The 1,153,433-nt window shown below is 42.5% G+C and overlaps 2 protein-coding genes and 1 pseudogene across 10 annotated transcripts; 1 reads left to right on the forward strand and 2 right to left on the reverse strand.

The window, feature by feature from the left end:
- Window positions 1-151,566: 151,566 nt before the first annotated feature.
- NEK10 (NIMA related kinase 10) lies at window positions 151,567-667,512 on the reverse strand. 3 transcript variants are annotated; one of them, XM_073630267.1, is made up of 36 exons: window positions 667,380-667,512; window positions 617,119-617,229; window positions 612,183-612,243; window positions 590,050-590,165; window positions 589,868-589,966; window positions 584,548-584,632; window positions 566,489-566,530; window positions 565,353-565,431; window positions 564,606-564,673; window positions 559,890-559,969; window positions 555,724-555,810; window positions 542,018-542,242; window positions 532,165-532,304; window positions 528,566-528,627; window positions 525,101-525,184; window positions 519,730-519,794; window positions 502,669-502,771; window positions 502,446-502,574; window positions 488,140-488,277; window positions 486,543-486,588; window positions 484,803-484,924; window positions 472,815-472,917; window positions 421,985-422,060; window positions 412,875-413,004; window positions 404,280-404,350; window positions 396,421-396,634; window positions 311,056-311,242; window positions 305,297-305,377; window positions 285,970-286,021; window positions 258,501-258,538; window positions 252,200-252,300; window positions 244,705-244,815; window positions 190,962-191,061; window positions 166,320-166,372; window positions 165,198-165,253; window positions 151,568-151,952 (listed from the first exon to the last, which is right to left on the reverse strand). In XM_073630267.1, the coding sequence occupies exons 2-36, from the start codon at window positions 617,190-617,192 to the stop codon at window positions 151,943-151,945; spliced, it is 3,288 nt and encodes a 1,095-aa protein (XP_073486368.1). In that variant the 5' UTR covers window positions 617,193-617,229; window positions 667,380-667,512; the 3' UTR covers window positions 151,568-151,942. The 3 variants fall into 3 exon arrangements, 1 of the variants encoding a protein (XP_073486368.1); XR_012244412.1 differs by lacking the exon at window positions 190,962-191,061 and having other exon boundaries at window positions 151,567-151,952; XR_012244413.1 differs by lacking the exons at window positions 151,568-151,952; window positions 190,962-191,061 and adding an exon at window positions 164,775-164,823.
- Window positions 412,709-412,806, forward strand: LOC141146526 (U6 spliceosomal RNA; annotated as a pseudogene).
- Window positions 667,513-714,579: 47,067 nt separating the features above from the next.
- SLC4A7 (solute carrier family 4 member 7) lies at window positions 714,580-917,360 on the reverse strand. 7 transcript variants are annotated; one of them, XM_073630274.1, is made up of 27 exons: window positions 917,160-917,360; window positions 828,737-828,818; window positions 808,063-808,209; window positions 801,313-801,451; window positions 790,898-791,058; window positions 786,439-786,627; window positions 781,269-781,598; window positions 775,698-775,816; window positions 773,127-773,186; window positions 772,290-772,447; window positions 766,055-766,142; window positions 763,910-764,056; window positions 762,612-762,715; window positions 759,737-759,911; window positions 757,635-757,768; window positions 754,949-755,194; window positions 753,258-753,363; window positions 751,172-751,333; window positions 747,897-748,010; window positions 747,569-747,730; window positions 743,473-743,724; window positions 741,283-741,351; window positions 739,075-739,248; window positions 736,548-736,679; window positions 728,406-728,506; window positions 719,239-719,346; window positions 714,580-715,654 (listed from the first exon to the last, which is right to left on the reverse strand). In XM_073630274.1, the coding sequence occupies exons 1-27, from the start codon at window positions 917,205-917,207 to the stop codon at window positions 715,573-715,575; spliced, it is 3,789 nt and encodes a 1,262-aa protein (XP_073486375.1). In that variant the 5' UTR covers window positions 917,208-917,360; the 3' UTR covers window positions 714,580-715,572. The 7 variants fall into 7 exon arrangements, with proteins under 7 accessions (XP_073486375.1, XP_073486370.1, XP_073486373.1 ...); XM_073630272.1 differs by lacking the exon at window positions 781,269-781,598 and adding an exon at window positions 717,380-717,411 and having other exon boundaries at window positions 714,581-715,654; window positions 917,160-917,359; XM_073630269.1 differs by lacking the exons at window positions 781,269-781,598; window positions 917,160-917,360 and adding an exon at window positions 854,084-854,268.
- Between the last annotated feature and the right edge of the window lie 236,073 nt (window positions 917,361-1,153,433).

Raw genomic sequence — 1,153,433 nt, forward strand, 5'->3', positions numbered from 1 at the left:
CCTACTCAATAATTCCACAATTTGACACAACATGTTTTGTGGGTCACATATACTTCACTTCTTCAGGTTCTGAGAACTTTTTTTTTATAACCACCAAACAGGGAGTCGGGAGCCTGGGGACCACCAAACCACACCAAGCCCCCCCAGGAGAAGGACCTACAGATAGCACAAAAAATCCCATTAAGTAGGGGGAGGTGAAGAAGGGAAAAATGTACACCTTTAGGCTAAGTATGGTAAATGTTCTCCATTATTTCTCATGCCACTATGCTTACCTGAGGTGATAGGTATTGGTGCTACTAAGTGGTTTGGGCCTGCTTAATCTGAGGTGTGATTGATTTCTAGATGCCCCTCCCCTTAGGGAATGTGTGTGATTTGTTGGCAATTAGTGGAGAAGAATTACCATACTTAGTCTAAAGGTGTACCTTGTTTCCTTCTTTGTTTTTCTACTCCTTGAGGGAGTTCCACATAAGTTTTTTCAGGCTATCTGTTGTTCCTCCACCCAGAGGAAGACTTGGTGTGGTCTGGTGGCCCCCAGGCTCCCAATTTGGTGGTTATAAAATACATTTTCACAGAACATGAAGAAATGGGGTATATGTGACAAATCATGGAATTTCTCCCCTGTCAAAGCACTTCTGAACATCAATATTATTATATATTAAAATACAGCAATATGCTGTGAAACATATTTACAGAATTTTTATGTACTATAAATCTGTATTTATAAAATAAATGGTGTGTTAGGTAGAGTACACCATATAATGTAATGGTTTTACAAATATAATACTTTGTTGGAATTTTAAGAATATAAATATAATTAATATACAGTGGGGACGGAAAGTATTCAGACCCCCTTAAATTTTTCACTCTTTGTTATGCAGCCATTTGCTAAAATCATTTAAGTTACATTTTTTTCCTCATTAATGTGCACACAGCACCCCATATTGACAGAAAAACACAGAATTGTTGACATTTTTGCAGATTTATTAAAAAAGAAAAACTGAAATATCACATGTTTCTAAGTATTCAGACCCTTTGCTGTGACACTCATATATTTAACTCAGGTGCTGTCTCTTCTGATCATCCTTGAGATAGTTATACGCCTTCATTTGAGTCCAATTGTGTTTGATTATACTGATTGGACATGATTAGGAAAGGAACACATCTGTTTATATAAGACTTTACAGCTCACAGTGCATGTCAGAGCAAATGGGAATCATGAGGTCAAAGGAAGTGCCTGAAGAACTCAGAGACAGAATTGTGGCAAGGCACAGATCTGGCCAAGGTTACAAAAAAATTCTGCTGCACTTAAGGTTCCTAAGAGCACAGTGGCCTCCATAATCCTTGAATGGAAGACGTTTGGGATGACCAGAACCCTTCCTAGAGCTGGTCATCCGGCCAAACTGAGCTATCGGGGGAGAAGAGCCTTGGTGAGAGAGGTAAAGAAGAACCCAAAGACCACTGTGGCAGAGATGCAGTCGGGAGATGGGAGAAAGTTGTAGAAAGTCAACCATCACTGCAGTCCTCCACCAGTCAGGGCTTTATGGCAGAGTGGCCAGACCTAAGCCTCTCCTTAGTGCAAGACACATGAAAGCCCACATGGAGTTTGCGAAAAAACACCTGAAGGACTCCAAGATGGTAAGAAATAAGATTCTCTGGTCTGATGAGACCAAGATAGAACTTTTTGGCCTTATTTCTAAGCGGTGTGTGTGGAGAAAACCAGGCACTGCTCATCACCTGTCCAATACAGTCCCAACAGTGAAGCATGGTTGTGGCAGCAACATGCTGTGGGGGTGTTTTTCAACTGCAGGGACAGGACAGCTGATTGCAATCGAGGGAAAGATGAATGCGGCCAAGTACAGGGATATCCTGGACGAAAACCTTCTCCAGTGTGCTCAGGACCTCAGACTGGGCCGAAGGTTTACCTTCCAACAAGACAATGACCCTAAGCACACAGCTAAAATAACGAAGGAGTGGCTTCATAACAACTCCGTGACTGTTCTTGAATGGCCCAGCCAGAGCCCTGACTTAAACCCAATTGAACATCTCTGAAGAGACCTAAAAATGGCTGTCCACCAACGTTTACCATCCAACCTGACAGAACTGGAGAGGATCTGCAAGGAGGAATGGCAGAGGATCCCCAAATCCAGGTGTGAAAAACGTGTTGCATCTTTCTCAAAAAGAATCATGGCTGTATTAGATCAAAAGGGTGCTTCTACTAAATACTGAGCAAAGGGTCTGAATACTTAGGACCATGTGATATTTCAGTTTTTCTTTTTTAATAAATCTGCAAAAATGTTAACAATTCTGTGTTTTTCTGTCAATATGGGGTACTGTGTGTACATTAATGAGGAAAAAAATGAACTTAAATGATTTTAGCAAATTGCTGCAATATAACAAAGAGTGAAAAATTTAAAGGGGTCTGAATACTTTCCGTCCCCACTGGAATATAAAATATACAGTGTATTATATGGCACCTTTAAAGTCACAGTTTTTGGAAATTATTTTGGTATTTGTAGGTTTACAGTGAAGGTTAGTATGAAAGGACCCTTAGGTTTGGACATTGTTCCCAGTACCAAGAGATTTAGGCTGGGTTTACACTATTGTGAATTGGATACAGCTTTCCCCGCATCCAATTCGCATGACAGGAGACTGTGATCGTCTCTCAATGGAGCTGGTTCACACAGCTCCGGAACGGCTATGGAGCGAATTGCACAGGAGTCCTGTGCATTTTCTGGTCTGTTTTCAGGTCTGAATTCAGCCAAGAATTTGGATTGAAATCGGACCTGAAATGGTGAACAGGGATGCACTGGACCCCTGCTGTGAGCTGCTCTGCAGCCTAACAACTACCAGCCCCAGTCTCCCAGTCAACTGTTTTTTTTGTTTTTTGTAATTGTATATTTATTTGTTTTTTTTTTGTTTTGTTTTGTTTTTTTTTTCAAAACAATACAAAGATGTTGTAGAAAACCTTATACAAATAAGAAAAGTATGTCTTAGCAAATTAGAACACAAACATATGACAGTCTCTATGAAAGAGGTACATTCAGTCTTATAAGAAACTGGTATAACATTCAAGAGAAAATTCTATTGAGGTTAAGGCCAAGGCCCATGTAGCCGATCAATGTAGCCACAGGAATCTCTCGTAGTTCCGTCACGGCTCCATTGTGGGCCTGTGGAGTGTAATCTAAAGATGTGCTAAAAGATTGCGAGTCATCATAACAAAGGAAAAACAATAAAAAACAGAATTAGACCACTTGAGTGGGTAAGAACTGGCTATGTGGATGGTATTTGGTCAGAGGTATGGGCAGTTGCCTCTAAATTGAATTGAGAGTTATCCCAGGGATCCCATATCTTTGAGAATTGGGGTAGGGAATCATGGATCACTGCTGTGATATGTTCCATTCTACGTATCTGTGCTATGGTCTGTATCAATTGAGCCTGAGTAGGAGAATTCAAGAATAGCCAATAGGTGGGAATTATTCTTTTGGCCGCCAACAGGATATAAGACATCAATTTCTTAGTGTGTTTAGGAATTCCAGGAACTGGAAGACCCAGTAGGTAATGGACAATGGGAAATCCATCCCAAAAACTGTATGGAGTATAGATTGGACCAAGAACCAAAAAGGTAGGATTATCGGACACTCCCAGAAGATATGATAGTGTGTTCCTATGTCTTGAAGACATCTCCAACAATTCTGGGATAGAGAGGGGTCATATTTATGAATAACTTCTGGGGTCCTATACCAGAACATGAGGACCTTATAAGCTGTCCTCTGCTCCACACATCTGGAGGCTTTGGATATGGAGTCCCAGATCTTTTGCCATTGAGGAAGAGAAATAGGAGTCTGGATTATTTTGGCCCATTTCTGCATATAGACGTGAGAGTCTATCGTGGGTGGGTTTGATTCATGAAGGATTTTGTATACAGAGGATATGAGGCCAGGTTGGTAGGGGCCCTGGGTACATAATATTTCAAAGGCATTAGGCTTTTCTAAGGATAAAGATGGTGATATGGAGTGAAAATAATGTTTGAACTGAAGGTAAGAAAAAAAGAGATTTTTGGGAATCTCAAATTTGTTTCAGAGCTCCTGAAACAAGAGCAATTTACATGTCACAGGATGTACTAGGTGACGGAGTTGGAAAATACTCGCCTGTGACCATGGGTACATGTTGCTGTAGGATAGGCTATCCGGGATATCCGGGTTTAAAAGTGTGTTTAGGAGAGGTGGGCATGGAGAAGAGAGAGAGAACCTTTTGTAGCATTTTTTCCAGATGGAGAGAGTAAATAACATTGGTACCAAACATATATTTCTTAACTGGGAAATAGAGGTAGTTAGATCGGACCAGAGCATGGAACAGAGATGTACAGGGCTGGTAATGCTCAGTTCCAATTCTGACCATCTGTTTGTTGCAAATCGTGTTGACCAGGAGATGGTTGCTGCAAGATGGGTTTAGTAGTATTCAGTTATGTCAGGGGCTTCCAGCCCTTCATGAGAGCGAGGGGCAAATAACACGGTACTAGCAATCCGATGTGCTTTATTACCCCAGATAAATCTAGTAAAGAACCTTTGAATATTTCGAAGTTGTGTCATGGGGACTGAGATTGGCAGGGTTTCAAAAAGGTACAAGAGTTTTGGGAGTATAGACATCTTGAGGACATTTATCCTACCCAGAAGAGACAGAGGATACCCTTCCCATTGACGTGGCAGGTGATATATTTCCAAAATTAAAGGAGGGTAATTGGCTTGGTACAGAGTGGAGTAAGATGCAGTTAAATGTATTCCCAGATATTTAAGAGAGGAGGGGCACCAGTGGTAGGGAAAGTTACTTTGTAATGTAGTGAGGAGTGTAGGGGGGATATGTATAGGTAGAGCTTCTGTCTTGGCCATGTTAACTTTATAGCCGGAGAGTTTGTCAAAGATATTTAGTAAAGTATGGAGATTGGGGAGGGAGATGTTAGTGTTAGAAGTATGTCGTCTGCAAAGAGATAATTTGTATTCTCTTTGCCGTAAAGAGACTCCACCTATGTCAGGGTGCATACGTATAGCTTCAGATAGGGGTTCAAGGCATAGTATAAACAGTAAAGGGGATAGGGGGCATCCTTGTTTAGTACCATTGCTATGGGAGAAGGACGGAGATAGGAAGGATGCCAATTGTACTTGGGAAGTAAGGCGGGAGTATAAGGCTTGGAGAGCTGCCAGGAATGGACCTGTAAATCCGAAACGAGTGAGAGTGGCAAACATATGTGGCCAGCCAAGCCTGTCAAAGGCCTTCTGAGCGTCTAAACTCAGGGCTGGGCGTAAAGTCCTATCAAGCAGGTCTATCAGGTCAATGATGCGTCTGGTATTATCTCCAGCATGTCTATAGGAAACAAAACCTACCTGATCATTGTGAATATGTTTAGGGATTATAGAGGTGAGTCTATTGGCTAGGATTTTTGTAAAGATCTTATAATCTGAGTTGAGTAGGGCTATGGGTCTAAAGTTGTCCGGTAATGACGGGGGCTTCCCGGGCTTTGGGAAGAACTGTAATGTGGGCATGCAAGAATTGGGGATGAGGGATGATACCTTTCTGTAAGGATGCAAAAAGATCTATTAAGAATTGGAAGGAAGGTCTTATAGTAAAAATAGGATAAACCATCTGGGCCTGGGGATTTATGTAGTGGCAAGTCTTTAACCACTTCCCACCCGGCCACTGCACATATACGGCCAGGTGGGCGCTCTCTCCTTCTGAGTGGACGTTCAGGAACGTCCCTCAGAGGGAGTGGGATCGCGCGCGCGCGTGCCCGCGCAGCGGCGCGATCCCGATGCGCTCGTGTCACCCGGACACAGCGCATCTCCGATCGGCAGGAGGACTCTGCGATTGGCCCTCCTGATCACATGATGGCCATGTCGAATCACAGCCATCATGTGATGTAAACACAGAGCCGGTTGCTAGGCAATCTGCTCTGCTCTCCTCACACGGAAGTTGTCAGTGAGGAGAGGAGAGCGGATCGCTGCAGCCGGCTGGTGATCAGTGAGTATGAGCTGTTTTTTACAGCTTTTTACTCACTGATCACCAGTCTAGTGACCCCACACAATGTAAAAACACAAAACAAACACTAAGTAAACACACAATGTCCCCAAAACACGTCCCCAAAACACATGTCCCCAAAACACATGTCCCCACATAGTAAAAACACATGTCCCCCACATAAGTCCCCGTAAAATAACATGTCCCAATGATTGTCTGCACACATATGTCACCTGCGCACATCTGTACATGATCATTTGCGCACATGTCCGTGATCACGCGAACCAATTATTATACTTACGGGATTTTTTTTACCAAAAACATGTAGCAGAATATGTTTTGGCTTAAATTTAAGACAAAATTTGATTTTATTGGATTTGTTTTAAAATAGAAAGAAGAAAATATTGTTTTTTTTTCCAAATTTCCGCTCTTTTTTCGCTTATATCGCAAGAAATAAAAAACAGAGTCGTGAATAAATACCACCAAAAGAAAGCTCTATTTGTGTGAACAAAATGATAAAAATGTAATTTGGGTACAGCGTAGCATGACCGCGCAATTGTCATTGAAAGTGTGAGAGCGCTGAAAGCTGAAAATTGGGCTGGGAAGGAGGGGGGCAAAAGTGCCCAGTATTGAGGTGGTTAACTACCCCGGCTAATTCTTCTGGTGTGATTGCAGCGTTAAGCTTGGATATTTGGGAGGATGACAATTTGGGAAGTATTAGTGGGTCAAAGAAGGAATTGAGGATACCCTTCCCATTGACGTGGCAGGTGATATATTTCCAAAATTAAAGGAGGGTAATTGGCTTGGTACAGAGTGGAGTAAGATGCAGTTAAATGTATTCCCAGATATTTAAGAGAGGAGGGGCACCAGTGGTAGGGAAAGTTACTTTGTAATGTAGTGAGGAGTGTAGGGGGGATATGTATAGGTAGAGCTTCTGTCTTGGCCGTGTTAACTTTATAGCCGGAGAGTTTGCCAAAGATATTTAGTAAAGTATGGAGATTGGGGAGGGAGATGTTAGTGTTAGAAGTATGTCGTCTAAAAAAAGAGATAATTTGTATTCTCTTTGCCGTAAAGAGACTCCACTTATGTCAGGGTGCATACGTATAGCTTCAGATAGGGGTTCAAGGCATAGTATAAACAGTAAAGTGGATAGGGGGCATCCTTGTCTAGTACCATTGCTATGGGAGAAGGACAGAGATAGGAAGGATGCCAATTGTACTTGGGAAGTAAGGCGGGAGTATAAGGCTTGGAGAGCTGCCAGGAATGGACCTGTAAATCCGAAACTAGTGAGAGTGGCAAACACATGTGGCCAGCCAAGCCTGTCAAAGGCCTTCTGAGCGTCTAAACTCAGAATAAGGGCTGGGCGTAAAGTCCTATCAAGCAGGTCTATCAGGTCAATGATGCGTCTGGTATTATCTCCAGCATGTCTATAGGAAACAAAACCTACCTGATCATTGTGAATATGTTTAGGGATTATAGAGGTGAGTCTATTGGCTAGGATTTTTGTAAAGATCTTATAATCTGAGTTAAGTAGGGCTATGGGTCTAAAGTTGTCCGGTAATGACGGGGGCTTCCCGGGCTTTGGGAAGAACTGTAATGTGGGCATGCAAGAATCGGGGATGGGGGATAATACCTTTCTGTAAGGATGCAAAAAGATCTATTAAGAATTGGAAGGAAGGTCTTATAGTAAAAATAGGATAAACCATCTGGGCCTGGGGATTTATGTAGTGGCAAGTCTTTCACTACCCCGGCTAATTCTTCTGGTGTAATTGCAGCGTTAAGCTTGGATATTTGGGAGGATGACAATTTGGGAGTTATTAGTGGGTCAAAGAAGGAATTGAATTCGTCTTGGGAAGAGGGGTATTTAGGGTCTGTGTTTAAGCAGTTATATAACTTTTTATAGAATTCCCCAAATACCTTGGACATTGTTTGTGGGCAGTGAGTTAGCAATCCATCAGCTTGTGTAAGAAACTCAAGGTAGGAATGGAATGGGTGGGGTTTAAGCTTGTTTAGTAGCATTCTATGGGGCTTATTGGCATACTCATAACATTTCTGTTTGGCCCAAAGAAGGGATTTAGAGCATTTATTCATATAGAGGGATTTCAGACGTTCGTACAGGGAGGTGACTGTATGCAGACATGTCACCGTAGGGGAGGTGAGCAGCAATCCTTCAGCTTTACGTAGTTGAAACAGGATATCAACTTTCTGCAGCAGAGTCTCTCTTTAGGTGGGAGCCAGCTGAAATACACTGACCTCTGAAGTAGGCCTTATGTGCCTCCCATAGGGTGGAAACCTCTGCCACAGTGTTCATTTAGCTGGAAGAACTCGGATAGTTCTTGAGATAGTTGAGTTCTAATAATAGGGTTGTGGAGAAGGGAATCATTAAGTTGCCAGTGACAGGTTCTAGTTGTAGATGAGGATAGTGTGAGATCAAGATGGACAGAGGAATGGTCTGACCAAGTAATGGGGTTAATTTCTGAAGCAACCTTGGATGTCAATAGCGGGGATGTTACAAAAAGATAATCTAATCTAGAATACATTTTATGGGGAGGAGAGTAAAATGTAAATTGTTTATGTTTAGGATGTTTTATCTGCCAGATATCTAATAAACTGTGGGATCTGATAAGCCTATGGAAATAGGTGGATTGGTGCTCCACCTTAGCCAAAGGATTTGATGAAAATAATGTTTGTCTGTCTCTTCTAGGGGACACCGTCATATTAAAATCCCCCCCAACAATCCTAAAGGGCTGAGCGTATTTCCCGTTTCCCAAGCACATCAGTGAGAAACTGGATCTGACCTGAGTTGGGGGCGTAAATGTTAACCAGAGTAAAAAAGCGTGATAAGTAGTTGCAGTCCAGGAAAATTATTACTTATATAGCGCGGTCAATTTACGAAGCGCTGGGAAATGTTTTGTAGCAAATTTAAGGGATCCCCATAGGACTACGTCAGCGGCTGATGATTTGAACTCCTTCAAGACTAACCATCGATTATGAACATAATTCAAACCCTTCGCATTATAAGTGAGGATCCGTAGAGCCATTATGGTGTAGCATGGCTATGCTGTAGTTATCATTAGAAATCAAAAACCAAAGCAAAAAAAGTGCATAGAAAAGTCCGTGGTGTATCCTGTGGAGGGAAAGCATAGAGTAGCATGTATCAACATTGAGAATCAGCATTGAAAAGAGGTCTAAACAGAGTAAACAAAAAGTGAAAAATAGGTCAAAAAGGGACCTATAAAAAACATAAAATCTGTGAACTATAACCTGAGGGGTCAGAACCGCTCAGGGTACCACAGCCGTGGCCGTGGGTCGAGAAGAGGGGCATGGGGAGCTCCAACTTGTCTGGAGTGATCCCTGCCGTCTTCCAGCAAAGGAAGAAAACCAATAAAAAGTTTAAATTGTAACCAACAATAAAGTCAACCCATGGGTATAGATGAAAATTCCCAAAATTAAGGGAACTTGGTAGTGTGCGGACCAAAGTAGGACTGAATAAACTACTTCAGAGAGGGCTCTCAGGTTGGGAGCCTGGGAAAAGGGTATCGCTGGGGTGTAGAAAAGGCCTTCTGTGATTTCTGGCAAGCAGGGGTCCAGATCCGGCCTGGATGCAGGTTTAGGTGTTGCAGGAAGTGGTACGGGGTCCTCATTAGGGATGAGCCCGATGTTCGAGCCGAACATAAGTTCAAACCCTCGAAAGCCACTGGAACACAGTTAAAGTCTATGGGACACTAACATGAAAAATCAAAAGTGCTCATTTTAAAGGCTTATATGCAATTTATTGTCACAAAAAGTGTTTGGGGACCTGGGTCCTGCCCCAAGAGACATGTATCAATGCATCCATTTTGTATTAAAGCTGCCTCTTGTCTTCTTTACCATTTTGACACTTTTTTGTGAAATGGTAGGGGTACGATTAGGTACCCCATTACCAATTCACATGGGGGGAGACCGGGATCTGGGAGTCCCCTTGTTAAAGGGGGCTTCCAGATTCTGATAAGCCCCCTGCCCGCATACCCCCACAACCACCGGGCAAGGGTTGTGGGGATTAGGCCCTTGTCCCCATCAACATGGGGACAAGGTGCTTTGGGGTCAGACCCCAAAGCACCCTCCCCATGTTGAGGGCATGTGGCCTGGTATGGTTCAGGAGGGGGGGCGCTCTCGTCGCCCCCTCTTTTCCTGCGGCCTGCCAGGTTGCGTGCTCAGATAAGGGTCTGGTATGGATTTTGGGGGGACCCCTATGCCATTTTTTTAAATTTTGGCACAGGGTTCCCCTTAATTTCCAAATCATACCTGAAGGGCCTGGTATGGATTTTAGGGGGACCCCCACGCAATGTTTTTTTAAATTTTGGTTCTGGGTTCCCCTTAATATTCATACCAGATCCAAAGGGCCTGGTAATGGACTGAGGGGGGGATTCCATGCTCTTTTTTTCAATGAGTTTTATCTATATTGCCGAGACCTGACAATTCATTACAGCCACGATCAGTTTTAAATGACAACTTTTCCTTTAGAAATATCATTGTGCTGTGGTACTGTTCTAAACACGGGAAAAATGCACCACTTTATGGGCATACTATAGACACCCCCCAGGCACGATATTTAAAGGAATATTTCATTTTTATTGTTTCACTTTAAGCATTAAAAAAATCACTGCTCCCGAAAAAACGGCCGTTTAAAAAAAAAAATGTGCGTTGATACATGTCCCCTGGGACAGGACCCTGGTCCCCAAACACTTTTTATGACAATAACTTACATATAAGCCTTTATAAGCCTTTTGGTTTTTCATGTTAGTTTCCCATAGACTTTAACGGTGTTCTTGTGTTCTGCCAAATTTTTTGCCTGTTAACATGTTCTGCTGCGAACCGAACAGGAGGGGGTTCAGCTCATCCCTAGTCCTCATCTGGAAGCGGTGGAATGCTTTGCTTTCCTGAAGATCCCTCATGGAGAATTGAGTGCCATTGCATGACACAGATAAAGGAATGGGAAAGGCCCAGCGGTACCTGATCTGATGATTTTGCAGGTGCGTGGTCACCGAGTGGAAGCTGCGATGTTTAGCGAGGGTTATAGGTGATAAATCGCTGACAATTTGTATTTTATCACCCTTGAATTCCAGCCGTGTTTTATTGCGGGTGGCCATAGTGAGGGCTTCCTTGCTATCGTAGTAGTGGAAGCATACTATGACATCCCTGGGATTTGCCCATGCAGGAGGCTTAGGGGCCAGTAATCTGTGTGCCCTGTCTAGGCGCCAGTCTATGTCAGGGATAAGAGGTGCTATGGTATTAAAGAGGCTTAATAGGTAAGGACGAATCTCTCGGTCTCCCACAGATTCAGGGATGCCTCTAATACGCGTAGGAGGGATTGCAGTTTGGTGTCCAATATTTCTACTGTGAGGGGTGCCGACATCTCTGCGGTTGGAGTGGGTGCAAACAGTAGGGGGATGTCTCCTACATCCACGTGCGCGTCCTCGGGATCAGGTGGGGCACTGTGCATACTCAAGGCCGGGGATTCGGGCCTACGCAGGAAGAAGTCAACTGTCTGTGAAGGCCGCAGCTCCAGAGTGGATGAATGAGCCATTTTCTTTGGCCTGTACTTCACCATGGGTTGCGGTGGTGCAATATGAGGGGTCCCGTGGCTAATGAGCTCTCGATCACTGTGCGGGAGCAGTGGAAGGCGGCGGGGATCGGAGCGGAGGAATTACATGTCCGCCATAATTGGATGTCGCGCATGCAACTGCAACTGTTTTAGGTATTGAACATCACATGCTTATTTCTAGTAACAAATACCACAAGTTTTTTGTGTTTGCAAATGTATGAAAAAGGAAAAACTGAACTATCACATTAGCATAAGTATTCAGACCCTTTGCAACAACACTTGAAATTTAACTCAGGTGCTTCCCATTTCTCTTGATCATTGCTAAGAAGTTTCTACACCTTGACTGGAGTCTGCCTGTGGTAAAATACATTGATTGAACATAATTTGGAAAGGCACACACCTCTCTTTAAAAGACCTCAGGGCTGACAATGCATGCTGTATCAAAGCAAAAGACATGAGGTAAAAGGCCTGCAGAGCTCAGAGACAGGATTATTGCAAGGCACAGATCTGGGCAAGGCTACAGAAATATGTATGCTGCACTGAAGGTTCCCACAGTGGCCTCCATAATTCTCAAATGGAAGACGTTTGGCACAACTAGGACTCTCCAAGAGCTGGTTGCCTGGCAAAACTGAGCAATCGAAGGAGAAGGGCCTTAGTAATAGAGGTGACCAAGGACCCAATGGTCACTCTGACTGAGCTCCAGAGATCCTGTGTGAAGATGGGACAAAGTTCTAGAAGTGAAACCATAACTGAAGATCTCCACTAATCTGTGCTTTATGGCAGAGTAGCTAGACAGAAGCCTCTCAAAACACATGAAAGCCTATTTAGAGTTTGCAAAAAAGCACCTGGAGGACTCTCAGACTGTGAGGAACAAGATCATTTGGTCTGATAAACCCAAGATTCAACTCTTTGGCCTCAATTCTAAGCCTTATGTCTGGAGGAAAGCATGCACTGCTCATTACCTGCTCAATACCATCCCAACAGGATTGTGGTGGCAGCATCATGCTGTGCGGGTGTTTTTCAGCAGCAGGGGCTTGGAGACTAGTCAGGGTTGAAGGAACGATGAAATGCACAAAGTACAGAGATATCCTCAATGAAAACCTGTTCCACAGTGCTTAGGACCTCAGACTGGGTGGAAGTTTCACCTTCCAATATGACAATGATTCTAAGCATACAGCAAAGACAACACAGGAGTGGAATAGGGACAACTCTGTGAATGTCCTAGAGTAGCCCAGCCAGAGCCCTGGCTTGACCCCTATTGAACATCTCTGAGGAGACCTGAAAATGGCTGTCCACTGGGGGTTCCCATCCAACCTGACTGAGCTTGAGAGGATTTGCAAAGAAGAATAGCAGAAAATCTGCCAATCCAGGTCTCCAAAGCTTGTTGCATCATACCCAAAAAGACTTGAGGCTGCAATTGCTGGCAAAGGTGCTTCAACAAAGTACTGAGTAAAGGGTCTGAATATTTACATGCATCTGACATTTCAGTTTTTCCTTTTTATTAAATTCACATACATTTTTAAAATTCCGTTTTCACGTTGTCATTATAGGGATACTGAGTGTAGATTAAATGAAACAAAATGTATTTAAACTGTAGTACCATGCTGCAACATAACAAAATTGAACGAAGTGAAGGTGGTCTGAATACTTTCTGAATGCACTGTATGTGTAAATACTATCAGTAACTTCCACATACAATATACAGCAACCGTTTAGTTTCACCTTACTTACTGGATTGGGGGAAGGGGGCTTGGCAGTTTTTACTTAATATTTGCATATAGATGGATTATTTAAAAAAAATGTGTACACATTTCAGAATTGGGTATTTGATTAAGAGCCCTTGCACACTGGGGCGGTTTGCAGGCGCTATTGCGCTAATAATAGCGCCTGCAAACCGCCCCGAAAGTGCCGCTGCTGTCATCCCAGTGTAAAAGCCCCGAGGGCTTGTACACTGGAGCGATGCGCTGGCAGGACGGTAAAAAAAGTCCTGCCAGCAGCATCTTCGGAGCGGTGAAGGAGCGGTGTGTATACCGCTCCTTTACCGCTCCTGCCCATTGAAATCAATGGGACGGCGCGGCTATACCGCCGGCAATGCGCCTCTGCAGAGGCGCTTTGCGGTGGTATTTAACCCTTTCTCGGCCGCTAGCGGGGGGTAAAACCGCCCCGCTAGTGGCCGCATACCGACGGTAAAACGCCGCTAATAATAGCGGCGTTTTACCGCCGACGCCGCCCCCCGCCCCAGTGTGCAAGGGCTCTTAAGGCTCAAAATTCAGGAAAACTCTCGTAGAACTTCTTCAGAAAATTGTTTTCTACATATTTTTTCAAGCTTTCAACAAATTGAAGGTAATAAAACTAAAGTTGATTTTTAGCTTTGAAAGGAAATATTAGATATTGGGGTAGTGAGTAATATTGCAGCATTGACATCTTGGAAGATCTGGTTTGCCTTCTGTTTATTTATCATTAGATGAAACTGAAGTTGGAATGGAGATACTCTATTTGTAATTTCCTTGGCAGCATTCATTAGTTTGACTTGAAAAGTAAAATATGTCTTTTTTTTTTGCTCAGACTATAGTGTATTGTAGGGATGAGCTTTATGTTCGGGTCAAAAATGAGTTTGACTTAAACATTGGCTGTTTGCCCATTCTTCGAACACCGAACATTATGGGGCATTCGTGCATTTGAGCGCCTCCCATAATGCACTGCGGGAGCGCAGTGCATTGCTGTATGATGATTGGCCAAAGCATGCACCATGACCTGCATGCTTTGGGCAATCCCAGCACCCTCAGCTAAGAGAGCCATAATTGGCCAAAGGCAGGGCGCCTTTGGCCAATCATGGCTCAGAGGGACTAAGTCCACACCCCACACTATATAAGGCTGCCTGCACGTCGGCCCCGTGTAGTGTGTTGTTGGCGTGGACAGAAAGTGAGTGTCATTTAGATTAGAGTAGGCAGGCAGGTTATTCAGTTAGCTGCAGTCTATATTTAATATATATATATATATATATATATATATATATATATATATATACAGACAGTCATATATATATATATATATATATATATATATATATATATATATATATATATATATATATATATATATATATACAATACACTGCATCCAGTTTAGCTATATCTGACTGCAGGCCATTCCTGGTGTACTTTTTCTAATATAATTCAAGCAGGCAGGTTATTCAGTTAGCTGCAGTGTATTTAACATATATATACAGCCAGTCTCGTGTATATATATACTTTTCTAGTGGTGTACACAATACAGTACTCCCATAGTTGTTATTACACTTCTGTTGGTGTACACAGTACCGTGCACCCATAGTGCAGTTGCTACTACTTTTCTGGTGGTGTACACAATACATACAGTGCAACCATAGTTGTTATTACACTTCTGTTGGTGTACACAGTACCGTGCACCCCTAGTGCAATTGCTACTACTTTTCTGGTGGTGTAAACAGTACACAATACATACAGTGCACCCATAGTTGCTATTAGACTTCTGGTGGTGTACACAATACCGTGCACTCCTAGTGCAGTTGCTACTACTTATCTGGTGGTGTACACAATACATACAGTGCACCCATAGTTGTTATTACACTTCTGTTGGTGTACACAGTACCATGCACCCCTAGTGCAGTTGCTACTACTTTTCTGGTGGTGTAAACAGTACACAATACATACAGTGCACCCATAGTTGCTATTAGACTTCTGATGGTGTACACAATACCGTTCACCCCTAGTACAGTTGCTACTACTTTTCTGGTGGTGTACACAGAACACAATACAGTGTAGTGTGGTTTTGCTAAACAAAATTTACAGCATGTCCAGAAGGCCACCAAGGAGAGGCAGACGCTCACAGGCCACTAAAAGAGGGCAAGCAGGCTCTGTGTCCACAGTCGACAATGCTGGTCGTGGACACGGTGCTTCCTCAGCACGTGGCCATGGGGCACGCTTGTCCTTTTTTATGCAGATGGCCGTGTTATTGAGCCACAACGTGCAGAAGAGTTGGTGGAATGGATAACAAAGCTGTCCTCATCCTCCTCATCCTCTGTCACCCAGGCTCAGAGTAGTGTGTCTGCCAATGCAGCTGCCAAAGCGGCTATTTCCATCGGCTCCATGTCAACAGTCACTTCTTCCCTAGCCCCATCATCATGCACGGAGGAGTCCCCCGAACTATTCGACCACAGTGTCGGGTACATGCTGCAGGAGTATGCGCAGCGATTTGAAGGCTCCGATGATGGTACCCAGGTTGAGGAAGAGAGTAACATGAGCCTAGAGAGAGGGGGTGCCCAAGAAGGTCAAGAAACTGGCAGTCATGTTCCCCCAGCTGTTCCCCCAGCTGCAGCATGAGGAGGGAGGGGATGATGAGGTCACTGACTCTACATGGGTGCCTGACAGAAGAGAGGAGGAGGAGGAGGCACATCTCCAACGAGGCAGGATGCCCTCCAGGGGGCAGCTTAAGGGCAGCCACCCTATTGCATCACACCGCAGAGCTAAGCAAGTGAAGTTGGCTGCTGACTCCCCGCATATTTTGAAAAGTTCTTTGGTGTGAGCCTTTTTTGACACATGTGCAGCAGATCGCACTGTTGCTGTTTGCAACATATGTCTGAAGCGTATCAAGCGTGGCAGCTGCTTGGGCACCACATGCTTGACCAGACATATGACGACCTCCCATGCAGTCCGTTGGCAACAGCACTTAAAAGACCCAAAAAAGTAAATGACCAGATCCAAGAAACTAATGTTGCTCTGGCTGCAGTGCATGGTGAATTTCAAGTTGAAATCATTAATTGAAATTAGTCATAAGAATTCATTCAGTTCTGATTGAGTCCCAGACCAAAAGATAAAGACATTGTCAATATAACGATGCCATGCAATGACTTTGTCGTGAAGATGATTCAAATCTTCTCTAGAAAAAAAACTCCTTTTCCCACCCCCCCAGGTACAGGTTTACATACGATGGAGCACACTTGGTCCCCATCGCAACTCCCTGTACCTGGAGGTAGTGGGAAGAGTCAAATTGAAAAACATTATGTTTCAGAATATAGTCAAGCAATTCCAATACAAATTTATTATATTTAGTGAAAGAGGGACCCCTTTCATCTAAATGATGTTGTATTACCTCAATTCCCTTGTCATGGGGAATTACGGCTGAAACGCAATTGCAGTAAGGACACAGATTTCCAAACTGCCTCTAGGGACCTTTATAATAGATTAAAAATCAGAGGTTATAGTCATGCTTGCCTCAAAAAAGCGTACTAGTATTTCCTGGATTCAATGAGAGCCTGAGTTTCAAGCCCTTTCAAGCCCTTTCTTTAACTCTGACCAATGTCAGCCTTCCCTTTGTTATTCTCCCCGGGTTGGTTTCCCTTTAAGGTTTTTTTTTTCCCCCTTCGAGCTCTTTGTTTAATATTTATATTTATTTTCATTTATTTATTTTCTCTCAGATTTATTAATTAATTAATATGTTAATTTTTGAACATGTATTTCAAAATATTTATGTTTTGTTTTCACTCTGTACCTTTTATCAAATTATTTATCTCTAACTTTGTACAAATTTTTTGAATGAGAGCCTGGTTTTTATTCAGACACCTAGATGGGCCCTGTAGTGGTCCAGTTTCTGTGCCCCTCTACTCCCCCCTCATCAGCTTCCCTCTCAATGCATTCGTGCTTGTTTTCATTCTCCCCAGCCCCCCACCCCCCTCCCAGGGATTTGGTCTCCAGCAGTCATACGGACGCCCAGGGCATGCACTGTTTCCATCAATTGCATGCCCATATTACGCCGAGCAGCGCTGCCAGGAGCTCCCTATCCCTTAGGTAGCACCTTGTGGCGTTGCCCTATATTGCACTTCCATCAGTGCTATTTCCATCTCAGCTGCCTCCCCTGGATCCTGCAATGAGAATGGATTTCTGTCACGTCCGTCTCACTGCTCTATGTGGACGGTCTCGACTCCTCCCTCCCTGGCAGGGCTCTATGGGTAGTGTAGTAAACAGGGATTCCTCGGACTCCCGTGCATGCACTCTGGCGTCTTTTTCGTCCGCATCGAGTCAGTGATGTCAGATGCCGGCTCTCATTTTTACAGTTTTCTTTATTAGGGACACAATTAACTAATAAATAAAAATGTCTCGTTTCATAGTCTCGCCTTTCTGTCCTCTATGACTGCAATCTGACCATCTCCCTTGTGTATGGGGGATGTTATGGGTTTGTTGGGCCCAGCTCTCATTTGTCTTTGGTGGGAACTTGCTGTAGGGTGTGCGTTTTTGTCCGTGATGTCTGTTTCAACACTACGCTCTCATTAAAAACAATTCATATATGTATTTTTTGGTAACTCATTGTAATTCTCTGTCTTTATATCTGTTTTATTTAGTCCTTTGCGCTACCTTTGTCCCGATTTGCATCCCCTGAAGAAGCAATCAGCGAAACATGTCGGGCTAATGTGCAATGTATTGGTTTGCTGTAACCTACTAAATCCTTGTGAGCACTATATTATTGTCATTATTTTGAATGTTTGTTTCTTTGGATTTTTTAACTTTGCTAAAACAAAATATATTACAAAATATTTTTAAACAAATGTTTTCCTTTCTGACTCTTTTTGGCACAGCAAAAATCCCCGCATTTTCCTTGTTCTAATTACTTAAAAGACCCACATCAAAGAACAAGGCGGACCTCTCCTTGCTCCTCAACAACTGGGATCTCCAACCCCACTATACCTCCAGTCCTCTCAGAAACCTGCACTGAGAGGAATGAAGGTATAGGAATCGGTGTCCCAAGTACTTGCTGCCAATCTGCTAGCGGTACACCAACATCTGATTTTAGCAGGCAAATTTCCCTACCCCAGTTGCTAAACCATCGAAAGAAATTCGGTACCAGCCATTCACATGCTCAGAGTCTGTTTGCTAGCTTGGCCAAATTGCTAGCACTGCAACTGCTGCCTTTTCAGCTGGTAGACTCTGCCCCCTTTCATGAATTTGTGGAATGTGCGGTACCTCAGTGGCAGGTTCCCGAACGCCATTTCTTTTCACAGAAGGCCATTCCGGCTCTCTACCAGCATGTGGAAGGCAATGTCTTGGCCTCATTGGACAGGGCAGTCAGCAGTAAGGTCCATATTACCGCTGACTCATGGTAAGGCAGACATGGACAGAGACGTTACCTTTCTTTCACGGCGCACTGGGTTTGTTTTTTTGTATTTGCTTTGTTTTTGGGTTTGCACGTTTATTTACACCTTTTTTATATATGTATTTCCCCCTTTTTATTTTTATTTTATTTTTCTTGATCTTTTGGGAATATACATTTGCACATTTAACTCTGTGTTTTCATACAGAGGGTCAATCACGTTGATCACTTTGTACACACAGGCAATAGAGTACTTTTATTTCTCCAACTTTAGTTTACGGTATAGATCAGGTTTTGGTTTGCATACCCCAGGGGGTGTAACACATCAGTGGTTATATTACACCAGAGGGTGTAGTACGGCAGTTAGTCACACCTGTCTGAGGTTTAGCACCCATTTCTACAATGCACTCTGTAATTAACAGGCAGAGGATGCGACACTATATATATATATATATATATATCTATATATATAGATATATATATATATATTTTTTTTTTTTTAATATATATATGTTTTTCTATCTTTTATATCCCGGCAATATGGGTGAAAATCAGTGAGACAAACGGCATGGGTACCCCCCCCAGTCCATTACCAGGCCCTTTGGGTCTTGTATGGATATAAAGGGGAACCCCGCACCCGAATTAAAAAAAGGAAAGGCGTGGGGCCCCCATTCCCTATATACTCTGACAAGCAGTATACAGGTGGTGCAAACAAGACAGGGACTGTACTGTAGGTTTGTTATTAAGTAGAATCTGTTTGTAATTTTGAACTGGTACATTTTTAAAGTGTAGCTCCAGCCAAAAAATCTATTTTAAGCTTTTTGGAAAACATAGGGAAGGGTTATCACTCCTGTGACATTTGTTTTGCTGTCTGTGCACCTCTTCAGAAGATTTCACCTCACTTTCTGTCCCAATGACAAATGTTTTTTAGACAATTTGGGGTTTTTAGTGAAACAAGGATTGTTGATAAAGCATCAGTGGAGAGGAGACACGTTTTTCCCATATTAACTCTTACAGGAGAGAATTTCCCTTCCTAGGGGTAGATTTCATCTCACTTCCTGTTGTCTCCTTCCGTTTGCAAGTAGGAGTCGTTTGTAAGTTGGATGTTTGAAAGTAGGTGCCTGCCCTATATACTCTGTAGAAATTGGGGCCTTAGGTGTTGGTGTTGCCACAACACTGTAAGCCCTCACAGTTACTCTTGGTGGGCGCAGGAAAGGGCCCTGCTGTGAAATATTAGATCAAGAATTGTAATTACATGCACCTGTTGAACAGGGGCAGAAAAATTGGGCCTTTGATGGTGGTGGTGCTGGTGCCACAACACTGTAAGTCCTCACAGTTACTCTTGGTGGGTGCAGAAACGGGCCCTGCTGTGAAATATTAGATCAAGAATTGTAATTACATGTCCCTGTTGAACAGGGGCAGAAAAATTGGGCCTTAGGCACCGGTGCCACAACACTGAAACCCCTCACTAGTTGGAGCGCATGAACATGCCCTGCTGCAAAGTATTGCATCAAAAATTGTAATTACACGCCCCTATTAAACAGGGGCTGAAAAATTGGGCCTTAGGCGCTGGTGCTGGTGCCACAACACTGCAACCCCCCACAGATACTCTAGTTGGAGCGCGAGAACGAGCCCTGCTGCAAAGTATTGCATCAAAAATTGTAATTACACGCCCCTGTTAAACAGGGGCTGAAAAAATTGGGGCCTTAGGCACTGGTGCTGGTGCCACAACACTGCAACCCCTCACAAATATTCTAGTTGAGCGCAGCAACGAACCCTCTTTGCAAAATATTACATCAAAAATTTTAATTACACGCCCCTGTTAAACAGGGGATGAAAAATTGGGCCTTAGCCACTGGTGGCGGCGCCCAGAACCAAAAATATTCTTACAAGCTATCAGCATGATCATTCAGGAGAAAGAAGATAGTCACTCAGCATAACAGGATAGTCACTCAGCATCAGCATAGGCAGTCTTGAAGGGATCTGACATGTCAAAAAAAAATTATTCGGTTACCTCAGCATCAGGTGCTTGGTAGCTGATGGTGATCCAAGACTGATTCATTTTTATGAAGGTCAGTCGATTGACCAAGTCGGTGGACAGGCGCACCCTGTGATCGGTTACAAAGCCTCCAGCAGCACTGAATGTGCGTTCCGAAAGAATGCTGGCTGCAGGACAGGCCAGTAGCTCAATTGCATACTGTGCAAGCTCTGGCCAGTGATCCATCCTCAAGACCCAGTAACCCAGAGGATTTTTGGTGGGAAAGGTGTCCAAGTCAGATCTTGCCTCTAGGTATTCCTGTTCCTGCACATGTAAAACAGACGCTGGCGATGGTTGCTGAAACCGATCATACCTTGGGGCTGTGGATTAAAAAATTGTCTGAACGCATTGGTCAGACGGCCACCTTCTCCACTGCTCCTTCTTTGACTAACCGAAGCCTCGGCAACTTGTTGTCCAGGAACAGGAGTTTGTAACCTCCCAGTCTCTGGAAACGCGTTGCACAGACCTTTCTGCAAGGCCTCCCGAAGATGTTTCATCCTCTGCTCCCTCTGCGACATCAAGATAAGGTCTGCAACCTTACTCTTGTAATGTAGATCAAGGAGGGTTGCCAGCCAGTATTGATCCCTCTCCTTGATACCACAAATACGAGGATCCTTCCGCAGGCTTTGCAGGATCAGGGAGGCCATGCGTAGGTTTGCTGAGGCATTTGGTCCGGAGTCCTCTGGGTCACTAAGGACAACATGATCCGCAGCCACCTGCTCCCAGCCACCTACAAGTCCATGGGTTTCTTGGGACTGTAAATGATCCCTTAAAGACTGCTGCTGATGCTGAGTGCCAGGCTCCACCTCCATGCTGACACAATCCTCCTCCTCCTCTTCCTGTGTGATCGGTGGGCATGCAGGAACACTGTCTGGATAAAGGGGACCTTGAGAGCTAAGGAAGTTCTCCTCTTCCTGCCTCTGTTCTGCCTCAAGTGCCCTGTCCATTATTCCACGCAGCGTGTGCTCCAACAGGTGGACAAGGGGGACAGTGTCACTGATACATGCACTGTCACTGCTCACCATCCTCGTGGCCTCCTCAAATGGTGACAGGACATTGCATGTATCCCTGATCATGGCCCACTGGCGTGGGGAAAAAAAACAAGCTCCCCTGACCCTGTCCTGGTGCCATAGTCGCATAGGTACTCATTGATGGCCCTCTGCTGTGTGTGCAACCGCTGCAGCATGGCCAACGTTGAGTTCCACCTGGTGGGCATGTCACAGATTAGGCGGTTCTTGGGCAGGTTAAATTCCTTTTGGAGGTCAGCCAGCTGAGCACTGGCATTATATGACCTGCGGAAATGCACAGACTTTCCTGGCCTGCTTCAGGACATCCTGTAAGCCTGGGTACCTGCCCAAGAACCACTGCACCACCAAGTTAAGGACATGAGCCAAACAGGGCACATGGGTCAGTTGTCCCTGTTGCTGCAGCATGGCCAACGTTGAGTTCCACCTGGTGGGCATGTCACAGATTAGGCGGTTCTTGGGCAGGTTTCAACACTGCAACCCCCCACAGATACTCTAGTTGGAGCGCGAGAACGAGCCCTGCTGCAAAGTATTGCATCAAAAATTGTAATTACACGCCCCTGTTAAACAGGGGCTGAAAAATTGGGCCTTAGGCACTGGTGCTGGTGCCACAACACTGCAACCCCCCACAGATACTCTAGTTGGAGCGCGAGAACGAGCCCTGCTGCAAAGTATTGCATCAAAAATTGTAATTACACGCCCCTGTTAAACAGGGGCTGAAAAAATTGGGCCTTAGGCACTGGTGCTGGTGCCACAACACTGCAACCCCTCACAAATACTCTAGTTGAGCGCAGCAAAGAACCCTCTTTGCAAAATATTACATCAAAAATTTTAATTACACGCCCCTGTTAAACAGGGGATGAAAAATTGGGCCTTAGCCACTGGTGGCGGCGCCCAGAACCAAAAATATTCTTACAAGCTATCAGCATGATCATTCAGGAGGAAGAGGATAGTCACTCAGCATAACAGGATAGTCACTCAGCATCAGCATAGGCAGTCTTGAAGGGATCTGACATGTCAAAAAAAAATTATTCGGTTACATCAACATCAGGTGCTTGGTAGTTGGTGGTGATCCAAGACTGATTCATTTTTATGAAGGTCAGTCGATTGACCAAGTCGGTGGACAGGCGCACCCTGTGATCGGTTACAAAGCCTCCAGCAGCACTGAATGTGCATTCTGAAAGAATGCTGGCTGCAGGACAGGCCAGTAGCTCAATTGCATACTGTGCAAGCTCTGGCCAGTGATCCATCCTCAAGACCCAGTAACCCAGAGGATTTTCGGTGGGAAAGGTGTCCAAGTCAGATCTTGCCTCTAGGTATTCCTGTTCCTGCACATGTAAAACAGACGCTGGCGATGGTTGCTGAAACCGATCATACCTTGGGGCTGTGGATTAAAAAATTGTCTGAACGCATTGGTCAGACGGCCACCTTCTCCACTGCTCCTTCTTTGACTAACCGAAGCCTCGGCAACATGTTGTCCAGGAACAGGAGTTTGTAACCTCCCAGTCTCTGGAAACGCGTTGCACAGACCTTTCTGCAAGGCCTCCCGAAGATGTTTCATCTGCTGCTCCCTCTGCGACATCAAGATAAGGTCTGCAACCTTACTCTTGTAATGTGGATCAAGGAGGGTTGCCAGCCAGTATTGATCCCTCTCCTTGATACCACGAATACGAGGATCCTTCCGCAGGCTTTGCAGGATCAGGGAGGCCATGCAGTGTAGGTTTGCTGAGGCATTCGATCCGGAGTCCTCTGGGTCACTAAGGACAACATGATCCGCAGCCACCTGCTCCCAGCCACCTACAAGTCCATGGGTTTCTTGGGACTGTAAATGATCCCTTAAAGACTGCTGCTGATGCTGAGTGCCAGGCTCCACCTCCATGCTGACACAATCCTCCTCCTCCTCTTCCTGTGTGATCGGTGGGCATGCAGGAACACTGTCTGGATAAAGGGGGCCTTGAGAGCTAAGGAAGTCCTCTTCTTCCTGCCTCTGTTCTGCCTCAAGTGCCCTGTCCATTATTCCACGCAGCGTGTGCTCCAACAGGTGGACAAGGGGGACAGTGTCACTGATACATGCACTGTCACTGCTCACCATCCTCGTGGCCTCCTCAAATGGTGACAGGACATTGTATGTATCCCTGATCATGGCCCAATGGCGTGGGGAAAAAAAACAAGCTCCCCTGACCCTGTCCTGGTGCCATAGTCGCATAGATACTCATTGATGGCCCTCTGCTGTGTGTGCAGCCGCTGAAGCATGTCCAACGTTGAGTTCCACTTGGTGGGCATGTCACAGATTAGGCGGTTCTTGGGCAGGTTAAATTCCTTTTGGAGGTCAGCCAGCCGAGCACTGGCATTATATGACCTGCGGAAATGCACAAAGACTTTCCTGGCCTGCTTCAGGACATCCTGTAAGCCCGAGTACCTGCCCAAGAACCACTGCACCACCAAGTTAAGGACATGAGCCAAACAGGGCACATGGGTCAGTTGTCCCTGTTGCTGCAGCATGGCCAACGTTAAATTCCACCTGGTGGGCATGTCACAGATTAGGCGGTTCTTGGGCAGGTTACATACCTTTTGGAGGTTAGCATAGCATTTTGGAGGTGTGGTGGCGGAACAACCACCAACACTACTGAACCTTGTCCTGCATCCTTCCCAGCTGCCAGAAGAGTCACCCAATGCGCCGTGAAAGATAGGTAACATCCCTGTCCATGCCTGCTGGACCATGAGTCAGCGGTAATATGCACCTTACCACTGACCGTCCTGTCCAGCGAAGGCCAAGACATTGCCTTCCACATGCCGGTAGAGAGCCAGAATCGCCTTCCGTGAGAAAAAGTGGTGCTTGGGAACCTGCCACTGAAGATCCGCACATTCCACAAACTCATGGAAGGGAGCAGAGTCTACCAACTTAAAAGGCAACAGTTGAAGTGCTAACAATTTAGTCAAGCTAGCATTCAACCGCTGGGCATGTGGATGGCTGGGAGCGAACTTCTTTCAGCGGTGCAGCAGCTGGGGCAGGGAAATTTGCCTGGTACAATCTGACGTCGGTGTACTGATAGCCAATTGCACGCAAGTACTTGGCTGTGACACACCTAATTCTACACCTTAATTCCTCTCAGTGCAGGTCTCAGAGAGGACTGAAGGTATAGTAGGGTTGGAGATCCCAGCTGATGAGGAGCAAGGAGAGGTCCTCTTTGTTCTTTGGTGTGGGTCTTTTAGGTACGCTTGCCAACGAACTGCATGGCAGGTCAACATATGTTTGGTCAAACATGTGGTGCCCAAGCGGGTGATGTTTTGGCCACGCGAGATACGCTTGAAACATATGTTGCAAATAGCAGCGGTGAGATCTGATGCACTCATCTCAAAAAAGGCCCACACCAAAGAACTTTTGGAATAACGCGCAGGGACAGCAGTGCCCTGCACATGCAGATGCGGTGTGATGCAGTCGGTGTGCTGCCCTTAAGCTGGCCCCTGGAGGGCATCCTGCCTCGTTGGTGATGTGCCTCTTCCTCCTCCTCTCTCCTATCAGGCACCCACGTGGAGTCAGTGACCTCATCATCCCCTCCCGCCTCATCACTGAAGCAAAGCTGGCAGTATGCTGCAGCTGGAGGAACATGACTGCCAGATTGCTGTCCTTCTTGGGCACACTCTCTGTCTGGGCTCACGTTACTGCCTTCCTCTAGCTGAGTACCATCATTGGAGCCTTCCAAAATGCTGGGCATCCTCCTGGAGCATGTACCCAACACTGTGGTCAAACAGTTCAGGGGACTCCTCAGGAGGACATGGTGGGGCTAGGGAAAAAGTGACTGATGCCATTGAGCCGAGGCCGCATTGGCAGGTGCTTTGCCAGACAACGTACCCTGAGCCTGGGTGAGAGAGGATGAGGAGGATGAGGACGGCTTGGTCATCCACTCTACCAAGTCTTCCGCATGTTGCGGCTCAACACGGCCAGCTGCCGAATAAAAGGACAAGCATCTCCAACGGCCATGTGCTTATGAGGATGCACCGTGTCCATGACCAGCACTGTTACCTCTAGACACAGAGCTGCTTGCCCTCTTTTATTGACTTGTGACTGTCTGCCTCTCCTTGTTGGCCTTCCAGACATACTAATGGCCTGCACTGTAGTGAGATGTAGCTGTACAAAAATGGGATGTATATATATATATATATATATATATATATATATATATATATATATATATATATATATATATATTGATTATACAGCAGCTAGCAGAATGCCTGCCTGTGGTATTAATAGGATCAGAAGAAGCACACCAGCACTTGTCTTCATGTAGCTATAGGTGCAACAGTGCAGGGTACACAGTACTCTAACTGTAAATACTTCAAGCTGCTTGCCTGTGGTATTAATAGGATCAAAAGAAAAACACCAGCACTTGTCTTCAGGTAGCTATAGGTGCAACTGTGCAGGGTACACAGTACACTAACTGTAAATACTTCAAGAGCCTGCCTGTGCTATTAATAGGATCAGAAGAAGCACACAAGCACTTGTCTTCAGGTAGCTATAGGTGCAACTGTGCAGGGTACACAGTACACTAACTGTAAATACTTCAAGAGCCTGCCTGTGCTATTAATAGGATTAGAAGAAGAACACAAGCACTTGTCTTCAGGTAGCTATACTGTAGGTGCAACTGTGCAGGGTACACAGTACACTAACTGTAAATACTTCAAGAGCCTGCCTGTGCTATTACTAGGATCAGAAGAAGCACACAAGCACTTGTCTTTGGGTAGCTATAGGTGCAACCATGCAGGGTACACAGTACACTAACTGTAAATACTTCAAGAACCTGCCTGTGCTATTACTAGGATCAGAAGAAGCACACAGGCACTTGTCTTCAGGTAGCTATAGGTGCAACCGTGCAGGGTACACTGTGCACTAACTGTAAATACTTCAAGAGCCTGTCTGTGCTATTAATAGGATCAGAAGAGGAACACAAGCACTTGTCTTCAGGTAGCTATACTGTAGGTGCAACTGTGCAGGGTACAGAGTACACTAACTGTAAATACTTCAAGAGCCTGCCTGTGCTATTAATAAGATCAGAAGAAGCACACAAGCACTTGTCTTCAGGTAGCTATACTGTAGGTGCAACTGTGCAGGGCACACAGTACACTAACTGTAAATACTTTAAGAGCCTGTCTGTGCTATTAATAGGATCAGAAGAAGCACACAAGCACTTGTCTTCAGGTAGCTATAGGTGCAACTGTGCAGGGTACACAGTACACTAACTGTAAATACTTCAAGAGCCTGCCTGTGGTATTAATAGGATCAGAAGAAGCACACAAGCACTTGTCTTCAGGTAGCTATAGGTGCAACTGTACACTAACAGTAAATACTTCAAGAGCCTGCCTGTGCTATTAATATGATCAGAAGAAGAACACAAGCACTTGTCTTCAGGTAGCTATACTGTAGGTGCAACTTTGCAGGGTACACAGTACACTAACTGTAAATACTTCAAGAGCCTGTCTGTGCTATTAATGGGATCAGAAGAAGGACACAGGCACTTGTATTCAGGTAGCTATACTGTAGGTGCAACTGTGCAGGGTACACAGTACACTAACTGTAAATACTTCAAGAGCCTGCCTGTGCTATTAATAGGGTCAGAAGAAGAACACAAGCACTTGTCTTCAGGTAGCTATACTGTAGGTGCAACTGTGCAGGGTACACAGTACACTAACTGTAAATACTTCAAGAGCCTGCCTGTGCTATTAATAGGATCAGAAGAAGCACACAAGCACTTGTCTTCAGGTAGCTATAGGTGCAACTTTGCAGGGTACACAGTACACTAACTGTAAATACTTCAAGAGCCTGCCTGTGCTATTAATGGGATCAGAAGAAGCACACAAGCACTTGTCTTCAGGTAGCTATAGGTGCAACTGTGCAGGGTACACAGTACACTAACTGCAAATACTTCAAGAGCCTGCCTGTGCTATTAATAGGATTAGAAGAAGAACACAAGCACTTGTCTTCAGGTAGCTATACTGTAGGTGCAACTGTGCAGGGTACACAGTACACTAACTGTAAATACTTCAAGAGCCTGCCTGTGCTATTACTAGGATCAGAAGAAGCACACAAGCACTTGTCTTTGGGTACCTATAGGTGCAACCGTGCAGGGTACACAGTACACTAACTGTAAATACTTCAAGAACCTGCCTGTGCTATTACTAGGATCAGAAGAAGCACACAGGCACTTGTCTTCAGGTAGCTATAGGTGCAACCGTGCAGGGTACACTGTGCACTAACTGTAAATACTTCAAGAGCCTGTCTGTGCTATTAATAGGATCAGAAGAGGAACACAAGCACTTGTCTTCAGGTAGCTATACTGTAGGTGCAACTGTGCAGGGTACACAGTACACTAACTGTAAATACTTCAAGAGCCTGCCTGTGCTATTAATAAGATCAGAAGAAGCACACAAGCACTTGTCTTCAGGTAGCTATACTGTAGGTGCAACTGTGCAGGGCACACAGTACACTAACTGTAAATACTTTAAGAGCCTGTCTGTGCTATTAATAGGATCAGAAGAAGCACACAAGCACTTGTCTTCAGGTAGCTATAGGTGCAACTGTGCAGGGTACACAGTACACTAACTGTAAATACTTCAAGAGCCTGCCTGTGGTATTAATAGGATCAGAAGAAGCACACAAGCACTTGTCTTCAGGTAGCTATAGGTGCAACTGTACACTAACAGTAAATACTTCAAGAGCCTGCCTGTGCTATTAATATGATCAGAAGAAGAACACAAGCACTTGTCTTCAGGTAGCTATACTGTAGGTGCAACTTTGCAGGGTACACAGTACACTAACTGTAAATACTTCAAGAGCCTGTCTGTGCTATTAATGGGATCAGAAGAAGGACACAGGCACTTGTCTTCAGGTAGCTATACTGTAGGTGCAACTGTGCAGGGTACACAGTACACTAACTGTAAATACTTCAAGAGCCTGCCTGTGCTATTAATAGGATCAGAAGAAGCACACAAGCACTTGTCTTCAGGTAGCTATAGGTGCAACTGTGCAGGGTACACAGTACACTAACAGTAAATACTTCAAGAGCCTGCCTGTGCTATTAATAGGATCAGAAGAACAACACAAGCACTTGTCTTCAGGTAGCTATACTGTAGGTGCAACTTTGCAGGGTACACAGTACACTAACTGTAAATACTTCAAGAGCCTGCCTGTGCTATTAATGGGATCAGAAGAAGAACACAGGCACTTGTATTCAGGTAGCTATACTGTAGGTGCAACTGTACAGGGTACACAGTACACTAACTGTAAATACTGTAAAAACACCTGCCTGCCTGTCAGTATATTAGGAAGAGAATAACAGGAACGGATTTAGCTAAAGTGAATACAGTGTATATATATATATATATATATATATATATATATATACAACACCTGGGATGCATATATATACACAATACACTGTAAGTGTAGCTAACTGACTCGACCTGCCTACTCTATCTAACTTAAATCAAATGACACTGTCTCTCTATCTATCTCTCTCCGCCACCGCAACACACTACACAAGGCCGCCACAGAGGCAGCCTTATATAGTGTGGGGCGTGTACTAAACCCCCTGAGCCATAATTGGACAAAGCCACCCTGGCTTTGGCCAATTACGGCTCTCTGTACACACGGCGTTTTGATTGGCCAAGCATGCGGGTCATAGTGCATGCTTGGCCAATCATCAGCCAGCAATGCACTGCGATGCCGCAGTGAATTATGGGCCATGACGTGCCACTCAAATTTAGCGAGAACGGCCCATATCGTTCGCAATTGGCGCCACCACCACTGCCTAAGGCCCAATTTTCTGCCCCTGTTTAACAGGGGAGTGTAATTACAATTTTTGATCAAATATTTAACAGCAGGGCTCATTCCTGCGCTCAACAAGAGTATCTGTGAGGCTTTACAGTGTTGTGCCACCATCACCACCACCACCACTGAGTGAGTGGTGAGTGACTATCCTATTCCTCCTCAATCTTCATGATGATAGCTTCTAAGAATATTTTTGTTTCAGGGCACCACCACCACTGCCTAAGGCCCAATTTTTCTGCCTCTGTTTAACAGGGGCATGTAATTACAATTTTTGCTCTAATATTTCATAGCAGGGCCCGTTCCTGCGCTCAACAAGAGAATATGTGAGGGGTTACAGTGTTGTGGCACCACCACCACTGCCTAAGGCCCAATTTTTCTGCCCATTTAACAGGGGTGCACAATTACAAATTTTGATCTAATATTTCACAGCAGGGCCCGTTCCTGCGCTCAACAAAAGTATCTGTGAGGCTTTACAGTGTTGTGCCACCACCACCACGGCCTAAGGCCCAATTTTTCTGCCCCTGTTTAACAGGGGCGCGTAATTAGAATTTTTGATCCAATATTTCACAGCAGGGCACATTCCTGCGCTCAACAAAAGTATCTGTGAGGCTTTACAGTGTTGTGCCACCACCACCACCACTGCCTAAGGCCCAATTTTTCTGCCCCTGTTCAACAGGGGCACGTAATTACAATTTTTGATCTAATATTTTACAGCAGGGCCCGTTCCTGCACTCAACAAGAGTATCTGTAGGGCTTTATAGTGTTGTGCCAAAACCACCACCGCCTAAGGCCCAATTTTTCTGCCCCTGTTTAACCGGGGCATGTAATTACAATTCTTGATATAATATTTTACCGCAGGGCCCGTTCCAGCACCCACCAAGAGTAACTGTAAGGGCTTACAGTGTTCTGGTACCACAAACACCTAAGGCCCAATTTTCCACAGAGTGTATAGGGCAGGCCATATAGTATATACAGGCGGTCCCCTATTTTCAAACATCCGACTTACAAACGACTCCTACTTACAAACGGAGGGAGACAACAGGAAATGAGAGGAAATCTACCCCTAGGAAGGGAAAATTTTCTCCTGTAAGAGTTAATATGGGAAAAAGGTATCTCCACTGATGCTTTATCATCAATCCTAGTTTCCCTAATAACCCAAAATTTTCAAAATCCAACTGTCATTGGGACAGAAAGTGAGGTGAAATCTTCTGAACAGGGGCACAGACAGCAAAAAAATGTCACAGGGGTGATAACCCTTCCCTATGTTATCCAAAAAGCTTAAAAATAGATTTTTTGGCTGGAGCTACACTTTAAAAATGTACCTGTTTCAAATTACAAACAGATTTAACTTAAACCTACAGTCCCTTTTTTGTAACCCGGGGACCGCCTGCATACTGCTGTTCAGAGTAAAAATATCCATACCAGACCCAAAGGGCCTGGTAATGGGCTGGGGGGGTACCCTTGCCATTTTTCTCAATGATTTTCATCTATATTGCCAGGACCTGACATTACATTACAGCCGCAAGCAGTTTTAAATGACTTTTATTCCTTTAGAAATGTCATTTTGTGCAGTGACTGTTCTAAACACGGGAAAAATGCGCCACTTTACAGGCATACTATAGTCACCCCCAGGCACGATATTTAACCACTTCCCGCCCGGCCTATAGCAGATTGACGTCCGGGAAGTGGTTCCGTTATCCTGACTGGGCGTCATATGACATCCAGCAGGATAACATGCCACCGCGTGCCCGCGGAGGCGTGCATCGCAGCGATCGGTGGAGCGGTGTGTCAGCCTGACACACCGCTCCACTGATCTTGGTAAAGAGCCTCTGGCAGAGGCTCTTTACCACGTGATCAGCCGTGTCCAATCACGGCTGATCACGATGTCAGTAGGAAGAGCCGTTGATCGGCTTTTCCTCACTCGCGTCTGACAGATGCGAGTAGAGGAGAGCCGATCGGCGGCTCTCCTGACAGGGGGGGTCTGCGCTGATTGTTTATCAGAACAGCCCCCCTCAGATCACCACACTGGACCACCAGGGATGGCCACTAGGACCACCAGGGAAGGGGCAACATGTGGATGGCCAGGTATGTACCCCATGGCCATCCACATGTGCCCAATGTGCCCAATCTGTGCCAATCAGTGCCCACAAATGGGCAATGATTGGCACCATTATGTTTCAGTTATGCCCAGCAATGCCACCAATAAGTTTTATCAGTGCCACCAATCAGTGTCATCAGTGCCACCTGTCATTGCCTATCTGTGCCACCTGTCAGTGCCCATCTGTGCCCATCAGTGCCCACCTATCAGTGCCCATCAGTGCCACCTATCAGTGCCACCCATAAGTACCCATCAGTGCCACCCATATGTACTAATTAATGCCATCTACGAGTGCCCATCAGTGCCACCTATGAGTGCCCATCGGTGCCACCTATGAGTGCCCATCAGTGCCGCATACCAGTGCCACCTATCAGTGCCCATCAGTGCCACCTATCAGTGCTCATCAGTGCCGCCTATCAGTGCCCATCATCAGTGCCCATCAGTGCCACCTCATTGGTGCCACCTCATCGGTGCCCATCAGTGCCACTGTATCAGTGCCAGTCAGTGAAGCCATATCAGTGTTCATCATTTAAGAAGAAAACGTACTTATTTTACAAAAAATTTTAAAAGAAACAAAGAAAAACTTGTTTTTTTCAAAATTTTCGGTCTTTTTTTATTTGTTGCGCAAAAAATAAAAACCGCAGAGGTGATCAAATACCAGCAAAAGAAATCTCTATTTGTGGGAACAAAATGATTAAAAAAATTGTTTGGGTACAGTGTAGCATGACCGCGCAATTGTCATTCAAATTGCGACAGCGCTGAAAGCTAAAAATTGGCCTGGGCGGGAAGGTGTCTAAGTGCCTGGTATTGAAGTGGTTAAAGGAATATTTCACTTTTATTGTTTCACTTTAAGCATTATTAAAATCACAGCTCCCAAAAAAAAATGGCTATTTGCATTGATACATGTCCCCTGAGGTCCCCAAACACTTTTTATGACAATAACTTGCATATTAGCATTTAAAATTAGCACTTTTGACTTTTCACGTTCGAATCCCATAGACTTTAACGGTGTTCGCGTGTTCGCACAAATTGTTTGCCTGTTCGCAAGTTCTGCCGCGAACCGAACCAGGGGTGTTCGGCTCATGCCTAGTGTATTGTATAGTATTATACTTTAAAAATATTTTTTTATCTCCAGGTAAACATTTCTTACCTGTATCCGCAGTAGCATAACAATCTGGGTCTTTTTTCCTATTGGCTTCATTGTGGGTAGACCCTTCTTTGCGTACCCATATTGCTCCCGGATGATGTGGATGCTTCTTCTTGGCAACAATCAGTTAATCAGTGGAGTCCTCATAGGAGACCTCAATAAACAGCATCAGGATATTTTTTTTAGGATTTTTTTTTACTTTTATTGGTTGAACTAGATGGGCTTGTGCCTTTTTTAAAGCAGACTAACTATGTAACTATGTAACAATATAACTATGTCATTACAGAGTGAGAGGTAGCAACATAAAAGTATACTAGTGTTTGTGGGGGTTTTTTTGGGGGGGGTTGTTGGTGGCATTTGGTGTTTGATGGATTGAGTAGAAGTCTGATATTGCCAAATGAGGGGTTTGGTTTTTTGCTGAAAGGGATTGTAACAGCTCTAAATAAAAAAAGTGTACAAAAATAATACGGGAGTCTAGGAATTTTTGCTTATACAAGCAACAATAAAAATGAATCATATTTGGATAGAGCAGTGTAATTATTGTGTTCCAGAAGATATGAATGGTGGTACAAAGCATCTGTAGCTCCTTCCTCCTGCTGACACAGATACAATCGGCTTGTGCCCTTCATCCCTGACAGAATAACCACTTATGCCCTGTACACACGACCGGTTTTGCCATCGGAATAAACTCTGAAGGTTTTTCCGGCGGAATTCCACTCAAGCTGTCTTGCATACACACGGTCACACCAAATTCCGACCATCAAGAACGCGGTGACGTATGTATGTATGTATATACGATGAAAAGCTCCCATCTGACGTTTTCTGTCAGAAATTCTGACCGTGTGTACGGGGCATAAAGATTTACCTGAAAATGTTCTGTTGTATTATATGCGCTGCTAAAATCTTTATGGCTCTAGTTTTACATGCAAAGCTCTCACCAGACTGCACAGTCTATAGATTAATACAATACAGAGAAAAATGTTATGGTTGTGTGCTACCTAAGTATGATTTACCTCTGTGGATAAATAAATTCTTCCCACCTACTGTACTTTTCACTGTTGGCTTTAACCCCAGTTGTTTGAGTCCAAGGGTAGCCAGGCAAGGAAAAAAAAATATTGCATTGTAACATTCAGTTTTCTCCTCGGACATTGGAGGTATATACTGTAAGTGCCTGGTGCCCAATAGGACAGGTTGATGTTTTGAGTTGGGCTTTGTTCCATTTGTTAATCCCCCAACTCCCAACCCACATCCTCTTGAAACACACTCAAAAACACAATTTAAAAAAAATAATGCTTTGCATTTGAGGTCTATATGTTTGTCTCATACTTGTAAACATCGTTCACCCAGAAAAAACATTAGGTTTTCAGAGACAAAAGTGCATTCAAGGTGAGCAGACTAGTGAGTTGTTCAACCAGGAGTGCCTAATTGTCAGCCATATCTTTACTTCAGTGCAGTGGTGGCCCGTGCACTGTGGGCGCACGGGCACCGCCCCCCATCCATGCGCCCGGCCCCTTTCAGGACACCGGACGCATGGATTCCTATGGCTCAGGGGTGGGAGGGGATGGTACTTTTTGAAACACCTGATTAGAGGCAGAGGCTCTAATAGGCTTCAAAATAGGGTGGGCTCGGGGCTCAGAGAGTGCGCCCTGATCCCACCCAATTGTGTTATGATAGCGAATTCATTTTCGCTATTTTTGCACTAACCTTCCTCCCCACCAATCAGGAGGCAGGGCGTCAGACCTGTTTCCTGATTGGCCAATGCGCCAGGCCACCCTATTGGATGCCTGGCACTTAGGAAAAGGAGCCGACTCAGCAAAGGAGACACACGCTGGAGTGGAGGTCGCCGCCGCTCTGGTGCACTCACTGCACTGAGAGGAGCTGCTGCCTGGCGGTAAGTGCCAGGGGGGTCTGTCAGAGCCACGCGTGGGGGGGTTGGGGGAGCTGCCAGAGCTGCGAGCCCCGCTAGTGGGAGGGTCAGTGGGCAAGTGGCTGCATATGATGGGCACACGTGGCTGCATATACTGGGCACAAGTGCCTGCATATACTGGGCACAAGTGGCTGCATTTGATGAGCACAAGTGGCTGCATTTGATGGGCACAGTGTCTGCGTTTGATGGGCACAAGTGGCTGCATTTGATGGGCAAAATGGCTGCATATGATGGGCATAAATGGCTGCATATGATGGGCACAAGTGGCTGCGTTTGGGCACATTGCTGCATATGATGGACACAAGTGGCTGCATATGATGGACACAAGTGGCTGCATATGATGGGCACAAGTGGCTGCATTTGATAGGCACAAGTGGCTGCATATGATGAGCACAAGTGGCTGCATATGATGGGCACATGTGGCTGCATATGATGGGCACAGTGGCTGCATATGATGGGCACAGTGGCTGCGTTTGATGGGCACAATTGCTACAATTGATAGGCAAGTGGCTGCATTTGATGGGCACAGTGAGGCTGCAATTGATGGACCCGGTGGCTGCATTTGATGGGCACAGTAAGGCTGCAAATGATGGAGGGGGGTCAGTATTTTTCAGTTTGTTTGCGCCCCCCCCAAAAAAATTTTAGTACCAGACGCCACTGCTTTAGTGCAAGAACAGTCAAACACAAGTCAAACTGAACTGAATGCACCAGATGAGCAGACAGACTAACCTGTTCATTAGGCTGACTATCCAGCAATCATCTTAAGCTTTCCTAATAAAGGCAGGTGTGCACTACAGAGACCACAAGCAGATGGAAAAGACTCAAAGTTAACTGTTACACCATATTCCTGTATATACTGCTAAAGCAGAACTTCAGGCAAATATTTTTTGTTAAAATGTGCTGTGTTAATTATAGTTACCCATATCCAGGATCTCTGCCATTTTCTTACTAATTACAGTTTCATTTATGCTGAGAAAGGGGTGAATCATTCACAAAATACAAGGCATTTTTGAAAGAACAAGTATGGCTTCTGTGTATGAGAGCCGCAGCTAGCCAGAGGTATAGTGAGAGCTATACTTCCCAGCATGAATGAATCTGTAAAAGGTAAAGAAAGGGAACCAATCCTGGAGGTGGCATACGCCTCATAAGAGTTAACCATTTGTTACACAGCAAAAACATTTGCCTGAAGTTCACTTTAAAATCACTATTTTATTAAATCATTCATGTTAAATCATTTATGTAACCTTTATTAGAAGTTCATTATTAATTATGTAATTCGTCCTCACAGAAATGGACCACAGCATTTTTTAACTAAATGTGCCTTAATTGTAAATTCAAAGATTATTGCAAATACTATAGATCCCATTTATGAAATATTACCTTAATTGTAGGATTCCCAAATCTCAAAGTTTACGGTAATTATTCACACAAAAAAAAAAATGTTTGTGTGTGTGTGGGGGGATATTGATGGTAGTTTATTTTAATCACTGTTTTTTGTATTTGTGATTTTTATGTTTATTTGATTGTCATTTGTGATCTGTCACTTTCTTTTCATGAAAAAAGTTAAATAATGAGGTTACTTAGGATCTGTTTTTTGGAACATAAATACATCTAGGATAGTTGAAAAGAGCTTCTGTAACCCTCTGGAGCCATTTAAAGCCCATTGCATTTTTATAGTAAAACTTGCAATAAAATTAAAGGTTCATGTGTTATTTCAAGGCCCCCTCAACATATAAAAATCTCTTATTATATGGCCAAAAATGTGAATTCTTACCTAATCTTTTACTTCCACGTGCACGATATGGAATTAGTACTTAAAAAAAAGAAACACTAGTCCAGTGCAGGAAAGACTTTCACAAGATTTAAGATTTTCATTGTTCCCAGGATCTCACCAGAAGTATCATAATGACACCCTTGCCTAAGCACCTCGGAAGAAAGATAGAGGTAAGACAAGTATATATTTTAAACTTTTTCCTTACAGGTACATTTTTGCCTATATAGACTATAATGATTTGTACAGGGGGCAGGGGACTTGCATTTTACTGTAAGGTCCATTCTAAAAAACACAAAAAAAAAACATTGACGCCAATACATTTTCCTAAAATAGCAAAATGTCACCATAATTTTATGATTTTTCACTGAAATTTCAGAGAAATTAAAACTTTAAATGTTGCTCCTAATTATTCACTTTTACTACTTGCTCAAAATAATAAGCGCATTGCCTCATTCCTAAATTTCAGATTCAGACTAGCTGGGTTATTTAGTGGTGCAATTGTATAGATGTATCAAAACAATTCCCATCCCAATTTACATATTAAAAGTTATTCTGATGATTTTGATGGTTACAGTAGAGAAGTTGTCTTGCACATCAGACGGAGATATCTCATCTGTGTGCACTCAAGTGAATCAGAATATGCTAAATTGCTGAAGTGAATGTGTCAGTTTGTAGGGGCAGTGATGTGTTTGGAATAGTTGATTACTGGAAGTGACAAATCTTATGAATAAGTAAAAACATCATAAAAATGTTTTCTCTACCAGACTGAAAAACATCATCTTCATTAGTTAACACATATACTTGATTTTTTTGTTTTAATGTATAAATCATATTGGGTGTAGCAAACATATGTCAAAAACAAATTCATTTACTTTTACATAAAAGCTAGATCTGGACTGTGATTAACACAATTCATTCTGTCACTAAAACACTTAAAGGAGACTTACCCACAGACTAAAAGGGAAACTAAAACGGTTTTAGATCAATGTTTTTTTATACCTTTTAAACTTTTTTTTTTATTTTTTTATTATTCCTCTATGCTTTTGATTGAAACGTTGGACCAAGCCACTTAGAAAAAAAAGGAGAAAGGTGAGGGAAGGTACTGCTTTGACTCATTCAATTACAGTATTATGCCGCGTACACGCGGTCGGAATTTCAGACAACAAATGTTCGATGGGAGCTTGTTGTCGGAAATTCCAACCGCGTATAGGCTCCGTTGGACATTTGTTGTCAGAATTTCCGACAACAAAAAATTTCCGACAACAGAATCCATTCTCATAAATTCCGAGCGTGTGTAGACAATTCCGACGCACAAAATTCCACGCATGCTCTGAATCAAGTACAAGACGGAAGTGCTCGGTCTGGTAAAACTAGCATTCGTAATGGAGATAGCACACTTGTCATGCTGAAAATTTTTTACTTTTTTAATGCAGGGCATTTTCTTCTTCTTTATAATGCTAGAATAACGAAGTTGTTTTGCTGCTGATATTCACACAGAGTTCTAACAAACTGATTTCCTTATTATTTCTCGTGATCTCATTAATAATATTTTAAATTTTTTTCGTCAGATCTCCATAATAATGTTTAATTTTTTTATAGTGATCTTCATAATATTTTTTGTCGTTTTCTGTGTCAAGTTACCACAACACCATTATTATCTTGTATTTTTTAACCTCAAGGAGGTTGGTTGGTGTGGGTGTCCCTTGGTAATTTGACATTGTATTTTAAAAATGTACCTGCCTACACACAAACAAACTGTCCTTTTTGAATTAAAACACATAGGCAGGTATTTGTGAAAATAAAATAGACATTTATTAGAGGGTCATAACAAAATAAAGAGGAAGGCAACGCTGGATAAACTGGTGAAATTTGTGAAGCCTTTGTACCTCAGGGCACACATCAACTATTTTACATGCAAAATTGGTGGCCTGAGGAGCCCATATAATAGTGAGCACAATCAGGTCCAGGACTCCAAGAGATCAGGAACAGCAGCAGATGACATATATGTCCCCAGGCTGTGGTCATACAACAGCCTGTGTCTTTTGTCAGACCAGACTGAACCCAGGCCATCACACTCTTGTCTTCCTTACACACTTCCTTCCAGGCTGTGGCTGTGGTGTTGGACTTGTGGCAGGAGGTGGAGGAGGAGGAGGACGATGGTCAAACTCACAAACCTGGCTTTTGCTTGTGAATTTGCCCCTGCCACTTACCCCCACCACCTCCTGGCTGCCACTTACCCCGGCCACCTCCTGGCTGAGGCTTTCCTGTGTATAAAAAAGGGACATAGTTTTAGTTTTTTGTTCATCAATCACACACAATTTTCAGCTCATGACTGTTGCAAATTGAATGTTAACAAATAGAAAAGATTATCGTTCTGACCCCAGCATTTTTCATTCTAGTCCTAATCATTTTTGGCCACTACTGTCTGTTGATATGTAAACCACCGTTTTTTAACCTCTGTTAAATCAGAAATTAGTGATCAATAATAACATCTAGTTAACATCATTCATTTTTGGACAAGAAATATGTTGAACAATGCTATACCTGACTCAAGCTGGGCTCCTCCACTTCTTCCTGGCTGGAAGGCCCAGGTTGGACGTCGGAAGCCTCAGCTGAGGTGGAATGAAGCGTTGAAGGAAGAGTGAAGACTGCTGGGCTGGGTTCACTCTGGTCTGACAGAAATCTCAGTCTGTTGTAGTACCACAGCCTGGGTACATAAACGTCATCTGTTGCAGCTCCTGATCTCATGGAATCCTGGATCCTTCTTGCACTTGCTAATATAAGTGCTCCTCAGGCCATCAATTTTGGCTTTCAAATAGGAGATGGTTGCCGTGGGGATCACCGGCTTCACAAATTCCAGCAATTGATCCAGTGCTGCCTTCCTCTTTCTAAGATTATTATAAAAAGGGTGTTTTACCTGCCAGAGACAGGGCAGCTCGTTATACATATCAGTGAATAGGGGATAAAGTCCTGATCGTTGAAGTGATCCATTTTCTGTGTCAGGCTAAACTCTCCTAATATTGTCCCAACATAGGCCTCAATCTATAAGCAGTATAGGTCACTGATGCCCCAAGTTAAAATTGTACCTTCGTTAGAACGATCGGCACTTCCGCTACTCCTTCCTCCACTCACAGATCGTATGTACGACGCACGCCTATTACGCTTTATATACACTGCACATGCGTTAAACTCTGCCCACCCCTGACCTTCTTTCTAGTATTTTCCCCGCCCCTTCTCTTTTGGCACAGTGGGAGAGCACATGGCGGAGGGAGAACAAGTGCATGAAGACAGCAGCAACGACGAAAGCCCGGAGCCACAAACGTCCCGATCCCGGAGGAGATTTAAGGCCTCAAATATGTCCTTTGTAGAGATGGTGGAGATGGTAGACATCTGGAAGAGGGTTGACTATAATGGGAAGTTTGGACCTTGCCCAAACCCAAATGTGAGAAAGGCCAAGATCATGACTAAAGTTGTGAAAAGTCTGCACAGGAATTTTGGGGTACGACAATCCAAGGATCAATTGAGGAAACGCTGGTCAGACCTGAAATTGAGGGAGCACGATCAGTACAGAAGGATCAAGAGAGTTCTTCAAAAAAGTAAGTAGTCGTGTGTTAATAGTATTATTATTATTACTTGCTTTTCTTTACTGTTGTACAGTTTAAAATGGCAACTTTCAAGTTCGCGGGCATAGAAATCGTTCGTAGTAAGCATCGTTCGTTCTCCCACTAATACCATGTTTTCAGCAGATGCAGGTTAACTACATTTGTTCAGGCCTATTTGTCTTAAAAGAAGTTTAGTACATTGTTGTCTAGATGGGTTTGTGACTAGAATGAAATGCAAACTTGATTCAGTGGAGAGGACACTCAGCAGCTGTTTACACATCTGGACACAGGTGCACTAGTGTGGGAACCAACTTTTTAGGGAGTCCCACACAGGTGCTCCAGTGGATACTAGGGGTGTCTCCATGTGTGAAACTTTACCAAAAAAGGTAAGTATTCCAGCTTTAAGAAAGGGAAAAAATCAATGCTTCAGCTTGGAACTCTGCCAAAACAGACAATTGGACGACACTTCCAAGTAATGTTTCATATTACTATTTCTGCCCTCAAATATCTTTGTGCTAAGTATACTTTTTTTTTTATTCACATAAGGGAGAAAAGACTCGGGACATCAGAGGACACCAGGGACCCCCAACCTCCTAAAGAAGGGGAAATCACAAAACCACAACCTGAGGATGTGGAGGAAGGAGAGGTTTATGAATTGGGCAAAATAGTAACCACAACAGGTGAGTGTCTGAGACCACAGCTTCAGGTAATAGATGGATGCCTGCATATTTATAATACATGGTGTGTTTTTTTATTTTAGGTGATGTGGATGTTGTGGAGGAAGAACCAAATTTCACAAGTGCATGTGCACATGTTCTCATCGGGGAGATCATGGTGTGCAATAGGGATTTACAGAACATCAAGGAAGACATCAATGATATTGAAAAAAGGATCAAAAACATCACTGATGTTTTAGGCAGAATCTAAAACACACCAACATTTTTCAAATTGTTTATATTTTTCTAACTTTTTTAAAAAAAATTGAAAGCCAAATTTTGAAGATGCACACAGTGTGTCAACATGTGCTATCTGCCATCACGGGATATGAATGTACGCGTTTTGTGGGTGCAACCCCTTCCTCGCAATTAAAGTAGATGAGAGGAAGGGGTTGCACCCCGAAACACATCCATTGATCCCCCATGATGGAAGCTAGCACATGTTGACCTTAGGCATGGGATCAGGAAGGAAATACCCATTTTGACTCTCAATTTGTGTGCATCTTCAAAATTTGGCTTTCACAGGGGTGACATCACCTCATCTGATGAAGGCAATATCAATACAGTTTGGACATGCTAATGTCTGATATTGCCTTCAATTTATCAAAATTGAACTTTGTAAGTTCCTGAGTTGTGTATTGTTTTATGGTTTTAAACATGCCTGTTTTACACAAAAAAGGATATTTCTACTGTCAAAAAAAAAAATATTAAAAAAAATGTTGGTTTGTTAAAAAACCCTTTTCTAATGCACATGTGAATGTGCACAGAGTAAAAAATGTTCTACTCAACAATGTGTGGCTTCTTCTTTCAATGCTCAAAAGCAGTTTTTTGAGTAAGTTGGTGTTTACAGTGACAGTGGGGGTTATTTACTAAAAGCAAATCCACTTTGCACTACAAGTGCACTTTCAGTGCAGTTTCAGTGCACTTTCAAGTGCACTTTTGCAGTGCACTTGTACTGCAAAGTGGATTTTCCTTTAGTAAATAACACCCACAGTGCTTTATAATTTGCAACCATTAGGCCATTTCCGTCACTCCAAAAAATTAATTCATGGTGCTGAAAATGATGAATAGTTAGCTGAAGAAGAGATTGTCACCTCATGTATCAAATAAATTACGTTTGCAATATTGAAGAATATAGCCAAAAAGAAAAGCCCATTGGATAACCTAGGAGACAGCTAAAAGAAACGCAAGCAGTAAATCAAAGGAACTATTATTTCAGTTTAAAATAAAAATGTATTTTAAAAATGTTTCTTAAACATTTTCTGGCATATCCAATGCCCCCCCACCCGCAAAGTACTCCATATATTTTATATGGACCTTGCGGGCACTTCGGGGGGCAAGCCAGAACGGCCAGCTTTAAGGGCCGTCAGGGTTTGGTCTTGAAATCAGGCCTCAAGCCCAACTGAGGCCACATAGTTCATAGAATTTCTCCTTAAAAAGTTGTGGAGAGTGCAGCATGCAAGGATTATATGGTTAAGTTTATATTCTGCCATGTTTATTGATGTAAGGAATAGGCGGAACCGGCTGGCCATTATTCCGAAAGCATTCTCCACCACTCTTCTGGTTCTGGCCAGCCGGTAGTTAAAAACCCTCTGGTCCGGGGTAAGGGTCCTCATCAGGAACGGCCGCATCAGGTGATCACCCAGCCCAAATGCTTCATCAATGACAAAGACGAATAGCAGACCAGCCATGTTGTCTTCCGGAGGTGGCAATCCCAAGCCACCACTCTGGAGCCATCCATAGAACTTGGTCTGGACGATGACTCCACCATCCGACATCCGGTCATTCTTCCCCACATTTACATGGAGAAAATCATATGTCGCCGACACCACCGCAAACATCACAATACTATTAAACCCCTTATAGTTGTAATGACCCCGAGTTGGGGGATGGGACTATGTGGATGTGTTTCCCATCTATTGCCCCTTCCCAGTTGGGAAAGTTCCACTGCTGGGCAAATTAGGAAGCCACAGTCTGCCATTCCTATGGCGTTGAAGAAAACTGTGGAGTCTAGCAAGAAAAAAAAAATAGTACTTTTGCACATAACATTGCGAGCAGATTAGACACAAACATTCTTGGCCAACATCAGTATAACATTTATTTTAAGGAGTATTTAAAGACAAAAATATAGGGTCCACTTATCAGATTCCTCACCCCCGCTGATGGTCCATTGTATAAAATTTAGGGTGGGGGGGAATGTTTTGGACAGGTAACCCTCTCCACTTCATTGAGAGCTGAATGCATACATAATGTGTGTTACTTTGGCCAGCTCCTCCTTACTTTACACTATTGGCAGCCCACTGGACAGGTAAGAAGTGTCATAATCCAAAAATATGAATACACACTGTACAAATTGAAGCACATTTTTACATTCTGCAATTACTTATCAAGATAATAGGAGAAAAAACTTTAAACAGTACCATTTGAAAGTATTCAGGCAGGCCCTTTCACTACATGCTTTGGTGAATTCATCCATAAATATGACCACAAAAGAGGTAGGTATAGTGTGTACGGGTTTGGCAAAGTCAGCAGATAGAGGATTGGTATCAGCTGACTTAGCAGTCGGGGGGGAGGGAGGGTTCCAAATGGGTTTCGGAAAAAAAAGCCTCTGGCACTCTGCCTGAATTTAAGGACATAAATAACATCTGTACACATTTTAGGGGGTGTTTAGGGTAAAGCACTACTATGGAGCTGCCAAAATACATTGTTACAAGTGACTAGGCTAGGTGCGTATGGGCCCAGGATAGCATGCTGGGGAGGTTAGTGAAGGCAAATATGCATGAAGGACAAAAAAGAACTTTAAAAACTTCCAGCATGCATGAGGATAAAGAGGACATTCACAGCATATTACAATAATGGTAATTAGGGAATGATGAAATAAATACAATACATTAGCAAACATTAAATACATATAATGGGATGTTAAAGGAGAAATCTTACCTTAATATAGTCCTTCTGCAGGACCTGTAAGATGGCAGAACAGGTCTCTGGAATAATGATCCCCAGAGCCTGGGAGGAGATGCCTGTCGAAAACTTGATGTCCTGCAGACTTCTTCCCATTGCCAAGTACTGCAACCTGGCGACTAGCCTCTGGTTCAGGAGTGATTGATGACTTGCCGCATGCAGGGGTCCTGCTTCGTAATATAAGGGGACAGCAAAGCCAACAGGTGGTTAAAAACGGGGTCCGTCATCCGGAGATAAATCCTGAAATCATCAGGATTATTTTCACGGATCTCCTGCAACAAAGGCATGTGAGAGAATTGGTCACGCTGGAGCAACCAGTTCTTCGTCAATGAACTCCTCCCCGCCCTGTTCATGGACTGGGCTTGGGTCAAAGTAAGAACCCCAACACCAAGCCCCTGCACAGCACTAACTCTACAATGAGTACATACCTGCAACATGGCTTCAAAATGGTCGGCTGGTCAGAACGAACTAACAGAACGCACTGAAAATCAGAAAAGCCTGAGAAGAGAAAGCTGAAAATCAGAAACGAGATGAAGATGCAAGAACGCACTGAAAATCAAATACGTAATATAAAAATACACACTGAAAACCGGATGCGAACTGACGACACGCACTGAAAAACAGATACGAACCCACAAGCACAAACTGAAGAGCAGTAACAATCTGAAAAGCACAAGGCTGAAAAGCGCGAATCGTCTCTCAATAAACTTCTGCTAACATGAGATCACCAAAAGGGTGGCTCACTTGGTATTAAACTTCCCTTTTATGGTGCCGTCCTACGTGCTGTACGTCAGCGCATTCTTGACGTTCGGAATTTACGAAAACATTTGTGCGACCGTGTGTATGCCAGACAAGTTTGAGCCAACATCCGTCGGAAATAAATCCAGGATTTATTGTTGTCGGAATGTCCAACCATATGTATGCAGCATTATAGTTGCCAACATTTCAAAGTAACTAAACAAATTTTGAGCACCAGCCACCACTGCTAGAAGGGAAACTTTGATAGGGACAGGGAAGAGAAATGTGGCTCACCAAACACAAGGATTGCCTGCTGCTACTCATTACATTGTCCAGCCACAGGCAGGAGGGGGAGAGGACCTGTCTGTGTTATTGAACTAAGAAGAGACAAGAGAAGAACCTGATCTCCTTTCCTACCAGATAGAGCCATGTCGAGTGGCAGAGCTTTGTAAATTTTAGAACTGGATGAACAAAGATACACATACTTTTGTTGGTAAAACAACACCCTTATTTATTTCACTGTGTACTTAACTACTTGCCAGAGTTTAGTTTTAGGGCACTTTTATTCCATACATTTATGCAAGTTTGCTGAGGTGTGGCACAATATGTCACATGTTAATGTTGTATTATTAACATGCATTACGGAAGTCAGGTAATTTGAATGTAATGCAGTATCATATTTTGCAGTGTGCTTCTAGGTGTATCGAGGTTCCATTAAAAATGGTACCACGACCGTTTTTTTGGAAAGAGGTCTGTAGAGTAGCTCAAGATTTTACCTATTATGCCATTCTGGACGACCTGGCCTTTTTCCTCCTACACGCCTCCAATATGCCCACCAAAGTATATAAAAAATTGATACTCCATCACCTTAAGGTCTCATGCACACAGGGTGTTTTTACAGCTGCTTTTAGCATCATCAGATGTTTTTTTGCAGCTTAAAAACACCTCTCTTTGTTATTCTATGTGTCCATGCACACACAGGCTTTTAGAAGCTGTAAGTGGCATAGGCGTTTTCAAGCTGCAAAAAAACCCAGGGCCAGTGCGTTCTGAAGATCAGCGTCACAGCTGTAAAAAAGTCTGACGCTGGTAAAAGCTGCTAAGCTTCGTCAAACGTTTTTTTTTTGACATGTCAAAATCAATGGTTTCCTATGACAGCCCATTGATTAGAATAAAAGTCTCACCAGAAGTCGTATCATGCTGATCCGACTTGCGGTGTGGCTTGTGCGTTGAGGATCTTGAAGGGGAACCCTAGCCAAAATGAAAACAAAAACTGGTGTGGGGTTCCCCCCCAAGACCATACTAGACCCTCCACTCTTGTTATAGGGGGCTTCCAGATTCTGATAAGCCCCCCACCTACAGACCCCAACAACCAATGGTCAGGATTGTCAGGAAGAGGCCCTTGTCCCCATGAACATGGGGATAAGGTGCTTTGTGGTGGTGGGGCACAGGGCTGGTATGGTCCAGAAGGAGGGGGTGCTTGCTCGTCCCCTCCCTTTCCTGACCTGCCAGGCTGCATGCTCGGATAAGAGGCTGGTATGGATCTTGAGGGGGACACCACGCCATTTTTTTTGGTTTTTGGGTTTCCCTTAAAATCCATACCAGACAGAAGGGTCTGGTATAATCCAGTTTTTTGTTTTTTTTTTTCATTTTGGTGAGGGTTCCTCTTCAAGATCCTCAGAGCACAATCCGCACCACAAGTCGGATCATCATGATCCAACTTGTGGTGAGATTTCTATTCAAATCAATGAGCTCATAGGGAATAATTGATTATGAACAGAGGCAGAGAAACGCTGCTAAAAGATAGCACAGCTAAATGTGCATTAACGCCAATGCAAAAAGCTACTAAAAGCACGTTTTTACAGCCACTTTTTTCCTGGCGTTGTTAGTGGCTTTGCAGCTCGTTTTTTCTAAGCCCTGTGTGCATGAGGCCTAAATCTTGTATTTCCCTTACCTGAAAAAGTTTGCAGCCTCCATCCATCAGACTCTGGCTCCTAAAAGTTGAACATTTAAATCAGATGGAGGACTTGGTCCTTTCCACACAACACAAAGTGTACTCCAAAACCTGGAACCCGTGGAATATGTTTATCTTTTCTGAGGATGGTAAATCCCTCTTCGAGGTGGGCCCTGCTGAGTGAGAGGATACCTTGCACCCTTCCTTGGATCGAGCTGACAATACCCCCCTCCATCCCCCTTCACACCTCTTGGTCCTTTTTCAACTATTCTCTTCTCTCTGACTTTTCTCATTCTTGCTTCTTTGTTTTAATTTCGCAAACAGTTTTGGGGAGTTCTCACAGAATGTTCTATTGATGTCATGCTAAGCTGTTCCTGAGTGTAAGTAATGTAACTACGTAGAGAGATGGATCTGGATTTGTTTCTCATTGCTTTTCAATTTAACAAATTTTATTGCCATGTGTAGGCCTTTGGCATTATTGTTATTTGATGTTACCTGTATCAGTCAGTGGATTGGTATCTTCCTTTGTACCTGTTATCTTTTATTTTGTCGGTTGTGGAGACTGCCTTGCTGTAATAAAACAAAACACACTCCCGCATGTAATGTGTGTTATCATTGGTCCACCTGCTGGTTGCTGGTGAAAATACAAAATATCTATAAGCAATATTTCCTCCATCAGAAAGCAATTCTTTCTAACATTTTATTATTTTGTTCTGACCATAATAAATAAAAGAAATGTATGCAAACCCATTATGCTTATGCATAATATTAACTCTTCTGACATATAGGTTCAGTGACATAGCTTTCCACTAAGAAAGTGTATTCCATAGGCTGTTAGTTGGGAAGAGTTGGATGAATAACAGGATCCTCTCCCTCATTCACAGAACATGTTGCATTCTGCGAAACAATATAATGACTTCTCCAGAATCTCTCCCAAAGGATATTTAAAGGCAAGAATGCATGCAAGTAGGTTAGCTCGGAGAAAGAAATGCTTTACCAAAATTGCATCTACTACTATTTGGTGTGGAGATTTGACAATTCAACTTATCATTTATCCGGTCCCTGAAGATGGTAGGAGACTCTATACACAGGATAACATAGAGGGCGACCAATTAGCCTAGGAAGGAGGAAAGAGCCGTGCCACATCCAATAGATCAGTAACATAAAAACAAAGGGTTCCCCTAAATGGACTTTCCCGGCACTTGCACAAAAGTAGAGGGAATATAGGAGTGTAGACTGATATATAGTATAAAAGAATATATTTTTATTTGGTAAAGAAATACATATATTAAAAACAAAGTGGATATCCTAGATAGCACAGTGGTAATACATACTCAACATAGTAAACATCAGATAATAAACAATGATGAGGTAAACAGAGAGACTCTTTTCAAGCCCGACGCGTTTCGGGGTATTTAATATTTATTTGGGTCCTTCTTCAGGGACATAGTTGAAAAGAGGGGTTCATCTGGATTAATTGAAAAAAATTGAAACATGAATCAAATGTTATAATAAAGCTACCACCCATCCTCCCTAATGGGAAAATATTCTTTCCAAAACATTTTGCAAACTGCAGAACCACTGGAGTGGTTTATCTACTCCAGTGCAACTGCGGTTGCTTTTACATAGGAAAGACTAAACTAGAGTTTTGGCGAAGAGCATACAGGCATATTGTATCCATGAAAACGGCCGACCCTGATCTCCCCCTGGGTCGACACGTGTCACTGGTACATGGAGGCAGGTTTCCCCACATTAAATTCTTAATCTTGGATCGTATACGTCCCAGCCCCAGAGGGGGTGACTGGAATAAAATCCTACTCCAGAGAGAACTGAAATGGATCCACTTACTGAAGGCAACTGTGTCCCCAGGCCTAAACGAGGCCGTCTGTTTTAAACCATTCCTAGAGGGTTTTAACTCCGGTGGAATGGAAAAATAAATTACGACTAGGATCACATGTACCTAGGCCCCCTCCTCCCCCCCCCCCTTCTCCCCCCTCTCCCCTATTTTATAACCTAATAACAGAGGTTAGCTGGATGTCACCTGTCCCTCCTTCTCTTTCCCTCTACATTGAGGGAACCATTGCATTTCTATTCTCCCAACTGTTGGTAATACCAGTTATCTGTTGTCTCTCTTGCTGTATTTGATGTGTATACCAAGCTGTGCGTTCTGTCATATACGTGACCCCCCCTCTTTCCTACGGTATTCTCCGTAAGCAGTTCATATTATAGGTTTCACCTGCCCTTATCCCATTATATGTACATGTCCACCAAGCTAGTTAGCCTTCCTCTAGAGAAGCTTCCTGGGGACAGCAATGCAGGTGGGCAGCTGTCTTTGAGCCAGGTGGCGTTTAATGTTACCTTAAGTAATGAGGTGGTATCTATTACCTGGTTCCCCCTCTCCCCCCCTAGTCCCTACGGACTTTAACCATTAATAACTTATATACCCACAGCATTTAAGGTACTACGAACTATACTATTATGAATTATAAAATACACACTGAAAACCGGATGCGAACTGACGACACGCACTGAAAAACAGATACGAACCCACAAGCACAAACTGAAGAGCAGTAACAATCTGAAAAGCACAAGGCTGAAAAGCGCGAATCGTCTCTCAATAAACTTCTGCTAACATGAGATCACCAAAAGGGTGGCTCACTTGGTATTAAACTTCCCTTTTATGGTGCCGTCCTACGTGCTGTACGTCAGCGCATTCTTGACGTTCGGAATTTACGAAAACATTTGTGCGACCGTGTGTATGCCAGACAAGTTTGAGCCAACATCCGTCGGAAATAAATCCAGGATTTATTGTTGTCGGAATGTCCAACCATATGTATGCAGCATTATAGTTGCCAACATTTCAAAGTAACTAAACAAATTTTGAGCACCAGCCACCACTGCTAGAAGGGAAACTTTGATAGGGACAGGGAAGAGAAATGTGGCTCACCAAACACAAGGATTGCCTGCTGCTACTCATTACATTGTCCAGCCACAGGCAGGAGGGGGAGAGGACCTGTCTGTGTTATTGAACTAAGAAGAGACAAGAGAAGAACCTGATCTCCTTTCCTACCAGATAGAGCCATGTCGAGTGGCAGAGCTTTGTAAATTTTAGAACTGGATGAACAAAGATACACATACTTTTGTTGGTAAAACAACACCCTTATTTATTTCACTGTGTACTTAACTACTTGCCAGAGTTTAGTTTTAGGGCACTTTTATTCCATACATTTATGCAAGTTTGCTGAGGTGTGGCACAATATGTCACATGTTAATGTTGTATTATTAACATGCATTACGGAAGTCAGGTAATTTGAATGTAATGCAGTATCATATTTTGCAGTGTGCTTCTAGGTGTATCGAGGTTCCATTAAAAATGGTACCACGACCGTTTTTTTGGAAAGAGGTCTGTAGAGTAGCTCAAGATTTTACCTATTATGCCATTCTGGACGACCTGGCCTTTTTCCTCCTACACGCCTCCAATATGCCCACCAAAGTATATAAAAAATTGATACTCCATCACCTTAAGGTCTCATGCACACAGGGTGTTTTTACAGCTGCTTTTAGCATCATCAGATGTTTTTTTGCAGCTTAAAAACACCTCTCTTTGTTATTCTATGTGTCCATGCACACACAGGCTTTTAGAAGCTGTAAGTGGCATAGGCGTTTTCAAGCTGCAAAAAAACCCAGGGCCAGTGCGTTCTGAAGATCAGCGTCACAGCTGTAAAAAAGTCTGACGCTGGTAAAAGCTGCTAAGCTTCGTCAAACGTTTTTTTTTTGACATGTCAAAATCAATGGTTTCCTATGACAGCCCATTGATTAGAATAAAAGTCTCACCAGAAGTCGTATCATGCTGATCCGACTTGCGGTGTGGCTTGTGCGTTGAGGATCTTGAAGGGGAACCCTAGCCAAAATGAAAACAAAAACTGGTGTGGGGTTCCCCCCCAAGACCATACTAGACCCTCCACTCTTGTTATAGGGGGCTTCCAGATTCTGATAAGCCCCCCACCTACAGACCCCAACAACCAATGGTCAGGATTGTCAGGAAGAGGCCCTTGTCCCCATGAACATGGGGATAAGGTGCTTTGTGGTGGTGGGGCACAGGGCTGGTATGGTCCAGAAGGAGGGGGTGCTTGCTCGTCCCCTCCCTTTCCTGACCTGCCAGGCTGCATGCTCGGATAAGAGGCTGGTATGGATCTTGAGGGGGACACCACGCCATTTTTTTTGGTTTTTGGGTTTCCCTTAAAATCCATACCAGACAGAAGGGTCTGGTATAATCCAGTTTTTTGTTTTTTTTTTTCATTTTGGTGAGGGTTCCTCTTCAAGATCCTCAGAGCACAATCCGCACCACAAGTCGGATCATCATGATCCAACTTGTGGTGAGATTTCTATTCAAATCAATGAGCTCATAGGGAATAATTGATTATGAACAGAGGCAGAGAAACGCTGCTAAAAGATAGCACAGCTAAATGTGCATTAACGCCAATGCAAAAAGCTACTAAAAGCACGTTTTTACAGCCACTTTTTTCCTGGCGTTGTTAGTGGCTTTGCAGCTCGTTTTTTCTAAGCCCTGTGTGCATGAGGCCTAAATCTTGTATTTCCCTTACCTGAAAAAGTTTGCAGCCTCCATCCATCAGACTCTGGCTCCTAAAAGTTGAACATTTAAATCAGATGGAGGACTTGGTCCTTTCCACACAACACAAAGTGTACTCCAAAACCTGGAACCCGTGGAATATGTTTATCTTTTCTGAGGATGGTAAATCCCTCTTCGAGGTGGGCCCTGCTGAGTGAGAGGATACCTTGCACCCTTCCTTGGATCGAGCTGACAATACCCCCCTCCATCCCCCTTCACACCTCTTGGTCCTTTTTCAACTATTCTCTTCTCTCTGACTTTTCTCATTCTTGCTTCTTTGTTTTAATTTCGCAAACAGTTTTGGGGAGTTCTCACAGAATGTTCTATTGATGTCATGCTAAGCTGTTCCTGAGTGTAAGTAATGTAACTACGTAGAGAGATGGATCTGGATTTGTTTCTCATTGCTTTTCAATTTAACAAATTTTATTGCCATGTGTAGGCCTTTGGCATTATTGTTATTTGATGTTACCTGTATCAGTCAGTGGATTGGTATCTTCCTTTGTACCTGTTATCTTTTATTTTGTCGGTTGTGGAGACTGCCTTGCTGTAATAAAACAAAACACACTCCCGCATGTAATGTGTGTTATCATTGGTCCACCTGCTGGTTGCTGGTGAAAATACAAAATATCTATAAGCAATATTTCCTCCATCAGAAAGCAATTCTTTCTAACATTTTATTATTTTGTTCTGACCATAATAAATAAAAGAAATGTATGCAAACCCATTATGCTTATGCATAATATTAACTCTTCTGACATATAGGTTCAGTGACATAGCTTTCCACTAAGAAAGTGTATTCCATAGGCTGTTAGTTGGGAAGAGTTGGATGAATAACAGGATCCTCTCCCTCATTCACAGAACATGTTGCATTCTGCGAAACAATATAATGACTTCTCCAGAATCTCTCCCAAAGGATGTTTAAAGGCAAGAATGCATGCAAGTAGGTTAGCTCGGAGAAAGAAATGCTTTACCAAAATTGCATCTACTACTATTTGGTGTGGAGATTTGACAATTCAACTTATCATTTATCCGGTCCCTGAAGATGGTAGGAGACTCTATACACAGGATAACATAGAGGGCGACCAATTAGCCTAGGAAGGAGGAAAGAGCCGTGCCACATCCAATAGATCAGTAACATAAAAACAAAGGGTTCCCCTAAATGGACTTTCCCGGCACTTGCACAAAAGTAGAGGGAATATAGGAGTGTAGACTGATATATAGTATAAAAGAATATATTTTTATTTGGTAAAGAAATACATATATTAAAAACAAAGTGGATATCCTAGATAGCACAGTGGTAATACATACTCAACATAGTAAACATCAGATAATAAACAATGATGAGGTAAACAGAGAGACTCTTTTCAAGCCCGACGCGTTTCGGGGTATTTAATATTTATTTGGGTCCTTCTTCAGGGACATAGTTGAAAAGAGGGGTTCATCTGGATTAATTGAAAAAAATTGAAACATGAATCAAATGTTATAATAAAGCTACCACCCATCCTCCCTAATGGGAAAATATTCTTTCCAAAACATTTTGCAAACTGCAGAACCACTGGAGTGGTTTATCTACTCCAGTGCAACTGCGGTTGCTTTTACATAGGAAAGACTAAACTAGAGTTTTGGCGAAGAGCATACAGGCATATTGTATCCATGAAAACGGCCGACCCTGATCTCCCCCTGGGTCGACACGTGTCACTGGTACATGGAGGCAGGTTTCCCCACATTAAATTCTTAATCTTGGATCGTATACGTCCCAGCCCCAGAGGGGGTGACTGGAATAAAATCCTACTCCAGAGAGAACTGAAATGGATCCACTTACTGAAGGCAACTGTGTCCCCAGGCCTAAACGAGGCCGTCTGTTTTAAACCATTCCTAGAGGGTTTTAACTCCGGTGGAATGGAAAAATAAATTACGACTAGGATCACATGTACCTAGGCCCCCTCCTCCCCCCCCCCTTCTCCCCCCTCTCCCCTATTTTATAACCTAATAACAGAGGTTAGCTGGATGTCACCTGTCCCTCCTTCTCTTTCCCTCTACATTGAGGGAACCATTGCATTTCTATTCTCCCAACTGTTGGTAATACCAGTTATCTGTTGTCTCTCTTGCTGTATTTGATGTGTATACCAAGCTGTGCGTTCTGTCATATACGTGACCCCCCCTCTTTCCTACGGTATTCTCCGTAAGCAGTTCATATTATAGGTTTCACCTGCCCTTATCCCATTATATGTACATGTCCACCAAGCTAGTTAGCCTTCCTCTAGAGAAGCTTCCTGGGGACAGCAATGCAGGTGGGCAGCTGTCTTTGAGCCAGGTGGCGTTTAATGTTACCTTAAGTAATGAGGTGGTATCTATTACCTGGTTCCCCCTCTCCCCCCCTAGTCCCTACGGACTTTAACCATTAATAACTTATATACCCACAGCATTTAAGGTACTACGAACTATACTATTATGAATTATATGGGGCCACGTGTCTGACATATACAACCAGCTTGGTAGTTCCTCACAGGAACCATCCACTTGTTAACATATTACTTGCTAATTCCGGCTGTACACCTAGGTTGATCATTCAATGTATTCCTAAGCATGGCTATATATCCTGCTATATTTACGTCAGAACAAAATATCCACATGTAATGATCATTAAGTTTATCCTGTTTTTGACTAAAATGGACTAAGTTTATAGATTTCTGTTTCGCTTATTGATAATATATAACATATTGGATTATGCCTGCCTTTGTCCAGTATTCACTATCTTTTATTGTACCCCAGTCTCTGCCCATTTCAAAGTGACCACCTTCGATTAGGTACTGGTGAGCATATAATTATACTCTATTCTCTTGGGTTTAAAACTTCTTTGTGCTATTTCTTACCATTATTATATTTTTCAGGAGTTTACATATATATGTTGGTTTACGTTTGTATCCGGTCCCCCTTTTCCTGCCCCTCCCCGGGGGGCGTGTGGCTCGAGCGATTGCCCGGCACGGAAAGCCGCCCAGGACTGGTTCCCTGGGCGGCGCTATGGGAGGTATCAGGGCGTTGCTCCATCCACGCCCATTGCCTCCATATTGCCACTCCGGCGAGCATGCTCAGTTCGCCAGATGGGCATTTCCGTGTCGGTGGGGCGGGTGTGCGCCCCACCGACGTCGCCCCAACGCCATGACATTCACGCATGCGCGGTGGGGGCGGCGCCGCGCATCTTCGCCTCGGGGGGACTCTATGAGGCTCCCCAGCTGACGGGCTCCGTTACACAGCTGTGCGTCGTTCTGATGCCAGCTGATTGGAGCCCGTCTAGTACTTAACTCGGCTCCACTCATTCCCAGCTAAGGCGTTGTACATGCCGGACGCTGGGACGCGTGGCAAGCCGAACCTACAGGCAATCTACATAAGGTAATTATTCATCCCTCCGGGGTCCTCCTGGCTGGGATGGTTGTTGTGTCCCCAGTGTATTTCCCCTTTGCTGCTTTTCTCTTGTTTGGCAGTCAGTCCTTATAGGCTCTACTCGTTTATAGCACTTTAGCTCCTTAACATTACTATCTGTACATACCTTGCGCTCATTGGCACATACCTAATCTACTTCCTATTAAATTGTTTTTTACAATATTGTTTATATAATAAAGCCCTTGAGCATTACAAGCCATATAAAACTTTTACTCATTGGCTTACATTTAGTATACTCTTTTTGTATTGAGCTTGTAAGAATATTGCTTGTACTTGTAGTACTTTGAACACACATCTCAACTTCTAAGTTTCTTTCATACTGTTTTTGTCCCTTAATTTATCAATTTTTTCCAAAGGCATTCACATTGGATCCTTTTTATACTTATGGTACCTCAAAATATTTTTTTGTTTTCAGGGGTGCCTCTCTCGACCCCAGTATATCGCTCTGGCCTATGCGCTGCCCGGGTCGGGCGGAATGGGTGAACTGGTACATCCTCCTGTGGTGTTTGCTGCTTTTTAACATCTAGCCGTTACTACCTAAGAACAGCACCTGTACCCATTTTACTCCAACTTGCCCACCATTCCATCTCGCCTTTTCTTGTGGTCTTCCTTTTCATAAAGAATCTCCCTTTTTACAAATAATCAATGAAACCCTTCAGGTAGGTGATCATTTGATCATTTAAACCTTTGAACAAACATCCAGTGGTATCTTTATTATAACATTTGATTCATGTTTCAATTTTTTTCAATTAATCCAGATGAACCCCTCTTTTCAACTATGCCCCTGAAGAAGGACCCAAATAAATATTAAATACCCCGAAACGCGTCGGGCTTGAAAAGAGTCTCTCTGTTTACCTCATCATTGTTTATTATCTAATGTTTACTATGTTGAGTATGTATTACCACTGTGCTATCTAGGATATCCACTTTGTTTTTAATATATGTATTTCTTTACCAAATAAAAATATATTCTTTTATACTATATATCAGTCTACACTCCTATATTCCCTCTACTTTTGTGCAAGTGCCGGGAAAGTCCATTTAGGGGAACCCTTTGTTTTTATGTTACTATACACAGGATAAGACAATATGCCAGTAATTTTATTCTTTTGTGAGTGTTTTATTAAACGTTTCTATTTTATTGGTGTCGGTAGCTGTTGCTCTGGGCCGGTGCACTCTCTCTTTTCTATGTTGTTGACATTGTACAACTCAATAAATCTAAAACATTAACCCAAATATCTTTGCTGAATCATTAACTTTTTTAGAAATTCAACTGATTAATCCTTTTTATCCATTTTACAAACATTATCTAAAACTTTTCAATAATAGCTTTACTAATCAATGTTTTTTTTTTTGTTTTTTTTTATTGGGGACATGGGATTAATCTATTACTCATCAACAGTAAAGCTTAGTACACCCTATCAGCTTTTTTTCGTTCAACCCTATGGCCTGAATGAAAAAAAAAACTGAAGAGCTTGGAAGGAAATCCTGTACTAACAATCCCCCCCACCAGAACACACTGGTCAGCGCTGATTAGATGCAGATTGGCGGATCTTTTTTGGTCATACCCCTTCAACAGAAGTTGAATGCCGGCCGGTTTCTATTGAACCACCTGATACCGCCCGATATTCGGCCCGGGGCTTTAGAATCAACTATGCAGATAGTACCCCATAGGGTAAACCTTAACTGAATAACATGTAGCTTGCTAAAGGACTGCGTCTCATAAAAAAAGCTATTTTTTTAACATAAATTACTTGTTTTAACTTTTTTTGTTATCCTCTGTTGCATCATCTCAGTGCAGCTGGTCTCCCGTAGCCTTTTTTTGTGCCCATGGTCTGTCCTCATGCCATGATATGATGAAATTATATTTGTAGTCTACTTTGGATGCCCATGTCATAACATAGCACAACTGAGAGGCAGGGACAGAGCCCTTTCACCCTACAACAGGAAGTGCCTCATAGCAGCATCACCAACTCTTTCTATTTCATTATATGAAAGTGGAGATCCGGGGCGGGCCCATGCCACGGAGATCTCAGCATATGGACTGCGGTCCCCACCTGGAACGGTGTTACCTTTCCTTTGGATGTCTGCTACAGTGTGCTGGGGTGGGCCAGTAGGAGGTGGGTCTGGCAGTGATGGTGCCTGTGCATGTCGTGTGATGTCATAGTTCAAGGGAGCCTTATGTGCGGGTCTGTGGGATAGGAGCAAGGCAAGCTGGGAAGGGGACTGTCAGTGCTGTTTGGACTGGAGTGAACTGAAGGGACCACCTGGCGTGGAGAGAGACTGTCACTGTGAATCAGGAGGGGACGTGTCGTGTTGGTGAGGTGTCATTATCAACTGTGCTGCTGCACACTGCTGTCAGTGTCACTGTGAGAGTCAATTTTATGTGTGTGTGTGCCTGCCCATTCTAATTTCTTACCTCTCCTGAGTCCTGTCCCTGAGCTACTTACTTTCTATATTGAAAATAAAAAAAAATGTTTTTTTGCCTTAATATCTATGACCAAGCCTATTTTTTACACTTGGTGTTTACAAGTTAAAATCTGTTTTTTTTGCTAGAAAATTACTTAGAACCCCCAAACATAATTTTTCTTTTCAGACACCCTGGAGAATAAAATAGCGGTCATTGTAATACTTTATGTCACACCATATTTGTGCAGCAGTCTTACAAACGCAATTTTTTGGGAAAAAATACACTTTTTTTTTAATTAAAAAAACAGTAAAGTTAGCCCAATTTTGTTCTATATTGTGAAAGATAATGTTATTCTGAGTAAATTGGTACCCAACATGTCATGCTTCAAAATTGAGCCCGCTTGTGGAATGGCGACAAACTTTGACACAAAACTCCATAGGCGACGTTTAAAAATTAAAAACAGGTTACCAGTTTTGTGTTACAGAGGAGGTCTTTTGCTAGAATTATTGCTCTTGCTCTAATGATCGTGGTGATACCTCACATATGTGGCTTGAACACTGTTTACATATGTGGGCGTAACTTACGTATGCGTTCACTTCTGCGTGTGAGCACGGAGGTACGGGGTGCTTTAAAAAAAAAAAAAAAAAACATTTATTATTTATTTTTATTTTTACACTGTCCCTTTAAAAAAAAAAATTTGATCACTTTTATTCCTATTACAAGGAATATAAATGTCCCTTGTAATAGAAAAAATGCATGACAGGACTGCTTTAATGTGAGATCTGGGGTCAAAAAGACCCCAGATCTCACATTTACACTTAAAGCGGTGTTCCATCGACATATTAATTTTTTTTTTCAAAAGCCATCTCTTATGATGAGCTTAATTTAATGCTGCAATCACTATTGTTAGTAATACGGCCACTATATATATATTTTCTTTCTAAAACTAACCTTAGTTTTCTTTGTGTTGCACGGTTCCATCTTGCTTGTGGGCATGCAAAGCCCACTAGGATACTCTTCCGGGATACAGTGCTGCTGACTAACCAGTATGCGCATTATACACACCTTACACGCAGGAAACGTCTTGGGATCTCGCGATGATGAGAGTCGGTGATGCCCACTGACTCCTGGGAATTATGACACACGTCTCCCAGGAACCATTGCGCAGCAGGATATTGCGTACATTGCCGCAGAGGGGAGAGACAGAAAGTTCTAAAGAATGCCTTGTAAACAAGATAAGCACGGGGAAAAAAATGGTCAGGTCTGAAGCAAAAAATTGTTCCTTTAAGGCCGTTGGGGTGGTGGTGACGTTTGACGTCCAAGGACATAGAGTCAAGTGGGGGCCATCACGCCCTCACTTGACTTACTGTCCATCAGGCCACAGGGCTCCGGTAAGCGGCAGAGACTACCGGAACACGACGGGGGGGCACCTCTCCCATCACCCATAAAAGTGATCTTGTGGTAATTCTGCTGCGGAGACCACTTTTATCTTAAAGCGGACCGCCCGCTGTGGAAAAAAATACTGGGGTCATGGCAGCTATCTGCTGTCATAACAACATTATTTAACGTCAAAGTACCAGCGTATATCCACGGTGGGCAGTCTGGAAGTGGTTAAATCACATTGGTAATTTCATATTGTACTTGTTTGTAGACTAAATACGGAAATTTACACTTAGGGCACTTCCACATTGAGCAGCGCCAGGCATCGGCGGTAAAGCAGTGCTTTACCTTCGTTTTTGCTGCGCTTTTCGGCTGCTAGCGGGGTGCTTTTAACCCTGCTAACAGCTGAAAAAGGGTTAAAAGCATCCACAAATCGGGACTTTGCCAGCGCTTCGGCGGTGCTGCCCATTGGCTTCAATGGGCAGGGGTGCTGTAGGAGCAGTGTATACACTGCTCCTACAGCGCCTCAAAGATGCTGCTTGCAGGACTTTTTTGAGCATCCTGCCAGTGGACCGCTCCAGAGTGAAAGCAGAGGCATTTTACAGGCGCTTTGCAGGTGCTATTTTTAGCGCTATAGCACCTGTAAAGCGCATCAATGTGAAAGGGCTCTTAAAACTGTAATTTTGTAACTTTTAGAAATGTCAGTAAAAATGTGGCTGTGCCAGTAAATTTGGGGTGTCATGTAAGTAAATTTCAATCTGGCAGGTTGGCAACACTGATTAGCATGTTAAAGATTTTAGTGATTAGGATTCCATATACCTTGAAAGCCAAGGGTCACCTTAGTTTTCAGTGTATATTTTTAAACAAAAAGCCATTCCCTATTAGTTAATAAATGAGGAATTTGTAAAACGTTATGTGATCAGGGGCTCTGGAAATTCAATACTGGCTGGCTAGAATTGCTGATTATTTGGCAGGTAATCCTGTTCTCATATATGCATTTAAACTATTTATTTAAATATTTCCCTAGAGTTCATATTTTATAAACATTATTCTCCACCTATCCAAATCTCTGCTATTGCTGACTGTGGGCCATCTTTTGATGTAGCATCAAAAGGCCCTTCATTCTTCTGTTATTGCCAAATCCCCCTTCTTCTGGGTCTTTCTATCTTTTGCTGCTTCTCTCACTGCTCAATCTTCTAACTTCCACTCTCCTTCCTCCAGTATTTTTGAGACTCTTTCCGCACCAGCTTCATGCGAATAAATTCTATCGATCCTCTTAGGCAAGCTGATCACATAGAGGGATTGTAAATTAAGCGTTTCCCTCCTGATTTGTCCGTTTGCCCAATTAAAAGTGGACCAGTTTCACAATGTCATTGCCTTTCTCATCTGATTCATAGTTATCAGTTTATTTTCATGTGCCCAGGCCATAGAAATAGTGGAATTGAGTTTTCCCAAATTTTTTGACCTTTATTAATATGTTCCTGATAAGAACTGGTAATAAACATAAGTTTTGAATTAATTAAGACTCTGTATTCTAATTTGCTGTGGTTGGTGTGTGCATGCATAACCTACCATATAAAATATATTTATTGCGCTGTATCTAAAAGCATTGATTGTGTTTTCTGAGAGATGATTGTATTCCCCATAGCTGCTATCTATGACAAATGATAATCAAAGTAGAGCACACAAGAGACAAGGAAAAAGAGAAATTTCTTGTTTCACATTTTATGAAGACTTTTTAGCTGTGGTGACAGGAAATACCCTGGGAGATGGAGTGTTATTTTGGATATAGAAATATTAGTCACAAAAGAAAAATGCTTTTTTGCCAAGATGCCATAGATCTAAAGATATAGATTGGACAAGGAAAAAAATCATTCCCAACAAATTGGATACAAGACTACATTGTTCTGTTACCCAAGAAAACTATATTCTTCTGTTCCAGCATGCCTGAAGTGACACAGCTCAGAAAGCTTTATGCTTGCAATCCTAGTTGCTTGTTTAATATTGCCAAAGTTGGACATGTATGCTGTTATCTAAAATCACATTTTAATACTCAAAGTGGATTTTATTCATTTTGTTTAGAAAGCACTGGTATATTCTGCTGAGTTTTGCAGAGTACTTGGTTGCGTAACTCCACTTCTTTTTAAAAAAAAGGGAGATAATACTTTACATATAATTGCTACACAAATGATGGGGTATTTTATTTAATGTTACAAAAATTGTATACCTACCTCATGGTAATTTTCCTTTCCTGACACATAAGCACGACGGCATACACATATGGGTAAATGCTCGGCGCCCTTCCCAATCACAGCATCAGCTATACTATATAAATGAGTCACCTTCCACAAGACAGAATTCTCGTAACTATACTCAATGCAAAGCCCAAGGAGGGACCTGTATGCTGTCATGCTTATGTGTATGGAAAAAAAAACCCAGGTATAAAATGTTCCAGTTTTCCTGACACAAGCATACATGTATGGGATGTAGCAAGCCAAACACAAGGGAGGGTAAAGCTAAAGTATTTTAATCAACATATGATTTGATTTGTTTAAAACTGAAGCCATGTTGTCAAAGTTGCTTGATCCACTAGACAGGCTAGAAATGGTTTGCAATAGGTTACAAAATGCACCATACATGGACTTGGTTGTCATTATGCAGAATAATTCTCAACCTTTGAATTTTGCCCATGAGCGACCAATCCCTCTGGTAAATGGGGTTCTGCGCCCAATTGATGGACTGACTCATCTTTTCCATATTATCCCACCAGACTACACATATGGGATGTAGCAAGCCAAACACAAGGGAGGGTAAAGTTGAAGTATTTTAATCAACATATCATTTGATTCATTTAAAACTGATGCTGTGTTGTCAGAGTTGCTTGATCCACTAGACAGGCTAGAAATGGTTTGCAATAGATTACAAAATGTGCCATACATGGACTTGGTTGTCATTTTACAGAATAATTCTCGACCTCTGAGCATGCAACCCCTCTGGTAAATGTGATTCTGCGCTCAATTGATGGACTAGCTTATCTTCGCCATATAAGCCCACCAGCCTACCTTGACCAGTGACAATACAATTGTCCTAGTGTACAGTGAAAGTCCTCTTCTGACACTGCCAGGCTTGAAGAGCCCAATGTCTGACCTTCTGAAAGAAGGGCCACCTCCATGTGTTTCTTCAACATTGAGCCCACCTCTAATGCTTGTGGTAACTCAGACATTTCAGTTTAGACATGCTGGAAGGACGATGTCCTGACCCAAAAGGAAAGATTTGCAGACCTTTGTATGGTGCTGAGGAAGAGATTAGAGTTACCCTGTTTGGAAAATGATAGCAGTAAGGTAAATTACCGACTGACGCTTGGATATCTGGGATCCTTCTCCCAGACATAATAGCCATAAGAAATACTGCTTTCAGTGTTACTGGCCATATTGAGAAAGTCTAATTTAAAAGAAAGGAGAGTGAGACAATATGTTTAGCACTATTTGTAAGTCCAGAGAGCAAAGAACAATCTTCCTTAAGGGTGAATTGCATAGACCTTTCGGCATTGGTTTACCACAATATGCGACATCCACTGGATTCTAGGAAATTCTAGGAGACTCAACAACCACTTAATCCCATATCCAGGCTTACTTGCAGAAAATTCATATTTTTTACAGCAGGGAACAAAGGATTCAATACTTCTAAATTTTGTGAAATTTCCCATGTTCTAGTATACATGAGGTTTTTAGTAGGTGCCCTGGCTTTACCCGGGTTTTGAACGCTGAAGGTGAGACCCCAGGTGAGTCTTCACTTCTTGGTCTCCCAGCAGCTACCTGTAATTGGCTGGATTCGGATAAAGTACTTGGCCCTGCTGTACAAGGTCTGGAGTCTCAGGAAGGAGAATAGGAGGTTCCAGGACCAGAGACTGCATTTGAGAATGCCACGGTCTGCAAGGTCACAGGGAAATTATTTCCATCATCACAACTGGACAACTGCGGATCCTGTTGAGGATACTAAAGACTGCTGAGTCTTCTGGATATACTGTATATACAGTGTATATATATATATATATATATATATATATAGGCTAAACTGCAGAACCAGCTGGATGTCAGTACATTCACTGCTTTCATCTGTGGGAAGCTCACTCTTGCAGAAATCAACTATCATTCATGACCATAGAGGTTACTGTAAGGTTGAGATCCTGAAGACCTTCTTTGTTGTAGATCCAGTGAACTGCTTGTTGGTTTAGAGACCATTCCTTGAAGTCCAAGGATTTGTATCTCACAGTGTCTGACAGGAATTTCTGAGAAGCCAGAACACAAAGAGCAATGAGATGAGACAGGTTCTACTGCTGGCAAATCTGAATTGGAGATACCTCTAACATAAGTGAATAATCTTGCATCCCTTCTTGAAAGCGAAGATAGGAAATTACAATTTGTTGTCTATTCGAAGCATAACTGAGGTTCCCTAGGCTGTGTTGCCAAAATGCCTTTAATGCCTGGGAGCCAGGACAAGGAGCTCAATGAGTTGACTACCCAACAAAGTGAATAGATCTCAGATGTGACGATTGGTATGCCAGGAAGCTGATGACAGAAAAGATTAACTGGCTTTAGCAACCACCAAAGAAACTGTCTAATATGTGGGTCCACCTGATTCTCTGGTGCAGGAAGAAAATCTTCTATTACTTTAGAAATCCTGATTATAAAGTTCTTAACCTTCCAATGAGTCCTACAGTGCTGCAGACTACTTCTCTACTACTTTGAGATCAAGGGATGCAAACAGATGGGCTAGAGCTATGACCTGTCTCAGGTGAGATGTTAATCCTTATCCTTAATCCTTATTCTTTTCTGAGGAAAACTCTACAGTGTCCAGGACTGCTTCCAGGAATGCCATTATTGTAATTAGATTAGTTGGCCTTTCCCAGTTGATGACCCATCCAAATTTGAGTCTGAATCAGAATTTTGCCAGGACCTGGCAGATTTTTAGCCACCAGCAGGATGTTGTTAAAAAAAAGGAACACCTGTAACTCTTGCTCACGCAAGGGTTACTACTGGAAGTAATGTTCTGGAAATGTTCTGGGTATGTGGAAAGGCCAAAGGCTACCAAATGAACTTGAAGTGAAACTCTCGAACGGCCAAGTAAAGATACTTGCAGAGGCATGGATGTACATAAATGTGTAAATACACATCTGCTGGATCTAGGGACAACATCTGCTAGCTGCTTTATTTGATGGCTTGCATGATTGACCACAATAACTCCATATGAAGTTTTGGATCTTGATCCTTCCCTCTGCTTCATGCCTTCAGATTTATTACTGGACAGATGGCTGACTGTTGAAACATTTGGTCACATGCACTTAGAGCATTTATTGCTCTAAGGAATCATGGTGGGAATGAAGTCAGTTGGAGGAGGGAAAGAAAAGTTCAATGACTTACTTACTGCACTAATAACAGGACCCATGGATCTTGAACCTGCTCTGCCCAAATTTGCATAAGCTCCTGCCATCTGAATCTTGCTGGGCAAGTTTGTGTAAAAAACAACTTTGCTGATCCTAGAGAGGAGCAGACTTGGATTTAAGCAAACGAAGAAAGATGATTATGGATTCTTTCATTCTCTTTTATAGCTCTTCTGAGATCTATCATGTCTCCAACTCTTCTTTTTTTCTCACCTTTGTCTACCTGCTGAGCATTGTTGACTACTGTAAGGTATTATTCTCCATATTTGATATTGCTGACCACCATTTCGTAACCGAACCACCGCCAATTCGACTTAGAAGTAGTTTGTGCAGTCCATAGGTTAAGCCATAGGGCTTGACTGACCACAATGGAATACTACATGGCTCCAGAGGAACAGCATATTGCAGGGGGCTCAAACTGGTGGCCCTCCAGCTGTTGAAAAACTACAAGTCCCATCATGCCTCTGCCTGAGGGAGTCATGCTTGTAACTGTCAGCCTTGCAATGCCTCATGGGACTTGTAGTTTCGCAACAGCTGGAGGGCCGCCAGTTTGAGACCCCTGGCATATTGCATCTATAGAGGCTGCATTCCACCACTGTCCACCTTAACTTCACCCAGGGATTGAAGACCACAGAGACTTTATTACTGGACAAAGTTCTGCTTCATCTTCTCTGCTAAGATCCAAATAGCCTGGCTACTGAAGTGAGCTTCATGCAGGTCACAAAACACTACCTAGAGGTAATTCATTTCAAAATCCATTTGCTGTTCCAAGGCATCTGCAAAAGATTTTGCTTTAACTGTTTGCAGGATGGCACATTTTGCTAGTCTGATGAAGATTCATTGGCCAACTGCCTCTGAAGTAAAGGTGGGCATTACAGAGAGGATATTGCTTCATCTGTTGGCAGGATGGTACATCTGGCTAGTCTGATGGAGACTCCTGCTTCTGAGGCTGACAACTGTAAAAGGTGCTATCCGCAACAAGCCTCAGAGACCTGAGGAGCCTCTGTGCGACCAGTAGCAAATGGATTCCCATGCAAGTGTGAGTGAGGTCTAAGGCACATCAGACAGAAGCAAATTCAGGTTACTGGCAATAGGCAATTACTGAAGGAAATGCAAGCTATGAAGAGCACTGAAATTCACCCAGGCATTTGAACTGACACACAGCAGTCAAGAGCACGGATGAGTTCATATATCTCAGACATAGCACTAAAGGGTTAATAGACACGAGACAATTAGCACTGGCAGGTTAATCTACTATAGGTAGAGGCACTACAAGGATTAATACACAGCAGCCCAAGCATTGCAGCTTTAACCAGTTGCCGACCGCCGCACGAACATATACGTCCTCAGAGCGGCACGGGCAGGCAAAAGGACTTACAGGTACGTCCTTGCCTGCCCGCGGGTGGGGGGTCCGATCGGACCCCCCCGGTGCCTGCGGCGGTCGGCAAATCTCCCCCGGCGATCGGTGGTGAGGGGGAGGCCATCCATTCGTGGCCCCCCCTCGCGATCGCTCCCAGCCAATGGGATCATTTCCCTGCCTCTGTATTGTACACAGAGGCAGAGGAAATGATGTCATCTCTCCTCGGCTCGGTATTTTCCGTTCCGGCGCCGAGGAGAGAAGACTGTAATGTGAGTGCACAACACACACAAACACAGTAGAACATGCCAGGCACACAAAACACCCCGATCGCCCCCCGATGGCTACCCGATCCCCCCCCCCCCCCGTCACAAACTGACACCAAGCAGGTTTTTTTTTTTTTTTCTGATTACTGTATTGGTGTCAGTTTGTGACAGTTACAGTGTTAGGTCAGTTAGGGTTAGCCCCCTTTAGGTCTAGGGTACCCCCCTAACCCCCCCTAATAAGGTTTTAACCCCTTTATCACCCCCTGTCACCAGTGTCGCTAAGCGATCATTTTTCTGATCGCTGTATTAGTGTCGCTGGTGACGATAGTTAGGGAAGTAAATATTTAGGTTCGCCGTCAGCGTTTTATAGCGACAGGGACCCCCATATACTACCTAATAAATGTTTTAACCCCTTGATTGCCCCCTAGTTAACCCTTTCACCACTGATCACCGTATAACCGTTGCGGGTGACGCTGGTTAGTTCGTTTATTTTTTATAGTGTCGTTTATTACCGAATAAAGGTTTAGCCCCCTGATCGCCCGGCGGTGATATGCGTCGCCCCAGGCAGCGTCAGATTAGCGCCAGTACCACTAACACCCACGCACGCAGCATACGCCTCCCTTAGTGGTATAGTATCTGAACGCATCAATATCTGATCCGATCAGATCTATATTAGCGTCCCAAGCAGTTTAGGGTTCCCAAAAACGCAGTGTTAGCGGGATCAGCCCAGATACCTGCTAGCACCTGCATTTTGCCCCTCCGCCCGGCCCAGCCCAGCCCACCCAAGTGCAGTATCGATCGATCACTGTCACTTACAAAACACTAAACACATAACTGCAGCGTTCGCAGAGTCAGGCCTGATCCCTGCGATCGCTAACAGTTTTTTTGGTAGCGTTTTGGTGAACTGGCAAGCACCAGCCCCAGGCAGCGTCAGGTTAGCGCCAGTACCGCTAACACCCACGCACGCACCGTACGCCTCCCTTAGTGGTATAGTATCTGAACGGATCAATATCTGATCCGATCAGATCTATACTAGCGTCCCCAGCAGTTTAGGGTTCCCAAAAACGCAGTGTTAGTGTGATCAGCCCAGATACCTGCTAGCACCTGCGTTTTGCCCCTCTGCCCGGCCCAGCCCAGCCCACCCAAGTACAATATCGATCGATCACTGTCACTTACAAAACACTAAACGCATAACTGCAGCGTTCGCAGAGTCAGGCCTGATCCCTGCGATCGCTAACAGTTTTTTTGGTAGCGTTTTGGTGAACTGGCAAGCACCAGCCCCAGGCAGCGTCAGATTAGCGCCAGTACCGCTAACACCCACGCACACACCGTACACCTCCCTTAGTGGTATAGTATCTGAACGGATCAATATCTGATCCGATCAGATCTATACTAGCGTCCCCAGCAGTTTAGGGTTCCCAAAAACGCAGTGTTAGCGGGATCAGCCCAGATACCTGCTAGCACCTGCGTTTTGCCCCTCCGCCCGGCCCAGCCCAGCCCACCCAAGTGCAGTATCGATCGATCACTGTCATTTACAAAACACTAAACGCATAACTGCAGCGTTCGCAGAGTCAGGCCTGATCCCTGCGATCGCTAACAGTTTTTTTGGTAGCGTTTTGGTGAACTGGCAAGCACCAGCGGCCTAGTACACCCCGGTCGTAGTCAAACCAGCACTGCAGTAACACTTGGTGACGTGGCGAGTCCCATAAGTGCAGTTCAAGCTGGTGAGGTGGCAAGCACAAGTAGTGTCCCGCTGCCACCAAGAAGAAGACAAACAGGCCCGTCGTGCCCATAATGCCCTTCCTGCTGCATTCACCAATCCTAATTGGGAACCCACCACTTCTGCAGCACCCGTACTTCCCCCATTCACATCCCCAACCAAATGCAGTCGGCTGCATGAGAGGTATTTTCTTTATGTCCTCCCGAGTACCCCTACCCAACGAACCCCCCCAAAAAAGATGTCGTGTCTGCAGCAAGCGCGGATATAGGCATGACACCCGCTATTGTTGTCCCTCCTGTCCTGACAATCCTGGTTTTTGCATTGGTGAATGTTTTGAACGCTACCATTCACTAGTTGAGTATTAGTGTAGGGTACAGCATTGCACAGACTAGGCACACTTTCACAGGGTCTCCCAAGATGCCATCGCATTTTGAGAGACCCGAACCTGGAACCGGTTACAGTTATAAAAGTTACAGTTACAAAAAAAGTGTAAAAAAAAAAAAAAACCACAAACAAAAATATAAAATAAAAAATAATAGTTGTCGTTTTATTGTTCTCTCTCTCTATATTCTCTCTCTATTGTTCTGCTCTTTTTTACTGTATTCTATTCTGCAATGTTTTATTGTTATTATGTTTTATCATGTTTGCTTTTCAGGTATGCAATTTTTTATACTTTACCGTTTACTGTGCTTTATTGTTAACCATTTTTTTGTCTTCAGGTACGCCATTCACGACTTTGAGTGGTTATACCAGAATGATGCTTGCAGGTTTAGGTATCATTCTTTTCAGCTAGCGGTCGGCTTTCATGTAAAAGCAATCCTAGCAGCTAATTAGCCTCTAGACTGCTTTTACAAGCAGTGGGAGAGAATGCCCCCCCCCCACCGTCTTCCGTGTTTTTCTCTGGCTCTCCTGTCTCAACAGGGAACCTGAGAATGCAGCCGGTGATTCAGCCAGCTAACCATAGAGCTGATCAGAGACCAGAGTGGCTCCAAACATCTCTATGGCCTAAGAAACCAGAAGCTACGAGCATTTTATGACTTAGATTTCGCCGGATGTAAATAGCGCCATTGGGAAATTGGGGAAGCATTTTATCACACCGATCTTGGTGTGGTCAGATGCTTTGAGGGCAGAGGAGAAATCTAGGGTATAATAGACCCCAATTTTTTCAAAAAAGAGTACCTGTCACTACCTATTGCTATCATAGGGGATATTTACATTCCCTGAGATAACAATAAAAATGATTTAAAAAAAAAAATGAAAGGAACAGTTTAAAAATAAGATAAAAAAGAAAAAAAATAATAAAGAAAAAAAAAAAAAAAAGCACCCCTGTCCCCCCTGCTCTCGCGCTAAGGCGAACGCAAGCGTCGGTCTGGCGTGAAATGTAAACAGCAATTGCACCATGCATGTGAGGTATCACCGCGACGGTCAGATTGAGGGCAGTAATTTTAGCAGTAGACCTCCTCTGTAAATCTAAAGTGGTAACCTGTAAAGGCTTTTAAAGGCTTTTAAAAATGTATTTATTTTGTTGCCACTGCACGTTTGTGCGCAATTTTAAAGCATGTCATGTTTGGTATCCATGTACTCGGCCTAAGATCATCTTTTTTATTTCATCAAACATTTGGGCAATATAGTGTGTTTTAGTGCATTAAAATTTAAAAAAGTGTGTTTTTTTCGCCAAAAAATGCATTTGAAAAATCGCTGCGCAAATACTGTATGAAAAAAAAAAATTAAACACCCACCATTTTAATCTGTAGGGCATTTGCTTTAAAAAAATATATAATGTTTGGGGGTTCAAAGTAATTTTCTTGCAAAAAAAAATAATTTTTTCATGTAATCAAAAAGTGTCAGAAAGGGCTTTGTCTTCAAGTGGTTAGAAGAGTGGGTGATGTGTGACGTAAGCTTCTAAATGTTGTGCATAAAATGCCAGGACAGTTCAAAACCCCCCCAAATGACCCCATTTTGGAAAGTAGACACCCCAAGCTATTTGCTGAGAGGCATGTCGAGTCCATGGAATTTTTTATATTGTGACACAAGTTGCGGGAAAGAGACAAATTTTTTTTTTTTTTTTCCACAAAGTTGTCACTAAATGATATATTGCTCAAACATGCCATGAGGATATGTGAAATTACACCCTAAAATACATTCTGTTGCTTCTCCTGAGTATGGGGATACCACATGTGTGGAACTTTTTGGGAGCCTAGCCGCGCACGGGACCCCGAAAACCAAGCACCGCCTTCAGGCTTTCTAAGGGCGTAAATTTTTGATTTCACTCTTCACTGCCTATCACAGTTTCGGAGGCCATGGAATGCCCAGGTGGCACAAACCCCCCCAAATGACCCCATTTTGGAAAGTAGACACCCCAAGCTATTTGCTGAGAGGCATGTCGAGTCCATGGAATTTTTTATATTGTGACACAAGTTGCGGGAAAGAGACAAATTTTTTTTTTTTTTTTCCACAAAGTTGTCACTAAATGATATATTGCTCAAACATGCCATGGGGATATGTGAAATTACACCCTAAAATACATTCTGTTGCTTCTCCTGAGTATGGGGATACCACATGTGTGGGACTTTTTGGGAGCCTAGCCGCGCACGGGACCCCGAAAACCAAGCACCGCCTTCAGGCTTTCTAAGGGCGTAAATTTTTGATTTCACTCTTCACTGCCTATCACAGTTTCGGAGGCCATGGAATGCCCAGGTGGCACAAACCCCCCCAAATGACCCCATTTTGGAAAGTAGACACCCCCAGCTATTTGCTGAGCGGTATAGTGAGTATTTTGCAGACCTCGCTTTTTGTCACAAAGTTTTGAAAATTAAAAAACAAATGAGAGCTGCAAAATACTCACCATGCCTCTCAGCAAATAGCTTGGGGTGTCTACTTTTCAAAATGGGGTCATTTGGGGGGGGGGGTTGTGCCACCTGGGCATTCCATGGCCTCCGAAACTGTGATAGGCAGTGAAGAGTGAAATCAAAAATTTACACCCTTAGAAATCCTGAAGGTGGTGATTGGTTTTCGGGGCCCCGTACGCGGCTAGGCTCCTAAAAAGTCCCACACATGTGGTATCCCCATACTCAGGAGAAGCAGCTAAATGTATTTTGGGGTGCAATTCCACATATGCCCATGGCCTGTGTGAGCAATATATCATTTAGTGACAACTTTGTGCAAAAAAATTAAAAAAAATTGTCACATTCCCGCAACTTGTGTCAAAATATAAAATATTCCATGGACTCAACATGCCTCTCAGCAAATAGCTTGGGGTGTCTACTTTCCAAAATGGGGTCATTTGGGGGGGTTTTGTGCCATCTGGGCATTTTATGGCCTTCAAAACTGTGATAGGTAGTGAGGAGTAAAATCAAAAATGTATGCCCTTAGAAATCCTGAAGGCAGTGATTGGTTTTCGGGGCCCCGTACGCGGCTAGGCTCCCAAAAAGTCCCACACATGTGGTATCCCCATACTCAGGAGAAGCAGCTAAATGTATTTTGGGGTGCAATTCCACATATGCCCATGGCCTGTGTGAGCAATATATCATTTAGTGACAACTTTTTGTAATTTTTTTTTTTTTTTTGTCATTATTCAATCACTTGGGACAAAAAAAATGAATATTCAATGGGCTCAACATGCCTCTCAGCAATTTCCTTGGGGTGTCTACTTTCCAAAATGGGGTCATTTGTGGGGGTTTTGTACTGCCCTGCCATTTTAGCACCTCAAGAAACGACATAGGCAGTCATAAATTAAAGGCTGTGTAAATTCCAGAAAATGTACCCTAGTTTGTAGGCGCTATAACTTTTGCGCAAACCAATAAATATATACTTATTGACATTTTTTTTTACCAAAGACATGTGGCCGAATACATTTTGGCCTAAATGTATGATTAAAATTGAGTTTATTGGATTTTTTTTAGAACAAAAAGTAGAAAATATCATTTTTTTTCAAAATTTTCGGTCTTTTTCCGTGTATAGCGCAAAAAATAAAAACGGCAGAGGTGATCAAATACCATCAAAAGAAAGCTCTATTTGTGGGAAGTAAAGGACGCAAATTTCGTTTGGGTACAGCATTGCATGACCGCGCAATTAGCAGTTAAAGCGACACAGTGCCAAATTGTAAAAAGTGCTCTGGTCAGGAAGGGGGTAAATCCTTCCGGGGCTGAAGTGGTTAATAGAAAAAGTCCCAGCTCTGCAACACACAACAGACACCTGCAATTTCAGTTCAAGCATTAGCTGTACTGCAAATACTAGCCACAATTTTTACCTGTGAGGCATTGACAGTACAGACAGATTTGTGGAAAAACAATAATAAGCCAGCAAGAATTCAAATGTGTGATGCCTGCTTCCAGCAGTTAAGGACATAACAGCATAAACATCAGGCAACTCCCAACAAATTATAACAGCAGCTATGTACTGTGGTTTTGTGCACTAAGTGGTGCTTCACCGCCTGAAGGCTTCATAGCCAGCAGGAAGTTCACTGGATGTCCAAACATGGAGTCACAATAAAAGGGGCACTTGTGCAATCCCTAAAGACCAGCATCCTATGACCCCAGCATCCTGAACACGAGGGAGGCTTCTTTCCTTTAGGAGAATTACAGCCTGTACGGAAGGAGCTTCGCCACAGGAGGCTGTACCTGTGTACCTAGGCCAGATGAATCCTGAAAGATGTGGGTAAAAACTCTGCTACTTTTCTAAAAAAAAAAAAACTCTGCTTTAAACAGTTCCATAACCATCTGAGCCATAAGGAAAAGAAGGAGAAGCCAGCTATGATTTTTTTTAAATGCCCAAGAATTTGAATTCCTTACAGCTATGGCAAATGGTGCATTATATATATATATATATATATATATATATATATATATATATATATATATATATATATATATATATATATATATATATATACATATATATATATATATATATATATATATATACATATATATATATATATATATATATATATATATATATATATATATACATATATATATATATATATATATATATATATATACATACATATATATATATATATATATATATATATATATATATATATATTCCCCCCAGGATTATCATTTACTGCCCATGTGATTAGATCACTGATTTTTCCAAACTTTTTCTGCTATTACAATGCTTTAACCACTTCTTCAGCCCCAGAAATAGAGATTTCTTTTGGTGGTATTTCATCACCTCTGGGGTTTACATTTTTTGAGCTATAAACAAAAAAAAAAAAACAATTAAAAAAAAAAAAAAAGATTTTTTATACTTTGTGCTATAATACATATCCAAACACAAATATATATAAAAAAACAAATTTATATATCAGTTTAGGCCAATATATATTCTTCGACATATTTTTGGTAAAAAAATTGCAATAGGCGTATGTTGAATGGTTTACACAAAAGTTATCGTATCTACAAACTACGGGATAAATTTAGAGACTTATTTATTTTTTTATTGTTTTTACTGGTAATGGCAGTGATCTGCGATTTTTAGCGGGACTGCGACATTGCGGCAGACAAATCTGATCCCAAATGACACTTTTTGGGGACCAGTGACATTATTACATTGATCAGTGCTATAAAAATGCGCTGATCAATGTAAAAATGACACTGGCAGGGAAGGGGTTAACACTAGGGTTGTCCCGATACCGATACTAGTATCGGTATCGGCACCGATACCGAGCATTTGCCCAAGTACTTGTACTCGGGCAAATGCTCCCGATGCTTCCCCCGATACCTAGAGGACAGCTGTGATCGGCGCGTGGGGGAGTTACAAGATTCTCCCCCAGCAGCTTTCACCAGCTTTAGTGACATACAGCGGTGATTGCTCACAGCTGACTGTCACTGCATCCTCCTCCATGCCCCCTCCTTTCCTCTGTGCCTCTCCGCTGTCCTCTGCATTCCTCTCTCCTTATCTGTCCCCCTCCGTACTCCCCCTTCGTTCCTCTCTCCTTATCTGTCCCCCTCCATTCTCCCCCTCCGTTCCTCTCTCCTTATCTGTCCCCTGCATTCTTCTCTCCTTATCTGTCCCCTCCGTTCTTCCCCTCAGTTCCTCCCCCTCCTTCCTTTGTGTATGGATAGAGTCAGCTGACTCTGTCCATTCACATAACTGAAACATTGTAATCTCCTGTGATTACGATGTGTCAGTTTATGAATGGAGAGGATCCGCTGTCTTCTCTCCATTCATTCTCAGTGCAGCTGAGGCTGCAGAGAAAGGGACTGGGGAATCTCTATCCTCTGTCTCTTTCTCTGTCTCAAGGGGGAGATATCAGAGGTCTGTTAAGACCCCTGATATCTCACCAAAGCCCCCCAAAAGAGCTGATTAAAAAAGAAAAAAACAATAAAGAATAAAAAAATATTATTGTAAAAAATAAAAATTGTAAAAAAAAACAAAAAAAAACACACACACATACAACGTTCACCCCCCCCAAAAAAAATAGCAAAAAAAAAACTGTCACGTGACATTAAAAAAAAGTATCGGTAATCGGTATCGGCGAGTACTTGAAAAAAAGTATCGGTACTTGTACTCGGTCCTAAAAAAGTGGTATCGGGACAACCCTAGTTAACACTAGGGGCGATCAAAGGGTTAAGTGTGTTCCCTGGGTGTGTTTTAACTGTAAGGGGATGGGCTTACTGGAACATGACAGAGATCACTGTTCCCGATCACTGGGAACAGTAGATCTCTGTCATGTCATGTGGCAGAACGGGAAATTGCCTTGTTTACATAGGCAGTTCCCCATTCTGGCTCTCCGCACCACGATCACGGGTCGCTGGCGGTCATCGAGTCCACTGTCCTCCTTGCATGGACCGACATACAAGTATGTCGGTTTGCGCAGGAGAGCTGACCTGCCGCAGTATATCTGCGTGAGCTGGTCGGCAAGTGGTTAAATGATAATGTGACTACTGCAGACAATTGCAGACAACTCGTCCCACCCAGTACACAGGAAATAGGAAGTAAGCTGAGCAGGTGTGAGATTCTGCCATACTACCAGTGGTGGGAGTCTTTTTTCAATCAATTAATTTTTTATTGTTTTTTTCATAAAATAACACAATACAAAAGTATAAAGAGGAGAAAAAAAACAACAAACAACACACTTACTACATTTCCCTCAAACTCACCCCCAATCACTCCTCCCCCCCCCAAAAAAAAAAAGAAAACACATCTCCTATTTTGTCTATTTGCGCTCACCAGACTACGCTTCCATCTTTACTCAAGACCATTCTTCCCATTAATACTCCTTAATATAATAAATATACTTATGCTTATCCCCCTCTGGTATCATTATTAGCTTTCTTCAGTATCATTAATTCACTCAACTGGTTGTTCAGATATGTTGGAGACAAGCCACCAATGCCAGATTTTTAAATTTTTTTTAGAGCTCCTCCTATGTTTATATGCCAAATCCTCTCGCCTTAAATTAAGGTTAATCGCCCTTATCCATTGATCTATCCTTGGAGGATATCTTAATATCCATTTTTGTAGTATGATTTTATGAGCCATATAGTAAAGTTTGCTAAAATACGTGAAATGTACAGTATACAGAGTGTACAGAGTACAGAGTAAAGACACTCAGAATAGGACCTTTCAGAGCAGAAGCCTATTAATTTACCAGTATATATATTGGTTTAGAGAAAATAAGACCACTCAGAGGAACCTAATATAAACAGTTTGGGAATATTCCATATTCCATGCAGATGCCCCCAATTTTAACAGACCACAGGCCCACACCATTGGCAAAGCCATAGTTCTATCCACAGTACAGTTACAAACAGCTATTTCAAAAGTCAGCTTCTATTATACTGCATTAAATGACAGGTAGATGTGATGCTATAGAATGTAATATTTAATCAATATGTATTTTCTTATCAAGCTATAAGTTTGGATTGCACTACAACCAGGAATATCACCAACAGTTTACCTACTGTATAGAAACTGAATTAGCAACTGCTTTGACCAGCTGATCAGCTTAGTGATATAGTAAATTTCTGCAGTGCCTCCAAATTCTGGATATAATGCCCCGTACACACGATCAGACATTCTGACAACAAAATCCATGGATTTTTTCCGACGGATGTTGGCTTAAACTTGTCTTGCATACACACGGTCACACAAATCTTGTCGGAAATTCCGAACATCAAGAACGCGGTGATGTACAACACGTACGATGAGCCGAGAAAAATGAAGTTCAATAGCCAGTGCAGCTCTTCTGCTTGATTCCGAGCATGCGTGGAACTTTGTACGTCGGAATTGTGTACACACGATCGGAATTTATGAAAACGGATTTTATTGTCAGAAAATTTGAGATCCAGATCTCAAATTTTGTGTGATGGAAATTCCAAAGGAAAATGTCCGATGGAGCCTACACACGGTCAGAATTTCCGACAACAAGCTCCCATCGAACATTTTCCGACTGCAAATCCGACCGAGCGTACGGGGCATTAGAGTGCAAGTTGTTACTTTTTAATACTATAAAATCAAACTCAAAAATGCGTTAGAAGGGGCTCTGATGTGAGAGACTTCATAATGACCATTCCAGTGGCCTGCAGTGCAGGCCCTGCTGAGGACTGGACTAGACATGAGACTGCTATTTTTGTAACCCATAATCTATTTTTTCATTATTTTTATTTTGTGTGTGAGCATGTTACTATTTACGAGTACTATATTAAGAGGTTTAAATTGCATATATAATTGGTTTCAGAGTCATTGCAAATAAATGTTTAAGATGAAAACTGCCAAGCACTTCAGTAATTACAGACTGGAAAAAAAATGGATAATAATGTCCTTCAGAATCATTTATGTATGGATCCCCATCTGTGTTTGATGCTGTCAAGATGTTTGTAAGATGTAAATATGTACATGCAGCAGTACTTCTTTTAACTCTGCATTGACAAAAAAAATGTAATAGCCTAAATTCCCAACCTAACTTAGAGACTTTTATTGAAGTGTCTAAAAGTAATCTTTTTGGATAACTGATAACAAAACCAAAACTCCACCCAATGCCTGAGTACCTCTTTAAAAAAAAATGGTATACCTGTTTGATATCTTAGTAAACTTTTTTAGAAACCTGCATCATTAGTGGAATTTGAGGCCTCTTATGCCGTGTACACACGGTCGGACTTTTCAGCTACAAAAGTCCGACAGCCTGTCCAACAGACTTTCGACAGACTTTCGACTGACTTTTGGTGGACTTTCGATGGACTTTCTAACGACTGGACTTGCCTACACACGATCACACCAAAGTCTGACGGATTTGTATGTGATGACGTACACCGGACTAAAATAAGGAAGTTGATAGCCAGTAGCCAATAGCTGCCCTAGCGTCGGTTTTTGTCCGTTGGACTAGCATACAGACGAGCGGATTTCTGGGTCTGGCGGAGTTACGACGTAAAGATTTGAAGCATGTTCCAAATCTAAAGTCCATCAGATTTGTGACTAGAAAGGTCCGCTGAAGGTCCAGTGCAGCCCACACACGATCGGATTGTTCACCAGATTTGGTCCGTCGGTGTCCGTCAGACCAGCCCTGTCGAAAAGTCCGACCGTGTGTACGCCCCATTAGGGCCTGTGTCACCAGACTTTAAGCTTGTGCTGAAGGCATCAGTTTGACATCAGTTTGAAACTCTCCTGAGATCATTGAGAATTCATTGACAGGTACATCTGATCTACAGTTGACCTCCTTCTGATCTGCATTTCACCTGCCTAAAGAATGTTTTGCATTCCCATAGACTTGTTTAAAAATGAAAAAACCTATTTGAAGCTAAACTCTCTTAGAGTTGAGAGAAAGTCTATTCTAGCGAAATGGAAAATGCCTATATTCAAAGGAGATACATGTAGAGGACACCAATCTTTGTAGCAATCTATATATTTATTAAGGGAGACACATGTTTAGGGGACCTGTTTTCTGCTGCATTCACTCTACAGCGTTTTGAATCGCGGGCAGATTTGCAGCAGATCTGCCCACATTTTGACAGCGCCGAGGTGTGAATGACAAAACGCGGGACTCGCATTCGAATGACACCTCAAATCGTGGTGTGGGTCTGCCGCGATTTTCATGAAATAAAACGTGCTGCATTTGCGGCAATTAACACCGCGGGATGCATGTCGCCCAAAAGTAGCTCCTGAACTATTTTTGGGCAACATGCATCCCGCGATGCAGGTTGCCACAATCGCAGCATGTTTTATTGCACGTCAATCGTGGTAGACCTGCGATTTGTCATTCACCCGGCATCGCTGGCAAATCGCAGGCAGATTAGTGGCAAATCTGCCCGCGATTCAAAACACTGTAGTGTGAATGCAGCCTTATGGTTGCTGGCTGAATATCCACCACAGTAGGATTTGCATGTCATCTTGGAGACAAACAATCCCCAAACATTTAGGGTATACGTATAACTTAATTAGCATGTCTGTAAGTAAATAAATGTTTATTTAACTGTAGATTTGACTAGTATTGCTTCAGATTGTTCATACTTCAAAACACAATTAATAAAAAAAAAAAATTGTAGTCAAATAAACACAGGTGGACTTGCAGAGTACTCTTGAAAATTCTGCATAACTCATCCAAGTGACTTCTTTAAATCTATTTTTGGAAGGGACTGACATTTAATGAATAATATAATTAAAATATTGCCGTGCACGAGAGACAGGTGTTAGTCGGAGTACATAAATCAAGGCATGATTGTTGTTAATCACATTATTGAGGCAGGTGTTAAATGGAGTTACATCCCTGGAGGTGTAAACTACTGGGGCAAAGATGTCAGGGCAGCACTTTGAATTTCAGAACGTCCACCACACCATCACCACTTTAGGCAAAGTTGTACAAAGATGAAACAGATAAATCATTTGTCTAGTCTGTCCAAAACCTGTACTTTTTTATTGAAAGGCACATCCCTTTGTTGGACAAAGTGTTTGATGTTTTTTTTAATATCATTGCAATCATTAATTCCAAGCTAATTAAAAAAAGCAAGATATTACTTTAAAAGAAAACAGTTGAGATCAATTAATGCAATTAGAATTTTAGCTTCTTTCTGTGCAAGGGAAAACATTTGTATAGCCCAGTCTCTAACGTTAAAGTTTTGCCTCTGTGCTTATCTCCGCTTTGCCTATCTACCACACTATGCAGTTTGGGAGCAGAGCTTTAAGTGGAACTACACTGTATCTGATCACCACAAACCAAAAACACTATTTAATTCATTTTTTAATATTTAAAGCAAACTTCCCTATCAATCCATGTCTGCATGCATTATTTTGCCGAGAACTCACTTTGCAAAATAAACCCTAGCACTTCTGGCCATAGCCATCTTGAGTAAAGGCAGATGAGTCATGTAGCATTTACTACCTAAATCCATCTGCCCTTTGCTCAGGCATACAGGCTGGAGAGTGTGTTTAGCTGAGAAAGCCCCTTCTCCCCTTCTGAAGACTCCTAGGATGTATGACATACTTTACTTAGACCTGACATACTTTACTTAGACCTGGAAACCAAGAAATAACTGAAGAAATGTGAAAAATTGTTGAAAACAAGTGAATATAATATACTTTCCTATCTATTTACTAATGCTAGCACCATAAGAATTAAAAATAATCAATGTTAAGTGAGAGGGTGAAGTACATTTTAATCAAAGCAGATCACTGAAATCTTATACCATGAGAGCCATAATATATTTCTTAATTGCAGCAGTACAATAGGAAAAATCACAAATATTCTGTTTCAATTGTCAATATTTGTAATGACATACCTTCTATATGTAATGACATACCTGCTGCACAGACAGTATAGCTGCATACTGATTTGGCTAAAATCCACATGGCAGCCTAATCCAAGGATGTTCTCCAGTCTTTAGAAGTGTAAGGGGACAATGGTTTCCCTAAGTTCTATCTTTTTTTGGAAAGTGAATTTAAACTTAGCAGTAGAGTGAAGCAGGGAGTGTCTAGCTAGGGACTATACTTAAAGAAGAACTCAATTTTTCCACATACTTTACATAGTTACAACTATGTTCCTCACTAACCTGTGAGGTCGCTGGATGTGTGGAATAAATTGTATGTAGCTGTGGCTACATACAGCATACCACACTGTGTTCCGGATGCAAGCCGAGATTTCCTGTCTCATACATGGAACACAGAAAAGTCTACCGCAGCAGAGGCCAGCCAGTCAGACCAAGCAATGTATTCTATCAATGAATACAAATTTTCCTTTGATTGGCTGAGTAACAGGTTGTGACATAATCAGCCCACCTCTCTGACTCAGCCAATCAGAGGAAGCTTTGTATTTATTGCTAGAATACATTTCTTGCTCTGAGCGGCTAAGCGCCTCTGCGGTATACTCTTTTTTTTTGTGTTCCGAGTATGAGGTAGGAAGTCTCGGCTCAAACCCAGAACACAGTGTAGTATGCTGGACGTAGCCACAGCTACATACACTTTATAAAGCACATCTAGCGGCCTCACAAGTAAATGAGGGACATAGCTCATTTGGGCCAGTGTATAAAGTGTGTGGAAAAATTGCGTTCTTCTTTAATGGAGACAAAACAGGGGAGCAGAGGAACATACCAAATACAATAAAACACGACATAGAGACAGGTTGTTGTGGCAGCACAACAAACAAAAAAACTATTTCCTCCCCTATAAATTGATCTACTTTAGCCCCTTCAGACAGTGTTGCCTGGTTGAGGGGTCCAAGTTCATATATGTGCATTATTGCTTGTCTAATGAGGGCTTCATCTTTGATTTTCTTTTTTTTCTCTTCTTCTCTTACTTTTGTCTCTCACAACAACTGTTTGTGTTTGCCCAATAGGCTAGGCAGATTTTGATCTCTAACTGTGTAGAGGGCAGCTATACAAACCCTTAGGTAATTTACTGGTGTTCATTTTTTTATTTCAACCCATCCAGGTAAGGCTGCAATAATTACCCATCAAATTCTTTGATGGCTCATAATGGCCACACTTAATACACTTAAAAACACATTTAGTAGCCAGTATTGTGTTCCTGTCCAATGCCATGCAGTTGCAAATGCATTGCATTTTAGAAGGACCCCATTCAACATGAATACGCATTTCCTCTTACACCAGATGCTTCAGGAAGGTTTCCTAAAGACAGCTGGTGTATGTTGAAATGCATAGGGATGGAACTTCTGGTTCTGATGTCACATCTGTCGAGTGAAGCACTAAGTGGCTCCAGGAACCGTATGGAGCAGCTGTGCCCATATGTAAACATATTCAGTTGGCTAATTTCATGTAGTGCTAATTTTTTTGGGCTTATTTTAAGAAAAGAGGTATGTGATGATGGCATTTCTGATCTGTGTTTCCTACATCTTATGAGCATATCAGGTGAACTGTAGGACTTGCTTGTGTCCATTTTCTCAATATTCCTGTGGGATATTGGAGGGAGAGAGCTGAGGATTCTAATCAGTTTTGAGTGCATTTAGATCTGCTTATTTAATAATATGAGGTCAAAGAATTCCGGTGAATGAGCACTTTAAAGGGACACCAAGGTGCGCATATGCGATCCTTTTGAAGATTTGGCACATTATTTATAATCACCAAAAGTGATACACTGTATAGCACAGTTTGAGCACTCAACATTTCTATGTTTTGTGCATGGGATAATTTTGCACATTGATATTGATTTAAAGGGGTTGTAAAGGTAAAAATTTTTTCACCTTAATGCATTCTATGCATTAAGGTGAAAAAACTTCTGACAGAACCGCCGCCCCCAGCCCCCCCGTTTTACTTACCTGACGCCTCGAAAGTCAGCTTCGCGTTCCCGACATCTGTTCCTCCGCTCACCCTGGCCGCTGATTGGCTGCAGTGGATGGATTGAAAGCAGCGCAGCCATTGGCTCGCGCTGCTGTCAATCACATCCGATGACGCGGCGCGCCGGGGGGCGGGGCCGAGTGATACAGCGAGCGGCTATAGCCGCCGGCTGTATCACGGGAGCGCGCCCGCAAGCACTCACCACCGTGCGAGGGAGCTCGCATTAAGGTGGTGAATGCTTGCGGGGAGGAGCTGAAACAGCCGCCGAGGGACCCCAGAAGACGAGGTTCGGGGCCACTCTGTGCAGAACGAGCTGCACAGTGAAGGTAAGTATAACATGTTTGTTATTTTAAAAAAAAAAAAAAAACACCTTTACAAACGCTTTAAGAACCTTATTTTCAAATATTTTTTGTATTTTTTGTAACTGGGGTGATAACACTGTAGTGCTGTTCACATTATAGTTATTATAAATAAGAAATGAGTACACATCCCTAAAACCACCAGAATAGAAACAGTGATACTGAGTATTTGGCGCATCTATGTTGTTATCTATTGTTATAGGACAATGACTTGTGACTCTCATTTTGTTCACACATTGCCAGTTTGAATGGCTTACTATGTTCACATTAATCCCCTGCATCTATGACTAATACCAAATTGTAATTTTACACTATATACTGGCTATACTATCTAGATATCATCTTTTTCTTTCTTTCTAAATTGAAATGGTGTTGGAAAAGGGCAGATAACAGGCTTAGTGAGAGAGGTTAAATGAATACTGGTTATGTGCTATGTGGTACAAGTCTGATTACATGCTCAGCAGAAATGTAGAAACACTTTGGAACTGACATTTCCTATCCAAGAACTGTAATCCTCTTATATTGTTTGGTTTTAACTTTGTCTCTTAATATGATAGCACAATGACTAACACAATTCCAATTTATCTGCTTAATGACCATCGGGTTTTTCGATTTTTTTCGTGATGAGATAATTTTTTTCTTATATTTTACCCGAAATAACTTTTTTACTTGTATGAATACAGTATATTAGTATGTTATTAGTTTAACTTTCCTTTAGAGATTTCTTCTGTCTTCATGACAAGTTTGTTCAACCTTGAAATAGCATTCAGACTTTGGAGTATCTCTGCTTACTTAGAAAAGCATTTTGGTTGTTTAGAATAAATTATGCTTTATATGCAGAAATGAGATAATATTGCATACTATGTTGTAAAGTATAATTTTTGGAAAGGCTGCAATTGCTGTTTAATCAGTTTTATCGCAGTAGTATAGTTTCTAACAGTACATACATTTTGGTAACATGCATTAAAATAATAGAAAAAATAGCAACAGCTAAACTTGCTTAAAAATACAGGTTATTACACTGAAAAACATATATTTGAAAAAACAAATGATTTATTTGCACCTTAGATTGATTTGGGGCAAAGTGACAAGAACTCTGCATAGCCCTCCCCACTTCTGCTAACGCAAACCATCCTCATGCTCTGGTACTGCTCTGCTCTGTTATGCCGCGTACACATGACCGGTTTTGCCATCGGTATAAACTCTGAAGGTTACTCTGACGGAATTCCATTCAAGCGGTCTTGCCTACACACGGTCAAAGCAAAGTCCGCCAAAATCCGACCATCCAGAATGAGGTGACGTACAGAACGTACGACGGGACTAGAAAAAGGACGTTCAATAGCCAGTAGCCAATAGCTTCCATCTCCTACTTGCTTCAGAGCATGCGTCGTTTTTTGGTCCATCAGAACAGCATACAGACGATCGGTTTTCCCGATAGGAATTGGTTCCGTCGGAAATATTTAGAACATGTTCCATTTCTAGGTCTGTCAGAATTTTTCGAAAAAAAAAGTCAGATGAGGCATACACACGATCGGAATAGACGATGAAAGGCTTCCGTCTGACTTTTTCTTCGGAGATTCCGCTCATGTGCACACGGCTTTACCAGAACACTGAATATAAATCCTTTTGCAACCTTTGTGACAGACATCTTCCCTGCCCCCACGCGACAGTCCTTGATCCTGGCAATTTTTTTTTTTTAGCATTGTATCATAGGAGAAAGGGGATAACGATCAGTGTCTCAGAGCAATCAGTGGATAGTTCCACCCCCTTTGGAGATCAAATACTACCTTTTTATCAGATCCCAAATATGTCCAACAAATCTCACATGCACAAGATTTGTATTTCTCTACTAACAACACCGACAACACTGATCACTACACACTGTGGAACGCACACAAAGTGTTTATGCAAGGCATATTCTTTAAAATTGGGGCACACACCAAAACACAGCATTCACAGACTTTTAACCACTTTATGCAAACTTTGAGAGATCTTGGATCTCCAACAAAATGTCTCCTTCCCCCAGCTGGAGAAAGACTTTCGAACAGCTAGGTATGCCTTTCGCCATTTTTTTAATTGCACAACATGATTGTTCTCTTAAATCCTTAACAGTTAAGTCTTATGCATTGAATCATAAGGCCGGTACCTACAGTATCTCACAAAAGTGAGTACACCCCTCACATTTTTGTAAATATTTTATTATATCTTTTTATGTGACATCACTGAAGAAATTATACTTTGATACAATGTAAAGTAATGAATGTACAGCTTGTATAATAGTGTAAATTTGCTGTCCCCTAAAAGTAACTCAACATACATCCATTAATGTCTAAACCGCTGGCAACAAAAGTGAGTACACCCTTAAGTGAAAATGTCCAAACTGGGCCCAAAGTGTCAATATTTTGTGTGGCCACCATTATTTACCAGCACTACTTTAATCCTCTTGGGCATGGAGTGTACCAAAGCTTCACAGGTTGTCACTGGAGTCCTCTTCCACTTCTCCATGACGACATCACAGAGCTGGTGGGTGTTAGAGACCTTGCACTCCTCCACCTTCAGTTTGAGGATGCCCCACAGATGCTCAATAGGCTTTAGGTCTGGAGATATGCTTGGCCAGTCCATCACCTTTACTCTCAGCTTTTTTAACAAGGCAGTGGTCGTGTTGAAGGTGTGTTTGTGGTTGTTATCATGTTGGAATACTGTCCTGCGGACCAGTCTCCGAAGGGAGGGGATCATGCTCTGTTTCAGTATATGTTGGAATTCATAATTCCCTCAATGAACTGTAGCTCCCCAGTGCTGGCAGCACTCATGCAGCCTCAGACCATGGCACTCCCACCACCATGCTTGACTGTATGCAAGACACACTTGTCTTTGTACTCCTCAGTTGGTTGCCACCACACACGATTGACACCATCTGAACCAAATAAGTTTATCTTGGTCTCATCAGACCACAGGATATGCAGGGCTGGATTTGCCACAAGGCCACTGAGGCCAGGCCTCGGGGTGGCAGTGGTGCAGGGGCGGCGCCGCTCCTGCGGTGACTTCGCGGCCGCCCCCCCTTTCAGGCTGCCCGTTAAAGTCGATTAAGGGCACCGGTGCCCTCAGAAAAGATGGCCGCGAGCCGCCCACTACTGCGCATGCGCCATTCCGAAGCCGGCCGGGCTCGGGAAAGCTAGTATGCGCTCGGCTGGGCAGCGCATGCACAGTAGCATGATTGCGCTGCCCGGCGCCATTTTTGAAAAGATCGAGAAGTAATGTCAGTGGTGCGGCGGCTTGGGAGAGAGATGACATCTCTCATTGCCCGCACCGCTGTTCCACCCTCCTCCATCTGGTGGCAGCCAGGCAGCGTGGCAAGTGACATCAACATCTGGTGGCAGCCAGGCAGCGTGGCAAGTGACATCTCCATCTGGTGGCAGCATGGCAAGTGACATCTCCATCTGGTGGCAGCGTGGCAAGTGACATCTCCATCTGGTGGCAGCGTGGCAAGTGACATCTCCATCTGGTGGCAGGCAGGCAGTGTGGCAAGTGACATCTCCATCTGGTGGCAGGCAGGCAGTGTGGCAAGTGACATCTCCATCTGGTGGCAGGCAGCGTGGCAAGTGACATCTCCATCTGGTGGCAGGCAGCGTGGAAAGTGACATCTCCATCTGTTGGCAGGCAGCGTGGCAAGTGACATCTCCATCTGGTGGCAGACATAGTGGCAAGTGACATCCCCATCTGGTGGCAGGCAGCGTGGCAAGCGACATCTCCATCTGGTGGCAGGCAGCGTGGCAAGTGACATCTCCATCGGGTGGCAGTGTGGCAAGTGACATCTCCATCTGGTGGCAGACATAGTGTTAAGTGACATCCCCATCTGGTGGCAGGCAGCATGGCAAGTGACATCTCCATCTGATGGCAGGCATAGTGGCAAGTGACATGCTCAGGGCTCCCAACGATTCTGCATTATGGTGAGTTGAACTATTTCATTTTACATTACAATGTAATGATAGAAGTAATGTGTTTAAATCATCCTGACACCATAACAACCATGGTGCCGGGGATGATTGAAACACTAACACCAGCCATTGCCCTGAAAAATTTGCCCGCAAAAAATCCTTACCCCTCGCGCTTACCCTGAAGTATTTTTAGTCTAATCTGTACAATTAGCCAGTTATTTTCAGTGTTCTCGTGTGTGGAGATATGTTTTCAATTGATCTATTGTAGCAGTCATCAATAAAGGACAAGAATGGTGGTGTGTGTGTGGGGGGGGGCATTGAAGGACCCGGCCTTGGGGTAGCAAAGGGAGTAAATCCAGGCCTAAGGATATGGTACCAGTAATCCATGTCCTTAGTCTGTTTGTGGGCTTTCTTGTGCCACATCTTTAGAAGAGGCTTACTTCTGGGATGACAGTCATGCAGACCAATTGGATGCAGTGTGCGGCATATGGTCTAAGCCCTGACAAGCTGACCTCCACCCCTTCAACCTCTGCAGCAATGCTGGCAGCACTCATGCGTATATTTCCCAAAGACAACCTCTGGATATGATGCTGAGCACGTGCACTCAACTGCTTTGGTCGACCATGGCGAGGCCTCTTCTGAGTGGAATCTGTCCCGTTAAACTGCTATATGGTCTTGGCCACCATACTGCAGCTCAGTTTCAGGGTCTTGGCAATCTTCTTATAGCCTAGGCCATCTTTATGTAGAGCAACAATTCTTTTTTTCAGATCCTCAGAGAGTTCTTTGCCATGGGGTGCCATGTTGAACTTCCAGTGACCAGTATGAGAGAGTGAGAGCGATAACACCAAATTTAACACACCTGCTCCCCATTTACACCTGAGACCTTGTAACACTAACGAGTCACATGACACTGGGGAGGGAAATGGCTAACTTTGCCTAATTTGGACATTTTCACTTAGGGGTGTACTCACTTTTTTTGCTAGCGGTTTAGACATTAATGGCTGTGTGTTGAGTTATTTTGAGGGGACAGCAAATTTACACTGTTACACAAGCTGTACACTCACTACTTTACATTGTAGCAAAGTTTAATTTCTTCTGTGTTGTCATATGGAAAGATATAATAAAATATTTACAAAAATGTGAGGGGTGTACTCACTTTTGTGAGATACTGTATTTAGTATTTAGCAAGACAATTAAGGTCCAAACATACTGCTACTAAAATCCCATACCTAACAGATCCAGAAACATCTGCCAAAGTCACTAACCCTAAACTTATAATTGAGGCTTCTAAAATATACTACCGTGTTTCCCCGAAAATAAAACCTAACCTGAAAATAAGAACTAGCGTTATTTTCCAGGAGGGCTGCAATATAAAGCCCTACCCTGAAAATAAGCCCTAGTGTAAAATACTTGTAAAATCCTATAATCCACTCTATTACAGTAGTATATAATGTACAATGTGTGTGTTTCTGTAATATAATTGCGGGGAAGAGAGCTCCGGCAGGTCACAGAAGCACAGAGCGGCGCTATAACAAAGGTATTTGGCACAATTATATTACAGAAACATAAAATGAATATAAGACCTGGGCTTATTTTTGGGGAAACACAGTATGCATCCCTCTATGATCTCAAAAGTGATAAAGATCATAGCCTCCCTAGTAATTACAGACCCATGTCCCTCCTAAACTCCAACATTAAAATATATGCCAAAACACTGGCAATGAGATTAATAGACATCCTGCCAACACTAATATAGCCTGACCAAGTGGGATTTATTAAGAAGCGTCAAGCTCCAGACACCACACAAAGAATGATAAATATACTCCGCTATACTGAATTAAATAGGAGGAAGGGGAGAAAGTGACATGTTCTCCCATATCTGGAAGTACAAGGTATTTTCAAAGGTTTTTATGTGTTATTATTTACAGTATTCAAGGATCTCCCCCATCTCCCCTGAAAAAGTGGGGCAATTCCGCAAAAATGCATCAAGGTCAATAATCCCCTATGCATATACAGTATATGTTGTACTTACCTGGCATGGTATAGATAGATGGAATAGGAAGGAAAAAACTGTTGCTGTTCTTCCAGTGGAATAGAGATATCCTAAGACAGGAAGTCTGGTACTGGCAAGAATACTATATAAAAATACATTTTAAAAATCCCTAAAAAATAAAACAAGTGCAGTCACCACATTAGAGTGATTGTAAAGTCTTGTTTTTTTTTTTTTTTAATAACAAAACATGTTCTACTTACCTGCTCTGTTGCAGTGGATTTGCACAGAGCAGCCCCAGGTCCTCTTCTTCATGAGTACCTCTTCTGTGCTCCTGGTCCCTCCCTCCTGTTGAGTGCTCCCAGAGCAAGTAGCTTGCCTTGGGGGCACCCAAGCCAAGTCACAGCTCCCTGTGTACATTCAGCCCTGCCCCATCTCTCCCCTGATTGGCTAACTGACTTTGATTGACAACAGCGGGAGCCAATGGTGCCACTACTATGTCTCAGCTAATCAGGAGGGAGAGTCTCGGACGGCCAAGACATTTGTGGGCATCGCTGGACAGAGATGGGGCTCAAGTAAGTATTAGGGGGGTTGAGGGGGCTGCTGCACACAGAAGGCTTTTTATCTTAATGCATAGAATGCATTAAAATAAAAAAACCTTCTGACCTTACAACACCTTTAAGATTGGTGAACTGCAATATACAGTATATATATATTTTATTCTGTTGAGTTTATTAGAGCTTGGAGGTATTGAGATCTAATTAAATTTGACTGTATTTTCCCCAACCTACTTTTTTTTTAATATGGTAACTTTCCATTTCAAACTTTCATATGGATGCAAATGTACCACAAAATAAACAGTTAAAATAGGTAATGTTTTTCTCATATGTTTAGATCAGCGTCAAACGAAGATCTTTTAAAGTGGTTGTAAACCTTGAATGTTGTAAATACACTCACCCTGGAAGCCCTCCAGCGCTGTACTGTCACCGCTGAGAAGGCTGACATGCTCCCCTGTCTTTCTTCTGGGTTTGCGAGCTTCCGGCTATGTGATTGGCTGGCATTAGCGTGGGAGCCCTCGGTTCCAGCACAAAGCTCTGAAGTTCTGGCAACGAATGCCGGACCTTCAGAGCGCATGCACCATTATGTCACTGGCTGCATGCAGGTTGAATATCTCCTAAATGGTGCATGTTTTGGAGATTTTCATTTTACTTACAGCTTAGCCTTATTATAGGCTTACCTGTAGGTAAAAATGACCAAGCTGGGTTTACTACTGCTTTACGGGACTCAATCCACTTGTCAAGGTGCTTTCCAGTGCCTCCTTCTTACTTATATTCATAACAAAAATTTTTAAAGTGGAACTAAACCCATCTATCGTTTACAGCAAAGGAAGCTGCCATTTTAGCCACTGTTTGATCTGCAGTTGTTATGAAACACTCAAAAGAAACTTCTATACTAAAATTCACAAAAGATTTCCTAACAGGTAAAACCAATGGTCACTATTCCGTACTCTTTCTCTTGGACCATTCTGCTGCCTTTGATACAGTTGAGGACCTCTTTCTCCTCAAAAAAAATTCCTTTGGTCTCCATGACTATACTCACCGCACCATCAGTGTCACACAATTCTACCTCCTTCTGTCCTCTCCATTTTTCTGTCAGAGGGTCCCCCAAGGTTCTGTTCTTGGACCTCTCTTATTCTTGATCTACACCTCTGATGGTGTAGAAATAGCTGATTTCTATTTTCTAAATAAATTTCTACAGTATGTTGACAACACTAAGATTTATCTTTCTACCCCTTAGCTCACGCCATCATTCTCCTTTCACATCATTCATTTACTGACCGACATATCTGTCTGGATTTCCCACCACTTCCTCAAACTCAGTCTATCCAAACCTGAGCTCATAATATTTCTGTACCCACATGGCTCGTCCCCTGACTTCTCTGGCAGAACTATCAGTCCATCCCCGCATGCCAGAGTGCTTGGTGTAATCCTGGACTCTGAACGCTCCTGTTGGCTTCACATCCAATTTTGCCCCTTCAACTTCTACAGCATCTCCAAAATATGCCCCTTCTTAACCAATGACACCACAAAGCTTCTAATTCACTCCATGGTTATTTCTTGCCTCGACTACTGCAACTATCTCCTTATTGGATTAAGTTTACATAGACTATCCCCCTTCAGTGTATTATGAATGTCACTGCCAGATTAATCTACCTGACCAACCTTTCAGTGTCTGCTACCCCTCTCTGCCAATCCTTTCATTGGCTTCTGCTCACCCAACAAATACAATTCAAAATACGGACAACAACTTACAAAGACATTCAAAACTTGGCCCCCAACTACATCACTAACTTTGCCTTAAAATACCAAACAAAGCATTCTGTTCATTCCTCCCAAGACCTGTTCTCAAGCTCCTATGCTCACCTCTAGAACTTCTCCAGAGCCTCTCCCATCCTCTGGAACTCCCTACCCCAATCTGACTATCCCTACTCTGTCAATTTTTAGGTGATCCCTGAAAACCCTTTTTCTTTAGCGAAGCCTATCCTGCCTCCACCTAACAATTGTATTTCTTTTTTGCATAAAGCTCATCCCCCACTGCTACTACCTTTTGCATCACCTGGCCCCCTCTTTTAGATTGTAAGCTCTATTGAGCAGGACCCTCTGATTCCTATTGTACTGAATTGTACTGTAACCGTACTGTCTGCCCCTAAGTTATAGAGTGATGCGCAAACTGTTGTCACTATATAACTTCTGTATTATCATATTTGTGCGCACAGGGTGTGCCAGGTGTGCCTGGGCACACCCTAATCATCCTGTATAGCACATATTCCCACTGCTTAGACTCCTGATATTTCACCAAAGCCCCCTAATGGGGCTCCTAAAAAAATTGTAAAAAGTAGATGTAGCACTACCCACGTAGGAGCCCCTGGTGAATATGGGTATCTCCCAACCTGCACAGCCAGGCACACTAATTTTCCACACACTCGGGAGCAAGGAATCAGTCCTCACAGCATTGTTTTTTGTTTTTTTTAGGGGGATTGAACTTGGATGGGGATGGGGTTATAATGGGATGCCCACTTGATGAACAAGGAATTCTTCAGGGATACAGCTATATACAGCCAGTATATATAAACTTCAGGCACTGCCAGCCTGCCTGGCTGCAGCTGCCCCTTTCACTAGTCCTCCTGCCTACTTGACCACAATCCTCCCAGGCTGATTTTGCAACCATCTCAGACTGCTTGCACCCGGTCCCTTCAGGCATGCCTCTCAGTCTTCTGACTGTATCACTCACCAGCCCTCCTGGCTGTCTTTCTCCCTGGAGATTTGCCCAGCAGTGTTCTCCCGCTGTCCTTTCCTTGCTCCCGTGCCTCCTGGTAAGGATCCCTCCATGTGTCATGAGAAGGGGTCCCTTCCACACTCAAGCCCAGGCCTAAGTTCACCCCCCCAGACTAGGGGCTACTCTCAAAGGCCTCCGACAGCCTCTCCATCTTCTACCCGAACTCCACACTGCCCCCACCTGGGCAGACCCTGAGTATTTGAGGGGGCCTGCCCCCTTCCAACTCATCTGTTGGGGATTGGTTAGGACCCTAATGAATACTCCAGGCAGCTTCTCCTCCCCTCCACTCCCATCCTTCTAGAACCTTCTGCATGTTTCAAAAGTAGGGGGAGGTCTCGGAGATGCTGCCTATGAGTCATACCAGCCCTACCTGAGTCACTCACCCGACCCAGATTGACACACTATCTTGGCTGCCAGCCAAGCCTGAATTTACCTACTCTAACAAAAAAACACTAGCACTCTAGCAACACAGCTAGGGGGTGCTACATAAATATTTAAAAAAATAAAATTGTAAAAAATAATAACAATAAAAAACTACTGACACTGCCGACTGTCCTACTGAAACTGTCTATTGCTCTACTAACACTGTCAGTATATACACATGCACACACACACATATGTGTTTAAACTTCGGGGTGCACACCCTGATGCAATAGGCTGTGCACACCTATGTGTATAATAATAATAAAGGTGCTGCAGATTTGATGAGTTATGACACCAGCCATTTGATGGCTTGACAGTTCGGTTGAGAGCACAAACAAATATGACCGTTATCATTCACAACATGCCCTAAATGCAACTGTTTTTGGAAAACAGTTAAAACGATGGGTTTAGTTACGCTTTATTAAAAGATCGTCCCATGCAGTGGATGTTCCTGCACAATAATGTTATAAACACTTTCCAGCCCACTTGCTATTTGTTACACGTCTATGTTTTCTCATTCCAACAAAGCTGCTTCATTCCCAGCCTCTCTGCTGAATGGGTTCTCTCAGTCTCTAGACTGGACATTCATTATGCTCACACACAGACAGCCTGACTCAGGTCTGTTTTAGGCCAGATAGGCCAGTGGTTCGCTCACACACACACTGTTTTAGCAGCAACAGCATCTAAAGGAGTGAGTTGTACCTGACTGCCGTCTCTTCCCTTTAGTGCATATCTCAATTTTTCTCAATTACAGTCCTCCAATTGGTTACCTGTGACATCCTTTCTCTGCCAGTGTCATATATCCTATTAACTTTGTGATATGAGTACTGTCTGTCACACAAAGAAAAACAATTCTTGATCAATCTATGTAAAAAGGCTCAATTTTTTTGAAGCGGTCTTAGGCAAATTGGTTAGTTCAAATTTAGCTCTACGGTTATTTGTTCATTACTTCACTAATATCTTTTTTTTTTTTGTCAGGGAAAAAAAGAAAGAGATATTGTAGACTTGCGTAGATCCTTAATGTCAATTTACTTACCCTGAAATAGTTACATTGTGCTGGAGGAGTCTGTAAACTAGATGTGGTTGGGCTGCCCTGCTTTTAGTAATTAAACTGTCAAGTCAGATGGAACTATTTCTCCCTTTGGCACTGTACTACAATAGTCCTGACAGCCATTTCCATGACCAACCTACAGGCTTAATGCATTTATTTTAGGAGAGTGCAAGAGGGCAAACTGCTACTTGTTATCTTACATCTAACAATATATTAGTTGACTTCATGCTACTTTTTACTAATCAGAAAACTAAAAAGACAATTTGAAGCAAACTGTTTCGAATTTACTTGTTATGTAGATGACTTATGGCATGGGATCACTCTCAGTCTTATCCCTTTGACAGAAGTTATGGCTAACTTTCAAATAAGTATGATTTACCTGCAAACTTGTACTTTTAACAGCCGGAGATGTGCAGAGAAATGATATCTCTATCTTTTATTGGAATCTAAACTAGAGCCATGAAAAGCAGATGAGGAGTTGAAGAAATCTTTGCCTTGGTGTAACGGATATATAGAGTGCTCAGGAACAGAACATTCTCCTTCTGTTCTGTCCTGTCTGAAACCAGTGGTCACACTGTCAAAGGCACCTAATAGAAGTCATTCTAGAATAGATTCTTTTACTGAAAAAGCAGCAGGCACTTGAGACCAACTAACAGCAGATGTAATGTGAAAATCCACAGGGACTGAATCGCTGAAGGCCTGGAAATACACATAGATATATCCTTAGACAAAAACATTATCACTAACTCCAGGGAACCATTAAATACAAAGTTTAACCACTTGAGGATCAGCATATTACACTCCTATCCTGTCTAGGCCACTTTCCAGTTTTCAGCGCTGTGGATGTGTAGTTGACAATTACTTGGTCATGCAATAGAATTCATTTTTTATATATTTTTTTGTCTTAAAGGCAGATACAGCATTCTTTTGGTTGTTTTTAACAATCACTAATATTTTTTACTATGTAAACAAAAAAAAACACCAAATTTGGGGGGAAAAAAAACTTGTTTACCTAACATAGCAAATAAAATGGCCAGGACAGTATAACAACTAACTTGACCATGTATCATGTGGTACTGTGGATACTGGAAATATAAAAGTGCAGAATCCTGATTATTGGAGAATATACAAAAAGACAATACACAAATTAATAAAATGTAATGTCTTTAATATTAAAAAATAACACACAATGATAACAATAATGTTTTAAAATTCACACTAATGGTTTGTACATAGTGTAAACATCTCTAGCATCGACTTACTGCACTACACAGAATGAACTTAAATATCTATAGTGTAATATATTCCGGAGTGCTGGTTATGATGTAGAATGATGTCAAAACATGCTCTTGCTCTACATGTTACGCGACGAGCGCTTCCTTAGGAGCTTGGGCAAACTATTATGCGTGAAAGAGGAAACATACAAATATTATCAATCTTGGACATATACATACATTCTGACAAAGCATAACATATTTAAACATTCCAGTTAACTAACTCCAAAATGCTCACAGAGTAGGTTATGAGTAATGATGATGTATGCAAACCAACAACTATGGGGGCGTATATAACATAATACTATTAGAGTAATATATGTATAAATGTGAACAGTCGGTGAATAATAATAGAGTATCCCCATTAACACAAAAGTACCTGATCAATAAGAAACCTAAAAAAAGAGGGAGGGGCAAACCTAAATTCATATAATAGCTGTATAAGTATATATAATACTAAAGAAGCCTAAAGATGGAACAACGGTTATATCACAGGTAAACTACTGCGTAGTAGAGGTATTAGCAGTACGGCCGAAAACAACAGCAAGGCGGTTGCTTAAAAGGAGGGAACACCTATTAGGTAGTATATGTGATGATATGAAAATCTAAAAAGGACTTTCAACATGTATCTAGAAATAAGAAAATAAAAAAAAAAGAAGGGAAATGATATATCATGCAAATTGGTAATAATAATATTTAAGGCACTTCATACACGCCAGGCAGATAGAACTTACCTAATTTGGTAGTGTATAGCATCTATAAGAAAAATTGTTGGGGATCACAGTGTATCCACATAGTAGTCAAAGGAACCCATTCTATAGTCTTCACATACTGTATGCACTGACAGGCAACAAAGCATGGGATACTAACAAGATGTTCCCAAAATACTGGTAAAATACTGGAATATCTGAGGATATGAAAAAAAAGAAAGGCACTGTTACAAAGAAAAACCAGGGTTGAAAAGTATACAAACATACCTGCCAGGGGATCCTTCACTAGAGCCAGCCGCCATTGCAGAGAATAGCATAGGTAGTGACAGCTAAAGATGCTCTGTTAAAGCATCTATTTGTATGTACGTCCCACCCGCAATCAACCAATCGGCGACACTGTGGATGACATCTTCTGGACTGGTCAAAAGGATCAAAACAGAGAAAAGAGAGCCCTCTGTCAGATCCTAACAAGTGCCACAGCCTGTCACACCTAGAAGGTTGGATGGAAAATACAGAGTGTGGCACAGGGCAACCAACTAGAATGACCATCCAGAGAGCAAACACAAGGAATGTGTAAAAAACAGCAAAACAAAGATCATAATAGTGAGTGTAAGGTGACAAACATATTATTGTAATATTTATTATAGTATATATGACGATTCAAAAAGTCCAGTATGAAAAAAATAACCTGTAAGTTCACAGTGATAGCTGATCAGAACTACATGGTAAAGATTAAAAAGCATGGAAATATGGGAAGTGTATGTATGAGCGCAAAAAACAGGAACACACTCAAGAGCATGTGTGGCATTGAGGCGCTCAATCTATGTGGTTTCTCTATAGAGGATGTACTTGTCCCATTTCCCACCTCTTGGATGTTTGGGGACCACAGCCAGAGCAATAAAGAATATGGAGGAAACGTCAAATTTGTGATAAAGATCAAGATGCCTACTGACGGATGTCAACATCTTTCCATTAGATGAATAGTATATATGGTCTTTGATCATTTGCCAGAATTGCCTGGCTGTTTTCCCCACGTAGAAAGCCCCACATTTGCAGAGCATAAGGTATACTACCCCCTGTGTCTCGCAATCTGCGAAAGAGGTGGGTATAAAACTCTCACCGTTGGGGAGAGTGAACCTAGTACCTACACTGATCCATGGGCAGAAAGCGCATTTACCACATAGGTAAATGCCCCGTCGAGGTTGTATGGGCCTGGAAGAATAGTGGTTAGAGACTAATTTGTCTCGCAATGATCTTGCCTGTCTGAATACAATTTCTGGACGCGGGCCAACATATTTCCTAAGGACAGGATTCTCCTGTAGTAGAGGCCAATGGTTAGTAAGTAAATTACATAAATCAAGATGTTGGTCAGAATATCTAGTGATGTATTTTATTGTGGGGTTAGAGTTAACTGGCTTGATTTTATAAAGGAGTGTATTTCGAGTTCGGTGCAGAGCTTTGTTAAAGGCACTGAGTAACAATGATTTACTGTAACCCCTCGAGAGCAAGCGAGCTCAAAGAAGGTTGGCCTAGATCTTGAAATCCTCAAGATGTGTACAGTTGCAGCGCAGCCTTCAATATTGGGCATATGGGATAATTATACTTGGTACCTACTGTGTGACCATTTGGGGGTTAGTTAACTGGAATGTTTAAATATGTTATGCTTTATTAGAATTTATGTATATGTCCAAGATTGATAATATTTGCATGTTTCCTCTTTCACGCATAATAGTTTGCCCAAGCTCCCGAAGAAGCGCTTGCCGCATAACATGTGCCTAAAAAGTCCAAAGCTCCATTCTTCTTCAGGACAGTATGAAACCACATTTTGGAAAGTAGACATCCCAAGGTGGTCTGATTTTTTTGCCACAATATTTTGGAAATGAACAAACATGCCATTGTTGAGGAGGTTAAAACATGGAGCTTGGTAATGGTGTACTAGACACATGAAAATGTATTAGTCTTAGGCCCCTTTCACACAATAAGCCCGCTCGGATCCGCTTGTCCATTTTTCTGGTGGATCTGAGTGGGCCACCCATTGAGTTGTATGGGCAGGCGGATGTCAGCGAAGATGTTACCGCAACACCCGCCTGCCATCCGTTAAGATCTGCTCAAAACAGACGGATGGTGATACGTTCGCCATCCGTCTAGCGGATCGGATAGGATCGGATGAAAACGGACAGGCGGATCCCATTTTGTCTGATCTGACATAGAGGAAAGCGGGGCTCTGACAGGTCCATCACTGCACAGTGAGCAGAAACAGACCTGTCATCCACTGGCTCAGCGAGGATCAACAGAGCGATCTCCCGCTGAGCTGGTGGAGTCCGCTGAGCAGATCCGCCCCACGTGAAAGGGGCCTTACACAGAGGGCTCACGATATGAAGGGGTTATTGTGCAGGGCACATACAGTGGGAGGTTGGAGATGAAGGGGTGCAGGATAAGGGAGGTGATGTGTTAATATACAGGTGAGATTAAAGACAGGATGGAGCTGACATATACTGTAGTAGAGGGGTGAACAACAGAAGAGGGGTGGATGACACTGTTTTAGTACCAGATGACACTGGTACTACTGGATCCTGGCTGTCAGGAAGCTTTCTGTCCTCTCAAATATCAATCAGTGTGTGAGAGGAAAATAAAAGCTGTCTGATAACTGCAGCTATGGTTTACATTGTGTGATTCTGTGATTGATCACAGCAATCATGAGATAGAGAACCAATTTTTTGCTGCAAAAACAAACAAATAAAACTGAGAAAATTAGGGAACTTTACATTTGAATGGTAAAAAAAAAAAAAACGTAAAAAAAAAAATTGAAGAAAAGGGGGAATAACTATCAGAGGGCGGTGCCGTAACATATATTATATATGGTAACTCATTCAGAATGACACTCCAATGCACCTTCCGCACTTGTATTACAACATCTCACTAAGGTGCTATGTGGTGTGGTGTGCTACTGAAAAAGCTGAATGCAGAATTTTTGGTTTTCTTGTGTGTATAATGCCGCGTACACCGGTTTAGCTGTCGTAATAAACTCCGATGTTTTCTCTGACATAACTCAGACGGAATTCCATTCAAGCGGTCTTGCCTACACACGGTCAACCCAAAGTCCGACCAAAGTCTGACCGTCCAGAACGTGGTGACATACAACACTTACGACGGGACTAGAAAAAGGAAGTTCAATAGCCAGTAGCCAATAGCTTCCGTCTCATACTTGCTTCAGAGCATGCGTCTTTTTTGGTCCGTCAGACCAACATACAAATGATAGGTTTTCCCTATAGGAATTGGGTTCGTCAGAAAGATTTAGAACATGTTCCCTTTCTAGGTCCGTCAGATTTTTCGAAAAGAAAAATCCGATGAGGCCTACACACGATCGGTATATACGATGAAAAGCTTCCGTCTGACTTTTTCTATCGGACAGTCCGCTCGTGTGTATGTGGCATTAGGCAGCCCTTTCAAATGAATGTGCTGCCTTATTGCAATTTATGTTAGTGCACACATATATTTAAGGTAAAACAGCAGAGCAGGCTGGTGTGAATAGGCCTTTAGGCAACATTCACAAGACGGTCCAGGGGCACATGGTTTGCTGCTTTAAGAGGTGAATAAATGCAGCTATAGCCACATATAAACTGTCCGATTATCTGCAACCTGTTTGTGTGAGGGCAAAACTCTGCAGAAACTGTCACACTTAGGGTTGCCACCTGTACGGGAATGACCAGGACAGTCCGGGTTTTGACACTTGTGCCCGGGTTTCTGTCCTCCTGAAACCCAGGCACAGTAGCACACCTCCAGTCCCATGAAAGACTGGAGCCAGCGTGGGAACTCAGTGGGGGTAGCCTTCAAGGCAGCAGCTGCGGTTTCACTCTCTCCCTCCCTTGCAACCCCTCCACCCGCCCAGATGATGACATGAGCAGGAACTCAGCGAGGAGTATCCTTCACTGCTTCACTCTCTTCCCCTGCAGGTGGCCTCCACCAGTGTGTGAATGCTCAGCTGTGCTAGGACACCTCCAGTGACGATCTTGCAGAGGAACACATGGGAGACAGTGGCCCCACCACCCAGCCTCGCCCCCTAACTCCAGCCCTGGCCCCAACTTCCCACACACATCTTTGCAGCAGCTCCAGTGACAGCCCCTACTCCTGTCAGTAAGTCTCTCTCTAAAGGAGGTCTGCAGGGGGGGCGCACTGATAACAAGGGGGCTCTGAGCTAATGAGAAAAAAACATATAAGTAAGGCACTCGGAATACCTGATGGACCACAACAGTCAGGCAGGAACAGCTCTAGGACATTCTAAAATGGTGCATACAACAATGGGTCCATAGATAGGTCTTTTAAAAGCTGTAGATAGCTGGTAAGGAAGATAGTAGTATTGCAGTCAGCACAGGGCATCTCTTCTTAGGAGTGAAGCTAACTCTGAGTCATCCATGAGAAAAAGAGAGAGAGAGTAGCGCCTCTAGTTAAAACTGCTTTATTCAATGCGGTAACAAATACAGTAGCCACTTACATATCAGCAAGGAACGATGCTCTCTGTGAGTCAATGGCTAAAGACGGCTTCAGATGGAGCACAAGCTGGTGAGAAGCCGGTATTCCGTGGCTGCAAGCGAGGGCAGAGAACTGGGATGGGAGCCGCCGCTCATGCCCATGGGCCAAGCACATTTAAGCGCAAATAACGATAATAAATACCCACATATGGTGCTAGGGTAACTGCGGTTTTCTCATTGATAATAACGCATGCCCAATAAAATTGGTTAATTTCATCTCATTGGATGTGTCTTGTTAGACAATTAGTAGATGTACTCAGTTAATTAACCTTTTTAATGCTAATCTCATTCCTATCACTTCTAATATACCCAGTGCCAACGGTGCAGCATCCGAGGACCCCCTCCTGAGGCCACCAGCCCCCAGCCGCATCACCTCCCGGTTGGACCCACCTTCCCCTAGGTCCCTCCATCCAGCCCAGTCCCCCCCCTGGACTCCACCGCAGCCGTGGTCTAAATCACCACGTTCTAGCCGCTAGAGTCGGTGGGACAGACCGCGGCTGCGGCCTAGCTCCAGTCAGCTAGCCACTAACAACCCCCCACTGTTGTCCAACAGAGCCTTGTGCCCCTCCACACCGGGAATCACCCCTCCTGCTACTGGACCTCACCGCGGGGGGCACTAGAGATTCACCGGAGGCTAGTCTACCTCAAATCGCCCGAGATGCAGCCACCGCACCACCTACTGAAAGTAACGCCAGCCCCCCTCCTTCATCTTCTGGACCATCAGCACAGGTAAGCACCGGGGGCACTTCAGTAGTTGATCCAGGGGCCCCAGTCCAATCGCCCCTCGGGGGGTCAGGAAGGAATTTTTTTCCTCGGCTGCACTATTGGCAAACGCAGCCAGGGGTTTTTTGCCTTCCTCTGGATCAATGAGAGGGAGGTAGGCAGCCTCACCTCCCTCCAGTGCCTCCGCTCCAACACTCAGCCGTCACCCTCACCACTCAGAAGCAGTGGTCAGCCATCCGATCCTTCCATCCCCCTGCAAGTGTATCATCGCCGCATCAGTACTATCATCAGAACACCCTTCCTTCAAGCAACGCCGTCTTCCTCATCATGTGCAACTTCAAATACACAGCAGACACCCTCCACAGGCTAAGAAACATTGCCGCAACTTTACCGACCACCACGCAAAAAAGACTAAAAAAAGAACAATTACTAAGGACCAACCCACAATCAACCATCAAAGGCAGGGAGACACCGATCCAACCGCAACAACTAGCATGCGCCCTGATCAACACCAGATCTGCAGTCAAGCACAGGCTGGAAATCCGCGACTTCATCATCGAAAACAACATAGACTGCCTCTTCATTACAGAAAGCTGGCTAACTTCCGACTGCAACACCATCCTTACTGAAATGGTGCCCAAGAACTACAGTATCCTACCCGAGCATAGAATAGGAAAAAAAGGAGGAGGCCTAGCAGTGATTTTCAAATCGCACCTGGGGTTCACCAAACCAAACTTACAGAACCCAGTACCTTTCATGGAAACACTCTCACTACATCTTCAAACAACACCTCAAGACACCATTCACATACTACTATGCTACAGACCACCAGGACCAAAGACCAATCTCCTTACCCCCATCACTGAATTCTTCTCAATGCACACCTTGAAAACCAAAAACCTTCTGGTACTTGGGGATTTCAACCTGTGGGCAAACTCTGCCCAAGACACTATTGCAACCGCCTGCATCAACCAAATGTAAGAACTTGGCCTTCAACAACTGATAAATGCCCCCACGCACGGTTCAGGACACACTTTAGATCTCATCTTCAAACAGAATATGGACATCAACGTATTTGATAGGGATGAGCTTCGTGTTCGAGTCGAACCCATGTTCGACTCGAACATCGGCTGTTCGATCGTTCGCCGAATTGCGAACGTTATGGGCCGTTCGCGCTAAATTCGTGTGGCGCGTCACGGCCCATAATTCACTGCGGCATCGCAGTGCATTGCTGGCTGATGATTGGCCAAGCATGCACTATGACCCGCATGCTTGGCCAATCACAGCGCCGTCAGTAGAGAGAGCTGTAATTGGCCAAAGCCAGGGTGGCTTTGGCCAATTATGGCTCAGGGGATTTAGTACACACCCCACACTATATAAGGCCGCCTGCACGGCGGCCCTGTGTAGTGTGTGTTCCGGTGTGCTGAGAGATAGAGAGAGAGAGAGACAGTGTCATTTGATTTGAGTTAGATAGATTAGGCAGAACAGTCAGTCAGTTAGCTGCACTTACAGTGTATTGTGTATATATATGCATCCCAGGTGTTGCATATATATATATATACACTGTATTCAGTTTAGCTAGATCCGTTCCTGTTATCTTCTATCTAGACTATTTATATTTAATGCAGTGCGTCCTGCTCACAGTGTTCAGCTAGATCCGTTCCTGCTATTTACATTTAGTGCAGTGCGTCCTGCTCACAGTGTTCAGCTAGATCCGTTCCTGTTATCTTCTAGACTATTTACATTTAGTGCAGTGCGTCCTGCTCACAGTGTTCAGCTAGATCCGTTCCTGCAATTTACATTTAGTGCAGTGCGTCCTGCTCACAGTGTTCAGCTAGATCCGTTCCTGCTATTTACATTTAGTGCAGTGCGTCCTGCTCACAGTGTTCAGCTAGATCCGTTCCTGTTATCTTCTAGACTATTTACATTTAGTGCAGTGCGTCCTGCTCACAGTGTTCAGCTAGATCCGTTCCTGCAATTTACATTTAGTGCAGTGCGTCCTGCTCACAGTGTTCAGCTAGATCCGTTCCTGCTATTTACATTTAGTGCAGTGCGTCCTGCTCACAGTGTTCAGCTAGATCCGTTCCTGCTATTTACATTTAGTGCAGTGCGTCCTGCTCACAGTGTTCAGCTAGATCCGTTCCTGTTATTTACATTTAGTGCAGTGCGTCCTGCTCACAGTGTTCAGCTAGATCCGTTCCTGCTATCTTCTAGACTATTTACATTTAGTGCAGTGCGTCCTGCTCACAGTGTTCAGCTAGATCCGTTCCTGCTATTTACATTTAGTGCAGTGCGTCCTGCTCACAGTGTTCAGCTAGATCCGTTCCTGTTATCTTCTAGACTATTTACATTTAGTGCAGTGCGTCCTGCTCACAGTGTTCAGCTAGATCCGTTCCTGTTATCTTCTAGACTATTTACATTTAGTGCAGTGCGTCCTGCTCACAGTGTTCAGCTAGATCCGTTCCTGTTATCTTCTAGACTATTTACATTTAGTGCAGTGCGTCCTGCTCACAGTGTTCAGCTAGATCCGTTCCTGTTAAATTCCTACTGACAGGCAGGCTTGTCTGGTTACAGTATATAAAGCTACCTGAAGAAAATTACAGGTGTTCTATTTGATCCTATTAGTACCACGGTCAGGCAGCTAGACTATTTACATTTAGTACAGTGCGTCCTGCTCACAGTGTTCAGCTAGATCCGTTCCTGTTATCTTCCTACTGACAGGCAGGCTTGTCTGGTTACAGTATATAAAGCTACCTGAAGAAAATTACAGGTGTTCTATTTGATCCTATTAGTACCACGGTCAGGCAGCTAGACTATTTACATTTAGTACAGTGCGTCCTGCTCACAGTGTACAGCTAGATCCGTTCCTGTTATCTTCCTACTGACAGGCAGGCTTGTCTGGTTACAGTATATAAAGCTACCTGAAGAAAATTACAGGTGTTCTATTTGATCCTATTAGTACCACGGTCAGGCAGCTAGACTATTTACATTTAGTACAGTGCGTCCTGCTCACAGTGTTCAGCTAGATCCGTTCCTGTTATCTTCCTACTGACAGGCAGGCTTGTCTGGTTACAGTATATAAAGCTACTTGAAGAAAATTACAGGTGTTCTATCCCAGCTTAGTGCAGCTACAGGCCATTAGTATGTCTGGAAGGCCAAGAAGGAGAGGCAGACAGTCACAAGCCAATAAGAGAGGGCAAGCAGGCTCTGTGTCTAGTGCTGGTCGTGGAGACGGTGCATCCTCATCAGCACGTGGCCATGGGACACGCTTGGCCTTTTTTTCGGCAGCTGGCCGTGTTGAGCCGCAACATGCGGAAGACTTGGTCGAGTGGATGACCAAGCCGTCCTCATCCTCCTCATCCTCTCTCACCCATGCCCAGTAGGGATGAGCCGAACACCCCCCTGTTCGGTTCGCACCAGAACATGCGAACAGGAAAAAAGTTCGTTCGAACATGTGAACACCGTTAAAGTCTATGGGACACGAACATGAATAATCAAAAGTGCTAATTTTCAAGGCTTATATGCAAGTTATTGTCATAAAAAGTGTTTGGGGACCTGGGTCCTGCCCCAGGGGACATGGATCAATGCAAAAAAAAGTTTTAAAAACGGCCGTTTTTTCAGGAGCAGTGATTTTAATAATGCTTAAAGTCAAACAATAAAAGTGTAATATCCCTTTAAATTTCGTACCTGGGGGGTGTCTATAGTGTGCCTGTAAAGGGGCGCATGTTTCCTGTGTTTAGAACAGTCTGACAGCAAAATGACATTTTGAAGGAAAAAACTCATTTAAAACTACCCGCGGCTATTGCATTGCCGACAATACACATAGAAGTTCATTGATAAAAACGGCATGGGAATTCCCCAAAGGGGAACCCCGAACCAAAATTTAAAAAAAAAAATGACGTGGGGGTCCCCCTAAATTCCATACCAGGCCCTTCAGGTCTGGTATGGATATTAAGGGGAACCCCGGCCAAAATTTAAAAAAAAAAATGACGTGGGGTTCCCCCTAAATTCCATACCAGACCCTTCAGGTCTGGTATGGATTTTAAGGGGAACCCCGCGCCAAAAAAAAAAACGGCGTGGGGTCCCCCCAAAAATCCATACCAGACCCTTATCCGAGCACGCAACCTGGCAGGCCGCAGGAAAAGAGGGGGGGACGAGAGTGCGGCCCCCCCTCCCTCCTGAACCGTACCAGGCCACATGCCCTCAACATTGGGAGGGTGCTTTGGGGTAGCCCCCCAAAACACCTTGTCCCCATGTTGATGAGGACAAGGGCCTCATCCCCACAACCCTGGCCGGTGGTTGTGGGGGTCTGCGGGCGGGGGGCTTATCGGAATCTGGAAGCCCCCTTTAACAAGGTGACCCCCAGATCCCGGCCCCCCCTGTGTGAAATGGTAAGGGGGTACATAAGTACCCCTACCATTTCACGAAAAAAGTGTCAAAAATGTTAAAAATGACAAGAGACAGTTTTTGACAATTCCTTTATTTAAATGCTTCTTCTTTCTTCTATCTTGCTTCATCTTCTGGTTCTTCTGGCTCTTCTGGTTCTTCTGGTTCTTCCTCCGGCGTTCTCGTCCAGCATCTCCTCCGCGGCGTCTTCTGTCTTCTTCTCCTCGGGCCGCTCCGCACCCATGGCATGGGGGGGAGGCTCCCGCTCTTCTCTTCTTCTCTTCTTCTTTTCTTCTTTTCTTCTCTTCTTCTCTTCTTCTTCATTTTCTTCTCCGGGCCGCTCCGCAATCCATGCTGGCATGGAGGGAGGCTCCCGCTGTGTGACGGCGCTCCTCGTCTGACAGTTCTTAAATAAGGGGGGGGCGGGGCCACCCGGTGACCCCGCCCCCCTCTGACGTACGGTGACTTGACGGGACTTCCCTGTGACGTCACGGGGAATGCCACAGGGAAGTCCCGTCAAGTCACCGTGCGTCAGAGGGGGGCGGGGTCACCGGGTGGCCCCGCCCCCCCGTTATTTAAGAACTGTCAGACGAGGAGCGCCGTCACACAGCGGGAGCCTCCCTCCATGTCAGCATGGATTGCGGAGCGGCCCGGAGAAGAAAATGAAGAAGAAGAGAAGAAGAGAAGAAAAGAAGAAAAGAAGAAAAGAAGAAGAGAAGAAGAGAAGAGCGGGAGCCTCCCCCCCATGCCATGGGTGCGGAGCGGCCCGAGGAGAAGAAGACAGAAGACGCCGCGGAGGAGATGCTGGACGAGAACGCCGGAGGAAGAACCAGAAGAACCAGAAGAGCCAGAAGAACCAGAAGATGAAGCAAGATAGAAGAAAGAAGAAGCATTTAAATAAAGGAATTGTCAAAAACTGTCTCTTGTCATTTTTAACATTTTTGACACTTTTTTCGTGAAATGGTAGGGGTACTTATGTACCCCCTTACCATTTCACACAGGGGGGGGGCCGGGATCTGGGGGTCACCTTGTTAAAGGGGGCTTCCAGATTCCGATAAGCCCCCCGCCCGCAGACACCCACAACCACCGGCCAGGGTTGTGGGGATGAGGCCCTTGTCCTCATCAACATGGGGACAAGGTGTTTTGGGGGGCTACCCCAAAGCACCCTCCCAATGTTGAGGGCATGTGGCCTGGTACGGTTCAGGAGGGAGGGGGGGCCGCACTCTTGTCCCCCCCTCTTTTCCTGCGGCCTGCCAGGTTGCGTGCTCGGATAAGGGTCTGGTATGGATTTTTGGGGGGACCCCACGCCGTTTTTTTTTTTTTTTTTGGCGCGGGGTTCCCCTTAAAATCCATACCAGACCTGAAGGGTCTGGTATGGAATTTAGGGGGAACCCCACGTCATTTTTTTTTTAAATTTTGGCCGGGGTTCCCCTTAATATCCATACCAGACCTGAAGGGCCTGGTATGGAATTTAGGGGGACCCCCACGTCATTTTTTTTTTTTAATTTTGGTTCGGGGTTCCCCTTTGGGGAATTCCCATGCCGTTTTTATCAATGAACTTCTATGTGTATTGTCGGCAATGCAATAGCCGCGGGTAGTTTTAAATGAGTTTTTTCCTTCAAAATGTCATTTTGCTGTCAGACTGTTCTAAACACAGGAAACATGCGCCCCTTTACAGGCACACTATAGACACCCCCCAGGTACGAAATTTAAAGGGATATTACACTTTTATTGATTGACTTTAAGTATTATTAAAATCACTGCTCCTGAAAAAACGGACGTTTTTAAAACTTTTTTTTGCATTGATCCATGTCCCCTGGGGCAGGACCCAGGTCCCCAAACACTTTTTATGACAATAACTTGCATATTAGCCTTTAAAATTAGCACTTTTGATTTCTCCCATAGACTTTTAAAGGGTGTTCCGCGGCATTCGAATTTGCCGCGAACACCCCAAATTGTTCGCTGTTCGGTGAACTTGCGAACAGCCAATGTTCGAGTCGAACATGAGTTCGACTCGAACTCGAAGCTCATCCCTAATGCCCAGGGTGCTTTGTCTGGCAAAGCAGCGGCCTCTTCCCTCAGCTCAATGTCATCAGTGACTCCTTCCCTAGCTCCACCATGTCCTCATGAGGATTCCCTCGAACTGTTTGACCACAGTGTTGGGTACATGCTCCAGGAGGATGCCCAGCGTTTGGAAGGCTCTGATGACAATACTGAGCTCGATGAAGGCAGTAACATGAGCACGGACAGAGGGGGTGCCCAAGAAGGACAGCAATCTGGCAGTCATGCTCCCCCTGCTGCAGCATACTGCCAGGTTTGCTCCAGTGATGAGGAGGGAGGGGATGATGAGGTCACTGACTCAACGTGGGTGCCTGATAGGAGAGAGGAGGAGGAGGAGGAGGAGGAGGCGGCGGCACATCACCAACGAGGCAGGATGCCCTCCAGGGGCCAGCCTAAGGGCAGCACATTGACTGCATCACACCCCAAAGCTCCACATGTGCAGGGCGCTGCAGTCTCTGCGCGTTATTCAAAAAGTTCTTTGGTGTGGGCCTTTTTTGAGACGAGTGCATCAGATCGCACCGCTGCTATTTGCAACATATGTCTCAAGCGTATCTCGCGTGGCCAAAACATCTCCCGCTTGGGTACCACATGCTTGACCAGACATATGTTGACCTGCCATGCAGTTCGTTGGCAAGCGTATCTAAAAGACCCACACCAAAGAACAAAGAGGATCTCTCCTTGCTCCTCATCAGCTGAGATTTCCAACCCCACTAGACCTTCAGTCCTCTCTGAGACCTGCAGTGAGAGGAATGAAGGTGTAGAATTAGGTGTGTCACAGCCAAGTACTTGTGGGCAATCTGCTTTTGGTACACCGACGTCAGATTGTACCAGGCAAATTTCCCTGCCCCAGCTGCTGCACCGCCGAAAGAAGTTTGCTCCCAGCCATCCACATGCCCAGCGGTTGAATGCTAGCTTGGCAAAATTGCTAGCACTTCAACTGCTGCCTTTTCAGTTGGTAGACTCTGCCCCCTTCCGTGAGTTTGTGGAATGTGCGGTTCCTCAGTGGCAGGTACCCAAACGCCACTTTTTCTCACGGAAGGCGATTCCGGCTCTCTACCGGCATGTGGAAGGCAATGTCCATGCCTCGCTGGACAGGGCGGTCAGCGGTAAGGTGCATATTACCGCTGACTCATGGTCCAGCAGGCATGGACAGGGACGTTACCTAAGTTTCACGGCGCATTGGGTGACTCTGCTGGCAGCTGGGAAGGATGCAGGACAAGGTGCAGTAGTGTTGGAGGTTGTTCCGCCACCACGCCTCCAAAATGCTGATTGTGACACACCTCTCTCCTCCACCCCCTCCTCTTCTTCTTCCTCCATGGCCTCTTCCTCGGAACCAGCGGTGCTCTGTAGGCGTTCAAGGGGCTACGCAAGTACGCAGGCCAAAAGATGCCATGCGGTGCTTGAGCTGGTGTGCTTGGGGGACAGGAGCCACACTGGGGCAGAGGTTCTGTCAGCTCTGCAGGGGCAGGTTCAGAGGTGGTTGACGCCACGCCAACTTAAGGCAGGAATGGTGGTTTGCGACAATGGCACCAACCTCCTCTCTGCCCTCCGACAGGGACAAATGACCCATGTGCCCTGTTTGGCTCACGTCCTTAACTTGGTGGTGCAGCGGTTCTTGGGCAGGTACCCGGGCTTACAGGATGTCCTGAGGCAGGCCAGGAAAGTCTGTGTGCATTTCCGCCGGTCATATAATGCCAGTGCTCGGCTGACGGACCTCCAAAAGGAGTTTAACCTGCCCAAGAACCGCCTAATCTGTGACATGCCCACCAGGTGGAACTCAACGTTGGCCATGCTGCAGCGGCTGCACACGCAGCAGAGGGCCATCAATGAGTACCTGTGCGACTATGGCACCAGGACAGGGTCAGGGGAGCTTGGTTTTTTTTCCCCACGCCAGTGGGCCATGATCAGGGATGCATGCACTGTCCTGTCACCATTCGAGGAGGCCACGAGGATGGTGAGCAGTGACAGTGCATGCATCAGTGACACTGTCCCCCTTGTCCACCTGTTGGAGCACACGCTGCGCGGAATAATGGACAGGGCACTTGAGGCAGAACAGAGGCAGGAAGAGGAGGACTTCCTTAGCTCTCAAGGCCCCCTTTATCCAGACAGTGTTCCTGCGTGCCCGCCGATCACACAGGAAGAGGACGAGGAGGAAGAGGAGGAGGAGGAAGATTGTGTCAGTATGGAGGTGGAGCCTGGCACTCAGCATCAGCAGCAGTCTTTAAGGGATCAGTCCCAAGAAACACATGGACTTGTACGTGGCTGGGAGGAGGTGGCTGCGGACCATGTCGTTCTTAGTGACCCAGAGGACTCCGGACCGAATGCCTCAGCAAACCTATGCTGCATGGCCTCCCTGATCCTGCAAAGCCTGCGTAAGTATCCTCGTATTCGTGGTATCAAGGAGAAGGACCAATACTGGCTGGCAACCCTCCTTGATCCACGTTACAAGGGTAAGGTTGCGGACCTTATCTTGCCATCGCAGAGGGAGCAGAGGATGAAACATCTTCGGGAGGCCTTGCAGAAAGGTCTGTGCAACGCGTTCCCAGAGACTGGGAGGTTACAAACTCCTGTTTCTGGACAACGTGTTGCTGAGGCTTCGGTCAGTCAAAGAAGGAGCGGTGGAGAAGGTGGCCGTCTGACCGATGCGTTCAGACAATTTTTTGGTCCGCAGCCCCAAGGTATGATCGGTTCCAGCAACCATCGCCAGCGTCTGTTTTACATGGTGCAGGAATACCTAGGGGCAAGATCAGACTTGGACACCTTTCCCACCGAAAATCCTCTGGGTTACTGGGTCTTGAGGATGGATCACTGGCCAGAGCTTGCACAGTATGCAATTGAGCTACTGGCCTGTCCTGCATCCAGCGTTCTTTCGGAACGCACATTCAGTGCTGCTGGAGGCGTGGTAACCGATCACAGGGTGCATCTGTCCACCGACTCGGTCGATCGGCTGACCTTCATAAAAATGAATGAGTCTTGGATCACCACCAGCTACCAAGCACCTGATGCTGATGTAACCGAATAATTTTTTTTGAAATCTCAGATCCCTTCAAAGACTGCCTATGCTGATGCTGAGTGACTATCCCTGAGTAATTATCCTCTTCCTCCTCAATCATCACGCTGATAGCTTGTAAGAACATTTTTGGTTCTGGGCGCCACCACCAGTGCCTAAGGCACAATTTTTCAGCCCCTGTTTAACAGGGGCGTGTAATTACAATTTTTGATGTAATACTTTGCAGCAGGGCTCGTTCCTGCATTCCAACTAGAGTGTCTGTGAGGGGTTGCAGTGTTGTGGCACCAGCACCAGTGCCTAAGGCCCAATTTTTCTGCCCCTGTCTAACAGGGGCGTGTAATTACAATTTTTGATGCAATACTTTGCAGCAGGGCTCGTTCCTGCGTTCCAACTAGAGTGTCTGTGAGGGGTTGCAGTGTTGTGGCACCAGCACCAGTGCCTAAGGCCCAATTTTTCTGCCCCTGTCTAACAGGGGCGTGTAATTACAATTTTTGATGCAATACTTTGCAGCAGGGCTCGTTCCTGCATTCCAACTAGAGTCTCTGTGAGGGGTTGCAGTGTTGTGGCACCAGCACCAGTGCCTAAGGCCCAATTTTTCTGCCCCTGTCTAACAGGGGCGTGTAATTACAATTTTTGAAGCAATACTTTGCAGCAGGGCTCGTTCCTGCGTTCCAACTAGAGTGTCTGTGAGGGGTTGCAGTGTTGTGGCACCAGCACCAGTGCCTAAGGCCTAATTTTTCAGCTCCTGTTCAACAGGGGCATGTAATTACAATTCTTGATCTAATATTTCACAGCAGGGCCCTGTGAGGGCTTACAGTGTTGTGGCCACAGCAACACCTAAGGCCCAAATTTCTGCTGAGTATATAGGGCAGGACTCTACTTTCAAACATCTAACTTACAAACGACTCCTACTTGCAAACGGAAGGAGACAACAGGAAGTGAGATGAAATCTACCCCTAGGAAGGGAAATTCTCTCCTGTTAGAGTTAATATGGGAAAACAATTTCTCCTTTCCACTGATGCTTTCCAATCCTTGTTCCACAAAAAAACCCAAATTTTCAAAAAACATTTTTCATTGGGACAAAAAAGTGAGGTGAAATCTTCTGAAGAGGAGGAAAGACAGCAAAACAAATGTCACAGGGGTGATAACCCTTCCCTATGTTTTCCAAAAAGCTTAGAAAAGATTTTTTGGCTGGAGCTAAACACGTTAAAAATGTTCAAAATTACAAACAGATTCTACTTAACAACAAACCTACAGTCCCTGTCTTGTTTGCACCGCCTGTATACTGCTGTTCAGAGTATATAGGGCCTGGTGGCCCCACACCTTTCCTTATTTTAATTTGGGTGCGGGGTTCCCCTTAATATCCATACAAGACCCAAAGGGCCTGGTAATGGACTGGGGGGTACCCATGCCGTTTGTCTCACTGATTTTCATCCATATTGCCATGCCCCGACATGACATTAAACCCGCAAGCAGTTTTAAATGAGATTTTTTCCTTTAAAAATGACATTTGGTGCAGGGACTGTTCTAAACATGGGAAACACGCGTCACTTTACAGGCATACTATAGACACCCCCCAGGTACGATATTTAAAGGAATATTTCACTTTTTTTTTTTTTTACTTTAAGCATCATTAAAATCACTGCTCCCGAAAAAACGGCCGTTTTTAAAAGTTTTTTTTGCATTGATACATGTCCCCTGGGGTAGGACCCGGGTCCCCAAACCCTTTTTAGGACAATACCATGCAAATTAGCCTTTAAAATGAGCACTTTTGATTTCGAACGTTCGAGTCCCATAGACGTCAATGGGGTTCTAACGTTCGTGCGAACTTTCGGTCCGTTCGCGGGTTCTGGTGCGAACCGAACCGGGGGGTGTTCGGCTCATCCCTAGTATTTGACAACACTCCACTACCATGGACGGACCATCATGCTATCAAATTTAAAATCACCACTAACACCGTCCTCCAAAAACAGAAACGGGCAACAGCAACACACTGGAATAGATCTCAGAAGAAACTACTCTCTGAACTCTTCAAAACTACATTATCAAGCAAAATTCTTTTGCTAAACTCAAATCTCTCAACGGAACAAACACTTAACTCCCTAAACAATGTTTTATTACAAACAGCAGACTCAGTGGCGCCAAAATGCAAAACACTCGTCCGCAAAAAAAACTCGAGTTGGTTTAATGGCACTCTCACCCTTCTCAAGCAAGAACGCAGAAGAGCTGAGAGAGCTTGGAGAAGAAATCCCACCAAGGAAAACCATGCTAACTACAAAGCACTCACGGTGAAATACCACAAGGCAATCTTCAAAGCCAAAAAAGAACATTTCGCAGACACCATCTCATCCGCCTTAAACCGCCCACGGGAACTTTTCAAAATAGTTGCTCAGTCAATGAACCCGACCTGCTTAGAGCTATCAGATTTCTTCATCGACAAAATCGACAACATTCGGAAAACAACTCATCAGAAAATAACAACCAACCTCACTCAACCAAAGAAAAAAGAGGATATCGACACGAACATCACTCAACCACCGAATTTCTTTTTGTCCCCAATCACTACGGACACAACTAAAAACATCATCGGAAGCCTTCGCGACAGCACATCACCGAACGACATCATCCCCACCAAATTGCTCAAAGAATGTTCCGACATCCTGGCCCCCACCCTAACACATCTCATAAATCAATCATTCAAAGAAGGGACTGTGCCAACCTCCCTCAAGCACGGCATCATCAAACCCCTGCTAAAGAAACCCAATCTTGACCCTAAAGACCCTAACTGCCGCAGACCAATAACAAGCCTCAATACCTTCTCCAAGATTATAGAGAAAGCAGTAGTACAGCAGCTACAACACCACCTGGACACACACCACCTCCTGGACCCTCTGCAATCAGGCTTCCGCCCAGGCCATGGCACAGAAACAGCACTTCTCAAAATATGGGACGACGCCCTTGAAGCAGCAGATGACGGAGAACCGAGTCTCCTGGTACTGTTAGACCTCAGCGCAGCATTCGATACAGTGGACCACAATACTTTACTCGTCCGCCTCTCAGAAGTTGCAGGAGCTACAGATTCTGCCCTAAAATGGTTTACATCCTTCTTAGAGAATCGCTCCCAGACAGTGAAACTAGGAGCATTCACCTCGGAATCTCAGGCAGTCTCCTGTGGAGTCCCTCAGGGCTCACCCTTGTCACCAGTGCTATTTAACATCTACATCCGCCAATTCTCAATATCATCAGAAAAACCGACCTCTGCTTCCACTCATACACAGACGACACCCAACTCTACCTTAGCATCAACGGACAAAAAGATCTTCATCAGCAATTACAGAAATGCCTTACTTTAATAGATGACTGGATGACCACTAGCTCCCTTAAACTCAACGGATCAAATACAGAACTTCTTCTCCTGCAAGCCAACAAAAATTCCAAAATTAAGACCCCGTGGACACCTCCCTCCATCCTCGGACAGACCATCTCCCCTAGCACCAAAGCCAAGAGTCTCGGAGTCATCTTTGACTCAGGAATGACAATGGATGCACAAATAGGATCAGTGGTGAGCGGATCCCACTATCTCCTCCGCCTGCTTCGCAGACTCATCCCCTTCATCCCAGAAGAGGACAAAGCGGCAGTTGTGGGAACAATCATCAATTCTCGTCTCGACTACACAAACTCGCTCTACGTAGGACTACCACAATATCAGCTTGCGCGCTTGCAACTCATCCAAAACACGGCGGCAAGACAGTTAACAGGAAAAAAGCCCTGGGAATCCATCTCCCCATCCCTAAAGAGCCTACATTGGCTAACTGTGAAGAATCTGATCACATTCAAGACCCTCTGCCTCACCCACAAATGCATACAAGGAAACGCTCTGCTATATCTCCGGGAAAAAATAAAACACTACACACCGAATCGCAGTCTTCGATCAGCTAACCAAAACCTCCTCATCATTCCCAAAATCCGCTACAAAGCAAAGGGAGAACGAAGATTTGCAGTCCAAGGACCTCGACTATGGAATGCTCTTCCAACCAACATCCGCATGGAAGAAAACCACCAGGCCTTCAGGAAAAAACTAAAGACCTTCCTTTTCTAGAAGCTGACTACAGAGAATACATCTAGCGCCTTGAGGCGATTCAGTTCGCATTTGCAGCGCTTTACAAATCATTCATTCATTCATTCATCTTTGAAATGTGTTTTTTTCTTTTTTTCCCCAAATCTTTGTATACATTACAAAGACCAGAGAAGTGTTTCTAAACCCAATAAATTGATATTTTCAGATCTTGATCTTTAAAGATGACCATACACTGCAATCAGTTAGATCTTAAATTAGATTTAGTGCAAGAGCCTCTTTGATTTCCTATAATTGAATTAATTGCTCAAGTGCGTCTTCCTATTACCTATTTTGCCTAAATATTGAGTTGTACAGAGATTGGCCAATCAGATTGCATAGTGCATGCCCATCTTAAGTGCCAAATTTGGAATGTAGATGTGCCATGACCCACTTGTATTTTCCAAACAATATTTCTTGGGCATTATACAAGGCACACGAGAAACCACCTTTTTTCAAGACATGCTAGGGTGATCAGGAATCTTCAAACTACGGCTCTCTAGCTGTTGCAGAACTACACATCCTATGAGGCATTGTAAAACTCATGACATTCACAGACATGACTAGGCATGATGGGAATTGTAGTTCCTGAACAACTGGAGGGCCGTAGTTTGAAGACCCCCATGCTAGACAATTATTATGCCTGCTGGTGGACACAAGAATCTATATATATATATATATATATATATATATATATATATATATTACACACACACACACTGAAGCAGGAAGCAATATACAGTGGCCCGAAAGTGAATCTGTACACAGGAAGTAAGTGTGTGCTTTGAGGCCAAATCATTTAGACATACACACATGACCCACACAAACACCACCCCATGTAAAAATAAATAAAAAATTATCTTAATTTGCAAATAAGGATCTCTTTCTCAGAGAACAGTGAGCGGGGCATGGTGGTGGGAAGAAATTACCAGCAGTACAAGCAACTTCCTGGAGTGGTGTGATGTCATTCCTGTGTGCTGGCCACCGCTTCCGGGAACCAGATATGCGCCATGGGTACATACCTCCGCGCACACAGCAGTTGTGCATCTCACATACACAGCGATCTAGATGCATTTGGCACATCAAGCTGCAGGAACCCAATTTTTATAGAAATTAATAGTAAAGCAGATGCAGATTTCCAGGACTGGACTAACAAATGTTTATAGTGAAAGGCAACCGGTGTTTTCTATTAAACAAGGTTGAAATGGGCCATTGACATGCATCACAGTTGAACTTAGGAATGTGTCTTTGCAAAGTTAAACTAAATGAAATCCCTTCTTATTTTTGCTTGGAGATAGAGTACAGAGGGATTAGAAGTCTTGTCAGTTTTGGGGGATGTCTGTACCATTAATAGGGTGAAGAAAACTTACAAATTTTGACAGTTTCTCCTTCAAATTTATGCACTTCCTGTCATAGCCAAACAGAAAGTGAGGGTAAAACCCTACCAATTTCTTTCCTTGGGGATACACATGTCAATCTAAATAGTTTCCCCATTAGGTAAATTGCACGCTAGCATTTTGCTGTGTACACCCCAAATTATTAGGTATCTTGGATTTTGGGATTTATTTACTAAAGGCAAATCCACTTTGCACTACAAGTGCACTTGGAAGTGAAGTTGCTGGAGATCGGAGGGGGACATGCAAGGAAAATAAATAAACAGCATCTTTGCTTCTACATGATTGGATGATAAAATCACCAGTGCTTCCCCTCAGATTTACAGCGAGTACACTTGTATTGCAGAGTGGATTTGCCTTTAGTAAACCCCAAAATACCTAACAATTTGGGGTGTACACAACAAAGCGCTAGAGTGTATTTTGCTTAATGGGGGCACTAGTTAGATTGACCTGTGTGTCCCCAAGGAAAGACATTGGTAGGGTTCTACCCTCACTTCCTGTTTGGCTATGTGACCGGAAGTGAAGCCAATTTTCAGAAAAGGGAAACAAAGCCCAACCTAAAAAAGACAAGCAAGGGTTCTAACACTCAGTTGGTTTCCCTCAAATGCCCACAATTAGAATAGGATTGTCTTGAGCTAGATTTTAGCCCAGTGCTCTAAATCAGCGGTTCTCAACCCTGTCTTCAAGTACCCCCAACAGGCCATGTTTGCAGGTTTTCCTTCATCTTACACAGGTGCTTTAAATCAGAGTCAATGGCTTGGTATTTTGGACAGATATTTTAGCTAAGATAAATTCCCAAAACATGTTCTGTCGGGGGTACTTGAGGACCGAAGCGGAGAACCACTGCGCTGAAATGGAAAATTGAATACTTAACTCTTTGTAATTTTCCTTTCCTGGTGCCTATCCATGGCAGCATATGCACAATCCATGTGTATGCTGCCATGAAGGCACCAGGAAAGTAGCTTTTAGACAAATCACACCTTTTTTTGTTTTGCCATGCCAATCAGCCTAGTTAAGCTGCAGCTGGGAAATCTGTTGCATGAAAATTGTTTGGGGGGGGGGTTAAAATGCATTACTTGGATTGAGCATGCATCTGCAAAACAAATTATTAACAAAAACACATAACACAAAAATTTGCTACAAGTTTTATTGGTCAGCAAAACAGGACTTGGAAAAGAGCAAGGAAAGCAAAAATGTGTTAATTTGAGACACTAACAGAATATGGTTTTGTGGTCTGACCATTTTGCAGAGGAAAGGATTTAAACATTTATTAGTCACAACATCTTGAGGAAGATTTTGCAAAATAATGCAGCAAACAATTAAATCAGAGTGAAACTAACATCCTACAAGCAACATACATTGACAACATCAAAAACATTTCAGGAAAAAATATCCCCCCCCCAAAAAAAAACTTGCTCTAAGACCCCTTTCACACTATTTTTAGCAGCGCTTTACCGTCGTTTTTGCGGGGGTTTTCGGACACTAGCGGGCGGTTTTAACCATGGCTAGCGGCCAAAAAAGGGTTACAACTAACCAGTTCTGCAGCGGTGCACTTTCAGTTCAATGGGCAGGAGCGGCGTATACACCGCTCCTTCACCGCTCCAAAGATGCTGCTTGCAGGAGTTTTTTTGGCGTCCTGCCAGCCCACCGCTCCAGTGTGAAAGCCCTCCGGCTTTCACACTGGAGAGACAAGAGAGGCTCTTTACAGGTGCTATGCAGGCACTATTTTTAGTGCTGTAGCGCCTGTAAAGCACCTCAGTGTGAAAGGGGTCTTAAACACATCGTTTGCAACTACACAACAAACAAAATACATGACACACACCTCTTTTCAGGGCAAGGTAAAGAACGCTATCTGCAAGCTTTATATAACATAGGTTTGTGTGCCAATGAGGCAATTGAAAACACATGCACAGTCCATGAAACACACAAAATGCAAGTTCACCCAGTGTAGAGACATTACTTCAAAGTGGGTACACCTGTTAAGGATGTCCTTAATTTACTAACCGAAAAAACAGACTCTCTGAGCATGCCCAGAAAAATCCAAGTGCTGTTCACACACAAAAAGCACAAAAAAAAAAAGTCCCTGAGCATGCCCAGACCAAACCAAATGAAGCTAGCACAAAATAAGCCACCCCCCTGTCCAAAATTAAGCACATCATCCAGCATGCTACAAAATTACAGGTGGGACAAACACCTAACATAGACAAAAGTTATACAACAAATATCATTACAGTCTATGGGAACTGACTTGTTAATTTTGAGAGTCCCCACTTGGCTGGCTTATATTCTAGTTATTGGCCTTAAAATGGGTACGGAGGCTCAGGTCCCTGAGGGACATATATCAATGTCACCAATTTGGACAACCCCAAAAATGAATCAAGGAAAAGTGCCTTTAAAAATGCAAAATTCCATAAAAGCTAGTAACTTGGGGGGGGAGGGGGGGTTACTCTGCCTGTAAAGTGGCGCATCTGTAGCATGTATCCAAAATGCTGCTTCAAAGATGTATGGCATTAGAGAAAACTTACAACTCCACATTGCAGCTGCAAGATTTTAACCCAAAACAAAAAATGGTCTGCCCCCCCCAAAACATACAAGGCCATTTGGGTCTGTTAAGGCTTAAAATGAGGACCCCCATGTGAGAAATACCACCTCAAACTAAAAAAATATTGTGCCCCTCCCACACACTAACAAACCCCTAGCCAAACACACAGCAAGCCAGCCCATGAAAGGGGGGTGGATGCTTAGGGGCAGGAGGGCCTCGGGCACCCCAAAAGTCAACCACCTTGTTCCCATATTCATGGCGACAAGGGTCTCTTCCACAATAAACTGGGGTTGTGGGGGGCTGCAGACAGGGGCCTTTATGAAATGTGGAAAACCCCTTTAACCACTTCCCGACTGGCATACGCCGATGTATGTCGGCAGAATGGCACGGCTGGGCAAATGGGCATACCTGTAAGTCCCATTTGAATTTCCGACCATGCCATTGCGTGCGCGCCGCCGGTGGCACGCAAGCACGCACCATCCGGGAGCTCCATGAGTCGGGTCTCGTGGACTCTATCGCTGCAGGGATACCCGCAATCGCCTCACTGAGAGGACGAATGGGGAGATGCTGATGTAAATCAGCATCTCCCCGTTCAGCCTAGTGACAGAGTCACTGATCTCTGCTCCCTGTCATCGGGAGCAGAGATCAGTGACGTGTCACAGCTAGCCCATCCCCCCTACAGTTAGAAAACACTAGTACTGACTTAACCCCTTCCTGCCCCCTAGTGGTTAACCCCTTCACTGCCAGTGTCATTTACACAGGAATCAGTGCATTTTTATAGCACTGATTGCTGTATAAATGACAATGGTCCCAAAAATGTGTCAAAAATATCCGATGTGTCTGCCATAATGTCGCAGTCACAATAAAAATCGCTGATCGCCGCCATTACTAGTAAAAAAAAAACATTATTAATAAAAATGCCATAACTTTTGCGCAAACCAATCAATAATCACTTATTGCCATTTTTTTACCAAAAATATGTAGAGGAATATGTATAGGCCTAAACTGAGGAAAAAAAATGTTTTTTTTTTTTAAATTATTTTTTGGGGATATTTATTATAGCAAAAAGTAAAAAATAATGCGTTTTTTTCAAAATTGACGCAATTTTTTTGTTTATAGCGCAAAAAATAAAAACTGCAGAGGTGATCAAATACCACCAAAAGAAAGCTCTATTTTTGGGAAAAAAGGACGTCAATTTTGTTTGGGAGCCACGTCACACAACCGCGCAATTGTCAGTTAAAGCGATGCAGTGCCGAATCACAAAAAGTGCTCTGGTCAGGAAGGGGGTAAATTCTTCCAGGGCTGAAGTGGTTAAACTAGTGGGTACAAGGTGCTTTGTGGTTGGTATTGGGATGAGCCCACCATGCTCCAAAGGCAGCCAGCTATGTTGAGTGCATGTGGCCTTGTATGGTTCAGGAAGGGGTTGGGCGATCACTCTTCTCACCCCTTTCCTAGCTGGCCCTGTTGTATGCTCTGAACAAGGATGTGGTTTAGATTGGTGAAGGCAGCTCACAGCCTTTTGAGAATGAAATGGAGTGTGGAGTTCCCCTATAAAAGCAAAAGCTAGCCCATGGAAATCCAAGGGTTTAGAGGGGGGAGACAAGAGCATTGGAGAATGGAGTGTGGAGTTCCCCTTTAAAAGCAAAAGTCAGCCCATGGAAATCCAAGGGATTAGAGGGGCGAGACAAGAGCATTGGAGAATGGAATGCGGAGTTCCCCTTTAAAAGCTAGCCCAAGGAAATAATATGCATTAGAGGGGGAAGGTTAAATGCCCTTTTAGGAGGAGCAAGAGTCTTTTTACCTAATTTTAACAAGGTGCATGTCACATGTTGGCAACGTAACATGCTAACATGACCTGTGTGCAAATCTCCTTTAAAAAATACATAAAGGTGAACCAGTGTAAAAAAAATGTTGTCAAGTTTAGAGGTGTGCACGTTCAACCCATGCAATTGCATGTACGTTGCTTAACATTTACAGTGAACAAACTCATGTGCACGAGCGCGAGTGCTGCTTGCACATGCACACTGCTTACATTGATCTCACGCAGTTCTAAACGTACTTGCGGGCACAGCAGGCTTTCTTTGAAAAAGTTACTTTCTCATTCTATTTTGGGCATATTTGTTACTTGGGCAGTTGTTACTAAACTTCCTCACATCACCCCATAATATTGGCACCTCCATCTTCTGTTAATATTGAATTGGAGATGCCGTGCGCCATGTCCATAATGGTGCACAGATTGCATTCTCCCGTGCGCTGAGATTGATATAGAAAATGGGGGATTCGAGCTCTGTTAAATGTCATATATATGGAAATGTGCGTTGCGCCTCGCCGTTCACCATTTTGTAAACCACCCCCATTGTCTTAACACTTGCTGGTTGCTAAGCAATCCCTGACTATTCTAGTAATGGGATTCTTTCAGGTCGGCTCAGACAATGTGTTAACTCTGACTATTTTCAGTGCATGCAATATATGTAATGGTAGAGTTTTTGTTTTTTGTTTTTTAATGATTGTGCTGAGGTTTATACATGTCTGTGAGACCATGCCCCTTTAATCGCCACCATTCACCACAGCGCATTACACTCACCACATTACTACTCTGCTTAGGGCACCCAAAGGTGTCCTGGTCTTTTACAATCTTATAGTGTACACTACGGAAAAATTTGCTCTGCATCGCTAAATTGTTCGGGTTTGGCTTCTAGAAAAGGTGGCAACCCTAGTCACACTGTCTGCGCCCATGGTAGGTCAGAGGTTCTGTTTCCATTAAACCACTGAAATAAGCAGTTACATGTGAACAGTGGCGATGCCAGCCATTGATTTGTACAGAGTGCTCAGGCAGTGTTTCAAACCACCAGCGCTGTGTGGCCATGTGAATTATTGATACAAATAACTTAACCAAATTCTAATGTAACAATATTTTCACAGTTCATGTGTAAATGAACCCAACAGACAGCTGCTCCTAGTGTGCTTCTTTGAGTAATAGCTGGCTTTGCCCATGGGGCCCCAGTTGTTACCCGCGTCCCAGACCCATAGCACCTGTACTCATATAATATGTATTATAGCAACAGATAAATGTGTAATCACAGGAAAAGACACCATTATAATTTCCCAGAGAGACCCATAACTGTAATCCAACCCTGTCTGATCGGGATTTGCAAACATTGGAACACAACAGAAAACCTATATCTGCAGGGTGCAAACTGTGCATTTCCTAAAAGTATGTAAAAAGCTTTCAGGAGAGTAGACACTGATAAACAAAGCTAAGCGACAGGCCAGTATTAGTACTAATTCTACTCCCAGTAAGGCCTCAGTTTTTTGCTCTCCTCTGAGAGAAGAAAAGCCTTTTCTTGCTTTTATCAAGATTAATTTTTCACCTAGCAAAATTCTTTGATAGCTGCAGAGCCAAAAAGAAATCATTTTGTAGCTTTATGGGATGACTAATCCTTGGTTTCGCCATGGAACCCGTACCTGGAGCGCACTGGAAGAAGAAGAAGAAGAAGAGCTGGCCTGTATTGTGGCACTGCTGAAGGAGCTCATCTAGGTACTTACATGCAATGTGTGAGTAGGCCACAGTGCTCTACAGGCCATGGTGAACCCATTTGGTGGAGCCCTGTCCCCAGACACCCTCTACCACAGTAGAGAGACTGTCTCCAATATGTGTTGCCAACATCCCTTAATTGAATATATAGAACAGAAAGTACCCCCCGGTACTGTGGGACTTTATAGGCAGACTATGAATGGACACTTGTATTCATTAAAATATTTCATAAATTTTATTAAAGTATTAAAAAAGAGGAGTACTGGTGCCAACATCACCATAGAAATACAAAATACATAGTACAATTAGAATATACCAGGCTCATATAGAGCTAATGAAAGGCATGAAAGTTGCTTCTCATGAGGTCCAACGCATTTCGGAAACGTGGGAATATATCCCTTCTTCAGGGCATAGAGACTATCATAAATTTTAAAGACACTCTATAACAAAACAAAGCATAAATTAGGAACATGTGACAGGACATGAATGCACACATCTATACATGTATATAGATGTGTGCATGTCTTTATTTGAGGAGTTGCTACAGGAGGTATCTCAGTCTGCAGACACAACTCCAAAAGATAAAGTTGTCATCTCAGTCCTTACTGACCCAATCTGCACATGTCTAGACTTGGAGCTATCTGCATCAGCTATGACTCAGGTTACTAGTCTGGGTCCTCTAATATGCCACCAGCAGTTTAACATTTTTTAGTGAATTCCCTATTGCAACTGGTAATGTATAGTGATTGGCCTAACCTTAAATAAATCTTTGCCCCTTCTAAACATGTTGCCCAGCATTACCCTTTGGAGGAAGGGGTTACTATAAAGTGTATTAACAAGTCTCTAACTGCCCTTTTTAAGGACATCCTCATGTTTAAATACCTAAAAGCCAAACGTTCTTTTCCAAAGCTCTATTCTACCTTTCAACCTTGCCCTTCAACCCCCAGTGTGACCATGCTCATCTAACGGACCTGCCCCGTCTGGTCCAAGGTCAAGTCCTGGTATCCTGGATCGCTCTTAATAGATCTTAATAGATCCTTTTGTCCTCCAGCAGCTCATTCCTGTGGCAATATTCCATTTTGTTAACGTGCTGGCGATTTTTATAATTCAAAAATCCAGACTGGGTCACCTTGCTGTTCACATGCAGGGAACTCTTTGGCTTAAATTTTGGTCTGTGGATGAAGCATCTTTTGTGTAAGTCCTTTGATGAATTTGCCAAAGTCCTCACAAAGATTGGGAACCTTCACGAATTCTGTCTCTTTGAAGAATGCTACTATATTTTAACTTCTGTTATATTCCTGTCTGACATAACAGTGTTTAAATTATTACAGACATGTCAGAAGTCAGAATAAACACTGTAAACAGCGAGGTGCTGAGTGGTGATGGAGCAAAAGGACAACAATACCAACAGATGGTTAAATAGATAAAGTGATCCGCTCGTAATATCTATAGGATATCCTACTATTCAATGTGCTGACAGGTCACATTCTACTTGTGGATACTTTGTTACAAACTATACAAAAACTTGAACAGTGATTAGCATAATATAAATAAATATAAATACAATGTGTTGAAAAGTCTGCTGTGAAAGTCTAATTGGAGACCTCCCAGAATACAAATCCAAAAGTTAGTTCACCATTTGTTCTTGTGAAATAATAAACAAACAAAAATATGTGGAAAAGGGTGGTAAAGAACTAGAGTGAAAAATATATTAAAACAGATATATTCAATAAATATGTAGTTGGTAACAATTATAAAAGGATTACAATTGTGTGGATTCCCAAAAAGGTGATGAAAAAATAGAGTGAAAAATATATTAAAACAGATATATTCAATAAATATGTAGTTGGTACAAAACAAGTTTTTGGGACTTTACATGAGGATAGTGGGGCCGTTCAACATCCCTCCTCCATCCCTGGTTTAGTAATAAAATATAGGAGAGAACAAAGGCGGGACTTTAAATGAGGCACATGGGAGCAGAAGTATAAATTTGAGTAAGAATGCAATTTATTAATACAATGATACAAAAATTGATAGAAAAATTCATATAATTACATATTTAGGCACATAGCCCTACATATGTTGGCACATAGCTCTATAATGATAATCTATAGTCAATAAAACAATGCATTCCGACAGGAATTTCTATTATGAACATGTATGTACAGTATATTTGGAACGTTCATACGCATATGGTGGATAATTGTGTACACATGACGGTTGTTGTAAGCTCTACGCCGTTTCGGGGCCTTATAGCCACTCATCAGGAGCATAACCATAGTGACCACCTATAAATCGGGGAGATAGCAGTATTGAGTCATTTAGAAAAAACACAAGTGGGTAATGGTAGAGCATGAATATCTTATTCTTTCATATAAACAGTGGACTTACGACATGTATCCGCAGAGGCAGCTTAGCACCAGATGCCATGCCAGCCAAAACGCCAGGGTCCGAAGCTGAGGGGGCATATCCCGGCGGTACGACCAGCACAGAGAGCCCCCCAGACCGGGTCAGTGTGTGGGAACAGGGTGGATAAGTGATGGATCTGACCTGATGAGAGGAGGGGTAAGTGAGAAGGAATTAAACCTAGAAGGGCAAACAAGTGTAATGCAGTGAGTGTATGTGAAAGAGTCTAGGAGTAAAACATGGAAAAGGAAGTATAAGATGGGGAGAAATTGGGAAAAAGAAACGGAAGAGAGAAAAAGAAAAGAAAAAGGAAAGGGAGAAAGGAGAAAAAAGAGAGAAAAGGGAAGAAAAGGAAAAAATGAAGAGAGGAATGGAAAAGGAAAAAGGGGAACAGATGGGGGAATCTGAAAGAAGAAAAAGGAGAGAGAGAATAGGAAAAAAGAAAGAAGGAAGAAAGAATAGTGGGAAAAAAAGAAAAGATAAAAGCTTGAGAGGCAAAGGGGAAAAAAAGTCTAGATGGAATCGAGGGAAACAGGGAAAGTGAGAGCAGACAAGTAGATGGAAAACGGAGTGTCCCGCCTTTGTTTTCTCCTATATTTTAAATATGTAGTTGGTAACAATTATAAAAGAATTACAATTGTGTGGATTCCCATACACTTTACTTGAAAAGGTGATTCCTTTGCAGGTTAGAAGATACCTCTTATCTGTGTTTAAACAAGGGTTACTGAGTCTGGGTTAATCAGCAGAGGATAGGCTTACATCCACCAGCTAGGATCATCTAATCTCCACTTCTCCTGTTCATATGCTTTCCCCCACATGATATACAAAAGTGGGACAAGACCATTGCGCACATAACTTCTACTAAATAAAGTTAACAAAGAGCCCAATAGATCCACTCATGTGATGTAAAGTGAAAAGCAATCTAGATCTTTTACCTTTACCTTTTAAAAGTTCTAGATCACATTTCACTTTACATCATGTGAGTAGATCTATTGGGCTCTTTGTTAACTTCATTTAATCCTCCCTTATTTTAGCTATAATGAAAATAATGCCTTTAGTTATACTTTAACACTTTAAGGCTTCATTATTAACCACTTCTGGACCGCCCACCGCACATATACTGTGGCCGGGTGGCCCGGCTGTGCAAAACAACATACCTGTACGTTGTCCGCGCTCCCTGGTCTGGGGTATCGCCAATCAGCGATGCCAGAGGGTGCGGTGGCCGCAGGCCTTCCACGAATGTCCACGGGAATGACAGAACGGCGGTCTGCCTATGAAAACAAGGCAGACCATCATTCTGTCACAGACAAAAAGAAAGATCCCTGATTCCTAGTAATCAGGAACACCGATCTCTCTCTCTTTGTCCAGTGTCAGCATCTGCCACACAGTTAGTAAACACACCCATGGAACTCATTTCACCCTTTGATTGCCCTTGATATTAACCCCTTCCCTGCCAGTGCCATTTATACTGGGACAGGGCATTTTTTTTAGCACTGATCACTGTATTGGTGTCACTGGTCCCCAAAAAGTGTCACTTAGTGTCCAATTTGTCTGCCACAATGTCACAGTCCCGCTAAAAATCACTGATCGCCGCCATTACTAGTAAAAAAAGTCCCTAAATCTATCCCATAGTTTGTAGACGTGATAACTTTTGTGCAAACCAATCAATATACGCTAATTGGTATTTTTTTTACCAAAAATATGTAGCAGTATACAAATTGGCCTAAACTGATAAAAAAATTAGATTTTTTTACATATTTTTATTGGATATGTTTTATAGCAGAAAGTAAAAAATATGGTTTGTTTTTCGTCAAAATTGTTGCTCTTTTTTCATTTATAGCGCACAAAATAAAAACTCCAAAGGTGATCAAATACCACCAAAAGAAAGCTCTATTTGTGGAAAAAAAAGGACATCAATTTTATTTGGGTACAGTGTCACATGACTGCGCAATTGTCAGTTAGTAACGTCAGTTAGCAATTGTTAGTTAAGTAATGCAGTGCCATATTGCAAAAAATGGCCTGGTCATTAAGAGGGTAAATCCTTCCAGGGCTGTAGTGGCTGAAAACAAATCTGTTGGTGCATTACCTTTATTGGTCTGGGAAAAACAGCCCTGATTTTGTCTGAATCTGCTAGTTACCCAACCCCATGCTTAAATGGGATCTGTTGTGCTAGTTATCCATTACTGTACAGTGCCAAATGCCAATACTGTCACTGAGATTAATTAACAAATAGATTCTGGCACTCACTTCTAAAAAAAGAAACAATCCAGCAGAAAAACAATGAGTAGGTCACAATCACCTTGCTTGCTATCTATTTTTAGATTTGCTAAACTCTTTCAAATGCAGTCATTATCTATTTAACCTTCTTTGCCCATTACTTTTAGACATTCACTGCAGAAGTAAAATGACTATCACATAATGAATGACCACTATGGACAAAATTATCTGATGAAGTGTCTCTCTTGTGGCCTTTGTAGTGAAATGTGACATTCAGATGCTCTAAAATAGGGTGATAAGCAATGCTTGCTCACATAGATGGGTTGCCCCTGTTTTAGGTTCATGGTTTTCACTACTGATCCATCCTGCAGAATTACTGTCAGCTTAATAATGGATCGATTGTTAATTCAGATTTCCAAATAACGTTGTTAAAATGCAGAGACTGTGTTTTCTTTTTGCCATAAGTCAATTACTGATTTAAATACTCTACATGCAATGGATGCTTAAAGACCAGCAATCATCAGTTTAACAATCAGTAACCTGTTAATTATGTCCATATCCCATAATAAAGAAAATGGAAAATCAACAAGTCAACTGGCAGGAATAACAGACAATAAATCAATGTAAAACAATATATGTCTAAAACAATATATGTATAAGCTCTGCAAGTAGAGAAAAATACCTGTTGATCTGGCAGAAATGCATTTAGCTCCTATGTAGGCAAGTAATAATCCGCATCTGGTGGCAGGCGACGTGGCAAGTGACAACCTGCATCTGGTGACCATTGTGATTGGCTGTCACAGTGGTCACAGGGTCGGGAGCCAGTTCAATGGCTATGATCATTAGCGAAGACTAAGAGCTGTCTGTCAAAGCTCTGTCTCTGTGCTGGGAGTGCACAGTGAGCATGTTCTTAGCAGAGAAACATTGGCCATCCATTAAAACCCACCTTTTCGCCATCACACATGTGTTGCACAGATGTCAGGAAAGGAACATTCATGTACACAGATGTTCACATCTAAGGAACTCTGCCCGTATCCAGATTGCGTGAGCAGGTGCGCATGCGCAAGCGCGCATTGGTGCTAGGAGGGCTATTTAAACTGCACTAGTGCAGTGTGTCAGTGCTGTTTGGTCTACTATGTCCCCGTATTCCTGTTGTACTGCCTGCTCCTTCGGCTCATCCGTCCTGCTTTTACAGACCTTGGCCTGACTCCTGACCACTTTTCCGCCTACTGCTTGAACCTGATCTGCTCACTAGTTGCTGACTTGGACTGTTCGACTGTATTGTGCTTAGAATACATGGAACATGACAAAAACCTTACTGCTTTGCTCAATCGGTGTCATGAGAAGAATCTTACACTCAAGCCAAACAAAATGCAAATTGGGATAGAAGAAGTTACATATTTTGGACACCTACTAACCAAAGAGGTCTTGAATCCTGATCCAAAGAAGATTACAGCAGTTCTTAACATGAAGGCCCCAACCTCAAGAAAGGAGCTGGAGACATCCCTAGGTATTTTCAACTATCTATCCAAATTCATTCAGGGCCTTGCTCAACAGTGGGCACTGCTACGTACACTGCTACAGAAAGATGCTGTTTGGTGTTGGGATGCAAACATGGAAAAGACTTTCGACAAAGTGAAAAAACTGATCACTAAACATCCAGGGCCAATACTGAAATATTTTGATGTAAACTGTGACACTGTACTTCAAGTGGATACATCCCAGTTTGGGTTAGGTGCTGTACTGATTCAACAAGGACATCCTGTGGCATATGCTTCACGAGCGCTGACCACAACGCAGGCCAATTATGCTCAAATTGGGAAAGAGATGCTGGCTATTGTGAATGGATGTGAGACATTTCACCAGTACATATATGGTCGCCCGGTAGTTGTGGAAACAGACCACAAGCCATTGGAGTACATCCTACAGAAATCACTAGCTTCTACACCTCCACGTCTGTAGCGGATGGTTATAACATTACAGCAGTATCATCTCACAGTAAAGTATAAGCCTGGGAAGGAAATTCCAATGGCAGATACCCTGTCTAGGGTGTTTCTAGAAGGACATGAAGCACAGGATGACCCTGAGTTGGAAGAACAGGTAAATACAGTACTAGCGAACATTCCAATATCGGATGTACGGCTGGAGAAGATAAGACAAGACACCAAACAGGATAAAGTCCTAGAAAAACTAACTTGTGTCATGTGCAATGGCTGGCCAGAAAAACGAAAGAAGCTGTGTCCTGAACTACAGCGATTCTGGCCTATGAAAGATGAGCTATACATTCATTCGGATACCATATTTATGGGTGGCCGTATTCTCATTCCTAAGTCAGCAGTACTCAGGCAGAAGTACTGAAACAAATCCACCAGGGGCATTTGGGCCTCACTCTGTGTAAGCGCAGAGTGCGGGAGTTGGTCTACTGGCCTAGTTTGGACTTTGATATTGAGACATTTGTGAGGAAGTGTGAAATCTGCCAGACATTTCAAAAGCACAATGCAAAGGAACCTCTTAAACCGTGGAATGCTCCTTCACAGGCATGGCAGAGACTGGCTACAGATATTTTTCATTTTGAGGACAACCATTACCTGATAGTAGTAGATTACTACAGCAAATACTTTGAGCTAGTGCAGCTGAGAAATTTAAAAGCATCAACTTTCATATGGGCTTTCAAAACAATACTTTCAAGACATGGAGTGTGTGAAGAACTTGTGTCTGATAATGGGCCACAATTCTCATGTTCTGAGTTCCAGTGCTTCCTGTGTGAATGGGGAATCAGGCACAAACCCACAAGCCCCTATCACACACAGGCCAATGGTCTAGCAGAGAAGTATGTTGGCATAGCCAAATCCATTATACTGAAAGCGCAATCATAAGGGCAGGATGTGTACCTAAGACTGTTAAACTATCGTGCAACACCTATTGAAGGTTTATGCTCACCTGTGCAGCTGCTAATGGGTATAACGCTGAAAACCACCATGCCTATGGCACCACAGAAATTGCAGCCTCAGTCTATTCCACAGGATCGAGTAACAGCTCAGAGGATCATAAACATGAAAAGGAAAAAACTGTATTTTGATAAATCTACAAAATCCCTTCGTCCACTCTCTGCTGGGCAAGCTGTGTGACACAGAGTCACTGGGAATACATGGGAACCTGCTCGAATTGTCAAAGAAGCCAATTCACCAAAATCATATATAATCGAGACCAAGTGTGGACAGAAACTGAGACGAAACAGGCGTCATCTTCGTCCAGACACTGCTGCGGATACATCATTAGAGGAACCGGATGACAATGGAGATAAAGAACAAGCCCATGATGGCACAGAAGTCCTTAACACGGATATTGAGGCTACTGAGGTTACTGATGACAGCATAAATGTATCAGCATGTGATAATGCTGGGAGTGACTCGCAACTGGACACCAATCCTATGGATGATGAGCCAGCGGTTACTTTCTCTCGCTATGGTGGAGCTATTAAATCAAAGGTATGGAGGGACTTTGTCTCATATTAAATGCTTCATACTTGAGAGGGAAGATGTAATGATGTGTATGCTTTATGTTATAATTCAAGTTCAATTGTTATGCCTAGTTCCTTATGCATGTTAGGAAACAGTTAACAGTTTTGGTCATGTGATCTGGGGGCGGGGAGCTGTGGAGAGTTCTGTATGATGGATGCTGCTGAATAAACACCAGGCTCATGTTAAAGCCCCTGCTGTCTGCCTATTCTTGGTGTTAAATCATCACACTTACCAGGAACTCCAAAGCCAAGGCTGTAAGAGAGGCCTTCCTCAACGCTCAGGCTCCACCACCAAGTACGTTACAACAGGCCACAAATGGCTAAACAGACCAAAAGGTAGCAATTAAAAAAAAACAACCCCACACCATAATCCCCCCTCCACCAAATGATTTGGACCAGTGCACAAAACATCCATAAAGATATGGATGAGCGAGTTTGGGGTGGAGGAAATTGACTGGCCTGCACAGAGTCCTGACCTCGACAGAACACCTTTGGGATGAATTAGAGCGGAGACTATAAGCCAGGCTTTCTCGTCCACATCAGTGCCTGACCTCACAAATGCACAGCGTTGAGGAAGGCCTCTCTTACAGCCAGGTGTGCACATCCCAATCACTACTGCCCAGGCCTTCCATAGACCCCCCCCTCGCAGTGCTGCTGGCTTCCCTTCTTTCCCCCCAGCTGCTGTGGGCAATATTTCAGGATGGAGAGTGAGGGGAGGGGCTAATAAATATGTCATTTAACAGTGCCTTCCTTTTCTAAATAAACACAGTGAACACGTGCACTCACTGTGTTCAATCAAAACTGAAGCATAGGAAACTATGTTTCCTATGCTTCAGTTTGTGAATGAACAGGAAGCTGTTCAGCCCAGAGCACTTCCCATTCATTCACTGTCCCATGCAACTGAGGTTGCAGAGAAAGGCATGTGTGTTTGAGCTTTAAGATGGCCATCCTAATGCAATAGGCTGCGCACACCTATTATTCCCATAGACACACTCCTAAACCTTGTGGACAGCCTTCCCAGAACAGCTGAAGCTGTTATAGCTGCAAAGGGTGGGCCAACGCAATATTGAACCCTATAGACTAAGACTGGGATGCAATAAAGTTCATGTGCGTGTAAAGGCAGGTGTCCCAATACTTTTGGTATTATAGTGAATGTCTATATCATTTGGACATATCCCACTTCCTTTTAAAGCCATATTAGAAAGGGTACCTGGTATCATAGCTCCTTGATTTAACCCCCTTTGTAGCTTTCTAACTTCTAATTTAAATATTGTTAGTCATATAGCTTTCCTTTAAGGGCCTTCTGAGTTTATATGTGTTCAGTACTATATACTAGGAGTTTCTATACAGTATAGTCTGTCGTTTGCTTATTGTATGTTAGTAAACAGCTAACTAAGGTCAACTCTAAACTCAAAGCACTTCTCCAACATTTTTAATATGGTATAGAGCTGGTCTATGACAGAGGCGTAACTAGAACCTTCAGGATCCCGGTGCAAGAAACCATGATGGGCCCCCCTGCCCCCCTTCCACCCAATCCCCGGGCTTTCAATTTTTGGAGGGTGTCCATGGACATCCTCCCAGAACCCTTCTTCCCGCATGCGGCCTGGGAGGTGCATCCAATGCAATCACAACGGCCCTTTACCATGCGATCAGCTGATCACATGTAAACAGACTTGCCGGTTATCCGCAGCCCTTTCCTCCCACGCTGTGTCTGTGTGAGGAAAGGACTGCTGTTAACTGTCAAGAATGTCAGTAAATTGTTTACACTGATAATCAGTGCCCCAATCATCAGTGCCATCTATCAGTGCTCATAAATACCACCTATTAGTGCCCATCAATGCTACCTATCAGTGCTCATCAATTCCGCCTACAAGTGTTACCTGTCAGTGCTCATTAATGCTGCCTATTGGTGCCCAGCAATTCAGCCTATCAGCACCAACTATTAGTGCTCATTAATGCCGCCTAACAGCGTCCATCAGTGCCAACTATCAGTACTCTTCAATGCTGCCCATCAGCGCCATCTATAAGTGCTCATCAATACTGCCTGAGTTCTGCCTATCAGTGTTCCTCAGTGCCCATCAGTGCAGCCTATGAGTTCTGCCTATCAGTGCTCATCAATGCCCAACAGTGCCACCTATCAGTACCCATTGATAGGGTTGAAATAATGACTTAGAGTTCCACTAATTGTTTCTGCTTTTTCTTACCTGTGTACGTATCAATTGTTCTATTTAAATTGTTTGTGCTTTTTCTCTGTACGTATCAATTGTTCTATTTAAATTGTTTGTGCTGTTCTCTTCTGTGTACGTATCAATCTGTATCTAGATGGAATTTGGAACTGCTGAATAATCATTACATGTTCGCTGATAAGAAACTCTTTGTACCTTAACCTCATTTGGTAATGCCGATAAGATTACTGCTTGTAGAGCTGCCTATAAAAGGCCTTTGAAAGAAGTAAAGGGTGCAGTTCTCTCTTGCTCCGGACTGTGACACAGACTAATCTGACTCCGTGTCATTATTCTTATAGAAGCAATAATTTGACAAAGCAATATAAACTTGAAGCAACTTATTTATGAGTTGCCCCTAACATTTTGGCGCCCGAACGAGGGACTCACCGATGATACTACAAGAGGTGGCTGAGCTACGCTGACGGAACAAAAGGACAGGCATTCCGGGAACCACAGATCGAAAACCTGCGCAGGTAAGAAAAAGCTTTATTTTTCTTATATTCTGTGCTCCCCTGATTTGTGCCTATCCGTTCTGTCAGTTACGGTTCTCCTGGTTTTAAAACACCAGCCTATGTAGTGGTGAGTCTAGAATTACTGCATATTTTAGTTTATATTGCTGGAATTATTTGTTTGTTTGTTGTCTGTGTCTGTCTGTCTGTCTGTCTTGTTGAGAAAGTGAATGAGCCTTGCCAAGGTTGGTATTAATTGAAAGAATATCATCCCAATGAGCAACGGAATGCGCCTTTCGGGGGGTCTGACGCTTAAGTTTGATATTCAATTTAGTTCATAAACCATAGATGGGTTGAGAGTATAAGCCCTGTCTGCTCCATAAAGCAGGGATAAGAGTGCATGAGAGGGATCCCAGATACGGGGAGGGAATAAGGTCTCCATAAAGTCCGGAGATCTAGTCGGATACCTGGCCACTTAAAGGAATGCTTGTATATGTTGTAGTCGCATTTTTGTATATGTTGTAGCCGCATTCTGGTTTGTTATTGGGCTAGCATATAAAGTAATTATTTATTATTGGGCTAGCATATAAGGTAATTCGGTTTCAGAAATCTCATTCCGGAGAGGTTTTTAGTATTCTAGCACCCTAGGAGGAAGGCAACGAGGAACTAGTGTACCTTAGCTGGTTTGTTATTGGGCTACCATATAAAGTAATTATTCATTCTTGTATATGTTGTAGCCACATTATATTGTACACTAAGTGTCCCACACGCTACCTAGGCAGGACTGTTAGAATGGGCCAGAGGAACACAAAACCCCATTAGGGAATTGTGGCGCACTATACGGTGCCACAGATAATTAAAAACATCTGTGGGAAAGATGAAGCATAGGACTTAAAGGATGTCTTTCGTAAATTTAAGGTGAAAGGAGCAGCGGGTTTAGACCCGGATGTATGGAGTGAAATAGTGAGAAAAATAGTGAAAAAAGGTGAAATAAAAAGGGACAGACAAGGAGAGGTGTTAGAGAAGCAATGGATGCGTCCGGTTCAATGCTTAATTAAGGTCTCAAATAGAGCGAAAGAAGAGGGGTGGAAATATAATCCAGACTGTGATGGTTGGGATTGAAAGATAGAAGAACAAAAAATGTTGAAATTTTAAATAATCTTAGCTCAGCCATCCCACCCCCATATACTGACATAGAACGTAAACCACACAAGATATATCCTGTACTTGAGGGGAGAGGATGGGTTTGTCAGCATTGTGGGGCACAAAAACCTCATCCAGAAACTGTAGCTCCCGTACGCACTGATACACGCATTATAGCAAAGCCAGCTGCTTTCTGTAGATTTGTGACACAGTTAATGAATACACATGAAGCAACCTGGCAGGATGGGGAGGATTTATGCAGACATAAAATGACTCTGACCCTGTTTAACCAGTTTATGACTGACCTGCAGACCGAGCTGAGGGGGATGGCAATCTGGAGACAGGACACGTCAGACACATAGGCTCAAGGGCCCCTTTTATTGCTAGATTAGAAGCTTTCTGTCAGGCAAAACAACAGGAGAGGGGGTCAATATCACCCATGAAACAAATGCCAGGACAGACTGTATCAGAATTTTACTTATCTATGGAAAGTATGATGGCAGATGAGGAATTGGATTTGGCTCTGCCAGTCACGATCCGAGCCTTCAATAGACAGTTTATGGAAGGATTAATTCCACAGATAAGTGAAAGACTGAAAGCTTGCACACCACCCTTAATTTGTTGCGATTTTTGGCAGAAAAGGGTTGTAAGGTTAATAAGAAAAAGTTGCAGGTGTGCCAGGAAAAAGTTATCTTTTTGGGACATTGTATATCACAGGGTACGAGACATCTCACTGAGGAGAGGGTTCAAGTGATAAAGGGAATGTTACCCCCATGGAATTTCAAACAATTGCGTATGTTTTTAGGTATCGTGTCATATTGTAGACAGTGGATACCACATGCTAGCGCTTTGATGCAGCCATTATACGATTGTTTGAAAATTGTACCGTATGTGCTTACAGAAGTAGCATATGAGTCGTTTGTCACTTTGAAAAAGCTATTAATTTCTGCCCCGGCTATTGGTATACCAGATTACACCAAGATATTTAATCTGTACATTGCTGAGATCGCTGGACACGCCACAGGTGTTCTGACACAGGCACATGTAAAACAAAGACCAGTCGCTTACTCTTCAGCAGCATTAGATCCAGTATCTAGAGGTTCACCGTCTTGTGTACGGGCGGTAGCTGCAGTGTCAATTATCATAGATAAGTCATCAGAGATTGTTCTAGACAATCCAGTCGTAGTGCATACCACACATGACATACATGCAATCTTGTCTCAGGTACAGCCCAAACACATTTCAATGGCTAGGCAATTAAGGTTACAGTGTACTTTACTCTTACCTCCAAATGTCACTTTTCAGCGCTGTACAACCTTAAATTTGGCCACCTTTTTGCCTCTTCAGTCACCAGATTTGGCAACGGGGAATGATAGTACTAATAGTACTAGTGAGAAAAGAAATGAGGACACTGACACTCTTTTGTTTAAAGAAGTAGATGAACACGATTGTTTTCAGCTCATGGAACAGGAGACAATGGGATTCCCACACGTTACAGATACACCAATTTTAAACGCTGAGTACACCTTGTATATAGATGGCAGCAGGTTTGCTGATGACAAAGGTAAATATCACACAGGGTATGCTGTAGTGACTGATACCCGGGTGATTGAAGCACAGCCCTTACCAGCCCACATGTCAGCACAGGAAGCAGAATTAAAAGCTTTAGAACAAGCCCTAGAATACTTAAAAGGACGAGAAGGGAATATTTACACTGACTCTGCCTACGCTTATGGTGTAGCGCACGATTATGGCCACATATGGAGGGCTAGAGGTTATCTGACAGCAGCAGGTACACCTGTAAAACATGGAGAAGGGATTAAGAGAGTCCTAAACAATCTTCAAAAGGTTAAATGAGTGGCCATTATGAAGATAGCGGCACACACGAGCGCAAAAACAATTGAGGCAAAAGGAAATGCATTTGCAGATTTGACTGCAAAACAGGCAGCTCTAGGGGAAGGAAGCCCTGAGACCTTAGCAGCGGTAGAGGTGAGTATCCCAGAACAAACATGGCAGCAGCTGAGTAAATTACAGGAGCAAGCAGGGGAGAGCGAGAAAGATAAGTGGGTCAGGATGGGAGCAGCACCAGACCTTGACAATGTATGGAGGGAAGGAGGCAAAATATGCCTACCTGCCTCTCTGTACCCAGCAATGGCAGCGGCAGTTCACCTACCCACACACGTCAGTTCCAATTCCATGTATAGGATTGTGAACCAAGGATGGCTCGCCCCTGGATTCAGTAGCACTGCAAGAAACTACTGTGCAGCCTGCCAAATCTGTCTCCTGAATAACCCAGGGCAGAAAGTGAAAACCCCACGAAAACACCAGGTCCGGGCCCAATACCCCTTCCAGAGACTGCAAATTGATTACATACAAATGCCTAAGAGCGGCCCCTTTGAATTTGTCCTCGTGTGTATCGATTTATTCTCAGGTTGGCCCGAAAGTTATCCAGTAAAATCAGCTGCAACTAAAGCCACAGCTAAGAAACTGATCACTGAGTTAATACCTAGGTTTGGTCTTCCTGAAACCATAGAATCAGATAGGGGGACACACTTTACAGGAGAAATCATGCAGAATGTAATGACCATGTTAGGGGTTCAACAAAGTTTTCACACCCCTTACCACCCACAGAGTTCAGGATCAGTGGAGAGAGTAAATGGGACAATAAAGCTAAAAATACAAAAAGCCATGCAAGAGTTAAACAAGCCTTGGCCAGAATGCCTGCCTCTGGCTTTATTCTCTATAAGGTACACTCCAACAGGAAAAACAGGATTATCCCCATACGAAATACTTTTTGGGAATGCACCTAGATTAGGTTTATACTTTCCACAGAGTATGCAATTGCAATGTGATAGTTTGACTGCATATGTGATACAATTACAACAACGTCTAACTAAGATCCACAAAAGTGTGTATTCTTCTCTTCCAGACCCTAATTCAATAACAGGTACACATACGCTGCTACCAGGGGATTATGTATATGTAAAGAAACACACCAGAAAGACATTGGAACCCAGGTTTGAAGGTCCTTACCAAGTACTCTTGACCACAGCCACCTCAGTAAAGCTGGAAGGAAAACCTACCTGGATACACGCATCACATTGCAAGAAACAACCCGAGAAAACAACATGATGAAATATCTACTTACATATTTTTTGTTGAAGATTGTTGTTTTACAAATATATGCATGGACTCCTGGTATTAATGTACTTGAAGTAGAGGAAACAACAACTTTTGAATGGGCTATAGATGATTTTAAAGTAGCAAATGATTCAGGATATGAGATGAATAAGGATTATAATGTAGGTAATTACACTGTTAAAGGACACAGGCGACCATTTCATATAGATATAGGTATTGCATGGATACAGGCGGACCCATTCTCAGAAGTAACTCTATGTGAAGGCACTAATAAGGGAATGGTATGTGGCAGAAGTTCCCCAGTATATGAACCTTGCTTGTTAAAATACCAAACTAGCATATGCAAAATGCAAAGAACACCGATAAATGTGAACAATAGATTCATAGAAATAGGACCCCAGCATATTTGTATCATTACTAATGATAACCGCACCATGTCAGCATTAAATAAATCAGCGCCGTTTGCGGGATGTATAAAAAAGATTAAAATATTACAATGGGGTAACGACACCTATCTTTTTGAACCAGACGCCGATAAGATATTCTCTTCAGTCTATGAGGTACATAATCTCACTGACACTACACCCTATATAATTTCTTTAGACCCACTAAAACAGGTTTTGGAACAATCAGAGTTGTTAAGACAACACATAGAAACACTAGAACATACCCTACAGAATAACCTTGTATCCGCAATAATTGACAAAGGTAGACTAGTGCATCTTTCCTCACAGATACAACAGGATACTGCACCACATTGGTGGGATATATTCAGTGGAATGTCTTCTACAGCAACCAATACCTTTCACTGGTTGTTAAGTCCAATGGTAATTATTATTCTAATATTAATATCACTAATATTATATTAATATCACTTACAATCACAAATATATGTGTATACAAGAAAATAAATAGGAAAATTAGGAGAATAGACAGGGCATACCGATAAATGTGTATTGACATCAACCTACTCCTATAAAACTCCTCTTCTTGAATTTTAAGATGTTGGTAATACCTAGGGGGATGGGTTCTACCCCTCTGACAACTCGCGGTCAGGGAAAGGACTCTGGGGAAAAACTGACTAGAACTTATTCATGAGGACCCAGGGGGAGGGAGAGGATGATGTCAAAGGGGGAAATTGATAGGGTTGAAATAATGACTTAGAGTTCCACTTTAATTGTTTCTGCTTTTTCTTATCAATTGTTCTATTTAAATTGTTTGTGCTTTTTCTCTTCTGTGTACGTATCAATTGTTCTATTTAAATTGTTTGTGCTTTTCTCTTCTGTGTACGTATCAATCTGTATCTAGATGGAATTTGGAACTGCTGAATAATCATTACATGTTCGCTGATAAGAAACTCTTTGTACCTTAACCTCATTTGGTAATGCCGATAAGATTACTGCTTGTAGAGCTGCCTATAAAAGGCCTTTGAAAGAAGTAAAGGGTGCAGTTCTCTCTTGCTCCGGACTGTGACACAGACTAATCTGACTCTGTGTCATTATTCTTATAGAAGCAATAATTTGACAAAGCAATATAAACTTGAAGCAACTTATTTAAGAGTTGCCCCTAACACCATCAATGCCACCTATCAGTGCATCCTATCAGTGCTCATCAGTGCCTCCTATCAGTGCTCATCAGTGCCTCCTATCAGTGCCCATCAGTGCCTCCTATCAGTGCCTCCTATCAGTGCTCATCAGTGCCTCCTATCAGTGCCCATAAATGCCTCCTATCAGTGTCCATCAGTGCCTTCTATCAGTGCTCATCAGTGCCTTCTATCTGTGCTTATTAGTGCTCATCAGTGCCTTCTATCAGTGTTCATCAGTGCCTTCTATCAGTGTTCATCAGTGCCATCTGCCTTCTCAGGACAGCACGGCTCTGAGCAGAGAGCGTGTCTCTCATGGAACATCAGCACAGAGCCGGCATTGACAGTTCTATCTCCCCCATCATCTGTCCTCTTTCGTATGGGATGACAGAGGACACAGCTGATCTGCTCCCCCTTCTCCCAACTCCCCTCTCCTGTGTGTGCTCTGCAGGGCCCCGCCGCAAGTGCGACTGTTGCGACCCTGGTAATTCCTTCACTGGTCTATGATACTCTATTAAGGACTAATAACTTTGGAATGAAAACTTCACAATTCCCCCATCCTATTCCTATTCTGTTTTAAGCTTAACCACCCCACCAGGGACGGGGAGGAGACCACTGTTTTAATGTTAAATTTAAACAAACCCCTATGAAATTGCTACTGATCTAGAAAACCTATATTCCTATAAAAAAAATCATACAAATGATACAAATGATAAAATTATAATCCTTCAGCTTTCTTTATAATGATCTACAATTATGCTTTCAAATCATGCTTTAAAGCAACTGTCTGTATCTAATCCATGTTTGCCTTATTCAGGAGTTTATCAGACTGTATATACTGAGAAATTCCAGTGTATAATGGAGTACAATCTTTATCCTTAAATTATAGCAAAATGAGGCATACAAGGGAGTTCTTCAAAGATGTAACAATAGGCAATTATAGGGCAATTTCTATAGGCCTGATTTACACCTAAGCATTTAGCATTTTGCAGATTTGCACTACAGAATGTGTTCCATAGGACACTCACCGTCCTGCCCGCCTACTACTTTCTATGGGCCCCAGATTCAGGGATATAGCCCCAGAATCCACCCCCTAGCGACGCCACTGCTGCTCACTTTACTAAATACTTTCTACAGCTTATTGTTTAGTATGAACTAGAGTTACCTCTGACACTATATTTGTTCTGTACAGTGCATCCAGAAAGTATTCACAGCGCTTCACTTTTTCCACATTTTGTTATGTTACAGCCTTATTCCAAAATGGATTCAATTCATTATTTTCCTCAAAATTCTACATACAATACCCCTTAATGACAACGTGAAAGAAGTTTGTTTGAAATCTTTGCAAATGTATTAAAAATAAAAAATTAAAAAAATCACATGCACATACTGTACGTATTCACAGCCTTTGCTTAATACTTTGTTGAAGCACCTTTTGCACCAATTACAGCCTTAAGTCTTTTTTAGTTTCTCCCATTCTTCTTTGCAGGACCTCTCAAGCTCATCAGGATGGATAGGGAGCATTGGTGCATAGCCATTTTCAGATCTCTTCAGAGATGTTCATTCGGGTTCAAGTCTGGTCTCTGCCTGGGCCACTCAAGGACATTCACAGAGTTGTCCCATAGCCACTCCTGTTATCTTGGTTGTATGCTTAGGGTCATTGTCCTGTTGGAAGATGAGCCTTCACCCCAGTCTGAGGTCCAGAGCACTCTGGAACAGGTTTTCATCAAGGATGTCTCTGTACATTGCTGCATTCATCTTTCTCTCAGTCCTGACTAGTCTCCCAGTTCCTATCACTGAAAAACATCCCCACAGCATGATGCTGCCACTACCATGCATCACTGTAGGGGTGGTATTAACTAGGTAATGAGTGGTGTCTGGTTTCCGCCAGACATGACGCTTGCCATTCAGGCCAAAGAGTTTAATCTTTGTTTCATCAGACCAGAGAATTTTGTTTCTCATGGTCTGTGTGTCCTTCAGGTGCCTTTGGCAAACTCCAGGAAGGCTGTCATGTGGCTTTCATCTGGCCACTCTACCATACAAGCCTGATTGGTGGAGTGCTGCAGAGATGGTTGTTCTTCTGGACGGTTCTCCTCTCTCCACAGAGAAATGCTGGAGCTCTGTCAGAATGACCATCGAGTTCTTGGTCACCTCCCTGACTAAGGCCCTTCTCCCGATCACTCAGTTTGGCCAGGCAGCCCACTCTATGAAGAGTCCTGGTGGTTCTAAATTTCTTCCATTTACGGATGATGGAGGCCACTGTGTTTATTGGGACCTTCAATGCTACAGACATTTTTCTGTACCCTTTCCCAGATTTGTGCCTCGATACAATCCTGTCTCTGAGGTCTACAGACAATTCCTTTGACTTAATGGCTTTCATTTGTGCTCTGACATGCGCTGCTAACTCTGGGACCTTTTTATATAGACAGTTATGTGCCTTTTCCAAATTGTGTCAAGTCAACTGAATTTACCATCAAGTTGTAGAAACATCTCGAGGATGATCAGTGTAAACAGGATGCACTTGAGTTAAATTTTGAGTGGCGTGGTAAAGGCTGTGAATACTTATGTACAGTACATGTGATATATATATATATTTTTTTTTTTAATTTTAATAAATTTGCAAAGATTACAAACAAAATTCTTTCATGTTGTCATTATGGAGTATTGTTTGTAGAATTTTGAGGAAAATAATGAATTTAATCCATTTTGGAATAAGGCTGCAACATAATGTGGAAAAAGTGAAGCGTTGTGAATACTTTCCGGAAGCATTGTATATGTTCAAATCAGCCACCTTTGTACTGTCTCTGTCTTAACCTTTTTTATATACTAATAAATATTTATTCTATAAAATAATTTCAGTTTTGCTATGAGACCAGTCATTGGTACTGTTATATGTTCCCTTCTCTTATAATATAAGTTATCTATATTCTTTTACACAGCATGTGCCTGTAAAAATATTTATCACTCATAAGGGAACACTTAAAGAATAAGGCTACAAAATATCACCAGTTACTGCCATAGTAGCACAATTCTGCAAAGACTTTTAATTAAATCACTATAATTACCAACTTAATTGCCATACTGGGATATTGGAATTCTACTAACAGGGTAATCAGAACTGTTAGGAGCAATAGTTCCCCAAATGACCATGAAATGGTGCTGGGCTTACAGGAAACTAGCAAAGGAGAGATTCTTCTAATGTACAGTATGTCGAGACAAAATAATTAAAAGAATGCACTACATCTCAACAAAATAAGCACTTTTCCTCGTGTTTGGCTCTTTGAAAATACTGAAAGTACAGGGAAAAAAAACTTGTTCAAAAGTACCTGTAAGATATCTTGGCTGTTCTTACCTTCCTGTGCCTACTGCCCATGCTGCACTGAAATATATTTTCATGTATTTACATATATTAGAATATCAATATTAGCTTTTGTTTATTAATTATCTTCACAAACTTCCCTACACCTGAGGCCCCAGCCTCTACATAGAAGTGTATTGTATGTAAAAGTTAGCTATTTTGTTCAAAAATAAAATCTATAAATACATTGCATTTACATTTACTTTGTAAAATTTTGCAACCTTTTTATTACAGTTCATTCCTTTCCAGTTTATTTGCACGTATACTGCAGGGAACAGCTGTGAATTTGTAAGCCATATTTTTAACCTTCATACTTGGGAATACTTTTGTCTTTTATTCTTTTCTCCTTTATGGTTATAATAAAAACTTAACATGCATTTTATTTTAAATTTTACTTAGAGAATTACTTTGCCTCAAAGGCATTCCTGTAGCCCATGGCTGTTTTTCCATAACACCTGTTGAGTATCAACCAGCCTAGCAATAAAACTATCTGCGTTAAGGCTTAGATTAACAATAGACTCCTACATAGTTTTATTTAAATGCAAAGGAATTGATCTGGGAAGTCTAAACAAGCATTATACTTCCGGATCATTTTCTCCTGCATTTAAATGCATTTAAATGTACATGCATTTATATGTGTTTAGACAGATTCAGGGTGTCTGATCTGCCCCTGGACACACAGATTTCTATTTCCTCTAAATGCAAGAAACCCAAATGCATCTAAATGCAAATAAACACCCAGTGGGAATTATACCATTGAAATCACTACATGCATTTATATACATTTAGAAATATCCAATAAGCACATATAAATGTGTGTATGTCACTGCCAATCTGAATGAGGCTAACCCTTTATGTTTTACAATCTTCAGTGATTTATACTTAAAGCGGAGGTTCCCCCCAAAAAAATAAAAATAAAAGCCAGCAGCTACACATACTGCAGCTGCTGGCTTTTAATAATAGGACACTTACCTGTCCTGGAGTCCAGCGATGTCGGCAATGTTTCCATCAGCTGTCAGGTGCTGCTGCCGGCATTGCAGTTAAGGAAGCGCAGCAGTGTAGCCTTACGGCTCCACGCCGGGAACTGCACGTGCGCGAGGCCCCGCTCCTCTCTCCTACTGGCCTGGGGACAGGGGGGAGGAGGAGGGAGTCCTGCGGTGATATCATGGGCCATGGCACAGACTCCTGGAAGTGGGAACGGGATACCTGTCAAAGATAGGTCCCCGTTACCCCCCCCCCGAAAGGTGCCAATTGTGGCACCGGAGGGGGAGAGGAGACAAATGAGCGGAAGTTCCACTTTTGGGTGGAACTCCGCTTTAAAGATTATATAGTAGTTTTAACCACCTCAATACAGGACACTTTTACCCCCTTTCTGACTAGGCTAATGTTTATATTTTTTTGAGACAGTTAGAGCTTTCTTTTGGTGATATTTATTTATTTATTTATTTTACTTTTTTTGCTAAATAAATGACTGAAAATTCTGAAACAAAAACTAATTGTTTTTTGTTTCTGTTATAAAATTTTTCAAATAAATAATCTTTCTTCATAAATTTAGGTCAAAATGTGTACTTCTACACTTCTTTGGTAAAAATAACCCAAATCAGTATATATTATTTAGTCGGCGTGAAAGTTAGAGTCAACAAACTATGGTATATACAGTATATTTGAAAATTGATCAATCAATGTACTGATGGCCTCATTTCTTGAGGCCCTAAAATGCCAGGACAGTACAAATACCCCCCAAATGACCAATTTTTGGAAAGTAGACAGTCCAAGGTATTCAGTAAGAAGCATGGCGAGTTTATTTATGCTGTAATTTTTTGTCACAATGTTTTGATGCAAAAACATATTTTTTTATTTTTTTTTTCATACTGTCACCAGTGCAGTACAGTGTCATCAAATAACTAGTGAGGTGGTGATCAGAGACTTACTGGTGACAGTATGTAGAAAAAATCATAATAATATGTTTTCAATTTTTAAAACATTTTTCTTTTTTTTACAATTTTCTTTCCTTTTTGTATGACTTTTTTTTAATATACTTGTAGCACTGGTAGGTTTATGATCTACCATCTGATAGGTAAATTTAGTGAATTGCTCGTTATAGGAAGTTAGATTTGCCTCTGTTCCAGCTTGGCTGACATTGCGTGTGGTTCCACATTGTGCCAGTGGGTGTCGTTGTCACCATCGGCAGGTGTTGGAAAAGCAACGTGTTAAAGTGGATGAGTGCTCCTCTGTCCCGGAGACAACTTGGTGGAGGTGGTCCTCCGAGTTGCATTCTGGGAGAGGGTATTTATGGGCATACGCCATGTTTAGGGGTTCGTTCTCAGCCACCTGCTGGCCCTCCTGGCCGACAGGTATGTGTTAGAGTACCACCTTGTGGTCCTCCGTTCCGTTCTGTCACATGCCTTTGCTCTGTGAGATCCGTGAGAATAATCCTGACGATTTCAGGAACTTTCTCCGGATGATGGACCCCGTTTTTCACCGTTTGTTGGCTTTGCTGACCCCTTATATCAGCAGGCAGGATACCTGCATGCGGCAAGCCATCACTCTGGAGCAGAGGTTAGTCACCACGTTGCGGTACTTGGTGACGGGGAGAAGACTGCAGGACCTCAAGTTCTCAACAGGCATCTCCCCCCAGGCTCTGGGGATCATTATCCCAGAGACCTGTTCTGCCATCATCCAGGTCCTGCAGAAGGACTATATTAAGGTAAGATTTGTATCCTTTAACATCACATTTTATTGTATTTAATGTTTGATAATATATTGTATTTCTTTCCTCATTCCCTAATTACCATGATTGTAATATGCTGTGAATGTCCCCTTTGTCCTCATGCATGCTGGGGTTTTTTTTAATTTTTTTTGTCCTTCATGCATATTTGCCTTCACTAACCTCCCCAGCATGCTCTCCTGGGCCTATATCCACCTCGTCTACTCAATTAACAATGTATTTTGTCAGCTCCATAGTAGTGCTTTACCCTAAACAACCCCTAAAATGTGTAAAAATGTTATTTGTGCTTTAAATTCAGGCAGAGTGCCAGAGGTTTTTTTTGGGTCCCAAAATCATTTGGAACCCTCCCCCCCCAACTGCTAAGTCAGCTGATACCAATCCTCTATCTGCTGACTTTGCCAAATCCATACACACTATACCTACCTCTTTTGTGGTCTGATTTCTGTATGAATTCCCCAAAGCATGTAGTGCAAGGGCCTGCCTGAATACTTTCAAATGGTACTGTTTTTGTATCCTATTATTATCTTGATAGGTGATAGCAGAATGTAAAAATGTGCTAAAATGTGTACAGTGTGTATTTATATCTTTTTTATTATGACACTCCTTACCTGTTTAGTGGGCTACCAGTAGTGTAAGTAAGGAGGGGCTGGCCAAAGTAATCCACATTATTTAGGCATTCATCTCTCAATGAAGTGGAGAGGGTTACCTGTCCAAAACATCTCCCCCTCCTAAAATTTTTTAAATGGCCCATGAGAGGGGGGGGATCTGATAGGTGGACCTTATACCTTTGTCTTTAAATACTCCCTAAAATAAATGTTATACTGATGTTGGTCAAGAATGTTTGTGTCTAAGCTGCTTTCAATGTTTATGTGCAAAATGATTTTTTTTTTCTTGTTTGACTCCACAGTTTCCTTCCAACCCACAGGAATGGCAGACTGTGGCCTCCCACTTTGCCCAGCGGTGGGACTTTCCCAACTGCATCGGGGCAATTGATGGGAAACACGTCCATATAGTTCACCCCCCAACTCGGGGTCATACTATTACAACTACAAGGGGTTCAATAGTATTGTGATGTTGGCGGTGGTGTCGGCTACTTACGAGTTCCTGTATGTGGACATGGGGAAGAATGACCGGATGTCAGATGGTGGACTCATCGCCCAGACAGAGTTCTACAGGCATCTCCAGAATAGCAGCTTGGGCTTGCCACCTCCAGAAAACAATGCGGAAGGACTCCCATTCGTCTTCGTTGCGGATGAAGCGTTTGCGCTGGGGGACCATCTTATGCGGCCATTCCCTATGAGGACCCTCACCCCGGACCAGAGGATTTTTAATTACCGGCTGGCCAGAGCCTGAAGAGTGGTGGAGAACATGTATGGAATAATGGCCAGCCGGTTCCGCCTATTTCTTACACCGATCCACATGGCAGAATATAAACTCACATCATCCTGGCTTGCTGTGTTCTTCACAACTTTTTAAGGAGAAATTTTCGGAACTATGCTGGCTCAGTTGGGCCTGAGGCTGGAATTAATATTAATGAACCAACCCTGATGGCGCTTGAAGCTGGCCGTCCTGGCTTGCCCCCCAGAGTGCCCGCGAGGTCCGTATAAGATACATGGAATACTTTGCGGGTAGGGGGGCCATCGATATGCCAGACAATGTCTGAGACATTTTTTAAATAAAAATATATTTTAAACTGAAAAAATATTTGCTTAGATTTACTGCGTGGCTTTCTTTTTAGCTGACTATGACCGAAATTTGGGGAGTCATGAAAATGGCGTGATTGTGTAAAACTAGAAAACACTGTTGGGTGTCATTTACTAAAGGAAAATACACTTTGCACTACAAGTGCACTTGAGACTGCACTGAGACTGCACTTGTAGTGCAAAGTGAATTTGCCTTTAGTAAATAACCCCCATTGTCACTGAAAACAACTTTACTCCAAAAACTGCTTTTGAGCATTGAAAGAAGAAGCCACACATTGTTGATTATCAATCTTTTAATCAAAGCACAATCACATGTGCGTTTCTAAAAGGGTTTTTAACAAACCAACATGTTTGTTGTATAACAATTTTTTAGGTCACATTAATAATAAGTAGTAATTGCCTTTTATGGTAAAACAGGTATGTTTTAAACCATAAAAAATACACAACTCTAGAACTTACAAAGTTCAACTTTTATAGAAAGTGAAGGCAATATTAGACATGAGTATTTATAAACAGTGTTTGATATTGCGTTCAGCAGATGGGGTGATGTCACCCATGGAAAAGCCAAATTTTGAAGACGCACACAAATTGCCTAATGTCAACATGTGCTAGCTTCCATCAGGGGGATCCATGGACGTGTTTTGTGGGTGTGACCCCTTCCTCTCAGCTCCTACGGGCGATGGACAGCGACTTCGATCGCGTCTCCTCCTCTTCTGCATCACCATGCATCTCCTCCCTCCTCCTCCTAGGTGTCCAATAGGATCAGATAAAACGTATGTCAAGGGTGCTCAGAATGTCAGGACCAGGCAGATAGTGTCTTCATTGGATGGATGAAGTGGTCTTCAAACACTTAGGGCTGCACTCAAAGAGGGGAGCAATCTCTAATAGAAAACAAATAAAAGAAAAAAGGCGCCTCTAAGTGCAGAATTAAAACTTTTACTATCCCCAAACAAGATTAAAAACACTTACAGAATCAAGGATAAGAAGAGGCATAACATGGATGTATGAAGCAGGTGATCCGGCGTCAGGAGGTCCCAGTGTATCACTGCTTTCCAGGGATAACGATATGCAGCAGCAGAAGGTCCCAGGATAACCAGCAGGTGAACACTCCAGGCTCTGGGAACACTGGTGAAGCAATTGCGTCGTCTGAGTCAGCGTGGAGCATGAATCCCGGAAATGACGTCAGCGGGAGGGGTCAACAACCAACATGGACCGCAAACAGGAAATATGTCATCAAAATGGGACGCGTTTCAGAACTACTGATTGGTTCCTTCTTCAAGCCAATGACCTTATCCTGGGACCCTCTGCTGCTGCATATTGTTATCCCTGGAAAGCTGAGAAACAGACATGTTATGCCTCTTCTTATCCTTGATTCTGTAAGTGTTTTTAATTTTGTTTGGGGATATTAACAGTTTTAATTCTGCACTTAGAGGCGCCTTTTTTCTTTTATTTGTGTCCAATAGGATCTCCTGTGCTTTCAGCCAATTGGGTGTCGGGTCTCAGGACCCACTTCCTGATTGGTCGGGAGGAGGATTAGTGTAAGAATTAATGATGTATTCAGTCCTTGACATGAAGCTCTTTTCACCCTAATATTAAAACCCACTTTTAAATTAGTTTTTATTCATCATTTTTATCAATTTCTTTTTTGGTTTGTCCTACAGTAATAGTTGTTACCCACATTATAATGTACTATTTATTCCTCTGATAGCATCCCCCAGGACTATGCCTCCCAATAATGATCTTTGTAAACACACCCATTTATATATATTTCTTCATATACTGTATATATTTTTTAAAAGTATAAAATTATAAAATTATATATTATATGTTTACTATGATGACTATTGTCCAGCCATAGTGTTTCCAAGTGTCAGATTCTCACTGCTGGTACATACACGGGGTCGATACACATCTGTTATCTATTAGATTGTTTTTCCTAATTGTGCAGTATGTGGTCAGGAGTATTCCAGGAGAAGGCTAATAAAAAATTAATCCCTGTATCCTTCCCCAGGTAATTGGCAGTCAATTATGTCATCCCAGTGGGGAGGTTCAAGAGACAACAGACGTATTTCTGTTTTGTTGGCAACTCTGAATTTTGGATTTACCCTTACATTCATTTAATTCTTGGTGACATTGGTGAGAATTAGGCTCATGCACACAAGTATCAAAATGTTAACCTTTAAGGTGTTACAAAAGGAATTTAAAAAAATTTACATTTTTAGTTTTGGATAGAGTGGAGAGCTATTAGAACACCCGGTCTTCATTGAAGTCTGTGCCCCTGTTTTCTTTGTCCTGTTTGTTGTTATCCTCAAGGGTGAAAGCAAAAGAAAATAACACATTTTGGGTTTTCACCAGAACAGGAATAGGGGAAAATCTTCAAATCGGAACACTAGTTCTGGTGACCCTGGTGACAACCGGGGATTCCCTCATGTTGGAGGGATCTTCCTCTCATTTCCTGTTATGGCTATGGTACAGGAGGTGAAAGGAAACCACCCAATGGGAACACAGATGGCAAAATAACTGACAGGGATTACAATGTTCCCTTACTCTATCCAAACATACAAATCAGTTTTGCCTTTAGTTCTATTTTAAATGAACATTCCCTTAAGCAATGGTCAAATTTAACCATTCTGTTGTGTACTGACAGTAGATGAACCTAGGGCTGTTTGAGATAAATTGCCTTGTCTGCAAAACTTCCAATAACACATGCCAAATTACAGGGTGACCTATTAATTACAAACGGTACAGATCTGATTGCAGATGTGGAAATATGGGACAACTTGGGAACTAGCGACCACATAATTATTACATTCTGCATAAATCATAGGAAAGGGAGGCAACGAGGGGAGTGCATAAACACTAGATTTCAAAAGAGCCAACTTTTCTAAACTGCACCCAATGCTGTGGGATATTAAGTGGGACCAAATCCTTGAAACATTGAACACAGAAGAAAAATAGAAGTGCTTTAAGAACATATTAAATAAAAGTACCACTGAGTGCTTTCCAAGAGGTAATAAATATAGAAGAACAAAGGTTAAACCTGAGTGGCTAAACCAAAACATAAAATGTCATATTAAGGACAAAAAATGGCCTTTAAAAAGTACAAAGTGAAGGGGTCATTGTCAGCATCCCAACACTACAGGGAATGCAATAAGAAGTGTAAGAACGCAATCTTACTATGAGACACATAGCGGAGGAGAGTAAAAATAATCCCAAGAAATGTTTAAAATATATTAACAGTTACAGATAACAAGGATAAAGGCAGCTGTACTAAATGCTTACTTCTCCTCAGTCTTCACACAGGAAAAGGATGGGTATAACAACCATGACTGTATTGTTAGCAACACACCACAGGATCTACCCTTGTGGCTAACAGAGGCCAGAGTCCAGAAAGTATTACAGAAGCTTAACATAAATAAATCACCAGGGCCAGATGGCTTACACCCAAAAGTCCTTAAAGAACTCATTGTTGTTTTAAATACACTTTAAAGTGATTTTACATTTTCATGTATTCTCTTTTTAGATATCCATATCATTTTGATATTTCTGTTAATTTGTATAGTTTACAACAAACTATTAGGAACAGACACAAGTGATAAGTAAGCATGCCAGGAAATAAATATGAAGCAATATTAGGCATACACATCAATTTACAAGCCATTTACATGATTTATTACATATGACCTAACCAAGATTGCTTCACCTGAGAGAGTGTGAAAACAATGCCAGCATGATTTTGGCATGAGAAGTCATTAAAACTATCCTTATAGGATTAGCTGAAAACATATTTAGATGTTCCCTATAATATAGCAAATCCTTAATTTTTGAGTTAAAGAGGTTGTAAAGCCACCTTTTTATGTTTATACAATCTCCTGTGTTAGATAACATTATGTGCTCCAGTTTATGTGCTTTATACAAAAAATTTTGATTTGTACCTTATTTCATAGGGGTGCTCGGCGCTCATGTGACTGCCCGCTGCTCTCCTCTCGTGATCTGAAAACTACAGTGGGAGGGGCTGAGAACCCCCACTGAAATCAGCCGGGAAGAAGAAGGGAGAGGAGGAGAGTGGCGGGCAATCACGTAAGAGAAGAGGGGCGCTCTGAAATAAGGTACAAATTGGCATTTTTTTTATAAAGCACATACACTGGAGCACATAACATTATCTAACACAAGGGATTGTATGAACATAAAGTTATTTTAGCTGCAGGAGGGGAGCGGCGGGGAGCAGATCAGGAGAGACTAGCTGACAGGCAGGGAGGGATAGAAAAGAGCAGGGGGGATGACTGAAGCACGTAAACTGACCACAATAATCGGGACTTAGTAGCCATGATAAACGTGGTCAGTTTACTAAGGGCAGGGAAGCACAAGGCAGAATCAGTCAGGCAGTTTAGATGATAGAATGGGACAAATTATGCAGCACAATCACTGTGCTGTTATTCATGCTTTAAAGGAACAGGATAATTTTTTTTATTTTAGGGTTACAACCGCTTTAAGTTTTACTTTAATATCATCCTAACAGGATCAAACGGCAATGTGCACCAAGGTTGGGAACGGAAGCTAAAAGAAACAGTTTTCCCACTCAGCTTTAGTACACCTGGAACCAACCACTATACAAATGGGGAATCCGTCTTCATATTCTGTTAGCAGTACAGTTCTAGGACCCAGCGTGCTGTCTTTGATACAGTTAACCACCCACTCCTTCTCAAAAACTCCACACAGGAAAAGGATGGGTATAACAACCATGACTGTATTGTTAGCAACACACCACAGGATCTACCCTTGTGGCTAACAGAGGCCAGAGTCCAGAAAGTATTACAGAAGCTTAACATAAATAAATCACCAGGGCCAGATGGCTTACACCCAAAAGTCCTTAAAGAACTCATTGTTGTTTTAAATACACTTTAAAGTGATTTTACAGCACGTAAACTGACCACAATAATCGGGACTTAGTAGCCATGATAAACGTGGTCAGTTTACTAAGGGCAGGGAAGCACAAGGCAGAATCAGTCAGGCAGTTTAGATGATAGAATGGGACAAATTATGCAGCACAATCACTGTGCTGTTATTCATGCTTTAAAGGAACAGGATAATTTTTTTTATTTTAGGGTTACAACCGCTTTAAGTTTTACTTTAATATCATCCTAACAGGATCAAACGGCAATGTGCACCAAGGTTGGGAACGGAAGCTAAAAGAAACAGTTTTCCCACTCAGCTTTAGTACACCTGGAACCAACCACTATACAAATGGGGAATCCGTCTTCATATTCTGTTAGCAGTACAGTTCTAGGACCCAGCGTGCTGTCTTTGATACAGTTAACCACCCACTCCTTCTCAAAAACTCCACGTCTTTGGTCTCTGTGACTGTACTCTTTGCTGGTTCTCTTTCTACTTATCTGACCATACCTTTAGCGTTATTTACAATTCTACTTCCTCCTTTCCTCTTCCTTTCTATGTTGGGGTCCCCCAAGGTTCTGTTCTTTGACCTCTCTTATTCTTGAGCTACACCTCCTCCCTGGGTCAGTTAATAGCCTCCTATGGCTTCCAATACCATCGCTACATCGACAAAACCCAAATGTATCTCTCTACCCCTCAGCTCACTCCTTCAGTCATCTCACATATCACTAATTTACTAACAGACATATTAGCCTGGATGTCGCACCACTTCCTCAAACTCAATCTATCCAAAACCAAGCCCGTAATATTTCCTCCCCCACGTGCCCCTTCCCCTGATTACCCTGGCAAGATCAATGGCACAACTATCAGCCCATCCCTGCATGCCAAGGTTCTAGGTGTAGTCCTGTAATTCTAAACTATCCTTTTGGCCCCACATCCAATCACTGTCTAAATCTTGCTGCCTCAACCTCCGCAACATCTCCAGAATACACCCCTTTCTAATCAATTCCACCACAAAGCTTACAGTTCGCTCCCTGGCCATCTCCCGCCTCGACTACTGGAGCTTCCTTCTCATTGGCTTACCTTTACATAGGCTATCCCCTCTTAGGTCCATTATGAATGCTGCTGCCAGGCTCATCCACCTTAACAACTGCTCAGTGTCTGCTACTCCTCTCTGTCAATCCCTCCACTGGCTTCCGCTCACCCAAAAAATGTAATTCAAAATACTAACTTACAAAGCCATCCACAACTCTGCCAGTAGCTACATCACTAGCTTAGTCTCAAAATACCAACCTAATTGTTCTTTTTGTTCCTCCCAAGGCCTCCTGCTCTCTAGTTCCCTGGTAACCTCCGCCCATGCTCACCTCCAGGACTTTTCCTGAGCCTCTCCAATCCTTTGGAACTCCCTACCCCAATCTGTCCGACTATCTCCTACTCTGCTTTTAGACGGTCCCCGAAAACCCTCCTCTCCAGACAAGCCTATCCTGCCCCCACCTAACAACTATACTTTTATTTTCAGATAAGATCATCCCCCACAGCTATTATCTTTTGTATCACTTGACCCTCCTTTCTAGAGTGTAATCTCTAACAAGCTGGGCCTTCTGATTTTGCCTGTGTTGAATTGTATTGTAACTCTACTGTCTGCCCTCATGTTGTAAAGCGATGCGCAAACTGTTGGCGCTTTATAAATCCTGTATAATAATAATAAAGGAATAACATAATAAAATAATGTGGGCCAAGTACTTGAGGGCATAAATAATTTCATAAAGTAGGTATATATTTTTAAACAACTTTTTTATAAAAAAAACAAAAATTTTACTTTGTTAGGTTTTAAAATAGTTTTGTGCTTATTTAGCCTACAGTAAGTTGCCATCACAAAAGTATGAAATGCCGAAGTAGTACAAATAGATATTATGCAATGTTCCAGTGAAAATAATGCAGCTTTATTTGTGCATTACATCTGTTTAGGTATCATACATTTGAAGTTGAAAGCACTTATATACACTGTTCTACCAGAGAGAAACTGAGACATAAAGAGACTTTATATAAAAGATAAAGTATTTGATTTATATAGCATTTTTAGGCAAAGCATCTTGAAACAAGCACAGCTCGTCCAATAATACAGTCACATACAAGTCTTCATAAGATTCTTCTGTGGCATTGCTATCAGTCCACATTATCTTCTAGGTTAAGCAGCTTTAGTATACCAATTGTATCATTTGGAGGGGAAATGCAGTCACAAGGCTCTTTTTGAAAGTGGAAGGCATCATTTTATTGTTCAAATGTTCTTGTTCCCCACTGGGAATTAGCAGTATCTAGAAACACACAGATATGATAACAGCCAAATATAATTAAGTGTCTTTGTAAACAGGATAAGCCAACATTCGTTCAATAGCTAAACTGCTCTTAGATGGCAGAACTAAGTTTGTAACGACCTCTGTCTAATGTAAGCTATCTATACTGGCTGGAATATGTAAATGAATCGAAATAGGTCAAGAAAGAGCAGCAACTCTCATGTGTGATATCACAAAAAATGCATAAACCTAAAAACAGAGTCACGCATAACATTTACATTTTATAAACATATCAGCATATGTATTAATTAGTGCAATGTTATAAGCCCTTCTTCAGAAAAGAAAGGTTAAAAAATAGCATGGACATCCAATGCTACACAGTCTTGTGTGGTAGGAGGAAGACAGGGGCAGGACCAAGGTAGTGAGAAAAATAGTAGCGTCACACTCCTGAATTTTCAATCAGAGTTCATAAGTACACTCCAGATATTCCCGATCTCCTATGCTGTTAACACCGCATGTGACCACCACCAAAGAAAAATGTCTGCTTACCAGATATATTATATGCTAGACCTGTAAAAAGGTCAAAAACGCCTGTGGCTGATTGCCTTCTCCTTTACACGGAAGAATAGATAAAATACCAGCCGGTAAAAAACGAATGCCTGCACTTCCAGGACTTCGTAAGTCTCGATGACGTCAGCACGTTGTCCACCCTACTAGTTTCATCAAAGACTGACGTCGTCCTGGGGCACAGGCGACGTTCTGGGTCATCACCTTTTATGTTTATAAAACAAACCAGGCCTTGATTTGACTTCCGAAAGCTCAGTGAAAAACCAAGCCTTGTTTTGACCATCCAGGGTAACAATACGTCAAGCCTCCCTATGAGAGTAAACTGGACACCTTTGGAATTTTGCCTTTTAGTTTAAATCCTTTTCCTTTGATGAGTTACGCTATAGCTAATACTATTTCTAACAGGTCCCTAACATGAAAGGTTAAAAAAAGTTAAAAAGTTAAATTGCGTCAAATACGGACATCAAAGATACATCCACGGATACTTTGTTGAGGACGGATCTTTGATGTTGTCCATATTTGACACAATTTAACTTTTTAACTTTTTTTGGTGGTATGTTATCTATTCTTCCGTGTAAGGGAGATGTTCTCTCTTTTTTAACTATAATTTTGAAATAAAAGCACTGGATCTCATACAATGTGGAGCATCTTTTGTTAATTTTTCAAATGGGATACCCGTGGACAACTGAAAGTGAGAGGATATGAGAGAGTGTCTACAGGACCATCGTGTGCTGAACAGACTGCAGTCCAAAGGCCCTGGCAGGGCAATCAGCCACAGGTGTTTTTGACCTTTTTACAGGTCTAACATATCTGGTAAGCAGACATTTTTCTTTGGTGGTGGTCACATGCGGTGTTAACAGCACAGGAGATCTGGTATGTCTGGAGTGTACCTATGAACTCTGATTGAAAATTCAGGAATGTGACGTTTCTATTTTTCCTTGGTCCTGCACCTGTCTTCCTCCTACCACACAAGACTCTGTAGCATTGGCTGTCCATGCTATTTTTTAACCTTTCTTTTCTGAAGAAGGACCTATAACATTGCACTAATTAATACATATGCTGATATATTTATGAATAGTAAATGTTATGCACGGCTCTGTTTTTAGGTTTATCTATACTGGCTGGGCTGATTAATTAAAAAGGCTATATCTTTTCATAAGTGTCTATATTTCCACAACATACTGAAAATGAAGATCTAGTTCTATAATCCATCAAAATAAATGACTTTATGTTATCAACAATGTTTCAGGGATTGTTTACAATAATTTCTTCAAGAGATGGGAATTATACTTCACACCGTGTCCTTTAAATGTGGTGTCAGTGGTAAGAAAAAGCAAAAAGATACAACACCAATCAGTTTTGCAGCTGAAAGTTGATTCTGAATAATATAATACATTTAATCAAAGCAGAATAAAGCAGAATTTTAAAACCTGATTGATTAGGACAGAAATCTGTTTTTCTAAGGATAACTTTTGTTTTTGAGACACATTGGGGTCAATTCACTAATGTTTATCGCATGTGATAACGCAGTCACGTGACTCATTTGCATAAATTATTGCATACAGTAAATTAAGTCCAATTCATAAAAAATAAATAACAATTATGCTGTATTTACTGAGAAAAAAAAAATGCCGGTAAATATCGCTTTAAGACTATTAAGTCTAATTCGCAAACGGACCAAAGAGTAAAAAAGCAAGCGATATTTACCACCAGGGTTTTGCTGGTGGGATCACTTGTCAAGGGGATCCCCACGCTGTCTTTTGATAAATAGCTGGTTGCTAAGGAGCGGGCTGGGAAGGTGGCCGTCAGATTTTTAACAAAGGATAACTTATCAGCTGAATGTAAAAAGAAAATCCGACAATTAAAAATTATGAAAAAAAAAAAAAATTGAATGGGTTCCCCCCCCCCAAAATCGATACCAGACCCGTATCCGACCATGCAGCCCAGCAGGTCAGGAAAAGGGGGGACGTGCGCGTGCCCCCCCGAACCATACCAGGCCACATTCCCCATACTTATTTACATGGGGGGGGCCGGGATCTGGGGGCCCCTTGTTAAAGAGGGCTTCCAGATTCTGATAAGCCCCCTGCCTGCAGACCCCCACAACCACTGGTCATGGCTGTGGGGATGAGGCGTTTGTCCCCATCAACATGGGGACAAGGTGCTTTGGGGTGGGAGGGGCAGAGCCCCCCTGTCCAAAAGCACCCACCCCCTTATGTTGGGGGCATATGGCCTGGTATAGTTCAGGGGCGCTCGCTCATCCCCCCTTTTTTTTTACATTCAGTTGTCAGCTGGGAGCCCGCCTCCCGGGCCTGCTCCTTAGCAACCAGCTATATGCGGTAAATTACCGTATTAAATAATGCAGTAATTACCGCTGAATTGAACAAATACCACATTCGGTACTTAATGCAAAATTCTTAATGAATTGAAAACTTGCACAATTGTTACCATATGCAGTATTTTACAGCATTTTATGAGCCATTATTTAACTTTTAGTGAACTGACCCCATAGTCAAGATTCTTATAAATTTTGCAGTTGGGCTATTTAGCCTTTTCATGGCCAGAGGTCAATGACGTCTATATGCCCAGGCCAAATTTAGCAGCATCTGCATGTGTCAGTTAAAGTGGTAATAAACCCAAAAGCAAAAATATATTTTTATTTGCAGCTTAACAATTCTTAGATGTGATGTCTACATTTGTTTTCTTTTTTAGCCTTTATTTTCACCTGGTAATACTGCCAGTAAGTCTGTTTTTCAGTAGAATAAGCTGCCCTGCAGATGTAGCAGTTACAGGGTTACAGCAGTTACAGGGATAAGACAAGCCATTTACCACTGACAGGTGTGCTTACAATGATCATCTTTTATTTACAAAGCCTTTATCCTGAAAAGAACAAAATGTAACTGCTTGATGTAACTGCTTATAAGTATTAACTGGCTTCAATTTGTTAGTGTATGTAAATCTTTTAGTACATCTAACACTCTCCACTCCCCCCCCAGTCTGACAATGCCATTGTCCAAATGTGCCCCCTCCTTCATCCTCCAGAGTGGGGGCACTTTAATAGAGGAGGTGTGTTACTAGCCAGATCACCAGGTAAAAACAGAGGTTACAAGCCTAAAAATAAGAAAACCAATGCAACCACCACATCCTCGGATGTGTAAGCTGCAATATATTATATTACTTAACACTAACTCTATGACTAATTTACTTAACTAAATATGTTTTATACATCTTTTATAAAGATATTATTTGGTACTGTTTTAACGAAAAAAATAAATTGTCCTGTTTTCATTTTAGGTTGACAAATGTGCAAAAAAAAAATGCACTTTTTTGTTTAAAGTAAGAGTATTTCACTTATTATTTTTAATAGTGAAACTGTGTCTGACACTGCAAATACTGAAAACTAAAGACTCTTTTTTAGTCAACAGAGCCTTAAGGCTAGGTTCACACTGCTGCAATACAATTTTAACCCATCTTTCAGTGCAATTATGTAGTGCTACTTGAATGCAACTTTGATAAGGTGTGTACATTCTATGGGGCCAAAATCGCACTGGAATTGCACCAAAGTAATAGAGGAACTTTTTCCACAATTGCTCTGTGCTGAGTCGCATTGACGTGAACAGACACCATTGAAAACAATGTTATTTTTCCCTTGTCATGTGATTCTGTGAGGCTCAAGTCGCATCTGAAATCACACTAGTGTGAACCAGGCCTTAGCATACATGTGATCACTATGTCAGGGAACCAACCGAATTGTTTTCTCATAGTCATTGGGGACCTCAGCTGTCAGACAGCCAGGCATGAAAAAAAACAGTATTGGTTGCTGGTTCTTAAAGGGAAGAATGTATACTAACCTATCCTTAGCTAGCATGACTAGGGTAGTTCAGAGCTCATCTTATTAATCTAAATTTCCCAACCACATTCTCCAAACTCCACCCTCCTGTAACCTCCTCCTAGCAATAATCACACTACTCTTTTGTGGAGTTAAAATGGCCGACACAGCCTTCTATTAACCACTTGCTTACTGGGCACTAAATCCTCTCCTGTCCAGACCAATTTTCAGCTTTCAGTGTTGTCACACTTTGAATGACAATTGCGCGGTCATACAACACTGTACCCAAATTAAATTTTTATCATTTTTCCCCACAAATAGATCTTTCTTTTGGTGGTATTTGATCACCTCTGCAGTTTTTATTTTTTGTTTAAAAAATGTAAAAAGACTGAATTAAAAAAAAAAATTCAATTTTTTTTTTTATATTTTGTTATAAAATTTTAAAACAGGTATTTTCTCTCCTTCATGGATGTACGCTGATGAGGCGACACTGATGGGCACGGATAGGTGGCAGTGATGGGCACTGATGGGTGGCAGTGATCGGCACCGATGGGTGGCAATAATGGGCACTGATCGGTTACACTGATAGGCAGCACTGCTAGGTGGCACTGATTGGCACCACTGGTGGGCATTGATAGGTGGCACTTGTAGGCACTGATAGGTGGCACTCATGGGCATTGATAGGTGGCACTTGTAGGAACTGATAGGTGGCACTCATGGGCATTGATAGGTGGCACTGGTGGGCACTGGCAGGGGGTACTGGTGTGCACAGATGAGGCATAATTGCCTCTTCCTTTTCGGAACTGATCTCCCTTGCAGATGAGCCGTTGATCGGCTTTTTTTTCTCCTCACGCTGTCAGCGTGAGGAGAACAAAAAGATTACCGAGCTCTTGTTTACATCATGTGATCAGTTGTCATTGGCTGACAGCTGATCACATGGTAAGGGGCCGGGACCGGCCCCTTACTTGGATCGGTGATCACCCGAGTCTCAGTGACTCGGTGACCACAGCGTGCTCCGCGTGGGCCCTGCAGGGCACACGCAGGGAGCGTGCACAGGGGAGGCTGTTATATGACGGCCTCCCAGAATTTCAGGTCCGCGCTGTGGCCGTCATTCGGCTATAGCATGGATGGCAAGTGGTTAAACAACAAGATTTTAACCAACATAACATAATCCAGATAACCTTGGTTGCAGGTCCTTGACAGTACCAAATTACTACCAACTTTTGTGTCTGAGGCACCATTTAGCAGGGATGAGCCCCCAGCCGCTAAGCACCGCCTTGGGGGGCTGACCCAACCGACCTCAGACACCTACCTGTACCAATTAGAGGATGCCATACCTCGGATGTCTCCCCACCGTTTTATCAAATCAGACCAGCTTTTAGACCCCTGTCAAGGACCCCAAACTGTCATAGCATACCAAAGAATATAATAACTCGGAATTCCTTGAACCATAAGGGCGGGAGGGAGGGACGTTCTTCCAATGATTCCAGATCTGAGAGTGAGTCAAAGCCCCTCCTCCCCAGCAACCCTACTCTCCAGCTCCACCCCATCACCCCGTCTGCTCGGTCAATCAGGTAAGGGTCAGTAACTGACCACCCACACTAAAATAGTTAACCCCTCTGGCTTGGTTCCCCTTCCACCCAGTCATGTATGCCCTCTCCTTAATTCATTCCTCATTAGTGCCGGGCATGTCTTCCTGCTAGGGAACATTAAAGTGGAACTTCACTCTCCCAATCAACATTGATTATTTTTAATCCTCATGCTGCTAGCATTGGTAAATAGATAGTAAAATAGATCATACTGTATTTACTTGTTTTAAACTTTTTTTTTTTTTTACAGTTCTTCAGTTACTTCCTGGTTTCCTAGAGCAAATGATGTCATACATCCCAGGAGTCTTCAGGAGGGGAGGAGGGGCTTTTCCAGCCAAGCACACCCTCTCCTGCATGCATGTTTGAGCTAAGGGCAGATGAATTCCAGAAATTAAATGCTACATGAATCATTTGCCCTTACTCAATATGACCATAGCTAGAAATGCTGGGGGGTTGTTTTTCAAAGTGATTTCACAACAAAATAAAGCATGGAGACATGGATAGATGTGGGAGTTTGCTTTGAATAATAAAAATGAATTAAATAGTGTTTTTGATTTGTGGTGCTCAGATGCAGTGAATATCCACTTTAATATACAGATGGCAGGACTCCAGTTCTGTGACTGGCCGGAGTCACTCCCATGCATGCGCGCGGGAGCCACGGCACTTGCTAGTGAAGAAGCAGTTTGGAGGGCCGTTTATTCACAGTGAATGTGCCGATGATGTAGGCGCAAGCGTATATGGTAAATATCTTGTAAACTGTGCAGGTTTAGGAGATATTTACAGTACCTACAGGTAAGTCTTATTATAGGCTTACCTGTAGGTACAAGCGGTATAACTAGGTTTACAACTTTAAGTACCTGAATTTGACTTGATTTCAGACACTTATAGCACACTGTACAGCTGCACTCAGACTGAGAAAGGGAGGGCAGCAAGTGCATGTGCTGACTGAAAACATGCTGTCAGAAAGAGAGGCCAGAAATGTGACCTCATCAGTCTGTTGCTACTGCAGAGAAAATTCAAGTCACTAGGCTGCATATGCTGTCTGTCAGAGCTACTGGCTGATTGAAAAAAAAAAAATGAGTGGATTTCCCCATCCACACGAGCCGGACTCCTTCACTCTCAAAATACAATGACTACTGGCTGCAACCGCTGATTGAGAACATTTTTCCAACATTCCTGTTTGACAGAAGTCGATCGTTAGAGAAACCACACTTGGATCGAAATTTGGCTTCGGCCCCTGCTGAACCAACTTAATTTCAATCCATCTATGGCCAGCTTTAAGTGTGTAGCACCCTCCTCTAGTTAGGCTATTAAGTTAAATTTATTTTTTTGCTCCGTTGTAGTGAGTGGAGCAGTGATTGATTGTTTTGGGCTGTTCAGGGTTTCCTGAGTTGAGAGTTTAATTCTTTCCACCTGCCTCTGAAAGAAGTAAGTATAGGGCAGAGAGATTCAAATGATCAGTGTGAATATCTATCATGTCCAAGCCAATACCTGGAAGGAGGCATCCAGAAGGTGACTGGGGAGATAGTAAATGTGTAGGAAGGAGTGTTCTTTTCTCGTCAAGGAGGGTTCCAGCCCTCCTGGGGCTGTTGCCCCTAGAAGAAGAAAGGGGATAAGATACCGCACTCTGGACCTCAGCAGCTGATGGGCTGAGGGCCTGAGGAAGATTTCCAGAGGATTACTCTGGATTACTCCAGAGGATCTTGTCATCTCCTTCACTAAGGATTTACCTGTGGATGCTTGGTGGCAGACAGCTCTTGGGACACTGTAAGTAAAGACCTTGCTGTTGACTATTAGTTATGTCAGAAGGAAATTAAGTGCCAGAGGTTGCTATATAGACTGCTACTGTAAGGCCCTAGATATACTGGCCATTCTCTGTTACCAGAATTTTGAATATGATAGAGAAGTTTGTCCTCTTAATGTTGCTACTTATCTCTTTGGAGTATGCTGTGACCCTAAACTCTTCTCCTGTTGAAGTTCTTCAGCACTAAAATACTTTACTAAAAAGACATCCCCTAGTGCCTGAATTGTCAGGGTGTGTGGGACTGGCAGCCTCTGTAGCACTTTGGGAGAACCTTTGTGTTACCAGCGGCCCCTCTGGGGGTAAGCACTACAGGTGGATAGAAATACAAATCTATTTGCTGGTAAAGCAGCTCCCATGTATTACAATTGTGTATTTAGCATTGCATATTCTAGATTATGTAATTTAACTTGCTTTTTATATTATCTGTTTTTTACTAAAAATAATTTAAAAAACTAAAACTGTACTTAAGAGCCTTATTTGCATTTATTACAGAGTTTCATGTTACAACCTGCATTAGCAGAAAAAGCGAATCTGTGTTAATTGTTAAGCTGAATTAACACAGACACATAAATCAGGCACTGGAAGACACCTGAACGTTTATTAAAGTGTTACTAAACCCACAGTAAAATCAGGCTGTACATGCAACAAGGCATGCTCATTTTACTCACTGTGGAACCTAAGGGGTTAATCTTCCGCATTGTGTAAAAAGGCTGTTTGATCCTGTCCTCTTTTTTATCCTCCTCTTTTTCCACAGTCCCAAACCCATCTCCTGATAGAACAGAGCCTCTGGGACAAGCTGCGCATGCTCAGTTTGGTGTGTATTGTTAGAGAGTTGTTTTTTTTCTTGAGAGGGTGCATGTGATCAGCACAGGGCCAATCAGCACTGTCCTGACAGAGGGTCAGGGCTCCTGCAGCCTCAAAGAACAGTCAGAGTAGAATGAAAATTCCTCTTATGAGCTTTAACTCCAAGGCGCATGCAAATATGCGGCCTCTCGGTGCCTGGTCCTTGGTGCCGAAAGGGTCGCAAATTCACGTAAATCACAGTCCAAACAGCTGTGCCAAAAGCGTGTGTGGTGCGCGCTCTGGACACAGTTACTGGTGTCTAAGCAGCGATCGGAAGTTTTCGGATCACATGCTCTTAAGCCCTGCCTCCCGGCATCATAAATCAGTTAAAGGGCCAGGAGGTGCTGCCGTGAAAAGATTAAACAGACACTCATAGAAGTCATTAGACTGTTATATACTGCTGATGATAAAAGGTATTTATCAGTTTATATTTACTAAAATAATAGCATTTTCATGTTCTGTGTACTATGGAAGACCAGATCTAGTGAATTCAGGGTCCTGAGTTTAGTAACACTTTAACTGACTTTGTAAGACACTCCAGGAACAGAGAGCTCTAATATGCAAATAGTGACTTCAGAAACTGGAGTCTTGCTCACATCCATCCACCTCTCTAGGTCCATTTCTATAATGGACAGACTTGTGCTGTCACAGAAGCCTGTCTTTCATCATGTTTATTATACTTGGTATGTTCCCGTGTTTCCCCTCTCCTGTTTTGTGTCCAGTTAGTACAGTCCCTATCTAGACACTCCCTGTCTCTCATTCTACTGCTCAGTTTAGATTTACTTTCCAAGCAGAGGTAATGAATGGAAAGCCATTGTTTTCTTACACTTCAAAAGACTGTAAACACTAAAGGGTTAAAGGAGAAGTGCAGCCAAAGCTTGTTTGGCTGTACTTCTCCTGTGGATCACAGGAGTGCAGTTTGTTTTGCACTCTTGTGACCCATTTTCAGCAGATGTCACAGAGCCCCTCCAGGCTCACGACCATATGCTCGGATCTGCCCATATGCCTGGACAGGCACCTGGCTCAGCCTCTCAGTGAGCTGCTGAGAGCCTGAGCTGGCTGCTCCCACCCCCTTCCACAACCCAGCACTCCAGTCAGTGCGGGGGGGGGGCAGAGCAGAGAGCTGGTGACTGTCACAGAGCTCTGAGAACTGAGTGATCTACGGTGTTTGATCGCTCAGTTCTCAGTGTTAGAGCCGGCGGGGACAGATGCAGCATCGAATCGATGCTGCTTCCACCTAGGTAAGTATGATTCTGGAATAAAAAACAACATCATACTTCTCTTTTATGCTGCCAGGGGATTTTAGCCAAGTCAGCAAGTGTCTTTAGTGTCTTCACAGACTGGGGTTAAGGAGGTATATAAATTCCTATATAGGCATTTGAAATATAATAAGCCCCACTGACCAATACTGTGAGTCATGGGGGTGAGGTGTGACATCATAATTAAAGTCTAGCATGTGTTAGGTTTTAGAACCTTCTAAACATCAACCTTTTTATCACAGAGGAAGCCTTGAAACAACTTTCAGGTTTCAGGGAATCCTTGCCAATAATTGCTATATCTACAGCTCATGGTACATTAGTTTTGTGATCAGTGGGAGGATTGACTCTCTAACAAGTAGCTAAAAAGTGGATTATTGGTGTCAATTGTTACTTATCTGATAGACACATTGCTCAAGAAACCCATAGCAATCTTTAGAGGAAAACAGGAGTCCACAAACCCCTGTTTGAGAAAAGCATCTCCATACAAAACCTTTTTTGTCTGTTTATTTTGAATGTTGTGGGAAAATAACTTACTACAAGTTTTGCCTGTAACTTGATTAAGACATTTAAGTTTCCTCTCTGCTGACTTTGACTGCTAGTCCTAGATCTGAAGTGTGATTTGGTGATGTAACCACAGTGCTGCTCACTCTCCTCCCTACTGGAGGCTCTGGCATAAGGAAGCAAAGCCCTGTCTCTACCAAAATGGCCACCTCCACACAAAGACACAGTAATGAAACTGACAAATTGAAATAAGTCCTGCGCTACCTATAATTCCCTCAATAGTAAATAAAAAATGGATGTGACTGAATAAAAATATGTATAATGATGAGTGGCTGAAAACAAATAAAGAGGAGCTCCAGTCTATACAAATACTGTAGCTGTTGACTTTTAATATAAGGACACTTATCTGTCCAGGGATCCTGCGATGTTCGCATACCAGTCCGATTCGTCAATCGGCTTCGGGTGCAGGCGCCGGCATTGTAAGTAAGAGAAACCGGCAGTGACACCTTCAGGCTTCACAGCCGGTTTCCTACTCAGCATGCGTGAGTCACGCTGCGCTTTCTGAATGGTCCCGCTGTCTTCTGGGATCTTCTTTGTGTGTCCCAGAAGGCAGCGGTGGGGGAGGAGGAGTGGCTGGAAATTTCCTACCCAGAAGTGGGAGTGGGTACCTGTCAAAACCAGGTACCCGCTCCCACATCCCCCCCAAAAAGTGCCAAATGTGGCAGTGGAGGGGAGGAGAGTGCGAACAAACTGTGTTCCCACAAAAAATATGAGTGACAGCTGGGCCGTGGCTCCCGCTGTTTTTCCAGAGCCGGGTGATTTGCCAAAAGCCGGTAGTGATGCAGGAGCCACGGCCCCGCTGTCACTCTTATTTTAAAAGAGCATCTCTTTGTTGTACTTATGTAAGTGCAATACTATTTGGATTAAAAGCATTTTTCTAACTTATTACACTATATGCCCCCCCCCCCTGCACTCTGTGAGCTTGGTTGCAGAGAGATCTACAATCCCTTAAAGGGCCATACGCCTATTTAGGTGGATACAGTTTTATCCTACCCTGAGAGTCCACAGGAGGAAAGAGTGGAGAAACAGCTTTACAGAATGGAAATTAGAGTATAGTCCCGGAGAGGGGAAAGCGTGTGTGATCTGAATAATTGCAAGGTGAGCGCATGAATGCATTGGTGGTGGGAGTCACTGCACAATTTTGGGGAAGATGATCTGCTGATCCCCGCTGAGCAGGCAGATGATAGGTCTGTCTCCACTCACTGTGCACTGACACAGTCCCCCTCTCCTCTATGGGGAAATCGGGTGAAAACAGACCACCTGTCCATTTTCATCCACCATCCAGACCACCATCCAGACCGGGGGGTCTGATCAGGTCCTTGAAAACTGACAGGCGGACCTGATCAGACAGCCTGTGTGATAGAGCCCTAATAGGGAAAGATCAGCTGCAGGGAAAATATGGGCAAGACTTGTGACTAGTCCTTTGCCCTCTGCTTGCCCTGTTTGGGACACAACTTGCAGAGTGCAATTTCTCTTTACATGTCTGCCTGTGGATTAACAGTATTAAAGTGAACACAAGGTTACTTTAAAGCCTGCTTAAACATAATCATACATAGAACCTTAATATTACTAAACATTCCTTCTTCAGTCACATAACACTGATGTCTTATGAGGAATGCTGTATTTTTCACACAGAATTCACTTGGCATCTGTTTTGTGGAAATAAGAAAAACAGGTTCATACTATATTCACAAACAGAAGCACGTAGTGCTTCTCAATAAAATATGCAAAAACACTTGCAAAGTCATAGCTTCCAACTGTCCCTGATTTCGAGGGACTGTCCCTGATTTGGAACAAAGTCCCTCTGTCTCTCTTTCCTCCTCATTTGTCCCTCATTTTTTATCTTTCAAAAAGTGTTTCCCAGTGCTAAACCTTTCATCCAATTTCTAAATTGCTGCATTTGTACATTTCAAAAGCCAGTATTAAGGAAAAGTAGTGGTTAAAAAAAGCACTTGTGGGTTCAACTTATCATTTTATTTTGTCTAATTCTCCTTTATGGGGGGTGACAGAGGGTGTGTCCTATGCCTACATACTTTTGCTAATATGTGTCCCTCATTCCTATCTCAAAAAGTTGAGAGGTATGCAAAAAGAAGTAGTTGATTTTGTTCTGTTTTCAGAGATGGAGTTTAATTTTAGACTTCAGGTAGAATTGCTCACAATCTTCCCTACCTAGAATAACCCTCGTCAACCTCCTCACAGATATTTGGCTTTTCCTAGGGCATTTCTGCCTAGGAGGTTAATGCACAACAATCATTGACCTTATGAGACTTGGAACCTCATTTAGAGCCCTCTTGAGTGATCTTGGAGTATTCATAAGCCATAGCCCACGGCAGCAGGGACAGAAGCACTAAGTACAGTACTATTTACCAATTGTATTACCATTTTCCTTATTTTACCCTCTTCTGGACCTCTCTGGGTTGTGGATATTAAATTAGAATTAGATCTGTAGAGGTAAAGGGGTGAAGTCAGAAGGCTCTTTACAGTTCAGAAAATGTTAAACTATTTAACCTTCTTCTTGTGAAGTGATCTGTACATTGGAAAATAGTTCTGTATTTAGGCAGATAGCATGATGTCTCCAATGGTGTATTGTAGCAGAGGATTTGACCAAAGCAATTACATGACAGAAGAGGTGGAGCTTGAACAAATGGGAATGACTATAGCAGCATTATGTCCAAATAAATCTTTGGTCAAGTCTTCTATGAATGTGGCTACTCCTTGCATGTTCTCATAGATTAAACATCATTTTCAAAAAACAATTTTTGTATTGACCTCTAAAATTGATAACGATGCTTTCATTTTTTTCCATATGACACATACCTGTTTGAAGTTAAGCTATAGTAGCCACTGTCTTCTAACATTTCTTCAATCATGTTCTAAAGGAAAAACAAAGCCAGATTTTAGAAAACCACCTGCAAGTGCAAATATTTGATTGTAGTATTATTTTTCAGTGCTACATATATTTTGAGGGGTGGATGTAAACAGCAGAATTTGCAGTAGCATAGGACAGTGCCTAGATGCTCTGTCACCTTTTCCTAACCCAGCCTTCAAAATTTCCGCTCGGCTACTTGCATTTGGCGAGCTGAGGGCAATTGTTATGGCTTGGCTCGGGCAAGTCCACTTGGCTCAGGTGGGGAGGCGGGCCTTCTCGGGCATAGAGGTGGTGTCAGGGCTGGGCTCAGCCCTTCCTTCTCTGAGCTGGCCACTCAGCTGTTGGCTAATTGCCAGCTCCTATCTCTCCACAGTTACTCAGCTGTTGATGATATCCTGCTTGTTAGTCCTGTCTACTTAAACCGTCCAGTCCAGAGGATCTCTGCCTTCGCCTTGGTCAACATCACAGAAACTCCTGCGATCCTGTTCAAGACTTGCTTTGCTGACATCCCTTCTGGCTCTGGATCCTGCTTGCTGTTTCACTACATTGATCCCTGACTTCTGGCTTGGCTGACTATCCGTTCTGGTTACTGAACTTTGGCTATGTTTTGACTATGTTTGTTCTTTTTTCTTTTATTATTAAACAAGTGTGATTTAACTGTACTCCTGTCTCAGCCTGATTTCATGGTTTCTGACAGGTGGGCCAAATCGAGCGTGGCGGCAAGTCCACTCGGCTCGACTCGGGCAGGGGGTTGTCTAGGAACTGATGTAGTTTGAAATGCCTCCATCTCCTTTTGCAATAGTGCTCTGGCTTGCTGAGAGGCTGAGCTAGCTGCTGATCCAGTCACGATCAGGATCTTTTTAGAGCCTGGACTGGCTCTGTGTTGTCAGCTTTAGCCCACTGTCCTCTAAAAATGGGTCACAGGAGTGCAGAACAACTGATCCATGGGAGAAGTACAGCCAAAAAAAACTTTGGCCATACTTCTCTTTCATCTTTTAGGATATGCTCTGGAACAACATACAGAACAAATTTGTTGGCAGAATATTACTTCACTTTATTATTTATCTCACCTGCAGCTGTTCATAGGTTATTCCACCATCAAACTCAAAGGTACTAGTAGTTCCTACAAAAATTTAAAAACATGTTTTAGACAGAATAATCCTTAAATAGTCTTATGTTTATTGGGGTTTTTTGAGGTAAAACCACCCTTTAAAAAAAAAGAACATACATGAATTAAACTGTGAATAATATAATGTTCGACTCTACTTAGGCTTAATGTATGGAAAGAATGCCCCAGGGATATTGTGGACAAAGAGAGAATTTGGAACAGGGTACACCAAATAAGAGTATAAGGTGTATATATATATATATATAAAAAATCTATAAATTTTATTGGTACAAAAATTGACAACAATATATGTATATACAAAAATCACCTAAAAACAATGAATGAAACACATAGCAAATAGTAAAAACAGCTGATATATTAGGAACACACCGCAGGTCCAGACTAAACGTCAAGTCAATGTGGTGTGTAAACCAAGATTCCCAACATGTTTCGGAAAATGAGGGGGGAAGGAGATTTTTTTGACGTATATATTTCCTTCTTCAGGGGTTACATGAAAGCATGCTGTTCTATTTCTATTCCTCCTTTCTAAGGGGTAATCCTTGTGAGCTTTGATGGATCGCTCTGAGGCGGCTACCTGATCTGCTTCCACCCATTTAGCTGCAGTTATTCCAGCTCGCATCCCAGTCTTATGGGATTTAATTTTAAAATATTCAAAGCTTTACCAATTTAATAAACTATGAAAATGCAGTTCAGTGGAATTTAAGACGTTTCGCCTATCCCACTAACTTGTATTGTTATAAGGAGAACCCAGAGCTGTGAGTACAAGACACATTTATTTCACCTACCATATGTGCTATATTGTTGCTATGCCAAACCAGCTAATGTAAATGTTATAAATGTCACTCAAAATGATCAAAATATTGATACACCCCTTTCTCTTTAATAAAAATAGAACAGCATGCTTTCATGTAACCCCTGAAGAAGGAAATATATACGTCAAAAAAATCTCCCCCCCCCTCGTTTTCCGAAACATGTTGGGAATCTTGGTTTACACACCACATTGACTTGACGTTTAGTCTGGACCTGCGGTGTGTTCCAAATATAGCAGCTGTTTTCACTATTTGCTATTTGTTTCACTCATTGTTTTTAGGTGATTTTTGTATATACATATATTGTTGTCAATTTTTGTACCAATAAAATTTATAGATTATATATATATATATATATATATATATATATATATATATACCTTATACTCTTATTTGGTGTACCCTGTTCTAAATTCTCTCTTTGTCCGCAGTATCCCTGGGGCATTCTTTCCATACATATCTTCAATTGGGATGTGACATAGTGTTGGGTCTTCCAAATATTCCTGGTCAGTTTCCTCTTTTTGTTTTCTTTTTGTTCTACTTAGGCTTAATGTACACAGGACGTTTTTACAATCTCTCCTGAACGATTTAACTTAACAGATAGTAACCCACGTTTAAAACATCTGTTTTGCCATGTTTAGCTGCGTTTAGCCGCCTTGCATTTAGAAGTGTTTGAAAAAAAAATGTTTTTTTTTTTTTTCTTTTTAAAATAGCCAAAAATGAAAAACGCCTGTAAACGAAACGCTGCTAAACACGAGTTACCGTGTTTAGCCACGTTCAGAAGCGTTTAGCGCTTGAAATACCTCTAAACTCAGCGTCTGAACTCATGTTTTTATACCAAAAAGGTCTCTAAACTCAACTGCCTGAAAATGACATTAAATGAACCTGTGTACATGTACTGATAAGATAACATTGGATGAGTTCAGGGGCAGCTGAAAAAGCAGCCAACTGCCTCTGAACGTCCATTTACCAGCAGCAATGTACATGAGGCCTTAAAGTGCAAGGTCTCACACAGGGATGCTATTATATGGACATATGCATTCATAGGACATTTGTAAATGCATATGAATGCATATAATAATTTTATATGGTATAATGCATGTGTGTTTACGTGACTTCAGGTGCATTCTGTTTAGGCTACTTTTACACTGATGCGCTTTACAGGTGCTATAGCGCTAAAAATAGCGCTTGCAAAGCACCTCTCCTGTCACTCCAGTGTGAAAGCCCAAGGTCTTTCACACTGGAGTGGTCCGCTGGCAGGACGCTCAAAAAAGCATCAAAGCAATGGGAAGCGCCGGCAAAGGGCCGCTTTGCAGCCCTTGCTGGCTCTTTCATCCCTTTTTCGGCCGCTAGCGGGGGTTAAAAGCTCCCCGCTAGCGGCCGAAAAGAGCCGCTAAAATGACGATAAAGCCACGCTAAAAATAGCGGTGCTTTACTGCCAATGCCCATCGCGGCTCAGTGTGAAAGTGCCCTTACCTATGTTTAGGAAAAAAAAGTTCAATATTCTGGAAGCATGTAAACACATGTATATTTAGACATACAGTAGGAGAAACTGATCTAATAAAGTCTGTTTATACTTTCCAGATCAACTTCTCCTGCATTTTGCATTTGCTATTGAAACCAAACACAGGGGTGCCTTGCAGATGAGTACACACATTATTATTTTATACAGGATTTATATAGCGCCAACAGTTTGCGCAGTGCTTTACAATGTAGAGGTGGGGCAGTACAATCACAATACAGTTCAATACAGAAGGGACAGGAGGGCCCTGCTCGTTTAGCTTACAATCTACAGGGAGGGGAAGGTGGTACAAAAGGTAATAGCTGCGGAGGGTGATCTGATGGAGGTGGCTTGGGTACAGTTCTTAGATGGAGGTGGAGTAGGCTTCCCTGAATAAGTGCGTTTTCAGGGATCGCCTAGGTGGACAGGGTAGGGGATGACCAGACATACTGGGGCAGGGAGTTCCAGAGGATGGGAGAGGCTCTGGAGAAGTCCTGGTGGCGAGCATGGGAGGAGGTAACAAGGGATCTAAACTATAATTGTTTAAACTATATTTTTTTTGGAAGTGCTTAAGTCCATTTCACCAAAAATACAGAAAAGACACAATTTTAGATAACACATTAGGAATGTTATGAAAAATAAATTTAGTAACGTGACCAAAATTGTCAAACCTTAGGGCAACCCCCAGATCATATGTAGAATATCTCCATCTGACACCTGACATTTGCGATAAATACTGACTTGTCCTTTCCAACTTTTAAACAGTCATGCAAGAGTGCGATGTGTTTATCTCAAATGCCGCGTACACACAGTCGGAATTTACGACAACAAATGTTTGATGGGAGCTTGTTGTCGGAAATTCCGACTGCGTGTAGGCTCCATCAGACATTTTCTGTCGGAATTTCCAACAAACAAAATTTGAGATCTGAATCTCAAATTTTCCGACAACAAAATCCGTTGTCATAAATTCCGAGCGTGTGTACACAATTCCAACGCACAAAATTCCACGCATGCTCTGAATCAAGTACGCGACGGAAGCACTTGTTCTGGTAAAATTAGCGTTTGTAATGGAGATAGCACATTCTTCACGCTGCAAATTCTAAAATCTTTTAACGCAGCGCATTCTCTTCTTCTTTATAATGCTATAATAAGGAAGTTGTTTTGCTGCTGATATTCACACAGAATTCTGACAAACTGATTTCTTTATTATTTCTTGTGATCTCCTGAATAATATTAGTTATTTTTTTCATCGGATCTCAATAATAATGTTTTGTATTTTTTTTTATAGTGATTTTTTTTTCCTTTTTCTAGTGATCTCCTTACTATTTTTTTTTTTGTTTTGTGTGTCAAGTTACCACAACACCATTATTATCTTGTATTTTTTAACCTCAAGGAGGTTGGTTGGTGTCCCTTGTTAATTTGACATTGTATTTTTGAAATGTACCTGCCTACTCACAAACAAACTGTCTTTTTTGAAGTAAAACACATAGGCATGTATTTGTCAAAAAAATAGACCTTAATTATGGGTCCTAACAAAATAAAGAGGAAGGAAATGCTGGATAAATTGCTGAAATTTCCAAAGCCTTTGTACCCCAGGGCACACATCAACTATTTTACAGGCAAAATTGGTGTCCTGAGGAGTCCATATAATAGTGAGCACAATCCGGTCCAGCAGGCCAAGAGATCAGGAACAGCAGCAGATGACATATATGTCCCCAGGCTGTGGTCATACCACAGCCTGCATCTTATATAGTTATATAGTAGGTGAGGTTGAAAAAAGACACACGTCCATCAAGTCCAACCCATGTGTGTGTGATTATATATCAGTATTACCTTGTATATCCCTGTATGTTGCGGTCGTTCAGGTGCTTATCTAATAGTTTCTTGAAACTTTCGATGCTCCCTGCTGAGACCACCGCCTGTGGAAGGGAATTCCACATCCTTGCCGCTCTTACAGTAAAGAACCCTCTACGTAGTTTAAGGTTAAACCTCTTTTCTTCTAATTTTAATGAGTGGCCACGAGTCTTGTTAAACTCCCTTCTGCGAAAAAGTTTTATCCCTATTGTGGGGTCACCAGTATGGTATTTGTATATTGAAATCATATCCCCTCTCAAGCGTCTCTTCTCCAGAGAGAATAAGTTCAGTGCTCGCAACCTTTCCTCATAACTAATACCCTGCAGGCCCTTTATTAGCTTTGTTGCCCTTCTTTGTACTCGCTCCATTTCCAGTACATACTTCCTAAGGACTGGTGCCCAGAACTGGACAGCATACTCTAGGTGCGGCCAGAGTCTTGTAGAGCGGGAGAATTATCGTTTTATCTCTGGAGTTGATCCCCTTTTTAATGCATGCCAATATTCTGTTTGCTTTGTTAGCAGCAGCTTGGCATTGCATTCCATTGCTGAGCCTATCATCTACTAGGACCCCCAGGTCCTTTTTCATCCTAGATTCCCCCAGAGGTTCTCCCCCCAGTGTATAGATTGCATTCATATTTTTGCCATCCAAATGCATTATTTTACATTTTTCTACGTTGAACCTCATTTGCCATGTAGTTGCCCAACCCATTCATTTGTTCAGATCTTTTAGCAAGGTTTCCACATCCTGCGGAGAAGTTATTGACCTGCTTAGCTTAGTATCTTCCGCAAATACAGGGATTGAACTGTTTGCCCCATCCTCCAGGTCGTTTATGAACAAATTAAATAGGATTGGTCCCAGCACAGAACCCTGGGGGACCCCACTACCCACCCCTGACCATTCCGAGCACTCCCCATTTATCACCACCCTCTGAACTCGCCCTTGTAGCCAGTTTTCAATCCACATACTCACCCTATGGTCGATGCCAACGGACCTTATTTTGTACAGTAAACTTTTTGGGGAACGGTGTCAAATGCTTTTGCAAAATCCAGATACACCACATCTATGGGCCTTCCTTTATCTAGATGGCAACTCACCTCTTCATAGAAGTTTAATAGATTGGTTTGGCAAGAACGATTCTTCATGAATCCATACTGATTACTGCTAATGATACTGTTCTCATTACTAAAATCTTGTATATAGTCCCTTATCATCCCCTCCAAGAGTTTACATACTATTGATGTTAAGCTAACTGGTCTGTAATTCCCAGGGATGTATTTTGGGCCCTTTTTAAATATTGGTGCTACATTGGCTTTTCTCAAATCAGCTGGTACCATTCCAGTCAGCAGACTGTCAGTAAAAATTAGGAACATTGGTCTGGCAATTACTTGACTGAGTTCCCTAAGTACCCTTGGGTGCAAGCCATCTGGTCCCGGTGATTTATTAATGTTAAGTTTCCCAAGTCTAATTTTAATTCTGTCCTGTGTTAACCATGGAAGTGCTTCCTGTGATGTGTCATGAGGATAAACACTGCAGTTTTGGTTACTGAAGCCCCCCGATTCCCTCGTGAAGACTGAGGAGAAGAATAAATTCAATACCTTCACCATCTCCCCATCCTTTGTAACCAGATGTCCTTCCTCATTCTTTATGGGGCCAATATGGTCTGTCCTCCCTTTTTTACTGTTTACATACTTAAAGGATTTCTTGGGATTTTTTTTGCTCTCCTCCGCTATGTGTCTTTCATGTTCTATCTTAGCCGTTGCACCCTTACATTTCTTTTTGTATTCTTTATAAAGTCTGAATGCTGATGATGATCCCTCAACCTTGTATTTTTTGAAGGCCTTCTCCTTTGCTTTTATATGAATTTTTACATTGGAGTTAAGCCATCCAGGACTTTTGTTCGCTCTTTTAAATTTATTACCCAATGGGATACATTGGCTAATGCCCTTATTTGATATGCTCTTAAAGCAAACCCATTTCTCCTCTGTGTTCTTTGTTCCTAAGATTTTATGCCAATTTATGCCTTCTAGCAAGGCTCGTAGTTTAGGGAAGTTGGCTCTTTTGAAATTCAGTGTCTTTGTATTCCCCTTATGTTTCCTTTTTGTGTGATTTATACTGAAGCCAATTGACCTGTGATCGCTGTTACCTAAACTGCCCCGTATTTCCACATCCATGATCAGGTCTGTATTGTTGATAATCAGTAAATTAAAAATTTATTTCTAGTTGGTGTGTCTACCATCTGACCCATAAAATTGTCCTGCAAGACATTTAGGAACTGGCGAGCCTTAGATGAATACGCGGTTCCCTCCATCCAGTCTATGTCTGGATAGTTAAAATCCCCCATTATGATAACACTTCCCATCCTTGCTGCTAATCCAAATTGGGATAGGAGATCTGTCTCCCCTTCCTCCCTCAGGTTAGGGGGCCTATAGCATACTCCCAGTATTATTTTCCCCTTAGCTTCATCCCTTAAGGATTCCACCTCCTCCCTAGCTCCCTTAGTGATGTCATCTCTCACATTCACTTGTACATTATTTTGATATATAGGCATACCCCTAGACCTTTTCTACCCTCTCTATCCTTGCGATAAAGGGTATACCCTTGAGTGTTTGTCAGCAAATCATGAGAGCCGTTGAACCAGGTATAGATTGCATTCATATTTGAAATTCCCACAAAATCCAAATCCTCCTCGTACAACAGTATCTCTAGTTCACCCATCTTGTCCGCCAGGCTCCTGGCATTGGTGAACATGCCACGTAGTTTAGACCAGTCGCATATTATCCTCTTATTGGGTGTTCCGAGTTTGCAACTAGGACTTGCTACTATACTTACCTTGGGTTTATGTGCTATGGTCAACCTACCACTAATGCCCTCAATACTACCCTCTGAAATATGTTCCGCGCTGACTATCTCTACCTCTACCTCTGGACCCTGCCCCCCATCGCCTAGTTTAAAAAATCCTCTAACTTTTTGGCCATCTTCATTCCCAGCTGATCTGCACCCTCCTCATTTAGGTGCAGTCCATCCCTTCTATAGTACCGCTTATCAACTGAAAAATTGGCCCAGTCTTCCAGGAACCCAAACCCCTCCTTACTACACCAGCTCTTCAGCCACTTGTTTACTTCCCTAATCTCCCTCTACCTTTCTGGTGTGGCTCGATGTACCGGTAGTATTCCTGAGAATACTACCTTGGAGGTCCTTTTCCTCAATTCAACTCCTAAGTCCCTAAAATCGTTCTTTAGGACACTCCATCTGCCTCTGACTTTGTCATTGGCAGATGGAGTACAACGTGCACCATGACAGCTGGGTCTTCCCCAGCCCCTCCCAGTAATCTGTCCACCAGATCCATGATGTGCCGAACCCGAGCGCCTGGTAGACAACATACTGTTCGGCGCTTCAGGTCTTTGTTACAGATTGACCTCTCTGTCCTTCTAAGAATTGAGTCCCCTACCACGAGAATCTGTCTTTCTTTTCCCTTCGCTCCCCCCCACTCTCACTGGAGGAGAGTGGCCACACTCTTGTCTTCCTAAGATGCTTCCTTCCAGGCTGTGGCTCTGGTGTTGGAGTTGTGGCAGGGGGTGGAGGAGGACGATGATGGTCAACCTCCTGGCTGCCACTTACCCCAGCCACCTCCTGGCTGAGGCTTTCCTGTGTATGAAAAACGGACATAGTTTTAGTTTTTTGTTCATCAATCACACACAATTTTGAGCTCATGACTGTTGCAAATTGAATGTTAACAAATAGAAAAGACTATCATTCTGAGCTCAGCATTTTTCATTCTTGTCCCAATCATTTGTGGTCACTACTGTCTATTGATATGTAAACCACTTTGTTATATCAGCAATTAGTGATCAATAATAACATCTAGTTAACATCATTAATTTTACGACAAGAAATATGTTGAACAATGCTCTACCTGACTCAAGCTGGGCTCCTCCACATCTTCCTGCCTGGAAGGCCCAGGTTGGACATTGGAAGCCTCAGCTGAGGTGGAAGTAAGCCTTGAAGGAAGAGTGGAGAGTGCTGGCCTGGGTTCACTCTGGTCTGACAGAAAATGCAGTCTGTCATAGTACCACAGCCTGGATACATAAACGTCATCTGCTGCTCCTGATCTCATGGAATTATGGACCTTCTTTCGCTCCCTAAGATAAGTACTCCTCATGCCACCAATTTTGGCCTTCAAACAGTTGATGTCTGCCGTGGGGATCATCGGCTTCACAAATTCAATCAGTTTCTCCAGCGCTGCCTTCCTCTTTCTTAGCTTATTAAAAAATGGGTGGTTCATCTGCCACAGATAGGACAGCTCCACAGACAGGACAGCATGTAGACATGTCAATGAATATTGGTAGAATGGATCAATTTTTTCTGCAAGATACAACACAAGACAAACCCTAATGTCAGGCTAAACTCTCCTAATCTTGTCCCAATATAGGCCTCAATCTATAAGCAGTATAGGCTACTGATGCACCAAGTTAAAATTGTACCTTCGTTATCACGATCAGCGCTTCCGCTACTCCTTGCTCTGCTCACAGATCGTACGTACGACGCACGCGTATTGCGCTTTATATACACTGCGCATGCGTGAAACTCCGCCCACCCCTGACCTTCTATCTAGTATATTCCCAGCCCCTTCTCTTTCGGCGCAGTGAGAGAGTACATGGCGGATAAAAAGTAAGTGCATGCAGACACCAGTAGCAACGACGAAAGCCCGGAGCCACGAACGTCCCGATCCCGGAGGAGATTTAAGGCCTCAAATATGTCCTTTGTAGAGATGGTGGAGATGGTGGATATATTGAAGAGGGCCGACTATGAAGGGAAGCATGGATATTACCCAAACCCAATTGTGAGAAAGGCCAAGATCATGGATAAAGTTGTGAAAAGTCTGCACAGGAATTTTGGGATACAACGATCCAAGGATCAACTGAGGAAATGATGATCAAACCTGAAAATGAGGGAGCAGGATCAGTACAGAAAGATCAGGAAACTGCTTCTAAAAAGTAAGTATTTGTCCTGTATTTCTATTATTATTATTATATTCGTGCTGCTCCATGTGTTTTTCTTTACTGTTGTACAGTTTAAAATGGCAACATTCGTGGGCACAGTAATCGTTTGTAGTAAATATCATTCATTTGCCCACTAATAAGTTGTTTTTGGTAGATCCAGGTTAACTACATTTGTTCAGGCCTATTTGTATTAAAAGAAGTTTAGTACATTGATGGGTTTGTAACTAGAATAAAATGTAAACTTGATTCAGTGTAAGGAGAGGACACTCAGCAGCTGTTTACACATCTGGACACAGGAGCACTAGTGTGGGACACCAGAACAAACTTTTTAGGGTGTCCCACACAGGTGCTCCAGTGGATACTAGGGGTGTCTCCATGTGTGAAAATTGTACAAAAAAGGTAAGTATTCCAGCTTTAGAAAGGGAAAAAAATGTCTTCAGCCTGGAACTCTGCCCAAAAAGACAATTGTACGACACTTCCAGCAATGTTTCAGATTCCTATTTCTGCCCTCAAATATCTGTGTGCTAAGTATACCTTTTTTTTATTCACATATGGGAGAAAAGACTCAGGACATCAGAGGACACCAGGGACCCCCACCTCCTAAAGAAGGGGAAATACCAACACCACAACCAGAGCATGTGGAGAAAGGAGAGGTTTATGAAGTGGGCAAAATAGTGACCACAACAGGTGAGTGTCTGAGACCACAGCTTCAGGTAATAGATGTATGCTTGCATATTTATAATACATGGTGTTTTTTTTTCTGTTCAAACTTTTTTATTGAAAAAAAGAAAGACATAAAGTTTAACAGGCAATATATATGCAACTTATAGCAATGAACATTATACATGTTTTTTTTTCCCCATTGAAGATTAAGTTATAACAATTTTCAGGGGTAAGACATAAACCAAAGGTCCGGGGACAAAATTTTTGCAGAGATAGCTGTGGACACATTATAACAATTTCCTATTACGGCTAGAAAATGAAATAACACTTATAAGAGAACAAAAGCAAAAGTTGAAAGTTTGTACTTTCGTATGGAAAGTAAATCTGCGAACATATATAGAATCAAAATCTGGTAGCCTATTTGTTATCTATAAGTAAAATTACCTGTAATAAGAGCGTAAGAGGAAAAGAAAGTGGAAAAGAAAGAAACAGAAGAATGAAAGGTATAGGGAAAGTAGAGAGAGATTAGAGAAGGACAGGGAGAGGGGAAGAGTGGTCGGGGGGAACGCAGTAGCACCCAATTTGGCGCTAAGTCTGTCTAGTTTTGTTGTTGCCTAATTAAGGTTTAAGGAGGCGCTTATCAAAGTCTGGGGGTAGAAAATGTTCAGTCCAAGGGTTCCAGATTTTGAGATGTAGGGGGATCCTATCAAGGATCGTTGCTTCTATTTTACTGTGAATCATAGCCTGAGTAACCCTATTTTTGACCTCAGCTAGGGGGAGTTTTGGGGTTTTCCAGGCCCTAGCTATCGTCTGTTTAGCTGCTGTTGTGAGTTGAAGGAGAAGGCGGGTCTGAGATCTGGTGAAATCTGAGGGGATAAGATTCAACAATGCTATAGCCGGGTCAGGTGCAATACGATGTTGAAATAGTGTGGAGGCCATTTGAAATATCACAGCCCAAAATTCTTGTGCTATTGAGCATGTCCAACATATATGTGCGTGAGTACCTCGCTCGTTACAACCACGGAAACAAGTAGCTGGATAATTTGGGAGAAATTTGGAGATCCTGGCAGGAACTAGGTACCATCTCATGAGTACTTTGTAATTTGCTTCTTGCGCGATTACGTTTTGTGAAGATATTTTCGTATTGGACCAGATGTCAGACCAATCCTCTGCAGCAAGATCTATTGCAAGGTCTTTGGACCACTGCGCAGCATAAGAGGGAAGGTTGGTTGGGGGAGAAGTCAGACGAGTGTATAAAAGGGAGATTAGACCAGGGGCGTGAGGGTCAGAATTGCAAATCCTTTCAAAAGTGGATAAGTCATCCAATGAGGTATGTGTACCTATCGTTGTTTGGATAAAATGGGATATCTGTAGATATCTAAAGACTTCTGTAGGGGGGATATCAGCTAAGTTTTGTAGTGAAGAGAACGACTTTATAGTGGATCCAGAAACAAAATCACATATGCGATATAATCCCGCCCTGAGTCAGATTTGAAATGAGCTCGGGTTAACTTGGGCCGGGTAAAATTTCAGATGGTCCAAAAAAGAAAGTAACGGGGAATGTGGAGATTGCAGCTTAAAGGGACCTCGGAGTTTATCCCATAACTTAAGGGAGTGTCCAGTTATAGGATTACTGATTGGACCACGAGTTGCGGGGGGCAACCATAATAAGTTAGATATTTTGAGTGGGTGTAGGTCGATAGCTTTCAAACTGACCCAAAGAGGGATTTCATTTTGCGCGTGATATAGGGTAATCTGGGCCAGCTGGGCGGCATGGTAATATCCCAAAAAGTTAGGGAGACCTAACCTCCCCTTGAGTTTACTACAAAGTAGTACAGATTTAGAAACTCTAGGTCTAATTGGGCCCCATATGTATTTGGACACTCGTGTCTGGATAATTCGGTGATAGTATGAGGGAATTAGGATCGGAAGGACTCTATATAAATAAAGCAATTTTGGAAGTAGAGACATCTTTACAGCCGCTATCCGGCCTAGCCAAGAGGTACATATCGGACGCCATGCTTCTAATAAGGCTGTTAGGTGTTTTAACATAGGGAGGTAGCTGGTTCTAAAAAGGTGGACCGGGTCGCTGGTTAGTTTAATACTAAGATAAGCTATTGAAGACGAAGACCAGGTGAAGGGGAAGAATTCCCTTAGGTGTTCTAGTTCTGACTGTGGTAGAGACACGTTGAGAGCTTTTGATTTGGACTGGTTAACTTCCAGTCCTGATATTAGGGCAAATTTGTCTAGAAGATAAATAAGGTTGGGGAGTGTAGTTCGAGGAGAGGTGACAAATAGTAGTGAGTCGTCTGCAAATAGGCATAACTTGTGTGATGTAGAGGCTATATCGAGGCCTTTGATGTTTGGATTTGCCCTAAGAAGGGCTGCTAGTGGTTCAATCGCTAATGCGAATACTAGGGGGGAGAGGGGGCACCCTTGTCTAGTACCTCGTAAAATTTGGAAACAGTCCTAGCGGTATCCTGAATATTTAACATATGCTTGTGGTTGATTATATAGTGAATTAACCCATTGTAGAAAATTGGGGCCAAATCCCCATCTCTGTAGTACATAATTAAGGTAAGGCCAAGAGACTGTGTCAAACGCCTTACGAATATCGAGAGAGAGAACATGCATGGGGATCTGGCGTGTTCGGGCTAGGTGCTGGAGTAGAATCACGCGTCGGATGTTGTCACTTGCCCGACGTTCTGGAATGAAGCCAACTTGGTCTTTATGTATAAGGCCACCTATAATTGGATTGAGGCGTAACGCCATAATTTTGGCTAAAATCTTTATATCCAGATTAAGTAAGGATATAGGCCTATAGTTGGACCACAGAGAGTTGTCCGTGTTAGGCTTGGGTATCATAGAAATAATAGCTGTCAACGTGTCTCGGCCAAAGGAGTGTTGTTTAAGGAATGCATTAAAGGTATTAGTAAGAAGGGGGGCTAGGGTGGGAGCAAATTTTTTGAAATAAGAGCTAGATAGACCATCGGGACCTGGCCTTTTGTGTGGTTTAAGAAATTTTATGGCAAAAAGAACTTCCTCGGATGTAACGGGGCATTCCATAGACTCTCTGTTAGCCTCTGATAATTTTGGTAGAGTGATATTTTGGAATAATGATTCAGCTTGTGTCAACGAGAAGGTGCGTGTTGGGGTATATAATTCAGCTAACTTCCTACGGAATTCTGCAAGCACCTTAACAGGGTTACTTGTGAAATTATCCTTGGCCAGTTTGAGTCTGATAGGATTATGCGCACTTTCCGGTTGACGGAGTCTTAGTGCCAGGAAGGTGTCAGGTTTATTGGCTTTTGTGTAGATTGTATGGTTAAATCTATGGATAGTTTTATCTGCTGATTCTGCTAAAATTAGGTCTAATTCAGCTTTCGTCTTTTCTAGTAAAATCCTATGGGATTCAGTTGGAGCAGATTGGAATTGAAGGAAGAGGCGATGAAAATCTGCTTCCAATTGCTGTGCTCTGAGTTTTTTATCTCTTTTGAGATGAGTGGATATAGATATGCAGGTCCCTCTGATCACGGGTTTGTGAGCCTCCCATAATAGGACAGGCGAGATATCAGGTGTGGCATTATGCTGTATGTATTCTTTGAGGGCTAGTTGTATGTCAAAACAATAGGATTGGTTAGTTAAGTGTGCCTCATTTATACACCATGTACGATCTTTGGACTGGGGAATCAGGGAAGAGACTGTTGTGACTACTGCGCAGTGGTCTGACCAAGTTATTGGGTGTATATTGGAATGGAGCAGGGTTGGCGAGGATGAGACTGGTATAAAGATGTGATCAATCCTTGAAAAGGATTTGTGCGGATAAGAATAGAAAGTAAAATTTTTCTTAGCAGGGTTGCATTCTCTCCAAGTGTCCAGTAGGGAGGCCTGCTGGAAAAGTTTGCGAAATGATATAGAAGAGGAATATTGTTCAGGGGCATAAGGAGATTTGTCGAGATGTGGGTGCAGTACTTGGTTGGAATCGCCACAGAGAAAAAGGGTGCCCCTACAGTGTGATTGTATCACTTGTAGCAGGTGGGTAAAGAAGGGGTTGGGGTTAGTATTGGGGGCATAATAGGAGACTACAGTGGTCGTCACATCTTGTACATGCCCAACTAAAATAATGTAATGACCTTCAGGGTCTTTGATTTCATTGGTTAGGATGAACGGAAGAGTATGATGGAACGCAATAAGGACACCTCGTTGCTTAGTGGCAGCAGAGGCAGTGAACACTTGGGGGTATTTGGAACTAAAATATTTGGGAGTTGCTTGAGTAGAAAAGTGAGTTTCTTGTAGGGCTATTATACTAGCCTTCAGGGATGTGAAAGTACGGAAGGCCTTAACCCTTTTGTTAGGAGAGTTAAGTCCCTTTACGTTAAGGGAGAGTATTTTCAAGGGGGCCATTTAAGTGTTTTGGGAAAGGCACTACAGGGGAGATGTTTGTGGTTCGTGCGATCCCCCCGACCTAGTGGGGAACGACAACAAAGAAAAAGGCGGAGAGAGAAGTGAAAGGGAAAACAGAAAGAGAAGTCAAGAAACAGTAGAGGGGTTTTGCAGGGAGAAAAAGTAAGTGTAATAACACTTGGTACGTTGGACCTTTTAGCCCAAAAAGTAGATGCCCGCACCTCCAAACCAGCCGGCTGGCAAGGGAGCACATGCATCTTACAGGGGGGAGTAGTGACAGTTCCCCGCCGCAGACTGGGAAAAAAATAAAGAAAAACTGTAAATCTCAAACAATATAAACAATTCGTGTGAAGGATTTGTCATTGTAAATACTTATAACATACAGATAATAGACCCACCTAGTGGGAAAACTCAGTGCCAAGAAGTCGGAAAAAGAGTGGGAACGTGAGAGGAGGTTGGGGAAGGGTGGGGAGGAGAAGGGAGAAAAAGGAGGGTGGGAGTTTGGGGTGAGAGAGGAAGGTCTAGTGGGGTAGGAGAAGAAAGAAAGGGAGGGGGGATGGGGGCAGGGAGGCAGGGAGAGGAAAGAAGGGAAGAAAAAGGGAGTGGGAGGAAGGAGACAGATGGCACAGTTAAAATTAAAATCACCAGTGGGCATGCAAAAAATTTAAAGAAGGTTATCTTATCAATATGCTTTGAATTTCTGTGGTTATCATTTTCCAAATCCCAACTAAAAAATTAAGGGAGAAAACGAGCAGCAGAAGAAATATAACACAACATTTAAAGGTTATCATCATGGAACAAATCAAAAAGGATGTATCCAAAACATATATGTCCCCCCCCAAAAAAATAAAAAAAGTAAAAAAGTAAGGGAGTCATATTCGGTGAGTCCCATACCGATGAGAGTTCTTACAGGTGTACAAATTCCTGTAACACTGTAACAGGGTGAAACCACATCTATCTCCGATCAGAATATTAGCAATTATGTGACCAAAGGTTCTCATGTGGTGTTAAAGGTGATCCATGAATGATCAAATTTCAATCAGCGGGATGTGTGAGATTTTGGGTCAAAAAGGTTTGCTTGGCGAGATGGGGTTCCTTTTCGGATCGAGGAGGGGCCTGGTTGATTCCGCTTTGGTGTGCTGGTGTAAGGATGGGATGTTGAGCGTGCTGGCGTACACGGTAGTGAAGTCTCAGGTTGGTATAGAGGGGGGGACAGGTGAAGCGATTCAAGAAGGCGTTGCAACGATTCTGGAGAGGTGGAGGAGTGTTGCTGCCCCTGATACGTAAACTGAAGGGAGAAGGGGAATCGCCAGGTATATTTAATCTGATGCTGTATCAGGATTTGTAGTTGCGGTTTCATAGCTCGCCGTTTAGCAATGGTAAGGGGTGCCAGGTCAGAGAAAAGTTGGTAATTGTGGTCTTGGAACTGGAGAGCGTCCTTGTTCCGGGCAGCTGTGAGTAGTTGCTCTTTGGTGCGGAAGAAGTGTAGTTTGATTATTATGTCTCGTGGAGGGCTGTCTTGTTGGCGACAGGTAAGCACCCTGTGGATTCTATCAAATTCCAGGCGTTCAATGGGTATAGAAGGGTAGAGCTCTTGGAAGAGGGCTGTAGTGAAAGATTATATGTCATCGACCACTTCAGGGATACCCCAGAGGCGTAAGTTGGACCTGCGAGAGCGATTCTCGGCATCCTCCAGGCGCGAGAGTAATGTGGCGTTTTCCTCACGGAGGGCCGCCTGTTCCTGGGCATGCTCTTGTATAGTGAGCTCTATGTCATCTACTCTTGTTTCCAAATCCGCTGTGCGCTGACCTAGTTCTCTTATCTTCCGTGACAATCTATTGGTAATTTGGTCAGATGTAGCTTTCAGGGCCCTGTTTAGCATCTTTTCCATATGTTTCAGAAAGTCAGGCTGAGACATACCTGATTGTGGAGGAGCGGGAGAACCGCTGTATACTGTGTCCTCTTCCTCCTCACTGCCCGCCCGTTCAGATCTGGCTGGGGATGCAGTGTGTTGTGCAGCGAGAGCCTTCACCACCGCCATCTTGGACGAGGCGCGGGCCAGGGCCTCCTTGATCGTCCTGGATTTGCTTTTACCCCTGTGTCCCATTAGAACCATCCCGGTCGTGGCTTGGGAGTTGCGGGAGAGGATCGCCGGGTTTCTGGCTCGTTTAGATGGTCTGGGTGCTGTGTAGAGACCCGAGTCTGCGGCGGGGAGTGCGGAGCTCTAAGAGGAAGCGTCCTCCATGTTAAGCCTCGCGCATGCGCCCCCATGGTGTTTTTTTTAATTTTAGGTGATGTGGATGTTGTGGAAAAAGAAACTCATTTCACAAGTGCAAGTGCACACGTCCTAATCTGGGAAATCATGGTGTGCAATCGGGATTTAGAGAAGATCAAGGAAGACAGCAATGATGTGGAAAAAAGACTCAAAAACATCATTGATGTTTTAGGCAAAATCTAAAACACACCTAAATTCTTCCATTTGTTGATATTTTTTAAATTTTTTAATCTTTTTTGAAGTATATTGAAAGCCAAATTTTGAAGATGCACACAGTGTGTCCACATGTGCTATCTGCCATCACGGGATATCAGTATACACGTTTTGTGAATGCAACCCCTTCCTCGCAACTCAAGTAGCTGAGAGGGAGGGGTTGTACCCCCGAAACACGTCCATTGAGGCATGGGATCTCAATTTGTGTGCATCTTCAAAATTTGGCTTTCACAGGGGTGACATCACCCCATCTGATGAAGGCAAGATCAACACAGTTTGGATATACTAATGTCTGATATTGCCTTCAAATTATCAAAGTTGAACTTTGTAAGTTTCTGAGTTGTGTATTGTTTTATGGTTTTAAACATGCCTGTTTAACACAAAAAAGGCTATATGTACTGTCAAAACCAAAAATGTTATTACAAAAATATGTTGGTTTGTTCAAAAACCTTTTTCTAACGCACATGTGAATGTGCACAGAGTAAAAAGTTTTCTACTCAACAATGTGTGGCTTCTTCTTCTTTAAATGCTCAATAGCAGTTTTTGGACTAAGTTGGTGTTTACAGTGACAATGGGGGTTATTTACTAAAGGCAAATCCACTTTGCACTACAAGTGCATTTTCAGTGCAGTTTCAAGTGCACTTTTGCAGTGCACTTGGAGTGCAAAGTGGATTTTCCTTTAGTAAATAACTCCCACAGTGCTTTATAATTTGCAACAATCAGGCCATTTTCGTGACTCCCAAAAATTAATTCATGGTGTTGAAAATGATGAATATTTTTATCAGTAATGCATTACATACATTAATAACAAAAACAAGGTGTGTGTGTGTAGCACACCCACAACATAATAGTTTGCTGAAGAAGAGATTGTCACCTCATGTATCAAATAAATTCCATTTGCACTATTGAAGAAAATGGACAAAAAGAAAAGCCCATTGGATAACCTAGGAGAAAGCTAAAAGAAACACAAGCAGTAAATCAAAGGAAATCTTATTTCAGTTTAACTAAAAAATGTATTTTTAAAATGTTTATTAAATATTTTCTGGCATATCAATGGCCCCCCTATCCGCAAAGTACTCAACATACTTCTGTCTTACTTGGCGGGCACTTTGGGGGGACAGGCCAGGACGGCCAAGCTTCAAGCGTCGTCAGGGTTTCTTCTTGAAGTCCGGCCTCAGGCCCAACTGAGGCCACATAGTTCATTGAATTTCTCCTTAAATAGTTGTGGAGAATGCAGCATGCAAGGATAATATGGTTAAGTTTATATTCCGCCATGTTGATTGCCGTAAGGAATAGGCGGAACCGGCTGGCCATTATCCCGAAAGCGTTCTCCACCACTCTTCTGGCTCTGGCCAGCTGGTAGTTAAAAACCCTCTGGTCCGGGGTGAGGGTCCTCATGGCTTCAAACCGGTCGGCTGGTCAGAACGAATAGAAAGTACTGAAAAACAGAAAGGCCTGAGAAGAGCGAGCTGAAAATCAGAAACGAGCGGACAAGAATGCACTGAAAACCAAATACGTACTATAGAATACGCACTGAAAAACAAATGCGAACTGACTACACGCACTGAAAACCAGATACGAACCCACAAGCACAAACTGAAGAGCAGTAACGATCTGAAAAGCACGAGGCTGAAAAGCGCGAATCGTCTCTCACCAAACTACTACTAACACGAGATAAACACGAGATTAGCAGAAGGAGCCAAAAGGGCCGCGCACTTGGTATTGAACTTCCCTTTTATGGTGCCGTCGTATGTGTTGTACGTCACCACGTTCTTGACGTTCAGAATTTCCGACAACATTTGTGTGACCGTGTGTATGCAAGACAAGGGCTTTCACACTGGAGCGGTGCGCTAGCAGGACGGGAAAAAAAGTCCTGCTAGCAGCATCTTCGGAGCAGTGAAGGAGCGGTGTATGCAACAGAGCAGCTCCGGACCGAGCACCCTCATAGGATCCTTTAGGATTTTAGATGACAACTAACGCCGTAAACCGTGCTTGAAGCCTGACTGCAATACCGACATTACAACATACACTGTGATAAGCCGAACTTTGCTCCATCAAGGTACTGTACTATACAAGTTCATGTGGAGCCGGCCCTCATCTTGCCAGTGAACTTTCTCATACTCACCTCTCAATATACCCTGCTATGCCTCCCCTATTTTACCGTTCCCCCCCCCCCCCCCTTTTTTTTTTTTTTCCCCCCTTTTTTTTCTCCCGGAGCACACTTCCGCAGTCTCATCTGGCATACGCCTATGTCCCCTATGCACATACTATCCATCATGGATGATAACTGTTTTCTTTGGCAAGCAGAAGCCCTACATGACTTCCAGAAGACACTCTCCAGCGTATACATCTGCATATCCTTCCACACCCTATCATCCTGGAGGTCATGTTTTGGGAGTCGGGTCCCTCATGTTATTGCTCGCTCTTCAGCGATTTATTGTCCCCCTAGATACAGGACTCCTAGTGGGTCCTGTTTTTACAGGAATTTCATGTAATGTTTGCCAAAAGGCGCAAGTTTTGTTTCCCTGGAATGTACGGGAACAGCAGCCTGCCCCTGTGTTAAGTGGGAAAGGATGTCTGCCTGTGCAGCCCAGAGTGTTAATTTATAGGTTGGAAAAGTTTTGTTGTTTTTTTTTCATGCAGGCTAATAGAGATAAGAGGAGTCTTCATTGCAGATATCTGGTTTATATATTGATATACATATGCCCCTGCGCTGGGGGGGGAAAAATTGTGGATTCAGGCTCCGGGGTTGGAAAACCATGGATCCTGACTCTGCCGCCTAGATTGAGATGGGCGGAGATACATACTCTCCTATATCGCAGGCTGCAACGGGGCGGCTGCTCCGCGGTCATGATGGCGAGCTCAAAACTAAACAAATTTAGGTATGGTCTCTAAGTTGAAATGTGTTACGTGGAACGTGCGAGGTATAAGAGCTAAACCCAAAAGAAATGCAACCCTATCTATCCTCAAAAATATGCGAGCTGAGATAATAGCCCTAACGGAGACACATCTTACCGGTCAATTGATGTCAACACTTAAAAAACCCTGGGTGGGGTGGTTGTATCATGCTCCATACACCTCCAACTCTAGAGGAATCGCACTATTGGTGGCAAAGACAGTGCAGTTTGTTTTACTGACGCTCAAATCAGATACACAGGGCAGATTCCTGTTTTTACACGCCAAGCTAAATGGGCTAGAAATACTTATACTTATATATACCTCCCCCGTTCCACTTCAATGTTTTACATGAGGGCCTTGCCTTTATGGCTCAACACCCTACTGTTCCGGTACTGTGGATGGGAGACTTCAATAATGTGCTAGACAGGGATCTCGATAGAATGACTACACAATCACCTAATATTCCCTCCCCCCAACCCACTAGATTCGGTAGATTACTCGGTGAGATGGCTCTGGTTGACACATGGAGATATCGCCACCCACAAGATAAGGCCTATTCCTGCTTTTCAACATCTCATAACTCAATGTCTAGGATTGATCTTATTTTGCTATCCCGCTCCCTTCTCCCTATGTTGGAGGACATGGGCTTTTACCCTCGTACACTATCAGACCACGCCCCATACTGGGTTGTGCTTAAACTTGACTCCCAGCCCAATACCTATACATGGAAACTCAATCCCTTCTGGTTATCGGTAGTACCCGGAATAGAGGAGATTGGGATTGAGTGGGACATATTTTTTCAACACAACAGAGCCTCAGCGCCTCTTGAAATAGTATGGGATGCCTTTAAATCCCATGCTCGCATGACACTTGCTCAACACATAAATAAACATAAGAGGACGTCCTCACACGTAATACACCAGGCAGAGAGAGTCTTGACAGAGCTGGAGAGGGAATTTACATCTAACCCTACCCCCTCCAATGCCGACCAACTAAAACAGCAAACACGTATAGTATCCAACCTACACTTTGAAAAAGCGGAGAGAAACATATTCTACACAAAACAAAGACTTTATGAATGTGGAGAGAGGGCGGGACGCCTCCTGGCATACTTAGCTCATATAGACCTCAGACCACCCACGGTAGTATCTCTTAAGGGCATCAATGGAGAAATGATTACCGAACCCGATAGGGTAGCGGAAGAATTTCGTTCTTATTTCTCAGCGCTCTACACCTCCACGGTTGATAATGACAATAGAGACGCAGGGGCACTATTAGCGAATATAGAAATACCCACACTATCCCAAACCCAGATTGAAATGCTGGAAGCCCCAGTGTCTACTGATGATATTATTGATGCGATATCCCACCTCAAAACCTCGAAAGCACCTGGATCTGACGGCCTCCCCTTAGAATTTTATAAAACATATCTAGATAACATTGTCCCTAGATTGCACGAACTATATGCACATATGTTTAAATCTGGCTCTATCCCCCAATCCATGACTGAAGCTTATATAGTGCTCATACCCAAACCTGGTAAAAACTTAGAAATCCCAGAATCTTACCGCCCCATTTCGCTTCTTCAACTTGATATAAAGATTTTGGCCAAGATCCTGGCGTTGCGTCTAAATAAAATAATCCTTACCCTGATCCACCCGGATCAAACGGGATTTATGCCCACTAAAAATGCAGCTCATAACCTCCGCAGACTACATATGAACATACAGGCTCAGCACGACCAAATGGGATCCAGAGTTGTGGTGTCTTTGGATGCCGCTAAGGCATTCGACTCCGTTGAATGGACATATTTATGGCAATGCCTAGCTAAATTTGGATTCGGACCGAAATTCATTAGATGGATCCAACTAATGTATCAAAATCCCAGTGCCAGGGTCTTGGTTAACGGGAGAGTCTCGGGCGCCTTCCCCCTCTCAAGGGGGACGCGCCAGGGATGCCCGCTGTCTCCCCTACTTTATGCCCTCGCGGTGGAGCCCCTTGCGGCTTCATTGAGATCTCACCCGGGCATTATGGGTCTGCGAAGAGGCGAACTGGTGGAGACAATTAGTCTATACGCAGATGATATGCTGCTGTACCTATCAGATTCAGGCCCTTCTTTGAAATTAGCACTAGAGACCATACAAACATTTGGGAAATATTCGGGTCTTAAAATAAATTGGGACAAGTCCCAAATCCTCCCTATAGACATAGGTGCACCCACACAAAGTCAAGCCTCCTCCCCCCTTACGATAGTCAGTAGCATGAAATACTTGGGGATCAATGTCACCCGCACTCCCGTAGAGTACACCAAACAGAATATAGAGCCTCTGCTCACAATTTTGAAAGATAAGACCCAGATCTGGGCCAAACTCCCCCTGGGGGTTATGGGACGTGTGAACCTTATCAAGATGATCTTGCTCCCCAAATTCCTTTATGTCTTTTGGCATGCCCCGATATACCTGCCACTCAGGATCTTTAAAACAATAGAAACAATTCTTAACTCATTTGTATGGGGAAGGTCACGCCATAAATTATCTTGGCAAGTATTAAAAAACCCCACGGACCTAGGTGGCACAGCCTTACCTGATTTCAACCTCTACTATCTGGCGGCGCAACTATCACACTTTCATTACATAGACAAATGCGATAAAGAACGTTACATGACCCTACTATGCTCCCAATATACCCACCTCTACTCCCATCCATTTCAAATCATCTTTAGAGACCCTGCAGACCCTCGGGTACTGGGGGGAGGCTGTCCGGGCCTAATATCCACCCACTGCAAGGTGTGGGCAATAATAAGACGCAGAATACATGCCCTTCATACACACTCACACACGCCGCTTTGGGGCAACCCAGGGCTGAAAGAACTTTTGTCTCTGCCAGACTATGGAATATGGGTCGCTAGGGGGGTGACTATTCTCTCAGATGTATACAGAGACAACATATTGAAATCATTTCAACAACTCAAGGATGAATTTAGCCTCCCTGACTCCATGCATTTCGGATACCTCCAGCTCCGCCATGCTCTACAAGCCCAGTTCCACAATGTTCCTCCCAATGTGGAACAATTGGATATTCTAAATATCATCAAGGGACAAGATTCCTCTAAACTTATCTCGATATTTTACATCTCTCTGCTTCGGCCTACGGCTGTGAAAATTGCTTACAGTCTGCGGGACCGATGGGCTGGGGAGGTGGGGGAGCTGGAGGATGATGAATGGGAAGATGCGTTGGATAATTGCAAAACTGTGTCCACCAGGCTATCTGATCGCCTCACCCAACTTTACATTTTACATAGGTCATACTTGACCCCGGCCAGAATGATTAGATTCAAACCTAACCACAATCCCCTATGCCCTAGATGTGACAGCCCATCTAGCTCCTTTTTTCATCTCCTCTGGGTATGCCCGGTTATACATGACTACTGGTCTCACATAGTGCGATTCATACATGATGAAATGGGGTCTCCTCTTAAACTATGCCCCAAGCAGTGCATATTGGGAATTTTCCCAGATCCAGATTCAGACAAATTCCATATCATCTTTCTCAGAGAGGCATTGTTTGTGGCTAGACTACTCATAGCTAGAAAATGGATGAGGAGGGAACCGCCAACACTCCAGGAATGGACAGCTGCCATTAATGCTGTCTTACCATATAAGAAAGAAATATATGCCCATAGGGGCTGCCCATCTAAATATGGGAAAATATGGGACTTATGGTTAAACAACGCATCCACATGCAACACAACTACTGAATAGATTCTAGTAGAATATCCACCTACTATATGCACTGATGTGATGGAAAAAAAATTACCTCTCAAAGCAAATGGCATACATGTGTTTAGTAAGCACCAATAAATACTTACATATGTGTTATTGATAATGACCACGTAGTTTGTGATAGATATATTATATATTTTAAACACTGCTATGTATCCCCTCGTATGTCAATGTATTCATTACTCTGTAAATGTGTACTCTTCGTAAATAAACAACAACTTTTGTTTGTAAAAAAAAAAAAAAATGTTTGTGAATAGGATCTAAGAAAATTTTGTAGTAGGAAACCACTGCTGCCTTTGTGGCTACATTATTTAGTTGTGTAATTGCCACCAGTGTACTTACAACATATGAGAGGCTGATATCTTAGAATACATAGGAGTTCCAGGCCTCCCATAGATGACAGCGTCTGCAAGAAAGAGCTGTGCTATGGGGCAGAGCTGTGCATATATCAGAACTGGATGGACAGAAACAAATCTTGGTAGGTAAAATAACTCCCTTTATATGCATTTCATTGGTGTATGTACCTGTTTGCCTGAAGTTTAGCATTGAATAGCTTGACTTTTTTAATCATACCATAGATGCAACTAAATAAAAGGTACAAGATTTACAAAGACAGCTATTTAGGGAATTTAAATGGTTCCGTTTTAAAACAGTCCATGTGCACAGTTTTATAAATGTGATATTTTAGGCTTGACTGAAGAAATTTAGTTTTTTTGGAGGGAACGTACATGCAGAACAAGTGGTGGTAAAGATATCTGAATCACTAATGAAAGATGCATTTCGTTAGTTTATTTGGGTCTGTAGCAGATCCACAAATAGATTCTGAAGGATGGTACAGCAGATCAAAGTAGGAGTGTTTGTGTGTGAATTGATAACATCTCCCCAGTGGAGCTTTGTACAGTCTCTGAAAAAAAAATCAGTGCTTTATGTCATCGTTTATGATTTCCATTTTTTGTAGCGTTCTAAAGCAGCTGTTCTTTGATCTGTATTCAGCTTTGATTAATACACGTTTGCAAATAAGGCTTACTGCGAACATTTATCAAATCTGATCAAACATTTCATACTATTAAAAAAAAAATGCAGCTTGTGTTTTTAAAGATCTAGTTAGTGTCTAATTGTAGTTATTGACTGCATGCTTGGTGTTTTTTTTTTTTTGTTTTTTTTTGTTTTTTTTAATAGCAAACCTGTCTTGTCATCAGTGAGTGACGATTTCCCATACAATTGCATAAGTCCATGGCAGTCATCAGTAAAAATCTCTATAAGCTCTGGAGATCCCTGTAAGACCTGAAACAAAAGTAAATTCAAACTTGCATGATAAATCTTATGTCCAAGTGTATGTAAATCTATTATTGAGCTTCTGAACAAAAATGCTAATAGTTCTCAGACATTCACTAAATAAAAAAAGATATTTTGCTACTGACAAAAGCACATTTTACTTTTGCTCATAAATGTTTTGGTTAAAACTGGTCTTGAAAATTGGAGAAATTTATTCAGGCATCTTTTATGTTCACACTATCTGCTATGGCCTACACTAGATAACCGCAGGTCAGTGGCGGCCCGTCCATTAGGGGCACAGGGGCGCCGCCCCCCCCCCAATCTGTGCGTCCGGCCCCCTGATCAACATGCAGGGTGCCAAACGCATTAATTCCAATTAGGGTTTTTTTTTTTTAAGCACGTGATTAGAGGCAGAGGCTCTAATAGACTTCAAAAAAGGGTGGGCTTGGGGAGCAGAGCCCTGCGCCTGATGCCCACCAAGTTGCCTGACAATAACGAATATTTGCTATTGTAACACTGATTCTCCTCCCAGCCAATCAGGAAGACATGTCATCCGATTAGCCGAAAGGAGATCCAATCGGATTGCCTGCCAGGAGGAGGAGGGCGGAGACGCAGGGGAAGCAGCCGGAGAGAACAGCCCGGAGAGAAGCCAAAGCCGCCCGCCGCCCGCCGCCCGCCGCGCTGCCCGTGAGGTGGAGTAAGTGCGGGCCCCAAATACTGACTGAATGACCCGGGGGGGGGAGGGGTGCCGACCGGAGCGGGGTGGGTGCCATCCGTGACCTGACGGACCATGCACGGGGGGGCATCAGGTGAGTCATTTGCTGCCGCCTAAAAAAAAAACAACAATGCAATTCACTGTTTTCTATGTGCCATATTCACACTGCACTGATCTGCTATTCAAAGATGAAAAAGTGTCACCAAATAATCCTTCAAATAAGGTTTACACACATTGTTAATTGTGCTAATTAACACACCTATTGTCTGCTAGCAAACTACTGGGGGGATGTGTTTATACTTGTAATAATGTGTATTGTACTTTGTGAGCTCGATGCTAGCAAGTCTGACCTGTAATGAGATCCCCGAGTCACCCAGGTGGCTAATAGTTTAATTAACCCAATGTTTATAGTCTATGTAGGCTGTTCTTTCGTTATGTTATCTATATTCCTATGTACAGTTTGTCTTGTTAGGGTAATATGATCAGGAGGGGGGATGTCCTCCTGTGGGGTATATATTCTGTGTGAGTTTGTTCAATAAACAGTTCTCATTCTGGTTTGCGCCAAAACTGGTATTGCCTAGTTCTTGGGGTAACTATAGCCAGATTCACTGGTCTCGTGTTCCAGAGCTTGGGAAGCAGCTTCTTGGCGGATATACCCAGTCTGGGACATTCATACCTCCACTGGGATCCAAGATCAGGATAGCAGACTTCGGTCACCACAGCGGAGATATGGACCTGGCATCAGCGTTCCTGGGGCTGCTGTAGATCGTTCTTTCAGCATACTCCTGGACTGTGTCTGCAGATGAATACATGGAGCTCAGGCAGCAGATTCGGGTAGGGCTCTGGATTGGAGCCCTCCAGGTCACTGGTACACACCAAGGCATAAGCTTTTCAACCCCAGAGCAACAGACCAGTGATCAGGGAGTTGTGGATGGAATTCCTGGGAGAGCGGCCCCAGGAGCAATGGGTGACTGAGTTGAACAGGCTGGTCCAGCAGGAACTGGACAATCGATTTCAGGCTCTAAAATGGCACGCAGAGCAGGATAATTTAGGGAAGACAACAGAATGCTCTCTGAAGGGATATGACTTTGGGGGCCCTGGATTGCTGTGGGAGAGCCTTGCAAGTGTTTTTGTGTTTGGCGATAAAAGGGAACCTACCCTTGTGGACCTGCAAGAATACAAAAAGGCTATGCTCAGTCTGGTAGGGGTCTCAGAGCTTAAACCTGATCTGGAATATTTGCTAAGGAAAGGACAGCACCTGGAAAGGGAATACACCTATTGTCTGCTAACAAACTACTGTGGGGATGTGTTTATACTTGTAATAATGTTTATTGTACTGTGTGAGCTTGATGCCGGCAAGTCTGACCTGGAATGAGATCCCTGAGTCACCCAGGTGGCTAATTGTTTTATTAACTTAATGTTTATAGTCTATGTTGGCTAATCCTTAGTTATGTTAAATATACTCCTGTGTACAGTTTGTACCGTTTGCCCCAAAATTAGTGTAGTGTTGCCTAGTTCTGTGGGTAACTATAGCCAGATTCACTGGTCTTGTGTTGCAGAGCTTGGGAAGCACCTTCTTGGTCGAGATACCCAGTCAGGGTGCCCAGAGTAAGTCACAGGTACAGCAATGGTCCAACCTGCAAAGATAAGGGGCCTCAAACCCTGAACCCTTGTCTGACAGGGACAAGGTACTCTCTGGTCTACCTAGGCAAAAGCCAGGTGGACCCTGTTTCTTCAGCAGCTGCTGAAGCCAGTCCTCCAAGTACTTGGTGTGAGGTTCTCCTGAAGAGAGGCTCCTGTTTAGGGAGAGGAAAAAGACCCAAATACCACAGATACTCCCCCAACCGACACCAGGGCAGGCCCTGGTAACCTGCGTCTTTAGTCTTTGTGCATAAAAAAAACAAACCCCACATGCAGTGCTAGTGCCCATGATAAATAGTGTAAAAATAAATAAATCGCGCCAAGTGCAGAACATAAGGCAGGTCCTTCAGCCAGAATAAAAATTGCTCAGGACTAGCCATAAGGCTCGCCCTAGGGGTGTGGCCAAGATCAAGTGAAACTCTATGTGGTACCGCAGCCAAAGTGTTTTTCTGGCACCTCCTGTTTTTAATAGTTCCCAGTTGCCCATGTGAATAAGGCCTTAGCATGTTTTCTTTCTACAGTAAATTCTCAAATAGCTGTCTTAGCTGGATAATATCCATGATGGCAAAATTCAGTTAGAGTTGTAGGATAGATTTAGAAAAATAAAAATGATATGGCTAAAGTAAAGCTTATTTCCTGTTGCAATGAGGTTGGACAGATTAACCACTTAAGAACCGCCCCATAGCACATTTATTGCTACATGGCAGCCCTCCTGCACAGGCACCTGCCAATTGTCAGGCAGAGGCACAGAACAGAGATCTCCCTATGAAAAACAAGACAGATCTCCGTTCTGACAGGGGGGACAGGATGAATTTTGTGTCACTGCAAAGCAGGGACCAAAATCCATAATTTCTCTAAGTAAAAGCAACACACATAGTACAGTAAAACACTGGCTAGGTACACAGTCAGCCCTTTGATCGCCCTAGATGTTTAACCCTTTCCCAGCCAGTGTCAATAGTACAATGACAGTGCATATTTTTAGCACTGATCACTGTATTTGTGTCACTGGTTCCCACAAAGTGTCAAAAGTGTCAGAGTCTGACTATCCACTGCAATATCGCAGTCCTGCTATAAGTCGCTGATCTCCGCTATTACTAGTAAAAAAAAATAGAAAAACAAAAATTCCAGTATATATACCATAGTTTACAGATACTATAACTTTTGAGCAAACCAATCAATATATGCTTATTGGGATTTTTAACCAAAAAATATGTAGCAAAATACATATTGGCCTAAATTTATGAAGAAATTAATTTTTTTCAATTTTTTTATTGGATATGTTTTATAGCAGAAAGTAAAAAACATTGTTTTTTTTTTCAAAATTGTCTGTCTTTTTTTGTTTTTTTTTGTTTGCGGTATTGCTGCATGTGACTGTTGTTACTCTCATCACTACTGTGCTGCTCACTGTTCTCCTTCAGACTGGAGCAACAGCTGCACCAGAGCAACTGCACAGCAAGGATCTCCCTGCTTCTGTAACATTCATTCTGCGGATCTGAAGCATGGTCCTGCCTCTACCAAGGTAACTGCCTCCACACAGAGACAGTGCAAAATCAGATAGTACCAGGGAAAAGAACAGATGCAGGGAGGCTGCAGGCAATACAGATGCATCATTTTTTATACCCATGCTTGCCTTTTTGGCCACAGTTTCCGCAGTACAGGTCCTTTTTAAGCTGACTATACACATGATCTACCAACAACAATGTAGTGCAATGGCCTGCTTGATTAAATACAGAATTCATTTATCATTTGAATAGATCCTCATTGTACATAGTTTTGGTAAACCTAGAAAAGATTAAACATTTCTGTTCAGCACAATCAGATTGTATGATGTATGGTCAGCTTTTGAAGTCTGACTTCATCGTAATCATGATTAATCTTTGTGTCAAATGCTGTTAAGGTTATGTAGGAGTGGAAAGACAGTGGGGGTGATTTACTAAGAAGAAGGCACTGCACTAGTTCATACATGAATTGGTGCGCCGGAAAAGTCATTAATTGACCGTGCGAACTGGCGCACATTGAAGCGCAAACGATAATACCCACATATGTAAACTGCAACTGTCGCTAGGGTAACAGTGGTTTTCTCATTGATAATAGCGCACGCCCAGTACAATTGGTTAATTTCATCTCATTGGATGTGTCTTGGCAATTAGTAGGTGTTCTCAGTTAATTAACCCTTTTGATGCTAATCTCATGCCTATCAATCCTAATATATCTTTGAAATGCGTTTTCTTGATCATACATCACGGGACACAGAGTATTCATTACATAGTGGGTTAGATAGGCACCATTGGTGATTGGAGACTGGTTAACCCCAATTAAGGAGAATTCCTCCTCTATATAACCCCTCCCATACGGGGAGGACCTCAGTTTTTTCACCAGTGTTTAAGGTGGTTGGTCACGTAAAACATGTTCTGTGAAGAAAGCTCCAGTTTGGTCCCTGCAGGGGCTTAAAGGGCTATGCTGACTGGATCCATATCTCGGGCCGATATTTTGACTCCTAAGATGGTATGGTACCCGGGCCTCATCATCTGAAGAAGCAAGGTTTTGCCTGTAAGTCTCTCTTTGGAGGACTGGGCTCTGAGAAAACCAGGCTTGATGTACTATTAAAACAGTGGCATGAAAGTTTCTGGCAGAGTCTTTTACAGGTCCAGGTAAGAGGTTTCTCTGAGTAGGAACCCAAAAAACAATGAAGGTTGGCACAACGATACCCGCCGTGATGAGTGAAGGCTGGAAACTGTCTGTTCTCAGCAGTTCCTGTGGCAGGGACAGGTAAGAGAAGTTAATCCTATATATATATATATATATATATATATATATATATATATATATATATATATATATTTATATTACAAATGGATTTTCTTCAATGAGTAGCACATGTCTTACCTGATTTCCACCACTAGAGGGAGTAAGGAGCAAACTTACATGCTTTTCAGATACACACTCAGTGAAGCTGGTGTCCAATCGCTCACTTCCTCCACTGCAAGTGTGCAGACGCCAGGTGGCTAATTTAAAAGCCCAGAGCATTCAGAGCTCTGTAAACAGATGGACACAGAGTGTGGGCAGTGAGCATCCTAAAGTGGTCGGATCCAGGCTAGTCCTAAGACACCTACTCGGCATCAGGTTGTGCAGTATTAAGCATATATGTATATTGTGAGACTTTTATCACAACAGTGATTGCATATGTAATAGTACCTCTGCTTTGTAGCTTGGGACTATGTCTCCTGGTAAGAGGGTCTCGGGGCGAGGTAACAAAGGCACAAGAAAGTCACCACCTGTGTCTAGGGGTCCTAAAGATGCCTGCAGATTACCATCCCCCTCTGCAAGACTGGAGCCAGCCTCACAGGATGAGTCAGTGCCCCTGTCAGGTTTTGCAGCCTCTCCTAATGTTACAGCTCCAGCGTATGTCACAGAGGATTGCCTTAGGGCTACATTGGAGGGTTTTAAAGGGAAGAATTATGAATTTTATTTCAGCTTCCTTAAAAGATAGAAAGAAAAAGGGGTAGATCCCCTCCCTCTGCTGCACTTTCTCTTTCAGATGATTCTTCTGACAATGAGGAAAGATCCCTATCCAGAGATAGGGATCAAGCGCAGTCTGAGGATTCATAGGAAGAGCAGAGAGCTTCTTCCTCTCAGGCACTCAAGAAGCAGGTCCAGTATTATACTGAACTAGTGCGTTCCACATTTAAAATGCCCTCTGCTGAGGCCGCTACATCCTCTGTTTCTTCCCTGGGGGTCAGAAGGATCCCACAGACTGCCTTTTCCTTTCCAATTCATCCTTTAATGGATAAATTGTTGTATGAGGACTGGGGACATCCCGATAAACTGTTTACTCCTCCTAAAAGGTTTTCTATGCTTTATCCTCTGGAGGAAAGCTTCACCAAGAAGTGGGAGGTCCCATCCGTGGATGCGGCCGTCTCTTGTGTGAATGAAAAACCTGACCTGTCCCTTGGATAATGCTCAGGTGTTTAAAGATACAACTGATAAAAAGCTTCCTTCTCCATGGCTGGCGCTGTAGTACAACCTACAGTCGCAACTGTGGGTTTGTGTCAATTCCTCAAGGAACAGGTTAAGCAGATGCTTGGCCTCCTTCCCAGTTAGGAAATGGAGAATTATGCAGACCTTCCACAGGTGCTGTGTTTTATGATTGATGCCATTCTGGATTCTGCCCAGCAAGCATCTCGTTTGTCTCTCCTGTTGGTACACATGCTCAGGTCCCTTTGGCTTAAAAGTTGGGCAGCAGAGCTTTCATGCAAAAGATATTTAGCTGGCTTCCCATTCAAAGGGGAATGCCTATTTGGGGATGACCTAGATAATTTTATCCAAAAAATTACAGGTGGTAAATCTACACTCCTACCAGTTAAGAGGAGTAAACGTCCACCATTCAAACGGTCTCTTTCCCTGTCCACTGGAACTTCAGGCTCTAGGCAGTGGTGATGGCCTTCCCAATCTACTTTCAGAGGAAAGGCCCAGGGTCACACCCAAGGGCAGAAAAAGGCTTGGGGACGAAAGCCTGCCAAGCAGAGCCCCAAAACTTCCCTGTGAAGGGGCTCCCCCACTCGGCCGGGTGGGGGGAAGGCTCCTACAGTTTTTAGGAGCCTGGCGGGAAGAGGTTCAAGACAAGTGGGTGGTCTCTTCAGTATCTCTAGGTTACAAAATAGAGTTCCTAGAGCTTCCACCAGCTTGTTTCCTAAGGTCAAGAGTTCCCAAAGATCCAGTAAAGCGAGAACCGCTACTACTGGCCTTAGATCACTTACTATCAGGGAGTGATAGTAGAAATGAACCCAAAAGATCAGGGTTCAGGGTTCTACTCGAATCTCTTCACCGTTCCAAAGCCAAATGGAGATGTCAGACCCATCCTAGATCTAAAGGATCTGAATCAGTTTCTACACAATCGATCCTTCCGAATGCAGTCAATTCGTTCGGTGGTCTCCACCCTGCAGGGGGGAGAATTTATGGCATCAATAGATATCAAGGATGCATATCTTCATGTGCCGATTTTTCCCGCTCACCAAAGATATCTAAAGTTCGCGGTAGACCAGCGCCATTTCCAGTTTGTGACCCTTCCTTTCGGTCTCGCTACAGCTCCTCGAATTTTTACAAAAATTCTAGACCCCTTCTTAGCAAATCTAAGAGCTCAGGGCAAAAATGCGGTAGCTTATCTTGACAATTTTCTACTCATAGAGCAATCCGTGGCACACCTGAACCGTGCTGTCTTCAAGACAGTAAGACATTTGGAAAGACTAGGCTGGATAATCAACCTAGAAAAGTCTTCTTTGCAACCTTCAACAAGGTTGGAGTATCTAGGCATGATCACAGACACCACTCAAGGCAGGGTGTTTCTACCAGAGCCAAAGGTCAAGGCCGTAAGAGCTCTAGTCCGCTTAGTATTAAGCAAAAAGAGTCCATCCATTCGGCTATGTATGAGACTGTTAGGAAAGATGGTTGCCACTTTCGAGGCTGTTCCATTTGCCCAGTTTCACTCAAGGCCCCTGCAGAGAAGCATTCTCGCAGCTTGGAACAAAAAGACTCATGCCTTCGATCTTCCGATGTGCCTATCCCCAAGGATACACAAAAGCCTCAATTGGTGAATACAAACCAAAAATCTTTTGAAAGGCAAAGCCTTTCTTCCACTACAATGGAAGATCGTAACCACAGATGCCAGTCTGACAGGCTGGGGAGCAGTTCTGGAAGAAACATGCACGCAGGGAAGATGGCCTGCAACCGAGAGATGCTTGCCCATCAATATTCTAGAAATTTGGGCAATTTACTTGGCCCTCATGGATTGGTCTTACAGGCTACAGGGTCATCCTATTCGGATACAATACGACAATGCCACGGCTGTGGCTTACATCAATCACCAAGGAGGCACCAGAAGTCTGGATGCCCAAAGGGAGGTGAATCGCATTCTTGCATGGGCAGAAAGCCATGTTCCCTGCCTGTCTGCGGTATTCATCCCAGGAGTGGAAAATTGGCAAGCGGATTTCTTAAGCCGCCGGCAATTATGCCCAGAAGAATGGTCCCTACACCCCGACATATTCCAGACCATATGTCAAAGGTGGGGAACACCAGATGTGGATCTATTCGCGTCCAGATTCAACAGGAAGCTGGACAAATTTGTGTCCAAAACAAGGGATGTACTTGCTCAGGGGTCAGATGCTCTGACAATCCCATGGGATCAGTACAATCTAATGTATGCCTTCCCTCCGAACCCACTTCTTCTGCGGTTCCTGGGAAGGGTCAAAAGGGAAGCAAAGTCAGTCTTTTTAGTAGCCCCGGCTTGGCCCAGACGACCTTGGTATGCAGAGATCGTAAAGATGGCAGTGGGCAGGCCTTGGGTCCTCCCATTCCGGCCAGATCTGCTCACACAGGGTCCGATTTGCCACCCTGCCATACGAAGTCTAAATTTGACGGCTTGGCTGCTGAAACCCACATTTTAAAAGACCGTGGGATCTCGGAGTCAGTCCTTTCCACTCTGGTCAATGCCAGAAAGCCGGCCTCCAGGCTTATTTACTACAAAATCTGCAAGGCATATGTTTCCTGGTGTGAACCCAGGGGATGGCATCCTAGAAGGTATATGATTAGCAGAATCTTGACCTTTCTTCAGTCAGGCCTAGAAATTAGATTGGCTTTGAGCACTATCAAAGTCCAAATTTCGGCTTTGCCTGTATTTTTTCAGAAGCCAATTGCATCACATTCCCCTGTCCGGGCCTTTATTCAGGGGGCACTGCGGTTGAATCCACCAGTCAAACCTCCAGTATGCCCATGGGATTTGAATTTGGTGTTGTTGGCTTTACAGGGGCAACCCTTTGAGCCACTGCACCTGGCTCCTTTAGCGCTTTTGACTAAAAAATTAGTCTTCTTGATATCCATATCCTCTGCTAGGCGAGTATCAGAATTGGCAGCTTTTTCTTGTAAAGAGCCATATTTAATTATTCACAAGGACAGGATTGTTATGCGTCCTAATCGTTCCTTCTTACCTAAGGTGGTTTCAGGATTCCATTTGAATCAAGATGTAATCCTACCATCCTCTTTTCCAGATCCGCAGTCCGCGGAGGAAGAATCTTTGAACACTCTTGATGTGGTTAGAGCAGTCAGTGTCTATCTGCAGGCAACCGCTCAGGTACGTAAAACTGATTGTTTGTTTATTCTGCCAGATGGCCATAAGAAAGGCCAAGCAGCGTAGAAATCCACTCTTTCAAGATGGATTAGACAGGTTATTTTTCAGGCTTATGATATAAAGAGGAAGACTCCTCCTTTTCATGTGAAAGCGCACTCAACTAGGGCTGTTAGTGCTTCTTGGGCAGTGCATCACCAGGCCTCCATGGCTCAGATCTGTAAGGCTGCGACTTGGTTTTCAGTTCATACATTCACCAGATTCTATCAGCAAGGGCAAGAGGATACCACCTTCAGGCGCAGTGTACTGCGGGCTGCAGTTTAGTTCCTCTGGTCCGTTTGCAGTCTATATTTTCTGATCTGTGTCTCCCTCCCCTCAAATGAGCATTGCTTTGGGACATCCCACTATGTAATGAATACTCTGTGTCCCATGATGTATGATCAAGAAAATAGGATTTTTAAATACAGCTTACCTGTAAAATCCTTTTCTTGAGAGTACATCACGGGACACAGAGCTCCCACCCTTCTATGGGTTTTACGTGGTTACCTATTGCTTTGCTACAAAACTGAGGTCCTCCCTGTATGGGAGGGGATATATAGGGGAGGAATTCTCCTTAATTGGGGTTAACCAGTGTCCAATCACCGATGGTGCCTATCTAACCCACTATGTAATGAATACTCTCTGTCCCGTGATGTACTCTCAAGAAAAGGATTTTACAGGTAAGCTGTATTTAAAAATCCTATTTTTTAATTTTTTTACCCAAATCTTTCAATACATTACAAAGAACAGAGAAGTGTTTCTAAACCCAATAAATACATTTTTTCTGATCTTGATTTTTAAACGGTGACCATACACTGCAATCACTGGAGGGCCGTCGTTTGAAGACCCCTGTGCTAGACCATTATTATGCCTCCAGAATTGGGAATGTGGCATCTTCTCAACTTCTCTCTGCTGGTGGACACAAGAACCTACATCTATATCTATATCTATCTATATATATTATATACAGTATATATATATTATATACAGTATATATATATATATATATATATATATATATATATATATACACACACACACACACATATACACATATATATATATATATATATACATATACAAATATACACACACACTGAAGCAGGAAGCAATATACATTGGCCCAGAAGTTAATCTGTACACAGGAAGTAGGTGTGTGTTTTGAGGCCAAATCATTTAGACATACACACATGACCACCCCATGTAAATATAAATAAAAAATGATCTTAATTTGCAAATAAGGATCATCTCTTCCTCAGAGAACAGTGAGCGGGGCATGGTGGTGGGAGGAAATTACCAGCAGTACAAGCAACTTCCTGGAGGGGTGTAACGTCATTCCTGTGTGCTGGCCACCGCTTCCAGAAACCAGATTTGCGCCATGGGTACATACCTCCGCACACACAGCAGTTGTGCATCTCACATACACAGCAGTCGCACATCTAGATGCATTTGACGTATCTAGCTGCAGGAACCCAATTTTTATGGACATTAATAGTAAAGCAGATGCAGATTTCCAGGACTGGACTAACAAATGTTTATAGGCAACTGGTGTTTTCTATTAAACAAGGTCTAAATGGGCCATTGACATGCATCACAGTTGAACTTAGGAATGTGTCTTTGTAAAGTTAAGCTAAATGAAATCCTTTCTTATTTTTGCTTGGGGATAGAGTTCAGAGGGATTAGAAGTCTTGTCAGTTTTTGGGGATGTCTGCACCCCTGCTAGGGTGAAGACAACTCCCAAATTTTGCCAGTTTCTTCTTCAAATTTATTCACTTCCTGTCACATAACCAAACAGGAAGTGATGGTTAAACCCTACCAATGTCTTTCCTTGGGGACATACAGGTCAATCTAAATAGTTTCCCCATTAGGTAAATTGCACTCTAGCATTTTGCTCTGTACACCCCAAATTATTAGGTATCTTGGACTTTGGGGTTTATTTACTAAAGGCAAATCCACTTTACACTACAAGTGCACTTGGAAGTGCAGTTGCTGGAGATCCGAGGGGGGACATGCAAGGAAAATAAAAAAACAGCATCTTTGCTTCTACATGATTGGATGATAAAATCACCTGTGCTTCCTAATACCTAATAATTTAGGGTGTGCACAACAAAGTGCTAGAGTGAAATTTGCCTAATGGGGACACTAGTTAGATTGACCTGTGTGTCCCCAAGGAAAGACATTGGTAGGGTTTTACCCTCACTTCCTGTTTGGCTATGTGACAGGAAGTGAAGCCAATTTTCCGAAATGGGACACAAAGCCCAACCTAAAAAAGACCAGCAGGGGTTCTAACACTCACGTGGTTTCCCTCAAATGCCCACAATTAGAATAGGATTGTCTTGAGCTAGATTTTAGCTCAGTGCTCTAAATCAGTGGTTCTCAACCCTGTCCTCAAGTACCCCCAACAGGCTATGTTTGCAGGTTTTTCCTTCATCTTGCCCAGGTTTTTTTAAACAGTCAATGGCTTGGTATTTTAGACAGCCACTTTAGCTAAGATAAATTCCCAAAACATATCCTGTTGGGGGTACTTGAGGACTGAGGCTAAGAACCACTGCTCTAAAATGGAAAATTGAATACTTACCGCTCTGTAATTTTCCTTTCCTGGTGCCTATCCATGGCAGCATATGCACAATCCATGCATATGCTACCATGAAGGCACCAGGAAAGTAGCTTATAGACAAATCACACCTTTTTTTGTTTTGCCATGCCAATCAGCCTAGTTAAGCTGCAGCTAGGAAATCGGTTGCATGAAAACAGAAAACTGTTTCATACTTACCGTAATTTTCTTTTCCTGGTGCCTATCCATGGCAGCATACCTATTACAACCTCCCTCAGGACCAGTGAATATTATAAAAGAAAAGGATTGGTGCACTACCAGCATTCTACGTAATATAGCATACCGAGGGTGGGATTGTATGCTGCCATGGATAGGCACCAGGAAAAGAAATTGAAAAGTATAAAAAAGTTTCTGTTTTCCTGGTGCCTCCATGGCAGCATACCTGTAACAAATAACTAGCTGAAATGGGTGGGATGATGCATAGTAAAATATTTATTTGAAAAAGAATTTAAAATAGGCAAATGCCAGCCTGATAGCCTGTCTGTCAGTTTCTACAGATGAGAAAGCTGCCGGGTCTACTCTATAACGTCACGTAAACACATGTTGGGATGACCATGATGCTGCCCTTTAGATCATTTTGATGGATACGTCTGCTCTGGCCGTCCAAGAACCAGAAAACAACTGGGTGGCACACAGCCCAACTGAAGAGGGGGTTCCAGTCCCCTATCCCTGTACACCTTCCTAACCAACTTGATTATCCATGCAACTATTGTACTAGAGCAGGGATCTGCAAACTATGGCTCCCCAGCTGCCGCAGAACCACATGTCCCATGAGGTATTTTAAAGCTCTGATATTCACAGACATGACTAGGCATGATGGATACTGCAGATCCGGAATAGCCGGAGGGCCCCAGATGATGCTTCTTTGCCCCTGTCTTTTTTTTTTTTGAGTATGACAAATAGGTTAGATGAAAATCTGAAGGGAGTTGTGGCTTGAAGAGAGTGTCTTAGTACCAAAGTAATATAGTCTTTGTGAAGAAGGTCAAAATTGGATCTGAAAAGATCGGCAGGGCACAAGGCTCAGAGATAGTAGAGGAAGAGGGAGAACTTAGGGATGAATCCATGTACCATTCCAAGTTTCACTCTGAGTACAAAAAATATTGCCTTGCTCTGTGATTACAGAGCCTGAAGTTCTGATACTCCCCAGCCCGATGCTATCACCACAAAGAAAAATAGTTTCCACGTGAGATTACACAAGGATGCTGAATCAGATGGGGCAAAAGGCTGTTTGGATAAGGGCTCCAGTGTGATAGAGAGATCCCAAGTGGGAAAGATTTGTTTTAATGGGTGGGCTTATCTTCTTGACTGTCTTGAAGAGTTTGATTATTAAAGGATCTTCGGTCCATCTGTTGTTGTCACAGCAGAGATTGCCACCAGCTGTACCTTTTAAGTTGCTTAATCCTAAATCAAGGTCTGCTGGCAGGAAGTCAAGGAGTTGGGAGGAAGAGGGTACATCGGGATTGAAGTTTTGCCATTTTCGAAAGATCTAAACTTATTCCAAACCTTGTCACACATTGTTCACTGAAGGCTCCTGTGCTTTGAGCAGAGATGAAATAACTCTGGAGGAATATCCTAATGATTAAAGCCTCTGTTTTAACATTCTAATGTGAAGATTCAATCTGAGGATTCTGATGGGTGTGATGCCTCGAGCCAGAAGAAAGGGTATCAGAGGAATATTTACCGGAGGCTGGAGACTAAGAAATATTGCCCTAGGGAATCATGGGTCGCCCTACAAATATGGCAGGACTGCTATCACCGTTTATTGTTGATATTGCAAGTCTCAAGATAATTTTCGAGGTAGGAGGCCAGAGAAGGCCTAAATTAATAATAATAAATACATTTTATTTATAATGCCCTTTTCATCAAAAGATCTCAAAGTGCTACAGGTTAAAAACAAAAAGAAAAATGAGCAGTTTATACAATGAAACAAACATCTAAAGAGGACAAAAAGCTTTGCTAAAAAGAAATGTCTTAAGACCTTTTTTAAAACAGTCAGTGGATTGAAGAGCCCTCAAAGTGTCAGGTAGGGCATTCCACAGGCGCGGGGCAGCTGCACTAAATGCCCTGTCTCCCATTGTCCTAAGTCTAGTTATCAGTATATGAAGAAGGTTTGAGTGAGTGGAGCGGAGGGAACGTTTTGTGTTTTGCGGTTTGAGAAGTTCTTTGAGGTGGGGGGGCATGTCCATGGATGCATTGGTGTGCGAGAAGGGAAACCTTGTACTCAATCCTGGTAGAGACAGGAAGCCAGTGGAGTGAGTGGAGAATGGGAGTAATGTGCTCACGTTTCCGCACTCTCATCAGGATCCTTGTTGCAGAGTTTTGGATGTACTGAAGCCTCTGCAGACTCCTTCTAGGAATCCCAATGAGAAGTGTGTTACAGTAGTCCAGTCTAAAGGAGACAAAGGCATGAACCAGCTTTTTGTCATCTGGGAGGGAGAAAATGGGATGGAGTTTAGAGATATTACGGAGGTGGTAGAAAGAGGTCTTGCATAGGTGATTTATATGGGCTTCAAAAGGTGAGCTGGGAGTCCATTTTTACACCAAAATTTGTAACAGTTGATGAGAGGGGGATATTAGAACCAGAAAAGGTGATACTGGTGATGAATGATGATTTGGTCTGGTAAGGAGTGCCAATCAGGATGACTTCAGTTTTGGAACTGTTTAGTTGAAGAATGCTGTGCTCCATCCATACTTTTATCTTCTCCAGACAGGTGGTAAGTACTCATAGGGATGACTGTGAAGATGGGGTTTCAGCTGTTGCATTTACATATAGATGTGTGTCATCAGCATAGCAGTGGAATGAAATTGTGTGGCGGCTGATTAGATTGCATGCCCAAGGACTTGACAGGACATCTATTGCTTCTGCCCCAAGGGTGAGGTAGATGTGGAATAAACCTCTGCAGCTTGATATTGCTTGCTGTAGCAAAAGGATGCAGTTCAGGAAAGGTCCACTGGCCCACAATCCAACTGCATAACTTCAGTTGTAGGGACATTTGTTGGTATCCAGGAATCCTTGGGATAGTTAATCTGCGATTGTGTTTAAGTGGGCTGGAAGATAAACTACCCTTAGGTCCTTCAGATTCCTCTCTGCCCAAATGAAGATGGGTTCCACTTCTCTTAGTAAGGAACTGTTGTTGGTTCCGTCTTGGTGATACATGTATGATATTGCAGCTCTATTGTCTATCCAAATCAGAACTGATTTGTCCTTGATCTGAGAGAGCAAATGCTGTTGATGCGAGATAAGCCACTGGATTTCCAGGATATTTGCGATGATGTCTGCCGCATTGAACGCCCATCTCTCTTGAACCAACATCTGGTTGCAATGTGCCTCCTAGCCTATTGCATCGACATCTGTGGTAATTGTGGTCCAGAAGACATGCCTTAATGGATGTGGCTTTACAGGCATCTCCCTCTTTGTCCACTAGTGCAGAGTAGACCCCTGTGCATCAAACTTGTTTGATATATGGACTGGGATAGACGGTTTGCTCCATTCCTTCAAGAATTCTAACTAAAAGGTGCCTAAGGTATCCATGTGTCCATGGGACCATCTGCATACAAAAAGACAAAAATCCCTATTAAGTTGAGCTTGAGGCTGTTATGTGGGACCATGTCCTCACTCTCCTTACTTTCTGAATGATCGCCCACACTTTCTGAGATGGGAGGGACACCATCCCCTTTGTGGTGTTGAATAAGGCGATTAAACTGGAGAAAAGATGACTCCTTTGATGATTTACCATCCAACCGTATCTTGATAGTATAGGCCACAGCATCCCCCTGTGTTCCACTAGCTGGGCTGGATCTTTTGATAAAAGGAGGATATTGTCTGGTTAGTGATAAGAACTGAGACCCAGTTCTCATAAAGAAGCTTGGATAATGATCCGAGCCCTTGTGAGGGCTCTGAGGGAAGTGCAGGGTCCGAAGGGGAGACTCTGGAATTGTAGATGGGCCTGGTCGACCGAAAATCTCAGATACTTCTGTAACAGTTGTAGTATGGGTGCATGCAAGTAAGCATGCCTGAATCCCCGGGTACATCTAATTCTGCAGTTCCGGAGAATCAAGTCAGATTTTGCTCCTGTGACGCTGGAAATGCCTTTCTTTAACCTTTCTGTAAAGAGTGATTTACCATAAAAAAGGGTATTTATACTAATTTTGTTTTGACACAGTGTCAGTGAAGTCTGCTGAGAGCCATAATTCGTCCAAAGCCTTGACTATATTTTCCCTAGGAACATTTTGATGAATCACTGTTTCCATGTTTTCGGTCCATGCCCACAGGGCTTGATAAGATAAGGCAACTGCTGACTTCCAGGCATTTACTTGCAATTTGATAAGCTCCTTTAAGTTGGGGTCTATTCATCTGTCTATAGGATCCTCAGTTGAGGCTGAATAATCGATTGGTGAGATAAAATTCTTTGTTATATGAACCACTGCCACGTCTACCTCTGACAGACTGTCTGGCATTGCAGAATCTTGTTACTACCTTGGATAAAGGTTTCCTAGGCAATTGAGAGGAAAAAAAATGTTTTTTTCTTTCCTCTTTAACAATGTCTCTGATATCATCCATCAGAGTAAGCCTATGTTTCCACTATTACGACCTGAAAGTCGCACGATTTCAATGCAACTTGAAACAATGCCTGTGTATACTTGAGGTCTATGGACCTCAAGTTACATCAAAGTGGGACCAAAGTAGTGCAGGGACTACTCTACACTTGAAATCGCACAGATAAACGGTACTCATTGGAAATCATGGGGTACGACTTGTCATGCGACTTTGCAGTCCCAAGTCGCATGACAAGTCGCACTATTGGAAACCGAACCCGAAAGAAGAAAACCTACTTCTTTCAAATGGGAAGTACATATTTTGACTACTCAGATTTAGTGTCAGCTTTCTTCCAGCCAATAGCTGGCTTTACAGCTTGGACATAGGGCTGAACTAAGAAAAAGTTGAAGCCAGAGGGCGGAGCTCTTCTGAGGTATCCCAAGATGGCCCACCATCATCCAGATGTCTAGGAGGGATACTTGCTGCATGGTGAGAGGATTCTCTTGAGGATGGCCAGGATGAGTTAACTCCTCTGGAGGAGATTGAGCTAATTGCTGCAATGGAACTGCTGTTGCTCGTTCCACTATGTATCCCCTGCCCATCTTTTGAGTAGGACAGCTTACCTGTTAACCCTCTGACACTCTGCTGCATAGACTCTAAAACAGCTTTTGCAGATCAATTGGCTGGTAATGGGATGACCCCGCATGCTCAGCATTTAGGGATTTGAAAGTTGGCGAATGTGAAGAACTAGGTCTTTTTACAGATAAACCCTCGCCGCTTGCATAGTATCCTGATCTGGTTGGGGCCTTCATAGGTTTGTTTATGTCGCCTTGGTGTCCACTTGGACTTCTTCTGGTGTATAAGGCTGAAATACATAAACATACCAGCGTAAGTGCTCTCTTTTTTTTTTTTTTACTCCCCTGACCGACGGTCCTACCTTAAATGTTGCAGAGGGTCTTGTTCAGGTGGCATACTACTTATTTTAGGCAACAGACAGAAAAAGCAGCTAGAGAAAGATAAAAGAGTTAGCTACTGGTATTTCAGCTGGAGCAAGGAAACGGTATTCCTGAGTAAAGAAAAAGAAAGAAATTACATTTACCGTTGGCAAAAAACAGGGTCCCCTCCAAGAGCTCTCTGCATAGGCAACCTCCTCAGATAACAGGCTGCCATGCTGAAAGCCCCCAGCAATAAACAATGAAAAGGAGAGGGAAGGGAAGATACAACCCTCTAAAAATGATTTTAACAAACAAGGGCAAAAAATGTAAAATTTGCCCCTATTCAAGATAGCCACCATGACCTCAGGCCAGACCGCGCATACGCGGCCAGTGGCACTAGGACCTATGTGGCCCGCCCGACTCATCCCGGCCCACCGAGCCGGCTCTTGACGTCCGCGCATGCGCAACGTGGGCAGGAAGATGCTGAGGGACTCAGAAAAGCCGGCGCAAGGTGCGCTCCGCCCACTATAGTAACCAGGACTGAAGGTACAATATCACAAGGAGGGGAAGGTGGTGGGGGAGGAAGAAAGCGAAAAAGAGAGAGAGGAACGCAAGGAAAGCAAAGCGAGAGCGAATGGATGACAGGAGGGAGAAATGGAAGGATAAGGCTAAGTGAAAACTAGATATAGCTGCTTTCTCTGCTGCAGGCTTGAGCAAATGCCAGTATATAAATGCAGATATGAGCTCTTAGTTAAGAGACAACTGCTGTCCCAAAAGACCCACAGAAGGGACTCACATTTAGCTGCCCAAGAATAGGGACTGCATCTAGGAGAGGCTTGAACCCAGCTGGAAGCTGCCGACTGCAGAGGTAATGGATGTTTGACCCCCATTCATTGACCATGAGGTATGAGGAAAAAAAAGGGAATGCTGGGAGTGCACTAATCCTTTTCTTTTATAATATTCACTGGTCCTGAGGGAGGAGCCAAGGCAAAGCTTGTCACATTTATGCCGCCATGGAGGTTCCAGGAAAATTGTTTGGGGAGGGGGGGGTGTAAAATGCATTACTTGGATTGAGCATGCATCTGCAAAACAAATTATTAACAAAACTTTTATTAGTCAACAAATAAAATAATGCAAAATAAACCAGCACAGACAACCAGCACAGACAATTAAATCAAAGTGAAACTAACAACCTACAAACAACAAACATTGACAACATCAAAAATATTTCAGTGAAAAATACCCCCCCCCCCCCCAAAAAAAAGAAACAAAAGTAAAAAATACTTGCTCTAAAACACATCTGTTTTGCAAAGTTATAACAAACAAAATACAAAATGTGTGTTACAAACTCTATAAGGACACCCAAATGTGCAATCTTGTCTCTTTTCAGGGCAAGGTAAAAAATACTATTTGCAAGCTTTAAATAACATAGGTTTGTGTTCTAATGAGGCAATTGAAAACACATGCACAGTCCATGAAACACACAAAATGCAAGTTCACCCAATGTAGAGACAGAACATCAAAGTGGGTACATCTGTTAAAGATGTCCTTAAATTACTAACCCAAACACACACACTCTGAGCATGCCCAGAAAAATCCAAGTGCTGTTCACACACAAAAAGCACAAAGTCCCTGAGCATGCCCAGACAAACACAAATGCATTTCACATACCAAAAGCTACAGCAAAAAAACAGAGTCCCCTGAGCATGCCCAGAACAACCAAAATGCAGCTAGCACAAAATAAGCCACCCCTCTGCCCAAAATTAAGCACATCATCCAGCATGCTACAAATTATAGATGGGACAAACACCCTCTGGTCCAGGGGGGCAAAGAACCTAACATGGGCAACAGTTATACAACAAATAACATTGCAGTCTATGGGAAATGATTTGTTAATTTTGCGAGTCCCCACTTGGCTGGCTTATATTCTAGTTATTGGCTTTAAAATGGGTATGGGGGCCCAGGTCCCACCCTGAGGGACATATATCAATGTCACCAATTTGGACAACCCCAAAAATGAAACAAGGAGAAGTGCCTTTTAAAAATGCAAAACTGCTTAAAAGCTAGTAACTTGGGGGGCTTACTCTGCCTGTAAAGTGGTGCATCTGTAGCATGTATCCCAAATGCTGCTTCAAAGATGTACGGCTTTAGAGAAAACTTACAAACCTACATTGCAGCTGCAAGATTTTAACCCAAAACAAAAAATAGCCTGCCCCCCCCCCCCCCCCATACATACAAGGCCATTTGGGTCTGTTAAGGCTTAAAATGAGACCACGTGAAAAATAATACCACCCCAAACTAAAAAAAATGTTGTGCCCCTCCCACACACTAACACACCCCTAGCCAAGCACACAGCAAGCCAGCCCATGAAAGGGGGGTGGATGCTTGGGGGCAGGAGGGGCTCAGGCACTCCAAAAGTCAACCACCTTGTTCCCATATTCAGGGGGACAAGGGCCTCTTCCACACAACCCTAGGCTGGGGTTGTGGGGGGCTGCAGACAGGGGGCTTTACAGAATGTGGAAAACCCCTTTAAACTAGTGGGTACAAGGTGTTTTGTGGTTGGTATTGGGCTAGGCCCAACATACGCCAAAGGCAGCCAGCTATGTTGAGTGCATGTGGCCTTGTATGGTTCAGGAAGGGGTTGGGCGATCGCTCTTCTCGCCCCTTTCCTAGTTGGCCCTGTTTTATGCTCTGAAAAAGGATGTGGTTTGGATTGGTGAAGGCAGCTCACAGCCTTTGGAGAATAGAATGGAGTGTGGAGTTCCCCTTTAAAAGCAAAAGTTAGCCCATGGAAATCCAAGGGGTTAGAGGGGGGAGACCAGAGCATTGTAGAATGGAGTGTGGAGTTCCCCTTTAAAAGCAAAAGCTAGCCCAAGGAAATCATATGCATTAGAGGGGAAAGGTTAAATGCCTTCTCAGGAGGAGCTAGAGGAGCGAGAGTCTTTTTACATAATTTTAAAAAGGTGCATGTCACATGTTGGCAATGTAACATGCTAACATGACTTGTGTGCAAATCTCCTTAAAAGAAATACAGAACCAGCGTAATAAAAATGTGTCAAGTTTAGAGGTGCGTCCGTTCAACCCGTGCAATTGCATGTACGTTGCTTAACCACTTAAGCCCCGGACCATTTGGCTGGCCAAAGATCAGAGCACTTTTTGCTATTCGGCACTGCGTCGCTTTAACTGACAATTGTGCGGTCGTGTGACATGGCTCCCAAACAAAATTGATGTCCTTTTTTCCCCACAAATAGAGCATTCTTTTGGTGGTAATTGATCACCTCTGCGGTTTTTATTTTTTGTGCTATAAAAAGAAAGAAATAGCGACAATTTTGAAAAAAACTTATTGTTTTTTACTTTTTGCTGTAATAAATATCCTCAAAAAATATATAAAAAAACATTTTTTTTTTCCTCAGTTTAGGCTGATACGTATTCTTCTACATATCTTTGGTAAAAAAAATTGCAATAAGCATTTATTGATTGGTTTGTGCAAAAGTTATAGCGTTTACAAAATACGGGATAGTTTTACGCCATTTTTATTAATATTTTTCTTTTATTAGTAATGGTAGCGATCAGTGATTTTTATCATGACTGCGACATTATGGCGGTCAGATCGGACACTTTTGGCGTGATTTTGGGACCGTTCACATTTATACAGCGATCAGTGCAATTAAAAATGCATTGATTACTGTGTAAATGTGACTAGCAGTGAAGGGGTTAACCACTAGGTGGCGCTGTAGGGGTTAAGTGTGTCCTAGGGAGTGATTCTAACTGTGTGGGGGAGGGGCTGTGTGTGACACAACACTGATCACCACTCCCGATTACAGGGAGCTGTGATCAGTGACAGTGTCACTAGGCAGAACAGGGAAATGCTTGTTTACATTAGCATTTCCCCGTTCTTCCTCTCCGTGAGACGATCACGGGTATCCCCGCGGACATCGGCATCGATCATACTCATGAAGCTTCCGGGGGGTGCCTTTTAAAGGGCAACGTACAGGTACTTAATTCTGCCTGTATGTGCCCTTCTGCCGCAGTATATCTGCGTGAGGCGGTCGGGAATGGTTAACATTTACTAAGATTTTAGCCGCGCAGTGAACAAACGCATGCGAACAAGTGCAAGAGCCGATTGCGCATGCGCATGCACACTGCTTACATTGATCTCACGCAGTTCTAAACGTACTTGTAGGCACAGCAGGCTTTCTCTGAAAAAGTTACTTTCTCATGCTATTTTGGGCATATTTGTTACTTGGGCAGTTGTTACTAAACTTCCTCACATCACCCCATAATATTGGCACCTCTATCTTCTGTCAAAATTGATTTGGAGATGCCGTGCGCCATGTCCATAGTGGCGCACAGATTGCATTCTCCCGTCTGCTGAGATCTCTATTGTAAATGGGGGATTCGTGCTCTGTTACAAGCGCACCATTTTGTAAATATGGAAATGTGCGTTGCGCCTCACCGTGCACCTCTACTGATGGCGCAGGGCTTTCGGAAATCACCCCCAGTGAATTGATTTTCTAAAGGGGTAGAGACTCCTGCCTTCGTAAGGTGAATGATCGTTGAACTTATTAAAGTACGTTTTCTTTGCTTTCAATACCCAATATTGCGCAATTTATTTTTTTTTTGTTGCTCATGATTGAATCTGTGAAGTAAACACAATTTCATATCATTTGCTCAGTGAGTATTCAGTTGCCATAGTGAACACTGAACAGCTTATATTCCTTCAGTAAATGCTGAGTTCAGGCAGCTGAGTGATCACTTTAATTAAACACGTGAAATGACTGATGCAACACAAACTGTAAATTTATTGCATCTATCTGATCAAAATCAAAAACCTATGGGATATTACAAAAATGTGCATTTCAGAATTGAATGCTCTATACATCATGCAACCGGCTTAAAAACCATCAGAATTTTTCAGTCACAGCTGATCACTTCCATTCTATCAAAGCAATAGTTTTATTGACTGTTCAGATTCACACATGTATGGATAGCACTACCAAATATGACTGTCATACAAATAAAACCAATCATAAGCACTTCATATTGCATTGGCTGCATATTATAGTAAAACCTTTTGCCCTGCAAAGCACATTTTTCTTATTTTCTTATGAGCATTTTATTAGTTCGCTTCTTGATATATGCCAATTAAAAAATTCTGCCTTTTTATTTATATGAAAATGAGATGATTATTTTCACAGCAATTGATGTATGAACACATTTTAGGTAACTCCGGTAGACATTGAGAAGGAGCTGTCATTAATAATGAAAGTGCTGCTGACTTTGCTAATCGAGTGAGTAATAGTGTCAGATTGATTGAACATGTTCTTCAGAGGACAACCCGATGATATTAATTATGGAAGCAGAATGTTTAGCAATATATGACACTGATGATCCTGAGATCAGTAAATACTATTGGAATCACATTGCAGGACATTTTATGGGTTACATTAGAGCACTATGTTCTCCCATGGGTTGGAAGCCTTTACCAATAACAATAACATAAAGGAAGGCAAAAATGTAATTGGTAGTGTTTATGAAATATTCCAATGAACAAGGAGGGATGTGAATGCCTATTTAGTTTACAAAGTGGAATCCCTATACATGGGTAATGTGTCACATTAAACAGAAAAGTCCACACTTCTGTCTGTTTTCTTTTCTTTATATTTAACATTTTTTATTGTCATTTGCACATATTTACAGGTACAGCATATCACTTTCCACCAGGCCATGCTCCTACTCTCTCAATGGGGTGATTTACGAAATCCGTGCGCCATCAGTAGAGGCCAAATGGTGCGGGAGAATGCAATCTGTGCGCTACTATGGACATGGCGCATGGCATCTCCAAATCAATATTGATAGAAGATGGAGGTGCCAATATTATGGGGTGATATGAGGAAGTTTAGTAACAACTGCCTAAGTAACAAATATGCCCAAAATAGAATGAGAAAGTAACTTTTTCAAAGAAAGCCTGCTGTGCCTGCAAGTACATTTAGAACTGCGTGAGATCAATGTAAGCAGTACGCATGCGCAAGCTGCTGTTGCGTTCATTCACATGCGCTTGTTCACTGTGCAGCCCAAATCTTAGTAAGTGTTAAGCAACATACATGCAATTGCGTGGGTTGAACAGGCACACCTCTAAACTTGATACTTTTTTTTTACGCTGGTTCACCTCCATGTGTTTTTTTAAGGAGATTTGCACACAGGTCATGTTAGCATGTTACATTGCCAACATGTGACATGCACCTTGTTAAAATGATGTAAAAATACTCTCGCTCCTCTAGCTCTTCCTAAAAGGGCATTTAACCTCCCCCTCTAATTAATATGATTTCCTTGGGCTAGCTCTTGCTTTTAAAGGGGAACTCCACACTCTATTCTCCAATGCTCTTGTCTCCCCCTTCTAACCCCTTGGATTTCCATGGGCTAACTTCTGCTTTTAAAGGGGAACTCCACACTCCACTCTATTTTCAAAAGGCTGTGAGCTGCTTTCACCAATCCAAACCACATCCTTTTTCAGAGCATAAAACAGGGCCAGCTAGGAAAGGGGTGAGAAGAGCGATCGCCCAACCCCCTCCTGAACCATACAAGGCCACATGCACTCAACATAGCTGGCTGCCTTTGGGGCATGTTAGGCCTAGCCCAATACCAACCACAAACCACCTTGTACCCACTAGTTTAAAGGGGTTTTCCACATTCCGTAAAGCCCCCTGTCTGCAGCCTCCCACAACCCCAGCCTATGGTTGTGTGGAAGAGGCCCTTGTCCCCCTAAATATGGGAACAAGGTGGTTGACTTTTGGGGTGCCTGAGCCCCTCCTGCCCCCAAGCATCCACCCCCCTTTCATGGGCTGGCTTGCTGTGTGTTTGGCTAGGGGTTTGTTAGTGTGTGGGAGGGGCACAACATTTTTTTAGTTTGGGGTGGTATTTCTCACGTGGGGGTTCTTAATTTAAGCCTTAACAGACCCAAATGGCCTTGCATGTATTGGGGGGGCTGGCTATTTTTTTGTTTTGGGTTAAAATATTGCAGCTGCAATGTAGATTTGTAAGTTTTCTCTAAAGCCGTACATCTTTGAAGCAGCATTTGGGTTACATGCTACAGATGCACCACTTTACAGGCAGAGTAAGCCCCCCCCCCCCCAAGATACTAGCTTTTAAGCAATTTAGCATTTTTAAAGGCACTTCGCCTTGTTTCGTTTTTGGGGTTGTCCAAATTGGTGACATTGATATATGTCCCTCAGGGTGGGACCTTTGCCCCCATACCCATTTTAAGGCCAATAACTAGAATATAAGCCAGCCAAGTGGGGACTCACAAAATCAATAAGTCAGTTCTCATAGACTGCAATGTTATTTGTTGTATATCTTTTGCCCATGTTAGGCTCTTTGTTTGCCTGCCCTGGACCGGAGGGTGTTTGTCCCATCTGTAATTTTGCAGCATGCTGGATGATGTACCTAATTTTGGACAGAGGGGTGGCTTATTTTGTGCTAGCTGCATTTGGGTTGTTCTGGGCATGCTCAGGGTGTGTGTGTGTGTGTGTGTCTCAAGAGAGTACATTTGGGTGTCCTTATAGAGTTTGTAACACATGTATGTTCTCTTTTGTTTGTTATGTCTTTGCAAGACAGATGTGTTTTAGAGCAAGTATTTTTTATTTTTTTTGGGGGGGGGGATATTTTTCACTGAAATATTTTTGATGTTGTCAATCTGTGTTGTTTTGTAGGTTGTTAGTTTCACTTTGATTTAATTGTCTGTGCTGCATTATTTTTCAAAATCTTCCTCAAGCTGTTGTGACTACTAAATGTTTAAATCCTTAAGAGACTGTCCATTTGTGGCCGCAGTCCTTTTAACTCCTGTTCATTTCCTCTGCAAAATGGTCAGACCTCCAAACTATATTCTGTTAGTGGGGGTATATGGTTATTCCCGCGCTATCAGGTATATAACGGATCAGACTATTGGGAAAAGCTGCCTGCACCGAATCGGGTACGTACTGGACCCTATGGGTAAGTAGTGGTATAGGTAGGTGGTGCTGCGCTAATCCTAAGTGAACTAACTCAAAATAAATCCTATTATGTGACGTGTATCATATAGTGCGCCAAATGATGATAAGGTGTAGTGATTCCTACCTAGCCAGTGTAAGACCAGTCGCTCACACAGTACCAGGCCTTATAAATGAAAATGTAATCATAAATAGTGAAATAAAAAATGAATATCAATACATATAAATTAATAACTATAAATTAATAACAGCAATGTGAAAATATCAGCTTCTAATAAATAAATACATATGAATAAATACCAACAATGTGAAAGTATCAGCTTCTAATAAAGTGCACAAATGCAATGGTTAAGTGGAATACAATGTGTTCAAACATGCAACATATAAAGTGACTGTGTGCAGCAATACGGCCAAAAAATGCAGCACAGAGAATGTCCAACCAATCAAAATTGCTCCAACACACTTCCTTCAGCCCGTGACAACAGCGTCCTGTCGTGCATCACTTGCAGTGTAGTGCTCAAATATACCACATAGTGCACATCTTCGTGTACAAACACACAGGTGGGTAATGGCCCCTTACCTTAGGGTAATAGAGCAAGCGCATATGACCAAACTTGGGGGTATCGCCCTTAGGGGTCCACAGCTCTCCTCACGGTCCTAGTCCCAGGGCATAGTTCCCTCAGGTATTTGGGGGGGAGTATGGAAATAACAGAAAGGAGGGTCCCAGATAGTGTAATATAGTTTTAACTCAACAGCGATTTTTATCAGGTAAAAACAGGGTACTCACATAAAAGGCAGTGATACAGTGATTTGCATTTACGCTGATAGAGGTATACGAGCTCGCCGCTCGTTGGAGCAAATCACTGTATCACTGCCTTTTATGTGAGTACCCTGTTTTTACCAAATAAAAATGTGAGGATTGGATTTTATATTGGTGGTGGATAATGGAATGAACACATTTAAATATTGTGTTTCTTGTTCAAATATTTTATTCATCAGGAAAGAAAAGAGGTGGTACAATAAAACATTGGTCCTTACATGGACAAAAAAAAAAGGAAACAGGTAGCACAGTAGTAACCATGAGCATTTAACACATAAGGATTTATGTATATATGTAGGTTTAGGATACAAGTCAAGTATCGTATGACAAAACCTGAAGTCTAGCAAACTAGAACATGTGAAGATTGCCTTAAATACATTAGAACATTATAGTAAACAGGTAAATCTTACTCAACTTGGAGCTAAAAGTACGCATACATGAAAGCCTAAGGAGACTCAGTGGTGATTTTTAGAGGATTGGCTACCTATAGACGAGAGACATCAGAAAGAGAAAAGAAAGTAGTAGGATATTGTCAAGAAAGTGGCAGGGGGGAAAGAGAGAGAAAAGGAAGACGGGGAAGGAGGTACCCCAGGCTCCCCTAGACCGAACCTAGTGGGACATGTCAATAAGCCATAAGATAATGTTAACAATCACAGAAGCAAGAGGGATTCATCAAAATTGGGTAGGAGGAAGTGTGCCACCCATAGGGATCGGAGGGCTTCATATTTGGCTATCTATCAGAGATGATTGCGTCAATTTTAGCATGAATCATGGCTTGTATGACCTTATTTTTCACTGCAAGAACGCAAGGGTTGGGGGTTTTCCATGACTTGGCAATAATTTGTTTGACTGCCGTTGTGACCTGCAAAAGAAGTTTAAATTGACGGTGTGTTACATCAGGCGGCTTTAAGTTTTTAATAGCTCTATAGCTGGATCTAGAGAAAAGGTCAAATTAAATAAGGTAGATAGCATGGTAAACAGGCTGGACCAAAAGGTTTGCGCTATGGGGCATGTCCATCAGATGTGCATAAAGGATCCTTGGGCAGCACAGCCCCCAAAGCAATCAGAGGAATGGTAGGGGACATATTTAGAGATCCTGGCGGGGACCAAGTACCAGCGAGTCAAAACGTTGTAATTAGTCACAAGCGCCACTATATTCTGTGAGGAGTATTTTGTGGCTTGCCAGATGTGGTTCCAGTCTGCGACATCCAGTGTCCTTTCCAAGTCACTTTCCCACTTAGGGGCATAGGAAGGGCAGAGGGGAAATTAGTGTTGAGAAGGTGGGAATAAAGGGCTGAAATAAAGCCTCGTCTATGTGGATCTATCTTACATGTTTGTTTGAAGACGGACATAGATGGAGCAGAGGAATCTTTCGGGATTAAGGGTGTAAGGAAGTGTTTAATCTGGATGTATCTAAAAATCTCAGATGAGAGAATAACATATGTCTCTCTAAAAGTGGGAAATGGCTTGATATCGGAAGGAGTCATGAGTTTATAGGCTCAAAGAAGATTTGAAGATGACCATACACGAAAAGAGAATGGTGAGGTCCAGGCCACGTAAAACGCAGGGTTGCGAAGTTACGAGAGCATTGGGTTGTGGGGTGATTGGAGTGAGTGTTTGGACTTTAGGCGATCCCAGTGAGAAAGGGAGTGGCGAGTCATGTTAGGATGATCAAAAGGATGAAACCAGAGAAGGTTAGCGACCGAGAGAGGGTATTTCAGTGGTAGCATGATACTTAGGCAATTAAGCTAAATGGGCGGCGTGGTGAAATACGGAATTCCTAGGCCGCCTCCCATTTTAGATAAGTATAGGGTACACAGGGGTATACAGGGCTTGATAGAGCTTCAGATGTAAGAAGATATGCGTCGTTGCAACAGGTGAAGGAAATTGCTCGATACTGGGATAGGCAGTACCCTGAAAAGGTATAACATTTTAGGAAGGATGGTAATTTTAGTTACTGTTATCCTGCTCATCTACGCTAATGGTAGAGTAGACCACTTGGTCATAAGGGTAGTGAGATGCGTAAGCATAGATGGATAATTAGCTGAGAAGAGGTCCGATATGTTGGCCATCAGTTTGATACCAACGTATGGGATAGAATGGGAGGACCAGGGGAAAGGTAAAGCCATCTGCGAATAATTCAGTTCCACAGGGGGATGGAAATGTTTAGTGCTTTGGATTTAGTTGAGTTAACTTTTAGGCCAGAAATGCAACCAAAATTATCTAGTAGTTTGATGAGATTGGGAGTGGAGGTTAACAATGACGTCATGAAAAGAAGGACGTCATTGGCAAATAAACATAATTTGTGGTGGTGATCACTGATTTCCAACCCTCGTATGTAAGGGTTTTGGCAGATCAAGTGTACTAGGGGCTCAATAGCTAGGGCGAACAGGAGTGGTGAGAGCGGACAGCCCTGCCGTTTTCCTCTTTTAAAAGGGAAAGATTCAGATCTATAGCCCATGTAGCGCACAAAGGCGATGGGGTTTGCATAAAGAGCTGAGATCCAGGAAACAAAGTCTGCACCGAACCCCCAGCGCCTAAGTATGAAGTGGAGATAAGGCCAAGAGACAGTGCCAAAGGCCTTTCTTATATCTAAAGATAAAAGGCATAAGGGGATCTTGCAGGTACGAGCTATATGAGTCAAGAGGGCTGTGAGTCGGATATTGTCTCCTGCCTGCCTAGCGGGAATGAAGCCCACTTGGTCCCTATGTATAAGGGAACCAATAATAGGGTTAAGACGGGTGGTTAGGATTTTGGCTAATAGTTTTATATCAAGGTAGAGGAGGGATATGGGCCAATAATTAGACCAAGAAGAGTCGTCTGTCTGAGGTTTAGGAAGCAGTGAGATGGTCGCTGTCAGTGTTTCAGCGCTGAATGCTTGGCCCTTAAGAATGGCATTATAGGCTTTAGCTAGCATAGGGGGCCAATGGGTCAGCAAATTTTTTTATAGTACGTGGCTGAGAACCCATCAGGCCCGGGGCGTTTATGAGATTTTAGGAATTTAATAGCTGGCATTACCTCATCTAGAAGAAGAGAGAGATGGTAGAACAGCGTGCGAGAGAAGGGAATCAGCCTGGGTGTGGTCAAGGGTGTCTGTTTCCGAGTAGGGAGTGGCTAAATGCTTATGGAACACTTGGAGAATTTTAGTTGGGTTGCTGGTGTGGATATTCTGAGACAACTGCAATTGAAACGGTTAAGGGGCGTAATCTAGGCTTCTAAGTGAGAGGGCCAGAAAAGTGTCAGGTTTGTTCGCTTTAGTGTAATATCTATGTCTTGAGCGCTGCAGGGTTTTCTCCGCCATCTCCATTAGAAAGAGGTCAAGCTCTAGCCTAGCTTATTCTAGGGCTTGCCGGTTTGGTATGGGGGGATCTGACTGAAACGTTGTGTGAGTGGCTTTGAAAGCGGACTCCAGACGCTGACGTGTGATACGTTTCTCTTTATAAAGAAAGGACGTTGACGCTTGGCACCTCTGATTACTGGTTTGTGAGCTTCCCATAATATGAGAGGAGAGAAGTCTGGAGTAGGTATTCCTTGACCGAGGGGTAAAATGGGTGCCTTGGAGGTAAACAATGTATGCCTTAGAGGAGGCGAATGCCTTAAAAGCCTTGGATCTTTTATGTGGTGAAGTGAGCCCCTGGACATTAAGGGTTAGTACAATTAGAGATCCCATCGTAGGGCTAAGTGTGGTCTAGCATACGCACAACTTCCGAGATTGGGGTTCTCTAGAGGGCACCTGGCGTGGGTGGAGAGAAAAAGAGAAGGAAGGTCAGATAAAGAAGAGAGGTAGGATACCTTTGGGCATAAAGAAACTGGCGAAGAATACCTTAAACAAAAGCATATCTTGAAAGGTAAAAATGCATCCCTGGGATAGTGGGAATTCACGAACCTGGGGGACAAAAAACTACTATGGGGTAACTCCAATAGAGGATCCATGGGTTAGGTGGAGGTGCAATGGCAAATGCTGGGGTAAGAGCAGCCTAACAAACATTTATCGAATGACAACCATGGAAACATGGAAGGTATAAACATTGCGTAAACCGGCATAATAGAAGCACCAGGGGCTCAATAATATGAGGCGGGGAGGAAGGAAGACAGAACAAAGAGTGAATGTAATTATTGAGCTCCTGAGGTCCATTATCCTGTAGAGAGAAAATGTTACTTGACCTAGCGGTGTAGAGTCAGAGGTTCAAAATAAGATAGCTGTAAGTCATAGCTATATTCATGGCAACAATATCCCAATAACGAGGAGATGAAAGTAATATAGCTATGAACGCAACCTCACGGTATGGGTAAGAGAGAGTTCAGGTGTGGGTGATGATTGGCGAGGGCAGTTATGAATTGAGCAGTGGTATGCATACCTTACGTGGCTGAGGTTGCAAGTCATATCCTGGATATCTTACATAGCAAATTCAGTGAGGGGAAAAGGTCTTACAAGCGCAATTTTGTGGGAAAAAATACACTTTTTTTAATTAAAAAATTCACTTGTTTTTTTATGAAAGTCATCTGTTTTTTCACTATATTTAGATTGCCACTTTACTCTTTATTGTTTTTATGTCACCTGTGGCTTGCACTTGCAGAGGGGTAGCACAATATATATACAGTATGTATAAATTTAAGTTCAGTATTCTGTATTCAACGACTTTTTTGAGTATGGATTTCCTATCATTATCACTATTGTTTTCTCACATTAACATTGTTTTAACTAGCACAGAGTTTTTTCTAATTAAAACCATGCAAAGGCAGCAGACAGTGGGAGCAAACGCACTAAGGAAGTGGGCCTCGCTCAGAGTTATGTTTAAGTGACTTTATTTCATTTTCTTTTTTTTTTTTTTTCAAATATAAGTTTTATTTTCAAGAAAGTAAATGAACAGAAATAGAATTAAGTTACATTCTCCAGCATGTCATTCGTTGTGCATTGTTGAAAACATATCTGGGCAATATCAGTACACTGGTATTTGTATTATAATGTTCAACATTGTTCACTACCAGCCAGCTAATGTAATCAGTTTTTGCAGGCATTACAGGTCTTCGCCTTCCATGTGCTCTATACCTTCCGTACCTGAAAAGTTGAAAGATCTCAGGCTCGCAGCACCCGAACATTAGATAGCCCAAAACAAAATAAAGGGAACAGATATGTTTCGATGAAGAACTCTGTAGATTCATGAATCAGTGGAAGACCAAGAAAAGAGTAAAAAGAAGAGAGAGAAGGAAGAGAGGGGGGAAGGAAGTATTGGGAAGATGGGGAGGGGTGAAGGAGGAGGGATGGGGAGTTTGACCCAGGTGTACCGGTTGTTGTTGTGTTAGTTTGATCTATGTGGCCAGAAGGGCTGTTCCTTCGTCTGAAAGTATAAACATATTCCATAGCCTCCATGTCTGTATATGTCGCTCTTGTTTGTTTTGTGCCGTTTGAACCAGATCCTCCAGTCTTCTGATCTCCTCCACCCTGCGCAACCACATCCCTATAGTCGGTGGAAGCGTTTTTTTCCATAGAAGGGGGATGCACGCTTTCGCTGCGTTCAGTAAGTGCCGTACTATCGATTTTTTGTAAGTTCGTGGCGAAATTGCCGTTGCATGAAGCAAAATTAGAGCTGGATCATCACTTATTGTGTAATCCGTGAATTTTTGCGTTACTGAACATACTGTCTTCCAAAAGTGGGACAGGAGTGGGCAAGACCAAAAGACATGGAGGAGCGTTCCCTTACTTGTTTGGCATCTCCAACATTTGTCAGATGTTTCCGGGAAGTATTCGTGAAGTCTGCTAGGCGTGTAGTACCATCTAGTCAAAATTTTATAATTAAGCTCCTGTGTTTTTGTACATAGAGATGTTTTAAGGGAGAATGTGATAATCTTTTGTGTTTGGGCACTAGTAAACGTACATTGTAGGTCGGCCTCCCATGCACGCATGAACGCCAAGTCAGGTTGTTCTACAGGGGAATTAACCAAGGCATACGTTTTTGATAGGACTTGAGATAAAGTTCCCTCATCAGTACAGTAGTTTTCGAAAGTCGTCAGGTCGCGGTTAAACCGTGATGGGTTAGGTATTGTACACAAAAAGTGATGTAGACGAATCGCAGTCCAAAATGGGAGTTGAAATTGACCACTGTCTAACGTCAATGACTGTATGGATGGCCATTTATTGTTTATCAGAAAATGTAAGGCTCTATCTCTTCCTGCTGATCTAAGTGACCTAAATTCCAATCGTTCTAGTCCCGGGGGGAAACCTGGGTTACCCAGAATTGGAAATAGAGGTGTGCTATCTGTGGATAAGGAGTTTGCGATTATCGCAGCGTGTCCCACTCGAAGTGATGTGCCTATTAAAGGGTGCGATTTCAAGGTCACTGGTAATCTATCAAAGCACCAGATCGCTCCCTTCAATGGTATCTCAGACTGTGCCTGTTCTAGTTGTGTCCATAGTTTGTTTCCGCCGTGTCTGTTCCAATCTATTATTCTTCCCAGATGTACTGCTCTATAGTAGTTTCTCAGGTCAGGGAGGGCTAATCCTCCATAATGTTTGGGAAGTGTGAGGTAATTTCTACGCAGTCGAGGTTTTGATTTTCCCCAAATAAATTTGATAAAAATGGAGTGTATCTGCTTGAAGTATTGGGGCGGAATTTTAATTGGTAAAGTTTGAAACAAATATAAAAACTTTGGGAGTATGGCCATTTTAATTAGGTTACACCTGCCAAACCATGAATGAAACCCCTTATTCCAGTCTTCTAAAAGTAGTTTAGTTTTGGTCAGTAGAGGGGGGAAATTTAGATCGAACGTGTGTCTTAGGTCACGAGGAATCAAAGTCCCTAGATATTTAAGGGATGTATCTGTCCATCTGAACTTAAATTGTGACTTTATAGAGTGCAGTCTAGTTGGTATTATATTAATTCCCATGGCCTCCGACTTATCAAAGTTGATTTTTAGATTGGAAAGATGGCCATATTTTCCAAATTCTTTCAAGAGATTCGGTAGTGACACTATAGGGTTGGTGAGGGAAAACATAAGATCGTCAGCATATGCAGATATTTTGTATTGGACATCTCCTATGGTTATGCCTGATATATCGGGATTTAATCTTATAGTACATAGAAAGGGTTCTAACGTTAGGGCAAAAAGGAGGGGCGACAGCGGGCATCCCTGTCTAGTACCGTTTGATATAGGGAACGCATCAGAGAGGATTCCATTTGCCTTAATCTGTGCTGTGGGCGTAGAGTATATACTAGAGATCCATTTTATCATTTTGTGGCCTAGACCGATATGTTTAAGGACCGCCGACATGAATACCCAGTTAACCCGGTCAAACGCCTTTTCAGCGTCTGTGCTGAGAAAGACGGACGGGATATTTCGTTTGTTCACTTCATGAACTAGGTTTAGCACCTTGGTGGTGTTATCCCTTGCCTCTCGAGCGGGGATAAATCCCACTTGGTCTAAGTGAACTAGCTTTGGCATAAACTGGGTCATTCTGTTGGCTAGAATTTTTGTGAAGAGTTTGAGGTCCACATTAAGGAGCGATATAGGCCTGTAGCTGCCACATGCCGCTGGGTCCTTATCTTCTTTTAGAATAAGAGATACATGTGCCCGTAGGGTGTCCCTGGGTAATGAAGCTCCTTCACTTAGCCCATTGAACATCTTCACCATATGGGGGCCCAATGTGGTCCGCAATGTTTGATAATATTGTATAGTTAACCCATCTGGGCCTGGAGCTTTGCCTGGTTTCATCCCTCTCACCGCTAGCTGCAGTTCCTCTATTGTGATGGGCTCTTCCAATCCTACTTTGTCTTCTAAGGACAATCTGGGCATTTGGGAAGCTGTAAGATAGTCATTGACCGCGCTGTCTGTTGATGATTTGGTTGGGAGATTATATAATGAGGTGTAGAAATTTTTAAATACTTCCGTAATTTGGGTTGGTGTGGTCTTTTTTTGACCCTCTAGGTTTTTAATCTGGGCAATGTACGTGTTTAGTCGGTGTTTCCGGATTGATCGGGCTAGAAGTTTCCCGCATTTGTTCCCGGACTCATAAGATATTTTCCTACACACTTGTAGGGCAGCTTTGGCTCTATATTGCAGCAGATCAACAATTTGCTTCCTGAGGGATATTAGATCTGCTTCTATTGATTTGGTCGGTGCTTGTTTGTGTTTAGCTTCCAAGTCATGTATTTTGTCAAGAAGAGTCAGTAACAATTGTTCCCTTTCTTTCTTGATGCGTGCGCCGTGTTTTATAAATATGCCCCTTATCACCGTCTTGTGGGCTTCCCACACTATACCCGGACCACATTCTCCTGTGTCATTAAGTCTAAAGTAGTGCGTCAGTTCATTCTGTACATCTGTCAGGACCTCCGGAGTCTGTAAGAGACTTTCGTTCAGTCTCCAGAATTTGGATCTAACTGTCATGGACGATGACAAACAGTAACACATGGTGATGGGTGCATGATCCGACCATGTGATGTTGCCTATTTCCACCTTCTGGATTGCGTCCAATTGGCTATGTGGGACAAAAAGGTAGTCTATTCTCGAGTATACTTTGTGTGGGGAGGAGTAGAAAGTATAATCGCGTTCCCCAGAGTGGAGCAATCGCCATGTATCAATCAGTCGGGCATCATGTAGTTCTCGAGTTATGCGTTTGTGTACACTAGATCGTATGGACGAGGAGCCGGATGACGTGTCCACCGAGGGGATCAGCGGCACATTCAGGTCTCCCCCTAATACCAGTTGGCCCTCCGTGAATTCAGTGAGTAAGTTCAGTGTGTGGTGTAAAAAGGTATCTTGTCGGTCGTTCGGTGCATATATAGTGGCTAGTGTTACTTTAGTGCCTCTAAGTGAGCCTTTAAGGAACAGGAAGCGGCCATTTGGGTCCGCCAAAGTATCTGTACAGGTCCAGGGTATTAACCCTGAAATAAGTATTGACACCCCTTTGGATTTGGACGTTACGTTAGAGGCGTGATAAGTATGCGGAAAGTGTCGGTTTTTTAAAAAGGTCTGATTCCCTGTTCTGAAGTGTGTCTCTTGGACGAATGCAACATCCGCGCGAGCTCTCTTAAGGTCAGACAGAAGCATACGGCGTTTCTCTGGAGTATTAAGGCCCTTGGCGTTCAAGGAGTATATATTGATTGTGTCCATTATGACCTGGGTCAAAAAAAAAAAAAAAACCCAAAAAGGGTGGGGGAGGGGATGAGGATTGGATATGGGATAAGGGGGGTGGGGGGAAAGGAGAGTGTAGAAAAGATAAGAAAGAGAGAGAGGGAAGAGAAAGAAAACGAACTGAAACTACTGTCGATTAAGACAGGAGATAGTTTATGTAAACCGTCTGTTTGCTAATTAGATTAAGCAAATTACTTTATAAAAGAGCAAGGCCTGGATCTCACCAGGAAACGTGCTCCAACCTATTGGGGGAGAGGTAAGACCAGACCAAGGGAGATTCCCCCGGCCCGCCCCCACCACCTAGCTTGAGAACATTAGGAACCTCTACTTACAAGCTTAATATAGATAATAGTGGCTATGGCAGAAATAGACTAAAATTAGCTCAACAAAAAACCAAGAGCAATTAACAACAAAAAAAAAAAGACTTTAAATACCTAACGTCCTGTTTTACTATATAGCCACTAGTTGCGGGCCATACACTTTACCATAGATCATAATCATCTTTGAAAGAAGATAGGGGGCGTAAGTTACCCCCGCCCCCCCTCAATCTAACCCCGTCACCAATACCGTGTCCTCCTTCTTAAACTGGTCACTCCCCCCTTGCTAATTGTATCCTCCCTTATGAGGGGTCATGACTCCAAGTGAAGGATAGCCGAGGAGGTGTTTATACCGAGAGTCCCACCCCCATAGCTGAGGGTCTGTAATCTCCCAAAGTATCTCCACTGTATGTGAGCTCATGTATGATGTTGTCCCGTTTTCTCTGGGAATATGGGAGAATGCTTTCTTCCACGACTCCCTCTCTAACCCAATCTCAAACCATCCCCCTCTGTTATACGCATGTTTGGTAGCCCCCTATCTCACCAATCCTTCCTTCGAGTATATGTGTGTGGAAATCGTCTGAAGATAAGTAAGCAAGCCTACCCCTGTAAGGTCTAGTATTGGAAACTCTGCACAATTATAATTATCACTATCATGGGTGCTGTCCCTCATTCCCATCTACTCATCCAATATTTATCTTAATTACTTGACTGTGCATAGGATATATTAATCCGATAAGATCATGTTGTGTGGCACTCAATAACCTGGATCTAGTTTCTGGGTAGTCCCTTCAGTCTTCCTCAGTAGGTCGAGGGAGTCCGCACCAACTGCACTTCCAATAAAAAATATCGGTCCGAGCACGAGAGGGCTGCGATAACCTCACAGGTTATTTCAGTGGCAGTCTGTGCAAGCAGTCTCTCCTCTTTCGTGCCAATTTGTGGGGCTCGTCAGTAAGGCTGGGATTTCTCCCTAGGCAGGGGGAGGGGGTGATATCCATCAAACCGCAGAGGGAGTGTAGAAAGAGTGTGGACGGGAATTATCTGAGGGGAGTAACGACCAACGAAAGGGTAAAGAGGACGGTGGACGTCCAACTAAAATGTGCATATAGACGGGTGAGGGGTGTCCATAAAGCTATCAGAGAAGATGTAGAACATTTGCCACTATCTCACCGCTCACCACTACCAGTTCAGTCTTCTCTAGGCGCTTCTGCCGAGGTGTAGCGTGATCTGCGCTGATTCCGCTGTGGTCTTGGTGATCGAGATCTCTGCCTGCCAGACGTTCCAGGCCGGTTGTTTGGGCGCTGCAGGAATTGTAGCCAATCCGGAACTGTCACAGGATCCACTTCTAGGAATGCAAACAAGGCTGGAAGTTCGGCATGTGTCCGCAGTGTGAACGAGTGTTGAGCTTTCCGAAATGTCACTGAGATGGGGAAGCCCCACCTATAGGTAAAACCAGCATTCCTCGCCGCCTCCAGCACTGGTTTTAATTGAGCCCTTCTCTGCAGAGTTGATTGCGATAGATCCGGGAGGATTCGAATAACCGCACCATCAAACATGACATCACCTTTCTCCCAAGCTGCTTTCAGCACCATCTCTTTGTGTGTATATTGATGTATGCGGCAAATGACATCTCTCGGTCTGCCCATATCAGTTGAGCGGGGGCCCAGTGCTCGGTGTATACGGTCAAAGGATAGACCCGCTGGGTATTGCTCTCCCAGCAGGTCCCTGAAAATCGCTAGTGTGGACTCTGCCAGGTCCTCCATCCCCGTTGCCTCCGGTATTCCCCTTAATCGCAGGTTATTCCTTCTGCTGCGGTCTTCAGCCTCCTCTAACCGCAGTTGTTGAGCCAGAATCACCGAGGCCTGGGTAGTTTGTGCTGTCTCCACTATCATCAATCGTCGTTCGATCGTGGTCATTGATGATTCTCCCATATCCACTCGGTCCGACAGGGTCTGTAAATCCTGTCTCACTCCCGCTATCTCCTGTCTGTGGGAAGCCTCTATTCTGCTCACAATGGCTTCTATGTCTGATCTGGTTGGGAGGGCCTGCAGAAGTGCCCTAAGCTCCGCATCAGCTCTCAGTGTCAGTGGTGTGTGCGACAGGGTTAGGGACTCCTGTGAGTCAGTACGGAATATTCCGGGTATTGAGCAGTCTAATTATTTCATTTTCTTATACACCTAGAGTTCTCATAGGGGAGAAATCCTCCTACATAAATTTTACTTGTTTATCTGCAGCCATCTCTTCCCTTCACCCCTTCAAAAGTGAACAACTGTGATAAAAATCATTCTGCATCTGTCAGGAGTAGAGGGGAGGGGGTGGCGAGCTGCAGTTACAGCTCTTATACACTGTGTGAGAGCTGATTGGAGGAAAGGGACACCACCCCCTCCCCCTCCACACACGGTACATCAACGAAGGTACGATGCAGAGCAGCTGTGTCCTGAATAGACAAACTGTGGGCTGAGCACCCTCCCCATCACAAATGTATCTCATGTGTTGGGAAAACTTGTCAGAAGTGACTCATGCTGATAACAGGGAAAAAAATAGGAAAGAAGCACCAGAGAAAAACAATACTTAAGGCTTTGGAGATAGCAAGTAAACACGACATATATATGTGCTTTGTTCTGACTGGGGTTCACCTTTGGAACATGTTACATGTTCCACACATATTTAGGGTGGAACATGTTCCATGTTCCAGCTCCAGCCACCTATCCTCCAAATCCCCCCCCCCCTTTGACAGCAGGCAGGGAATCTTCTCCCTGCAGCGCTGTCACAATGTGTGGCTGGTTGCCAACATTGGTCTGTGATCAGTGGGTTCCCCTCCCACGCTTGATCCTCTGGTTCTTTTGTTAGGGGTAGCTGATAACTTGCCTTCCACTACTCATGTTAAATTGTTCATATTTTATGCTTTATTTTATACTGTATTTCTTATATAAACTGTGTTGATGGGCAATTCTTGTATTGTATTGAGAGTCTGCAGGATCCTGGCATTAAACCCGCGATCTGCTGATTGCAGGCACAATGCTTTATTACAGGCTCCAGTGTAAAAAAAATAATGAATGCGAAAAGATGTGCATTTATAATTTTTTTAATTTTTTAATAAAAGGTGAACTTTAAAGTTTTCTTTGCTTCATTTACACAGTTTATGGGGAAATTGAGATAACATTCAAAACATCTAAGCATACAGAGAGGAGTAACCTTGGTTGCCAGGCAGCAAAATGACATGTGATCTAACCTTATCTCTTAACAGTACAAAATTCTTTGTCAGTTATAGAATAAACTGAGAATACTTTCCACCACCATTGTGTGCATGGATTCTCCCTGTGTACACAGTATTGGGCATATTTTAGATATATTTTTGTATTTTGTGTACAGCAGGCAGCTTCTTACTGTAACACTTTAATAGAAAGAAATAATAATACAAATTATAATAATTGCTCTCACAAGGTGGAGAATGTAATAGGGAGCACTGAGCCCAGTGGCAGTAACATTTATAATACAGTGTTTTCACTCCAAAGTGGAAAAGGGTATTTTCCCAAGATAAATATAAAATATTGCAAATTAATATTTCTATTCTTATTTGAGCCAGCAGATGGAACTTTTTGCTCATGTTCACATATTTTGAAGGTTTCCCCTTTAACCCCTTCATAACTGCTTGTTTAATATTAAAAAGGAATTAACCAGAACAGTGCAGTGCACTTGTAGTGCAAAGTGGATTTGCTTTTACTAAATAACCCCCATAGTGCCCCGTGCAAATAAACAAATCCAAAAGTTATAAAAAGTGACACCAAAGAAAAATGTATCTTCCCCTCTCCACAATAGAGCACTGGTTTGCGCTCCACCTGCACACCAGAAACTGGAAGTGACGTGTCCCAGAAATCCCAGCCAATGTTTCATCAGCAACATTATTTATATTAGGCTACATTCACAATTGTTGCGTGGATGTGGATAATTCATTTGACATTGTAGTTTAACCACTTCCCGCCCGCCCTATAGTGGATTGACATCCGGGAAGTGGTTCCGTTATCCTGACTGGGCATCATATGACGCCCAGCAGGATAACATGCCGCCGCGCGCCCCCGGGGGCGCGCATCGCGGCGATCGGTGGAGTGGTGTGTCAGCCTGACACACCGCTACACCAATCTTGGTAAAGAGCCTCCGGCGGAGACTCTTTACCACGTGATCAGCCGTGTCCAATCGTCTGACAGATGCGAGTAGAGGAGAGCCGATCAGTGGTTCTCCTGACAGGGGGGGTCTGCGCTGATTGTTTATCAGCGCAGCCCCCCCTCAGATCACCACACTGGACCACCAGGGATCGCCACTAGGACCACCAGGGAAGGGGCAATATGTGGATGGCCAGGTATGTACCCCATGGCCATCCACATGTGCCCAATGTTCCCAATCTGTGCCAATCAGTGCCCACAAATGGGCACTGATTGGTACCATTGTGTTCCAGCAATGCCCCCAATATGTTTTATGAGTGCCACCTGTCATTGCCCATCTGTGCCCACCTATCAGTGCCCATCAGTGCCACACATCAGTGCCACCTATAAGTACCCATCAGTGCCACCCATATGTACCAATCAATGCCACCTATGAGTGCCCATCAGTGCCGCCTATGAGTGCCCATCGGTGCCGCCTATGAGTGCCCATCGGTGCCACCTATGAGTGCCCATCGGTGCCACCTATCAGTGCCCATCAGTGCCACCTATCAGTGCCCATCAGTGCCGCCTATCAGTGCCCATCATCAGTGCCCGTCAGTGCCACCTCATCAGTGCCACCTCATTGGTGCCACCTCATCAGTGCCGCCGTATCAGTGCCCATCAGTGCAGCCATATCAGTAGAAAACGTGCTTATTTACAAAAAATTTTAACAGAAACAAAGAAAAACTTCTTTTTTTTTTTCGAAATTTTCGGTCTTTTTTTATTTGTAGCGCAAAAAATAAAAACCGCAGAGGTGATCAAATACCACCAAAAGAAAGCTCTATTAGTGGGAACAAAATGATAAAAAATTTGTTTGGGTACAGTGTAGCATGACCGCGCAATTGTCATTCAAATTGCGACAGCGCTGAAAGCTGAAAATTGGCCTGGGCGGGAAGGTGTCTAAGTGCCCGGTATTGAAGTGGTTAATGGCAGTTTGGGGGACCTTTTCTGAGCAGGCGTTTTAAAACTTCCTTGCGTAAATTAAGCATGCACAAAATGTGTGGCTTTTAAAGGCTAAGAACACCTTAACTACCTCAATATCAACATACTTCTTAATTTTGGAGTGTCTACTTTTTAAAAAGGGGTCATTTTAGGTATGTTTGTACTGTCTTGCCATTTTTCTATTTGATATGCTTTATAACATATATAAGAGAAGCAGTTTTTTTTTTGTTTGTTTTTTTTTTCAAAAATGTTAGCTTTTTCCTTTATATAGTAATAAATAAAAACACAATGGTTAATAAATACCACCAAAAGAAAGCTCTATTTGTCTAAAAAAAAATGTATAAAAAAATAACATGTATTTGGGTACACTAATGCAAGACCGAGTAGTTGTCTGTAAAAACATCACAGCACCGAAGACGGAAAAATGGTAATGGAGTGTAACATGGTGGCAATGAGGTGGTTAGAGAACATGCCCTTTTTTACAAGCTGAAATATGCACATTTGCTTTGTCTGAGGTTTCAACATGACAAATCAAGCCAGAATGCTTCTTTTGTTCTTTTTTGTTCTCTCTTTAGTTTACTCATAAGGCTCTTTGGATAATTTATGACTTTTTTATTTTTTTATTTTTTGTGAAACAAAGATTGACTTTATGGGCACACATTTGCAAGCACATATAAAAATTAAACATACATGTGCAATAAATTGAATAATATGTAATTTTAATTGATTAGTATTTAGCCTTTTATATTACATATTATTTCTGTCTACCATACAATTCTAAAAAAAAAGCTCTTCTACTTTGTTTAATTGGAATATTTTATATAAATATTGTAGGCCGATCTGATATTTTCTCGAAATGCTATAGAGTCTGAAAATAAGATATATCTGATAATGTATTCGACTTTGTATTTTAATGTGTGTATGCTTCCTTACTCATTCAGAGCCATTTATGCAGGTCAGCTGTGAAAGGCATCAGTACAACACTGTCCTTGGATACAAGGACAATCATATCATATATGTTCACACAAAGTATGATGGTTGCAAAGAGAATTCATTTAATATTTAACTATTCAAAGACAGCCAGGTGGAAATGAAATGTAATACATACTGTGTGTCCTCACTAAAAGCAGGTGAAAATGTTTAGTATGATTATGGATTACCTTCCACTAGTCACTTGAAACCAAAAAATCAGGCACAGAAGCATGTCATACTTATTTAAAGGATTTGATCATCTTTATATATATGTGAAGTATCTCCAGATAAATATTATTTATTTATACAATATATATATATAAACTGGCTGAGAGGCGGGGATGCGGACGTGACGAGTGACGCCCGTACAGGGGGAGGTGCCTGACGGCGGCGCTGATGTGAGGGCGGAAGACGGTCGCTCCGAACGGGAGTGAGACGCTGGGCAGAGAGAGTGCCTGCAGCGTTCCCAGGAGGTTCTCTGGCTGGGACATATGACCTCCCGTGGGGCCGCCTTTCCACCCGTTCCCCGCAGCCACTACAGCAGCACAAGTTATAGCTGTATCCTTCGTTCAATGACCGGCTGAGGGAGGATCTCCTATAAGGATCGGACGCACTGGAGTCCAGGGAGTCAGAAAGGAGAGGATTCAGTGCGTCCAACAGTTTTGGAGCCGGCGTCACTATAAAGAGTGCAGTCACCTTGTAAGTGCCTGATGTCCTGCTGCCTGCCCTGCTCCACTATTCATCTCCTTCTCCCTCCACCTGTCCCCTCCACCTGTACCAAGATCCCTGGTGCATATACGTCACAGAGTTTGCTGAGCCATAGAAATGGAGCAGTCCGGTGTGTGAGGGACACGAATCAGAAGGCAAAAGGTAGGAAAACTTTTTTTCCACAATTAATGCTAAATGCTGATGAACTATAAGACAAAGTGTTCATTATCCTTACAAAGCTCCGGAGAGCTGAGGCATGTGATCTTTTGAGATCTGGACTGTTGGAGATCCGTTGTTAATTGAATATCTGATAACTGAACAACTGCTTATTGAATTATTGAGCTACTGAACAACTGCTGATTAAGTGTTATTGGTCGATTAATGCTTTGAGTCTGATTGGAGCCTGGTTTTCTCACATACTTCTTCCCCCTGCCGCTCAAAAGGGGGGGCATAAGAGTTAAAAGGAAAAAGAAAAGAAAAGGAGGAACGTTACTCTGTGAAGGGGGTAGCCCTGAAGTAATTTACGAAAGTCCCTACGGTTATAAGGGGTATGAGAAAAGGGAGGGGAGGAGGATAGAGTGGGAAGGCAGGGCCCTCTTTCTGTCTTCAGCTACCCGTCACTACAGTTGTAAAGACGCACCGGTGGGAGGGTGCGGGTAAACTGCGTAGCAACGGGATTGGATAGGGTAAAAGGCCGGGGAATCGCAAAAGTATACAGGAAAAATTAAGCTGTCTGCGCAATAAAGCGGGCAGCAAATCGAAGTATGAGAGGACGGTCCCTAAGAACAACTGAGCCTAAAAACCCAAGGGAGAGCCTCAACTCTAGCTCCATACAAAAATATCTCAAAGAGGCCTGTCAAAAGAGCCCCGGAATGGACACGAAACAATCAGGAACAAAAGATAGGAAGAAAGATCAGCAGAAACAGAAGGTGGGACAGGGGGACAGGACTAAAGAGGAATCTGAACTAGAAGGAGCTGTTGCCAGTGGCATCTTGGAAGATCAAAGAAATATGGAGCCCGGTCTGAACAAATCAGAAATGCTGGAAATGTTCGCTAAACTTGAAAATGTTATAAAAACCGAAATTATGAACGTACGCATAGACATGGGCCATCTATTGCACAGAGTGGAGGAGGTGGAGGAGGCAACGGGCAATCAAGCAAAGGAGATCATGGCCCTTAAAGAACAGGTCAGGAAAATACAGGATGAAAATCGCATGATGATATATAGAATGGAAGAGCAAGAGAATCAGAGCAGGCGACAAAACCTGCGTATTAGAGCAATCCCCGAGCAATTGAATGAGGATTTGGGGGAGAAGATGAGAAAAATTTTCAATCCTATCCTGGGCAGAAAGGAGGAGGAGGTACTAAGGATCGATCGGGTGCACAGGGTGAGGAAACCCCCCAATATTAAGCAAGACACCCCGAGAGACGTAATTGTGAAGTTCCATGCATTTGGGGACAAAGATAAAATCTGGAAGAATCTCAAGGGGGCCCCCCAATCTGTTTTGAGAGCAATAACATACAGATATTTGCGGACTTATCGGCTGGAACCTTGGCTCGTAGAAGACAGATGAGACCACTATTAGAACAACTTCGGAAGGCCAATTTGAAGTACAGCTGGGGGTTCCCAACATCCCTGATAGTTGTCAAGGAAGGGAGATCTTTTAAGATGAGATTCCTGGATGAGATGCAGGACTTCTGCGACAGCCTGGGGATTCCGACACCTGAAGACTCAAGAAGGGATTGATAAGGATTTAAAGTCCTGTGACATGAAGGGGACTGGGAACTTGGGGTCATCTGGGGGGGGGTAGGGGGACAAAATGTGCTGTTCTTCTTTGTGTTTTTTTTTTTTTTTTGTCTCTCCCAACCAGGTGACCCGGGGAGTGTATATGATGCAGTGTGTTCCTCTTGCTTGGGTGTTTCCGGTGTTTTCTCTTTACCCGATTACAAGCTGCTGGGGGGGTGGTGGGCACGGGGGGGGGCGGCCTTCAACCGGGGTGTAGGCGTACCGCCTTCCTTACCATACTCCACCGCACGGTGGGTGGAGGGGGTATCAGGCGCCGTCGTTGGAGCATCACCCCTAAGCATGAAGCGCGCAGTATGGATCTGGAGTATCTCCTACGTGCGGGCTTGGGGCTGGGTTACAGCCGGGTGGGGGGAGGGGGGGGATGGGGGGGTGGTGGGTGAGGGTGGGGGGAGGGAGGGGGAGGGAGGGGGGAGGGAGGGGGAGGGAGGGGGGATGAGATCCTGCAGAACGAGTTTAGGGGAGCACTTGGAAGGTGCAAAGGGAGAAAGTCAGGGTAATGTATGACCTCAAGTTTATATCCTATAATGTAAAAGGTCTAAACTCGCCCACTAAAAGACACAAAATATTGAAGGAACTCCAACAGTATGGAGCCGATATAGTTTTCCTTCAGGAGACTCACTTTGTTCTAGATACTAGGATTAGACTCTTCTCTACAGACCTGCCGTGTTGGTATTACAGTGATTCCCCTACCAGGAGGTCGAAGGGTGTTGCAATAGGGTTTTCGAGGGCTTCCAACTTCACCCTGGTAGACAGAATGACGGACCCGGACGGCCGGTTTATTTTTTTGAAGGGTAAAATTGGGAATAAAGTGATGACTTTAGCGAACATTTATTGTCCCAATAAAAACCCAACGGTATTTCTGGGACAGGTGCTCACGAGGCTGACGAGGTTTAGGGAGGGGGAGGTGGTGCTGGCGGGGGACCTCAACTTCTGTCTCGACCCCAGTCTCGATAGTACATCCCGGGCCCAGGGGATTAGGAAGGCTCCAAGGAGTGCAATTGGAAAAAGGCTATTTGGCTGCCGATTGATGGACGCATGGAGGCTGCAACATGCTAAGGAAAGAGATTACACCTTCTTCTCCCCTGTGCACGGGACGTATTCGAGACTGGACTACATTCTCGTGGACCACAGTCTACTGGAATGGGTGGAGGAGACTAGAATAGGAATTATGTCCTTATCGGATCATTCGCCGGTCACGATGAGGTTGAGGCTCCCAAATAGGGAGGAGTTGCCCTTCTCGTGGAAGCTGAATGAGTCCTTGTTTGGGGAACCAGAAATATTGGAAAAGGTACAAGAGGAGGTGGAGTTTTTCTTTAAAACTAATGATACGGGAGAGTTTTCCCCCTCGGTCGTATGGGAAGCGCACAAGGCATACATTAGAGGGGTCCTCATCTCCATAGGAGCTGGGATAAAGAAAAAGAGAAAGAAAGAAAGGGAGAGGATGATAGAGGAAGTTCATCTATTAGAACAGACACATAAGAAGTCCAAGGGTCAGAGCCAGGAAGTCTTCCGTCAACTAGCAGTCAAAAGGGAAGAGCTGAGGGACGTCTTGGAACAGGAATCCAAGCGAGCTCTCAATAGGATAACAAAGGATAATTATTTATGGGCAAATAAGACTAGCAAGCACATGGCCAACCTAGTGAGGAAAAAAAGAGACAGAAATTTCATTGAAAAAGTACAAAACAACAAAGGGGAAATAATATCGACTAGCAAAGGCATATCGAATGAGTTTAAAAAGTTTTTTGAGACACTATATTCTATCGGACAAGATCGAGTCGGTAACCCAACACAGAGGAGCAGGGCCGAGGAATTTTTGAAGGGGGCAGGAGTTGCGGAGCTTATGGAGGAAGAGAGATCAATCCTTGATAGACCGATAGGTGAAGAGGAAATCTTGGCAGCACTGAAAACTTCCCCAAAGGGCAAGAGTCCAGGGCCAGATGGCTTTACTACTCTGTATCTTGATAAATTGAAACATATTCTGGTCCCTAGACTCTGCCATTTTTGGAACAAACTGGATGACAATTGTGAAATGGGTCGAGAGGCCCTCTCAGCCTCGATCACCTTGCTATTAAAAGAAGGGAAAAATGCCTAGCTCTGCTCTAGTTATAGACCCATTTCGCTGCTAAATGCAGACGTAAAACTTTACGCGAAAGTGTTGGCTAACAGACTGAAGGATAAAATGTCATCTCTTGTGCATGCTGACCAGGCCGGTTTTGTGCCCGGGCGACAGAGCAGGGATAATGGGGTACGAGCAGCGCTCCTGTTGGAAGCCAGTAAACGTGATGGACCCCCAGCTCTATTCCTGTCAGTGGACGCGGAAAAAGCGTTTGACAGGGTAGACTGGGGGTTCATGATAAAAACATTGGAAGTAATGGGGGTGGGACCGAGGTATATTTCCTGGGTCAAGACCCTATATAACAATCCTACGGCTTCGGTCAGGGTGAATGGGGTTTTCTCAAAACCCTTTCGCATGACAAATGGGACTAGGCAGGGGTGTCCGTTGTCCCCCTTGTTGTTTGAACTTTCATTGGAGCCTCTGTTAGCCACTATTCGTAATAATACAGACTGTAGTGGGGTGAAGATAGGATCAGATGAGCACAAACTGGCAGCTTTTGCCGACGATGTAATGTTTTTTATTACAAATCCCAGAACCTCCCTCCCGAACTTGCTACAGATCCTAAGAAGGTATGGGGAAAATTCTAACTTTAAAATAAACTTAAGGAAGTCGGAAATCCTGAACATTAGTGTGGGCAAACAAGAGGAAGCTCACCTTGCGCAGGTGTTCCCTTTTCCTTGGAAAAAAGAAATTAAGTACTTAGGGATAAAATTATCCAATTCTTTTAAAAAAAACTGTACCTAAAGAATTACATTCCACTTCTGGACGAGATTAGGAAGGAAGCTAGAAGATTGGCAGCGAGGCCCCTGTCGTGGTTTGGACGCGTGAACGCGGCTAAAATGATATTGGCCCCAAAAATATTGTTCAAATTTCAGATGTTGCCAATCCCTCTCCCTCAGTACTATCTTAGAGCGTTAAGAAGTCTGATTTCAAGATTTGTCTGGGGTGGCAAAAAACCATGTATAGCATATGCAGTTCTGAGCAGGGGGAAAAAAAAAGGGGGAGTAGCCCTACCCGATTTTAATAAGTATTATTTAGCAGTTATAATGTCACGTGTGATTGAGTGGTCAAAAAAGGATTCAGAAAAAAGATGGGTCAACATAGAACACTATTTGAGCAACACAGATTGAGGACGGAGCATCTGGAATCCTCCAAAGTATAGAGCCCTGGGCACAAACACAGCAGAATTGACACGGAACACGCTCAAACATTGGGATTTACTACACGTCCAGAATAAATGGACACATAATTCACCTTTAATTTATATGAAAGATAATTTGTTTTTTGAGCCAGGGATGAGGGAGGTGGGAGGGAATTGGTTGAAAGAAGATGGCACTCAATTAAAAAATTTTTTGAATAAAGGGAAATTACGCACATTTTTAGAGTTAAGGGCAGAACCAGGACGATGGGTGATGGATGGGTGGAGGTACCTCCAGCTTACGCATTTCGTTGAAAAATTACCGAAACCACTCAGAAGCGAGGAAGACTACAGACCATTTGAGTGGCTCTGCGCGAGGGAGCATGCGGGTGGAACTATAGCACAAATTTATAGGATCCTGGGCGAGTTGTCGGAGCTGGAGGCACCCCCTTACATCCAAAAGTGGGAGCGGGAATTAGGGTCACAATGCAGTAAACCCAGGGTGGATAAGATATTGAACTTAGTACACCTTGCAGCACGCGACACGAGGAGAATTGAAACTCACTTTAAGTGTTTGGCAAGATGGTATGCCACCCCAGACAAGTTAAACAGAATCGATAGTACTAAATCGGAGTCATGCTGGAGGGGGTGTAGAAGTGTGGGAACAATGGCCCACATATGGTGGGAGTGTCCCCAAATAAAAATCTATTGGGAAAAAATCATAACATTGATTAAGGAAATTACAGGGGAAGCCAACGCGGAAGATCCGTGGGAGTGTTTGTTCCACGGTACGGCAAAGTCGTTGAAGGGGTACCGTTCCTCATTAGTTCCTATATTGCTGGATGCAGCCAAAAAGCAGATAGCAATGAAATGGCGGGACCCGGCTAGCCCAAATATCCGTGATTGGCTCTTCTGTATCAACGAGGTGTACAATGTGGAAAGTATTGACAGTGAAGGAGGGGTCCCGGAGGAGGGAGAGGTTCGGGGGGGCAAATGGGTAGGATGGCAAAATTACAAAAAGACCTGGAGTTACTTGGAGGAGGTCACAAAAGTAGCATAAAGGGTGTAGAGATAGACAATAATGTGGGGATCTGAGGTGTAAGAAGTCCCCTTCACAACTTATTTGCAGGATTGGGGGTGGGGGGGTGGGGGGGATTGGGGGGAGGGGGGGTGGGGCGATTGATAGTAATATGTTTTATTTTGTCTATGAATTATGCAAGTTCGTATCTTTTGTATTGGTTTTGGATTTGTATGAATAAAATATTAAATAAAGTATTATATATATAAACTTCCATGCATATACTCAGTGTATTATTGCGTTTTAATTAGTCATTTTTTTTCTAGATAAACTGCTAGACAGGGTCAATTTGGTTGTTTTGCAGGCTGGCTGGTGTGTTGGGAAAATCTTTTGTTTGCGATGTGCATTGCCCTTCCACGTGCACCTTGCTGCAAAGGCTAGTTATAGGTTGGGGGGTTTGCCATTTTTTTGTACAGTTGGCCGAAATTGGTGCAGGGATGCACTGGATGCCTTTGCTGCCATTGTGCTATTGCTGGGCATCATGTGCATCCCTGTGCCTTTAAGGAGGGTTGGGCTCCCTCCAGGCACACCTGCTCTTAACCTATCCATTGATATAAGTGCTCCTACTATGGAGGCTCTGTAAATGTTAGAGTTAGGACCGCAGTATATACAGAGGTCTCTTGATGTGGGCACTGCAGCTTATGCATGTATTTGCAGATGTGTGCAAACCAAACCCTCTGTTTGTAGTGCAAACTGTTAGACAGGGTCAATTTGGTTGTTTTGCAGGCTGGCTGGTAAGTGTCCTGGGAAATCTTTTTCATTTTTTCTAGATAGTTTGAAATTATATATGTACATCAAAATGGTATTAAACTTCAAAACAAAACAAAAATTATATATTGCAGTGTGGCTACACTAGTGTAATTTTTTTAAGCATGTTTTCCTTAATTTTCACAAGTTATTTTCAACTTCCTTTACCATACCAAGTTGTTTAACAAAATAGTTAACCATTTAACTATAACAGGGGTGCTTACAATGGTCAGCTTTTATTCATTTATGTAAAGCCTTAATCCCAGAAGAAAAAAAAAAGAAACTCTTGTTGTAAGTTCTTAAAAAGTGTTAGCAGGAGTGCTGCTTTAGTGAAGTCCAGCCAGATCAGCTAGTGCATCTAACTCTAGCGTCTGAAAATGCTGCTGACCAGAAGGAAAGGAAACAGCCCAGCAGCCTAATTTAGTGTGGGGGAATAACTTGGAGGGGCATTTGCCCACTCTTGCCCCCCCTGTATCAACACCACGGGGTGGAACAAAAGGACCCCATTCTGTGGAAAGAGGTGGTAGCTATACAGTAGTAGTAAGTAGTAAGTATAGGCTGTTTTTTATGGGGTTGAAACCCTTTCCCACAGTAACTTCCTTAACAAATTTATCAAGGGATTCACCAAACAGGCATTCATCATCCAAAAGGTATGAGTAAAAGATGTCTTCTGTGCACAGGTTCAGCAGACCAAGCCTTTAATCACACAATCCTGTGCATGTGCACACAAGGCAGCATCATCCTAGAGACCAGACAAAGTACATTGTCCAGAGCATCAACACAAAATAGCAGCGCTGAGGGCATGGGCTGCACTTTTTCCAGCAAAATAGGGTCTTCAAACAAAGGATTGTGTTCTCTTTCATTTGTCCTGTCCAGTTAGCAACAGACTGACAAATTGACAAAAGCGCAATGGCCAGTTGTAAGGCAGGACCTGCAAGAGCAAAGATTGCCTTCAATTGGGTTTCTAAGAGCCTATTGACAGAATCCTTAAAGGGGGGAAATATCCCCAAGAAGAACAGTAAGGTGCTTGCTGAGAACATAAATATCAGGATTCCATACCAGTACAGACATTTTTTTTCATAAAATTCAAAGGATATGAGCTCAGCAAAGAGTTTTGGAGGAAGAAAATACCGTCTAAGGATTTGACCAATTCTCATACACAGTTACTTTGCATGTGCAAGGGAAAGGTTTTTCTAGACTTCACCAGCCTTTTTGTTCCCCTAGGAACTTGTTTTGGCTGAGGAGATTTCAGTGCTGAAAGGCAAAGGCTATTACGCACTGCATAAATAATTGAGCTCACAGAAAGCATATGGCATAAAGCCTTAGCTTGTGTCTCATAACATATGCAGAAGGTGACATTTTCTCTACAGGATTCTCTCCTGCATATACCTCGCTTTCCTCATAATCTTCCTCGAAGAGGTTAGGTTGTTCAAGGTTATACTTCTGAATAGATTCTGGTGGTGAAGAGGCATCAGAGCTCTTTCGGACCTTGGAGGTTTCTAGAAGGGTAGAGAGTTTCCCAAAGAAATCAGACATAGCTGCAGTGTAATCTGCCTTAGTCAGATAGGCCATCTGTTGCAAGCCTGAAAGGGAGCTAGAATTAGAGAATGGGAGCTGTGTCAATATACTGTATTGACCTTGCTCTGATGCAGAAGAACAACTATCACCCTGAGCCTTTTGCAGGTTTTCCTGCAAAGTGTTGTTAAACTCTTTTCTCTCAGCTCCTCTGTGCCTCATCTTTGCCATTGTGAAGTGTGGGGATCCCCTGTGGGGTACTCACAAAATGGATATAGACTGAGAAGGTATTCGTGTGTCCAGGAAGGGAGCCGCAATAACCCAGGTGCTGACTGATGTCCTGTTATTGTGTCGCTGGAAAAAGCAGGCAGGCAGGAGATATAGTTGACATTTTGACTTTCAAAATCAGTATCAGCACTGTTTGTTCTAATTAGGCTTTACATTGGGGGAGTGAGTTTAATTACTTTAGCTCCAAAAGATTTTACCCGGCCATTTTTTGCTATTCAGCACTGCGCTACTTTAACTGGTAATTGCATGGTCATGAAACACTGTATACTTTCTGCTATAAAACAAATCCAATAAAAAATGAAAAAAAAATCTAATTTCTTCATACATTTTGGCCAAAATGTATTCTGTAAAAGTGCAAATCTATTGCGCTTGAGCTATGTAAGTAACAAATAGTAGCTAGTACAATATTGCTGGGTACAATAAAAGTAATGATAAAAGAGGTGCAGCGCTTAATTAAATGAAGTCCAAATAAATCAACTAAAAGTTCGTGACGAGTCAAAGTGATGATCTTGTAGTAAATACTGGTATGCTGGGTAGAAAAGCCATAACCAACACCCAATCATACTGACTCTTACCCTAAACCCAAGGAGTATGCACAGTGGGTAATCCAATAATAAAGCCAGTGATCCTCAGCAGCAAATGGATCCACTCCACTCCACCAGGGGTATGCTGATCACAATGCATAGATATGGATGTCAGTATTCAAACTCCACCAAACTCCATATGCCTGGCTTTCATTAAGAGCATGTGAGGTCAATCTTTTTACCTAATAAAATTGTATTTACTGGATGTCTGCGCAATGAGTATCCTTCTCTTCATCTCTGAGAGTACCATTGTTGTGGTGAGGACCCTCTATTGGCTTTCCTGGCGGTCGTTGGTGGAGTTTGAATACTGACATCCATATCTGTGCATATCAGCATACCCTTGGTGGAGTGGAGTGGATCCATTTGCTGCTGAGGATCACTGGCTTTATTATTGGGTTACCCACTGTGCATACTCCTTGGGTTTAGGGTAAGAGTCAGTATTATTGGGTGATGGTGATGGCTTTTCTACCCAGCATACCAGTATTTACTACAAGATTATCACTTTGAACTTTTAGTCGATTTATTTGAACTTCATTTAATTAAGCACTGCACCTCTTTTATCAAAATGTATTCTGCTACATGTTTTTTATAAAAAAATCCTAAGTATATATTGATTGATTTGCCTGAAAGTTATAGCGCCTACAAACTATGGTATATACTGTATACTGGAATTTTTTATTTTTTATATATTACTAATGATGGCGATCAGTGACTTATAATGCAACTGTGATAGTGGGGTAGGTAATTTGACACTAACTGACTAACTGCCACCGACATCATCAGTGACATGAATACAGTGATTAGTGATAAAACTATCACACTGTTACTGTATTGGACACTGGCTGGAAAGTGGTTAACATCTAGGGCGATCAAGGGGTTAAATGTGTGCCTAAGTATGTGTAATGTGTGTAAAGTGTGCTGCTTTTACTAACATATCTCTCAGTTTCTCATCCCACTGGCAGATCGCTCCCTCTGTACAGAGCTCTGTGTTGTTTACCAGCTCTGTGTTGTTTATCAACACAGAGCTTTGGGCTGTGATTGCACACAGCCGATCAGCAGGTCCCGGCCATAAATCATTGACCAGGACTTGCTGACAGGCTCCAGCTGTGTACAAGTACATGCGCACGACCTAAACTCGAGAGTAGGCAGCGACATACCAGTATGTCGCTTTGCCTACAGTGGCCGCTCGCCCACAGTACATTGTGGGCGGGCAGGCGCTAAGTGGTTAAAACAGCTATTGGAGCAGATTAAGAAGGTACAATGTTGTATGTTAGGGCCCAATATTTTCTTGTGGGCCGCCAATAGACCTACAGCGACCATGAAGCTGATCTGGCTAATTTTTAAAGGTGTTTTTTATTGCATGCATTGTGGTGAGCAGAAGGTCAGATGCACTTGTTTTCAGCGTGTATGCCCACGGGAGTGCCAATAAAAATGAATGAACATATACCACATGTTGTATTGCACATTGCCGCACATTACGTGTACGCGTTATAACCAGAACCTCTGATAATTCAGTACAGCCAGCCCTCCTATACCAGACCAGCAACCAATTGACAAGAAAGTGAGCTGGTCAACGCCCACCAGTGAAAATTCATACATATATACATCTTAAAATATGAGTGAGCACAGTACGTATAATTCAAAATGGCAAAACCAGTGCTTGCTGTACATAAATATATGTTTTTTAAAATACCAAAAAAAGACTTTACCTTTTGCATCTCTGCTTTCAGGTTACAAGGGTTGCTCTGGAGACTGAAAAGTGATTTCTTGTACCGTTCAACAACTCTTCTTTTTAGGTTATCATGTAGTGCTGGAGGGAGCTTTGGAAACATAGCGAGAAAGAGAAAGTGTTTTTACAACATTATGTTTTTATCAGTCTGTAATATATTTTAATTGCATCCCTAGGGATATACTATCATAAAATGTGTCCATATACTGAAATACGCCTTAACCTACTGCAAGTATAAATACCAAGCAAGAAGTAATTGTGCATTAAGCCGCATTTGAGTTGAGCTTGAGATTCAGAGCAACCTGTTTACAGAAAGATTGCCGTGCCCTTTTATATATAACACTTTTATATATAACACTGAGTTCCATCTTAAGCTAGTTACCAACATTAGATTACGATACAGAAGGGTGAGGAGGTGATTTTGAGAAGCATTTAATGCTTAAAGAAGCATGTTTTGTTTCTAGAAGGGTCATGTAACACCATAAAAATGTTATGCCGCGTACACACGAGCGGACTTTACGGCGGACTTTGCCCGGCGGACTGGATTTCGTCGGACAATTCGATGTGTGTGGGCTCCAGCGGACTTTGTTTTCTCAAAAGTTGGACGGACTTAGATTTTAAACTTGTTTAAAATTTATCCGTTGAAATCGAGTCCGGTCGAAAAGTCCGCTCGTCTGTATGCTAGTTCGACGGACAAAAAGGCACGCTAGGGCAGCTATTGGCTACTGGCTATGAACTTCCTTGTTTTAGTCCGGTCGTACGTCATCACGTACGAATTCGACGGACTTTGGTGGATTGTGTGTAGGCAAGTCCGTTCATTCACAAAGTCCGTCGGAAAGTACGTCGAAAAATCCGCCGGGCAAAGTCCGCCGTAAAGTCCGACCGTGTGTACGCGGCATTAGGCAACCTAAAAAGCTTTACATAGTTACATAGTTAGTCAGGTTGAAAAAAGACACAAGTCCATCCAGTCCAACCATAAAAAAAAACAAAACAAAACGTACAATCCAATATACCCAATACTATACCCACAGTTGATCCAGAGGAAGGCAAAAAACCCCAGCAGAGCATGCTCCAATTTGCTACAGCAGGGGAAAAAATTCCTTCCTGATCCCAGAGAGGCAATCGGATTTTCCCTGGATCAACTTTACCTATAAATGTCAGTACCCAGTTATATTATGTACATTTAGGAAAGTATCCAGGCCTTTCTTAAAGCAATCTACTGAGCTGGCCAGAACCACCTCTGGAGGGAGTCTATTCCACATTTTCACAGCTCTTACTGTGAAGAAACCTTTCCGTATTTGGAGACGAAATCTCTTTTCCTCCAGTCGTAAAGAGTGCCCCCTTGTCCTCTGTGTTGACCGTAAAGTGAATAACTCAGCACCAAGTTCACTATATGGACCCCTTATATATTTAAACATGTTGATCATATCCCCCCTTATTCTCCTCTTCTCAAGAGTGAATAAATTCAGTTCCTCTAATCTTTCCTCATAGCTGAGCTCCCCCATGCCTCTTATCAGTTTGGTTGCCCTTCTCTGCACTTTCTCCAGTTCCCCGATATCCTTTTTGAGAACTGGTGTCCAAAACTGAACTGCATATTCCAGATGAGGTCTTACTAATGATTTGAACAGGGGCAAAATGATATCTCTCTCTCTGGTGTCCATACCTCTCTTAATACAAGAAAGAACTTTGCTCGCTTTGGAAACCGCAGCTTGGCATTGCATGCTATTATTGAGCTTATGATCTACCAAAACCCCCAGATCCTTCTCCACTACAGATTCCCCCAGTTGTACTCCCCCTAGCATGTATGATGCATGCATATTCTTAGCCCCCAAGTGCATAACTTTACATTTCTCAACATTAAACCTCATCTGCCACATAGTCGCCCAATTAGACAGTGCATTGAGGTCGGCTTGTAAATTGGAGACATCCTGTAAGGACGTTATTCCACTGCATAGCTTGGTGTCATCTGCAAAGACAGAAATGTTACTTTTGATCCCAGACCCAATATCATTTATAAAGATATTAAAGAGTAAGGGTCCCAGCACTGAACCTTGGGGTACACCACTGATAACCTTAGACCATTCAGAGTAAGAATCATTAACCACTACTCTCTGAATTCTGTCTTTTAGCCAGTTTTCTATCCATTTACAAACTGATATTTCCAAGCCTGTAGACTTTAACTTACACATGAGCCGTGTGTGCGGAACTGTATCAAACGCTTTTGCAAAATCCAAATAAACCACGTCCACAGCCACCCCTCTGTCCAAGGTTTTACTTACCTCTTCATAAAAAGAAATCAGGTTTGTCTGACAACTTCTGTCTTTCATGAACCCATGCTGTCTGTTGCTTAAAATGTTTTTTTCCAGCAAGAACTCGTCTATGTGGTCTTTTATTAAACGCTCCAGTATCTTCCCGACTATAGAAGTTAAACTAACAGGTCTATAGTTACTTGGTAAAGACTTTGATCCCTTTTTAAATATAGGCACCACGTTCGCCCTGCGCCAATCCAGTGGTACCATTCCTGTCATTAATGAGTCCCTAAAAATTAGATACAATGGCTTTGAAATTACAGAGCTCAATTCTTTTAGGATCCGTGGGTGGATGCCATCAGGTCCAGGTGCTTTATCCACCTTTATTCTGTCTAAATATTTCTGGACCATATCCCTTTTAAGCCATTGTGGATCATTGGATCATTTCTGAGGAAAAAAGTTATGGCAGAGTCTCAATATATTCAACTGACAGAATCATTTGATTCATTTAAATGTGTGCTCCTGTGAACCCCTTTTACCCCAGAATGTCAAAGCTGAGTAAATATAAACCTGATAAAAAAATTCCCATGATGTAATAGGATATACTCCTATTAAATTTGATTGAACAGAACTTGATAAAAACTATGACTTACACCAGTCAATCATCACAATATACAGTAGAGGAGGAGGAGGTGGGCACAAACAAAATTTTTGGATTCTTTAATATGAAACGTTGTGTTAACAGAGCCAAATAAGGGAACACATTGAAACTTACTCTGCACCCCCTCCCACTTTAGTCTTAGGCTTTGTTTTATACTGCAGCGCAGTAACTTTTTCATAGCGGTGCTTCTAAAATGCACTATGCGTTTTAAAAAAACGCATAGTGCATTTTAAATGTGTTGCATTACAGCCCACATGCGTGAATAGCTGGTTGTTGGGGACGCCGCTGGGTGCCGGCTCCTTGACAACTTGCTATTCATTGGTTGTTAAGGATGTCAGGGGGTGGTTGCCAGAGCCCACACCCACTGCTATCCTTAACAACCACTGAAAATGCCTCCCTCAGTGGTCAGCATGCTTAAGCTCCTCCTGTGCAGGAGCGATGCTACCACCAGAAGGGGAGGAGGCAGAGAGAAAGGGCAGGACAGTAGGGAGCATCAGCTCCAGGGGAGGATGGTGGAGAAGGCCGCCTCGGATCCACAGCTGGCTCTACTAGTGAGCACCAAGGGGGCAGGAGGCTGTGCAGGGGGAGCACTATATACATCCCTGCTGATTGTTATGGAAGCTGGCTTGTGCCTGCTCCTTAACAATCAGCATAGTGACCCCAAAAACATACCTAAAAACAAACCCTAGGTGCATTTGTGGTACATTTTTGGTGCGTTTCCCATTGACTTGAATGGAAGGTGCATCTTTGGTGTGCTTTTTGTAAAGCACATGAAAGATGCAGCACACAGTACTTTTCAAACCGCAGCACAAACGCAAAGCAGCAATGTGAAAAGTCTCAAAGGATTTAAAGGCAAATAATTTTGCATGTGCTTTTGTCCCACTGGAAAGGTGCGTTTCAGTGCAGCAAAAACGCATCAGTGTGAAAGGGCCCTTATACTCACCTGTCTCTGATCCAGCAATAAATGACAGTGCTCTTTCATTACAGTTCATTTTCCACTGGCATGATAAAGAGTTATTACAATAACTAAAACTGGAAGGTACATTGAGAAAAAGTATGTGTGCATTCTGGTAGAGCTACCACTGGACCGTACAAACTTCAAATTAAAAGTATGCAAAAAAAAAATAAGAGATGTCTCATGTAAATTTAGAAGAAAAGTATCTTGTAACCCTTCAGTTTATAGACTGGATTAAAGCATATATAAACCCAAAAACAACAATTTAATATCTTGCAGCTTACTAGTCCTTAGATGAGGTGGGTGCATTAGTTTTCTTTTTTTTCAGGCTTTCTTCCTATACTTTCATCTGGTAAGCCTGTGAACAACACACTTCCTGTCCCTGGGTGGCTACATTCACTCCTCTACTGTATCTATAAAGGAAGCTGTGGTTGACCCCAGGCCAAAAATGAAAACGAGTGCAGCCACATCTACAGACTGGTAAGCTGGAATATGTCCATTTTTTGCTCTTGGGGTTAGTTAGTTGCTTTAATACACAAGTACACAACAAACTGTGCAATAAACACAAGTTGTAGTTGTTTTACATAGAGCTGTCTCTTTTACTATGATGCCCTTGGCATTGGTCAATGAGTGCCTTATGATTAACAAAGGCCCAAATTGGGTTGTTAAACTCCCTAGTAAGGGAATGCTTACGTTGCCTTATGATTTCTTTTAAACACCTTCCCAACTGTGTATTATGCTGTCAGTTTCTTTTGGAAGCATCTACTGAAGCTGAAAGATTGGAAGGCATGACTAAATCTAAAAAAATAAAGCTTTTATTCCTCATTTTAGGATAATAAGCAGTACATTCCATTCTCTATACTCCTTTGTCCAACTGTGCATCAGTGCTAATTGTGTATAGCATGTTAGAGCTTGATAAAAACCATGACTTACACCAGTCAGTTATCGTAATATAGAGGAGGAGGTGGGCACAGACAGAACATTTTTGGATTCTTTAATCTGAAACATTGAACTAATAGAGCCAAGTAAGGGAACACATTGAAAGTGTACCTCTGCACCCCCTCCCCTCCTCTGTCTAAAGCCCCATACACACGTTCAGAAAATCATACAAAAAACACCACTTTCAAAGTAATCTGACCATTAGTAAACAGGTTTCATCCAATATTATCTTTGCTTTTCTTTTTCTTTTCTTGTACGATACTAGATCGTATGATTTTTGTTAAACCAGTTGCTGCCCGCCCATCGTCACATGACAGAGGGATGGTGCGGCTCTCGTTCTGGGTGGAGGCGCTGCGTTAGGACACGGCACAACCCTGACGCTGCTCTTTAACCATGTGAGTGGGAAGCCCGGCAGCCTTATATGCCGTTGTTTTCCCAGAGCTGTCCTTTCCCTGAGCCTCGGGTTCGACAGGTGTGTGGACCGGGCAGGGACCCCCCCACAGAGTGAGCAGAGGAGGACATCCAGAGGGCTACAGCCTGCAGCGCTTCAGGCTGAAGCCCTCTGTCTTATAAGGGAGCCCATAGCCAGCCCAGGGCCACGACAGGATGCCCGAAGCATGAAGTAACCGTGATGGAGCTGGTATCAGCGTGGGGCTTCAGACTCAGAGCAGCCGTGTCCAGGGGGTGAGTAGTGCTAGGACTATGAGGAGGGGGGAGTAGGTGGTTTGTTTGCCACCTCCCCAAAAAAATGCAGCACCAGCTGCCACTGCTCCCTGGTAAGAGAATGTTGTCTTATGATTTCTGATAAACGCCTTCCCAAATGTGTATCAGGCTGTCAGTTTCTTGTGGAAGCATCTACTGAAGCTGAAAGAATGGAAGGCATGACTAAATCTAAAAAAAATAAGGCTTGTACTTCTCATTTTACGATAGTGTGCAGTCACATTTATTCCTTCCTCTATACTCCTGTGTCCAACTGTGCATCAGTGCTAATTGTGTATAGCAAGTTATAACTTACATTTACAACAGGGCACACCCAAGAACTTCAGTGGGGTTCTTTTGCCACTAAAGTCACCAAGTAAAATAAGAAGCCAACTGAACCCACTGACACAACCAGCTAATTATAAAATATCCATTTTCAGCAGACATGTGCTTTAAATAACACATGCATATATTAAACAAAAACACAATTTCAAGACTTAGTACCGGTTCACATATATGCGGAACCCGCACTGGAATCGCGCTGGTTCCCGCATCGTATGTCACCTGCCGGCTGTTCACACTGACATCTGCGACCCGCACGGATATCAGTGCAAAGTTAATGACACCCCCAGATCAGTTCGCAGATCGCAGTGCAAAACGATTCTAGTGCGGACCAAAAAAAGGATCCTCCACCATTTTCGTGTGAATGCAATGTGAATTCAGCCATGCAATCTGTATGGCTAAGTTCACAGCGCACAGACATCGCATGTGATCTGCACAGCAGTGCAGTGCGAATCACATGCAATGTCTAACATCACACCAGTGTGAACCCAGCCTAATGCCCCGTACACACTGTCGGATTTTACGACGGAAAATGTTCGATGTGAGCCTTTTGTCAGAAATTCCGACCGTGTGTAGGCTCCATCGGACATTTTCCATCGGAATTTCAGTCGCACAAATTTTGGGATCTGGTTCTCAAATTTTCCGACAACAAAATCCGTTCTCGTAAATTCCGATCGTGTGTACACAATTCCGACGCACAAAGTTCCACGCATGCTCGGAATCAAGCAGAAGAGCTGCACTGGCTATTGAACTTCCCTTTTCTAGTGCCATCGTACATGTTGCACGTCACCTCTTTCTGGAAGTTCGGAATTTCCAACCAACTTTGTGTGACCATGTGTATGCAAGACAAGTTTGAGCCAAAATCCGTCGGAAAAAAAACATGGATTTTGTTGTCGGAATGTCCGATCGTGTATACGAGGCATTAGAGTACGTAAATCTATGTCAAGTGTATGTAAACCTTAACAAACAATGTGCTCTTTTTTGGTCTGTTGAATATACCATTGAAAATGTTTTGTTATATTTGTTCACTACGCGCGAATAAATACCTCTAGATCATGTCAAAAATGTAGAGCTGTCCTTTATCTCATGCACATTTTCTGTGACATTTCAAGAAGAGTAATTAACCTAGTTTTTATCTCATTCTACAGAATGATTAGCCTTTATGTAGAGATGGAACAGACAGGTATTTTTCTGTACTTGCAGGGCTTTTACAGCAATAAAAGAGAGGTAAATGTGCAAATATGACAGAGCTGTACTGAAACTGCAAGCTGCTACACAGAAAGTTAGCGGGTGGCCCCTCATAAAAGTTTTTCTATGGCGCCCCAAAATTCTGAAATATGCCCCTGCTTTCAAACCACTGCTGACCACATGCAGGTGTCTCAAGGAAGGTGCACATCAAGTCCATTGCCCATTTCAGTGTCCTTAGTACCTTTAATCCGAGGGCACCGCTATATAGAAATATCAACCTAGTGGTTGACTTAATGTTAAGTCACTCAGAGCTGTACGCAATGTGCAGCCAGAGATGAATTATTGCAAGTTTTCCCACTTCAAGTATGTTTTTAACACCAACAGCATGCTCTGTTTGGGGCATTAATTTATATAAGCATTAAACCATGCAAGATAAGTATACCTGTGTTATGTAAATTATTTTGTGCAGCTGGATTAAAATTTGTTGAATAGGATCACTGATCTGTCGCACTTTCCTCTGTGATACTGCAATGCCTGCAGAAGCTTTGGAATAGAAAACAGACAAAGTAGTCAGATTAAACATGGCATACTGAAGACACATTTGAATGAGGTTTTTTTTTCTGAAATGAAAAGTAGGCATTTACACAGTTTAAAAAGAGAAAGATGTTTCAGAGCTGCTGTGTGCAATATTCAAAACCTTTGATGATGATCAGACAGGTTTGGTTCGGGCATTTATGGATTCATTTTTGTTAGTATTTTGTTTATGGTTCATATCTACAGATGCTTCAAACAAATGAAAATAAATATTAAACTTTTTCGTAAAAGAAGTGTTAAAGTAAAAGCGTAAAGGCATAGTTCGCCTGTAATGGCTAGACCTCTTTTAGCAACATCCTTAGCAATGTCCTGAGACATATCCAGTCAGCCTCCATGAGGTATGTAAATGGCATACATCTATAGCAAGGGGGCATTATTCAACTTTAGTCAAAGCTGCACAGTTTGTTTTTATCTATAGACATCCCTTATCTGCATAGGCAGTTTTTTGGTAAAGGTGAACAAACCCTTTAACTGAAATGAAAACTGCTCCTGAAAGTAATACTGAAAACAAGCGATTAGCACTTTAAGAAATTACCAAGTAAAACTTACTTTAAAGTAAATCTAAACCCCAAAAACTTTTTTGAAGGAAGTAGCAGCCCTTACTTTGTCCTGTACACCCAACAGAAAGTGAGAGGAGATCTCTCCGTCATGTGAGAAAAATGGTTGTCACCACTGGAAATTTCCCCCATCATTCAGGGCTAGTAGCAACTAAAATTTTTTTTAGTTTTTTCCACTTTTAGGCCTCATTTACACTGTCAATCCTGCTTTTAAGTTTTCTAGATGCAGGAGAAGTTAACTTGTAAGTATAAACAACATTCTTTCCTCCCAGATCACTTTGTACTGCTTTTAGATGCTCCTGGTTTTAGCCACATTTACTTGCATTTCTAATCTGATCGTGGATGCACAAAATTTTATTTTCTCTAGTCACAGCTAAACTCACTGCACTTAAGTGCAGGTAAATGCTCATTGTTTACAATTTTATTCTTTTAGAAATGTCCTATAAAAGCAAATAACCGCAAGTTTGCCATTGCCAGTGTGAATGAGACCTTAGTCCAAGTGACAGTGGTAATCACAAAAAAAGAAAAAAGGAGTTAATTTCCCTAATAAAGACATAAACAATGAAAAAATGATAGTTTTTTGTTGACTTTAAACCTAAAAGGGTTAAAAGCAGCATCACTGTAATGTATTTCAACTCATCCAGGGCCCAATCACAGTATATAATAGATGCAAGTTCACATTTAGAAAATACGCATTGGCCCCACTTTTGCGCAAAGTACAAACACTACAGAAAACCAGGAATGGAACCCACATGGATACAGGGTAACTACCATCACCAAATGCAATGTTTATTACAACATACATTACAAGATGTTTGAGACTCGGAATGTAAACAGTTAAAGCAGACTATGCACTTAAAGTAATCATCAGGCACATACATGGCTTGCTGTTGAGGGCCTGTTGGCGTGTCTGAGAACCTTTGAATACCCAGCAGCTACATCTTGATGCTTGTGAGAGTATAGTGTCACTTATGCATATTTAAAATGTGAGCGGTTGTTTTTTATCTTTTTTATATTTTATTAAAGCAATACTACTCTATGGGAAGCTATTATTTTTTTACCAGTTATATATTAACCACCATTTCAGCATAAGGATCTACTGTATTTGCTGTGATGAACCTAATCAGCTTTAATCTTGTACCTCTAATGGAGGATACTGATAGAGGCACGCACTTCCTCTGATGTAAAACTATACATTCAGAAGTAATCCAAATATCATATCCTAATGTCATTAAAAGTGTAGTGCCACTGACGCACTTTTTGAATGTGAGTGGTTTACTTTGATCATTTTGCCTTAATATCGATATTACTACTCTATGGAAGTTAATTGTTTCTCTATTTTTGGGCAACATATACCCAAGGTGAGCCAAGATGGATATACAGTATGAGTTTTAAGATTTGAAAAGCTAATACCTGCAATCTATATGATCGGTCCAACCAGATTAGATAATGTATAGGAGTCTTCATTAATATCACATGCTATTATTGTATTTTCTAAAATGCGAGTGGTTTTCTTTTGATCTTTCCTTTATTATTATCAGCGTTACTACTTTATGGGAGTTTTTTTTTCCTTGGATATATGTTCCCATTAGTCATAAGATTGGACGAGTTATTGCTGGCAACATATATAATTGGTCCAACCAGATTGAATAATGTATGGAAGTCTTCAAGAATTTGATTAATACCATATGTTTATCTTGACCTTCCTATAATTTGGAAGGATGGATATGGTGAGTATGATTCTAAGAGATGAAGGCACAAATGGCAGTTGTCATTTTAAGAAGCAATCTTTTGCATTTCAACACCTTTGGACACATATTTCTCATAAAGGACTGCTTTGGTTTATCACATCTATTGTAGCTGATGGATATTTGAAAGCAGTGCTCATTTATTTAGTATTTTGTATGAGTATGTCCACATACTACATACTTCTAGGTCAATTCAGTGTGATGAGGATAACCCTGTATGCCTCTATCTTGTACAGCAGTCAAGGGAGAATCTTTATTGGAGGAAAGGCATAATCAATCTTAATGGAGTCCAAGGAATCACGAGGGCATCTATCGTGAAGGCCAGAGGATCCCTAGTCCTGATTACAAATCTGTTTAGTTTGTTGTTGAACCCGGAGGCCAGGATGTCCACATCTGGCTTCCCCAACTTTTGGCAAAGATTCTGGAAGATCTTAAAGTACACAGACTGCTCCCCTGGGACAATTGTCAACACCAGGAATGTGGACAGCAGTGAGAGCTGAAGTGTGAATTTCCACCCAAGAGACGATCAGTTTGAATTCTACCATGCCAGAGAAATTTTTGTCTGGCTGTATAGACACATAGGGCGAACCGGAGAGTGGGTCAATTTGTTCTACATTATAAGAATTTTGAATTGAAAGGGCCTGGAGTGAAACTGGGCAAAGTGAACTGCTTTATAAGAGACTACCATTAGACCCAGAACCCTCATGCAGAAGTGTACTGGATCTTTTGGATCATTGCCCCAAGCACAATTAAAGGCCAGTGGGGTCTGGGTATAGTCCTTAAGGTATAAAACAAAGGGTACCGATCCAGAAACTGCTAGATAGCCCAGAGCAGTGAGCAGTCAGATCTTGACAAAAGTGTCAAAAGAAAAAAATGGTCTCTGAAGGAGAAGAGGGCCATCATATAAGAACACCAGAAAAAAATTGGAGTCTCACAGAGTGGGTGGGTTAATATGAGCATGCAGTAGGTGTGGCCCTAGCAAGTTTTTTGCCAGTGCCCAGTGGCCTAAGGTATCCTGCATATAACCATGGTCTATGAATACAAGTCCTGGGTCCTGTACTGTACAACTAAGATATAACAATTATTATTGCACATAGTATGTGCTTTAACTTAGTGAATTGAGCTTAACATTGGATTAGGGCTTCAGGTCTTGTAAGATAGGACATTTCTTAAAGTGTAAGTTCACCTTTACAGAAAAATCTATAAAGTGAACTTACACAGGACCCCCTCCTCAACCTCCACTGACCTGCAGTGTGGCGATCTCCCGTTCTGAGCCCTGCTATAGCTGCCTCACCAGTCCAGGGCTTAGAAATCCCCTCAGCATTCACGCATCTTCTTCCCTGATGAGAGGACGGACTACGCGGGTTCTGATTGGTCGGCGGTGCCCATGTGACAGCCCTAACCAATTAGATGCTCCTAAATGTCCCTCCTGACTGGGTACGTTTAGGAGATTAAGTTGCAGGGATTCCTAAGCCACGGACTGGTGAGGCAGCTATAGCAGGGCTCAGAATGGGAGATCGCTGTGCTGCAGGTCAGCGGGACTGGGGGGTTCTGTGTAAGTTCACCTTACAGATTTTTCTGTAAAGGAGAACTTACCATTTAAAGTTGTTACATGTGCATAACAGCATCACATAACACAGTCCCGCAGTTTAAGAGAAAAGTAATCAACTCTGTATGGTTACTTAGGCACTAGAAGACAGGTCGCTTAATCAGCAGTTGGCAAGACAAGTCAAAGCTCAAGATGCCTTTTACCCATAGTACCCTTTTAGTTCAGAGTAGGCTGTTAGACAAATTTAGTTAGCTTCTCTGTTAACAGTGGAGCAGAGGTTTATTAGTAGCAGAAGTAGCAGAACAGCAGCCTGTGAGAAAATGAACAACCTTAAGGCCCCTTTCACACTGGGGCGGTTTGCAGGCGTTATTGCGCTAAAAATAGCGCCTGCAAACCGCCCCTAAACAGCCTCCGCTGTTTGTTCAGTGTGAAAGCCCGAGGGCTTTCACACTGAAGCGGTGCGCTGGCAGGAGAAGAAAAAATCTCCTGTCAGCCGCATCTTTGGAGCGGTGAAGGAGCGGTGTATTCACCGCTCCTAAACCGCTCCTGCCCGTTGAAATCAATGGGACAGCGCGGCTATAGCCGCGCTATACAAGGGGTTTTAACCCTTTTTCCCCCGCCAGCGGGGGGTTAAAACCGCACCGCTAGCGGCCGAATACCGGTAAAACAGCACTAAAAATATCGCTGTTTTACCGCCGACGCCCCCTACCGCCCCAGTGTGAAAGGGGCCTTAAGGTTGTTCATTTCCTCACAGGCTGCTGTTCTGCTACTTCCCCCTGTTTTTAAGAGACTTCTGGAAGTATAGTGAGAGAGCAGAATAGGCAATCTGAGTCATCCTCAGAGAAAACCCAGATAGGACTCTTTCAGACAAGCAGTAATCTTACCTCCCTCTGAAAAGCAATTCGTAGTGGCAAACATTCAGGGGGCACTACCGCCACCTCCTTTTGCCAGTTTTTTTTTTTTTACTCTATTTTTTTATAAATGCTTAATGACAATTTTACATTGTGGGACCACACCGCAACTATAAGCGAAGTGTGTGGTTCGTGATTTTCAGTGCAGCACTACTGATCTCAATGGGCAAATCTGACAGGCGATGCCACCTGTCAAACTCTGTAACATAAGTTAAAGTTGAAATTCCAGTGGGTGGCCAGGAGGTGATAAAACCATGACTTAGCCACCTGTTTTTTCTACCCCTGACTGCCAGCATGAAAGTGTCCATTGAGCTAAATAAGGATGTAATTATAGATATTCTTAAGTGAGCCTGGAATTATTATAGATTAAGTCTATCTGATTCTGTTTAGGGCTAGCCATACACAGTAAGATTTTTGTTCAAACATTCATATGAATTTCTGAAAAATCATTTGTCATGGCATTGGTTGATGCCATCCTTGAGTCAATTAATTTTGTTCAAATGCACTTTAAAATTTTGCCAAGACCTGCTAGTTGAATTTCAGGATGTAATGAATACAGATTTAGTTTATTGCTTATTAAATCAAGGCTAGAATAATGCAAAGCAAAATGTATTTAAATGTAAGGGTATATTGCATATTTAGAAGTATATTCATATATACATAATATGCTCATTATTCCATGGGGTTGTAGTGGACATATATTATATACTGTACATGTATTTATATATTAGAATCTACTTAAAATCCAATTTTACATACACTATACAGAAACATTTGTTGTTTGTATTGTTCTTTCATACATTTCTATACCACACATAAATGTTTTAGCGAATGAATGTTCATGACCACGAAAATTCTAATTCTGGATGAAACTTTTCCTTGCACATGCACATTACATAAATTATGTATTCCCCAATTAAGGATCACATTGACAGCTAAAATTGTGTTCATTCAGAAAAAATGTTCAATCCTTCGCCTTCACGCATCAAAACAACCTTTGATTTGTCCCCACTAACCATTAAGAAAATGAACGAACATTACTAAAAAATTTACATTTTTGAACATCCTAACCGTGTATAGCTAACTAGAGGAAAAATGAAAATTTTCTGCATACAGATGCAAACTGAAAAATACACTAAAAGAATATACCAGGATTTTTCAGACTGTGAAACACCACAGGAGGAAAGTTGTGTGCAGGCCATCCTGTCCCTAAAGAAGTCGCTAGTTTCCTAGTTTGAGACCTGAACACCAGTGAAGGAACTTTCAGAAGAAGATCAAAAGGTAGCAAAGCTAAAGAAAAGAAAGCGAGAGATTGAACTTCATGTTACTTTGGAAGAAACAGAAAGATTTGGACTTCTTTGCTAAAGCTGAACAAATACAGTACCTGGTCTTGATTTAGAGCCTGTATTTGCTGTAGTTTCCCTGTAAAAAAAGGTACAAAATGCATGTTATTTTTTATAATCAGGATATTATACCATCAGAAACCCAAAAAAATCTCTTTATGACAGTGGTGACGTTTATAATAAACATCTTTTTGAATCACATTGGTAAGATTTGTAGGAGGTATGCAAGTTCACACTCTACAGCTCAGAATCTTCTTTTCTGTTGGACTACAGGACAGCTCTCCCTTTCCTCATCTCCAGCAACTTATCCTTGTTGCCATTCTCAGGATTCCCTCACCTAAACTGAATAATACTTTGAAGATATACACAGAAGAGTTGTGCAGATGAATAGAAGGGGAGGTGGTGTTGTCATCATGTACTGTAGTGCTGTTGTTCAGCAGCAAAAAATAGGGCTGACAACACTGCTTGACATTTCAGTGCAGCAGAGGCAGCATTGTTGGCTCACTGCAGGAAGTTAGGAGCTCACTGAATTCCTGGCAGATCAACAGATATTTTGCTGTACTTGCAAATTTACAAGAGAAAAAACATGGTGGATATGCATGTATTGGACAGATGTAATGCATATGTTTTTTTGTTGCCCAAAAAAAGTTGTATTAAACCCAAAACCAAAAACATAATATATAGCAGGTTACCAATCATTAGATGTGGTGGCTGTACTAGTTTGCTTATTTAGACTTTTTTCTATCTGTTTTCACCTGGTGATCTAGATGTGGTGGCTGTACTAGTTTGCTTATTTAGACTTTTTTCTATCTGTTTTCACCTGGTGATCTGGCCATTAACCTCCTGTATTAGAGTGCCCCAACTCTGGATGAAGAAGCACAGGGGCACCTTTAGACAGCAGCATTGTCAGTCTAGCGGGGAGAGTTGTAGATGTATTTAAATATTTGGAGCCAAACTCCAGCTCACACTGGAGTTACACAAGCAGATACAGCAACAGTTTTTTTTTCCTTCGGGATAAAAATAAGTGTCTATATTATGTATTAAAAACATGTCACAACATATCCCTTAAAGTGTCCATGTGATATAAAATTGATATAGGAGTGCTCAATAGTACATTCCACCAATATCATATAACTAACACTGGCTGAGAGTACTGACTGGTGTGCTCTGGGGCGGGGGGACACAATAGCTTAGCAGGAGAGATCGCATAGTTTTGCATAGTTAGTACAGTGGCTCCTCCCGAGCTCTTCTTTTTTTTTTTTGTTCAGCCCGCTGGGTTGAACAAAAAAGAAAAACTGCTAGTGTGTACCAGGCTTTACACTCACCAACTCCAGTTGCTTTATCTAAATGATAAGCAATAGTGCCTTTTGTACTAAAATGTAGCCTCCAACAGGCTCCATCTCTGTTTCTTCATCCACTCTTCCCTTAGTGGGCTTGTCACAAAATCCCAAGAGGAAGGAAAAGGAAAGCCAACAATGTAGTTCTACAAAACTAGCTTTTTATTAACATCCAATAAAATGCCACTCACAAAAATATTACATCAGAAAGCCCATCATATCTCCTAAGGACATGTGTGAGAAACCACTAGTATGCCACTTAGATGATGTCTCACCCGATCCCCTCACTCATTGACAGTGGAACATCACTTCTGATGGGGGGGTCTGTCATTACTTCTGGTTGCCGTGTGCTCTGACCCTTGGTTGGCCTAATTGTACACCCTCCCCCACTCAGCATTCAACTCCATGAGCGCCAAACATAGTATTTAAATGGACAAACTCGCCATCTTGTGGACATTAAAAAGATTGCATAACTAAGATCCGGGTGGATTCGATGTCCGCAGGCGACCCGCGATTGCCTAGTACAGAGGCAGATTGGGGATCTGCCTTTGTAAACAAGGTGGATTCCCATTCTGACAGATGACATGACAGAGATCTACTGTTCCCAGTGATTGGGAACAGTGATCTCTGTCATGTCCCAGGCAGCACATCTCCCCCTACAGTTAGAACACACCTAGGGAACACAGTTAACCCCTTGATCGCCCCCTAGTGTTAAACCCTTCCCTGCCAGTGTCATTTTTACATTGATCAGTGCATTTTTATAGCAAAAGTGTCATTTGGGGTCAGATTTGTCCACCACAATTTCGCAGTCACGCTAAAAATTGCAGATCGCAGTCATTACTAGTAAAAACAATAAAAAAAGAAAAGTCCCTAAATCTATCCCATAGTTTGTAGACGCGGTAACTTTTGTGCAAACCAATCAATATACGCCTATTGTGATTTTTTTTTTTTTTTTACCAAAAATATGTGGAAGACTATATATCGGCCTAAACTGATAAAGAAATTGTTTTTTTACATTTTTTATATTAAATATAGCAAAAATTTAAAAATATTGCTTTTTTTTTTAAACTGTCGCTCTTTTTTTGTTTATGGCGCAAAAAATAAAATCCACAGAGGTGATAAAATACCACTAAAAGAAAGCTCTATTTGTGGGAAAAAAAGGATGTCAATTTTGTTTGAGTACATCATCGCAGGACCGCGCAATTTTCAGTTAAAGCCACACAGTGCTGTATCGCAAAAAATGGCCTTGGTCATTAAGGGGGCAAATATTTCCGCTCCTTACTAGTTAAAATATTGCATATGGTGTAATAGCTTTAATTTAATTTACCTATTAAAAGAAACCCCTCACATCATATATAATTATAAATTGCATAAAACTCAACACTTCCTAAAAGGACATGTACAAAAGATATCTCTACAATTAACTACACCACTAAGCCAAATTACATTAGCACCTTACACATGGTTAATAATAAAGATTAAAAAATGTAAGACATCAATAGTTACTTATAAAACAATTAATATAAATCTCTATGTTTAGACCCCACGGAACCATTGTGTTTAGCTAATAGATCCACTTGGTTTCCCTCTGCAGAGGTCCCGGATGATATTTGACCCTCTCCAGGATGGAAACACCCTATCTACCCCCCAAAACTGGAATCCCAAAGGATCCTTACCATGTGCTTGCCTAAAATGTAGTGATACACTATGATTGTGGAAATCTATACTGATGTTATAAATATGCTCCGCAATCCATTTCTTAAGAGGAAGGACACAAGGGCACTGCATTATGTAGACAGCATGAGTGGTGTCACAAGAAATGAACTCAGAAACCTCAAACCTTTTCTTCCCAACCTCAGAATCAAAATGATTTCTTTTAACCACATTATTTTTAGCTATCTTACATGCCTGGTACTTGCGGCAAGCAATGAAACCCTTCCTTTCTAGAAAAGGGTATGTCTAACTGGGTCATATCTAACTGGGTTAGGATCTTCTTAACAACCAAATCCCCAAAATTCTGGTCCCTCCTATAGATAAACATTGGGATCTTGGAAATAATAGGTCCTAATACTCGACCACTAGTTAAAACATGCCAATGCTTTTTAAAAATGTTATTTTTGTGATTGCCATTTTATTGGATTTTAACCACTTTCCGACCACCTGACATACATTTTCTGCGAAAAGGTGGCTCTATTGCGGAAAATAACATACCTGTACATGATTTTGTCAATAGCCACTGGGGAGCCAATCAGCGGGCCTGGCAGACGCAATCGCTCCCTGCAGAGACAGAACGGCGGTCTGCCAATGTAAACAAGTCAAGCATGGCCACTCTGATCTAGTGTTCCTGCCAATCAGGAACACAGATTACAGTGTCCATACAGTGAGCCTATCCCCCACACAGTTAGAAACACACTGTGGGAACACTGTTAACCCTTTGATCGCCCTGCCAGTGCCATCTATACTGTGTCAGTGCATATTTTTAGCACTGATCACTGTAATAATGTCACTGGTTCCCAAAAAGTGTCAAAAGTGTCAGCTAGGTGTCCGATCTGTCTGCCGCAATGTCACAATCCCACTAAAAATCTCTGATCACCGCTATTACAAGTAAAAAAATAAATAAAAACTAAAAATGCCATAAAAATATCCCCTATTCCCCTATTTTGTAGATGCTATAACCAATCAATATATGCTTCTTCGTATTTTTTTTTACGAAAAATATGTAGCAGAATACATATTGGCCTAATATGATAAAGAAACTTGATTTTTTGATTTTTTTTTAGTTAGATATGTATTATAGCAGAAAGTAAAAAATATTGGGTTTTTTTCAAGATTGTCGTTCTTTTTTTGTTTATAGCACAAAAAATTAAAACCGCAGAAGTGACCAAATACCACCAAAAGAAAGCTCTATTTGTGGGGAAAAAAGGGCAGCAATTTTATTTGGGTACAGCGTCACATGACTGCGCAATTGTTAAAGTAATGCAGTGCCGTATTTTTGTTTAATGCTGAGCCCTGAATTTAAGTTTATGATTTAAGTTACACAGTGCTACCTTGTATCTAGATCAGTGTTTCTCAACTCCAGTCCTCAAGGCGCACCAACAGGTCATGTTTTCAGGATTTCCATTATTTTGCACAGGTGATTTGATCAGTTTCTTTGCCTTAGTAATTACCACAGCCATTTCATCTGAGGGAAATCCTGAAAACATGACCTGTTGGTGCGCCTTGAGGACTGGAGTTGAGAAACACTGATCTAGATGATGAATTAATGTGGATATGTGATTTATATATCTTACGATTTAAGGTTGTAGTAGTGATTTTCTTGCTTGAATCACTAATAAAGGGGGATTTTTTTCACTTGTTTCATTTTTTATTTTATTCACTTGCGCGGTGTGCTTGTTTGTAATTTTTGGTCATAAAAAAATAAAAGCTGTTCATTGTAAGCACCCTCATCAGTAGTAAAAGGTTTGTTTCAATGCTACATTTGCAGGGCAGCTTGTTCTGTTGAGAAACATCATACTTACTGTACTGGCAGAATCGTGAGGTGAAAATAAAGGAAAGAAGGCCTTAAAAAGAAAACTAATGCAGTCACCACATCTAGGAACTGGTAAAATGCATAATAATACATTTTTGCTTTTGGGTTTAATACCACCTTCAGTAGAATTAAGTAAAATCCCCTTTACAGATTTCTAACGTTGTTCTGTCCCAAATTTATTGTTTTTGTTTCTGTTCCTGTTTTGAACTGTAACTGTGTCCTTCCCTCTTCATTTGTACTAGTTAGTTCAATCCAAGCTAGGACTTCCTCGTTTGTTCCATGTTCTCTCAGTCAGTGTTAGTTCTTTACAGAGACAGGTTTGGGCAAGTCATTGTCTTTTTAAACTTTAAAAGATGGAAAAAATGTCCTCTACTACATCTATCTGAAATAAAACTGTGTTGAATTCAACTTCTGTGTCTTCATGAGGAGTTAAGCTTCCTGTGGAAGGTGTCAAGTCAGCAGGTGATTATACTGTCCAGACAGACTGAGCTTATGGAGGTATGTTAAAGCATAAAGTCTAAAATTAAAAATCTGTATTTAAAACGGAACAGTTAGAAGACAGATTTCTAATATGGTATACCCTACCACAAGCACCAGATGGAGGAGGATGCATAGTGAGCACATCATTTTCACCTGTCCACCAATAGCATTTGGTCCAATCGTCACATGCTTTTAGGTGCTAAAGTGCACATACACAGATCAGCCATAACATTATAACCAATGACAGGGAAAGAGAATAACATTGGTTATCCTATTACAATGGCATCTGAAAGTTGGTGGGATATATTAGGCAGTAGGGGAACATATTGTCCCTGAAGTTGATGCGTTGAAAGCAGAAAAAATGGGAAAGTGCAAGGATTTGAATAACTTTGACAAGGGACAAATTGTAATGGCTAGACAACTGGGTCAGAGCATCTTCAAAAGTGCAGCTCTTGTGGGATGTTCCCAGTCTGCAGTGGTCAGCGTCTACCAAAAGTGGTCCACAGAAGGAAAACTGTCAAACCGGTGGGTCGGCCACAGGGTCGTTTGAAGGAATTTGGGGGGCCCCAAACAAAATAGGCATGGAGGCCCCGCGCACATGCAAAGCCTACAGGAATTACAGCATAGCAATACAGTTTAAGTTCACCAACACTTTATATAAATAAAAAAGGTTTACAGTGCAAATATTGCTGTTGCATATAATGTGCATAAAATTTGAACATGTTCAACAATTGAACATTTGCAAAAAAACACCACTGTACCATTGATTCCAAAAAGAAGCAATAAGATGGAAGTGGGATGGTAAAGAAAGAAGAAAATGGAAAGAAAGCTATGGTAATTGTTTTTATTATGGTCAGCAAGCTACCATATTTTTTATTACTAAATGGGTCTTCATGACTGCCTCCCCCCCCTTACTTTCCCCCTCCCCATGTTCTTTTTAACCCCCCACCCTACCGTGTACCGCGCGGCAGGAGATTCAGTTTTCTGTTCCCGGCCGGCCGGACTGAAAGGAAGTGAGCACTCAATGTGTGCACTTCCTGTCAGTCCGGCCGGGAACAGGAAACTGACTCTCCTGTACTGCGCGGACTGCAGGAGGAAGGAAGAGGAGCTCGACCACGCTACAGGCTGCAGCTTATAGGAAGCGGCGGCCGGCGGCGCGAGGCCCCAAGCAATTGCTTGTTTTGCCTGTCCTGTCGGACGGGCCTGGTTGGCCAAAACTCATTGATGCATATGGGGAGAAAAGGCTGGCCCATGTAGACTTGTCATTCAAATTCTCCAGATCTTAATGCAATTAAGCATCTGTGGGATCTGCTGGGAAAAAAAGCCAGATCCATGGAGGCCCCACCTTGCAACCTACAGAACTTAAAGGATCTGCTACTGACAGCTTGGTGCCAGATACCACAGCATACTGCACCTTCAGAGGTCTAATGAAGTTCATGCCTTGATGGGTTATGATGGGTGGTCATATTGTTATGGCTGTTCGGTGAAAATGTCCATGCCCTTGACTCTGCTAAATTTACCATATACACATCCTGTCTGTGATAAGTGCAAATATAATTCTTCTATCAATGAGACACTGTTGTCCTGAAAATGTGGGCAAGCCTTCTGTTGACATTACGGATGTCAAAACATATTTATGTATGAGTAAAATATAAAGTATTAGACATAAACATACATACATTTGTTTTTATGCTATTGGGGGCATATGGTTCATGCCCTTATCTTTTTACAGTATATATGACATTTGTAAAAATAAAAAGATTTTCTGTTTTTTGAAAAACAAATTTACATATAGTTATGGTCTCTTGTTTTGTATCTGTTGATCAGAAGGCCCAATTTTGTTCCTTTTTATGTTCCTAACAGATTTCTAAAGCTCTTCTATTACTGCTATCTACTGTAAAGTTATCCTGTGCCTCAAAAAAGCACACTTGGGGAATTCAATAATTCCTTTTTGGCAATTGTTTGGCATTATGGCCCCTAAAAATGGCTTGTGTCAAATTCAAAAGTCCCTGCCACCCATTTCGGTAACTTTACCAACATGTGCGGCAGATTTAGGTAGTTCTTAATAGTTACTTTTACAAACCACCAAGTTCAAAAGTAATTACCTCCAGTTCATAGATAATGAAATTGGAGATAATAATACCTACAATATACAATTTTCTTATTCAATTTCCTTTAGATTTACCTTCAACTATGTAGTGCAAGGGCCTGCCTGATTGCATAGCAATTGAAAGTGTTTAGGTTTGACCTCCTATTATATGGTTTTGGTAAATCTAAAGGAAAGTTGTACAAGAAAATTGTATAATGTATGGCCAGCCTTAGGCAGTGTACAGAGACAGACAGATTGCCTGTCCAGGTACACAGTGTAGCAGAGCAGCATATTTGCTGATGCTACCCCCCTCTACCCCTTGGGCAGCTTCTCAGAGCTGCTTATCTTTCTTCCTGTGCTTTAAAGCTCAAATTATAGAAAGCTATTAAAATCAGTGAGGTTTGTCCAAGAGAAGGACTGTCCTAGAAAATCTCTGCTTCCCCACAATGACCACATTGAAAATGTCATTTATCGTGTGTCTCTTTTTTAGTGCAGGTTTGAATCTGCCTGGTCAAAACATACTGCCTGAGAAAAGCTCTTCCCTCATTCACTTTAATAACTAAAGACCATTTGTTTTATACGTTACACAAAAAGTGTAGAACTGATTTTCTGGCAGGGCTTAATAAAGGGGCGAAGGGAGAGAAAACTCTCATGCTAGGAGAAACTTCTATAATTATATACATTCCATTCTGCAACCTGCAGATGCAGCTGGATGCATGTTATAACATTTAAAATTGATTCAACCCATCTCTGGCCTCTGCTCTGGGACTAGGAGCCAAAATTGACAGCCTTGTTCCAGAATACAAGGAATAAGGGGACTCCCAAAGCTGTAGGTCATATACTGAACGTATATAAAAATCTGATCTGTCTCTATCGGCCTTATTAGACAAAATAACCATATAAACCAGGCATGTCCAAAGTCCGGCCCGCGGGCCGGTTTTGAATGGCCGCCTGGTTATCTAAACCAGCCTTTCTCAGCCAGTGTGTCCCGGGATCAGGGCTGTCAGATGAGCCCAATCCCCTGCCGAACTGTACATTGGCACTGTGAGAAGCTCAAAAGTGAAAGTAAAGTGCAGGGGAGTGTGCTGTGCTCTCTGTTTCCCCCTACAGTGCAGTACCCGGCTGAATGAGGAAGCTGGAAAGGTACAGTACTGTGATTGAAGCTAGATTCGTTTTAAAAGGGCTTTATTCGTGTGTGTGTGTGTGCATGTGTCTGTATGTGTGTGTGTGTGTGTGTGTGTGTCTGTATGTGTGTGCATGTGTCTGTATGTATGTCTGTATGTATGTGTGTGCATGTGTCTGTATGTGTGTGTGTGCATGTGTCTGTATGTGTGTGCGTGTGCATGTGTCTGTATGTATGTCTGTATGTATGTGTGTGCATGTGTCTGTATGTGTGTGCATGTGTCTGCATGTGTGTGTGTGCATGTGTCTGTATGTGTGTGCATGTGTCTGTATGTATGTCTGTATGTATGTGTGTGCATGTGTCTGTATGTGTGTGTGCGCATGTGTGTGCATGTGTCTGTATGTATGTCTGTATGTATGTGTGCATGTGTCTGCATGTGTGTGTGCATGTGTCTGTATGTGTGTGTGTGTGTGCGTGTGTGTGTGCATGTGTCTGTATGTGTATCTGTGTGTGCGCATGTGTCTGTATATGTGTGTGTGCGTGTGCACATGTGTCTGTATGTGTGTGTGTGTGTGCATGTGTCTGCGTGTGTGTGCATGTGTCTGGATGTGTGTGTGTGTGTGCGCATGTGTCTGTATGTGTGTGTGCGCATGTGTCTGTATGTGTGTGAATGTGTCTGTATGTATGTCTATATGTGTGTGTGTGTGTGCGTGTGCATGTGTGTGTGCATGTGTCTGTATGAGTGTGCATGTGTCTGTATGTATGTCTGTGTGTGTGTGTGTGTGTGTGTATGTGTCTGTGTGTGTGTGTGCATGTGTCTGTATGTGTGTGCATGTGTCTGTATGCATGTCTGTATGTATGTGTGTGCATGTGTCTGTATGTGTGTGTGTGCATGTGTCTGTATGTCTGTGTGTGTGTGTGTGTGTGTGTGTATGTGTCTGTATGTGTGTGTGTGCATGTGTCTGTATGAGTGTGCATATGTCTGTATGTGTGTGCATGTGTCTGTATGTGTGTATGTGTCTGTATGTGTGTGCATGTGTCTGTATGTATGTCTGTATGTATGTGTATGCATGTGTCTGTATGTGTGTGCATGTGTCTGTATGTATGTGTATGCATGTGTCTGTATGTGTGTGCATTTGTCTGTATGTGTGTGTGCATGTGTGTATGTGTCTGCATGTGTGTGCATGTGTCTGCGTGTATGTATGCGTGCCAGGACTGCTGCTCCTCTGAAAAGCAATCCATGCACAGATCGCTTTTCAGAGGCATTTGACAGGCGGTAAAGAGGCATTATGTTGCCTCCTCACCACCTGTTTTAAGCCCGTAAATGCAGCATCACTATACCGCAACCGTGCAATGCACACAGTTGCGGGATAGTTGCAGTGCAGCCCCATTCAGCCTGGGTATACCTCCAGCTGCAGCCACAGAATGTGTACACCCCCAGCTGCTCCCTCTGCAGCTAAAGGGGGAGAAGTTGGGGGTGGTAAAAACAGCTTAACCATGTGGTTTTACTGCCCCTCCAACCTGACATGTGAACAAGCCCTTGGTTCACATCTGTGTGGCTGCGTCCTGCGTGTAGGGTAGCCCATTCATTTCAATGGCTTCCCTACCCACAAAAATGCAGGGAAAGAAGTCCCTGACCTTTTTTTTTTTAAATTGCACTGCACCAAAAGCACCCCATGTTTTCCAATGTGTGGGGTACCATTAAGAATTAACGGTACCCCTAAAGAGCAGAGTATTCGTCTGTGTGTCAGGAACGAGCGCAACAAAGGCAAGAGAATTCTTGTTGGGCAGTGTATTAGTGCTCGAACGAACACACTTAGACCGAATTTTAATGGTTCAAAGAATGTCAGGCAAAATGGTCGGCCCTCACACATGTTCACTTCATCAAATCTGGCCCTCTTTGAAAAAAGTTTGGACACCCCTGATATAAACTAACTTCTTTTTTTTGTTTACAAAAGTTTTATTTGGAAGCTTAGATGAACAGACATTAGGTATAATATGACATTAAAATTTAACATTGAAGCAATAGGTTGTATACAAAGAAAGAGGTTATTTAACATCGTGTAACAGATGTGATCATAGACAATAAACAAAGGTTTGTATATGAATAAAGTAGGGCATAACATAGTATCATCATAAGGTAGTAAGAGAAGATGGTAATAGTATATTAATGACAGTTAGGTTGGGTTCCAATAGGCCCATTTCTTTTTGTGAATGTGGATAGTATCATTAAGGGTGTGATAAATCCACTCAGATAGTCTAAGGAGTTCCATTCTATTTATTACTTGTTGCCATGATAGATTAGTGGATTTCCAATTATAGGCGGTCATCCAGTGTATAGAACTGCATAAGGAATGGAACAGTCTCAAACAGGGGGCAGGTATGCCTGGTATATTAGCATATAACAAGCATATCTGAGGGGAGAGGGTAATTTTTTGTCTAGAGGATTGTTCTATTAAATCATTTGCTTTGTGCCATATATGGCTAATATGGTTGCAGCTCCAAAATATGTGTAAGAGGGTACCGGAGTCCGAGCATCCCCTAAAACAATTGGGAGAGATGGATGGGTAGAAAGTGTGAAGTTTTGAAGGGGTAAGGTACCATCTAGAAAAAATCTTAATTGGAGTCTCTCTAAAGGTGATAGCTCTATTGCATTTGCGTAGATTTTCTGACATGGAGTGCCAATCTTCAACACTGATCGAGACATCCATGTCCTCTTCCCATTAAAGCATTTGGGTAGATTTATCTGGAACTCCAACACTATTAATATAACAATACAACCTGGAGATAAGGCCTCTGTCTCTAGAGGATAAAATACATATATGTTCAAAGGTTGTGTATGAAGGGTGAGTGTTTAGTGCAAAATATTTAGCGTAGAAAGATTTGATTTGCTGGTATCGTTGGAGTTCATATGCAGGTAAATTGTGTGTGGCTTGTAGTGCGGGGAATGAGATAAATTCCCATTTTTGCTGAAGAGATTTCAGTGTAATTAAATTTTTGTCAATCCAAGTGGAGAAAGATTGTCTGTTATTATAGGTACATATGAATCTGGGATCTCCTAAAAAGGAGGCCAAAGGTGGTGTGTCTGAGGAGAGTTTGTAAATATCTTTATATTTAATCCATAACTGATAAAATTGAGCTATTATAATGTTTTGTTTCATAAGTCTGCTATATGAGGTAGAGTTGGACCATAGGATTCCCTGTAGATGGAGTGGGAGGATTGAGATGGATTCAAACGACTTCCATGGGGTGTTTATTGAGGGAGTGAACCATTGGGTAAGTTGCGTAAGTCTTGTGGCTAGGTAATAAAGCCATAAATTTGGAAGGCCTAAGCCGCCCATAGAATGTGGTCTATGCATTAGAGCATAACTGCATCTCGGTTTTTTATCTGCCCATATGAATTTGTTGATTTCTCTTTGAAGGGAAGTCAATTTAGATTTGGGAACATTGATAGGTAGGGCACGGAAATAGTAAAGAAGTTTAGGAAGAACCGTCATTTTGATAGCGCATATTCTACCAAGGAAGGAAATATGAAAGGAAGACCATGATTTTAGGAGGGATGTGATATGCAAGAATAATGGGATATAATTAGATTTATATAGAAGGTTGTGGGATGAGGAGATTGTGACACCTAGGTATCTGAATGAGTTGGAACACCAATCAAATGGGAAATTTTTTGATAGTAGGGATTGGAGATTTTGGGTGTAATTAATTGGTAAAGCAGAACATTTATTGGTGTTGATTTTGAGGCCCTGAAATATTTTGGAAAGATTTAAGTTCTTTTAGGAGGGATGGAATAGAAGTTAGGGGGTCTGTGAGGAATAGAAGAGCATCATCTGCGTATAAGCTGAGTTTGAATTCTCTATCACCCTTAGTGTAACCTTTAATATCAACACTACTCCTAATCTTGTGGGCTAAGGGTTCAATTGCCAGAGCAAACAATAGTGGTGATAGGGGGCAGCCCTGTCTGGTGCCTCTACTGAGGGGGAAAAAGTCAGAGTTGTGTCCAGGGAGTCTAATTCTGGTTTGAGGGTTGTGGTAAAGTGCATTGAAACCTTGTAAGAATTTTTCTGAAATTCCGTATTTGGGTAATAGATAATTTAGATATGACCAGCTAACGCTGTCAAACGCCTTATGAATATCCAAACTGAGAAGGCATAATTGGTGGGAGGTTAGGTTGGCATCTTGGATAATATTGGTGACTAGTCTGGTATTATCAACTATCTGTCGACCGGGGATAAAACCGGTTTGGTCTATATGTATTAAATTAGTAATGACTGCTGCTAGTCTGTCTGAGAGCAACCTACCAAAAATTTTAAGGTCGTTGTTGAGGACTGATATAAGTCGGTAGTTTTGGGGTAGAGAAAGATCTTTAAATGGTTTGGGAATAAGGGAGAGGTTTGCTAGAAGCATTTCATCTGGGAAATGGTTACCATTAAGAATATGGTTGAAGAGTTTGGATAGATATGGGGTTAGGAGAGAGGAATATTTTTTATAGTATGAAGATGAGAATCCATCTGGGCCGGGGGCGGTAGATGTTTTGAGAGATTTAATAATTTTGCTTATTTCTGCTTCTGTGCAAGGAGCGTTAAGGGATTCTATTTGAAGAGCATTAAGAGTAGGTAGTTGAATGTCCTCTAACCATAATTTAGAGGGTTGGTCAAGGGGGAGTTGTGGACTACAAAGTAGGTCTTTATAAAAAGAGGAGAAAATTTCCAACACACCTTGCGGATGGGTGATCATATTTCCAGTTTGATCTGTAAGCTTATATGTGTGAGGGGGTTTATGATCATGGTTAAGTTTTTTGGCGAACATGGCAGAGGGGGAGTTACTGTGTAGTAAAAATTTAGCTTTTGAGAATCTCAGGGATTTTTCTGTGTTTGCTGATAATATATGATCTAGAGCTATGCGTTTATCTTGAATTTGTTTTGTGATTTCTTGGGTGGTGTTTTATTGTAACTTGTTGTAGAGAAGGTTTAATTCTCTGATAAGGTTTTTAATGTTTGTGAGTTTTTCTCTATTTTTTTGGGCTGCTATGCTGATTAGGTGGCCACGTAGAACTGCTTTGTGAGCTGTCCAGAGGGTTGTGGGGGAGATATCATCAATAGCGTTTTCAATGAAATAGTTTTCAATGTGTGATGAAATAGTTTGTGATATTGAAGGGTCAGTTAGAATTGAACAATTTAGTCGCCAATTGTAGGGGGAAGGGGAGAGTCCTATGTGTGATGTTTCAAAGTAGGTAATATCATGGTCAGACCAGGGGCAAGGATGGATAAGGGCGTTGGAAGAATTAGCCAACAATATGGGGGTACAAAAGATATAGTCCAGTCTAGCATAGACATCATGGGGGTAAGAATAGTGTGTATAGGCCCTAATCCCTACATTGTGGGATCTCCATGAGTCTATAAGTTGAAAATTATTTAAATAATGGTTTATAGATTTAGAGAATGCTTTAGAGGAGGGGGAAGTTTTACTTCTGTCTAGGGTTGGGTGTGCAGTTAGGTTAACCACTTGCTTACAGGGCACTTAAACCCCCCTCCTATCCAGACCAATTTTCAGCTTTCAGCGCTGACGCATTTTGAATGACAATTGCGCGGTCATACAACACTGTACCCAAATGAAATTTGTATCATTTTTTCACCACAAATAGAGCTTTCTTTTGGTGGTATTTGATCACCTCTGCGGTTTTTACTTTTTATTAAAAAAATGTAAAAATCAGAATTTTTTTTTAAAAAAATGTTTATTTTTTTATATTTTGTTATAAAAAATTTTAAACGGGTAATTTTTCTCCTTCATTGATGTACGCTGATGAGGCGGCAGTGATGGGCACTGATAGGCGGCAGTGATGGGCACTGATGGGTGGCAGTGATGGGCACTGATGGGTGGCAGTGATGGGCAGCACTGGCAGGTGGCACTGATTGGCACTACAGGTGGGCATTGATAGGTGGCACTTGTGGGCACTGTTAGGTGGCACTGTGGGCACTGTTAGGTGGCACTGTGGGCACTATTAGGTGGCACTTTTAGTGGGCACTGATGAGGCAGATGTGCCTCTTCCACTTGGGGACCGATGTCCCTCACATCCGATCCGGTGATCGGCTTTTTTTTCTACTCGCGCTGTCAGCGTGAGTAAAAAAAAAAAACGATTACCGATCTTTGGTTTACATCATATGATCAGCTGTCATTGGCTGACAGCTGATCACATGGTAAGGGGCCGGGACCGGCCCCTTACACAGATCGGTGATCAGCCGAGTCTCAGTGATTCGGTGATCACAACGCGCCCCTACAGGCCGCGCGCAGGGAGCGTGCACAGGGGAGGCCGTCATATGACGGCCTCCCGGGAATGTAGGTCCGCGCTGTGGCCGTCATTCGGCTATAGCGCGGATGTCTAGAGGTTAAAGTCCCCACCTAGAATTATCTGAGGTGAGCTGTATTGGTCAAGCTTATCAAAGAAGTTTGTGAAAAAGGTAGATTGAGATTCGTTTGGAGCATAGACTGAAGCTAATGTTATTGCTTTATTGTTAATAAGACCCTTGATGATGATATACCGACTATCAACATCTTTATATATGTTTTGTATGTCTAGAATAATGGTGTTGCGTATAAATATGGCTACACCACAAGTTTTATTATGGAAGGTGGTGTAATAAAATTGATTGTATGTCTTGTCAAAATAATTGGGATGGTTAGTGGAAGAAAAGTGGGTTTCCTGCATAAGGATAACATCTACTCCCAATCTTTTATAGTGTTGGAAGGCTTTTTTACGTTTGTGGGGTGAGTTAAAGCCCTGAACGTTATGTGATATAACTCTAAGGACCATTATATGTGAGTAAGGTAATAAGCTTATGAATAGAATCCAACTTGAATATGAGGTGGGCTATAGATAAAAATATTTTTTGTGTGTGTTTGGTAAGTATGATGTTAATGTTTCTGGAAGGGAGGGAAGACAAGTAATGTAAGTATACAAGGAACACTATGTATCGTATAACATACCATAAGAGTAAAATGCCATAATAAAAGCAATTATACCAACAATCAGACCTCTGTGGTCGTAAGATGTCATGAAAACTTCCATTTTTTAAAAGAATTATGTCTTTTGCCTTAAAGGCAAAAAAAATTTGAAAAAACTGAATGTAGAATAATAACAAAGGGACAAGAAACATCCTGTCACTAATAAATGAATTAACTTCAAGAGGACAATACAGTCCTAGTCCTGCGAGTGCCATCAGGCGCGACAACACAAAATCGGGGGTGTCGCAACTAATAACACGAGCAGGATGGGGGACAATCCAGCGGCGGCGGATGTCACAGGCCTTAATTCTGAGATAATTTAAAGTTTCAAATACAAAACCATATAAAGTGACCGGGGGGGGAGATGAAAATTGCGAAGAGTGGGGGGGGGGGGGGAGAGGGGGGGGGAGGGGGGGTGGAGAGGAGAGGGGTGGGGTATCAGATGGGAGGTAATGTTGTCACCTCCCGTCTCAATGATATGAATAAGAGACATCTATTAACTTATAACTCTAAACGAGGAAGGAGGTATAAAGTGGAAGTCTGTTTAGACAAAAGAAGAGAAAAAAAAAACAAAAAAACAAAAAAAAAACCCCAAATTTTTAAGGGGGATATATGTTGCAGGGGGCTTTTCAACTTCATCAGGAAAAAATTCTTGAGGAAAGAGGAGGGATCCTGGGTTTCCATTACTGGAAGAAGAACTGTTCAGGAAGCTAATTGGTCAGAGACAAACTTGATGTCATTCCATTGGATCCTGTTGCGTGAGTCGAAAAATCCATCCTCAAAAAGAAAAAAGAAAAGAAAAAATAAGTAATTTCCCACTGTTTTCTTTACGAGGGGAAAGAAACTCCTATACAACAAAGGGTTGGAATTGTGTTGTATATGGTCATGAGGGGTCCTCCTGGAATGGTTGACGCCATCTTCTTTGGTTGTTTGCGTTTCGTCTGGAGGAAGGAGTGGACCAGATTGGGGAAGGTCTAGGGGTTGAAGGGAATCTGTTAGGTGGCTCCGGTTCGAGAAGGCCCAGCTTCACAAGCAGTTCTTTGCCTTCAATTATATTGTAGACTGTGTATGTGGATCCGTTGTAGGGGATAGTGAGTTTGAATGGAAAGCCCCATCTATATTTTATTCTTGCTGCTTGTAAGATGTTAGTGACATCCTTCATCCTGCGTCTTCTATCCAGTGTAGCAGGGGAAATATCTGGGTATATCTGCAGCTTTTTACCATCCAGGGAGATGTCAGGGGAGTTTCTTGCAGCACGCATGATGTCCTCTTTAACCAGGAAGTGCTTCATGCACATGATAACATCCCTGGGTGGTTTGTCAGGGGTGGGTTTGGGGCGTAGTGCCCTGTGGATTCTATCGCAGACAAATGCATATAAAGGTTTATCTGGTAGAAGGTTATGAAATATTTTAGAAACAGTAGGCATAAGGTCTGTGACCGATTCTGGGACGCCGCGTAATCTGATGTTATGGCGTCTATTTCGGTTATCAAGATCTTCAACCTGGGCTTGCATAAATGCAAAGCTGTCTGCTAATGATTCATAATCTTTCCTTAAGTCATTATGGGCAAGCGACAGTTTATCATGTTTTGTTTCTAGAATGTCAGTGCGAGTGCCAATGCTAGCAATCTCTAGTGACAGGGCTGTAGTGGATTTATGAGCTTCACTTTCAATCTTGTCCACTAATTTCTCAAAAATGGTGGTCAGACTAGCATCTAAGTCAGCTTTGGAGAGGGGAGATATGTACTCACTGATCCCAGCGTTAGATGAGAGACTGGATGGGATGGATGCAGATTTCCTTGAGGCCGCCTGTGAGCTGGCGCCGGCGCCATCTTGAGACATCCTCCTGTGCTTTCTGTCTGCAGCGTCCAGCAGAAAGTTAGTTAAGTGGTGTTTGGAGCATTTAAAATGTCCCGATTCTCTTCCAGGCATGGACCGCTGTGTCCACTAGCAGATGGAGTCACTTTCGCCTGGGTATAAGCAAAATAGCCCTGGTGTTTTAGGCCTGTGATAACCGGGACCGACCGAGCTGTGATCACCCACGTCTGTTCCGCATCGCGCCGCGCATGCGCCCCGATATAAACTAACTTCTATTCAGTACTACAGAGCATATCTTTAACTAAATGGCTATGAGTCTTTAGTTTGGAAAATGTTATATTTGTAATTATGATCAAAAATAATAAAGTAATAAAATATATATGAATAGTAAAAAAATAGTTGACGTTACAAATTATTCTAATAAAAAGCTCTAATGAAGTTTATACTCTAATGTATAAAGTGCAGTTATCTATAGCAACAATTTAGTGAGTGTACAGCTTGTATAAAAGTGTAAATTTGCTATCCTCTCAAAATAACTCAACACACAGCCATTAATGTCTAAACTGATGGCAACAAAAGTGAAAATGTCCAAATTGGGCCCAAAGTGTCAATGTTTTGTGTGGCCACCATTATTTTCCAGCACTGTCTTAACCCTCTTGGGTATGGAGTTCACCAGAGCTTCACAGGTTGCCACTGGAGTCTTCTTCCACTCCTCCATGATGACATCACGGAGCTGGTGGATGTTAGAGACCTTGCGCTCCTCCACCTTCCGTTTAAGGATGCCCCACAGATGCTCAATAGGGTTGAGGTCTGGAGATATGCTTGGCCAGTCCATCACCTTTACCCTCAGTTTCTTAAGCAAGGCAGTGGTCGTCTTGGAGGTTTGTATGGGGTCGTTATCATGTTGGAATACTGCCCTGCAGCCTAGTCTCTGAAGGGAGGGGATCATGCTCTGCTTCAGTATGTTACAGTACATGTTGACATTCATGGTTCCCTCAATGAACTGTAGCTCCCCAGTGCCGGCAGCACTCATGCAGCCCCAGACCATGACACTCCCACCACAGTGCTTGACTGTAGGCAAGACACACTTGTCTTTGTAAAACTCACCTGGTTGCCGCCACATACTCTTGACACCACTTGAACCAAATAAGTTTATCTTGATCTCATCAGACCACAGGACATGGTTCCAGTAATCCATGTCCTTAATCTGCTTGTCTTTAGCAAACTGTTTGTGGGCTTTCTTGTGCATTATCTTTAGAAGAGCATTCCTTCTGGGACGACACCCATGCAGACCAATTTGATGCAGTGTGGGGTGTATGGTCTGAGCATTGACAGGCTGACCCCCCCACCCCTTCAACCTTTGCAGCAATGCTGGCAGCACTCAAATATCTATTTCCCAAAGACAACCTCTGGATATGAAGCTGAACATGTACACTCAACTTCTTGTGTCAACCATGGCGAGGCCTGTTCTGAGTGGAACCTGTCCTGTTAAACCGCTGTATGGTCTTGGCCACCGTGCTGCAGCTCAGTTTCAGGGTCTTGGCAATCTTCCTATAGCCTAGGCCATCTTTATGTAAAGCAACACTTCTTTTTTTCAGATCCTCTGAGAGTTCTTTGCCATGAGGTGCCATGTTGAACTTCCAGTGACCAGTATAAGAGAGTGAGAGCAATAACACCAAATTTAACACACCTGCTCCCCATTCACACCTGAGAACGTGTAACACTAACAAGTCACATGACACCGGGGAGGGGAAATGGCTAATTGGGCCCAATTTGGACATTTTCACTTAGGGGTGTACTCACTTTTGTTGCCAGCGGTTTAGACATTAATGGTTGTGTGTTGAGTTATTTTGAGGGGACAGCACATTTACACTGTTATACAAGCTGTACACTCACTACTTTACATTATAGCAAAGTGTCATTTCTTCAGTGTTGTCATATGAAAAGATATAGTAAAATATTTACAAAAATGTTAGGGGTGTACTCACTTTTGTGAGATACCGTATATTACAAAAACAGGAATTCTAAAGTTAATATATACAGTTGGAGATCTGTGACCATGATGCAATATTAGTAACAATAGTTATATAGTAATATAGGGGCGTGGCCTGACCTGGCATGGAGAAAGACGTCTAATCCCCGAGCTCTACCTGCCACAGGAGATAGCTTCTGAAATACGGAGGTATTTTCTCGCTGCTAACCTTCTTAACTATGGGGACGGATTCCCGAACCTCTTCTGCCTCCCGCTCTCGGTCCCCTAGAGACTTAGCTGGATCACAAGGACAGAACATCCCGGAGATGTTCAGAGCCGGCAGACATAACATGGCGCCTTCCCGCCACGGGCTCCCTCACTCTCCTCAGTTATCGACACCGCCGACTGACTCGAGCGCTCCGCCGCAACAACCCCCGCATTCTCATGGCGGGGAAGCTGGAATTGAGCTCAGACCCCATCCTCCTCTTAATCTACAACATCTCCGCTCAGTCACTGATGACATTAAGGAGACCCTCTCGGCGGCCATCTCAGAACTCAGGCTGGATCTGCGTGAGCTCAATGACAGAGTGCAAGTAGTTGAACGCGCAGCGGAGAGACAAGAAGAGACACTGCACACTGTCACACCTGGGACACCTGAGACACCTGGAAGACCTCGATAACCGAGGTAGAAGGCATAACTTAAGAATCAGAGGTCTTCCAGAGTCAATAGAAGGGGAGCACATCTCACGATCTGTGGTAAGCATTTTCAACAACCTCCTGCAGCGCCCACCTCAAACCCCCATCGCTATGGAGAGAATTCACCGGCGACCTAAAGGAAGGGAGAACGATCCACCTTGGGATGTTATTTGCTGCATCGTTGATTTAAAATTAAAGGAGGAAATCATCAAACAAGCCAGGGGCATGCAGCAAATCCTTCACGAGGGCTGCCCTGTCCAAATATACCAGGATCTTTCGGGCATTACCCTGCAACACAGGCGCGATCTCAAACCCCTGCTAGATGCCCTCAGAGCAAAAAATATTGTGTATAAATGGAAGTTTCCATTCTGCCTCATGGCTTCCTTTAATGGACGTTCAGCGGTCCTCAAGGTCCCTGAAGACCTACCACACTTTTGCTCCACACTTGGCCTGCCCCTGATCTCTGTACCTCTGTGGTACGCGGCTTTCCGCCCCAGGCCATCCCATCGGGACATGCTCCGGGACGAACCCATGGAAACACAAAGTTCCAGGCACCGCAGGCATCGCTTTCCTTCTACCCTAAGGAGCCACGTCATCTACCGCTCTGGGACGCAGGAGGCTAATCCCACTGTCTCTCCGCGGTCCAGAAGAGCCCGTAGGGATCATTAATTCAGGGTTGTTAACACTCTGCCACTCTTGTCTGATCACCTAGTTCGACCCTATGACAGTCATTTGATTTTTTGAATCAGTTTTGTGTTACAAACTTTATTTTCTTTTTATTCGTTTTGGTTTTTACACTGGCAGGACCTCAGCATTATCAACCGCACCTCCTTCCTGCTCACCGTACCTCCCGCTTGCTGCTTCCACAACTCCCGACTGCATGCACCTTGTGCCTCAGACAGACCTTACCATCTGCCTTACCAGCAACACCACCCTACTATAATGGTAGGCTCCACGTGTAAATAACTGATCTCCATCGATCTACCCAACACGGAACTACATTCCCCATACTGCTTAGCAGGTGTAAGCTCCGCCTGATGTTACCGCTTAGTCCCGCCTCTCTGAACTGACTTCCTGTCATCCCCGAGACACGCTTTGAAGGACTCCTTGTATGAAGCTTCCGGCAACGACGGCTCTTCACCCGCATCTCGCCTCCTCTACACCTGCTTCAATCCTGCACTCCTGAACCCATCGGGCTCCCGTCAGCATCTCCATTGAATCCTCCACGGTATGTGAGAATCTGCACTTAGACCATTACACTTAATGCCTCCCTGTGGGCAGCACCTGATGTTACCAGCGTGCCGATCGTCTCACTCACTCTACACTGCTGGACTGTCCTGGTAATACAATTCTAACGCTATGTTTTTGTGTTATATAGTCCTACATCACGACTATGATTGTTATTATATTACATTGAATTTACATTACACCTGCTGTTTATTGTTTATAGCCTCTCTAGCTCTCTAAGCTTCACAGGGCAGTACTTGAACTTGAAGGCCTCCTCAAGAAACACACCATGTTAGATGCTTATATTTTTAATTTCTTTATTATTATCGTTTTATGCTGCAATTTGTATATGGTCATGGCTCCTCTCCCCTGCTTACGCCAACAACCCCTTTGGGTGCAATGGACATGGCCGACCTGGGGGAGATGACATGGTTATTGGGCTGTCATCTCTCACAGATCAAGATGGGGAACGACCCCACGGCTCACTATACATTACTAGGCATCCCAAAGGTCCTAATATTTTTTCAACCCATGGGGCACAATGCCTACTTCAACACACTGACAAAAGATTTCACTACAAGTCCCAGAAGGCTGCTTTGATAGCTATTTACCTCTACCAATGCCTCTCCTTGTCCTGTGGCGGCAGATCACACTCCATCACCTGTACCTTATCCCCGTAATATCCTCTTCTCTCCATCGCCTTGATTTGGGTCAACCCCCATACGGATCCGTACTGAGGTTCAGTAATCCCTATAGGGAACTGTGCCACAGGCACGCTCCGTACCACACCGACCTCTTATATTAGAGGTTTGTGGACATATAACTCCACACCTCTTCGGTACCCCCTTAGCTTCATACACGCCTCACTCGAGCTTACTCCCTGTAAAGCGGTTCGCTCCGCTCTCCCTTTACCCTCTATCCTTCCCCCTGTTCCCTTCTAATGGCGACTACCTCAAACACCCACCCACACAGAAAGATGCCTCATTCTCAACTGAATGATCTCAAATTACTCTCGGTTAACATTAGGGGTCTGAACACTCCTGAAAAACGATCTCAACTCCTTCACTCACTCAAACCATCCAAAGCGCAAATAGCACTGATACAAGAAACGCATTTTCGGACGGATTCCATCCCTAAACTACACAACAGTCACTTCCCCACGGTCTTTCATGCCTCTAACTCCAAGGCAAAATCGAAAGGGGTATCCATCCTCATTTCCAAACACTGCCCCCTCCAAGTGACTGACGTTCAAAGAGATCCGCTAGGCAGATTCCTTTTCATTAAAGGAACTCTACACCAGAGAACATTTACAATCGCCAATATCTATGCTCCCAATTCAGGCCAAGTTACCTTTTTTCTTAATACACTACAACTACTCTCCAGCTTCTACTTCGGCACCCTTATTGTCGGCGGTGATTTTAATGTCCCACTCGTCCCGTCTATTGACACTTCTACTGGGACTTCCTCCCTCACATACCGAGCCCTACGATCCATCAAACATCAACTAAGCAACCTTTTACTCCATGAAACTTGGCGCACCCTCCATCCTAAGGAAAAGGATTTCACATTCTTTTCTTCCCCACACAACAAGTACTCTAGACTAGATCACTTCTTTCTTTCCCAACAAGACCTGACGTACCTTACTAGCGCAACCATTGAACCATCCCTACTCTCAGACCATAGCCCCATCTCCATGACTCTACAATTCTCCGCACTACGCAAACGGACTCGTATTTGGCGCCTTGATAACTCATTGCTGTCTGACGAGGTCAATGTCCTCAGACTGTCTACGTGCCTCTCTGACTTTTTCTCAAACAATTCATCAACTGATGTCACTCCTGCTATTACGTGGGCCTCACATAAATGTGTCATTCGTGGAGAACTACTGTCTATAGCGGCACAACGCAACAAACTTAGGTATGCCCGTATTAACGAACTCACTACGCGTATACGCAGACTTGAACAATCACACAAGGCTTCCCTTGCAGCGGCTACTCTAACTGAACTTACTCAGGTGAGAGAGGAACTTTTAGAAATGCTAAACATTATGCTGAAACGCAAATTCGCATTGACGCATAAGCTATACTACGAATTTGGCAACAAGGCTGGTAAATTCCTGGCAAGGGCTCTCCAAGCAAGAAAGGCCTCTAACACTATCCACAAGATTAACAGTCCTGCAGGGGAGGCCTTGGTTACCAATGAAGACATAACAGCACAATTTATCCAGTACTTCTCCAAACTATATAATCTTCCTCCATCCACCCACACTATCGACACTTCAATAGACCGTCCAACTGCCATCAAAGATTTTTTAGCACAATATGGCCCCACCCCTCTTTCTCCTGAAGATGTGCAATCCTTAGACCTTCCTCTCTCGGTGACTGAAATACACACGGCCTTAAAACAGATGAAGTCGGGTAAAAGCCCTGGACCGGATGGTCTTTCGGTCAGCTACTTCACGTCCTTTGCTAACATCCTCCTCCCACATTTAACCAAAGCTCTAAACAACCTTACCCCTGATTCTGTGGCAAATAACGACCTGCTTGAAGCCCACATTACACTACTTCCCAAACAGGGTAAAGACCCCACACTGGTGACCAAGTATCGCCCCATCTCCCTACTAAACGTAGATTTAAAACTTTACGCTAAAGCATTGGCCAATCGCATTCTACCCTTCATCCCTACCCTGATCTCCCTGGACCAAGTGGGCTTTGTCCCTGGCCGCGAAGCTAGGGACAACACCACCAAAGCACTGAACATTCACCACTGGCTCAAAAAAACGTCTACACCTGGTTTTTTCCTTTCCTTGGATGCAGAGAAGGCGTTCGACAGGGTCGCTTGGGACTACATGGCAGCCTCTTTGAGAGCTATAGGCTTTCCACCACGTATGATGCAGATGGTTCTGGCCCTCTATTCCTCTCCGAGGGCAAGAATCAGGGTTAATGGGGAATTGTCGGACGCCTTCTCTGTATCCAATGGAACCCGCCAAGGTTGCCCCTTGTCGCCTCTAATATTCATATTAACCATGGAACCTATGCTTCGCAGACTGAGGGACAACCTGGCCATTCGGGGAGTAGACGTTCTACACACTCAGTATAAACTGGCAGCCTATGCTGACGACGTCTTACTTTTCTTGACAGATCCCATTACAACTTTACCAAACTTATTGGCAGACTTTACACTCTTCAAATACCTCTCAAACCTTCAAATAAACTTTGAGAAATCAAAGGCCCTCAACATCACCTTGCCAATAGCCACTGTGAACATATGCAAAAACAACTTCCCATTCAGTTTGGGAAAAATCAGACATTTCCTATCTCGGAATCAAACTTACAACAAATTTATCTGACCTATACCCCAAAAATTTTCTACCATTGATCCTCTCCATCCAAACGGATCTTCGGAAGTGGCACCTGGGCTCCTTCTCTTGGCTGGGCAGGATCGCCATAGTGAAAATGAATATTCGACCCAGATTCCTATACCTCCTCCAAGCTATACCGATCAAACTCCCGACTTCTTTTTTCCTTTCATACAAGCGTATTTGCAGGACCTTCATTTGGGCAACTAAAGCCCCACGACTTAGTTGGGATAGCTTGGCCCTTCCCAAACGACTTGGAGGCTTAGGCCTTCCAGATCTTCAAAAGTACCATTGGACCTGCCATTTAGCCAGAGTGGTTGATTGGCACAAACACCATCTTTCAAAGACTGGATTGCACTGGAAGATTCTTTCACAAGTCTCCCGATTGCCAACTCACCCTGGATTAATCATAGACAGATTCCCCAAGATTTCTCTTCCCACCCCCTCATTGGCGCCACACTATCCATTTTCAAAATGGCATGCAAACTGCTCAATACTACTCCCTCACCTGGCCCTATGATGCCACTTGACAACAACCCAGACTTCCCCCCAGGCCTAACATTAAAAAATAAGATTCTTGCTACACATACCTCACAGGCTAGGGCACACCAATTTTTTCAGAACGGATCGCTCCTCACCCAACCGTTACTCTCTGCAACTCTACCCAACTACGATATACCCTTCTATAAATACCTACATCTGAGACATTTCCTTCAGGCCACCCAACATACGTCCCATTGGCATAGAGACCACACACCATTTGAACTTCTTTGCCTGAGCACCGAACCCCAGAGTCACTTAATCTCCACGCTTTACTCCCTCCTTTTCTCACACCACAAGGTTAAACAGGACAAATTGATACGCCAATGGGAAAAGGATCTGTCCATTGATATCCCAGCCAATGAATGGGATCAAATCTTCACCCTCATGCACAAAGGCTCCATTAACGTCTCCATGCAGGAAAAAAGGTTCAAACTGTTTTCTAAATGGTATAGGACGCCTGAGAAGGTTCACCACTTCCACCCCACCATCCCCCTAACCTGCTGGAGATGTGGTACATCCAGGGGCACTCTACTACATATTTGGTGGGAATGTAGCCGGATACAACCATTTTGGAATGAAATCAATCAGTTGATCTCTCTCCAACACAATACTTGCTCCACCACACTCACGTCTTCCTGAGTCCCTACAAAAAATCCCTCACTTTACATCTCATCAACGCAGCCAACCTATGCATCCCTGCCTTTTGGAGGAACACTGCCCCCCCCCATGGTCTGAGATTGGATCCGTAGGGTGGACAGAATAGCTGACATGGAAAACCTTATCTGCCAATCCAATGACCACCCTACCAAATTCTATATCACATGGGCAAGTTGGCTACACTACAGACAAACCCAAACGTGGACATCGTTGCCCCAAACTCCTCCAAGATCTTCTTGAAGGCTCTCCTATACTCTCCGTGTGGGACAACCCCTTATAACACAACCGCCTTTTCTCGCCCCCATCTCCCATCCCAGTTCTCTCCTACAGTGTTCTCCCCGCACTGTCTCTCATTTAAACTTGCTTTATACTAATACCAGTATATCCCCTTTCCTATTTATCCCGCAAGTAAGGGCACATGTTTGCACTGCTATGAACACTACAGTTACCAGTCCCATCCCGTCTTCCAGAGTCCCTACCGGGAACTAAACAGACATCCAACCACACCACCGATCTGTACTTTATCCACTTTCCTCTCGAAAATCTCGGTCCATTCACAGCGAAGTTCCCTTTAGGGGTGAATGGTACCAGGATTGTCGCCCAGTGGTGTGCACTCCACCCACAGGCTTATCCCGGGCTCAATACTGTCTGCTTCCTATCTCGGCAGAAAATACAACAGAGATTATCTGATAATTGACAATTCCATTGTGTTTCTCACTGGTTCCCACGGGCTGGTTACTAGCCCGTGGACGTGTCACATACGCTGAAAAATAACTTAGGATTCTTGCAAGTTTACATATGTTAATGTTTGTATGTTTCTGAGACTCACTTATGGTGATCAATGCCTTTTTCATGGGCGGACAGCTTGTACAACTGCATTATAACTGCATATTATTCATCTGTAACCCTGTTTATTGAAATGTATGTTATACACCTTTTGTTCGACCATAAAATTAAATAAAATCTTTTTGAAAAAAAAAAAATATATATATATAGTAATAGGTGAATGGTACATTTATCTTAAGCTGCACTGTGTGAACAAATGTTTGCAGAATGGCTGAAATCTTGCTTCTTTTGTCTTTTTTAGAAAATGTCCACATGCAACATAAAAATATTGCAAATATAATTAAAACTTTTTTTTAATGTATAGGACCGTGCAATCATTATTGCAAAATGGATTGACATTAGGAGTTATTGGGTAACTCCAGGTTTAGAAATAAAGGAAAATTAATAAACGTTTCAAGAAAATAACTAATTTACAAGGCACAGAGCTCCTAGATAACCTCTTATATCTCTATAATAGAAATATAATAATAGATAAATAATAGTGTTTGATATATAAACAAAATAGCACATGGTTGTTTTAACAATTTTGCCTGATTTCCACCATCAAAAGTTTCCTTGTATTTATGCATTTGCTGTCTGTTTTCTCCTTTGCTGTTGTTTGCGCAACTATTGATTTTCTGTTTTTCAATGAGCAGTTTGAGTCTCAGTACTATTCGTATACAGGCAATTTATAATAAGGAAAATATTACATTCAGCACTTTGAAATATTGCCATTTTCAAATGGTGACTCACTGATGTAATCTATGATTTACCAGTGATTTCTGTGAGACCAATGGGTAAAAAAAAAAAAAGTTATTCAGCTGTAATTATTGTGTGAGATCATACATACCTTGCTTGACATATGTCTCCTCTAGGAGCACTAGCACTTCTCTTAATTGTACCTTGGGAGAGCAAATATTTATTATTAATAATATTTAAATTTCTGTATAATATAACACAATATACTTATATCCATAATAGTTTAAATATTTAATGATTAATGTTTATAATACAATAGTTACATTTGATAACTGCACACATCTTTAGTCTGTCCAAGAAATTTCCATATCCATGAAAGCATATATAATATTGAATAAATCAGCACAGTTTTATTTTCTGCATGTTTCAACATTTTCATTCTTAGCTTTCTGCTCAAAGTCTCACCTTACATATCATTCATCAATTCTTTCTTAATGGAAAACTCCATTTTAACCCCTTTTTATTACAAAAATGTCTTTCTTATTTTCCAAATCACTTTACTGGAAAATCACTGTCATTTTCTCCAATGTTACACCATAAGCCATCTTACTGCTGTTTTGCTAGAAATGTCCAAATTTCACAATAAATCCAATAATGCATTGCTTTAGTAACCACCATGTGTGCCAGATAGAAAGAAATATACTAAAAATGGAAATATAGTATATAATCAGCTTTCTTTTCTGGTTTTGCTGGAGGAACCTGATTCCTTAGCTGCTTGTTATTACATAATTTGATTTATATTTGTTTTAATATTTACTACTTTACTATATTTACTTATAAGCCATGCAATGCTGAAAAGGGGGAAATAGGGAGTGAACTATAGACTCTGTAGATATCTAGCAGTGGAAATCTAAAATGACTAAATACAATCCAATAAAAATAAATATATTGTTATTGTAATAATTTTAATGTAAATAGTCATATCAGTAAAACATGATGTTTTAAAAACCTTGCTTTTGTGCACCAGTTACTTGTTTGTTAGCAACATGCAGAACCTCCAATCTGGATGACCAAGATACTATTTTTGTGGGTGATTTCCAAAGTCCTTTCCAACATGGTTGACCCTACTGACAGTTATCAAAATCAAAGTAGAGAAACTTGCTTTTTGCTAAAAGCAGAACTCCAGAAATTATTTTTCCCATACCGTGGGACTATGCTCGCACTACACAGGGTAATTGCTTGTTTTGTTCTAGAGGAGAGGACAGCAGAGATACACAGTGCCTTAAAAAAGTATTCATACCCATTCAAATTTCCCACATTTTGACATGTTACAACCAAAAACGTTAATGTATTTTATTGGGATTTTTTGTGATAGACCAACACACAGTGGCACATAATTGTGAAGTGGAATGAAAATGCTAAATGGTTTTCAATTTTTTTTTACAAATAAATATCTGAAAAGTGTGGCGTGCATTTGTGTTCAGCCCCCTTTACTCTGATACCCCAAACTAAAATCTAGTGTTACCAATTTCCTTCAGAAGTCCCCTTATTAGTTAATAGCATCCACCTGTGTGTAATTTAATCTCAGAATAAATACAGATGTTCTGTGAAGCCCTCAGAGGTTTGTTAGTGAACAAACAGCATCATGAAGGCCAAGGAACACACTGGACAGGTCAGGGATAAAATTGTGGAGAAATTTAAAGCAGGGTTAGGTCTTAAGAAAATATCCCAAGCTTTGAACATCTCACGGAGCACTGTTCAAGCTATTATCCAAAAATGGAAAGAGTATGGCACAACTGCAAACCTACCAAGACATGGCCGTCCACTTAAACTGAGAGGCTGGGCAAGGAGAGCATTAATCAGAGAAGCAGCCAAGAGGTCCATGGTAATGCTGAAGGAGCTGCAGCTCAGGTGGGAGAATCTGTCCACAGGACAACTATTAGTTGTGCACTCCACAAATCTGGCCTTTATGGAAGAGTGGCAAGAAGAAAGCCATTGTTGAAAGAAAGCCATAAAAAGTCCCATTTGCAGTTTGCGAGAAGCCATTAGGGGGACACAGCAAACATGTGGAAGAAGGTGCTCTGGTCAGATGAGACCAAAATTTACCTTTTTGGCCTAAAAGCTAAACGCTATATGTGGCGGAAAACTAACACTGCACATCAGTCTGAACACACCATCCACACCATGAAACATGGTGGTGGCAGCATCATGTTGTAGGGATGCTTTTCTTCAGCAAGGACATGGAAGTTGTTCACAGTTGATGGGAAGATGAATGGAGCCAATCTTAGAAGAAAACTTTTTATGCCCTTTCAGACAGAATATGTGCGATCGGAGCTTGTTGTCGGAACTTCTGACCGTGTGTGGGCTCCATCGGAATTTTTCCATCGGAATTTCCGACACACAAAGTTTGAGAGCAGACTATAAAATTTTCCCACAACAAAATCCGTTCGCGGAAATTCCGACCGTGTGTGGACAATTCCGACGCACAAAGTGCCACGCATGCTCAGAATAAATTAAGAGAGGAAAGCTATTGGATACTGCCCCATTTATAGTCCCGACGTACGTGTTTTACGTCATCGCGTTCAGAACGATCAGATTTTCCGACAACTTTGTGTGACCATGTGTATACAAGACGTTTGAGCCAACATCAGTCGGAAAAAAATCCATGGATTTTGTTGTCGGAATGTCCGATCAATGTCCGATCGTGTGTACAGGGTATTAGAGTCTGCAAAAGACTTAAGACTGTGGCAGAGGTTCAACTCCCAGCAGGACAAGGACCATAAACATACAGCCAGAATTACAATGGAATGGTTTAGATCAAAGCATATCCATCTGTGAGAATGGCCCAGTCAGAGTCCAGACCTAAATCCAATTGAGAATCTGTGGCAAGACTTGAAAATTGCTGTTCACAGAAGCTTTCCATTCAATCTGACAGAACTTGAGCTATATCGCACAGAAGAATGGGCAAAAAATTTCACTCCCTAGAAGTGCAAAGCTGAGATTTATTTACAGTGAAACAAAATCCTTCCAAAGACTAGCAAACAGCAAACATGAAAATAAAAGTGAGCCAAAAAACCCAGTGACAGAATATCTGACTAATAACTAACAAACAGATGCCTAACAACTGTATACAATATATACAAAATGGGGAACACAGAAAAGCAGGGGAAAACTGGAGGTGACGGGAGAATATTGGAAAGGGGGAACAAAGCTGGGATCAGGAACAAAGGGAAGCAGGTACAAGGCATTGGGGTACAGTGTACAGGGCAGGAAGCAAGAGCAGGGTCTAAGCAAACAGAATTAGGCAGCACCAAAACAGTGGAGTGAGAGTCACTTAGTAGGGGAGGACCTAAATACCTTCCCAGAAGTCAACTTCGGGTAGAGACTGATTACTGAGATTTGCTGTCTGCTGGGGGACACCCGCTCGTGGACACTGGAACTACAACACTCCACTAGTGATGAGCCGTACACCCCCCTGTTCGATTCGCACCAGAACATGCGAACAGGAAAAAAATTCGTTTGAACACGCGAACACCGTTAAAGTCTATGGGACACGAATATGAATAATCAAAAGTGCTAATTTTCTATACCTGAGGGGTCTGGTATAGATTTTGAGGGGGACCCCACGCCATTTTTTTTTTAAATTTTGGCCGAGGTTCCCCTTAATATCCATACCAGACCTGAAGGGCCTGGTATGGAATTTAGGGGGGCCCCCCACGTCATTTTTTTTTTTTTAATTTTGGTTCGGGGTTCCCCTGTGGGGAATTCCCATGCCGTTTTTATCAATGAACTTCTATGTGTATTGTCGGACCGGCAATGCATTAATAGCCACGAGTAGTTTTAAATGACTTTTTTTCCTTTGAAATGTCATTTTGCTGTCAGACTTTTCTAAACACGGGAAACATGCGCCCCTTTACATGCATACTATAGACACCCCCCAGGTACAAAATTTAAAGGGATATTACACTTTTATTGTTTCACTTTAAGCATTATTAAAATCGCTGCTCCCGAAAAAACAGACGTTTTTAAAACTTTTTTTGCATTGATCCATTTCCCCTGGGGAAGGACCCAGGTCCCCAAACACTTTTTATGACAATACCATGAATATAAGCCTTTAAAATTAGCACTTTTGATTTCTCCCATAGACTTTTAAAGGGTGTTCCGCGGCATTTGAATTTGTCGCGAACACCTCAAATTGTTCGCTGTTCGGCGAACTTGCGAACAACCGATGTTCGAGTCGAACATGAGTTTGACTCGAACTCGAAGCTCATCCCTACCCTCCACCCAGGGAACCGCAGTGATGCCACACGGTGATCCAGGTCCCGACAGCCTGTGTACCACATTCTTCTGGTACAATTTGGTGCAAAGAGAATTACAAGGACCCTTTAATTTCCTACCTTGCATAGCAGCAGAAGGAGTATCTTCATTGGAAGGCATAGACCAGTTTGAAAGAGTCCAAGGAATGAACAAATCTACTGCAAAAGCTAGAGGATCCCTGGTCTTGGACACAAATGTGTTCAGCTTGTTAAATCTGAAGGTCCTGATATCCACATTTGGTTTCCTCCACCTTTGAAAGATATTTTGAAATAAGTCATGGTGTGGAGACAACTTCCCTGAGTCTAGGCATTGACAGCTTAGGAATCGTACCTACTGATCGTAGACTCCAGGGATGTGGACAACCAAGAGAGCTGGAAAGGTATTTTCCACCTAGGAGGGGATCAATTTAGTTTTTCTTAAAGCGGAGTTCCAGCCATTTAAAAGTCGGCAGTTACAAAAAGTGGAGCTGCTGACTTTTAACAATCAGACACTTACCTGTCCACCGTCCAGCGATGCAGGCACACGAAGCCGCGCTCCTCTCCCCCTCCTCTCAGCGGCACCGGAATTCTAACTGGGGGCACCCCGCTGTGGCTTCACAGCCTGGGCACGCACTGCGCATGCGAGCCACTCTGCATGCTGTGAATGGCCGGGCAAACTTATGGGACCTGTGACGTGTCCCAGAAGATTGCAGGGAGGGAGGGGGGAAAGGTGATCTTCCATCCTGGCGCCACGGTGCCAGGGGATGAAGTGGGAGCTGGGTGCCTCTAAAAACAGGGTACCCGACCCCCCCCCAAAAAAATTACATCATGTCATGGGGTCACCATCACTTAAAGTGGAAGTTCCATTTTTGGGTGGTACCCCGCTTTAAGGCAGATTGACTTCTGGTGCTCCACTGGTGCTTTATGTAAGCCACTATTGTAACCTTGCAGAAGGAAGGACTGGTGCTGTAGAAACAACCTGATCACACTTAGTTCCAGAATATTGATGGAAAGTTTTGACTCCTTTAAGAACCATGTCTCCTGGACACTCAGGGAGATTTGAATCTCTGCCCAAGCCTGTAAGACTGTCACCAACTTACAAACCATGTCAAGGAATGCTCATTCATTTCTCTATTGGAGACTAGAAACCAATTGTCCAAAAAAAGTTTCATAACGGGTAAATTGCTTGACAAAGTATGGCAGGAAATTAAAAATATTACGAAAATAAAGGGCTATATTATATATATTCCAATACTGGTGAAACTGGAAGGATCTGAGATAAGGAGGCTTAGGCGATTAAGGTATATAGTACAATTATTTCAGGAAGATGTGATGAAAACCTATGAGCCGCACCGCTGTCATTTGACAGTGGGCAGGCATCAACCAGTTAAGGTCTGTCTTTCATTAGGTCCCCCTTTACAGCACCCTGTGCTTCCTTAAGACCTCAGTCTCAATCTCTCTCTCCTGCAGAAATCACTTACTTCTTTCACTTACCTATATATGTATGTGTTCTAAAAAACACTTTTTGGTCACACATATATACATATACATATATATATTTTATATTTTGTTTTTTGTTTGTTACTTCAAGGTCTACCATTGACCACTCATTTATGGTGCTTATAGACACCGAATCCCCTATCAAATTTTTGATAGACATTGTACCTTTCATCAATTCTTTGTACATATGTGAATCCCGTCTATCATATTCATCTATTGATTTATGTATTTTTACTCATCATTTGTTTCTTGTGTTGCATATTCTTGCCATGTGCTCCATACTGTATTTCTAGCTGAAATTCTGTCTATATATTCTATATACTGCTTATACATGTGTGTGTGCATATATATGTATATATATACATATATATATATTTTCTTTTCTGATCTCTGTTCCACCTAGAACGCTTGAACGTGGACTGGTATGGAACACAGAAAAACGTATTTCCCATTTCAGGCCACACTTTCCAACTAGCCATTATGTTTATGTACATATGTTTTTGGCCTACCGTCCCATAAAGACTGCGCCCTGGTTCTCAAAAGCTCTGATGAAGAGGTTATCCTCGAAACGCGTCAACCGACTCTAAACACCCGCCTCAACATGGGCTTAGGTTACGTTTAACCCATTTTTAATTTCCATGTTTTCTATATTTTGTTACCTGTTTGCATGATACGTAGTATTGGTCTTATTCATTTGTTTTTATTTGCTTTTATTTTCATATGAATAAATTTTATACCTTTTGTTGTGAGCAATTGATCACGCGCCCTGCATCCATCACTCTCCATATAGTCTTACCTGACCACCACGGGGTCAGCTTCTGGGCAGCGGGACACGCAATACCATCTCTTTTAGCTTTACTACAGCTCACAATATTACTTTTTTAAACCCTAACAGACCCTCAGAAGCGCAGGAGTAATCTTTCCTTGTCCACAATTTGCATCAGCCCCTAGGGGTCTCCCGCTGCTGAGGTGAGGCCATCCCCACACGTCATATCCCTCTCTGGACGTTTATCCAGTTCAGCAGAACTTATAATCCAACAGGCCACAAAATATCACAATATTAGACCAACATGGTCCTATCTATTGAACAAAGAGAACTAAGAAGGACCTCTCTGGCAAGAGGTTTCTCTAACAGCATTGAAGCACTTGAAATATGCAACAAACCAACAGACACCACTACCAAACCAGCAACCACACCAAATAGGGAGGAACTCATGATAACACTTCTTTCCAAATTGAGAAACATTTTATAGAAAGAAATGATACAATGGTGGGACATTCTACTTTTAGAAAATTACATCAAAACAAATTGTGTACCAAGAGGTCTTAGATTAACCAAGACTTGCACCTGGTTAGATGATGATCTCAAGGATGCATGGGTCATCCAAATGAGAGAATTAAACAAAAAATTACTTCTCTCAATCATCACTCAGAGAGAAACCTAATTAAAATCCGTAGTGATTTGAAAAATACACAAGACGACCTGGCCCCCTACACAGATCTCCCATCTTTTGACGATTGGGATAAAAAGATCAATGACCAAATGGTGAGCTTTGAAACCAATCTTATCAGCAAGAAATCGGGAAAATTTGAGAGGGACAGACTCGACTACCTCTTTGGATGAGAATTTGAATGGAAAAAACCTGTGAATGCTAATGGTGTACATCCCCAAAAACCTTCATCATTCTCTCAAAACAATACACGCCCCATGACCCCTCTACGCCACACGAAACACAACACCAACAAAAGAAACACCTACAAACAGAGACCATACAGAAGCTCCCAATTACAAAACCATTCAAACAATTTTTCCAAGAGAGGGAGTAAGGGGAACTCTCTGACCAGTAAAGATCCTCAGGTGTCAGCCTTCCCCCATCCCTCCTCTTACAATGATGGGAATAAAAACACAAACAAATGGACCAAGTTACCGGACTTAAGAGAGGGCCAAACTCCACCATTAGGAGTCCAAGCCCAGAAAACAAAAGCACCTACTAATCATCTACCCACCAACACCACTGCAAATACGCATACAAATCACAATCCACCACCAGTGGTCATCACCACCAACCACCATACCAGCCAACAGACGGCCAATTCACCCACTCAGCAAAAATCGATGGAAAACACATCACCATGCATTTTTTTAGGAGAAAGAGCTGTGGACAGTCACAACCCCACAGCTCAACAGAAAATCCCTCTGGAACTCCCACAGAGGATGATAAGAAAAAGAGAAGATGGAGAAGAACAGGGCGAGGAGGAGGACAGAAAAACAAAAAAAGGGAAAAGATAACTCCAACACACACCACAATCAAAATTTTCAACTTATCCAGTTCAGTTTTTGATGACACAGAACTCAATGTTCTACGCAAGGGCCTCAATTTTGCCCCTAAAAATCCACCAAAGCTCTTCGAGATCTTCGTAGACCTCAATAGGTACACGAGAAATCTCACTCTAAAAAGGTACTTCGCTCTCCACGAATCACCCTCTGAAGTATCATCCTCACTCACAAGCACTCTATCTGACAATACACCAAATGTGGATAATGCACTCGAAAATCTAGAGAGTCTATACCAAGAGGGAGCCTGCGAGGACTATGAAATAGAACCAGAACTCCTAGCCCTCATGGAAAAACAGATCGTACACACCGAGTTCAAACCCAAGTCTTCTTTTCACCCCCACTGGGCAATAAAAAATGGAGAATAAAAATAGCGTGGTACCAGAAAGGATAGCTAATCGCAACCCAACATGTTTCGGACTAGGGGTCCTTCTACTGGGGCATATTAGCTATCGTCTGGTATCACGCAAACATTTATAGACACATGACAAGTTAAAAAACGGCATCAGCTGTGAGAATTCTCGTCAGCTGTGCAAGACCGCTGCAGAGCGGATATCTCAGCCAATGAGAATCCGAATGAATGGGATTGGCTGACGGTGGTTTCCACACCCAATCAAGGGCCGCCCAGCATGTCACATGACACCCTATGACGAGGTGTTTACTATGTGGTTCTGCCTGAGACTGACTGGTGTATTGCCCAATCATGGGCCGCTGAGCACCGCACAAGACACCCTATTACAGGGCGCTGATCACAGGCTCAGGGCTGTGCGCTCCAAGCCTCAATTTCACTCCAGGAAGAGGCAAGTGAGAGTCTCTGCTGTGAAGCGGCGCCGCTCCGCCCACACATCATACTCCCATGTCACTGCGCACTGAAGCCGAGACCCAGTACCTGAGCGTCAAAGTGTGTCCACAGAAGTGCCAAACAGCGGCCCGGATGTATGGGTGATAGGAAACCCTGATCTAAAACATATTGTAAAGCAATACAACCTGAAAACTATATATAAAAAATCAGGGGACATAAACTAATAAAACTCTCCAGAGGCATCTAAACTCCCTATCGTACCATAAACAATATAAATGGGTATGGGTCGAACTTATAAATATATGCAATGGGTGTATAGAGTGTTCATAAGATCTCCCAAACAGGAAAAGAAAAACAAAGATGCTAAACCTGTGAATATACAAATGTGTATAATGCATAAGATTTGTAACATGTAAATTCAAAAAGTGCAAAAATTATATTCAAAGGATATAATCCAAGTAGAAGAGTGCAAGTTAAGATGACATAGTGGGGGCACATGTGAATAAATATAATGGTAAAACGGTGAAACCAGGTCAGATATAAAGAGGGGGGGCAAGTCCACAATGCATCATGATTTGTTAATAAATGCATTGAGATCCCACTCGACATTTAACCCATAAGGAAAATAACTCTTTAACTGAAATATCCAAAATGTCTCAAGTTGGGATACCCCCCTAATACGTGGACCCCCCCTCCAGTGCGGGATGTATTTATCAATGATCTGGAATTTTGTACTGCTTGGATTCTTAGCATGGTGCTCTAGAAAGTGCCTAGGCACACTGTGATTGGTACGCCCAAATTTAATGGCAGTAATATGCTTATTTACCCGGGTGCTAAACGCCCTTATGGTACGACCCATGTACTGTTTATTGCACGGGCAAGTGATAAGGTAAACAAGAAAGCGAGTGGCACACGTGGTGAAATGCTTCATAGGATAAGTAATGGAAGTAACTGAAGACTGAAATGTTTCAGTCCTCTTACGTCCACACAGGTTGTATATGCAAACGTTACATCGTTTGCAAGGGTGGTAACCTTTAGTTTCTGGGAAAAAGGACACTTTAACAGGCGGTTCAATAACATTATGGGAAATATGGTCTCGCAGGGATGGGGCCCCTCTAAAGGTAACACCTGCATTATTCGGGAGCACTGGTCCCAGAACTGGGTCACTCTTTAAGACTCCCCAGTGACGATTCAGGATATGTTTAATTTGTCTAGGTTGGATAGAAAATTGGGTGAACATTGACCACTTAAATTTGTCATCAGAGGCGGGCTTAGGGCGTTCAGTAATAAGTGTATCTCGATCAGTATACAAAATTCTGGTAATCTCTTGGTCTATAGTTGACTATAGATACCCTTTGGCGATAAACCGTTCCTTCAAAAAGTGGGCCTGCCTCATAAAGATACTGGTAGAGGAACAGTTTCTTCGAATACGTAGGAACTGGCTCCGTGGGACAGACTCCAACCAAGGACTGTAGTGACAACTATCTGTGGAGATATATCCATTTCTGTCCATCGGCTTGAAATGGGTGGTGGTCACAATCCGACGGTCAACTATGGATATCTCCAGATCCAGAAAATGTATAGAGACAGAACTTGTCTCGTATGTGAGAATTATGCCTCTCTCGTTATTGAGAGTGGCCATGAACTCATGAAGGGTTTCCTCGTCACCTTTCCATAGGAGGAGGATGTCGTCTATGTATCGTACCCATAAACACAGTTCAGGCTGCTGTGATGGGTAGACGACATCCTCCTCCCATAGGGCCATGAAAAGGTTGGCGAGGCTGGGGGAAAGTTTAGCCCCCATAGCCACGCCCTTCCTCTGCAAGAAGAACTGATTATTGTACCAGAAAAAGTTGGTAAGTGTGGCAAATTGTAGAAGTTCCATAACAAAAATTTGTTGGGTAAGTGGAATCCTGCTATTCCTGGCAAGATAATATTGTACAGCCTCAAGTCCCAGTCTGTGTGGAATACTGGTATATAATGACGTGACATCCGCCGTAACCAGGATGAGATCATCCTGGTATTCGACGGATGCTAAATGCCGAATAGTATCCCCTGTATCCTTCAGGTAGGAGGGGGCCTGACACACTAACGGTTGTAGAAAAAAATCTATATAACGGACGATTTTAGAGGTAACCGAATCTATTCCGCTTATAATGGGCCTGCCCGGGGGCCTGGTAGTGCTCTTGTGGATTTTTGGAAGATAGTACATTACCGGGACCCTCGGGCCAACTGGGACGAGGAATTCTTTCTCTTTTTTATTCAGGATGCCCTGTTGATATCCTCGTTCTACAATTTCTACCAATCTCTTTTTGAAAACCTTTGTAGGGTCATTTTTTAATACCATATATGTCTTATCGTCGCTGAGGATGTGGCACATCTCAAGATGGTAATCTTCCTTGTCTAAGATTACCAGGCCTCCGCCTTTGTCGGCGGGGCGGATTACTATGTCCTTGTGCTCGCACAGGGATTTTAAACCCGATTTCATTTTGGGGTGATCATATGCACGCCTAATTGGTAATTGATCTAAGTCCTTCAACACCATGTCAAAAAAGACTTTGACAGCAGGAGCTAGATTGTTTGGGGGGTTAAAGAGTGAAGGGTTCGCTAGCCCAGAGTGTATTACTCTTCTCTCGTTTCCTTCAGTCTCCACTCCATTTCCAGTTTCTAAATTAGTGGGGTTACTTAAAAAGTGTCTCTGGATATTGAGTTTCCTTTTGAATTTTAAAATGTCAATAAAGGTGCCAAATTTGCTCAGTTATTTAGGAGGGGCAAACTTGAGACCCTTGTTTAACACGTGTAATTCCGCATCAGTAAATTCTCTCTGGCTCAGATTGAAAAGGCCACTGGGATTTAGTGGCGCCTTCTTTTTCCGGGCCCGCCTCCCCCCTCGAGTGCCTCGTTTGCATCTGCCCTTCTTTTGGGGCCTGGAGGTCCCTTGGGAAAATCCTCATTGTAGGGAGGGTTGGGGCGTGCTTGGTTATAGGTGTAGGGTGATTTATCATATTGATTGTACTCATTATCCCTGTATGAAGTCCCCAAAGAAATCCTTAAGAATTTTCAAGACCGAGAAGACACCATCATTAGACAAGCTGACAAAGGCGGTGGTCTAGTAATCCAAAACAGAGACGACTATATGGCTGAGGCTTTGAGATTACTTGGAGACACCGAGACATATGAGAAACTCCCTGTCGATCCATTACCATCTTTCTCCATCTCTCTGGAAATTCTATTAAAACAAGCCAGGGAGAACGGAGTCATTACAAAAAGTGAATTCCTCTTCTTGAACAAACAGCACCCACTTACCCCCCACTTTTACCATATTCTTAAGGTTCACAAGAACCAGACGAATCCACCAGGCAGACCCATTATTGATGGAATTGACAGTCTAACTAGTAATCTAGCCTGCTACATTGACCACTTTTTACAAGATCTAGTATTACAACTCCCATCTTACGTGAAAGATTCTGGACATATGCTCGATATCCTCTCATCTTTTTTCATGGCAACCGCAATACAAATGGCTCTCTCTTGACATCTCATCTCTTTATACTTCAATTGAACACAAATATGGAATAGAAGCAGTAGAGTACTTTCTATCGAAAAGTGATACACACCCCCTACAGATCAAATTTCTCCTCGACTCCATAAAATTCTGTCTCACCCACAACTATTTTTCTTTCGTGGATGAGTACTTTCGACAAACCAAAGGGACAGCTATGGGAGCAAAATTTGCTCCCAGCTACGCTAACTTATTCATGGGCCTCTGGGAAGACAGGTCCATCTGGGCCAACAACCCCTAAGGACCAGCTCGCACTTTACACCAGATACATCGATGACATTCTGATCATCTTGAATGGATCGTATACAGATCTCAATAAATTTCTGGAATACTGTAACTCCAATCCCTTTGGCATCAACTTTACCCACGTAACTGACGATACATCACTTGTCTTCTTGGACCTTGATCTCAAAATTAACGAAGAAGGAATGATTCTATCCAAAACCCATTTCAAACCTAGTGCAGGGAACTCCTACCTTCATGCCAAAAGCCACCATCATCCCAAGTGGATCCGCAACATCCCCTTTGGGCAATTCTGTAGGCTGAAAAAAACCTGCACCAAAAGAAGCGACTACGAAAAGCAAGGGTCCATCCTAAAAAAGAAATTACTTGAGAAAGGCTATGAAGAACACCTGATTGAACAAGCCTTCTCAAAATACTGGACACTTTATGATGAACATCCCTCAGCTACCATGGTAACACCCCCCAAAAAAACAGAGCGAAAAAAGCAGACAGTGAATAATTCCATCAGATTTAGCACACAATATAATACCAAAGCTTTTGACATACAGAGAGTCATCCAGAAAAACTGGAACATTCTAAAGCAAGATCCCATCCTCAATCCACTCTTACCATCCAAACCTGAAGTTATATTCCGGAAAGTAAAGACCTTAGAAGTCTAATAGCACCTAGTAGAGTACGCAAACCCCTAAACCAAACTAAGACCCCTACAGGCCGTTGCACATCCCTGTTTGACCAGAAGGGCAATTACAAATGTGGAATTAGAAGCTGTGGAGCTTGCCCTTTCATGGCACATAGAAAAAAAGAAGTCACTGGAACAGACGGCCGGAACCACAAAATTGTCCAATTCATCAATTGCGGCACTTCCCATGTGATTTACAACCTAATTTGCCCATGCGGGTTACTGTATGTCGGACGTACAACACGTCCTTTGAGGACAAGATTTAGCGAGCACAAATGCAGCATCATCAACAGTAATACACACCATCAGTCCATAAAAAATAAGAAAAACCAAAACTACTCAGTACCCAGGCACTTTAGAGAACACCACAATGGAAACCCAATAGGCCTTAAAGTGTTTGGAATTGAAGCCATAAAAAAAGACAACGATATTGGGAGGAGATTTAAAAAACTCTGCAGACAAGAATCCTTCTGGATCTTCTCTCTCGGGTTAATGGTTCCCGATGGATTGAACGAAGACCTGGAAATCCATGGAATCATCTAGATACAAACCAATATCAGTATCCATCATCACCATTCCCCGCCCCGAGCACTCCCCACCTACCCCTGTCCCATTCTGCTTATCCCATCTTTTACCATCTCATCATTTCTAATTCCCACTCACATTCATTTTTATTTTCATTTTCAATTTCATATATTAAATATCTCTCATCACATTCTCAGTTTCACTTTTACATTTACATCCATTATTTACATCTATTTTCAATTTCATATTCATTTTTTATTCTCTATTTTATTCAATTTAATTACTGTTTCAAGTTACACAAATTCTTTTCCCTTGTCCTTGACACAATTTCTCTTTTTTGTGACACCCAGATGGACAGGGACTTCTTGCAGTTCCACTGCTTCTAGAGCTCCTTTTTGCCACCACACTAATTCCCCCCCCTCCCGATGCTCCTGTAGACCAGAGTCGCCTGTGTGTATGTGTGTCTTTTTTCATCTTGCGCGGCACGCGCCGAACCGGCTCGTCCACTGCTGGGGACTCCGCCTGGAGCTCCTTTCGTCTCCGGGCACTGACAGGAGTCAGGTCATGTGATCGCCCTTGGAGCGCACAACCACGCCCACCCGCCTGACGGCGTGCGTTCCATTGCCGGCCACACCCCCCTCATCTCGATTTCATTATATCCACTTGCAGCCCATGCTCAGGCCCGCCCCCAAAACTGGCTTATAACCCACAAGCAGCCATCCTCGCTCTGACATCAACCTATATCTGAGGCAGAGAGACAGCTGCGGACACACACGGCTCCAGTATCCTCTAAAGTGATCTTCACTCCCCTCCATCCTCCTATAGTACGGGACAGCACTCTCCCAGGAGGATGCAGACAGGCCGAAATCTCTCCTCCATCCAGCCTGTGACAGGTACACAGCCTCCTCATTAATTCAGCAATATGCCATGATATGACTGCCTGTTAGTGTCCTGAGGGATCACCCCCAGGCCACTATTCTGGTTTCCCTCTGTTTCCTTTAACACTGTGCTTCCTCTCTCCCCCCCCCTTCAGGTCCACACCACCCTACAATCCTATTTCAACATTTTAAAGGAGAACACACATACCATCAACTACCACATAGGTAGGTGCGTTTACACATCAAGTCACCAGTTCGTCATCTCCCCACTTACTTCTTTCACTTACCTATATATGTATGTGTTCTAAAAAACACTTTTTGGTCACACATATATACATATACATATATATATTTTATATTTTGTTTTTTGTTTGTTATTTCAAGGTCTACCATTGACCACTCATTTATGGTTCTCATAGACACCGAATCCCCTATCAAATTTTTGATAGACATTGTACCTTTCATCAATTCTTTGTACATATATGTGATTCTCGTCTATCATATTCATCTATTGATTTATGTATTTTTACTCATCATTTGTTTTTTGTGTTGCATATTCTTGCCATGTGCCCCATACTGTATTTCTAGCTGAAATTCTGTCTATATATTCTATATACTGCTTATACATGTGTGTGTGCATATATATGTATATATATATACATATATATATTTTTTTTTCTGATCTCTGTTCCACCTAGAACACTTGAACGTGGACTGGTATGGAACACAGAAAAACGTATTCCCATTTCAGGCCACACTTTCCAACTAGCCATTATGTTTATGTACATATGTTTTTGACCTACCGGCCCATAGAGACTGTGCCCTGGTTCTCAAAGGCTCTGATGAAGAGGTTATGCTCGAAACGCGTCAGCCGACTCTAAACATCCACCTCAACATGGGCTTATGTTACGTTTAACCCATTTTTAATTTCCATGTTTTCTATATTTTGTTACCTGTTTGCATGATACGTAGTATTGGTCTTATTCGTTTGCATTTATTTTCATATGAATACATTTTATACCTTTTGATGTGAGCAATTGATCACGCGCCCTTCATCCATCACTCTCCCTGCAGAAATCCCCCTTAGATGATCTCTCCTGCAAAGTGACCTTCTTGGTTGCTATCATGTCTGTCAAATGTGTCTATGAGCTATCGACTTTCTCTTCTAGGGACCTATTCCTCATTCTTCACAAAGACCTGGTAATGCCAAGACCTTAATTTCTTCCTAAGGTGGTCTGAGTCTTTTACCTCATTGAAGACATAGTCCTACTATCTTTTTACCCTGCTACAAAACACCCAAAGGAAATTGCTCTTCACTGCTTGGACACAGTTAGAGCCATCAGAGTCTACCTTAAAGCCACAGCTTTCTTTAGGAAGATGGACTCACTATTAATCTTACCCTCAGCTCATAATGGACATCCTGCTTCCAAGTCGACCATCACTAGATGGAGAAGACAACTCACTGCCAGAGCTGACACTCCAAAAGATGAAACTCCTCCTGCACTTTAACATGCTCATTCCACTAGGTCAGTGGGTGTTTCCTGGGCATTCTGGCACCAAGCCTCTGTTGCCCAGCTGGTCATCTCTGCAAAATTCTACTAGGTGGATGTTTAATTTTCTGTGGATGCATATTTGGCTGCAGGGTTCTTGCAGCAGGACGCCGAAGTTCAGTCTGTTGACCCTTGTTGTTGAGCCTGTTGGCACAGTTATGTTTGCCTAGTTGTTGCCCACCCTTCTCATTCACTGCTTATGAACATTCCAGGGTCTTGGGATACTCGAACTGTGTCCTTCACTGCACAATTAGGATAAATAAAAAATTGACTACCTATATATTCCAAATCTTGAATTACAGTACAGAACACGGGACACCCTCCTTCTATTCCTGGGTTACTATGCATTGCTTGCTAAAAAAAAACTCACTCAAGGACTCACTGAGTGGTATAGGGTTATAGCAGGGACATCAAGGGGCCTGTTCTCAAAAACTTGCCAGTGTACCAACCTTTAACCCAGTGTCTATGAATAGACTGTACTGTACTCTAAGCTATGGAATTTACAGGTAAGTCAAAAGTCCTTTTTTTTTTTGTCAAGAATATAAACATTAATCCATTTTGGGTACCGTAAATTGCTGCTTTAATACACTGGAACTGTCGGTGCTGCAATGTTCTAGAAATCCAAAGTAAATGTTGGTCAAATTGTAATCATTGAACCTCATTGAAAAAAAGCAATGTGTAGTAAAAGCAGCAGGTAAAAATCTGACAATGGAACCGACTGCTAATTTTCATGAAATGTCTGGCATGCTTACTGTGTAAATATACACATGATTACACTCTTAAATTTTATTTATATAAACACATTTTACATGACCTGGTGACATATGCATTGTTTATCCAATGTAATGATCTGTGAGTGTGTCCCAGACACTCTCAATACAATAATTCACTGTAATTAAAATAATAAAAAGTATTTTCTGGTTTCAAAGCATTTTAAAATGAAGGATATCCTAGTGTTCCTATATTAATAAGTTTCTTTGTTTGGTGGCAGAGTGGGACTGTGCAGTTCATACATTTGTTATAGCAGTTCTTCTCATGTACAGATTATTCTCAGTCTCTAATTAAATAGTCACAGTTGATAAATTTGAATGTATGATTGTACTGTAGCTTTCCACTTTGATTAATTGGCCCCATGCTGCTTAAACTTTATAAAGCTCCTGATTTGCATATTGCTCTGTTTATTTCTTCTGGGAGGAATTTTTGCACACTTCAAAAGTATTTGAATGACTTTCTATTTGGTATTGTATGCTGCTCCAGATGTTTCTTCTTTTGGAATAGTAGTCCAGAAGATTGAAGGCTAAAAGAGAACTCCGGGCTGAGTAAGAATATTATAGCAACGGCCCAAATACAGTTTTAGTGATCTACACAAATGAATGTGCATTTAAAGCACATCTGAAAAAAAAACTATATTGCAACTTACCAGTTCTTAAATGTGGTGCATTCACTTTCATTTTTCAGACTAAGAACATTTTCAGCAAGTATAGAAAATACTTGGTGATCTTGCATGAAATGCAGTGTGTTTGCCACTTCCTTTGAGATGAACTGGAAGCAAAAACAATGTTATCTTTGTTCTGTAAACTACTAACACCCCCCCATGTAATGGAGATAAAGTAGGGGAATACACATTTAAAGTCTCGCCTGGGTGGCAACCAAGGCTGCTTCCATTATGGGGAAATAAACATAGCCGTCCAGGGACAGGAAGTGTGTCATTTTCAGGATTATCAGGTGAAAATAAAGGCAAAAAGCATGAAAAAAAAATTGAATGCAGCTACTACACCTAAGAACTGGTAATCTGCAATGTACTGCATTTTTGTTTTGGGGTTTGGATATGTTTTAATATTTCCTTGAAATAATATGCACATGGGAAAAGTGTGTTTTAAAATACATTATTTCCGCCAGGAATATATCTCTTAATATAATATATTACTGAGGTTGTGATCTCTGTTCTTGGGTATATCAAACACCAGTGTGCTGTCTACACAGTGCAGCAGTAAGGACTCACTACTAGGGATAAGTGTGAGATTTCACCAAGTTTGTTTTGCATAAACATCTTCTCTAAAATCTTGGTAAAAGTAGCTTCATACTTTGCAACATGGATGGATTAGGTAAAGTTTGCTTGAAAAAACAAAAATCACATGGCCTTTTTTCTTTAAAAAATCCATGCGATCACCATGTTAGCCATGATCAACAGCTTTGTTAACAAAGGCAAACTTAATCCTAACAATTTTTTTATGGTGTCTACATGGCTTTTTTGATTGACAGAAATAATGTTTTTATTAACAAAGTCATGGCAGTGATAGTTACCATTGTATTTGTTTCTACTTGCACTACACATGCACCTGGAAATAAATACTTTACCTAAATGTTGAAGATAAAAATTGTAAAAAAATATTGAAAAGATTTATAAAATATCGAAATATTTTAGAGGAACTTCCATAATCCTCGAGAGCCATTGAAAGTCTATTACACCCATAAAACAACCAGAAATTTAATTTCCTAAAGTAGAATTGTAGGCAAAACCTTTTTTTTTCATTTTGGATAGAGTAAGGGAGGGTTATAGATTTTTTTCACCAGCTGTGTCCCATTGCAGAGATTTTCCTTCACTTGCTGTCCTATGGCCAAACAGGAATTGAGAGGAAATCCCTGCAAATTAAGGAACTTCCTTGGGGACTCCAGCTCACCATTTCCCATTGGAAGATTTTCCCTCTATTACTTTTCTGGGGACAACTGAAAATTTGGGATATTCTTTTACTTTCACTTTCAATGATAATAGTAAACAGCACAAATAGAGAGGGTGAATCTCCCTAACAAGGGCACAGACAGCAATAAAAACTGACAAGTGTTCTAATCCCTCTCCACTCTATACAAAACTAGAAAAAAATCCTTTAGTTATACTTTAATTTCACTTCCAAAATAGGAAACATGAAGAATTTGCTATATGACCTTAAAGAATGTAGTCTTGTGGGAAGTTAATACATCTATAAAGTAGTTATTAAATAATGTTTTATAAGTTAGCAAACTGACTGGTTGCTATGGGTAACCGCATCTTACATATATTGGCTGTTCTTTTTTCCAGTTCCAGAAAGTTGTATAAAATGATTGATCTTACCTTGGGTGCGTCCTTTAAAGTAGCTAGAACAACTTGAATTATAAGACATATCTGTCTCATCTTCAAGTTCAGAAAATACATCTGAAGAAAGAGAAAAAAATATGATCCACGGTATATGTGCCAATGAAGGAAGCTGAATCACTACACTGAATCCTACATGCAATTTCTACATTCTCAATAGGAAGTTGGTGATCTTGACAAAACCAGTGCCTAATTAGTCTCTCTCTTCCCTGTGTATAAAACCTTATGATTTAATTTATTGAAAGTATTGAAATAAAAATTGCCTTTATTACCTTCATTGCTCCTCCATTCTTTTCTATGGTTGGCCACATCTCTTGTTTCCAACCTTCCTTGCAACCATATTGAGATCATCCAGCCATAATGCTCAGGGTCAGCCATTATGTATTTTTTTGGCTTAAATTGCTTCATGAAGTAATCCATATATGATGGACAGCCCATTTAGGACAAGCAATGTATAGTTTTGCTGGTAAAGTAGTATTCTTAAACATTTAACAAAGCTTATTATATCTGCATCTTTATATTCCTCTAAAGGCATTAGCCCTTTTGTATCTGCTTGTCACAGGGTCTAACAGACATTGGTCTCGGAAGGTTTTATACAGCTAAATCTTTGCTATGCCAGACAGCAAATAGAGTTTGATCTTGGAATGTTTCTAGCTCTAAGTAACAAAATTATATCAAACTTTCATTCCTTGCTATATTTTGAGGCTTGAAAGGCCTCTTCATTTGGCAAGCTGCCAGCAAGACCCCTTTGAATCTTGGATGCGTTCCGTCATCTATGTTATTATTGTTTTTAAGGCTATAACGATTACTGTTGTTACTTTGATCTCCAAAAATATTTCAGTTTATTCTGCAGTTAACAAGGACCCACTTTCTTTTGATTAACTCTGGTATAAACTTTATATAATTTGTTATATACAGGCTTACCCAAACTGCTGAAAGTTACTTTATTGCAGTGATTTACAACGGTAAACATGCCAAATTTAAATGGTTCAGTCCAGTTCTCAAGTTATCAGTGGGCCATGATCTCCTGATATAGTCACCATACAGTTTATATTAGAACAGTCATGGCTGTATTTCTACAAAGCCAACATAGCTTACAGCAGCATATTGCTGACTGTTAGTAATACATTTCCATATATAATAACATTTTCCAGACAGCTATACTGCCAGCCAGTGCAATCCAGCTGGATCGTCATTGTTGATGTCCTGCATAGTTTGTTCATTTTTGTGTGCTAATATTTCAATCACTCTAGGCCCATACAGCAAGAACTGAACTGTTAGCAGTTAGGGTGACAGTTTTCCTACCTTTTCTTGTTGTTGGTAATAGGTGTACAGAGGTTGGGCAAACTGTATCTTTCAGTCTCAGACTTTTTGGTCTAACTATAATGTATAATCTTGTTGGTGTAATACTAAAGTCAGTCAGTTGACATGGGAGGGAGGTGAAAAATAGTTCACCTAGTGAAGAAAAAAAGTATACAGGCAGTCCCCAGGTTACAAACAAGATAGGGTCTGTATGTTTGTTCTTAAGTTGAATCTGTTTGTAAATCGGAACAGGTACATTTTTTAAGTGTAGTTTCAGCCAGAAAAACATTTTTTAAGCTTTTCGGATAGCATAGGGAAGGGTTACCACCCCTGTAATGTTTATTTTGCTGTCTGTGCCCCTGTTCAGAAGATTTCACCTCACTTTCTATCCCAATTGGATTTTGAAAATGTTGGATTGTTGTGGAAACAAGCCTTGGTTATAAAGCATCAGTGGAGGCACCTTTTTCCCATAACAACTCTTACAGGAGTGAATTTCCCTTCCTAGGGGTAGATTTCATCTCACTTCCTGTTGTCTCCCTCCGTTTGTAAGTAGGAGTCGTTTGTAAGTCAGATGCTTGTAACTAGGGGACCGCCTGTAAATCCATCCCTGAAAATATTAAAGCCCTCTGCTCTATACACCTTGTCATACATTAATATAACATATATGTTATGAGTAAGTGCTAGTGTGTGTGAAACACATCATCAGTCTTTTCCCCTCACTGCTGTTGTGATTGCCAAGATTTTATCAACATTTTGTGTAATAAAGGTGGTTACAGGTGAGCGGCTATCCAGAGTTCTTCTTACTACGTATCATACAGCTACGAGCTGAGACAGTGCTCGATCTACGTGAGAGGCAGATCAGCATGGACCACCCTGGTGTCTAGTTTAGGTCTGATCTGCTGATATTTCACTTTCCCTGGTTACCTCTTATATAAATATAAAAATGCCTTATTGGGTGGATATCAGCCTGAAATGGGCCCAAAGAGGCTGCATTTGCTAGGAATTCATCAAACCATACTATACAGACATCCATAGGTAACCCTTGTGAAGAGTGGGTACATGGTTTAAGTGTGTCATTGTAAAAAAAACAGGAATGAAGAGAAAATAAGCATACCAAGAAGTAGATTGGGAAGAAGGATTTACTGAAGTCCCATAACAGAAAAAAAAGGTGTACGACATTTTGATAGCATGGTGACCCTCTATTTCAATGTGACAGCCATAGACAAGGACAAGGACTCCATATTTCACCTTCAAAAAGAGGGCCACCATGCATTCAAACCATTGGTATACCTTTTTTTCCCAATATGGGACGTCAGCAAATCCTGATCAAGGAATCTATTCCTTGATGTTCTGTTTTTCTCTTTGTTGCTGCATTTAGAGGCAGACTGCCCTAAGTAACACCCACATGTGATTTTAAGGCCCCCTTCTCTTGAAGTTCATTGAGGGAAACAGGATTTAGAGACAATAGGATGATACTGTTGCCTACAGGAAGATTTTGAACCTGGCAAACAAAAAAACAATGACGAGCCTAGTAAAACCCTTCCTACTCCCAGCATGCCTCTGTTTTGTACTACAGCAGTAACATAAGCCAACGAACCGTAACCTGAAAGGTTTGGGCCTGTGTCCCTCAAAGTACTCCATAAAAAGGATTTTAAGGTGAAGGAGGAATGTAGGGTCTCAAGCAGTGAACAGTGTTCCAGGTTATTGGTATCAGGACCATGAGAGAGAGAGAGAGAGAGAGAGAGAGAGAGAGAGAGAGAGAGAGAGAGAGAGAGCACTGCAGAAAGTCCTGCAACTGTTAGTGCTCCACATGTCTTTGGGGTTTGACATATTATACTGCTACTCAGGGATAACTTTAAGCTCAGAATACAAGGTAAAACCTTGGGTACTCATTAACTGGCTGCTGGAAGCAGAAGATGTTCAACAGCTGGAGGGAAATTAGCTCACTGTAGGCAGTTGCAGGAGACACAGAGTGAAACCAAGTGTCTCTTGCAATTCGGATGCAGTACTCAATCTCTATTTAAACCCTTTCCATGGAAAACAACAGAAAATAGATACAAAGTTAGAGATACTGAAGTTACATAGTTTGTCTGGTTGTAAAAAGACACCAATCCATCTAGTCCAACCAATAAAAGGGGGAAAAAAATATACAATCCTATATACACAATCTTATACCCACAGTTGATGCAGAGGAAGACAAAAAAAACAGCAAAGCATAATCCAATTTGCTCCAGCACAGGAAAAAAATCCTTCCTGTTCCCCCAAGAAAATAGGAATAGTAATAGTGTCCAGCAGTTTTAAATAAAGTAACTCCAGGTGCTTAGCCCACTCAGACTACACACAAGTCACTGTCACTATCGCTATGCCATGGCCCTGAACCTGGAAAGCACACTTCAACTAACTGTCACAGAACACAAAGGTCTGAAAATTGCCACAATGTGGAGTAGAGTGACAAGAGCTCACAAGCCCTGCAGTCGTCCAACGCAGTGGCGTCTGGACCTCCAAAGCTATTGCTGAAGATATGCCAATCCAGATAGCTGCATACAGAAACTATCTCAACCAAAACAGCATGTAGAGAAGTGTTGATCGAAGAAAAATAATATTGAAAAAGAAAACGTGCCTAGTAAAAAATTTTAAACTTTTCCCAGTATAGAAAAGGCATTTATTCTCCTAGGACACTAGCGAAAGAAAAACTGAGGCATGCAAGGAGGGGTATACCAGTCTGGTCACTGCTTTTTTGTTTGCCAGTGTTCAAATCCTCCCATAAATTGGAGTATAGCCAAATTGCCTCTGAATTGTGTGTCCCTCAATGAATGAGAAAGAAAAAATAAACTTTTAATTTTCATATATTTTGCCTACATGGCCACTTAAAGACAAAGATAGAGAATAAAGGAACTGCTGAGAATAGTCACAATGCTCTTTGTAGTCTACAGGCAACCTGTGAACTGATGCTGGGGTAGCAATGTTCTAAGAGTTTCAGAAAGAAGTTGGCAGTGGCAGCCTATATACTGCTCTTAGTACAGGTTAACTTAAAAGGATAAGTTCACCTTTGGGAAAATGTTTCATGTTCCACCTTTTTTGAGGTTGGAACTTGTAACATGTTCCGGCTCCTGCAGCCTCTCTCTGATCCCTCTTCTAATTGTGACTGCAAACTGGGGATCTCCTCCCCCCACTGTCACAATTTTAAAAGAACGCAGCTGTGTGGGACTCTGCCCACATTGCTATATCCAGGCCAGGACTTAGGGTGGTGGGGGCTCCGGGGCTTGAGTCATTTTCGGGCTCTACCCTTCTATACATATGCACAGCTCTATAAAACAGAAATAGAAAAGGACAAGGTGCGCCAGACTTGTATTGCAGTATTAAAGAACTTCTGTTTAAATGGACAAGACAAAACAGCCAAATGGCTACTCACAAAAGTAGATAATATATAAGCGGGGGATACTGTACTGGTATTTGTCCTGGGTCCACGATTAATAAAAGCAATAAAAATGGATAAAACGGTGTATAACACGCATCGGCCTATAACACGCACCCCAAGTTTAGGAGGGAATTTTAAGGAAAAAAAACTTTTAGGAGGGAAGTTTAAGGAAAAAAACTTACATTTAAATGCCCATCAATGCAGCCTTATCAGTGTCATTGTAGCCTTGTCAGTGTCAGTGTAGCCTTGCCCCAGTGTCATTGCAGCCTTTCAGTTTAAAAATGGCACCGCCGAGATACAGATCCAGATGTCCTGTGTATCTCGGCGGCTTTCGGCCGCTCTTGGCGGCTTTCGGCCGCTTTCGAAACAGGCGGGGCTGGCGGGGGGCCCCATGGGCTTGAGCCCAGTCAAGCCCAATGGTAAGTCTGGCCCTGGCTACATCATTTACTCACAGAGTTATGTAGATGAATGAACTATAAGGATCGACAGCCTTTGCAGCTGACAGCCTGTGGTTCCCAATGAACTACCTGGGCACTGGTGAGCACTCTAGTGGTTCATTGATTCTTCCTGTCATTCAATAACTGCCTTGCCTGTACAAGATATGGGCAGACAGCTACACAGACAGTCTGCAGGAGTCTTATCTAATCTGATCTCAGGTACAGCCTCCTAATAAAAAATAAAAATAAATGCACATTTATTTTTACCTGCAAAAAATCTGCATTTATTTATTTTTTTAGCAAGGTGAACTTATCCTTTAAGTCTTTTGAATTAATTTCCCTTTCTATTCAAAATGTTAATAAGCCCATTAAGCCCATTAAGCTTATTATCTAAATGGTATTGTGGCCTTAATTGCTATATTTTAAATAAAGTCAATTTAAAGCCAAACCTTTTTTGTGAAATTGTTAAGCCTTTATAAAATAACACAATTGTTAAAAAGTGTCTAGGGCAGCAGTGGTCCCTTAAATACTCCTGGAGTCAGCATATATTTACATGTACTGTGTATGTCTGCAAGTGTCACCTTTAGCAGCATTGTCCATGGAATAGCTTTGATTTGGGAAGAACACATCTGATTCCTTATCGGAGCTGTGTGGCTGTAGAAGACCCAGGGGGATGATGGTGCTCTCGGAAAAGTCACTCTTGCAGCTTGCTATTCCACTGCTGCTGCTGCTACTGCTCATGCTAGATTTTTCATAGTGATCCTGAAACTAGATGAAAAATGGGTAAGAAAACAAATATTTGTATTGCAGGCTAATACTGTAATATGGATAGACTGCAGATAGCATTACCACATTTCATCATGAACAAATAAATGCAACTGATTTCTGGAAGCTTGTTAACTCGTAGTCGGGAGTTGAAAAAATATATAACTGTAAGGGCCTCTCAGTTCTTTGTAGTCTGTTGCAGTACCTTACAGCAATATATTAAAGTATGGAATGTGTTTGTTTATGTGCATTGTATTACATTAAATCTAAAGGCTCCTGTATGACTGAGACAAATTTCCCTTTGTTTGTGCATTACACTCTCCCCCTTCCAGAAACTGCAGCCTACAGTGAGGGGGTTTCAGCAACCAAAGCAGTGCTGCCAATCCAGAAAGCAGTAGGCTGGACTGGATGTGGCCATATGCCAACTGACAAGCTACACGGATGTCAAACTAGCGGCCCTGCAGCTGTTGCGGAACTACAAGTCCCATGAAGCTTTGCAGGGCTGACATTTACAAGCATGACTCCTACCGGCAGAGGCATGATGGGACTTGTAGTTCTGTAACAGCTGGAGGGCTGCCAGTTTGACGCCTCTGAGCTACAGGCTTGTAAATCAGCAGTGATAATGCTAACAGCCACACCCCTTACTTGTCCTCATTCCATTTTAACGCAGGCGGGCACAGCCTACATGAGATTGGCAATATTGTTTTGAATACAGAAGCAGTGAAGTATTGTTGCCACCCCATCACAGGAAACTGCATCAACACATGTTTGAGACTGTAGGGGGAATAGCCATTTGCCAACCATATAACTTACATATACGGCCGCAAAGTGGCACTGCTGCGTCAGATTACGTACCTAGTACATGTTCTGACACTACTGGGTAGGGGGCACGCATGCTGATCTGCAGCTACTCGATGTCAACCGGTAGCCACCGTTCATTCAGTACAGAGGTAGAACTGCAGTCTGCTTATGCAAAGCAGGGACAAGGATCCATGTCTTTCCCTAGTAAAAGAACCTCTCACACTGTATAAAAACACTGGCTAGGCACACAGTTAACCATTTGATCATCCCAGATATTAACCCCTTCCCAGCCAGTGTCATTAGTACAGTGACAGTGCATATTTTTAGCACTGATCACTGTATTAGTGTCACTGGTTCCCAAAAGTGTCAGTTAGTGTCCAAATTGTCTGCCGCAATATTGCAGTCCTGCTATAAGTTGCTGATCATTGCCATTACTAGTAAAAAAAAAATCTAAATTCCATAAATATATCTCTTAGTTTGTAGACGCTATAACCTTTGCACAAACCAATCAATATACACTGATTGGGATTTTTTTTTACCAAAATTATGTAGCAGAATATATATTGGCCTAAATTGATGAAGAAATTTGATTTTTAAAATGTTTTTATTGGATATGTTTTAGACCAGAAAGTAAAAAATATTGTGTTTTTTTTTTCAAAATTTGGTCTTTTTTTGTTTATAGCACAAAAAAAAAACGCAGAGGTGATTCCCACCAAAAGAAAGCACTATTTGTGGGAATAAAGGACATCAATTGTCTGTTAAAGTAACGCAGTGCCGTATGGCAAAAAAAAGGCCTGGCCAGGAAGGGGGGTAAATCTTCCAGAGGTCAAGTGGCTAGGTGCTGCAACATTTGTTTTACTGGAAGGCCATTGTTCTACTTTAAGAAAGCAACTTCTTTTTGAATACGATGCCAGTGCACAACAGTGAACAAAAAAAGTTGCTGCACATTTTTAGCATGGCTCACCACAAACATTACATTATTGTGCTGTGCAAAATAGAAACTCATTTTGCCTAGCATATCAAAATTGCACTGTCTAAAATTAGAAAGTAAAAAAAAACAGCAATACATCATTGCACAAACTGTGCTCTTATGATATAATTTTGTCTTTCCTTTTTTGTTCCTGCTGAAGCCCATGAAGATGTTAGTGCTTATAAAACAGCAGTTTCTGTAGAGTTCAGAGGATTATTGATTTTAGAGCTATTGTCAGTGAGTCACAATCTGCATGCCTTTATATTTACATACTGAGAAACAGCCAATTGATGACAAAAGTCAACGGGGCAAACTTAGAAGCCTTTTCCATCAAACAGACTTGAATTTTAAACATGCCTTGAGATTGTTACATAATATTATTTTGAACTCAAAAAGACAGAGAATCGCTTGCCGCTGGTATACACAAATGCAGTAAAATAGATCAAATATTTGGACTTAGGTTCTTCACTCACTCGTTTTATGAGACAGGGGCTTAAAACATGTCAGACATTAAGTAGCCTTTAATGGTAGAACAAATTAATTGATTGATCGATATCTTCAGATATTTTCCGCTACTTTGATCAGTAAACGCACAGCAAATTAATATATGCTATGAGCCACAATCCCATGTAAGAATGATATAGACCAGTGATGGCAAACCTTGGCACCCCAGATGTTTTGAAACTACATTTCCCATGATGCTCATGCACTTTGTAGTATAGTTGAACATCATGGAAAATGTAGTTCCAAAACATCTGGGGTGCCAAGGTTCGCCATCACAAATATACCACACTTCAGAGAATGTACTAATATAAGAATACTTAACATACAGTATACCTGTTTTAGGAGAACACAAATCCTCAGTAAACTATCTTAAGAAAATATAATGTGCACTTGGAGTTACATTTTTTTTTTTTTGCTTTGAGTAACCCCCCGACTTAACCCCTTCCCATGGGCATGTGACCGCCATCATTGGTTGTCACAGTGGTCACATGATCGGAGAGCTCCAGATGGCTAGTATGCACCGGCAGCTTTCCAGTAACCGATCTCAGTACGCTAAGTGCTTTAAAAAGGGCCGCATATATGTGGCCATTTGGCGTGAAGGCCCACGTCGAGAGACTCGATATGTGCATTAAGCCGGTGTGAAGAGGTTAAAGGGACACTGTAATTAGAAGAGCTGCCATAGTTGACCTCCTTCTGAAAAGGCTAGTTGCCTGGTTATGTTCGACTTATAGCAGAGCTCAACTATAAGAAAAAAAACAATTGCTAGGAGATACAGCTAGATAGAAAAAAAAACTTTGCATGCTTTCTGCCATTACAAAAAAACTCTTTCCCCTTGCTCCTTGCAGTTTTTTCTTGAATTCACTGCCTGCAGTGGTAAGGTGCCAAGATTGAGTACAATTGCTGGAACAATGTAACTCCAGTGTGCATACACAAGAGCTTTATAATCAGTGATCACCCAATGGTCAAAAAAGAAGGTACCGGTCCCGAAAGAAGCAGAGGAGAAGATGGCAGCAGTGGTGGGCAGCGAAGGGGGTGATGGAACTGTCAGCACTGGAGAAGGGCAAACTCAGATGTCAAAAACTGTTTACTCTCAACCACACTACAGTACTGCTTTAAGTACTTTTACGTCACTGAGCTGGAAACGGCTGTAACGAGTGTCAAAAAAGTGTCAGAACTATTTATCTGTATATTTGCTTCAGCTCAACAACTTAGACAACATTGAAGCCAAAACATTTGCATCACAACCAGAAAACTAGCAATCTCAAAAGAAGCATTCAGCAATAGAAGCCTCCATTATTCACTCATGACAGATTTGTTTTTACCAGTAAGTATTGCAACTCTTTATATTTTCTGTATTAATTCATTCAGGACTAAAAACACATTTGAAAGAATATTTTTCACATTTACTCTTTTACGCTTTTGCTATGTTTACCAGAATATTTCCAACTACTTTGCTGAAAGAAGCCTATTGTTTACAGAGTCCAATAGTATAAGCTTAATTTTTACACACACCCAAATGAGTAAGAGTAGTGACTCCCTGCTCCTTTCTCCCAGTTCTGTATGGTTCTGTACAGTTTAAATTAGAGGGAGATAGTATGAAAGCAAAGTGCTACTGGTGTTTCTTTACAAAACTCACAATTCCCTGAGAAACCAGTTTAGTCAAAAATGACATCTTCTGGGGCTCGATTTTTGACAAAACATGTAAAGCAGTGCCTATGCTTGTGACATCATCATGTATTACGGATCCTGTAAACGATCTGCATAATCTCTTAGGCAGTGTGATTCGAACAGCACTGTCTATGTTTTTAAATATGTGAGTAGCACTGTTTTTTAAAGTGGAAGTAAACCCTCCTATCATTTTCAGTCTAGGAAGCTGCCATCTTGGCCTCTGTTTAATCTTCAACTTCCATGATGCTGCAATTGTGATCAGTTATGACACCAGCCATTGGGTGGTTTGACAGTTTGATAGACAGCACAAGCAAATGTGACAGCCAGCAATCCCGGCATGCCGGGCATGTAATGGTTTCCTGAAAAAATCAATGGGTTTACTTTCACTTTAATATTTGATGCCATTGATTTTACACTATTTGGAACATTCTCATTTTTCACATTTTGCACATTTACTTGAGTGTCCTACAATATATATGGTGGAATGAATTGGTGATATCATATATTCAGGATTTAAGCTAATCACCTTCAATTGTATATTATATGACTTCTCATTTTAAGGGTGATAGCGTTCTGCTAAGCCTTTGATCTGGGCACTGATGTGGGAGCACTGAGTGTGTTTTTTTTACCTAGAGGAGTTTTCTAGACCAGTGTTTCTCAACTCCAGTCCTCAAGGCGCCCCAACAGGTCATGTTTTCAGGCTCTCCATTATTTTGCACAGGTGATTTGATCAGTTTCACTGCCTTAGTAATTTCCACAGCTGTTTCATCTAAGGGAAATCCTGAAAACATGACCTGTTGGGGCGCCTTGAGGACTGGAGTTGAGAAACACTGTTCTAGACTATTATGTGGAGATTTATATGGAGATTTTTTCACCTATATTTCACAGTGGAGTTCTTTTGTTTGCATTGACTTTTTATTATAGGTACACATACTGGACTGGACTATTGGTTTTGTTTTATTTTATGACCACTGCAATTCAGTTTGGTTTACTTAATCTTACCACTTTTATATTTAATGGTGTAATAGCCGCTAGTTTATGGGTTTTACCTTTAGTGCAAAATTTATCTTAAATAGAAAAATACAATTTGACTAAACCACATGGCAAAAATGATTGAGAAGAAGTATGTGACTCTGAGAAGGAGAGTTTTCAGCCTTCCCATCTGTCAAATCCAGACCACATATTGCCAAGCAACTAAAATTTTTAGAAGATGGTCATCAATGGCAGCCATATTTCAGTGCAGGCATTCTTAAAAATACATAAATGTGATCGACCTACCAAAAGATTTATAGTTGGTATTAGTAATTGTAGTTCATACCCAGTCAAGCAAGGCAGGTGACACCTCTATTTCATCAGTTTACCTTTTAGGTTGCCGTGACATTTAGCTACCTCCTGCCTGTTCACTGGCCACTTAATCAGCATTATTATACTCTCAGTATAATAATGCTGATAATATAATATAAGAGTTATAATATAACCCTCTATTCACTCAGAACAGAGACCAGTCACTATGTGGCTGTGGTGTACCACAAGGCTTTGTACTAGGTCCTGTTCTATGTAATCACTATGTAAGTGATATAACCAAAGGTTTGTTGGGCAAGGTATGTCTTTTTGCTGATGATACAAAGGTGTGTAATAGGGTTGATATCCCTGGAGGTGTCTGTAATATGGATCATTATTTGGCATTGCTGGAATATTGGTCAAAGCAGTTGAAACAGCAGTTCAATATTTCTAAATGTAAAAGGATGCAGCTAGGGAAAAAGAATCCCCTCAGAGAGTACAACATTGGGGGTACAGTGTTGGTCAGCACTACAGAGGAAAAAGATTTGGGGGTACTTATTTCAGATGATTGCAAAATGAGCAGACAGTGTGATCAGGCAGTGGGAAAAGCAAATAGAATTGTAGGATGCATCCCTAGAGGGATCCCCAGCAGGAGGAAGGAGGTTCTGATTCCCCTATATAAATCTTTAGTGAGACCTCATTTAGAATACTGTGTCCAGTTCTGGAGACCACTCACAAAAAGATATTGATAAAATAGAGCGAGTCCAGAAACAGGTAACAAAAAGGGTGAAAGGTCTGGGGGATAAAACATATCGAGAGCGACTTCAAGAATCTAGTGTGTACAGTCTGAAGGAGATAAGGGGAAAGGGAGGCATGATTGAAACCTTTAAATACATCAAGGGGGTGAATAAGGCTCAGGAGGGCAGTTTTTTTTCAAGATGAAACTAAAATCAAGAACACGTGGACATGACCTCAAACTAACTGAGGAAAGTTCAAGACTAAATTTAGAAAGTATTATTTTACTTTTCTATGTTTCTATTTTTCTACTACTTTTCCTAAGAATTTGTGTTCAAAATGTTATCCCTCTATAGCCAGCTTTATGCTAGGTTCACACCTATACGTTCAGCTCATCCTGTGTTTGCGTGGACACAACAGCCCATTCACTTGAGTGGACTGCTGTACCTGTAGGAAACGCAGGAAAAATGTACCTGCACCTTTTTAAAAATGCAGCTGCAGGGAAGTCGCATGGTGCTTTTTGCACCTGTTCCCACATCCACAGCTAAAGTGCGCTGCATTTTCAGATGCGTGGGGGTGCCATTAAGAATGAATGGCACCCCCTTGCATCTGCAAAAAAGCAGTGCACTTTGGCTGTGGGTGCGGGAACAGCTGCGATTTACACACAGTCCCACATCTGCAACCACCCGCACAAGTGTGAACCTAGCCTAAGGCATATTTTACATGTTTTTCTCTGTTGTCTTTATTTTCTGGTGGTAAAAAGGCTACTAAGGCCGGCCACACACAAATCTCAGTAGGTTCAGTAGGAACTGGCCGAGATTTGAATCATTGATGGGCAGGCTGAATGTACTAAGTTAATTGATCGATTAACTTGGGTACAACCAGCATGATGGATTATCTTGTGATTATCGATAGCGGCTGCTAGCAATACTCACTATCTTCTCCTGCCGGGATGGCTTCCCTCACCCTTCCCCGCTGGGAGCAGACAACTGCTCAGCAGGAGGGATTCCTTTGTCAGCAATGTCTGTGTGGATGGGGGAATCATGCAAATTTCTTTCCTGCAACCCGTGGTATGACCTACCTTAAAAGTGCACAACAGATAAAACTGAAATTTTGCCCAAACAATGAATGGGTCAGAAGTGTGACTAAGCATTTATTAGAAGGCTGTCTCTGAGGTTTCAAACAATGTAAAACAAACACTAGGCAGTTTCTGTTGTGTAATTTAGTAAAACCACAGTACTCATAAATGTTTTTGTCATGTCTTGAATAATGATATGTAAAACAAGTTTTTGTTTACTTACTAGAAAAAATATAAAATATAAAACACAAGCTTAAAAATAAACATAAAAAAAATTAAAAAAAAAACTTAATTTAAATGTATTTACATTTTTATGAAAGATTTCACATTTCTAAACTGATGTTTTATATATCTTTTCATTATTTGTATCAAAGATTGATTTTACAAATAAACATTTACTACAGCATGTTTCCATGGCATTAAGCTTGCAAACCATAGTGGGATTTCTAAAAAAAATTAAAAACAAAGGCTAATGCCGTGTACACACGAGCAGAATGTCCGACAGAAAGAGTCCGACAGGAGCTTTTCACCATATATTCTGATCATCTGTATGCTCCATTGGACTTTTTATGTTGAAAATTCTGACTGACCTAGAAAGAGAACATGTTCTACATTTTTCTGACGGAACCAATTCCTATCAGGAAAACCGCTCGTCTGTGTGCTGTTCCGACGTACCAAAAATGACGCATGCTCTGAAGCAAGTACGAGACGGAAGCTATTGGCTACTGGCTATTGAACTTTCATTTTCTAGTCCCGTCGTACATGTTGTATGTCACCGCGTTCTGGACGGTCGAAATTTTGTATGACCGTGTGTATGCAAGACAGCTTGAGCGAAATTCCGTCGGAACTCCGTCGGAACTCCGTCGGAAAAACCTTCAGAGTTTATTCCGATGTGAAAACAGGTCGTGTGTACAGGGCATAACAGCATGTATTTTGGCAGTCTGTATGAACGAATTAAGATATTCGCATATATGCTCAGATGAGGGGGTAGGGTCTACTATTCAGCACAAAAGCTGCGTAATGATCCCTCCCCACCTACTGTTTACAAGTGGTAAACATAAAATATTAATACACAAATGTTTTATTTGCATGGTTAAAACATAATTAAAAACACCATTACATCTTTTTAACATTAATCATAATACAAATACAAAGAAAAATATATTTTATAAGTATACAGATTCTCTTTAAACATATGTTTAAATAAGTGAGTAGTTCTGCCTTTGATGATTTTTGCTAATATATTATTGGCGATCAGAAAAATGTAAAAAAATAAGGAAGGTGTGAATTATAAGGGTTTTGTTTCTTTTAGGAAATCTTTCACCTTTTAAATGTTAACTAAGATTTTTTTAAAAGTCAACAGATGGTACACTCCCCTGAAAATTCAGTCTTCACAAGAAACCAATGAGGAATATTTATAAAACAGACTTACGTATTATATACAGCTCAAAACAAATTAACAAGTTTATTCTCGATTTATTTGACAAAATGGAGAAACAGTGGAGAATGTTCACTTAGCTTAGTGATAAAGTGAAGTTGTATTCTCTTTGCGTATCCAATTATGTGCAGGAAGATTAAAACAGATGTAACCTCTAAATGAATTGCATTAAGTTTGCTAAAACATGTGTATCATAAACAACTGCCATTTTTAAAAAAATAAAATGCTTGTTATTACCCTTTTCATCCTTTGTTGGTGTTGATCTCCTGCAGACACTGCAACAATGGCTGCATGTCTGTTCTCGGGGCTGGTTTCCTGATAGTGACAACAGTGGGCCATGTCTGTATGTGTGTTTTTATGGACCACTTGCGTTCTCCATAGGGTGACAACATGGTAGGGTGACAACATGGGGGCACAATTGGAAAACTGAAACAGAGTATTGTCACCTTATAACAGGTATAATACCTGAACAAGGACCTTCTTAGCAGGATGCAAGTAATATTTTAATAAGAGCCGCCTACTTAAATTATTTGAGATTTAAGTGGGTGAGTTTACATCTCCTTACGAAAAGCAGGATATTTCCTTGCAAAAGTTTAGATTAGTAAATACACTTTAAAGAAGATTATGGAACTTTCTGCCTAGAAGCATAAAAAAATATTCAAAGTAATCTAGTAAAAGTAAATATATAATTTATATAAACTGATTGGCTGTATAAAGAAAATGTAAACTAATCTGCTGAACCCTTACTGGTTCTTGCCCTTAATATCAAGAGTGTCACTCGTACTATATTATACACTGAAGAAATACATACAGTTTTATGCAAAATTGTAGGGTTTAAAATATTTCACTAAAACGATAGGCCATAAATAAAATATTCCAATCACATGAATTTTCAGTTAAATATGTTTTATTTACATGCTCTTCATGCACACTTGCATACTCTGCTTTGGTTATAAATATCTATCCAAAGTATATAAACTGTAAAGTGCATTAGCACCTACAGAGATGTAAAATGTGTTCAAAATGCTCAAATAAATACACTAAAGATGAATTCAACATTTAAATAAACCATAAAAAACTATACAGTACAGACTTATTTGGGCATCACACAGCAATTATTAAAGTAAAAAAAAAGAAAAGGATCAATTGCATATCCATTCTTTTGGGGGGGGGCTTTTGTCTTCCTAATAGGATCCTAATGCCACGTACACACGATTGGACTTTCCGTCAGAGTAGACTCTGACGGTCTTTCCGACGGCTTTCCAACAGAGTTCCGCTGAAATGGACTTGCCTACACACGATCACACCAAAGTCCGTTCGTTTATAATGCGATGACGTACGACGGGACTTGAAAAAGGAAGTTCAATAGCCAGTAGCCAGTAGCTGCCCTTGCGTCATTTTTTGTCCGTCGGACTAGCATACAGACGAACGGTTTTCCCGATAGGAATTGAGTCCGTCGGAAAGATTTGAAACATGTTCTATTTCTAGGTCCGTCAGGATTTCAGAAAGAAAAAGTCAGATGAAGCCCGCATTCCGTCTGACCTTTTCTACCGGAAAGTCCGGTTGTGTGTACACGGCATTATAGCTAAGAACTGCAGCAGGGAATACAGAGGGAATATACAATGTTTATAAAGTCCTATACAAAATCATAACCATGAAACCATTAGTTTCTGTGAGAAAATGTAATAATAAAAAAAATAATTTCACTGGGCATCTACATCTGCATACAGCCATGGTTTACCACAGAGGCTTTCATGAACCAATGCCTACAACAGTAGGGTAAGGGACCAATAGAGCATCACAATTTACAAAATGTAAACATTTTCCCTGTTCTGGCAACCTCTAAACAAAATCTAATACATGAACAATATGAGAAGTATGTGTAGTAAGAGGAGCCACAAAATTCACTGTAGTTCAAGAAACACAAAGCAATCTTCTTTTTTTGTGTGTGTTGGTGTGTGTAGATAAAATTGTAAAGGTTAATATAAAGCAGAAAGGATGCTCCCTCCTAGAACACATTCTGGCATGTCCTCCAACAGCCCTCTACACCAGGAATATCATATTCATAATGAAACAGTAGGACATATTGAGCTAATATTTTGAAGGGCCATTGTATGTCTACTGAGGGCCACACTTCATTTCAAAATCATAGTGAATTGGTAATTACCATTACCATAGCAATTGTTACATAGTTACATAGTTAGTCAGGTTGAAAAAAGACACAAGTCCATCTAGTTCAACCAAAAAAAAAAAAAAAATACAATCCCATATACACAATCCTTCACCCACAGTTGATCCAGAGGAAGGCGAAAAAACCCAGCAAAGCATGCTCCAATTTGCTACAGCAGGGGAAAAAATTCCTTCCTGATTCTTCCTAATCCCCTGAAAGGCAATCAGATTTTCCCTGGATCAACTTTACCTATGTTAGTACCCAGTTATATTATTTACATTTAGGAAAGAATCCAGGCCTTTTTTAAAGCAATCTACTGAGCTGGCCAGAACCACCTCTGGATGGGAGTCTATTCTACATTTTCACAGCTCTTACTGTGAAAAAACCTTTCCGTATTTGGCGATTAAACCTTTTTTCCTCTAGATGTAGAGTGCCCCTTGTCCTCAAAGTGAATAACGCAACACCAAGTTCACTATATGCATCACTTAGGTATTTGCATGTTGATCATATACCCCCTTTATCTTCTCTTCTCAAAAGGGAATAGATTCAGTTCCTCTAATCTTTCCTCATAGCTGAGCTACTCCATGCCTCTTATCAGTTTGGTTGCCCTTCTTTGCACTTTCTCCAGTTCCCAGATATCCTTTTTTAGAACTGGTGCCCAAAACTGAACTGCATATTCTAGATGAGGTCTTACTAATGAGTTGTACAGGGGCAAAATGATATCTCTCTCTCTGGAGTCCATACCTCTCTTAACCACTTGCCGACCATCCACCACAGTTGTACGGCAGCAGAATAGAACGGCTAGGCAAAACAACGTTATGTAACGTCGCTTCGCCCTCTGGCCACTAGGGGGCGAATGCGCACCACCGGAGGCATGGGTGCACGCCCCCTGCTCACCCACGGAGCTGATGCAAGTGCCTGGTGGTCTCGATCACCGCCGGGCTCCCGCGATCACTTGGGGCACATGGAGAACCAGGATCTGTGTGTGTAAACACACAGTTTCCAGTTCTCTGAGGGGAGAACAGACAGATCGTCTGTTCATACAGTGTATGAACAGCGATCTGTCATCTCCCCTGCACAGTCCCATCCCCCCTTCAGTTAGAAAACACACTAGGACACACTTAACCCCTTCACTGCCCCCTAGTGGTTAACCCCTTCACTGCCAGTGCCATTTGTAATCAATGCAATTGTATAGCACTGATCCCTGTAAAAATGCCAATGGTCCCAAAAATGTGTCAAAATTGTCCGACGTGTCCGCCATAATGTCGCAGTCCTGTTAAAAATCGCAGATTGCCACCATTACTAGTAAAAAAAAGAATAATAAAAATGCCATAAAACTATGCTCTATTTTGTAGACGTTATAACTTTTGCGCAAACCAATCAATATATGCTTATTGCGATTATTATTACCAAAAATATGTAAAAGAATACATATCGGCCTAAACTGAGGAAAAAAATAGTTTTTGTTATATATTTTTGGGGGATATTTATTATAGCAAAAAGTAAATAATAATGTGTTTTTTTCAAAATTGTCGTTTTTTTTTTGTTTATATCGCAAAAAATAAAAACCGCAGAGGTGATCAAATACCACCAAAAGAAAGCTCTATTTGTGGGGAAAAAAGGACATCAATTTTGTTTGAGTGCAATGTCACACGACCGCGCAATTATCAGTTAAAACAACGCAGTGCCGAATCGCAAAAAGTGCTCTGGTCAGAAAGGGGGTAAAATCTTCCGGGGCTGAAGTGGTTAATACAAGAAATAACTTTGCTCGCTTTGAAAACCGCAGCTTGGCATTGCATGCTATTATTGAGCTTGGGATCTACCAAAACCCCCAGATCCTTCTCCACTATGTATTCCCCCAGTTGTACTCCTCCTAGTATGTATTATGCATGTATATTCTTAGCCCCTAAGTGCATAACTTTACATTTATCAACATTAAACCTCATCTGCCACATAGTCGCCCAATTAGACAGTGCATTGAGGTCGGCTTGTGAATTGGAGACATCCTGTAAGGACATTATTCTACTGCATAGCTTATTGCCATCTGCAAAGACAGAAATGTTACATTTAATCCCAGACCCTACATCATTTATAAAGATACATCTGCAAAGACAGAAATGATACTTTTAATCCCAGACCCTATAACATTTATAAAGATAATAAAAAGTAAGAGTCCCAGCACTGAACCTTGGGGTACACCACTGATAACCTTAGACCATTCAGAGTTATGCCGCCCACAAATGTTTGAGTAAAGCCCACTTAGTAGAATACTTTCCTTCAACTCTGAACCAACATTTGCAAAGAAAACCTCTATTTGCCTCCACTGTACACTGCACATGATCAAAATTAAAGAGAACTCGCTGCTCCAGGTGAAGTTTAGTATGTCTGATGGAACCTTCGAATGAGTGCCAGTCCCGGCCCGCCTCCGTAGATAATATTGAAATTAAAAGAGATAGCTGCACATCCTGTGGTTCCAAATGCCATTTTATTGAGTTACTGCAGTGACACCAGCGGGCATTTGGAACCACCCGATGTGCAGCCATTTTGTTTCAGTTCACGCTGCACGTGCATCCCATGGCACCAATTATTTCTAGGGGACGGCCATATTCTGCATAACTACAGAGGGTGTGATAAGTACAGCCATCCAATGGGAATGAATGGGGCCACAACACATATGTGCAGGGCAGGCCTTCAAAGCTACTATCACTGTATCAGGGCTGAAGTTACAGCATGCGTGTTTCCATAAGGGCTGCACTCGGGGGGGAGGGGAATTCACTAAAGGACAACTTTACTAACGTTGAAGTTATCCTTTAACTACTTCAGCCCCCCGAGAGAATTTACCCCCTTCCTGACCAGAGCACTTTTTGCGATTCAGCACTGCGTCAATTTAACTGATAATTGTGTGGTCGTGCAACGTGGCTCCCAAACAAAATTTACGTCCTTTTTTTCCCACAAATAGAGCTTTCTTTTGGTGGTATTTGATCACCTCTGCGGTTTTTATTTTTTGCGCTATAAACAAATAAAAGCGACAATTTTGAAAAAAACGCATTATTTTTTACTTTTTGCTATAATAAATATCCCCCAAAAATATTTAAAAAAACATTTTCTTTCTTCAGTTTAGGCCAATACGTATTTTTCTAAATATTTTTAGTAAAAAAAATCACAATAAGCGTTTATTTATTGGTTTGTGCAAAAGTTATAGTGTCTACAAAATAGGGAATAGTTTTATGGCATTTTTATTGATAGTTTATTTTTTACTAGTAATGGCGGCGATCAGTGATTTTTATCGTGACTGCAACATTATGGTGGACACATCGGATATTTTTGACACATTTTTGGGACCATTATCATTTATACAGCAATCAGTGCTATACAAATGCACTGATTCCTGTGTAAATGACATGGTCAGTGAAGGGGTTAACCACTAGGGGGCAGCATAGGGGTTAAGTATGTCCTGGGGAGTGTTTCTAACTGTGGGGGGGCATGGCTACGTGTGACACATCACTGATCTCTGCTCCCGATCACAGTGAGCAGAGATCAGTGACACTGTCTCTAGGTAGAACGGGGAGATGCTTGTTTACATTAGCATCTTCCCGCTCTTCCTCTCCGTGAGGTGATTGCGCGTATGTCCGCGGCGATCGAGTCCGCGGGACCCGACTAATGGAGCTCCCGGGTGGCGCACGCGCAATGGCACGGCGGCAAATTTAAAGGGACATATGGGTACGCCCATTTGCACAGCTGTGCCATTCTGCCAATGTACATCGGCGTGCGCCGGTCGGGAATCGGTTAAGGTTTATTCAATTAAAACCCTTAAAACATTTAGGGCAGTTGAGGACTGCAAGGAATGAGTCAGAGGGCTACATATGGCCATAAAACACCAATTTGACATGCCTGCTTTACACAATACAAATGGGTGTGATTCTCCTAGGTATGAATCATGCCATCTACTTATACAGTTCCTTGAAAAAGTGTTCATACCCCTTGAAATTTTCCACATTTTGTCATGTTACAACCAAAAACGTAAATGTATTTTATTGAGATTTTATGTGATAGACCAACACAAAGTGGCACATAATTGTGAAGTGGAAGGAAAATTATAAATCGTTTTCACATTTTTTTACAAATAAATATGTGAAAAGTGTGGCATGCATTTGTATTCAGCCCCCTTTACTCTGTTACCCCTAACTAAAATATAGTGGAACCAATTGCCTTCAGAAGTCACTTAATTAGTAAATAGAGTCCACCTGTGTGTAATTTAATCTCAGTATAAATACAGCCATTCTTGAACAAACAGCATCATGAAGGCCAAAGAACACACCAGACAGGTCAGGGATAAAGTTGTGGAGAAGTTTAAAGCAGGGTTAGGTTATAAAAAAATATCCCAGCTTTGAACATCTCATGGAGAGTACTGTTCAATCCATCATCCGAAAATGGAAAGAATATGGCACAACTGCAAACCTACCAAGGCATGGCCGTCCACCTAAACTGACAGGCGGGGCAAGGAGAGCTTTAATCAGAGAAGCTGGAGGAGCTGCAGAAATCCACAGCTCAGGTGGGAGAATCTGTCCACAGGACAACTATTAGTTGTGCACTTCACAAATCTGGCCTTTTTGGAAGAGTGGCAAAAAAGAAAGCCATTGATGAAAGAAATCCATAAGAAGTCCTATTTGCAGTTTGTGAGAAGCCATGTGGGGGACACAGAAAATGTGTAAGAAGGTGCTCTGCTCAGATGAGACTGAAATGTAACTATTTGGAAAAAAACAAAACGCTATGTGTGGCAGAAAACTAACACTGCACAGCACCCTGAACACAATATCCCCACCATGAAACATGGTGGTGGCAGCATCATGTTGTGGGGATGCCTTTCTTCAGCAGAGACAGGGAAGCTGGTCAGAGTTGTTGGGAAGATGGATGGATCCAAATACAGGGCAATCTTTGAAGAAAACCTGTTAGAGTCTGCAAAAGACTTGAGACTGGGGTGGAGGTTCACCTTCCAGCAGGACAATGACCCTGCACATACAGCCAGAGCTACAATGGAATGGTTTAGATCAAAGCATATTCATGTTTTAGAATGGCCCAGTCAAAGTCCAGACCTAAATCCCATTGAGAATCTGTGGCAAGACTTGAAAATTGCTGTTCACAGATACTCTCCATCCATTCTGACAGAGCTTAAACGAGTTGTAAAGGCAGAAGGTTTTTTTTATCTTAATGCATTCTATGAATTAAGATCAAAAACCTTCTGTGTGTAGCAGTGTCCCCAGCACCCCCTAATACTTACCTGAGCCCCTTCTCTCTCCAGTGATGTCCATGAGTGTCTTAGCTGTCCCAGAGACTCCTCCTGATTGGCTTAGACACAGCAGAGGTGACATTGGCTTCCGCGGCTGTCAATCAAAATCAGTCAGCCAATCAGGGGAGAGTGGGGGCTCTGTGTCTGAATGGATACATGGAGCTCTGACTCGGCTCAGGTGCCCCCTGTAGCAAGCTGCTGGCTGATGGTCACTTGATAGGAGGAGGAGCCAGGAACAGCAAAGAGGGACCCGAGAAGAGGAGGATCTCGGCTGCTCTGTGCAAAACCAACTGTACAGAGGAGGTAAGTATAACATGTTTGTTATTTTTAAAGAAAAAAACAAGCCTTTACAATAATTTTGAGCTATTTTGTAAAGCTAGATGTGCAAAGCTGGTGGGGAATGAATACAAATGCACGCCACACTTTTCACATATTTATTTGTAAAAAATGTTAATAACCATGAATCATTTTCCTTCCACTTCACAATTATGTGCCACTTTGTGTTGGTCTATCACATAAAATCCCAATAAAATACATTTAGGTTTTTGGTTGTAACATGACAAAATGTGGAAAATTTCAAGGGGTGTGAATACTTTTTCAAGGCACTGTACATTAGACATGTGCATTTGTTTTTGTCCGAATGCATTTTCGTCCGAATTTCAGGTATTTTCGTTATCGTTTTAACAAACGATAACGAAAGTGCAGAATACGAAAACCAAAAGATCCGACAGAAACAAATGCTTTATTTTCGTTTTCGTTGCGACAACATTTCGATATAGATAGGAGATTCGTCATGACGCTGACAATAACAATCTGTGTCCATCAAACCTGTGGTCGAATGTGCCTAACCTTAACTCTATTAGTCCAAGATTATTCTACATTAAGAGAGAAAAGATTTGCCATAGAGAGAAAAGATCGCTGCTGGAATTGGGTGGGGGAAGTAAAATAAAAATAATGATGATGATGAATGTTATTGGCCGATTGTAACCAAAGAGGAGGGGCAGTAAAATAGCTAGAAATAAGTACACACGTACAGCCAACTTACTTTCACTTACGATTTGCTAGCAGAGAGAGACACACACACTGAATCATTTCAGAGGACAGTCAATCTTAGCTGGTCCGTTTGTCAGAGAACCTGAATTATTTAGCAATTAAGCATAAGCACAGCAGCAGAACAATAGTGAAGCAAGCTACAGTTCCACTTAACTTTTTCATAATAATCTGCTGCTATTGTGTTAGTGTTGTGAACTTGATAGTGATACTAGTGTTGCTAGTGTTGTGATAGCCTCAGAGGCTGCCCGTGTTGTGGGGGGGGGTTTATTATTATAGATTCTATATTATAATGCCATATCAATATCTGACACAACGTCAGATGCCGCGCCCGCCACTGCACTTGGAGATTGAGAAACGAATGTGAAAGTTGGGTGACTGTTGGGGTAGTGTAGACCATTCAACATGAACGGCTAAGACTCGACAAAGCAACGAAAAAAATACAAACGTCGAATCTTTGGCTTATGGTGTCTGTCGAAAGTTCTAAGACGTTTAGACGGAGCAGCTAAACTGTACGACGCTGCAATCGTACATTTCCGGTCAAATGTATCCGCCCATAGGCTATAGAAAAATTCTAATGTTGGTTGACTAGTAAAATAATTAATAAATATAATTATTACTAGTCATACATTAGAATTCTACTACAGCTAGCTTGTAGGCGGAAAATTCGACCGGAAATGTACACGTACAATTTAACTGCTCCGTCGAATCTTCTTTGAACATTCGACAGACATCATAAGCCTTCAATGACAGATTCGACCTTAATTAATTTGGATTTTCGGACTAATGCAATTTTTAACGAAAAACGAAATAAATAAAAATGAATTTCGGGAGTATCTAAATAAATGTTTTTTTCGGATGAAAACGAAATTCCAAAACAAAATATTTCAGTGTGCACGTCTACTGTACATATGCTATTCTGCAGCAATCTTTCAAATAACCCAGTTTGGCACATTGTTTTTGTAAAGATGTATATTACTCCTTGTTAGCGTCCGCAAAAATGTCTTATAGGCGAGTGCAAATAAATTCTTCTTATTCCATCTCCTCCTCTTATATTTATATTAACATGCATGCTTAGGCAATGTGTTCTTAAATGTTTAGTCTCTGTTAAAAGAAAGTCACCTGATCATTGTATATATCCATATTCTGTGTATTGTATAAAAGCTGACCTAGTAAAATGGATAGTACAATCTATTTTCCTTTGACTGCTACTGCACATGGAAAACAAGCAGTTAATTTTCTTTGAAGTACTTTTTTTCAACCTCAGTCATAATATTATTTAGGATCCTTGAGGAATCTGGTAAAATACTGCTAAATTACAGTCCAATCCAATTTCCAGGACAGAAGCGTTCAGCTGTCTGAAAATGGGGAAATTGCCAGCTGACTCATAACTATGTCAGTGCAATTATGCTGACATAATAAGCTTCCCTGCTAGTGACAGTTTTTTTTTTTTAAAAAGATGATGGGATTTTTATTGAAGTGTAAGCCCTCTGGGCAGCATTTCAAGAACCAATTCCTAAAATATTTTAGTAGATTGATACTATGTGTTAGTGGAAGTCATTAGTGGGATCAAATTATACCTTTCTATAGTTAAAACAATTAGCAAAGAAAAAGTTAAAGCGCAAGTTACAAAAATCCCAAACTGATTTATCCAAGAGAAGAGCAAGTGCAAGTGCTATTGTTATCTCAGCAAACACTGCAGCCAGGGCCGGACTAATAGGTAGGGGAGGCGGTGTATCTTTCTAGGGTACCATATGTTATGTAACGCTAGCAATAAACAATGATGGTCTCATTAGTGATCTAAGCTCTGCTCTGGAATTTTGTAACCATTTAGGTAGGCTGCTAGACAACTAGCTATTACTCCATGACTTAGTATGGCACATTGTTGGATAAAAGAGACATAGGCTGGACCACAGGGAAGCATACAGTAGTTGTACTCAGCTCTGTTCATCTAAAGAACGCTATGAACAGGAAAACTGCACCACTCATGACTACAAATTTTCCTGAACAAAATTAGTAACATTCTGTGTTTGTTCTGCATGGGCTGGGTCATTAACTACATGGCTATCTACATGGGAGGAACCATGATGATTTTATGGAGACTAGAGCAGTTCTTGACTGTCATCAATCAGTACATACAAGGTACATGTCACTCTATTACACTATATTGTATACCTATGTTTTACAGCTAATGCTATTTTTTACACAGTGTGTCTATATATACACCTGTATATTACATTTAAAGCTGAATTCTGATGGAAAAAAAAAATACCCTTGCAGTGGGCCCCCCTCTCGACTGCAGGTTTTACCTGCTTGCTTTGCTGAGGGGATGATGTATAAGATGATATACTTACCTTATTCCTCACTTCTGCAGGATTCCTCTTCTTCATGCAATCAATCCCCCAGTTGCAGCTCTCTAATGTCATCCCATACAATGCATGACCAGCAGTCTTGCATTGTATGAAAGAATGCTGAGCGACCGCCCACATTTCAGAGTGTAAGATAGTGGAGGAGAATGCCAGCTGCCGAGGAAATGATTAATAATATAAGTATATCATCTTATTCATCATCTCCAAAGCAAAATTATACTTCACCCTTGGGGTGGGAAGGAGGACCCACTACAAGGGTAAATCTTTTTTTCCTGTCATAATTCAACCTCAAGTGTATTGTTCAGTTGTAAATATAGGCAATTGTGTAAATAGCATATAGTATATAATATAGGTACATAGTGTAACAGAGAAATCTGTACCTTACACATGCCAGTTAGTTACAATTTTGAGCTGCTCGAGCCTCTCTAAAATCACGAAGATTCCTCCCTTGACCCCACCCTGCAGCTTGGTGTTTTTGGGGGGCAAAAAGGATAAATGTTTTTTTACCTGCAGAGCTCAACCTATATATTTTAGATCTGTAGATCCTAGCACATCATGTGTCACACCCAATGTTATGTCCTAGCTGTGATGACAAAGAGGCCTTGGATGAAGAGCTATAATCAAAAATCTCATATTTAGCATCAAATTCTTAAATTGATCAGTCATCTCAAGGACACAGAGCAGGCTTCCAGCAACATAACCCCCACCCTAAAACATAGCTATAAACACAGAAATGCAATTTCAATTACAATTTTCAACGTGCTTATAATGAAAAAACCCTTTCAGCAGGACCATAATCTCTACTTAGCAAATACATGTCAATTGCTAAATATTTAATTAGCTAGTTGAATGTCATAACCAGATATCTGGAAACAGAACACTGCAACCTTTTAATGGTTAATAAGCCATGACTTCTATACATTTAAATTATGTTAGTAATGACCTTTACCATAATTTTTGGAATAACACCCCAATCTTACGTAGTGTAGAGGGCCAATGGGGAAAATTACTTCTTCTTAGGAAGGTGCTTTTTATGGGTATGTCATGAGTGGTGTTGTTCAAAAGGTAATTTTATGCTGCATGACAAAACATGGATTATTAGATTGCGGCATATGGTACAATTGAAACATGGCCACATTTATAAAGATGACATCATGGAAGGGTTTGCGTGAATATTATAAACATTTCAGCACTCCTACTTCCCATCCCCTAACCCATGTGATTTGGTGGGGGAGGGGGGCTCAGTGATACCCTCTAGAACAGTGTTTCTCAACTCCTGTCCTCAGAACCCACTAACAGGCCAGGTTTGCAAGATAACTGAAATACATCACAGGTAATATCATTTGCTGCTCAGTGATTGCAGTATTCTAGTCTGCATCTCCCCAGGGTAAAACTTAAAATCTGGCCTGTTAGTGGGTCCTGAGGACAGGAGTTGAGAACCACTGCTCTAGAAGTTTCACAAAATGCTGTTGCAACTGCAGCTTGACTGCTTTGCTTTAACCATCAAAGAACACCTGCAAATAATTATTTTTTATTTGAGGGCCAATGACTTTGTAGATTGAACACTGATCTGAAGTAAAGAGTTTTCTTAAAGAAGATATTATTCATAATATAATATTATAATATTATATAATATTATAATATTCAGGGTATGGATATTTTACATAGTTACATTGGTCCTGGAAGCTTGAAATTATTGTTGTAGATACTGTTTTAACAGTGACCTCCACTAGCTTCTGGATCCTATGCTTGGTATAGGTGCCATTCAGAGATTGCTTTTGATTTTCTCCAGAGAATTTGGTGCTGATGTCACGCGGCTGTTTGATTCCGGGTTGACAGCGGCTTTCAGATGTGAGTTTATCTATAAACTGTCCTTTATTTGCTGTATGCATGCTTTTAAACATTAAAATACTACACTATTGGAATCTTTCTCTGGCTCTTGGCGAGCTTTATTCATTCAGAGTTGGAGACTTTAAACGAAAAGTCCTGGGGGTCCCTATGCTGCAATGTTTCTTGTTTGATAAACATGCTGCTTTGGGTGTTTATGCTGCTGTAACAGCAGCTACTCACTTTGGTGAGTTTGCATTTTGCATATTGGTGGTGGGAGACCACTGAAGCACTCCTGAGAACAATTGCATTACCAACAATGGTGTAATTACTTTGCATTTATCATCATCTTGAACATTTCTCCAGGGTTTCAGCTTTGTTACCTGGATTTTAATGTATTATTCACTTATATGCTGTGACAGACCTAGCCGGGAGAGAGACTTTTGGAGGGGACTGAATGCTAGCCTCTTGCAGATCGATCATGGGCCCTGGCATTTGGGGGAACGGTGCTCTTTGTGAGCTGTATGCCTGAGGACCCTTGAGGTGGTGTTACTTTGGATTCAGGTCCATATCCCCCCAAGAGACACAGACTCTGGGGACCCTGGATTTGCCATATTAGAAATAGTGGCTGATTCATAATGCTGGGACAAATACTGTTAGGAGATGCTGATGTCAATTCCAGCCACCTGTCTGTCTGTTGCCTGCTAGAATGTGTTTATTGTAAATAAGTCTAGTATGGGATCTAAGAGTCATTAGATCCCCATTGTTGTTTGTGTTAATTAACTCTGCTATTGTGTGAAGAAGAGTTCTGTGTTGATTTGTGATAATGTTGATTATGTTTTCTGAGCTACAAGAAGGCCAGTCTGTCCTAAAGGTCATGACTGAGTCATCTTGGCTGTCTAAAGGGATTAGTTAATTAGCCCATGTTAATTAAGTTTCTGGTCACAGGTGTATGTTCAGAGTAATATGAGCAGGAGGTATGCACCTCCTCTTTTACTGTATAAAAGAGCCTGTATTCCTTTCAATAAAAAGAGATTCCTGGTTGAACTTACATACAGCCTGCCTGGTGTTTGTTCTGAGCTATCACAACTGGATTTGAATGGCACATAGCTGTAGTTCAAACCCCGGAGCATCGGATGACTGAACCATCAGACGTTGCGATCTGCAATCTGATTCAATAGCCGCAGAGGAGTGTCGGGAGAGTGGAACCGAGCGAGCAGGGGCTCATTACACATGCGTTTTTATTTTATATGTTTGTTGAGGCGCTGCACTTTAAAAAAAAAACACCCGTGGCAGAGTTTGTGTGAGCAAAGGGTAAAAAGCAGAGTAAACTGACCCTGTGTTGATCATTCTCAGTCTGTTGGCACTCAGATCATTGTCCCACAGGCTGGTAATTAGTGATGGGCTTCGGCGTGTTCAGCTCGAACCCGCCAGGAAGCTGTCACTGTACACTGCCAATCATAGACAGTGAGGCATTTCCCGACCGGCAGCTGCACATACACACGCTGCCTATGATTGGCAGTGTGCAGTGCCGGCTTCCTGGCGGGTTCGATCCGAGCCCAAGCCCATTCTACTGGTAATCTCTGTGCACAGTGAGGCTGCGATCATCATTACACCCTGGTGACAGCAGTAAGTTAGCAACACTACTGTGGTCATATATTTTCGGTGTGGCTAGGATTTGACTCTGCTGTCCGTTACAGTAGCCACAGACCAGTTTCACATTCTGACACCTGACTTAGATGGGACTGGCCAAATGTAAAGCAATCAAGGCCCCAAACAGTGCATGTCCTTGTAGCTGATTTTTTCCCTTTCCTCCTATTATCAACACAGTTGTCAGGTCACCTTGAGGCTAGGTGACAGATGCACACCGTAGAGATCAGTAGTGCACCGCAAGGTAGTGGACCCTACGGCTGACTGCTGTGGATGGGAATCATGGTGGTAAGGAAGGCAGGGCCGCTGGAACACCAGCACGGATCCCACCGAGGTTAGAGCGTAAGATTTCCTGGGGCGCGGAGTCTAAGAGCCAGCAGGTGTTCACCAGAGCCTCTAGTGGTAAGGATGGACTGGGCTGCAACTGGCTCCAGGTCGCGACCCCCAGGGTCCCCCAACTCACACCCACAGTAGGAAACAGGAGGATAGGGATAGTAAGGGAATAAGCCAAGGTCAGGGCCACAAGCAGACAAGGACAACAGAGTTCACGCCAAGGTTCAGGGTCACAGGCAAACAGGGATAGTCAGGGACACGCCATAGGTCAGGGTCACGAGCAGACAGGAATAGTCGAGAACAGGCCAAAGTCGTTAACTGGAATCAGACACAGGAAACACAGCAAGTACACACGAAAGCTAACACACAATGGTTTATCAGCACTGCTGGCTTGTAGTGCACAGGTTAATAAAGGGTTCCCTGATAGGGCCTGGGGTGGGGCCATGCTTAGAGGAGAGGTTATAAAACCAGTCAGGTGAGAGTCAGCTGGTCTTTAGAGATGAACACATGGAGACAGGTAAGCTGACAGACAAAACCCTATTGCATAACCATGACAACAGTACAGCAGTGGATGGGAGCCAGTGTTTGTATAGATTTAATTCCAGCACCAAATGTATGATCAAGTATGCAGCACTGTGAGACTGGTGGCAAAAGAAAGGTTTGGTTATGTTGGAACATGTTGGTGTTTTCAAGTAGTCTTCTACAACATGTTGGTGACCTCTAATGGCCTATTGCAACAACTTGGCATCTTTAGTACTTCCTGCAACATATCTTTGGTCTTTAGTTGTCTTTAGTTGTCCCTTCCAACATGCTGGTAGGCAACTCCATAGAGCACCATTTGTTCCACCTGCATAGCATTCAATTGCTACTTCTAATGATTTTTCACTGGAAAAATCTTTCAGTAGAAAGAGATTACAATTGCCCACGTAGTCCAGTCTTTATGTTATCCATAGGCAGGGCTTTTTTTCTTAGAGAATAGGTGCAGGTACTCCCCCTTTTACATCACCCCTTTGCTCCACCCCTACCCACCTCTGAGCACTGTCCCTTGGTTCCACCCCCTACCCACCCCCAAGCACTGTCCCTTGGTTCCACCCCCTACCCACCTCCCAGTATCACCCCTTTAGGAAAATACAGAGCCAAGTATCATTTTGTGGTGCTACGTAAAATAGATTCCCTGCAGCCAGCAGCACTAGACCTCTCCACAAAAAATAGATCCCCCCCCAGCAACAATAGACCTCCTGCCAAAATCAATACCTACTCCCCGCAAAATAGATCCACCCCAGCAACAAAAGGTCTCCCAGCAGCCAGCATCAATAGACTCCTCACTCAATAGTAGGTCATTCCCAGCAACAATAGATCTCTCTGCAACAATAGATCCCCTCCAGCAGCCAAGAATAGACCCTCCAGCACCCCCCAGCCATTACATACATTCAGTGCCAGGGGTGTTGGAACTGCATTCCCCCGTGTTCCCGCTGAAAAAAACCCTGTCCATAGGTATGGAACATTGAACAGTGGAACATAAACCTGACCTCAAACAGTGTGAACACCACTAAGATCTTTCCTGGTTTACTGACACATTCACAGATACATGGGTGTGGTGCTTAGACTTTAGAAAATGTATTTTCTTTTCTAAATATAAAAGGCTTTTTTTTAATAAAGCAGCAAGAAAACACGGGTTCAGGTAAAAAGGAGCCTAGAACTTTACTTGTTGGCTTGAAATGTAAATATAAAATACTCATATGCAATATTTCATATTTATCACTCGCAAAAAATGCTAAATATTTTGTTGCTTAGAGAGCACCCTGCATTATGATTATGTTAACAAAAATACTATCTGTAAATAATACTCTAGTTTAGCTTAATATGAATATGTGCCAGAATTGCTTTTGTCACTGCCTGGCAGATTCACACACGCATTGTATGTACTCCCTGTAGGAAGTGTGTGCTGGATCTGCCATATTAGATTATTTGCAGCGTTAAGACAAAAAACATACCTCCTGGTTATATCTTGCCTTCACAGCCTCTGAAGATTTGTGAGGCTTCAGAAATGTAGATCAGTGTGCAGCCGACACTGGAGAAAACAGAGGTTGCTGACCACACAAATCCAATGACCAGCTGAACAAGAAATCTGGTCTGCCTTGTCATTTTGGCATTAAAACATGCAGAGTTGTAACCAACAACAAAAACTGGTCTCGGTTATAGACTGAAAAAACATAGCATAGTTATTTTTTTTTTTTAACACATATACACATATATACTTTTTTTGCAAAGTTAAAGTGGCATTAAACCTAAAAGCAAATATTTATAATATTGCAGCTTATCAATTCTTAGATGTGATGGCTGTATTACTTTCCTTCTTCTATTTTCATCTGGTGATCCAGCCAGCAAATCTGTTGCTTTTCAAAAGCACAAGCTTTCTAACAGAATGTATCAGTTTACATGGATAAGAAAAAACATTTTCAAATGGCAGGGGTGAGTAAAATGTTTAACTTTCATTTATTCATGTAAAACTTTTATCCAAAAATGGGGGAAAAAATGTTTGCTGTAACTGATTATAAAGTGTGAGCTTGTATTACTTCCCTCAGACTGACAATTCTTCCGCCTGCTATGTTTCCTGTGCTCATTTATCCAGAGTTGTGTCTCACTAATACAAGAGGTGTGTTACTGGCCAGATCTCCAGGTGAAAACAGAAGGGAAGAAGCGAAAGAAAAGAAAACTACAGTAGCAACCACATCTAATGATTAATAGGCTGCAATATAATACAATTTTAGTTTTGGGTTTAATACAGCTTTAAACACTTCCCCCAAGTTGGCATCTTGAAGTGGCGATATCTGAATGATTCCTGCAGCTGCAGGCATCCAGATAACTTTGTTTTTAGCAGGCGATTCCCTGCACAGTAAAAACAGTCATAGTAATGGTTTTGTCGCTTGATTGCTTTTACAGACGGCGGGAGGGGACGTCCCCCCTCCCGTCGCCCTCTGCTGCTTCTCCGGTGTCGCCTGTGCGATTGGCGAGCCAGAGAGTGAACCCGCCGGTGGTGGAAGTCTACCATAGAGCTAACCAAGGACCAGATGGTCCCCAGCAATCTCTATGGCCCTTGGAGGCCAGAAGCGATGTCATGACATCACTTCCGGCGCCGACAGATGTAAACACTGCCGTTTTTTCTGTTGGAAAGCCTGAGTTCGATTTATTTATTTTTTTATCGCAGGCTTTCCAGCATAGAGGAGAGATCGGGGGACTTATAGACCCCAGATCCCTCTATAAAAATGACCTGTCATGCCCTATTCCTATTACAAGGGATGTTTGCATTCCTTGTAATAGGAATAAAAGTGATTAAAAAGTAAAAAATTAAAGGGAAAGTGTAAAAATAAATAAATAAATAAAATAAACAATAAAAAAAAATATGTAAACGACATTCAAAACCCACATGTGAGGTAGGTTAGAGTGACAGCAATATTTCTAGCACTAGACCTCCTCTGCAACTCTAAACTGGTAACCTGTAAACATTTTTAAAGCTTGGCCTATGGAGATTTGTAGGTACCGAAGTTTGGTGCCATTCCACAAGTGTGCGCAATTTTAAAGTGTGACATGTTAGGTATCTATTTACTCGGCGTAACATCATCTTACACATTTTACAAAAAAATTGGGGTAAATATTGTGTTGTTTTTTTTTATTATTCATAAAAGTGTTTTTTTTTTACAAAAAAAATCCCATTTGAAAAATTGCTGCGCAAATACCGTGTGACATAAAAAGTTGCAACAACCACCATTTTATTCCCTAGGGTCTCCGCTAAAAAAATATATATAATGTTTGTGGGTCCTTAGTAATTTTCTAGCAAAAAAATTATGATTTTTACATGTAGGAGAGAAGTGTCAGCATTGGCTTGGGAGGCAAGTGGTTAAGCAAGCATTACAGGGTATATTGTTAGAATGCTATTTTCGATGCTTGGTCCACTTTATAAACAATATAGTAGAATGGTAATTAAGTATAAACTTTATATATCAGGAAAGAGGGGAAAGTGACTGCGGTACATTTACCAAGTTATTATGTATTATGTATTTTATTTTGCATTTTAGTGTTGCCCAGCAAATACAGCTGTAAACCTATTAGTATACTATTCCTCGGAGCTCCCAGACATCTCAAACTCATAATTGCAATATGATATTCTGTATCAAACTAAAAATTAAGCCTGGATATGCCTCTTGATTTTACGTTTATTTAAATGTGATGAGAATTTCGATCAAATACGAGAAGAATAATAAGGGATTACCGGAAACTATATTGCTGCATTATTTTCCAAAGTAATAAAACAGTATGATGCTGAATGCAAACGTTTTATAGTTTATAATAAAAACACAAAAACACACAGATAGCTTATATATAGTCAGTATATTGTTAGTTAAGGACTTTTGGTACTGAAAACAAAGTGCATGCAATAGTTCCTAAAAAAAGAACCCCAGAAAAAAATAGGAAACAAAATAAATAATAGCCAATTAAAGCGGAGCTCCACCCAAAAGGGGAAGCTCCGCTTGTTTGCTTCCTCCCCCCCTCCACTGCCACCTTTGGCACCTTTCTGGGGGGAGGGGGGAGAGGCGAGGTCCCTCGGATGTTTGGCCTCCCTCCTGCTTCCCGCATGCGCAGTAGGGAACCGGCTGTGAAGCGGAATGGCTTTACTGCCAGTTTCCCTTACAACTAATGGCGGCGGCAGCACCAGAGAGCCGATTGGAAAATAAACTGGGGTGCCGACATTACGGATCCCTAGACAGGCAAGTGTCCTAATATTAAACGTCAGCAGCTACAGTGTTTGTAGCTGCTGACTTTTCATTTTTTGGTGGCAGGGGGGGCGGAATTCCTCTTTAAAAGCTAAAATAATCAATCGGCTTTTGCTGCAATACTTTGCTTCAATGCAGAACTGTACCTTTTACAAACTGCATGCACTGACCAACACAGTCTCACATTCTAAACCATATATCAGAACAAAGGCTTTGGTATAATGGCTTCACCAAGCTCAAGCTTTTAATCAAACATTCTAATGGTCCCTAACCTCTTGTGCCCACAGCCAAAATTCAGAATGGGATTAAATTCCGGTAACACTACTAAAATATAAAACCATATTATGGTTCAGTTTTGGAACACATCAGTGTGATTACAGTTACCTACAAATTAGGTTCCCTTAGCAATACACGGTGATCCACTGTAAACACACTGCAACCCCTATTTTATGGGAACCTATTTAAATCTATTCCTTGAACCTGAGCGATATTCACATGCTATACAAAGGATGAATACAGAAGTATACAAAGAGCATGTATAGTATGTTCATAATAATATATAAGCCCCAACATACCAATTTTTATAAATGAAACAGCTTCTAAAATGATTCAGGAACAGAAGTGCTTTATACATTTAATGCTAGCCATAACGTAGCATTTTCAGTGTATTATAGACACAAAACACTTCTTGCATAAATGTGTATTATCTTATCGAGAATGGCGATTAAGCATCACAGCAATACACTTTAATATGTCTCGAATGCAGAAAATCTTTGAATATTGACAGTCAACATCAGTCAATACGTAGGCTCTATAATGAAAAAATGCATTTAGTTCTTAGAGATTTTTCTTACTCTTCATTAATCTCATTATCCAAAACAAATTCAGTTGTCAGGGAAATATTTTAAAGTGCTAAAGCAAATTAGTGTTAATAAGACATGTGAATTCCCAAGTGTGCTAGGCTATGACTTCATCCTTTGTAATGGGCTTCCATACATCCAAATAGCAAATAATGCATTACAAGAGTGCATTGGACAGATTACTGAAATCACCAATACTATTAAGGTGAAAAGTTGGTGGTAATGGTCTTTACTGTAAAATAAAGTGAAAAGTTTGTCCTTTAAAGCTAACAAAGGAGGTTATTTACGAAAGGCAAATCCACTTTGCTCTAAATCTAATGCCGCGTACACACGGTCGGACTTTTCGTCTACAAAAGTCCGACAGCCTGTCCGACAGACTTCCGGCGGACTTTCGGCAGACTTGCAGCAGACTTTCTAACGAACGGACTTGCCTACACACGACCACACAAAAGTCCGACGGATTCGTACGTGATGACGTACACCGGACTAAAATAAGGAAGTTCATAGCCAGTAGCCAATAGCTGCCCTAGCATGGGTTTTTGTCCGTCGGACTAGCATACAGACGAGCGGATTTCGGGGTCCGTCGTAGTTACGACGTAAAGATTTGAAGCATGTTTCAAATCTAAAGTCCGTCGGATTTGAGGCTGAAAAAGTCTGCTGAAAGTCCGGAGAAGCCCACACACGATCGGATTACCAGCCAGCTTTAGTCCGTCGGCGTCCGTTGGACTTTTGTAGACGAAAAGTCCGACCGTGTGTACGCGGCATAAGTGGTAGATCTAAAATGAGTGGAAGCTCTGCTGATTTTATCATGCAATCATGTGCAAGCTAAAATGCTGTTTTTTATTTTCCTTGCATGTGCCCTTCGGATCTACAGCAACTTTACTTCCAAGTGCACTTGCAGTGCAAAGTGGATTTTCCTTTAGTAAATAACCCCCACAGTGTTCAGTGGCGACTATTGAACAATGCATTGCTAAAATAAGTATGAGGTGCAAGGGGACATAGCAGCAAATCAGGATTTGATTTACTGAAAAGTGAATGACCTTTTCTTATTTGTTGTAATTTTTTACTGACAGTCTACTGACTGGAATGGTACCAGCTGATTGGAGAAAAGCCAATCAGCTGGTACATCAATAGTATGTAAACTCTTGGAGGGGGTGATAAGGGACTATATACAAGATTTTAGTAATGAGAACGGTATCATTAGCAGTAATCAGTATGGATTCATGAAGAATCGTTCTTGCCAAACCAATTTATTAACAATCTATGAGGAGGTGAGTTGCCATCTAGATAAAGGAAGGCCCGTAGACGTGGTGTATCTGGATTTTGCAAAAGCATTTGACACAGTTCCCCATAAACGTTTACTGTACAAAATAAGGTCCGTTGGCATGGACCATAGGGTGAGTACATGGATTGAAAACTGGCTACAAGGGCGAGTTCAGAGGGTGGTGATAAATGGGGAGTTCTTCGGGTGGGTAGTGGGGTCCCCCAGGGTTCTGTGCTGGGACCAATCCTGTTTAATTTGTTCATAAATGATCTGAAGAATGGGGTAAACAGTTCAATCTCTGTATTTGTGGATGATACCAAGCTAAGCAGGGCAATAACTTCTCCGCAGGATGTGGAAACCTTGCAAAGAGATCTGAACAAATGAATGGGGTGGGCAACTACATGGCAAATGAGGTTCAATGTAGAAAAATGTAAAATAGTACATTTGGGTGGCAAAATATGAATGCAATCTATACACTGAGGGGAGAACCTCTGGGAGAATCTAGGATGGAAAAGGACCTGGGGGTCCTGGTAGATGATGGGGTCAGCAATGGCATGAAATGCTAAGCTGCTGCTAACAAAGCAAACAGAATATTGGCATGCATTAAAAAGGGGATTAATTCCAGAGATAAAATGATAATTCTCCCGCTCTACAAGACTCTGGTCTGGCCACACCTAGAGCATGCTGTCCAGTTCTGGGCACCAGGCCTCAGGAAGGATGTACTGGAAATGGAGCGAGTACAAAGAAGGGCAACAAAGCTAATAAAGGGTCTGGAGGATATTAGTTATGAGGAAAAGTTGCGAGCACTGAACTTATTCTCTCTGGAGAAGAGACACTTGAGAGGGGATATGATTTCAATTTACAAATACCATACTGGTGACCCCACAATAGGGATAAAACTTTTTCACAGAAGGAAGTTTAACAAGACACGTGGCCACTCATTAAAATTAGAAGAAAAGAGGTTTAACCTTATACTATGTAGAGGGTTCTTCACTGTAAGAGCGGCAAGGATGTGGAATTCCCTTCCACAGGCGGTGGTCAAGAAACTATTAGATAAGCACCTGAACGACCACAACATACAGTGATATACAAGGTAATACTGACATATAATCACACACATAGGTTGGACTTGATGGTCTTTTTTCGACCTCACCTACCATGTAACTATGTAAAGGGTTCATGCACTTTGCACTCCAGTTCAGTATTGGTTTAGAAATGTGCTTTATACTCGCATAGGGTTTTGTTTAGCATTGCAGCAATTTCATGAACACTGTCTAACTGCAAATATTTCAATTGTTTAGTATAAATTATTCTCTATTTTAACATTATGTTACAAGTTTTCCTTTTAGAGCCCTTTCACACCGGGCCGCCCATAGCGTCGGCGGTAAAATGCCGCTATTTTTAGCAGCGTTTTACCATCGGATTAGCGGCGCATTTCGGCCGCTAGCAGGGTGCTTTTACCCCCCGCTAGCGTCCGAGAAAGGATTAAAACCGCCCGCAATGCGCCGCAATAGCGGCGTTTTGCCGGCGGTATCCCAGCGCTGCCCCATTGATTTCACCGCTCCAAAGAAGCTGCTGGCAGGACTTTTCCTGACGTCCTGCCAGCGCAGTGCTCCGGTGTGAAAGCCCTCGGGCTTTCACACTGGAGACAATGCTGCAGCTGTTTGAGGGCAGATTGCAGGTGCTATTTTTAACGCTATAGCTCCTGCAAAACGCCCTCAGTGTGAAAGGGGTCTAAAGGTACATTGTTTTGACCTTGGCTGACTAGAAAGTTTGCATTTTTAATCTCTCTCATTTAGCAGATAAAGATTTTTATTCAGTTTTATGCTTTCCTACTTTTAACAATGACTAACAGCATACAAAACTACAATGTCCTGGAGTTTAATTGTACTCATACCAGCCTATGCAGGTTCCATGGTCTTCCATGATACCCAGGTCAGAAGGGCCTCTGAATAGGGATGGGTAAAAAAAAAACCCAGTTTGGTTCCCGCCAAAACTTACCATAAATGCAAAAGTTTAGACCCGAACCGCAAACCCTATTAAAGTCTATTGCCCCGTACACACGGTCGGATTTTCCGATGGAAAATGTCCGATCGGAGCGTGTTGTCGGAAATTCCGACCGTGTGTGGGCGCCATCGGACATTTTCCATCTGATTTTCCGACACAAAAAGTTGGACAGCAGGAGATAAAATTTTCCAACAACAAAATCCGATCGCGTCAATTCCGACCGTGTGTGGCCTGTTCCGACGCACAAAGTGCCACGCATGCTCAGAAGAAATTCCGACACGGGACAGCTCGTTCTGGTAAACTTAGCGTTCGTAATGGATAAAGCACTTTCGTCACGCTGCAATGTAAAAAATGGTTTAATACAGCGCACTCTCTTCTTTATAATGTGACAAGAATTAAGTCGTTTTGATGCTCATATTCACACACACTTCTCACAAACTTCTTTCGTTACTATTTATCGGGATTCCCTCAATATATTTTGATTTCTCACATCTGACAACATATTTGTTTTTTTTGTTTTTTTTACTTTAATGTAGAATCTTTTTTTGTGTTTCTCTTTTTTTTTTTTTTTGGTGATTTTGATTTGTACTCCCGAAAATGTTTGTGTGTTTTTTGTGACAAGTTCCCACAACACCATTGATATGTTGTTCGATTTAATCTGTAGGAGGAGATTGTTTGGTGTTGTTGTCCCTTGTTAATTTCACATTGTACTTTAGAAATGTACCTGAATACTCACCAACAAACTGTCCTTTTTGGATGAAAACACACACAGGAGAGTAGAATTTACCTAAAAATATTTAATTAAGGGGTCACAACTATAAACAAAGAGGGAGGCAACGCTGGAGAAACTGCAGAAGTGGGCGAAGCCTTGGACCCCCAGGGCAGACATCAATTATTTAAAAGCAAAATTGGTGGCCTGAGGAGTCCTTATCTAAGGGAGGGCAGTCTGGTCCAGAAGTCCCAGAGATCCGGAAAGCAGCAGATGACATCTGTGTCCGCAGGCTGTGGTCATACGAGAGACTGCAGCTTCTGTCAGACCAGACTGAACCCAGGGTCATCACTCTGTGGTCTTCTTTCCACGCTTCCTTCCACGCTGTGGCTGTGGTGGTGGAGTTGTGGCAGCAGGAGGAGGATCGTCCCTCTCCATGACATCCGTCTTGTGTGTCAGTTCCCCACTCTCCCCCTTCCGAAGGACTTTATAAATCAGGTCCTCAGAGATCTTGCGTTGGCCCTCCTGCATGCCCAGCAATTTGGTGGCAGCCATGCAGGCAAAGGCCTCTGCAGGACTGGGGAAGGCTCTGAGGGACGCCGAAGCCTCCTGGATCAGCCTGTATGCTGAATCCTGCACAGGACTGGGAGTGGCCTTCCTGGCCCTTTTATATGGCAGGCGGAGGGGAGGGACCTGAGACTCAGTCATGCTGCGACTTGTCCCAGGCTTCTCTTGGCTGACACTTAGCCCCGCCTCCTCCTGGCTGCCACTAATCCCCGCCTCCTCCTGGCTGCCACTAATCCCCGCCTCCTCCTGACTGCCACATTCCACAGCCTCCTCCTGGCTGAGGTCTTCCTGTGTATGAAAAAGGGACATAGTTTTAGTATTGTTTTCATCAATCACACACAATTTTCACCTCCTGACTGCTGCAAATTCAATGTTAACAAATATAACAGACTATCCTTCTGAGCCCAGCATTTTTCATTCTTGTCCCAAATATTTTTGCCCACTACTGTCTATTGATATGTAAAACACTTTTTTTAATCAGCAATTAGTGATCAATAATAACATCTAGTAAACATCATTTATTTATTGCCCAGAAATCAGTAGAAGAATGCTATACCTGACTCCAGCTGGGCTCCTCCACTTCTTCCTGGCTGGAAGGCCCAGGTTGGACATCGGAAGCCTCAGCTGGGATGGAAGGAAGCGTGGAAGGAAGAGTGGAGAGGGATTCCCTGACTTCAGTGTGGTCTGACAGAAATCGCAATCTCTCATAATACCACAGCCTGGGGACATAAACGTCATCTGCTGCAGCTCCGGACCTCTGGGAATCTGTGACCTTCTTGCGCTCCCTAAGATAAGTGCTCCTCAGGCCCCCAATTTTCGCTTTTAAATAAGGGATGGTTGCTGTGGGGACCACCGGCTTCACCAACTCCAGCAGTTTCTCCAGCGCTGCCTGCCTCTTCTGTTTGTGATTATAGTGGGGGTGTCTCACTTGCCACAGACAGGGCAGCTCCCTGTACTTGTCTATGAACAGGGGCAGGAAATTGTGGTCGTTGAACCCATCCATTTTCTCTGCAAGACACAACACATGACAAACCCTAAGGTCAGGCCAAACTCCCCTAATCTTGTTACAATATAGGCTTCAATTTCGAAGCAGTATAGGCCCAAGTTTAGATCCTACCTTCGTTAGCACGATCGGCGTCTCCGATGCTCCTTCCTCCGCTCACAGATCGTACGTAAGACGCGCGCGTTACGATTTATACACACTGCGCATGCGTATAACTCCGCCCGCCCCTGACGTTCTTTCTATTCTATTCCCCGCCCCTTTTCGTTCGGCGCAGTGGAGGAAGAGCACATGGCGGAGAGACAGCAGGATAGTGCTAAGTACAGCAACGAGGAGGAGGAGGAAAGGCTGGAGCCTGAAACGTCCCGATCCAGAAGGAGATTGAAGGACTCAAATATGTCCTTTGGGGAGATGTTGGAAATGGTGGACATCCTGAAGAAGGCCGACTATGATGGAAAGTATGGGCCTTACCCCAACCACAATGTCCGAAAGGCCAAGATCATGGCGAATGTGGTCAGGAGTCTGCACCGGAAATTCGGGGTACGACGATCGAAAGATCAGCTCAGGAAGCGGTGGTCGGACCTGAAATTACGAGAACATGAGCAGTACAGAAAGATCCGGAGAGTGCTGCAAAAAAGTAAGTAGTTGTGCTGTGTTCCTATTCTTTATGTTTATTACGTTCGTGCTGCTCCATGTGCTTTTAGGAACTGTTGTACAGTTTAAAATGGCAACTTTCATGTTCATGGGCACATTATTCGTTCGGATCACACATTTTTTTTTTCGGACTATAAAATACCATTGTTTAGCCCATATGCATTTGGCCACCATTTTGAGGCCCTATACTTGTCTTCAAAGAATTGGGTTGTGTAGATGGCTTTGTTACTAGAATGAAATGCAAACTAGATTGTGTGTAAGGAGAGGACACTCAGCAGCTGTTTTCACATCTCAACACTGGAGCACTAGTGTGGGACCCCAGAACACCCTTTTTATTAGGGGGGCCACACAGGTGCTCCAGTGTATACTATAGGGGGGTCTCCATCTGTGAAGCTTGTACAAAACAAGTAAAGTATTGCAGGTTGACAAAGGGCATTAAAAAAGCGACATCTTGGAACTCTGCTAAAATAGATCATTGTACCCCACTTCCAAGCAATGTTTCATCTTTATAGTTCTGACATCAAATATCTGTGTGCTAATTATACCATTTTTGTTTTACATAGGGGAGAAAAGACTCGGAGGACACGGACACCCCTCATCCAAGGAGACCAGAGCCCCCCCCCCTCTGGAAGAAGGGGAAATACCAACACAAGATGAGCAGGAGGAGGAAGACGTGGTGGAACTAGTCACCACAACAGGTGAGTGTCTGCAACCACAGGCTCAGATAAGAGATGGATGGCGGCATTTTTTTTAGACCTAATTTATTTTGGGTTTCCTTTCTTTTTAGGTGATCGTGAGGTTGTGGATGAAGATCCTTTCACATCCGAAAGTGCCCAGATCCTGATCGGGGAGATCATGGGGTGTAATTTACAATTGGAAAACATCAAGCAAAACATCAATGATGTTATTCCAAAATATAAAAACATCATTGATGTTTTGGAGCGAGTTTAAAGCCCCTCCAAATCACTTTCTTCTTTTGTCTGCTACAATGTGCGAAATGTTTTTGTGATTTTTCCCAAAGCCAAATTTGGAGGATGCACACAGTGTGCCAACATGTGCTATCTGCCATCACGGGAGATCAATGGACGCGTTTTGGGGGTGCAACCCCTTCCTCAATTATAAAGTAGCGGTGAGGAAGGGCTTTCTCCCCAAAACACGTCCCTTCATCCCCCGTGATGGCAGGTAGCACATGTTGACATTGTGAAATTGGTGTGCATCTTCCAAATTTGGCTTTTCCAGGGGTGATTTCCCCCCATCTGAACGCAATATCAAACCCAGTTCCTAAATTCTCATGTCTGATATTGCCTTCCAGTTCTACCAAATGTGAACTTTGTAAGATCAAGATTTGTGTCTTTCTTGTGGGTTTTACACAGGCCTGTTTTCTATAAAATGCACATTTTGATTTTGGATAATGACACCACAAAATATGTTATACAATAAACATGTCGGTTTGTCAGAAAAACCTTTGGTAAATGCACATGTGATTGTGCTGGTATTAAAAAGATTGTTCATCAAGAATGTGTGGATTATTGTCTCAATGCTACAACACTTTTGGGGTGATGTAATTGTTGTTTTATGAGAAAATGGGGGTAATTTCCTAAGGGCAAATCCTCTTTGCACTACAAGTGCAGTTTCAGTGCAGTTGCAAGTGCACTTGTAGTGAAAAGTGTCTTTGCATTTAGTAAATAACAGCCAACAGTGCTTTGTATAAGGTTACACAATCACGCCATTTTCTGCACTCAACACATTTCTGTCAGGGTCAGCTAAAACAAACACAAGCAGTAAATGTCCACAAAGAAGAGCCTGGGGGGAGATGCCTGTCGAGAACTTGAGGTCCTGCAGGCTTCTCCCTGTGGCCAAATACCGCAAGGTAGCGACCAACCTCTGCTCCGGAGTGATGGCTTGCCTCATGCAGGTATCCTGCCTGCTGATATAGGGGGTCAGCGAAGCCAACAAACGGTGAAATACGGGGTCCGTCATCCTGAGAAAGTTCCTGAAATCATAAGGATTATTCTCACGGATCTCACGGAGCAAAGGCATATGACAGAACTGGTCACGCTGAAGCAACCAATTCTTGGTCCATGAACTCCTCCTCGCCCTGTTCATGGACTGGACTTGTGTCAAGGTCAGGACCCCAACACCAAGCCCCCGCACAGCACGAACTGTACGAGGAGTACGCATACGAAACATGGCTAGAAAACGGTCGGCTGCTCAGAACGAAGTAACAGAACGCACTGAAGAACAGCAAGGCCTGTGAAGAGCGACCTGAAAAACAGCAACGAGCGGACAAGATCGCACAGAAAACTCCGATACGAACTGACGCCACGCACTGAAGAGCAGATACAAACCCACAAGCACAAACTGAACGGCAGAAAACGATCTGAAAGCCACGAGTCTGAAAAAGCGCGAATCGTCTCTCACCAAACTTTTACTAACACGAGATTAGCAAAAGGAGCCCAAAGGGTGCCGCGCTTGGTTCTGAACCGGCCTTTTCTAGTCTCGTCGTACGTGCTTGACGTCACCGCGTGGTTGTCGATCGGAAATTCCGAAAACTTTGTGCGACCGTGTGTAGGCAAAACAAGTTTGAGCCAACATCCGTAAGAAAAAATCCGAGGATTTTGTTGTCGGAATGTCCGATCAATGTCCGACCGTGTGTACGGGGCATATGGGACCCGAACCTGAAAAATCTAAAGTCCCCATTTTGAAGGCTTATATGCAAGTAATTGGCCATAAAAAGGGTATGGGGGCCCAGGTAATGCCCTGGGGGACATGTACCAATGCAAAAAAACCTTTTGAAGCGTAACTCCACTTTTCTTGAGAAAAAACATTCCCTTCTGGGTGATCTATGTACATTGCAGGGATTTTAACAACCTTTGTTGCAGATTCCTAACTTGGTATTCTGAAGAAATCACTGTTTGTTCCTCTATGCGTTGTGGGTCTAATGAGAGTGGTTTCATAATTATCAATCAGCAGTGGCAGCTGCAGGGCACTAATGAAGAAAGCTGCTGGGCCTGCATCCCTTTAGTGGTGGTGGAGTGGTGCACTTTTTTTGCACCGATTTTAAGAATAAGAGCACCAAAAAACAGCACAGGCATAGTGGGAAGTCCACAATGGGATTTAAGCCCTGTATTTGCAGAATATATTTAATGGATTATATGTAACATTATTCATGCATGACAGTTACTGAACAGTGGATTTATTTTTGATTTGATTTTTGTTTGTTCTTTGTTTATATCACAAACATGATTTATTGGAATAGATTGATGTATTTGGTTTAAAGCGTTGAAGGTAGCGCGGTCAAACACTAGATATATACTGCATCCCTTTAGACGTGTTCCTTCTGGCAGTATCTCACCAAAAATAAAATTTTTGTTGCAGGGAATGCCTGAAATCTGACTTCTATCTTAGACAGACATCTGTGAAAATTGGTGAGCCAATCACACAAGCAGGAAATTATGTTTCTGGGGGGGGGGGGGTTAATACACATTCTTTGTACAGAACAACTCCAGGTAGCCATATTGCATTTTCAGACATTACAGAGATGCAGTTTGAAAAGGAAAGTAAATTTTTAATAACATTCAATTACAATACGGTTTGTGTAGCGATTGTATTCGCTATATTATTTTTTCTTTGTTTACAATTTTTTTTACCCATGAAAGTGGAACTACCCTTTAAAAAAGATTGTTTTTAAAGGAGCAGTGATTTTAATGATGCTTAAAGTGTAACAATAAAAATAAAAAATTACTTTACATATAGTGCCTGGGGGGTTCCATTAGTCTGCCTGTAAAGTGGCACATCTGTACCATGTATAGAACCTGTTGCAGCAAAACTGACATTTATAAACAAAAAAAATGACATTTAAATAGATTTTCCCTGCAAGCTTTCTTTATTTAGTAAACAACTGCTTGGGGAGCCAGTCTGTAAGATAAGGCCACAATTTAGTGCACTCGGAACAAGATTAGAGATTTTTTAGATAAATTCTGGTGTTTCTTTGGCAGACTTTGGATGGAAAAAAACATGTTTTGCACCACTGTGAGCAAGCCTTAGGCTGGGTTAATATTTGAGCCACATGCGGCTCACAGCAGGGGTCTGGTGCGTCCTGGTTCACCGTTCCAGGTCCGATTTCAGCCCGAATTTTGGGCTGAATTCAGACCTGAAACAGACCAAAAGACGCACATCGTTTTTGTGCAAAACGCACTAGACCTGCTGCGGAGATATGTGAACTGGCTCCATAGAGAGCCGGTCAAAATCTCCAGCTATTGCGAATTGGATGCGGGGAACCGCACTTGAACTCAGCCTTATGTGAAGAAGCCAGGCTATAGTACACTCAGGCCAAGATTTACAATTGTTTTTTGGATAAAGTCCGGTGTCTCTTTTGCAGACTTTGGATAGAAGTAACAGGTGCTGAAAAATTGTTCTTTGGGTGTTGGTGGTACCTTCACATTGTAACCATATAGAGGTACTCTTGATGAAAGCAAGAATTGGCCTTGCTGTACAAAACTGAAATTTGATACCCCTGTCAACCAGTTGTGAAAAAATTAGGCTTTGGGTGTTGGTGGTGCCTTCACCCCATAACCTTCTAGAAGTACTCTTGATGTAAGCAAGAATTGGCCTTGCTGTAAAAAAATTAAATTTGATGCCCCAGTCAAATAGTTGCGGAAAAATTGGTCATTGGGTGTTGGTGGTGCCTTCACCCCATAACCTTCTAGAGGTACTCTTGATGAAAGAAAGAACTGGCCTTGCTGTAAAAAAAATTTAATTTGATGCCCCTGTCACACGGTTGTGGAAAAAAATGGTCTTTGAATGTTGGTGGTGCCTTCACCCCATAACCTTCTAGAGGTACTCTTGATTAAAGCAGGAATTGACCCTGGTGTAAAAAATTTTAATTTGACACCCCGGTCAAACAGTTGCGGAAAAATTGGTCTTTGGGTGTTGGTGCTGCCAACACACCATAACCCTTAATAGATACTCTCGAAAGTAAGAATTGGCCTTGCTGTTAAAAAATTTAAATTTGGTGCACCGGTCAGTCTACAGCAGGATTGTAGACATAAAGTGAAATAAAGAGAACAGGGCTCAGAAATGTTTAACAATGTATTGAAAACTCTATAGACATTTTGTGGCAAAAGTGATTTGAATACCATAATTTATAAACCACTTGATGGCCCAGCTTTGGGGTTGCCCTCCATCTCTCCATTAGAATGCATGTGCTTCCACTGTGGAGGCTCTCATAAATTTACAAGATTTAGGACTGCAGAAATTTTGCTTTGCCTTGTAGTGGCTCTATAAGTCATGCATGTATTTGTAAATGTGTGCTAACTAAACCCCTATTTTTAACACAAACTGCTAGACAGGATAATTTGGTTGGTAGCAGATTGGCTGGCGAGTTGAGCTGGGAATTTTCTTTGGTTTTGTTTTGCATGCTTTGCCCTTCCAGGTGCTCCTTGCTGGGAAGGACAGTTATAGGTGGGGGCAGTGACCAGTTTGTTACTGATGTAATATTAGTGAGGGGACACACTGGATGCCTTTGCTGCCATTGTGCTATGTGCTGGGTGCCCCAGTGCCTCAAAGGAGGACTGGGCTACCTCCAGGCTACCTCAATCTATCAATTAGAATGCATGTGCTTCCACTGTGGAGGCTCTCATAAATTTACAAGAGTTAGGACTGCAGAAATATTGGGGTGATTTGGAGCGGTTCTACAGCTTATGCATTTGTTTGCAAATGTGTGCAAACTAAACCCCCTGCAATTTTCTTTGGTTTTGTTTTGTGTACATTTACCTACAGCCTAATTCCATCAATTTTAATAAAGCAATTAACATGATTTTTTTTACATGTGTCACACTCTCTAGTGGAAGGTAGAATCCCTTATTATACGTAAAAAAAAAATCCTTCTGTATTCTTTAGTACCTCTTGGCAATAAACAAAATTTGAACACTGAACATAACAGCTATTTCTCATATTTAAATGGTCTTCAATAATGTTTCATGGGGTTCACAGCTAGTTTTGGTGTTCCTCATAGTAACTACTCAGTACCTGCAAGGCCACTGCTACATTATAACATTTTCAAATGCATAAAAACAAGAACAGGCTGCCTCTTGCTTAACATTGAATATAATCTCTAATAATTTAGTAATAAATTGTATTAATTTCTATATTTTCTGTCTACTGAATCTCACCACCACTTATCTCAATGTGGTTTTCCAGCTGAAAAAGATTGGGGACCTTTACTTTACCAGATACCCGAAGTGTAAAAAAAATAAATGACTTCAAGAAGGAAAAATGATTCATAGCACAATAGAAATGTATTTGAAAAATGCATGAGCCAAAGCACTCAAATGCTTCCAATAATAGAAAGTGTTAAAATCTATTTGTTGACAATTTCCTAAGGTCAAACTCTCCAAGTAACAAAGCATGAATGAGTGCAAAATAAGATACTGTTCCTATTCAAGCAGAAAAGTTAAAATGACAAATGGAGATTTCCAAAATGTTTAACGTATTATTGCGATAATGTTTGTAGAAAAATTACCTCAAGGTGACCTTTAAACTGCTCTCATAGTATGGTCAATACCATTTAGAGGGCATTTATAATTTAATAAACAAAGATAGACATACAATATTAACATACTCTAAAAGAAAGTGTGATATATAGATAAATTGGATCCTGTCTAAATTGTCCCTAGTATGTATGAATGTGAGTTAGGGACCTTAGAGTGTAAGGTCCTTGAGGGTAGGGACTGATGTGAATATACAATGTATATGTAAAGCGCTGTGTAAATTGACGGTGCTATGTAAGTACCTGAAATAAATAAATAAATAATTTAGCGATTCTCTGCTGCTGGCCCTGTGGACTCCCCCCTCCACTCCCTCCTTTTCTTTTCATTATTCTCTTATCTCCTCATTCTCACTTTTTCCTTTTTCTTCTCTTCTTCACCTTAATGGATCTGTTCCATGCATCCACTCTAAAAGTCTACTAGGCTGCCAGGCTTTGCCCTGTAATAACTTGGATATGGAAATAATTTTTTTTTGTTGAATTTTATTTACTCTTAACAACATATTCTTCTATGATGTATGTTTAAATCTAGTCAAGCCTAGTCCTATGTGAGACACTTTTGTTTCCTTGTTTACTGAAATGAACAATGGATCTCCCGGATTTATTTATGTTTTGAACAATGTTAATTGACCTTTCTCTATGTAGGGACACCGCATATGGGACTAGAGCAATTTCATTTTTCTTTCGTGTTTAGTTTAATTTGACTTATTATGTACCGTAACTTTCTAGATACTGTTCTTTATCTGTTGTATTGCATATTAATAAAACCTTTTGTAAAAAAAAACAAAACAAAACAGAAAGAGCAAACAGATTTAAAGAAGATTAACCACTTAAGGACTGGAAGGATTTGCCCCCTTAACGACCAGGCCAATTTTTGCGATACGGCATTGCGTCGCTTTAACTGACAATTAATCGGTCGTGCGACAATGTACCCAAACAAAATGTATTTCCTTTTTTCCCCACAAATAGAACTTTCTTTTGGTAGTATTTGATCACTTCTGCGTTTTTTTTTGGGGGGGGGGGGTTGTGCTATAAAGACTGACACTTTTGAAAAAAAAAAACAATATTTTTTACTTTTTGCTATAATAAATATCCCCCCAAAAATGTAAAAAAACTAATTTCTTCATCAGTTTTGGCTGATATGTATTCTTCGACATATTTTTGGTAACAAAAAATTGCAATAAGCGTATATTGATTTGTTTGCGCAAAAGTTATAGCGTCTACAAATAAGGGATTGATTTCTGGCATTTTTATTATTAATTTTTTTTTTTTTACTAGTAATGGCAGTGATCAGCCATTTTTAGTGGAACTGCGACATTGCGGCGGACAGATTGGACACTTTTGACACTTTTTTGGGACCATTGACATTTATACAGCGATCCTGAGCTAAAAAATAGCCACTGATTACTGTATAAATGTCACTGGCAGGAAGGGGGTTAACACTAGGGGGCGATCAAGGGGTTAAGTGTTCCCTAGGGAGGTGTTTCTAACTGTGGGGGAGTGTAGTGACTGGAGGAGGAGACAGATCGCTTTTCCTAATCACTAGAAACAGCAGATCTGTCTCTCCTCCCCTGACAGAACAGGGATCTGTCTGTTTACATTAACAGATCCCCATTCTGTCTCTCTTAGGAGCGATTGCAGGTGGCCGGCGGACATCGCGGCTGCCAGCTACGTGCATCGGCTCCAGCGTCGCGCCACCATCGGCTCCGGCATAATGCCCCTACAGGTCTTAAAGTGGCCGACGTGCAATGACCGCAATTTGCCCAGGAGAGCCAACCTGCTGCATTACAACTGCAGTGGCTGGTCTTTAAGTGGTTAAAGTGTTACTAAACCCAGATCCTGCATTCACTATATCTGGTCTCCCACAGTACACAGAACATGGAAATGCAATAGTTATAGTAAGTATAAACTGCTAAATACCTTTTCTCATCAGCTGTATATAGCAGTTACAGCAATCTTGTGACTTGTATCAGTGTGTGCTGATAGCTTGTAGGAGGAGTTTTCATTTCTCCCATGATTGTCCTATCAGGCTTCAAGATCCCTGATCCTCTGTCTGGACATGTCTGGACAGTGCTGATTGGCCCTGTGCTGATCACATGCACCCTTCCAAGGAAAAAAAAAACTCTCTAGCAATACACACCAAACTGTGCAGCATGACTCCATAGATTGTAAATATTTGGTTATTTTTTTGAGTCTGTGGAAGAAGGCAATGATCAGAGAAGACAGGATCAGTCTTTTTACACAATGCAGATGATTACCCCTCTTCCACACTAAGGGGTATAAAAAGCATGCTTTACTGCATATACAGACTGATTTTACTGTTGTGGGTTTAGTAACACTTTAATCATTCACCTGGAGTGGCATCTTTATTGTTAACATAGTGTACCATATTTCAATAAGCCCCCATTCACAGACCTACCACCACACATTTGTGGGGAAAATACCCTTGTCCTCTCAATATTGGAATAAGCTGCTTTGTCAATGCAGGTGTTTGGAATCTGGCAGTGGGTTATAGGGGGGATAAGAATGACAAGAGGTAGGAGGAGGTAGCAAGGCAGCAGTGGGGTGCCAGGTATGATGAGGATGACAGGAGGTAGTGTGTTAGCAAGGTGGCAGTGGGGTGCCAGGTGTGATGAGGATGAGGATAACAGGGGGTAGGTTGTTAGGGAGGTTGCATTGGGTTGCCAGGTGTGATGAACATGAGGATTAGGATGACAGGGGGAGGTGTTAACAAGGTGGCAGTGGTGTGCCAGGTGGGATGAGGATGACAGAGAGAAAAAGAGGAAAGGCACAGAAAGAGAGAAAGAGGGATCACAAATATGAGAAAAGAAAACATAACACATTTTTGACACAATCTATAATATTTATGAATTTAGAAATTGGGAAATAAATGTATTTTTAAAAGTTTGGAAATATCTATTACCTCAATATACACGTCTGCAGGCTGTAACTGATGCCGCAAAAACATGTATAGTGGTTATTTTGTTTATGGGAATCACTGCCACTTGAAATCCACTACAGCCCGTGTCCTTGTGCTTTTATGGGAGGCGGATCATCCATCAATCAAGATGTGACATCCCACCCACTGTGTTCTTTTTTAGTTACTGGGCATGGAGGAGGAGGGAGGGACTGGGCTGTCATTTAGGATCTGTATACACGCCAAAATGTGTGATGGCAATATCATGTGACCTGAACAGCTCAACTGAAACAGGAAATGTTCCCTAAAGCAATAGAGACCAAACTGAGCATTTGCAGCAAGACTACCCTCACTGTGTCTTACTTGGACTTGTCCAGCGTGACCCTGCAGGAGGGGGAGGATCTGTGCATAAAGGATTAAAGAGCCTTTTTACACAATGCAGAGGATTAATCACTTAAAGTGGAGTTCCTCCTGGGTAAAAAAAAGCTACAAATACTTTAGCTGCTGACTTTTAATATATGGACACTTACCTGTCCAGGGAGCCCGCGATGTTGGCACCCCAAGCCGACCCATCCCTCAGCTCCGGGTGCAGGTGCTGGCATCCTTACTAAGGGAAACAGGAAGTGAAGCCTTACGGCTTCACAGCCTGTTTCCTACTGCGCATGTGTGAGTCGCGTTGCGCTTTCTAAATGTCCCTGCTGTTTTCTGGGACCTGTGTGTCTCCCAGAAGGTAGTGGGGGGGAGGGCCGGAGATTGCATAGTTCGCCGCACAATATTGCAGCGATCTTTCCCGGGAAGTGAGAGTAGATACCTGGATTTGACAGGTATCCGCTCCTCCCTGAAAGGTGCCAAATGGGGCACCGGAGGCAGGGAGAAATCATTTTTGGGCGGAACGCTGCTTTAAGTTCCACAGTGAGTATAACAAGCATGCTATTCTGCATATTAGAGCTGCACAATTAATGGTCAAGAATCGTTATCGTGATCTTGACTAAAGTTTTTCACAATTCTTTTTATGCAAAGAATTCTCTCTGCTCTTCTGAAGCCACAGTCATCAAAAGATAGGAAGAGAAAAACTGGGCAGTCTGCCAAGAATCAAATCATTCTTTATCAGTTGAACTTAAGTATAAACATTGTAACAATTTGTCAATGGAATAGACTTTGCGTGTAAGTGAAAAAAGTGTAACCACTTAAACACTAAACCTTTTTCTGACATTTGTTGGTTTCAAGTTAAAATCATTTTTTTTTGCTAGAAAATTACTTAGAATCCCCAAACATTATAGATATATATTTTTAGTAGACACCCTAGAGAATAAAATGGTGGTTGTTACAATATTTTATGTCACACTGTATTTGCGCAGCGGCCTTTCAAATGCAATTTTTTGGGAAAAATTACTTTAATGAATTAAAAAAAAAAAAAAACTAACCAGTAAAGTTAGCCCATTTTTTTTCATATAATGTGAAAGATTTTACATCGTAAGAATCATGAGAGAATCGTGATCTTTTTATTCTAAGCAAAAAAATCATTTTGGAGAGAATCGTGCAGCTCTACAGCATATACAGACTGATTTTACCTGTTGTGGGTTTAGTAATACTTTTACTACAAAATAGTATGTTGGACAAAAGGAAACAAGAGCCAGACCTTCAGATTGGTAAACAAATGAAGCTCCTCAATTAGTGCACCAATTCCAACAACTGAAAACCAAAAAATTCTGCAACACCAAATCAAAACTACTAATGCTTCAAAGATTAATTAAATTCACATAAAGCTGAACTTTTTCAAAGCAACTGGGTCTCTTTTTAGGTACAAACTTTAGCACACTGAATCAAAAATTAGAATTTTTAATCTCAGAAATTTGATATTTCCTTGTCAAAAGAAGTTTATTGAGTATACAATGTTATAAAGATACATAAAGTAAGTTTACAAGGATCTATAAAGTAAGCTCATTGTTTTACAGTAGGGTTTATATAGGTAAATATCATGAAATTTCAAATATTAAACATTGGGTTCACGTAAACGTAAATTAAAGATATATATCATTTCCTTAGTTACTTTTGTAGTTATTTAAATGATTTATACCTACTATACATATTGTTTACAAGTAGAGTGTATATAGGTCAAATAAATTCTGATAATGAGCTTTAGTCGTAAGGTGGAGAAAAGGAAAGAGAAAGAAGAAAAAGGGTTGAAAGGTAGAGGTATGGTCCACAAGGTTGTCCCGCTCGTCAGTTTATTATTCTTTTTAGTTCTCTTTGAAGCCTTAGAATGGGTGTCTCTGTAAGTCATTTAATCTGTTACCATGGCAATAGGACAGAGTCATTGAAGTTTGACAAGAACTGTTGTTTTATCCAAGGATGCCAAAGTTTTTCAAATTTTGGAATTTGATTTTGATCGATGGCTACCATCTTAGCATGGGATATTGTATTATTCATTCTGTGAATTGTTTCTGCTAGTACCAATGTAGGAGATTTCCATGCCTTGGCCACTGTTTGTTTTGCAGCCGTTATTAGTTGGATCATAAGTTTGAATTGAGAGAGTGTTAACCATTCCGGTTTTAGATTAAGTAAAGTTAAATATGGATCTGGTTGTATTATTTTTTTAAATATTTTAGATGCAATCACGAAGACTTCCTTCCAGAAGGTTTGGATTACTGGGCACGTCCACCATATGTGTAAATATGTGCCTATTTCTGGGCATCCTCGAAAACAAAGAGCTGAGGTATTAAGTGAATATTTTGCCACTCTAGCGGGTACAAGGTACCAGCGAGTTAGGACTTTATAATTTGTCTCCAGTGCTAAGATGTTGGGTAAAGATGACTTAGATGTGAGCCATATGTTAGACCAGTCTGTGTCTTCTAAAGTTCGTCCCAGGTCCTCCTCCCACCTCTGAACGTAAGAGGGTCTATTAAGATTTGCTACTCCATATAATTGATTATAAAGTGATGAAATTGTACCTTTAGCAAATGGATCTTTTGTACAGATTGATTCAAAAATGGATAATTGGGATAATGGTGTATCCCCCTTTAGGAATGGTGTATAGAAATTTTTGATTTGGAGATATCTAAATATCTCAGAGTTTGGTAGATCATATTTTTCTCTAAGCGATGGGAATGAAAGGAATGATTTAGATGCTATGAAGTCATTTAGTGTCTGAATGCCTGATGTTGTCCAAGCTTTAAAAGAATTTGGGTAGATCCATGCTGGATAAAAGGCCGGATTTCTGATAAAAGAAAGGAGAGGATTGTGTGGAGATTGTAACTGATATTTGGTTTTTAGTTTATCCCAGAGAGATAAGAAGTGTTTAGTTATGGGATTATGAATTTTAAAGCGGTCTTTAGGATCAAGCCATAATAAATTTGATATTAATAGAGGGTCATTTTCTGAAGCCTCTATAAATACCCATAATGGGATTTCCTGTTTTGCATGGTATTTGGACAGACTGGCCAAATGTGCTGCTCTGTAGTAGTTAGTAAAATTAGGGTATCCCAGGCCTCCTTTATTTTTGGGAAGATGTAGTGTGTGTATAGGTATACGTGGTTTAGAAGAGCCCCATATAAACGAAGTTGCTCTTTTTTGTACTATTCTCAAAAAATAGGAAGGAATTGGAATAGGGAGGACTCTGAATAGATAAAGCAATTTGGGTAGAATAGTCATTTTGATTGCATTAATCTTCCCTATCCAGGATAAAGGAAGTTGCGACCATTGTTTTATTAGATTTGTGATCTGTCTTAATACAGGAGGATAATTGGTTGAGAATAAGTCAGAATGAGATGCTGTTAAATGAATTCCAAGATATGGGATTGATTTTTCTGCCCATGTGAATGGGAGTGCAGCCCTAGCCGGGATCAATTCCATGTTTGTGAGTGAAATATTAAGCACCAGGCATTTCTTAGGATTAATCATAAGGCCGGATAGGGCTGCAAACCCATCAAGAGCTGGTATTAAGTTAGGACCAGAGACCTGTGGTGATGATAGAAAAAGTAATATATCGTCTGCAAATATACATAATTTGTGTGTAATACCTCCTACTTCAATGCCAGTTATAGTTTGGTTTGTTCTGATGTATTGGGCCATGGGTTCGAGTATAAGGGCAAATAATAAGGGAGATAATGGGCAACCCTGTCGGGTACCTCTTTCGATATTAAAGGCTTCAGATTTGTATCCAGCATATTTTATATAGGCTTTGGGTTTATTATATAATGCTTTGATCCATGTTAAAAAGTGGGGTCCAAAACCCCATTTTTGTAATGAATATTGCATATATTGCCAGGATACTGTGTCAAATGCCCTCTTAATATCGAGAGATAGAAAACATAAAGGGATTTTCCGTTTTTTAGCAATATGTGCCAATAACACTGCCCTGCGTATATTATCGCCTGCCTGTCTATTTGGCATGAAGCCTACTTGATCTCTATGTATTAATTTTCCTATAATGCTATTGAGGCGTTTTGCTATTATTTTTGCTAATAATTTAATATCGAGGTTTAACAGAGAGATAGGCCGATAATTCACACAGGAAGTATCATCAGAAAGGGGTTTTGGGATCATACAAACAATTGCCATTAGTGTTTCTTGCCGAAAAGAATGTCCATCTAGAAGTTTGTTAAAAGTTTCAGTGAGAATGGGAGAGAGTATTTCTGAGAATGTTTTATAGTATAAAGCCGAGTAGCCGTCTGGGCCTGGTCTTTTGTTAAGTTTTAGGTCTTTTATGGCGTTAGCAACTTCATCTATAGTTATAGGCTCATCCAAACTGCTTTTTTGATTCTGAGATAACTCAGGTAAGGTTATTTTTGAGAAGAAGGATTCAGCCTCTGTAGGATTAAATTCATTGTTTGTCTTGTATAAAGTTGCGAGATGTGAGTGAAATTTATGGACTATTTTAACTGGATTACAAGTGTAAACATTTTTTGATAATTTCAAACGTATTGGTTTGAAAGATTTGTTAGTTGAATTTAATGCCCGAGCCAAATATGTACCTGGTTTGTTTGTATTCATGTAGAAATTGTGTTTGGAGCGTTTGAGGGATTTATCAACTGACTCAGTGAGAAATAGATCGTATTCCAATCTAGATTTTTCCAGATGAGATTTTGTACTCTGAGATGGATTATCTTGAAATGATATGTAGGCTGCATTAAAATTGAGTTCTAGTTTTTTTGCTAGATTTTTGCGTTCCCGTTTAAATAGTGCCATTTGTCTTTGTATTGTACCACGCAAGACAGGCTTATGAGCTTCCCACAGTGTTATTGGGGAGATGTCTGTTGTATTATTAATTGATATGTATTCCTTTAAAGCTTGTTCAATGGTCATCTGATGTAGTGGGTGTTTGAGCATTATGTCCGGTAAGTACCACGTTGGGTCATGCGCTTTTGGTATGGCTGAGGCTATAGTAGTGTATACTGCATTATGGTCAGACCACGGAATCGGAATTATATCTGATGCAATAATTTCTGGTATCATTCCTATTGTTAGAAAAATATGATCTATTCTGGTGAAGGTTTGATGAGGGTGCGAGAAATAAGTGAATTTTTTTTTCATTGGGTTACTTTCTCTCCATGAATCTACCAGATTGTATTTGGAAAGAAGTTGAGAAAAAGGTAATCTAGAGGTTATTTTGGATGGTGTAAAAGGTGATTTATCTAGAAATGGGAGGAGGACCTGGTTCGAATCCCCACACATTATCACTGTTCCTATTTTGTGTGTATTAATCACTTGTAATATATGTGAGAGGAATGGTGTAGGTTGTTTGTTAGGAGCGTAGTAGGAAATCACTGTGATTGCTGTATCCATTATATAACCCATGAGTATCAGGTATCTACCTTCTGGGTCTTTAATTTCTGATGATAAGGTGAATGGTGTGGATCGGTGAAATGCAATTAGAGTTCCCCTTTGCTTGGTACAGGCAGAAGCCGTGTAAATTTGTTGATAAAAAGGAGAAATATATTTTGGAGTAGAATCTTTGGTGAAGTGTGTTTCTTGGAGGCATACTATGTGAGCCTTCTTGTTATGGAAAGTACGGAAGGCTTTGGTCCTTTTTTGTGGGACATTTATTCCCTGAACATTCAGGGAAAGTATATTCAGCGGTGCCATGGCAATAGATCAAATAGTTTTGACTTACTTTTTGTTATGCAGAGCTGACTGCGCAGATCGACCTGTGTGGACTGAAGAGATGAATAGATAGAAAAGAAACCAGTGAATTCTGGAGTAAAGAGTAAACAAAAAACATATGAGATTAGATGATACATTGTATAAATTATTTTTTGCAAGTAATCACAATTTACCCGTGAAAGAGAATAAATATCTCTCTCAGGGGAATAAGTGCCTTCGTCACACTCCCACATAATATGGTTGGGAGAATGAGGAGGGCTAATGGGGGTACACGGATCTTCCGCTTACAGGAGAGAAGTGCTATGTCAAAAGACATCAAAATGATGTTTCATTATTGGAGTGCAGAATATAGTTTTTGTTGAAATTATTTATTCCAGGGTGGTTGTATATGGTTAGTCTTGCCCTAGGCTAAATAATTCAGTTAGAAAGGTACTGTTAATAACTTTGGTATTGATGAAGATAGTTTGAATTATTTTGGGATTTTAACCCTTTTAGAGTAAACAATTACATATTTTATTCATACGTAACTGTTTAGATATGTTAACTCATAAAATTGAGGTTGTATTGCTTCAGATTAGAATAAACAAAAACATAATTCTAGGAACTAGTTAGGTAATAATATATTTGTTTTAAGAAAAGAAAGAAAAAGCCATTACTTCTGGATTATTGAACATATTTGTCCTAAAAAGTAATAAATCTACTGTTATTACCTGATAATATATAACTGAACAAGAATTTCCTTATTTCACTTATATATTCTAAGGCTATATGAATCAGAAGTAATAACAAATATAACTGGAATGTAACATGATCCCACACAGTGTGTGACTATCAGAATGCAGTTACATTCAGTTATAAATATAGGTTTTTTATAGAGAACCATCTCTTAGTATAATAAATGAAGAGATATCAGGAATTAGGATGTCAGTCCATTGAATCTTCTTGGTCCATGGATGATGTGGCATAACGGCCTCTTTTGTGAGAATGATGATTCCCATTTTGTTCTGAAATTTTCTGGGTGCTGCCTGAAGGTGAAGATGATGCCATTCTTCTGCGTGTGGGAGAGTTGCTGCTTGTGGGTTCTGTCAGATTTAATTTTAAAAGGGTTTGTTGTAGTTCATCTGCTGATCTGCTTCTGTAAATTGTACCTTGGTAGTTAAATCTGACTGAAATGGGGAAGCCCCATTGATACATAATGTTGTGACGTTGTAGTTCCATTAGTTGGGGTTTCATGGATCGTCTTTTAGTAATAGTAAGTTGGGATAGGTCAGCAAAAATTTGATAATTGTGTCCTTGAAAATTAAGTTCCTTTTTTTCTCTTGCAGCAATTAGTATTTGTTCTTTCGTTCTGTAATAATGACATTTTGTGATTATATCACGTGGGGGTCCATCTTTCTTTTTGGCTGTGAGGGCTCTGTGTACTCTGTCCAGTTCTAAACGTTCAATAGGGATATCTGGCTTTAGTTCTTGTAATAGAGCAGTAATAGTAGATTGCAGGTCTGTCACAGTTTCAGGTATTCCCCTTATGCGCAAGTTTGAACGTCTGGCTCTATTTTCGTAATCTTCGAGCTTAGTTTGAAGTATTAAATTCTCTTTTTTTAATTGTTCCAATTCTGTTATATTTTCTTGGGTTGTAATTTCAATTTCATCCATTTTTATTTCTAAGGCTGCGGTGCGGTTTCCCAGCTCTCTTATTTCTTTGGTTAGGCTTTTTGTTATTTGGTCTGAGGTTTGTTTTAAAGCCTTATGAAGCATCTTTTCAAATTGTAATAATATTACTGGGGATACTGAGGAGGCTTGTGGAGAAGTTTGTGAGAGGATTTGTTCTGTATCTGACTCAAATGGAGAGTCTTGCTGTGACATTTTCTGTCTGTGAGAGAGCCCTGATGCTGTATCTTGTGAGGTGACTAGAGCTGCTTCAGCTGCAGTGAGTGCCTGTGAGCTCTTTGTGAGGTGATTTTTATTTCTGCCACGGTTTCCTCCCAGTACCATATTTCCTTCCCAAACTTTCACAGTTTGTTCCCAGGGGCAAAAAGGTTCAAATGGATACCTTTTGAGCCTGCAGGCTCCGCTTTGTCCTTCTCTTCTCTCCTCAGCGGTGTGGAGCTCTAACAATGCATGTCTGCTCTGCTAGGCTCCGCCTCCTGCCACACCCAGAAATTTGATATTTCAAGGTATCTATTCACCCTTCATCCTGTATTCATTTAAAATAGAATTATGCACAAAAGTGCTACAACACTTAATTATAATAGATATGTATACCTCATTGTATGGGATTTTTAAGGCAATTCAGACAATATATATATTAAAATAGTATCTTTTATTTTATCACTTAAAATCAAGAAGATTTTTTTATTAATTGTAAAAACATTCAACAATTATAGGACATTCCAGAAGATTTTCCATCACATTAACCACTTCAGCCCGGAAGATTTGGCTGCTCAATGACCAGGCCTTTTTTTGCGATACGGCACCGCATGGCTTTAACTGACAATTGCGCGGAAGTGCGACGCTGTACCCAAACAAAATTGACGTCCTTTTTTCCCACAAATAGAGCTTTCTTTTGATGGTATTTGATCACCTCGGTGATTTTTATTTTTTGCACTATGAACAAAAGAAGAGTGACAATTTTGAAAAAAAACACAATGGGGGTTATTTACGAAAGGCAAATCCACTTTGCACTGCAAGTGCACTTGAAAGTGCACTAGAAAGTGCACTTGGAAGTGGAGGTGTTCTAAATCTAAGGGGTAGATCTGAAATGAGTGGAAGCTCTGCTGATTTTATCATCCAATCATGTGCAAGCTAAAATGCTGTTTTTTTATTTTCCTTGCATGTCTCCCTTGGATCTACAGCGACTTTACTTCCAAGTGCACTTTCAGTGCACTTTCAAGTGCACTTGCAATGCAAAGTGGATTTTCCTTTAGTAAATAGCCCCCAATATCTTTCACTTTTTGCTATAATAAATATCCAAAATGAAAAAAAAAAACAATTTTTTTCCTCAGTTTAGGCCGATATGTATTCTTCTACATATTTAATACATAAATATATATTTATATATTATAAATAAAATATATATATATATATATATATATATATATATATATATAATCGCAATAAGCGTATATTGATTGGTTTGCGCAAAAGTTATAGCGTCTATAAAATAGGGGCTAGATTTATGGCATTTTTATTATTTTTTTTTTTTACTAGTAATGGCGATGATCAGCGATTTTTATCGGGACTGCGATATTGTGGTGGACACATCACACACTTTTGACACATTTTTGGGGCCAGGGACAATTATACAGCAATCAGTGCTATAAAAATGCACTGATTGCTGTATAAATATCACTGGCAGGGAAGGGGTTAACACTAGGGGGTGATCAAGGGGTCAATTGTGTTCCCTAGTGTGTGTTCTAACTGTGGGGGGAGTGGGACTGACTAGGAGGAGACAGAGATCGGTGTTCATACATAGTATGAACACACGATCTGTCTCCTCTCCCCTGAGAGAACCGGGATCTGTGTGTTTACACACACAGATCCCAGTTCTCGCTCTGTCACGAGCGATCGCGGGTTCCCGGCGGTCATCGCGCCAGCTGGGCACTCGCATTGGCTCTGGCCGTGGGTGTGCGCACATGCCTCCGGCGATGCGCGCGTGCCCCCTAGTGGCCAAAAGGCGAAGCGACATAAGGTAAAGTTGTTTTGCCCAGGGGAGCCAACCTGCAGCAGTACAACTCCGGCGGCTGGTCAGGAAGGGGTTAACATAGTAGAGATAGTAGTATTCATCATGTGAAGCCATCAGGATGTATTTGAAGTGGTATTCCCCAGCTACTTGCTGTTTTGTTTCACCATCAAGTGTAAACTTGTGGATGGTTCCCAGTAGGTGGGGGTATCCAACGCATTTCAAAATATAAACGTAAATAATTTCTTCTTCAGGGATTCTTACCACTTCTGTAATATAGAGTGATTACACTTTAACACTAATATTTTACAAACTTATGCATAAAGTTCATTCAAGTACAAGTACAAGTGCAAAATATAAATGTAAATGATTTCTTCTTCAGGGATTCTTACCACTTCTGTAATATAGAGTGATTACACTTTATCACTAATATTTTACAAACTTATGAATAAAGTTCATTCAAGTACATTACATGGACAATTACATTATTTTGTCTTTGGCTTGAGTACTCTCTCAGCTCCGGAAGAACTTTCACATCTCTAATGTGACTCACTATTCGTGCTATAGAAGGACCGCTGGACCACAGTTTAAAAAAGTTTAAAAACTATGGGATAAGGAGAAGGGAAGTAATTGTAGTGGATAATCAAAAGATATCCACATATTATTATATGCTGCATGGTAGGTTTAGAAAATACATTACCACTTAAGGTGTTTTAATATATACCAGATTATGGCATCCAAAGTGCCATAATCTTTGGATGCTGTCCAGCGGTCCTTGTATAGAACGAATAGTGAGTCACATTGGAGATGTGGCTCTTCCATAGCTGGGAGAGTACTCTAGCCAAAGACAAAATAATGCAAGTGTCCATGTAATGTACTTAGATGAACTTTATTCATAAGTTTGTAAAATATTAGTGATAAAGTGTAATCACTCTATATTACAGAAGTGGTAAGAATCCCTGAAGAAGAAATCATTTACATTTATATTTTGCAACGCGTCGGACACCCCCACCTACTGGGAACCATGCACAAGTTTACAATCAATGGTGAAACAAAACAGCAAGTAGCTGGGGAATACCACATCAAATACATCCTGATGGCTCCACATGATGAATACTACTATGTCTACTATGTTTAATGTGATGGAAAATCTTCTGGAATGTTGTATAATTGTTGAATGTTTTTACAATTTATAAAAAAAATATTTTCTTGGTTTAAATGATAAAATAAAAGATACAATTTTAATATATATATTGTCTAAATTGCCTTAAAAATCCCAAACAATAAGGTAAACATATATATGGTAACCAAGAAGGGTTGATGGCAATTACACACACAGTCATGAGTTTTTTTCACCAACACTTAATTATTAAGCCATATGCACTTACAGTTTTGTTAGCCCCCCTGCAAAGTCCAACAATTACCTTGAGCCTGCCAGTGAAGTTCACCCAACGCAGTGTGGCAACAATGCTGCACTGCTCCTGAATGCAGATCAAAATTGTCTCTCTCATCTAGGTTGTGCCTGCTTGCACTACAGTAAGAAAAAAAGTTGCAGTGGGGCTGGTACTATTAGTGCTGATTCAAAAGCTTGTAGTTTTTTAATCAGTACCTGTCCACAACTAATTCTACCCTCTATAATTAAAATTCACCTGCGCTGGATGTACTAGTGTCTATATGTATTTGTCTTGTTGCTGCTGTTCATGACACTGTCAAAAATATTTTAAACCACACACCACAGCGCAAACAATCCAAAAGTATACCACAAATTCCTAACGTGCAAGTGCTGTGCATATAGAAATCATACAATCAAAATCAAGTAAAAAACTGACAAGCATGTAGCCAGTGAAAGTCCATGTTGAGATTTTAGACCCCAACACAATATTCTTCAAAAGTGCTCCTGTGCAAAAAGTATTTAAAAGTGCTGTAGTGCTCAAAAAAAAAAACACGCAGTGATCAGTGCTTCACACACCCCCTTTAAGCTTTAATTCACCAGATGGAATGTACCCCTTAGCAATACTGCATGTGGGTCAATCAGGCTTAGGCTGGTGAGCAGGGAGATGAGATGACACTTCTTACATATCTTCCTTTGAAGTTACAACTCATACATAAGGAGAAAGAATCCATATCGTGTAGAATGTTTGGTTTATTTGAATAGAGAATTAAAAGCTCACTTACAATATTCCAGAGTAAAAAACACATTTGTCAATCATCCTAAATGTGGCAATCCACTCGATCCAGGAAGCAGCTTGGTTCTCTTGCAACCTCGCCTGTGTTCCACCACTCGCCAGACGTGACGTCACTGAGGAACCGGCATCTACGTTGATGTGTTTCGCCCCTCCCACAGGGTGTTATCAAAGACTTATGTCTTATGTTAAAAATATGTGCTAGGAGAAACTGACTAGATGCATATGGATTTAAATAAATAAGCACGGTTTATAAAGAATATTTGTAACTTTTTGATTTGATAGCTAGTAGTAGTTAGTCACACTTAATCACACTCTACTGGACTAGTTATGTAATGTTACATATGTTTCCATATACCGTACTGAGTGTCTTTGCCAGTTGAAATAAGTATCTGGACTATAACCCAGCATTTATATCCACAATTATTAACCTTAGTTTAATCAGCATAGGGCCATTAAATGTGTCAACAGCAATAAATACCCCTGTAATAAAGCAGGAGCACAGTAGTCCAACAGTAGGATTGTATCCTTCATCAAAGGTTGTCACCATGTCGATCTCTCCAAACAGGATTGAGTACTACTAAAAAAAAATAAAAGAACAGGGGCACCAAGAGTACCAATACATTTGCAAATGTTAACACTCCATCCGTGTTGGACCCATTCACCATATGGAACAGCCACAAAGCATACATGAGGGGTGAAACTAAGTAATGTTCTCAAAAGGAGGCGGAACCAGCAGCTATCAGATTTATTGACCAAGATCCAAAAATTAGAACCATTAAATAAACAAAATCCAGATGTTACAACTAGCTCACAGCTGGATCAGGTTAGACATGAACTTTGATTGCTCCTTATATCGTATCACAATAACAAATTAAGCAAATGGAAAGCTCAACTTTATTGCCACGGCAATAGAGCTGGAAAGCTTCTAGCGAATCAAGCTAAAGAAAGATCGATTAAACAAAAAATATCTTTTATTCACCACCCAACTACAGGCACTAGACTATCCAATCCAAAAGAAATCGCTAATGTGTTTCGAGACTACTATAGTAATCAATACAATTTAAAAGATGATGAAACGACGCCACAACCTACACCAACCATAATCCAACAATTTTTAGACTCCATATCCCTACCTAAATTAGACGCAGACCAACTACAAACTCTCAACACACAAATCTCGGAATTGGAAATTAAAAAAACAATCATGTTTTAAATCTTTCTGTCGGACTCAGTTCCTGACGGAAAGTCCGTTCATCTGTATGCTGGTCCGACAGAAAGCCCGCTCGTCTGTATGCTGGTCCGACGGACCAGATACGACGCAAGGGCAGGGTGTTGCATCTCGCGCTCGCTGCAATAGGAAAAACAAATTTTCCTATTACGGCGAGCGTGGGGCATACCAGGCCCTTAGGTCAGGTATGGATTTTAAAGGGAACCCCCTACGCCGAAAAAACGGCGTGGGCCCCCCCCTAAAATCCATACCAGACCCCGATCCGAGCATGCAGCCCGGCCGGTCAGGAAAGGGGGTGGGGACGAGCGAGCGCCCCCCCTCCTGAACCGTACCAGGCCACATGCCCTCAACATGGGGGGTGGGTGCTTTGAGGGAGGGAGGTGCCCTGCGGGGCCCCCCCAAAGCACCTTGTCCCCATGTTGATGAGGACAAGGGCCTCTTCCCGACAACCCTGGGCGTTGGTTGTTGGGGTCTGCGGGCGGGGGGGCTTATCGGAATCCGGGAGCCCCCTATAATAAGAGGGCCCCCAGATCCCGGCCCCCCACCCTATGTGAATGAGCATGGGGTACATGGTACCCCTACCCATTTACCTAGGGAAAAAGTGTCAATAATAAAACACACTACACAGGTTTTTAAAATAATTTATTAGACAGCTCCGGGGGGGACTTCCTCTGGCTTCGGGGGTCTTCTTCCGGCTTCGGGGGTCCCTCCGGTTCCTCTTCTCCCGGCTGGTTCTTCTCCACGCTCCCTGGCTTCTTCTCCCGGTGTTCCAGTTCTTCTGCCGGCTCCTCCGCTGTCTTCATGCCGCTCTTTTGTCAGCGGAGGCCCGGACTTCTGGCTTCTTGTCTTCTTGGCTTCTTCCCTCTTCTCTTCTCCAGATGTTGACACAACGGTCTCTCCGGCTGGACTGCTCTCTGAGCGCTCCGCTGTGACTTATATAGGCGGAGACCCCGCCCCCTTATGCCGTCACAGTCCCTGGGCATGCTGGGACTGTGACGTTTTAGGGGGCGTGGTCACCGGGGCTCGCAAGGTGTCAATCTCGCCGATAAAAGCGGCGAGATTGACTTCCTTTTCTAGTCCCGTTGTACCCGAGTCACATTCAAAATGAACGGACTTGTCCGTGTGTGGGCAAGTCCGTTCATTCTGAAAGTCCGCCGTAACTCCGGCGAAAGTCCTTTGGAAAGACGGGCGGACTTAGCCTGCGGGAAAGTCCGGTCGTGTGTAGGCAAGTCAGGTAGTCCGCCTGGAAAGTCCGGCGGCAAGACTGTCGGACCAAGTCTGCTGGAAAGTCCGCTCGTGTGTACGAGGCATAACACAACGGGAAAATTATCCCGTTCAACATACTGGCACCAAAATGTTCACTACTGAAAACAGAATACTATACATATACCAGGATAGCTTTATTCCTTAAGGACCACCCCTTAAACCCCATCAGGGTTCCACATGAAGCCTGGGCTTACTGGAATAACCTGAAGATAGCCACGAAAGGGAAATCTTTATTCTATAACCTACTACAACAAAAAAATACCTTCCAAAAATCCCTAACTTTCAAAAAATGGGAAAATGATCTTTCTTCTCACATCGCAGAAGAACAATGGAAAAAAGCGATCCAATTCAACCAACGCTACACCAGGTCAACCACATATTGGGAAATAGCCCAAAAAATAGTACTGCGCTGGTATTACACGCCTTATATTACAGCAAAATTTACAAAATCGAAATCTAATGAATGCTGGCGTGGTTGCGGCAAAGTGGGCCCTCTTCTACACATGCTCTGGGAATGCCCCCACCTTGAGATTCTGGAAAGGTATTTTCCGGCTAATATAAAAAAATTATAGATTCATCACGAAAGGATCGGTTGAGCAAGCCATTCTGAGCATACACATTGATCGCTTCCCACCAGCATTCACAACTATAGTAATGCACACTCTCCTGGCAGCTAGATTATTAATCACCAGAAAATCAAAGTCAGATACAACCCCAAACGTCAGTGATGTAATAAAACAGATTGATGAAATTTACACTTTGTACTACAAGTGTACTGCAAGTGCACTTGAAAGTGCAGTCGCTGTAGATCCGATGGGGACATGCAAGGAAAGGAAAAAACAGCATTATAGCTTGCACATGATTGGATGATAAAATCAGCAGAGCTTCCCCTCATTTCAGATCTTCCCCTCAGATTTACAGTGACTGCACTTTCAAGTGCACTTGTAGTGCAAAGTGGATTTGCCTTGTGTAAATAACCCCCTATGTGTCTACAAATTAATGTATCACATGTTCTTTAACCACTTGCTTACTGGGCACTTAAATCCCCCTCCTGTCTAGACCAATTTTCAGCTTTTAGCGCTGTCGCACTTTGAATGACAATTGGGTGGTCATACAACACTGTACTCAAATGAAATTTTTATCATTTTTTCCCCACAAATAGAGCTTTCTTTTCGTGGTATTTGATCACCTCTGTGGTTTTTATTTTTTGTTAAAAAAATTGAAAAAGACCAAATTTTTTTTTAAAAATTGATATATTTTTTATATTTTGTTATAAAATTTTGCAAACAGGTAATTTTTCTCCTTCATTGATGTACGCTGATGAGGCGGCACTGATGGGCACCGATAGGTAGCAGTGATGGGCACTGATGGGTGGCAATAATGGGCACAGATTGCTTACACTGATGGCAGCACTGCTAGGTGGCACTGATTGGCACCACTGGTGGGCATTGATAGGTGGCAATTGTGGGCATTCATAGGTGGCACTGCTGGGCACAACAGGTGGCAATGACAGATGGCACTGGTAGGCTCAGATGAGGCATATGTGCCTCCTTCCTTTTCAGGACCGAACATAAGCCGGTGTCAGCGTGAGGAGAAAATGAAACCGATTACCGAGCTTTTGTTTACATCATGTGATCAGCTGTCATTGGCTGGCAGCTGATCACATGGTAAGGGGCCGGGATCGGCCCCTTACTCGGATCTGTGATCATTCGAGTCCCCGTGACTCGGTGATCACAGCGCCGGCACCGCGTGCCCTGCAGGGTGCGCGCGGTGCGCGTGCACAGGGGAGGATGTCCCATGACGGCCTCCTGGAAATTGAGGTCCGCGCTGTGGCCTTTATTCGGCTATGTCCCGGACCTCAAGTGGTTAAGAGTAAAGTGTAATAGTTTATACAAATATTGTTTAAGTTACAGCTAAATATAAGTACATCTGTACAACTAGTTAAAATATTCCACATGGAACTATCTTTGTTTTCTTAATTTGGATTAAGACAGGCGACACAGGAATGTATTTATACTGATATTTCTTGTTCATTATATTCCACTGTGGACTGTAAGTTGGAAGTAAGTTTTCCAATAAAAATTTATATCACTAAAAATATGCCCACAAGACTAAATAAACCATAGGAACACAATGTCATAAAAAAACTGTAGTCAAGAACTCCAGAATAATTGTAAAAGATTTATTAAAATGTGACACGTTGCAGACCAAACAATGCTCACTTTTCAGGAGTAACAAAATGACAGATTAACATAGAGCTACTGTATATACATATAGAACCATAAACCTTCCCCTCCTCTAACTGAAATTAGTATTGCACATGATAATTAACCCTGTCATATACAACACTGTAGGTGTGTAGATATGCACCATTTCGGCAGTAGGAGTTATAATTGAAAGTCTCACAATTCCATTCCAAGATGTAACATATGCATATCCAGGTCAGTCATTCATAATTAAAACAAAATAAAACTAAAAGCTAAAGCAGGATGAATTCAAAAATATTAATAGTAGCTAAAAAAAATAAAGAAGTGTATTGTTAGTGCTGAATGCAAAAGATGCAAAGCATTTATGATAAAGGATGTATTGCTAGTGCTAAAAGCAATACAATAAAATAAATAAATGTAAATGTTCTGGTAATAGTAAAATTTGAAATATGAAGAAAATTAACAAAAGTGTTTAAAAAACTGCTATATTTATATATGTGTAAAGCACCAAATGTTTCTTCATGAAGCATAACAGATATTGTGTTACATTACTCTTTGCATGCCTTTCCCATCAAAGTATAAAAAAAGTATATTTACTTTTTTTGTACCCCGACTACATAGAGGGAAACTATGATCTCTGTCTTATATCTCACTATCTTACTATCTCTCATCTCTTGTCTTATACATTTTACTTATCATTTTACATCCTTTCTTCTATTAATTATCACTGATTTTAAACGGCTCTACATACAGTATTTTCCCTGAGAAAAATTCTTATTCTCAAAGCACAAACCCAACATGTTTTTCAGTTGTTTTCATGGCTATTCAGGGATAACATAGTGCATTATGTGGACTGTATAGTGACAATGCTCATGGTGCAATTTTAACAGCAATTGTGTCCACTGGTGTTTACGGGGGTCCACCTTTTATAACCTCTCATACAAAAGTACAATAGAGTGCTAAGGCATTGCATCATCCATAGTACACCGAAAATTCCCTCTATAAATTGGGACTATTGTTCCACAAGACAAGCTTTTATATATAAAAAAGTGATTACAATAGATTTATTGATAAAAATACATAAATAAAACAGATAAAACCAATGCAGATTGCAGCTCAAACAACCATGTATACATTTGTAAGTAATCAGAAGACCTTGACCCACAGTGCCTAGACATCTTTGTTACTACGGTCAGAGTCTGCTGACTACTTACAAATACAGTATATACATGGTTGTTTGAGTAGCAGTCTGCATTCGTTTTATCTGTTTTTTATGTAATTGTAACAATAAAGCTATTGTGATCACTTTTTGTACATATAAAAGCTTATAACTGTCTCCTTGCCGAACAATAGTCCCAATTTAGAGAGGGAACTTTCTGTGTTTTATAGCCTTTTTTGGGCACCTTGAAATGTGGGTAGCAATAAATGATATCACTGTGTAACTGATATCATTATGTAATGCATGTGTGATGGAAGTGAAATCATCATGCACACAACATAATCCATACGATGGCTTCAATTCTAAAGTAGTAGTGTTCTAAACCCCTTACAATTTAGGTGTTATTCATTCTAATCCTTCTATTTATATAAATTTAAAGCTAATTATTTTAACCTTTAAATCTTATACTTTTTTGTTAAATGTGTATAGGTATTTTATTCAGTTTTTTTTTTTTTTTTTTATAAATCCTGCTAATCCTATTTGTTATTTATATCCATACTACTTTGAGCTTATTGTCATATGTTTCTGCACCTTATTTTCCTTTGTTAATTAAAGTTACGTTTTATTTTTATCTTTATTCTTGTTTTACATTATACATTTTACATTCTTGGTTACATTATATACTGTAATGTAATGGGTATTGGGTAATGGGTACTGTAATTTATTGTAATTGGTAGAATAACAAGCCTTAATTTCTTAACCCCTTGATGCTGGTACACTAAAGTGGGGCTTCTTTGCGGGGCTGCATATATGCGTACATGCATGCTGTGCAGCTATCACAGTAAATCAGTCACTGTACAGTCCACCCATGTTTTTTTTTTCTCCTCTTAATCGAGAGATAGATACATTGTATCTTTTTCTCCCTGCTAGGGAAAATTGTAAACAAACAAAAGTGTGTAAAAAAAAAAGTTTAGGTGTGCACTAATGAAAAACAAAGATAAAATAGCTAGATCAGGGTTTGATCAGGGTCAGTGTGCGGATTTGGGTCAAGGTTGGGGTGAAAGGTCAAGGTCAAAGGCCAGGATCAAAGGTCAGGGTCAGTATATTTTAGGTAGGATTTAAAAAAAAGCATTTTTAAAATTAGTATCAGTGTATTTTTATAAAAAAAGCAATATGCGCACCATTGCTACTGAGCCCTACTGCGGGTACAAACTACAAAGAATATACACATACCTGGTATTGCTGCGATCGACCAGAGCAAGAGAATTTTCTTTGGGTTGTTCTTTGCCAGTAGGGTATTGTAATCACAAGAAATATACAGCTGAATTTTACATTTTTAAAATTTTTCTACTATTTTGGGCCAGTTTTCCTTTGATGTAAATAAAAAATCTGGAGATATCCATTACCATTTACCACCAAATGAAAACCAAACTTGTATTGAAAAAACATAGTATAATCCACCTGGACAAACTAAGTAGTTGCAATGATATCTACAGTTTTACTAATACATGTCAAAGTTGCAAATTTGTGACAATAAATTGGGATTTGTTTTACCCTCTTCATTAAGGGATTAAAGAAAGGAAATACATGTGAAGCCTTCATTTAGTTCCTTAGGTTGCCTTTTCTAGGGCCTCTACTTTTTTCCCATGTGGCTCGGCGTCTGTTTACCCTTTTTTTATCCTATGCCATTAGTGTGTTCCTAGACACTTCTTCTCAGTTGCTTAATTGTCTTGCACACATATAATAAAGGCCATAGGAATTTTGCCACATGAATCAATATTGTCAAACTACAGTTTATAAAAGGAACCTATCTGTACCAAAAGTAACATCGTTTGGATCAGTGGCGGCTGGTCCATAAGGGACGCAGGGGTGCTGCCCCTAATTTCCATGCGCCCAGTCCCTAATCTCCATGTGGGGCGCCAGACGCATGGATTTCTATGATGTTTTTATTTAAGCTCATGAATAGAGCCAGAGGCTTCAAAAAGGTTGGGCTCAGGGCGCAGAGCACTGCACTCGGAGCCCACTCACTCGTGACATTAGCGAATCAACATTGGCTATTGTCTTCCTGCTACTCTTCCCGGCCAATTGTGACAGGAAGCAGGTCCTAAGCCCGGATTGGGCAGGAGGAGAAGTGACTGGTTTGGCCGGGAGGAGAAGCCGGGGAAGCCGCCCGTGACCTGGATGGGGTAAGTGCGGGTGGGCAAGTGGGCGGGCGAGCAGGGGGGTTTATTTGCCACCCCCCCCAAGAAAATGGAGCACCTGCCGCCACTGCTTTGGATTCATAAACTCCTTTACCGTAGGCATATACTGGCATGCCTGTAACAATGTACGAGTTAAGTTGGTTTTGGCAACCAATTTTCTTGTGTCACTGTTTGTTTCTACCAAAGTAAATGTGCATTAGTTTGTCTTGTAGGTTGTTATCTCTGCAATATGTTATTTAGATATTTTATTTGATTACGACGAGTAATTTCCAGTGATCCTAATCAGATCTTGGTCTTGTACTTCACGAACAATACATATTGCCATCTTTTATTTTTTCCCTGTACTATGCTATTTTTAAAGTCTTTTCAAGATTTTCTATTATTCTGAGTCTTTTACACAGTAAATTGCATTTCGATTCAAATTTTTCCTTGACAGAGCAGTTTCTCTTTGCTCTGATAAATTATCCTACTTGGATGGCACTCTTAAAGGGAACTGGATAGTGGTTCTCCCAATGCAAAAATGTTTTTATGGATGTTGGTTTCCTATATATTTTTGTTTGTGGAAATTCTGTTCTGTTTACCTACCTATAGATGGGTAGGTCCAAAAAAATCATATTTTCCTTTTGCACATCGCTCAAAAAATATTCCTATGCTGTTATTATTTTATATAAAAATCTTCACATTTCCCTTCCAAAGAAAATGTATAATCATTAATTTCCCCACCAAACACCACATTTTCTTCCCACAATCCTTAAATAAATTTGCAAATGTTGGTGTACAGCTATGCTTCTTTGGTGTTCATACATCGAAAAGGAAATAATTATGTTTGAGGACAAAACTAAATAGTTACAAACTATAAACCTGGAATGTTGTTGGAAATGTATTTATTTTTTTTTTTTTTTACCAAAAATGAGGTACAGGCTTGTATGCTGAGATTATGCTCAATGCTATATAATCCCTTGACATCTAGGCTTGCTTAAAAAAATTTTTATCCTCAATGGATAGATCATTCAATCTCTACAAAATCTCTTAAATCTTTCATGTATGATGAGAGTGTTTTTCCACATGGTTTCAGGATTGTATCTACATATTTTCTGTAAGATTTTGAATCCTTGCCACCACTGGACACTCTGGTGGTGTTTCATGCTTTTGTGTAGTTTGGGCAATGCATAAAATGTCAAATTTATAGGGTTTTGTATTTACAAAAAAAAATGTAATTCATCCCCAGAATCCATTTTTGATATAATGCTTCATTCAGAATTCCATTCAATTGCTGTATATATTTGTTTGTGGTATCCTCATACAATCATTTGTAGTTTTTTGCAACAATTGCAAGCATATAATCAAATATTCCTTTTCATCTATTGGGATAGATTTTTCACCTTTATCTGCAGGCTTAATTATTATTTTCTAAATAGAATTCCATTCTTTAAATGTTATTCTTTCATTGCTAGATTAATTGCGTTTGATCGTCATCGATCCAGTGTATGGAGCTCCTCCTCTACTCATTTTACAAAGAAATTAATATCTGAATATCCTGCAAAAGGGGAGTTGTTTTATTTTTGTTTTAGATTGGTAAAGGTTTTCAATACTTCATCTTCTGGTGCTTCATTTTCGTTTGTAGGAATATATTTTCAATCTGAGTTTATTAAAGATTCTTATACAAAAAAGATAAAGCATGGAAACTAAATACTGAGCAGATAGATAACAAATCCAGCCTTGTAGGAATTTGAGAAGTCCCAAAGTTGAGATCTCCTCTGCTGTTAGTCTATTTTGATTTCCTTTATTTTTAGCATGCTCTTTTGTTAGTGCTAATTTCTTGGCAAATAAATTAACCTCCAATATAAGAAGACACAATATCTGATCTAATGTGGGGACAAAAGTAAATCACATTTCAAACACCTTTTTGTGAGATATATTAAATTTCATTGTTCACAAATTGCATATTTTCATCTTGTTTTCTTCTTGCATATTGGAGGATGATTTTATTTGGAAGTCCAGGGGCATTTATTATGCTCTTGTCTTATTGGGGATGTTTTTCCTTCCTCATCTCATTCCAGTAAATCTTCATTTGTCTGTGTTCCTCAGGTCGCTTTGATAGAACGGTCCTGTTTCATGTATCTGCTTTTCTACAAAAAGACCTTTAGAGACAGTTTACCTTCACTCTCCAGGGTAACCCTTGCAACTATTCCCATAATTGCCTCTTTGTTGATATCGATATCTATTTCCTCTACGTCTACCTCTGTTCCCTCTCCTTACTCTGTTGATCCAAGAAAACTGTTTATTATCAAATTGTTCATCATTGCTGGAATTTTCTGTTTCACTAGATTCTGAAATTTCTGGCAATGCTAAAAGCAGTAAGAGTAAGTACTATGATCATAATAAAATCCTATGTGAAGGGAATAAAACACAAATGTGCGGCAATAAAAACAGTAACAGTAAAATCGGATACGGAGGGGATGAACAAAAGTGCGTGGAGAGATTACTATGGGTAATTATGATAACACCAGGATTCATTTTTTGGTTATCTTCTTAACCTGGATTAGCAGGTGCAATGCTTTATACTAATACCCATGTTACATCAGTTAATACAAAAAGGTATTTCCATATTATCCTTTAAAAGCCATGGAAGGAAAATATTCTATTTGGACAATTTAAAAGAGTTCAATGTAATTGAACAATAGATTCAGACTTTGAAATAAAGGCCTCCATTCTAAGAAAAAATAAATTTGGACACTATCCAGAGAGATTAATGAATATAGTAAATAGAGCAAATACAGAAATATATACATACAGAAAAATAGAGCAATAGAGCAAAAATGTACAAAGAATCAATGGGGTTTATTTACTAAAGGCAAATCCACTTTACACTATAAGTGCACTTGGGAGTGCAGTCGCTGTAGATCTGAGGGGGGCATGCAAGGAAAATAAAAAAAAACAGCATTTTTGTTTGTACATGATTGGATGATAAAAAACAGCAGAGATTCCCCTCATGTCAGATCTTTCCCTCAGATCTACAGCGACTGCACTTCCAAGTGCACTTGTAGTGCAAAGTGGATTTGCCTTTAGTAAGTCAACCCCAATGTGTGATTCCCCAAAAAATTAAGTATCAAGAACATTAATTAGAATGCTAAAGCACATTTTTTGTAGTAGGAGAGCCAAAACCACAGGAAAAATGATTGCTAAAAAGAAAATTTGTTTAATTAATAGTGTAACTCTAAGCCTAAAAGAACATGAAGATTACATTTTAAGTTCCAAGTGTATAAGATTCACAACGGAATTAAATAAAGCCTTAATGGCACATTTCTGGCAGTTGTTTCCTTTAGAATTACTTACACTTGTAGCAAGTGTCTATGACACCCTTTATGAATCCCCTCCATAGTTATTTGTATACATGTGTTTATGTTTTGTGTTGATAGAGTATCTGAAGTGTCTTCAGACATGTGGATTTAGTCTCTTATTAATCATCTTGATTGTAACACAGATTATGTTATATATATTGGAATCAGGGGTGGATCCAGAGTCTAGTCTCGGGAGGGGCACTGCCAGAAAATACTTTTTTTGGGGGCAATTTATCGGGGAAATGGTTGGTGTTGGCGCTTCATTCATCACAACACCATGGTTGTTATGGTGTCAGGATGATTGAAGCGCATTATTTCTTTTATTACATTGTTATATAAAATGAAATCATTCAGCTCACCATAATGCAGAATCAGTGGGAGCCCGAGTGTGTCACTTGCCACCATCGCCTGCCACCAGATGCGGATTGTCACTTGCCACGTCACCTGTCACCAGATGCAGATTGTCACTTGCCACATCACCGGCCACACGTTGCGGATTGTCACTTACCCCATCGCCTGTCACCAGATGCAGATTGTCACTTGCCACGTCACCTGCTACACGTTGTGGATTGTCACTTGCCACGCCGCCTGTCACCAGATGCAGATTGTCACTTGCCACGTCACCTGCCACACATTGCTGATTGTCACTTGCCACGTCGCCTGTTACCAGATGCAGATTGTCACTTGCCATGTCACCTGCCACATGTTGTAGATTGTCACTTGCCACGTCACCTGTCACAGGTTGCGGATTGTCACTTGCCACATCGCCTGTCACACATTGCAGATTGTCACTTGCCTGCTACAATTGTCACTTGCTGTGTCACTTTCCTGCTAAGGTGGTCTCTTGCTGTGTCTCTTTAAGGTGGTCTTTTGCTGTGTCCCAGAGTCAGGCAGCAGATTACCAGTCAGGCAGCAGAGAGATGATGTAATATCTCTGCTGCCCGCGGCTGCCTGCACAGTGAGGGCAGAACTGCAGGGATGCAGGGCGGTGAGAGATGATGTCATCTTGTTGCTCCCCCGCCGGCCGGCTCCCTGACTGTCCAGCTGCCCGCTCACCTACCGAGCTGCCCAGCCGCTCGCCCGCTGTCTCAACTGCCCGCAAAGCCTCCTGCCTGCTCACCAACCAAGCTGCCCGGCAGCCCAGTCCGCCCATGGAGCCGCCCACTCTCTCACCCGCGGAGCCCCCCGGATCCTTTCATTATTAAAATGACAGCACTTTGTTTTGTCCCCAAAATGAATTGTCTAGATAGATTCCAAAAATTATGTTGTATGGAAACTATTAGGATTTATAGAATAAATGTGTTAATATCTGAGAAACTTAAATGAGACCTAATATTAGCTAAGAATTGTGACTTTATTTGAGAATGTTTAATGTTGATTTTTTACATTTAAATGGGTTAATATTTTTTTTTATTATTATTGTTTATATTTTGTTTGTATGTTATTTTAGCTTTTTCAAGATGTTTTTTTTAAACTATATACACATGTATGCATATAGCAATATACCATTTATTAATGTAGTAGTTATTTATTTGTAAAAAACATTTGAAAACCATTTATCATTTCCCTACACTTTACAATTATGTGCAACTTTGTGTTGGTCTATCACATAAAATCCCAATAAAATACATTTACATTTTTGGTTGTAACATGACAAAATGTGGAAAATCTTAAGGGGTATGAATACTTTTTTCAAGGCACTGTATATAAATAAGCAGGAGCAGACTGGCCCACTGGAGCACAGGAGGATCTAATGGTGGGCCTCAGGTATGTGGCCAAAATTATCTAGAGAGAGTTTGTTTATATAATTTCTGCCTGTCCTTCCTGTCAATATCATGCTTGCCTCCCTGCACCGATCGTTCTACCCCCCAGAGCCCCCAGCCACATCATTCCTGTCATTTTCACTGTGCACAGCAACTTCTGAAAATCACCAAGATGATTGATGACTGCTGCCTGACTGAGACCCTGACTCTCTCTTCTGCTGCACCTGTGACTTTGCTGCTAGGCTGTGAGAAGTAAGAACCATCATTGGAACACCTGATCTCTTCCTCCCATCAGTATCCTCCTCAGTCCTAATAAAAAAACAGCACTACATGCATGTTTTGGGAGCTGCTGAAAACTCAGCTGCTGAGTTTGTGGGCTGTGAGGACCAAAGAGGAAGAAAGAGACATGCGGCATGGTAGTGGGTGACCATCTTTTTGAGTAAGTGAACAACAATAAAATAAAATAAAAATAAAACCTTTATCCTGCTGGGGCAAAGTAATTAAGGTAGTATAATTTATTTTGGGCTCCCCACTATTGAGCTGAGAGACTAGTGGCTGATGATGTAATTTACAAGTATAGGCACGATGGAGCCTGTACATCATGTGGCAAGGAGCATAGAGCTCTGCCTGCTGGCTGCAAAAGATTTAAAGTGTAACTCTACTTTTGTTGAGAAACAAAACATTCCCCTCTGGGTGATCAATGCACATTGCAGGGAATTTAGCACATTTTGTTGCAGATTCCTACCTTTTTTTATCCTGAAGAAATAGCTGTTTGTTTATCTGTGTCCATGTGCAAAATGAATGTGCATGGGAGTAATTTCATAATTATCAATCATCTGTTGGACTTGCAGAGTTCTAATGAAGAAAGTTTTAGGGTCTGCATCCCTTTATATGTTATTTCCTTTTGGGAGTATTTTACCAAATATGAATTTTTTGTTGCAGGGGTTGCCAAAAATCCGACTTCTAGCTTAAAATTTTATATGCTATATTGTTTTTTTTTGTTTTTTTTTTTTGCTTTTTTGCTTTCTTTTCCGCAAAAGCAGAGTTACCCATTTATTTATTATTTTCACAACTGCATGCTCACATAAAAATTTAGTTTTTGAATAGGTTGTAATTAGTGCTTTATGAATGCAAATTAAGTATGTTACGCCAATAGTTACAAATTATATATATACAGTGCCTTGCAAAAGCATTCACCCCTCTTGGCATTTTTCGTGTTTTGTTGCCTCACAACCTGGAATTAACATGGATTGTTTGAGGATTTGCATCATTTAATTTACAGAACATGCCCACAACTTTGAATTTTTTTTTTTATTGTGAAGCAAACAACAAATAGGACAAAATAACAGAAAAAGTCAATGTGCATAACTATTCACCCCCCCTAAAGTCAATACTTTGTAGAGCCACCTTTTGTCGCTATCACAGCTCCAAGTCGCTTTGGATAAATCTCAATGAGCTTGCCACATCTTACCACTGGGATTTTTGCCCATTCCTCCTTGCAAAACTGCTCCAGCTCCTTCAAGTTGGATGGTTTGCGCTTGTGAACAGCAATCTTTAAGTCTGACCACAGATTTTCTATTGGATTGAGGTCTGGGCTTTGACTAGGTCACTCCAACACATTTATGTTTCCCCTTAAACCACTCAAGTGTTGCTTTAGCAGTGTGTTTGGGATGGTGAACCTCCGTCCTAGCCCCAAATCACACACAGAGTGGTACAGGTTTTGCTCAAGAATATCCCTGTATTTAGCACCATCCATCTTTCCCTCAACTCTGACCAGTTTCCCAGTCCCGACTGCTGAAAAACATCCCCACAGCATGATGCTGCCACCACCATGTTTCACTGTGGGGATGGTGTTCTTTGGGTGATTTGTTGTGTTTGGGTTTGCGCCAGACATAGCGTTTTCTTTGATGGCCAAAAAGTTCAATCTTAGTTTCATCAGACCAGAGCACCTTCCTCCTCACATTTTGGTAGTCTCCCACATGCCTTTTCGCAAACTCAAAACGTGCCATTTTGTTTTTTGCTGAAAGTAATGGCTTTCTTCTGGCCACTCTGCCATAAAGTCTAACTCTATGGAGCGTATGACTTATTGTCGTCCTATGTATAGATACTCGTCTCTGCTGTGGAACTCTGCAGCTCCTCCAGGGTTACCTTAGGTCTCTGTGCTGCCTCTTTGATTAATGCCCTCCTTGCCCGGTCCATGATTTTTGATGTGCAACTGTCTTTTGGCAGGTTTGCTGTTGTGCCATGGTCTTTCCATTTGGTTATGAGAGATTTGATGGTGCTCCTAGGGATCATCAAAGATTTGGATATTTTTTTATAACCTAACCCTGACTTGTACTTCTCAACAACATTGTCCCTTACTTGTTTGGAGAGTTCCTTGGTCTTCATTGGCAGTGGTTGGTTAGTGGTGCCTCTTGCTTAGATGTTGCAACCTCTGAGGCCTTTCAGAAAGGTGTATATGTAATGACAGATCATGTGACACTTAGATTGCACACAAGTGGACATTATTTCACAAATTATTTGACTTCTGAAGGTAATTGGTTGCACCAGAGCTTTTTATGGGCTTCATAACACATGCCAATTATCAGTTTTTTATTTCTGAAAAATAGTTTTATATTTATATTTTTCTAATTTTACTTCACCAACTTAGACTATTGTGTTCTGATCCATCACATATAATCCAGATTAAAAAACACATAACACATTGAACTAAAGGCTGTAATGTAACAAAATAGGTAAAAAGCCAAAGGGGGGGGGGGATATTTTTGCAAGGCACTGTATATAGCCTTAATAACGTGTAGAAAAAGTAATCAAGTATGTGTCCATCAGTAATGAGGTCAATCTTCAGTGATATAGCAGAACTTAGTCCAACAAAATATAAGGGTATATAAAGGTATAATGCAGATAAAATCCAACACCATCAAGAGGTTATAAAGTGTCACTGCCATCCATTTGTCAGGCATTATATCATAACACAGAGACTATTTTGTTACTATGAACAATAGGTGTTTATACTGTCACCACAGGATGGCTCTGTGGACAGTGTGGTGAGATATGCCACGTTCTATAATTTAGATCACAAGCTAAAATTTATAAAGAATGGACTTTTTAGGCATACTAAAAGCAATATAACAAAGTTTATTTTATTTATAACAAAATCATGGACAAACACTTGATAAAACACATATACAAAGTGAGAGTGATTAAATTTGTCTCTTAGTTCCGCCGTCTGTCCAGAGTCCAATTGGGCTCAATGGACACGACTGGTAGACCTAAGTGAATCTGAGTGAGGCGGTCAATCTGATACAATAGCATATAAACTAACCTAAATAGGTCAAGACCTAAGGTAAATAGTAATAAGTAACAGTAGCCAACTGAGGAGATGTAATTTCTGCTTTTCAAGATACAAATAACATGCTCTACTAGTTTTACGCCTGTAAACATGCTTCTTCTGGAGCTAAATCAATCTAAAGAGAGCAGAAAAACTAAAATGAGTATAAATGTTATACAATCACAGCACATACACTACAATTACAGTATTTCTGAGATACTGTATATAATACAACTATAGGAAAAAGGGTACTCACACATGTAATATTAATTGCTGTCAAGGCGTTAGAACAACCAAACGGACACAGACTCCATGCAAACGTAGGTATGGAGTCACACTGCAAGCACGGGCCCACACCGAAGATCTGGCAGGCAAGGTTATAAGAAAAATATGATAGATAGGGGAAGTGGTTGTCAAAGAGACAACCAAACAATACGTATTTTATATGTATGTAAAGCAGCAGGAGCCTTAACCTACCTATAAAAAGATGAAAAGTTGTATATACAACATAGATGTCTTTACATCAATTACTTTGAGGTAGGTAGTCCCACAGGTCTCAGCTGGTATAGATCTGTATATATGTTATATATAATAATAACAATAATAATAGAAGAGGCATGGCCCTGTGACTTTATTGGAGTCTGTGTCAGTTTGGTTGTTCTGCCGCCTTGACAGCAATTTATATTATATGTGTGAGTACCATTTTTCCTATGGTTTTATTATATACAATATCTCAGAAATACTGTAATTGTAGTGTATGTGCTGTGATTGTATAATAGTTATATACATTTTAGGTTTTATGCTCTCTTTAGATTGGTTTAGGTCCAGAAGAAGTGCAAAACTAGTCAAGCATGTTATACATTGTATATGTGTTTTATCAAGTGTTTGTCCATGATTTTGTTATAAATAAAACTTTGTTATACCACTTTTAGTATGCCTAAAAAGTCCATTCTTTAAAAATGCTTGCTTTTGACCTATTTTGTTACTATTCTAGTGCTTTATGAATGATTTCACTTTTTTTCTAGATATTACAACCACAAACGTGAAATGGAAATTTGTTTTTGGTGGGGATTTTAATATGTGGAAGCCTCAGAATTTTGGGGTCACTCACTTGCTCTACATAGAAAGGGCTTTTTTAGCCACACAGTCAGACACTACTCCTATGCATGTGAAAATGAGCTGATAGCTCCACCAGAATTTACAAGCATAGGCATGATGCAGCCAGTACATCATGTGACAAGGAGCTCCACCTTCTGACTGCAAAAGATTTAATATATAATTTTTAATACTGCATGTTCACGTGACTAAAATTATATTTTTGTATTTTAGTTAGTGTTTTATGAATGATTTACCTTTTTTGCAAGATATTACAACCACAACTCTGAAATGTATAAAACTTTAGTGGGGAAAAATTTGAAAGCCCCAGAATTTGCAACAAAATTATTTGTCCATTCCTAAGGGGAACAGATAACCAACCATGACATAACATAATGCTATCCTCCAGCCCAGCAGCACTGATGCCCTCCAGCTGCATTGCCCCCATTCCTGACTCCATAACAAAGTGAGCATATACCAAGCAAGATGCAACATAGTGATGACTTCCAGCAGCAGTGCCCCATTTCTTATGCCATCCCCTGTCCAATATTTGGCAACACAAGGATGTTCACCAAAAGTTGACCGTGGTTGGAGCCTTTGTGAGGCCATGTTTCTGAAACCGAGCCTATAGGTTTGCCACAGCTTAAAGGATAAGTTCACCTTTTAAGAAAAAATAATAAATGCACAGATTTTTGCAGAAAAAAAATGTGCATTGATTATTTGTCCTGCAGGAGCCTGGAAAGCATTGTACCCCTAATCAGTGCATCAGGGGTGCAATGTCAGACTTTTGCAGACAAGCTCTGCAGCTTTCAGCCCATACCTCTGATACAGGCTGACTGTTTACAACCTGTAGGGCTTGTGAATGAGCTACAAGAGTGCTCATCAGCACCCTCGCAGGCCATTCAGAACTACAAGCTGTCGGCCGCGGTGGCTGATAGTAGTTGTAGTCCATCCATTCACAGGAAACTGAATGAATGACTCGGCCATGTGGGCAAATTCCCGCATGGCCGCACTGTTTTTGAATTGTAAAAGCAGGTGTGGGAAGAAAATCCCCTTCCCACAGTTACACTGAGGCAGGGAGCAGGGGGAGAGGCTGCAGGAGCTGGAACATGTTATTCCCTGTACACACGATCGGACATTGATCGGACATTCCGACAACAAAATCCATTGGATTTTTTTTCCGACGGATGTTGGCTCAAACTTGTCTTGCATACACACGGTTGCACAAAGTTGTCGGAAAATCCGATCGTTCCGAACGCGGTGACGTAAAACACATACGTCGGAACTATAAACAAGGCAATAGCCAATAGCTTTCGTCTCTTAATTTACTCTGAGCATGTGTGGCACTTTGTGCGTCAGAATTGTCCACACACGGTCGGAATTTTGTTGTTGGAAAATTTTATAGCCAGGTCTCAAACTTTGTGTGTTGGAAATTCCGATGGAAAAACTCCGATGGAGCCCATACACGGTCAGAATTTCCAACAACAAGCTCCGATCGCATATATTCCGTCAGAAAGTCTGACCGTGTGTACAGGGCATTACATGTTCCACCCTAAATACAGGTGGAACATGAAACATGTTATGAAAGGTGAACTTAGACTTTAAAGCCTAAATATGTTAATAAATATATTTCCTTTATTTCTAAAAGGCTGATCCCTGAATCCAAAGTCATTCACCATTTAACAGCGTTGAGCCTTAGCCTGAAGTAAATACCATTTTTATTAACTTGGTACTACATTTGTATGCATACATTTTGTATAGTCATTTCAATTAATTGTATGTTATGCGATACGAATAGGTCATGCTTACATGTCTTCTAAAAATAGGTCATCCACAAATGAGAAATGTGAAGCTGTGCATTAAAAGAAGAATTTAAAATTGCTTCATAAATGAGATTACAAGCTGCCAAAAAATGACTGTTTTAGCAGGATCAGCACCTGCTCAGCAAAGATTATGTCTGCAAAAAAAGTTCTACTATTTATAACTCACACATTTAAGTGACTGTGTTCTAAATAACATGCAAAGCATTATTCTCTTGTGTTAAATTGTGGTTTCAGAAATGAAGGCAATGTGGTTGGATGATGACTGTAGCTGTGTCAAGTTGCAAAATTTGATGGGTTAAGCAGGCCATACACGGTCGAATTTCAAACAAATTTTCTTTTCAAAATCAGAATGTTCTTTTTTTTGTGATCCGATGATGCCACCATTGATTTTCGAAATTCGGCCAACCAAGCCTTCAATTTCACCGCATGTTGCTACAGAAAAGAATTTTTGTGGCCGGGAACCTTCTTTTCTCTCCGTAAATTTTCTTTTCTTATTACATTTCTCGCACGATTCTCCAATCATTGATTAGAAAATCGTTTGTTTTTCTAAAAATTTCCAACATGTCCGATTCCTCAAATTTGATTGCTGCGCGAAAATCGTCCGTTGTTGCAGCCCACTAATGGTGCGAAATTCATACGACAATTCTTTCATACGATTTTCTAAAGAAAATTCTTACGAAATTCAAACCGTGTATGGCCGGCATTAGTGAAGTAGGCAGACAGACCTAACTTTCAACTGGGAGCCCCAGTCCACCACTGTATATAGCTATATCAGTTTGTTTTCATACACATTTGTTCATTCTATCCACATCTGATTTCACTATGACCAGACCAATTCCTTTGATTTTATTTTATTTTTTTGCTTTTAGTGCTGTCAATACACTCTTTACCTCAAGAGTGGACTGACAACTCATGGGGCCCCCGGGCAGAAGGGGATCTTGGGGCCCCCTGTACCCGCCCATGTGTTCCCGCCCACACTCAAGCCACACGCACACAAATCCCCACCTATATATTGCACTGCCCACACGCGTTCATCACAGAATTTCTCTGCACTATGTTCAAAATAAATGTTTATTATAGAATATAAAGAAAAATAAACTTACATTAAAGAAAGTGCAACAATGGTACATTTCCAAAATTAAGGATTTCATAAATTAACACAATATAACAGGTGCAACAAATGTCTTCTTAGCTGAACAGTTTGATAAAAAATATACAAAAAATAAAAAGCTCTGTCCAGCATGTTACAAAATTATGGCTCTAGAATTGCTCTTACTTCAACGTTCCCGACGATACCATACATGTGTGGTGCCATTATTGTTTTCATACATGTGCTCGTCCTACATAAAGCTTTTCATATAGAGCGTGTGCGGGGGCCATGGGTGTGTTTTACATTTTTTAAAAATAATTTTTATTTACTTTATCTTTACTATATCATTTTCACTGACCACCAATGTAAGGGGCATTCTTCCCACTGACCACCAATGTAAGGGGCATTCTTCCCACTGACCACCAATGTAAGGGGCATTCTTCCCACTGACCACCAATGTAAGGGGCATTCTTCCCACTGACCACCAATGTAAGGGACATTCTTCCCACTGACCGCCAATGTAAGGGACATTCTTCCCACTGACCACCAATGTAAGGGGTATTTTTCCCACTGACCACCAATGTAAGGGGCATTCCTCCCACTGACCACTAATGTAAGGGGCATTCTTCCCACTGACCACCAATGTAAGGGGCATTCTTCCCACTGATCACCATTGTAAGGGGCATTCTTCCCACTGATCACCATTGTAAGGGACATTCTTTCTACAGGCCACCAGTGTAAGGAGCATTCTTCCAATTGACCACCAATGTAAGAAACATTATTCTCTCTGACCACCAATGTAAGAAACATTATTCTCTCTGACCACCAATCTAAGAAACATTATTCTCTCGGACCACCAATGTGAGGAGCATTCTTCTCACTGATCACCAATGTAAGAAACATTCTTTCTGCTGACCACCAATGTAAGGAACACTCTTTCTGCTTACCACCAATGTAAGGAACATTCTTTCTGCTGACCACCAATGTAAGGAACATTCTTTCTGCTGACCACCAATGTAAGGAACATTATTCTCATTGAATTTTTATATGAATTTTACCATTGTTTTGCATCTATATAGTTTTTACTCCAACAATAAAATGTAACTACATTTATCTACACGAATCAACCACCTCATTTAAAGTCCCAAATTTCCCTTTTTTGTCTCACTGAAACCGGGATGGAGGCACATTACATGCGCCTCATCTAAAGTCCCAAACTCCCCACTTATACTGCATTTGCAACAGGGATGGAGGTGTTTGACTTTGATTGGCAGTGTTCCCCTGCCATCTATGTGTAGATTTTGTGGTCGGTGGCAAGATAATGTCAATTCATGCTCAGTCAGTGGCAGTTACTCTATTATGCCAATGGCCTATGTTTTTGTCTGATTCCCGGGAGCTGCGATGCGCTCTGCCCACTCTCCCTCTCCCCCTCTCCCCCTCTCAGGGGTGGAGGGCGGGTGTCCACAGCGCATTGGCACCACGCTCAGCGGCCCTGTGTGTCATGTGACATCACGTCGTGGCGCCACAGCGGGGCTGCGATTTGTTATCCTCATGTCCGACAGCGGGGATTCTGGTGCTCAGTCACGTGCGGCGCTTGCCGTACGTGCTTGGGCCCCTCCCCCACACCTGTCATGCACGTGACGTTGGTGGTGGCCCCTCCCCTTTGGGCGCAGTTCCCCTCTCCTCACACACATGTGGCACGCTCGCCTCTTGGAAGCTTCTTCATTTTTGCACCTCTACTCAAGTAAACACAGACGTGACCCAATGGTAGTGTTTGATCAGCATGTGTTCTCTCTCTTTCCTATTTTCTCATCACATTGGTTAATGTGACTTCTTGTGATACTGACTACAATACACCTTAGGTGGTTCACACCACCACCGTTCTTATAAACTATACCCTATCTTTCATTTAGGTTTCTACTTCCACATCACTTTCACCAACTAATGGTCACTTTATTTATTCACTATAGGTCATACCATAACTTCTGTTACTTCTCACCATTTGGACATACTTTGGAGACAAGGGGTCTGCGCCTCTTTTGGGGGTTTCTGCGTGTGCGCCCCCATGGTTATGGGGTACATGATCACCTCAGCTCCCGGGAGGGACCACTCCTATGGCTCTGCTCATACTGCACACTGTCGCTACTTACTGGCATGTAAGTACTCAGGGTGGATGATATTGTCATGTCTTGTCCTGCTGTACTTACCCCAACACTAGGATTAATTCTTACGTTACATGTTTTTATAGATACTCTACAACATTCGCCCCTAAAGAAGTGTTTTTACACAGAAACGCGTCGGGCTATAAGGATGTAGCTATGTGCCCTACTAGGATAATATCTGGATTTGTCATATTTTCTACTTTTTTTTTAATTACCAATCAGGCTGCCAGCTGTTATGTGAATCGATCATGCTACATACGACTGCCATGTGTTTACCATATATACATTTGTGAACATGATGATAATATTTTTATGCATACGTACAAATATGATAACATTTACTCATTGACTTTTTTACATGAATTTTACCATTGTTATGCATCTATATAATTTTTAGTCCAACAATAAAATTTGACTACATTTATCACGAGTTAACCACTTCTTTTAAAGTCCCAAATTTCCCTTTTTTGTCTCACTGACCACCAATGTAATAAACATTATTCTCTCTGACCACCAATGTAAGGAACATTCTTTCCGCTGACCACCAATGTAAGGAACATTATTCTCACTGACCACCAATATAAGAAACATTCTTCCCACTGACCACCACCAATGTAAGGAACATTCTTCCCACTGATCACCAATGTAAGGAATATTCTTTCTGCTGACCACCAATGTAAGGAACATTCTTCCCGTTGACCACCAATGTAAGGAACATTCTTTCAGCTGACCACTAACGTAAGGAACTTTCTTTCTGCTGACCACCAATGTAAGGAACATTATTCTCACTGATCGTTCTTTCCGCCGAAGTGTACAGATATCAGTGTTGTATACAAGGAATAGTACTCAGTATACAGATATCAGTGTTAGGGAAAAGCACTAAGTGTATCGATGTCAGTGTAACACATAGGGAATGTCACTAAGTGGTATTCCCTATATATAACTGACATCTATATACTGACTGCTTTACCCTAACACTGATATCTGTATACTGAGTGCTAATCCTTGTATACAACACTGATATCTGTACACTGAGTGGTACTCAGTGTACAGATATCAGTGTATTAGGGAATAGCACCTGGTAGATGGGCACTGGGCAAGAAGGAACTCTCAATCAGCCTGGCTGGTGATCATAGACACACTAAACTGCAGTGATTACACACTGACCTACTGCTGCACATGAGGCAGGTCAGGTGGCTATCTTCTACAGGACTCCACTATGTCTTCACTCTGCAGCCTCCAGGTCTCTCACTGGCTTTCCCCCCGTGGCATGGATGTATACTTTGGCCCCGCCCCTCTGCTGAATTCCCCAGGAGGGGAGGTGGCCGGAGCGCTTGTCACTGCTATCATCCTCATGGCTCTATAATCACTCTGTAATCCCGGCCAGCCTCTCATATAGCCTCATCAACTGCAGGCAGGGATGACATAGCTCACTGCCTCCACAGTGCATACATTTCCCCTATCCTGCATGATAAGCTGTGGGCACATCCAGGGGCAGACTGAGCTGCTCATGGGGCCCCCCTGACCCCGGGCCCTCAGTCAGTGCCCGAGTGCCCGAATGGTCAGTCCACCCCTGCTTTACCTTCAATGCTTACAATACACCTTGTGCTTTACCCTGTACCTATAGTGCTACCAATACATTTCATATCTTTTTTGATAATGATATTTTGTGATGCTATCTTGTTTCAGCTTTTGGTTTTATTTTGTTTTAATTATTTATGAATGACCTGAAACTGAATACATTACATCTTAAAATGGAATTGTGAGTCTTTTAGTTATAACCTATTCTGCTGAATTGGTGCATATATACACATTCATGATTTGCAATGGCAGAGATTTATTATCATGTGTAATGATAATTTCTGTAATAGGAGGAGAAGGTTTGTGTTTCTACTTGTATCTACTTGTATATACCCCTAATCTGTCATTGTGTTTCTCTAGTAGAGGCTCTGCAACATGATGTATTTTAATAATATGTTTTACAATTAATCTGGAATTTCTGACTATGGTTTTCTTACAGGATCAAGTTCTAATGATTTATCCAGCCCTTTGCTCAGAAATTTTAAAGAGCATTATTGCTGTAAATGGTTAACCAGGCAACAAGCTTAGGAAGGCCTGTCCATGTTGGCATGTAAACTCTAATATAACTGATATGCCAATGCTAGGATCACATTTGTGCAATGCAGGAACGTGAGCAAAATTGTGCTTGTTTCTGTAATGCACAAAAACATCATCCCTTCCTAATGGTACACCAATCCACCTTGCTAAGGCTTGCACACTTCTTTTGTAAAAATGTCAATGTGATGCACAAAAGCCTGCACAGGTGTGAACCGAGCCTTTGAAACCATCTTAATTGGGTTATTAAGTCAGCCATAGATGGTTCGACTCTATCTTACTGTGTCCTTACTGTGTCCTCCCGATGGGGATGGCTTCCCCCACCCCCCTGTCTGGAGAACACAATAGCTCCGTGGGAGGGATTTCCCCCATCAACACTGATTGTTGCCGGCCAAATGCCGTGTACACACGATTGGACTTCTCATCCGAAAAAGATCTGACGGCTTTCCCGATGGGATTCCGCTCAAGTTTGCCTTGCATACACACAGTCACGCAAAAGTTCTCTTAACTTACTAAAAATGACAAAGCCGCGCATTAAAGACATGCTAAATAAATACAAAAAATTGGTTGAAAAAAAAGGACTTTTAATAAAAAATGAATATATTCCTTGTAAAAGAATGTCCAACAGCCAAAAAATGTGAATACAAAAAATCCTCAATAGTCCAATTGCTGATAGTAGAGGTTCAAGTGAAACAAATTTTCTGTTAGATGAAATGCTTACCAGATAGCAAGCCAAGTTGAGCAGGTGGTTTTAAACCCAGCCTGGGCCTTTAGGGAACCAATCCCGGTATGCACTGGATGAATTGCACTTGTAAACCGAATTGGATCCACAGAGATTTACCCCAAATTTTTTTTAAAAAAAACATAGCGTAATACTGACACAGATTGAGTACCAGAAAAAAAGAAAAAAAGTGTGACACTCCACCAGTGACAAAATCATAAAAAAATCATAAGACCACCCAGTGCCTATAGGCACACATAGGGTCGTTCCCTGAGTGACATGCAATTCATGCAATAAAGTGAATAATCTCCATTAGGAGAGCTAGTGCATATACCTTACAAAAAAGCCGCTTACCAGATGTTAAAAAACAATTGAGCATATAACTATCCACCGGATGATAATGGAAAGGGATATCCAAAGTGCAGCAAACCACATAAAAATCCTGCTTACCAGATAGCAAACTCTATATAAGCAGACTGACACAACCACAGAAACGGCTTCCTGGCATGGATCCATTATAACATCCATGTAACAGGCTGTGTGAGGTGACATGGAGAACACTCTTAACTTACGACCGTCAAGAACGCATTGACGTACAACACTACGACGAGCCGAGAAAATGAAGTTCAATGCTTCCGAGCATGCGTCGAATTGTTTCCGAGCATGCGTAGAAATTCTGCGCGTCGGAATTGCCACAGACGATCCCATTTTCGAATAGGAACGTTTCCCGATTGAAAAATTGAGAGCATGCTCTCAATCTTTTGCTGGCTGGAATTCGGCCAGCAAAAACCGATGGAGCATACACACGGTCGCATTTTCCGATGAAAAACTCTCATCGGTCTTTTGCGGGCCGAAATTCCGATCGTGTGTACATGGCATTAGAGTCACTATTATCCTATAATTAGAAAGCTTAGAAAGGAATTATCTATCAGCGGAATCATTGCTGATCCACTTTAGATTGGAGGTGCTGTCTCTAGCGCTTGCCCGCTTTGGTATACTGTGTTTTACCTCAGTCATAAATATGTCTCTTTTATTATATTTAAGAATTTACTGATACTCTAATGCCCCATACACACGGTTGGATTTTCCGACGGAAAATTTTCGATGGGAGCTTTTTGTCAGAAATTCCGACCGTGTGTAGGCTCCATCAGACACTTTCCATCGGAATTTCCGTCACACAAAATTTGAGATCTGGATCTCAAATCTTCCAACAATAAAATCTGTTGTCGGAAATTCTGATCGTGTGTACACAATTCTGATGCACAAAGTTCCACGAATGCTTGGAATCAAGCAGAAGAGCCGCACTGGCTATTGAACTTCTTTTTTCTTGGCTCGTCATACGCGTTGTACGTCACCACGTTCTTGACGTTTGGAATTTCCGACAAGCTTTGTATGACCATGTGTATGCAAGACAAGTTTGAGCCAACATCCGTCCTAAAAAATCCATGGATTTTGTTGTCGGAATGTCCGATCAATGTGCGATCGTGTGTATGCGGCATTAGAGGCATCCCTGTTCTTTTATGAAGTGTGTCAAGGCAGATTGGATTAGATTTAATTCAGGAGTGAATCTCACTCATTGGAAATTGAGCAGGCCAAAGCTTTCTGAGTTGGTTTAGAGTGGAAAATTCAAGCAGAGTGTTGGAGTCTTGTTGGTGAATAGAATTCACATAAACTAGACTTCCCCCCTTTTCCACAATATCTTCAAAATACTATGGTAATTATAGTGCTTAATTTTAAACTGACATACAGTCAAACAAGTTGAAATGGAAATTAACATCCAGAAACCCACAGGAACAGAGTAACCATATAACCCCCCCCCCCCCAACGTCCATAGAGACAGACAGTTTGGTCCTTACAAGGGAAATGCGGAAGAGATAACAGCTACTGGCTAAAATATCACTTATTTATTCCATTAGCTCCCTTCCTTCCCCCACTGATATGTCCCTTCACTGCTGCCTCACGCACTGACCAATATCTCTATTTGGCCCATTCACCAACCCCCCGCCCCAAACTGACAAATACCCTTCCCTGTCTTCCTTAGGCCCCCGCTGGCACACATCCCTCCCTGGCTGCCTCAATCCTAGCTGACACATATAACTCCCTAGCTGCCTTAACCCCCACTGAAAGGCAGCCACTTCCAGACACCTCACCCCCTGTTCATAATGGCTGCAGAGAGATCCCAGAAGGAGTAGAAGTCAGCGGACAAAACCTTAATGTATAAATATGAGAGAGGTGAGTGGCAAACCCTCATACTCACAGCACTCCTCTCTTGCATACGTCTGCACCATCATATCCTGTGCACTTTTCTGTACATACTGTCTACTGCCACACACTCTGATTTTCTCTATAGCATATAATGCTTACACATATACTCCCTTTACACTCCTCTTCTGCAAATACTGCTCGCTGTCATACTCTCTGTACTTCTTTCCTGCACATACTGTCCACTGCCATTCCCTGTGCAATACTCTCCAGCACATATTGCCTCCTGCCATACCCTCTGTACTCCTCTCCTATACATACAGCCCACTGTCATATCCATCTGCATGATTTCAACTCTGTAGAAGATCTTCAACATTGTTTGTAACATCCCCAACCTTGCCGTCCTGGAAGAGGCACATTCTTTTCTAGGTAAAATAACACTTTGATTTTTAAATCATTACTGGTTTGTAAGACTCATATCTTTTTAGTATTAACTATGGTGTACCACCACATAATAAACCATGCTAAATATGCTTATTTACGAAAGAAGCCAGAAAACTCAAAGAAAATAGGACTTTAGATTTAGAGTTGGTCTTTCATAGAAACACTCACACTGACATATTAAAATCAAACAGCTCTTTTTAAGAAGCGCATTAAAATGTACTAGGGATATCCCTAATACATTTTAACGTACTTCGTAAATAAAGCTGTTTGATTTTTATATGTCAGTGAAAATGTTTCTTTGAGAGACCATCCACCTTTAAAGTTTTGTTTTCTTTGAGTTTTCTGAATTCATTAGGAAAAAAGCACATTTAACAGGTTTGTAAGAAACAGACTTTACAGATTTAAAAGATGCAGACTAAATACATATAAACCCTAAAAACCAATCAACACAATGATGAGGAAAATTAGCAATTTCTTTTAAATTATAACATTTACTTAACAGAATGAACCCAGTTGAATATTTAGACACAGGGGAATTAGAAAGTCCCATTAAACAAGTCTGGAAATGTGCTTTGGTTCTTTAGAAAAAAAAAAGGTAATGTACTCACATAAGGTAGTGAAGGGTGGCGGTGACGATACGTCCCTGTATTTTTGTTAGCTTCAATGAAATATTTTTGTGCACGCTTTCTCTCTCTTTCCAGTTTTTTCTCTGAGGCAATTTGGCTTGAAGATAAGTTGTCCATATACCTCATCGTGATATCGGATATTAGAGCACATACTTCTACAATGTCTGGACGAAGATCAGCATCTGATGTCAAACACCTGGGGAATAATCAATCTAGTATCTGTCAACATGCCAGAGCAAAAGAGAATATATGTATACATAAGCTTACAGTTGATTGTGGTGATTCTATCTGCATATTGTATCTATATAGTTATGCCCATGGAAAAATAAACAGTCATTAGTCAATATCTATGCAGTATATGCACTTGGTTTAGTCTGGCACTAAAAAGATTGATTGACATTGATTTGTATTATATATATATATATATATATATATATATATATATATATATATATATATATATATATATATATATATCCCTTTCTTTTTTTTTTCTATTTTATACTCCCTATTAAATTCTTTTCTCTAAGTTCATTGACGGACATAGCTTTCTCTATTCTCCAAAAGCTAAACCAAGGAGTGGCCCCTGCTGGTGGCTCAGTAAGTAAACAAGAAGTAACAAGGAGAAAAAACACTCCAACAAATATGGGCAACTGCCAACAAAAACAAAGAGGCAGGTAATATTTCAGTCAATAAACTCAGAGAAAAGGATTTTATAGTGAATCCAAAAAAAATCTTATGTTATCTTTTGATCTTTGATGGACACAGCTTTCCTTTTTCTTCATGGAAGATGGATGTCCAAAAGCAGTGCCTTTATAGGGGAGCAAAACTTGCAAACAACTACAGTACGGCAAGGAATTCTTCCCCAGGGCAAGGACCCTACATCACCACCTGCACAATCATGCATTTTTTGATGGCCCAACAGTGAACACAAAGAAGAAATCCATCAGGTAGAAGGAGGTCCTAGCATTCAAATAAACATGAAAAGCCTAAACCGTACCAAGGCAATGAAGAGCTATCTTTTACGGACTAAGAACTGGTTTCGGAAAGTAGGACAATGTCCTTCTCTCAGTGAAAAAAAATGACCCCACCCTAAAAGAGAAAGACAGCTTTGGGCAAAGCACAACTTGTCCTTATGCATGACCAGATGTGTAGAAATCTCCCTGAGTCATAGAGACAGCCACCAAAAAGGCCCTCTTCTGGGAATGAGTCAACAAAGGGATGACAGCTAAAGACAGTCCCCTTTACTTCCTGGCCTGACTTTCAAATAGTCAGACCATTAAAACCAGCCACTGAAAAGCAGGATGGAAGATTGGTCCTTGAGACAGCAACACTAGAAGAAGAGGAAGGCACCAGGGAGTGTCTACAGCCAGAAAAACTAGGTCCCTGCACCAACACCACAAGGCCATTCAGGCATTGCAAAAATGACTGGAATCCCTTTGGCTTTGATCCTTCAGAGCAGCTAAGGTAGAAACATTTTAAGACAAAAAGCATAAATCAGAGAGTACTGGTCCAAATAAGATCCTTATATATGGCTGAAAGCCTGTCCACCTTGCAAATGAGGCAGGACAACATAAAGTCCGTGTCTTGTGTCATCACCACAGTCTTAACTGGTTAAAGTTTTTCTGGTGGAGAGACCACTCTTCTTGATGCAGAATCCGGTGCCTTAGATAGTCAGCCTGCCAATAGTATATACCTTGTGTGTACATCATAAAAGGAGATAACTCAAGTACAGCAGCCACCTTCTTTGTTCATCCTTGGTGGTTGATGAATGCCACCACTGTGCTTACACACAATTCTCTTGCAGGTAACTTTTCTGGGCAAGAGTAACAGTCAGACAGTCTGAAGTTTCAAAACTTCGATAGGAAGGTGAGTCTCCTCCTGGGAACACAGATTCTGAGCCATGAGGTGACCCAGCACACCTACCCAGCCCAGTGGGCTGGCATCTGTTATCATGATGCTCCAGTGAATGGAAGGAAGACTTCAAGGCACTCAACAGTATTGAGCAAAGCTACCAAACAATTAACTCGGCTTGATCACCCTGTCCAGAGAGTACGGAGACCTGTTTTATTTTTGAGATTTCTTTTTAAAGGATTGAGTGTGGTGTTGTGCATAGAGGATTGCCTTGAATAAGAAGATCATTAGACCCCACAGCTTGCATGCAACAAAGAATTAAAGTCCACTTACTTGAGCAGCGGAGCTGAATGTGAAATTGTCAGCTAGGAGAAACACCTTGTCCAGTCTAGTGGGCAGTACCAGACCCCAGTTGTTGGCTGTCTTAAACCAGTATCTGAATCCCAAGACCTTGTTCCATCCGTGTACCATGATTTCCTGGATGTCTTTGATAAGCAGAAAGCAGACACTCTTCCCCCCCACCGGGCCTACGATTGCCCGATTGAACTTTTACCAGGGGCAGAAATTCCATTTGGAAGGATTTTCCCCTTTTCAGAGCCTGAACTCTTATGCCCCGTACACACGGTCGGATATTGATCGGACATTCCGACAACAAAATCCATGGATTTTTTCCGACGGATGTTGGCTCAAACTTGTCTTGCATTCACACGGTCACACAAAGTTGTCGGTAAATCCGATTGATCTGAACGTGGTGACGTAAAACACGTACGTCGGGTCTATAAACGGGGCAGTAGCCAATAGCTTTCATCTTTTAATTTATTCTGAGCATGCGTGGCACTTTGTGCATCATATTTATGTACACACGATTGGAACATAATCCGTTGTCGGAAAATTTTATAGCCTGCTCTCAAACTTTGTGTGTCGGAAATTCCGATGGAAAATGTGTAAAAGTAATTGCAGGAAATATGTTGGTTCCTGCTCAATCTGCCTCAGGAATAAGAACAGCAAAAGCAAAGCATGGGGCTTATTAAGACCACTACCCATTCCTGAAAGACCCTGGGATAAAATCACAAAGGATTTTATTGTAGAGCTCCCTCCATCTGAAGGGTTTTCATCCATCTTTGTGGTGGTGGATCGCCTCACCAGGATGTCACATTTTATCCCCATGAAAGGGACCCCATCAGCAACAGAAACTGCTAAAGTTTTCATTAGAGAGGTGGTTAGACTGCACGGAATTCCTAGTGACATAGCTTCAGATCGTGGGGTGCAGTTCACTTCAAGATTTTGGAAAGCACTATGCGAAGCGCTGGGCATCAAACTCAATTTATCTTCGGCTTACCACTCCCAGTCCAATGGGCAGACTGAGCGTACCAATCAAACGCTGGAACAATACCTGCACTGCTTCACCTTCTTTACCCAAGAAGATTGGGCCTCACTACTGCCCTTGGCAGAATTCGCATTTAATAACTCTGCCCATGCAGCCACCAATCAATCCCCCTTCTTCTCAAACTATGGGTTTCATCCCTCTTTCTTGCCAATGCTGATTCCGGATTCTCCTTTGCCAGCTGTTCAGGACAGACTAAACTTCCTTGCTACCAATAACCAGGTGCTGAGAGAGACCATTTCCAGGACACAGGAAGATAATAAAAGGTTCTTCGACAGGAGGAGGAGAGGAGAACTGGATTTGAAAGTTGGTGACAGTGTGTGGCTTTCAACATTAAATCTGAAATTGGCCTGTCCATCCAGGAAATTGGGACCTAAATACCTGGGACCTTTTCCTATAGCTAAGCTATAAGGGTGGATGGAGAGGAGGAGTTCGATATTGAAACCATTGTAGATTGCAGGAGAAGGCAGGGACAGAATCAATATCTAAGTGGAGAGGTTTTGGTCCAGAAGAAAATTCCTGGGAACCAGAGACAAACCTCCATGACCCAAAACTTATGCAAGCCTTTCATCGCTCTCATCCGGAAAGGAGGACCCAGATGAGCATCCGGAGGCTGCCCATAAGGAGGGGGCAATGTCAGAGAACCATCGCAACAAATGCTCGTTCCCGTGCGCCAGCCAGCATTCTTCGCTCAAATGTACGGCAAGAGCGAGCGAGCCCCGGACCAGGCACGCACGTTGACGCACCCATACGAACGAGTGCACGTCAGCGCGGCACGTTCGCCCGCCAACGAATCACGGCGCAAGGCGCCCTATTTAAATAATCAGTGTACTAGTGTTAGTGCTGGATTGTCTCAGCTCGTTCCTGTATCCTTGCTGCTGTCTTGTTTGATTACCTTGATCCTGAACTTCTGGCTTCCACGACTACTCTCTCGGATTACCCCTGCATCTCTGCCTGCCTCTGCTTCCTGTACCGTCCCCGGCTTGCACTTCTGACTACGGCTCTTTCTCCTGATCTGATCTTGACCAACTCCTGCCTGCCCCTGACTCTGCAAGTGTTCCTGTTGGACTCTTCCTAAACCAATCCTGTGATCAGCATCCCACCTTCTCCACGAAGGCTCCGGTGTTCATGATCCTGCCAGCAGGCACCTGCACCCTTCCGCCACCCTAGCAGCCCTGTCTCAACCTCCAGGGGTGCTAGGACCGGGACCGTGCAAGAAGCTGCCCTCGTCATTTCGAACTCCGCTGAAAGGTACGTGACAGCTTCTCTGAAGCCTAAAAGTGGATACATTTGGACACAGTCGGGAGAAGTCCTGGAGGCGGATAAGGGAGGAGGTGATGAGGGAGCTAGAGAGCAGGAGGTCTTGGGAGGAACGGAGAGGGCGATTAGGTTGGTATTTTGAGAATAGGCTAGTGATGTAGCTGGAGGCAGAGTTGTGGATGGCTTTGTAACTTGTTAGTATTTTGAATTTAATTAGTTGGGGCGATTGTCAGCCAATGGAGGGATTGGCAGAGAGGGGTAGCAGACACTGAGTGGTTTGTAAGGTGGATAAGTCTGGCAGCAGCATTCATGATGGATTGAAAGGGGGATAGTCTATTTAAAGGTAAGCCAATGAGGAAAGCGGCATGTGAATCCTCATCATTAGAGGCAGCATGGGAAAAGAACATTTCTTAGAGGGCCAGAACTGAGGTAGTGTATGTTCAGCGTGAGAGGCAAAACCCTCCATTAAAAAAGCAAAGTAACCCATGCACATCATTCTGTCTACTTCTGATTGGCCAAAAACCTATCAAATCAGATACCCAAAGCACAGAGGACACTCCTATCATCAAAAGTTCTGTTGAGTCAAGAGCTGTTGAATCAGAAGTGCTGCATTCAATTGTTTTTATGAGTCGTGAGGGAGTCAAGGCAAGTGCACAGAAGAAATTTGTGGTTGGAGAGGTTTAGTATTTGTTGTCACCCAGGATTCTCATCCATGCAGGTTGAGGTGTCTCATTGTGAGAAAACTGGCCTTTCCAGGATTGGTAGATCCAGGATCAGATCCTGGAGCTCAGGGGCTTTGTAGTGTATTGGGTGAGATGAAGCCCCCAACCCTGTGTCTATGTTTTGACCAGCACTTATTGATTGTGTGGGTTTCCACAGGCTTCATGGTAAGGGAGCTGAGTAGAGTAGAGCTGAGTAGAGTTCAGGGCTGCTCCCTCACTAGGCGAGCTGTGCTGTAAAGGGCAGCAGCATGTGTACAGATACACTGGGAGTGTGTGTGTTTGTGTGTGCTCTGGCCTGTCTCCCAATAAAGAAAGGCAACCTGCCAAGGTCATGATCGGAGAGTGGTGAAAGTCTGTCTGGAAGAGGACTGAGGGACAAAGTAGTCTGGTTAGCCAGAAGGCTAAGTTATTACAGCTGAGGCAAATGCAGACTGTGAGTCCTACTAAACCAAAGTAGTCAGGAGACTGTAACTTCCTTAAATTTTCCATGTGATGCTTAAGCCCTGCCTAGGAAATCCGGTGTAAAATTACTTTTATATTGACTACATAATCTGCACGATTATACAGTTACAGTTAGGTCCATATATATTTGGACACAGGCACAATTTTAGTTTTTTCAGGTATTTACAAAACATATTCAAGCTATAGTTATATAATGGATGTGGGCTGAAAGTGCACACTCTCAGGTTTAATTTGAGGGTATGTACTCTTAGGAATAGCCATCCCACTTTATCAAGGGACCAAAAGTAATTGGACAATTGAAGCAAAAGCTCTTTCATGGCCAGGTGTGGGCTACTCCTTCGTTACTTCTTCAATCAATTAATCAATTAAGCACGTAAAAGGTCTGGAGTTGATTCTAAGTGTGGTATTTGCATTTGGAATCTATTGCTGTGAACCTACATCATGCCTTCAAATGAGCTGTCCATGCAAGTGAAACAGGCCATTGTAAGGCTTCAAAAATTAAACAAATCCATCACAGAGATAGCAGCAACATTAGGAGTGGCCAAATCAACAGTTTGGTACATTCTGAGGAGAGAAGAATGCACTGGTGAGCTCAGCAGCATAAAAAGGCCTTGACGTCCAGTGGTGGATGATCGCAGGATCCTCTCTATGGTAAAGAAAAACCCATTCATAACATTCAGACAAGTAAAGGACACTCTCCAGGTGGGCGTATCATTGTCAAAGTCTACAATCAAGAGACGACTTCACGAGTGCAAATACAGAGGGTTCACCACAAGGTACAAACCATTCATAAGCCTGAAGAATAGAAAAGCCACATTAGACTTTGCTAAAATCCATCTAAAAAGCCAGACCTGTTCTGGAAAAGCATTCTTTTGATGGATGAAACTAAAATCAATCTGTACCATAATGACGGGAAGAAAAAAGTGTGGAGAAGGCTTGGAACAGCTCATGATCCAAAGTACATAACGTCATCTGTAAAACATGGTGGAGGCAGTGTAAAGGTATGGGCATGCATGGCATCCAGTGGCTTTGGGTCATTGGTGTCATGCATGCCCATCTAACTACACAGGACAGTGGGTGGATCAGACCAGGAGTCTGAGACTCCTGGGTCCATCAACTGCAGCGAGCAGCAACATAGATGGCATAGCGGCCACCGGCCTTGTGAACAGGATATGAGGGGGACAGAGGGCTCTTCGCTGAACAAATAAAACTGGATTTCTCGCAGGCAGGTGGACTATGTTCTGTAAGAACAACAAATTATTTAAAGGTAAAGGAAGCTGGCTATAACTGTGTACCTGAAAGCTTGAATGGAGCCATATGCAGACTCAAGGGCAAGGTGAAGATATAGTATTTATATGAGGTGAGACAATCCCCAGTAAGACCTTTGCAGGGTGTACTCATGTCCCCCGTAAATTATACAGCAACCCAGCAGGGAGAATAGCTGTGTGGGTGGCTTTTCTTGAAAACAGTGCACAGAAAAGGTGTAGTGCCTAAAAACAAAATGGAGCAGCTGATTTGCTGCACTGACTGAAGCTAAATTTTCCAACAAGTCAGTTTGAGAGCAGTCGGTCATTAGACTGGCTGCTTTTGAAAGGGAATGGCAATAGATGGATCAAATTTCCAGCAAAATTTCAGTCCATCTATGGCCAGCTTTACTAATAATCAAGAGTTGTGTAGTATAGTCAAGTATATTGGTGCAAGCTGTACATGGCAACCAATCAGCTTATATGCTTAGTTTGTTCAGTTAAGCTTTGAAAATAAAAGATAGCAGCCCATATGACACATATAATGCACCAAGTGGGATCACAAATATATATGCTGTTTATAAAATGTGGTAACATGTTATGAGTGGTAGCAAATCCTTCATGAAACTTGACAACACTTAACAATGCAATGGGCGAATACAAGCTTATAAACTGCTCATGGACATTACCCTATTGAATAACAATGTAGGTATTGATTTTTTTGTAGAAGAAATAATCGATTTATAGTATTACTTTAGGTACACACACATCAGAATTTATTAAAAAAACATCTGGGATTTGTTTTAATCCCAGACAGCTCATGCTAATTATTTACAATTTGTAGAATGTTAATATATATTGCTTTCTCAGGAATAATCAATGTGAGTTCTAAATATAAATAATACATGTTGTTACCTTTTAATGGTATTTGAAACTTTTTCAGAATACATTCCCTCAGGTACAGGAACATACACGGCTTCTACAATCTAAAAGAAAAAATGTTTTGCTTTTATCACTGTGGCACAAACAGTAATAAGCAGACACCTAAGGTTTTTCAAGGCACACAAAAATGGTGAATCATTATACAGAGAGATCAGATGTTACAGTATACTGCAAGATATAGCATTAAAGGACATTTCCAGGCTTTATTAAAGAGGATCTTCACCCTAGAAAGAAAAAAATAAAAGTCACCAGCTACAAATACTGTAGCTGCTGACTTTTAATAAAAGAACACTTACCTGTCCAAGGATCCAGCACTATCCGCCCCGGCGCCCCCATTTTTAGTGTGGGAAGCCGGCTGTGACTCCTTGCGACTTCACAGCTGGCTGTCCACCGCACATGCGTAGATCACGCCGCGCTTTGTGAATTGTCCCACAGCCTTCTAGGACCTGTGATATGTCCCAGAAGGCTGCAGGCAAAGAGGGAGGCTGAACTATCAAAACTAGGTACCCACTCCCCAAAAAAAAGAATAATAATAATGTACCAAATGTGATAGAGGAAGGGGGGAGGAGGACATAAAGTGGAACTTTCCTCTTTAAATTTTGACTACTACTTCCTATTCTCCTTACAGTATCATAGTGGAGTTCATCCATCCTGCCCCTTAACTCTCTGTTGTTTGCATTTTCTTATGGAGCTATCAGGTTCAACATTTTAGATATATTAATAGTTTTAGAACATTATTGTATCCGATCAGCTTGCTATACCAAGTTTCACCTGTAAGTTGAGCTGTAGGCAATTTGACTGCAACAAGGTGGATTTAAGCCGCCCATAAACTTAGGCAAATTTGAAAAAAAAAAGAAAAACTCCATCCACACAAACAAGCAAGGTCTGCCGCTGTCAGAATACACTCATAGATAAAAGTTTTTAGCATCTACTTCTGTCAAGCGGAGACAGCCATACACTGATAGAAATTTGGCCAGTCCCTGCTAAATCAGCTGACTTTTGATTAGTGCATGGCCAGCTTTTTGGCTAGCCATACATAATACAAACTGAATGTACAACTGTCTTTAAAGCTACCATCACTTTTACAGTTTAAGGGCCTGTCTGATTTGATACACATTCAATAGTTTGTTTAAGTTTGTTCTCATACTACACAGTTTTGGTAAATCCAAAGCCGGCTATACCCTATACAATCTGAATGCACAGTCTCCCCAATATTTACCAAAACAATGCAATATAAGGATCAACCTAAACAATCCATTCAATCAACATCAAATCAGGCCAGCTCTTGTACTACATAGTTAATGGTAGAGATAACGGAGATAGTACAGATTGTTTAGTGTATGTTCAACCATAAAGTGTAACTCCACTTTTGTTGAAAGAAAAACATTCTCCTCTGGGTGATCTATGTACATTGCAAGGATTTTAACTTTGTTGCAGATTCCTACCTTTTGTTATTCTGAAGAAATCCCTGTGTGTTTGTCTGTGTCCATGTGGGAAAGTGAATCTAATGGGAGTGGATTCAAAATATTAAATCAGTTGCAGCATTTGCAGGGCACTAATGAGGACATTTTTGTTGCAGGGGATGCCTGATATCTGACTTTTATCTTAGTGCAGACTTCTGGGAAAATCAGTGAGCCAATTACACAAGCAGCAAATTACATTTCTGGGGACATTCTGTATACATTCTGTGTACAGAACACCTCCAGGTAGCCATATTGCATTGCATTTTTAGCATTACAGCGGCTGAAGATTGAAAAGGAAAGGTACATTTTAATAACATTCAATTACAATATGACTTGTGTCGCAATTGTATACACTATATATTTTCTTTATTTGCTATTTTTTTCCACCACAAAAGTGGAGTTACCATTTAAAGAGATCATACAGAGATTGTACAATTAGATTGTAAAGTGTATGGCCAGCTGTAGAGAGGTAAGAGGTAAATATGTTTGATTATGCTAGAATTGAATAAATGTTTGATTAGTTTAGAGTACCTATTTTACAGTCATAGCTACCTAATATCAGTCATATCTACCTATCTAATATCAAGATCTATATTTGTGCCAGGATTAGATTTCAAAGCGAAAAGAAACAGAGAATGTTCCCTTAGCAAAGTGAGTGTTTACTTTGGAAGCTGCCTGTTTATTTTGAAAGGCATACTGTATGTTCACCTAGCTTAGTGAATAAACGGCTTCAACCTATTTACTAAGCTACGTGGACATTCACTCTGTTAAAGAGGAAGTAAACCCTGGTGGGTTTTACTTCCTCTTTATTTCCCTGCAAAGTTAAAGCATAATGGGCTATGCATCGCATAGTAGCCCATTATGTGTCACTTACCTGACACCGAAGCCCGCGCTGTCACCGTTGTCCCCACGAGCAGGGAGTTTCCAGCTTCCCTCTTCCTTCCGGGGCCGTGAACTCCTGTTCTGTGACAGACCGGTGTTGCGTGACATCACTCCCACGCATGCGCGCGGGAGTCGGCAGTCACGGCATGACCCCTATTAGAAACGGACCGATGTGCCCTTTCTAAAGGGCGCATGCGCCAATGACATCGGCGCAAGCAGCGTAGTCATCGGCGCTCGTCTTTTTAGTAAATATCTCCTAAACCGTGGAGGTTTAGGAGATATTGCAAGCACTTACAGGTAAGCCTTAATATAGGCTTACCTGTAGGTAAAAGTGGTTCTACAGGGTGTACAACCACTTTAAGTGAACAGTATTACTTTAGCAAATCAACTCCATTCTATGTATCTGCTAGTAAGGCAGTCTGGGCAACCTATTAATTTCTTAGGACCGTGTTGTATTACAGAGATATCCCAACAAAAATAATAATTAGGTTGCCTTTGTGATGCTTTTCTTAAACTATCTGAAGAAAAAACACAATATAACAGCTGACTGCATTATGCTTAACTGAAAAATACCATTCAAAAGATGCAAATAGTGAATGCAAAGAAACTGTTTTGCAATAGGTGAAACACTTTTCAGATTGTCTGTTAAACTGCTGAGGTATATGAATTTGCTTTAAATATGCAAATTATATTTCTATGTCATCAGAATAAAGCTTACTAACATTTCATTTTCAATTATATACTTTACAACTGGCATGTAACCTTTACAGAATCTCAAGGCAAGTTAAAATTATTGCTAGATTAGCAAAAACTGCTGCCGTGAGTCCTAAAAGATGAACACACTGATTTTAGTATTGCTATTAAATTCTGAATTTTTTAAGTCTCGCCTTTTTTTTAATAACAGTAAAATTGTTACATTTTTAAAGAAAAATGTTACTTAGACATTCCGAAAACAAATCACTATGTCTTCCAATCCCAGTGACAACCACTAACCTCATTTCTTGTTCTGCTATTACAGGGGCAAAAAAATCAGGTGAAATCTTGCCAACTGAGTTCACAGACAATTATACGCACTAAGGAAAACTCGACACAAGTATTTCTTTCTTTTGATCACTTAATCACATAATCTCATGTTCTCAGCTGCTCAGAAAGGTGGGGGTGAAAAAACAGCAATACACTGATCTTGCCAGTGAATGGCTGTGCAGGGGAGTGTATCAGCACAAGTCTAACCACTGGAGGACTTGCTTCCAGCACAGCCAGAAAACTGAGCACGCTGAAATGAATGTGCTCTTACAGTATGCCCGGTGTAGTCAGTTTGAAATAGGTAAGCAGGGGTCATTCCAGGTGCCACACATCCGGGAAAACCCATAGGTGGCGATGGCAAGAGTAGCCTCAGCCCAGACTCCATCCAGGCCATGCCCCCCCCCCCTCCCTGTTTCTATACATTGAGCTGAGACAAGCTCTTTCCTAGCCTGCACTCCCCAGAGGCTGTTCAGAGGGCTTGGACCGAGAGGAGCCTGGAGCATCACCCCGTGACTTTTTGTGGGGGTTCCCAGGAAAGCAAGGGGACTAGTAGGAACACCAGGTATTTCACACAAAAGAAGACATACAAAGAGAATTGGATTCTTTTTAACACAATTACATGGTACAACAGACCCATATCAGGAATCTGAAATGTTGGGGTAACATATTCTTTAATCAGTTTTACGAACAATTTTTTGTCTTTTTTGCATGAATAATTTTTCTTCAATGAAGACTTCACTACACACTGCTTGAGCTAGTCTCTTTATGCAGCTTTCTGGATTGGCAATTCCTCAGCAGCAGCTTCAGAGGCCATACCTAGTCTGTGCTGGACAGGGTGATTGCAGGACCTGCTTGGAGTGTGATTTTTAAGCCCCAGGCTCTGCAAACCTTTGTGTACTCATTGGTTGAACTACATAGACTTTTTTTCAGCCAGACTAAGTATGTAACTATGTAACTTTGTTAGTTAGCCACAGAGCCTTTTCTGGTTCCACTGCTGTGACACACCCTTAGGTGGGACCCTACCTCTGAAGGTATATAAGTTGGCCATGTGGGCTGAGAATTTGAGGCTTATTCCTTTATTAGAACCATTGGGTACCATTCCCATTACCTTTATTCTGTTGGTTTCCACATAAGGGGAAGGGAAAGGGAAAAGAAAGGGAAATATAAGACTGCAGAGAAAGCATAGAAAAAGTGTCTGGAGAGCACCAGTGACTAGGTATTAGAGAATTTCAATGCAGGACCCAGTGAAATATGTCATATCCCAGACAGTCTTCACCTTCCACCTGGGCACGCTCCCAGGGGAGTCTTCAGGGACAGGATAATGCCAGCGGATATATTATGGCCCTGGACCTCTAAAGCACTCTGTGGCTAACACAGAACACTAGGTGTCTGGAGAGTTCCAAAGCAGAGTACAGGCAGGCCCCCATCTTTGTCATGGCGGAGAATGGGTATAGCCCCCAAAGTGTCGCCAAGGAACAGCTGTTCCGAAAAGCAATGCAACCCCTAAAATACCTTGTTAAAATTGTAAAAATTGTAAAAAATATAAGTAAAATGGGTTTGTGTCTCTCAGAGGAGAAAAGACATGCATTTTCCTAGAACACTAGCATAAAACTGAAACATGATGAAACTGGGAGGGGGTATACGTAGCTGACAAGTGTTTTTTTCTGTTTGTCAGGGTCCATTTCTCCCATAGGCAGCAGTATAACCCGATTGTCTCAGAATTCCTCCTGACCCTGTTTTGCATAATGAACAATTTCCACACCTTCCTTGACTGGGAAAAATCCTGCTTTATCTGTTTTTCACATTTTCCCCCTACCAAACACTGCAGCTCACAGTAGGAGGGTTTAAGCAAGAGAGGCAGTGCTGCCATCTCAGAAAGCACTGGGAAGGGCTAGGTGTGGTCAGTTGCCACCTGATAAGCTACCTCCTTTTGAATTAGCACTGACAATGCTAGCCATGCCCACTGCAGCATTTTTTAAATTTCACCTTAATGCAAGCAGGCACAGCCTACATGATAGTGGCAACCATTATCTGAATTCAGGAGCAGTGCACCATCATAGGAAGCTGCATTAAGTGGACTGGCATGCAGTGCAGATGCACTTTTTTTAAAGGTGCTGCAGCACAAAGTCTCTGTAAATTACTTCACCCTCAGCACACACAGACCACCTCGTAGTGCCAGTAGGAGGGTAACAGAAATGTTCTGCCTGAAGCCTGTGCTATGCAACTTCTTTTTCCTCTCTCTGTGAATCACAAGTCACATTCAAACTTCCAAAGCAGCTTTGAATATATTTAGTAGCTATGAGAAACTTCTGAATTCTTTTATGTTTGTTAGCTTTTCTGTGTGTGTTTAAGCAGCAAAGAGGGTATCCCAGCATCACAAGCAAAAGTCTTCTAAGAAAATAAAATCACCAACACAAAAGAATACGGTTGTCGGATTCAAAAGCTGGAGTAATGATCAGGCTGGGTGTGCTATCTGTAAGCATTTTGAGGCTTTCAATTGTGAGAGTTAATTTTTATTAATGGTGCATACAGAGTCAGCAGAGTCAGCAATTAACAGTCACCTTGGATACTTTATCAATACCATAGGTATGATTTAATAACCTTGTGTTTCCCCCCATTCTTATTTGTTCTTCTAGCTGCTCTCACACTACATAATTTTGCTGGAGACCAAATGCACACAGCAACTGCTTAGGTAAAAAAAAAAAACTTATTAGTCATTGCAAGCCACTGGCAATGCAGTTCACAGGAAACTTCATAATAGAAAAAGCCCATGGGGGGGGGGCTGAATAAAATATCTTGTTGTGAACTGTAGATACACAGTAACATAAAAATTCAAATGGTAAAAGACAGAGACACATTTTTTTTTTTTTAGGGGGAGATGAGAAGATAAAGTTTCACTTTAAGGGCCATGTCACATTAGTGATCCTGTCAGTGGAAATAATTGCCACCAACAGGATTACTAAAGAGACTACTCTCCTGCTTCATATGGTGCCTCATCCTTGCTGACTGATATGCTGCAGACTCTTGTTCGCTAATGAGGGAACAGCGACAGAGAGACGCCTCATTATGTTGGGCAAAAAATGATTTGATAAGGGCAACACAAGCACCTAAATTTTTAGATATTTGTTATTTTATACATATAGTCCAGAGTCCTATAGGCCGCAACTTATGCTAAATTGTAACAGCTTTATGCATTACTTTGCAAACCTAAAAACGACGTCCTTAGCGTTCCCTGTTATAACTTTGCTACAGGTGAGTGCTATCATTTATAGTGGAAAATTTAGATGAATTTTGCTTTGAGGTTAGCCACAGTAGAAAAATTGTTGAATAGCACAAACTGAAATTAAATGCCACATAATGAACACATTACTGCCTCTGTAAGAAACATTAACCCTCTAAAACACTAAAAAAATGCAATATTTAAAATTTCATTACAAACTGTCATACTAGCATAATACTGTTTTGTATTTCCAAGAAACCCCCATTAACTAATAGAACTAAATAAGTTGTGTCTGTGATATTATAATTCACACAAGCAAAGCACTGTATGCTTTAGCAATTAAATATTCATAGAATAATTGGGAAGTTAATCTACTGGATAATATCTATTGTCCTTTAAAAGAAGTACCGTAGTTTTGTTAAAAAGAAAATTGCATTATTAGTAATGAAGCACAACTTCTGTGCTTACTCAAAGCTTCTACAAGTGGCAATAGACATAGAACAACAAATTTGTATTCAAAACAGATTTATAATTTTTAAATATAAAAAAGATTCAGATTGCTCCATAAACATTATGTGGGATAGTTGGACAGTTCAATTTCACAACACTATAGAACCATCACTTAGAAATAAAATGAGGATAATTAAGTCTTGGTGAAGATGTTTTTGTTTTTTGAAGTATGCATTTTACCCATACCCACTGTTGCATGGTTTTTGCATACATTTCAAGCATATGCTATCAATTTTTTTAGGTGAATTTGAAGGCTTAAAGAGGAGTTCCACTAAATATTTTTATATTAGGACACTTACCTGTCCAGGGTTCCTGCGATGTTGGCACCCCAGCCGGTTTTCGGATCGGCTCTCGGGTGCTGCTGCCGCCATTCATGGTAAGGGAAACCGGCAGTGAAGTCTTTCAGCTACACATCTGGTTGCCTACTGTGCATGCGAAAAGTGTGCCGCGCTTTCTAGTTAGCCCGGTGGCGGAGGAAGGAGGGGGGCCAAACTTCCAAGGTACGGCGCCACGGCACAGTCTGAAGTGGGGAAGGGTACTTGTGTTTGAGGGTACCTGTGTTTTGCGTTCCCCCCTCCCCCCTGAAAGGTGGCAAATGTGGCATGGGGGGGAGCAGATAAGCAGAGCTTCCACTTTTGGGTGGAACTTCGCTTTAAGTCATCTGTTATGGCCATTTATGCATTAGGACTGCATAGCATACAGATGCTTGGCAGATCAAGTCTAAATTCCCTATTTCTGGTCGCTGCACACACTAGCTTTGTTATAGCAGTAGATTTGTAAAGTATATTGATGTTTACATATATAAAACAAACAAAAGTGAGATTCCAGAGAAAACATTGAATGTAAAAAAGCTGAAGCCCTGTAAAGCAAGTAATCTGATAATTCCAATAGGAAGACCCTACTGCTGCTGGGGTTTTTGGGAAGTGTAAAAGGTCTGTATGTCATACCAGCATTGAGTCATGATATAATTGAAGCACTAGAGCTTAATCACTTCAATTTGAATGCATTATAAACTGCACAAAACACATGAAACATTTTGTACATTTTTTCTTATAAAAAAAACACACCGCTACACAGTAAAATGCCCTTTAACACACACATTAAAATTGCATGTGTTTTTAAGTGCAGAAGTGTGAACGGGTGCATAATATTACAGTACATTTATATAAAACATTTAGGCTTGTCTTCTTTTAGATCATACTATATTTGTGACAGCGGTTTAGCAGTCAACAAACTGTACACATATTGCTATTAGCATTGCCCAAAGTAAGTAGCAGCAAGTGCTGTAAATATGGCACCATTTAATATTATTCCTGTCACTATATCATATAAACTAGGACAAACAACCGCATGGCCCCTGCGCAAGGATGACACGCAAATTTGTAAAGTGTTTCATATTTTTTTTAAATAAATAAACTAGGACAGAGCAGCCAGCTCCCTTGTAAGGGGAAACAATGCAAACCTGCGTACTTTGGTAGCTAAAGACAGCATATTGGTACTGTGGAAGGGTGGGTTTAGTGTTGCCATTTGATAGAGGATGCATCCTGCTGCCCATACATCAGCCTTTTCACCATAAGGTTCACTCTTAACAACTTCTGGACTGTGGAGAAAAAAAAGAGCAATTATTTTTCATTATAGTCACTGCAAAAATATCTGGCTTTTAGGAAAGTAACAACTGTATACCATATAATGGGGTTACATCGATAAATAATTATAGGGCCACCTGGTTCTTCATCTTCTGTCTTCAATATGAAATCCCACCACTTCGAGTTTTATTATTCTAAAATAATTACACTGCAGCATACCAATTGCTTTTTTTTTTTTTTTTTTATCACCAGATTATTATTATTATTATTATTATACAGGATTTATATAGCGCCGACAGTTTACGCAGCGCTTTACAACATTAGGGCAGACAGTACAAGTACAATACAATTCAATACAGGAGGAATCAGAGGACCTTGCTCGTTAGAGCTTACAATCTAGGAGGGAGGGTCAAGTTATACAAAAGGGTAATAGCTGTGGGGATGAGCTAATGGAGAAAATAGTGCAGTTGTTAGATGGAGGCAGGATAGGCTTCACTGAAGAGGAAAGTTTTCAGGGATTGCCTAAATGTGGATAAATTTGGAGACAGTCTGACAGATTGGGGTAGGGAATTCCAGAGGATGGGTGAGGCTCGGGAGAAGTCCTGGAGGTGGATATGGGAGGAGGTGATGAGGGAGCTAGAGAGCAGGAGGTCCTGGGAGGAACGGAGATGGCGATTAGGTTGGTATTTTGAGACTAGGCTAGTAATGTAGCTGGGGGCAGAGTTGTGGATGGCTTTGTAACTTATTGTTAGTATTTTGAATTTAATTCGTTGGGCGAGTGGCAGCCAATGGAGGGATTGGCAGAGGGGGGTAGCAGACACTGAGCGGTTTGTAAGGTGGATGAGTCTGGCAGCAGCATTCATGATGGACTGAAGGGGGGATAGTCTATTTAAAGGTAAGCCAATGAGGAGGGAGTTGCAGTAGTCGAGGCGAGAGATAACCAGGGAGTGAATCAGGAGCTTTGTGGTTTCGTTGGTTAGAAAGGGACGTAGTTTAGAGATGTTGCGGAGGTTGAGGCAGCAAGCTTTGGAAAGTGATTGGATGTGGGGCCGAAAGGAGAGTTCAGAATCCAGGATAACACCTAGTACCCTGACATGTGGGGATGGGTGGATGGTTGTGCCATTGCTCTTGACAGACAAGTCAGGGGAAGAGGCACGTGAGGGAGGAAATATTATAAGCTCAGTTTTGGACAAGTTGAGTTTGAGGAAGTGGTGTGACATCCATACAGATATGTCGGTTAGTAAGTTAGTGATGCGTGAGGAGACTGATGAAGTGAGTTGAGGGGTGGAGAGATAGATTTGTGTGTCGTCAGAGTAGAAATGATATTGAAAGCCGTGAGAGGCTATCAGCTGACCCAGGGAAGAGGTGTAGATTGAAAATAAAAGAGGTCCAGGAACAGAACCTTGGGGGACCCCGACAGAGAAGGGAAGAGGAGTGGAGGAAGTAGAATTGTAAGTGACACTGAAGGTGCGTTGGGATAGGTAGGATGAGAGCCACTGAAGAGCACAGTCACGGAGACCGAGGGAGTAAAGTTTTTTGAGGAGAGGGGGTGGTCAACCATGTCAAAGGCAGCTGAAAGATCCAGAAGTAGGAGTACAGAATAGTGTCCGTTGGCTTTTGCAGTTAGTAGGTCATTTGTGAGTTTTAAAAGAGCAGTTTCTGTGGAGTGTTGATGGCGAAATCCAGATTGAAGGGGATCAAGAAGGTTGTTTTTAATGAGGTGGTCACTCAGTTGGTTGTAAACCAGGCGTTCAAGGAGTTTAGAGGAAAAGGGGAGCAAGGAGATAGGGCGTAGGTTGTTAAGATTGGTAGGGTCCAAGGACGGCTTTTTAAGTATGGGGGTGACCAGTGCATGTTTTAGAGCATTGGGGAAGATGCCAGAGGTGAGGGAGAGATTGAAGATGTGGGTTAGAGAGTGTAGGATGGAGTCAGAGGGCGACCGTAGCATTTGAGAGGGAATAGGGTCCAGGGGACAGGTGGTTAGGTGGGCGATAGAAAGGAGTTTAGCAACTTCGTCTGTAGTAGCAGATTTGAATAGGGGGAGTGTCACTTCAGACAAACACTGCCTGAACTATTTTATATATATATATATATATATATATATATATATATATATATATATATATATATATATAAACAATCTTCCAAGGGGTGAGGTGCACATCAGTCACAGTTGGTTGTGCTTAGCAATCAAGCCTTCCCACAGACTTCGATAAAGAGAAAGATCCAAAGATGGGATTGCTGCACAAACACTTTAAATGATTTTTTAATTAATTAATTGTCAGTGGACTATATATATTACTACATGTATAGTCATTTGATAGGCATGATTTTCTGAGGAAGGGCGCAATCTACAATAGCCCAAAAACGTTTATATCATGTATGCCTGATTTTAAGATGTCATGATATCTTTTTGATTAAGTTTTTCTAATAAATAAGTGTTTGTGCAGCAAACTCATCTTTGGAATTTTTTATATATATATTAGTTTATCCAAAACTATTTTTATGATGATCCTGCTTTGATAGAATACTAAGCACACAAACATAGACTACAGGGACACAGACTGAAAAAGCGCTAAAACAAGCTTACTGATATTCCCAACCTAATGCCTCGTAACATCAGTTAATCGGATGAAAAAAATCGCTTTCGGATTGATCGCACGATAGTCTGATCATTAGTACACAGCTTTCGACAGCCGATCACGACAGTCCGTCCAACAATATCCAAAGGGAGAAACACGAAAACTTTGCTCGGTGGATAGCCCAGCGAACGTCAGTCATTTAACCACTTCCCTACCCGCCCATAGTCATATGACGTCCACAGATGGGATCTCCCATCCTGGGTGGACGTCATATGACGTCCTGGGATTCCTGGCCGTCTAGGGGGCGCGCGCGCGCGCCCGCCGCGTTCCTCGGGACCCAGTGCGTGTGCCCGGCGGCTGCGATGTCCGCCGGGCACCCGCGATTGCCCGTTAACCGGGCCGGGATGTGGATCTGTGTGTGTAAACACACAGATCCACAGCCTGTCAGCTCTGAGGAGAGCGATCTGTGTTCCCAGAACGGAGGAACACTGATCGGTCTCCTCCCCTAGTGCGTCCCCTCCCCCTTCAGTTAGAATCATTCCCTAGGTAACATAATTAACCCCTCTCCGCCCCCTAGTGGTTAACCCCTTCACTGCCTGTCACATTTACACAGTAATCAATGCAATTTTATAGCATTGATCGCTGTATAAATGTGATTGGTCCCAAAAATGTGTCAAAAGTGTCCGATGTGTCCGCCATAATGTCGCAGTCACCAAAAAAAATCGCGATCGCCGCTAAAAAAAATAAAATTTTTTTTTTTTTTTTAAAAATGCCATAAATCTATCCCGTATTTTGTAGACGCTATAACTTTTGCGCAAACCAATCAATATACGGTTATTGCGATTTTTTTTACCAAAAATATGTGGAAGAATACGTATCGGCCAAAATTGAGGAAAAAATGTGTTTTTAAAAAAAAAAATTGGGATATTTATTATAGCAAAAAGTAAAAAATATTGTGTTTTTTTCAAAATTGTCGCTCTTCTTTTGTTTATAGCGCAAAAAATAAAAACCGTAGAGGCGATCAAATACCACCAAAAAAAAGCTCTATTTGTGGTGAAAAAAGGACGTCAATTTCTTTTGGGTACAACGTCGCACGACCGCGCAATTGACGTTTAAAGTGCGACAGTGCTGAAAACTAAAAATTGGCCTGGGAAGGAAGGGGGTGAAATTGCCCGGTATTGAACCGGTTAATTAGTACAGAATGCGTCTGCTGAAAATCGATAAACAAACACCACGCATGATCGGAAACACGAAAATAACCTGGAAGGGGATAAGAGAACAATACGAACGGAAATAGCCAAAAGGCGTGGCAGACACAGGGGTCACATGTATTTGACATCATTTCCAATACGTAGCTGCGCAAACAGGAAGGTTTTCCAGAATCATACGATAAAAATCGTACATTTCGTAGAGCACATTTTGCATTGTTGTATTCGACATTGATATTATGCAACAAAATGCAAATGATAAGTCATACAATTATCTGATCGCATGTATGAGGCATAGCACTTGACCCTTTCATAGCTCCCAACTGTCCCTGATTTCGAGGGACTGTCCCTCATTATGAACAAAGTCCCTCTGTCCTTCTTTCCTCCTCATTTGTCCCTTATTTTTGGTATGATTTATCTATCCAAATGTGTTTCCCAGCGCTAAATCTTTCATCCAATTTCTAAATTGCTGCATTTGTAAATTTCAAAAGCCAATATAAAGGAATATTAGTGGTAAAAAAACACCTGTGGGTTTAACTAATCATTTTTTGCATAATTCTCCTTTAAGTTGGGAGGTATGCCCTTTACCCAACCAAATCCTCAAATTACATCATGCCATGAATAAAGATGTAACTATTCTTTATTGGGATTGGTGTAGGTATGAGAAAAGGAGAGTTGGCAATTTCTGTATGGCCCCTTTAGATCAAATGGGGAGTCTATATTTTGGTGATCTTTAATAAGATTTGTGGTAAAATGACATGTGCCTTATCCTCTACTTTTTCTTTGTTGCTATCATGTTCATGAGTTAACACCTCTTTAGGTTAGAGGTATGTTCATGAGTGATTTGATTTTTAACTACCTTTTGAGATTTGAGGTTATCATTTCTTTCAGCATGAGTAAGGTCGTAAAGTCTGAAATGTGTATAAATACTCTATGTTAGCCTTTTTCAACCAGGGTGTCCAGGCAGCCTGGGGTGCCTTGAGGTTTCTTCAGGGGTGCTTTGGCAAAATGCCTAAATATTGCCATAAAATTGTACACAGGTGGTGGATGAAGCCTGCCTTTTAGTTACACAAAGCCACAGGTTTTCATTGTGCACCACTACGACCTTCTAACCAGTGGTGGCTGGTGTTTTTTTTTGGGGTGGGGCGGAAAACAACCACCCATCCCCCCGAGCAGCACCCACCCCCCCCCCGCTGTTTGCCGGTCAGTCCAGCACTTCGTGGCGGGTGGCAGGCAGCATGGTGCAGCGGCTTGGCTCCAAGTCCTCTCCTCCATGGCAGCGTCCAGCTCCTCCCCTCCTCCTCCTAGGCGTCCAATAGGATCGCCTGTCCTTTCAGCCAATCGGGTGACCGGTGTCAAAACCCACTTCCTGATTGGCTGGGAGGAGAATCAGTGTTACCACAGCGAATATTTTTTTTCGCTGTTGTAACACACCTAGGTGGGCTCAGAGTGCACTCTCTGCGACCCAAGCCCACCCTATATTGAAGTCTATTAGAGCCTCTGGCTCTAATCTGTTATTGTTATTGTATTTCAATCGTCGGTGTCCTGAAAGGGGCTGGACGCATGGATAGCGGAGGCGGTGATGGACAGGGGGGTGGTGCCGTGCGCCCTTAATGGACAGGCAGCCCCTGGTTCTAACAACCAATGACATCATCAGTTGATAAGGAAGCTGTTAGTTCCCTGCAAAGCATCCTTGTTTGACCCTCCCCTGCCCCTTTCCATCAGCTTTCGGGTCACATTAGCTAAGTGATGGAGAAAAACTGCGGAAGAAGAGAAACATTGGAATACTAGTCAGTACTAGTTTGCACCACTAATGTTGGGTATTCTATGTGTGTGGATGTTGTTTTTACATTTTAGAATGGTGTGGCTCAAGACTGTCCATAGTTTTAAGGGATGCCTTGAAACTATACATAATTTTGGAGGGTGCCTCGAGATTGTCCATAATTTTAAAGGGTGTATTGACTGAGAAAGTTTGAGAAACACTGCTTTATGTTAACTTCTAAAGAGAAGTGATTTTGCAAAAGGATTATTCACTGTGCTGTTTTTTAACTTTTCATTTGGCTATGCACTTCAAGTTTTACATTCTGCAATCCCAGACCGTTGCAACTGATATAATACAGGCAATGTGGTGTAACACATTTTACCAACCTGATCCTGATATTTAATTACTTTGCATACATTTGCAAATATATGGAAAAATACATGAGGAAAGCATATTACACTACTCTCAGCTGTCGTATTTAAAACACCTTGAAATATGGGTATGAGCAATACATTTCCCTAGAAATATACACATTACATATTCCTTTTCCTATTCACAACTGTAGTTAAACTGTGATAACGCCATACTTTTGACTGGGAAAAGCATTTAGTGACTATTTTATTTTTACACTTAACAAGCAGCTTATTCAACATATAGACGTTTTAAGTATAAAATCAAATATGATCTTACAGTATATACTGTATCAGCCTTAATACAAAGTATCGGTTATGTGATTCTTTTGTAAATGTCAGATAATAACGTTAGTTGGGTAAAATAAATTTTTACTACCTTTCCTTCTTTCACGCAGATGTTAATGGCACTGTTACTTTCCATACTGCTTGACTTACAGTTTGAATGACTATTTTATGACGAAAGCTATGGTCAGGTCAGTACTTGGAGAACATTGCCCTGTCAGTAAGTATGTAAATTATAGTGTTAAATCTTCCTAGAGTACTGCTTGGAACATAACGAACTTTCTATAAATTTTAAAGAGGCATCTGGCAAGCCTCTCTAAGCTGAAAATTATTTATTAAATATGTCACATGGCAATGCCAACTCTTGTAATACATTTAATAAATAATTTTCAGCCTATGAAGTGTTGCCAGATGCTTTTTCCAACATGTCAGTTCATAATTTTGAAATTTCTCTTGATCATCTACTAATTGTTATATGATGGTTGCTTTGTTGGAAATTTCTGTGGGCAAGATTAAATAAAGAGTAGGTTATACAAATACTGGATTGCAGCAATAATACAAATTTAAAATGACATGTCTTTTTTTTATACATTTTTTATAAATTTTACATTTTTTGTTTTTAAATAACAAAGAATAATAAATAATGAATAAACAAATAATAATAAATAACGAATGATAAAGGTTAAATGTAAAGCATCAGCTATGCATTTCTACTAAATTATTAAAATCCTAAAATTTCCTTTATTTAGCTTAGTAAGTAATGTGAAGGTGTGTTTATCATCCAGTCATGTACACAAGATGCAGTTCCTTCAGAGCGCATGCATCTGTGATATCACCGGCTACTGCTCTGTGGTGTATTTCATAAATGGTGCACGTTTAGGAGACTTTCATTTTACCTACAGGTAAGCTTTATTATAATCTTACCTGTAGGTAAAAAGGGAATACATGGGTTTATAAATTGTTTCTCAATTCAATTCAACCTCAGTGCAATCTGAGCGGCAAACTGCAAGTTAAACCCCAACTTTTCAGTATTCCTTAGCAGCCACCCACAATGACCCCTTAGAGCACATGTGTTAAAAACAAGGCCCGTGGGCCGAATCCGGCCTGCCAGACCATTTCATGGGGCCCTTGCACCCAGGGGGGAGGAGTGGAAATAAGATATGGACAGCCTGTGAAAAAGAGCTGCACTCTGTACATAGGGTACCCCTGAACTCTGCACATAGGGCAACCCTTAACTTTGCACTCTGTACACAGGGCACTCCTGAAATCTGCACTCTGTACATAGGGTACCCCTGAACTCTGCACATAGGGCAACCCTTAACTTTGCACTCTGTACACAGGGCACTCCTGAAATCTGCACTCTGTACATTGGGCACCCCTGAAATCTGCACTCTGTACATAGGGCACCCCTGAAATCTACACTCTGTACAGAAAGCACCCCTGAACTCTGCACATAACTCACTCCTGGTATTTACTGCCCCTTTTATGATCCTTCCACTATTAATGCAACTTGGCCACACCGACCGTTCAATGCAGAGGGGGTGTGGTTGAGTTACTGCACCTATTCTCTGAGAAAAAAAGCCCTGGATAAATGTACATAGTCTTACAGATACAACCGGCCCAAGCATAATGCAGATGCGGCCCACAATGAAATTGAGTTTGACACTGCCTTAGATCAAAAACAACCAAAGCCTTCTATCACTTTAACTGATCATGGACTACTCCACCTCCGTGCTTCTACTTTAATGGGTGGACTTATCAGATGAGGTGCTTTGTTATGTTTTGTTAGGCACAGCTTAGACGCACTTTAATAGGTGAAGCTCAAAAATAGGAGGAGCTTCCAACAGAGCATAAAACCTTTTTTGTTCAGTAAAGGACAAGATTAAAAAATACTTACACAAACAAGTGCTGAATCCAGCACCAGTGTGTAAAGTCCTAGCTCTGCTTGCTCTTTACAGTCCCCAAAGCAAATGTAAACAAAATGCATTTTTCACATTGGGACTTTCTTCTTCTGGGGAAGTCCGGATATGACAAAATGCATGTTTAATTTCTGTTTTAATGTTCCTAATTACACTGTGGTGCCATTCAGTGCACTGTGAAAAAATGTAACATGTCTGCATTTCTCCGCACTGACATCCCACCAGTGTTGTGGTGTGAACAAGAAACATAGAAAACAACTGTTTTATCTGTGCCCTAGTGGTGATCTGTTTTTTTCTTGAGCAGAAAAATGCAGGTCAGGTCACCACATATTGTGTAAATGCATCCTCTGTATGCAAAATATTGTTACCATATAATACAAAATTCACTGTGAATAACAATGTGTACCATAAGATGTTAAAAGCCATGCCTCCAGTGGTATGCAGAAAAAACAGTGCAATAAAATGACCACCAACTGTCTGCACGTTGATTTCTGAGTGCTGGCTTAGCCTCTTAGTAGGAGTGGACTGGCGCTGCACCATGGTATGGAAGTATAGAACTCTATACGACTGCCCAATCTACTCCTAGTACAGGTTGAGCCAGTGATCAGACACAGCAGAGCTGTTCATCAGTTGCTGCTGTTTTATGGCAAGGGAACTCTGGTTATCTCCAAAAACATAGGCAGGCTGTGGCAGCAAGCTCTGTGATCCTTTCCTCATTCCATCACCTATTATCATACATACTATCCTCGTTAGCAGATTTATGACTAATTCTAAATAACAGATAAAATATAATCTATGTCAAAGGACAAAATTTACTGGGAATCTTACCAGGAGTAGAGAATGGTTCCAACAATTGATGTTAGTTTGCTATTTTCTTGTTTCTGCTTAGCAAGACCAAAATCAGCTACAAAATGAAAAAATACAGTTACTACTAATATGCATCCAGTTAAAAAATTAAATAAATAAATAAATATATATATATATATATATATATATATATATATATATATATATATATATATTTATAATGGGACGATTTGTTTACATTCCTAATGTTGCAAAGTGATGTCTATCCTGTTTGCTTATTTAGCTAAAGTATCGTCTGGTAATATGTACCTTAACTATTGTACAATTTTTGGTGCATCTTAATAACCAATTTGTATATGAACAAGAGATATATGTAACTTCAAAGTCACCTGCAGTTGTCTGCAATAGCTTATTTACATACACATGTTGTGGTTAGAGGTGCACCAATTGGAAATTTTGGTGCCAAAACCGAAACTTCAGGATGCACTTGGCCGAAACTGAAAACTAGAGTTTAAAATATATATATATATTTCATATATAATTGTATTATATTCTACTTTTTAAATATTATCATGAATTTAAATGAAAATGAATTTATTGTCGACCATTATCGGCACATTTAGCGCAAGAAAAGCTCAAGAAAAATGCATCCCTTTAAATTCTATATGTGTCTTCACACTGGTCTGTTGCACTTCCATTGTGGTGTTAAAAATCTCGCTTGCTGCATTTCTGTTCAGTTTAAAAAAAAAAAAAAAACACACCTCCCTGTTGAAATGCATTAAAGAATGCAACAAGAACGCATCAATAATGCACTTTTAAAAAACACACCATAAGCACAGTAAAATTGTGGTAAAATCGCAGCAAAATTGTCAAAAATCGCCATTTTCGGCCAATATGTTTCAGCCGCCAAAATTTTGATTCATCTCTAGTTGCCGTCGTTTTTTTAACTGTTTTTCTATTACTTATTTTTAGAAAATGTTATACAGTATATAAAACAAAAAATATTTTTTACTCATTTATGTTACGGCAACAGCCATTTACAGGGAACAGTGTACCATTTGTCATGCTCTTCACGTTGTTTACGAAATACTATAATAATACACTACAATACAGTACAATAATTTCTACTAAATATATATAAATATATATAAAGCTAAGGGTAGCCACTGCACTCTGTGTGTGGGGTAAATGCCTAAATGCTTACTCCCAAAGAAACCCATACAAATCCAGTATATAGAGGCACTCATTGGTCTTGCAGGAGATAAATCATATTTTTGTCAACGATGAAGCTCAGTCCACCTTTCTCCAGACACTACAACATGGAAGTGAACAGACTAATAAACTCAAAGACCCACCCACCAACAACACCCTCTGGTGATGACAACACACAGTGCAAGGGTAAAAAGACACAAACAGGGTAGAGGTCAAGGAAATATCATGAAAGGAAAATCACAATAGTCCATCAAAAAGCAAAATATACATCCTAGCTTAAATAAAGCTATACAGAAATGGCACCTACAATGGCCACCATTGCACTGGTGTTGGCTTAAGTTGAAAACTACAGTTTTGTTTAATCTTTGGCAGTGGTGGCTAAATTTTTTTTTTTGGGGGGGGGGGCAAACAGTGCACCCCCACCCACACATAGTGCTGTGCAGTAGATGAAATGGTGGACCTGGGCAAAGCAACAACAGGAAAATGTCTATTGTAAGAGGCAGTATTAAGAAATTGTAAAAGTATTTCCTTTAATTATACAAAAAAGATATTTAAAAAAAAGCTCCACCTTTTATTGGTGTTTTGCAGTCAGGAGGATACATTTTCTCAGGCTCCTTTCCCTGTTATTACACTAATATATATATATATATATATATATATATATATATATATATAAATATATATATATAAATATATATATATATATATATATATATATATATATATATATATATATATATATATATGTATACTAGTATATAAAATTGTAGCAAGTTACAAGGTGAAAGGCTGTAGCGGGGGGCTATTCAGTGTCAGACATTTGTGAACACAACCAAGACCGCAAAGGCACAAGCCTATGCAATTGTATCATGTCAAAATCAGCCTAAACAAAGATGTATCTGACAGAAATGCAGATAGAGACATTATCAGGGGAGCACTGGGATCTCTGTGAGAGCTAATAAACACCTCCATCATTACGTGGCATGCACACATTTAAAGCTGAACTCAGTGGGACGGGATGCCAGGTCTGTTTTAATGTATATATTTGGCCCTTTTTGTGTCCAAGAATCACGGCCAGTGTAAAATATGGCAGGTGTGTTTTATAGAGCAACAGAGAAAACAGCAGAACAGCTAATGGTCATTATGATCATTTATCTGAGTAGAATCAGTGCATTTCACTGAAAAGTACAATGAAATGATTTTATAAAATGGGACTAACACAGACTAATGAATCTTGAGTATGAGCTTGTGCTTAAGCAATTTATGATTTCTTATAATATGATAAAAAAGCAAGGCCAAATTAGATGTTTTGATTCCCAGTTAAAATAATCAGGACACAAATGCCCAGGATGTCCTTGTCTGTGGCTGTTATCCTTCCTGCCCAAGGAAAAAAGGATAGCTTGGTGACAAATACAATGACTCAAGTCAATCTATAATCTACAAAAGAGGGAAAACAGAGCGTTAAAGAAAAACGCACAATATTGCAGGTAGGGAATACATTGTAATTTAAATGTAGGGTAAGCTTTGGATACCTATTTAAAGAACCAGACTCAAAGGAGCCTTAACTCATTTCTGGATGATTGCAGTGAGAAGTGGTCAAACTATTTCTTATGTCAAACTGCATTTTGTTCTGTCCATTGCAAACAGTAGAACCGTGGCCTTCACATGTTCTTACTATAAATCAATGTAGCAGTTCAAAGAAAAGTTAGGGCTGTTCAACAAATGTAATCTTAACAATTAGAAATGTCTCGAATTGTAAAAGCAGTATTATTGTTCTAACATTCATGTGGAAAAAAAATATATAAATGCACTTTATTCTATACAGTGGGGAAAATAATTATTTGATCCCCTGCAGATTTTGTAAGTTTGGCCACTTACAAAGAAATGAAGGGTCTATAATTTTTATCATAGGTGTATTTTGAATGATAGAGACAGAATATCAACCAAAAAAAGACACACAAAAGAAATGATATAAATACAGTTGCAGTTCAGTCAGTAAAATACGTATTTCATCCCCAAACAAAACATGATTTAGTACTTGGTGGAGAAATCCTTCTTGGCAAGCACAGAGGTAAGACGTTTTCTGTAGTTGGTGACGAGGTTTCCACACATCTAAGGAGGAATTTTGGTTCACTCTTCTTTACAGATCATTTCTAAAGCCTTAAGGTTTCTTGGCTGTCTCTTGGCAACTCAAAGTTTCAGCTCCCTCCATAAATTTTCTATAGGATTTAGATCTGGAGACTGACTAGGCCACTCAATGACCCTAAAGTGCTTCTTCTTGAGCCACTCCTTTGTTGCCTTGGTGGTATGTTTTGGGTCATTGTCATGCTGTAGACCCATCCACGACCCATCTTCAGTGTTCTGGCTGAGGGAAGAAGGTTCTCATCCATGATTTTACAATATATGGCCCTGTCCATTGGCCCCTCGATGCGGCAAAGTCGGCCTTTACCTTTAGCACAGAAACAGCTTCAAAGCATGATGTTTCTACCTCTGTGCTTGACTGTAGGGAAGGTGTTCTCAGGGTCATAGTCAGCATTTTTTTCTCCTCCAAATATGGTGAGTCGCGTTAATGCCAAAGAGCTCAATTTTGGTCTCATCTGACCAAAGCCCTTTCTCACAATCTTTCTCTGAATCATTTAGATGTTCATTGGCATGACTGTACATGTGCCTTCTTGAGCAGGGGGATTCGCCATGTTTGGAGGAAGAAAAATGCTGACTATGACCCTAAGAACATCATCCCTACAGTTAAGCACAGAGGTGAAAACATTACGCTCTGGGGCTGTTTCTCTGCTAAAGGTAAAGACCGACTTTGCCACATTGAGGGGCCAATGGATGGGGCCATGTATTGTAAAATCTTGAATGAGAACCTTCTTCCCTCAGCCAGAACCCTGAAGATGGGTCATGGATGGGTCTTTTAGCATTAAAATGACCCAAAAGATACCACCAAGGCAACAAAGGAGTGGCTTCAAGAAGAAGTGGCCTAGCCAGTCTCCAGACCTTAATCTGATATAAAATTTATGGAGGGAGCTGAAACTTCGAGTTGCCAAGTGACAACCAAGAAACCTTAAGGATTTAGAAAAGATCTGTAAAGAAGAGTGGATCAAAATCCCTCCTGACATGTGTGCAAACCTGGTCACTAACTACAAGAAACGTATTACCTCTGTGCTTGCCATCAAGGTTTTCTCCACCAAGTACTGTTTTGCTTGATCAAATACTTATTTTACTCACTGAACTGCCACTCAATTTATAACATTTGTATTGTGTTTTTACTGTTTTTTTGGTTGATATTCTGTCTCTATCATTTAAAATACACTTATGATAAAAATTATAGACCCTTCATTTCTTTGTAAGTGGGCAAACTTACAAAATTTGCAGGGGATCAAATAATTATTTTCCCCACTGTATATAAGTGACAAAAACACATGGGGGGTTTATTTACTAAAGGCAAATCCACTTTGCACTACAAGTGCACTGCAAGTTCATTTGGAAGTGCACTTGAAAGTGCAGTCGCTGTAGATCTGAGGGGGACATGCAAGGAAAATAAAAAAAATACACCATTTTTGCTTGTACATGACTGGATGATAAAATCAGGAGAGCTTCCCCTCATTTCAGATCTTCCCCTCAGATTTACAGTGACTGCACCTCCAAGTGCATTTGTAGTGCAAAGTGGAGTTGCCTTTAGTAAATCAACCTCATGGTATTGACCAAAAGCCCAGCTCCTTAGCATTAGTGGATACCTAATTTAAAGTATAGGCATTGAATGGTGCAATGTGATGGCCAGTTCATCATATCTGCATTTCAATAAAAATGCTTTGACTGTATTTTTAGCACAGCGTTAGCTCATTCTTTAGGATCTGTAATTAAAGAGGATTTCCTATGCTCATATTGTCTTGGTGGCATTTGAGTAGCAAAATGTGGTATACAGTAAGCTATCAGTTGCTGTAAGCAAAATAATCTATTTATAAAGTAAAGATTGAATTACATTTAGTTCTGGTTAACAGCGGTGCAGCTTTTAAATCACACTAATTCAGCACGATTTCAAAGCTGCATATCAGTGTGATTTGCACTGTTGATTTAATTGCAGCTTGCAACTTCATTAACAGAAGTCTATGCAAGTCGCAATGAAATCAGTCAAAATTAGTGCAGGAACCTTTTTCATAATCGATGCGACATGAGTCACTGCGATATGAGTGGTTCCATTACCGGCAATGGGGTGCGACTTGTCATGTGATTTGGAACTGTCAAATCGTATGACAAGTTTGAATGGGGGCTCAATGCTTTTTTATACTGTTCAAACTAGTCTTCTGATTCTACCAATGATTAAAAGAAAGCTCTAAAACCCTAGCCAAAGATTTTGATGGAGTAGACTTAGTATAACAGATATAAAATTGCCTCTGTTGGCCGGGGCGCCGCCCCCTCTATCCATGCCACCCCCTATATGAATAATAGATAGATTCATGCATAGCATGAATCTATCCACGGCTGCCGTGGTCATCCCCTATTCATGCGTCCAGCCCCTTTCAGGACGCTGGGCGCTGAATTACAGCGGTGGGATGTTTTTTTTAAGCACATGATTAGAGCCATAGGCTCTAATAGGCTTCAAAGTAGGGTGGGCTCAGAGCGCAGAGCATTTCATTATGAGCCCACCCAGGTGTTACAACAGCGAATGGATAGTCGCTGTTGTAACACTGAGCCTCAATCCGGCCAATCAGAAGCAGGTCTGAGACCCGTTTTCCGAATGGCTGAAAAGAGAAGACTCCCAATTGGCCGCCAAGGAGGAGGGAGTAAGCGGAAGCCGCCGATGCCCGTGGAGAGAAGAGGAAGGGAAAGCTGTCGCCACCGCCGCCGCCGAGCAAGGGAAGCCGCTGGCGAAGCACTGCATAGATGGGGTAAGTGCACCAGACCCGCCCGCCCTTCCTTCTCTAATGTATGCTACATCGATCCCACTCCGAGCCAGTCCAAATTATAATCTACTGTATATTATATCCACTCTACCTCATTCCTTTCATAATATGTTGAAACAGGGTAACTGGGCAACAGTCATAAGGTACAAATTTCAAGCTATAACTATAAGCAATGGAGGCAAACCTCCAGCACCATACTTCATGCATTGCAAACTAGCACATTATGAAATGCTTACCTTAAAACAAAGCCCTCCAGTGGTGCACTGTCACCACTGACAGGGCTTCCATCTTCCCCCAGTCTTCCTTCCGGGTTCGCTGGCTTCAGTCATTTGAATGGCTGAGCCACCATGACATCACTCCCGCGCATGAACATGGGAGTCACATCTTACAGCACAGTGCTCTAAAGGGACGGCACGGGTATGCTGCCCATTCAGAGTGTGTGCACCAGTGACATCACCACTGCATTCAGTGTGAATATCTCTTAAACACCCCAAGTTTAGGAGATATTCACTGTACCTATAGGTAAGCCTTATTACCTGTATGTACTGTACAAGTTCGAAAGTGGAGTTTACTACGCTTTAAAGTTCCCTTGATTTCAAGAAGTGAAAAATGTCTATGTTAGCAAGAACAGTAAGGAATGTTAAGTGTGCCTAACATGTACTGTGAAAATATGTTTTTTTTTTGTAATCCTCCAAAAAAATAGAAGTGCACTTCCTGGTATGTGAGGGTGCCTGGGCACTCCTTTGCCTAAAGCCTCATAGCTGTAGATCTGCAGTGTGTGTTCTAAGGCACTGCTGCTTGTGTTTGCTAGTTCAAGGAGATTTGGAGTGAGATGTGGTGGTGTCACTATTGTGCTGCTCACTTTTCCCCTATGGGAGGTTCTAACATGAGGAAACACAGTCCTGCCTCTACCAGTGTTACTCCCTCCACACAGATATAGCACAGAACAAAGCATGGTATGTCAGTAATGCAAAAGGATCAGCTGCAGGCAGACCACAGGCAATACTGATTTCTATTCCTTTGTGCAAGGGTTTTGCACAGAGCAGCCCTGATCCTCTTGTTCTGGGGTGCCCCAGCGGCGCTCCTGGCTCCTCCTCTTCATCAGGTGCCCCCAGAGAGAGCCACTTTCCATGGGGGCACACATGCGTGTGCGCTCACAAGTCCCCCTGCTGCATCCATTGACCCAGACAGCAGGACTCGCTCCCCTACCGTGTCACTGGATTTGATTGACAACAGCGGGAGCCAATGGCTCCTACTGCTATCAATCTATCCAATGAGGACGGAGACAGCAGCTGGAGTCACTGGGCTCGTGCACATCACTGGATCGGGCTCAGGTAAGTAAAAGGGGGGCTCTGGGGGCAGCTGCAGCAGAAAAGGTTTTTCACCTTAATGCATAGAATGCATTAAGGTAAAAAAACGAAAGACTTTACAACCCCTTAGTAACTATGTGTGCAGTTAGGTTATGAAAGCAGAGTCTAATGCCTTCTCATTGATAGCTGGTGGGAGTTTGGTGATGAGTAATAAGCCAAGTAAGACTGTATGATTACATGGAAGTTTCCTTCCATTATTGTAAACCCCCCTACGCTCATGCATTTCTATGTTTATATGTTTTTTTTATATGGTAAGTGTATAATAATTTTCAGTGTATTAAATATCAAATTTGTTTGTTATTCATCTCAGTTCAAAGGTTTCTTTTGCATTTGCTAGGTAAGTGCATGCCTTATTACCAGTGGAACATTTTACTGAAAACGACATGATTGAAATACAAGCTTTAAGCCTTTCCATGTTGAATAAAACAAGATCTCTCCAATGGTTAATAAGTTCTTTTTTCCTCCCACTACATAGGAAATGAATACGAACCATGGCAAAGACATAGTTCAATTTCATTTCAAAATTCTTTTTTATTCATAAAATGTATGGAGTGTAGGGGAGTTATAAAAGCTGTAATCAGTGATATAAGTACAAAGGCTATAGAAGTTACAGCAGAAACTACAATCCTAGGCAAATCTCAGGTCATCATGCTAATAGGCATTAATGACCAGCCCTCTGATTAACATAAACAATTTGACTTTAAAACCGCCATGACATTAAATAAAACTGCCATGTTATTTTTTTAGGGTGAACCATCCTAAGTAAACGCATCTATTTGACCAATAGCATCAATACTATTTTACCACTGTAGCAATTAAAGTGTTACTAAACCCACAGCAGTAAAAACAAACAGTCTGTATAGGCAGTAAAGCATGCTTGTTATACTCACTGTTGAACCTAATGCCGCGTACACACGGTCGGACTTTTCGTCTACAAAAGTCCAACGGACGCCGACGGACTAAAGCTGGCTGGTAATCCGATCGTGTGTGGGCTTCTCCGGACTTTCAGCAGACTTTTTCAGCCTCAAATCCGACGGACTTTAGATTTGAAACATGCTTCAAATCTTTACGTCGTAACTACGACGGACCCCGAAATCCGCTCGTCTGTGTGCTAGTCCGACGGACAAAAACCCATGCTAGGGCAGCTATTGGCTACTGGCTATGAACTTCCTTATTTTAGTCCGGTGTACGTCATCACGTACGAATCCGTCGGACTTTTGTGTGGTCGTGTGTAGGCAAGTCCGTTCGTTAGAAAGTCTGCTGCAAGTCCGCCGAAAGTCCGCCGGAAGTCTGTCGGACAGGCTGTCGGACTTTTGTAGACGAAAAGTCCGACCGTGTGTACGCGGCATAAGGGATTAATCCTCTGCATTGTGTAAAAAATGCTGTTTGATCCTGTCTTCTCTGATCCTCCCCTTCTTTTACTATCCCCAATCCATCTGCTGATAGAACAGAGCCCTTGGAGGCATTCTGCGCATGCTCAGTTTGATGTGTATTTCTAGAGAGTTTTTTTGGGGGAGGAGAGGAGGGTGCATGTGATCAGCAGAGGGCCAATCAGCACTGTCCAGACAGAAAGTCAGAGTTCATGCAGCCGCATAGAACAGTCAGAGGAGAATGAAAACTCCTCCTACAAGCTTTAACCAGGGCTCAGCCGGACACTGATAGAAGTTACAAGACTGCTATATACTGCTAATGATTAAAAGTATTTAGCAGTGTATATTTATTAAAATAATTGCATTTCCATGTTCTATGTACTATGGGAGACTAGATATAGCGAGTGCAGGGTCCTGGGTTCAATAACACTTTAACTAATAATGAATGAAATCTGAATGAACAGCTTTTAGGTTGTGCATGCTTTCCTTGTTGGAAAAATATCTGTTAGAATAAATCTACTGTCTACAAAAAAGAAGAAACATTGCCTACCTGATCATTAAACATTACACTTTTTTACAGACAAGTATATAGATGCACATACTTGTCTCCTATGAGTGTACATGTACTTTATCATGGGAAATCATGAACTAATAGCCAAGAAAAATGTTACTGACTTTGCACAAAAGATACACCTTTCATGCCTGCTGGGGACTGGAAGTCATGCCTATAACTAATGCAATGTACCTTTAGAATAGTACACAATATGTTCTAGAAGTAAAAAATGATGTCTAATTGGTTGATATGATTTAGTGTGCTTATAGTCACTGCATTTTGCACTACCTTATTAATAATCCTGAAAATATACAGTATGTGTTTCCCCTCTCATCTTTGGCTACTGCTGGGAACTTGTATGAAAAATGTAAAGCTCATGAGAGAAATATTATGATGACTAGGGATGCACCGATACCATTTATTTTAGCACTCGCCAATACCAATTACCGATACATACCGCATCTGTTTTGTGTACACTTCAGCTGTCAGCAATGGTACAAAGCATTGAAAAGTTATTTATTATTATTATTATTATTATACAGGATTTATATAGCACCAACAGTTTGCGCAGCGCTTATTTAAAAATTAAATACATTTTTGTTTGTGCTTTTTTCAATGTATAACATGTAAATATATGTTAAAGGTGTAAAAAATATTAACGAACAAAGCAAACAAAAAAAAAAAGTTTAAATTATTAATAGTTTATAATAAAGAAGTGAACACAAAAAAAATCAGCAGGAAAATAATAATTAAATGGTGAAGGAGAATAAGGAGTTAATAAATAATGGGTTAAAACAGAGGAACATTTAATTTAAAAAAAAAAAACAACATTTTTTTTACTAGACAGGTTGCTTTAAAGTGGATGTAAACCCACTCTCATTCTTTCTAAACTACTGCCATAGTAGTTATCTATAAGGATATACATGCCTCCTGCATGTATCCTTACCTGTCAAATGTCTCCCCTCTGTCTGTTATGAGACCCAAAAAACTGCAGATTCTGTGGGTGGGTCTGTTGTCTGGAAATCGGTGGGTGGAGTCGTGATGTCAGTAGACTCCCCGCCCACCTCTACACTCCCCTTGTCAACATGCATTTTCTCCTGTGTATTTCTTACACTGAAATTTTGCTATGATCTCTAACATCCAGTCAAATCACAGAAAAGTCACATGACTTCAGCATGCCCAATCATGCTGAGGTGTGAAGCAGCCAATCCTGGGAGAGCTGGAGAAGAAAGGAGGAGGGGATCTTAAGTACACAGAATGTCTCCCTCAGGCTCGTGCATGAGATATGTAAATCACCTGTCACCTCTCACTCACAGCAAGGGGGAAGAACTGACTCCTATTTCTCTGTGTGTCAGTTTTTATCTCACTGAAAAAAGATAAAAGAACTGCTCAGAGCTGGATTAACTCTTCGTGGCAAGACTGGGCACAAATGACATGAAACCCTATACTGTACAAGGTGCAAGCCTTAATTAAAAAAAAAAAAAAAATGGGTTTACATCCACTTTAAACTGACCTGATCTGCAGAGGAAACTCATCCCTTTAATCTGTAGATGATGAAACAGATACAGATTTCAGCGGCTGAGCAACGCTGTTGATAAGCATTGCCCGGCTGCGTTTTTTTTTGACAGCTCCAATTGCCAGGACTTCATTTACACTTCAGCTGTCAATAGGGAAACCCCACTGACAGCTGAATGAGTCAGCGGTTGTTAAGAACGTGGCGGCCCCGCTCCTTAACAACTGATAATTGCCAGCTTTTTTTTTTAGATTTCAGCTGTCAGTGGGGGAATCCCGCTGACAGCTGAAAAAACCCATCCTAAAAGTATCGGTTTCAGGTATCAAAGCATTTGCACAAGTACTGATACTTGTGCAAATGCTTAGTATCGGCACCGATACCAGTGTCGGTTTCGGTGCAACCCTAGTGATGACTATAGAAAGAAACCTAAGGCTCACTGCAATACACATAACGCATACTACTATTTTATTTTCTGTAAAATCGAACAGAAGAGTTTCAATGAAAGTGTTTGTTACCCCAGTATTTCATATTCCTGATATGTGCCTGCTGTACCATGTACTTGTATGAAAAAAATATCCTGCTCTCTTTGTACTGCTTCAATTGTGTCCCTGTCAGTCCTTCTGCTTTTCTATGAATAACTGATCACACTAAGCAGGAGAACAGACTGTGGTCAGTTCTCTAGCTGTGCAGGGAACTCAGCCTTCTCTCCTTCAATGATCAGACTTCTCCTTCCCCCCAGCTCTTATGTAGCTGAGAACAGAGGGAACAGAGGGAATGTGATCACTTTTTTAAAAAAAAACTGGACAAAAAGTATTTATATATTTTTTTATATCTATACACAAACATTTTGCCTTCCATTTCTTTTTTAGACTGAATGGGTTGTTTTACAAGGTGATCATTTACAATCACTTTAAGTCAATAAACCTGTCATTAGAGGAACACAAAGGCTGCAAAGACTGACCTTGTTATGAAAATGTTGGTTGCCTAGATGTCAAGCTGATTCTCAACGTTGATGAGTTAGAAAGTATTAAAGCTATAGGAACAGCCTAGCAGCCAATCAACTAGTATTTTGAGAAGATAATCAACAATGGTAAACACAAGATTCCTCTCACTTAAAGTGTAAAGCCAAAAATGCAATCTGTCCCCACTGACCAGGAAGGATACACTGGGTTTATCTTCATTAAAGCAGAACTTCAGTCATTTTCCCATCTTTCCATCTATTAAATCTTCTGCCCTTGTTGTTTTAACTTTGGATAGTAAAACATTTTTTTTCTGCCAGTAAATACATTATACAGCCCATTTCCTGTTTCTTGTCTGTTAAAAAGCCTTGCCTTATGACATCATGCACAGCTCTCTCACTCTCCTGAGAGTTTGCCAGGAAAGTAGGGGGTGAGTCATTAGAGGGTCAATGAGTGCTACAGAGCTGGAGGTGTGCCTCTGTGTGTCCGTGTAAATCCAGGAAGTGAACAGGCAGCAGCTTCAGCTGCCCACAGCTAAAATGGAGGGAGATTTCTGCAGCATATTTGGTAAGTACAGAATCACAGTATATATGAAATAATATGCAAAGTGGTTGGAGGGAAGCTTCAGGATGGCAAAGATGTTTTTATTACAAATTATGTGAGCATACTGCAGTTCCTCTTTAAAAGAGAAGTTTAGGAATTGAACAAAAATAAACTGTCATACTCACCTAGGTGGATGTAGCATGCTGCATCTGTCCCCCGCCGCCTTAAAGACCCAGAACTTAGTGATCAAAGACCGCTGTTTGCTCAGTTCTTGGTCTTTACTGAGTAGAGAGATGGTGATTGTAAGTCACCAGCTCTCTGCTCTGCCCCTCCAGCGCTCACTGGAGTGGTGGGCTGTGGAGAGGGCGGGCGCAGCTGGCTCAGACTCCCAGCAGCATGCCGGTCAGGCATCTGGGTGGATCATGACATTAAAAGTCAGGATTGATCCAGAGCCTGGTCACAGGAGTGCAGAATGAAGTGTACTCCTGTGACCCATAGGAGAAGTAGAACCAAAGGAGCTTTGGCCCTACTTCTCCTTTAACCACTTCAGCCCCGGAAGGATTTATCCCCTTCCTGACCAGAGCACTTTTTACAATTTGGCACTGTGTCGCTTTAACTGCTAATTGCGCGGTCATGCAATGCTGTAACCAAACGAAATTTGCGTCCTTTTCTTCCCACAAATAGAGCTTTCTTTTGATGGTATTTGATCACCTCTGCCGTTTTTATTTTTTGCGCTATACACGGAAAAAGACCGAAAATTTTGAAAAAAAATGATATTTTCTACTTTTTGTTCTAAAAAAAATCCAATAAACTCAATTTTAGTCATACATTTAGGCCAAAATGTATTTGGCCACATGTCTTTGGTAAAAAAAATGTCAATAAGTGTATATTTATTGGTTTGTGCAAAAGTTATAGTGCCTACAAACTAGGGTACATTTTCTGGAATTTACACAGTCTTTAATTTATGACTGCCTATGTCATTTCTTGAGGTGCTAAAATGACAGGGCAGTACAAAACCCCCACAAATGACCCCATTTTGGAAAGTAGACACCCCAAGGAAATTGCTGAGAGGCATGTTGAGCCCATTGAATATTCATTTTTTTTGTCCCAAGTGATTGAATAATGAAAAAAAAAAAAAAAAAAAATTACAAAAAGTTGTCACTAAATGATATATTGCTCACACAGGCCATGGGCATATGTGGAATTGCACCCCAAAATACATTTAGCTGCTTCTCCTGAGTATGGGGATACCACATGTGTGGGACTTTTTGGGAGCCTAGCCGCATACGGGGCCCAGAAAACCAATCACTGCCTTCAGGATTTCTAAGGGCGTACATTTTTGATTTTACTCCTCACTACCTATCACAGTTTTGAAGGCCATAAAATGCCCAGATGGCACAACCCCCCCCAAATGACCCCATTTTGGAAAGTAGACACCCCAAGCTATTTGCTGAGAGGCATGTTGAGTCCATGGAATATTTTATATTTTGACACAAGTTGCGGGAAAGTGACAATTTATTTATTTATTTATTTTTTTTTTTGCACAAAGTTGTCACTAAATGATATATTGCTCACACAGGTCATGGGCATATGTGGAATTGCACCCCAAAATACATTCTGCTGCTTCTCTTGAGTACGGGGATACCACATGTGTGGGACTTTTTAGGAGCCTAGCCGCGTACGGGACCCCGAAAACCAATCACCGCCTTCAGGATTTCTAAGGGTGTACATTTTTGATTTCACTCTTCACTGCCTATCACAGTTTCGGAGGCCATGGAATGCCCAGGTGGCACAAACCCCCCCCAAATGACCCCATTTTGGAAAGTAGACACCCCAAGCTATTTGCTGAGAGGCATGGTGAGTATTTTGCAGCTCTCATTTGTTTTTGAAAATGAAGAAAGACAAAAAAAAAATTTTTTTTTTCTTTTTTTAATTTTCAAAACTTTGTGACAAAAAGTGAGGTCTGCAAAATACTCACTATACCTCTCAGCAAATAGCTTGGGGTGTCTACTTTCCAAAATGGGGTCATTTGGGGGGGGTTTGTGCCACCTGGGCATTCCATGGCCTCCGAGACTGTGATAGGCAGTGAAGAGTGAAATCAAAAATTTACGCCCTTAGAAAGCCTGAAGGCGGTGCTTGGTTTTCGGGGTCCCATACGTGGCTAGGCTCCCAAAAAGTCTCACACATGTGGTATCCCCGTACTCAGGAGAAGCAACAGAATGTATTTTGGGGTGTAATTTCACATATTCCCATGGCATGTTTGAGCAATATATCATTTAGTGACAACTTTGTGCAAAAAAAAAAAAAAAATAATAATAATTTGTCTCTTTCCCGCAACTTGTGTCACAATATAAAATATTCCATGGACTCGACATGCCTCTCAGCAAATAGCTTGGGGTGTCTACTTTCCAAAATGGGGTCATTTGGAGGGGTTTGAACTGTCCTGGCATTTTATGCACAACATTTAGAAGCTTATGTCACACATCACCCACTCTTCTAACCACTTGAAGACAAAGCCCTTTCTGACACTTTTTGATTACATGAAAAAATTATTTTTTTTTGCAAGAAAATTACTTTGAACCCCCACACATTATATATTTTTTTAAAGCAAATGCCCTACAGATTAAAATGGTGGGTGTTTAATTTTTTTTTTTCACACAGTATTTGCGCAGCGATTTTTCAAACGCATTTTTTGGGGAAAAAACACACTTTTTTTACATTTTAATGTACTAAAACACACTATATTGCCCAAATGTTTGATGAAATAAAAAAGATGATCTTAGGCCGAGTACATGGATACCAAACATGACATGCTTTACAATTGCGCACAAACGTGCAGTGACAACAAAATAAATACATTTTTAAAAGCCTTTAAAAGCCTTTACAGGTTACCACTTTAGATTTACAGAGGAGGTCTACTGCTAAAATTACTGCCCTCGATCTGACCGTCGCGGTGATACCTCACATGCATGGTGCAATTGCTGTTTACATTTGACGCCAGACCGACGCTTGCGTTCGCCTTAGCGCGAGAGCAGGGGGGACAGGGGTGCTTTTTTTTTTTTTTTTTTTTTTTCTTTATTATTTTTTTGCTTTTTTATCTTATTTTAAAACTGTTCCTTTCATTTTTTTTTTTTTTTAATCATTTTTATTGTTATCTCAGGGAATGTAAATATCCCCTATGATAGCAATAGGTAGTGACAGGTACTCTTTTTTGAAAAAATTGGGGTCTATTAGACCCTAGATTTCTCCTCTGCCCTCAAAGCATCTGACCACACCAAGATCGGTATGATAAAATGCTTTCCCAATTTCCCAATGGCGCTATTTACATCCGGCGAAATCTAAGTCATAAAATGCTCGTAGCTTCCGGTTTCTTAGGCCATAGAGATGTTTGGAGCCACTCTGGTCTCTGATCAGCTCTATGGTCAGCTGGCTGAATCACCGGCTGCATTCTCAGGTTCCCTGTTGAGACAGGAGAGCCAGAGAAAAACACGGAAGACGGTGGGGGGGGGGCATTCTCTCCCACTGCTTGTAAAAGCAGTCTAGAGGCTAATTAGCCGCTAGGATTGCTTTTACATGAAAGCCGACCGCTGGCTGAAAAGAATGATACCAAGATGATACCTAAACCTGCAAGCATCATTCTGGTATAACCACTCAAAGTCGTGAATGCTGTACCTGAAGACAAAAATATGGTTAACAATAAAGCACAGTAAACGGTAAAGTATAAAAAATTGCAGACCTGAAAAGCAAACATGATAAAACATAATAACAATAAAACATTGCAGAATAGAATACAGTAAAAAAGAGCAGAACAATAGAGAGAATAGAGAGAGAGAGAATAGAGAGAGAACAATAAAACGACAACTATTATTTTTTATTTTATATTTTTGTTTGTGTTTTTTTTTTTTTTTTTTTTTACACTTTTTTTGTAACTGTAACTTTTATAACTGTAACCGGTTCCAGGTTCGGGTCTCTCAAAATGCGATGGCATCTTGGGAGACCCTGTGAAAGTGTGCCTAGTCTGTGCAATGCTGTACCCTACGCTAATACTCAACTAGTGAATGGTAGCGTTCAAAACATTCACCAATGCAAAGACCAGGATTGTCAGGACAGGAGGGACAATAATAGCGGGTGTCACGCCTATATCCGCGCTTGCTGCAGACACAACATCTTAACATCTTTTTTGGGGGGGGTTCGTTGGGTAGGGGTACTCGGGAGGACATAAAAATGCCTCTCATGCAGCCGACTGCATTTGGTTGGGGATGTGAATGGGGGAAGTACGGGCGCTGCAGAAGTGGTGGGTTCCCAATTAGGATTGGCGAATGCAGCAGGAAGGGCACTATGGGCATGACGGGCCTGTGTTTGTCTTCTTGGTGGCAGCGGGACACTATTTGTGCTTGCCACCTCACCAGCTTGAACTGCACTTATGGGACTCGCCACGTCACCAAGTGTTACTGCAGTGCTGGTTTGACTACGACCGGGGTGTACTAGGCCGCTGGCGCTTGCCAGTTCACCAAAACGCTACCAAAAAAACTGTTAACGATCGCAGGGATCAGGCCTGACTCTGCGAACGCTGCAGTTATGCATTTAGTGTTTTGTAAGTGACAGTGATCGATCGATACTGCACTTGGGTGGGCTGGGCTGGGCCGGGCGGAGGGGCAAAACGCAGGTGCTAGCAGGTATCTGGGCTGATCCCGCTAACACTGCGTTTTTGGGAACCCTAAACTGCTGGGGACGCCAGTATAGATCTGATCGGATCAGATATTGATCAGTTCAGATACTATACCACTAAGGGAGGTGTACGGTGCGTGCGTGGGTGTTAGCGCTACTGGCACTAACCTGACGCTGCCTGGGGCTGGTGCTTGCCAGTTCACCAAAACGCTACAAAAAAAACTGTTAGCGATCGCAGGGATCAGGCCTGACTCTGCGAACGCTGCAGTTATGCGTTTAGTGTTTTGTAAGTGACAGTGATCGATCGATACTGCACTTGGGTGGGCTGGGCCGAGCTGGGCGGAGGGGCAAAATGCAGGTGCTAGCAGGTATCTGGGCTGATCCCGCTAACACTGTGTTTTTGGGAACCCTAAACTGCTGGGGACGCTAGTATAGATCTGATCGGATCAGATATTGATCTGTACAGATACTATACCACTAAGGGAGGCGTATGCTGCGTGCGTGGGTGTTAGCAGTACTGGCGCTAATCTGACGCTGCCTGGGGCGACGCATATCACCGTCGGGTGATCAGGGGGCTAAATCTTTATTCGGTAATAAACGGCGGGTGCCCTGACACTATAAAAAATAAACAAACTAACCAGCGTCACCCGTAACGGTTATACAGTGATCAGTGGTGAAAGGGTTAACTAGGGGGCAATCAAGGGGTTAAAACATTTATTAGGTAGTATATGGGGGTCCCTGTCGCTATAAAACGCTGACGGCAAACCTAAATATTTACGTCCCTAACTAGCGTCACCAGCGACACTAATACAGCGATCAGAAAAATGATCGCTTAGCGACACTGGTGACAGGGGGTGATCAAGGGGTTAAAACTTTATTAGGGGGGGTTAGGGGGGTACCCTAGACCTACAGGGGGCCTAACACTCACTGCCCTGACACTGTAACTGTCACAAACTGACACCAATACAGTAATCAGAAAAAAAAAAAAAAAAAAACCTGCTTGGTGTCAGTTTGTGACGGGGGGGGGTGATTGGGGGGGGATCGGGGGGCGATCGGAGGGGGGATCGGGGTGTTTAGTGTGCCTGGCATGTTCTACTGTGTGTAGTGTGTTGGTGCACTTACATTGCAGTCTTCTCTCCTCGGCCCAGAACGGAAAATACCGAGCCGAGGAGAGATGACATCATTTCCTCTGCCTCTGTGTACAATACAGAGGCAGGGAAATGATCCCATTGGCTGAGAGCGATCGCGAGGGGGGGGCCACGAATGGATGGCCTCCCCCTCACCTCCGATCGCCGGGGGAGATTTGCCGACCGCCGCAGGCACCGGGGGGGGGTCCGATCGGACCCCCCACCCGCGGGCAGGCAAGGACGTACATATACGTCCTTTTGCCTGCCCGTGCCGTATATAGTCGTGCGGCGGTCGGCAACTGGTTAAAGTGGTTGTAAACCTCAGGCATGAAATATGAACGAAGCATATCCTTCTATAGTGTGTACTTGTCTCAATTAAGAGCACTAAGTCTCACTTCTATAGGCTGCTTCGTTTCTCTGCTATCAGTATGAATCACTTCTGACAAGTTTTCCTGACACCACAAGAAAAATGGTGACGGGCAGGATCTTCAGCCTTTTGACAGTCTCAGCTCTGTTCCTGTATGCTGTTTGAAGGAGGGGTGTATTCCTTCCCTCCAATCAGCTGTCAGAGCTCTCCTCACTGAGCTCTACAGAGTGTAAGACAAGGTTTTTATGGTAAACATGAGCTCCCCAGCCCCCTCTGCAAATCAGAGGAGAACTTTGGTTTTGAAATTTTCATAAAAAAAGCAAATAAAATGTAAGCAGAAATTTGTATGTGTTTTTCAAGTCATGCTATGTGAATAGGACTGAATGTAACACATATAAAGTAGGCATTATCCAAATTTGGCTGCAAAAGTGGAAATATACTTTAAGATTGTTTCAGACCAATTTATATTATTAGTAACAGAATGTAACCCAGAACTTTCTAACACCAATGAAAGACAATTCAATGTAACAGCTCTGATCTATGGAGCAGGGCATATCATATTAGGGCAGTAGAAAAGGAATAAACAGACTAATAGGAGGGAAGGCAGAAAGTAGGGAAAAGAGACCAAATTGGGGACAAGAAAATGACACCCACAGCATTTCAAGTGAAGTGCCTAGGGGCACCTTGGGTCTATTGAGAACCTAAGTAGCTCCCCTGGTTAGCCAATTTACTAACTGAAAGCAGATTTCCACCTGGGTAAAAAAAAAATTTAAGTCAGCAGCTACAAATACTGCAGCTGCCGACTTTTAAAATAAGGACACTTACCTGTCCTGGGAGCCCACAATTTCGGCCCCCGAAGCCGACCTGTCCCTCGGCTCCGGGTGCAGGTGCCGGCATCCTTACTTAGGGAAACAGAAAGTGAAGCCTTATGGCTTCACAGCCTGTCTCCTACTGCGCATGCGTGAGTCTCACTGCGTCTTCTGAATGGTCCCTGCTGTCTTCTGGGACCTGTGTGTCTCCCTGAAGGCAGCGGGGGAAGGAGGAGGGGCCAAACATTACGCAGTTCTCTGCACATTGTGCAGCGATCTTTCCTCGGAGGTGGGAGCAGATACCTGGATTTGACAGGTATCTGCTCCCCCTCCCCCCTGAAAGGTGCCAAATGTGGCACCAGAGGGGGGGAGGAATCCAATCTGCGGAAGTTCCATTTATGGGTGAAACTCTACTTTAATGAGTCAGGATGACCAGCCAATATTGCAAAAAGCATTATAATAACACTTTACAAAATAATACATGAAAACATGTCAGATAAACTAGCGTTTATCGAGGAATAACGTCCTTCCAAGTCTCCTTGGCTAACCCCTTCCCACTGCCTGTACACATATAAGCGGCCTCATTGAAGTGGGTCCTCTTCCGTGAGGCCGCATATATGCGTACATGTGTTTTTCACAGCACACTTCCAGCACAGAGACTGGGATCTCACCAAGAGCTCTGGGTCTGGTACTACCGATCAGGAACTCGGAGGCCTGGTTCCCGATCACCCTATTGCTGTGTTAGCCTCTGCTTGGCTATCACAGTGATCAGTCACTGTTCAACCCGCCCTGTGTTTTTTTCTCCCCTGAATGTAGAGAAAGATACATTGTATCCTTTTCTCCTTTCTAGAGGAGAAAAATGTAAACAAAAACAAATGTGTGTAAAGATAAATAAAAAAATAAAGAATACGACCCCTTTCACACTAAGCTGTCCGTTTTGCTCAGCAGGGATTGATCCGTTGCTCTCCACTGAGCAGGCGGATGACAGGTCCATCTCCGCTCACTGTGCAGAGACAAACCTGTCAGAGCCCCACTGTCCTCTATGGAAGATCGTATGAAAACGGACAGGCTGATTCGTTTTCATCCGATCTCCCATAGAGGACAGTGGGGCTCTGACATCCGCCAGATGGATGGTAAATAGGGTTTCCATCCATCTGGATTTGGTGGATCGGATAGCTCACAGCTGACATCCATCCCTCCATAGAGGTGCATGGAGTGTCTGATCAGGTCCACCTGATAAACAGACAGGTGGACCTGATCGGACAGCATGTGTGAAAGGGCCCTAAAGGTTAAAGTCAGAGTCAAACTTCGGGGTCATGGTCAGTGTATTTTAGGTAGGATTAAAAAAAAAAAAATGTATAGATAAGTATTAGTGTCAGTGTGTTTTAGGTAGAATAAAAAAAGCAAAATGCGCACTATTGTTTCTGAGCCCCGCTACAGTTATAAACAACAAATAATATGCATATATGTGGTATTGCTGTGATCGTCAGGAGCAGGAGAATTTATTTTAGGTTGTGCTTTGGTGGTAGGCTATGGTAATAGAGAGAAGGAGAAACCATCACCAACTTGTAAATGTATCGAAACAAACAACTTGGATAAATTACAAGTTGACGAGGGTTTCTCACAGTATGTCTCACTGAAGACACATCATTGAAAATTTCTTGAACTGTTTAAAGGACGTTTATTCAATTTAATTTGGTTTACAAGTTGCACTATGGCTCAGCACTTTGCACTTTAATGTTTTATATGATCTAAAAGGTTGTACTAGTTTATATTATGTATGTTATCGATGTCTTCCTATTTCAGTTGTCAACACAACAGGTATAGGTTTAACTAGCGCCCCCCACATTTCTCCTTTTCACTATTCAAAGTATAGTTATTCTACACTTTTAGGGGAGCAACTTTTTTAGTTTCACAATTTATGTATTTTTTTTTTTGTTATACTTATTTTCGTGAGGTACCGTTTTAGTCTAGGCTACGGTAATATCAAGAAGTAAAAAGCTAAAAAAAAAAAAAATTTTTTTTTACTATTTTGACCCAGTTTTTCTTTGATAATATAAACGAATCATGAGATAGCCATTACAATTTACCTCCAAATAAAAGCCCAATTTGTCCTGAAACAAACAAGGTATGATCCACCTGGATCACTATGTAGTTGCAATGATATGTACAGTTTTGCTAACAGTTGCAAAATTCAGGCATTAGGATTTGTTCTACTCTCCATCATGAAAAGGGTTAACATATGTTGCATAATTTTGTCATTTTATATATACTGTATATATTGAATTAGAATAACTCATATAAACAACAAATTGCTGAGATATCACACTGAGCCGATCAGCATGAGAATTTGATGCCAAGGCATGCTCAGTCTTCTAATTAAAAGTTTTGGGGTTTTTTTAGATAAAAATGCCAATGGTTACATCATGTTTTGCAGGTATTCAAAATACTGAAATTATTTGAATGAATGTTTCAGAATTTCTTAAAGCATTTCTGAGCTAACTGGATTGTAAAGGGGTTGGAAAGCTTGTAATAATGAGCATGGTTACATTGTAGAAGGGTCCTGTGGCTTTCATAGAAACTGTAAAAAAAAAAAAAACAATCCAAAAACTAATTAGGATAGAGTTGTTTTCCTTCCTCCTCAGAAAAGCAAAATTTTTTTTCACTGCTTATACACAGAATCTCCAAAAAAAAAAACAAAAAAAAAAACAAAAAAAAACAAAAGAAAAGCCTAGAAGATGTTAATTATATATAGTTCCCAGTGTGAGATCTGTCTATTCAGGGGAAGTTAGAGGGTCCATGCACACTAGGCAGATAAAAAAAAATGCCAGAACCTCTGGCAGAAAAAGCAGCTTAAAAAGCTCATAGTGTCTCTTATTGCATATGAGTTTAGGCGCGTTAATGGGCATTTGTTTTTATGGGCGTTTTTTTACAAAACATTCCTCTCAGTTAATTTTTAACTATAATCAATGTACTTTTAAAAATTATGACTGTTCCTAAACGCTGTGTGTAGGCACACCAGGCGTTTTTTCTACTTGAAAGCTCCTCTCGAAAACACTCCTCTGCAAATATGCCTCTAAACACCCAAATGTGCATGGACAAATAGACTAACAAAAGCCTGTTTAAGTATTATTTTCTATGCCCTGTGCCCAGTGTGCATGAGGCCTTACATGACTTCAGTAAAATATGGCATGCAGTGTGTATGCCCTAACCAGAGGGCAATATATATTTGTCTTTGCTTTACTGAAATGATATTCATGATATCTTGCTGAAATAAACATACAGTATATCATTTCTGCAAAGAACTGCACATATGACGGGTGTATTATGTTACAGCAAAGAAAATGAGCACACAATAAAAGTTATATTTTTTTATCATTAATGAAATGTGATTAGTTCCTATGGTCAACAACTTCAATATTGTTCTTATTTTCTTTTTTCAAGTTATGTTGCAACAGTACCGGTTAAACAAAACACAGTGAGTAGAGTTGGGTGAACGGTTTGGGCCGAGCAAAAGTTCGGCCCGAACATCTCCTATTCGCCCCTTCAGCGAACACCCGAAATTGTGGGGCGCTCTTCGCAGTGCATTCTAGGGCCCTAATTGGATGAAGCAATACACCTGACAGGTGGTCAGGTGCAAGGCTTTGCCCAATCAGGGCACAGAGCACTGTCAGAGCCCTGAGTGGACAAAGTCATGATGACTTTGCCCAATCATGGCTCACTTCCCATAGTCCCACCCAATACTACAAAAGGTTCCCTCCGACAGGAAGCTTTTGCAGTGTGTTGTTGGAGTGGAGATAGAGCAGGGCTCATTTGCTATTAGCAAATGAATGTGTTAACTAATTGTGACTTATTGTGAGTGTAGAGTGTTAGTGTAGTGTTAGTATAGTGTGAGTATAGTGTGTAAATATAGTGTAGTGTCAGTGTGGTATGTCAGTATAGTGTGAGTATAGTATAGTGTGATTATAGTGTGTCAGCATAGTGTGAGTATAGTGTAGTGTGTCAGTATATTGTGAGTATAGTGTAGTGTGTCAGTATAGTGTGTGTAGTGTGTACAGTGCCTTGAAAAAGTATTCATACCCCTTGAAATTTTCCTCATTTTGTCATGTTACAACCAAAAACTTAAATGTATTTTATTGGAATTTTATGTGATAAACCAACACAAAGTGGCACATAATTGTGAAGTGGAAGGAAAATGATAAATGGTTTTCAACATTTTTTACAAATAAATGTCTGAAAAGTGTGGCGTGCATTTGTATTCAGCCCCCTTTACTTGATACCCCTAACTAATGTCTAGTGGAACCAATTGCCTTCAGAAGTCACCTAATTTGTAATTAGAGTCCACCAGTGGGTAATTTAATCTCAGTATAAATACAGCTGTTCCATGAAGCCCTCAGAGGTTTGTTAGAGAACCTTAGTGAACAAACAGCATCATGAATGCCAAGAAACACACCAGACAGGTCAGGAATAAAGTTGTGGAGAAGTTTAAAGCAGGGTTAGGCTATAAAAAAATATGCTAAGCTTTGAACATCTCACAGAGCACTGTTCAATCCACCATCTGAAAATGGAAAGAGTATGGCACAACTGCAAACCTACCAAGACATGGCCGTTCACATAAACTGACAGACCGGGCAAGGAGAGCAGCCAAGAGGCCCATGGTAACTCTGGAGGAGCTGCAGAGATCCACAGCTCAGGTGGAAGAATCTGTCCATAGGACAACTAATAGTCATGCAATAGTCATGCACTCCACAAATCTGCCCTTTATGGAAGAGTGGCAAGAAGAAAGCCATTGTTGAAAGAAAGCCATCAGAAGTCCCATTTGCAGTTTGTGAGAAGCCATGTGGGGGACACAGCAAACATGTGGAAGAAGGTGAACTGGTCAGATGAGACCAAAATTCAACTTTTTGGCCTGAAAGCAAAATGGTATGTGTGGCGGAAAACTAACACTGCGCATCACCCTGAGCACAACATCCCCACCGTGAAACATGGCGGTGGCAGCATTGTGTTGTGGGGATGCTTTTCTTCAGCAGGGACAGGAAAGCTGGTCAGAGTTGATGGGAAGATGGATGGAGCCAAATACAGGGCAATCTTAACCACTTCAATACCAGGCGCTTAGAAGATACCTTCCTGCCCAAGCCAATTTTCATCTTTCAGCGCTGTCTCAATTTGAATGACAATTGCGTGGTCATGCTACACTGTACCCAAACAAATTTTTTTATCATTTTGTTCCCACAAATAGAGCTTTCTTTTGGTGGTATTTGATCACCTCTGGGATTTTTATTTTTTGTGCAACAAATAAAAAAATACCAAAAGTTTTGAAAAAAACAAGTTTTTCTTTGTTTCTGTTAAAATTTTTTGTAAATAAGTAAGTTTTCTCCTTTAATGATGGGCACTGATATGGCTGCACAGACAGGCACTTATAAGGTGGCACTGATGGGCACCGATGAGGTGGCACCAATTAGGTGGCATTGACGGGCACTGATGACGGGCACTGATAGGCGGCACTGATGGGCACTGATAGGTGGCACTGATGGGCACTGATAGGTGGCACTGGTATGCGGCACTGATGGGCACTCATAGGCAGCACTGATGGGCACTCATAGGCGGCACTGATGGGCACTTGTAAGTGGCACTGATGGGTACTTATGGGTGGCACTGATGGGTACTTATGGGTGGCACTGATAGGTGGCACGGATGGGCACTGAAAGGTGGGCACTGATGGGCATGAATGGGCACTGACAGGTGGCACTGATGGGTTGCACTGATGTCATTGATGGGTGGCACTGATGATACTGATGGGTGGCATTGCTGGGCATCACTGATGTGTTAGTACATACTGGTGCCAATCAGTGCCCATTTGTGGGCACTGATTGGCACAGATTTGGCATTTATTTGAACATGTGGACGGCCATGGGGTACATACCTGGCCATCCACATGTTGCCCTATTCCCTGGTGGTCCTAGTGGCGTCCCTGGTGGTCCAGTGTGGTCATCTGACGGGGGGGGCTGTGCTGATTAACAATCAGCGCAGACCCCCCCTGTCAGGAGAGCCGCAGATCGGCTCTCCTCTACTCGCGTCTGTCAGACGCGAGTAAGGAACTGCCGATCAATGGCTCTTCCTATTTACATCATGATAAGCCGTGATTGGACACAGCTGTTCACGTGGTAAAGAGCCTCCGCCGGAGATCGGTGTAGCGGTGTGTCAGACTGAAACACCGCTCCACCGATCGTCGCGATGCGCACGCCCACGGGCGCGCAGCAGCTGTTATCCTGAAGGACATCACATGACGCCCAGTCAGGATAACTGAACCACCGCCCGGCTGTCATTTTGCTATAGGCCGGGTGGAAAGCGGTTAAAAGAAAACCTGTTAGAGTCTGCAAAAGACTTGAGACTGGGGCAGAGGTTTACCTTCCAGCAGGACAACAGCTCTAAACATACAGCCAGAGCGACAATGGACATCAAAGCATATTTCTGACAATGGACATCAAAGCATATTCATGTGTTATGCCCCGTACACACGGTCGGATTTTCCCATGGAAAATGTCCGATCGGAGCGTGTTGTCGGAAATTCCGACCGTGTGTGGGCTCCATCGGACATTTTCCATCGGATTTCCATTCCGTTGTCGGAAATTCCGATCGTGTGTACACAAATCTGACGGACAAAGTGCCACACATGCTCAGAATAAATAAAGAGATGAAAGCTATTGGCCACTGCCCCGTTTATAGTCCCGACGTACGTGTTTTACGTCACCGCGTTCAGAACGATCGGATTTTCCGACAACTTTGTGTGACCGTGTGTATGACAAGTTTGAGCCAACATCCGTCAGAAAAAATCCTAGGATTTTGTTGTCGGAATGTCCGAACAAAGTCCGACCGTGTGTACGGGGCATTAGAATGGCCCAGTCAAAGTCCAGTCCTAAATCCAAATGAGAATCTGTGGCAAGACTTGAAAACTGTTGTTCACAGACGCTCTCCATCCAATCTGACAGAGCTTGAGCTATTTTGCAAAGAAGAATGGGCAAAAGTTTCACTCTCTAGATGCACAAAGCTGGTAGAGACATACCCAAAAAGACTTGCAGCTGTAATTGCAGTGAAAGGTGGTTCTACAAAGTATTGACTCAAGGGGGCTGAATACAAATGCATGCCACACTTGTTGAAAACCATTTATCATTTTCCTTCCATTTCACAATTGTGTGCCACTTTGTGTTGGTCTAACATAAAATCCCAATAAAATACATTTACGTTTTTGGTTGTAACATGACAAAATGTGGAAACCGTCAAGGCATGTAGTGTCAGTGTAGTGTGTTAGTGTAGTGCAGTATTTAACACAGCATTACATAACATTTAGTGCTGTATACAGTGCTGTATACCTTTTTTTTTGGTTGCTGGGTGTTTTTTTTTGTCCCTTGCCTGCCCCCTTTCTTTTTTTAAATGGTCAGCCGCAGTTTTTTTGACTGCGACGCTGGTGTTCCCCCTTTTTTATTTTTTTTATCGTGTTTACATTTCAGTCAGGGTCAGTCCTCAATTTAAAGTGCGCCAAACACCACTTTTCATTCCATAAAGTGCATCGAACCACACATTTAATTTTAAATGTATGAAATAAGCCCCCTGATCATGTCTGGGAGGCCAACAAGGAGAGGCAGACTTTCCAATGGCACTATGAGGGGGCCAGCAACATCTGTGTCCACAGGCAAAGGTGGATGTGGTTCGTCCTCACGCAGAGCACACCTTTGTCTCTGTTTGGTGATGTTGCCCATGCTATCCAGCCACAGCATGCAGAGGAGGTGGTGGACTGACTTATTAAACCATCATCCTCATCCTCTATGAGCTGACACAAGTGCGCAGTCCACCACAGCTGTCAGAGTGGGTTATTCAGCCTCCTAGTCCACAACTACTCCTGCCATAGCCCCAGCATCATGCATTGAGGAATCAGCTGAATTATTTGAACACAGCGTCAGCCATGGCCCAACCCCCCCCCCCCCCCCCCCGCTGCAGCGAATTGCTAAGCTGGCTCCAGTGATGATGAGGATGGAGGAGATGATGATGATGAGGTCACTGACACAACTGCCAGATAAAGCAGAGGAGGAAAGTGAGGGGGAGGCACAACCCCAATGAGGCAGTATGTCCTCCAGAGACAGCCATCATGGAAGAGTAGAGAGCAGCCACCTGATTCCATCAGATTGTGGAGCTGTTATCTCCCGGGCCACTTCCCACAGCTCAGCTGTGTGGGCCTTTTTTAGCACATGTGCAGCTGATCGCAATGTTGCAATCTCTGCCACAAGCAGGTCAAGCGTGGCAAAAACACCAGCCATTTGAGTACCACATGCTTGACAAGGCATTTAACCTCCCACCACTCAGCTCGTTGGCAAGGGCACCTGAAAGCCACACACAAGGGACACAATTCTTCTCCACCTCACCTTTCATGTCTACCCCTGCTATATATCATGACCTCTCAGCAGCCTCCACTGACAGGAACGATGGTATAGCAAAGGGTGTCACAGGTCCTTGCAACACATCTCCAAACAGTACACCACCAGCTGTAGAGTATAGTAGGCAAATTTCTCTACCCCAGCTGCTGAATTGAAAAAAAAATATGTTCCCTGCCACCCACATGCCCAGCATCTAAATTCCAGCTTGTCCAAACTCCTGCCTTTCCATCTGGTGGATTTTGCCCCCTTCCCTGAATTTGTCGCTATTTCTTTGCATGTAAGGCCATGCCAGCTCTGTACCATTACATGGAAGGGAATGTTTCGGCATCGTTGGGCAAGGCAGTCAGCAGAAAGGTCCACATTACTGCTGACATGTGGTCCAGCAAACATGGTCAGAGATGATATATTTTGTTCACAGCACACTGGGTAACTATGCTTGCAACTAGGAAGGATGCAGGACAGGGCTCAGTACTGGAGCTTGTTTTTCTGCTATGTCGCCATACAGCTGGTGGTGATGATGCGAGATCTGTCAGCTCCACCCCCTCCTCCTCCCTTCTGTTGAATTGTCCTATGAACCATCAGTATCCCTTAAGCATTGAAGGAGTTATTCAACAAGTCAGGCCAAAAGATGCCATGCAGTGCTTCAGCTGATCTGTCTAGGGGACAGGAGCCACACTGGAGCAGAGATTCTTTCAGCTCTGCAGGGGCAGGCCCAGAGGTGGTTCAGCTTTATGCAGACACCATTCTTGCGACGCCACACAACACACAAGAGGAGAGGGAGGAGGAGGATTCTGGCAGTTTTGGAGGCATTGAAGCAGAAGAAGACATACATCAAACATTAAGAGATGGTTTTCAGTCCCCGAAAACCTTAGGTGTAGTACGTGGCTGGGAGGAGGAAGTTCCAGATAGTGAAATCCTCAATGATCCCAATGACTCTGCTTCTCATGCCCCCCGCAAATTTGGGGTGCATGGGCTCCCTTATTCTTTAAAGCATGCAAAAGGACCCAATAATTCGTGGCATCAAGGCGAAGGATCATTATTGTTTGGTAACCCTCCGCGACCAGTCTCGGAGCCATCTTGCCCTCGCAGAGAGAGCACAGGACGAAATAACTTGAGGGCACCTTAACCACTTGAGCCCCGGACCATTATGCTGCCTAAGGACCAGAGGTCTTTTTCCAATTTAGCACTGCGTCGCTTTAACTGCTAATTGCGCGGTCATGCAATGCTGTACCCAAACGAAATTTGCGTCCTTTTCTTCCCACAAATAGAGGTTTCTTTTGATGGTATTTGATCACCTCTGCAGTTTTTATTTTTTGCGCTATAAACGGAAAAAGACCGAAAATTTTGAAAAAAAATGATATTTTCTACTTTTTGTTATTAAAAAAATCCAATAAACTAAATTTTAGTCATACATTTAGGCCAAAATGTATTCGGCCACATGTCTTTGGTAAAAAAAATGTCAATAAGCGTATATTTATTGGTTTGCGCAAAAGTTATAGCGTCTACAAACTAGGGTACATTTTCTGTAATTTACACAGCTTTTAGTTTATGACTGCCTATGTCATTTCTTGAGGTGCTAAAATGGCAGGGCAGTACAAAACCCCCCCAAATTACCCCATTTTGGAAAGTAGACACCCCAAGGAAATTGCTGAGAGGCATGTTGAACCCATTGAATATTTTTTTTTTTTTGTCCCAAGTGATTGAATAATGACAAAAAAAAAAAAATATTTACAAAAAGTTGTCACTAAATGATACATTGCTCACACAGGCCATGGGCCTATGTGGAATTGCACCCCAAAATACATTCAGCTGCTTCTCCTGAGTATGGGGATACCACATGTGTGGGACTTTTTGGGAGCCTAGCCGCGTACGGGGCCCCGAAAAACCAAGCACCGCCTTCAGGATTTCTAAGGGTGTAAATTTTTGATTTCACTCTTCACTGCCTATCACAGTTTCGGAGGCCATGGAATGCCCAGGTGGCACTATAAAACGCTGATGGCGAACCTAAATATTTACGTCCCTAACTAGCGTCACCAGCGACACTAATACAGCGATCAGAAAAATGATCGCTTAGCGACACTGGTGACTGGGGGTGATCAAGGGGTTAAAACTTTATTAGGGGGTGTTAGGGGGGTTCCCTAGACCTAAAGGGGGCTAACACTAACTGCCCTAACACTGTAACTGTCCCAAACTGACACCAATACAGTAATCAGAAAAAAAAAAAAAAACCTGCTTGGTGTCAGTTTGTGACGGGGGGGTGATTGGGGGGCGATTGGGGGGGCGATGGGGGGGGGGATCGGGGTGTTTTGTGTGCCTGGCATGTTCTACTGTGTTGTGTAGTGTGTTTTCACTCACAGTGATGTCTTCTCCCCTCGGCGCTGGAACGGAAACTACCGAGCCGAGGAGAGATGACATCATTTCCTTTGCTGCTGTTTAGCATACAGCAGCAAAGGAATGTTCCCATTGGCCGGCGGCGATCGCGAGGGGGGGCCACGAACGGATGGCCTCCCCCTCACCTCCGATCGCCGGGGAACAAAAGACGACCGCCTCGGGCACCGGGGGGGGTCCGATCGGACCCCCCACCCGCGGAAGGCAAATCACGTACATGTACGTGATTTTGCCTGTCCGTGCCGCCTTGCCGACGTACATCGGCGTGAGGCGGTCGTCAAGTGGTTAAAGAGGAGTTTATGTGACACCTTTCCAGACTCTGATAGGTTACAGTCTCATAGAAAAGGTAGTTTTGAAGCTTCTGTTGGTCAAAGGAGGAGTGGTGGAAAAGGGGGCTGCCTAAGTGATGTACTAAAAAAAAATGTGTCCACGGCGCCCAGCGCTGTCAGCTTCAAGATCCCATTGGCAGTGTCTGCATCATATGGTGGAAGATTATCTAGGGGCAAAAACATATACGGAGACCTTTCCAGTAGATGATCCACTGGGTTACTGGGTCATGAGAATAGACCACTGGCTAGAACTTGCCCAGTACTATGCAATTAAGCTGCTGGGCTGCCCTTTATCCAGCGTGCTTTCCGAGCGGACATTCAGTGCTGCCGAAAGGTTTTGTGACAGATAAAAGAGCGTGTCTGTCCACAGACTCCATTGACAGGCTGACATTTGTCAAAATAAATCAGTCCTGGATTAGCAGCAGCTATCAAGCCCCTGATGCTGATGTCGCTGATTAAGTGTTTTTGGGAACTCAAATCTCTGCGAGACTGTCTAGGCTGCCTAGCTTTGTGGGTGTTGATTTTAGCTTGAAGTAATTTTTTGGTATTACAGGATTTAGATCAACTCAAAGTAAAGAGAGCCTTGGACCCTATTCATGTTAAACAAGGAAAACGCAGACTATCAGAAAGAAAGGACATAGTCATACATCCAGCAGACAAAGGAGGGAGTGTGGTGATTCAATCGAAGGAGAAGTATCAAGAAGAAATAAACCAACAACTACAAGATGCCAGTACATATGTAAAACTCCTAAGGAACCCTTCATCACAATACAAGAATGAGTTGGAGAAAATCGTTCACCTGGGAACTAAAAAAGACATACTAGACAAGAAAGAAGCTAAATATCTCATGCCAGAAGCTTGTAGATTATCAGTGATCTATACTATTTCAAAAATCCATAAGGATAAAGACAACCCACCTGGAAGACCCATTGTCAATGGGATAGATTCTTTAACATCAAGAATGGAACAATACATTGACAACTTCATACAATCGGCAGTACAACAAACAAAAGCATACATGTATTACAACTCTTATGCCGTGTACACATGGTCTGACTTTTCGGCTACAAAAGTCCGACGGACGCCGACGGACCAAGTCCAGCGGACAATCCGATCGTGTGTGGGCTTCCCCGGACTTTCAGCGGACTTTTCCAGCCGCAAATCTGACGGACTTTAGATTTGGAACATGCTTCAAATCTTTACATCGTAACTCCGCCGGACCAAGAAATCCGCTCGTCTGTATGCTAGTCTGACGGACAAAAACCCACGCTAGGACAGATATTGACTACTGGCTATCAACTTCCTCATTTTAGTCCGGTGTACGTCATCACGTACAAATCCGTTGGACTTTTGTGTGATCGTGTGTAGGCAAGTCCGGTCGTTAAAAAGTCTGTTGAAAGTCCGCCAAATGTCCGTCAAAATTCTGTCGAAAGTCTGTCGGACTTTAAACAACATAGTAAATGCAAATGTAAACAGAGAAAGTACCTAATTAAATGCATAGATTTCTGCCTTAAGAACAATTATTTTTGGCATGACCAAGCATATTACAAACAAATAACTGGTATAGCCATGGGAGCCAAATTCGCACCCAGTGTGGCTAACCCCTTTATGGTGCAATGGGAAGAAGAAAGAGTCTATAAACATCTACCCATTGAATTTACTTTCTATAAAAGATTTATAGATGTGATTATCGTCTGGAGTGACAAACATCTACATAGTATTTTACAGAAAAACCAACCTTCACCAAAGAGCTTGCACACTAAGAGACGTGATCTTTAAGAATGTAATCAAACCACCTCCAAAAAGAGAATTTACCTTTTTTACAGGGAAATGTTTTTTCCCATGTAAATACTGTTATGCCTACACACATTCAAAGAAACCATATATAAAGAGAACGGAATTTGAGGTCACAACAACAGGATACACTTAACCTAACAAGGACTTTATTAGCTGCAACACTGAAGGCGCAGTATATGTCCTTGAATGTACCTGTAAACTACAGTATGTAGGTAGAACTAAAAGAACTCTGAAGACTAGAATCAAAGAACATATACAAAAAATTATAAAAGGATTTCCTAAGCATAGTGTGTCTAGACACTTTGCATTAGTACACAACAAAAATTCAACACATTTACAGTTTTGGGGCATAGAGAAATACAATAAAGCATGATGAGGGAGCCATGAAATCAGGACTCTTAGCTAGAAGGAATCCAAATGGATACATACCCTGAAGATGCTCACACCATATAGGCTGAATATCGAATTCGACCTTAACTGTTTCATAAGCAATTATTATCTTTCCCCCACTACCTGCTACTGTACTAGGGATCATTTAGTCCATGGGGTCATACCAGTATATGCAATATAGGGAATCTATATATGTAGGAGTAGTTGCTGTATAATTTTAACCACTTCCCGCCCGCCATATAACAGAATGACGTGCGCTAAGTGGTTAAGTCATCCTGACTGGACGTCAAATGACATCCAGCAGGATAAGCCGCAATCGAGTGCCTGCGGGGCGCGCAGCGTGGCAATCGTTGGTGTGTCAGTCTGGCACACAGCATCACTGATCTCAGTAAAGAGCCTCTGATGTAGGCTCTTTGCCATGTGATCAGCTGTGTCCAATCACAGCTGATCAAAGCGTAAACAGGAAGAGCCATGTATCGGCTTTTCCTCCACTCGCGCTGACGGACGCAAGTATGGTGAACCGATCGGCTGCTCTCCTGACAGGGGGGGTCTGCGCTGATTGATTATCAGTGCAGCCCCCTGAGAATGCCCACCCAGGTTCACCAGGTATGCCCACCAGGGTTGACAATCAGTGCCCATTAGAGGTGCCAATAAGTGCCCATCAATAATGCCTGCCAGTGCCTCCTCATCAGTGCTGCCTATCAGAGCCATCTATCAGTGCCACCCATCAGTGCCACCTATCAGTGCTGCCTAATAGTGCCCATTGGGGCCATCTGTAAGTGTCCATCAGTGCGGCCTTTCAGTGCCCATCAGTGTTGCCTATCAGTGCCCATCAGTGCCACCTCTGAGTGCCCATCAGTGCCACCTATCAATGCCCATCGGTGCTGCATATCAGTGCCACTTATCAGTGCCCATCAAGCCAAAATGCCAAAGCTGTCTGTTACACCACAGATTTATCAGGGATATTCAGAGGGTTATTTACTAAAATTGGAGAGTGCAAAATCTGGTGCAACTCTGCAAAGAAACCAATCAGCTTCCAGGTTTTATTGTCAAAGCTTAATTGAGGAACCTGAAGTTAGAAGCTGACTGGCTATTATACACAGCTGCACCAGATTCTGAGTGCTGTAGTTTTAGTAGAACTCCCCTAAGGCCCCATACATACTATTACAATTTCTGCAGATTTTTGTCTTCAGATTTACCAAAACCATATAGTGCAAGGACCTGCCTGATTGCATACGAATTGAAGATCTTAAGATTTGACCTCATATTATATGGTTTTGGTAAATCTGAAGACAAAAATCTGAAGAAAATCTAATAGTGTATATAGGGTCTAAAGGCCCGTACACACAATAAAAAAAAAAAACGGAAGTTAAATTTCATCCGATGAACGATCTGACAATTTTCTGATCATTAGTATGGTGCTTTTGACAGCCGATTACGAATTTTCAGACAACAAAAACTGGATGTGCAGGCTCCAAAATGTTTGCCTGATGTGAACACAAAGTCCGATTTTCGTTTTTAATTAGTACGGTTTTCGAACGAAAAAAAATCGTAAGAGCAAGGCTACGCATGCTCAAAAACTAAAGAACACATACAAAACAATTTAACACATTACATCACTTCTGACGTTGAAATCGTACGAAAATTTTCTTATGGTGAGTAACCTCTTCGCTTTCGATATGAAACTAGCATGCAACAAAAAACTGACGAAAATTCATCCAATAATCTGATCGTGTGTACAAGGCTTTATTGTTGTCCATAATGATAACCAGAAAGACACATCAGGGTCATTTCTTACTAACATGATAGCTTGTATGTTGCAAAAATGCTTTCTCGTGAACCAATTTATTCTTGATCATAAGATTCTCTGGATCAAAGCATTCCTGTCTATCCTAGCATTTACTTTTACTATTAAAGTAGATCTATGTTTACACCATATAAAGCGGGTAAAATAAGTATTGAACACGTCACCATTTTTCTAGGTAAATATATTTCTAAAAGTGCTATTGATATTACATTTTCACCACATATCGATAACAACCCATGTAATACATACATACAAAGAAGCTAAAACAAATACGTTCACAAATTAAGTTATGTGTAATAAAATGGAATGACACAGGGAAAAGGTATTGAACACATGAAGTAGGGTAGGTACAAAAAGGCATGGAAAGCTATCAGTATCAGTATCATCTATCAGTAATTGGAAATCCTGCCCCTTGTCAGTGCAAATTAATATCAGCTTGTTCAGTCTCAACTGACAGACTATAAATAAAGATGTCTCATTACCAAAGTGTCACACAAGAAACATCTCATGATGGGTAAAAGCAAAGAGCTCTCTCAAGACATTCGCAACCTTATTGTTGCAAAACATACTGATGGCATTGGTTACAGAAGGATTTGTAAATTTCTGAATGTTCCAGTGAGCACTGGAGGCCATAATCCGGAAGTGGAAAGAACTTAATTTCGCCATTAACTGGCAATGACCAGTTGCTCCTCGCAAAAGATTTCTGACAGAGGAGTGAAAAGAATATATCAGAAGGGTTGTCCAAGAACCAAGGACCACTTGTGGAGAGCTTCAGAAAGACCTGGAATTAGCAGGTACAATTGTTTTAAAGAAAACAATAAGTATTGCACTCAACCGCCATGGCCTGTATGCATGCTCAACACGCAAGACTCCATTGCTGAAGAAAAAGCATGTTGAAGCTCGTTTAAAGCGGAGTTCCACCCAAAAGTGTAACTTCCGCTTTAAGCGCTCTTCGCCACCTGACATGCCATATTTGGCATGTCATTTTTTTGGGGGGGAGTGTGTACTCTTTTTTTCGTGGGACTTCCTGTCCCACTTCCTACTTCCTATCTTCGGCCGCCTAGGCAACTCCTCCTCTCGCCCTGGGCAGCCCCTTCCTGCGCAGCAATCTTCTGGGACACAACTCAGGTCCCAGCAGATCGGCTGGCCAATAGGAGAGCGCAGTGCGACTCGCGCATGTGCAGTACGTGCCCAGCCGTGAAGCCGTAAGCTGTCATGGCCAGATACCCACAGTTACCATGACGGCGCCGAGGAGACGAGGGGGAAAGGAGCTAGCCTCCGGGCGGCCACATCGCTGGGCCGTGGGGCAGGTAAGTGTCGGTTTATTAAAAGTCAGCAACTATGCTTTTTGTAGCTGCTGATTTTTAATAAACTAAAAAACAGGTGGAACGCCGCTTTATAGTTTGCTACACAACATTTAGACAAGCCTGTGAAATACTGGAAGAAAATAGTCTGGTCAGATGAGACCAAAATTGAACTCTTTGGATGCCATAATACATACCGTTTGGAGGTCAAACGGCACAGCACATCACCCCAAAAACACTATACCAACAGTGAAGTTTGGAGGTGGGAAGATCATGGCGTGGGGCTGTTTTTCAGCATACGGTACTGGAAAACTTCAAATCATTGATGGAAGGATGAATGGAAAAATGTAGCAAGACATTCTTGATAAAAAAATCTGCTGCCATTCACTAGGATGATGAAGATGAAACGAGGGTAGACATTTCAGCAAGACAATGATCCCAAACACAAAGCAAAGGAAACTCTCAACTGGTTTCAAAGAAAGAAAATAAAGCTGCTAGAATGGGCCAGCCAATCACCTGACTGGCATCCAATAGAAAATCTATGGAAAGAACTAAAGATCACAGTTCATAGAAGAGGCCCACAGAACCTCCAAGATTTGAAGACTGTGTGGAAGAATGGGCTAAAATCACACCTGAGCAATGCAAGCAACAAAGCTTACTTTCTGTACTTATTTGTTTTGGTTTCTTTGTATGTACGGATTGCATGGGTTGTCACCGACATGTGGTGAAAATTTCATGTCAATAGCACCTTTAGAAATATACTTAGAATACGTAGAAAAATGATGATGTGTTCAATACTTATTTTACCTGCTGTACTTTCATTTTATAACATCAGCAAAGTAATAGCAAAACAAACCATAGGTAATGTTGACAATGTTGGCAATAAGCTTACTTGATATACAGTGGGGACGGAATGTATTCAGACCCCCTTACATTTTTCATTCTTTGTTATATTGCAGCCATTTGCTAAAATCATTTTGGTTCTTTTTTTTTCCTCATTAATGTACACACAGCAACCCATATTGACAGAAAACACAGAATTGTTGACATTTTTGCAGATTTATTAAAAAAGAAAAACTGAAATATCACATGATCCTAAGTATTCAGACCCTTTGCTCAGTATTTAGTAGAAGCACCCTTTTGATCTAATACAGCCATGAGTCTTTTCGGGAAAGATGCAACAAGTTTTTCACACCTGGATTTGGGGATCCTCTGCCATTCTTCCTTGCAGATCTTCTCCAGTTCTGTCAGGTTGGATGGTAAACATTGGTGGATAGCCATTTTTAGGTCTCTCCAGAGATACTCAATTGGGTTTAAGTCAGGGCTCTCGCTGGACCATTCAAGAACAGTCACGGAGTTGTTGTGAAGCCACTCTTTCGTTATTTTAGCTGTGTGCTTAGGGTCATTGTCTTGGAGGGTAAACCTTCGGCCCAGTCTGAGGTCCTGAGCTCTCTGGAGAAGGTTGTCGTGCAGGATATCCCTGTACTTGGCCGCATCCATCTTTTAATAGATTGCAACCAGTCATCCTGTCCCTGTAGATGAAAAACACCCCCGCGGCATGATGCTGCCACCACCATGCTTCACTGTTGGGACTGTATTGGACAGGCAATGAGCAGTGCCTGGTTTTCTCCACACATACCGATTAGAATTAAGGTCAAAAAGTTCTATCTTGGTCTCATCAGACCAGAGAATCTTATTTCTTACCATCTTGGAGTCCTTCAGGTGTTTTTTAGCAAACTCCATGCGGGCTTTCATGTGTCTTGCACCGAGGAGAGGCTTCCGTCGGGCCACCCTGCCATAAAGCCCCGACTGGTGGAGGGCTGCAGTGATGGTTGACTTTCTACAACTTTCTCTCATCTCGCAACTGCATCTCTGGAGCTCAGCCACAGTGATCTTTGGCTTCTTCTTTACCTCTCACCAAGGCTCTTCTCCCCCGATAGCTCAGTTTGGCCAGACGGCCAGCTCTAGGAAGGGTTCTGGTCATCCCAAACGTCTTCCATTTAAGGATTATGGAGGTCACTGTGCTCTTAGGAACCTTAAGTGCAGCAGAATTTTTTTGGTAACCTTGCTCTGACATGCACTGTGAGCTGTAAGGTCTTATATAGACAGGTGTGTGGCTTTCTTAATCAGGTCCAATCAGTATAATCAAACACAGCTGGACTCAAATGAAGGTGTAGAACTATCTCAAGGATGATCAGAAGAAATGGACAGCACCTGAGTTAAATATATGACACATATGTGTCACAGCAAAGGGTCTGAATACTTAGGACCATGTGATATTTTAGTTTTTCTTTTTTAATAAATCTGCAAAAATGTCAACAATTCTGTGTTTTTCTGTCAATATGGGGTGCTGTGTGTACATTAATGAGGAAAAAAAATGAACTTTAATGATTTTAGCAAATGGCTGCAATAAAACAAAGAGTGAAAAATTTAAGGGGGTCTGAATACTATCCGTCCCTACTGTATCTCCTTTTATGTTGTGAGTTCTGCCTCCCTGCTGGCCACCTCTTTCCACAACTTCCTGGATTCCCTGCATGCTTTGCAGCTTCTCCTCTGCTGCTTACTTTTAATTTCTAAGGACTACATATCCCATGGAACCTTGCTGCCTGCAAGCAGTGATTACTGTACTGACTCCGCCTCCTGAAATTCCTCCACTCAGCTCCTCTGTAAATCAGAAGGCAGCCTCTGTGAAATGTGTGATATAGTAGTGCCTACTCACAGGACATAGTGAATGCGTGTCAGAAGGAATAAAGGAAGTAAATGCGTAGGAATCTTTACAAAGTAAGTTTACAAACTTTAAAGGAGTTGTAAACCTCTGTGTTTTTTTCACCTTAATGCATCCTATGCATTAGGTGAAAAAACATCTGTCAGTGACCGGCCCCCCAGCCCCCCGTTTCACTTACCTGAACCCTCGAACTTGACCCACGGGGACGTGCTGTCTCTCTGCCCGGGGTTCTCGGCTCTTGATTGGATAGATTGATAGCAGCACTGCCATTGGCTCCCACTGCTGTCAATCAAATCCAATGACGCAAGCGACGGGGGGTGCGGACGAGTCCTGCATTCGGCCTCTATGGACTGCGCCCGCAAGGTAACCCCCTCAAGGAAGCGCCTCTCCGAGGGGGTTATCAGATTTGGGGGGGAGCCGCCGAAGGACCCCAGAAGGACAAGTTCGGGGCCACTCTGTGCAAATGAGCTGCACAGTGGAGGTAAATATGATATGTTTGTTATTCTAAAAAAATAAAAAATTACCTTTACAATCACTTTAAGTTCATTCAGATTACTCGAAATATAATGTGGAAATTAATATATGGTTTTACATTTTGACCCTAGATATGTTTTAAAGGATGAGTGTGGGGATCAAAAAAATTAAACATATACTCACCTCTATCGCTGTGATGCTGCAGCTGTCCCCACCTGCTCCAAACCTGAGAACTAATGCCTCGTTTCCACTGAGCGGATCGGTTCGGGTCGGTACGGTTTGAATGGTCTAGGATGGTCCGGTCTATTCTGGTGAGCGTTTCCACTGCAAGTGGGACCACAAGGGGCCATACAGGGTTTAGAAAAAATGCCTCAGCATAGCACAGCAGAGGGTTTTCTGTCAGCCAATCAGTGGAATGTATCGTAGCTCCGCCCTAACAGAACCGTTCCATTTTCTATGGCCCCCACATCTGAAGCAGGACCCTGAATGGAGCGGTTCAGTTCGGTTGTATGAGCCGCTTTCATAATGGAAACACCCAAAATAGCGCACTGTACCGAACCGTTCCGCTCAGTGGAAACGAGGCATAAGTGATCACATGACTGCTGATCGCCAGTTCTAGGTCTGCCCTGAGTCACTGCTCTCTGCTCTTCCCTCCAATGCTCTTGAAGGGTGGGATGGGGAGGACAAGAGCAGCTTGGCTTAGGCTCTCAGTGGCTTTTTGGGATCCTTCCAGAGCCTGGAGCTGCTCTGTGAAGTCAGTCGACAGCTTGAACTCACTTTCCGCTGATTCTTACCCAGAAGAGAAGTATGACCAAATAAGCTTTGGACACACTTCTCCTTATTTAATATTACTAGGGGGTGGCACATAATATAAGACAGGGTATGAAATGGACAAAACTTGGAAAGCTCATTTAACAAGTAAGTATGTTGTTTCCTAATATATTCTTCAAGGATAAACATGGGATATTTTGTAAAACTTGTTTATGGATAAACATTGCTAGTAATTACTAGATGTCTATTATATTCCTAATTAGAAAATTCACATCACATACAGTAGGTTTCATTACTCAAGCAAATATGAATTAGTATAGTATTAAAGTAGAATTTTTCAAGTTTATAAATTTATGTAATGCTACCGCATATTTCTCTCGTATTTTGGTTCAAGCTAATGCATATTATTACAACACTCAAACTAAGTACTGTAAATAACAAGTACTTGAAAACTGTACAAAAGCATATAAAACCCAGCTGGAAAGTACATAGCTCACTAACAGCATGGTTACTTCCTATTTGTGAAAAATGATAGGATGCGAAGAAGTCCATGCTTCTCAAACCACAATAAACTTCTGATGATGCAAGAGAAGAACAAGAGTGCCACATAGTGGAAAGACAAGAGAATGACAGCACTGAAAAGGTATTCTGTACAATTTGTAATTTGAAAAAGCGTTCATGTGTAATACTTTACTACAGCAGTATTTTTCATTGACAGATGTTTCAACATATTGCAGGCCACAGTCCAATGGCTTAGTTCTCATATGTCCCTGAAAGTGACACTAAACATTATCTTTATTCTCCAAAAATAAACCGTACACATCTACTACGTAATGGTCCTGTAATATTTTTTTCATGAAATTATTTTAATGTGTTTTTCTGCCTCCTTGACACATCCTCTTTGAGCTCCCAAACCTCTCTTTTCCCCCCTTGCTTCTGCTTGATTGCAGCAAGCAGTGTGCATTAGTTGTAGTCATGGTCCATGGTCCCTAGTCAATACCAGAAGCAAGCAAGAGAGGGTGGCTAGGGTTCTACGTATAAAGGGACCATGGAGAATATATGTAGATATCCTCTAACAAAGGGGTAGGCAACCTTAAAGAGGTGGAGATCTAGCTGAACAACATGGGAGAAGTTAATGGGACAAGTAAATGGGGCCACTCTGCAAGCGCCCTGTAACTGCATGCTCCTGCGGGGTCTAAAGAGGGTTAAAGCAGGTGGTGAGAAAGCAACACAACGCTGCCTGCTTTAACCCCTTGTTTGCTGTACTGCAAAAGGTTCCAGGGCACTTGCAGAGTGGCCTCATTCACTTTAATGGGTCATGCTTGTCAGGTGCTACACCCACCAACCATGACAGAGCGTATAACTCCTGCTGCGGCTGTGACATGTGTACACCCCACTGCAGCGAAAGGGGGTGCGGTTGAGGCAGGGGTGGTAAAAATGGGTCTTAAATATGGGGTTTTACCACCCCCCAAACTACAAATGTAAATGAACCCTCACTGTTCTGAGCCCCTCATAAGGCTGCTTTAACACTGATGTGCTGCCGTTTACCAGCATCACGGGTGCAGCGCAGTGCATTTGTGACTTTCTCTGGTTAGTTGCGCTTTACCTTAGACTTCTATTATATCCTGCAGGTGTGGTGCACCAAAACTCCTGCATTCAGAAAGTGCACCAAAACCACAGGATATAATAGAAGTCAATGGCTAAGCACAAGAAAGCTGCAGGTACACTGCCCTGCACCTGCGGTGTGGGTAAAGTGCAGTGCATCAGTGTAAAAGCAGCCCTATACTATTATGCCTGGTGTATTGCTTCACACTGACATGAAGATCTCTTCTTTCCTGCTGCTGGCACCACTCTGGAGACCACTGCCTGGCATAAGAGATGGAGTGCAGTTGGTATAATTCCGCATGAGACAGGAGCCAGCACTACAGAGGAGGCATTGGGGTTTATTTACTAAAGACAAATCCACTTTGCACTACAAGTGCACTTGGAAGTGCAATCGCTGTAGATCTGAGGGGAACATGCAAGGAAAATAAAAAACAGCATTTTGGCTTGCACATGATTGGATGATAAAATCAACAGATCTTCCCCTCATTTCAGATCTTCCCCTCATATCTATAGCGACTGCACTTCCAAGTGCACTTGCAGTGCACTTGTAGTGCAGAGTGGATACATACTTAGAATATCATTTTTTTAAACCAGAGTTTGTGTTGTCAAGTTGTGTTGACACAGATTACATTTATCTAGTTCTGGTGTTTAAATATTGTCAAGTCAGCCAGTCATGTCTAATGGTTCTAATGCAATCATGTCAGCTAACAAAATGATGTATTCCTTAATTAGGCATTAATTAAGAGTACAATTCTAGATGCATGTGTTAAAAGGTGGGTCTACCCAAAAGTGATGTTAGCTATAGGTGTAGCCTGGTGGGTCGGATCAATCAGGGGTTGCCTGTCCATTAAGGGTGCCCCCCCATCCATGTATCCACCCCCCATGCAGGATGCCGGATGCATGGATTCCATTGGAGGGTGGAAGGGAGCCCACCCAGGTGTATTACAATAGCGAAGATATATTCGCTACTGAAAAACTGATCCTCCTCCCAGCCAATCAGGAAGTGATTGGTTGAAAGGACAGGCGATCGGATTGGACGCCTAGGAGGAGGAGGGGACGCATGGTGGAACCCAACGTAATGCAGAGGAGGAGAAAACCTCATGAAAGCCGCTGCCCGTTGCCCGTCTGCAACCTAGATGGGGTAAGTGCGAGGCTGAATGACTGACCAACCGACCGACACCGCCTGCTAGTCGGGTGACCCAACCGACTGGTGGGGGGTTGCCGTCGGCCGACCAATAGTTGGTCCGGGGGGGAGGTGGATGTTTATGCAATCCCATCCACCTTTGCATGTTCCACTGCCTCCTGCTGCAGTATTAACCTCCCTGGCGGTATTCCCGAGTCTGGCTCGGGGTAGATTTTCAGTACCAAAAGCGGTAATCCCGAGCCAGACTCAGGATCGCATCACAGGATCCAGGAATAGCTTACTTACCTTGTCCCCAGGATCCTGCGATGTTTCCCAGCAGTGTGAGCGAGCCGTCCTCCGCTCGATCTTTCAATGTGCCCAGGCTCTGTTCCCTGCGAGTGTTGCGACGCATGGGGACGGAGAACGGCGCCAAATTCAAAAAGTAAAACACACAATACATATACAGTACACTGTAATCTTACAGATTACATTACTTTATCTATTTATTTCAACTCCCTTTGTCCCTAGTGGTTTCTCCAGTGCCCTGCATGCAGTTTTATATTATAAAAACTGTTCTTTTTGCATGGAAACTGGAGATTGTCCATAGCAACCAAAACTGTCCCTTTACATCAAAAGTAGGTTTAGACCAGCTAGAAAACAGCGATAATAAATTAGAATCACTTGCAGAATTGAGAGATAGTGATTTGTGGGAAAATTCGTCATCAAACACTGAAAGTAATGACAGCGACAATTCTGCAACTGAGCAAATTTCAGTGTTTTAGATTTGATTACATTATTGAATCATTTTTATTATTATTATATTATTATTTCTTATAATTATTTATAGTTATTTATTATATTATAATTTATGATTTAGTGTTTCAAACTTTATCATACCCGGGATGTCTACTAGACTCTTGTTTGGACAGATTTAAGTGTGTTATTCCTAAGAATTACAGGCCTACAATATAGAACGCCAAATTTCCATGCAAAATAATGGTACCGCTTTCAGCACCAAAAATCTGAAATAATCATACCGCCAGGGAGGTTAAAAAAATGCTGCTCTATTTTAGAAGACCAGGCCTTTTTCTGACACTTTTTCTGACACTTTTTGTTTAGAGGTAAAAAAAAAATTTTTTTGATAGAAAATTACTTAGAACCCCCAAACATTATAAATATTTTTTAGCAGAGGTCCTATAGAATAAAATGTGGGTTTTGCAATTTTTTATATCACACGGTATTTGTGCGAGTTTCTGGGAAAAAATACACTAAAATTAATTTTAATGCACACAAACACAATATAATACCAAATTTTTGGTAAAATATAAAAGATAGTTTATACGCTGAGTAAACATGTCACACTTTAAAATTGCGCATGCTTGTGGAAGGGTGACAAACTACAGTACTTAAAAATCACCATAAGCGAAGTTTTAAAAGCCTTTACAGGTTACCAGTTTAGAGTTACAGAGGAGGTCTGGTGCTGGAACAATTGTTCTCGTTCTGAAATTTGCGGCAATACTTCACATGTGTGGTACAATCACCGTTTGTGTGCTGTGCACTCTGTACACAGCACACCCCTAAACCCTGCACTCTGTATGTAGCGCACCCCTAAACCCTGCACTCTGTATGTAGCACACCTCTGAATTATGCACTCTGTACATAATGCACTCATGAACCCTGCACTCCTAAATCCCAAATACACCCAGCCCATTGAGGGCAACTTTACTGCTGATGTGGCCCACGATGAAATCGAATTTGACACCCCTGCCCTAGCTCATTAAGTCCATATACAAGGGTTATTTTGTAATTATTGCTGGTACTGGCAGTGGACAATAATTATGGGCTAAGTCTTTATCTGTGCCTGTGTATATTTAGTAGTTGTTATGGAATGCCTAAATACAGATAATTAGTACTGACCTGTAGAAGTAAATGCTGGAGTTAAGCTAGAAGCTGAGCTGGGCTTATGCCCTAAACCCCTTACCACAGGTGGAGGGAAAGAAGGGGGGGTATGGGGAACCTTCCCAACCAGTGGGGAGCATTCCTGGCCAGCAGGACAAAATTATTACTGCTAGCAGCTATAGCAGCTATTGCTCAAAAGCAAAAAATACGACAGGCTGGTTGTACCCAAGTTGATCGATGAATCGATGGATCGACTTGGGTACAATCAGCCTACCCATACACAGATCAATGTTCAGCCGTTCCCTGCTAAACCAGCTGAATTTCGAGCCATGTTGGGCCGGCTTTAGAACCTGTAAAGAGAAAGCTATTACTGTACATCTCTCAAGTCATATTGACAAAGGTGAATCGTTAGCCAAGATTTGATGTTTAGGATATTTTTTTGTCATCCAATCAGTGTGTACTATAAACGTAACACAGTTCTGGAACAATCCTGTCAGCTAATATAGTTAAGTATCATGCATTCAATTCTGATTTTCATGGTATGGTCTTGGTAGATACACTGGGGGAGATTTACTAAAACTGGAAAGTGCAAAATCTGGTGCAACTGTGCATGGTAGCCAGTCAGCTTCTAAGTTGGTCTTTGTCAAGAAGGCTCCATGCACACTGGAGCTCATAAACGGCTGTTTTTTGGAGTTTGGGCGTTTTTTTCAACAGCCCATAAACTCCACTCTATGTTATCCTATGTGTCCATGCACACACATGGAGGTTTTTTAGCTTTTATCAGCAGTGGAGTTTATGGGCTGTTCTCTGAACGCCATAAAATCGCCTTCAAAGTGCCGTTTTTCTGACCACAAAAAATGCTAAAAACCGCCAAACGCTGATAAAGGCTCATAAACGATAGTACAAACGCTATTAAAAGCGAGTTTTTCAACCACCGTTTTCTGCCAGCAATATGGTGTCCAGAAAAAGCTTTTTTGAGCTCCAGTGTGCATGGAGCCTTAAGCTTTGACAATAAAACCTGGAAGATGATTTCTATACAGAGCTATACCAGATTTTGCATGCTCCAGTTTTAGTAAATAACGCCACTGTCAAGATTTTACCATCAATTAAAATATTATTATTGTTAAAGTGATTGTAAAGTCTTGTTTAAAATAAAAATAACAAACATGTTATACTTACCTGCTCTGTACAGTGGTTTTGCAAAGGGTAGCCTGGATCCTCCTCTTCTGTGCTCCTGGACCCTCCCTCCTGTTGCGTGACCCCACAGCAAGCAGCTTGCTATGGGGGCATAAAAGCCGAGTCACAGTTCCTTGTGTCCATTCAGGCACGGAGCTACGACCCGACCCATCCCCTCTCTCTCATGATTGGCTGACTGACTTTGATTGACAGCTGTGGCAGCTAATGGCACCGCTGCTGCATCTCAGCCAATCAGGAGGAGAGTACCGGATGGCTAAGACACTTGTAGAGATCGCTAGAGAGAGATGGGGCTCAGGTAAGTATTAGGGGTGCTGGGGAGGCTGCTACACACAGAAGGTTTTTTTATCTTAATGCATTAATGCATTAAGATAAAAACCTTCTGCCTTTACAACTCCTTTAAGTATTCATGCATCATGCTGTGTGCTAGCACACAGGTCTAGGTGGAGATATCAAGGATGTTTATTTATATGCATACAGCCTCAGCTGTAAATCACGTACCTTTTAAAATTAGTGTTCAATACATGTAATTCATTGTGGAATAGATATAAGCCCTGTTCTACGTATTCATTTTCTGTGTCTGAACAGTGAAAGCGCACATGGTGTAAATTGATTACCTTTGGGCAATAAGAGGTCCTAGAATTTTACTAGCCGATAAAGAGATATGACAGCATTAAACCATGCATCTAGTATAAAAAACATTCATAATGTAACAAATAATGCTGCAGGGCTTTAAATCACTTTATGCAATAAAAAAAAATGAAAATCATGGTCTAGCTTTATATCTATTGCACACAATAACACAGTTTTTCTAAGAAATGTATATTCATTTTGTACATTTATTTTCACCTGGTGATCCAGCTAGTTGTAACACACATTTCCGGTCCTAGGGTGTGGCCACTCCACTGGAGGAGCGACCAAAACTTTTTATCAGCAGCATTGTCAGTCTGGGAAGAGTGTTGTGTTAGATGGACTAGCAAATTTAGATGGACTTAGCTAAAAAATGTAATTCTAACACCTGCTAACACTTTTTAAGAAATTACAGAAATATTTTTTTCTTTTAGGATAATGGGAAAGGAATAAAAGCTGATCATTGTAAGCACATTTGTCAGTGTTAAATGGTTAGTCTCAATCCTCTAACTGTCACTTTTGCTGAACAGCAACTTAAAAATAACAGATTTACTTGCAGGGTGAACAGGTGAAAAAGGGGAAAGAGCTATAAAAATTTAAAATGAATGCAGCTACAATGTTTCTAAGTATTCCAATTAAGCTGCAATATAATACTGTTTTGGTTTTGAGGTTTAATACAGTTTAGCTACATTCTTGTCAGATAAATAAAAAGCAGCGCTTATGAAAAGTCCACGTTCTCCTGTTTCCTCCTGTTTTACAAAGTCTGCCTTTAACAGTACTCAATAGCACAAACTGAAATGTACATACACAAGGCTCCACCTGAGGCATGTGAAAGGAATTTATTTCCTCTACTCTTTTTTTAGCTAACCCATAGTGCTCTGGGAATCATATATTAAATGTGTATTTGTAAAACAAAGATCATATTTACAGTACAAAACAAGGACATCAAGAAACCCACCCTCGGATATGCTAGCAGCCATTATTGAAGAGCATGCATGCTCTTTTGCAAGGATGCAATTAAATAGTATTATAATCAATAAACTGTGACTATTCAAAAATATCTCCCTTTCTGATTTTACTCCCAAAATTTGCATCTATAACTTACTCACTTGTACATAACCCAAAGTATAATTTGAGTTTAATAGTCTTGTAAACGCATAACATTGATCAAAATGAGTCTTAGAATAATTAATTACAATTCATTTTTCAACACAGAAAAAACAGTATATTATAATTATAATTGTAGCTCATATTTAGCCCTCTAGTTTTGTGACAGATTTTCTTTAGTCTGTGAATCAACTCAATTATGCATTCTGCCATTTTCCTGGGACCATATAACATTTTCCTATACAATGATATGCAAATCTGGCAATCTGCAGAGAGATTCTAAAAATCTAAAACCTGCAGGCTGAGCACTCATGTGCATCAGAGCAACGCAGGAGAATTCAGGGATCAACAATCAAATAGCATAGCATTTATTAAAGTGCCTAATATAAGAAATGTCTGTTTTACTCCACAGCAACCATTTCTATTTAAAACTGTACTGGACAATTACAACTCCAGAATAAAATTTTGGATCGGCTTAGTTCTTGTGAGATGATATAGCTAGCCCTTATTTTACATTTATTTAAACCCTCTAGAATCAAATATACATATGTAAAGGGTCAGTAATAAAACAAACCATTAAAACACTATAAACATTATAACACTTTGGTTTCAAGAAAAATAAATCTATCCAAGTATAGTAACTCAAAAAGTACCTTCACTTAATATAAGCTTCCTACAAATCTCCAACTTTTTTATTTTTTTTGCTGGCTATGGGATTTGTAGTGTGCATAGAGCTGTGCACATGACAATAACTAATATGCGCAACTCATTCCAAACGGGAATGAGGTGCAAAAGGAAAGGTTTGGGAACTCACAGAGGATGTAACAAAGAGGCAGATAAACACAGCAAAATAATGTTGTGAAATCAATGTTTCCCTATGAGAGCTGTCTTAACTGGTCCAACACAAGTCGGTCCGACTTTGATCCTACTTCAGGCCATTGAATATCACTGAAGTCGTATCAAAGTCGGATTGCCGTCCTAACTGATCCGATTTTGGCATGCAACTCTGCCAATCTTGCTCTGATGATCTTGAAGGGGAACTCCACGCCAAATAAAAAAATAAAAAAAACGGCATGGGTTCCCCCTCCAAGAACATACCAGGCCCTTTGGTCTGGTATGGATTCTAAGGGGAACTCCCACGCTGAAAAAATGGCATGGGGTCCCCCCAAAATTCCATACCAGACCCTTATCCGAGCACACAGCCCGGCAGGTCAGGAAAGGGGGTGGGGACGAGCGAGCGCCCCCCCCCCTCCTGAACCGTACCAGGCCGCATGCCCTCAACATGGGGGGGTGCTTTAGGGGCAAAGGGGGCCATTAATGGGTTTCCCATGTTTTTAAACTTTTATGTATAACGGCAACAGAAATGTTTACAATAAATCTGAAGCAATTTTACCCTATGAGAAGTCCGTCCTTCTCTTTCTTTCTCCTCCACCAACAATCTTGCTATCGGAGTCACTAGTGACACCGGTACGAGGAAAGGATACTGGAGAGCGGCCGGAGGATACTCCTGGTCTATGGGTGACCATTAAGCGATCTTAACTCCTTTTGTTATACAACAAGTGGGTCCACTCCATTTGGTGAGTGGGGACTTATATCACACACATGGTGAATTGGTGGCACTAAAGTGGATATTGTAGCTGAAGAAATCATTATGGCACATTAACACATGTCATGTTGACTTGTCATGTCGAACATCACACCTATTTGGGACTGAGGACTTATTATTTTTCACTATTTGAATCTACTTTTTTTTATAGTTGCACTACAGTGAATTACATTATACTTCATTCATTTGATTTGCATTTTGCAAGCGCTGCTTTAACACATGGAGCTAATACTCCTGTGGGTTAATTTTTGAAGTGCTTTTTACTTGCCTGCTAGGGAGCTTTTTTTTAGATTGGACATTGACCTGAACATGCAGAGCTTAGTGTACAATCTGAGCATGCCATGGGTGCCAGTATGAATTAACTTCCATGAGCATGAGCTGGATTAACATCATCACAGAAGGAGAATAAATATGGCTGAAGACTCCTAACCCAAAAGAAGACCGGGAAAGTGGCACAGGAAATCGAGGATGTTGCATCGTTGGAGGGGAGTAAGTGCAGCAGATTTTAGTATTGGACCTTTCAGTAACTTTACAAGTCTGCATGAATAATTGCAGTATTTACAGGTCACATAATGCAGTGCCAGACTAGTACCATCTTTTATCATTAAAGAGCAGTCCTTGAGCTCCAGTCAAATGACTTTTCATATGCGAATAATGTCATCAGTTTAGTGCAAGTAGGAGGAAGTATTTTATCAGTCCCCCACCCTGTAACCCTGAATCAGAGGATACAGCGAAGGGCAGATTTGTATCTGACATTTTATGAATCTAAGGCAGGCCATACGCGGTGAAAATTTATTTCCTGCAACCACGATTTGCAGGAAAGTAATTTGCTCGATTCCCCCATTAACACAGACAGTGCTGACAGGGGAATCCCTTCTGTCAAGCCATTGTCTGAAGATTATACCAGCCGCTAGCGATAATCGCAAGTAAAATCTGTCAGGCTGATTGTACCTATGTTGATCGATCAACTTGGTATATTCAGCCTGCCCATACATGGTTTAGCAGGAACCGGCCGAGATTCCAACTGTCTATGGCCAGGATAAGTCAAAGAAGTAGATGCTGATGGTGGATAATGCCTGAACATAGATTACATTCCCCTTCTGGAGAGAAAATCAGATAAGGGCATAGTCAGGGGAAGTCCTGTAAACTCTGTGACAAGTAAAAAATATCTGCAAGGGTTACACTTAAGCAGAGTACACACTATTCGTTTTTGAACAAAAAAAACTGTCAGCTCTGGTCGGAAACCGCTGTACTAACCATGCAAGGTTAGTTCAACTATCTCCCCCGCTGAGCTGTTGTGTACTGACAGGGGGACAGCCCCGAGCCAAAACACTCCAATCAGTGTTCTCTGCCATTGGCTGAGAGAGCTAATCAGGAGTCGGCTGGCTGCTGGTTTTCTAGTATGCATGTCCAACATAAGTCAGCCGACATACCTGGCGTTTTTTTTGAACCGGCAGGTGTCTCCCAGCATTCAGGCCCATGTGTACCCGGCTTTAAAAATTACATAGCATGCGTTAAAAGTATATAGGTCCACTTTAATTTACAAAATAGTTTTTTTCTTCAAAGAATCGTTGTGATGAGAAAACAAATCTGAATATTGTGTTTGCTGCATTTTTAGTTTAATAATATTAAGAGCTATAACTAGTAAGTGAGATAAGGAAGTGAGATAATTACATTGATTTCATTTTGCATGACTTGTGAACCTAGGTGTTCCCCTGCTGCAATTTCTGTTTGCATGTTTTTAACTGTATAGAACCGGTATAGAACAATGCACCCAGATATAATAAATTCCATCCATGTAGACAGCTGATATGCTGTTAATGGGCTGGACAATAAACAAAATACAATATATTTATATTTGGCTGCATGGATACTTACTGACAGTTACTTTATCTCTTTCCCCCAGCATGATGTTGTTTGGTGATAAATCTCTGTGTACAATCCATTTTTCTTTGTGTAAATATCGCAGTGCTAAACATAACTGCAATGAAGAAGAAAGTTATATTTAGAATGATATTCCCTTAAAAGTTTGTGATATGTTTATTTGCTCATGAAAAATAGAAAAACCCCATTGCTACAGTCTATGGAAGTGTAATTAATAAAGTAACACTGAACGATATCCTTATTCTACAAAAATGATCCATACACATCCACTACTTCAAGTAGATATCGAAAACGAAGCTTAGGTTTTCAGATGAATACAGCCTTAATGACATCATATTTTCCATCTAACAATTTCAGTTCGACACCACAAGGCAAAGTCGGGGACAGCATGCCTTTCTAAGAGAATGATCTTGGGTGGGAGTTATCAGATGATGAACAACTAAACATTAATGCTTAGGTGCATAAAGGACCATTAAATGTTTTGATCCAAGAAAATGGATACAAACTTAGGTCACGTTGGTACAGGACACCTATGCATAAAATATCTCCCACAATTTTGAATCACTATTGGCATCGTGAGCAGAAAGAAGGCTCACTGATTCACATTTGGCAGTCCTGCCTGGAGATTTTGCGGTTTTGGCAAGGAGTGCATACAACAGTGGTGGAGGTCTCCCTACTACCAGTAGAATTCTCCCCAGTTCAATCCTTCTTCACCTCCATCTGGAACAAAAGTATACGAAAACTTAAGCATGCTGGACACATTTTCAAATGACACTTAGCTACTAGTCTTTCCTCAGGAATTAGAGGGCTTTCCCTACTTTCGGGATATACTCTAGAAGGTCACAGCTGTTCTGTATTTCCCAAATCATTTTGATTCTTTGTCTGTTAGGGCTGCAGTAAATGGGCACCCTTGTTAGTCATGGTAAACTATAATAAGAAGCATTTGATACCCTAACAGTCTCTGGGGCACTATGCCTAACAGGTGGTATCTCACTATACCTTCTCGGGGCATGCTCCTCCATATCCATTTCAAAGCCCTCTAAATCCCCTTTAAACACCCCCCCCTCTTTGTTTTTTTTTTTCCATTTCTTCCTCCTTTGTTCTTCTTCTTCTCTTTTGCTGACACTTAGGACATGCATGACTTATACAAGACCTAGCCCACCTACTGGATAACAGTCTGATACATTATAGGGCATAGCTTGCCCCTCTCCCTCCGCAGACGATGTACTTGTGCTCTCTGGTTGCTGGGCTTGAAAGCTGAGCCAGACGGCCAAAGGACAGGTGACAGGCTACCGATGTGTGGTATCTAGTAAGTTCATGCTCCCGCCCCCCTCCCAGGGGTTTGTCTCTACAACACCAGGAATCACATTGCTGAACCCTGTACAGTTAATTGTTTATATCTTCTGTTTTGTATCTTTCTCTTGATGTATGCTGAGATGATTGTACACCACTCTACAATGATCAGAAGTGTGGAAGATTTGTATAATTTCTAAGAACAGTAATGCAGACCCTCTTGGTTGCTAGATTCAAATTGTACATACGGCCTAAAAATCTAACTTTGTTGAGAAATAAGCCCCAATCTCAGACATTTAACCCTACCTACTGTCATACAACTGTCAAATGCCAGAACTTTTATTTGGTTTTAGCACTCCTGGCATTTACCAGTTGAATGATGGTTTGAGGCTTAGTTTAGGATGGGGCTGGGCTTAATCTTGACATGACCAGAAGTCAAGGTTCGCTGTACAGCTTAGGTCTAAGAACAAAAAATGTAAAATATGTATCCCTGCGCTGTTATGACATGGTCGCTGGCACAGATAAGTAATATACCTAACTTAAAAACAGTATTCAAAAAAATTGTGCAGCGCCAAACAAAAAGTGAAAAGAATAAAGTCCTTTCAGCAGAACCATGAAAGCTCATGCAAAGAATCCTCATAGAATGATGAAAGATGTAAAAGCAAATCCAGTGTATTAGTGTACAATAACATCAACTGGTATATCTTGAGGTGAAGAAAAGTGATCCAATGAAGTGCTCCGAGATCAGCCAAAGCACCCCAGTGAAATGATTAGTCACCAGAAAGGAAGGGTGCTGTTACAGCAGCAAACACATATTCAGTAAGTGTCGGTCATCCAGTAAGATGGGCTGTCCAGTGACTCTCCTCAACAGGATAATGCTAAGATAGATAAAGCTTGCCAAGAGCCAGATAAAATCGTCATACTGTAGTAGCTTTATTTCAGTTGCATCCACATTAAGAGCCAGAATGTAAGAAACAATCCTTGCATTCAGTGCCGCTGCCAACCCTGAATCGGACAGCGGCGTGACGTCTGCACTAGAATCTCCCCCCACAATGCGTTTTATCCAATAGGATGTTATCAAGGGGTCCCCTAGTGTCAGATCTTAACCATGTTTATGTAGCTTCACAAATCTGCTCCACTCGCAGTGCTCAATTAAAGCGGGGGTCCACCTATCTATCGTTTTTTTTTTTTTTTTGAGTTCATTCACAAACTTTTCTTCTCAGCATTACATACTCACATATTGTGTGTAATATGTGCGCCTGTGTCAGATTTCATCGGAAAGAATAACTTATATTATTCACTGCAGGCGGTTTCCATCTTCATTGTGGGCATTTGAAGCCCACAAGCATTTATTTCCTGGATGTGGTGAATGCTGTGCTCCCAGCATTCACCGCTCATTCCCGCACATGCTCAGTGGCATCCTGGGAAGCCTGAGACTAGCTCCCAGGAGTCTGGGAGAGGCTAGAAACACTCCTACTCCCACGGGAGGAGAACCAGGAAGTGCAAAGAAGAATAGAAAAATAAAAAGTAATTACGGCGATTAAAATTTTTTTAAACGGCATGTCAGCATCTAGGCAAGGAAGAGAATACATACAGATATTGTTCAAAATTTGGGTGGAACCCCGCTTTAAGATAAAATGAGAACCGGAAGTGTTCCGTCAGCCATTTTGCCTGTGATTCAGAGCCGGAAGTAGTTATACCGTCATAAAATCATAGATCTATGGAGCAGGAAATGGTCCGGACGCCATTTTAATGGAGACAGGGACGTGTCTGGATCAATATAGGACAGACACCATCCCAGATGATTAGGATAGCGGTGTCTCCTGTCATATCAAACAATCTAGTTCCTGCTGGAAAGAGGTAAATAAATAACTGGAAAAGGAACCAAAAAATATTATTACAGCAATATTAACATGCCGACCGGAGAGCAGTATTGATCCGCCACTCATAAATACAAAAAAGTATAAAAATGAATGTCTATGTAAAACATAAAGCTACTACACTCTGAGGATTTTATCTGGCTCCTGACAAGCTTTATTTATCTTAGCCTTATCCTGTTAAGGAGTGTCACTGGACAGCCCATCTTACTGGATGACCGATACTTACTGAATGTGTGTTTGCTGCTATAACTGTAGCCATGCTTTCTAGTGAGTGTTAATTTCACTGGGATGTGGTGGCTGATCTCGGAGCACTTTATTGGATCACTTTTCTTCACCTCAAGATATACCAGTAAATGTTATTGTACACTAATACACTGGATTTGCTTTCACGACTTTCATCCTTCTATGAGGAGTCTATGCATGAGCTTTCATAGTTCTTCTGAAAGGACTTTATAAAATATTTTTTTTGGGACTTCATATTTTTTTGAACTTTATTCTTTTCACTTTTTATCACTGATTGTCATATGTAATTGTTTGGCGCTACACAATTTTTTGAAAAAGCACAAAAATGTTTTATTTGAACATGAAAACAGCTATTTGCAGAAACCACATCGTACCTTGTATTTCAGCACTGGTGTTACTTAAACTGGTTGTAAACCCCAGTCATGGAATTTGAGCAAGGCACATATATCTGTAGTGTTTACCTATCTCTCTCCAAAGTTCTAAGTGTAGTTTCTCTCTGGTGCTTCCTTCCTCTGTTATCAGCATGAGTAACTTCTGAGATAACTTTGTGTCAGGAGGAGGGGAAAGAGCTCAGAACGGAGGATGTCTATTCACAACACCGTCTTTAGCTGTGTGGAGGGGGGGTGTGCCTTTCCTCCAATCAGCTCTCACACACTGTTACAGTGTGCAGTCTCTCTGTCCCCTGCTTTGTGCTGATGACTGATGCTGAAAGTTTTAACATGATTTGCACCTTTCAAAGGGTGTAGAAAAGAGGAGACTGCAGATAAACAAGTAAAATCTATGTAGGAGGATATGTTCAATCTCTGTGTACCGTCTGAGGCTGTTCACTATCACGTCACTGGGCATATGTAAGGGTTTACAACCACTTTAAAGAAATATTTTTTTTGTAAGCTTCTTTTTATTGAAAAGGTAACATTTGGTTACAAACCAGCAGTATAAAAATGCATTAAAATAAAATCCCAATAATAGCCTTGTCTATTGCATACCAACTTAATGACCTTAGACATTTATGTGTTTTAAATCTTTTTATTAATTTTCATTGAAATAAATAACATTACAAAACATCTACAGACACATAAACCATTTCTACATCACCAACTACATAAAACATATAACACATATAACATTCCTAGAGCAGACATACCACAAAAAGATATTTAAAATTTCCTTTAATAATTATTCCTAATCTATTCCCCTCCAAAAAAGGGAAAACCCTCCTTCCCCTTCTCCCCCCCCTCCTTTCCCTTCTCCCCCCCTCCTTCCCCTTTCTCCCTCTCTCCCTTTCCTTTCAAAGTGAAATCATTTTAATTGTGATTTAGTTTAAGGGACCTTAGACATTTAAAGAAATATTAAGCCGGAGGCAGGTTTGCTTTTAGCAGAAGACACATAATTAACACTGTGCAGCTTAAGTCCGCAGATGGCTGAGAATGGAGTAGGAACATCCATCTGCATATAACAGGGTCTGTAGAGACAGGTGGAGGATCGATGAAAAACCACAACTGGGTTACAACCTATCTGCTCCCACAATGCATTGTGCAGCAATGAAATTGTGGAAAATGTGGGCCCTGCTACTTCACCTATTAAAACAAAATATGAAGTGTTGCCTCCACAGGCTCTAAGTGCTGCGTATAAGAGAACTTACTGAGATGGAGAAGACCAAGCTGCATTTCAGGCAAATAGCTGAAAACCTAGCTAAAACACAAATATGAGGGTTGGCTTATATGGCAAAGGATGTACTGTCTAGTCAGTGATCTATGTCAGTGGTTCTTAACCACTTCAGCCCCGGAAGGATTTACCCCCTTCCTGACCAGAGCACTTTTTACAAATTGGCACTGCGTCGCTTTAACTGCTAATTGCGCGGTCATGCAATGCTGTAACCAAACGAAATTTGCGTCCTTTTCTTCCCACAAATAGAGCTTTCTTTTGATGGTATTTGATCACCTCTGCCGTTTTTATTTTTTGCGCTATACACGGAAAAAGACCGAAAATTTTGAAAAAAAATGATATTTTCTACTTTTTGTTCTAAAAAAAATCCAATAAACTCAATTTTAGTCATACATTTAGGCCAAAATGTATTTGGCCACATGTCTTTGGTAAAAAAAATGTCAATAAGTGTATATTTATTGGTTTGCGCAAAAGTTATAGCGCCTACAATCTAGGGTACATTTTCTGGAATTTACACAGCCTTTAATTTATGACTGCCTATGTCGTTTCTTGAGGTGCTAAAATGGCAGGGCAGTACAAAACCCCCACAAATGACCCCATTTTGGAAAGTAGACACCCCAAGGAAATTGCTGAGAGGCATGTTGAGCCCATTGAATATTCATTTTTTTTGTCCCAAGTGATTGAATAATGACAAAAAAAAAAAAAAAATTACAAAAAGTTGTCACTAAATGATATATTGCTCACACAGGCCATGGGCATATGTGGAATTGCACCCCAAAATACATTTAGCTGCTTCTCCTGAGTATGGGGATACCACATGTGTGGGACTTTTTGGGAGCCTAGCCGCATACGGGGCCCCGAAAACCAATCACTGCCTTCAGGATTTCTAAGGGCGTACATTTTTGATTTTACTCCTCACTACCTATCACAGTTTTGAAGGCCATAAAATGCCCAGATGGCACAAACCCCCCCCAAATGACCCCATTTTGGAAAGTAGACACCCCAAGCTATTTGCTGAGAGGCATGTTGAGTCCATGGAATATTTTATATTTTGACACAAGTTGCGGGAATGTGACAATTTTTTTTTTTTTTTTTTTTTTTTTTTTGCACAAAGTTGTCACTAAATGATATATTGCTCACACAGGTCATGGGCATATGTGGAATTGCACCCCAAAATACATTCTGCTGCTTCTCCTGAGTATGGGGATACCACATGTGTGGGACTTTTTAGGAGCCTAGCCGCGTACGGGACCCCGAAAACCAATCACCGCCTTCAGGATTTCTAAGGGTGTACATTTTTGATTTCACTCTTCACTGCCTATCACAGTTTCGGAGGTCATGGAATGCCCAGGTGGCACAAACCCCCCCCAAATGACCCCATTTTGGAAAGTAGACACCCCAAGCTATTTGCTGAGAGGCATGGTGAGTATTTTGCAGCTCTCATTTGTTTTTGAAAATGAAGAAAGACAAAAAAAAAAATTTTTTTTTTCTTTTTTTAATTTTCAAAACTTTGTGACAAAAAGTGAGGTCTGCAAAATACTCACTATACCTCTCATCAAATAGCTTGGGGTGTCTACTTTCCAAAATGGGGTCATTTGGGGGGGGTTTGTGCCACCTGGGCATTCCATGGCCTCCGAGACTGTGATAGGCAGTGAAGAGTGAAATCAAAAATTTACGCCCTTAGAAAGCCTGAAGGCGGTGCTTGGTTTTCGGGGTCCCATACGCGGCTAGGCTCCCAAAAAGTCTCACACATGTGGTATCCCCGTACTCAGGAGAAGCAACAGAATGTATTTTGGGGTGTAATTTCACATATTCCCATGGCATGTTTGAGCAATATATCATTTAGTGACAACTTTGTGCAAAAAAAAAAAAAAAAAAAAAAAATTTGTCTCTTTCCCGCAACTTGTGTCACAATATAAAATATTCCATGGACTCGACATGCCTCTCAGCAAATAGCTTGGGGTGTCTACTTTCCAAAATGGGGTCATTTGGGGGGGGGTTTGAACTGTCCTGGCATTTTATGCACAACATTTAGAAGCTTATGTCACACATCACCCACTCTTCTAACCACTTGAAGACAAAGCCCTTTCTGACACTTTTTGATTACATGAAAAAATTATTTTTTTTTGCAAGAAAATTACTTTGAACCCCCACACATTATATATTTTTTTAAAGCAAATGCCCTACAGATTAAAATGGTGGGTGTTTAATTTTTTTTTTTCACACAGTATTTGCGCAGCGATTTTTCAAACGCATTTTTTGGGGAAAAAACACACTTTTTTACATTTTAATGCACTAAAACACACTATATTGCCCAAATGTTTGATGAAATAAAAAAGATGATCTTAGGCCGAGTACATGGATACCAAACATGACATGCTTTACAATTGCGCACAAACGTGCAGTGGCAACAAAATAAATACATTTTTAAAAGCCTTTAAAAGCCTTTACAGGTTACCACTTTAGATTTACAGAGGAGGTCTACTGCTAAAATTACTGCCCTCGATCTGACCGTCGCGGTGATACCTCACATGCATGGTGCAATTGCTGTTTACATTTGACGCCAGACCGACGCTTGCGTTCGCCTTAGCGCGAGAGCAGGGGGGACAGGGGTGCTTTTTTTTTTTTTTTTTTTTTTTTTTTTATTATTTTTTTGCTTTTTTATCTTATTTTAAAACTGTTCCTTTCATTTTTTTTTTTTTTAATCATTTTTACTGTTATCTCAGGGAATGTAAATATCCCCTATGATAGCAATAGGTAGTGACAGGTACTCTTTTTTGAAAAAATTGGGGTCTATTAGACCCTAGATTTCTCCTCTGCCCTCAAAGCATCTGACCACACCAAGATCGGTGTGATAAAATGCTTCCCCAATTTCCCAATGGCGCTATTTACATCCGGCGAAATCTAAGTCATAAAATGCTCGTAGCTTCCGGTTTCTTAGGCCATAGAGATGTTTGGAGCCACTCTCGTCTCTGATCAGCTCTATGGTCAGCTGGCTGAATCACCGGCTGCATTCTCAGGTTCCCTGTTGAGACAGGAGAGCCAGAGAAAAACACGGAAGACGATGGGGGGGGGGGGGGGGCATTCTCTCTGCTTGTAAAAGCAGTCTAGAGGCTAATTAGCCGCTAGGATTGCTTTTACATGAAAGCCGACCGCTGGCTGAAAAGAATGATACCAAGATGATACCTAAACCTGCAAGCATCATTCTGGTATAACCACTCAAAGTCGTGAATGCTGTACCTGAAGACAAAAATATGGCTAACAATAAAGCACAGTAAACGGTAAAGTATAAAAAACTGCATACCTGAAAAGCAAACATGATAAAACATAATAACAATAAAACATTGCAGAATAGAATACAGTAAAAAAGAGCAGAACAATAGAGAGAATAGAGAGAGAGAGAATAGAGAGAGAACAATAAAACGACAACTATTATTTTTTATTTTATATTTTTGTTTGTGTTTTTTTTTTTTACACTTTTTTTGTAACTGTACCTTTTGTAACTGTAACCGGTTCCAGGTTCGGGTCTCTCAAAATGCGATGGCATCTTGGGAGACCCTGTGAAAGTGTGTCCTAGTCTGTGCAATGCTGTACCCTACGCTAATACTCAGCTAGTGAATGGTAGCGTTCAAAACATTCACCAATGCAAAGACCAGGATTGTCAGGACAGGAGGGACAATAATAGCGGGTGTCACGCCTATATCCGCGCTTACTGCAGACACGACATCTTTTTTGGGGGGTTCGCTGGGTAGGGGTACTCGGGAGGACATAAAAATGCCTCTCATGCAGCCGACTGCATTTGGTTGGGGATGTGAATGGGGGAAGTATGGGCGCTGCAGAAGTGGTGGGTTCCCAATTAGGATTGGCGAATGCAGCAGGAAGGGCACTATGGGCACGACGGGCCTGTGTTTGTCTTCTTGGTGGCAGCGGGACACTATTTGTGCTTGCCACCTCACCAGCTTGAACTGCACTTATGGGACTCGCCACGTCACCAAGTGTTACTGCAGTGCTGGTTTGACTACGACCGGGGTGTACTAGGCCGCTGGCGCTTGCCAGTTCACCAAAACGCTACCAAAAAAACTGTTAACGATCGCAGGGCTGGGCGGAGGGACAAAACGCAGGTGCTAGCAGGTATCTGGGCTGATCCCACTAACACTGCGTTTTTGGGAACCCTAAACTGCTGGGGATGCCAGTATAGATCTGATCAGATCAGATATTGATCAGTTCAGATACTATACCACTAAGGGAGGTGTACGGTGCGTGCGTGGGTGTTAGCGCTACTGGCACTAACCTGACGCTGCCTGGGGCTGGTGCTTGCCAGTTCACCAAAACGCTACCAAAAAAACTGTTAGCGATCACAGGGATCAGGCCTGACTCTGCGAACGCTGCAGTTATGCGTTTAGTGTTTTTTTAAGTGACAGTGATCGATCGATACTGCACTTGGGTGGGCTGGGCTGGGCCAGGCGGAGGGGCAAAACGCAGGTGCTAGCAGGTATCTGGGCTGATCCCGCTAACACTGCGTTTTTGGGAATCCTAAACTGCTGGGGACGCTAGTATAGATCTGATCGGATCAGATATTGATGCGTTCAGATACTATACCACTAAGGGAGGTGTACGGTGCGTGGGTGTTAGCGCTACTGGCACTAACCTGACGCTGCCTGGGGCTGGTGCTTGCCATTTCACCAAAACGCTACCAAAAAAACTGTTAGCGATCGCAGGGATCAGGCCTGACTCTGCGAACGCTGCAGTTATGCGTTTAGTGTTTTGTAAGTGACCGTGATCGATCGATACTGCACTTGGGTGGGCTGGGCCGAGCCGGGCGGAGGGGCAAAACGCAGGTGCTAGCAGGTATCTGGGCTGATCCCGCTAACACTGTGTTTTTGGGAACCCTAAACTGCTGGGGACGCTAGTATAGATCTGATCGGATCAGATATTGATCCGTACAGATACTATACCACTAAGGGAGGCGTATGCTGCGTGCGTGGGTGTTAGCAGTACTGGCGCTAATCTGACGCTGCCTGGGGCGACGCATATCACCGCCGGGCGATCAGGGGGCTAAATCTTTATTCGGTAATAAACGGCGGGTGCCCTGACACTATAAAAAATAAACAAACTAACCAGCGTCACCCGTAACGGTTATACAGTGATCAGTGGTGAAAGGGTTAACTAGGGGGCAATCAAGGGGTTAAAACATTTATTAGGTAGTATATGGGGGTCCCTGTCGCTATAAAACGCTGACGGCGAACCTAAATATTTACCTCACTAACTAGCATCACCAGCGACACTAATACAGCGATCAGAAAAATGATCGCTTAGCGACACTGGTGACGGGGGGTGATCAAGGGGTTAAAACTTTATTAGGGGGGGTTAGGGGGGTACCCTAGACCTACAGGGGGCCTAACACTCACTGCCCTGACACTAACTGTCACAAACTGACACCAATACAGTAATCAGAAAAAAAAAAAAAAAAAAAAAACCTGCTGGTGTCAGTTTGTGACAGGGGGGGGGGGTGATTGGGGGGGGATCGGGGGGCGATCGGGGGGGGGATCGGGGTGTTTTGTGTGCCTGGCATGTTCTACTGTGTGTGTGTGTGTTGTGCACTCACATTTCAGTCTTCTCTCCTCGGCCCGGAACGGAAAATACCGAGCCGAGGAGAGATGACATCATTTCCTCTGCCTCTGTGTACAATACAGAGGCAGGGAAATGATCCCATTGGCTGGGAGCGATCGCGAGGGGGGGGCCACGAATGGATGGCCTCCCCCTCACCTCCGATCGCCGGGGGACATTTGCCGACCGCCGCAGGCACCGGGGGGGGGTCCGATCGGACCCCCCACCCGCGGGCAGGCAAGGACGTACATGTAAGTCCTTTTGCCTGCCCGTGCCATTCTGCCGACGTATATAGTCGTGCGGCGGTCGGCAAGTGGTTAACCTCAGTCCTCAAGTACCGCCAACAGGCCATGTTTTCGGATTTTCCTTTATCTTGCACAGGTGCTTTAAATCAGAGTCAATGGCTTGATATTTTGGACAGCTATTTTATCTAAGAGAGATTCCCAAAACATGACCTGTTGGTGGTACTTGAAGACTGAGGTTGAGAGCCACTGATCTAGAGTGATCTGCCAGTTGTCGATCTTACTTTTTCTAAAGCAGTTGAACTGTAACAGGAAAGGTCAGCTCCCTGCCCCCAGCCTGTAATTGGCCAATGACAATAAAGAAGCAGGCCATTTGCCTTATCTGTGTGTCTGTCTGGATGTTTCTGGTTGGCACGTATGCATGCAGCAAAGCTTAACTGGGTCAGAAAAATTACCCTCCTACTCACAGTTCTGAATGGCAATTACAACAGACTGCTATCGGGAAAATAATGGTTTCTCCATGAATGCATTTAACTATATTAATTAATATTAATAGTTTACCTCTGCTTAGATTTCAGCTTTAAAGTGGTTCTAAAAGCAGAAGGTTTTTTATGCATTAAGGTTAAAAACCTTCCGTGTGCAGCTCCACCCCCTTTTTACTTACCTGAGCCCGATGTGGATCCAACGCTGTGCATAAGAGCAGCATCACTGCTCTCTCTCTCCTTACTGGCTTAGAGGCAGCAGCAGGAGCCATTGACTGCTGCTGTCAATCACAGCTAGTGGGGAGGGAGCAGGGGGAGAGATTCACTGTGTATGTCAATGGACACACAGAGCACGGCTCAGAAGAAAGTCTGCATGAGTGCCCCCATAGCAAGCCTCTTGGGGAGGAAGAGCCAGGAGCACCTGCAGAGGACCCCAGAAGAGGATTGGGGCTGCTCTGTGCAAAACCACTGCACAGAGCCGGTAAGTATAACATGTTTATTTCTTAAGAAAAAAATTACCTTCACAAACACTTTAAGATACTATCGTAGCCATGACCAATTTCTGCTTACCTGTACAAATATGTGCCAGAGTCGTTCTTCTGTAAACTGCTGCTTTTTCTCCTTAAGTGACTTGAAATGTTCACCAAGAGATGCCCCTTCAATGAGCTCCATAACAATGTACACCTTGTCATCTATGGCACAGCAAGCACATTTGGAGTTTTATTACTTTACACAAGTTCCATTCAGGTGATGGACCACCAAACTGAATTCAACTGAAAAATTTGAATGTCTCCCTATTCTATTTATGCAGAGTGCCAAAGAAAATGAATTGAACAGCTTGGGAGATTTGGAGTTATAGATCTCTCAAGGAAAGAGTTGTAGTTCACAATCTGTTATATATTCAACTTATCTGAACTCTTGCTGAGTTGGAATTGGAGAAGGACAGAGAAGACAGGTTGCTTCCACTCATTTTTAAGTTATGACACATTTTACAATGGAACAGCGATGTAAAAGAGAACTAGGGATGAGCTCCCGGTTCAGTCCAAACACAAATTCAGGCTGAACTTTTCTTGTTGGGGCATTCTTCTGAACACCAGACTTTTAGCCTGTTTGGTATGAACCAGACTTCGGGTTTTTTTAGTGGTTGTTAATGACTAACACCCTCCATGTCCTTACAATGTCCTTATCAACCTGTGACGTTACATGACCCCATTAATTTACTGAAATTCCCAGCTATGTAAATACAGTGGCCTGAGATGTTTAAAAAAAAAAACAGGATTAGGTCTCCAAAAGATTCTATACCAGATCCTTTGGGAATCCTCATCATTGTCCAAATATGGTCATTTTCATTTCTGGTCAATGATGTCACCTCCCTTTTGTTTATAATTCACTGGAGCTGTCGTTCATGGGCGAGCAGTCATTGGGAGAGTATTGTGTCGGCAGTCATTTTATTATATCTTTTGGTGGGTTGGTGGGTGCTGTTCGCCTCTTATCAATTCACATGAAGGGAGGTATATGGGAGGTCCCTATTGTTAAAGGGAGTCTACAGATTCAGATAAGTTCCCTTCCTACAAATCAAATCCCCACAACAACTGTACCAGGGCGGAGGAGGGGATGCACTCAGGCTGCTTGCTTAGGTAAGGATATGCTTTGGATTTTTGGTAGGGGGGCACATTTGTTTTCTTGATATTTATGTGGGGTTCCCTCTTCAAATTTATACCAAAACCAAAAATTACAGGTGATTAAAGTGACACATTGACCATACTTTAGGATGGCCTGTATACCATATTAATGATAGTTCATGATAGTTCCAATTTTATTATCAAAGATAATTGTTGCTACATAGCAATGTTTTTCATAACTATGACTACAATATGTTCCAAGCCAATCACCAACAAAATTATGAAAAATGCTGAAGGCAAATCAAAATGAAATATAGCCTGTGTGGATAAATTGAGAAAATATACAAGTTCCATAATGTTATCCAAAGCCATATTACCATATTAAACATCTCAAATGGTGAAAAAACAGACCATTTTAAGAGTGAGTTTATAGCAGTGGTCATCAACCCTGTCCTCGGGGCCCACTAACAGGCCAGGTTTTATGTATTACCTTGGGGAGATGCAGACTAGAATACTGCAATCACTGAGCAGCAAATGATATCACCTGTTATGTATTTCAGTTGTCTTGCAAACCTGGCCTGTTAGTGGGCCCTGAGGACAGGGTTGATGACCACTGGTTTATAGGGAATATAACGCCAGTATTAGCAAATGTATGCTATACCTAAAAAAATAGCACAACTTTACTCACTTTCTAGAAAGGTTCGATAGTATCGCACAATGTTTGGGTGGCATAGCTGTAAAATGATATAAATTGGGAATACTTTGTCAGTTACTGAAAGCAACCATATATAAAACAATAAACAGTTAACATAATTGCACTTAGGATGCATTGTGAGGTATTTATCAAAACTGGAGCAGCCAAAATCGGGTAACCAATGAACTTTCATTTTCAAAGATTAACTGAAAAAGCTGAATATAGAAGCTGATTGGTTGCCATGCACAGCTGCTCCAGATTCTGTCTGCTTCAGTTTTGATAACTGTCCCCATTACATTTAAAGAAAAGTAAAAATAGGCAGTATTACACTTTTTTAAATATGTACTGTATACTTAAAAGCACTCTGTTGTGGCTGATTTTAAGGACCTGTAAGCTGTGCTCTGATCTCCCTCCCATTCCTGTGATCTTAGCACACACTTTACATGCTTTTTACAAACACAAATAATGTAATATAAAACATGGATCAATTACATTCCACTGAGATAAACTGGACTTTCACATGTGTGCATACGTACTTGTTTGCCTGGACAATAAAATACAGCACATGCTGCACTCTGACAATGGCAACACAATGGTAACACAAACACAAACCCGAGATGATGTCTTTTTTGTTTGGCGAAACATGTAGGGTAAGCCTGAGTGATATGGGTAACTCACACATATTTTTAACATACAGTATATCTAGAGCTTTGTTTCCTATGTCAACATCACTGACAGAAAACTGTAAAGCGAGCCACAGATGATGCGATTTTCTAAAATCGCTCAATTCCCTCATCAACACAGTCAGTTTTGATGGGGGAATCCATCCCATGCAGCCATTGTGTTGTTGGGTGCCAGGGTGCCAGCCCTACCTGGAGAACACACAGTGATTATTGTGAGCAGCTATGAAAAATCTGACAGGCTGGTTGTACCCAAGCTGATCGATCAATCTACTTGGGTACAACTAGCCTGCCTATACATGCTTCGAATCTTGACCATTCCCTGCTGAACAGGCCAGGATTTGAACCATCTTTGGCCGGCTTTAGTCTAGTGGAGATCAACAAGACCAAGGAAGAAAAGTAAATTACAGAGAACAAACTTAAAGGGAAAGTATCAGGACTGAAATATAGGAGCAGTGATTGACTTGTATTTAAAAGTGCAAGGTATACGGCTGTCACCCTTATTCATACGATTAGAAGACAGTGGGGTGGGTTTACTAAAGGCAAATAGACTGTGGACTTTGCAAGTGCAGTTGCACTCATTTTCCTTAGTAAATGTAAATGTGATAAAGCTTAACTTTGTAAAGACTACTCAATCAGGTGCAAGGTAAATACATTTTTTTAAAAACAGCATTTTTTCTTGCACATGATTGAATGATGTTAATCAGCAGAGCTGATTTACTAAGCTGTGGGGAAAAAATTAGTGCAACTGCACTTGCAAGGTGCACAATCTATTTCCCTTTAGTAAATTAACCCCAGTGAATCACCCAGAAGATGTGGGCAGTATTGGGACACCCATGTTTCTATGATGACAGGGATACACCCCTTAGGGATACACGAACCTGTTCCCCCCCCCTTAGGGATACACGAACCTGTTCTCTGATTATTGTTAGTTCAGATACTATGTTCTCAGCACAGCTATCACGATCCCTTTTGTCTTTACCAAATGCCGGGTTGTGAAGATTAATCTCTTTCATAGCTAAGAGATTCTGACCATTGCGTTTTCTGACCTATTGGGAGATAGAAAGAAAAATAAAAGGTTAAAAGATGACTATTCATTCCTACCGCCAGCAAAGGTATATATATAAGCAAAACACCAAACACTTTTGTTACTAATAGGACTCCTTTTGCATACATATATCAGTCATTCATTGTCATCTTTTGGTATTGTTCATACTGATCCGACACGAAAGTCGTATGACTTTCGATCCGACTTTGCCCTGCAACTTCATGTTCGGTTTCCATGCGATGTCAATGAGTGGGATCCGACTTTGATCTGACCATACCAGGCCCTTTGAGTCTGGTATGAATCCTTAGGGGGGAAACCCATGCCAAAATTAAAAAAAGAAAAAAGACGTGGGGTCCCCCCCTCCAAGACCATACCAGACCCTTTGGTCTGTCTTCTCTTTCGTTGCTGTCTTCTCCGCCACTGCCATCTTCATTGTCATGTGACTTCACAAGGGGTGGGGTCTATATGCGACATCACCTGATGGCCACACCCCATGGCTATAGAAGAAATGGCAGACACAAAGTTGGGAACCAGTGTCAGAGGAGGAAGGGGTCGGCGGAGAGGATAGCAGCGGCAGAGAAGATAGCAGCGGTGGAGAAAACAGCAACTGAAGTGAAGACAGCACCAGAGGGAGAAGATTTGACAAAGAACACATCACCAGAGGGAGAAGACCGGAGGGAGAACAGATTGGTGGTGGGACCGGAGAATACTCATTCACATGGGGGGAGCTGGGATCTGGGGGCCCCCTTGTTAAAGGGGGCTTCCAGATTCGATAAGCCCCCTGCCCACAGCTCCCCACAACCACCGCCCAGGGTTGTCGGAAAGAGGTCCTTGTCCCCATCAACATGGGGACAAGGTGCCTTCTTTAGGGTGGGGGGCGTAGAGCCCCCCTGCCCAAAACCACCCACCCCCCCATGTTTAGGGCATGAGGCCTGATATGGTCCAGAGGGGGGGTGCTCACCCCCCCTTTCCTGACCTGCCGGGCTCCATGTTCGGATAAGAGACTAGTATGGATTTGGGGGGCGCGCTTTTTTTGGGGGGGTTTGCGTGGGGTTTCCCCTCAAAATCCATACCAGACCAAAGGGTCAGGTGTGGTCTTGTAGGGGACCCCATTTTTTTTTTTTCAATTTTGGCGTGGGGTTTCCCCTCAAGATCCTTTAGAGCGCAAGTCACATGCCACAAGTCAGATAAGTAAAGACGATGATCCCGGCTTCCATTCAAATCAATGGGCTGAAATTGTGCCCAAGTCAGACCAAAGTATTGCAGGAAGCATTTTCAAATTGTGACTGACACAAGTAACTATGTAACATGTTGTGTGAACCGGCCTTTCTCAGATCTGCTACAATTGCTTGCCCTACTTTTCCCTGTGTGAAGGAGAGGGCAGGATATATGTGGGGAAAAAACAAGCGACATGTCTCCATCACTGTTTAGTACATACGAGCAAAAATAACAAAGGTTCTGGGACTTTAATTGAGGCATTTCACTTAAATCAATTATGATATAAATAATAATAATCGTACATAGAGTACATATGATTGCATATTTATTAAAACAGTGATGATTGAACATTCCATGATAATACATGATGACAGTTTCCAATAATAGTAAGAACTAAATAAAAATACAAACAGATAGGAGCACTACTACTATTAATTTTTCATAATTTTTCATATTTACATTTTTTGATTTTACCTAGCATCAAGCTTCTGATGAAGTGGACTTGATCGCATTAAGCCTTAGACCCCTTTCACACTGAGCCGCCCCGGGCGTCAGCGGTAAAGCAGCGCTTTTTTTTAGCGCCGCTTTAACGTCGTTTTAGCGGCGCTATTCGGCCGCTAGCGGGGCAGTTTTAACCCCCGCTAGCATCCGAAAAGGGGTTAAATCCGCCTGCAAAACGCCGCTGCAGAAGCGCTTTGCCGGCAGTATAGAAGCACTGCCCCATTGTTTTCAATGGGCAGGAGCGGTGGAGGAGCGGTGTATTCACCGCTCCTCCACCGCTGCAAAGAAGCTGCTGACAGGACTTTTTGTGACGTCCTGCCAGCGCAGCGCCCCAGAGTGAAAGCACTCGGGCTTTCACACTGGTTTGCAGCTGAGGCTTTTTTCAGGCGCTATACAGGCGAGATTTTTAGCGCTGTAGCGCCTGAAAAACGTCTCAGTGTGAAAGGGGTCTTAGGATGCCAAAAAATTGTAATTATTATAATCTGTCTACCATTATCAATTAATTTATTCCACCTATTATGAATTTCTTATAAGTCAGCTCCTACCTATTTGTATTTTTATTTCGTTTTTACTATTAGAAACTGCCATCATTTATTATCATGGAACGTTGAATTATGAGTGTTTTAATAAATATGCAACTATATGTACTCTATTTATGATTATTATTATTAATATTTATATTATTATTGATTTAAGTGACATGCCTCAATTAAAGTCCCAGAACCTTTGTTATTTTTGCTAGGATATAAATGGAAGTGCCTTGAAACATTTTCCCTACTTTACTTTCATTGATTGGTAGGAATTGTAGGTCTAAGCAAAGGAATGGTGTTGTATGCTTCTGGTATACAACAGCAATGTCTCTCCTCCACCTTTTAAAATGAGTGAAAAAACAGGTGTGGCATTAAATTGTACAGAATTGCTCATATAATCTGCTGCTTAGGTTAATTAGTTGGATATTTCTTGCACAACTGATCTTCAAAAAGCCTTAAAACAGTAATAAACCCAAAACCAAAAAATGTAATGTACAGCAGCTTATCAATGATTAGATGTGGTGGCTGCCTTTGTTTTCTTTTCTTTGGCATTTTCCCCTCTGTTTTTACCTGGTGATCCGGCCAGTAACATACCTATGATATGAGCACTCCACTCTGGATGAAGGCGCCCAGGGGGGACAGCAGACAACAGCACTGTCAGTCTGGGGGGAGGTGAGTGGTAAAAGTATTAGCATATTTAAATACACTAACAAACTGGTGCCAAACTACAGCTCACACTATATGATCAGTTACATCGAACAATTTTTTTTCTTTTGGGATAAAGGTTTTACAGGAATAAGTAAAAGCTAAACATTGTAGGCACCACTGCCAGTGTTAAATGGTTTGTCTCATCCATGTAAACTAATACATTCTGCTGGATCACTTTTGCTTTTGAAAAGCAACAAACTTGCTGGCTGGATCACCACATGAAAATAAAAGAAAGAAAGCCTAAAAAAGAAAACAAATTCAACCATCACATCTAATAATTGGTAAGCTGCAATATAATACATTTTTACTTCTAGGTTTAATACCGCTTCAAGTGTATCCCAGGCATCTAAATTAACAAAAGAATAATACACACACATCTTGCAGGGTTTATAATACTGTAACCTAGCTTGCATGCACTTAATGTCAGATGTCCATTTTCCATGGGCATCATGGCACAACAGCAGCAGACATCATACTGCAGGCAAGGTCTGAACTGACTTGCTGTCAATCATATAGTTAATGGGCGGTGATAGATGTGGCCAGCTGTTGAATTACTAGCTAGGGTCTGATGAATCAGTGCTGGGGACATGTTTAGCCATGCCATGTCAAAAAGTCCCGCTGTAGTCCTGGCATGTACAAGCCTCAAAGGAAATGGATAAATACCAGTACTGCTGACAGGATCACCATGTATTTTCAAGATATTGCAGAAAGCACAAGGAAATACAGACTCAGCAATGTTATTTAATCTGAAAGCCTAGATAACACACGTATTACATTTTGTATTTTGATCATAATTCTTCTATAATTATGAAAGCCGTTTAGGTACTTTGTAAGATCAATAACAACCTAATAAGCTGAATTGCAGGTGAGGTTATCCTGTTTGTGTTGCCATAGTAAGTGGCAAACAGTACTGACGCATTTAGGATACCTTGAAAAACTATCTGCATGGGGGGGCGTGGCCGGCCGCACGGAAGATGGCCACAGAATGAGAGAGCTACGGGACACCTTAGCTTCCACAAGCGGCACACAGCGACGTGGGGAACAGAAAAACCTCTCCCCGAACCGGAGAAGTCAAGATTTAGTCGAGCCGACATGAGCAAAAGGGTGTACACGGCGGACCCCGCAAGCTCACAACAGTTGTTCACAACAGTCTGGAGCTCCCGGAGCCAAAATGGTACTGCAGCCTCACGAGACAGGCCTCACTCCGGGTCCCACAGGCTGGATACACAGGCGAGATCGTCTCCTCGTCGCTCGGGGCAAGTAAGTAACAAAGACTCTTCTTCCCAGAGCTCACAGAAATCTAGACCCAGGCTAGACCCTGTACCACAGGACACTGACGAGGAAGAAGGGGAGGGTGGCCGCATGGAGGAGACCACAGATCCTAATGACCCCATTACTCAATTCCTCAATTGTGGACACTACACTAAAGAGCATGCTAGTAGCTCTCCGCAGCACACTGCACAGAGACATGCTTTCAGCAGTCTCAAACATAAGAGCTGAAGTGGCAGAGCTAGGAGACAGGCTGGAAGATAAAATGGGAGAGTTTGCAGAGGCCCACAACGATCTAGTGGATGCACATAGAGATGCAGGGGACACATCACACAGCTCAAAATGAAAATCGCAGGCCTCAAGGACCGCTTTAGGCATAACAACCTTAAATTCCTGACCTGACCTGAAAAGATACATACACCAAATGATGTCTACCCTACTACCAGAAATCCCGGCACAAGAAATCGTTATTGATCGGACCCACAGGCTGCCCAAACCCCCATATCTCTCAGAACATATCCCTAGGGATGTCATTGTGAGGATCCATGTTTTTCCATGTGAAGGAGAAATTGTTCCAATTCACCAGGCAAGCAAATCTACTTCCAGACCCCTATGCAGGAATTAAGCTATTTGCAGACCTCTCCCAGCACACCTTGATGGCTTGCAGGCAATTGGTCTTCGTTACAAAGATGCTGCCGAACCACAAGATACTCTTCAGATGGGGCCAACCAGCCAAACTAGTGATAAATAGAGGCAACAGACAACAGGTAATCACTACATTAGCAGATGGCCTCAACCTCCTTCGAGCATGGAACCTTCTACCACCCCTTGACGACCAAGACCAGCGAACAAGAAGTGATACCCAGCCTAGACAACCTGATGACATTTCAGACCGCTGAACATCCACAGATGACCAACACAATCCTCACTCTAAAGAAAGAAACCGTTTTCACCTGAACTACTGGGACTTCTGGGACTTCTGGGACTTCTCTGTTTTTAGTCCCTACTCCCCTACAGAACCACCCAAAGGAAGCTGTCCCTAATGAGCTAGAAGTTTATCCCGCTCACCGTTAGAGTAGCGATTGCTACTCAGTAATCCACAGGATTACTAAAAAAGTTCACTGTTTACTCCATTTGAAAAGAATACAAGAAAAAATGTTTTTTTGTTTTTTTTCATCAACGCAGCAATGGCACAAGTTTTCCCTTTGTTGGTTGATTTTCTCCTTGTCTTTCAAGCTTCAGCACCTACATAGAAAAGATCATCTTTGTTTGTTTCTTGCAATAACTCTTTTTTTTCTCAGATGATACCTCTTCCATGGCAACGATGCCCAAACACTCTGGAGACTGTCTGGTGCCTGTCTTACTCACAAGAGGACCCCGCAAGCTCATGGACCAGGATGAACATTCGACCCTCCATTACCCAAGCATCGGGTAACTTACATAGCAATGCACCACTAACCCTATAACATGACTACCTCACTAGTATCACTTAACGCCCATGGGCTAAACAGTCCCTTTAAGCGCAAGGCAGCGTGGAAGGAAGCTCTGAAGTTACAAGCAGACATCATCTGCATTCAGGAGACCCACTTCAATGCTTCCAAAGCTTCACAATGCTCCAATCATCTATTTCCACACGTTTTCACTGCCAACGCCCCAGTGAAGAAAAATGGTGTCCTTATAGCCATTAATTCCTCGATAGCCTTTACAATGCAAGAAGTCCACAAAGATCAAAAAGGACATTATATATTATTCTAATCTGTACTATTAACAACATGCCTTATACAATTGTTAACTTATATGCACCTATTGCCGGCCAACTTAAGTTCTTGAACTCACTTTACAAGAAAATAGAGAAGATCCGTAAGGGCTCACTCCTGCTTATGGGTGACTTCAGCACTATAGAAGACCAAAAAAATTGATTTATCTAAACCAAGTTCTCATGTTAGACAAACCCTACAAGATTTTTAAAAAAGAAACCTTCTATATGACCCGTGGAGGTGTATGCATGCCAATGAAAGAGATTACACCTACTTTTCGACCCCCCACGATTTATATTCAAGGATTGACTTCTTTCTAACAGACCTGAATCTATTACACAAAGTCCTTAAAACAGAAATTATGTCTATAACTTGGTTAGATCATGCTCCCATTAAAATGATATTGACAGAGGACCACAGAGCCGTTCGGACTCGTCTCCGGCGCAACAATGCATCTCTATTTAATAACCAAACCTGTAGGGAAAGAATCAATGTACAACTAGATGAATTTTTCCAACTCAACTTAACCCCTGATTCAAACATGTCCAATGTATGGTGTACTCATAAGGCCTATTCCAGGGGGCTACTGATACAACAGGCAGCTAGGGAAAAGAAACGCAGTTTGCAGTGGATTGAAAATCTTCTCACTAGGATCCAAAACCTTGAAAGCCAACACAAAAGAGTTCACGACCCTAATACCCTTACTGACTTAACAACATGTAGACACGAACTAAGACTTCTTATGCTTTCAGACCACGAGAAACAGACACGTAGACTCAAAGCCACTTATTACTCCCAGGTAAATAAGGCTGGTAAGTTTTTAGCTAACCAACTTAAAACACGACGAATGACAAATTCAATAGTATATATTTTGAACCCAGTATATAACTCAAAGATACTTCATCCAAAAGATATAGCAAACTCCTTTCGGGATTACTATCAGTCTCTATATAATCTTCAGACTGACACCTCCACTATACAACCCAATGATGATGTAATACAAAATTATCTGACCTCCCTTCAGCTCCCTACCATAGACGAAGATACACTCCTAAAGTTAAACTCCCCTATGACCGAAACAGAAATCTTTAAAGTCATTAAATCCCTCCCCAATAACAAGTCACTAGGAGCGGACGGCCTATCATCAGAATATTAAAACCTTCCAGACCACTCTCATCTCATACTTGCAAAAACTATTCAATGAGGCTGCAACCTCCGGATCATTTCCTGAGGAAAAGCTCAAAGCCATTATCATCACTTTGCCTAAACCAGGGAAGGAGCCAACTTATCCACAAAACTTTCACCCAATTTCGCTCCTCAACACAGATCTAAAGATCTTCTCAAAAATTGTGGCAAATAGATTGGCAGAAATTACACCCTCCCTAATAAATATGGATCAAGTAGGCTTTGTAAAAGGCTGCCAGGCCTCAGATGGTACTAGGAGAATGATCAACCTCCTCATCATACTGGAATCTAAGAAGGAACCGGCAGCCTTCTTAACGTTAGATGCTGAGAAGGCCTTTGATTGGGTCCATTGGGGGTATCTTAAGGCCACTCTCAGTAAGTTTGGATTTCAAGGCCCCATATCTAAGGCAATCTCAGCATTATACTCCTCTCCCTCGGCTCAAGTATATACGTCCAATACACTGTTAGATCCATTTAAAATAACCAATGGGACTAGACAAAGTTGCCTTTTGTCCCCATAATCTTTACCCTTATAATGGAACCCTTTGCCGAAACTATCCGACAAAATCCCCAAATTCAAGGAATTAATACCGCAGAACATGCCCACAAAATTGGACTGCTTGCGGATGACGTCCTTCTAACCCTGACTAATGTGGCTCCTTCCCTGAGGGCGGTACAAGACGAAATTGAGAAATTTGGAATGATTTCATATCATAAAGTGAATATAACAAAATCCTCAATACTCCCCATTAATATTAATAGGCAGGCAATTCGAGTCTTAAAAAGAGAATTCTCTTACTCGTGGGATAACAACACCATTGATTACTTGATTGATTACTGCATTAAACTGACTTTCCCCATATCCAAGCTATACGAAGCAAACTATCCTCCACTCCTACAAAACATCAAACAGGACTGAAACTGAAATTTCCTGGATAGGCCGCATAGCGGCATTTAAAATATTGTCTTTACCTAAAATATTCTACCTCTTTCGAACTATACCTATCAAAATCCCAACCAGGTTCTTCACCACAGTAAATAAATATATTAATGCATATGTTTGGAACTCAGGTAAGCCAAGAATAGCACGTAACATCCTCAATAGATCAAAACAACAAGGCGGGGTAAATCTACCCAATATTCAACTTTATCATAAGGCAACGATACTAGACCAACTTAATGCATGGTTTGAACCTATTCCTACCAAACCCTGGGTCAATATATAAAAATGTATCTTACTAAATAGAGTCCATTGTAACCCCTTTACTGATTGCAAGTGCCACACACCAGAAAGTATATATAGGCAATGCAGCCTCTATCCTGGCAGCGGTGGATGCTTGGAACTCCTCCCTCCAAAACCTTCCCAACAACAACTCCCTAAGAGCCATAGTCATCCCTGCAACTGCCTATGAATACCTCATACCCTCATTTTTAGTGGACTCCAAAACCAATACAGGTCAACTGACCCTAGAAGAGATGCAAAAGTCCCAAGATATGAAAATTCTATATAAAGTAGCCCAAATAAAATATTTCCACAGAACTTACTCAAATTCCTTTGTAAAAGTGAACAATGCAATTTGGTCATACTATCACAATATATCGTCACCCAAGAAAGGGATATTATGGTTCTATAAATACCTAAACAACCAACAAGCTACATCTAAACCTCCCCAAATTATTAGATGGGAAAAAAATTATAAAAACGGAATACTCCCTCATAGAATGGAATAAAGCACTCAATACAACCCTGAGCTCTTCCCATTGTACATCTCACTGGGAGAATGCTATAAAAATAACCTAAAACTTGTATATGACACCAGCCAAACTTAACCGCATATTCCCATATACCACTTCGGTATGCTGGCCAATATGGACAAAAAGGCAACTTACTCCACATTCTATGGTCATACAAGGACATAAAACAATTCTGGGAATCAGTATTCGCCTTAATTTCACACATTACTAGAACGAACACTGAGCCATGCCAAACAATGGCCCTCTTTGGAATGCAACTAGACAGCTTTCCCAAACAGCTTTTGACAATAGTCTCACATATCCCTTTAGCAGCCTGACTGTCAATTATGAATAAATGGAAACAGCCGACAATTCCCAACATCTCTGAAGTTATCCATAGAGTAAATGTAAACTGCATCTGTGAAAAATACTTAGCGGGCCAAAACAAGTCAATACACTCTTTTGATAACAAATGGATGTCTTGGGTCCAGGAGTTTAACCTAACCCACTTCTGAAATAGCCCTCAACTGACTCCCTCTGATCCACTTGGGCAGCACATGCTCTTCAGCCCCCCTGATTAGGAGTAGACCGAAGACACCTCCATATCCAATGTTCATAGATAATTATTTGGACTTGAAATATATATTACAATCTTTAGCTGGGTACAATTATAGGACAAAGTTATGTACTACCTTGTTTTCAAAATACAAGCTGATGGTAACAGTTTTATCTCACCCTGTTCATTATCCAACTAATGATTGCAAACGCAAGGAACTACCTAGTTATCTTATTTCAAATTGTAGGTATGCCATTATCTGTACTTTGTGAAAATAAAGCAATAAAAAATATTTGAAAGAAATGTGCCCCGGAGGGGGTGCCCTTAACCCCGAGACACAGTATGTTCCCAATAGGGGTGTTCGGGGAGAGAGTCACCCCTTCTTACGATAATATTTTCAACTTAATGGTTTATCTAAAACTTTGACAACTTCACAGTTCCTATGTATTACTCAATATATCGCGATCGCTCTGACTCTGCACTAATCTTACCTTATTGTTTATATTGTTTCTGTCATATAAACATTTGTTTTTGTTCAATTTTCTTTGTGAAAACCCAAAAAAAAAATATTTGAAAGAAAAACTATCTGCATGGAATTTACATGTTCTCCCTACACTTGCGCGGGTTTCCACCATGTACTCCGGTTTTCTCCCACACTCTAAAGACATGCTGGTAGGTTAAATTACTCCTGTCCAAATTGGCCCTATATATGCATATATGCACGTGAGATAGGAACCTTATGGCCCGTACACACAATCTGAATATCGTACGACAGATCGTACAACTATTTTCGCTTAAAAGTCGCAAGTAGAAATTGGATAGTTTACTAAAGTCATGAAAATTCTCGTATCACAGAAAAAAAAAAAATCGGAAGTGATGTCATGTGTTGTAATGTATTTGTATTGTATTTTCGGACGACAACTGTACGGACTAAACTAAAATCGTACGATCTGGTATCATACGAGGAAAATTTTCGTGCTTGTCCGTTTAAATAATATCGGATGAATTGTCATGATCGGCTCTCGAAAGCGCTGTACTAACGATCCGATTATCGTACGATCGGGTCGAAAGCGGTATTTTTCATCCGATTTTTGGATCGTGTGCACGAGCCATTAGATTGTAAAGCTGGCCATACACAGACTGACATTTGGCTGGTCCACCAGGGCCTGGCCACATTTCAAACAGTGTGTGGGCTCCCTTGCTTGAAAATAGTCAATTGCTTAAATCGCTTCTGTCAAAGAGACCTGTTGGGAAATTTTCCATTGATGCCAATCAGCTGCAGCTGCTGATCAGTGTATTCTGACAGCAGCGCCAGTTTTAGAATTCAATATACAGGTGGGGGGAGTGGGATTCATCTGTCCACCTCATTTGTGTGAATGGAGGAAACAAAAAAAAACTAACAATGTATGGCCTTAGTAAACCAGCACACCTCCTGGTGTAAATGCACAGTATTTAAAGCACTGCATAACTGATCAGTGCAATAATAATACCTATAATAAATATATAACTAAAAAACTGAACTTTGGGCAAGCAGCTATATATACAGATGAAAAACATATACAGGAGAGCTGGTCTATTGCTAAAAAATGTATTATTCTATTTAATCATTCCTGAGATTTACACAACCTTATCAGACAGCAGAGCCAACCTGGAGACCTGACTTTTTTTCTAGTGATATTAAGTAATGCAGCTAGGTTCTGTCCATGCCTTCACCCTGTGACTTAGCAGTGAAGAAAGAAAAAAGCAGATTGATTATCTAATTTCTGCTCTCTTCTTATGAATATTTATACATGACACAACGTGCCTGATTGGCCCCTTGTGCTGCTCCCCCTCTCCCAGTTTGAGCACTGTTGCACAAGGGATTGAAAGAGGTATGAACACATACTTGTATGCATTGGTAATTTCTTTTTTTTATCTGCCAAGTTTAGCTTTAAATATGCCACTTCCAAAATACACTTAAAGCGGAGTTCCACCCAAAAGTGGAACTTCCGCTTTAAGAACTCCTCACCCCCTTACATGCCATATTTGGCATGTCATTTTTTTGGGGGGGGAGTGGATACCTAGTTTTGACACGTTCCCAGCTCCCATTTCTGCTCGGGCTGCCTAGGCGACTCGAGCAGAAGTTCTCCTCTCCCCCTCCCTTCCTACAATCTTCTGGGACACATCAAGGTCCCAGAAGATTACCCGACCATTGAGGAAGCACAGCTGCTGACTTTTAATAAACACAAAACCTAGTGGAACTCCGCTTTAAAGAGCAGATCCAGGCTCCCACCAAAAAAAATTTAAAGTCAGCAGCTACAAATACTGTAGCTGCTGACTTTTAATAGAAGGACACTTACCTGTCCAGGATCCAGTTATGTCCTCACCCGATCCGATTCTTCAATCGGCTTTGGGTGCAGGTGCTGGCATAACAAGAAAAGGAAACAGGAAGTGAAGCCTTGTGGCTTTCAGTTAGAGTGGATATCTGTCAAAACCAGGTACCCACTTCCCCAGAAAAAGTACCAAGAATGGCAGTTCAGGAGGGAGGTGCAAACAAGCGGAGCTTCCCCTTTTGGGCGGAGCTCCGCTTTAAACTTGTGCATCAGAATAACCAAAAGGTGGTTACCCCTTCCTCCCCATCTTCTACTTTGCAAGATTATGTTTTACAGGGCTCAATACTGGGTATTTCTCTATGCTCCTGGTGCACTGAGGGAGCAAAGGTAAGAAAGTGGAGCTGGGGAAAGAGGAAGCTGGGTGACACTATTGTTTTGTCCTTTGTTGGTAAAACACAGGTTCACTTTAATTTCCATCTTCTTTTTTTTTTGAAAGTGTGGTGGTGGTGGCTGGGGTCCCTATGGGTCCAAGACAAATGCCCTGTGTAACCATTTATTTAACAGCCTTGACTATAATGTGGAGCTCACATCAATACAGATCTTGGAGAGCATCCATATGTTTTACTGAGCAACAATTTGGGGCAACACTTTTGTGTTTGCCCAATTTATCATGAGATGAACGCAAAGATCTACGACTTTTTCCATGTACACAAAAGGCCTATTTCTCTCAAATATTGTTCACAAATCTGTCTAAATCTGTGTTAGTGAGCACTTCTCCTTTGCTGAGATAATCCATCCACCTTACAGGTGTGGCATATCAAGATGCTGCTTAGACAGCATGATTATTGCACAGGTGTGCCCTCGGCTGGCCACAATAAAAGGCCACTCTAAAATGTGCAGTTTTATCACACAGCACAATGCCACAGATGTTGAAAGTTTTGAGGGAGCATACAATTGGCATGCTGACTGCAGGGATGTCCACCAGAGCTGTTGCCCTTAAATTGAAGGTTCATTTCTCTACCACAAGCTGTCTCCAAAGGTGTTTCAGAGAATTTGGCAGTACATCCAACCGGCTTCGCAACTGCAGACCACGTGTAACCACACCAGCCCAGGACCTCCACATCCAGCATCTTTACCTCCAAGATCGTCTGAGACCAGCCACCCGGACAGCTGCTGCAACAATCGGTTTGCATAACCAAAGAATTTCTGCACAAACTGTCAGAAACCATCGCAGGGAAGCTCACCTGCATGCTCATTGTCCTCATCGGGGTCTCGACCTGACTGCAGTTCGTCATCGTAACTGATTTGAGTGGCCAAATGCTCACATTCGATGGCGTCTGGCACTTTGGAGAGGTGTTCTCTTCACGGACGAATCCCGGTTTTCACTGTACAGGGCAGATGGTAGACAGTGTGTATGGCTTTGTGTGGGTGAGCGGTTTGCTGATGTCAACGTTGCAGATCAAGTGGCCCATGATGGCAGTGGGGTTATGGTATGGGCAGGCGTATGCTATGGACAATGAATACAGGTGCAGGAGATACCGTGACGAGATCCTGCCATTCATCCACGACCATCACCTCATGTTGCAGCATGATAATGCACAGCCCCATGTTGCAAGGATCTGTACACAATTTCTGGAAGCTGAAAACATCCAAGTTCTTACATGGCCAGCATACTCAACGGACATGTCACCCATTGAGCATGTTTGGGATGCTCTGGATCGGCGTATACGCCAGCGTGTTCCAGTTCCAGACAATATTCAGCAACTTCGCACAGCCATTGAAGAGGAATGGACCAACATTCCACAGGCCACAATTAACAACCTGATCAACTCTATGCGAAGGAGATGTGCTGCACTGCGTGAGGCAAATGGTGGTCACACCAGATATTGACTGTTTTTCAGACCCCCTGGACCTCCCCCCCAATACAGTAAAACTGCACATTTTAGAGTGGCCTTTTATTGTGGCCAGCCTAAGGCACACCTGTCCAATAATCATATTGTCTAATCAGCATCTTGACATGCCACACCTGTGAGGTGGATGGATTATCTCGGCAAAGGAGAAGTGGTCAGTAACAGATTTGTGAACAATTTTTGAGAGAAATAGGCCTTTTGTGTACATAGAAAAAGCCGTAGATCTTATGTTCAGCTCATGATAAATCGGGGCAAACACAAAAGTGTTTAGTTTATAATTTTGCTCAGTGTACATATAACCCTGGTAAATCCTCCATATAAAACATTGAAGGCAAGCTATGAAGATGTTTTGAGCTTACACAGCCTTAATGCTCACAAATATTTATTGATCGAGGTCTGCTTAACTCTCAAAGAGAAATGCAAGGGCTATACAAAAATATTGATTATACTTCAACCATCAGATTTAAAAACACTGTAAAATAAAATCACCTTATATACACTCCCAAATGCTCCACTTCCAAGGTGATCTAGAATTGCATAGTTTCCAATAAATTTTGTGGGAGTTTTGTTCTGATTGATACCTTCAATGCCATCAGCCACTTGCTTCAGTTCATCTTCCTGGAAATTGCATAAAAGACCAGTTATTTTCGCTCTTGTGACAACACTTGATTTTTTTTTTTCTTTTTAAAATGGCACGTAAAGCATCACTTACTGGTAGTGAATTCAATTTAGACACAAGGTCTTCATAGGCACTGATGTCTCGAACATAATGACCAATGTCAATAAACATCTCAAACAAATCTGGTGGAAAAAACCTAATAAAGAACAGTAAAAAACATTAAAAGGAATCTAACCCAGAGCAAGAATGAGGCAAGTGAAATCAGGGTAAAATCTAAACTACTAATCCAAACAACTGTCATTAAAGTGGAACATATATTGATTTATTGAACATATATCATCTGTGAGAGGTTCAGGAGGCGGAGCCTAGCGGAGCAGACATGCATTGTTAGAGCTCCACACCGCTGAGGAGAGAAGAGAAGGACAAAACGGAGCCTGCAGGCTCAAAAGGTATCCATTTGAACCTTTTTGCCCCAGGGAACAAACTGTGAAAGTTTGGGCAGGAAATATGGTACTGGGAGGAAACCGTGGCAGAAATAAAAATCACCTCACAAAGAGCTCACAGGCACTCACTGCAGCTGAAGCAGCTCCAGTCACCTCACAATATACAGCATCAGGGCGCTCTCACAGACAGAAAATGTCACAGCAAGACTCTCCATTTGAGTCAGATACAGAACAAATCCTCTCACAAACTTCTCCACAAGCCTCCTCAGTATCCCCAGTAATATTATTACAATTTGAAAAGATGCTTCATAAGGCTTTAAAACAAACCTCAGACCAAATAACAAAAAGCCTAACCAGAGAAATAAGAGAGCTGGGAAACCGCACCGCAGCCTTAGAAATAAAAATGGATGAAATTGAAATTACAACCCAAGAAAATATAACAGAATTGGAACAATTAAAAAAAGAGAATTTAATACTTCAAACTAAGCTCGAAGATTACGAAAATAGAGCCAGACGTTCAAACTTGCGCATAAGGGGAATACCTGAGACTGTGACAGACCTGCAATCTACTATTACTGCTCTATTACAAGAACTAAAGCCAGATATCCCTATTGAACGTTTAGAACTGGACAGAGTACACAGAGCCCTCACAGCCAAAAAGAAAGATGGACCCCCACGTGATATAATCACAAAATGTCATTATTACAGAACGAAAGAACAAATACTAATTGCTGCAAGAGAAAAAAAGGAACTTAATTTTCAAGGACACAATTATCAAATTTTTGCTGACCTATCCCAACTTACTATTACTAAAAGATGATCCATGAAACCCCAACTAATGGAACTGCAATGCCACAACATTATGTATCAATGGGGTTTCCCCTTTTCAGTCAGATTTAACTACCAAGGTACAATTTACAGAAGCAGATCAGCAGATGAACTACAACAAACCCTTTTAAAATTTAAATTTAAAATCTGACAGAACCCACAAGCAGCAACACTCCCACACGCAGAAGAATGGCATCATCTTCACCTTCAGGCAGCACTCAGAAAATTCCAGAACAAAATGGGAATCATCATTCTCACAAAAGAGGCCGTTATGCCACATCATCCATGGACCAAGAAGATTCAATGGACTGACATCCTAATTCCTGATATCTCTTCATTTATTATACTAAGAGATGGTTCTCTATAAAAAAACAGTATTTATAACTGAATGTAACTGCATTCTGATAGTCACACACTGTGTGGGATCATGTTACATTCCAGTTATATTTCTTATTACTTCTGATTCATATAGCCTTAGAATATATAAGTGAAATAAGGAAATTCTTGTTCAGTTATATATTATCAGGTAATAACAATAGATTTATTACTTTTTAGGACAAATATGTTCAATAATCCAGAAGTAATGGAAGCTTTTTCTTTCTTTTCTTAAAACAAATATATTATTACCTAACTAGTTCCTAGAATTATGTTTTTGTTTATTCTAATCTGAAGCAATACAACCTCAATTTTATGAGTTAACATATCTAAACAGTTACATATGAATAAAATATGTAATTGTTTACTCTAAAAGGGTTAAAATCCCAAAATAATTCAAACTATCTTCATCAATACCAAAGTTATTAACAGTACCTTTCTAACTGAATTATTTAGCCTAGGGCAAGACTAACCATATACAACCACCCTGGAATAAATAATTTCAACAAAAACTATATTCTGCACTCCAATTAATGAAACATCATTTTGATGTCTTTTGACATAGCACTTCTCTCCTGTAAGCGGAAGATCCGTGTACCCCCATTAGCCCTCCTCATTCTCCCAACCATATTATGTGGGAGTGTGACGAAGGCACTTATTCCCCTGAGAGAGATATTTATTCTCTTTCACGGGTAAATTGTGATTACTTCCAAAAAATAATTTATACAATGTATCATCTAATCTCATATGTTTTTTGTTTACTCTTTACTCCAGAATTCACTGGTTTCTTTTCTATCTATTCATCTCTTCAGTCCACACAGGTTGATCTGCGCATTCAGCTCTGCATAACAAAAAGTAAGTCAAAACTATTTGATCTATTGCCATGGCACCACTGAATATACTTTCCCTGAATGTTCAGGGAATAAATGTCCCTCAAAAAAGGACCAAAGCCTTCCGTACTTTCCATAACAAGAAGGCTCACATAGTATGCCTCCAAGAAACACACTTCACCAAAGATTCTACTCCAAAATATATTTCTCCTTTTTATCAACAAATTTACACGGCTTCTGCCTGTACCAAGCAAAGGGGAACTCTAATTGCATTTCACGATCCACACCATTCACCTTATCATCAGAAATTAAAGACCCAGAAGGTAGATACCTGATACTCATGGGTTATATAATGGATACAGCAATCACGGTGATTTCCTACTACGCTCCTAACAAACAACCTACACCATTCCTCTCACATATATTACAAGTGATTAATACACACAAAATAGGAACAGTGATAATGTGCAGGGATTCGAACCAGGTCCTCCTCCCATTTCTAGATAAATCACCTTTTACACCATCCAAAATAACCTCTAGATTACCTTTTTCTCAACTTCTTTCCAAATACAATCTGGTAGATTCATGGAGAGAAAGTAACCCAATGAAAAAGAAATTCACTTATTTCTCGCACCCTCATCAAACCTTCACCAGAATAGATCATATTTTTCTAACAATAGGAATGATACCAGAAATTATTGCATCAGATATAATTCCGATTCCGTGGTCTGACCATAATGCAGTATACACTACTATAGCCTCAGCCATACCAAAAGCGCATGACCCAACGTGGTACTTACCGGACATAATGCTCAAACACCCACTACATCAGATGGCCATTGAACAAGCTTTAAAGGAATACATATCAATTAATAATACAACAGACATCTCCCCAATAACACTGTGGGAAGCTCATAAGCCTGTCTTGCGTGGTATAATACAAAGACAAATGGCACTATTTAAACGGGAACGCAAAAATCTAGCAAAAAAACTAGAACTCAATTTTAATGCAGCCTACATATCATTTCAAGATAATCCATCCCAGAGTACAAAATCTCATCTGGAAAAATCTAGATTGGAATACGATCTATTTCTCACTGAGTCAGTTGATAAATCCCTCAAACGCTCCAAACACAATTTCTACATGAATACAAACAAACCAGGTACATATTTGGCTCGGGCATTAAATTCAACTAACAAATCTTTCAAACCAATACGTTTGAAATTATCAAAAAATGTTTACACTTGTAATCCAGTTAAAATAGTCCATAAATTTCACTCACATCTCGCAACCTTATACAAGACAAACAATGAATTTAATCCTACAGAGGCTGAATCCTTCTTCTCAAAAATAACCTTACCTGAGTTATCTCAGAATGAAAAAAGCAGTTTGGATGAGCCTATAACTATAGATGAAGTTGCTAACGCCATAAAAGACCTAAAACTTAACAAAAGACCAGGCCCAGACGGCTACTCGGCTTTATACTATAAAACATTCTCAGAAATACTCTCTCCCATTCTCACTGAAACTTTTAACAAACTTCTAGATGGACATTCTTTTCGGCAAGAAACACTAATGGCAATTGTTTGTATGATCCCAAAACCCCTTTCTGATGATACTTCCTGTGTGAATTATCGGCCTATCTCTCTGTTAAACCTCGATATTAAATTATTAGCAAAAATAATAGCAAAACGCCTCAATAGCATTATAGGAAAATTAATACATAGAGATCAAGTAGGCTTCATGCCAAATAGACAGGCAGGCGATAATATACGCAAGGCAGTGTTATTGGCATATATTGCTAAAAAACGGAAAATCCCTTTATGTTTTCTATCTCTCGATATTAAGAGGGCATTTGACACAGTATTCTGGCAATATATGCAATATTCATTACAAAAATGGGGTTTTGGACCCCACTTTTTAACATGGATCAAAGCATTATATAATAAACCCAAAGCCTACATAAAATATGCTGGATACAAATCTGAAGCCTTTAACCACTTCGCATCCAGGCCATTTCTGACACTTCGCTCCTACATGTCAAAAATCATCATTTCTTTGCTATAAAATTACATAGAACCCCCAAACATTATAAATGTTTTTTTAGCAGAGACCCTAGAGAATACAACGGCGGTCATTGCAACTTTTTATCTTGCACGGTATTTGCGCAGCAATTTTTCAAACACGTTTTTTTTTAAAAAAAAAACAGTTTCATGCTTTAAAAAAAAACAAAACAGCAAAGTTAGCCAAATTTTTTTGCATTGTGTGAAAGATGAAGTTATGCTGAGTAAATAGTTACCTAACATGTCACGCTTCAAAATTGCACACACTCGTGGAATGGCGCCAAACTTTGGTACTTAAAAATCCCCATAGGCGACACTTTAAAATTTTTTACTGGTTACATGTTTTGAGTTACAGAGGAGGTCTAGGGCCAAAATTATTGCTCTCGCTCTAACGTTCGCGGTGATACCTCACATGTATGGTTTGAACACCGTTTTCATATGTGGGCGGGACTTACGTATGCGTTCGCTTCTGCGTGCGAGCTCACGGGGACAGGGGCGCTTTAAAATTTTTTTTTTTTTATTGTTAATTTTACTTAAGATTTTTTATTTTGACACTTTAAAAAAAAAATTTTTTTTTTGATCACTTTTATTCCTATTACAAGGAATGTAAACATCCCTTGTAATAGGAATATGACATGACAGGTCCTCTTTACAGTGAGATATGGGGTCAATAAGACCCCACATCTCACCTCTAGGCTGAGAAGCCTAAAATAAAAAAAAAAAAAAAAAAAAAAAACGATCACCGCTTCATAGCCGAAGCGGCGCCGTTTTTTTTAATGCAGAGGCCGGGCGTGACGTCATAACATCGCGCCCGGCCTCTGAACGATCATAGAGACTCCGGCGACCATCTGGTCGGCCGGAAATCTCTATGATGCACATCCAGTGCCGGCGGATCCGCTATCCGACTCACCGATCGCTGAGGTGAGTCGGTAGAAGCACTGGAGGGCGGCGGGAGGGGGGGGACGTCCCCTCTCGCCGCCCGTAAGAACGATCAAGCGGTGGAACAGCCGCTATGATCGTTCTTATGGTGTACGGAATCGCCGGCTGAAAATGCCGGTATCTGAATGATGTCTGTAGCCTCAGGCATCATTCAGATATAACCTCCGAAAGTCGAGGCCGTCATATGACGGCCTCCGGATGTCAAGAGGTTAATATCGAAAGAGGTACCCGACAGGGTTGCCCATTATCTCCCTTATTATTTGCCCTTATACTCGAACCCATGGCCCAATACATCAGAACAAACCAAACTATAACTGGCATTGAAGTAGGAGGTATTACACACAAATTATGTATATTTGCAGACGATATATTACTTTTTCTATCATCACCACAGGTCTCTGGTCCTAACTTAATACCAGCTCTTGATGGATTTGCAGCCCTATCCGGCCTTATGATTAATCCTAAGAAATAGGGAAGGGGGAGAAATTGCGCTCGGTGTTCAATTTAAAAACTGAAAAAACGTGAAGTGAGTCCTGCAGCTAAAACACAATAACCCCAATACAAGGGCACACAAAATGAACAATAGATAAAATAGTGTAGCGCTGGACTAAAAATACGCATATAATGATATATGCGAGTGAACGGGGCCCATAAATGTGTAAATAAAGTGACTAGTAGATAAAGACCATATAACATTTAGTCTAAAATAATCAAGTGTCCATGTGCATGTATAGTGACACTAGAAATTAATCAAGTGCACCTGCATATATTTAAAAAACAAAAAGTGATATGAGAATGAGTGTAAAAATGGCAAACTTCAGGTGAATGAAAATGAACCAATGTGACAGCAAAATGAATAAAAATATATTATATCAACACAAAACATCTAATCACTAATAGTGCTAATTAATCCTAATGCTTAGTGATCGCAAATGCAAAGGAAATTAAAATAAATAAATAAACAGTCCCAAAAAAATATAAAGAACAGGTCCCAAAGCGTAGTGACACTCCAACACAGAATCTGGTTCAGTGTTCCACCGCAGCTGTTGCCCACCACCAAGGGATAAAAGTTGGAGGCTTACCAGACAGCCTGCGACCACCCTTATTCAGGGGGGTCAAACAGGCTCAGTAGAAATATGTGAGTCCAGATGATATCCTCACCAATAATCTCCAGGTGTTCTCCAGGTATCTTTTATGGCAAGCCAAGAGGGGCTTCCAAACGGGGTGCAGCTAGGACTTGACCACAGAATGCAGCAAAGAATTGGCCACAAATACCCCCAGAAAAAGAAAAAGATACTCCAATAGTGCAGAACGATCTGGCCAGTTTTTTAAAAGTTTATACAAACAACTAGATTTAAGAGGCAAAGTTCTGACGGGGAGAAATAAAAGACAAGCTCCACCGCCGTTTAAAATCCAATCGCGCATGCGCGATCCGTGCTCACATTGTGACCCTACGGCCGTTTCGTCACAACTGACGTCATCAGGGGTACGTGGCCACGCTCGCGCATGCGCTTTAAATACAAAAGCGGCAAAGCGCCCTAGCTCATTCATTGGCTGAGGGGGAACGGGGGCGGGTAGTGATGCTGTATTACTCATCAACCCAATGAAAGCCACCCATGCATAAATCCTTCCTTATTGTGAACCTGGGGATAAATAAAAAGCAGAGCTATATGCCGTGCAGCGCCATCTAGTGGCTACAGAAAAGGAGTGCAGGACACACTCCAAAATTTCTTTGAACGTGTAGAAACATGAAACAGCTTCTACAACTTAGAAGTGTAAATTCCACACTGCCATCTAGTAGCGGAAAAAAAATAATTCACCAGTATAAAAAATATGATAAAGTGCATGGGATTGAAGTGCATAAAGACCAGAATAAATATGGGTGGGTTTAAGTTCCCCATCAGCCATATCTCCAATAAAAAATATATACATAAACATGATTACATTATACTAAAAACATCATCATGTGTATATCGAAAAAAAAGGGACACTTAATTGTCCAAAAATATCTAGGAGCACATGATAGGTATATCAATGTTAATAAATTGTCAATAAAAATACATATCAATAAAAGAAAGAAAACGGGAGGGGGAATCATCTGTAGAAACTTAATTTCAACTATTATTAATAAAAAGAGGGGAGGATCAACCATAGAAAGATTCCTTTCAACTATAATTAATAATAAATTAATAAATAAAGCAATTTTAATTTTTTTAATAAAGCAATTAATATCCCACTCTATGTTCAACCCATTCGGGGCATGGGAACCCAATCTGTAGATCCAACTGGTTTCGGATCTAGAGATGGTTCTTTTTCCATTACTACCCCGCCAATGGGGAACGTACTTCTCAATACCGATAAACACAGTTCCCTTAGGGTTCCTATCGTGTACTGCATCGTAGTGCCTAGAGACACTGTGTTTATCGAAGCCCTGCTTAATATTGGTAATATGTTCCGCCAACCTCACATTCAGTTTCCTAACAGTGCGGCCAACATACTCCAACCCACATGGACACCTCAGTAAATATACTACGCATTTGGTTGTGCATGTGATAAGTGATTTGATGGAGTATGTGGCACCTGTACCACTAGAGGTGAATTCCGTTATTCTTCTGTCTCGTAATGAGTTGATACTGCAAACATTACATCTCCTACAAGGGGAGAATCCTTTTAAGTCCCCAAAAAAAGTAGGGCGTTTAGGTGGGACAGGGATATTTGGTGCCAACAAATGTCTAAAACTGGTAGCCCCCCTGAATAAAACTCTCGGTTTATCAGACAAAAGGGGTCCCAAGACTCGATCATTTTTAATAACGGACCAGTGTTTTCTTATGATTCTTTTAATGGCCTAGTGTTGGCTTGAATAGGTTGTGATGAAGGCTAACCCAAAATCCTCCCTGTCTTCTACCTGGGGGGGTTTGTCACGCAGTAATTCCTCACGCTCCCTGTTCCCTATATCCACAATTAGGGAGTCCAGCGCAGCAGCATCATAACCTTTGGTCAGAAACCTCGATTTCAAATTCAAGGCCTCCCTATGGAACTCATTAACATCAAAGCAATTTAGTCTCAAACGCAGGAACTGGCCCTTAGGCACAGCAGATAGCCAGGACTGATGATGACAGGAATCAAGTGGTATAAAGCTATTCCTGTCCGTTGTTTTGAAATAAGTCGAAGTGGTAATGGCATCATTAACAATAGTGATAGCTAAGTCCAAAAAATGTATTTGGGTGGAGCTAGCCTCATGGGTAAGTGATATACCTCTATCGTTATTGTTAAGTGCAGATAGAAAGGTGGTCACAGAATTGATGTCGCCGTCCCAAATGAATAGGACATCATCAATAAATCTCCTCCACATGACCAACTGGGGAGGACTGTCCTTTAATACCACATCCTCCTCCCACTTGGCCATGAAGAGGTTGGCCATACTGGGAGCAAATTTAGCTCCCATGGCCACTCCCTTCGTTTGTAGATAATGTGTGCCACCATACCAGAAATGGTTGTGCTCCATCGAGAAGTCCAGTAGCTCCATCACGAAATTACATTGCGTGATGGAGATACTGGAGTCTCGATAGAGGAAATGACGCACAGCCTCGTGTCCTAGACTATGGGATATAGAGGTGTACAGTGATGCGACATCAGCTGTCACCAGCATATATGTAGCTTTCCACTCCACTTGTCTTAGTATATTAAGGACATGTTTAGTGTCCCTAAGATAGGAGGGAGTGCCCACCACCAGTGGTTATAGGAAGAAATCGATATACTTCCCAACACGCGAGGTTACCGAATCAATGCCACTGATGATGGGCCTCCCTGGTGGATTGGTCAAGGTCTTATGAATTTTCGGTAATATATATATTACCGGTAGCCGGGGGGCTAAAGGGACCAAATACTCCCTCTCTTTTTTATCAAGGATCCCTAAGTCATAGCCTTTCTCAATCAGAACCCTGAGTTCCCGCTTGAAACCAGAGGTTGGATCGGCAGGTAAAGAAGAATATGTATTCGTATCCGAAAGGATTCTCAGAATTTCGTTGTTATAGGAATCATGATCCATGATCACTATCGCTCCGCCTTTGTCGGCGGGGCGTATTACAATATCCTTTCTATTCATCAAGGCCTCCAAACCAACTTTAATATTATGTTGCGTCTGCACTGGCCTAATATTTAAACTGGCCAGATCATTTAGCACCAAATCCCGAAAAACGGTCACATTCGGTGCCCCAGTACTAGGAGGGTTGAAAAGTGATGCATTTTTTAATCCTGAGTGTGTAACCACACGGTGGTGTGTAACCACCGTTTCTGAGGTACACCTAAGATGGGATATTGCATATTTGGAGGAGTATGTAAAAGTCAATATGGTCCCGAGAAGTCTAAGGTGGGAAGTGAACCCCCAAAAGGAGGATAATGAACTTGCGGAATGGTTCAAATATTTCAATGAAGCAGGTGTGGGGTTTCTGCAGTTTTTAATAGCTAAAAAGAAGCGTAGGCTTACCATGCTAGACATAGAGATCAACATCATTAAGGCTAAACTTACACCATTTAAAGAGAACCAGGAATACACCCGCAAATCAGAATCCTTGAAGACTCTCTTGATCAAGGAGGAGTCAGAACAAAAATTGAAGAAAAGGAAGAAGTACAACAGGGATGCCAAGGACTACAGGGATAACCTGGTGTTCAAGTGGCAAGTCCCCGCCCCCCCACCACTATTACTTCTAGCAACATCCCAAGGGCCCAAGTTGAGCCCGGGTCCCAAGGCATTCATAGGAACACTGGGTTGGAGACACCTCGGGGTTACCCTCCCTCCCCCCACTCATGGGGAGGTGCTAGACCCCGGGGACACCCTCACCACATGAGGGGTAGGGGGGGCAGGAGGAATTCCTCCTCTCAATCACGTCGTCGATCCCCCTTACCTTGGAGACGACTGAATGAACGGGAAGTACATCACGACTTTGGTAGTAACCAACGACGTCCCGACTTTCAGGGCCAAAGACCCCGGGGAAACCAACGTAATAATGATGAGGTATGTGATCAATATGGGGTCAATGTTGCGAACAGATTTTCTCCTTTATATGATGGTATGAACGATAACGCATCAAATCTTAATAGGGATCATAATCCCTTAGACTCCTCCCATAACCGGCACACTGGAGACAACCGTCTTTATCGGGATTTTCAGTCGGCCGGGAGGGGAAGGAACAAAAGAAACGGAGATGCAAGAGAGGGTGCAGAGGGGGGAGGAAGCTTCACCCCAAAAAGGAGGAGGATATAAGTGGCATTATAAATTTAAGTACCAAGGAAATCTCTAAGGAAGAACTCTCTACCCTTAGTAAGGGTTTAAAGTTCGTACCACCACGGAATCTCAACAAATTCCAAACGTTCATAGATGTGCAAAAATACACACGGAAATTAAATATAAAAAGATACGTTCTAAGTAACCCTGCTAGGCAGCTAAGTAGGGAAGCTTCTGTGGTTACACACTCAGGATTAAAAAATGCATCACTTTTCAACCCTCCTAGTACTGGGGCACCGAAGGTGACCGTTTTTCGGGATTTGGTGCTAAATGATCTGGCCAGTTTAAATATTAGGCCAGTGCAGACGCAACATAATATTAAAGTTGGTTTGGAGGCCTTGATGAATAGAAAGGATATTGTAATACGCCCCGCCGACAAAGGCGGAGCGATAGTGATCATGGATCATGATTCCTATAACAACGAAATTCTGAGAATCCTTTCGGATACGAATACATATTCTTCTTTACCTGCCGATCCAACCTCTGGTTTCAAGCGGGAACTCAGGGTTCTGATTGAGAAAGGCTATGACTTAGGGATCCTTGATAAAAAAGAGAGGGAGTATTTGGTCCCTTTAGCCCCCCAGCTACCGGTAATATATATATTACCGAAAATTCATAAGACCTTGACCAATCCACCAGGGAGGCCCATCATCAGTGGCATTGATTCGGTAACCTCGCGTGTTGGGAAGTATATCGATTTCTTCCTACAACCACTGGTGGTGGGCACTCCCTCCTATCTTAGGGACACTAAACATGTCCTTAATATACTAAGACAAGTGGAGTGGAAAGCTACATATATGCTGGTGACAGCTGATGTCGCATCACTGTACACCTCTATATCCCATAGTCTAGGACACGAGGCTGTGCGTCATTTCCTCTATCGAGACTCCAGTATCTCCATCACGCAATGTAATTTCGTGATGGAGCTACTGGACTTCTCGATGGAGCACAACCATTTCTGGTATGGTGGCACACATTATCTACAAACGAAGGGAGTGGCCATGGGAGCTAAATTTGCTCCCAGTATGGCCAACCTCTTCATGGCCAAGTGGGAGGAGGATGTGGTATTAAAGGACAGTCCTCCCCAGTTGGTCATGTGGAGGAGATTTATTGATGATGTCCTATTCATTTGGGACGGCGACATCAATTCTGTGACCACCTTTCTATCTGCACTTAACAATAACGATAGAGGTATATCACTTACCCATGAGGCTAGCTCCACCCAAATACATTTTTTGGACTTAGCTATCACTATTGTTAATGATGCCATTACCACTTCGACTTATTTCAAAACAACGGACAGGAATAGCTTTATACCACTTGATTCCTGTCATCATCAGTCCTGGCTATCTGCCGTGCCTAAGGGCCAGTTCCTGCGTTTGGGACGAAATTGCTCTGATGTTAATGAGTTCCATAGGGAGGCCTTGAATTTGAAATCGAGGTTTCTGACCAAAGGTTATGATGCTGCTGCGCTGGACTCCCTAATTGTGGATATAGGGAACAGGGAGCGTGAGGAATTACTGCGTGACAAACCCCCCCAGGTAGAAGACAGGGAGGATTTTGGGTTAGCCTTCATCACAACCTATTCAAGCCAACACTGGGCCATTAAAAGAATCATAAGAAAACACTGGTCCGTTATTAAAAATGATCGAGTCTTGGGACCCCTTTTGTCTGATAAACCGAGAGTTTTATTCAGGGGGGCTACCAGTTTTAGACATTTGTTGGCACCAAATATCCCTGTCCCACCTAAACGCCCTACTTTTTTTGGGGACTTAAAAGGATTCTCCCCTTGTAGGAGATGTAATGTTTGCAGTATCAACTCATTACGAGACAGAAGAATAACGGAATTCACCTCTAGTGGTACAGGTGCCACATACTCCATCAAATCACTTATCACATGCACAACCAAATGCGTAGTATATTTACTGAGGTGTCCATGTGGGTTGGAGTATGTTGGCCGCACTGTTAGGAAACTGAATGTGAGGTTGGCGGAACATATTACCAATATTAAGCAGGGCTTCGATAAACACAGTGTCTCTAGGCACTACGATGCAGTACACGATAGGAACCCTAAGGGAACTGTGTTTATCGGTATTGAGAAGTACGTTCCCCATTGGCGGGGTAGTAATGGAAAAAGAACCATCTCTAGATCCGAAACCAGTTGGATCTACAGATTGGGTTCCCATGCCCCGAATGGGTTGAACATAGAGTGGGATATTAATTGCTTTATTAACAATAGTTGAAAGGAATCTTTCTATGGTTGATCCTCCCCTCTTTTTATTAATAATAGTTGAAATTAAGTTTCTACAGATGATTCCCCCTCCCGCACTGTTAGGAAACTGAATGTGAGGTTGGCGGAACATATTACCAATATTAAGCAGGGCTTCGATAAACACAGTGTCTCTAGGCACTACGATGCAGTACACGATAGGAACCCTAAGGGAACTGTGTTTATCGGTATTGAGAAGTACGTTCCCCATTGGCGGGGTAGTAATGGAAAAAGAACCATCTCTAGATCCGAAACCAGTTGGATCTACAGATTGGGTTCCCATGCCCCGAATGGGTTGAACATAGAGTGGGATATTAATTGCTTTATTAACAATAGTTGAAAGGAATCTTTCTATGGTTGATCCTCCCCTCTTTTTATTAATAATAGTTGAAATTAAGTTTCTACAGATGATTCCCCCTCCCGTTTTCTTTCTTTTATTGATATGTATTTTTATTGACAATTTATTAACATTGATATACCTATCATGCGCTCCTAGATATTTTTGGACAATTAAGTGTCCCTTTTTTTTCGATATACACATGATGATGTTTTTAGTATAATGTAATCATGTTTATGTATATATTTTTTATTGGAGATATGGCTGATGGGGAACTTAAACCCACCCATATTTATTCTGGTCTTTATGCACTTCAATCCCATGCACTTTATCATATTTTTTATACTGGTGAATTATTTTATTTCCGCTACTAGATGGCAGTGTGGAATTTACACTTCTGAGTTGTAGAAGCTGTTTCATGTTTCTACACGTTCAAAAAAATTTTGGAGTGTGTCCTGCACTTCTTTTCTGTAGCCATTAGATGGCGTTGCACGGCATATAGCTCTGCTTTTTATTTATCCCCAGGTTCACAATAAGGAAGGATTTATGCATGGGTGGCTTTCATTGGGTTGATGAGTAATACAGCATCACTACCCGCCCCCGTTCCCCCTCAGCCAATGAATGAGCTAGGGCGCTTTGCCGCTTTTGTATTTAAAGCGCATGCGCGACCGTGGCCACGTACCCCTGATGACGTCAGTTGTGACGAAACGGCCGTAGGGTCACAACGTGAGCACGGATCGCGCATGCGCGATTGGATTTTAAACGGCGGTGGAGCTTGTCTTTTATTTCTCCCCGTCAGAACTTTGCCTCTTAAATCTAGTTGTTTGTATAAACTTTTAATAAACTGGCCAGGTCGTTCTGCACTATTGGAGTATCTTTTTCTTTTTCTGGGGGAATTTGTGGCCAATTCTTTGCTGCATTCTGTGGTCAAGTCCTAGCTGCACCCCGTTTGGAAGCCCCTCTTGGCTTGCCATAAAAGATACCTGGAGAACACCTGGAGATTATTGGTGAGGATATCATCTGGGCTCACATATTTCTACTGAGCCTGTTTGACCCCCCTGAATAAGGGTGGTCGCAGGCTGTCCGGTAAGCCTCCAACTTTTATCCCTTGGTGGTGGGCAACAGCTGCGGTGGAACACTGAACCAGATTCTGTGTTGGAGTGTCACTACGCTTTGGGACCTGTTCTTTATATTTTTTTGGGACTGTTTATTTATTTATTTTAATTTCCTTTTCATTTGCGATCACTAAGCATTAGGATTAATTAGCACTATTAGTGATTAGATGTTTTGTGTTGATATAATATATTTTTATTCATTTTGCTGTCACATTGGTTCATTTTCATTCACCTGAAGTTTGCCATTTTTACACTCATTCTCATATCACTTTTTGTTTTTTAAATATATGCAGGTGCACTTGATTAATTTCTAGTGTCACTATACATGCACATGGACACTTGATTATTTTAGACTAAATGTTATATGGTCTTTATCTACTAGTCACTTTATTTACACATTTATGGGCCCCGTTCACTCGCATATATCATTATATGCGTATTTTTAGTCCAGCGCTACACTATTTTATCTATTAATCCTAAGAAATGCCTAGTGCTTAATATTTCACTCACAAACATGGAATTGATCCCGGCTAGGGCTGCACTCCCATTCACATGGGCAGAAAAATCAATCCCATATCTTGGAATTCATTTAACAGCATCTCATTCTGACTTATTCTCAACCAATTATCCTCCTGTATTAAGACAGATCACAAATCTAATAAAACAATGGTCGCAACTTCCTTTATCCTGGATAGGGAAGATTAATGAAATCAAAATGACTATTCTACCCAAATTGCTTTATCTATTCAGAGTCCTCCCTATTCCAATTCCTTCCTATTTTTTGATAATAGTACAAAAAAGAGCAACTTCGTTTATATGGGGCTCTTCTAAACCACGTATACCTATACACACACTACATCTTCCCAAAAATAAAGGAGGCCTGGGATACCCTAATTTTACTACAGAGCAGCACATATGGCCAGTCTGTCCAAATACCATGCAAAACAGGAAATCCCATTATGGGTATTTATAGAGGCTTCAGAAAATGACCCTCTATTAATATCAAATTTATTATGGCTTGATCCTAAAGACCGCTTTAAAATTCATAATCCCATAACTAAACACTTCTTATCTCTCTGGGATAAACTAAAAACCAAATATCAGTTACAATTTCCACACAATCCTCTCCTTTCTTTTATCAGAAATCCGGCCTTTTATCCGGCATGGATCTACCCAAATTCTTTTAAAGCTTGGACAACATCAGGCATTCAGACACTAAATGACTTCATAGCATCTAAATCATTCCTTTCATTCCCATCGCTTAGAGAAAAATATGATCTACCAAACTCTGAGATATTTAGATATCTCCAAATCAAAAATTTCTATACACCATTCCTAAAGGGGGATACACCATTATCCCAATTATACATTTTTGAATCAATCTGTACAAAAGATCCATTTGCTAAAGGTACAATTTCATCACTTTATAATCAATTATATGGAGTAGCAAATCTTAATAGACCCTCTTACGTTCAGAGGTGGGAGGAGGACCTGGGACGAACTTTAGAAGACAAGGACTGGTCTAACATATGGCTCACATCTAAGTCATCTTCACCCAACATCTTAGCACTGGAGACAAATTATAAAGTCCTAACTCGCTGGTACCTTGTACCCGCTACAGTGGCAAAATATTCACCTAATACCTCAGCTCTTTGTTTTCGAGGATGCCCAGAAATAGGTACATATTTACACATATGGTGGACGTGCCCAGTAATCCAAACCTTCTGGAAGGAAGTCTTCGTGATTGCATCTAAAATATTTAAAAAAATAATACAACCAGATCCATATTTAACTTTACTTAATCTAAAACCGGAATGGTTAACACTCTCTCAATTCAAACTTATGATCCAACTAATAACGGCTGCAAAACAAACAGTGGCCAAGGCATGGAAATCTCCTACATTGGTACTAGCAGAAACAATTCACAGAATGAATAATACAATGTCCCATGCTAAGATGGTAGCCATCGATCAAAATCAAATTCCAAAATTTGAAAAACTTTGGCATCCTTGGATAAAACAACAGTTCCTGTCAAACTTCAATGACTCTGTCCTGTTGCCATAGTAACAGATTAAATGACTTACAGAGACACCCATTCTAAGGCTTCAAAGAGAACTAAAAAGAATAATAAACTGACGAGCGGGACAACCTTGTGGACCATACCTCTACCTTTCAACCCTTTTTCTTCTTTCTCTTTCCTTTTCTCCACCTTATGATTAAAGCTCATTATCAGAATTTATTTGACCTATATACACTCTACTTGTAAACAATATGTATAGTAGGTATAAATCATTTAAATACCTACAAAAGTAACTAAGGAAATGATATATATCTTTAATTTAGGTTTACGTGAACCAAATGTTTAATATTTGAAATTTCATGATATTTACCTATATAAACCCCACTGTAAAACAATGAGCTTACTTTATAGATCCTTGTAAACTTACTTTATGTATCTTTATAACATTGTATACTCAATAAACTTCTTTTGACAAGGAACATATATCATCTGTAAGGAGTATCTATTTTATTCTAATATGTAATAAATGCTATTTTGCCTTTGTCTGTGTAAAGATCTTATAAACATCTAGATTTAACATTTTATTTACAGAATTATTTTATTTTTATTCATTATTTTGTAAAGATATTTTTTATGAATCCATATTCTACCTTTTGAACAGATCTCGGTTTCTTTCCATGCTAAAGAGAAATCTTAAGGCTCGGAACGCATAACACTGTAAGATAAAAACAAAAGACAGTCAAGCATTTCTGCTACCACAACAGTAGGACCCAGCAGGACTTGCACAATAATAAGTAGCTGCCAACGATGGTATTAATTTTGCTCAGTCTATGATCTAGGGCCATCTGGCTGTACATCTTTGTAGTAGGGATCTTCTGCCATCTGGAAGCTTGTACTACAACTTATTAGTGATACTACAGTGTACAATAAATAATCTTAATTATAAGTAGTTAGGGGAAAGGAAACAAGTAAAACAAACAAGTACAATTCTTAGGTTTAAAAATATGGTAACTTCATAGAATACTTTCATTTCATTTAAAAAAAAGAACCTGTCACATAGAAATACAAGAACTGCCATTGCAGAGGCAGGTAAATGGTCAGAGGGAACCTAAAATGTGATTGGCTTGTCATCTGCTTAACCTTACACACTGGGCTTGATTTACTAAAACCGGAAAGTGCAAATTCTGGTGCAGCTGTGCATGGTAGCCAATCACCTTCTAACTTCAGCTTGTAGGTAGGTGCAGTTTATTTTCTCCAATGCAGGTGGCCCTCAACCGCAGCAGCTCTGCAGTTGGAAAGAAAGTCAGGAGGAACCCGGTTCCTCTATGGTTTCCTATGGCACTGGGGAAGCGATCCCGTTAGACTCTGTCACCCCATGTGACTCTGGGAGTCATCTTGAGTCAGTCAGAGCCTATTTAAGGCCCTGGCCCCCGGGTTTGCCATGCTTTATGCGAGTAGGTAGTGCAGGGAAAAGTACACCATCTGTTAGGGACAGTAGTAATGCTAAAGAGAGGTTCCTGACGAGGAGGGAAAGTGTAGGGTCGCATCCTTCAGGGTATCTTCCCGATTTGGCACGAACGGTCAGGCCACATTCTACCCCTCTCTACAGATGCTGTCATTTTGGCTGGAATCCACTTTGTCCATGTTGCTGTAACCGTGAGTGCACCTGGCTGGGCAGTCTTCCCACTGGAGTTGTTGTGAACTGTTGCTGCATTTCTTTAATATAAGTTTATCACCGTACCTGACTGCGAATTATTGTCACCGCATCCTGCTGAACCTCACTTACAAGCTTGTTCAAATAAGCTTTAACCAAACAAAACGTGGAAGCTGGTTTCTACGCAGAGCTGCACCAGATTTTGCACTCTCTAGTTTTAGTAAATCAACCCCACTGACTACAATTATTTAACTTTTTCCATCAACTCATTGTAACACAGTTATCTCTGCATTTCTCCCAAATGGGCTTTGGCTATGGAGAACAGTGAAGCAGCAATAACACTCTGGCTAGGACACTCAGCGGACCTTTTCCCAAAAATATGTGGACCTGCATTACCACCATTTAAGTTTGCAGTGCACATAGGTCTGTTGCGTCTGGTCTTTTCCCATCGATTAATTCACTTGCGTGTGTAAATTTCAGCTTGAGCTATTGAGTCATGTAAATAATAGGTTTACGCCAAAGAAACAAAAAGCCTGAAAATGTGAAGAGGATCCTAAGGCTCGGTTCACACAGGGACGACTTGTCAGGCGACCTAGGTCGCCTGACAAGTAGCGTCCCGTTCAGTACAATGGAACCGTTCTAATCGGAGCGACGCAAGTCGCTCCGACTTAGAAAAAGGTTCCTGTACGACTTTGGGGGCGACTTGGGGCGACTTGCATAGACTTCTATACAGAAGTCGTTTTGCAAGTCGCCCCGGCAGTCGTGTGCAGGTCGCCTCGGTGAGGCGACCTGCAAGTCGTGCCGCCTCTGGTGTGAACCGAGGCTAAATCATCAGCTGCTTGTTTAAAATGAGTATACAAAATATCAATATGCAGTACTTCATTTAACTTTAAAAAGTAAAAGTATTTTTAAAGCGTATTTTTTTTTTTTACTTTTGATCGAAATAAATATATAAAAAATACAGTATCTTACGAAAGTGAGTACACCCCTCACATTTTTGTAAATATTTTATTATATCTTTATATGTGACAACACTGAAGAAATGACACTTTGCTACAATGTAAAGTAGAGTGTGAACAGCTTGTATAACAGTGTAAATTTGCTGTCCTCTCAAAATAACTCAACATACAGTCATTAATGTCTAAACCGCTGGCAACAAAAGTGAGTACACCCCTAAGTGAAAATGTCCAAACTGGGCTCAATTAGCCATTTTCCCTCCCCCGGTGTCATGTGACTCGTTAGTGTTACAATGTCTCAGGTGTGAATGGGGAGCAGGTGTGTTAAATTTGTTGTTATCACTCTCACTCTCTCATACTGCTCACTGGAAGTTCAACATGGTACCTCATGGCAAAGAACTCTCTGAGGATCTGAAAAAAAGAATTGTCGCTCTACATAAAGATGGTCTGGGCTATAAAAAGATTGCCAAGACCCTGAAACTAAGCTTCAGCATGGTGGCCAAGACCATACAGAGGTTTAACAGGACAGGTTCCACTCAGAACAGGCCTCACCATGGTCGACCAAAGAAGTTGAGTGCACGTGCTCAGCATCATATCCGGAGGTTGTCTTTGGGAGATAGACGTATGATTGCTGCCAGAATTGCTGCAGAGGTTGAAGGGGTGGGGGATCAGCCTGTCAGTGCTCAGACCATTTGCCCCACACTGCATCAAATTGGTCTCCATGGCTGGAAGCCTTTTCTAAAGATGATGCACAAGAAAGCCCGCAAACAGTTTTCTGAAGAGAAGCAGACTAAGGACATGGCTTACTACTAACCATGCCCTGTGGTCTGATGAGACCAAGATAAACTTATTTGGTTCAGATGGTGTCAAGCATGTGTGGCGGCAACCAGGTAAGGAGTACAAAGCCTACAGTCAAGCATGGTGGTGGGAGTGTCATGGTCTGGGGCTGCATTTGTGCTGCCGACACTGGGGAGCTACAGTTCATTGAGGGAACCATGAATGTCAACATGTACTGTGACATTCTGAAGCAGAGCATGATCCCCTCCCTTTGGAGACTGGGCTGCAGGGCAGTATTCCAACATGATAGCAACCCAAACACACCTCCAAGACAGCCACTGCCTTGCAAATAAAGCTGAGGGTAAAGGTAATGGACTGGCCAAGCATGTCTCCAGACCTAAACCCTATTGAGCATCTGTGGGACATCCTCAAACAGAAGGTGGAGGAGCGCAATGTCTCTAACATCCACCAGCTTTGTGATGTCATCATGGAGGAGTGGAAGAGGACTCCGATGGCAACGTGTGAAGCTCTGGTGAACTCCATGCCCAAGAGGGCTAAGGCAGTGCTGGGAAATAATGGTGGCCACACAAAATATTGACACTTTGGGCCCAATTTAGACATTTTCACTTAGGGGTGTACTCACTTTTGTTGCCAGCGGTTTAGACATTAATGGCTGTGTGTTATTTTGAGGGAACAACAAAATTACACTGTTATACAAGCTGTACACTCACTACTTTTTATTGTAGCAAAGTGTCATTTTTTTCAGTGTTGTCACATGAAAAGATATACTAAAAAATTTACAAAAATGTGAGGGGTGTACTCACTTTTGTGAGATACTGTATATAAAAAACAAGAAAAAGGAGAAGAATTTTGGGACTTTAAATGAGGTAGCAGGGGGGCGTTCAAGTCCCCTCCTCCATCCCAGTTCAATAATGAGATTAAAAAAGAGAGCAAGAGGCGGGAATTTGCATGAGGCACACGGACGCAAATGAATGAATTAGATAAAAGAGCTTTAATAGATTCAAATAGTCATATATTAACATATATAATGATAATGCATATTGCTATTTATCAATTATTGTATATTTCACTAGAACCTAATTTTGCACAGTAGTATACATTCCAACAAGGAAATATTTACAAATACATAGAAAATTTGATCCATATAATACACATATAGTGCTTGGTGCCTATACAGAGTTAGTGACACACTGAAGTGTTGCCTAATGTGGATAAAAGAAAAAGGAAAAGAAAGTAGATCTAGATGGAACATCCATACATTGTTAATAATTATATATACATAGCAGTAGTTGAGAGCTCTACGCATTTCGGGACCTTCTAGCCCCTCATCAGGAACAAAACCGTAGTAATTACCTAAGAATGGAGAGGACAGCCATATTAAAATAGCTTAAGCAAACAAGTGGGCAAATGTAAAATATGAAAAACCCACACATATACACATTTGGCCCACAGACTTACGTGTACATCTGCTCAATGTTGGTGCAGCCATGAGAGTCACAGACCAGCTAATAGTGCCACACCCCGGAGCTGAGGGGGCGCTATGAGGCGGACGCAGCCAACACAAGCAACACTCCGAGTGGGTCAGACTATATGAGGTGACAAACGTGTGAACAAAAAATAGCTCCAAATTAGAGACCTCTGTGAAAAAATGTGGAAAAAAACAAGCGTGTAAGTGAACTGCAAATGTGTGTGTGGAAAATGTTGAACAACATGGACAAGTATGTGTATAGGAATGAGGGGAATATTGAGGAAAGCAGAGAGACAAAGTCAAGTGTAAGAGGGGTGATAACAGAAGGTGGGAGGTAAAGGGTGAGTAGGTAGGAGGAAGGTGAAGGAAATAATTACCTGGCTCAAATTGAGTGGGGGTAAAGAAAACGGGGAGCATGTGGTTCCTTGATATTGAATGATGTGAGCAAATCTATGTGTGAGACCTAGCAGCGGGGGAGGCCTATGAAGGGAGCGCAGCCACGGCCCATCCCCCAACGTCACGTCCCAGCAGCCAATGGGGGGCACGGGAGGCGCCAACAAGCTAGCGGCCAGACCACCCAAGCCTACCAGCAAGGAGTGCCATCCCGAGCCCCCAATGCGCTGGAGAAGGTATATCAACCTGCGGGCAAATGGTGCGCCAGAAGATGCCGCACGTGCTGGCATGGGAAGCGTGATGTCGACGCGCAGTGGCGGTGCCCCCGCCCACCCTACGTCAGAGTCTGGTGGAGGGGAGGCCCCCAGTGCGCATCGCAGCTCCGGAGCATAACAGAAAAAAGCACGGCCGCATGACAAACTCCGGCTGAGGCCACCAGTGCGCACTTGTTGAATCAAATTATTGGGAATATGGGAATACAAACATCCAACCAATGGTGTGTATATACATTTCACATTTGCCCACTTGTTTGCTCAAGCTATTTTAATATGGCTGTCCTCTCCATTCTTAGGTATTTACTACGGTTTTTCTCCTGATGAGGGGCTAGAAGGTCCCGAAACGTGTAGAGCTCACAACTACCAATATGTATATACAATTAACAACGATGTATGGACGTTCCATCTAGATCTACTTTCCTTTCCCGTATATAAAAAACAATTTACACATTCCCTTTAAGCACGTTTTGTTATTACCTGTAACAAAATAGACTTGCTTCTAATACATTCATTTTGTCTGCTTGGTAAAATCAGCATACCAATAATGTAAACACCATTTTCCTGCAAAAAAGGAACACATTATGTAATGTAGATATGTTATTCCCTAAAATGAGGCAAAGGTATTTTGACACTGGTAGACAGTGTCATGTTTTGTGTGTTTGTGGGTGGGGTCTGATAAGGAATAATACTTATTAAATAGAACTTGACTGCTGTTAGCAGAGGCTTCTATGACTGCCATTTTGCCTCCAGACAGATTTCTAAAAAAGCTGTAAAAATTGTTAAAAATTGACAGAAGAGTTTTTGGTAGAAAAGACTTTGCATGTCCCTGCTACCAAAAAAAAAAAAAATTTCTTTTCTCATAGCAATTTTCTAAAAATTGTACACTGAGAGTGATGCATGTGCAGTTCAGTGTGAACTCCCTGCATTTGTAAGATGCTGAGAGTGCGAGAGTGAAGACAGGTGCTAGGGTGATATAACTGCCATGCAAAGCAGTAACATCATCAATGGCTGCCCCATGGCCAAAGAAAGAAGACAGTTGGCCAGAATAAGACCAAGAGAAGATAGCAACAACACCTTGCATCACTGGAGGAGGCTTGCCTATGGTGTAAGTCTTCCATAATATGAATACTTACAAACTATGGCAAATGCTCCAGGGATTGCAGCTTTATTTAGACTTAAAAACCATTCTGGGTAAAGCAACAAGCTCATTTGACAAGCCACCCCACTTACTTAATTTAAACAAGCTTTGATCTCTTGCTCATCTGAGGGATCTAACGATACTGACCTTGGCCTGTACCCTGACCTCTCTTCTGTCTGCTGTCTGCCTGATCTGATCGTTTGTTACTGACCTGGCTGATCTGACCATGCAGCCCTTTAGAGAGCCGATTCCCTTTGTAGGCACTGTGGAAGCCTATGTTGAACCTTACCCAGGGTTAATGACCTTCTGTCCTCCCCTATGTGACAGGGTTCAGGCCTAGGGATTAGCTGGTTCCCCACATCTGGAAGCACTGGGTATATCCAAGGGTTCGATTAAACAAACAAAGAAGGAAGGAAGTACAAAAAAGTAAAGCTGGCAATACAAAATGTTAGAATTTTGCCCAGAGTTCCAGTTTCTACTCATCCTGCTCCTGCCAGCCCTGCTTTTCCTGCACCCGAGGCTCCGGGGCCAATACAACTTTTGTTGATGTGTCCTTCCCTGCCATCTGAAGAAAACGCCTTCGCTGCCGACAGAACAATCTCTGCATGCACTGGGGGGAGGCTGGTTACTATGTATGCGCATGACCTGCAAAATTGTGTAAATGTCTGTCTATTTGTCCTGTTAACCAGCCACTCTTGTCTTCCAGTGCAACTCATCTAGCTCTCCTAATTTCATTTCAGAGCAATTCCAGTCACCGCAATTATTGACTCTGGGGCTTGTAGTTGCTTTATTGATTTGGCCTTAGCAGGACAACAGCGCATCCTGCTACAGCCAAAGTCCAGAGGACTTTCACTGTACCTGCCAGATGGTTCTTACATCAGATCAGGACTTGTAACTCAGGAGACACCACCATTACCCGTTGTCACCCCCACTAACAGGGCTGGTGCTAGCAATCGGAAGGTCAGGCGGTTGCCTAGGGCACCGGTGGGGGGGGGGGGGGCAAAATCCGGATGCCCAGCCACTCGCTGGGGATTCCGATTTTTAATATACCTGATACCAGATTTGTGGGGGGGGGGTCCATTTACTACCCTAGCGTGTCCATTTACTACCCTAGCCTGTCAATATATTACCCTAGCCTGTCCATATACCTGCAGACTATGGCTGGGATGAGGAAGCGAGAAGTTGCTGCCACTATTTGTCAAAAATCTCCACCCCGCCACCCTCCACCATATACATGGACAGGGCAAAGGGGGTGGAGTCGGGGTGAAGCCAATTGGGGGGGCAAAATTAGGTTTCTTCTAGGGTGTCAAAAATCCTTGTACCAGCCCTGCCCAATAATCACAAAGAACTGTTAAGTCTGGATGCTATTTCTTCTCTACTGTTTCCTGTCATCCTGGGGCTACCATGGCTGCAGGCACATAATCCCCACACCAACTGAATTTCCGGAGGAATTAAGTTCCAATCGATTTACTGCCGAGAACATTGTGTGTTTGAACCCCCTGCTCCACGCGTAACCCTGGGGTTTGCATGGACCCTCACAGCGAAGCATGCCAGATGGTGCCTGAGCCATACCATGAATATCTGGACGTACTCAGTAAACGGGGGCTGACACCCCTGGAAGCCTTGAAGGAATATGTCAATGAGAACCAAAAGAAAGGCTTCATTCATCCCTCCACTTCTACAGCAGGGGCAGGAATCTTCTTTGTGGAGAAGAAAGATCATGCCATTCTGCCATGCATGGACTACCCTGAGTTTAATAAGCTTATTGTGGAAAACTGTTTTCCTCTTCCCCTTACACCTGAACTCTTTTAGCGGCTTGTGGTGAGTGGGTCTAATGAGAGTGGTTTCATAATTATCTATCAGAATTATCTATCAGGTGTGCACCTGCAGGGCACTAATGAGGAAATCTGCTGGGCCTGCATTCCTTTAGACGTGTTACTACAGGGAGTATCCCGCCAAAAATTAAATTTTTGCTGCAGGGAATGCCTGAAATCTGACTTGTATCATAGGCAGACTTCTGGGAAAATTGGGGAGCCAAACACACAAGCAGGGAATGATGTTTCTGGGGGTGGTCAGTACATAATCTGTGTACAGAACAGCCCGAGGTAGCCATATTGCAATGCATTCTCAGAAACTTACAGAAGCTGCAGATTGAAAAGGAAAGGTAATCTTTAATAACACTCAATTACAATATGACTTGTGTTGCAATTGTATACGCTATATTACTTTTTCTTTTTTGCTATTTTTTTTCCTCATGAAAGTGGAGCTACCCTTTAAGTATCAGCACTCTGTGCTGTTAGTATAGAGATAAAGTTAATTGTAAATGCCTTTGCTCAGAATTATACATTCAAATATTAGAATTTTCTTTGCAAATGTAGGTGACATTCAGCAACAAGAAAATCTATGAAGCCCAAAAAAATACATTACTTAAGTAACTGTAAAATCTGCAGACTCCATGATAGTTAGTGATCTAATTTATCACCCTCAGCCTTCAATTTCACAGATACAGAACACAGGAAGACCCTCCTCCCACAGTTCTGACCTCAGACAAAATTCATTAGCAGCTGGGAAAAATACACAAGAGGTTTTATTTTTGGGGGGCTTTTTGTCAGGAATTGCCTTATATAGCAAGAAAATAAGACTGTTCAGCATTTTTATTTCTTCTAACTTAAAACCCATATTAGTAGGCAGAAACGTAAAATAGATTAATTGAATATACTGTTCATGCACAACCATAAGTGTTACATTTATAGCTGTGTAATGGATGAACACACACATAGATTGAGCAAAAAATGTTACTCTACCTGAACTACTTGGTGAGCATTGGTGTCATTGAGCACAAGTTCAGTAAGTGCTGCACAGCAGGCTAGAATGAGACAAGAGGCTCAGTCAGTACATTTATATTCAGCTAAGGTACGATATGACTGGCCTTTTCTAAGAAGACAAGAACACATTACAAATTCAGCACTTTATCTATAAGAAACAATGAATTATAAAACCCTTAATCCCATCAACGTCTTAGCTATGTCAATAGGCCAGCATTAAATACTGCCATAAAATATATACTCAGCTATTAGCAGTAACTGGCAATATAAACATGACCTCCATCAAGAAAACAACTAAAATGGGAGAACATTACAAAACCTTTGTATTATATATAACACTTGCCATCTTTTCAAACTGATTAATACAAATATAGGCAGTTAGTAGCTTACATAAAAAAGCAGTACATTCACCAAGTGAATCTTTCACCTCCTTTATAAAATAAATTCGCTCAGAAGATACACCTGTATGATCACCGAGCTGCGCAATATTCATTAACATTTACCCATATATGCTCAACAATTAGAAATATGATTTACTATAGATAAATTGCAGCGTTTAAAGCAGAACAACATAAGGGCGGCTTTAACTCTCTACATTGCCACTCTGTTTTTATACTTGTGATCACTTTTATGTATAACGGTTTTTTAGCAATAAACAACCCTGATTTGCACTATGTGGAGGCATTCCCCTTTTTTTTCACATACTTCCTGGATATGAGAAAATCTTTGAGCCTTGGAACTGGTCCTTGCTTCTATCCTGGTGATTCAGCGGTGACATCTCGGCCTGCAGGTGTTCCATCAGTCCTTGGCTATCCGTACATCCGCCCATGGTGGCACACTGCTCGATTGACTCTATGCTGATGGCAGTAGAGTCCAACCGTTCCAGTAAGCGTATTCACATCTACTTACTGCTTTGATGACTTCTAAATTGGATACCTGGAATGTTGATGGAATCCCAATCCTGATTTCACTTTATTTTTTTTTTTCACAGACTTTTCTTCATTTTTTGATTATACCCCTCCAGTGGGGCATTCACATATGTTTGCAGAGAAATTCACTTTATATCACATATGGTGTTTATGTTGTTCTGCCTTAAGCGCTGCAATTTATCTATTTATTTGTTTATGTTTGTCACATTGTAGCAGCTTTTTTTTTTTTTTTTTTTCCTAAATTAGTTGAAGGTAGCGCATTAATCACTTTTTATCACTATGATTTACTATACTTGTCACCACATTTATAACTTAGCAAATGTGATGCTCTTTGCACATTCAGTGAAAAGGTTAAATAGTACGCAAATCCAATCACTAAAATTTCATAAAAGCTTTAGCCCTGGTTCACACTGGACCAATGTCACATGCGATTTGACATGTCAAATCAGCGGCAATTGCCGTCAGTGGCACCATCCTAATCAGTGCAACGCCACATCTGCGGCGCTGCACCGATTTCAAAAAGTAGTTTCTGTACTACTTTTTTTGATTTCAGGCTGCAATTTACACTGACATCTGTGCAGAAACCTTTTGCACAAACTGCAAATGGGGCTTCTTATGGCTTTCTTTCAACCATGGCTTTCTTCTTGCCACTCTTCCATAAAGGCCAGATTTGTGGCATGCATGAGTAATAGTTGTCCTGTGGATAGATTCTTCCACCTGAGCTTTGGATCTCTGCAGCTCCTCCAGACTTACCATGGGCCTCTTGGCTGCTTCTCCGATTAATGCTCTCCTTGCCAGGCCTGTCAGTTTAAGTGGATGACCATGTCTTGGTAGGTTTGCAGTTGTGCCATATTCTTTCCATTTTCAGATGATGGATTGAACAGTGCTCCATGAGATGTTCAAAGCTTGGGATATTTTTTATAACCTAACCCTGCTTTAAACTTCTCCACAACTTTATCCCTGACCTGTCTGGTGTGTTCCTTGGCCTTCATGATGCTATTTGTTTACTAAGGTTCTCTAACAAACTCCTGAGGGCTTCACAGAATAGCTGTATTTATACTGAGATTAGACTACACACAGGTAGCCTTCTATTTACTAATTAGGTGACTTCTGAAGGCAATTGGTTCCACTAGATTTAGTTAGGGGTGTCAGAGTAAAGGGGGCTGAATACAAATGCACACCACACTTTTCAGATATTTATTTGTATACAATCTTGAAAACCATTTATCATGTTCCTTCCACTTCACAATTATGTGCCACTTGGACTAACACCTAAAATCCCAACAAAATACATTTACGTTTTTGGTAGTAACATGACAAAATATGGAAAATTTCCACGGGTATGAATACTTTTTCAAGGCACTATAAGTACTGCTTAATTCTATTATCATCAGCAATATGCCTTGTTCAACCAGGTTTCAAGAAGAGCAGTGTGCAAGCATTTTTGAAACTTAAGTAACTTTAGCAACAGCTTTTAAAGAAACAGTTACAGTGTGGGAACATTTTACACAAATCTTAATGAGATAGATGATTTTCACTTTAACACAAGCCAGGCTTCACCAGGCTTTTCACAAGCTTCAAGTAGTGCTTCTATTACTTTTTAAACTGACAGTCCAATCTTCTTTTAAGATTTGTATGTGAGCGGAATAATACTTTAAGGGTTAATTTACAGCTGTGTCAGTGGAACATTTTTCATACAGCATATTTTTCACTACAACATATTGTTCCATTGATAACGCAGCTGTTGAATTTAAGTATAAACTATTAATTTGGTGGTACATGGTTACCCAATGTCTGGTAACTTTACACCCACAATGTCTGACAGATGCTTCCAAGATTGCCAAATACCAGGTAACCTTTTATATATCTGGTGGGATTGGCCCAAAATCAAATGATTCTAGACTGGTATATAGCAGATGGTGTAATGACTAAATGGTCATATGCAAAAGCATACAAAAGACACCCAAAGAAGCTCTGCTGAACTTAAAACCATCTGAATGTACTAATAGGCAATTTCTTCTCATAAAGTTTCAATATTTATAGTAACACATACTAGACACTCCCACCCCATGCAGCTCTAGAGTGGTTTGCGTCAGAGAGGATGCATAAAGACGTTTAATTATTTCTTACTATGTTGATAATGATGAGTAATAGTTAGAGCTTTGTCACAAAATACTTGGGCCTCTTGGCCTTGTGTCCGCTACATTTGCACAAATACTTGTTACACGCTCGGGTTGATTTACTAGGAGTACAACATCTGGTGCAGCTGTGCATGGTAGTCAATCAGCTTGTTCAATTAAGCTTTGACAAAAAAACTTGAAGCATATTGGTTTCTATGCACAGCTTCACCAGATGTTGCCCTCTCTGGTTTTATTAAATCAACCCCATGTGTTAAATTTTGTTTAACTGCATTGCTACCATAGACATTATAGTAAGCATCTTCACACATGGATACTGTAGTCTACTATAAAATGTACTGTAATGATGCTGTTACCTTGATATGTTACATTCAATAAAAAATTATTGACAAGAAAAACATTTATTCTATAAAAAAATTATGTAAGTAAAAAAACTTTATATTTGTTAAAAAAAGACAAGTTGGCTATTTTTCACTGCACGCACAAACCTATGTATGCCAAGTTATTATACCTGCTTGGAGTGAAAGAGTATTTTCTTGTATTTCCCTTGGGCTCAGATCCTCAGATAAATAAAGATGCTGGATTCGGCCTGCAGCATTCGCACTTGACAAGCTCCCAATGGAAGAGCGATCAGAAACTAGATACTGTTCCCTGGAAGAATTTAAAATGATATAGTACAAATGACTTGCTGCCAAGCATAAGACTTCACTGAGATTTCTTCATAAATAACTATGAATGATATCTCAGTGCATGCAACTCTATAGAAAGTATAATATTTACCCAAATAGAAAGGCCAGTAAAGATAGATAGATAGATAGATAGATAGATAGATAGATAGATAGATAGATAGATAGATAGATAGATAGATAGATAGATAGTACTGCAGTCAGTAGAGAAGTAACTGATTGCGTTTGTCTGGTTAGGGTTGCTAGCTGGATGTTTGATTTCTCCCACCTGCTTCTGGAAGAAGCTTCTAGAATGTGGGGCAGGGACAGTCAAATGACCAGTATGCATATTTATCATGACCCAACTAATCTTTGAAAGGGGGCATCCAAAAGGTGGCTGGGAGGTGATAAATAATTGGGAGGTGTTTCCAGGGTGTTCTTTCCTCTCCAGGGAGGGTTCCAGTTCTCCTGGGGCTGCTACTGAGGGTCTGGAGAAGATTACTAATGGATTTTCGATGGAGGGCACTGTCCTGAAGTCCTGGTCTGGAGAGAGATCTTTTGTCTCCCTCACTGAGGATGTACCTGAGGAAAACTAGGTGGCAGACAGCTCTTGGGATAGTATGAGTAAGACCTGCTGTTGGGACTTTAGTGTTTGCCTGCTGTAATAAGAATTCCTGCTGAAAATTGGACCTTCTATTAATTGCTACTATCGTTTTGGATTATCCTGAAACACCTGAACCACTTTCCTTTTTCAATTTATTCAGCAATACATTCTAAAAAGAGTCCGCCTAGATTGAGCCTGCATTGTTGATGTGCATGGAACTGTGCTTGTGATTGGCAGCCTCTATACTTTTGCATAAGCAATATTTCAAGCTGAATTTGCTTGGACTATAGCACTATTTGCCCCTGCATGAAGAGGACGGAGGCTGTATCTTCTCCACCTACTATCCCATCTCCTGTGTCTGCCCAAACTCCAACCCCCGGTGTGCACTGCATGGCAATGTTGTGCTTGTGAAAGGGGTTGTGTGGGCATTCGGGTGGCATATTTCAAACAGAATCCACCAAAAAGAATAAAAATCTGGCTGAGACTCAAACTACCACCCTATATTCCATACTTTAGCCTCACTGTATTTGTCTTACATATATATATATATATATATATATATGCAAGTGCACATGTCAAAGCCAAATGATGTCAATATGGATATAAACATTTTCTATCATTACATATAATAAACAACGTGGGGGAGATTTACTAATACTGAGGCACACAGAATCTGGATAGTGCAAAATATGGTGCAGCTGTGCATGGTAACCAATCAGTTTCTAATTTCAGTTTGTTCAGTTAGAGTTCATTCACACAGGGACGACTTGTCAGGCGACCTAGTCGCCTGACAAGTCGCCTCCCGTTCTGTGCTATGGAACCGTTCTAAGGGGAGCGACGCAAGTCGCTCCGACTTAGAAAAAGGTTCCTGTACGACTTCGGGGGCAACTTGGGGCGACTTGCATAGACTTCTATACAGAAGTCGCCTTGCAAGTCGCCCGGGCAGTCGTTTGCAGGTCGCCTCGCTGAGGCGACCTACAAGTCGTGTTGCCCCTGTGTGAATGGGGTCTTAAGCTTTGACAATAAAACCTTGATGCTGATTGGTTACTATGTACAACTGCACCAGATTCTGTGTGCACCAGTTAATACCTCCCCCCCTATATCACACAAAATGAATGTAATAGTGTCATAATTAAAATTCTTGGCCAAGGAAAAATAAAATAAAACAATCTAAAAACAAGGCTGCTCCCTCCTTCCCTGTATCCTTTATCTTGATCCTTTTTTATATGGATGACTGTCTTCCAAGCATGAATGTTTATTTTTCATCTGTCAATAACCTTTCTGGCCAATCCCAAAAATTATATTTAAACTTGGAATAACTATCATCCACTTTGTATACTGGAATCCTAGGTTCTGGAAGCCACCATGTGTTTTAAATATTTCATTTATTTCGTATCTTGTATATACTGGCAATATAAGTGTATAAACACCATAAAAGGTTATCTGTTGAGCTGCAAACCATTGTGCTGGGGGTCTGAATACGGTACATAGTGTTCAGAGAGTTTAGTGTACAAAATCACGGAGAAACAAAAGTAACATCATCCTGCCACATTTTTTTTCTCTTCTAATGAACACCTCCAAAGCTTTATCATGAAAACAACAGGACATCAGTTGTTGTTTGAACACACTCCTTTAAATTGCACATACTATATAGAAAGGCACAGGAGTGTTACCACCACATTCTGTATACATTCTTATCAGCTTTTTTTGCCAATATACAAAAGTATACATTATGAAAGTATAATTTTTGGGATTGACCTGAAAGGTGATTGATGGATGAAGAAGAAACAGTCATGCTTAGAAGACATTTATCTATATATAGAAAAAAAGAGCAGGATAAATGATACAGGGAGGAGGAGTTGTCTTATTTTTTTACTGTTATATTTTATTTCTCCTTGGCTAGGCATTTCTTTTAATGATAACATTAGTCTTTTGTGATTTAGGGGTTGATTTACTAAAGGCAAAAAGACGGTGCACTTTGCAAAATGCAGTTGCACTTGGCAGTTGCTCCAGAGCTTGGTAAAAGAGGTAAAGCTTCACTGTGCAAAGAATACCCAATCACATGTAAGGAAAATTAAAAAAAGAGCATTTTTGCTTGCACATGATTGGATGAGGGAAGTCATCAGAGTTTCTGCTCATTTACTAAGCTCTGGAACAACTGCTCTTGCAGAGTGCACGGTCTATTTGTCCTTAGTAAATCAACCCCATAGTGTCTATTATATGTGATAATAAACATTCTTTGTATTATATTTATATTGACATCATTTGCATTTGACATGTGCATTTTTTTCATATATAAGACAAATACCACAAGGCTAAAGTTAGGAATATAAAGCAATAGTTCGAGTCTCAGCCAGGTTTATATTCTTTTTGGTGGATTCGATAATTAATATACGGTATTTACCGGTGACTCCTCCACAGCCATTTGTGTACTGTTTATGTTCCTTGACACTTTAGAACCTTGAGGAAATGTTTCAAAAAATGTTTTGAATACATTTCAAAGCATGCAGCTCTAGATCCTGGCTGCTTACTGCCCCTGCCAGAGCCTTGGGGAGACCAGCCCAACTCCTGGGGGGAGGCGGAGCATAATTGGTTAGAGAGCATACTGTAAAATGAGCAGTCCCCCTCTCCCTCCACTCCCCCTTCATTCCTTTCTTTCTCCCCCCCCCTCATTCTCCTTCTTTCCCCTCGTTCTCTCACCCCTTTGTCTCTCTCTATGCCCCTCCTTTCTCCCCCCTTTCCTCCCCTCTCTCTCCCCCTCTCCTCCTCCCCCTCCCCCTGTCAATTTCTCCCCCATCTCTCTTTCTCCCTCTTTCCCTCTCTATCCCTCTCCTCCATCCCCCCTATTCTGTGCCCCCCTTCTTTCCCTCTCCCCCCCTCTCTTCCCCTTTTTCTCTCCTTCTTACCCCCTTTTCCTCCATCGCTACCCTTTCTCTCTCCCTCCTCTCTCTCTCCCCCTTCTCGCTTCTCTCCCCCTCCTCACCTTTCTCCCTCCTCTCCCCCCCCCCCCCCGCTCTATCCCCCATCCTTCTTTGTCTGTGCCTCCCTCTTTCCCTTTCCCTCTCTCTCCCCTCAATTTCTCTCTCTACCTCCCATCTCATTCTGACTGCTGCACTCTATATGCTGTGTTATATGTAACTTACTCTTGACCCCTGAATTCTACACCATATGTTGTATGTTACATAGTCCCGACCAAAGCGTTCACTGAAAAGTTGCTGTTTTTTTGTTTTTTTACCAAGCAGAATTTATTTATGAAAATAGCATATTTAAAAGGTACAAATGCAGCGCATAAGTGGCGCAAGAAGAAAATCAGGGTAACAACATCATGTGGGAAGACAAGTGATACAACTTTGGTAATAGATTGACAATCCCAAAAACTCCTACCTGTAAGACCCCTGGGAGGGATAGATCCGCAACCCAAAAACAGCTAAAATAAGGTGAGAAGAAGTGAATCATGAGGGGGGTGAGGGGGACAAGAGGGAATGAGAAGGGGGAACCAAGGAAAGAGAGGGACTGGGAATAGAAGGGCAAATAAAAACAAAATTCAATTAAAACTACTGGGCCATCCAGGGAAGCCAGACCCTGCCATATTTCCAAGGGCAGCCACAATTTAGATACGTTAACTGATACAGCGGTAAGGCAGCATTTATCATAGACTTCCAAGATGACACAGTAGGAGGGGAGGCTGTGGTCCATTTGCACATTTCCTTTTTGGCATAGTACAGCAAGTACGACATTACTACCAGTATTGTATGGTGCGGTCCTTGGTCATCATTGTTTATACCCAGAAGAGCAAGTTCTGGTGTCACTGGAAAGCTGAGCTGGAGACAGGAATGAATGAGGTCAAAGACTTCCACCCAAAACCTGGAAAATATAGGGCACTACCAAAACATGTGCCCATAGGTACCCGGGTGTAGCAGGCAGCGTGGATAAGTAGGAGTACGCCCAGGAAAAATCCTGTGTAACTGTACTGATTTGAAATAGACCCTATGAAGAAATTTTGTTTGTATCAATTTATCCCTAGAAGAAATTACCAGTTTAGGACAAGCTTTCAGACAATCATCTCAGTCCTCTCAGTCAAAGGCAGGGATGTCATCCTTCCACAGATCCCAGAACCGCTTCACCTTTGTAGAATCAACACACAGGAGAGCAGCATAGAGAGCAGAAAGAGGCTTACTAAAGTTGGTTTAAACCAGCAAGTCTTCAATCGGGTTGGCTTGGAGCACTGGCACCTGAGGAAACTGTGATCTGGCAGTGTGGCATCCAGCCTGGTAAATGGAATTTCTGTGAGAGTTAAGAAAAGGTCAAAAGGGAACCCACTGGCATGATATCCCCAAAAGTCCTAATCCCATGTCTAGCCCAAACCTGTGGATCTGGGATAGTGTAAAAGTGTTATAGATCAGGGTTCCCACAAAGGGGCTGTGCGGGTGACTATTGATTGACCTGTAGGAACTGACACCTAGCAACCCCCACACTCTAAGTGTAACTTTGGTAGGAGCAGTAAGCACTACATAAGCTCTGGGGCCTCTATAGACCAATTTACATAATTCAGAAAAAGAACCCAGAAAGACAGTCTCCAGGCAGACCGCAGCATTGGATCGAGATCCAATAAACCACCAGTAGGCAGTGACCAGGTTACCCCCCCCATAATACAACTGGAAGTTAGGTAAAGCTAAGCCTTCGCAACAAGACAGGAACTGCAAGGTAGATTTTGCCAATCTGGGAAGGACCTCGTACCAAACAAATGAAGTAACACAACAGTCAATCTCCTGAAAAAAGGAATTCGGTACCCAAACCGGGCAATTCCAAAAAATGTACATACATTTTGGCAGGAATATCATCCTAAGGAAATTGACGCGCTCTTATGCCCTGTACACACGATAGGATTTTCCGATGGAAAATGTGTGATAGGACCTTGTTGTCGGAAATTCCGACCGTGTGTAGGCTCCATCACACATTTTTCATAGGAATTTCCGACACACAAAGTTTGAGAGCTTGCTATAAAATTTTCCAACAACAAAATCCGTTGTCGGAAATTTCGATCGTGTGTACACAAATCCGACGCACAAAGTGCCACGCATGCTCAGAATAAATTAAGAGACGAAAGCTATTGTCTACTGCCCCGTTTATAGTCCCAACGTATGTGTTTTACGTCACCACGTTCAGAACGATCGGATTTTCCGACAACTTTGTGCGACCGTGTGTATGCAAGACAAGTTTGAGCCAACATCCGCCGGAAAAAATCCATGGATTTTGTTGTCAGAATGTCCGATTATTGTGTACAGGGCATAAGAGATTGAGCAGATTAGACCAAGAGGCACACCGTTCCCGGAGAAGTGAAAGTAAGGGATAAAAGTTTTTAGCTATGAAAGCTGACAGGTCTCGGATCACTTCTACCCCCAAGTATCTAAATTTGTCCACCCAGCACAGGCGAGAGGAGCAAGCCACCTGTCGGTCCCTGAGTCTAATGGGAACAGAAGATACTTGGACCAATTAATTTGGATACCAGAATACGTACCAAAGGTGTCAAACAGTTCCAGGGATGCCAATAAAGGACTCACATCCTGTAGATATAACAGGACATCATCAGCATAAAGTGATAGTTTTACTTGAGCTGCTCAGATCGAAGACCTCAGACCCTAGGAGAATCTCATATCAAGATTGCCAAGGGTTCAAGGGCTAGAGCAAACAAACTAGGTGAACGGGGGCAATTTTGACGGTTACCCCGTCGCAGCAGGAATGAGTCAGACAACGTAGAATTGGTACAAACTCAGGCAAAGGGGGGACTTATAGAGAAGCTGAAGAAACTGTAAGATGGTAGGCTCAGAGCCTAATCTCCGCAGTGTCTCCGATAGGTAAGTCCACGCCACTGAATCAAATGCCTTCTCAGCATCAAAAGAGGAAATTACTCTAGTGCTCATATTATCATGAGGGATGGACACATTTAGATAAGGTGTCTAACATTAATGTCAGGGCCCTTCCCAGGCATAAAACCCAATGAATCAAATCATCCAACACCTTAGAGAGGTGGGTGGCTAGGATTTTCAAAAGCTAAATTTTCCTCATTTAGCAACAAAATCAGCCTATAAGAGGCACAGTCCCGAGCGTCCTTTCCAGGTTTAGACGTAAACACAATAATTGCCTCTGCCATAGAATCAGGGAGTCCAAAGAGACATAATGCGAGTAGAGATCAGTGCGCCTAGGAGGCAGGAGTTCAAAATGTAGGGAATAGAATTCCGTAGGAAGCCCACCTATCCCCGGAATCTTACCACCCTGAAGCTGCCCAATGGCTTCCTGAACCTCTTCCAAGGAAATAGCAGAATCAAGTTTCTCCTAGGCGGAGGGATCTAGGGTGGGGAAAAAATGGCAACCAAAAAGGCTACTAGCTCAGAAACTCCATACTGCACACAGGAAGAAAAGAGGTCCTGATATTTTTGCATGAAGCAGGCGTTAATTTGGTGAAGAGGGGTAAGGAGAGTACATCTCAAAAAGCTCCTATGTGCGTAAGCGTAAATTGGCTTTTAGCAAACCATGCCAGTAGGCGACCAGTTTTGTCCCTGTATTTGAAAAACTCTCTGCGCAGAATGCAAGAGTTGCTGGTTTTAATTAAGTTCTTCTTTAAGGCAATCTCAGCAAAGTGATATCTTTCAAATCTAATTGGAATTTTTTGAGCCCCAGAACCACTTGAGCCCCAGAAGATTTGGCTGCTCAATGACCAGGCCATTTTTTTGTGATAAGGCACTGCGTTGCTTTAACTGACAATTGCGTGGTCGTGCAATGTGTACCCAAACAAAATTGACGTCCTTTTTTCCCACAAATGAGCTTTCTTTTGATCATCTTTGTGGTTTTTATTTTTTGCGCTATAAACAAAAAAAGAGCGACAATTTTGAAAAAAACACAATATTTTGTACTTTTTGCTATAATAAATATCCCCAATTTTTTTTTTAAAACGCAAATTTTTTCCTCAGTTTAGGGCAATATGTATTCTTCTACATATTTTTGGTAAAAAAAATCGCAAGACGCGCATATTGATTGGTTTGCTCAAAAGGTATAGCGGCTACAAAATAGGGTAAAGATTTATGGCATTTTTATTTTTTATTTTTTACTAGTAATGGTGGCGATCTGCAATTTTTATCGGGACTGCAACTTTATGGCGAACAGATCGGACACTTTTGACACATTTTTGGGACCATTGACAATTATACAGCAATCAGTACTATAAAAATGCACTGATTACTATGTAAATGTCTTCTGGCAGGGAAGGGGTTAACACTAGGGGGCGATCAAGGGGTTAACTGTGTTCCCTAGTGTGTGTTCTAACTGTAGGGGGATGGGAGTGACTGGCAGAAATAACAGATCGTTGTTTCTAGCTAGTAGGAACTCATGATCTGTCTGTCCTCTCCTCACAGAACAGGGATTTGTGTGTTTACACACACATGTGCCTCGTGCCCGCGATCACGTGTGGCCGTCGGTCATCGCGACTGCTGGTCACACGCATTGGCACCCCCGCAGTACAGAGGGCGCGTGCCTGCTATCCTGCTTAAAGGGACCGACGTACAGCTATGACGGTTCGTGGGATTGTGCCGACTTGCTGCAGTATAATGACGGCGGCTGGTTAAATATAACCTTTGTTCTGAAGTTTATGTGTGTCTATGAAACTGTCACTTGTGGCACAATAATTTGGAGTATTTTGTAAGTACAAGGACTGTGGCATATGTGTAGTGTATATAACGACTAGGCTCAGATTCAGTTTAATCATCCCTTTTTATGCCAATTCCACTGTTAGGCACAACCTCACCATGGCCACCGTATGCCATGGCTAGCCATCCTAAGACTTCCCAGGTTCTTCGCAATCCTAGTCTTGCCCACATTTTGTTGCACTGATTTGACTTAATTGTACAGCCAGGGAGATTACTTGGATAATAGTAATGTTTACATATTGTTTAAATATCAATTGTTTTAGTTTCTAAAATAAGTTTCTGTCACATATTAGGTTTTAAAAAACATGCGCCCTATTAGTAAATCTTTAATATTTTGTCATTAAAAAAAATTGTGGGGGGGTTGGCCCCCATGATCTGTTATAATAATACGTACTATTAATTATCATAGTTTTAAGTATTTTTAAAAATGGTTCCCCATATCCATATTAGTTAAAGAGTAACTTCAATTTTGTTGAGAAAAAAAACATTCCCCTCTGGGCGATCTATGTACATTGCAGGGATTTTAACAAACTTTGTTGCAGATTCCTACCTTTTGTTATTCTGAAGAAATCCCTGTGTGTTTGTCTGTGCCCATGTTCTGAGTGAGTCTAATGGGAGCGGTTTCATAATTATCAACCAGTTGCTGCACCTGTAGGCCTCTAATGAGGGAAAACTGCAGGGTCTGCATCCCTTTAGACATGATTTCCTATTAGGAGTATCACACCAAAAATGACATTCAGGGGATGCCTAAATTCTGACTTGTATCTTAGTATAGACTTCTGGGAAAGTCAGTGAGCCAATCACACAAGCAGAAAATGACATATCTGGAGGGCATTCTGTACACATTCTTTGTACAGAATATTTCAAGGTAGCTATAGTGCATTGCATTTTACAGAAAATTACAGAGCTGCAGATTGAAAAGGAAAGGTAAATTTTAATAACACTCAATCACAAAATCTGACTTGTGTCGCAATTGTATATGCTTTATCATTATTTTTTTTTTTTTGCTTTTTTTCCCACAAAAGTGGAGTTATCTTTTAAATCAGATTGTGGTTGAAGAGATTTCCAGGATTACAAACTGTGCTCATTTGGCAGCTAAGGTTCAATGGAAATTGCTCTAGTAGATTTCACTTTATCATGTGTAGAGGGAGCCCTGCATCAGGTAGCAAAATGGATTGATAACAAAGAGAACTTTGTCATTGAATAGTCAGTGGTTCCTGTACTGATGAATACACGGCAATGAACAGTAGGGGAAGATAAAAACAAGGGCCATTTTAATAAAGGCTGGGTATTGCGGTGACAAGTCAGGTAATTTGTATTTCATACTGAAAGCGTGAAATTTTATGTGTCTTCTATTTAATGTACAAGTCTGTACAAAAACAAATTTCCACATACCCCTTTAAAATATGGAGCAGCTGTTTGACTCCTCCCCAGGTACGGATCTCCACACTTATTTCAGGGTCTTCACAGATCTGAACCAATACCCAAACCACGCTCCACAGAAGCTTTAGGTGATCGGAGTGAAGCAAACTAAGCAGGGTGGGAACGCCATCATAAACTTTGACTTGTTCTTTTACGTCAGACTCTGAACAAAGAAGTCGTAAAAGCTCTGCTGAAAGTCTGGAAAATGGACAAAAGTATACATTATGTCAGTAGTATAATACTAAAGGAGGATGCATTCTTTAGCATTTGATTACAATTCTTTCTGTTCATTTGAGTAAGATATAATGAACAAACAATTAAACATTACAAGTGTTAAAGTCAAAATCCAGTCAAACCTCATTCATAGATACAAAGAAGAAAGGTTAGGAGCCTCTTTTTGTTTTTGTGTACTAGTTTGGGAGTTTTTTCCTGACTTCCTGTCTATTTGATCTGTGCTAGACAGAATAGGAAGTGAAAGTAAACATGCTTAAAGGGGAAACAGACAGCAAAACAATGTATCATATTTACTTATATTTATATATTATATATACCGTATTTATCGGCGTGTAACATGCACTTTTTCCCCTGAAAATAGAGTGCAAATAATGCGTGCGTGTTATACACCGATATAAAAAAAGCCATTTGTGGGAGGGCGCTAGGCAGGGCCAATCCTGGGCGGGTGCACAGGGTGCACCGCGCCTAGAGGCAGAGGGAGGGGGAGCACCTAGGGCCGGGCTGAGGGGAAGAGGGGGCGAGCACCATCGGATTACACAGAGCGGGGATCTCCCGCCTACCCAGCTGTCGTTGTCATACAAAGTCCCGCCTCCTGGACCAGCTCCTATGATAGACAGCACACTGGTCCAATGCAAGGAACGTGTAACGTCTATCATAGGAGACGGTCCAGGAGGTGGGACTTTGTATGACAGCGACTGTCGAGTAAGCGAGAGATCCCCGCTCTGTGTAATTCGGCGGCTCTCCTCTCTCTAATCCCTGCGCTAATAGGCACTGGTAAGGCTGCGCTGATGGGCACTGATCAGGCTGCATTCATGGACACAGGTGAGGCTGCATTAATAGACACTGGTGAGGCTGCATTTATGGACACTGGTGAGGCTGCATTGATGGACACTGGTGAGGCTGCGTTCATGGACACTGGTGAGGCTGCATTGATGGACACTGGTGAGGCTGCATTGATGGCCACTGATCAGGCTGCATTGATGGGCACTGGTGAGGCTGCATTCATGGGCATTAGTGAGGCTGCATTCATGGGCACTTATCAGGCTGCATTCATGGACACTGGTGAAACTGCATTCATGGACACTGGTGAGACTGCATTCATGGACACTGGTGAGACTGCATTGATGGGCACTGATCAGGCTGCATTGATGGGCACTGATCAGGCTACATTGATGGGCACTGGTGAGGCTGCATTCATGGGCACTGGTGAGGCTGCATTCATGGGCACTGGTGAGGCTGCATTTGATTAATTAAAAAAAGTTCTGAGCTACCCTTATTTTGCTTCAAAGTTCTTTATTTAAAATTTAAAGTGCAAGTTTACCTTTACAGAAAATCTGTAAGGTGAACTTACACTGGACCCCCTCCCCATTCCCCCCCCGGTCCCGCTAACCTGGAGCCCAGCAATCCCACGCACTGACAGCTCCTATCACCGCTGTACCGGTCTGGGGATTTGAAATCCCCATGGATTTCTCTCCTCTTCGCCCGCGGTGACAGGATGGGCTGTGCGAGTTCTGATTGGAGCCGCTCATGTGATGCCGCTGATCAATTAGAATGTTCCTAAATGTTCCTCCTGACGAGGTATGTTTTGGAGATTAAGCCGAGAGGTTTTCTAAGCCCCGGACAGGTGAGGCAGCGACCTGGTGTGTCAGTGCGGGTGATCACTGTGCTCCAGGTCAGCGGAACTGGAGGGGTGAGGAGGGGGTCCTGAATGAATGAATGAATGAATGATTTGTAAAGCGCTGCAAATGCGAACTGAATCGCCTCAAGGCGCTAATGCGTTTTGTGTTGAGAAGCTTCTTAGAAGAGGAAGGTTTTTAGTTTTTTCCTGAAGGCCAGATGGTTTTCTTCCATGCGGATATGAGTCGGAAGAGTATTCCATAGCCGAGGTCCCTGGACTGCGAATCTGCGTTCTCCCCTTGTTTTGTAGTGGTGTTTGGGAACGAGGAGGAGGTTTTGGTTGGATGATCGCAGATTGCGATTGGGTGTGTAGTGTTTTATTTTCTCTCGGAGGTATTGAGGGGCGTTTCCTTGTATGCATTTGTGGGTGAGGCAGAGGGTCTTGAATGTGATCCGATTTTTTACCGTTAGCCAATGTAGGCTCCTCAGGGATGGGGAGATGGACTCCCAAGGTTTTTTTCCTGTCAGCAGTCTTGCCGCCGCGTTTTTAATGGCCTGTAAGCGCGCAAGCTGATATTGGGGTAAGCCTATGTAGAGTGAGTTTGCGTAGTCAAGACGGAAATTGATGATTGTTCCAACTACTGCTGCTTTGTCCTTTTCTGGGATAAAGGGAATGAGTCTGCATAGCAGGCGGAGGAAATGGTGAGATCCGCTAACTACTGATCCTATTTGTGCATCCATTGTCATTTCTGAGTCAAAGATAACTCCGAGACTCTTGGTTTTGGTGCTCGGGGAGATGGTCTGTCCAAAGACGGTGGGAGGTATCCATGGAGTCTTGGTTTTGGGATTTTGGTTAGCGTTTAGGAGGAGAAGTTCTGTTTTTGACCCTTTGAGTTTGAGGGAACTGATGATCATCCAGTCATCTATCAAAGTGAGACATTGCTCTAGTTGTTGATGGTGGTCTTTTTGTCCGGTGATGCGGAAGTAGATTTGGGTATCGTCAGCGTATGAGTGGAAGCAGAGGTCTGATTTTTTGATGATTTTGAGGAGTGGGCGGATGTAGATGTTGAATAGCACTGGCAACAAAGGTGAACCCTGGGGGACTCCACAGGAAATTGTCTGGGTGTCAGAGGTGAATGCTCCAAGTTTCACTGTCTGAGAGTGATTCTCTAAGAAGGATGCAAACCATTTTAGACTCGAATCTGTGACTCCTGCAACTTCTGTGAGGCGGACAAGTAGAGTATTGTGGTCCACTGTATCAAATGCTGCACTAAGGTCTAAGGTCTAGGGTCCTGTGTAAGTTCACCTTACAGATTTTTCTGTAAAGGTGAACTTAACCTTTAAGTTTTTTTCCTGAAACGTCCCTCTTAAAATGCATAAAGTGCATTCTATACACCAATAAATACGGTATTTATATTATTTATCAGGTGGGTTTTTTTAATAAAAATCACTACACCATGATGGTATTTCTGTTCCCTCTCTATACTAACCGTATGGACATGAAGCACACTGACTCTTGTCCATTGAACTGTGGACCAGTGATTACAGCACTGAGAGACCTTCCCAGGTATAGACTTAAATGGTCAACATAATCTAGTGAGTGCAATTCCAGGTGGAGGCACTAGCGGTGGAGGCTTTGGTGTGATATTGGAGTGTCCACAGGAACATGACAACCTACAAAAATAAGTTGGATGATCTTAAAAATCGTTCCAAAAGGAACAATCTCTGTTGGATATTCTGAAAAGTCTTAAGGGACTACCCCTGAACTTTTTCCTGAATGATGGCTCTTTTTTGGGAATGAATGTGCACATCACACACTACCAAGACATCTACTTCTGGGGATTAACCTTTGGCCCAATTATTACCAGAATCCTGAATTTCAGGCATAAAGTTGCTATTCTTCATGACACAAGCACTTTAGGAGAGCTTCTCTTTAATAACAATGGCATCATAATCGTTCTAGATTTCTCATCAGGCATACTATACAATGCCAAAGTGATCCCTTCTTAGCTGTCAAGAAGCAATTTAAGAGACAGAAGACAGTTATATTACATGTTCTATCCTGCCATGCTCTAAGTTGTAGCAGATAGATAATTGTCCTTTACTACACCAGAAGAAGTTGCTGCATGGCTTGATGGACGATCCCCAACAACCGCCTTACAACTTAGGAAGGCCAGCTAAGTTCTGAATCTCTTCCTTAACCTTCTAACCTGTCAAGAGTTACATTGCCATTAATACTAAGCTACAGTATTACAAGGTGCCTAGCATACATAGGCCACTTTCACCACTGGTGGCCTGGGTTGCACTCTGTTACATACTGTTCTTTTAATACTACTAGGGGATCTGTGCAGCTCCCCATTTCTCCTTCAGTAATTATGAACCATCCTAATACTTCCTACATTTACATGCCTACCATCAAGGGCCAGCATGCTGCTCCAACTGCAGTCAGCTATCTGATGCCAACAGGTTACCTACCTAACTTTCTCTCACAGTTATGGTTTCTTATTGTTCAATAAGCACTTTACAAGACCGCTAGGATTCCTACCATGTATTGACTCTACATTCTAACGCTCGCAGTGGATACAGTATATGAAATTCTGATATTTATCTGCATTTGGTTGTATATAACTTATCATAATCTCAAAACTGTTTCTGAACCTGAAAGTCAAGCTATCTCTAGTCTTCACATTTGTTAAGAGATACAAACTCATATTATCTGTGTTCAGGAGTTCCATTTCATTGGCTCCAAGGTCTTAGTGCTAAAAAAAAACATGGGCTGTCAAATCTATTATTGCTACATGTTCTGTCTACTCAAGAGAAGGCTCCATCCTAAAAGTCTTTGTCACTGAAGATCCTGGATCTTAAAAAAAAAAAAAAAAAAAAAAGATGTATCTGGCCATTATGTACTGCTTAAAGAAAAACCCCAGGAGTTACAGCAGTTTTAAAAACCTGCTGCCTTATAAAGGGTTAAGTCCAACCAGGCGTATGTAGATGTATGTTTACAGCTATTGCTAAACCCCCAGTACACATAAATGAAAGATGCAATCTGCAAAACATTAATAGCCACTATTGAAAAAGCTGGCTCAAGCCAAACTGCAATATAAGAGAACACTATAGAATACAAATGGGGAGATTTAATAAAAGTGGAGCACACAGAACCTGATGCAGCTGTACATAGTAAATAATAAGCTTCTAACTTCAGCTTATTCAATTAAGATTTGACAATAAAATCTAGAAGCTGATTGGTTATCATGCACATCTGCACCAGATTCTGTGTGCATTAGTTTTAGCAAATCCCCCATCAAACTCTTCCTACTACAGTAGACAAAATACAATTTGTTTTATGCTAGCCAAAAATCTTAAAGTTTTGCAATAAAGTTGGGAGGCTACTGGCTTATTTAGCCACTCCTAAATATAGCCTGACAGCAATGCTTAGAATAATAAATAATCTGGGGCATGAACACAAACTCCACAGATGCTGGATGATTCAAATCCTTTTTCCAACATTGTCAACAGGTGCTACAGAGGATCTAAGGGCCACAATTTCCTAGGAGGAAATCACATTTCTAAATAACAAACACCTGGCTTAGTGGGTTTCCAGCAAACTTATATAGTGTTTAGAAAAGTTCAACTGAGTGAACATCTCCTATACTGTGGTCCACCAGACTGGTATCCTCTATGCATAAGGACCTCATAGTCCTTATATTAAAACTGAATATGATCCCGACAAATGGCCATTCAGAGGTACAGTGCAGAGTTGCCCCCTGTCCCCATTACTTTCACTTTGGAAATGGAACCCATTGCCATTTTGATCCACATTTCCTCAAGAATTGAAGGTCTATGCAAAAATTCCATGGAAAAGCATACCTCATTGTATGTAGGTGATACTCTTCTGTATCTAGCAGACCAAGATCAATCCATTTACAATGTCTTAGATATTTTCAGAGAATTTAGGATCTTCTGAAGACTCTGTGTGAATTGGAGGAAATATGCTCTCTACAACCTTGACAAAGACTCTCAATCTAAACACCCATACTCCCAATTGGAAGGTAGATGAATTTAAATATTGAGGGGTGGTTGTGCAATTTCCTCTAAATAAATATAACATCAAAATATATAGCTTCTCCTTTTCACCCTTCAGCAAAAAATAGGCAATAGATGAAGCTCCCTCTTGATTTCATGGGCAGGGTTTATATTTCTTGCACAAATCTCTTATACTGTATTTCAGCAAATACCCCATTCTTGGGCTCACTTACCATCTTTAAACAGCTTAATAGTATCTGTGCCAGAGTCTGGCTTAACCAATTTGATGAAAACACCTGCACAGCAATAGAGAATGTCCTTGTTTCATCTTCTGAATCTTTACATGTTATTTACAGCCAGTCTGTACCCCCTTTACCCAGTACCTCTACAATTACAACCCCATTTAAACTCTCCATATATGTAAATATCTACACTAGTTATTCTACAATAGTTATTGGAGCAGCTCCTTAGAAAACCATACCACACTGAATTAGTTTCCATCTGTTATTCTGCTCTTTTGAAAGGATGTACCTTTAAATATGATAGACCCAAGTAGAGACTGCAGATCCTGGGTGGACATAATTTGAATCCACCTACATGACTTTAATAGCCTATAAACACTAAGTGTTTCAGCTGAAACTTTTTCAGCAGGTCCATTATACTACAGTTAAATTACATAAACCAGGTCTGCTAATGTCTACCATGTTTTAAGAAGCTGGGGAGAAGAGGTTGACTTTATATATGCTCTATGAAACTGTAGATATTTACAACAATTCTAGTCCAGGATCAACACTTTTACTGAGGTAGGTCCCTATAATCTGTAACCATAAATTTGCCTCCTAGGCCTCCTGTGGGACCTGCAGACCCCAGCCCATGTCAAATTCTTCCTACGTATATTGTTTTTTTATGGTGTATCTGTAACGGAACGTCCCACACTCCACTTGAGTGCTTCCGTCAGTATACCACTTCCTTGTAGTCTGGATACAGATATCAGATATTCCAACCGCTCATAAGCACAAAACAAGGCGAGACTTGCTTAGATGCTAACATGGACTATTTTTAATTAGAATCAAAATTACAAGACTTTATATGCCATTGGAACCTGCTCTAACAATACAACTGTAACCTAATTAACATGAGCTAATTATCTAACATGACCTTTTGCCCAGACTTGTGGTCACCAAGCTTCACACAGTACATTATACATTATCATAAGTACAACCAAAGGACGTTTTCACAATAGTAGGAGCTAATTACAATTAACAATACAAACAGTGTCCCCCCCTCAGCCTAGTCATCAACAACTATAGTAGGAGTAGACTGTTCGTCTCCTAGCCAGTCCTGGAGGCTAATGTGATCAGCTCACTCAATTAACATGTTGAGTTCAGAATCAAACAAACCAATAATAGTCTTTACATATATATCCTGGGAAATATTGGGGATAAATATTACTGTCCCATTTTAAGCAATCCAAGACATACCCTCCAAGTCACCATTTCCCATATGGCATTCACAGGGTCCCCAGAGTCTGTGTGTCCTGGGGGACCAGGACCCGAATCCACAGTAATACCACCTCAAGAGTCCCCAGGCATACAGCTCACAAAGAGCACTGTTCCCCCAAATGCCAGGGCCCATAATCGGTCGGCAAGAGGCCCGCATTCAGTCCCCTCCAAAAGCCTCCATCCCGGGTGAGTCCGTCACAGTATCCTAGCATATACTGCCTCATTATTACATAAAATCACCTATGAACCTGCGGTCCAATGGCCAGCTTGTGATGGGCACTTTGCTCCCTAGCTCCTCTAACCCCTCTCTGGATCATTGGAGAGCTCTCTGGTTATCTAATTTCTTGCACTCTCTACCCAAACATACTTTTTCCTCGGAAATTCATTTATTCAAAGACATTTATTTGGGAGAGAGCCCAATTCAAAGATCCCTTTCCACCTCTTACAAGTTTCTTTGGGAACTTCACGCTCAGCCCTATCCCTCCTTCCTTGCTATATGGGAAAGAGATTTACAAGTAACTTTTTCTGACCCTGAAAAGGAGTGTATACTTTTTTTTTGCACACAAATCTTCCCTGTGTAGCAGGTACCAGGAGACCACTTACAAAATAACGACTTGCTGGTACAGGACTCCATCAGTCCTTGCCAAATTGTTCCCTCAACAGAGTGATCGCTGCTGGAGATGTGGTTCGTCTGAGGGCACTCTCTTACACATTTTTTGGGAGTACCCTGAGCTGTGCATATTCTGGCAACCTGTACTTCAGCTGATCCACAAATTTACTGACATTTCTTTGCAGGACAACCCAGCTACAATATTACTTAATCTCACTCCGCTATCAAAGAAGCGATACCATAAATCTCTACTTAACCACTTATTAAATGAAGCATGAGCTTGTATCCCTAGCATGTGTAAACAGCAAACTGCCCCAACGGTTGTGCAATGGCTCACAGGGGTGAATGATATCGAACAACTGGAAGACCTGATGTTGGCCCTTCAAAACCAGAGGAAGATAAGACCAGGTGATTTTATTGGAATCTCTTCCGTTTCTCTGAGGAATATCTGCAACAGCTCTATATTGCATAATAATACTGAATCCTGTCTTTCTGACTCCCCCAGTGGTGACCTCCTTTTCCCTCTTACCCCCCCCTTTTTTTTTCTTCTCTCTTCTCTTTTCTACTCTTGTTTTTTTTTTTTCTTTTCCGTACTACCCTCTTTCTATAATATATGTAGAATTTATTTTTGGATGTGCACAGATCCAGGCAGGCTCGGGTATGTTTTGACTTTTGTACATTTGTGCTTACTATGCCCTGAGGCTTTCTGGACATGGGTTCCTCCACTGCACCCACTCTCAGAATCCAAGAGGTCTTTCTATAGCAACTATACCAAGTCCTTTTTCTTTATTCAGTTAGACCTCTGACATCTTCACACATGGATTTTGGTTTGTCAATGTGGTTTTTGTATGTTATACTGTATATCTCTGTGGATATTTTTATACTCTTATAAAAGTACCTTTGCAGTGAACCGAAGTATATGTTAGACTCATGTATGGAGTCAATATTTTTCTTGTTATCTGCTGCAATCCTCTAGACAAAAAAAAAAAAAAATCACCTATGAACTAAGAAATAAACTTCAGAACTGTGAAAAAATATGAGGCCCTTTGCTTCACTCAATACAAATCGTTTGTGACTCGATTATTAGCTATGAAGGTTCTTTGAAGATCCACCCTTTGTAATACTTCTTGTTTCACTTACCAGAAGTTCAATATATTGTAGAAGCTACGCTTATTTTGTATTCCCGCTTCTTGCTGCTAGGGAACGGAGTACCGATCAACAGCAAGAGGCATGTGTATTTTTACTTTAGTCTTGTATTTCTTTCACATCTGTTCAATAATCCTCTATTAAACAACTCAAGCTTCCCGTTATAATGACCAATCACTCCTGTTCTCTCTCCTTGTGCAGGGTGCCTGGTCTGCCCCTTGTAGTTTTATGCGGACAGCCTGTAATAGGAAGGCATGCTAAGTCTCTTCTACAGCTCTGCTCCCGACTAGGGTTGCCACGACAGTCCGGGTTCTGAATCATGTGTCCTGCTTTCAGTCTGCTGGAAACCTGGACATATTATTCAAAACTGCATTGTGGTTCCCACCATTGCTTCCTAACGGGGAGGAGAGGATGTGGTGCCCCTAGTGAAGAGAGGAGGCAGGCTGTGTCTCTGACAGGATGGATGCCCAAGCTCCCCAGTGAGGACAGAGTCTGATAGTGGAGGACACCCTCAGGATGCCCAGCTTTGGTTACACTCTGCTTTCTTAGTGACACAGGCGGTCATGTTTCCTGTAGTAAGGCTAAAATGGCAGCTCTGGAGGTAGGGGAGAGGTCAGAGAATATTACTGATGACATGATCTGATTGCGTATCTGCATAGTGCGTTGCCCGGTGTCTGACTCAGACAGTGTGTACTGTGTCCTGGGTGGTGGAGGGGCTCCTCATTGTTCCGGGCTCTCCAGGTGTCAGAAGTAGTGTGGACATGTGTCAAGCTCTGGGAGAGGGGAGCTGCTGTCACCTCTCAGGTCTTCACTGCCTGGACTTCCCCTGACTTGTCCTTGGGATAGTCTGAGCTGTGACCTGTCACATGGGGTGCTGTGGACAGGAGGCTGGGAGATAGCCCAGATCTCTGCAGATCTCTCTCCATGGATTATTCTATGAAGCTTCCTCATCTTCTTCCTCTCATCACAAATTCTCTAGAAGAGCATCAGTGTGAATTTTGACAGCACAGAGTGCCGCATCGCAAAGTACTCACACCTATACTCTATACCTATACTGTACTACATTTGCATCTGTACAATGTGCTGCATCTCACAATATTTGCATTTATACATTGTGCTGCATCGCACAGTATTTGCATCTGTACAGTGTGCTGCATCGCACAATATTTGCATCTGTATATTGTGCTGCATTGCACAGCACTCACACCAATACATCGTTACACATTGCACAGTACTTCCTACACTCCTGCCCTATATACGCTATACTACATACTTCTCACCAAAGTGTTTCAGTTGCTGGTCAAGCAGTCCCTGGCTATTTTAATGAAGGTCTTCTTTACAGTAGGCTCAGATAAAATGTTAGCTCTCTGACTATTTTCAGTGTATGCAAAATCATATGTAATGGAAGTTTTATTTTATTTTTTAAATAATTGCACTGAGGTTTATATATGTCTGTGAGGCTCTTAGTTACATAGTAACATAATTACGAAGGGAAATCCACTCCTGTAAGAGTTATTATGGGAAAAGGTACCTCCACTGATGCTTTATCACCAAGGCTTGTTTCCACAATAACCCAAAATTTTCAAAATCCAATTGTCATTGGGACAGAAAGTGAGGTGAAATCTTCTGAACAGGGGCACAGACAGCAAAACAAATGATACAGGGGTGTTAACCCTTCCCTATGCTATCTAAAAAGCTTAAAAATTGTTTTTTTGGTTGGAGCTACACTTAAAAAATGTACCTGTTCCGACTTACAACAGATTCAACTTAAGAACAAACCTACAGACCCTATCTTGTTTGTAACCCGGGGACAGCCTATACACAATCCTTCACCCACAGTTGATCCAGAGAAAGGCAAAAAACCCCAGCAAAGCATGCTCCAATTTGCTACAGCGGGGGAAAAAATCCTTCCTGATACCCCGAGAGACAATCAGATTTTCCTTGGTTCAAATTTACCTATAAATGTTAGTACCCAGTTATATTATGTACATGTACATGTACATGTACTCTTACTTGCGGCACAGCAAGCTAAGCATATTTTTAGGGTGCAAGAAAGCTTTTTTTATTTAACAATGCGTCCCAGATCTTTTACAATCTAATAGTGTATACTACAAAAAAAGGTGTAACCCTACTCCTGACTCTGGCCGTGAGCAACATAGTAATGATCTTACCACTAATTTTAAAAAGTAATGGGATAAATTCACAAAGCTAAAGTAGCAGGATAAGGATCCCTATTTTCAAAAATGTGACCGTTATTTTTATTGGAGTCAATAGGATTTGAAAATTACAGTTACATGGCTAAACAAAGCCTCTTATTCTTGTGGTAAAGCGGAACTAAACCCTCCTATCTTATGAAGCCAAGGAAGTTGCCTCCTTAGCCGCTGTTTAATCTACAGTTTCCATGATGCTGCACATGTGATCAGTTGTGACACCAGCCATTTCATGGCTTGACAGTTTAGTTGACACCACAAGCAACTGTGTCAGTTATCATTCACAGCATTCCTTGAATGTTACGGTTTTGGGAAACAATTTAATTGGTGGGTAAAGTTCTGCTCTAAAGCTTTGTGCATTAAGCCTAGTATCTATGTTTACAAAGGCATAGCTCCCAACTCTTCCTGATTTTGAGGGACTGTCCCTGATTTGGAACAAAGTCCCTTTGTCCCTCTTTCCTCCTCATTTGTCCCTCATTTTGGTCTGGTCAATCGCCAGTATAAAGGAATAGTAGTGGTAAAAAAAAAAATAACACTTGTGGATTTAACTAATCATTTTTTTGTATAATTCTCCTTTAAGGGGGCATGGCGGGGGGGGGGGGGGGGTCTTTCCTATGCCTACATACTTTTGCTAATAGGTGTCCCTCGTTCCCATCTCAAAAAGTTGGGAGGTATGGCATAGGCATTAGGTGATATTTGACACTCACAAATGGCAATGTTGCTGGATCCACCAAAACCTGTATTTGTTTTATCAAATAAAGAAAAGTTATATTACAAATGACACTGTATTTTCTGTAACAGAGTAGATGTATGAATGTGCAGTCCACAAATTGATAATAGGCTCGGTTTTAGCAGGGTGAAAACTAACACGTTGACAATTTTCATAGCTTTCCCTGTTCTCATGAAAACTGTAATAGGAAAGGAGGATCCAGGATCCTGAAACACTTTTCTCTGCTGAAAATATTACCATGAAATATAAACAGGTTATGACATATCCAAAATATTCACATTCAGAGACGTATCCTAGCAAAGACCAGATACAGTAAACTACAGGTAGATAAATGATACTTAAAAAGATTACCTCCATTAGTTTATTGCCCAGATTAAAAACTGTTTATCAATAGATTTTTATTCTGCTCCGACTTTGAGATAGTCTGACTTGTCCTTTAACCAATGAAAACAATCCCAGTGTGACATAAATTCCTTTTCCTGCTGCTGTAATCACCATGTCGGATGTCACAAGTTGGATGGTTAGGACGAGGATCAATCAGACTTTGATCCAACTTCAATGATATTGAATAGGCTGAAAACAAACCAAAGTAGTGCAGGAACCTTTTTCAAAGTCAGACCGACTTGTGTCAGACCAGTTAAGACAGCTCTCATAAGGGAACCATTGATTTGTACACATCAAACGACATGTGCTCCCAAAGTCAGAGCATATGTCGCACCAGTGTGAACCAGGCCTTAGGCTCGATTCACACCTATGCATGTTGCTTTTGAGCGTTTTTGGAGGGTTTTTTTTCATGCTTGCCACGTTTTTGAGCAGCGTTTTTGCGGCGTTTTTGCGGCGTTTTTGCCGCGATTTGCGTTTTGCGTTTTTTTTTTTTTTACAGTTTTTTTTTACAGTCTAAAAAAAAAAATTAAAAAAAACAAAAAAACGGCAAAAACGCATCAAAAACGCTGCAAAAACGCTGCAAAAACGGTGCACTTGCGTTTTTGATGCTTGTCCATTGAAATCCATTACATGCAAAACGCTGCTTTTTGCATGAAAAAAAGTCCCCGACCCTTTCCAAAAATGCAGAGAAACAAAAAAGCATTGATGTGAACATGTTCCATAGGAACCCATGTTAAAAAATTCCCGTGCATTTCTGCAAAATGCAAAATGCATCAAAAAACGCGCTAGTGTGAATGGAGCCTTAGACAGGGTAGACAAGTGTTAAAACCCTTGTCAAGTTATTATTGCTGTATTTGGCCCAAGGTAGTGAGCATCACTCTTTCTACAGTATTTCTCCTAGCACTCATTGTTAGAGAGATTTCTTATCACCTCCTGTTCTCTTCAGGGCAGGAAGTGAAGGTAAATCTCCCAATGGGAGACACAAAAAACCCTAATAGGGGTTTTAACCATTCCTTACTCAATCCAAGACAAAAATGGCATTAAATATAATTTGTTTCCAAAACTATATCTAATGTTTTGTATTAAAGATGCTGGGGCTATAGAATTTATAGAATTATAGAATTTATACATGAATTTTATATACAAATAAAATAATATACAATAGATTTTCGTGAAGTTCGGTGCCTGCAGAATATAAACATGTCTTTAACTCTATTACTAACCTTTTAGAAAGCAGATCATATTCATGCAATATAATCATAAGACTTTCCACCAAGCTGAGTTCACTTATTGCAGATCTGCACTCTGGGCTGCATAGTAACACAATTAAAAAGACCGTAAACAAAAAACAAAAACAAAAATAATCAGTAATTAATAAACAGTAAATGAATATGCCAAAAAGTGTTTATGATACAGTGTAATATATTACCCACTGAGCACAACTGAATTTCAAACTGTCCACTTTGTGTAATTCAATAAATGAAGGTCCTGCTTGCTTTATTTTAATTCTGCACCACACAGGAATAAATCTGACATAAGAAAGTGACTGTCCATTTGCAATACAGTAATACTGATGAATGCAACTTTCTATGTTTTCCTAAAGTTTAAAAACCTTTTTTTGCCAATGAACATTGATCACATTTTAAAATAGAAACTATTTTAAATGGTTCAGCATTTGCCATATGGAGCTTTGCTCGAATGTTCGCTCAACCGCCACGGTCAACGATGAAAAAGGTGCTGCTCATGAAAGTTAGTCCTTGTTTTGGCACATCTGAAGTCCATAAAAGAAACGACGCATACGAGGGGTCTTCAAAAACGTTTATATTTTTGTTGGCAGGAGGAGTAGTAATTGGTCTGAGAGTGTTATGTGACTAGTCTGTCTGGCAAGCCAGCTGACCTTGCAGTTTAGTGTAAGAGTTGTCGCGTTGTGTTGAAGAGGGCTGAGAAACGTATAAAAAAAAGTGCGGAAACTTTTTGAAGAACCCTTGTACTAATGTCAGTCCTCAAAGATCTTTATTCAGGACATCTACACTGACAGTCCCTGCCTGTAGCCAGACCCCTCTGATTTGTTTTGCCCTGATTGGGCTTAGTCGTAAAGATAGTCTTTGATAGACATAGTAGTTTAGTCCCTATGATTAAGCCCAATCAGGGCGAACGGTGTCAGAGGGGCGTGTAAACTTTTCTTTAAAGACCGAGGTCATTAGTGTGTAACCTTTCTTGCGCTGAATTTTTAGATGGTTGTTTGCAATTATCATAACTCTCCTTTGTTGGTCAAATAATTTCTAGTATGTTGACTAGGATGTAAAGCTAGATATGCATACATATTCAAAAGGGTAGTATAACATTCAATGACAATAAAAGTGCAATACTGTAGTCCCAATAACTTTTTTCCATGCAGTAGTCAGAACAGCAAAAGAATAATAGATTTGCTACTATGGGTAACTACCTTTGACACATCACCATTACAATTTGCTTTACATTTTCAAATTAGCCCAATGATGTCAGGGTTATTATATACTTTATATATACAGTGCCTTGAAAAAGTATTTATACCCCTTGAAATTTTCCACATTTTGTTATGTTATAACCAAATATGTAAATGTATTTTATTGGGATTTTATGTGATAGACCAACACAAAGTAGCATATAATTGTTGTGAACAAATAAATATCTGAAAAGTGTTGCGTGCATTTGTATTCAGCCCCCTTTACTCTGATACCCCTAACTAAAATCTAGTGGAACCAATTGCCTTCAGAAGTCACCTAATTAGTAAATTGAGTCCACCTGTGTGCAATTTAATCTCAGTATAAATACAGCTGTTCTGTGAAGCCCTCATAGTTTTTAAGGTAACCTTAGTATATAAACAACATCATGAAGGCCAGGGAACACACCAGACAGGTCAGAGATAAAGTTGTGAAGAAGTTTAAAGCAGGGTTAGGTTATAAAAAAAATACCCCAAGCTTTGAACATCTCACAGAGCACTGTTAAAGCCATCATCTAAAAATCGAAAGAGCATTGCACAACTGCAAACCTACAAAGACATTGCCATCCACCTAAACTGACAGGCTGGGCAAGTAGAGCATTAATCAGAGAAGCAGCCAGGAGGCCCATGGTAACTCTGGAGGAGCTGCAGAGATCCACAGCTTAAGTGGGAGAATCTGTCCACAGGATAACTATTAGTCATGCACTCCACAAATCTGGCCTTTATGGAAGTGTGGCAAGACGAAAGCCATTGTTGACAGAAAGCCATAAGAATTCCCGTTTGCACTTTGCAAGAAGCCAGGTGGGGGACACAGCAAACATGTGGATGAAGGATCTCTGGTCAGATGAGACCAAAATTGAACATTTTGGGCTAAAAGCAAAAAGCGAAAACTAACACTACACATCACCCTGAACATACCAACCCCACTTTGAAACATAGTGGTGGCAGCATCAGGTTGTGGGGATGCTTTTCTTTAGCAGGGAAAGGGGAAGCTGGTCAGAGATGATGGGGAGATGGAGACAAATACAGGGCAATCTTACAAGAAAGCAAGGATAGGGAAGCTGGTCAGAGTTGATGGGAAGATGGATGGAGACAAATACAGGGCAATCTTACAAGAAAATCTGTTAGAGTCTGCAAAAGACTTTAGACTGGGGTGGTGGTTGGTTGTGGTCCTTTTAGCAGGACAACGACCCTAAACATACAGCCAAAGCTACGTTGGGATGGTTTAGATCCAAGAACATTCATGTGTTAGAATGGCCCAGTCAAAGTCCAGACCTAAATCCAATTGAGAATCTGTGGCAAGACTTGAAAATTGCTGTTCACGGACGCTCTCCATCCAATCTGACAGAGCTGGAGCTATTTTGCATAGAACGGGCTAAAATGTCACTCTCTAGATGTGCAAAGCTGGTAGAGACATACCCAAAAAGACTTGCAGCTGTAATTGTAGCAAAAGGTGGTGCTCTAAAGTATTAACTCAGGGGGCTGAATACAAATGCATGCCACTTTTTTCAGATATTTATTTGTAAAAAAATGTGAAAACCATTTATCATTTTCTTTCAATTTCACAATCAGACATGTACTGGCCATCGGGACTACCGGGAGTTTTCCGGTGGGCCGATGGCTCAGTGGGCCGTTTTTTATGCAGAGTTTGGCAGCAGCAGGAGCATGGCAGCAAACAGTGCCGGGGATTCAGGGAAGGTGGCCAGCGAAGAGGGCAGTTAGATGCGAGAGTCCGGGAGGGAGAAGAGCTCCCTGACCACCGAAGAGTAGTGGGTGCGGTCACCCGGCGCTCCCAGAACCTCGATTCCTGTACCTCCTCTCTGCTCCAAGAACAGTGCAGCCTGGGCCAGAGGACAGGCTGACTGGGGGCCCGGAGGAAGAGGATAGGTGGGAGGCGGAGGCTGCCAAAGAGCCGCTGGAAGAAGCAGAGCAGTGAGAGCACCCCCAGATCAAGAGGGAGACTCGGCGCTGACGCTGCTGGCCATCAGGTACCTGTCATCCTACACAAACCTGCCCGCACACAGAGCCTGCGGGGGGGAGCAGAGGGGGGAATGCAGATAGGGACAGTGCTATGTGGTCTGTCTCAGCCCTCCCCTCTTTCTCTCAGCCCCCCTCTTTCTCTCAGTCCCCCCTCTGTCTCCCACCCCCCTCTCTTTCAGCCCCCCTCTGTCTCTCACCCCCTGTCTCTAAGTCCCTTCCCTCTGTCTCTCAGTCCCTTCCCTCTGTTTCTGAGCCCCCTCCGTCTCTCAGACCCCCCCTGTCTCTCAGACCCCCCTCTGTCTCCCAGCGCCCCGTCTCTCAGTCCGCCTCTCTGTCTCTCAGAACCCCCTTCTGTCTCTTAGACCCCCCTTCTGTCTCTCAGATCCCCATTTGTCCCTCACCCCCCTCTGTCTCTCAACCCTCCTCTGTCTCTCAGCCCTCTTCCCTGTCTCTCAGCCCCCCTCTGTCTCTCAGACCCGCCGTCTCTCAGACCCCCATCTCCCAGCCCCCCCTCTGTCTCTCAGCCCCCCTCTGTCTCTCAGCCTCCCTCTTTCTCTTAGCCCCCCTCTCTCTCGTCCTCTCATGATTTGCAATAATGGAAGTGGGGGCCTTTTGGTGGGCGTGATTTTTTTTGGGGGGGCAGCATTTTATTCAATTAAAGTGGGCTGGTCTGGATGAAGTCCAGGGCCACATTTTGGTCTCAGTCCAGCCCTGTTTACAATTATGTGCCACTTTGTGTTGGTCTATCACATACAATCCCAAGAAAAAACATTTACTTTTTGGTTGTAACATGACAAAATGTGGAAAATAGAATAGAATGGAAGGAGAAAAACAGACAATTAAAAACAACAGGTCTAATACTTGTAAGTGAACATGCATGTAGTTCAAAAAGTAGAAATGTAATGTTACATTTTAAAACGGACTCACCTTTCAGCCAAACTGGTAAGAGCAAGCAGAGCACCCAGCAGCACATTACTGTCTCTAGCAGCTAAAAGTCTGATCAGAGTCTGAAAAAAAGTGTATACAACTTTAGTTTGCTTGCTTAATAGGTATTAAACTTAAAATGTATGTCTGGCCAAAATAAAAAAAAATATATTCAGTACATCCATGCAATGTATGCACACTTCCCCATTTTTTACAACTATACAATATGCAACTATATACCCTTTGAAATGTGAAGATCACTCCAATAATTTCTCTTTCTATTAAATAGATGTCTCTGTTTCAACCAGTATTATCTTTTTGGTTGGCCACACAATACTTATCCTATAGTTTTTGGGATTCAACAACCTAACAGTGAATGACTACCTGGGCCACCCTGCATAGTATCAGGAGCGAAAAATTGTGGAGTGGAGACAGGCTCTTCAATGGCTGACCTATAGGTTTCCTGATCATCTTGGGCTTTCTGACAGTTCTGTAGTTGTAAATAAACATCAAATATACTCTTTACGTACACATGTGAATTATTTTATTCATTGTCCCTTGAATATCACATTTGAATGCACCTCTCCTGATCACTTTGGAGTAGCAAAAGCTGCCTTTTTAGGGTTCAAGCATTGTTTATAGTATAGTATACTGTGTGTATATAGTATATATAGTATATATATATATATATATATATATATATATATATATATATATATATATATATATATATATATATACTATATACGCACATTATATACAGTGGGGAAAATAATTGTTTGATCCCTGAGTCAAACCAGCATAACAGAGGTATGGATGGATGGATGGTCTCTCCTATACTCCTTCTCTACATTCCCAATGCAATCTCCAGATTTAATATGACAGCAAATGATTCATTGAGTCAAACCAGAATAGTTGAGGTATGGATGGATGGTCTCTCCTATACTTCTCCTCCACCCTCCCAATGCAATCCCCAGACTTAATACGGCATATTCATGACATAGGAAAGGATGATAAAGATCTCAGTAGTGTAGTATTGTTATACTTTATTAAAAGGTTAAAAGCAATTGCACTTACATTCATAAAGTTGATACAAAGTATGTATAAACATCAGATGGCTGCCTCAGTGTGTGGGTCAGCTGTAAATTGCTTGTCACTGACTGTCCTTGCTTGACTAGTTCGCCCCTCCCACTGGGCGCCTTCAGAAGAGCCGGCCCCTCAATGCGGCAAAGTCGGCCTGTACCTTTAGCAGAGAAACAGCTCCAAAGCATAATGTTTTCACCTCTGTGCTTGACTGTAAGGACGGTACTCTTAGAGTCATAGTCAGCGTTTTTCTTTCTCCAAACATAGCAAGTCGAGTTAATACCAAAGAGCTCAATTTTGGTCTCATCCAGTGGCGGATGGTGCTCAATTTTTTTGGGGGGGGCGCAAACAAACTAAAAAATACTGAACCCCCCCCCATCAATTGCAGCCTCACTGTGCCCATCAAATGAAACCATTGTGCCCATCAAATGCAGCCACTGTGCCCATCAAATGCAGCCATTGTACCCATCAAATGCAGCCACTGTGCCCATCAATTGCAGCCATTGTGTCCATCAAACGCAGCCACTGTGCCCATCATATGCAGCCACTTGTACCCATCATATGCAGCCATTGTGCCCATCAAACGCAGCCATTGTGCCCATCATATGCAGCCACTTGTGCCCATCATATGCAGCCACTTGTGTCCATCAAATGCAGCCACTCGTGCCCATCAAATGCAGCCACTCGTGCCCATCAAATGCAGCCACTCGTGCCCATCATATGCAGCCACTCGTGCCCATCATATGCAGGCACTGTGCCCATCATATGCAGCCACTTGTTCCCATCAAATGCAGCCAATTGTGCCCAGCATATGCAGCCACTTGTGTCCATCAAATGCAGCCACTCGTGCCCATCAAATGCAGCCACTCGTGCCCATCAAATGCAGCCACTCGTGCCCATCATATGCAGCCACTTGTGCCCATCATATGCAGGCACTGTGCCCATCATATGCAGCCACTTGTGCCCATCATATGCAGCCACTGTGCCCATCAAATGCAGCCACTTGTGCCCATCATATGCAGCCACTTGTGCCGGTCATATGCAGCCACTTTTGCCCATCATATGCAGCCACTTGTGCCCATTTTATGCAGGCACTGTGCCCATCATTTGCATCCACTGTGCCCATCAAATGCAGCCACTTGTGCCCATCATATGCAGCCACTTGTGCCCATCATATGCAGACACTTGTGCCCATCATATGCAGCCATTGTACCCATCAAATGCAGCCATTGTGCCCATCATATGCAGCAAATTTGCGCCCATCATATGCAGCCACTGTGCCCATCATATGCACCACTGTGCCCCATCATATGCAGCCACTGTGCCTGTCATATGCAGCCAATTGTGCCCATCATATGCAGCCAATGTGCCCATCATATGCAGCCACTTGTGTCCATCAAATGCAGCCACTCGTGCCCATCAAATGCAGCCACTCGTGCCCATCAAATCCAGCCACTCGTGCCCATCATATGCAGCCACTTGTGCCCATCATATGCAGGCACTGTGCCCATCATATGCAGCCACTTGTTCCCATCAAATGCAGCCAATTGTGCCCAGCATATGCAGCCACTTGTGCCGATCAAATGCAGCCACTTGTGCCCATCATATGCAGCCACTTGTGCCAATCATATGCAGCTACTTGTGCCCAGTATATGCAGCCACTTGTGCCCAGAAAATGCAGCCACTTGTGCCAATCAAATACAGCCACATGGGCCCATCATATGCAGATAATTGTGCCAATCAAATGAAGCCCACTTGTGCCAATCAAATGCAGCCACTTGTGCCCATCATATGCAGCTATTTGTGCCCATCAAATGCAGCCACTTGTGCCCATCAAATGCAGCCACTTGTGCCCATCATATGCAGCCACTTGTGCCCATCATATGCAGCCACTTGTGCCCATCAAATGCAGCCTGGCTCGGCTGTCACTTCCCTAACCCCACCCCCTGCGCGGCTGGTCCAGCGGCACTTACGTCTAGTGTGGTGGGACACTGCTCCTCCCCTGGAGTGACGGGGCTCTCCTCCTCGGTGGGAAGCAGTGGCTGCGGCTCCTGTGTCCGCTCGGCTCTTCCTTAGGCTTCCTCCGCCGTGTCTCCTCTCTTCCACCAAAGCGTTAGGCATCCAATAGGATCACCTAATGCTTTGGCCAATCGGGAGACAGGTCTCACTGACCTGTCTGCTGATTGACAGGGAGGAACGTCAGTGAGAAAATAGCAAAAATGAATTCGCTATGCCACACAACAGGGTGGGATCAGGACGCAGTGCTCTGTGCCCCGAGCCCACCTTATTTTGAAGCCTATTAGAGCCATAGTATTTTATGTGTCTGGTGTCCTGAAACATGAATAGGGAGGGCGGCAGAGGTGTCGGGGGGCAGTGCCCGTGCGCCCACAATGCACGGGCCGCCACTGGTCTCATCTGACCACAGCACTTTCTCCCAATCTTTCTCTGATTCATTTAGACCCCTTTCACACTGGGGCGGTTTGCAGGCGTTATTGCGCTAAAAATAGCGCCTGCAAACCGCCCCTAAACAGCCTCCGCTGTTTGTTCAGTGTGAAAGCCCGAGGGCTTTCACACTGAAGCGGTGCGCTGGCAGGAGAAGAAAAAATCTCCTGTCAGCCGCTTCTTTGGAGCGCTGAAGGAGCGTTGTATTCACCGCTCCTAAACCGCTCCTGCCCATTAAAATCAATGGGACAGCGCGGCTATACCGGGGTAATACCGCGGCTATAGCCGCGCTATACGAGGGGTTTTAACCCTTTTTCGGCCGCCAGCGGGGGGTTAAAACCGCACCGCTAGCGGCCGAATACCGCGGTAAAACAGCGCTAAAGATAGCATTGTTTTACCGCCGACGCCCCCTACCGCCCCAGTGTGAAAGGGGCCTTAGATGTTCACTGGCAAGCTTCAGACGGGCCTGCAGGATTTCAATCCATTGCAGCGTATTGTGTTACCAATGGTTTGTTTGGTGACTGTGGACCCAACTGCCCTGAGATCATTCTTGAGCTCCTCCCGTGTAGTTCTGGGCTGATCCCTCACTTTTCTCATGATCATCTTTACCCCATAAGGTGAAATCCTGCATGGAGCTCCAGGCTGAGGGTGTATTGTAGCCAGTCTGTTGGAGCTAGAATTATTGTTAGTTGGTAGGGGATCAAATACTTATTTTACTCACTGAAGTACAACTCAATTTATTTATATAATTTTTTATTAAATTTTATTAATTACATTTTTTTGTTTTTGCCATATATCTGTTTATTACTTTTCAAATTGTTTCACATGTATATATAACATTTGTATCATGTTTTTTTCTGTACTTTTGGTTGATATTCCAGCTCTATCATTTAAAATACTATGATAAAAATTATAGACCTTCCATTTCTACATTTCTTTGTAAGTGGGCAAACTTACAAAATCTGCAGGGGATCAGATAGATAGATAGATAGATAGATAGATAGATAGATAGATAGATAGATAGATAGATAGATAGATAGATAGATAGATAGATAGATAGATAGATAGATAGATAGATAGATAGATAGATAGATAGAACAGTATAGTGCTTTTTTATTGTTCTTTGTATTTACAGTAAATATACTGATGTATTGCTATGCTATTAAATTGAACACAAACAAGCTGGTTCCTTACTTTGTGTGCTCCACTTTGAATTATCCATTCTCTTTGCTCTTTTGCGGCAGCAAGTTTTTGAAAAATATCTACAAAAAAGGAGAAAGATTATGTGGCATACCAATAATATATATAAAAAAAGAACATTTAATATTAAGGGTACAAATCATTATGATGTTAAAAGCACATAGGTCTTTATGACAATTCCAAATATGGGGATTAGCATTGTAGGCTGTAAATGGTAACATACAAGGTGTGATGCCTTCCCATACCAAGTGTTTGCAATTGCACAAGTAAAGTAGACTGGTCACCTAGTTACTTTAAAGAGCAATATACCTCAAAACCATAGCTCCCAACTGTCCTTTTTTTCGAAAGCACTGTCCCTCTTTTCATACACAATCACTCTGTCCTCCTTATTTGTCCTGCTTTCTGGTCCAGGGGTACTGACCTTGTTAATGTAATATATAACTACCAGAACTAATATATTATTATATTAGGCTAAACAGTTCATACAGCCTCTGACTTCTTACATGTGTTTTTTTTGAACAGTCAGTAGGAAGGTGAATTAGCGGTAAAAAGGACTTGTGGGTTTATCCAATCATTTTCTGCATATTAAATCCTCCCGGTCTGCGTAGCAGTGGGCATGACAGGGGTGTGTCCTTTACCTTCATACAATGTTGTCCCTCTTTCCCATCACATTTAATTTGGGAAGTATTACAACGAATGCATATAAATATTACTACTTACACTTGTAATAATTATACTTACAGGTCATATTGACCAACTTGTCAATGTTAAATTCATCTTCACCAGATGAAAGGTATGCATTACATGTTGTCTGCATGTACTAAAAATAAAAAGAAGAGCGTATGTCATAATATAGAACTGGGAAAGCAGCATTTATATTTATATCCAGCAGATGGTGTAGTAACATTAAAGTTGAACTAAGTAACTGTTGTTATAGGATAACTACTGGTAGTTTAGTTTTAAGCCTCATGCACACTGGGCATAAAAAAAGGCTGCTTATACAGGCGTCTGGGGTCTTTTTTTTCAGCCAATAAAAGCAACTCTATTTTAGCCTGTGTCCATGCACATTTGGGCGTTTACTGCATATTTGTAGAGGAGATTTTGTACAGGCTGAAAATGCCTAAATTCGCATAAACGCACCTAAACATGGTTTTTATGAGCATCAGGTATTTTTAAGTGTACATTTTTCTAGTGCTGTGGTGACAAACGCTTATAAACGCAAACACGCCTAAAGGAGCATACATTATGTTCCATGGGAGTTTCTTTATGCTGCTTTTTTCTGCCAGCAGTTCTGGTAAATTTTCTGCTGCCAAGTGTGCATGGACCCTTAAAGTGTATGTAAAGCCAAAATTAGTTTTATAGTTTTTGATAGAGTAAGTAATGCTTAAGAACCTGTCCTGTATTTTTTTTCTGTCTGTTTCCCTTACTTCTGGTATGAGGGACACAGCGGTTAGAAAGAGGAGGTTTCTCCAAAGCAACCAGATCCCCTCTTACATGACTGTCATCAGAAGAAAAGAAAAAAAGGTTTGGCTTTAAATACAATTTAAATAGTAGTGAGAACAGGCAACATCGGTGGTGATGTTGTTATTACCACTACTATTGTCATATGACCATGTTATTATTGTATAAACATAAAAGAACAATAAAATTAACCCAAACCATTAAAGTTTCCTTATAACAACATAAGTTTGGTCAGGTTACATTAAAATAACTCATAAAACACAGCATGGAAAACAGAAGCTGACTTAGTAGATAAGCAGCTAATAGTCCTCATTTTTAGTTTATTGATATCAGATCACTAGATGATAACATCTGATAATCGGTTATGTTCTCAATACCATATGTTTATTTAATTAGATAAAAATAAAAACATATACCTGTGTAAGAGTGTTGATGCCATTGATCTGGTGAAGCACCCCCTACATTGGAAATAATTTGTTGTTAGCAATGTGTAGTCTTCTCTACTTAAAAGTAAACCTTAGCAAATCAAACAAATGAAAAATGCATAAGAGGTTTCCAGATGTGGTCAACCAAGTCTACTGCTTTTTTTATTTTTTGGTTAGTTGCTTTTTTTTGTTTTTGCCTTTCTTTTTTTTTTTTTTTTTTTGCTTGTTTGTTTTAAACTTTTGGGTCTGAGTGTAAATTTATGTTTGTCCCGAGCATGTTTAAATTCATATAGTCAACGGTAATTGAGTGTAAACATGCTTGGGACTAACACAGATCTATGCTCAGACACAAAGGATAGAAAAATTAATAAATAAATAAATAAATATTTAAAAAAGGGACAAATTTGCTCTTTTCTGCCATCACTCTTTTATGTTTCTGTGTTATGTTGGATGCACATGGGAAGATAATTGGCTGAAAATGGTTGGTTCGGCAGGAACTGGACGATTTTCGGCCCATGTGTACAGCTCCTTGTCCGACAGAAGCCAGTCTCATAACTGGTTTCTGTCGAACGGGAATGCTGGAAAACCTATAAAAAAAACAAATACAGCCATGCATCTATGGATTGGTCATCTGCAATATTTACATGTTTGTTTTTTGGTTTACATACATTTAAAAGAACTTGCATAGCCAAAATTTTCCTTTTAAGCTTCGGATAAAGTAGGAAAGGGTTGTAAAGGGTTTTATTTTTTCCTGTCTGTGTCCCACTGGAAAGATTTCCCTCTACTTTCTGTCCCAGGGGCACAACAGGCAGCAAAAGAAAATCTCTACAAATTGAAGGAAAATCCCCTCTAAAAAGAGCTGTCACTGGACCCCAATGAATGATTTACCCTTATCTCTTGTTCTGGTGACATACGTTTTCCCATCACTTTCTTTCTTATATAACAGTCACAAGGAGAAATATAGAGCATGATTTTACTTAGCAGGGACACAAACAGGAAAAAAATGACAGGGGTTCTAATCCTTCTCTGTTCTATTCAAAACAAAAAAATGGCCTCTTATACAGTATATATAAAAATGACAGGGATTCTAATCCTTCACTGTTCTATATAAAACAAAAACATGGCCTTATATATATATATATATATATATATATATATGTATATACATACATAAAGTCTACACACCCCTGTAAAATGTCAGGTTTCTGTGATGTAAATAAAATTATACAAAGATAAATCATTTCGGAACTTTTTCCACCTTTAATGTGACCTATAAACTGTACAACTCAGTTGAACAACAAACTGAAATCTTTTAGGTGGAGGGAAGTAAAAATAAAAAACTAAAATAATATGGTTGCATAAGTGTGCACAACCCTTAAACTAATACTTTGTTGAAGCATCTTTTGATTTTATTACAGCACTCAGTGTTTTGGGGTATGAGTCTATCAGCATGGCACATCTTAACTTTGCAATTTTCGCAAAAACACTCCAAGTCCGTCAGATTGCGAGGGCATCTCCTGTGCACAGCCCTTTTTAGATCACCCCCACAGGTTTTCAATGGGATTCAGGTCTGGGCCAATCCAAAACTTAAATCATCCTCTGGTGAAGCCACTCCTTTGTTGATTTGGATGAAATGCTTTGGGTCGTTGTCATGCTGAAAGATGAAGTTCCTCTTCATGTTCAGCTTTCTAGCAGACGCCTGAAGGTTTTGTGCCAATATTGACTGGTATTTGAAACTGTTCATAATTCCCTCTACCTTGACAAGGCAGCTGAAGAAAAACAGACCCAAAGCATGATGCTGCCACCACCATGCTTCACTGAGGGTATGGTGTTTTTTTGGTAATGTGCAGTGTTGTTTTTTGAGCCAAAAATATCTTTTGGAATTATGGCCAAAAAGTTCAACCTTGGTTTCCTCAGACCATAACACATTTTTCCACATGCTTTCGGGAGACTTCAGATGTGTTTTTGCAAAGTTTAGCCGGCTTGGGTGTTTTTCTTCATAAGAAAAGGCTTCCGTCTTGCCATTCTACCTCATAGCCTAAACATATGAAGATTATGGGAGATTGTTGTCACATTTACCACACAGCCAGTACTTGTCAAATATTCCTGCAGCTCCTTTAATGTTGCTGTAGGCCTCCTGGCAGCTTGCGGTCCCTGTCGGTTCGGCGGCACTGCCCATTCATTTCAATGGGCAGGGGCGGTTTAGGAGCGGAGTATACACTGCTCCTAAGATGCTGCTTGTAGGAGTTTTTTTTAATGTCCTGCCAGCGCACCGCCTCAGTGTGAAAGCCAGAGACTGCAGGGGAGCTGTTTTTCAGGCGCTTTACAGGCGCTATTTTTAGCCCAAGAGCGCCTGAAAAACACCTCAGTGTGAAAGGGGTCTTAGAAATTCTTTTGTACCCTTCTCCTGACTGATACCTTTTAACAATGAGATTCCTTTGTTGCTTTGGAAGCTTTCTGCAGACCATGGCTATTGCTGTAGGATGCGACTAAGAAAATGTCACAAAATACCTACTAGAACAGCTGAACTTTATTTGGGGTTAATCCGAGGCACTTTAAATGATGGCAGGTGTGTACTGACTCCAATTTAACATGAGTTTGAATGTGATTGCTTAATTCTGAACACAGCTACTTCCCCAGTTATAAGAGGGTGTGCACACTTACGCAACCACATTATTTTAGTTTTTTTATTTTTACTCCCCCCCCCAAAAAAAGATTTCAGTTTGTTTTTCAATTAAGTTGTACAGTTTATAGGTCACATTAAAGGTGGAAAAAGTTCTGAAATGATTTATCTTTGTCTAATTTTTTTACATCACAGAAACCTGACATTTTACCAAGGGTGTATAGACTTTTTATATCCACTGTATATATATATATATATATATATATATATATATATATATATATATATATACACTTTAATTGTTACAGGAAGTGGTATCATCTACCGGGCTATGCAGAGCTGTGGAAATCTTAGAATAGAGTGGACAGAAATACAAATTGCTTGGCAGGTATTAAATACACTATATTACCAAAAGTATTGGGACGCCTGCCTTTACACGCAAATTATCTTTAATGACATCCCAGTCTGAGTCCATAGACAATATTGAGTTGGCCCACCCTTTGCAGCTATAACAGCTTCAGCTCTTCTGGGAAGGCTGCCCACAATGTTAAGGAGTGTGTCTATGAGAACGTTTGACCATTCTTTCAGAAGGGCATTTGTGAGGTCAGGCACTGGTGTGGACATGCTCTAATTCATCCCAAATGCGTTCTATCAGGTTGAGGTCAGGCACTGGTGTGGACATGCTCTAATTCATCCCAAATGCGTTCTATCAGGTTGAGGTCAGGACTCTGTGCAGGCCAGTCAAGTTCCTGCACCCCAAACTCGCTCGTCCATGCCTTTATGGACCTTTCTTTGTGCACTGGTTCAAATTATTTGGTGGAGGGGGGATTATGGTGTTGGGTTGTTTTTCAGGGGTTGTGCTTGGCCCCTTAGTTCTAGTGAAGGGTACTCTTAAGGTGTCAGCATATCAAGACATTTTTGACAATTTCATGCTCCCAACTTTGAGGGAACAGTTTGGGGAGGGCCCGTTCCTGTTCCAAAATGACTGCGCACCAGTGCACAATGCAAGGTCCATAAAGACATGGATGAGCGATTTTGGGGTGGAGGAACTTGACTGGTCTGCACAGAGTCTTGAGCTCAAACCAATAGAACACCTTTGGGATGAATTAGAGCGGAGACTGCAAGCCAGGCCATCTTGTCCAAAAAAGTGCCTGGCCTCACAAATGCTCTTCTGGAAGAATAGTCCAACATTACCATAGACGCACTCCTAAACCTTGTGGACAGCTTCCCAGAAGAGTTAAAGCTGTTATAGGTGCAAAGGGTGGGCCAACTCAATATTGAACCCTACGGACTAGGCCTGAGATGCCACTAAAGTTCATGTGCATGTAAAGGCAGGCTTCCCAATACTTTGGGTAATATAGTGTAAGTTGCTATATATATGTATTTAATCAATGTATTTAGATGTTTGCTTAGATTACAGCTTTAGAGTCCACCTGGGGGGTTTATGAGGTGAGAGGAGCAGGGCCAAGTGCAATTTTAATTGCAGACATCTCTACTGGTCATCCCTTTTTATCTGGGACTCAGTCTGGTTGATTTAAAAAAAGCTTATGGGGCTGTTTATTTTGCAATCGCATTTTCCCCTAGCTTAGTGAATACGGTAAAGTTCTACTAAATGCCATCATTCAATCATGTGCAAGCAAAAATACTGTGTGTTCCTTTTTTTAATTTCCTCACAAATGATTTTGGATTTTTTTGCAAAGTAAATTTTACAACATTAACTAAACTAAGGGGAAATTCTCTTGCATAGTGAACAGCCTATTTGCCCTGAGTAAATAAACCCCAATGCTTTATTCAGGGACTCAAAGCCCTGAGTGTTAATTTATGGGTGCATCAAAATAGAAGGTTTCCCTGTATAGTTGTAGGCAGGGACAGTTTATCCATTCTGCAGATGGAGCTGTGCCTCTGTGCAGATGACGTGGTGGCTGGGAGGAACATTTTTTCTTTGCAGGCCCAAAGGTGTCACCAGAGGACCAGTGGTAAGATTGGACGCTGGAACACTGAGTGACTTTTGGCAGCCATTTTTAGTAAGGGCAGTGTCAATAGTTATCAGTGCCTTGCTAGAGTTGGCGCACATTTGCAAGTGGCTACAGTAGAGGGAGGAACCATGCTTGACAGGGACAGTGAGTTAGTCTTAAGGAAAGGTTTCTCTTCAAGAAGGGAGAGATTAGGGACATTTCTGTATGCCCTGCTATTCACCAGTCTCTGGGATTACTGCATAGGACCTGTGCTGCTCTCTCAAGTGCCGCTTGTGTTGCCACTCTGGCAGACAGCCACCCCTCCTGCAGATGCTAGACAATGCCTGCGTGACATCTTGGGGCATTAAGCTTCACCGTTGTACTACCAGCATTACTGTGACTTCTACTATCAGCATTACCTCCCTTGTACTGTCAGTGTTACTATGTTTGCTACTACAAGGGTACCTGGAACTGTTACTTCAAGTGTTCTGCTGCAGTTGCTACAACTGTATTACTAGTGCTAGTGATTGCACATTTGCCATTGCCTTGTTATCTGTTTTAGAAGCAAAGCATCAATACAATAAATGTCCAACCTTTTCTGGACATAAAGAGGAGCTTAAGTCAGTTCTATAAAAATTAAGTCAGCAGCTACAAAAACTGTAGCTGCTGGCTTTTAATAAACAGACACTTACCTGTCCAAGGATCCATGTTAACTGTGGGCAGCCAGCTCTGACTCCTTCACAGGGGGCTGCACAATATGCATGTACAAGCCACATTGCGCTTTGTGAATGGTCCCGCAGCCTTCTGGGACTTGTGACGTGTTCCAGGAGGTTGCGGGCAGGGAGGGCGGAGGAGAGCTTCCAGTGGATACGCTGTGGTGATCCAACCAGAAGTGGGAGCAGGTACCTGTCAAAACCGGGTATCCACTTCCCCCCAAAGAAAATGTACTCCACAAGTGGTAGAAGAGAGGGGAAAAGGAGGAAGAGCAGAACTTTAACTTTAAGTATTGTTCCGTCAACTCACAGTGCACTGCATATACTGTATATGACTACGTGGGGTCCCCAAAACTAGATTTTACAAGCTCATTTAGGGCAATGACCAAAATCTTGTCTTACTGACATAAGTTTTGACCATAATGTACTCTTTCCTAGTAAAGTAAAGGGGTAAATTAAGGATATTCAGGAGACATCTGCTATAATCATTTTCAGTTCATTCACAATGGGGTTGATTTACTAAAACTGGAGAGTGCAAAACTTCAAACTTCAGCTTCTAACTTCAGCTTGTTCAATTAACCACTTGCCGACCGCCTCATGCAGATATACTGCGGCAGAATGGCACGGGCAGGCAAAATCACGTACCTGGTACCCGCCTCCGATCGGACCCCCCCGGTGCCAGAGGCGGCCGGCATTTGTTCCCGGGCGATCAGAGGTGAGGGGGAGGCCATCCATTCGTGGCCACCTCCTCGCGATCCCTCCCGGCAAATGAAATCCTTCCTCTGCCTCTGTAATGTAAACAGAGGCAGAGGAAGTGATGTCATCTCTCCTCGAGCCGGTCTTTTCGTTCCGGCGCCGAGAAGAGAAGACATCAATGTGAGTTTGCACAACATTACACTAACAGTTGAACACGCAGGCACACTTTTCACCCCCCAGTTACCCCCTGATCACCCCCCAATCACCCCCCTGTACCCCCTGTCACAGTGACACCAATAGCAGTTTTTTTTTTTGCATTGGTGTTAGTTTGTGAGAGTAATAAGTGTTAGGGCAGTTAGGGTCAGCCCCCTTTAGGTCTGGGGTACCCCCCTTTAGGTCTAGGGTACCCCCCTAACCCCCCCTAATAAAGGTTAACCCCTTGATCACCCCCCATCGCCAGTGTCACTAAGCGATCTTTTTCTGATCACTGTATTAGTGACACAGGTGACGCTAGTTAGGGAGGTAAGTATATAGGTTCGCCGTCAGTGTTTTATAGCGACAGGGACCCCCATATACTACCTACTAAAGGTTTTAACCCCGTGATTGCCCCCTAGTTAACCCTTTCACCAGTGATCACCATATAATTGTTACGGGTGACGCTGGTTAGTTAGATTGTTTATTATAGTGTATTATAGTTTTAGGGCACCCGCTGTTTATTACCTTATAAAGGTTTAACCCCCTAATTGCCCGGGGGTGATATAAGTTACGTTTTTAGGGTCAGATAAGGTCTGCGTCGCCCCAGGCAGCGTCAGTTTAGCGCCAGTACCGCTAACACCCACGCACGCAGCATACACCTCCCTTAGTGCTATATTATCTGAACGGATCGATATCTGATCCGATCAGATCTATACTAGCGTCCCCAGCAGTTTAGGGTTTCCAAAAACGCAGTGTTAGCGGGATCAGCCCAGATACCTGCTAGCACCTGCGTTTTGCCCCTCGGCCCAGCCCTGCCCAGCCCACCCAAGTGCAGTATCGATCGATCACTGACACTTACAAAACACTAAGCACACATAACTGCAGCGTTCGCAGAGTCAGGCCTGATCCCTGCGATCGCTAACAGTTTTTTGGTAGCGTTTTGAATCAGTCGCTAACAGTCAGGAGCTTTTTGCCTGTGAGTCTCACTAGTGTACCCCTAAATTTAGAGCCCAAAATGGCAAATCGAAGGTACACTAGTGAAGAGGCCTACACGTTTCTGAGCATGCCAGATAGTGAAGAGGAAGTCACTCATCTGTCAGATTCAGGCTCAGAATACGATCCTGTAGACGACAGCGGCTCCATGACAGATAGCTCTGACGACGGAGTTGTGGTCCCTGCTAAGGTCAGGCGTACCAGACCCCAATCTTCTTCTTCTGTTCTTGAAGTGCAAGAACCACAGGGCTCTCGTATGGAGCAGAGCAGTACTAGAGCCGCTATTCCTTCTGGTGAACTGGCAAGCACCAGCAGCTTAGTACACCCTGGTCGTACATCCAGCACTGCAGTAACACTTGGTGACGTGGCGAGTCCCATAAGTGCAGTTCAAGCTGGCGAGGTGGCAAGCACTAGTAGTGTCCCGCTGCCACCAAGAAGACGAACACAGGCCCGTCGTGCCCTTCCTGCTGCATTCGCCAATCCGAATTGGGTACCCACCATTTCTGAAGCACCCGTCCTTCCTCCATTCACTGGCCAACCCGGAATTCAGGTGGAAACAGTTGATTTTACGCCACTGGATTTTTATTCGCTGTTTTTCACTGAAGATCTCTATAGATCTAATGTGGACCAAAGCAATTTATACGCTGGTCAATACATCGCCACTATTCCCAAGTCCTCCCTTGCCAGAGAATGGAGACCAATTACGGTCTCCAAATTTAAGATCTTTCTGGGCCTTTCCCTCAACATGGGCATAAATAAAAAGAGTGAGTTGCGGTCATATTGGTCCACTGACCCAGTTTACCATATGCCCGTGTTCTCTGCTTCCATGGCCAGGGCACAATACGAGCAGATTTTGCGGTTCATACACTTCAACAACAATGAACTCTGTCGTCCTTGTGGAGACCCTGAATACGATCGGCTCTACAAAATTCGGCCCCTCGTAAACCACTTCAACCAACGTTTTGCAGACTTGTTTACTCCCCATCAAGTTGTCTGCGTTGATGAGTCCCTGATTAAATTTTCTGGCCTTGTCATTCAAACAGTACCTTGCCAGCAAGCGTGCCAGATACGGGGTCAAGATGTATAAGCTCTGTGACAGGGCCACAGGCTATACATGTAGTTTTATGGTTTACGAGGGCAAAGATAGTCACGTAGAGCCGACAAACTGCCCTGACTACATAGGAAGTGCTGGCAAGATAGTGGGGGACTTGGTGTCACCCTTATTCGGAAAGGGGTACCACTTGTACGTGGACAATTATTACACGAGCGTGCCACTTTTTAGTCACCTTTTTGATCATCAGATTGGAGCATGTGGCACCGTGCGACCTAATCGCCGGGGCTTTCCCCAGTGGCTTGTAGATTCCCATTTTAGGCTGGGGGACAGAGCCTGCTTGCAGTGTAATAATTTGCTCGCTATTAAGTGGAGGGACAATAAGAATGTTTTCGTTCTTACCTCCCTTCATGCAGACACGACGGTCCAAATTCCTACGGCGACTGGTGTTGTGGAGAAACCCCTCTGTGTCCATGAATATAACCTCAATATGGGAGGGGTGGACCTCAACGACCAGTTGTTGGCGCCGTACCTAGTTGCCCGTAAGGCCAGACGCTGGTACAAAAAAGTGTCTGTTTATTTATTTCAACTGGCTTTGCTGAACGCTTATGTGCTATACAGAGCTTCAGGAGGGACTGGATCCTTCCTTAAATTCCAGGAAGAGATCGTCAGAGCCCTTCTGTTTCCAGACGGTGCTCCACCTCACCATCCCCAACCAAATGCAGTAAGCCGGCTGCATGAGAGGCATTTTCTTTATGTCCTCCCGAGTACCCCTACTCAACGAGCCCCCCAAAAAAAGATGTCCTGTCTGCAGCAAGCGCTGATTTAGGCGTGACACCCGGTATTATTGTCCCTTCTGTCCTGACAATCCTGGTCTTTGCATTGGTGAATGTTTTGAATGCTACCATACACTAGTTGAGTATTAGCGTAGGGTACAGCACTGCACAGACTAGGACACACTTTCACAGGGTCTCCCAAGATACCATCGCATTTTGAGAGACCCAAACCTGGTACCAGTTACAAAAGTTAAAGTTACAAAAAAAGTAAAAAAAAAAAAACACAAAAAAAAATATAAAATAATAAAAACCAAAAATAGTTGTCGTTTTATTGTTCTCTCTCTCTATTCTCTCTCTATTGTTCTGCTCTTTTTTACTGTATTCTATTCTGCAATGTTTTACTGTTGTTATGTTTTTATCATGTTTGGTAACCATTTTTTTGTTTTCAGGTACGCCATTCAGCTGCAGAGCGGATTTATTTATCTTGACAGCAACAGCGTTTGCTCCCACGATACATAAAGCCGTGACTCCAGCGCTGTCGGAGGTGATTTCACCACCACAGTTACATACTTCCGCATATATGCCGAAGCATGGGGGCAGCAGTGGGTGAAGGAGCGATTTGCTCCTGCCTTTTGCGGGAGGATAACCCCATGCTTCGGCGTATGTATATTTTAGGCAGAGGTTGCGTTTAAATGTTTTATTTTTTACTATTTTTTTTGTATTTGCTTTGCAGGTATGGTAAGTCTTATGCCCCGTACACACGGTCGGACTTTGTTCGGACATTCCGACAACAAAATCCATGGATTTTTTCCGACGGATGTTGGCTCAAACTTGTCCTGCATACACACAGTCACACAAAGTTGTCGGAAAATCCGATCGTTCTAAACGCGGTGACGTAAAACACGTACGTCGGGACTATAAACGGGGCAGTGGCCAATAGCTTTCATCTCTTTATTTATTCTGAGCATAAGTGGCACTTTGTGCGTCGGATTTGTGTACACACGATCGGAAATTCCGACAACAGATTTTGTTGTCGGAAAATTTTATATCCTGCTCTCAAACTTTGTGTGTCGGAAAATCCGATGGAAAATGTGTGATGGAGCCTACACACGGTCAGAATTTCCGACAACAAGGTCCTATCACACATTTTCAGTCAGAAAATCCGACCGTGTGTACGGGGTATTACTGTTATACTGTAATGTTACTTTGTTTTATTGTTAACCATCATTTGCTTAGCAGGCACGCCATTCAGCTGCAGAGCGGATTTATTCATCTTGACAGCAACAGCGTTTGCTCCCAAGATACATAAAGCCGTGACTCCAGCGCTGTCGGAGGTGATTTCACCACCACAGTTACATACTTCAGCATATATGCCGAAGCATGGGGGCAGCAGTGGGTGGAGGAGCGATTTGCTCCTGCCTTTTGCGGGAGGATGCCCCCATGCTTCGGCATATATATATTTTAGGCACCGGTTGCATTTAAATGTTTTATTTTTTACTATTTTTTTTGTATTTGCTTTGCAGGTATGGTAAGTCTTACTGTTATACTGTAATGTTACTTTGTTTTATTGTTAACCATCATTTGCTTAGCAGGTACGCCATTCAGCTGCAGAGGGGATTTATTTATCTTGACAGCAACAGCGTTTGCTCCCATGATACATAAAGCCGTGACTCCAGCGCTGTCGGAGGTGATTTCACCACCACAGTTACATACTTCAGCATATATGCCGAAGCGTGGGGGCAGCAGTGGGTGGAGGAGCGATTTGCTCCTGCCTTTTGCGGGAGGATGCCCCCATGCTTCGGCATATATAAACGGTGCATGTATGCCCATCATTAGAAGTGGGTGGATGAAGGGAGGTATTCTAATGGTGGGCATACCCACCGATCAATATCTTTTTTTCGTTCAGCCCACAGGCTGCATGAAAAAAAAGTTTACAATATATGCCCAACAAGGACCAGCAAAGTACTGGTATGTTGCTGGACTTTGAGTGGTTATACCAGAATGATGCCTGCAGGTTTAGGTATCATCTTGGTATCATTCTTTTCAGCCAGCGGTCGGCTTTCATGTAAAAGCAATCCTAGCAGCTAATTAGCCTCTAGACTGCTTTTACAAGCAGTGGGAGGGAATGCCCCCCATTGTCTTCCATGTTTTTCTCTGGCTCTCCTGTCCCAACAGGGAACCTGAGAATGCAGCCGGTGATTCGGCCAGCTGACCATAGAGCTGATCAGAGACCAGAATGGCTCCAGTCATCTCTATGGCCTAAGAAACAGGAAGCTACAAGCATTTCATGACTTAGATTTCACCGGATGTAAACAGCGCCATTGGGAAATTGGGAAAGCATTTTATCACACCGATCTTGGTGTGATCAGATGCTTTGAGGGCAGAGGAGAGATCTAGGTTCTAATAGACCCCAATTTTTTCAAAAAAGAGTACCTGTCACTACCTATTGCTATCATAGGGGATATTACATTCCCTGAGATAACAATAAAAATGATTAAAAAAATTAAAAAAAGAACGGAACAGTTTAAAAATAAGATAAAAAAGCAAAAAAAATAATAAAAAGAAAAAAAAAAAAAAGCACCCCTGTCCCCCCCTGCTCTCACGCAAAGGCGAACGCAAGCGTCGGTCTGGCGTCAAATATAAACAGCAATTGCACCATGCATGTGAGGTATCACCGCGAAGGTCAGATCGAGGCTTTTAAAGGCTTTTAAAAATGTATTTAGTTTGTCGCCACTGCACGTTTGTGCGCAATTTTAAAGCATGTCATGTTTGGTATCCATGTACTCGGCCTAAGATCATCTTTTTTATTTCATAAAACATTTGGGCAATATAGTGTGTTTTAGTGCATTAAAATTTTAAAAAGTGTGTTTTTTCCCCAAAAAATGTGTTTGAAAAATCGCTGCGCAACTACTGTGTGAAAAAAAAAATGAAACACCCACCATTTTAATCTGTAGGGCATTTGCTTTAAAAAAATATATGTTTGGGGGTTCAAAGTGATTTTCTTGCAAAAATTATTTTTTCATGTAAACAAAAAGTGTCAGAAAGGGCTTTGTCTTCAAGTGGTTAGAAGAGTGGGTGATGTGTGACATAATGTTGTGCATAAAATGCCAGGACAGTTCAAAATCCCCCCAAATGACCCCATTTTGGAAAGTAGACACCCCAAGCTATTTGCTGAGAGGCATGTTGAGTCCATGGAATATTTTATATTGTGACACAAGTTGCGGGAAAAAGACACATTTTTTTTTTTTTTGAACAAAGTTGTCACTAAATGATATATTTCTCAAACATGCCATGGGAATATGTGCAATTACACCCCAAAATACATTCTGTTGCTTCTCCTGAGTACGGGGATACCACATGTGTGAGCCTTTTTGGGAGCCTAGCCGCATACGGGACCCCAAAAACCAGGCACCGCCTTCAGGTTTTCTAAGGGCGTAAATTTTTGATTTCACTCTTCACTGCCTATCACAGTATTGGAGGCCATGGAATGGCCAGGTGGCACAAAACCCCCCAAATGACCCTATTTTGGAAAGTAGACACCCCAAGCTATTTGCTGAGAGGTATAGTGAGTATTTTGCAGACCTCACTTTTTGTCACAAAGTTTTGAAAATTGAAAAAAAGAAAAAAAAAAGTTTTTTCTTGTCTTTCTTCATTTTCAAAAACAAATGAGAGCTGCAAAATACTCACCATGCCTCTCAGCAAATAGCTTGGGGTGTCTACTTTCCAAAATGGGGTCATTTGGGGGGGGTTGTGCTATCTTGGCATTTTATGGCCTTCAAAACTGTGATAGGTAGTGAGGAGTGAAATCAAAAATTTAAGCCCTTAGAAATCCTGAAGGCAGTGCTTGGTTTTCGGGGCCCCGTACACGGCTAGGCTCCCAAAAAGTCCCACACATGTGGTATCCCTGTACTCAGGAGAAGCAGCAGAATGTATTTTGGGGTGTAATTCCACATATGCCCATGGCATGTTTGAGCAATATATCATTTAGTGACAACTTTGTGCAAAAAAAAAAAAATTGTCACTTTCTCGCAACTTGTGTCAAAATATAAAATATTCCATGGACTCAACATGCCTCTCAGCAAATAGCTTGGGGTGTCTACTTTCCAAAATGGGGTCATTTGGGGGGGTTTTGTGCCATCTGGGCATTTTATGGCCTTCAAAACTGTGATAGGTAGTGAGGAGTGAAATCAAAAATTTACGCCCTTACAAATCCTGAAGGCAGTGATTGGTTTTCGGGGCCCTGTACGCGGCTAGGCTCCCAAAAAGTCCCACACATGTGGTATCCTTGTACTCAGGAGAAGCAGCTGAATGTATTTTGGGGTGCAATTCCACATATGCCCATGGCCTGTGTGAGCAATATATCATTTAGTGACAACTTTTTGTAATTTTTTTTTTTTTGTTATTATTCAATCACTTGGGACAAAAAAAATAAATATTGAATGGGCTCAACATGCCTCTCAGCAATTTCCTTGGGATGTCTACTTTCCAAAATGGGGTCATTTGGGGGGGTTTTGTACTGCCCTGCCATTTTAGCACCTCAAGACATAGGCAGTCATAAACTAAAAGCTGTGTAAACTCCAGAAAATGTACCCTAGTTTGTAGACGCTATAACTTTTGTGCAAACCAATAAATATACGCTTATTGACATTTTTTTTACCATAGACATGTGGCCGAATACATTTTGGCCTAAATGTATGACTAAAATTGAGTTTATTGGATTTTTTTTTATAAAAAGTAGAAAATATCACTTTTTTTCAAAATTTTCGGTCTTTTTCCATTTATAGCGCAAAAAATTAAAACCGCAGAGGTGATCAAATACCATCAAAAGAAAGCTCTATTTGTGGGAAGAAAAGGAAGCAAATTTAGTTTGGGTACAGCATTGCATGACCGCGCAATTAGCAGTTAAAGCGACACAGTGCCAAATTGTAAAAAGTGCTCTGGTCAGGAAGGGGGTAAATCCTTCTGGGGCTGAAGTGGTTAAAGGAGTTGTAAACCCTTGTTTCTTTTTTTTTAATAAAAATAACAAACATGCCTATACTTACCTGCTCTGTGCAATCCTTTTGCACAGAGCAGCCTTGATCCTCTTCTTCTAGGGTGCTCCATCGGCGCACCAGACCCCTCCTCTTAATCAGGTCCCCCCCATGGAAAGCTGCTTTCCCTAGGGGTACCCAGGCAGGCTCGCTCCAGAGTCCCAATGCTGCGTCCATTGACAAAGAAAGTGGGACTCGGCCCCAGCATGCACTCCCGTGTCACTAGATTTGATTGACAGCAGCGCAAGCTAATGGCTTACGCTGCCATCAATGAGGAGGGAGTCAATGAGGAGAGAGTCGCTGCTCTTGTGCACATGGCTGGATCAGATAAGAAAAAGGGGGGGGTCTGGGGAGAGCAGCAGCACAGAAGGTTTTTCACGAATGAATGAATGCATTAGGTTGAAAAACCTTGGGGCTTTACAACCACTTTACACTTGACCAAAAAACCTGGAGACTGATTGGTTTCCATGCAGAGCTGCACCAGATTTTGCACTCTCCAGTTTTAGTAAATCAACCCCAATCTGACTGTTGCACAAGTATGTTGGAATAATTCATATTATTATACAATCTGTGAGTGAGTGTCCGTGAAAATAGATAAACGTAATAATTTTCAAAGCCTGAAAATAGATAGGAAATCATTATCAAGAATTTTGTAGATAATGTAAGGATTAAGGTGTCAGTAAACCTTCAGTCTAAAAGACACTATCTAAGCCATAATAATACCTTACACATCCCCACATAACTTCAATGTGCACACAAAGCTTATATACGTTTTTTGTTCCCCTCAAATTTTATGATCCTGGCACGCCACCCACAGATGCTTTCTTCCCCTCACTTCCAGTATCCAGATTCAAGCAATGCACCTGTACTGCTGTCACATGCACTGCTCTCTGAAGACTGCAATTTCCATCACACATTGTTCCTATCTATGGTACTGCGCACATACATCCCAAATTTCAAACTTAAGAATGAGGGACACTTGAGGGGGTAGAAGCCTGTTTAAGGGCTTATGGGTATGGTTAAAGGTTGCTGGGAGGGTTGCTTTAGGAGGTAGAGGATTTGTTCTAGAATGCGAGGTAGAGTGGGAAAAATATATAACCTGGGCGGGAGGGGGTGGGGCTACTTTGGGAGGGGAAAGGATTTGTGCTAGAAGGCAGGGTGAGGGTTTAGAATTGTGGTGGGGGGCCTTTGAGAGGGGGGAGGACTTGTACTAGAAGGTGGGGCAGAGGAGGGGATTGGATAAGAGCTGGGGGGGCACTTTGGGTAGGGAATGGACTTGCGCTGGGGGGGTCATATACATACTGGGGGTGGCGCTTTGGGAGGGGTGCAGAATTGTGCGGGGGGTCAGATATGTACCGGGGGCACACATTTGTTTGTGCTGGGGGGGACCTTTGAGAGGGGGAAGGACTTGTACTAGAAGGTAGGGCAGAGGAGGGGATCGGATAAGAGCTGGGGGGGCACTTTGGGAAGGGAGTGGACTTGTGCTGGGGGGGAGTCAGATACATAATGGGGGTGGGCGCTTTGGGTGGGGTGCAGAATTGTGCCGGGGGTCAGATATGTACCGGGGGCACACAATTGTTTGTGCTGGGGGGGCTTTGAGAGGGGGAGAACTTGTACTAGAAGGTGGCGCAAAGGAGGGGATAGGATAAGTGCTTTGGGAAGGGAGTGGACTTGTGCTGGGGGGAGTCAGATACATACTGGGAGTGGCGTAGAATTGTGCTGGGGGGTCAGATATGTACCGGGGGCACACATTTTTTAAAAACAGTAAAACGAAACCATTTAATACTGGTACTTGCTGTCTGTCTCCATTTTGGGTGTTCTGGCTCTGCTTGTAGGGTAGAAGGTCATTCCCGTTCCTCCAGATCCCCCTCCAGCAGATGATGCCCAGCACTACCTCCTCCACGCTTGGCCCAACCTGCAAGGACTTCCATGACCCACCAGTACAACAGGGAACCCCCCTTTCAGCCCCCCCCACCCCCCCCAGGACTGCAAAGCGCAAGCAGGGGGGAGTTATGCAAGACTCACCCTATAGCATTACCAGCCTGTGCACAGCAAATAAAATTAGTCAGTTCCTGAAAAGGGATCTAGTGACCCTGTAAGGTGGATCAGAGCAGGTGGCATGCACCCTCCCCCCTTCCCCCACCTTGTCCCTGCTGGAAGTGCTCCTGTCTCTGGTAACAGCTGGGTGCTGTCACTTGACATAACTTAACAAAGCAGACCCTATCCAGGGGGAACAAGGCAGTCAGCATGCATCCAGTGTCTCACCAGGATCCAAGCTCTCTACAGATCCCTGCACAGGCAGTACACACTGACTCCTCACTTCCCATCCTCTGCTCTGTGTGTGCAGGAACTGGGACTTGGGGATGTGGCTGCCTGCCCTCAGCCAATCCACTCCTGGGAACTTGGCTTGGTGACAGCTCCCTGCTGTCACACAGAGAAAGGAGCAGTGAAAACCGCTAGGGTACACTGCTGTGGCAGCACTGCGGCCAGATGCAGCTGACAAAGGGAGGTATCAGAGAGAAGGTACATGGGGAACCAGGGAGAGGAGAAGAGAGCAGGAGCAGCCATGACGGATACACCGTGTATGTGATACCACATGTGACGTGGTCATTACTGTGATGTGGCTGCCTGTCACAGTAATAACAGGCAGACAAAGGGGAGATGTCAGCTGCAATACAGAGACTGGATCGCGGTGTGTGGTATCACACACACACACACACAACACAAGCTGCGGGGCAAAGGCAACCAGCATTCCCCCTGCCAGACAAGTCACTGGAACCAAGTGCCAGAATGTCACCGGGACAATGGGACACCAGGACTTACATCAAATCCAAGTCCGGCGCGGACATACAGCTTGCTGTTTCGGGAAAAGCACCTTGTATTTTCCTGCATACCACAATTATGCGGTTTTAAATCATCTTAGTGGATCTGTGTCTGCAAGTATTGTTTTGCTTGCTATCATGTTTTCATAAATTTTTGAATTACACTATGGGCGCATATTTTTTGTCTTCCACCATATGCTTTATGCGGATGGAACTATCCTGATGGGACACATGCCTGATGTCTGGGAGTATCCTGATCAAAGGGACCTGACTAAGTGTGTTTGACCATTCAAGTGATGGTCCACTGAATCCAGTAAGAGGCTCAACTATATGGTGTCACTCGGTGGTGGATTCACAAGAAATTGGGAGTGTGGGGTCACTCACATGTGAAATTGAGTGAAGAGTCAATTTTTTAATTTTATTGCTTATGCACATTATTAGAACTTTGGCCGTGAGGCTCTTAAGGATTGATTTCTTTCATATTTGCATATTTGCTCATTTTTTTGCATTATTTTGCACTTTAGTTATATAGATGCATCATTGTACTATTAAAGATTGTTTGATTTAGCGCTACTTTTTTGAGATTTATGAAGGGGAGATTGCCTGTGCTGTTATGGGTTGATGCTGGCTGTATTGGCATGTAATTACACATTAATTTCGGAACTTATTTGTTTTGGTTTCTTTGTATGTATAGATTGCATTGGCTGTTACCGACATGTGGTGAACATTTCATGTCAATACCACCTTTAGAAATATATTGACCCAGAAAAATGGTGACGTGTTCAATATGTATTTTACCCGCTGTACGTAACGTGTTTTTATACTACAGAAAGTGTTATGGTGCCCTAATTTTTTTTTATCCAACCTCTACTACATATTACTACTTTTGGTATTTTGAAAAGCCAATATAAAGGAAAAATAGAGGTCAAAAAAGCACTTTTTGGTTTAGCCAATTATTTTCTGCATGTTAGATCTTTGTGGAGCATATAACCAGGGCCATGGCAGAGATGTGTAATTTGCCTACATACTGTGTGCAAAAAGGTGTCTTTTGGAAAATTGTGATGTATGAGGTTTGTGACAGGTTCGCATTAAGAAACAGCCACCAGGTTTTATAGCATTGACCAAAGAGATTTCCCTTCACATCTGCATTCTCCATGAAAGACAAATATACAAAATGTGTTTTATAATGAATGCACCTGAAAGAATGAGTCCCGAATTAACAGCCGTAAACAGATCAACACTCGAAGCAAATGAACAGGTGGAGCTCTGTCAATCCATTCCCTGTAATAGAAACCATATACTGTATGAACATATTACATACATAACATACATTCCTGCTTAAAAGCAATATGAATTGTGTAGCATCATATATTTAAAAACAATAAATGATTCAGATCTAGCATTTTTGTATAATTTGCATGTTTTTCATATCTGAGTACACATATTTATAATAATTGTGCATTAATGTGTTTCTATGTAATATTTTATTGTTAACATGCCAAAAAGCATCTGAAGCCCAGTGAAACATAGTGTGTGGGATCTCAATGTGGGCTGTGATACCGTGTATATCTGAGATTATTAATGGCTGATCTGGGAGGATGGCCAATGTGGATAATAAATTTATTCAGATTTGCAAAGATGTGAAAGACAATGACACAGAAAACCAGAAGAGAATGTTTGGAATCTTAACACTTCAGCAATGTAGATATTTTCAGAATTCCACACAGCTGCACATTTCACACCCCGGAGAGGCCGCATTATGCTCACAGACCTTGTTTTACCTTCTATGTATTCCTATACATCATATTACTATGCAATTATATAAAGACATACTATCTTACACCACAGGGAAAAGTTATTTTCATTTTAAATTCATATGTCTGATGTAATGCAATGCAAGACTGAGGACAACTATGGAATGATTTCAGAAAAAGAGCAACTTAAAATGTTACTAAACCCACAACAGTAAAATCAGTCTGTATATGCAGTAAAGCATGCTTATTATATTCACTGTGGAACCTAAGGGGTTAATCCTCCACATTGTGTAAAAAGGCTGTTTGATCCTGTCTTTTCTGATTCTCTCTTTCTTCCACAGTCCCCAATACATCTGCTGATAGTACAGAGTCTTGGGGGCACTCTGCACATGCTCAGTTTGCTGTGTATTGCTAGAGAGTTTTTTTTTTTTTTTTGGAGGGTGCATGTGATTGGCACAGGGCCAATCAGCACCGTCCAGACAGAGGGCCAGGGGACCTGCAGCCTCATAGGACAGTCAGAGGAAAATGAAAACTCTTCCTACAGGCTTTAACCAGACACTGATGGAAGTCACAAGACTGCTATATACTGCTGATGAGAAAGGGTATTTAGCCATTTATATTTACTAAAATAATTGCATCTTCATGTTCTGTGTATTGTGGGAGACCAAATATAGTGACTGCAGGGTCCTGGGTTTAGTAACACTTTAACCTCTTAGCGCCAGCACCTCCCGGCCCTTTAAGAGGTTTATGACATCGGGAGGTGGGGCAGAGCTTAAGACCACGTGAGCGCCATGATTGGCTGTCATGCGATCACGTGATCCAAAATCTGCCGATTGTAAGGAGCGATGGTAACTGTGCCGGGAGCGTGCAGCACACGCTCTCTCGGTACAGGTAAATTGGCAGCAATTCGAGCAAATATGCGGCCTCTTGGTACTAAGGACCAGGCGCCGAGAGGCCGCATATTTGCATACGGCTGGCACAAAGTGGTTAAGCAAATATAACAAAACTGCTTAACTGAAATTGAAAAGGCTGTAGAGAGGGAGTAAGAACGGACACAAACAACCTTACAAAAAAAAAAGTGTGTTCCCTGGCAGAAGCACAAAAACATCTGCCTGTTGACCATTCTTATTTATCATCCACCAAAACCCAAAAAACTGCCTGCTCGAATCACTGTTTCCTATGATTATACAGTGCCAACACCAGGGGCAGCCTGTCCTATTCATGCGTTCGGACTCTCTCAGGATGCCGGGCGCATGACTTACATCGGTGGGTTTTTTTTTTTTAATCACCTGATTAGAGCCAGAGGCTCTAATAGGCTTCAAAATAGGGTGGGCTCCGGACACAGAGCATTGCGCTCGGAGCCCACCCAGTGTTAGAATAGAGAATGAAGTATGGGTGTGAAACGCGTTTCCCGATTGGCCAAAGGGAGAAGCATTCTGATTGCTGCCGAGGAGCGGATGGAAGCCGCCGAGCAGAGGAAGGAGATGGCTGCTCGTGATGCCCACGGAGGAGAGGCAGGGAAGCCACCCATGGTTGAGGTAAGTGCACCGACCGACTGACTGACCCAAACCCGGTGGGGGGGGGGTGCACTGTTTGCCGCCACCCCCAGGAAAATTACCACAAGCTGCCACTGGCCAACACATTACACTTCTAACAGAATGCATACAACCATTCACATCAGTCTCTTTGCAACGCAAAATCTAATAACCTAACCACATTATGGAAAACACATAACTTAACATTTACAATCAAATGCAAGGAACAAAAAAAAAACATTCGTGCTTGCACGTGATTGGATGATGGAAGTCAGCAGAGCTTCACCTTATTAACTAAGCTCTGGGGCAAATTTCCTTTGCAAAGTGCAACTTTCTTTGCAAAGTAAACAGCCTATTTGCCTTTAAAATCAACTCTAAAGTATTATTGCAGCATGGTTGTCAACTAACATTTTCTGAAGCAGAGGTTAGCAGTGGGAGTCTCCATGTCTCTCCAGAGGCGGCTCTCTAATTAGGCGAAATAGGCGGTGGCCTCAGGCCTCGCAGTCATAGGGGCCTCGCACAGCTGGATTGTTTACCTAATCAGGGAGCCGCCTCTTCCAGCAGCAGAGGTATCCGCCATCACACAGTCCTGAGTCCCCTCGTTTTGTTACAGGGAGAGATAACAAGGCTGCGAGTGAGATGTGTGATCTGAGCTCACGTACATCTCCGGATCACAGACAGGGAGAGCCGCTCAGCATAGCCTGTTCTGACAGATCTCCCCCCTCCCCCTGCTGCCCGCACAGCCAAACAGAAGAGGAGAGAGAGCTTCTGCTCCTCCTCCTCCCGCCCTCTCCTCCTGTGTCTGCCCCGCCCACTCTCCTCGGCAGTGTTCTCTGCTCTGCCTCAGAAGGGGATGTGTGGGCGGGAAGATTCATGCTGAAGAAGAAAACAGAAAAGGAAAAGGGGAGTCTGATCCATCCATCCATCCCTCCAGTCCCTCCTGCGTCCCAGTGAGTACGCTGATGTAGGGGATGCTCTTCCTTCCCTTCTTCCTCCACCCCCCTTCTCTTTCTTTCCATCCATCTTTCTTTCTTTCTTTCTTTCTTTCTTTCTTTCTTTCTTTCTTTCTTTCTTTCTTTCTTTCTTTCCATCTCTCATTCTTTCCATCCATCTTTCTCTTTCTTTCCATCCATCCATCCATCTTTTTCTTTCTTTTCTTCCATCTTTTTTTCTCTTTCTTTCTTTCCTTCCATCTTTCTTTCTATTTCTTTCTTTCTTTGCATCTTTTTTCTCTTTCTTTCTTTCTTTCCTTCCATCTTTCTTTCTTTCTTTCTTTCTTTCTTTCTTTCTTTCTTTCTTTCTTTCTTTCTTTCTTTCTTTCTTTCTTTCTTTCTTTCCATCTCTCATTCTTTCCATCCATCCATCCATCTTTCTCTTTCTTTCCATCCATCCATCCATCTTTCTCTTTCTTTCTTTTCTTCCATCTTTTTTTCTCTTTCTTTCTTTCCTTCCATCTTTATTTCTCTTTCTTTCTTTCCTTCCATCTTTCTTTCTATTTGTTTCTTTCTTTCCATCTTTTTTCTCTTTCTTTCTTTCTTTCTTTCTTTCTTTCTTTCTTTCTTTCTTTCTTTCTTTCTTTCCATCCCTTCCATCCATCTTTCTTTCTCTTTCTTTCTTTCCTTCCATCTTTCTTTCTTTCCTTCCATCCATCTTTCTTTCTCTTTCTTTCTTTCCTTCCATCCATCTTTCTTTCTCTTACTTTCTTTTCTTCCATCCATCTTTCTTTCTTTCTTTCTTTCTTTCTTTCTTTCTTTCTTTCTTTCTTTCTTTCTTTCCTTCCATCTTTCTCTTTTTTTCTTTCCTTCCATCTTTCTTTCTTTCTTTCTTTCTTTCTTTCTTTCTTTCTTTCTTTCTTTCTTTCTTTCTTTCTTTCTTTCTTTCCATCTTTCTTTCTCTTTCTTTCTTTCCTTCCATCCATCTTTCTTTCTATTTCTTTCTTTCTTTCCATCTTGTTTTCTCTTTCTTTCCTTCTTTCTTTCTCTTTGTTTCCTTTCATCCATCTTTCTTTCTTTCCTTCCATCCATCTTTATTTCTCTTTCTTTCTTTTCTTCCATCCATCTTTATTTCTCTTTCTTTCTTTCCTTCCATCCATCTTTCTCTTTCTTTTGCTTTCTTTCTTTCCATCTTGTTTTCTCTTTCTTTCCTTCTTTCTTTCTCTTTCTTTCCTTTCTTTCATCCATCTTTCTTTCTTTCCTTCCATCTATCTTTATTTCTCTTTCTTTCTTTCCTTCCATCCATCTTTATTTCTCTTTCTTTCTTTCCTTCCATCCATCTTTCTCTTTCTTTCTTTCCATCCATCTTTCTTTCTCTTTCTTTCCTTCCATCCATCTTTCTTTCTTTCCTTCCATCCATCTTTCTTTCTTTCTTTCTTTCTTTCTTTCTTTCTTTCTTTCTTTCTTTCTTTCCATCTTTCTTTCTTTCTTTCTTTCTTTCTTTCTTTCTCTTTCTTTCTTTCCATTCATATTTCTTTCTCTTTCTTTCTTTCCTTCCATCTTTCTTTCTCTTTCTTTCCTTCCATCTTTCTTTCTCTTTCTTTCTTTCCTTCCATCTTTCTTTCCATTCATATTTCTTTCTCTTTTTTTCTTTCCTTCCATCTTTCTTTCTCTTTCTTTCTTTCCTTCCACCCATCTTTCTTTCTTTCTTTCTTTCTTTCTTTCTTTCTTTCTTTCTTTCTTTCTTTCTTTCTTTCTTTCTCTTTCTTTCTCTTTCTCTTTCTTTCTTTCCATTCATATTTCTTTCTCTTTCTTTCTTTCCTTCCATCTTTTTTTCTCTTTCTTTCTTTCCTTCCATCTTTCCTTCCATCTATCTTTCTCTGTTTTTCTCTTTCCTTCCTTCCTTCCTTCCTTCCTTCCTTCCTTCCTTCCTTCCTTCCTTCCTTCCTTCCTTCTCCACCCATCCCCCTTTATTTCTCTCTTTGTGACAGCCTACCAGAATAGGTAGGATCTGTGAGAGCACCTTCCCTGTGCAGCTCTGCTTGAGGAAAATATATCTTTATTATGCCCACTTACCTACCCCCTGTACTGTCCACTCCCCTATACTGTACACTCCTAATACAGTTCATTTTCATCCCTTGAATTATTTTTCCCATTATGGGAGTGAGTGGGGCCTCATGTCTAAGTTTTGCCTAAGGCCTCACAAAGTCTAGAGTCGCCTCTGTGTCTCTCTCATGGCAGGTTGCTTTTAAAAATGAAACAAATCACTGCACACAAGAAATAAACTTCCCTTACCTGCATCCCAGCCTGTTCTTCATTAGTGCCATAAAGATATCAAGAAACAGGTTGTGCTGAGAATGTTGGCTAAAATTCCTTTCATTTTTGAAATAAACACTAGAAATAGTAAACATGACAATTAGTCAGAGCCAATTACATTTTTTAAATCCAAGATACCAAATGCTTTAATTTTTACTTACCTGAATTTTTCAAGCTCTACAGACTCGGTGGACTCTTGCCAATGGGTTTTGGATGTGTGTGCCTTTCCAAACTTCTGCTGAGACTTTGGTGTACCAGTTGTTTTTAAAGCTGGAAGCTACACATAGAAAATACTATTGAGTCAAAATGTAGCTGACACTGGAGGAAAGGTACGACAGCCTTCTTTATATCGGTAATTGATTGTTCAATCTGAGGATATGTCGCTAGGTTTTGTAACAATAATGCCCTGTACACACGGTCGGACATTGATCGGACATTTCGACAACAAAATCCATGGATTTTTTCCTACGGATGTTGGCTCAAACTTGTCTTGCATACACACGGTCACACAAAGTTGTCGGAAAATCCGATCGTTCTAAACGCGGTGACGTAAAACACGTACGACAGGACTATAAATGGGGCAGTAGCCAATAGCCTTCATCTTTTACTGAGCATGCGTGGCACTTTGTGCGTCGGATTTGTGTACACATGATCGGAATTTCCGACAACGGATTTTGTTGTCGGAAAATTTTATATCCTGCTCTTAAACTTTGTGTGTCGGAAATTCCAATGGAAAATGTGTGATGGAGCCCACACACGGTCGGAATTTCCGACAACAGGGTCCTATCACATATTTTCCGTTGGAAAATCCGACCGTGTGTACAGGGCATAAGGGTGACACTGTGTTCAGAATGAGTCTCCATCCCTTTTCTCAGCTTGGGGTTCATCAAACCTCATTATTGCTACAGCAACTCCATTCAATGTCCATGGTTCGAATGGAATATCCAAACATGTATATAGGTGTAATAATCAGGTGTCCACAAACTTTTGGGCATGTAGTGAATCTCATAAAATTAGGGGTTTAGATTTTCTATTTTATACAATATTAAAGTGGTATTAAACCCAAAACTGAAAATGTATTATATTGCAGCTTACCAATAGTTAGATGTGGTGGCTGTATCAGTTTTCCTTTCTTTGGCTTTTTTCCCTCTGTTTTCACCTGGTGATCTGGCCAGTAACATACCTCCTGCATTAGTGACACACATCTCTGGAGGAATGAGAACATGAGGCACAGCAAGCAGCAGCATTGTCAGTCTGGGGCAGGGTTGCCAACTGCCAGTAAATTTACTGACCGTTTGCAAAAATCAGTGATTTTTTACAACTGCCAGTAAATATCAGGGGCTAATCATTTCATTCTGTGTTGACTTTTTAAGTGTAAATCAAGCAAATTACTTTGTTATAGGTATTGTCAGTGTTTCCATATCATGTTTATACTGTTCAAATATTCACTGTGTTCGTTTTCAATAGGAGTTCTGTAATTTCTCAGGTTGCCAGTAAAAAAATGTGTTCCGCCAGTAAATTTTCCATGTTTTGTCAGTAAAAAATGCTGCAGGAGGTTGGCAACCCTGGTCTGGGGTGAGGGTAATGTTGAATGTATTAGCAGATTTAAAGCCACTAACAAATGTAACCCAACTTCCAGGCCACACTTTATAAGCAGTTACAGCAAATAGTTTTTTTTTTTCCTGTTAGGATAAAGGTTTTGCATGAATAAGTAAAAGTTGATCTTTTTAACCACTTGCCGACCGCCGCATGTACATATACGTCCCTTTTTTTGGGGACGGATATCGTTGTTATGGCAGCAGCTAGCTGCCATAACCCCGGTATCCCCGTGTTCGGCCAGCGATCGGATACAAGATAAAAGTGGTTTCTGCGGCGGATTCGCTGCGAGATCACTTTTATCGGAGGTGGGGGAGGCCCCCCCCGCCGCGATCTGGTTCCCTCCGCTGCTTACCGGAGCCGTCGGCAGCGGCGGAGGCGATCGCGTCTGTCCCCTGGGCTGACATGGAGATGAGTGAGGGGAAGATGGCCACCTATCTCCAAGACACTGCAGGGCGGAAGTGATGTCAAAACGTCACTTCCGCCCATACCTCTTAAAGGCACATTTTTTCAATGTCATTTTTTCAAAATTTTTTTTATTGCATTTAAGTCCAAATATGAGATCTGAGGACTTTTTGACCCCAGATGCTCCTTGTAATAGGAATAAAAGTGACCCAAATTTAAAAAAAAAAAAAATGTAAAAATAAATAAAATCAAGTAAAATAAATAAGAAAAAAAAAGTTTTTAAAACGCCCCGTCCCGACAAGCTCGCGCGCAGAAGCGAACACATACGTGAGTAGCGCCCGCATATGAAAACGGTGGTCAAACCACACATGTGTGGTATCTACGCGATCGGTAGAGCGAGAGCAATAATTCTAGCCCTAGACCTTCTCTGTAACGCAAAACATGCAAGCTGTAGAATTTTTTAAATGTCGCCTATGGAGATTTTTGAGGGTAAAAGTTTGACGCCATTCCACGAGCGGGCGCATTTTTGAAGCGTGACATGTTGGGTATAAATTTACTCGGCGTAACATTATCTTTCACAATATAAAAAAAATTAGGCTAAGTTTACTGTTGTCTTATTTTTTTATTAAAAAAAGTTAATTTTTTCAAAAAAAAGTGCGCTTGTAAGACCGCTGCGCAAATATAGTGTGAAAAAAAGTATTGCAATGATCGCCATTTTATTCTCTGGGGTGTTAGAAAAAAGACAATATATAATGTTTGGGGGTTCTAAGTAATTTTCTAGCACAAAAACAGTTTTAAGCATGTAAACACCAAAATCTCAAAACAAGGCTGGTCATTAAGTGGTAATCACCCTGGCCAGTGTTAAGCTGGCCATAGACGGTGACAGTGTTATGGGGGAATCCCTCCCACGGAGCTGTTGTGTTCTCCCGTGGGGGGGGGAGCCGTCTCGGCCGGGAGAACACATAGTGATTATTGCTAGTGGCGATAGGTGCTGGCAATTATCGCATGAAAAATCCAACAGGCTGGTTGTACCCAAGTAGATCGTTTTATCAACTTGGGTACAATTAGCCTGCCCATACATGGCTGGACTCTCATCCAGTCCCTGCTTATACGGCTGAGATTCAAACCATCTATGGCCAGCTTAAAGTGGTTTGTCTCATCTATGTAAATGGATACATTCTGCAAAGAGTTTGTGCTGTGAAAAATAACAGACTTGCTGACTGGATTACCAGATGAAAACAGAAGAAAGCAAGCCTAAAAAATGTAACTAATACAGCCATCACATCTAAAAATTGGTAAACTGCAATATAATAAGTGCTTGCTTTTGGGTTTAATACTGCTTTAATTTGTTTAATTTACTTATATACCAGTTCCTTCCTTTACAGAGACAAATTATTTATTCCTATTAGTCCCAGCTGAAGAAACACACAATGTAATACACCGTGGCTTAGTGGTTAGCACTCTTGCCTTGCGGCACTAGGGTTTTCCGTTCAAAGATGGAGTTTGCATGTTCCCCCTGTGCTTGTGTGGGTTTCCTTATACACTTCAAAAAGATGCTGGTAGGTTAATTGACTCCTGTGGAAATTGGCCCTAGTACGTGTTATTAAAGACCTTAGAGTGTAAGCTCCTTGAGGGCAGGGACTGATGTAAATGTACACCATGTACAGTAGTTGATTTACTAAAACTGGGGAGTTCAAAATCTGGTGCAGCTCTGCATGGTAACCAATTAGCTTCAAACATCAACTTATTAAATTAAGCTTTGAAAAACTGTAACCTGATTGGTTTCTATGCAGAGCTGCACCAGATTTTGCATTCTCCAGTTTTACTAAATCCCTTGTGCGAAGCACTGTTTAAATTATTGGGACTATATAAATTTCTCTGATAAATGTATTCTACTTATAAAATCCTCCGTACAGTAAAACCTTGGTTTGCGAGCATAATTCGTTCCAGAAACATGCTTGTAATCCAAAGCACTCTTATATCAGAGCATATTTTCCCATAAGAAATAATAAAAACTCAAATGATTTGTTCCACAACCATTTGTTCATAAGTCCTTCAGTTTATAGTCCATTAAAAATGATTATAGCAATGTGACCAGGTTCTGTAACTATAAAATGTCCATCCACAAATGGAAGGGGATTAGAAGAACAATCCAGGAGGAGCTACAGTGTATAAAATAGAAGAGAGGCGCCTCTAAGTGTAGCAATATGTTTACATTTAATGAAGGTACCACATTTAGCAGCTCACATGGTTGGTGATTAAAAGAGGCACATCTAAGTATGCAGGCATCTGGGGTAAAGCTGTCCACATAGACAATCCCCCGCACCGTCGCCTCTCACCGCTGTCAGTCTGCAATCGTGACCGGGAAGACTACCCTGCAGTAGAGTGATCTGAAAGCGATGCTTGAACCGCTCATGGAGTGCACCGTGGAAGAGATGATGTCGATGGTGGTGAGGAGGATGGTCTATATGGACAGCTTTACCCCAGATGCCTGCATACTTAGTTAGATGTGCCTCTTTAAATCATCAACCATGTGAGTTGCTAAATGTTGTACCTTCATTAAATGTAACCATATTGATACACTTAGAGGTGCCTTGATTGGATGATAAAATCAGCATAGCTTCCCCTCATTTCAGATCTTCCCCTCAGATCTACAGCGACTGCACTTCCAAGTGCACTTGTAGTGCAGAGTGGATTTGCCTTTAGTAAGTAAACCCCATTGTCTCCTAGCATTTCATAAAACATAGAAGGATCAAATACTGTAAGTTCTGCAGTTAAGATGAATGTAAACCAGTACGGGACTCTGCTGTTTGACACTTTTATGCACTTAGGAGTTGACAGATAGTGTGTGAGGTCAGAAAGTTGACAAGGCAAATTGCCCCTAAAAATGCATATATATTGGCACCATCCACAATTTGCTATGGTACACTCTGACAATTGCCATATATCACAAACATCCCATTTTGTTTTATAAGGAATTCAGCAAAACCCCAGAAAAGTATCCCATTACCATTTAGGGTATTGCCTTTGAAAAGTGTTTGGTTGCCTGTTATTATTCACCCGTTTGTCTGCCTAACCCCCAAAGATGTATCCATAGAACATCTATGTCAGCCATTTTCAACCAGGGGTTCCTCTAAAGGTTACCAGGTATTCCTGAGGGAGTGAGTCACAGGATGTTAACTTTTCACCTGATGGTGCTTGCATAGTTCTAAGGTTGATGTCACAGAGTCCAGGGTGTGGTACTAGAAGAGCTTCCCCTCGTCTTTCAGATAAATAACTACTAACACCATGTCCTTTTCAGCTCCCTGTTAAGGTGGCATTCTTCCTACTGACCACTAACGTAAAGGGCATTTTTCCCACATTCTCTTAATATGACAAAATATTTTTTACTGACCCATAATATAACGAAGCACTTTTCCCATTGACTGTCAACGTATAAGGCACTCTTTCCACTGACCACCAATGCAAGCAGCATGCTTTTGCCCACAAACCTTGAATGTAGGGGGAACCTCTCCTCTCCAATATCAGGGGGCCTTTCTCCCAATACCCACCAATGTAAAGTGCCATTTTTCCACTGAGCACTAATGTAAGCAAGTATTTCTTCACTTAACACCAATATAAGAAGGCATTTCACTGAGAGTCTATGTAAATGAGATGTGGAAAAGATTAACTGTGCTATGTTCTATATAGCATAAAAACTGCAGCAGCTCTAAGTGAGATAGACACAAAAATAGACAAGAATAAGATATGAGAGCTGCGCACTGTGAACAATTCTAATGAACAACATAAATAAATATGTAACAGCATGTGAATCAACCCTATAGGCTATTGAGTACCAAAAAACAGCAACACAAGCAAATGTCTTTGGTAAAAATTGCTGATACACAACGTGCCCCAGGACAACATCAGACTTGTGACGAAACGCGAGGAAGAAGTGACGTGCTGACGTCACTGCACTGTCAATGTTCCGAAGGAACGGGTGTTCATATTGTAGCCGGCCGGCTTACTATCCATGCTTGATTTGCCTTACTCTCATGTAAGTGATACTGTTTTTATAATAAATCATTAGTCTGGTTTTACCTTTGCGAGCCTTTTCCCTTTCTTTGGGTCATTATTAGGGATGAGCTTCGAGTTCGAGTCGAACACATGTTCGACTCAAACATTGGCTGTTCGCAAGTTCGCCGAACAGCGAACAATTTGGGGTGTTCGCGGCAAATTCGAATGCCGCAGAACACCTTTTAAAAGTCTATGGGAGAAATCAAAAGTGCTAATTTTAAAGGCTTATATGCAAGTTATTGTCATAAAAAGTATTTGGGGACCTGGGTCCTGCTCCAGGGGACATGGATCAATGCAAAAAAAGTTTTAAAAACGGCCGTTTTTTCAGGAGCAGTGATTTTAATAATGCTTAAAGTCAAACAATAAAAGTGTAATATCCCTTTAAATTTCGTAGCTGGGGGGTGTCTATAGCATGCCTGTAAAGGGGCGCATGTTTCCCGTGTTTAGAACAGTCTGACAGCAAAATGACATTTGAAAGGAAAAAAGCCATTTAAAACTACTCGCGGCTATTGCATTGCCGGTCGACAATACACATAGAAGTTCATTAATAAAAACGGCATGGGAATTCCCCACAGGGGAACCCCGAACCATAATTAAAAAAAAAAAAAATGACGTGGGGGTCCCCCTAAATTCCATACCAGGCCCTTCAGGTCTGGTATAGATATTAAGGGGAACCCCGGCCAAAATAAAAAAAAAAAAATGACGTGGGGGTCCCCCTAAATTCCATACCAGACCCTTAGGTAGCCCCGAAAACACCTTGTCCCCATGTTGATGAGGACAAGGGCCTCATCCCCACAACCCTGGCCGGTGGTTGTGGGGGTCTGCGGGCGGGGGGCTTATCGGAATCTGGAAGCCCCCTTTAACAAGGGGACCCCCAGATCCCGGCCCCCCCGTGTGAAATGGTAAGGGGGTACAAGTACCCCTACCATTTCACTAAAAAGCTGTCAAAAATGTTAAAAATGACAAGAGACAGTTTTTGACAATTCCTTTATTTAAATGCTTCTTTCTTCTATCTTCCTTCATCTTCTTCTTCTGGTTCTTCTGGCTCTTCTGGTTCTTCCTCCGGCGTTCTCGTCCAGCATCTCCTCCGCGGCGTCTTCTATCTTCTTCTCCTCGGGCCGCTCCGCACCCATGGCATGGGGGAGGCTCCCGTTCTTCTCTTCATCCTCTTCTCTTCTTCATCGTCTTCTTTTCTTCTCTTCTTCTCTTCTTCATTTTCTTCTCCGGCCCCTCCGCACCCATGCTGGCATGGAGGGAGGCTCCCACTGTGTGACGGCATCTCCTCTTCTGACGGTTCTTAAATAACGGGGGGCGGGGCCACCCGGTGACCCCGCCCCCGTCTGACGCATGGGACATGACGGGACTTCCCTGTGGCATTCCCCGTGACGTCACAGGGAAGTCCCGTCAAGTCACTGTGTGTCAGAGGGGGGCGGGGTCACCGGGTGGCCCCGCCTCCCGTTATTTAAGAACCGTCAGACGAGGATACGCCGTCACACAGCGGGAGCCTCCCTCCATGCCAGCATGGATGCGGAGCAGCCAGGAGAAGAAAATGAAGAAGAGAAGAAGAGAAGAAGAAAGGAAGATGAAGAAGAGAAGAAGATAAAGAGAAGAGCGGGAGCCTCCCCCCATGCCATGGGTGCGGAGCGGCCCGAGGAGAAGAAGATAGAAGACGCCGCGGAGGAGATGCTGGATGAGAACACTGGAGGAAGAACCAGAAGAGCCAGAAGAACCAGAAGAAGAAGAAGATGAAGGAAGATAGAAGAAAGAAGAAGCATTTAAATAAAGGAATTGTCAAAAACTGTCTCTTGTCATTTTTAACATTTTTGACAGTTTTTTAGTGAAATGGTAGGGGTACTTTTGTACCCCCTTACCATTTCACACAGGGGGGGGGCGGGAACTGGGGGTCCCCTTGTTAAAGGGGGCTTCCAGATTCCGATAAGCCCCCCACCCGCAGACCCCCACAACCACCGGCCAGGGTTGTGGGGATGAGGCCCTTTTCCTCATCAACATGGGGACAAGGTGTTCTGGGGGGTTACCTCAAAGCACCCTCCCAATGTTGAGGGCATGTGGCCTGGTACGGTTCAGGAGGGGGGGGCGCTCTCTCGTCCCCCCCTCTTTTCCTGCGGCCTGCCAGGTTGCGTGCTCGGATAAGGGTCTGGTATGGATTTTTGGGGGGACCCCACGCCATTTTTTTTTGGCACGGGGTTCCCCTTAAAATCCATACCAGACCTGAAGGGCCTGGTATGGAATTTAGGGGGACCCCATGTCATTTTTTTTTTTTATTTTGGCCGGGGTTCCCCTTAATATCCATACCAGACCTGAAGGGCCTGGTATGAAATTTAGGGGGACCCCCACGTCATTTTTTTTTTTTAATTTTGGTTCGGGTTTCCCCTGTGGGGAATTCCCATGCCGTTTTTTTATCAATGAACTTTTATGTGTATTGTCGGACTGGCAATGCAATAGCCGCGAGTAGTTTTAAATGGCTTTTTTCCTTTCAAATGTCATTTTGCTGTCAGACTGTTCTAAACAAGGGAAACATGCGCCCCTTTACAGGCATGCTATAGACACCCCCCAGCTACGAAATTTAAAGGGATATTACACTTTTATTGTTTGACTTTAAGCATTATTAAAGTCACTGCTCCTGAAAAAACGGCCGTTTTTAAAACTTTTTTTTGCATTGATCCATGTCCCCTGGGGCAGGACCCAGGTCCCCAAACACTTTTTATGACAATAAATTGCAAATAAGCCTTTAAAATTAGCACTTTTGATTATTATATGTTCGTGTCCCATAGACTTTAACGGTGTTCGCGTGTTCGAACGAACTTTTTTCCTGTTCGCATGTTCTGGTGCGAACCGAACAGGGGGTGTTTGGCTCATCCCTAGTCATTATGAACACAGGAATTGAGGACCTTGGATCCCTGTGAGCTCTTTTGTTATTCCATCTGCTTGCAAGAGGTGTTTGGAGGTTGCTCTGGTTGGAGTCACTGTTTGCCATCTCGGGAGTCAAAGGCCCTGGCTGGGTATTAGCCACAAGCAACCCAGCTTGTGGTAGCTAGTAAGCGTGCACTTCATGTGGTGGAGGATACACTTTGCATGTTGGTGTGTTCTTGTCATCTGCAAGAGGAGGATTCCAAACCATTGGTGTTCGCCTTTTGTGTAACAGCAATACTTACCAAAGACATTTGCTTGTGTTGCTGTTTTTTGGGACTCAATAACCTATAGGGTTGATTCACATGTCGTCACATATTTATTTATGTCACTCATTAGAATTGTTCACTGCACGCAGCTCTCATATCCTATTCTTGTCTATGTAAATGAGACCCTTCTCCACTGACCACTAGTGTAAGGGGGCCTGCCTATATTGCTGGCGGCCATTATTATTATTACTTATTAATTATTTAATTATTGTTCATGACTGTTCATGAAAATAAGAGCAAGGGGATGTTTTAAAATTATCTGTCATGGTTGTCAAATAATCTACAGGATGTTTGCCACATTTGCCACATACGTTTGACTATTATATCAACGTCTTACTGATCATACAAATAATTGTAATCTGTACACATACAAAATGTCATCAAGGGTTTTCTGAAACCCAAAAATTCTTTTGAGAGCTCCTCCATGGAAAAATGTTAAGCAATACTTATCTAGGGCCTGTTAAGTGGTACCATCCTGTACAAAGATATAGATATGATAGGTGGATTTAGAAAGATGTTTGTCATTTCTTAAAAGCAGAACTATAATGTATCTGAGCACAACAAACTGAAAACTTCTTTCCTATCCAGGGAGGGTTCCAGTTCCAGTTCTCCTGGGGCTGTTGCCGTGGGTGATAGCTAGTGAAACAAGAGATCGAAGTCTGAGTCTCAGAAGGTGCTGGGCTGAGGACCTGTAGAAGATTGGTAAAGGATTACTTGTTGGAGAGCATCATTCAGGAGTCCTGTCCTGGAGAAGGACCTTTTGTCTTCCTCACTGGTGGACTACCCATGGATGTTGAGTGACAGACAGCTCCTTGGACATTGTGAGCAAAGACCTTGCTGTGGACTCTTGGGTGTGCAAATGCTAGAAGGGAAGTAAGTGCCAGATGATGCTATAAGGATTGCTTTATGGACTGGGACTGCTTTTATAGAATTTTAGATATACTGGCCACCCCCTGTTGCCTCCAGGAAAGTCAGTTTAGGGAAGATTAGTGAGAAGCTGTTCTCCTGTTATTTCTGCCATCATTTGGCATATCCTGATCCCTGAACCCCTCTCCTGTTCAAGCTATTCAACAAAAAAATTCTAAAAATACATCCCCTAGACTGAGCCTGTATCATCAGTGTGCATGTAACTTTACTTCTGACTGGCAGCCTCTGTACTAGCAAGGAAGACCTGGGTACAATCTCAGGCTCCCCTTATAAAGTATATTATATATATATATATATATATATATATATATATATATATATACACCTATGCAACACCATTAATGGGTCTTATGCAGCGTACACATGGTCGGACTTTTCGACCAGACTGGTCCGACAAGCTTTCCAACAGACTTTTGACGGACTTTTGATGGACTTCCGAACGAACGGACTTCCCTACACACGATCACACCAAAGTCCGACAGATTCGTACGTGATGATGTACACTGGACTAAAATAAGATAGTTGATAGCCAGTAGCCAATAGCTGCCCTAGCGTCGGTTTTTGCCTGTCGGACTAGCATACAGACAAGCGGATTTCTGGGTCCGGCGGAGTTACGACGTAAAGATTTGAAGCATGTTCCAAATCTAAAGTGCATCAGATTTGCGACTGGAAAAGTCAGCTGAAGGTTCGGTGAAGCCCACACATGATCGGATTGTCCGCCGGATTTGGTCCGTCAGCGTCCGTCAGACCAGTCCGGTCGAAACGTCCGACCGTGTGTACGCGGCATAAGAGACACTGAGGATATTTTTGTGAATCTGGTCTTCTGATGATACTGTTTTTCCAGATTGGGTTCATTGTATTAATATCTAAATCAGTGTGAATCCTGAGAAAGTGATTTTATCGTGGAATGCATCAATCCCAAGTGCTATTTTGATGATTACATCAATCTACAACTCTTATGCCGCATACACACGGTCGGACTTTCTAGAAAGCTAGGTCCGACGTACTTGCCGCCAGACTTCCGGCGGACTACCGCCGGACTTTCTGAACGGCCGGACTTGCCTACACACGGCCGGACTTTCCGGAATCCGGTCTTCCCGACGGACTTCCGCCGGACTTTCAGAATGAACGGACTTTCCCACACACGGACAAGTCCGTTCATTTTGAACGTGACTTGGGTACGACGGGACTAGAAAAGGAATTCAATCTCACCGCTTTTTTTGGCGAGATTGAAACCTTGCGAGCCCCGTCGCAGGCCCTTAGGTCTGGTATGGAACTTTAAGGGGAACCCCCTACGCCGAAAAACCGGCGTGGGGGTCCCCCCAAAATCCATACCAGACCCCGATCCGAGCACGCAGCCCGGCCGGTCAGGAAAGGGGGTGGGGACGAACGAGCGCCCCCCCCCCCCCTGAACCGTACCAGGCCGCATGCCCTCAACATGGGGGGGTGCTTTGGGGGAGGGGGCGCCTTGCGGTGCCCCCCCACCACAAAGCACCTTGTTCCCATGTTGATGAGGACAAGGGCCTCTTCCCGACAACCCTGGCCGTTGGTTGTCGGGGTCTGCGGGCGGGGGGTTTATCGGAATCCGGGAGCCCCCTATAATAAGAGGGCCCCCAGATCCCGGCCCCCCCACCCTATGTGAATGAGTATGGGGTACATGGTACCCCTACCCATTCACCTAGGTAAAAAGTGTCAATAATAAAACACAACACAGGTTTTTAAAATAATTTATTAAACAGCTCCGGGGGGGGGGGTCTTCTTCCGTCTTCGGGGGTCCCTCTGGTTCATCTTCTCCCGGCGTCCGGTTGGTTCTTCTCCGCTCTCCGGCCTCTTCTCCCGGTGTCCCAGGTCTTCGGCTGGCCCCTCCGCTGTCTTCAGGTAGCTCTATTGCCAGCGGAGGTCCGGACTTCTGGGCTTCTGGGCTTCTTGGCTTCTTGTGTTCTCTTCTCTTCCCCCAGATGTTGACACAACGCTCTCTCCGGCTGGACTGGTCTCTGAGGGCTGCGTTGTGACTTATATAGGCGGAGACCCCGCCCCCATATGATGTCACAGTCCCAGCATGCCCAGGGACTGTGACATCATATGGGGGCGGGGTCTCCGCCTATATAAGTCACAACGCAGCCCTCAGAGACCAGTCCAGCCGGAGAGAGCGTCGTGTCAACATCTGGGGGAAGAGAAGAGAAGAGAACACAAGAAGCCAAGAAGCCAAGAAGCCCAGAAGTCCGGACCTCCGCTGGCAATAGAGCTACCTGAAGACAGCGGAGGGGCCGGCCGAAGACCTGGGACACCGGGAGAAGAGGCCGGAGAGCGGAGAAGAACCAACCGGACGCCGGGAGAAGATGAACCAGAGGGACCCCCGAAGACGGAAGAAGACCCCCCCCGGAGCTGTTTAATAAATTATTTTAAAAACCTGTGTTGTGTTTTATTATTGACAATTTTTACCTAGGTGAATGGGTAGGGGTACCATGTACCCCATACTCATTCACATAGGGTGGGGGGGCCGGGATCTGGGGGCCCTCTTATTATAGGGGGCTCCCGGATTCCGATAAGCCCCCCGCCCGCAGACCCCGACAACCAACGGCCAGGGTTGTCGGGAAGAGGCCCTTGTCCTCATCAACATGGGGACAAGGTGCTTTGTGGTGGGGGGGCACCGCAAGGCGCCCCCTCCCCTAAAGCACCCCCCCATGTTGAGGGCATGCGGCCTGGTACGGTTCAGGAGGGGGGGGGCGCTCGTTCGTCCCCACCCCCTTTCCTGACCGGCCGGGCTGCGTGCTCGGATCGGGGTCTGGTATGGATTTTGGGGGGATCCCCACGCCGGTTTTTCGGCGTAGGGGGTTCTCCTTAAAGTTCCATACCAGACCTAAGGGCCTGGGATGCCCCCCGCGCTCGCCGCAATGGGAAAATTAGTTTTTCCTATTGCAGCGAGCGCGAGATGCAGTAACCTGCTCCTCCGTCGTATCTGGTCCTTCGGACTAGCATACAGACGAACGGGCTTTCCGTCAGGAACTGAGTCCGGCGCAGGCTTCAAATCTAAAGTACGTCGGATTTCCGCCCGAAACGGTCCGTCGGAAGTCCGATGGAGACCACACACGGTCGGATTGTCCGCCGGACTTGGTCCGGCGGCGTCCGTCGGACTTTTGCAGGTGAAAAGTCCGACCGTGTGTACGCGGCATTAGTGCATGTGTATGTGCATATTGTAATTTTAAACCAGTAATAAAATATTTTTTAGCTGTATATTTGTTTCCTTCTTTGTGGTGCATTTAAAGTCCCACTTTATATACTTACCTTATTCTTGGGTCAATTGCAATTAATTAAGGGATGGTACCCATATAAGTTTTAGGCCTTAAAGCAGAAATAAAAGGGTTATTACTCACCTTTCCAACGGTCCTGTGCATGCACAGCTCAGTTTATAGCACCGCAGAAGACAGGAAGCAGGCAGGTAGGGACATTTTATTGCAGAAGAGATATTGGATGTTTCTTCTGCAAAAAAAGTCTACATGCTTGCAGTTTGTTACAGCTGAACTTCAAGATGTTTAAGATGTCATTGTACCAAGGTCCCTGAGCTCCAGAGGCCTAATGGTGACCTACAGGTTTAAGGAGAGCTGACATCCTTCCTTGTAGAATGGGTTACCTGGCAGGGTGGGTGTGATGCAAGAAGAAATGATGGGCGCCAGTCACTTATTGAATGTGAACAAGAGATTTATTGTCTCTTAACAAGAACTGTGTGAGAGCGGGTTAGGGCCAGGACACCCTTGAGTAGATGCAATGGTAATTGGCAGACTCTGAGACTTCTATAGATAGACAGTTATACAGTGGAAGGCCTCCAGCTGGATGACACTTCTGTATAGGTAGAACCGCTGTGCCCTATGGCAACTAATCTTGCAATAGTCACTAACAGTAGTTGTACATAACTCTTTGTAACACAGAACAGTCCTTTACTTATCTCACAGTCCTTTACTTATCTCACAGTATCCCACTGTAGGTTTTCACTCACTGAGCTTCCAGGTCCCAGTCGTCACTGGATCCCCTGAGCTCTTTCACAGCTATCCCACTGTATACTCCTCAAGCATCACCCCCGCTATTCTGCTGGGTCCCTGGCTTGGCACTTGCTGATGCATTCCCACTTCTTCACCATCTCTGGCTGCTGAGAAGACTGCTCAGGTACTTGCTTCAGCTTACTCATAGTAGTCTCTGGTAACAAGGTGAATGGTCCCTTAGTGGCGAAACCTTCCCCTCTATCTCCGACCACAACTGGTTCACTGTCCGACTGAACCTTTGCAACTCGGTTGGACTCCAATCCTGCAGTCCCAACCCTAAACTCCTTCTCCTGCTCCTGGATAGGCCTCAGGCAGCCTAGCTGCCACGTGTCCCCAGGATAGGCCTCAGGCTTCCAGCCTAGCAGCCCGGGGCGACATAAGCAGCCAGGTGTCCCTGGGATAGGCCTCAGGCTTCCAGCCTAGTAGCACTGGCCGACATAACACACGTCCACCCAGACAGCCATCCAGGTGGCACAGAACCCCGATCACCTGACTCCACCCAAAAAAATAGGCTTTCCCAGCAGGCCAAGGGGCTGAAAGAAACCCTTGCCCATTAGCTGAGACACCCATTCCATTCATAATCTGTCCTTGTTATGCCCTTGTCTATCTAATGTCACCAGCTACAATGCCACCTAGTGACAGAAGAGAAAAGTGCAGCAATTCCAGAATTAGGAGGAAATCAGTGGATCTCCTAACAATTAGCCCGGACAATTACTACCTGGCAAACTAAATTGGTTAGCAACCCTGCCTAAACATCAGGGTGATTTTTATAAGCTTTAACAGTGCTTTATCGTAAAATTTTGTCTCTGTATGTCACTTAAAAAGCACAGTAAACTGCACAGTAACACTGTCTGTGCAGCAGACATGCAAAATGTCCCCAATCATTAATAGATCAATACCTTGATAAAAAGACCTACATGATAAAAAGAGGGTTAAAAATGTAGTTATAAAGTGGCAGCTTTTAGAAGATTGTGCAATGCCAGTATGGCAGGACAATTATTCCAAGTCTGGTAGATAAACAAATTGCAAAATGAGTCCTAGGCTAATACCATAACACTGTGTTTACCAACTAATTTGTCCCTGTGGAATAATTTATTTGTACAAAGCAATGTACGTTAAAATGTGAGTTTTGGGAATATAAATCTAATTAAAGGGGTTGTAAACCTACGTGCTTTTTCACCTTAATGCATCCTATGCATTAAGGTGAAAAAACTTCTGCCAATGACCGGCCCCCCAGCCCCCCCATTTTACTTACCTGAGCCCTGGAACTTGACCCACAGGGATGCTCTGTCTCTCTGCCCGGGGTTCTTGGCTCTTGATTGGATAGATTGATAGCAGCGCAGCCATTGGTTCCTGCTGCTGTCAATCAAATCCAATGACATGGGTGCCGGGGGGCGGGGCCGAGTCCTGCATTTGGCCTCTATGGACTCAGGAGCGCTTCTCCCAGGACGTTATCTGATGTGGGGAGGAGCCGCAAGAGCCGCCGAGGGACCCCAGAAAAGCAAAACAAGCTGCACAGTGGAGGTAAGTATGATATGTTTGTTTTAAAAAACAAAAAAACTAACCTTTAGTGTCACTTTAAAGCAAGACAAAAAGAACAACCTGAAAGAGGATTTTTATAGGAAAATCAACTTCCACAAAACAAATGTAGGGACCTCGTTCTAAGATGGCATGTCTATAATTAAATTTAATATGTTTGTGGCTAGGGTGTAACCAGCCTGCACTATGTTTACATTTCCTGGGCTCTGTTGATCCTTTTACCGACTTCAGCTCTGACAGGTTTTACCCCCTTCATGACCGGTGCATTTTTTGCTATTTAGGACAGCATTATTTTAACTGGTAATTGCACAGTCATGCAGCACTGTACCCCAAATAAATTTGTACCATTTTTTTCACACAAATAGAGCTTTCTTTTTATTTTTGCGATTTAAATGAAACAAAGACTGAAAATTTTGAAAAAAAAAATTTTTTTTACTTTTTTCTTACTTTTTTTTTTTTCTTTTTGACTTGAGACACAGAAAGGCTCATGTTTTTATCTCCCTTCCAATTATGCAACCTACAGTGCTGTAAAAAAGTATTTGCCCCCTTCCTGATTTTTAATTTTTTTTTTTTGCATATTTGTCACACTTAAATTATTCAGATCATCAAACTAATTTTATTATTACACAAAGATAACCAGAGTAAATACAAAATGCAGTTTATAAATTATGATTTCATTTATTAAAGGAAAAAAGCTGTACAAACCTGCCTGGCCCTATATGAAAAAGTATAAATCCTGTATAATAATAATAATAATAATAATAATAATTGCCCCTTAATCCTAATAACTGGTTATGCCACCCTTGGCAGCAACAACTGCAATCAAATGTTTGCGATAACTGGCAATGAGTCTTTCACATCACTGTGGAGGAATTTTGGCCCATTCTTCTTTACAGAATTATTTAAATTCAGCCACATTGGAGGGTTTTCAAGCATGAACAGCCATGCCATAGAATCTGATTTAAGTCGGGACTAGGCCACTCAAAAACCTTAAATTTTGTTTTAACAGTAGTCCAAAAGTGTCTCGCCCCACACACATTTCCAACAGTGACAGACCTCGCTCACATTCCCAATAAGGACAGGTCTGCCCACATTTCCAATAGTGACAGGCCACGTTCACATTTCTAATAGTGACAAGCCACGTTCACATTTCCAATAGTGACAGGCCACGCTCATATTTCCAATAGTTACAGGCCCCTCCAACATTTCCAATAGTGTCAGGCCACACACACATTTCCAATAGTTACAGGCCCTGCCCACATTTTAAATAGTGACAGGCCTTGCCCATATTTCCAATAATAATAAGCACAGCCCACATTTTCAATAGTGACAAGCCCCACCCAAATTTCCAACAGTGACAAGCCCTGCCCACATTTCCAATAGTGACAGGCCCCACTTATATTTTGAACAGTGGCAGGCCCTGCCCACATTTCCAGTAGTGACAAGCCCCACCCACATTACCAACAGTGACAGGCCCTGCCCACATTTCCAACAGTGACAGGCCCCACGTACATTTTCAATAGCGACAGGCCCCGCCCAAATGTTTCCTATAGTGACAGGCCCCGCTCACATTTCCACTAGTGACAAGCTCAACCCAGTTTTCGCTTTTTCATGTTCATTGTGTATAGAGTCAGCAATCAAACATAAAAAAATATGTAATGCATGTTAATAAGTCTACAAAAGTAACCACTAGACCTTGCAAAGGTCTCACCCCCTCCATGACCAGTGTATTTTTTGCTATTTAACATTGTGTTACTTTAATGGGAAATGCAACACTGTACGCAAATTAAATTTATATAATTTTTCCACACAAATATAGTTTTCATTTGGTGGGATTTGATCACCACTGGGTTTATCTATTATTTATAACATAAACAAAAAAATAAAAAAACTTTTGAAAAAAAATATATTTTTTATTTTATGTTATAAAATAAAAAAAAATCGAATTTCTTCATACATTTAGGCCAAAATGTATTCTGCTATGTCTTTGGTAAAAAATAAAAAACCAAGTGTATAATAATTGGTTTGTGTGAAAGTTATAGTATCTACAAACTATGGTTTATATATACTGTAATAAAAGCAGCTATAGACACTATAATGTAATAGCAGTAATTAGCAAGTTATAGTGTGACTGTGATAGGGTGGCGGGAAATCTAACAGACACTATCTGGGAGGGTCGCTAACTGACACTGATGTCACTAGTGACACTAATACAGTGATCAGTGATAATACTGTACACTGACACTGTACTAATCACACTGACTGGAAAGGGGTTAACATCCAGGGTAAATCAAGGGTTTAACTGTGTGCCTAACAATGTGTAATGTGTGCTGCTTTTACTTCCTGATCTGGCTGTTTTTTCTCCCTGCTTTCCACAGAGAAGAAACAGCCAAAGACAGGCAGGTACGTTGTTCAACCTGCCTGTGCCGCCCGTCAGCAGTACATCTACTGTGGGGGGGGCAGCAAGTAGTTAAATAAATTATATACAGTAACCACAAATAAATGTCTCTAAAAAATCCAGTGTTCCAATTCTCAATACATGCTCCAAAGCAAAAGGTGGTCACACCAAATATTGATTTGATTAGGATTTCTCTTCTGTTCATTTACTTTCCATGTTTTTAATTGATAAAAATAAACTAATAACACTTCTATTTCTGAAAGCATCCTTAATTTACAGCATTTCGTCACACCTGCCTCAGGCCCCCTTCACACAGGATAGACACCACCAGCAGGGAATCTGTCTGCTGATACCTGCTGAGCAGTCGCCATGCAGATTGGACACTCGCTCTCCTCTATGGGCGGTCAGATGTAAATGGATCTCCTGTCCGTTTACACCAGACTGTCATGCAATCCGCTAGATGGGTGAGGATCCCGTACAGTCTGTTTTTAGCAGATCAGATTGGACTGGATGTCAACGGGCGGCAGAGAGGAAGCAAGAGCAGGAAGGAGGTATAGGCTGTGCTCTCCCCCACCCCAGCTCCTCCCTCCTATCAAAGCAGTGCTCCTCTTTACAGGAGTTAATAAAGGATAGTTGTCAGATCGGGACTGCAGGGTTTGATTACCTGCCCCTATCCCCTTCCCAGACTGCTCATGCCCCAGCAGCAGAAAATGTGGTTTGGGATCAGGTAATAAAAGCCTGCATAAAACCAATCTGACAGAGTTCCTGTATCAAGTCCTGCTGGATGGAGGAGAGCACAGCCTGCACCTCCTCCTGGCTATCTTCCTCTCTGCTGCTGTCACTACTCCTGTAAGATTGTAAACTTCAGGGAGGGAGGAGGGAATTGTACTAGGTGCACAACTGGAGTGGTGGTTAACGAAAATTTGTGCTGGATTTGTGCTAGGAGGGTGTATTTGGCCTAGGAAAGGGGATCATGATTTGTGCCAGGAGGGGGATTTTTGGGAGAGATTTTTAACTGGGAGAAGGGATTTGAGGAGGGAAGAAAATTTGAGCTAGGAGGGAGGATTTGGGGTGGTGAGAGGATTTGTGCTGGGAGGAGGCAGATTAGTGCTGGATTTTTTTGGGGGGTGGGAAGGGATTTTCACTGAGACACGAAGTTCACACATCGAGGAAGGGGGGATGCAGTTTACCATATATGCCCTGGACGCTAGATGACCTTGTCTCAGCACTGGTCTCCAGAGAGGAAGGTAGCTTATGTGGAACTTTGTACCAAGATGAGGCACTATCGTTTCTTTGGCATCTCAACTATTTCTGAAACAGGGAATAATCTGCCGAGTATCCCGGCATCAAGAAAGAAAGGCTGATGTAAGCAGAGTTTTGCTGATGGACAGCAGAGTAGGGATGAAGCCCCACAGAAGCCCTTTGTACTGTTTGGGGATTTGAACACTTTGGCATTACCTGTGGGATGTGTGGGAAGTTATTTTCTACAACCGTGGGCATGGAGTCACTGTGACTAGTGTGGAGACTTTTTGTTGAATATATTGCATAACAATATAACTCCAAGCATATTTGGTGTGGACTGGATGATTGGATACACTTAGGCAGATACCCAGATGTTTATCAGACCTGAAAGTGACAGAAACTGTTGAGGAAGAGAAAAGATTCACTACAGGCCAGCTACTTTAATCCACAGCTGGCTATTCCCCGGGCCAGGGTAGAGAAGACTTGATTGACAGATGCTGAGAAAACCAGGATCTGCTGGCTGTACTGGAAGGTGAGACCTCTGGAATTGCTAGCAAAGGATTAGAAATAGAAGAACCTAAAGAAAAACCAAGATGATCACTAGTGAAAAACCCTGCCACACTATGGAAGTTGAGGAGGGGAAGCCAGAGGAGGTATCCAGTTTTGACTAATCCTGGAGAGAAATAGTGGAAGAGGAGCTACAGGGGACTGTTGTGGGGGTCACCCCATTTGTCTACTGTTTGTGATATTAACATACCTTACTAAACACAATTGCTTTATTAATTTTACAGGTAACGTGCACTTTAAAGCTGAATTCCAGGCAGATACAAAGACACAAATGAATGCAGCTCTGTAATGATTAAAAGGCAACTCCTCTTTCGTGGGAAAAAATGTATTCAACCTTTCCCTTTCAATCTGCAGCTCTGTAATTTTTTTGTAAAATGCAATGCAATATGGCTACCTGGAAGCCTCCTGTACCTGTCCCCCCCTCCCTTGCAGATATGTAATTTCTTGCTTGTGTGATTGGCTTACTGATTTTCTCATAAGTTTCCACTAAGATACAAGACAGATTTTGAGCATCCCCTGCAACAAAAATGTCATTTTTGGTGAGATAATCCCCAAGGCAAATCACGTCTAAAGGTTGGTACACATTATAAGAAAATCGGGCGAACAATCGTTTGGTTTTTCCCAAGGTTTCACAGCAAGTCAAAACCAAGAAAGGATATAATGTACGAAAATTCTCATACCACAAAGGCTTTTTTTTGTCATTTATTGTTTCTGATCATGCGCAGTCTTTTGGATCTGATTGTTCTTGTATGAAAATCGTGCAAAAAAAGGTACACATTCAATAAAAATTGTTCCTCCTGTTAACATACGAGAAAAAAATTGGCGTTTGTTTCTTTGGAAAGTTTTGTTTCACACACTATATGAAAATTGAATGGTTGTGCCTTGCACGGAATGTTTTTTTTCCGATTTTCTCATAGTGTGTACCCCTCCTAAAGGGATGCAGACCCTGGCCCTATCCTCATTTCAGCCCTGCGGGTGCAGCAGCTGACTGATAATTATAAAACCACTCCCATACAGATTCATTCTGGAATGACACATGGACACAGACAAACAGCTGTTTCTTCTGAATAACAAAAGGTAGGAATTTGAAACAAAGTATGTTAAAATCCCTGCAATGTACATAGATCACCCAGAGGGGGATGTTTTTTCTAAACAAAAGTGGAGTTACTCTTTATTGCATCATTTATAACTAAAAAATATTTTTGCTATAATATTCACCTTTAATCCAGAGATTTCCCCACAGTACTTTGTTTCTGCTATTAGATGTCCTCAGTCTGATGGCTAGGCTAGTATCATTCAACTCAATGTTGCTTATATCTTAAAAGACCAAGGACAATCTATGGCACAGGGAGGTGGCATTGTCAAATCTGTTTTGTTTAAGGAACATTGTAAACTAGTAAAGACCTATGCTGGCACAGTTGATAACTGTAATGTCTCTGCATAATGTATAATGTACCTAGAACTAATTCCTATAACATGCCTAGTGACAGGACATATCCAGCTGAGACCATTTTACCCAACAGCCTGTTATATCATCCACTAACACCAACATACTGTATGCCTACCAGGAGGGCATAAATGACAAAGCAACAGTATATAATATCACACAGTACCAGCACATTATCTTAACCAGAAGTAATATATTATATTATCACAAAGCAACTTACCATTTCCTATCATGTCAGAGCCTTCCAGAATTACCTTCCCTCAACACTCACCTCCCTTCACTGATACTCTGCCTCCTCTCCTCCTGTGCACAGTTGCTTTCCCTCTTTTGGCAAACCATTCCCCCAATTTTGAAAAATGTTCCACACTCCCATGTCCCATGGAAGCAAACTCCAATAGCATATTCTCTATTACAAGAAAGTTGTCTCCAAATAGGTTGGCAGCTATGCCGATGCAAGCACACATACCTATCGTACCATAAAATTGTTCTGTTATCCTGCCCCATTACTGGTTGATTCTCCATTCATGGGACAAGACAACACAATGGACTTCTTGGAACTAGAGGGAAATGTGCCAGTCTTCTACTCATTAGCAAGCTACTATAAAAGATAGAGGTGGCTTGACCTAGAGTTTATCACTGCTGCAACGTGTAAGACAACTCACATGAGCAGTGTGAGTGGAAAACAAAACATGATCTGGTGGAAATCAAATCATAAGCCCCTGGAAATGCCCAATACCGGGCAGCCATAAGCCTCCTGAAGCATTGGGTACCAGCCAGCTACTCATATAGCACAATCTGCCACAGTGCAGAATACTGACTCTCAAATATTGATTTATTTATATTATATGGTTCTAGAAATACAAACTCAAACACAAAAAATTACCTGCTGCTTGCTTGCCGGGACATTTAAGAGAGACCAGAGTCTCTTCACATCAAAGGACTTCCTAAAAAAAAAAATCTGAGCTGATACATCAATTCAAATATTATCATGTAAACATTTCAAAAGCTCTTCAAAACTGATAATATTTAAAGTATTATGTTTATTATTTGTTTTCGAGGGAGAAATAGTTTCTGTCTGAATGATTTCCTTGGGAAGATTCCCTTATTTCTGCTCACATGTGATCACCAGGACAGGAAGAAACATTTCACTTTAATGGTTAGAGGATCGGGACTTAATTCTCACTTGGAGAGAAGGACTTTTATGTAACCTATGCCCGAGATTTAAGGTTCTCCTAGGCTCAAAGAAGCTGACTGAATGACAAGTACAGGTATATCTAAGTATAACAAACAATGGTATAATTATAGCAAATTCAATTCCCTGCAAAAGAAATAAAGTGGTGATTTGTGCTAATTGGTTGAGAAGGTTGGAAAAAGAGGAGGGTTAATGGATTTACTCGTCCAAACAACATATGAGATTCTGGGTAAATGAGCACATTTGACCTCTACTATTGTATGAGGTCTCAACCTTTGGTAAGCAGCAATTTTACACATTTAGTGGAAGTGGCGGAGCACATGGTGGAAAACAAGTTTGGGGTTGAAAATTTGAGTTATTTAATATACACATTGGACTGATTCATTCAGGCACTTGGGTGCAATTATTCATTGGAATTCTTTTTTGAGTGAAGTTTGTTCACTATATAATTTATACACCATATTAATTTATTTTTGTGGAGTGCTGGAAAGTTTGATTTATTAGTATTTTAGTATGTGAGTGAAGTTCATATAGATGCTGGCTGCTCCACGCACATACATTATCTCAAAAAAGTGAGTACTAGATAGTAAATATTTTATTATATCTTTTTATGTGACAACACTGAAGAAACTACACTTTGCTACAATGTAAAGTAGCGAGTGTACAGGTTGTATAACAGTGTAAATTTGCTGTCCCCTCAAAATAACTCAACACACAGCCATTAATGGCTAAACCACTGGCAACAAATATGAGTACACCCCTTAGTGAAAATGTCCAAATTGGGCCCAATTAGCCATTTTCCCTCCCCGATGTCATGTGACTCGTTAGTGTTACAAGGTCTCAGGTGTGAATGGGGAGCAGGTGTGTTAAATTTGGTGTTATCACTCTCACTCTCTCATACCGGTCACTGGAAGTTCAACATGGCACCTCATAGCAAAGAACTCTGAGGATCTGAAAAAAAGAATTGTTGCTCTACATAAAGGTGGCCTAGGCTATAAGAAGATTGCTGAAACTGAGCTGCAGCATGGTGGCCAAGACCATAAAGCGGTTTAACAGGACAGGTTCCACTCAGAACAGGCCTCGCCATGGTCAACCAAAGAAGTTGAGTGCACGTGCTCAGCGTCATATCCAGAGGTTGTCTTTTGGAAATAGATGTATGAGTGCGGCCAGCATTGCTGCAAAGGTTGAAGGGGTGGGGGGTCAGCCTGTCAGTGCTCAGACTATACGCCACACACTGCATTAAATTGGTCTGCATGGCTGTTGTCCCAGAAGGAAGCCTCTTCTAAAAACAATGCACAAGAAAGCCCACAAACAGTATGCTGAAGACAAGCAGACTAAGGACATGGATTACCGGAACCATGCCCTGTGGTCTGATAAAACCAAGATAAACTTATTTGGTTCAAATGGTGTCAAGCGTGTGTGGCGGCAACCAGGTGAGGAGTACAAAGACAAGTGTGTCTTGCCTACAGTCAAGCATGGTGGTGGGAGTGTCATTGTCTGGGGCTGCATGAGTGCTGCCGGAACTGGGGAGCTACAGTTCATTGAGGGAGCTATGAATGCCAACGTGCACTGTGACAAACTGAAGCAGAGCATGATCCCCTCCCTTCGGAGACTGGGCCACAGGGCAATATTCCGACATGATAACGACCCCAAACACAGCTCCAAAATGACCACTGCCTTGCTAAATAAGCTGAAGGTAAAGGTGATGGACTGGCCAGGCATGTCTCCAGACCTAAACCCTACTGAGCATCTGTGGGGCATCCTCAAATGGAAGATGGAGGTCTCTAACATCCACCAGCTCAGTGATGCCGTCATGGAGGAGTTGAAGAGAACTCCAGTGGCAACCTGTGAAGCTCTGGTGAGCGCCATGCCTAAAAGTGTTAAGGCAGTGTTGGTAAATAATGGTGGCCACACAAAATATTGACACTTTGGCCCAATTTAGACATTTTCACTTAGGGGTGTACTCACTTTTGTTGCCAGCGATTTAGACATTAATGGCTGTGTTGATTTATTTTGAGGGGACAGCAAATTTACACTGTTATACAACCTGTACACTCACTACTTTACATTGTAGCAAAGTGTAATTTCTTCAGTGTTGTCACATGAAAGATATGATAAAATATTTACAAAAATGTGAAGGGTGTACTCACTTTTGTGAGATACTGGGGGTTATTTACTAAAGGCAAATCTACTTTGCACTACAAGTGCACTTGGAAGTGCAGTCGCTGTAGATTTGAGGGGGACATGCAAGGAAAAGAAAAAACAGTATTTTTGCTTGTACATGATTAGATGATAAAATCAGCAGAGCTTCCCCTCATTTCAGACCTTCCCCTCAGATCTACAGCGACTGCACTTCCAAGTGCACTTGTAGTGCAAAGTGGAGTTGCCTTTAGTAAATCAACCCAACTGTATATAAGATTATTTTTATTTGATTTTATTGATTCATTTATTTAGTCTCTAACACTTATGCAGAGTACACACGAGCATACTTTTCGACCGGACTGGTCCGACGGACAATCCGATCATGTGTGGGCTTCATCGGACCTTCAGCAGACTTTTCCAGTCGAAAATCTGACAGACTGTAGATTTGAAACATGTTTCAAATCTTTCCGACGGACTCGAGTCCGGTCGAAAAATCCGCTCATCTGTATGCTAGTCCGACGGACGAAAACCCATGCAGGGGAGCTTTTGGCTACTGGCTATCAACTTCCTTATTTTAGCCCGGTCCATCGGACTTTGGTGTGATCGCGTGTAGGCAAGTCCGTTCGTTCAAAAGTCCGTCGGAAGTCCGTCAAAAGTCTGACAAAAGTCCGCCGGAGTGGCCATCGGACTTTTGCTGCCGAAAAGTCCGCTTGTGTGTACGCGGCCTTAGTGGTCAAGGTTGTGCGGAGACACGTCTATTATTATTATTGATACTACAACAGTTTTTGTCTATTACCACCTCTTTCAGCACTTGCTTACTGTGGTGGTGGAAGTGAACAAAGGGGTGAGAATGAGAATAAACATATAGGCCTTTTTAATTTACTGGTACCACCTCTTTAAACATTTGCTTGCTGTGGTAGTGGTGCCCCTGATAACTGGGTGTTAATGTGGCACCTCCCTGGTAATGTTACTTTATTCAGGTAGATGGGCAGATCAAAAAGAATAAAATGGAGACCTTAGTCCAAGCAGCTAAATTACTAAATATATAATGTAATTTGAAATGTACTTAAAAGTTATATCTCCTGCCTATAAATTTACCCCCATTGGTATTTTTATTGTTTTATTGCCATAAAACAAAGTGAATCCTTGCATCTGTTTAGCTCTGTAGTCTCCATGGTGCTGCCATTTGAATGCTTAAAAGACCAGTTGAGAGCCGATAATTGAGAGCACACTGGCAACTTTGAGGCTCCACACACACTGTCTTAAAAAACATTGCTTCTGCAGGAGTTTTGTGTTCTGCCTGTAGAAGCAACTCAATATTATCCTATGTGTCCACGTACATTAGGACATTTACAGGCATATTTTGAGCTCAACGTTTAGAGGCAGGAAGAAAAACCCTTCTGGTTCACATTTCCGATTGGAGCTCACTGGCAGAAAAAACTTACAACTCTTCTAAAATCATCTAAATTTTGTACAAAAAATGCTCTTTATGTGCGTTTTTTTACTCCAAAGAGAACAGACTTTTTTTAAGCCCAGTGTGCATAGAGCCTGACAGTTATTACCAGAAGCATGCCTTGAATGTAGAATACATTGTGCATGAGCTACCATTGTGAATACGTTGTCCATGCGCTAGTAGCAGAACGTAATTGAAAACACTACAGAAAACAACATTGGTATACTTGAGTAAAGTAATGATAAAGGTTAATTTTTTTTTGTTTTAAAATAACAAACATTATACTTACCTGCTCTGTGCAATGATTTTGCACAGAGCAGCCCCAATCCTCCTGTTCTTGGGTCCCCCGCCAGCGATCTTGGCACCTCCTCCCCGCTGAGTACCCTCATAACAAGCTGCTTGCTATGGGGGCACTCGTGCATGCTCGTTCCCAAGCCCAGTTCTGTGTGTCCTATAGACACACAGACCCGGGCTCAGCCCCGCTCCCCTGTTTCCCTGTCACTGGCTCTGCTTGACAACAGGGGGGGCCAATGGTTCTCGCTGCTGTATCTGAGCCAATTAGGAGCAAGGGAGCCGAGAGAGCTTTAGCTCTTGTGTACATAGCTGGACTGAGATTGGGCTCAGGTATATATTTAGAGGGAACTGTGGGGGAAGCTGCATGCAGAAGGTTTTTTAGCTTGCTGTATAGAATGCAGTAAGGTGAGAAACCTTCTGCCTTTACAATCACTTTGAGGATTTGAGGCATAACTATACTCATCTCTGCTCCAGTAATGCAATGTCCATGAGGTCCATCAGCCAACCTGATGGACCAGACTGGGTTGATATGACTCTGGAGTTTATTTAAATTAGTACATGACAGGACTGTACACTGTAATGCACGTGTGCACAGGAATGTAAGAAGCCCTCATTGCAGAAAAGCCTTTATTGCAGAATAGACATAGTATTAACATAACACAATTTCTTGGAAAACATTTATTGAACATTTCAAACTTGAGCTTTCTTTTGAGAAATAGTTCAGTGAGTTTGACAAACCTTGACGATGCTCCATGACTTTTCTTTTCAGTTGCCCTTTCCGTTTTTTTCCCTTTTTCATCCTGATCCGGCATTATCAGACCTTAGTTCATTGACCTGAAATTGTGAGTCCTAAATAAAATATAAACAGATAAAAAAATAAATATCCATTTAAATCTTACGTCTAAAATTGTTATAACAGTTCAAGCTTACCTGTGAAAGTTTTAAAATGACCCTGTTCCCAGATAATGGGTATTTACATATTCTGAACAAACAGTAAAAGCACTTTAAAACAAGCCCTCGTTCATCTCTGTATCTATAAGCATTGTGTAGAAGTCAATTTCAGTTCACAACACAAGCATTGTAGTTTTTTTTAATGAGAGCAAATCTTGGCAGGGCGGAGGGGGGCAGGGGGATTTTAAATTGAAATACTGTGTTGCAACCACCAAAGCTGGATTTGGCACACGATTGTGGCATGGTCTAATTGACTTTCACTCTTTACTGCCACCGACGTATGTCATACATCAGCAGCAGCTGGGGGTTTTACACACACTCCTGGCTGCAACAGCAGCTGGGAATGTGTGTAACTCTGACAAGCTGACTGTCAGCTGTCATATGGGAGTGACTGGGTAGCTGTACAGTCACTTTATTACTTGCACACTCATCAGAAACATTCATCCCTTCCCACTCCTGACATATTTCCCGAGCTCTACAGACCTGGCACCAGCATGGCAAGTGCCACTGGGTAGTGAGGAGAGGGGGACCAGAAAACATCCATATGCTGATCTACCCTAGCTAGTAAGAACCTGGAAACAATGTGTTAAAACATCACTTTCGGTTTCTGCTGTCATTTTCCTCTCCCGTTGGCTTCAATGAAGGGCAAGTGAGACATCAGGGGTCTAAAAGACTCATTAAAGAGTACCTGTCATAAAAAAGTATCACATAGGGGACTTTTTGTCCCCTTGTGATATGGAAAAAAAAGTGGAAAAAAGTAGTTACACCCAAGCACTTAAACCCCCCAAAAAATGTTGAATCCCCCACATCCACATACAGTACCTGCATATATGAACATAGACATACACATCTGGGCGTCTACACATTAAAACGTCAATTTGGTTATACTTGTTACATATTGCTGAGCACGCTGCAGTAAGCACAATTATTCTAGGCTCATTATTCATGTTTAAAGCCTCGTACACACAATCGGATTGTTGGCCAACAGAGTGTCAGACTTTTGTCCGAAGGGCATGTGCCAGGAACTTGTCTTGCATACTAACGGCACACAATTGTCGGGCAACAAACACAAACGTAGTGACGTACTACGTGGAATTTCAGCTCTTGAGGGCCACTTCTGCTAATGTTGTGTTTGGTGAGCATTGATTCAGAGCATGCGTGTTTGTACTCTGGACTTTTGTGTGACAGACTTGTGTACAGACGATACGAAAATCTGAAAACAGACCGTTGTCCGCCGAAAATTTACTAGCCTGCCATCCAACATTTGTTGGCTGAAAGTTGGACAATTGTCTGAAGGGGCGTACTAACCGTCTGATTTTAGGCCAACAGTCTGTCATCACACAATCCCCCGCCAAAAATCGGATCGTGTGTACGAGGCTTTACTCTAAACTGATTAGGGGCTTTTAAAACATTGCCTATAAAACAATTTAGGGTACCGAAGTCTGTCATTGTTTCATGGGCACATTCAATTTTAAGACTTGACATGTTGGGTATCTATTTACCCAGCACAACCACATCCTTTATATTTTACCAAAATGTTGGTGATATTTTGCATTTGTGTGCCCTAAAATTAACTTTAGTGTGATTTTTACTAAAATGTTGTACTTGATAAACTGCTGCATGAATATAAGGTGAATACAAATAAACTGTCAGAATAGGGTCAAACTGAAAGGGCAGAAAATGTCAGACTTTGCCTTGCCATTGAAAACCAAGCGTCAGTTTTGAATAGGGTAAACCTAATATGGAGGGAAACAAATCTAATTCCATAGGCGAGCTTGCTCGGAAGACTTCAAAAGAGAAGCTTAAGTCTTGACAAAGTCAACATCTTGAAATCCCAATATTGATACTCAACATTCCCCTCATGCATGTACAGTATACCGTACTTTGTTAGCTGTGGTCTATAAATTGTCTATATGGTTGATATCCCCATATTAGTCCAGGTCTCTCTAACTTGTATCGGTCTGGGTAATTTCTGTTTGTTACTTGAGGCAGTCTGGGCAATCTCTTTCCAACATGACATTTTGGAAAGATGGGGATTCTCTGTAAAGCCCCGGTTTTGGGAATCTGTAACTTGGCAGTCTGGAAATCTCAATATGTAACTTGACAGTTTTTCTCTGTTATTTGGCAGTCTTGATAGTTTCTCTCTCTGTACAACTGCAGTCTGGGCAGTCTCTATCTCAGACATATTAGTTTGAGCAGTATCTCTTTAATGTATGTGTATGTATGAATGTGACTTAGGGACCTTAGATTGTAAGCTCCTTGACGGCAGGGACTCATGTGAATGTATACCATATGTAAAGTGTAAATTGACTGCGCTAGATAAGTACCTAAAATAAATAAATACATTTAAAAAATAATGCCACAGTCAGGGCACTCTCTTTCTCTAAAGAGGCACTCTCTTCCTTTAAAGCGGATTTCCAGACTTTTTCTTTTTAACCACTTAACAACCGGCCCATAGCCAAATGACGGCTACAGGGCGGTTGTTTAACTCTGGGAGGACGTCCAGGGACGTCCTCCCAGAATTCTGCTCTCGCGCGCCCCCTAGGGCGCGCACTCGAGAGCATCCGTGATCGCCGGGTCCACAGGACCCGGCGCATCACAGATACCGGTAAATGGCCGCTGATCGCGGCCGTTTACCATGTGATCGCTCCGTCAAATGACGGAGCGATCACATGTAAACAAACCGGCGTCATCTGATGACGCCGGTTCCTCTCCTCCCCCTCTCCTCTCCTCCTGTGTACCGATCGGTACACAGTGACCGAAGAGGCGGATGGATGGATGGCTGCAGCGTTGTGGGCTGCATCTGTAGTGCCCACAGCGCTGCACAGAGACATCCAGCCATCCATCCATCCATGCTCAGCCATCCCTACTACTTTACATGCCCTGCAATGCTGTGCAATACTCTGCAATTCCCTCTGCAATACCCCGCAATACTCTGCCATACCCTGCAATACCCCGCAATACTCTGCCATACCCTGCAATACCCCGCAATACTCTGCCATACCCTGCAATACCTCGCAATACTCTGCCATACCCTGCAATACCCCAAAATACTCTGCCATACCCCGCAATACTCTGCCATACCCTGGAATACCCCGCAATACTCTGCCATACCCTGGAATACCCCGCAATACTCTGCCATACCCCGCAATACTCTGCCATACCCTGGAATACCCCACAATACTCTGCCATACCCTGGAATACCCCACAATACTCTGCCATACCCTGCAATACCCCGAAATACTCTGCCATACCCTGCAATACCCCGAAATACTCTGCCATACCCTGCAATACCCTGAAATACCCCGCAATACTCTGCCATACCCCGCGATACTCTGCCATACCCCGCAATACTCTGCCATACCCTGGAATACCCCGCAATACTCTGCCATACCCTGCAATACCCCGCAATACTCTGCCATACCCTGGAATACCCCGCAATACTCTGCCATACCCTGGAATACCCCGCAATATTCTGCCATACCCTGCAATACCCTGAAATACCCTGAAATATCCCGCAATACCCAGCCATACTCTGCAATACTCAGTGATACCCAGCCATACTCTGCCATACCCAGCCATGCTCTGCAATACCCCACAAAAATCTGCAATACTCTGCCATAACCCGCAATACTCTGCCATACCCAGCCATACTCTGCCATACCCAGCCATACTCTGCCATACCCAGCCATACTCTGCCATACCCAGCCATACTCTGCCATACTCGGTGATACCCAGCCATACTCTGCAATACCCAGCCATACTCTGCAATACTCGGTGATACCCAGCCATACTCTGCAATACTCGGTGATACCCAGCCATACTCTGCTATACCCAGCCATACTCTGCAATACTCGGTGATACCCAGCCATACTCTGCCATACCCAGTCATACTCGGCGATACTCTGCAATACCCAGCCATGCTCAGCCGTACCCAGCCTCTGTATGTGGCCAGGCTGTGGAAGTCTCACACATGGGGTATCGCTGTACTCAGTAGGAGTAGGAGAATCTATTTTGGGGGGTCATTTTTGGTATATACATGTTATGTGTTAGAAATATTGTATAAATGGACAACTTTGTGTTAAAAAAAAAAAAAGCGTTTTAACCACTTCCCGCCTTCCGTCATACGACGTCCTTGACTTTGTGCGGGGATATCTGAATGATGGGTGCAGCTACAGGCATCATTCAGATATCATCTTTTTCAGCCGGCGATTCCCTACACCATAAGAATGATCGTAGCAGCTGTTACACTGCTTGATCGTTCTTACGGGAGGCGAGAGGGGACGCCCCCCCCTCCCGCCGCCCTCCGGTGCTTCTACCGACTCACCGCTACGATCGAAGCCAGGATCTTTTTTTTTTTTTTTTTTTTTTTTTATTTCAGGAACAGCCTAGAGGTGAGATGTGGGGTCTTATTGACCCCATATCTCACTGTAAAGAGGACCTGTCATGCCATATTCCTATTACAAGGGATGTTTACATTCCTTGTAATAGGAATAAAAGTGATCAAAACATTTTTTTTTTTTGGAAAAAAGTGTCAAACTAAAATAAATAAAGTAAAATGAACAATAAAAAAAAATAAAAATTTTTTAAAGCGCCCCTGTCCGTGTGCTCGCATGCAGAAGCGAACGCATACGTAAGTCCCGCCCACATGAAAAACGGTGTTCAAACCACACATGTGAGGTATCGCTGCGATCGGTAGAGTGAGAGCAATAAGTTTGGCCCTAGACCTCCTCTGTAACTCAAAATTTGTAACCAGTAAAAAATTTTAAAGCGTCGCCTATGGGGATTTTTAAGTGGTGAAGTTTGGCGCCATTCCACAAGCGTGTGCAATTTCGAAAGGTGACATGTTAGGTATCTATTAACTCGGCGTAACTTCATCTTTCATATTATGCAAAAACATTGGGCTAACCTTACTGTTTTGTTTTTTTTTAAAGCAAAAAACTGTTTTTTTTCCAAAAAAAATGCGTTCCAAAAATTGCTGCGCAAATATCGTGCGAGATAAAAAGTTGCAATGACCGCTATTGTATTCTCTAGGGTCTTTGCAAAAAAAACATATATAATGTTTTGGGGTTCTATGTAATTTTCTAGCAAATAAATGATGATTTTTACATGTAGGAGAGAAATGTCAGAATTGGCCTGGGTGCTCCAGAACGCCTGAAGGTGCTCCCCTGCATGTTGGGCCTCTGTATGTGGCCACGCTGTGTAAAAGTCTCACACATGTGGTATCGCCATACTCAGGAGTAATAGCAGAATGTGTTTTGGGGTGTAATTTGTGGTATGCATATGCTGTGTGTGAGAAATAACCTGCTAATATGACAATTTTGTGAAAAAAAAAAAAAGAAAAAAAAAAAACTTGATTTTGCAAAGAATTGTGGGAAAAAATGACAACTTCAAAAAACTCATCATGCATCTTTCTAAATACCTTGAAATGTCTTCTTTCCAAAAAGGGGTCATTTGGGGGGTATTTGTACTTTTCTGGCATGTTAGGGTCTCAAGAAATGAGATAGGCCGTCAGTACTTCAGGTGTGATCAATTTTCAGATATTGGTACCATAGCTTGTGGACGCTATAACTTTCACAAAGACCAAATAATATACACTAATTTGGGTTATTTTTACCAAAGATATGTAGCGGTATAAATTTTGGCCAAAATATATGAAGAAAAATTACTAATTTTCAAAATTTTATAACAGAAACGAAGAAAATTTTATTTTTTTACAGATTTTTCGGTCTTTTTTCTTTTATAGCGCAAAAAATAAAGAACCCAGCGGTGATTAAATACCACCAAAAGAAAGCTCTATTTGTGTGAAAAAAAGGACAAAAAATTCATATAGATACAGTGTTGCATGACTGAGTAATTGTCATTCAAAATGTGAGAGCACCAAAAGCTGAAAATTGGTCTGGTTATTAAGGGGGTTTAAGTGCCCAGTGGTCAAGTGGTTAAATTACCCCGGTGATTGTTACCACTCGTTCTTTTACAACTGGCAATCGTTAACAGTGTTCCCTTTTCGTTACTTGTGCAGCATTGATTACTCACTGTGCTTTCCTTTGGAAAAGTGTGGCCATCCGGACTGTGGGTATGTGAAGCCTGCTGGGTCTCTCTTCGGGGATTAGGTGCATGCTGGCTACCTCCCGATCTCGTGTATGTGCAGTGTGCCCTTCTGGCAACAAACAAAACACTGCAATGCTACTATACATTCCCTATTCAAAAATGGCGCCAATCTCCGTCTAGTATTGTGTAATTTCCTGTTTTGAAATAACGCGATGCTAGCAGCGAGGGATGCCAAAAGACTCCTGGGGTTGATGACACAGCAATCCCAGGAGCCAATGCAGCTGCAGGAAATGACGTACCTAGCAAGGTAGGGCTGAAGTCAACAGGAAAACCAAAGGAACAAGGTACTAAACTAAGAGTAAAAAACAAAAATATATCCAAAAACGAGGGGGGGGTGTGGTCTTTTGAACAAGACCAAGTTGTATTTTTACCTGGGACTCCCCTTTAACTTTGCAGTCTGGGCCAGTCTCTTCACCTAGAGTTCTGTAGAACTCTATGGTTTTCCCACTGGTGGCTAGGGGTTCCTTGAGCATTGGGCTGTGGCACCAATGATCCACTGGGAAATGATCCAATGGGAACCACTGACCAATGATCTCTTTTAGTTGTCTGTAAGGGAGGCATTCTTCCCATGGACATTTAGTGTAACAGTGGTATTCTTTCAACTGACCACCAACGTAAGCATACATTTATCCCACTGACCACTAATGTTATGTAATAGGAAATTCTTCCTACCACCAACCACCATTGTAAGGGACCCACTAACTACCAATTTAAAGGGGCACTTCAACCACTGACCACAAACACCAATGTAACAGGGGCACTTCTCTCACTGACCACCATGGTAACAGGGTCGCCTCACCTATTTACCACCACGGTAGGAAGGCGAGCAATTCTCCTCTGACCTATAAAGAAAAGGGGCATTGCTTTTACCACCATTCCATACCATACATTTTTTACTGACAGTGCTTCTTTTCTGTCAAATATTAATCTTTGTTGTTTGATTATTGCTGAAAAACAAAATTAATTTATAGAGAAGAGAGATTTAATATCAAAATGTACACCTTACTAATCATGTTAATGTTCTGTGAGCTGTAGATAAAAATACTGTACATGTAAGCAGGAGTTCCCTGAGACCTGAAATGACTTCAAGGGCTCTCCTAGGGGAGAATGGTTGAGAAAAGTTGCTGTGATCAGTTTCTCTCTCTCTCTCTCTGTGCTGCAGTCTAACAGTCTCTCTCAGTAGCTGGGTGGTCTGGTGAGTCCCTGGCTTTGCAGTTCAGCAGTCCATCTTTATAACTCAGTAGTCCAGGCAGCTTCTTTATCTCTGTGAAGTGTCAGTTTCAACAGTCTTTCTTTCTGTAACTCAGCCTGGACTCTCAAGTTTCCATAACTTAAGAGTCACATTCTAATTCTCTCTCTGTAATTGGGTAGTCTGAGCAATCTCTCACTCTGTAGTTAGGTAGTCAGGACAGTCATTCACTCTGTAACTCGGCCCCGTTCACACCTGAGGGATTTAAAGCATTGTTTGAAGTACTTCAATGCTCAAAACTTGGATTTCCATTATATTTAGTGGTGTCCATTCACACCTAAGTACAATGTTGCTGGAATCTCATTGCTCCAAAAAGTACATGAGCTTATTTTGAAGTAGAGTCGCACATTTTGGGCCCAACAGGCTTTAATGGGAGGGTCTGAAAACAGCGTGCAAAGGCACGCAAAATGCATTTTCTTGCCTAGTAACTAGTTTTCTATTGGCTAAAAATAATATTTAAAAAATGCTTAAAGCCGAACTTCACCCAAAAGGAGAAGTTCCACTGTTCCTCCTCATCCCCCTTCCACTGTCAAAATTGGAGACTGTGGGACCATTCACAAGGCATAGCGCAGCTCGCGCTTGTACACTGAACAGTCAGATGTGAAGCAGTCATAGTCAGCTGCCCACAGTTATAATGACAGCGCCAGCACTTAAGATCGGTGAAGAAAGCCGGTGGGGAGAGCACGGTACTGGATCCCTGGACAGATGAGTGGATGTTTTTTAAAAGTCAACAGCAACAGTTTTTGTCGCTGCTGACTTTTAATTTTCACACATGGGAATGAAGAACCGCTTTAAGGCTGAAAAGACCCTCACAAATTACACAATGCTTTACATTTATGGTATATTCACATCAGTTGCTACCCTCAGGAAGCTTACAGTCTAAGGTCCCTACCACACATATTAAGGCCAACTTAGAGAGGTAAAAATTATAAAAACTACTTTCAACTGCGCTATCCCCTATCTACTATCTGCTGCTGTATCAGATCACCCCTAGTGTGATCAGACTATTATTCAAATATATGTAGCACTATCCTAGGTAGGTGCTAGAAGAGAGTATAGTTTTTGGTCTTTCTGTTTATAAGGAAGATTGTTAGGCAAATTTAGAGTGCTCTCTGCCTACCAGGGAGCAGGATCTATTGGTGAGGTCTGCTCATGGTGCAGCTCAGCTTGTCTGAACGTTTCACACTGGCCTAACAGAGAGACATATTGGGCAGTGGGAGGACACCTGACAAGTAAGGGCACAGGCATTGTTACAGCCCTGGCTATTGGCAGATGAACATGCCTCGTTGCATGCTTGATGACTGTTTAAAGGCCAAGGGCACATGTGCTCGTAATCTTTGGCTGGAGAGCGAGGTCCCGGAGGGAGAGGGAGAGGGCGGCTACCCCTCCCATGTAAAGGTTGTCATGCGACCTTGGGTAGTCAACCTAGTGGCCTGAAAGTCAGACAGAAGCTGAACCCATTGGTCCTGCAGAGCTGACTGGAAGGGAGACACCAGGAAGGATCTGATTCTGCCTACTGTGTGTACAGATCTGTGTCATGGGGCCTGTCAGTCAAGGGGATGTTAGATAGTGTCCTGAAGTTAAAGTAGTTGCATCAAGTCTGCTGCTAGAGAGAGCAAGAAGACTTAATTCTTCCATACAAGTGGCAGTGTGGTAAAAGCAGTGTGTCTGCTTCCACAAGCAATCTGGTGAGGCCAAGTGAGAGTTGTCCTTATCTACTGTGAATAGTTCAGTTGGAGTATCCCGCTATTCCCTTCTCCCATCCAAGTTCGACAATAAATTAAATAAAAAACAAATACCCTGGACTGGTTGTTGAGTAACGAGCAAACGGGTGTAAGGAGGGATAAGTGAAAAACCCCCAGCAACTATCTGCAGGTAATCAGAGGCCTAAGAAGTCAACATACAGCAAGCCCTATGGCCTAAACTTGCACCAGCCTGAACGGTCGAGCCAGGACCGGCACTAATAAAACATTGTATCTGGGTGCTGGGAGACAGCACTGAGAAATGCAAGTGTTATTGGATCTATGTGCTTTTAAAAAATAAAGGATTTTATATTTTTCGGTGGCCTGCATGAGTGTATGAGAGGAAGAAGGAGAGGAAGGAGCACACTTACAAACAGCACAAGAAATAGATCACGGCTGTTTTTAAGTGTTTTATGCATCATCCTGAGGAAGTGGCCAGTGTAGTGCCACGAAACACGTTAACAGTGTTTTATACTTTCCTGTGAGTAATAAATTTCAAATCAATGAAGAATCTATTTCTCATCTTCTCCTCCACATTCGGGTGCCGCTGCTGACACCACTTTCCCATCTTTTGGGGCTCATATACCTCTTACTAAGATAATAAAGGGAAAAGCCCTGAGCCATTGAAGGAGCGGTGGATGACCCTGGTGGATGTGGAGAGGAGAAATGGTGGAAACGCCTGTTATCTATGACCGTAAGTTGAAACACAGCTAAGTGGGTCAATCTATCTGGTGAGTGAGGGGTGAAGGTGGAGGATAGCCCCGTGGTAACGAACAGTGGAACTGAGGACACATTGAATGATCAGTTTATTTTCAAATCAGAACATTAAAAGTGGCCATTTGCAGTTTTAGGATTTATGAGTAGCACGGTGCACTTTTTGGAGAAAATGTTGCACTTTATATATATATATATATATATATATATATATATTGGTATTTAGACACATATGAATTTGTATAGAACATTTAATTTATATATGGACAGTATATATGGAAGTTTTATAGGATATTTATTTGATGATATTAAATGTATGTATATGTTTGCATGAATTTGAAAATTTATTTGAGAACATATGATTGTAAAATGCTCTAAAATGCTGCGTATATATATTTTAACAACTTAGAGAGAAGCCATTACCTACCAGCATGTCTTTGGAGTACCCAGAGGAAATCCACGCAAGCACAAGAAGAACATGCAAACGCCAAGAAGCTACCATCATGGTTGGGATTCAAACCAATGACTCAAAATATGGGTATATATGCATGTATTGTAGAGCTGTACTTCATATGTTTTTTCTTTTATTTTACCCAGACAAATACTTCAAAGCTCTGGGTAGTCTAGCTAATATATGGAACTATTAGGCCACATCTGCTCAGATGAGCTTAGAAAATGTACAATGCATGAAAATACAGAGAATCATTAAAAAATGCTACATGTGCGCAGGCGCGGGATTCCCAAGATGGCCGTGTAAGCCGGGAGCTCCGCTCTACCCAGCCCAGCAAGCCACCCAAGAGCCGGTGTAAGGCCGACAAGACGCACGCCACCCGTGGATCCGAATTCGGGATCACTCACAGCACTGACCCATGCTAAATAACTCGGTCCGCCGGGACCTGGGACCGCAGTTTACAGCAGAGGACTCCCGGGCCGTATCCAAGATGGCGGCCGCAACACAACACGCGGAAACAAGGCAAGTGCTAGCCCCTGCTACATTAACTTTTACACCCCAACCCTCTCACCACAATCAAGCAATGAGGACTCCCTCCCCGGCCTCCACAGTACCCCTCTTATTGCGTACCTTTGATAATTACTCACTGTCCGCTCTGAACAATACACCGATACAGCAGGGAGCCGGGACATCTAGGGGAGACTCTGAGGATGATATACCCATTAATGCAGGAGACTTATTCCTCAAACTATCTGACCTCCTGGACAGGGGGCTAGCAAACACAGCCACAAAAATCACAAATGAGATAAGAACTGACTTTCAAAACATGGGAGCAAGGATGGAAGCAATAGAACACAAACTGGACATCACAGTGTCCAGAGCTAATCAGAACACTGAGCACGTCCATGTTATTCAAGAGCAACTGGAGGTGGCATTGAACAGAATCGATGACTTAGAGAATAGGTCAAGAAGGGACAACTTCAGAGTCAGAGGAATCCATGAATCAATAACAGACATCCCCAAAGCAATTCAGGAATTAATTAAATCCCTCATCCCGGAGCTGTCCCCCATTAAATTAGAGCTGGACAGAGCACACAGATCCCTGGGCCCCCCTAGAAAAGACGGATCTCCCAGAGATATAGTCGTGAAGCCACACTTCTATAGTGTGAAGGAAGAGATCATGAAAATATCCCGCCAGCAATCCCGCATTCTCTTTCAAGGCCAGGAAATCCAAATATTCGCCGACATCTCTCCCACAACCATCCAGAAACGCAGAGCTTTAAAGCCCTTATTGCTAATTCTCACCCAGAGGGAGATCAAATATTGGTGAGCATTCCCTTTCGCATTAAAATTTACCCTCAAAGGCAAAACTCACTCATTCACCACTTTCCCAGAAGGCGAACGAGTTCTTCTATCACTCAAACTCATCTCGCTAGACTCTGAGATGGACACGACTAATACTCAAGTGGGCTCATCTAAACGCCAAACTCCCAACAGCCCAATCTCCCCCTCCTGGAAATCCAACAAAAGCAGACGCCTGAGGGAACAAATGCCAACCTGAGGATGATAGATGCAAGAACCCTGCTTTATTCTTTTCCCTCTTTGTGATCCACTGGCCCCTGGTACACCCCAGAGGATCTCTACCCCACACAGAATTTCCACCAAGTGGCCTTATACCTCCTAGAGGACATCCGTCCACCTGTTCTATGCTTCAAGCATCCAGATCTGCACCCCAGCGGTCCTATTCTAACATTCCCCTTAGATCTATTGCCAGTCCGGTCACTTTTTTACCTACTATAGGAGCTTGTAGGTTCAGTTCATAAACCCATACAAGATTGACTCCCTCGGATCTTAGTGACGCACCCCTATTTTTCCTATTGGAGCCCCCAACACCAGAAGAGCGAATGACCCTTATTTGATTTTCTAGAGGAACTCTAGTTCATACGTTTGATCTTTAAAGTACCGGCCTTCCTCCATTCCCATATCCCCTCACAGCAGACTGGCTGAGTCTTCAGATTGATATCTATATTTCACCTCTCCCTAATTCACTACCTCCATTGCAGATCCCACGGCAATTCTACGGAAGATTGTAACTTCATCACATGTCGGCTTTGCACCTAGTTAAAAAAGAAAATGTTTTGTTTGAATAACGTTTGTTTACTTTTTTATCCTTTTTATCATCTTTGCTCAACATTAAGTTTCAGGTTACAGGGGTGGCTTGGGCTGTGGTAGCTGCCCTGCGACTCCATCCATCCTACGATAATGGATCTGCCATTTTCGTTCGATGGACCGGTGATCCTCTTTCTGGACCACCTTAGTTTGTTACTGGAGCACGGAGTGGGGAAAACTTTTTCCCCTCTCCGTCTCCGGCCTATATTAGGCCAAATCGTTCTTCTTCTCTATTTTCTCTTGTCTTTTAGCTTTAACCCATCTGTGTTTTTCTCTCCCTCTCTCCCTACCACCCGGGTTTTCAGATCATCTGCAGCTCCTTCCCATCCAGCATCTCCAGGTCCCAAGTACCATTTCATGTTCGCCACCTGCTCCCTCCTCATCAACATGGTTAGGGTAAGTGTCTCAATTACAGAAGCACATTCATTTCACAAAGTTCATGCCTAACAACACACTGCATCCCTCTCAGATAAAAATTATTTCTCACAATGTCCAAGGCCTCAACTCCCCAATCAAAAGGAGAAAAATCTTCCAATCCTACCGCATGCAAAGAGCCTCAATAGTAATGCTCCAGGAAACGCACTTTCCTACTCGATACTCCCCCTCATTTTTACACGCGCACTTCCCCCAGTTTTACTTAGCAAACGCTGAGGACAAGACCAGGGGGGTGACGATTCTATTCGCTAAGGACTGTCAATTCAAAGTTAGCCAGACCCTCAGTGATCCTGAGGGCAGGTACTTGCTAGTGAAAGGTCAGATCGCAGACCAAATTTTTTCACTTATATCCTATTACGCACCAAACAAGGGACAGGGTATATTTTTCACTTCCCTATTTCAAACCCTAGGACCTCTCCTAGAAGGAACAGTAATTCTGGGGGGAGACACGAATGTTGCGTACGATCAGAGCCTGGACAAATCAAAACCCCCAGCTAAACAGCTTTCTAGGCCCACCAAAATCAGTTCCAAAATCGCTAAACTAATTCACCAACAGGGACTCACAGACATCTGGAGAGAACTCAATACCTCCACAAGGGACTATTCTCATTTTTCAATACCCCATCAAGTATACTCAAGAATTGATCATATTCTAATTTCTTCCATACATATACCTGCTGCAATTTCAGCTAAAATTAAGGATACTGCCCTCTCTGATCATTCAATGGTCTCCCTTACTCTCCAGAGTCTACTCCTCAGACCTCCGTCACCCCTATGGCGCATCAAAGATCACATTATTAAAGATACCATTCAGATATCAGTACTAACTAAGGCCCTAAAAGAATATTTTACCTTGAACAACGTAGAGGATATCTCGGCCGAGACCTTATGGGCGGCACACAAAGCCGTAATACGAGGCAAACTCATTCAAATTTCCTCCCAACTAAAAAAGGAGAGAATCATGGATATCCTAAAGCTGGAGAGAAATTTTCACCTTCTTCGCAAGAAACACAAAGCAAACCCATCCCTGGTTCAAACCGACCAGCTTGACGCTGCTCGGATTAAGCTAAACTTGGCGCTTACGGTCAAAGCTGAGAGTTCTCTACGTTGGAACGGTGTGAAATTTTATCTTAATCAGGATAAAATGAGCACAATGCTGGCCTCAAAGTTATCCCCCTTGTCTTTTCGCACTCCCCAAAATAAAACTACAAGATGGGTCATCCTCCCAAAATCCCCAACGAATCTTAGAATCTTTTCAGTCCTTCTACTCAAAGCTCTATAGAGCAAATGATACACGAGCTACAGATGCATTTTTAAAAAACCTGCCCATCCCCACTATACATAAATCCCATAAAGATATCACGGAAGCCCACATTACAGTAGAAGAAACATTAGAGGTTAATAAAAACCTTAAAGGAGGATCGGCCCCAGGCCCTGACGGTCTTTCCAATTTATATTATAAGACCTTTGCCGAGACTTTGGCTCCGCACTTAACTAGACTGTTCAACTCCAAACGGAAAGGTGACCCCATGGAATCTCAGTTGAATGAAGCCTACATTACTGTCATCCCTAAACCCGACAAAAACCCTGATCTGGTAGAAAATCACAGACCCATATCGCTAATAAATAATGAATTAAAAATTCTGACCAAAATTTATGCTAATAGACTAAATACATTTATCAACAAATACATCCACAAAGATCAGGTAGGATTTATCCCCGGCAGACAGGGCCCAGACCAGGTTAGAAGGGCCATAGACACTGCCTCAATCTTACAATCGGGTTGGGATGGAGGTCCACCTCAGGAGGGCCTTTTTCTTTCACTAGATTTACAAAAGGCCTTCGATTCTTTGACATGGCCCTTCATATTCGCCTCCCTCAAATTTTGGGGGTTTGGCGAAAACTTTATTGGAATCCTCAAATCACTATACTCTGAACCTGAAGCAAAAGTCAAATTACAGGGTTTTCTCTCATCCCCCATTAAAATCGCCAGGGGCACGAGACAAGGGTGCCCCCTATCCCCCCTAGTGTTTGCTCTAACAATAGAAACACTCGCCATAGCAATTAGGTCAGACCCAAATATTAAAGGTGTTAACTGCGGCATAAATACACATAAATGCGCCCTGTTTGCGAACGATCTCCTTTTATTTATCACCTCCCCACTTACCTCCTTACCCAACATTAACAACCTGCTTCAAACCTTTGGTGACGTCTCGGGCTTGCGAGTCAACATGGTTAAATCACAAGCATTAAACATCTCCCTCAACCCAGCCTTAGTTGAGAGACTAAAACCGGCCTTTAGTTTCAATTGGAGCGATACTTCAATACGCTACCTAGGAATAAACCTAACGCCCAGAATAGATTCCCTCTATCAAGCCAATTTTCCGCCCATGTATCGTAAACTTGAAGAAGACATACGAACTTGGTCATCCCACAAATTATCCTGGCTAGGGAGAATCCACGCCATCAAAATGACCCTGTTTCCTAGAATCCTGTACCTCTTCAGAGCCCTACCAATCCCAATTAATAGAAATCACCTCAAGAGTTTTCAGGGGAAGATTATAAAATTTATCTGGGGGGGAGAGGGTACAGGTTTTCTAGGAACACTCTCTATGCCCCGAAACCTAAGGGAGGATTGGGCCTCCCTGAGCTATTAAAATATTACCAAGCAACTAGACTAGCCCAACTATCGACTATTTATTTCAAGGGGGAAAAACCTGACTGGGTAAACATAGAACGCCAGGCGGTTCCTACTTACACATTAGATTTTCTCCTTTGGATTCCTAGTAAATCTAGACCATCCATCATGGCACCCACACTTTCACACTCCCTTAAACTTTGGAATGGCTTGATCCAGCTTCCCTCTTTGACCTCACAAATACGCCCTCTATCACATATATTCCAAAATCCCCTTTTCAAACCGGGGTTAGACATCAAATCCTTTCAATGGTGGCTAGACAAGGGGAAGTACCGCATTGGACACTATTTTTTTGCCTCCGGACCAATTTCCTTGAAACAATGTATTGAAAAATTAGAGCTCCCCGACTCCGAAAAATTTAGACACCTCCAAATCTCCCATTTCCTACACACAATCTGGAAAAACAAATCTAGTCCCCCAGAGTTCACACCTTATGAACAATGGTGCGGACAAGCAACAGAGCAAAAAGGAGGCTTTTCGCTGATCTATGAAGCACTATCAACTCCCCTTTCCAAACTTACATACATGACAGATTGGGAGAGAGAACTGGGCGAGTCTTGGGACCTGGAGATGTGGTATAAAATGGGAACGAGAGCTTATAAAGGTATGGTTAATATTGCGTTAATTGAAGCTAATATGAAAGTCCTTACAAGATGGTATCTGGTCCCATCCAAACTTGCACAGATGTATCCATCCTCGTCTTCTCTATGTTTCAGAAACTGCCAAGCCCAGGGTTCCATGATACACATTTGGTGGGAATGTCCGAAAATCAGGGGGTTCTGGAACAAGATCTTCAACCTAATAAGAAAGATCACGGACATTCCTATCCCAAAATCCCCCCAGATAGCTCTTTTAAATGGTCATATTCCCAAAATTCACAAAACATCTGCTAAACTTATTTCCTTCATACTGACAGGCGCCAAACTTTCCATAGCAAAGGCTTGGAAGCAACCAGGAGTCTCTTTAGCAACAGCTAAGAGAAAGATCTCGTGGATCATGTCTCAAGAAAAATTAGTGAGTGTGTTAGCAGACTCAAATAAAGCATTTGTGGCAATCTGGGAACCCTGGGTGAAGCACGTAGGCATCTCCCTCATACCAGGAGTAGAAGTTTAAAATTTTGCTGCTAATAATATGAAGTCTGTCAACCCCCCAATACCCCATCCTCTCTCACTCTATGTCTCTCTTTCCTCTTTGTCTCCTCCTTTTCTTTCTTTCTTCAGTTGTTGAAATTATATAACTACAGCAATTATATTTTCCACATGGTTTGCACAAGTACATTATGCATTTGAATGTTCTTTGTTTGTTTTTTGATTCTTGCCTCATCCTTTGGTGGCTAACACCCGAGTCGGAGTACTCGGGAAACTCTACTGGCTTGCCCAGATCTCCTGGCCTCATGCCTGAGAAGGTCTCGGAGGGTCCCCTCGCGCAGCCCGGGAATCTTTTATGCGGAGGGCCTTGACAGGTTATATACACACCTATATTGCTACAGCCTCTATTGGAGCTCGACACAGTTTGATCTCGTTGGGGGTGTCGAGTCTAATATTAGCAATTGGCGTTTCCCTATACTTTTCGGGGTCTCATTATTCTGTTTACATGGAAACGTGTAGGACTATTGTTAGCCTCTCTGTTGTTATTCTTTTCAAGTTATATATCACAGAGGTGGGCTGCGCCCTACCAACAATTTTGTATCATTAAGTGTAATGTACTGCTCTTCAATAAAATTCTTTTTTGAAATTAAAAAAAAAAAAAATGCTACATATTCATATGCATATTTTAAAATGGCAACATCAGTTCCAGCTAAACTTCAAAATATGTAGAAAGTATAATGTTTTTGTATACTACTTGACCAAAGTCAGAATGTATTTGAATATTGAAGCTATTAGGAATGTACCTGACTTGACTTGTATATAGCAATGTAACCCTACATGCTGGATTACTATGCTCAATCACATAGCATCCCTAAAGTGACACTAAACTGGTTTAAAATATAATTCAACTATATATTCCTAACTCAAAAAAGTTCCTAAAAATATTTAATGCCCTCAATCTACTCAATCTCAAAGTTCCTCTTTTCTTTTTTTTGCTGCTATGATCTGAGTTCCTTTTAGAGGGTGGCCAAGTTCATTCTTCATGGTCCCACTGCATGTAGGAATGTACAGTCAGGTCCATAAATATTGGGACATCGACACAATTCTAATCTTTTTGGCTCTATACACGACCACAATGGATTTGAAATGAAACGAACAAGATGTGCTTAATTTAATTTGAGGGTATTTACATCCAAATCAGGTGAACGGTGTAGTAATTACAACCGTTTGTATATGTGCCTCCCACTTTTTAAGGGACCAAATGTAATGGGGCAGATTAACAATCATCCATCAAACTTTCACTTTTTAATACTTGGTTGCAAATCCTTTGCAGTCAATTACAGCCTGAAGTCTGGAACGCATAGACATCGCCAGACGCTGGGTTTCATCCCTGGTGATGCTCTACCAGGCCTCTACTGCAACTGTCTTCAGTTCCTGCTTGTTCTTGGGGCATTTCCCTTCAGTTTTGTCTTCAGCAAGTGAAATGCATGCTCAATCGGATTCAGGTCAGGTGATTGACTTGGCCATTGCATAACATTCCACTTCTTTCCCTTAAAAAACTCTTTGGTTGCTTTTGCAGTATGCTTCGGGTCATTGTCCATCTGCACTGTGAAGCGCCGTCCAATGAGTTCTGAAGAATTTTGCTGAATATGAGCAGATAATATTGCCCAAAACACTTCAGAATTCATCCTGCTGCTTTTGTCAGCAGTCACATCATCAATAAATACAAGAGAACCAGCTCCATTGGCAGCCATACATGCCCACGCCATGACACTACCACCACCATGCTTCACTGATGAGGTGGTATGCTTTGGATCATGAGCAGTTCCTTTCCTTCTCCATACTCTTCTCTTCCCATCACTCTGGTACAAGTTGATCTTGGTCTCATCTGTCCATAGGATGTTGTTCCAGAACTATGAAGGCTTTTTTAGATGTTGTTTGGCAAACTCTAATCTGACCTTCCTGTTTTTGAGGCTCACCAATGGTCTACATCTTGTGGTGAACCCTCCGTATTCACTCTGGTGAAGTCTTCTCTTGATTGTTGACTTTGACACACATACTCCTACCTCCTGGAGAGTGTTCTTGATCTGGCCAACTGTTGTGAAGGGTGTTTTCTTCACCAGGGAAAGAATTCTTCGGTCATCCACCACAGTTGTTTTCCGTGGTCTTCCGGGTCTTTTGGTGTTGCTGAGCTCACCGGTGCGTTCTTTCTTTTTAAGGATGTTTCAAACAGTTGATTTGGCCACACCTAATGTTTTTGCTAGCTCTCTGATGGGTTTGTTTTATTTTTTCAGCCTAATGATGGCTTGCTTCACTGATAGTGACAGCTCTTTGGATCTCATATTGAGAGTTTACAGCAACAGATTCCAAATGCAAATAGCACACTTGAAATGAACTCTGGACCTTTTATCTGCTCCTTGTAAAAGGGATAATGAGGGAATAACACACACCTGGCCATGGAACAGCTGAGCAGCCAATTGTCCCATTACTTTTGGTCCCTTAAAAAGTGGGAGGCACATATACAAACTGTTGTAATTCCTACACTGTTCACCTGATTTGGATGTAAATACCCTCAAATTAAAGCTGAAAAGTCTGCAGTTAAAGCACATCTTGTTCGTTTCATTTCAAATCCATTGTGGTGGTGTATAGAGCCAAAAATATTAGAATTGTGTCGATGTCCCAATATTTATGGACTTCTCTTGCTTGCTCCTAAGATGGACTAAGAACTATAGACTATGGAAGTTGTAGTCAGTGTTCATTCTGAGTTGAAATTTTGATTTAGTTTTGGTCATAGTCTTTTGACTAAAATGCCATTTTTGTTTTAGTTGTATTTTAGTCATCTGAGTTGTTTTAGTTTTAGTCCTATTTTAGTCAACTAAAATCTCCAGTATGTTTTAGTCAAAAATACTCTAATGGGTTTAGTTAGATTGTAATGCATTATTGAAGCATTTCTCTAGAATTGCCAAACTCATCATATACTCCAGGAGTAAAAATCTAATAACATGCTATTATTTATGGTATGGAACATGCACTACAGACACAGATTTAGCCGCTGTGATATATAACGTCTTTATAAATAAAACTGAGTTTCATAAACAAACAAAAAATATTGCTTTTTGATAAACAGAAGTGCAACTTTAAAATATTAAAAAAAAACTGTAAATTCTATTGGCTGTAATGCCATTGCACATATTACCTGACTATATTAGCAACGAAAAATATTAAGAAAAAAAATAAGAAAAGCCTTTTTCTTATTTTTTTTTTTCAGCCGCTTAGAAGATGCCCCCTACTTATTTTTATGTGATAGTGCAGTGTTAATTTTGATGTCAACTTTTAAGTTCAGTTTTGGTCATCTTTTTTTTAGTTTTAGTCGTATTTTCGTCATTTGAATTGTTTTGGTTGTATTTTAGTCATCTGAATTGTTTTAGTTGTATTTTAGTAGACTAAAATAGTGTTAATTTTGTTGACGAAAATATTTTCATCAACAAAGTTACACTGGTTGTAGTGTGTAATTGGGAGCTCACAGAGGTTGTTACAAAGAAAAATATATTACAGGCCCATTAGGTAGAGGGTTGTGTATCAATTTTTAGAATAAGGATATCATTTAGTGTCACTTTAAGGGAAGGTGATCTGGTGACTTGAGTTCAATAGAGACAGAAAAAAAAAAAAACAGTGGGTGTTTCAGCCTAGTGACATCCACTCAGAAGGGAAATGTTTGTTCTGGGTGGGCTGGAGTTACAAACATTACAGTGAACAGTTTCTTGACACGAAGGGTGCTTTCCACTGCTCTCTCTCTACCTGTCCTTCAGTGAAATGGATATGTAATCAGAATTTCAACTAAATATACATTGATATCACACGGTCATTGTAGGGTGAGGCAAATAGCACAGGATAAGAGCCATGTAAACGTATTATAAACACAAGCACAGACATAGCCAACAAATTACAAAATATTTGCTCACCGGAGTTTACATATCCAGGAAAACGCCTTAACCACCACTAAGTTGAAACAGCTGACATTAATAAGAACTATTACAAATATGATTAACTAATTATCAGAGCTTAATCACAGCTTTATTGTAGGTATTAATAATTCAGATATCAAATCCTGACACCAGCAAAGTGTTTGCTGTCGGATGCCAAGTCTGCTGTAAGTATAACAAGTCTAATTAATAGCTTCTATAATATTTATGTCGCTGTTATGAAGCTTATGTTCATTTTTCAGTTTTGCAGTAGTATCCTTTATGCCATAGTAAAACGAGAGGCACAAGCCTGTCTAACATAAAAATTCTGAGTAAGCTCCTGAACAGGTGAGCTACTGCTGAGCGCAAATGTACATCCTCATCTTGAGTAGCTCACCATTCTGTTGCTAAATTCCCACACCCTGTACACAAGGCTAAATTCCTACGTCATCATGATATTCACATTGTAGGGTACATTGAGGAGGCTGGCGTGCCACTGTAGGCGGTCACAGCATACAGAGCAAGCTACGAGGGACTGGTTGCAGCACCGGAGGAAGTTTGCTGGAGTAGGGTTGCCACTTTTTCTTCAAGTCAAACCCAAACACTTTAGCAGCGCACAACAATTTTTTTCTAATAGTACAAACTATACATATATTTTGCAATTAAATAACATTTCTAATCATATGAAGTTAATCACAAGAGTATCCCTTTACATCAGAGTTCACAGAGTTCCCCCTTTACATCTGAATCTGCAGACTTCCCCTTTTTACACTGTAAGGGGGGACTCTGCAGACTCTGATGTAAGGGAGAACTCTGGGTACTCTAATATAAAGGATGCTCTGGGAACCCTGATTTAAGGGGGAACACTGAGAACTCTGATGCACGGAGGGGACTCTGATGTAAGGGGGAACACTGTGGCTTCTGGTGTAAAGAGAACTCTGATGTAAGCGGTACTCTGAGAACCCCGATTTACCTTAGTGTACTCACTCAGAGGCAGGAGAAAGAAGGGGGGCTTCAGTCACAGACAGGAATGGATGGTGCGCTCACTCACCCCTTGGCAGTCAGCACCTCTCATCCAGATGCATCTGAGGCTGCTGGATTTCAAATTTCCTTTTCTGAGGCACAGTGCAGGGGATTGGAGTGTGGGCAGACACAGAGAGGTAGGGGCAGGAGGAAGAGGAGCAGATTGAGCCCTCTCTCCTCTCCTGTCTGTGTAGGGGGAGGGGGATGTTAGTGCTGGCTTTAACAGACACTCTCGGCTTAGAAAACTGCAGCCAGCAACCCTGCTGGGAAGCCATAGTCCAGTCTAAATAATGTGTCCGGGTTTCAGACACTTTGAAACCTGGACACATGATTCCAAACTCGAACTGTCCAGGTGAATCCCGTACAGGAGGCAACCCTATGCTGGAGCGAGGAGTGAAATCAGTATTTACCTCTTGATTCTCTGCGTATAGACCAAACAAACAAGTAACCCTTGCAGAGTTAGGAGGGGGGCCCACTGCAAAAGTGGATTTTTTTTTTCCTGGAGTTGGGCATGTTATGTATGCTGTGAATCTTTTAAAATAGATGTTGGGCGAGTGTTGGAATGGGGCCTGGGTTTCAGTTTTTAAAGACAAATTTTACCATCATATACAGTATATGTGTAAATATACATTCTCTCTGTTTATCTATTGCTTTCTTTTCCAATATTTTTTTTTTTGGCAAGGTTTTGAGTATGCATACAATACAAATGCCGAAAATACAGCAATACGTGTAAAATAATAGAGCACATTCAAAACAGACAATATTGTAGTTCACGAGCAGTACTACTAAGACTTGAACTTAGAGTCCATGAGTCCATATAATGGTGGCAGCTATCCACAGAGAAAGCCAGCTCTCTCAAATGAAGCAAAGGAGGGAAAAACAAGAAGCGCCACCTGAGTGTAGTATTAGTGTAAACAATTTAATTGTCAAGATACAAAACACTCACAAGATACAGGTTTAAAAAATGCTCATCTGTAGTGGTGTGTCACTCAGGTCTCTCCTAATGTCCTTGCACTGTATACACAGGCTGTAGAGGTGAAGGGAGGTCTGTAGTCCATCCTGTGGCGGCCAGGAAGTCCAACGAAAAAAAAGTGGGGAGACAGCCGGGAACATTGCACAGGATTGCCTACGAGCTGAGGGCATCAACTCCTTCTACTGGTCTCTGAGGACAGGGGTAGGAGTCCAAGCTTCTACAGAAGATGTTCGCCTTCAGCCAACGTAGCGAACATGTGAGCTTTGTTTTTGGGTCCCATCTGGCCTATGGATCCATTGACCCACTTGGGCTAATCAAGCAAGGTGCCCATGCAGAGTACACAGGGGATGCGCTGTCTTCCCTCCAGGGGGACTAGTCTTTCCTTGGGGAGTTACTTCCACATTTTGTGCGCATCCCTTTGCATGTTCTCTTTCTACTTTAGGTAAACACTACCTTTGTGTATTGTTGGTTTACTGAAAAGCTGTATTTACTCCCCGCACTCTGTCAGTATCTCATTCTAGGTTATATACAAGATAGGGTCCCTGGCCCTATAAAGATCCCATGACCGGGTTGGTTATTTTCCTACTTCCTCCTCCCCTCCTCAGTCCCCTAGATCCGGTACCTTCCCTCATTCCCCTATTCTACCTTTCCTGCCCAATTCCTTTCCAGCCCTTACCCTTCTCCTGCACCTTTTTTCCCCACTGTGCCTTTGTTTTCAAGTTTTACTGATGATCACATGCAATACTCACTGTTTTCTTAGGGTGCATTTAATTCAATGTTCAAACAAGATATTTGGGGGGCACACCCTAAAAGATGCATTAAAGCAGGTGCAGTCATAAGACCAGAAAACAGAACAAAATATTACAGCGCACACATACAAAAAAGACATTTACCTCCTGCAAGGATATTTAAAACAAAAATATGGGGATTTGGTCACATCATATTGCTATATGGTGCTTAAGCCCATATAGAGGCGTGTATGTCTCCCATGGTTCATAGAAGCAGAATTTCCCATTCTATGGATAGCGTAGGACCCACTAACTATGGGGTACTCTGTTGCAGTAAGTGGGCTTAAGCACCATATAGCAATATAGTGTGACCAAATCCCCATATTTTTTAAAAATGTTCAGGGGTAAACGTCTTTTTTGCATGTGTACGCTGTAATATTTTGTTCCGTTTTCTGGTCTTATGGCTGCACCAGCTTTAATGCATCTTTTAGGGTGTGCCCCCAAATATCTTGTTTGTCTATTGTATGGATTCTGACCCATCTCCTTCTTCATTGCCTCTCATTAGTGTCCACCTGTGTCATAGGTGGAGTCCTTTAGTTCTCACATATAGAGGAGTGTATATCTCCCATCGTTCAGAGAAGCAGGATTTCCAAGTTTATGGATAGCGTAGGACCCACTAACTATGGGGTACTTTGTCGCAGTAACTGGGCTTAAGCACCATATAGCAATATGGTGTGATCAAATCCCCATATTTTTTTAAAATGTTCAGGTGTTTTAAATAGTCTTACAGGAGGTAAATGTCTTTTTTGCATGTGTGCGCTGTAATATTTTGTTCTTTTTTTTTAATTCAATGTTGGCCCTTGGCCTATGTTTTTGTGGTTTTAACAAATTTTGAGAGAGTCCTACGGCTGGAGCGGTGCTCATGCTCCTCCTCTTGTCTTGGACTTACAAAATTTTCTTCTCTCCTGGACAGAATCATCCCCACTCTGGTAGTGGGGGGCAAAGTCAATGATGTTCGAAGGTTGTGAGGGCAGTGATCCTCCTCATCCTTGGAGGCGATTGCTATCCTCCTTTAACTCCATCTATTTTTTTTTTCTTTTCTATTCTCTCACTTTGCCTAACCTTATTTCTCTTCTAGTGGCCGGTTTGGAGTCCTTAGCTCGGTAGGTCACCACGGTAGAGGGCTCGTTCCCGAACCTACGGGCCTTTGGTGGATTTTGGTGAGTGCTATCTTATCACTGGCTTTTCCTACCCTCATGCTCCATGGGTTCTGGTGATCTAATTAAAACTCCTCTGCGGGTGATCTCCCACAATGTTCAAGGCCTAAATTCTCCAATGAAACAAAGGAAAGCTCTGTAACAATACCACAAGCAAAAAAATAGACGTGGTACTCCTTCAGGAGTTTCCCCAAGCGGTATTGCCCTTCATTCATCCACGCTAAATTTCCTTATTTCTTTATGGCCAACGCAGAGGACAAAACTAAGGGGTGGCAATTCTTTTCTCCCACAAATGTAAGTTTTCCCTATTACTAGAACATAATCATACAGAAGGGAGGTATATCCTGATTAAAGGGACTCTCAAGGACCAAATGTACTCCTTTATATCCTACTATGCCCCCAATAAGGGTCAGGCCTCTTTCTTTCATTTAATGTTTCAGACTCTGACACCCTTGCTGGAGGGCACAGTATTCTATGGAGGGGACTCTAATGTGACATTCCACCAGGGCCTGGATATGTCCCGTCCTTTGGGTGACAGAATTACACGACACTCTAAACTAAGTCTTTGCATTGCCAAAATGATTCATCAGCAGGGGTTGGTGGATGTTTGGAGAGAAATCAATCTGACGATGAGCGATTACACTCATTACTCTAGTCCTCCTAACTCCTTTGCTAGAATAGACCACATCTTTATCTATACAGCTCATGTCCCCCTAGTCACTAAATCCTTCATTAGAGACTCTGGTCGGATCACTCTGCGGTGTGTTTGATGGCGATAGAAACCCTAGCAATTGCCATTAGAGACCATCACGATATACAGGGTCATCTTTAATATTGATTGAACCCTGGGCAAAATGTTTCTTGGGCCCCCCCCCATGCAGTTTCGGTCTCCACCTGCTCTGAGACATACAATAAATATCAGCTAGACTCAAAATCTGTTTACTGAATCAGATCAGGCTGCGATTGGTTGCCAGAGGTTACAGTGTATCATTACCACTCACTGACTGTTGCTAGAGGTTACAGCACACATTACTGCTCACTGATTAGTTGCTAGAGGTTACACCTCATGATTTCTGCTTGTTGATTGGTTGCTAGAGACTACTGTACATCAATACTGCTCACTGATTGGTCGCTAGAGGTTACTGCACATCATTACTGCTTACTGATTGGTTGCTGGAGGTTACAGCACATCATCTCCTCACTGCCTGCACACCATGGACTGGGGAGGTGAAGGGACCCATTAATAGACAGAAAACCCCTAGGGATCCTAAGACTCCTGGGATCGGTGGCAATGCTGGGGGGAGGCGAGGGTGTGCTTAATGGCAAAGTTGATTTTTTTTTTACCGACTACCAATATAAAGAGGACTTTCAACACTGGCCACCAATGTAATAGGGGTTTACACTGACCACTAATGTAATAGGGGTTTACACTGACCATTAATGTAATAGAAGCATTCACAGTAAATGCTAATGTAAGGAGGGGTTTACACTGACCACAAATGTAAGGGGGACCTTTACAATGGCCACTAGTGTGAATGAAAGGATTCTACACCAAGTTTTACACTGACCACCAATGTAACTGAGACATTTAGCCTGCGTTCACATTTGTGTGTGTTGGGAACGCATGCAAAATCTATTTCCTGACACCACAGAAACATGCTGCCCTTTAGCAGATACACAGCAGTGCCATTAATTGTTAGACACCCTCACGCATCTGCTGGCACTGCCTTGGCACTGTGTGATTTTGAAAAAGGGTTTGGGACTTTCTTCCGAATTTTTTGTGCATAGAGCAGCCCATTGAAATGAATGGGCTGCCCTACACACGACCTACAGCTTTATCCAACCTGTCAGTACACCTTTGCATCCTAAAACCCATGCTAACTTCTGCACCCCAAACCTCCCCCATCCACTCCGCTCTAATCCCCCTCCCTTTTAACTCCACCTGCTGCCTCGGCTCATTTTTGCACCCACCATCCTTACCTCCACAAATCCCCTCCTTGCTCACCTATCCACCCAAAATCAGGGGTGGCTCCAGGCCAAAATTTTTGGGGGTGCTGTGCAGGTGCTGTAACAAAAATAGAGGGTGCTGACCTGGCGCATGAAGCGCGCCGCAAAATGTGTGTGTGTGGGTGTGGCCAAATGTCAGTGATTCTTCCCAATCTATAGCTTGTAGTGTGCCACTTTTCCCTCTTTGTATAGGCTAAAAAGAGCCTGGAGGTACACTCAAGAGATTGTGAAGTAAAATAAGCTCAATTGATGCCGACAATTATACCCCCCAGCATATGTCAGGGCCAGCAATAACCTCAAGTCAGTGGGTAGTAGTTGGGTATTAAAATTCAACAGCCACAAAGAAGCCAGAGAACCATCTCAAAACTAAGTTACACATTGATAACAGGCCATGCAGTCTGGCACGTTGTCCCATACCCAAAAAAAACTACAAAATGTCCTAAAGGTAATCACCTCAATATACGCCACAATAATTCAAAGAAAGTAGTAAAAGCATTAAAAGTATCAATAAATATATACATTAAATATGTGCTAAAAACAATAAAAGTGTAATCTGTGCATGCATATAAAGTGCAATGTGCAACACAAGTGACCCCTATTAGAATTTCACATCAACAAAGTTCATTAGAATTGTCTACAAGCATACTGAATCCTCTGCAAGCTATTAGCAGCTACTTCCGTGCACCATCACCCACTGGGTGAAAACTCACCAGAGGTTAAGGTAAGGTAGTGCAGCATCATGTTATTTGGCACAGTGCATTTTTGAAAAGTAGTGCATGCACTATTTTTTGTGCAGTCTGGTGCGATTTGCAGCCATTCAAATAATAGGCTGCAAAATCGCACCACACTGAATTGCACAGAAACTTGGAGCAAGCTCCTTTGAAAACTGATTCACGCACATTTTGCTTTTCAGAGGTGTTTGGCAGGTGGTGAGGAGGCGATATATTACTTCTTTACCACCTGGTTTACACCTACAATGGTTGTACTTTCAAACTGCAATTACATGCATAGCAGTTAGAGCTTTAAATCAGCCTTTTCACAACCTGTCAAACAATCTTAGATCACTTTTTAGAGGAACAGTGGTGCCTGTTTCACTTGTAAAACAGCCCTTAGCTGCATTTGGCTGTGGTACCCTTAGGGCTTCTTTATACATGAGATTGGGGTTGGTAAAACCCGGTGGTCGAGTCACACTTTTACCTTCCCCAATCCCTACCGCCTTTAGCTGCAGAGGCAGCAGCCAAAGGTGTACACATGCCATGTTGTGCCCATATAGCTGGTATTGTGCATCTATATGGGCTCAATAGCATCTTTATGCTATTGTGCCTACAGTATATAGCTGCTATTGTGCCCACATAGCTTTTACTGTGCCCTATTATGCCCACTGACCTTAACTTCTTGCAGCACTTCCAGCTGTTGTGGATTCCGCTACCAAGAATGAGAGGCGGAGTGCTATTGGTATCACTCCACCTGAACTATGGACAAGGAATTGGCTCATGAGGCAGGCTTGATGTCCCCACGGCCATCTGCAACCTCCAGCCCTGCTTCTCTTGTTCTGTGTCCGGCTGCAGCCTTTATCCACAATCAGTGACAGAAAGTCGGCAAGCCCAGGACCTACCAGTCACCTGGATGCTATCGACTGGTAGATCGTGGTCCACGGGTTGCCAACCTGGGCTCCAGTGGCGGTGCGTCCATTAGGGGCACTCGGGCGCCGCCCCCCCCTGTGTACTATGGATAGATTCATGCATTGCATGAATCTATCCATGGCCGCTGTAGCCACCTCCTATTCAGGAGTGTGCTGTGAGTGTAGGGGGATGGACAGAGGGATGGACAGAGGGGTGGACAGAGGGAGGGACAGAGGGAGGGACAGAGGGAGGGACCGTGGGAGGGACAGGGGGACCGTGGGATGGACAGGGGGACTGTGGGATGGACAGGGGGACCGTGGGATGGACAGGGGGATGGACAGAGGGATGGACAGAGGGATGGAAAGAGGGATGGACAGAGGGAGGGACAGAGGGAGGGACAGAGGGACCGCGGGATGGACAGGGGGACCGAGGGATGGACAGGGGGACCGAGGGATGGACAGGGGGACAGTGGGATGGACAGGGAGACAGTGGGATGGTGGGATGGACAGATGGACAGTGGGATGGACAAGGGGACAGAGGGACAGTAGGATGGACAAGGGGACAGTGGGATGGACAAGGGGACAGTGGGATGGACAGGGGGACAGTGGGATGGACAGGGGGACTGTGGGATGGACAGGGGGACCCAGGGTCTGCAGGTGAGTCATCTGTACACAACAATAGGGCAGGGCTGGCATAACAGAACTTCACACTGAGATATCAGGACACAGCATGGGACTAAAACCTCAAAGGACTAGAATTGAAACTGGGATTAGTTGGCAAGTAACAACAACAACAATGACAGGGCCCAGGGCAGCTGACCCTTTTGCCCCACCTTAAAGACGGCCCTGGCGATATACACGGCGTTCAGTGTGGTACCCTCTCACAAATGTGCTTTATTCGCAGATGATATTCTTCTCTTTGTTACATCCCCCTTGATTTCTCTCCCAAACATCTGTTACCTTTGGAGAAATGTAGCAAAATTTCAGGGCTTCATGTCAACTACAACAAGTCTCAGGCCTTAAACATCTCAGTATTAGACTTCCTGGTCTCACGCCTAAATGATTAATTTAGGTTTTCCTGGAGCGACTCAGTAATTCCATATTTGGGAGCAAACTTAGCGGCTAGAATAGATCTGTTATATGTTGCTAATAATCCCCCAATATTCCAAAAAGTTTAAGCCAAGCTCCCTCAGTGGGCCCAATTAAACCTCTCTTGGCTCAGTCGGATTAATGCGACCAAGATGGGATTACTTCCCCAAACCCTTTATTATTTTTAGGTCCTTACCTATCCCAATGGTCAAAGACCATCTTCGGCGACTACAAACTAAAATCATTAATTTCGTCTGGGGAGCAAAAGGGCATCTTCTCTCTAAAGCTCTCCTCGTTAGGGGGAAGAACCAGGGAGGAGTTGGTTTACCCAACCTCTTCTGGTATTACTAATCTGCCCAGCTTGCTCAATTATCAGTAGTCTATTCCTGCATGGTGCAGCCTGATTGGGTTCACTTTGAAAGGCAGGCAATCTCACAACGCACCCTGGATCACATTCTTTGGTGTCCCAAGAAATTGAGACCCACGTTTCTGGCTCCCACACTATCCCATTGGTTTGCCCTTTGGGACACTCTTAGATCGCACCCCCAGCTGGTCTCATCACTTAACCCTTTAGCACACCTATTTAGGAATCCTCAGTTCACCCCAGGGTTGGAAATTCAGGCTTTTAAGTGGTGGTTGGATAAAGAGTTTTATAGGATATGCCACTTTCTTCGTCTGTTGGGCCCAATTTCCAAGGCGTACTGTGTCAGTAAGCTAGACATGCCTCCTTCTGAACAGTTCCGCTTTACTCAGACTTAATTTTCTACACAAATTACGGAATGTGAATTGCGAGATCTGCTATTGACATACTGCCACTGCTTGTTCCTGAAATCCATGATTTTGTATATTTTCTATAAACCTCCTTTGTCATACTGTTTGTGGGTCTTTATACTTACCCTTTTTGTCTCCACGATGCGTATATCTGGCATCATTTGTGCAACTTAGTTATGCTCTATAAAAATGTATTGAAAGTAAAAATCTAAAATTTTGATTAGTTCCCGGAACAGAATTAAAGGGGAAATCTTCTAATGGGGACACTAATTCTGGTGACTGCCAGAGATTTCCCTCACTGTAGAAGAATTTCCTGTTGCTTCCTGTTGTGGCCTTTCACTTCCTGTTGTAGGTAAGGGACAAGAAGTGAAGGGAGGTTTCCCCAATAGGACATAGATGACAAAACAATCTGACAGGGTTTAAAACCCTATCCAAAATTAAAAATATATATATATACAGTTTTGCATTTAGTTTACCTTAAAGTGGATGTAAACCTGAAATTTTTTTTTTTTTGATCTCATACTGTAGAGTATAAGATTTAGGAAATAATGAAACAAACCTTAGTTTTTTATGGGCACATTTGCTATGTAACATCCCAAACCTTTTCTTTCTCTGTATTATTTGGCTGTATGTGCTGCAGCAGAATTTTGTACTACAATAGCTACTGTCAAAGGTAGAAATAATTTTAGTTTAAGTTGAACTCCAGCCAAAAATATTTTTTTTGTTCTGGAAGACTGATAAATGGTATGAATCTTAATCAAGGAGCAGAGTGGTTCGGGGGATTGTGGGATGGGATTACCAAACCAATGTAATACAATATACCAAATAAGGAGGAACTATATTTCGTCATTAATTGTTGCCCTATAACGCTTAATTATTAGGTATATTAAATAACCAATATTCCTTCACAACATCTGCATTTAAGAAAAAGAAGAATCCCTTCTGGATCCTATCTACTCTCTCCTGGATTGCAGACTTCCCATAGATGGCACACCCATTTGCTGGTCAACATACATATCTGTACAGTCAGCGGAACAACCCAATTTTCGGCAAATCCAGGTTCTCACAAAGTGATTCATCACATACATAGGATCTTACAGCAGCAGTTGTAGGTAGGTTGGATTGTTGGTTATTTCAGGCTATCCAGGTTGAAAGGGGTTAAATCTTTCTTTACACTTTCCCGGGCATTTTCTGGGCTGTGCCCTCCACCCTGTGCTGTATATAAAGAGGGGGGTGGCTCTGCTCGGTGTGTCTGCAAGCTGCATGGGAGGCCAAGCTTGAGAATGTAGTTGCCAGCAATACCTGGACTGCAATTTAGGAAGCCTTCCCATGTAAGGACTCTATCTCTTAAGGACTCTCACCTTTGGGAAGGTATGCACTGGGCAGCCTGGGTCTAGTTAGTCAGGAATGATCTGCATTGCATTATTGGACTGTATACCTGAGTTGTCCAGTAAAGACTGTCCAACCAATTGTTGCCTGAAGTTATTCGAAGGGGTGCAAGGAGGTACATGGCGTATCTAGAAGAATGGGGCCTGTAAAGCACACACAGGATGAAGAGGAAGGAATGGAAGGTCACACAAAGGGTAACTTGGCAGAGGAGTTGGCGGGAAGAGTATAGTTTTTACAGGTAGCCATGGACTGATGGAAATGTAATAGTAGCCAGGCAGGAAGAAGTGGTACCAGGCATGGGTGACAGGTCCTCCGGTAACAAGGGGTTGGTGCTCTAACTTCCTCCCTAGCAGTTGGTTACCCAAAAGCAATCTGGACTAAACCTGCGGTTCAGAGACCCCATAAACCTAGTCACATGGTATGGGAGAACTGAAGAAGTTAAATGAAGTGCACACATGAGTTCAACACTTCGTGAACGGAGGGACCTCATTCTGTCACTGGAAGTGGGGTGGAAGAAGAAAGCTGGACTGGTGGAGTGGGACACAGGCTCTGCGGGGCCCCACTTTAAATGCTACATTCTGGAAGGCAAGGTGTGCAGAGATATGGGACAGCGTGCTTCACTGTAAGAATCGGCATGTCGTTATGCAGCTGCACAGGGTACTGCCTTAATATTGATTTTCACATAAACCGTCTGGTTCCGGGCATTGGTGAGCGTGTACATGTAAGAGGTAGGCCCCGCCCACAAGCTGATTTCAATTTTGCAGTAATCGCATTTTTGTCACCCTACTTCTTAACCACTTCAGGCCAGCCACCGTCAAATGACGGCAGATCGGTGCGGCTCTCGTTCCGGGACGACCTCATATGACGCCGCCCCAGAATGGCCGCGCTCCTAGGACATAGCGCGACTCCTGATCTCAGTAAAGAGGCTCTTTACCCATGTGATCGGTGGTGTTCAATCACAGCCAGTTACATGTAAATGCGGAAGTGATGTTTATTGGCTCTCCTTGCCTCAAACTGACAGAGTGTGTGGTGAGGAGAGCCGATCAGTGGCATCTCCTCACAGGGGAGACCGGTACAGGTAATCAGGGCACTGATTATCAGTGCCCTGATTACAGTAAAGCCCCAGCAGTGCCTGTCAGTGACACCATTCAGTGACCCCAATCAGTGCCCATTAGTGATGCCAGTCAGTGCTGCCTTTCAGTGTCCATCAGTGCCGGCTCATTAGTGCTGCCCATCAATGCCGTCCATCAGTATCCATCAGTGCCGCCTATCAGTGCCCACCAGTGGCACCTATCAGTGCCCATCAGTTCCACCTATCAGTGCTCATCAGTGCCACATATCAGTGCCCTTCAGTACCGCCTCATCAGTGCCCATAAGTGCCACCTCATCAGTGCCCATCAGTGCAGCCTATCAGTGCCTATCAGTGCACATCATTAAAGGAGAAAAATTACTCATTTACAAAATTTACTGACAGAAACTAAGAAAAACTTTTTTTTTTTTCAAAAATATTCGGTCCTTTTTCTTTTTTTTTTGTAAAAAATAAAAAACCCATCAGTCATTAAATACCACCAAAAGAAAGCTCTGTATATGTGAAAAAAATGAAAAAATGTAATTTGGGTACAGTGTTGCTTGACCGCGCAATTGTCATTCAAAGTGTGAGAGCGCTGAAAGCTGGAAATTGGCCTGGGCAGGAAGGGGGTGAAAGTGCCCAGTAGGCGAGTGGTTAAATTAATAAATTACCTACAGTTTTGATCTATAAGCTTTCATTGATTTTTTATCATGAAAATCTTAAAGTGCAAAATTCTAAATACACAGTTAAAATACATATGTGTCAATTGTCTCACCTGCCAAGAAAAATTGTAATCTTGCTCAGCTTTCTAAGGCAGACATCTGTGCCAAAAAACTCCTCACCACACTATTTACATTTCTCCACTGCAGACAAAACAATATAGCTTAGTCCAGGCAGTGGTTGGATAGAGAAGAAACAGAAGTTTACAGATAAGAGCATCTCTGTTCTCTCTCCTCCAATTAGCAAGCTTGTTTTTTTGGATTCATAGCATTATACAATGCAAAAAAGGCTCATTGACTAACTGTTGCTCCATCCTCTCGCCTTCAGAACTTCTAATCTATTTCAGCATGGCTGGTGATGAAGACTCCCCAAGCTGCTGTGTTTGTGCCTCCTCTTTCTCCTTCAGCTAGGAGGAGTCTGTAGGAGGAGTGGAGGACGCAGCCACACCCCAGCCCCGCCCACCAACTCTGACTGCCTCGGGAGATGATGAGGATCCCTGAGGGACAACCTAAACTGAGTAGATGACAGGAGAGAGGTACATACAGTCTCCCCAACACCGCTAGGCTCTCTGCTAAACCCAATTGACTTGGCCAAGCATTTTTACAAAGCTGCAAGGACAGAGAAAGTGCAGGGGCCCCCTATGCACCTGAGGCCCGCTCATTAAGACAGATCTGCAGCTGTGCCAATCAGCTTCTAACTTCAGCTTGTTCAATTAAGCACTGACAAAAAAAAAAAAAAATGGAAGCTGATTGGTTTCTATGCAGAGCTGGACCAGATTTTGCACTCAGTTTTAGTAAACCAACCCCTATATTTGTATATTGTTACCTATCCTTGTGTGATCTGACAAATGTGCAAGTTACCTTAAAACTAAATAAAATAATTGAAAATAAAGGTAAAAAAGGGGTTGAAGTTTTATTTAAAAAACACAATTTACATAGGAAAGTAATGTATGATTAAAGGCTATAACTGCAGGCTTCGTTCATAAATCAAAGGAGAGTGGGTCACACCGACAGCTCAGTACAAAGAAAACAGCTCCTGCCAGCACTCTTGATATAGAGTGGGGCGCCATTCTCCCTCACTACCACACTGCCCTCCTGTCTCTGCTTCCGTCTGGCACCAGCTAAGTATCTTTTACTAATAAATACACATACAGTTGTGCTCATGAGTTTACAGAATTTATGATTTCTTTGCCTTTTTTCTGAGAATATGAATGATAACATAAAAACATTTCTTTCACTTATGGTTAGTGTTTGGCTGAAGCCATTTATTATCAATCATCTGCGTTTACTCTTTTTAAATCATAATGGCAGCAGAAACTACCCAAATGACCCTGATCAAAAGTTGACATACCCCAGTTCTTAATACCGTGTATTGCCCCCTTTAACATCAATGACAGCTTGAAGTCTTTTGCGGTATTTGTGGATGAGGCTCTTTATCTTCTCAGATGGTAAAGCTGCCCATTCCTCTTGGCAAAAAGCCTCCAGTTCCTGTAAATTCTTGGGCTGTCTTGCATGAACTGCACGTTTGAGATCTCCCCAGAGTGACTCAATGATATTGAGGTCAGGAGACTGAGATGGCCAATCCAGAACCTTCACTTTATTCTGCTGTAGCCAATGACAGGTCGAATTGGCCTTGTGTTTTGGACCATTGTCATGTTGGAATGTCCAAGTACGTCCCACGCGCAGCTTCCTAGCTGATGAATGCAAATGTTCCTCCAGTATTTTTTGATAACATACTGCATTCATCTTGCCATCAATTTTGACCAAATTTTGTAGCTCACACACCCTCAAAACATCAGCAATCCACCTCTGTGTTTCACAGTAGGAATGGTGTACCTTTCATCATAGGCCTTGTTGACTCCTCTCCAAATGTAGTGTTTATGTCTGTGGCCAAAAAGCTCAATTTTGGTCTCATCACTCCAAATGACTTTGTGCCAGAAGGTTTGAGGCTTATCTCTGTGCTGTTTGGCGTATTGTAAGCAGGATACTTTGTGGCATTTGTGTAGTAATGGCTTTCTTCTGGCGACTTGACCACGCAGCCCATCTTTCTTCAAGTGCCTCCTTATTGTTCATCTTGAAACAGCCACACCACATGTTTTCAGAGAGTCCTGTATTTCACCTGAAGTTATTTGTGGGTTTTTCTTTGCGTCCCGAACAATTTTCCTGGCAGTTGTGGCTGAAATTTTAGTTGGTCTACCTGACCGTGGTTTGGTTTCAACAGAACCCCTCAATTTCCACTTCTTGATTAGAGTTTGAGCACTGCTGATTGGCATTCTCAATTCCTTGGATATCTTTTATATCCCTTTCCTGTTTTATACAGTTCAACAACCTTTTCCCGCAGATCCTTTGACAATTCTTTTGCTTTCCCCACGATTCAGAATCCAGAAACGTCAGTACAGAACTGGATGAAAGTGCTACAACTACAAGAAACATATTACCTCTGTGCTTGCCAACAAGGGTTTCTCCACCAAGTACTATGTCAGGTTTTGCTTGGGGAGCAAACGCTTATTTTACTCACTGAACTGCAACTCAATTTATAACATTTGTATCATGGGTTTTTTCTGGATTTTTAGTTGATATTCTGTCTCTATCATTTAAAATGCACCTATGATAAAACAATATAGACCCTTCATTTCTTTGTAAGTGGGTAAACTTACAAAATCTGCAGGGGATCAAATAATTATTTTTCCCACTGTATAGCTATGAAGCTGTGGGTAAAGAAATGCCTAGGCACACTCATATACCAGAAAGTACACTTCTGTTTTTCTGGTCAAATTTCAAAGAACTGCTTAAGGACAATAACATTTCTAGATGTTACCTATATCATAGCAAATACGGTATTCACTTTTTTTTTTTTAGATCAGTTCCATATTAATTCAATTAACTGAAATATAATCAGTTGCCCCTGGTTACTGCATTTTCCTTAACATTCTGTTATTTGCAGTGTCTCTTTGAACAAACCTACCAGTGTGACATCAGGGTTTATATGGTGTGATGTAAGCATTGAGTCCCGTACACAAACATATTTCACATGCTTTGTTCTGTTATTGTATTTGCTGGCAAACTCCCCATTGAATGGAGACGGAAGTGTAAACACAGTACTGTCACTTTCTCCATCACAAACTATTTATTTAAGGTGGGATCAATTATTTGAAAGGAAAGCTTTATTTGTTGAAGGTGGACCAAAGAGATTATCTGGAAGAGAAGATGCCGGAAGTGGATCATTACAGTTATCTATAGCTTAGCTCACCCAACACACCTGCTAATTGTCAAAAAGGTAAATATGTAACATAGTTATAAAGTGGTTATAAACCTCACACATGAAATATGAACTGCCTATAGTGTGTACTTGTTTCAATTAGGAACAGTAAGTGTTATTTCTGCTTTCTGCTTCCTTCTTCTGCTATCAGCATGAATCACTTCTGATAAGTTTTGCTGACTCCAAGAGAAAAAAGGCGACTGGTAGAGGGACCTCCAGATGACTGACAGGCTCAGCTCTGTTCCTGTGTGCTGTGTGAATGGGGGGTTGTCCCTTCCCTCCAATCAGCTCTCAGAGCTCCACTCACTGAGCTCTGCAGAGTGTAACTTCAGCTCTCCACCCCCTTTTTTTGACTGCTCGGGCAAACTTTATAAACTCTGTGATTAGAACCGATTTAGAGAAGAGAAGACTGCAGATAAACATGTACTCCTTAGGAGGATTTATGTACAACCACTTCAACAAGTCAGCTCTCTGAGGGTAAAATTCTAACTGCTGGTGGAACAGGATTCACGGTTAGAAGAAATTGTATTGCAGGCAAAAGCTAGTTTTCTCAAACCACTGAAGCAGTACATTGTCTGGGCCAGGCTTTATAGTTTGCTGATGGACCAAAAATGAAGGAACATTATTTTGCCCCCCCCCCAGTGCAACTGAAAACATAATGCAGACATATGTGGGAGGAATTGGTCACTTTAGCAGCAGACAGAGATGACACTAGTGTCCACACTGATCCGACATGCCTTTCGATTTCCAGAGCACAAGTCGCACGACATGTCAAAGTCAATGGTTCCCTATATCGTCTTAACTGGTCTGACTTGTGTTGATCCAACTTTGAAAATGCTTCCTCCACTACTTTGGTCCAACTTGGGCATGATTTCAGCCCACTGATTTGAATGCATTTCCAGAGCAGACACAGACACAGCCTGCTCTACTCATGGGCCCTTTGATCCGGTCCTCCCAGACAGAAGGGGACGGATCCCCTTCTCATTTTTTAAGTGGATCGAATTGGATATAGGCGGGTGTAAATGGACACAAGTCCATTTACATTTGCCACTCTATAGAGGTGAAAAGAGGATCCGACTGGGTCCGCCTGAAAAACAGAAAGACAGGTGGACCCAATCGGACCGATCATGTGAAAGGGGCCTAAGGTTGCTTTCACACTGATGCACTGCGGTTTACCTGCACCTCAACTGACCTCAATCTACACTTCTTCCTCAGGATTCCTGCAGGTATTGCTGGCTGCTGCTGTCCCCCAGGCGGGTATGGCTGGTGGCTGCTGCTGGCTGTCCTCCAGGGCTGGTACTGCTGGTGGGTACTGCTGGATTGTACTTCTGGCAGGTACTGCTGGCTGGTACTTATAGTGGGTACTGCTGGCGGGAACTTCTGGCGGGTACTGCTGGCGGGTACTGCTAGTGGGTACTGCTGGTGGGTACTGCTTGCTGGTACTTCTAGTGGATACTGCTGGCGGGTACTGCTGGCTGGTACTGCTGTTGGGTACTGCTGGCGGGTACTGCTTGCTGGTACTTCTAGTGGATACTGCTGGCGGGTACTGCTGGCGGGTACTGCTTCCTCTATTGCCGGCTCCGTTCTTCACACTGATGCTTGGGGATGGTGGGTCGGGAACCTGTGATCTGGGCTTCCCAAAACAGGAGGTGGCGGGCCACCTCAGAGGGCTCCGCAGGCCACATGTGGTTAGGCAAAACAACACCCCACTTTGTAAATGTTGCACCTGGACTGCTCCCCATTGTACAGCATGCATTTTAGTAAAAATTGCCAGTTAGCTAACATTTTCTCTGCTTGGGAAGCCTTAGAAAAGCTTGTCCTCTCTATGCAATGTGTCAGGAATCAGCTGATCTTATTCAATAAAAAGTGCCATATCCACAACAACTAATAACAATCCATCTTAGATTGCTCTGGTTTCAGTAATGCAAATTTAAACACTATGGTTAAAGCCGAGTTCCACCCAAAAGTGGAACTTCCTCTCATTGTACTCCTCCCCCCCTCCAGTGCCACATTTGGCATCTTTCGGGGGGGAGGGGGGGCAGGATACCTGTCTTTCACAGGTATGCTGTCCCCACTTTTGGGAGCCTCAGCCGCGGGTATTGACGTCACCGCAGGGCTCCCTCCTCCTTCCCCGGCTGCCGGGCCAGTAAGAGAGAGGAGCGGCGCCTCACGCATGCGCAGTAACGTTCCTGGCATGAAACCGTAAGGCTACACTGCCGGATTTCCTTACTCGCAATGGAGGCAGCATGCACCTGACAGCTGATGGAAACATTAGCTCTGGTGCCGACATCGCTGGATCCAGGACAGATAAGTGTCCGATTATTAAAAGACAGCAGCTGCAATATGTGTAGATGCTGACTTTTAATATTTGCAGCTGTGGGAGGACTTCCGCTTTAAGACCGGCTTCAAACCTATGCGTTGTGGTAAGTGAATGCAGCGCACATTATTATGTGTGTTACCATATCACAACCGAATGGTCAGATGTGAACAAAGCCATCAAGTTGTTTCAGTTTAAAGCGTTATTAAACCCAAAACCAGAAATGTAATATATTACAGCTTACTGATCCTTAGATATGGTGACTGCATTCATTTTCTTTTTGTAGGCTTTTTTCCCTCTGTTTTAACCTTGTGATCTGGCCAGTAACACACCTCTTGTATTAGAGTGCCCCCACTCTGGATGAAGGAGCACAGGGGGCACCTTTTGACAGCAACATTATCAGTCAGGGGGAGGTGAGTGTTAGATGTACTAGCAGATTTAAATACACTAACAAATTGAAGCCGCTGGATTCGTGGGTTGTCATGTTATCTGCTTCAGTTGACATACCCTTTTTTTTTTTTCTTTTCTTTTTTTTCTATTGTTTTGACTGTGCTGTCCCTCAAGCCAGGGAACGCCTGATAGGCTTTGTTTTGTACTATAACTGAATATTTAATAGAAAGAAATTGCAAAAAAAAAAAACAACAAACAAATTGAAGCCAAACTCATGCAGTTACAGCAAACAGCTTTTCCTTTTGGGATAAAGGTTTTATATGTGTTAAATGGTTTGTCTCATCTCTGTAACTGTTAGACCCCATACACACTATACAACTTTTGCTGTCCGATTTCCTTTAGATTTACCAAAACCATGTAGTGCAAGGGCCTGCCTGATTGCATACAATTTGACCTCATATCATATGGTTTTGGTAAATCTGAAGGAAAAAATCTACAGAAAATTGTTTAGTGTGTATCCAGCTTAAGAGAGCTTGTACTTTTGAAAAACAACAGACTTACTGGCCAGATCACGAGATGAAAATAGAAGAAAGAAAGCCTAAAAAACTACACGAATGCAGCCATTACATCTAAGAATTGGTAAGCTGCAATATAACAAATGTTTGCTTTTGGGTTAAATACTGCTTTAAAGAGGCTGTAAAGTCATTTTTTTTACCTTAAAACAAACATGTTATACCTACCTTCTCTGTGCAAGGGTATTCCCTCCTCTTCTAGAGTCCCCCGATGGCGCTTTCCACTCCTTCTCTTCTCCGTGTGCCACCATAGAAAGCTGCTTCCTATGGGGGCACACGTGTAAGTGTGCTACCTAATCGGGCTATGTGCGTCCATAGACACACGCAACACGGCTCGTCCCCGACCCCTGCTCCCGCCCCACAGAATTTGACTGATGGCAGCAGCAGCCAATGGCTCCCAATGCTTTCAGCCAAGCTTGTGAGAGGGGAAAGAAGACCTGCACAGGCACAGCACTGGATCGATACAAGACTCATGTAAGTATTTAGGGGGGAAGGGGGAGAACAACAACTTGAAGGTGCACAGAAAGCATTAAAGTGGTTCAAAAGTTTAAACCTTTTTTACCTTAATGCATTCTCTGCATTAAAGTAAAAAAAAAGTTTTATCATGTATTCTTAGCTCCCGCCTACTTTTCTCCCTAAACACCCACCTGACTCCTGGATCGATCCAGCGCTATGCCTCCTCTCTCCTCTCTTCCTGAATTCACAGGAAGATTGGCTGCAGCAGAAGACATTGGCTCCTGCTTCTGTCAATTAAACCCCGTGAGAAGAAAGCATGGGGCGAGGCCAAACAGCACTGTGTGTGTCAATAGATGCAGACAGCCAGGCTTGGGAGCGAGCCCACAGGTGCACCACCATAGAAAGCGGCTTCTTATGGAGGATGCATCGAGAAGAGGAGGAGCAGAGAGAGGTGGTGAGGGACCCCAGAAGAGGAGGAGCAGAGTGAGAAGGTGAGGGACCCCAGAAGAGGAGGAGGAGCAGAGAGAGATGGTGAGGGGACCCCAGAAGAGGAGGAGGAGCAGAGAAAGGTGGTGAGGGACCCCAGTAGAGGAGGAGGAGCAGAGAGAGGAGGTGAGGGACCCCAGAAGAGGAGGAGGAGCAGAGAGAGGAGGTGATGGACCCCAGAAGAGGAGGAGGAGCAGAGAAAGGTGGTGAGGGATCCCAGAAGAGGAGGAGGAGCAGAGAGAGATGGTGAGGGACCCCAGAAGAGGAGGAGGAGCAGAGAAAGGTGGTGAGGGACCCCAGAAGAGGAGGAGCAGAGTGAGGAGGTGAGGGACCCCAGAAGAGGAGGAGGAGCAGAGAGAGATGGTGAGGGACCCCAGAAGAGGAGGAGGAGCAGAGAAAGGCGGTGAGGGACCCCAGAAGAGGAGGAGCAGAGAGAGGAGGTGAGGGACCCCAGAAGAGGAGGAGGAGCAGAGAAAGGTGGTGAGGGACCCCAGAAGAGGAGGAGGACCAGAGAAAGGTGGTGAGGGATCCCAGAAGAGGAGGAGGAGCAGAGAGAGATGGTGAGGGACCCCAGAAGAGGAGGAGGAGCAGAGAAAGGTGGTGAGGGACCCCAGAAGAGGAGGAGGAGCAGAGAGAGGAGGTGAGGGACCCCAGAAGAGGAGGAGGAGCAGAGAAAGGTGGTGAGGGACCCCAGAAGAGGAGGAGGAGCAGAGAAAGGTGGTAAGGGACCCCAGAAGAGGAGGAGGAGCAGAGAAAGGTGGTGAGGGACCCCAGAAGAGGAGGAGGAGCAGAGAGAGGAGGTGAGGGACCCCAGAAGAGGAGGAGGAGCAGAGAGAGGAGGTGAGGGACCCCAGAAGAAGAGGAGGAGCAGAGAAAGGTGGTGAAGGACCCCAGAAGAGGAGGAGGAGCAGGGAAAGGTGGTGAGGGACCCCAGAAGAGGAGGAGCAGAGAGAGGAGGTGAGGGATCCCAGAAGAGGAGGAGGAGCAGAGAAAGGTGGTGAGGGACCCCAGTAGAGGAGGAGGAGCAGAGAGAGGAGGTGAGGGACCCCAGAAGAGGAGGAGGAGCAGAGAGAGGAGGTGATGGACCCCAGAAGAGGAGGAGGAGCAGAGAAAGGTGGTGAGGGATCCCAGAAGAGGAGGAGGAGCAGAGAGAGATGGTGAGGGACCCCAGAAGAGGAGGAGGAGCAGAGAAAGGTGGTGAGGGACCCCAGAAGAGGAGGAGCAGAGTGAGGAGGTGAGGGACCCCAGAAGAGGAGGAGGAGCAGAGAGAGATGGTGAGGGACCCCAGAAGAGGAGGAGGAGCAGAGAAAGGCGGTGAGGGACCCCAGAAGAGGAGGAGCAGAGAGAGGAGGTGAGGGACCCCAGAAGAGGAGGAGGAGCAGAGAAAGGTGGTGAGGGACCCCAGAAGAGGAGGAGGACCAGAGAAAGGTGGTGAGGGATCCCAGAAGAGGAGGAGGAGCAGAGAGAGATGGTGAGGGACCCCAGAAGAGGAGGAGGAGCAGAGAAAGGTGGTGAGGGACCCCAGAAGAGGAGGAGGAGCAGAGAGAGGAGGTGAGGGACCCCAGAAGAGGAGGAGGAGCAGAGAAAGGTGGTGAGGGACCCCAGAAGAGGAGGAGGAGCAGAGAAAGGTGGTGAGGGATCCCAGAAGAGGAGGAGGAGCAGAGAGAGGAGGTGAGGGACCCCAGAAGAGGAGGAGGAGCAGAGAAAGGTGGTGAGGGACCCCAGAAGAGGAGGAGGAGCAGAGAGAGGAGGTGAGGGACCCCAGAAGAGGAGGAGGAGCAGAGAAAGGTGGTGAGGGACCCCAGAAGAGGAGGAGCAGAGAGAGGAGGTGAGGGACCCCAGAAGAGGAGGAGGAGCAGAGAGAGGAGGTGAGGGATCCCAGAAGAGGAGGAGGAGCAGAGAGAGGAGGTGAGGCACCCCAGAAGAGGAGGAGGAGCAGAGAAAGGTGGTGAGGGACCCCAGAAGAGGAGGAGGAGCATGGAAAGGTGGTGAGGGACCCCAGAAGAGGAGGAGGAGCAGAAAGAGGAGGTGAGGGACCCCAGAAGAGGAGGAGCAGAGAGAGGAGGTGAGGGACCCCAGAAGAGGAGGAGGAGCAGAGAGAGGAGGTGAGGGACCCCAGAAGAGGAGGAGCAGAGAAAGGTGGTGAGGGACCCCAGAAGAGGAGGAGGAGCAGAGAGAGGAGGTGAGGGACCCCAGAAGAGGAGGAGGAGCAGAGAAAGGTGGTGAGGGACCCCAGAAGAGGAGGAGGAGCAGAGAGAGGAGGTGAGGGACCCCAGAAGAGGAGGAGGAGCAGAGAGAGGAGGTGAGGGACCCCAGAAGAGGAGGAGGAGCATGCAAAGGTGGTGAGGGACCCCAGAAGAGGAGGAGGAGCATGGAAAGGTGGTGAGGGACCCCAGAAGAGGAGGAGGAGCAGAAAGAGGAGGTGTGGGACCCCAGAAGAGGAGGAGCAGAGAGAGGAGGTGAGGGACCCCAGAAGAGGAGGAGGAGCAGAGAGAGGAGGTGAGGGACCCCAGAAGAGGAGGAGCAGAGAAAGGTGGTGAGGGACCCCAGAAGAGGAGGAGGGGCAGGGAAAGGTGGTGAGGGACCCCAGAAGAGGAGGAGCAGAGAGAGGAGGTGAGGGACCCCAGAAGAGGAGGAGGTTTGGGGCATCCCCGTGCAATGCAATTGTATAACATGTAAGAAATTGTCACATCATTCAAGTCTATGGGGTCTATTTATAAAAAAAATTGGGAACAGATGTCAAAAGCTTTTGCCCAGCCATCATGAATTATGACCGTATTTTGCCTAATATGTTGATTTCCGCCTTATGATTGTTAGCACCATCTGGTGGTCTTAATATGGTACTTTTCTGATTGCAGAATCTCTGGAAAAATACTGCATTGTGGAATAGATGGAGCTGACGATCGTAGGAAATCAACATATTAAAAGAAAAGTATGATCAAAGCTTTTTTTGGCCATACTTCTTTTCTGGGACACAGGAGTGCTGTTACTTTTGCTCCCCTGTGACCCAGAGTCAGCTTTTAGTAGGCCTGCTGTCAGTTGACGCCTTAGACCCCATACACACTATACAACTTTTGTTGTCTGATTTCCTTTAGATTTACCAAAACCATGTAGTACAAGGGCCTGCCTGATTGCATACAAATTGAAACTCCTAAGGTTTGACCTCATATTATATGGTTTTTGTAAATCTGAAGGAAAAAAGCTACAGAAAATTGTAAAGTGTGTATCCAGCAACAGGCTCCATTTACACCAATGCGTTTTTTCATGCTTTTTGCAGAAACGCAGGACATTTTTTTTAACATGGGTTCAATGGAACATGTTCACATCAATGCATTTTTGTGCCTCTGCATTTTTGGAAAGGGTCAGGGACTTTTTTAAGTGCAAAACAATGCTTTTTTTTTGTTCAATAGACTTCAAAGGAGAAGCTGCAAAAAAGCATGTAGTGCATTTGTAGCATGTTTGTACCATGATTTTGCGTTTTTAAATCTGCCCAACAACAAATCACCCCCCCCCCCCAAAAAAAAAACAGAATAAAAAAACACAAAATGCGGTAAAATTGCAGTAAAAAAAAAAAAACCTTGAAGGCACAGCAAAAAGCACTGCAGAGACGCTCAAAACCAACATGCATAGATGTGAATCAAGCCTAAGAGCCGCTTTAGGCTCTGCAAGGATCCTGACCATTTTGTTGGGATCCACCCAGATGCCTGAGTGACAGCTGGCCCCGCCTCCCAATGTGTGGCTGAGAGCTGAAGCCAGCTAGTCTCCCCATCCCCCCCACCTCTAGCTCAGCACTCCAGTTAGTGCTGGAGTGGCAGAGTGGAGAGCAGTGACTGACAGTCACTGTTCTCCACTCTGAGCAGACCGAGCAATCAGCGGCCATGTGATTGCTCAGTTCTCAGGCTTAGAGCTGGCAGGGGACACCTGCAGCATCACAGCGATGCTGTAGCATTCAAGAGAGTATTAAAGAGGAACTGCAGTCTGCTCGCATAATTTGTAATAAAAATATCTTTGCCATTCTGAAGCTTCCCTCCAACCACTTTGCATATTATTTTATATATACTGTGATTCTGTACTTGACAAATATACTGCAGAAATCTCCCTCTACTGAGTCTGGCTGCAGTCATTTTAACTGTGGGCAGCTGAAGCTGCTGCCTGTTCACTTCCTGGATTTACACAGACACACAGAGGCACACATCCAGCTCTGCAGCTCTCATTGGCCCGCTTATGACTCATACCCCCTCCTTTCCTGGCAAACTCATACAAGAGTGAGAGAGAGAGCTGTGCAAGATGTCATTAGCCTAAGCCAGTGATGGCGAACCTTGGCACACCAGATGTTTTAGAACTAGATTTCCCATGATGCTTAACTACACTGCAGCGTGCATGAGCATCATGGGAAATGTAGTGCCAAAACATTTGGGGTGCCAAGGTTCGCCACCACTGGCCCAGGCTAATGACCAGACAAGAAAAAGGAAGTGGGCTGTATAAGCTATTTACTGGCCGAAAAAAAATAAATGTTACTATTCGAAGTTGAACCAACAAGGGCAGAAGATTTAATAGATGGAAAGATGAAAAAAAGTTCCGCTTTAAGGATTTTTTTTTTTTTTTTCTTACAAACCCATACATCCCTATAACCACTTGCCGCCCGCCATATAGCAAAATGAAGGCGGCAAAGTGGTTTCAAAATCCCGACTGGGCGTCATATGACGTCTTCAGGATATCAAGCCGCTGCGCGCCGATCGTTGTTGCGGTGTGTCACAATCTCCGTAAAGAGTCTCTGATGGAGACTCTTTACCACGTGATCAGCCGTGTCCAATCACGGCTGATCACAATGTAAACAGGAAGAGCCGGTGATCAGCTTTTCCTCACTCGCATCTGTCAGATGCGAGTAGAGGAGAGCCGATTAGCTGCTCCTCTGATAGGCGGGGTCTGTGCTGATTGATTATCAATGCAGCCCCCCTGAGGATGCCCACAATGGAACTCAGGGACGCCACTAGGACCACCAGGGATGTCACCACAAGGTATGCCACCCTAGACCACCAAGGATGCCAATCAGTGCCCACAATGGATGCCAGTGCCCACAATGGGCATCACTGATTGGCAGGCATTATTGTTTGGCACTGATTGGCATCCATCAGTACCATACATAACAGTACATCAGTGCCACCTATCAGTGCCCATCCATGCCCATCCGTGCCGCCTATCAGTGCCCATCCGTGCTGCCTATTAGTGCCCATCTGTGTCGCCTAGCCGCGCCCCTCAGTGCTGCCTATCCGTGCCCATCCGTGCCACCTATCCATGCCCATCCGTGCCGCATATCAGTGCCACCTATCAGTGCCCATCAGTGCCGCCTATCAGTGCCTCATCAGTGCCGCATATTAGTACCCATCATCAGTGCCCATCAGTGCCACATCATCAGTGCCACCTCATCGGTGCCCATCAGTACCGCCTTATCAGTTCCCGTCAGTGCAGCCCCATCATTGCCCATCAGTGAAGGAGAAAACTTACTCATTTACAAAGTTTTGTAACTGAAACAAATAAAAACATTTTTTTTTCTCAACATTTTCGGTCTTTTTTTATCTGTTTAGCAGAAAATAAAAACCGCAGAAGTGATCAAATACCACCAAAAGAAAGCTCTATTTGTGGGAACAAAATTATAACAATTTAGTTAGGGTACAGTGTAGCATGACCACGCAATTGTCATTCAAAATGTGACAGCACTGAAAGCTGAAAACTGGTCTGGGCAGGAAGGTGTATAAGTGCCCTGTATTGAAGTGGTTAAACGTAATTGTAAACTCTCTAACCTTGTAAAACAACCCATTCAGTTTAAATTTGAAATAAAAGGCAAGACATTTTTTGTATAGATATAAAAAGAAATTCTAAATAAACCATGTTCCCCTTTTTTTATAAGTGATCACATTCCCTCTGTTCTCAGCTGCATAAGAGCTGGGGGAGGAGGAGAAGCAATATCACACTGAGCTTCCCAGTGAATGGCTGTGGAGGGGGCGTGTCAGGACAAGTCTGATGATTGGAGGAGAGCAGCCTGAGTTCCCATCACAGCTAAAGAACTGACCACAGGTGAGCTCTCATGCCTAGTGTGATCAGTTTTTAAAGGAAAGCAGAGGGACAGGCAGGAACACCAGAGATCACACAAAGGAAGCAATACAAAGAGAACAGGATACTTTTTCATACAAGTACATGGTACAGCAGGCACATATCAGGAATATTTGTTACTGGGGTAACAAACGCTTTAAAGGGTAAGTTCACCCTTTGTAACATGTTACAAATCCACTGACCCCCGCACCTCCCCGACTCCCCATGTCACGAGCGGCAGGGATTTTCTCCCCCACTCTCTGCCAGAATCACTCATTCACAGAGTTCTATGAATTGGAACCTACAAGATCCGGCAGCCTATGCAGCTGTTGGCTTGTAGTTCTCAATGAACTACTAGGGCGTTGTTGAGCACTGCAGTAGTTCATTGATGCTTCCTGTTAACCGCTTCCCAACTGCCTCACGCACATTTACATCAGCAGAATGGCACGGGCAGGCAAAGCAACATATATATACATTGCTTTGAACCTGCCCCCGAGAGGGCGCGCGCACGCGCCCACCGCAGTCTCCATGGTCCTGCCCGCGGGACCCGCGGACTCGATGTCCGCCGGTGTCCCGCGATCGGGTCTCAGAACGGGGGGGTGCCTTTGTAAACAAGGTATCTCCCTGTTCTGCCTAGCGACACAACACTGATCTTCTGCTCCCTTTCATCGGGAGCAGCGATCAGTGACGTGTCACAGTAAGCCACGCCCCCTAACAGTTAGAATCACTCCCTAGGACACACTTAACCCCTTCCCCGCCCCCTAGTGGTTAGCCTCTTCACTGCCAGTGTCATTTACACAGTAATCAATGCATTTTTATAGCATCGATCGCTGTATAAAAGACAATGGTCCCAAAATAGTGTAAAAAATGTCCGATGTGTCCGCAATAATGTCGCAGTCACGATAAAAATCGCAGATCGCCGCCATAACTAGTAAAAAAAAAAAAATTAATAATAAAAATGCCATAAAACTACCCCCTATTTTGTAGACGCAATAACTTTTGCACAAACCAATCAATATACGCTTATTGCAATTTTTTTACCAAAAATATGTAGAAGAATACGTAGAAGAATCGGCCTAAACTGAGAAAAAAAGTGCTTTTTTTAAAAAAAAAAAAATGGGGATATTTATTATAGCAAAAAGTACAAAATATTGCTTTTTTATATAAATTGTTGCTCTATTTTCGTTTATAGCGCAAAAAATAAAAACCGCAGATCAAATACCACCAAAAGAAAGCTCTATTTGTGGGGAAAAAAAGGACGTCAATTTTGTTTGGGAGCCACGTCGCAGGACAGCGCAATTGTCAGTTAAAGCGACGAAGTGCCAAATCGCAAAAAGTGGCCTGGTCAATTGGCAGCCAAATGGTCCGGGGCTGAAGTGGTTAATGTGTACCTGTTTGGCCGTATGATGTATGATGTACAGCCAAACAGCTCACACACAGAGCCTGCAAGAGCCCTGCATAACATTTACGATCTGCTGATCATGGGTGCAAAGCTTTCCAGGCTCCCAATTAAAAAAATAATAAATGCACATTTTTTTACCTGCAAAAAGATGTGCATTCATAACTTTATTTTAAAAGGTAAATTTATCCTTTAACCAGTTCCTGTCCGCACTATAGCCAAAAGATGGCTACAACGCAGGCTTACATGGACGTCCTCCCATGCTCACGCTGCGGGCACATGTACAGCATGCTCTGTGATTGCCAAGTCTTTTGGACTCGGCTGATCACAGATTGGGGTAAAGGGCCAATCACAGTGGCCCTTTACCACATGATCAACTATCAGCCAATGATAGCTGATCACACAATGTAAACAGAAGCTGGTTATTGGCTTTTTTTCCCCTCATGCTGTAAAGTGAGGAGAAAACAAAAAAGCCGATAACCGACTTCTGTTTACATTGTCCCAACATTGGTCCTAACATTGCCCACCAGTGCTGCTAATCAGGGCCCATCAGCGCCACCTAGCAGTGCCTGTCAGTGCTGCCAATCAGTGCCTCATCATCAGTATCACCTTTCAGTGCCGCCTACTAGTGCCGCCTGCCAGTGCCTATCAGTGCTCATCAGTGCCACTTATCAGTGCCCTTCAGTGCCACCTATCAGTGTAGCCTCATCAGTGCCTCCTGATCAGTGCCCACCAGTGCTGCCTCATCAGTGCCACCTATCAGTGCCCATTAGTGCCATCTATCAGTGTAGCTTCATCAGTGCCTCCTGATCAGTGCCCATCAGTTCAGCCTATCAGTGTTTATCAGTGAAGGAGAAAAATTACCTGTTTGCAAAATTTTATAACAAACTATGAAAAAAAATTTAGGTTTTTTTTCAAAATTTTCTGACTTTTTTTGTTTGTTTAGCAAAAAATAAAAAACCCAGTAGTGATTAAATACCAGCAAAAGAAAGCTCTATTTGTGTGAAGAAATTCTAAAAATTGAATTTGGGTACAGTGTTGCATGACCGCGCAACTGTCATTCAAAGTGCGACAGTGCTGAAAGCTGAAACTTGGCCCGGGCAGGAAGGGGGTAAAAGTGCCCGGTGGGCAAGTGGTTAATATGTTGATTTTCTCTGATCTTTAGCTTCATCTGGTGGCCTTGATACAGTACATTTCTGATTGCGGTATCTCAGGAAATATACCACATTGTGGACACTAGACAGAGCTGCTAATCATAGGAAATGAACATCATATAACTATGGTCAGGATTTGTTATATAAGCAAAGAAGTGCAAAAGTCAAATATACACAAGTGGCATGTGAGAAAAAAATATATGAAATATATTCCTCATTTATTGGACTTTTGTCATATCTTTTTTCTCACATGCCACTTGTGTATATTTGACTTTTCTAAGAATATTTGTTCTGATGAGGATATTTCCTATTGGTAGTGATGATGTACAGAGTGGGGAGTGGTGCTGTGTACAAATACAGAACAACCCACCCGAGTGGAAAGCTGTGTGATGAAGACAATCCCATCAGATGGACCCTTGTGTTGTTCTACAGATCAGCAGAATGGTGAAGGTGACACAAAGTGACAGATGAAAACAATACACACTGTGCACCACTCTGCAAATAAGAGCAGATCTCTGTGTTGTTTTATTGCTGACTATCTAATCGTCTCCTATGTCCCTCCACATTCAGGAACATCACACCATTCCTCTGCCTCCTCAGTGACCATGACATTACTCATCACAGGTGACACAGATTCCACTACATGCCCGGACTCCCCCCGTGTCCCCGGATCACAGCGCCCCCCCCTCTCTCTACTCACATGCTGCTCTGCCGGTGCTGGTGGCCGCTCTGCGGGTCCCGGCTGCCGGTCTCCCTGGTAACGCTGTAAACACTGAGTTGCCTAGTGCTACGAAGGGGCGTGGCCAGACAGGCGCACGCCTCGTAATCCTACTCGGGCTATAGAACTGTAATGCTATACAGGATCATAGGAGGAAACTCCGATTTACAGGAAGAAACGTGTCATTGCTGTCCCACTGATAATGGCACGATCCTTCTCCTCCTGACCATGGCACGATCCTTCTCCTCCTGACCATGGCACGATCCTTCTCCTCCTGACCATGGCACGATCCTTCTCCTCCTGACCATGGCACGATCCTTCTCCTGACCATGGCACAATCCTTCTCCTGACCATGGCACAATCCTTCTCCTGACCATGGCACGATCCTTCTCCTCCTGACCATGGCACGATCCTTCTCCTGACCATGGCACGATCCTTCTCCTCCTGACCATGGCACGATCCTTCTCCTCCTGACCATGGCACGATCCTTCTCCTGACCATGGCACGATCCTTCTCCTCCTGACCATGGCACGATCCTTCTCCTCCTAACCATGGAACGATCCTTCTCCTGACCATGGCACGATCCTTCTCCTCCTGACCATGGCACGATTCTTCTCCTAACCATGGCACGATCCTTCTCCTCCTGACCATGGCACGATCCTTCTCCTGACCATGGTACGATCCTTCTCCTGACCATGGCACGATCCTTCTCCTCCTGACCATGGCACGATCCTTCTCCTGACCATGGCACGATCCTTCTCCTGACCATGGCACGATCCTCCTCCTGACCATGACACGATCCTTCTCCTGACCATGGCACGATCCTTCTCCTCCTGACCATGGCACGATCCTTCTCCTGACCATGGCACGATCCTTCTCCTCCTGACCATGGCACGATCCTTCTCCTCCTGACCATGGCACGATCCTTCTTCTGACCATGGCACAATCCTTCTCCTCCTAACCATGGCACGATCCTTCTCCTCCTGACCATGGCACGATCCTTCTCCTGACCATGGCACGATCCTTCTCCTCCTGACCATGGCACGATCCTTCTTCTGACCATGGCACAATCCTTCTCCTCCTGACCATGGCACGATCCTTCTCCTGACCATGGCACGATCCTCCTCCTGACCATGGCACAATCCTTCTCCTCCTGACCATGGCACGATCCTTCTCTTGACCATGGCACGATCCTTCTCCTCCTGACCATGGCACAATCCTTCTCCTGACCATGGCACGATCCTTCTCCTCCTGACCATGGCACGATCCTTCTCTTGACCATGGCACGATCCTTCTCCTCCTGACCATGGCACGATCCTTCTCCTCCTGACCATGGCACGATCCTTCTCCTCCTGACCATGGCACGATCCTTCTCCTCCTGACCATGGAACGATCCTTCTTCTCCTGACCATGGCACGATCCTTCTCCTCCTGACCATGGAACGATCCTTCTCCTCCTGACCATGGCACGATCCTTCTCCTGACCATGGCACGATCCTTCTCCTCCTGACCATGGCACGATCCTTCTCCTCCTGACCATGGAACGATCCTTCTCCTGACCATGGCATGATCCTTCTCCTCCTGACCATGGCACGATCCTTCTCCTCCTGACCATGGCACGATCCTTCTCTTGACCATGGCACGATCCTTCTCCTCCTGACCATGGCACGATCCTTCTCCTCCTGACCATGGCACGATCCTTCTCCTCCTGACCATGGCACGATCCTTCTCCTCCTGACCATGGAACGATCCTTCTTCTCCTGACCATGGCACGATCCTTCTCCTCCTGACCATGGAACGATCCTTCTCCTCCTGACCATGGCACGATCCTTCTTCTGACCATGGCACGATCCTTCTCCTCCTGACCATGGCACGATCCTCCTCCTGACCATGGCACAATCCTTCTCCTGACCATGGCACAATCCTTCTCCTCCTGACCGTGGCACGATCCTTCTCTTGACCATGGCACGATCCTTCTTCTCCTGACCATGGCACAATCCTTCTCCTGACCATGGCACGATCCTTCTCCTCCTGACCATGGCACGATCCTTCTCTTGACCATGGCACGATCCTTCTCCTCTTGACCATGGCACGATCCTTCTCCTCCTGACCACCGCACGATCCTTCTCCTCCTGACCATGGCACGATCCTTCTCCTGACCATGGCACGATCCTTCTCCTCCTGACCATGGCACGACCCTTCTTCTGACCATGGCACGATCCTTCTCCTCCTGACCATGGCACGATCCTTCTCCTGACCATGGCACGATCCTCCTCCTGACCATGGCACAATCCTTCTCCTGACCATGGCACAATCCTTCTCCTCCTGACCGTGGCACGATCCTTCTCTTGACCATGGCACGATCCTTCTCCTCCTGACCATGGCACAATCCTTCTCCTGACCATGGCACGATCCTTCTCCTCCTGACCATGGCACGATCCTTCTCTTGACCATGGCATGATCCTTCTCCTCCTGACCATGGCACGATCCTTCTCCTCCTGACCACCGCACGATCCTTCTCCTCCTGACCATGGCACGATCCTTCTCCTCCTAACCATGGAACGATCCTTCTTCTCCTGACCATGGCACGATCCTTCTCCTCCTGACCATGGCACAATCCTTCTCCTCCTGACCATGGCACGATCCTTCTCCTCCTGACCATGGAACGATCCTTCTCCTGACCATGGCACGATCCTTCTCCTCCTGACCATGGCACGATCCTTCTCCTGACCATGGCACGATCCTTCTCCTGACCATGGCATGATCCTTCTCCTCCTGACCATGGCACGATCCTTCTCCTGACCATGGCACGATCCTTCTCCTCCTGACCATGGCACGATCCTTCTCCTGACCATGGCACGATCCTTCTCCTGACCATGGCACGATCCTCCTCCTGACCATGACACGATCCTTCTCCTGACCATGGCACGATCCTTCTCCTCCTGACCATGGCACGATCCTTCTCCTGACCATGGCACGATCCTTCTCCTCCTGACCATGGCACGATCCTTCTCCTCCTGACCATGGCACGATCCTTCTCCTCCTGACCGTGGCACGATCCTTCTCCTGACCATGGCACGATCCTTCTTCTGACCATGGCACGATCCTTCTCCTCCTGACCATGGCACGATCCTTCTCCTCCTGACCATGGCACGATCCTTCTCCTGACCATGGCACGATCCTTCTCCTCCTGACCATGGCACGATCCTTCTTCTGACCATGGCACGATCCTTCTCCTCCTGACCATGGCACGATCCTTCTCCTGATCATGGCACGATCCTCCTGCTGACCATGGCACAATCCTTCTCCTCCTGACCATGGCACGATCCTTCTCTTGACCATGGCACGATCCTTCTCCTCCTGACCATGGCACAATCCTTCTCCTGACAATGGCACGATCCTTCTCCTCCTGACCATGGCACGATCCTTCTCTTGACCATGACATGATCCTTCTCCTCCTGACCATGGCACGATCCTTCTCCTCCTGACCATGGCACGATCCTTCTCCTCCTGACCATGGCACGATCCTTCTCCTCCTGACCATGGAACGATCCTTCTTCTCCTGACCATGGCACGATCCTTCTCCTCCTGACCATGGAACGATCCTTCTCCTCCTGACCATGGCACGATCCTTCTCCTGACCATGGCACGATCCTTCTCCTCCTGACCATGGCACGATCCTTCTCCTCCTGACCATGGAACAATCCTTCTCCTGACCATGGCATGATCCTTCTCCTCCTGACCATGGAACGATCCTTCTCCTCCTGACCATGGCACGATCCTTCTCCTGACCATGGCACGATCCTTCTCCTCCTGACCATGGCACGATCCTTCTTCTGACCATGGCACGATCCTTCTCCTGACCATGGCACGATCCTCCTCCTGACCATGGCACAATCCTTCTCCTGACCATGGCACAATCCTTCTCCTCCTGACCATGGCACGATCCTTCTCTTGACCATGGCACGATCCTTCTCCTCCTGACCATGGCACAATCCTTCTCCTGACCATGGCACGATCCTTCTCCTCCTGACCATGGCACGATCCTTCTCTTGACCATGGCACGATCCTTCTCCTCCTGACCATGGCACGATCCTTCTCCTCCTGACCACCGCACGATCCTTCTCCTCCTGACCATGGCACGATCCTTCTCCTCCTAACCATGGAACGATCCTTCTTCTCCTGACCATGGCATGATCCTTCTCCTCCTGACCATGGAACGATCCTTCTCCTCCTGACCATGGCACGATCCTTCTCCTCCTGACCATGGAACGATCCTTCTCCTGACCATGGCACGATCCTTCTCCTCCTGACCTTTCTTTTTAGCACTGCGCTATTTAACTGGAAATTGTGTGGTTATGTAACACTGTACGCAAATTATATTTTTATCAATTTTTTCAGACAAATAGAACTTCATTTTGGTGGTATTTGATGACCACTGAGTTTTTAAATTTTTTATTATATAAATGAAAAAAAAAAACAATATTTTCTACTTCTTGTTATACTTCTTGTTAGGGCACTGGAGCCCTCCGCCGCTTATAAAAGTGATCTCGCGGCGAGTCCGCCGCAGAGACCACTATTATCAGAAACCGGACCGCTGGATGAAAAAGAGCATACCAGGGTTATGGCAGCTAGCTGCTGCCACAACAATGATATCCCTCTTCAAAGTTAGGATGTATATTAGTGTGCAGCGGTCCAGAAGTGGTTAAAGAACATGTATTGAAGAAATGCAAAGACAATTACTAATAAAACTGGTGGGAAGACAGCCCAGCTGGGAACACTGACAGGTCCAACAGCGTGTAGAGAGCAGGTTTCAGCGGAACTGACAGCGCCTGTTGAGAGGGACAGAATGCAGCCTAGCCATCTCGTGCCCAAGCGAGAAGATGTCTGGAGAAGTTGCGAGCCCTATGTAGGGTGCCATGTGCTTTTTTTTTTTAGCGCATGAGCATCACTCCTGACACCAGCGGTTGCTCTCTAACTTGTAAATACGCCCTTAAGCAGAACTCAAGTCACATACAGTATAAAAAACATCGTTTAGTAGAGTTTATAGATGAGCAGATTCATTTTGGCAAAACTGATCACCTATTTCACCTTCACCAAAATGAATCTCACCAGAAACAGGAATTTGCTTTTCACATGATTGGACAATTCAAATGAGTATTCACGCATTTTACTGAGTAAAGTTTCTCAACTCCTTTATTAAATCAGCACTTCTGTGTTGTGAGAATAAGATAAGGAGAGGGTTTGAGTAGTTTTGCAAAAAGACAACTGGGTAGGGCTGACATCACCCAGTCCACAAAAACGCTGAGTGTTTTAGTAGCAGAGTGCTTTTCTGGTGACTTAACTTTTCATACTTGCCTGATAAAACATGCGGAAATGTACACGTACTGCAGAGACATACTGTATGTACTCTGTATGTATTCTTTGTAATGTGGTCCACCTTGACATCCCATCTAGTTTATGTTCATATTTACTTCTACTGAAATATAGCCCTATATATACTCTTAACTATCTAGCTATCTACAGTATCTATCTATTTTTTTTTTCCCAGACCTAACATGGTTTTTAAATTGTGCTTTATGATCATTCAGTACATTGATTTATTGTTATAATTTTTTTATTGAATATATTTAAAAAGGGAGATACAGAATATGTAAATGTTACAGCTTTGTTACATAGTATTGAACCATTTAAAAATAGTCATGCATTCTGTAACCCGTTGTATACCAGACATCCCTAGGGGTGTTGTGTATTGTTATACTGAATAGAGACTCCTGTGGAATGGTGATGATGTTGGAAGCTTATGAACGGTCTAAGTGATGCATGAGCATCCGCAAGGGGGGGCAAGTGCCCCCCCCCCGGAATCAGCAAGATGTCTGCACACAGACACTGGGGCAAGCAGGGCCGGGAGGAGGGGTGGGTGGAAGGGGCTACTGCCCCGGGCGTTATCTTGCGAGAAGGTAGGGGGATGCCAGATTGCAGCCGCACTATGCTCATTACACGTAGGAGAAGCTCTTCAGTAACTTGCCTAGTTGTCACACTACCCTATACCCTGAACTGTGATACAGCCCGCACACTGAACTGAGGCTGTGCTTGCCTGCTTCTCTGTAGCCACTGACACAGGAAAAGGTTGAACGCACTCACAGGTGTGAAGAAAAATCAGAAAATTTATTGAAGAAAAAAATCCAAACGATGCGTAATGACATCCAAAACATCAACAGCAGACTTGGGCAAGGATTAACACGTTTCACGAATCAAAATTCGCTTAGTCATAATCTAGCAAACACCACTCAGCATAGTCCTTAAATAGTATAACTACAGCTGAAACTAACCGGTGTTTGATAGTGCCAATTTACTCCTAATTGGGTGTTTTTGTCTGTTTACAAAGCAAGGTTTACCAGCCAGGCAAGTCTTCAACAGGAGCACAGCAGAGAGTCTACAGATATGTTGACCATGGTGAAGGCAGCAAAGGAATGAACCAGGCAGTTTAAATAGCCAGAAGCCGCTGGCTGACGAGCAGGAAATGATGACCAGGTGAGCCAACGTGGAACGATGAGTGTTGACAATTAGACGACAACTGAGCACTAGAAGTGAGGGCTGGGAGCCTAGACCTGACAGTACCCCCTCCTCAAAGACCCCTCCCCCTCGGTGGGCCACCAGGTTTGAGGGGAAAACTTCCATGGAAAGCACGGAGGACAGGAGCATGTAGGTCTGCGGATGAGACCCATGAGCATTCCTCCAGACTGTACCCTTGCCAATTAAACAGGAACTGTATGCACCCACGGAACCTCCGGGAGTCAATGATCAATTGTATCTCATACTCCTCATGGTTCTCAATCTGCACCGAGCAAGGACATGGTACCGAGGTGGTGAAGCAGTTGCACACGAAAGGTTTCAATAAGGAGACATGAAAAACATTCAAAATATGCATGTTAGAAGGAAGGTCTAATGCGTAAGCCACTGGGTTGATCCTATGGAGAATACGGAAAGGCCCAATAAACTGTGGGGCCAGTTTCAGTGAGGGAACACGGAGTCGGAGGTTACAAGACATCAGCCAGACCTTCTCCCCAATCTGGTAGGAAGGAGCAGGCAGGCGTCGGCAGTCAGCATGGGATCTGTACCTCTCACTGGCACGTCGCAAGGACTCTTGGACCTGCACCCAATTGAAACGAAGATCATGGAGATGCTCCTAATGCAGGAATTCTTTGAGGAACAAATGAGTCAGGCAACATGGATGGTTGGAAACTATAATTTGCCATAAACAGAGACAATCAGGAAGCAGTATTGACGGCACTATTGTGAGCAAATTCCACCCAAGGTAGGAGGTCTGACCAGTTGTTATGGTGGTCAGAAATATAGCAGCGTAGGAACTGCTCCAAGGCTTGGTTGGCTCATTCTGTGGCCCCATTGGACTGCGGGTGATACAGAGAGAAGGAAAGCTGAATATCTAACTGTGCACAAAAGTCTCGTCAAAACCTGGAGACAAACTGGCTACCCCTGTCAGAGATGATAACCTTGGCTAGCCCATGTAACCAGAAGATCTCTTCTCAGAGATGGACCTCAAAAATGGATGTCAGTTCTTTGGATGTGGGGAACTTCTTTAGTGGAATACAATGTGACATTTTCGAGAACCAGTCAACCACCATAAGAATAACTGTGTTGCCCAGGGAGTTGGGTAACTCCACAATAAAATTCATAGACAGGTGGGTCCAAGGCCTCTCTCCATTGGGTATGGGTTATAGGAGGCCCACTGGAAGGTGTCATGGTGTCTTACACTGTTTACGCATGGAACAAGTGGCTACAAAGGCAGTTACATCAGCGCGGAGACTAGGCCACCAGGATTGTTGAGAAGTAGCCCAAATGAGTACATTCTTCCCTGGGTGGCCAGCCGCTTTGGGAAAATGGTAAGTCTGGAGCAAAGCAGTGTGGAGATTCTCAAGAACAAAGCAGCGGTTACCAGGTTTCTCAGGGGAGAATGGATCTCAGCGGCAAGAATTCTGTCACCCAAAGGTCAAGTGAGACTGGTACGTACATTAGCCAGAATGTGATCGGGAGGTATCACAGGAACAGGCACTGACTCAATCTTGGAAGCGGAGGAAAACTGTTGTGACAATGCGTCAGCCCTTACATTCTTAGTGCCGGGTAAGACTGAGACTATGTAATTGTAACTTGACAGAAAAAAAGCCCATCGCGCTCTTCTAGGAAAAGCCAAGCCAAGAAAACGTAGCGGACGTGGACATAAAAGTCAAGGCCACTGTAGAACTGCAGATAATTTCTCTGGGTCCATCCAAAAACCAGAAGTAGAAATGTCATAACCCAGAAATTTAACCTGTTCACGATGTAACTCGCACTTTTCCAACTTACAATACAGGTTTTTATCTCTTAAGCCTCGTACACACGATCGGATTTTTGGCAGGAAATTATGTGATGATAGACTGTTTGCCTAAAATCCGACCGTTAGTATGCTCCAGACAATTGTTTTCCAACTTTCCGCCAACAAATGTTGGATAGTAGTCTAGTAAATTTTCGGCAGACAACGGTCTGCTGTCAGATTTTCATATCGTGTGTACACAAGTCCGTTGCACAAAAGTCCAAAGTACAAACAAGCATTCTCGGAACCAATGCTCACCAAACACGACATTAGCAGAAGGTGCCCAAAGGGTGGCGCTCAAGAGCTGAAATTCCACGTAGTATGTCACTATGTTCGTGTTTGTTGGCCAACAATTGTGTGCTGTTAGTAAGCAAGACAAAATCCAGGCACACGCCCTTCGGACAAAAGTCTGACGCTCTGTTGGCCAACAATCCGATCATGTGTACGAGGCTTTAGCCTCTGTAGCACATGGGAGACATCTGTGTGGTGGCTCTCTAGGGATTTAGCATATATGAAAAATATTGTTGAGATAAACCACCACACATTGCTGCAACATATCTCGGAGGACATTGTTGATGAATTTCTGAAAAACTGCAGGAGCGCTGCAAAGACCAAACGGCGTTACGAGGTATTCGTAATGTCCTGTCCTGGTGTTAAACGTAGTTGTATGCCCCTCTCAGATCGAGCTTCATGAAAACTGTTGCTCCCTTGAGGCGGTCAAATAATTCCGTAATCAACTAAATCGGGTAGGCGTTCTTAATCGTGATGTGATTGAGACCACTATAATCGATACAAGGTCTCAGTTCACCACTCCTCTGTTTCACAAAGAAGATGCCAGCACCTGCAGGAGACGATAATTTGCAGGTGAACCCTCGAGAAAGTGCGTTGGCAACATAGTCCTCCATGGCTTTATCCTCTGAGACAGACAAAGGGTAAACCTGGTCTGGGGGCATAGCACCAGGTTGAAGGTAAGTTCATGCGACTGGTGTGGAGGCAAACTACCGGCCTGACCCTTGTCAAAGACATCGCTAAATTCCCAGGACTCCGCTGGCAAGGAGGAGAGGGAAGAGGCACACAAGACCTTAGCCACTTTCCGAAAACATGCGCGAAGCCAATCAAAAGAGGGGTTGTGCCTTTGTAACCAAGCATAACCGATAACCACTGGATAATGAGGAGAGGAAATTGCTAGAAATTAGATTATCTCATGGTGAAGAGCCCCTATGGCCATGGTAAACAGAGCAGTTTCATGAGTCACATGGGCAGACTGTGGAGGTCTCCCATCAATAGCCTCAATGGCTAGTGGTGGCACAGAGTTGCAGTGGAATCAAGTGCTTAGACACAAAGGTACTGTCTATGAACAGGCCTGCAGCCCCAAAGTCAATTAGAGCCTGTGTATTGATGGACGACTCAGACCACGAAAGGGTGACCGGAACTAGAGGCTTATCCTTATCCCTTCAAGATAACTGGGAACGTAACAACGCCACCTAAGGTCTGTCCCCTACAGGATCTCCAGTGCAAGCATTTCCTGGACGGGTAGGACAAGACTTCAAAAAGTGATCTGCATGGCCATAATAAAAGGCACAATCTCTCCCTCCTCCTAAAGGCCCTCTCATCCTCAGAGAGACATGTGAAGCCCAACTGCATGGGTTCTACTACACTGGCAGACTCTGTACCAGGAGGCATGGGAGGTGAGGGAGGCAAGAGTGGGATTGCATAGCTCAGAGCCAAGTGTACAGGAGGCTTCTTAAAGGAAGGTCTCTCTCGGAGTCTGGAGTCAATGAGAATGGCAAACGTGATCAACTTCTCCAGTTCTGTAGATATGTCAGCGATCTCCGCTGCCAGAGTATGGAATTCAGTGGCGTAATCTGCAACAGTTCTCGTACTCTGTTTGATGGACATGAGGCTCTTGGCAGTAGAAGTGGAGCGTGCGGGAACATCAAATACCCTTTTAAAGGAAGCCATAAATTCAGGGTAGCTCATGGGTTTTTGCATCTCCCATAGAGGGTTTGACCAAGCCAAAGCTCTATCAGAAAGCAAAGAAATAATGAAGCCTACTTTGCTTCTGTCTGTGGGGAACGCCAGTGACAGCATCTCAAAGTATATCCCAACCTGGTTGAGAAACCCTCTGCATTGAACTGGATCGCCCCCAAATCGCTGGAGAAGCGGAGCTGACCCAGACATACCTCTTACAGAGGTAATATTCAAGGCAGGTGCCTGCACTGAGACTGGAGCAGCCCAGGGACAGCCTGCAACACAGTTTGTACCGTAACAGACACAGTGGGAGGATCCAGGTGAGCAGTGCAAATCAGGAGCGTCTGTAACACTATGGCAAACTGATCCATGTGGTGACCCTGCTCATTCAACCTGGAAAAAAGATTACCACCAGGTGAATTTCCTGTATCTTCTGAATTCATGGCCTTCGCCTACTGTCAGGAACCATGAATCAGACGGAGAAAGAAAATGCAGTAAAAATCACACTTTTTAATAAAATGGTACAAATAGTAAACGTAGTCAAAACATAGCCAGGGTTCGGTAGCCAAAACGGATAGTCAGAACAAGCCAGTAAATCAGAAAGCCAGACATCAGCATAGTCGGAGGCAGCAGACAGGATCAGGAACCAGAAGGGACATCAGCTAGGCAAGTCTTCAACAGGAATACAGCAGCGAGTCTACAGATATGTTGACCAAGGTGTAGGCATCAAAAGAATGAGCCAGGCAGTTTAAATAGCCAGAAGGGGCTGGCTGACGAGCAGGAAACGATCACCAGGTGAGCCACTGTGGAATGAGGAATGCTGGCAATTAGCCGACAGCTGAGCACTAGAAGGGAGGGCTGAGAGCCCAGTCCTGACACAGATAAAGTTCACTCAGCAGCACTGATCACTGTCCAGCCCAACAGTCACCAGAGCTCATCCCAGGCCAGCTAAGAAGTTCCTGAATCAAGCCATGGAACCTGCCATTAGGTGCAGGTTCCATGGCTTGATTCAGGAACTTCTTAGCTGGCCTGGGATGAGCTCTGGTGACTGTTGGGCTGGACAGTGATCAGTGCTCATCCCAGGCCAGCTAAGAAGTTCCTGAATCAAGCCATGGAACCTGCCATTAGGTGCAGTGCTAAATTATATTTATAGAACAAGCTGGGTTAGTGTCAGCTTGTTCTGTCTCATGGTCAGTCTGTAATCAGTGCTTGCAGATTACCGTTTAATTATCAGTATCCAGCAACTCTGATAAGACCCCAGACCCGGAGAACTACACTACTTTCCAGGTTCATTACAAATCTGTAATGAATTTTGAACAGTGTGGAGCCCTACCATTTCTTTTCAAATTTTTTTATTGGTAATTAACAAGTATCCGTTACAAGCAGTTCAATGCAAGGTAGGGCGATTACATAAAACAGTGTACATCTCGATAATACTTTATAATGGTAGTTTGATAAGTGGGGTTTCCATAAGTGGGTACTCTGTCAGAGAACACAAAGTCCAGTATAAGCCTTAGATGTTGACATGAAGAGAGGGAGATGCCCTTAGATTAGTAGTGGGGGGCCACTGGAATCGATTCATATGGAGTCGGTCACGGAAGCGACCGAACCATCCCCTACCATCAGAGTACAATACCAATGGTTATCAGAAATAAAGTGGGGGAGGGTCAGTGAGAGAGGAGAGAAAGCAGGATGGAGAAGGACAAAGAGGAATAAATAAGGTACAGTTAGAAGGGGGATAGGTCAGTCGGTCCACACAGGCCCCGGAATAACAGTAACACCGTCACTGAGGTTTGAAGTGATCTCAAGGTTCGAAGAGATGTTTGCCTATGTCAGAGGGCAAAAAATGGTCTATCCAAGGATGCCAGACTTTGAGGTGCTGTGGAACCTTATCTAGGATTGTCGCTTCGATTTTGCTGTGTATCATTGCCTGGGTGACCCTGTTTTTCAGTTCGGCTATGTTAAGGGTGGGTGTCTTCCAGGCCTTGGCAATTGTTTGCTTGGCTGCTTGAATAGATGAAGGAGAAGACGTAGTTGTGCTCTTGTATAGTCTTGTGGAATAAAATTTAATAGGGCTATAGCTGGGTCTGGGTCTAAATTGACTCGGTGGAGTGTAGAGGCCATTTGGAATGTAGTCGCCCAGAAACGTTGTACAATCGGACATGTCGACTAAATGTGCATGTGTGTGCCTCTGTCGCTGCAACCCCTAAAACAATTCGGGGGATAATTAGGCAGAAATTCTGGCTGGGACCAGATACCAGCGCATGAGCACTTTGTAGTTAGCCTCTGAGGCGACAACATTCTGGGACGAGTTTTTTGTGTTGGTCCATATGGTCGTCCAGTCCTCCACCTCTAAGTCGATTGCCAAGTCTTTGGACCATTGTTGAGAATAGGAGGGGGGAGTAGAGGGGGGGCGACGTGAGGTGGGTATAAAGGCGAGAAATAATACCTGGAGCATGTGGGTCTGAGTCACACATATTCTCAAACATAGTTAGATTATCTAGTCCAGAGTAAGATCTTATGGTAGTTTGAGTGAAGTGAGCAATTTGGAGGTATTGAAGGCACTCCTTGTGGGGTAATTGTGTTTGTGTTTGGATGGTTGGAAATGATTTTAAGGTATCGCCACTAACTAGGTCGCATATGAGAGTCAGACCCACCTGAGCCCAGGCTTGAAACGAGACTGGTTTGGTGTAAGCCGGGTAGAAGAGAGGGTGACCAAGAAAGGAAACCAGTGGAGAGTGTGGTGATATCAATTTAAAGGGGCTCCTCAACTTGTCCCAGAGTTTAAGGGTGTGTTGTGTTATAGGGTTGTTTAAAGGGCCACGTGCCGCGGGGGGGTAACCATAACAAGTTTGTCACAGTGACTGGGTGGAGATCTATAGCTTCTAGATTGACCCATAGGGGTGTTTCGGTTTTAGAATGATAAAGTGTGGACTGGGCCAGTTGGGCAGCATGGTAGTATTGAAGGAAGTTAGGTATACCTAGGCCTCCACTAAGCTTGCTGCGGAGTAAAACTGGTCTGGCAACTCTGGGTTTAGTGGAGCTCCAGATATATTTAAAGACACGGTTCTGTATGATCCAATAGTAGTAAGGGGGAATTACAACCAGGAGAACTCTATATAGGAACAAAAGTTTTGGCAACAATGAGATCTTCACTGCCACAACTCGTCCGAGCCAGGAAACACATAAGGGCTGCCAGGAGTTAAGTAGAGAGGATAGCTGGGATAACATTGGGAGATAATTGGCATGGAAAAGGTTAGATGGATTACTAGACAATTTTATTCCCAGATAGGGTATTGATGATGTGGACCAGTAAAATGGAAAATTTTCTTGGAGCTGCTCGAGGCTCAGTCCGTGGAAGAGACACATTGAGGGCCTTAGATTTGGTTTGGTTAACTTCCAACCCGGAGACCAGAGCAAACTTATCCAAAATATACAGGAGGTTAGGTAGAGTAGTATGAGGAGATGTAACAAATAATAGTGCGTCATCGGCAAATAGACACAGCTTGTGTGAGGTTGAAGCTACTTCTAAACCTCGGATATCAGGGTTTGCTCTGATCAGGGCTGCTAGGGGTTCGATCACGAGAGCGAAAAGTAAGGGGGACAGCCTTGTTTTGTACCTCGTAGAATGGGAAAGAGCTCTGAACGAAACCCGGAATATTGTACATATGCTTGTGGGCAGGTGTATAGGGCACTGATCCAACTGAGAAAGTGTGGGCCGAAGCCCCAGCGTTGGAGGATATAAAACAGGTAAGGCCAGGAGACAGTGTCAAAAGCCTTCCTTATGTCAAGAGAAAGGAGATGCATCTGTATTTTGCGGGAACAGGCTAAATGTTGCAGAAGGATGACACGTCGGATATTATCACTGGCTTGCCGTTTAGGTATAAAACCTACTTGATCTTTATGAATCAATCCCCCAATTTAGTCAATCTGAGTCTAATGGGATTACGAATACGATCCGGCCTACGAAGGCGTAGGGCTAGGAAGGTGTCTGGTTTATTAGCTTTAGTGTATATCGTGTGATTGGATCTACGAATAGCTTTATCAGCCGATTCAGCCAGAAGTAAATCCAAATCAATTTTAGTTTTTTCTAAGGTTATTTTATGTGCTTCAGTCGGAGAAGACTGAAATTGGAGAAAGTGGTTATGGAAACCTGCTTCCAATTGCTGCTGTTTAAGGATCCTATCTCTCTAAAGGTGTGAGGCAACTGAGATGCACTTACCCCTTATTACTGGCTTGTGCGCCTCCCAGAGCATCGAGTCGGGGAGATGTCTGGTATGGCATAATGTGTAAGATAGTCTTTAAGGGCGAGTTGAATGTTGAGACAATATGACTGATTGGTTAGAAGTGCATCATTAATGCACCATGACCTGCTTGTGACCTGAGGTATTAGTGGTAACCACTGCACAATGATCTGTCCAGGTAATAGGATGGATACTAGAGTGGAGTAGGATTGGTGAGGATGCTATTGGGACAAAGATATGATCGATTCTGGAGAAGGAATTGTGAGGATACGAGTAAAATGTATAATTTTTCTTTGAGGGGTTGCACTCTCTCCATGTATCAAGGAGGGAGGCCTTTTGTAGTTGCTTACGAAATTGTACAGAAGGGGAAAAATGTTCTGGAGAATAGGGAGACTTATCCATGTGAAGATGAAGTACCAAATTAGAGTCGCCACATAGGAATAAGGTTCCCTTAGTATGTGTCTTTATTACCTACAATAAATGCGAAAATAAATAAATGTGAAAAAAAGGGTTTGGATTAGTATTGGGGGCGTAATCGGAGACAAAAGTTGTTGCTACATCCTGTAATAATCCCACCAAAATAAGATACCGGCCTTCTGGGTCTTTTATTTCAGACAATGGGGTGAACGGCATAGTATGATGGAAGGCTAGTAAAACCCCTCTATGTTTTGTTCCTGCAGATGCGGTGAATACCTGAGGGTATCTAGAACCAAAAAAGGTAGGGGTGCTACGTGTGGAGAAATGGGTTTCCTGGAGGGCTACTACACTAGCCTTTAAAGTTATAAAAGTTTGGAAGGCTTTCACCCGTTTGGGGAGTTAAGCCCTTTAATATTTAAAGACAATATATTCAGTGGGGCCATTTGAGGGTGTGAGGAGAGATGTTAATAGGGAACCCGAGGCCCGTGTGAGCCAACCAACCAGACGGAGGAAAAGAAGAAATAGTAGAGAGTAAGAGGCAGAAAAGGAAGAAGAGGGGGAGAGGAAAAAACAAGTGGTGTAGGGCAAAGTACTGAAACATTTTTGTAGAAGGGGATAAATAGGTCAGAAATGCCTGACCAAGTAGCGCACCAACTCCGTGACCAGCTAGCTAGTCAAAGAGTGGGTGTACCGTAGAGGGGGGAGCAGTGACGGCTCCCCGCTGCAAACGGGGAAAATATAATTAGACTAATATGTTTAACTCAGTCGATAACAAAAGAACATCAGTAAACAACAAGAAAAGAAGTAAGATGACATTTTTAAGATAAGAACAGCGTTTACAGGTGTCCACATAGTGCCATTCCAATGGGGGGGGGGGGGGTTGTGGGTGGGAAAACAAGGGAAGGGAAAAAAGGGGGTCTGAGGGGGAGGGGGAGGGGTGGGTAATTGAAGGAGAAGGGAGGGAGGAGGGGTGGAGGGAGGAAAAGGGCTGGGAAGGGGATGGGGGGGAGGGAAAGTGGGGGAGGAAAGAATGGGTTATGTAAGGTCTTCATGAGTACCAAGTATAAAGGAAACAAGCATCCAATATTCCTATAGAAATAAAACAGTACTGCTGAAGACTGAGGGTGGGAATGGCGGGGTGATGGAGCAAGTCAAATTTGCACAATAAAGTCCTGTATAAAACTGAGTATAGGTACATAACACAGAAAACTATGTTTAAGATTACAAAACAATAAAACAACTGAACCTGTGGAGACCCAAGAGGGTCTGGGAGCCCTTAAGATTGATATCCAGGGCATGGAAAGTACATAACCGGCTGTAGCCGTCTAACAGGTCTTGGTCGAGGGAAAGTCCTCCAGGTACGGTTAGAAGTCCGTTTCTACTTGTACAGCCAAGAACCTGTGTGCAGCAAAAGAGAAAAGAAAAAGACAGCATTTGCGAGATCAGTGAGGGGCTTGAAGTTTCGTCCTAAGATAGCTGTTTCCAGGTTATCGGGCAGGAGTGCCTTTCCGGATTGAAGAAGGACCTGGGTGGGGAGCAGAGTGGAGTGTTTCCAGCAGCCGTTGTGCAGGAATGTTGATGTCCTTGGTAGGAGAACTGCAGGGCAAATGGAAACCGTCATGTATATTTAAGCTGATGTTGCAGTAAGATTTGTAGTTGTGGTTTCATGGCGCGGCGCTTTGCGATGGTGAGGGGTGCCAGATCAGAGAACAACTGATATGTGTGGCCCAGGAACTGAAGGGAGCTCTTATTGCGGGCTGCTGTGAGTAGCTGTTCCTTCGTGCGGAAAAAATGCAGCTTAACAATGATGTCCCGTGGTGGTCCGTCTGTTTGACGAAGGGTCAGCGCCCTGTGGATCCTATCAAACTCAAGGCGCTCGATAGGTATGGAGGGTGATAGTTCCTGGAACAACGCAGTGGTAAAAGACTACAGGTCATCGATCGTCTCCTGAATACCACGGAGGCGCAGAATGGATCTGCGGGAGCGATTTTCTGCGTCCTCTAAACGGGAAAGTAGCATGGAGTTCTCCTCACGAAGGGCTATATTCTCTTGAGCTTGCTCCTGCAAAGTGATTTCCATATCATCAACCCTTGTCTCTAGATCTGCTGTGCGCTGACCCAATTCACGGATTTCACGTGATAGCCTCTTAGTGATCTGATCAGAGGTTGTCTTCAGGGCTTTATGGAGCATTGTCTCCATGAGTCTAAGAAAGTCAGATTGAGACATACCTGACTGTGGGAGGAGAGGAGAGCCACCAGGGATAGAATCCATGTCGTTTTCGTCACCGCTGTCTGCAAGGTCAGACCTAGTAGGAGAAGCTGCTTGTTGCTCAGCCAGGGCCCGGGCCTTTGCCGCCATTTTGGAGGAGGCACGGGCTAGTGTTTCTTTGATAGGTTTCGGCTTAGTCTTGCCGCGGTGCCCCGTTAGCACAATTCCGGAGGGTGCTCGGGTGATCAGAGAGACGATCCCTGGAAAAGCGAGGCGGGGAGACGGTTCAGTCGTCCGTACGGTCCCGATAATGCAGCAGGGAGTGTGCGGAGCTCTACAGAGAAGCGTCTGCCATGTCGAGCTTCGCGCATGCGCCCCCCTCGGAACCCTACCATTTCAACAGAAGGCGATCAGTAGATTGGCTTCTGACAAACTGTCTTTTTGGAAAACCTCCTTCTATCAGCAGCATGCCGCCAATCGGTTGAAGCGCTGATCTGTGTATTTACGGCACAGGAGTCCAGCTGTCAGAATACAGTGGGAGGATCCCTGCATCCACCTCAATTGCATGAATGCAAGAATCTGTTAATTGTTTTTTTGTTCAGCCCACTGGTTGAATGAAAAAAAAAAAGGTCTGTACCCAGATTTAGGTACATGCACCCCACCCCCCTTCATACCACTACTACATCAGTCCTCCTAAGGGTGGGTACAGAACAATGCTAGTTCAGCAGGGACCAGACAAATTTTATTCTGTGCGTGGCCCTCTCCCACCCTGTTAGACAGAAATTGATCAGCAGATCGACTTATGTCGAACGACCATGCTAGTGTAGCGGTACCCCTGTAGGGGCTGCTGAGTGTTGTGGCCCACCTGTCACCCTGCCCAGCCCGGCATTCACTTCCAGACACTCCAAGACAACGAACAGTCCATCAGATTTGATTTTGTGCTTTTTATTGAGGGGTTAGAACTTGGATGGGGTTAAGGAATTCATGGGATGCCCAGAAAGAATTGCAGTGTGGGACAAATTAGACCCTCTCTCCTTCCTCCAGCACAACTCTTTAGGCACAGCTAGCACATGGTTAGGCCTGACTCTGACTTCAGCCAGGCCTCAGCAACAGCCCTTTGCAGGCAGGGACTGTAGGCCTCTTTTGTGTAGCAAAAAAAAAAATAGAAAGTTCTGGTGCTATAGCTGCCCTTGCTGGACTACTGATCCCAGTCAGCCCTCTTCAAGCCCTGCCATCCCTCCCGGCTGCAGCTGCCCATCTTCACTGCCCCTGACATCACAGTCTCTCCCATTGGCTCTACATTCATCTCAGACTGCACACTCCCGGCATGCCTCCCAGCTCTCCCGACTGTGCCTGCCACTCACCGACACCTGGTGGATCCACCCTGGAGACTTTGCCTGGCAGTACCTTCCACTGTCCTCTCCTGCTCCTGGTCAGGGCACCCCTGTAGTTTGTACGAGGGTCCCTTCCACTTCCGAGTTCCTGCCCCAATGTCACCCCCCCAGACTGGGGAGCTTCCCCAAGGCCATGACAGTTAGTACTCCATCTCCCAGTTCTTCCACCCGGAAACTCCTCCCCAACTGGGCTGACCCTCGGTATTTAAGGAGGCCTGCCCCCTGCCAATCCAGGTTGGGGAATGGTCAGGGCTCCCTAGAACATCCCAGACAGCTCCACCCTTCTTCCCCACCTTCCTTCTAGAAGCAGACGGGAGGTAACCAAAAGGTGAAGCTAGCTGTGAGTCACCAGCTTACTCTAAGCCACTCTCTGCCCACACAGATCAAAACAAACAGGCCTAGGCCTGATTAAATTTACCTGTACTGACAAAAATCCTACTTCTAGCACCTACCTAAAGTGGAGGGTGTTACACTAGCATACTTTCATTTGATAAGCAGCCAAAGCCAAATGGCTGCAGCCACCAATTAGTGTATTCTAACAGCAGATGAGTCCAGCTGTCAGAATACTATGGCACAGTAGGGAGGATTCCTCCATCCATCTCATTTGTCTGGATGGGGGGAATCCATTCGTTTTTTTTTGTTCTGCCCACCAGCTGAACAAAAGAAAAAAAAAACTGAGCAAACTCAGCTTCAGACTTAGACCGCAGACGCAGGGACATTTTTCCTTCGAGTGACACGAATGATTCAGGAACATTTTTCCTTCCAGTGACACAACCGATGCAGGGGCATCTTTTCCATGACAACACCCTTTTCCTCACACTGATTCATTTCTTTCTACATGGCTGTTAGCCCAATATTTTGACTGCAGGATAGAATGTGTGCTGCCATTAAACTCGTATGTTTCAATAAGGCATGCTGCGTGTGTCACTATGAACTGCACCCCACCCCTACTCCACCTGGTGGGGGGGCAGATTGGCATCTTTGCCCTGGCGACCCGATGACCTTGTCCCGGCACTGCAAGGTCAGTGTCACTGGGCACAATAGGAGACAGTAGCATTTGTATGGGCACAATAGGAGTTATATGTACAAAATAGATTCTTTATGCTATTGTGCCATATAGCTGTTATTGTGCCCATATAGATGCTGTTGCGCCCTTATAGATGCACAACAGCAGCTATATGGGCACAATGGCATAAAGATGTTATTGTGCCCATAAAGCTGCTATTGTGCCTATATACAGTCTCTCACAAAAGTGAATACACCCCTCACATTTTTTGTAAATATTTTATTATACCTTATCCTGTGACAACACTGAAGAAATTACACTTTGCTACAATGTAAAGTAGTGAGTGTACAGGTATAACAGTGTAAATTTGCTGTCCCCATAAAATAACTCAACACACAGCCGTTAATGTCTAAACCGCTGGCAACAAAAGTGAGTACACCCTTAAGTGAAAATGTCCAAATTGGGCCCAAAGTGTCAATATTTTGCGTGGCCACCATTATTTTCCCGCACTGCCTTGACCATCTTGGGCATGGAGTTCACCAGAGCTTCACAGGTTGCCACTGGAGTCCTCTTCCACTCCTCCATGACGACATCATGGAGCTGTTGGATGTTAGAGACCTTACGCTCCTCCACCTTCTGTTTGAGAATGCCCCACAGATGCTCAATAGGGTTTAGGTCTGGAGACATGCTTGGCCAGTCCATCAACTTTACCCTCAGCTTCTTTAGCAAGGCAGTAGCCGTCTTGGAGGTGTGTTTGGGGTTGTTATGTTGGAATACTGCCCTGCGGCCTAGTCTCTGAAGGGAGTGGATCATGCTCTGCTTCAGTATGTCACAGTACATGTGGGCATTCATGGTTCCCCCCAGTGAACTGTAGTTTCCCAGTTCCGGCAGCACTCATGCAGCCCCGGACCATGACACTCCCACAACCATGCTTGAATGTAGGCATGACAAGTCAAGTTTTTCTTGGTCTCATCAGACTCACCCTTTTGTTTGAGAATGCCCCACAGGTGCTCAATAGGGTTTAGGTCTGGAGACATGCTTGGCCAGTTCATCACCTTTACCCTCAGCTTCTTTAGCAAGGCAGTAGTCGTCTTGGAGGTGTGTTTGGGGTTGTTATGTTGGAATACTGCCCTGCGGCCTAGTCTCTGAAGGGAGTGGATCATGCTCTGCTTCAGTATGTTACAGTACATGTTGACATTCATGGTTCCCTCAATGAACTGTAGCTCCCCAGTGCCGACAGCACTCATGCAGCCCCAGACCATGACACTCCCACCACAGTGCTTGACTGTAGGCAAGACACACTTGTCTTTGTAAACCTCACCTGGTTGCTGCCACATACTCTTGACACCACTTGAACCAAATAAGTTTATCTTGATCTCATCAGACCACAGGACATGGTTCCAGTAATCCATGTCCTTAATCTGCTCGTCTTTAGCAAACTGTTTGTGGGGGTTTCTTGTGCATCATCTTTAAAAGAGGCTTCCTTCTGGTACGACAGCCATGCAGACCAATTTGACGCAGTGTGCGGTGTATAATCTGAGCACTGACAGGCTGACCCCCCCACCCCTCCAACCTTTGCAGCAGTGCAGACAGCCCTCATACATCTTTTACCCAAAGACAACCTCTGGATATGATGTTAAGCATGTGCACTCAACTTCTTTGGTCGACCATGACGAGGCCTGTTCTGAGTGGAACCTGTCCTGTTAAACCGATTTATGGTCTTGGCCACCATGCTACAGCTCAGTTTCAGGTCTTGGCAATCTTCTTATAGCCAAGGACATCTTTATGTAGAGCAACAATTCTTTTTTTCAGATCCTCAGAGAATTCTTTGCCATAAGGTGCCATGTTGAATTCTCAGTGACCAGTAATGAGTGAGAGCGATAACACAAAATTTAACACCTGCTCCCCATTCACACCTGAGACCTTGTAACACTAACGAGTCACATGACACCGGGGAGGGAAAGTAGCTAATTGGGCTCAATTTGGACATTTTCACTTAGGGGTGTACTCACTTTTGTTGCCAGGGGTTTAGACATTAATGGCTGTGTGTTGAATTATTTTGAGGGGACAGCAAATTTACACTGTTATACAAGCTGTACACTCACTACTTTACATTGTAGCAAAGTGTCATTTCTTCAGTGCTGTCACATAAAAAGATATAATAAATATATTTACAAAAATGTGAGGGGTGTACTTACTTCTGTGAGATACTGTAGATGCACAATAGCAGCTATATGGGCACAACATCATAGAGATGCTATTGTGCCCATATAGAATTTAAAATATCCACTGGCTTACACCAATGCGGTACCATGTAGGTGTAGGTTTTTTTTGTAATTGATCAATTGCCGCTCGATTCACACAGGGGCAACACGACTTTAACGCGACTTTGCACGGCGACTTCAACGCGACTTCGGCGCGACTTTAGCAAATTACAACGCGACTTAAAGTCGCCTCCAGGACAGGCGACTTCGGCTGTGGCCAATCACAGGACAATCAGCTCTCTGGGAGGGAGGGGTTTTCCCTGCAAAGTCGCTTGACTTTGAGAGAGAGATCCGACTTGGAGGCGACTTCCATTGATTTCTATGGTACAGGTCGCCTACCAAGTCGGATCCAAGTAGTACAGGGAGTACGCTCTGAAGTCGGAGCGACTTCAGTAGTGTCTATTAAGACGCTCCCATTCACTTAAATGTGAATCTCTTTCTGGGGCGACTTGAGGGCGTACAAGTCGGATCCCAAGTCGTCCCAGTGTGAACCGACCCTACAGTAGGTGACCGCGATATTGTGTCAATCTCGCCGCACTTCTCGGCGAGATTTGACACCTACGAGCCCCGTCGCAGGAGCCAGCGCCGAGATGGCTCACTCATCGGGAAAGGAAAACTTTGTTTTCCTTCCCCGATGAGTGACAGGCAGCACTGACAGCTGTCTGGTATGAATCCTGAGGCGGGAACACCGCGCCACATTTTAAATGAAAAAACCGGCGTGGGTTCCCCCCTAGGGGCATACCAGGCCCTTAGGTCTGGCATGGATTGTAAGGGGAACCCCCTATGCCGAAAAATCGGCGTGGGGGTCCCCCCCCAATCCATACCAGACCCTTATCCGAGCACGCAGCCCGGCCGGCCAGGAAGGGGGGTGGGGACGAGCGAGCGCCCCCCCCCTCCTGAACCGTACCAGGCCGCATGCCCTCAACATGGGGGGGTGGGTGCCTTGGGGGAGGGGGGCGCCCTGCGGCCCCCCCACCTCAAAGCACCTTGTCCCCATGTTGATGAGGACAAGGGCCTCTTCCCGACAACCCTGGCCGTTGGTTGTCTGGGTCTGCGGGCGGGGGGCTTATCGGAATCCGGGGGCCCCCCTTAATAAGGGGGCCCCCAGATCCCGGCCCCCCACCCTGTGTGAATGAGTTTGGGGTACATGGTACCCCTACCCATTCACCTAGGGAAAAGTGTCAATATAAAAAAAACACATTACACAGGTTTTAAGAATAATTTATTAGTCAGCTCCGGGGTCTTCTTCCGACTTCGGGGGGTCTCCTTCCGACTTCTCCCGGTGTTCGGCCTCTTCTCCCGGGCCCCGCCGCTATCTTCTTCCAGCTCTATTGCCAGCGAGGGGCCCGGTCTGCTGCCGCTGTCTCGCCGCCGCTGTCTCGCCGCCTCTTCTCTTCTTTTCTTCTTCCCCGATGTTGACACGACGCTCTCTCCGGCTCGAATGCTGTGTGCGAGCTGCGGAGCCATTTATATAGGCGGTAACCCCGCCCCCTTACGACGTCATGGTCCCAGCATGCGCAGGGACTCTGGGGCCACGCCCCCTTATGACGCCAGAGTCCCTGCGCATGCTGGGACCATGACGTCGTAAGGGGGCGGGGTTACCGCCTATATAAATGGCTCCGCAGCTCGCACACAGCATTCGAGCCGGAGAGAGCGTCGTGTCAACATCGGGGAAGAAGAAAAGAAGAGAAGCGGCGGCGAGACAGCGGCGGCGAGACAGCGGCAGCAGACCGGGCCCCTCGCTGGCAATAGAGCTGGAAGAAGATAGCGGCGGGGCCCGGGAGAAGAGGCCGAACACCGGGAGAAGTCGGAAGGAGACCCCCCGAAGTCGGAAGAAGACCCCGGAGCTGACTAATAAATTATTCTTAAAACCTGTGTAATGTGTTTTTTTTATATTGACACTTTTCCCTAGGTGAATGGGTAGGGGTACCATGTACCCCAAACTCATTCACACAGGGTGGGGGGCCGGGATCTGGGGGCCCCCTTATTAAGGGGGGCCCCCGGATTCCGATAAGCCCCCCGCCCGCAGACCCCGACAACCAACGGCCAGGGTTGTCGGGAAGAGGCCCTTGTCCTCATCAACATGGGGACAAGGTGCTTTGGGGTGGGGGGGCCCCGCAGGGCGCCCCCCTCCCCCAAGGCACCCACCCCCCCATGTTGAGGGCATGCGGCCTGGTACGGCTCAGGAGGGGGGGGGGCGCTCGCTCGTCCCCACCCCCTTTCCTGGCCGGCCGGGCTGCGTGCTCGGATAAGGGTCTGGTATGGATTGGGGGGGGGACCCCCACGCCGATTTTTCGGCATAGGGGGTTCCCCTTACAATCCATGCCAGACCTAAGGGCCTAGTATGCTCCTAGGGGGGAACCCACGCCGGTTTTTTCATTTAAAATTTGGCGCGGTGTTCCCGCCTCAGGATTCATACTAGACAGCTGTCAGCGCTGCCTGTCACTCATCGCGGAAGGAAAACAAAGTTTTCCTTTCCCGATGAGTGAGCCAGCGCGACATTCACAGTACACTGTCGCCGAGAACCAGCGCGATGGTATCGCGCTGGAAACACAATCTCGCGGTCAGGTACTGTAAATGTATGTTTATTTATACCTTCACTTGCTGTGGTTGCAGCATATTTTGCATAGTTTTGCATGTGGCTCAGATCACCACGGCAAAACCAGATACACTCTCTTCTCCCTCCCCCCCCCAAAAAAATATGGCAAATATGGCAATGGAAGGGGGGAGGGTGCAAACAAGTGGAGCTTCCCCTTTTGGCCACCAATAGGGAGGGTAGTTTGAAAGTAGAATTCCAGCTTGCACTAGCCTTAAAAACTGCCACCTTGCACCTATGCTGACTAAATGTATCTTCAGACTGCTTCAATCTGGTCATGTTATCACACCTGTGAGATCCAGCAGCGTATGCAGGGGCGAGGAGGGAGCACCAAGAATGACTGACATGGGAACCTATGAGTTACATCACCTCATCAGGCTTTATTAGCCATCACCAAGCACTTTCTCCCCGGCAGCTGCTGTTGACTGACACAGAAAAGATCACATGACCAGACCTTAACCAGTTAAGGACCAGCCACCAAAGTTATACTGCGGTAGGTTGGCTCCCCTGGGCGAATCGCTGTAACTGTACGTTGGCTGCTTTAAGAGATCTGGGAGCGCGCACGCAGCACGACGGAGTTGATGCTCGTGCCCGGTGGCCGCGATGTCCGCCAGAGAGAGACAGAATGGAGATCTGTCAATGTAAACAGACAGAGCTTCGTTCTGTCAGGAGAGAGGAGACAGATCTGCTGTTCATACGGATTATGAACAGCGATCGGTCTCCTCCTCCAGGCAGTCCCATTCCACCACAGTTAGATACACTCCCTAGGACATAAATTTAACCCCATGAGCGCCCCCTAGTATTAACCCCTTCCCTGCCAGTGACATTTATACAGTAATCAGTGGCTATTTTTAGCTCTGATCGCTGTATAAACGTCAGTGGTCCCAAAAAAGTGTCACTTAGTGTCCGATCTGTCTGCCGCAATGTCACAGTCTGGCTAAAAATCACTGATCAGCGACAATACTAGTAATAAAAATTTTTATAATAAAATGCCATAAATCTATCCCCTATTTTTTAGATGCTATAACTTTTGCGCAAACCAGACAGTATACGCTTATTGCGATTTTTTTACCAAAAATATGTAGAAGAATACATATCGGCCTAAACTGATGAAGAAATTAGTTTTCTTACTTTTTTGGGGGGGGTATTTATTATAGCAAAAAGTAAAAAATATTGTTTTTTTTTCAAAATTGTCGGTCTTTTTTTTGTTTAAAGTGCAAAAAATAGAAATCGCAGAGGTGATCAAATACCACCAAAAGAAAGCTCTATGTGTGTGTGTGTGTGTGGGGGGGGGACACAAATTTTGTTTGGGTACAACGTCACACGACCGCGCAATTGTCAGTTAAAGAGACGCAGTGCCGTATCGCAAAAAATGGCCTGGTCATTAAGGGGGCAAATCCTTCCGGTCCTTAAGTGGTTAAAAAGATGCCCCCCCCTGAAAAAAGTTCTGCGGACAGCCATGAAATGTTGTGAGGATGGGTGAGAAAGTAAAAGCCTAGAAGGGTCAGAAAGTGAACCTACAGAAAGGAAGGGGGACTGCCTGAAATTTCTGTCTAAATGGGTAGTGTATTTAACCACTTAAGGACCGGAAGATTTTCCCCCTTAATGATCAGGCCATTTTTTTACGATACGGCACTGTGTCGCTTTAACTGACAATTGCGCGGTCATGCAACACTGTACCCAAACAAAATCCTTTTTTTTCCCACAAATAGGAGCTTTCCTTTGGTGGTATTTGATCACCTCTGTGGTTTTTATTTTTTGCGCTATAAACAAAAAAAAGACCCACAATTTTGAAAAAAAAACAAAACATTTTTTACTTTTTGCTATAATAAATATCCCCCCCCCCAAAAAAACAAAACAAAAAAAAACAAACGAATTTCATCATCAGTTTATGTATTCTTCTACATATTATTGGTAAAAAAAAAAAAAAAAAAAACAATAATCGCATATTGATTGGTATAGGAGATAGATTTATGGCATTTTAATTTTTTTTACTAGTAATGGTGGTGAGCTGCAATTTTTTGCGAGATTTCAGCGGAGAGATAGGACACTTTTGGGACCATTGACGTTTATACAGCGATCGGAGCTATAAATGAGCACTAATTACTGTGTAAATGTCACTGGCAGGGAAGGGGTTAACACTAGGTGGCAATCAAGGGGTTAAATGTGTCCCCTCATGAGTGTTTCTAACTGTGGGGGGATGGAACTGACTGGAGGAGGGGACATATCGCTGTTCGTAATTACTACAAACAGCAGTTGTCTCGTGCCCGTGATCGCGGATGGCCGGCAGCAATCGCACCCGCCGACCATGCTCATCGGTTCCCTGACTGTGCAGAGGGCGCACACCTGCTATGGCTCTTAAAGGAGCCAACATACTGGTACGTCGATTCGCGGGAACGAACCAATTTGCAGACGTATATGTACGTGAGCCGGTGGGCAAGTGGTTAAGCTGCTCTTGATATAAGTTTTCAGTAAGGGTTATTGATAATAGGCATGCATATTACCCTTCTTTCTTCTTGTGTGTTGTTCATTTTGCAATTACCACTTTTATTTATTTAAGTGACAGTTTTTATGTATAAATTATCTCCATGAAACACGTTTTTTCTATTGTACTGCTGAAAAACTTAATAAACTATATGAAATATAAATGGGTATTGTAGCTTGATGATGGCAGGAGGCACATGTACACGCTTATGACAGGCTGCTAGAGAAACCTTGGTTACCCTTGGTAACCACTTGCTGTTTTCTGTACCACATTATCTTGTACTGCTGTCTCTATACCCCAGTGTGTTTAACTGACCCGAGCTGTAGATTATGTGTGCCGGTTACTTGCATTCTAACTCTTTTTTTTTTTTCTCAAAAAGGATTTTAACATAAAAGATAAAAAAACATACATAGAAAAATACACGTTCCAGCAAAAACAAAACATACATACAGAAGCACTATACTCAAAAAGTACAATGCAATGCAGGCCTCTCCCCCTCCCACCTATTCAAATCAAGTTCAGTAATCCGTTGCCATGCAAGTAATCGCCCCTTTCTCAACACAAGGACATGTGGGTTAAAGAAGCAGTCTATCCAACACTAGGTCTACAGGAGATAATCCTGGGGAGTTCAACCAGGGGGCCCACCTCAGATCAAATTTACCTGGTGGGCCCCAGTGTTGAAATATATATTTCTCCAATCTTAGGATGGCTCCCATTTGGGCTATCCATTCCCGTAGAGTAGGAGGCTCAGTCGCCTTCCAGAGTTGGAGAATAAGCTTAAAAAAGGAAGGAAAATTTTCCCCGGGGTGGGGTTTTTTGGCAGCAGAATACAAATATCAAATCAATATTATGTAAAAAATATATGTTTTATTGTACAAAAAATCGCATCACATAAAGGTTAAAAAATGAGCTCCAGTAGAAAATGTTTTAGAAAATGATTTTCTACTGGAGCTCATTTTTTAACCTTTATGTGATGCGATTTTTGTACAATAAAACATATATTTTTTACATAATATTGATTTGATATTTGTATTCTGCTGCCAAAAAACCCCACCCCGGGGAAAATTTTCCTTCCTTTTTTTGTTTTCAATAATAGGGGTGAGCAGCACGCCTTTCCTCTCCTTTGTGTCTTTTCTTTGCTGGAGAATAAGCTTAAAGCTTGGAAAAGAGCTCTACCAATTGCCTTTTTTGGGTTGTCTTCAATTAGAAGTTCCTCAAGAATACATGTTTTGGGGTCTTGTGGAACATTGACCTGGAATACTTTGTTGATGGTTGTGAGAACTCCGTCCAGTATAGGTGTAGCTTTGGGCAATGCCATAATAGATGGATGAGGTCCCCATGGTCTCTGGAACACCTTGTACAATCAGCGCCGTCACCTATGCCCATCCTATGCAGCTGCATTACAACTCTTTAGTAACTTCAAACCAGGCAAAGATAAGGTTTCAAGAACTTTACTTAGATAACTCAGCAGAGCAGACAAACACAGGTATCAGTCTTTCTGTAAATTAATCCCTAAATCAGGCTTTGTAGCTGCCCCAACATACCTGTACAGGAGAGTCCATAATGGCAGATCTCCAGAGTTGGGATCTTCAGGCGAACTGCAGATCTTAGTGGTCCTGTTCTCTGTAGAAGGCTCTTTATCCTCCAATGCGTTGGACTCGGCTGTAGACTGAACATACGAACTCCGGCAATGGCATCATGTCTTATGCAAAACCACATAGGATCAGACCCTTGTCCCTTTTATAATGCACAGGACCCATTGGTTTAGATCCAAAAAAACCCGCCAAGAAGGACCCAGGAAGCATGTTAACTCTAACCCTCCTGGCTGGGGCAGCATTAAACTTAATCTATGGACACTTATTTCATAAAGCAATCTGGTCATTAATCAAGCAAATTCAAAAAAGCATACCCAAAAAAGTGACTACTTACTTTTCTTGTTGTCCTGTGTCACCAGAACAATGATCCATTCATGAGAAATCCTTCTCTAAAATTCAGAGGGAAACTGACACTTCCGGGAGTGTTAATATCCAGAGTAGCTCACTGGTTCCTCCTGCCAACCTCCACGTCACTACAGAATACAGTTATAATGAGGAGGTCAGCAGGAGGAACTGTTGAGCACTATGGGCACAAAGAAGATTAGCACTCCCAGAATTGGTGGTTATCCCAGTGGAATTCAGTCTAGAATTTCCAGTGTTCTGGCAGCACAGGTCCCTTCAAAAAGCGTCATTGTGGTCTGCATCTTTCCCATATGGTAGCAAGTTGAAGGATGAAAGATATCAACGAAAGCAGGAGCCAGGAGCACAAGGGAAAAGTAATGTCCCTTGTGCTGCCTTTTTCTTGGGACTAAACGAAAGTTTTGTACACACAATGCAATTATTGGCAGGGGATTGTCTGTTGACAGACTGTTAGCCTAAAATCTGAATCATTAGTACGCTCCTTTGGACAATTGTTATCCAACTTTCGGCCAACAAATGTAGGATGGCAGGCTAGTAAATTTTCGGTGGACAATGGTCTGTTGTCTGATTTTCGTATGGTCAGTACACAAGTCCGTCACACAAAAGTAGAAAGTACAAACACGCATGTCCGGAATCAGTGCTCACCAAACACGAAATTAGCAGAAGGGGCCCAAAGGGTGGGGCTCAAGAGCTGAAATTCCTCATAGTATGTCACTACGTTCGTATTTGTTGGCCGACAATTGTGTACCGTTAGTATGCAAGACAAGATCCAGGCACACGCCCTTTTGACAAAAATCAGACGCTCGGTTGGGCAACAATCGTACCGTGTGTACGAGGCTTTAGATATAAACGTTTAAGAAAACGAAGTGTGCCACTGGGGAAAAAAAAAAAATCACAAACTATACCAACTGGCTAACTTTTATGAAGTTGAGGGTTTTAGCTTTGTTTTTAAGAATAAACTTTCCCTTAGCTTTTAGGCTGTATTCACACCTAAGCGTATCGGTTTCAGGCATTTTTCTGGTGTTTTTAGGTTCAAAGGTCACCAATGAAAAAAGCAGTAAAACACCTGTAATCTGCCTCAAAAGAAGCTCATATACCTTTTTGAGCTTCAGTCGACAGAACACTCAGATGAGAAAAGGGGCCATTTAAATGAATGGGATTTTGCTTGTTGGGTGTTTACGAGCTGAAAACGCTCAGGTGTGAATGCAGCCATAGGGCTGCTCTGTTGTGGCTGCTACTCCCACTGGTCAATGCAGGTCTATTACTGTTTGATATAAAAAAAAGAAAAAATCTGGCGTTGCCTCCAAAACCAACTAAAAATCCTTCTTTTTTTACAAGTTGAAATGAATCAGATTGGAGTCCTGCTGCTGTATTTAAAGTGGAATTTAACTTAAATTGAAAAAAAAAAAAGCATGCAGCTCTTTTATTTTTTTTTAATGTCTCTTCTGCAGTAATACACACTTACCTGCCTGTTTGCAGTTTTCTATTGAATGTACGCTGAGCTGCGCATTCGCAGGTCAGTGTGCATTCTCGGCACGCTCTGGCTGTGCCGGAATGGTTGACTTCACCCCCCACTAGCCAGTCAAGAGGCTGAAAAATTTAACCACTGCATTGCTGGAAGGCTGAGGTGAGTATATTCCAGAGTTTGGTTCCTTTTTAAGCCAAGCTAAACGTAAAAGTAAAAAAAAACAAAAAACATAATAAATTATACAACTGTAGCGCTTTGCTCTAGTCAGGCTAAATTTAGTTTTTGGCTCTGCTGCACTGAGTGGAGTAGGAATCTGTTTTTTTTTTTTGGGTCTGGTCAGATTTCCCTATACTTGGTGGTCGATTGCTCCTGCTTGCCTCTGGAAGAAGCTTCCAGAAATAGTTGGGAGGGTCAGCCACTGAAGTTATGAATATTCATCTGACTTTAGACAATCCGTGGCTGGGGATAAGATTTATATTTGGGAAGACTGTTCAGAATATTCTTGTTCCAGGGACTGTTGCCCCTGGCATGCAGCTTATGTACTGGAATATGTTTGGGCATCAGGATATGCTTGGCTGAGTCTGAAGGAGATCTGATTGAGACATTTACTGAAGAGTATTACCTGCGAAGACTGGCCTGGAGAGGGACCCTTTCCTTCCTTACTGGAGAGTATCGCATGGAGGATGGTTGGTCAACAGCTGTCCTTGGACTTTGGGAGTAATGTGCTTGGGGATGTAAGGGCTAGCTGTGTTTGTGCTGGGAGAGAACTATTCTGTTATAGGAGCTGAACACCTCTAAAAAAATATAATCCTCACCTTTTTATAGCTTATATTTTGCAAGTTGCAATAAGAATGCTTGGTGGGTATTTATAAGTGGTGTGGTAATCCACAAAGCATAGTCTTAACTTTGCCGTTACATCTGATCTAAGCACCTATGGAAGTATTGTCCTCAGTATACCTAGTGGGGTTCTACTTCTCCACTTATACTTTAGCAAATCAAGACCAATGTGCAGTAGACCTATAGTTGGGGCACGTGTCAACATGCTTTTGTTTGTTTCAGATGATTTTGCATTGCCATACAAGTCTATGGCAATGAAAAATAGTATTTTTTTTCATTATACTTACCTGTAAAAATCCTTTTCTTTGAATACACCACAGGACACAGAGTTGGACTATTATTCTTTTTTTTACTGGGTTATACACCATCTCTAGGTGAATGCACGCGGGTAGACCAAAGGTCTTAGACAGGAAGTCCACCCCTGTATAACCCCTCCCATACAGGAAGTACTTCAGTTTTGAAGCAAGCACTGAATCCCCAAAAGAGGGGAGGGACCTCTGTGGCCCATGATGTATTCAAAGAAAAGGTTTTACAGGTTAGTATGACGAACAAAAAACTCCTATTTTCTTTTTTATACATCACGGGACACAGAGTTAGGCTATTATTCCTTACTTACTGGGATGTCCCAGAGCAATAGCCTTGAGGGGAGGGAGACAGCCTGCCAAACAAAAATTAGCCTTTATACGGCAGCCTGTAGTACACTACGGCCAAAAGCCAAATCCATGGCTGGTCTAACATCCACCTGATAAAATCATGTGAACGTATACACTAAAGACCAGATGGCAGCCTTACAAATCTGAGAGAAAAAAATAAAAATTAAAAAATAATTGCGCTTCAAAGTGTCTAAATTATGATAAAGAAAGCAGCGATGTCTAAATGTGACACAAACACATAACATGAACAAGGAAAAAAATTAGATGACTCGCGCTGTGTAGATTGGTGAATGTGTGACCAGATTCACTGCACAAAAACACTAAATACAACCAGTATCAGTGAATGCATAAACTGTCTGTGTGGCAATGTATACGATCAGTGCAAATAAATAACAAAAAATATAAATCGTCTGTGCAATAATATATCGCAATCAGTGTACACAAATCACAAAAATAAAGTCCAAACAAAATAAATATATTGAAGAAACTATTATAAAGGGTAAAAAATGTCCAAAAAAGAAGAAACCCGAGAAAAAGTGAATTAGCAATCACGGGTCCTTCAACCGCATGGAACCTCAAATGTGCAGGACCACCACCAACAGTAAGAGCCTGGCCGCTTACCAGAACCCCATGACCCTCCGTTACAGAGGGTCTAAAAGGGGAGATCAGGATCCCCCCTGATCTCCCCATGGATATATCAATGAAGTGTGTTGGCTCTTTCCGTGCCAGACACCACTATGCTGAGGGCTGAGCCCCCCTCCTTTGGATCCATCCATCTCCATCCAAGCACCTGACGCCCTTTCCAGTTTCCATTCCCATCTCTGCTCCATCACTGCTCCTGGGAAGTCCGGACTACTAGGATCTTAAAAAGCCCTTTTAGACCCTCTGTAACGGGGGGTCATGGGGTTCTGGTAAGCGGCCAGGCTCTTACTGTTGGTGGTGGTCCTGCACATTTGAGGTTCCATGCGGTTGAAGGACCCCGTGATTGCTAATTCACTTTTTCTCGGGTTTCTTCTTTTTTGGACATTTTTTACCCTTTATAATAGTTTCTTCAATATATTTATTTTGTTTGGACTTTATTTTTGTGATTTGTGTGCACTGATTGCGATATATTATTGCACAGACGATTTATATTTTTTGTTATTTATTTGCACTGATCGTATACATTGCCTCACAGACAGTTTATGCATTCACTGATACTGGTTGTATTTAGTGTTTTTGTGCAGTGAATCTGGTCACACATTTACCAATCTACACAGCGCGAGTCATCTAATTTTTTCCTTACAAATCTGAGCCACAGATACCTGATGGCGAAAAGCCCAGGAGGTTCCCACACCCCTGGTAGAATGCGCTCTTACCCTGAAGGGAGAAGCCTTACATTTCAGACCATTGGCTCAGACAGTTGCTTCGGTAACACAGACAGCACCAGGTTTAAGTGCCAAGGACACGGGTGACCTAATCGGGGGAAACAGACGAGTTGCCCCCTGCATAAAGGTTCGGACCAGAGAATGGGAGGCTAAAGGCCTTTGGAAGAATACCGACAAGACCGAAATCTGACCCCTGATTGTACTCAAAGCCAATTAGATTTCCACAGCTGATTATAGAAAAGAGAGAATTCTCCCAATCACATATTTCTGAGGCTGCAATTTTCTGGCTTCACACCAAGCAATACATTTGAGACCTTATATTAAATCTTAATTGTGACCGCTTTCCTGGCATGCACTAGGGTAGATATCACTGGTCCTGAGATGTCACGACTCTTCAACAGCCTGGCTTCAATTGCCATGCTGTCAAATTTAGAGACTGTAAATTTGGATGGAATATAGGAACTCGAGACAGTAGATCGGGGTGGCGTGGAAGCATCCATCGCTCGTCCATTGCCAATCTCATGATCTCTGGCAACCAGGGCCTTCTGGGCCAGACTGGAACGCCCCCTCTCCAAATCCTGCCCAACAAATGTGGAAGGAGAGGGATCGGGGGAAAAGCATAAACCAGGGAGAACTGGCTCCATGGAACTACCAGAACATCTGCTTCGAATGCCAGGGAATCTCTTGTTTGAGACACAAACTGATGTAGCTTGTTGTTAAACCTGGATGCCAAAAGATCGACACCTGGCCATCTCCTCCGCTGGCAAATTACCCAGAACACATCCGGGTGTAGGGACCATTCTCCTGGACAGATCTGCTGGCGGCTGAGATAATCTGCCTTCCAGTTCTCTACCCCCGGGATATAGACCACCGATAGGACCGGCACATGTCTCTCTGCCCAGGCTAATATGTGGTTCACCTCCTCCCGAGTTGAACAGCTCCTGGTACCGCCTTGGTGGTTGATACAAGCCACTGCAGTGGCATTGTCGGACTAAACCCCGATAGGGCAGTCCTGAAGCTCCACTGTCTAGGATAGTAGGGCCAGACATACCGCCTGCAACTCCAGGATGTTGATGAGCGGGCTCTGCTCTTGACCGTGTCCCGAGCTGTGAGCCCTTCTAGGGTCACTCCCCAGCCAGAGAGACTGGCGTCTGGTCAGCACTCTCCAAGACACCGGGAGGAAGTATATTCCCCTTTGCAGGTTCTGATCCTGCAACCACCAGCTTAGGCTTAAGCGCGCATGGGGGGAGAAGGACATGGGGTAATGCAGGGATGCACTCTCCTGTTCCAAGCCGACAAGATGTCTTGTTGTATAGGCCTGGAATGGAACTGGGCATAGGGAAGTGCCTCGGAGGACACTATCCTTCCCAGAAGACTCAAGAGCCGAATGGAGGGTTGCCTGGTGCCCCTTACCTGACATACCTGATCCTTCAGGGCACAGATCCTTTCTGGGGGCAAAAATACCCTTGCCTGGACCGTATCTAGGTTCAGTCCTAAATATTTCAGACACTAAGCTGGCCTCAAGGCTGACTTTTTTGGTATTTATGACCCAGCTCAGGTTTTCTAAAATACCACACTGTGCAGGCTATGTTCTGTTTAAGGGCCTGCAGTGATTCCTGAGCAGGAGGTCATCCAAGCATTCGAGCACCAAGATTCCCTGGGCGAACAGGTTCACATAAAACCCCGTGTCCCTTTCGGATACAGGGACCTGTATAATCACTCCCTGATGCACTAAGTGATCTAGTGCCTGAAACAATAAGTCTCTTTGGAGGATCCGAAGGAACGCTGGATCTTGGAAACCTCTGAGGAGGAAACACCCGCAATTCCAGCTTGTAACCCACTAGTCCTAAATCACTGTTTTCCAAATGTCCGCAAAGTGAAGCAGCCTTCCCCACCACCCGATAGAGTGGGTAGAGTGGGGGCGTTTCCCCAAAAAGAGGGCTTGGTGCCGGGTTTAGAAGAGTTTTGGATCCAGGGCTTCTTCTGGCCCTAGGCCTGCGGCTTGCCCCTGGCTCTAGCGGCCTGTTGGTGGCGGGTCTGCCTTGGGGCTGAAGAAGCGGCCCCTGAGGTTTTATAAACAAGGGACGCCTGGTCCTTCTCTTCACAGGAAGTAGAGCTCTTCCCTCCGGAAATCTTTTGGATAGATTTGTCCAAATCACCAAACAAGCGTTGCCCATGAAAGGGGTACCCTGCCAACAACTTCTTACAAGGAAGCTCGGCTGACCAGTTCTTAAGCTACAGAAGTCTGCGCATGTGTATAGACAGGAGAGCCAAAAACGAGAGACTTGCTGTATTGAATCCTTCAAGGCATCTACAGCAAAAACAGTGCTCAAAGTATACCTGCCCTGCTTTCAGCAGGATCCCCCTGGTTAGGCCTGTCAGGCCATCTGACCTGATCTTTTAAGGACTGGCAGATTACAATTGATGCGACAGCTGGCTGAATAGCTGAACTGGTCAAAGAAAAGGAAGCCCTCAATACTGACTCCAGTTTGTCAACAGGGTCCTTCAAGCCCTGTGCGTTATCCACCGGACAAGTTAAGTTCTTTTTTAAAGAAGAGACTGCTGCATTTACGGCTGGCATGCTCCACTTAAACTTTTCCTCCGTGGGATATAAAAGGGAAAACCTCTTAGGAGGAACGAAAATCCTGTCAGCATGTTCCCAATCAGCATACACTGCCTGTTCCAACAGTGGGTGCAAGGGGAAAGCCTGTGCAGCCTGAGGCCTCGGGGATCCCAAAGAGGACCAGGGGGGCACAGAAACCTCAGTAGGAGGTAACAAAGGAAGGAATGAACTTTTTTTTTTTTTTCTTGGTAAGAGTCTGGATCAAAAGCCTCTGACTGAGAGGCTGATACCAACTAGATATCCTCTGGCCCAGATTTCTCAGAAGCAGACTCTGCCTGGTCCTCCACAGAATCCTTAGCATTTAGTTCTTCCTTCAGCAACCCATTCCTGCTTCAAGTTAGGATGATCAGGGGAGGGGCATCAGTCATGCTTCCTGCCACCCTGAGAGATGAAGACAATCATGCCAGCAATCCTGTCCTCTAACCTGCCTAGAGCTAAGGACAGATCATCCCTGGTGACAAAGGCTGAAGCAGCAGCATTGGCAGTAGGCATAATACCAGACAGGTGCAGTGGCTCAGATTGCCTGGAAGCCTGTGGTCTCTTAGGGGATACAACACTAGGGTTACAACTAGGCTCCTCAGGAGCTACTGATGACACAGATGTGTCCTTCTCTGTAGTGTTAGCCCTACTCCTTTTTTGAAGACATTGCAAGCAACAAAAAAAGGAATACCTGGGTTTAGCAGTTACACCACCCCAGAAGGGAGGCCCTTTAATAGGGCCTTAGCCTGCCAAACAACACCTGGCGACTCACGTGACCTGGGTAAATATGAATGAACTAGGTCAGAGCCTGCTCCATGTCCCACAGCTGTCTCTTGAAGCCCTGCATGGCAGTCACCCTCAGTTTAAATATGATGGCTGTGTGCCAGGACATGGTCGCGACAGGCTACGTCTGTGTGCCATGGCGAATCCACATCTTCCAAACCTAGTGCTAAGGAGGCTCTGCCGCGTGCAGCATGGCCGCCAGCACAGCTGCGAACCCGCGTGTGCCATGGTGAACCAACATGCCCAAAAGAATGGCCACCAAGATAACAAGAAAAAGGTATTCCCAACAAAACACCACCAGCAACCTTAGAAACGAAGAGCCCAATCTTCACCCATCACGGCGGGTTCTGTCACTTGGAAACCTTCAAGGACTGGGTACCCTTTTTGATGGTTTAGGGTCCACTCCCTTGGACCTATACAGCACCCTGCAGGAATGCCTTAGCTCTGTAGTGTCCAGAATTCCATTATGCAGGGTCCAGCGCCCGAAGGTCGCATTACAGGTAAAACCTCGCTGGATGCTAGAGTCTTCTTTGCGAGGCTCAGATACCATCTATTTAAGCATAAAAGCTTTTCTCAAATGGATCCGATCGGTCAATCCCTTGATTCATTTAAGAACCAGCTTTGGGACTCAAGACCCGGAGCTTGCGAGAGCTCAAACAAATGCGTCCAACCACCTTGCAGAGACTGGTAAAAAAAACTGAAGTACTTCCTGTATGGGAGGGGTTATATAGGGGCAGACTTCCTGTCTAAGACCTTTGGTCTACCAGTGTCTATTCACCTAGAGATGGCGTATAACCCAATAAGTAAAGAATAGCCCAACTCTGTGTCCTGTGATGTATGATCAAGAAAACCCACTTGAAAAAAGTCAAGTCAAGCGCAGGTAAAATGCACCTGTCAATGAATTCTGAAATGTCTCAGACTGATACCATCTACACAAGTCCTACTAAATTCAGTTCTACATGGATTAATTTAAGCTTAAGAATACCTGATATGTGGCTATTGCAGGGTTGGGACAATGGGGTGGGTAGAAGGGACGGCTGCCCCGGTGCACTGGTCTTTTGCAGGGATAGGGGCGCCCTGTGCTGAGTTGTTTCTGTTACAGGGCAGACAGGAGTAGTGACAGCGGCATCACTGCTGGGAGCGGCGAGCAGCACTCCTTTATTAACAAGCCAGCAGCCGTGCTTTATGTAGGTAAAACTAGACAGGAGTTTTGGAAAAGGGCCTATTGCCACATTCTAAGTATAAAAACATGCAACCTCGACGTGCAATGGGGAAGTTTCCCAAAATCAAATTTTTACACCCCAGCCTGTGGGGCGGGGACTGGAAGAAGGTTCTGCTCTAATGTGAACGAAGGTGGATCCACAAACTGGAAGCAACATCCCCTTCTGGCCTGAATGATGCTATTAATTTCAAACATTTTTTGAGGGCTTTGTTTCAGGGGGCATTAAAAAATAAGTTCTTGTGCTTTATTTTAGGATCTGACTGATCCTTGGATTTTTAGACAGTCTCTAACCTTTTTGTCTTCTCACTATTTTGTTAATCAACTATTTTAAGTAATACTCTGTCACTATATGCCGATCTCTGCCATCTTCTGGTTTATTATGTATATAGATAGATAGATAGATAGATAGATAGATAGATAGATAGATAGATAGATAGATAGATAGATAGATAGATAGATAGATAGATAGATAGACGAGAGGCATATTTGTGGTATAGGGGAGATTTTCTTGGAAGTGGTGCTTCCCCCCTGCCCCTTGTTTAATAGGTGCCGGATGTGTTTCCTTCGGCGCTCAATGCCTCAGTGTGAACATCGACATCATCGGACGTGGATGGTGTTACGTGGCGCACCGCTCTCCGGAGTGGGGTGCATCCAGAAACACAACATCGGGGATCGGGAGGCCTTTTCCTACGCTCCCCAATATAAAAGGAGATACACTTTTGAGGCACACTGATCCATCCCAGGTCCCAGCCAAGCAGGCTTCTACAGGGCCTCCATTATGCACCCACTTTGACTGTCTGCTTCCAGGTGAGACTCATCTGTGCATTCTTTGCCCATCCCACGATCATCTTATGTTTTGGCTAACTATGGTGCACTGATGGCAGGAACCCCATTTTATGGTTTTCTCCTGCCATATATGATTAATACTCATACATTACAATTTTTTAATTCTGTGTGTTTTATGATAGAATTTACAGGCCTTGGATCATGGTCTGCACTGCCTTATGACCATGCAGTGACCACAGCTATCTGACTAAAAAACAAAGGGTTGTGAATAGTAACTGCACAATACGTGTAAGTGTATAATATGTTATGTATATACCGATCGCAGATAGGTTTTTGATGCCAGTTGCACTAAATCCAGACCTATATGCGTTGCAGTATTTGATATCTGAAACCATAAGCATGTACACAGAGCATGCATTCAATATTGTCTTTAGAGTTAAACTAAACTAAGCACATCCTAAAAAAAAAAATCAGGGTATGCCATTGCTGAAAATGCCAAATGAATCATGGATCAGAAATTATACACACTAGGAGAATCAAAGTAAAGTCAGAAGTTTTTTTCTCGTTACTTGTGGGTTAGGATTCCAAATGCAGAAACAAAAAATTTAAAAATTCCTGAAAGTGCTGGTCTTGGAAGAAACTTCAGCCGGGAATTGCATGTGGTTGGCAGCGCAAGTAGCAGGAAAGGTAAGTAAGTATTACTTTCCAAGTACAGAGCATTTTGAAGAACTTTTTTCTAAGCAACATAAGTCTCTGTTAAGCAGAGATAAATGTACGTTGTATAAACAGACTGGACAAGTTAAAACTTTTTTTTGTAGACCTAAATTAAATCTGAACACTGGCCACATAATGCCTTGTATTATCATCTTTTAATCAACATTTTGATTGTCAATTTTATTTTACTTTTTTTTAACCATACAACCTTTACTTAATAATGCAAACAACAAGATTGTAAAAGGCTTAGGTTGATTTACAATCAGTATGATTACTGATTATATCTGCCATCTAAAAAAGGAACATGCATATATTTCTACATTTCCATCTAAATTATTAGACAAAAAAAAATCTGTAAAAAAACAAAAAACAAAAAACAAAACAAATAAACACACCACTTGCTGAAATTTCAGTAAACTTTTATTGCTTTCAATCTTTTTTTTTTGAACATTACAAAATAGAGTTTGCATTTTCCTAAGTTTTTCAACAAGTTAAAAAGACAGGGCTTCACATCTCAGGTAAAACAAGACATATCTCTCATAAAAACTAACAAAATATAATTTATGGTTTTGGAACTTGCTTTGGATTTGTTACAAAAGAAGACAAAAAAAAAAACACAAATACAATATCTTCAATACAAAAACAGGCATAAAAAAACCTGGTGCTGTGCATTCTTAAAGGTATTCAGTATAATAAATACTAAAAATCTGGCTATGTTCAGGTACCGTCGCTGAACAATGGAAGACAAAACACAATTTTAGCCAAGATACTAAAAAAGGGGAAAATGGTAAAGAACTGTACATTGTTTTGTCCTTAGCTAGGGAAAGCAGTTAAATGTTCACGTTCCCATTACAACAAATGCACCCAGTTTATTACAAATGCAAACATGTCTCAATGCACTTTTCATCCTTAAAAAGGTACAAAAACTTTCAGTTAAAAGTCTTTATTTAATTTTTTTAAAGTATTACCAACAGTGGGACTTGAAACCTATAAACTAAATACCACTTTAGTTTATATGAACCTGTGTTATGTAATATTTATTGAACCAACACAGAGGGGGCGAATCTTGTTTGGCTATACAACCTGTCACCCAATTTCTTTACAATAACAGTTTATTAAAAAAATGTAATCTACATCTGCAGACTTCATCAGCAAAGCTAACTGGCTAAGTTGCTTTTAAACCATTGCACGTTGCTTCCTAATCACTGTCTTAATAGTACAGCCAGCAGAGTTTAGTTAATGGCTGTCACACAATGTTTAATAAAAGACAACTTCAAAAACAAAACAAAAAAAAGTGTGTGTCAAGAACATCAAGCAAATGACTGCCAAGGACAACTGGGGTTGATTTACTAAAACTGGAAAATGCTAAATTTTGTGCAGCTCTGCATAGAAAACACTCAGCTTCAATTTTTTTGTCAAATCCTAATTGAACAGGTTGAAGTTAAAAGCTGATTGGCCATCATGCACAGCTGCACCAGATTTTACGATCCAGTTTTAGTAAATCAACCCCACTGTTGTCTGTTTTCAGAGACTATTAAGAGTCATTTCACACTGAGGCAGCACGACTGCCTCAGGTGACCTGGATATGACAGCAGCGGCGACTTGCAAAACGACTTCTATATAGAAGTCAATGCAAGTCACCTACAAAGTCGGACAGGAACCTTTTTCGAAGTTGGAGCTCCTATTAGAACGGTTCCATTGTACAGAACGGGACGCGACTTGTCAGGCAGCTAAGTCGCCTGACAAGTCGTCCCAGTGTGAACCGGCTCTTAGGAAACTCCAAGAGTGATTGTAAAGTCTTGTTTAAAAAAAAATAAAAAATCATGTTGTTATACTTACCTCATTTGTGCAGTGGCTTTGCATAGGGTAGCCTGGATCCTCCTCTTCTCGGGTCCCTCTTTACTGCTCCTGGTCCCTCCCTCCTGTTTAGTGCCCCCAAAGCAAGCAGCTTGCTATGGGGGCACAAGAGCCGAGCTGCAGCTCCATGTGTCCATTCAGACACAGAGCTGCAGTTTGGCCCCGCCCCTCTCTTCTGATTGGCTGACTTGTTCCTGCTTGAATATAAAAGCCCCATCGTACTTCTAGGATCATCTACTTTGTGACCCTATAAGGTATTGTGTCAGTGAAATATTTTTCTATTGCCAAGGATACCAAAAAAACAATGAGCCTTTCAAGCAGCAAATCAAAACATGGGAACAGGGCAAGTGTAACTGAAATGCCGCATCCACCTTTTTGTAATTAAGGACTTTGTGGGGCTGTGAACACTGTGCCAATCTAGGTACAAGGTGTTCAAGAAACCAAAGTGGCACAGTGTACTCTATGAAGCTCTTGGCTGAGGGCCATTGTCCCAGACCCATAATCAAGATACTTCACCAAGTATGTGCCATAGTATCACCATTCATATCAATTTGTCAAAATTACATTTTAACACATACGAATAATAAATCATTCATTTTTATTACAGATCTGACACAGCTAAAACAAAATGGAATAACACATTTTCTTTTTCTAAATCAGAAATGCTGACACAAAACATGAAATAAAAGTACAAAATGAAGGAAAAACTTTTATTAGCATTTCCCTATTGATAACCCTATAAAAAGACTGGTACTAAAAGAAGACGGATGTTGGTAAAATAATTTTAATAAAAAAGACCCCCCCCCCCCTCTAAATTCATCACCAGACAACAAAGTATATGCTATACAACATTCTGGGTTTGGAACCTTTAAAACGTATCCAAGAATAAATTGACTGTGTTCAGATTACGAGAACGGTCCACAAATAACAAAATTAAACCTTTTTAACCAAGATGCAAGGTTTATGACATCAGAGACATTTGGGGTAATTCAACAAGGATTAAATGTAGCAACCCGAAGCTAAAATGTGATTAGAGTAAGCTGCAACTGACTGGGGTACTAGCACTTGGCATATCATAGATGTTTGCACCCACTGGGCTAACCTAATTACTCAATATTGAACTTATTGGGTTCCGTGATTTATAGGCCACTTTCTCATTTGAGTGCTACAAATGGCTGTTCCAAATGCACAGATACAGGCCATGAGCAACATTTCAATAACATTAAAATGCCCATATGGAAAATGAAATGGTTCATTATTGAAATGTATATGTTTAAACCGTTGCCATAACTGTGCCGATTTAAAAATACAAGAACATACCATTATCCAAATAGGCATATCTGGAAGCTTAGCTTAAGAGGCTGTAGTACATTGTGGATGCTAGGAAACTAAATACATCCATTTCATGCCCCTCTGAGAACTACTATTACACTAATCAAATAAATTCTGTTTCAACATGATTGTGTAGAGTTGAATTTAGTAACACTGTTCAAGATTTCTTGTATGAGGTCATGTACACACAAGAGCACTGCATTCATCTCAACCCAACAGCTGATGGCCATCACTTAACCTCGTAATGGTGGCAGTGAGAGATGCACATTAGCGTTCCTGAAAAGTAGCATGCAGCTTCTACTGGTAAGTGATATGTACTAGAAGCTCAAACACCAGCCTAGAACTGGAATCCACCATACATGAACAAAGGCAACCGTGTATCTGCAAAAGGTGTGAACTTAGTAGTTAAACAGTATTCTTGGAGCACGGCCATGTCCAACAGCATCCAGAAAATATTTTTTCCTATCAACAATGATAAATGCTCGGTCTGAAATCTAGACTATACAACCCATTCCATACCTGGCTTAATTTACAAAAAAAATGAACCTCTGATCAAAACCTCTCTAGGTTATGAAAGGACCGTATAATTGCAAAAGCTATTTGACTGATGGATATGATAGCAAACAACTGACATTGACTAAACAATGAGAAAGCCCTGTGCTTGCTGGGATGAATAATGGTCTATTGAGAAACCACAAATGAAAAATAGGGAGAAAGCCAAGTTTCATTACATGTCATGTCTGAATATACCGTATATATGTACAGTACATATAAAACTAGAAAAAAAATGTACCTTGAAATCTATTTCAAGGGATGGCAGTTGCTCGCCTTAATTATTTATAGCATAAATTATAAAACACTGGAATATTCACCATCCCTTCAAATTAAATTTCCTTTCAGCAATTAAGGGTTTGTACTAGTGACAACAGTTGCCCTAATGTACATCATTCAGATAGTAACCCCATGCTTTAAAACGGAGTGGGAGGTGTTTACAGCATGAAATTATTTGGGGCAGAACATAGGGGCATATTTACAAAGCAGTGAATGCGGCTTACACAAAACCTTCTGAACATGAGCCAATCACCTAAAACGCATGCTCCAGGAAGATTCACTGAATATGCACTTAGTGGTCAGGCTCAAACATCAAGGGAAATGTCTCAAATGTAGTAAACAGCCCTTTAAAATGTCAAACCCACATAATGTCATTATTTGAAATACAAAAACGATCATGGCTAAACTGACAGGGTACTATATATTTCACAGCACCATTCTATATGCAACCTATAAAAGAATTTCACACAACAGCACAATTAAACTGCCACAGCAACTTTTTTTGCAGCAAATTTGGCAAGAAATCATAAAAGGTCCTTTACTGGGACCTACTAAGCACTGTTGCGGCATATTGCACAAAACACCTGAGTTACGTCATTGAGATGAGCTCTGGGCTCACATCAAGCTTTAGAAAATAGCAATATAGGTCATCACTGCATTTAAAGGGCTATTTAGTAGCCTCATATTGTAGAATGTGAATGTGGCTGTTAAGTATGGATTTGTGAAAATCCAAGAAAAAAATTAATACATGGTAAACTATAGTTAAGCAAATCACTATAAAAAAATACTTCTTATGGCTTGTATGAGCTCTGATGCACCAGGCCTTGTATGCATATTCTGGCATCTATGGATTTACTCATAAATTGCCATGAAGACAATATACCACCTATACACTACTAAAGGCTGGTGTACTACTTCACACAATGTCTGTGGTGTGCCCAGTGGTGACGAATGAATCAAGCTGTACTTAAACCTGCATCTTCTGCAGAGAACACATATTTAATAAATGCAGTTGCATCCTGATGACAGAACGTATAGCAGACATTGCTTATGAGTATAACTCCTTAAAGTGACTATCACGTTAATAAAAAAAAATACAGATAAAGCTACTAGTAGGCAGTTCTAATCAGAAAAAGTGCCTACAACTCCAGCTTCCTGCTCTCTACAACTGTTTTTTTTTTCTTTTAAAGAGACAGTCACTTTAAGGTGTTGTATGACAGAGTTGAGTAACCTTGTCACTTTAAAATAAACTTGTCATAAGAAAAAAATCCAGGGGCTGCCATAGTCAAATGTTATTTTTAACATACTAGTGGTCTTCCATATTTCTTCGGTTAACAGATTTGGTTTTTCTGTTTTCATTAAGTGGTGGGTCACTGATCGTGCAAAATTTGTTCTAGAGATAGCGGATGTGCACATGCTTACTCTGGGTCATTGGGTAGTAAATTGAAGGTAAGATGACAGCCATGGAGTGTAAAGTGGATCTAAACTCATTGAAAGTAACAGGGATTTTTTTTAGCACACTTTAATATGGCAAATCAGAAAAAAGACTTAACATGCACTGCTGCTTCCAAGAATTACACTTCCAAACATGTTTCGGTGCCTATGCACACTCCATTCTTCAGAAGTTTAAACAGCATACTCTGTCACTCCTGTTCATAAAGTGGTTTTAAAGGCTCAACGTTTTTAACCTTCTATGCAGGAAGGTAAAAAAAACTTCTACGTGCAGTTATAAAAAAAAAAAAAAAAAAAAAGAACCTTTAATTACTGGATTGCATGAACAGGGTCAGAGATCATTGTTTATGAACAAAAGAGACACTGCAAAATACAGTAATTAAAATAGAAGGAAAGGCTAACAGACCAATGTTTAAAATGTTGTCTCCCTCTGCTTATATACATACTGCATACTGCAAAACCTCAGTGTAAATCCTTTTTTTTACTTTTCTTGTGAGAGGTCACAACACAGCTCTGGCTCCCCTGTGTCAATGAGCCGCTTCTTTGTCTTTCTGAAGGCAATTCTCTTCCCAGTCAACAAAGAGGGCAGAGTGGAAGCCATTGGATGACGTGACGAAGCTCTGTGCAATTTAGCCCTGTTGTTGAGCCACTCGTTGACACCGAGATATCTGGAGCTATGTGATCATGTAAAAGCATTTACACTGATTTTCTACAAACACGATTCAGCATGTACAGGCATACCCCACTTTTAAGTACACAATGGTGTTTATTTACTAAAGCTGGAAAGTGCAAAATAAGACTTACTTCTGCATAGAAACCAATGAGCTTCTAGGTTTTATTACCAAAGCTTAATTGAACAAGCCAAGGTTAGAATCTCATTGGTTTCTATGCAGAAGTGAGCCTGATTTTGCACTTTCCAGCTTTAGTAAATAAACACCATTGTGTACTTAAAAGTGGGGTATGCCTGTATATAAGCAGGGGGAGGCCATATTTTAAACCTTGGACACTTCAGCCTTTCCTTCTACTGTAAGTAATGACATATTATTTAATTTACAACTGACCTGTCTTCCTTGTCCTTCAAACAATGCTTGCTTAAATCTAGGCCCACTTGAAAATTTTCAAAAACAATTGAGCAACGGCAGCCCCTGTATTTCCGTCTTAGTTTCTATTAAGAAGCCCAAAGGACATTAGACGCCCATTGTTTGATGCTTAGGATTATAACAGAACACCTGAGCAGTCTACATAGCATAACCAACTGCAACAGGACTTGAGGGACTTCTGCCCGATAAAGACATCCATCGACCATGCTAAGAATTTTTTTTTTTCCCTGAAAGCATAGTTTTCATACATTTGAAGACAACACAAAAGCTGTACCTTAGGGGTTGGTTTACTAAAACTGGTGAATGAAAAATATGCAAATGTGTTCCTAAAAAGGTATATAGAACTGAATGGGACTTTAATTGTGCCTCAAAGAAGTATAAATAGATGAAAAACAATTAATGAGAAAATACATTATTTTATTTTATTCAGTATAAAAACAGTTAATAATACATTACAGTTAATACGGTTGAAATGGATTCAGGGTGTGCAAATCCCCGATTTTAACAAAGTAATGGCCTACGCGTTTCACAGAAGAGGCCGCTTCGTCAGGGCCTTTGAGAATGGCACAAAGTGATCAGGTATAGAGTCCGGGAACTGTAATTGGAGGGTACCGGATCAGCGGGACAATGTGAGGCCTTTGTGCTCGTGGGAATACTCCAACCCCAACCCTCCTCAACCGAGAGGAAAAAGGGCAGGCCCCAAGTAGTTGTGTAGAGATATACAATAAATTTAAATGAAAAATAATAAGTATAATCCTGGAAAACAAAGATTTTTGTTGCTTGGATAGTTGTTTTCCCTTTAAGGAGAGGGGGGAGTGTATCATTGAGTCTTGAGAGGAGGATCAGAGAATAGGCATCCCAGAATGGGAAGAAACAGACTGATTTCACAGATTGCTTAAATCACGCAAAAGCCATGTCTCCTTAGCGTTCCTCATACAAACAAGCAGGTGAGCCAGTGGAGTATTCCCATGAGCACAAAGGCCTCACATTGTCCCGCCGAGCCGGTACCCTCCAATTACAGTTCCCAGAATCTACACATGATCACATTGTGCCATTCTCAAAGGCCCTGACTAAGTGGCCTCATCCGCGAAACGCGTAGGCCTTAACTCTGTTGAAATCGGGGATTTGCACACCCTGAATCCATTTCAACCGTATTAACTGTAATGTATTATTAACTGTTTTTATACTGAATAAAATAAAATAATGTATTTTCTCATGAATTGTTTTTCATCTATTTATACTTCTTAGAGGTGCAATTAAAGTCCCATTCAGTTCTATATACCTTTTTAGGAACACATTTGCATATATTTACGGGATGGTCCCTCTATAGAAGGGATGGTATTTTCGCACTCGCCCCACCCCGACACATGGAGAATGAAAAATCTGTTTCAGCCGTGCATGGTAGCCAATCACCTTCAACTTTAGGTTGTTCAAGTAAGCTTTGACAAAAAAAAAAAAAAAAAAACACCTGCAAGCTGATTGGTTTCTATACAGAGCTGCACCAGATTTTGCACTCTCCAGCTTTTTCGTAAGTCAACCCTTCGTTACCAAGAATATTGCAGGATGTGGTTGGGTGATCAGAAACTTTCTAATTTTAATGTTACTAAATTCCTCAATGCCATCTAATGCCTATGGGCTTTGTTAGCTCTATAGCGTAGTGTAAAGTTGCGGTAACAGAGTTTTTAGAAGGACGCAATAACCTTATGAGGTTAGCTTAAAGAGTAATTCTATTTTTGTTAGAGGTTTAATTAATCTGCTAGAATTTTCCCTTACTATTCTGGCCTTAATGTATTTCTGTAAATGGATTTAGCGAATTAGGTGGGTGACATATGAAATTACAGAAACTTATAAAAATATATACGAAAAAAAGCATTCAAAATATACATCCACATGGGAAAACATGTCTATGCAAGTTCTGGGAATGACAAATGGAAAGTCGTCCTGTATTTAAACAGTATTGCTGGATGGCAGGCTATTAAATATACAATAAAATCAATTAAAAAAGGTCTATAAAAACTCCTATTGAATAAATAATTGCTCAGTGATCATTCTGTGGCATATTATTACAGTTGGATACAGCCCATTTTTAGACCCTATACAGTATTTACAGTGCTAATAATTTATCAGGTGCACACACAGTATTTTGGAAATGTTTTCACACTTTGATGGTTTGATAGTCATTGGAAACATGTACATTCATTCGTTCATTCTCGCGTTGACGTACACACGCACAAAACACACACGCTCCTCTTGACTTGGCTCTATACAGAGGTCTCGGCGTCCACGTACTTGCGGAGAGAGCCATCATCAATTGTGACTTTTACATTTACTGGTTTGTCAGGGCTGTGAAGAAAAAAATAAACAGATCCTAAGTGAAATTAAAGTATACAGATTCCTTAGATGTAAAACTGCAAACATCAGGTGTTAAAATACATATTTGAATATATAAAACTTGCACTAAAGCAGCATAGGCATTCCAGAGAAAGGAAGAGGCTGTATTAATACATTTTAGTAAGTTGCAAACATTAAAATGTTAGGAAGGCACACAAAACAGAAAGGCAACATGCATGAGTAATTAGTATCATTATAGCTATACTGTACTTTAATGAGTACCTCAACAAGCCTAATGTGAACTCCTGCTTTAAACTTGTCTGTGTAGTAACACAGGGGATCTCTCACCTTCTGAACAACACAGGAAAGACTACACTTTTTATATTCTTAATAAGACTGTGCAAAGTGCAGTGATGATGTAGAAAATGGATTGACCCAAAGCACCCATTCAGATTTAAAGATCGTTACCCAATTTAAAGATAATTACGTTAACTCAACAAAAACAGTACATGATAGGTTGCTGCATGCCTGTGGTCTGTAAAGTGCAATATCACTCATGACATCAGAATGGAAGAAGCACAATGCTGGCCCTTACCTCCAGGACTGAAGATAAAATCTGAGAACACGGTTACAGGGATAAATTGAGGGTGTGCAGGAGGTAGGGATCCCTCCAAGTTGCTACATGGAAGGGTCTAAAGTAAGAGTTCACATTGGAAAGTCCCTTTAACAAGTCTAAACAAAAAATTCTGCATGCAAATTTTATTTAATATGCCACTAAGGGCACAATAAAACTGCATCTCTAATATCCTCCAGTGTGATGTATCGGAGGGTCTCTGTACTGTACCTGGCTGGGAATCTTTTCTGTAATTTTTATTCCTGCTGGTCTCTGGTTTTGCTCTTCCGAGGGTGCGACCTCCTATGTTATATGACAGGTTCACTAACAAGCAACAGGTTTACTGGGCCATAACCAACCTCACCAGTGTTTCAAAGATGTTCCCCTTTCCTTTGGCGCCGAGGTGGACTAATTTAATTCAGTATCAAACGCATGCTTTCTACTCAACAGTTGAAATCAGAGAAATATTAAACGATACACGCCAAATCTCTGCACACTCAAAAACTTCAACAAATGCATGCCTGTGCCTTTAAAGACAATGCATACTGTACGTGCGGTGTGCATGTGCTTCTGGCTGACACAAGGGACATGTATAAAAGATATACTGCGTATGTGATCAAAGAACATATTTTACATTTAAAAAAAAACAAACAAAATACAACAAATGATCAAAGCAGCTAATAGGCAGTACAATGAGTGCAGATCTTACATCATTTATACCAAGGCCCTTCACTACATTGTACTGACTGCACAGGATAGTGCCATTTCCTTTGGCATTATGGAGCAAAGCTTTTTTTCTCTTATTCAGATCTCCTCAATGATGATATGCAGAGGAGCAAACATTTACATTTGACCATATGGTACTATGTATCAGTAAGGGGCACTAGAGCACCATAAATTAACATCTATTCTGAAGAAAGGGTTGTATTTTTTTTCAAAGAAAAATTATGAGACAATTTTAAACACAAGCAAATCTTAGTAGAGTATTTCAAAAATGTTTTGCTATATACAGATTCCTGGTGGTTCTGGAAGACGATGTTTATGCCCTGATAAAAATGTCAAAGGGTTTTTCCAGAGCACTTTTATACATGTCCCATTATGTTGCAGCAGACTCTTTCACTTACCATCACTTTATGACATTGAAAATTTTTACAACCTGTCAAAGACAGCTTTGCATTAGCCCTGTTGTCTTACCCAGACACATAAGAATATAACCCTTGCTTGTACAAATAAAACTGAAGTGTGCAGATTGCTAAAATGTAAAGGGACCTTGTTATCACTTAGTTTTACCTGCTGCTTGCTACAGTTCCCCTCACCCCAGCAGCGCCTATGCACCTTTCCTTCACTCCCCACTATGCCAATCATTAGTATGGTCATGTGGAAAGACCCTTGGTCTTGTGTAAGCTACGCATTTTGAACGACAATTATGCGGTCATGCAACGCTGGACCCAAACAACATTTTTTTAGCACGCAAATAGAGCTTTCTTTTGGTGGTATTTAAAGGGGTTGTAAAGGCTTGTGTTTTTTCACCTTAGTGCATCCTATGCTGCACAGTGGCAGTAAGTATGACATATTTGTCATTAAAAAAAAACAAAAAAAAAAAAAAAAACGATCCTTTAGTATCACTTTAATCACCACTGGGTTTTTTATTTTTTGCAAAATAAACAAAAAAAAGACCAAAAATTTTGAAAAAGAAAAAACATTTTCATAGTCTGTTATTATAAAATTTTGCAAACAAGTAATTTTTCTCCTTCAATGTTGTGTGCGGATGAGGCTGCACTGATGGGCACGGATGAGGCGGGCACTGTTTGGACTACATTGATAATCAGGACACTGATAATCAGTGCCCTGATTATCAGTGTACATGTCACTTTTAGAGTGCAGATAACCGACTTCTATTTACATCTGTGATAAGCTGTGATTGGACACAGCTGATCGCGTGGTAAAGAGCCACCCGCAATCTGTGATCAGAGTGTCCTCCGGACACTGAACACAGAGCCCGCTGCCCATGCCCAGCAGTGGGCATGATCACAGGAAGCTGTCATATGACAGCCTCCCAGAACTAGCCGTCCACATCATCCGGCAATAGCGCGGTTGGCAGGTGGTTAAGCTTGGACAAAACAAAAACCTGGAAGCAGATTGGTTTCTATGCAGAACTGCACCAGATTTTGCACTCTCTAGTTTTAGTAAATAAACCCCTGTACCACCCTACTTAGTGAGACATTAACCCAGAATAAGCAAGCAGGTCAGGAGTCTATTTGTTCTAGGTCAGTCCCTTCTTGTAATGAAAGATGAACAAGAATGACAGCTCTCAGAGGTTGTACCTTAAAAAACAAGTGAACAGTGGCAGCTCCAATATTTCTTTACTGACAGGTTCCCTTTAAAAGCACTACATCTAAATTGAAGTGTGATTCAAATATATAGCAAGACCACATGACAGGCATATCTGCAATTTTATTTTTTTTTCCAAGGCTGCAACTGAGGTTTATGATCCGATTGCATTAGTAAGCAGAGAATAAGCGATAAGCCAAATGTCTGAAATGTCAATGTTTGCATCACACAGAAAGTCTAACTTTGATTATAATAAGTGCCAGATAGCCAAACGTTTGCACTATTTGCGCATTTTTAAAGAGTGTTAAAACTTTCAATTACAACTGATGAAAATCATGTAGAGAATCGTGTCATTTATACAGTACTTACCATTGTTTATATGAGCAACTAATAAATATGCAGAAATGAATGCAAACAAGCAGGTTTAATTTGTTTCCCCCATTTCCTGTTTCAGTGACACCATGTCATTACATGCACTAATGTCTGCAGAAAGTCTCCCAAACAGTAGAGTATTAAACCTGAACTGCAAGGGAACAAGTAAAACATCTAGATTGTTAACAAATTGGGATTCTTTACAAAACCTGCTTATGTGCATTTACTTGATGCTTTTGGCAAAAATAAATTAGACAATACGTTAAAGTGAGATAGCTACCTCTGGTTAGATTTGGATAATTTTTCATTTTCAGGATGCATTGAAAGAGCCTTCCACTGTGCTGTTTTTGCCATCTCATCTGATATGTTTACAACTGATGGATCAAGGCTAGAGAATAAACATACGTTGAGGTTAGTAGCTTACCCTAAAAGAGCATTAATGGAGTTACTGTTTTTAATCGCTTGCAGAGCAGCGTAAGGAGAGAATGTGCCACGATCAGTCAAACTAAACAGATGCTTCAACAGAACTCAGCTCAACTAGACTTTTTTTTGTTCATACATCATGGGGCACAGAGGCTTGGTAATTACTTAGAGGGTTAGATAGTACCTTCAGGTGATTGGACACTGGTAACTCTAATTACAAGATGAGTTCCTCCCCTATATAACCCCTCCCATATGGGGAGTACCTCAGTTTTTCCGCCTGTGTCTAAGGTGGTTGGTCACATTAAAGATGTGCTAAGAAGAAAGCTCCGTTTGGTGGTCTCTGCGAGGACCTAGGAGCTATACAACCGGATCCATACCTCGGGCCAATACTAAAACGCCTAAGATGGATGGTACCCGGGCCTCGTGATAAGAAGAAACGTGGTTTTGCCTGTAATGTCTCTCCTTGGGGGTCTGGGCTCTGGGATCCAGGCTTTGGTGTACTAATATAACAGTGGCACCAAAAGTTTCTGGCAGAGTCTTCTACAGGTCCAGGGAAGAGGATCCTGTGAGTAGAAACCCAGAACCCTGAAGGTTGGCACAACGCTACCTGCCGTGATGGGTGAAGGCTGGAATCAGTCTGTTTTAAGCAGTTCCTGCAGCGGGGATTAGGTAAGTGAAGACAATCCTAAAGTTTACACATTATGGATTATCTTCTGTGAGTAGTTTGTATGTCTTACCTGGTTTCCGCCACTAGAGGGAGTAAGACATACCCGGTGTTTACTTACATGCCTTCCAGGATACACACTCAGTGAAGCTGGTCTAAGAAGCCGCTCACCTCCTCCGCTGCAGGCTCTGCCACATAAACTGAAAGGGGGGGGGATCCCACGCAGTCCAGGGGTGCCACATAGTCCTCAGGGGGTCTCCTTCCTCCCCCGCTGCCATGATGGTCCGGGGTGTGGTTGTGGCGCCGTGCGCATGTGGCGTGCATGGCGTGTCAGTGCGCAGGCGCAAAGCGGCCATTTTTTTTAAAGCCCAAGGCGCCAGAGCTCCTGTAAACGGTGGGACACAAAGCTGTGGGCAGTAAGCATCTCAGTGGATTGGATCCAGGCAAACCTAAGACACCTACTCGGCATCAGGTTGTGCAGTTTTTAGCTAATGTTTATATTGTAAGACTATAGCACAATAGTGATTGCACTGTACACTAGTACCTCTGCTTTGCAGCTTAGGACTATGTCTCTGTAAGAGGGCTTCAGGGGGAGGTAAAAGGCACCAGAAAATCACCGCCTACATCTAGGGGTTCTGACATGCCTGCAGGATACCATCCCCTCCTGCAAGACTGGGGGCAGCCTCACAGGATGAGTCTGTACCCCTGTCAGGTTTTGCAGCCTCTTCCAATGTTGCAGTCCTTGTTTATGTCACAGAAGACGCTTTGAAGGCTGCATTGCATGGTTTAGATGGAAGGATCACTGCCTTTGTCACAGTTTCCTTAAAAAATAGCAGAAAAAAGGGGTAGATCCCTGAGGATAGGGATCAGGTGCAGTCAGACAAATCAGGGGAAGAGGAGAAGCTCTCTTCTATCTCCCAGGCCCTCAAAACGTAGGTGTAGTACTCTACTGAATTGGTGCATTCCACATACAGATTGCCCTCTGCTGAGGCTTCCATTTTCCCGGTTTCCTCCCAGGGGTCCCAGAAATCCCCACAGGCTACGTATGCCTTTACTGGATGAATTGTTGTATGAGGACTGGGGTTACCCAGATAAACCATTTTCTCCTCCTAAAAGGTTTTCTATGCTTTATCCGGTGGAGGAAAGTTTCACCAAGAAATGGGGAGTCCCAGCCATAGATGTGGCTGTTTATTGTGTAAATAAGAGCCTGACTTGTCCTGTGGACAATGCTCAAGGGTTTAAGGATCCAACTGACAAAAAGCTGGAAACTTTATTTAAAGCCTCCTTCTCTGTGGCGGGCGCTGTGGTCCAGCCTACGTTTGCAGCAATTGGCATGTGCCAGATCCTCAAGGAACAAACGAAGCAGGTACTTAGCCTCCTTTCCACTGAGGTGGCCGAGGTTTATGCAGACCTTCCTAAAGCCTTGTGTTTTATGGTTGATGCCATTATGGATTCTGCTCAGCAAGCATCTCGCCTCACTCTTCGGCTGGTACACATGCGCAGGTCCCTTTGGCTTAAACATTGGGCAGCTGAGGCTTCATGCAAAAAATATTTAACTGGGTTCCCGTTTCGTGGAGAACGCCTGTTTGGGGATGATCTGGACAAATATATCCAGAAGATTACCGGGGGTAAAACCACGTTGTTACTGGTCAAAAGGAAGCGTAAACGTCCTTCATTTAGGAGTTCTGTCCCCAGCCCCTGAAGCCTCATCCTCCAGGCAGTGGCGATGGCCTCTACAATCAAATACTAGGAGAAAAGGTCCAAAGTCAAGCCCATGGGCAAAAGAAACCTTGGGGTCCAAGATCTGGTAAACAGAACTCCAAAGCTTCCCTATGAAGGGGCGCCCCTGCTCAGCCGAGTGGGGGGAAGGCTGCTGCAGTTTGCAGGTGCCTGGCGGGAAGAGATTCAGGACAGATGGGTAGCCTCCATGGTGTCTCTGGGCTACAAGCTAGAGTTCCGGGAGCTTCCACCATCTCGTTCCCTAAGGTCAAGTGTCCTCAGGGATCCAGAAAAAAGAAGGCTCTTACTTCTGGCTTTAGAACGTCTGTTATCCCAAGGGGTAATTATAGAGGTGGACCCGGAAGAGCAAGACTCTGGGTTCTACTCAAACCTCTTTACAGTTCCAAAACCAAACGGAGATGTCAGACCTATTCTGGATCTAAAAGACCTAAATCAATTTCTAGACATTCATCCTTTCTGCATGGAGTCTAGCCGCTCAGTAGTCTCCACCCTTCAGGGGGGAGAACTCATGGCATCAATAGACTTTAAAGATGCATATCTGCATGTGCCAATATTTCCCGCTCACCAAAGATTCCTAAGGTTTGCGGTGGATCGGCGCCACTTTCAATTTGTGGAACTATCTTTTGGTCTTGCTACCGCTCCTCGTGTGTTCACAAAAGTTCTAGCCCCGCCCCTGGCAAATCTAAGGGCTCAGGGCATAACTGACAGCTTTTCCGGACGATTTTCTGCACGGTAAAGTACTTAGAGTACCTAGGCTGGGTCCTCAATCTAGAGAAATCCTCCTTGCAGCTCCTAAAAAGGCTGGAGTATTTGGGCATAGTCATAGTCACAGTCCAAAGCAGAGTGTTCTTACCCAGATCAAAAGCCAGGGCCATAAAAGATTTGGTCCGGGTAGTCACAGCAAGGAGAAATCCCTCCATCCAACTATGTATGAGACTATTGGGGAAAATGGTCGCCTCTTTCGAGGCTGTCCCTCATGCCCAGTTTCACTTGAGGCCTTTACAAAGCAGCATCCTCTCTGCCTGGAACAAGAGGGTTCATGCCTTGGATCTTCCAATGTGCCTATCCCCAGGGGTGCGCCAGAGCCTCAATTGGTGGCTGCTGCAGTTTGCAAGTTTGACCAAGAATCTTCTAAAAGGAAAGTCCTTTGTCCCAGTTACTTGAAAACCCGTAACCACAGATGCCAGCCTAATAGGCTGGGGAGCAGTTCTGGAAGAAGCTTCCACCCAGGGAAGATGGTCCAGAGCTGAAAGGCTCTTTCCCATCAACATTCTGGAAATTCAGGCAATTAGTCTAGCCCTCAAGGTCTGGACTTTCAGACTACAGGGTCATCCTGTCCGGATACAGTCCGACAATGCCACAGCTGTGGCTTATATCATCCAGGTTCAACAAAAAACTGGGAGGACATTGGGTTCTTCCACTGCGTCCAGATCTACTCTCACAAGGTCCAATATTCCATCCTGCCTTACGAAGTCTGAATTTGACGGTTTGGCTACTGAGACCCACATTCTAAAAAGCCGTGGGCTCACGGAATCAGTCCTTTTCACTCTGGTTAATGCTAGGAAGCCGGCCTCCAGGCTCATCTACTACAGAATCTGGAAGGCATATGTTTCCTGGTGTGAACCCAGGGGGTGGCATCCTAGAAAGTATGCCATTAGCAGGATTCTTGCTTTTCTTCAATTAGGCATTGAAATGAGGCTGGCTTTGAGCACTGTCAAGGTCCAGATCTCGGCTTTATCAGTATTCTTTCAAAAGCCACTTTCCTCACATTCCCTGGTCCGGGCCTTTGTTCAGGGGGCACTGCGCTTGAATCCGCCAGTCAAACCTCCTGTGTGCCCATGGGATGTGAATTTGGTTTTGTCCGTTTTGCAAGAACAACCCTTTGCACCATGCTTCTTCAGTTCTTCTGACAAAGAAACTGGTAGTCCTTTCCTCGGCTAGAGAGGTATCAGAATTAGCAGCTCTTTCTTGTTGAGAGTCATATTTGATTATTCACATAGACAGGGTGGTGTTGCGTCCTCACCCGACTTTTTTTTACCTAAGGTGGTTTCAGGATTCCATCTGAATCAAGATGTGGTCCTACTGTCCTTTTTTCCAGATCCGCGCTCCACGGAAGAAGAGTTACACTCTCTAGATGTTGTAAGAGCAGTCAGTATCTATCTGCAGGCAATCAGTCAGATACAAAAGACTGATTGTCTGTTTATTCTGCCAGAAGGCCCCAGAAAGGGCCAGGCAGTGTCGAAATCCACGATTTCTAGATGGATTCGGCAAGTTATTATTCATGCCTATGGTATAAAGAAGAAGATACCTCCTTTTCAGGTTAAGGCACACTCAACTAGAGCAGTTAGTGCTTCATGGGCAGTGCATCACCAGGCCTCCATGGCTCAGATCTGCAAGGCTGCAACTCTGTCTTCAGTCCATACATTCACTAGATTCTATCAGGTGGATGTAAGAGGGCAGGAGGATGCCGCCTTCGGGCGCAGTGTGCTGCAGGCAGCAGTATAGATCCTCTTGTCCATTGGCGGTCTATGTATTTTCTGATCTGTGTCTCCCTCCCCTCAATTTGGGCATTGCTTTGGGACATCCCACTAAGTAATTACCAAGCCTCTGTGTCCCGTGATGTATGAACAAGAAAATAGGATTTTTAAATACAGCTTACCTGTAAAATCCTTTTCTTGGGAATACATCACGGGACACAATGCTCCTGCCCCTCTTCGGGATTATACGTTGGGGTACTTATTGCTTTGCTACAAAACTGAGGTACTCTCCATATGGGAGGGTACTCATCTTGTAATTAGACCCCTTTCACACTGGGGTGGTTTGCAGGCGTTATTGCGCTAAAAATAGCGCCTGCAAAACGCCCCTAAACAGCCTCCGCTGTTTGTTCAGTGTGAAAGCCCGAGGGCTTTCACACTGAAGCGGTGCGCTGGCAGGAGAAGAAAAAATCTCCTGTCAGCCGCTTCTTTGGAGCGGTGAAGGAGCGGTGTATTCACCGCTCCTTCACCGCTCCTGCCCATTGAAATCAATGGGACAGCGCGGCTATACCGCGGCTATAGCCGCGCTATACGAGGGGTTTTAACCCTTTTTCGGCCGCCAGCGGGGGGGGTTAAAACCGCACCGCTAGTGGCCGAATACCGCGGTAAAACAGCGCTAAATATAGCGCTGTTTTACCGCCGACGCCCCCTACCGCCCCAGTGTGAAAGGGGCCTTAGGGTTACCAGTGTTAAATCACCTGAAGGTACTATCTAACCCACTAATTACCAGGCCTCTGTGTCCTGTTATGTATTCCCAAGAAAAGGGAATATTTAGGTAAGCTGTATTTAAAAATCCTATTTTTCCATTTAGGACTATAAATGGAGAACACAATTGAATCTCAGCTTCAAACAGCTAAAACACACAGATCAAATACATACAGTATATGAGAGCTATTTCACCTGTCAAAAGATATATCACCCAGTTCTGAAATATACACAGCTCTGCCAGACCCAACAACCCTGTGCCTGGATCTTTTTACCGATACGCTTACAGATTTCTCTCTTCTCCATCATGTGACTGGACAGAATAATGATCTCATCTCTCTGCCACTCTGCTCTCTTCTGCTATTAGCATGTTCCTTGTTAGGCAAAGAGCACAGCAGCACAACCTACTGGCTTCTTGTGTTGCTTCTCCCTATTCTAACCCTAGCTCTGCTGTATAGGGGATTGCAAAAGGTTGAGAATAGGGCAAATTTAGGTACTTGCACCCTAAGCATTCAAAATGATGCCTGGGTTTCAGCTTTAAATGCTTGGGGTCACTTACAGCAGCTTTGTTGAAGCTGAACATATGCCTTGTGAATCCAATATTTACCTATAACCATCACGTAACTGTAGAAAGTAAAAGGGTAGGTCTCCTGTGTAAATCTCAGAAATTAAAGCGTTTGTTACCCTAACACTACATATTTCTGATGTGTCTGCTGTACCATGTACTTGTATGAGAGAGTATCCTGTTCTCTTTGTATTGCTGCCTTTAGGTGAAATCCCTTGTGTTCTTGCCAGTACCTCTGCTTTCCTATTAAAAACTGACCACACTAAGCGGGAGAGCACACCATGGCCAGTTCTCTAGCTGTGCTGGGAACTCAGTGTGCTCTCCTCTGGTGTTTAGAATCACAGCCATTCGCTGGGAAGCTCCATGTGCTGCTGCTTTTCCTCACCCAGCTTTTATGCAGCTGAGAACTTAGGGAATGTGAGAATTTATAAAAAAGGGGGGAAAAAAAAAAAAAAGTTTGTGTTTTATTCTTTGTATCTATCCAAAAATGTTTTGCCTTTCATTTCCATTTTAAACTGAATGGGATGCTTTATAAGATCGTATACAGATCACTTTAAGAGGAGGAAATACAAATCCTTTGGCAGGTAAAACAGCTTCCTTATATGCATCTCATCTATATATTTAGCCATTTGCCAGCAATAAGTTACATGTAGTAGTTTTTCACAAACAATTTAGACTTTCCCAGGGAAGAGCTTAAAGCGATTGTAAAGGTTCATTGTTTCTTTTTTTTTAAAAAACAACATGTTATACTTACCTCCTCTGTGCAAGGGTTTTGCACAGAGTGGCCTCGATCCTCCTTTTCTGGGGTCCCCCCACGGCGCTCCTGGCTCCTTCTCTTCTCAAGTGCCCCCATGTAGAGCCGCTTTCCATGAGGGCACCAGTGCGGGCGCGCTCCCGAGTCCTGCTGCTGCGCCCATTGACACAGACAGCAGGACTCGGCCCCGTGTCACTGTATTTGAATGACAGCAGCGGGAGCCAATGGCTCCTGCTGCTATCAATCTATCCAATGAGGACACAAGACAGTGGCTGGAGTTGCTGTGCTTGTCCCCGTTGCTGGAACGATCAGCTCAGGTAAGAAAAAGGGGGGGGGTGGGTCTGGGGCCAGCTGCAGCACAAAAGGTTTTTCACCTTAATGCATAGAATGCATTAAGGTGAAAAACCCTGAGGGCTTACAACCCCTTTAATTTAGAGAACAGCATTTATTTTGTATTTCATATTTTATGTCCTACTCAGGGAATGATTCCATCTCACTGCTGTCAGAAGCAACACTCGCCTTTAGGCAAATTTACCTGATTGTACAGTGTGAATGCAAAAGTAAAAACATTTACTGACATGTTTATTTAAACACCACCTCTGGTCAATCGTCTGCAGCAAAACTAAGCAATGAAGAAGTTCAAAGGCTGCTTATGCTAGTTATACATTCATAGGCATGTGCACAGGGTGTGCCTGGGCACACCCTGATCACCCAGTGCGCATTAGCATTATCGCTCCATGTAGTAGCGGGGAAATGGGAAAGATCTCCCTCTTACCGGTTCTGCCATAAGAGAAGTGCTTATGCACGTCTTTCACTGTGCTGGCAGGGAGATCAGTGTGTGTGTGTGTGTGTGTGTGTGTGTATATATAATATACACACACACATATACATATATATATATATATATATATATATATATATATATATATACACATATACATACATATATACACACACACACACATTTGAGCTTTGAGGTGCACACACCTATGTATACATGCATGGATTTGAAGGCTAAACAGTGTGAATGGAGGAATCTCCTCTATCGGCTACAGTATTTAAGTGGCCAAGACACTCATGGCTGCTTGAATACCCAAACAGTGACTGCATCTAATAGGATGCAGACAATATCCGGTCGACAATTTTACACCCTTTTCCAATTTTTCAAGCAAAGTTTGTGAGCTGCGTTGTGCTGACTATCGTAGCTCTCTACAATAAGGCATCTTGCTTCAAGCAGTGCAGTTTGGTTTTATTATTCACAATTTGTAGCATACTGCTGTAGCTGTTAAAAAAAACATGATTGGAGCTTGTAAGCAATTGTTGAGTGCAAAAATGCATGTGTGCCTAGAGCAGCACAAATGTTAGGCCCCTTTCACACTGGGGCAGTGCGAGCGCCGGCAGTAAAATAGCGCCGATTTACCGTTGTTTTAGCAGCAGTATTCGGCCGCTAGCAGGGGGCGGTTTTACCCCCCTGCTAGCGGCCGAGAAAGGGTTAAAACCACCGCTAAGCGCTGCTGCAGCAGCGCTATGCCGGCGGTATAGCCGCGCTGCCCCATTGATTTCAATGGTCAGGAGCGATGTATACATCGCTCCAAAGATATTGCTAGGGATGTTGCTAGGAGGACTTTTTTTACCGTCCTGCCAGCGCACCGCTCCAGTGTGAAAGCCCTCAGGGCTTTCACATTAGAGACACAGCAGCGCCTCTTTCAGGGCACTTTGCAGACGCTATTTTTAGCGCTGTAGCGCCTGCAAAGCACCCCAGTGTGAAAGGGCTCTTAAAGAGACTCTGCCATTATCAGAAAAAGTTACAGGTAAAAGCACAGATTAAGTATCTTAAATACTTATTCACTTGCAATGTGCTAGAAAATGTACTACAGGTTGTCATTTGAGTGACAGCCATGATTCTGCTGGGGCTGCCAACATCACGTTCAAGATGGTGATGCCCAGCAGCAGTCTCAGACACTTTTGGATGTCTACACAAGGAAGATTTTTATAGGTATATATCACTGTATACAAGCCCAAAAGAGTATCAACCATGCAAAGAAGATCCTCAACCTCGTACCTGTACTTCAAGCTTTTCACTGGAATCTGTAGAAGATTCCTGCCTTCGTACGCCAACTGAACATTGTCACTGTCCTCCACCTCGAGCATTCTCTCCGCTTCCTGCAGACAAAGTGAATAATCATTCTCAGCAAGGTACTGTATTTATATTAGTTTTCTTGTCTTCAAAAACAATGTGTTCTCATTAACTAGTAATACAGTGATCCAGGGGTGGCTATAGCCCAAATTTTTTGGGGGTGCTGTGCAGGTGCTGGAACAAAAAGAGAGAGTGCTGATGTTGCCGCAAAATCTGCATGTGTGGGCGTGGCCAAAATGTGGGTGTGGCCAAATGTGAGTGATTCTTCCCTATCTATAGCTTGTAGTGTGCCACCTTTCCCTCTTTGTATAGGCTAAAAAGAGCCTGGGAGGTACACTGAAGAGATTGTGAAGTAAATTAAGTTCCATTGAGGCCAACAATTATAGCCCCCAGCATATGTCAGGGCCAGCAATAACCTCAAGTCAGTGGGGTAGTTAAGTATAAAAAAAAAAAAAAAAAAAAAAAAAAAAAATCAACAGCTACAAAGAAGCCAGAGAACTATCTAAAAACTCAGTCACACATTGAAAATGGGCCATGCAGTCAGGCACATTGTCCCATACCCCAAAAAAATACAAAATATGCTAAAGTTAATTATCACAGCAATGTATGCCACAATAATTCAAAGAAAGTAGTACGTAATATATAAATTAAATATGTGATAAAAACAATAAAAGTGGAATCTGCGCATACATATAAAGTGCAATGTGCATAACATAAGTGACCCCTATTAGAATTTCACATCAACAAAGTTCATTAGAATTGTCTGCAAGCAGAGTGAATCCTCTGCATGTTATTAGCAGCTACTTCCGTGCACCATCACCCACTGGGTGAGAACTCAGCCTGCTTACCAGAGGTTAAGGCCTTAGATAGCAGGCCCAACAATGCACAGTCATGTCCCATGGGCAATCAGCGTACCACTAACCGGACTTCAGATAGTTAATCTTCCTCCAGCATTACCTGCATCAGGGAATGTTCCCACAATAACACACAGCAGCCAGGCCCGCAATAGTACACATAAAAATACAGAGAGCTGCCAAACAATTTCTAATATTGTTCAGCCAGCCTTATGATCCAGGCACCCCTGCCAGGGAGCAAAGTCGGGTTGTGATCTCACTGATCTCCACTGCAGTTAAAGAAAACCTACCACCTTCTCCTCAAATGTATATGAGCCCTTACATTGATTGGTGGCATATATATTTATCAGGTTAGATTTTTTTTTATGGTAACATGAGGGACAGTGTTCACTTTTCTTATAGTGAGATATACTGTGACATCACACCAGCAATGTTAGGGCTCATTCACACTAGCGGTTAAGCAATTGAATGCATTGTACGGCAGTTATAGCTTTAAATGAGCCTTTTCACAACCTGTCAAACATGCTTAGATCACTTTTTAGAGGAATAGTGGTGCCTGGTCCACTTGTAAAACAACCCTTATCCCTATCCCCTTTAGCTGCAGAGGCAGCAGCCAATAGTGTACACATGCCATGTGGTGCCCATATAGCTAATATTGTGCACCTGTATGGGCTCAATGGCATCTTTATGGGCTCAATAGCATCTTTATGCTATTGTGCCTATATAGCTGCTATTGTGCCCACATAGCTTTTACTGTGCCCCATTATGCCCACTCATGCCTAACTTCTTGCAGAACTTCCAGCTGCTGTGGATCCCGCTACCAAGAATGAGAGGTGGAGTGCTATTGGTATCACTCCATCTGACATAGCAGAGGAACTATGGACAAGGCATTTGCTCATGAAGCAGGTTTGATGCCCCCGCCTGCCCTGCTTCTCTTGTTCTGTGACCGGCCGCTGCCTTCATCCACAATCACTGACAGAAGGTCAGCAAGCCCAGGATCGATCTATCAGTCACCTGGATGCGATAAACTGGTAGATCGCGGTCCACGGGTTGTCAACCTTGGCTCTATAGTAAACATGATTTCTTCTGGGAGAAAGGATTACTTGGTGTCTATGTTCCCTCTTACCCTGTCCCTGAGCATTTTGTAACAGCCTCCCGGTGTGCAGCGAGTATAGGGGGTGTGTGGGGAATGCATGCAGTGTGATGCGAGTATAGGGGGTGTGGGGGGAATGCATGGAGTGTGCTGCAAGTATAGGGGGTGTGTGGGGAATGCATGGAGTGTGCAGAGAGTATAGGGGGGTGTATGTGAAATGCATGGAATGTGCGGGTATAGGGGTGTATGGGGAATGCATGGAGCGTTCTGTGAGTATAGGGGGTGTATGGGCAATGCATGGAGTGTGAAGCAAGCATAGGGGGTGTATGGGGATGCATGGAATGCGCCACGTTAAGAGTGCAGAGCTGAGGGGTGCGCTATTTACAGAAATTTACAGGATTCAGATTTGTGCGACACACAAAGTGCAGGGTTCAGGAGTGCGCTACACACAATGCAGGGTTCAGGAGTGCGCCACACACACACACACACAAAATGCAGGGCTCAGAAGTGCGCTATGCACGTAGTGCAGAGATCAGGAGTGCGCTACATACACAATGCAGAGTTCAGCAGTGTGCTACATACACAATATAGAGTTCAGGAGTGCACTACGCACAAAATGCAGAGATCAGGAGTGCGCTGCGCACACAATGCAGAGATCAGGAGTGCGCTACTCGCACAATGCAGAGATCAGGAGTGCCTTAAATACACAATGCAGAGATCAGGAGTGCCTTACATACACAATGCAGAGATCAGGAGTGCACTATGCACACGATGCAGGGTGGCGTACATACACAATGCTGAGATCAAGAGTGCCGTACATACACAATGCAGAGATCAGGAGTGCCGTATATACACAATGCAGAGATCAGGAGTGCTGTACATACACAATGCAGAAATCATCTGTGCGCCATGTAGAAAATGCAGGTTTCAGGAGTGCGCCATGTACATAAAGCCGGGTTCAGGAGTGCGCAATTTACACAATGCAGGGTTCGGGTGTGCACTTGGTACACAATGCCGGGTTCAGGAGTGCGCTATGTACATAATGCAGGGTTCAGGAGTGCGCAATGTACACAATGCCAAGTTCAGGAGTGCGCTATGTACACAACGCAGGGTTCAGGAGTGCGCTATGTACCAGAGCTCTGGCTTGTTACTAAAGTGTGGGAAAAATAGGGTTAGTATAATGCCATCAGAATATGATTTAATTTTTCTTCCATTCTTCTTGTATTGTGACACCAGCAATGAGGAATGGATGGATGGATGGATGAATGAAAAGATAGGTGAATGAATGGATGGCTGGATAGATGGATGGATTAGTGAATGAATGGATAGATGTATGGATGAGTAGATGGATGGATGAGTAGATAAATAGATGGATGGATGAGTGGATGGATGGATGAGAAGATGGATGGATGAATGAGTAGATGCATGGGTGGATGGATGGATGAATAGATGGATGGATGAGTAGATAGATAGAAGGATGAATGGATGGATAACCCAGAAACAGTGCATTTTCTCCCTGTCAGAGTCTCTGTAAAAACCATATGACTTGTGCTGGCAGAGAGGAATGCAGGTGTCAGAATACAGGATGGACGATAGATAGATAAACCATCTTGTTCTCCTCCGGTATCCTTCCCACACTGTAGAAACCAGCTTGTTCTCTAATGCTGGCAACAGTGCAGGCAAACACAACTCACTGTTTCTCAGTGCTGGGGCTGAGGAATGTGTCCCCCATAGCAGGCTGTGTTCTCTCCTCTCTCCCCTTTCTTAGCAGCTGCCGACATCTCCTCTTCTCAGAAATCAAAGAAGGCGGGCTGGGGGAAGGGGGCAGGTACAGTCTTTACCATTGGCTGAGGAAGCAGCAGAGAGGTGGATATCCATCCGCCTCTAAAATTAGCCTGTGCCGGGCCTAGCTAAAGATTATCGGCTTCTGTGGCCGTAGCTGCTGTATCCTTTCACAAGAGATAAAGTCCAGTTTCCAGGCAGCAATAAAGAACATGCAGGCAAGGAAAAAAAAAAAAAAAACACTAACATCTGCAAATACTACTATGTGGACTTTGGGAGCGCATAAAGAATTTTTGGGGAGGCTTGCCCTGCAAAACGTTACCCCCATGTACCCCTTTATGTGTACCTAATAAACCATTTACTATTTGGAATTTCGGTTTCTTCTATTGGAATACATGGTTTCAAGTAAGCCATCATGCTAGAGAACAGGGGTCATTCAATTAGTAAATAGAGAGCAGGCAATTTAAATGACATAAATACATTTTACAAATTTTGAACAACTCTCTATGCCTTTTCTTTAATATGTGTGAATCGTTGCTATATATTGCTTAAGAAAGAACAGGAAAACCTTTACAAATCCCAACCAGTACCCTGTTTTCTTGTGCTTGCACAGGTTTTACAGGTTGCCCATTTGGCTGGTTGTCATAAAGACAGACGGGAGAGGAGGGAGAAGGTATAGCGAGAGCGGGGGGGGGGAAGACAGAAAGGGATAGCGAGAGTGGGGGGAGAGAAAAATGGATAGCAAGAGCGGGGGGGGGGGGGGGGATTGCGAGAGCAGGGGGAAGGAAGGGATAAGCGAGAGCTGGGAGGGGGCGGGGAGAAGGCAAAGCGAGGGAGGGAGGGAGGAAGGGGGAGAGGGAGAGGGAGAGGGAGAGAGAGGGAGAGAGAGAGAGAAAATACTAGTGTACATATACATGCTTACTATGCCTTTTAATGCTTCTTTTGTAACTGAAATTTAAAACTGATAGCCTGTAAAATCAAAAGGGCATTGTAGATGGACGAGCTCTGAAGAAGAGGGAACACTGTGGTGGACTTTATACATTTTGCCTGGTTTTATCACTCGTTTGTGAGTATGTTTTAAAGCTTCTTGCAATATTAAAAAGGTGTCGCAAAGGTAATGGGCAAGGCTTGTGCGCCCTCTGTTCCTTTTGCTTTTTAGAGTCCAATTTGGGTTTCCCCTGACCTGTTGAGAGTGGCAGCATAGCTGATGTGATGGCCTGATTAGCGAAGATTCGTTTTCAATCAGCCGAACAGCCATTTCTCAAATGCAGGAACCTTTGGTTTTTCCTTTATTGTAGATGGATAGTCTGCAATATAGACTGATAACTAATTTGCTTAACTACCACACAGACCACTTCAGAAACAAATAGATTTTGAGCAACTTTACATCTATTTCTTGGAGTTAAAGCCAAGTCTGTGAATGTAATGACAAACCCTATAAAAAAGTTTAAAAAACCCTATCTGGGCAGAGTATGAGAAAATACATATTAAGTGTTTTTACCAACACCAGTAGAATCATTTATTAGTAAAACTAATGTAATTACCACTTCAGTTAATCAACATTAGGAACATTTTTTTTAAAAGAACTTTGAAACCTAATTTATCATTTGCAGAAGAGATCAGAAACTTTGTATCACCATTTCATTTATCATAGTCTTTCCAAATAACATTTGCATCTGTAGATCTTAAATGATGCATCTTCTATTGACTTACCTCTGGCGAGTCATCTTCAATCTTCTCGTTTTGTAAAGGAGAGAGGAAAAGGATGGTCAAAAAGCCAATTCACTCCTTTGCAAAACTCTACTTCTATGCACACAGTATTAGCAAGATATAAGCACAGTGTGCTGCATTTTTCTAAAAGAAACCAAATTTATTTTTTTATTTTTAAATCTAAAGTGCAGGTACATTTCACCAAAGAGCTGAAGCGGCTAAGAACTGAGGTTTCTTTACATGAATGAAGAAAAGGATTAGGAGCTGCCTGGGTGAATTATAAAGCAAGTAGAAACTGGTGGGGTATAAAAATGATGCTCCACACTTCTTCACACTATTCCTATGTGGTTGTTTTTTTTCTTAAATTAAAAACTGCACGTTACTTTCAGTGGAGTTTAATTTAAAATGGGATTTGCGTAGTTATGTAGTGTAAGAGCCTACCTGACTACAGACTGATTATCTGTTCTCATGGTAAATCTAAAGGATATTGTAGAATCAAACCGTAACTTGTATACATAGCTTTAACTAGAACCGTGGTCAAGCTACGAACATTTAAATGATTACAATTCTTAAGGGCCAGTTCACACCACATGCAGTCCAGTGCGTTTTTTTTTCTGCATCAAAAACACATGAAAACTAGAGCTGCCCAATTAATCATTAAAAAGTCGTGATCTCGATTCAACCCCCCTGACGATCTCTATTGCAGAGTTTGCTGATTCTTTCATATAACAAGTGGAGAGACTTATCTGCTCACTCAGCTGTCAAAAGAAAACATCGCCAAGTTTTTAACATTAAACATTGTAACTAACTCTTTCTCTTAGATCAAAGGGATAAACTTCTGTGTGTAAAGAAAAAATCCAGGCAGTCTGCCAAGTTTTTAAATGTAAATGCAGGAAGTTTAACCACTTAAAGTCTAAATCTTTTTCTGACACTTGTTTCTTCAGTGAAAATCAATATTTTTTGCTAGAAAATTACTTGGAACCCCCAAACATTATATACATTTTAGCAGAGACCCTAGGTGATAAAATGTCAATTGCTGCAATATTTTATGTCACACTGTATTTGCCCAGCGGTCTTTCAAACGCAATTTTTTTTAGGAAAAAATACACTTAATGAAAAAGAAAAACAGTAGTTCGCCCAATTTTTTTTTGTTTTAATGTGAAAGATGATGTTACGCCGCGAGAATCGTGATCTATCTTCTAAGCAAAAAAAAAAAAAATAGTGATTCGCATTTTAGCCAGAATCGTGCAGCTCTAATGGAAAGCAGGTTATAGTGCGTCCAAATTCCATAGTTCACACCAGAACTAAAAAGTAGAACATGTTGAATTTTTCCTGCACTGGACTGTACTTGAATGCATCAAAAACGCACCGAAATGCTCTAGAATCAACGCACCGGACCCCAGTACAGTGAGTATAAAAACAGGAAAAAAAAAAAAAAAAAAAGCACCTGGAATGCATTTGGAAACTAATCAAAAATGCACTGAAACGCGCCAAAAACGCATCCTCCTAAAGAGGAACTACAGTCTCTCTCTCCCCCACAAAAAAATGTCAAGTAAGCAGCTACAAATACTGTAGCTGCTGACTTTTAATATAAGGACACTTACCTGTCCAGGGATCCAGCACTTCAAACTTCAATGTGCTTTGGGTCCAGCATCTTAAGTCAGGGAATGCGCGAATCGTGCTGTGCTTTGTGAATGGTCCCATTCTCGCTACTGAGCGAGGAAGTGGGGGCGGGTTTAGCTAAACTTCAGCTTTTAAAATGATTTGTTGCACCGTGCCTGCCGCTACAGAGGTCAGTAAGTAAATATTTCATTGTCCATAGCCTAGCCACAATTCTACTTTAAGGTGGAAGTTAAAGTGTTACTGAACCCACAACAGTAAAACACGCTTGTCATATTAACTGTGGAACCTAAGGGGTTAATCCTCTACATTGTGTAAAAAAGCTGTTTGATCCTGTCTTCTCTGATCCTCCCCTTCTTTTACTGTCCCCAATCCTCCTGATAACACAGATTCCTAGGAAGCACCCTGCACATGCTCAGTTTGGTGTGTATTGCTAGAGAGTTTGTTATTTTTTTTTTTTTTGGAGAGAGGGTGCATTGTTCAGCACAGGGCCAATGGGCACTGTCCAGACAGAGGGTCACGGGTCCTGCAGCCTCATAGGACAATCAGAGAAGAATGAAATCTCGGCCAGACACTGACAGAAGTCACAAGACTACTATATACTGCTGATGAGAAAGGGTATTTGGCAGTTTATATTTACTAAAACTATTGCATTTCCATGTTCTGTGTACTGTGGGAGACCAGATATAGTGAATGCAGGGTCCTGGGTTTAGTAACACTATTACAGTGAGCTGTGGACTCCAGTTCATTGGAACACCTCCAGCAATGTAAAGAGGGCCAGACATACAGACATGTAACTGTTCTAGCATCTGCCCCTAGAGCTGCATAGCAAGTAGGCCGTCATACTGTAAGTGTTAAAACGCATCTCTATTCAAGGAAAATAAAGCATTAAATTCCTAATAGAACAGTACCTGGGCAGAACCCTGGAGTCCTTAAAAAAAAAATAAAAAAAAAAATTCATATGTTATTAAATGAGAAATATATTAGAGAAGGAAAACCAAAGACTACCTCTTTCTCCTTTTTCTTCTTATCATCCTCTTTCTTTTTCTTACTTTCTGGCATCAAATCATCCAACCAGCTTAGCTCACGTTTGGTGAAAAAGAAGTCCAATAATTTACGAATAAATACCAGAGCAAGTACCTTAAACAGAAAGCATGGAAATGTAAACATTGTAGTGTAACATACCCTCTATATTGCAGCAAGAAAAGGCTTGTCCACTGCTTATCTGGGATCAGCAACCTGCTATAAGAAGGCCTACATTGCTCAACCATTTGGTCTTATTTCTGCCGTCACTCTATGTGTCTATGAAATGCATAAGCATGCACGCGTTCTCTTTAAATAAAGACGCGGTAATGATGGCCCTTTCTGGGTTCACACCTATGCGAATTAGATGCAGCTTTCCCCGCATCTAATTCGTATGGAAGGAGTTTGTGACTGGCTCTCAATGGAGGCAGTTCACATATTTCCGCTGCGGCTCTGGTGCGAATTTGCACAGGGGTCCTGTGCGTCTTTTGGCTTGTTTCAGGTCCGAATTCTTCCATCTGAATTCGGACCTGAAACGATGAACGGGGACGCACTGGTCCCCTGCTGTGAGCTGCATGTGGCAATAGTATGAACCCAGCCTCAAGTGCAAGTGTTGATGTCCTTTGTGCTTTAATATATATTATACCTTCTACTCTTGGCTTCTAAGTCACAATCAATTACATTGCCTCCATCAGTGTGGTAAAGCAGAACTCTAGCTAATACACTTTTAAACTGTATATACATTTACTGTTGTACCTGCCAAATTATTTTTATTCTGTTTAGCCAGTTTTGCAATGTTCATACAGGCAGACACACCGATTTCTTCATTCAGTAATGGTGGTTCTTAGGTCACCACCAAGAGTGCCTCAAAAAAAGAACAAATTCCTTTGGGGGGTACAGTGCCATGAAAAAAGTATTCATACCTCTTGAAATTTTCCACATTTTGTCATGTTACAACCAAAAACGTAAATTTATTTTATTGGGATTTTATGTGATACACCAACACAAAGTGGCACATAATTGTGAAGTGGAAGAAAAATGATAAATGGTTTTTAAATTTTTTTTACAAATAATCAGAGCTGAAAACTGTGGCGTGCATTTGTATTCAGCCCTGAGTCAATACTTTGTAGAACCACCTTTCGCTGCCATTACAGCTGCACGTCTTTTTGGGGATGTCTCCACCAGCTTTGCACAGCTAGAAAGTGAAATTTTTGCCCATTCTTCTTTGCAAAATAACTCAAGCTTTGTAAGATTGGATGTAGAGCGTCCGAACAGCAATTTTCAAGTCTTGCCACAGATTCTCAATAAGATTTAGGTCTGGACTTTGACTTGGCCATTCTAACTCGTGAATATGCTTTGATTTAAATCATTCCATTGTCACTCTGGCTGTACGTTTAGGGTTGTTGTCCTGCTGGAAGGTGAACCTTCGCACCAGTTTCAAGTCTTTTGCAGACTCTAACAGGATTTCTTCTAAGATTGCCCTGTATTTGGCTCCATCCATCTTACCATCAACTCTGATCAGCTTCACTGTCCTTGCTGAAGAAAAGCATCCCCACAACATGATGCATGTTTCACGGTGGGGATGGCGTGTTCAGGGTGATGTGCAGTGTTAGTTTTCTGTCACACATAGCGTTTTGCTTTTAGGCCAAAAAGTTCAATTGTGGTCCCATCTGACCAGAGCACCTTCTTCCACATGTTTGCTGTGTCCCCCACTTGGCTTCTCGCAAACTGCAAACAGGACTTCTTATGGCTTTCTTTCAACAATGGCTTTCATCTTGTTACTTTTCCATAAAGGCCAGATTTGTGGAGTGCACGACTAATAGTTGTCCTGTGGACAGATTCTCTCACCTGAGCTGTGGATCTCTGCAGCTCCCCCACAGTTACCATGGGCCTCTTGGCTGCTTCTCTGACTAATGCTCTCCTTGTTCTGAATACAAATGCATGCCACGCTTTTCACATATTTATTTGTAAGAAATTTGAAAACCATTTATCATTTTCCTTCCACTTCACAATTATGTGCCACTTTGTGTTGTTCAATCACATAAAATCTCAATAAATACATTTACGTTTTTGGTTTTAACATTACAAAATGTGGAAAATTTCAAAGTTTATGTATACTTTTTCAAGGCACTGTAAAACTGCAAAAATATATGAATTTCAACTGAATGTTTAGTTGTTTTGCTTCCTACATGCATATTTTAAAAAAAAATATCTGGACATAAAGATGTTCTTTATCTAGTGGTTTTATAGTGTATTACATTTCTTTTTGCTTCCTAAAGTGGATCCATGATCATATAATAACTAATTTGGCCAGATGGACAATGTAGAGTGAAAGAAAGGCTGAACTAATACAAACATGCATTAATTGTACAGTATACAAATAGTATATGTTCCCTTGTTTTCTGGAAGTAGCAGGAAAATATGAATAATAAAAGAAAGCAATAGTCAACAATTAAGCAGCAAACGCATGTTTTACAGAAATAATTAAAAAATGTTGAACATGACCATTTACCATCATGGGAAACACAACAGCAGCTTGAGATACTTTGATGACCCATAAAAGAACCAGGCAAGTGAGCTGAATGACAGTGAACACATGCACTTTCCAGAGGGGGACATAACGCAGGTAGATGAGGTCTGGCTGATGTTTGGCTGGCATTCCAAATAGCTTTATCCGGTCAAAGAACTGCAAGTAGACATGGAAAGAAGAAAAGTAATAAAGTGAAGCAATAATCTGTATCTGTAACATTCTGCAGTGGATGCAGGACTTGGCTGTTAAGCAGACAAGTCATAAGTTTAAGTGGTGCGGACATGCATGGTTAAAAAGGGGAACATTACCCATAACAGTTTGATAACAATAATATTTTTTAACAAAAGAACATACGTTCTACATTAAGAATTATGCTACCAAAATTTGTGTGTGCTCCAAATTGCCTACAGCATTTCTCCTGTTTCTGCTTGCTGGAGGTCACCATTTTGCTGAAGTCCAGAGCAGTCACTTCCTACTGAGAACGCTCCCCTTCTCCTTGGTCTCAAAAACTATATGCCACTATATATTTCTAGCAGAGTTTGTCTTGTCACCTCTCCTGCTCCATTTTTGTTCTCCCTAATCTCTGTTCCCTCCACACAGTGTCATTTCGGTTGCTTTCTTCCCCCTTCAGCAACAGTAAGATCCCTTTCACACTGGGGCAGTGTGGGTGTTAGCGGCGCTTTACCACTGTTATAGTGGTACTTTTAACCCCGAGGAAAACGTTAATAGCGCCCATTTTGCGGCACTGACGAAGTGCTTTGCAGGCGCTTTGGCAGTGCTGCCCATTCTTTTTAATGGGCTGGGGTGGTGGAGGAACGGTGTATACACCTCTCCTGCACCGCCCCAAAGATGCTGCTTGCAGGACTTTTTCCTGTCCTGCAAGCGCACCGCTCCAGTGTGAAAGCACCTCGGGCTTTCACACTGGAGTGGCTTGAGAGGTGCTTTACAGGCGCCATTTTTAGCGATAAAATGCCTGAATAGTGCCGCAGTGTGAAAGGGTCTAAGGCTAGATTCGCACCTATGCATTTTTTGTGCTTTTTGCATTCTGCAGATTTGCACTGCAGTCCATTTACCATGGTTTCCTATGGAACACGTTCTGTAGTGCAAATCTGCAAAATGCAAAAAGCACTAAAAATGCATAGGTGTGAATCAAGCCCAAGGCTCCTTTTACATTAGCGCATCTCCAAAGTCGTGCCATTTCAAGCATGACTTTGATCTGACTTTACATTCTCTGGATCAAAGTCACATCAAAAGTTGGACCAAAGTACAGGAACCTTTTCTGAAGTAGTGGTGACTTGTAGGAACGGCTCTTGTAGAAATATATTGAATTTCACATTCTCCCAAGTCAGTCACAGTCTCCCAAGTCAGATCTCAAGTCGCACAAATGCGAAAGGAGCCTTAATCCAAAAGCTGTCAGCTGATCAGCCTCTAGTGGCTCCGATTTTAGGCACAGTGCCGAGAAAAGAGAGCAACTGAGCATGTGTAGAGCAGGGCAAGACTGTGCATTACTGGATTTTAAACAGTACACTTATTTCAATTTTTTTACATAGCTATAGCTTCAAAAAAAGGGGACAGCCTGAAGCGATCTATCAGGAAATAATTTTCTGACTGAAGTTCCACTTTAAGTGTCCCCTTCAACTGTGCTTTCTACAATACAATCAATGGCACTGGAGCGCATTGGAGGGCATTGGCTGACGGTAAACTGTACATGTCCACACATGCAGTGCATAGGTCATTTGATTAAACATTACCTGCAGGCTTTCAGTCCCAGTGTTGACACCACCCCTAAGAGACACAGCACCACAGGACATGCAGGTCTATAGACACTGACACATAGGCTGGCCATACATTATACAATTTTCATATTCAATTTCCTTTAGTTTTACCTTCAACTATATAGTGCCCGATTTCATACAAACTGAAAGTGTTTAGATTTGACCTCATATTATATGGTTTTGGTAAATTTAAAGGAAAGTTGTACAAGACAATTGTATAATGTATATCCAGCCTTAAAGTATGTGTCCCTATCCACTCACCATCACTACCCTACACTCTTCCAGTGCTAGCTGCTAGTGTACCATTTCTGCACTGTGTGATGTGCTATACCTTCTCCAAACTGCTGGGCTTCGTACACTATCACACATTTATGTTGCTTTAAATATGTCAGAATTCTGTATATGGAAGACTTACCTGGATACCCTTTAGTGAAGACACTCCCATATATAGAAAAACACCATACAGAACCGGCATTGGAATAAACTGTAATGATATACACAAAATGTTAGCAAGAATGCATCATCGTAACCTACAGAGTTTACTACAAGTGCTGCTTGAAAATATTTTTATTCTGGTACTTTTACAAAATATGTAGATTCTTCCCTTGGATAAAGTCTTTATAGAGCACCGGTAATGGACTAACTCCGGACACCATAAAAGTCCAACATTAATTGTACTGCAACATATTATAACTTAGCATGAAAACAGAAGGAAAGCAAAGACAGAGGAGAAAAGAAAGGCAGGAACATCCAAGTAAGGAAATATAAAACAAGGAATTATAACCTAGGTATTATAATCCTATGTAAAATACTGAAATATACTACAAAAAAAAAAAAAAAAAAAAAGGAAAAAACTTATTACTAAATTTTATTTTTTATATGCCTTCTATTGGTGTTATTATACTTTTAAATTATAACTGAAAGTTACAATATTATAGTTAAAAAAAGGATACCTGTACTGACTTTGTGTTTGTTGGTACTTAGTCAATGGATATAAAAGGGGAAAAATTCACAAAGCTCTACACAAGAATAGCCATACACTTCCAGATTTCTCTCGTTCAGCCTGCTGGAATCTAACAGATTCCTCCATTCATGCTAAACAGTGTTGATGGAATCTCCCTGCCAGCTATTGTATTCTGACACCTGACACCTAAATCGAACAGCATACCTGCATTTGATAGGATGCAGGTGCTAATCAACAGGCTATTCTCACCCAATTCCTTCAACAATAGTAGATTTGAAAATCGGCTTTTGTCAAACCAAGTGGTGCCGACAGGGCCACTCATGATTTGCATTTAGGCTGATCGAGCAGGAATCAGACAAAATTTGAGCAGTCTATGGCATCCTTTAGGCTCCATTCACATTTGGCGTTTTGGGATCTTGGGCAAAATCACTGATTCTGCCCACGATCTCAAATCGCACTACAATCGCAAACCACATGTTCGTATGCCATTCATTTTTAGTGGCATCTAAAAACACAGAAGCTCCTGCTTCTTTTTGGGCAACAAGCTTCACGCGTTGCATTTTGCGTCGATAACTGTGGCAAAGCCGCACCACGTTTTAGGTGCCATTGAAAACTAATGGCACCCGAACATACGTTTTGAGATCATAGTATGATTTGAGATTGCAGGCAGAATCGCAGCAATTCTGCCTGAGATGCCAAATGGGAATAGAGCCTAACTAACATTCAGATCTAAATTGGACTCGGCTGAAAATAACTGTCACTTTTTGAAAACAAGATTCATTATTCTGGTGTTTTAGCTTCGTATATGGAGCATGACGCAATGGTCCCGCTTATAAGCTGGAAATTAGGCATTTGTGGGTGATGGATTTGGGCACAAGGTTTTAAAACCTGCCTTTGTCCAAGAAGATTTCTCATCTGTCAGTTACCTGGACAGGAAATAAGATACCTTCATTATAAGATCACCGACAATAATAAAATCCTACCAGAAGCTCTGAATTTTTCTAACTTTAGAGAAGGGGAAAGGGGGTTTCCCCTTTGTTCTGTGACACCCATCAAACAGACAGCAAGGAGTATTATCCAAACACCAGACAAAAAAAAAAAAAAAAAAAAAGTTGCCCCGTGTTCTAACTAATCGGGAAAAAAAAAAAAAAAAAAATTGTCTGGAGTTGTGGCTAAAGGCCAACATGTTATTTGATCCATTCCTATTGATAAATGCAACTCAAGAAAGGACACCAAACAGCAAAAGCCTGTGTGACCGGCCTGCAGTGCCATTGTTAGCAGTCTGCATAGACTTGGAATTTACAAGATGAGCCATGACTAACGATGACACAGCAAGCAAGACAAATATACGGTGCTTGTATTTAAGCTTTTGTTCCTTGTCTGGTATTTTAGGCAGTTCCAATGGAACGCAACAATAAGTATGAGTAATGTGTTTTACCTTCAAGATGTAAACTGGTTTCAACGCTACGGTCTTATCTTTACAAGTATATGCAGTATCTATTATACTGAATATATACACGTATACAATAAATCATGATGTGCTTACGGCAAGATCTCTTGTCAAAGGAACGCAACCACAAAGACACCCAAAACATTTATGTACATGAATGCTGCTATGAATAGGTCAGAATGCCATCTTACCTTTAAAACAGAGGTCATAAATACAGACAGTCCCATCAGAACAAAGATCAGAAGACCTGTCACTCTCTGCTCTTTGATTCCCAGGAATTTTGGCTGCTCTCCTGGAGCAGAACATTCAGATTCCACTTTTAAGCTGTTAACATGGCTGATGGATAGAACAGTTGCAGCAACAAACCATGGCAGTCCCATTAAGGAGCATACACCCAGCATGACAGAAACCATGAATAAGTCAAGATGGTAGCCACATCCTTTCTGTAAAAGCAAGCAAAGAAAAACAATCTCACTATATAGCTGCTCTGGTTTATCTCAATGCCATTTGTTACTACAGTTCTAGACTGGCTTATCAAGTTTGAGGGTTTATATCCGTCACATTCAAGATAGGCAGACTTCTCATTTACTGTCAATCTCCCCCAACTTTTCTACCTAGCTGATTTTTTTTTTTTTTTTTGTTTCTTACTTTGAAGAAAATATATAAACCTTAAAGTGGTTGTAAATGCAGAAGGTTTTTTATCCTAATGTATTCCATGCATTAAGATAAAAAGTCTTCTGTGTGCAGCAGCCCCTCTCACACTTACCTGAGCTCCCTCTCTGTCCAGCGGTGTCCACGAGTGTGTCAGCCGTCTGATACTCTCCTTCCTGATTGGCTGAGACACCGCAGCGGTGCCATTGGCTCCTGCTGCTGTTGAAGTCAGCTAGCCAATCAGGGGAGAGAGGGGTGGGGCCAGGGCTCTGAATGGACACACAGAGCTGTGACTCAGCTCAGGTGCCCCCATAGCAAGCGGTTTGCTGTGGGGGCACTGAACAGGAGGGAGGGGCCAGGATCACAGAAGAGGGACCCGAGAAGAGGAGGATCCGCGCTGCTCTGTGCAAATCCACTGCAACAGAGCAGGCAAGTATAACATGTTTAATATTTTTATAGGAAAAAAAAAAAAAAAAAAAAGCACAAGACTTTACAATCACGTTAAGGCTGAGTTCACATATATGCGGTTTGCAGTCCTGAATTCACACCTGAACTAGATCCAAAAACGCACAGGACTCTTTTCAAAACCACACCACGACTGCTCCCCACATGTGTGAACCGGCTCCATTGAAAACGCATCCAATTTGCATAAATGTGGACTGAGCCTAAAGGAAATTATGGGAAAACTGAAGTCCTTATTTATCTCTGCATTTTCACATAGGCGGGGTCCATCAACTGATCAAATAAAGGAGTTAATTTCTTTAATCCTTTATTTCATCTGACATTTTTCTTGCAAATATCTGAAAACAATAATAATAATTTTATTGCAAATATTTTGATTGCTTGCTTTTTAATGTTTACTATCTTATGGTTTCTGTAAATCCAGGGATAGGGAATATTGTAATAATAGACTGGGCTGAGGATGTCTAGTCTTACAACACATTGTTTGCAGGTCTGGCATCAGATATATTTTTTTTTCTATGCATGCATGCGGATGTGCAAGTAACCACTTACAGGTATTATAGATTACAGCACTCGCACTGAAAGTCTTCATTTTCTTTTCTCTCCTAAAAGTTAGCACCAATCTTTATTAAGACATCACTAAGGACACATTTAAACTATTGCCGTGCATTGGAGTTTTTGAATTTTGCTGCTGGTTAACACGCGTGTGCTAAGGAAGCCCATTCAATTTGGGCTGCCTCAAAGGAGAAGTTTATTTATTTTAAAAGCACACCTTGCTGAGGAATCTGAGCTGAAAAGCACTAATGGGGTTGATTTACTAAAACGAAAGAGTGCAAAATCTGATGCAGCTCTGCATAGAAACCAATTAAAAGCTAGGCTGCAATTAGCAGCTGGGGGTTACTCCAAACCACTTTGCGCACACAGAGCACTGAATGGGTAGCTAGAATGGGGCTTCCATCTTTAGACATCATGGATATGATTTATGAAAATTGGAGTGTGCAAAATCTGGCGCAGCTGTGCATTAAAAGCTTTCAGGCGTTATTGTCAAAGGTTAAAGTGGTTGTAAAGGCAGAAAGTTTTTTTTTATCCTAATGCATCTATACCTTAAGATTAAAAACCTTCTGTGTGCAGCAGCCCCCCTAATACTTACCTGAGCCACATCTCTATCCAGCGATGTTCACGAGTGCCTCGGCCATCCTGGACTCTCCCTCCTGTTTGGCTGAGAAACAGCAGCGGCGCCATTGGCTCCCGCTGCTGTCAGTCAGTTAGCTAATCAGGAGAGAGGGGGCGGGACTGAACACGGCTCTGTGTCTGAATGGACACAGGGAGATTCGGCTCAGGTGCCCCCATAGCAAGCTGTTAGCTGTGGGAGGGGTCAGGTGTGCCAGCGAGGGACTGAGCAGTGGGGGGATCCAGGCTGCTCTGTGCAAAACCACTGCACAGAGCAGGCAAGTATAACATGTTTTTTTTTTACATTTAAAAATAATAAACAAGACTTTGGTATCACCCTAATTGAATAAGCTGAAGTTAGAAGCCGATTGGCTACCATTCACAGCTGCACCAGATTTTGCACGCTCCGGTTTTAGTAAATCAACTCCAATGCATGTTGGTGTGCCCAGCATTCTAGCACTACATGCACCTTTTTGGTGTGTTCGGCAGCCCACTGAAATGAATGAGCCGTCTTAACGCAACGCGTGTTAAGTACTCGTACACTAACGCAGTAAAATAAAGTGAAGGGTCAGCATATACTTTCAGACAAACATGCTGAATCATGTAAATTCAGATGCTCCTTGAAACAGTCTTTATGATCTTGGTGTGTGTAGGCATGGGTGTTGATTTACTAAAACTGTGAAAAACCTGGTGCAGTTGAGCATTGTTGCAGTTGAGCATGGTAGCCAATCAGCTTCTAACTTCAGCTTGTTCAGTTAAGCTTTGACAAACAAAAAAACCTGGAAGCTGATTGGTTTCTATGAAGAGCTGCACCTGATTTTGCACTATCCAGTTTTAGTAAATCAACCCCATGGCCTCACATGGCTCAGCTGCCCTGCTACTGATCTTCAGTCTGTAGCAAACCAGTTTCAAAATCTCAACTTAACCTGTGACCTGTCAGTGTAAAAATCCATCAGTGTCTCACACAGATTGCTGCCCCTACCCTTAAAGCGGGAGTAAACCGCCGGGTTTACTCTCGCTTTAGGGTTACTTAAAAAAACAAAATATTTTTCATAGTTTGTTACAAAAAATTGGGCAAAAAGTAATTTTTCTCCTTCACTGATGTGCGATGATGAGGCTGCACTAATGGGCACTGATGAGGCAGTACTGATAGGGGGCATCAATAGGGGGCACTGATTGGCAGCACTGGTGGGCACTGTACTAATAATCGGGACACTAATCGGGACACAGTGCCCTGATTATCAGTGTAGATGTCCCCTTAACACAAGCCGGTTATCAGCTCTCTTCTCCTCTCCTCACGCTGTCAGTGTGAGGAAAGGAAAGCTGATAACTTGACTTGTGTTTACATCGTGATCAGCTGTCACTGGACAATTGATCACGTGGTAAAGGGCCACTGTGATTGGCCCTTTACCACGATCCATGATAGGATGGCCTCCTGGCAAAGTAAAGCCACGCTATAGCAGTCTTTCGGCTATAGCACGGGCGAGAAGTGGTTAATAAGCATTAAAACTTGTTAAAAAAAATTGGAAATGATATGGCCTCAAAATAAACTTCATGGACATGGAAAGAATATAGTGAAACAGATGCTTAAAAGGTAAAGTCAGGGGTTTAACTATGTATGACATGGCCATATAATCATTGGAGGGCCTTGGCTCTTGATTTTCCTCAAAAAAATTTGACTACCGAGAACTGTGCCATTTAACACAACATCTGTAAAGAATACTAATGTGAGGCATAAACTCTACATGAATGTCATCCTAAATTATTTGCCAGAGGCCATAGCAGTTAGACATTTCTGGAACTCCTATATTGACCAGTCCAATAACAATTTCACATGCTGCTATGGTCATAGTTCTATTATCAGGTAAGGTACTGGGCACCTGCTAAGAGGCTACAGGCATCAACACCAAAGGGTGCCAGGAGCCACGTGTGACTTGCCACCGATCAGGATTGATACCAATGTTATTAACATAACAACCCACCAGAGGTGGGTTGCAATAATACCTTCAGCTTGTGTTCTTTTCGATTAATGATCACAGCTGTGATTTGCTGATCCATGAAGACTAGAATGGTGCAAAGCAGAGCTGGAATAGCAGCAGCAGGTATAGTCCACCAAGGATTCGTTCCTAAAGGACCTATAAACCATCCTCGGTCCTTTAATGTGGGCTAAAAGAAAAGAGAAAAAAAATTAAAATGTAACATGCTTTGTAAAGCAGCTACGAAAACTATATATTTTCACATAGGTTAATAAAGAATTTCTGAAGACCTTTTACCGAGACATTATCTAGCATTCAAAGTGGTCACCTACTGTATATAAAGTTATGTTAATTACCTCAAATTTTTCAGGAACATGCAGCTTTGGAGAAGGAACACCCACAAGATAGTCAATGACTACCATAATTACTATTGCAAGGAAGATAGCAAAATCACTAATTGTAGATCGCACCTGTGAAAATACAAAAGATGGTATAAAGGACCCATGGGTACTGTATTCTTAAAGAGGTTGTAAATCGCCAAAAAACAAACAAAAAAAAACCTGCAAGACAAAGGCATAATTGAGCTAATACATCGCATACTAGCTCATTATGAAATACTTGCCTTAGAACGATGCCCTGGATCGGGGCCGACATGTTTCCCAGAGTTACTTCCGGGTTTGCGGGCTCTGGCGCCAAGGTTTGTCGGAGCCACGTTACGCCACTCCCACACATGCACACAGGAGCAGCCAGCCATGGCACGGGCCCTGAAGAAACGGCACAAGCAGGCCGTTTCTTCAGTCCGCATGCGCTGAAGACATCGGCAGCAAGATATACAGTAAATATCTCCTAAACGGTGCAAGTTTAGGAGATATTTACAGTACCTATAGGTAAACCTCATTATAGGCTGTAGGTATAATTAAAGAGGAAGACTTTACTAGTGGCTAGTCTGTGTAAAAGTCTCACACATGTGCTAGCATTATAATCAGGAGTAGCAGTATATATTTTGGGGTGTAATTTTTGCTATGTACATGCTATGTGTTAGAATTATTGTATAAATGGACAACTTTGTAAAAAAAAAAAAAAAAAAAGCCATTTTCATCTTCTTTCCACATATTTCAAAAACTTGTGGAAACAAATGACATGTGCAAAAGACTCATCATGCCTCAAAATATACGTTGGGGTGTTTGCTTTCCAAAATGGGGTCATTTTAAGGGTGTTTCCAGTGTCCTGTCCTGGTGCTCCGGGACCTTCAAAAGTGCAAGAGGTAGTCAAGAAATTATATGTGTAATTTATGCTGCCAGATGGTGCTCCCTGCATGTTGGGCCTCTCTATGTGGCCAGGCTGTGTAAAAGTCTCACACATGGGGTATCGCCATACTCAGGAGGAGTAGCAGAATGTATTTTGGAGTGTAATTTGTGGTATGCATATGCTGTGTGTGAGAAATAAATGACAAAAACTTCATATGGATACAGTTTTGCACGACTGAGTAATTGTCATTCAAAATGTGAGAGCACTGAAAGCTGAAAATTGGTCTGGTTAGGAAGGGGGTTTAAGTGTCCAGTAGGTAAGTGGTTAAAGTCTTTAAACTGTACAAGAATTTCCAACACCCCAAGCATAGCATGCCAGCCAACATTCACACTTCTTCCTACAGGGTAGCTTGTTTGTGGGGCTGACAATTTCATCAAAAATAACTTCAACCAATTAAATACAGGGCACTTTCACTCACTTCCTGCCCAGGCCAATTTTCAGCTCTCAGCGCTATCGCACTTGGAATGATAATTGCACGGTCATGTAACACTGCACCCATATGACATTTTTGGGGTTTTTTTTCACACAAATAGAGATTTCTTTTGGTGGTATTTATTCACCACTGGGTTAATTTTTCCTAAATAAAATTTTACAAAAATAATCTTTTTTTTTTTTAAAGTGTATTCCAAAATGTATTCTGCTACATTCCTTTGGTGAAAATAACCCAAATCAGTGTTTATTATTTAGTCTGTAGTCCACAAACTATTGTAGATCTATCTGAAAACTGATCAATCCTGATATACTGATGGCCCATCTCATTTCTTGAGGCCTGAAAACGCCAGAACAGTACAGATATCCCTCAAATTACCACTTTTTGGAAAGTAGACACAGTCCAGGGTATTTAGTAAGAGGCATGACAAGTTTTTTGAAGTTGTAATTTTTTGTCACAATTTTTTGGAACATAAAAACATAAAAAAAAAAAAAAAAAAAAAAAAAAAAAGAAGAAGAACAGCATCATATGACGGATGTGGCCGTGATCAGGGACACTTACTGGTGACAGTATGAAAAAGAATAAAAATAAAATGTAATATTTTTAAATATTGTTTTTCTTTATTACTTATTCACAATTTTTTTTATATACTATGACCATAGTAACACTATACTACTCTGGGGGCTGAGCATGTTTTTTTGTTTTTTTACGTATCATAATTACTTATAACAGTGAATCTTTTTTTCTGAATGAAATGTACCCACAGACCCTCCCCCCGGGGTACCCCCCTGCGGGAGGACGGTTGGATGGACAGGCAGCCCAGCACTTACCACATCTAGGTGGCGGGCAGCGTGTCCTAGCATGATCCGCCTCCCTCCTCCTAGGCGTCCAAAAGGATCTCATGTCCTTTCAGCCAATCAGGTGAAGGATCTCAGACTCACTTCCTGATTGGCCGGGAGGAGGATCAGTGTGTGAATAGTGAATTTTCATTTGCTATTGTTACACAACTGGGTCGGCTTAGAGCGCAATGCTATGCGCCCCGAGACCACCCTTTTTGAAGCCTATTCGAGCCCCTGGCTCTAATCACGTGCTTCAAACCCCCCCATTTGAATCCATGGTCCGTTGTCCCTGCATGTAGATCAGGGGGCCAGACAATGGATAGGGGGGGCGGCGCCCTGTGCGCCCCTAATGGACGGGCCGCCACTGCATATGACATCCACCCAGAATGAGACAGTAGTTAAATCTGAACTCCAGGCGGATAATAAAGACACAAATTAATGAAGCTCGGTATCCATTAACACATCATACAGTGTATTTTCTTTTTAAGTAATGAAAGTATTTAATTTGACCTGGTATCAACCTCTGTACAGACAAGCTCAGACTGGGAGAGGGAGAAGCAGCTCATGAAACCAACCAGCTGTGCTACAAAAGAAATGCTAACAGGAGGAGAGAGCAGATGGATCAAGATGAACCCATCTATGAACCCTTTCGTCTGTCCAGTCATAGGATGGGATAGAGACAAGTGTATTGTAACTTAAAATCAGCAGAGAAAAACCAGGTTCTCTGCCTAGACAGACGATCTGCATTGTTTTGCAAAACTGTGTGAATCTTAGAGCTGGATGGCCATAAACACAAGCTCTTTGGTGGATAAAACAGCTCCCATATACAGTATACATTTCCCTTGAGTATTTATCTGTGTGCCTGGAGTTCAGCTTTCAGGCAAACATTGTAATCATAACTCAAACTACGTACTCAATGAAAGTACACAATACTTTATCTTTAAACAGGATCAACATCTTACAATGAGCATAGTTCATGTAGAATACAAAGCAAGAAATGTCCCTAAAACGTACTACTACTAGTGAGATGGAAGAACTGTACAGGAAATGTTACCTTGGTGGGAAAATAATTTTTGGTCTTAAACTGTTTCAGAAAAGATGAGAGATAGAACGTTGTAAAGAACAAGATGATGGACCAGAAGAAGACATCTGGAATATAAGGACCATGATGACCACAGGCAGAACCTACAAACGAGCCATGATGTGCAATACAATCCTGAAGAGAAAAGAAATACAAATCGATATTAAAGCGTATTCCTGATACTAGAAATGTTTACCCTGCACTACTTCCACGTTGCTAGATGGAGACATGACACCATATTAACTCAATATAAACTGAAAGTCACAGTGTACCATTTGTAAACTACATACTGTATTCTTGTAATGCAAGTAAAACTCAAGCTGAAACATAGTTTTTGTTGGTTTTGGAACAGGATAAACAATAGCTTTGATGTTTAGCTATGCCTCCATATCTAAATGGCTCAATTACCAGTTAATACATAAATCAGATGAGCTTCTAAACCTAATATGTAGATTTAGTGGTGGCACTTACCCTGCTAAAAAAAATAATCAGGGGTCAGTGTGAGCCAGGTTGTGTCTGTGCCCATCCCCACTACTGCATCATCACAGCTGTCAGAGCAGATTAGGGCTGAAGAAAAAAAAGAGTAAACTAAAGAGTGGAACTATGAAAAGCTAAAGATGGCCAAAGATGGAGTGATACTGTGGTTGCAGGAAAGAAAATCACTTGATTCCCCATCAACACAACCAGTGTTGATGGGGGTTTCACTCCCGCAGAGCTACTGTGTTCTTCCAGTGGGGGGAGCCGCCCTGGCTGGGAGAACACACAGCGATTATTGCCAGTGCCTATAGCCGCTGGCAATCACGTGAAAAATCCAGCAGGCTGGTTGTACCCAAGTTGATCGATAAACTTAAGTGCAATCAGCCTGCCCACACATGGTTTGAATCTCGGCCAGTCCTTGCTGAATCGGTCAAGATTTGAACTATCTATGGCCGGCTTAAGCCTAGGTAGAAACTGATCAATCTCAGATCCTAATTTTGTTATCTTTTCCACAAGTCTTAAGCCTAGTACAAACCAAATGTCGAGCAGCATCGGCTGGTTCAATAGAAACCGTCCGACATTCAGGCCACGTGTACTGCAGCCGGGCTGACAGAATCCGTCCGGTTTCTATTGAAGGGGCATGACCGAAAAAGGTCTGCTGGTCAGCTCCCGATCAGCGCTCTCAGCCAATGGCTGAGAGTATTGACAGGAGTGTTCTGGCTCTGTCAGAACACAATAGATCAGCAGGGCAGATCTTTGTACTAACATTGCATAGTTAGTACAGCTGCTCCTTCTGAACTGTCAGTTTTATTTCGTTTAGCCCGCTGGGTTGAAAAAAAAAAAAAACTAGTAGTGTGTACAAGGCTTTAGGGTGTACTCACGCTGGCACTCTGAACCAGTTCAGAACCACTCTGAACCAATGTGAATCAGCCCCTTGGGCCCATTCATTTGTATAGTGGAAGTGCTCATAACTGCGGCCAGGATCAGTTAGGCGTAACACATAGAAAAGATGCCACCCAGCGTGGTTCACTTGTGGTCCAGTAAAGTCTGTTTCAGTGTGAATGCAAACTGTGTCCAGAACTCTCCATAGATCCCAATCTATTGAAGCATGGATCACTGGTCGGTTAGAGTAGTGTGCCCAGGAACAATTCCTAACAGTCCAATGTGAGTGCAGACCAGTGGGAGAAATCCAACTCGGACACAGTTCAGATTACCTAGCTCCAGTGTGAGTACACCCTTAGATTGGTATAGGAAACCCCTAAGGATTGAACATGAGTATTTTTTCACAGAGGGTTGGTATTTATCTCAAACTGCTGTGGGAATATTTTGGGTTATGTTACCAGTTTTGTGCTTAGTGGAGTTCTGCAAAAACGGTTCAATAAAAGACAGCAAATCACCTTGCACACACTAATTATTTATAATAATATATATATATATATATATATATATATATATATATATATATATATATATATATATATATATATATATATACACACACACACACACACACACACACACACACACACACACACACACACACACGTGCTTATGCTTGTGAAACAGATGTACTGAGACTTACAGAGACAGTGAGGTTATCCCATTGCATGTCACTGACAGTAATATTCTTGTCACTCCAGAAGGCCAGAGTCTTGTTGTCAGGGTTGACTGGCTCTGCACAAACACACCTAGATAACAGTCAAAATAATTAAATTAAGGTTTAAAGGCTAAGCTCACCTAACAAAAAAAATAAATGCACATATTTTTGCAGGTAAAAAATAAATAAATTAGCATTTATTGTTTTTTTTTTCTACAGGAACCTGAAACGTGTTGCATCAGTGGTCACTGATGCAATGTCAGGCTCCTGCACACACTTCATCCAGATTTCTGCCCATACCTCTGTACAGCGTTTCAGTTTGAGAGAGAAAGGACTAGGGTGCGCTTACTGGCACACTGGTAGTCCATTGAGAACTACAAAGCCATCTGCCATGGTGGAAGACGAGACTTGTAGTTTACTCGTTGGCACGATCCTGTGAATGATTGACGTGGCTGTGCAGATTTTAAAATGTGACAGTGACTATGGGGGAGAGGATCCCCCGCTGCTGTCAACGGGGAGTGTGGGGTTTGAACATGCAACATGTTTAAAAAGATGAACTTATCCTTTAACACTGACATGACAAACTCACTATTAAGGTGATATTAAAATTTGAAAAAAAAACAAAAAAAAAAAAAACACAAAACATGTCATACTTATCTGGTCTGTGCAGCCGTTTTGCACCCAGCAGCCCCCTATCCTCCCTCTTCTTGGGTCCCCCTGCCGGGAGGATTTATTGCGCATAAAAGGTTATACTTACAAAAGTTAGTTAAAATCAAGCATTGAAATGAACAGAGGATGCAGCAAACATCACCGAATAGCGTTCCCATGAGAAGGGAAATGACGTCAGTACCGGAAGTGCATCGTGTCAATGCATTTTTCCCTTCCACAGGGCGTTATCAAAGGACCAATGGTGTTTGCTGCATCCTCTGTTCATTTCAATGCTTGATTGTAACTTACTTTTGTAAGTATAACCTTTTATGCGCAATAGATTTTCAATCACAGCATACTCCACTACTGCCCCCCCCCCCTTTTTTCTTCCTTTTTGGGTACCTGTTTTTGTATGGCTGAGCATTAACGTTGAAGGATCGTTTATCATCAGTGAACCTGCCATCCTGCAACATTCTCTGGATATCGCTATAAGCCTATACTGACTCCCAGACTGAAAAGCTGATTTGGTGAGTGGGAACACCTGTGGGGGTGTCTTGGTGCACCTGAAAAAAAACCTTTTCTGCAAATCTTTCTCTGCACTTTCTGCACACCAGATGTAAAGCATTCCCTACATTTTTTACACACTATTTGTGAAGCACCTTCACAGTTTCATATGGACTTTATGTTTTTGTTATCACCTATTATGGGTTTATTGTTTGCGAGCTCTGTATTTATATTTTACCACTACGTCTAAGTGTCTAGCACTTTGTGTATAGCAGCTTCATTCATTCTTTTTTTATCACCCATTTTCTCACACCATCAGCGTCAGTTTATATATTTAGATATATACCGTATTTTCCAAACTGAAGTCTGGCCTGGATTATAAAGCCATGTGACCCAAGGCTGCTGGTCAGAGCCATGCTACATAGACACAAACAGAGCCAATGAACAGACTGCGGCTATTTTAGCAAAACAGATGCAACAAATGAGTAGTTGGGAGTGACAGTAATTATTTTTTTTAGACTTACGAGTATTTTGTCAGCATGTCGAGATCATTGTGCATATTGAAAACATATTTCTCTGCCAAGTGGTACAGCTTCTCTAGCGCTTCGTAAATAAAGATTATGCAAATGAGAGCAGCAAATGCTTCTTCTGTGAATCGTGTAATATAACAGACCAGGCTGCTTGCATCCGTGGCCACCAATATTAAACAGAGAAACGCAGTCCACAAGCCGATACTAGTGCGCAAAGGCAAGTAGGACAGTTTGTAATCCCTATGAAAATAATGAAAAAAATATATAATAAGGACCCTACTTAAAAGCAAGTTGTAATTAAATAGTAGCATGCACAATATAAGTTATACATAGGAAGTATTAAAGAACAACCAATGTTTGGAAATTGTCAAGGAAATGCAGGCAGAGGGCAAAAGGACTAGTCACCAGTATTTTATTTAGTCTTCCTGCAGCTGATCTCCCCCCCCCCCCATTATGGACTTACCATGTCTTGTTCCAGACTACGTCTCTGTGTGTCTTGGTATAGACAGGGCTTTTCTTCCTCAAGGCAGAGACTCCAGCAAGAACAATGAGCAGAACAGTGGCATCACTAAATCTCATTCCAAATCTCCTGAGACTAGCAGTCAGAGGCAGCATTGCCTTAAATGCACAACTCAGATATACAGCAAAGAGGCGGTCAGCACCGTGGTGTCTAGGCACACTTACAAATGTCATTTTATAGGGGGAATTTAAGACAAAAAGGTTTGTTTTTGCAGGTACTGTGTATGCATAATTAACATTAGTAAATGTTTCCTACGCCATTGCAAATCTTCAATTTTTTATTTTAGATCCACCTGAAGTATCAGTGTACAGTTACAGGCAATAGGACAGGCACTATACATCAGTGTACACTGGTTGCCAATGCACCAAGATGCCAAAAACAGAAAAAAAAATAATACAAATATGCATCAAAGCAGCACAACACTTTACTAGAGCATTTGTGTCCCCTTAATGCATTAGGGTGCAATTACAGAACGGCAACACGCTGATGCAACGCAACAGTGCAAATGGGCCTTTAATATGTATTCAAGGGCAAAACTTATTTCTAGTTTTGGGCAGAGTAGAGAAGGGTTAAAATCCCTGTCAGTTTTATTGGACATCCGTGTACCAATGGGGAGATCTCCCTTTGCTTCTTGTTCAGCAGACACAACAGTAAAGCCCCATACACACAGGCAGAATGTCGGGAGACATTGGCCAGTTAAAAAAAAAAAACGGCCAACATTCAGCCCATGTGCAAGCCAGTCTGGCTGGCTTCTGTGGGACAAGCATGCTCCCCTGTCAGAATACAAAGCTCAGAGGGGAGATCGTTGTACTAACTTTGGATGGTACCAGTGTGTACCAGGCTTAAACGTGAAGAAATCTCTCCAAAAACTCACTGTCTCTGGTTACATGCAACCAGGGTTATAGGGCTGGGTCCTGATACATAACGAGCAGCTCTTTTCTTTTAGTGCTCAGAAGTCTTTTAATTATCAACCACTCGTTGTTACCACAGTGACTCACCTGGTTACCATTTACCTGCCTCATTAGTCCAGCCTACAGCCAGCCGCTTTTTGCTATTTGAGCAGCTTAGCCCATTTCCTCCTTGCCCTTGTGTGGTTTATGATCTAAGTGCAGTCCTTCCTGTGCTGTGTATGACTTGGCCTGGCTGACTTCCCTTCCCATTCCTGTTCCTGATTTTTTTTTTCTCCTGGCTACGCTGACTTCTGGTTTCCTGACCCGACTCGTCTGATTACCCGTTCTGGCATCCAAACACTGGCCTCTGTTTTTTTACTACGTTCCCGAACAGTGTTATTTTTGCCATTTTCTTAAAGGTGTGATTTAACTGCACTTTCTATCTCCACCTGGTTTTCGGTTCCTGGCACAGGGCTACTCTCTAGTCTTCTTTTTGACAGTGAATGCATTAAGGTAAAAAAATAACCTTTACAACCACTTTAACATATATGACGATTACGATATGCAAATAGGATAATTCATGCAAAAGAAGATGCTTATTTCACTAAATGATGGGTAAAAGTAAACCTGCCACAAAACGGACAACTTATTCTAAACAATCACAGAACAAAAATCATAGGATGGGGTCACTTATTTAAATCTGTGTGTCCAAATGATTAACAGATCCAGAGATAAAAGGTTCCTACATAAAAATTACCTGTAAAATAGTAGTTTGGTCACACTCCTCAAGACTCCTGATTGGGATGATCAATAGGAAGCTAGGGTCAAGCTCAACATTTATAGAAAGTGTTGAGATTTGCACATACATTACCTGCTATATCATGCTATAAGACAGGCCCCCACAGTATCTTCTCTTCAGCATTCTGGTGGTTGCAGGCAGTCTGACGCCATCACATATAATGCAGGGTCAATAGCCCTGCATTGTACATGAGGAATCCAAGGGATCACCCACAAGGGAGAGAGTCAGGGAGAAGTGAAGAGCACGGGCTGCTGGGGAAGTGATGGAAAAAAAAAAAAAAAGTAAAAGTCCCTGGTACAGGTACCCAAAGCATATAGCCCTTGTAGGTTAGGGAGAGCCCCACTGCCAGGCAGAATTTTTATTTTCCTCTGACTTCCACTTTAATTGATGTGCTGTGATTAAACCGAAGTATTGCTCGTGATTTCATGTGTTAATATGCTGAGCAGCAGACAAATGCTAAATCATACTCACTTGCAAAACTTAAAAAGAATCTTTTCAAAAACTAAGACAGGTCCCGTGCTTCCCAATATGGTGAGGGGTTGTCCAGCAAATAGAGAATAGGCAATGCCCGTTAGTGATGCTCCAAAGAGAGACTCTATTGCACTCTGTTCAGAAGAAACAAAAATAATGGGTTGCATTTTTTGTTCAGTAACAAAAGTTCACATAAAAGAGGTACAAACACAAGACAAAAGGGTATAAAAAGGTCATGTCAAGCAACCACAATGAAAACACACAGCTCATAATCTGCAAACATAGCATGTACACTTCCTCATCTGCGACTCTGCCTGTGCAGGTCATAGTAAAAATGTAAATGAACAGTACAGACATGACTGCACAAAAGATTATACACCGACAACAATATACATTCAACTGCATATTTCTAGACGATTCTGAAAAAACAATCTTTATTAGGTCCATTTGTTTTTTTGGACACCTAAATACAATTTAGCACCAACTTCCTGTGTCTATGTAACAGGAAGTAAGACTTCTGTTTATCCAAATTAACCCTGTATTTTTATTGTACCTTCATAATTGAAGTTGTAATATAATCTAATTTCAGAACTGAATCTCTAATATTACACCTTTGCACCAACAGTGTTGGATCTGTTGTCTAAAAGTAAAATTACTTTGTGGCAATCAGAGCTCTGCCCAGTTTAACTGCTTACAAAAATACCCATATCTGCCAATAAACAAGCGTTAATACTACAAGTAGGGCAAATTACATTTGATACATATAAATACAACAAAAACTGGGCTTTTGGAACATTGTTGCATACATTGCTAAAATTAAGTAGCAGAAGAAAAAGAAAGTTCTTTATAGTGGACTATACAGGCATAATTATAATGTGCACTTGTCTACTATAAACACAATGGAGACAGCCGCTTTGAACCAGTAAAATCATGAGAACACACAGCATTTCCATAAGGTATTAGTGACATTATTGAACCATGGATTTTTTTTATTCCTTAAAGATGAAGTCTAGGCATGACCTTTATTGCATAGTTACATTGGTCCAGCTTAGACCAACATACGCATGCATATCTCATACCTGAAGGGCCTCTGCGGAAGACAAGCACAGTAGTAGTCGATGAAACTACCGCGATCAAAACAATCCTCTGGGTTTCCGTTCTGCATAGTGACCACAGAGGGTCGTCCATCTCACACTGTTGCATTTACAAAATGCCTTGTATTTTAAATGAATACAAGGTATTCTGAGATTGGGTGAGGTGGAGAGGCAGGTGATGTTATGATCTCCACCTCATTCAGAGAACACCTTGTAGTCATTGAAAAAATACAAGGAGTTCTGTAAATGGTGGTAGTGCCAAGCAAGCGACCTTCTGTGGTCATTATTCAGAAGGAAGCCGCTCAGCACAGGACCTGGAAGATTGCAGTGATCACTGCAGTAGCAGCAACTACTATTGTGATTGTCACCTTCCACAGCAGTTCCTCATGTATGAGATATGCATACTTACATTGGTCAGAGCTGAACCAATATAACTATGCGTTAAAGATCATACCTAGAATTTATCTTTAAAGGAGGAAAGCTTATGAAGAGGAGGGTGGCTGCCGCCGAATGTGACCAGACTGGGGCAAGATTTGGGTTAGTCAGAGGCAGGGTCTCACAAGTCGGCTGTTTTCATAATGAGTATAGGTAGTGCATATACATGAATTGATGAATGCTGCAGAAAAAAAAATCCAGGTAGTTTAACTTATTCATTAGAAAACAAAACTACAATAAAGCATTTTACCTTATTCAAGTAACAAACAGAAACCTAAAAACAAGGAAAGAAGCAAATAAAAAAAAACGTTGCCTGGCGTAGGACTCTGGAGATCGCTTTGGGCCCATGTCTTGTTAGACTTCCTGACGTACAACTGTTTTACCTCAAACTCTGCATCTTCTGTTCACTTGGGCTCCCCCAAACTGTGTCAGAGCTGTAAGCGGGGGAAGTTCAAATACTGTGGGGTAGACTCTTTGGATCAAGCATGAACACGTGAGAAAAATGCACATGGACAACTTCCTGAGAAGGTCTAATAAAAGCCTGGGCACTACCAATCTTTCTTTTGTACTCACTATTCTGTTTTGTGTGGCTTCTCCCAGGAGACCTCCAAAAGTGATTACAGGAGACATACAGGCACAGTATAGGAAAAGAACGGAGGCCAGGCACTGCAGGCTTAATGCATCCTTGAAGTCACTCAAGAAAAAAGGTGCTTTCCTTTTGATGTCAAGCATCAAACCACCAAAAAGCCTAAATAGGTGAGATGAAACTCGTCAATCTGTACACTGCAGGAGTCTAACTAGTTTCTTATTTAAAAAGGAGCTAACCATCTACATTAAAAATGTTTTGCAATCCCCTCCCTAGACACAGCAGAACAGAAGGGGTATGATGGCCAGGGCTTTCAACTCTTAATATTCAGGCCTTGGACTTTTGTATAGTTGCTACTGCCGAGATCACCATATACAGTGCAAAGACTAGCAATGACTAAACTTTTTTTGTTGATGAGCGTAATGAGACCAACAAAAGCTAGGCTGCAACTAGCAGCTGGGGGTTACCCCAAACCTCTTTGCGCACATAGAGCACTGAATGGGTAGCCAGAATGGGGCTTTTATCTTTAGACATCATGGGATTGATTTACTAAAACTGGAGAGTACAAAATCTGGTGCAGATCTGCATAGAAACCAGACAGCTGTTTTGAACAAACTGAAGTTAGAAGCCGATCGGCTACTATGCACAGCATTTTAGTAAATAAACCCCCATGGGTCCTGGACATTAGGCCCCTTCTGTTAGCGGACCATAAAGAGGCCCTTCAATTGAAATAATCTGGCTGAACATAAAATTAACCATTTTATTTTTTCATAAATTTTGACCATATCTATATCAATCCAGGGATATCTCTATTATCAAAACTGGGGAATAGCTACTGAATTCCAAATAATGTATTATTCTAACTGCCAAAAGAGAAATAACTGTAACAAATAAACATTTATGCAATACTATACATGTGTTAAACAGTAATATGAAATCATTTACAAACCTGCATAAAATTACAAATGGATGTTGAAATGCAATGAACAATTATGCAAGTGGGAAAGAGTCATGATTTTCTAGGTTTATCAAACAAACCTGTAGAGGTTATATGGCTTAAAAACCTATTTGCAAAACAATTTAAATATCTGCAATGCAGTACTACTCATACAATGCCCACCCTCTTCTCGATTTATAATCATTAGATTTCACATTATCAGTGTCACATGCCAACAGCACTGAAAGCTTATGGCATCGAGACCAAAAAAAGCATCTCAGTAAGAAGGGTCACTGGTTCGAATCCCAACCACGACACTACCTGCTTGGAGTTTGCATGTTCTCCCTGTGCCTGCGTGGGTTTCCTCCGGGTACTCCGGTTTCCTCCCACACTCCAAAGACATGCTGGTAGGTTAATTAGATCCTATCTAAATTGTCCCTAGTATGTATGAATGTGAGTTAGGGACCTTAGATTGTAAGCTCCTTGAGGGTAGGGACTGATGTGAATGTACAATGTATATGTAAAGCGCTGTGTAAATTGACGGCGCTATATAAGTACCTTAAATAAATAAAAATAAAAATAAATCTCAGTAATATATAGAGCTTCTTCCTTGGAATGTTTAAAAAGAAAATTGCCAAATGACAGCTGGCCCTGGTTATAACACCAATTTTACCAGGACAACCCTGGACAAAAACACAAAAAAAAAAAGTATTTGGAGTTCAAGAAGCTTGGTAAATACAAACTATGTAAAAAGTATGTATGTCTAAATAATCTCTGCCTTTTTACACCCAGGCTCATGAGAGTTGATGTATGAAACATGGAAATAAAAAAGTGGACCTGTTGCCAATAGCAATCTTCTGAGGACCTGAACTAAGAATCATTCTAGAATGTAATGTAATGTAATATGTTAGCCCCATGGCCTTCTGAATTTAACATATTACACTCAACTCTGTATGTTTAAACAAAATTTAAATTGTAAAAATCAGAAGTGCCATTTACAGTCCCAAACAGCAGAAACTGTTTTACTATTAGAAATTCTTTCAATTTTACCATGGTCTTGGTATAAATTTATAACCTTATTTAAAATGCTATTCAAAACAATCTGAAAATCTAAAACATCAAAAATAAGCAAAAGGAAAAAAAATACATTGCCCACAACTACAATCATCTTCCAGTCTTGCTATGAATCTGACACAGTGACTGATTGGTTTCTGTGGACAACAGGAAATGTTTTTGTTGGCCCCTTTGTGTTTCTTGCCTATATGTTTTGATTATTATTGTAGCTAATGATGATGCACCTCTCTAATTGTTCAGCCATATTTGTTATGTGCGTCAGTTGTTTTCTATGGGTTTTATCATTTTATTCCCCTTACAACAATAAAACCTAGAAAAGCATGACAATTTTCCATTAGCAGTAGCTTAAACATTAAAACCCTCTGATAAGCAGTGGGAGTAATGAATATTACTGGGACAAAAGGCCACCAGAATCATGTCACTTTGAAAAAAGGCACATTTTGTGATAAAAAGTTCAAACTCAAAATTTGAACCTTCTGCTCTTGTTAAACATTAACAGTTCAATGAAGTTTGTTTTTTACTCACAGTGTGTGTAATGCTTAAAATGTTACTGGATACATTTTGTATACTATATATTCAAAATTTTACAGATTACTAAAAATAAATGAATAAATAAAGTGCCATACAATGTATAAACGTCATTTAAAAAAAAAAAAAAAAAGCTACAGTGGAATTAAACTGATCCTTGAAGTTTTCTCTAGTAAGGCCACAAAAAAACATTTATAAACTCAAGTCCATGATAATGAGTGTCAATGCCACAGAGAAATCTACATGGAAACAGTTTCTACAACTATTCAAACATTTCAGCACTTGCAGTTGGCTAATATAAAAATGAAGAGAGTGATACACACCTTCCAGTTCTTTGGAGCTCTGGGCCAGCATGGTGTTGTTCCTCCTTCAACGTCTCACCTGTTGGTGTTGACCCATTTGGGATGGTTGGAATCTTGCGTTTTTCCTGTACAAGTGGGAAAAATAATTAAGCCGTCAGTCAAATAAGCTATTTGAGCATATAAGCAGGAACAGGAATTAACAGAACACTCACCAATAAAGGAGAAGTTCACCCATTTTTAGGGTGGAACATATAACATGTTCCTGCTCCAGCAGCTGCTCAGGGATCCGAGCACCCGGTGTGACAGCAGTACGGGGAGAAGTTCCCTGTACCAGCTGTCACTTTTTGAAAAGAGCATGGATGTGCGGGGCTCCGTCCACATGGCTGTGTCATTCATTCACAGGGTCCTGTGAATAAATCAACTACAAGTCCTGACATTCTATGCGCAGGTCGGCTTGTAGTTCTCAATGAACTACCACAGCACTGCTGAGCACTCTAGTAGTTGACTGATTCTTCCTGCCATGATGTAACTAACTGCCTGCTCGTGCAATGTGCAGGCAGACAGCTTACACCGAGTCTGCAGGAGTCCTCCATAGCACCAGCAATCTGCTGATCTCTGGTGCAATGCTTTCCAGGCTCCTAAAAGAAAAAAAAAAAAAAAAAAAAGAAGTAATTGCACTTTTTTTTTACCTGCAAAAAATGTCTATTTTTTTAAAGGTTAACTTAATATGGGTGGATTCAGGTGTGCAGACCAATATACCAAACTTTTTGGGATCCATGGATAAGAATGGTCATTTAAAGACCCGAGTAGGTCCTACATTTTTGCTTTGAAAACAAATGCAGTGGTATAAGAAAATAATCATTCAGATTTATCCATATACAAATATGGAAACAGGACCGACCATAGATAGACTGAAATTTGTTTGGTCCCTAGCCTACTTTAGGCTGCATCTTTTAAACTAGAAAAGACAGTCAGAGAATGTACCGGCAAATACTCTATGGAACGAGATATCTATTATATGGTTTTGACTTCTGCATTAAAAAGTACTATGGAAATTCATTGGGGATATTTATTGATCTATTTATACATATGCACAACACGCAACTCTTGCAAATTCTTTATGAGAGGTGACATTGTATGCTATAGTTAACACATGGTATGGCGAGGTATGATACATTGTAAAAAAAATACCCGCACTTTGCACAATATACCGCATTTTATAAATGCTGCCTGCTTAGATACATTTCCCCCAGTGGATTACCTTTCATCCACATTCAGCAACCTCGGTTAGGCCGAAACCAACAACGCATAACACTGACCTGAGAAGGAACACTTTTTGGTGGCTCAATACGTATAGATGGATCCCACTCTCCAGGAGGCAGGACCGTCACTTGGTCTAAGAACTCATCTATTCCTGCTAAAAGATCATTTCTGTCTTTTGCTTTGTAGGCAACATCATGGAATATCTGTGAAGGAAACAGAAAATAATTACATCGTTCCCAAATCTTTGAACCAATGCCAAGAGAATTGTTCATTTTTATTTTGTCTGTTCTGTGCCCCACTGTGGTTTACTTTCACCAATCATTTTACAGGGTCTGACTTTTCCTGACTTCCATGAGAAGTTGACCCTTCATAACATGCTACACCAATATTCGGGTGTAACATGTAAACGGTTATGAATGCACTGGCCCCTGCACCCCCCGATCCCCGCTGTGCCAGCTAGCTAGGTTTTTCTCCACCCTCCACCTGCTAGCTTTAAAAATGTAAAAAAAAAAAAAAACAAAAAAAACAAAACACGTGGCCGTGTGGGACTCAGACCTCCCAGCCGCGCCACTCCTTACAGCTTTATGAATGGAAAATTACAAGGGTTGGCAGCCTTTGCGGCTGTCAGCTTGTCATTTTCAATGAACTACCACTGCGCTGTGGAAGCAGATACACTGACAGGTCTGCAAGAGACCTGCATGGCATCAGCAATGCTTTAGAGGCTCCTGCAACAAAAAGATAAATAAATACATGCACATTTTTTTACCTGCAAACAAAATTGGCATTTATTATTTTTTCTGAAATATGTGAACATATCCTTTAAGTGAAGTCATGCAAACAGCCAATAAGGCCGCCACAGAGTCCAGTAAGGGCAATCCAATTAGCCATGCAGTTTTTAGAGCTTAGCAACCAAGTTAGGGAAACTTTCTGTGGTGCCTCTTCTTAGGCATACCTTTTACTTTTTAAGTACAGATTTTATTTGATATGTATGTAGAGCCCAAACTTTTTTTTTTCTGGAATAGTACAGGTATGGATTAAGACCCCAGTGACTTTTACTGCTGTCTGTGTTCCCACTAAGAAGATTCACCTTATCGGTTTGTCTTAGTAGCCATTAAGGATAAGCTCAGGCGTGTTCGCAAACAGCACGTGCAGAGCCCGCCAGGAAGTCGGCACTGCACAGCGCTAATCACAGGCAGTGAGACATTTCCCGATCTCTGCAGCCGCGCATCGGGACAATGTCTCACTGCTTGTGATGAGCGCTGTACAGTGCCGACTTCCTGGCCGCCTCTGCATGTGTTATTTGCAAACACGCCTGATCTCATCCTTAGTGGCCGTAGTCACTTAAGTAGACAGAGCAAATTTCTCTCCTGCAACCACGGCTTGCAGGAAAGAAATTGGCTCGTTTCCCCCATCAACACAAAGTTGACAGGAAATGCCCTCCCACCCACTGTATTCTCCCAGCGCGTGGGGGGGGGATTGGGGAGCAATGATTGCATGTAAAATCTGCCCATATATGTTTAAAATCTCAGCCAGTTCCTTGCTGAACTCGCCGAGACTCGAACCGTCTATGACCAGCCTAAGAGAATATAATGTAAAATCCAACATTTTCAAAGTTTCCTATTTCTTCCTGTCCCAGAGACACAACTGAAAGAAAGAAATCTCCAACAGAATGCAGACCTAAAAAAAAATAAACGGAGATCGAAATTTGAACCCTTTTCTTACTCTATCCAAGACACAAAAAAAAAAAAAGTGTTTACTTTACACACCTTTTAGCAACACCTGCACACAAAATCTATATATTGTACTGTAACTTGCAGTGCTAACATGTTAGGCACCATAGTGCCTACATCATTAAAGATTATTAGCAAAATAACAAAAATTAAACTGCACAATCAAAAAGGAAAATATTGCCAAATTGTCTGTACATGTGTATGTATGTGTAGGAAACAAAAGCGAATGTGTACATACAAAACTCAACACAAATAAAAATGCAATCCATAAGCTTTAGCAATATGTAGAAAGATGGACTTCCCTCTTATGAGGACACTATGAGAAAAAAGCCCCTAAATTATTTATTGGTATAGATTGTGGCGAGTCTAGACATAAAAATTTAGATTCATGATGGCATCCAGCAAGAGAAGATCAGGCATTATTCAATAGGTATGTTCAAAAGCATATACAATTCTTAAAATAAGACTTGCCTCATCAGTCATTAGAGTAGCTATTGATCTTCCAATTTCATGATATTGAGCAGCTTTTCCATTTGGACCCAATAATACAAATAAAAACCTGTTGAATGAAATGAGACGAGAATAAAATGCAAGTCATGTATATTTCAAGAGAAAGGAAAGGAATACAACATTATTTATCTGAACCCATTGACCGGGTATTAGATGAGAGTATCTTACTGAAGAATTAAGTTATACACTGCTCACAACTTAACTGTAGCAAAACAGTAATGTGATTTCATAAACACGTCTCGGTTTAAAAAAAGCTAACTGTTTTCGGACTCCCATGTGCTCAAACACCATAAACATGTTAAAGTGCAAGTAAAGGCAGAACCTAACTCCAAATCTATTCTCAGTCACATTCTAAGCCTAATCCATCTAGTCCCTGTAAAAGAAAAAAAAAAAATCACTATACCTCACCTATTCTGAAGCTGCTCCGGTCCAGTCTCCAACGGCGGATGCTGAAGCAGGAGTAAGCCAACAGAGGCTGAGAAATACCTGGGAAGTGACGTCACCCATACACTTATTATGGGGATTTCATTGTCAGCTGACTCTTCTACACACTGAAGCCACAGCTGATAGCTCAGCCTGGGACTGGAGTGAACGCAGAATAGGGAAGTATAGCATTTTTTTTTTACAACTCTAGATAGATAGATCAGGCTTAGAATGTGGCTAAGAGTAGGTTTAGAGTTAGTTTTAAAAAAAGGGGGTCTTTAGGGTTTGGGATCCATAAGAATGGACCAGCGCCCCGGGCCTATATAGCACCCTGCAACTAACTACACGCAGTGCATTCAGCGACAAGGTGGGCACACTAGCAGAATCCAGTACCTGAAGCAGCATTACAGGTTGTACTCACAGTGTGGAATCTGGGATTGGTTCTCAAGGTATTACCAAGGTTATGCTGATCCCGATCCACTGCTTTTAAAGCTATAGTAAAAGGCAGTAATTGTGCCAACTTTGGTTTTTTCAAAGTTCTTATTTCTATATGCCTATTATAAATGAAAGTAGGTACTTGTCCTTCATATTAGATCTAAATGAGTTGTAATAAATACAGAAGATTAAGTTAATGCTATTACAGATACATTCAGACATTAAACTATGTTTAAGTGGCACTACATCCTATGGTGTTTTTAGATATTTTACATCTTTATTATATAGTTATATTTTTTTTAATATCTCTTTATATACATTGTATGTACTTTCCTTATTTATAAAGAATAGGAAAGGATAGGAAAAAAGGAAGAAGGCACTGAAGAGATTGAAAGAATCCAAAATAAGGAAACTAGTTAGAATAGAAAAACGTCTCCATAGGGAAGAGGTGGTCCATCACAAAAGAACACTAGCAAACAATGAAATCTCATCTTTCAATGAAGCAGGGAAGAGGTGTCTGCAGGGTTACATTGCGTAGACGAACCTTGCAGAACCAATCGGTGGGGGAGCATTGAGGACACTGGTCAACCAGCACATAATTAACCAGCTGAGGGGGATTTGTCTACTCAGCAGGAGTTGCTGCCACTAAAACAGTTAGCAGGCAGCTTTTACTGAAGAATTAATAGTGAAAGGAGTTGGTGGCTTCAATAAAGCTGGAGCACTTGCTTCAATGTTTTTTGTCTGCACAAAACGCTAACTACTTTCACTGTAAGGGATGAAAGAACCTCTTCCTAAACGGATGGTAAAATCTTTCTTCCAAAAGGCAACCAGATGTCCCCTATGTTGAATGAAGTTCTTGCCCACTCCTGCTCCTCAGCATGTTATAGCAGTCAGTAGTGTACATAAAAGCATACCCCACTGACTCCCTGTGATCCTAAAGCAGACCAGTCCTAAACGAGGAATTATAACGGGCGTCTGTATTAGGAGACCAACAAATTTATTGGCAACCCTTCTACCTTCGAAGAAATTGGAGACTTCAGTGGACGCTACCCTACTCGGAGGCCACACCGGACCCCGCACGCTCTCTAAAACAAACACAGAACTATGATTTGTGTCAGCTACTACTTACCTGCAAGGCTGTCCATGGCTTTTTAATGTTTTGAGACCAGAATTGTCTGGGGCCTCCGCTACGTCCCATATACATAACCAACTCTGCCTGTGCAATTAACCGACTGCTTACCTGATCACCAATATTGGTGCAGATGCAATTGTCTAGTTCAACTTTAGGTGCAGAACTACCTCTAGCTCCTGAGGAAGCGTTCTACAACGCGAAACATGTTGAGCACGAGCACATGAGCATATAGAGAACATTCATAAGTGGACCACCATACCTGCAACTCAACCCATCTACGTCTCCACATTCACAACTGTTACCTATCGGGGAAGTTTTCTCTCCTTTCTATAACTGAATGTTGGACTGTATGTATTACTAGTAGGGTTTCAGACAATATATGCAGGGAAGTGCCCACTTGATATGTTTGTAACACTATTGCTATACTCACTATGTATTGCTTTTAAACAAATATGTCTATTTTTGTAATTTTAAGCTAATAAAATTTAAAAATAAATTTTTTACTTTTTCATAGTTTAATTACTCATGTGCCCTCAAAGTCCCATTTCCTGTAGTTTCCAATTTCTATATACATAAATTACAGGGACGTTGGCACATCTTTTTGAGAGTACCTACAGTGTCACCCTGTTTTGAGGTACTCACTTAACTAGGACCTCCTTTTTGCTTCTACATTCGAAAACTGAGACAAACTGTTAACAAGCTTTATTTAGAGAACTAAGCCACTCTTCAATTAGAAACCATAGTAGGATTATAAACTAGTATAGCCTGCCATTCATGTTTAAAGCAAACCTGTACCAATGGGGGGGGGGGGGGGGGAGAAGAGATCTCTGTACTAACAAGCGATTTTAGTGCGGCAATCTTCCCCACTGTGCCTTTGCGTTCTGACTGGGGGACTGCCCCCGCCACCACAATACACTGATCAGTGCTGACAGCCAGCGCTGATTGGATCCTGGTCGGATAATGATCTTCCAGCATGCCGATTACGCACTGTAATCACACATCAAAGAGAAAGATGGTAATTCAGGCAATGGTTTAGATAATGTATACTCAGCAAAGCCAACATTTGTAAAATGTACTTAGACTTCAAAGACTCTTTCTTGCTAAGCAAACAGTGTGGATGCCAGTGTTAATGCAAATGCATATTATTGGGACATGTACTCTACTTGGCAGTGAATAACAGTGGAAAATAGTTGGCCATCATTTAATTAGTTCATTACTTGGGCACTTTGAATAAAGCAAGGGCTATGGAATATTGATTTATGGATTACAGCTGCTAATAAAAGTCCACTTGACTGGGAAGGCACATAATAGAAATGTGAATTGCTCAATTGATTTTATATCACATGGATTCCTTTTGCGCTTGAGCGGAAGGGTCTCACTCCTTTCCCACACTAAAAGCTGGAATGTTCTCAAAGGTGACGATAAAACTGATGCAACTTGCTAAGCTTAATGCTATTAATATTCATAAGTAATAACACTGTAGAAAGTTAATCTAAAGAATATTTGATTGCCTAGCAGAATTATTTTCCTGTTGGAGCAAATTGGATCATGCTTTGTAAGGGTTTAGCCTCGTTCTGGATTAACTGTCGGTTGATGATTCAGTATATGCAGGTTTTTGATTTATTCAGTAGGTTTCTACTGATTGAACTTGATGAACGTGTCTTTCTTCAGCCTTACCAACTACTGTACTGTTAACTACTACTTGACATAAAAATAATAAAAAAAAGTTTTTTTTCCTGCAAGGCCATATCAATGTGCTAGTATGTATCGCATTGAAACTAAGCCCTCCAGCAGCACGCTGTCACTGCTGCAGAGACTTCCATCTTCAACCTGGTCTACCTTCCGGGTCCGCAGGCTGCGGCCAATTGAATGGCGAAGCCGCAATTATGTCACTCCTGCGGGTATACCGTTGCTTCAGAGAGCATGCATCGGTGATGTCACCAGCTTCTGCTTGCTGGATTATCTCCTAAACTGTGCACATATTCATTTTACCTACAGGTAAGCTTTATTATACGTTTACCTGTACAGTGAGGGAGAAAAGTATGTGAACCCCTGCTGACTTTGTACGTTTGCCCACTTACAAATAATTGTAATGGTAGGTTTATTTTAACAGTGACAGACAGAACAACAACAAATAAATCCAGAAATACGCATTTGAAAAAAGTTAGAAGTGGATTTGCATTTTAATGAGTGAAATAAGTATTTGACCCCTTTGCAAAACATTACTTTTTTACTTGGTGGCAAAACCCTTGTTAGCATTTTACAGAGGTCAGATGTTTCTTGTAGTTGACTACCAGGTTTGCACACATCTCAGGAGGGATTTTGTCCCACTCCTCTTTGCAGATTCTCTTCAGGTCATTAGGGTTTTGAGGCCGATGTTTGGCAACTCGAACCTTCAGCTCCTGCCACATATTTTCTGTGGGATTAAGGTCTGGAGACTGGCTAGGCTACTCCGGGACCTTAATGTGCTTCTTTTTGAGCCACTCCTTTGTCACCTTGGCCATGTGTTTTACCCATCCACGACCCATTTTCAAATGCCCTGGCTGAGGGAAGGAGGTTCTCAACAAAGATTGGACAGGCCATGACCCCGTCCATCGTCCCTTTGATGCAGTGAAGTTGTCCTGTCGCCTTAGCAGAAAAACACCCCCAAACCATGTTTTCACCTCCATGTTTGACAGTGGGGATGTTGTTCTTGGGTTCATAGGCAGCATAAGAGCTTGATTTTGGTCTCATCTGACCACAACACTTTCACCCAGTTCTCCTCTGAATGATTCAGATGTTGATTAGCAAAACTTCAGACGGGCTTGTACATGTGCTTTCTTGAGCAGGCGCTGCAGGATTTCAATCCTTCATGGTGTAGTGTGTTGCCAATTGTTTTCTTGGTGATTATGGTCCCAGCTGCCTGGAGGTCATTGACAAGATTCTCCTGTGTAGTTCTGAGCTGATTCCTCACGGTTCTCATGATCATTTAAACCCCACGAGGTAAGATCTTGCATAGAGCCCCAGGCCGAGGGAGATTGACAGTTATTTTGTGTTTCTTCCATTTGCGAAATATTCGCACCAACTGTTGTCACCCTCTCATCAAGGTGCTTGGCGATGGTCTTGTAGCCCATTCCAGCCTTGTGTAGGTCTACAGTATTGTTCCCGACATCCTTGGACAGCTCTTTGTTCTTGGTCATGGTGGAGAGAGATTGGAATCTGATTGACTGCTTCTGTGGACAGGTGTCTTTTATACAAGCTGAGATTAGGAGCACTCCCTTTACGAGAGGGCTCTAATCTCAGCTCGTTACTTGTATAGAAGACACCTGGGATCCAGAAAATCTTGCTGATTGATAAGGGATCAAATACTTATTTCACTCATTAAAATGCAAATCAATTTAACTTTTTTGAAATGCGTTTTTCTGGATATTTTTGCTGTTCTGTCTCTCACTGTTAAAATAAACCTACCATTAAAATTATAGAGTGGTCATTTCTTTGTCAGTGGGCAAACATACAAAATCAGCAGGTGATCACATACTTTTTTCCCTCACTGTAGGTAAAAATCTAAATGTGGAGTTTACTACCACTTTAAATAGCAGTATTCAGTATTTAAAGTCCTTGTTTCTGTATTTCCCATGCCTTCATTTATATTTTTCTTTAGCTTTACATGCAGACCAAGCTGTCCATCACAATTAACATTTACAGGGGTTGGATGAAACCATATAACAATGAGGGTGATTAAAGGGTCAGATGTCATCATCATCTTTGGGGCAGACAGGCTCCTGTAAGTGGCACAGCATTCTGCCTTGGATCTCATTTATGTATGCTCCTTCCTGCTGGTCACTGGGTGCAGCAGATTTGAGCTGTGCAATCTGCCGATTGGTTGCTTGAGCATGAATCTAAAGGGATGCTTGGGATGTATTCTCTCATGTAATGCTCAGGAACAAGTTTATTGATGGCAGAGAAAGCCAATAGCTACGAGGGGCAGACGACGGTACAGATCAAGAAGGAGAGGTGACTGATTGATGATTGAAGTCATTCAGCGAGAAAAACGAAGACAGGATCAAAATAGCAGCTGCAGATTCAAAGGTTTATATTGTGGAGATGCAAGTTTGCAGGGAACTGAGAGCAATCAGTTTCAACACAAGAGAGGACTTGCTTTAATGTGAGGAAAAAAAAAAGGTAAGGCTGGAGTTTAGCTTTAAAAAGATACCAGACTTGATTCACCTAGTTGGGATTGGTACTTCTGTGAGTCCAGACAGAAGGACTGCCGGACTCAACCTCACAAAGGCAATGATTGGCCGATCCAAAAACTCTACTTCTCCCACTAAAACGTTTGATGCCTCAGCTCCAGGGGGGATCTTCCTCATGAAGTTCATGTCAACCTATGGCAAAAAATAGACGTAACTTTCCATACATAGATTTAATAAAATATGTACCTGTGGATGAGAACAGGACGACTCTGGCACAGCACATGAAAATATGTGAAACATGAATTTGTGGTGGAGAACAGTTTTCACCAAGGAGAATTCTGTCAGATGTAATGCTTTTTCAAATACCACTTTACATACCTACTAATGTTTTAAAAGATTAAGCAAATTATCCCAAAAAAAAAATTCTGGGAGATTAGATTAGAAAGTAATATTTCCATGAAAGTTTTTTTTTTTTTTTTTAAATGATAAAAGCCCCTTTATTTATACATGCTTAAAAAAAGACACAAGAACTTAAAAAAATGCCTTACACTGACAGACATTCTTACACATATGGAGAAAAATACATTAAACCATACAATAACTAAATAAATTACGTGATTCAAAATTAAAGGATAAAAACACAAAATTGATATTATACACAATATGTAGGGTTCTTTTAAAATTTAGCCAATGAAGATCATAGAAAAACCATGTCTAAGGTATAAAGTTTGTTCGGGTCAATATAGGTCCAATGAACAATTTGATTATATGTGTATAATAGCAGGGGCTACAGCACAAATGAGCTTGGTGGGCAATGTGTTGTGATGTGTACTGGAGAAAACCATTGACATGGCTATCTGCAGGAACTTACAGCAGACCTCTTGCGTCCCATTACAAACGTGCCACAATTACAGTGCCAGGAGTCATAATCCTGCTCGTCAAGGGGGAACAGGAGGCCAAGCAAAAACAATGATACACTGTCAAAAATGTTGCACCAGATTTCAAGAATATGGTCCAATTTCAGTACATAGAGTGCAACAAGCTTATAAAAGAGCATTACAGAAGCTTTCCCCTGTACAGACTATAGCCACCTAGGTCTGATATTCCACTGGTGGGCTGTATTTCTAGGACAAGAATCTAATTTATTGCTTTAAAGATAACTCTACTACTACTTAGTAAATGCAGAATATCTTTACTCATTCCCATAGAGAGGCGGTACACCTCAACGGTGGATGTCCCCTCCACAGAAATGAAGGTTCCTATCATGCATTTGCAGAACAAGCAGCTGCCTGTGAAAATAAAAGTATGGCATGAGTGGTTTAAGGATGATGGAGTTGGGGGCAAAGGAATTTTGGGGATGGGGAGTAGCGGAGAGTCACTTAACCACTTGCCGACATGCTGCAGAACATATGTTGCGGCAGCGCGGCACGTGCATGTAAATCATTGTGCCTGCTCTTTCGTGTTTTTTTTCTCTCTCTCTCTCTCTTACACACACAACATCCCATCACCAGTCAGTGTTCCTGATACTGCCATACCAGTCATATGATGATGCTGTACTGTGCTGGTAAAAGTATGTAAAAAGAAAAAAAAAAAAAATTTAACTTTTCTAATTTTTTTCCAAAAATTGTGACAAAAAATTACAACTTGCCATGCCTCTTACTAAATGTCGCAGACTGTCTACTTTCCAAAAAGGGGCCATTTGTACTGTCCTGGGATTTTAAGGGCCTCATGAAATAGGATCAGCCGTCAATACATCAGGATTGACCAGTTTTCAAATATCTATACCATAGTTTATAGACGTTATAACTTTCACACAAACCAAATAATATACACTCATTGGGATTTTTATTTACCAAAGACATGTAGCAGAATATATTTTGGCCTAAATTTATGACAAAATTTGATCTTGATTTTTTTTTATAACAGAAAATATTGTTTTTTTTTATTTTAAAATGTCAGACTTATTTAATTTGTATAACAAAAACCAAAAAAACCCAGTGGTGATCAAATACCACATTTTTTTTTTTTTTTGTGTGTGAGAAAATGATAGAAGTTTCATTGGCGTACAACGTTGCATGAACGCACAACTGCCAATTAATGTGGTGCAGTGATGAATAGCAAAAAACCGCCTGGTCATGAAGGGGGTAAAACCTTCCCGGAGTTCAAGTGGTTAAAGTATAGATGCACCAAAAGTACAGTTATGCCCCGTACACACGGTCGGACATTGATCGGACATTCCGACAACAAAATCCATGGATTTTTTCCGACGGATGTTGGCTCAAACTTGTCTTGCATACACATGGTCACACAAAGTTGTCGGAAAATCCGATCATTCTGAACGCGGTGACGTAAAACATGTACGTCGGGACTATAAACGGGGCAGTGGCCAATAGCTTTCATCTCTTTATTTATTCTCAGCATGCGTGGCACTTTGTCCGTCGGATTTGTGTACACACGATCGGAATTTCCGACAATGGATTTTGTTGTTGGAAAATTTTATAGCCTGCTCTCAAACTTTGTGTGTCGGAAAATCCGATGGAAAATGTGTGATGGAGCCTACACACGGTAGGAATTTCCAACAACAAGGTCCTATCACACATTTTCCGTCGGAAAATCCGACCGCGTGTACGGGGCATAAGTCTACTGGAAGAAAAAAATGTAAAAAGTGGACTCAAAGGTTTGCTTTAATAAAACTGGAGAGTGCAAAGTCTGGTGCAGATCTGCATAGAAACCAATCAGCTTCCAGTTTTTTTTTTTCTCCTAAAAACTTAATTGAACAAGCTGAAGTTTGAAGCTGATTGGCTACCATGCAGAGCTGCACCAGATTTTGCACTCTCCAGTTTTATTATACATTTATTGCACCAGAGCTGCACTCTCCAGTTTTAGTAAATCAACCCTATAAAGTCACAGTCATCAAACATCTATGAACAGTTCTAATCTTTCACAAGACAATGCAAACAAATAAAGGACAATTTCTCTTTTTCCTGAGAGATTACAGTGGGGTTGATTTACTAAAAGCAAATACACTGTGCACTTTGCAAGTGCAATTGCGCCAGAGCTTAGTAAATGAGGGAGAGCTCTGCCGACTTCCATCATCCAATCATGTGCAAGCAAAAATGTGTTTTTTTTTTCCTTGCATGTGATTTGGTATCCTTTGCAAAATGAAGCTTTACCTCATTTACTAAGCTCTGGAGCAACTGCTCTTGCACAGTAAATCAACCCCAAATCAATTTTTATTAGTTTGTGAGGTCCTCAAAAAAATTGGTAGAGGGTTCTATACATTGCTTGCTCCTTGCACTATGCAACTAAATCAGTCAACAAGTTACAGTTTATGAGTACAAACCAAAGTAGGTCTGGCCTAATTCTACACAGCAATGAATGGCTAAATTGGACAAAATCAGACTGTTCGGTGTATTTTGTTTTCCTACAAAACTTCTCATACCTTACTAAAGTCAACTGTGCTATTTTCTTGGCTGCCTCCTCCGGTTCCGTTCCGCTTGATCTCTGATAATCTACTAGCGTCCAGGTTTGCAGGGGTTGACTGTGGAGAAGATAGCAGCCCTACAAACAAGCACATATAGTCAGAAAGGTATTCTCTCTAGGACAGTGGTTCTCAGCTCCTGTCCTCAGGACTCACTAACAGGCCAGATTTTAAGTATTAGCTTGGGGAGATGCAGACTAGAATACTGAAATCACTGAGCAAGCAAATAATATCACCTATGATGTATTTCAGGTATCTTGCAAACCTGGCCTGTTAGTGGGCCCTGAAGACAGGAGTTGAGAACCACTGCTCTAGGCCATCACTTGACTTGAAGTGAGGATAATTTTACAGTCCTTAGTGAAAGGTGCCTATATTTATCTTGAGGTGCCCCAGTGAACATTGTGACACATTGTGAGTGGTTAGTTTGACAGCTCCACAAATTTAAATGACATAATCAAGCATTTAAAACCATCAAGAGAACAAGCACACAAGTAATTCCATTTTCAATAGCCTAACACATCATGTTCTAAAGCAGGAGCTCTGACCACATAAAAGTCAATTTAAGCAAACTGTCACTCAGACAAGCGTTTTATGCTGCAGATTCCTGTAACCATACAAGTTATTCAGTGATGTGATACTCTTTTCTTTTTTTTTTCCAGTGAGATATATTTACATCCAGCACATTCAGTTTAGTTAGTACAAACATAGCAGCCGTGATGGCTATACACAGCTTGGTAACAAACTATACTATTAGAATTCTAGATCAGTACATTTCTGTTTATATAGAATGCACTGAGCTTATTTTTCTATACCACACATTCCTCATGGCTTCCCGTTCATAATCTGCAGTTGAAATGTACATAAACATTTTCTAAGAAAAAGGAAGTAAGAAAAAAAAAAATGATAAAGTTCACCTTTTTCACAAAAAATATAAAATGCACATTTTTTTTGGAGGTAAAAAAAAAAAGTGCATTTAATTTTTTGTTGTAGGAGTCTGTAAAGCATTGCACCAGTGGTCAGCAGAATGTAAGTCCTCTGCAGATCTGTCAGTGAGGATGAGGAAGCCAATACATGCTGACAGGAAGAATGAATGAACAAATTACCAAGGCGCTCACAGTGGTAGTTCATTTAAAACTAAAAGATGACAGCTGCGAAGGCTACCGGACCTTGTAGTTTTCCATTCATAGAGCGCTGTCAATGAATGATGTGGCCAGGTAGGCGGAGCCCCACGCAGTCACGGTTTCTTTTACATTTTGACAGCTACATAGTTACATAATTAGTAAGGTTGAATAAAGACACCAGTCCATCCAGTTCAAGCTGAGTTAGTGTGGGTTCATGTCTACAATTGCCCCTATCCCTGTACATTGTGTCTCATTAAGATGCTCCTCTATTATATATTTAAGGTACCCATATAGCGCTGTCAATTTACACAGCACTCCACACATACATCGCACACTCACATCGGTCCCTACCCTCAAGGAGCACACAATCCAAGGTCCCCAACTCACATTCATATACTAGGGCCAATTTTGGACAGAAGCCAATTAACTTACCAGCATGTCTTTTGGAGTGTGGGAGGAAACAGGAGTACCTGGAGGAAACCCACGCAGGCACAGGGAAAACATGCAAACTCCAGGCAGCTAGTATCGTGGTTGGGATTCGAATCAGCGACCCTTTATACTGCTAGGTGATCGTGCTACCCACTACACCACTGTGCCGCCCAACAGCTAGCAGGGGCAGAGAAGATCCCCACTAGCTCTCATAGTGGGAGGTGTGGGGACCAGTGCATTAATAACATGTTACACCCTGAATATGGGTGTAACATGTTATGAAAGGTGAACTTGTCCTTTAAAAATTGTAATTACCTTTTGAGAAATATGAAAAAGTTTAGGAGGCCCTGTCGCCAGAACAATCATTTCAGCACAAATCTTTCTATAAAATTATATGCACATTTAATGTATTTTATGCTATTTTTCTGTAAAAGCCTTCCTTGTGTATACATCCAAAAGCCCAAAAACTGCTGCCGGGGGCCACCATTTTGTTGGGTCAGCTGCCCCAGCAAACTCAGAGTTGTCACTCAAGTGACATTCTACTGTACTCCTCCAACAGCTATATACAAGTCTTTGTAGGGAGGTGGGCTGTAGGAGTTGGGCCTGCACAGAGAATAATTAAATTCTCCCAGGAGAGGAGAGAGCTAGAACATGCAAATGTAAATACATTCAAAAATTATTTATAGAAAAGGAAAAAAAATGGCAAGTAAACATTTAAGATACTTTTTTCTGTGCTTTACCTGAAAGTTTTTAATCTGGTGATAGGGTCTGTTTGAATATTACTTATATGTTAAAAAGGCCAACGTTAGAGGTTTACTTAAAAAGTTAACTGAATGTATATGGGGACACATAAATCCTTCTATTTGTTTTCTAACCTAGAGATAGAACAACTGGAAATGGACTGATTGTTAGAGAATAACTCCAATCAAATCAGAATTGTTCAGCTTTTAGTAGATAATGGTGATCCACCTGATTTTTAGAACTCTCAAGAAGTCCGGCGATCTGATTTTTACACCCAAATTTTATACATTGGTCTTGGCCACTCCAATGGGCTTGTGTCTCCCTCCAGGATTTTTTAGTTTTTATGTGACAAGTAAGCAGGAAGGGTGGACAGTGGTGGACGTCACAAGTGGAAAGGTCTCCGTGACGTGGTCCACCAGCATCCATATCCCTGATTTGGTGGGCTTGACCTTTGATGTCATAAAGCAGATTTTGTCCTCCAGATTTTAAAAATGAATCCAACCAAAATCTATTGCTTGGAGTGGCAATTTGAGTTATCCCGAACAAATGTCAAATTACTTAATGGAAAGAAATAGAGTTGAACTGCTCTAGTGCAATGTTTCCTAACTTTGTTCCTCAAGTTCCCCCAAAGGGTCATAATTCAAGAGTGTCTGTCAGACAGCAGTGGAAGTCACGGATCTAGCTAGATGGACAATAACATATGAATAAAAAAAAAAAAAAAAAAAAGAAAAGAAAAGAAAAAGAAAAGAAGAAAAGGTTCACCAATGTTCTGTCTACTGTAATGTTTGATGTTTTGTACTACAAACATTTAAACAGATTAAAAGTCTGCTGGATGGGGAGACACATCCAGCAGACTAACCAGTGTTACTCTACAGCAAAAGCTATTACAAAGCTACACAATGGCGCCATGCTCTCCTAGTCGAATGAAAAGGCTGAACAAACAATTGAAGTATCCATCAAAAGCAACACATTTATAAGGCAAAATACACCCAGACATGCGTTTTAGCACTACACACCAAGAGTGGCGCCTGCAATAATGTCCAGTGGTCCTCCCAGATAATCAGCACATTATTTGGATTGTTAAACAATATAAGTTCTTCATTATAATTACTAGAAATAGATATGTATGTAATGCAGTAATTGCTTCTCATAACGAGGCACACATGTCAGGATATAAAAAGATCAGGCACATAGGGTACATGGATTTCATACCGTACTTTAGTAACAATAGAAAGCAATTCAGAATTCTTAGAATGTGCATGGCTTATAAGGATTCTGGCATTACCTGAGAGGAGCACATCATGAACATTTAGCTGCTTTATGACCTGTGATGACAGCCCAGTGAAATCACACAAATGTAATGTGGTTAGTACAGTAAGCAAAGCACCACACGCATTCCAAGTTACGCTGATCTGAAAAAAGGCTGTAAGGTTTGCTAAAGATGGGCAATAAAAAAAAAAAAAAAAAACCACTGAAATTCAAGATAGCATTACACACCCAAGCTACTGTATACTGCATATCTGCTAAAAGCGCTGCATACTTCAAAATGCAGGTGGCGTACTGGATCTTTCACTAGAGTTAAAATGTATGCTTTGCGGTCCAAGGCTCCATGCACACCTAACGTTAAAATAACATTATAAAAACTCTAGCAGCTTTGCAGTGAGTCTTTCAACATTTAGGCAAAAGCGTTTATTAGCGTTTTTCCGCACATTTTTTTTTTGAAGAAGAATTTTTTTTTTCAATGGATCAAAAATGTTAAAAAAACGCTGGTGAGCCACGTTTTTGAGCGTTAAACACTGATAAACATATTTAAGTTTTTTTTGTGGTCAGAAAAACAGCTCCTGAACACGATTTTAGGGCGTTCAGAAAAAAACACATAAACTCCAAAAACACCAATGTGTGCATGAACACATAGGACAACATAGAGGGGAGTTTATGGGCTGTTAAAAAAAAATGCCCAAACTCCCAAAAACGCTTCAGTGTGCACGGACTGAACCTGGCAAGAGAACAAAGGAAAGGACATGAAAGCTTGTAACTGACCGCTAGGCATTAATGCTTACAGTCAACAGAGGATAACTAGTATTTGAATGGAACCCTGCAAATCGTAGCCATGAAATCCTATACGGTAGTGCCACCACAAACCCCCATCCTAAATTGCTAGGCCAAATAAAAAAAAATATTATTATATTCCAATGGAGACACTAGATCTCCTGACCTAGGGGTCTCCAAGGGATTTCCTTAATTTTCAGGGATTTCCTCTCACTTCCTGTTTGGCCATGGAACAGGAAGTGAAGGTAAATCTTTCCAATGAGACAAAGATGGAAAAAATAAGCCTTACTGGGGTTATAACTCTCCCTTACTCTATCCAAAATGAAAAAAGTTTTGCCTATAGTTCTACTTTACGGTAAAAAAAAAACTAAAATGTTAACCTCTACAATCACTTTAAGTTGGCCATAAGTGGATCGACATTTGGCCGGTTCAACCAGGACTGGCAGAATTGCGATCTATGTTCCTATTCAACAGAAGTCAATTGCTGGAACAACGTTTGTCGATCAGCTACTGGTCAATGTATTCCAACAGTAAAGAGTCCTGCTGTCAGACCAACAATGACTTGCTTGTGTGCATGGAAGAATCTGTAGGCCTTCCCCCCCCAATTTAGCCCACTGGCTGAACGAAAAAAAAAAAAAAAAAATGGCCCATCTGTGGCCAGCTTTGCATTCTGTTAGTGGCCTGAGCCACCTGGCTGAGCACCTTTAAAGATGCATATATGCAACATGAGATTTCAGTAACAGAGAACCATGGTTCACTTAGATCTCAAAGAGTTCAGATAAAATAAATATACATTTTAATCAGTAACCCATCCTTAAAAAACAGAAAAATTCCTTCTGAATATTGTTTGATGAATATTTATCTGCAGATACTTAGGCTTCAGTATGTTTATAGCCCAAAGAAAGGGGCAGACTGAGGCAGACTGAGTTTACAGATGAAGCCTGCTTGCATAGCGGTATATGTCCACCATGAACGAAGCAATGGGTTCTGTGCAACAATTCTCCAGAAGAAATGTACTTAATGATTGAACTCCAAATGATAAAATGCATGCATATTGAAGCAACCGTGTGAGTTGGCAATCAATAAAGGATGTCAGTTACATATGCTCAAGCAATCAGTTGTGCTCAAAAGCATTCCATTGTGAGCGATTCAACAGCAAGGTGCACCACACAGAAAGTGGAACAATAATTGCCTGGATCAAAATCATGAAAGTCTTCTTTCTTTGGGTCCAAGGCTTCCCGATTTTCATCCTCCTCATCAGGTGGGTGAATTATTACGGTGGGGATATCATCAACAGTACACTGCTGCATCAATGGAACCCACTCACTCTGCTGAGAACTCGTAGAAGGCAGCCGATCAAATTTAGGGCTGCCAGGCGGGGTGTTTTGGGGGGTTGGTACAGGGGTTGTACGACGGGAGCCAGCTGGGGTTCCAACTCTCGAGGGAGGCAGAAGATAATTGAGCAGAAGGGATAAGCGAGATTCAGCTCGCAATGAATTACGGGAGGCTGAAAGGCCTTCCCCTGAGGTAAGACAAGAGAAGAAAATAAAACAAATTGTTTTTTCTATGGTTCATACAACCCTTTTTACATTTTTTGCACAATTTTTATCATGTAGTCAAATTGCACGCTTAGTTCAGGAAAAAAACATGCAATATGAAGGAAACCAGACATAAGACACCAATGTTGTGGATCTATACCAGGAGTCTCCAAACTTTCTAAACAGGCCCATTTACCGTCCTTCAGACTTTAGGTGGGCCGGACTGTGGCCATTGGGATTGGACAACTAGAGTCAGTGGGAGGAATAGTGCCCCATTGGCGGTGTCAGTGGGAGAAATAGTGCCCCATTGGTGGTGTCAGTGGGAGAAATAGTGCCCCATTGGTGGTGTCAGTGGGAGAAATAGTGCCCCATTGGTGGTGTCAGTGGGAGAAATAGTGCCCCATTGGTGGTGTCAGTGGGAGAAATAGCGCCCCATTGGTGTCAATAGCAGGTATTATGTTGGCGTTAGTGAGAGGAATAGTGTCTTGTATGAGTCAGTAGGAGGAAAAGTGCCCCAAGGGCCAGATAAAGGCAAGCAAAGGGTCACATTAGTCCCCTGGGCCGCAGTTTGGAGACCACCGATTTATACAGTAACATAAATGGCAATATCAATGTAAAAACAATACACAATGACAGTTTGATAAATAGATTTGTACAATCCTAGAAATAAAAAAGGTAAGTTGGATAACCTTGGAACTCAAGGTGTTTTTGCATATTGCAGAAAAAGGGCAAGGATTTACAGATTCCATTTATAGAAATTAAGCACAAAAAAAAACAATATCTTTCAACCTTTGTTTTTATAAGCTGGCCCCTCTATTTTGTATACATTGTATCCCCTAATCACATTATGGTAATTATTGCAGCTGGTTATGCAACATGTGCTAAATGTCAAACTTTGCAGTGGCAAATAATTCACCATTTCCCATTACGTCTGGTGTTGGAGTTCAGTGCACAGTTCACAAAGGATCTGATGCAATGTTGTATAAGAGAAATGAAAAGCATCATGTTTATGTGTAAAGCTCATTAATGCTTGAGGCTAATAGTCAATTATCTCAAATCCATCTCTGCTCAGTCACTGAACTGACATTGCATCCTAGGTCAGGACATTACTGGCAGGACGTCAGAACAATCTAATATTATAGGGGGCAGTGTACTCATAGATAGATATTTTAGCTAAGCCACCTGACAGGTTGTTCATTTTATTTTATATGTGTGCGTTTGCCCTTGTAAATGTTTATAATAATCTGATACATTTTCAGTGGCTCGTTTCCTTGGAATACCCTGGTGATCCTGTCAGTCCACATTTTTCCTACTTGTAAACTGACCACACCCAGCATGTAAGCAGCTCCGTGCTTGTTTGGTCGGTTTGTGTCCCAAGGCTTGCCGCAAAGAGCTACAGGACACCATGCTGACTCACTGGGGTTGATTTACTAAAACTGGAGTGCAAATAAGTGCAGCCCTGCCTAAAAAACAGCTTCCAGTTTTGTCAAAACTTAAAAAATGTAACAAGCTGAAGTTAGAAGCCAATTGGCTACTACCATGCACAGCTGCACCAGATTTTGAACTCTAGTTTTAGTAAATCAACCCCACTGTGTGCCTCTATCTCATGTAGACCATTTAATAGCCAGGCCACCCGCCCGGCACTGCTTTGGTAAGTGACAGCAGCTTTTAATGTCAAATTTCAGCCACTCTCAGCTAAAGGTTAAATTGGCTGACTGCTTCAGAAGCTGATCCACCCCCAAAAGAAGGCATGAAATAAAGTTGTGCAGTCAGGTGACCTAGAAATAAAAAAAAAGGGCAAAATGAAGAAACTCATTTTTTAAAATGTGAAAATCGGAATATGGTATCCAATTTAATATGTGCTTTTTGCATTTGTGCATTCACATATACTTCAAAGCGAACCTGAGCAGCATATATACCTTGTTTTTGCTCCCCTGCTGCTTTGTTCACCTGCCAGCTGAGAAAATACCTAGTACTTCATGTTATAGAGGATCAGGTGTACTCAATATCCAAATACATCAGCACTGTCAGATGGGTGTGGGGAGAGAACCATCATGGGTGAGCTCTAACTAGAGCAATTCAAAGCTTTCCGCATTCCTAAAGCTGAACAGGGCGGCAGATGAGTAAAGAAAAGGTGAGCATGTACTACTAGGGAGGGGGACACTAAAGCACACCTGTTGCTTTGTCTCTCATGGCTATAGCCAGAGCCGCTGATCGGGTGGCAACCGGTCCGCTTGTAGGGGGGCCTGAGCAGACAAAGGCCAACACAGGGAGGGGGGATTACCGATAGAGGACAATTGCAGAACTCTTCCTCCAGCAGCTGAAAGCTGGTCTCTCCCCCTCTCCCTGCTGCCAGCTTTTATCTGCTGAAAAAAAAAAAAACTACATTTGTCTCCCACTAATCCCCCTCCCTGTGCGGGCCCCCCTCTCCCAGCGCTGGCTCTAATGTTAGCTCTTGCCATCTCTACCTTTGTTTCTATCCCTCTGGGCCAGTTCACACCATAGAAATGCAGTCCAGGAGTGTTCAGATGCTTTTCTGCATGTGCAATTTTCACACGTATTTGAGGCGTTCCAGTGCGTTTTTGATGCAGTCCAGTGCATTTTTTCCCCCGTTATTTCTTAACCTTAAATAAGGACATGTGTGTTCCAGTGCATTTTTGGTGCATTTTACAGTGTTCCAGTACAGTCCAGGGCAGGAAAAATGCAGCATGTTCTACTTTTTTTCTGGAACTGGACTGGAGCGCACTGGAACTACAACCTACTTGTCATGCATTTTTGATGCAGAAAATAAAATGCACTGTACTGTATGTGGTGTGAACTGGCCCTCTGTCGCTCTGATCCCAGAGCTCCAACTGCCCAGCCTGTATATTTTTTTTAATCTCATCTTCATTTTTCTTAATTAACTCAGTTTTCAATTTAGCAGGAAGTTACGTTGCATTTGTGTCTGCGAATATTGATTATATTGTATATTTAGTGAAATATAGCTTTAATATTTTCGGGGGGGCCTGTCAGGTAGTCTGCATGGGCCCAATTTCTATTAGCAGCCCTGGGTAATGCACAGACTTTCCTTGAGGTGACAGTGTATGTAGAGACTCAACCCCTCCCTTCCTTCCCCAATCCACCGATACCTCTCCAGCAATTTCTCACCACTTCTTTTCCCTGTGACATCCACCACTGAAGTACCAGGTGTCCACTGGTGTTGGAATAAAGATGGATCAGTGATGTCACCTTCCCGATATGACAGTGCGTTGCATCATGGTAGGGGGTCACATCCTTCTACATACCTAGAAGCAATTTTGTTCTTTACACAGACAATGTCATTTTGCCCTGAATTTAAGCCATAGTCAGGGTTCAGGAGTAAATGGATATTCTTTAACAGGAATACCAAAGAAGGGCCAAGCTGACCAGGATATTCTAGTAAGGCTGGCCATACATTTTTACAATTTTCTTGTACAATTTTCATTTGGGATTTACCAAAACCATATAATATGAGGTCAAGCATAAACACTTTCAATTTGTATGCAATCAGGCAGGGCCTTGTACTACAGAATTGAAGGTAAATCAAAAGGAAATTGAATAAGAAAAGTGTATCTATATAATGTATTGCCAGCAAAAGACTCTCAGAAGCTGCTTTGACTTTTACACAAAGGTCTGAAATTTTAAGTAATTGCAGTTTAACCTTGGAGCCAAATCGAGCCTTCAGAGAAATTCAGCTAAATGCATTCCAGGTGCATAAAAAAAAAAAAAATAAAAAAAAATAAAGGCATGCAGTATCTCAGTGTGTTTTATTTCTAAAGCAGCTACAGCCTAAGCATAGAAGCCTGTCCCTGCCAGCAGCTTTGTGCCTAGCAGTGACCCATCTGCAGAAGTCAGACATCCCCCCATCTCCCATACTAAAAAGAATATGGGGCCTGCCCTGCAGTATAGGGGCAGGCTTTTCTACTTCAGCTGTGGCTTTTCTAAAGAAAGCAAACTGTAAAACTGGCTTGCTTGCAGTAATCATTGTGTTCTGCCAGCCGGGACGGCTACCCGCCGGCAGAAAACAATAGTGCTGCGGGAGGGATTTTTTTCCCTCCACCCATGATGGAAGGAAAGAAAATTGCATAGTCTATGGGCTGCTTAAGAATGTGCCCCTAGATTGTATTTAGCTGATGTAAATCGAATCGAATTAGGCTTTAAAAACGGGTGTTCTAGGTCTCTTTGTACTTCAGTGTGTTAACACATTGGTGATATCAGTATATAACTTTTATGTTGCGTTAATCAAGGCTATGTCACCAACACTCCAACTCCGTTATCATATGTTCCATTTGTTCTGTGTCTGCCCTAAAGAATACAAATTCTGTTCTGCTTAAGAGTGCTGAGCAAAAGATGTTTGATGGACAAAACACTAATTATATGCAAGTAAATACATCATCCAGTGAACGCATTTTCAGAATAATTCACAACACAACAAGAAAAAGGCAAATCAAAAGTAAAAAATAAAGCAGCAGCCGATCAAGGCAGATAAAAAATAAAAAGGGTAAATAAATAAAACCCCCAAATTGTGTGGCAATTTCAAAGGAAACAATATACAATGTATTTATTATGTTGCACACACAACAATCCCAATAAAATGATTTTGCTAAAAAAGTAAAGTAAATGGATGATTTCTTAGCAGATGAAAGGATTATAGCAGTTCTAGATGCGTTATTTATGCCAGCAGTGGATGAAGCATGATTTAAAGCCGAATTTTTAGAAATCATAAGTAAAAGCGGGGCTGCTGCTTTAAAATGAAAATCTCAGCGAAATAGGTTAGATGAAGCTGCTTGTGACAACTTATCTCACCGTTTCGTTCAAGCAAGTGAGGATCAGAATGTTTCTTGCCTATGTCAGCGAAGGACCGCACCAGTGGGATACGGTTACTCAGCTTCTTCTCGTTCTGATGGTGATGTCTTTTTAAGAGAGCTTCTCTGACACATTCCCTCATGGAATCATCCAGCTGTCCTGACGCAGTCATGTTGTCCAGCACCATATCTGCAATAACAGAATACCACAGGATTATTATAGGTCAGATTCAATACCCATGCATGAAGGTAATAAAATCTTTAGCCTTTACTACCACTTTAAGAACTATCTACAGCTTAAGGAAGAACAAGGAGTCCTGGAAGTGTTGGTTTGGCCCCCAAAGAAGCCTTGATCTCAACATTGAGTTTGTGTGGGATTACATGAAGGGACACAAGGATTTGAGACAGCATACCTCCACAGAAGATCTGTGGTTAGTTTTCCAAGATGGTTGGGACAACCTATTTGCTAAGTTCCTTCAAAAACTGTGTGCACAAGCACTGTGCGTACCTAGAAGTATTGATGCTGGTTTGAAGGGTAGTTACACCAAATATTGGATTTGATTTAGATTTTTTTCTTCTGTTCATTTGCATTTTATACATTCATAAAAACAAATGTAAATTATATATATATATATATATATATATATATATATATATATATATATATATATATATATATATACACACACACACACATACATACATATATACACATACACACACACACCCACCAATAAGGCAAGAATTGCAGAAGTCAATTGCTCCTGGACAGCTTCACATTCTGAAATACCGGTCGTTAAAAGTACCTGTAAATCACTACAAACTCATAAACACATGTCACCAAAAAATCCATGGAAATATTTCATAGAACATATAAGCTTATATTCGTCATCTCACACCAACTCAGTTTGGTGTGTTAAGTTTCTTATATCCCTTTATGAAATTATCATTAATACAGGAGAGACTGGAACTACAGTCAGGTCCATAAATATTGGTACATCGACACAATTCTAATCTTTTTGGCTCTTTACACCACCACAATTGATTTGAAATGAAACAAACAAGATGTGCTTTAACTGCAGACTTTCAGCTTTAATTTGAGGGTATTTACATCCAAATCAGGTGAACGGTCTAGGAATTACAACAGTTTGTATATGTGCCTCCCACTTTTTAAGAGACCAAAAGTAATGGGACAGATTAACAATCATCCATCAAACTTTCACTTTTTAATACTTGGTTGCAAATCCTTTGCAGTCAATTACAGCTTGAAGTCTGGAACACATAGACATTACCAGACGCTGTGTTTCATCCCTGGTGATGCTCTGCCAGGCCTCTACTGCAGCTGTCTTCAGTTCCTGCTTGTTCTTGGGGCATTTTCCCTTCAGTTTTGTCTTCAGCAAGTGAAATGCATGCTCCGTTGGATTCAGGTCAGGTGGTTGACTTGGCCATTGCATAACATTCCACTTCTTTTCCTTAAAAAACTCTTTGGTTGCTTTCGCAGTATGCTTCGGGTCATTGTCCATCTGCACTGTGAAGCAGTTCTGAAGCATTTTGCTGAATATGAGCAGATAATATTGCCCGAAACACTTCAGAATTCATCCTGCTGCTTTTGTCAGCAATCACATCATCAATACAAGAGAACCAGTTCCATTGGCAGCCATACATGCCCACGCCATGACACTACCACCACCATGCTTCACTGATGAGGTGGTATGCTTTGGATCATGAGCAGTTCCTTTCCTTCTCCATACTCTTCTCTTCCCATCACTCTGGTACAAGTCGATCTTGGTCTTATCTGTCTATAGGATGTTGTTCCAGAACTGTGAAGGCTTTTTTTAAGATGTTGTTTGGCAAACTCTAATTTGGCCTTCCTGTTTTTGAGGCTCACCAATGGTTTACATCTTGTGGTGAACCCTCCGTATTCACTCTGGTGAAGTCTTCTCTTGATTGTTGACTTTGACACACATACACCTGCCTCCTGGAGAGTGTTCTTGATCTGGCCAACTGTTGTGAAGGGTGTTTTCTTCCCCAGGGAAAGAATTCTTCAATCATCCACCACAGTTGTTTTCCGTGGTCTTCCGGGTCTTTTGGTGTTGCTGAGGTCACCGGTGCGTTCTTTTTTGTTAAGGATGTTCCAAACAAATGATTTGGCCACACCTAATGTTTTTGCTATCTCTCTGATGGGTTTTTTTTGTTTTCTCAGCCTAATGATGGCTTGCTTCACTGATAGTGACAGCTCTTTGGATCTCATATTGAGAGTTGACAACAGATTCCAAATGCAAATAGCACACTTGAAATGAACTCTGGACCTTTTATCTGCTCCTTGTAAATGGGATAATGAGTGAATAAAACACACTTGGCCATGGAACAGCTGAGCAGCCAATTGTCCCATTACTTTTGGTCCCTTAAATAGTGGGAGGCACATATACAAACTGTTGTAATTCCTACACCGTTCACCTGATTTGGATGTAAATACCCTCAAATTAAAGCTGAAAGTCTGCAGTTAAAACACATCTTGTTTGTTTCATTTCAAATCCATTGTGATGGTGTATAGAGCCAAAAAGATTAGAATCGTGTCAATGTCCCAATATTTATGGACCTGACTGTAAGAAAAACAGAAAATCAACATGGGCATTACTGATTGAAAAAAAGTTAACTTTTGTTGGTACCAACAATCAGGTTTCAAGCTAAATTCTCCTAATGCAGGCTAAAGGTTGAAAGACAAACTGTGTGGGGCTGATATGACAAACCACATGTTCAAAGAACATTTCAAATGTCACCAATTAAATTCAAACTAAAGCAACATATTTCAAGCTGAACCCTGGGAAAGGGTAAAACCTCCCCAATACTTCTTTACGTTTGCTATAGTGAAAACATGCATGTTACCTTTTTAGCATCTGCATAGTTTTGGCGAAACTCACATTTTAAAATGACTTCATCACCTCTTAAAAAGGCAAAAGCAGCTTTGCCTGGGCATCATGAGAAGGTCTTTTAGTTTCTTTTTTATTACCTACTGTGCAATGATGACCTCCTCTATCTGTATTTTTAGATGGCCTTGGCAGAAAAGTGGGGACACACCCCTACCAGGGCACAGATAGCAAGCAAAAAAAAAAAAAACCCACACACCACTGCATTTCTACTAAAAAAGTGCTGACTATTGGTGAGTTTTTCCTACTTTGTCTCAGTGACCCACAATCAGAATATAGATAGGAGATATCATGAGCTGCATGCACACAAGGAAGTAAAGTCTTATGTACACATAATACAATAAAGCCCAGTGAATGTACTACATGTAGGGAACATTTCAATCCTCCGAGATCAAATTTAATTTTAGTGCTTGAGGAACTGGAAAGCAGCCATCTGAAGTGATGACATGGCATGAGAACTAGAATTTCCAGTAAACTCTGTTACCTTTGGAACTAGGTACAAGTAACAATACTTGTTTTCAAGTACTCGTCGATATTGATACTTTTTTTTAATGTTATGTGACAGTGGCACTGATATGCAGCACTGATGACACGTGGACTGTGTCAGTAGTTTTTATTTTTACAATTTATTTTTTTTATTTAAAAAAAAAAAAAATTCCCCACAATGATTTCTTTATTTTGGAGGGGGGGGAGGAGTGTCAGTGTGTTTTTAATTTTGTTATTATTTTTACAATTTAACCTTTTCAATATTTATTACAATTCTTCATTTACCGACTCCTTCCTCCTCTCTCCATCCTGACAGATCAAGGACAGAGGGGGCCGAGGAGCACGGAGTCAGTCAGGGGTGATCGGTGCGGCGCTGGGGAGTAGTTACAAGCACCGATTTCCCTGTATAGGATTTCAGTAAAGCAGCTGTAAGCCACAGGAGGGAGAGCGAGGGAGGAGGAGAAGCGGCTGTCAGCTGCTTTATTGAAATGTATACAGGGAGATCTGTGATTGTAACTCATCCCCAGCACCGCCCGATCACCCCTGACTGTCCAGGTATCAGATTAAGCGTGGGAGCATTTGCCCAAGTACAAGTACTCTCACAGTTGGGAGCCGGTCACAGTCTCCTGTCATGCAAACTGGATGTGGTGAAACCCGCATCCAATTCGCATCAGTGTGAACCCAGCCTAAATCTTTAAAATATCCCCTGCAAAATCATCTGCAGTTTAAGGCTGGGCTCACACGATTTGTGGAGCGGCTCGCAGCAGGGGGGTCCAGTGCGTCCCCGTTCTCCGTTTCAGGGGCGAATCAGGTCCGAATTTTTGCCTGAATTTAGAACTGAAACAGAGCCAAAGATGCACAGGACCCTTCTGCAGTGCGCTCCACAGCCGCCCCGGAGATGTGTGAACCGCCTCCATTGAGAGCCAGTCACACTCTCCTGTCATGCGAATTGGATGTGGGAAAACCGGCATCCAATTCGCATAAGTGTGAACCCAGCCTTAATAAACCTTTTGATCCCAAATCAGGAACTCTTCCACCACGCATTACCTGCAATTTCCTCTATGGTGCTGGCTCTCATGTCCAACATCACTGTGCCATTGAGTATGCAACTTCTCAATTCAAAGAGGCTGTGTAGTGAAAGCGTGGCCACGTAAGGCTTACTCCATCGGTCTCCACCATCTTCAACATCTTCCTCAAATTTCAGCCATCTGAAACAAAAATCAAAATGCTAAATGATGCTTTTACACCAATTTGGGAAATACTTACGATGAACAAGATTGAATCAACTTAATTATTATTATTTCTATCAAAAGATCACATTCTTCACAAAACACCATTTTATGCTACTAGCAGGCGACTATATTTAAAGTGATACTAAAGTCCTCTTTTTTTGTTTAAAAAAAACAAACATGTTAAACTTACCTGCTCTGTGCAGTTGGTTTTGCAGAGAGCAGCCCAGATCCTCCTCTTCTCTGGTCCCCCGCTGGCACTCCTGCAACCTCCCTCCTGCCAAGTGCCCCCCACAGCAAGCAGCTTGCTATGGGGGCACCTGAGCTAAGCCACTGCTCTGTGTCCAGACACAGAGCTTGGCCCCGCCCCCTCTCTCCTCACTGGCTCACCGACTTTGTTTGATAGCAGTGGGAGCCAATGTCACCGGCTGTGGCCTCTGCCAATGAGGAGGGCAAGTCCCAGACAGCCCAGACTCTCGTGCAACATCACTGGATCGAGGTGGGGCTCAGGTAAGTATTAGGGGGTCTGATGGGGGCTGCTGCACACAAGTTTTTTTTTTTTTTTTTTTTTTTATCTTGAGGCCTCACACTGGATGTTATAATAACGTTATAAAAATGCCAGTAGCTTTGCAGTGAGTTTTTCAACTTTTTTCAACAGCGCTTAGCGTTTTTCCGCGTCAGCGTTTTTTTTTTTTTTTTTTTTTTTCCAATGGATCAAAAACGTTAAAAAAACGCTGGTGAGTTTGAGCGTTTAAGCGTTTTTACAGCTGAAAAACGTCTCTCAGAACCCACTAGTTTGTTTTTTTTACTGCTCAAAAACGCCACTGCCCAAAACTGCTGATAACAGCCTATGTGTGCATGGACACATAAGATAACATGATGGTGAGTTTAATGACTGTAGAAAAAAATGTCTACAGCCAAAAACAGCTGCTGTAAAAACGTCCAGTGTGCATGAGGCCTTAGGTAAAGGTTTATTTGTTATAAAAAAATAGTTAAAAATAAAACACGTTATACTTCCCTTCTCTGTGCAAGGGTTTTGGCCCCGATCCTCCTCTTCTGGGGTCCCTTGGCGGCGCTCATGGCATCTCCTCTTCTCAAGTGCCCCCACGGAGAGCCGCATTCCATAGGGGTAGCCGTGCAAGCACGCTCCCGAGACCTGCTGCTGCGTTCATTGACACAGACAGCAGGACTCGGCCCGGCCCTGCCCCCACCCACCCCCCACGTGTCACTGGATTTGACTGACCGCAGCGGGAGCCAATGGCTCCTACTGCTATCAATCTATCCAATGAGGACCAAAGACAGCGGCTGGAGCTGCTGTGCTCGTCCTTGTCACTAGAACAAAAGGGTTCAGGTAAGTAAAAGGGGGGACTCTGGGGGGCTGCTGCACTACAGAAGGGTTTTCCCCCTAATGCAGACAAAGCATTAGGGGGATAAACTGTGAGGGTTTACAAGCCCTTTAATGCATAGAGTGCATTAAGATAAAGAATCGTTTGCCTTTAGAGCCACTTTAAAAAACTTAATTTTTTTTTAAGGCTAAAAAACTGTTTTGGGTGGAGATTATATATATATATATATATATATATATATATATATATATATATATATATATATATATATATATATATATATATATATTTTTTTTTTTTTTTTTTTTTTTTAAGCAGGACCTAGGCGAGTCGAAAACCGAAAAATTCTTGGTCATTCATTTTTCACATCACCAGTGTGCTAGCTGTAACACGCAATTTAAATGTCGAAATGGAAAGTGCTCGATCCAACTTGCTGGATTTTGTTTAGAAAAATAAAAGGATGACACAATCGTATGCGCCATTTTAGTTTTTCGATCGACAGAACATATGGTTTTCTACTTCTCTATGGTTGGCCTTAGATTTATTTCTTTTTTTATCCAATATGTCTAGCATTTTTAGGAGTTTGTGACGTTTACTATTAAATTTTAATTTAGCAGTTCCTGAGTGGCGGGGCTGTACTCACTATTTTATAAGTAAACATTTCACTTTGTAAAAGATCTCTTTGATGCCAGTTTTAATCACATTGCCTGGATAAACAGTTCAATGTTCACTGCTAACTCCAAGTTCTTCTGAGCAGAGCAGAGCGTAGTACCGGATTTAGGGCTAGTACACAAGTGCTGGGTGTCTATATTTTAAATGCATTGTTGGTTTAGCCAAATTTCATTCAATCTACCGTGTTGCATTAAAAAGGATCATACGTGGATATGTGTTGTATGTAGTGGTGCACAGAAATGAAAACTCTAGTGCCAAAACCGAAAATTCAGGATGCACTTGGCTGAAAACTGAAACCAAAAATGGACAAGGATGGGGAGGACTCCCCTGGCCTGGGTGTCGGGATGGGGAGGACTCCCCTGGCCTGGGTGTCGGGATGGGGAGGACTCCCCTGGCCTGGGTGTCGGGATGGGGAGGACTCCCCTGGCCTGGGTGTCGGGATGGGGAGGACTCCCCTGGCCTGGGTGTCGGGATGGGGAGGACTCCCCTGGCCTGGGTGTCGGGATGGGGAGGACTCCCCTGGCCTGGGTGTCGGGATGGGGAGGACTCCCCTGGCCTGGGTGTCGGGATGGGGAGGACTCCCCTGGCCTGGGTGTCGGGATGGGGAGGACTCCCCTGGCCTGGGTGTCGGGATGGGGAGGACTCCCCTGGCCTGGGTGTCGGGATGGGGAGGACTCCCCTGGCCTGGGTGTCGGGATGGGGAGGACTCCCCTGGCCTGGGTGTCGGGATGGGGAGGACTCCCCTGGCCTGGGTGTCGGGATGGGGAGGACTCCCCTGGCCTGGGTGTCGGGATGGGGAGGACTCCCCTGGCCTGGGTGTCGGGATGGGGAGGACTCCCCTGGCCTGGGTGTCGGGATGGGGAGGACTCCCCTGGCCTGGGTGTCGGGATGGAGAGGACTCCCCTGGCCTGGGTGTCGGGATGGAGAGGACTCCCCTGGCCTGGGTGTCGGGATGGGGAGGACTGGTCTCGGGCTCAGTGTGGATGAAGCCTGGCGAAAGCACAGCACGCATATTCCTGATGGGTGTCTGGCTCCGCTCCCCCTCCCACCTTCCTTACTTATCAGTCAGTGTCCTGGTTGAGTGGCGCACTCATCTCTGGCAGTCCGGCCTCCTCCTCTGCCTTCGGCTTCCCTTCCCCTCCTCACACAACAGGCGATCCCTAGGCCCGGCCAGAGCCTGCAGGCTGCCTCCAGTGAGCGCTATGACAATATGAAGGCTGCACAGCATCCCCAGTCTGACTGCGACAGAAAACAACAGGGACGACTAGACAGCTCTGACTGACGGCAGCCAGATACCAATCGCCAGCCGGCTTGAACGGCCCCAGCCAATCTATCAGACGGCGAGGCGGCCTAAACAGCCTGGCTCAGGCTGCCTAGAAAGTCCACGCATCAAACTCACATCAACAAGCGGGTGACTGGTTGCTAGGACATTTGAGGAGCGTTTTATTTTATTTTTTTAACCTCACTTGCTACCCATCCACAATGTACTGCGGGCATGCGGCCGGTGTAGGCATAGTGACGTACCCAATCATTCACGGCCAGGACCCACTGATCGGCTGTATGCAATCACAGCCAAAAGCTCAGTGTTGATAACAGCGTCAGTGCGGAAGGCGATTAGACACTATCGCAGCCCCATTATAATTCATGGATCACCGTCACTAGTATTTAAAAAAAAAAAAAAAAACTCTCTCTATTAATACACATACAGTCAGGTCCATAAATATTGGGACATCGACACAATTCTAATCTTTTTGGCTCTATACACCATAACAATGGATTTGGAATTAAACGAACAAGATATGCTTTAACTGCAGACTTTCAGCTTTAATTTGAGGGCATTTACCTCCAAATCAGGTGAACGGAATTACAACAGTTTGTATATGTGCCTCCCACTTTTTAAGGGACCAAAAGTAATGGGACAGATTAACAATCATCCATCAAACTTTCACTTTTTAATACTTGGTTGCAAACTCTTTGCAGTCAATTACAGCCTGAAGTCTGGAACACATAGACATCACCAGACACTGGGTTTCATCCCTGGTAATGCTCTGCCAGGCCTCTACTGCAACTGTCTTCAGTTCCTGCTTGTTCTTGGGGCATTTTCCCTTCAGTTTTGTCTTCAGCAAGTGAAATACATGCTCAATCGGATTCAGGTCAGGTGATTGACTTGGCCATTGCATAACATTCCACTTCTTTCCCTTAAAAAACTCTTTGGTTGCTTTCGCAGTATGCTTCGGGTCATTGTCCATCTGCACTGTGAAGCGCTGTCCAATGAGTTCTGAAGCAGTTTGCTGAATATGAGCAGATAATATTGCCCAAAACACTTCAGAATTCATCCTGCTGCTTTTGTCAGCAGTCACATCAATAAATACAAGAGAACCAGTTCCATTAGCAGCCATACATTCCCACGCCATGACACTACCACCATCATGCTTCACTGATGAGGTGGTATGCTTTGGATCATGAGCAGTTCCTTTCCTTCTCCATACTCTTCTCTTCCCATCACTCTGGTACAAGTTGATCTTGGTCTCATCTGTCCATAGGATGTTGTTCCAGAACTGTGAAGGCTTTTTTAGATGTTGTTTGGCAAACTCGAATCTGGCCTTCCTGTTTGTGAGGCTCACCAATGGTTTACATCTTGTGGTGAACCCTCTGTATTCACTCTGGTGAAGTCTTCTCTTGATTGTTGATTTTGACACACATACACCTACCACCGGGAGAGTGTTCTTGAACTGGCCAACTGTTGCAAAGGGTGTTTTCTTCACCAGGGAAAGAATTCTACGGTCATCCACCACAGTTGTTTTCCGTGGTCTTCCGGGACTTTTGGTGTTGCTGAGCTCACTGATGCGTTCTCTCTTTTTAAGGATGTTCCCAACAGTTGATTTGGCCACACCTAATGTTTTTGCCATCTCTCTGATGGGTTTGTTTTGTTTTTTCAGCCTAATGATGGCTTGCTTCACTGATAGTGACAGCAATGAATCTATGAAACTTTGAATCTCATATTGAAAGTTGACAGCAACAGATTCCAAATGCAAATAGCACACTTGAAATGAACTCTGGACCTTTTTATCTGCTTCTTGTAAATGGGATAATGATGGAATAACACACACCTGGCCATGGAACAGCTGAGCAGCCAATTGTCCCATTACTTTTGGTCCCAATATTTATGGACCTGAATGTACATACACACACACAAACACACACACACACACACCATGGTTTGTAGGCACTATAACTTTCACACGAACCAATCAATATGAACTTATTGGTATTTTTTTTATCAAAGTCATGTAGTAGAATACATTTTGGCCAAAATTCATGAATACATTTTACTGAATAAGTTTCATAGTGGAAAGAAAAAATGTTATTTTTTTTCCCCAAAATGTTCAGTCTTTTTTCGTTTAGATCACAGAAAAAAAAAAATCCAGTGGTGATAAAATGCCACCAAAACAAAGCTCTATTTGTGTGAAAAAAATAATATAAATTTAATTTGTGTACAGTGTTGCTCAATTGCCACTGCCGAATAGCAAAAAAAAGTGGCCTGGTCATAAAGGAGGTAAAATCTTCTGGAGCTCAAGTGGTTAGATGTGCGTTAAACGTGACGCAAACGCAAACAACAACTCGTGTGAGCACTAAAGGTGCGTTTGTTAAGTGCCAGCATTTTGAGCAAGTGTGAACAAGGCTTTATGAGCAAACACGTGCAAAACACATCAAGATGATTTAGGATCCATGTACGCAAAATACGTTCTGCTCATGAAAAAAAAAACTTTGTTTAATAACGTTACCATCATAAATCTGTCTTGTATGAAAGTCTTAAAGCTGCATCCCATAACCTTTGAAGAAAACCACTGCTAAATCCAACACAGGATAGCTGTGGGCTTAAATACTCATGTTCATTGAAGTTACTTCTGCAGCTCACAATGAAAAAAAAAAAAATTACTGAGAAAGTGGTATCCAGTCTAGAATTTGTCCTTATAAGATACTTATCTGTAAAAGGATAGAAATTAAAATGCAAGGGAGCAACAAGTTCAGGAGCACCTGTTGCAACATATAGATCTGTCAGCTACTATACTTTATGTATCACCCTAAGTTTCATAAAGGAGGTAAAGCAGCAGGGTCTAGTTTCACAGTTCACAGTTCACATTACCAGTTCAAGCCAATAGCAGCTTTCTAGGATTCGAACTTAAGAGATTGGTTCTTTGAGAATTGTGCACTCACCCATCTTTGTTATCCAAGGACTCCTGCACAAGGGCACATAGGGCCATAAACTATGAAAACTGGCCATATTTCTGTGCCTGGAAGCCACAGGTGCTGTGTACAACCACCTACACAAATCAATAAGAGGGTGCAGCTGTACACCAAACAATGCACTTACAAGTGTATACCCCTTCCTTCTCAAGTGGCCATGCAGGTTCTCTGATGGCTATGTAGGTAGTGTAGGGAGCAGGGGATGATCCTGTCAATATCAGTGCGGACAGTAGATCTATGGAATATATCGTGTTCCTATGAAATCAGTGTGCTGACCTGATCACAGGAGGTGATGGAAATGATCGGACAGGCCAGTGGAAAATGTGACTGTCCATGTCACCCAGGCCGGGCTGTAGAATGGTGGGAGGGGGTGGTGTGGTCCCGGGCCATACGGATTGATGAATGTGACACCCAGGATCGTATCTAGAAACAAGGCGTTTGTCTTGGGCAGCATTTTTCGGGGGGACGGTGCCGCCCTCCAGGCAGAAGGGACACTGCGACTCTGTTCCCATGATCACAGGCCAGAGTACTACACGGAGCACAAAGGAAGAAATGAAGAATACAGCACAGAGTACAATGATCGGTGCAAAGTGCTGTATGGGATACAATGATTCCAATGAATGATCACAGCCATCAGAGTTCTCCCCGGAGTAATCTGAGGACCCCAGTGTGAAGATCGGTGTCGGTGGGTGGACTTGCTCTATCCTGAGAACGTATTTCCTCCTGGAGAAGGAATATCGGAGATGTTGGTGGGGTTGTGGCACACAGCTGAGGTTCCCCATCCTGCTCCTGGCTCTCCCGATGTGATCAGACTCCAGCCGGACAGAGGGGAACAGATCGGCCTTGTTTGTTTTTGCTGGATTGGAGAGGTTTACATCCGACTGCCCATAGAGGAAAATGGAGGGTCCGATCGGGTCTGCCTGAAAAACGGACAGGCAGACCCAATTGGATGGCTCATGCGAAAGGGGCCTCATTGTGCTTTTCTGCCTCGGTGTAATGTCCTCTGCAAGCTCCCAAACCTCTAGATCTCCCCCCCACCGCTCTATGTACGCTACAAATATCATAGTCTGTAGCGTCTACTTATTCTTGGGAGCGAGAAAGAGGATGGCTAAGTTTTACATCCAGTGGGACCATGAAGAACAAAAATACTTACCCTCTAACAGGAAGTCTGATTAAAGCAGCAAAAATAAATACATTTGAAGCAGGCCGAGAACAGAAGGTATTTTTTTAGTTCAAAATACTTGAACAGAATATGTTTTTAAACTAGGAGTAGAGTGTTACATGTTTTACTGTGCTCATTCTTAATTCTTGTTTCTCTTTTGGGTCTCATCTATTTCAGTCATTAGGTTACATTAAGCGGAGGGCAGAATTAAGGATTGTTATCACACAAGGGAACCTATTAATAGGCAGTGGGGAGAAGTCGTCATATGATTCCTGTGCACTTCTTTAGAAAAAGGAAAACTTCCAAGTACAGTTTGCATAAAAAAATATTGAAGATTTGTTGTAAATTTAGGCCAAAGCCTTTGCATACTACATGTGTTAGCAGCCATATTTAGTAGTTATTTTAGAGAGTGCTTAACTAAATTCTCAGCAATCATAGAATGGTCTACTCTATACCATTCATACAAGTAGACAAATTAGCACCATTTTGGGCAAATACATTAAAGCGTAGCACTACCCAAAAGGGGAAGTTCCGCTTTAAGTACTCCTCCCCTGCCATATTTGGCATAGGATTTTTTTGGGGTGGGGGCGAGCCGAGCAGAAATTCTCCTCTCCCCCTCTCTCCCTGCAGTCTTCTGGGATATGTCAAGGCCCCAGAAGCCTGCTGCACCATTCAGGAGGCGCAGCGGGACATGCGCATGCACAGTGGACAGCCAGCCCTTAAGCTGCAAGCTGTCATAGGCGGGTGCCCACAGGTGAAATGCCAATTTATGTAGCTGTTGACTTTTAATAAACAAAAATGACTGGAGCTCAGCTTTAACCTACCAGCATGTTTCCTGAATTACTAGAAACCGGAGCAAATATAGGGAAGCCACACAAGAATGAGAGGATTAAAAAAATGCTCATTAATAGAAAGGTACTCTGAAAGCAGGACCCAAGTGCTGCAAATAAGCAATCCATTTAGTCTGTCCTTACACTCCCTGCCCAAATCTGACCAACATTTAATGCAGATGTCACTTTGAAAGGAAAATTAAAAAAAAATACTTAGGTCCCTTTCACACTTGTGCGACTTGTGACTGCAAAGTCGCATGACAACTCGTTCCCCACGATTTCCAATTATAACCATTCATATATGTGCAACTTCAAGTCGTGCCAACTTCAAAGTAGTATTAATAATAGTTCAAATGTCCCAATTCCACATCCATAAACTGAACTTAAAATGTGTGCTGCTCCAATGTTCAATTGAAGACACCCAGTGCTCCCCACAGGATAGACAGGGTAAGTATATCTGCTTACCAGATTTTTAGACCTTCCAGGGTCTATCTGCACATTAGTGAGCTTTCAACCCCTCACTATGGGCTCAACCGCATCCACTACCCAGCCTGTTTAATTGGATTCCACAGCTATCATCAGTTAAGGAAACTCCAGAGTCTGGTCACACATTCAGCATATGAAAGAGGAAGATAACTCATTGCGCAACATTCTTTTAAAAGCACACAGGAGTTTATTAAAAGTTGTACTTACAATAAAAACAATAAAATTAGGCTCAAAATGGAAACATTAGTTTGTCCAGCACACGTCACCGCTGCTCAGTGCCTAGCCTAACGTACGTTTCGTCCCATGGGACTTCTTCTGTGAGGCAGTAAGGGCTTACTGCCTCACAGAAGAAGAAGTCCCAATGGACGAAACGTACGTCAGGGTAGGCACGGAGCAGCGGTGACGTCCAAACACTCGTGGAGGGTGCTGGACAAACGAATGTTTCCATTTTGAGCCTAATGAAGTACAACTTTTAATAAACTCTTGTGTGCTTTTAAAAGAATGTTGCGCAATGAGTTATCTTCCTCTTTCATATGCTGAATGTGTGACCGGACTGATGATAGCTGTGGAATCCAATTAAGCAGGCTGGGTAGTGGATGCGCTTGAGCCCATAGTGAGGGGTGAAAGCTCACTAATGCGCAGATAGACCCTGGAGGGTCTAAAAATCTGGTAAGCAGATATACTTACCCTGTCTATTCTGTGGGGAGCACTGGGTGTCTTCACCAATTGAACATTGGAGCAGCACACATTTTGAGTTCACTTTATGGATGTGGAATTGGGACATTTGGACTATTATTAATAATATTTTTTTTTCACATTTTTCATCCTTATTACATTATATTAGATTTTTTTTGCACTTAGATCATTAAGGTCATGGTTTGACAGCGCTACACGTTTTTAAATTGAATTTTTGTTATGAAGAGAATAGTGTTGTGAAAGCTGCTGTCGGTCACGGATCATCCGTGTTACTTACATAATTTAATTTACTCTATATGCACTTTGCGCAATATCACTTATTTACGACTTCAAAGTGGTCCCTGTACCACTTTGGTCCGACTTTCATGAGAGTTAAAGTCCATAAACCTCAAGTTTACACAGACATTCCCTGGAAATCGCGTGAAAATCGTGGTGAAGTCACGGTATTGTGAAAGGGGCCTTAGGACCCCTCAGATCAGTTCTGTCAATGTAGACCACAAAATCAGATATCTTCTCTAAAAACCAGTATCTTGACTCCTTCCCAGTAAAGCGGCATTATATCAAAAAGGACCGACACAATCCACAAATGTAGAGAGCAGCAAGAAAGGGACCCAAATGGTGCCTCTGAAAGCAATATCATTTCATGCAACTACACAAAGTGGTCTGAAGGTGGGGACCATTTTCCAGATAAAGTGGCAAGCGTCCTTTAAATAGCAATCAAGACACCCGAGACACCATTCTGCCTTATCTATAGAATAGACTGAGGTCATACAGACAGGCTTAGAGAGCTCACCTTGCAGTCTCCTTCCATTCACATTCCTCTCCATCCCGAACGCAAAGCTCATCCATCTCGGTGAAGAGGTCATGTGGTATGTGCTCTTCATCATCATCCTCAGTACCCAGAATAAACTGCACGCGCTGTGATGGGGTATCTATACAAGTAGTAAAGCAATGTTTTAAATAGCTTTCTTTGTGTATAAATTCAGTGACAACAAACACTGCAATAGAAATGTCAGACACATTCGCAACACATATGAATCTATACGCTTTCCTAACATTTTCCAGCAAATGAGTGTCATGTATTATTCAAAACTAGCCAAAAATAGCAAAAAACATTCTTTAAAAAAAAAAAAAAAAAAACTAACATGTGCATTTGTCTGCATTTCTATATACAGTGCCTTGAAAAAGTATTCATAACCCTTGAAATTTTCCAAATTTTGTCATGTTACAACCAAAAACGTAAATGTATTTTATTGGGATTTTATGTGATAGGCCAACACAAAGTGGCACATAATCGTGAAGTGGAAGGAAAATGATAAAAGAATTTTTAAAGAATTTTTTTTTTTTTCTGAAAGCAAAGTGTTTACACCCCGGTCACACCAATTGCAACATTGAAATCATGCTACTTCACTTGAAGTAGCACGATTTCAAAGTAGCATTTCCGTGCGACTTCTGGTGCAACTTGGAAGACATCTGTGCTACTTTATGCACAGATAAGATGTCTATGCAAGTTGAACTTGCAAAAAGTAGTGCAGGAATTACTTTCACCAATTTGACCACTTCCAATGCGGACAATCATGACAAGACAAATATGACATGACAAGCCACACTGGTGTGACGGGGGCTTACAGTTTATTCTGATCCATTAACAAAATCTAAAAAGCAAATCAATATTTGGTGTGACCACTCTTTGCCTTCAAAACAGCATACATTTTTCTAGATACATTTTTCACACATTTTTAAAAAGGAACTCAGGAGGTAGGTTGTTCCAAACATCTTGGAGAACTAACCACAGATCTTCTGTGGATGTAGGCTGCCTCAAATCCTTCTGTCTCTTCATGCAATCCCAGACAGACTCAATGTTGAGATCAGGGCTCCGTGGGGGCCAAACCCATCACTTTCCTGACTCCTTGTCATTGAAAACTATCTTTAGTGTAAAGAAGAACAAGGAACATCGAGTCTGTCTGGGGGTCATAGAGGTTGATTTACAAAATCTAGAGAGTGCAATATCTGGTGCAGCTCTGCAGAGACCAACCAACCAACCAGCTTCCAGTAATTTTGTCAAAGCTTAATTGAACAAGCTGAAGTTAGAAACTGATTGGCTACCATGAACAGCTGCACCAGATTTTGCACTCTTCAGTTTTGGTAAATCAACCCCAAAGTTTATTGTAACTCAACACAGAAGCTAAAATAAACCTTTTTAATATATTCATACCTTTTCAGTTAATTTAAAGCAGGACTAGCGGGTCTGTTACAAAATTGATGATCCAATAAATTAAACTTCTATCTACTTGCCCCCTAGAAAGAGTGACCAATTTGACTCTTCCCTCCCCTGCACTCCACCTGAGTACCACAAACCAAAAATGCCATTTCATTTTTAATATTTAAAGCAAACTCACCCCCCCCCCCCCCATTTAAAGCCTCGTACACACAATCAGATTGTTGGCCAACCAAGCGCCTGATTTTTGTCCAAAGGGCGTGTGCCAGGATCTTGTCTTGCATAGTAACGGTACACAATTGTCGGCCAACAAACACGAACATAGTGAAGTAATACAATGAATTTCAGCTCTTGAGCGCCACCCTTTGGGCCGCCCCTTCTGCTAATTTCATGTTTGGTGAGTATTGATTCCGAGCATGCGTGTTTGTACTTTTGACTTGTGTGACGGACTTGTGTACTGACCATCAGAAAATCTGACAACAGACCGTTGTCCGCCAAAAATTTACTAGAATGTCATCTAACATTTCTTGGCAGAAAGTTGGACAACAATTGTCAAAAAGAGCGCACTAACGGTCAAATTTTAGCCAAACTGTCTGACAATTCCCTGCCAACAATTTGATCGTGTGTACGAGGCTCAAGTCTCCATGTTTTTTTTTTTTTTTGTTGTTTTTTTTTTTTTGCAGAGAAATCATTTTGAAAAACACCCTCTGGCATTTCTGGCTATGGCCATCTTGAGTAAGGGCAGATGATTCATGTAGCATTTACTTCCTGGAATCTATCTGCCCTCTTAGCTCAGGCACTGGCTGAGCTGAGAACCCTCCTTCCCCTCCTGAAGACTCCTGGGATGTATGACATCATTTACCTAGGCCTGGAAATCAGAAAGTGACTGAATAAATGTAAAAAAAAGTTTAACACAAATATATATTTTATACTTTCCTAGCAGCAGAATCATTAAAAATAGTAAATGTTGATTGAGGGAGTGAAGTTCTGCTTTATAAGATTTCTGAGTGAAATCAGATCCTACACAAGCTCAGCATCGTATATGTTACTAGGTATTGCTGCAGCTATAAATTTAGTGTTAGTGGAGATTCTCGGCCTAGTGGTTTCAGTATTGCTGTATTAAGGACTTGCCTGGCCTCAAGTCAATAGACAACACTAGGTTATTATTTATGATACAATACTGATCCTTAATTCCAACCAGCTAAATTGAAAATAAAACAGAGGGTGTCTCTTCAGAGTAGTGGCCCCATTGGAGGCCCTCATACCCTAAATGGATGCCTTGCACCGTTTCTAATGATGGGCACACAGCACAGACAGCAAATCTGTTGTTGCACTGAGATCTGTCATTCTCTATACGGTTTCATTGCCGTCATAATATGTATCTGTGGCACCCAGGATTAACAGTAGATTATAACACTGACTTGGCGGATTCCCAGGCCTGAAGCAACAAGCTGTGCGTAAGCTTTTTGTTTAGACTAGATTTTCCAACATTTCCAATTAAATACTTGTGGCGGCTCTGTGACAGCAGTGTGAAAGCAGACATTCAGAAAGTAATTGGAAAGCTAAAGGCCAATAAAAGTTACAGACATAGATATACAGTCAGATCGACATTGTACCAACAACCTCCGTTTTCATAGTTTAACCTCCACTTTACTGACTGGTGCCTTTTGGATTGTAGACTTACTGCACAGTGTTCAACCCAATGCATGTACTAAGTAGCCCTTAGTAAGGGCTCAGTTACACCTGCGATGTTTAAACAGGTAGTGAGGAGGTAACATAATGCCGCCTGTTGCATCCTAAAAACCTACATTCTATTGAACAGGTCAGGTTAGGCGGTACTGTCCCAAGTTCAACAGTGGGTATTAATCTTTCTTCAGCCGCACTTGCACCCCTGTCCTTGTAGCTTAAAGGATAGCAGTAAAAATGTGGCTCAGCCACGTTTTTACCACCTCCCCAAACGCAAGTGTAAATGAGCCCTAACGGAACTGGTTAGATATGCCGCCTCCCCCTATCCTTGTGATGAATGGAAAGAGGGATGTGGCATTTACAATGCCAACACAAAGCACTGAAGTGTGAGGTCCAGAAGCAGCATTCTCAGAGAAAAATTTAGGAATTAGTCAAAAATGTACCCTTGCAATGCCCCCTTTCCCTGTAAAGGGGTAAAATATACTTGCTTAGTCAGGGTTGCATAAATAAGGTTTAATACATTTTTTATTCCTCATTCCCCCCCCCCCCAATCCAAGCGATCGGTCCAGCCCTGCTGCCTCTGAGGTGCTTTGGGTCCCTGGTCACATACAGTGGATATAAAAAGTCCCTGTTAAAATGTTAGGTTTCTGTGATGTAAAAAAAAAAAAAAAATGAGATCAAGATAAATAATTTTTCCACCTTTAATGTGACCTATAAAAACTGTACAACTCAGTTAAACAACAAACTTAAATCTTTTACAGGGGGGAAGTAACAATAAAAAAAACTAAAATAATGTGGTTGCATAAGTGTGCACACCCTCTTATAACTGGGGAAGTAGCTGTGTTCAGAATTAAGCAATCACATTTAAACTCATGTTAAATTGGAGTCAGTACACACCTGCCGTCATTTAAAGTGCCTCGGTTTAACCCCAAATAAAGTTCAACTGTTCTAGTAGGTCTTTCCTGACATTTTTTTTGTCGCATCCTACAGCAAAAGCCATGGTCTGCAGAAAGCTTCCAAAGCATCAGAGGGATCTCATTGTTAAAGGTATCAGTCAGGAGAAGGGTACAAAAGAATTTCCAAGGCATTAGATATACCATGGAACGCAGTGAAGACAGTCATCATCAAGTGGAGAAAATATGGCACAACAGTGACATTACCAAGAACTAGACGTCCCTCCAAAATTGATGAAAAGATGAGAAGAAAACTGGTCAGGGAAGCTGCCAAGAGGCCTACAGCAACATTAAAGGAGCTGCAGGAATATCTGGCACGTACTGGCTGTGTGGTACATGTGACAACAATCTCCCGTATTCTTCATATGTCTGGGCTATGGGGTAGAGTAGCAATACAGAAGCCTTTTCTTGCCAAGAAAAACATCCAAGCCCGGCTAAATTTTGTAAAAACACATCTGAAGTTTCCCAAAAGCATGTGGGAAAATGTGTTATGGTCTGATGAAACCAAGGTTGAACTTTTTGGCCATAATTCCAAAAGATATTTTTGGTGCAAAAAAAACACTGCACATCACCAAAAGAACACCATACACACTGTGAAGAATGGTAGTGGCAGCATCATGCTTTGGGGCTGTTTTTCTTCAGCTGGAACAGGGGCCTTAGTCAAGGTAGAGGGAATTATGAACAATTCCAAATACCAGTCAATATTGGTACAAAACCTTCAGGCTTCTGCTAGAAAGCTGAACATGAAGAGGAACTTCATCTTTCAGCATGACAGCGACCCAGAATACATCCAAATCAACAAAGGAATGGCTTCACCAGAAGAAGATTAAAGTTTTGGAATGGCCCAGACAGAGCCCAGACCTGAATCCCATTGAAAATCTGTGGGGTGATTTGAAGAGGGCTGTGCACAGGAGATGCCTTCGCAATCTGACAGATTTGGAGTGTTTTTGCAAAGAAGAGTGAGCAAATATTGACAAGTAAAGATAGACTGGTTGATAGACTCGTACCCAAAGAGACTGAGTGCTGTAATAAAATCAAAAGGTGCTTCAACAAAGTATTACTTTAAGGGTGTGCACACTTATGCAACCATATTTTAATTTTTTTATTTTTACTTCCCTCCACCTAAAATATTTCAGTTTGTTGTTCAATTGAGTTGTACAGATGATAGATCACATTAAAAAAAGGTGGAAAAAGTTCTGAAATGATTTATCTTGGTCTCTTTTTTTACATTACAGAAATCTGACATTTTATCAGGGGTGTGTAGATTAATATCCACTGTACTTGGCTCCTCACAAACAAAGCAGGGTTAACAGTCATTTCATTGCAGTGGATAACAAATTTGTAAATTCTTCAGGTGTATGTTGTAGAAGTAGTAGTAGTAGTAGTAGTAGTGCTGTGAAGTGATTGCACAATGTGTACAGAGACATTTTTACGACTTAATAGCGGTCTAAAGTGGTTTCCTGTATGTACGTACAGTATCTCACAAAAGTAAGTACACCCCTCACATTTTTGTAAATCATTTTATTATATCTTTTCATTTGACAACACTGAAGAAATTACACTTTGCTATAATGTAAAGTAGTGAGTGTACAGCTTGTATAGCTGTGAATTTGCTATCCCCTCAAAATAACTCACACTGCCATTAATGTCTAAACCGCTGGCAACAAAAGTGAATACACCTCCAAGTGAAAATGTCCAAATTGGGCCCAAAGTGTCAATATTGTGTGGCCACCAGTATCTTCCAGCACTGCCTTAACCCTCTTGGGCATGGAGTTCACCAGAGCTTCACAGGTTGCCACTGGAGTTCTATTCCACTCCTCCATGACGACATCACGGAGCTGGTGGATGTTAGAGACCTTGTGCTCCACCACCTTCTGTTTGAGGATGCCACACAAATGCTCAATAGGGTTTAGGTCTGGAGACATGCTTGGCCAGTCCATCACCTTTACACTCAGCTTCTTTAGCAAGGCAGTGGTAGTCTTGGAGGTATGTTTGGGGTCGTTATGTTGGAACACTGCCCTGCGGCCCAGTCTCCGAAGGAAGGGGGATCATGCTCTGCTTCAGTATGTCACAGTACATGTTGGCATTCATGGTTCCCTCAATGAACTGTAGCTCCCCAATGCTGGCAGCACTCATGCAGTACCAGACCATGACACTCCCACCACCATGCTTGACTGTAGGCAAAAGCTGGAGGGCTCAGTTTATAGGTAACTTTGTAATAATGTACTAGTATGCGGTGCATACTAGTACATTATGGCTTAAACATGCGGGGGGGGGGGGGGAGGGGGCACATTATTTTATACCGTCAGTGACTTTACTACCGCTTAAAGCTCTGAGGAAGGGGGCTTGTCCCCCGAAACACATAAGCCTCTCAAGCCTTGCATTGGATGAGGAGACCTGGCTTATCTGGTAGAGCTTTGTCTGATAAGCCTGATTTTATCTATATGTCTGACATGATGTAAAGCTCCTTGGTTGGATGGTTTTGGGTCTTTCAGATTTTAGGCAATTCAAAGCATAATTGGTCACAACGAATATAATAGAACTTGACATTGTAATATTCCACTCCACAATAGTCCACTCCCCAGGACTGCAAAGGTTTAATACCACAAACGCGCACCATTACACCTGGAGAGAATATTATAAAGCAGATGACATATCAACCATTTTGTTACACAGACACACGTACCATAATTTGGAGATTCCCGGCCGTCATCTTTGTCATTTTCTTCTTTTTCTTTTCTTTTCCGATGATGTCTGTGGCCCCGATGTCTGTGCCTTCTCCGAGTCTGTCTGCCAAGGGGTACATGTACACCGATATAAACAGCTCTGTGACCTAAAAGCAAAATGGAAAAAGTATTAGGATATTAAAAAAAAAAAACCATCACCTCGTTATTCAATGCTGTGAAGAGGGAATGGCTTTTATAGGACACTCACTTGTGGAAACCTGTACTTAAACGTTACAATTTTTTTATAATAAAATTATATATATATATATATATATATATATATATATATATATATATATATATATATATATATATTTTCTGTAATCTACGTGTGAACTTTTTTTTAGATATCTGGAACAACAATACATTTGTTTCAGGTCTGAATACATCAATCTGTATTCTATTCGTTCGGCACGCACATTTCAATAACTTTTGTGGTCTTTATTTCAATGAATACATCAAGTGAAAGTTCAAAGTCAGAAAAAAGAAGTTATCTCCACAAATCAAAAGAGCACAAAAAATTAGTTTTGATGCAGTCTCTCATAATATCAAAGCCATTTCCTTTCACTTAGAACACAAATGCAGCAAGCTCAGGTTGGCACATGTAAAATGCTCCATTCATAAAGATAAAAAACAAATTCAGCAGCACTTGGTATGTAGTCAGAGTGCATTTAAAATGCATGTGAACTGCAGAAAACTAAATAAAACCTGTAAGCTAACCAGCAACCAATTAGTAATTGCCTGCTATCTCTCAAGTTCACGCACACTACAGTAGTAGAATTGGTCAAAAATGTTTTGTTTTAGGAACGTCCATTTTATTCTGTAATTGGTGGGGACAAATCAGCGTTCGTTTTCAACCGCAGGGACAAGAACATTTGAAGGAGCAGGACGGAAATTTTTTTCCTCGAACGAACAAATTTCTAACAGTGAATGTGGTTTTCAAATCAGTAAAATTCTTTAGTTCCCAAAATTCAATGTTTTAAAAGTACTTTGAAACAACATTCATCAAGCCGTTGAATGTACATAGAATTTTTTTTGCAAATACTTTCAAGTATCCAGCATTCATAAATAAAAATGGAACATACAGTAGAGAGCCAAGTCTACATAGTAACGCAGTACCATTCAAAAACACAGCATACATCAAAGTGCAGAGAGAACCAATCAAGGAGATGGACAATCAAAAAGACTTCCTGTAACATAAGCATATTGGCAAACCTTAGATTATACAGAACTATGAATGGTACAAAGAACTTTTTTTCAATGCATTTTCGGTTGAAAAATCTACGTGTGTGTATAGCCAGCGAGTAAAGAAGCAAGGTTCAGACTGGCTGCTATTATCTGTAGCCACAGAGGATAGGGTATTTGGACCGCAGTATACAGAGAAGCCTTGACGTGGGCACTGCGGCTTACGCATATATTTGCAAGTCTGTGCTGCTCAAACAAAACCCTCTGTTTAACGTGAATTGTTAGACCGAGTCAATTTGGTTGTATTGCAGGCTGGCAAGTGTGCTAGAAAATCTTGCGTTTGTGATGTATGTTGCCCTTCCAAGTGTACCTTACTGCAAATGGCTAGTTATAGGCCAGGGTGTTTGCCACTTTTTTTGTACAGGTGGTTGAATTGGGTGTGGGGACGCACTGGGTGCTTTCAGCTGCCATTGGGCTCTTGCTGAGTCATGTGTATCCTTAATCTATCCACTACTATATATGCTCCAACTTGGGAGACTGAAAACTTTACAGCAGAGTCTTGACATTGGCATGCATATATTTGCAAACGGATGCAAACAACATAATTTGTTGCAAAGGGTCAACTGTGGGGGGAGGGGCTGTGTGTGACATGACACTGATCACCGCTCCTGATTACAGGGAGCGGTGATCAGCGTCAGTGTCATTAGGCAGAACGGAGAAATGCTTGTTTACATTAGCATTTCCCCGTTCTTCCTCTCCGTGAGATGATCGCGGGTATCCCCGTGGACATCGAGTCTGCAGGACCCGCGATCACACTCATGGAGCTCGCGGCGGGCGCCCGCAAGCCGCTTCTTAAAGGGCAACGTACAGGCACGTGATTCTGCCTGTATGTGCCCTTCTGCCGACTTTTATCTGCGTGAAGTGGTCAGGAAGCGGTTAAGAATTCAACTATCATTAATCCACACAGCAAATATTTAAAAAAAAAAAAAAAAACACAACACACCACACACACACACACACACTTCTAAATCCCAAGAAAACAATCATAGGGAAATTGAAATAAGGGTGTTCACCAAAAAGGAAATTTCCTAAGCAGATTAAAACTTAGACATTTCTAGGAGGGCAGGAAATGTCATGCATGTTGCTGATAAGTCAGAGCTGAGAAAATGTATATACAGTGAGGCTACACAGGCCACTAATAACGACAGCTTAAAGCTACGTAGACTGTGTTTAGAAAATGGGTGCGTGTCTAATCATTGCATTAAAGCCTTCCCTGCACTAGGGCACTAGTCAGCGTTTAGTCATGAATTGATGGGCTTTGTTCTCTGAAATATTGATTTAGGTCTGAAATAAACTTCCTCAAGCAATTAGGAAACACACCCATCTGTCACGGCATAAACTGCAGTCTTATTTAAAACACATGACATATTTTTGAAATTGGGAGCTAATAACATGACCAGATGCAACAAATTTAGACGTAAGGCCCCTTGCATATGGAGGCATCTAGCCCCCGTGCATGCAATCCCAGCGATTTAGTGTACGCAGAAGGCAGAGGCGCAGTGCCCAGCGCCTACGCTGTGATTGGAAGGGCTGAGTGCTGTACGGAGTGGTACATGCACTTAGGGCCCTATGAGTTTGAGGACAAATGCCCAGGAACGCAGAATACCTGTGTTCCTGGGCATTCACCGCCCCACCCACTTAGTTTCTCAGCAAAAGGGTATTCATGACTAATCCCAGACATTTCAGGCTGTCAACAATTTTTGAAAATTCAGAATCCAAATTTGCAGCATTTGCAATGCGACTCACACGTTGCCCTCCAGAGGCATCAATGACTGTTCCTGAATATTATCATGTAATACACTAGGACAGGAATACCCTATGACCACAAAGGATCCAAGACCAGAACCAGCACCTCAGTGAACCCCTAAGGAGCAGAGGAGAGGCAAAATGGGAAAGCCACAATTTGGTAGTGGCAGGGCCTTACAGCGAATTGGAGATAGTGCTGGAATGCAGGAAAGATAGTTATGTAAAGATATCATCTTTTATTTTCACCAAGGCCAGGAATCTCCCTGATAGCGAAAGGCAGTGACCAATCTCTGGGACTGTATCCAGAACTTGTGGGCATGGATGAACACATTAATGGCTTTAAGATCCAATATGGGGCTGATGCCCCTTTTGGCTTGGGCAAAGAGAAATCACTGAAAACACTCGGATAGGAACCAGAGACAAATGGTCACCATGACAAAAAGAAAGGGTGAAACTTCTCAGCGGAAACAGCAGAAAAAAAAAAAAAAAAAAAGGATTCCAGCACTTCCTACCAAAACTGAGGGGTACCTTCACCCCGCTATAAAAATGTAATTGGGCTCCTAAATGAATGAGCAGTTAGCCAAATAGAACAAAAAAGGGGGAATTTGTATTTTTAATAGAGTAATGCCCCATACACACACGAGCGGAATTTCCGTCGGAAAAATCTTGGATGGTTTTTCCGACAGAATTCTGCTCAAGCTTGGCTTGCATACACACAAAAGTTCTCAGAACTTTCGACCGTCAAGAACGCGGTGACGTACAACACTATGACGAGCCGAGAAAATGAAGTTCAATGCTTCTGAGCATCCGTCGAATTGTTTCTGAGCATGCGTGGTTTTTCTGCACGTCAGAATTGCATACAGACGAACGGAATTTCCGATAGGAACTTTTTCCGTCGGAAAAATAGAGAGCTCTCAATCTTTTGCTGGCAGAAATTCAGACAGAAAAAGTTGGATGGAGCATACACACGGTCGGAATATCTGACCAAAAGCTCCCATCACACTTTTTTGGACGGAAATTCCAACCGTGTGTATGCAGCGTAAGGGAAGATTAAAAGCCCTATCAGTTTTTTGCAATCTGTGGCCCATTGGGAGTTTTCCATTCACATCCTGTCCCTTAGCCAAAAGTAGTGAGAAGATACCCCTCCAAAGCGAGGGAATCGTTGGCAGTCATCCTTCTAGACTTCCTTCATATTCTTTTACGGTGGCAAGAGAGGGAGGATAAATAGGGTGACTCTCCCGAACGTGTACACGGAGAGCAATAAAAACCTGACAGGTGTCCTACTCCCTATTCTACCCCATCTAAAAGCAAAATAAATAAATAAAATGAATAATGGCCCTATGCCCTCTACTAAAGGCTTATCAGTCCTCCTAGGTAACAAGATGACTAAAAACAATAGTTTGGTTTTACTCTATATAGGAATAGGTAGGAACAGCAGGCGAAAACCATAAAAGGTATATAGGGTGAGATTTTTACTGTGCAATCCAGGAGGCACAGTTACTGAAATGGTTATCTGACACTTGTCACACAAGTCAATTTCATCACTTTCATTTCAGGTTCAGGATAATGCAAAGAATCACATTTCATCCCCCTGTTTTAGTGCTTGAGCCCCATACCACCATGATTTGGATTCATATTCCAATATGTATGGATACTCCCTGTTAAGAACCTCTGCTCTAGACAATGTAGACAATGATGGATCTCCTGTCCGCACTGCTGACAACTTAAGAAAATTAAAGAGCACTGCATACTAAGCAATTAGCATTTTTGAGAAGGATGCCACCAATGGCAGCCTCAGTATTGCTCTCATGACAGATGTACTTCAACCCACTCCTAAAGACACTGACTAACTGATAAAATTAAGTGTCCCCGACTATGTTATCTTGCTCTTCTTCATTGGTATGTACAGTATCTCACAAAAGTGAGCACACCCCTCACATTTTTTGTAAATATTTTATTATATCTTTTCATGTGACAACACTGAAGGAATTACACTTTGTTACAATGTAAAGTAGTGAGTGTACAGCTTGTATAACAGTGTAAATTTGATGTCCCCTCAAAGTAACTCAATACACAACCATTAATGTCTAAACCGTTGGCAACAAAAGTGAGTACACCCCTAAGTGAAAATGTCCAATTTGGGCCCAAAGTGTCAATATTGTGTGGCCACCATTATTTTCCAGCACTGCTTAACCCTCTTGGGCATGGGGTTCACCAGAGCTTCACAGGTTGCCAATGGATTTCTCTTCCATTCCTCCATGACGACATCACGGAGCTGGTGGATGTTAGAGACCTTGTGCTCCTCCACCTTCAATTTGAGGATGCCCCACAGATGCTCAATAGGGTTTAGGTCTGAAGACAGGTTTGGCTAGTCCATCACCTTTACCCTCAGTTTCTTTAGCAAGGCAGCAATCACTTTAGTTGAGTCAGCAGGGATGAAATTAGTTCTAGTGATCTGACCACTAGCACTATATAAACATATGAATAATGACAGAGAGGAAGCGGGCTTACCGTCGAAACACGTTGGCTATGCATTGGGTGTTACATAGTAGGTGAGGTTGAAAAGACAAAAGTCGGCAGGAGGCGGAGCCTAGCAGAGCAGACATGCATTGTTAGAGCTCCACACCGCTGAGGAGAGAAGAGAAGGACAAAGCGGAGCCTGCAGGCTCAAAAGGTATCCATTTGAACCTTTTTGCCCCAGGGAACAAACTGTGAAAGTTTGGGCAGGAAATATGGTACTGGGAGGAAACCGTGGCAGAAATAAAAATCACCTCACAAAGAGCTCACAGGCACTCACTGCAGCTGAAGCAGCTCCAGTCACCTCACAATACACAGCATCAGGGCGCTCTCACAGACAGAAAATGTCACAGCAAGACTCTCCATTTGAGTCAGATACAGAACAAATCCTCTCACAAACTTCTCCACAAGCCTCCTCAGTATCCCCAGTAATATTATTACAATTTGAAAAGATGCTTCATAAGGCTTTAAAACAAACCTCAGACCAAATAACAAAAAGCCTAACCAAAGAAATAAGAGAGCTGGGAAACCGCACCGCAGCCTTAGAAATAAAAATGGATGAAATTGAAATTACAACCCAAGTAAATATAACAGAATTGGAACAATTAAAAAAAGAGAATTTAATACTTCAAACTAAGCTCGAAGATTACGAAAATAGAGCCAGACGTTCAAACTTGCGCATAAGGGGAATACCTGAAACTGTGACAGACCTGCAATCTACTATTACTGCTCTATTACAAGAACTAAAGCCAGATATCCCTATTGAACGTTTAGAACTGGATAGAGTACACAGAGCCCTAACAGCCAAAAAGAAAGATGGACCCCCACGTGATATAATCACAAAATTTCATTATTACAGAACGAAAGAACAAATACTAATTGCTGCAAGAGAAAAAAAGGAACTTAATTTTCAAGGACACAATTATCAAATTTTTGCTGACCTATCCCAACTTACTATTACTAAAAGACGATCCATGAAACCCCAACTAATGGAACTGCAACGCCACAACATTATGTATCAATGGGGCTTCCCCTTTTCAGTCAGATTTAACTACCAAGGTACAATTTACAGAAGCAGATCAGCAGATGAACTACAACAAACCCTTTTAAAATTAAATCTGACAGAATCCACAAGCAGCAACACTCCCACACGCAGAAGAATGGGGTCATCTTCACCTTCAGGCAGCACTCAGAAAATTTCAGAACAAAATGGGAATCATTCTCACAAAAGAGGCCGTTATGCCACATCATCCATGGACCAAGAAGATTCAATGGACTGACATCCTAATTCCTGATATCTCTTCATTTATTATACTAAGAGATGGTTCTCTATAAAAAAACCTGTATTTATAACTGAATGTAACTGCATTCTGATAGTCACACACTGTGTGGGATCATGTTACATTCCAGTTATATTTCTTATTACTTCTGATTCATATAGCCTTAGAATATATAAGTGAAATAAGGAAATTCTTGTTCAGTTATATATTATCAGGTAATAACAATAGATTTATTACTTTTTAGGACAAATATGTTCAATAATCCAGAAGTAATGGAAGCTTTTTCTTTCTTTTCTTAAAACAAATATATTATTACCTAACTAGTTCCTAGAATTATGTTTTTGTTTATTCTAATCTGAAGCAATACAACCTCAATTTTATGAGTTAACATATCTAAACAGTTGCATATGAATAAAATATGTAATTGTTTACTCTAAAAGGGTTAAAATCCCAAAATAATTCAAACTATCTTCATCAATACCAAAGTTATTAACAATACCTTTCTAACTGAATTATTTAGCCTAGGGCAAGACTAACCATATACAACCACCCTGGAATAAATAATTTCAACAAAAACTATATTCTGCACTCCAATTAATGAAACATCATTTTGATGTCTTTTGACATAGCACTTCTCTCCTGTAAGCGGAAGATCCGTGTACCCCCATTAGCCCTCATTCTCCCAACCATATTATGTGGGAGTGTGACGAAGGCACTTATTCCCCTGAGAGAGATATTTATTCTCTTTCACGGGTAAATTGTGATTACTTGCAAAAAATAATTTATACAATGTATCATCTAATCTCATATGTTTTTCGTTTACTCTTTACTCCAGAATTCACTGGTTTCTTTTCTATCTATTCATCTCTTCAGTCCACACAGGTTGATCTGCGCAGTCAGCTCTGCATAACAAAAAGTAAGTCAAAACTATTTGATCTATTGCCATGGCACCACTGAATATACTTTCCCTGAATGTTCAGGGAATAAATGTCCCTCAAAAAAGGACCAAAGCCTTCCGTACTTTCCATAACAAGAAGGCTCACATAGTATGCCTCCAAGAAACACACTTCACCAAAGATTCTACTCCAAAATATATTTCTCCTTTTTATCAACAAATTTACACGGCTTCTGCCTGTACCAAGCAAAGGGGAACTCTAATTGCATTTCACCGATCCACACCATTCACCTTATCATCAGAAATTAAAGACCCAGAAGGTAGATACCTGATACTCATGGGTTATATAATGGATACAGCAATCACTGTGATTTCCTACTACGCTCCTAACAAACAACCTACACCATTCCTCTCACATATATTACAAGTGATTAATACACACAAAATAGGAACAGTGATAATGTGTGGGGATTCGAACCAGGTCCTCCTCCCATTTCTAGATAAATCACCTTTTACACCATCCAAAATAACCTCTAGATTACCTTTTTCTCAACTTCTTTCCAAATACAATCTGGTAGATTCATGGAGAGAAAGTAACCCAATGAAAAAGAAATTCACTTATTTCTCGCACCCTCATCAAACCTTCACCAGAATAGATCATATTTTTCTAACAATAGGAATGATACCAGAAATTATTGCATCAGATATAATTCCGATTCCGTGGTCTGACCATAATGCAGTATACACTACTATAGCCTCAGCCATACCAAAAGCGCATGACCCAACGTGGTACTTACTGGACATAATGCTCAAACACCCACTACATCAGATGGCCATTGAACAAGCTTTAAAGGAATACATATCAATTAATAATACAACAGACATCTCCCCAATAACACTGTGGGAAGCTCATAAGCCTGTCTTGCGTGGTACAATACAAAGACAAATGGCACTATTTAAACGGGAACGCAAAAATCTAGCAAAAAAACTAGAACTCAATTTTAATGCAGCCTACATATCATTTCAAGATAATCCATCTCAGAGTACAAAATCTCATCTGGAAAAATCTAGATTGGAATACGATCTATTTCTCACTGAGTCAGTTGATAAATCCCTCAAACGCTCCAAACACAATTTCTACATGAATACAAACAAACCAGGTACATATTTGGCTCGGGCGTTAAATTCAACTAACAAATCTTTCAAACCAATACGTTTGAAATTATCAAAAAATGTTTACACTTGTAATCCAGTTAAAATAGTCCATAAATTTCACTCACATCTCGCAACTTTATACAAGACAAACAATGAATTTAATCCTACAGAAGCTGAATCCTTCTTCTCAAAAATAACCTTACCTGAGTTATCTCAGAATCAAAAAAGCAGTTTGGATGAGCCTATAACTATAGATGAAGTTGCTAACGCCATAAAAGACCTAAAACTTAACAAAAGACCAGGCCCAGACGGCTACTCGGCTTTATACTATAAAACATTCTCAGAAATACTCTCTCCCATTCTCACTGAAACTTTTAACAAACTTCTAGATGGACATTCTTTTCGGCAAGAAACACTAATGGCAATTGTTTGTATGATCCCAAAACCCCTTTCTGATGATACTTCCTGTGTGAATTATCGGCCTATCTCTCTGTTAAACCTCGATATTAAATTATTAGCAAAAATAATAGCAAAACGCCTCAATAGAATTATAGGAAAATTAATACATAGAGATCAAGTAGGCTTCATGCCAAATAGACAGGCAGGCGATAATATACGCAGGGCAGTGTTATTGGCACATATTGCTAAAAAACGGAAAATCCCTTTATGTTTTCTGTTTTCTATCTCTCGATATTAAGAGGGCATTTGACACAGTATCCTGGCAATATATGCAATATTCATTACAAAAATGGGGTTTTGGACCCCACTTTTTAACATGGATCAAAGCATTATATAATAAACCCAAAGCCTATATAAAATATGCTGGATACAAATCTGAAGCCTTTAATATCGAAAGAGGTACCCGACAGGGTTGCCCATTATCTCCCTTATTATTTGCCCTTATACTTGAACCCATGGCCCAATACATCAGAACAAACCAAACTATAACTGGCATTGAAGTAGGAGGTATTACACACAAATTATGTATATTTGCAGACGATATATTACTTTTTCTATCATCACCACAGGTCTCTGGTCCTAACTTAATACCAGCTCTTGATGGATTTGCAGCCCTATCCTGCCTTATGATTAATCCTAAGAAATGCCTAGTGCTTAATATTTCACTCACAAACATGGAATTGATCCCGGCTAGGGCTGCACTCCCATTCACATGGGCAGAAAAATCAATCCCATATCTTGGAATTCATTTAACAGCATCTCATTCTGACTTATTCTCAACTAATTATCCTCCTGTATTAAGACAGATCACAAATCTAATAAAACAATGGTCGCAACTTCCTTTATCCTGGATAGGGAAGATTAATGCAATCAAAATGACTATTCTACCCAAATTGCTTTATCTATTCAGAGTCCTCCCTATTCCAATTCCTTCCTATTTTTTGAGAATAGTACAAAAAAGAGCAACTTCGTTTATATGGGGCTCTTCTAAACCACGTATACCTATACACACACTACATCTTCCCAAAAATAAAGGAGGCCTGGGATACCCTAATTTTACTAACTACTACAGAGCAGCACATTTGGCCAGTCTGTCCAAATACCATGCAAAACAGGAAATCCCATTATGGGTATTTATAGAGGCTTCAGAAAATGACCCTCTATTAATATCAAATTTATTATGGTTTGACCCTAAAGACCGCTTTAAAATTCATAATCCCATAACTAAACACTTCTTATCTCTCTGGGATAAACTAAAAACCAAATATCAGTTACAATCTCCACACAATCCTCTCATTTAAAGGTACAATTTCATCACTTTATAATCAATTATATGGAGTAGCAAATCTTAATAGACCCTCTTACGTTCAGAGGTGGGAGGAGGACCTGGGACGAACTTTAGAAGACAAGGACTGGTCTAACATATGGCTCACATCTAAGTCATCTTCACCCAACATCTTAGCACTGGAGACAAATTATAAAGTCCTAACTCGCTGGTATCTTGTACCCGCTACAGTGGCAAAATATTCACCTAATACCTCAGCTCTTTGTTTTCGAGGATGCCCAGAAATAGGTACATATTTACACATATGGTGGACGTGCCCAGTAATCCAAACCTTCTGGAAGGAAGTCTTCGTGATTGCATCTAAAATATTTAAAAAAATAATACAACCAGATCCATATTTAACTTTACTTAATCTAAAACCGGAATGGTTAACACTCTCTCAATTCAAACTTATGATCCAACTAATAACGGCTGCAAAACAAACAGTGGCCAAGGCATGGAAATCTCCTACATTGGTACTAGCAGAAACAATTCACAGAATGAATAATACAATGTCCCATGCTAAGATGGTAGCCATCGATCAAAATCAAATTCCAAAATTTGAAAAACTTTGGCATCCTTGGATAAAACAACAGTTCCTGTCAAATTTCAATGACTCTGTCCTGTTGCCATGGTAACAGATTACATGACTTACAGAGACACCCATTCTAAGGCTTCAAAGAGAACTAAAAAGAATAATAAACTGACGAGCGGGACAACCTTGTGGACCATACCTCTCTCTTTCAACCCTTTTTCTTCTTTCTCTTTCCTTTTCTCCACCTTACGATTAAAGCTCATTATCAGAAATTATTTGACCTATATACACTCTACTTGTAAACAATATGTATAGTAGGTATAAATCATTTAAATACCTACAAAAGTAACTAAGGAAATGATATATATCTTTAATTTAGGTTTACGTGAACCCAATGTTTAATATTTGAAATTTCATATTTACCTATATAAAACCCTACTGTAAAACAATGAGCTTACTTTATAGATCCTTGTAAACTTACTTTATGTATCTTTATGTATCTTTATAACATTGTATACTCAATAAACTTCTTTTGACAAGGAAAAGACAAAAGTCCGACCTATGTGTGTGATTATATGTCAGTATTACATTGTATATCCCTGTATGTTGCGGTTATTCAGGTGCTTACCTAATAGTTTGAAACTTTGGATGCCCCCCACTGAAACCACCGCCTGTGGAAGGGAATTCCACATCCTTGCCGCTCTCACAGTAAAGAACCCTCTACGCAGTTTAAGATTAAACTTAATTTCTTCTAATTGTAGTGAGTGGCCACGCGTCTTATTAAACTCCCTTCTGCGAAAGAGTTTTCGCCCCTATTGTGGGGTCACCAGTATGGTATTTGTAAATTGAAATCATATCCCCTCTCAAGCGCTCCTTCTCCAGAGAGAATAAGTTCAGTGCTCACAACCTTTCCTCATAACTAATGTCCTCAAGACCCTTTTTTAGCTTTGTTGCCCTTCTTTGTACTTGCTCCATTTCCAGTACATCCTTCCTGAGGACTGGTGCCCAGAACTGGACGGCTTACTCCAGGTGAGGCTGGACCAAAGTCTTGTACAGCGGGAGAATTATCGCTTTATCCCTGGAGTTAATCCCCTTTTTAATGCATGCCAATATTCTGTTTGCTTTGTTAGCAGCAGCTTGGCATTGCATGTTATTGCTGAGCCCATCATCTACTAGAACCCCCAGGTCCTTTTTCATCCTAGATGCCCCAGAGGTTCACCCCCTAGTGAGTAGATTGCATTCATATTTTTGTCACCCAAAATGCATTTTTTTTTTTTACATTTTTCTACAATAAAGTGGATGCTAACCCAATGTCATCCTTTCTAAACTACTGCTATAGGGGTTATCTATAAGGATATAGGTGCCTCCTGCATGCATCTTTACCTGTCAAATGTCTCCCCTGTCTGTTATTAGACCCGAAAAAATGCATATTCTGTGGGTGGGTCTGTTGTCTGGAGCTCGGTGGGTGGAGTCGTGATGTCAGTAGACTCTCCGCCCACCTCTACACTCCCCTTGTCAATATGCATTTTCTCCTGTGTATTTCTTACACTGAACTTCTGCTATGATCTCTAACATCCAGTGAAAAGACAGGAAAGTAACCACATGAATTCAGCATGCCAAATCATGCTGAGGTGTGGAACAGCCAATCCTTGCAGAGCTGCTGAAGAAAGGAGTGGGAGGGAATAAAAAAATAATGCATGTCTCTTAGGCTAGTGCACGAGATGTAAATCACCTGTCACTCACAGCAAGGGGGAGTATTTGACAAAGTTTTTCTCAGTTTGTCAAGATTTATCTCACTGAACAATAAAAGAGGATTGCTCAGAGATGGATTAACTCTGTGTGGCAAGACTGGGCTCAAATGATAGGAAATCTTATACTTTACATTATGATATTAAAAAAAATTATATATATTCGGGTTTACATCCACTTTAAACCTCATTTGCCATGTAGTTGCCCACCCAATTAATTTGTTGATATCTTCTTGCAAGGTTTCCACATCCTGTGGAGAAGTTATTGTCCTGCTTAGATTAGTGTCGTCCACAAATACAGAGATTGAGCTGTTTACCCCATCCTCCAGGTTGTTTATGAGCAAATTAAACAGGATTGGTCCCAGCACAGAACCCTGGGGGACCCCACCCCCCACCCCTGACCATTCCGAGTATTCCCCATTTATCACCACCCTCTGAACTTGTCCCTGTAGCCAGTTTTCAATCCATGTACTCACCCTATGGTCCATGCCAACAGACCTTACTTTGTACAGTAAATGTTTATGGGGAACTGTGTCAAATGCTTTTGCAAAATCCAGATACACCATGTCTATGGGCCTTCCTTCATCTAGATGGCAGCTCACCTCCTCATAGAATGTTAATAGATTGGTTTGGCAAGAATGATTCTTCATGAATCCATGCTGATTACTGCTAATGATACCATTTTCATTACTAAAATCTTATATATAGTCCCTTATCCCCTTCAAGAGCTTGCATTCTATTGATGTTAGGCTAGCTGGTCTAATTCCCAGGCATGTATGTTGGCCCTTTTTTAAATATTGGTGCTACATTGGCTTTTCTCCAATCAGCTGGTATTCCCGTTAGTAGACTGTCAGTAAAAATTAGCAACAATGGTCTGGCAATTACTTTACTGAGTTCCCCAAGTACCCTCAGGTGCAAACCATCTGGTCCTGATGATTTCTTAAAGTTAAGTTACCCAAGTCTATTTCTAATTCTTTCCTCTGTTAGCCATGAAGATGCTTCCTGTGATGTGTCATGAGGACAAACACTGCAGTTTTGGTTACTGAAGCCCCCCCGATTCCCTCTTGAAGACTGAGGAGAAGAATAAATTCAATACCTTCACCATCCTTTGTAACCAGATGTCCTTCCTCATTCTTTATGGGGCCAATATGGTCTGTCCTTTTTTACTGTTTATATACTTAAAGAATTTCTTGGGATTTTTTTTGCTCTCCTCCGCTATGTGTCTTTCATGTTCTTAGCCGCCCTAATTGTACCCTTAAATATCTTGTTGCATTCTTTGTAAAGTCTAAATGCTGATGATGATCCCTCAGCCTTGTATTTTTTGAAGGCCTTCTCCTTTGCTTTTATATGCATTTTTACATTAGAGTTAAGCCATCCAGGACTTTTGTTCGCGCTTTTAAATTTATTGCCCAATGGGATGCACTGGCTGATGCCCTTATTTAATATGCTCTTAAAGAAAACCCATCTCTCCTCTGTGTTCTTTGTTTCTAAGATTTTATCCCACTTTATATCTTCTAGCAAGGTTTAGTAGTTTAGGAAAGTTGGCTCTTTTGAAATTCAGTGTCTGTGTTCCCCTTTCCTAAATGTTGTTTCCTAAATTGTTCTAGAACTACAAATTGAGGCTACAGTTAGAGTCGCCTCATGGTTCATCTTATGTGCCTTATACTCATTTGATTTTGGTAGTAGAATTGTCAGTGCTTTACATTTTAATAAATGGTACAGCTGGTAATGCACTAGGCTGGTGCGCCTTTTGTCGTTTTTGCTGGCCAACTAAAAACACCCTTTATTCTGTTACAAAGAAAGTATTCTAAAACCAAGATGACTTAACAGGAGAAGCACTTTGTTGATCTAAGTTTCTATGCCAGTGACACTCTCCCTCCCCCCCCTCCCCTCTACGCCCATCATTTGTTGCACAGATTTCAATGAAAGCCCATCACATGACCCAATTATACTTAACCTGATCTTTGCTCTCCCGCCTATCTGTTCATCTGCAGTCCTGTGTAAGCTTAGTTTCGGATCTTGAATGGACAGGGGATCTGTCTATCAAAGTTCCCCGGACAAGGGGGAGGGGCTGTATGTGAAGGCGCGCGGCTGGGAACACACAGCTATTGAAATGAAAGCTGTTATGTTCCCGGCGCTGTAATCAACCAGGCGGCGGCTCTCCTCTCTCTTCCCCTGCACAGGCTGGCTGCAGTGGGGACACAGGCTGGCTGCTATGGGGGACGCACTGGGGACACAGGCTGGCTGCAGTGGGGGACGCACTGCAGGCACAGGCTGGCTGCAGTGGGGGACACAGGCTGGCTGCAGTGGGGGACACAGGCTGGCTGCAGTGGGGGACACAGGCTGGCTGCAGTGGGGGACACAGGCTGGCTGCATCTGACGGGCACTGGTGAGGCTGCATTGATCTCTTGTATCATGTCCGCAGTCTCTGACCATCTCCTGTACCATGTCCCCAGTCTCTGACCATCTCCTGTACCATGTCCCCAGTCTCTGACCACCTCCTGTACCATGTCCCCAGTCTCTGACCATCTCCTGTACCATGTCCCCAGTCTCTGACCATCTCCTGTACCATGTCCCCAGTCTGACCATCTCCTGTATAAAAATATTTTTTTAAAAACAGTCATTTTCAGTATCGGTCAGTTTCGATATAGGTTTTCGGCCTAGTGTATTTTTCATTTTCGGTATCGGTTTCGGCACCAAAAAACCCATTCGGTGCGCCCCTAGTATATACGATTCCACCATGACTTCCAGATGACAAGGGGTAAATGTCAGCAAGTGTGCTCCAAGCTCCGATCCTAATTGTCAGACCCAATGGCTCAATGTGCAGGGAGAAAAATAGAGGCGGAGAGACACCACTCTCTAAGGTGCACTTAATGTCTGTATTCCGGATATCAGACTCGCTGTGATCCAGGTGGTGTATTGTAGATCCCACCTCTGAACGACCTCGGTCAAGCTGACTGGAACCTGGCGTGCTGGAGGGCGCTCTGGATGGCGCACACTGAATCTGGAAGCTGAGAGGCGGAGTCAGGGCCAGAAACGAGGAGTACCAGGAAGCTAGGGACTTTGATAAAGCGCAGGAGCGTGAAACATGCAAGTCACGGTCGCCACGACTACTTTGAGCTTGCGATCCGCCTAGCTTCCTGGGCCTGACCCTGCCTCAGTTTCCGGATTCAGTGCGCGCCATCCAGAGCGCCCTCCAGCGTGCCAGGTTCCACCACCTGGATCACAGCGAGTCTGATATCCGGAATACAGCCACTAAGTGCACCTTAGAGAGCGGTGTCTCTCCGCCTCTATTTTTCTCCCTGCACATTGAGCCATTGGGTCTGACAATTAGGATCGGAGCTTTGAGCACACTTGCTGACATTAACCCCTTGTCATCTGGAAGTCATGGTGGTATCGTATATACTAATTTTCAGATTACTTCAACCATGATAAGGAGTTGTGCTTATGAGGTCTAATAATTTTATCATCTTGTTTTTTCATTGACAGTTGTTTTTAATTTCAAATCTCAGCATGCATCCAATAAATGAACTTTATTGATTATAGCTTCAGCAATAGTTCTTTACTACTGGTCCCATTGAGCACTGCATTTTTGTTTATTTATGCTATACTGTGCCTCTTTTATAAAAAGTATATCTTGCTTGTACAAATGGATCATAAAGAATTCCATCTATAAATCAATGTTTAGCTTTATTATTGATGCAGAATAAGTGAACCAGTTTGGGGAATCTGTCTTTGTTTTTGTATGCCCAATACAATTCTACCAAAGAATCGACCATCAAAAAAATGCCATAATGGCAAGGGATTAAAAGATTATATGTAAAAATCAGAATTCAGTAGGCATGTCTATTTATGGATTGCTATTAAAAGGGGTTGTAAAGCTTTTGTGTTTTTTCACCTTAATGCATCCTATGCATTAAGGTGAAAAAACACCTTGCATTCTCGGGCCCCCCCCGAGCCCCCATTTTACTTACTTGAGCCGCGAATCTCCGTGGGCGAAATCCCGCGCTACTTTCCCCCAGCTCCTGTGGGCTCTTTTTTTTTATTATATTATTATTATACGAGATTTATATAGCGCCAACAGTTTACGCAGCGCTTTACAATGTATAAGGGGGGGCAACACAATTACAGTACAGTTCAATACAAAAGGTACAGGAGGGCCCTGCTCGTACATTCTAAAGGGAGGGGGTGGTGGTACAAAAGGTAATAGCTGCAAAGAATGATTTGATGAGGGTGGCTCAGGGACAGTTATGTGGGTGTGGGATAGTCTTCCATGAATAAGTGAGTTTTCAGGGATCTCCTAAAGGTGGACAGGGTAGGGGCTGATCGGACATATTTAATCTTTAAGTCAGGGTGTATTGTATTGCTCTATTTTAAATAAATGCTTTTCAATAAGCGGATTCACACTATGGGGAAGTCTTCTTTTTGATCCCCCCTTTTCACTTGAGGGCCTACTTCCATTCTATGGAGGCAACATCCTGCCAAGCAGTTCCCCATTCATATCCTGGATACCGTGGGTCGCTGTGACCAGAGAGGCTCGGTTGGTGAGTGCCGCTGTTTCCCTTCAACATCTCCAGCTGCCGTGGAATCACCTTCCATCTCTATCTCAAGCCTGTCTGACTCCTAAGCCGCTAGCAGAGGAGTCCATCACTGCAGGTAAGGGTATATTTGCCTATCCCCTTTACACATATGTTGGATACCTTATCCTGTGGATGCCATCCCCGGATCTAAGGGCTTCACACCATTGATCCTATTGGAGACCTTCCAGCCACATCCTTAGATGTTTACCCATCCATTGTTGTTGGACTTTTAGTCATACTAGTCACTTATAAGTTTATGTTGGATTTTTTGGTTTTGACAGCAGTTCATGCTGTACATTGTTTTGTGTATTTTAAGTTTTTTATGATACTATACTTCTATGATGTCCTTGCTAGCTTTACTTTCTTACATTTATTCCTAAGGAATTGGGGATCTATAGTGTACAATCACTCCTTATATCTTTTCTACCACCACCTTACGGTGGCCTGATCCTGCTAACGTCGGCCACCAGTGTCCATATATCCTGTCTAATTTTATACTGTCAGGTTTTTACACATTTTGTCACCCCTACTACCACCTTTACACTATATATTTGGATTAATGTGTAGTGTTCACACGAGTAATTTCGTATTTCATTAATTATTATACACGATTTGTTTTGTGTTCCATTAAATACACTTTATTGGGCTGGCGTCCTTTCAGATATCTATTCCGTCAGGCTTTGCCCAATAACGCACATGTATTGCCTAGCGACACACTTATCCACTTTTTTATTAAAAGGGGTTGTAAAGCTTTTGTGTTTTTTCACCTTAATGCATCCTATGCATTAAGGTGAAAAAACACCTTGCATTCTTGGGCCCCCCCGAGCCCCCATTTTACTTACTTGAGCCGCGAATCTCTGTGGGCGCAATCCCGCGCTACTTTCCCCCAGCTCCTGTGGGCTCTTTTTTTTTATTATATTATTATTATTATACGAGATTTATATAGCGCCAACAGTTTACGCAGTGCTTTACAATGTATAAGGGGGGCAACACAATTACAGTACAGTTCAATACAAAAGGTACAGGAGGGCCCTGCTCGTACATTCTAAAGGGAGGGGGTGGTGGTACAAAAGGTAATAGCTGCAAAGAATGATTTGATGGGGGTGGCTCAGGGACAGTTATGTGGGTGTGGGATAGGCTTCCATGAATAAGTGAGTTTTCAGGGATCTCCTAAAGGTGGACAGGGTAGGGGCTGATCGGACATACTGGGGCAGGGAATTCCAGAGGATAGGAGAGGCTCTGGAGAAGTCCTGAAGGTGAGCATGGGAGGAGGTAACAAGGGAACTAGAGAGCAGGAGGCCCTGGGAGGAGCGGAGGGGGGCGATTTGGGCGATATCTGCAGATGATGTTGGTGATGTAGATGGGGGCGATGTTGTGAATGGCCTTGTATGTTATGGTTAGCATTTTGAATTTTACACGGTGGGGTAGGGGAAGCCAGTGAAGGGATTGGCAGAGAGGAGCAGCAGTCACAGATCGATTAGTGAGGTGTATTAATCTAGCAGCAGCATTCATAATAGACTTAAGGGGGGATAGGCTGCTTAAGGGTAGGCCATTAAGAAGAGAGTTGCAGTAGTCAAGGCGGGAAATAATCAAGGAGTGAATAAGTTGCTTTGTGGTGTCATTAGTCAGGAAGGGTTGAATTCTGGAGATGTAGCGGAGGTTAAGGCGGCAGGATTTAGCCAGTGATTGGATATGGGGGCTGAAAGAGAGGTCAGAGTCAAGGATTACATCCAGGACCCTGGCATGGGTGGCGGGACCAATGGTTGTGTTGTTGATATTAATGGTGAAGTCACATGAGGGGGACCGTGAAGGAGGAAATACAACAAGCTCAGTTTTAGAAAGATTAAGTTTGAGAAAGTGGTGTGACATCCATACCGATATGTCATTCAGCAAGTTTGAGATCCGTGAGGAGATCGAGGGGGTGAGTTGAGGAGTGGAGAGATAGATCTGTGTGTCATCTGCATTGAGGTGGTATTGGAAGCCATGGGAGGTTATCAACTTGCCCAGGGAAGAGGTATAGAGTGAGAAAAGGAGAGTACCCCAACAGAAAGAGGAAGGGGAGCGGAAGAGATGGAGTTGTAAGTGACACTGAAAGTGCGCTGAGATAGGTAGGAGGAGAACCAGGATAAATTGGATTTATCTTTTATTATCATTGGATGATTGATAGCAGCGCAGTCATTGGCTCCTGCTGCTGTCAATCAAATCAATGATGCGGCACGGGAGCGCGCCTGCAAGCTAACCCCCTTGGGAGAGGTATCGTATATACTAATTTTCGGATTACTTCAACCACGATAATGAGTTGTGCTTATGAAGTCTAATAATTTTATCATCTCATTTTTTCGACAGTTGTTTTTCATTTCAAATCTCAGCATGCATCCAATAAATGAACTTTATTGATTATACCATCAGCAATAGTTCTTTACTACTGGTCCCATTGAGTGCTGCATTTTTGTTTATTTTTGTTGTCTACTTTTCTTCCAGAAGTTTGCAGCTGCACCGGTGTCCAGCTATTCCTTGCATAATTGTTATGACATGACAAAAGTTTCTAATGACTGCCAGTTTTAGCACTTCAGAACTTTTTATTTTCTGCCCAGTATAGCATATTCTGTTAAATCCATTTCTACTGTATAAATTCATCTAATGTTACCCAGTGATGTCAATGTGGGCCTAGCATATTTAGTAGCTTGGGAATACAGCCTGTAAAGTGAAAATTACTTAACGGAAATTGTGTCATGCAGCAGACTGGAAGATGTGGCGAGGGCTTCCAAGAAACAGAAGTCAGTTGTTTGTGCATCTGCAGACTCAGTAAAGGAATAACCACAAAACAGTTTCAGGTCTGTAAAAATACAACGCAGATCCTGCAAACAGCTGCTATCAGTGACTACAGTGTAATCCAGATTATTCTATTCCTTTTATGTTAGATTCAGATCTGCTGGTGCAAACAGACTGAGAAGACACTCTCCAAGGGTATGGCATCAGGACAGAGGGCACATCATATTACACTAGTTGGTAAGCTGCTTTAAGAAACCGTGCTTGTGTTCCCACAACGTTCTTGTATTATCCGCACACTTCAAAAGAGACAAAATGATCTGAAGGATTAATGACCTTGCAATGCATGCAGAAAAGAAAGCTGCACACAGCGATACTCACTTTCTAGCTCTTCCTTCTCAAAGTTGGTGTTAACTGTAGAGCTGGTTTTCCCCAAATCAACTACGGCTTCCTCATCATGCCCCTAAAGGAAAAAAAAAAAGGAAGAGAAGTTTAGTCAATTTAATTAAAAAAAAAAAAAAACAAAAAAAACAAAAACAACTTTCATAAAGATTATTTAAAATTTAGACATAAAAAACCAAAATGGATTTTCACGATTGGATACCAAGGACTCTGAAATCGCCATATTTGCAAAATCACATCTTGGCAAAATTTGACACCTGGGTCCTTTTTTTAAGTTCCAGCATACCATATACATAATGTGAACACCATATACACATAGTGTTCACATTATGTATATGGGTGCCTGGAACTTCCCATGGTTACAAATGTGCACACACCAGAAGCTAAAGATAAAGGTTTAAAAAAGGAACAGTCAGGATATCATTATATGAGCTGACACTTTTACATTTGGAAAGTGCATACTTTTGGGGTGGTTATCCTTATCCTCATATCCTCCGAATTACAGTACTTGGTGAGACACTTCTCTCCAGGCTGAAGATTTACTAAAAGTAGTCAAGTGATAAGAACGACCGCCAACTACCATATACGTTGATCCTGAGAGATTCCTTTTCTTGTTCTATGCTTGCCTTGCTAAGCATAAAAATAGTTTTGTCTGGCTCAATACAAAGATGGCACCTCCCAAACTGACCTGAAAGACGCATGAGAAAAAAAAAAGAGCTGCAAGAGAAAAGGCCCTGACCAAGATTTCAAAGTGCATTACCAGTAGAGACTTCTGTTTTAAGGGTTTATTCATGCATTGTGTTAAAAACAGGAGTAAAAATATGTCTTACTGCCACACATATACTGCATTGCAGGGCTATTCATTTTAAATGGCTCCACTAGGGCTGAAACAACTAATCGATTAATCGACAACTAATCGATTATGAAATTAATCGATTACTATTTTCATAATCGATTAATCGGCCAGTATCATAATGGAGTTAAAAAAAACTAAAACAAGCCCTTTATAGTACAAAAAGAGCAAATAATCGCTACTGTAGATGTTACTTTCACAGTTCTACAGTAAAAAAATGGACCCCTTAGAGTAGTGATTATTTGCTTTTTTGTTTTTTTGTACTATAAAGGGCTATTTTTAGTTTTTTTTAAACCCATTATGTTACTAAACGTCTTAGACCTGGTTCACATCTATGTGTTTTTTGGTGCTTTTTTGCAGAAACGCACTACAGTTCATTTACATGGTTTCCTATGGGACACGTTGACATCTATGCTTTTTTCAGCCGCTGCGTATTTGGAAAGGGTCAGTGACTTTTTTTTATTGCAAAAACTGTGCTTTTTTGGTTCAATATACTTCAATGGAGAAGCTGCAGAAAAGCATTTAATGCGTTTTTGCAGCAATTTGTGTTTTTTAATCTGCCCAACAACAAATTGGCCAAAAAAAATGCAAAAATGCAAATCGCCGCAAAATCACGTGCGCAAAAATCAAAACGCACAGCAAAAAGCACTGCAGAAACAGATCAAAAGCAAACTGCCTAGGTGTGTAGAGAGCCTTACTCTGGCCACATGGATCAATTTTCAGATGAGAATATTCAGACGAAAAATCTTTGTATATTCGCTGAATGAAAGAATGTTATTTGAAATTTTCACTTGTTTTTAACATTTTGTTTTTAAAATGAATGTAATTTCTGAACGAAAACCACATACACTGTCTATCTGAAAATTCCTTTGACCAAGAAGTTTTCTATTTCCAAATTTTCCCGTCACTGTGGTTGAAAATGAACGTCGACTTGACCCCACTAACTATCAGATTCACCCTTTAATAGTATGTACAGTATATCTCTCCTCTAATAGTATGTACAGTATATCTCTTCTGTCTGTTATTCTCAGAGTGGATTAGATATTTTGCTCCCTAACCATATAGTTGGTTATTTATATTTACCGCTGCATAGAGATATTTAAGAACAAATTGTCTTTTTTTAAAACTTTACATATTAACTAAATTATACCCCACGCTTTTTTTTTTTTTTTTTTTAAGGTTATTAACCGATTAATCGATTAATCGAAACAATAATCGGCCAACTAATCGATTATGAAAATAATCGTTAGTTGCAGCCCTAGGCTCCACAATACAATAAATTAAAAAATAAAATAAAAATGATCAGGTCTGATTATGAATACATTGTGGTGTATTGAAAACCCCATTAAAAATGAATAGGACTGCCTTAATAGAGAAGTATGGCCAAAGCTTTTTCAGCCATTCTTCTCTTCTGGGACACAGGACTGCACTTGTGCTCTCTTGTGATTCAGAATCAACAGATGACGTCAGAGCCAATCTAGGGTGTGGAAGGATCCCAACATTGTCCCACATGCCTGACCTATAGCTGGCTCAGCCTCTCAGTGCACCACTGAGCCTGAGCCAGCCCCTCTCCAGCCTTGTGCTCCACTGAATGCTGGAGGGGCAGAGCAGAGAGTGGTGACTGACAGTCACCGTTCTCTGCTCAGAAAGCACCAAGAATTGGGCAATCAGCTGTCACGTGATTATTCAGTTCTCAGTCTTAGTGCCAGCGGGTGACAGCTGCAGCATCAGACCACTGCTGCAGCCACAGAAGTGAATATGAAGGCTTGTTTTTCTTTTTTTCTTTACTATTCCCACACTTCTCCTTTAACACAGCCTAAAAGGTAGAACCTAAAAAACGTGAATCCAACCTAAGAGTAAGAAATAGTAAAACCCCCGTGGGCATTTTTTTTTGTGTGTCCCATTATGGAAGTTCCCCTAGTTTGCAGACTCAAAATCACAACAGGAAGTGAAATAATTATTTTTTTTTTAGCTGTGTCCCATTAGGGAGATTTCCCTAAATTCCAGTCCCTACATCACAAACACAAAAAGGAAGCAAGAAGATTTAAGAGGCACATATCTTGTCGCTTGAAGAAATGTCCACCTTGCAAGACCCCCACCCAAATTCTGTCCTTATGTCCACCACCAGGACAAACCGACAGGGAAAAGATCTCCCCAAATGGTGCACAAGGAAGCCGTGTGAAGCCAAACATAAAAGGACATAAGTTACTTACTTAGGGCCTTAAAAAGCACCGAGAGCCAATCTTAAGATTTTCACTCATGTTCATCCATTGGGAAAAGCAAAGAATCAGTTTTATGGGAGCGTGACAACTGTTACTGATTGGAATTCCAGCTAAAACCTTTCTGGTTATCACAAACATGTGCAAGATCTTTAACCAGTGATTGGTTTTTATTGCGATAGGTATTGACATCAAACATTCTATCTGCTCTGTACAATTAGTTAACAGGTGGTGTTTGCATGTTGCAATGTTCATGAAACTGAAGTACAATAGTGGGTGGTATATGATGTCAGAGAGAACACCTGATCAATTACTACACCCAGGTTAAGTATACAGTTTAATGCAAGTTAGCCAGAGGCAGTGGCTTTGGGTGTAAGTGGTGCCATGTCACTCACTGGGAAAAAAAGCAAAGACTTTTGTACTCATTCTATACGACATTTCCCATGGGTTTATTCCAATACTATTGGCATGGCTCCTGCAGAAAAGTTCTCTGGCACTTCTGGAAATATGCTCTGGCATCGTGAGTGTTATATTAGCTGATGGCACTTTCGCCCCCATACAAAATCACATTTCACCTTGTTAATTGGCACAGAGCCAGTAAACAGAAGCGTACAACAACTGCGTGTCATCAAAAGGTTGTGGAGAAAAAAAAAAAAAAAAACTTTCATTATTCGGGTCATAATGCTAGAAGGAACATTCACAGCGGTCTTGTTTAATAACTACTCAAATCAAAATACAATTGTCATCCACCTCATTGTTAAAAGCAAAGGCAAATCATATACTGTCACTTTTAAGAGCACCGTGACCAATTTAAAGTATTTGCAGCTGCTAAATTTTTGGTGATGGTGGCGGAGCTCCGCTTTAAGACCTAAAACACTTTAAAATGACCAGTAGGGCTAAAACAAAAATGACCTTGCTAAGTAACGTTTTAAAAACGCAGTGTTTTCTTTTTTTAGGATCATTCGATTTCTACAAGGGAACTCTGATGGGCACAATCACCCATTGGCCTCTAATGTTCCTTTAGGAACTTAGGAGACATGATCACTCATTTTTTTCTCTCACTTGAAGTCTCACTGGAAAATGGATATTCCCACTCTACCCATTTCATTCTGCATATTAAAGAACAAACAAATTACAAATCCAACAGCAACAGTGGGGTCCCTCATAATTGCTGTGCAACCCTGAGAATTGGATCTTACTGCTATAGTCCCTGACCAATGTAATTCTATTCTGGTAACTAGAAAAATGTTGTAATATTAGTTCTGGTAGATTGACCCTTTACAGAAAATTAGATCTTTTACATTTAGTAAATTTTTAAGTTTCCTGATATATGGTTATTGTAGTTTAGCAACACTAACCATTTAAAGTGTTAGCTGTATAAGTTCTTTAAGAGAACAGGATCAATTTTTTTGGGCAACAGTGCTAGTGCTGTGTAATTTGGCCCCCTGTATCACCTGAAATACCTTGTTTGATCCTGCCTGGTTTTGCCCTCCCCCCCTGTAAACTGACAACATTTTATCGTGGCTCCTGAGCCCTGACACCATGGTCAGTTTACGTGTCTGTCATTCACTGTCTCCTTCTCTTCCTCCCTCCCTGACTGTCAGCTGTGTCAGGGCCCCTCCCTCCCCTCCATCTGCACAAATTATTGTTTTCTTCCTATAATCTAATTTGTAATATTAAAATATGTGCTCCAGTGTATGTCATTTCTATAAAAAAAAAAAAAAAATGCCGCTTCATACCCAATTTCAGAGCGCCACTCGGAGCTCTCCTCCCGGCTGACGTCAGCCAGGTATTCTCAGCTCAGCCCGCTGTAGCTGTCTGATCGGGAAAGACAGCGGCAGGTGGTTACGTGACCGCGCTGAAATTAGGCATGAAACTGCATTTATTTATTTTTTTTATAAATGGACGGTTAATATCGCGGCTCACCAGACCCCAATGTCGCAGGGGCTGTTTGGGAGCTCTGTATACAATGCTCCCAAACCACCCCAAAGAAGCTGCTTGCAGGACTTTTTCCCGCCCCACAAGCGCACCGCCCCAGTGTAAAAGCACTCTGGCTTTCACACTCAGGAGGCATGGGAGGCTCAGGCGCTATTTCTAGTGTAAACACGTGTTTTTTCACCTAACTTCTGACACTGATCAGCCCCCCAGTTTTACTCACCTGAGCCCGTTCGTTCCCACGGCGGATACACACTCTACCTCTCTGCCTGCTGTCTCAGTTCTTGATCGATAGCAGCGCAGCCATTGGCTCCTGCTGTTGTCAATCAATTCCAATGACGCAGTTGCCGGGGGGCAGGGCCGAGTCCGGCCTTCTGTGTCCATGGACACAAATGCTGGACTCGGGAGTGCGCCTGCACGGAGTCCCCCAAGGAGAGCGTTACTCTTAGGTGGTTTCCCGATGCAGGGAGGAGCCGCGAGCGCCATTGGGAGACCCCAGAAGACGAGGATCGGTGCCACTCTGTGCAAAACGAACACAGTGGAGGCAAGCGTGATTTTTTTTTTTTTTTTTTTATTATATAAATAAACAAACATAACACACACAAGGGTTTACAACCCCTTTAAGGCCTCTTGCACACAATACTCCTGTTTTAGCATATACTTTTTCAGCCTTATTTTGTATGCATTTGTGCGCATTTTCATGCATATGCGTTCGCGCACAAAAACTTATTCCTCGCATTTTTGTGCTGCACAATATGTAAATTTGTACGCAATCATGTGTATTTATGTGCATGAGGTATAAATTACTGACCAAAAATGCAGATTTTTCTTTTACTGAAGAATGCAAGGATCTTATTTATGTGCCTGCCTTCATAGGCACATTACAATTAACGGGCTGTATTTACCCAAATACTAAAGTTGTGTAAAAAGCTCATTCAATGGACCTTGCCGATTGATTTACAACCAACATGACCATTTAGCAGCGGTGGCAGAGACTTCCTGTAAATATAACTACCCATTTAATTTACAACTTAGATTGATGCAGAAGGATGAAAAGGGTCAAAAAGTAAAACCACGTGCTGATAGGTAGAGAAAACCGAGTGATAGAGATAACCTCATCACTATCCTGCTGGCCAATTACAAGCTGGGACCTGGGCTCAAAGGACGTGGGTTGAATGTGGATGGCCATCAGAATAAAGACACGGAGTGGCAAAAAAAAAAAAAAATACTATAGAAGAAATCTCTAGATTGAAGCTGAACAAAGCATCAACGGGCTGGGTTTGTCGTTTTATTTTTTTAAAATGATAGAATTGGAGAGCTAGAGAGAGCTAGATTAGATATAGATATATCTATTCTATCTATACATACATACATCATACACCACACTTTTTCCTTTTTTACCTGTGTTTTGCTTTACTGCCAGTGACACACTGGGGGAGATTTACGAAAACTGGTGCACTCAAAATCCGATGCAGCTGTGCATGATAGCCAGCTTCTGACCTTAGCTTGTTGGCAATAAAACCTGGAAGCCGATTGCAAAATGTGGTGCATCTCTGCGTAGAAACCACTCTCCGGTTTTGGTAAATAGCCCTTACTGCATCATATAGGTCTTTGTCTATATTTACACATTGTGGGGCAGGGGGGGGAGGGTTTACTACAACTGCCGCACACAGAATGTAGTGCACCTGTGCATAGTAACCAATCAGCTTCCAGGTTTTATTGTCAAAGCTTAATTGAACATGCTGAAGTTAGAAGCACATTGGCTACCATGCACAGCTGCACCAGATTCTGTGTGCTCCAGTTTTAGTAAGTCGCCCTTTGACACTATTCTATAAACCATAATGGGGTTCTTTTTCCATAAAACTCTGTTCATCAATTACTTTTCCAAGAGACATAAGTATGGCTTCATTAACTACATAAGAAACCAAAGCCAGCTTCTGCAAGTCACCTTGAACATATGGTCAGCAGCAGGTCAATCCTGGTAAAATAGGGTTGAAACACAGCTCTTTGCACCAGTTGCTACCACGTGTAGTAACATAGTCACAAGTCATACTGCTACTGGGAGAATGTACAGCCAATTAATACAAATATAGCACACATCTGACAGCATGCTTGGTGAACAAGCCCAAGACGTTTGTAAGCTCATAATCGGAGCAGGGAAATTTCCACATAACCGGACCCAAGGATTCTTTACCATTCTAGCCAGTGGCCTTGTATTGTAAAGTAGGGGTTATTACCAGAGTTCCTAAAACAAAATTATAGAAAGATATAATAATATTGTACCTCTTTTCCTCCAAGCCAACATAGACATATAAAGTACTTGTATATATAATGGCTTTTTATTGATGCTTTCATAACTTGCATTCTAGTATTAAAACAACATCTATATAATCGAACAACAGATATATGTATAGTTCATCCAAGCTGCCCTCGCCAGGAGAAGACCGTGATTATTGCTAGTGGCTATACCAGCTGCTAGCGATAATTGCGTGCAAGATCTGGCAGGCTGGTTGTACCCAAGTTGATCGATCAACTTGGTACATTCAGCCTGTCCATACATGGTTCAAATCTCGGTGGCTTCCGGCTGAGCTGGCCAAGATCCTAGCCTTCTATGACCGGCCTTAGTTGCATTCAACTGGTTCTCGAATGTTGAAGATGTTGCATGGCTTATCCAAGTCACTTCATCAGTTCTAATTAGTGTCAGAAAAAAAACCCCAACATTTATACATTGGATAGGTTACACAACAAGCCCAGTTGAATGTGATCAACTACTAGCTATACCACGACCTGGATAAAAGAGAACCTTCACAGACATATTGGTACTATGAAACCATGCCAGTGCTGTTCTATCTTTAAGTTGATATACAGTAAGTCCCAGCTCAGAGGAGCCAACAATCAATTGTCCTTGTGGGGGGAAGGGAAAAACTTAAGCACACAAAGAAAAAAAAAATCTATTCAGATAGCGGGAATTAAAACCCAGGTTTCAAGCGCTGCAAAGTCACCATCAGCCCCATTAATTTTCAGAAGATTGAGGATTCCTACAATCAGAACTTTATGGGCTCCTTTTTTCTAGAGGCTCACTCTTGAATGTCCAACCCCTTACTTGAAGGGGGTACCAGGAAAATCAAGGCTGCATCCATATTTTTACCTAGTGTAAACACTATTTTTTTTTTTTTTTTTACAGCTCTGGTATATTTCTTTACATTTTTTCTGGGCATGTATCAGGGAACACTCAGTAGGCGTTGGGAGTACATGCTGAGCATAACATTTTTACATCCTAATGCTAAGTCAGCATAAACTGCATGAACTTCCCACCTTCAGGTTTTTGTATAAACATTCAATTGCCCTCTGCAAGCACAGCTGATCAATGAGATTTCAAAAAATAAATAGCAATTGCCCATTTAGGGATCAATAGAGAGAAATTCTGCTGTGAGAATTGATCTACAAATGTATTTCGATTTTCTTGATTTGTATAAAAAGTCAACAGGTTTGGTCTACTTGTATGAGGGCTCTATCACACAGGCGTTGAACATAGGTGGTTGGGTCGCGTTTTTAACGCTTCCCGAATGCCTATCGAGCCACACAAAATTGTTACAATGGAGAGATGGAGGTTACGGCGTTACGGCTAGGCAAAAATAGCGCTGTCTGCAGAGTTTAGTAAGCGTTGACGCTTTGCAGCTGTCTCTATTCTCTTCTGCAACTTCTATTAAAAAACGCACCACAACCGCACCTTAAAAAACGCATTGTAGATGCACCTAATTTTTTAAAGCGCCCCATCCCCCACGTGCCAAAGAAAAAACGCATATGTAAGTCGCGCCTGCAAATGTAAACAGTGTTCAAATCACACGTGAGGTATCGCCGCAATCGTTAGAGCGACAGCAATAAATCTAGAAGATCTCCTCAAACTCTAAACAGATACCTGTTAAATTTTTAAAGCATCGCCTATGGAGATTTTTAAGTACCATAGTTTGTCGCCATTCTACGCGTGTGCGCAATTTTAAAGCGCGATCTGTTAGTTATCTATTTACTCGTAACTTCTCCTTTCACATTATGCATTTTTTTCCAAAATAAATTGCGCTTTAAAGACCGCTGCGCAAATGCAGTATGACATTAAATTTTGCAACAGCCGCCATTTTATTCCCCAGGGTCTCTGCTAAAAAATATATATATAAAATGTTTGGGGGTTCTAAGTAATTTTCTAGTAAAAAAAAATGATTTTAACTTGTAAACAAATGGCAGAATTAGGCCTGGTCTAGAAGTAGATAAGATCCTCCCCCTAAGTGCACATTTGGCCACAACCACCTTTCAATGCAGTTCGGTGTGGGGGGGGGGGGTTGAGATTTTAACTTATTAGGTGAGAAAAAAAGCCCTGCATACATTTCTCCAGTCTTACAGATAGAACTGGCTCATTGGAGGACAACCATGATGCGGCCCACGATCAAATGGAGTTTGACACCCCTGGTCTAGAGTAAAAGAATGCAACGTTTTCCTCTGGTGAATAGACAACTCCTCTCAGAAGGGCCAAAAGATTGAAAACTGGTTTTGGATTGCATGCAATACACCCAAATACATTCATCTATCTTTGATATCATGTGTTTTTCTTTTGTGGAAAGAAACTTGAGCACTGCCTGGGAACCCATAGAACCATGCAGTGTGCATAATAGGTCTAATTTAGCAAAGTGCGCCCGTTTTGTTCCTTAGAAGCCATCCAACTTCAAATAGCGTGCGTTTTCCAGTGAGGTTTTTCAAAAGGAAGTTGAAGTATGGGCCATCACAGGCATCCTTATATTACGCACAGCAAGTCTGCACCTATAGGTGGCAGAGGCACTTTTTCTCCCCGTATAGCCATCGGCCGCACTTCATCATAAGTAACACAGGTTGGGAGTTTAATACTCACCAAAAAACCTTCTCTGCCTTCATTGAAGGACACAGCAGCTATCTTTAGATCTTGACCTTCCAACAGTCAAGTTTTAAAGATTCACTGTGTTCTTCAATAAGCTGAAGAGAAACAAACATTCTGTATACAAGAGCACAAAGGAACATGGGTTGGGTTTGCCTACGGCCATGGAAATCTGGCCCTGCACACACTAGTAATGGCCATGGGCGTCCGCACAACTTTTTTTAGAGGGGCGCATCATTTTAGGGTCACCTGTGCACCACCCCTTTTCGACAATGTCATGATCACATTATCATGGCCAGAAACTGCAGACATAGTACAGTCCCTAGGATAAGTAATGGATAAAGGCCCTCTTACCAGACCCAGCGAAACTACAGCAGTGATCCCTCCGGCTGGACGATCGCTCACTCTAGGTTTGCTGGGAGTGACTCTGGTCAGTAGTGTAGCATGTCTGTACCCTGACAGTAGCTAAGTCTTTCGCCCTCTGGAGGCGCTGGGCAGCGTGGCTCTCCCTCTGGAGGCGCTGGGCAGCGTGGCTCTCCCTCTGGAGGCGCTGGGCAGCGTGGCTCTCCCTCTGGAGGCGCTGGGCAGCGTGGCTCTCCCTCTGGAGGCGCTGGGCAGCGTGGCTCTCCCTCTGGAGGCGCTGGGCAGCGTGGCTCTCTCTGGCTTCCGCCCAGCACACTCCTCGTTCTTTGTCCTGTAGCACTCTCTCCCTCAGCTTTTTTTTCAGGCTGCAGTCTCTCAATCTCTCTTGATAGAGCTGTAGCCTCCTCCCAGTGGAAAATGGGGCCGCCAATCTTTGGGACTACATGTCCCATGATGCTCTCCTCTCCTAGTCTCCTTTGATTGGCCCTCAGTTATGGCCAATAGGGAAGGAATGGAGCGGGCCAGGAAGCTGGTCGGGGAACCTGGTGAAAGCCAGCATCTCTTCTTCCTGACAGGAGAAAGGGGGGGGGGCGAGTGAGGACCTCTGATAGCCCACAGTCCGCCTTTCTCCTGTCACAGCACCACCGAGTTCTCTTCTGGACTGAGCATGGAAAAGAGCCCGAAGTCACATTACACTGATGGGGGGCTTGACAGCACCTTAATGGCGTCACCCCACTGGCGGGTGGCACCCAGGTGCGGGCTGCCCGCACCCTGATAGCGACGCAACTGTGCTGAATTTAAGATCCGATCCCTGATTCCGGGGGGGGGGGGGGGGCACTTGACCCCCCTTGCCTCTCCCTGCGGACGCCCATGGTCATGGCGTTCATTGAGGTTATACAATGGCTACTGTGGCTTGCTAAGCTTTCTACGTCATGATTGCTCAGTCCATTGCAATGTTCTAGCTCATATTCTTTTACATTTGAGGCCAACATGGCTTTCTGCACCTGTAATGACCGAGCCGTTTTACCTTGCAGACATCAATTCATTTACACTTTAGATTTGCAGAATGATGACCCCTGTGCCAGCATCCAGGCAAAAAAAAAAAAAAAAAAAACTCCATTCACGTGGAAGCTGCATGTCTACTAGGATAACATTACACACAGGCATGTCCTTGTAAATCTTGATGTTACTTTATATTGCACTTAATGAAAGGAACGCAGGAGACCTTCCAAGAATAAACCACTGGCAACCGCTAAGTATATCTTAACAAATGAGACCATTCATAACTGCCATATGATTAGATGAGATCTGTTCCCTAAGTGTAATAATAAACACAATAATATTGCCTCACAGGCTCTGCACTAAACACTTTGACAGTACGGTACTGTATGGGAATAGTGGCGCACAGCCCAAAAATTCCCATCACGAAGGCTACAACAAAATTCATAGAAAACCAAAGCACAACTTTTTCCACCAAGTAAAAAAAATTGCTTGGCTCTTAATACTATTCATATAGGCAGGCATTTCTGTGTGCATATGCAAGACTAATGCGAAAAAATCTAGGCCGTTTGTGCACCAATCTTAAAGAGAACCTGTCTGAGCAGCGAATATTAGAACGGCATTTAAAGCTGAACTTCAGGCAAACCACTAAATACACAGAAAAAAATACATATAAAAAAAGGGAGCTGTTTATTTTCCATATGCTTTATATTTTACATCACTTTTATAGGAAGGTTTAGCCCCCCCCCCCTCGTGACCAGGTGATCAAAGGGTTAAGGCAGAGTTCCGCCAAATTTTATTCATTTTTTTTATAAGTCACCAGCTACAAATACTGCAGCTGCTGACTTTTAAAATATGGACACTTGCCTTTCCAGGGCTCCCGCGATATCCTCACCTGATGCCGATCTGTCCCTCGTCTCTCGGGTGGAGAACCAGGAAGTGAAGCCTTGCGGCTTCACAGCCTGGTTCCCTACTGCGCATGCGCGAGTTGCGTTGCGTGTCCTCACTGGTCCCTGCTGTCTTCTGGAGGAGGAGGGGCCGAACATGGCGTAGATTACCGCGAAGCCTGCGGTGATCTATGCCCGTAAGTGGAAGCAAATACCTGGATTATACAGGTATATGCTCCCCCCTCCCCCCTGAAAGGTGCTAAATATGACACCGGAGGGGGGAATCCGAAAAGCGGAAGTTCCATTTTTGGGTGGGACTCCGCTTTAAATGTGTTCCTAGGGAGTGCTTGCCAACTGTGTGGGGAGTGTTTGTACTGTGGGAAGACAGAGATCAGTGTTCCTGCTTAGCAGAAACACAGGATTACTACCTCCCCTTCTCACAGAAAGGCGATCTGCCTTGTTTACATAGGTAGACGGCCGCTCTGTCTCTCTCTGGAACAATCGGCGGGTCCGGTGGACATTGCGTACGCCAGGCCCACTGATTGAACCCAGCGGCAGCCAATCACAGCGGGTCGCTGATAGCGCGCATGCGCCCCAGACCCAGAAGTGCAGGGTCATGTACAGGTACGTGATCCTGCGCAGAGGAGCCGCTCTGCCGCCATATATATGCAGTATACGGTCAGCAAGCAGTTAAAAAGGGATTCTAATAGTAAAAAAAAAAAAAGTTATTCTTACCTGCTTTGTACAATGGTTTTGCACAAAGCAGCCCCGATCCTCCTTTTTTAGGGTCCACCCCCAGCACTCCTGGCTTCTCCTCTTTGACGAGTGCCCCCATAGCAAGCCACTTGTTATGGGGGGCACTCAAGCAGGATCTATCCCAAGTGGGGATGTGTGTGTCCAGAGACACAAAGACAGCAGGGCTCGGCCCCAACCCCGCTCCCTCATCACAGGATCTGAATAACAGCAGCAGGAGCAAATGGCTGAACAGTACGCACAAACCATATCTTCCTTCTGTAAACGACTAATCCCAACCCCAATTTAAGAGAGATGAAGATAAGCAGACATATTTGTAGTCCAGCTTGGGTATGAACCATGGTTTCCCCCACAGACACAGTGGGGGAGGCAGTGTTGCTACTCTAGGACAGCAAGAGTCTTATTTGCAGGATCATCAAGTAAAATGAAAAAAGCCTGATAAAAGAAAAACCAACGCAGCCACCACATCCACAAACTGGTAATCTGCAATAGATTACATTGTTGTTTTTGTGTTGGGTTTGCTTTAATTTTGCCTTAAAGTGATTGTAAGGTCTAGAGAGAAATCCTGTAATCTGCTCTGTCACAGGATAATACAAGTCAAGCTTTGTCATTCTACTACACGTGAGGACATAAGGTAGAATGAAATGTCGTATCTCACCGGGCCACAGTGCTACATACTAAATTAAACAGAATTATAAATATACACAGCATAAAATACAGCGAAGAACTGTGTTTAATATGCAGTATGTGTGTTTGTATGAAATTATTGCAGAATACACCTTATTTACAGCACCGCTGGGTGCTCACGTGACCTGCCGGAGCTCTCCTTCCCAGCTCCCAGCACTACAGCGGGAGAGGCAAAGATTCCCTGTTATTGTCAGCCAGGAGGAGAGCAGCTGGAGGTCACGTGAGCGCCCAGTGGCAATGTAAATAAGGTATTTTCCGCAATAAATTTTAAACACACACAGCACATTATATTATCTTGTGACAGAGCAGGATTTCACACCAATTATGTTACAGACTCCCGAGCCGATAGGCAGGCAGGGAGGGGGAGAGGAGAGCAGCGGGCTGAGGGAGGCATGTAAACTGATCACGGGAATCAGGGATCAGCAGCCACGAATACCATGGCCAGCACAGACAGGGGGACACAGGAACTGGCAGGATCAACCAGGTTTTTTTTAGAACATAGAGAGGGACAAATTATTATTATTCAGGATTTCTATAGCCCTAACAGTTTGCGCAGCGCTTTACAACATGGGAATAACACAGCACAAGCACTATGGATCAGGATCGCTTTTTTTTTTTTTTTTTTTCTTGGGTTACAACCACTTTTAAGAAAATAACCAGATGTCTTCAACACTAACACAAAAAGTGTGAATTTTGCAAATTTTGGCTACACACAAATATGAGCTGCTATGTTTTATGTTCCAGGACTGCGAGATTCATGAAAGGACGGATCTCTTTATATTTTTCATTGGAAGGTGATACATATCTAATTTTATCAGTCTTAACAGTTGTCAAGGAGGCAGGAAAAGGGACAAAGAAAAACTCACACTCTGTCAGCTATGACTCTCTGTGAGTAAAGCTTTACACCATAAGCCATGCACAGCGTGTGCCAAGGTTTGGGGTCATCATCTAATCCTCCACACAAAGATATAACACCAACTATGATTGATAAGTATAGTATGTGATCAGATCAACGCTAACAAGGTTAAAAACAGATGGTGAAAAGCATGGTTGTAACTGGCAGACTGAACAAACTTCTTAGTGCTTGTAACATTTTAGGAGGGGTGCACATTACAGAAATTCCAAAAAGTCAAAGTTCACAGGAATTGAAGGCCTTAGGCCCCTTTCACACGGAAGGACCGTTTATCCGTTATTCTTCCATCTGTCAATGGACGACAATGCATTCCTATGGGCAAACGGATGACCATCTGTTACCATCCGTTAACCTCCACTTCCGTTTTTATGCGTTTTTTTTTTAACGTACAAGGCTGGGATGCAGCCAGCACTCACCGCGCTAAAGACATGAAGAAATTTCTTCACGAAAGAAAAATAGATCAAATAATGATTCCCGCAGGAATGACGGCCTATCTCTAGACTCTTGATATTGCAATAAACAAGCCATTCAAGGACAATTTGCGCATGGAAATTAACGACAACATTGAAAACAGAATGGAGAGAAATCAGCGTGGAAACTTTGTGAAACCTAAACTGCAAGAGGTTGTGACTTGGGTGAAGAATTCATGGGAGAAAATCACTGCAGTTGCATTGCAAATGCACTATGAGCAGGCTACCTTGACAAGAAGTACTCATTTAAGGACAGTGCTATTGCTAAACATGAGAGATTTGGTCCACTGATTCTGAAAGAAATGGAGTCACAAGAAATTCACCAGGAAATTCAGGGTTTGGATTGTTAGGATGATGTTCCAGAAGATGATGACATGACTGTCATTGAATAAATCTTACTTTGTGTTCATACCAGTAAATATCAGTAAATGTACCATAGATTGTTGTACATGGAAATGGAAGTAACAAGAAATTCTTGATACCGTAGGATTCACAGTTTGTCTGGCTATGCTGGTTTGTGATGACCACTACTACCGTACCATATACAGGTAATAAATTTACTTTTTTTTGTTCAACAAAAAATGTGTACCGTATTCTTCTTCATTGAAAAATAAGACATCCCCTGAAAATAAGACCTAGTGCATCTTTGGGAGCAAAAATTAATATAAGACACGGTCTTATTTTCGGGGAAACAGGGTAGATGAGAAAAGAGGAAGTAGGGCCTCTTTGGCCACTTGATTGGCTGGGCTGTGGGGTCTTCGCTCCCACACATGCACATGGGTGTCACATCACCAGGACACACGGTGGGGATGGGGGGCATTAACATTTATGAACACTAGGGTCTCTTCTGTTATAAAAATCCTGCACATATGCACACAGTGGGGGTAAGGTCATCCTTGCCTAGACAAGAAAATAGGAAGTAGGGCCTCTTCAGCCACTTGAATGGCTGGGCTGTGACAGATAGCAGGGGATGGAGGAATGGAGTGTGGTTATGAACACTAGGGTCACTTCTGTATAAAAACCCTGCCTGTCAACATTTTTGTAAATATGAGCTCAATGCCACGTTAATAAAATCTGCAGATTTTAAAATATTGAAAAGACCTTTTGAAATAACTTTAGCATGTTAAAGCTCATTAGGAGAAGAGACAATTGAGAGGATATTTGATAGCGATATAAAATATATCTCAATGGTGATCCCAGCGCAAATATGAAACTTTTCAGTCCCAGGAAGTGTAAGAAGACACGGGGCCACATGATGAGACTTGGAAGAGAGGCAGTTTAACCTTAAAGCGGTGTTCTAGCCCCCACGAAAAAAAAAAAAAAAGTCAGCAGCTACAAATCCTGCAGCTGATGACTTAATACATGGACACTTAACTGTCCAGGGAGCCCACAATGTCGGCACCGCAGCCGATCTTCGCGTCGGCTGTCGAGTGCACTTACCGCCATTCCTGGTAAGGGAACCCAGCAGTGAAGGCTTTCAGCTTCACAGCCGGTTCCCTACTGCGCATGCGAAGCGCTTTCTAATTGGCCTGGCGGCGGAGGAACTTCCAGATAAGCGGAAGTTACACTTCTGAGTGGAACTCTGCTGTAAAGCGGAGTTCCACCCAAAAATGGAACTTCCGCTTTAAGGGAGGTGACCCCCTGACATGCCACATTTGGCATGTTATTTTTTTGGGGGGGGGGGATACCCTCTTTTTAGAGGGTCCCAGGTCCCACTTCCTCCAAGCGCACCGCGGCACCAGAAGGGAGATCACCTCTCCCCCCTTCCTCTCGGCAATCATCTAGGACACGTCACAGGTCCCAAATGATTGCCCGGCCAGTCACGGCGCGCACATGCACAGTGGGTGCCTGGCTGTGAAGCCACAGCCAGGCGCCCACAGTTACAATGCCGGCGCCGCAGAGAGGCGGGGGAGACAAGCGGGGCTTCGTTCCCCTGCATCGGGACAGGTAATTGTCCGATTATTAAAAGTCGGACGTCTAAAAGCCACGCGCCGTCACTGGCCCCGCAATCATCTGGGACCGGTCACGTGTCCCAGATGACTGACAAGAGGGAGGGTGGAGAGGCGATCTCCCTTCCTGCGCCGAGGGAAGTGACGTCAGGAGCCCAGGCATCGAAGGAGGCAGACTATGAGGGACCCCCTAGCAACAGGCATTTACAGGCGAGTAAAAAAAAAAATTTTTTTCTCCAAATTTTTTTTTTTTTTTTTTTATTTTTTTTTTAGGGTGAAACTCCACTTTAAGTAACTTACTAATTTACACAAGATGAAGCGTTTAAGGGCATAAAAACAGACAAAAGTTTAGACTGCCATACAGTACATTGTAGCATGCTGTCCTACCAGAATTTATGACCACAGCACATTTCACACAAGCCTGTGAACTGGATACCGGTTCTCACACTTCAGGATATTTGGTCCGGTAACCTAAAACTAGCTATACATCTGAAGCAAGTCTGGTCAGGTGCACTAAATACTGCACAAAGCAAACAGTATTTTTTTTTTTTTATACATAGTACTTGTTCCAAATTGGAACAAGTACTGTGTTAGTGACATTTGTCCAGCTCTGTTCAAGTATACCTGTTATTTATTTTCTGCTGATCAAGAAAAAGAAGACAAAATACTAAAGTAAAAAACAAACAGTGCAAGGTCCATGGTAAGAGTATGCTGATGGAATACCAGTCTTGTGTGTATACCCTACGGACAGTCCCTGAACAGGTGACTACATGATGAAACAATTCCCAGAAATACAAGGACTGGGAGATGTTTTTAGGTCCTATAGAAATTAACCCCTAATGTTCACGAACTAAAAAAAAAAAAAAAAAAAAAAAAAAAAAAAAAAAAGGAAAACATTTAGCCCTCTAGTCCCCTCAAAAAATGTGAAAAAAAAAAAAAAACACACACACACACACACACACACACACACACACACACACACACACACACACCTGATCCATGTATGGCTGGCCTTAGCCAGAAAACCTCCATCCCCGATTTGACTCACTAACGACTAGAAAAGCGAATGAACATTCTTAAAGCGAAGTTCCACCCAAAAATGGAACTTCCGCTTTTCCGGTTCCTCCCACCTCCAGTGTCACATTTGGCACCTTTCAGGGGGGAGGGGGGGAAGCAGATACCTGTCTAATACGGTTATTTTGCTCCCACTTCCGGGCATAGATACCTGAGCCACCCGCAGGTATCTACGTCACTATCCCCCACCCCCCGCTGTATTCTGGGATACACACGGGTCCCAGAAAACAGCAGGGACCAGTGGGATAGCACAGCACGAGTCGCGCATGCAGAGTAGGGAACCAGGAAGTGAAGCCGCAAGGCTTCACTTCCCGATTCCCTTACCAAGAATGGCGGCGGCAGCACCCGACAGCCGAGGAATAGATCGGCTTGAGGTGCCGACATCGCGGGCGCACCGGACAGGTAAGTGTCCATATTTAAAAAAATTCAGCAGCTGCAGTATTTGTAGCTGCTGACTTTAAAAAAAACAACAAAAAAAAAAAAAAAAAAAAAAAAAACGGCCGAACTCCGCTTTAAAACTAAAAGCTTTGAACAAAATTCTACCAGTGTACAGTTGGCTTTACACTGGTGGGGGGGGGGGGGGAGAATTCTCCCCCTGCAAAAAACTAAAAAAGATCATTTGTGTCAGTGGCATAGCCGCAAGCATTAATCGCATGCAAAAATCTGACATGAGGTTGTACCAAAGTCGGTTGATGGATCGACTTGGGTACAATCAGCCTTTAGAATTCCATACAACCCTGGATAGGAAAAGGCTGCACTAAAGAACCTAGACTTTCAGCTAACTAGCACTCATTACAACTGTCTGCACTGAGACATCGGAACACACCCGCACTGTCTCAGACAGGTCCTTCCCCAACCATGTAATCAGAACACACAAGTAGATGAGCAACATGGGCAGAACTGGGTCAAATTAAACAGGAAACTATAGGGCGAACAGCTGGTAAGAGTCTACTGGAATTCATATAGAAAACGGATGACCAATTCATGGTTGTTATGCAAACACTAATAAATGTCAAAATAGCTTGAAGATTTTTAACCTGCAGTTGATTAAAGTAGTATTAAAGCCTCCCTTCCTTTAAAACGCAAACAGATTTTCTTAAGCTGGGTATACACACGCAGATCGTTTTTGGTCAACCTGCGGGCTGAATGAAAATAATGTAACAAAATTCCCCATCCAAGGTATACAGTACAGATTGAGGAATCTGCTGCTGTGGCTATTGTATTTTGACAGTACCTGGCAGAATACCCAAACAGTGGCTGCATATTATTGTTTGCCGCATCTGTTAACCTGACAATTTTCCATCTGCTCAAAAGGATGTCCGGCAGGAGGTGGCCATTGGCCGTATAGTAAAAGATTCTTTTATAAAAATCAAACACTTGCTTTATTGCCATTCTATAGCCTCCCTCTACCTGTGTGCACTTCTCTGAACTTGCAGTTGGAGTTTGCACACTAATTACAACAATTTTCATTCACTACGTTCATGAGATCGAAAGGTCTTATTGTGCCTTGTGACAGCGTACATCGATATTCACACAGTTTTGCTGATCGGACAACCCTGCTGAGAGCTGCTGGCAATCACATCACTTATAAAAGGGGTCCGAGGTAGGTCTTGCGTTTCTTTGTAATCTTGGGCTGCATGTGCGTTTTGGCACAACCAACATCAGCATATCCCCGGTATGCCAATTAAGAGAGAGCCTGCAAAAAAGTGGCTTAAAGTAAAAAAACTTTAGGAAAGTTTTTCTTCTTTTTTTTTGCCATCTATGTCCCATTGCGGAGATTTGCCTTCACTTCCTGTCCCATAGCCAAACAGGAAGTGAGAGGAGAGGAAATACCTTCAAATAAAGGGAATTTCTTGGGGACCCCTGAGTCCCTGGAACTAGTATAAATCGGTGGAAGATTTCCCCTGTATTACTTTTCTGGGGACAACCCAAAATTTATTTATTTTTTTACTTTCACTGATAATGGTAAACAGGACAAATAGAGAGGGTGAATCTCCTTAACGGGGGCACAGACAGCAATAAAAAAAAAAAAAAAAAAAAAAAAAAAAAAAACTGACAAGTGTTCTAATCCCTCTCCACTAAGTTTTGCCTTTAGGTATACTTTATTGGGACCCTGCAAGGGAAAGGAGTCACCCGCAAAACCAGATGTCAGAGCCAGCGCTCAAGGGGCCAGCTTATTCGGAAGGAAACAAATACCGTATTTATCCGCATATAATACACACATTCATTTTAAGAGGGAAGTTTCATGGTGACAAAAAAAAAAAAAAAGAACAAAAAAAACTTAAATTTTAAATAAGAAACTTTGAAGCAAAATAAGGGTCAGTGCCCATCTGCAGCCTCGCCATTGCCATCAATGCAGCAGCCTCGCCATTGCCATCAATGCAGCAGCCTCGCCATTGCCATCAATGCAGCAGCCTCGCCATTGCCATCAATGCAGCAGCCTCGCCATTGCCATCAGTGCAGCAGCCTCGCCACTGCCATCAGTGCAGCAGCCTCGCCACTGCCATCAGTGCAGCAGCCTCGCCACTGCCATCAGTGCAGCAGCCTCGCCACTGCCATCAGTGCAGCAGCCTCGCCACTGCCATCAGTGCAGCAGCCTCGCCACTGCCATCAGTGCAGCAGCCTCGCCATTGCCATCAATGCAGCAGCCTCGCCATTGCCATCAGTGCAGTCTGATCGATGCCCATCTGCAGCCCAGAGGGTACAGGGAAGGGGCAGGACGAGCGCAGACAGATTACATACAGTGAGAATCTCCTATGACAGACAGAACAGTGGTCCAATGGCGGCCCAGGAGACGGGACTTCCTATTACAGAGGCCACCAAGTAAACAGGAGATTCTCACTGCATGTAATCTGCCGGCGCTCGTCCCGCCCCCCTCCCTGTCCCCTCCGAGGCAGCTAAAATTGAAGTATTGGCGTATAACACACACCCGCTATTTGCACCCTAATTTCATGGTGAAAAAGTGAGTGTTATATGCCAATAAAAAACAGTTTACAGCAACAAGGAGCAGCATTCAAGTGATTTTAGGACATGTCAAATATCTATCACTTCAGGGAAGGTAAAAGGTTTTATTGCTATTAGGAAGACATGTTATCTCAGATAGTATCAGTCCATAAATTAAAAGCAAGACACTAAAGCCTGGTACACAGAAGAATATTGGACGAATGATTGTCCGTTTTTTTTTTTTTTTGCATGCTAGTCTCATATCGAAAAAAAAAGGAAGGAGGTTACTAAATTTACAAAAATTCTCGTTATTGTATTCTTGCGTTTTTGAGCATGCGTGATCTTGCACTTCTGGTCTTTTTTGGACAAATACTGTATGGAATAACATGAAAATCGTACAATCTGGTATCATGAGAAATGTTCACGTTTGTCCCCTTTGGATAATTTGGGATGAACGGCCATGATCAGCTCTCAAAAGCGCTGTACTGTACAAAAGATCAGATTATTGTATGATCAGTTCAAAAGCCGTATTGTCATCAGATTTTCTGATCTTGTGTACTAGGCTTAACATGCTGGAGAACTCTGAGGCAAATGAAGTGGGCAATACACGGTATTAAGAACTGGGGTATGTAAACTTTTGATCAGGGTCATTTGTAGTTTCTGTTGCCATTATGATTTAAAAAGTGTAAACACAGTTGATTGATAATAAATGGCTTTAGCCAAACACTAACCATGAGTGAAAGAAAAGTTTGTGTTCATTCCTGAGTTTCATTCATATTCTCTGAAAAATGGCCAAGAAATCAAATTCTGCCAGGGTATGTAAACTTATGAGCACAACAGTATTTACAAATTTACAAACTTCAATGCAAAAATCAAAGGAGGCGGGTGATAAAATTGTCAGCTGAACAGCAAATGCATTCAAACAAATGTAGCCTTTGGGATTCAGACAGCTGCAGGTGCTATGGATATCTATATACACAACCAGCCAGCAGGGGAGATCCCTCTATCTGCAACATTTAGCGCGGATGGAGGAATCAAGTGATTTCTTTCGTTCAGCCCATCAGGGTCAAACCAGAGAAATCTAAACAGGAATGGTTAGCCCTTAAGGCAGAACCAATGTCTCCTTTTTAAAAACTACTAGCAAGCGGGGACGCTTTATTGCAGAACAAAAAAAAAAAAATGCAATGTCTTTTCTGCAGTAAAATAACCCTACCCGTCTGTGCAAGCACAGCGCAGATCACATTCTGGCACAGATCCTGTGTGCTAGAAGACTGAACTCCTTCACATGTGCAGGAGTCACATCATCCCACACTGGGCAAAGAAAACGGCTGCAACTAACCATGCTCAAATGCCGGCGCCTAATGATGATGTCAGACCATTGAAGAAAAGAGAAAGACTTTAGTTCAGCATTAAACGAAAGTAGTATGGCTAGCTTAAAGCGGTAGTAAACCGCACCAAAAAATAAAAAACAAATTGGGCCCTGAGCAATTAAAGTGATTGTAAAGTCTTGGTTTTTTTCCTATAAAAATAACAAACATGTTATACTTACCTGCTCTGTTGCAGTGGATTTGCACAGAACAGCCCGGATCCTCCTCTTCTGTGCTCCTGGGCCCTCCCTTCTGTTCAGTGCCCCCACAGCAAGCAAGCTTGCTGTGGGGGCACCCAAGCCTAGTCACAGCTCCCTGAATCCATTCAGACGTGGAGCCCCGACCCAGCCCCGCCACCTCTCTCCCCTGTTTGGCTAGCCGACTTTGATTGACAGCATTGGGAGCCAATGGCACCGCTGCTGTGTCTCAGCCAATCAGAAGGGATAATCGGATGGCTGAGACAATCGTGGACATCGCTGGACAGGGAGGGACCTCAGGTAAGTATCAGGGGGGCCGAGGGGGGCTGCTGCACACAGAAGGCTTTTTATCTTAATGCATAAAATGCATTAAGATAAAAAAACCTTCTGCCTTTACAACCACTTTAAGTCATAATGCGCTAGTAGGCATTGCCTACTAGCGCATTATGACAGACTTACCTGAAAACAAATCCCTCCAGCGGCATGCTGTCGCCGCTGTAGGCGCTTCCATCTTCACTCGGTCCTCCTTCCGGGCTTCAGCCATATGAATGGCCAAGCCGCGATGACGTTCACTCCCATGCATGTGCGCGTGAGTTACAGCTGCCGCACAGAGTTCTGAATGGACCGCACAGTCCATTCAGAGCCCAGAGCGCACCAGCAGCTGCTAAAGTAAATATTTCCTAAACAATGCATGTTTAGGAGATATTTACTGTAACTATAGGTAAGCCTTGTTATAGGCTTACCTGTAGGTAAAAAATAAACCACGTGAGTTTACTACCACTTTAAAGTAGTACCAAAAAGGTCCCCCGCAAATACATTTGTCTGCATTAATTTAACACCGCACATATGATTGTTGCACAAAACGTCCAGAGAAAAAACACACACACACCTTACTTTTAATGTAGTTACAGGTACTTCTGTGCTGCTTCCCTAAACCTCTGGTCACCTAACTGCATTTACAATAACCTGATCTCCCTTTATCTAGACTACGTGTCCCATTATTCAAAGCACCACCGCGCATGCGTGGTTCTTGCAAGCAAAAGACGACTAAGAAGAGTGTCTTAGCAATTCTATTTGATTGGGGCTGCCTGTGCTTGTTGGTGCAGGCAGCATGTTTAGGTCACCAGTATTTCTTTTCCCAGCAATGGACATGAAAGGGTGGCTCCAGCAGGGCTCCATAGGGCCAGAGCAAAATGTTAAAGGACTCCCTCACTTGTGGCAAGGGCTGCCGTCCCTCCGAAAGACCAAAACTGACGTTGGAGAAAATGTTGGCTCTTCACTCTAAAAAGCCTGCACCACTGTGCCGCAATCACATACATTACACGCAATTGCAGCAAGGTCTCATTCGCTTGAATGAGTTTTGTTCTGTGGCAGTTCTGTCTGCTAAACAAGACATTTTGAAATTTCCTTTTGCCATGGCTGAAACAAAAAGCATCTTCAGGACCATGCACTGAATGAGATGGATTTGAATTTTCCCCGTGGGCGCGAACCAAGGCATCGCTGCTGTGGCATGTGTACAATCCCGTTCATAAAACCAGGACTTAATTGCATATATTTTATTGCTGCCCGTGTGTGAACAAGCCCGAAGGCCAGCCATATATAGTTGTTGAAATCCAAATGTTCTGTTGATCAAAAAAACAAAAATGATGCATACAATCGTGCCGTCATTCGTTTTTTTTTCCTAAAAAAATAAAATAGATAAAATAAAATATATCCAGATCAGGCATGAAACTTGCACGTCGCAGCTGGCACACGAATGAAGCAAAAAAAAAAAAGACCTGACGATTGACAAGTTTATGTTCGGTTTTTGACTCGTCCATGGCCTGCTTTAACGTAAATAATAAAACGCAGTTAGATCAAAAGCAGCAAGATACAAAGTCACAGTCACTCGTTCTACAAAACAGGCAGGGAATATTTTAGAATGGGGCATGTGTGAACACCAATGAGTTCCTTGAACTTCCATTTATTTATCTTTCTGACGCACGTACCAGACTTCCCCCAGACACAAGCACAGCACTACCGCCAGACAGCCACCTGCAAAATCCAAATTCATGTGCCTGTAAAAAAAAAAAAAAAAAAGGAAGAAAAAGCCTGACACCAATAAAAAACGTGCTATCATGGCAAATTAAACATTTGCATAAAAGAAAACATGAAAATGGGGAAGTCGTCGGCATCTCGCACTGTAAAAACAGACGTTTAGCTGTAAACTGATTACCTTGAAGCACAGAATCAGCTTAGCTTAAACCTAAAGCGGATCAGGGGCATTTTGTTGCACTTTTTATTTGCCTGTGTCAGTTTGAAAGGAATGCCGAAGAACATCCAGACACAATACCGGCAAAATTGACTCCATTCAGAAACAATAAACCATTTCATCACACTGCAACGATGGCGATTTGCTGGAACTGTTCTTTTCAGCAAAAGGCAGCCAATCAGAGCCACTGAAAATAATGACAGTTACGGGAAATAACATGTCTAGATGTGGGATTTAAGCCTCAAGACAGAGCTGGATAGCAGCAAACTTGTTTAACTAGTCTTACAGCACATAATACGTCGCAAATGCCCTTTGTCTGTCAAAGCAACCACACACACACACAAAATTACACACACACACACACAAAAAATTTCTCCAAGTAAAAAAAAAACAAAAAGCCATATTTTTAAAGGAAAAGCACTACTTCTGATAATACTCTACAAAAGTAACATAGTAATGACAGCAATCAGAAGCAGAGGGTACCATCTTTGGGCAAGCATGCCTTCCAATTACAATTTCTTAGCTTTTAGAAAAAGAAAAAAAAAAAAAAAGTGCCCAAGCCTTACGGAGATCATATCCTTACGAGGGCGGCTTCGATCCATGCTGGTTTCCTAAGTGTGGAGCATGTCCTTGGCTTGAAGCTGTGTAATGCAATCCAGCCCGGGTAGGACTGTGAAGCAGAGTACGTGACTGCTTTATGATGGTGCCGTTACACTGGAGTCTTCATCCAATGAAAGCAGAGGGCAGGCACGCATTCTGCATCACACACTACTGAAGATTCGAGGGATAGGGCCAGCTTTCAGCTATTGAGAATTCCAAAATAGGAGCCAGGAATGACAAGAAATCTGCTAAATGACAAATGACGCTCCCAGAACTGAAAATGTAATGTTACAAAAAATAAAATCAGCCTTTCCTAGACTTTAAAAAAGGGAATCTACAGTCTGTTTGAGTCATTTGTGGAAGTCTGTAAATGTGACCTATTTTAAAAAGTAACTAAATATGACAAGTTCAATTTAGGGCTTGTTAACGCAATGGGAGTTATTTACGAAAGGCAAATCATCCACTTTGCACTACAAGTGCAAAGTGAACTTGAAATTGCACTGAAAATGCACTTGGAAGTGCAGTTACTGTAAATCTGAGGGGTAGATCTGAAATGAGGGGAAGCTCTGCTGATTTTATCATCCAATCACGTGCAAGCTAAAATGCAGTTTTTTTATTTTCCTTTCATGTCCCCCTCGGATCTACAGCGACTGCACTTCCAAGTGCACTTCTAGTGCAATTTCAAGTGCACTTTGCACTTGTAGTTTGCACTTTCAGTGCAAAGTGGCTTTGCGTTTAGTAAATAACCCCCCATGCTCGTTGAGCTGCATAGATCAATGCAGGCTCAACACAAGGACACAGAGGGAGATTTACCCCACAGGTGTATTCAGAATCTGGTGCAGCTCTGCATAGTAACCAATCCGCTTTCAGCTTCAGCTTGCTCAATTAAGCTTTGACAAGAAGGCTCCATTCACACTGGTCATGCGACTTTGGACATCAAAGTTCCATGTTTTCGAAGGATAATCATTCACATGTGCCACTTAAGTTGCAGCAACTTCAAAGTAGTTCATGCAGTACTTTGGTCCTACTTTCATGCAAATTGAGGGCTATAGACTTCAGGCCGGGTTCACACTGGAACCAGCTGCGGATCGCACAGGAGAGCCATGCGTCCCTGTTTCAGGGACAAATCAGGGCCGAATCTATGAATTCGGCCCTGAAACGGAGCCAAAGACGCACAGTGCTCCGCAGCTGCAATGGAGATGTGTGAATCGGATCCATAGGGAGCCAGTCACATTCTCCTGCTATGCGAATTGGATGCGTGGAAACCCGCATCTAATTCGCATAGGTGTGAACCCGGCCTCAATGTTAACTCTCAAAAGTTGCATAAAAGTCATACCTGAATGTTATCACTCAAAACAAATGATGCTGAGCTAGTGATAATTAATGTATCCCCGATGAGTCACGAGACCCTGTGATGTAGTAATGAGGGCCAGATTGGTTTGGCAAGACGTTATTGCATCTCTCACGGAGAAGCACGAAGTAGCTGCAGCATCGTGGTTTTATATAACATAAGCTGTATACAGTTGGTGCACTGGAGCACCTTTTAAATGTGAGTTCTATGCACTTTTTTAATGTATTGAATATTGTTTTAACCAGTTCTGGACCAGCCGCAGCAGTTTTACTGCGGCAGGTTGGTCTGGCTGCCCGAAATCATGTTAGTATACGTGAAATCTTGCCTTGACCTGGTGATCGTTCCTGGCGAATGAGATCCTTCCCCTGCATGCGTAAGTGTAAACACAGCAGGGGAAGTGATGTCATTTCTCCTCGTGTCGGTCTTTTCACTCCAGACCGAGAGGAGAGAGCATCAAACAGTGAGTTGCACCAACACTACACTGACACCAGGTCACATAGGCACACAATTCACCCTCCGATCATCCCCCTCTCCAGTTAACCCCTTTACCACCTGAAACTGTTTCACCCAGTACAGCAGTCAGATTTTATTTTGAGTGCTGTACTGGTGTCATTAGTGGCAAAAATCAGTGTTAGGGTAATTAGTCTTAGGCCTAGATAGGTCTAGGGACCCCCACCCCCCCAGTAAAGGTTTAACCCCTTGATTACCCCATCACCTGTGATCACAGTATAAGTGTCACGGGTGACGCAGTTTAGCTAGTTCATTTTTTATAGCGAAAGGGCACCCGCCGTATTTTAGCCAATAAAGGTTTAACCCCTTTGATCACCCGGCAGGTGATCAAAGCTAGGTTTTAGCATCAGATAGGGTCTGCGTCACCCCAGGCAGCGGCAGATTAGTGCCAGTACCGCTAACACCCATGCACCATACGCCTCCATTAGTAATATAGTATCTGAACGGATCGATATCTGATCAGATCTATACTAGAGTCCCCAGCAGTTTAGGGTTCCCAAAAATGCAGTGTTAGCGGGATCAGCCCAGATACCTGCTAGCACGTGCGTTTAGCCCCTCCGCCCAGCCAACCCAAGTGCAATATCAATCGATCACTGTCACTAAACACATAACTGCAGCATTCGCAGAGTCAGGCCTGATCCCTGCGAACGCTAAAAGTTTTTTGGTAGCGTTTAAATCAGTCAGGAGCTTTTTTACCTGTGAGTCTCACTACTGTACCAGTAAATTTAGAGGCCAAAATGTCAAATCGAAGGTACAGTAGTGAAGAGGCCTACACGTTTCTGAGCATGACAGATAGTGAAGAGAAAGTCACTCATCTGTCATATTCAGGCTCAGAATATGAACCTGTAGACAGCAGCGGCACCATGACAGATAGCTCTGACGACGGAGTTGTGGTCCCTGCCAAGGTCAGGCGTACCAGACCCCAATCTTCTTCTGCTGATGTTGGGGTGCAAGAACTGCAGGTCCCTCGTATGGAGCAGAGAGCCAGTACTAGTGCCGCTATTTCTTCTGGTGAACTGGCAAGCACCAGCGGCCTAGTACACTCTGGTCGTACATCCAGCACTGCAGTAACACTTGGTGACGTGGTGAGTCCCATAAGTGCAGTTCAAGCTGGTGAGGTGGCAAGCACAAGTAGTGTCCCGCTGCCACCAAGAAAACAAACACAGGCCCGTTGAGCCCATAGTGCCCTTCCTGCTGCTTTTGCCAATCCTAATTGGGAACCCACCACTTCTGCAGCACCCGTACTTCCCCCATTCACTGGCCAACCCGGAAATCAGGTGGAAACAGTTGATTTTACGTCACTTGATTTTTATTCGCTGTTTTTCACCGAAGATCTCTATAGATCTATTGTGGACCAAAGCAATTTGTATGCTAGTCAATTCATCGCCGATAATCCCAAGCTGACCCTTGCCAGAGATTGGAAACCAATTACGGTTTCCAAATTTAAGACCTTTTTGGGCCTATTCCTCCTCATGGGCATAACTAAAAAGTGAGTTGCGGTCATATTGGTCCACTGACCCAATTCACCATATGCCTGTGTTCTCTGCCTCCATGGCCAGGACACGATACGAGCAGATCTTGTGGTTCATGCACTTCAATGACAATGAACTCTGTTGTCCTTGGGGTGACCCTGGATTTGATTCTCTCTACAAAATTCAGCCCCTCGTAAACCACTTGAACCATATTTTGCATCCTTGTTTACACCCGATCAAGTTGTCTGTGTTGATGTGTCCCTGATTAAGGTTTTCTGGCCGCTTGTCTATCAAACAGTATCTTCCCAGGAAGGAAGATGGAATTGGCGCATGTGGCACCGTGCAATCTAATCGCCAAGGCTTTCCCCAACAGCTTGTAGAACCCAGAGTTAGACGGAGGAGAGAGCCTGCTTGAGGTGTAATAATTTGTTAGCAGTGAAGTGGAGGGATTCACAAAATGTTTTTGTTCTGTCCTCGTTTCACGCAGACACGGCAGTCCAAATTCCTACAGCGACTGGTGTTGTGGAGAAACCCCTCTGTGTCCACAAATACAACCTTAACATGGGAGACCTTAACATGTGGACCTCAACGACCAGTTGTTGGCACCGTACCCAATTGCCGTAAGGCCAGACGTTGGTACAAAAAAAGTGTCTGTTTATTTCAGTTGGCTTTGCTGAAAGCTTTTGTGCTATACAAAACTTCAGGAGGGACTGGATCCTTCCTTAAATTCCAGGAAGAGATCGTCAGAGCACTTCTGTTTCCAGACGGTGCTCTTGCCCAACTTCCCAATCCAAACGCAGTGAGGCGGCTGCATGAGAGGCATTTTCCTTTTGTCCTCCCTGGTACCCCTACCCAAAGAAACCCCTAATGTTGTGTCTGCAGCAAACGCGGATTTAGGCGTGACACCCGCTTTTATTGTCCCTCCTGTCCTGACCAACCTGGTCTCTGCATTGGTGAATGTTTCAAATGCTCCCACACACTAGTGGAGTTTTAGCGTAGGGTACAGCACCACACAGTCCTAGGCACACTAACACAGGGTCTCGGGGTCTCGAAAGATGTGATGGCCATCACATTTTGAGAGACCCTAATCTGCAACGTTCAGTTTAGTTTTTTTTACAGTTTTTATAAAAGTGAAAAAAAGTGAAAATAAATAAAATAAAAAATCCAAAAATAGTTGTGGTTGTATTTTTCTCCTCTCTCTATTGTTCTCTCTCTTATGTTCGCTCTCTACTGTCCGCTCACTATTGTTCTATATCCATCGTTCGCTCTGTTTTATTTTTACTATGTTTTATTGTATTTGCTTTGCAGGTATTGTATGTTATACTGTAATGTTTGTTTTATTGTTAACTATCATTTGCTTAGCAGGTACGCCATTCATCTGCAGCATGGGTTTACTTATCTTGACAGCAACAGCCTTTGCTCCAACGATACGTAAAGCTGCGACTCCAGTGCTGTCGGAGGTGATTTCACCACCACAGTTAAAAAAAAAAAAAAAAGTTCATGAACGCCCATCATTAGAAGTGGGTGGATGAAGGGCGGTATTCTAATGGTGGGCATACCCACGATCAATCTTTTTTTCGTTCAGTCCACAGGCTGCATGAAAAAAAGAACATTACAATGTATGCCCAACAAGGACCAGCAACATACTGGTATGTTCCTGGACTTTGAATGGTTATACCAGAATGATGCCTGCAGGTTTAGGCATCATCTTGGTATCATTCTTTTCAGCCAGCAGTCGGCTTTCATATAAAAGCAATCCTAGTGGACTGCTTTTTTAAGCAGTGGGAGGGAACGTCGTCTTCCATGGTTTTCTCGGGCTCTCCTGTCCAAACAGGGAACCCGAGAATGCAGCCAGCTGACCATAGAGCTGATCAGAGACCAGAACGGCTCCAATCATCTCTATGGCCTAAGAAACCGTAAGCTACAAGCATTTCATGACTTAGGTTTCGCCGGATATAAACAGCGCCATTGGGAAATTGGCAAAGCATTTTATCACACTAATCTTGGTGTGGCCAGATGCTTTGAGGGCAAAGGAGAGATCTAGGGCTTTTCAAGAAAAAAAAAAAAAAAGTACCTGTCGCTACCTATTGCTATGATAGGGGATATTTACATTCCCTGAGAGAATAATAAAAAAAAAAAAAAAAATTGAAAGGAACAGTTTAAAAATATAATAAAAAAGCAAAATAAATTTTAAAAAAAGCACTCGTTGCCCCCGTGCTCATGCGCAAAGGCGAACGCAAGCGGCGGTCTGGTGTGATATGTAAACAGCAACTGCACCATGCATGTGAGGTATCACTGTGAAGGTCAGAACGAGGACAGTAATTTTAGCAGTAGACCTCTCCTCTGTAGATCTAAAATGGTAACCTGTAAAGGCTTTTAAAAAAGCATATAGTTTGTCACCGCTGCACGTTTGTGCGCAATTTTAAATCATGTCGAGTTTGGTATCCATGTACTCGGCATAAGATCATCTTTTTAATTTCATCAAAACATATGGGCAATATAGTGTGTTTTAGTGCATTAAAATTTTTTAAAAAGTGTGTTTTTTTCCAAAAAAAATAATAAAAATACTATGGAAAAAAAAAATGCAACACCCACCATTTTAATCTGTAGGGCCTTTGCTTTAAAAAATATATAATGTTTGGGGGTTCAAAGTAATTTTCTTGCAAAAACAATATTTTTTCATGTAAACAAAAAGTGTCAGAAAGGGCTTTCTCTTTAAGTGGTTAGAAGAGTGGGTGATGTGCGACATAAGCTTCTAAATGTTGTGCATAAAATGCCAGGACAGTTCAATACCCCCCCCCCATTACCCCTTTTTGAAAAGTAGACACCCCAAGCTATTTGATGAGAGGCATGTTGAGTCCATGGAATATTTTATATTTTGTCACAAACGTCTGGAAATTTACACTTTTTTTTTTTTTTTTTGCACAAAGTTGTCACTAAATGATATATTGTTCAAACATGGCATGTTTGTGGAATTACACCCCAAAATACATTCTGCTGCTTCTCCTGAGTACAGGGATACCTTATGTGTGAGATTTTTTGGGAGCCTAACTGCATACAGGACCCCGAAAACCAATCACTGCCTTCAGGATTTCGAAGGGTGTAAATTTTTGATCTTACTCCTCACTACCTATCACAGTTTTGAAGGCCATAAAATGCCAAGATAGCACAAACCCCCCCAGATGACCCCATTTTCGAAAGTAGACACCCCAAGCTATTTGATGAGATGCATGTTGAGTCCATGGAATATTTTATATTTTGCCACAAGTTGCGGGAAAATGATTTTTTTTTTCTTTTTTGCACAAAGTTGTCACTATTAATGATCTATTGCTCAAACATGCCATGGGCATATGTGAAATTACATCCCAAAATACATTCTGCTGCTTCTCCTCTGTACAGGGATACCACATGTGTGAGACTTTTTTGGAGCCTAGCCGTGTACAGGACCCCGAAAACCAATCACCGCCTTCAGGCTTTCTAAAGGCATAAAATTGTGATTTTACTCCTAACTACCTATCACAGTTACGGAGGCCCTGAAATGTCCAGATAGAACAAAACCCCCCAAAATGACCCCATTTTGGAAAGTAGACACCCCAAGCTATTTGCTAGGAGGCATGAGTATTTTGCAGATCTCATTTATTTTTGAAAATGAAGAAAGAAACTTTTTTTTTTCTTTTTTCAAAACTTTGTGACAAAAAGTGAGATCTGCAAAATAATCACCATACCTCTCAGCAAATAGCTTGGGGTGTCTGCTTTCCAAAATGGGGTCATTTGGGGGGGTTTTGTGCCATCTGGGCATTTTATGGCCTCCGAAACTGTGATAGGTAGTGAGGAGTGAAATCACCATTTTACGCCCTTAGAAATCCTGAAGGCGGTGATTGGTTTTCGGGGCCCCGTACGCGGCTAGGCTCCCAAAAAAAGTCTCACACATGAGGTATCCCCGTACTCAGGAGAAGCAGCAGAATGTATTTTTTTTGGGTGTAATTCCACATATAACCATGCCATGTGTGAGCAATATATCATTTAGTGACAACTTTGTGCAATTTTTTTTTGGTAATTTTTCAATCACTTGTGAAAAAAAATAAAATATTCAATGGGCGCAACATGCCTCTCAGCAATTTCCTTGGGTTGTCTACTTTACAAAATGGGGTCATTTGGGGGGGTTTTGTACTGCCCTGCCATTTTAGCACCTCAAGAAATGAGATAGGCAGTCATAAACTAAAAGCTTTGTAAATTCCAGAAAATGTACCCTAGTTTGTAGAACTTTTGCGCAAACCAATAAATATAAGCTTATTGACATTTTTTCACCAAAGACATGTGGCTAAATACATTTTGGCCTAAATGTATGACTAAAATTGAGTTTATTACATTTTTTTTTATAACAAAGAGTAGTAAATATAATTTTTTTTTCAAAATTTTCGGTCTTTTTCCGTTTATATCGCAAAAAAAAAAAAAAAAAAAAAAAAAAAAAAAAAAAAAAAAAAAAATGGAGGCGATCAAATACCATCAAAAGAAAGCTCTATTTTTGGGATAAAAAAGGACGCAAATTTCGTTTGGGTACAACACTGCATGACTGCGCAATTACCAGTTAAAGCAACGCAGTGCCAATTGTAAAAAGTCCTCCTGTCATTGAGCTGCCAAATCCTCTGGGGCTGAAGTGGTTAAACGATATATGCACTATTTGGAGCTCTTTTTCTCTCCTATATAATCGAGTAATAATGGAGGTACATCAATGGAGCAACAAGAAGGAAAGCATGATCTGTTAGTCCGGGGTGACTAAAAAGCTTTATTTGACCAAACTTAAGTGTGAGGTCACACTCTGAGGTGAGCGCATTTCTTATAGGGGAGCACGGAGGTGAATAGATACAAAAAGCACGGATTTGAGGATTTGTGAAGACTAAAAACAAGTTACAACTTTTTTCTGACATTTTCATTAATTAAATATTTGATTGCACTCAAGCACAGGATTTATATTACAAGAAGAAATATACATGAATGTATTATAATATTGTATATTCACGTTATGTTCGCACTCATATTTGCACAGGAGAATCGATACACTAAGTGGTTGGATACATTTATTATCACTAGCATGGCATTATTTGTTTTGAGTTTATTTGCACATTTATAGTGGGAGAGTTTTACTTGCTGCTTGCAGGCAATGAATGCTGGAAACTGACAGCTGATAAACCTCAGTCAAACAGCTTTTACATACTGAGTTTAGCAGCAGTTATCAGCAGTTGAGGTTAGAAGCTTTTTTTAAAAGATAACTTCAGGAGACCCTCCCAAAATGTCCACAATGCAGGAAAAATATGTAAATTATTAACCATTTCAGCCATTCTGTGAGAGAAGAGAGTGCAGTGTGCTTTAACTATGGATTCTTTGTCCGTCTATCGCGCTCTGCCAATCTCTCTCCCTGTGCCTCTCTGCCTGCCTGTGCCTGCCTCTCTCTGTGCCTCCCTCTCTGTGCCTCCCTCTCCCTCTCTGTGCCTCCCTCTCCCTCTCTGTGCCTCCCTCTCCCTCCCTCTCTGTGCCTGCCTCTCTCTCCCTCTCTGTGCCTGCCTCTCTCTCCCTCTCTGTGCCTGCCTCTCTCTCCCTCTCTGTGCCTGCCTCTCTCCCTCTCTGTGCCTGCCTCTCTCCCTCTCTGTGCCTGCCTCTCTCCCTCTCTGTGTGCCTCTCTCTCTCCCCCTCTCTCTGAGCCTCTCTCCCTCTTTGTGCCTCCCTCTCTGTGCCTGCCTCTCCCTCTCTGTGCCTGCCTCTCCCTCTCTGTGCCTGCCTCTCCCTCTCTGTGCCTGCCTCTCCCTCTCTGTGCCTGCCTCTCCCTCTCTGTGCCTCTCTCTCCCTCTCTGTGCCTGCCTCTCTCTCTGTGTGCCTCTCTCTCTCCCCCTCTCTCTGAGCGTGCCTCCCTCTCTGTGCCTCCCTCTCTGTGCCTCCCTCTCTCTCTCTGTGCCTGCCTCTCCCTCTCTGTGCCTGCCTCTCCCTCTGTGCCTGCCTCTCCCTCTCTGTGCCTGCCTCTCCCTCTCTGTGCCTGCCTCTCCCTCTCTGTGCCTGCCTCTCTCTCTCTGTGCCTGCCTCTCCCTCTCTGTGCCTGCCTCTCCCTCTCTGTGCCTGCCTCTCTCTCTCTGTGCCTCTCTCTCTCTCTCTGTGCCTGCCTCTCCCTCTCTGTGCCTGCCTCTCCCTCTCTGTGCCTGCCTCTCCCTCTCTGTGCCTGCCTCTCCCTCTCTGTGCCTGCCTCTCCCTCTCTGTGCCTGCCTCTCCCTCTCTGTGCCTGCCTCTCCCTCTCTGTGCCTCTCTCCCTCTGCGTGCCTCCCTCTCTCTCCCTCTGCGTGCCTCCCTCTCTCTCTCTCCCTCTGTGCCTCTCTCCCTGTCAAAAAGGACAGTGCAGCGCTGGACCAATTACAAAGTGGATAAATGTGTGGTTAGATACGTGCAAATTATATATATGAAATATATGACCAAAAAAATTAAAAATTAAAACTAACCTACAGTGATAAAGAACAACCAGTGATAATGGCTAGTGAGAGACCATACCATACAAAATGTGCAAGTGATAAAACACAAGCAACGTGAAAGTATAAATATTTGAAGCAAAGTTCATAAATGTGACGAGTGAAAAAAAATCAAATCCAAAGATAAACCAATGCAGAATTCGGAGTTGAATGATCCACCGCTGGTACAGCCCACCACCAGATGATAAGTAATGGAGGCTTACCAGAGAACCTGCGACCGCCCTTACTCAGGGGGGTCAAAACAGGCTTAGTAGTGGAAGATGGACTCCTAGGGATGTCCCACGATAAACTCCATGGGTTGTCCTGCCTGTTTCCTTCTTGAGCAGCTGATCAGCAGTAGCAGGGGCACAGTGCGAGGGGAATGCTCCCAGGGGCGCTTCCAATGCACTTATTTAAATGTCCACTTTGTCTAAGTTCCAGCAAGCAAAAAGGTCTCTCTCTCGCTCTCTCAAAAATTGTGTTTCTCGCCAAATCTTACATGTTCCTCTTTAGGAACGCTTATAAACAAAACTCTGCCTAAACTTAGGTTAGGCCTCTTGTATAATGCTGCTGGCAAACGGACATTTAGGAGCAGCTGGGCTTTTTTTTTCAGCTGCCCCTGAACGCTCCTCTTATCTTATCAGTACATGTACACAGGGTTGTTTATAGTCGTTACTATATAAATATAGCGCTCGCAAACACAATGAACACCAAAAAAAAGTAACATAGTCCAAATAAAGTGACTAAAGGTGCTCCAATCCAAAGTGAAGGAAATGTAAGGTGCTTCAGAAAAATTCAGGTGTGCAACACCCCCGTATGTAACCCCACTCTCCAGATCAGAACGACCCCCAGCTTTTCAGTCTGGTGGGTCAATTAAAGCTTGGTACAGATATCCTGGGATGGCATATATAGTGATAAGTCATCAGGTCCAAGAATTCCTTTGTAGAGTTTCTCAGCCAGAAACAGGTACCCAGAAGTAAAAACAGAAGGGAACTGATAGTGAAGCATCATTAAAAAAGGTTTTACTGTAAGGCCTCAGGCACATGAGACGCTGTTAAACTCGTGTTCAGAGGCAGTTGGACACTTTTTTCAACTGCCCCTGAACCCATTCAATGTTATCCTATGTGTCCATGTACAAAGTCTCGTTTTTTGGCATTTTTAGGCAGTTGCGTTTAACCTCGTTTTTCCAGAAGCAAAAAAATGGGTTCAGACGCAAAAGTTTTCCACGTTTCAGATGCCAAACACCGGTACCGCATTTAGCTGCGTTTGCGTTTATAAGTGTTTTTTTACAGCCCGACTTTGGGGCCCCATATCTCGGGGCCACTTGGTGCTAGGAACCCCAAATTTGGATATGTTGTAGTGCTAGTTCCACTGTGTTAGCACACCAAATTTGGGGCTCCGAGATATGGGCCCCAAAGTTGGGTCGCAAAATGTCATTCTCTGCTCTGCAGACGCTTCTAGGATGCAAACGCGGCTAAACGCAGTATGTAAACGCGGCAAAACGGGCGTTTCTAAACGCCGGTTTCAGCTTTTAAAAACGTGTTCAGTAGAGTTTGCATTGGCGTCTCATGTGCATGAGGCCTAAAAGGGAGTGGGTACTTACAACAAGTAAGATAAAACAAGCCTCAAACATAGAGCTGTGGGTGTAAAAACAGCGTTCCTGGCGTGCGTTCCACGGGACCGGAAGTGAGATCAGTGATAGCGGAAATAGCATCAACGTTTCGCCCTCCCACAGGGCGTCATCAAGGACCTAATTTCCGGCTAGCTGAGCCATCTTAAATAAAGGGCGGAGGAGAAACGCCCCTCCAAGGGACCAATCAAATTTGGCATAGCGGCCATTTTGTTGGTGGAACAAAAGAGTCGCTCCTAGGGATAGAGCACAATGACCTTACATTTCCTTCACTTTGGATTGGAGCACCTTTAGTCACTTTTTTGGACTTTGTTTCTTTTTTTGGTCAACATATTTTCATTGTGTTTGCAAGCACTATATTTATATTTATATGTTTTTCAAGTGATTAGCACTTTGTGTGTAGCAGCTGCATTTTGTAATACATTTTTATTTTATACACCATTAGTGCGAGCGCGCAAAAAAAAATTAAAAAATTATTATATGGGTTCAGACGGATGTTCAAAGGCATTTGAAACAACAAATGCCTGTAACAGCCTGTAAATGCTGCTAAATGCAGTAACTCGCATTTAGCAGCGTTTTGTTTACAGACGTTTTTCCATTTTAACAAAAAATAAATAAAAAATATTTTTTCAAATGCTTCTAGACGCAAACGTGTCTAAACGGCCATTTTTTGACGCCAGTTTCTAGCTATCAAGTTAAAACGTTCAGGAGGGGTTGAACAACGTCAGTGTACATGAAGCCTTACAGCATTTACAAGCAGTTACAAGCATTTGGCACTTCAAATGCCTCTGAACATCCGTCCTGAACGCATATCTTTGCGTTCCAAAAAAATGCTTCCAAGAGCCCTTTCACACTGAGCCGCCCCCGGCGTCAAAACACAGCCATTTTTAGCGGCGCTTTACCGTTGTTTTTGCGACACTATTCGGCCACTAGAGGGACATTTTTAACCCCCGCTAGCAGCTGAAAAAGGGTTAAAACCGCCTGCAAAGCACTGCAACAATGGCGCTTTGCCGGCAGTGCTGCCCATTGACTTCAATGGGCAGGGGCGCTTTAGGAGCGGTGAGTTCACTGCTCCGAATGCGCCCCAAAGAAGCTGCTGGCAGGATTTTTTCTGATGCATTTTAATGCAGAGCCGGTTACAGCGATACATATCAACGCACCATAGCGTATTGTAATGTTGCAGTGCAGAGCGTTGAATGAAGCGTAACTTTATTGCTAAAGTTAAAGCGATAGTAAAACACCACTTGATTATGAGTAAGCTTACCTGTAGGTACAAGGAATATCTTCTAAACTTGCATTGTTTAGGAAATATTCACCATTTCTGCAATACGTGCTGGGTTCTGAAGGGATGAATCCAGATTATGCCATCCCTTCAGAACGCTGTGCTGCGATCGAGGTTCCAGTGTGCATGCAGGAGTGACATCATGGCTCAGCCATTAAAACAGCTGGAGATCACGAATCCAGAAAGCAGATCGGGTAAAGATGGAATCCCCAGAAGCGGTGACAGGGTGCCGCTGGAGAGCTTTGTTTTAAAGGCAATACTAGCACATTATGATATTACAGCGAAAAAGTATTTTTTATTTTTTTATTTAGGACTTTACTACTGCCGAAAAAAAAAAAAAAAAAAAAGTAAAAAAAACGGTGTGATGCGCTGTTAAGTGGCGATTTTTAAAATGACCTGACATCAGTGCACTGTATGCAAAGAAAAATATATAAATCTGCACCATAAACGCACGCAATGGGAGTTTTAGAGTAGAACAGATGTGTTAGCATCTTTGGCATATGTGCATTTGGAAGCCATTATAAATTGATGGCATTACAAAGCAAACTGTACAGTGCATTACCATGTGCCGTGTTATATGTATACATAGAAGTGTGAAGCCAAGAGTAGTTATATCTCTTAGTTAGAAAAATTACAAATGACCCTTTGAACGGATATTAGTCCACTTAAATTGATTGGGTTTTTTTTATGACTGTAGGACTTCTATCTCTAGGTAGTCTATCCTAAAAACCCAACGCTACTCCCCTTGCGTAATAGATGAATACTCACATTTCCACACTCCAACATGAGTCTGAATGGCAAAGGACAGAGCTACAAACTCCGATATTAATATCAAAGTCCCTGAGAGATACAAAAAGCAAAAAACATCTGATTCTACTTATCAGCATCTACCTGGAATTGAAATGTTACCAGACCCTTGAAGTGTGAAGCACCCGATATGTTAAAAAGGGACAAAGACTTGGCAAGAAAAAAAAAAAAAAAATTATAGGGATTTAAGCATGCATCTGGCTAGGAGATTATGAGAATGGAGGGGTGAAAAACATCCATAGTACGGAGTGACAAGCTCTATGATGAATGTTCAGTATGGACTCAAGAAGGTTCCCACACCGCCTACTACCCTGAGCAATGCAAAAATGCATTATCCATGTGGTTCCCTAGTCATTTAAGTAACTGAGAGGCCGGGATTTTAAAGCAAGTGGAAAAATTTGTACACGGGGCTGATGAGCTGTAAGAAGATTTGGGATAGTGGAGGGTTTTTTTTTTTTTCCAAAGGGCAACAGTTGTGTTAAAGGAAGAGTAAAGATTGTAAGCTCTAAAAATGGGCAGGGCCCAATCATTCCTCTTGTACCAAATTGTATTGTAACTTTAAGGTCTGCCATCATTTTGTTAAGCAATGCACAAACTGTTGGCGCTACACAAATCCTGAATAATAATAATAAAGCACACAGCATTTTACATCATCGTGTGTAGAGCATGGTGATCAACCTGTGGCCCTTTAGCTGTTGCTGAACTACAAGTCTCATCATGTCTCTGCCTTTGGTTGTCATGCTTGTAAAGCCTCATGGGACTTGTAGTTCTGCAATAGCTGGAGGGCCACAGGTTGCGCAAGCCTGGTGTAGAGGATGCCTAAGGACCACCTAACACTTATCAGTTTCAATGCATTACATTAACCTCCCTGGCGGTATGATTATGTCAAATTTTTGATGCTCAAAGCAGTACAGGCAGTCCCCGAGTTACGAACAGGTTAGGGACTGCCTGTTTGTTCTTAAGTCGAATTTGTTCGTAAGTCAGAAGCGCATGTGCAAAACGGCAGAGACGTCGTTTTCCGATGTTTTCCGCTGTTATCCGATGTTTTACAATGTGCCCGCCGACACCGCCTCCTGTTCGTAAGTAGGAGTCGTTCGCAAGTCGGAGGTTCTTAACTCGGGGACCTCCTGTACAATGTTACCTCTCCCCCCACATTCAATCACTTTCTTTCCATAATGGCGGATATACGTAGGATGAAACACTTGACTGCTAAAATCGAGGACACACTACCCTTCTTTTATAAAATATGGAAAACATGGGATGACTGTGTACTCCCTTGAATCCGATAACCTTCAAGCCCCCTGAACCTCCTGGTGCCATATACTGATTAGGTTGTACTTTGCTTCCCTTTCTCTTTTGTATTGTTAGGATTCAGAACTATACATTCCTTTCTCGTTTTGTTTACCATATGATACGTATGATAACTATGTTTGAATGATCCATTGTTGGAAGACGCTTGGATGTGATACCTACCAGCATGTCTTTGGAGTGTGGGAGGAATCCCACGCAGGCACAGGGAGAACATGCAAACTTCAGGCAGGTAGTGTCGTGGTTGGGATTCGAACCAGCGATCCTTCTTACTGCTAGGCGAAAGTGCTATCCACTAGACCACTGTGACACACACACACACACACACACACACACACACACACACACACACACACACACACACACACACACACACACACACACACACACACACACACACACACACACACACACACACACACACACACACACACACAAAGAAAGCAGCAGTACAAAGTTTTGCATGGCGATTTATATTGTAGGCCTGTAATTCTTAGCAATAACACTTAAATCTGTCCAAACAAGAGTCTAGTAGACATCCCGGGTATAATAAAGTTTGAAAGATAAAATTATAATAAAGAACTATAAATAATAAATAATAATTATTCAATAATGTAATCAGATAATAAAAAAACACAGAAATTTGCTCAGTTGCAGAATTGTCGCTGTCGTTACTTTCAGTGTTTGATGACACTTCTTTTTGGTTGCTATGGACATTCTCAAATTTCCAGGCAGAAAGAACAGTGTAATAATTATATATATATATATGAGTGCATGCATTAGGGACAAAAGGGATGTGAAATGATTTGATACAGTAATGTTATCTGTAAGACTGTAATCTGCAACTTTTTGAATTTGGCTTCACGACACTCGCAGGGAACAGGGCCCAGCCCTGATGAAGCAAGCGGAGTACACAGTGGGGAGACAACGCAGGATCCTGAGGACAAGGTAAGTGCCTGGATCCTGCGATGCGATCCAGAGTGGCTCGGGGTTACCGCTTTTGGTACTGAATTCACCCCGAGCCAGACTCGGGAATACAGTCAGAGAGGTTAATGTGCAGGTTAGGTGTGTTAGTACATTGTGGCACCAAATTGCCCTCTGACACATGCACTGCAGCACACCAAAAATACGTTGCATTGAGGTGCTTACATCAAACAAATGATACATGCCCATTTTGTTTTTTTTGTCCATTTCCTGGTTGCAGATTTTCCCCTTATTTCCTGTCTGGTAATCATCGTCCCCAGAATAGAAAATAAGCGAAAATCACTCCAATGTAGCAATGGAAAGCAGTCAAGCCCAACATGTGTTTCTAACAAATATGGTTTTGGCTACAGATACACTTTAAAAAACGGAGGAAATGGAAGTTGCCACTACTTCTACAATTTTCTAATCTGCCTATAAAAAGAATAATAAAATCTGTATGGTTGCTATGGACAATGACATTTTTTTTATATAAATTCATAGTCACTGTCCATCTGGAAAAACTATGGAATTACGGATCTGTTCCCCATAATACCAGAATGTCTTTCCCAGTAAGAAGGTGAGCGCCAGTGCCTGAATTACTGCTTTAGGAGACAGCTCCCAGTTACTGTAAATATGTTAAATCCCTTCTACAATTAATCTTATGTTATGCTATAATTACAGCTGTCTGAGCTCTTCTTTTCATAGCTGCTTGAGGGAGTCATCATCTGTGTTTTATATACTGTAAAATACTGAGTAGTGTTAAAGAGCATATGGAAAGAAAAATGTAGGTGCTGCCCATGGAAACTGATATGTACAGGATACATAGAACAAAGACAGAAGAAAGAAGAAAGAAGGCCCAATTTTGTAACATCTCTGCTGAAGATCAGCAGCTTTTAGCTCCATCACAGACACAAAAATTTTGGTGCAATAGATTCCAACAGACGATGAAAGGGGTATGCACAAGAGTTTTTTTTCTAAATCAGATGTTAATTAAAAAAAAAAAAAAAAAAAAAAAAAAATCTAATGCATGCAAATTACAGTGCCTTGAATAAGTATGAATACCCCCTTGAAAAAGTGTCCACATTTTGTCATGTTACAAAACAAAAACAAATGTATTTTATTAAGATTATGTGATTTACCAACACAACGTGGCACATAATTGTGAAGTGGAAGGAAAATAAATGTTTTAAATTTCTTTACAAATAAATGTCTACAAAAGTTTGGCGTGCATTTGTTTTTGTCCATTCTTCTTTGCAAAATAGCTCAAGCTCTGTCAGATTGGATAGAGAGTGTCTGAACAGCAATTTTTATTTGGATTTAGGTCTGGACTTTGACTGGGCAATCCTAACACATGAATATGCTTTGATCTAAACCATTCCATTGTAGCTCTGGCTGTATGTTTAGGGTCATTGTCCTGCTGGAAGGTGAACCTCCGCCCCAGTCTCAAGTCTTTTGCAGACTAACAGGTTTTCTTCTAAGATTGCCCTGTATTTGGCTCCATCCATCTTCCCATCAACTCTGACCAGCTTCCCTGTCCCTGATGAAGAAAAGCATCCACACAACATGATGCTGCCACCTCCATGTTTCACAGTGGGGATGGTGTGTTCAGGGTGATGTGCAGTGTTAGTTTTCCCCCACACATAGCGTTTTGCTTTTAGGCCAAAAAGTTCAATTTTAGTCTCATGTGACCGGAGCACCTTCTTCCACATGTTTGCTGTGTCCCCCACATGGCTTCTCACAAACTGCAAACAGGACTTCTTTTTGGCTTTCTTTCAACAATGGCTTTCATCTTTCCGCATAAAGGCCAGATTTGGGGAGGACATGACTAATAGTTGTCCTGTGAACGGATTCTCCCACCTGAGCTGTGGATCTCTGCAGCTCCTCCAGAGTTACCATGGACCTCTTGGCTGCTTCTCTGATTAATGCTCTCCTTGCCCGGCCTGTCCATTTAGGTGGACGGCCAAGTCTTGGTAGGTTTGCAGTTGTGCCATACTCTTTCTTTTTTCAGATGATGGATTGAACAGTGCTCCGTGAGATGTTTAAAGCTTGGGATATTTTTTTTGTTTTTATAACCTAATCCTGCTTTAAACGTCACAGCTTTATCCCTGACCTGCCTGGTGTGTTCTTTGGCCTTCATGATGCTGTTTATTTCACTAAGGTTCTTTAACAAACCTCTGAGGGCTTCACAGAACAGCTGTATTTATACTGAGAATAAATTACACACAGGTGGACTCTATTTACCAATTAGGTGACTTCTGAAGGCAAGTGGTTCTACTAAATTTTAGTTAGGGGCTGGATGGATTTGATTTAAATGATAATTAATAAAGAGCAACTGTCATCTCTGTCCCGCAGTAGCTCCTCCTAATGGGACGGCTGGTGATGCGGCAGGGACAAGGTGAGGTACATGGCAGCAGCAGGTGAGTGGATGCCTGCTAACAGACAATGCCACAATGGATCTGAAATGACAGGTGCTCTTTAAATGTATGGACTTATTCTCGCTGGTAGTTAGAATCTTTAATATTTGCAAACAAAATTAAGGTTTTCCCATTTAGAATAAATAAGCTGTCAGGTTAGTAAAACAGCGATATCAGAACCGATTCAATCATACAGTTTGTAGTGTGCATAGATTTGCATAACCATGAGATAAAGGAATATTCCTGAACTTTGTTTCGTCTCATGGTTACTGTGAAATTGTGTGAATGCATCAATGCAGTGCATGTTATCTCAGCTTGCAGAGCTTGGATTCATTGAAGGAGTTTACCAAAAATGTAAATATTGCAGAATATACAGCCTCATGCTACATAACTAAGCTCCATTTCATGCTAATGAAACTAAAATGACTAATGTATTGCAAATAGATTTTTACTCCAAAAAACATTTTATTAAAATAAAAAAAATCATTTTAGGCCCCCTGCTTATGGGTATCAGAGCAAATGGGGCTAAATACAAATGCACACCACACCTTTTCAGATATTTGCAAAAAAATTTTGCAATCATTTATCTTCCACTTTACAATTATGTGCCACCGTCTTGGTCTATCGCATAAAATCCCAATGAAAACATTATTTAAGTTTTTGGTTGTAACATAACAAAATGTGGAAAATTTAAAGGGGTTATGAATACTTTTTCAAGGCCATGGGGTTGATTTACTAAAAAGGCAAATCCACTTGGAAGAGCCGTCACTTTAGATCTGAGGGAAGATCTGAAATGAGGGGAAGCTCTGCTGATTACAACATCCAATCATGTACAAGCAAAAATGCTGTTTTTTTATTTTCCTTGCATGTCCCCCTCAGATCTACAGGGGGACATTTTTCCAACTCCAGAAGCAATATCCAGTGCTTCTGGAGTTGGAGAAGCTATTGAGTCACTTCCTTCCTCTGTGATAGTGCTGGTGCTTGGAGAAGTTGTGTCAGTAGTACAATCAGTTGATCCAGATAAAAAAAAAAAAAAAGGGTGTAGCTGAAGCTGTATACATTATCCTGTACAAAGACACACCTAGTCCCAATCTTTGGTCAGTGAGAACGCCCATCATTACATCATTAGGGTGAGCAATACATAGGAAAAATGAGCGTCTCCAGCCAGCCAGAAGAGGTCTGCTTTCAGTGGTAATGTTTGCACAAGTGATTGGCGGCATTGTCACTATATAGTGTTCTTGCAGACCTATGTAATACTCACATAAATGGCAATGTGTACTAAAATACACCGCTATCTAGTGTTAAGCTTTAAAGGTAATCTTTGTGTGACCTTTAATGCTTCACTGTCCCTAAAATGGTTTTGCATGCTCACACGCACAGTAATCAGCTGTTGCTACCTAAACGTTTCAGAAGTCAATAGTGACATGTTGGAAGTTACAAGCCGTATGAAGAAGGCAGCAGGTGCATAGTATGACCCAAGAGCTGCAAAGGACACATATACTTTTCTATGTTGCGGCATATAGATTCTTGGCTGGGTGGGGTGGGGGGCTTTGACAGGGGTACCGAGGCCATGACCTATAAATCCACGCCCAAGGGTATAATAACCTTCATAAAAATGTGTACTTTATAAATGGAATACTGTAGAAAAAAAAAAAAAAAACGAATGCAACCACCAAATCTAAGAACTGGTAAGGTGCAATAGAATACATCTTTGTTTTTGGGTTTAACATAGTTTTAAAGGGGTTGTATAGTCAAAAGGCCTCCTGAGCCCCCCTAATACTTAACTGAGGTCCCTCTGTCCGGTGATGTCCACGAGTTTCTCAGCCATTCGAGATTCTCCCTCCTGATTGGCTGAGACACAGCAGCGGCGCCATTGGCTACCACTGCTGTTGAAGTCAGCTAGCCAATCAGGAGAGGGGGCGGGGCTCTGTGTCTTAATGGACACAGGGAGCTGTGACTCGGCTCGGGTGTCCCCATAGCAAGCTGCTTGCTGTGGGGTCACTGAACAGGCGGGAGGGGCCAGGATCACCGAAGAGGGACCAGAGAAGAGGAGGATCCGGGCTGCTCTGTGCAAATCCACTGCAACAGGCAAGTATAACATTGTTATATTTATAGGAAAAAGAACAAGACTTTACAATCACTTTAAGGCTACAAGCCCACGGACGTAGCGGCGTTAAAAAAAAAAACATGATTTTATCCGCATTTTGCATTGAATTCAATGCACGTTACTCAGCACTGGCCGCGTTTCTCTGTCTCTATTCAAAATCAATGGTTCCCTATGGGATTTGAATAGAGGTCGCACTAGAAGTCGGATCAGGAGGACGCGACTTGTGTGCTGAGAATCTTGAGGGGGGAACCCAGTGAAAATTAAAAAAAAAAAAAAAAAAAATTTGCGTGAGGTTCCTCCACCAAGACAATACCCTTCAGTCTGGTATGGATCTTAGGATGAACCCCCACACAAAAAAAAAAAAAAAAAAAAAAAAAAAAAAGGCGTGGGGGTCCCCCCCAAGATCCATACCAGACCCTTATCCGTTCGGTACAATTTACCCCATACTCATTCACAGAGGGTGGGGAGCCGTGATCTGGGGGCCCCATTATTAAAGGGGGTCCCCAGATTCCGATAAGCCCCTGCCCGCAGACCCAGACAACCAATGGCCAGGGTTGGCGGGAAGAGGCCCTTGTCCTCATCAACATGGGGACAAGGTGCTCTGGGGTGGGGGGAGCAGGGCCCCACCTGCCCCAAAGTACCAACCCCCCATGTTGAGGGCATGTTGCTTGGTATGGTCGGGGGGGAGGGGCGCTCACTCACCCCCCCCTTTCCTGACCTGCCGGCTGCGTGCTCAGATAAGGGTCTGGTATGGACCTTGGGGGGACCCCCACACCATTTTATTTTTGGTGTGGGGGTTCCCCTTAAGATCCATACCAGACCAAAGGGTCTGGTATCGCCTTGGTGGGGGAACTTCACGCAGATTTTTTATTTTTGCTGGGTTCCCCCTCAAGATTCTCAGCACACAAGTCGCACTGCAAGTCGGATCCTCCTGATCCGACTTCTGGTGCGACCTCTATTCACATCACACTCCCATAGGGAACCACTGATTCTGAATAGAGACAGAAATGCCGGACGAGTCTTAACACAGCGTTAAACGCGATTTAAGGAGGCTTAACACCTTTTGCCGGTGTTCTGCCGAGAAAGTTCCGCTCGGCAGATTAGTTCCCCCCTCTACTGCGCATGCGCAGTAGAAGCCGGCGGAAATAGCCGAAGCGGAACAGCTGAAAATCAGCTGTACACGGCGCCTGTAAGAGGGCCCCTCGCGGGCTCGCTTCGCTCGCCACGCTTCGGGCACGGCTTTGCTGCGCTCGGCACTTTTAGATTCCCCCTCTGGGTCCACTTGGATAGTGGGGAAGGAACCTGGACCCAGAGCGCAGGCGCCGTGTACAGCTGATTGAAGCGTTTGAGCTTCGGCTATCTCCGGCGGCCGACAGTAGTACGTACTGCGCAGGCGCTGCGCCTGCGCAGTACAGGGGAGGGAACCTATCCGCCGAAGGAACTTATTCGGCAAGACACCGGCATCTGACGTTTTTACAGCTCTAGCGCTGGAGCCTCAGAACGTACTGGTCCTGGGGGTTTTTTTGCAGCTTAAAAACGGCTATGCCATTTACAGCTCAAAAACGCCATGGTGGACATGAGGCCATAGGCTAACATGGAGAGGCGTTTTTAAGCTGCAAAAACGCTCAAAAAAGCGGCTGTAAAAAATGTCCATGGGCATGAGGCCTAAGTGAAAGCACCAACATGTGCTTTGTTCAGTTCTTGGGTTGCATTTTTAACTTCCTCTAACAAAATGTAAATTTCCTGTAACATAAACCAATGTTCAGTAACAGTGGAAAGAATGACACCGCTTTACATGTTTTATACTCACACTCTACCTGAATATTATATTACACATTTTTTACAATTATACAAAATGCCTCCAAAGTTCAGAGCAGTATACAGTTTTTGACCCCAGATCTCATATTTAAGAGGTCCTGTCATGCTTTTTTCTGTTTACATTCCTTGTAATAGGAATAAAAACGTGACTTTTTTTTTTTTTTTTTTTTTTAAACAGAAAAAAAAAAAAAAAAGAAGAAGAAGAAGAAGAAGAAGAAGAAGAAGAAGGAGAAAAAAATAAATATGTTCAGCCCTGAAACACTAAAGTAAAAAGAAACATTGTATCTTTTTGTATATAGAAATACATAATTAGTGCCTGGACTTGGTAGATTTACTTACTTTCTTTTTCAATTTTTGTTTGATTGGGACTTTTTACTATTTATTTTTATTTTTATTTAGTATAATTTTTTTGTCATTTTTAATTTTGGAAATTTTCCTTTTATAAGATCAGCGTTGCTGGTTTAGATGTGTTTTTTAAATAAAGTGGCCATACGTTATTACGCTATGGAAGCTCTCTTTTTTTCCTAAATATATGAGTGGAAGCAATATCTTCAAGGATTCAAAAGCACAGGAGACATCCAGCATAATACCTGGCAGCAAGGCGATCCATCTCCCAACACAGGTGGATTACCCCGCTGGGGGGCTTGGGGAGCTGATTACAACATAAGGATCTATCAGATGGAAGTAACCCAGCGTATCACACCATAAGCGTTATACCCCTGTTGGGGTTCTGGGAGCTGGTGAGTAAGCAACCAAAGGGGGAGCACGAGAGTCACCTGACAAATTATTGCAGCACCAAGTCACCTGTGGGAATCTGCATGAGTCATTTAACATCAATATATGGGACTGTTACAATATTTGTTGAAAATCTAATCGCTGTTGTTTCCTGGGCTATTGAGTAGTTTTTGGTCTATGCAATTGTAATCTATGATGATTATATGTAACGTATCAGATTAGGATAGTAGTATATATACATACATCACCGTATTGGTATATGGTTCTTAGTAAATGCACTATATGGAATCCAGTTTCTGGCCCGTTTTCCAAATGCAGTAGGATCCAGTAAGCGGTGCGACACTTGTTGCCTATCATAACCTTTTGAGCATATGGAGCATTGGAAACGAACCTATTTAGCGGTTGTGGCACTACCCATATTGTAAATAAGGGGGGCTTGTATATACTGCATACCTCTTAGATTTACAACTATAAGTAGGGGGTGCCAAATTATAGGCTATCCCAGTATTTAAATATATTGATTAATATATGATATCTTTTTAGGTAGCGCCAATATACCCAATCCTTTATTCTCATAGTACACAGTTTTTGACCCCAGATCTCATATTTAAGAGGTCCTGTCACGCTTTTTTCTGTTTACATTCCTTGTAATAGGAATAAAAACGTGACTTTTTTTTTTTTTTTTTTTAACAGGAAAAAAAAAAAAAGGAGAAAAAATAAATATGTTCAGCCCTGAAACACTAAAGTAAAAAGAAACATTGTATCTTTTTGTATATTTGTTTCTTCATCTGCAGATCAAAGGGATGAACAAATGTTCCTCAGTTTAACCCTTTAATAACCCTTAATTTACTCTAATCAGCCTTAATCAACTCCCTATTCTCCTCCATTTATTATTATTTTCCTGCTTTTTTTCATGTCTATTTTATAAATGATAAACAATTAAAACTTTTTTTTTGTTTGCTTTGTTAATGGATATGTGTAAAAATATTCACTAACAAATTTACACATTTCACATTGAAAAAGCGCTAAATTAAAAAAAAAAAAAAAAAATCTATTTATTTAATTTGTAAATAACTTTTCAATGCTTTGTACCATTGCTGACAGCTGAAGTTACTGCAACTGTTTTGTTTTAGGTATTGGTAATTGGTATCGGCAAGTACAAAAAAAAAAAAAGTATCGGTACTTTTACTCATTGTAAGAAAATGGTATCGGTGCATGCCTACTTATTATACATTTATGCGATGCCAGACATCAAATGCAATTTGCACCGCATTGCTGCGCAAATCACATGTGAGGTCTGTGTGATGCAAATTTAGCCATTAAGTTTGTATTACTGAAATTGCATCGCATTCGCACCAACATGGTTCAGGACCTTTTTTTGATCTGCACTGGAATCGGATCACATGAGTGTTCAGACCCATGCAATCCGATTTCACAGTTCACAATGCGTTCTGCAAACAGATTTGGGGGTGTCATTAATTTTATATGGACACGCATAGCGGTTCGCAGAGGTCAGTGCGAACAGCCTGAAAGTCCGATGCGATGTGGGAAACTGCACAGGAATCGCGGTGGTTCCCACATCGCACTGGGGTGAACCAAGCCTAAAAAGTGCTAAAAATAAATCGCTGTATAATAATGTTGATCTGAAGTGGAACTTGAGGGGTCTGCATTTATTTTTACCAATTAAAGTGGTAGTAAACTGCTGCAGAATCAAGGAAAAACCTGTAAGACAATGGCATAGTGTGCTAGAACGTATTGCATACGAGCACATTATGAAATGCTTACCTTAGAACGAAGACCTTCCAGTGGCGCGAGAGGGCCGACATCTTCCACCGATCTTTCTTCCGTGTTCATGGGCTCCGGTGCGATGAGTGGTTGAAGCCGCAATGACGTCGCTCCCGCGCATGCACGCGGGAGCCCTTTAGTTCCGGCAAGAAGCTCTGAAGGTCCAGTGTTCTGCCAAAAACTCTAACTCACCAAAATCTCCAACCATGTCACTTCCGGTGACTCTGTGGCACCAATAATTGGAGATTGACAATGGCTGTTTTCACAGAACAGCGGCAGCATATACACTAAAGTACATCATATAATCAGTGGACATTGTTAGTCCGCCAGATACTACCCAACAACATGGCTGCCTCCTAGAGGGCAACTTTTTTCCTTCTTGCCCGCTGTTCTGTCAAAATAGCCAACTCATCATCGTGTACCGTACTGTATATGCTGCCACTGTTCTGTGAAAACAGCCAACTCGTTGAAATCTCCAGTTATTGCTGCTGGAGAGTCAACGGAAGTGATGTGGTTGGAGATTTTGGCAGAACGCTGGCACAGTATGCCAGACCTTCAGAGCTCATCCACCGGTGACTTCAGCGGCTGCATCCAGGGTGAAGATCTCCTAAACGGGGCATGTTTAGGAGATATTAACTTTACCTACAGGCAAGCCTTATTGCAGTATAGACTTACATGTAGGAAAAAAATTAAAATAAAAAAAAAAAAAAAAAAAGTTACAAAGCAAGCTTTACTACTGCTTTAAGCAGACTATGGCTTTGCTTTTAGAAACCCATCCCGCAATACCTCTGTATGGAAGCTGCTTGAAGCGCTTTATGGTTCCCTCACTCATGTCACACCTCTCTTGCAATCCCTGGATAGCAGCTGTGAAAATTCAGTCAAAAAAAAAAAAAACCCACCACACTAAAAAGATTGTAAATTCCCTTAAACAAAAACTATGTTACACTGTAAAGCCGTTTATAGATTGGATTAATGTATGCATGCAACATAACAGATCTAAACTCAATCCACTCAATCCAATGTCACTAAATGGACTAATGTGGTTTTAGAATTACAGTACTTGCAGAACACAAACTGCCAAGTGACTGTCTATACACAAATTTCAAATACTGATAGGTATTAAGTATAGAATATTGTATCTTAGTAAACCAAGGTTATAGCTGGCTACTTTTTCATTTTGCAATACTGGATCTAAATTTAGAGCAGTGTCTTTGCAATGATCATTACTCGGTACTCAGCAAATGACGCCACTGTCACTCAAATGCCCGAGTGTATCCAGCAGTGAGATAAAGACTGAGGCCACCGGCTGTGCATGCTGTGAGGAAAGACATCGTCCACAAAGGGCTTCCAGTCAGTGTGTGACCATTTAGAAGTCTTTTAATCATTGTTATACTGTAAAATACCTGGGTTATTAAAAAAGCATTGCAAGCAGAGATGCTGATGTGCAGTGAAGACACCCAAACCATCTTAGAGGATTGTTTTTAACCTTCTCTGACAATAGCTGGCCACTGCATATGGGGTTTTTTGTTACAAATACACGTTTTTTTCTTGTATTACGTGATCAATTTTTGGTGCTAATGGGAGAAGACCTTCTTGTGCGGTGCTTTACCAGAAATGAGCAGCACTACATTTTATTTTCAAAGAAGATCATGGGAGAACAAAAACCGCGGAATCTGATTTGTAATAATGTATTTATTTGTTACAAAATGTGAGGCATCGCCACAAACTTTAGAGCGAGAGCAATAATTCTAGTGCCTCTGTAACTCTTAACAGGTAACCTGTACAAATTTTTAATTACCATAGTTTGTGGCCATTCCACAAGCATGCGCAAGTTTAAAGCGTGACACGTTAGCGATCTATTTACTCGGTAAAAAAAAAAAAAAAAAAAAAAAAAAAAAAAGGGGGGGGGGGTGGTTAGAGATAGATTCTCTCTCTATAATATATATATATATATATATATATATATATAGTCCTAAGTATTCAGACCCTTTGCTGTGACACTCATATATTTAACTCAGGTGCTGTCCATTTCTTCTGATCGTCCTTGAGATGGTTCTACACCTTCATTTGAGTCCAGCTGTGTTTGATTATACTGATTGGACTTGATTAGGAAAGCCACACACCTGTCTATATAAGACCTTACAGCTCACAGTGCATGTCAGATCAAATGAGAATCATGAGGTCAAAAGGAACTGTCTGAAGAGCTCAGGAGACAGAATTGTGGCAAGGCACAGATCTGGCCAAGGTTACAAAAAAAAAATTCTGCTGCACTTAAGGTTCCTAAGAGCACAGTGGCCTCCATAATCCTTAAATGGAAGACGTTTGGGACGACCAGAACCCTTCCTAGAACTGGCCGTCCGGCCAAACTGAGCTATCGGGGGAGAAGAGCCTTGGTGAGAGAGGTAAAGAAGAACCCTAAGATCTCTGTGGCTGAGCTCCAGAGATGCAGTCGGGAGATGGGAGAAAGTTGTAGAAAGTCAACCATCACTGCAGCCCTCCACCAGTCGGGGCTTTATGGCAGTGTGGCCCGACGGAAGCCTCTCCTCAGTGCAAGTCACATAAAAGCCTGCATGGAGTTTGCTAAAAAAAACACCTGAAGGACTCCAAGATGGTGAGAAATAAGATCCTCTGGTCTGATGAGACCAAGATAGAACTTTTTGGCCTTGATTCTAAGCGGTATTTGTGGAGAAAACCAGGCACTGCTCATCACCTGTCCAATACAGTCCCAACAGTGAAGCATGGTGGTGACAGCATCATGCTGTGGGGGTGTTTTTCAGCTGCAGGGACATGACGACTGGTTGCAATTGAGGGAAAGATAAATGCCACCAAGTACAGGGATATCCTGGACGAAAACCTTCTCCAGCGTGCTCAGGACCTCAGACTGGGCCGAAAGTTTACCTTCTAACAAGACAATGACCCTAAGCACACAGCTAAAATAACGAAGGAGTGGCTTCACAACAACTCCGTGACTGTTCTTGAATGGCCCAGCCAGAGCCCTGACTTAAACCCAATTAAGCATCTCTGGAGAGACCTAAAAATGGCTGTCCACCAACGTTTACCATCCAACCTGACAGAACCGGAGAGGATCTGCAAGGAGGAATGGCAGAGGATCCCCAAATCCAGGTGTGAAAAACTTGTTGCATCTTTCCCAAAAAGACTCATGGCTGTATTAGATCAAAAGGGTGCTTCTACTAAATACTGAGCAAAGAGTCTGAATACTTAGGACCATGTGATATTTCAGTTTTTCTTTAATAAATCTGCAAAAATGGAAACAATTCTGTGTTTTTCTGTCAATATGGGGTGCTGTGTGTACATTAATGAGGAAAAAAATGAACTTAAATGATTTTAGCAAATGGCACGCAATATAAACAAAGAGTGAAAAATTTAAGGGGGTCTGAATACTTTCCGTCCCCACTGTATACACACACACATAAAAAAAAAAAAAAAAAAGTTTGCAAAACCGCTGCACAAATGCCATGCGATATAAAATATTACAGGGGCTGCATCTACTGCAGCTGGTCAGCCAAGCGAATGGCTGTACACGACTCTAGAAAACGCCAAATCCAAGTTCTTCCTGGAATTTTTTTTTTTCTTTTTCTTTTAACGTCAGACAATTCTACAAAAATACAGCTGGTTTTGGCTGTACTTTTCCTGTGAATCACAGGGGTGCCGTTGGTTATATACTCCGGTGACCCGGTTTTCGCAGACAGCAGGCTGAAGCCCGCTGTCAGCCAACTTCAAAAAGTCGATCCAGGCTTGGGAAAGATTGCGACAATGAAGTCAGGATCCACCCACATGCCTGGACTGGAGTTTGGGCGAGTCGCTGAGAGCCAGAGCAGAGAGAACCGAGCAATCGACAGTGTTCAATCGCTCGGTTCTCAGTGTTTGAGGCGCTGAGGGACAGATGCAGCATTGGATTGATGCTGTATACACCTAGGGAAGTATGATTCTCATATATATAAAAAAAAAAAAATTAATATACAAATAAAAAACCCATACCTCACTTTTAAGTGGTAAAATAAACTTGTTACACACCCCCCCCCACCCACCCACCTATGCCCTTGCAGTAACTACACAAATACTGTGGCTTCCTGAAACTGCATTTCATTACCAGCTAGTCTGACAACATTCACAGGATGTCTGTATTTTAAGACTACTTTGTGAAGTTTCTGCTTAAACCGCTGACACCAGCAATTGACAGGTGTTCCTCCGCCGTGTGACAGGAGCAGATCGCATCTGTGGCTGGCGACTAAACGAAGCCAAGGATTAAAACACTGAACATCTGGAGATGCCCCCAAACAAAACAGGATAAAAGTCTACCGGTGTGAGGTTTCAGCATGCATTTTCAATTTTAATCTCTTGAAATAAATACACACAAAGAGCAGATTTATCATGAGAAATCTCATTGTTTTCTTCCTGAGTGGTTTCCATTGATGCAAACTTCAGCTAAATCTGGAGCAAGCTGAAATCACCTAACAATGTGCATCTGGATGGATGGACAGTCATCCAGCTGACTGAGAGCATGTTAATCTACTGTATGCCAGGTCTTGTGTACCCGATATAGAAAATAATACACTAAAATAAATAGAATACTTCCCTGTACTCTAGCACAGTGTTTCTCAATTTAAGTCCTCAAGGCACCCCAACAGGTCATGTTTTCAGGATTTCCCTCAGATGAAACAGCTGTAATTACTAAAGCAGTGAAACTGATCAAATCACCTGTGCAAAATAATGGAGAACCTGAAAACATGACCTGTTGGGGCACCTTGAGGACACTGCTCTAGCAGTCTAAGGTCCTTAACATAATCAAGACTGATGCAGAGACCATAGCCCTCACTAGACATGGAGCACACCGAGGAACAGACCACTTCTAGAACATGAGAAAACAAAGCACCGTCTGCCAGGAGAAAAGTGTTCTTTCCAGTCCCATAGACAAAACAAGCATTTAACCCTTGCAATACAGGTGCAGTCCCACAGCAAGGTAGGGGTTTTCCTTTTCCTGGAGTTGGGCTTTAAAGAGAATATTGAACTCTGGATGATGTGCCCCCCATCCCCCAAAAAAAAAAAAAAAAAAAAAAAAAAAAAAAAAAAAGGAAGAAGGAGGCCAGCAGAGGTTAAATCACTAGTGACCAGTATCGCCTATGAGCTCCCTACAGCTGATCATTTTCTCATTAGTGTAGTGACCACCATACCTTTTTTGTATGGCTTCTACTTGGAGATGGGTTTTTCATGTCAGGGCCTCCAGCAAGGAGAACACTGAGCAGCAACATCACCTAATTCCGCTCCAGATCTGAGACTAGCAGTCAGTGATAGCAGTGCCTTAAATTGCCCATCGCAGATACAAATAGACTTTCTGTGGCTTCCGGGAGAAGAGGGAAGAGGAAAACAAACTGAGTGTCACTTGAGTAACCACTCCCAGTCTGCTCAGACTACCACCATCACATCAAAGATGGCGGCACCCACCAGGATGTCTACATAATAGAGGCTTTTACGGGTAGATAACATGCATATGTTAATTTCATTTATTTATACATACATTTTTCTATTAGATTATGAGATTTTCTTTGTCTTGAAGCTCATATGCCAAATGTGGTCATCCCGGGACAGTCTGCTCCAAAGGCTTGATTTACACCTATGCATTTAGTGCTTTTTGCAGATGTGCACTACAGCCCATTTAACAAGGTTTCCTATGGAACACGATCTGTAGTGTAAATAGCACTAAAAATGCATAGGTCTGAATCCAGCCAAAGGCATAGACAGCAATAAGAACACCTCGGGGGTTATTTCCTAAAGGCAAATCCACTTTGCACTGCAAGTGCACTTGGAAGTAAAGTCGCTGTAGATCCAAGGGGGACAAAAAAAAAAAAAAATTATAATAATATATATATATATATATATATATATATATATATATATATAGATATAGATAGATAGAAAGGAGAGCGAGAGAGAGAGCGCATTTTAGCTTAACACATGATTGGATGATAAAATCAGAGCTTCCCCTCATTTCAGATCTACCCCTTAGATTTAAAGCGACTGCACTTCCAATTGCACTTGTAGTGCAAAGTGGATTTGCCTTTCGTAAATAACCCCCATTGACAGAAGTTCTGACCCTTGCCACTCTGCAAAAAAAAATAAAAAAATAAAAAAAAAATTGGTGGTATCCCACATGTCGGAGACATTTCCGAGCATTTTGTTCTGATAAGAAAATGGGGGGGGGGGGGGTGGGGTGGATCTTTCCAATACAGACGCAATAAAAACCCGACAGAGGCTCCAATATCCTTCTATGCTCTAGTCTGTACGGCTGTAAAACATGTGACCTCTCCATAGTGCAGTGCTGCTATGTACACCAATGGTGGTCACCAAACAATCTGCTTATTACGGAGATCGCACAGTATGGGGTACGGCCAAAACATAAGACATTATCAGATGGCTACACAGTATTCCAAAATGTGGGGCTTTTTAAAAGGGTAATAAAGAGAAACCTACAGTAAACTTCTCAAATGTTAACATCCTGATACATATTAGCAGGGGGTGAAATTGCTAAAAATGCTCATTTATATGGGTTACAATATGTGAATGTAAGTGAATCTGACACTTTTCCCATTCAGGGCAGAGTGCCAGGTTCTCTTGGCAGCCCACCCTCCCATCCATACTGACCTTCCTCACATTCCCACACCACCCAGTTTGCCTGGGAATTGTCTGTAAATCTCCGAGACAGGATTGTATCGAGGCACAGAAACATTTCTGCAGCATTGAAGGTGGGAGCATAGTAGCTTCCATCATCCATAAATGGAAGAAGTTTGTAACCACCAGGACTCTTCCTAGAGTGGGCCGCCCGGCCAAACTGAGCGATTGGGGGAGATGGGCCTTAGTCAGGGAGGCAACCAAGAATCCGATGGTCATTCTGACAGAGCTCCAGCAATTCTCTGTGGAGAAAGGAGAACCTTTCAGAAGAACCACCATCTGTGCAGCACTCCACCAAGCCCAGAGTTGAACCAGACTGAACATCTCTGGAGAGATCTGAAAATGGCTGTGCACCGACACTCCCCCCCCAACCGGATAGAGCTGGGGAGGTCCTGCAAAGAAGAATGGGAGAAACTGCCCAAAAATAGGTGTGCCAAGCTTGTAGCATCATACTCAAAAAGACTTGAGGCTGTAATTGGTGCTTCAACAAAGTATTGCGCAAAGGCTGGCAATACTTATGTACATGGGATGTTTATTTTTAATAAATGTGCAAAGATTTCAAACAAACTTCTTTCACGTTGCCATTATAGGGTATGGTTTGTAGAATTTTTAGCAAAATAATGAATTTAATCCCATTTGGAATAAGGCTGTAACATATTTTGGAAAAAGTGAAGCGCTGTGAATACTTTCCACATGCACTGTATCGCTTAAGGTAAGAGGTTTGCAATTTCCCTGCATCTGTACACCTGCTTTGGTCCTTGTGATGGTTTCCAACGCACCCTGTTGGATGTTTTTTAGGCTTTCAACAAACCAGTTTGTTTTTTTACTGGCGAGTACCAATACTTTTGATTAAATACTTACCGATACCGAGTATCGATACCTTTGCAGTGCAAATTGAGCTCTTGGCAAAATGAATGGGCCCAAATCGCAGTGCATCGCATGAGTACTTACAAAAATGCTTAGTAAGGACAAAAGGGAAAAAAAAAAAAATGTAAAAAAACCCAAAAAATTATGATAATATAAAATTCCCGACATCACCGACACTCACGCTAGGTCTTATTTTCGGGGAAACAGGGTATATATATATATATATATATATATATATATATATATATATATATATATATATATATATATATATATATATATATATATATATATAATGTGTAAGAGAGATCGAGAGAGCGAGAGGTTCTCTTTTTGGTTATAAAATCTTGTAAAAAAGTAATTTTTCTCCTTCACTGACGTGCATTGCTGAGGCTGCACCAATAATCAGGATACTGATCAGAGTAGATGTTCCCTGTGTGGAGATTGCCGCTTGCTGTCTCTCCTCTCGCACTGTCAGCATGAGGAGAGGACTGGTGAAAACCAGCAAATCCTGTTTACACTGATCAGCTGTGATTGGACACAGCTGGTCACATGGTAAAGAGCCACCGTGATTGGCTCTTTACCCCGATCTGTGACCAGCTGTGTCCGAAGGGCACAGCAATCACAGATCCGCCGATGCACGCCACAGGAAGAGAATATTAAAAAAAAAAAAAAAAAAAAAAAACACACACACACACACACACACACACACACACACACACACACACACACCTAATTTTTTTAGAATTTTTATTTTTTGACACGTCCTTTCTTCACAGGTGCAAAACACGCCGGAAATGCAGTAAAAGCGTACATGCATTTTTACAACAGAGCAGTGTAAAAACAGCATTAGGCCCCTTTCACACGGAGCCGTCAGTGTACGGACTCCTCTTGCTCAGCATGGAATCGCTCCATTGATCCGTCGGATGACAGGTCAGTCTCTTCTCACTGTGCAGGGACGGACCTGTGAGATCTCCGCTCTCCTCTATGGGATGCCTGTCCGCTTTCATCTGATCCGATCAACGGAAGGAAAATAGGGTTTGCATCAGTCTGGATTCAGCGAATGTCACCGCTGACATCCGTCGCTCCATAGACCTGCATGGAGCTTCCGTTCAGGTCCGCCAAAAAAAATAAATAAATAAATAAAAAACTGACAGGTGGACCGTTCAGGCCAGTGTGAAAGGGGCCTTAGGAAGGTACATGTAAAAAGATAGATGAGACACCCAAAGCCTCCAGGTGAACCAAATCAAAATCAGGATCTAAGAGGGATTTCACTGTTAGGACTAATGGATAAGAAACCAGACCGCTAATGCTCGTTTGACAGAAGCTGGTCGTAAGATGGGCTTCTGTCGGACAGGCAGATGTACAAACGAGTTGGCCAGTACCGGCTGATATGGGCTCATGTGTACGGGGCTATCACAAAAGGTCACATTTCAGTGGACTGACCAAATGAGTGGTTTCACGGCTCCTTGCAATTTGTCACAAGTTTAAGAAATTCTATCAGTGATATTCTGCTGTGTGGTAATACAGCCATGGCCAAAAGTTTGGAGAATGACACAAATATTAGTTTTCACAAAGTCTGCTGCTTTAGGGTTTTAGATCTTTTTGTCAGATGTTACTATGGTATACTGAAGTATAATTACAAGCATTTCATAAGTGTCAAAGGATTTTATTGACAACCACATGAAGTTTATGCAAAGAGTCAATGTTTGCAGTGTTGACCCTTCTTTTTCAAGACCTCTGCAATTCGCCCTGGCATGCTGTCAATCAACTTCTGGGCCACGGCTCATGGGATTAAGGGTCAGGGAAATTTCCTGGCCATGGACCCAAAATTTTGAGGTTTTGTTTCCCAAGCCACCTAGTTATCACTTTTGCCTTATGGCAAGGTACTCCATCATGCTGGAAAAGGCATTGTTTGTCAAACTGTCCTTGGATGATTGGGAGAAGTTGCTCCTGGAGGATGTTTTTTGTACCATTCTTTGCTCACGGCTGTGTTCTTATGCAAAATTGTGAGTGAGCCCACTCCCTTGGCTGAGAAGCAACCCCACACATGAATGGTCTCAGGATGCTTTACTGTTAGCATTACACAGGACTGATGGTAGCGCTCACTTTTTCTTCCAGATGCCCCAAACAATCAGAAGGGGGATTTAGCAAAGAAAATGACTTTACCCCAGTCCTCAGAAGTCCAATCCCTGTACCTTTTGCAAAATATCAGTCTGTTCCTGATGTTTTTCCTGGAGAGAAGAGGTTCTTTGCTGCCCTTCTTGACACCAGGCCATCCTCCAAATGTCATCTCCTCACTGTGCGTGTAGATGCCCTCACACCTGTCTGTTGCCATTCCTGGAGCAAGCTCTGCACTGGTGGTGCCCCGATCCCACAACTGAATCAACTGTACGAGATAATCCTGGTGCTTGCTGAACTTTCTTGGGCACCCAATAGCCTTCTTCACAGATGCAGTGGAAAAGATTTATGGGATTAAGTTAATTTTCATGGCAAATAGGAACTTTGCAATTCACCTGATCACTCTTCATAACATTCTGGAGTATATGCAAGTTGCCATCATAAAAACTGAGGCAGACTTTGTGAAAGATAATAATATTTGTAATTCTCAAAACTTTTGTCCACTGCTGTAGAGTCCCTCAGTACACTATGGACATTAAAGCAGATAGGGGAGTTTGAAAAAGCCAGGAAAACAAGATCCTAATTAGAATTTCCAGTTCTATATTCAGAACGCAGGATTTGAACAACAACTTGAATACACAGTCAATAAGCAGATGTCTATTTTGCATATTTCCCATAAGAGCTCACAATACATAAAAATCATGATCATTGCCTTTTATTTAAAAAAAAAAAAAAAAAACCCACACACAAGGCTGAAAAACATGAACACGTTTTTTCAAAGTCCCATTTTTAATGCACATTACTAAATGGCTATGAGAACAATCGAGCAGTATAACAAAAAATTCAATTTTATCCATGCACTTTTGAGATTTACACAGCACTGCCATGTCACACCATACAGCCTCATCTGACAAGGCAGGAGACCCAATTAGTTTATTTTTACTGCAGTTAAGCAATACTTACACAGGAACTACAATGCATCTGAGCAACACAAACCAAAAAAAGGCAGATTCACTTTTAATATTCAAAGCAAATTCACCCACCCATCCATGTCTCCATGATATATTTTCCTTAGAAAACACTTTGAAAAACACCCTTTAGCATTTCTGGCCTTGGCCATCTTGAGTAGGGGCAGATTCATGTAGCATTTACTTCCTGGAATCATCTGCCCTTAGCTCAGGCATGCAGGCAGAACAGTGTGCTTAGTGGAGAAAACCCCCTCCTGAAGAATCCTGGAGGATGTAGGACATAATTTTCCTAGGCCAGAAACCAGGAAAAAAAAAAAAAAAAAAAAAAAACACCACACCACAAACAAACATACACACACGTACGGTTTAGCAACACACGCCAATGTTGGAAAACTGGGTTCAGGTAAAAAAGTTTGTTTTACCTGCCGCCTCGAAGGGATCAAGTAACCCTAAAGAGGTTCCGCTGGAATTTAGATGACCAAAACCCTTTCCTTTGTACACTACTGCAGAAGCAATTTTCTAGGAATGCTTCTCTATATGTTCTGCACATATTTTCAGATAAAAATTTATCAGAATATTTTCTCTGCTCAGCTAAACAGACAAGTGCTCTCAGCCTACTCCTCATTTGCTTCCACAAACTAAGCAAGACATAAACCATGCCAGATTACATTTTCCTTAGAAACAAATGGGGAGGAGGGAAAATAGCTGCTTCATCTGACGTAAAACATTCTTCCTACAAGAACTTATCAACATTTTAGCTCCTTGCTATGTTATATTTAGTTGCATGGTGTAATCAGTCAATACAGCCATCAGAAAACTTCCACCATCAGAGTGAAAACAGGCGAATAAAATGCATTGTGATCACAAGGTCTACCCATTATCTCCCAGATGAATCTCTTGGAAGCTCTTGCATTTCATTCAGTACATTTAAGTATGAACAGAACATGCTAAACAGAATTAACCCAAGAACTTCTTGGGTCAAGGTCAGACGTTACCCAAGACCCACAGTTAGGTCACGGAAACAAAATTAAAATAGGTTAACACCATACAAGGAACTGAACGCCACATGAAAAAAAAAATGGTTTATAAAATCAGATGAAAGAACTGACATAAGCACATTTTACTGTGGCCAAGTCAAAGTATGACCTATATTTGTCAGGTTACGAAGCCGAAATTATATAGCTTGGAACAGGGGTCTCTAAACTGCGGCCTAAGGGCCTGATGGGGCCCTTTGCTTGCCTTTATTTGGCCCTTGGGGCACGATTCCTCTCCCTGACACTAATGAAGAAAGATTCCTCCCACTGGCTATGATGGGGCACCATTTCTCCCACTGACACCAGTGATGGGGCACTATTCCTCCCCCTAATACTAAAGATGGGGCATGGTTTATCCCCTAATTGCCAGGACATTTCTACTCCTACTAAAGTCTAACAAACAGTAAACTGGCTTCGTTTAGAAAGTTTGGAGAGATCCCTGGCTTAGAAAGTAGTCTAAAGCTAAAAGTGGAACTAAAACCAGCATCTTCCAATAGAGTAATGGAGGATTAGAACCCATCCATTTTGCTGCCATTGTGTCCCATTGGGGAGATTTCCCTCCACTTCTTGTCCCACAAGGAAATACTTCCAAATGAAGGGAAATTTCTGGTGTTCATCTGAACTAGTGTCTCCATTGGAAGATTTTCCCTCTTTTCCAGTTCTGACGACAACTGAAAATTTGGGATTTTCTCTTTCATTCACTTTCAGTCTTGGTGATAACAGTCACCAGGACAAAGAAAAAAAACGAAAAAACGAAAGAAGAAAAACAAAAAAAAAAAAAAAAAAAAAAAAAAAAAAAAAAAACACAACACGAAAGAAAGAAGAAAAACGAAAAAACAAAAACAAAAACAAAAACAAAAAACGAAGAAAGAAAGAAATTAAGAAATTTACTTTTTAGTTATACTTTAATGATGAAGCCCAACTCCAAACTATTTATTTTTTTTGATAGAGTAGGGAGAAGTTAGAAACGCCATCAGGCATTTATTTGTCTGACTTCAGAGGGGAAATTTCCCTACAGTTTATCTCTGACATCAGGACAGGAAATGGAGACATTGGGGGGTTATTTAAACGCAAATCCACTTTGCACTACAAGTGCACCTGTAAGTGCAGTCACTGAAGATCTGAGGGGGACATGCGAGGAAAATAAAAAGCAGCATTTTAGCTTGAACATGATTGGATGGTAAAATCAGCAGAGCTTCCCCTCATTTCAGATCTTCCCCTCAGATCTACAGCAACTGCACTTCCAAGTGCTCTTGCAGTGCAGAGTGGATTTGCCTTTAGTAAATAACCCCCACAGCCAGGACAGGAAGGCTTTTGTTGTGGTCATCTTCATCAAGGCAGGAGTGTGCAAGAACTCCAACGTCAAATGCAGTTAACCTCTTGCACTTTCTTTCCTCCAAAAAAGTGTTAAATGGTGTTAACCTTTAAAAAAAAAAAAAAAAAAAAAAAAAGACATCTTCATAGATCTCAGAAAACCTCTGATCTGTAACCAGTTTCCAGCCAACAGCTGTTTTAGAAATCCTACGAGCTGAAGAAGATGTGAGTTTTAAAAATGAGAATTGGAAAGTGGCAGGAATGACTTGCCAACACAAAACTTATGCCTATTTGGTGGAAGAGGGAAAAAAAATAATTTTATATATATATATATATATATATATATATATATATATATATATATATATATATATATATATATATATATATATATATATAATCCCATAGAAAAACAGAGTTTTACAAGCCTGCACCTTAAAAATGTTCTAGTTTGTTTATGCAAAATGTGTTTAAAAATTTCTGTGTGGATTTCTTGACGTACCAACCTGTAGCACTTAGAAGGTAGGAAGGACTAAGCCGAAAAAAAACACAAGGGCTACCACTGCCAAATTCCTTCCACAAATTCTATTTGTCTGATAATGTTGACGCTTCAGCTTACTAACCTGGAAAAAGTATGCACATCAGGAAAGTCAAAGTGAAGCTAGAAGTCATTATCGGCATATTTCTTACTAGGTTGATGCCTAAAGCCTCATACACACTTTTTTTTTGTTCAACCCAGCAAGCTGAAAAAAAAAAAAAAAAAAAAAAAAAAATCTGACAGCTCGGGTCAGAGCCGCTGTACTATGTAATATTAATACAGTAATCTCCCCTGCTGTTCTATTGTGTTCTGACAGCAGGTCGCCGCCGCACCCCGACAGAACACTCCAGTCAGCGCTCAGGCTAGGAGCACTGATCGGCAGATCATTTTCAGCCATGCCCCTTCGACAGAAGCCAGCTGAACATTCAGGTTCTGTAGGACAGGCTGCAGTACGCATGGACCAAATGTCATCCGATCTCTATTGAACCAACTGACAAACATGTGCATCAAACTTCCGTTTAGGAGCTTTGGGAAAAAAAAAAAAAAAAAAAAAAAAAAAAAAAAGCCAAAAGCTCCTAAACTCAAACTCCATAAAACTTATGTGTCCACGTGCACATAGATTTTTGGCAGAGTTTAGGAGCTATTGCGTTTAAAGCGGGGGTTCACCCACACCGCAAAAAAAAAAAAAAAAAAAAAAAAAATATTAAAAGCCAGCAGCTACAAATACTGCAGCTGCTGACTTTTAATACATGCCCACTCACCTGTCCCAGGGTCCAGCGATGTCGGCAGGGGACGCCGAGAACCCGCTCGGTTCTCGGCAGCTGCCACCGCCATCCTAGGTGAGGGAATCCGGGAGTGAAGCGTTGCGGCTTCACTTCCCGGTTCCCTACTGCGCATGCGCGAGTCACGCTGCGCGTCCCTAGTGGTCCCCGCTCTCTCCTGGGAGCTGTGTGTTCCCAGCAGACAGCGCAGTCGGGACGGGAAGAGGCATAGACTCCCATGGGAGTCTATGCCGGAAGTGGGTGCAAATACCTGTCTTAGACAGGTATCTGCACCCCCCTCCCCCCTGAAAGGTGCCAAATGTGACACCGGAGGGGGGGAGGGTTCCGAAAAGCGGAAGTTCCATTTTTGTGTGGAACTCCGCTTTAAGTGAGGTTAAACTTCCCTCTCCAGAACGCGGAAAAGTCACGTTCAGGATAGGAACGTTTTGACCACCGCCATGGGAAATACGTGATTTGCGCTTTTGCCGCATTGTGCATTTTCCCACGGCTGTGGTCAGGGTAGGCTAGTGCAGTGGTCATCAACCCTGTCCTCAGGGCTCACTAACAGGCCTGGTTTGCAAGATAACTGAAATACATCACAGGTGATATCATTTGCTGTTCAGCGATTGCAGTATTCTAGTCTGCATCTCCCCAAGCTAATACATAAAACCTGGCCTGTTAGTGGGCCCTGAGGACAGGGTTGATGACCACTGGGCTAGTGTACACACTATCAGTTTTTTCGTTCAACCCAGAGATCGAACGAACGAAAGAACTGAGGAGCTCAAGAGGAGCTTGCTGTACAGCGATCTCCCCACTGAGCTATTATGTTCTGACAGGGGGACTGCCCCCACCAGAACACACCGGTAAAGTTGGCTGCCAGCGCTGATCGAATGCTGGGTTTTCCAGAATGCCAGTTTTAAAGAAGCCAGCCGCTCAGACACGGGACGGTTTCTGTTGAACCGGCTTTTACCATTTTCACTTTTACTTGGAGATCCCTTATTCACTATGTCACTGGACAGTGAAAAAAAAAAAAAAAAAAGTGTACTTCTTGAGAAAACATCTGTTGATCCTACCAGTAACTTAAAAGCGATTGTAAAGTCTAGTTTCTTTCCAATAAAAATAACAAACATTATATTTACCTGCTCTGTGCAGTGGTTTTGCACAGAGCAGTCCGGATCCTCCTCTTCTCAGGTCCTACTTCAGTGCTCCTGGCTTCTCCCTTCTGTTCAGTGACCCCACAGTAAGTAGCTTGCTATGGGGGCACCCGAGCCGAGCCACAGCTCCGTGTCCATTCATATGTAAATAGGCAGCCAAGACATAGCAAGTTGTGCGTACACACAACTTTTCTCACAAATGTCGGAGAATGAACACTGCAGAGGTTACATGTGCCTGCAGATGCTTACCATAGAAGTGTGCATGCTTTGGTCCTTTAACATAGTTCACTGTGCCTGCTAAGTGTTGTTTTATGGTGATTCGTTCCTCTGTGAGGCTTAATGTACACGGAACGTTGTTTAACCTCTCCTCAACTATTTAACTTGACAGCTAGAAACTGGCGTCTAAGAATGTCCGTTTAGCCACGTTTACATCTAGAAGCGCTTTTTTTTTTTTTTTTAATGTTATACGAAATGCGAGTTACCGCGTTTACAAGCTGTTATGGGCATTTGCCCCTGAACCCATTTTTATTTGCGTTCCAAAAAAATTCTTCCAAACTCAACTGCCTAGAAAGGACGATAAAAACGACCCTGTGTACATGTACTGATAAGATAACAGAGGAGAGTCAGGGGCAGCTGGAAAAAAAAAAAAAATGCCCAACTGCTCCTAAATGTCCGTTTACCAGCAGCATTATACATGAAGCCTGAGGGCTCATTCACACAAGATGTTTTTACAGCTGCTGTTAGGGGCATTTATAAAGAGTGTTGTTAACAATATTACAAAAAAAAAAAAAAAAAAAAAAGAGCCCAAAAACACGCAATAGCACCAATGAAAAAGATTTGCGTTTTTAACGCTGGCATTTTAAAAACACGTGCACAAGTCCTTATATCAGCATGAGTCACTTCAGAGAAGTCCAGACACAGAAGATAAATTTGTGTCGGAGGGGGGGGCTCGGAACAGAGCTGGTCTATTCAGACTACAGCTGTGTGGGGGGGGGGGGGGTGCCTTTCCTCCAATCAGCTCTCACACACTGTTACTGCAGCCTCTCCACCCCCTCCTCTGTGCTCCTGACAAATAAAAGAAAGGATTTTAACACTTTTCTGCCCTTTTGAAAGGGTGTGGGGAGGGGAAAAATGCAGATAAACAAGTAAAACCTTCAGTATGTAGGATTTATTTAAATCTCATTCACTTCACTGGGTATATGTGAGGGTGTACAGCCAATTTAGAGCGGAATTCCAGGAATGACAATATTTTTTTACATCGCTCACTGATCCAACTTTGACCGAAGTATGTACGTTCCCTCTAAAAGTCGTTTGGCACAGGACCCAGAAGTTAGTGGTGATCACTCTAACGGTGCCTACTATGGCGATTTACAGCTTCTACAAGTATAGCACATACATACTTACATTTGTTCAGCAACTAAAAAATGGCATACTAGGGATTCAGCTTGATAGGACATCTCATTACTAGGGGTGCAACGGATCGTCATCGATCCGTGATCCAATCCGCGGAGGTTGATCCGTACGGGACACCTCTGTGGCTTCGGGCATAGGAAAGGCCGCGGCTTTGGCCTAGCTCCGGAGGGGGGGCCATCTTGGTACACCCGGCTGCTGTTTAGCACGTCGAATGACGGAGCGATCACTTGTAACAAACCGGCGTCATGTCATGACGCCGGTTCCTCTCTCTCCCCTCTGTGTACTGATCTGTACAATGGAGGGGAGAGATCGGATGGCAGCAGTGCCAATGCTCTGCAATGCCCTGCCAATACTCTGCAATGCCCTGCTGCAATACCCTGCTGCAATGCCCTGACAATACTCTGTCATGCCCTGACAATACTCTGCCATGCCCTGACAATATACCCGCCAATACCCTGCCATACTCTGCCAATATACCCGCCAATACCCTGCAATACTCTGCCAATAGGGAGATTGTGGATATTACTGTGGGGGAGATTTTTTTTTTGTTGATCCGAAAATGATCCGAACCGTGACTCCTGATCCAAGGAACGATCCGAACCGTGAGTTTTTTGATCCGTTGCACCCCTACTCATTACATCTCCAAGTCACTGCAAAACTGGGCGTGAATCAAGCTACATTTTTACCATCAACTATATTGTTGTCAGGTCATTGGATGGAAATAGCATGACCTTCAAATAAAAGTTATTGTAAAAACAGGATCCGTTTGGCTACACCTGGTAATCATTAGAAATTGGGTGCATACCAGTCTATTACTTTTCCATGAACTGAGATCATTGGAAAGAGGAAAATGTAGTAAAAAGTTTTGTCTTTAAAATTCTGATTGCCAAGAACTTGTTCACACCAATGAGCCAGATGCAGGATGTACAGGTGTATCAGATCACAGACTAGTACTGTCCAAACTGCAAGCTCAGCAAACAAAGAACTGCAAATAGAGAGAACAAGGAGACATCCTAGATATTTAAACTGCAGGAAATTGGACAAGAGGAAAAACATGCATTTCCCCCTAGGAATTCTGCATAGGAACACAGCACTCTGGTAGTCCCTGGTTGCTGTAGTCAGGTCCTTCGACGATGGATGGAAGCAACCAAAGAAACACTGTTCCATAAATGAGTAACATAATGTCGTTTGTAAAAAGGAACAAAATGTTTCATCTTGTATTAATGGCAAACTGTGGGGCCCAAGGCTTCATTCACACTGGCATTGGTAATCCTGCAATTACATTTATAGGAAATTTCTAACTTCTTTCACATCTTATTTTTATCCTGAATAGGGGCTTTAAAAATGATCAACTCTGCATTGAGGTGGCATCACCGGCTTGAGCCCCTTCCTTCATTTGCTTCCTTCCCAGAAGGGTCCTTTGTCAGATATCCATCACATATGCACAAGAACCAGTGATAAGGAACCTGAACGGGGCATATTGGTGAATATTTGTGGCACCACCAGGTAAGGGGGAAACAAAATGCCTGTCAAGATGGGTTAGAAGGGAGGTGGAGAAAATAGGATTTTATGCATCCAGGGTCAGTTTAGAAACTCTGAATGCACCTAAATGCATGTAAAGCCATATACATCTAAATGCTGGAGAACTTGATCTGGAAAGCATAAATTTTGTTCATACTTTCCAGATACATTTTCCTTTGTTTAAATGTGAATGTTAGCTTCAAGCTAACATGTAGGGGGGGTGGGGGGTGGGGGGGAAATCGGTCATGTAAACAAAAAAAATGTTTTTATAAAATTATATATATATATATATATATATATATATATATATATATATATATATATATATATATACACACATATACATACACATATACATATACACACACACACAATTTTGGGACAACCAAAAGCTATGCTCACATGGTATTCTCATCCTACTACTCCAACATGAGGTTGCAGTATCCAATCTCCCAACAGTCTGGGATTCTGCAGGAAGGGTATGATTTTTTTTTTTATTTACCTTAAAAGCGGAGTTCCACCCAGAAGTGGAACCTCTGTTTATTTACCTCCTCCAATGCCACATTTGGCACCTTTTCGCCCCAGTTTGTTCGTCCTCCTCCTCCTTCCTCCACGCCAATTGGAAAGCGCAGCGCACTTCACATATGCGCAGTAGGGAATCGGACGTGAAGCCAAAACACCTCATGGCCGGTTTCCCTTAGTGGAGATGGTCGGTCCCCATTTTTTTCTCTCACACTTAGGAAAGGGCTCGGTCATGTTCGCAACTCCACATGCCCGGCGGGAAGCTGACACTCCGCAGCGCTAATCACAGGCCATGAGGCATTTCCCAATCTGTGGCTGCACAGAAATGTCTTCCTAACTGTGACTAGCGCTGCGGAGTATCGGCTTCCTGGTGGGCGCGTGGAGGTGCGAATATGCCCGAGCCCATCCTGACATACAATACAAAGGTGGGCCACCTCTACCATAAAGATCAATGTTCCTTTTATAGGATTACATTTGATGTGGCTCTCAATCATTGCCACCAGACATAGATCAAAAAATTGGAGATGCAATCTAAATCTTGTTCAATTTGTTTACTTCAAATCTTAAGACATGTTACAAGTTATCAAGTTAACTGCACAGTTTCGGACACACACACACACCCCTCATCATCGTGATGGATAAAACTTGTACTGAATCTACAGTGATAATAGGATAGCCCATCTAATATACAGTATATCCAACATACTACAATGGTATCTCTACTCCTGGTCTATTTGTGTAAACCCTCAAGTGTGTGTACAAAATCAACCAGAATAGCGTTTTTTGAGCAAGCCAATGTTACATTAAAAAACAGTCCATTTATTGCAATTTTCCATGCTAAATTTAGCAAAGCTCTATCTGAAAATGTTTCTGTGCGCACAAGGATTTGTTTATGATCTTCGTAGTGATGGGTTCACAGTGAGGTTGAAGTAGTGTTTGCATAAGAGTTGACTGGTACTGCACGTGGTAAAGTCATAAACCTTCTCAGCATTCTTGGATGTTCTCCTTATGCATATAATGCTTATTTCTCACTTTATAACTCAATAGTGGCCTTTTATAAGGCTGTTTTAAAAGCGCATTTCAGAAGTTTCACGATTACTTTGCAGTTTGACAAAAGCAACAATGGGCATCATTCTCATGTAATAAAAGTATGACCTTCACCATTCCACGATCCCTTTTAAGCTCCGTATACCCCATCACAACTGCACTGATGGTAAAAGCATAGGACAATTTATATAAAGCTGGTCATACAAGGTTAAGCCCTGGTTAACACTGACAGCAGGAACAAAATTGTGCGAGTTCAGCTGAACTTGCACGGTTTCATTCCCGCATGTCAGTCTCGATTTTGGGGGCTATTTCAGAGACATCTGGGGGGGGGGGGGGGGTCCTGCACAGATGTCTATTGAAAAATCGCATCCCTAAGTCTCCAAAAGTAGTACAGAAACTACTTTTGGGAATTGATGCGGTGCCACAAATGTGGCGTCGCACCGATTCGGACGGTGCCATTGCCGGCAATAGCCGCCAATTTGGCTTGCGATTTGACAATCGCTGCAATGTGAACCAGGGCTAAACAGATTCCTCCAGTCACACAGACAAGGTGACTGGAGGAATCCCCCCTGCCAGGACATTGTATTCAAACAACGGCACCAAACGCTGCCACAATACACTGGTCAGCAAGTTTCGCAGATTTGCTGCAGCTGCTGATCAAGGAAAATTTTACCAACACATCCCATTTACAGAAGAGGTCAAATGATACACTATCTGTTGAGCAGGGACAGCCACACACACACTGAAATTCGGCTGGTCCCTGCTAAACTGACCAAATTTCAATCTGTGTATGGCTCAGCTTAAAGTGGTAGTAAAGTCCCTTCTCATCACGTGCACAGGCAAGACTGATTGTAAACTTACCTGATGCATGTGCACAGTTTAGAAGATATTTACATTGGCAATAGCCTATGACGTCACTGATACATGCCCAGTAATGCTCTGCATTCAGGGCACACAGTAGGCCATTAGATGCAGAGCGCTGTCCACAGCTGCATGTGGGAGTGACGTCATCACAGCTCCAGAAATTTAGAAGACCAGAGACCGCAAACCCGTAAGGGAGACTGGGTTGGGGTGAATCTGTGACAATGCTGTAACTATGGCTTAGACAGGCAGGTGACCCAGTTTTTTTTTTTTTTTTTTGGGGGTGGGGGGTGGGGGGGTTTACTACAGCTTTAAGAGAGCTAGCAGCTTTTAATTAAGTGTAATAAAAGTATACCTTCTAACAGAGACATTGTCCAATACAAGTGGGATGTGTTGGGGACACATTCAGAATAATTCAAAATAAAAATCAATTAATAAGGAAAGACCATTAGGGAAATTGGAACCAATTTGATAGATTAACCTAGAGAATTACAGAAGGGTCTACAGTGCATACAAACATGCATACCCATAGAATAAGATTGTTCTCCTGTCCAGAAGGTTTAGGATCACAGCCAAACCCAAGAGCTCAAGAGGAGTCAACAAGTCATGTCTTCTACCCCACTGTTCCACAACAATTGCAGACATTGCCCAAGTCTAGGTTCACACGTGATCCAATTTTTAAAAATAAAAGTTGAGTAAAAGAGTTCATATATATTAAGGGTAGAACATGTAACATGTTCCAGCAGCTGCAGCCTCTCCCCCCTCCCAGCTTCTCTGGGCACCAGCTGTCACTGTTCTGCGAATGGGAAACTACAAAAACAGACAGCCTTTGCGGCTCTCAGCTTGTAGTTCTCAATGAACTACCATGGCGCTGTTGAAAGCTCTAGGTAGTTGTCTCTTCCGGTCAGTGTATCTGCCTGCGAGCAGACAGATACACTGACATGTATGCATGGCACCTGTGATCTGCTGATCGCAGGTGCAATGCATTACAGGCTCCAAATACAAAAAATAAATAAATGCACATTTTTTTTACCTGCAAAAAGTTGAACTTATCCTTTCAGAAAAACAGCAGTATCCAATGTGAACGTACATAATATAATGGAGTACCAAATAAATTAAACTTTACAGTAATTTAGTGTCAAGAGCAAGAAAGCCACTGGGGCAGATAGTACTAGATAGAAAATACATAGCCCATAAATATAAATCCCATAACCTGTACATGGTAACATCAGTAATGGTAAGCCAATTAGTGACCATTGTTTCTTCAATATCCTTTTGATGTTTAGTAAGAAAGCTATTAGCCCAGGGGTTGGGACTGAAGATTGGGGGGGGGGGGGGAATCGGCAAAGAGAAGGGGGCATCTCTCCCCCTCTGCTTCAGCAAACCAAACAGTTACCGGGACAAGGAGTGGGCAGGAGGGGCGTCTGCCTTGGGCAAAAATGTTTTTTTTTTTTTTTTGCAGGGAGTTTGGCAATCTTTGCAGTGGGCACTGGGTGACCTTAGCCTGGCATTGGCCAAGGATGCCTGGTTTTTGTAGAAGAAATATGGTGTGCAAGTCTACCTGCAATCTGATGTTCAGTTCGACTTATGTAGCACAACTTTGATGTAGTTTGCATATTCTATGGTGCCACCAAATTAATTTTAATTTTTTGCTCTCTAATGGTCATTTTCCATAGATTCAATTGTAAAAACAAACAAAAAAACAATCCATTCATAAAAAAAAAAAAAAAAAAAAAAAAGAAGGAGGAGGTTATACCAGCAGCATTTCCGAGGAGCTATTCCTGTGCTTTGTGATATCTCAGGGGAAATATTTCTCTGAAGGTCCAGTTCCTTCTCAGGGAAGCCACAAACAGAATCTTGTTCAGAATATGAATTCACAGAAAGAAAATACTCCAAAACATCTGCTCTGAACTATGGAAACCAACAGTGGAAAATGGACTAAAGTCCAAAAAGACATACAATACAAGACAACTCTTCTTTACTAACAGGTGTACAAGCCAGGTTCTCCATATGAAGACATATTTGATGTGTTGGGTGATCAGCACAGTGCACACTGAGTGCCTACAAAAAGGTCTCCATTGAAGAAGATTGCAGGATCAAGTACAGCTAGAAACAGACTTTAGGCTTCATGTACACGGGACTCTCCTGAACGCTGGAACATCACAGCTAGTAATCCACGTTTAAAAACGTGCGTTTAGCAGCGTTTACAACCCGCGTTTGCGTTCAGGAGCGTTTACTAAAGATAACCTCTGGAGACTCCAAAAATGATTAGAAAGCACTAAAAACAAGTATTTATTAACTATTTCAGCCATTCTGTGAGAGAACAGTGTGAGTAGCAGCTGAAAAAGCAGTGTACTTGTAGCTAGCTGTTATTTTTTGTTTGGTTTGTTAATAGGGATCCCATGATGAGCATGTGTGAGGAAATGCTCCTGATGTTGCTTTTGCTGAGGCTCCAAAGACATAGAAAATTGCGAGAGAGGACCAGAGTTCGTCGCTACTGGACACATCCATTGATGGCTCAACACATGTCCACAGGATACTTTTCTAATATGCATGTTCAGCTGCGCAATTACCCAGAGAAAGGTTTTAAATTTTACACGCATGTCAATTGCCACCTTTCACGTTTAGACCCCGTCTAGTTCGCATGGATACCAACATGAGGCAAAGCATGCCACCAGAGGGACATCTGTTATATCAAGCTTGAATACAATGATAGAGTTTTTGGTGCGTTTTTAGCATTTTCAAGGTTCAAAAGTAATGAATAAAAGGTTTCCCTTTAGAAACGCTACTAGACGAAAACGCGCCTAAACGCGGGTAGCCGCATTTGAAATGCCTCTAAACACAGAAACCACTATAAATGACCCTGTGTACCTGTACTGATAAGATGACAGAGGAGAATTTAGGAGCAGTTGAAAAAAAATAAAAAATAAAAAATGCCCAACTGCTCCTAAACTTCTGTTTACCAGCAGCAGCGTACATGAGGCCTTTAAATGCATGTAGCCTTCCGAGAGTCCCAAAATCGGGTCGTAATGAAAAAAAAAAAAAAAAAAAAGTCTTCATAACACTATCCCCATACTGACAGTGTTAGATCTGAACTCTATAAAAGACATTCATGCAGATATAATTTATTAATATAATACAAGTGGTGAAAAATACCTGAACCACATCCTCTAGTCCTTGCAAGTCAGAGTGGAAGAAACAGTACAAAGCAATTCAGTTCATGTGCTGACAAGAAACCTGCTAATAAGAGGGGGAAACCAGAGTGACACATCTATGTGCCGCTTTTCAGCTTTCATTGTCCAGTTAAAGGCTGAAGCGGGTCCAGGACAACCTAGGTTCAGAGAAGGTGGTTTGAATGGTGACCAACAACAAAAAAATGACATGTGCCACTCAAAACACACTTCTGGAGACATGCAAACTTCCAGGTTGTTTAAAGCCCCACTCAAGGGTAAATATTTTTTCTATTACACCCAAGCCCCCCCCGTGCAGATATCCTCTTCCGGATCCTGATGGGACCTTGCCACTGGACATTCTATATGCAGGCATTGACATGGTACCCCCAAGAAGGAAACAGAAGATAGGAAGACTGGTGTGTCCCGTGACTACGGCTTAAAGGAAATCTATGGTCACAGCAGACACTTTCACTGTAGAACATCACCATTGTAATAGCAATACAAGCAGTATTTTTTTCTTACAATCCAAAAGGTTATTTTTCGAGTAAGCTTTTCATGTAGTGAGTGCTGCCTGTCTGCTGGCCATCTCTTTCCACAACTTCCAGGATTCCCTGCATGCTTTGCAGAGTCTCCTCTGGTGTTTACTTTTGATTTGAAGGACTACATATCCCATGGTACTGTGCTGTCTGCAAGCTGCGATTCCGGTACTGACTCCGCCTCCTAAAAATCCTCCTTGGTCCCTCTGCAGTTTAAAAGGCAGACTCTAAAATGTATGCCTACCCACAGGTCACAGAATTCCAGGAAGTAAATGTGTGGGCATTCACAAAAGCAAGTTTACAAATGTCAATATTATTCAAATTCATTACATTTGACCATAGATACGCTTTAAAGCGCTTCTAGAGCCTTGCCTTTTTTTCCCTTAATGCATAGAAAAAAAAACAAAAAAAAAAAAAACTGGTGTTGCAGCATCTACCCAGCACCCCCCCCCCCCCTCTTTTTTCTTACCCAAGCCCGATCTGATCCAGTGATGTGTATAAGAGCAGCGACTCTTGCAGCGCTCTCCCTCCGCATTGGGCAGATTGATAGCAGCGGGAGCCGTTGGCAAATTCTGTGATGAGACAGCGGGGGGGGGGGGCGGGGGGGCGCGTTTGGGAGTGAGCATGCACGGCTGCCGCATGGAAAGCAGGTTTTCATAGGGGCACTCGCCAAAGAGGAGGGGCCTGGAACGCCAGCGGGTTACCCCAGAAGAGGATTGGGGCTGCTCTGTGCGATTTTTTTTTTTTTTTTTTTTTAATACCAAAACACCTTTAGATAGAATTTTTTTCGATCCAGCAATCAGGTAAGGGGCAAGGGTGTGTGAAAATGATTTGGGAGTGGGGCTTTAACCCTTAAACGTCTATCAAAATAAATATGTTTGGGGTGGGATGATTATATATATATATATATATATATATATATATATATATATATATATATATATATATATATATTTTTTTTTTTACCCCCTGATTAGGTTTAGGAAAATTATGCAATCTTATGTTGGCCATACACCCTCAGATAAACGATTGATTTCTTTTCCAAATGAGCTCTTCCAATAAGAATAACTGAACTTTGGTCGAGACCCCCATTTGATCAATAGACCGCACCTGAGAATATGTAGGTCAGTCAATAACTAAGACATGACTGTAGCTTACAATCATAATCAATCACATCCATTTCCAGAATATTTTCTTAATCTAAAGCACTGAAAATAAGGATTGAATTCATGGATCTTTCAGTGCTGCCGATTGATGCAAAATGACCAATCAATCATTTTCTGCACTGGCCAATCAGCTCAGTTTGATGTAAAAGTAAATCTAAAATCAATTGAAAGTGGAATAGAAAATTATTGCTTTTCTTGCAGTTTTGATCAAAACTGCATTCGATCGGATCGGAAACAAAAAAAAAAAATCCAAGCCCGTGTGGCCACTCCAAGCTATAAAAGGAAGTAAAATGTTTCTATTGCTCAATTGGACATGAAAGGACACAGAACAGTGATCAGTTACACGTAGGCATCAGGAAGCAGGCCAATGCAGCCCCTTGATCTACAGGTCTGAGACTTCTACTTTTAATAAAGGATTTGCTTGATCTTTAGGATACTAATCCCCATATACAAAAGTGACTCAAAGCAAAAGGTGGGTCAGCAATCTGACAGACAGCAAACTCAGAGTTCCCAGCCACCCCGAGCACTTCAAAGCCACAAGTTAAGCACTGATTAGGTAATACAGACACTCTCTCCCTACTGATCCCCATGGATCTGCAGTTTTTGCCTGGATGTTGCTTTTTCATAAACCAGCAGATTAAATAGAGCTTCATATGGCTCAGACAGGTTTTTCACATTGCTATTAAGGCACAGAAAATTATACCTCTTTCCTTAGAAAGCATAGCACACCATTAAAGCCCATCTATCTGTCTTAGGTCACTTTCACACAGCGACTGGGGAAGGTGGCAAAAACAGGCAGCTGAGCCATGGTTTTACCACCCCGTGGCTGTCCACCTAAAGGCCTAATTTACACAGGGTGATTACCTGAGTGCCCCGAGCAGGTTTTGCGTGCGTCCATGTGCCGCCACAGCTCCATTGTTGTCTATTGGGACGAAGTACCTGCTGTGTCCCAATACAACATCCGTGTGGGTGCAGGTCCCTAAACACATACAGGACGAGTTCAGGGACCCGCACCCACACCTATGTCATATTGGGACACAGCAGCCGTGTCCTGTGTGAAAGAGGCCAAAGTGTAAAATACAGCTGGAGGAGGCTGTTCACATGCAGCAGTCACATCCATGGCAAATTTAGAGAGCCGAGTTGACTGGTAGCACGTCTGTCAAAGTCATCCCATTTGAGTCAATAAGTCAATGGGGCCACGTCTGACATTTGGCTCATGGTTGTGGAATATTAGCCCAATATAAAATGTCATTTGGTTAAAAAAAAAAAAAAAAAAAAAAAAAACACACAAACACGCACTCACTGGTGGCAGGATCCCCTCCTGAACACTTGACAGCCAGGAGATCTTGACAACGATCCACCATGGATAGCTTTTCAAAGCACCAGCTAGTATGAACCTAGACTTACAGGAGGTTGGACAAAATTATGGAAACAAGTATGGTAAAGGAACAAACAATAGTTACCCAACCCAATGTGGCCTTTGGCATCAAAGATGGCCTGAATTCTCCTGGGAATTGATAAAAATTTGTGTCTTGGATGGTGGATAACGGAATCCAATACTGCTCATGCAAAACTCTGGGTCATAATCCTGTGCAATGTCCTTCTGTCTCTTTCAGTCAGGACCATGCTTATGCTTAAAAGTGGAGTTCCGCAAAAAAAAAAAAAAAAAAAAAAAAAAAAAAAAAACACCCAAACACACCACCCGGCATGCCATTTTTGGATGGAACTCCGCTTTAACAGAATTTGCCCGGAAACTGTATATGCCATCATAACTTTTATACTGTACCTCACAACACCACAAATAAATTGGAAATTTCAGTCAGAGGTACCAGCTAAGTGGGCACCAACAATTTGCCCTCTTTGAAACTCAGTAAGCTCAGACATGACTATTACTTGCAGCGCATGCAGTAAATGACGAAAGTGAGGCTTCCCACTAGAGCTGCACAATTAATCGTTAAAAAATCACGATCTCGATTCACCCCCTCTGACAATCTATGTTGTGGAGTGTCTCCATTCTTTCATGTTACAAGTATAGAGTTCTCTGCTTACTCTGGCAGTCTGCCAAACCGGGCATTCTGCCAAGATTTTAACAACATTGTAACTCTTCTGACTTAGATCAAAGGGATGAAACTTCTGTGTGAATATGCAGGAAGTTTAACCACTTAAAGTCTAAACCTTTTTCTGACACTTGTTTATTACCGTTAAAATCTGATTTGTTTGCTAGAAAATTACTTGGAACCCCCAAACGTTATATATATATTTTTAGCAGAGACCCTAGAGAATAAAATGGGGATTGTTGCAATATTTTATGTCACACTGTATTTGCACAGTGGTCTTTCAAAACGCAATTTTTTTGGGAAAAGTACACTTCAATGAATTAAAAAAAAAAAAAAAAAAAAAAAAAAAGAGAAACAGTAAAGTTAGCCCAATTATTTTGTTTAATGTGAAAGATGATGTTACGCCATGAGAATCGTGATCGATCATCTGAGCAAAAAAAAAAAAAAAAAAAAAAAAATAAATAAAAATTGTGATTCTCATTTTAGCCAGAATCATGCAGCTCTACTACCCACTCATCACACAGCGGAAGCAAAAGAATGTTACAGCACATCCGCTTTCAACACAAAACATGTCATCGCTGTCACACCCGCAAATCATGTAGTGTTTGCATACTTTTGTCCAACCCCTGTACTATAAAAGTTACTTAGGTTTTTGCTCACACGTGTGGCTGCCTTTGCAGTTGGCAGGCGATATGCCCATTTTAACCCTCAAAAGGTTGCATCACTGCACTACAACCGCATGCATGTTCTCCTTACACATCATGCCTCAGAGCATGTCTCTGTGCAATATCACCAGACTTATCGGAATTTTTTCACCTTTGCCTATTGCGTTTGGCGGGTGCTCCTGGGGTGTGTCGGTGCGCTCGCTTCCTCCTTGGGTTCATTCCCTCAGCTCCTGGGATAGACTTGCCTTGCAAATCCACTATGAATTTTCTCCTGATGAGTGGCAACTGGCCACGAAACGCGTCAGTTATAATGTCATCATGTTTCCAACACATAGCTTGACCGCAACAGATTTATTTGCATCCTAAAACCCATTTGTATCCATTACTCAATAAGCACTGGCTTTTTATACCAGTTAGTTCCATTGGATACTATGCGATTTCAGATGCATACTAAATAATATATATATATATATATATATATATACACACATACACACACATACATATATATATATATACACACACACATATATATATATATATATACACACATATACATACATACACACTCATGTTCAACACTTTGTTTATGTGCTAATTAAACAATTTTACATTTCTCCTATCACGTGTCTTGTGCCTCATTTAATTTCGACCCCCCCCCCCTTTCTTATTTAGGGACGGAGGTGCATGTTGTCCCACAACCCCCTTGCTTTCCACACTACAACCATATGCAAATGTACCAGATAGATGAAGGGGCAAGTCCCCAACAATAGTAAGTGTCCACTAGTGGGCAGAGAAGTGCTGACATCACATGTAAAGAATTCTCCCGAGTCCGGCACACATACAGTCCCTGGCTGAAGCCATATTGCGTGGCACTGCACTACCATTGGGGGAAGCACTCTGCCCTGTGTGGGTGGGGGGCGTCAGGCCGACAGTCCTGTCAATGGAGCCCATCGCGCTGCCCAGAAGATGTTTTCCCGGCCAGGGCTCTCTGACCAGGGTCAGTAGGCGGCTCAGTGTTCTCCCGGCTCCTCCCCTCTCTAGCGCACCTCGGATGTCCTGACTGCCGCAGCTCTCTAATCTCCACTAAAATGTCCTGCCAGCTCAGGAACTATACATGCCAGCGTGCCCCCTATCAGTGCCCATCACTTTCTCACCATAAAAGGTTGAAACACTACACTATGTAATGCACTTTGCTTTTCCCCTTCCCTTTATATTTCCAGTAAACAAAGTGCTGGACTCTTGTAAAAGCTATTCTGCAACCAATTTGAACTTTCTGTGGTGGCTACCTGAAGATGAATTACAGTACATAAAACTTTTGACTTTCATTTGCAACTAGGTTGTGATTATATCAGATTTATAGTTATACTGTATTTGTTACACCAAAACGACTAAAATAAAGTCCACATTGTTTTGATTATAAATCCGCATGTGCAGGTTGAATGTAGCTGATTTCTTTAGAATACCATACACCCCCGTGTGCTGCATTGCACATTGTAGACCCCTTCAGTCATGCTGGCCGAATCGCTGACTTCTATTGGGCCGACTGCAGTACACACGGGCCAAAAAGGAACCGGCCCATGCTGCCTGACATTCAGCCCATGTGTATGGGGCTTTAGAGACCAACACTGTGCCCCTCTCTAGCCCTATACAATATTAAGAAGACTGACGGCACAGGTCATATAAGATCAAACCAGAGATAGGATATAGCAAGTTAGAATTTACATAGGAGCACAATAAAGAGCAGCCTCAAGAGGCAAACCATACATACTGACTCCAGATAGGAAGCCAGTATGATCCTGACCAATGCAGAAATTCATTATTAGCTTGTAAGGCCAACCCTCACAGCCATTGGTAAAAACTAAAGCCTTGTACACACAATGAGAACATTGGACAAATGATCGTTTCTTTCCCCGCCCCCACCCCTTCTTTTTGCATGCTAGTCTCATATTGAAAATGAGCAACTTACTCAAAAAAAAAAAAACCCCAACACTCATTACGACAGAATACAACTTCAGAAATAATGTATTGTATTCTTTCATTTCTGAGTACGCGTGGTCTTGTCCTTCAAATTTTTATTTTTTTGAATGCATACAATACAATCTGGTATCATATGAGAAAAAGCTGTGTACTAAGATTACCGTATGATTGCTTCCAAAGCGGTATTTTAACATTTAAAAAAAAAAAAAAAAAAAAAAAAAAAAAAGGAGCTTCTGTAAATGATGTATGTTATTCAGTGTTCTCTGAAAAAGTATGGCCGATTATGCAAACACTTTAAAATGAGAATAGAGTGAGTGTTAAAGTAGACATAAACCATTTAGGAAAAAGGGATAGGAAGGGTGATTTTTGTGGTCACACAAACAAAAATATATATTCAATAAAAAATTTTTTAGGAAGTATTCTGCCATTCTTTTTGGTGCTCATCCTGTGATGTCCATTGTTGGATTTTGACATTCCCCTATCTGCCTTGTCCATCTATATAACAACTCTTTGTTTATTTTGTATATGTTGGGCAAGTTCCCTATTGCCATTACACACCCCCCCCCCCCCCCCCGTGAGAACCATTAAGCCCGAGATTATTTAAACAGGGCTTATATTATTATGGTGCTCTGGATTTTGATTTTTAGTATTAGCATTAAAAAAAAAAAAAAAAAAGAAGGGGTATTCAAATGTTCAATTCATATTGTTTGTTTGAAAATAATATCTTATGGCCTTATTTGTAAATTTTCTCTTTTGTAGTGAATATTTGCCTTGCCACACCTGAAGAAGCACACAGTGAAACACGTAAAAAATAGGCATTTTATAGCTACATTTAGCCCTATACGCTTAACTGTAACATTTGATGATTTTAGATGTATATTTCTGTATCCAGAGAGTCAAGTTAATTTACTCTTTATATTTTGATTTAAAATAAAAATTATTTTTATTGAATATATATTTTAGTTATCTGTGTGTGGCACCACAAACCCCCCTTCCTATCCTTTTCCTAAACTCTTCAATTGGGATGAGGTGCCTTGACCTCTTGAGATAGTGTAATTATGTTCAATATTAGACATGAACCATGTTCAATGTATATTATCAAAAAACACAGTTGATCTTTTAATTTCTTAAAGCAAATGTCATTAAACAAGCAGGTAATCCTTCTAATGCATTTTAAAAGTCAGTAACAATATCCTAAAATGCCCAACAAACACTGTAATCCCAATCCACATAAGATGATCCTTCTTAACTTCTTTGTGACCTTATTTTAGACATAAAAATTGTCCGGTAGTTAAACAAGGCCATGTGCGATCCCATACCTAAGCTCACATCATGTAGTTAGCTCCTACACATACATTTACCCTTTTTACATGGTGGTCACTACATTAAAGCAGAACTCCAGGTGGGTACCAAAGGCACAAATCAGTGCAGCTCTAATCATAATGAATCATTAAAGCGGTACAAAACGTTCCATGTTGAAGTAAAGTCAGTATATAGTACTGCACCACTGCCAATTAGTATATTTTAAAAGCAACTTTCAAATACTGGCTTTCGGGGTGTTAAATCCTGTCCCCGCACACCTCCCATACCGGAAAATTTCTCTTCCAGACTGTGGGTGCGAGTAGCGTGCATATAAAATAAATGATCATATACACCACTGTCTCCAAAACTACAAATCCCAGCTATCTTTGGGGCCGCTCATTCTACACATGCCTGATGAAGAGGTCCTGCGTGGCTCTGAAACGTTGCAATCTGCTGTAACGATGTGATCACTGATTAAAGCTCTGGACCTACTATGGAGATCCTTGGTGTGCTGGTGACATTTGGTTTTCCTTGACTTGACACGGTTCCAGCCGATGGTCGATGCAACACCCGGAACAGCGATCTCTCTCCTCCAGTCAGTACACTTACTACTCCAATTAGAAACACCTCCCAGGGAACACATTTAGACCCCTTTCACACCTGGGGTTACGCCGCGTTAGCAGTAAAGCGCTGCTAGTTTTAATGGCGCATTGCTGTCATTATGGCGGCGCTTTTCGGTCAAAAAAATAAAAAATAAAGTCAAAAAGCGTCCGATCTGTCCACCGCAATGTTGAAGACCCGCAAAAAAAAAAAAAACCCAAAAAATAATAACATAAAATTATGAGATAGATAGGCCATAAATCTATCCCCTATTTTGTAGATGCTATAACTTTTGCACAAACCAATCAAAATATGCTTACTGAAATGTTTACCATTTTATACAATATTTTTACCAAACATGTATAGCATACACATTGGCCTAAACGGATGAAGGTTGTTTTTTTATATTTATTACAGCAAAAAGGAATATGTTTTTTTACTTCGAAATTGGTCTTTGTTTATAGCGAAAAAAAAAAAAAAAAACCCCCACAGGAGGTGATCAAATATAACCATTTGTAGGGGAGAAAAAATAAAATTGTCAGTTAAAGCGGTGCTGTGCTTTATCGCTAGAAATGGTCTGGTCATTAAGGGGGAAAATCTATTTTAATTAGAAAAGAGATTGCTAGGTGGTGAGATTTGGAGAGTTAAATAAAGGACTAGTTACGCAACATTATTGCTAGAAGTTAGTGTATGCCTTGTTTCAAAACAAATAAGCCTTGAAAGTTTGCAATTTAACACCATTCAAAGCAAACAAACTATCTGTTAACATATCATATGCCATTACAAAACAACACGGCTGTGTTATGCCCAGCTACTACAAAATACTTCACAAAGGAGAAAAGTACATATACAAAAAAAGAACAAAAGGGGGGGGGGGGGGGGGGAATCACATTTATGATAGAGCCCAAGAAATGTGATCATGGCTGCATGGGTATTGTCAAAAATTGAAGGAGGTTAACTCTTTCCTGCCACCGCCCAGCCCATAAAGAGCTTCTAAATGCCAGGAGACAGAGGCGGGCATTCGGGTCGTGTGACCCCCCCCCGTGATTGGCTGTCACATGATCAGAAAGCTCCAAATTGCAAGTATGCATCAGGAGCTTTTTCGGGCCCCATTGGTGACTGGGAGTAGTTCAAGGAAGGAAAGAGTGACCACTAGAAGGCGCACATCTATGGTGTCCTGCTATGATGACTAGAGTGGCAGCCTCAGCTTGGACTCCGATCAGGCTACATTGCCAACGCGTTTCACTCTGTCCCCCGCAGCTTAGTCATGGGGATTGGGAGTACACATGTTCAGCACAGAAAAGGTTTACATAAGACCGCATATATGCAGCCACTCGGCGTTAAAGCCCACCTGCCGAGAGGCCTCATATATGAACCACGTCGGCAGGAAGTGATTAAAGTCTAATTCCACTTTTGCGTCCAAATTGCAAATTGAGATAACACATACTGTGATGTTTGGGGGGGGGGGTTATTTAGTGTGGATCACCAGCCACCAGGTTGGTAAAAACAAAAGCAGCCTTTTATTTTTCAAAAAGGCAAAACAAAACAACTTGGACTTCAGCGTAAAGATAAAAAATAAACTCACCGCCAGCATATACCTGTCCCACAACAGGGTTTTGAAGGTTCTGCCTGCTTCTGGGGTCTAGAAAAATCAAACAGCACACAGCTTCACACAACACCTCCCAGATACCCGCTGACTGCTTTCTTCCCTTTTCTGCCCTCTTTTGCAGGTGGGTTAACCCTTTCAGGTCCAAAAGTACCTAGTCAGAGTTGGAGGCTCCGGGTCTCAGACTACGACTTGACAATCCTGGGAAAGCTGCAAGTCATTTTTCCCCCCTTTGTGATGGATCACCCCGGAGCCCCTCACCCTGCATGTGTGAGAATCCAGGAGTACAGAATGCAAAACAGCAGTGATCTATACACCTGCCTTCCGGGGCCCATCCCTGGCCTTCTGTATAATAATTTAGATTTGCTACATGTTCCCACTAACACAGCATAACTTAAAGTAAAACTACACTTCATCACAAACTAAAAATGCTGTTTAATGCATTGTATTATTTAAAGCCATCCATCCATGTCTCCATGTTTTATCTTGTAGAGAAATCACTTTGAACCCCCCCCCCCCCAGCATTTATGGGCGTGTCCATCTTAAGGGCAGATGATTCATGTAGCATTTACTTAACGGAATCCACCTGCCCTTAGCTCAGGCATTCAGGCAGCAGCGGGTGTGCTTAGCTGAGAAAACCCTTCTCTTATCCTCCCTCACTAAAGACCCCTGGGATGTAGGACATTAGCCTAGGCATGGAAACCAGGAAGTTGTTGTGGCGGAAGAGCGGAGCTTCCCTTTTTGGGCAACGTTCCACTTTAAGCTGTCCTATTGAAATGAGTAATAAAATGCAAAGGCACAAAGACATAAGCAACCGGATGATTTGTTTGTTGGTACCCTTTTGCGAAAAAAAAAAAAAAAAAAAAAAAAAATGTATAAATCCACATTAGCCATTGCTCTGAAAAGTGTTCCACGGTGGACTGCTTTTCAGGCTCTCCTCCTGAATACCCGTTTCCTTGTTCATGTCACTCTTTAATATTGCGCACGCCCGTGCAATGGCGACAAACAATGTAAATTTTATTATCCACAGGTGACGCTTTAAAGCCTTTACAGGTTACCACTTTAGATTTATAGAGGAGGTCTGGTGTTGGAATTCCTGCCCATGATTTTATATTCGTGTGAAACCTCACATGTGTGGGACGATCTCTGTTTGCATGTGTGCAGAACTGACACGTGCGTTCGCCTTTGCGCACTTTCAATTTTTTTAATTACTTTTATTGCAGTGACAAGAAATGTAAACATCCTTGTGACAGCAATAGGCATGTGACAGGTACTCTTGCTGGAGAGACCTGGGGGCTAAAAGACCCCAGACCCCACCCCAGCACTTAAAAGCATTTGATCCCACCAAGATCGGTGCAATGAAATGCTTTTCATTTTTGAAAATTGCGCCACTTTACCCGGGTAAGTGATGCAAGGTCATCGCTTCTGGGTTACTAGATCAGAGCCATACAAAGCTGTTCCGGTCTTTGGCTCTGTGATCAGCCAGTGGAAGTGCCAGCTGGTTGATCGGGACATCCCGGTAAAGCCGCGGAAGAACGTCCCCTCTACTCATGCTGCTTGTAAAAGCAATCCAGTGGCCAGTTAGCCACTAGGATTACTTCTACAAGAGAGCCGACCATTGGCCTCAAAAAACAGTAGCGGGATGATCCCTCCAGCCACAGGCATCATCCCGGTATAACCACCTGAAGTCTAGAGATGTTCCAAAGTCTGTTTTTTAGTTAATGCATTCCCTGGGAGGCGGGAGAAAAAAATATAAAAAATAAAAAGGGGGTGGGGTCAATCATGTGACTTATGACTGGCCATCACAATGGTCACATAATTGGGAGCTGGCCCTGCTGGCTACCAATCTCTAGTAGGGGCCTGGAGCTGTCCTTGACACTGGCCACCCAGCAATGCATTTGTGCGGCATGTAGGCGTTAAAACCCACCCTTTTGGCACCGCACATCTGTGTTACCTTCCATCACACAATCATGTACCACACACGTGGTTGTGGTTCAAACAGGTGGCGATATTCCACCACAAATTGCTTTTTAGGAGGGGGGCAGCAAGGGCTGCTGCACATAAGAACATGTCCTTAGCCTGAAATATTGCTATGATCCAATTATTTATAACCCTGAATACTACAAGAGGGGGAACCAACAAAATTTGCCCAGGCCATTTTACGATAAATTTATCGTTTTCACGCTTTTTGCTTTACGGTTTGCCAAATCTCTATTCTGAAAAGATCTCTCATGTTCATAAGGTGTGAACAATAAATGGTGTTCTGAAAGTCGATGACCACATGAAATGACAAGCGTCACAATGCATGTTCCTGCATGCGCAGCAGTGTAACTGGGTCCTTCCTGCTCTTCTCACAGAATAGAAGCCCACAAATCAGCCAAAGACTTCAAAACAAGCAACTTTTCTATGTTGCCAATAAATACTGTAATCTCAGCAGTTATTAAACTATAGGGTAACTGCATTTAAAGTGATTGTAAAGGCTTGTTTCAAAAAAACAAACATGTTATACTTACCTGCTCTGTGTAGTGGTTTGGCACAGAGTAGCCTAGATCCTCCTCTTCTCGGGTTCCCCTCCTATCGAGTGCCCCCTCAGCCAGTAGCTTGCTACAGGGGACACCCGAGCTGAGTCAGAGCTCCGTGTATCCATTCAGACACAGAGCTCCGGCCTGGCCCCGCCCCCTCTCTGCCCTGATTGACAAAATTTTGATTGACAGCCATGGGAGCCAATGGCGCCGCTGCTTTGTCCCAGCCAATCAGAAGGAGTGTCTGGGACACCTCACCCGAAGCTGATCTGTCTCTCGGCTCTCGGATGGAGGCGCGGCCATCTTCGGTAAGGGAATCAGGAAGTGAAGCCTTGCAGCTTCACAGCCTGGTTCCCTACTGCGCATGCGCGAGTCGCGCTGCCCATCCTCACTGGTCCCTGCTGTCTTCTGGGACCTGTGTGTCTCCCAGAAGACAGCGGGGGGGCGGAGGAGGGGCCGGACATGGTGTAGATCACTGTGGAGCCTACGGTGATCTATGCCCGGAAGTGGGAGCAAATACCTGAATTATACAGGTATGTGCGCCCCCCTGAAAGGTGCCAAATGTGAGGAATGATCGGAGGAATGCGATCAGCGGAAGTTCCATTTTTGGGTGGAACTCCGCTTTAGGATATAAAAAAAAAAAAAAAAATCTGCCTTTACAACTCCGCTAAAGCTGCCCAAATGCTGTGTGAATTTCAGCAAGTTTCACAGAAACTTTACTCTGATGTAAGGGGGGACATTGCTGGGGATCTTGATGTAAGGAGGTGGGGGATACTGATGAGAACCCTGATGATGGGGTAGGGGGACTATGGGAAAATTCTGATGGGGACCTTCAGGTAAAGGGGTGACTGATAGAGATCCAGATGTGAGGGGGGGACACTGATCAAGTCATGATGTGAAGGGGGACCCTGACGTGAGAGGGGGTGACTCTGATGGGGACTATGATGTGAGGCTGGGGGGGGGGGGTAGAGATTCTGATGTAAGGGAGAATTCTGATGGGGACCCTGATGTAAGGGGAGGAGGTCTTGATGTAAATGGGGTGACTGATGGGGACTCAGATGTGACGGGGGACACTGATTGAGCCATGATGTAAGAGAGACCCTGATTTAAGGGGGAGGGGGCCTTTATGTAATGGGGTGACTAATGTAAAAGGGGACACTGACTGGGCCATGATGTAAAGGGGGGACCCAGATGTGAGGTGGGGGTGACCCTGATAGTATGAATTCTGAAGGGGACCCTGATGTAAGGGGAGGGGGCCTTCATGTGTAAAGGGGTGACTCTGATATATTTGGGGGGGGTTCTGACGGGTCATATTTGGTTGTGATTGGCTGAAGTTATTTGGAATGTCTTTGTATTCCTGATCACTATGAATCTTTTCATTCATTTAGGGATCGGATGTCCCTCCAGTATCGGTCATGAATAGTATAAATGAGTCCGGCAGTGAGAAGTCCCCATCCACCTCTATACAGGAGATCCCACAATCACAGCCGGTCAGTGAGGTCTATGAGAGGAGACTATGAGAGGAGACAAAGCTGTGCGGAGTACAATGCCGGCTGCCAGCCATGTGCACATCCAGCGCCGTCCTGTACACATCGGAGGACGCCACTTCCGTCTGACTCATTTCCACCAACTACGAGAAGAGACGAGAACATCCGTCCCATGTGTGTCCCCGGCCATCACACGGTGGTCGTACAGAAGACGCCGATCACCTGTAACCCATGGCAACCCCGGCTGGGTACCACTGCCCCCCTCCGGACACAGGCCCGTATTGTCACCCAGGTGACAGTTCTCCAATCAGAGATGTACACGGCGCTCATCACTCAGCCCGATCTCCTGATCCTAGTGACATCCGCATGTAACAGCCGCCCTGTGCTGTGCCCACATCTCCTAGAACTTTATACAGAACATCAGTGTGCCATGGCACACACCCCTCCCCCCTACACCCCACATTCCATACCGTAGTCAGCAGAGGTCTCATCTGCTCCCCGGCACGATCCTCGTCCATGGCCCCCCCACTGATCGGCAGATCTGATCACAAGGAGCACACCATCCGATCCACTCACAGACGATCGCACGGCGGCTTCTTTATCGGAAAGGAAAGCGGTGTCGTTGCTCGCCCCGCCCCTCCCCCTCCTCCTTGTGTGGAGCTCACTCTTTCTTTTTGCATGGCCTCTTCTATCTCTTCCATTGGCCGGGCCCTCCCCTTCCCTCTGTCTGCCTCCCATCCCCCTCCGTGCTTTGTGCTCCATCCCTGGAGGTAGAGTGATGGCTCTGGGATCTGTGTGCGATCAGCATGGCTCACTCATCTCTATGGATGGCCTGTAATCAGCATGGCTCACTCATCTCTATGGATGGCCTCTAATCAGCATTGTGTGTCACCTCAATGGATGGCCTCTGATCAGCATGGCTCACTCATCTCTATGGATGGCCTCTAATCAGCATTGTGTGTCATCTCTAGACTCCACATCTCTATGGCTGGCCTCTGATCAGCATTGTGTGTCACCTCTAGAGCCCACATCTCTATGGATGGCCTCTGATCAGCATTGTGTGTCACCTCTATGGATGGCCTCTAATCAGCATGGCTCACTCATCTCTATGGATGGCCTCTGATCAGCATGGCTCACTCACCTCTATGGATGGCCTCTAATCAGCATTGTGTGTCATCTCTAGACTCCACATCTCTATGGCTGGTCTCTGATCAGCATTGTATGTCATCTCTATGGATGGCCTCTAATCAGCATGGCTCACTCATCTCTATGGATGGCCTCTGATCAGCATTGTGTGTCATCTCTATGGATGGCCTCTAATCAGCATGGCTCACTCACCTCTATGGCTGGCCTCTGATCAGCATTGTGTGTCATCTCTAGACTCCACATCTCTATGGCTGGCCTCTGATCAGCATTGTGTGTCACCTCTATGGATGGCCTCTAATCAGCATGGCTCACTCATCTCTATGGATGGCCTCTAATTAGCATTGTGTGTCATCTCTAGACTCCACATTTATATGGCTGGCCTCTAATCAGCATTGTGTGTCACCTCTAGAGCCCACATCTCTATGGCTGGTCTCTGATCAGCATTGTATGTCATCTCTATGGATGGCCTCTAATCAGCATAGCTCACTCACCTCTATGGCTGCCCTCTGATCAGCATTGTGTGTCATCTCTAGACTCCACATATCTATGGATGGCCTCTGATCAGCATTGTGTGTCATCTCTATGGATGGCCTCTGATCAGCATTGTGTGTCACCTCTAGACTCCTCATCTCTATGGCTGTCCTCTGATCAGCATTGTGTGTCACCTCTAGGCTCCTCATCTCTATGGATGGCCTGTGATCAGCATTGTGTGTCATCTCTAGAGTCCACATCTCTATGGATGGCCTCTGATCAGCATTGTGTGTCACCTCTAGAGTCCTCATCTCTATGGCTGGCCTCTGATCAGCATTGTGTGTCATCTCTAGACTCCACATCTCTATAGATGGCCTCTGATCAGCATTGTGTGTCATCTCTAGACTCCACATCACTAAGGCTGGCCTCTGATCAGCATTGTGTGTCATCTCTAGACTCCACATCTCTATAGATGGCCTCTGATCAGCATTGTGTGTCACCTCTAGACTCCACATCTCTATGGATGGCCTCTGATCAGCATTGTGTGTCATCACTATGGATGGCCTCTGATCAGCATTGTGTGTCACCTCTAGACTCCTCATCTCTATGGCTGTCCTCTGATCAGCATTGTGTGTCACCTCTAGAGTCCACACCTCTATAGATGGCCTCTGATCAACATTGTGTGTCACCTCTAGACTCCTCATCTCTATGGCTGTCCTCTGATCAGCATTGTGTGTCACCTCTAGGCTCCTCATCTCTATGGATGGCCTGTGATCAGCATTGTGTGTCATCTCTAGAGTCCACATCTCTATGGATGGCCTCTGATCAGCATTGTGTGTCACCTCTAGAGTCCTCATCTCTATGGCTGGCCTCTGATCAGCATTGTGTGTCATCTCTAGACTCCACATCTCTATAGATGGCCTCTGATCAGCATTGTGTGTCATCTCTAGAGTCCACATATCTATGGATGGCCTCTGATCAGCATTGTGTGTCATCTCTATGGCTGGCCTCTGATCAGCATTGTGTATCATCTCTAGACTCCACATCTCTATGGCTGGCCTCTGATCAGCATTGTGTGTCATCTCTAGACTCCACATCTCTATGGCTGGCCTCTGATCAGCATTGTGGGTCACCTCTAGACTCCACATCTCTATAGATGGCCTCTGATCAGCATTGTGTGTCATCTCTAGACTCCACATCACTAAGGCTGGCCTCTGATCAGCATTGTGTGTCATCTCTAGACTCCACATCACTAAGGCTGGCCTCTGATCACACTGCATTGCAAAATCCATTCTACTTTTCATCAGTGTCTCTTTTTCTATGGAAAACCTTCCAGGGGCTCTCTTCATGTGCACAAACAAAGTAAACTATCTCATTTGTTTCCCTGTGGCCCCACATTTTGGAACTTAGGGCCCATTCACACTGTTTCCACTGAGCTGTGTTGATCCACATTGATCAATGTATAGGTATACAGAAAACTGATCGCTCCATAACACTACGTGAAGGCAAGTGGCAGTGCGTTGCTTAAAAATACAGACGTGTTATTTTGTGACACTTCAATAAAGCTAATAAAAACGCATTGTAACAACTGTACAGGATGGTGGGGATGGGTCCTAGACAGCAGGTATGTTTCCCCACTATTTGGGTTGTGGTCCCTTTAAGGGGGACAATTTGAGAGGCATTTTAAGTACTCAGGGATTCTTACCCGTTCAGGGGTAAGAGAGGAGAAGACTGAGTTACGGTTCTCTCATTTGGGACTCAGAATTCAAGATCACTAGGAAAATAAAGAAAATAAAGCTCGAAAAAAGAAAAACGAATGCAACCGTCACATTTAAGCACTTTTTAGCTGCAATATATAACAATTTTCTTCTTAGGTTTGAATATGCTTTGAAGTGATAATAAACCCTCAGTTTTTAAACCCAAAACCAAAAATGTCATATATTTCAGCTTACCAATCATTAGATGTAGTGGCTGCATTATTCTTTTTTTTTAATGCTTTTCTACCCTTTGTTTTCACCTGGTGATCTGACAAGTAACAAGCCACCTGTATTAGAGTGCCCCCACTCTGAATGAAGAAGCACAGGGTCACAGGGAGTGTTAGGTGTACTAGCAGATTTAGATACACTAACAAATTAAACTCCAGCTAATAATTTAGAACCAGTTACAGCAACAGTTTTGTTCCTTTTGGGATAAATGTTTACATGAATAAACGCTGATCATTGTATGCACCCACTGGCTAGATCACAGGTGAAAATAAAGGAAAGAATACCTAAAAGAGAAAACTAAGGCAACAACCACATCTAGGAATTATTAAACTGCAATATAATAAACATTTGCTTTTGGGTTTAATACTGTTTTGAGGACTTTAAGGGGCTGATTTAATCACTTACTGAGTACGCAGCTTCTTTATCTTTTAATCCTTGCCTGTATTCTTGTTTAAGCTGACATCCTGCCTACTGCCCAGGTTTCTTGTTTCAGGGTGGCTCCTTTCTCTTGCAGAGGCCTATGGTGCCACCCTTGCATGTAGGGACTAAAGCCGTGCCTCTGTACACAGTGTGCATCCATTGAGACACACAGCCATGTAGTCCACGGTAGCAAGGCACTCCCCTACTCCTCCCTTCTCCCCCTCCATTTTTTGTCCTGTCAAGACTCTAATCCGGGGGTCAGCAACCAGTAGACCGCAGTCTTGGCTTGCTGACCCGCCATCCCAGAGCATCAGACAGAGTGCAGTGCAGAGGGACTACTTGTAAAGTTGGAGCTGGAGTAGAGAGTAATGCCGCGTACACACGGTCGGACTTTTCGTCTACAAAAGTCCAACGGACGCTGACGGACTAAAGCTGGCTGGTAATCCGATCGTGTGTGGGCTTCTCCGGACTTTCAACTGACTTTTTTAGCCTCAAATCCGACGGACTTTAGATTTGAAGCATGCTTCAAATCTTTACGTCGTAACTACGACGGACCCCGAAGTCCGCTCGTCTGTATGCTAGTCCGACGGACAAAAAAACGACGCATGCTCATAAGCAAAAACTAAACGGAAGCACTCGGTCTAGTAAAACTAGTGTTCGTATTGTAGGTAGCACATTCATCACGCTGCAAAATCTGTGATCGTTGAATGCAGCGCATTTTATTTCTTCTTTACGAAGGCTCTAAAGAACGAAGGTGTTTTGCTGTTCATAATCAGAGTTCTCCCAAACTGATTTCTGGATTCTTTTTCTCTTTGATCTCATGAATGATATAGTATGCATTTTAAAAACAATGTTTCCATACTAATAATACTTTTTCCCCTTTTTTTTTTTTAGGTTTGTAAAGTTACCACAAAGAACCCATTATTCTGTTTTTTTTTTTTATAGTGATTATTTTTTAGTTTTTAGATAAAGTTAACCCAAAGCACCGTTTTTGGTTACGTAAATTTTTGGATTTTCAAGACTTACCACTTGAACATTATTAACATTAGTAATGTATTTTTGGTGTGTTTTTTTTCAAACTCAATGAGATTGTTGTCCCTTGTTAATTTAACATTGTGTGTAAAATCAATGATTTCAAAGAAAAAACATAAAGTCTTTTGCTAAACTCAAAAAATGATCCATTTATTCATGGTCAAAATAAAATAAAGAGGAAGTCAACGCTGTAAAAAGTCGGTGTACCAGAAAATTGGGATCTTGCGGAGTCCATATAAGAGGGAGCACAATCTGGTCCAAGAATCCCAGAGATCAACAGCACCAGCAGATGATCTAGATGTCCCCAGACTGTGGTCCTACAACAGCCTGCGTCTTCTGTCAGACCAGACTGAACCCAGGTCATCATTTTCTTCTCTTCCCTGCAGCCTTTCCTCCACGCTGCCCTGCAGCCTTCCCTGTAGCCTTCTTTTGAGGCTGTGGCTCTGGTGTTTCAGTTGTGGCAGGAGGAGGAGGAGGAGGAGGAGGAGGAGGAGGAGGGGGGGCTGCCTCATGTAGTTGGGTGTTTTGTGTTAGCGTGCCCTGCAGCCCCTTATGGATTGTTTCCCCAAATAGGCGCTCACAAATGAGGCGCTGCTCCCTATTCATCTGAAGAAGCCTGCTGGCTAAGTAGCAGCCATAGGATTCTTCCGCTTCGGGGGGGCTCCTTAAAAAACGGGTGGCCTCTTGCATGAGGCGCAGGGATGCGTCCTGTGTGACCATCCCCTTCCTGGCCCTTTTTTTGGGAAGGTGGAGGGGAGGCACTTGGGATTCGGTCAGGCTCCTACTGGGCCCAGCCACCTCACTTGGCCCAGCCACCTCACTTGGCCCAGCCATCTCACTGGGAGCAGCCACCTCACTGGGAGCAGCCACCTCCTGCCTGACACTGGGCCCAGCCTCCTCCAGGATGATGGTGAATCCGGCCTCCTCCAGGCTGTCCATGGGCCTGGTCTCCTCCTGCCTGCCACTTTCCCCACATTCCTCCTGGATGGACTCATCCTGTGTATAAAAAAAGGACAATAGTTTGAGTATATTTTTTTGGGTTCATCAATGACACACAGTTTGCTTCTCATGAATAGCAAATTCAATGTGAATACTTCTCTTTAATAAAAGAGTCTAATCAGACACCCTAATTATTTCAAGCAGGTGCCAAACATATTTAGCCACTACTGTCAATTGATATGTATACCCAATTTTGAGTGCCAAATTATTTTAGACAATTATAACATCCAGTTAACATCATTAATATTAGTACAGTAAATATTTGTTAAAATAATTTACCTGACTCCAGATGGTCATATCTGGTTCATCCAGGATGGAAGACCCAGCTTGCTCCTCATCAGCCTCTGCTGGGGTGGAGGGAAGGGTGGAGGGAAGGGTTGAAAGTGATGGCCTGGCTTCATTCTGGTCATCCAGAAAACGTAGTTGATTATAGTACCACAGCCTGGGTACATAAACATCATCTGCTGATGCTCCTGATCTCCTTGATTCCTGGATCTTCTTATGCTCCCTCTTATACATGTTCCTCAAGCCCCCAATTTTCTTGAGCAATGTCTCCATTGTTGCTTCCGGGATGGTCGCCTGGACAAAGGCCAGAAGTCTCTCCAGCGTTGACTTCCTCACATGCTTAGCATAATACTGAGGGTGTTTCACCTCCCACAAATTCCTCATCTCTCGATATTTGGAAATAAAAGATGTAAGGAACTCTGGATCCTTAAATAGGGGATTCATTATATCTGGAAAAGATGAAGTCACAAGACAAAAAACACTTTTATTATAGGTTTCGGCTAACCCCTCATCATCTTCTCCCTATGTAGGCCTCATCAATCTATCAAGCCATATAGGCCGCTTGCTACAAAGTCATGACCATAAAACCCAAAAAAAATATATTTAAAATTACCTTCGTTTTGTAACGTCCTGGTCCACTATCACCTACGCACAGAACGTTCGTACGACACGTGCGCAAGGGCCCTCTTCATACACTACGCATGTGTGAAACTCCGCCTGCGTCGCCCGCCCCTGACGTTCGAAATTAACTCATGTTCTCCGCCCCCTAATTCGACGCACAGAACGTACGTACGACACGTGCGCAAGGGCCCTCTTCATACACTACGCATGTGTGAAACTCCGCCTGCGTCGCCCGCCCCTGACGTTCGAAATTAACTCATGTTCTCCGCCCCCTAATTCGACGCACAGAACGTACGTACGACACGTGCGCAAGGCCCCTCTTTATACACTACGCATGTGTGAAACTCCGCCTGCCTCGCCCGCCCCTGACGTTCGATTTTAACTCATGTTCTCCGCCCATTTTTTGTTACGGCGCGTAGTGGAGTTAAAGAATGGCGGAGACACCTGAAATGTTGACGACCTCAGGTAGTGGAGACAGCCCGGAGGCTGGAACGTCAGCGAAATCTATGAGGCCTAGATTTAAGGCCTCTAATATGAGTTTTAAAGAGATGGTGGAGATGGTGGCCATTCTTCACAAAGACGACTATGATGGCAATTATGGGCCGTACGCACGGCCAAATTTGCGCAAGGCCAAAATAATGGCGAAGGTCGTGGAGACTTTGCAGGCATCTTTTGGGGTCCAGCGCTCCAAAGATCAACTGCGAAAAAGATGGTCTGACCTGAAACTCAGGGAGCCGGATCAATACCGACGTATCCGGAAAGTTCTTAAAAAAAGTAAGTACTTGTCGTGTTTTTCTCTTGTGTTTATTACCTTGTATACTGCTCCATGTGCTTTTCCTTCCTATCCGATTTTTTGTTCATCGTTTTAAACGATCTTTTAAGAAACCTCGTTACATATCTATAGATATATATCTATATATACATATACACATATATATACATACATATATATATATACATATATATATACATATACATATATATATACATATATATATATACATATACACATACATATATATATATACATATATATACACATATATATATATATACATATATATATAACTATATATATAACTATATATGTAGGAAGGCCAGTATGGTGGCCTGAATTTATGGGAGGAGCCCGGGGGGGTACTTAAGCAGCCCGCTCACCTGTGGTGCTTGTCGGTTTCCTGTGCGCGATATACGTCACTAGGCCGACTATTCGATATACCAGCGTCCGCAAGTTCTTGCCTCGCAAAATTTCGTATTCGATACCGTTCTCAAAACTTTCGAAGTCCGCGTTTTTCGTTCGTAGTTTGTACCACGCGGCTGGCTTGGCTGTCGCAGGTAAGGTCCCGTCGGACTTTTCGTTTTCATATCAGGTCACTAAACGGTAATTTCAAAATTTTTCGTTTCACTCGCTTTTCATAAACTGCAATGTATATCGCATTTTTCGTTTCATGTCATGTCACTAAACCGTACTTTCAATTTCGTTACTCGCACTTCACTATTGTAATGTATATCGCTCGTACTTTCGATATGTTACCATTTCGACAGCACCGCGACGCAGACGTCGCTTCATTTCTAGCATGTCGGTGTTTAAATATATGCATCAGTAAACAGCCATAGCAAGTCGCAATTTGCAAGTTATCGGATCAAGTCAGTTCGATACCAATCATTTCTCATTTCTGAAACATTCTAGAACTCATTTCTAACATTTCAAATCATTTCAAAACATTTCTCATTTCAGTCACCTACCGCGCTCCGATTCGAATCCAGTCGCATCAAAAAGATGCACCGATTCGTCTCGGCGTGCCCCAGGATTGGCCTCATTTCTATACATGCTCCAGAGTTACGTTTTCAGTCATTCATACCTCTGTCATGGTTATCATTTCATTTCCACCTATCACGTTCCGACATGAATCCAGTCGCATGGCAATGCACCGATTCGTCTCGCCGTGCCCCAGGATTGGCCTCATTTCTATACATGCTCCAGAGTTACGTTTTCAGTCATTCATACCTCTGTCATGGTTATCATTTCATTTCCACCTATCACGTTCCGACATGAATCCAGTCGCATGGCAATGCACCGATTCGTCTCGGCGTGCCCCAGGACTGGCCTCATTTCTATACATGCTCCAGAGTTACGTTTTCAGTCATTCATACCTCTGTCATGGTTATCATTTCATTTCCACCTATCACGTTCCGACATGAATCCAGTCGCATGGCAATGCACCGATTCGTCTCGGCGTGCCCCAGGACTGGCCTCATTTCTATACATGCTCCAGAGTTACGTTTATCAGTAATTCGTACCTTCTGTCATGGTTATCATTTCATTTCCACCTATCACGTTCCGACATGAATCCAGTCGCATGGCAATGCACCGATTCGTCTCGGCGTGCCCCAGGACTGGCCTCATTTCTATACATGCTCCAGAGTTACGTTTATCAGTAATTCGTACCTTCTGTCATGGTTATCATTTCATTTCCACCTATCACGTTCCGACATGAATCCAGTCGCATGGCAATGCACCGATTCGTCTCGGCGTGCCCCAGGATTGGCCTCATTTCTATACATGCTCCAGAGTTACGTTTTCAGTCATTCATACCTCTGTCATGGTTATCATTTCATTTCCACCTATCACGTTCCGACATGAATCCAGTCGCATGGCAATGCACCGATTCGTCTCGGCGTGCCCCAGGACTGGCCTCATTTCTATACATGCTCCAGAGTTACGTTTATCAGTAATTCGTACCTTCTGTCATGGTTATCATTTCATTTCCACGTATCACGTTCACACATGAATCCAGTCGCATGGAAATGCACCGATTCATTATGGCGTACCCCAGGGCTCGGCCTCATTTCTGATACATGCTTCAAAGTCCGGATCATAGCTAATCGCAGACATCGGGAGATGGATCCATGTCTCTGCCATGCAGCTTACTACCATTTCACTCCCACAACGCATCACCGTTCCGGAACCAGTCGCATCTGACATGCACCGATTCTTTACGGAATGCCTTGCTGGTTCCAAACAGCATTTCATACCTATACCAGAGCTCGGTTGGTTGCCAGTCGCAAACACGGCACAACCAATTCAAGCCTCGGTCTAATAATCATTTCTCTCATTTCATTTCATACGGTGCTCCGATTCGAATCCAGATGCATCAAACAGGCACCAGATCGTCCCGGGTGCACCAATGTTTTCACTTGCCTCATTTCAATACATGCTCCAGAGCCCGGTTCTCGGTCGAATCAATGATGACGACCAGGCCGGACCTCTGTCATGGAGTCCATTCATAATCAAGGCAAACATTTCGAATCGTTTCATTGTCATACAAATCGTTGCTTCAAAAAATCAGTTAGCAATCCCTTCACGAATTGTCACCTTTTCGTTTTTCTCAGGTCAGTCAAAGTTCAGTAGGTCCACCCTGCACCAGGTTGGACGATATCCCCCCAGGTAAAAAAAAAAAAAAAAAAAAAAAAGGGGAATGGGAGAATAAGTCGGGTAAGTATGTTTCAGCGGATCAAAGAAAAAACTTGAAATTCATCTCACCCCTAATAGGTTACAGTCAACCAGGAAATAAAAGCTCAAGAGAATCCTCACCAGAGCAACCATGTCTCAGACCGGCAGCGAAGACCTCACGGCCCCTCTGTCACCTTCTCCGGTCTCAGAAAGCGGCAGCGTGCAATCCCTTAGGGGATGGACTATCCCCAAACTGACGGCAGAGCTCAGACGCAGAGGTGTCCCCTTCCCCGCCACAGCAAGGAAAGGCGAGCTTTTCAAACTCCTCTTTCCCCCACCAGCAGCAGGACCCAGTATCCAACAGGCATCCCTTCAGTCGATATCATCGGCCATTTCACAATTACACACGATGGTGTCATCTCTATCCACCTCAGTGGCAGACGTCCAAACCAGGGTTGCACTTCTGGAGGCCCGACCGGCCACGGCTGTCCCCGACCCAACGGCAACTCAAAGCTTGACACCTCTTCCTGCAGGTACCTCAGGCTCGAGCCACATTGTCTACCCCTCCCACCTGGTCCCAACCAGTATCAGGAAGGACATCTTGGACGGCAAGGACGTCAACCTGGCCTCTCTCCTCATTTCCGTGCATGATTTGGCAGAAAATAAAGCCTACTCCTGGGGTGACATATCAGTGGTCCTTAAAGCCAAAGACCCCAGATTGAACCGCAAGCTAACAGTCTCAGAGTTTACCCTGGCCTTTGGCATGCTCAGAGATGTCCTGTGCTCAGCCACCCCTAGCAGGCGGGAAGAGCTGGACTTGTATCTCCATACTGTGGTAGACTTGGGCCACAAGTACGGAGGTTTTGCCTTTTACGACTACCATCGTTCCTTTTCAGCCAAGGCCGCGGCCAGACTCATACAGTTCCAGATCACGACAGATTGGAGTCTCATGGATACAGAGCTCTTCTGCCGCCACTTTGCCGGCTTACGCTCACCTCTGTGTGCGATTTGCCAGTCTTCCACCCACACTGCCACCTGGTGCGCCAATACGGCAACCAGACGGCCTTTCGAGTTTCCCTCTACCTCAGGTTCAGTACAGGGTCAGCCGATCCCTGAACCAACGCCTCAGGTGGACAAACTCGGACGCCCAGTCCGAACCGTGGGAGGGGCAGCCATCTGTAATAACTTTAATCAGGGGTCCTGCAACTTCAGCCAGTGCCGTCTACTTCACCTCTGCACCTTATGTCATAGAGCACACCCTAGGATTTTGTGTGAAGTCAAGCAACACAAGAAGGCGTGACTAAGCCGGATCAACCTCTTATGGTTAGGATGGTATCTCACTTCACATCCCACCCCTTCCCTGGCCACCTTCCTTATCCAAGGCTTCACAGCAGGCTTTCACACCGGCCTCATTTCACTACCCCACACTACCCACGAATGTGCCAATCTTCGTTCGGCAGCCATTGACGAACAAGCCATAGATCAGCTCTTACAGGCAGAGGTGGATCGAGGTTACGTGATAGGCCCTTTCAGTTGCCCCCCTTTCAACACATGGAGAGTCAGCCCTATTGGGCTTGTCAAGGGCAAGTTTTCAAATAAATTGCGTTTGGTGTACGACTTGTCTGCGCCTCATTCTTCCCACATACCCAGTCTCAATTCCCTGATCCCCTCCGAGGAGTTTTCCCTAAAATATTCTTCCGTGGACATGGCAATACAAGCGATCATCAAAGCAGGCACAGGCGCCTAGCTCTCCAAAGCCGACATCTCGGATGCCTTCAAGCTCCTGCCCATCCACCCATCCCTTTGGTGCTGGCATGGCATCAAGTGGAAGGAAGCATATTATTTTGCTACAAAGCTCACCTTCGGTTCGAAGAGTAGCCCGTGGCTCTTCGACACGTTCGCCCAGTCCCTCGGTTGGATACTATTACACAAGGGTCAATGCCATGAAGTCATCCATTATCTAGATGACTTCCTACTGATAGAACCAACCAGCAAGCCCCCAGGAGATCTCGACAAACTTAGGGTAATTTTTGGAAACCTCAATGTTCCTATTGCCGAGCACAAAGTCGATGGCCCAGCAAATAGCATCACTTTTCTCGGGGTCAGCTTGGATACCTGCGCAATGCAAGCCAGTCTCCCCCTCGACAAACTATCACGCATTAGGGCAGTCCTTCACGAGTTTACACACACCAAGGACTGTACCAAAAAACAGTTGCAGTCCCTCCTGGGCATGCTCAACTTCGCTATGCGAATTATTCCACAAGGCCGCACATTTGTATCACGCCTACTCAGATTTCTGTCGGAAACTCAAGACCCTGATCAGATTCTGAATTTAGACTCCGCAGCCATAGCGGACCTATCCATGTGGGAGGAATTCTTGTCCGCCTGGAATGGCATATCTCTATTCATACCTATAGTTTCGGTCCATTCACCCCAGGTGATAACGGACGCCGCAGCCTCCACAGGTTTCGCGGCAATTTTTGGCCATCATTGGTTTTCAGGACCCTGGCCTCAACAGATACTATTGATACCCGGCTTTTCCCAAACATCTGCCCTCTTTGAGCTTTACCCCATAGTGGCAGCCGCACAACTCTGGGGCCACCACTGGACAGGACAAACTGTAGTCTTTAGCACCGACAACCAGGCCACGGCAGACATCATCAACAAAGGCAGGTCCAAGTCCCTAGCAGTCATGTCCTTCCTGCGCAGGTTGGTACAACTGTCTTTACAACATCAGTTCAATATACACTGTGCATTTATTCCCGGCAGATACAACTCAGCAGCTGACGCACTGTCACGTTTCAATTATTCCTCCTTTTTCAAACAGGTTCCCGATGCCGATCCAATGTCGGCCCCTATCCCTGTCTGGTCACAACTGACCCTGGACTAGATCAACATTTACACGGAGCTACACAACTCATAAATCATTCCCTCTCCTACAACACACTTAAAGCCTACCAGACAGCTTGGAAGGCCTTCAACAAATTCCTCACGTCCTGCAGTAAAGGACCAACAGATATCAAGCAGGTACTGGCCTTCACTGCACACTGCCACACGCAGTTGGCCTTATCCTACAATACCATCCGGCTATACCTAGCCGGCATTCAACATTTTATGGCGCTTGAAGACCCCACGAAATCTTCACTATTCTCATCTCACGCTATACGAGCCGTTTTAAGGGGAATCCAGAAACAACAACCAGTCATCAGCACTAAGCGCTTGCCCATTACGGGACCCATCTTTAGGGACATGTCAACTATTCTGGCTACCTCGCCATTCGGTCTGCTCCGCAGCACGGTCTTACAAGCAGCGATATATCTAGCGTACTATGGGTTCATGCGCCCTGGCGAATTCACCTCTAACAAACCCACAGACCGAGTACTACGCAGACGACACTTACTTAGATACCAAGACCACTTCATCCTGCACCTCGAGGTCTCTAAAACCCAGCAAACGGGCTCAGGAGCGAACATTCACCTCTACAAAACCGACAACAGCTGGTGTCCAGTCGCCGTACTCAACCGGCTCCTGTCACTCCTGCCTGAACAACCAGACAGCAGTCCCCTTCTACCGTTCCCAGTTAAACCCTTAAACGCCTCTCAGTTTGTGGAACACATAAGAATACTTCTCCGCAATCTTCATCTTAACCCTAGTCAGTATTCCGGACACTCGTTTCGCATCGGAGCAGCCTCCGCGGCATCCCGCCACGGGGTTCCGGACCACATCATCAAAAGACTGGGCAGGTGGAAGTCAGCCTGCTTCGCCCGGTATATCCCCAACCCACAAACAGAGATGGCACAGGCATTCTCCAAATTGGCTCAATAAATAATTGAAAATCAATAAAATCATAACCCTACCTGAATGTTTTTGCCCCCTTATTTTGGCATACCGGCCATTAGACCAAGGCACACTTTCAGGTCCATTTCATATGCTAAGTCCACACTTTCAGGTCCATTTCCGATGGTAAGTCCTATCTTTACTGTAAGTGGTATTCATGTACATACCGGACATAGGGCTCCAACCATAAATATATATATATATATATATATATATATATATATATATATATATATATATATATAACTATAGAGAGAGAGAGAGAGATATATATATATATATATATTGAGAGATAGATATAGATATAGATATAGAGATATAGAGAGAGAGAGAGAGAGAGAGAGAAATATATAGAGAGAGAGAGAAATATAGAGATAGGTAGATAGATAGATATAGAAATGTAAAACATTCTTTTTGAAGATTTGAAGTTATCTTAATTTTGTGGCTTTACATTTAGTTAGATATTTAGAGATTTTGTTCCAGATATAGAGAGAGATCAAAAGATTATTAACTATATTTTGAGATATTGATATCTATCTATCCGATATGTCTTTCTAATTTTAAATATTGAGGTAAAATAGGAACTCTACACAAACCACTTCATTACAAATGTTGGAAAATTACTATGTACTAAAATATCTGTGTGCTAATTAGATTAATAATTTTTTGTTTCACATAGGGGAAAAATCACTCAGCCAACAACCAGAAGACAGTCCACCCCAAGCAAAACATGATTGGGAAATAAGCCCAAGTCCCATTGAGGATGTGGAGGAAGGAGAGGTGGGCGACATGGGCACCCCACCAGGTGAGTGTCTGACACACCAGCTTACGGTAATCTATGCATGGCTGCCTTTTATTTTATGTAATTTTTCTACTCTATTTTAGGTGATCTGGTTGTGCTTGAGTCAAGCAACAGCGCCACCCCCGAGGATGTTCATGAAGTATGCGACATGGGCACCCCACCAGGTCAGTGTTTGAGACACCAGCTTTATGGTAAGGTAAACTTATGTGTGCATATTTCTAAACATATTTTTTTTTTCATTCCACTTTAGGTCCAAGTGACTATTTCACCACAGACAGTGCCCAACGGCTAATTGCTCAAATAATGGCCTGGAATGGGGAGATCGATCAAATGCGGAATCGGCTGGATCGTATGCAGCAGGAAATGAAGGACATGATTGATGTTTTGGGTCGAATCTAAATGCCCTTTTTTAAACCCCAAAACATCAATCATGTCCTTCATTTCCTGTTTTGCTGACCCCATTCTGGGCCTTCTCTTTTTTTTTTTTGGCAGAACATAAATGGCTGTTTAACCTAATGTAAAAAAGGAGGGCTGTTTCTCGTAAATACCTCAAAAATCCACAAAAAAATAAAACTTGATTTTCAAAAAAACACAAAAAAAAAAAATAAAAAACTTGATTTTAAAAAACCAAAAAAATTAAAAAACTTGATTTTAAAAAACCAAAAAAATTACAAAAATTGATTTTAAAAAACCAAAAAAATTCCAAAACTTGATTTTAAAAACCCAAAAAAATTAAAAAACTTGATTTTAAAAAACCAAAAAAATTAAAAAACTTGATTTTAAAAAACCAAAAAAATTAAAAAACTTGATTTTAAAAAACCAAAAAAATTCCAAAACTTGATTTTAAAAAACCAAAAAAATTAAAAAACTTGATTTTAAAAAACCAAAAAAATTACAAAAATTGATTTTAAAAAACCAAAAAAATTCCAAAACTTGATTTTAAAAACCCAAAAAAATTAAAAAACTTGATTTTAAAAAACCAAAAAAATTAAAAAACTTGATTTTAAAAAACCAAAAAAATTACAAAAATTGATTTTAAAAAACCAAAAAAATTTAAAAACTTGATTTTAAAAAACCAAAAAAATTAAAAAACTTGATTTTAAAAAAACCAAAAAAATTCCAAAACTTGATTTTAAAAACCCAAAAAAATTAAAAAACTTGATTTTAAAAAACCAAAAAAATTAAAAAATTTGATTTTAAAAAACCAAAAAAATTCCAAAACTTGATTTTAAAAAACCAAAAAAATTCCAAAACTTGATTTTAAAAAACCAAAAAAATTAAAAAACTTGATTTTAAAAAACCAAAAAAATTAAAAAACTTGATTTTAAAAAACCAAAAAAAATTAATATACAAACTTTATTAAAAAAAAATAATAAAAACAAAAATAACTTGATAAAAAAAAAAAACATAAACCAAAAAATTGCTTTAAAAAAAAACAAAAACAAAACAAAACTTGATTTTCCCAAAACAAAAAAATAAGCCTGTTTGTGAAAATCAAAAAGCCAAAAATATTTTTTTGTGGATTAGGTATAAATATTTAGATATAATTATATTTTGCTACATTATTAAGATATCATTCTATTTTTGTCTATGAACATTTTATACTAAATGCAGAACTGAATGCATAACAACCATTAATAAAAACATCTCCTTATAGGAATTAAATAAATGTGTGGTTTGTTATTTCAAGGCTCAGTATCATTTTAGTTATAATTGTAAAAAAGTTGTTTACAGTGGCAATGGAGCTTATTTAGACATTTAAAATTACAATACAGTTGGCACTACAACTGCTCGACCATAACCTAGGAGACAGCCCAAAAGAAAGGCAAGCAATAAATATAATGCAAGATTTCATCAATAATTTTTTTATTGTCAAAAATTATATATCCTGGCCCATTGCAATGGCCCCCCTACCCATAAAATAATTAACATATTGCTGTCTAACTTGATGGGCACTTTGGGGGGCCAAGCCAGTACGGACAGTATCCAGGCCTGTAAGGTTGGCTTCTATTTGTCCGGCCTCAGGCCCAACTGTGCCTATATAATTTGGAGAATGCTTATTTAAAAAGTTGTGCAGAATGCAGCACGATAAAATGATAAAATTAAGTTTGTATTCCGCCAAATTAATGGCTGTTTGAAACAGGCGGAACCGGCTGGCCAGAATTCCAAACGCATTCTCAACCACTCTTCTAGCTCTGGCCAGCCGGTAATTAAAAACCCTCCTCTCCGGGGTGAGGGTTCTTTGGGGGAATGGCCTCATGAGGTGCTTGCTGAGAGCGAAGGCTTCATCGGCAATGAAGACAAAGGGGAGTCCTTCCACGTTATCCTCATCAGGTGGCAATCCCAGGCCACCACTCTGGAGACGCTGGCAGAACTCCGTCTGGGCAAATACTCCTCCATCCGACATCCGGCCATTCTTCCCCACGTCCACATATAAAAAATCATAGTGTGCCGACACCACCGCCATTAAAACAATACTGTGGAACCCCTTATAATTAAAATAATATGACCCCGAATGGGGTGGTGGCACAATGTGGACATGTTTCCCATCTATAGCCCCTCCACAATTGGGAAAGTCCCAACGGCTGGCAAAATGGGATGCCACAGTCTGCCATTCCTGTGGCGTTGAAGGAAACTGGGAAATCAAACAAGAAAACCAAAATCAATTAATTTGGAAGCTAACATTGCAAGAAAATTAGACAATTAAAAACATTATTCCCCAGCATCAGTATAACATTCAATAATTTAATTGTTCTGGAATAACTAATATGGAAAGGCACACTTATCAGATTGCTCACCCCCTCTGATGGAACATTGATTACATTTTAGGGGGTTGTGAAATCCCTAAAAAAAATTACTTTTAGGACACGCAGGAATTTAGGGACTAAAAAGGCTACAAGACTGCAGTTGTCGCACTCTGCAGGTGCAGTTGCTAACCAGCTTACAGTAAATGAGGTAATGTAAAAAGGCATTCATGTTGCAAGGAGTACACAATCACATGCAAGGGCAATTAATGAAAACACTTTGAGGCTTGCATATGATTTGATGATGGAAATCAGCAGAGCTTCTGCTCATTTACTAAAGCACTGGAACAAATGCACTTGTAGAGTGCACATGCATTTTGCAAAGTGCAACATATATTTGCTTTAGACAAATCAACACCACAGAACATTCCAGCAAATTTTAACGAGGGTGGGGGTGGGGGGGTTGTGAAATCTAGATAATTGCTCATTAGCAGCACACTATTTGGAGTGAGTTTAGGTGGTGGGGGGGGGGGGGTTGTGAAATCTAGATAATTGCTCATTAGCAGCACACTATTTGGAGTGAGTTTAGGTGGTGGGGGGTTGTGAAATCTAGATAATTGCTCATTAGCAGCACACTAAATACACTCAAACAAAATACATTCCAAATGAGTAGACTAGGTGGATATGTTCCCATCACTTCATGCTGGGAAGGTTATTGAAGGAAAATATACATGCATGACAAAAAATAACAGTAAAAAATTCCAGCATGTGTGAGGATAAAAAGGGGACATTCACACTATATTGCAATGATGGTAAGTAGTGTTTGAAGCAAGAAATACATCACATTATCAAAGATTACATAAAAGAACATGTGATGCTAATAAAAGAAAAATATCTTACCTTAATATAGTCCTTCTGCAGGACCTGTATGATGGCAGAACAGGTCTCTGGGATAATGATCCCCAGAGCCTGGGGGGAGATGCCTGTCGAGAACTTAAGGTCCTGCAGGCTTCTCCCTGTGGCCAAATACCGCAAGGTAGCGACCAGCCTCTGCTCCGGAGTGATGGCTTGCCTCATGCAGGTATCCTGCCTGCTGATATAGGGGGTCAGCAAAGCCAACAAACGGTCAAAAACGGGGTCCGTCATCCGGAGAAAGTTCCTGAAATCCTCAGGATTATTCTCACGGATCTCACGGAGCAAAGGCATGTGACAGAACTGGTCACGCTGAAGCAACCAATTCTTGGTCCATGAACTCCTCCTCGCCCTGTTCATGGACTGGTCTTGGGCTGAAGAATAAACTACAGCACCAAGCACATACAATGCACGAGCTCTACGACGAGTACGTACAGGTAACATGGCTTCAAAACGGTCGGCTGGTCAGAACGCACTAAACAGAACGCACTGAAGAACAGCAAGGCCTGTGAAGAACGACCTGAAAATCAGGAACGAGCGGCCAATAAAACAAAGATTTCTCAATGCCAACTGACCAAACGCACTGAAAAGCAGATACAAACCTCACAAGCACAGACTGAACAACAGTTAAAACGAACTGAAAAATACGAGTCTCACAAGCGCGAATCGTCTCTCACCAAACTTCTACTAACACGAGATAAACACGAGATTAGCAGAAGGAGCCCAAAGGGTGTCGTACGGGCTATTGAACTTCCGTTTTATAGTCTCGTCGGACTTGGTGTACGTCACCGCGTACTAGGCTGTCGTACTTTTGTGTGGTCGTGTGTGTGCAAGTCCGTTCGTAAGAAAGTCTGCCGCAAGTCCGCCGAAGGTACGTCGGAAGTCTGTCGGACAGGCTGTCGGACTTTTGTAGACGAAAAGTCCGACCGTGTGTACGCGGCATAAGAGTCGCATTAGCCAATGCCTCCTCTGTAGTGCTGACTTCTGTCCCATGTAGAGTGATACCAACTGCACTCCATCTCTTATGCCAGGCAGTGGTCTCCAGAGTGGTGCCAGCAGCAGAAAAGAAGAGATCTTCAGGTCAGTGTGAAGCAATACACCGGGCATAATAGTATAGGGCTGCTTTCACACTGATGTCCTGCGGTTTACCCACACCGTGGGTGCAGTGCAGCTGCAACTTTCCTGTGGGTTTGCTGTACTTAGCCATCGACTTCTATTATATCATGCAGGTTTGGTGCACTTTCTGAATGCAGGAGTTTTGGTGCGCTTTCAGAAAGTGCACAGCACCTGCAGGATATAATAGAGGTCTCAGGCAAAGCCCAGATAACCCAGGAAAGTAGTAAATGCACTACGCTGCACCCATGAGCAGGTAAACAGCCGCACATCAGTGTGAAAGCAGCCTTATAGGGGGCTCAGAACAGTAAGGGGTTCATCTACATTGCAGTTTGGGTGGTAGTAAAGCCCTGTAGTTAAGATGTGTTTTTACCACCCCCGCCACAATCACACCCCCTTTAGCTGCAGTACCCAGGGGTGTACACATGTGGCTGCAGCAGGAGTTATACGCCCTGTCATGGTTGGTGAGTGTAGCACATGCCAAGCATGACCCATTCAAGTCAATGAGGCCACTCTGCAAGTGCCCTGCAATCTTGTGCAATACAGCAAACAAGGGGTTAAAGGAAGCAGCGTTGGGTTGCTTTCTCACCACCTGGCTCCCTTTACTTGAATGGGTCCCAATTGGCAGGTAGGAGGAACCCAACAAAAGCAACAGGGGGCTTTATTCCTGCTGCAGCATGTGTACACCTTTGGCTGCCTCAGCACCTAAAAGGGGTAGGGATGGGGATGGTAAAGCCGTGACTCAACCGCAAGGTTTTACCACCCCCCAACTTTACGTGTGAACAAGCCCTAAGGGTGCTGCTGCCGAATGTAACTAAGGGCTCATTCACAAGTGCAACAGGCACTGCTGCTCCTCTGAAAAGCGATCCAAGTGTGTTTGACAGGTGGTGAGGCGATATGTTGCCTCCTCACCACCCGATTTAAACCCATGATTGCTGTGCAATGCATGTGATTGCGCCGCGTAGTACGGCAATAGGAGGTTAAAATCATCTGTGAGGAGGCAATCACCTGTAATTGTGCCAAATACCTTTGTTACAGCGCCGCTCTCCGCTTCCCTGACCTGCCGGAGCTTTCCAGCTGGCAGCTGGAAGAAGAAGAGGAGAGCAGCGGGAGGTCAGCTGAGCGCAGAGCGACGCTGTATTGAAGGTATTTGGCACAATTATATTACAGAAACATACACATTGTACATTATATACTACTGTAATAGAGTGGATTATAGGATTTTACAAGCATTTTAAACTAGGGCTTATTTTCGGGGGTAGGGCTTATATTGCAGCCCTCCTGGAAAATAACAGTATTGGTCTTATTTTCAGGGTAGGTCTTATTTTCGGGGAAACACGGTATCTATGGAGGAGCAGCGTTGTCACCCTACGCTCCTCTTCTGATTTGGGTTACAAATATGTCCTCCATCTCTGTTGCATGTAGGATGTCAGAGATTTTATTCCACAGGAAGTGACAAGGACACTGCATTTCTGTCACCATCAAGATGTACTTTCTGTACTTGCAGAAAAAAGAAAAACAGTCACCTCATCTAAGAACTGGTAAGCAGCAATATAGAAAAGTGGATGTAAACCTATAAAAACATTTTTTTAATGAAGACTTCTACCTGGTACAGTAGAGGATGTCAAGTTATCTGTGCCCAGTCTTGCCACAAAGAGTTAATCCAGCTCTGAACAATCCTTTTGTCTTTTTGTAGTAAGATAAAAAAATGACACACAGATAAGTTTGTGTTGCCACATCCCCCACTGCTGTGACTGACATCTTATTTCTTTTGACTGGATGTTACTCACAGGGCAGCCATCAGAAACTTTTGGGCCCCTTACATGTCGATGTCTGAGCTCATTTAATTTAAAGTAGATGTAAACCCGATTTTTTTTGTTTATCATAATGTAGAATATAAGATTTCCTATCATTTGAGCCCAGTCTTGCCACACAGAGTTAATCCATCTCTGAGCAATCCTCTTTTATTGTTCAGTGAGAAAAACTTTGTCAGATCCTCCCCCTTGCTGTGAGTGACAGGTGATTTACATATCTCGTGCACTAGCCTAAGACACAGGCATTATTTTTTAATTCCCTCCCCCACTCCTTTCTTCAGCAGCTCTGCCAGGATTGGCTGTTCCACACCTCAGTATGATTTGGCATGCTGAAGTCATGTGGTTACTTTCCTGTCTTTTCACTGGATGTTAGAGATCATAGCAGAAGTTCAGTGATAGAAATACACAGGAGAAAATGCATATTGACAAGGGGAGTGTAGAGGTGGGCGGGGAGTCTACTGACATCACGACTCCACCCACCGAGCTCCAGACAACAGACCCACCCACAGAATCTGCAGGTTTTGGGTTCTCATAACAGACAGAGGGGAGACATTTGACAGGTAAAGATACATGCAGGAGGCATGTATATCCTTATAGATAACCCCTATGGCAGTAGTTTAGAAAGGATGACATTGGGTTTACATCCACTTTAACCACTTGCTTACTGGGCACTTAAACCCCCCTCCTGTCCAGACCAATTTTCAGCTTTTAGCGCTGTCACACTTTGAATGACAATTGCTCGGTCATACAACACTGTACCCAAATTAAATTTTTATCATTTTTTTCCCACAAATAGAACTTTCCTTTGGTGGTATTTGATCACCTCTGCGGTTTTTTAGTTTTTGTTAAAAAAATTTAAAAAGACAGAATTAAAGAAAAAAAAAATTATATTTTTTTTATATTTTGTTATAAAATTTTGCAAACAGGTAATTTTTCTCCTTCGTTGATGTACGCTGATGAGGTGGCAGTGATGGGCACTGATGGGCACTGATGGGTGGCAGTGATGGGTACTGATTGATGGCAGCACTGCTAGGTGGCACTGATTGGCACCACTGGTGGGCATTGATAGGTGGCACTTGTGGGCATTGATAGGTGGCATTTGTGGGCATTGATAGGTGGCACTGCTAGGCACTGTGGGCACTGGCAGGTGGCAATGACAGATGGCACTTTCAGGCACAGATGAGGCATATGTGCCTCCTTCCTCTTCGGGACCGATGTCCCTTTGACATAAGCCGATGATCGGCTTTTTTTTCCTCCTCACGCTGTTAGCGTGAGGAGAAAACGAAACCGATCACAGAGCTTTTGTTTACATCATGTGATCAGCTATCACTGGCTGACAGCTGATCACATGGTAAGGGGCCGGGACCGGCCCCTTACTCGGATCTGTGATCATCCGAGTCTCCGTGACTTGGTGATCACACCACGCACGCGCGGTGCGCATGCACAGGGGAGGACGTCCCCTGACAGCCTCCCGGAAATTGAGGTCCGCGCTGTGGCCGTCATTCGGCTATTGCCTGGACCTCAAGTGATTAAAGCCCAGCTCCAGGATAATAGCAAAGTCCACCCCGCTTCTCTCTCTAACTATCAACTGGTATAAAAGAAATGAAAAGAAACTAACCAAATGCCCATTTTCCTTACCTAAAGCTATGGTCGCCTAAGGATCCTTCTTTCTTCTCCTCTTTACTTCCTGGGGCCCTTCTTCAGGTGTCCATATTACTGCCTGCTTGATGTGCACACCTCCTAGTGGTGGAGCAGGGATAGTGCCCGGTTCCCAGGGCAGGAAATTGGCTTCTCTCATAAAGGAGCGTGTGACTGCAGGATATACTGCAGAATGGCTTAGGAAGCAGGGACGTGCAGTCAGGGGCAGCAGGTGAGGCAGCGCCTCACCTGCCGTGAACATTAAAAAAATAAATAAATCAAGCTTCAAGGATTGTAGCTCGGTGACCTGAGGTCACAGAGACCCCAAATTTGGGGGGTAGGTAGCCTAAGTTCTACCTCAACACTGGTAAAATTTGGGGCTCCTACGACCTATGGTTCCGGAGACAGGGGGCTCCTTCCGCAGCCTGTCAGAAGCTACATACAGTGCGGCCAGTTTAAATACAAGCTGGCACACTCTGTTTTCAGCAGACTGAGAGGATGAGCTCACAGTGCCTCTCAATTCTTGTCAGAGACACTGAGCTCAATGGACAGCTTGGAGTCTTGGACCAATGGTAAAATACCATTGGCCCAAACTGTCCAATAAAAATAAAAATGCTGCAGTGGAGGCGCCCCTCTCACTACAGTGTCATAGAAGGGGCATGTGTCTAAAAGACAAATGCTCCCTTTCAGCCCAGCACTCCTAAAGTGGAGGGCCACCCAACAAAAAAAAAAATTGCACCAAAAATGTAAAAAAAAATTTTTTTTAAATGTGAAAAAAAAAAAGTACATACCTGAAACCCTTGTTGCTAGGCAGTCTTCCTAATCTGCCTCTTCCTATTCCGCGGCATGTAATGCTCCTCGGTGAGCGGCCCTGTTGCCTTCTGGGAACTGTGTGTGTTCCCAGAAAACCACGGGGCCATTCACAGAGCGCCGCGCTGCTCACGCAGTAGGAAACTGGCAGTGAAGCCGCAAGGCTCCACTGCCTGTTTCCCTTACTTAGGATGGACCCGAGAGCCAGGACCCGAGAGCCGAGGGACGGGTCTGCCTCCGGCGGCCAAAATCACGGGCACCCAGGACTGGTAAGTACTTATTTAGCCCGGTTTCACACATGTGCGGTGCAAATTGAAGCTGCGGTTTCACTGCGCAGAGAAAAATCAGTTGTTCAGCGGTTCGTCAGCGTTTTAGGTGCGGATCAGCTGCAAATTCGGAAGTAACCAGTGAGTGTCTAATGATAGATGCGAATTTAGAGCAGGCCAATCACTTGTTATCTATTTGTGAGGCTGCTTATAAAAAGCTTGTTTTTTCTGGACACTTCCTGGTTGTCCAGGAGTCTGTATTGTGTGGGTAATTTTTTGTAGCAAAATGTGTGCTGCTCTGCCTATGATAATGCCAACAGTTGTTGCTGTAACAGCAGCAATCTTGCTTGAAGTAGAGAAGAGGAGAAGAAGATACTGGGTGCATCCCATACTAGCAAATAGGGATGAGAGAAGCCAGTTCATCATCCTGTATGAAGACCTCCGTGGGCATGAAGAAAAATTTTTTAATTACACGCGCATGTCAATAACTAGGTGAGTAATTTATTTGCCAAACAATAATTTTACAAACATATTTCCATAGTAGGGGAGGTTTGAAAAAGACACTGGTCCATGAAGTCTAACCTATGTGTGTGACTTTATGTCAGTGTTATAATTTTAAAAAGCCGCCCCCCCCCCCCCCAAAATCCATACCAGAATATTATCAGAGCATGCAGCCTAAAAGGCCATGAAAAGGGGGGGAGTGAGCACCCCTTCCTGGACCAAACCAGGCCATATGCCCTTAACATGTGTAGTATGTTTTGTGCCCCCCCACCCCCCAAAAAACACCTTGCCCCCAAGTTGATGAGGACAAGGTGCTTTGTGTGGGGGGATCCCCAAACATTTTGTTGTCCAGTTTGTGATCAGACAATTGTTACTGTTAAATTCAGCTGCCAGTGGCTAAACATTTGTCCAAATGATGACACAAGTGCAAATGACGTTATATCTTATTTGTTATGCCACTTCTTTAACATACATTTTTATTTTGATAAAGGAGACAGGCCTTTTTATAAAAAAGAATATACTTAAACACTTACCTTATTATTTAGAAAAGTGTATGTAAAAATTGGTTTAATCTAATAAAAGACTCATTTTTGAATTAGTTTTGACGAATTACTTGGAATAATCTCCCCTCGCTTGGAGCGTCAGAACACGTGCTACAGACCAAGTATCCAGCCTGCTGAAAGATTACTGATCACATTAAGGTACTTTTCACCACTGATGTCCTTTGTCATGTGAATGTAGGAGAATGCAATATTTTTTATTCTGAACTTTTCAAACATGTGTCATTCTAAATATATAACCCGACAAAAGTTGGCGTAATAATTATTTATTCAAGTATACTTAAAAAAAAATAAAAAATTGGCACATATAGCCAACATAAATTAACATTCAACAAAAAAAAAATTATACATGTCTCTCAAGTAGGCCTCTTGAACATATTTTTACAAACATGTGTCCTCTTGGTCCTCAACCTTGGACAGGCCTCAGAAATCACAGATTGTGATATGTTTTTTTAAAAGGGGCCTCAGTGGAGTAGTGACTGGCGGAAGCCTGGTCATCACGGGCAGTGCTGGGATCTGGCCTAGCCTCGCCATGTTGACTTGTCACATACATACCAGGATTTGTGGGGGGGGGGCTGATTGAAGGAATTGGGGATGGGATGGGATAGGGAATGTTGCTGTGTCTAACTTCATATATGGAGGTTGGCTTTTCAAAGCTAGAAGGATAGGATGGGGGATTATAGGGGTAAGGTTGGTGTTGTTCTGGGTAGTGGACGTATCTGGGGTAGTTCAGGGGAGGTCTTGGCGGTGGCACATATGGCACTTGAAATGAAGCTTCCTCACGTGGCTCTGAGAAGGAGTGCAGCACTTGTTCGATAGTGCTTCGCATTTCAAAGTAGCGCTCAGGTTTGACTTTCTTTATTAGAGGGACAAAACTGAGCGCCAGTATAGTATCCGGACATAAAAAAGCATCCACCTTTTCAGACATGTTTTTCAACATTTCAAGTAGGCGCTCACTTATGTCAGGTTGCGATAGAGGTGGTCGCCTCCGTGGCACTTTGGCTGGCAGAACATGTGTGCAGGAGCAGAGGAGGGCCCAGGGATAGCCTCTGCCACTGCAGATTGCTCATCTGGGTTGGTTTCCCACAGATTCGAGGAGCTTTGGATTTGTGACAAATCCTCTGGGCCTTCTTCCAAACTAATCTGGCCTTGGGCCTCCGGTTGTGCCTCCAGTTGGTCATCCATCACATCTTGTTCCTCCCAACTAGCTTCTGTCCTGTTAAGAAAATAAAGAGTGTAACTTAAATAGGCATAATCAAAGTTAAGAGGTTTGCAGATACATAGATGATATAGATGAAAACTTACTCCCTCATCTCCACAATGGGTTGCAGAAAATCTAAGTCCTTGGCAAACATATAGGGTACCCTAGGCGCTGCCCCCGAGCCACTCCTTGCTTCTTTGAGATGGTGTATATATTTGCGGTAAGCATCACGCATGCTGCGCCACCTTGTCTGTAAGTAATGCACTGAAAAACAAAGAAAGAAAATTCATTTTATTTATGTCTGCTTTTAGGTACCTAGCAACAGGAAATTCGTTTGGAAGTTTGCACTTTGAATTTAAGGTTGGAAAATCAACTATTAGTGGCATTGTTAATCAAACCTGCCTAGTCATATGGGAAGAACTGAAGGATTTGGTTATGAAGAAGCCAAACAAACAAGAATGGTTGCAGGTAGCGGAGCTGTTCTGGCAGCGTTGCAACTTCCCCAACTGTCTGGGAGCCATTGATGGGAAGCACATCCGCATCCTCAAGCCTCCAGCTAGTGGTAGCCAATATTTTAATTATAAGAAATATTTTTCGTTGGTATTAATGGCAGTGGCAGACGCAAATTATAAATTTCTTTATATTGATGTGGGTTCTTATGGCAGCAGCTCGGATTCTAGTGTATTTTCACATTCCTCATTTGGCCGCATGCTGCGTGAGAATACACTAGACTTGCCCAGTCATTCTCCCCTGCCCGGAACAACAGATCCTTCCCTCCCACATGTATTTGTAGGAGATGAAGCGTTTGCACTTGCACAGCACATGCTCAGGCCTTTTTCTAGTCGCTCTTTGACAACAGAAAAAAGAGTGTTCAATTATAGGCTCACTAGGGCACGACGAGTAGTTGAATGTGCATTTGGGATACTATGCAATAAGTGGAGATTCATGCATACTTCAATAAATCTGAGTATTGACCATGCTATCAGTGCTGTTAAAGCAGCCTGTGCACTGCACAACTATGTGCGTGAACGTGACGGATATCTATTTGAGGATTCCCTGAGCCATAACATGGAGGCGGCACAGTGGAATGTTACTAGGGGCACCACTAGTGGTACACATATTCGTGCTGAATTTCAAAGCTTCTTTATGTCGCCAGCTGGGGAGGTGCCTTGGCAGATGAATTCTATCTAATCAGAAAAAGTGTGTATTGGTTTGTATTATATTATCAGGGCCTTGACAAATTTAAAAGTGTGCTGTAACAAATAATGCTTTTTTTCTTAATTTTGGTTTAGTTAAATAAAAATAATGTTCACATTTGCATTGTATATTCTTTTGCTAGCCTAAGCGAATCTTAGCTTAGTAATTAATTTAGGTACCCCTCCGTCGCTGTCTGGCGCCGTTATGTGCACAGTGTTGAGGGCATGTGGCCTGGTATGGATTTGTGGGCAAACAAACGCTGTTGTTTATTATAATATTAGAAAAAAATGGCCAACATAACTAAACAATAGGACAGCATCTACAGGTAGTGAAAGGGAATAAAAAACTTACATTTGGCAGCCTGAACTTGGGATGAGCACATGCTCCACTCTGGCAAGATGATTCTGGCAATTTCCAGCCATGCATGTTTTTTAACAACGTTGTCCTTATATTTAGGATGCTGTGTGTCATAAATCATCGGTTTATCCCTCACAAGTCTGATCAGCTCCTCACAATCCACGGATTCCTTCGAATTTGCTGAAACTTTTCTACCCCTTTTGGCCATGCTTGCTCCGGTCACCACACCAAAACAGACAGGGGAGGAACTGGAAGAGGGGGAGGCGTAGGAGGAGGGGAGATCATTTCTGTTCACACCGCAACACAGCTGCGAATCAGATGCGTGCCCATAGAAGATAATGGCCTTCTAATTCGCACCGCAATGACCAGAAAACGCACACGTTTTTTGTGCAATGCGCAGTGCGAATGCATCGCACATATGTGAACCAGCCTCATTCAAATGAACCTAGTTTAAAATGTCCTGCGAATTGGATGCATTGTAAGCCGCATCTAATTCGCATAGGTGTTAACCCGGGCTTAAAGTCAGCAACTACAGTGTTTGTAGCTGCTGACTTTACAAAAAAAATTTAGCCGGCTGGAATCCCGCTTTAACTACAAGGAAAAAACATGGAAAAAACATGGGTTTATGGGTATAAGATTTACCCACAATCCCATATTTTTCTCACACAGTTAATAGGGAGAATGAGAATCTGCTGCCCTTGAAAAGGTACTGTTATAATCAAGCTAAATGATATATTATTATGCTATATGTTATAAGATAATAATTTATCATTTATCTATTTACTGTGAAAATACTGGTTTGAAGTTATAATTTCAAACTTCAGTAATTTGTCCATTAAGCCACCTGCTTGAGTACAGTTTTTGAAAATATAGTAAATTACCTTAAAAACAATAACAAAATATTTGTATGTTATGGTAATTAACCACTTGCCACCCAGGCCAATTCTGACACTTCTAAATGTAATAATCATCATTTTTTGGATAGAAAATTACTCAGAACCCCCAAACATTATATATATTGTTTTAGCAGACACCCTAGGGAATAAAATGGTGGTCATTATAACTTTTTATGTTACACGGTATTTGCGCAGCAATTTTTCGACCGCGATTTTTGGAAAAAAACTGTTTTATGAATATATATATATATATATATATATATATATATATATATATATATATATATATTTAAAAAAAAAAAAAAAACATTAAAGATAACCAGATTTTTTTTCTATAATGTGAAAGATGCTGTTATGCAAAGTAAATAGATACCTAACATGTCACGCTTTAAAATTGCGCACTCTCGTGGAATGGCACCAAACTTAAGTACTTAAAAATCTCCATAGGCAACACTAAAACTTTTTACAGATTACATGTTTAGAGTTACAGAGGAGGTGTAGTGCTAGAATTATTTCTCTCGCTCTAATGATCGAGGCGTATGTAACCTGTGTGTATCTGGCTCTGATACTAGCCAGTGCCTCACCAGCCACTGACCTCCCCACACGTCCCTGTTAGGAAGAGATGTTTGGAGTCAAGACTGAGGAGTAATTGATGCACAATGCAATGCATAACATAATATTAAAAGCTTTAGCCTGTTTTCTGGCTTGAAGTGGTTGTAAAAGGTGAAATGTTTTTACCTTCATGCATTCTATGCATGAAGTTAAAAAACTTTCGGTGTGCAGCCCCCCCCCCATACTTACTCAAGCCCAATCCCGATCAAGTGATGTGCACAAGAGCAGTGGCTCTCCCGGGTATCTCTATCCTCAATGGCTGAGACACAGCAGCGGGAGCCAATTACTGTCAATCACAGCCAGTGAGCAGGGAGCTGGGGGGCGGGACTAAGCCACCCTCTGGAAGGAGCACACACAAGTGCCCCCAGAGCACGCAGCTTGCTATGGGGGCACTTGGCAAGGGGTAAGAGCCAGAAGCGCCGGCAGGGGACCCAAGAAGAGGATGATGTGTTTATTATTTTAAAGAAAATAAAAAGGAACCTTTATAACCACTTTAAGTTCAACTTAGGTTTAAAGTTTATGTCAACTGAAAACATTTTGTGATAGTTTCAGGGAAGGGTTAGAATAGCTATTTCTACTATTTAGTCTTCTGTTATGGTGGCTATACATGCTTTGATATATCATCTATTTCTTTTTCGATCAACCTCTTCTGTAGTCAACCCATTAGATTAATATGCCGCACACTGGGAAGTGGATTTCGATCATGAGCCAAATTACAATCATAACTTACAATTGTTAGGTCCGGTCCGCTGATCAAAAGCTGATCAAATCAGGGTGGGAGGATGACAGGTCCGTGTCCACTCAGTTTCTGCAGAGCGGACATGGACAGAGCCCGCCCTGCTCTATGGGCGGCCAACTGCCCTCTGATCCAATCCCCTTAAACAGAAGGGGATGGATCTCCTTCGGTTTTTTTTTTCAGCGGATTAGGTTGGACCAGAGGTAGGCATGTGTAAACAGACAAAAGTTTGTTTACATTCGCCAGTCCTTAGGGGTGAATGGAGCGTCCAATCAGGTCCACCTGACTTCATGTGAAAGGTGTTTAAGTTATTGTTCATATTTCTATTTCCACAATGCAATCTCATAATCTGATCGGTCAAAATACAGTCATATTCATGAACAAAGTATCCTAGTGCTGCCGCTTGATGCAAAACAATTAATAATATTCCACCCTGGCTGATTGATTTAGTTTGATCTGGCTGTGTGATTATTTGCTGATTCAATCATTTTTACTAAGTCTCATATTGGTATATTATAGGGCTGTTACTGATTAAAATTTTCGTGTTCGATTAATCGTTTTTTTTTTAATCGATTAATCGACTAATTTCGATTAATTATAAAACACCTACATATTCAACTACTTTTAGCTGACGTCATGCGTAGCTCCTCTACCGTACGCGTTACGTTCAATCAGAACTTCCTCAGCGGGGCGGGTCTATGGCGTCACCCTACAGTCTATTTAAATAGCACAGTTGTACATCAGGGGGACCGATGGAGCGCCAGAGACATCCATCACCTGCTGAGACAGCAAAGTGTCAGCTCTTTGGAAAAAAAGTGCCCTCATCATAAATGTTTCTTGATTGCTGGATAACCAATCAATGTCAGTTCATTGTCAAACGGACTTACAGCCAGGAAAGCCCTCAGATATGTTGATTTTCATAGCAAAGTCCAGGATTTACATAGATGTTTATCTGAATACTTTGACCAGGGAGATCAATCAAATCGTTAGGATCTGACGTCCTCAATTTATGATTTCACAGACATCGATGTCACCGGACTCCTCCCCCCTTCCCTTCATTAGCAGACAGAGACACTTGGGGAATGGTGGGGGGAGTCCGGTGACGTTGATGTCCATGACGTCACCGGATCTCTGACGGAACTCCCCGAAGACCCGGAAGCCAGCGGAGAGGTGAGTACCGATCACAAGAATTTTGATCGATAAAAAAAATTTTGATCGATCAAAAAAAATCACGATTAATCAAGGAATTAATCTTTAATTTTCCCAGCCCTAGTATATTGCTATTGAAGGTGGTTTTGAAGTCTGCTTAATAGGCAGGGTTGATATAACTAATAGGCAGGGATTTTATAACAGAAGGGTTCCAGGTGGTCTCTTCTGTCATAAATTCCTCCCCCTGCCTGTCAGCAGTAATGTGGTCTGAGCCACGCATATGCAGCTCGGATCACACTTACAGCTCCCTTGCTATGTCATGGTAATGTGACTCCCATGTGCATGCGCGGGAGTAACATCAGCACAGCCTAGCCATTTAATCAACTGAAGAGAAGGAAACCAGAAGGAAGACCGGATGAAGATGGAAGTGCTGGGGACCAGGGAGAGCAGTGACAGCGCAGTGCTGGAAGGCTACATTTGATAGGTAAGGCTGGGTACACACTGGGCGAATATCGGCCAGTATCCGCTACTTCAACAGGAACCTGATGACATTCAGTCAGTGTGCACAGCCGTCTTTCTGGCAGAAGCTGATCTAACGACTGGCTTTTGTCAAAAGGACATGCTGAAAAACTAGCATCGGATTAGCGCTTGCAGCCAATGCCTTTTCCAATGTCTTTCTCCCCTTACTAGTTTGTTCCCCTCTCCCATGATGTCATACAAAACTAACAATACACAACACCAAAATATTTAATATATGATTATACAGATATACAATGTAGCCAGGTGGTTAACAGCTATATCATCAAGAAGAGGGAACGGGGTCTGGAGCACTGAGTTTGGGGGTGCCGACAGCCAGAATTACCTGGGTGCAGAGCAGAGCATAGAGTGGACTAATCGCTGTGTGTGACTGGATGGTGAGCTGCAATTTCACTGGGACTGGCGAGCTTCTACTGTGGGGATTTACTATCTGCTGCTGGAGGGATTGAGCCCTTTAGGAACTGACCGTATAGCCATCTAGTAGTCTAATTGCTGCCTGCAGGCTTGACTGGGATTATTCTCACCAAAGGTACAAGTGGGCCCCAACGCTAGTTGGCTGAAGAGTTAGGACTAAAGACTGTCCCTTTACAGCTGCTACACAGAGACCTTCATCTATTGCTTATGCAATATCCGATATCCACTTCTTTTGAAGAATCGGTATCGGTAACAAACTTACCGATATTACCAATATTGCTTCAAGTGGTTGTACCGGGGTGATGCCTGCAGGCATCAACCAGGTACCATCCTTTAGAGCAGACGGTCGGCTTTATTGTAATAGCAACTGATGTGGCTAAGCAGCCAATCGGCCTTTATCACAAGTAGCGGGATGGGACTCCACCCCCCCTCCCAGCCACTCAGCCCGGGTTCTCGTCCCATTGGGAGGCCCGAGCGACCAGCCAGCACGTCCGCCCGCTGACCAGAGACTCGAACAAAGGCAATTGCTTTGTTCGGGTCTCGGGTCTAGTAACCGAAGCAATGTCATGACTAGTATAATATTCCTTTAAATTTCATACCTGGGAGGCGCATGCGTGGCAGCTCACAAAATGGCTGCAGGCATCTAAAGCTCCGCTCCACCGCGGCCCTTATTTGACCACCGGAGTGTGCAGATCGTCCGACAGCACACACAGCCGGGACTAACGGACGTGGCAGCCTCCCGGGAATACTCCGATGGCGTCGGTTCCAGCGAGAAGAAGCCTCACGAACCAGATGTCTTCCCCAAACGTCCCAGTCAGTTATGCCAAAATGGCGGCGGCGCCCTGTACCGCTCATACCACAGCAGGGACGGACGAATCCATCGCAGACCAGGATCTAATTCAGCCACACTCCCCAGGTACTGCCTTCCCTCCACTGCCCTTGCTCGCATCCCCAGCTTCCACAGAATCCCTGCTGGGTAGAATGAATGCTGATCTCCCATCTATTCCTATGATTGACCCGCACACAGGCCTGCTCCTGTCAGTGAGTGAGGCAAGTGCTGCAGCACCTATCCCGACTGACTTCCCTTCTATGATGGAGGCCATCTCGCAATTGTTATCAAAAAGTTTAGCTCTTAATGCGGCCCAAATTACATCCTCGATCCATGCAGACCTACAGCAATTGGGGATGAGGATAGACACGATTGAAAAGAAAGCCGATCAATCGGTAGCTAGGATCAACCAGAACACAGCTAGGATACAAGATCTACAGGAACAACTGGAAACAGCATGTGCAAAAATCGATGATCTCTAAAATAGATCGAGACGTTATAACTTTAGAATAAGAGGTCTCCCTGAATCTGAGAAAGATGTTGCTGCGGCAGTAAAAACTCTGATCAAAAACCTAATCCCAGATATTGCTGATCATCGTCTGGAGCTGGACAGGGCTCACAGGGCTCTGCAGCCCCCCCGTCCGGATGGTCTCCCTAGGGACATCATTGTGAAGCCCCACTACTACGCTGTGAAGGAAGAGGTGATGAAGAAATCTAGATTCTCGGAGAATCTCAAGTTATTGGGGCACAAAATACAGATCTTCGCCGTATACGGTTCAGAAGAGACCCTCCCTCAAACCGCTACTTCAACTCCTGACGGAAAAAGAAATCTCCTATAGATGGTCGTTTCCCCTCCGTCTTAACTTCTCCTTTAGGAATAAGCACTACGGATTTTCCTCATTACCAGAAGGTGAACGCCTAATGCTACAGTTGGGCCTGATTACCCAGGATCCTTCTCCTTCTTCCACACTGACCAGCAGGGGCACCCCCTCGTCCTCGAAGAGACCCCCTCCAGCGAGTCCACTTCAACCATCCTGGCTGACACAGAACACTAAACATTCTAAAGACAATCTCCCGACTTGATGATCTTTGCACGAGGATCAGGGCTCTGATCTGGTTCCTTCCCCCACTTTTCGTTCGGCCCCCTGGAAGCCCCCTTGGGTGCTCCGTCCCCCTCACCACAGACTCCCCCCCTATTAAAACCTGACACCTCACCAGGATCACCCAGGATACAGAACTGACTCTCACATTGACGATACGGGGTTGTACATATAATTGTATGTTATATGGGGAGGGGGATGGGGTTGCAGTTATACACTTAGGGAGCCACTCTTGGGGTGGTGGGGGTTGGGGCGGTGCGGCTGGGCTGTTTGTTCTTCTTTTCTCATGTTGTTATATATCCTATGGTTTCTTCTCAGTTTATTAAGGGATTTCATTCCCTCCACTGTAAGGTGGCCTATTGATATCACTAAACAGATGCTGATTGTATACGGAGACTCCCCCAGCGGGGGGCGCCCTCGTGCAGTTGACACGACGTTCAGGGTCAGCTTTGCGTGGGGGTTGCCGTTCGCTGGCAGGGGGTTCTCTCTAGGCCCAGTTTTTGCACTTTTTGGGCTCTCTCCGGTCGTGGCTGGCCCACCCTTCGGGCCTCCTTGCCCTTACGGCAGGAGGTCTGGAGGAGGGGATGGTCACTGGCAGGAGAACTCGATGTTACCACTAGTTTTAAAGGCATAGTTCTACAGTTGGACGTTTTGCTCTTTTATTATCATTGGCTCCTTTTCAGCCTTCAGTGAAGTTGTACTTAAGGTGGATGGGGCTGTGGTGGACCCAGTGCACCTCCAACAAGCTCTGGGAGTACAAACAGTGCTCTTGGTTGCTTAGCTGGTTGCCCTGTACTTAGGGCGTCCCGGACCACTTGGATCTAAGGGTGAGGAATAGCTAGTCCATTCCGCCCCGGGGACGGGCGGGGGTCATCTTATCGATCCTCCAAAGGTATCTATAATATATCGCTGATAGAAGCTAATTTAAAGGTGTTAGTAAGGTGGTATTATGTTCCCGCTAGACTGGCTTTAATGTATCCTGGAACTTCACCCATATGCTTCAGGGGATGCGCTTTAGAGGGCTCCATGTTTCACATATGGTGGACTTGTCCCCGTATCAGATCCTTCTGGCAGAAAACCTTCCGCACCATCAGCTCCTTAATAAACAAAACGGTTACTCCTGACCCTAGCATAGCTTTACTCAATCACTATACCCCCAAAATAGATAAGCACCAACAGGATCTTGCTTTTTTTATCTTTCTGGGAGCTAAACTCACGCTGGCAAAAGCATGGAAGAAGCCCACAGTCTCTTTTCAATGCTGTAAGAGAAAAGTCTCTTGGATAATGTCCCAGGAACAACTGGTAGCAAAATTAAATGATAAGACTGAGAAATTTTACGTTACATGGAAACCCTGGGCTTCATTTTGTAACATACCTTTATTACCTGGAACAGAGGCCAGTTCTGGGATCAACCCTCCCTCTCCTTTCTGATCCTCTCCTTACTCTCCTGCTTTCCTTTCACACGGTTCTATCACTCTTCACTTGGACCCTCTGGTCCCCACCTTTCTTTCTGGGCAGTAAAACCTGGTATCGCCTGCTCTGAGGTTACGTTTGTCGAGCAGGGTCGATATGTGCGGGGTCTCAGTCCCCATTATTATTCGATTGATTTCTTTTATTGACCTAGGGTTTTCTTTTGTTTTTTTTTCTCATGCATCAAGGGGCTAGGATTGTATAGCTTCCCATCCAGCCTGAGGCTACCACGGTGGGTGTTTTGGGCGTAGGCTGTGTGGGGTCTCTGAATGTACCCACAGACAGATCCCAATGGGGTGGTGAGCTTGGAGCCTCTCGGGCGGGCGCGCGGACACCCTCAGGGATTAATTGTCACCCTTATGGTCGCTAAATTTTTTTCAGACCCAATTGCTAAACTTTAGGGCTCATTATTAGGTGGTTAACCACTGTGTTTCTCAGGTGCTCAATACCATCTACGACTAGGTACTGTCATCTTTCCTTAACTAATCGTATTTCTGTATTGATATATGCAATACTATATTCTAAACAGTTACGTTACTATATTCGTTATTCTGTATACATGCTTATACTCAATAAAATTATTTAAAGCTAAATTTCATACCTGGGGGGTGTCTATAGTATGCCTGTAAAGGGGCGCATGTTTCTTGTGTTTAGAACAGTCTAACAGCAAAATAAAATTTCTAAAGGAAAAAAAGTCATTTAAAACTACTATCGCTACTGTCACTACTACCTGGGGGAGCATGTTTCTTGTGTTTTGAACAGTCTGACAGCAAAATGACGTTTATAAAGGAAAAAAGTCATGTAAAACTACTATCGCTACTATAACTAATAACTACTGTAAAACTACTATCGCTAGCGCCGGCTATAATGAATTGTCGATCCGGCGTTACACTTAAGAGTTCATTGATGAAAACAGCATGGGATTCCCCCACAGGGGAACCGCGCCAAAAATTTAAAAAAAAAGGCGTGGGGGTCCCCCTCAAAATCCTTACCAGACCCTTATGCCAGCACGCAACCTGGCAGGCCGCAGGAAAAGAGGGGGGGGCGAGAGAGCGCCTCCCCTCCTGAACTGTACCAGGCCACATGCCCTCAACATTGGGAGGGTGCTTTAGGGTAGTCCCCCAAAGCACCTTCTCTCCATGTTGATGGGGAGAAGGGCCTCATCCCCACAACCCTTGCCCGGTGGTTGTGGGGGTCTGTGGGCGGGGGGGCTTATCGGAATCTGGAAGCCCCCTTTAACAAGGGGACCCCCAGATCCCGCCCTCCCCCCTGTGTGAATTGGTAATGGTGTACAAATGTACCCCTACCATTTCACAAAAAAGTGTCAAATAGATTAAAAAACACAAGAGACGGTTTTTGACAAGCGCTTTATTAATTTCTTCTTCTTCCATCTTTCTTCTGGTCTATCTTCGGTGTTCTTCTTTATCTTCTTATTCTCCATCTTCTTCTTCTCCATCTTCTTCTTCCTCCGCTCTTCTCGTCCCGCATCTTCCTCCGTCTTCTTCTCTGCTCCGTCCGCACGATCTGCCTCAGTGGGAGTCTTCCACCGTGTGACGCTTCGGTTCTTCTGACACTGCTTATATAATGGAGGGCGGGGCCACCGGTGACCCCGCCCTCCTCTGAAGCACGGGGACTTGATCGATAGATTGACTTGCGTACAACAAGGCTGCCCATACATGGATCGAAATGAACTGGTTCTTGCTGCTGAATTGGCCGAATTTTGATTTATGTATGGCTGGCTTAACAAAATTTGGCGGCAGCGCGGTGCAGCGGCCCCGTGTCCTCTCCTCCATGGCAGCTTACAGCTCCTCCCCTCTTCCTCCTAGGCATCCAATAGGATCACCTGTCCTTTCAGCCAATCAGGTGACCGGTGTCAAAACCAGCTTCCTGATGAGGATCAGCGTTACAACAGCGAATATTCATTCGCTGTTGTAACACACCTGGGTGGGATCGGAGCGCACTCTCTGTGAGCCCACCCTATATTGAAGCCTATTAGATCCTCTGGCTCTAATCTGTGCTTCAAAAAAACAGCCCCCCCCCCCCACATTGGAATCCATGCGTCGGTGTCCTGAAAGGGCCCAGGCGCATGGATGGGGGGGCTGCGCCCATGCGCCCTTAATGGAGGGGCTGCCCCTGCTGGGTGATAAATTATCATGCAAATAGTGACTGCATCCTATTAGATGAAGTTGCTGTTCAGCAGCGCAGTTGTATTCTGGCAGCCACATTAGGAAGATTCACCCTCTCTATTTGCCTTTTTTTCTACTGATATCAGCAAGACTGAAAGTGAGAGAAAATCGCTCATTTTTGGCTGTCACCAGGACAGGAATAGAAGGAAAATCTTCCAGTGGGGTCACTAGCTCTGGTGGCAACCAGAAATTCCTCGCTTTGGAGGGCTTTCCTCTCACTTCCTGTTTTGTCTATGGGACAGGAAGTCAAGGGAAAAGAAATCCCTTTGGGACACAGATGGCAAAAAAAGAAATCTGACGGGTTATAACCCTCCCTTACTGTATTCAAAATGAAAAATAAAATTTGCCTTTAGTTCTACTTTAAAGTTACTGGTCAGCTAAGATAAAAAAAATTGCACCAATGACACACCCAGAATGCGTTACCACAACATATAAATGTTTTACAGCTAAATCAAAAATGACGTTTTGTTATCATAGTTTTGTTATCATAGTTGTCAGTGCTATCATTGTGTTGCTGTGTACTGTAATAGTTTGCCAGGAAGCCAATGGAAGTTTTTATTTCATCAGCACACACATACGTTACTCTTGATATATACCGTATAGTTTGTTATATCAAATTAATCACTAATAGACCTTTACAAATGAAACAGAAAGAGGACTAGCGATCATTTTAGAGAGTTTGCTGCAGCTGACTTTATAGTTTTTTTCTGCATAAGCAGTAAGGTCCCTTGCACACTGGGTCATCTAGGCGCGTCTCTTCCAGCTTTCTGCTCTTCCCATGAGGGACAGGTTCGGTATTCCGCTCCACCGCTGGCAGCCTGTAAAAGTCTATGGCAAACTGCAGCTGGACAGGGCTGTGCACTGTACGTACCGAGTTGTCCTCTGTTTAGGGCCCTGTGCATTCAGGAACAAAGGTTCAGAATAAGTAGCAGCACCAAAAACTTCACCAGATGTCCTAAAAACTAGCTAACAATACCACTAAAATGGTACCTGTGATAACATTCAATTTAGTCTTTATGTTCCCAGGTAGGCCGTAGATTCCAGGCTTATGCATATAGTGTTTCCATTTCTGTCCAAATCCTGCCTATGGCCTCTTTATAGGTGTGCAGACCTCATATAGTACAGTAGAGCAGAAAGAGGCGGCTCTCTAATTAGGCAAATTAAGCGGTCGCCTAAGGCCCGGAATCACAGGGGCCTCGCGGCCGCCTAATTTGCCTGTGATCAAACGCTGATGTCAAGGTCTCATCACCGAGAGTCTCGGTCCGGTGGCAGCAAGTGCGGGGACAGTAGAAGCCTCTAGGTGGTGGAAGCGGCTGGATGACAGCACCCAGCTCCAAGGCATGTGGGCGGCATGTCCATGTGGCCAGAAATTCTGGCACTAATTACATTACTAATACTAATTATTATTGTTACTATGACCCAATGTTTTAAAAGAGAAGTATGGGATTTTTTTACATTTTAGAATCATACAAGTTGAAGGATGTTGCATCTGTCCTCCACCGGCTCTAAGGCTGAGAACCGAGCGATCAAACACTGCCGATCACTCGGTTCACAAAGCCACCTGAGCAGAGAGCTGCTGACTGTCAGTCAGCAGCTCTCTGCTCTGCCCCTCCAGCGCTCACTGGAACGCTGGGCTGTGGAGGACGCGGAAGCAGCCAGCTCAGGCTCTCATTGGCTCACTACAGTCCAGGCATGTGGGCAGATACCAACTATATGGTTACAATCTTTCCCGAGCCTGGACCAGCTCTGTGATGTCAGCTGACAGCAGGCTTTAGCTAGCTGCCTGCTGAAAACGGGGCACAGGAGTGTAGAACCAACTGCACTCCAGTGATCCACAGGAGAAGTACAGCCAAACAAGCTTTGGCTGTACTTCTCCTTTAAATTCAAAATACTAACAATAACTTACAAAGTCATCCACAACTTGGCCCCCAGCTACTGTATATAACTAATCTAGTCTTTAAATACCAACCAAATTTCTTTGTTCCCCCCAAGACCTCCTGCTCTCTAGTTCTCTTGTCACCTCCACCCATGCTCGCCTCCAGGACTTCTCCCGAGCCTCTCCTAGCCTATGGAATTTCCTACCCCAATCTGTCTGACTATCTCTTTCTCTGTCCATTCTTAGACGATCCCTGAAAACTTTTCTCTTCATCGAAGCCTATCCTGCCTCCACCTAATTACTGCACTTGTATTTTCTCCATCAGCTCATCCCCCCACAGTTATTAACTTTTGTATCACTAGACCCTCCCTTTTAGATTGTAAGCTCTGATGAGCAGGACCCTCTGATTCCACCTGTATTGAATGGTATTGTAACTGTACTGTCTGCCCTCATGTTGTAAAGCACTGCACAAACTGTTGGAGCTATATAAATCCTGTATAATAATAATAATCATGACCAATGCTACTTACAAACTAGGCGTTTAGCTGTGTGCATCCATCCAGGAAGCAGAGGTGTGATGACTAGCCCCGCTGCCTGTCAAAATCTTTGGCAGGGTACATTTTGCTACAGCTGGATAGTGCTGAATGCAGTGATACTCGTATTTAGGGCCCTATGCATTCGTGGAGCTATGCTCGGAATGCCGAATAGTGTTACTGTACATTAGACTAGTTCATAGCTCCCAATTGTCCCTGATTTCGAAGGACTGTCACTGATTTGGAACAAAGTTCATCTGTCCCGCTTTTTTCCTCATTTGTTCCTCATTTTGGTCTGATCTATGTAGATGTGTATAAAATGCACCTTTTAGCTTTTAAAAAGTGTTTCCCAGTGCTAAAACTTTTACCCAATTTCTAAATTGTTACTTTTGTAAATTGCAAAAACCAATATAACGGAATAATAGTGTTAAAAAAAAGCACTTGTGGGTTTAACTAATCATTTTTCTTTTATAATTCTCCTTTGAGGGGGCGTGGCAGGGGGTGTGTCCTATGCCTACATACTTTTGCTAATAGGTGTTCCATATTCCATATGAGTGGCACAGGGGCAGTAAAAACAGGTGGTTGATCTGTGATCCCATCCAGCCAGCATGTAAGGTTAGGGTGGATGGTAAAACTGCTGCAGCAAATGTAGACAAGGCCTTGGTTTTATGCAAATTATAAACAAAACAAACGTGGTTTTATGGATAGTGAACAAGGAAGTATTCTGAATAATCTGGGTATAAGAGCATGGTGACCTTGTATGGTAACAAATTACATGTCCTCTTCTATATTTAAGGGATACATAAATGGTTGTGTTCACACCGGTGATCATGTAATTGAAAATCACCCTGGGCATGAGATCCACATGAAAGTCCATGGTCAGCTCTCTGATTCTTTGCATTATGCTCAGTTTGAGAGAAGATCCTTTTGTCTGATAGACGTTCAAGCATGAGATTGCTGGCCTGAAAACATGCGTGGTACTGCCCTATAACCATGCCAGAAAATAATACTTGATCTAATTGGTTGTTATTAGCAAATCTAAGGTGAATTTTTGCAGCTTTAATGAACCAAGTAGATCAGTAGAGCATACCTCCCAACATTCTGAGATGGGAATGAGGGACACCTATTAGCTAAAGTATGCAGGCATAGGACACACCACCTGCCACGCCCCCTTAAAGGAGAACTGTACAAAAAAAAAAAAAAGATTGGTTAAACCCACAAGTGCTTTTTTTTTACCACTACTATTCCTTTATACTGGCCTCTGGAATTTAGAAACTGGATGAAAGGTTTAGCACTATAAAACACTTTCTGATAGATAATTAGTGCATTTTATAAACTATATAGATCAGACCAAAATGAGGGACAAATGAGGAGGAAAGAGGGACAGAGGGACTTTGTTCCAAATCAGGGACAGTCCCTCGAAATCAGAGACAGTTCCTCGAAATCAGGGACAGTTGGGAGCTATGGATAGAGTGTAGCTACTTTGAAAGGGTTACTGTAGTTCACCTTTACCAAAAAACTGCCTATGTAGAGAAAGGATGTCTGTGAATAAAAGCAAACTATGCAGCTTTGACCAAATTGAAATAAACCCTTGCTGTAGGTGTATGCTATTTATGTACTGTACCTCAGGAAGCCTGATTGGAAAACTCCCAGGATGTTGCTAAATGAGTCGTAGATCATACTGTTCATCCTTACCATCATAGGAGCTGAGCTCTAATTCAAGTCTCCTCACATGCGCTTTCCTGATGCAGTAGCTCTGAGATCAGATCAAATGTTTGACAGCTCCCTCCTGTGATGGCGAAGGTGAACAATAATAGCTAGGCCTCATTTAGCAACATTCTAGCAACATCCTGGGAATTTTCCAGTCAGGCTTCAAGAGGTATGTAAATGGCCTACACCTATAGCAAGGGCATTATTCAACTTTAGTCAAAGCTGCACAGCAGTGGCATAACTAGAACCTTCAGGGCCCAGATGCAAGAAACCATGAAGGGCCCTCCTGACAGGGCCCTCTCCTCCGATCCCATTGGCGGAACAACAGGGCCTGGTCCCAAGTGGGTGGCTGCATATAAAGGAATCGATTTCTCCATTTCCCCTTGCTTCTCCTTCTCTCTCTTCCACAGATATTCAACAGCTGTGGGAGGAAAATGGAGAGATTGGTTCCTCTATGCCAGAGTTTCTCAATCTTTTTCCAGTCAGGGCACCCTTAAAGTATACCCCTAGGTGAACAGGGCTGCACTGTAACCACTCTGCAACTGTGTGCATTGCATGCAGTTGCAGCATAGTGATGATGCATTTAAGGAGTTAAAACAGGCGGTCAGTAGGCAACATATTGCCTCTTTACCGGTTGTCAAATGCCTCTGAAAAGCGATCTGAGCATGGATCGCTTTTTAGAGGAACAACATTTTTTTGCTGATACTATGAACAAGCAAGAAAAAATTATCAGTTCTGATTGTACACATATAGGGGGTCAGAATTAAAAGTGCATACATAATATATGCATACATACATGTAAACACACATGTATGCGCGCACACACACACATATATATATATAAACACACATAATCTGTGTATATATATTATATATACACACACACACATATATATATATAAATGCACACACATACAGTATACATACATGTACACAAACATACATGCACCCACATACATACATGCAGATAGCCTTTTAAAAATCGGCAGTGGTTTACCTTACCTCTTCCTGCCGGGTACTTGCACTGTAGGGGGAGACAAAGAGAATACTGCTTTCACTTTATATGTAATAAATGTGGCAAGCTCCCTGCACAGTGCTGATTACAGTTCGGCTGAGGATCGCGGAGGTCGGTCTCAGCTGCCCTTGCCACTCCTCCTATCGAGGTATACAGGGGGACCTCAAGAGCCCCCTGCAGCATGGGGCCCGGTCGCCATGGCGACCTCAGCGACCCCTATACTTCCGCCACTGCTGCACAGGGATATTCTACAAATCTGAACAGAGAGCAAAGTTTTCTCAAATTACCAAGCAGGTAATAACCGGAATGTTCATATAATAGGTTGGCCAGTTCCTGTCCTCCGTCCAGATCTAAACCACTTCCCTCCCGTGCCCTGCTGGGAGGATGACAGGGGTGGCCAGGCAGGAGTCCTGGGAGAGGTCACCCAGGATGATAAGAGCCTCTGCCCTGTGATGTGAAGTAACACTGCGATATAAGGGGGGCTGAGGAAACCAATGTACAGGGGGGACTGTGATGTAAAGGGCTCTGTGATGTAAAGGGAGACTGTGATTTGAAAGGGACTGCAATGTAAAGGGGTGCTGTGATGTAAAGGGGTACTAAGGACACAGTAGGAATGCTGTAAAGAGAGACTCTAAAGCAGTGGTTCTCAACCTGGGGGTCGAATGATGATTTGCCAGGGGTCACCAAATCCTGGGCTGTTCCTGAGGCCCACACCGCTCTCCCAGCCTTTTTGCGGCAGCCCAGCAGGGCTGTCCCTGAAGCCTGTGGCTGCCCAGCTGGGCTATTCCTGGAGCCCACCGTCGCACATCCAGCCTCTTTGCAGCCGCCCATTCAGTTCCCGGCATGGCTGGGGGGCAGAGACTAGAGGTCAGCTGACTGGTGAGGAATGTTAAGTGGGAGGGGCTGGAGGAGACCCTATCCCCTGATTTCAGCATAGGTGTCACTGCTACGAGACACCACAAAGTCGGAGACACAGCGAAGCCGGAGACACAGTAAGTAACACTACCTGTGATTATAGTTACCATTAAAAGTCCCCACTACAGTTCTCAGATCAGCAGATTACCTTGATCAAGAGCACCAAAGTTGGCTGATCAGAACTCCCCCCAGCACTGCCACTGATCCCAACTCCCCGCCAGTACTGCCACTCATCCCAACTCCCCACCAACACTGCCACTGATCCCAACTCCCCGCCAGCACTGCCGCTCATCCCAACTCCCCACCAACACTGCCACTGATCCCAACTCCCCACCAACACTGCCACTGATCCCAACTCCCCACCAGCACTGCCACTCATCTCAACTCCCCACCAGCACTGCCACTCATCCCAACTCCCCGCCAGCACTGCCACTCATCCCAACTCCCCGCCAGCACTGCCACTCATCCCAACTCCCCGCCAGCACTGCCACTCATCCCATTCCCCCCACCAAGGAGTAAGAGAAGGATTAAAAATAGAGAATACATGGAAGAGAGAAGGGGAGGAACAAAGAAAAAGGGAGAGAAAGAATAAGAGAAAAAACAAGAAAAACGGCTAGAGAGGGATGGGAAAAAAACAAGAAATTAGGATAGAGAGAGATAAACGGGAAAGAAAGAAGAACAAAAGAGAAAGAGTGGTACATCCTAAAATGTTCCATAAGGGGTTCTAATACTGTACGAGTGGAAGGGACTCGGGAGCACCAAATGTCCATGGGTTAGGGGTGCAAATTACTTGTTTTGCCTTGGGTGCTGACAACCCACGCTATGAAAATAATTTTACTGTTTACTGTTAGGGGTCCCCACAACTTGGGAAATTTTATCAAGGGGTCACGGCACTAGAAGGGTTGAGAACCACTGCTCTAAAGTAAAAGTGGTCTGTATTGCAAAGGGGGACTGTGGATACTGATGTTAATGGGGGGCTGTGATGTGAAAGAGGGACTTAGGACACTGATGTAAAGAGGGGACTGTGATGTGTTGTAGTTGTAGCACAAACATGGTATTCGGACCTCTGCTAGAAGAACATTTTATTGAGTGGACCTCCATGAATTTTAACTCACCCCTGATTCAAGGAATTAAAGAATGTGCTCTACACCTTGCATCAACACACAAAGTTCATAAACCAGCCAGGTATCATTTTCTTGTGCTAACTAGTGCCTTGGCTACCTGCCTCCTAAACGTTACCAATTCCGCTGAAAAGGGCTTTCCATCACTTTTCATAATTGCTAAACAGGGCACAGTTTTAACAGATTGTAAATTAACACATCTTACTTGATTTTTAAAGAGTTTGATTGCATGCATTTCTGATCGCTATCTATGGAATAATTGAATTTGTATGGTGAATTTCATGATAGCAGAGAACTACAATTAATTACGTGACTGTGCATGATTAATTAACGTTTGCTATCACTTTGTTGTTCACGACTACACATTGAGTCACTGTTCCCAACACATACTTACTGTACCTTGTTCTCTACACTACCTCGAGCTCTGGGATGAAAGGTATGAACCAGGTCATGGCACGTCCTTCTTCCTCATTTGGAATTTCCACAAATTTAAATTGACTTCTGCTGCTTATTTAAAAACACCCGTTATCGTTATTAGTTAACAAAATTGTTATTGCATATGAGGAGCACAGCACAGTTTTGTGCTAGCTTTAAATAGACTCCTATGTAAACTTTTTCAGTGTGTTCCATTAACCTTATAGATTATGTTCCTTCAAGGTAACACTGATAAGATTTCACATTCCCAATATAGAGATATAGAATCAATAAATGTGCTGCGCTGTGTCTACCTATCCTGATAAATAAAATTAATACGTGCTAACGAATTGAGTGTCAACTCTTATAATCAGTGGCGGCTGGTGCTCCATAGATCGGGGGGGTGCACAGACAGACCTGACCACAGACCCCCACCCTCCCCCGTCGCTCCAGCCTGCTAGTCCACCGCCCCACACTAACCCCCTCCCATCGTGGAAAATGCAAAACTGTCCAATAATGGCAAACATGAGAATCAAGCAGCAGTGGATTACTTATCTTTGAGGTGTGGGTGTCCTTCAGCTCTTGCTTCTCCTGGAACACAGGAATCCCACTGTCTCCCCTGCTCCTAGACTGAGTCGGCAACACAAAAGCTGTGTGCAGTGAAAGATTATAGATTATAGCGGCGGCTTCTCCCCCCACTCCGTCTCCTCCGTGTCCCGGCCGTCACTTCTCCTCCCGGCCAACGGGGTCTTCAGACTCCCGGCCAATGAGGTCTTAGGACTCCCAGCCAATGGGGTCTCAGGACCCGCTTCCTGATTGGACAAACAGGAAGACATTATCTAATAATAATTCACTAATGTCACACAACAGGGTGGGCTCAGGGCACAGTGCTCTGCGCCCTAGGCCCACCCTTTTTGAAGCCAATTAGAGCCTCGGGGGGGAGCACGGGTGAGGTGGCACATTGTTTTCTTTGGAACACTTATAAATGGAGCAAAGGAATCAAGAGCTGTTTCATGGAATGTGATTTGTTGAATAGTTCACGTTATGTGGGGATTTTATGAACTGCACATCAGGGGACTTTATTCATGCACTATGGACTGCATATTGTTTTGTTTAACCCTGTGATATTTATTTGGTATTATAAGAGTTGACACTCAATTTGTTAGCACGTATTAATTATATATGTCATTATATATGTTTATGCTCTCTCACACCACGCTAGTTGTTATACGATCTGCAGATTGTTTTATCCAGGAATTTTATTCATGTCTTGTTGGACTTGTGAATTTGCTATTTTTCAATAAACCATTGTGGTTTTATGCTATGTTGGCTATCTTTTCCTCTCTTTTTTGCACCTTACTTGGGAGCGAGAGACAAAGTGAGTAACCAGTTGAGTGGATACCAACATTATCCTGTCTATATCCAAAGGACAGATCCTTCGTTGTTGTATGAATCCAAGCTTTACTAGGCTCCTATAATGTGGAGTCTAGCCATCTGGTAAGGGCACAGCCTTTTCTTATTACAGTGATCGTTGCACTTTGGGTGTTTAGTCATAGAGCATCTTTGAGACAAGACCACTTAGGATATTTCACATAACATTTACCTTGGACTTTCTCATGGACTGATCACTCTTCTTTATTTCAATTGGTTATTATTTCACATTAGTGCGACAATTTTTTATTTTTCATTATACAGTGCCTTGCAAAAGTATTTACCCACCTTGGCATTTTTCGTGTTTTGTTGCCTCACAACCTGGAATTAGAATGGATTATAAACCGAATTCACCAGAAGAAAATTATAGATGGAATAGTGGCGCTTATCCCCAGGTGGGGAGATGCCAGACACTCTTATCCAGCCAGTGAGCTGAATACAGACATGACTAGAGAAAAAGTGAAAAAACATATATTGCTAAATATCCCAAAAAGGAAAAATGAATATTAAATAAAATAAATTATTCAATAAATTCAATATGAGCTAATATAAATTATAACACTCAGTGAAAGTGATATACAAATATATAAATCCAAGAAAAAATATATAATGAAAATTGAACACAGTAAATATCTATAAAGTCCAGAAACCAATCAATCGTGAAAAATAATCGTGAAAATATTTGAAGAAAGTCCAAAAAAAAGAGTGAGGGTGACTCCAAAACTGCTCAGCTGTGTTTTCAAACATCCACCACACCTCTGTGACGTGAATTCACTCCCTGCTGAAATTCAAACTCACCAGCTGTTAAGGCCTCTCACTCTCGTGTTTGGCCTGACAGAGCCTCTAACCCACTTACATGGGGGTTAACATGCGAGCATACACCTCCACTGCTCCATAGGAACACCGCTTTCCTCAGGTTGGTAGTATGACATAAAAATAAAAGAAGCTCCAATAGTGTAATCTCGTTTAAAAGATTTAATCACATATAAAACAACTTGTAATGAACTCACATTTAAAATAAAATAACAGGCAAGTCACTTCATGGCAAATGGAGAACTCCCACAGCACAGCAAACAATAGCAACTGAAATAACAACAGGCAGGCCACGGCGGACCCAGGAGGTGTGTGTGCTCACGTTCGTCTCACCCGTCCGCAGCACTCGTCCCTTCACTGGAGCTCTGCTCTGTCCCCCTTCACTCCCTCCTCTAGTACTCGTGTGAGATCGCCGTGTAGCCACGCCCCACCTGGGCATAAGCGCCACTATTTCATCTATAATTTTCTTTTGGTGAATTCAGTTTATATACATTTTATTGTTAAGTGGCAGCTTTGGTAGGGTTTTGACATTTATTAACATAGCGCGGAGGTGGTAATACAGGTCAGGGGTGGCGTAATTTGCACCTGGTTATCTCCAGTCTTCAATTAGAATGGATTGTTTGAGGATTTGCATCATTTAATTTACAGAACATTCCCACAACTTTGAAGATGTTTTTTTTATTTTTATTGTTAAACAAACAACAAATAGGACAAAATAACAGAAAAAGTCAATGTGCATAACTATTCACCCCCCTAAAATCAATACTTTGTAGAGCCACCTTTTGTGGCTATCACAGCTCCAAGTTGCTTTGGGTAAGTCTCTATGAGCTTGCCACATCTTACCACTGGGATTTTTGTCAATTCCTCCTCGCAAAACTGCTCCAGCTCCTTTAAGTTGGATGGTTTGTTAACAGCAATCTTTAAGTCTGACCACAGATTTTCTATTGGATTGAGGTCTGGGCTTTGACTAGGCCACTCCAACACATTTACATGTTTCCCTTTAAACCACTCAAGTGTTGCTTTAGCAATGTGTATGGGGTCATTATCCTGCTGGAAGGTGAACCTCCATCCTAGCCTCAAATCACACACAGAGTGGTACAGGTTTTGCTCAAGAATATCCTTGTATTTAGCACCATCCATCTTTCCCTTAACTCTAACCAGTTTTCGAGTCCCGACTGCTGAAAAAAATCCCCACAGCATGATGCTGCCACCACCATGTTTCACTGTGGGGATGGTGTTCTTTGGGTGATGTGATGTGTTGGGTTTGCTCCAGACATAGCGTTTTCTTTGATGGCCAAAAAGTTCAATTTTAGTCTCATCAGACCAGAGCACCTTTCTCCATAAATTTTCGGAGTCTCCCACGTGCCTTTTTGCAAACTCAAAATGTGCCATTTTGTTTTTTTCTGAAAGTAATGGCTTTCTTTTGGCCACTCTACCATAAAGCCCAACTCTGTGGAGCATGCGGCTTATTGTCGTCCTATGTACAGATACTCCAGTCTCTGCTGTGGAACTCTGCAGCTCCTCCAGGGTTCCAGGGTCTGTGAGTTTTGGTGTGCGGTCGTTTCTTGGCAGGTTTTCTGTTGTGCCATGTTCTTTCCTTTTGGTTATGATAGATTTGATGGTGCTCCTAGGAATCATCAAAGATTTGGATATTTTTTTATAACCTAACCCTGACTTATACTTCTCAACAACATTGTCCCTTATTTGTTTGGAGAGTTCTTGGTCTTCATGGCAGTGTTTGGTTAGTGGTGCCTCTTGCTTAGGTGTTGCAGCCTCTGGGGCCTTTCAAAAAGGTGTGTATATGTAATGACAGATCATGTGACATTCACATTGCACACAGGTGGACATCATTTCGCTAATTATGTGACTTATGAAGGTAATTGGTTGCACCAGAGCTTTTTATGGGCTTCATAACAAAGGGGGTGAATACATACGCACATGCCAATTATCAGTTTTTTATTTCTGAAAAGTAGTTTTATGTATATGTTTTTCTAATTTTACTTCACCAACTTAAACTATTGTGTTCTGATCCATCACATATAATTCAGATTAAAAAAACTTGAACTAAAGGCTGTAATGTAACAAAATAGGTAAAAAGCCAAGGGGGGTGAATACTTTTGCAAGGCACTATATATGTCAGGATAGGTAGACACAGCGTGGCACATTTATTGATTTGATCATTTTTTGCACATGTAAGTATATGGGAATGTGATCAGTGTCAGCAGCTAGATTCCAATTTTAGTTCAAATTCTAATGTCTTGCAAACACACACGGTAGCTCACAAGGCTTTTTTTTCTAATTAAAAAAAATATAGAACCTACCATTCAGACCTATTTTTTTAAGTTCCATGCTCCAGGGCAGTCATTATCCTAAGCTGTTTGATGCATCATGGACCTGGAGCAAGCATGTGTATAAGGTATTGATAACCTGTACATTCAATAATAAGTCAAGGATTGCAGGTTCCTTTGAAAAAGAATATATCATTTTATTATTTTGTACAAGCAAAGGAGAACTTAAAGTGGTTGTAAAGCCTTAAAAATAACCGGTGAAGTGGTTAACCTCGGGTGATACACAGAGATGAAAACAAATCCTCCTATATAAGTGTTTTGTTTGCGTCTATCTAGCAAGGTTACTCTGTGGTATAAGCAAGGAAGCTGAAATTTCTGCAATGTGTAAATTGTGTTTTTACTATACAAAGATGCTGTACATACAAAACTATTACAATATTAGAAATACAATACAAGACTGACAGATATCTATAACAAGCAAAATGCCTAGCAAACTGAACAGCCGATAGTCTATATCAGTACAAATACACTTAAAAGTTACTTATCTTCTGTTACTGTATGTTCGTGATCTCCATTGGCAACAATGCTTCTTGGACACCAGGCAGTGTTCTTGTATCATGAGTGGCGGCTTCTGATCTTCAAAGCATGATGGGGCTTGTGTGTGTGTCTCCCTACTCACCCCTTTTATGTGTCAGGCTGTTTGCCATAGTTACCAAACAACAGAAAACATGCCTGTTGACTGTAACTGTAGAAACAATGGACTGTTGAAAACTGTATCTACGTACCCATTGTCTAATCAAGCCAACACCTGACAGTAATCTAACAGTCATTCTTTCAGTTTGAAAACCTCAAACAACTAAATCTCTTTCTTGTGTACTGTAGCAATAGAGACAATAGCCTGTTGAAAACTGTAACAATACAACAATACCCCCATTGTATAAAACAGCATTTGTTTGAGAAATCTACTCAAGCCAAAAACTGACAATGTCTCTATGACCAACCACTATTGTGTAATATTATGTCCCATGTATCGTAAGTCTGATTAATAAAAAAAAATCATATTGTAACAAACGCAACACATTCCGCCCTAGATTTTTTTTATTTTCAGACTACACATAAAATCTCTTCATTACTAAACTCATTCTAAACATTAATTTTCCTTGAATGCAACACCTCCCATTTCTGTCACTGAGAAGGTGTTTCAGTCTTTAACTAAAAAAGTTCATTAGAAAGTCCATTCTAAAGTTCTTTAGAAACAAGTCCAGGCTTGTAATACATCAAAGGCCTTGCTCTCCACAGCTCTTGCGATCTTCCGTCATTCTATCCATCATGTAACCACTTTTCTCTGGTCTTCCTATGGATCAAATCGGAGACAACCTGTGGAGTGGAAAACAAAGCGGATTATCTGTTCCTTCTAATAATACATAAACAGTAGATCCAGGCCCTTCAGCTAAAATCTCTCCTCTAAGTGGCTTCTTCTTGGCTTCTTGCCTGGATATCTGACTAACACTTTGCCCCCTGCCTGTACCCACTTCTGACCCTCTCAAAGAACATCAATAGGGAGGAGAGGAAATATACTGATATTTCCTAGAAGATCACTGCTGTTTATTTTGGAAGGTTTGCTGTTAAGTAGCCTCAGTTTCCACTCTTGCTGAGAAGTATCCACTAACCAGCCACGGTCTTGAAGGTCACCTGTCAATACAAATGTAACTGCAAACCTTCCTGCCAGATTCCCTCTCATTCCTAGATATGCTTCAGCTTCAGATACATCACTCTTGGGTTCTATGTCATGGGAAGCAGTAACATAGTATCTGTTAAGCCCTGTTCTTTCAGGAACCTTACATAAATACTGAACTCTGCACTCCAGCTGTGGAATCTGTGCCCCAGCCCCTACCACCCTCTCATATGGTGTGCTTTTGGCTATTGGCCTAGAATTTAACAACATGACTGCCTGTGTGAGGACCCGATCCCACCCCTTTAGTGTATGTGTGGGTGTAAGTTTGCGTATCTGGTCCTTCAATAGCCCAATGTATCTTTCAATCAAACCAGTTGCCTTTGGATGGTATGGGATGTGGCACAACCAGTACACTCCAGAATCTTTGGCCCACTGCTGTACTGTTGATCCGGTGAAGTGTGAGCTGTTATCACTTTGGACTCGTTTGGGACAACCATAAGCAACGACAAGTTTCTGGAGCAGTTGAAGCATTGCGGCTTGATCTGCACGTTTGCAAGGATGAACAAGCATAAGTCCTGAATAGTTGTCCACTGCAGTGCAACAATATCTCAGTTCATTGTTTCCCCGAGGCAGGGGACCGATGAAGTCGATCTGCCAGATCTCTGCAGGCCTCTCACCCCTCTTAATCGACCCGGTAGAGTAGTTTTGCAATGGCCATTGTCGCACTTCTCCACACACTGTACAGTTCCCTATTACAGTCTTTATCATGTCCGTGGATATAGGCAATCCTCTCTGCTGTGCCCATTCATATGTTGCTTCCTGCCCCAAATGTCAAGATTGCTTGTGGGCCCAGTTGGCCAAGTTCATCAAGACAGGATCAATTGGCACAACTGCCTTCACTTTGGCAAATTCATCTGCAACTCTGTTATAGTTCTCAAAGTCTGGGACTAGGAGCACATGTGCATCAACCTGCCCCACTTTTATGGTGTGGGAGTGAGCTTCCTTCCAGATGTAGTCCCAGACTTCTTTGCCTCCCCACACCACCTTTCCATGAATCATCCATTCATTGGACTTCCACGTGGGCATCCAAGTTGTCAGTCCTTTAAAAAAAAGCCCAGCTGTCAGTGTAGATAGTGACATGGGAAGAAGGATCCTCCTGAAGAGTCATCACCATCGCTTTCAACTCTGCATACTCACTGGACCCTCCAATTCCGGTTTCCTGCAGGACTGTGTCTGTACTTGGGTTGTAGGCTGCTGCTGTCCATTTACGTCCAGACGAGGTGACTGTGGCTGAACCATCAGTGAACCGCGCTGACTCCTTCATTTCTTCTGACAGAGATTCAAAGTGTGGAGCCTCTTGAATGGGGGATGACTGCAGCACAGGAATTTCTTCTTCTGGCCAGGTGCTGGTAAAAGGGACAAACCCAGCCAACTGTTTTGAAATGTCTCTAACATCCCCAGCTGCAATACCCCCTCTTTCTTGAAGGTACCACTTCCATTTCATCAGTGTCTGGTTCTGGGCTACAGCTGCCCTAGTGGTCAGTCCATTATCTCTCACCCATCCTGCTATTGGCAATGCAGTATGGATGGTGACTGTGTCCTTTCCTGTAATGGTCTCTACATGTTGAAGTGCTGTGTAGGCCCCAAACAGGTACTTCTCTAGGGGTGTGTATCTCTTCTGTGCCCCTGTCAGGTGTTTGGACCAAAATCCAATGGGCATTGCTCTCAGTCCTTTCTTTTTATTTGGCTGCCACAGACTCCAAGATATGGTACCATTCTGCTCCACTACATCCAGCTGAAATGGTACTCCTTGTCTAACAGGTCCTAATCCCTGATGCTGCAAAATAGCTTCTTTAGCAGCCAGGAATGCAGTCCGCTGCTCTGAACCCCATGAGAACTCAGTCTTTTTTCTGGTGACATTATATATAGGCCTCAGAATCAGTCCAAGATGTGGGATGAACGATCTCCAGAACCCCACAACTCCAATGAACTTCTGTGCCTTCTCTTTGGTAGTAGGGGGCGACAGAGCCTGGATAGTTTGCACAAAAGTCTCTGGAATTTTCCTCTGCGGCCCAGTCCACATCATTCCCAGGAATTTCACTTCTGTGGCAGGTCCTTGGACTTTGTCCACGGCCCATCTTCTGTTCTCCAAGTGCTCTATCAGCAAGTGCAGTGTTTCAGTTACATCTTCTTTTGTTCCAGAGATCATGATGTCATCAATGTAGTGAAACACAGTGACTTTCAAACTCAGGGTACTTAAATCTCGGGCAATCAGTCCATGACAAATCGTTGGAGAATGAAGATAGCCTTGCGGAAGGACAGTGAAAGTGTACTGGCGGCCGTCCCACACCATAGCAAACTGGTCTTGACACCCTGGATCTATTAAAATCGAAAAGAAAGCATTAGCCAGGTCTATCACAGCATGATATTCTCCTGCATTTTTAGCAATTTTCTCAACAATTGAGATCATATCTGGTACAGCTGACTTCAATGGAGGTGTCACTTTGTTTAGACCTCTATAATCCACAGTCATTCTATATGTCCCATCAGGTTTTTTTACTGGGAACACTGGAGATGAGAAAAGACTTAAAGCAGGTCTAAGGATCCCTACTCTCAACAGTTCTTGAATAGTCTCCCCAATTTCTTTGTGGCCTCCAGGAAGTCTGTACTGCTTGAGACAGACTGGCTTCTCTGGTGGAGGAACGTAGACAGGGGTCCATTTAGCATGACCTCTGACCACAGCCTTCACTGCCCTAATCAGATACGCTTTATCAGGATACTCGAATGTGAATGTACCTCTTTCAGTCTGAATTGACTGACCTTGAAGTACATCCATCCCAAGAATATTTTCGGGTAACTCTGATACCAAAACATTTGTCATAAATCCTGATCCCATGCCAATAGTCAATATCCTAGCTGCTGGTGTAGTTTGCCCACCCAAACATTCTACATAAATCAATTCTCCTTTGTGATGGGAAGGATTTCCTTGCAAAAGTGTAACTTCGGCTCCACTATCAACTAAAGCCATTACATGTGTAGGAGAAGAAGACTTCCCCACCATACAGTGACAGGTGCATATGGGCGTCGGTCTTCTGCTGTCACTGCCCTCACGGCTATTACAGGAGACTCACCTTCCCTTCATAAAGGATAAGGAACCTCCCAATCCCCTTTTCTGATTCTCTCTAACTCCTCCCCAGGATAAAGGGATTTGGGTTCGTGTTCAGTTTTGGGAATTGGTTTGGGGCTAACAGGAGGGGTCTGTTCTGTTTTCTCTAAGTCCAGGCTGCTGTTATCTTCACTAGGAGTAGTGTTTCTAACCCTGACAGTTTTCCCTACTAAATGTTTCCACCTCTTCAGCATTTCTGCAGTAGGAATGCCATCTATCTCATCTTTAGGTACTCCTGCCTTTAATAGGTCCACCCACATTTCTTTCCTAGAAATAACTAGCCTGGTTTTCTCTTCACCTCCTGTTTTCTCTACCCAATTCCCTTTCTTCTCTGTTCTTTTCTGCTTGTATTCTTCCTGTCTGGCCTTGACCTTATCTACTGCCCTGACAGGTTTTGTTTTAGTCTCCTCTAGCTCCCCCAACTGGCTTAAAAGTGTTGTGGCTTCATGAATCTTGCTGTTTAATCCCAGGCCTCCCAAGAAGGACAATAATGGAGCCCTGAGATTAAATGGCGCAGACTTCATCAGCTTAGAGCGCAGAGCAGACGTAAAGGGTTCCATATCTGGACCCATTCATTCTGGAAACGTATTTAATCCAGTTATACAACCCATCTCATGTAACCTGGAAATACCCTCTCCTATTGCTCTCCATGAGTAGGTATTTTCCAGGTCAGTAGGCCTAGCTTATACTCGGACTATACCATCTCTCACAAGGTCTAACAGTGAAAAATTCACGCTAAACTCTTGGGCTTTTCGCATTTCCTGACGCAATTGTGGATCATGGGTTAACACTCCCATAGTCACTGCTTCCTTACCTGACAAAACAACACTGTCCGCCCCTTCATCCCATAAGCGTAGGAGCCAACTCAATAGGGGTTCCCCAGACCTTTGTTTGTATTGTTTTGCCAGCTCATGGAGTTCAGCTTGTGTAAACTCCCGTACTTCTTCAAATTCAACATCTCTGGGGTTGCGATAATGCACCTCCCCATCTGCCATATCCTCTCTATCATGTTGCCGTTTCCTATGCAAAGAGAGGTCTGGCATACTTTTTCTTTCGCACTAGCAGATCATCATGCGAAATATCAAACTCTATCTCCTCATCCTCACAATCATTTGAGGTGAGCACATCCTCACAATCCCAATTTTGGGATGTGACAATGGCACATACCTTGGCTTTACTAACAGGTTTACGGCCCTTCCTTTTCCTTAAGGCATTAATTGATTTGGTCATGAGGGCTGCACACCGCTCTTGCAAATCATCAGTCCAACTAGCAGTTGAACCTACACACTCTGAAGCAACTGCTAGCTGGTCTTTTAATACCTTAACTTCTGCCTCTGCCTTCTCCCTTCTCTGTGATTCAGTGTAAATAGCATTAAGGAAATACCAGCCCACTGTGCACACTGTCCTCTTCTCTTTTTTACTTAAATCCAACCCCTTAAGGCTAAAATCTACAAAATGATCTGAGACTTTATCACCCCAAGTCAGCTTTAAGGGAGAAGCATACTTCACAAATTCTTTAGCAAGAGGCTCCCACTCATTGTCTCTGGCCCAGATAGGTAAGCTGCACATTTCCTTCTGGCCACCAGAACCCTCTGCAGCCTTGCTTTTCCTAAACAGCTTACGCAGCATTTTACCTAGCACAAGCTACACAACACACTACAGAAAAACAGGTCTGCTTCAGTTGAATTATAGCACAGATCGCGGCACGAGCCCCCAAATGTTTTGCTTGCGTCTATCTAGCAAGGTTACTCTGTGGTATAAGCAAGGAAGCTGAGATTTCTGCAGTGTGTAAATTGTGTTTTTTCTATACAAAGATGCTGTACATACAAAACTATTACAATATTAGGAATACAATACAAGACTGACAGATATCTATAACAAGCAAAATGCCTAGCAAACTGAACAGCCTATAGTCTATATCAGTACAAGTACACTTAAAAGTTACTTATCTTCTGTTACTGTATGTTCGTGATCTCCATTGGCAACGATGCTTCTTGGACACCAGGCAGTGTTCTTGTATCATGAATGGTGGCTTCTGATCTTCAAAGCATGATGGTGTGCGTGTGTGTGTCTCCCTACTCACCCCTTTTATGTGTCAGGCTGTTTGCCATAGTTACCAAACAACAGAAAACATGCCTGTTTACTGTAACTGTAGAAACAATGGACTGTTGAAAACTGTATCTACGTACCCATTGTCTAATCAAGCCAACACCTGACAGTAATCTAACAGTCATTCTTTCAGTTTGAAAACCTCAAACAACTAAATCTCTTTCTTGTGTACTGTAGCAATAGAGACAATAGCCTGTTGAAAACTGTAACAATACAACAATACCCCCATTGTATAAAACAGCATTTGTTTGAGAAATCTACTCAAGCCAAAAACTGACAATATCTCTATGACCAACCACTATTGTGTAATGTTATGTCCCATGTATCGTATGTCTGATTAATAAAAAAAATCATATTGTAACAAACACAACACAATAAGTTATACCTATTTATGTGCTGCCCTCTCTTCTTTACATCCAAAGTGCAGAAGTTATACAGCTTGATTGAGCTTTCAGAAATCAGGGGGCAGGGAGCTAAAGTTACACTCTGCAGAGCTCAGTGAGAACTGATTGGAGGGAAGGGACACACCCCCCCTTCACACAGCACACATGGGCAGAGCTGGGGCTGTCAGTCACAGGCTGTGTGCTGGAGCTATCTCCCCTGCCACCCTTTTATCTCTTGGTGTCAGGAAAACCTATCAGATAGCAGAGGAATGAGGCAGCAGACAGAAATTATACTTAGTGCTCTGCATTGAAACACACTATGGAGGTATATGCTTTGTTCATATTTCATGTCAGAGGTTTACAAAAACTTTAAAGTAACTCATCGTATCAGTGTGTGGGGTAAACTTTTTTGTGTCTGTAATTAAATGTATATATCAGTGCAGCTTATTACGTTGATACAAGTTTTGCTTTGTATAGCATACACACAGGATTGATGGCCTACTGACTGATCTACATTTCTCTACATTTAAAGCTGAAGATTAGGCATGACAATTTGTACATAATTATATTGGCCCAGCTTGGATCAATGTCAGTATGTACAGTATGCGCAATACCTATGGGATTCTTGTGGAAGCTGCTTCTGTGGAAGCCTATTGTGTGTGAAACACACTCAGACTAACACCCGGTGCAAAAAAAAAGTGCACATACAAAACATGAGAACATAAAAAAGTGCACAGAGTGTACACATGGACCTCCTCTGAAGAGGAAGGACCCTTACCCTGATCCCCGGGGGCACAAGGCTCCTGACAGGGACTGAGGTACACACTGGCCCACCTAGCTGAAACCAAGTGGAGCCTGTTCTCTGGGAGGTCTGCCGAAACAGACCACCCCCAAGTACTAGGTGGGGCTCCCCCAAAGTGAGACCCCATGAGAGAGAGGGCGAACCAAGCCAGAAGGCCATGTCCACCCCCTCCCAAGACTTTCAGGGCAGGCCCAAGGACCTACACCCTACCAATGGTGCAGTGAAAAAAAGTATACCGTGCAAAAGTGACAAATACACATAAAAAAGGGGAAAATTAAAGGGGATAAGTGCAAAGTGGCATGATGCAATACTAAGGCAGGCTCTTCAGCCAGTAGTCAGAAATTTCTCTGGTCCCAGCCAAAAGACCCGGCCCTAGAGGCAGGTCCTAAAAAAGTGAGATGTGGTGCAGTGACCTTGGTGCCAGTAAACTCAAAGTGAACCTTATACACAGTGAGTATTATGACACCCCTGGACTGCCACCTCAGGGGCACATACAGCCCGGCCTTCCGCCAGACCAGTGCTTCTCCATCCCTACCGGGAGACATTGTAATTTAGACAGCTTAGAGAGAGCCTTGCTTACAACTGGGGACAAGCTCTGTGCACAGGGCCAGATTCAACCCAGGAGAAAAAAGGCCTCCTACCGCCATCACCATTCCTTACCAATTACATCAAAGAGGGATACTAGCCAGCATCCTGTCTCTCCTTAGGACACTGACATTCTCCCTCCTGAGAACTTAGCTGCTACTGTAATTACAGTGATCACCACTAGATTCTAGGTCCTATGCTGAGCAACTCCCCTGCTGCATTGTGATCACTGTAGGCCGTTAACTTGGTGTGGGCACTATTCAGGGAACACTTTGCGTGACAATAAATGCAAAGTATTATCTGATTAGATGAGGTGGAAAGGAGAGGCAGTAATGCCATGATCTTCAACTCATCCACCTTTGCAAATACAACATGCTTTCTGAATGGTGCCTGTGATGAGTGAGCGACCTCATGTGATCGATAAGAAGCAGGGCAGCCACTCAGCATGGGACCTGGAAGCTAGTGGAGATCACTGTAGTGGTGGTGCCTATTATAGCGATTTTTAACTTCCATTGGGATAACACAGGTATGACACTCACAAACTTACATTAGTGATAGCTGAACCAATGTAACCATGTAAAACTTCAGCATTAATGAAATCCCCAAAAATATGAGCAAGCATAGCAAAATATGAAACATCCCTTTAGGAACTAAAACATTCAGGTCTTTCATGGTGTGGTCTGGTTGTGAGAAGTGATTTCCCACAGGTGTGCAGCGCCACAGACACCCGCAATCCCTGCCTGGACCAACCCCCCACGGTCAGCAGACGTCCCAATGACCCCCCCTATGTCTTCGGGCGCAGCAAGGAGGAACCTGAAACCAGCATTTGAGGCTGCTCAGTCTCAGACCGGAACTTCCAAGATGGTGGCCGCGCCACACCGCTCTGCACCTGCTAGCCTCACCAGTGCACAGGCTGCATCCTCACCCTCCATGCTGTAGCAGGGATTCACAGTGAGTAACCCCCATCTGGACCCAGCTTCCCCTGCCTCCACCGAATCCCTCACAGAACAATCACTGACAGACCTGGACTTCTCCCCCATGGAGCCTGCCCCCCCCCGACCCATCAGCCACTACAGCCCGGGGACTAAGGCCTAACACAGCCAGTGAATGTGGCAGACCTGTTTGCCAAGTTTGCAGATCTCCTTGACAGGGGACTACATAACACTGCAAACAAGATCACAAGTGACATTAAGGCAGACCTCCAGACCATAGGAACCTGCATGGAGATCATAGAAACCATCCTAGAAGCCACCATAGCCAGGACGAACCAAAATACTGATTCTATCCAGCTCCTGCAGGATCAACTCGAGACTGCCAATGCTAAAATTGATGTCCTCGAGAACAGAAATAGGAGGTATAATTTCAGGGTCAGGGGGCTCCCGGAATTTTATAAAGATGTCCCTGAAACAATACGTGCTTTTATCAAGGATTTGCTCCCTGACATTCCTCAGCATAGACTGGAGCTGGACCGGGCTCACAGAGTGCTTAGAACCCCGAGGGCTGACGGCCTCCCCAGAGACATTGTGGTAAAACCACATTTCTATTCTGTCAAGGAGGAGGTGATGCGTAAATCGCGTGCCATGTCTAAGCTTGTGTTACAGGGTCACCAACTGCAAATTTTTGTGGACTTGTCCCCCTCCACCATCCAAAAACGGAGAGACCGAAAACCACTGCCCCAGATCCTGATGGACAAAGAAATTAAGTACTGGTGGCTCTTCCCGTTCCAACTTAAACTCCTCTTTAAAGGCAAAGCATATATGTTTGGATCCCTACAGGAAGGAGAAAAAACTGTTGCTAAAGCTAGGCCTCATCCGCCATGACCCGAATACTCCCCAGCCTGGACCGGCTACCAACTCGGCAAAGAGACAAATCCCGACTAGCCCTCTACACCCGGTCTGGGAGTCCACCAGATCCAAGAAGTCCAAGGAAACCGTACCTCCTTGAGCCACATAGGACAATGGTTCACCATTCCTCATTTTTCTTTGTTCTTCCCTGCTATTAGTTGGAAGGTCATGAACTCCCCAACAGAGACTCACGAGATGAGTATGCCTTGGGTGTACCTAGGCACCTCTGCTGAGGCGGTCTCATGGGGTTCCTACTCTGGGGGGGACATTGACTTGGGTTTTCCCCCATTTGCTCCACCATGTTGCCTTATTATATGTGGCGTGATGTAGAGGGGGGCAGGTCCTTGCGCCTGACCAACCCCTATGTCCCATCCACATAATTTGAAATGGTTTGTGGAGCCCTGCTCCCTATGACCCTCTCCTTCTGGCCTTTTCCCCTCTACCCCATCCTTTCCTCCCTCCCCCCTGGTGTCCCTGACCACTCTCTCCCCTCCCTTCCCCCCTTTTTTTTGTGTTCTATCCCCTACCCCCCATTCCCACAGGACCCTAAGGTCCTAACTGATCCAGGAAAATTTTTTTTTGTTTTTCTTTTTACTACAAGAAAAGGTTATTGTTATATTTTATTGTTACATTTTTATCCTCCATTTTCATATTTGTCTTTACCTCGGGGCATGAAATGTTTGAGGTGCCCGAGCAATTGAAGGGCCCAGTGCCATAAATTCTCAAAACAATCTATTGCAGGGGGGCTATCTGCTGAGGTGGTGTTCACGCACACACTCCTGTCTGACCCCTCCATTCTACGGGAGACTCTCTTGTCCCCTGTCTTTCTTTCCTCTTTCTCTTTCTCCTTTCCACAAAGATGTTTTAATTATGGTTCTTTTGCAGAAGTCGATTGGGGGGGAACCCCCCGACAAGCACAGGCACTCTCAGAGGTCCTTATCTGGCATGTGGGCTGCCTTGGGGCCTGTGGAGACCTTATGGTAAGTGCTACTGGTGTTCTAGTGTGGTTCACCCCTCTGCTCAATGGCTAACGATCCTCCACTGCAGCTCCCCCTTAGGGTAGTCTCCCATAATGTTCAAGGATTGAACTCCCCGGCCAAACGGCGTAAAGTTTTCCAATACCTGCACTCTTAAAAGATGGACGTGGTCCTCCTACAGGAAACATATTTCCCCAAACGCTACTGCCCATCCTTTATCCACTCCAAATTCCCCTCTTTCTCACTGGCCAATGCTGAGGACAAGACTAAGGGAGTGGGCATCTTCATCTCCCACAAGTGCAAGTTTTCCCTCAAATCAGAGCTCAGGGACCCAGAAGGAAGGTATATCCTAGTATTGGGGGAACTGGATGATCGACTGTACTCTCTCATCTCGTACTATGCCCCCAACAAAGGTCAACTAGCCTTTTTTCAAAACATGCTGAAAACCCTGACCCCACTGTTGTTAATTTTTGGGGGAGACTCAAATACAGCATTTGATCAGGGACTAGACAAGTCACGCCCCCCTGGCAAATGCCTCAATAGACCCACCAAACAGAGCCTCCTCATAGCCAAACTTATTTTCCAGCATGGTCTGTAGGATATTTGGAGGAACTTAACCCGGGATTGCGGGATTTTACACATTACTCGAACCCCCACAGATCATTTGCAAGGATAGATCACATCCTCGTTACATCAGTCTCAGTCCCATTGACTAATAGGGCCTACATTAAAGATACTGTCTGGTCGGACCACTCTATGGTATATCTGACCTTGCAGCGCCCGATGGGCCAAAGACCCTGTCGGCGCTGGAGATTCAACTAGTCCATCCTGAGTGATCTGATCAGAGCTAAGGAAATCGAAGACAATATCCAGAATTACTTCCACACAAATGACACCCCTGACATTGGTCCCTCCTGCCTCTGGGCGGCACATAAGGCCGTTATCAGAGGACAGCTGATCCAAATAGCCTCCCAGATTAACAAGGCCAACAAAGCAGATATAGAAAAACTAGACCAAGAGTTTATCGCCTTAGCTAAGAAACACAAAGCTAACCCCAGTTCAGTTCCCACAGCGAAACTAGACGCGGCCCGCACAGCCTTAAACCTTGCCTTAACTACAAAGGCTGGGAAATGGTTGCTCTGGAGTAGATCCCGATTTTACTGCCATAGCAACAAAATTGGCTCTATGCTCGCGGGCAGGCTCTCGCCGAAAATTAGATCCCTGGCCCTCCCCAATATTAAAATTAACAGAGGCACCCTGTCCCAGAACCCCCAACGCATTATGGGGGAATTTCAAAATTTCTATAAATCTTTATACAGCGGAGAGAACTGCCCATCTCAATGCACGGTAGACCATTTTCTTGAAAACACTCAGATTCTCATTCTGGAGGACAGATACAGATTAAAACTGGAAGCCCCTATCTCCTCCGAGGAGGTTTGCACTGTCATTAAAAACTTAAAGTCACACTTGGCGTCTGGCCCAGACAGCTTTTCAGTACCCTATTACAAAGCCTTTTCCGCTACTCTCGCCCCATACACGGTAAGCTTCTTTAATGCTCTGCGACAGGGTGACAGTCTAGATAACTCAATTAACACGGCATATATTACAGTTCTCCCCAAACCAGGCAAAGACCCCAGCTCAGTAAGCAATTATAGACCAATCTCACTCATTAATAATGATTTAAGGATTCTGACTAAAATCCTTGCAGACCGTCTGGCCTCCTTCATTAGCGTATATATTAATATGGACCAAGTGGGCTTAATCTCTGGGAGACAGGGCCCAGATCAAACCCGCGGCACAATTGACATCATCTCCCTCCTCAACCCCAACTGGGACAACGATATTCCCAGGCAGGGCTGTCTACTAGACCTCCAAAAGGCATTAGATTCTGTCCACTGGCCATATATTTTCTCCACCCTAAAACACTGGGGATTTGGTGAATCATTCCTCAATGTCATGCACGCTCTATACTCCTCACCATTGGCTTGCTTCTGCAGGGATTTTACTCGGAATCTTTCCCCATATCTAGAGGCACAAGGCAGGGTTGCCCGCTTTCTCCACTGATTTTTGCCATAGCAATCGAGTCCCTGGTGATAGCTATTAGAAACAATCCAGACATCCAAGGTATTCAATGTGGATCCCGATGTCACAAATGCGCATTGTTCGCTGACGACATCTTACTTTTTGTCTCCTCTCCACTAACCTCACTCCCTAACATATGTCGTCTCCTAGATGAATTTGGGGCGGCCTCGGGTCTCCTGGTTAATTATAATAAATCCCAAGCACTGAACTTTACTATCCAAGACACTCTGCTCACCAGACTTCAGGAGAGCTTTCGGTTCACCTTGAATGACTCATCTATTACTTATTTGGGGATCAAGCTAACCCCCAGGGTTGAACTCCTCCACCAAGCAAACTACCCCCAACTATACAAAAAACTGGAGGATGACCTGTCCCAGTGGTCCCAGCTCTCCCTATCCTGGTTGGGCAGAAATAATACAATAAAAAAGACTCTACTCCCTCTCATTTTATATTACTTCAGAGCACTTCCGATCGACAAAGCCCGCCTAAAACAGTTTCAAGCCAAACTCATTAAATATATCTGGGGCAAAGGGGGACATAGACTCTCTAAAGCGGTCCTTTACAGAACGAGAGAAGAGGGGGGTTTAAGTTTTCCCAATTTGTTATGGTACTTTCAGGCAGCTCAACTGTCTCAGTTATCGGCGGTCTACTCACATTGGGAACAACCTGACTGAATACATATTGAGAGACAGGCAGTCCCATTACACACATTGGACTATCTCCTTTGGATCCCCAAGAAATTGAGACCCCCAATTTTATCCCCGACACTTTCACACTCATTCGCCCTTTGGGACGGTCTAAAGGGTAACAACCAACTGACTTCCCCCACAGAACCGCTACAACACTTATTCCAAAACCCAGCATTCCCACTAGGTCTAAACATCAAAGCCTTCAGGTGGTGGCTAGACAAAGGGCTTTATAGAATAGGACATTTCCTTAGGCCCTTGGGCCCGCTTTCCAAAGCATTCTGTATTAGTAATCTAGATATACCACCTTCCGAGTTCTTTAGATTTACCCAGAGCTCAAACTTCTTGCACAAACGTTGTAAAGCGCTAACCAGCGGTCCTCAAATCACAGCATATGAACAGTGGTGTGGTCAGGCCAATAAGCAGAGGGGGGGGGATCACGGTGATATACAGGGCGCTATTCTCCGCACGCTCCAAGGCACCCTACATGCTGGCCTGGGAGGAGGATCTATCCCATCACTGGAAATTAGAAACTTGGCACATGAATTTCTCTCAGCCATACAAGGGCCTCCTCAATTCCAGCCCCATAGAAGCAAGTATAAAAGTGATATCCAGATGGTACCTAGTCCCATCGAAGCTGGCCAAATTATTCCCATCATCATCCCCCCTCTGTTTTCGGGGATTTGACCTCAGAGGAGATATGTACCATGTGTGGTGGGGTTGCCCCAGAATACGGAATTTCTGGAACAAAATTTTCTCTTGGATTCGCAAGATCACCACGATCTCCATCCCAACGTCCCCCCTAATTGCTCTTATAAACTTTCTAGCGAGGGAAGCCTCCAAGAGTACACAATTTCTTTATCCTGGGAGCCAAACTTACCCTAGCCAAAGTTTGGAAAAAAAACGTCTGTCTCGACATTACTAGCGAAAAGAAAGATTTCTTGGATTATGAACCAAGAGAAGATGGCAAGTGTACTCATGGACCGTACCGAAAAATTCAAACAAACCTGGGACCCCTGGGCATATTTTGTAGGCGTCACCCTTTATCCATAACCTCGAGATAATCTAGCATACTCACACCCTCCCCCAGTCTACACGCTTTTCTCTATACCCCCTTCTTTTCAGCTCTTCTACTCTTTCTTTCTTTTCGCTTCCTCTTTCTGTAAATGGGCTCCGGCCATTTCCTAAATGGATCTAGCCAAGGCTAAGGTTCAGTCTCATCCCGGAACTGGTTACATATCGGTCCTCTGTATATACAAGTTACCTGGTTACCGGAAGACTATATATTTGTTTCATTATTTTATTTCAGTGCACCCATAACAGTTAAGCATGCAATATGCAGTACTTCCACCTTTTATTTCCTTTCTTTTGTTGTGCTTAGTCCCTGTATGTTTTGGGCCTAGTTCTAAGCAATTAAAATGCTGAGCAACACATAGCTAACCACCGGGTGGTGGGGCAGGGGAGCGGGGAGCTCCGTCCACAGTGTGATCCCTATTGGGGTGGCGGAGCTTCCCCCCTCCCCCCTGGCCCCTCCCCCTTTAATAAGCTTAGTTGCTCAACATCATTTCGGTGTACAAACCCTGGAAACACTGTTTGCTCTGTATGGTAGGAAGTATGTTCTAATTGTGATTGTATTTTGCACATCCCTTTTTAATTCATAAGTTGTTCAAATGACCGTGTTGGTCGCTGCAGGGCTTTTGGTCCATTTTGTATCTTTGTTCATTGAATTTTCTATTGCATAAAAACATTGAAACGGAAAAAAAAAAAAAAAAGACTCTCCTTATATTTCTTAATGGTGTGTCTATGTAAATTCATCCTTGTTTGCAATTTCTGTGCTGTTTTGCCAACGTAAGATCCTTTGCTACATTTTTCTGCATTGGATGAGGTACACAACATTAATGGAGGTACAACTGTGTGATCCTACAGCTGCACCTCCAGTAATGTTGTATACCTCATTCAATGCAAAAAAAAAAATCAGCAGATGATCTTATGTTGGCAAAACAGGACAGAAATTGCAAATAAGGATGAATTTACATAGACACACCATTAAGGAACATAAGGAAGATTCTGCACATCTTTGGGAAATCACTTTGCACAACCAGACCACACCATGGAAGACTTGAATGTTTTTGTTCTTAAAGGGAACTTTAAAACTACTCAGGAAAGGAAAACGTTTGAACTAAGAATGACAATTCTTTTTGACACAAAAGATAATGGACGAAGGTTGGCCATACATTATATAATTTTCTTGTACAATTTTCCTTTAGATTTACCAAAACCATATAATATAAGGTCAAACATAAACACTTTCAATTTGTATGCAATCTGGCAGGCCCTTGCACTACATAGTTAAAGGTACATCTAAAGGAAATTAAACAACAACATTTTATAATGTATGGGCAGCCTTACTTGTGCTAAAACTTTGTGTATGCGTACTGCTTGGACCTTGAAGAAGTGGGTACACTCCAAAAGCTTGTCCAAAAAAAAAAATATAAAAAAACAAATGTATTCCTCAGTTTAGGCCAATATATATATTCTTCTACATATTTTTGGTAAAAAAAAGCGCAATAGGCATATATTGATTGGTTTGCACAAAAGTTATAGCGTCTACAAAATAGGGGATAGATTTATGTCATCTTTATTATTTTTATTTGTTCTACTAGTAATGGCGGGGATCTAAGATTTTTAGCGGGACTGCAACATTGCAGCAGAAATATTGAACACTTTTGACACTTTTGGGACCATTGACATTTATACAGCGATCAGTGCTATAAATAGCCACTGATTTCTGTGTAAATGTCACTGGCAGGGAAGGGGTTAACACTAGGGGGCAATCAAAGGGGTTAAATGTGTTCCCTAGGTGTTCTAACTGTAGGGGGGATGGGCTGCCAGGGACATGGTAGAGATCACTGTTCCCGATCACTGGGAACAGTAGATCCCTGTCATGTCACCCGTCAGAACGGGGAATCGCCTTGTTTACAAAGGCAGTTGCCCATTCTTCCTCTGTAATATGCGATTTCGGGTCAGACATCGAGACCTCCTGACCCACGGGCACGCTCCCGCAGCGGGTGCAAGAGCGCACCGCCGGTGGCCCGCCTCTGCCTGCGCGAGCCGTGGTACAGCTATGGCGATTTGCGCAGGAGAGCCGACCTGCCGCCGTATAACGACGGTGGCTGGTTAACAATCGGTTAATGCAGTGTTTCTCAAATCCAGTCCTCAAGGCACCCCAACAGGTCATGTTTTTAGGATTTCCCTCAGATAAAACGGCTGTGGTAATTACCAAGGCAGTGAAACTGATCAAATCACCTGTGCAAAATAATGGAAAACCTAAAAACATGACCTGTTGGGGTGCCTTGAGTTGAGAAACACTGCCTTAATGTTATGAAACTCAATATTTAAAAAAACAGACAAGATAGCTGTTTAAAAGAACTCTAGCCAAAGGGGCCCTTTTGGCCTCTTACCATCACTTTTATCTCTTTATGAGTTATGGGAAAAGTGTACTGAACAGGGCAATTTCTTGTACCCGATCCAGGTAGGGTTGCCACCTCATCCCTTTAAAACTGAACACGTATTAATTACACAGGTTCTGTGGCTGATTAAGGTGGTAATTAAACTTACTTGGTGCCTTACCTGCATTAAATTAGCCTCAAAACTTGTGTAATTCAAATGCGTTCAGGTTTAAAGGGATGAGGTGGCAAACCTAGGTCCGCCCGATGGACTCCGCTTTGCTCAGCGGGGGATCGGTCCGCTGATCCCCACTAAGCAGGCGAATAACAGGTCTTTCTTTGCTCACTGTGCAGAGTGCAGTCGGACACAGTCCCACTCTCCTCTATGGGGAGATCAGATGAAAACGGACCGCCTGTCCGTTTTAATCCGATCCGATCCTCCAGGGGATGGAAAATAGTTTCACCATCCGTCTGGATTTCATGGACAGGATCGGATCCGATATCGGTGGATGTCAGCTGACATCCGCCGCTCCATAGGAGTGAATGGAGGCTCTGATCAGGTCCGCATGAAAAACTGACAGGTGGACTTGATCAGACAGCCTGTGTGAAAGGGGGCTTATGCAGGTTCTGAGGCTAATTTAATGCTGATAAGGCATCAAGTGAGTTTAATTATCACCTTAATCAGCCACAGAACCTGTGTAATTAATATGTGTTCGGTTTTGAGGGATGAGGTGACAACCCTAGATCCAGGGCTTCACTATAATTTCTGTTTGCGTTCACTAAGAACCCCATTATGCTTTTTCCTAATTTTTATGGATCTGATGCTTCTGTTGCTGAACCTTGAGACCTTTCATGACGAGAAAAAATGAACACAAAGATGGACAATGACCATACCAATATAGTAAAGAGATACTGTATTTAACAGATGTGGTTTCAAGTTATGAAAACCTGCAGGTTAACGTGTCCTGCATTTTATCATTACAGTTTGTTGTACTTTATTATATTATAACTGGATTAATATACTATGAGATCAAATAAATATTTTCACTTTATTGTATGGTCCAGCTACGGTAACAGCTGCTTATACTTACCTTCCCTTCTGTTTCATTTGCCTAGGGAGGCGAAGGGAAATACCCTCTACTTTCAAGTATGGGGGAACATGCTAATCACTACCCTTCATCCCACTTGACAGATTTGGTGCTTGCTAATTGGCTACACAGGCACCAAGGACTGTCACATTTGGAGTCCTCAGCGCTGTGTAAACTTCACATTGCTAGAAGGTCTGCTCCTACTCACTCCCATGAGCAAAAGGAGCAGTAAGGGAGTGAAAGGATGGTAATTATGTTGTACAAGCAGATCCAGGAGTGGCCATTAAAGTGAATCTGCACTGACAAATCCCAGGGTTTGCTTTAAATAACTCCATGTGCCCATGGCAAAGAGTGTAATTGGCATGTTCATATAGAGATTGTCAAAAGGCAAAGCTTGGAATGCTGTCCCTGATAAACGTTATCATACTGTCTCAAGGGAAAATACACCACAGTTAACTAATCTCATGGCATCTAGAGCCATCAAAATATGAATAAATGTCATTAATGCAGGAAATTTAAAATGCTGCTAATAGTTTATATGCACATGGGAATATCTGAATATAAAGTAATTTGTTGTTTTGGCCCTATTGATTTCAAATCATGAGTAGTTGCAGTCCGAATTGTTAGATTTTGAACAATAGATTCCATCCTAAGAAAATATATTGTCTTTTTTTTTACATTTAATCTACTTTGCTATTATGCATGTAGTCAGACAAACATAATCTTATTATTTTATGTTATCAATATATGTTATACTGCATGTTGTTATGTTATGTCATAATCTCCTGCAGTATGTTCCCAATCTCTATCCATACCTGTATAATATTTGAACATCTGTGGCATGCCCGTAGTCCCTAATCATTAGCATTCATTGACTGAATAGTATGTACAGTCTTTGATGTTAGGTTACTTGAAGACCCTATATCAACTAAATTGACCACCACTGTTTTATAGACTAGGGCTTCTCAGTAGTCCTTGTCTAGTCCCACATACCAGGGATAGTTTCTAATTTTTTTCTTTTTTAAAGAGAGCCTATGCTGAGGGAAAATACAGTGCCTTGCAAAAGTATTCACCCCCTTGGCTTTCTACCTATTTTGTTCCATTACAGCCTTTAGTTCAATGTTTTTTTAAAAATTATATGTGATGGATCAGAACACAATTGTCTAAGTTGGTGAAGTAAAATTAGAAAAATATATACATAAAACTATTTTTCAAAAATAAAAAACTTATAATTGGCAACCCTGGAAGAGCTGCAGAGTTCCACAGCAGAGACTGGAGTATCTGTACATAGGATGACAATAAGCCGTACGCTCCATAGAGTTGGGCTTTATGGCAGAGTGACCAGAAGAAAGTCATTACTTTCAGCCAAAAACAAAATGGTATGTTCTGAGTTTGCGAAAAGGCTTGTGGGAGACTCCCAAAATGTATGGAGGAAGGTGCTCTGGTCTGATGAGACTAAAATTGATTTTTTTGGCCATCAAAGTAAACGCTATGTCTGGCGCAAACCCAAACACATCACATCACTCAAAGAACACCATCCCCACAGTGAAACATGGTGGCAGCATCATGTTGTGGGGATGTTTTTCAGCAGTCGGGACTGGGTAACTGGTCAGAGTTGAGGGAAAGATGGATGATGCTAAATACAGGGATATTCTTGAGCAATACCTGTACCACTCTGTGTGTGATTTGAGGCTAGGATGGAGGTTCACCTTCCAATAGGACAATGACCCCAAACACACTGCTAAAGCAACACTTGAGTGGTTTAAGGGGAAACATGTAAATGTGTTGGAATGGCCTAGTCAAAGCCCAGACCTCAATCCAATAGAAAATTTGTGGTCAGACTTAAAGATTGCTGTTCACAAGTGCAAACCATCCATCTTGAAGGAGCTGGAGCAGTTTTGCAAGGAGGAATGGGCAAAAATCCCAGTGGTAAGATGTGACAAGCTCATAGAGACTTATCCAAAGTGACTTGGAGCTGTGATAGCTGCGAAAGGGGGCTCTACAAAGTATTGACTTTAGGGGGGTGAATAGTTATGCACATTGACTTTTTCTGTTATTTTATTCTATTTGTTGTTTGCTTCACAATAAAAAAAAAATCTTCAAAGTTGTGGGCATGTTCTGTAAATTAAAAATGATACAAATGTAAATTAAATGATGCAAATCCTCAAACAATCCATGTTAATTCCAGGTTGTGAGGCAACAAAACATGAAAAAATGCCAAGGGGGGTGAATACTTTTTCAAGGCACTGTATGTAGTCTGCCGTTGCTGATCTCCTGAAAAGGTAACTGTCATACTTCTCTATTACTTTCAGTAAATTAAGTCACCAAACCTAATAAATATGTAGGTCAGGAGGATTGTTTTCAGTCTGACTTCACTTGCTGCTGCCTTGCTCTGGGCTACCGACCCAAGTATTGATTTTTAGTGGCATCCAAGCAACTAGTATTTTAGGAAAGAGGTTACCAGTGGCAGCCACTATTTTTCTCTCATCACACGTCTACTTTAAAATGAAACTCCATTTTTATGAAAAAAAAAAATAAAAAATGTACACACATTGCAATGATTTTAAAAAGACCCTTTATGGGACCTTGCCTTTTTCTGTTTTGTAGATAGAGAGAGGCCATTGTACAAACTTTCTCTTCCATCCTGTGCTGAGTGATAGGTTCTCAGTGTTGTACACATAACCAGTTTCAGTGGTAAAAGCAGTAAGCCAACCACATGAGCAGAAAATGGCATTTCTGGCAGTATTCTGTACATAAACTTTATTTCTGCCAGGGTCATAAGGAAACATTTAATTTTTGGAATTTTAAGGAAATTTTGCTGCCTGCAGATTTTATGGAAAGGTAATTTTATTAAAGTATTTTTTTAGTTTTGGATAGAGTGGCGAGGGATTAGAACACCTGTCAGATTTTATCATTGTCTATGCATCCATTAGGGAGATTCAGCCCCTCTATTTGCCCTGTTTACCTTTATCACCAAGTTAAAATAAAGCCTGGTACACATTATGAGTTTTTTTTTTTCATTCAACCCATCAGGTTGAACAAAAAAACTGTCAGCTCTGGTCAGAGCTGCTGTACTCTATGTACTATGCGAATTTAGTGCAGCGATCTCCCCTGCTGAGCTGTTGTGTTCTGACAGGGGGACGCCCCCCTGCCAGAACACTCTGATCAGCGTTCTCTGCCATTGGCTGAGAGCGCTGATCGGGAGTCGGTCGGCTGCTGGTTTTCATCCTCCTCCGTCTAGGTGAATCAGATCAGAGGGCCGTCCATAGGGATGAATCAACCCTTTGATCAGGTCTGCCTGAAAGACTTACAGGTGGACCTGATTGTACCCTTTGTGTGAAAGGGGCCTAAAATAAAATTTCAAAAAATCCCAAATTTTGGGTTTGTAACCAGAATAGGACTAGAGGGAAAATCTTCCAAGTCTTCCAACTAGTTTTTTTGACCTTGGAAAAATTACTTGAGTTATAACCTTCCCTTACTTTATCCAAAATGGGGAAAAAAGTTTTGCCTACTTTACCATTAAAGTGGTAGTAAAGTCCTTAATGTTAATGTTTTACCTACAGATAAACCTATAATAAGGCTTACTTGTGGGTACAATGCCTTGAAAAAGTATTTATAACCCTTGAAATTTTCCACATTTTGTCATGTTAAAACCAAAAACGTAAATGTATTTTATTGGGATTTTATGTGATAGACAAACACAAAGTGGCACATAATTGTGAAGTGGAAGAAAAATGATAAATGGTTTCAAATTGTTTTTACAAATAAATATGTGAAAAGTGTGGCGTGCATTTGTATTCAGCCCCCTTGAGTCAATACTTTGTAGAACCACCTTTCACTGCAATTACAGCTGCAAGTCTTTTTTGGGGATGTCTCTACCAGCTTTGAATATCTAGTGACATTTTTGCCCATTCTTCTTTGCAAAATAACTCAGCTCTATCAGATTGGATGGAGAGCATCTGTGAACAGCAACTTTCAAGTCTTGCCACAGATTCTCAATTGGAATTATGTGGGGACTTTGACTGGGCCATTCTAACACATGAATACACTTTGATCTAAACCATTTCATTGTAGCTCTGGCTGTATGTTTAGGGTTGTTGTCCTGCTGAAAGGCGAACCTCTTCCCCAGTCTCAAGTCTTTTGCAAGGATAGACTTGGGGGGCACTCCCTAAGAATGCATAACATTAGATGGTGCAGCTATAAGACCGACAAACAGAGGAAAAGCTTACAGCGCGCACAGTCTAAGCTGACATTTAAATCCTGCCAGGCTATTTAAAACACCTGAACATATTCAGCAAATAAGCAAAAAATATGGGGATTTGGTCACACTATATGGCCACATAGTGCTTAAGCCCGCTACTGCATCAAAGTACCCCATTATCAGTAGGTTCTACATTATTCATAGAATAAAAGATCCTGCTTCTCAACCATGGGAGAAATACACTCCTATATGTAAGAGAACTAAAGGACTATTACATGTACACTATGTATTTGTGTACATGCATTGGCGGGGAATAGCTTAAAGTTCAAAGTTAAAACCTTCAATATAACTCAAGATCTGCTTGTGACTAAAAGTGCCTAGAGACCAGAGGCCTGTGAAGGGCCAGGTAACAAGTGCTCCAGATGCCAAAAATGAAGGGGTGCATTGCTGGCTATTCAGAAACAGAATGTAACGAAGTTCATGCTGACTACTAATATAGGTGGGGGCTCAACACTGACATCAGTGTTATATTTAACTGAGATCCAAGGGACCATCAGTAAGCAGTCAACTCACCACTCACCGCCAGTGTGAGGGGAAATGTGAAAACATTATTCATCTTGGCTGTCCAGTATGTTAGTGTTACTAAACCCGGGACCCTGCATTCACTACATCTGGTCTCCTACAGTACACAGAACATAGAAATGCAATTATTTTAGTAAATATAAACTGCTAAATACCTTTTCTCATCAGCAGTATATAGCAGTCTTGGGACTTCTATCGGTGTCTGGTTAAAGCTTGTAGGAGGAGTTTTCATTCTACTTTGACTATCCTATGAGGCTGCAGGACCCCTGACCCTCTGTCTGAACAGTGCTGATTGGCCCTGTGCCGATCACATGCAACCTCCCAAGAAAAAAAAACTCTTTCTCCAAATAGCAAGCAATTGTGCTGCAAATTTGAAAATGACTTGCTAAGCTATTGCTAGACTTGCCAGGCTTCACAAGCTTGCACAATTTCAGCAAGTCCGCATGACTCCAGATCAACATTCTTTGCAAATATTCTACAAGTCTGCTGCAATTTCTGGTTCATTCATGTTGTGCAATAGTCATCCCATCACAGGGGTCACTGTGGCTGAATTTTCATGCTGTAGACTTGCAGAGCTCTTGCTGTAGACTCACCACTGCAACTTTGTCAACTAGAACTTTTGCTTCAAGTGCTCTGCAAGTGTACAACTTGCCAGTGAAAATATGCAGCAAGTTAACAGACCAATGCCCTTTTCCGATGGAAAAAGTGTGATCGGATTGTGTTGTCGGAAATTCCGTTCGTGTGTGCGCTCCATCGGACTTTTTTCATCGGAATTTCCGACACACAATGTTTGAGAGCAGGCTATAAAATTTTCCGACAACAAAATCCGATCAGTTAAATTCTGATCGTGTGTACACAGATCCGACGCAAAAAGTGCCACGCATGCTCAGAATAAATTAAGAGATGAAAGCTATTGGCTACTGCCCCGTTTATAGTCCCGACGTACGTGTTTTACGTCACCGCGTTCAGATTGATCGGATTTTCCGACAATTTTGTGCGACTTTGTGTATGCAAGACAAGTTTGAGCCAACATCTGTCTGAAAAAATCCATGGATTTTGTTGTCAGAATGTCCGATCAATGTCCGATCGTGTGTACAGGGCATTACAGTTCAACACTGCCACAAATTTGTGGAAAGTTATGCTGGCTGTCTGGGTAGTAATACACACCAAACTGAGCATGTGCAGAGTTCCCCCAAGACTCTGTACTATCGGGAGATGGATTGGGGGCTGCGGAAGAAGAAGGGGAAGATCAGAGAAGACAGGACCAAACATCCTTTTTTACACAATCCAGAGGATTAACCCCTTAGGTTCCGCAGTGAGTATAACAAGCATGCTTTACTGCATACACAGACTGATTTTACTGTTGTGGGTTTAGTAACACTTTGAGCTTTTCCCCAATATGGATGGTGAATAGAGCACTCTTTTTTCTTCCTTCATAAGCACCAAAGTGCAAGTCCACCCTATGCAAATATTCATGTTTGTAAAAGGATAAGTTTCTTTTTTAGCAATCGGAGCATTTGATTGCATCCACTGAAGCTCTCAAAATAATAACCTTGTTAGCTCTTTTTGTTGACTTCTCTTCTTATGTGTGTCAATTTGCAAAGTTTATACACATGTAAAGGTTACATATACATGCATTTGATTAGGCATAGTGCCCATTTGAAAGCCTGTGGCTGTGACTGATGACTATTTGCAGAGTAATAGAAGGTCACAACTGAGTGAGGAATTGTGTTCCAAATGTTCCAAATACTGGTTGTTTTCACTAACCTGTAGCAACGTACCTGCATTTCTAAGTATTAGTCATGGATCGTAACATACAGTAAAATCTTTAGGCCTTGATGTTTTGGATATTTCACCTCCACAAAGTTCTTATGTCTACTGTAATCATACAGTAGATGACCAAAGTTCAATTATATTTTTCAGAAGGGTGGAAATCCCATCATTCTCAGTTTTCATAAAAGCCACGTGCTGAAATGTTTTTAATACCAGATTACATTTTTTTACTACTGAATCGTATGTAAGTACACAAAATTAGCAATTGAATAAAATGTGCCCAAATCTCATATGAATCTGTTAGCCCCCGCACAAACCCATCCTCTGTGATTACCTCTTATTTCCATCCTCCGGACTATGAATGATGACACACGTTGTACAGATTCCATCCTTTTGTCTTACTATTTCTGAAAAAAATAGAACAAGAATGTGCTGGCATATTTACATGCCGAGCTATTCAACTGTGAAAAAAGGAAGGAGAGATGGCATTTTTTTTGCCCTACAAAACCTTGTAAACCCTGCAGCAACAATCCCCCTCCATTTATTTCTTTTGCTGGAGTTACTGACAAAGGTCCAGGGGTAGCGAGAGAAGAAGAATGGATAAACCAAAATGTTACCACTATTTTTTTAGGATTTTCTAGCCCCTTATACAGTGGAACTTTGGATTACGAGCATAATCTGCTCCAGGAGAATGCTTGTAATCCAAAGCACTCGCACATGAAAGCGAGTTTCCCCATAGAAGTCAATGGAAACGAAGTTAATTAGTTCCGTATTGACTTCTATCACATGCAATACCACATGTAGCCAGAGGTGGGGGGGGGGCGCAGGAGAGCCTCGGAAACACTTGGGAACAGAGTATTTCCGAGTGTTTCCGAGTATTTCCGAGTGATTCGGAGTATTTCCCGCTTGGGAAATAAGGCTCTGAACCGTTCTGAGTGTCCACGGCGCCCTCGCACCTCTGGCCAAATGCGGTACTGCACTGCCCATTAGCTTGAATTCTGCTCATTTTGTGAGTTGCTTGTCTTTCAAACCGCCTTACTCGTAAACCAAGGTTCCACTGTAATCCTTTTGCCCAGGCACAGGCCAACAAATACATAATGGTAAATACAACCCTGCCCACCCTTTGTAGTCTCATTTCATTCGCCCAAGAAAACACCTGTTCATTACAGCAGTTTCTTCACTGCTTTGCAGGGGTCTGCCTCTGTGAATTGAAAAGAATTACCTCTTGTGCACGGATGTAATAATTTACTGATGCTTATACACAGGATTTTGCTAGCAGAAGCTGGCCGAAAGATCCTGAGTGAAAAATACCAGTTATGTTCCATAAAAACCCTGCATATAGACATTTACAGGCAGATACATAAATACATGTAAAATTCCTTTTCATCCTCTTCTAGCTCCTAGTGTTTCATTTGTATACACATACTGTACATGCACTTATGTATAGGAGTAAATTACTACCATCAAATGTATAATTATCTATTTTTTTTACGGGTGTGGATTATGGATCTTTATGCAGCTGTGTGCACTGTCCCATTAACAACAATACACCTGTGTTCAGATCCATAAAAAAACAAAAACAACAGCTACAAAACTACAAATGCAATGTTTTTCAGTGTGATAGAGGCCTAAGGGTAAGCTTTATGGGCTACTAATCAATGAACATCTCATTAACAAACAACACAAATATATTATAAAAGTAAATTATATAGTAATATGATTATCTATCTATATATCTATATATAGATATATCTATATATAGATATATAGATATACAGGTGCATCTCATAAAATTAGAGAATCATCGAAGAGTTCATTTATTTCAGTAATTCAATTCAAAAAGTGAAATGTTTTATATAGATACGTTACACACAGAGTGATATATTTCAAGAATTTCTTTCTTTTAATTTTGATGATTATGGCTTACAGCTAGTGAAAACCCAAAATTCAGTAGCTCAGAAAATTAGAATATTACATAGGACCAATAAAAAAAGGCTTTTTAATACTGAAAAGTATGTCCATGTACAGTATAGTATGCACTCAATACTTGGTCGGGGCTCCTTTTGCATGAATTACTACATCAATGCGGCATGGCATGGAGGCGATCAACCTGTGGCACTGCTGAGGTGTTATGGAAGCCCAGGTTTCTTTGATAGCGGCTTTCAGCTCATCTGCATTGTTGGGTCTGGTGTCTCTCATCTTCCTCTTGACAATACCCCACAGATTCTCTATGGGGTTTAGGTCAGCCGAGTACGCTGGCCAATCAAGCACAGTGATACCATGATCATTAAACCAGGTATTGGTACTTTTGGCAATGTGGGCAGATGCCACGTCCTGCTGGAAAATGAAATCAGCATCTCCATAAATAAAAACAGAGGTAGTGCCGCGCTATAACCTAATTAATGTGCAGAATAAGATGCAAAAGTGCTCAATGAAAGATATAAATAGAAGAGGCAATATACAAAAGGTCAAAATACATCAAATCCCTGGCAATATGAAAACGTATCCCATGTCCTGTAAAAGCCACGTGACAGTGACGAACACGTGCGTGAACACGAGGCACCAGAAGTGATGTGGGCGAGCTCGCAGCTCGTTTTTACATACCTGTTTTGATACTTCTTATTATGAGTACCTTGATTTTATTTTTGCTGTTTATGAATTAGTTTTGGAAAATCCTACACTATCGTTGCATCCCTCTTTACACCTCCCCATGCCCCACTGAGAGGCTCATTTGATGCGGACATACCAGGGACAAAAAAGGGGACTCTAATTGCAGAGACACACATCGGTGGAGCCGGATACGCCAGACTGGGAACTTATTAGGAGACACACTGAGATAGACCCACATGCTGTTACCTTACAGCGGTAAGTTAAGGGGGAAATCTATACATTACGCTGCACAGGAGTCGGGAAGTCACATACCATCAGCACTCTGTGTCAGAGAATTACCACCAGCACTTTGTCATTCTCTGCTGACACCGCTAATATCCATTCACTTATTCATCCTGCACCGTATATGGACACCATTTATTTTATTCATTTTTACTGTATTCATTTTCACTCTTTTGCGACATATATTTATATGTAAAATATTTTTATGCGTTACGCTCTTATATGTTTTTTTAGGATTTATCACATTTTTTTAGTATCGATTTTAGTAATTGTCATTTTAGTGCACTTTTTATTGAGCACTATTCATCTCCACTTTACTTGCACATTTCATGGATTTATTTTATCACCTTTTTATGAAGTATCCTCTGAGCATGTGATTTGCCTACTGTCAAGTATCATACTGATACATGTTATTATCGTTTATTTGAAGCATTTACAGGGCATGCAATACATTTTCATATTGCCAGGGATTTGATGTATATTGACCTTTTATACATTGCCTCTTCTATTTATATCTTTCATTGAGCACTTTTGCACCTTATTCTGCACATTAATTAGGTTATAGCGCAGCACTACCTCTATTTTTATTTCTTTTTGGGTTCTGACATTTCTTTCAGTGTTGCAGCTTTATTTTAAAATCCGTACATTATTGGTAGTGCGGTAATACCATTTCATTGTATTTCCAGCATCTCCATAAAGCTGGTCAGCAGAGGGAAGCATGAAGTTCTCTAGAATCTCCTGGTAGAGGACTGCGCTGACTTTGGACTTGATAACACACAGTGGACCAACACCAGCAGATGACATGGCTCCCCAAATCATTGCGGACTGTGGAACATTTTGCATTTCATTTGGAAATCAAGGTCCCGGAGTCTGTAGGAAGAGTGGAGAGGCACAGAATCCAAGTTGCATGAGGTCCATTGTGAAGTTTCCACAGTCAGTGATCATTTGGGGAGCCATGTCATCTGCTGGTGTTAGTCCACTGTGTTTTATCAAGTCCAAAGTCAGCGCAGCCCTCTACCAGGACATTCTAGAGCATTTCATGCTTCCGTCTGCTGACCAGCTTTATGGAAATGCTGATTTCATTTTCCAGCAGAACTTGGCACCTGCCTTGTGTTCACGCACGTCTTCGTCACTGTCACGTGACATCTACAGGACATGGGATACGTTTTCATATTGCCAGGGATTTGATGTATTTTGACCTTTTGTATATTGCCTCTTCTATTTATATCTTTTATTGAGCACTTTTGCACCTTATTCTGTACATAAATTAGATTATAGCGCGGCACTACCTCTATTTTTATTTATGGAGATGCTTATTTCATTTTCCAGTAAGACTTGGCACTTGCCCACACTGCCAAAAGTACCAATAAATGATCATGGTATTACTGTGCTGGATTGGTCAGCAAACTCGCCTGTCCTAAACCCTATAGAGAATCTGTGGGGTATTGTCAAGAGGAAGACACCAGACCCAACAATGCAGACAAGCTGAGAGCCACTATAAAAAAAACCTGGGCTTCCATAACACCTCAGCAGTGCCACAGGCTGATCGCCTCCATGCCACACCACATTGATGCAGTAATTCATGCAAAGGAGCCCCGACCAAGTATTGAGTGCATACTATAGGGTACATGGACATACTTTTCAGTAAGCCAACATTTCTGTATTCAAAATCCTTTTTTTTATTGGTCTTATGTAATGTTCTACTTTTCTGAGATACTGATGGAGCGCCCTGCTCCTGTTGATCAGGCGCTTATATGTAAATTTAGTGGGTTATCTGTTAATATATGATACAGATTTAATCTATGGCTAAATTAGCCTCTGTTCCAGCATTGGCTGTGTTGTGTGCAGTTTCACGCTGTTGCCTGTAGGTGTCGTTGTCACCACAGGCCGGTGTTGAAAAGCTACAGGCTGAAGTGTATTGAGTGCTCTTCTTTCTCAGAAGCAACTCGGCAGAGGTGGTCCACTGCTATGCATTCTGGGAGAGAGTACTTAAGGGGCAGACGCCATTTTTGGTTCTCTTTCACCTGTTGGCCCTCCTGGCCTAGAGGTATGTGACGGCTTCTTTTCAGTATCGGGGCCATGCTGGCCCGAGGCTGCGTTACTATAAGTGGGTCCAGAGGTCGTCTGGGGCCCGCTGGTTTAGAGGTGGTCCTGTGCTGTCTGTCCTGCGGGAAGAAGCCAAGTAATTAAGAAGATCCAGGTGAGGACCCATCTTGGAGAGGACCGTGTGGAAGGCTGGTCTCAAGAGGGGCCTGGTGACTCGATTGAAGGATGCATCCTAACCTAACTTATCGCACGGTACTGCCGGGTCGGCTTAAAGGTTCTGGTGTGTCGCTGTTCATCTAAAACCATTACGTCCTGTGGCAGAGGACTGTTCATCTAATACTACATCCTGTGGCAGAGGATCGTACAACAAATTTTGTTCCTTTAAAGTCTGTGGCAGAGACTTTTTGTTCGTGCGCCATTCCGGCTGCTAGGTCAGTGAAAGAGACCTATGGGCAAAAGATCTTTGGACTGAAGGTTTAATCGTCTCTAAGATCTTCAATCCCTCAATGATCTAAAAAGGTATTTGAATTTTCCTGCAACTCCCTTTCTACCTCTTCACTGCTACTTCTTTCAAGTTCTTTCATTAAAGCATTGGAAAATTACTAAAGTGACTGGTGCATACATTGTTGGATACAAAGCTCAACATGGACTCTAGGTTCCTGATGTGGTGAAATTACAAGTAAAGGAGTGACGGCAACAACCCAAAATATTTCAGCAGCTCCTTCGGGGGTTAGTGCTACACTGAATTTTGGGTTTTCACTAGCTGTAAGCCATAATCATCATATAAATTAAATATATCACTCTGTGTGTAATGCATCAATATATAAAATATATGAGTTTCACTTTTTGAATTGCATTATTTAAATAAATTAACTTTTTGATATTGTAATTTTATGAGATGCACCTGTGTATATAATCATATGTATATATTTATATATTATAATAGTCAATTATGTATATAGTAATAATTGTATGTGATATGAAGAAAACAAGCTTTTTGTTTTCTCAGAACCTTAGTCTTCATTCCTAGGCCCATCTTACCTGGTAGCTAGACCTCATTTTTAGTCCCAGTTTTGCACAAGCCTTTATATATGTGAGCTAACTGATGCTCAGGGCTCATTTGCTCTCTCTGCTGAGTGCTGACAGAACACTAAAAAAAAGGTGCAAGTGCTTTCTGTTTGTGATGGGGAACCCTTTAGGGAGATACCCCTGTTATTAAGAAACAGGTCTGAATTTAGTTAGTGCAGTAGCAAGTCCTAGCAAGTCCTAGCAAGTACTAGTTGCAATCTCGAAACACCCAATACGAGGACAATATGCGGCCGGTCTAAACTATGTGGCACGTTCACCAATGCCAGGAGCATGGCGGACAAGATGGGTGAACTAGAGATACTGTTGTACGAGGAGGATTTGGATTTTGTGGAAATTTCAGAGACCTGGTTCAACAGCTCTCATGATTGGCTGGCAAACATTCAAGGGTATATCCTTTACCGCAAGGATAGAGAGGGTAAAAAAGGGGGAGGGGTATGCCTATATATCAAGAATAATGTACAAGTGAATGTGAGAGATGACATCACTGAGGGAGCTAGGGAGGAGGTGGAATCCTTATGGGTAGAGCTCCAAAAGGATGAAATTAAGGGGAAAATAATACTGGGGGTATGCTATAGGCCCCCTAACCTGAGGGAGGAAGTGGAGACAGATCTCCTATCACAATTTGGATTAGCAGCAAGGATGGGAAGTGTTATCATAATGGGGGATTTTAATTATCCAGACAGACTGGGCGGAGGGAACTGCGCATTCATTTAAGGCTCGCCAGTTCCTAAATGTCTTGCAGGACAATTTATGGGTCTACTGATTACCAACAATACAGACCTGATCACGGATGTGGAAATACAGGGCAATTTAGGTAACAGCGATCACAGGTCAATTAGTTTCAGTATAAATCACACAAATAGGAAACCTGAAGGGAATACAAAGACACTGAATTTCAAAAGAGCCAACTTCCCTAAACTACAAACCTTGCTAAAAGGCATAGATTGGGATAAAATATTAGGAACAAAGAATAAGGAGAAGAGATGGGTTTGCTTTAAGAGTATATTAAATAAGGGCATTAGCCAATGTATCCCATTGGGTAATAAATTTAAAAGAGCGAACAAAAGTCCTGGATGGCTTAACTCCAATGTAAAAATTCATATAAAAGCAAAGGAGAAGGCCTTCAAAAAATACAAGGTTGAGGGATCATCCTCAGCATTCAGACTTTATAAAGAATGCAACAAGAAATGTAAGGGTGCAATTAGGACGGCTAAGATAGAACATGAAAGACACATAGCGGAGGAGAGCAAAAAAAATCCCAAGAAATTCTTTAAGTATGTAAACAGTAAAAAAGGGAGGACAGACCATATTGGCCCCATAAAGAATGAGGAAGGACATCTGGTTACAAAGGATGGGGAGATGGCGAAGGTATTGAATTCATTCTTCTCCTCAGTCTTCACGAGTGAATCGGGGGGCTTCAGTAACCAAAATTGCAGTGTTTATCCTTATGACACAACACAGGAAGCACCTACATGGTTAACAGAGGACAGAATTAAAATTAGACTTGAGAAACTTAACATTAATAAATCACCGGGACCAGATGGCTTGTATTCGAGGGTACTTAGGGAACTCAGTCAAGTGATTGCCAGACCGTTGTTCCTAATTTTTACAGACAGTCTACTGACTGGAATGGTACCAGCTGATTGGAAAAAAGCCAATGTAGCACCAATATTTAAAAAGGGCCCAAAATACATCCCTGGGAATTACAGACCAGTTAGCCTAACATCAATAGTATGTAAACTCTTGGAGGGGATGATAAGGGACTATATACGAGATTTTAGTAATGAGAACGGTATCATTAGCAGTAATCAGCATGGATTCATGAAGAATCGTTCTTGCCAAACCAATCTACTAACCTTCTATGAGGAGGTGAGTTGCCATCTAGATAAAGGAAGGCCCGTAGACGTGGTGTATCTGGATTTTGCAAAAGCATTTGACACAGTTCCCCATAAACGTTTACTGTACAAAATAAGGTCCGTTGGCATGGACCATAGGGTGAGTACATGGATTGAAAACTGGCTACAAGGGCGAGTTCAGAGGGTGGTGATAAATGGGGAGTACTCGGAATGGTCAGGGGTAGGTAGTGGGGTTCCCCAGGGTTCTGTGCTGGGATCAATCCTATTTAATTTGTTCATAAACGACCTGGAGGATGGGATAAACAGTTCAATCTCTGTATTTGCAGACGACACTAAGCTAAGCAGGGCAATAACTTCTCTGCAGTCTGTGGAAACCTTGCAAAAAGATCTGAACAAATTAATGGGGTGGGCAACTACATGTCAGATGAGGTTCAATGTAGAAAAATGTAAAATAATGCATTTGGGTGGCAAAAATATGAATGCAATCTATACACTGGGGGGAGAACCTCTGGGGGAATCTAGGGTGGAAAAGGACCTGGTGGTCCTAGTAGATGATAGATAGGCTCAGCAATGGCATGCAATGCCAAGCTGCTGCTAACAAAGCAAACAGAATATTGGCATGCATTAAAAAGGGGATCAACTCCAGAGATAAAACGATAATTCTCCCACTCTACAAGACTCTGGTCCGGCCGCACCTAGAGTACGCTGTCCAGTTCTGGGCACCAGTCCTCAGGAAGGATGTACTGGAAATGGAGCGAGTACAAAGAAGGGCAACAAAGCTAATAAACGGTCTGGAGGATCTTAGTTATGAGGAAAGGTTGCGAGAACTGAACTTATTCTCTCTGGAGAAGAGACGCTTGAGAGGGGATATGATTTCAATATACAAATACCGTACTGGTGACCCTACAATAGAAATAAAACTTTTTCGCAGAAGAGAGTTTAACAAGACTCGTGGCCACTCATTAAAATTAGAAGAAAAGAGGTTTAACCTTAAACTACGTAGAGGGTTCTTTACTGTAAGAGCAGCAAGGATGTGGAATTCCCTTCCACAGGCAGTGGTCTCAGCGGGGAGCATCGATAGCTTCAAGAAACTATTAGATAAGCACCTGAATGACCACAACATACAGGGATATACAATGTAATACTGACAATAATTACACATAGGTTGGACTTGATGGACTTGTGTCTTTTTTCAGCCTCGCCTACTATGTAACTATGTAACTATGCAGTAACATGGACGAGCAGATTTTTTTTTTTTGTTTTATGCTGTAAACTTGTTATACAAAGCTCCCTTGATGGAAAAGTTCTTACTTACTGCCTTGTTGAATAAAAGTTCAGGACAAAAGCCAAGGGATTATGTTATGGTTATGCTAATCTCAGCCCAGCAATAAAAAAAGTAACAATTATATGTACAGTAAAACCTTGGTTTGAGAGTAACTTGGTTTCAGAGCGTTTTGCAAGACAAGCAACTCACATGATTGATGATTAAAAGAGGCACATCTAAGTATGTAGGGATCCGGGGTAAAGTTGTCCACATAGACCATCCTCCTCACTGCCATCGACGTCGTTCTTACTCTGCGCTCCACGGTTCAAGCCTCGCTTTCAGATTGCTCTACTCCAGGGTAGTCTTCCCGGTCACTATTGCAGACTGACAGCGGTAAGAGCCGGCGGTGCGGAGGACGGTCTATGTGGACAGCTTTACCCCAGATGTCTGTACCTCTTTTAATCATCAATCATGTGAGTTGCTAAATGTTGTACCTTCATTAAATGTAACCATATTACTACACTTAGAGGTGCCTCTCTTCTCTTTTATACTCTGTAGCTCCTGTTGGATTTTGCTTCTAATCCCCTTGTGGAGGCTTCCATTTGTAGATGGACATTTTATGGTCACATTGCTATAATCTTTTTATATGGACTATAAACTGAAATACCTATGAATAAATGGTTGTGTAACAAATCATTTGAGTTTCCATTATTTCTTATGGGGAAATTCGCTTTAAAATACAAGTGCTTTGGATTACAAGCATGTTTCCGGAACGAATTATGCTCACAATCCAAGGTTTTACTGTATATATAATATAATTATAGTTATATAAGGACTGGCAAGAACAGACAAAGACTGATTTAAATATATATAGTAAATCTACCCCTTCCCGGCATTTTCCATTTATTTTCACTTGGTGATTTCTCTAATATCACACTTCCTGTCCTGAGATGCCAATGCTCACTCGCTGCACTGTGTCTATGGAGGAGAAGCGTTGATACCCTAGGTTTCATACTGATTTGGACTACAAATTCCTCCTCCTCTCCCTCTATTACGTAGTGGGGCTTTGCTTTATAGTTGACAGAGGATAGCTAATAAGATTGTTTGAAATGTCAGTTCAGTCCCCAGGAAATTACAAGGACACTGTATTTATGACATTATCAACAGGTATTTTTCTGCAATTGAAATGTAAGTTTAGGAGTTTGACATTGAAGTACAAATTCTGAATTGTGTAGTAGGGTCCTGTAAAAGCAGTTATAGAAGCCATTGTACAAACATATGTTTTCTATCTGCTAATATCAATCTGGTAGATTAGTAATTTGCTTATAAGGCCAAAGTTTAGGCTCTTGAATAGCACAGCATGCTGTAGGGCTTGTGTAGATTAGCTCCGAATGTGAACACAACTATGTTCGTTTAAACACAGCTGAAAGCAATGCTTGTCAAAATTATGCCTATATTAAAACATGTGTGCGGTACATATATTCCACCTGCTTTTTGATGAATTTGCAAAGCTTTCAAAGCAGCAAAAGCAAAAAAAAAGGCTCCATGCACACTAGTGTGTTTTTAAGCACATAGAAGCTGTTATTAGCATTTTTTTATCTGCTCCTGCAAGCTAGATAGTTATGTGTCCACGTACACTACTTTAGGCTATTAACGTCTAGGATAAAAAATAATTGTTTTTGTAGAGTTTTTTAGAGCATTTCTCCAGCAGAAAAAAAAAGCTAAACACTTCTAAATGCATCTAAAACGTTCCTAACAGCTTTTTTTTTTCCTTCGTGTACTGTAAAAACACCGCTAACGCTCTTAAACTCTACTAACACGCTGCTAGGAGCAGGAACAAAAATGCTATTATCAGCGTTTTTCATCCAGCGTTTTTTTCTAAAAAATAAAATTAGCGTGTGCATGGAGCATTAGAGTTTTTTTCTGCTGGGAAAATGCTCCCAAAAAATCTCTACAAAATTAATTTTTTCATGCTCATGGATGCTGAAGATCAAAAAATGCTAATAGCCTAGTAGTGTGTATGGACAGCGATTAACCACTTCAGCCCCCGGAAGGATTTGCCCCCTTAATGACCAGGCCACTTTTTGCAGTACGGCCCTGCGTTGCTTTAACTGACAATTGTGCGGTCATGCGACGCTGTACTCAAACAAAGTTGATGTCCTTTTTTTCCCACAAATAGAGTTTTCTTTTAGTGGCATTTGATCACCTCTGCGGTTTTTATTTTTTGCGCTATAAACAAAAAAAAACAACAATTTTGAAAAAAAAAAAAAAATGTTTTTTTACTTTTTGCTATAATACATATCCAAAAAAAATATATATAAAAAAGCAAATGTATTCATCAATTTGGGCCGATATATATTCTTCTACATATTTTTGGTTAAAAAAAATCGCAATAGGCGTATATTGATTGGTTTGCACAAAACGTATCACATCTACAAACTATGGGATACATTTAGGGACTTTTATTTTTTTATTGTTTTTACTAGTAACGGCGATCTGCAATTTTTAGTGGGACTGCAACATTGCGGCAGACAAATCTGACTCCAAATTACACTTTTTGGGGACCAGTGACATTATTACATTGATCAGTGCTATAAAAATGCACTGATCAATGTAAAAATTACACTGGCAGGGAAGGGGTTTACAGTAGGGGGCAATCAAGGGGTTAAGTGTGTTCCCTCAGCGTGTTCTAACTGTAGGGGGGAGGGGCTGGCAGGGACATGACAGAGATCACTGTTCCTGATCACTGGGAACAGAATATCTCTGTCATGTCATCTGTCAGAATGGGGATCCGCCTTGTTTACAAACGCAGATCCCCATTCTGCCTCTATACTAGGCGATCGCGGGTCGCTGGCAGACATAGAGTCCGCCCGACCCGCAGGCACGCTCCACGCTTGCAGTGGGTGCAAGCGCCACCGGCGTGCGCCCACCCGCCCGCTATCGCACCTGCGCAAGCCACCGTACAGCTATGGCGATTTGCGCAGGAGAGCCGACCTACCACCATATAACGAGAGCGGCTGGTCGTCAAGCAGTTAAAAAACTCTAGTGTGTATGGAGTCCATATTTCTGAAGAATAACAAAAAACAGATTATGAAACCTGCACAAATATGGACTCCATCACAGCAACATCTGTGTGACTCAGTCAGGGTATTATGTAGCTACATAACATAGTCTCTCTAATGGCCTGTACACACGATCAGAAAATCGGACGAAAAATACCGCTTTTGAAGCGATCGTATGATAATCGGATTGTTAGTACAGAGCTTTCAAGAGCCGATCACGACAGTTCATGCAATATTATCCTATGGAGCAAGCACAAAAATGTTCCTCATACTATACCAGATTGTGCGATTTTCGTTTAATCAGTACAGTTGTCGTCCAAAAATACAATAGAAATACACCACAACACATGACATCACTTCCGATTTTTTATTCTGTTGTACGAGAATTTTTGTAACTTTAGTACTCGCTCCATTTTCGATATGCGACTAGTATGCAAAAAAAAAAAAAAAACGGATGTTCTTTGGATTCAGTGTACGGGCCATAAGACTAACAACAGAAAATCTAGCTGGGAATCATGATTTCAGTAAAACAGTTCAGAACACAAAGTGTTGTATCTTAAAGATTATCACTCAAAGCTAAAAAAAAGTACATGGGCTTCTTTGAGACAGACTACACGTTTTTGTCCCCTATAGACTCCACATGGTGTGCACGAAAAACAATAGAAAACTGCATGAAAACTTATACAAAATATGTTTTGTGTGTGTGTGTGTGTGTGATTTCTTGCTTCTCCTCCTCCTAGTAACTAGGTTTTTTTTGACTAAAATAAAAATGTCCAAAACAAAAGAAAAAAAAACACAAAAAAATTGCCTAAAATTGCTCATGCTGAATTGTGAATGTCCTCTTTTTCTGTACAGTTGGAGAGTTGGACAATAGGGGCAAAGAAAATAAGGAAAAGGTTATCATTTGTAACGTCTGCAGCTTGGCAAACGAAATAAAGGGCAAACAAAATAAGGAAAATGTTATCATTTGTAACATCTGCAGCTGGGCGCTGTTTCATTTAACCCTGAGTCCTGCTTGGTACAAAAATATACTTTAATGACTTAAACCTTGGCCTGTTTTTAATATGAATGATAATATCTTTTTTCATTTTGCCAAGCAAACATTTTGATATCATATAATTACAAAAAATGTTTGCATGATGGGCTATTAATGCTTATTAGGATAAGATTAGATTAATACCCATTAACAATCAGCTATTTGTAACAATTATATTATAACTATCAGCTCCCTACAAGTGTACCTTTGTTAGATTATTGAGCAATGATGTTATTTAGACATTTCTATCAAAATTCCTCTTTGCTCAGGGTTGCCAACTCATCCCTTTAATTGCTGACGTGCATTAATTATTGTACAAAGATTCTATGGAAGAGTAAATGTAGGCAGGGCACCAATGGAATATAATTCTCCACAGGATCTGTATAACTTGGCTGCCTCAGTAATGAAACCGATAACTTGGCATCCATTTCTCAGCTACTTTAACTCCAGGAGAACATCTAAATTCACATTTGAAATGCATATGTGTGAACTGTCATACGTCTATCCATCTAAACCTAAATTCACAGCTCTGCTAGTTAATATAGCCAGGTTATTGACCGGACTTTTCTTTACTCCAGTTATGCAATACAGCTAGGTCAATTCCCTGCACCAGACCTGTGTTTGGACAATGAAGGTAGTAGCATTAGACCGATGATCCCATCTCCCTTCACTAGCCTCCTGTCAGAATGTTCAAAGTCAGAAAATATGCATGTAGCACATCTAATTGACTTCTAGGGCTTGGAGGTTGTGGCTGAATTAGCTTTGTGAAAGCCAGCATCTCCAGCGATTCCAGGAGATCGAGAGTTCTGAGAGGAAAGGTGAGCCCACCGGGGAAACGGGAGAGACAGAGTCTGACCCCAGGTCCCCTAAATTTGATAGAGAACTCAGTGGTGATGGGATTACTGAGAGGGGCAGTCTTGATGGGTCACAGTCTGAGTGGTCTTGGGGGGGACAAGACAAGGAGAGAAGAAGCAAAGCTGACCCCTGCGATTGCCCCTGAGGAGGAAAAGCAGGAACAAGACTATCCATTGATGTAGGGTTCTGAGAGCCTACCCTTGGGTCACATGCTCAGGGAACTAGGGGTTGAAGTGAAGGGCCCTGGCCTAGGATGAAGCTTACAGGGAGTTTCTTAGGTGAGCCAAAAACCTCTACATTCTTTTGGAGGAGGGGGTAGGGGTGACATTGCCAAGTTGCCCAGTTTCTCTAGGTTGCAAATAATTGTGCAAAGATTGGTGGCTCTAGAGAATAGATATAAGTACCTGGTACCCGTATGTGCCATCGAAATTAATGGACAAAATCAAAGTAAAACATCAGAGCTGATGGGAGGATGAGATCTGGGATTTTCTTGGTGTCTCTACACTCTTTCAAACTTAAAATTCCACTACCTTCTGGCAGAGGTTCTTGGACATCAAGAACAATTGGAGCTTGGGAAGATCTATTCATAAGGATCGTGATAGTGGTTTATAAATCAGGCCACAGAGTACTGGAGCGGTCCATAAAAATTTGGAGTCCAGATGGGAAAATGGTACAAATACCCAAACCTGGTTATTACAAATAAGACTTAAAGCCTTTAAGGTTATTGTTTGCACTTGTTGCTGCAGTATACTGGCCATCCTCAAAAGAAGTTCACAACAGAACTGAACTGTTGCCTAAAGCAGGGGCAAATCAGCTGTTAAGTAAAGGATGGGACACACTTGATGCCATCAAGAGGAGGGGAACCTTCTCCACCAGTCTACAGCTTGCTAAATATTTGTGTTCTTTTTCTTTCTCTCCCATCAGTTGTAAATCATATTGTATGTCATATTTGATCAGGGAGGTAATACTGCAATGCAAGATGTAGATATATTAGTAAATAGTTAGATTTTAGATGAGTTAAGATGTATCGGTCTGCTTTTTTCCAGGGCTCTGGAAGATAACTATGAGTCAAGATTACCATATTTATTGTGTGCATTCTGATTATTACAATGTAATTTTTGTGTGTATATTTATGCCCACTAGGGGAATTATAGTACCTCTAGGCCACTAGGTGGAAAAATAGTAGTAGTAAAATAGTGTGAGGGCTTTAAACAGTATATGATAGGACTGTATATGGTAATGTAGTTGGTAGACTAGAATATTACATTTAGGATATTAGGGTGCTATGGTTTTGATTTGTTGGAGGATTATCTCTGTGGAGATAATGCTTGAAGCTTGGACTGTGATGTTTATGTTGTATGTGCTCTATTCTTTCTGAAGTGATAAAGATCTACACTTCGGCTGAAGTATGACATGTTAGAAATATTGATGTACTAACCATTTGATATTAGCTAGCAGTAGAAATCTATTTAGATAAGCTGGCTAATGTATTTATATGTGTTTATAGGTAAATTTTACTGTAATGCCCCGTACACGCGGTCGGATTTTCCGACGGAAAATGTGCGATCGGAACGTGTTGTCGGACATTCCGACCGTGTGTGGGCTCCATCGGGCTTTTTCCATCGGATTTTCCGACACACAAAGTTTGAGAGCAGGCTATAAAATTTTCCGACAACAAAATCCGATCGCGTCAATTCCGACCGTGTGTGGCCAGTCCCGACGCACAAAGTGCCACGCATGCTCAGAAGAAATTCAGAGACCGAACAGCTCGGTCTGGTAAAATTAGCGTTCGGAATGGATACAGCACTTTCGTCACGCTGCAATGTTTTAAATAGTTTAATACAGCGCACTCTCTTCTTCTTTATAATGTGAGAAGAATGAAGTAGTTTTGCTACTCATATTCACACAGACTTCTCACAAACTTACTTCTTTATTATTTATCGTGATTCCCTCAATATATTTTGATTTGTCACATCTGACCAAATTTCTTTTCGGTTGTTTTTAAATAATTTTTTTTTTTTCAAGACTGGTTTTTTTTTTTTTGGGTTTGTATTTTTTTCAAGGCTGTTTTTTTTTTTATTTTGTGTTTTGCTCTATAATATTTTTGTGTGTGTTTCGTGTGTCAAGTTACCACAACACCATTATTATCTTGTATTATTTAATCTCAAGGAGATTGTTTGGTGTTGGTGTCTCTTCTTAATTTCACATTGTATTTTTGAAATGTACCTGCCTCCTCACAAACAAACTGTCCTTTTTGAAGGAAAACACACATAGGCAAGTATAATTGAAAAAAAAATTCCTTTATTAAGAGCCAAACAAAGAGGGAGGCAACGTTGGAGAAACAGCAGAAATTGGCGAAGCCTTTGACCCCCAGGGCAGACATCAATTATTTTCCAGCAAAATTGGTGGCATGAGGAGTCCATATCTAAGGGTGTGCAGTCTGGTCCAGAAGTCCCAGAGATCCAGAAAGCAGCAGATGACATGTGTGCCCCAGGCTGTGGTACTACAAGAGCCTGCATATTTTGCCAGACCAGACTGAACCCAGGGCCATCACTCTCTGGTCTTCTTTCCACGCTTCCTTCCCAGCTGTGGCTCTGGTGTTGGAGATGTGGCAGGAGGAGGAGTAGGACCTGAAGGAGGAGGAGGACCATGTGTGAGGTCACAAATGTGGGTAGCACATGTTATTTGGCCCCTCAACCCCTTATTGTGAGCTTCCAAAATTAGGAACTCACACAGGAGTCGTTGGCCCACCTCCATCTGCATCATTTTGCAGGCAGTTATGCCAGCAAAGTTCTCCTCCACAGTGTGGGGGGTTCTCAGGGCCTCTGTAGCCTTCCAAAAGAGGCCTATGGCAGCCTCCTCCAGTTTACTCCTCTTCCTGGCACTTTGTCTTTGAAGGTGTAGGGGAGGGACCTGGATATTAGGCAGCCTGCTTGGCCTGGCCACCTCCTGGCTGAGACTTCCCTGTGTATGAAAAAGGGACATGGTTTTAGTTTTTGCTTCATCAATCACAATCAGAAATTAGTACTCCAATCTAAAATCTAGTTAACATCATTGATTAGACAACCAGAAATATTTAGAAAAATGCTATACCTGGCTCAATCTGGGCTCCTCCACATGTTGCTGCCTGGAAGGCCCAGGTTGGGCGTCAGAAGCCTCAGCTGGGGGGAAGGAAGCATGGAAGGAAGACTGGAGAGTGCTGGCCTGGGTTCAGTCTGACCTGCCAGAAAATGCAGCCTGTCATAGTACAGGCTGCTTATGTCCCCAGCCTGGGGACATAAATGTCATCTGCAGCTCCTGATCCCTGGGAATCCTGGACCTTCTTGTGCAGCCTTAGATAAGTGCTCCTCAGACCATCAAATAGATGATGTCTGCTGTGGGGATCACCGACTTCACAAATTGCAGCAAATTATCCAGCGCTGCCTTCCTCTTTGTTTGGTTCTTATATTCCGAGTGGTTTATCTGCCACAGACAAGGCAGCTCCCTGAACATATCAATGAAGATTGGCATAAAGTCCTTATCTTTCAAGATATCCATTTTCACTGCAAGACACAACACAAGACAAACCCTAATGTCAGCCTAAAGTCTACTAAACTTGTGCAAATACAGGCCTCAGTCTAGAAGCAGTATAGGCCCAATGTTAAATCTTACCTTCGCTATCACGATCGGCACCTCCGTTACTCCTTCCGCCGCTCACGGATCCTACGTACTACGCGAGCGCGTTACGCTTTATAGACACTGCGCATGCTTGAAACCCCGCCTGCCCCTGACATTCTTTCTAGTCTATTCCCCGCCCCTTCTCGTTCGGTGCAGTGGGGAAGAGCACATTGCGGAGTCAGAGCAGGTGTCTGATAATTACACCAACGAGGAGGAGGAGGAGGAAAGCCCAGAGGCAGAAACATCCTGATCCAGAAGGAGAAGATTTAAGGCATCAAATATGTCCTTTGGGGAGATGATGGAGATGGTCGACATAATGAAGAGGGCCGACTATGACGGGAAGTATAGACCTTACCCCAACCCCAATCTCCGAAAGGCCAAGATCATGGCGAAAGTGGTCAAAAGTATGCACTGGAATTTCGGGGTACGACGATCGAAAGATCAGCTCAGGAAGCGGTGGTCGGACCTCAAATTAAGAGAGCATGAGCTGTACAGAAAGATCCGGAGAGTGCTGCAAAAAAGTAGTTGTGCTGTGTTCCTATTCTTTATTTTTATTACGTTCGTGCTGCTCCATGTGCTTTTCTTAACTGTTGTCCAGTTTAAAATGGCAACTTTCATGTTCATGGGCACAGTATTCGTTCGTATCCAACATTGTTTGTTCGGCCTAGAAAACACCATGGTTTTGGCCATATGCATTTGGCACATTTTTTAGGGCCTACTTGTCTGAAACTAATTTAGTTGTGTAGATGGGTTTGTAACTAGAATGAAATGCAAACTATATTCTGTGTAAGGAGAGGACACTCAGCAGCAGTTTTCACATCTGGACGCTGGAGCACTAGTGTGGGACACAAGAACACCCTTTTTATTAGGGGGCCCACACAGGTGCTCCAGTGTATACTATAGGGGTGTCTCCATCTGTGAAGCTTGTACAAGACAGGTAAAGTATTCAAGCTTGACAAAGGACAAGAAAAATGCTACATCTTGGAACTCTGCCCACAAAAAAAATTGTACCCCATTTCCAAACAATGTTTCATATTTATAGTTCTGACATCAAATATCTGTGTGCTAAGTATACCATGTTTTTTTTACATAGGGGAGAAAAGACTCGGAGGACACCCCTCATCCGAGGAGACCAGAGACCCCCCACCTCTGGAAGAAGGGGAAATCCACCCAAGACAAATAGAGCAGGAGGAGGAAGACATGGTGGAAATTGGCACCACAACAGGTGAGTGTCTGCGACCTCAGGCTCAGGTAAGAGATGGATGCCGGCATATTTATAATACATGTTTTTTTTTTGGTTTCTATCTTTTTAGGTGATCGTGATGTTGTGGATCCAGATCCTTTCACCTCGGAAAGTGCACAGATCCTGATCGGGGAGATCATGGGGTGTAATAGGGACTTGGAAAACATCAAGAAAAACATCAATGATGTTCTTCAAAAAAATAAGAACATCATTGATGTTTTAGGGAGAGTTTAAAACCCCTCCAAATCCCTTTGTTTTTTGGTGTGCTACAATTTTTTTACATTTTTTGACAAATTGGAGAAAAGCCAAATTTTGAAGATGCACACAGTGTGTCAACATGTGCTATCTGCCATCATGGTAGATCAATGGACGCATTTTGGGGGTGCAACCCCTTCCTCAATAATAAAGTAGCTGAGAGGAAGGGGTTGCACCCCCAAAACACGTCCCTTGATTCCCCATGATGGCAGGTAGCACATGTTGACATTCGCCTATTTGTGTGCATCTTCAAAATTTGGCTTTTCCTGGGGTGACTTCACCCCATCTGAACGCAATATCAAACACAGTTTGTAAATACTCATGTCTGATATTGCCTTCAAGTTCTACCAAATGTGAACTTTGTAAGTTCAAGATTTGTGTCTTTCTTGTTGGTTTAAACATGCCTGTTTTATCTTAAATGGACATTTCTACTTTTTCTAATGTCACCCCAAAAATTGTTATACAACAAACATGTTGGTTTGTTTTCAAAACCTTTTCCAAATGCACATGTGATTGTGCTGGTATTAAAAAGATTGTTAATCAAGAACGTGTGGATTATTGTCTCAACGCTACAACACTTTTGTGGTGCTCTAATTGCTGTTTTCTGTGACAATGGGTGTTATTTCCTAAGGGCAAATCCGCTTTTCACTACAAGTGCAGTTTCAAGCTAAAACAAACACAAGCAGTAAATGTCACCAAAGATTTGATTATTTTGTTTTTTTTTTTTTATTTGAAAAAGGTTATAGACATTTTCTAGCATATTGATAGCCCCCCTACCCGCAAAGAATTCAAGGTATCTTAGCCGGACATCACGGCACTCAGGGGGGGCAAGCCAGGACGGTCACTTTCAAGTGCCGTCAGGGTTGGTTCATTTTGAATTCTGGCCTCAGGCCCAACTGTGCCAGCATAGTTGGCAGAATGTTGCCGTAAAAAGTTGTGTAGAACACAGCACGCCAGGATAATGTGATTCAATTTGTACTCCGCCATATGTATGGGTGTAAGAAATAGGCGGAACCGGCTGGCCATGATTCCAAACGTGTTCTCCACCACTCTTCTGGCTCTGGCCAGCCGGTAATTAAAAACCCTCTGGTCCGGGGTGAGGGTCCTCATCGGGAATTTCCGCATAAGATGGTCCCCCAGTGCAAATGCTTCATCCGCAACGAAGACGAATGGGAGTCCTTCCACATTGTCTTCTGGAGGTGTCAAGTCCAAGCTGCCATTCTGGAGACGCCTGTAGAGCTCAGTCTGGGCGATGACTCCACCATTGGACATGCGGCCAATTTTCCCCACGTCCACATACAGGAACTCATAAGTAGCCGACACCACCGCCAACATCACAATACTATTGAACCCCTTGTAGTTGTAATAGTACGACCCCGAGTTGGGTGGTGGGACGATGTGGACGTGTTTCCCATCAATTGCCCCTCCGCAGTTAGGAAAGTCCCACCGCTGGGCAAAGTGGGAGGCCACAGTCTGCCATTCCTGTGGCGTGGAAGGAAACTGTGGAGTCAAAACAAAAAAAAAAATTAGTCATTTTGCACATAAACAGGGAAAGCAGATTACAGACAAACATTCTTGGGCAACACCAAAATAACATTTTTTGGAGGGAGTTTTTAAAGACCAAAGTATAAGGTACAACTATCAGATCCCCCCCCTCTCATGGGCCATTTCTAACATTATAAGGGGGGGAGCTCTTGGACAGGTAACCCTCTCCACTTCATTGAGAGATGAATGCCTAAATAATGGGTCTTACTTTGGCCAGCCCCTCCTTAGTTACACTGTTGGCAGCCCACTGGACAGGTAAGAAGTGTCATAATACAAAAATATAAATACACACTGTACACATTTGAGCACATTTGGACATTCTGCTATTACTTATCAAGATAATAATAGGATACAAAAACTTTAAACAGTACAGGGGGTCCCCTAGTTACAAATATCCGACTTACAAACGACTCCTACTTACAAACGGAGTCAGACAACAGGAAGTAAGAGGAAATCTACCCCTAGGAAGGGAAATTCTCTCCTGTAAGAGCTATTTTGGGGAAAAGGTACCTCCACTGATGCTTTATCACCAAGGCTTGTTTCCACAACAACCCAAAATTTTCAAAATCCAATTGGCATTGGGACAGAAAGTGAGGTGAAATCTTCTGAACAGGGGCACACACAGCAAAACAAATGTTACAGGGGTGTTAACCCTTCCCTATGCTATCCAAAAAGCTTAAAAATAGTTTTTTTGGCTGGAGCTACACTTAAAAAATGTACCTGTTCCGACTTACAAACAGATTCAACTTAAGAACAAACCTATAGTCCCTAACTTGTTTGTAACCCGGGGACCCCCTGTACCATTTGAAAGTATACAGGCAGGCCCTTGCACTACATGCTTTGGGGAATTCATCCATAAATCTGAGCACAAAAGAGATGGGTATAGTGTGTATGTGTTTGGCAAAGTCAGCAGATAGATGATTGAGGATAGATAGAGAATTGGTATCAGCTGACTTAGCAGTTGGGGGGAGGGAGGGTTCCAAATGATTTGGGGACACCCAAAAAAAGCCTCTGGCACTCTGCCTGAATTTAAGGCACAAATCACATTTCAAAACATTTTAGGGGGTATTTAGGGTAAAGCACTACTATGGAGCTGACAAAATACATTGTTAACTGACTACATGAGGTGAATATAGGGCCAGGAGACCATGCTGGGGAGGTAAGTGAAGGCAAATATGTATGAAGGACAACAAAAATAATTACATAAAAATCCAGCATGCATGATTACAAAGGGGACATTCACAGCATATTACAATCATGGTAATTAGGGAATGAGGAAATAAATACAATACATTAGCAAACATTAAATACAATAAAATGTGATGTTAAAGGATAAAAATCTTACCTTAATATACTCCTTCTGCAGGACCTGGATGATGGAAGAACAGGTCTCTGGGATAATGATCCCCAGAGCATGGGGGGAGATGCCTGTCGAGAACTTCAAGTCCTGCAGGCTTCTCCCCATCGCCAAGTACTGCAGGGTGGCGACGAGCCTCTGCTCCGGAGTGATGGCTTGCCTCATGCAGGTATCCTGCCTGCTGATATAGGGGTCAGCACAGCCAACAAACGGTGAAATACGGGGTCCGTCATCCGGAGAAAGTTCCTGAAATCATCAGGATTATTCTCATGGATCTCACGGTGCAAAGGCATATGACAGAACTGGTCACGCTGAAGCAACCAATTCTTGGTCCATGAACTCCTCCCAAACCTGTTCATGGACTGGGCTTGTGTCAAGGTAAGGACCCCATCACCAAGCCCCCGCACAGCACTAACTCTATGAGGAGTATGTATACGCAACATGGCTAGAAAACGGTCGGAACGAAGTAACAGAACGCACTGAAGAACAGCAAGACCTGTGAAGAGCGACCTGAAAAACAGTAACGAACGAACAAGAACACAATGACTGAGTCACGCGTAGCTTGCTGCACGCACTGAAGAGCAGATACAAACCCACAAGCACAAACTGAACAGCAGAAAACGATCTGAAAACCACAAGTCTGAAAAAGCGTGAATCGTCTCTCACCAAACTTTTACTAACACGAGATTAGCAAAAAGAGCCCCAAGGGTGCCGCGCTTGGTTCTGAACAGGCCTTTTCTAGTCTCTATTACACCCAAAAGCATACATTATATTGCAGCGTACCAATTCTTACTGTAGATGTGGTAGCTGCATTCGTTTTCTTTCTTAGGCTTTCTTTCTTTTATTTTCACCTAGTGATCCTGCCAGTAAGTCTGTTATTTTTCTTTATGAATTCAATGTTTATAAAGGATTTTACCAATTTGTACATCAAAACAGATATAAACAAAACAATAAAAGAAGTTGAATTAAAATAACTAATTAAAAAAAGAATAGAATACATCCAAGACGGCCTGGCGGGCTAAATAACACATAACCTCGGACAATACATATCTAAGTCACATTCAATACAATTTGTTATCAAGACTGAGAGTCTACATTTGTAGTCTACAATTGCAATGAAAGAATATTGGACCAGCGCCCACTGGGTTTGAAAATATCGTGGAAATATATGTCTTGTCAGAAAAAAAGGGGGAAGGGATAGTAAAGAATAGTGAAGAATAGTAAAGAGAAACTGTGAGAAAATAGATAATTAAGGGAAAGGAGGGGAGGGGTTGCCCTGGTACCCTGCCCAGCACTGGACATGTTACGCACCACAGAGCTGTCTGGTTACACAACAAGTGTTCTACAGCTGTGCTGATGCTATGCACAGCTACAGAAAGTACCGGGCACTTCAATAGTTAGCGTATGAGATTTAGAAGGCTATTAGCCCACAATAATTTGCTGTATTTCTTTGGTGCAAACCAAATCAACAGGGAGAGTGAAGTGGATGAATTCCATAATGTGGGGATACAAGAGCATGCAATGTTGATAACTTGCCACAGATTTTTTGTATGCCTTCAACGGAATAGTAGAATGGTGTAGAGGGAAAAATGCTGGTGTGTATGGTATGAGTTAACCAGTGAAATTTTGTACTATGGAATGGACCTGTTTTCAGAAGGTTTGAAGTGCCAGACCAGACCAAAAGACGTGTATCATGTCACACCTTCCCTCTACAGATTACCAACAGGTCTCAGGCACCGAAGGGTATATATGATGTATGCAGTATCTCACAAAAGTGAGCGCGCCCCTCACATTTTTGTAAGTATTTTATACCTTTTCATGTGACAACACTGAAGAAATTACACATTGATACAATGTAAAGTAGTGAGTGTACAGCTTGTATAACAGTGTAAATTTGCTGTCCCCTCAAAATAACTCAACACACAGCCATTAATGTCTAAACCGCTGGCAACAAAAGTGAGTACACCCCTAAGTGAAAATGTCCTAATTGGACCCAAAGTGTCAATATTTTGTGTGGCCGGCATTATTTTCCAACAATGCCTTAACCCCCTTGGGCATGGAGTTCACCAGAGCTTCACAGGTTGCCACTGGAGTCCTCTTCCACTCCTCAGTGACATCACGGAGCTGGTGGATGTTAGAGACCTTGTGCTCCTCCACTTTCGGTTTGAGGATGCCCCACAGATGCTCAATAGGGTTTAGGTCTGGAGACATGCTTGGCCAGTCCATCACCTTTACCCGCAGCTTCTTTAGCAAGGCAGTGGTCGTCTTGGAGGTGTGTTTGGGGTTGTTATCATGTTGGAATGCTGCCCTGCGGCTCAGTCTCCAAAGGGAGAGGATCATGCTTTGCTTCAGTAAATGTTGGCATTCATGGTTCCCTCAATGAACTGTAGCTCCCCAGTGCCGGCAGTCCTCATGCAGCCTCAGACCATGACACTCCCACCACCATGCTTGACTGTATGCAAGACACACTTGTCTTTGTACTCCTCAGCTGGTTGCCGCCACACACGATTAAAACACCATCTGAACCAAATAAGTTTATCTTGGCCTCCTCAGACCACAGGACATGGTTCCAGTAATCCATGTCCTTAGTCTGCTTGTCTTCAGCAAACTGTTTTTTTTTCCAGATCCTCAGAGAGTTCTTTGCCATGAGGTGCTATGTTGAACTTCCAGTGACCAGTATGAGAGAGTGAGAACGATAACACCAAATTTAACACACATGAACCCTATTCACACCTGAGACCTTGTAACACTAACAAGTCACATGACACTGAGGAGGGAAATTGGCTAATTGGGCCCAATTTGTAAATTTTCACTTAGGGGTGTACTCACTTTTGTTGCCAGCGGTTTAGACATTAATGGCTGTGTGTTGAGTTATTTTGAGGGGTGTACTCACTTTTGTGAGATACTGTATATGGTGGGCTGGTGGTCAGTACCAGAGTGTTACAATTTTGTAACCAGATTCCTGATATTCACTACAAACAGAGGATCTGTAGGAGAGGGGTAGAATTTTAGGACGCTCCTCTAGCGTCAATTGGAGTTGGAGATCTCTCTCCCATAAGTCTAAAAATTTGGTGGGAGGCAGGATTCTGTAGGTAAAAGTTTATACGTGAAAGATAGGGTATGTCTAGTGGGGCCTTCAGCATTCCCACTTAAACAATGTCAGGGAATCAGCAAACAGAGACGCATTTGGTAAAGTTTTCAAGACACGAGACAGTTGGAGAAAAGGAAATCGACCAAGATTGCAGAACAGCTTTGTCTGGGATATCATGAGTAAGAAAGGCCAAGAGTAAGGAAAAAGAAACCTAGACGGAGGGCCGGCATGACAGGATTAAAAGGGGGTTTGGATTAGTAGGAGTTGTTAGGTAGGTTTTAAAGTAAATAATAAGGGAACAGCTACTGGATTGGTGAAGTGGAGGAAACGGGAGGGGCTACAGGGGTAGACTAGTAGGAGGATCCTGGTGAGGTCTTCACTCAGGGGAGAGACTACGTCGGGACAACTTCCCTTGGTGGCCTATCATGGCAGCTGGTGGTGGGGTACAAGGTCCTTGTATGTGCTTTATTTGATAAATGTACATTGGTAGGGACCCATCTTGGGTACTGCTCCCTGTAGTTTGTTTGGGCTGTATCTGCTAGTAATGGTGTTGTCTTTGAGACGGTGCTTTGAGGGATGGAGGCCTAAGCCTAAGTTTGGTTAAGCAGGTACTTGAAGCAGTGGTGCCTATAAGGACCTTGGGGCTCCAAATTTTCACAGGGTACTCTGTGTTTTTTGTATGTTTTGTATATGTAATGTATACAATTTGGTTCAATAAAAGGCTGCTTTGTCCATTAAACTCCAGTTTTGGTGTCTTGCGCGTTACTTGGGTAAGGTAAAAGGGGAGTGTTGGTCAAGCAGTCACAGTGACAAAATCATCTTTTATACCCTAGTCATGTCAAGCCAATTCGATTGATATATTGTTATGCAAAGTACATGTCTGTTTGACAAAATAGAGAGAAATTTGCTCCCTTCAGGCCTGGAGGGATAAGGATGTTATTTTTCAACAGAACAACCTGTCCTGCAGATGTAGCAGTTAAATAGAACAAACCACCTCCTGCACCAGTGGCAGGGATTGCTTACAATGATCAACTTTTATTTATTTATAAAAAAACCTTTATCTCAACAGGAACAAAACTGTTGCTGTAACTTATAAAGTGTTAGCTGGAGTTTGGCTTTAATTTGTTAGTGTATCTAAATTTGCTAGTACATATAACATTACCCTCCCCCCAAGACTAACAATGCTGTTATCCAATTGTGCCCCTGTGCTCATTCATCCAAAGTGGGGGCACTCTAATACAAGAGATGTGTTATTGGCAAGATAACCAGGTGAAAACAGAGGGTAAAAAGCCTAAAAAATAAAACAAATGCACCCACCACATCTAATGGTTGGTAAACTGCAATATATGTATTTTTTGGTTTTGGGTTTAATACAGCTTCATGAATATAGTAGTGAGAATTGGATTAATTTGTGTTTTTCTCAGCTTTAAAACCACATGCACATGGACATTTGCTGGCATAAAATATGCCCAGTGTAAAAGATAGCATTTTCCTGCACCGAGGGTGGCCATAGAAGTGAATGGCTGTACGTCCCTGTATTTATGTGAACCAGGATGCTTCTGTGCACTGGCGTTTATCCACCATGTGTGCACCACGAATTTTCCCAAACACACATGCACAGGAACATCAGCATTAGCCCACACATGTGCCTACAATGTATTTTGCCGAACATGGAAATTTTGCTTTGAGAAAGTATGTCATATGTGCATGTGCAGGTGAATGCCAATGCTTCTGTGCATCAGAGTTTACATGAGTACAGAGGCGTACAGCCATTTATTTCTAAGGCTGACTGTTCGCCCTACCTGTGTTTCCCATGGTCTAAGAAAACAGTGTTTTTTTTATCCTAGACATATTTTATGTCTGCAAACGTTCATCTGCATGTTGTTTGATTGTGGTTCAAGAATGAATGATTGTAGTGTGGCCAATGTTTGCTCACTTATCTGAAAGGGCACTTTTATTCATACGTGATAGGCAAGGTGTTCAAATGTAACATGCATAAGTAAATGTGAATCATTCCTCACTAGTCAACCACTAATTCACATAAAATCTCCCTTTGTAACTTGCAGTGACAAGGACAGTTAACTGACACAACATTGCCTAAAGCTGTAGTGCTCAAGCTAGCAGCTACATACGTGTACAAAAAACGTTTCTCCAGGTAAAAGTATTTGTAGCACTTCCCAGTCTCTCTCCATATAAAGTTCACAGCTACAGTAGCAGTATTTAAAGCTGAACAACAGGCAAGCAGCTGAGTACACATTTGTATATAGTAACTTTATTTGTAATTCTGTTAAGCCAGTCTTGGGATCTAGGCAGCTATGCCTAATGCACAGCTAGATCTGCAGCAGGACCCCCCCCCCCCCCCCCGCCCCCCACTACCCCTCAGGACTGCTAATTGGACAGTGAAGTAGCATACTTGCCAACAGTCCAGATTTTCCCGGGACAATCCCAATTTTTGGACCCTCATCTTGATCTGAGTCTGTACTGATTAAAATCCCAGGATTTTGCTTTTGTCCCGGGAATCGGGACTGTTCTTGGCAAAGACTGCAGCTTCTTGCTCCGAGAATATGGCTGCCGCCGCTAGTTCTCTTTCTGGCTAACTTGTGTTCAGTGGAGAGGGGAGGGGCCTCCGATCCGTGCAGCCAATCAGCTTCTCTCTTCATTGTACAAGTAGACAATTCTCTTGTACACTGAAGCCAGTTAGCTGCACAGGTCGGAGGCCCTTCCCCTCGCCACTGAACACAAGGGGAAAGAGACCTAAATGGAGCTGCCGGCAACCATCCGCCCTGTGGCCTGCTGCCGATGAGAGACAGAGCCAATGTCTGGTTACAAAGGGAGAATGTCTGGCTACAAAGGGAGAATGTCTGGCTACAAAGGGACAGCATCTGGCTATGAAGGGAGAATGCTTGGTTATTAATGGGGAATGCCTTGCTATGGAGGGAGTATGTCTGGCTATGGGGGAGATTGCCTGGCTATGTAGTGGAAATGCCTGGCTATGAAGGTAGAATCTCTGGCTATGGGGGGACTCCACTGCCTGGGGACACCTGATGTAAGGGGATCTCCACTGGGGACACTGATGTAAGAGGGACTCCATTGCCTGGGGACATCTGATGTAAGAGGGACTCCACTGGGAACACTGATGTAAGGGGGACTCCATCAGGGATACTGATGTAAGGAGGGACTCCACTGCCTGGGGACACCTGATGTATGAGGGACTCCACTGGGGACACTGATGAAAGAGGGACTCCACTGCCTGGGAACACCTGATGTAAGAGGAACTCCACTGGGGACACTGATGTAAGGAGGGACTCCACTACCTAGGGACACTTGATGTAGGAGGGACTCCACTGGGGACACTGATGTAAGAGGGACTCCACTGCCTGGGAGCCTGTTAAGCCAGTCTTGGGATCTAGGCAGCTATGCCTACTGCGCAGCTAGATCTGCAGCAGGAACCCAACCCCCCGGGACAGCTAATTGGACAGTGAAGTAGCATAATTGCCAACAGTTTCGATTTTCCCGGGATAATCCCGTTTTTTGGACCCTCGTCCCGATCTGAGTCCTTCCTAATTAAAATCCCGGGATTTTGCTTTTGTCCCGGGAATCGGGACTGTTTTTGGCAAAGACTGCAGCTTTTTGCTTCGAAAATATTGCCACTCCACTAGGGACACTGATGTAAGAGGGACTCCATTGCCTGGGGACACCTGATGTAAGAGGGACTCCACTGGGGACACTGATGTAAGTTGGACTCCACTGGGGGCACTGATGTAAGGAGGGACTCCACTGCCTGGGGACACCTGATGTAAGAGGGACTGCACTGGGGACACTAATGTAATAGGGACTCCACTGCCGGTGGACACCTGATGTAAGAGGGACTGCACTGGGCACACTAATGTAATAGGGACTCCACTGCCTGTGGATACCTGATGTAAGAGGGACTCCACTGGGGACACTCATGTAAGAGGGACTCCACTGCCTGGGGGACACCTGATGTAAGTGGGACTCCACTGGGGACACTGATGTAAGGAAGGACTCCACTGGGGGCACATGATGTAAGGAGGGGCTCCACTACCTGGGGACACCTGATGTAAGAGAGACTCTACTGGGGACACTGATGTAAGAGGGACTCTACTGCCTGGGGGACACCTGATGTAAGTGGGACTCCACTGGGGACACTGATGTAAGGAGGGACTCCACTGGGGGCACCTGATGTAAGAAGGGGCTCCACTGGGGGCACCTGATGTAAGGAGGGATTCTGTTGGGAATGCCTGGTGTAAGGAGGGACTCTGCTGAAGACACCTGATGGCATCTGGTGGCAGGCGACGTGGCAAGTGACACACTCAGGGTTCCCGCTGATTCTGTGATTTCACTTTATATTACAATGTAATAATAGAAATAAAGCGCTTCAATCATCCTGACACCATAACAACCATGGTGCCGGGATGATTGAAGCACTAACACTAGGTGTTTAGAGTATCTTTATCTGCTGATTGTTACATTTTCTGGAATACACATATTGCTATTTTGGTGTAGGATCTGGGCCTGCTGTCCCTCCATCCCTCTTTCTTTCCTTCCTTCTGTCTACTTCTCTCCCTATTTATTTCTTTCTTTCTCCCTCCATCCCTCGTTCATCTCAGTCTCAAACCACACCACTTCCAGCCACGCCCTCCTTAAGCCATGCCCAATGGTTAGTTAAGCCATGCCCATTTCCCCCACACTACCCCTTGGCATCCTCATCTTCATTACACCCGGCACCCCACTGCAACCTTGCTAACACCCCACCCCCGTCACCCTCATTTTCATTCCACCCGACACACTGCAACCTTGCTAACAACATACCCCCTGTCATCCTCATCTTCATCACTCCTGGCACCCCATTGCAACCTTGCTAACACCCTACTCCCTGTCATCCTCATTCTCATCCTCATGTTCATCACACCTGACACCCCACTGCAACCTTGCTAACAACTTACCCCTTGTCATACTCATCCTCATCACACCTGGCACCCCACTGCAACCTTAAAAACACCCCATCCCCTGTCATCCTCATCATACCTGGCACCCCACTGAAACCTTGCTAACAACCTACCCCCTGTCATCCTCATCACACCTTGCACCCCACTGCAACCTTGCTAACAACCTACCCCCTGTTATCCTCATGTTCATCACACCTGGCACCCCACTGCAACCCTGATAACACCGCACCCCCTGTCATCCTCATCACAACTGGCACCCACTGCCACGTTGCTAACACCTACCTCTTGTCATCCTCATCTTCATTACACCTGGCACACCACTGCCAGCTTGCTAACAACCTACCTCCTGTCATCCTCGTCACACCTTGTTAACACCCTACCTCCTGTCATCTTTATCAGTCCTGGCACCCCACTGCCACCTTGCTAATATCCTAACCCCTGCCATCCACATCCCCCCTATAACCCACTGCCAGCTTCCAAACACTTGCATTGACAAAGCAGCTTATTCCAATGTTGAGAGGACAAGGGTCTCTTCCCCACAAATGTGTTGTGGTGGGTAACGTGGTCTGTCGACGAGTGCATATTGAAATATGGAACACTATGTTAACAATAAGGATGGCACAGATAGTACTCTGGTATTCCCCTGGAAGCTTACCACGACCAAGGCCACGAAGGCAAATGCAGCTACCAGTTACCAGGTATGTCTGGACCACCAGGCTTTGGTGCCATAGGAGCAACACACTGCCAGAGGGACTCAACCGAGGCAACCGTCAAACGAATCTCAGGCCAAGCAGGTAACCCAAATAAGAAATGTGAGGGCTCAGAACTTTCAGACCCATTAGCAAACAATGCAACTGAGATAACTAAGATCAGGCTGGTCATTGGTCAGAGGATCATCATAGGCGGGCTGGACATCGAGCATGGGACCATCAGGCTGGACATCTGATATCGGATCATCAGAGGCAGAGGAAGGCAAGTCATCAGATAGAAGATCATTAAGGGTGGAATTGTCATTGGGCAGCAGACCATCAGAGGCAGGCAGGTTGTTGGGGACAGGATGTCCAAAGGCAGTCTGAGCATCGGCACTGGCCCCTTTGGCTGGGCATCAGGTACTGAATCATCAGGCTGGGCAGCAGGCGCCAGATCATCAGGCTGGGCAGCAGTAACCGGATCATCAGTCTGGGCAGCAGGCGCCGGCTCATCAAGCTGGGCAGTAGCAACAGGATAATCAAGCTGGGAAGCAGGAACAGGATAATCAAGCTGGTTAGCAGGCAGAGGCACATCAGGCTGGGGAGCAGGCAAAGGGTCATCAGGCTGGGCAGCAGGGGCCGGCTCATCAAGCTGAGCAGCAGGAACAGGAACCATCAAGCTGGGCAGCAGGAACAGGATCATCAAGCTGAGCAGCAGGCAGAGGCACATCAGACTGGGCAGCAGGCAGAGGCACATCAGGCTGGGCAGCAGGTAAAGGGCCATTAGGCTGGGCAGCAGGCAAAAGCACATCAGGCTGGGCAACAGGCAAAGGGCCATCAGGCTGGGCAACAGGCAAAGAGCCATCAGGCTGGGCAGCAGGCAAAGGAACATCAGGCTGGGCAGCAGGCAGAGGCACGTCATGCTGGGCAGCAGCAAAGGGCCATCAGGCTGGGCAGCAGGCAGGGGCACATCATGCTGGGCAGCAGGCAGAGGCACATCAAGCTGGGCAGCAGGCAGAGGCACATCAAGCTGGGCAGCAGGCAAATGGCCATCAATGTGAGGCGGGTCATCAGGTTCGGTACTGTTAGAGGCTGGCATAACCCCATTGCCAATCATAGAGGCAGGCTTGAGCAGATCAGCTGGCGTGGAAGCAGACTGGAGCAGGTCGGCTGGCATGGAAGCAGACTGGAGCAGAGTGGCTGGCGTGGAAGCAGACTGGAGCAGAACGGCTGGTGTGGAAGCAGACTGGAGCAGAAAGGCTGGCGTAGAAGCAGACTGGAGCAAAAAGGCTGGCGTGGAAGCAGACTGGAGCAGATCGGCTGGCCTAGAAGCAGACTGGAGCAAATCAGCTGGCGTGGAGGCGGGATTGGATAAGGCAAGATTGTGCGAGTTGGGAAAAACTTGTTTCTTTTCGGGTTTAGCCTCTGAGGTACTGCATGTGAACGCAGGGCTGTGAGTAGAGGAAGCAGCTAATGGAAGAAAAGAGCTCAGGGATGGTATAAAAGAAGCAGTTACTAAGGAGGATTTCTGTGGAATTGCCTCAAGCAGCGGAGAAGAGGTAATCTTCAATGGGGTAAATGCAGGGTAGGTGCAGCAAGTGGAAACAGGGTACTGACATATGGTTGGTAGTAGGGTATACTGGGCTGTAACTGTGGTTGCTGTGGATGATGAAGAGAGAGATTCTTGAGAAGGAGGGTGTCTAGCAGCAGAAGTGGGTTGTTGCAAGCTGACTGAGGCTGAGTGCAACATATCTGACAATGCTTGTAGTAATGGTTGAACAAAATTCAGTTTACAGTTTGCCTGTCTGACAAGAGACTGCACTGCGTTAATACACTCCACTTGCTGTGGATGTTGGGAACATGCTGAAAAGTGCTTAAAGAAATAAGCTGAGTCATCCTCCAATAACCATACTAGTGATTTTATCTGGCCCATACTGAAGAGAGGAGAAAAGTCATCACTACCTGTAGAAGTACTGGACAGAGCCATTCCCGCACAAACTTGATCAATGGATGCACGTCACCAAACAACATACTACCCTGATCAACTAGGGAATGAGCAAGATGAATGCATTCTAACAGCTGGTCACTGGCCCACTCCTTAAGTATCTGGCAGCAGTATTCTTTTTCCTCCTTCTTTTTCTAAGAAAAGTATATAACCTCCTCAGGATGCATCTTGCCACAAACAACAGCAGAGTCAAGATGGCTTCCCTGTGCAGCCACTTCTGGTCAGGACTGGGCTTGGTGTTATGTCAGGATCAGGTGTGACCAGAAATGTGTGGACTGCTGCAGAGAATACCAGGCACAAATACAGTGTAAAAGAATATAATTTATTTAAAAATAAGTGAACAACATAAATGTAATCATACCTCCTATATACCAAACTGTGTAAAACAAGCCAGATAACCAAACAAACAATGACACACAATGAACAACTGCCCAAACCAAGTATATACAGCAAGCAGGGAATGCAAAGCATAGTCGTAACAGAGCCAGGGTCATACACGGGAGATCAAGCATGGGGAGCTGGGTGCAAGACATGACAGGGAGAGGGTAACAGGAGACAGTGAGAGTAGGTGGGAAGGGATCAGGCTGCGGGTTCAGGATCCAGGAACAGGAAGCAGGATGCAGGAACACTGGAACGCAGGTCAGGGGCACATGTAGACAGAACACCAAGGCAACAGGAGAAGGACAGAAAGCACTTAAATATAGTCCACTGAGTCCAACAATGTAAGGTGTCCTCTCCACTGACCAACAATGCAAGAGCACACCTCTCCATTGACTTCCAATTTAAGGAGGTCCTTCTGCACTCACCACCAGTGTTACAGTTTTTTGTAAACGAAAAAAATATTCACATAATTAAAATGTTTGTAAACCCTAACGATTCACTCCGTTTTGAGCTAATAACTATACTAAAATGTTTTGTTATATATGTTCAAAAACTGAAAAAAAAATACTTGGGGATTTTTCTGGAAATCCTGTGCACTAAAAAACATCCCGTGCATTCTACCTGTGCACAGGGATGAGTTATAGAGAAGATGAGAGGTCTGCGTTCTTTGTAATCCATCAGGAATGAAACAGGCAGGGCTTGTACTACATGCTTAGAAATTCAAAATGTTATGTCAATGAGGAAGGTAGAAGCTTAATATTCTGTAATTCTGGCATATCAACAACAATTTTATTTAATTTTTTTTGTACAACGGAATTGCACCATGTACTAAATAATTTTTTTCTTATTTTTCTTTGTTTTTTGTAGGATGTTGTAAAAAATCCTTTACACTGTACAGTAAATATTTGCCTTGCCTGGGGATTACCAAGAGGGCTGCACCTATATTGGAGAAAAAAAAATCATCAATATACACAAAAGTATTTGAAGAAAGTTGAACAAAAGAAAATAGAACTAACTAGTTCCCTTCAGCTGTCACTGAACTTCTCTATGTGTTTCCCCACACCATTGAGAAGTGCACAAGAATTTAGAATGCACTGAAGAACTTTAATGATCAAAGCAATAATGCATTTCAATATAGCAACTGCCAAATACCAGTGGGGGAGTGAAACTGGTGACATCTAGGTGGGACCCCAGTGAAGCAGAAGTCTGGAGTATGGGAGATTAATTCTAAGCAGGACGAGTGCTGCGGGTCAGCTATTATCTCAGATCAACTTTATGTACAAGGAGGAATGGTCAAAAAAGCTGTAGAGGGGATTCGAACCAGGTCCTCCTCCCATTTCTAGATAAATCACCTTTTACACCATCCAAAATAACCTCTAGATTACCTTTTTCTCAACTTCTTTCCAAATACAATCTGGTAGATTCATGGAGAGAAAGTAACCCAATGAAAAAGAAATTCACTTATTTCTCGCACCCTCATCAAACCTTCACCAGAATAGATCATATTTTTCTAACAATAGGAATGATACCAGAAATTATTGCATCAGATATAATTCCGATTCCGTGGTCTGACCATAATGCAGTATACACTACTATAGCCTCAGCCATACCAAAAGCGCATGACCCAACGTGGTACTTACCGGACATAATGCTCAAACACCCACTACATCAGATGGCCATTGAACAAGCTTTAAAGGAATACATATCAATTAATAATACAACAGACATCTCCCCAATAACACTGTGGGAAGCTCATAAGCCTGTCTTGCATGGTACAATACAAAGACAAATGGCACTATTTAAACGGGAACGCAAAAATCTAGCAAAAAAACTAGAACTCAATTTTAATGCAGCCTACATATCATTTCAAGATAATCCATCTCAGAGTACAAAATCTCATCTGGAAAAATCTAGATTGGAATACGATCTATTTCTCACTGAGTCAGTTGATAAATCCCTCAAACGCTCCAAACACAATTTCTACATGAATACAAACAAACCAGGTACATATTTGGCTCGGGCATTAAATTCAACTAACAAATCTTTCAAACCAATACGTTTGAAATTATCAAAAAATGTTTACACTTGTAATCCAGTTAAAATAGTCCATAAATTTCACTCACATCTCGCAACTTTATACAAGACAAACAATGAATTTAATCCTACAGAGGCTGAATCCTTCTTCTCAAAAATAACCTTACCTGAGTTATCTCAGAATCAAAAAAGCAGTTTGGATGAGCCTATAACTATAGATGAAGTTGCTAACGCCATAAAAGACCTAAAACTTAACAAAAGACCAGGCCCAGACGGCTACTCGGCTTTATACTATAAAACATTCTCAGAAATACTTTCTCCCATTCTCACTGAAACTTTTAACAAACTTCTAGATGGACATTCTTTTCGGCAAGAAACACTAATGGCAATTGTTTGTATGATCCCAAAACCCCTTTCTGATGATACTTCCTGTGTGAATTATCGGCCTATCTCTCTGTTAAACCTCGATATTAAATTATTAGCAAAAATAATAGCAAAACGCCTCAATAGCATTATAGGAAAATTAATACATAGAGATCAAGTAGGCTTCATGCCAAATAGACAGGCAGGCGATAATATACGCAGGGCAGTGTTATTGGCACATATTGCTAAAAAACGGAAAATCCCTTTATGTTTTCTATCTCTCGATATTAAGAGGGCATTTGACACAGTATCCTGGCAATATATGCAATATTCATTACAAAAATGGGGTTTTGGACCCCACTTTTTAACATGGATCAAAGCATTATATAATAAACCCAAAGCCTATATAAAATATGCTGGATACAAATCTGAAGCCTTTAATATCGAAAGAGGTACCCGACAGGGTTGCCCATTATCTCCCTTATTATTTGCCCTTATACTCGAACCCATGGCCCAATATATCAGAACAAACCAAACTATAACTGGCATTGAAGTAGGAGGTATTACACACAAATTATGTATATTTGCAGACGATATATTACTTTTTCTATCATCACCACAGGTCTCTGGTCCTAACTTAATACTAGCTCTTGATGGATTTGCAGCCCTATCCGGCCTTATGATTAATCCTAAGAAATGCCTAGTGCTTAATATTTCACTCACAAACATGGAATTGATCCCGGCTAGGGCTGCACTCCCATTCACATGGGCAGAAAAATCAATCCCATATCTTGGAATTCATTTAACAGCCTCTCATTCTGACTTATTCTCAACCAATTATCCTCCTGTATTAAGACAGATCACAAATCTAATAAAACAATGGTCGATACTTCCTTTATCCTGGATGGGGAAGATTAATGCAATCAAAATGACTATTCTACCCAAATTGCTTTATCTATTCAGAGTCCTCCCTGTTCCAATTCCTTCCTATTTTTTGAGAATAGTACAAAAAAGAGCAACTTCGTTTATATGGGGCTCTTCTAAACCACGTATACCTATACACACACTACATCTTCCCAAAAATAAAGGAGGCCTGGGACACCCTAATTTTACTAACTACTACAGAGCTGCACATTTGGCCAGTCTGTCCAAATACCATGCAAAACAGGAAATCCCATTATGGGTATTTATAGAGGCTTCAGAAAATGACCCTCTATTAATATCAAATTTATTATGGCTTGATCCTAAAGACCGCTTTAAAATTCATAATCCCATAACTAAACACTTCTTATCTCTCTGGGATAAACTAAAAACCAAATATCAGTTACAATCTCCACACAATCCTCTCCTTTCTTTTATCAGAAATCCGGCCTTTTATCCAGCATGGATCTACCCAAATTCTTTTAAAGCTTGGACAACATCAGGCATTCAGACACTAAATGACTTCATAGCATCTAAATCATTCCTTTCATTCCCATCGCTTAGAGAAAAATATGATCTACCAAACTCTGAGATATTTAGATATCTCCAAATCAAAAATTTCTATACACCATTCCTAAAGGGGGATACACCATTATCCCAATTATCCATTTTTGAATCAATCTGTACAAAAGATCCATTTGCTAAAGGTACAATTTCATCACTTTATAATCAATTATATGGAGTACCAAATCTTAATAGACCCTCTTACGTTCAGAGGTGGAAGGAGGACCTGGGACGAACTTTAGAAGACACGGACTGGTCTAACATATGGCTCACATCTAAGTCATCTTCACCCAACATCTTAGCACTGGAGACAAATTATAAAGTCCTAACTCGCTGGTACCTTGTACCCGCTAGAGTGGCAAAATATTCACCTAATACCTCAGCTCTTTGTTTTCGAGGATGCCCAGAAATAGGCACATATTTACACATATGGTGGACGTGCCCAGTAATCCAAACCTTCTGGAAGGAAGTCTTCATGATTGCATCTAAAATATTTAAAAAAATAATACAACCAGATCCATATTTAACTTTACTTAATCTAAAACCGGAATGGTTAACACTCTCTCAATTCAAACTTATGATCCAACTAATAACGGCTGCAAAACAAACAGTGGCCAAGGCATGGAAATCTCCTACATTGGTACTAGCAGAAACAATTCACAGAATGAATAATACAATGTCCCAAGCTAAGATGGTAGCCATCGATCAAAATCAAATTCCAAAATTTGAAAAACTTTGGCATCCTTGGATAAAACAACAGTTCCTGTCAAACTTCAATGACTCTGTCCTGTTGCCATGGTAACAGATTAAATGACTTACAGAGACACCCATTCTAAGGCTTCAAAGAGAACTAAAAAGAATAATAAACTGACGAGCGGGACAACCTTGTGGACCATACCTCTACCTTTCAACCCTTTTTCTTCTTTCTCTTTACTTTTCTCCACCTTACGATTAAAGCTCATTATCAGAATTTATTTGACCTATATACACTCTACTTGTAAACAATATGTATAGTAGGTATAAATCATTTAAATACCTACAAAAGTAACTAAGGAAATGATATATATCTTTAATTTAGGTTTACGTGAACCCAATGTTTAATATTTGAAATTTCATGATATTTACCTATATAAACCCTACTGTAAAACAATGAGCTTACTTTATAGATCCTTGTAAAATTACTTTATGTATCTTTATAACATTGTATACTCAATAAACTTCTTTTGACAAGGAAAAAAGCTGTAGAGAGTCTAGAAAAGTTTTTAATTGAAAGTTCTGTTTACTGAACACAATTTATAATAAAAATCTGTTCTGGATGCTATACAATTTGCTTGGCACTTATCTCCTTACGTAAGTGTAAGCGCTAACCCTGCAGGAGCTGTTTGGTAATTTGGGTTCTCTGTTCTGCACCTCAACTCCAAGAACAACCTTAGGCCCTCTGACATACCTAGTTGAGTGGAAGTTACTGTAAGCACTCATAAGAACACAATAAATAATTTTAACTTGGATGTGAATTAGCACCAGGAAATAGACAGTTTAGTGGTAAATGAACTCAAGGTATTGTACGGTTTAGAACAAACAATGGTTTAAGCATAAATTAACACACAGAAAGGTAGGTTCAGACCCATCCTGCTGGACCAGGGGTATCAAACTGGTGGCCCGCCAGCTGTTGCAAAACTACAAGTTCCATCATGCCTCTGCCTGTGGGAGTCATACTTATCACTGTCAGTCTTGCAATGCCTCATGGGACTTGTAGTTCTGCAAAGCTGGAGGGGCACCAGTTTGACACCTGTGCGTTAGACAGAATATTCACTATGCCAAGGTAACTTTGAAAAGGGGTTCTATTCCACTAGACTGGGATTAACTCATAAATTAGCAAAGTCTTTAATAAACAGTGCATAAAAGCATTTACTGCAATGTGAATAATAATACTATAACTAGTCTAGAGTGAACTCTAGGAGAATGGCTAGGATATGGTGCAATGTCCCTTGAGATAGCATAGCATAAGCAATAGGTGAAGATTTATGTGTTGCAACTGTAAAGGGACAGTCTTTAGTCCTAACTCTTTGGCCAGCTAGAGTTAGGACCCAGTTGTTTTGTTGGTGCACATGAGAATAGTCCCAGTCAAGCCTGCAGGCAGCAATAAGGCTACTAGATGGCTATATGGTCAGTTCCTAAAGGGCTCAGTTTCTCTAGCAGCAGATAGCAAATCCCCACAGCAGCAGCTCACCATCTGGTCACACACAACAATTATTATACCCAAGTGCCTCTGGCTGTCAGCACCCCAAACTCAGCCCTTGGGATCCCGCTCAGGTCACAGATATGCGGTGGTGCAAGAGGAAGCTGTGTCCTGTACAGTCTGAGAAAATTAATCATTTTCCCCTTCTCCTGACAATCTCTCTCTGGGAAATGCAGTTCAACAGCTCTTGATTACAGCAGAGTCTCTCCCCTCTGGACTACAGTTCCCACAGTGCAGTGCTGCCTGAACTCTACTTACTCAGCAGCTTTCTGAATTAAAATATGAAAATTCCTAAGAAAGTTCTCTGTACATTCCATGACTTGATGAATGTCGTTCAAAAGGTCTTTGAAAATGAATTTGTTTTAAAATTTTATTTTGGAATGAATGTAATTTTCTAAATGGAAAGCACATTCACTGTTAGAAATGTATTCATCTGAGAAAAAATTTCCATTCCACTCCTTCGAATTTTCTTGTCACTTTGGTTGAAAAAAAATGTTTATTTGACCCCATTAATTATTCGAAAATTGACTGAATGTTCGTAAAACAGAAAATGATTAACTACATTTTTCTAGCGTATAGCCAGCATTACCTGGGTACATCTGGGCCTCCTCCCCACACAACCCTTTCATTTTTCACTTCATATGGGTTCTTCCTCTCGGATCCTGCACTTGGCTGTGAGCGACAACTGAGATCTGCACATAAACTGGAATTGGCCTCCAAATAGGACAGACTATGAGAAGGATCAGTTCCGAGGCCTGAGGTTGGTTAAGAAAATTATTGATAATATCCTAAGTACGTATATGTTTTATTTTTAAGCGCATAGTCATAGTGTTGAATGTATTGTTTACCCCCTTTCTTCCTGGTTTGAACCAAGGTATAATATAATCTGTAGTCCACCCATGTAGGCACCTTGTGGTCCATTCTATTAAACTGGAACTATAGGCAAAACTTTTTTTTTTTCATTTTGGATAGAGCAAGGGAGGGTTATAATCCCTAAATATATATGCAAAAAAGTGCAGCGCTGGATATAAACAAACCCTAGAAAAATAAATATTGAAAAAACTCTGTGCTAGATATAAACAAATACCAAAATTGTAAAATATTAAAAAAACTGTGCACAATAATACACTAATAATGAATATTGTCCATGAGTGTTCCCATATGATAATAACAAATTAAAGTGTGGAATAAAGTGCATGGTTATCACCCCCGCAAGCCTTTATCTCACTGAAATAAACCGTGCTAAATCTTCATATAGTGTCCATAAAAACATATGTGAGAATCCTTGTTGGGTGATTATATGACTTCCACCGCTGATAAAACCCGTCACCACAGAGAGATTTAAGGCTTACCAGACAGCCCTTAAAGAAAGGCATGAAATAACCTCCACTCTGGATGTTGTTCCTTGTGTGGATGGGTCTCGTCCGGAAGCGTTGAATGGATATTTGTAGACTGTCATCAGTGGAGGGGATTCACTCTCAGCAATGATAGGTATCCAAAAAAAGGAAGAAATGCTCCAATAGTGTGAAAAAGTTTACCGTTCCTTTATTAAAATTGCCATACAGGCATCCATATACACAAAATCCTCGCAAGGAGTATTAAAACAGCTCCGATATAAAACGAAAGTTCGCGCATGCGCAGTCCGTGCGTACGTGTCTACCCTACGGCCGTTTTGTCAGAAATGACATCATCAGGGGCACGCCTACACGTCCGCGCATGCGCATTATGTACCCGAGCGGCGGAACGAAGGAGTTCAGCCATTGGTCACATAATTACCGGAGCTAAAAGATCAACAAAGAGAATGTCAATTATTTCAGGTGCTGAATAACCTAGTTAAAAAAATTAGGACAGCATAAACCTCTCCTAGTGCCATCCTGTGGACAACTAGGATATTGCTTCAGGGATAAATTTATTTAAAATTTTAAACCCAATAAAGTATGTAAAGAATATATATAAAAATTGTACGAATGGCTGAAGGACAGTTCGCATCACCCTTCAAGGTAAAAACATTTATGATCCCACAATCCTCAAATTAGGGGGATTACTCCCCAAAAATCAGAGATTCAAGTAATATAACAAAGCATAGAAACTTTAGATAGTATATCAAACAGAATAAGTTGCTGGAAATCGGAATAATATGGCACAATGGGATGGTTCACTTTTATAGAAATAGAGAATACTCGCCCTTAGAAAGTAAAGACATATTTTAATTAGAGGGGTTATTCAAAAGACTTTGTGAGCTAAATAATATAGAAACTGGGATAGTTCTCTCCTGAAAAAATAAGATTGGGAAGTCACATTAGCCAAGAATGTGGAGGGGACACCAAAAAGGAAGATGGGGGAGGAGCCAAAAAACATCAGCTATTATTGATGAAACAGTTGATGTCCCACTCCGCATTCAAATCCATAGGCACATGACAACCCAATTTGTATATCCAGTTAGTCTCACTTCTAGATATGCTACGTTTACCATTACTACCTCACCAGTGTGGTATATATTTTTCCAGGGCAAAAAACGTAGTGCCAGTGGGGTCCCTATTATATTTAAGGTCATAGTGTTTCGAAACATTATGTTTATCAAAACCCCTTCGGATATTAGCAACATGCTCCCCAAGCCTCACCTTTAACTTTCTAGTGGTGCGTCCCACATATTCCAACCCGCAAGGGCATCTTAAAAGATACACTACGCACTTTGTAGTACAGGTGATAAAAGATTTAATTGAATATGTGGTACCTGTTCCTGTTGATGTAAACTCAGTTAATCTTCTCCTCCTGAAAGCATTGATGCTACAGACTTGACACTTTTTACAGGGGTAAAAGCCCTTTAGATCTCCAAAGAAAGAAGGTCTTACTGGTGGGTCTGGAACATTAGGTGCTATGAAGTGCCTAAGATTTGAGGCACCCCTAAAAAGCACACAAGGTTTATCTGCCAATAGCGGCCCCAAGATCCAGTCGTTCTTAATGACAGGCCAGTGTCTTTTAATTATACATTTTATGGCCCAATGCTGGCTGGAGTAAGTGGTTAGAAAAGCTAACCCAAAATCCTCCCTTTTCTCAACTTGTGGTAGTTTGTCAACTAAGAGAGTCTGACGATCTCTGTTTCCTACTTCTGCTATTAATGAATCAAGGGCCTGACCATCATAGCCCTTGTTTAGAAATCTGGATCTAAGAACCTGAGCTTCTTTTTTATAATCGTCCAGGTTAGAACAATTTCTCCTGAGCCGCAAAAATTGACCCTTTGGGACTGCTGACAGCCAGGAACGGTGGTGACAAGAGTCGAGTGGAATATATCCGTTCCTGTCTGTCGTTTTGAAATATGTGGATGTACTAATCCTCCCATTGTCTATAATTAGTTTCAAATCCAGAAAATGGATTTGGGTGGAGTTGACCTCATGAGAGAGAACGATGCCTCTGTCATTATTGTTCAAAAAGGACAAGAAAGTCGTGACGGATTCAGTATCCCCGTCCCATATAAAAAGGACATCGTCGATGAACCTTTTCAAAAAATTAAGTTCATCACGCCTATCATGTAGTACCACATCCTCCTCCCACTTAGCCATGAATAAGTTGGCCATGCTGGGAGCAAATTTTGCTCCCATGGCTACTCCTTTCTTCTGCAGATAATGAGCTCCATTGTGCCAGAAGTAATAATGTTTCATCGAAAAATCCAGTAGTTCCACCACTAATTTCTTTTGCGTGATCGAGATACTGGAGTCACGATGAAGAAAGAATTGCACCGCTTCATGACCTAACTGGTGAGAGATGGCCGTATAGAGCGATGCTACGTCCGCGGTTACCAGTAAGTAAGTTGATTTCCAATCTATCTCCCCAAGCAAGTTGATAACATGCTTTGTGTCTTTTAAAAAGGAGGGGGTTCCCATCACCAGTGGTTGTAAGTACTTGTCAATGTACTTCCCAACTCTTGAAGTAACAGAGTCAATTCCACTGATGATGGGTCTCCCAGGGGGATTTGTCAAAGTTTTATGTATCTTTGGTAGTATATACATAACTGGCATCCGTGGTGCCAAAGGTACCAAAAATTCTTTTTCCTTCCTATTCAGGATGCCCATATCGTAACCCTTCTGGACAAGTGTTTTTAAATTCTGTTTAAACCTAGATGTGGGATCTGCCGATAAGGGAGAGTATGTCTCAGAATCCGCGAGGATCCTTGACAACTCATTAGAGTAAGCCTTAGAGTAGGGACCCCACTGGCACTACGTTTTTTGCCCTGGAAAAATATATACCACACTGGCGAGGTAGTAATGGTAAACGTAGCATATCTAGAAGTGAGATTAACTGGATATACAAATTGGGTTGTCATGTGCCTATGGGTTGGAATGTGGAGTGGGACAACAACTGTTTCATCAATAATAGCTGATGTTTTTTGGCTCCTCCCCCCATCTTCCTTTTTGGTGTCCCCTCCACATTCTTGGCTAACGTGACTTCCCAATCTTATTTTTTCAGGAGAGAACTATCCCAGTTTCTATATTATTTAGCTCACAAAGTCTTTTGAATAACCCCTCTAATTAAAATATGTCTTTACTTTCTAAGGGCGAGTATTCTCTATTTCTATAAAAGTGAACCATCCCATTGTGCCATATTATTCCGATTTCCAGCAACTTATTCTGTTTGATATACTATCTAAAGTTTCTATGCTTTGTTATATTACTTGAATCTCTGATTTTTGGGAAGTAATCCCCCTAATTTGAGGATTGTGGGATCATAAATGTTTTTACCTTGAAGGGTGATGCGAACTGTCCTTCAGCCATTCGTACAATTTTTATATATATTTTTTACATACTTTATTGAGTTTAAAATTTTAAATAAATTTATCCCTGAAGCAATATCCTAGTTGTCCACAGGATGGCACTAGGAGAGGTTTATGCTGTCCTATGTGTTTTAACTAGGTTATTCAGCACCTGAAATAATTGACATTCTCTTTGTTGATCTTTTAGCTCCGGTAATTATGTGACCAATGGCTGAACTCCTTCATTCCGCCGCTCGGGTACATAATGCGCATGCGCGGACGTGTAGGCGTGCCCCTGATTATGTCATTTCTGACAAAACGGCCGTAGGGTAGACACACATGCACGGACTGCGCATGCGCAAACTTTCGTTTTATATCGGAGCTGTTTTAATACTCCTTGCAAGCATTTTGTGTATATGGATGCCTGTATGGCAATTTTAATAAAGGAACGGTAAACTTTTTCACACTATTGGAGCATTTCTTCCTTTTTTTGGATACCTATCATTGCTGAGAGTGAATCCCCTCCACTGATGACTACAAATATCCATTCAACGCTTCCGGACGAGACCCATCCACACAAGGAACAACATCCAGAGTGGAGGTTATTTCATGCCTTTCTTTAAGGGCTGTCTGGTAAGCCTTAAATCTCTCTGTGGTGACGGGTTTTATTAGCAGTGGAAGTCATATAATCACCCAACAAGGATTCTCACATATGTTTTTATGGACACTATATGAAGATTTAGCACGGTTTATTTCAGTGAGATAAAGGCTTGCGGGGGTGATAACCACGCACTTTATTCCACACTTTAGTTTGTTATTATCATGTGGGAACACTCATGGACAATATTCATTATTAGTGTATTATTGTGCACAGTTTTTTTAATATTTTACAATTTTGGTATTTGTTTATATCTAGCACAGAGTTTTTCAATATTTATTTTTCTAGGGTTTGTTTATATCCAGCGCTGCACTTTTTTGCATATATATTTAGTGGTGCTCCCTATCAGGGTTATAGTGTTCAGCTGCAGGACACCTTCTCACAGGTTTTGTATTCATAATTTTCATTCACACTATTTGTACACCTAGCGCAAATTTTTCTTTTAGAATAATTTTTGTTTTTTGATACGCATTATTTGCAGCTGGTGCATCCGCAATGGATATTTTTGATTATAGGTATCAGATTGTTACCAACACAGAAGGGGTCTTCGATGGTAATGATGACCCAAGGGACGATTTAGGAGGTTGTTTTTTAAGGTTAAAAAATTTGACCATCGCTGAGGTTCACACTAGATGGGACATAGCATATTTGGAGGAATATGTTAGATTAAATATGGCCTCCCGAAGCCTCCGATGGGATGTCAACCCCCAAAAGGAAGACAGCGAGTTAGCTGAATGGTTCAAATATTTTAATGAAGCGGGAGTTAACTTCCTGCAATTTATAATAGCAAAAAAGAAATGTAAATTGACCACATTAGATTTAGAAATGAATAGCATCAAAAGTAAGTTAATGCCCTTTAAGGGTGAGTCAGAGTACATACAAAAATCAGAAGCTCTAAAAAGCATCTTGATTAAAGAGGAATTGGAACAAAAAATAAAGAAAAAAAGGAAATACAATAGGGATGTAAAAGACTATAGTGATAATGTGGTTTTTAGGTGGCAGGTTATAACCCCCCCTGAACCGCCATCAGCAGTTACTCCAGCAGATCCACCTCCCGCTCCTATAGTGAATGGTGGGGTTGGTGCATATCAGGCTTCTCCGAAGCCCCCTAGGGGGAGAATGGGTATGCAGCAGCACCGGGGGCATTCCAGAGTGAGAGGTGGAGGCGGAGGTTCTCTTCCTCACCCCACTCACCAATCACCACCTCCCTGGAGACACTGGGAGGGACAACACACTTATTCTGATCAGACAATGACATATGACTCAAGGAGAAATAATGATTCACAGAATCAATATGGTGTGGTCACTAGAAATAGGTTCACTCCATTGTCTAACAATAATAGAGGTTTTGACTCAAGAGCAGGAGGAAGTTTTAATGGGCCTCACCCATCCCTAAATCAACGGGATTTTCAGAGGGTCAACAGGGGAGGCCAAAAAAGAAATGGGGACAGAAGAGAGGGAGGAGAGGGGGGAGGAAACTTCACTCCAAAGAGAAGACGAACTTAGATACTAGTGGTATCATCAATCTTAGTAATAAGGAACTATCTAAGGAAGAACTCCTGACCTTGAGCAAAGGATTAAATATGCCCCCACACGGAATCTTAATAAGTTTCAAACATTCATAGATATACACAAATATACACAGAAATTGAACATTAAAAGGTATATCATGAGTAATCCAGCTAGACAAGAAATGAGGGAAACCTCTACTATTGTTCATTCCAACTTGGCCAACGCCTCGCTCTTCAACCCCCAGGGTAACTTGGCCCCTAATGTTAATATCTTCCGGGATTTGGTTATCAAAGATCTGGCTAACTTGAACACAAGAGCCATTCGATCTAGGCAGGATATTGCTGTGGGGATGGAATCGCTCTGTAATTGAAAAGACATAGTGGTCCGTCCCGCTGACAAGGGAGGGGCCATTGTCGTTTTAGATAAAGAGGCTTACTCTAATGAGTTGTCAAGGATCCTCGCGGATTCTGAGACATACTCTCCCTTATCGGCAGATCCCACATCTAGGTTTAAACAGAATTTAAAAACACTTGTCCAGAAGGGTTACGATATGGGCATCCTGAATAGGAAGGAAAAAGAATTTTTGGTACCTTTGGCACCACGGATGCCAGTTATGTATATACTATCAAAGATACATAAAACTTTGACAAATCCCCCTGGGAGACCCATCATCAGTGGAATTGACTCTGTTACTTCAAGAGTTGGGAAGTACATTGACAAGTACTTACAACCACTGGTGATGGGAACCCCCTCCTTTTTAAAAGACACAAAGCATGTTATCAACTTGCTTGGGGAGATAGAGTGGAAATCAACTTACTTACTGGTAACCGCGGACGTAGCATCGCTCTATACGGCCATCTCTCACCAGTTAGGTCATGAAGCGGTGCAATTCTTTCTTCATCGTGACTCTAGTATCTCGATCACACAAAAGAAATTCGTGGTGGAGCTACTGGATTTTTCGATAAAACATAATTACTTCTGGCACAATGGAGCTCATTATCTGCAGAAGAAAGGAGTAGCCATGGGAGCAAAATTTGCTCCCAGCATGGCCAACTTATTCATGGCTAAGTGGGAGGAGGATGTGGTACTACATGATAGGCGTGATGAACTTATTTTTTTCGAAAGGGTTCATCGACGATGTCCTTTTTATATGGGACGGGGATACTGAATCCGTCACGACTTTCTTGTCCTTTTTGAACAATAATGACAGAGGCATCGTTCTCTCTCATGAGGTCAACTCCACCCAAATTTCTTTTTTTAGATTTGAAAATAATTATAGACAATGGGAGGATTACTACATCCACATATTTCAAAACAACAGACAGGAACGGATATATTCCACTCGACTCCTGTCACCACCGTTCCTGGCTGTCAGCAGTCCCAAAGGGTCAATTTTTGCGGCTCAGGAGAAATTGTTCTAACCTGTAGGATTATAAAAAAAAAGCTCAGGTTCTTAGATCCAGATTTCTAAACAAGGGCTATGATGGTCAGGCCCTTGATTCATTAATAGCAGAAGTAGGAAACAGAGATCGTCAGACTCTCTTAGTTGACAAACTACCACAAGTTGAGAAAAGGGAGGATTTTGGGTTAGCTTTTCTAACCACCTACTCCAGCCAGCATTGGGCCATAAAACGTATAATTAAAAGACACTGGCCTGTCATTAAGAACGACAGGATCTTGGGGCCGCTATTGGCAGATAAACCTTGTGTGAAACACTATGACCTTAAACATAATAGGGACCCCACTGGCACTACGTTTTTTGCCCTGGAAAAATATATACCACACTGGCGAGGTAGTAATGGTAAACGTAGCATATCTAGAAGTGAGACTAACTGGATATACAAATTGGGTTGTCATGTGCCTATGGGTTGGAATGTGGAGTGGGACAACAACTGTTTCATCAATAATAGCTAATGTTTTTTGGCTCCTCCCCCCATCTTCCTTTTTGGTGTCCCCTCCACATTCTTGGCTAACGTGACTTCCCAATCTTATTTTTTCAGGAGAGAACTATCCCAGTTTCTATATTATTTAGCTCACAAAGTCTTTTGAATAACCCCTCTAATTAAAATATGTCTTTACTTTCTAAGGGCGAGTATTCTCTATTTCTATAAAAGTGAACCATCCCATTGTGCCATATTATTCCGATTTCCAGCAACTTATTCTGTTTGATATACTATCTAAAGTTTCTATGCTTTGTTATATTACTTGAATCTCTGATTTTTGGGAAGTAATCCCCCTAATTTGAGGATTGTGGGATCATAAATGTTTTTACCTTGAAGGGTGATGCGAACTGTCCTTCAGCCATTCGTACAATTTTTATATATATTTTTTACATACTTTATTGGGTTTAAAATTTTAAATAAATTTATCCCTGAAGCAATATCCTAGTTGTCCACAGGATGGCACTAGGAGAGGTTTATGCTGTCCTATGTGTTTTAACTAGGTTATTCAGCACCTGAAATAATTAACATTTTCTTTTTGTTGATCTTTTAGCTCCGGTAATTATGTGACCAATGGCTGAACTCCTTCATTCCGCCGCTCGGGTACATAATGCGCATGGGCGGACGTGTAGGCGTGCCCCTGATTATGTCATTTCTGACAAAACGGCCGTAGGGTAGACACACATGCACGGACTGCGCATGCGCAAACTTTCGTTTTACATCGGAGCTGTTTTAATACTCCTTGCAAGCATTTTGTGTATATGGATGCCTGTATGGCAATTTTAATAAAGGAACGGTAAACTTTTTCACACTATTGGAGCATTTCTTCCTTTTTTTGGATACCTATCATTGCTGAGAGTGAATCCCCTCCACTGATGACAGTCTACAAATATCCATTCAACGCTTCCGGACGAGACCCATCCACACAAGGAACAACATCCAGAGTGGAGGTTATTTCATGCCTTTCTTTAAGGGCTGTCTAGTAAGCCTTAAATCTCTCTGTGGTGACGGGTTTTATTAGCGGTGGAAGTCATATAATCACCCAACAAGGATTCTCACATATGTTTTTATGGACACTATATGAAAATTTAGCACGGTTTATTTCAGTGAGATAAAGGCTTGCGGGGGTGATAACCACGCACTTTATTCCACACTTTAGTTTGTTATTATCATATGGGAACACTCATGGACAATATTCATTATTAGTGTATTATTGTGCACAGTTTTTTTAATATTTTACAATTTTGGTATTTGTTTATATCTAGCACAGAGTTTTTTCAATATTTATTTTTCTAGGGTTTGTTTATATCCAGCGCTGCACTTTTTTGCATATATATTTAGTGGTGCTCCCTATCAGGGTTATAGTGTTCAGCTGCAGGACACCTTCTCACAGGTTTTGTATTCATAATTTTCATTCACACTATTTGTACACCTAGCGCAAATTTTTCTTTTAGAATAATTTTTGTTTTTTGATACGCATTATTTGCAGCTGGTGCATCTGCAATGGATATTTTTGATTATAGGTCTCAGATTGTTACCAACACAGAAGGGGTCTTCGATGGTAATGATGACCCAAGGGACGATTTAGGAGGTTGTTTTTTAAGGTTAAAAAATTTGACCATCGCTGAGGTTCACACTAGATGGGACATAGCATATTTGGAGGAATATGTTAGATTAAATATGGCCCCCCGAAGCCTCCAATGGGATGTCAACCCCCAAAAGGAAGACAGCGAGTTAGCTGAATGGTTCAAATATTTTAATGAAGCGGGAGTTAACTTCCTGCAATTTTTAATAGCAAAAAAGAAACGTAAATTGACCACATTAGATTTAGAAATTAATAGCATCAAAAGTAAGTTAATGCCCTTTAAGGGTGAGTGAGAGTACATACAAAAATCAGAAGCTCTAAAAAGCATCTTGATTAAAGAGGAATTGGAACAAAAAATAAAGAAAAAAAGGAAATACAATAGGGATGTAAAAGACTATAGTGATAATGTGGTTTTTAGGTGGCAGGTTATAACCCCCCCTGAACCGCCATCAGCAGTTACTCCAGCAGATCCACCTCCCGCTCCTATAGTGAATGGTGGGGTTAGTGCATATCAGGCTTCTCCGAAGCCCCCTAGGGGGAGAATGGGTATGCAGCAGCACCGGGGGCATTCCAGAGTGAGAGGTGGAGGCGGAGGTTCTCTTCCTCGCCCCACTCACCAATCACCACCTCCCTGGAGACACTGGGAGGGACAACACACTTATTCTGATCAGACAATGACATATGACTCAAGGAGAAATAATGATTCACAGAATCAATATGGTGTGGTCACTAGAAATAGGTTCACTCCATTGTCTAACAATAATAGAGGTTTTGACTCAAGAGCAGGAGGAAGTTTTAATGGGCCTCACCCATCCCTAAATCAACGTGATTTTCAGAGGGTCAACAGGGGAGGCCAAAAAAGAAATGGGGACGGAAGTGAGGGAGCAGAGGGGGGAGGAAACTTCACTCCAAAGAGAAGACGAACTTAGATACTAGTGGTATCATCAATCTTAGTAATAAGGAACTATCTAAGGAAGAACTCCTGACCTTGAGCAAAGGATTAAAATATGCCCCCACACGGAATCTTAATAAGTTTCAAACATTCATAGATATACACAAATATACGCAGAAATTGAACATTAAAAGGTATATCATGAGTAATCCAGCTAGACAAGAAATGAGGGAAACCTCTACTATTGTTCATTCCAACTTGGCCAACGCCTCGCTCTTCAACCCCCAGGGTAACTTGGCCCCTAATGTTAATATCTTCCGGGATTTGGTTATCAAAGATCTGGCTAACTTGAACACAAGAGCCATTCGATCTAGGCAGGATATTGCTGTGGGGATGGAATCGCTCTGTAATTGAAAAGACATAGTGGTCCGTCCCGCTGACAAGGGAGGGGCCATTGTCGTTTTAGATAAAGAGGTTTACTCTAATGAGTTGTCAAGGATCCTCGCGGATTCTGAGACATACTCTCCCTTATCGGCAGATCCCACATCTAGGTTTAAACAGAATTTAAAAACACTTGTCCAGAAGGGTTACGATATGGGCATCCTGAATAGGAAGGAAAAAGAATTTTTGGTACCTTTGGCACCACGGATGCCAGTTATGTATATACTATCAAAGATACATAAAACTTTGACAAATCCCCCTGGGAGACCCATCATCAGTGGAATTGACTCTGTTACTTCAAGAGTTGGGAAGTACATTGACAAGTACTTACAACCACTGGTGATGGGAACCCCCTCCTTTTTAAAAGACACAAAGCATGTTATCAACTTGCTTGGGGAGATAGAGTGGAAATCAACTTACCTACTGGTAACCGTGGACGTAGCATCGCTCTATACGGCCATCTCTCACCAGTTAGGTCATGAAGTGGTGCAATTCTTTCTTCATCGTGACTCCAGTATCTCGATCACACAAAAGAAATTCGTGGTGGAGCTACTGGATTTTTCGATGAAACATAATTACTTCTGGCACAATGGAGCTCATTATCTGCAGAAGAAAGGAGTAGCCATGGGAGCAAAATTTGCTCCCAGCATGGCCAACTTATTCATGGCTAAGTGGGAGGAGGATGTGGTACTACATGATAGGCGTGATGAACTTATTTTTTGGAAAGGGTTCATCGACGATGTCCTTTTTATATGGGACGGGGATACTGAATCCGTCACGACTTTCTTGTCCTTTTTGAACAATAATGACAGAGGCATCGTTCTCTCTCATGAGGTCAACTCCACCCAAATTTATTTTTTTAGATTTGAAAATAATTATAGACAATGGGAGGATTACTACATCCACATATTTCAAAACAACAGACAGGAACGGATATATTCCACTCGACTCTTGTCACCACCGTTCCTGGCTGTCAGCAGTCCCAAAGGGTCAATTTTTGCGGCTCAGGAGAAATTGTTCTAACCTGTAGGATTATAAAAAAGAAGCTCAGGTTCTTAGATCCAGATTTCTAAACAAGGGCTATGATGGTCAGGCCCTTGATTCATTAATAGCAGAAGTAGGAAACAGAGGTCGTCAGACTCTCTTAGTTGACAAACTACCACAAGTTGAGAAAAGGGAGGATTTTGGGTTAGCTTTTCTAACCACCTACTCCAGCCAGCATTGGGCCATAAAACGTATAATTAAAAGACACTGGCCTGTCATTAAGAACGACAGGATCTTGGGGCCGCTATTGGCAGATAAACCTTGTGTGAAACACTATGACCTTAAACATATAGGGGCCCCACTGGCACTACGTTTTTTGCCCTGGAAAAATATATACCACACTGGTGAGGTAGTAATGGTAAACGTAGCATATCTAGAAGTGAGACTAACTGGATATACAAATTGGGTTGTCATGTGCCTATGGGTTTGAATGTGGAGTGGGACATCAACTGTTTCATCAATAATAGCTGATGTTTTTTGGCTCCTCCCCCCATCTTCCTTTTTGGTGTCCCCTCCACATTCTTGGCTAACGTGACTTCCCAATCTTATTTTTTCAGGAGAGAACTATCCCAGTTTCTATATTATTTAGATCACAAAGTCTTTTGAATAACCCCTCTAATTAAAATATGTCTTTACTTTCTAAGGGCGAGTATTCTCTATTTCTATAAAAGTGAACCATCCCATTGTGCCATATTATTCCGATTTCCAGCAACTTATTCTGTTTGATATACTATCTAAAGTTTCTATGCTTTGTTATATTACTTGAATCTCTGATTTTTGGGGAGTAATCCCCCTAATTTGAGGATTGTGGGATCATAAATGTTTTTACCTTGAAGGGTGATGCGAACTGTCCTTCAGCCATTCGTACAATTTTTATATATATTTTTTACATACTTTATTGGGTTTAAAATTTTAAATAAATTTATCCCTGAAGCAATATCCTAGTTGTCCACAGGATGGCACTAGGAGAGGTTTATGCTGTCCTATGTGTTTTAACTAGGTTATTCAGCACCTGAAATAATTGACATTCTCTTTGTTGATCTTTTAGCTCCGGTAATTATGTGACCAATGGCTGAACTCCTTCGTTCCGCCGCTCGGGTACATAATGCGCATGCGCGGACGTGTAGGCGTGCCCCTGATGATGTCATTTCTGACAAAACGGCCGTAGGGTAGACACGCACGCACGGACTGCGCATGCGCGAACTTTCGTTTTATATCGGAGCTGTTTTAATACTCCTTGCGAGGATTTTGTGTATATGGATGCCTGTATGGCAATTTTAATAAAGGAACGGTAAACTTTTTCACACTATTGGAGCATTTCTTCCTTTTTTTGGATACCTATCATTGCTGAGAGTGAATCCCCTCCACTGATGACAGTCTACAAATATCCATTCAACACTTCCGGACGAGACCCATCCACACAAGGAACAACATCCAGAGTGGAGGTTATTTCATGCCTTTCTTTAAGGGCTGTCTGGTAAGCCTTAAATCTCTCTGTGGTGACGGGTTTTATCAGCGGTGGAAGTCATATAATCACCCAACAAGGATTCTCACATATGTTTTTATGAACACTATATGAAGATTTAGCACGGTTTATTTCAGTGAGATAAAGGCTTGCGGGGGCGATAACCACGCACTTTATTCCACACTTTAGTTTGTTATTATCATATGGGAACACTCATGGACAATATTCATTATTAGTGTATTATTGTGCACAGTTTTTTTAATATTTTACAATTTTGGTATTTGTTTATATCTAGCACAGAGTTTTTTCAATATTTATTTTTCTAGGGTTTGTTTATATCCAGCGCTGCACTTTTTTGCATATATATTTAGTGGTGCCCCCTATCAGGGTTATAGTGTTCAGCTGCAGGACACCTTCTCACAGGTTTTGTATTCATAATTTTCATTCACATTATTTGTACACCTAGCGCAAATTTTTCTTTTAGAATAAAGGGTTATAATCCCTGTCAGATTTTTAATTTCTGTGTCCCATTGCAGAGATTTCCCTTCACTTCCTATCCAATAGCCAAACAGGAAGTGAGTGGAAATCCCAGAAAATTAAGGGAATTATTTGGGGACCAGATCACCAGAACTAGTGTCCTCATCGGAAGATTTCCCTCTATTACTTTTCTAGGGACAACCAAAAATTTGGGATTTTCTTTTCCTTTACTTTCAATGATAATGGTACACAGGACAAACAGAGGGGATGAACCTTCTTAATGGGGGCACAGGCAGTAAAAAAAAGGAATAGGTGTTCTAATCCCTCTCCACTCTATCCAAAACAAAAAAAAAGTTTTGCCTTTAGTTATAGGTTAAAGTGGTTGTAAACCCTTACAGACCAATTTTACCTACAGGTAAGCCTATATTAGGCTTACCTGTAGGTGCAAGAAATATCTCATAAACCTACCTGGTTTAGGAGATATTTCCAAAAGACAGGCACCGATGTCTACGGTGCATGCGCCGTAGAAAATGGCGCGCAGGCGCACTGAGCATGCCATCTCTAACAGCGATCATGCCATTAGTGGCGGCACCAGCGTGCATGAGCGGGAGTGACGTCATCGCGGCTCCAGCCAATCACAGCGCCGGACCGCGATACCCGGAAAGAAGATGGACGCTTCGTAGGAGAAGGGACAGCGGTGACATCGCAGGCTCCCTTGTCAGGTAAGTGACACATAATGGGCTACTATGCGATGCATAGTAGCCCATTATGCTTTACCTTTGCAGGGAAACAAAGACTCATCAGGGTTTACTTCCTCTTTAAGAGTGTAAATGTGCGAATTTGGTTGCTGTGTATTTACTACATCCCATTTCCATCAGATAACTCTGTATATCTTCTCCTGTATGATTGTTAACCACTTAAGGTCAGCCCTATAGCAGTATATATATGTGATCCGACATGTCCGGGTAGAGGGCACGCAAGTGCGCCACCGGCGGGTGCACAGTACCCGATGTCCGCCGGCAGCCGCTCATCGTCAGGCAGAGAGACGCAACTGTGATCTGCCTATGTAAACAAGGCAGATTGCCATTCTGACAGGAGGGAATGGATGGAATTTGTGTCCCCTAAAAAATAAATTCCATCTCTTCCCCTAGTAAAAGCACCTCCCACAGTAGTAAAACACTGGCTAGGCTGTGTCATTATTTTTAGCACTGATCACTGCTTTATCGGTGTCACTGGTCCCCAAAAAGTGTCAGTTAGTGTCAGAATGTCTGCTGCAATATCGCAGTCCTGCTATACGTCACTGTTTGCCGCCATTACTAGTAAAAATAAAAATATCCCATAGTTTATAGACGCTATAACTTTTGCGAAAACCAATCAACATACGCTTATTGGGATTTTTTTTACCAAAAATATGTAGCAGAATACATATTGGCCCAAATTTATAAAGAAATTAGATTTTTTAAAAATATTTTATTGGATATGTTTTATAACAGAAAGTAAAAAATATTGTTTTTTTTTCAAAATTGTCGGTCTTTTTTTGTTTATATTGCAAAAAAATTAAAACCGCAGAGGTGATCAAATACCACCAAATGTAAGCTCTATTTGTGGGAAAAAAAGGGCATACATTTTATATGGGTACAGCGTTGCATGAAGTGAAGAGACATTTTTCCAAATGGGGACATGGACAGAGATAGAATGTTAACAGAGTTTCAAACTCTCCCTCATTCTGTCTAAAACTAAAAAAAAATTCTGCTGGAATTAGACTTTAATAAGTTGTAAATTGAAATGACTACATACAGCATGAGAATACTGTTTTTTTGGTCTTGCTTTAAGCTGTCCACGGCTGGATAGAATTTCGAAATTAAAATTCTTAGAAAAAGTCTTAGGAACATTCCTACGAAAATTCTCAAAAACATACATTCGTTGTTTAAAAGATTTTGTTTGCTTTTAACATTTGATTTTGGAATGAATGAACTTTACAGAACAAAAAGGCACATACTGTATACTTTTAGAATTTCCTTAGTTCGAGAAACATTTCTCATCTTGCTTCTACGAATTTTCCCATCACTGCGGTAGAAAAAGATCGTCGATCTGACCCACTAATGATTAGAAAAATGAAATGACTTGCTTAGAACATTATTTTCCTAAGAACTTTCATTCGAAAATCTATCCATCTATGGCCTGTTTTAGTGTAGCAATGAGCGTTTATAGAATCAGTAAATCCATTCTCCATACATTTCAGCCTTAAAGCAATATAGCCATTCTGCCTCCAGAGTATGTGCATTAACAAAATGATGTTACAGCTGCTTTTGCTACTAATACAATTAGTAATGATGGATCAATACTTAAATGTCATTCAACCTAATGTCATTACAATAGTCACCAAGGATTCTAATCCATGCTAAATTCTGTAACAGATCGGGAAAAAATAACTTGCTGTCTGCTTTATAACTGTCTTTCAAAAGTTCACTTTGCTCAGCTGTAAAAATATTCTTGGACACTTGAGTAAACTACAGTAAGAATTATAGCTGCCTAGGAACAGAAATATTACAGAATCACAAGCCTGACCTCCAGTGGTTATTTGTGATAACACATGAGGTCTAGTTATTGAAGGTGAAACTTTTGATTTCACATTTTTTAATAAGCTATACAAATTTTCATGTTTGATGTTTTTCTCATCTGTTTATAAATATGCTCTGGGGAAATTTTCCAGTCATTTTTTTATGATTTTGTGAAGGTAAAAATATTCAAGCAAAACCTCTTTCTGAAGAAAGGCTTTGTCAATGTACACTCTTCTTTTGGGTCCATGACATGTTCTGTCATGGCATTTTACTTTTTTTTTATATTGTTTTAAAATATGCATTTTATAGAGCACCTTGATATATAATATTGTATACAGTAATACATTTGCATTTCTTTATGTGTTGTCTTTTAATTACTAAGTGCTGTGGCAACCTACCCTGAGCCAGGAGAATGCTGGAGAGCCATGCCATTACTCCCACACACAGCACAGCAGTCTGGGTCTTTGCTGGTCCAACATGCTTCCTGCACAATGCTCCAGTCAACATCTCTGTTTGGGGAACTGCTCCATATGTACAATATTGTCCTTAGAAACCAAGGAAGAGAAGGGGAGCTGCTTAAAAATCAATGTCACCTTTTATTAAAAGATCCAGTATAAAAACTGTACCTCCTGGCACTAGCTGTTCTAATGCGTTTCCCTCTTGTAAGTACTGCTACTGCCAGGGGCTACAGTTTTTGCACTTGACCTTTTAATAAATTACCATATTGGTTTTTAATGGTGAATAGCTCCCCTTTTCTTCCTTGGTTTCTAAGGACAATATTGTTGATTTGCTCACGACTGCAGTGAGCCTGCACCCGATGCCAAAAGATTAGAGGGTGAATTCAGAGCTGGCAGTAGAATTCATTTCTATCAAACACCAGTGTAAGGAACTGTTTCATGTGGGTGCCATCCAAGCCTCACTTCATACCACTTCATCTACCTAAAGTGGAGCTAAACTCTGCAAAATACACATTTTTACCTTCCAGCAATGGGACGATGACTGGCTAGCAGGGGATGCTCAAGTGCATGGGAATCAGTCAGTCATTCTGGCACAGCCAAAGTGTACCAGGAATGCATGCTGAGCTACATATGCACAGCTCAGTTTACATGCAATAGAAGGATGTGAACATGCAAATAATGCCCTGTACACACGACCGGTTTTGCCATCGGAATAAACTCTGAAGGTTTTTTCCGACGGAATTCCGCTCAAGCTGTCTTGCATATACACGGTCACACCAAATTCTGACCGTCATGAACGTGGTGACGTACAACACGTATGAGGGGACAACGTGCATGATGGGACAACACGTACGACGTCTCGTACTTGCTTCAGAGCATGCATCATTTTTGGTAAGTCGGAACAGCATGCAGACAAGCGGTTTTCCCGATAGGAATTTGTTCAGTCAGAAAAATATAGAACATGTTCTCTAAGTCCATCTGAATTTTTCTTTCAATCTTAGTTTATTTCAAAAGCATGAACACAAAGAGAATAACAGAAAAATACTGTTCTTTACAGTAAAACATCACATATAGTATACATAGATTAGTGAGGTGCATCTTGACCATGTATAAACATGAATGTTCTTTCTAGTATGTATCTTTAGGTGCAATACTGATATATCATATTGTATATTGAAATCTTTGATATATGCGAAGAGTTACTTTTGAGTGGGAGCCAACATTTACCGAATCTGGTGGTTTCGTGTGTTGGCGTTATCTGAGGACTCCCTCTCATTGAATTAGAATGCTGTAGGGATCAGGTATTCACCTATTGTAGATAGTCAAGTCATTGAACTATTCCGAGGGTATGATCTTTAATTACATGTGTAAGTGATTGGTTTAGTATTTAACAAAAAGAAAACAGAGAGAGTCAGAAATAAGATCGTGAATAGAAGTAAGGGATGGTACCTGAGGTATGAGGCACTCCAGCATGGCTAATCGGCGGGTAAGGGTGGGATATCTCTGATCCATAAGGAGAATTCATCCGAATAGCGAAACATTGACCACGAGGTCCAAGTGATGGAAAATTGTTCCTCCTTCCCCGCCTCCTGCGCCAACAGACGCTCCAGATCTCTTATCTGGTCCATTTCAACAGCCCATTCCCCCAAGGAAGGCACGTCTGTCGTTTTCCAATGTCGGGGGATCACTGTTCTAGTTGCTGCTAGAAAGTGGCGCAGTACATCTTTTTTAATTGACTTGAGGGGGCCCGGGAGCATTGATAGTAGGGCTATCTCTGGTGTGGGCTTGATTGATGTCGCCGTCAGCCTGCTGTAAAGATCAAAGACCTTTTGCCATAGTTTCCGGATTGGAGGGCAAGCCCACCAGATGTGAAGCATTGTCCCATTAGAGGACAAGCATCTCCAACAAATGTCTGTCAAAGAGGGGTTAAACCGTTTAATAACCACTGGGCATCTGTACCACCTCGTTAATAGTTTGAACCCTTTTTCTTGGTTCTTAGTTGCCAGGGAAATCCTATGCGTTAGGATAAAGCTTTTTTGCCAATCAGCGAGGGAGATTGAGTGCTGCAGCTCCGTTTCCCATGTCTGGGTATATGTTGGGAGGTCAGGGGTGTATACGTTCAGTAGCAGGGAATATAATAGTGACACTACATGTATTAGCGGGTCCAGTTGTAAGAGCAGCTCGTCAAAGTCTGATTGGTCGTCTAGGATCTCTGAGATGGAGGGAAAAGTGCGTATGTATGACATTAGTTGACCCCTTTGTAACCACATTGTTGTTGAGGGCCCTAAGTCCGTACGAGAGGGAATGTCCGTTCTCAAAGATGGGTCAGCGCGTAAAACCTGTGCTAAGCGTCTATGGCTATCCCTTGTCCATCTGAATTTTTGACGTAAAAAGTCTGATGGGGCATACACACGGTCGTAATATACGATGAAAAGCTCCCTTCGGACTCTTTCTGTTGGAAATTCTGACCGTGTGTACGGGGCATAAGTGTGCTATTGTAGAAGAGACACAGCGTGCCTCTTCCATAAAGAGCTCCCTGTTCTCAGTTTTGGATATTATGTGTTTAGTTCCACTTTAATACCTTGATGCAGTAGGGGTCCAAACAGACACAGTGCATGGAGAGCGGACGTATTGGCTGAGAGCACTTAGAGAGCCAAGCTCCCTGGGATGACAAGCAGTGTTTAGCAGGGAAAACAACCTCTCATGCTGGCTGAAGCATGGCTACACGCCGCAGAGCAGCTTCACAACCGGCAAGCGACATAAAAAAACACAGGAGGAGGGATACGGGCTTACCTCTCCACACACTCCCCAGACGCCGAGCAAGTAGGTAGAATGGCTCCAGACCGCAAGGAGGGAAAAGCGAAAGGGTGCATAGCAAAGCTCAGTGGAACCATGCTGGAAGCTGGCCGTGGTGTAGCGGTGACAAGAGGAGGCGGTGATTGCAGTCCCGGATCCCTGGCGGCTGGACATAGTTTCCAAGCTGATCAGGGAACACAGGGATCTGGCCGTGGCTCTCCAGGACGGGGGGAGGGAACCCGTGATGGCTGGTGGAAAAATTGTGCTGACAGAGCCAGAGACAACAGCGGGTGGAGGGGATATCCAGGTGCATGGACAAGGAGGAAAGAGATCTCCAGCACAGACTAATGGTGCCTTATTAAGAACATGTGGCAGCTCCCTGTGGAAAAAGGGATATTGAACAAGAAAATAGATCCACTACTAAGGTGCAATATCTAAATGCAAATGTACATAATATGGAAGATGATAATTCTGTGAATCAAATAGATGAAGATAAAGGAGACTTAGATTGGGATATATAACATATAAAAGCTCTCCCTACAAAAAGTGAAATTCAACAATTGATAGCTGCAGTGGAATTTTCTTGTATGCAAGCAGTAGAGGGACTCAAAGAAGATGGCTTTGGGACAGAGAGTGGAGATAGTAGAAAACAGCCAAGATTATATTAGGCATGCAATGGTAGAAGTTGAAGAGGTAATTAAAGATCATGAAATGGCTATGAACTCCCTTATGGATCATTTAGATGACTATGTGAACAGAGATCACAGACAGAATATTCGCGTACGAGGGGTACCAGAAACAATGGAGACTCATGATCTACACCAACCAGTACAAGGTCTATTCCAACAGATCCTGGGAGATTTGATACCAAAAGAGATTGAAATAGATAGAGTACATCGCACCCTAATGGCATCACCCCTTAATAGTGAAAGGCCTAGAGACATTATTTGCAAATTACATAAATATTCAATAAAAGAGGCCATTATGAAAGCGGCACGGAGTAAACCTACTATTGACTATGGAGGAGGTCAGATTTCCTTATTCATGGATTTGTCAAGGCACACCCTTATGCAAAGGAGAGCAGTGCGACCTTTATTAGAAGCTCTGCGGGTAGTAAATGTCAACTATCGATGGGGATTCCCATTTTGTCTAATGGCGGCTATGAATGGCAAGAAGGCAGCGCACTAGACGAAAGATGATTTACATTATTTTTTGGAAACACTGGACTTACCTATGAGTGATTTTCCAGACTGGAGAATGAACAGCTCAACATATATACAGCCCCCAGAACGTTGGCAACAGGTTACAAGAAGAGATAAGCGCAGGAACCAAAAGAATGGGAAAAGGGTTAAGCCCCCCCCTGTAGAGTCTAAGTAAAAGAGTGTAGTAGGGTTGTTAATTCGTTGCAAAATGAGACTTTGCTTGAATTGGCTTTTTTTTTTCTCTCTATCCCGGGGAATAAGAAAACGACATGACTAGGATTTAAGTTGATTTGTTAATTTCAAATAGGTTGGCTCCAATTCAAGGGGCTGTAGATTCTGCAAGTTTGCAGTCAGGGGAGAGGATCTGGGTTTGGGCGATATGCCCTTTTGTGGATTCCTCCAACCCTTAGTTGGTATATCCTACATGGTAGGAAATTTTTGTATACATGTATTGTGTGTTGGTTGTTTTTTTTTAATGGGGTATAAAAACTTGTGGTGCATCTGGGGGATGGGGATGATGGGGAACATGTGTTTATATTTTTTTCTCCCTGAACCAAGGGAAGGGAAGGGTACTAAAGAAGGGAATATATATAAATTTTATACCCTATTATGAAGTATACACTAAAAATTGTCTCATATAATGTGAGAGGTTTGAGCTCGCAAAATAAGAGGGGTCGTCTATGGCATGAACTGCGTCGGCTGGTAGCAGATGTTATCTTTCTGCAGGAGATGCACTTTGTGGCAGGATCAATCCCGTGTATGCCTCTGGAGCTTTATGATCAGTGGTTCCATGCGGTGTTCCCTATCCCAAGGGCCAGGGGATTGATGATTGCTTTTCGAAAATCATGCCCCCTTTCTCTTGATTCCGTGCAAGTCGACCCAGAAGGTCGCTTTTTGTTTATTAAAGGGAAAATACAGGGCCATAGCTACACTTTTGCTTCCATCTATGCCCTCAGTGTGAATACAGTGAATTTTCTATCTAAGATAATTGGGAGGTTGGGAAAATTTAGAGAGGGCTTTTTAGTATTGGGGGGATTTTAATTTAGTCCTGGACCCCAAGATGGACACATCATCAGGCAAGACCTCAATCTCCTTCAGGGCCTTAAAATGTATTAAACAATGTTTATGTTCTCTGCACTTTGTAGACAGCTGGAGGGCTCTACATATTCAGAAGAAAGACTATAGCTACTACTCCAAAGTACATAATTCATACTCCTGGCTTGATCTTCTGTGGATTGACCAATTTCACTTGAGTAATGTTTGCTAGGCCACAGTTGAATCTATTACAATTTCGGACCATTCTCCGGTAACAGTGACGATCCGTCCGGCTGCGGCAGGATGTAGAGAACGGATATGGCGTATGAACAAAACTCTTCTAGATAGAAAGGAGATTTCAGAGGTCTTGCTACAAACATTAACAGCATATTTTGAAGAGAACAATACGGGGGATGTGTCCAGTCAAACAATATGGGAGGCCCATAAGGCGGTTATTAGAGGCAAACTAATTGCTCATGCCTCACGTATTAAAAAAGAGAAACAGAAAGAGATTGAAAATCTACTGGAGAGAATCCACACACTTGAAGTCAGACATAAGACACACCTCGAACCCACAGATGCCAGAGAGTTGGAAACAATACGAGTGAAGCTGTCACAATGTTTAGATCAAAAAAAACAAGGACAGGTTTAGATACTTTGCCCATCGTTTTTACGAGCAGGGGAATAAATGCGGTCGGTTGTTGGCAAGACAACTAAGGAAATAACAAGAAGCTCAACATGTACACTCCTTATTAGTAAATAAAAAACAAGTTCTAGATGCCCAAAAAATAGCGGTGGAATTTCACCGTTTCTATGCATCTCTATATACTGTTTCCCATCCCCCTTGGGTGTGGCATGATACAACAAATAAAATATGGTTTCTTTGGAGAAGACAATGGCAGGTAGGAACTTGGTTGGGGCACTTTGGATCCTGAGAATTTCAAGGGGTCTTTCAGAATGGACATCCTCTCTAACACTGCCATCCTTGTCGATACGGGATAGAATGAATTCAACGGGTAAACTGGCCCCACAGACATCACCTCTGGCCCCATTGGGTGGATACCCGTATTTTCTCTCAGGGGAAGAACTTAGAAACTTGGGAATATGGGGTACAGATGGGAATATGACATGTGCGAAGTTCGCCCCTGGGGGAGAATTGCTCCCTCTATTGGAGCTAACATCGTCTCTTGGGAATATACCCCTGGCCGTATGGAAATATCGCCAGATGACAGACTTTTTTGGGAGATTGAGACCTAGAGTGAGAACCTTGAGTCCGTTAACAGCATTTGAGGTGTCATGTGTTAATATTTCAGAAGGTGGACATCTATTGGCGTAAATGTATAGATTGGTCCTTAGTGGACAATACACAGTAGCTCCATATTTTATCAGAGAATGGGAGAGAAAATTGGGATGCAATTTTTCTCCTTTACAAGTTAAAAGATTGATTCAAGGGACTCACTTTTCTTCTATAAGCTCTCGAATACAAGAGATGTCATATAAATTTCTATCCAGGTGGTATCAACAAGAGATGATCGATGCTGGAGAGGGTGTGGACAACGGGGCACATATGTCCACACATGGTGGACATGCCCTAAGATCAAGCCATTTTGGGACTCAATAGCACCATGGATTAAAAAACTGACAATTAGACCCATAGAAGTTGATCCGTTGCACTTCTTGTTCAACGGTATGCCGTGTTCCAAGAATTTCTATAGGAAAAGCATTACACCGCATTTATTAAATGCAGCAAAAACACAGATACCAATGTTTTGGAAACAAGAGAGAGGCCCCTCCCTGATGGAGTGGAAAAAAGAGGTTAACGCAATAATGGAAGTGGAAAGATGGGTGTCCATAGTGAAGCATCAAGAGGATAAGTTTAAAGAAACATGGGCAGGATGGATGTATTATTCAGGAGAAATATTAGTTGATTAGGGTCAGTAGTGAGCCCCTCATATTGGTTGTTGTACATAGAGTAATAGACCCCCCTTGGATGCACTGCCCATCAAATTGGTCAAATTGTTTTAGTTAAAAGATTCCCATAGGGAAATAATTCCGTTCAGTCAAGTAGTGGGTAAAAGGGAAGAGGGAAGGGGAAAGAGAAATAGTCGGTGGGAAGGGAGGGGGAGTGTTGGAGGGGGTGGAATTCCCCCCACCCACCCATAACCCCCCCTTTTTTTTTTTTTGGAGAGGGGTTAGTAAATAATGATATATTCACTAAAGAAGGTGCACGTGTGTGTTTTTTTTTTGTTTATTTATATAATTGATATAGGTATGTGTTTTTTGATTTTTGGCTGAAGATTTATATTATGTTTGGCATGAACGAAGTGTAGTGAATTTATATGCACATTTGGTGGATAGTAGATGAATATAGTTCATTTTGAACTGCACAGAAGGGAAGGGATGTTCTTTTTTTCTTTAAAAATTTTAGAGGTATAAAGTACCTCCTTAAAATAAACACGAGTGGGATGATAGTTATTTCGAGGGTGGTCTACGAGGGTGGTCTCTTTTTTTTTCTTTCCCCTACAATAATGGGTAGTTATTTTTCACAAGAAGAATATTAGAGTAATATAGTCCCTCCTTATTTAAACACGGGTGGGAGTGGTTATTAAAACTCTTTTTTTTTTCTCCTTTTTTTCTCTCTCTCTTTCTGCCCACACCCCTCTTCTCGTGAGAGAGGTACGACATAAAGGCTGGGGGGGGGGGGGATTTAGCTGATCTAAGAGGGAAATGAAAGGAAGGAGGATGATGAAGTGTTTTTTTTTTTTTTTGCTTTGTTCGGGTTTGTTTTTTTAATTAGAATAGAAGAGGTAAAACATGGAAACTGTACCATGGAGAAATACTAAAGGCATATGTGTTGATATGTGTCATTGAGCTCCTAAATGGAGATGTTTGTTTTGATATATTGTCTAAATAAAGATATTTAAATTAAAAAAAATACCTTGATGCAGTAATGCAGTAATGCAGTGATGGGGGCTAAGTTGCATATAAAATAAATGACTGTAAATTTAGTCTATATCTATGTTATAAACAAGCACTTCTGAATTTTTAGTTGATCACAGGGCCGTACAGAAACAATTTACATGACTTCACTCACTTTCCTTTGTTTTTTGAGTCGTGTTGGCAGTTACAAGTGAATACTTTCTGTTTAAGGAAGGCATATTGTGTGTCCATAGTATATATAACGAAAAGTGCAGTGCTGGATATACAACAAACATTAAAAAGAAAGAAAACCACAGTGCACAGTGATTCACTAGTGATAAAATAAATCAAAATCATACATATTGTCCATACATATTCCAATATAATGACAAGCTGGGGTGTTGAAAAATTCCTGTGAAAATAAATGCGCGGCCATCCCCACCGCTAAACTTCTATCACACTAAATATTAACATGCTTTATATTCATAAATCATATAGTCCATATATACAAATTAGTGTATTTGCTGTATAGATGAATCTGTGACTTCCACCGCAATAGACACCCATCACCATAGAAAAATTAAAGGCTTACCAGACAACCCTTAATAAAAGGCATGAAAACCTCCACTTAGGATGTTGTCCTTTCAGTGAACAGATCTTGTCCGGAAGCGATAAATAAGTGACAGCAGACGGTCATCCAATGCCTTCAGTGGGGAGAGGTCACTCACAGCGGTGGTAAGTATCCAAAAGAAAGGAAAAGCTCCAATAGTGTAAAAAGGTTTCCCCTGATGATGTCATTTCTGACGAAACGGCCGTAGGGTAAACACGCACGCACATACTGCGCATGCGCGGACTTTCGATATCTGTTGGAGCCAATTTTAAACTCCTTGCAAGGAACTTGTTTTATGGATGCCTGTTTGGCTAATTTTAATAAAGGAGAGTGAAACCTTTTTACACTATTGGAGCTTTTCCTTTCTTTTGGATACTTACCATCGCTGTGAGTGACCTCTCCCCACTGAAGGCATTGGATGACCGTCTGCTGTCACTTATTTATCGCTTCAGGACGAGATCTGTTCACTGAAAGGACAACATCCTAAGTGGAGGTTTTTATGCCTTTTATTAAGGGTTGTCTGGTAAGCCTTTAATTTTTCTATGGTGACGGGTGTCTATTGCGATGGAAGTCACGGATTCATCTATACAGCAAATACACTAATTTGTACATATGGACTATATGATTTATGAATATAAAGCACGTTAATATTTAGTGTGATAGAAGTTTAGCGGTGGGGATAGCCACGCATTTATTTCCACAGGAATTTTTCAACACCCCAGCTTGTCATTATATTGGAATATGTATGGACAATATGTATGATTTTGATTTATTTTATCACTAGTGATCACTGTGCACTGTGGTTTTCTTTCTTTTTAATGTTTGTTGTATATCCAGCGCTGCACTTTTCTTTATATTTGCTTAGTAGGTGCCCCCTATCAGGGTTATAGTGTCCAGCTGCAGGATACCTTTTCACAGGTTTTATACTTACATTTTTTCATTTTGGCACACCTAGCGCAAATTTTTCCTTTAGAATTATATTGTGTGTCCATAGTCACATACAATAATAGACCTGTTTAAACGTTTGCTTATGTGGATAGAATTTCTCTGCATCAGCACCTGGCGGTTAGCATGTTTAGAACATTTTCCTTCTATTTGTGTTCTGACAGGTAACTTATAAGCTATTTCTGGAAGAGCTGGAGAAAACAATAATATTAATCCATTTCAAAAATCCATACTGGATGATTATTTGCTCCCTGACCATCCAGTAGTGAGGCTTCATCAGAACATGCTGGGAATGTCCTACAGACATTTTAATATTCACATTTACATTAAACTGTAAATGGCTGGATGTTTCATCGTGTATTTAGGCATCACTATCCAGCATCCTTTGGCCCACGTTAAAGCCCAACTCTGGGGAAAAAAGTTCAAATGCCCACCCCCCTGGACAGCAAGCCAATCATTCTTCTAACGCCCTTTTACTTAGCTACTTACACTGTCACGTTACAATGCCAAAATCTCGTCTGACAATTCACAGCTGTGATCAAAAGTTGCCTTTCATTCTAGCAGAATGCAGTTTCCACGCTTTATGTTGTGATGTCCTAATACTTTAGAACCCTCTGAGGACACCTTGAGGACCCTTTGAGGGTCCCGCAGTGGGCATTTTTGGCAGTCAGTGGGCAGTGCCCCTATCAATGGGAAGAGACATGGAAATGGTGGTCCGGGCCATGGTGGTCTGGGCCTCCAAAATTTTACAAAATACTATCAGGCAACCCAGCTGACACACATAACTCAATATCATAGGACAAAAGAAGTTCCCTTGTGGATCAGCCTTGAAGCCACTGAATGTGTACCCATACAGTAGCACAATCCACACACTTATTTGTCTGTTCCCTAGAGAGCAGAAGTTGATCTCCAATCCCATTATGCTTCATTACTTAGGGCTCTAGGACAGATTGAAAGTCTGGCTGCAGTCCCCACATACTCCTCTCCTGTCTTTTCCTGTCTCTTCTGAGGCACCCCTCATTTTATCCAGCTCAAATCTCTCCTACTTCCTTTCAATTTTGGAGCACACTTGGGCTAGTTTGCTTGCGTCACCTGATTACAGCCTCTTCTTTTTAATCATCTGCTTCCTTGCAAGAACGACATAAACTCCCAAATTCTGAGATATTCAGATATCTTCAATGCTTAAATTTTTATTCAGTCTACATCAAGGACTAAATAGACCTACATTCACAAACATTATTTTAACATATCTGCTCATATCTGCAAGAACGCAGCCACTTCCTAAAACTTTTTTTAAGGGCTTTTCTTGCCTGCCGACTATTATTAAAATAACGTTCAAGACATCATATAGGTTTGGGGGGGAGCTGTCAGAATGGGGGATCGGGCAGAGCGGGGGTGGGGGCCGGTGCATCTGTAACATGTTACATGTTGCACCCTGGATATGGAGGTAACATGTTACAAAAGGTGAGCTTACCCTTTAAGTCCTAAGGCCCTTATCTGTATCCTCCAGACAGTCTGCTCACACTCAATGCATGTACATAGCACCTCCCTGCTGCATTGGCTCCAACTCCCAAACTAGGTTTTACCAACCTCTGAGAAAACAAAATATCCAGTTTTCTCTGTATGAGACAAGCACCCTGGAGTTCCTTGATTTACATGGAGTGACACAAAACCCTTTTCACACCATGGCAGGCTCAGTCACAAAAACACTAGATAACATTTTTTTTTCCAAAAGTTTTTCCTCCTGAACTGAACACAAATATAAATTCAATGAATGAAAAAAAGTTTGTAAAAAAACATCATTTTTACATGAGCAGTGATATACTGATGCTTAAAGTGAAACAATAAAAATGAAAAATTCCTTTAAATATAGTGCCCCTTAGTCTGCCTGCAAAGTGGCGCATCTGTACTGTGTATAGAACCTGCTGCAGCAAAAATGACATTTATAAAGCTCTACAAGCTTTCTTTATTTGGACAAGCTGGAATTTAGATGCTGGATGGCATGTATTGTATATTTTTTTTCCGCTGCAACAGCTGGGGTAGAGATTTGCCTGCTATAGTCTACAGCTGGTGGTATGCTGCTGGGAGACGTGCTGCAAGGACTTGTGACACCATTTGCTATACCATCATCCCTGTCAGTGGAGGCTGCTAAGAGGTCATGAGATATAACGGGGGTAGACCTGAAAGATGAGGAGTGAGGAGGAGCAGAATTGCGTTACTTTTGTATGGCTTATAGGTGCTCTTGTCAATGGGCTGAGTGGTGGGAGGTTAAATGCCTTGTCAAGCATGTGGTACCCAAATGGTTAGTGTTTTTGCCATGCTTGATCTGCTTGAGGCAAAGTTTGCAAATTGCAACAGTGCGATCAGCTGCAAATGTGCTTTAAAAAGGCCTAGACAGCTGGCTGTGGGAAGTGGGTTGGGAGATAACAGCTCCACAATGTGATGGAATAGGGTGGCTGCTCTCTACTCTTCCATGATGGCTGCCTCATTGGGGTTGTGCCTCACCCTCACTTTCCTCCTCTGCTCTATCCGGCACCCAAGTCGCATCAGTGACATGATCATCATCCCCTCCATCCTCATCATCACTGGAGCCAACTTGCAATACTCTAGGGGAACATGACTGGCAATTTGTTGTTTACCAGTGTTCTCCCCTCTCTGTTGGCTCACGTTTCTACCTTCCTCAACCTCAGAACCAACATCTGAATCAAGTATTGCCTGTGCATCATCAAGGAGCAAGTGACTGACGCTGTGTTCAAATAACTCAGCTGACTCTTCCATGCATGATGCTGGGGCTATGGAGTAGCTGTGGACAAGAAGGCAGAATAAGTAACTCTGGCAGCTGCGGTGGACTGCGCACTAGTCTCTGCTTGGGAGACAGAGGATGAGGAGGAAGAGGATGTTTTAGTAAGCCAGTCCACCACCTCCTCTGCATGCTGTGAATGGATAGCACAGGAAACATCACTAAACAAAGGAAATAGTGCCCTGCCTGATGACAGACCACGTCCACCTTTTGCCTGTGGACACATGCGTTGCTGGCCCCCTCACTGGGCCATGGGAATGTCTGCCTATTCTTGTCAGACATGATGGGGGGCTTATTACTGAAATGTAATAGAGAAGGGGAAATGTGTACTTGGATACACTTTAATCAATGGAAAGTAATGTTTGGTGCACTTTAACTTAAGTACTCACTACAGACACACTCCACTGACACACTAAAATATACTGCAATATAACTGCACTAACGCACTTCAACATGCTACCATAAAAGTGTATTAAGGCACTTCAATATACTGCACTAAAAGTGCACTAACGCACTTCAATATACTGCAGTGAAACTGCACTAAAGCACATCAATATAGTGCCATAAAAGTGCACTAACGCAATTCATTATACTGCCGTAAAAGTTCACTAACGCACTTCAATATACTGCCATAATAATGCACTAACGCACTTCAATATACTACCGTAAAAGTGCATTAAGGCACCTCAATATACTGCACTAAAAGTGCACTAGCGCACTTCAATATACTGCATTGAAACTGCACTAAAGCACTTCAATATACTGCCATAAAAGTGCACTAACACACTTCGATATACTGCCACAAAAGTGCACTAACACACTTCAATATACGCCCGTAAAAGAGCACTAACGCACTTCAATATAGTGTCATAAAAGTGCACTAAGGCATTTCAATATACTGCCATAAAAGTGCACTAACGCAATTCAGTATACTGCCGTAAAAGTTCACTAACGCACTTCAATATACTGCCATAAAAGTGCACTAATGCACTTCAATATACTGCCGTAAAAGTGCACTAACGCACTTCAATATACTGCAGTAAAAGTGCACTAATGCACATCAATATAGTGCCATAAAAGTGCACTAACGCACTTCAATATACCGCAGTAAACGTGCACGGGCACACTTCAATATACTGCAGTAAATGTGCACTAATGCACTTCAATATACTGCAGTAAACGTGCACTAACGCACTTGAATATACTGCAGTAAAAGTACCCTGATGCACTACTATGCTGCAGTAAAACTGCCTTGACACTCTACACTGACAAACCTCAATAAACTCCAGTAAACCTGCCCTGAAACACTAAACTGACACTAAAGTAAAAATGAATGGTCGCACTACACTCACGATGCACTATAACTATATTCACACTACACTTACACTCTACACTCACAAAAGACTCACAATAGCACACTATAGCACACTAACTAGTAGCATTGAACAGAGCTCTGTTCTTCCTATCTCCACTCCAATATCACACTGCAAATGGCTGCACTGGGAAGGAACCTTTTATAGTATGGGTGGGTCTATGAGCAATGAGCCATGATTGGGCACAGTCATCATTACTTTCTCCAATCATGGCTCTGACAGTGTTCTGTGCCCTGACTTTGCCAATCCTTCATGGCTTCAGCCAATCAGATTGTCAATTGACAATCCCCAGAGGAAGTCACGAGATTGTAACGAAACCGGAATTTAAGTTGCAATAAACCTGTTTTAAACGTTATCACATTATTGCAAGCTTCTATTGTTTTCCGCATGTGATATATATGGGGAGACTGCTGATATCCAGGATGAAACAGTGGCTTTTGATCTGCACTTTAATCAGGAGGAAGGAGTGATCCTTGTATCAGCATATAAGCCAAAATTAGCCACCACAGGAAAAAGGAATCATAGGAGGATTTTTCAAGCTGATAATAATATTTACCACAGGCTTTTACATAAAGCTCTTAAGGTGAGGGTACATCTGGTGGAGGGTGTGTGCACACTGCATGAAGATATATATCAAGTTTTCGAAATGGACTTTTAAAATATTATATTATTAAGGATTTTTGTGCAATACACTGAGCACATGCACTTTATTTATATGTATATATTTTTTGAACATTTATTAATTACCTTTGTATCACAGGATATATTTTCTAGTTATTTATTGTATTTGTGCTACACATGTATATTAGTTTTATAATTTTTTATTCTTTAGCGCCACACATTTGATATACCAGTTTGCATTGTCACATTTAGGGAAGTGTGGGAAGTGCAAGCAGCTGATTTTCAGTTTAATTTTTAACTTAGATTTTCACTTTAGGGGAGTAGTTTGGCAGCTCACAAGGCATTACACACCTGCTCATTTACCAAGCTCTGCAGCAACGGCACATGCAGAGTGCAACTGCACAGTCTTTTTCCCTTTAGTAAATCAACCCCATAGAGCAGGGATCTTCAAACTACGGCCCTCCAGTTGTTGCGGTACTACACATCCTATGTGGCATTGTAAAACTCTGACATTCACAGACATGACTAGGCATGATGGGAATTGTAGTTCCTGAACAACTGGAGGGCCATAGTTTGAAGACCCCTGCCATAGAGTATTACCAAAGATGCAGCTACAAACCTGTAAACACTGCCATCTACTGGCTGATGTAGTTGTTGCACAAAATACATGGACACCCCCACTCAACAACTATTCCTTATATTAGTCCCACTTCGGATCTCATTTCTATAAATCTGTTTCTTGTAAGCTGTTTTGTCAAAGCATCTGATCCACTTTTGTTTCTCATCAGTTGGAAGTCTTTGCATCCCATCCCATGAATCTGGCCTTGGTTTTAATGCTAAGTGAGCAACATAGGACAGACGTTTGGCTGGGATGCCTTTATTGCTTCTGGTGAATTTCGTAATTGAAGCCTCTTGTGGCCTAGTTTCTTCTTTTACAATATTTGGATTGTCTGCATTACTATTATTTCTGTGTCACTTTTTTTTTTTTTTTTTAAGTTTAAAAGTAAATTTATTGAAGTAATATCACAATACAAAAGACAAAAAAATGGAACCAAATGCTCATCGGGTACATGGAAGAATATGTGTACAAAGGATACGAGTAGTAAATACAGCGATAGGCAAATATTCCTCTATATAGTAAAAAAATGATACTCTAAGGTCACCGGGCCCCCCACCACCAGCACCCCTTCCGGGATCTAGCTGTACTGATGGACCAGGTCCCCAGGAACCCAGAGCACAATTTGAAAATAGAAGATACATAGGAATAAAGTGCTCGCGAAATTATGAATAATGAGAAACGCCAAAAAGACAACGAGATCATGCACGAAGTCATTATCAAAGAGTCAACAAACTGGGTTGTATTCTCAGGGCAGGTAGAACATAGGTCGGTCACAGAAAATAAAATACTTAATACGTAAGGGCCTGAGGGAACAGTGAAGTGAATCCTACCCCGAGATCAACCCTTAGGTTAGTTAAATAAGAACTTATTAATGCCGAGAGCCAGATAAGAGAAATATCAAAAAGTGGAATGAAAGGAAAGAAGGGAAGAAAAAAGGAAGAGAAAAAAACAAAGAAAAAAAAAAAAAGATGAAAAAGGAGAAAAGATAAAGAGTGTATGACAGAGATTAGGGGAAAGGAAGTGCACAGAGGACCATCACAAAATGGTGTCTGAGGACCACCCTGGGAAGTAATCGAACCCATGTTTTACAAATCATAAGTATAGGGGGATCCCCATCTGGGTAGCCCAAGGTTCCCAAATAATTGTAAATTTGTCCTGAGTATCGAGGATGGTGTTGGAAATCTTTTCTTGCATCATTATCCAAGAAATGTTTTGTTTAGCTAAACGAAAGGATACTGTCGGAGATTTCCAAGACCGGGTAATGGTCATTTTGGCTCCAAAGAGAATAAACCGAATCAACTTCTAGATAGGTTTAGAGGTTTTGGGAATTGGACCGTTAAGTAAGGCAATGGTTGGGTCTTGTTTCATCGCACAACCACAGGTTCTGCGAATAAGGGAGAAAATCATATTCCAAAACTTTCTGATTTTAGGACATTCCCATAATATATGTAGAATAGTACCTATATGGTTGCACCCTCTAAAACAAAGAGGTGAAGTTTGAGGATAAAATTTGGCCAAACGGGAAGGTACCAAATGCCAACGTGTTAAAGTTTTAAGGCTAGCCTCATTCAGGGACGTGTTCAGTAGTCCTTTAAAAGAACGGGCAAAATTGGAATGCCATACGTCCAGTTCCCAGCTGAAGTCCAGACCCCGCTCCCAGCTCAGCATGTAGGCCGTTTTCTCCGACGGTTCAGCTAGAGATGAGTATATGAGAGAAATACCTCCTCTTGTGTCCACGGCTGAAGAGCACCACTGTTCATAGGGAGTTACTGAGAGAGGCCTTTCATTGCTCTTCCATAAATGTTTCAGAAAATGCGAAATTTGATAGAACCTAAATTTTTCGGAGGGGGGCATATCAAGTTTAGAGGTGCAGTATGGTAAAGTAAGGGGACCCCGAGAATTATAGAAATGTCCAATTCTGTAAAGGCCTTTGTCTAGCCACCAATGAAAGCTCGGATATCTAAACCTGGGGGAAACCTTGGGTTCCGGAAGATGTTGGCAAGTGGTTGCCAGGTAGAGGTTAGAGATCTTAACTTGTGAAGGGAATCACATAACTTCATTGAATGTGATAATGTGGGAGCTAGTATGGGGGGGCGACTTTTAGGTAGGTTCCAAAGCAAGAAGTCTAAGGTGAAATTAGGGACAGCTTCTCGTTCCATGTTCACCCAGTCTGGTTTGGGTCCCTTAAGATAAATTGTGGAGAATTGGCTTAACTGCGCTGCCTGATAGTACCACCACAGGTTAGGTAAGCCTAGGCCTATTTTCGTTCTGGGTCTAAAAAAGAACATCCTTAGAAAATCTATGTCCCTTTTTGTCCCAAATAAATCGGATGATAGTGGATTGTAGATGTTGAGTGTGTGATTTGAGGACTGGGATAGGGAGGGAGCGGAAGAGGTATAATATTCTGGGTAAAAGAGTCATTTTAACCGCGTTCACTTTGCCTAACCATGACAGTTTGTAGAGGGAGAAAGTGTGTCTGTAAAGGTTTTGTAATAAAAGGTTGAGAAACCGTCCGAGCCCGGAGCAGAATCTTTTTTGAGATTTTTTATGACCGCTCGGATCTCGGAGTCTTGAAATGGGGACTCCAAGATAGAACGATGGGATTCAGAGATTTTTGGCAACGGGATATTCTCCATAAAGGAGTCTAGGTTTTTATGGGAGATCGGACAACTGTCAGAATACAAATTGGAATAAAAGGATTGAAAGGCTTCCAGAATCTTTGCAGGGTGTTGGGTAAGGGAACCCGACAGAGATTTTATTTTGGGGAGGGCAAATGTCCTATGTTTCGGGGGAAGTTTGACCGCTAACTGGGGGCCAAACTTATTAGCGCGCAAATAGTGACTGCCACTGATCCAATGGAGATGTCTATCTGCATTGGAAGTCAGAGCTGAATTGAGGGTCAATCTGGTGGTGTCAGGGAAGAGAGTTGGATCAGCTTCCCTCTAATTACCGCTTTGTGTGCGCTCCAAAGGGAACTAGGAGAAACGTCCACAGTGTCATTGATCAAAAAGTATTCTTTTATATCTTTCTCCAGCATAATACAGTGAACAGGATTGGATAAAATTTTTTCGTTCAGGCGCCAATATCGTGAACCAGGGGGCGATATAGAATTTAAGAGTTTTAATGTCACTAGGGAGTGATCGGACCACGGAACATCTTGTATGGAGGCCTGGGAAGCTGTGTGTATTTCAGAATTGGATATGAATAATTGGATATGAATAAGTGATCAATTCTAGCATATGTTTTGTGAGGGGCTGAGTAGTGTGTATAATCTCTTGTTGATGGATTGAGTTCCCTCCAGGCAGGGGCGTTGCTAGGGGGTGGCTATTGGGCTATAGCCCCGAATCTGGGGCCCATAGCCCCGAGTCTCTTGCCGCAGGGTCCCTGTCTAACCAGCGGGTCGCGGCTGCTGTGGCGGGTGGGCTAGCTGCATGTGAAAGAAGCGAGCAGAAGCGAGCAGGCGACGAGCAGAGATGACATCTCTCTCTGCCCGCTCCACATCAGCGCTCCTCACAGCCGCTCTCCTGCTCTCACTAAATGGACCAGTGCTGTCAGCCTGCCACCAATGCAGTGTCAATGCATTGGTGGCACTGGCTGGCATGGCAAGTGACAATCCACATCAGTTGGCAAGTGACAACCCACATCTGGTGGCCGCACTGGCCAGTGACGTGGCAAGTGACAATCTGCAAATGGTGGCAGGAGATGTGGCAAGTGACAATCTGCAAATGGTGGCAGGTGACGTGGCAAGTGACAATCTACAAATGGTGGCAGGAGACGTGGCAATCTGCAAATGGTGGCAGATGACGTGGCAAATGACAATCCACATCTGGTGGCAGGCTACATGGCAAGTGACAATCCACATCTAGTGGCAAGTAACACGCTGCATCTGATGACAGGCGAAGGTAGCAAGTGACACGCCCAGGGCTCCCACTGATTCTGCATTATGGTGAGTTGAACCACTTCATTATATATTAGAATGTAACAATAGAAATAATGCACTTCAATCACCCCGACACCATATCAACCATGGTGCCATGATGATTGAAGCGCCAACACCAGCCACCGCCAGCGAAAAATTGCTTACCATCTGCATGCCTCCTACCCCCCCCGCGGGCATGCATTGCTATGGGCTCTAGCCCCAGATCTTTTGCAGACCTAGCAACACCCCTGCCTCCAGGTATCAATAAGACCTAAAGAATGGAAGAGTCTGGCAATCCAGAGACTTTGTTTGGGGGGTCTTTTAAGATGCGGGATCCCATGGTCCGATTTATCTAAAATTTGGTCAAATGTGATGTTGGAATCCCCACCCATGATCACCCTACCTTCAAAGTGGGGTGAGAGATTGGCAAGTAAGGAGGAGAAAAATTTGGCTTGGCCCTTGTTAGGTGCATAGTAGGAGATGATAGTGTAGAGGTTTCCCTCAATCGAACCTTTGACTAAGATATATCTCCCATCAGTGTCCCTGACTGTCAAAGAATGTGAGAATGGAGTCTGTTTAGAAAATAGAATAGCAACTCCCCGTTTCTTTTCATTAGCATTTGCCAGGAAGAAAGTGGGGTATTTATTGTGGAGGAAGGAGGGGGAATAATTGGAAGGGAAATTAGTTTCTTGGAGAAGAATTATATCTAAGCCCCTAGAATTGTAGCTTTGGAAGGCTTTGCGCCTTTTCACAGGGGAATTAAGGCCTTGGGTGTTATGTGAGGCAATCTTAAGAGCCTTCTGTAATGGAGGAGAGTTAGCCATGGTCACGAGAGAAGGGATACGCGTGTATGTGGTGCAGACCTACCCGGTTCCTTGTTGAATCGAACTTGAGTCTGGGAAGGTGGGCTCGAGACCTCAGCTGGGGAGTCTGGAACATGATGGCCCTCTGTGCACGCTTCTGAGTTAAAAAAAAAACCAGAGGGGGTGAAGAAGAAGGAGTAGAGAGAAAATAAAGAGAGAGAGAGTATATTTAAAGAAATCAACAATCCAAAAATCAACAGAACTAGGCGTAGGTGCCTAGAAAAATGTAGGACTGAACTTTTGAGCTCAGTCCTATGCCAAGACCCAAAAAAAAAAGGGTCTCGGAAAAACAGAGACAACCTCAACCGAGGTTGTGTGTCTGCTGTAACCAGAGGGGAAACCCCCTCTCGATCACAGCAGAGGGAGTGGTAATGCTAACCCGACCGGGCCGCCGGGCCCCCAACTTTAAGGGTATTATGGGACCTCAAAACATGAGGATTAAAGAGCTTTTGAAAAATGTCAAACACGAGTAATTATAACTTAGAACATAACATATAAAAATCCAACAAAACATAAAAACAAGCTCTAGGTGATTATCAGCGAGTAATTGGGAGGGGAGAGGAAAGGCATGGAAAGGGAAGTGGAAGGGAAGGGAAGAAGGATTAGGTAAGCTGAAAATTTTGAGGCTGAGCCCAAGGGCCGCCTAGTCATAGGAGATTCAAGCTATCAGGTCATCCCTGCAGAGACAGGGTTCCATCTTCCTAAAGAGGAAATGTCAAAAAACTTTGGGGCCTTCACCCGTTTCTTCCTAGGGAGAGGTCAGGTGAGGAAAAAGAGGAGAAATTTTCCTGCTCTCATGGGTAGAGAGAAGAGTTCAATTGGTGTGTAAACAGTCACCACACAATTAAAGGAGAAGATCCTGGAAAAAAGAAAAACAGTGACCCTGGAGGGCCCATTGGATCAGGAGTCATCTGGGCGGATGAGAGTCACGGTGTCACTTCGTTTGCTGTTTATTCCAGATCGGGGTGATGGGGCTTCCTGAGGGGGTCTCTTGGAAGAACTTGGTTTGATGGGGGGCTCCTGGGGAGAAGCTTCTTGGGTGATGAGACCGAGACGCAGGAGTAAATGTTCACCTTCTTGAAATGACGAGAAACCGTATGGTTTGTCCTTGTATTGGAACAGGAGTCGGAAAGGGAAGGACCAACGGTATTTTATGGATCTCTGCGATAAAACTTCCAGGAGAGGTTTTAGGGCTCTCCTCTTTAGAATTGTGGTCTTGGAGATGTCCGCAAAGACTTGAATTTTGTTTCCCTGGAAGGAAAGATTATCCAGAGTCCGAGATCTTTTCATGATTTCTTCTTTGATCTCGTAGTAGTGGGGTTTAACCACTATATCCCTCGGGAGCCCATCTTGTCGGGGTGGTTGGAGCGCTCTGTGGGCTCTGTCGATCTCAAGTTTGTGGCTAGAAATGTCCGGGATGATTTCTTTCATAAAGAGCTTTACTGTGTCATGTATATTGGTGACAGCTTCAGGGATGCCTCTTATGCGGAAGTTATATCTCCGATTTCTGTTCTCTAAATCGTCGATTTTTCCTAGAGCGATATCAAGTTGGTCTTGCAGCAGTTGAATACAGTCAGTATTTTGATTTGTGCGTGCTGCTGTGTGATCTACTGTTTGTTCGATCACATCAATGCGAGCCCCCAAGCTTTGTAAATCAGCTTTAATAGATGTGGTTATTTGCGTGGCAGTCTGAGCCAGGCCTGCAGCAAGCATGTCTGAGAAACAGTTCAGAAGCTGGGCCATGTCCATCTGGTGGGGGGATTGCAGAGGGAGAGCCTGCTGGGGGCTTGGGAGATTGGTAGGTGATTGCAGCGTGGGGATATGGAGCATGTCAGACAATGCTCTGCTAAAGAGTGACTCTGTGTAGGCAGGGGAAACAGTCTGTGGTGGCTGAGTACTCACAGGGGTCTCCAACAGAGATGTAGTTCGCTGGTCGGTCAAAGGTAAATCAGCCATGGAGTCCCCATCTCCTGTGTCTCCACGTGAGGAGGCCGCGGCCGCCATCTTGGAAGCAGTGGGGGCGGGCAGGCCGAAGTTAAGTTGCCGGCTTACCTCCGATTTGTGAGGGAATCTCCTCATACAGGCTTGTGCCTGAGACTGTCCGGAGCTTGGGGGGGTCAGGATTGAGGGATCCCGCTTACAATTGCAGCTTCTGGGGACCACGGAAGGCTCGGCCGGGTCAGGGCTCACATTCAGCGCGTCTTCCAGGAAGTCCCACGCATGTGCACTCCCCTGTGTCACTTTTTTGCTTATCTTCTTGTTACACTGATGTGGAATTTTTCTCAATTTGAAGTGTTTTTGTGAGTTTATGACGTTTTGAACACACTGAAGTTTCATCAACAATTACACTTCTACTGATGGTTACCTTGTGTGTGTCTTGGTGTAGAACTCTGTATCCCTTTTGAGATTCACTGTATGCCACAAGTACAACATTCCTTTGCGCAAGCATCCCATTTTGTACGTTTTTCTTTTGGAATGTGCACATAGGATTTACTTTCAAATTTTTTTAGATGGTACAAATTCAGGGCCCTTCCATTCCACAGTTCACATTGAGTTTTCTTAGTTAATTTTCCTGGTAGTCGATTTTGGAGATAACATGTGAACATAACTGCCTCCCCCTTGTATGTGGTTGGCATACTGTATCTGCATCAAAGAGCATGGTTCTCTCACTCTCACATAGATTACGGTTTATTCTTTCTGCAACCCCATTTTGCTCTGATACAGTTAATCTGTAATTTTAGCCTTTGCAAGTAAGATATCTCTGTTTGCGATGGCACCACTGTCATTTTGGAAGGTCACTATATTACCCTTTTTCCCTTTAGTAAATCAACCCCATAGAGCAGGGATCTTCAAACTACGGCCCTCCAGTTGTTGCGGTACTACACATCCTATGTGGCATTGTAAAACTCTGACATTCACAGACATGACTAGGCATGATGGGAATTGTAGTTCCTGAACAACTGGAGGGCCATAGTTTGAAGACCCCTGCCATAGAGTATTACCAAAGATGCAGCTACAAACCTGTAAACACTGCCATCTACTGGCTGATGTAGTTGTTGCACAAAATACATGGACACCCCCACTCAACAACTATTCCTTATATTAGTCCCACTTTGGATCTCATTTCTATAAATCTGTTTCTTGTAAGCTGTTTTGTCAAAGCATCTGATCCACTTTTGTTTCTCATGAGTTGGAAGTCTTTGCATCCCATCCCATGAATCTGGCCTTGGTTTTAATGCTAAGTGAGCAACATAGGACAGACGTTTGGCTGGGATGCCTTTATTGCTTCTGGTGAATTTCGTAATTGAAGCCTCTTGTGGCCTAGTTTCTTCTTTTACAATATTTGGATTGACTGCATTACTATTATTTCTGTGTCACTTTTTTTTTTTTTTTTTAAGTTTAAAAGTAAATTTATTGAAGTAATATCACAATACAAAAGACAAAAAAATGGAACCAAATGCTCATCGGGTACATGGAAGAATATGTGTACAAAGGATACGAGTAGTAAATACAACGATAGGCAAATATTCCTCTATATAGTAAAAAAATGATACTCTAAGGTCACCGGGCCCCCCACCACCAGCACCCCTTCCGGGATCTAGCTGTACTGATGGACCAGGTCCCCAGGAACCCAGAGCACAATTTGAAAATAGAAGATACATAGGAATAAAGTGCTCGCGAAATTATGAATAATGAGAAACGCCAAAAAGACAACGAGATCATGCACGAAGTCATTATCAAAGAGTCAACAAACTGGGTTGTATTCTCAGGGCAGGTAGAACATAGGTCGGTCACAGAAAATAAAATACTTAATACGTAAGGGCCTGAGGGAACAGTGAAGTGAATCCTACCCCGAGATCAACCCTTAGGTTAGTTAAATAAGAACTTATTAATGCCGAGAGCCAGATAAGAGAAATATCAAAAAGTGGAATGAAAGGAAAGAAGGGAAGAAAAAAGGAAGAGAAAAAAACAAAGAAAAAAAAAAAAAAGATGAAAAAGGAGAAAAGATAAAGAGTGTATGACAGAGATTAGGGGAAAGGAAGTGCACAGAGGACCATCACAAAATGGTGTCTGAGGACCACCCTGGGAAGTAATCGAACCCATGTTTTACAAATCATAAGTATAGGGGGATCCCCATCTGGGTAGCCCAAGGTTCCCAAATAATTGTAAATTTGTCCTGAGTATCGAGGATGGTGTTGGAAATCTTTTCTTGCATCATTATCCAAGAAATTTTTTGTTTAGCTAAACGAAAGGATACTGTCGGAGATTTCCAAGACCGGGTAATGGTCATTTTGGCTCCAAAGAGAATAAACCGAATCAACTTCTAGATAGGTTTAGAGGTTTTGGGAATTGGACCGTTAAGTAAGGCAATGGTTGGGTCTTGTTTCATCGCACAACCACAGGTTCTGCGAATAAGGGAGAAAATCATATTCCAAAACTTTCTGATTTTAGGACATTCCCATAATATATGTAGAATAGTACCTATATGGTTGCACCCTCTAAAACAAAGAGGTGAAGTTTGAGGATAAAATTTGGCCAAACGGGAAGGTACCAAATGCCAACGTGTTAAAGTTTTAAGGCTAGCCTCATTCAGGGACGTGTTCAGTATTCCTTTAAAAGAACGGGCAAAATTGGAATGCCATACGTCCAGTTCCCAGCTGAAGTCCAGACCCCGCTCCCAGCTCAGCATGTAGGCCGTTTTCTCCGACGGTTCAGCTAGAGATGAGTATATGAGAGAAATACCTCCTCTTGTGTCCACGGCTGAAGAGCACCACTGTTCATAGGGAGTTACTGAGAGAGGCCTTTCATTGCTCTTCCATAAATGTTTCAGAAAATGCGAAATTTGATAGAACCTAAATTTTTCGGAGGGGGGCATATCAAGTTTAGAGGTGCAGTATGGTAAAGTAAGGGGACCCCGAGAATTATAGAAATGTCCAATTCTGTAAAGGCCTTTGTCTAGCCACCAATGAAAGCTCGGATATCTAAACCTGGGGGAAACCTTGGGTTCCGGAAGATGTGGGCAAGTGGTTGCCAGGTAGAGGTTAGAGATCTTAACTTGTGAAGGGAATCACATAACTTCATTGAATGTGATAATGTGGGAGCTAGTATGGGGGGGCGACTTTTAGGTAGGTTCCAAAGCAAGAAGTCTAAGGTGAAATTAGGGACAGCTTCTCGTTCCATGTTCACCCAGTCTGGTTTGGGTCCCTTAAGATAAATTGTGGAGAATTGGCTTAACTGCGCTGCCTGATAGTACCACCATAGGTTAGGTAAGCCTAGGCCTATTTTCGTTCTGGGTCTAAAAAGAACATCCTTAGAAAATCTATGTCCCTTTTTGTCCCAAATAAATCGGATGATAGTGGATTGTAGATGTTGAGTGTGTGATTTGAGGACTGGGATAGGGAGGGAGCGGAAGAGGTATAATATTCTGGGTAAAAGAGTCATTTTAACCGCGTTCACTTTGCCTAACCATGACAGTTTGTAGAGGGAGAAAGTGTGTCTGTAAAGGTTTTGTAATAAAAGGTTGAGAAACCGTCCGAGCCCGGAGCAGAATCTTTTTTGAGATTTTTTATGACCGCTCGGATCTCGGAGTCTTGAAATGGGGACTCCAAGATAGAACGATGGGATTCAGAGATTTTTGGCAACGGGATATTCTCCATAAAGGAGTCTAGGTTTTTATGGGAGATCGGACAACTGTCAGAATACAAATTGGAATAAAAGGATTGAAAGGCTTCCAGAATCTTTGCAGGGTGTTGGGTAAGGGAACCCGACAGAGATTTTATTTTGGGGAGGGCAAATGTCCTATGTTTCGGGGGAAGTTTGACCGCTAACTGGGGGCCAAACTTATTAGCGCGCAAATAGTGACTGCCACTGATCCAATGGAGATGTCTATCTGCATTGGAAGTCAGAGCTGAATTGAGGGTCAATCTGGTGGTGTCAGGGAAGAGAGTTGGATCAGCTTCCCTCTAATTACCGCTTTGTGTGCGCTCCAAAGGGAACTAGGAGAAACGTCCACAGTGTCATTGATCAAAAAGTATTCTTTTATATCTTTCTCCAGCATAATACAGTGAACAGGATTGGATAAAATTTTTTCGTTCAGGCACCAATATCGTGAACCAGGGGGCGATATAGAATTTAAGAGTTTTAATGTCACTAGGGAGTGATCGGACCACGGAACATCTTGTATGGAGGCCTGGGAAGCTGTGTGTATTTCAGAATTGGATATGAATAATTGGATATGAATAAGTGATCAATTCTAGCATATGTTTTGTGAGGGGCTGAGTAGTGTGTATAATCTCTTGTTGATGGATTGAGTTCCCTCCAGGCAGGGGCGTTGCTAGGGGGTGGCTATTGGGGCTATAGCCCCGAATCTGGGGCCCATAGCCCCGAGTCTCTTGCCGCAGGGTCCCTTTCTAACCAGCGGGTCGCGGCTGCTGTGGCGGGTGGGCTAGCTGCATGTGAAAGAAGCGAGCAGAAGCGAGCAGGCGACGAGCAGAGATGACATCTCTCTCTGCCCGCTCCACATCAGCGCTCCTCACAGCCGCTCTCCTGCTCTCACTAAATGGACCAGTGCTGTCAGCCTGCCACCAATGCAGTGTCAATGCATTGGTGGCACTGGCTGGCATGGCAAGTGACAATCCACATCAGTTGGCAAGTGACAACCCACATCTGGTGGCCGCACTGGCCAGTGACGTGGCAAGTGACAATCTGCAAATGGTGGCAGGAGATGTGGCAAGTGACAATCTGCAAATGGTGGCAGGTGACGTGGCAAGTGACAATCTACAAATGGTGGCAGGAGACGTGGCAATCTGCAAATGGTGGCAGATGACGTGGCAAATGACAATCCACATCTGGTGGCAGGCTACATGGCAAGTGACAATCCACATCTAGTGGCAAGTAACACGCTGCATCTGATGACAGGCGAAGGTGGCAAGTGACACGCCCAGGGCTCCCACTGATTCTGCATTATGGTGAGTTGAACCACTTCATTATATATTAGAATGTAACAATAGAAATAATGCACTTCAATCACCCCGACACCATATCAACCATGGTGCCATGATGATTGAAGCGCCAACACCAGCCACCGCCAGCGAAAAATTGCTTACCATCTGCATGCCTCCTACCCCCCCCGCGGGCATGCATTGCTATGGGCTCTAGCCCCAGATCTTTTGCAGACCTAGCAACACCCCTGCCTCCAGGTATCAATAAGGCCTAAAGAATGGAAGAGTCTGGCAATCCGGAGACTTTGTTTGGGGGGTCTTTTAAGATGCGGGATCCCATGGTCCGATTTATCTAAAATTTGGTCAAATGTGATGTTGGAATCCCCACCCATGATCACCCTACCTTCAAAGTGGGGTGAGAGATTGGCAAGTAAGGAGGAGAAAAATTTGGCTTGGCCCTTGTTAGGTGCATAGTAGGAGATGATGGTGTAGAGGTTTCCCTCAATCGAACCTTTGACTAAGATATATCTCCCATCAGTGTCCCTGACTGTCAAAGAATGTGAGAATGGAGTCTGTTTAGAAAATAGAATAGCAACTCCCCGTTTCTTTTCATTAGCATTTGCCAGGAAGAAAGTGGGGTATTTATTGTGGAGGAAGGAGGGGGAATAATTGGAAGGGAAATTAGTTTCTTGGAGAAGAATTATATCTAAGCCCCTAGAATTGTAGCTTTGGAAGGCTTTGCGCCTTTTCACAGGGGAATTAAGGCCTTGGGTGTTATGTGAGGCAATCTTAAGAGCCTTCTGTAATGGAGGAGAGTTAGCCATGGTCACGAGAGAAGGGATACGTGTATGTGGTGCAGACCTACCCGGTTCCTTGTTGAATCGAACTTGAGTCTGGGAAGGTGGGCTCGAGACCTCAGCTGGGGAGTCTGGAACATGATGGCCCTCTGTGCACGCTTCTGAGTTAAAAAAAAACGAGAGGGGGTGAAGAAGAAGGAGTAGAGAGAAAATAAAGAGAGAGAGAGTATATTTAAAGAAATCAACAATCCAAAAATCAACAGAACTAGGCGTAGGTGCCTAGAAAAATGTAGGACTGAACTTTTGAGCTCAGTCCTATGCCAAGACCCAAAAAAAAAAGGGTCTCGGAAAAACAGAGACAACCTCAACCGAGGTTGTGTGTCTGCTGTAACCAGAGGGGAAACCCCTCTCGATCACAGCAGAGGGAGTGGCAATGCTAACCCGACCGGGCCGCCGGGCCCCCAACTTTAAGGGTATTATGGGACCTCAAAACATGAGGATTAAAGAGCTTTTGAAAAATGTCAAACACGAGTAATTATAACTTAGAACATAACATATAAAAATCCAACAAAACATAAAAACAAGCTCTAGGTGATTATCAGCGAGTAATTGGGAGGGGAGAGGAAAGGCATGGAAAGGGAAGTGGAAGGGAAGGGAAGAAGGATTAGGTAAGCTGAAAATTTTGAGGCTGAGCCCAAGGGCCGCCTAGTCATAGGAGATTCAAGCTATCAGGTCATCCCTGCAGAGACAGGGTTCCATCTTCCTAAAGAGGAAATGTCAAAAAACTTTGGGGCCTTCACCCGTTTCTTCCTAGGGAGAGGTCAGGTGAGGAAAAAGAGGAGAAATTTTCCTGCTCTCATGGGTAGAGAGAAGAGTTCAATTGGTGTGTAAACAGTCACCACACAATTAAAGGAGAAGATCCTGGAAAAAAGAAAAACAGTGACCCTGGAGGGCCCATTGGATCAGGAGTCATCTGGGCGGATGAGAGTCACGGTGTCACTTCGTTTGCTGTTTATTCCAGATCGGGGTGATGGGGCTTCCTGAGGGGGTCTCTTGGAAGAACTTGGTTTGATGGGGGGCTCCTGGGGAGAAGCTTCTTGGGTGATGAGACCGAGACGCAGGAGTAAATGTTCACCTTCTTGAAATGACGAGAAACCGTATGGTTTGTCCTTGTATTGGAACAGGAGTCGGAAAGGGAAGGACCAACGGTATTTTATGGATCTCTGCGATAAAACTTCCAGGAGAGGTTTTAGGGCTCTCCTCTTTAGAATTGTGGTCTTGGAGATGTCCGCAAAGACTTGAATTTTGTTTCCCTGGAAGGAAAGATTATCCAGAGTCCGAGATCTTTTCATGATTTCTTCTTTGATCTCGTAGTAGTGGGGTTTAACCACTATATCCCTCGGGAGCCCATCTTGTCGGGGTGGTTGGAGCGCTCTGTGGGCTCTGTCGATCTCAAGTTTGTGGCTAGAAATGTCCGGGATGATTTCTTTCATAAAGAGCTTTACTGTGTCATGTATATTGGTGACAGCTTCAGGGATGCCTCTTATGCGGAAGTTATATCTCCGATTTCTGTTCTCTAAATCATCGATTTTTCCTAGAGCGATATCAAGTTGGTCTTGCAGCAGTTGAATACAGTCAGTATTTTGATTTGTGCGTGCTGCTGTGTGATCTACTGTTTGTTCGATCACATCAATGCGAGCCCCCAAGCTTTGTAAATCAGCTTTAATAGATGTGGTTATTTGCGTGGCAGTCTGAGCCAGGCCTGCAGCAAGCATGTCTGAGAAACAGTTCAGAAGCTGGGCCATGTCCATCTGGTGGGGGGATTGCAGAGGGAGAGCCTGCTGGGGGCTTGGGAGATTGGTAGGTGATTGCAGCGTGGGGATATGGAGCATGTCAGACAATGCTCTGCTAAAGAGTGACTCTGTGTAGGCAGGGGAAACAGTCTGTGGTGGCTGAGTACTCACAGGGGTCTCCAACAGAGATGTAGTTCGCTGGTCGGTCAAAGGTAAATCAGCCATGGAGTCCCCATCTCCTGTGTCTCCACGTGAGGAGGCCGCGGCCGCCATCTTGGAAGCAGTGGGGGCGGGCAAGCCGAAGTTAAGTTGCCGGCTTACCTCCGATTTGTGAGGGAATCTCCTCATACAGGCTTGTGCCTGAGACTGTCCGGAGCTTGGGGGGGTCAGGATTGAGGGATCCCGCTTACAATTGCAGCTTCTGGGGACCACGGAAGGCTCGGCCGGGTCAGGGCTCACATTCAGCGCGTCTTCCCGGAAGTCCCACGCATGTGCACTCCCCTGTGTCACTTTTTTGCTTATCTTCTTGTTACACTGATGTGGAATTTTTCTCAATTTGAAGTGTTTTTGTGAGTTTATGAAGTTTTGAACACACTGAAGTTTCATCAACAATTACACTTCTACTGATGGTTACCTTGTGTGTGTCTTGGTGTAGAACTCTGTATCCCTTTTGAGATTCACTGTATGCCACAAGTACAACATTCCTTTGCGCAAGCATCCCATTTTGTACGTTTTTCTTTTGGAATGTGCACATAGGATTTACTTTCAAATTTTTTTAGATGGTACAAATTCAGGGCCCTTCCATTCCACAGTTCACATTGAGTTTTCTTAGTTAATTTTCCTGGTAGTCGATTTTGGAGATAACATGTGAACATAACTGCCTCCCCCTTGTATGTGGTTGGCATACTGTATCTGCATCAAAGAGCATGGTTCTCCCACTCTCACATAGATTACGGTTTATTCTTTCTGCAACCCCATTTTGCTCTGATACAGTTCATCTGTAATTTTAGCCTTTGCAAGTAAGATATCTCTGTTTGCGATGGCACCACTGTCATTTTGGAAGGTCACTATATTACCTTGTTTTGTGAGCTTCTTCACTGACAAAAGATTAGTTTCAAGAACAGGGACACAGAGGACATTTTTCACAGGTATCTTTCTGATAACACATTGGGAAATAGGACAGAAGGACAGATTCCTTCTAAATCCATTTTTTACCTATTAGCTGTGATGATTTTTTCTGTTTTACTCTGGTCAAGATGATTAAAGAAACATCATTTGTCATGTGACTTGTAGCTCCCGAATCAACACACCATACCTGCAAAGATGAGGTGCAATTTTTGGAAAAACATATTTATTATCTGAAGAAAAATCAGTTTCTTCCTTCACATTTTTGGCCTTTTGTAGTTTAGTTTGTTTTTGCATTCTAGCTTTCCAGATTCAACAATCTGTTTTTAAATTACCTAGTTACTTGCACACAAAACATTCATGTGTTTCTTGTTGCGTGTTACTGTTTTTATGCCTACTTGCTGAGATTAGCTTGTTCATGCACCTTTTGTAACCCTTCCCACATTTCTTTAACAGTTACACACAGATTTGCAAATGAAAGCTTTGTTGCAGCTGCATTACTGGCCATTTTCTGTTATTCTTTTGCAGTCTTCTTTCTGTTACTGTATCTTGCAGTTATATGCTGTAGCTGGCTATGACCGGGTGTCTGGGCTATGTCTGGGTCCATAACCTGTTAGAAATTATATATTATTATAGTCCTACAGAACAGACAGACAGTGCACAGTCCACATGGGCTTTGCTGATTAACTGCAGACAGGAACAGGAAACTTTATTCAGGGAAAAGACATAGAGTATTACCATAGATGCAGCTACAAACTTGTAAACACTGTCATCTACTGGCTGATGTAGTTGTTGCACAAAATACATGAACAATGTATTCCAACAGCTACCCACCTTGTGAAGAACTAACCAGGCGATATCCGTGAAACTCTGCAGCTCCCTCTGTACACAGCTGAAATCCTCACAGTCAGGGCCGGGACAAGTGGTGGGCAGGAGGCTGCTCTGGGCACTGTGGTATCATGTGAGGTGTCGAAGGGCGCTGCAAGTAGATTTGGAGGGATTTGTGTTGAAAGGGGGGGAGAAAATCTGCTAGGAAGGGTGATTTGAGGGGGTTGTGCTAGAACAGGTGATGTGGTAGAGGGGAAGGGGAATTATTCTAGGAGGCGAAATTTTTTTTTGGGGGGGTGGAATTTGAGCTAGTAGGGATGAATGTGGGGTATTTGTGCTAGAAGGGGAAATTTGGAGGGGGTGGAGGGTATGTGCTGTGGGGGGGTTGTGGGGAATTTGTGCTGGGAGGGGGGATTTGAGGTGGGAGGGAGATGGGGCGATTTATTTTGGGGGAAAGCATTTTTGCTGGGGGGGGGATTTGGGGGCAAAGATTTGTGCAAAGAGGGGGGATTTTAGCAGGGGGTGGATTTGTATTGGGAGGAGGGGACATTTATGTTTGGGGGTAAGCATGCAGATTAGTGCACAATTTTGTTTGGGGGGTTTTGCTGACACATAATGCTCATATATCTTGGGGGGGGGTGAGTTGATGGGGGGTACAGTTTGGCATGCTCACCCTAGGTTTTAGATGACCTTGCCCGCAGCAGCCTCTTGGTATGATGGGTTCTCTGTTCTGCCAAGACTTTTTAAGCTGCTCGGTCCCCACTGACATACCTGGTTGTGGGCAGGCATGTACTGGCTATCGGGACTACCGGGAGTTTCCCGTGGGCCGATGGCTTAGTGGGCAGTTTTCAGTGACAGGGGAGGGGAGAGAGATACACAACGTCAACTCAAAGTGTAGCATTAAAACAACTTTTATTCCACTAAAAGTACGTTACTGACAAAGGGAGTAGGGTGAAAGGCATTGATACACAATGTGCAAGAGTCAAGGCTTGTCATCAATCGGAATTAGGGGCCGCCAGTGGGAACTGATCAGGCCAGTAGATGCAGAGCACCGCTGTGTACTACTTCCTGGTAGCAGTGGAACGCACGATGGAGCAGACTTGATGTCATCAGCAGGAAATGATGGCCTGAAGAAGGATGCGTCGCCTCCATGTCTTGCATCATTTCTGGCTGATGACATCACATCCGCCCCATCATGTGTTCCACTGCCACCAGGAAGTAGTACACACCGGTGCTCTGCATCTACTGGCCTGATCGGTTCCCACTGGCGGCTCCTAATTCAGATTGATGACAAGCCTGGACTATTGCACAGTGTCTCAATGCCTTTACCCTACTCCCTTTGTCAGTAACATTCTTTTAGTGGAATAAAAGTTGTTTTAATGCTACACTTAGTTGGCATTGTGGATCTCTCTCTCCTTCTGTTTGTTGGGGGGGTACAGAGCTGGGTTGGAGGTCCTGTAGTATTACTGCATCTGGTGACAAGTGACTTGACAGGTGACAAGCTGCATCTGATGACAGGCAATGTGGCAAGTGACATGCAGCATCTGGTGGTAAATGACATGCTACATCTGGAGGCAGTCGACAGTGGCAAGTGACACGTGGCCTAGGTGGGAGGCGAGGTGGCAAGTGACACATGACATCTGGTGGCAGGCGGCGTGGCAAGTGACATGCAGCATCTGGTGGCAGGCGGCATGGCAAGTGACACGCTGCATCTGGTGGCAGGCGACAGTGGCAAGTGACATGCGGCATCTGGTGGCAGGCGATGGTGGCAAGTGATATGTGGCATCTGGTGGCAGGAGACGTGGCAAGTGACAAGCTGCATCTGCTGACAAGTGACACGCTGCATCTGGTGGCAGGAGACAGTGGCAAATTAGTGATACGCTCAGGGCTCCCTCTCATTATGCATTATGGTGAGTTGAACCATTTCATTTTATATTACAATGTAATAATAGAAATAATGCGCTTCAGTCATCCTGACACCATACGAACCATGGTGTCGTGATGATTGAAGAGCTAACACCAGGTGTTTGGAGTAAAGCGGGGCGGTCTGGATGAAGTCCAGGGCCACATTTTTGTCCCAGTCCAACCCTGGTTGTGGGTTGGATGCTGCTCATACCTGTGTAACTTATCTTAGTTTTCTTTTATGACTTTAAACTAAAGCTTAATTTGTTCAAGATTTTCTTGCTTTAACTTGACCTTTTACTAAGGGTCAGCAAGGTGGAGATAGCAGGGAAAGTTACAATGCACTCATTTAAATGAGTTGATTGTGACTAGGAGGTGAATGAGGGGATTGTGACTTTTCTCAGGACAGGTACAGTAGAGGTTACCTAGAAGTGTTGAGTAAGCTGGATCAGTGCACACCCTCCAAGAGTTTGTTTGAATTTGTTTGATTTTTGACCATTGCTGCAGTCTTGAACCCAGTAGTTCTCCGTTCGATTTTGACAAAATCTAAATCCCTGACTAGGTCATTCCTTTCTGACTATGTTATGTGTTATGAGATGAGGCTCACCAATCTACACAGCTCAAAATCCTGATCATTATCACTGTACTTGCCTGGCTGGTGCACTGCAGCATCTTCTTTTACTAGAGAAACCAGCAACATTAGTCAGACAGAAGTACCAGTCTATCCAATGATCATTATGTTCTTGACATATCATCGAGAGAGCAAATGGCATTGCTTCCATGTTCCTCTGAGCCAAGCTCTAACACTGACAACACATTTTGCACAGCAAACGTGAGGAGCCCAGGCCCCTAGGCCTTGTTATGATCACCAACCTTAGAACCAAAGTACAGCTCATATGCTTTCTTAAAATGATAGTAAAGTCTCCTTAAGAAGGTTAAAAAAATTGTGCCCCTCAGCAGGTTTTAGTCATAATATACTAGTATGTAAAGCATACTAGTACACTATAAGAGACTTACCTAAAAACTGAGTTCTCCAGCGCTGAGCTGTCACGGCTTCCCTGGTCCCCGGCGCTTCCATCCTAACCCTTCTGGGTTCTGAATCTTGCTGTGGTGACGTCACTCCCACGCACGCACACAGTAGTCACTTTGCTGTGGCACACAGAGCGGGTCGTAAATGTGGTCAGATCGAATTACCCGCTGACAGGCAGGGGGGACATTTAGACCTCTAGGGTCTCTTCTGTTATAAAAACCCTGTCTGTGAGTGTTTTTTTTCAGAAGAGAGTTTACTACCACATTAACAAGTCCATTAATGGTGTGTCTTTGAGTCTTAAAGTGGAATTCCAGGCTATACCTAACTAATCATAAAAGAATCAAATACAATAAAAAAAGGTGTAACTGTGCTGGTACTGAAAAGCATAGGAAATGAAAAGCTGCCATGACATACAGAGCAAAGCAATCAAAATTGGTATGCTGAATGTGCCCCGTTAATCGGCTATATATACAGTATAACCATCTATAACATACATGTTGCACAATAAAGAAAAGAGAACAAATGTCCAGACTTGTGAATCTTCCCACAAAGCCAAATGTGCATAAAAAACATCCAAAATTCAATCATTGTGAATCCAACTCCAAGTGACTCCACCACCTCAAGAGCATAGCAAAAGGCTTACCAGATGTACAGTATATGACTCTCAAATTATAGAGAAGTCATATATTGTATGATGTAGCTACAACCATTCTTAGACAGAGCTCCGGCTTCCATAAAAGCAACACCAAAGGGAACACCATATAACACTTATTCCTCAGTTCTGCATCTCATAAAGAACCATGTAGGGAAAAAACAGAGACCATGCACTCCACATAGTGTAATACCCAATATAGTAAAAATGCTAAATCAATTGCACTTGCATCTGTAAAAGGTCAGCAGGGCTGTATATAAAGAATAACACTTTCAGGGACAATTCTGGTTGCATGATAACGTCACTGTACATTACTGCTCCCTACACATTTCATTACAGTTGATGTGATCCGGGACACGGACACTACATCGGGTCACCGCTAATTATATATCCTCTAGATGCTGTGGATAGCAGGAGAGGAACCAAGCTTCATTTTGAAACCAAGATGGCTCACAACTCTCGGTCATATAAATCTGCTTCAGATGGAATATAGTAAGTGCCATCTACTGGTTGTAAAAGAATAAGAACGCTCATAATTACTATATAGAAACAAATAAAGTTGCAAAAGCTATCCTTTTAAAGCCGGCATGATTAGTCAATTTATCCAGGGCACCATGTAAGCCTCCATTTAAAGCTATGAACATAATTGTACAAATAAAAAAATCACATTCACAATATACAAGCTTTATAATAGAATTAATAACTGAAGGGACTAATCCAACAATATTTAAAAACATTTATGAAAAAGGATAAAATAGAGCCAAAAAGTCAAAACCAGCATAAGGGAGAAAAATTTACCAATGATGATGGGGATGTCAACTATTATTATTGAAGGCATTTATTATAATCATAATATACCTTCTTTCCTCTTATAACTAAAAGCAATACTCATAATAAATTAAGTGGGTAGGGACTTGACACGTACCTACACGGGCTCCCCCGTGTAGGTACTAAATTTCCATTACAGAATGTGCAAGTGCCAGTAAGTATTTGGCCTTTTAAATAGTACAGTTTGGGCTGGCTAGAGAACGATCACATCGATGCAGTTGGCCAGCTTGAACATGTATTGCAAAACATTCAAGCCATGAATTTCTGTTTTTTTAGGCAAGTTTGGTAAAAGTATGTACAGATGAACAGTAGTTTGCAAATGGTTAATTGAGTGTTAACACCTCATATGTTATATACATTTAAGAAATTTGGATTTGAACAACAAACATTGTTTTAGTTGTAGAACGTGGGACTTTAGGCAAATGTAATAATTCTGTATCTGTTCCAGCACAGAGATAGGTGGAAAGTTCATACTAAATGCCCTAATTTTTGCCAAATTTAAAAATATAATCCATAAAAAAAATGAGATCCTTCACTGTATAAATCCCTAAAGGGCTTCAAAAGCTGCAGAGACAAATCTGATCTAAGCAGACAAAACAGGCAGTTTTAAGAGCTAAATCTGAAATTTTTAGGTGAATGTATAAAGCCACAGGGCAGAAGTCTGCTTCCAAATGATTATCTGTGACATCAAGAAGTGCTGTCTGATATTCCTGCAGGATGAAGGAAATTTGTCAAGCCTGTGGGCACCACCAAAATCTAAGGTGTTAATGTACCCGCTTGACTTATAACATCAAGTCATATGTGCAGCACCAACTAACGCCTTTTTATGTCTCTTTTTTCCATGTGTGCATTTCTTGAGGGTGAAATGGGTAGGAGATTATATGGAATGTTACTATAAAAAAAAAAAAAAAAACTATTTAAACCTAAACATATACTTACAGTTATAGTTGAATTTTGAAATCCTGTAAACTAAAAGGTTTAAATGGTTCCTTGTTTTTTTAAGAAAATTATGTACATGAATTGAGGTGCTGAATTATGCAGCCAAAAAGGTGAATACATGGTATATATACATATATATACAGTTGCAATAAAAAGTATGTGATCTGATCTTCATCTAAGTCACAACAATAGACAATCACAGTCTGCTTAAACTAATAACACACAAAGAATTAAATGTTACCATGTTTTCATTGAACACACCATGTAAACATTCACAGTGCAGGTGGAAAAAGTATGTGAACCCTTGGATTTAATAACTGGTTGAACCTCCTTTGGCAGCAATAACTTCAACCAAACGTTTCCTGTAGTTGCAGATCAGACGTGCACAACGGTCAGGAGTAATTCTTGACCATTCCTCTTTACAGAACTGTTTCAGTTCAGCAATATTCTTGGAATGTCTGGTGTGAATCGCTTTCTTGAGGTCATGCCACAGCATCTTAATCGGGTTGAGGTCAGGACTCTGACTGGGCCACTCCAGAAGGCATATTTTCTTCTGTTTAAGCCATTCTGTTGTTGATTTACTTCTATGCTTTGGGTCGTTGTCCTGTTGCAACACCCATCTTCTGTTGAGCTTCAGCTGGTCGACAGATGGCCTTAAGTTCTCCTGCAAAATGTCTTAATAAACTTGGGAATTCATTTTTCCTTCGATTATAGCAATCCGTCCAGGCCCTGACGCAGCAAAGCAGCCCCAAACCATGATGCCCCACCACCATACTTCACAGTTGGGATGAGGTTTTGATGTTGGTGTGCTTTCCCTGTTTTTCTCCACACATAGGGTTGTGTGTTTCTTACAAACAACTCAACTTTGGTTTCATCTGTCCACAGAATATTTTGCCAGTACTGTTGTGGAACATCCAGGTGCTCTTGTGCAAACTGTAAACGTGCAGCAATGTTTTTTTTTGGACAGCAGTGGCTTCCTCTGTGGTATCCTCCCATGAAATCTATTCTTGTTTTGTGCTTTTTACGTATCGTAGATTTGCTAACAGGGATGTTAGCATATGCCAACTTTTGTAAGTCTTTAGCTGACACTCTAGGATTCTTCTTCATCTTATTGAGCAGTCTACGCTGTGCTCTTGCAGTCATCTTTACAGGATGCCCACTCCTAGGGAGAGAAGCAGCAGTGCTGAACTTTCTCCATTTATAGACAATTTGTCTTACCATGGACTGATGAACAGCTTTTGGAGATACTTTTATAACCCTTTCCAGCTTTATGCAAGTCAACAATTCTTAATCGTAGGTCTTCTGAGAGCTCTTTTGTGCGAGGCATCATTCAAATCAGGCAATGCTTCTTGTGAAAAGCAAACCCAGAACTGGTGTGTGTTTTTTATAAGGCAGGGCAGCTGTAACCAACACCTACAATCTCATCTCATTGATTGGACTCCAGTTGGCTGACACCTCACTCCAATTAGCTCTTGGAGATCTCATTAGTCTAGGAGTTCACATACTTTTTTCCACCTGCACTGTGAATATTTACATGGTGTGTTCAATAAAAACATGGTAACATTTATTTCTTTGTGTGTTATTAGTTTAAGCAGACTGTGATTGTCTATTGTTGTGACTTAGATGAAGATCAGATCACATTTTATGACCAATTTGTGCAGAAATCCATATCATTCAAAAAGGGTTCACATACTTTTTATTGCAACTGTATGTATATATATATATATATATATATATATATATATATATATATATATATATATAGTGGGCGATTCGTTTCAAGTAGAGAGTTCTCAGAGAGGCAATCCAGCCATGTGCGAGCTTTAGGGCTTCCTGCCCATGTTCATTTGGTCAGCAAAACAGCAACAGACAAAGATTCCCATGCAGAGGTCGAAAACATAGTCTCGAAACAAAAGTCCACCAAATAAAATGTAAGCCTCCTAGCTAATAAATAGACCTCACTAAGTCTGCTTCAGTCCTGCAGGCATGTTCCCTCACAGCCTGCTTCCTTCTCTCTCAGCACCACCACTGATTCTACTCAGGTAAGTCAAAATTATACCCCAGGTGGGGGAGCAAGGTGTGGCCAGTCCTTAACCCATTGCTGCCTACAGACCTTTAACTATCATTTATCTTTGTAACCTCAAGATCCTGCATGGCAGACACACTCCATCTATCACTGACAGGGGCTGTCTGTCACAATATACAGCTGTGCTCATAAGTTTACATACCCTGGCAGAACGTATGATTTCTTGGCCATTTTTCAGAGACTATAAATAATAACACAAAAACATTTTTTTCACTCATGGTTAGTGTTTGGCTGAAGCCATTTATTATCAATCAACTGTGTTTACTCTTTTTAAATCATATTCACAACAGAAACTACCCAAATGACCCTGATCAAAAGTTTACATATCCTGGTGATTTTGGCCTGATAACATGTACACAAGTTGACACAAAGGAGTTTGAATGGCTATTAAAGGTAACCATCCTCACCTGTGATCTGTTTGCTTGTACTGTAATTAGTGTATGTGTATTAAAGGTCAATGAGTTTCTGGACTCCTGACAGACCCTTGCATTTTTCATCCAGTGCTGCACTGACGTTTCTGGGTTCTGAGAATTGTTAAAGGATCTCCGGGAAAAGGTAGTTGAACTGTATAAAACAGGAAAGGTATATAAAAAGATATCCAAGGAATTGAGAATGGCAATTAGCAGTGTTCAAACTCTAATCAAGAAGTGGAAAATGAAGGGTTCTGCTGAAACTAAACTACGGTCAGGTAGACCAACTGAGATTTCAGCCACAACTGCCCGGAAATTGTTTGGAATGCAAAGAAAAACCCACAAATAACTTTAAGTGAAATACAGGACTCTCTGAAAACATGTGGTGTGGCTGTTTCTAGATGCACAATAAGTTATTGTGGGTTTTCTTTGCATCTCAAACAATTTTCCTGGCAGTTGTGGCTGAAATTTTAGGTTAGTCCAATTCTACTGAAAACTACGTTTTTCAGGCAGCACGAGTATGACATTAACACTTATCCATTAAATTAATAGTACGCATTAAAGATTTGTGGTCCAATATTGTTCAGCTTCTAGTGAACTTATTATTTATAATACTAGCAACAGAAGAGAGACACAGTGAAGTTATATGTAAATGTAGCACTGATAATATGTGCACTGAATATACACACAAGGTGAGTGATCAAATGTATATACAAAAATCAATCATAATAAGTAAATAAATACAAAGTAAGTCCAATATAGTGATAAAGTCCTGTGAGGGAAAGAAACATCCAAAAGTCCACAGTGTGCAGATGGTGGTTCACAGATGCAAACGGCTGATGGAAAAAACGTATGGAACCTTCGAGATAGGGAAACATCCATGCATAGAAAAGAATGCATATGCTTACCAGAACCAGTGGACTCGAATGTCAGCGACAACAAAAACTTTCAGACTCCAAATGGGCTAGTGGATAGCAGCTGGACTGAAGAGTGGATGACCAGAGCGGAAGAACCCAAAAAGCTCTCATCAAAGGAGCATATGAAAAAAGAAGAAGGGGGCTTCCAATGGTGTAGGTCAAAAAGATTGGGTTTTTATTATAAAACCGGCATACATATGATAAAATAGTGATCACAATAAAAGCAATGTGGGGAGCAGAGAAGCGTATTCTGACGCGTTTCGTCCAACTAGGACATCTACAGGGACATCTCAGATGCCCCTGTAGATGTCCTAGTTCTATGAATGGATGTTTCCCTATCTCGAAGGTTCCATACATTTTTTCCCATCAGCCTTTGCATCTGTGAACCACCATCTGCACACTGTGGACTTTTGGATGTTTCTTTCCCTCACAGGACTTTATCACTATATTGGACTTACTTTGTATTTATTTACTTATTATGATTGATTTTTGTATATACATTTGATCACTCACCTTGTGTGTATATTCAGTGCACATATTATCAGCGCCACATCACTTCACTTTGAATACTTGTCATATTCTTATGTAGCAGCTTTTTGATTTTTCTTTAGAAATTCTATTTTTTTGCACCTAGTTAGTGCAATATTTACTTTACTTCTCAGAAAAGAGACACAGGACATGGGAGTGATTGGTTGACAACTTTTTCTTCCACTCCAGCAGCTGAGAAAAAACATCTGCCTGGTCAAGAATGCTGCTGCAGATGGCAGGATGGGGTTAGGAGACTTGCTCTAAGTTGATGTTTTTGCTTGGCCCTACTCTAACTGGCTCCATGCTGACCCTAATCCCTGCTTAATGTGCCTTAAAAGAGGCCTCCCATACCTCTTTTCCAACTTCCATCCTTATCTCTTGAGGCCGCCTATTTGCAGCAAGTGCACATGGAGATTCTTGTGAATGGGGGAGAAGTGGAAAAGGAGCCCTGAGAAAGAGGAAGAGGAATGAGGGCTTATTGCTGTAAACCAGTATTATTGTTGTGCAGATCCCACCAAGCTTTGTGGGGAAGAATCACGTGTCTCCCGATGCCCTTTGGGCAGAGGCTGCAAGCCACTATGGTGCTGTCAGAAGCAGATGTATTAAAGCGTATCTTATCCAAAAACCAAAAGTGTAATATATTGTGCCTTTCAAGTCCTTGGTGTGGTAACTGTATTCATCTTCTTTTTTGCAAGCTTCTTTTGCTTTATTTCCACCTGGTTACCCTGCACATAACAAACTTCCTGTCCCTGGGTGGATACGTTACTTCTCCACCGTATCCTATGATGGGAGCAATGATTGGCATCCTAGGATGCTCTCCTGATATGGACTACAAACATTCCTGTATCTCTTCATCATGATTACATAGGAGAAGAGGGGGAAGAGGTGGGACTTTGTATGAGGTGTGTAACCAATGGTAAATATAGTACATATATAAGTATACATCTATATAGAACAAAAAATAAGTACATACAAACAAATGTTTGTTTGTATAATACATTCCATCCAAAAATAGTACAGATCGAAAACGTAGGTCAGATAAATGCGTACAGCAGTATTACATTAAAACCATAGTAATAATAGTAGTATATTGGTAGGGACTGTTAGAGAGAAGAAAAAAACATAATGGAGATGACTGATCAACTTGCTATAAATGGTGACCAATAGTAGATAATAGTTGAATGAGCTCATATTAAAAGCAATAAAGATCGCATCCTATTTCTCTACGCGTTTTATTAAATATTCTGTCATAAACCAGATGTGGCCAGAACTGTGTGACTCCGATAGAGTGAACCAGACATAAATAATTGAAAGTAAGGAATCGGGGTTCAGGTCCAGGATCAGGATAACAGATAAACAGGCTGCAGGTCAGGGCACAAGGACAATACCAGGGCAAGGTGTGTGTGCACTGGGCGGGTATTTATACACATCTCAATCAGACTCAGGTGATGCCTGATTGCAAGAGGTAATGTTGGCCCCACACTGTCAGTAACCACCCGCTGGTGGACACCAGTACTGCGGCCCAAAGATCACATAATACCAGCAGGGAAAGGCTCTCCTGACAATTCCAAACTGCCAGGAGACACCTGCTGGTGGACCTCAGTACTGCACTCCAAATGAGAGATATTACCAGCGGAGGGAACCTTTCCTCACATATTCACTTCCTCAGGAGAGTGTGCAATTCATGTATCTATAAAAAATATATGTATATGTATAAACAGCAAAATAGGTGGCCTCAAGAGATAAGGATGGAAGTTGGAAAAGAGGTATGGAAGGCCTCTTTTAAGGCACATTAAGCAGGGATGAGGGTCAGCAATGGGCCAATTAGAGTAGGGCCAAGCATAAACATCAACCTTAGAGCAAGTTGCCTAACCCCATCCTGCCATCTGCAGCAGCATTCTTGACCAGGCAGATGTTTCTTCTCAGCTGAACTCAGTAAGTTTTCCCCTGAAGGTTACTGTTTCTTGTTTGTCTTTCGTCTTTTATAGTAATATTATTCATTTTTGACTTTTTGGTTTTTGTAAAATGGTGACCATCTAGATTTAGATGGCAGTGAAGAGAAAGTGAATATTTCACGAAACACGTAGAGAAATAGGATGCAATCTTTATCTTTTTTATCATGAGCTCATTCAACTATTATCTATTATTGGTCACCATTTATAACAAGTTCATCAGTTATCTCCATTATGTTTTTTCCTTTAACAGTCCCTACTGATATACTACTATTATTACTATGGTTTTAATGTAATACTGCTGTATGCATTTATCTGACCTATGTTTTCAACCTGTACTATTTTTGCCTGGAATGTACAGTATTATACAAATAAACATCTGTTTTTATGTACTCATTTTTTGTTATATATGGATATATATCTCCAACTGTTGGTCGGCAAGTCTCACGCACCTATGCTTGATGTCCCACCACTGCGCTCGTGCAAATACAATCTACTAGAGCTGCCACTTGAAATAGTGATAAAGTGTAAACGTATTTAAATGAAAAAATAGTGGCGCTAATGTCACAATATTACCGTAAAACAAATACTAAAACAATTTAAGTGACACCATGTGATAGTGACAACAACATAAACTGTGAAAAAATGATGAATAATAAAATTAAAAATTAAAAAACAGAAAAAGTGAAAAAAATGCAATTAAAGTCCATAAAAATGACAATCTTCAAATGATTAGCTTGGTGATGACTCCTCTATGATTTATACTCAAAATGAACTTCCTTCCACCACACCGTTTGTGACATTGATTCCGCTCCCTAACTCACTCCCCAACTTTAAATGCCTTGCACTCTCATGCTCTGCATCAACACTTTTAAACCGAACAGGGTTAACAGTACTTCCGATATCCGACCGTGCACAACAGAAGAGGATTGCTCCACCTGTGAATACTTGGACAGGACTTCTGTCACTTTTCCTCCAAACCTAACTGTTTTCTTTGGTGGAGAACTCAAAAAAACATAAGATTCAGTCATTGTATCCTTGCCAAAGATCAGACATGGACTTTACTGACAGCAAACAAAGACACCTATTGTCCGAACACATAGTTACATATATAGTTACATAGTAGGTGAGGTTGAAAAAAGACACAAGTCCATCAAGTCCAACCTATGTGTGTGATTATGTGTCAGTATTACATTACATATCCCTGTATATTGCGGTCATTCAGGTGATTATCTAATAGTTTCTTGAAGCTATCAATGCTCCCCGCTGAGACCACCGCCTGTGGAAGGGAATTCCACATCCTTGCCGCTCTTACAGTAAAGAACCCTCTACGTAGTTTAAGGTTAAACCTCTTTTCTTCTAATTGTAATGAGTGGCCACGAGTCTTATTAAACTCTCTTCTGCGAAAAAGTTTTATCCCTATTGTGGGGTCACCAGTACAGTATTTGTAAATTGAAATCATATCCCCTCTCAAGCGTCTCTTCTCCAGAGAGAATAAGTTCAGTGCTCACAACCTTTCCTCATAACTAAGATCCTCCAGACCCTTTATTAGCGTTGTTGCCCTTCTTTGTACTCGCTCCATTTCCAGTACGTCCCTCCTGAGGACTGGTGCCCAGAACTGGACAGCATACTCCAGGTGCGGGCGGACCAGAGTCTTGTAGAGCGGGAGAATTATCGTTTTATCTCTGCAGTTGATCCCCCTTTTAATGCATGCCAATATTCTGTTTGCTTTATTAGCAGCAGCTTGGCATTGCATGCCATTGCTGAGCCTATCATCCACTAGGACCCCCAGGTCCTTTTCCATCCTAGATTCCCCCAGAGGTTCTCCCCCCAGTGTATAGATTGCATTCATATTTTTGCCACCCAAATGCATTATTTTACATTTTTCTACATTGAACCTCATTTGCCATGTAGTCGCCCACCCCATTAATTTGTTCAGGTCTTTTTGCAAGATTTCCACATCCTGCGGAGAAGTTATTGCCCTGCTTAGCTTAGTATCGTCTGCAAATACAGAGATTGAACTGTTTATCCCATCCTCCAGGTCGTTTATGAACAAATTAAATAGGATTGGTCCCAGCACAGAACCCTGGGGAACCCCACTACCTACCCCTGACCATTCCGAGTACTCCCCATTTATCACCACCCTCTGAACTCTTGTAGCCAGTTTTCAATCCATGTACTCACCGTATGGTCCATGCCAACGGACCTTATTTTGTACAGTAAACGTTTATGGGGAACTGTGTCAAATGCTTTTGCAAAATCCAGATACACCACGTCTACGGGCCTTCCTTTATCTAGATGGCAACTCACCTCCTCATAGAAGGTTAGTAGATTGGTTTGGCAAGAACGATTCTTCATGAATCCATGCTGATTACTGCTAATAAAACCGTTCTGATTACTAAAATCTCGTATATAGTCCCTTATCATCCCCTCCAAGAGTTTACATACTATTGATGTTAGGCTAACTGGTCTGTAATTCCCAGGGATGTATTTTGGGCCCTTTTTAAATATTGGTGCTACATTGGCTTTTTTCCAATCAGCTGGTACCATTCCAGTCAGTAGACTGTCTGTAAAAATTAGGAACAACGGTCTGGCAATCACTTGACTGAGTTCCCTAAGTACCCTCGAATACAAGCCATCTGGTCCCGGTGATTTATTAATGTTAAGTTTCTCAAGTCTAATTTTAATTCCGTCCTCTGTTAACCATGTAGGTGCTTCTTGTGTTGTGTCATGAGGATAAACACTGCAGTTTTGGTTACTGAAGCCCCCCGATTCACTCGTGAAGACTGAGGAGAAGAATAAATTCAATACCTTTGCCATCTCCCCATCCTTTGTAACCAGATGTCCTTCCTCATTCTTTTTTGGGGCCAATATGGTCTGTCCTCCCTTTTTTACTGTTTACATACTTAAAGAATTTCTTGGGATTTTTTTTGCTCTCCTCCGCTATGTGTCTTTCATGTTCTATCTTAGCCATCCTAATTGCACCCTTACATTTCTTATTGCATTCTTTATAAATTCTGAATGCTGTGGATGATCCCTCAACCTTGTATTTTTTGAAGGCCTTCTCCTTTGCTTTTATATGCATTTTTACATTGGAGTTAAGCCATCCAGGATGTTTGTTCGCTCTTTTAAATTTATTACCCAATGGGATACATTGGCTAATGCCCTTATTTAATATGCTCTTAAAGCAAACCCATCTCTCCTCCGTATTCTTTGTTCCTAATATTTTATCCCAATTTATGCCTTTTAGCAAGGTTTGTAGTTTAGGGAAGTTGGCTCTTTTGAAATTCAGTGTCTTTGTGTTCCCTTCATGTCTCCTATTTGTGTGATTTATACTGAAACTAATTGACCTGTGATCGCTGTTACCTAAATTGCCCCGTATTTCCACATCTGTTATCAGGTCTGTATTGTTGGTAATCAGTAGATCTAGTAATGTTTTATTTCTTTTTTTTAATCAGAAAAGTTTTATTTGTCATAAAAAATAAAGAATTACAGAGGTACATTGTGCACAAATACATTGTAAAATCTGCAGGTTATACATTAGCAAGAGTATTATGCCAGTTTGTTGGGCCTTGCACGGAACAAAGTTGTGATAGTTCTAACAATGTAGTTGAATCGGGTATGTTCTGTCAAAGCTTATTACATTAAATGCAAATTTATTGAGGATTAACAAAAAATAAAGACAGAAAATAAAAGGAGTATGGTGTACCCTGTGAGAACCATAAAGAGTAACAGTACTTTTTCCAAAGCATATAAGTAGAGTTATATTCAATACTTTAACCCATGTCTCGGCTCTTTTTTCTTTTGGTTACCTTCTTACCCATGGTGTGCATGTAAAGCCAATCTGTCTTATTGTGCTAATTTGGCTTGATCGTGTTGTAGTATCTTAGCATACGTGGCCGGGGGGGGGGTGGGGGCTCGGCCCCCGGGCCACCTTGTCACCTAATTTGTTTTTAAGTACAGGTGTCAGGTGACTGTGTCCACCTGTCCCATATTTGCTCATATTTCAGGGGGCAACCTCTGTGTATGTAGATCAATTTTTTATAGGGTAGTGTATTGTTGACCTCAGCTAGCCAGTGTGGGAACTCCGGAGGATTAGGTCTCATCCAGGCCCTAGCGATGACTTTTCGAGCTGAAAAGAGTGTTTCGTGCACAAAGACCTTTTGGAATTTATTTATTTCGGGGTCTGACAAAATACCCAGTAGGCAGAGTTTGGGCTGCAGTGTTACGGGGGAGCCCATTGTGTCGTGGAGGAATCTCACCACTTGTACCCAGTATGCCTGGATTTGGGGGCACTGCCACAATAAATGAAAAAAGGTTCCGGTAGCTTGGTTACAAATTATGCACATTGTGGATTGACCCTCTCTGTATTTGGACAGTCTTAATGGCGTGAGGTATGCTCTGTGGATCATGAAAAGTTGGGTCAAGCGGTCTGACAGTCTGGGGGACACTAGTTTGCATGCGTCTAGAGCATCGCTCCATTCGTCATCTGTCAGTGTGCCTACCTCTCCTTCCCACCTTGTTTTCAGGGCGTAGGCTGATGAAGTAGCCTGTGGTATCGTTAGCATTGAGTAGAACTGGGAGATTAGTTTTTTTGGGTCAGGGCATTTCACTGCTTCCATTAATGGGTTGCCTACCATGTGACATTCCCCCGAAGGGAACTGCGCGTAAAAAGCATGACGCAATTGCATGTACCTGAAAAGCATTTGGTTTGGGAGCATGTATTCTGTTTTTAGCATATCAAACGTTTTTAGCCTGTCGTGGTGTACAATATGTAGTAAATAAATGATCCCTCTGGAGCTCCATAGTTCACTGTCTGGTAGCACCTCAAACTCAGGGAGGTTCGAATTGTGCCACAGAGGAGTGAACTCGTTAATCGTTGGTAGTTGGAGTCTATGCATGGACAGATTCCATATTTTGGTATAGTGGTAAGGTAGTGTTTTACGGTTGGTGTTCCTGTCTGCCCCTGTGGCTTTCCCCGCTATCACAGTTAGTGGGTCCTGTGACACCCGGGACCGCCCCGGGCATACCAAGTGTAGGAATCTTTTCCTGTCTGTCTTATCCACATGGAATAGCTGGGATAACTGCGCTGCGATGTAATAAATATTAAGGTCCGGCACAGCCATTCCCGCCAGGTCCGTGGGGTTTTTAAGTTTCTGCCATGCTATTTTATGTCTTGTATTGCCCCATACGAATGGCTTTATGATGGCTTCCATCAGCTTGAAATGCCTAAGCACCAGGTATATTGGCGAGTGCCAGATCATGTAGAGAATTTTAGGTAGGAGGACCATTTTGGTCAAGTTAATTCGTCCCATTACTCCCAGCGGAAGGCGGGCCCACACCTGTGTTTTGTGCTTAAGCATTGCAAACAGTGGGGTTATGTTGAGTGTCTCGTAGTCTGCTGGGTCTTTTGTGGTTTTTATACCCAAGTATTTTATAGTGTCTACTCTCTGCAGGGGTAGTTCGGCCCTGTCCCTGGGTTGCGGGAAGCTGTCAAGAGGTAATATCTGGGATTTGTCCCAGTTGATCCGGAGGCCGGAGAACCTGCCGAATCGTTCTATAAGGTCCAGTGCTAGGGGTAAAGAACTCTCAGAGTCATCCAGGTATAGCAGGGTGTCGTCTGCGTAGGTGCTGATTTTTTCGGTCACATCTCCCCTGCTAAGTCCTTTAATTTCGGGGTGTGCCCGGATGGCTACGGCCAAGGGCTCTGCCGCCAGTGCATAAAGTAGAGGCGACAGAGGGCACCCCTGCCTCGTGCCCCTAGATAACAGGAATTGGTCAGATGGCAGTCCGTTCGCTAATACCCTTGCTGATGGAGATTGGTACAAAAGTTGTACCCATTTTATAAAATTAGGGCCAAATCCGAATCTGCCCAGGCACCTCCACAGGTATTCCCATTCCACTGAATCGAACGCCTTGGCTGTATCCAAGGCGACGATTATTCTAGACCCTATATTGTCATGCGTGGCTTGTAGGTTTATGAACAGTCTTCTAAGGTTGAAGGATGTATTTCTGCCCGGCATAAACCCCGCTTGATCACTATGAATTAAGGAGAGGATTACTTTATTGAGGCGGATGGCTAGAATTTTTGCAAGAATTTTTATATCTACTTGAAGTAGAGATATGGGGCGGTAGGATTCGGGAATAAGTGGGTCCTTCCCAGGTTTGGGGATTAATACTATGGTGGCCTCTCTCATGGATGCTGGTAGTCTAGAGTCCTTGAATATGGCCTCATATAGCTGTAGCAGTCTGGGGATCAGTACTTCTGAGTATGTGGAGTAGAACTCCACTGGTAGGCCGTCCGAGCCCGGGGACTTTGAGGCCGGGAGTTCCGCCAGGGCTCCCGATACCTCGTCTATTGTCAGTGGGGCTTCTAGTTCCTCAACTTGTTCCGCAGAGAGCTGGGGAATTGTCAGCTCTCCTAGGAATGTTTCTATTGGGGTGGTGTCGGGTGAGGCTGTTGTTGTGTAGAGTTTGTGGAAGAATTTTTTAAAGATATCTGTAACTCTATGTGGTTCTGTTTCTATATCTCCACTGGATGAACGCAGTGAGATTACCACAGGGGGTCTATCCTCGCTGTGTATCAAATATGCAAGGAGTTTTCCCGCCCGTTCCCCATGCTCGAACGACCTCTGCCTATGGAAAAAAAGTTTTCTTTTGGACTTTTCGTAGTGTAGCTGGGTCAACACCCTTGAACAAAGTTTGAGGTTGTCAGCTCTATCTGCAGTGGGGGCCTCGAGAAATGTCTTTTCTGCATCCCGGAGGCTCTCCTCCGCCTTAATTATAGCCGAATCTGACACTCTTTTAAGATTGTTAATTCTGTTGGTTAGTATCATACGTGCGTGTTTCTTGAATGCCTCCCACACTACCTGAACCGAGGCGGACCCCTCGTTGATGTGAAAGTAGTTTCCCCACTCCGTCGAGAGGTCATCCTCCTCCGGCAACAGTGTCAGCCAGAAGGGGTTTAACCTCCACGACATCGGAGGACGGCCGTGGGGGGCGGAAAGCATGGCCCAGTAAGGGCAGTGATCCGATAGGGACCTAGGAGAGAAGCCCGCGTCCAACAGTCTAGGGAGGAGCACTTTAGATACCAATATTAGGTCTATTCGGGACATGGCTCGGTGGGACGTGGAGAAGCAGGAAAATCGCTTGTCTGCAGGGTTCCTGGTCCTCCACGTATCCACTAGGTTAAAATCAGATAGGAGTCTGGCAAATCTTGTGGGGTGTGACGCCACTGGCTCCGTAGTCGACGTGTTGAGTCTGTCTATGGCTGGATCTAGAACGTTATTGAAGTCACCGAGCCACACAGCAGGGGTGCCAGGATGCAAAGCCATGAAGTCGAACCCAGCAGCAATGACACCCGCGCTGAACGGCGGTGGTACATAGAACGCCATAAGGAGAAGCATATCCCCGTGTATCTTAGCTTTCAGTAAAACATACCTGCCCAATGAGTCGACCACCGAGTCCTGGAGCTCAAAATGAGTGCTTTTAGCGATTAAAATTGAGACTCCCCTAGATAGTGTAGTGTGTGTTGAATGGTACGCCCATCCAATCCACGGTCTCTTAAGCACTCTATGTGCGAGGCCTTCAGCGTGTGTTTCTACCAGAGCCACCACATCAGCTCTCTGTTTTTTTAGTATTGAAAACACCGCCGACCTTTTAATGGGCTCCCTGAGCCCACGGATATTCCATGTAATGAATTTTAAGTTAGTCATTTGGATGTGTGCATGTGGTATTGAGCCCCAGGACTCAGATCCCCCCCCCATCCCCCAAATTGCCTAGCACATACACCGAAAAATATGACCGGTAACAAGAACACCATGAGATTATTGTGATAGCAATCAAATGGTTTAGACTTTGGGTAGAATATTAGAACATTCGGAAATCTAAAAACCCCTTCCCCCCTCCCCGCTCTGCACCTTCCAAACCTGGTGCGAGCTTCAATCCCGAACTGCCAACTGGGCATAAACATTGTCCCACCTGTGGAGAAAAGGTTAGAACATGAACATGTATAAATGGCAGTTGCTATACTAGGGTTACCAATAGTCTTGGAAGTCCCAAGTCGCATGCATAGCGTTGCCGGAGATGGTTTGCTCCATTTCAGGTGGTAAACTGTGTTGCGTGGGGCGAAAATACGCTGCGTGTCGTTGCGCATTTTAGGACTTTACTCGCCATTCTTGGTGAGTACTTTGTAGACGTTGTCAAGCTCCGTCGGTTGCCTGTGTGGACCCTGTTAGGGTGAGTATGGGTAAGTAGCTGAGGTATGTCTTGGTGGCGTGGGGCTGCAAAACGCCCATTGAACAGTTGCTCTAGGTGGTATGTGGTATAAGATCTCATTGTTTGTTGTCATCTGGGTGCTCTTGAAGGGATATATTGCTGCGATGTTGGTTAAAGTCCGGTCGTAGTCCATGATGTGTAGGGGTATATCCAGTCCCTGCAGAGGTGAAAAGAGGTTATCCGTCCCCGGAGAATAGGAGGGGGAATAAGAAGGGAGTGTAGGGACGGGCAATCCATCCTGTGATTTTTTTTTTTTGCGTGAAGGTTCAAACTTAAATTCAATCCGCAGAGAGGGACTGAGTGCAGGAGAGTGGAAGATCCGCAGGGACCACAGGGGCATATAGGTGAGCAAAAGTGAGGCTGAGACTTATCCGTGGTTTTCTCTCTGTTCCAGCCAGGCGATGGCGGCTTCCGGGTCCTCAAAAAAGTGTGCTCTGTCCTCTCCCTCTACACGGAGGCGGGCCGGGAAAAGCATGGCGTATTTGATGTTTTTGATGCGGAGGCGCCTTTTGACCTCCATAAATGTGCGCCTTTTCCGCTGCACCTCTGCAGAAAAGTCTGGATAGATCGCTATCATTTTGTTTCCCAAAGGGATGTTCCCTTTCAGTCTGCTGAGGCGAAGTATGGCATCCCTATCCCTGTAGTTCAGGAACTTCGCAATAAAGGTGCGTGGGGGGGCTCCAGGTGGTGGTAGTCTGCCCGACATGCGGTGTGCGCGCTCTACTACAAATGTAGGGGAAAAGGAATCTCTGCCGTATGTATCGCAGAGCAGATTTTCAAGAAACGTGGGGGGGTCTCTCCCCTCTGACCCCTCAGGGAGACCCACAAATCTGAGGTTGCATCGCCTGAGGCGATTCTCAATGTCATCTTGTTTCTGAATCAATTGATTCACTTGATGCTGCAGCTCAGATGTTGTATTTTGCAGGGGGGGGAGGGAGTCCTCCATATTGCTCAGCCTGTTCTCTGCCTCAGTGACCCTGCCTTTTAGTTTTTGAAAATCTTGTCTTACCAGTGAAATGTCCACCTTAACCTCTTCTATCCGCGCTGTGAGGGATGTCTGGCATACTGTTACGGCTTCCTGGCATGATGAGATCGCCTCCAGCACCCTCGCTGTGTCAGTCCCAACAGAGGGTTCTTCGTCCGGCGCGGCGGCGCCATCTTGGCTGGAGGGGTCCGTGCCTGGCCGGCGGTATTGCTCAAGTTTTGCGGCCGCAGCAGATGCCTTTTTGGTAGGTGACATGGCTCCTGTAAGTTGCCGGTACAGCGGCGGTATGTTCAGGGTTAAAGAAAGTCGTTTGTCGGTCCCAGGATGTGAGAAACGGATCAATGGCCGGCGGAGCTCTGTCTAGTTGCGTCCTACTGCATGCCGCTCCAGGCCACGCCCCCAGTAATGTTTTATTTCTAGTTGGTGCGTCTACCATCTGACCCATAAAATTGTCCTGCAAGACACTAAGGAACTGGCGAGCCTTAAATGAATGCGCGGTTCCCTCCGCCCAGTCTATGTCTGGATAATTAAAATCCCCCATTATGATAACACTTCCCATCCTTGCTGCTAATCCAATTTGTGATAGGAGATCCGTCTCCACTTCCTCCCTCAGGTTAGGGGGCCTATAGCATACTCCCAGTATTATTTTCCCCTTAGCTTCATCCCTTTGGAGCTCTACCCATAAAGATTCCACCTCCTCCCTAGCCCCCTCAGTGATGTCATCTCTCACATTCACTTGTACATTATTCTTGATATATAGGCATACCCCTCCCCCTTTTTTACCCTCTCTGTCCTTGCGGTATAGGGTATACCCTTGAATGTTTGCCAGCCAATCATGAGAGCTGTTGAACCAGGTCTCTGAAATTCCCACAAAATCCAAATCATCCTTGTACAACAGTATCTCTAGTTCACCCATCTTGTCCGCCAGGCTCCTGGCATTGGTGAACATGCCACATAGTTTAGACCGGTCGCATATTGTCCTCGTATTGGGTGTTTCAAGATTGCAACTTGAACTTGCTACTATACTCACCTTGTGTTTTTGTGCTTTGGTTAACCTACCACTAATGCCCCCAATACTACCCTCTGGAATATCTTCCGCGCTGGCTATCACTGTCTCTGGACCCTCCCCCCCATCGCCTAGTTTAAAAACCCCTCTAACTTTTTGGCCATCTTCATTCCCAGCAGATCTGCACCCTCCTCATTTAGGTGCAGTCCGTCCCTTCTATAGTACCGGTTACCGACTGAGAAGTCGGCCCAGTCCTCCAGGAACCCAAACCCCTCCTTACTACACCAGCTCTTCAGCCACTTGTTTACTTCCCTAATCTCCCTCTGCCTCTCTGGTGTAGCTCGATGTACCGGTAGTATTCCTGAGAACACTACCTTGGAGGTCCTTTTCCTCAGTTTAGCTCCTAAGTCCCTAAAATCGTTCTTTAGGACACTCCATCTGCCTCTGACTTTGTCATTGGTGCCAACGTGCACCATGACAGCCGGGTCTTCCCCAGCCCCTCCCAGTAATCTGTCCACAAGATCCGTGATGTGCCGAACCCGAGCGCCCGGTAGACAACATACTGTTCGGCGCTTCAGGTCTTGGTTACAGATTGCCCTCTCTGTCCTTCTAAGAATTGAGTCCCCTACCACCAGAATCTGTCTTTCCTTTCCCTTTGCTGCCCCCCCACTCTCACTGGAGGAGTTCTTCCCCTGGCAGCTAGGAGAGTCCCTCATCTCCAGCAGTGCTGGTCCCTGACTGGTTACACCAATGTCACTCAATGGAGCGTACTTATTGGGATGCTCCAGTCCTGGATCGGCCTCCCTGGCACTTCCCCCTCTACCCCTCCTGACTGTCACCCATCTACTCTTTGCTAGTGCCTGCACCTCTTTGTCTCCACCCGCCTCTGTGCTGGCCCCTGCCGGCACCTGCCGTGTACGTTCCTGGCTCACCTTTAGTATGGAGGGACTTCTCAGTGCTGACAGTTGCTTCCCCAGATTCAGAACCTGGGCTTCCAGGGAAACAATGTGCTTACATTTGGCACAGCAGTATTCGCCCTCGATCGGATGATCAAGCAACGTATACATGCGGCAAGATGTACAAAGAGTCGCCTCTCCACACCCGCCGGGCATCGTACCTATTAAATTTGGTGAGGATTTGGGGATTTTACCCTGTCCAAATTACCTAACAACTAGCTTCCTGGCACTAATACTCAAGACAATACACAGGTACACGACAAGACAATACACAGGTACACAATACACAAGTACTAACGATCCACACACACTACTCAGACAACACTCAGATACTCACACTACACAGGTACTATGACCCCTGTTATAACCTCCTGTTTTAAACTCTTGTTTTTAACTCCCACTTAATCCAGCTCCACTTACACCAAGCTCCACAGCTTCAAACTGAGCACGCTCAGACTGAGTCCTACAACAAGTTAAATAGGCACCTGTGAGCAATTAACCACACCCTTAATTGATAGACTGATGAAACAAGAAAAAAAAAAAAAAAAAAAAGCTATTTAAAAAGTGACAGCAAAAGGCAAATTAAAAACTAAAAGGAAAAGTCCCCAAAATGCAACCCAGCAAACACACACCAACAGACAGCAACACACACCAACAGACAGCAACACACACCAACAGACAGCAACACACACCAACAGACAGCAACATACACCAACAGACAGCAAGACTTGTATACTCTAACACTTGTTTTTAACTCCCACTTAATCCAGCTCCACTTACACCAAGCTCCACAGCTTCAAACTGAGCACACGTAGTAACAGATCCACAGCTCACGTACCGAACTTTGGAGTTCCAAAGTTTGGAGTGCTGACCGGAAGAAGGAGGCCATGCCTTCGAAACATGTAGTCTTGGCAACCTTTTTTGTTAGCTAAAGAGGAGACATCGCACTCACCTTGTCCTTCCTCTCCGGCCGCGAGTGACGTCCAGTGACGGCTGGACCGTGCACGTGCCCTACAGCAGACACAGCCTGACGAGACGAGGAAACAGAGTCCACAGTGACTTCTCATACCATCACCACTCGTTCTTGGGAGCCAATCCAGTTTTACAGGCCAGGAAGGGAGACATACATCCTGCTGTACATGCGATCTAAGTCCCATGTTTGTGAGTGCAATCCTCTATTGTTTGATTTTGCATTTGTATCATTAAAATGGAATTACACTAGGGCAGCCGTGCGCTCTCTTTTCCTTGTATATTATAGATTAGGTTCAGAATATGGCTAAGAGTAAATTTATCTTTAGGTTTTCCCTGAACTTCTACTTTAATTTGCCTTACTTTAGGTGTAGTTAAAATATGCACAAAGCGCAGAGGTGTTGGTGATATTTTTTCACTTATAATACACTGGTGTTTTACTGCTTTTACTTTTTCAAATGTATTTTTTATTTTTTTTCACTGTGCTGTTTATCTGTGATTTGTCCTTGACCTGGTTCCTATAAATATAAAGTTGTGCTACATACTGTAATCCCCTTAAGACAATGGGGCACTGCTTTATCCCTTGAACCATGCTGTCACCAATTATGTTATTTCAATAAATCTTTTCACTGCATGTTAGAATTCTAGTATGCGTCATTTAATGGCATATAAATCCCTATTGTTAGTCTTACCCTTCTTTAGGGGCCTTATTATCAAATGGTAAAAGCAAAATATGCTTCTTATACATCTTTCACCTATTTTCAAATCATAAACAATTATTTTCAGCATGGGAAAACTAGAAATGAAGGTTATAAGATGCATCCTTGCTTTTTTCAGCTCTTTCAGAGTACTTTTTATCTTTTTGTTACAGCATTTTTGCACTGAAAAATGGCAAAAACCTGTAAAACCCGGTGAAGGTAATGCCCTATCACATCTTCTTTTTTAATAAATAAAAGACTCAGTTGCCAGGATATTGTTAAAAAAAGGACCCCTGTAATAGAAAAGAGTTCATTCTTACTGCCCAGGTGAGCACTGACTTGGTGTATAGGATGAAAATTTACAGCTGAAGAAAACTCTGACTCACTCCCTGATGTGTCAGATGCCTGGGCTCTCATTGAGTGCTGTGGTTTGATCTGCCAGCCCCTATGTCACTAAGTAAACAAGTGGCTGGCAGAGAAACCCCAGGGTCCTTTTTTTTTTTTTTAATCTTTATTTAAGGAGTGCAGATTATAAAATTAAACCAAGAATACAACATGACAGTTAACTGTTTCTAGTAGTAAGTCACAAAAAAAAGAAATTCAAGTATATATTGGCTGGACAGCAGGCAAGGTTCCATTGAAATGTGCTATTGAGGCAGGAAGTCATAGGCTAACGATTCCGGCTTGATTTAACCATCAGCACAGAAGAGACTGCCCCCTTATCCGAAGTTAAATGATAGACATAAACTAAGCATAATTCCAACAAGGGTGCATCAACAATGCAGTATAACTAGCTAAGTGACTTCCCGAGGGGTAATATGAGCCTATCCCTATTGGCCAAATAGCACTCTGCTATCTTATGGTGAATTAATTCTATGCGTTGCATTATATAAAAAATATGGTTCTCAATCCTACGAACATAGGAGTGGTACCAAAATGGGACACTGCAATCTGGGTTTTTTTTTTTTCTTATTAATGGGGAAAAAAGGTAAAGGACACTATTGGTTCCATAGGAGGAAGAAAGGGATAGAAATAAGGAGGAACAGATTTGGGGAAGTAAGAAGGAGGGGGGGTGGGTATAGGGTTCCGGCGAGGCCCACGACCCGTGGCCCCCATTCAACTAGGGACAGGATACTTATATATAAGAGTTGTATTCGTCTGAAAAGCGAAACAGATCCCAATGTGTCCAACGGGTGCTATGTTCCTCCTCTTTTTCCCTGAGAGCAGCTGTAAGGCGTTCCATTCGCTGAATATCACAGACCCTGCTAAACCATTGTGTCACTGTTGGAGGGGACTGCTGCTTCCACATGCTGGGGACACACGCCCTGGCCGCATTCAAAAGGTGTTTCAGCAAAGATTTGCGGTAACGCTTACTGGACATTGGAGTCATATTCAAGAGTACTGCCGCTGGATTGTTCTGAAGAGCCACATCAGTGAGTTTGTGAATGATTCCCAAAACCTGTCTCCAGAAAGGGGTCAAGACCGGGCACTCCCAGAAAATGTGAAGTAATGTGCCATTCTGTTTGCCACATCTCCATCATAGGGGACTGTGCCCCGGGAATATGGATGCCAGCACCGATGGTGTCCTGTACCATCGCATCAAAATTTTGAAGGTAACTTCTTGGTATTTGCAATATAAAGAAGATTTATGTGCAAAGAAGAGGATTCGGGTTTTTTGATCTTCTGTAAACGTAATGTTAAGATCTCTCTCCCACTTCCTCAAGTATGGGGGATCCTGCTGGGACGTATGGGTCAGTAAGATATTGGAAGAATGAGAAAGAGATTTCCGAATTGGCTCTTCGCCCAGGCACAACTCTTCAAAGTGTTGGTTGTCTGCAGAAACCGCTGACCTCTGGAAGGGATCTGAATAAGTGTGACAATTGCAAGATCTTCCATCTACCCAATATGGAGGAGTTAAAGCTAGGATGTATGCTAGAAGGGTCACTCCATTCCGAAGGCCCACAAAAAGAGGAGGCTCTAACTAGACTACGATCTGAGTGGAGCCGGAAGGACCTATCAGAGAGGCCTGGTTGTAAATCCGGATGTCCAATTATGGGTGTCAGTGGGAAGGGGTAACTGGGTGTCTCCACCAACTGGAAGTATCTGCAACGTTCCTGTAGGGTGGGTTCAAGCAATGGGTGGGGAGGGGAGGATCTGGAAGGATGAGTTCCACTCCAGGGTAGAGCTTCAATGGCAAACGGGACTGTTTCCCGTTCTAACCCGATCCACAACTTATGGGATGAGTGCCTTCACCAGTCTACAACTCTGTTCATGTGGACTGCTGTGTAGTATAGAGCTGGGTCAGGGAGACCAACGCCTCCTCTCGATTTTGGTCATTGTAAGAGGGATCTCTTGAGCCTTGGGGGTTTGCTCTGCTAGACATATCTAATAAATACTGAGCGTAACTTACGGAAGAAGTCCTGTGGTATCCTAACAGGCAATGCCTGGGGGAGGTAGAGCAGTCTCGGCATGATATTCATCTTTAAGACATTGCATCTACCAAACCAGGAGACCGCCAGGTCCTTCCATCTGCCTAGGTCTGAGGTGAAGACGCTCAGGAGTGGTTGAAAATTGAGTTGATAAATGAGGTGTAAGTCAGAAGGGATTTTTGTGCCTAGATATTGAATGGCCTGGGGAGACCACCGGAAGGGAAATTGACGCTAATGGAGGCTCGGGAACCAGGGGTAAGAGTGATGTTTAGCGCCTCTGACTTTTGGAGGTTGATTTTGAAATCCGATAATTCCCCGTATTGACGTATTGCCGATAGTAAGATTGGGAGAGACGTGTGAGGATGTAAAATAACAGGTCATCCGCATAGGCGGCAATTTTATGGTGGTAAGTGTTCGTTTCGAGTCCCCTGATGTCCGGGTTAAGCCTAATATGTTGTAATAAGGGCTCTAGTGAAATTATGAAAAGGAGTGGGGAAAGTGGGCATCCCTGTCTCGTGCTGTTGCTTATCTTAAAGGGGCTAGAGGTTGTCCCATTTACTCTAACTGTTGCTGTGGGGGAAGAGTATATGGCAGATATCCAGGATAGCATGGGAGCCGGCATGCCAAGGCGTCGCAGGGTGGCCAGGAGGAAAGTCCAATTTACCCTGTCAAACGCCTTTTCGGCGTCTGTAGACAACAAGATAAATGGGATGTTAAGGCGTTTGGCCCTTGCCACCACATTTATCGTCCTAATGGTGTTGTCTCGTGCCTCTCTGTTGAGGATAAAACCTACCTGGTCTAGAGGGATTATGCGTTGGAGAACAGAGCCTATTCGCTCAGCCAGGATTTTCATGAATAATTTCAGATGACAATTAAGAAGGGAGATGGGCCTGTAACTCGCGCACAGGAGCGGATCCTTCTCAGGCTTAGGAATGAGAGATATGCTGGCTTGCAGGATATCTGTAGGTATGGCGTGGTTAACTAATATGGCATTGAAAGCAGTAACAAAGTGAGCTGCCAGCTGAGGTTGGAAGGTTTTATAATAAGTGATGGTGAAACCGTCGGGGCCGGGTGCTTTTCCCGTCGGGGTGTTGGCTAGTGCATTTGTGAGCTTGTCCGCAGTAATAGGTTGTGAGAGCAAATCTATCTCCTCCTCGTTGAGGGAAGGCAGGTCCGCAGCCGCAAGGTACGTTTCTATGGCTTCCAAACTATTCTGGTTTCCATTCCCCTGACGGAGGAGAATGCAGGTTGTACAGGGCTTCATAGAATACCCTGAAAGATTCAGCCATTTCTGCGGAGTCATGAATTTTGGATCCTGTGGAGAAAGATAAGGCGGGGATGTAGGAAAGGTTGCGTTGGGTCCGTATGGCATTTGCCAGTGTTCTGCTGCACTTATCTCCGAACTCATAGAAGGTTCTGCTTATCTTCAAGAGGCTATTCTTAGAGTGAAAAAGAGAATGCTCTCTGATTTGCTCCCGAAGGTTGGTTACCACTGCCTCTGTGGCCCTATCTGGGTGGTTTTTGTGACATTTTTCACAATCATGGAGTTTTGCGAGTAATTCGGATAGTGTTTTTTCTCTGGCTACTTTGAGTCTGTGTCCATGTTTAATGAATATTCCTCTTATGTAGCATTTATGTGCTGACCAGATAGTTAGAGGATTGGGGACCGATTGTTTGTTACTCTCGAAAAAGAGACCCAGTTCTCGCAAAATGTCTGCTCTCGCCTCAGGATCTTGGATAAGAGATTAGTTTAGTCGCCAAGTGGCTGTTTTGAGAGCCGGGCGTTGTAAATTTAGGTTTAAATTTAAATGTCTGCGACTGAAGAGTACCCTTGACGAAAAGGTATCTACCCTCAGGGTCAGCGTGGAGCTCCCCCAGCTGCCAGGGCAAAGTTTTATCCAGGAGGATACTCGTCCCTTTAGATTTTGAGGAGGGTGATGCACTGTGGTACACTGTTGGGAAATGCTTACTGTAGAGCTTAGGGATACTATCCGCCTGAAAATGGGTCTCTTGTAAAAACACTACCTGAGGTCTCTGCCTCCAAAGATCTGAGAGGCAACTGGTTTGCTTAAGCCCTTCATATTCCAGGATACAAACTTCAGAGACATGTCGGATAGGACGGGGTCGGGTCACCAGGCCTCACCAGAAACTAGAGCTGTAGGCGGTGTGGAGAGGGGGAGGAGGAAGATGGATTAGAGTAGGAGAGTAGCAGTGAATGGGTGGGAAGGGACACAGAGGAGGACAAACAAAAAGAGAAAAAGAGAAAAAGGAGGACAAGAAGGGAGAAGTAAGAGTAAACCAAGTCTCCAAACGGAGGACTACTGCCTTTTTGAGCAGCTAGGGCCTAGTGAGGCCCTAGCTGCTCACTAGGCCCTAGCTGCTCAAAAAGGCAGTAGTCCTCCGTTTGGAGACTTGGTTTACTCTTACTTCTCCCTTCTTGTCCTCCCTTTTCTCTTTTTCTCTTCAGAGTTCGGACTCCTGGAGCATGAGTCCCCCCCCAACCCACTTCTCAGTAGGAGCGGTCCTATCAGGAACCGCATTATTATGTTATGCTTCTTTTAAATGAGATCGCTCCATAAAGACACATAATATATAACCTTGTAACAATCAGTTTAACATAGCACGTCTTAACATTATAACAGGCAAAAATAAGACATTCAGTAATACCTTAATTATTGAGAAAACTATATTAGTCTCCGACCCCCTATTATCAGCCCTGTCTTTTGAATGGACCGCTTACTCCCACCGGGTCTAGGCCCAATGAGAGCAATACATAGCCCCTTCCCCAAGTCAACATTCCTCATTCTTGAAGGGATCAAGTTCCAGCCGGAACAACCCTTGGGTCCCAAGACAGGGTAGTTATAAAAAAAAAAAAAAGGGGGGAGGAGAAGGGGAGTGGGTGAGGGAGGGGGTAAGGGGGGGGGAGGGGAGTGGGTGAGGGAGAGGGTAAGGGGGGGTGGATAAGGGGGAGGGGGGGAGGGAAGAGGGGGAGGGGAGGGAGGGTAAGGGAAGAGGGGGAGGGGATGGAGGGTAAGGGGGGGGGGCATTGGTAGCATAGCAACATCTCTAGACAGATATTTATCTCTGGCTGTTGTTAAAATTTCCAAATTTGCTACTATGCATCCCCTCCGAATCCCATCTTAGAATTAACTGCACATCAGCTGTGGGCATCAAAACTAATAGGCAGTATGACCTATGTATACCCATTTTTGTGTTTTGTAATGCGGTACAAGACAGAATGGAGGGGCCTAACAAATAAGAGATTGCTAAACGAATATTTGTAAGGTCCGTTATCTCTAAGTTATAACAGTAGGGTCAATTGGATCCGAATCTTCTCAGATCCTTCAGGTGAGACCAGTTTACAAAACTGTGTGCCTTCCCCCTGCCTCTGGCTATAAAACAACCATCCAAGATACTGGAAACTTGATATGTTTCCATGAGGCCAACGGGCCAGAGAGGGACAAGGAAGTCAATCTACATGGGCCAGAGGCTAATTTCAAAAGAGGTCTTCTGGATAGCCGATCAAAAGGAGAAGGTGAAGTACCATCAAGGCAAGGGTAGGGAATACTTACATACATAAAGGAGACAACAAAAGAAAAGTAAGGCCATGTTCAGGCTTAAGAGCAACTTAACTCTATGGATTCATGGTTCGTTGTCTTGAGGGGCCTGTGGTCTTCTACGTTGTGATCGACGGTTGTGTCGAGGCCTTTGAGGTCCGCCCGAAGGGTTCACCGCTGGGGTATTGGTGGTGGGAGTCAGGACAAACGCTAGCTAGTTAGATAGTGACATTGATGGTAGTCTGAGGGTATTGAGAAATGTGGGAACCTCCCTGGGGTGTCGGAGGGTGTATGTGCGACCTCCCTTCCGCGCGATCAAATAGAAAGGGTGACCCCACTTGTAGGTGAGTCCCTGTTCGCCAAATTTCTCCAGCAAGGGTTTCATGCATCGGCGCATCTGCAGGGTCCTCCGAAAACGTCTGGCAGGAGAGATATTTGGGCTCCATCAAAGTCAATATGTCCTCTATGCCAAGCTCTTTGGAGAATGTCCTCTTTGATAGAATAATTATGCAGGCAACAAAGGACATCTCTACGTCTGTCCTCCACTGTGTTTCTGTGGCCAAGGGTTCTGTGGACCCTGTCTATGGCAAAAGGTGTTTCCGTCGGGCGCTCTAGGCAGTAGGTCTGCTTGCTGGGTAGCTTCTGGCAGACCGCGGATTCTGATGTTGCACCTACGGCTACGATTTTCCTGATTGTCTAGCAACAAATGTAGCTGTGCGATTTGGTCTGCCATTTCCTCCCTTGCGTCTTTTAAAACAGTGGCGTCTTGGCGAAGGGTAGCAGTGTCTGTCTCTACAGAGGTGACTCGTGTGGAGACCTCTGTTACAGTTTGCTTAATTCCAGCAATCTCCCCACGTAGTGCTGCCTCCATTCTAAGTGCTACAGAGTCCAGGTCATCTCTGGTGGGCAGCTTTTGTAATAGTGTCTGCTCTCCAGTAAGCACAGATGGGGGCTCATGTAAGGGCAGAGTCAGTGGAGCAGTGCTCATGGAGTCTTGCAGTGAGATGGACAGAGGCGCACCAAGTGTTAGGCTCCGTGGCTGGGAGCGCTGGATATCCTGTGATACCCACTGCAGTGAGCAGCTGGGTTCTCCTCCTGGGCTGTTAAGGGATGCGAGGGATAGAGAGCGGGGGAGGCAGGGGGAGAGATCACTAGTCGGAGAGAACGGCAGCATGTCATTACCGTGATCTTGTCCCCCTCTTCCTCCTGCAGGCGCGCCATGCTCCACTTCCACATCTGTACCCGACGCCATCTTGGAAGGATCCGGAGTAGAAGCCGCTGGCTGTTTCGGTATGAGGAATCTCTCCATCGGTATTCCCGAGCATGTAACACTGCAGAGCAGTCTTCTCGGCAGAATGGGTGAGGTGAGAAGCCAAAATATGCGGTAAAACTGTGCGGGTGGTCTATTAAGGAGCCGCGGACCGGGAGCCCTCTGAAAAACACAGCTTCACTCCTCCATGCTGAGACCACGCCCCCAGGGTCCTTTTTTTAAAAATAGGAAACCATGGAGTCTCTTTAAAGTAAAGCTATTCTTAGAGCATAATGGGGCTGAAATTGCTGATTTCCCTCTGAAAAATTTTAGTTGCCTGGCTGCCTCTAGCTTTTGTACAGCATAAAATCCACAGAACTCCTATTCTGCATACTTTTTCCAGGTCAGTGACTCAGAATGCATTTAACTTATTGGGTCAGCAAGACCTATACTGTCATCTTAAGATCAGGGTACCATCTGTCTTTAATTACCTGTAGATGTATCAGCTTACCAATGTTGGGCCTGCTTTCATTGCACTGTGGACAGGTTAGATGTCCTGCTTCAATCACTCTTGTTCCCCACTGCTAAGCCAAAATCAACCTTTTTGTTTTGAATTCCCACCTTTCCTTTCTCCATTGACACAAGTTGGTATGGTTAGCAGTACTCCAGACACAGCTTGTCCTAATTGTGAATGGATTGCGATGGCACAAATGACTTGGCTATAGGCCTATAAGCCATATCAACCAGTGAAATAAGTAAATTCATGTTAGATTTGCTTCAGATCTACACCTAGACTACGCATCTACATTTTTCCTTGTCTTAAAAATGTCTCAAAACAAAAGAGGTTCTGAATAAAGACTTGGGACGAAGTTTCTCCACTGCCATGTAGCATCCTGGTTGACATCTAGAAGAATAATTTAATTGCAAACTTTGCAGCTAAAGTTGGATCAACCAGTCAGTATTGACTGTGAAAGGGCAATTACCTTTTCAGATCAGCTATTGTCAATTTAATTTTTTTTTGTGCCAAGATAATAAAATGAAAACAAAGTTGTGTACTTTTGGCAGCAAAAATAATAACAACATTAATAATAATAACAAAAAACAACAACAAAGGAGCAAATACTTTCTCACACCCCTGTGGGAATAAATGTATAGTGGCATCTATTGTCATACCGCACGTTATGTTGTTACATTTCATGCTTATATATATATATATATATATATATATATATCAAAATGACTGACATGCATCTGTCTTTGGAAAAGGAAAATATCTTTTTTAAAGGCATTTCGCCTATGAACTGCGCACAAAATACAATCAAAATTCTAATTCCATGGGATTTGTGATGGATATGGATTTTCAGAGTGGTTATCAAAGCGAAAATCCCAGATCAGTTAATGTTTATTTTGTTCCCATCCTTTCACTGAACACAATTTTTCTTTTGTGTATCTTTAGCTTGTGATTGCAAAAAGAAATATGATATGTTTGAAAAACTCTTGGGATTTGTACAGTAACAGTATAATTTCATATTGTTTATACACTATACACTTCTGAATTTAGCATTAGAATGTGTATCGTACCTTGCATTGATGCCATTAGAGTGCTGTTTATACTGTTGTGTTTTTTTCTTCAAATATTTCTGATTAATGACTGGAACTAAAAAAAATGTAGACATTGGGTTACTATGCAGTTTTTATATCAAAGGTGGAGTTTAATAATACTAATAATACTACTTCTGAAGGGTTAGGGGCATATTGGGCTTTCCATTGCTTGGCAGTCGTGACTCTGGCAGCGATAAGAATGTGGGTAACCACCATGCGAAAAGAACTAGGGATACTATTAATGTCCAGATTTAAAATGGCCAAGTGCGGGTTTGGTACTATTGGTATGCTTGTCACATCTGAAATTATTTGAAAAATTTTCTTCCAGAAACTTATAATGCATTTACAGGACCAGAGGATGTGGAGACCATATCTAATTTGACCACAACCCTCCTAGCAGAGGGGAGAATGAGAAGAAGAGATCTGATCTAGAGGATGGGGTGTAAAATTCCAACGGAGCAAGATTTTTGGGTCAACTCCCAATATTGTACACAGTGTGTAGTCTTGTAGACTGCCTTATGGGCATTACTCCACTGTGCGATGGTGAAGGTGGAGGCTAAGTCCTCCTCTCATTGTGTGAAAGATTTGGATTTAAAGAAGATCAGCTTCTCCTGGAGAATGTTATAAATGAGGGATATGCCCTTACGTTTGGTGGATGGTGAGAGAAAACTTCAGTAACTGATGGGTTATCTTATCTCCAGGGAAGGGGATTACTTCAGGAGATGATTTTGTATTTGTATTCTACAATATGTATAAAAGTTCTCATTCGTCAGCCCAAATCTGTTCTGTAAGGTCTATATTTTATATATTGTACCCTTGAACGATATGTCATCAAGACCTTAATACCTTTAGCTAACCAAGGGCAGAGAGCTATAAGCAGTAAAAGATAATGCAGCATCTCAAAAGGAATATGCACCATAGTGTCAAATGACTTGATTGTGAGCAAGAGTGAAAGGCTCTCCAAGCTAGTAGGGAAGCTCTAATCGGGAGAGATAAGTCTTTTAGTGACAACGGTTGCCACAAGTTTGCAAGAATTAGGGAACGAAGGTCTGAGGCTGGAGCCAGGGAACGCTCAATTGTCGTTCAAGGGAATAAACCAGTACTTGAGCTGGTTTAAGTGCTTCACCAGTTAGTAGTCCTTTATGTCCACCAGTCCCATTCCCCCAGGCCATCTATGTTTAATAAGAAGGGAGTGCGAGCACCTTGCCCTCTTACCCTGTCATATGAACTGTTTAAGCATAGTGCCTAAAGCCAGTAGTTGTTTAGCGATGGAAGGAGTCACTAACTTTCTAAAGAGGTAAAGGATCTGTGGAAGGATGAGCATCTTAAAGGACACCAGGTTAATTCAAATTTGGCTAGCTGGGAAAGTTCTTGGGTCAGTTTTTTTAGACAAGGTCTCCAGATTGATTTTTGATAGCTGGGAAATACTGGGGACAAGAGTAATATACAGGTATGGGACACCCTTGGAGCTCCATGCATATGGGAACGCATCCTGCAAGAATTTTCTGTGCCCAGTGAATACCCAAGTCTAAAATCAAGGATTTGGAAAAGTTCACCTTGTAGTGGGAGCTGTCACTGAACTGTCATAACAGTTGGTGGGCATGAGGCAGGGAGGTGGTAGGATTTGTAAACAGTAAGATGATGTTCTCTGAGAATAGATTAATTGTATGGACCAATTGGCCAATACAGAACCCCAAGAGTAGAGAGTGGGAACAGACTGCTTCAGCTAACAGCTCAATTAGTAGGTTAAATATAGAGGGGGAAAGGGGGCATCCCTGATGGGTGCCATTGGTGATTTCAAAGGTTTTGGATAGAAGGTTGGACATGTAGACTTGGGCTGAAGTGCCTGAGTAGAGTGCTAAAATGACTGAAAAAATAGTCCCCTGGAATCCAAACATTTTGCACATATAACCCCAGTGAACCCTGTTGAATGCCTTCTCCGCATACATGAGAGGAGTAGAGAAGGTGTGCAAAAGGACCCTGCATAATGCAGAAGATTAATAATTCTCCTAGTGGCGTTGGAAGCCTGTCTTCCATTGGTGAAACCAATATGGTTGGGCTTGATAAGCTCAGGAAGTATATCATACAAAGGGCCTGCCAGGAGCTTGACGTAAATCTTAATGTCAGAGTTGAGCAATTAAATGGGCCTAAAATTGTCAGTGGACATCGATTCCTTGCCAGGTTTAGGTATGGTTACCACGTAAATCTTCAGCAGCTCAGGGAGAAAGGTAGCTATGGAGGCTGCTGCCTAAAAGACAGAGCACAAGTGGGGGGCCAATTCGGCCTTGAACGGTTTGTAGTATTCATTTGAAAAGCTGTCAGGACATGACGCTTTCCAGATAAAGAATCTATCATTTGAATAATTTCAGTCTCAGTAAATGGAGCATTAAGCATTAGGTTCTGATGAGATCCACGTGCAGAAAACTCTGCATGACTGAGAAGGAGGAGAAAATGAAAGGGAGAAAGCAAACTTCCAGCTGGGAACATACATATTGTAGAACCCCATAAGAGGCCGTTTAGGACCCACCTAGAAGAGGAAAGAGGAAATGGGATATATTCATGTTTGGACTGCCAACATCCTAAACATACAAAAGGTTTGTATACCTACAACGTAGTGCAGGATTGGAGCAGCCCCCCTTGGACTTTTTAGACAGAAATGGTCCTAAAGATAATTTTATAGTAAAAGGCAATATTAATACAAAACATAAAAAAAAAACTTGTTTATATATAGACATAGCCAACAAGGCAAAAAATTTAAAACACCGTACAAAATTAGAAAAAATGGTGGTACATCAAAACATATTTATTTGTCAAACCCAACAAAAGGCAAGTATGCCCTGTGCTGCCAGAGACGAGCTGTGGTCAGTCAATAGGGATTTCTTGCGTATTGCCCAACATGTTTCGGAATGAACAATGTGTAGTCCTTCATCAGGGAATATTATGTCTGGGTGACTTTAATTCTCACTGTCTGAAATGTAAACATAGTCGCATGATAATCACACTGTAAAGCACAATGTGAATGTGACTATAGCAAGCAATATAAGAGTACAAATTTGGTATATAATATATGTAACCATTCTAATACTCACATGATGATCCACAGTACAATAAACAAAAAGGAAACACAAGGAATAAAATCAATGGGGACTCCTAAAGTGACCGAAGCAGTCTGCAGAACAGCAGATGGGTGGGCATGCATCCCAGGATGAGCAAGCTGCAAACATCCACAAGAAATGTCTTGTAGGCTACACCAGCCACAAAGGTATCACTATCCAAAGCAAAGAAAGCAATTGAAAGAGCGTATTGACACATACTTCCTAAACTTAAACATCAGCAGACAGGTTGAATGTTGCATAGAAATAAGATAGGGGAATCAGGTATCTCATCACCTCACCATAGAGTACATTACCTTTCAACACACCAATGCAGATAACCACACCATGGCAGCAATGCTCAATCAGAGACATGCCTGTCTGGAGTGTCTGCTTATATAGGGAGTATTCCTCAGGGAGAGCCAATAAGCCGTGGGGAGGAGGTGCTGGAACCCTAACATCAAAGACGCTGCCAATCAGGACAGCTCAGGACAGGGACAAGGCAGTTCTCTGATGCAATGGCACACGGTGCAGCCCCGCCCATTGAGCGGCATAACGTCACACGCCAGAGCCTCACCAAAAGCCTCACCGGTGCAAAGAATTCCACAGCAGCGTCATATGACGTGGTGGGGGTGGGTAGGAGATTCTCCCCGCAAAAAGGCCACGTGGATAGCAGGAAGTGTATACCCTCAGTGCCGTCCATCGGCCACAAGCGGGTGCCAGCCTACCCGCCGGGTGGTGTAAGCAGAAGACTCCACAGGGGACATGCACATCACCATCTAGCGTATCCGTGGGCCACAACAGTCACAGTGGGCAATTGATGATTCAAAAACCACAATGGAGAAATATACAAGAACAAAAAACAGTGATCGATTAAACGAAAATTTTATACATAGGAAAAAGCAAACAGGGAAAAGAGAAAATTTTTTATATATATATATATATATATATATATATATATATATATATATATATATATAATATGATGGGAAAGAAAATAGCGAAGGGGATATAGAATACCAGGGACGAGCAGATCTAAGATTAAAGATTCATTATTAAAGAATTCTGTATATGGTATTATATTTGACATGGGGGCCCCAGGATGTTATGGCATAGAGGCACACAGCAATGTCGCAAAGCACCAAGGAAGGAAGGGCTTGAAGTTAAATGCCTCATTCAAGCCTGGTGGCAGGGTGGCCTTGAGGTTGAAAATCCACTAAGTGCACATTGTAGTAGTTTCTTATTGAGGTCGCCACTAGGGATGGGCGAACGGTTCGGCCCGAGCATAAGTTTGGACCAATCTTTTGTTAGGACATTCGGCGAACAACCAAACAAATGGGTCTTTCGACCGTTTGTTTGGCCCTCCAAACCGCATTGTGGCACTGAACAGTGCATTGCAAACCCTGATTGGCTGAAGCAGTGAAACGCCATATAGCAGTGTGTGCGCTACTGCCAGTTTAATGCCATATTGTTCTGTGTGCGTTACTGCCAGTTTAACGCCATTTACTTCTGTGTGCGTTACTGCCAGTTTAACGTCATATAGTTTTTTGTGTGTTACTGCCAATTTAAAACCATATCATTTTTTTGTGCGTTACTGGCAGTTTAACGCCATATAGTTCTGTGTGTGTTACTGCCAGTTTACCGCCATATAGTTCTGTGTGCGTTACTGCCAGTTTAACGCCATATAGTTCTGTGTGTGTTACTGCCAGTTTACCGCCATATAGTTCTGTGTGCGTTACTGCCAGTTTAACGCCATATAGTTCTGTGTGCGTTACTGCCAGTTTAACGCTATATATTTTTGTGCGTCACTGCAAGTTTAACGCCATTTACTTCGGCGTGCGTTACTGCAAGTTTAACGCCATTTGCTTGACTGTAGCAGGCAAATTTCTCTGCCCCATCTGCTGCAGCAGAAAAAAAATACAGTCCCTGCCACCCACATGTCCAGCGTCTAAATACAAGCTTGTCAAAGCTGTTGGCTCTCCAACTTCTGCCCTTCAGCCTGATGGATTCTGCCCCCTTCCGTGAATTCGCACAATGTGCTGTACCACAATGGCAAGTTCCCAGTTGCTACTACTTTTCATGTAAGGCTGTTCCATCTCTCTACCATCATGTGGAAGGGAAAGTTCTGGCATCGTTGGGCAAGGCAGTCAGCCTTAAATCCACCTTACTGCTGACACGTGGTCCAGCAAGCATGGGCAGGGACGACATATTTTGTTCACAGCACAGGTAATTCTGCTTGCAACTCGAAAGGATGCAGGACAGGGCTCGGTGCTGCAGCTTATTGTGCCCCCACATCTCCATACAGCTGGTGGTGATGATGCCAGACCTGTGAGCTCTACCCCCTCCTCCTCCTCCGCCACCTCCATACCCTCCTCTGCAGAATTGTCCTATGAATATCAGGTACCCCCTAAGCATTCAAAGGGCTATTCCCAGAGTCAGGCTAAAAGGTGCCATGCAGTGCTCCAGCTATTGTGTTTAGGGGACAGGAACCACACCGGAGCAGAGATTCTTGCAGCTCTGCGGGGACAGGCCCAGAGATGGTTCACACCACGCCAGCTGGAGCCAGGAATGGTGGTGTGTGATAATGTCTCAAAGCTCCTGTCCTCGCTTAGACAGGGAAAGTTGACACATGTGCCATGCCTGGCACATGTCCTCAATTTGGTGGTATTTTCCTAAATACGTACCCAGGGTTGCAAGATGTGCTAAAGAGTAGTGGTCATACACAGCCAGTGCTCGGTTGGCTGAAATTCAGCGGGAAATCCACCTGCCCATAAACCGTCTGATTTGTGACATGCCCACCAGGTGGATCTCAACTTTGTCAATGCTGCAGCGGCTATATGTGCAGCAGAGGGCCGTCAACGAGTACCTGTGCGAATACGGCACGACCACAGGCTCAGGCCGCCTCGGCTTTTTTTACCCACGCCAATGGCTGATCATTAAGGATGCATGCACTGTATTGTCACCACTTGAGGAGGCCACAAGGATGGTGAGCTGTGACAGTGCATGCATCAGTGACACAATCCCTGTTGTGTTCCTGCTGGAGCAGACTCTGCATGGCATTATGGACAGGCAGAGCAGCAGGAGGAAGAGAAGGACTTCCTTTCCTCTCAAGGCCCACCTTATCTAGACACCATCATTCCTATGTCACAAAACACACAGGAGGAGAGAGGGGAGGAGGATGAGGAGGAGGATTCTGGCACTTTCATAGGCTTCAAAGAAGAGGAAGACATGCGTCAATCTGTAAGCGATGGCTTTCCAACCCCAGGACCCTTGGGAGTAGTACGTGGCTGGGAGGAGGAAGTTCCAGATGCTTTCATCCTGAGTGACCCCGAGGAGTCTACTTCTCAAGCCTCTGCAAATTTGAGGCCCATGGGCAACCTCATGCTTCAAAGCCTACGAAAGGACCAAGAATACCTGGCATAAAGAAGGATGATTACTGGTTGCAACCCTCCTTGACCACCGTTAAAAGGAAGGTCTCAGAACTCATTCCGTCCCCACAGAGTGTGCAGAAGATAAAATCTCTTGAGAACATGTTAAAGAGGATTTTATTAAATGTTTTTTTTTACTCCAGTAGGTTACAGTGTCGTGGAAAATGTAGTTTTGAGTCTTCTGTTGGTCAAGAGAGGAGCGTTGGAGAAGGCGTCCGCCTAAGTGAGGCATTTCGGAATTTTTTTAGTCCTCGTCTAGGGCTGTCAGCTTCTGCATCCCATCGGCAGTGTCTGCATCACATGGTGGACGATTACCTAGGGGAATAAACAGAGATGGAGAGCTTTCCAGCTGACGATCCACTCACTTACTGGGTCATAAGAATAGACCACTGACCAGAACTTGCCCAGTATGCTATTGAGTTGTTGGGCTGCCCTGCATCCAGTGTGCTTTCAGAACGGGCATTCAGTGCTGCAGGAGGTTTCGTTACTGATCATAGAAAGCGTCTGTCCACAGACTCCGTGGGCCGTTTGACTTTTATAAAAATGAATCAGTCCTGGATTACCAGCTATGAAGCCCCTGATGCTGATGTCACTGATTAAGTCTTTTTAGGATGTGGAATCTCTGCAGGACTTCGAGACTGCCTAGCTTTGAGGGTGTTCAATCATTTCATCTGGAAGAATGTTTTGGTATAGGTTTCATGGGCACAATTAACACCCAAAGACCAATTTTTCAGCACCTGTTTGACAGGTGCATATCATTGCGATTTTTTTTGCCTTCATCAAGAGCACCTCTATAGGGTTATGGTTGGAAGATGCCCCCGACACCCAAAGAGTAATTTTTCTACACCTGTTTGACAGGTGCATATTATTGCAATTTTTTACAGCAAGGCCAATTCTTGCTTTCATCAAGAAAACCTCTATATGGTTACGGTGGGAAGGCGCCACCGACATCCAAAGACCAATTTTTCTGCACCTGTTTGACAGGTGCATATTATTGCAATTTTTTTACAGCAATGCCAATTCTTGCTTTCATCAAGAGAAACTCTATAGGGTTACGGTGGGAAGGCGCCACTGACACCCAAAGACCAAGTTTTACGCACCTGTTACTTCTATCAAGGCAAAGTGACACCAGAATGTATCCAAAAAATCTCTAATCTTGTTCCCAGTGCACTACATTGTGGCCCCACATTGTGGCCTTGTGGTACAGATCTGCCACTCTACAGGTAGACTAAGGGGACCCCCCAGGCACTATATTGATAGGAATTTTTCATTTTTATGCTTTCACTTTAAAAATCAAAAAATCACTGCTCATTTGAAAATGACATTTTTCACAAACTTTTTTTTTTATTGATACATATCCCCCAGGGCAGGACCCAGACCCCTATAACCATTGTTTGCCCAATTACTTGCATATAAGCCTTCAAAATGGGCAATTTTGATTTTTGACGTTCGGGTCCCATTGACTTTAATGGGGTTTGTTACTCGGGTCCAAACTTTCGCGGTTTTCAAAAGTTCTGGTGCAAACGTCAGCATCACGTTTGCGTACACTTAATATATGTTGATATATGCATTTCCAGAATTCATTAATAGTTTTCCCGACATAGTAACATCCACAGTCGCAAGAGAGTAGATATACGATGGCGGGGGTCCTGCAATTTACATAATGTTTAGGGTGAAAAGTATTCCCATTGGGTAACCGAATATTTTTGCCTCTGTCCATATATTGACAGTAGGCACATCCCCCACAGGGGAATGTTTTACACATCTCACCTCTTGAAGCCCTATATTCACTTGATACCAGCTTGCGCCCACAAAGGGGTCCTGCTGTAGGGAACAGCTGGTACCTCCGACACAAAAGGAGCAAGCAAATGATCCATAACAAGCAGATGCCAATATGTATTTAGGATATGTCTAATTTGCTTGTGTTGTGTAGAGTAGGTAGTGATGACACGTGTTGTGTAATCATTTACCAGTTCGATCCTAGCCACCTTTTATGTGCTAGCAAATCTGCATAAACATCCTAAGAACCCTCAGCCGTGTAGTTGATAATCATTTAAAACCATTTGTGTTATGTATCCCATTGTATGTATGTGATACTATTCACTTATTACAGATCCTTCAAGATATCAATATCAGTAATGACACACAAATAGTGGCTATAGATGTTGAGGAGTTGTATTGCACAATTCCTCATGATAAGGGCCTCGCAGTGATACGCCATATTCTTTTTCAATCTAATCAATATGAACCCTAATACAACAAAATCTTATTGACATCACTGGAGTTCATACTTCAACACAATATGTTTTCCGTCAATGGCTCCCACTTCCTCCAGGTACAAGACGCGGCTATGGCGACCTGCTGTGCCCCATCCTACGCCAACCTATACTTGGGGGAGTGGGAACATCAGTTGTTGGCAGATGACACGCTGTCGATGTACATGAGTCATGTTATAGCATGACATCATTCCATAGATGACGTCCTCATATTGTGGGATGGATCGAACGATTTTCTATATGAATTTATGACTCGTATCAATACCAATGATTTCAATAAAAAATTTACAATGTCACATAGTATGAGTGAAATTACTTTCTTGGATGTATCCATTCAAAAGCAAATCAAAGGCAGTTTATCTAGAGAGCTTTACTGCAAACCCACAGCGGGTAACTCGCTATTGCACGCTTCGAGCTTCCACCCCAAGCCATTGATGGCATCTATCCCTTACACACAGTAACTAAGGGCTCGCCATAATTGTTCCGACTATATCAGATTTCAAAAGGAAGCTGATGTCCTGAGGACCAGACTCCTTGAGTGAGGATACTCCAAGTCCTCCCTCAAAAAAGCATATGTCATGAATTGGTAAGAGCAGACTGTGTGGATTGCACAGAGAGAACCAAAAACGCATGTAAGTGAATATAAACGTTTATTAAGATTAGTGATATATAAATACACAAACACCTCCAATACCAAACAGTGACAATAAACCAAACAGTGACCCACAAATAACAAATAACTATACACAGTAGATGAAGAATACCATAATCAAGAACATAAGCCTGGCCAGGGTCATACACAGAGGATCAGCAGATAAACAAGGGCAGTTCCAGAATCACAAACGTAAGCCAAGACAGGGTCATACACAGGGAATCAGCAGATGGGGAAAGGTGAATTGGAATCAAGGCATAAGGCAAGGATGAAAGGGAACTGGAACACAGGAGGGACAGGATCAGAACAGGCTTGGGGTGGGGATCAGATACAGGCTCAGGATCGGGTACAGGTACGGGTACAGGTTCAGGTCACAGGCTAGCAGGTCAGGGCGCAAGGACGATACCAGGGCCATGAGAGCAATCATCAGCCGGGTATTTATATGAATGCCTGTAATTAGCCTCAAGTGACACCTGAACGCAGGAGGTGCTGTCTACTCCACAGTGTCGGGAAACACCCACTGGTAGACACCAGTACTACAGCCCAAGGATCCAACAGTACCACCAACTGGTGGATCCCTCCACTACAGATCCTGAGTGTTGGAAGACACCCGCTGGTGGACACTGGTACTGCGATCCAAGAGACCGACAGCGCCACCAATAGGAGAACCCTTTCCTGACAGTGTATTAGAAAACAATTAAGCTATCTCGTTGAGAATTGCTTTCCACCCCTAAAAAACCTGTAAATTATGCCACGACCCATGTCATCACTACCTACTCTACACAACACAAGCAAATTAGATGTGTCCGAAACAAGTATTGGCATCTGCTTGTTATGGATCCTTTGCTTGCTCCTTTTGTGTCGGAGGTACCAGCTGTCCTACAGATGGATTTTCAACCTCAAGGCCACCCTGCCACCAGGCTTAAATGAGGCATTTAACTTCAAGCCCTTCCTACCTGGTTTTGTGTCAGGGGGATGTGAGTTGAACCTCTAATTTCTGGTATTGAGAGTCTTGAACTCCAGAGGAACTAATGCATTGCTGTGTGCCCCATGCCACGACATCCTGAGACCCCCATGCCAAATATAATACCATATACAGAATTCTTTAATAATTAATTTTTAATCTTAGATCTGCTCGTCTATATCCTTGGCTATTTTCTTTCCCATCATATTTTATATATATATATATATATATATTTTCTCCTTTCCTTGTTTGCTTTTTCCTATGTATATAATTTTCGTTTAATCGATCACTGTTTTTTGTTCTTGTATGTTTCTCCATTGTGGTTTTTGAATCATCAATTGCCCACTATGACTGTCGTGGCCCACGGATCCGCTAGATGGCGATGTGCGTGTACCCTGTGGAGTCTTCTGCTTACACTACCCAGCGGGTAGGCTCCACCCGTTTGTGGCCGGTGGATGGCACTGGGGGTATACACTTCCTGCTATCCACATAGCCTTTTTGCGGGGAGGAGCTCCTACCCACCCCCGCCATGTCATATGACGCTGCTGGGGAATTCTTTGCACCAGTGACGCTCTGACACGTGACGTTATCGATGGGCGGGGCTGTGCCACGCACCCTTGCGTCAGAGAACTGCCTTGTCCCTGTCTTGAGCTGCCCTGATTGGTGGTGTCTTTGATGTTAGGGTTCCAGCACCTCCTCTCCATGGCTTATTGGCTCTACCCAAGGAATACTCCCTATATAAGCAGACACACCAGACAGGCATGTCTCTGATTGAGCATTGCTGCTATGGTGTGGGTATCTGCATTGGTGTGTTGAAAGGTAATGTACTATATGGTGGGGTGATGAGATACCTGATTCCCCTATCTTATTTCTATGCAACATTCATCCTGTCTGCTGATGTTTAAGGTTAGGAAGTATGTGTTAATATGCTCTTTCAATTGCTTTCTTTGCTTTAGATACTGATACCTTTTTGGCAAGGCATTTCTTGTGGATGTTTGCAGCTTACTCAACCTGGGATGCACACCCACCCATCTGCTGCTCTGCGGACTGCTTTAGTCACTTTGGGAGTCCCCATTGATTTTATTCCTTGTGTTTTCTTTTTTGTTTATTGTACTGTGGATCATCATGTGAGTATTAGAATGGTTACATATATTACATAATTACATAGTTAGTCAGGTTGAAAAAAGACACAAGACCATCTAGTTCAACCAAAAAATAAATAAAAAATAATATCAAACAATCCCATGTACCCAATCCTATACCCACAGTTTATCCAGAGGAAAGCGAAAAACCCCAGCAAAGCATTAACCGATTTGCTACAGCAGGGGAAAAAATTCCTTCCTGACCCCCCAAGAGGCAATCGAATTTTCCCTGGATCAACTTTACCTATAAATGTTAGTACCCAGTTATATTACGTGCATTTAGGAAATAATCTAGGCCTTTCTTAAAGCAATCTACTGAGCTGGCCAGAACCACCTCTGGAGGAGGTCTATTCCACATTTTCACAGCTCTTGCTGTGAAGAAGCCTTTCCGTATTTGGAAATGAAATCTCTTTTTCTCTAGGCATAAAGAGTGCCCCCTTGTCCTCCATGTTGACCGTAAAGTTTATAACTCAACACCAAGTTCACAATGTGATTCCCTTATATATTTGTACATGTTGATCATATCCCCCCTTAAGAGAGAATAAATTCAGTTCCTCTAATTTTTCCTCATAGCTGAGCTCCTCCATGCCTCTTATCAGTTTGGTCGCCCTTCTATGCATTTTCACCAGTTCCCTGATATCCTTTTTGAGAACTGGCTCCCAAAACTGAACTGCATATTCCAGATGAGGTCTTACTAATGATTTGTACAGGGGAAAATGATATATCTCTCTCTCTCGCTGGAGTCCATACCTCTCTTAATACAAGAAAGGACTTTGCTTGCTTTGGAAACTGCAGCTTGGCATTGCATGTTATTATTGAGCTTATGATCTACCAAAACTCCCAGATCCTTCTCCACTACGGATTCCCCCAGTTGTACTCCCCCTAGTATGTATGATGCATGCATATTATTAGCCCCCAAGTGCATAACTTTACATTTATAAACATTAAACCTCATCTGCCAAAGAGTCGCCCAATTAGACAGTGCATTGAGGTCGGCTCGTAAATTGGAGACATCCTGTAAGGACGTTATTCCACTGCATAGTTTGGAGTCATCTGCAAAGATTGAAATGGTATTTTTAATCCCAGACCCTATATCATTTATAAAGGTATTAAAAAGTAAGGGTCCCAACACTGAACCTTGGGGTACACCACTGATAACCTTTGACCATTCAGAGTAAGAATCATTAACCACTACTCTCTGAATTCTGTCTTTTAGCCAGTTTTTTATCCAATTACAAACTGATATTTCCAAGCCTGTAGACTTTACCTTACACATGAACCATGTTTGGGGAACTGTGTCAAACGCTTTTGCAAAATCCAAGTATTCCACGTCCACAGCCACCCCTCTGTCCAAGGTTTTACTTACCTCTTCATAAAAAGAAATCATATTTGTTTGACAACTTCTGTCTTTCGTGAACCCATGCTGTCTGTTGCTTAAAATATTTTTTTCCAAGAACTCATCTATGTGGTCTTTTATTAAACTCTCCAGTATCTTCCCGACTATAGAAGTTAAACTAACAGGTCTATAGTTACTTGGTAAAGACTTTGTTCCCTTTTTAAATATAGGCACCACATCCAGTGGTACCATTCCCGTCATATTATATACCAAATTTATACTCTTATATTGCTTGCTATGCTGACATCGTGCTTTACAGTGTGATTATCATGTGACTATGTTTACATTTCAGACAATGAGAATTAAAGTCACCCAGACATAATCTTCCCTGATGAGGGAATACACATTGTTCATTCCGAAACATGTTGGGCTATGCATAAGAAATCCCTATTGACTGACCACAACTCATCTCTGGCAGCACAGGGCATACTTGCCTTTTGTTGGGTTTGACAAATATGTTTTGATGTACCACCATTTTTTTCTAATTTTGTACTGTGTGTTTTACATTATTTGTCTTGTTGGCTATGTCTATATATAAACAAGTTTTTATGTTTTTTATTAATAAAAGTGGCATTATATTGCCTTTTACTATAAAATGATCTTTATGACTATTTCTGCCTAAAAAGTCTGAGGGGGCTGCTCCAATCCTGCACTACAATGTAGGTTTACAAACCTTTTGGACCCACCTATAACATGTTGCTTAGGCTGGTGCTTGTATGAGACCACTTACCAACCCAATTAAATTGGAGTGGGGTCATTAGAGCCTGGTAAAGTTGTTGTTTCATCAGGTGGAATGTCCTATCTCCTGGCCTGAAAGAAATGGATCCTCAATAGCACATCTCTTGGGACAGATTGTGGCAGATGAGTTGGCTTAGGGATCCTGTGGATCCTGTCAATAGTGAGGTTTTCCTGCATTAAGGTGGGAACAATGTATTGGAAGAGCTGTTGTACATAATGGGCCAGTTGACCTGTTGTACTCATTCTGGAATCCCTCTTATTTTAAGATCATTCCAACGGGATCTATCCTCCAGATCTGCCACTTTTGCTTTGTGCCAGTGCAGTTTATATCTATGGGCCTCATGAGCATCCACTAGGGAGGCATATTCTCCCATTTTATCTTCAATCTGCCTAACTCTCTCACCCACCTCCTGGAGTTCCCCCTTAAAGCCATGTATACAGGATAACATGTCGGCCTGCAATGATGCTCAAAGTGAAAGAAGCACGACCTTAAGTGTGGAATCTGACACTGGCTGGCCTGAAGTGGGGAAGGAGGCAATGGGGTCAGGGCAGTCAGCATTTGGGTTGCCTACCTTCATGTCACTCTGCATAACGGGGTCATCAGTTGCCTCCATGCAGGGCCTAGACTTAACAGGGTTGTCTGTGGACAGCGTAGAGGAGCCAGATCCAGAGGATTCATCTGGATAGGGCTGCCCAGACTCAACACACCTGAGATGAGTGTCTACAGGGGCCTCTGTGTTGGATCCAGCTTGCTGTGTGTGGCAGCTGCTGCTGCCATTTTGGTGTAGCCTGGGAGGCAGCAGCGGGAGGAAGCCCTCCAGTTTAGGGGGATTGGATCTTCCAGGCATCTCTGGGTCTGGGAACCCAAGGGGAAGGCAATCTGTCAGTCTCTGGAGCAGCGGTGGGACCTGTGCGGGTCAATCTCCCAGCTGTGGAGTAAAGCTCCCTCAGATAGCGGCCATTACTGAGCATGGTCTCCATTACCCCCCATTACATTTATATATTTTAGTATGTGGTGGGTATGCGGAGGGTGGGCTGTTTCAAGGTTGGGTGCCAAACAAAACTACACAGCTTACGCTATTATATAGTGGTATCAGTTGTTTGTTTACAGCAACAAAGAACTTTGGGATTTTACTTGTGCCCATTGCTGACTATATTGCTGCTATAATGTGCGTTGTATAGTTTTGACTTCCTCTGTATTTCCTCTTTCTTTCTTTCTTAAAATTGGGTATAAGATTGTGTTTGTTTGCACTAAAATTAATTTCAGTGTATTCTTTGCTGAGAATAAGCTGCGCAAATATTGTGCAACTTAAAAAATTGTAACTTCCAAATAAAAAAAATTGAATGTTAAAAAAAATAAATAATTTTTTATAATTTTATATAAAACTATTTTATTCAACACTGCCTCTTCTTTGAGAAAATATATAATTGTTTGGCAGAAGGTTTTTACCTTAATGCATTCCCTGCATTAAGAGAATGCCCCTCCTTATTTTTACCTGAGCCCAATCTTGATCCAGCGATGTGCACAAGAGCAGTAGATCTCTCAGCTCCTCTTCATTGGCTCAGAGACAGCATTTATCCATTAGAATGCATTTGCTCCCATTGTGCAGACTCTCGTAAATTTAGAAGTGTTAGTACTGCTAGTGATACAGGGTGCCATGAAGAGGCCTTGCAGCTAACGCATACGTTTTCAAATGTGTGCTAACTTAACCCTTGTTTTTAATGGACACTAATGGGCATTTTTCCTTCCATGTGCTCCTTTCTGTGAATGCCAGTTAAAAGTGGGGGCAGGGGTCATCTCTTTGTTACTGGTGTAAATTTGGTCAGGGGACACACTGGGCACTTTTGCTGCCATTGTGCTATGTGCTGGGTGTCCAATGTGCCCCTGTGCCTTTAAGAAGGATTGGGCTACCTCCAGGCCCACCTGCCTCTTATCTATCCATTAGAATGGATGTGCTCCCATTGTGGAGACTCTCATACATTTAGAATGGTTAGGACAGGGTGCCATGATGAGGTTTTGCAGCTTACACATGTGTCTGAAAATGTGTGCTAACTAAACTCCTGTTTTTAAAGCATACTGTTGGACAGGTTAATTCGGTTGGTAAGCAGACTGGTTGGTGAGGTGAGGTTGGAATTTTCTCTGGTTTTGTGTTTCATGCATTTGCCCTTCCATGTGCTCCTTGATGTGAAGGCCAGTTATAGGTGGGGGCAGGGGCCATCTCTTTTTCAGAGACAGCATTGGCTCCTGCTGCTATCAATCACAGCTAGTATGTGGGGATTGTGGGCAGGACCAAGCCCCATTCTGTGTGGTAATGGACTTAGGAGAGAGCATGCCCGAGTGCCCCCATAGCAAGCGGCTTGTTATGGGAGCACTCTGTGGGGGGAAGGAGCCAGTAGTGTATGTGCGGACCCCAGAAGAGGCAGATTGGGGCTGCTCTGTGCAAAACCATTGCACAGAGCAGGTAAGTATAAGATGTTTGTTATTTTTATTTAAAAAATTGGAGCATTTAGAATCACTTTTAAGTAAAAGCAAATAAAATGCATAGTTTAACATTTTTCCTGCTAGACACAGGTGCAGCACTGCTAGTTTAAATGCAGTCTAAAATCTGATTAGTAGCTTGCTATAAATTGGTGCAATTATTAGTGCAGTTTTTGATCAATAGAGATATCATTTAAAATAAATACAAGCCATATTGCACATGGTATTGATAAATTTGTTCATTGCACCGTTTATGGTTTCATCAAATGAGGGCCACCATAAAAAGTCAAGACTGAGCATTGCCTCTGCTTTTACCTTTATATGAGGATCAGACCAAATTAGGCTCCCCTAAGGGACAATGAGGAGCTCTTTTGACTGTCAAATTTGCTCATTATCCCAACTTTCCAATGTCTTGTTAAATTTCTATGTGGATGTACACCAATGCTTTTCTTTCATGTGAAGAAAAGGGAAGAGAATGGTAACAAAACCTGTGTTAAACATACCTCTCAGTTGAGTTACAAGGTGCATTGCAAATGGTCTTGACCCATTTGATTACAAGCAAATGTCTCACTGTCTATTCTTTCTGATGAGACTACTGCTTGGAACCCATTACAGCTCATAGTTGGTATTATGCAATATTTGCAATATTTCACCTGAAAAAGCACAGTGCATATATACGCAGCACAGTTGCAAGAAATTGTTCTCAGGGTGAATGCACTCTTTTGATGTCCATACATTTTGCCATTCCTGTTATTGGATGTGCTCTTAAATAGGCTTGTAGTATGGAAGTGCAAATGTTATAGCAGCATACAAGTTGCAGGTGTTCTTTGTAATTAAATTGTATTTCTAGAGAATTCTGCCTTGTGCTGATATGATTGCCTCATCAATATGATTAGAATCCCATCCTTCAGCCTTATCCATCTTCAAGATCTGTTGTGACAGCTCACAGTCTACTAGTCCCTAAAGGGAAGCTGCCATACCACTCTATCATGTTATTTAAATCGTAAAATACCCACTGCATTCAAGGGGTAAATATATTCCCCTTTGGTGTTATTTTCCAGACAGTGAAAATACATAGTAATAGTTCTTGCTGTTATTCTCACACTTTATTTTCATTCCTTGTAGGATCATTTGAATGCTCCGCTGTTATCACAACTGAGTTGCCATGTCTATAGTACAAGAGATATCATCCTTTACTATTAACAAGAGTTACACTTAATTATACTAATTTCAAAAAGCATAAATATTTCTGGACAAGCCAAAAATGTAACCTTCTCTGTTCATCTTCCAGGTATCAATTTAGGGGTTTTGTTCAGTGAAAGGGTTGAGTGTTAAGGCCAGGTTCAGTGTTAAGGGTCAAATGTTTATTTATGACACATCCCACTTTAAAAAGCAAATATTAGCCAGGAAAACTGAAATCGCTCAGTTCTTGTGTCTTCTTCCCACTGACAGGTGGTACTGTATATTCATTTGTAGCAAGGTTTGTTTTCAGCAAGAAACTCTTGGTTCCGAGGACAAGTATAAAACATGCAGCTTACTTGTGTTGCTATATTTCAGAGTGTCCCTAAGGACCCTTTCACGCTGATGGGTTTTTTTTTTCCCTTTGTGTTTTCCTTGCAAGAAAAATTCAAGAAAAATGTTTCCCTTTAAATCCTATTGGAAAACTCACTATTTCAAACGGCACGAGACAAGGCTGTCCCCTCTCCCCCCTCCTATTTGCCTTAGTAATTGAACACCTAGCCCAAGCCATTAGAGCCAATCCAGATATACGAGGGATACAGACCCCTTCCTCACAATGCAAACTTTCCCTTTACGCAGACGACTTGCTCCTCTATGTGACCAATCCCCACATCAGTATACCATCCATACTGGCCGAGATCAACCGATTCGGTGGTCTCAGTAACTACAAATTGAATATTTCTAAAACAGAGGCACTGAACATATCCCTACCTCAACCCACCCTCTCCTCTCTTAAGGCTAATTTCTCTTTCCAATGGCAACCAAAATCTATCTCATACCTAGGCACGGCCATCCCAAGCCGCGCCTCCGAACTATACGCCCTAAATTACAGTCCACTTCTCACGAAACTCAGACGCCTCACTGATAGTCGAGGAGACCTACCAATATCATGGTTTGGCCGCATGAATGTACTGAAAATGGATATACTCCCTAAACTATTATATTTATTTCAAGCCCTCCCAATAGCTCTGCCGGCTGCCTTCTTCCGTACTCTCCGCTCTATGGCCATACGATTTGTGTGGAGGGGAAACCATCCCAGACTGAAACACAAACTTCTATGTACTCCCATTTCCAAAGGAGGAACAAGCCTCCCAGATTTTGAACTCTACCACACAGCAGCAGTGGTTTCCCGTTTACTGGAGTGGTTTCCTCGCCCACTAATTAAAGCTTCCACTTTAGTGGAACAGGATTTATCTTCAATTGATCTCCGTGCTCTGCCTTGGGGCTATGAACGGACTCATAGATCTCTTACTAGCCTGTCTCCACTGACCAGAGATGCACTGTTAATCTGGTACCGCAGAAAAGAAAGATACTCACTTTCCACGGAACCAAGTCCCCTTACCCCTCTATTTGACAACCCAGCTCTCCCAGAAGGCGGCTCAATACAGATCATAGACGACCATAACAGAGACACCTGGCCCACGGCACGACAATTTGTCGATAGCACACTGGGTACTTTTACATCGAGATCAAACATCACATCGCCCAAAGTAACATGGTTAACACGGCTGCACCTGACAACCTACTGTAAAAAACTACATGACTCCAAACAGATTCACAGACCATTGACTGGCTTTGAACAATTATGCACATTCTCAGAAACCCCCCGTCACACCCTCTCATTGATATACAAACTGATTATAGAACATACCCACGACACCTTACCCAACTACACTAAAGCTTGGTCAGAGGAACTCGGGAGGGAAATTACCGATGCTGAATGGGGTAAAGCTTTTATCTTCACCCATAAATCAGCCATCTCATGCTACACCAAGGAAAAAAATTACAAGGTTCTATCAAGATGGTATCGAGTGCCTACGAATCTCAGGATCATGTTCCCATCAACCAATGACACCTGTTGGAGATGTAACTCTACAAAGGGTACGTATAGCCACATATGGTGGGAATGCGATCTGATAGGCCCGTTTTGGACCCAAATTTTCCAAATATATACAGAAATTTACGATAAACCAATCACTCCCTCCCCATTCATTGCTCTCCTATCAATATTACCTGGCAAAATCAAGTCACAAAAACACAATCTCTTAAAATTTTTTCTCAGCAGTGGTAGACAACTAATTGCCAGACACTGGAAATCCACTACTCCCCCATCTCTTTTGGAGTGGGTAAGTGAACTAAACAACACCATGCTTATGGAGGAGATGCAAGCCAGAGCCATAGACAAATACGCAAAATTCTCCTTTATATGGAGCATATGGAGGCATTACTCCACCTCAGATAAGTTAAAAAATAGACTCACAGCTATGAAGGCACCTGGCCAAGCTACACACTCTGCTGGTTCCACACAACCAACCCAACACTAGAGGCCCCGACTCCGGAGGAGGCTCGCTGTCCCCCCCCCCTTCCCCCCCTTCCCCCATCTTACCTACCTCGCTAGTCCTCCCCCTGCTCCTACCCCCACCTCTTTTCTTCCCACTACCTGCTATTCCAACTCTTTTCTCTATTCTTAAACCCCTCTTTTGGGCTTTCTTGAGTCATGATCTTACTTTTTACCTATAGTATTCTGCTCTTTAACATCAAGCCTCTCGCAACCCCCAACAGACTGGCTGATTGCCAGATGTTTATACGCTGTTGGTATTCAGATTACTTATCTATCCACTCCAAGTCCCTGGACACCTGGACGCAGCATGATCCCATAAGGAGCGCCCAGGTCTCGGGAACCTTAGTTAATAAGACCAACAACACAAGTTCCGATAACTGTTGAGATAACACACTATATTAATATTGAAAACAGAATGCATAACATTATACTGATTTGCCCAAGTATGTTTGTTTCTTTATTATTGACTCAGATTGCCCGATGTCGGGCATCTGATCTTATTTATGTTCTTATTGTCCACTTGGAAAATTATTTTATATACAATAAAAACTTATTGAACCTAAATCCTATTGGACTTTTTGGGACTTAATGACTGTTAACGTCACACCGATATCGGTTTACAAAACGCAGCGCAATCACATGGGTGTGAACACCCAATGCGATCCTGGTGCAGACAAAAAAGGGTCCTGCACCAGCTTGGTACAAATGCGGTGCGATTTGAACCATACAAATCCATGGCTCAAATTGCACCGCAGAGACACTGCATGTAATTTGCACAGGAATGTGCTGCGATTCCTGTGCGAATCGCATGCGGTGTCTGAAACACAGTAGTGTGAACCCAGGCAAACCCGCACAAAAAAATCGCATTCCCATTGAAATTAATGGAAATCGTGGCAATGCGATTTTGGTGCATTTTTGAGTCACATGTCTATTTTTCACGGGTGCAGGCAACCCAAAAATGCACCAGGAACGCACAGCAAAATATGAAACACAGAAAAATTGCAGTAAAAAAGCATATGCATTTTTACAGTGATTTTGCTACGGAGCAGTGTGAAAGTACCCCAACAACAGGGATTTGATAATTAAACCAGCAGACGGGGGGGGTGGCAATATCGTCTCAATGGATAGACAATTTTATTTGAAAATGTGCTACGACATCTTAAGCAATTAAGAGAATTATGAGGTCTTAGCTCATGCAGGAATACCTGCATGAGCTAAAGGAATCCTAAAAGTAGAAATAAAGAAAAGGGTACTATCCAAGGCCAAATTTGCATTTATTTGCAGCACTACTCCTGTAGGAACTGCTGAAATACTTGTCCCCTGGGTGTCCCACTGATTATCCTGCAGCCAGTTACATGGTATTTCACACAGCCAGGTGCACACACTCTTTTGCTCGTTGTCTCCAATGACCAGTCTAGGGGATTTATTTTTATGTTTTATTTGGAGAACTTGGATAGGAGAAGGGAATTAGTAGGATACTTCAAAATAACTATTTACAGCTATTTATATTTTCTATCTGTAGAACTGTGGAAGCAGATGATCTGCTGAACCATATAGGGTCTGTATGGAAGAATAAGTCCCTCTATAGCAGAAAAGACTCAGTGGACTTTGTCATTAGACTCATGTCTTCAAGACACTAGCCAGCGCCTCCTTTAGCTCATGCACCCAGTATGCTGACTTCTAGGACCAGAGGGAGATTTCAGCAACACACACAGTCTCAATGATCCCTTCGGGGTCTGTACAAAATGTCCAGGGACAGCTGGTAGCCTCCTTCCAACTTCCAAGTGACACTCTATACCAGTGACACATGACCAGATCCATAGACTTTCTCCCTCAGTCAGCTTGCACAGGAAGCCTGGGTTGTAGCTTGCAGGCTTCAGGCCCTCAGATCTCCAATCTGGGGCCACATGGCTTGCCACGCTGGGGAGAGGCAGCCGCCTCCTCCCCACCTGAATCTCTCTCCTCAGAGGTGGGCTGGACTGGAACTCTTGTGCTCTTACAATATAAATACAGTCACCCAGCATGCAATGGGGCACCTGCTAATTGGCCAAGGCTGTATCTACATCCCTGCTTTCACCTGCTGGGTTTCCTCCCACTGTCCAATATGATTCATCACTATTGGATCAGTGTGAAATTCTCCAAGACAGCATGAATCAGTATCAGAGCATACTGAGCAGACCTCACTCATCAATCACTGCTCTCTGTTAAAGCGGATTTCCACACAAAAATGGAACTTCCGCTTTTCGGAACCCTCCCCCCCTCCGGTGTCACATTTGGCACCTTTCAGGGGGGAGGGGGGTGCAGATACCTGTCAAAGACAGGTATTTGCATCCACTTCCGGCATAGACTCCCACGGGAGTCTATGCCTCTTCTTGTCCCTCCGCGCTGTCTCCTGGGAAACACACAGGTCCCAGGAGATAGCGGGGAGCAGTTACGATGCGCAGCGCGACTCGCGCATGCGCAGTAGGGAACCGGGAAGTGAAGCCGCAATGCTTCACTTCCTGATTCCCTCATCTAGGATGGCGACGGCAGCTGCCGAGAATCGAGCGGGTTATCAGCGTCGGCTGCCGACATCGCTGGACCCTGGGACAGGTAAGTGGCCATTTATTAAAAGTCAGCAGCTGCAGTATTTGTAGCTGCTGGCTTTTAATATTTTTTTTTTTAGGTGGATTTAGGTGGACTCCCTCTTTAAGCAGACAGCACCTAAATTTGCCTGTCTGCTTCTCTGTTAAGCATAAATTCCAAAAACTATATACACTCTCTAGCACTTACCTAGGAGGGTGCTACATATTATTAACAACCTTTAATTGCAACCTTTTATGCACTCCCGAAAGTGCACAAACATCAAGTCAAGCCTCCAGGCCATCCGATAGTTTCAAGTAATCAAAATCTAACTGTAGGGGCCAGCAAATATATTGATTTCACCATGCAACCATATGTCCAGGGGTTGTCGTCGTATATCGAGGATACCTGGGATTTTGTCAATAAACCTTCTGACATAGCATTGGACAAAGATTGGCATTGGCTGGCTTGCCTAGACATAGAGGCTCTGTACAGCAACATTGGGCAAAATTTAGGACTGGAGGCTAATAAATATTTCTTGAGGACCAGAGGAGTGGCTTTCCAGACACACAATGAGTTTGTCATTGAATTCCTAAAGTTCCTTCTGGAGCACAACTTCTTCCTGTTTGATGGAAAAATCTAAAAACAAACAAAAGGGTGCACATGGACACCACATGTGCACCCATATACAGAAACATATTTCTGGGTTGGTGGCAATGTACCCTGGTGTTTGTAGAGGATTTGGAACAATTCACCTCACACATACTACTATGGGTGCATTTAATCTATGATGTATTCATCTTGTGGCAGGCCCCTAAAGAGAGATTTGTGGACTTTGTAGCCCATTTGAACGTGAATAACATTGGGATGTACTTCACCAGTGAGATGTAATGTCAGTGCATCAATTTTTTGGATCTTAAACTTATGAGAGACAAAAATGGGGTCATCAGTACAACAATTTATCATAAGCTGTCCACAAACAGCCTGCTCAACTAGGAAAGACATCACCCAAGATCATCGAAAAGCCTTTCCACTGGACAATTTATGCAGGCAAAAAGAAATTTCTCTGCGGAAACACCTTTTAGGCTGAAAGTCTGCGGTTGATGGAGAGATTCAGGAGATGAGGCTACCACATGCGTGATCTCAAGAGAACCTATGAGAGGGTGAATAATATCCCTAGAGAATCCTTATTGGGTCACAAACAGATCAAAAATTATACCTAAGTAGGGATGCGCATCATAGGGATGTATTCCAACCAGTCAGATATTCAGCATCATTAGGAGGTATTGGAATGTGTTGCATAATGATAAAGACATGTCCAAAATTCTTCCAAAAATCCCTATTAGTACATATAGTCTTTTGGGGAGCACTCTAGTACAACCTATAACTTCTACATGGCTACCAGAAAGGCCCGTGGGGAGTTTCAAGTGTGGGCACTGTAAGGCTTGTACCTACATACCCACATTAAAGGAATTTGTTAGCCCCAAGAACAATGAGATCATTAAGATTGATTCATTCTTTAATTGTAGCTCAGACAGAGTGATATATGCTGCCAAATGTTCTTGCCCACCAATATACAGTGGGGCAAAAAAGTATTTAGTCAGCCACCAATTGTGCAAGTTCTCCCACTTAAAAAGATGAGAGAGGCCTGTAATTGTCATCATAGGTATACCTCAACTATGAGAGACAAAATGTGGAAACAAATCCAGACAATCACATTGTCTGATTTTTGAAAGAATTTATTTGCAAATTATGGTGGAAAATAAGTATTTGGTCAATATCAAAAGTTCATCTCAATACTTTGTTATATATCCTTTGTTGGCAATGACAGAGGTCAAATGTTTTCTGTAAGTCTTCACAAGGTTGTCACACACTTTTGCTGGTATGTTGGCCCATTCCTCCATGCAGATCTCCTCTAAAGCAGTGATGTTTTGGGGCTGTCGCTGGGCAACATGGACTTTCAACTCCCTCCAAAGGTTTTCTATGGGGTTGAGATCTGGAGACTGGCTAGGCCACTCCAGGACCGGGAAATGCTTCTTACGAAGCCACTCCTTCTTTGCCCGGGAGGTGTATTTGGGATCATTGTCATGCTGAAAGACCCAGCCACATTTCATCTTCAATGCCCTTGCTGATGGGAGGAGGTTTGCACTCAAAATCTCACGATACATGGCCCCATTCATTCTTTCATGTACACGGATCAGTCGTCCTGTTCCCTTTGCAGAGAAACAGTCCCAAAGCATGATGTTGCCACCCCCATGCTTCACAGTAGGTATGGTGTTCTTTGGTTGCAACTCAGCATTCTCTCTCCTCCAAACACAATGAGTTGTGTTTCTACCAAACAGTTCTACCTTGGTTTCATCTGACCATATGACATTCTCCCAGTCCTCTTCTGGATCATCCAAATGCTCTCTAGCAAACCTCAGACGGGCCCGGACATGTACTTACTTAAGCAGGGGGACACGTCTGGCACTGCAGAATCTGAGTCTCTGGCGGCGTAGTGTGTTACTGATGGTAGCCTTTGTTACGTTGGTCCCAGCTCTCTGCAGATCATTCACTAGGTCCCCCCGTGTGGTTCTGGGATCTTTGCTCTCCGTTCTTATGATCATTTTGACCCCACGGGGTGAGATCTTGCGTGGAGCCCCAGATCAAGGGAGATTATCAGTGGTCTTGTATGTCTTTCATTTTCTAATTATTGCCCCCACAGTTGATTTCTTCACACCAAGCTGCTTGCCTATTGCAGATTTAGTCTTCCCAGCCTGGTGCAGGTCTACAATTTTGTTTCTGATGTCCTTCGACAGCTCTTTGGACTTCACCATAGTGGAGTTTGGAGTGTGACTGTTTGAGGTTGTGGACAGGTGTCTTTTATACTGATAACAAGTTCAAACAGGTGCCATTAATACAGGTAATTTGAGGCATGGAGCATATTGTATCATACATATATTTTTTACATAGGTGTAGTGCTACCCCCGTGAGGGCTGCTTGCTGAATCTGTACCCCACTGGTGGCCCCAACTCTGCAAGTCCTCTGACACCTCTGACAACCCGAGTTCAGACATTTTTGGTGATAATCAGGGTAATTAGAGACACACACACACAGTTTAAAAGAGAAGTATGGGTTTGGGTTTTTTCCATAATAATACTTACCTTGGTTGACGCAGCATCGGTCCCCCAGCACCTTTACATTGAGAAACGAGTGATCGAACATTGCTGATGACTCAGTTCTCACAGCTCCCAGAGCAGAGAGATGCTGTCAATCCTCGCTCACTGGAGCGCTGAGCTGTGGAGGGGCAGGGAGCGGCCATATCAGCCTCTCAACGGCTCGCTGAGAGGCTGAGACGGGTGTCAGTCCAGGCACCTGGTGGATCCAGGCTTCCATTGTCAGGATGTCGCAGTGCCTGGACTGATTTCTGCGACGCACGCTCTCTGCTGAAAATGGGTCATAGGAGTGTAAAACGAATTGCACTCCTGTGATCTTAGCCCTTGGAAAAGTTTCACTATAGCAGGTGATAACAATGATATAAGACAGCAAAACAAACAGTAACTGATTGCAAGATATAAAGGCTACTCACACAATACTCTGTTTAGTAGGAAACCTATGGGAACAGGTGGGAGAAGGGCAGAAGAATGACCTTTCTTATGTCAAACTGCTCCCTCCTGTGCCTCAACATCACAGGCCAGATAAAGCAAAATGTTACAACACTGTTCTTAAATCAATGAAACTAATAAAACTTTGAGTACCTAAACCCGCTCAATTAACAGATAGGGGTTGATTTACTAAAGGCCAATAGACTGTGCACCTTGGAAAGTGCAATTGCACTCTGCAAGTGCAGTTGCTCCAGAGCTTAGTAAATGAGGTAAAGCTTCACTTTGCAAAGAATACCCAATCACATGCAAGGAAAATAAAAAAACAGCATTTTTGCTTGCACATGATTGGTTGATGAAACTCAGCAGAACTTCTGCTCATTTACTAAACTCTGGAGCAACTGCTCTTGCCGTGTGCAACTGCACTTTCCAAAGTGCACAGTCTTTTTGCCTTTAGTAAATCAACCCCATAGTGTTCTGGGTGAAAATAGTTGTCCTGACTGCTTTACTCCTATAGTGGGGGGAATATGTTGTAACCTCTCAGAGGAAAGAAACCCTTTTGTCTTCCGATGGCTCTTAAGGCTCTATTCACATGAATGCATTTTTTGATGCATTTTGCATTTTGCAGAAATGCATGGGAATTTTTTAACATGGGTTCCTATGGAGCATGTTCACATCAATGAATTTTTGTGCCTCTGCGTATTTGTAAAGGGTCGGGGACTTTTTTCATGCAAAATGCAGCATTTTGCATGTATTAGAATTCAATGGACCCATATCCAAAATGCAAGTATTGCGTTTTTGCCGGGTTTTTGCATTTTTTTTCCTATCTTTTTTTTTCTACACTGTATACAGTATAAAAAAAACACTGCAAAAAAGAAAAAAAAACGCAAAATGTGGCAAAAACGCATGTTCAAAAACGCAGCAAGCACAGCGAAAAGCACTGCAGAAACGTTCAAAAGCAATATGCATAGATGTGAATCGAGCCTAATGAAGTACTTGAAATATCCTGGTAATTAGGAGAAGGTGAAGTAGCCTGGTGATGCCTTAACAGGCAGTGTGTTGCAAAATGTACTTGTGGTGTCCTGTGAAAAGAGGAACGCTGTTGCTGCTCCACTAAGAGTCAGTGTAGCACCAGGTCCTACAGGTAGACATGTGCATGACGAAAAAATTTGTTTAGTTTAGATTTGTTAATCTAGTTATTTAGTTACGTTAAATTCGGTTGATTTTTTCAATTCGTATTTAGGATTCATATTCGGAATGTCTTCTTTGAATTTTCTTAGAATTTACCGATTTTTTTCAATTTGAAAAGTTTGAATCGATAAATTTTAAATCAATTGAAAAAAAAATTGATTCAAATGCGGCAAAGTGAGCAAACAAAAGAAAAATCTTCATCAAATGATTACAATGACTCTTTAACCGCTTAAGCCCCGGAAGATTTTACCCCCTTCCTGACCAGAGCACTTTTTGCGATTCGGCACTGTGTCGCTTTAACTGACAATTGAGCGGCCGTGCGACGTTGCACCCAAACAAAATTGACAACTTTTTTTCCCACAAATAGAGCTTTCTTTTGGTGGTATTTGATCACCTCTACGGTTTTTATTTTTTGCGCTATAAACAAAAAAGAGCGACAATTTTTAAGAAAATGCAATATTTTTTACTTTTTGATATAATAAATATCCCCCAAAAATATATAAAAAAAAGATTTTTTTCCTCAGTTTAGGCCGATATGTATTCTTCTACATATTTTTGGTAAAAAAAAATTGCAATAAGCGTATATTGATTGGTTTGCGCAAAAGTTATAGTGTCTACAAAATAGGGGATAGTTTTATGGCATTTTTATTATTAATTTTTTTTTTACTAGTAATGGTGGCGATCTGCGATTTTTATTGGGACTTCGACATTATGGCGGACATAGTGGACACTTTTGACACATTTTTGGGACCATTGGCATTTATACAGCGATCAGTGCTATAAAAATGTCACTGGCAGGGAAGGGGTTAAAACTAGGGGGCGATCAAGGGGTTAATTTTGTTCCCTAATGTGTGTTCTAACCGAAGGGGGGAGGGGATTGTGTAGGGGAGATGACAGATCGCTGTTCATACTCTGTATGAACAGACGATCTGTCTCTTCTCCCCTCAGAGAACCTGGAAACTGTGTGTTTACACACACACAGATCCCGGTTCTCTCGTGTGTCAGCAGTGATTGTGGGAGCCCGGCGGTGATCGGGCACTCGCATTGGCTCCGGGGGCGAGCAGCCCTAGTGGCCACAGGGCGAAGCGACGTAACATAACGTTGTTTTGCCCAGTTGTGCCATTCTGCCTCAGTAAAACTGTGGCGGCTGGTCGGCAAGTGGTTAAATCACCTTTGGCTTAACAAAAACAGCATTTTTTTAAATGTTACTCTAATAACACTCACAGTATTTGATTTCATAAATATGTTTACAGTTCAAATTGGAATGGAATTTGATGTAAAATTCAATTAGAATTTCAATTGGAATTTCGGAAATTCGGACGAATTTCGTTTAGTTATTCGGAGCATTCGGTAAACTTTGTTTATACTGTAATTTGGGTATTTGGGTATTCGGACATAATCGAATCTCCGAATAATGAAAAATTTGTCCGATTATTTATTCGGAACGAACTGCCCATGTCTACCTACAGGCTTAGGCAAAAGAACAAGGCAATAGTGTCTGCATGCAGTGTCTCTTGTGGTAATAGAATGGGCAAGAGCCCGCTCACCAGTCCCAATGACTCTTGGTAATGGAAGCGGCGTGGGTCTCCGCGATAGGCCTCGGTAGAGCCCTGCTCAAGGAATAATGCGCCCTGGTGTCACACTACGCTTCAGCTTGGCTGGATATGGCGTGGACATATGAAGAGCTGCTTCCAGGCTGCCTCTGGACAGTCAGAAGTAGCTGGCAGTGGATGCTCCTGTACACGCACGCAATGACTCTCTTTCCCTGTAGCACAGGTCGTGACTCGGCCACAGCACACACTGACACAGTCACTTGCTTGCAGTTCCATTCCAGGGTCCCAAGAGAAAGATCCCGCCTGTTCACCCCTCCCAGCATCCTGTTCTTCTTTTTGGTTCAAAACAGTCCAGCTGAATGCAAATCTTGGCTCCCTGGACTACACGTCCCAAGATGCTTTGCTTTACTTTTAGTAATCAGTCACTCTATCTTCTATCTTCAGGATATGACAACACAGAGCCCAGGCTGAACACTAGGAGAGAACAGCTTCACAGCGGCAAGACTGCACATTATCTCCTGACAATGCAATCAACATTAGCCAGCTCCTGGCTACATTTGTGTAAACTGTAAGGAAATGGCGATAGAGGAAGACATGAGCAAAATAAATAATGACTAATGTTGGACAAATGGTTACTGACAGAGTAGATATATTTATACAGTTATTCTAATAATGATGAGTCCAGAAAATGGGGGGATGAAAATTGCCATAAATCTATATGGAAGGCCTAATGGATTTGATACAAATAGTATGGTTGGCATGAAAGTACTTTTATAGGTGCTGTAGATTTGTCCCCCACATTTTATTTGATGATTTTGTTTAGTTCAGAATGACTCAGTATGAGAGTTTGCTGAAATTTGCCTTTCACCTTTTCTCATTTAGCGATCTTCCAAATACATACCGCACATGTGTGGAAGTCATGAATTTAATGATCATAGATTCTATAAATAGGGAAAAACCTGTGTTCTGACTCCTATCCACTCTGCCCAAAACAAAAAAAGTTATGCCCTTAGTTCGCAGGGTGGTCGCAGGGTGTCCTTGTGGCGCCATGTTTCCGGCGGTGTGTCGCTGTTTGGTGGACACACTGGGGAGATGTATTGGCGCTAATCGCCTGACGGCTGAGCCCCCCAGGTGAAAGTGCTCCACTCTCAGGTGTTGTCTGTTGACCTGATGTGGGGGGCTGGGCCATGATGGAACACCTATATATGCATCTCCGATGCTGGCCTTCACACACTCCACTTTCCTTCCTGTTCAGCATCACACTCACATGCTTGGAATTGTCCACTCTGTGCACACAAAGTATCATTCCTTTTTCCCTAATTTTTCTTTTCCATCAGTCTTTATTGTTCATGTTCTTTTTTGGCCTCGTTTTTTTCTTTGTTTTTTTTTTCTCCACTCCTTCCTATCCCACTCTCTTTCCTTATTTCCACGTTGTCACCACATCACTCTTTTCACATTTTCTCATACTTACACATCAACACACATCACTATGATTTGTTTCATATAGGTTTCCCACATGGAGGTCCGCATCCTACACTCATTGCAACCACCAGCAATAGTTTTGCCTATGGCCGTTATTCCCATTCCCGCAGATCACCCTGGCGTCGGGCGGCTTTGCTTTTCAGCTCTCTGCGATTCTGGATACTGTTTCACTGGATTGCTGATGCAGACGTGAGTTTGCACGCACAACCTTTAATTCATTCTATACAAGTAAACATTTGTATACAAAACCTTCTTTTCATTTCCTGCTTATTTATTGAAAACATTTTTTTTTTTAAATAAAAATATTTTTTAGAATCATTCCATGACGTATGCTCCTGATGAGCGGTTGCTATACCGCGAAACGCGTAGAGCTTTGATTATTACCAATCTTCCCATATCATGGAATACCAAGATTTCACTGATTCCACTTACCTCCATAAGTATCTGTCATGGCATTAAATCTCTTTTATTATTATATTATTTGTCCTAACTTTCATGGCTCTTTTTGGGTCTAATCATAGTAACAAATGTACACATGCATATTGATTGTTATCTTTGCTCTCTGTGTGACTATGGATCATTACTTATTGTGTAATTGATGTGTATTTTATGTACAATTAATCCATGGTTTATTATATAGAGGCTTGATGCCCACAGCATTTTAGAGGTTGGATGCCCAAAATGTTTTCTACATACCATGGATTATACCAAATAAATGAATTTTGGTCACTTGACCTGCTTTGTGCTGCTGTGTGCTTCATTTAAAGTCCCATTTCACTCTCTCTTTTTTTTAACCAATGACCGGGATGGAGGCGAGCATCCCTTTGGTGCTAGCCTCGTTTAAAGTCCCAAAATTTTCCTTTTTTGAATACATAACCTGGGATGGAAGCACACAGAAGCAGTCACACAATTATTTCCTATATCTATGTGGGTCATTGGTATCAGTGGTCCCACAATCAACCCTTCATACTGTTGTTTGGTTGATCTGTCCTGCTGGGTCTGCATCTGTGATCCCTGGACAGTGTTTTTGATATCCCAACATTTTTTAATACTTTTATAGGTGCTGTAGATTTGTCCCCCACACTTTATATGATGATTTTGTTTAGTTCAGAATGTCTCAGTATGAGAGTTTGCTGAAATTTGCCTTTCACCTTTTCTCATTTAGCGATCTTCCAAATACATACCGTACATGCGTGGACGTCATGAATTTAATGATCATAGATTCTATAAGTAGGGAAAAACCTGTGTTCTGACTCCTATCCACTCTGCCCAAAACAATAAAAGTTATGCCCTTAGTTATGCTTTAAAGCACAACTCTGGTCACAATAAAAAATACATTTGCAGTAACCCCCCTGCACTGCAAAGGTTAAATACTTGTTAAGTCTAGGGAAGAAATACTTACCTTATCAAACAGACCCCTTTTAGCCATGCAACTGGTCCTCTGAAGCCTCCTCTTCAAGCTGCTTATGGACACGATCAAATGTTCACCTCCACATACAATGGAGGGTTAATAGTCCTGCACTGCATTGCTTTGGGAAGAAGAGGACAGCACTGGAGCAAGGGATTAGGGTAAATAATAATGTCTGTTCCTCTACTCCCTAGCCACTTCAATACCAGGCACCTACACCCTCTTCCTGCCCAGGCCAACCTTCCGCTTTCAGCGCTGTCACACTTTAATTGACAATTGTGCGGTCATGCTACACTGTACCCAAACAAATTTTCTTATCATTTTGTTCCCACAAATAGAGCTTTCTTTTGGTGGTATTTGATCACTAGTGAGGTTTTTACTTTTTGCGCAACAAATAAGAAAATAACAAAAATTTTGAAAAAAAAAAGCTTTTTCTTTGTTTCTGTTATAAAATGTTGTAAATATGTACAGTTTCTCATTGATGGGCACTGATGAGGCTGCACTGACGGGCATTGATAAGGCGGCACTGATGGGCACTGATGAGGTGGCACCAATGTCGTGGCACTGATGGGCACCGATGATGGGCAGTGATAAGGCAGCATTGATGGGCACTGATAGGTGGCACTGGTATGCAGCACTGATGGGCACTCATAGGCAGCACTGATGGGCACTCAAAGGTGGCACTCATTGGCGGCACTGATGGGCACTCATAAGCGGCACTGATGGGCACTGAAAGGCTGTACTGATGATTACTTATGGGTGGCACTGATAGGTGGCACGCATGGGCACTGGTGGGCACTGATAGGTGGGCACTGATGGGCATGGATGGGCACTGATAGGTGGCACTGATGGACACTGATGGGTGGCACTGCTGGGCATCACTGACAGGGAGACATTTGGCAGGCATTCACAGTGGGCACCATTTGTAGGCACTGATTGGCATCTTTTAGGGCACTGACTGGCATCGCTGGTGGCCATGGGGGGGGCATACCTGCTCATCAATGTGTGGCTGTTTTCCCTGGTGGTCCTGGCGGCAACCCTGGTGGTCCAGTGTGGGCATCCGCTGGAGGGCTGCGCTGATAAACAATCAGCGCAGCCCCCCGGTCAGGAGAGCCACCGATCGGCTCTCCTCTACTCGCGTCTATCAGACACGAGTGAGGAAAATCCAATAAATGGCTCTTCCTGTTTATATTGTGATCAGCCGTGATTGGACACGGCTGATCATGTGGTAAAGCCCCTCCGTCAGAGGCTCTTTACCGAGATCGGTGTAGTGGTGTGTCAGACTGACACGCCGCACCACCGGTCACTGCGCCCCCACTGGCGCGTGCCGGCAGTTAACCTGCTGGACATCATATGACGCCCAGTCAGGATAACAGAACCACCGCTCGGCGGTCACTTTGCTATAGGTCGGGCGGGAAGTGGCTAGACATAACAAGCATTTAAAGCGTTTATTTACCCCCCAAAAATTTATAGATTCTGGTCCATTAAAGCAAATTACACAGCACAGTGTTTGTGCTGTGTAATCTGCCCCCCTCTAAACTGTAAAAAAAAACCCCTGAACATTGCCCTTCCTGTATGGCCTCATTAAACAGACCACAATAGCCAGGGCTGCTCCGCCCTGATCACCGTGGTCAAAGTGCCTACCTCCGTGATAGGCTGACCTGCTCTACTCTCCTCATCCCCCCTCACCCCCCTCCGTCCTGCCTGTCATCTGCCTCTCTGTCTGTCTCCGGCCCGGCCCCGCCCCTCCACCGCTATTATTCTAAAAATACTTAAAATTGTTACTGCCAGCCCCTCTATTAGAGGCTGGCATAGCACACTGTGTATGTGGTTTTTAAAAACGGGGGTTGTAAATACTGATTTTCAGCTGTCTTTAGGCGGGTCACGTGACTCGCAGCAGCTTTGCAGCTCCGATGGATGGCTTCTGCGGAGGAAACGAGCGACCACATGATCTCCCCGGCTGACGTCAGGGGGAGATCATGGCCCCTCCCACAGAAGACATCCATCGGAGCTGGAAAGCATCCGTGAGTAATGTGACCGTCCTGAAGACATCTGAAATTCAGTATTTACTGCGCTCCTTTTAAAACCACATACTAGGGATGTGCCGAACACCCCCTGGTTCGGTTCGCACCAGAACCTGCGAACGGACCGAAAATTTGCACGAACGTTAGAACCCCATTGAAGTCTATGGGACTCGAACGTTTGAAATCAAAAGTGCTAATTTTAAAGGCTAATTTGCATGGTATTGTCCTAAAAAGGGTTTGGGGACCCGGGTCCTGCCCCAGGGGACATGTATCAATGCAAAAAAAAGTTTTAAAAACGGCCGTTTTTTCGGGAGCAGTGATTTTAATGATGCTTTATGTGAAAAAAAAAGTGAAACATTTCTTTAAATATCGTACCTGGGGGTTGTCTATAGTATGCCTGTAAAGTGGCATGTGTTTCCGTGCTTAGAACAGTCCCTGCACAAAATGACATTTTTAAAGTAATAAAAAGTAATTTAAAACTGCTTACGGCTTTAATGTAATGTCCGGTCCCGGTAATATGGATGAAAATAAGTGAGACAAATGGCATGGGTACCCCCCCTTCCAGTCCATTACCAGGCCCTTTGGATCTTGTATGGATGTTAAGGAGAACCCCGCACCCAAATTAAAAAAAGGAAAGGCGTGGGGCCCCAGGCCCTCTGAACAGCAGTATACAGGCGGTGCAAACAAGACAGGGACTGTAGGTTTGTTGTTAAGTAGAATCTGTTTGTAATTTTGAACTGGTACATTTTTAAAGTGTAGCTCCAGCCAAAAAATCTATTTTTAAGCTTTTTGGAAAACACAGGGAAGGGTTATCACCCCTGTGACATTTGTTTTGCTGTCTGTGCACCTCTTCAGAAGATTTTACCTCACTTTATGTCCTAATGACAAATGTTTTTTGACAATTTGGGGTTTTTAGTGAAACAAGGATTGGTGATAAAGCATCAGTGGAGAGGAGACACGTTTTTCCCATATTAACTCTTATAGGGCGTACACACGGTCGGACTTTGTTCGGACATTCCGACAACAAAATCCTAGGATTTTTTCCGACGGATGTTGGCTCAAACTTGTTTTGCCTACACACGGTCGCACAAAGTTGTCGGAATTTCCGATCGCCAACCACGCGGTCACGTACACCACGTACGACGAGACTAGAAAAGGCCGGTTCAGAACCAAGCGCAGCACCCTTTGGGCTCCTTTTGTTAATCTTGTGTTAGTAAAAGTTTGGTGAGAGACGATTCGCGCTTTTTCAGACTTGTGGCTTTCAGATCGTTTTCTGCCGTTCAGTTTGTGCTTGTGGGTTTGTATCTGCTCTTCAGTGCGTGCAGTTAGTTCGTATCAGAGTTTTCTGTGTGATCTTGCCTGCTCGTTGCTGTTTTTCAGGTCGCTCTTCACAGGCCTTGCTGTTCTTCAGTGCGTTCTGTTACTTCATTCTGAGCAGCCGACCGTTTTCTAGCCATGTTTCGTATGCGTACTCCTCATAGAGTTCGTGCTGTGCGGGGGCTTGGTGTTGGGGTCCTGACCTTGACACAAGTCCAGTCCATGAACAGGGTGGGGAGGAGTTCATGGACCAAGAATTGGTTGCTTCAGCGTGACCAGTTCTGTCATATGCCTTTGCTCCGTGAGATCCGTGAGAATAATCCTGATGATTTCAGGAACTTTCTCAGGATGACGGACCCCGTGTTTCACCGTTTGTTGGCTTTGCTGACCCCCTATATCAGCAGGCAGGATACCTGCATGAGGCAAGCCATCACTCCGAAGCAGAGGTTGGTCGCTACCTTGCGGTATTTGGCCACAGGGAGAAGTCTGCAGGACTTGAAGTTCTCGACAGGCATCTCCCCCCAGGCTCTGGGTATCATCATCCCAGAGACCTGTTCTGCCATCATACAGGTCCTGCAGAAGGAGTATATGAAGGTAAGATTTTTATCCTTTTATATCACATTTTATTGTCTTTAATGTTTGATAATATATTGTATTTCTTTCCTCATTCCCTAATAACCATGCTTGTAATATGCTGTGAATGTCCCCTTTGTCCTCATGCATGCTGGATTTTTATGTAATTATTATTTAAGGTCCTTCATACATATTTGCCCTTCACTAACCTCCCCAGCATGGTGTCTCCTGCCCTATATTCACCTCATGTAGTCACTTAACAATGTATTTTATCAGCTCCATAGTAGTGCTTTACCCCAAACACCCCCTAAAATGTTTGGTAATGTTATTTTTGATTTAAATTCAGGCAGAGTGCCAGAGGCTTTTTTTGTGGTGTCCCAAAATAATTTTTAGTAACCCTCCCTCCCCCAACTGCTAAGTCAGCTGATCCCAATTCTCTATCCTCAATCATCTATCTGCTGACTTTGCCAAACCCATACACACTATACCCATCTCTTTTGTGGTCAGATTTATGTGGCTGAAATACCCAAAGCATGTAGTGCAAGGGCCTGCCTGTATACTTTCCAATGGTACTGTTTAAAGTTTTTGTATCCTATTATTATCTTGATAGGTAATAGCAGAATGTCCAAATGTCCTCAAATGTGTACAGTGTGTATTTATATCTTTGTATTATGACACTTCTTACCTGTCCAGTGGGCTGCCAATAGTGTAACTAAGGAGGGGCTGTTCCAAGTAAGACCCATTATTTATGCATTCATCTCTCAATGAAGTGAAGAGGGTTACCTGTCCAAGATTTCCACACACCCCATAATGTTAGAAATGGCCCATGAGAGGGGGGGGGGGGAATATGATAGGTGTACCTTATACTTTGGCCTTGTTAAATTCCCCTTAATAAATGCTATCTGGAGGTTGCCCCATAATGTTTGTGTCTAATCTGCTTGCCATGTTTCAGAGTAAAAATAGTAATGTTTATTGTTTTTTCCTCAACAGTTTCCTTCCACGCCACAGGAATGGCAGACTGTGGCCTCCCACTTTGCCCAGCGGTGGGACTTTCCTAACTGCGGAGGGGCAATTGATGGGAAACACGTCCACATCGTCCCACCACCCAACTCGGGGTCGTACTATTATAATTACAAGGGGTTTAATAGTATAGTGATGTTGGCGGTGGTGTCGGCTAATTACGACTTCTTGTATGTGGACGTGGAGAAGAATGGCCGGATGTCCGATGGTGGAGTCATCGCCCAGACGGAGTTCTACAGGCATCTCCAGAATGGCAGCTTGGACTTGCCAGCTCCAGAGGACAATGTGGAAGGACTCCCATTTGTGTTCGTTGCTGATGAAGCATTTGCGCTGGGAGGACCACCTGATGCGGCCATTCCCGATGAGGACCCTCACCCCGGAACAGAGGGTTTTTAATTACCGGCTGGCCAGAGCCCGAAGAGTGGTGGAGAACACATTTGGAATCCTGGCCAGCCGGTTCCGCCTATTTCTGACACCTATCCATATGGCAGAGTATAAACTGAACCATATAATACTTGCGTGCTGTGTTCTCCATAACTTTTTACGGAAACATTCGGCCAACTATGCTGGCTCAGTTGGGCCTGAGGCCGGAATCCTACATCAAACCACACTGAGGAGCTTGAAAGTGGCCGTCCTGGCTTGCCCTCCCTGAGTGCCCGTGATGTCCGGTTACGCTACCTGGAGTTCTTTGCGGGTAGGGGGGCTATCAATATGCCAGACAATATGTAAAGCCTTTTTAAAATAAAAAAAAAAAAAAAGAAAATATTTGTGGACATTTACTGCTTGTGTTTGTTTTAGCTGACCCTGACAGAAATGTTTTGAGTGCAGAAAATGTCGTGATTGGGTAACCTTATACAAAGCACTGTTGGCTGTTATTTCCTAAATGCAAAAACACATTTCACTACAAGTGCACTTGCAACTGCACTGAAACTGCACTTGTTGTGCAAAGAGGATTTGCCCTTAGGAAATAACCCCCACTTTTGCATAAAACAGCTATTACATCACCCCAAAAGTGTTGTAGTGTTGAGACAATAATCCACACATTCTTGAGTAAGCCACTTTTTTATACCTGCACAATCACATGTGCATTTACCAAAGGTTTTTAAAACAAACCAACATGTTTGTTGTATAACAATTTTTGCAGTAGCATTATCAAAAATTGAAATGTCCATTTCAGATAAAACAGGCCTGTGTAAAACCAACAAGAAAGCCAAAAAACTTGAACTTACAAAGTTCACATTAGGTAAAACCTGAAGGCTATATCAGACATCAGTATTTAGGAACTGGGTTTGATATAGCGTTCAGATGGGGGGAAATCACCCCTGGAAAAGCCAAATTTGGAAGATGCACACAAATTTACCAATGTCAACATGTGCTATCTGCCATCAGGGGGGATCAAGGGACGTGTTTTGGGGGAGCAAGCCCTTCCTCAACGCGACTTTATAATTGAGGAAGGGGTTGCACCCCCAAAACGCGTCCATTGATCTCCCGTGATGGCAGATAGCACATGTTGGCACACTGTGTGCATCCTCCAAATTTGGCTTTTCAAAACATTTCCAAAAAATTTAAAAGATTGAACCACAATACAAAAAGTGATTTTGTGGGGTTTTAAATTCGCCCCAAAACATCAATGATGTTATTATTTTTTTTAATAACATAATGGATTTTTTGCTGGATGTTTTGCAGTTCGGCATTACACCCCATGATCTCCCTGATCAGGATCTGGGCACTTTCTGAAGTAAAGCGTTCTCTATCCCTCACATCACGATCACCTAAAAAGAGATAAAGAAAAAAAAAACAGGTCTCAAAAATCTGCCACCATCCATCTCTTTTACCTGAGCCTGTGGTCGCAGACACTCACCTGTTGTGGTGCCAATCTCCACCACGTCTTCTTCTTCCTCCTGCTCAGCTTGTGTTGGTGTAAGTTCCCCTTCTTCCAGAGGTGGGGGGTCTCTGGTCTCCTCGGATGAGGGGTGTCCTCCGAGTCTTTTCTCCCCTATGTAAAACAAAAATGGTATAATTAGTACACAGATATTTGATGGCAGAACTATAAATAGGAAATATTGCTTGGAAGTGTGGTACAATTGTCTATTTTAGCCGAGTTCCAAGATGTATTTTTTTTATTGCCCTTTGTCAAGCTGCAATACTTTACCTGTTTAGTACAAGCTTCACAGATGGAGACCCCCCTATAGTATACACTGGAGCACCTGTGTGGCCCCCTAATAAAAATGGTGTTCTTGTGTCCCACACTAGTGCTCCAGTGTCCAGATGTGAAAACAGCTGCTCAGTGTCCTCTCCTTACACACAATCTAGTTTGCATTTCATTCTAGTAACAAACCCATCTACACAAACAAATATTTGGCATCCAAGTAGGCCCAAAAAAAATGTGGGAAAATGCATATGGCCTAAACAATGGTGTTCTAGAGGCCGAAAGAAAAATGTTTGATACGAACGAATAATGGGCCCATGAACATTAAAGTTGCCCTTTTAAACGTTACAATTAATAAAAGCATATGGAGCAGCACGAACGTAATAAAGACAGAAAGAATACGAACACAGCACAACTACTTACTTTTTTGCAGCACTCTCCGGATCTTTCGGTACTGCTCTGGCTCTCTCAACTTCAGGTCCGACCACCGCTTCCTGAGCTGATCTTTAGATCTTCGTACCCCGAAATTCCTGTGAAGGCTTTTGACCACTTTCGCCATGATCTTGGCCTTTCTGATGTTGGGGTTGGGGTAAGGCCCATACTTCCCGTCATAGTCGGACTTCTTCATGATGTCGACCATCTCCAACATCCCCCCAAAGGACATATTTGTGGCCTTAAAACGTCTCCTTCTGGATCGGGACGTGTCCGGATCCGGGCTTTCCTCCTCCTCCTCCTCCTTGTTGCTAGAATTAGCATGCACCTGCTGTAACTCCGCCATGTGCTCTTCACCCACTGCGCCAAACGAAAAGGGGCGGGGAATAGACTAGAAAGAACGTCAGGGGCGGGCGGAGTTACACGCATGCGCAGTGTGTATAAAGCGTAACACGCGTGCGTATTACATACGATCTGTGAGCGGAGGAAGGAGCATTGGACGCGCCGATCGTAAGAACGAAGGTAAGAGACAAACTTGTGCCTATACTGCTTCTAGATTGAGGCCTATATTGTAACAAGATTAGGAGAGTTTTGTCTGACATTAGGCTTTGTCTTGTGTTGTGTCTTGCAGTGAACATGGATATGCTACTCAAAGATAATGACTTCATGTCAGTATTCATAGATATGTTACGGGAGCTGCCCTGTCTGTGGGAGATTAACCACCCCCATTTCAAGAACCAAACA

Source organism: Aquarana catesbeiana, linkage group LG05 (genome assembly GCF_042186555.1).
Source record: "Aquarana catesbeiana isolate 2022-GZ linkage group LG05, ASM4218655v1, whole genome shotgun sequence".
NCBI lineage: Eukaryota > Metazoa > Chordata > Amphibia > Anura > Ranidae > Aquarana > Aquarana catesbeiana.

Excerpts from the sequence above, each read along its gene's own strand:
- SLC4A7 (XM_073630274.1), bottom strand. The coding sequence starts at position 917,207 with ATGGACGAGGATCGTGCCGGGGAGCAGATGAGACCTCTGCTGACTACG. Across the intron at positions 801,452-808,062 it reads CCGGGAATCTCCAAATTATG|ATACCCCATCACAGCGCGTG; the intron begins GTACGTGTGTCT and ends CTACTTGTATAG. Across the intron at positions 748,011-751,171 it reads AAAATTATTTTCCCACCAAG|GTGCGATCTACAATTAGTGA; the intron begins GTAACATTTCCT and ends GTATTTTCACAG.
- NEK10 (XM_073630267.1), bottom strand. The coding sequence starts at position 617,192 with ATGCCGGATCAGGATGAAAAAGGGAAAAAAACGGAAAGGGCAACTGAA. Across the intron at positions 528,628-532,164 it reads TACTCTTTCACTCCAAGCAG|CCTGCTGTGCAGCACTTACT; the intron begins GTATAATAACTT and ends GTCTCATTCTAG. Across the intron at positions 525,185-528,565 it reads ATGCTCACCAAGTAGTTCAG|GAAAATGGTGTTTACATTAT; the intron begins GTAGAGTAACAT and ends CCTTTTTTGCAG.